This window comes from Pseudonaja textilis, chromosome 3, assembly GCF_049901715.1.
Source record: "Pseudonaja textilis isolate UNSWEBS1 chromosome 3, rPseTex1.2, whole genome shotgun sequence".
NCBI classification, from domain to species: domain Eukaryota; kingdom Metazoa; phylum Chordata; class Lepidosauria; order Squamata; family Elapidae; genus Pseudonaja; species Pseudonaja textilis.
Window position 1 is genome coordinate 28,079,046 of NC_141992.1, and position 1,153,433 is coordinate 29,232,478.

Here is a 1,153,433-nt window from a genome sequence, read left to right on the forward strand (position 1 = left end):
AACCATAATTTTGATATCTGTCTTTAATGTTATTATTTCATATGGAGTTTATCATGTATTGTTTATCTAGCTAGTTTGTGTATATATTTGGATATTTTGATGTTGACGATAATAAGGTAGTTATTATATCTATGTGGTCTAATAAGGCATTTGCAAAAATGTCTGTATTTGGAAATGTTGTCCAGTAATATGAGACCCAGAGACCCAGCTTGGTGTAGTGCTTAAGATATTAGTACTTAAGGGATTAGGCTAGAAATCAGGGAACCATTGGTTCTAGTCCCACCTTAGACTCAAAACCAGCTTGGCGACCTTAGGCCAGTCACTGTCTCTCAGCCCTAGGATGGAGACAATGGCAAACCATTTCTGAAAAACCTTGCCAAGAAAACTGCAGCAATATTTCCAGTCTGTGAAAATTGTGAAAATCAGATGTAATTGAAATGGAAAAAAGGGAAATAAATAAGTTGTCAGCACAATTCCTGAGCCTGAAAGTTAAGCATCACTTTCTTTTACTCATTTTGCCATCACAAAAACTCATAAAAATGAAGATAAAGACTGAATGCACCAACTATCAGATTAAACAAGAGGAAAACCTTCTACGCACAAATTCCTGCTTTCTACAATTTTGTAAACAACAAACTAAAAGACTCAAAGTCCATCCCACCCCTGAAAGGACCAAATGGTAAAGACTGAAACATCGACACCATGAAAGCCAACCTCTTTAACACATTCTTTGGCTCAGTATTTGTAAACAGCTATGGATCATGCCTAGTATTTCCTAGTCGAACCACAGACAGCTACAATGATCTAATACATATCGATTTTACAGAAGACAATGTTGAAAAAGCACTATGCAATCTAAAACCATCTCTATCTATTGGACCGGATAGAATATGTGCCTACTTCTTAAAAACGCTTTCCACTGCCATAGCTGAACCTCTAAGAATAATCTTTGAAAAATCTTTCAGGACCAGCTCCTTGCCTAACCTATGGTCACAAGCCACGGTCATCCCCATCTTCAAAAAGGGAGACCCCAGCCTAGTTGAAAATTACAGAGCAATCTTTTTATGCTGCATCACCTGTAAAGTCATGGAATCAATTATTAACCAATCCATTATCCTCCACTTAGAGACAAACAATCTACTCTCTAATAAACAATTTGATTTTAGAAAAAACTATCCTGTAATCTGCAACTCTTACACTGCAAAAACATATGGACTACACAACTCAATTAGGGCAAAGCAATAGACGCAATCTACATAGACTTCTGTAAAGCCTTTGATTCAGTGGTCCATGACAAACTACTACTAAAACTAAAATCCTATGGTATCTCTGGACACCTGTATAACTGGATAGAAGCATTCCTGTCAAATAGACAACAAATGGTCAAAATTGGGAGCGTCCTATCAAATTCTGTACCTCTCAACAGTGGTGTCCCCCAAGGCAGTGTTCTAGGACCAACTCTCTTCATACTCTACATAAATGACCTCTGTGATCATATAAAGAGCAACAGCATTCTCTTCGTTGATGATGTAAAACTGTTCAATACCACAGACAATACAGCTACCCTTCAAAAAGATCTTGACTATGTATCAGAATGGTCAAACAAATGGCAACTTCAAATCTCAACAAATAAATGCTCTGTCTTACATATTGGCAAAAAAATCAGAAAATAAAATACAAGCTGAATAGTCAAGACCTTGTTGTTGATCCAAACTCTGTCTGGAATTCTCATCTCAAATGATCTAAGTGCTAGAGCCCACTGTAACTACATAGCCAAAAAGTCATTAAAAGTTGTTAACCTAATCCTACATAGTTTTTTCTCTGCTAATATCACACTACTAATTAGAGAAAACAAAACATTTGCTAGACCAATACTCGAATACAGCCCATCAGTTTGGAACCCACATTACGTATCTGATATTAACACAGTTGAGAAAGTCCAGAAATATTTCAAAGAAGTGTTCTCCACTCCTCTACTCGTTGCAGAATACCTTATGCCACCAGACTTGAAATTCTAGGCCTAGAAAACCTAGAACTACGCCACCTTCGGTCTGATCTAAGTATAGTATATAAAATCATACATTGCAATGTCCTACCTGTCAATGAATACTTCAGCTTCGACCATAACAATACAAGAGTACACAATATATACAAACTCAAGGTTAACTCACCAAATTTGATTGCAGGAAATACGTCTTCAGCAACAGAGTGGTCAATGTCTGGAACACTCTACCTGACTATGTGGTTTCTTCCCCAAACCCCCAAAACTTTAACCTTAGACTGTCTACTATTGACCTCACCCCTTTCCTAAGAGGTCTGTATGGGGTGTGCATAAGTGTACCAACATGACTACAGTCCCTGTCCTTTTTTTTTTATTTTTTATTATATGTATCCATTTCATGTATTCATAACTATGTTTGTTCTTATACCTATTATCTTGTAAGCTATTGACAAATCAAATCAAATCAAATAAATAAAAATAAAATAAATTTGTGTTAGGTGATAGAGAGTTGGACCTTTCTCCTAGCAAAGAGATTCCTCTAAACTGGAGTTTAGACATTAATTTATACAGGATATTTAATTTATTCTAGTGAACATATAGCCTCACAGACACAAGAGGTTTGAATAAGAAGATATAGTTATAGACCCTGTCCTGCCCATAATTTTCTTGTATAGTCCTGCTGTCTTCTCAAGTTCTCAACCTCCTCTGGAAGCTTGCATATATATGTGCTTGAATGCAAGTATAACATTTCACATGGTCTCAGAGCCTACTTTATTCGTGATTGCATGAAGCTTTCTTGCTTTCTAGTGAATGCACATTATGTCTTCAGATGCCTTTGCTCAATACAAGATATCTGTACAAACATGGGACCAACATGCATTGCTTTATACATTCATACAAATTATACGTTCACAAAAAATAATGTATAGAGTAAAGCTACGGAACTGGGTAAACAGGAATAGTTAACTTCCTTTACATTTCTCCTACCAAAAAAAGAATCATAGAAACTCCTATTGCCTTTCAATGTGACAAAATTCTCAATCATGCTAAACTCCTCTATCTAGATAAGTTAAAAAGCAACACAGAAAATGTTCTCATTTCAAAGGAAGCCAATTTCCCCCTCTATTTATTCAACTCAAAAGAAGCTAAAATGCAGTGATCAGTTTCAATACATTTTGAATCCCACCAACACCACAAGATAATTTTTACAAACTCAATATGCTGGGTTGACTAAGATATATTTCTTGAAAAAAAATAACTAAAAGACACTCTTAGCTGTTGGTGTCACCAGTCCAAAATTTATTTTATAAATTAAGATCTTATAATCTTATATGCCTTCTAAAATGGAGAGTTTATTTATATATTTGTACTGAAACTCATACAAAATCCAAGTTTAGTTCTAAAGTGTATGGTAGAGTAAACCTCAGAATTTTGATTAATTTGTGTTGTGATCATCTCTCTTGTGCAGAGGGAACATGGATCATTACTCATCTCTAAAATATAAACTGGGCTTGTTTTTAGGTATAATAACTCTATTAGGAACAAAAGGAGCCATCTAATAACTGGAACATCCACTTGGGGTAGGAAATAGTTAGCATTGTTTTAAAATTGCCCTGCTGCTCTCTTCATCAGAAATAATGGGGGTGTTGTTCTAAAAATACCTTAATTGGATAAACATATTCACTGAGATTTCACTTCTGGGTTGTAAGTAATGAATCTATTACATACTTGTTAAATCTCATTTGTTAAAAAATTGCTATTCAGTATTTAATATGCAGTATGTATACAATGAAATCCCAACGAAATTTTTTATTTCCTCAGTCAGAACATTTCACACTCTCCAGATGATTCATTGAAGAAATGAAGTTATCATCAAAAAGAATCCCAAGCATGACTTTTCTTGTAGCTGTTAAGGAGAGAACAGTACCATTCTGCTAATACTATTAAATGTATTTGCATAATTAGACAGCATAATCTGTACTATTCTGCTGCTCTCATGTTTTACTTATACCACCAACACTTTGCCTCAAGAATTGCTTCGCCAGTCAAATATTCTTAGATCATTCAAGTAGAATAACAGAGTTAGAAAGGACCTTGGAAGTCTTCTAGTCCAGCCCCCTTCCTAGGCAGGAAATCCTATACCATTTCAGACAAATGGTTATCCAATCTCTTCTTAAAAACTTCCAGTATTGGAACATTCACAACTTCTGGAGGCAAGTTGTTTCAGTGATTAATTGTTCTAACTGTCAGGAAATTTCTCCTTAGTTCTATATTGCTTCTCTCCTTGATTAGTGCTTTGGAAAATAGCTTGACTTCCTCTTCTTTCTGGCAGTCCCTGAGATATTGGAACACTACTATCATGTCACACATAGTCCTTCTTTTCATTAAATTAGACACACCCAATTCTAGTCCCCTAATCATCTTTGTTGATCTTGTTCTCTGCATTTTTTATAGAGTCTCAACATTTTTTTTACATTGTGGCAATCAAAACTGGATGCAGTATTCCAAATGTAGCCTTATCAAGGCATTATAAAATGGTATTAACACTTCATGTGATCTTGATTCTGTCCCTTTCTTAATGCAGCCTAGAACTGTGTTGGCTTTTTTTGGCAGCTTCAGTACATTGTGGCCTCATAGTTGTCCATTAGGACTCCAAGACCATCTTGAGCAATGTGCCACATATACTGTACCTGTGCATGTTAGAATCAATGTCTAAGAATTTGCACAATGTTTGGAACAGGAGCTTTTCTGCTCCTTCAATGTTTAAAGATCCTTTCATATGCAAAATATAAAAGATAATGCCTTGGGCATATTAGTAAACGTGACTCCTAAACTGAACTCTAACCCTCATCTCAGGTTCATTAATATATTTAGAAATTAATACACTCACAATATTGAAAGAAGTAGCAGGGATACACTTCTCACAAAGTACAAAAAGAAGGAATTGATATTCTCAAATATATAGCAAAGCTAGATAGCCTGGTGATCTCTAGATCTGTGTGACTAGAGGACCTAATATGCTTTGCTAAAAACTTAACTGGAGTCCAAGTGATATTGTAGAATTAACTTTATGGTTGAGAGAAGAAATGAAATGAACTTTTTTTTAATCACAACATTAATGAAAGTTGTCCACCATTACTCTAACTCTAACAATGTCTTCTTCTTGTTGTTGTTATTATGAGCTACTTGGAGTTTAGTATAGGATGGGTAGTTATATACATGTTTTAAACAAACAAACAAAAACAAATTAGTGCAAAATAGCTGGGTAACGAGATAGAACAAACAATTTCTTGGAGAATGGGTACACTGGAATAGTTAATCATTCTATAGATCAGTATATGTTCAGTTCACTTTCTTTGTATCATTGTTCAGTAGCTAGTTGCCTTCTTTTTGTGTCATTCTTAATATTCAGGGTCTTTCAATGGGGGGAATGGATCATGTTAGCTTAAGAATAAAAATGCAGATTTTACATATTATGGTAAAGAGAGCTGGATGTGGATAAACAGCTGCATGATAATTATATTGGAAAAAAAATAACCCTAATGGAAGAAGATTTAGAAAAAGGTTTGTTTATGAATAGAGATTGAAGTGTCTAGAAGAATGTGTTGTAGTGCCAATAGGTGAAAACACTCCTCCTCCCTCTTTCTATCTTTTGTATTTCTCAATAATTAATCAACATTTACAATGACTTCAGTGAAACTTTCAAATGTATTTTACAGAATCTAATTAATAGCTCTCAGAGCTCTGCCTAGAAGCCCACTTTATTTAATCTATTGAAGTAGGCTTTAAGAAAACTCTTAAAAAAAAATGAAGAAGACAACCAAAGCACTGGGATTTCAAAGTCTTAAGGAAAGGAAGTGGTATATTCAAAATAAGTGAACTGACCCAGGCCAAGTATGTTTGAAGAGCAGAACCAAAAATGCCAGCATCGGCAAATGGCCAATTTACCAGCAGGCATTAGAAAAGGTATCCTTAATGATTCTAATTCCTGAAATTCCAGCTGACTACATTATTTGTTTTCCAATTTACTGATTTTTATAAAATTCTACAATCTACTTGTAAATATACTTTGCATCTTATTTTTTTCCTTTGTTTTCATCTTAATCTCAATGGATCAGCAGGTTCTTATTATTTCAGTTCTATTACGGCCCCCAAAGAATGTTTGAAAAGGATGGACTTGTTATGTTGATGACATAAGTTGTATGTTATTTAATTTACATGATTTGTTCTGTAATAACCTTCCTTTGATCTATGACAATAAAATTGGAGGAAGAAATATTTCAGAATTTCTATATGAGGTTGAGTCATATTCCTAAAATATGGAATTTGCCATCTTATGAATAATTTTGCATTATTCAGCTTGGAATATAACAAAGCTGATAATCCTATTCAACTGGATATAAAGTCACTCTTCTAATTTTAAGGAATGGATCCAGGAAATTATGCTCTAAAAAGAAAAACAAATGACCCATTGCTATAAGATCAGTCATTGATAACCTCAACAAATGAATTATTTTCATGTAGACATTTGCATTTATTTTATGGATTTTTTTTGTTTTTTGTTTGTTAAATTCATTTAACTTCTTTTAGTTTTTAGTTATTTATTTGTATTCCATTTTTATTTTTTTTATAAATAATTTAAGGAAACAAACACACCTTCTACCTCCTATTTTCCTCACAACAACAACACTTTAAGGTGAGAGAGTGTTGGGCCCAAGTTCACCTAGCTGGCTTTCATGCCTAAAGTGGGACTTGAACTTATGTTCTCCTGCTTACCTGGTGCCTTAACTACTAGACCAAACAGGCTAGTTTAACAATTAAGTGTAGTTTTTTTTTTTGTATTTCACTATTTCTTTAAAAAAACAGAGAGATTCTTCATGCATATGAAAGCCCAGTGAATATTTATAATTTTAGATTTTAAAAAGATAATAAACCTTATTTTTATTTTGAATATGATATAATCAGTAATATATGCTTCCTATTCAGAAAAGTCAACTCCAGCTTGTTGATCATACTATTCAAGATGTTCATAGCTATTATTACTTAGTTTCACTCTCTTGCTAACAAGAATACAGTAGGAAAGAGGAGAAGAAAGAGGGATAAATCTCAAAGGAAAAGAGTATTAAAATTCAAAACGGAGTTGGAAAGAAACATACCATAAAAATTATACTTAAAAGAAGCTGAAAAAATAGAAAGAGGTTGAAAAAAACCCAAGCTGCTCTTAAACAAAATCCTTGCTCTTTCCTTCTAACACTTGACAGATTAATGTAACATATGATTGTTAATTATTTCATACCTCTAGTGGGATTTATATTAAAGAAAAAACATGTCAGGTTAAGGTCTAACAATGCACGTCTTCTCAGAATCCCCTTTGTGCAGAGAAGTCACACAGTGGCCAATATGTTTCCTAGCAAAAGAAACTTATTCTGAACATGATAGCCTTTTGTTTCTCCTTGCTTCACTCTATGGAGTAGAGTAAGTGCATACAAGAAAAAGTCATGAGACAAAGTTCATTATAGAACAGAAAAAAGTTTACTTACTAAGTTTACTTACTAACAAAAAGAGTACTCCAAGTAAAATAAGGAAACGATGCACAATGCAACAATTATTACCAATTATGCCATGGAGGTGCTCTGTTGGTCAATAGGTGTCTCCATTTTCAGCCATGTCAACTAGGATATAATCTTGAAGCAGATGGTGTTGCAGCAATAATAGAGAAAATGCAAGAAAAAATGCCTACAGTCAGGTATGGGCATGTCCTTCGATCAGCACCCTATATTGTCGGCTGTACTGCTTACCACTTTAACAACAATGGCAAACATTTGCATGGAAGACCAAAGCAAATATGGCAGGACACAACTGATGTGCACATGAAGATCACCAATTTGGACCTGATTGCTGCTTTTGATTGCATGAAATGGTCTTTGTTAATCTGAAAAGTGGACTCTTTCATTTGGGAAAATGCAAGGAAGAAGAAAATAATGATTAGTAAGCTTTGATGTCCCAAACCAATTTATGCATGCTAAGCTTTGAATTTCAGTATAATATAATATCATCCAATTCTAGTTTATGTGTAATTTTACCCACATTAAATAGAACAGCTGAGTGGAAGGGGTAAGGAAGATTAAGCATGCTGTCTGTGGTCACTTCTTTCTTTTGAATTGATAATTTTCACATGTGAGCTCATAGTGTGTATGTGCTACAATCTGTTTGGTATGTCTGCATTCATGAGATAACTGTAAAAGACATCTGGGAATCTGCCCTAAATCATTTTTATCTGTCGAATTCTTGACTTGAGTCAGCTGGATGTCCCCAGGGCTTCTGTCTGAGTTTGCTATTGTATATTGTGCCTAAATTGGGATTTTGCCTATGAACATTTTGTTATCAGGAACCTGTACAGGAATTGTGAGTAATTAGTAAAGTTAGCCTGCTCCCATCTTTCAATTATTGGAAAGTTAGACTATTGGGCCAGCTGGCCGCTGCAGCACCAAAATGGTGAAGTTTTTAAATATGTGAAAGATATTAGTTTGGTATAGTATAGGCAGTTGTAGCTTCTGATAAAAAGTCTTAAATCAAGTGAAAGGTTTTCTAAAAATAAATGGAAGTTTTATGTGCTAATGTGATTATATTGGCCAGTAATATATTTATAGGGATGAACATTCTGATGATTATTATTGATGAATCGAAACCAAATAAAATGTAGAATCAGATTGTACAGATTAGTAATGATGGGATAATGGTTGAGATTCCCAGTAGACTAATTTGTCATATTAAATTCAAGGGGTAATTTGTCATATTAAATTCAAGGGGTAATTTGTCATATCAAATTCATTAACAGGATGTAGTCTGGATTCAATTCAGTGTGATTCAGGCTCACAAAACAACACTCTTTCCCTGGATAGATCTGAAGAAAAAAATAACTGTAAGAGTAGTTTTTCCCTCCAATTGAGATCAAAAGCTCATACATACATATTTTGCATTTCAGAGTGAAACTATTACGTCTTGCCCTTTAGAAATAATATCCACAGGCAATGAATCTCAAAGTCCTCAGTTGAAATCAATTTCAATGCACCTTTTTAAATACTCTTCCCCAATATAAATTGGATTTGAACTTGTTAATTTTTTAAAGCTGTTTTGCTCTACTGTATTACCTCAACCTTGAAATACCCATTTCTTTATCTCTGCCTTCAAAAACCCTTACTGAAACTAAGGTGTTGCTATCATGTGAATACATGTACTTTTAAGCAATGAAAAGCTACATATTTATTCAACTGAAAATCTTATGCATGAATGGTTGAATATCTTGAAAAATATTTATTTGGCTGAAGTTATTCTTCACATTATTAACCATGCATGTTTATTCTGGTTCAACCAGCAGCAGCATATCTATTTACTGTCATTATGCAAAACAGAAACACTTTTCTATAATTGCTTGGCATTAAAGCATCTCATCCTGGTCATGGGTTTAAACAAAATTATGCCTTCTGAAGATGGCAGGGATATCTTTATTTGCACAGCATTTACAAAATAGGATGCTGAAGATCATTTGCCAGAGAAAAAGGAAAGAGTCCTACCTCATACTTCATTAATGCATATTATTCACATGAATTGGATACTTCTGTGCAGCATCTGTGTTGAAGCATTGTCATTTGGAAAGAATTACTGAAAGAGGCGTAGATGTAAAATAAAGGAATCATCTAATTGTTTCTCAACCTTAAGTTATTAGAAAAACAACGGTCTAATCATTGTGATGGGACTTACAGGTTTGTCACTGCAATTTCTGCGCACTGGACTAAATCTATATCCAAACACCAAAATGTGTAAGGAACAGAATTTTATTTATTCTGGTTAGGATGTTTGCTCTGTTCTAGTCCTCCACAAAGCTCCTATCCCCACCTTTGGCTTTGAGACCTCAGTGTGTTGCAAGTGTCAGTGGTTAGCAGACTTACCATAAAAGCAGAAAAAACCCACAGCTTTTAAAAAATATCAAACAACTAATTTGAGAGTGCCCCAGATTGGACCATTTTCAGTTACTCAAATAACTGTATTTTAGAAGAGGTGGTGAAACCTTGGGACAGAGAATTTTTGGTGTATTATTTGCTCCATGTCATAACTTTCCACTTTCCTAAGAGAATAAATTGCAAGTCTCTAAGGAAGTGACAGGATTATTCTCAGCCACCATCTTTTACTGTAATTCATCTATCTGAAAATTTGCTATTAACACACCTTATGATAAAAACCACTTTCATTGCACAGTTCATGATGTTCTATCTTGAATTAGGCTGAAAAGCCTTTGTGCAATTTTGATGATATTTAGAATTCAAACATCTCCCTAGCTACTAATCTACTTAGGAAAAAAACACTCTTAAAATCAGTTGTGAAGGAATGCAATTCAAAAATCTTTAGAGCAAATACACATCCTGTTGCCCTATACCAATAAACTTTTCTAAACAATCTCAATCTCATGTCTTGTGCCACTAAAATATCACAGAATGGGTGGTGGGTTGTTTTTTTTTTGAATATTGAAAAAAAAAAAAGAATTTTAGCCTCACAGCTCTCATCTGTCTGGGGAATAAGCTAATAACAAACAACCATAAATAAATTTCTTGTGAGATTTTTATCTTAGTCCTAAAACAGTTTCCATAGAGGGTAAATTTTTTTCTTTCTTTGTATGAATCTTACCTTTTTTAACATACATCACACATATCACATGCATGCACATAAAAAAGTGGGGACTTGAGTCTCTCAGCTGCACCCACGCTTTAACATAGTTTACGTTCCCTGCAGAAGTCCCTCTGGAGACTTCAGGAGTTGAAGTGCACAACATCTGAATGGTATAAGATAGGGGAAACCGTCTCCAGTTTTTTGCCCAAGCATACTTATATTTACAGTAATTGGTGGGCGTTTTTATTTGCTTTGGTAAAGTTGTTCTATTGGGTTGGGCAACGATTGGATTCATATTGCTATTGCTATATTGTTGGGCTAATCACAATGGCCAAAAATTAATTCCACACGGCCTCTTCAAATGAGAAGAATTAAACTCCCTGACTCCATCCTCGTATGGCACTGAGCATCAGCTATTTTGCACTACCATCTTACTCTGGATCTAGTGCCAATAAAAGGTTAACACCCTTCCCCCAGGCTCTTTTGAAATATGCACTTTAACTTCATTTTGAACTAAAATAAATGTCATGGGGAAAAATGGAAAAGAAGAAAGAGTCTTTAAATTAAACATCAACATGTCATACCATTACAGAGATATTATATATATATAAAAAATCATTTCTGGTAGTATCTCCTACGACCTAAGCGTTCAGATATAGACAATGAGTAGGGCACAAATAATCAGCTCTGCAGCCATGGCTGACCTTATCAAATGCCAATATAAAAATAGTATTGCATCTTGTTTCAATTATGTACTATATTAGAATGCACAAGAATGCTCTTGCTTCCTCTTGTTATTTATAAATTTCTATTTCATTGCAAGCTGTAATGCACTCCCAGCTGAACATTTCTAAGGAATGATTGTAATTCACTGATGGTTAATCACTTGGCCTTTGGCCTTGTGGCTTATAATTCCATTTGACATGTCCAAAAATTACTACTTGGAGAGTTTTATTACTTAATTATCCTATCAGTGACTGCAATTTAACATGCCATCAATCTCCTCCAACCACCTCTTTCAGCCCACAAACAAATTCTTACTCTCAATTAAGGCTTCTTCACAACTTTATGCATCAAAATGCACCATAAAGCTTTGTTTTGATTTGGAAATTTCCTTTAAAAAGTAATTTTATTTAAATTCTTTCCCTCTTATTTCTGTTGAAGTTCTTCAATTTATTTCTAAAACTTTATTACAAGTGCCTTAAAGTTATATGAAACAGCTGCCTCTCCTCTTCCTTTTAAATGTGCTTCCTTCAAAACAAATTAGGGACCAATCAGACAAGATATTGGTTTGTTTGAACACCTACTTGATACTTCACTTACAGAAGACAAACTAACGAATGAATCAATAGCTAGTCATGGAGAACCAATAAACATTTGCAGGCATGATATAAAAATGGGAATAGTATTATTTATTGTTTTCTTGAAAGACAGTGGTCAAGATGCTATTTGCCGCTTTGTTTTCCATTAGTATGTATGCCTCTGTATGTGTGGGGGCATCAATGAATACAGGTAGTCCTTCATTTATGACCAAAATTGAGCCCAAAATTTCTGTTGCTAAGTGAAACATTAAGCGAGCTTTCTCTCATTTTATGATCTTTCTTGCCACAGTTGTTAAGTGAATCACTGCAGCTGTTAAGTTAGTAACAGGGATATTAAATGAATCTGGTTTCCCCATTGACTTTGCCGGGCAGAAACTGATTACATAACCCCAAGGTGCTGCAACCATCATAAATATGAGACAGTTGGACAAGAATCTGAATTTTGATTTACCTGACCACATTTATGCTGCAACTGTCATAAGCCACATTTTTCACTGCCATTGTAACTTTGAACGGTCACTAAATGAACTGTTGGGGACTAACTGTAGTAATTCACTGATTTTACTATTGTATTTGTTAAGCATTTAATCTGGCCATTGTATCTTTAACATACAACTGAGCTTTGTACAATTGTCAATCTGAAGAAATATATATTTTTTTTAATTCCAGGACATTTCCCAAAATGTAAAAATGTCAAGACATCTACAATAGAATGCTTTTCAATTACAGTAATATAATACCAAAAAATGGAATATACTACAGCAATGGCACATGATGGTCAACAGTTTTGAAGGCAGAAGAGGGCTTTATGCCCCAATGGCAGATAAAATGGTAGAACCATCTTTCTAGGGAAACTCTGATTCAAACCTCCATTGCCTTGTGGCTATATCTATTATTAGAAAAGGCTTCAGGAGTCAACCCTGAGGCAAAATCCAGAGTTGGAGGCCTGGAAGCAGTTTGTGACTGTGTACAATCACGTTCTGGTAACTCCTGCGATGCAGCTAGAACTAATCGTATCGGCTCTGCCATTCCATTAGACTATTTGTGACATGGAGAGGGGGGATCTGCTGCTTGGGTAACAGTTTATCCTCCATATTAAACCCTGGCCTCGTGCTCTGGAGATGACACTCCAGCTTTCCATATAGCATTGAAACAACATGGGAAGTGGCAGTTACCGGTTTCATAGCACAATACCATAGTGTCTTGAGACTGAAGGATGCCAATTCAATGGCACATATTTAGTGGAGTTCAGTAAGTTTACTTACTTATCAATCACTTGAGCTCTCATTTCACAAAAAGTGGCTCTGAGCAGATAATAGAACTGCAATATCTAAAAACAATCTTTATAAAAATATAAAAGTTATTTCTGGTAGTATATTGATTTACAAACAGTTTGTTTAGTGGCTGTTCAAAGTTACAATGGAACTGAAAAATGTGATGCAAGGCCATTTTTCAAAATTACAACCTTTACAACATCCCTATGGTCATGTGATCAAAATTCAGAGGCTTGGCAATTGGTTCATATTTATGACGGTTGCGGTGTCCCAAGATCATGTCATCACCTTTTGTAACTTTCTTACAAGCAAAGTCAATGGGGAAGCCAGATTCACTTAACAACCGGGTTACTAACTTATCAACTGCAGTGTTTCTTTTAACAATGGTGGCAAGAAAGGTGGGGCAAATATTTCACTAAACAGCAGAAATTTTGGACTAAATTGTGGTTGTAAATCAAGGACTACAAAACAAAAAACCATAGAAAATCTAAAAATACATAAACACATCAAGAGAGTAAAACAACCAGAGAGGAGCCATCTAAGGGTCTGGTTTCTGGAAATCCTACCCACCATACCCCCCACCAGGCTGGTGACCGAGCCAGCTCTTGAGAGACTTCTAGAATAATAGTAGGAATGGAACTAACTTGACTTTGGGATTGAGGGGAGAATGTTCCATAAGGCACTCCAACCCAGGTCACTGGATGGACACTAGAAGAAATGCAAGAATTGTAAGGTAGATAGAACAGAACTATGAAGGTCTGATAGGGGGAGTCACCAACTTTTCAGATCTCAGGGACTACCAAACTCATAATTTTAAATCTCGCAGACCACTGAGATGAATTTTGACTGACAGTGGCTTGCTGATATTTTTGCAGGGGCTCTGTAGAAAACAGCCAAATCCCCAAAAAAGTTGGTAGAAAAATTACTCACCCTGTTTTCCTACTGATTGATCATTTTTTATTTGAGATCGCAGGATATTGTCTCCAGCTCCATTCTCAGGAAGAGAGAGAGAGAGACTTTTGGCTTCATGTAAGGAAAGCAGCAGAAGCAGCAGAAGTCTTTCTTTTTCTCCCACAAACTCAGCCAGAAATGAGTCTTTGTAAGACTTGTCACACCGGTGCAGTCTCTTGGAACAGGATGCCTTGCAGGGTCCCAAAGACTCATTTCTGGTGAAGTTTGGGGAAGAGATAGAAGTATTTTTGCTGCTTCCCTTGTGTACAGCCAAAAGCAGAAGAAAGAAGCAGAAAGAAGCAGCCTGGTGGCCAGGCATGGTATGTGGGGCAAGTGGGGCAAGTTCTCCCCACCATTTCCCCCCTCCCCTCACTACCTCATGTTGTTTGCAATGCAAGCGGCGTAAGCCTTGTGTTCCCATGGGCCATGTGGGCGGTGCAGCCTTGCGTTCCCGCGCAACCTGGATTAATTGCTTTGGGGGTTGCTTTGGGCTGACATTTCTCTGCAGACCACCAAAATTTTCTTGTGGACCACCAGTGGTCCCCAGCCCACTGGTTGGCAACTACTATGATAGAAGGTTTGTCCTCTTATACCAAAAAGAGTCAAAGTGGGGCGATCTTGAGTCTCTTTCTCATGCCTTCCTGTTTCCCTAGGCTAAGTTCATGTATTCCCAATTGTTGCCATATATCTTCTTCATGGCCATGTCTGCATCCTTTTACAGAGGAAGTAGTTGTACTTAACTCTTGGAAGTATCGTGAAAGGCCAGACTGACATCGTGGCTGCCATTTCACAGGCTTTCTTTTTTTAGGAATGCATTCCCTTCAAAGACCATGTGAATTTAAGAATATGTTATTTTTTTTCCTCTTCTGCTTTCTTCCCCCTTTTTAAACCATTGTACCTGTAAATGTTATTCACTGTAGCTTTGTATGGTTTATTGCCTTTCAGACTTTTTATTGTAAGTCCTTGACTCCTGATCACAATTGAGCCCAAACTTCTATTGCTAAGTGAGACATTTGTTAAGTGAATTTTGTCCCATTTTATGGCCCTTCTTACCATGGTTGTTAAGGGACTCATTGCAGTTGTTAAGTGACTCGTTGCAGTTGTTAAATTAGTGACATGGTTGTTAAGTGAACCTAGCTTCCCCATTGATTTTGCTTGTCAGAAAGTCACAAAAAGGGATCGTGGACACCATGACCATCATAAATATGAGTCAGTTGCCAAGTTCCTGAATTTTGATCATGTGACCATGGGGATGCTGCAATAATAATAAGTATGAAAAATGGTTATAAGTCACTTTTTTGTGGTGAGCACAGCACAAAATATTGTGGGCTATTCCACTAGATGATATCGCTAGGGCTTGCTGCCTTAGAAGAGTGAGGAAAATTCTCAGGGATGACTCACAACCTGGTCAGCACTTCTTCACTCTCCTACCATCAGGTAGGAGATACAGAAGCATCGCCAGCCACACCAATAAGCCGAAGAACAATTTCTACCTGTGGGCTATCAGACTTCTGAACAGAAAATGACTTCATGTCAACATAATATGATAGACTTGCGAGGCTGGCGCATTGTGCAACAAGGTCACATAGTGTAATAAGATTGGGACTGGATTAGGGACTTTGGTCCTCACTGTGAGTTGTGTTGGGGGTGGGTTGCACAAAGGGAGGCTCAGCCAATCTCATTGTACACATGTTGTACACTGACAATAAAGGTAATCATGATACCTTTTTTCGCTGCCATTGTAACTCTGAACAAACTGTTGTAAGTCGAGGACTACCTATACCTGTACTTATGCTACAACATGTGTGGCTCCTGGAGTTTATGGTTGACTTTATATGGTTCCCAAGATTTGTCACCATAACCTAACAAAAAAAAAATAGAACTTAATTTTCTGTTTAAAAACCCCCAATATTCACTATCACCACTAAAATGTTTTATTTTTTTCACATAACATAGTGGGTAAGTAGACACAAGATAAAGATGACAAAATCAAGAACAGAATTGAAAATATTGTCAACACCATAACCCTGCTTTTGTTTGTTTGTTTTGCTTTTTCATAAGATTTGGGATTAAAAAAAACCCTTTCTGGGATAAAAATATTAATCCTATAAATACCAAATTGAACTTCAATTACCATCTTCAATGCAATTGCTTCATATACTTGTAATTTTGGAAGAAGAAATTGATTAAGTTTTGATTAAGAAACTGGCACTTATGTGTGCTCCTAGAAAAAGACATTACACCTTTGCTTCACAAGCTACATGGGCTGCCAGTTTGGTTCTGGGTCTAATTCAACATGCTTGTTTTAATGTTTAAGGCCCTTCATGCCATGGACCAGGCTATCTGAGGGAATCACCTTTCCCCAATTACATCAGCTCATCCCATTAAATTTGGACAGAGAAGTCAGATGTATCATGCTACCATCTTGTTATATTCAGTGGGTTCCAGGAGATGGGTCTTCTCTGCCATGGCACAATCCATAAAGGCTGCTCCTCTGTCATAATTGGGACATAGAAAACACTTCTCCAGCATACAGATAGGAGAGGACATTGTTCCTAAGCTAACTTGGGCCTAAGTAAGTAGAGCACGAACCTGGGCACAAATTCTAAACCAATTGTTGCTTCCAACATCTTTTCAAAGTTGGGCCAAAAAACACATTATCACCCATTACAGTTAGGTAGTTTGATTGTAGTTAAGGCATATGCTAGATCTGAATTTATCAATAATGAGTGCAGTTGGTACGCTAATTAAAATAGGTAAAGACCTTTCTGGCTTGAGCTTTCACATAAGCTCCTGGTGAAAAACAGGATTAAAAAATATTCCTAAACATTCTACATCAATTCTTACAACATCTACCTGAACTTTCAAGAGATTGGAAGCAAGATAGAAAAAAAGGCAAGGAGGATACCATTCAACTCCTCCTGCTGTGGCCACTTATCAAGATTCCTTCCATTGTAATGGCTGAAGCTTGTTCTCGCTATCAGACATCACCCTCTTCTGTTTATTTGTTTATTTACTGAAGAAGTTTATAATACTCTAATCCCAAAAGTATCTTAAATGGTTTCTTTCTAAAATAAAAAAGTAATTTAATGAAAACATTATAACAGTAAGAAATTGTACAATCATAAACAAAAGTTACTAAGAAATATATTAAAGCCACCAGGCACAAAATCACCCAAATAAAATCAAGGTGCCTTAGTTTATATTAGATTCCCTCTAGGCCTTCCTTTAAAAACCAATTTTAGAAACTGTGAGTCCTTGGTATTCCCTGAGCTTGGTTATTTGTTTGCAGAATTTTCATTACCCAAGAAGGTAAAATTATCAGCAAAAATGAGTTTGGGATTTGTTACTTGTTTATATATAGTAGCTTGCCCTGCCAGTTTTGTTCCTTTCCAAGAAACTACCCTAAAACGCAACAGAGTGAGGTCTAGTTTGATCTCAGGCAAAAAAAAAATAAGGAGCTGCAGCAGAGGAGACTTGATTCCTTGTGTACTTTAGATGACAATTCTTAATTGAAAGGATCTGAAATAAGTCTATCTTTGTTGTGGAGCGGCGGAGGAACGAGGCTGAGCCAGCGTGAAATGTAAAAAGGCTTTATTGCAATGAATAAAGGGTTGCCGCGTCTGCCTCCTAACTAGGCAGGTTAGCTGGCGGCAACGGGGCTGGCACTGCTCGACAGCCGCCTTTTATAGCTGGCTGTCAAATGGTGCCAGCCAGTGGGAGCGGCTGGTGCTCCCGCTCAAACAGCGGACCTGGTTGGGGACTCCAACCAGTCCCAAAGACATAACACTCCTTTCCCCCAGCTGGGAGCATGCGTAGTCCTTCAGGTAAGTTGGTTGTCTGCGCTGGTGGCAAGAACGTCGCAACCTGGGCAAGCTGCTGGCTGGCGTCAAGTCCTTGCCCCCAGGAATCGTCTCGGAGGTTGTTGGGGAGTGGGCTCGGTCCGGTGTGGTGCTCTGTGAATTAGGTAAGTCCCCATGGGTAACGAAGAGGCGGGTCAGAGCCTTAACAATTGCTTGAGTGGTTGTCGAGGGTAGTAGGGCCAAGTCTATCCATTTGGAGTAAGAGTCTACTACAACCAAGAAGGTCCTGCCATGTACTGGTCCAGCCAGGTCGATGTGCAGGCGAGACCAAGGACCACTAGCACTCTCCCACTTGGTAGGCGTAGCTGCTGGTGGGGCAGCCCTGGTTTCTTGGCAAGGTTGGCATGAGCTTACCCAGTTGGAGATTTGGGCATCCATGCCGGGCCACCAAACGTAGCTGAGGGCCAGAGCCTTCATCCTTACGATGCCCGGGTGGCCCTCGTGAGAAGTACCTTCAGGATGGGTACACGAAGAGTGGCTGGGATGACTACCCTTGTCCCCCACAACAGACATCCTTGTAGTTTCGACAATTCCTGCTTACGGGTTTTGAAAGGAGCAAAGTCAGCAGTGTATTGCGTTTCCGCCACCCCTTCCCACCCAGTCCATAACTTGGGCAATTATTCTGTCTTTTTTGAGTGCACAGCAATGTCCTCGGCTGTAACCGGCAATTTAAGTTCATTAACTTCAAAAATGGCATGAACAGGTGCTGGGTCTTCGACTGGGACTGGTAGGGGGCAGCGACTAAGGGCATCGGCGTGACTCAAGTTTTTTCCAGGGCGATGCACCAACTTGAATGAATAAGCGGCCAGGAACAAAGTCCACCTGGTCATTCTAGGTGATAGTACCTCATGGGTTTGCTTATCCCCTGATAACAGCCCCAGGAGTGGTTTATGGTCAGTTATAAGTTCAAAATGGTGCCCAAACAAAAATTCATGAAACTTTTTTACTGCAGCTTACTGCAGCCAAGGCCTCCTTATCTATTTGGCTGTGAGTTCCTTTCTGCAGTAGAGAAGGTCCTAGAGAAGAAAGCAATTGGTGCCTCGGAACCGTTGGGAAGCCTGTGGCTCAGAACAGCCCCAATCCCAAAGGGGGATGCATCAGCAGCTAGGACCAGGGAAGTCGTTGATCATATTGGATTAAAACTGCATCAGATGTGAGTAAGGATTTGACTGCCTTGAAGGCATGGGCTTCTTTGGGTCCCCAATGCCAGGGGGATTCTTTGTCTAATAGTCTGTGTAAGGGTTCAGCAATAGATGCTTTGTGTGGGAGAAATGAAGCGTAAAAGTTTAGTAGCCCCAGAAAGGCTTGGAGCTCCGTCTTGTAGGCGCCTCATGGATAGCCTTTACTTTGGATTCGATTGGGTGAATGCCAGAGGCATCTATCCTATATCCCAGAAAGTCCACTTGCCTAGTGGCGATGGCGCACTTCTCCCTTTTAAGTTTGAGGCCATGCTGCCTAAACTTCTCTAGGACTGCTCTGACCCTTTGTATGAGCTGAGGTCTGTCAACTGCTGAGACTAAGATGTCATTGAAATAAGGGACAACCCCTGGGAGACCTTGGAGAATCCTTTCATCTATAAGGGGTTGTCCCTTATATACCCGGGGCTACACTAACACTGAATTGGAGGCGTTTGCACTTGAATGCCCCTCTATGTGTGACTATGGTTTGTAATTCAGCTGTCTGATCATCAACAGGGAACTGTTGGTATGCCTGGGACATGTCTAATTTGGCAAAAATGGTGCCGGGTTCGAAGGTGTGTAACAGGTGTTGAATAACAGGGACCGGGTAGGCACTGACCTGCAGATAACGGTTGAGGGTGGTTTTATAGTCTGCGCAGATCCTTAAACTGCCATCTTTCTTGAGTGGGGTGACTATGGGGGTCTCCCATTTGGCAAAGTCAGTTGGTTCTAACACCCCTTGCTTTAGTAACTTATCTAATTCTAAATCTAACTTGGGACGGATGGCGAAAGGCACCCTGCGTGGCTTAAGGCGAAGAGGAATTGCCTGGGGGTCCACAGAGAAGGAGATTGGGGTGCCAGAATAACAGTCCAGCTCGCTGCTAAAAACATCAGAGTAATCTGAGAATAGGGCATCTACGTCAGAAGTTGAGACAGCATGGATCCCAGTTACACTAAGGCCAAGGGAGGGGAACCAATCTAGCCCCAACAGAGTGGGGAGGGCACCATTAACAACCACCAAAGGCAAATGGCCTTTAAAGGCTTGGAACTGAACTAAAACTTGCCTTTCCGAGGACAGGGATGTTCTTGCCCTGGTAGTCCCGCAGTGTCAGGTGGCATCTCTGCAGCTTCTTCTTCGCAAATCTGGGATGAATCTTCTTTAGGGTTTCCCAGGAGATGATTGAAAGTGCAGATCCCGTGTCTACTTCCATCCTGCAGGGCTTACCTTCTAAAGAAACAGAAATACTGATTTTATTAGGAGTCTGGGAAGTTTGGTTAGCGTGGTAGCAGGTATAGCAGTCCTCCACTTGCCTATGAAAATTAGTAGGTGGTGGAGGTCTTTGAGGAAAGGTTTGCCCTGCTTGGCAGATTCTAGAGAGGTGGCCTTTCTTTTGACAATTCAGGCAGATGGTGTTCTTAAACCTGCAGGATGCTCTAGAGTGGGAGCCCCCGCAAGCTAGGCAAAAGGGAGGTTGCTTGGGGGCAAAGTTGTTTCTCTGCCCTGCTCCTACCTGTGAAGGCTTTTGTTGCTTAAGGCGGTTAATGTCTGTTGAGTCTATGGGGTCTTCTTCAAGGGAAACTTCCTCTGAATGAATAGTGGAACTGCTGGGTTTTAAAGGAGTTCCTTGAATTTCAGCTGCTGATTGGGCAGAGAGCTCAGCAGCTTGGGCTTCCTCCACGGCTAAAGCTAGGTTTAAGTCCTTTTTTGCTAGCAAACGTCTTTGAAGCCTAAGGTCTCTAACCCCACAGACGATCTGGTCTAATAACATGTCTTCTAGGTAGTCTCTGAAACCACACTGTAAGGCAGCTGTCCTCAGAGCTGCCATATACTGATTAATTGACTCTCCCTCAGCCTGCCTTCTAGTTCTGAAAGCATATATCCTGGCTATCTGGGATGGTTTAGGTGAGTAGTGGTTGGAGAGGATCTCTTAGAGTTCATCCCAAGGTATGCTCCTGATACCGCGAGGGGCGACTAGTGCTGTAGCGGTGTCAAAAACCGCAGCCCCACAGTAGCTGAGGAAGTAGGATTTTTTCCTGTGTTCAGCAGCATCTGCTAAACCGATGGCATCGAGGAAGTAGGTGAAACGGTTTTTGTATGAGTCCCACGTTTCCTCGGCTGGCTTGAGTGGTGGGAATGTCGGATTGGCATTCATTTTTGAAGCGGCAGGGTTCGTCCCCTTCAGTCGTGATTCAAAATTCACGCTCTTAGAAGAGGGCTAGCGGCTGCGCTTATCAGGCGGTGTCTCTCTCTCCGGCTACGGAGGCTTTTTGAATTTCGCGCCCTTTGTGAGCGCCGGCGGCTGCGGCTTCAGCGCCCGTGGCTTTGCTCTTAGTGACTACAGCTCAAAAGCTATGGAGGCTTTTTTGAATTTTGCGCTCTTTGTGAGCATCGGCGGCTGCGGCTTCAGCGCCCGTGGCTTCGCTCTCAGTGACCACAGCTCCTCTGAATTGCACGTCTGGCAGCCTTCGATCGCATCCCGCCCTCGTCGCCAGTGTTGTGGAGCGGCAGAGGAACGAGGCTGAGCCAGAGTGAAACGTAAAAAGGCTTTATTGCAATGAATAAAGGGTTGCCGCGTCTGCCTCCTAACTAGGCAGGTTAGCTGGTGGCAACGGGGCTGGCACTGCTCGACAGCCGCCTTTTATAGCCGGCTGTCAAACGGTGCCAGCCAATGGGAGCGGCTGGTGCTCCCGCTCAAACAGCGGACCTGGTTGGGGACTCCAACCAGTCCCAAAGACATAACAATCTTATTGGACAGGCAAAAACTACTGGAAGTGCACCATCCCATAGATGTACAGGCCCTAAGAAACTGTTACTTGGGAGAAATGTAGGATTCCATCATTATTCTATCAGCTGCATCTTGGACCAGATGAAGCTCCCACAATGACAGGTAATTAAGATATAAGGGACAAGTGAAATTTCCTACCATTTAAGGTAGTAACTGGTTGCAACTGGCACACCAGATGTAACTGTGCAAAATAAATCTTACCACAGTGGCCATATGATTTTCAAGCAGGAGCTGTGAATCCAAAAGGACTCTCAAGTTACATATGATTTCTGCACTCCCTTCCTTAAATCCATTCAGAATGTCTTTCATTTGTAAAGCTTTAGGGTTGAATTATGCAAAGCATGCCCAATTTACCTCTCGGTTATTCACGTTGAAAGGTGGCCTTAGAAAGCCTCCAGTAAGCATTACTTTTGTACTTTTCTTTAAGCACCAGGTAGTCCAAAGGGAACAAAGTCTATTTGAGAAGAAGTCCACTCAAAATAATAAACCCTTTGTTAAAGATTTATAAAAGAAAAAGCTTTGACTAATCCCTAGCTGCAATCTCAAATAATCATCTGAGTGATGGAAGATTTATCTGAACAGAGGTAGACCAATACCTTTCACTCTGACATCCCATGCGTGTTTATTTGGAAACAATGTCTAGCAATATTCATCTAAATACATGCAAGACTGAAATGTGTGTGAATTTCAGAACCAGAATGCCTTTTCTCCCAAACTTTGGTATTTTTATAATAGTGGCTTAAGATATATGTTGCTTTTACCTAAGCTGATTTCGTTGTACTTTATAATTTTGTTCTTGCCTTTTTTGAACTTATTCTATTCAAAAATGAGCATGGACCATATCAATAGTTTATTCATTGACAAAATAACAAGAATGATACCATCAGCCTTCTTAGGAATAACTATTAGTTTATGGACATTACAGAAACTGCCTAAGGTACCTAGCCAAATTATCATAAGGCAAATGAATTGATATAGTATTTATCACTGCCTCCAGTTTTTTTAGATTCTTAAAAAAGAAATGCATCTTTCTTGGTTTATGCAGAGAAAACTAATTGGAAGAATGCTGGACTGGTTAGACCAGGGGTGTCAAACTGGTAGCCCACAGGCCGGATGTGACACGTGCAGGTCACACCCACTCCAGCTCTATGAAGGGAAAAAAGTGTCACAATACATCATGTGACAGCAACATGACAGCATGAATTTGGGTTAGACCCTTAGACCAATCCAGAAGTCCTATTTTTCAGTTTTTATTTAAATTTGTGAAAATTTGTGAAAAAAATTATACATTTAAAAAACAACTTGGGAACAATGATTGAATAAAAGCTACCATCTGTCTAAGAAAGTTAAGACTATAAGAAAATGGAAGAAGGAATAGCAAAGCAAAAGAAAAAAAAAGCAAAGTGAAGCAATAAAACAAAAGCAGGGAGATTCTTAAATGTGTTTTCAGATACTGCTAAATAAGCACTAAGAAAAAAGGAGTAAAAATAATTTTACAGAAAAGCAGAAAGGAAAAACAAAAAATAGGAGGACCCAAAGTAACTCTCAGCAAAATGTTCATTTTCCAAATTAAAGTTAAAAGAATGAATTAGAACCATGATAGAGAACCTATGGCATGCGTGCCATAGGTGGCACGCAGAGCCATTTGTGCTGGCATGCAAGCCCCAGCCAAACTTACCTGCACTGCGCATGTGCGTGCTTCCCAACTGATTTCCAGCCTCCAGAGGTTCGAGGGAAGCCTTTGCAGCCTTTGGAGGCTGAAAAATGGGCCCATTTCATCACTAAAATACCGGAAGTGATGAAATGGTCCCATTTTTCATCCTCCAAAGGCTGCAAAGGCTTCCCTTGAGCCTCTGGGAGGCTGAAAAAGGCCTCAAACGGGCTGAAAATCAGCTGGGGGGCATGCACCTGTGCAGTGCAGGTAAAGGGGTGGTGTGGGGGATTGTGTGCGGGATTGTGTGCACATGTGCAGGGGGAATGGGGGGACCATTGCATTGCCTTCTGGGTGGTGGCACATGAGCATGTGAGCACAAGCACGAGCACAATTTTCGGCACAGGAGCCCAAGAAAGGTTAGGCTCCACTGAATTAGAACATTGAAGAGTGAAAAAAACCTGCTTCTGCATTGAGAGCACACAAAAGAGAAATCCATAAAAATGACCTGTTGAGGAGGGAGTGCACCATTACTTCCTTAAGAGCTAGTGGGATCATCCCATTCCTCAAGGAAAACCTGGTCACTACTGAGACCCAATCACATGTCCTCTCCTTGATAGCAGTGACTGTGACATGGATCTAACACAGAAGTGGCTGAACTAATGGCTAGAGAACCTTGGACACTTTCTTAGGTTTAATGGGATCAAACTCCGCCCAAAAAACCCTGCATGACTACATTCTTCACTGGTTCTCTGCTAATGCTGGAGTCCAATGCAGAGTGAATCTGAATGACTTATCTACAAGATGCACTGCATATACATCCACAGATATAGAATGTGTGGATGACATTGGAAGATGAAGGAAAAAAGATGCTGCCTAGGGATAAAAATACATAGAACATAGAATAATAGAATTGGAACGGACCTTGGAGGTTTTCCAATCTAACTCCCTGCTTGAGCAGGAGACTCTATACTATTTCAGACAAATGGTTTTCAAGCTCTTTTTGAAAGCCTCCAGTGATGAATCACCCACAACTTCTGAAGGCAAGCTATCCCATTGGTTGATTGCTCTCACCGTTAAGAAATTTCACTTTAGTTCTAGGTTGCTTCTCTCCTTGGTTAGTTTCCATCCATTGTTTTTTTGTGTTGCCTTTTGGTGCTTTTGAAAATAGTTTGACCCACTCATCTTTGTAGGAACTCCTCAAATATTGGAACAGTACCATCATGTCACTCCTAGTCCTTCTTTTCATTGGACTGGACATACCCAATTCATGTAGCTGTTCTTTGTATGTTTTAATCCCTGATAATAACTTTGTCCTCTTCAACTCCCTTAGCACCTCAATAAATCAGTTCTGGGATCTATGGCTGCAGAGAGGTTGTTTAGGCATGATCCAATCCAAAGGCACAGCTGCTCTTCCAATACAGGTGGCCATCAAGGCTTTGGGTGGACCAAATAGTTCCATATAATCCTGGTGGCCTAGATTAACCCCAAGCTTCATCTGGAACCCAATTAGGTCCATCAACCATTGGGGAATGGGCAGAACTAATAAGCCAGGTTCAGCAGTGCGTGGGAGGGGTTGGTGCCAGATAACTAGAGGCTCACCTGGGACTGAGGTGACCATGATAGGAGATAAATCAATAACTTCTCCAAATGCAGAACATCTTTCCACTGCTCTGACAGAAAAAAAACAGGTCAGATGTGTGATTATTACTATTGCAGAATCCAATCTGGATCAGTCACATTATTCTGGGACACATATATTTGCCTTCATTTGTGATCATACTATGATTTCCACCACAAACCTCAGTCCATCCATCAACAGAGTCAGTGAATATGGGGAGTCTCTCTTTTCTCTAGCCCAGAAAGAAGGCAAAATGGCTACCTGGGTAAATAAGAATACAGGGAGCCACAGCCACCAGACCCAAAGTTGAAAGTGATGCCTTGGCCCATCTTTGAATCTACTGCAGTTCACTCCCTAGTCCCCAAATGTTCTCTGATGTTAGTTCCCATATTGCCTCTGCCTCCTTTGTTGCCGTTACTTTGCAGCTCACCATCTCTGTTCCAGCCAGCTTGGGGTTTAATTTAAAATTCCCCCAACTGCATGAATAAAGATTGCAGTTTAATCAACTCCTCTCTAATTTTCTCTGTGCAAATTACTAATCATTACCTTTAGGGCCACAATTTGTTCATGGTAAAAGCTAAGATGAGACACTGCTTTGTATGCTTTACTGTATCTGGCATATTTAATTAAGTATGTGCAATGCACGATACATCTAACTGTGTTTGGTAAACAAGGCACATGTATTTATTAATTTACCATCCTTTTTCTTGAAATTTCAGTAGAAAGAAAAGTCCATTAAATCCAAGATTCTTCATAGATACCTAAAACAAACAAATAAACTATAATTGCCATTGGAATGCTCCATTTTATAGCCTTCGATTTGCTTACACATTCTTGAGAGTATATTTAAGATAATTCGCATTCATAGGATCAAGTTGTATCAGAAAATAACCAGCTGTTTCTGAGAATCATCTGATTCTCATCAAAATGATTTGCAATAGAAAATGTTTTTTTTTCTCAAAAAGATGTGGGGGAGAAGAGAGAAATAGAAATGTTATGGGGAGGGTAAAACCACAGTTTACTCTTTGATTAATATCTGCTCAAGTTCATTCATGCAATTCTGTTAGTCCATTATAATCAGATTAGTGTGATGTATTATTCAGCATTTATAGTGGCAAATTTATCATAACAGCTGTAAAATAAATTGGAATTGCTTTTTGTATTCTCTGGCTGCTGCCTGGTGTTGACATACAAATGAGACGTGTCTCTAAAAAGTGTAGGTGAAACATGCTTAAACCAGGAGAAGGGATTTTAATTCTTTAGGGATGCTGTGTTAACAGAACCTAATTCTTTTTTTTAACTAATTAATATTCACCTGCATAATTTCCAAATAACTTTAAAGTTAAGACCAAATTAATGAAATAATTAATAAAAAATGAATATCTAAAGAGGCTAAACATAAAACTATTTAGGATTTACCACGATATAGTAAATATAAAATATTCTTGTCTGTCAGTAACTTTTTTTGCTGATTTGTTAGAAATCATTATGTAAAGAAGCCCAGAAATACTGGCAAAAAATTAGAAAATGGCTGGAGGAGATAACCAAAGAACAAATCGAATACAAACCAGAGTTCTTCCTACTAGGGATCTCTGATAAACATTTTCCTAAAAAGACGAAATATATAATAATTCATATTCTAACTGCGGCCAGATTAGCATTTGCCCAGTGCTGGAAATCATCCTGTTTACCTACAGATCAATTGGTCATTCAGAAAATATGTGACTGCGCAGAAATGGACAATTTAACCATAGCTCTTAAAAATAAACAGTCTTCAGCATTTGATAATAATTGGAATGCGTGGTATAATTGGTTATATCAGAGATAAACTGTTCAAGGAATAATGGGTAATTTAAGCATAAATAGTAATAAGATGTGTATATTTAAAGTAAGGTAGGAGAATTGGATCTTGCAGACTGTCAAAAAGAATATCTGTTTGGTTTTAACGTATTTTCTTTTTTCTTCCGTCTCTTTGTTTTTTTTCTCTTTTATACTTCTTTTTCTCCTTTCTCGGTCGCAAGACCGAGTGTTAAGTTTGAGCAATGAGAGGCTGAACCAGAGCTTGAGTGCAACAGTACTTTATTTTACAAATAAAGGGCTGACCATGCTTGCCAAGCCTGGAACTGGCTCGCAGCAATCAGCAACCAGTTGGACCCCGCAGCCTGCTTTTATAGCTGGCTGCTGGGGAGAACCAACCAATGGGAATGGGGGAATATCGCCCACACAAAGTGAGTGGACCTGAGTGAGAACTCCTTGAGTCCTCAGGACATAACACCCCTTCCCCCCAGATGCGAACACGCATAGTCCTTGAGGTAGACGGGGGGGTTGTGTTGGCGCCCGGAGCGGCGCAACTCGGGAACATTGTCTGTCTGTTCGGTATCAGTCTGTGACGGTTGAGCTGGCATAGTGTCGCCAACACTCTCTCTGGACTGGGCATCCTCGGGAACCACCGGCTTGGTTTCTGGGGTCGAGCTCCCGTGGGTTGGATCAGGTTGGTCAACTCTCTGGGCGCTGTTGTCCGAATTTGGGCTGACCGGAACGACCGCTGGCGCAGACTGGTCGCTGGGTGCGGTGTGGCTGGGCGGCGGATGAGACGGTTCCCTTCGACTGGAGGCTCTGGATTCTTGTTTGCGAGGTTGCTGAGGCGCCTTCTGAGTTGGTCTATGTGCCTCCTCCAGACGTGACCATCCTCCAGCCTGACTCTATACGATCTTGGCCCGGTGACGGCGATGACCTCGCCCGGAATCCAAAGTGGGTCCCCAGCGAAATTCCTTGCGAATACCGGCTCCTGTAACATAAAATGTCTAACCCCCGAAGTGGAAGCGAGGGGAGAGTCAGGGCAGTATTGTGGGTGCAGTCTATCTAATACAGTCCTCAGGCACCGGCCCATCAGAAGTTCCGCTGGGGACTTATTGGTGACTGCACAGGGGGTTGAGTGCTGGCTCATCAGGAACCGTGAGAGTTTGTGGTGCCAGTCATCTCTGCCAAACCTAGCGAGGGCCTCTTTGGTGGTCCTGATGGCCCTTTCAGCCAACCCATTACTCGCAGGGTGAAATGGGGCTGTGAAAATGTGGCAAATGCCAAGGTTGGCTGCAAAGCGGCTGAATTCTACTGATGCGAACTGTGGGCCATTATCGGAGACCAAGGAGTCGGGTAGTCCATGTGTAACGAACAGGCGCGTTAACACGTTGATGATTGCTAGTGTGGTGGTCGTGGATAGCTGTGCCACATCTATCCACTTGGAATAAGCGTCCACGACCACTAGGAACATCTTTCCATGCACGGGGCCGGCCAGATCGATATGGATTCTAGACCAAGGGGCGCTGGCGCTCTCCCATCTGGTAGGGGTGGCGATGGGGGAGCAGGACGGGATTCCTGGCAAATGCTGCAGGAACTTACCCAATTGACAATGTCCTCGTCTAGACCCGGCCACCACACGTAGCTGCGTGCCAACGCCTTCATTCTCACAATGCCGGGGTGTCCCTCGTGCAACGCCTCCAGGACTCGGGTACGCAGCGAGGTCGGAATGACCACTCGAGTGCCCCACAGAAGACAACCCTGCAAACTGGACAGCTCCTGCATGCGAGTCTTAAAGGGTGCGAATTTGTTATTAACGTTGCCTCCCGGCCACCCCCTCCTCACCCAGTCGAGCACCTGGGCGAGCGTTTGGTCTGCCTTGGTTTTGGCGGCGATGTCAAGGGCGGTGATGGGCAGGTCCAACTGTGTGATTTCAAAAATGGCATTGACAGGAGCTGGGTCTTCAGCCGGAGCGGGTAAGGGGCAGCGACTGAGCGCGTCAGCGTGGGATAGAGTTTTGCCCGGGCGGTGGATAAGTTTGTATGAGTAGGCCGCTAGGAAAAGTGTCCACCGTGTCATCCGAGGGGAGAGGACTTGAGGTGTCTGTTTGTCACCGGCCAGTAGGCCCAGAAGGGGCTTATGGTCGGTGACCAGTTCGAAGAAGTGGCCAAAAAGGAATTCGTGAAACTTTTTCACGGCTGCAACAGCTGCTAGGGCTTCCTTGTCAATTTGGCTGTAATTTCGCTCCGTGGCCGAGAGCGTCCTGGAGAAAAAGGCGATGGGGGCCTCGGCGCCATTGGCGAGTCGGTGACTAAGGACCGCCCCAATTCCAAAAGGGGATGCGTCTGCTGCCAGTACTAAAGGAAGGTTGGGGTCGAATTGGATGAGCACTGCCTCTGACATAAGTAGTGATTTGACGGCGTTAAACGCCTGGTCTTCTTTGTGCCCCCAGTGCCACGGTGACTTTTTGTCTAGCAATCTGTGTAGGGGTTCGGCTACTGAGGCTTTATGGGGCAAGAAGGATGCATAAAAGTTTAGGAGCCCCAAGAAAGCTTGTAGCTCCATTTTGGAGGTCGGTGTGGGAGCTTCGTGGATCGCCCTAACCTTGGACTCCAGGGGGTGAATGCCAGAGGCATCAATTTTATAACCCAGAAAGTCCACCTGTCTAGTGGCAATGGCGCATTTTTCTTTTTTTAACTTGAGGCCATGCTGTCTGAACCTCTCTAACACTGCTCGCACTCTCTGGAAGAGTTGGGGTCTGTCCCTGGCCGAGACCAAGATGTCGTCGAAGTAGGGTACTACACCAGGGAGGCCCTGTAAAATCCGCTCCATGAGGGACTGAAAAATACCCGGGGCAACACTTACGCCAAATTGGAGACGCTTGCATCGGAAGGCACCCCTGTGAGTGACGATGGTCTGAAGTTCCGCTGTTTGGTTATCAACAGGGAACTGTTGATATGCTTGAGACATGTCCAATTTAGCAAAAATACTGCCCGGTTCGAATGTGTGCAATTAGTGCTGAATGACGGGCACAGGGTAGGCGCTAACTTGTAAATATTTATTGATTGTTGTCTTGTAGTCCGAGCAAATTCTCAGGCTACCATCTTTTTGAGGGGTGTGACAATGGGCGTCTCCCACTTGGCGAAATCTGTTGGCTCAATGACCCCTTGTTTTAGTAGTTTATCCAATTCAGCGTCTAGTTTTGGTCGAATAACAAATGGAACTCTACGTGGTTTTAATCTGATTGGGACTGCCTGGGGGTCAACAGTGAACGAGATGGGGGTTCCATTATAACACCCCAGCTCTTCGCTGAACACATCTGCGTAGTCAGCGAATAAGGAGTCAGTGTCTGAGGTTGAGACAGCATGGACTCCTGTCAACCCTAGGCCGAGGTGGGGAAACCAATCGAGCCCCAATAAGGTGGGTAGATTGCCGTTAACTACCACTAGAGGTAGGTGGCCTTTAAAAGCTCTAAAACTGACAAAGAACTTGCCTCTGCCGATCACGGGAATGGCCTTCCCCTGGTAGTCCTTCAGACCGAACTGGCATCTCTGAAGCCGGGTAGTAGATAGGCTGGGGTGGAGTCTCTTGAGGGTGTTCCACGAGATTATTGAGAGCGCTGACCCTGTGTCAACCTCCATGTGGCACGGTTTACCTTCTAGGGAAACGGAGAGAGAAATTATACTAACAGTGTGGCCAGTACGCCTGGCAAGGTGGTGCGTACGACAGTTTAATACTTGCCTCTGTGGTCCCGAGTGCGAGGACGGGGGTCTGTGTGCAGCGCTTGGCAGACTCTCGCAATGTGCCCCCTCTTATGGCAGTTGTTGCAAACGGCTCCTTTAAACTTGCAGGTGGCCCTTTGATGTGATCCCCCACAGGCCAGGCACAGCGTGATGTGCTTGGGTGGACTGGTGTATTCTTGTTTGGCCCCTACCTGCGACCGTCTGTCATTGGTGAGGCGATGGACATCGTTCTCATCGTTGTGGGCTTCCTCCGCTTCCACCTCTTCGGAATGGACTGGGAACGATGCTAGCTTGGCGCTTGGGCCCTGAATTTCGGTGGCTGAGTTCGTTGCTAGCTCGGCTGATAGGGCCTCCTCTACCGCTTGCGCAAGGTTGAGGTCTTTTTTAGCTAGCAGTCGCCTCTGTAGGTTGAGATCCTTGACCCCACAAACTAATTGATCGAGGAGCATGTCCTCCAGGTATGTTCCAAACCTGCAGTGCAGGGCTGCTGTTCTGAGGGCGGCCATATATTGATTGATGGTCTCCTTACTTGATTGCTTCCTCATACGGAACGTGAACCTCCTGGCGATTTGTGAAGGTCTGGGAGCGTAGTGGTTAGTGAGGATCTCAAGCAACTCGGACCACGGAACGTTTTTTAATTCTCTCGGCGCTACGAGTGCTGTGGCGGTATCGTAAACGGTGGCTCCGCAGTAGATTAGGAAATAGGATTTTTTCCGATGCTCTCCCGCATCCGCCAGGCCGACCGCATCGATGTAATGATTGAAACGGTTCTTATACGATTCCCACTTCTCTTCGTCTGGTTTAAACGCGGGGAATACTGGGTTGGAACTCATGGTGCTGGAACGGCTGGGCTACCTGCGGAAAAAATCTCTCTGGGACTACGAGCGCTCGTGAGTAACTAGTGAAATCAGCTCTGGAGAGGTTTTTTGCTAACCTCTCTTTCTCTCTCTGGGTTACCACGTTGGCTGCTAGCCGTTGGAGGTGTCTAGATTCGCGCCAAAAAAGTGGGCGTTAGTGACTCTCTACAGCGCTGTGCTGTGATTCCTACTGGCTCGAAATTCAAATGACACCCGTTTGAATTTCGCGCCAAATGCAGAGCGGCTGCGGCTCGCAGCGCTTCACTTTCCCCGTAGCGGGGCTAACAAGCGGCTACAGACGCTTCTAACTTTTTGACTCAGACCGCTTTCTCTGGCTGCGGGTCTGCGTTTGCTCTTTTTGATCGCTCGTTTTGTTAGCTGACCGCTCTCTCTGGCTGCGGATCAGCGTTTCCCTTATCGCCAGCCGATCGCTCTCTCTGGGCTGCAGATCGGTGGCTAGTGACTCAGCAGTTGCAAGGTGCATCTGGTAGCCATCCCACCCTCGTCGCCAGTGTTAAGTTTGAGCAATGAGAGGCTGAACCAGAGCATGAGTGCAACAGTACTTTATTTTACAAATAAAGGGCTGACCGTGCTTGCCAAGCCTGGAACTGGCTCGCAGCAATCAGCAACCAGTTGGACCCCGCAGCCTGCTTTTATAGCTGGCTGCTGGGGAGAACCAACCAATGGGAATGGGGGAATATCGCCCACACAAAGTGAGTGGACCTGAGTGAGAACTCCTTGAGTCCTCAGGACATAACACCGAGCGTTTTTTCTTTTCCTCTCTCTTTCTCTTCTTTCTTTCTTCTTTTTTTCTCTCTGTTGCATATGTAATGTTGTTATGTTATTTTTTAATTGTAAATTCAATAAAATTTATAAAAAAAAAAAAGAAATCATTGTGCAGTCATGAAATATAACCCATGGCTTCTATTAAAATAGAATTCTAACAGAAGGATAAATTCAAGAGCATGTGAAGTGTTAATACCACTTTGTAATGCCTTGGAAAAACCACATGTGCTATATACATCCAGCTTTGGTTGCCACAATAAAAAAAGAGTGCAGAGAAGAGCAACAAAGATGATTAGGGGCCTGGTGGCTAAAACACATAAAGAACAGTTGCTGGAACTGGGTATGTCTAGTTTAATGAAAAGAAGGAATAGGGTGACATGTTAGCAATGTTCCAGTAGCTAACGGGTTGCTATAAAGAAGACCCTATTCTTCAAAACCTATTCTTCAAAACACCTGAGGGCAGGACAAGAAGCAATGGATGGAAACTAATCAAGGAGAGAGGCAACCTAGAACTAAGGAGACATTTCCTGATAGTTAGAACAATTAATCAGTGAAACAACTTGCCTCCAGAAGTTGTGAATGCTCCAACACTGGAAATTTTTAAAAAGAGATTGGATAATCATTTGTCTGAAATGGTGTAGGGTTTCCTGCCTAAGCAGGGGGTTGGACTAGAAGATTCCCAAGGTCCCTTCCCATTCTGTTATTCTGTTAATATCCTGTTATATGTTGCATTTATTTATTTAAAAGATTTGTATGGCTACCTATCTAAAAACACAACTTTGGGTGGCTCACAACAATACTAAAACTCATATCTATTAAAATATAAAATTATAAAACTGATATATTAATGAATGTCTTAATTTTAGCCTGTTCATAAAATTTGAATTTGACATGTAATTTTTAAATATGTACACAACCTTGCAGAATTGCTTGTGGAAAATAATACAGGGTTGAGCAGGCAGTTACTGGCTATATATCTAAACTTCCAGGCCATTAGTATTGGGAAACTATTAGAATGTGTTTTGCTATCACAAATTCTACATAAAGTTCTCCTAGCATGCATTGACTTCTTTGCCCTATTAGGATATTCATTCAGAATACTGATACAATGGTTCTTCAAAGAAACAGGAATCACAGAATAGGGGTTGGGGGTGGGTGGGGATGAAAATTGGGATAGGAGGCTAACTGACTTTCTATAGTAATGATATTGATTCTAAAAAATGCAATTGCTTGCCATTGGATTGGATAGTGCTCATTATGGTAGTGTAAAAGTGCAAAGCTATCTTATCAAATATCAAATCAATGGAATAGATTTTTACATTTAAAATAACCATTAAAAGATAAATTATTTTCTCTATTTTCCCTTTATACTATATCTAAAAAATTAGGTCATTTCTAAAGATTCGCCCACCCCCCCCAAAAAAAAAAATAATTGAAATTAATTGTTTTTATGCCACAAAAATGAAAAGTGTTTCCTAGTTTGACCGAGATGTGCAACTTGTTGACAGACCTCTCCAACTACGGATGAAGGAAGCAATAAGTGACTTGTCATTGCAAGGGTAGAAAGAAGGCTGGTAAGCAATTGCATTTGGAATGATGGTAACATTTAGAGTAGAAATTCCAAAGATTGCCCTTGTTTGAGCCTTGTATTTACTCTGCTTTGGAAGTAACTTGTAAGGAATAAAGAAAATACACAAATCACTGCATAAGAATAAAGAATTAGTAGTCACTTTGTTTCTCCCTAAATGCTTAAAGTTACATTGATAGAGTTGAGATCATAACATCTGTGAATAGATTTAAAGGATACAGCTTATCTCCTGTTTTTATCCTGCCAATTTAATTATTGTATCTAAGTGCTATTGCCACTAAGTGCTACTGCTTCATTTCTATAGTTAAGTGGAATAACAAAAGTGATAAAGGAAAACCCTGCTAGGCATCTCAAAATCTGAATCTAGCTCTTAAATCACATCTGAGTTGGTCCTCAAATATATTCAATCATCTTATAGAAACCAACCCCAAATTTATATATAATCAATATTGGTATTTAAAATTATATTTCCACAGAATTAAAGGCTTTAACTATATCTAAAGAACATATAGCTAATGAAGATTTATTAATTTTACTAATTTGTATAATAGGTAATAGTTTCTTGATGGGGTAGATATATTGTGCTTTGGAATAAAGCCAGATTGATCCGTATGAACAATTTTACTATCATCATTTTTAATTGGTTTCTGTGCATTGATACCCTCCTTTCCTTCTCCCTCCCTCTTTAAAAACCACCCTGTTCCCTTATCCCTCCCCCCATTGTTCCATGCCTTCATATTCAACCTTTCTATCCTTCAATCCCATTAGACTGATGGAAGATGGCAGAGGAACCCTTTCATAGCCTAAGGGGGAGGAAGTTGAGATTTCTTCATGCCCTCAGTAGCCAATAAACTTCCCAATTTAATTACAATAATTTTGTACCCATAGTTTTACCTACATTATTTTTTATTTAATTATTTACTCTTTTTATTTAATTTCCTCTTTCCCCCCTTCCCCCTACATTTAAGAATTCAAAAAGATTAACACAATCAATTTCTTTTACTCCACAGCTTGGTGTTTTATCTAATTTTCTACTTGTGGTTGAGCCTTCTTTCTACCCCTGCAATGACAAGTCACAGATTGCTTCCTTCATCCCTAGTTGAAGAGGTCTGTCAACAAGTTGCGCATCTCAGTCAAACTAGGAAGAACTTTTCATTCTTGTGGCATAAAAACAATTAATTTGAAAGGGAATTGTCACTTATATTGAATCTCTTTTGGCATAAGTTTTTCTGTCCATTGTTTGAATTCCTTTCTGCCCTACAGCATAGCTACACTGATATTTTGGAAGAACATTTTCTCACATTATTATTTAATTGCTTCCAATTCACATTACTTTCTCAAAATTTTATTTTTTATATTGCATTACAAATCTGACCAAAATGTTTCTAGGTCTCTGCATGTTTTTAGGAGGGCAAACTCAGTGTAGTGAGCACTTTCAGTATCTTTATCTGTTAAGTTCAAATCAAAGTTCAGGTGATTAATTTTAGAAATGAGATAAGAAGTCAGATTGGCTCTTCCAGTTTTCCTTGACACTACTTTGATCCTTAATTTGATTCTCCTGCTACTTCTTGTAAATCTGCCTACTCAATCTTTATTTCAGAAATACTCTTTTGAGCCTTGCCTATCTCTAAAATATTGTTTGCAGCTATATTATAAGCTTTGCGGGCAACCCAAGTTATATCAGCTATTTGCAGTGACACTTTCTTATTTTTTTTTTATTCATTTGCTCAAACTTACCTGCCATGTCTTTAGTTACTCCCACAACATGTTTAAAATTATGTTGATAAGGACTCCTTTATTTTATGACACATATTTAGTATAAACTTGACAGATTTCTTTTATTTAGTTTGGAAAATTTATATAGCCTCCTACCCTCTCACGATGACTCTTGACGGCTTACAGATGTGGAAGAAATAAAAATAATAAAAAATAAAATAACAAAATAATAATAAAATAATAACCCATCACCCCAATGCTTGTCAACAATGTACACTCAAATCAGTACTTAATGGGCTCCATTCCACTCTGGGTTCCCCAGGCCTACCTGGCAAAATCACATCTTCAGGGCCTTCCAAAAGAGTGTCAGAGTGGGGACCAGTCTAATTTCTTTCTTTCTTTTATTAAAACAAATTTTATTCAGTTTTTCACATTAAAAACAAAAATCTCTTTTTAGTGGACAACATATTTCTGGGTCATCACCTTTACATACAAATATGACAGCAATTATACATTCATATATGCATAGTTAATTCTATTATTATCTTTTCCATTCCAAATTTTCAGTAAGGAAAGAAACAAACACATTAATTCTAGCCTCTTTCATTAATCTCAATCAAAACATCTTTTTGTTTCATTTCAATTATTTCAAATATAATCCTTTAATATTATTTTAAAAATAAAGATAAACAATATGTTTGCCTAATTATTTTCCTAATAATAATAATAATGATAATAATAAAAAGGTTACCAATGTCTCTCCTTGCTTTTAATAGTCTATATTAACTTATTAATTTAGTTGGTTCTTTAGTCTGTCATATTTCCTTTCCATTACACATTCTTTTTATAAATTCTACATGAATACAAATTTTAACACTAAAGAAAAAAAAAGTATAGGTTTCCCCCCTTCTACTGTTTTGAGTGTGACACCTCAATGATTAAAATATACCTTTATTCCCAATAAACCATTATTTTTAAGAAGTTACAATAATAATCATTACATCTTTTCATTTAGATTCTGCAGCATATTTTCCCCCCTTAATTTTTAATAAAAGTTATCAGTATCTATATTACCCTATTTTCTAAATATTTTTAATTGCAGAAATATTCTTATTACCCCTTGTCACCCTGCAGAATCCCCTTTTTAAGTCATCAACCATTACCTCTGAAAAAACAATTTCTTTTCAATGTTTTACTATTTCCATATTTCTTTATTTCATGCACCTGTCTCTTACTGCTTCTCCTCCCCCTCTTTTCTCCATATCTTTTCTCATTCCAGTTTATATCCCTCTCTTTCTTAATATCTTCCTTTCCCCTTTTCTGCTGGGTCTTTCTGCCTTTCCTGACTTCACAGGTATTCCCCCTTTTGATTGCCTTCTTAAATCTCAACTTTTTAACCTTCCTTCTTTCCCCACTTCCTTGTAGTGTTCTTTGTGTTAATTGTCTATTTAAAATGTCTTCTCCTTGAGTCGACTCCTCCTCCTCTGAAGCTCTTTCTTCTTGTTCTTCAATCACCATTTCCATTTTTTTCTAGCACAGAGCAAAGTGATTCGCCTCTTTCCTATAGTAATTCTCTCATATTTTTAAGTTCCATTTTTAATTCCTGAAGAGATATCATCATTACATAGTTTTGTATTTTATGATTGTTAAAGTCCACAAAAAAACCACTTTTACTTTCCTTCTTTCTTCTTTCAATTTTCTAAAGTTCTCAATTATTCCAGCCCAGGGTCTATACCAAAAACACCAATCAATCCCACAGTCAGTCTTTCCTTGCTTTTTTCTTTTCTGCTTTCACTTTCTAAGATTCTTACTTTGTTTCAATATTTCTTTAATGTTATATCCACACAAGTTCATTCAGAAAGACGGATGCTTTCCCTTTTGTTTGAGCTCAAGTTTTTGTCAAAAGGTGGCACTCTCCATTATACAAAGTCTTTTCCCTTTTCCCCTATTTTTTTGTTTAGGGTTTTTTGAACCTCAATATTCCAGCACAGTCCAGTCTCCAATTTGTAAACTTTATTATTATTATTATTTTGACAATCTTAAGTCCAGCTTTATTTTATGCCTGTTTGTTGCCAAAATATTTTAGTCCAATTTAGTTAAATCTTTAGTTCCGGCTTCTTCCTTTCCCGGTTCGAAGCCCCGCTTAGCTGTCAAAAATATTTTCTTATTTTTTTCCCTGTCCCTTTGTAATTTCGCTGCTCACTTTTCTTTTCTTAAAAATTCCATGTTACCTTAATCCCGGGGTACTTTGTTTAGTTGTATTGCCCAGTTGTCCCAGTTCAGATGTTATCCACCTCTTTCTTCCCTCCTGCACAAAGCTTAATCCAGCTAAGTCCTCCTCTTCGGGGTGGCCATTTTAAACCACCGCTGTAATCGTCTTCGGTGGGAAAAAGACCAAGCCCAGGAGGGGAGATGCGGCTCCCCTCAACCTGGCCTGCAGCTTCCCCTTACTCTGCCACCCCTCCAAGGCAGCTTCAGCCCCTAATCATAATGATCGGGGCTCTCCAATGAAAGAGCATGGACCATAGCCGGAGAGAGTCGCGATCTACGGTCCGTCATCGAGGAGGCTCCGCCTTCTTCCCCGGCACCAGTCTAATTTCTGAAGGGATGATGTTCCAGAAGGAGGAAGCCAGAGGTGGTATTCAGCAGGTTCTGACCAGTTCTGGAGAACTGGTAGCAGAAATTTTGAGTACATCAGAGAACTGGCAAATACTACCTCTGACTAGAGATTTTACAGTATCCTTCCCATGCCATGCCCGCCAAGCCACGCCCACATAACCAGTAGTAAAAAAAAATGAATCCTACCATTGGAGGGAGCTACTATGGAGAAGTCCCTGATTAAGTAGTAGCAGTGGTAATTTATTCTGGAACCAATAAGATTGTTTGCTTTTGGAATGTCCTATTGTTGGGTTTCCATAGGACTTCAAGTGGAGAACTCTGAAATGAAATCTTAATTCTGTGTAAGTATTGGAAGAATGAAAAAACATGTGTGAATTGAGATAAGCTGGTCTGAAACTTGCAATTGACTGAGACTTTTTTCTTACGTGCAAATAATCAGATTTTGGAACTTATGAAATTGTATTATGAATACTTTCATGGGGTAGATAAAAAGTTGGAATAAAAATGATTTTTAAAACAAAGTCATTCCTCTTTAACAGTGTAATTAATTTCAAACAGATTTGATGAACTCTTATAGCATCTTATCCAAAGATGCTCCATAATAAATTATGTTACGCAAGTCTTATAAATCTGATATGGAAGAAAGAAGCTAATTCTTTTTATTTGCATAGGATATAAGCAACTCTTTGATGGACTGAAAAGTATTTTAAATACCATAAATACAGGATAGCAGATTAACTTCTAACAGACCCAGGCAAGGGAAGCTGCTCATTAGAGTATCTAATTTCTTGGTCCTGCTCTATTAATAATGACATTAATATTCTGGAAAAATAAAGTCAATGGTGTATTAATCCAACTCACAAATCATCTTAAAAATGGAGTAGAGTTACAAACACCTGTGGGGACAGATATATGAGAGAAGGATCTATAATGAATGGACATATTATAGAACATCACATAGAGTTATTTGTCCTGGAAAGGTGATTCTGACTTACATTTCTGAATTTGTAATTCAGCAAACAACCAGGGCTTATCCTTAGCCTATTTGGGAAGCATTGACCTATACTTAATTTTTTTAAAGATACCAAGGAAAAAAAGAGCAGCTGGATGAATTTTATGGCATCACTGATGTTTACAGAATTCAGTTACTGATATCAAAATCCTACCTGGAAGGATATGTTTGCTTTTTATTTTATTTTTTGAGGGTATTTGTTTCAAAGAAAGAGCCAGTTTGATGCAGTAGTTAAGCTATCAGGCTAGACACAGGAAGAAATCATTCCAGTTCTGCCTTAGGCAGGAAGCCAACTAGATGACCCTGGCCTAGCCACTCCCTCCCAGTCATAGCAAGGCAATAGCAAAGGCAACCTCCTTCCCTCCAAACACCCAAATAGACCTTCAGGTACTTCTCCAGACAATCAGGAGTAAACACTGATTGAAGGCTTCTCACCTCATTCCAAATGTTCAAGGAACAATCTTTTCTTTCCTCTGTATCCTGATTATGGGTTGACAGAAAGAGGAAGAACTTGGGTCCACCACTGTGGGAGGTGGTATCCTTGCCAGCATTAGCTTCTGTTTATTGGTATTGACTTGGCATAGATTATTCTTGAAGAGAATGTGTCCCTCAGCTAAAAAAAATTGTCAATGCTCGGTACAAGAAAAAAAAAATCTATTCTAGGCTGACTTGGAGTTGTTAGAGGTTGAACCTTAAGACCTTTGGTATGCAAAGGGTCTGGTCTACCTTTAATACTGGATTATGGCCTTTCCCATTGTCTACTGAAGGTTCTTGGTGTATAAGTACAAGTACCTCCTTTAAATCAGACATTTCTTGCTATACATGAATGATATGGTACTATTATATGTGTATCCTATAAATCCTATGACATTTTAATAGTAAATTATTAAAACAAAAGGATATTCGATTTGCTAAGTAATTTGTTTTACCAGGAAGAAAATTGGAAGCTGCAGAAAAACCATTATGAAAGATTAAAATGCTGTAGTGGAGCTCAGTGATAGAATATGAATTATGATTTTTTCTGCTGCACAACTATATGTGCTATTATAAGTTTTTAAATTATAAAGCTAACAACTTAGAAAATTAAATCTTTGGGGGTCAAAAACATGTAAGCCACATTAAATGTGTTTCAAGGAGAACTAAAAGTTAGATGCAAATATATTATACAGAATTAAAGAACAGTCGCTAGTGAAATTGTTTGTAAATGGTATTGACTTTAAATTTTATTTTGAATTAGCACTGTCTATTTTAGCAATCTCTCCACTGGAGACAATGACTTATTTCAAATTTATTACATGCTAATCAGACTTGGTGTCCTGATCTTCACTCAGATCTAACAGAAAAATGCAGCTCAGAGTATCTTTCTATATGCCTGTGTATATCTTTGTGTGCAGATTTTTTAACATTAGATATTAGCTTCTACCAAGTGCTGTTGCCTATACAGCATGATTCATCTTACTTGTTTTCCATCTATCTACCTTTGATATGTGTGTGTGTATACATACACACACATCTATCTATCTATCTATCTATCTATCTATCTATCTATCTATCATCTATCTATCTATCTATCTATCTATCTATCTATCTATCTATCTATCTATCATCTATCGATATATAGCATTGCCCAAAAAATGAAAGTGAGAAGCTGTTGAATTGTGAATTGAAAACAAAGTTGTAAATCATTTTAGCTATGTTTAACCCACTTCAGGTATGTCTGCAAAACACCACATGTACTAGAAACATGATGCATGCTAATGTTCAAAACAAACATTATTAGGAATTAAAATTTTGATAGTGAACCTAGTTCTTTGAAACCTGAATCTAGTTCTTTGAATCTAGTTCTTTGAATCCCAAATGTTCATCAATAAATATTCTAGCAATATAATTATCTGTTTTTAAAATTCTTGACTGAATTGTAAATATGCATTATCTTTGATACTGAAATTTCAGGTTCTCTATGTATGGAGTGGACTTTTTTGCCTTCATATTAAATTCCAGTAATTAACTAGAAATAGAAAATTTAAGTTTCAATAATTCTTTATATTTGTAAGAAATATAATCAATTTGGATTGAGGGTCAAGAAATGTCTGAATTCACACATGTTGATTTCCCATTTAATTTGAATTTAAGTAGAATTCCACACTAAACAAATTTCGAATAATTTTATCTAATCTGAAATCAATTTTTAGAGATTAACTAATATAAAACTTAATATTGACATTCTTCCAAATGGGGCTTTTAATGCACAATCCCCATGTTTTCCTAAAAGTTGAACTATTTTTGTAAACCAACTTAAATCGTGTCATTTCCCATTTATTGTTTCATCTTTTTTCCTAGTGCATAACAATTGCCAGGGAAGAAAAGAAAGCGATTATTCTTATCTGTTGATAGAGAAATATATGATTTAGGCACAGTAAGTGAGCAGTTCTTCAGAAAAGTAACTGATATGTTGAGGAAGATAAATATATATATTAAAAAATGATAAGATAAACCTCCATGGAATCTTTTTTTTCATTCACTGGCTTTGTATTTATCAGAACATAATATATTTGATTATAACCAAGTCTATTAAAAGCATCTAGAACAGTGTTTTTCAAATCTGCTGGCTGGCTGGGAAATCTGGAAACTGAAGTCCACATATCTTAAAATTGTTAAGATTGAAAAACCCTCATCTAAAGACAGATTTTGAGGTCCTAAAATAATTTTATCTATTTTGTTTTATTTTATTTGGTTTGTCAATTGCTTACAAGATAATAGGTATAAGTAAAAACATAGTTATGAATACATGGATACATATAATAAAAATAAAAGAAACAATAGGACAGGGACTGTAGTCACGTTGGTGCACTTATGCACACCCCGTACAGACCTCTTAGGAAAGGGGTGAGGTCAATAGTAGAAAGTCTAAGGTTAAAGTTTTTGGGGTTTGGGAACCACAGACTCAGGTAGAGTATTCCAGACATTGACCAGTCTGTTGCTGAAGTTGTATTTCCTGCAATCAAGTTTGGTGCGATTAACCTTGAGTTTGTATCTATTGTTTGCTCTTGTATTGTTATGGTTGAAGCTAAAGTTTTCATTGACAGGAAGGACATTGCAATGTATAATTTTATATACTATACTTAGATTGGACGGAAGGCGGCGTAGTTCTAGGTTTTCTAGGTCTAGAATTTCAAGTCTGTTGGCATAAGGTATTCTGCAACGAGTAGAGGAGTGGAGAACGCTTTTTGTGAAATATTTCTGGACTTTCTCAACTGTGTTAATATCAGATACGTAATGTGGGTTCCAGACTGATGAGCTGTATTCGAGTATTGGTCTAGCAAATGTTTTGTATGTTCTAGTTAGTAATGTAATATTACCAGCTACATAAGATTAGGATAACAACTCTTAATGACTTTTTGGCTATGTAGTTACAGTGGGCTCTAGCACTTAGATCATTAGAGATGAGTACTCCAAGATCCTTGACAGAGTTTGGATCATCAGCCAGATCTTGACTATTCAGCCTGTATTTTCTGATTTTTTTTTTTTTTGCCAATATGTAAAACAGAGCATTTATTTTTTAAGATTTGAAGTTGCCATTTGTTTGACCATTCTGATACATAGTCGAGGTCTTTTTGAAGGGTAGCAGTATTGTCTGTGGTGTTGAATAGCTTTACATCATCAGCGAAGAAAACACAGTTGCTCTTAATATGATCACAGAGGTCATTTATGTAGAGTATGAAGAGAGTTGGTCCTAGAACACTGCCTTGGGGGACACCACTGTTGAACAGGTACAGAATTTGATAGGATACTCCCAATTTTGACCATTTGTTGTCTGTTTGACAGGAATGCTTCTATCCAGTTATGCAGGTGTCCAGAGATACCATAAGGTTTTAGCTTTAGGAGTAGTTTGTCGTGTACCACTGAATCAAAGGCTTTACAGAAGTCTATGTAGATTGCGTCTATTGCTTTGCCCTGATCGAGTTGTGTAGTCCATATGTTTTTGCAGTGTAACAGTTGCAGATTGCAGGATAGTTTTTTCTGAAACCAAATTGTTTATTAAAGAGTAGGTTGTTTGTCTATAAGTGGAGGATAATGGATTGGTTAATAATTGATTCCATGACTTTACAGGTGACGCAGCATAAGAGATTGGTCTATAATTTTCAACTAGGCTGAGGTCTCCCTTTTTGATGATGGGGATGACCGTGGCTTGTGACCATAGTTTTGGCAAGGAGCTGGTCCTGAAAGATTTTTCAAAGATTATGCTTAGAGGTTTGACTATGGCAGTGGGTAGCTTTTTTAAGAAGTAGGCACATATTCCATCTGGTCCAATAGATAGAGATGGTTTTAGATTGCGTAGTGCTTTTTCAACATTGTCTACTGTAAAATTGATATGTATTAGAGCATTGTAGTTGTCTGTGGTTCGACTAGGAAATACTGGGCATGATATATTGCTGTTTACAAATACTGAGCCAAAGAATGTGTTAAAGAGGTTGGGTTAAATAGTGTCATCATTGCAGTCTTTACCATTAGGTCCTTTCAGGGATGGGATGGACCTTGAGTCTTTTAATTTGTTGTTTACAAAATTGTAGAAAGTGTGGGTGGAATTTGTGCATAGAAAGTTTTCCTCTTGTTTAATGTGATAATTGGTGCATTCAGTCTTTATCTGGTGGCATAAATCTTTGTATCCGCTTTTGAAGTTGGCAACGTGACCAGATTTGTTTTTCCGCCAAAGTGATCTCTTTTTGAATTGAAGCTTCCTTATTGTTATGGGTAATCTGTTTTTTCTGTTTTTTGGAGTTGTTATTGGTACATATAGTTTCACGACTCTTTTGACTTCAAGTAAAAATATGTTGTAATGGTCTTCAACAGTATTGTATCCAGTGAATAGAAATTGCCAATCAAGGGATGAGAGATCGTTATCTATAAGATCAAAGTTGTCTTTTTTGAAGTTATATAATTTTGAAATTATAATGTGTTTATACATGTTCTCATGAAAAATCTGCATCTTTCCATCCCTAGTAAGGTGGGGGAGGGAGAAGAAGTAGAAGAAAGTATTCTATTCTTCCCATAGAAAGCAGACTAGAGGGAGGAAGTGAACCTTAGATCATCCAGTTTTGTGAGGAAAGCAGAGCACAGTCAAAGAGAGGAACAAAAAGGGACTCCCTGAATTGCTATCACTAGTTCTAAGGTTCTTAATGATCAACAGAATAGAATGCACCAAGAATTAATGCTTCTTGAACTGTAGCTCAAACGAACAATGCATTGAGTCCACAAGGGACATTCTTCCCTTATTGCTAACTATGTATAATCTAATAATTTCTGACGAAACTAGATAGTGAGCATTCTAAAATAGCTCAACTTTTCATAATATTAATTGAAACTAAATTTACATGCAATTTTCTAGCATCGTCCTTCGTGTGCTATTTTTATTAAAGATATATATTAATTTATAGTGGAGTAGTAGTCTAACAAAAGTAGGAAAAATAACCCCTAGGCAATTTCTTTTCTAACTAGATTAGACTATGTGCTTAGATATGACTGTGAAATGACTAGAAATTGGATACTCTCATATGACATTGATAAGATTTACTGCCTATAAATCTGTTCAGAATTAGATTAGGTGCAATCTTCTTATTCTCTGATGCGGCACTCATTTAAAAAATAACTAGTTTTTTTAATTTAAGATGCACCGATAACCCCATTAAAATGGACTCCTGTTAAAATGACTCTGAAATGCTTGCTTTTGAATAAACTGGCAGAAAAGTCCACATGATTACTATGAAACATGGAAAAGGAGAACGGACAAATCGAAAACATCATATTATCTTCATTGGAAATGGGAAAACCATGTGTTACAGGCAACCGTAACCATATAGTCAGTCAAATTAAGATATTGTTCTTAGTCTAAGTTTATCCAGAATGGGTAATGAAGTTGGCTTATTCTTAAATACTGTATCATTAATCATGAACTTGTAATTCACCTTTAGGAATGTATACTCCGAGAAGAGACACATATGTGACTGAAAGAGGATTTCTTTTTAAATATTGAGAAAGAAATACGATCCCAACATATTTTGCCAAGAAGACCAAATTGACATTCACAACCAGAACTATGTCAACATGAAAGGTACTCTTTGGGTCAGACTGAGCTACTGGGGAATAGTGGGGAGCAAGAATGAGTAGCACAAATAATTATGATATGGCTGGCTTGAAACCAAAAAGTTATCCAACTGTGATGTGGCTAAAAGAATGCTAGAGTTGCAAAGAACTACAGAGATGATCCTGGAGAAGATATGCGACAGGAGTGAGCAAAACATGAATCAAACATAGCAAAGGAAAATTGTGGCAACATAGAAATATTTTACTAAATACATCATATATACGTACAAATATGCACACATACATACATACATACATACATGCTTATCAGTGGGTATGGGTATTGACTCTTCAGAATCAGATAAATGGTGTGCTTTATGGTAGAGGATTATAAACTGCTACCTTAGGCTCATTTTGTGTCAGCTTAAGTCAAAACCTTTTTGTAGTTCTCTATTCCTTAGTATGAATTTCCTACAGAAAAAATAGATCTATTCCTCCTAATTTGTTTTTTTAAGGCCATTTAAAAATATCTTTAATAGGCATTTAATTCTGAGTAATTTATTTATTTTAAAAAATATTTAATTGTGGATTTTATGACATGTATGTACCCATCATGTATGTACTGAACATTAGGCAGTTTACTGAATAGGTAACAAACACAACAATTCAGTAATAGAAAATGTATAAAATAATAATACAGGTAAAATAAAACAAATTGATTGGCTCTGGAATTAATTCCCACAGGCCTTCTGAAAATGACAAATCTTTACAACAGAGCCATAACAGTGTGGATCATCCTCACCTCAGGGTGCATGATGTTCTATAGGAAAAGCTCCCCCTTAGAGAATGTCCAATGTTGGCTCCCCACATGTCACAATATCTGATAGATGGGGGCCCTTCAAAAATTTTCTTTCTGACTTGGATCGGCATATTTAATTTGGGAAATATGGTCCCTCACTATTAAGCCATTAAAGATAGCATCATCACTTTCAATTGTACTTGGAAATTTACTGGTAATCCATGCATCTCACATAGCAATGATGCAATATGACAGTAACAAATCTGACCAATAAGTATATGAATAGCAGCATTTTTTACCATCAGAAACTTATGATCTTCAAGGGCAACCCTATGTGGCACAAATTACAGTAATCTAAATAAGGATGTCAAATACATACCCTCCATATATCCTATTCCAGGTAAAGCAGCAAGTGACCTAAACTGACCTGAACTAAATGTGGGTTTGTTCTTGTTATACAAAAACTTGTTCTGCCAATGTTGGTGACAGTATAGTTGGAGTCCAAAATATCTGGAGGACATCTGGTTGCCTTTTATTGTCCCACATACAGCATATGTTGTCAAACAAATGTTGTTATGGATTAGAAAGAAAGATCTCAATAAAATCTGAACCACAAGTTTTCTATTTATAACTGTCTGTGGCAGATACTGTGAAAACGTAGGAGCAATTAACCCATTTACATATTTACTATCTCCTATTATATCCTATCTCCCTATTAACACTACAGTTGCTAAGATTTTTTTTCTTTTTCCCTCCTATGGCAATGCTAGAAAATAATCCCATTTCTTTACACATAGCATTTCATGTGCATTAATATTGTTCCATGCAGAAGTGATATGATGATAAGATTCCTGAGTACAAATATCATTTCAGAATTATGTGCCACAAGATATTATATCCTTCGGTTTAAAGTTTGCCAGTACATCTGTCTTCTTTAATATAACCCATATATTTGACAAGAATAATTCATGATCTATTCTGTAATCTTCACTTGGGAGTGGTTGGCTGACTTTATTTGCCTTTGCCATCCTCAATTAAATGTTATACAGTTTATCTGATTCTCATATTATCTGATGTCCTGATGTATAGTCTGCATTTAAGTTACTTTAAGCAGTTCCTGGTAATAGAATACTCTTTGCAAACTTCTGCTAAGCTATCTTCTAATTTTTGCACTGATTTGAATATATTATCACTGTCAGTTCCTAGCCACTACATAGACAGACTTTGCCCATGATGATCTGTCTTTAATTGGTCTTTTAGAATTTCTAATGAATTCATAATCAATGTAACTGAGTCTATCTACTTTTCCCTGTATTAGAACCTTTTCCAGAGAGATAGGTCTTCACATAATGTGTCTGAAGTAGAAATAATTTTAACCTAGCCTTTTGTGCCTGGGTTGGTCTGGGTCGATCAACTGAAAACTCTGAGTTGAGCTGAAGAAGTTTCATGGATGAGAAGTGAAATGTTTTGAAAGAAAAACCAGAAAGTCTTGAAAAAGCACCTTTGGGACAACCATGACCTGGATGACTGAGAATCTCCATAGGCATCTGGGTTTATCTGTTTGATGAACCATTTGTTTGTTTTCTTGGTTATTCATGATATTCTCAGGAATTTTTTCCAGCTCCAAAGTTCAAATACGACTATGGGTGGGCAAAAAAGCAGCGGGAGCAGGAGTGACATCCAACTTCCTGCTGGTTTTCACACAGATATGCCTATGGGAAGCTGGTGCGTAGTTCAGAAATCACTCCTCCTCCTCCTCAGCTGATCTGCGGACCTGCCTTCTGAGGAGAGGGGGAACAATGGAACTGTGGGCTTTGAGGGAAATTGTGCTCCTGCTCCCCATCCAAGTATGTCCTAAGGCAGGGGTGTCCAACCTTGGCAACTTTAAGACTTGTGGACTTCAACTCACAGAATTCCTCAGCCAGCTTTGAAGTCCACAAGTCTTAAAGTTGCCAAGGTTGGACACCCCTGTCCTAAGGGCTCTTCCCTCCATGGAGGAAGAATACTCACTTGTCACTCTCCAAAATGCCTCAGTCAGCAGCAAGCATCTAAGTCACTTTCTCATCCTACCCTTGCTACTCACTGCCATTAAGAGATTTCAGATTTCAGCCTCTGTTCCAAAGCAGCTAATTTCTACTCACCCAATGGGGCTTGCCATTAGCTGATTGGGTAGAGAGACCAGAGAGTTGCAGAAAAGAGAGTGGGAATAAGGCTTTCCAATCTTCCAATCTACCACAATTTATGGAAGGTGTGGTAACACAGAAACAGCTTCCTCAAATTTCATTCCCTGATAGGGAATCACTGATACTGGCATTCGGTAAGTTGAGTTATTTTGGTTCAATAATTGTTGCCCTATACCTTCCAATTTTGCTCAGTTGAAGATTATAAAAACAACAAACATGAGAGTTTTAATAGTACATAGTTTCATCTCAAATTCTTTGAGAACTGCTGCTAATCTTCATCTGTGTCACAACAAAGTTTTATGATGAGAAGCTTCTAGCTATCCTATATTGGAATATTGCCATGTCCTCCCTCAAAATATGTGGGCTTGTTTGAATCTGGTGACATTAAAAAAAAAGACTTAAAGGGAATAAGGAAGCCATTGAAACCTCTGAGAAAATTGCACTACTAATCATATTTCCATAAGCAGCTCTCCATAGCATTACAGTCACACAGTATATTTATAATTTGGTTTATGTGAGTTACAGTTTAAGTTGGAGAAAATTGGTTTCCTTTTCAAAATGTCATGTTTCTCATTTCCCTTTTTAAATTTCAGGCTGATTCAAGCTCTTATCAGACTTTAAATCACTTGAAAACACAGTCTGTAATTAAAATGCAGCAAATCTGCATGAATCAATGTAAGTTTTTTATTTGTTCTAAAACACTTTTAAGTGAAGCTGAAAGCCTGTTCAAATGTGATATAATGAACATGAATACAAATGAAGTGTGTGGTGTGTGAGTCTGGGAAGGAGAAAGCAAATGAGTGGGTGGCAGAAATTTGTGTGTGTGTGTGTGTGTGTGTGTGTTATTGTGTGCCTCTGCTTGTTTGTGTAAGTATCAAATGTATTCCAGATAGAGTGGTTTTGGAGTTTGGGAGCCAACTCCATTACCTTCAGCAGGAAGTATGAGAAGTAATTAAGCTTTTAAATACTTATCTAAGAAATGTGTGAAATAGGGAATAAGAGTATGATAGGGCAAATGTGTGACATCTTGAAAGTAAATCCATTGACTTGATTTGGATTTAATCTCAAATAAACATATTGTTCCACAAATTTAGGAAAGTGTATTTAATACTGGTAAAATGCCTTCTTGTCTTGTCTTCTATTCTCCAAAGCACCAGAAGTCAAGATAAGAACCAATGGATGGAAACTAATCAGAAACAACCTAGAACTGAGGAGAAATTTCCTAAAGGTGAGAACAATTAACCAGTGGCATCCAGCAAAGGATAAAAACTTTGCCTAGAAAAAAATTTCTAGGAACCTTGTAATATTTCTTTTAGGCCATTTTTTAAGCTCATGGTTCAGCCGTGGAGCCCTTGGTGGCCTCTGAACTTTTTAAAAAAATACATTTTTATTAAGTTTCCATTATTACAACATAAAGCATCATGATTTCAACAGCATTCTTGACATCTATACAGGTTCTTATCTTAAATATCTTAACACACTCTATTTACATTTATCTAATATTGATTAGTAGCTTTAACTATGATTATTGTTGTTACATTCTTATATATTCTACATATTCTACATATTTACATTTTACTTTCTTGAGGTTTCTTACAGTTAAATTTCTTATCTTATTTCTTGTTTCTGTTTGTTATCCAATCATACCATGTATTCCAAATTAAAAAGTATTTGGAGTCTTCTCTTTCTTTCAGTTTCAGTGTTAACATATTAGCGGTCTCTGAACTTTTATGATGTTGATGATTTTACCTGGTTTTTTAATTTTTTTTTCCAAATGTTCTATTTGTACTTTATTAATTTATTTGATTCTTTTTGTTAGTTTTTATTGTTTTTTTCTTTTAAATATGGTTTTACATTCTGTAAGCCATCTCGAGTCACCATGGGTGAACAGATAATAATAATAATAATAATAATAATAATAATAATAATAATAATAATAATAATAATAATAATAATAATAAAAACTACTGTGGGACTTCTGAATACAGAATGGAACACAATACCCTGGATATCACGATTGTGAAGAAGACAAAAGTGTGGATTGTTGACATTGCTATACCTGGTGACAGCAGAAACGATGAGAAACAATTTGAAAAAAATCACCAGATATCAGGAGATATCAGATATCATATTGAAAATTGAACTGCAGAGACTCTGGCATAAACCAGTGCAGGTGGTTCCATTGGTACTTGGCATACTGGCTGCTGTGCCTAAAGACCTAGGCAAGCACTTAAAAACAATTGGCACTGACAAAATCACCATTGGTCAGCTGCAGAAGGCCACCTTACTGGGATCTGCTCACATAACCTGCTGATACATCACACAGCCCCAAAAGCTTGGGAAGTGTTCAACTAGTGATTTGTGATACAAAACCCAGCATAGTTATCTTGTTTGCTGTGTACACTGTAGTTTTTTGTGAATAATGATGATGATGATGATGATGCAAGCAAACAACCAAACTCAAAGATCACCAAGGCCTCTTGATTTAATTGATTTATAGCAAGTTAGATCATATGGAAAAGAAGACTGCACAGAGTGCTGGATTTTTGTGCCATGTTCATGGAAAATGTTCACATATCTGATAAAAATGACTACCAACTGATATCGCCTGGTCTGATACTCACTTTGCCAGCTGTTGCCCTCTATCTTATTCTGCCATGTGCATGATTTCTGATCTCCTTGTGACTGCTCTGTGCTATAGGACCAAATGAATTTGCATACACGTAGCCCAACCAAAAGATTTTCATAAGTTGCATATTTAGGCAATTTTTAATCATTTTTCTAGCCTGATATATTCTTCTTCTAAATGCCTAGGAATTCAAATATTACACATTCATCATAATAGCTACCAAAACAATTCAATGTTTATAGCAATTTTGAAAAAGCCTTTTATTGTATTCTTGGGAATTCTGGTGTTTATAGCAGGTGTGTACTTGACAGTATTAACATACTTCTATTTAAATAGAAAAATACACCTTTGTTTCAGAGTAGAACAAAATAAAGGGAGCTTCTACTAAAAAATTTCAATGTTAATTTATTTTTTTAAACTTATCCATGCAAGCAGAATAATTCTTGCATGGAGAGGTATAGGATTTATTTGGTTGAGAATTCTCTTTTTTTTAAAAAATGTATAGCCGAAAGACCCCAAAACAAGTTACAAATATAATCTAAATTTGACATTAGATAAAACATAATTCTGTGTTTCTGGATGTTTTAAATTAGCCCAAATAATGTAACATTGGTAACCAAGTTCTCTTATTTATCTACCAAACCTTGGTTGATAGTTCCATCCATTATATTGGAAAGGGATGCTTTCCCAAAATAGTAGTTGTTCTTTCCTCCTAGAAATAATCAGAATTATCTTTGGCAGTCTCATGCTTTAAAGTGAACCAGTATTTTTAACAATGGTTTATTGAAGAGTTACTCTTATTCATATTCAGCTTGGGCTTCATGAGTTATCTGAATGTGGAAACTATTTCACATTAGTTGAGGTGGAAAAAATTAATCCCAGTTAAATAGTTCCTTCATTTAAGTATGTTTGAAACACTGGGGGTGACTATTATACATCCCATGGACTGCAAAAATAACAAAGAGGTTCTAGACCCGTGATGGCGAACCTATGGCATGCATGCTGGAATTAGCACACAGAGCCATTCCTGCCAGCTTGCAAGCCATCGCCCAGAACAGATCCACGGCGCATGCGCATGCATCCCCACCAGCCAGCTGATTGTCCGGTATCTGCCATGCATGCTTGGGGGGAGATGAACGTGGGGGAGATGCGCATGTGCATGTGCAGGAGGGCGCAGGATGTGCATGTGCAGGAGGGTGTGGCATGCATGGGGGCCACAAGTGCATGTGCAGAGGTGCATGGCATGGGTGGGGGGGTCACAAAGGCATGTGGTGCATGTGTGCATGTGCAGGGAGGGTTGGGTGCAAATTGCATTATAGGTGCAGGTGCACGCACACACTTTCAGCACACGACAACTGAAAGGTTAGCCATCACTGTCCTAGACCAAATCTCACTAAAGATATCACATGAAGCCAAGATCACCAAACAGAGGCAATCCTGCTTTGGCTACCTCTTGAGAACTGACTCCCTCTAAATGTCAATCATGTTGGAACTGATCAGCAGAAAAATACCACATTTATTGCAGCAGCAGCAGCAGCAGTCATTCTCATACATGCATTTTTTCTAATCCACAGGATCTTTCAATACATCATTCTACTAAGGTCCTTTTTCGTTTTTCCACCCTTCTGCAATACTTCCACTTTCCATTAATTTTTCTGGAAGTTTATCTTCTAGTACTTTTTCATATATTATTCAAGCTTTCTCTTCTTAAATTCACTCTTGTTTCTTCCATTTTTTTTCATGTCCATTTCATGTTCATTTTTTCACAAGGTCCATTCTTGACAACACAGTATCAACAGTAGAGATCTTCAAATTTTTAGGTTCTATCATATCACAAGACCTAAGATGGACACCTAACATCAAAAATGTCATCAAAAAAGCACAACAAAGAATGTTCTTTCTGTGCCAACTAAGAAAGCTCAAACTGCCCAAAGAGCTGCTGATATAGTTCTACAGAGGAATTATTGAATCTATCATCTGCACCTCTATAACTGTCTGGTTTGGTTCTGTAACCCAACAGGACAGACGCAGACTTCAGAGGATAATTAGGGTTGCAGAAAAAAACAATTACTACCCACCTGCCTTCAATCGAGGACCTTTACACTGCACAAGTCAAAAAAAGGGCTGTGAAAATATTTACAGACCCCTCACATCCCAGACATAAACTGTTTCAACTCCTTCCCTCAAAACGATGCTATAGAGCACTGCACACCAGAACAACTAGACACAAGAACAGTTTTCCCCCCGAAAGCCACTACTCTGCTAAACAAATAATTCCCACAACACTATTCAACTATTTACAAAGTATACACTACTATTACTGTTAATCTTCTCATCACTCCTTATCACCCATCCCCTCCCACTTGTGATTGTAGGACTGTAACTTTGTTGCTTGTATCCTTACAATTTATATTTACTGTTTCCTAGTATGATTTGATTGTTGATTGTACCCTATGACTATCATTAAGTGTTGTACGTTATGATTCTTGATTCTTAACGAATGTACCTTTTCTTTATGTATACTGAGAGTATTTACACCAAGACAAATTCCTTGTGTGCCCAATCACACTTGGCCAATAAAGTATTCTATTTCTATTTCTGAATATAAAAGTGAATAACCAGTACAGAAGGACATTGATGTTTATTCATGCAGAGATAATAAATAAGGAACAAAACAAAAACATAATGGAACAATGAAGGGGCCGAGAAGGAGAATTCTGAGAAAGTTATGATTTGATGAGATCTTCTTCAAAAAGAAAGAGGTAAAAAGTTTAAAGAACAAAATGCCATGTATGAAACATGATAGAAAAAAACCAGGATGATAAACAATGTGTGTGTGTAGAAAAATATAGGGAGATATAATGAATGGTGTTGATGAAAACTAGAATAAATTATCTTTTCTTTTTTATGAATTTTTCAAACATTTACTTTCTCTGACCTACTAATTTTTACTTTTTGTGCTCTGTAACAATGTTATTTACCCTGAAAGAGATGAGTAATAGGTACTTAGATATAATTTTAATTCAAGAGAGGAATGCAATAACACAAAGTCAGTCAGGTTCATGAAGGATGACATTTTGATGACTATAATGATCATAATAGTTAGAGCTATGGTTTTGCCAGTGGTAACATATAGATGTGAAAGCTGGAGCAGAGAAAGATTACATGCCTTCATATAGTGGATTTGGAGATAGCTACTAATGCTGTCAGGAACTGCAAGAAGAACTAGACAATCTGTCTAGCACCATGTGGATTAACCCCTTGTGATGACAATCAATAAGCAGAAACTCATACACTTTCACACATTTTATAAAAATTATGACAGACTTAGCTCCAACAAGATTGGCAGAACTGCAAAAATAAAATAAATAGGAATTTCAGTTCAGGTTTACCTGTTGCTTAATGTTGGCTCATTAGGCAAAGTAATTAAATAGCACAGCTGAAATAATTATAATGGTTAAGGAACATTGGGATTTCTTATTTGATTATTCTCTTTTTTAAGGATTTATATAAGCTGATTTCTTTTGTGAGGCTCATTCTTAATAACAAGCAAAATATACAGAGTGAAGTTCTTTAGTTAGCTAGCTTAGCAGAACTAAATGTCTTGACTTACTTGACATTTAAAAGTCCCAATTACCAGTCCTTATCACAGAATACAATGTCCAAAGTGGAAATGATTACAAGGTTATTATTCTGAGTATTTTCCTGAGAAATCATTTAAAATTGGATATTGGTGCTAGCTGCCAGAAAAGCAAGGAAAGTAGGAATACTTTAGAAAATTTTTTTTCATGGGTGCTTCCTTTATCACATTGGCTGCATGTGAGTAGCAGGGAAAGGATTCCTTTTCTGTTACAGATCTTGGAACAATGCTAGGTGCAAATGGCCTTTTGAGGGTTTCATCAAACTCAGGTGCAAATACTTGCACAGATGTTTCTCCAAAGGGATGGAGAATTTCTATTCCAACTTTCTCTGGGACAGTAGAACACCTACAGTGAAACCAATGGAAGAAGTTGCTAGGTGATTTTGGGTCAGTCACTCTCAGTCCAAATCCCTTCACAGGGTTGTTATTTTAGGAAAAAGCAGTAGGGAGGAGGAAGAGATGTATGATTTTACTATTTCATTGTTGTATCATTATGACAGTGTTAATTTAGTACAGGGGTGTCAAACTCGCATTGTCACAGTGGCATCACGTGACGTATCGTGACTTTCCCCTCCTTTGCTAAACTGATCGTGGACATGGCCAGGAGGTCACACATCCAGCCTGCGGCCATGAGTTTGACAGCCCTGATTTAATATGTTTGATTTTATACTATTTCAGTTTTTTTTGTAATACCTGTGTTTTTAATGATGTGGTATTTTCTTCACCCATGGTGGCTGAGGAATTCTAGGAGTTGAAGTCCATAATCTTAAAATGGTTGAAATTGAGACACATGCTGCTCTATATTAAGTCACCATGAAAAAGCAAAGTATAAAATAAACTGAAACAAATGCTGGGCAGGGATTCAACAATTTCTTGCCTTATGAATGTGGCATTTGGGCTTATGAAAGAAGAGCACATATTTAGCTATTGAAATGAATTTTGTTGTAGTTATTGCTAAGATGGTAGAGAGGAATTGATAAAGTTCTGTGTCCTGTGACAATTAGTCTTGACTTGATTGAAATGGAGACAAAATATAAGCTGTATAAATTTGATAAATAAATAAATTAATATATCCATCTTTACACAGAAGTAGGGCTGCACTTCATAGACCAGGAAACAGTTTGTTCCATCCAACTGGGTTATTTGAGATATACTGGTTGACTGTTCTTGTGCCATTGATAGGTTTAATAATAAACTGCAATCAGGTAGCTGAATATGAAACTGTATATTCACACTGATTCTCAATATCTCTCTGGGCCCATAACCAATGTTATGATATGTACAGAATAACCCTTGAGTAACAAGGATATGCACATGGAACCATTTATGAGAGTAGCTATGAATAATTATTCAGCCACATACAGCTACACTAAATTGAGTTAAAGTTTTCTTTAAGAAATAGCACAGTCCAATAAACGGTTCAGTCATATACGTTTTACAGTCCAAAGAATATCCAATTACAAAGTCTTCTTAATGATTGTCTTTGCCATTTACAGTAAACAAAATATCAAAGTATAAGCACAGCACAAACCTTAGATAGCAACAGAATGTCAGAGAGACAGAATATCAGAGAAACAGAATGTCAGAGAGAGCCAGCATTGATCTCTAGCTCCCTCCTATGGCAATTTGTAACACAACCAACCAACTGGAATATAGTATAAATCAATACAGTGATTTTGTCTTAAAACTACAAACATACATTGTTGGTTTATACATTGCCAACCCAACTAATTGGTGGACAGATTCCTAACAGATATCCCTGGAGATTCTGATTTTAACTCCTTCATTGGATCCTTCATTAAGAATGCATTTAAAGAAACATGGTGATTTTTTCCCCCTCATAGTTCTACATGTTTGCGGGACATTCTTTTTTTTCACTTATCATCTGCCTCAGAGTATTCTTCTCATGCTTCTGTTTGTTTGCCTTTTTAAAGAGTTAGGCCATGCATGCTATTATTTTTGTGAAGGTTTGAATTTACTGAACCTTCCCCAGAATTACCAAATAGTGGCAGTGAAAATAACATAGCGATTTTACTTCTGCAGGTATGAAAATAGGTGCATTAAAAATGACTTTAGCATTTCCACACATACAAACTAAAACTACATTAACTCTGCTGAAATTTATCTCTGCTCCAAAACTAATGAAAAAGGAATTAGAAAGCCTCTGTGGAAAAGAAAGGGGACGGCTATGTGGACCTCGATTGAAATTAAAGCAACTAGTTCCAGTTAATATATGAGCTCAGCTACACCATTGTAAAAGCATTTTTCATTCCATTTTCAATGTACATAATTAATTATTACATTTTATCTTCCTTGGCTTCACTCCCACTATACTGCACAGACCAATAGCTCGCATTCAAAGGCTCAAGCTGTCCAAATGAATATATAAGTCTCCATAATAGAAAATTTCTATTCACTTGATGTTACCAGGCTAATAATTAAGAACTAATTGGAAAATATTAATAGTTATAAGCAGAAAGTTAGCACTAGCATTGACTAAATGCAGCTGAAGCCTCTCCCTGAATTTGAGAAATTTATTACCTTTCCTTCCATCTTTCTTTGGGGGATGTAATTGGAATTATAATGTTTATTGCTTGTGGGCTATCAGATCATTTATTGCTATGCATCCCTTGATAAAAACAGAAGATTAAAATCTCACCTATACTAAATAAAAAGAGCTTTTCCCAGTACATCCATATATGCATGTGTGTGTGTGTGTGTGTGTGTGTGTGTGCTACTGAGTTTTCACAAAAGTAGGGTTTAACAATAATGTACTACCCACTGGAGTCACTGAAGCAGTAGTCGTGAGCTTAAATGGATTCCAGAAGATGGTAGAGGACAGGAAGGCCTGGAAGAATGTTGTCTATGGGGTTGAGATGGGTCAGACATGATATTTCAACTAACAACAACTATCCCACATTTTTCTTTCATGTGCTTTAAATCATGATAGTTTACATTACTTTTAAAGTAATTTTGGGTAAAAAGAATTTTTCATGGCAATCTTATTTTTTTAAAAAAATAGGTGTGTTTCCAGGAAGTTCCATATTCAGATTCACAATTTAAATTTCATGATGTGACCTTTTCTCCTTTCTAATATTATATGTATTCCATAAATATTTTTTTTATACTATTACTATTGTACAAAGAACTTTTATATTCCAGGTAAAATCAGATAAAGATCTTAAGCAGCAGAATAAAAAAAGAGATGAATTTGTGATACTTAGAAAGACTGCCAATACAGGCTGAGTTGTACTGATAGTACTGGATTAGACACATTACTTTTCTGGCCCTATATAAAAGTATTTTTATTTCAAAAGAACTTTATCAAATCTTGCTCAGATTCTTTGAAGAAAGACAACTTGTCTTCTTTCACCACCATTCTCTCCTTCAATCCAATGTGCTGCAGTGATTCTGATGCTGGACTAGGACCAGGCTGCAGACCATAGAAAGCCATATTTTAATGCCATTCTATAACTATAAAATTCTCACTCTAGGAAGGTTCTGGTGTAATACTTTTAATGGACCAATTATGGGAACCAGTCCTAAACCTGGAGCAGTTATTCCAAATCAGCAATACTCATGTTGTAAGCAGTTGTGCATATTGTTTGAAAGTTGTTTCCTTTCTCTGTTTGGACCATGTGATGTGACTTGGGGTGAAAGAACTTTGGGGTTTTGATTTGGGTGGGGAAAACCTCGCCTCCTTCAGAGTCAGATTTTCTCAGATGTGCCAATATGACATGCCTAATAAATCTATGCTTTGAGGATTATGCTGGCCTTTGATTCCGTTGGGTGTATTTTCTGGAACCCTGACACCCACCTTTTGTCAGGATTCCGGTACTTAATCTCAAGCCAAATTTCCAAAACTTCAAAAGGATTTATTGGGATTTATTTAATGGCATTAAAAAGAACAGATTTTGATATCGATCAGGGTAATATGTTTTGAAAATTGATTATGCATCAAAGCCTCTGCTCCTAGGCAAGATAATATAGATAATGATGGTTCTTAGTGAACAACTTACTTGTAAGTCTGCAGATAACAATGAGTATTCTTAATGCATTTGTTTGTTCAACAAGATGTTGGTTTTTGAATCATCATACTCAAAAGGTTGAGATCTAAGGTTATTTTTTCAAAGTACAAAGGGGGACTTTATGAAGAAATTCAGATTTAAAAGCGTATTCTTTGACATACTTGAGATTTCAGTGAAGGAAAGCAACACATCTCCAAACATTTTGTTGAGAAAAGATAAGTGCTCTTGAGAAATGAAGGTGTACAATTATAAATTCTTTCATGGATAACTGAATGTATGAGAAACAATTACTGCAATTTGTTAGGCATATTTTTCAGATATATTGATTTCACATGTTATGCCACATTTTAGCTTGCCTGTATCTAAAGACTCCTGAAAATCTCTGCATTTCCACCCCTCAAAAAAGTTAATTGCCCACCAAACGGTGAGAGAGAAAAAATTATCCAACAACATTACAATTGCCCAAGAGGAAAAGGCAGCCTTGCACCTCACTGCAGTGTGCCTTAAATTTTCTAAAGTTGTCAAACATGGTTACGGCTCTGTATTGTCACATTACACTCACATTGTACAAAATGAAATAAAAATGCTAATATTTCAAATGACATTCACAATTGTGTTATTCCTCCTTGAAAATGTGAATTATTTCATAGACAATGCTGATAGTTTCAAGGGGACCATTATACAACAATTTAGTTAGGGCATCCTTTATAGTAGCGATGGACAGCCTGTAGCCCTTAGTCTATTGTAAAAAGAACAAGTCAGAACATTGGTGAGGACTTTCTGTTCCTTTCCAGAAGCCACTTGACTGGGAGAATAAACTTTGTTTTGGAGGAAGAAAAATGTCCCATAGAGAGAATAGGTGTCCTACTGCAGTTTGACTCTACCCCTTCCTAACTTCAACCTTGTCTACCATAGAAGCTCCATCTTGACTATTGCTAAGGTCAGTCATGCAGCCCTTGGAAGAAAATAAAATCTGCTATTTCTATTCTAAAGCATTATGGTGATTAAATGACCTGGGTTACATTAGTCAAAGTAAGAGGTTTTGTTGTTGTTACTACTGTTGCAGCAGTCTGTACAAAGGCTAATTTGCAGCTGAGAAGAATTTCCAACACTTTATTAGCAAATTAAATTCCCATATAAAAATAAGTGTTCACTTACTTCAACTGTATAATAATGCCTTTGCATTAAAATAGAATTGGGGTTGGTGCATGGATTTGTTCTCATTTTTCTTTTCTGTTATGGTGACATACTTATTGGTCCCTGCTCTGGACAATTATCCAAATGCAAATTAAGACAGCAGCATTTCTTAAATGAGGGTTACCTAAGCTGTTTCTTCACCCTTGAAAGCAAATTTAGAACATAAATGAATGCTTCTGGCTCTGTGGGTTGCCATGGCTGCAACAAAGATTTTCTAAATGTGGGAGATTGTATAATCAGCAAGGACGTTTATTGTCATGTTATAAATAGTGTCGACCATATACAGAATTTTACTTTTACTTCCTAAAGACCCAGTTACATTAGGAATTTGAGGCTAGAATGCAGCATGGAAACACATGCTTTTATATTTGGATTTTGTAATACAAGCTGACATAACCAAAAATATTATATTCTATTGTGCAATAATCTATCATACTGCCTAGAAATAGTCTAACTTTCCACACTTCAGTGATATCCCATGAGTAAAACTTCTTTCATGAATCTTTTCGGATTGGAATATATAGTTTACCAGGCATCTTCAAAATTTACCTACCTTCTATATTCTGTATCTCTTGTTTCCATATCTTCTATTTCATGTTCTATATCTTCTAGATCTATTTTAAATTGGTATCTTCTATGTTGATATCATCTTTATCTATCAGCAGTATGCATCACTGCCATCTCCAACAATAAAATAAACCATTAAACCTCAAAATCCATTTAAAAAACACAAGAAGTGAGATAAAAAGATTGAAAAATAAGAAAATGAAATTTTGAAGTTATTTTTAAAGGGGTATGTTGAACATGCTTTAAAACAAGGTAAGTTTTTGAAGACAAGGTGTTGGATCATTTCAAACTAGGGGGTGTTGTTGTATTTGAGATTAGAGCTGGCAATGTAATTTGAGGGTAGTCTTTGGGGGACCCAGTCTGGATATAATCCTTCATAATATGTTTGAATTGTTATGTGTTATCACCAGCTCATGGACAGTGATAAATGGCTTTGCTCAATTTATGTTCTTTAAAAGTGATATTCTTGTGTGAACATTTTGATGTCAATAGGTTGGATGGCAGGGATAGTTATCTTTCTCGAGGCATTACTGCACAACTGTAGGGATTTCACACATCAGCCTCACAAACCAGGTCCTGGTATCGATCAGTAGGCCCATTAATCCAAGCCACTTGTTTTTTTCTCACCTCTAACTGTTTCTGGTGAAATAAACTTCCAGCAAAGATACAGTTCAGCACTAAATGACAAAGAGAAATGGACTCTGTAACTATGGGTATCAAGCACAGAAGAAAATGTCTGTTGCTAGCACAACAATTATATTAAAAACATTAAGGTTGTGCAAGGAAATTTAGTTAGAAGAGAATGATATGCAGCTCAGTGCAATATCTGATAGGCAATGGAGGAAACTGCTTCAAACTTTTATTGAATTTCCAGGTTTTATTGCCATCCACCTCTTTCCAAATACAATTTAACATACATTTGAGTGAGAATCTAACAGTTTTTGTAGAGGAGGATGGAAATAAAAATGTACTAGCTTAAGTTGGAAATCAACACTGCTCTGCAGTACAAAAGTTCAGGATCAAATTCTCCAGATTTTGAATTATTCTGAGATGTAATCAAGAAGACCTCCCTGATACCATCTGCATTGCACAAAATAGTAGCAATCATCAGGCATACGTCAAAAAATAAATAAATCTGTGATTATTGAATGGATTCTACAGATTGGTAGTAGTAACATGGTTCCATAGAAGATAGATCTGGTCAACTTTGGGAATTACTTGAGTCTGTAATTGTGGAAAATGAGCACAAAGAAAAATTTCTTATTAGTGACATTGAGGTAAGCTGGCTTGACAGCCATGGATAGAAAGACACTACAGAGGGTGGTGAGCACAGCAATAACATCATAGACTGTCCCCTGATACCACTAGAGGACATTGCTAGGGCTTGCTATCTTAGAAGAGTGAGGAAAATTCTCAGGGATGACTCATACCCTGGTCAGCACTTCTTCACTCTCCTACCATTGGGTAGGAGATATAGAAGCATAGACAGCCGTACCAACAGGCTGAAGAACAATTTCTACTTATAGGCTGTCAGACTCCTGAATGGAAAATAACGTCATGTCAACCTAGTATGATAGACTTGTGGTGCTGGAGCATCGTGCAATAAGTTCATGGTGCAATAAGATTGTGTGTTTGTTAGTAGGATTCACAGGGTTAGGATTCTGTCTTCACTGTGAGTTGTGTTGGGGTGTGTGTGTGAAAGGAGGCTCAACCAATCTCATTGTACACATTTTGTACTCTGACAATAAAGGTTGATTTGATTTGAGCTCTGTAGTAGCAGGAATAAAAATTCAGCATTTATGCTTTCTATGCATTATTTTTTTAAGCTTAATCTTTTTTCTGCCAGCTGTTATGAATATTAGAAATTGTCTTTTATGTGGTGGTAGAAACAAGAAAGTATTGTTCTGTTTGTTTCTTCTTAGCTCTAGTTAAGATTCTTTTGACACTTTTTGTGTGAACTATTTCAATCTGCTAAATCAGTATAAAACATAACTTCCTTGCTTTGAAAATGATTAAGAGGAATCCTTTAGACCTTCCATGAACATAGCATTCTCCACAATTTATTAAAGCATAGACATTTTTTTAATTTGCACATGAGCTTATATAATTATTTTGCTGCTTTAATGAACTGAATAATTAAAGTAATATATTTTTAATGCATTTTTAAAGCAACTACACTTTTTCACTGTCCTGCTTTAATAGGCAGTATACTGTTTGTTGTTTGCACTTGCCCAAGTCCAAAGCACTTCTGAATCATTTTTAAGTGTGCACAGACTTCAAAAGCATGCATATTTATTTATTTGATTTAAATAGCTGCCCATCTCACTTATGTGATTCTGGACAATAGCTTGCTTATTACTATAGCTTGAAAGGAACATATTTGTAAAAGAATTAAGCAATAGTAATGACTATGGATGAACAAGTTAATGTGGATGATATCAGGATGATTTTGAATAAGGAAAGAATATTTAAAAAAGGCTAGAACAGCAGCACATGTCAAACCAGTTAAAAGAGTAAAAAAATAATATAAGTCAGCTTTCTCCAATATACCACTCTCCAGGTACATCTGACTAAAAAAAAGTTAATATATTATCTTGCATTCCTGGAAGAAAGTCAGGTTATACATCAAATAAGTAAACTGTTAAGTTTGAGCAATGAGAGGCTGAACCAGAGCATGAGTGCAACAATACTTTATTATAGCAATAAAGGGCTGACCGTGCTTGTCACGCCTGGAACTGGCTCACAGCAATCAGCAACTGGTTGGACCCCGCAGCCTGCTTTTATAGCTGGCTGCTGGGGAGAACCAACCAATGAGGAAAGGGGGAAGAACGCCCACTCAAAGTGAGTGGACCTGAGTGAGAACTCCTAGAGTTCTCAGGACATAACACCCTTTCCCCCCAGATGTGAACATGCATAGTCTTTGAGGTAGGCAGGGGGTTTATGTTGGCGCCCGGAACGGCGTAGCTCTGGAACATCGTCTGTTCGTCCGGGGTCTGCCTGGGCAGGCAGAGTCGGCAAGGTGTCACCAGCGTGCCCCTCGGTTTGGGCCTGCCCTGGGCTCGTAGGGTTGCTCACTGGGGATGTGCTCTCGAAGGCTGGATCGGGCTGGTCAACTGTCTGGGCGCCGCTGTCTGTGTTCGGGCTTTCGGAACCGGCTGTTGGTGTGAACTGATCGCTGGGCGTAATGTGGATGTGAGGCTGAGGATGAAGCCTCCCCTCGTCTAGTGCCTCTGGGTCCCTGCTGGCGATGGTGCTGAGGCGTCTGCGCAGTTGGTCTATGTGCCTTCTCCAGATGCGGCCATCCTCCAGTCTGACCCGATACGACTGCGGCCCGGTGATGGCTACGATCTCGCCCGGGATCCACAGGGGGTCTCCAGCGAAGTTCCTCGCGAAAACTGGCTCCTGTAAGATAAAATGTCTAACCCCCGATGAGGAAGCGAGGGGAGAGTCAGGGCAGTATTGTGGGTGTAGTCTGTCCAATACAGTCCTCAGGCGCCTGCCCATCAGGAGCTCAGCTGGGGACTTATTGGTGACTGAACAAGGAGTTGAGTGCTGGCTCATCAGGAACTGCGAGAGTTTGTGGTGCCAGTCATCCTTGTTGAACCTTGCCAGGGCTTCTTTAGTGGTCCTGGCGGCCCTTTCAGCCAATCCGTTACTGGCAGGGTGAAATGGGGCTGTGAAAATGTGGCGGATACCCAGGTTGGCAGCGAAGCGGCTGAACTCAGTCGATGCGAACTGTGGGCCATTATCGGAGACAATGGAGCCGGGTAGCCCGTGCGTAACGAACAGGCGTATTAACACGTTGGTGATTGCTAGTGTGGTGGTCGTGGATAGCAGTGCTACGTCAATCCATTTGGAATAGGCGTCCACGACCACTAGGAACATCTTCCCATGCAGAGGGCCCGCTAGGTCGATGTGAATTCTGGACCAAGGAGCGCTGGCGTTTTCCCATCTAGTAGGGGTGGCAATGGGGGGAGCAGGACGGGATTCCTGGCAAATGTTGCAGGAACTTACCCAATTGACAATGTCCTCGTCTAGACCCAGCCACCACACGTAGCTGCGTGCTAACGCTTTTATTCTCACGATGCCAGGATGTCCCTCGTGCAATGCTTCCAGAACTCGGGTACGCAGTGAGGCCGGGATGACCACTCGAGTGCCCCATAGTAGACAGCCCTGCAGACTTGACAATTCCTGCATGCGAGTCTTAAAAGGTGTGAATTTGTTATCAACATTGCCACCCGGCCACCCCCTCCTCACCCAGTCGAGCACTTGGGCGAGTGTTCGGTCTGTCTTGGTTTTAGCAGCAATGTCCAGGGCAGTGATGGGTAGGTCCAACTGGGTGATCTCGAAAATCGCGTGGACAGGAGCAGGGTCTTCAGCCGGGGCAGGCAAGGGGCAGCGACTGAGAGCGTCAGCGTGGGACAGTGTTTTACCCGGACGATGTATAAGTCTGTAGGAATAGGCTGCTAGGAAGAGAGTCCACCTTGTCATCCTAGGGGAGAGGACTTGAGGGGTCTGCTTGTCCCCGGCTAGGAGGCCCAGGAGGGGTTTGTGGTCTGTGACCAGCTCGAAAAAATGGCCAAAAAGGAATTCGTGAAATTTTTTCACGGCTGCAACAGCTGCTAGGGCTTCCTTATCGATCTGGCTGTAATTGCGCTCTGTAGCAGAGAGCGTCCTTGAGAAAAAGGCAATGGGAGCCTCGGCACCATTGGGAAGCCTGTGACTTAGTACCGCCCCAATTCCAAAAGGGGAGGCGTCTGCTGCCAGTACTAAAGGGAGGTTAGGGTCGAATTGAATAAGTACCGCCTCTGACGTTAGTAGTGATTTGACGGCGTTAAAGGCATGGTCTTCCTTGTGCCCCCAGTGCCATGGTGACTTTTATCCAGTAATCTGTGTAGGGGTTCAGCTACTGATGCTTTATGGGGCAGAAAGGATGCGTAAAGTTCAATAGCCCCAAGAACGCCTGTAGTTCAGTTTTGGAGGTTGGAGTGGGTGCCTCGTGGATTGCCTTAACCTTGGACTCCAGGGGTGAATGCCAGAGGCGTCAATTTTATAACCCAGAAAGTCCACCTGTCTAGTGGCAATGGCACATTTTTCTTTTTCAACTTGAGGCCATGCTGTCTGAACCTCTCTAACACAGCTCGAACTCTTTGGAAGAGTTGGGGTCTGTCCCTGGCCGAGACTAAGATGTCGTCAAGTAGGGTACTACACCAGGAGGCCCTGCAAAATCCGCTCCATGAGGGATTGAAAAATACCCGGGCAACACTTACGCCAAATTGGAGACGCTTGCATCGGAAGGCACCCCTGTGAGTAACAATTGTCTGGAGTTCCGCTGTTTGGTTATCTACAGGGAACTGCTGATATGCTTGAGACATGTCCAATTTGGCAAAAATGCTGCCTGGTTCGAATGTGTGTAATAAGTGCTGGATGACGGGCACAGGATAAGCGCTAACTTGTAGAAATTTATTGATTGTCGTCTTGTAGTCCGAGCAAATTCTCAGGCTACCATCTTTTTTGAGGGGTGTGACAATGGGCGTCTCCCACTTGGCGAAATCTGTTGGCTCGATGACCCCTTGTTTTAATAGTTTATCCAATTCTGCATCTAGTTTTGGCCGAATAGCAAATGGGACCCTACGCGGTTTTAGCCTGATTGGGACTGCTTGGGGGTCAACTGAGAATGAGATGGGGTACCGTTATAACACCCCAGCTCTTCGCTGAATACATCTGAATAATCAGCGAATAAGGAGTCAGTGTCTGAGGTTGAGACAGCATGGACTCCTGTTAGCCCTAGGCCGAGATGAGGAAACCAATCGAGCCCCAATAAGGTGGGTAGATTGCCGTTAACTACCACTAGAGGTAGGTGACCTTTAAAAGCTTTAAAACTGACAAGAAACTTGCCTCTGCCGATTACAGGAATGGTCTTCCCCTGGTAGTCCTTCAGGCCAAACTGGCATCTCTGGAGCCGGCTAGTGGATAGGCTTGGTTGGAGCCTCTTAAGGGTGTTCCACGAGATAATTGAGAGCGCTGACCCTGTGTCAACCTCCATGCGGCACGGTTTACCTTCTAGGGAAACGGAGAGAGAAATTTTACTAACAGTGTGGCAAGTGTGCTTGGCAAGGTGATGCGTGCGACAGTTCAATACTTGCCTCTGTGGTCCCGAGTGCGAGGAGGGTGCCTTTGTGCTGCGCTTTGGGGGCTTGGCAGACTCTCGCGATGTGTCCCTTTATGGCAGTTATTGCAGGTGGCTCCTTTAAACTTGCAGGTGGCTCCTCTGATGAGATCCCCACAGGCTAGGCACAGGGTGATGTGCTTGGGTGGACCGATGTTTTCTTGTTTGGTTCCTACCTGCGGCCGTCTGTCGTTGGATAGGCGGCGGACTTCGTTTTCATCACTGATGGTTTCCTCTGCTACCACCTCCTCGGAGTGGACTGGAAGTGATGTCAGCTTGGCACTTGGGCCCTGGATTTCGGTGGCTGAGTTTGTTGCCAGCTCAGCTGCCAAGGCTTCCTCGACTGCTTGTGCGAGGTTGAGGTCTTTTTTGCAGAAGGTGCCTTTGCAGGTGGAGGTCCTTGACCCCGCAGACTAATTGATCGAGGAGCATGTCCTCCAGGTAGGTTCCAAACCCACAATGCAGTGCTGCTGTTCTGAGAGCGGCCATATATTGATTGATGGTCTCCTTGCTCGATTGCTTCCTCATACGGAAGGTGAATCTCCTGGCAATCTGTGAGGGCCTGGGGGAATAGTGGTTAGTGAGAATTTCAAGTAACTCAGACCACGGAACGTTTTTCAACTCACGAGGAGCCACGAGCGCTGCGGCAGTATCCTAGGACGGTGGCTCCGCAGTAGATTAGAAATACGATTTTTTCCGATGCTCCCCGCATCCGCCAGGCCAACTGCATCGATATAATGATTAAAGCGGTTCTTATACGATTCCCACTTCTCCTCGTCTGGTTTGAACGCCGGGAAGACTGGATTGGAACTCATGGTGCTGGGACCGGTTGAACAACCTGAGGAAAAAATCTCTCTGGGGCAGCAGACAATGTTTTAGTGCCCGTGGTGGGCAAGTGATTTCAGCTCAGGAGAGGCTGTTTTAAATCCTCTCTTTCTCTCTGGGTTAACCACGTTAGGCTGTTAGCCGTTGATGGCGTTTGGATTCGCGCCTGAGTGGGCATCAGTGACTGGCTACAGCGCTGTGCTGTACCTTTTAGGCTTGAAATTCAAATGACAACCGTTTGAATTTCGCACCTGATACTGAGCGGCTGCGGCTCGCAGCGCTTCACTTTCTCTGTAGCTGGGCTAACAAGCCGCTACAGACGCTTCTAACTTTCGAATCTGACCGCTCTCTCTGGCTGCGGATCAGTGTTCGCTTTTTTCGCTTGCTGGCCGCTTTCTCTGTCAGCGGATCAGCGTTTGCTCTTTTTGTTTGCTCTTTTTGTTGGCTGACCGCTCTCTCTGGCTGCGGATCAGCTTTTCACTATCGCCGGCCGATTGCTCTCTGGGCTGCGGATCGGCGGCTAGTGACTCAGCGGTTGCATGGTGCTTCTGGTAGCCATCCCATCCTCGTCGCCAGTGTTAAGTTTGAGCAATGAGAGGCTGAACCAGAGCATGAGTGCAACAATACTTTATTATAGCAATAAAGGGCTGACCGTGCTTGCCACGCCTGGAACTGGCTCGCAGCAATCAGCAACTGGTTGGACCCCGCAGCCTGCTTTTATAGCTGGCTGCTGGGGAGAACCAACCAATGAGGAAAGAGGGAAGAACGCCCACTCAAAGTGAGTGGACCTGAGTGAGAACTCCTAGAGTTCTCAGGACATAACATAAACAAACATATAAACCTAAATTCAACAAATCCTTAGCTTGTTCATGATCTAAATATAAAAATAAATGTTGGCTAGTTACCTTATTGATAGTAGTGTGATTAATTGAATTAATAGCATGATTCAGTTTAAAGCATTGTCCTGGGTGATTTATGGTATGGGGGTAAAAAAGTTTTGCATCACGACATTGCTAGGAAAACTCCACCCCTTTCACACTTGCATCACAATATTGGACAGATGTACACAAACGATGGAGATGGCATCAAGGTGCACATTACATTATTTTGATGAAATCTTGGTGCTGCAGATACCTCTATATTCATCTTTTACTACTGTTGCTTGGATTGATATACTGCTTTTCATAGGGAAATGAAAATCGGGGCGGGGAGGAAGAGTTTTAGAAAAGATTAAAAGCATAAAAAAAAAAAAAAAAAAAACCCTAAATCTGGCAGTACAGCAATAAAGAAGAGAGATTACTGTAGCATCATGTTTGAGGCCATATTGGAATCCGACAAGACAAATGTTGCCTATCTTTTATTATGCATGTGAAGGCCATCCCTGGTAGCTTTCCCATAATATTACAATGTCTCTCAAACCTTCCCCTTGTATCCATGAGTCTGATGAATATGAGATCTATGCTCAAATACCTGCAGTCAAATCCATCTCTCTGTGTGTCTGTATCTGTCTATGTTTCCATGGGTGGTCAAGAAAGGATTTCTGAAAGGATGAATTTGATACTCAGGCAGTGAATCCTACTTTTTAAATCTTATACACAGGCCATGTCTCTTGTGGAAAACGAGCATGAGAAATAGGGCAACCAGATGTAGGGCCATTCTTCCTTGTGTACTGATTTGTCATAGTTGTTCTATCTGTGAATACAAAACAATTGTTGATACCATGTTGCCTCATATGGAGGTGTGTACTTGATAATCAATTGCCAATTTTCAACCCAACAATCAAGGCTAGACCTATCATTAATCCCAGTAAGGCTACTTCAAGTGATATAGATAAATAGATGATATAAAGGACGTTATATAGATATATAGATACAAGGGAGGAGGAAGGGAATGATGGCACTAAGGTATTGGAGAGCTATGTGGGCTACACACTGTGGCCCTGCAGCTCTTAAAAGTGTCTAAAACCCTTTTCTGCAATTCAAATTGCACTTCTATTACCAGTGTAGCTGTAAAACTCAGTTCCCAATCTGGTCAAACTTTGGTCTATGGAATGAGAAACCATAATTTTGCTTTTCATCTCAGATACTAAAATATCTTCCAAACATTTACCTATTACCAAAGGATCTATTGTAGGCTTAAGAGACCAGATTGATGAAATTTGTTTTGTACATTTCTCTCTGTTTCAAAAACAGAATTTCTACTTGAGTGAGGAGGAGATAGAACACATGTCAGGGGTGGGAAAACATTATTTCAATGTGCAAAAGAAATTTTACCTGGCAATTTTACTTGGCTGCTGAACTGAGATGGATGCATCATTCAAGTGAGATTGTTTATTCTAAGTAATATCTACAGTCTATTATAGATAACAGAGTTTTAGAGCACGTAGATGACAAAACATATTTCACACCTCAGGGACATATTTAGTAGTTTGTTTCCTAATAAAAAGGTAAGCTTGCAATGGATTTTTGCAGTTACGGTGTATATTTGTAGCTAATCATCTTTTTGCTTTCAGGAGAAAAGGTATTTGGTATCTGGTTCAAATACTGTATAAATAATCATCCACATCTAATTCATAAAAGTTCTAAAGCAAAATCTGTGGTTCTTGGGTTATCAGATCCAAACTATAAAAATCTGGGTAACTAATATATGGCAGGAATTGTATGAATTATAGAGCAGCAATTTTATGGAAGGCTCCAGATGTAGGTACTGAGGAAAATAATTTTGACAGAGATAGGCTAAATCTGTTATAAAAGTGAAGTGGAGAAAAACAAGCTTAAGTTCAAAATCAGCAGAAAGCTGTTCAGACAGATATATCCCTAATTCACATGGGTATAAAAAGCAGCAGCAGTACAACACAATAAAGACTTGCAAGAATTTGTTTTTATAACTACTCTCAATAAAGGTAGTCTTTGTCTTCCTGGTACTAGGTTTCCACCTATTCCTTATATGTGAATCTTAAGTATTTTGCTAAATCAATAATATACTTCTGATCCTGAAGTGATCTTATTCAATTCGTTCCTTAATTATTTTAATGTAACTATTCTGTCTAATGGGATTGCTCTTGATTGATTACATATCTTATGTATGGTCAGAAAGCAGGATTAAGTTCTTTAAATTCAGATTGCAGGGTCCATCATCTTGGTCTCTTGGTCAACAAGAGAGCATGTGCATACAAAGCGTATAATGAGCATATGTTTATGTTATTGGGAAAAAAAGGTTCCCTTTTTAAGAATGAAGAGATTTTGTGCTCCTGTGATTCTAAACTTTCAGTGAATATGTACAATTAATGGATATAACTCAAGAGTAAAGAAGATAATTCATTGCCTATTCTTCCAAAACCCAGAGAACAAATTACTCTAGAATTAGTGTAGAAATCCACAGAATCGTGTGTAAGCTTTTGAATCATCTAGAATTCCTCATCTATTTTGCATCTTGGGGTGGCCCCTAATAAATTTTTTGCCTAGTATGGATTGTAATTTTTTTTAGACAATTTACTGTTGTTGCTTGATATTTTAAAGTGATAAAGGATAATCAACTGAACATACTATATCTCTGAGATATCATTGGTAACTTATTATTTATTCTCATGTTGACCACAGCATATCAAGAAGTCTTATGCAAAGCATTTGGATGAACAGTAAGACAAAGGGTGTTTTGCAAAGCTTGTGTGATGGCTTCTAAGCTGTCTAGGGCTTCCAGAGGACAGGCAACCATTCTTCTGGGATCATGATTAGGATGTGCAAGTCCCGAGCAGTATATGGAGTGATTAAATGTAGTGATTAAATATTCCCAGTAGACCTTCCACAGAATAGTGTCAGAGGGTGAAGGAGTGCAATTATGGTGTGTGTCCTCATTATTTTTCCTTATGAGTACTTGTAAAGGACAAGGGAGTCAGGCCTTTTTCAGTTGAAGCTCTGAGTCTAAGGATAGCCTCCCAAGAAAGGTTTGTCAAGACCCATCTTTGCCATTGATAAAATGGTTTATAAAACCATTTTATTCTGGCAACCATTTGAGTCAAGCAACAAATCTGTATTTATTTTTATGCTGCTGCTACTATAATTTTTAATGATGAGGTTTTAAGGTATTTTATGGTCATTTGCTTGTGCTGGGTTGATAGGCTTGTTTTTAATGATACACTGTGATTTATATTTTTATTTGTAAATGGCCCTAATTTAGAAAAAGCTGCCTTGAATCAGAGAAAGGGTAGAATATAAATACCCAAGCAAGGCACCAAATCATATGCATTATGAAGAAAGAGACATAAGAGGGCTCTAATTTGCCTGAAATTTACATAGGCACATAGACATTTAGAAATGACTGTAATAAATACATCTGATCACAGTGGAAAAACAAATGACCAAGGTCGGCTCCCTGCCCAGCCTATTGTCCAGCTGTGAAATGGTGAAAGTCACCCTTGAAGATTCATGTGTGCTAATTTCAGGATTCTTTATTTGTAAACCAGGCTTGGAATACACAGTGGAAACTTGCTAACAGAAGACATTTCTGCAAATCTTTCCAAGGACAACAACTTGGCTACCCTACTCTTCAGAAAGAGCAGGAAGAAAGTATCTGTAGGCTCTGGTACACAACTAGGGGCTGTTGTGAAGGGTGTCCAACTAGTTCATTCCAACTGCATTCTCATCATTGCATATTTTCATGTCTTTTTATGTTAGTAATGTAGCTGACCCTGAGTATTGTTTCTCACTATTCAAAGAGAGAAAGGCAAAGAGAAAGATCTGTAGGAAAAAAACATAATTCTTTCATGAATAAAAGATGGCACAGAATTTATGGACTTTCCTAAAAGAACAACCCTAAAAGAACTACAGCACACACAGACACACATACACTGGTGCATAATAAAGATGTCTTTTAAAACTCAGTCTAGAGGATTTTAGAAGAGGAATTTAAGTCAGATAAAGTCAAATTTCATTTGTTGGTGGCTGGTCTCATTATGGTGTCTTACACATTGTAATGCATAGAATTTTGGATTATGAGGTGCACCTCTATATAAAAGGTTGAGATAATATCAAAATAAAGTTAATAGTGAAATAAACTAATAAATTTAATCCATGTCTACTTACAAAGAAGAAGAAATTAGGCATCATCAAATAAATGAATCATAAGAAGACATGTGATCTGGATTTTCTAAAATCAAAATAAGATAAGGAAGGAAGGAAAGGGAAGGAAAGGGAGAAGGAAGGAGCAAGGAGGAAGGAAGAGGGAGAAGGAAGGAAGGAAGGAAATAAGAGGAAGGGAAAGAAGGAAGATTTTTAATGCTCACTGCCAGCTTCATCAAGGAAATTCAAGGGAAAGACATCAGAAAGTCAGAAATCACTCTTTCCCTCTTATTTTGGCCTGCTTGTAATCATTCTGTTTCTCTGTTTAGATAAGGAAAGAAAGAAGAGAGGGAAAGAAACAATGGAAGAAGGAAGACTTATGTACATATTCACCATTGCCCCCACTATCTTTTCCAATCTTCCAGACCTGCATTGCAACTTCAGGCCCTTCCTGACCCTTATACTGGTAGCACCTCTCCTGTGCTCTTAAACAGCTTCCCAATCTGCATCTATCTACACTCCCTTATTCTCTGCTCCACCTGTCAGAGCAACATAGTTACCTGCTTGCCTTGGTCTTTCAACTTCCTGCTGCCTTCTCTGATGGCTTTCTTCCAGCAAGCTTCCCACAAACTAAAGGAAGGCCAGAGTTGAACTGTGGTGTCCTTAGTGCACTCTGAGTTTGGTTGTTTACTTGCAACAACCATGTACCAAGTTCATTACCCAATTAGGTAAGTGTAGACTCTGCTTAAGCACAGCTGTTGTTAAAAAGTTAAATATTGGTGCATTTTAATTGGGTAAAACAAAGCAGTGCTCTCTACACATTGGTCAAGAACATAATTGCAGATTATAACATGCATTGATGCTGAATTGCTGGCACACAATTGATTTGGATCAATTGTTAGATTGCATGGTGCATCAAGGAACATTGATTGGGAAATGATCAAGGTTGTTGTATTTGACAGAAAATGGAGTGAACAATTGAAAATTATATATAGATGGTAAAAAATTAGAGGAAAATTGATGAATTTGTTTTCCCATATGGAGTGTTTAGTGGAGATAGAAAAAGAGATGGAGAAATTTTAAGATAGGCTATAATTTCCATAGTATAAGAAATTACTGTTGGAAAATGCTGTCAAAATATGTATGAACCCAATGGTAAGAAAACGTGATACACTCAGCAAACAGGTGTTGTGCTCTGCTCAGATATTTATGACTAATCTGAAACCAAGGAACTATTATAATTTTAGAGCTTCAGAAAACAAGTTAGTTTAATCAAAGAACATTCTGTTCAAAGACTGCTATGTGTATATAAAACCCCAGCAATTCTGCTTGACAAGTCATCATTGCTTAAGAACATGTCTCTTTTATAACCCTGTGTATTTGAGGTGTGAGGCATGCTGATTTCTCACTCGACACTCTCTGAACTTTGAACATACATTGTCAGAGAAAAAGTGGTGCAACTTCTGGTTTTATGCCTTCCAGAGAAAATACATAGAAAATGTCATAGATTTCAAAATACAAAATTACTAGTCCTCTTTCATACCTGGAATCCTAAATGGATAGCATCCCAGATGATAAAAGCTGATGAAAGCTGCTCATCTAATTTTTTTCATCCTCTACCCATCTAATTTTCTTTGTCTTCTAAGTATTCCATGGAGTGACAGATAAACTAATAATAAAGTAAATATCCCAGAGCACTTTCTATTTAATGGCTATTGAGCATGATCATTATATTCCAAGTTAAAGAATGGGGTGGGCACAAGTGGTATCTCAAGGCAAGTAAATAGGATAAACTGGAGAAGTCCGTATCACCTGTCATCGCTAACCTATACATGGAACACTTTGAAACCTATGCTTTAGACAAATCCGAACACAAACCCAAACTCTGGCTTAGATATGTAGATGACACTTTCATAATTTGGCCACACGGGAAAGAAAAACTGGACAGCTTCACATGTACAAAACTCATACCACTTCTTGGAAATGATCAAAGATCTACACGTGGAATAAGAAGATCTGCTTGTAAGTTTCGATGTGGTTTCACTATTCACTTAAGTCCCGATAAAAGAAACTCTTGAAATCATCAAAAATAAATACCAACCAGCTAAACACCTCATGGAACTAGCAGAACACTATTTAACCAACACATATTTCATATACAAAGGACAAAGATACAAGCAAATTGAAGGAGCCCTATGGGATCACCACTGTCACCCGTCATTGCAAACCTGTTCATGGAAGAATTTGAATCCAGAGCCCTAGCTAATGCCACCCACAAACCCAAACTATGGTTAAGATACATCGATGACACATTTGTGATTTGACCCCATGGAAAAGAAAACCTAAACAATTTCCTAACACACCTAAACAGCACACCCCCCAAAATCAAGTTCACCATGGAAATGGAAACAAACAACTACTATTCCTAGATGTACTAATCTACAAAAAAAAACAGATGGCACACTAGGACATACCATATACCAGAAGAAAACACACACCAACCGCTACCTCAATGCCCAATCCCACCACCACCCAGCACAGATAAACTCCGTGGCCAAAACACTAATTGCCAGAACCAAACGCCTGGCAGACAAGACACACATAAAGACTGAACTATGCACCCTGACTAAAGTACTGAGAGCTAACGGCTTCCACAAAAGCAAAATCACTGGCTTGATCCACAAAAACACACTGAGACATAATGGAGACCTAGAAGATGAACAGACCTATGGAACAGCTGTCCTGCCCTACATAAGAGGTACTACAGACAAAATCAGCAAGATACTACACAGCCATCACATCAAGACTGCCTTCAAAACAGACAGAAAAACAGCAGCCATTCTAAGAAACCCCAAAGATAAAATTGGCCTGGAAAACCAAGGCATATATGAAGTCCCCTGTGCATCATGCCCTGCCACATACATTGGACAGACCAATAGAAGAATAAGTACCCATCTGGATGAACACAAAAATGCAGTAAAAAAAAGCTGGAACACACTTCCTCACTAGTCCAACACATGAAAGCAACAGGTTATAGCATTGACTTCAATGGCACCAAAACCCTAGCCACGATAGAAAACCCCAGCCACAGAATTATCAGAGAAGCCATAGAGATTGAAAAATGACCTGAAAGCATGAATAGAAGAGATGATTCCACCAGACTGTCAATTATTTGGAAGCCTGCACTCACAAACAAAAAAATTTCCACACCACAAGCCAGGCAAACACCTGGGCACAAACAGATCCCCCCTGATACCCCCAGCTCAAACACACCCCAACCAGGCACCCAGATGAAACCTAGCTTCCTAATAAATGATAGCTGTCCATTTACTCAGAGCCAAGCTGCACTAAAAGCCTCCAATACAGGAACACAATGCTGCCAGCCAATCAAGACAAAAAAGAGCCACAAAACAGACAGAAGATATTAGAAACACCAATCAAGCAGAACACAGCAAACTCCAAGACCGATAAACACAGACCAAGACTCCCAACCAATCAGGATGAAGAAAAAAACATTCTGGCACAACAGTAGCCTAGCCCCAAATTTAAAACTGAAATGGCTGTGAAAGTCTGACTCACAGACGAACACAATACAGAAGCCTGATGATGGCAGATGAGATTCTGCCAAAACATTGCTACAACTTTAAAAGCACAACTATAATGACGTGGGAAAATACCCGAACAAATACCACATAAGTACCCATGAAAACTTGAGAAAACACATACACACACATATATATGTCATATATATAATTATCCTAGAAAAATTAACAAGTCTTTTTTTTATTTTTTTTTATTTTTTTTGTCAATCACTTACAAGATAATAGGTATAAGTATAAACAAGAATACAGGAAATAGGTACGAATAAATGGGACAATAGGACAGGGATGGTGCACTTATGTATGTCCCTTACAGACCACTTAGGAATGGGGTGAGGTCAATAGTGAATAATTGAAGGTTAAAGGAGTGGGGGTTAGAGGATGTAACAGTAGAGTCAGGTAGTGCATTCCAGGCATTGATCACTCGATTGCTGAAGTCGTACTTTCTGCAATCAAGTTTACATTGAGTTTGTATCTGTTGTGTGCTCTTGTATTGTTGCAGTTGAAGCTGAAGTAGTCATTGATTGGTAGGACATGGTAGCAGATAATTTTGTGTACTATGCTTAAGTCCAACCATAGGTGGCATAGTTCAGGGTTGTCCAAGCCCAAAATTTCAAGCCTGGTGATAGGGTATTCTTTTTTTTAAAAAAGAGTTTTTATTTTTTTAAAAACAAACATACACATGCAAAACATAAAAACATAAAAGCATCTTCCATTTTATATACATACAGTGTGTCAGTTGGTTACAAATCTTTTATGCTAGCCTTTTATAGTCATTTACTCAGTTTATATCAATTTTCACATTGTCAAACTAACATATGTTTATATATTTATCAATTATTAATCATCCATGACTAAACTATTTATTCCATCATTTTATACAAGATATTCCAAATTTTATCTTAAAATTTATGTTATATTTTCAACCAATGGTTATATATCTATATTATGTTTTATATCAATCTATTAAATTTCTATCACAGAATTATCTAGTCTATTACATTGCCATGTCTTTTTGTCCAACCATTGATAAAACAAATCCCATATCATACAAAATTGTTTATCTTCTTGTTCTCTAATTTCAAATGTCAATTTACTCATTTCAGCACAGTCCATAATTTTCTTAATAACTTCCTCCTGCATAGGCATTTTATCATTTTTCCAATTCTTAGCAAATAAAATCCTAGCCGCTGTTAATATATTTACAATCAAATATTTCAACTCTTTGTTGTATATTTCTAGTATAATTCCCAATAAAAAGATCTCTGTTTAAAGTCTATATGTTGTTTTATCATTTTTTCCAACCATGTGTGGATTTTAGTCTACTATTTCTTTGCATCCGAATATGATGGTAATATGAACCAGGTATCTGATGACATTTCCAACATTTATCTGATTTATTCTTAAACATTCTCGCAAGTCTCATCGGAGGTAGATGCCACCTGTAAAACATCTTATACAGATTTTATTTATATGCAGTTGACATTGTCATTTTATAACTTTGAGACCACAATTTTTGCCATTTTTCTAAATCAATCCCATATCCAAAATTCCCCCCCCAAGCAATCATCGTTTCTTTAACTTGTTCCTCCTCCAGTTTAAATTCTAATAAGTGTCCATAAAGTTTTTAAATTACCTTTTCATCAAAATTTTGTCTAAATCAGTCAACTTATCATAAATACCTTCTGATTTAACATCTTTATCAAACTAGATTGTATTTACAAATATGAAAACCAGTTCATTTTACACTTTGTTCTTCCAACACTTGCATAGATTTAAGTTCACCCTTTTCATTCAATATCTCACCATGTGTAACTGTTTATTCCTTTTTATATATTATTGGATAAGAAAAGGCTTCAATGGTAGATATCCATAATGGAATTTTTAAATAATATTGTCTTTTTATCTTCTCCCAATTCAAAAACAATGCTTCTTGAATATAATGTCTTCTAAAATACCTCTGCATTTTAGTTCCCTTGTACCAAAGGAAGGCATGCCATCCCAACAGCAAGTCATGTCCTTCTAAGGTCAATAGTTTATTGTTCCTTAATGTTATCCATTCCTTTATCCACATCAAATTTGTCACCTGGTAATACAACATCCAGTTAGGCAAGGCAAACCCTCCTCTTATTCTTGCATCTTGTAACAGTTTTAATTTTATTTTTGCTTTTTTGCCCTGCCAAATATATTTCAGCACAATTATATTTAAGTCTTCAAAAAACTCTTTCCCTAGTCGGATTGGAATTGTCTGGAATAAATATAAAATTCTAGGCAATACATTCATTTTAATTGTAGATATTCTCCTAATCAATGATAATTGTAATCCCCATTTTGTCAACTCTGTCGCAATCTGCTGTTTGAGTTTAAGATAATTATCTTCCTTCAGTGTGCTGCATCTTGGTGTGATGTATATCCCTAAATACTTAACCTTGTTTGTGACCTGTATTTCTAAAACTTCTTCCAAGTCTTTCTTTCATCTGACTAACATATTCTTTGTTAATATCTTTGTTTTAGCTTTGTTTATTTTCAAACCTGCTACTTTTCCATATTCTTCTATTTTTTCTATTAATTTAGGTGCTGTTTCCAATGGGTCTTCTAATATAAATACCAGGTCATCTGCAAAAGCTTGCAGTTTATACTCTTCCTTTTTGATTTTCATTCCTTTTATTTCTTTGTCTTCTCTAATATTCCTATTCAACACTTCCAATGTTAACACAAACAGCAGGGGTGACAGTGGACAACCTTGCCTTGTCTCTTTTCTTATATCTATAGATTCTGTTAGTTCTCCATTTACTATAACCTTTGCAGTTTGTTCATAGTATGTTGTTTCAATGGCTTGAATGATTTTTTTTTACCAAAGCCCATTTGTTCCAATTGCAATAACATAAATCGCCAACTCACATTGTCAAAAGCTTTTTGTGCGTCTAAAAACATTTAGACCCATTTGCTTCTCAGGATGTGCCTCGTAGTATTCCATAGTATCCAAAATAATTCTCACATTGTCTTGATTTGTCTCTTTGGCAGGAATCCATTTTGATCAATTTGGATAAAGTTATTTAAATATCCTTTTAGTCTTTCTGCCAAAATTGAAGCAAAAATTTCATAATCTGAACTTAATAGGGATATAGGTCTGAGATTTTTAACTTGCTGAAGGTATGTATCCTCCTTCGGTATAAGTGTAATATATGCTTCTGTCCATGTTTTGGGTATTCTTTTCTTTAACATAACTTCCTTCATAACTTCTAATAGGTGAAGATTCAATATTTCTTGGAAGGTCTTGTAAAATTCCACTGGTAAGCCATCTGGACCTGGCGCTTTTCCAACATTTTGTTTTTTAAAGGTTTCTGTTAATTCCATCATTGTTATTTTCCCCTCTAGCATTGTTTCAGTATCTTTAGATATCTGAGGTAAATTCGCTTTCTGTAAATATTGCTTAACTTTATATTCTTGAATATTCTCTTGAAAATACAATTTCCCATAATAATCTTGTATATTTTTTTTCTTATTTCCGTAGCAGGCATCTCCTTCTTCATTTATTAGTTGGCTAATCCTTCTTGATTCTCTCCTTTCTCAGTTTATAGGCTAGCCATCTGCCTAGTTTATTTGCATCTGCAAAGTAATTCTGTTTAGCATTTTTAATTTTTTGCACTAGTTCCTCTTTTTCCATTAGTCCCATTTTATGTTTAATTATATCCATTTTATTTTTAATGTCTTTTTTTTGCAGGGACTTCTGTAAGTCTTTTTCGAATTTTTTAAAATCATCCTCCAATATTTTGAAAGTCTTTTTATGTTTATATTTCTTTTCCTTGTACAGTCCATTATCAAGCCTCTTGTGTAGGCCTTCATTGTGTCCCAGAGGTTTTGTTGAGATGTATCCACTTTTCTATTTTTTTTAAAAGAAAGCAAGTTCTTTCTCTATTTTCTGTTTAAAGTCTTTCTTTTTTAATATCGTATTATTTAAGGTCCATCTGGATCTCCTCTTATATTCTTTCCAAGTAACTGTCACTGGATTATGGTCTGCCCAAGTGCTTGTTTCTATTTCAATCTCTTGTATGTTAGCCAGTAATTCTGCTGACATCCATATCATGTCTATTCTAGACCATGAAGCACGTCTGTTTGAGTAAAAAGTGTATTGCTTACTCTCCACATTTCTCTCTCTCCATGCATCTTTTTAAGTTGAACTCTGTAACTCATTCAGAGCATTAATTGCAATTAAAAGTGTTTTAACATTATTGTCCATTATTTTGACCATCAAAATCCTTCCATTGTCATCTGTGTAAATCAATTCTGCCAAAATTGTGTCTTTAATATATAAAACCATACCTCTTTTTTTAGATTGTGCCAGCGATGTAAATAATTTCCCTATTTTTTTTTTGTTTGAGTATATATTCATGTTGTTTTTTAATATGTACTTCTTGTAGGCAAATTATATCAAATTATAATTTCTCTAATTTATGAGCCAAATTAAATTAATTAGTAGCCAAATTAAGTCCATTTGTATTAATCGTAAACAATTTTCTTTCATCCATGTTAGGGTTTGTGAGGGGGTTTTATTGCTCTAGTATGTCTTAATTCTCGTTGCTCTCTGGGTACACCACCTACTGCACCTTCTTCTTTTTCTTTTTCAATTACTGCTATATACTTCTCTTGGAATTCAATTAGTGACTCTTCCTTTCTAGCTTCTTCCTCCTTTCCTCTGAAATATTCTAAGTAGAATAGCTCAGTGGTGTCAATTCTGTGTCTTCGTTCCTGCCAGATAAACAAGAGACCTTCTGGCATCAGCCATCTGTAATTTACTCCTCTTTTAAGTAACTCTTTGGTCAAAAATAAATATTCTCTTCTCATCTCTCTTACTCTTTTTGGTAACTGTTTCAGCACCACAATTTTTTTTCTTTGTACTTTAAAGTTTTCTCTCTTGCCACCTGCAGTATCTGTGTCTTAATAATCCTTTTAGTGAATCTGATATGAACTTCTCTTGGTAGTCTGTTTCTCATTGTGTATCTTGTATAGACACGGAACACTTCATCCATCCCATCCATCATCTTCTCTTTAGTTATCTCTAACGCTTCTGCCAGTATTTCTGTCATTATTTCAGGAAGATTTTCACCTTTTCCTTCTTCTACATTTTGGAATCTTCAGTAGAATTCTGATCTGTCAATTTCCCATCCTAATGGTTCACATCTGCACTTCTCGACATTGCTCAATCGACTATCAATATCTACAATTTTCTTGTCTCTTTGTGTATCTTCTTCAATTTTTTAAAAAATCTATCTTCATATTGCATCATCTGTTGAATATTTTCTACTTTCTCATCTCTCTTTTCAATTCTTTGCTCAATATTTTCCATTCTCTTTTCAATCTTCTGATTCCTTGCATAATCATCTGTAATGTCACTTCCTTCTCTTTCTCCTGTTATAACATTGTCCGTATTGACCGTTTTCCTCCAGATGGTGAAGAGACTATTGGTATTGAGGAAGCTGGTGCTGTTGCCTTTCTGCTCATCTTGTAGTGCTTACCTGTAGAGAGGGAGAAAGAGAAAAGGAAAAAGGAAAAAAAGGAGTACAGGCAGGCAATTGCCACTCCAAAAAAGAAAAATCTTCAGGCACTTATGTACCTTAATCCAATTATTTCTCTTAATAAAAGAGAGAAAAGGAAGAGGATAAATAAAAAATAAAAAAAATTACCTTCTAGTTTCTGATAGGGTATTCTCTTGCAAGAGTGTAGTACTCTTTTCATGAAACATTTCTGGACTCGCTCAATTGTATTAATGTCTAATATACAGTGTGGATTCCAGACAGATGAGCATTGGTATTGGAGTATTGGTCTAGCAAACGTTTCGTATGCCCTAGTTAGTAATTCAATATTTCTGGAGGAGAAGCTTTGTAAGATTAGATTTACAACTCTTAATGCCTTTTTGACAATGCTGTTACAGTGAGCTCTGGTACTTAGGTCATTTGATATGAGCACTCCGAGGTCCTTGATAGAGTGAGGGTCATCAATGAGGTCATAGTTTGTATTTGGTGTACTGATTTTTTTTACCAATGTGTAGGACAGAGCATTTGTTGGTTGAGATTTGGAGTTGTCAATTGTTTGACCATTCAGACACATAATCCAGGTTGCTCTGAAGGACAGTAGCATTGTCAGTGATGTTGAATAGTTTTACATCATCTGCAAAGAGGATGCAGTTGCCCATAAGGTGATCGCAAAGGTCATTTATATAGAGTATAAAGAGTGTGGGTCCTAGAATGCTGCCTTGGAAGGCACTGCTGTTAACTGGAGCAGGGTTTGATATAGCACTCCCTATTTTTACTATTTGTTGCCTGTTTGACAGGAACAGAGTAATCCACTTATGAAGGGATCTGGAAATGCTGTAAGAGTTTAGTTTTAACAGTAGTTTGTCATGTACCACTGGATCAAAGGCTTTGCAGAAGTCTATATAAATTGCATCTATTGCTTTACCCTGGTCAAGTAGAGTAGTCTATATATTTTTGCAGTGTAGGAGTTGTAGATTGCAGGATAATTTTTTTCTGAAACCAAATTGTTTTTTGGACAGTAGGTTGTGTGACTCTAATGGAGGGTGATGAATTGATTAATGATTGATTCCATGACTTTTCACATGATGCAACACAGTGAGATTGTTCTGTAGTTTTCAACCAGGTTGGGATCACCTTTTTTGAAGATAGGGATGACCATTGCTAAAGAACATAGATCAGAAAGGAGCTGGTTCTGAATGGTATAATGCTTAGGGGTTCTGCTATGGCAGAGGAGAGCTTTTTTAAGAAGTATGCACATAATCCATTGGGGCCAATGGGATAGGAATGGTTTTAGGTTACATAGTGCCTTTTCTACATTATCTTCTGTAAAGTCAATATGTATTAGATCATTACAATTAGTTGTGGTACGACTAGGAAATGTGGGGCATGAGCGATTGCTGTTTAGCATCAGATTTTTTGTGATTTGTGCCAGAATTAAGATTAAGATAAAATTTGAAGTACAATTTTGTAAGTTGTGAGCCCATTTGTTTAAGTGCACGTAACAGTCTTTGAATGATGTCAGGTTCTATCCTGATATGGATAAACTGAACTTCACTTTCTCACAGCATATCTCCCTAGAAGCTTTGGTACTATAAATAAGAGCAGTTAACATGCTCCACTTCCTTTATAGCTTTTACATGGCTTTAAAAGATGTAGTTTTAAAAAACCCCAAACAAAAGAAACCTAAACCTCAAATTCTTATAGATTGCTTGAGTTTGATTGCTCTATATTTTTTGTGGTATGATATGTGGAGAAATTTGTATTGAATAGTTCTTTTAATCCATAGCTAACTATTATAATGAGCAAGTTATTGGGACTGGGATGTTGATCGTATTTGCTGAATTTAATTTGCTATTAGAATGAATACTGGCATATGCTAGCTTTCCAGACTGTTAGAAGTTGAACAAATACTTTCTTACAGCCTCATGAACACTATTTCATCCACTGGTTGTCATTTGTACTGATGTAAGAAAGCAACTTCTACCTGTCTTTGCCTTTTTATGATGCATTCACAAAAAATAAGATAAAAGGATGCCAATATGTTAAAAATCTCCAAGAATCTACTAAGGGAGAAAAAAAAAACCCTTTATGTGATATGATCTGAGCTCTGGAATTCCACAAGTTTAGTTTCATTGTGAAAGCCTTAATATTCCCTAATATTTTAAAAAAATATTTTAAAAAAACCAAGAGGAGAATAAATGGATAAAATGTTTCTAATAGAAAGTTGAAAGAATAAAAGACAGGAGGCTGAATTCTTTAATATTGTACAAGGCTGAATGTAAAGTATTGCCTTTCATAATAACTTTAAACAGAAGATTTTAATAAATTAAACATAAAATTAATCCTTTCAATAAACTCTTTTGTTGCCTGTATTTACCTTTCCAAGTAATTAACATCATTCACTGCAACATACCAATAAACAAGCTTTTTAAAGTTGTAAAAAACACATCTTCACATACTTTATCTTTTCAACCATATCCTGACAGTTCTTTCCACTTTTTCATTTAAATCATAGAGAACCTCATGAAGCTAGTTTTTCAATTTGGGGATAAAACAAAGGATATAAGTCACATGGTGCCAAGTCTGAACTGAAAGTTGGAGTGTGTAGTGCAGTGAATTATGGAGGCATTTTTTTGAGCTGCTTTCAAAAGTTATCTTGTGGTGTTGATCTTAAAAAATGCTTCAGCCACTTTTGCCTAGGTAACAGTTCCTTCATATATTTGTTAAAGTTATCTTGCTAAGGGGCCTAGATTGTTATATTGCAGGAAAGATTTCTTTTGTGCTTTCAAACTCTGCTTAACTGTTGTTCAACTTTTGAGTTTTTTCAATGTAATCTCTCAGTTGATAGTGATGCCAAGCTCAAAAAAATCTATGTTTTGCTATTTCTGGTCATCCACTTTGTTCTTGATCATACAAATCAGCTCTTCCTGGTTCACTATATATGTGTGAACATTTCCACCATTGTAACTGGCATACATCCAGCCATGAATTTCAATTGGAGGGATTCCTCTGATACTCAAAGTTCAATTATGAGACACTGTTTTAAACACACAGATGAATTCTTACTGCAAGCTTCCATTGCACAAACAATAGCAACACAACCTTTTCTCACTGCACCCTCCTGCCAATGTAAGTGAAAGAACAGTTGTTGAAGAATATGTAAAAGCTTCTAGGGTGTCAATAAAGCCATGTGTTGGTGACTTATAATGTTGGAGACATTATTTTCATTCAGCCCTTGTTGTCTTTGTCAACACCATTTTAAAATTAAAAGGAAAATGAATGTCACTGAAATAAATCAAGATACAGAGCATATAGTCACATCTCATCTAATGTTGTGCCAGTTTCCATCTTCTGTGGAAACGACATCTTCTCAGAAATGACATATTTGGAATGCATGTTTTCATTTCCACATTTACTTTTCACTTCCACATTTTCACTTTTGCATTTTAACTTACAGAAGTCCAGATAATGCTTTATATGCCCCATCAAAAATTAATCTTCAAGAAATAGTGCTACAATAATATGTGAAAAAGACTTCTGTTACAATTGGAGTTGAGTCAATTATTGATCACCAGGAATTTCATTTGCTGTAGGACCAATGAACCCCATCATATATCCCAGGGTTGGGTAGAGCATCATAAAATTCTAATCATTTGAATATAATAGCTTATATATAACTAAAGAGCTGAGGTGGTGCAGTGCTTAAGCAGTGCTGTACTGCAGGCTACTTCTGCTGACTGCCAGCTGTCTCAATTTGGCAGTTTGAATCTCACCAGACTCAAGTTTGACTCAGCCTTCCATCCTGCTGAAGTGAGTAAAATGAGGAGCCAGATTGTTGGGGGCAATATGCTGACTTTGTAAACTGGTTAGAGGGGGCTGTAAAGAACTGTGAAGTGCTATATAAGGCTAGGTGCTATTGCTAGGTGATATTATAGGAATTTTTTTTTGAACAAATGTGGTTAATAGCAACTTAGTTTTTCACAAATCCACTTCTAACTAGGGAATGCAATTCAGTCATGTTAGACTTTTACTATATATCTGTTTTATGACAAAGAATTATAGAAGACTTTCACTTTGTATCTCAGTTTTGCACTAGTCAAAAATTTGCACATATTCACATAGAAATTAGTACATTTTCTTGCTTATCAATACACACTCCCATGTGCACTTTTCCTAAATATACATATATTTATATACCTTTTCCCAATACCATGTGATTTGGCGCTTTTCCTAAATATGCATATTTCTGAATATAAAAATGTATGTGTTAATTATTCCATGTCTATTTGCATATTTTAGTTAGATATTCTACTAAATGCTTCTGATCTTTCAAACAGAGCTGTTACTTCCAAAAATGCAATGAATTTCACAATTATTCATCCATAGCTCAGAATTATCAGAGTGATCCAGATGCTTAAAGGGTGCTGATAGTTCTTTATTGTTAAATCCGATTTGGATTGGCAGCTCTTCAAATAGGAGAAAGAATCTTTCAAACAGAAGATGATCTTCAGCAAATTATCATACTACCAGCCTGTCTAGTTTACAGTTAATTGATTTATTATTATTGTAATATTTTTGAAAATTCATATTTGAGTGCTTTGCACTCAAGGGTCTATTATCCACAATCCCACCATTTATATCTCTCAGCTATGATGCATAAGTCCATACTTTTTCCCAATGCAAAATATACTATGTTCAGTTCAAGAACGTCTGGGCTTTGCTAGCCATGTTTACTCTTAACCAGTAGATGGCACCAATTTATATCAACCAATTGTCCCTGCTTTTTTGTTGCTGTTAAAATATTTTCAATGCAAAGGAATAATAATAATAATAATAATAATAATAATAATAATAATAATAATAATAATAGGCATGAGGGCATTCAGTCACCCTGTTTCAGGCAAAACAGAGAACAACCATGAAAAAACAGTTGTTTCTTCTTCTTCTTCTTCTTCTTCTTCTTCTTCTTCTTCTTCTTCTTCTTCTTCTTCTTCTTCTTCTTCTTCTTCTTCTTCTTCTTCTTCTTCTTCTTCTTCCTCCTCCTCCTCCTCCTCCTCCTCCTCCTCCTCCTCCTCCTCCTCCTCTTCCTCTCTTCTATCTATCTATCTATCTATCTATCTATCTATCTATCTATCTATCTATCATCTATCTATCTATCTATAAATATTAGTTTTGTAAGAGAAGAAACAGACATCTTGCGATCTCCAGAACTAAAATTATATTTATTACACTTACTAGGCTTTCGTCAGCCTCTGCTGACATTATCAGAGTATTAAGCTACCATTACAGAGATCTTTGCCTTTATATATCATTAATCAATTTAATAAATATGTAATAGGCCCTTTCAAATGTCTCCCACCTGTAATTAACTCTGTAGGTTTTGCTTCAGTCATGTTGGTTGAATATTATTTTTATTTTTTATTTTATTTCAACCAAACTTGGTACACAGATGACTTACCCTCTGGAAACAAATACTGTGGGGGTAAGACACCCTTAACACCCCTCGGGGGGTGCCTCTTGTGGAGGAATAGAAAAATTGTGATGCTGCAACTACAGGATTTTCCTGTCTAATACAAGATTGAGATAAATAAACATCCAGGCAACGCTGGGTTATCGACTAGTAATATATACAAGATGAACTGATAGGAAGTTTAAAATTTGGGAGTTGCCTTAAAAAAGGTTTTTATCTAACTGTTTCCTTTCCTCACTCATAGGTTAGAGAATTGGTTCTCAAATTTTTCTCATGGATTCCCTTTAAATACCTTTTTGTGTCCATGGACCACCAAGACTTAAGTCAAGATTTAAATCCTAACATTTCTTTAAGCTTTCATGGACTCCCAGGGGTTCATGGACCACAGGTTGAGAACCACTGGCTTAGACCATTGATGTAAAATCCTTTTCACCTGCTAAACATTCTTGAGTTAGAACACTGGACACTGAAACCTTATATGACTCTTGCTATTAGCAAAGAGAATTACAGCTAAAAAAGGAAAGCAGGTGATTTTGAGTTCTAGTCTCACCCTAGGCATGAAAGCCAGCTGGGTGACTTTGGGCCAGTTATTATCTCTCAGCCCAGCTCACTCACAGGGCTATTGTTGTGGGGAAATGGGGAGGAAGAAGGACTATTAGATATGTCCACCACCTTGAATTACTTATAAAAATAATATAGGTGGGGTAAAATATATAGAGCGAATTAAAAAAAAATGGATACTATTCAAACACCAATTTTTCACTTTCTTGTGCAATCACATTTAAACATAGGAAATTCCCTAAGTTCTTTTTTTGGGGGAAGGGACAGAATGGTGAACAACAGGAGAAATAAACCAGAAAGAAGGAAAATTCAATTTAGAACTTTATTTAAGAATATAGTGGATAAAAATTCATTCAATAATAAATGAAAACCAATTTAGAGACAAAAATTATTAGTTCTAATATATATTTTGTTTTGATAGTACTCTAACATTCAAACTAAAGTTAGTGATGCTGCAGATTTCAACTGAATGGGCAACCCAACTGATGATTTGATGACAGATAGAAGGTTAAGGATGAGGCAGGAATGGAGAGGACCAGATATATACCATTAAAGCAGCACCTGATTAACGTTGCTCACCCCTACACCCAGTTTTCTTATATTTTCTTGGCATCTAGGTTGTAGACCTTGTCTCTTGAATCAGGGAATTTGAACTTGTGGTCAGCATCAACAGCAAACTCCCACATCTCAGAATTTATTCAAATAGATTGCATAGCTAGCTACAGTGGTATCTTGTATATGAGTTTCAGATATGTGTTTATAAGTCTTCTTCTTATCTGTCCATCTCAGACTATTGTTTCACCTTACAAGATCATTTTGTTTATGTCTGATCTGCACTGTTTATCAGGATGGTCTATACTGAAATGCCCCATATTTTGCTCCCTATCTGGCATAGAATGCTGTACTTTATAGCAAACTGATAAACAAGTTACCAGCAGGGTTTGATTAAGTGTATACCTATTCTTTTAATTCATTGCCATTACACTTAATACAACTGAACAATTGTGGAGCCCTTGCTGTTCTCTGAGCTTGGTTGTTTGCTTGTGGATGTTTCATTACTTGATTAGGTAATATCAACATGAAGAACATTAATACAAATAAAACAAAAACATGTAGATCTTGTTTTGGATAGCCTCACATGCAGAAGAAACAACAGCAATTAGAAATGTTAGTCAGTCTATCAAAATACAATCCAGATTAACTGTTTCTGGACCAAAGTAACAACCCAATCTCCTATAAGAGGGGCTTCATAAGAACATCATTCAGATTAGTACAAACACACTGCAGCAGTCCAGAATATCAGGGGAAAAAAGGAAAAAGGTTGTCTATACATTTATAACATCTTCCAGCCAGATAGATACCCATACAAGTTTATTAAAAAATGCTTGGCAATTCAACCACTACAGCATAACCAATTCAGGCTATAAAAAGGATATAACAATATCACATATCAAATACAACCAACTATTGCAATCACACAGCATCATCATAGCACACAACTAAAGACCAAGTAGTCCATGAAGTAAAAAAAAAATCATCTATAACTTACAGTGTCACAGTATGTTATACTAAGGATTATAACAACCACTGTATAGGATAGACAGGCAGAAAAATGCATTCATTAACAGAAGCTAGCAGTCAGAAAACATGATGAAAACTCCTTAATTTTACATGGATAATCTTAACTACAGTTTCAAATGGGAAACTATGAACATCCTAGACCAAGCTAAATCCAAAAACGCTAGGGAATTCCTGGAAGCTTAACTTTCAGGCAAATCAGTCATCAATAGATACATAGCAATAAACCACATTTACATACTACTTAAAGGACAGAAAGAAAAAGCTAATAAGAAAACAAAAAGAAAGAACACATCTTCTTTAGCAGGCTAAAGTGCAAATAGAATAGCACTTAGACTTATATACTATTTTACAGTGCATTACAGCCCTCTCTAAGTGCTTTACAAAGTCAGCATATTTTCCCCAACAATCTGGGTACTCATTTTACCAATCTTGGAAGGATGGAAGGCTGAGTCAACCTTGAGCCAATAAGACCCAAACTGCCAAATTGCTAGCAGCTGGTATTAAGCAGAAGTAGCCTGCAATATTGCTTTCTGACGACTGTGCCACCACAGCCACCACAGCTCATAAGCAGGGATCAATACAAATCAAGCAGAAATCAAGGAACTACCGAGGAGAAATCTGTACCCTGCCCTGCAACACTTGTAGGACAAGCTGCTGAATATAAACATAAATCCCACATACTCACTAGCTCTGATGATGTTATGTAGTTGGGTAATGAAACATCTGTAAGCAAACAACCAAGCTCAGCACCAAGGACTCCACAGTTCAACAATGAACTATATATAATGCAAAATTCACATATTAAACCACATAATGCACATATTAGATCAAGGTAGAATAGAGCTTATGAAGTCTCTTTTAGATTGCATCAAGACGCAGAACATCAACAAAAACCAATAACAGTTTGCATGCATCTTGCTTTTTTCCCCCCAATGACATAACAACATCTAATTCACAGGTCACCCAATGAGCTTTATAGCTGAACACAGATTTGAACCCAACTCTCCTGAATCCAATTCTATTTCTTTAGCCTTTATCACATACTTTCTCACCTCCAGGCAGACTTTTTACAATAGTGGAGTAATGGGATAATGGTGTTAAGTTACAGCAAAGAAAGGAAATCAATATACCAATTTACAGCAACTGAACCAAAATTGCAAACTACGTTATCACCCAATGCCAGCAGATGTGATTAGGCTGTATAACTATATGACCTACTGACCACTTTGGAAGGGGGCTTATCTTGATGAAACATGAAAAGTGAAGTTTGGTTAAGGGACTATGGGGCTAGCCCCATTCCTTGATGAAATATTCTCCATTTCCAAGCTGCTTAAGTGAGACAGAAAGTGTAGAAATGTGATAAACAAACAAACAAAAAATAAAAATACCCCACAGTTGTTGGAGAAGAAAATGTGAAAGGTTTTGAATCTTTGTTTACAACATAGGGACAAGAATTGTGATTGGCTATTAGAGCTAAAAATTAAAAAAAAAATGCTTTCAGTTGTTTGGATATGAATTATCCTCAGTGCCATTCAGCAGTATGGTTGCAGCCTAATTTTAATCATGTTTGATATAAGAGGTCTGTGCCTCTTCAGGCTGTCTGTTCTACGGGAAAAGGAAGAAGTGTGGGGAGAGGGAAGAAGGTATTAAAAAGAAAAAGAGAGAAAATGTAGTGTTTCTTTATTTCTAGCTCTAATGCTACCCACTGTTTATCTCAGCCCAAATCATCCTACGCACATTCTCCTTCCAAGCTATTTCCTTGCATCCTACATCTTAAGGAAATTTGTGCACTTCTGCAGAAAGAGAATGAACCCCACCCTCCACCCCCCATTAAAAGTCATCCTTATTCCATTCAACCTGATTCAACACAACTCAATTTGCTTTGTTGAACTATAAGAGTCCTTAACTGGCAAGGCCCTGTTGATTGTTTATCTTGATTCAGTGCCAATTGAAACAGCTACCTATTTGTCTCCCCTGCCTAGTCTTTAATATAACACAATTACTCCCTGCTTCAGACTCATGTTAGTCAACACTAAGTGCTAATTGGTGGAACCACTTAGTTGCCAAGCTCAAAATTATACAGTGCACTCAAGATGCATAGATTGCTTCAGTTTAATACATTGTGGAAAAGCTTAGGGACTGGTAAAGCTATGAAAGAAAATGGCAATTGTCATAAGCTATGTTTACACAATATTTTTTTCAGAGTTCTGAAGGCAGCATATTGATGTGTACAGTCCACATTCAATTTCTCACCCCTGCTGCTATGTCTGATCAAACAGATATGGTAGTTTTTCAAAGCACAACATTTTGAAAAAAAGAAGCCCTTTTTGACAAATAACTGAATGGGAAAAAAATACATGGCTATGAGGTTTGATACTCTGCTGAATCAACAAATTTAAAACAACACCCCTCCCATTTAAAAGTTGTCTAATTTTTCTTTCTTACCAATGTTACCACCGTCTTGTAATATGTCATGTCACAATGCTAAAATCTTGTGTGATTTTGTGAACTTGGAAAAGATAGATTATATAGAGAGAGATAGGTATATATACAGACAAACACAATAGAGAAGCCTGATGATGGCAGATGAGATTCTGCTGAAACGTTGCTACAACTTTAAAAGCACAACTATAATGACATGGGAAAATACCTGAACAAAGCTGAATACCATACATGTAAGTACCCACAAAAACTTAAGAAAACAGATAGATAGATAGATAGATAGATAGATAGATAGATAGATAGATAGAGGTAGGTAGATAAATATAGATATAGATAGATAGACAGACAGATAGATAGATACCCTGTTTCTCCAACAATACGGTCTCCCCCAATAGGAAGTCCCAGCATGTTTTATAGGCATGAAAGGAAATTAAGCCCCTCCCCCCAAATTAAGGCCTATATTAAAACATGCAAAATGAGGGGGAAATGGTATGTGGGGGTTGCTGTTAGGAAGTACTTTTGCTGCACACCTGGATATGGTGCTGCCTGCATTGACCCTGATACAAAGTGCCCCACCAATGTCGAGGTCAACATCCAAGCTGTCACTGCCCGCCCTAATATGCGGGGGGGGGGGGGGAATTAAGTCACCCCCGAAAAGACGGCTTAGCCATTTTTTCGGGGCTCAAAAAAAAAAAAAAGACCCGGCCTTATTATATGAGAAACATGGTAGATAGATAAATAGATAGATAGATAGATAGATAGATAGATAGATAGATAGATAGATGATAGATAGATTGATAGATAGATAGATAGATAGATAGATAGATAGATAGATAGATAGACAGACAGACAGACGCAGACAGACAGATAGATGATCTGGGTATTATATTTCTCTTAACACTATATTTGATCCTCTTTGAAGATCTTCCAACTCTGATTATTCATTCTGTCAGTCTAAATTGCCTAAGCTCCTACATATTCTTTAGATGGAAGAGGGAAAAAACTGGAATTGGAGATTAGGTATATACAATAAATATGTTTTATTCTTCTAGACAAAAAGGCCAAAGCAGTCTTGTTTGTTGTCATGAAATGGGCAACAGAAGTGAATAGATATGCTTACGTCCATAATTCTTTCTGGATTACTCTGCTCACTGCATTTTAGGAAAAGTTACACAAAACCTGCATATTGTAGGGTAAATTTTATTAGTCATGATATGTGTTAGCGATTAGTTGCTGAAAGATGAAGAATCCCTAGTAGAAAGTTATGTGGAAAAAAATATTGAGTAGAGAAAAGTTGTCTAAAAAAATGTACAAGGTGCTTCTCGTATAAAATGACACTTAAAACGTATGCATCCGTTTAAAATCAATATAAGCATTTAATACCCTCCAGTTTGTAATTTGCCAAACTAGAATATTGTCAGAACATTTATTAGAGCTTCTCATGGAATGGATTTAGGAAATCCAAACAATTCTATGCAACTTATTAAAAGAAATGTTAAATTGGAATGTAAATTGGAGTGAGTTCTCCTGAAGTCATGACTCCTAAAACAATATAAAAGGTTGTTTATGGTGCTTAGTTTTGGATAATATATCTCAGAGAGAACAAAAAATAGGCGATGAGTCTCTTGCAATAGGCCAGCAAGATCCAACCTTTCTTCTTGACCAACATGTCCCAGTCCATCTTTTCTGGCCAAGCCCTGCTGCTCCTACCGATAGAAATTATGCCAGTAATTGAAAGTAGCACCCACTTCAGAGTATCAGCAGGAAGTCTGCAAAAGTAGCACTACTTGGGGTATGAAGCTCTATGGCCCAGTTAACCAGACCTTTCTGATTGCAACAGAACTGCCAAAAAAGCCCAAGAGCCACTATGTCCTTGGAGCACTTCCTATGTCCTAACTTGCATGTCATCAGGACAGACGAGAACTTGGCATAACTTCTTAATCCATGGGTAGGGGAATAATAGATAATCATCCCCAGAGGAAACAGCTTTAGAGATAATGACAATAGAAAATCTCCAAAGGGATCAAAATTTACATTATTCATAAACTGCTGAGTTGGGCAAAATTGAAAAAGTGTCTTGGGAAATCTGAAAGACTAACATATTTATCCTGGTAGAAGCTTTTATGGAGTGCATTCATTTTTGCAGAGTTGAGGCTTGCAAAAGCTCATATGTAATGCATTTTTGTTTGTAAGGTGCCACAAGACTTTCTGATTTGTAATTTTACATTAAAAATTACTGTATAAAATGGATTGAGAATATTGGTCTTTTCTACCAGAACAGCTGAAACCAATCGATGGCTTTCACATAGAAAGGTGATTGTAGATGGCTTTTTGAATAAATATATGTTTTTTTAAAAAATAATTCATATTTCTTTGAAATGATAATAATTGAAATAATTGAAGGTACTGTAGTACTGGGAAATTATATATTTATGGTATTTTGAAACTTTTTATTTTTTATTTTTAAATAAACTTTATGGAACTTTTTTTACATTAAAAATTGTTATGACCCCCCTTCAAAATTCAAACGAACAAAACAGAAAGCAGCCGTTTCACAATTAAATCAAACGGAAAGAAGTCTTACAAGATAACAGCTGGCAGAAACCACAGCATAAATCTTTACACTGTCCGGCAAACCAGTCCTGGCAATAAATCTCCAGTCTCAGAGCTCCTTGCTGTAACGTCCTCACTCAAATAGTCACTTTGTTCCTGGCAAAATGTACCAGCCCAGCTGTGTCCTTTTATACTCATTGAGGCAACGTGCTAATTTACTGACTTGCTCTTCTCATTCGCTCCAGCTGATTTTGCCTTCTCAACCGTCTTCTATTTTTTACATATAACCACAAATTTTCCAAGTTCTCATCTCCACTAGAAGACTCTCTCAAAACTTCCCTGTCAGCCATTCCCGGCTGTTGATCAGATAAGGAACCAGAGGAGGTCAAAGGTCCTGACAATTCTAATACATCAGGTCTGTTGTCCTTTGTCACGTCCATCTCCTCATCCTGGTTATCAGTCCAATCACTAAGCCAGGCCGGCTCATATTTTTCTGTGATGACCTCCTCACTTGAACTCATATCAATCACAGGAGCTGAATCCAAGCCCGGAGCCACAACACTATCCCTCACCGCAGGGCCCTTCCCCCGGGTCTGACGATCCGGATGCGGTTTCGAAGGGAAACATTCATGAAAGTCCCGAATGAGCATGAACTGCAGACGCATCCGTCCATGAGCAAATTTCCGAGTCATCCACTCTCCTCCCAACTAAATACTGGAAACGACCCTTGAGCGAACGCGAATCAGTAACGCTGACCACCGTGTCATCAACCTCCGCCTCCTCACGGGGCGGTGATGGGGAAGTCGTACCAGCTGGAGCACGCAGAGGAGAATCCAGGGAGTCAGGAACCAAAAGAGAGCGATGGAATACAGGGTGAATACGCATGGAGTGCGGTAAGGTGAGCCGGTATGCCACAGGGTTGATAACCGCCTCAATCGGGAATGGACCGATGAAACGATGGTCCAATTTCCTAATTGGGTGATTGATCCGAAGGTGTTTCATGGACAACCACACCTTGTCACCCACAGCTAACGGAGGCGGTGCTCGACGTGACCGGTCCGCAAACCATTTATAGTCCTCTTTCGCTTGTTCAAGTTGTTGCCTTACTAAACGGTGGACCGCTTGTAGTTCCTCCAGAAAATCTTGTGTCTCAGGAACCGGTGAATCCATCCAAGTTAATGGGAAGAAGCGCGGATGATAACCTACATTCGCGAAAAATGGCGTTACCCGAGTGGAGGTGTGCTGCGAGTTATTAAAAGCGAATTCTGCCAATGGGAGGTATTTCGCCCAATCGCTTTGTCGCTGATTAACAAAACACCTCAAATATTGGGTAAGAATGCCAATCACCTTCTCAGTCCCGCCATCAGTTTCCGGATGGTGCGCTGATGCTAAGCACACCTGAACTTGTAGCACTGCCATTAACTGTTTCCAAAACTGCGCAGTAAACTGAACCCCACGATCAGAAACCACTCTATCTGGCAGTCCATGCAGACGAAAGATATGCTGTAAAAACAGCTGAGCCGTAGTGCGGGATGAAGGTAATCTCCGACAGGGAATGAAATGAGCCATTTTAGTCAGCATATCAACTACCATGAGCACCGTCGTGAAGCCCGACGAGGATGGTAAATGCGTGAGGAAGTCCATGGAGATCGCTCCCCATGGTCTGCCTGGAGTCAGCAATGGTTAGAGGAGTCCAGGGGGTGCACCCGATGCCGCTTTCGCTTGCCTACACTGGACGCAAGAAGCGACGTAAGAGAACACATCGTGACGAACCCGAGGCCACCAAAAAGTCCGGGTGACCAAATGCAAGGTTTTATAAAATCCAAAATGGCCAGCAGCAGGGTTATCCTGACATTGTGTCATGATGAGAGCTCTCAACGACCTGGTAGGTACGTATAATAAACCTCGATGTCGGAGCAAGTCCTCTTCAATGGACCATGGAGAATCAGGTCCGAAGTCCCCCCGTCTCTGCTGCATCCACGCATCCAATCGTTGTGCCTCTCGTATGCGAGCCCGCAAGTCTACTGGATCTTGCAGTATGGCCAAGGATTCTGGTGGTAACACTGTTCATAGAGGAAGAGGATCCTCGGGCCCGATATACTCGGGCTTCTGAGACAACGCGTCTGCCCTCCAATTCTGTCCACTTGGAACATAAGTAACAGAGAAATTGAACCTGGCAAAAAACAACGACCACCGAATCTGGCGTTGGTTCAATTTCTTAGCTGTGGTCAAATGTTCCAAGTTTCGGTGATCTGTCTGAACCTCTACCTTGTGCCGAGCCCCCTCTAAATGATGTCTCCAGGTCTCAAAAGCAGCCTTAATGGCCAACAACTCCTTTTCCCAGATGGTGTAGTTGCGCTCTGAAGCTGTGAGCTTCCTAGAATAGTATGCGCATGGGAAAAGAGGTGCGCCATCCTTCGAAGCTTGTAACAGTACTGCTCCAATAGTGACATTAGAGGCATCTGTCTTGACCACAAATGGACGATTCGGATCAGGATACCTCAATATCAGCTCAGCTACAAACGCTTTCTTTAAAATGTCAAAAGCCTGTTGTTGCAGGGGCCCCCACACAAATGGGACCTTCTTACGGAGAAGCTGAGTTATGGGGTCCATTACTTTAGCAAAGTCCGGGATAAAAGTCCGATAGTAGTTGGCGAATCCCAAAAGACGTTGGACGTCCTTGACTCGACGAAGGGGCTTCCCAACTACACAATGCCTCAACCTTTTTAGGGTCCATAGCAATGCCCTCGGGAGAAATGATGTGCCCTAAAAACTCTATCGACGACTGAAAAAGAAACACTTCTCCAGTTTCGCATAGAGCTTATGCTCCCGAAGACGCTGCAGCACTTGACGGACCTGATGAAGGTGGTGATCCCTGGACCGAGAGTAGATTAAAATATCATCCAGATACACCACGACAAACTGATCCAGCATGTCCCGAAAAATGTCGTTCATCAAATGCTGGAATACAGCGGGAGCGTTGGTTAGACCAAATGGCATGACGGTGTACTTGAAATGACCATAATGAGTGCCAAATGCCATCTTCCACTCATCCCCCTTGCGCATCCGAACCAGGTTGTAAGCCCCACACAGATCGAGTTTAGTAAAGATAGTAGCCTCCCGCCACCGCTCCATCAATTCCGGAATGAGCGGTAAGGGATAGCTATTCCTCACAGTGATAGAATTTAGTCGTCTATAATCACAACAGAGATGCAGTTCTCCCGACTTCTTAACAAAAAGAACAGGAGCTGAAAGAGGGGACGACGAGGGTCGAATAAATCCCCGAGCTAAGTTTTTATCCAAAAACTCTCGGAGTGCAACCAACTCAGGCTCCGACATGGAGTATAATCTTCCCTTTGGCAATGGAGTGTCCGGTATCAGGTCCACGGGACAATCATAAGCACGATGTGGGGGTAATCGGTCTGCCTCCTGTTCGCTGAAAACATCAGAGAAATCCAACAGCTCCGAAGGAATTGAGACAGCAGGAGCGGCGATATCTTGGCCAGCGCAAACATGCCTCAGGTGGTCCACACATTGTAGGCTTGGAAAAGAAATGGCGTTCTGCGACCAAGCCACCAACGGATCATGCAAATGCAACCAGGACATTCCGAGCACCAAAGGGAGGTGGAGGTTCGAGGTAACATAAAAACTTATCGCCTCCTCATGATCCCCAATAAGCATACGCACTGGCTGAGTAGCGCAGTGAATGGGTCCCGACTTGAGTTCACGCCCATCTACGGTTTCCACCTTAATGGGTGGATTCACAGGAATCAAAGGAATTCCAAAATGTTTAACAAAAGCACAGTCCATAAAGCTGGTTGTAGCCCCTGAATCCACCAGCGCAACGGCAGGAATTCCTTCCTTCTGGGACTGTAAGAAGATACAAGTGTCCAAAAGTAAATGCTGAGGAGGACCAGGATTTACTTCGGCAATTTGGGATGGGGTGGAGGATGTGCCCGACCTAGGGTTTCCTTGAGGTCGGGCCTACCCCGTTTCCCGACGGGCCAGGAGTGGTTTCAGGCACAGGTCTGCGAGTCCTTCTCCAAGTGCAGGAATTTGCAAAATGTCCCGGACCCCCGCAATAAAGGCACAAGCCTTCCTGGAACCTTCTCGAACGTTCTTGCACCGTTAAGTGAGGGCGGAGTGCGCCTAACTCCATCGGCTCCTCAGCATTAACCGTGGGTTGGAAAACTCTCAGTGGCGTGGGTTGTGCACGAGAAAATGAAGATGGTTCCATAATGAGCCGTTTGTGTCCACATTGCTGTAAACGAGCTTCAATTCGTAAGCACTGAACTATCAATGCATCCAAAGTTAAAGCCCGCTCTGCATGGACCAGCTCATCTTTGATGGCATCAGACAAGCCTTCCTGGAATGCAGCCATATGAGCCAGTTCGTTCCAGTTAGAGTCCATACACAGCAAACAAAATTCTGCAACGTATTCCTGCAGGGAACGTTTCCCCTGATTAATGTCCCATAACCGTCTGTCCACAGTTTGTATCTTAATTGGGTTCTCAAACATCACTCTCATTTGTTGGAGAAAACCCTGGAAATTGTTCAACAACGGGCTATCTTGAACTAACAAGGGAGTAGCCCAATTAGCAGCCTGCCCAGTTAATAAACTGATCATAAATCCTACTTTAGACCGGTCGGTTGGGAAGTCTTCAGGCCTCAGAGAGATAAACAATTGGCATTGACCCATAAATGCCGGGAACCTGTCCATTTGCCCAGAAAATTTCTCCAGCATGGATACTGGGCTTTTCCTCACAGGAGTGGCAGGGGGAACAGCAGCAGGGCTTGATAAGCTGGAAACATAATTCAGCAATTGTGTTACCTGATTCTGAAGCGTCACATTGCTTTGCAGTAGCTGATTAATTTGCTGTTGTTGCTGCTCTACCAAACGCTGCAGTTGATTTGAATCCATCTTGCTTTAAAGATGGTTTGTTTGTGGCCAGGAACAATAATGTTATGACTCCCCTTCAAAATTCAAACGAACAAAACAGAAAGCAGCCGTTTCACAATTAAATCAAACGGAAAGAAGTCTTACAAGATAACGGCTGGCAGAAACCACAGCATAAATCTTTACTCTGTCCGGCAATCCAGTCCTGGCAATAAATCTCCAGTCTCAGAGCCCTTTGCTGTAACGTCCTCACTCAAATAGTCACTTTGTTCCTGGCAAAATGTACCAGCCCAGCTGTGTCCTTTTGTACTCATTGAGGCAACGTGCTAATTTACTGACTTGCTCTTCTCATTCGCTCCAGCTGATTTTGCCTTCTCAACCATCTATTTTTTACATTTAACCACAAATTTTCCAAGTTCTCATCTCCACTAGAAGACTCTCTCAAAACTTCCCTGTCAGCCATTCCCGGCTGTTGATCAGATAAGGAACCAGAGGAGGTCAAAGGTCCTGACAATTCTAATACATCAGGTCTGTCGTCCTTTGTCACGTCCATCTCCTCATCCTGGTTATCAGTCCAATCACTAAGCCAGGCCGGCTCATATTTTTCTGCGATGACCTCCTCACTTGAACTCATATCAATCACAGGAGCTGAATCCAAGCCCGGAGCCACAACAAAAAACATAAGAAATATATCACTCAATGACAGCTATTTGTAGTTCTTATCATATGACAATAATTCATGTATTATTTACAGGTATTAATTTATGCATAATTACATTTTTATTCTATAATGTATATTTAATAATTACCTTTAATCTATCTCCAATCTATCCAGCTATACCATTGTTCCCACACCTTATAAAATATTGAAGCTTCTTTATCTTTTAAAGTCAGCATTAATTTATCTATTTCAGCACAGTTCATAATTTTTTGTACAACCAGTTTCTCCGGGGGTATATATGGCTGTTCCAACATTGGGCAAAGGCAATTCTGGCAGCAATCAATATATGTAATAATAAGTATTTTGTGCTCTTTATATATATTTTTTGAAGATCCCCAATAGGAAGAGTTCTGGTTCTAGGTCTAATTGTTCATTGGTGATTTCCTGTAGCTAACCTTTGATTTTAAGCCAATATTTTCGAGCCTCTGGGTAAGACCACCACATATGACAATATGTTCCCTCTTTTTTTTTTACATTTCCAACATCTAGGATTCATTTTAGGGTACATTTTCACTAATGTCAAAGGGGGCAAGTGCCACCTATAGAACATTTTATATGCATTTTCTTTATATGCTGCTGATTTTGTTAATTTGTGATTTCTGTTTCATATAGTCTCGCAATCTGATAACTTTATGTTGTGACGAATGCGATCATGCATCTTTTCACTACTTCTTCTAATTCTACTTCCAGGAGATATTTGTAAAAAAAAATTTAACTGGGCCTAATAAAATTTTATCTAATTGTGGTTTCAGGTATATTCCTTTTGAAACTTTTTAAAATGAACAAATTCCCACTGTTTTAAACCTGTTGATTGGTGCAGGAAGGATGTCTTAGAATGCCTTTCATTCCCTATTTTATTTTATTACCATATTCTATTTGCTTTTGCAGTCTTACTAATAATATTATTCTAATATAATAGTAATAATAATTGTCAGTGTGTGGAGTGAACAGTGGTGGGATTCAAAATTTCTTACTACTGGTTATGTGGGTGTAGCTTGGTGGGTGTGGCTTTTTTTGCAGCCTGCCACCTGTTTTGGGGAGCTTCCTAGCCACAGAGGAGCCTCTGGGAGGTCGTTTTTGCTCCCCTAAAGTTCCTCTGGGACTCTGGAAGAAAAGGAACAGAGCATGGGAGGGGCACGCAGCACCCCTCCAAGCTCTATTTTGGGAGCTTCCTAGCCTCAGAGAAGCCTCTGGGGGGCGTTTTTGCTCCCCCCAGGCTCCTCTGGGGCTCTGGAAAGCAAAAAATAGAGGGAGGGGGGCTGAGCTCCTTCCTCCATTTTTTGCCTTCTTGGGCCTCAGCAAGGGAAATCCTGACACAGCTGATCTTATCTACAGCTGATTGTCGGGAGGGGGAAAAAAAAAGAAAGAAATACCTTAGGCGAATGTCAGGCAGGCGGGCAGGGTAAGCGAGCATCAGGTGGGAGGGCGACTGGATGGGGGGCTTGGCTAGCCAGAACTTACTATCGGTTCAGTGACCCACGCCAAATTCTTGCTACCGGTTCGCCCAATCTGGTGCAAACCAGCTGAATACCACCACTGTGAGTGAGAGAGACCACAGCTCATACTTCCAGAGGAATACCTTCAAAGGGCTCTTTCTTCACAACTTAGTATTTCCATCTCTTCATATTGGTCACCTGCTTCTCAAATAGAATCTGATTTTTACAGCTGGATTCTTTTACCACTGTTAGTAGACAAACAACAAAGTTATTTGTGGTGGCTGGGTGACAAATCTCAGCCAGTTACTCTCTTCCTTATCCTTAGAAACTTGAAGAGGATAATTCATTTATCAAGAACTGAAGGTAACTTTTTGCTTCTATCTCAGCTTTTGAGTGCTTCTAATTCACAGCTTTTTCCTTTCATCAGCAGCTCTTTCTAAAATGATCTAGGCCCTGCCAGTGAGCCAATTGGTATTCATTTCCTGCAATTTTAGATAATAATCACACAGAAGAGTTCTGTTATGAAGAATGTTGATTGAAAACCTGTTTGTTTGATTCTTAACTTCAAAATTTCTAATTAGTAAAGCACTTTGTGGAAAATTTGTGGCATAAAGCCAATGCTTTTTGTTGACCTTATTGATTATATAAATTAACTCTCTCACCAGCAAGTATTTTGTTTTGTTTTGATTTACTTATGAAAATGGACAAGACACAATTTGTGCAGCCTCCTTGATTCACTGGCTGCCTACAGTATAAGGTATATTTTCACTCTGAAATATTTGAACCCTTTGAAGACTCAAGAATTGAGTATGATGATTGGTGGTTTTCTAAACTAGATAATGTTTATGTATGAGCAAAATCAGGGCAGAATGTGTGTGAGAGACATAGGACCAGCCATCTACCAGGAACCAGCAATCTTTTCTATCATGTGAAAATTACACAACGACCTGTCCACTTATCTAAGCCGAAATCTGGTGAGATCATGAAGTCTCACAAGATTGCAGAAATGTGCTGCAAGATTGTAAAAAATTGGCAAGATTTTAGAACCTGACAAGATTTCAGCATTAAAAATTATGTCGAATGAGTACTGATAACTTTTAGGTTTACAATGTATCATATCCCCCATACTTTTTGGATCTTTGCTATTAGACAGGTTTTATCTGATCTCTCTTCCTCTCCCTCCCTCTCTTCCTTCCTCTCTCTCCTTTCCTATCACCCACTCCTTCTCTTCCCCTCTCCCTCTCTTCCTCTTTTCCTATTCCAATTATCAACCAAGTTGAAACAAATATCTTGACATTGTGATTTTACTATAACATAAATTATTCTGATTCAAGTTACAGCATTATAGCACAATGCCTTACATTTTGGAGAGTTTGATGTTCTATATTGTGGAAATCCAATGTCTTCATCCATCAGTAAAGACATCATTAGAAATTGATGCTTTACTATTTTTCTTTCTGAAACTCTAGATGTCAGAATGAAGGGTACGAAAATGCATATCTTCAAGGCTTGCTGAATCAGCCAACTCATACCAGTTGCCTCATGATCTCTGAAAGTCTGTATAAACAACAACTAGGGATTATATTGTGCAAACAAAGATGTTTGAATGCGATAGAGCACTCTGAAACCTGAAATTATTTAAACAAACCTTGGTCCCACTTACACTATGAACTATAGAAACAATATTTATCAAGTGGCAAAGAACAGAATTGGCAGGTAAAAAAGGGTCTATGTGTGTGAAGAGATTTCTGCTTTGAAGTGAAATGATAAATGGCAGATATGATTCCAACATTTTATCAGGCAACACAAGCACACATTATAGTAATGACTGCCAGGCTTAAAGGGTCTGAATTATTGGAAAGTATTGGAAGTATTAATATGCTTAGAAAATTTAAATAAAAACCTAAACTAGAACATACCATAACAATTCTATTTCGTCTACAGAATCCCAATTTTTGTCTCAGAGTCCTGAAAACATCAACATTTATTTTAAATGTGTAAATTTCTAGCTGTTATCATCATGAGGAATATATCAAGCATATTCAGAGAATAAGTTTAATATTACATTGCATTTCATAGTGTAAGAAAGGGTCAACCAGGTTCCTGAAGAAACCCGTTTTTGTCCAAAAAGTTATAAAAGTTAAAAAAATTAGAAGAAGAAAAAGTCTCTGGCATAAAATGATAATAAGACATATAAGGAAGAAAGAGGAATGTATGCTTCCTTCCCTCCCCCCTTCCAATATAAAAAGAAGAATAAGAAAATATAAAACATTGTCAACAAGGAGTAAGGGATATTCAGGAAAGTTTTAGAGTTTGTAGAGAAAATGAATAGATTATTTGCATCTTTCTTTATTCCAGAGAATGTAAGGAAGGTACCTGTATGATTTTTGCAAACAGGATAGACCACTAAGGCAATCTGAAGCAATAAATGAAGATCTTCATAGACATCTTGAAAGACTACAGTAACAAATCACTGGATACTATTTCCCTTCTAGCAAAAATATATAATTTGTTTCTCAAATTGGGCTCTCTGCCATGGGATTGGAAGACAGACAATGTAACACCATTTTTTTAAAAAAAGAGATCCAGATGAGAATATATGCCAGTCCGTTCAACATCTGTTTTGGGCAAATTGGTAGAAATGGTAATCAAATAAATCATATGTGTTATGTCCCTGGAACTTAAAGAAGTTCCCACCCAGGTCGCTCGCTGTGGGGCGGTTGCCTCTCTCATTGGTTGGTTCTCCCCAGCAGCCAGCTATAAAAGCAGGCTGCGGGGGTCCAACCAGTTGCTGTTCGCTGCGAGCCAGTTCCAGGCTTGGCAAGCATGTTCAGTCCTTTATTTCCTAAATAAAGTATTGTTGCATCCATGCCCTGGTTCAGCCTCTCATTGTTCAACTACAACACTGGCGACGAAGGTGGGATGGCTACCAGAGGCAAAATGCAACCGCTGAATCACTAGCTGCTGATCCACAGCCAGAGAGCGATCAGCAGGCAGCGAGAACGAGCGCTGATCCGCAGCCAGAGAGAGAGCGGTCAGCGAATAGTGAGAGTGAGAAAGCGTCTGTAGCCGCTTGTTAGCCAGCTACAGGGAAAGTGTGGCGCTGCGAGCCGCAGCCGCTCTAAACAAAGGGCGCGAAATTCAAGCGGCTGTGGTTTGAATTTCTATACAAAACACAGCGCGGTGCTGTGTTCCTTTGAAATCACTGGCGCCAACGCAGGCACCAAATTCAAAGTGCTGCCAAACAGCCGTTGCTGCTTACAGTGTGCAAACCCAGAGAGAGGAGGAGGCGCGGGCCCCGAGCTGTAATCACTTGCCTGCCTAGGCACAAGAGTTTTTTCTTGCCTCCATTGTGGTCCCAGAGAGATTCCAAAGCAGCTAGCCACTAGATTCTCAACATGAATTCCAACCCAGTCTTCCCATCGTTCAAGCCGGATGAGGAGAAATGGGAGTCATACAAGAATCGCCTTAACCATTACATCGACGCCATTGGGCTGGCTGATGCAGGGAGCACCGAAAAAATCATATTTCCTGATCTACTGCGGAGCCATCGTCTTCGATACTGCCACAGCACTCGTGGCTCCACGTGAGTTAAAAAACGTCCCTGGACAGAACTGTTAGAAATCCTTACTAACCACTATTCTCCTAGACCCTCACAGATTGCCAGGTGGTCCACCTTCCGTATGAGGAAACAATCAGACAAAGAAACTATCAAGCAGTACATGGCTGCCCTCAGGACTGCAGCACTCCATTGTGGGTTTGGGACCTACCTGGATGACATGCTCCTCGATCAGCTAGTCTGTGGGGTCAAGGATCTTCACCTTCAAAGGCGCCTACTCGCCAGGAAGGATCTCAACCTCGCTCAAGCCGTCGAGGAAGCCCTGGCAGCGGAGCTGGCAGCACACTCAGCCACCGAGATCCAAGGTCCTGTCTCCAAACAAATTGCAGTTTCCGTCCACTCTGAAGAGGTGGTCATCGAGGAGGACCCCAGTGATGCGGCCGACATCCACCGCCTAGCCCACACCAGACACCCGCAGGTAGGAGCCAAGCAAGAAAGCATCAGTCCATCCAAGCACATCACCCTGTGCCTATCCTGTGGTGGATCTCACCTGAGGACCACCTGCAAATTCAAGGAGCCACCTGCAACAATTGTCACAAAAGGGGCACATCGCCAGAGTCTGTCAAGCCACCCACAACTCGGCACAAAGGGTCCCTTCCTTTTCACATTCCGGACCCCAAAGGCAAGTATTGAACTGTCGCACCCGCCACCATGCTAAGCACGCTTGCCATACCATTAGTAAAATCTCTCTCTCCGTTTTATTAGAAGGTAAACCTTGCCGCATGGAGGTTGACACGGGTTAGTGCTCTCAATTATCTCTTGGAGCACCCTCAAGAAACTATAGCCCAGTCTATCCAGAAACCGGCTCCAGAAGTGCCAGCTTAGCCTGAAGGACTACCAGGGGAAGATCATTCCTGTAATCGGCAGAGGCAAGTTTCTTGTTAATTTTAAAACCTTCAAAGGCCACCTACCTCTAGTGGTAGTTAGCGGCAACCTCCCTACACTTTTGGGACTTGATTGGTTCCCCCACCTCGGCCTAGGGTTAACAGGAGTCCATGCGGTCTCAACCTCTGACACTGACTCCCTATTCGCTGACTACTCAGGCGTATTCAGCAATGAGCTGGGGTGTTATAACGGTACCCCTATCTCATTCTCAGTCGACCCCAAGCAGTCCCAATCCGGTTGAAACCTCGTAGAGTTCCATTCCCTATTCGGCCTAAATTAGATACGGAACTGGATAAATTATTAAAACAAGGGGTCATTGAGCCAACAGATTTCGCCAAATGGGAGACACCCATTGTCACACCCCTCAAAAAAGACGGTAGCCTGAGAATTTGCTCGGACTACAAAACCACAATTAATAAGTTTTTACAAGTTAGCGCTTACCCAGTGCCCGTCATTCAGCATTTATTACACACTTTTGAACCTGGCAGCATTTTTGCCAAATTGGACATGTCTCAAGCGTATCAACAGTTCCCTGTTGACAACCAAAGAGCGGAACTCCAGACCATTGTCACCCACAGGGGTGCTTTCCGGTGCAAGCGTCTCCAATTTGGCGTAAGTGTTACCCCAGGCATTTTTCAATCCCTCATGGATCGGATTTTGCAGGGCCTCCCTGGTGTAGTACCCTACTTCGACGACATCTTAGTCTCGGCCAGGGACAGACCCCAACTCTTCCAGAGAGTTCGAGCAGTGTTAGAGAGGTTCAGACAGCATGGCCTCAAATTAAAAAAAAGAAAAATGTGCCATTGCCACTAGACAGGTGGACTTTCTGGGTTATAAAATTGATGCCTCAGGCATTCACCCCCTGGAGTCCAAGGTTAAGGCAATTCATGAGGCACCCACTCCAACCTCCAAAGCAGAACTGCAGGCCTTCTTGGGGCTATTGAATTTTTACGCATCTTTCCTGCCCCATAAAGCATCTGTGGCGGAACCCTGCACAGACTTTTGAATAAAAAATCGTCTTGGCATTGGGGACACAAGGAAGACTCCGCTTTTCGTGCAGTCAAATCACTACTCACGTCGGAGGCGGTCCTTATTCAGTTTGACCCAACCTTCCATTAGTGCTAGCAGCGGACGCATCCCCTTTTGGAATTGGGGCAGTGTTAAGCCACAGGCTCCCAATGGCTCCGAGGCTCCCATCGCTTTTTTTTCCAGGACGCTCTCTGCAACAGAGCGCAATTATAGCCAAATCGATAAGGAAGCTTTAGCAGCTGTCGCAGCAGTGAAGAAATTTCATGAATTTCTTTTTGGCCACCTTTCGAGCTGGTCATGGATCATAAGCCTCTCCTGGGTCTACTAGCAGGTGACAAACAGACCCCTCAAGTCCTGTCTCCTAGAATGACGAGGTGGACTCTTTTCCTAGCGGCATACTCGTATAGACTCATACACCATCCAGGTAAAACATTGTCCCACGCAGACGCCCTCAGCCGCTGCCCCCTGCCTGCTCCAGCTGAGGATCCTGCCCGGTCCATGCTATCTTTGAGGTCACCCAACTGGACCTCCCCATCACTGCCCTTGACATTGCCACCAAATCCAAGGCAGACAAAGCGATCGCCCAGGTACTGGACTGGGTGAGGAGGGGTGGCCGGGCAGTGATGTTGAAACCAAATTCACGCCTTTTAAGACCCGCCTACAGGAGTTATCCAGTTTGCAGGGCTGTTTGCTGTGGGGCACACGGTGGTCATCCCGACCTCACTGCGTACCCGAGTTTTGGAGGCGTTGCATGAGGGCCACCCTGGCATCGTCAGGATGAAGGCATTAGCACGCAGCTACGTATGGTGGCCTGGCCTCGGCGATGACATCATCAGATGGGTAAGCTCCTGCCATCCCTGCCAGGAATCCCGTCCATCCCCTCCAATTACCACCCCACTAAGTGGGAAAGCGCCAGCGCACCTTGGTCCAGGATTCACATCGACCTAGCGGGCCCGATGCACGGCAAAATGTTCCTGGTGGTCGTGGACTCTTACTCTAAATGGATTGACGTGGCACAACTATCCACAACCACCACGCATAGCGGTTACCAAGGTATTGACTCGCCTGTTCAGTAACACATGGGCTACCAGACTCTATTGTTTCCGACAATGGCCCCCAGTTCGCATCGGCTGAGTTCAGTCGCTCGCTGCCAATCTGGGCATCCGCCACATCTTCACGGCTTCCTTTCATCCGGCCAGTAACGGATTGGCAGAAAGAGCCATTAGGACCACTAAAGAAGCTCTAGCTAGGTTCAGCAAGGAAGACTGGCACCACAGACTCTCCCGTTTCTTGCTGAGCCAGCACTCAACCCCGTGCACAGTCACTAATAAGTCCCGGCTGAACTCCTGATGGGTAGACACCTGCGGACTGTATTGGACAGGCTTCACACCACATTACTGCCCTGACTCTCCCTCGCTTCCACATCGGGGTTAGGCATTTTGTCTTACAGGAAACCGTGTTCGCGAGGAACTTCGCTGGAGACCCTCTGTGGATCCCGGGCGAGATCGTGGCCATCACCAGACCCAGGTCGTATCGAGTCAGACTGGAGGATGGCCAAATCTGGAAAAGGCACCTGGATCAGCTGCGGAGGCGCCAAGGCACTCACGTCAGCAGTGACTCATGGTTGCAGACCGGTGCGAGGCTACAGCATCAACCCCACATCAGCACCAATTCCGGTGACCTGTTTACACCTGCAGCCGAGCAGGGAGCCCGAACACGAACCGTGACCACCAGACGGCTGACCAGTCCGAGCCAGTCAACGGGAGCACATCCCCAGTGACCAGCCCTATGAGTCCTGAACCAGCACTGACCGAGGAACGCGTTCGTGACACCCCACCGGTCCGACCTTCCTCTGCAGACTCTGAACTACCAGACAACTCACCAGAGTTGCGCCGTTCTGGGCGCCAGCATAAGCCTCCCGCGTACCTTAAGGACTATGCGTGTTCGCATCTGGGGGGAAGGGGTGTTATGTCCCTGGAACTTAAAGAAGTTCCCACCCAGGTCGGCTCGCGCTGCGGGGGCGGTTGCCCTCTCTCATTGGTTGGTTCTCCCCAGCAGCCAGCTATAAAAGCAGGCTGCGGGGTCCAACCAGTTGCTGTTCGCTGCGAGCCAGTTCCAGGCTTGGCAAGCACGTTCAGTCCTTTATTTCCTAAATAAAGTATTGTTGCATCCATGCCCTGGTTCAGCCTCTCATTGTTCAACTACAACAATATGGTTTGGGTCTTTGGTCATCTGAGGGATCATCTGCCTGATCTACATGGTTTCAGTTGGCATAATATGCTGCATGTTCCTATCCCTCTGAACTTAAAGGAAGATAGGCCGGAAATGTCCTTTTCTATTGCTGTCCCAATCTTGCGGAATAGATATCCCTCAAAGAAAGGATGGATACTCCCCTGTTGACATTCAGGAGGAAACTCAAAACAACATTTTATCAGTCTTCTAGATGTTTACCTATTTAGGATAGCTGCTTTTATATTTGATTGGCTGGCTTATTTATTTCACTGCAGTTGCATGTTTTATGTTTTTATTTGTTGTGAGCCATTCAGAGTTAAATGACTGTAATAAGAAAACGAAAGGGAAATAGAGAGGGGGAAAGGGAGAGGGGGAGAGGGAGAGGGAGAGGGAGAGATTTAGAATAACATACTTCTGACACCAGTGTTTCTCAGCCTTGGCAACATTAATATGTATGGACTTCAACTTCCAGAATTTTTGTAGCTGCATTGCCTGTTGGGGAATTCTGGGAGTTGAAGTCCACATATCTTAAAGTTGCCAAAGTTGAGAATACAATCTGCAATTAGCCTGTGCGATTCGTTCCAATAATTTGGGTAGGTTTAAAAGTGGATTGGATACATTCATGGAGGAATCAATTAATTGTGATACCCAGTATTACCTCTGGATTGGAAGCTGCATGCAATGGATGACCAGGAAGAATGAAGGGGCTATCTCTTCCCTGGGGGCATCCCAGAGACATCCTTCTCTCTACTTTGAGAAACAAAATGCTGAACTAAGATTTGGCACAATTCAGTAGAGTTATTCTGACATTCTTATGTAAATTACTAAAAGTAATAAAACCATGAGCTAAGTGACTAGATATGGGAATGAATATACTATTAAGTGTATTATAATGTCTATACAATTAAATGTATAATTTCCCACTTGGAAATCTTTATCACTAGTAGCTTATTGTGAATAATTTGGAACTGTTTTATAGTATGGATATCTAACTGATATCTGGAGATGCACTGTTTAATATATTTGCTTTTAATTGTCTAAGTTGGTCCTTAGTTGATTAGGCAGCAGATTTTTCTAAAACAATTTAAAATAAGTAGTTATAAAATGCAAAGGGCCATCAAGATGCCATCATTAAAAAATTTAAAAACTATTCCTTCTTATCTAGGAGGGAATACTAATTAGTCCATTATATAAAACCAAAACAAGCATTGCTTCTTGATTTAGAAATGTAGACAAATTTATTCCAGTGCACATTGTTATTTATGTATTATTTGTCACATTTCTAAAATGCTCAGTAATTGATGTTCTTTGTATTCGATAGACAATTTCAAATAGAAAAGAAAAGCTGTCAGGATAGAAAATACAGATATGGGTGGAATCCACTTTTCCACTGTAGAACAGATGCTTCAAACTAAAGTGAAATACAATGATTAAAGCTACAGTGATACCTTGGTACTTGGTAATTGCTTCTGGAAGACACTACAAGTACTAAAAATGACGAGTGCCAAACAAACCATGTGACTTACCCTGTAACCCTTTGTTTTGACCAAAAGGTCTTTCTGTCTGTCCCTTTTCTTATGTCAGTGACCTCCTCATCATGCCCGACTTGCTATTTGCCCTTTCCAACCTTCCCCATCTTCCTTGGCATGGTTGAATCCTTGTGCATTCTCCATGGCCACCCCACTTTCCTATTGCAGTGCATTAAGTACTAAATAAACAACAAGTACTGAGACAACATTTTCACATAATAATGCATTAGGTATCAAATTTGATGAACTTTGAAGCAGTTGAGAACCACAGTATGAGGTTTAACCATATGCCTATTGTGGATTCTTCTTATTTTGGGATGATGGGAAGGAGGAGATGTGACCCTTTTCTGACCTAGTTTTTTCTAATATATAAACTACTAAAACTTTTGACTGGGGAAAAATAGCGCATCATTTTTTTGAACCAAAGTACCTCGGATGGATGAACATACAAAATGTACCCAAAATTCAGGACTCCTCACTTGCAAGAGAATGAAATTTGGGGATGTTGTGGCTGCTTCATGTTATTGGCTACTGCTATATTGCTGGGCTGCTGCTGCTGCAGTGAGATGATCTTCATTTTCAACATTCTGTGACAGTTTCTGCTGAAAAGAGGAAATGAAGAAGGGAGAAATAGGTAGGGAGGGATAAACAGGGAGTGGAGAATCCCATAATTCCTTTTCTGGCCCATGCTCCATCCCACAGACTCCAGTGCTATCCCTTGTACATCTTCCCTAATTTGCATAGTATCTCTTACTGTCATGTACCCTTTTGACTTTCACCACCTTCCCAGAGCATGCAGGTCCATGATCTCCTGGACATCTCCATGTACCTTTCCTGCCCAATCTCCCTACAACATGCCTGACCTGCACGACACCTCTTACATACTATGAGCGAACTGTGGTGATGCAGTGGTACAAAGCAGTATTGCACGTTAACTCTGCCCACTGCAACTTGATCCTGACTGACTGAAGGTTGATTCAGCTTTCCATTTTTTCCAAGGTCAATAAAATGAGGACCCAGATTGTTGGGAGCAATATGCTGCTCTGTAAACTACTTAGAGAGGACTGTAAAACACTATGAACACTATGAATTTAAGTCTAAGTGCTATTGCTATATTTCTAAGCACCCCAGGCACCCTTCCCTATCTGCATCCTCCACACACCCCCTCTCACATATTTCCAGTACCCCCATACATCCTTCTTGACCCATTCCACCCTCAATGGACCCAACCCTACTTACACAGCACCTCTCAATCTCTCTGTGACCCCAGTACACACTTCCTGATCCACATACCACCACCCCCTGCACATCTCTACATAGCATCTTTTGCTCACGCTGACATACTCTTTCTGACCATGCAGCACCTCTCATGCACCCCCAGGTACAATTCCTGACCTGCACCTGCACCCCCTCAGTCCCTTCCCTACCCAGCAGCAACCACTTATCTACCAGCTGGCCTTGGACCTGCAGCTTCCTGCTGTTTCCCCACCAACATTCTGCCTGCAAACTTCCCACAAGCAATGAAAATAGGGATGGATGGATGGGAGGGAAGGAAGGAAGGAAGAAAGATTTTCAATTTTCCATGAGTTTCCACAATGGGGAAACTGATAGACAATCAGAAATCACCCCTGCTTGCACTGCATTTTTTGCCCATCTATGGCCATTCTATTTCTCAGTTTAGGAAATAAAGTATCTCTGAAATGGTGACTCAACGGGGCATGAGTTGTCCAGTTCTTCTTACAGTGTAATATGCAGACATGGGACAGTACCTGAAGTGGACAGAATATAATGGAATAATTAGAATTTGTCATCGCAGCATTCTTTGTTTTAAAACCCACATTACACTGCTGATGCTTATTCAGTTTGCAGTCAACTACTATTCTAAATTCTTATTCACAGGTTTCCATGGTGGTTACTTGTCACTGTTAAGTGCCATTCTGTTACTTTTAGTTCATTTCTCTAAAACTATCAAGATCACTCTGAATTTTATTTCTGTGTTTTAGGAGATGATCCCATCAATTTTTGTGTCATTGGTAAATTTAATAAAATTCCTTCCATCTGTTAATCAAAGCCATGATTAAAAATATTGAAAGCCCCATGTCTATTCTTTTTGATGTACTCTTGATATTGCTTTCCAACTTGATGGGAAACTATTAATGAACCCCTTTGATTACAATTTTCAAACTAACTATTTATCCATTAAATTGTCATGACATGCAGCTCAAACTTAGCTAGTTTGCTTATTAACATGTTCTGGGGTAGCGTTTTAAATTACTGCAGTTGCAATGGAGTCAGTACAGCCAGTTCACATAGATTTACTACTGATGCTGTAAGTATTAATTTTATTCTAGTAAGATAATTTTTGGCAAATCCATGCTGAATTCTGATAAATACAATGTTTTCAAGTTGTTCACAGTTCAATATTTTATTATTTATTCTAGAATCTTTCTAGGTATTGATTAATATCCAATTGGTTGCCTGCAGGTTGTTGGGTTTTCTCCATTATGAACATAGGAACAACATTTTCCATTCTCCAATATATCTGGCATCTCTCATGCTCTTCAGGATTTCTTTCTTATGCTCCTGGAATTAATATAAACTCAGTCAACAAAAAGAGATATTCCCTTACTCTGTTTCTACCAACCACAAATTTGAGTAAGATTTTCATAATGTTTGATGAACTGCAACACAATAGCACCTAGACTTAGCACCTGGACTTTACAGTATATGCCACCCTCTCTAAGTGGTTTTACAGAGTCACGATATTGCCCCCAACAATCTGGGTCCTCATTTACCCACCTCAGAAGGATGGAAAACTGTCAACCTGAGTCAAAATATAATTCCTTATCCTTTATCATCAGCTGAAGTGTGTTTGTTGTTGCTTCAGTTTTTGATTTTTTTCTTTTTCAAGGACTACTATGAGCTTGCATTTGCTGAAAATATATTCCAGCTTGTTTTGGGGCATGAAGATAAACTTGTGTACTTGTGTAAGTACTGGAGATCACAGATTCATTCTCTTCTGTATTCATCTTATTTTTGCTTCTTAGGGCATAGATGCCATCACTATTTCTTCTTGTTCAGTCCTCATCTCTCAACTGAGCCAATATAAATTCTTAACTGGTAGATAAACATGGTAGGGTTGCTGCCTTAAATTTTTACATATAATTCCCAGGAAAATTCTTATTAGCTAAATCTGCTTAGTATGTGAATAGTGAGTATGCCCACAATTCCTCCCAAATAAATTTTGAATCACTTGGAAAATATAAGAAAAATGCCAGACTTCCAGTTTGGGTCTCTTCAGTGACAGACCGAAATCTGCAATCATGTGCGGTTTCGATGTGTGCTTGCCACTGGAGCACCCCGATCCTTTGGATTCGGGGCTGAAGCCACCCCGTAGAGGTGGTGAAGAAGGGGGGAGATTGCTAGCTGAGTGGAGGGGAGCCGCATCTCTCCTCCTTGGCTGGTCTAAACTCCCTTCCCCTAAGGCGGTTGCAGCAATGGTCAGAAATGGCCACCTCAAAGAAGAACCCAACTGGATAAGATTGTGCAGGAGGAAGACAAAGAGGAAAGCAGGACAGACCAGGCTAAACAACAGAGAATATCTAAGCAAGGTACCCTGAATCTAAAAGTACCTAGAGGGATACTTCTGAAAGAAGATCTTTAAGCAGCAAAGGAGAGAGAAAAGGAGGTTAAAAACCCTTTTTTAATCTTTATATTGACAATTACAAATGGTATGGAAAGAAATTTATATTAATCTGTTTTGACACTAATAGGCAAGCTTAAGTTGAAATCTAAGTGTCAAAAGGAGAATAAAGATTTTTTCTTCGTCATTTTAAAGCCCTAAAAAGGAGAAGAGTGGAGGCAAAAGGGTGGGACTTGGAATAATGGAAAAATGGAGTGCCACCTGGAAAAATAAAGTGGATTAACAGTGAAACTTTGAAAAGACTCCCGAGGATACATTGTATCTGAAATCTTATTAAAAGTAACCCATGGAAAGGAAAAGTAAAGGAAAGAAACAAGAAGTCTGGGATCATTTGGTGGTTTAAAAAAAAGTTTTTGGCATTGGTTTTTTTCTTTCTTTTTCTGTTTTTACTTAAAGTCAATCAGGTGGTCGTTTAAAAGTGTTTAAAATGCCATCACTCCTGGAAGAATTGAAGATGAGTCTTAAAAAACAGAAAGAAGATGTAGAAAGGGGAGGAAGATCCTTTGGCTTCGTATTTGAATTTTTTGAAATGGAGATCCTGAACTATGAAAAGCAAAAGGAAAAGCTTCAAGAGCAAGAAGAAGGGCAGGACAAAGAAGAAGCCATTTTCAATGATCAAATAATGCAAAGAGTGGTAATAAGGGGAAAAGAGGGGAAAGGAGTTAAAAGTCTGAGATCAAAGGGAACAGCCAAAAATAAAAATAGTCTGAAAAAGAAGTATAACAGAAAGGAGAAACAGAAAAGAAAACTACAGAAGGGAAAATTAGAGAGAGAAGGGTACAAAAAAAGAAATGAGAAAAAGGGGGGAAAGATAGAAAGGGAAAGAACTTATGAGGGACAAAAACAGGAAATAAAGAAAAAGGGGAAATGTACTAGGATTAAAGGTATTTGCTCAGCTAGAAAACACAGAGATAATGGTTAATTTAAGTTAAAAGTGAGGATTCTGCAAAGGTTCAAAAGATAGTGTTGTGACAGTAGAATACTGTAATGAGTTAGAAATGAAATAAGTAAATAATCTATGAGATAAAACTGTATTGTTATGTAATGGTATGTTTATTTATAACTAATGCAATAATAAAGAAGAGATGGAAACATTGCAATTGTTTTTAAAGATTGATAAAATATTGAAAAGAAATGTGAAAGATTTATAAGGAAATTTATACCAGTTATTAAATGAATTTGAGTAATTATTTTGCTTATTAATAGTAAATAATTTATAAGATAAAACTGTATGACTATCCAATGGTATGCTTATTAACAGTTAAGTAATAATGAAGAAGGGAGGGAAACATTACAATTGTTCTCAAAGATTGATAGATATTAAAAAGAAACGTGAAAGATTTACAAGATTCATACCAGTACTAGAATGATTTTGAATAACTATTTTGTTTACTAATATATATATATATATATATATATATATATATATATGTATATATATATATGTATATATATATTTAGAATTTTTTTCTTTTTACATTTTCAAGGGGAAGTACCAAGCAGAATCTGAATGATGAGATTTACATGATATAAAATAGATATTAGAAAGTTGAATGTTATAATTTTAGAATGCATAAATTCAATGTTTAATGAGATTTCATATGATAATAACAATAAGATTTAAAGGTGTTGCACTTCAATTGGCAATCATAGGGGGAATTTTGCTTCTTAAGAATGTTGGAAGAGAACATATGAAATTGTAAACAAGACAGACAAAAGTATTAGTACAATGAATAAAAAATATAGAAATTTAGGTAAAAATACAATTGAATAAGAAGAAAATGAGATAACCATAAAAGAAAATTAAGAGAAGTAAAGGGAGAAATAGTGACATGTTGGAAAAAGAGTAATAAGGTATGAAGTTGAATACATAAAATGAATATGCATATGAAATTGTGTCTGTATGGAAATGTGATAACCCGGAACCATGCTGTACTCAAATAAGATGTTTTATTTGTTTTGTTAAAACTCAATAAAACTTTATTAAAAAAAGAGAAAAGAAAAATGCCACCCTTCCCCCCAAAAGTGTAAAAGTATATTTTTAGAAACCAGAAGAAACATATCAGTACAGTATTAACCAGGATATAAACAATGTGCATTTATTGTATTCATGCACGGAAAAGTCTATAAATAAGACTTTTACAAATAAGAAATTTGTAAAAAGATAACAAAGCAATATGTAATATAAGCCACTGTCCAGTCCAATAACTCGGATCATTCTATTGATGTGGGCTGAAAAAAGATGCATTTGAGATAGCTGTTGTGAATAAATAATTAATTTCAGAATTTACAGCAAGCCCAGATGGCATTTTACTCCTTTAATCACTTTTGATTCATCAAATCTGTTTTGAGACTAATAATTCACATTGCTGAGGTCCAAATTCCTGCCACTTCTTCCAGTAACTATTTCTTCTGCTTCAAGTATTCTCATTTAATCATCTAAAAGGATGCACATTTATAATGCATTGAGCCCAAATAATATGAAGAATATGTTTATTAGGCACTTTGACATCTACATATTGCTTTTTATACCCAGGAGACTGCCAGGCAAATCAAATTTGTATGTCTTTTCTCATTTGTATTGCAGCTAAGTAGAGAATATCAAAATTATGATCAGTGATGGAACTCCAAAAATACTTCCTCTTGAACAAACAGGGGTGATGTTAGTCTGTCAGATGTCATTCAAAAAACATCATTTCCAGAAACTACTTGACATATCTTCAACTTTTAAACCCATTTGGAATATTTTTCCTTAATGTATGCTTCTAACCTATTGCAAAAGCGGAATTGCCAGTTGATTAAAGTAAACAAAGACTGACTTGCTCTTCTGATTTTACCACCACCCATAATTTTAAGAACAATGCAATCTATAGAAATTAACAGCAAAAAGCTTTTTAAGGTTGAAAATAAGTTGAACCACTAATTCTACAAATTTAAGTACTGTAAAATTACAGGTACACTGCAAAGTTGGCAATCCAAACTACAAAAGTCAAACAAATATAACAAAGAAATATATCAAAAGCTCTGTCATTAGTTAACTTCCCCAACCCATTTTGTTATTTATAAATTTATATATATTCTGGTGCTGAGTGTTGGCCACAGTCTTGAATGAGCAAAGATTTCAGCTCTATGGGAATGAAAAGGACAGTTTCATTGCTTGCTTTAGGTCATGGAGTTTGAATCTTCTAAAACTCATAGCCAGGTGGTCTCTGCTAAGCTTCATGCTTTATAAGATATGCAACAAGCAGAATGAATAAAAGTTTGAATATGTAGAGGAATTTAGGTCTGGCCTTGAGAAAGAAGTGAGAGAGATAAAAGAATGTTCAGCCCTGGGAAAGTAAAAAGCATGAGAAATAGACTGGAACATTTCTGCCTTGACCTTGTGCTTGGACAGAGTTTCAAAATTCTTTTAATATGCCCTGCAACAATAAGCTATTTACAGTCACCTTGAACTGCAGGATGAGTGGCGAAGAAATTTGATAAATAAGCAAACATTCCTGGAATCCCAGTGATGTCTTTTTCTGGACTTGGTCTACTTTGAAAGACTGATTGAATTAGGTTGCCATTTCTAGGAGATGAAGAAAAAAGAAGTGACGATCAAATAACAAAAATGGCATTGTGGATGAAGGCTTGTTGGTGTTTACTGACAGAAATTCTTTCAATTGTAGAAGTATTTCTGCCAAGTATAGTTCAGAATCTGTCAACTCATGAAAACAGCTGTGTCTTTTTCATGCTTTTACTAGAAGCTTGGGGAAAAAAAGATATAAGTACTTTAAAGAGGTGTTGCACTTATGCACTCTTGTTTCAAAGCACCACTTCTGAATCCTTTTTTCAAACTTGCACAATAGCCAATGCCACAATAAAAAAATAGAGTAAATTTTCTACCAGATATTTATTTTATTAAAATCCTTGTTTCATGTTAATTCCTCCAATCCTTTGAGATGGTCTTCTATGCTCCCCAAGCTTTCACTTCATAAGTGATCAAAATTAAATAAATTGGAACAATTGCTTCTTGTTTATCTCTTATAATTACCACCAAAAGACTAAATATGAAGCTGAGAGAGAGAGAGAGAGAGAGACAGAGACAGAGACAGAGACAGAGAGAGAGGGGAGGAAGGGAGAGATTATGATATATTTAGATATGAAAATTTCTAATAGTTTCTGCCTTCCTCATGTTCTACCATATATTGCAAATCCCATTCCTTTTTTGCCTCCTTGTTTTGTGTATCAAACCTTCTCTGTCCCCTTATATTTTGGCCATAGGTTTTGACCTTATAATTCTGAAAACTATCTACTTACTTTGTGAATTACTTTGAATTTACACTGGGATATCATCTTCTTTTGATTTGTCTCTAATTCCCCAATCATTACTGTGCCTTTTGACTGATGTCCTCATTGGAAATTATATTTCTGTTTGTTTGTGGAGGTTTTGGCTTTGCTGTCTGCTTGTTTCACAGCAGAGGAAGGCCAAGAAATTTCTCCAGGGGCTTTAGAGACTTAGATAAGGAGTAACTGTTATTTTTTTATTCACAAGGAAGCTAAAGGAGAAAGCTGAAGAGAAAGAAACACTACCAGTGTCATATTTTTATCACAAAACACTCTGATAAAAAGCTAACATGTACTTTCCTTGTATAGAATCTTTGCTGGTCTGGGACTAGAAATAAAAAGAAAGTATAAACTCAACAAAGTGGTATCTTGGTACTCAACTGCTCTGAAACTCATCAAATTTGATACTCAACACATTTTGACTTGAAAATTTTATTCCATTGTTTGTTTGGTGCTCAATGCACAAGATAGAGCTTGTTGGTGTTGGCTGCCTTGTTACATTATTCTTCATGGGGGAAAATGTTTAGTATCAAATTCAATGATTTTTGGCACTCATTACATCTCCTGAAAGATATCACTGTATAGTATAGATTATTTGAGATCTTGCCTATGCTTGGCTATATTTGCAATTATTATTATTTTTCTTTAAAAAGGCAAGGAAAGATAATACTAAATGTTTTTTTATTTAATCAGACTAATAGAAAGCCAATTCACACCAGAAAGAGTGCAGTAGAGTGTAGGGCTAAATAAAATGAAATAGGGCTGGGGAAATGTCAGATTAATAGGCTTATATAAATGAGCTAAGCAGAAAACTGAAGAGTGAAAAGACCAACATTCACTCAGTGTTTGGCAATCAACTATCACTTATATTGACTAGTAAATATTTACTGTATATTCATTTGCATTGTTAATGCATGCATACAATTAACCTATTTGAAATAAAGTTGTTATGTTATAGATAATTTATCTATAAAATAAAATATGACTTGATGGGCTCCATAAACTGAATATTTATGCATATTAATGTACTACTATGTAAGGAATTGCTGATTAACAAATGTGTATCAAGAGAATACATTCCTTGTTAATTAAATGACATTTAACAGTAAAAGATAATCAGACTCAGAGAAATGATACATGTTTGATATTCTGCTGCCATTAGTAAAGTCAGATGTGACCCCACAGATTCCACAGCTTCCAGGAGTGAGAACTAGAAAGAATCACATAGGCAAAGCATCAGTGGCATTCAAAATTTGACAAAGAACAGAAATAAAAATTGATCTATTCCATATCCACATAGATTTGTGATGAGCTTGTTTATCCTCAGGCTACTGTCAAACTCAAACAAATGGTACATGATGAAGGATGTAAATATCTTGTCAGAAGAAAAAAGAAATAATTTGTAAGGATTTGTGAAGAGTTACATTTAGGCAAGAAGAATCTGAATGCAAATTATCTTCATTATAAAGCTCTGGTTAGATCCTCTGTGGGTCATTTTTCAATAGCCCAACTTGCTGCGTAAGATTCAAACTGCTTTCAAATCAAACTTAACTCCTAGTGATATCTGGACACATCCATGCATATTTCTTGAGAAATGTATGGAAGTGATTAGTCACTGCCTTTTATGGGATTTTTTTTTTAAACTTTCCAATCTAGCCCTTTCTAACCCATTCAAGAATTAACCACACTCTGATTAACTTTCATCCAAGAGAAAGTGATTGTGAGGATGAAATAGAATAATTATACATGCTACCATAAAAACCTTGGAAAAATAATGAAACAAACTTTTAAACCAATAAAAATGCTTGCATTTTTTAGTAGTTGGAAATTAAATATTTGATTGCTTGATTTTAGTAAGTTATTGAAAGATGGGAGGCAGGAACATTTCTATCAGGGTTAGGGATCTGGTCTGTTGTCTCAAAACTCTTCAAAAATGTTATTTGCCATTAAAGAGCTCAATAAATTGTTCTGTTTATCTCTTTTCATATATCTTGTCTTCATTCATGAGGACTACAAATTTGTAAAGATGGTGTCTCTTAGAAATCTTAGGCTTCATTGTAAAATGTATTGAAAGATGTGTAGTTAGTTAGATTAGGCTTTAAGGGTATAGAAAAAGGTTGTGATACAACTGAAATTAATGGAAACAAACAGAAACAAAATGTATAATGTTTCTAGGCTGAGACTATTGTTTTAGTCAGTTTTATAAATAGTTTTAATTAAAGCATTAGGTGCCTGCAGTGCAGACCTGTAAACAAAAATCAGCCTCTGTACTGTAATATAACTCTGATTACTGGGAACATGGACAATCTACTACTGTACTTCTTAAGACAGTGTTTCTCAACCATGATAACAAATGTGGACTGCAAATTCCAAAAATCCAGAAATTCACAGCCAGCCTTGGGGAATTCCCTCCCACACATTTTCAAGCTGCCAAGGTTGAGAAACACTGCTCTGAGGGTTCTTCTAAATATGACTTGACTGGAGTCAACATAGTATAAGCCAATATATCAATTTGGTGATCTTTTAATAATTATTTTCAGAACATTATAGTTTAAAGCAAAACCGTCAATGTCGATTTCTATTATTTTTCATCTGTTAAAGCTGGCCCTTTCTCTACTGCCCTCTGATTGTAGTGAATTATAATTCCTATCAGTTCAAGAAAACCTGTAACAAGTGGAGCTCCTAAAGAAAATGATACAGGATCTATCTATGCATCTCAATAACAATGGCAAAAACAAAAACAGTCCCACATTGTTGTCTTGATGTATTGCAGCTTGATAACATCCTCACCATTCCCTTTTCAACTGTCACTTCATTTCTCACAGTGATCTTTGCATTATTTTAAGCTTTTTCAGGATAGATAGCAATACAGGCCCATCTTCTTGCACTTAGTGGAAACATTCAGATAAGAAACCTCTTAGAAGTTATTTGAGAACATATGCTCGTCAAAGGAATGTATCTGTTTCTTTGGGAAATGTATATTTTGTATAACTGGAGATAGAGAAAATGATGCTAAAACATATGAAGAACAGTTGTAGGAATTGGATATGTCCAGTAGTGGGGTTCAATATTTTTTACTACCAGTTCTGTGGGTGTGGCTTGGTGGGCCTGGCAAGGGAAGGATACTGTAAAATCTCCAGTCAGAGGTGGTATTTGCAGGTTCTCTGAACTACTCAAAATTTCTGCTACTGGTTCTCTAGAACTGGTCAGAACCTGCTAAATACCATCTCTGAATATGTCTACTTTAATGAAAAGAAGGATTATATGTGAACTGATACAGTGTTCCAATATCTAAGGGGCTGCCACAAAGAAGAGGGGGTCAACCTGTTTCCCAAAGCACCTGAAGCAATGGTTGGAAACTAATCAAGGAGAGAAGTAACCTACAACTCAGGAGAAATTTTCTGACAGTTAGAACAATTAATCAGTGGAACAGCTTGCTTCCAGAAGTTGTGAATGCTTCAACACTAGATGCTTTTAAGAAGAGATTGAACAACCATTTGTCTGAAATGATATAGAGTTTCCTATTAGAAGAACTCCAAGGACTCTTCCAACTCTGATATTCTGTGGAAAGTAAGCAGTTATTATTAGTAAATTAGATCAGGAAAGCTCTTTTTTTCCATTCCATGGATTTCTGTACCATCTTTCACCCAATATCTATTTCTTGAAAGGAATAAAGAGAAATATTTATGCTTCAGATTATATGTGGTGAATATATCATGAGTGATATATTTCCTGCTGGGCATATTTGTAACTGTCAGACATGAAGGAAAGGTAGAGGAGAGAGCAGAAAAACAGAAGAGAAATGTTTTGTTTTGATCATTTTAGGCTTGTGATTGAGAAATGCTATGTCTTTTCAGGTAGACAAACACAACTTTCTTGAGCATTCTTCCATCTGGACAAAGTAAGCTGTAAACCACCTCTGATAAGTGATACTTTTGTTTGTGGAAAAGGAAAAACATAATATAAAGAAAATGGAAAGAAAAGGCATTTTGGTGGCAGCAACAGCCTCCTTTGCTATGTTAGGATGACCTCCTTAGCATTCTCATGACTGACAATGATAAAGTGCTGTTTCTTGATATATATATATTTTTTTTTTTGGAAAAGAGGCATACATGTTATGTCCTGCAAAACTGCACAACTAGCAATGGCAAAAAATATTAAATTCAAAATAATGATCATCACCGTTCTTGTGAGTAATGTGCCCTCTGAACAGTTCCCTCTTTTTTTAAAAAAAAATATCTCTCTCTGCTTTGTACTGATGTTCCTCATTTGAAGCAAATCTCTCTTGGGCCTGAAGGATATTTGGAAACAGCTGATGAGACCTATAATGAGGATTTCAATCTTTAAGTCTTTGATCTGAAATTAGACATATGTCCTGGTGTGTTGACATTAATTTGCCCTGTTGTAGCTGCTAAAGGTTTTTTCCTGGAGTCTTTTAATAGAATTGCAGGGGAGATAGCTGGTCTGTTGAAACAGGAACTGGCAAGAGGGAGAGGAAGAGTTTGCTGAAAAAGCATTATTCCAAAGGTTAATTTAAAACTGCTTCACTTGTCAAAGCTTTTCTGTTTTGATGCTTCCAGCCTTGATATTGCAAATATATTACTATACAGTGGGAAAATGGATTAGGCCATGGTTCTTTTTTCTGCTGGTGATAAGGCATGTTCCAATATAATGTTACTTACAAAAGAAATATAATTTGATGGTGAGGTATAACTATATTCATCAAGAGGATTCCACTTTCTTTCCTTCTACTCTTAAGATTCAAGGTGACCTCATATAAAAACACTTTTTTGACTCCTTAAGTAGAATAACTCAAATAAATGGGCTCTTTAAGCTAGAAATATTTTTAAGAGCACTAATTCACCATCTGAAAACAAGCAGGTGAAAAGAGCATAGTCTAAGCTAGTGTTTCACTATCTCAGCAACTTTAACTTCAACTCCCAGAATTCCCCAGTCAGCCAGAGTTGAAGTTCACATATCTTAAAGTTGCTGAGGTTGCGAAGTACCGATCTAAGTCCTGCCTGAATTTAAAATACCTGGAATTTTTTGAAAGACTGCAAAAGTGCAATAAGGTTTATCTGGCTGGGTGGAAGGAAATCAAATGAAGTGTGAGGTTTAGGCATTTAAGTTATTATTATTCTTTATCATTAAAATAAAAGCAATAACATTTAACTCAGATTGCTTTTCAATGGGTTTATGGCATTCTAGAATAAAATGAGCAGGTTTATGCAGGGCTGGATTAAACTATGCTGAGTGCTTAAACTATATGATGCTTGAAGCTCCATAATATTTAAAAAATTCTGATCAATGAATGGAAAGAATAAAGGCTATTTTTAATACATATACTGTATTAAATATACCGTGTTTCTCCAACAATACGGCCTCCCCCAATAGGAAGTCCCAGCATGATCTATAGGCATAAAATCAAATTAAGCCCCTCCCTCCAAATTAAGGCCTATATTAAACATCAAAATGGGGAGGAATGGGGGGGGGGGGCTGGCCGTTAGGAAGTACTTTTGTTGCATACCTGCATATGGTGCTGCCTGCGTTGACCTCAGTGTTAGTGGGGCACTTCGTATCGGGAGACCTTCTGCCACCATTGCTTTCCCTTCTCCCCGTGCTGCTGCAGCATTTAAAGCAATGCCGCGGCATTTGGTGCAGCCACACACAGCCAGCCAGGGCTCCTCCCAGCAACCAGAACCCGGCGGAGACACTCGGCTTCAGGCGCTCCTGTCACCACCTTCCCTTCGCCTTCGAAGGCAAAGCCAATTCTTTTAGAAATGACTCCCTACTACCAGTATGACAAAGCCTCCCCTGCCCAAGAGGGCAGCCCAACCCCATGTGGGGAGGCAAATCTCCTGGGGCCACAGCACAAGATCGGCCCACCCCGGGAGAAGTGCCCAGCCGCCATCCTTGCCTGGTGCCAGGCAGAGTGCGAAGAGCTTCTCCTAAGGCACCCAGTGCAGCTGACAGGTGGGACCTCCTGCCCAGCGGTGGAGCTCTCACCCAGGCAGCAAGCGCCTCCCTGCCAGGCCCTCCACTCATCCCGCCAGGGCTGCGCCAGAGCTGTGTGGGCTGGGCAAAGCCAGAAAAGGAAGCTGCAGGTGCGTGCCCGCCTGCCAAGGGAAAGAACTGGGCTGACCTGAGCTTGGCTTCCTTCCCAAGTCCCTCCAGCCCGAACCTGAAGAGGCCACTGGGAGAGGCTGCCTGGGGCAGTGATAATGCCCACCTGTCAGTGGACAGGGAGGTGAGGTAATGGCAGCACTGCTTCCCTGGCCAGTAGGTCTGGTGGAGAGAGCCCGAAGCCGCCCATCCTTTCTACCCCTTGCCCAGCCTGTCCTCATCCCCATGCATCTCCAAATACTGCAGCAGCTCCAAATGCTGCAGCGGCATGAGCATCAGGCAGAGGTGCTCACTCGGTGGGGCACATCTTGAAGGAGGACACGGTGCTGGCCATCGACCTGGAAAGGAAGCCAAGCTCGGGTCAGCCCAGCTCTTTCGCTTGGCAGGCAGGTGTGCACCTGCGGCTCACTTTCCTGGCTCTGCCCAGCCCGCATGGCTCTGGTGGGATGAGCGGAGGGTCCAGCAGGGAGGTGCTTGCTGCCTTGGCAAGAGCTCCGCCACCGGGCAGGAGGGCCTGCCTGTCAGCTACGCTGGGTGCCCCAGGTGAAGCTCTTTGCACTCTGCCTGGCACCAGGCAGGGATGGCAACTGGGCACTTCTCCCAGGTTGAGCCAATCCTGTGCTGCAGCCTCGAGAGATTCACCTCCCCATGTGGGATTAGGCTGCCCTCTCGGACAGGGGAATCTTTGTCGTACTGGTAGTAGGGCATCATTTTTAAAAGAATTGGCTTTGCCTTCAAAAGCAAAGGGAAGGCAGCAACAGGAGCGCCTGAAGCCGAGTGTCTCCACCAGACTCGGGTTGCAGGGAGGAGCCCTGGCTGGCCGCGTGTGACTGTGCAAATGCCGCGGCATTACTCTAAATGCCATGGCAGCACAGGGAGAAGGGACAGCAACGGTGGTGGAAGGTCTCCTGATACAAAGTGCCCCACCAATGCCGAGGTCAACATCCAAGCTGTTGCTGCCCGCCTGCCCGAGGATGCAAGGGGGGGGATTAAGTCACCCCCCAAAAGACGGCCTAGCCATTTTTTCAGGGGTCAAAAAAAAAAGGAGGAAAGAAGGAAGAAGAAACTGTTGTTCAAATTGGTTTTAGCCTCCACCAAATGCAGGTAACAAAGGACTTCATTCAAAAGTTCTCCCTTGGAGAAACCCTTCCATCAGCAATAGCATCCTTGGCTTACTTTTTATTCATTAAAAAAATTAATTACTCTTTTCCTTTTATTCACACTTTTATACTCTTCATGAGGTAGATTTACTTTCAACTGAATGACATCAAAACGCTATTGAGTTTCTTTCAGGAAATGAGAGAATGATGTTCACATATCTCAGGGCTGTATACAGATTCTGTAGAGTCTTGCTGATCTTCTAGAGTTGACCTAATGTCAGGGTTCCAAGTAATAGATCCATGCCAAGCAAAACTCCAAGGTGGGTGGATTCCTCAAAGAATAATTTTATTGGAAATCTCATATTGGCACATATCTGGTGAAAACTGACTTTGAAGGGTCCCATGGTTTTCACCTAATTAAAAGTAAAGGGTTTTCCCTCAACCCCCAACCATCAGTCACATGATCCAATCAAGGCACTGTCTGGTGACACCACTCCTCCTTCCTCCTACTAGGTGTGACAATATCCTTGGTTCCCAATATTTTATTTTGACTACACAACCCCAGCTATCTCTAATCCTTCCTCCTTATCCCTCAGCTCCAGTGTGGCAGCACTGAAGTTCCAAGCTAGCTTCAGCCAGGCCAGCTTCAGGGTTGACATCTAACAAATGACTTTAGCATAAACACCAACTCTAATTCCTGCATTTAGTCCTGAAGAATGTCAGCGTATTTTCTTGTGTCACATTTTTCACTGCCAGTAGCCTGAATATGAGTAAGAATTTTAATAATCAAATTCGTCTCAGCTATCATTTAAGGGGTCTTTGCTTATTTCCTCCTTAGTATAAGAGAGATGTTTTGGTACTATGCAATTCAGCTCCCCAAAATATTTGAATACTACTTAGCATTTTGTAGAGACAAATAAAAAAGTGTGTTTGTTGTATAACAGCAAAATAAATTACTGCACCTAGGATGGCATGCCCAGCAAAATATAGTAAATGTCTAACACATGAAAAATGAATTAATGTGTGTGTTTTCCCCATTTTTTTGCTGCATGCCTTTATAGCTTAGTATGCTAGTAGCACTATCATATAACCATACTGCGCTTACTAGAGTCAATTTTATATTCCTTATATAGATAAATCATTGGTCATATTTTAACTACTAGGCTTTTCTAATTCAAGGAAAGTATTCAAAGACCAAATTGTCTTCAAGAGATATTATTACAACAGTATTCAGCTGATCTCCATGAGAAAAATCTGGTGCAGAGACAACAAACAGAAATATCCTACTTCCCTCAAATTCTGCAAAACTGATTATCTTGCTTTTTAACATAACTGGAATTAGTTCTTCACAGCATTTCTTGGATTAATTGTAAATCAGTCCAGTCTAGTTGCAATGACAATTTCAGACAACTTCCAGACAACTCTCTACCTGGATGATTGAGAATCTTCATTGACACTGAGGACCTGTGGTTTTCACTATAAGACCTTTGTATGAACCAACTTTGATGTGTTCTTATATTTAATACTGTCCTGTTTCCTTACCTTTGGACAGGTAAGAAAAAGAAGGCACCACAACTTTCCATTTTTCCAGTCATTTAGGCAAGAAGCAGAAAGTGGTAGAATTTTTGTCAATTTCATTTCATTTTGTTTAGTTTTATTTATTTATTTTTTAAAAGGACAAGTTTGCTAATTTATACTTCCATCCCTGAGCAGAGTAGAGTATTTCATTATTACAATGGTGGATTTTGTAAAAAAAAAAAAAAAAAGCTTTGAAGGACAGTGGCCAATGACTTGAAGGAAAGACACAGTGCTGTCAAAGTTCAGAATGGTCAGTTGGAATAAAGGTGTTTGTTTACAATGAAATGTAGCACAACAGGTGATTTGGTGAGCATTGCTTGTGCTTGCACAAAGAAATAAACACTATTTGACGCACAGCAGGAAAAAATTGGTGGAAGTTTCCTTCCCTATGTTCTGGAAACTAGAAAAGGATGATGTTACACATAATCAGTGGCTTGCTGGGATAAGCAGACCAGCCCTTAGACGAATAATTTCTACTTTCTAAGAGCCATTTAACTGTTTTTAAAAAGTCAGCCAAAATTACCTTTAATATTATATAACAGCAATTCATTCCTGACTGCTCCATATGAACTGGCTGGCACTCTGCACTTCTGCCAATCTATGGTGTCTTTCAAGTTTTTCAAATTTACTTGCCAGGGTTGCTTAATACAAATCCTGATTTGGCCGGATTGCTAGATCAGAGTAGGGGGCAATCACTGAGCCAAATGACATATCTTACACATCTCCCAAATGAAGAGATTTCCCTAACCAACATTCCTAGTTAAATGCTCATGTGAGTTAAAACCCTGACAAACAATTGGCCCTTGAGTTTTGAAGACTGAATGATTTGCCTAGATACAAAACATCTGTTTACAATGAGGATGCTTTTCTTAATGTTCCACTTAAGTTTGTATTCTTGCAACAGATTGATACAAACAAGGAAATCAATAGTTTAGTTACTGAATAGCTAATGTTCCACCTTCGAAACAGGAAGTAAAACAGTGATGAAATCTCTGAATCTGATCATATTATACGATAGCTAATCGATTATACCCCACCTTGTTCATTCATGTGCACAAGTAGTAATTTTGCTGAATTATCCTCTTTTAAGACATGAAAAAACAGGCAAGGTCTTATTTTTGTTCTTTTTATACTCTGAGTTTAATAGAGATGGAAGGATTTTCCCAAAGCAAAATCAGGTAATTTCAACAGATCTGAACACTAGGTATGATGTAAAGGCAAAGTTAGAAATTGCCATGTAAAATAGTTATTAATAAACAGCCCTTCAGCTTGAAGTTAACTTTACTAAATATTGTTCTTTGCATTTTTATCTGTTAGCAACAAGATGCCAAAGAGTTCCTGCTTGAAGAAGATATAGAAAAAAAGAAATAACTTCCTTTCAATATAGCCAGAATAAAATGGCAACTGTTATAAGGGAATCATTTTTACAGAGCAGTGCTCAACCCTTGAGATTGTCCTGAATGAGGCACAGGTAGCATTCAGGAAGGTGAAAAAAAAAAAAGCTAGTGAAAGCTAGTTTGGTGTAGTAGTTAAAATGCTGGCCTAGACACCAGGTGACTGTGAGTTCTAGTCCTGATTTAGGCATGAAAACTGTCGGGGTGACTTTGAGTCAGTTACTCTTTCTCAATCCAACCAACCTCACATGTTTGGTGTTATGGAGAAAACAAAGAGGAATCAGTATTATGTACCTTGCATTATTTAAAAAAAACCTAGACAACCTGTGCTTCATTGGGTCATTGTTACAGAGATATTTCCTTATCTAAACAGATAAACAGTATGACCATGGGTGGGCAAAAGAGCAATGGGTGCAGGAGTGACTTCCTTCTGGCTTCCTAATTGAGTTTCCTTGTGGGAAATTGCAGAAGCCATCAGAAATCTTCTTTCCTTTCTCCTTTCCTTTCCTTGTCCTTTCCTTGTTCTATACTGTCCTGTCCTGTCCTGTCCTGTCCTAACCTTCCTTCCTTCCTTCCTTCCTTCCTTCCTTCCTTCCTTCCTTCCTTCCTTCCTTCCTTCCTTCCTTCCTTCCTCCCCCCCCTCCCTCCTTCATTCCCTTTCCTCCCTTCTGAAAGAGAGATAAGTGACTACTGTTGGGTGGTAGAGGAAGTGAGGGATAGGAAACTGTCATGGAACATTGAAAAGGGAAATCACATGACCATAGCAACTGCCCAGGAGTGCAGCAGCAGCCAGTAGCATAAAGCAACCCCAACATCTCCAAATTTCATTCCTGCCCAGTTCTGGGTCCCACATATTGAACACATTCTCTATAGTAGTCTATTTGAAGTACCTTGATTCAAAAATTGTTGCCCAATGATGCACCATTTCATCCAGTTAAAGGTCATAACAATGGAAGTTTTAGTTGGGAAATAAATAAATATTTGCATGGCTGCTTCATTGTGGAAAAATGAAGGCAACTGATGTTTCAAATCAAGGTTAATAAGCTTTTTTTAAACCTATTACTGCTATATTTTTCTTTTATCTGTATTGCTGCTTTCTTGTAAAAAGTCAAATTTTGCACTCAGATGCCATAACTTCACCCCGGGGCTTTTCATAATGTTATGAATGCTTCCTGAATAATTATTGCATACATACTTGCTTTTGATTTTTACAGCACCTTTTCATTTTTTATTTGTGGAAGGTTAAAGTGCAGATTTCATATTTTCACTAGAACACACCAAGAAGCCTGGACTTGTATGCAATGTGTGTGTGTGTTTTTGTGTATATACCTGCATGACAAGTATTCACACATTTTTTCTCACAATAAAATGATCATCAAATAGGTGCTGACATTAAAATACATTATTCCTACATGGTGTGAATACTTTGTACTATTATTTGATGATAATTAATTGCTAGGACAGACAACCTAGAAACAGTGTGAGAGCTTTTTAGTTCTATTAATGTCTCATTCAAAAGAGGACTTTAATATAGATAGATAGATAGATAGATAGATAGATAGATAGATAGATATAGATATAGATATAGATATAGATATAGATATAGATATAGATATAGATATAGATATAGATATAGATATATAGATATATAGATATATAGATATAAATAACTGTTTAAATTTTAAGTAGAGTAAGGGCCTCAAATTAGAGGCAAAAGAAGGGACTGTTTTAAATTTCCCAGTGACACAAGTAGATGTTCAGAATCCATAAATGCTGGAGTGGTCTGTAAAGTTAAGTGGACTCTCATACTTGGAGAAAGATGGAATTAAACATGATGTGTTGCAATATTCCTGGTGATGATTATAACTCATGCCTTATCATTTTCTTATTGAAACTTTGTGAAGCCAAAAGGAATCTTTGCAGTGGTGGGATTCAATTTTTTTTAATACTGGTTCTGTGGGCGTGGCTTGGTGGGCATGGTGTGGCTTGGTGGGCATGGCAGGGGAAGGATACTGTAAAATCTCCATTCCCACCCCACTCCTGGGGGAAGGTTACTGAAAAATCCCCATTCCTTTCCCACCCCACCCCACTAACCTGCTTTCCAGCTCTGTTCTCCTGTGCAAGGCAACAAAACAAGACCCAGCCGACCAGCTGGGACTTGGGAGGCAGAGAATAGATGAGGGCAAGGCCAGTCAGAGGTGGAATTTGCTGATTCTCTGAACTACTCAAACTTTCTGCAACCGGTTCTCCAGAACTGGTCAGGACCTGCTGAATACCACCTCTGAATCTTTGTCTTTCTATGTCAACACATTATCCTTCCTCTTCTCCTTAGCATTCTAACTTTTCTTGATCAGATGGAGAGAAGGATATTATCATTAGGAAAACCACAGATGATTAAAAACTATTCCAAACTTGGAAGTGAGATTTTTAGTAGCTTACAACTGAATTGAATGAGCTAAAGTACAAATTTCACCTCTTTTATCAGATATGTATTATGGAGTCAGTACTGCAAGGCACTTCTTGGAAAGTGGGCAATATTTAGCCATTTTTTCCCGCTGATACTGGATCTCGTTCCCTTTCCCCTCTCTCCCAGTAAATTTAATAGGATACAAAATATCTACACTTTCTGAAGCTGGTACACCATAAATCCTGATCATAAGATATCATTGGGATTGAAGGTGCTCTGAATCTAATAGAAATGAAATTTTTCTGGCCAAATTTTCGGCATTCAACAGAGCCCTGAAGGTGCAGTGGTTAAAATGCAGTGTTGCAGGCATCTCTGATCACAGCCTGGAGTTCAGTCCTGACTGGCTGAAGGTTGATTTAGCCTAACATCCTTCTGAGGTCAGTAAAATGAGGACCCAGATTGTGGGGACCAATATGCAATCAACTCAGAAAATGCTATAAAGTGCAATGGAGCAGTAGATAAGCCTAAATGCTAAATGCTATACTCAGTTTTGAGGTCTTCCTAAAGCATTGGGAATTCAGGGCAGCCTGCCCCTGTTCTGGGTAAATTCCTCTCTGCTTCTATAGATGGAAGACTGGATCCTACCAACCTCCGAAGAACAAACCTGAGGCTATTTCTGTATTGTTTATATCGTATAGTTTATGTCTTCGCCATGGTCTGATAAACAGTGAGTAGTGGGATACAATCAACATAGTGATTCTTTTCAGGGTACACTTTAAATTTACTTCTTAAAAAACATATCTTAGTCAGACTTTGGAAATCATTCTTGTAAGAAAATGGCAAATTATAAACCTCTTCTGTATCGTAATCAATTTAGAGGGAATTGTAGGAAAATGTAACGTGCAAATTTAGAAAATGGCATTGCTTGGAAAAGTCTTATACAGTGGACTTCTGAATGATCATCTGTTAAATAACCCTGTTCTTTTTATTTTACTGTTTTAGAACAGCATCTGGCTACAAATGTCCTTTAAGAAAAGTAAAGATGGAAAATGACAATCTCTGGGTTCCATACAGAGAGTGGGTCTCCCCTTTTGTTGCTGATATGTCTGCAAAGAATGCACAATTCAGTAGAGTTTGTGAACTGTCCATCAACTAAGACCCATTTGTACTCAATTCCTTCCATATCCTGTACTTAATCTGATTTTATAATTAGTAGATTGTAGTAGATAATGCAAGTGGGTTCCCTCAACTGAAAAGAATTGCAGATAGATAGATAGATAGATAGATAGATAGATAGATAGATAGATAGATAGATAGATAGATAGATGTCTTTCTTACACACACTGCATAGTTCATTCTTGTTAGATACACACACATATCTATACGTATGTATATTTTTTTGAAAGCAGATATACTGCTAAAGCACTTGAACTCTATAATAATATCATATGTCTGCTACTTTTCATTATTCTTAGACAAAGGCAAATAAAATCCTTTATATGTTTTCTGAGGTAGAACTTCTAGGAGATAATTATAGGTTTTGCCCCATGCAATGCCAAAGCTATACAAATTAAAAGAGCAATTGCTGGACTTGGTACTGTATATATTTATGAACCAATTATATTGCTCTTTCCAAATAACGCAATTATGAGCACAGAGCAAGTCTGCTGAGAACTCATTTACCATCTTATTTCCTTCCTCGCCAATCCCTAAAGAAAAGATAAAGCTATCTCTTTTTATTGGCTGTGATTTGGATTTAATGACTTCTATCTCCTCCTTCTCTCTTTCCTTTAGGTCACCATGTCCATGTTCTTGCTCTCTATTTTTCTCTCTTATTACCCACATCTGTGAACTTCTTGGGTGCAATATTTTTTAACAGTGTAGAAACTAATCCAATATAACCAGGAAGTAAGCTGTAGTATTTTTTACATGAAGCACTGGCATTTCAGAACAACTGTCTCTGTTTCTAAGTCAGCCAGTAGGTAAAATACATAGGTCATTTTGAGTGAATCTTGGCATATTCTAAGGGTCACAAACCAGAGGTGATCCAAAACACTTAGCTTTGATTTCATGACCCCCCTCCACAAGTGCCATTTGCACCACTCTTAGATGGGTTTTGTGTCCATGTGCCCACATTAAGATAACCCAATTAACATAAAAAAATAAGAAACTTTGGCTTCTGTTGTGGTGCAAATGAAATTGCTGGGAATCCAGTTGCTAGAAATTATCTGTCAGAGGTAATTTCCAATTGGCGTCATCTTCTGACTTACTCCAAGTCCTGAATTTCCCCTCCCTTTATTTAATAAACCACAGTAATGCCACAATATCTTTGTACCAATCCTATAAATTTGAGCAAAGGGCAGAATTACCATTACCTTCTCAACAGTCAGGCTGTTTTCCCACTCATCTCCAAATTCCTGTTAAAAATGCAGGAGAAAGGATGAGCTTCTCTATTAGATAAATGGAGGGACCTCAGGTCAGTTTATGCAAAGTTTCATGTATGAAAAGAATTACAAACTTCTCTATAAATTATTCTGAAAGTTTAAGAAGTGAGGATAGAGCCTGTACAGAAATGCCATCTTTCATTTATGAAAGGGAATGCCCTTTATTTTTTAATAAATTTCTATATAAATTTTCTTCAAGATTTTTTCTTAATTCCAGCTGAGCAGTCCCAAACAATCAACTATTGTCTTCCTGTCAATACATTTTCATTGAGTCTTGTTTCTTCTTTTCCTATAAATTACTCAGGTGAAAGGAACACCACAGAAGCAATGGAAAATCAGTCCAGTTTATTTTCCCAGGAAAATCACCAATGGCTGAAACAAATACAATGACATCAAATTCAAAATATGATATTATTCCAGGTGTCAAGGAATGTTTGTTGGAATGTATTTTATATCTGTTTTGGAAAAAGTGATAGAAAGTCAGTTTGGTGCAGTGGTAAAAGCAACAGCCTAGAAACCAAAAGACTATGAGTTCTAGCCCTGACTTTGGCATGATGGCAGCTGGATGACCTGGGGCCATTCATTCTTTCTTAGCCTGGGAAGGAGGCAATAGCAAACTGCTTCTGTAATATTGACAGAAGAAAATTACAAGGACTTGTCTAGGCAGTTTCCAGGAGTCAACAATGACTATTCATATTGTATTCATATTCATCAGTACAGTTGTATACTTTTATAATAAGTATAAGGTATAAGGTAGATTATTTTTCTTCTTTCTTTCCTTTTCTAACTTTTTAAAGTTTAAACATTGTTTTGTTAAAATATATAAATAAAGCCAGTGACCAACGGTTTGGTGGAAATGTGAATAAAACAAAGGATTTGGGGCTGGGTGTGATCTTGCGGGTGCCAGCAATTCTGTTTCAAACACAGGGAAAGAGACATTAGACATCTTTATGACCAATTCAAACAATAAATACGCCAGCAATTTTCTTTCTTCCAGATCAAGAGCCCTCTTCCCCCATTCCAGGGTGGTTAAGGCTCAAGGCTACAGGGAACAATAATAGCAGGACAACATAAGCTGCACTTCTGATTCATGAAATCATTTTATGAGACCCTGTTGAGCTGGATTGCAGGTGAGAAGGGCTTTCTTGTTCTGGTTGCCCTGGAAACCTTGGCTTAACTGACCTTAACATAAATGTCTCTCTCTCCTCCACTCTCTTTCTCTGTGTGTGAGTTGGGAATGTGGAGAGACTGAATAGGAATATAAAGGAGCAGTCCATAAGTGCATGATATATATTGTGTGTGTGTGTGTGTGTGTGTGTGTTGAAGCACTTAAACTTTCTTGAGGATGCAAAGGGGAGAAATTTGGCTTCATAGGGAAAGAAAGCTTTCTAGCTTTCCTAGATATACTATTGCATAACCCAGATCAATTCAATGCAGTACCACAATTACAGGGTATTGGTGGCTGCTTAAAAGCAATAAAAAATTATATTTGATTATAAATAAGATAGTCTTTTTTTAAAAATCCCCGAAGGATATGCACCTTTAAACTATGGCTAAAAGATCTACCCTGAAAGAATATGAATGACCATTAGAAGGTAGAAAAGAGCTGGTTTTTCTGAGGTTTTGCAGTGCAGACAACATAAATGGGGTTCTTTCCCCCTCCAAACTTGGCAACTTTTAAGACTTCAACTTACTGAATCCTGGCCTAGCTTCATCCTTTGGGCCCTGCGAGCCAACTGTACCAGAAAAAGCAAATGGGCACTGTGAAACCTATTTCTATGCTACAAAAACCCAAGAACAATCTGAATAGGATAAAGAAATGTCTTTAGCTGGATTTCTCCCATCCTCACCCCAGTGTCTCAGCAGTTACAATCTAGAAAATCCTGTAGACTTTGATGTAAGCATGCAATGGGTGTGGCTTGGGAATCACTATTTTAACTGCATTAGCTGTTTTCAGCCACACTAAACAGCTGGAAACAAAGTGGTATAATTTGGTACATTTCTAACGTTCAAGCTTTCTAAGATCCTCTAGCACAGCGGTCACCAACTGGTGGGCTGTGGCCCACTGGTGGGCTGTGAGAAAATTTTAGTGGGCCGCAAAGAAATTTTACCCCCAGAGCACTCCCCCAAAGTAATTAATCTAGGCTGTGCAGAAACACAAGGCTGTGTCTCCCATACGGCCCGCGGGAACCCTTCCCACCCACTCACTCCTTATCCAGCAAACTTGCCTGCTAAATTGCTATTTTTCCTTTTTCTGACCATCAGGTGTTCTACTGTGCTGGGAGATTTAGATTAGTTAGGAAGCAGGAAATGGATTTCTTGCTTTCTAGCTAGTCTTTAGATCTTCGGCTCTGCTTTTAAGCAAGCTGAAGCTCCCTTAGGACTGAAGGTTCTATTATTCAGTGCAGACTCACGGCAAACAAATTTGAGATACTGAGCTAGCTGATGGAAGATACATAGATCACTGAATGATTCTGTGAGCAACTCAATCTGCCTGCCTGCTTTGCCTGATTTTGGATAAAAGTTGCTCTTTTTAAATAAAAAATTCAATATTTACATACATGATGTGTTGCGAGTTAATTTTGTGAGTTTGCTTGCTAGCAGATTTTATGAGTTTGATTGCAAGCAAATTTTAGGTGACAGACTGAGCTAGCCAATGGCAGATAGATAGATCTCTGAATGAATCTGTGATTCTGTGAGCAACTCAATCTGCCTGCCTGCTTTGCCTGATTTTGAGTAAAAGTTGCTTTTTTAATAAAAAAAATCAATATTTATATAAATATTTATAATATTTACATACAAGCCATGCCCAGCCAGTCACCTGACCACTAAGCCACACCCACAAATTAGGCCACACCCACATAACCCTGGGATTTAAAATTATGAGTTTGGTGGTCCTTGAGGTCCAAAAGGATGGTGACCCCTGCTCTAGCACATGGGTGTCAAACTCAAGGCCCAGGGGACAGATCCGGCCCATGGAGTGCTTAGATCTGGTGCACGGGGCTGTCCTGGAAACAGAGAAGGACTGACCTGCAGTGCCTCTGCCAGTGAAAACAGAATTCAGAATGGCCGCAGGTGGCCCTCCTGAGCTCCGTTTTTGCTGGCAGCAGGTTGCAGGATCATCGCAGCCAAAAATGGAGAATGCAAAGGCCACCGGCAGTGCCCCCAAGCTCCATTTTCACTGGCAGAGGGTTGCGGGAGGCCTTCACAGCCAAAAATGGAGCTTGAGAGCCTGTTTTCATTGGCAGAGTGCTTGGGCCACCACAGGTATCCCCAACATGAGCGATGTCAAGCTGGCCATGCCCACCCCGGCCCCCTGAGGTCAAACACAACTTTGATGTGTCCCTCAATGAAATCAAGTTTGACATTCATGCTCTAGCATTTTTTCCCTTCAATACCAATGTTTACTTTGCAAACATTTTACTGATCACTTTTGTGATCTGATAATTATTCTATAAATAGTACAACCTGTACCATTAGAATTATATTTCATGAGGTACAAATGAATTGTCATTTTTGTGTTCAAACATCTCAATTCTGAACCTGTATGTTCACATTTAAGTGACAATTGTTTGTGGTTTATTTCTTGCTACATTGCTACAATTTTTTAAACTCTACTAGTTTTTTGGCTATGTTACACTTTTCTGAGATTTATTTCATATGTTATATAAAGCTCACATTCATAATGGAACTTTCCTGATGTATATTATATAGTAGAGATTAATCAAAATATTTATTTGCAATTGTATGAAAATATAAATGTAGAAATGCTCTAAGGAAAAACACACACATGTGTACTGCAAAATAGCAGTATTAATACTATTGCTCAGATATATCAGATATATCATAATTTCCTCTCTACTGTCTGGAAACAGACTTTTAACTCAAGAGGAGGATACAGAATCACTGCTTTCTTTTTACGGTATTCATAAAGTGCTTCTACTACCTAATGGATTTGCAAAGAGATAGTTCCTGTGTCTGCCCCCTCAGGATTACATTATCTACTATGGCATTTCAGAAAAGAAATGCAAATTCATTTTTTATAACAATTGCAAGAGTTGTTGACTAAACTGGAACACTCATATGTACCTCGTGTTCAAGGACTTATATTCTAATTTGGAAAACTCTTTGAATGAAGAGTTGGAGAAGGTTGTATGACCAAGACTCATCTTGCATCTAAGCAATCCTTAATTCAATTATTGTATTCATTTGAAAGAGAATATCTATAGCTTAAGTTGAACTGTCCATGGTGCTCTCTGAGTTTAGCTTTTGCTTGCAGACATTTCATTACCCAAATAGGTAACATCTTCAGAGTTCATATTTCAAGATTTCCATTGAGTTCTCTTTGCTGCCCACAAGTACTTTAATGTATGTATTTCTTGCATTTTCTGTGCATCATGTTAGAACAGCCATTAGAATGGAAGTTTTGCCATTGTCTTAACAGAAGAAATATATTGCAATCAGAAGCTCTGATTAACCCTAACTCTAACCCTCTGCTACCATGAAGAGAGTTGAGTTATTTGAACGTATATTCATACAAACCTGAATAGAACTTCTCTTTGCAATTTGTCATTTAGGGATCAGGGATTTGATTGGATGGAGTCAGAAACATTTCTGCCCTTTTGTATCTTGATAGATGAGCCTGTTGAACAGTTTTATAATTGTACACATATCCATAACTGTTTCTGGCTCGCACAGGAAAATATCTACAAAATAGATTCTTAGCTCTTCATGAACTGGCAGACAGGATGCCTAGCAGCTAAGCAATAATTTGTAGTTCTGGTTCTAAAAACAGCTTTTAGCTTTCTTAATGGGCCTGTCATGTCTCTATGGAACTGGGATTGGTTGGGAGACCTGAGCTGCATTGATGAGGATTAAGTAAAGAGTGCATACTTTTTACACACATATTGAATTGATATTAGTTTTCCCTATGGTGTTGTTTCTGTAGATTGTTGTTTGAGAGGGATGAAGCTACAACATTTGATTTCCTTCCAGCAAACTGTGAAATATCTGTACAAACTTACAAAGTTGCAACTGTAGTGGAAAATACAGAACCCATCCATCTGTAATAGAATTTAGGTGCCATCAGAATGCCATCTGTTAATAATTTATGTTCAAAAGGAAGCCCTATTTATGTTCCTTAATCTTCTGACAAATCACATTTGATTATTTACAGCAATGGCTTAGCATTAAAAGGATTGTGCTACAGTGAAATGTGAATGGAATGGTTATTATTAATGGCATAAACATAGTATTCATATTCTCCTTAATACCTTAATTAGTTCCATTAGAAAAAGGAATATGGAGATGCTTCTTTGCAACAGCAATTTTTAAAATTTTTGCTTTATTGTTGAGTTTAAGAGCCCCAGATTAAAGTTTTTCAAATAGATGGATAAAAGAAGATCTACATTCCAGTCATCTAATAATTTAATCCAATCAATCACTCTAACCTTCTTCAGGTATTAAGCATCATCTGGTAAAGGTTTAGCTGGAAGCAGGACTGAAAGCATTTGGATTAATTCATAAGAACATCCAAGAACTGAGAATAAGTAATTATTGAAAAAAATGAAAGTATTGCTGAAAAAAAATTATATTGACTAAGCATTTTCATAAATATGTTTTAAAAAAACACTAGCCCAACTTGTAGAAACATGGTTCAAAGGTTTACTTTTCATTCCATCTTAATTAATGAATACTTGGCCCTCAGTTTTATCAAGCATGATTATTTCCATTTATCCTTCAATTTTACAAACATCAATTTTTTCTTAACATTTTTTAAACTGACAAATTAAGAACTGTCATCCATCTCATCTGATGGATTTTTGTGTCCAACCCAGATATTCTTGACAAGCTTTTACACAATGAGAAGTACCCCATTTAATTAAGAAAGACATCTTTATAATATAATAATATATCTATAAATTATATATATATATATAATTTAATTATAGATATAAACTATATATTAATTATATTTTATTAAATATAATCACACACACACACACATATATAAATTAGATATATGATTATATTTAATAAAATATAATTAATATATAGTTTATATCTATAATTAAATAATGTCCTTGTTACAGATGTTTGATTTGTTAAACAAATAGAAGGGAATGAAACTGTTAATAACAAACAGTATTGTTTTTCCAGCAAATCAGACAAAAGTGTCAGGTCATTGTTTGAGCTCATTAATGGCCCATATCAGGGTATTTAAAGAAGTTTAATCCTGATAAAATGGATTTACTAGGGGCAGAAGGTTCTAATCTAAGGAATCCATTTAAATGGGATAATACTTCGTTGGAAAGCTCATATTTACACCCTGGGAAGTTTTCTTGATCCAATTTTGTTATTTGGAGTGCAGATGCAGAGAGTTTTCAGCCAACCCAGAATAATATGCCACCTTGATCATCCTGAAGAACAGTTTGTGAACAGTGACCCATGCTAAGATGATTTAGGAGACAATAATATACAATTTTACACTTATTTAGATGATAAAAATATGCTATTTCAAACGACTAGTAATTTGTTGCAAAAATAGTATATACTGTATATTTTTGAATAAATAAAATAAGTTATGTTTTGTCCACGGGGCTGTCCCCAAACATGGGTTAGAAACTTAAAATCTAAATATGGCAGCTGGTACATATCTTGGTCATCAGTTTACTTCCAAGCTCATTATTGGTATGAATAATTAGGAGACAAGAGCACTCCTTTCTAATAGAGGCTAAAGATAACTGATCAGACACTCAGATGGATATCCATCTGGAACTTTATAGAGGCAAACCTATCCCTTTAAACCTGTACTCTTATTCTTTATAAATATTGGAAGGGATCCTGAGACAAAATTATCTATTATTGCTTGCTTGAGATCTTGTGGTGAGGATGTGAAGTCCTAAATGAGACAGGAAATGTACTTTGTTCTGATTTTTATCAATTTGCTAGCTCAATGGAAAGAGTCACAAAAACATCCAAGCGTTGCTCTTGGATGTTCTTGGTGCTCTACCAACCTGAATATTCTTATCCCAAATTTCGATCAAAACTTACGAAGCACCAAATCCCACTTATTCCTCAAATCAGGCAGTTTGCGCTATGTAGATTGGAGGTGCTTTGTAACAAGGATGGAGCAATTGGGGGAAAGCAGGTAGAGTTGATCTCTGGAGGAAATAGAAACCAGAAATAAATGATTCAGGGTGGGCAAGGAGAATCAGAAAAGTGAAATATCTGGAATGGATTACCGTTAAAAGGGGATAAAATTGGTTTTGATAAGAACAGGCCAGAAATTAATGGAGATGAAGTGTAACTAAGGTAGTGAATTTCCAAGAGAATCGAAACAGAGTTATTTTTCTTGTTTCCTCCTCCTCCTTTTTAATTTATATACTGTAAGTTTAAATGCAAGGCAAAAGCCAAAGCTCAACAAAATAAAGTAAATTTAATCCTGTGTGAATAAAAAAGGAAGAGCGTTGAGAAACTCTGTGTATATAAATGTATGTACATACATAATTAGTCATTTCTTCAGCCAAGGCATTGATAATAAATGTTTATTTGAGTTTGTAGAAGTAACTGTGTATTTGTGTCTGGGTAAGTTCCTGTTCCTTTTGCTCTCTTTGACTGACCTGCTGTAGGAAGGTAGGAAGAATCTTTAAGGAATTTAATTTTATTCTATCACTGACATTTTTCTAATCCAAGATAATAACATATGCTTCATCTTGAGTTTTAATATTTTTAAGCTCCTTATGGGTTAGGGCAGGAACTTCAGCAACACCTTACATGATCATGAACATCTTTCATTGATTGTTTTCCCAGAATTTTATCACTATCAAACAATGGCAGTAAATGAAGACAACCACCTCATTAATTCAAGCTTGATGAAGAAACTTTTTCCTCAAGGAAGCTACCTGGTAACCTCTGTATGGTTTTCAATTTCTCAGGCATTTAAGCACTAAATCTGACATTTTATCTTTGTCGTTTTAATGGCTACTTAGTGAATTTAATTGCACTATGTCAGATTTTATTTTTAACAATAGATGTGGTGAAATATAACATATAGCTTCCTTAAATAGTTATACATATAAATTTAAAAAACAGCTGCTTTACATATGGTAAATATTTTCCTGATATTCAAAATGATACTGAATGTGATTTAATATGGGATCTTGGTATAAAAAGAATTTGATATAAATATAAATTGATGAAGACTATGAAGATGCAAAGTTAGATGCAAACTAAATAAATACACCAATGTTGGCCAGCAGATTTATTTATTCTAGGAGCAAGGTCATCCTAACATCTAGCATTCAACATGACAAGACCTCATAGAATTGCTATTATTACCACAACAGAGGCTTTCAAATAAATGGAGAAATCAGTGTTTAAATAATCACTGAAAAAACATAGCAACCTTCTTCTTACATTGTTCTTAAGTGATTGATGCTCTGCAGGCAACAACTGTCTTATTTCATCTGAAAAGCATATTATAGAAAGTACGTTTATAAAAATAAAAAGCATTTTTAGTTTGCTAAATTTTTTAGACTTGTTGGCAAGTCATTAATGGTGCTGAGGTACCAAATGATGCTTCTCCTTGCCATGATATTTCCATGATAGAGCAAGTATATGAATACCATATAGATCAAAACAGATTTACAATATAGAACAATTACCTATTACCTAACTATTTTAAAAAGAAAATTCATAGTACTGACAAATGAGAATTTTTGTTGCTCAGGGTTGAACTGCGGGAGGAGTCCTTGGCATTCTCTGAGCTTGGTGGCTTTCTTGCAGACATTTCATTACCCAAATTAGGTACCATCATTGTCTAGTTTGGGTAATGACGTGTCTGTAAGAAAACAACCAAGCGCAGAGAGCACCAAGGACCCCTCAAGTTTCATAGTACAGGTAGTCCTCAACTTACAATAGTTCATTTAATGACCATTCAAAGTTATAACAGCACTGAAGAAAGTTACTTAGGATGGTTTTTCAGTTACATTTGCAGCATTTTAACAGTCACCTGATCAAAATTCAGATGCTTGGCAACTGGTTCATATTTATGACTGTTGTTGTGTCTCCAGGTCTGTGATCATTTTTTATGACCTTCTGACAAGCAAAGTCAATGGGGAAACCAGATTCACTTAACAACCATGTTGTTAACTTATCAACTACAGTGATTCACTTAACAACTGTGGCAAGAAAGGTGTAAAATTAAGTGCAAACTTCACTTAACACATATCTCACTTAACAATAGAAATTTTGGGCTCCATTGTGGTCATAAGTCAAGGACTACCTGTATTATATATATATTTTCACTACCACAGCTGAAAAATGACTAGAGGTATACAGTTAGGTCAAAATAGATATTAGCCTTCCCCAGTATCAGTTTTAAGTTACAAAGCTAAAATAGATCCTTCTATTTTAGTTGACTCAATTAACGTTAACGCATTATGAGATAAAATTCATAAAAGTTGACTCTAAAAAGTCTAATTTTTGAAGAGTTTATCATATCCTATGGTTCATTTTTAAACAAATGTCATTCCATTTTGTTGGAGAACAGCACTGTTATGTCCTGAGGACTCTAGGAGTTCTCACTCAGGTCCATTCACTTTGCGGGGGCGTTTTCCCCTTCACCCATTGGTTGGTCCTCCCCAGCAGCCAGCTATAAAAGCAGGCTGCGGGGTCCAACCAGTTGCTGATCGCTGTGAGCCAGTTCCAGGCGTGGCAAGCACGGTCAGCCCTTTATTGTTATAATAAAGTATTGTTGCACTCATGCTCTGGTTCAGCCTCTCTTTTCCCAAACTTAACACTGGCGACGAAGGTGGGATGGCTACCAGAAGCACCATGCAACCGCTGAGTCACTAGCCGCCGATCCGCAGCCGGAGAGAGTGATCGGCCGGCGATAAGAGCAACGCTGATCCGCAGCCAGAGAGAGCGGTCAGCAAGCAAAAAGAGCAAACAAAAAAGAGCGAACGCTGGTCCGCCGACAGAGAAAGCGGCCAGCAAGCAATAGAAGCGAACACTGATCCGCAGCCAGAGAGAGCGGTCAGATCGAAAGTTAGAAGCGTCTGTAGCCGCTTGTTAGCCCAGCTACAGGGAAAGTGAAGCGCTGCGAGCCGCAGCCGCTCATTGTCATTTGAATTTCAAACCTAAAAGGCACAGCACAGCGCTGTAGTCAAGTCACTGACGCCCACACAGGCGCGAATTCAAACGCCGCCAACAGCTGACGGCCAAACGTGGCTAACCCAGAGAGAGAGAGAGGATTGCGAAAAGCCTCTCCAGAGCTGAAATCACTTGCCTGCCACAGGCACTAGAACATTTTTCTGCTGCCCCAGAGAGATTTTTTCCACAGGTTGTTCTACCGGTCCCATCACCATGAACTCCAATCCAGTCTTCCCAGCGTTCAAACCGGATGAGGAGAAGTGGGAATCATACAAGAACCGTTTTAACCATTATATTGATGCAATTGGGCTTGCTGATGCTGGAGAACATCGGAAAAAATCGTATTTCCTGATCTACTGTGGAGCCATCGTCTTCGATACTGCCACAGCCCTCGTGGCTCCACGTGAGTTGAAAAACGTTCCTTGGTCAGAGCTATTTGAAATCCTCACTAACCACTATTCTCCCAGGCCCTCACAGATTGCCAGGAGATTCACCTTCCGTATGAGGAAGCAAGCGGACAAGGAAACCATTAATCAGTATATGGCCGCTCTCAGAACAACAGCATTGCATTGTGGGTTTGGAACCTACCTGGAGGACATGCTCCTCGAGCAACTAGTCTGTGGGGTCAAGGACCTACACCTTCAAAGGTGCCTCCTCGCGAAAAAAGACCTCAATCTCGCACAAGCAGTCGAGGAGGCCTTAGCAGCAGAATTGGCAGCGCACTCAGCCACCGAAATCCATGGCCCGACTGCCAAGCTGACATCAATCCCAGTCCACTCCGAGGAGGTGGTAGCAGAGGAATCCCTGAGTGATGAAAACGACGCCCACCGCCTCTCCAACGACAGACGGCCGCAGGTAGGAGCCAAACAAGAAAACATCGGTCCACCCAAGCACATCACCCTGTGCCTAGCCTGTGGTGGATCTCATCTGAGGGCCACCTGCAAGTTTAAAGGAGCCACCTGCAATAACTGCCATAAAAGGGGGCACATCGCGAGAGTCTGCCAAGCTCCCCAAGGCTCAACACAAAGGCACCCCCCCGTCTCACACTCGGGGCCGCAGAGGCAAGTATTGAACTGTCGCACACATCACCGTGCCAAACACACTTACCACACTGTTAGTAAAATCTCTCTCTCCGTTTACTTAGAAGGTAAACCGTGCCGCATGGAGGTTGACAGAGGGTCAGCGCTCTCAAGTATCTCGTGGAACACCCTCAAGAGGCTCCAGCCCAGCCTATCTACTAGCCGGCTCCAGAAGTGCAGGTTTAGCCTGAAGGACTACCAGGGGAGGACCATTCCTGTGATCGGCAGAGGCAAGTTCCTTGTCAGTTTTAAAGCTTTTAAAGGTCACCTACCTCTAGTGGTAGTTAACGGCAATCTCCCTACCTTATTGGGGCTCGATTGGTTTCCCCATCTCGGCCTAGGGCTAACAGGAGTCCATGCTGTCTCAACCTCAGACACTGACTCCTTATTCGCTGATTACTCAGATGTATTCAGCGAGGAGCTGGGGTGTTATAACGGTACCCCGATATCGTTCTCAGTCGACCCCAGGCAGTCCCAATCAGGCTAAAACCGCGCAGAGGGTCCCATTCGCTATTCGGCCAAAACTAGATGCTGAATTGGATAAACTATTAAAACAAGGGGTCATTGAGCCAACAGATTTCACCAAATGGGAGACGCCCATTGTCACACCCCTCAAAAAAGACGGTAGCCTGAGAATTTGCTCGGACTACAAGACCACAATCAATAAGTTTCTACAAGTTAGCGCTTACCCAGTGCCCGTCATTCAGCATTTATTACACACTTTTGAACCTGGCAGCATTTTTGCCAAATTGGACATGTCTCAAGCATATCAACAGTTCCCTGTTGACAACCAAACAGCGGAACTCCAGACCATTGTCACTCACAGGGGTGCTTTCAGATGCAAGCGTCTCCAATTTGGCGTAAGTGTTGCCCCAGGTATGTTTCAATCCCTCATGGAGCGGATTTTACAGGGCCTCCTGGAGTAGTACCCTACTTCGACGACATCTTGGTCTCGGCCAGGGACAGACCCCAACTCTTCCAGAGAGTTCGAGCAGTGTTAGAGAGGTTCAGACAGCATGGCCTCAAATTGAAAAAAGAAAAATGCGCCATTGCCACTAGACAGGTGGACTTTCTGGGTTATAAAATTGACGCCTCAGGCATTCACCCCCTGGAGTCCAAGGTTAAGGCAATTCACGAGGCACCCACTCCAACCTCCAAAACTGAACTACAGGCTTCTTGGGGCTATTAAACTTTTACGCGTCTTTCTTGCCCCATAAAGCATCAGTAGCTGAACCCCTACACAGATTACTGGATAAAAAGTCACCTTGGCACTGGGGGCACAAAGAAGACCATGCTTTTCACGCCGTGAAATCACTACTCACGTCAGAGGCGGTACTTATTCAATTCGACCCAAACCTTCCTTTAGTGCTGGCAGCAGACGCATCCCCTTTGGAATTGGGGCAGTATTAAGCCACAGGCTTCCCAATGGCGCCGAGGCTCCCATTGCCTTTTTCTCCAGAACGCTCTCCGCAACAGAGCGTAATTACAGCCAGATCGATAAGGAAGCTCTAGCAGCTGTTGCAGCAGTGAAAAAATTTCACGAATTTCTTTTTGGCCATTTTTTCGAGCTGGTCACAGACCACAAGCCACTCCTGGGTCTACTAGCTGGGGACAAACAGACCCCTCAAGTCCTTTCCCCTAGGATGATGAGATGGACCCTCTTCCTAGCAGCCTACTCCTACAGACTCATACACCGGCCAGGTAAAACATTGTCCCACGCTGACGCTCTCAGCCGCTGTCCTTTGCCGGCCCCGGCTGAAGACCCTGCGCCTGTCCACGCTATTTTCGAGGTAACACAATTGGACCTCCCCATCACTGCCCTTGACATTGCTGCTAAAACCAAGGCAGACAAAACGCCGCCCAGGTGCTCGACTGGGTGAGGAGGGGTGGCCGGGTGGCAATGTTGAAAACAAATTCTCACCTTTCAAGACCCGCATGCAGGAACTGTCCAGTTTGCAGGGCTGTCTACTGTGGGGCACTCGAGTGGTCATCCCGACCTTACTGCGTACCCGAGTCCTGGAGGCATTGCACGAGGGACACCCTGGCATCGTGAGAATGAAGGCGTTAGCACGCAGCTACATATGGTGGCCGGGCCTCGACGAGGACATCGCTAGATGGGTAAGCTCCTGCAACCCCTGCCAGGAATCCCGTCCAGCTCCTCCTATTGCCACCCCTACTAAATGGGAGAGCGCCAGCGCTCCGTGGTCCAGAATTCACATCGACCTGGCCGGCCCTTGCATGGGAAGATGTTCCTAGTGGTCGTGGACGCCTATTCTAAATGGATTGACGTTGCACAGCTATCCACGACCACCACACAAGCAATCACCAACGTGTTAACACGCCTGTTTGTTACACACAGGCTACCCGACTCCATTGTCTCCGACAATGGCCCGCAGTTCGCATCAAACGAGTTCAGCCGTTTCGCTGCCAACCTGGGTATCCGCCACATTTTCACAGCCCCATTTCATCCTGCCAGTAACGGATTGGCTGAAAGGGCCGTCAGGACCACTAAAGAAGCCCTGGCTAGGTTCAGTAAGGATGACTGGCACCACAAACTCTCGCGTTTCCTGATGAGCCAGCATTCAACTCCATGTTCAGTCACCAACAAGTCCCCAGCTGAGCTCCTGATGGGCAGGCGTCTGAGGACTGTATTGGACAGACTTCATCCACAATACTGCCCTGACTCTCCCTTCGCTTCCACATCGGGGGTTAGACATTTTATATTACAGGAGCCAGTATTCGCGAGGAACTTCGCTGGTGACCCCCTGTGGCTCCCGGGCGAGATCGTGGCCATCACCGGACCAAGGTCGTATCGGGTCAGACTAGAGGACGGCCGGGTCTGGAGAAGGCACCTGGACCAGCTGCATAGGCGCCTCAGCACCCACACTAGCAGGGACCCAGAATCACAAAGCGACGGGGGGTCTCAGCATCAACCCCACATCCACATCCTTCCGGGCGACCAGTACACACCAACAGTCATCCCGGAAAGCCCGAGCACGGACAGCGGCGCCCTGACGGTGGACCAGCCCGATCCAGTCTACGAGAGCACGTCCCCAGTGACCAACCCTACGAGTCCCGGGCCTGCCCGAACCGAGGGGCACGTTGGTGACACTTACCCGGCTCTGCCTTCCCAGACAGACTCTGAACGGACAGTCAGCGTTCCAGAGCTGCGCCGTTCTGGGCGCCAACATAAACCTCCTGCCTACCTCAAAGACTATGCGTGTTCGCATCTGGGGGAAGGGGTGTTATGTCCTGAGGACTCTAGGAGTTCTCACTCAGGTCCATTCACTTTGCGGGGGCGTTTTCCCCTTCACCCATTGGTTGGTCCTCCCCAGCAGCCAGCTATAAAAGCAGGCTGCGGGGTCCAACCAGTTGCTGATCGCTGCGAGCCAGTTCCAGGCGTGGCAAGCACGGTCAGCCCTTTATAATAAAGTATTGTTGCACTCATGCTCTGGTTCAGCCTCTCTTTTCCCAAACTTAACAAGCACCTTGCAAAGATATTTCTTTCACTGTTTTTGTCTGAATTTTTAATTTTATGTAAATGCCTTTAGGGCTTTTTTTAAATTTTTTGGCTAAAATCTTGCCTCAGAAGCAACTTTAGTTGATTATTCAGTTATATGCATCTTTTTCAGACTTTACAGCTTCCCCTGATTTGTTCTTTTGTTTTCTATTTTTGAAACAGAAGAATCACACCTTTTTGTAAATGACTTCCTTTAGATAGATTCTCACTCACATGGTTTGAAAAAAGTCCGATTGCTTTAAAATCTGCTAAAATCATCTAAAAATGGTTGCCTCAAGAAAATCACTGCATTTCACACCATATGTGGCAGCATAAGAAACATGTCACCTTCAGTTAATCAGCCTTGTTTGTCCACTGTTAAGGCCTAGGTTTGAACCTGTGTGTAGTTCCCATAAGAATCTATTTTTAGTTGTCAAGTGCTGAACCTAAGACAAATACAATTAAGTGAGAAATTCCAGGAACAGAGGCAATGGTGCTAGGGATTCGCAAGTCTGCTTACAACTATTTATAGTAATACATTCCTCCAAGGTTTTCCAGATTCCATCTCTAAAATATTTACTATTTACTAGAAAATGATCTCTAAAAAATATGGGCCTGGCTGCATTTTTAGAGAAGGTTAACTAACTAGTGTGAATCTGTAGTGTGTCCAATTTGATCAGAAGCTGATTATCCTGCTGTCTGTCTTCCCAATAATATTGAATTAAAAATATAGTTTTCCATTCCACCCACAAAAAGTAAGTAACTTGCTAGTGTTCCCACTTCCCTGCAAATCCACATATGGCCTATATCTATTTATATATTGTCTAATTGTTGCCAAAAAACTCCTTCCCTATGAGAGGTGGGAGGAAGGAAGTAATTGGATAGCTAACATAGCAGCAAGCTTGCATTCAAAAATCTCTGGGCTAGGTGGCTGAGTCCCACATTTGCATTCCAAAATGTTCCCACGGCTATGACTCTCTGGTGTGCTGTTAAACTTCTGAGAAGGGGGATGAAAAGGAACAGACCTAAACGATGCATGTGGGACATTGATTGCAAAAGACTAAATAAGGCCAAATATTTGCAGGACTGCAGACAGGTGTTGCATTTATGTTCCCATAAATTTTTTTGGAACCAAATCCAAAGCATTTTGCAGTCTTAATTTGCAGTTCCAAAGTACAAATACATCAACTCGATCCTGATAAAAATTTAACAACTGCAAATAATAATAAATAGTCATCATGATTAATGTTAAAGTTATCTCTGTCAAATAGAGGTGGTTCTTGACGTACAATAATTCATTTAGTGACTGAAGTAAATACAGCACTGAAAATAGTGACTTATGACCATTTTTCACATTTATGACCATGTGATTTATATTCAGATGCTTCGCAACTGGTTCGTATTTACGACGGCCATAGTGTCACAAGTCATGTGATCCCCCTTTTGTAACCTTCCAACAAGCAAAGTCAATGGGGAAGCCAGATTCACTTAACAACCGTATTACTATCTTAACAACTGCAATGATAGACTTAACAAATGTGGCAAGAAAAGTCATAAAATAAGGCAAAACTCACTTAACAATATATCAACTTAGCAACATACATTTTGGGCTCAGTTGTGGTTGAATGTTGAGGACTACCTATACATTAATCAAGGGTACTTTCATATTTCAAAATAGGGGATAAGTTTACCAGTGGAATAGGATATACATTGGTATTAAAATAAATGGAAAATTGCAGTTTTAAGGAACACATTTCCATGCCATTTTTCAACCCAACATAATAAGCTGATTAGGAAGTATACAATGACAAAATGGTTTTCAATAACTGTGTCAGGTTTAATATATATACCTGGTCATAATTTGTCTCTCATAAAAGTTTATAATAAGGTAGAACTAGCAATAGCACCTAGATTTATATACAGATTCATACTGCTTTTAAAGCCCTCTCTAAGTGGTTTTACAGAGTCAGCATACTGCCCCAACAATCTGAGTCCTCATTTTACCCACCTCGGAAGGATGGAAGGCTGAGTAAACCATGAGCCTGGTGAGATTCAATCTGCCAAATTACAGGCAGCCAGCAGAAGTAGCCTGTGGTATTGCATTGTAACCACTGAGCCACCATGGCACTTCATAAGAAAAAAAGACATTTTTACAAATTCACCTGTGATTTCTACTATGTGCGGTCTGAGGTAATTGCTCATGGGAAACTAGATAAGATTAGAGAGTAGCAGAAGAGGTATTTATATATATTGGCGGTGGCTGTTCCTATGGATTTTATTCTGTGAGTCATTGCTGACTATAGGTGGTAGTGCTCATCTCTCTTTCAAGGCCATTGAGCCAGTGCTTCAGAAGACATTTCCATTGTCACATGGCTGGCATGACATCATAGAGTGTTGTTACTTTCCCACTGGAGTAGTACCTATTTATCTACTTGCATTTGCATGTCTTCAAACTGCTAAATTGGTAGGAGCTGGGGTGAAGATGGGAAGTCATCCCAATGCGTAATGGCTGAGCCATCGCCTTTGACATTATAGAATTAGATTTTTTAGGAAATTCCTGTTTTAATTTTTCAGATTCCCATCCATAAATGTGTGTAATCCAATATTTGGTATAATAAAGCTCAGGAGTGTTATTTCTTCCAAATATTACTTAGTGGCCTCAGACTCAGAGGTTTTGTAGAAATTGATGACTATTTTTTTCTTCGCTAAGAACAATTAGAAGATGGCCTTTGTCTTGTAAGTCTGCATAATGAAATTCATCAGTGGGAATGATCCTTTGCAATACTTTGGATAATTTCCATTCATTCCTTTTAATGACTCAGTCGTTTTTAAATTGATTTCAGAGGAATTCTGGTTCTACTTGGAATCCTCTCAAGGGAAGATTAGTAAGGATAAATTGGACAACCATTTGTCTGAAATGCTATAAGGTTTCTTGTCTGAGTAGGGGATTGGACTAGAAGATGTCCAAAGTCCCTTCCAACTCTTGTTACTTTTCTATTCTATTCTATTCTATTCTATTCTATTCTATTCTATTCTATTCTATTCTATTCTATTCTATTCCATTCCATTCCATTCCATTCCATTCCATATACAATCCAACAGGCCTGTAAATTGAATCCAGAATAGATATCAGAATTATCTAAGGAAGAATAGGTCAAAGGTTATAGGAAATACTTCTGCAGTAAAGTCACTATAAAAAGTTTTCTTGATAGAAAATATCAACGTAATTTTCATCCAGTCAAGTCAATGTATTCCAGTAATAAATGTTAGAGTTCTTTTTTACCGGCTTAGTGTAATCATACAGTATGTACACGCAAAATGTAAAGTCACCGAACTGGTAGTTACACCAGTCGGATCCCACCCCTGGTCAAAGCCCATATATATTAGCAATAATTGGACTGACTTGCTTGCCTATTCCTATTGGAACAACTTTTATTTGATGATAATAGCTGAAAGTCAGCCATATTAAACTGTTTTTACAGTCCTAAAATATTGCAGCATTGAAGTTACCAATTATAGCACTCTAAGTTACATTTAGTATGTTCCTTTGTACATACTAAATGTAACTTAGAGTGCTATAATTGGTTATCCTTTTGTGTGTAACAACCCTTGCATGTCATATAGGCCATACCATTAAATTATGATCCTACACATCTTCCTCTACACTGATTATTGTTTTGATGTTATTAAAGGAATCCTACTTATAGAGGTGAGGGATGTTTAAGCCATTTGTTAGCTAAATAGATCAAATATGTGGAAGACCTTGTAAAATGATAGGATTTCAGCTCATAGATATCTGTTATTAATCATGGTGATGCAAAAATATTGAAATGTGTATTGTCTCATACATGATGAGACAAACTCCATAGTTTTGTCATATTGTGACATCACATACAGTATCCAAAAATGGAGCTTTCACCATGGCATCACAACACATGCTCTATTTCTAGTTCATCCTTACCCTTTTCCTGCAAAAGCCTGTGAATGAGAAGTTTTGTAGCAAAGAAAAAAATAGACCCAGACAAACGGAAATATTGTAGTTTCAACAAGAAGTTTTAAAAAGTGCTTGGCAGAAGAATCTATAGCATATATTAATGTTTTCTTTCTGTAATGAGCTTATGTCAAAAAATGGTGTAAACAACTGCTATGAATTAAGTCCCCTTTCTCCAAATCTGTAAAACTACAATTCAAGCTGAAGTTTTTATGTGTTACAACAGTATATTTAATGAAAACAACTATGCTTAAGAATTATCATGATATGGGAGAGAAAACAAAGACTGAATGGTGTACAATCTGTGAAGAAAAGCATTAAGCATATATCAGCAAAATTATACTCAACTTTTTTAATGTATGAAAACTGTCAATATCCATTGTAAGAATGAATAAAGATGAGACTGTTCTTTCAATTTCATGTGAAGTAAAGAGGAAAAACCAAAATTAGACTGAAAGAGTGTGAATCTCTTCAAATTGCATTTGATTATAATTTAAAGCATAGCAAGAATTATTTTTCCTAGTGGATAAAACACATACTTTAATTTGAGAACCATTGATGCATAAATTTAGGTGACCTTGTTCCTGTTAAATAGGTACATAACTGAAAATATCTTGGCAAAAATGAAATATATCTGAGTCTTGATTCAATACATAGCCTTGGGCAGAATGATAGTAGAGACAGATGATTCAGATTCTAACTACTAATTTTCCATTACAAATCCTTCTTGACATTATGGTTGTTTCAAATTATTAAAAAAATGTTAAGTATTATCAGGAGACAATCAGAAAAATTAAAAATTCTTATATGTTGATTGTCTTCTCCATGTAGATGTTAGATCACACAATAAGTTAAAGAACAAAATATGGGTTTGGGAGCCCATATGTTCCTTTACTGTGTCTAGTCAAACAACACACAGTCATGTGAATTCTATTTCCCCTGAACTCATGGGATTAACTTACAAATGGTAGCCATTTCTTCATATTTCTTTTCTTCCTGCTTTTATTCTTGAGAAGCACTGGATGCAATTACTATTCATATGATCTCACTTCTCTTCCAATTCATAGAATATTTGTGGAATTAAGAGCATCAGTATTGTATTACAAGATCAGCTCAGGAATCATCTTTTCTTTTCAACAATAATGGCTGGGGAGATGTTTCTACATACACATTGGCAAGATATGAACACAATGGCTTTGCAGTATTGTGTTTCATTCCAAGTCCTTCCCTAAAGGGAATGTTGTAGACTGGATAAAAATTGTTCAAAATCATTAGGTTCAACAGCTTCTTGAGGAGGGGTGCATCACAAACTGGAATGATTTCTTAAGAGAATGAATTTACTATTGCATAAATCCAACCACACATCACCTATTAATATTTATGACTGGTTTCTGTCTGGTCTACCCTGAAAGGCATGATGAAGGACTAGCTGTGATGTTACTATCATATCACAAATGTCAAAATAGAAAGCCAGATAAAGTCTGTGACCTCCGATGTGTTTGGATCCTTGCTACTTGGTTGCCATAGTGATCACAATTTTTTTAGCTGCAACACACTCCAGGTTGCATGAGGGGGAAGTTAAAATCCCTATGCATCATTGTTGCTCTTTTCTACACTCTTCCAGAGTCTTTTTTTATAATATGGCAACCAAAACTGGATGCAATAATCCAAATGTGGTCTTACTAAGCTATATAAAGCAGTACTAATATGTCATGTGATCTTCCTTCAATCTGTTAATGCAAGCTAGGATTGCATTGGCTTTTTTTGGTTACTGCCACATAGTTGGCTCATATTTAAGTGATTGTCCACTAGGAGTGGAGTGAGAGTGAGTTAGGAGTGAGCAAGATTTCACCTAATAGGACTTGTATATTTTATTTTTCTTGCATAAGTGTAAAACCTTTCTTTTCTCTACACTGAATTTCATTTTGTTAGATAGGGTCCATTGTTCAAGACTGTTGAGGGAATCATCTGGATTTTGAGCTTATCTTCTGGAGTGTCCTGGGAACTCCATATTCAGCCAACCAGCCAACTGCTTTCTGCCCATCACTGGTGCATAGATTCATTTCCTACCCTATTTATGCTCTAGCACCATCAGCATATTTGAGGGAGGGTGAAGGGTGAACGTATCATATTTTCACCCACATATTCTTTATATCGCTTGCTAGCCACAATCCCAGTGGACTTAGAAACTAGTGTTCTCCTGACTCAATCCAATAGTACTGAACCAGGGCAAGATTCTTCCAAAGTCCGGTTATGGAAACAGTCCTCAAAGCAGTTCAGCAAGCAAATTCTATGACAAGTTAAAGGAAAGGTATCTTTCAGAATGGCATCATCAGGTAACAACCATATTCCATGTATACGTGGTTAACAATTAGGTCTCTATGGAGATTCTTGCATCCAGGTCATGGTTGTCCCAAGGTCTTTTTTCAAGAGGCAACTGGACTTTCTCATTTTTCTTTGAAGATATTGTGCTTCTCATCCAACAAGCTTCTTCAGCTCTGACTGGATGGTGAGGAATGGAAGGATTTACATTCTTTTAGAGAGTCATTGAGGCCACTTGGAGGCTTATTTGTGTCCTCAGGATCATCTAAATAGTACAAATGGATGTTGAGCCTTATTGGAACTGCTGAAAGGACTGTGTTGTACATTGGAGATAGATGATACCTGTTGAGAGAGGGCTGTCCACATTTTGGACAGAGAGGACTTCTGGTCTAAAAGAGGCTATCTATGTCAAAATTGAACATCCGTCTCTCAACAGAGGGAGAGGGATATGACATCATTTGGGACTAACAACAAGGGAAAATTAGGGCAATTTACTATAGAATTACCAATTGTATCTACTTTCCAAAGAAGCAGTTTGCTACAAACACAAGCCTTTATGCCACCACAGCTCCTCCCATTTGTCCACGGGGCTCGGAGAGGCAAGATTTATAATATACTCCCCTCTGCCACCTCTACTTATAATTATGGTTTTTCAAAATTAATGTGGATTTAAGGAATACTTAAATATAGCTTTAGAAACCAATAGAGGGCTGCTTTTGAAGTAATGCAGAAAGAAGGGAAGCAAATGAACAAATCAATGGTGGAATTTAAAAAGCAGTCATTTTTAAAGATTATTTTCCGTACACACAAAAGAAAAAAAAGCTGTAGCAAGTTTAAGAAATGCTCCTTTTTTAGAAACCTATAGAAAAAGTTGGTTTTTTGTGTAGATGCCAATGTCACTGCCATTTTTTTAAAATTAAAATGTGTCTCCTATGAAATCTTCATTTGTCAAATTATTTTTGTAATACTCATTTCTAGTAGCAATTAAAGCAAACTCTTCTCATACATTTCTTGACACTGATTTCCCAACGAAGTGCTTCTTCTGACTGATGCCTCATAATTTTCCAGAACATAAAATGTATTGTTTGGCAGACCATCTGTTCCAAAATAAGGAAAGAGGATGTAAATTCTCTTGCTTTAATAAATATTTGCATTTAATTAAGGAATTTGGGTGATGACATACTATTTACTATGTGACTCCTAACTGTGAAATATTAAAGATGAAGAATAATTTTCAGCAAATATAAAAAGCCAAAGAGATGAATGAATTTTCTCCAGGATGAATCATTCCATCTTGAACTAGCTTTCCCAAGACTAAAATATCAAAAGGAAAACATCTACACTGCAGGCATATCTGTAAGGTGACATAGGAAGACTATTTTTAAGAGTTAATTTTTCACCATCATTTTTGGCTAACTATACATATTTATAAAAGTTGGTTCTATACACAAAGTATTTCAGTTAGTCAAACATATGTAGGAAGAATCCAAAGATAGTGCTTGTTTAACAACTGGCCATATAACAACAGTTCAAAGTTTATGACAGATGCCTTCCCCAAAGTTGTTTGTGACCCATACTCAAAATTATAACTGATCACTTGATCACATTTTTGTCACTTTGCAACTGGCACACATTTACAACCGGTTGCAGCGTTCTACAGTGACATTACCATGATTTGCAGCATTTTATGCTGTTTTCTGGTTATTTGTTATCAAATGTCATGTTTATTGGAGTAGAAGGTTGACTCTTGTAATATGAAGTTATAGCAATCAGTATTAACTCATGTTGAATTCATCAATTTGAAATTAATTCTACTACTATTACTCTCACAATATTTTACAGTTTGTTTCAGATTCTGCCTTGGCATATCCTAGAATATGCCTGCTTTTCTTCTTTGCTCTTTGTCTCTTATATTTCTTTGATCTTTCTGCCTGTTCATGATCAGGCAAGATGCTCAGGATCGAAAAGTCTCTAGGGCACTATAAGTGGTCCAGAGGGTATTAGCATAGTAGGAATCTTATGATATTGAGAGGATGAGAAGTAGATTTTGAAACCCAAGGGATAAACTTTGAACATAGAGATAGACAATGCTGATTTTCTTTGTTCGTCTGTCTTAAGGTGAACTTTCTGAGTATAGTTCAGTTGTGGGTTTAATGAAGATGCTTTTTTAAAAATGTTTTTAGTGCATTCCTTGGGTTCTAATGTTCAAAGGAGAGAGGAATGTTGCTCTTTATCTTACTCTCCTCTCTGTTCAGCACAAATGGTTTGAAAAAGCAGTCTGCATTGATTGATGCTTCTATTCTGCAATATCGATCTGATGTGCTGAAAGCAGTCAAATAAAATAAAATAGTATTTGGTTTGGTTCAGATTGAAAAATTCATCTCTGGTAACCTTTTACTGATCAGCTCCTACTGCATTATATTAGCCCCTTTGGTCTGGTCTGACATTAAAATGTCAAGAAGCTATTCTAAAAGTGTATGGTTATGTTAATTAAAATCCATTTAATATTTTGGCCAACCTATCTGTCTAAAAAAAGTCTTATTTCTATGATTTTCATTTATATTTTAACTTAATAATTTCAGAAGCAATATACATAAAAATGTAAAACTTAATTGTTTGTAATATACTTTCCCCCATTACTCATAATCTATTTTCCTGCATTTTATACAAAATTTCTGGCCCTGATGCTTGTTTTAGTGACAGATAGTCACACTATAATTGCAGTGAAATCCCTGGGACAATTTAGCTGATTGAACTTACTTCTTATTAGTTGTAATGGAAAAGTGTCACTATGCATTCATTAAATGCACAGAGAGGAGAATAGCATGTAGTGGCTGTGTGTTACACTGACCATGCTTATATACAATTATAAGTACAATTAACACTTGCATTAGCAATACTGACAGTGTGAACAAATAAATATATATTATATTTCTTTAAAATTCAGAAAGAAGGAGGCTTAGTTTACAAAAGTCTAGCCATTTAGGATTAGGCAAATGTACGTTTATCTTTCATGATACATTTTATAAACACTAGTTTATACAATATATCTTATATGGTATAGAAATAAAAGGATAAAATTGGATAAATCAACATACAAGTAAATAGGCTCATTGGATTAAGGAAAGAAAAGTGTTGTTGCATTGAAATGAATATGTGCTGTGAGAACTCAGAACTGTACTTTGCAAGATGCATTCATATTTCATTCCAAATTTTCCATCAACCCAAAATGAAACTCTTCTTGAAACACCTAGAAAGGGGCTATTAAAAAAAATGGACATCTGCATTCTGAGTGATTCAAAGCTGAGTTAACTTCTGTTTACATTAGGTACATACAGGAACTACTCTCCTCCATTACAAATAATTATTTTATTATATTAATATTAAATATATAAGAAATAATAAATACAGTATGATGCAAAGAATACTTTATGAAATAAAATAAATAAACAGACTAGCCGGATACAGTATTAACAATAAACTAGCTGGATACAGTAGAATTTCATGTAATATAAATAAGAAATTGTTAAAACTATGAAGGTTTCAATAAGTTTAAATTTTAAAGATAAGAAAAAAAAATGTTTGCATCAATATTAAATAAGTGGTAACTTACAGATGATGCCAGGCAATTATTTCTGAGGAATTGTCATGTTGCTTGAAATATAGGACAAAACAGTAAAATGGTTCTCCTTTGGATATGATACTCAAAATGTCTCCATGCTAACCTTGCCAAAGATTGTATACAGAATAGAATAAGATCAGCTAATCATTATTAGCTATGATGACCATTTAGAACTTCTAGATCAAACATGTCTCTGAATATCGAGATATGGAATGGGATAATAAGGAGCCCTGCTCCTTTCAAGCACAGCTATGTAAAGTTCCTGGATTGGAAAGCTGGTGTAAGAAGCTGAACAATGGCCTAGATACGTATATAATTGATCCAGCTGAGCTTTTTTTTTTTTCTATTTTCTAATATGGAATATGAAAATTACTCTCTGAGATGGCATATTATTGTGCATTTTCTACTAGTCACAGTCAAAAATGTTAAGTTCAGGCTCATTATATAGCTGCACATTTACCCTGGTGAGAAATAAACAGGCTGATGATGCAGTGAGTGAAGTCTGAATCTCCCAAAGCCAATTCAGACTGGTGGCAATGCTTGTTACCCATATTCTGAGCAGGAAAACATTTTTTTTGCTTATAATGGTGGTCTAGTTTAGCCGCTTAAGAAAAGTTTTTGAAAATGTATTCTTATTTCTTGTCTGCACTAAATGCACCCAGGCTATTGTCTTGTTTACTTTTATTATGTTTATTATTGAAAGGTAATTGTTTTGCCTGGTTTTCTTAATTGGTTTTTTTCTTTTACAATAGGAGCTTTATACATCTGAGGTCTCTGAAAAGCCTTTAACACTTTTATTATAGCTTCCTACAGAAATTTTAAATCTAAGTTAATCTTTAATAAATCTGAGTGGGAAACACTGATAAATTTGGATAGAAGAGTCCTAGCAACTATTTTAGAGTATTGATTGCATCTTATTTTCTCTGTCAATGTAGGAAGATGTATTTTATTGACCTCAAAAGTATAGCCTCCCTCTATGACTTGCTCACAATTCTCACATTAGTTTGTACCTATGACTCTATCTTTCTGTCTATATCTATATCTATCTATCATCTCTCTCACACTCTCAATCTCTACTATCTCTATCTTTACCTCTACCTCTACCCCTACATCTCTCTCTCTCTCTCTCTCTCTCTCTCTCTCTCTCTATCTATCTATCTATCTATCTATCTATCTCTATCCAATATTGCACCTCTGTAACTGTCTGGTTTGGTTCTGAACTCAACAAGACAGATCCAGACTTCAGAGGATAATTAGGACTGCAGAAAAAACAATTACTACCCACCTGCCTTCCATTGAGGACCTGTATACTGCACGAGTCAAAAAGAGAGCTGTGAAAATATTTGCAAACCCCCTCATATCCTGGGCATAAACTGTTTCAATTCAATGACGCTATAGAGCACTGCACACCAGAACAACTAGATACAAGAACAGTTTTTTTCCCAAATGCCATCACTCTGCTAAACAAATAATTCCCTCAAAACTGTTCAACTATTTACTAAGTCTGCATTACTGCTAATCTTGTTCTCTGTTAAGCCAGTGTTCTCAGTGCCACGATTACACTTTTGCTTTAAGACATTCTTGAAAATGGCTGGGAGTTATTGCAGGAGGTATAAGTGAATATCAGATAAGTTCTACTATAGCAGGTTGATCCCCAAATAGGTTATGTGATATCACAAGAAAGAAGAAATAGTTTTTGTGATGTCTTCCTCATTAAACAATGCAAGATATAAAATTGCTTTACTTCTGCTTAACTCTTATCAGATAGATCAATGTTCTTTATCTCTTGTAACTGAAAAATAAATGTATACAAGCCTTAACTGATCTTCTCATCCATGATACACTAAAATTAGCATTGTTGATTTCCTATGTCCATCAATTTCTGTAACTAAAGTGTGGGATTATCTATAATCCATGTTACAGAAGTATGGTTAGGGCTTTAGGAGGATTGACGAAGTAGTGATGGAAAATAGTACGTAACACTGTTATGCAAAGTAATTTTTATTTCTCTATTCTGGAGAAGTAAACTAAACCTGCGATTATTCTGATCAAATGCTAATCTACTTCATTATAATGTCCTCATAAGAATTCCTGTTCATCATTTCCATAGATTTTAGAACCACTGTTCTTTGATGTTTTAGAATGCATATGGAAATCTATACAGCAGGATATCCTTTTCAAGATTCCCTGCCTAATGAATGGAAGTTAAAGGCTCTTGGAAGCATCACTAGATGTGCATTGTACTGTTGCAGCCCAGTTTTGCCAAAATGTAAGATGGGATACAAATGGAAGGGAATGTCAAATTTTGATCAGAAATTAGATGTAAAGGTGTTAAAATCTAGCAAATAGGTAGTTGCTGAAACTCACATAGATATACAGCATATCAAATATATTCCATTTTTAGATTTTAGGGTGGAGACTTTGTAGCTCTATTCTAAATTTTTCATATTTTGTGGTGGGCAAGTACTGGGGGAAAAAACAGCTGGCAGAAGTCCAGCTTTAATTCTCAAGATGAATCAATAGATAAGTTCCAATAAAATCCTATCCCGAACTATAGTTTAGAAATAGAATTTACATAACTTTCATACTTTAAAAATTCATCACTGTGTCAGTGACAGGGGTATGTAGATATATTAAAGTGATCCTTGGAATATGAGCCTTGGAATTCAATGCAAAAATGACTTGGTCATCAAGCTACACTTAATCTTCCTGAACAGGTGGCCTTGTGAGAGTCAGAAGAGAGATATCTAATTGGACTCTGAAAAATTGTGTTTAAAACTCCATAGTATTCAAGGTATTATCTCCAGAATGAGTACAGAATACATATCCTTATATGGCCCAGTAGGACAAATTGCTACATAATATATGTAGTCAAAAGTTGAGAAAGGCCAAGAGCCAGTTTGGTGTAGTGGTTAAGGTATTAGGATATAAACCTTGAAGAGTGTGAGTTCTAGCCCTGCCTTATATGAAGCCAGATGAGTGATTTAGGCAAGTCACACTTTCTCTACCCTAGGAAGAAAGAAATGAGAAACCATTCCCCCCAAAACTTGTCAAGAAAACTACAGGGACTAATCTAGGCAATCACCAAGAATCATAAAACTATCTCAAAAGTATCATCATCATCATCATCATCTGAGATACCTCAATTTGGAATGAAATCTGAATCCTGAGATGGAATGGTTTAATGAGAAAAGTTTTAGAATAGAATGCCATAGTTCAAAAGAAAATTCATTCAGTATTAGGTACAATAAAACCAGATTGCTTATTGAAAACACTAATAATGAAGCTAATGCTTAGATATTTTGAAGATGTTTAGATATTATGCAAAGGTGAGACTAATTTTGAAAACTCCTGTTGCCTTGGAAAATTGAAGGCAATTAAAAAGATGTCAAAATATGACATGGTAGCTAGGCATTCTCATTGGTTGCATAAACATAAGCTTACAAGAATTCAGAGAAGCAGATGCTAATAGTTCTAGAATAATATCCATTTGGTCATGAAGAATAAGAAGAAAGAAAATAGCTGGGTTTTTTTTTTTTTTGCTTTTTATTCTTCACATTCAAATAGAATTGGACAACAAAATGCTTATTGCTCTGCTAATCACCGAGAAAGCCAAATATATCTCTTTTTTTCAATTTCTCATAGCTCTCTCTCTCTCTCTCTATATATATATATATATGTTTATTCATGCTGAAAAAACGAGATGACACCTCCCACCTACCAGCCATTTGGAAACCCGCCCTCATGAACAGACGAGCACCTAACATGAAGAACAACACCAGACCCACACCCATGAGGGCAACACAAGATGCCACCACCACACTTCCACGCAGAAAGCAGACTCACACCCACACAGAAGATGAGACACGACCACGGACCAGAAGCCGCACTGCAGCTGCATCACTACCCACTTCAAACCCCTCCGAGCCATACATGAAGCAAACTTACACCCACCATGAAGATACAGCACGACCACGAACTCGAAGCCAAACAGCGGGATCACAGCTCACCAGCTCAAATCCCCCAGCAACTAAGACTAACCTGAGCACAACCAAGCCCCCACCTGAACAGAACACGCCTCCAGCCAATCAGAACACGGCCAACCCCCCCAACCAATCACAACACAGCCAAACCCCCTACCAATGAGAACACACACACACCCAATCAGAACACAGCCAAGCCCCCACCCAATCAAGTCACACCCCCACTAGCAGTTAAAAGGAAGAAGCAGCTGCAAGCTCACATCACTCTGAGAAGCACAGAGCCGAAGAAAGAAGCCTGAAGATGATGAATGAGACTTCATCGAAACATTGCCTAGATACTTCGAATCTTACGCAGGAGAAAACCCGAACAACCAAAGATATATCTATATCTATATCTATATCTATATCTATATCTATATCTATATCTATATCTATATCTATCTATCTATCTATCTATCTATCTATCTATCTATCTATCTATCTATGCATGATATATCATGCAGATATTTTGAGAATGCAGTTCCTGGAAAGAATATTACATGCCATGTCTATGGAGATTCTTAGTCATCCAGGTCATGGTTGTTCCAAAGGTGCTTTTTCAAGAGGCAACTGGACTTGCTTCTTGGATGAGAAGTGAAACATCTTCAAAGAAAACCCAGAAAGTCCAGTTGCCTCTTGAAAAAGCACCTTTGTGATTACACACCATGGAATACAATGATTCAATTTTTTTAGAACATTTCTCAGTTCCAGGACTGAGATTTGTTCAAATCTAGACTGCCATCTTAATGTCAACTCCTAGTGAATAGAGAGATCATTAGAATGATCCTTAACTTGTTCCTTCAAGTCTTGCAACAATGCCTCAATTATCACTGCAATTAATCCTTGCTGCTAATTCTCCACCTTTTCTTCTTTCCTTCTACCTTTCAGAATTATAAATTTCTCAGCAGAATTGGATCTTTGCATAAAGTGTCCAAAATGTGGTGATGAGAATCTTGCCAATTGTACCTGAGGTGAAAACTGGATTTGTATCTATGATCCATTTGTTTTTTCTTGGCTATCTCAGGAGTCTTCTTCAACACAAATTGTTTTTTATTTTCCTTATATTTTGCTTCTTCAAAGCTCAGTGGTTCCGTTCTACAGTCACAGAGAAAACCATGCCTGAAGATAACCAATGGCTGGCTTTACCTTTGTTGGTAAAGACACATCATGATATCTAAATATTTTTTCCTGGATTTCATAGCTACTCTGCTAAGTACTAGTCTTCACTGCTTCTGTATTACTGTTAATAGGTAATCTCAAGGAGCAGAAGCTTCATTATACTCCTTATCAGTTTAAGATCAATTGCTGCACTTGTTTTAATTTGTTTTCTCTTTATATGTAATAACTTATAGTCCCTTTTATCACTTTGGTAGAAAAATAAACCTAGTAGCACACCAAAGCCCTTTATTTTTTTTTATTAACGTTTAATTCCCTCTAGCAGATTCTCCAAAACCATCATTAGGTCATCTGCAAATGTCTCTAACTTATAAGTTTCTTTTAAAATTTTAACTCCCATAATTTTCTCGTCTAGTCTTATGTCTCTATTCAACAGCTCAAGAACTAAAATGAACAAGAGTGGAAACAGTGGCCATCCTTGTCTTGTCAGTTTTTCAATCTCACAAGGTTTTGTTAGCTCTCCATTAACAATTATTTGTGCTTTCTGTGAGGCATAAATTGATCTTACCTCTTAAATAAAATTATCTCCAAGATTCATGTTTCAGAATGCCAAAAAAAAAAAAAAATCAATTTGTCAAAGGCTTTGTTTGCTTCTAAGAATATTAATGCAGTTTACTTTTAAATTTACATTAATTGTTGTGAATTTACATATAATTTATTGTTGATTTTGTCAAGTATACTATTAGGTAGTCTAGGCATGTCCATCAGCATTTCTCTTGGAGAAAAAGAATACAAAGGATTTGTAAATTTTATTTAAATTTATAGTACAACGTAGAAAAAATAAATTCAGAAATTATAGTGTCACTTGAATGTTACAGTTATTAAGGCACCTAAACATTAATACATCAATGAATTGACTTCTTGTCATGGTGTAAAGTGAAACAATGATTAGGACAGCGTGATTAATTTTTCAGAATCATATAAACTTTATCAGCATCATAAAGATGTGAGCAAAAGTTTTAAGACTGCTGAGAATAATGGAAAAGATAAATGATAGTTCAGTGGAAACTCTTAATGTTAAAGGATTAAGACTACTGGAAGCCACTGAAGAAGATAGCTATATTTCAACAACAAAACTAGAAACTAGAGAGGCCCATTAGTTGGAAAATGGAATATCACAGTTCCTGTAAATTGAAAATTGATATTTTGAGAGTTGGGTGTACTATTTTTGTTGTCTTCTGCAAGATGAACTAGCAGAAATGGGCCAGGATCATCCTGAAAACTCATAAGTGAATTGGTCTGTAACTATTTTAACGCACCAATTCAAAAAGGCTAAGATAAAGTTATCCAGACATTTGAAATATGACTGCTTTTTATTCATCTGCTATGGTTAGATGAAAATAAATTTTATCATCAACTTTTCTTTCTGCTATGCTTGAGGCAAAGAACGAATGAAAGTAAACAGGTTTTTTTTCTTTTAGAAATGTCATCTGCTCCAACAGGCATCTGTATAATATTTAAAACTAAAAATAAGATCTGTTGTTTAAATTGTGTTTTTATTATACTTTATATTCTTATTGTGAAGCTATATTTTGAGGACACACATGCATACATTTTTATATAATTTTATCTTATTATTTAGTCCATCATTATTGTTTGTGCCTGTGATATAGACTGTTGAATATGTGTCTGTTCCCTGAGATGTTCTCATGAATGATATTGATGAAATAAAATAATCCTAGTATAATGCAAAGGGAGTAGAGGATAAAAAGAATCAAAATATATTTTTTAATGCTATGCCAACTATTTAGATTGGCCCCAAATAGTGATAGTTTAGTGTTAGTAGCACTTCAGGGTTCAGAGTGCTGAGTTGGCCACAGAGGATTTGAAGACTGGTAACACTAAGATTTTGATGTGGCTGCCTCTTGAATGTAGAACTAAAATAAATGCTTATCCAAATTGCAGATGTTTACAGCTACAGCACCAGCTAAAATGCATAGGTCCCATTGCCCATCATTTCCACCTGTTGTTCCAACAGGAGCCTTGACTTCAGAAGGAAAGTCATGAACCTTATAAGCATTGTGTACTTAGAGCTTGAAGTATTGTTAGACCCACTTCACAGTCTGTTTCTGGTGTTCCCCTCTGGGAGGAGGTTTTGAAGTATCTACTAGATACTTCACTAACTGTACCTACTAGATTCTGTAACAGTTTTGTTCCTTATGCCATCTGTCTTGTAAACACTTGTAAATTCTTTTTTTCGCCATACATTCAAACTAGACTGTGATGTTTCTCTGTATCATATATATGTATGTGGGTGTATGCATAATAGTTATCTTTTGAGAGATGAATGCTATGAAATTTCATTTTAACGTACACTGATTCGTCTACATTTAAAGTGACAATAAAGATTCTATTCTATTCTATTCTATTCTCTAATGAGTAATGCTTGCTCATCTAACAGTCATATAATTTACTGATTGTAATCAGCTGTCCATAACAGGGCATTTTAACATTGGATTTTTATCATTTGTTGTGAAATGTTTTGGAGTAACACTTCACAACAAAACAGGATGACTTGACTGTTTATATTTGAGTATTAGGATTCTTTGAGATACCTAATATAGACCTTTCCAATGCTTTGTGATTATTTAAATAAACCTAATGGCAAGCCTCCAACTAATGGGTCTCCATTCTTACAACAAGAAATCACATCTCCAGTTTTATTACTTATAGCAACTGTACCTAAAATGCAGATAGCAATACAGTTACAAGAATATTTTTAAACCACCTTTAGCTACTGAATTCAATTGTATTAAACTACATTTTGTCCCAGTAGAGAGATTTGCTGAAAGCTAACAATCTATCCTTTCCTCTCTCTTTCATACTCAATTGACTGATCACCATTTAAACAAGCCAACATTCCCTTCCCTTACTACATGTCCAAAGGCAACAGCCAGGATGGCATTTTCTCATTCTGCTTCTGGGTTGAATCCTTTCAGTCTGATCTAGTCCACCTTTGTTTTCCTCGCTGTCTCTCTCTGGACTTATGCAAGTGTTAATTCTTCTCAGTTGATTTACTGGATGATTTGGTTTGCCTGCTGTTTAAAACCTTCTGTTTTTCTCTTTCCATTGCTGAGCATTAGAAACCAGTTCTTGCTAATCCCATGAATCACCAAACTGCTTTTTCTTCCCTGCTGGCTATGAAGTGTGGAACCCCGCTTGGCTGGGTACTGCAGAGGGAAAAGTTTCCATCTTTTATTTTGTGCATACTCATGAGTGTTGTTTCTTTTTCTCTTATGTTAGATGAAAAAAAGACTACCCAGCACTGGCTCTTGGGTAGGTTTATGTCAGTGGTGTCATATTCAAGGCCCGTGGGCCAGATCTGACCCACAATGTGCTTAGATCTGGCCCACGGGGCTACTCTGGAAATAGCAAAGGTCTGACCCATGGTGCCCATGCCAGCAAAAATGGAGCTTGCCTTTCCAAGCTCCATTTTCGCTGGCAGAGCACTCAGACCACCACAGGTGCCACCAACATGAGTGACAATGAGCTGGCCATGTCCCCTGGCCTCACACCCCCAGGCCCCCCAAATCAAACCTCATTCAGCCCTCAATGAGGTTGAGGTTGACACCCCTGGTTTAGGCTATCCTTTTTTTTTCATTGTCTCGCCATGACATCAGGCTAAGTTTCTGCTCTCCTGTCATCATCCCTCCTCCTCTAAAACCCACCTAGTCTTCCTCTTACATCTAGTGCCATAGATCACTTTTACAGCTTTCTTAAATCTTGGGCTTTATTTCTTCCTTGGAGAAAAGACTTCTTGTGCATTCCAGGTCTTTATTTTACTGGATCTGCTATTTCTAACAGCAGACACTTTATCATCTCCTTTAATCTGTATCACCCTTTAGACCTGTGAGGATTTTATGATCTCTGATCCTTTAAACAGCAGCTACATACAGATTTTTGCAACAAAGGATTTATTTTTTTCACATATCCTTCTACTATCTTGCATCCGACTTTAATCCTTTAATTATTTGTCCATTCTAATGAAGCCAGTTGGATTGCAAGTGCATGCCAAAATTGTGTTGTGCATCATCTTCTCTCATCCAAATACTAACCACATCAGACCTTATTTAGTTTTTGTGACTAGTCAAATTAATACATTCTCTGTGTGTTTGCATAAGGAGAAAAACCAATGAGCATCTTTCCTAAAATGTGCTTTTGAGAGTTGAGGTACATAACTACATACCCAAAGGATTCTGTACTCACCAACAGATTTTCATTTTAAGAAAACCATCTGCAAAGAGAAATATGAGAGGTATTTTAATTACTGATGTTTAAAAACAAAGGTAAGCAGGTCTAGGCAAATCTTTAATCTCTTCAGCCTTTGATAAATCCACAAACCCCTTTGGAGTAGCTCTCTGGAATGTGCAGTACTTCCTTTCAAATAGCTTTAGAAATGCTGCACCATTTTGATCCAAATGTTAAAAAGCACAACAGTGCGTGCACAGAGTCCCATTTGTTTTGGAACCACACCACCATGCCCCAAAGTAGAGTATGGCTGCCTGGACAGGCCTGATATTTGCCAGAATGTTTAAATGACTGACTTGCTGTTTCTTTCCTGATTTACTGACTCTGTTCTTGGTTGACTCCTTAATGACTTGTTTTGTAAATGATGAATGTTTCTAACATTTTAATTCTTTGTCCACATTAAATTAATGTGAATTTCTTTGACTTATGTTGGCATATGGATTCTATTTATAACAAGACATTTTTGATAGGTCTGCAAAAAAAAGTAATTTGTAAATATTCAAATGACTGAGGGGTTTATTTATTTTTTTTGTCTTGCAGTGGAATCTTCAGGGTTGATTCAATATAGGAAACTAACACTGCCTAATGCTATCCAGTCATATAGCTCAGTCTAACTCATAGCAACACTCCAGAGGTTTGGAGAATAATCCTTCTCAGTCATGCCTGGAGGTGCCAGGGATAATGCAAAAGTTGTGTTTCATGACTCAGTTATAGTCATTTCCCTTTTGCTATTCTGCTTTTCAATCATCCCATCTGCAGGAAACTTCGGGCTTCAGTTCTCCATAAAAACGCTATATATCTTCCATGGAATTATTGAATGTTGAATGAGATTTATAGGGAAAGGGGATTAGGATATGTCATTTGAACACAAGTTTATGGAATACTTTGAAAACTGTGTTTAAGTGAAGGATGACATAAATATAATTTTAATGAAAAAACTACAAAACAAATGACTTTCATTTATACAATCTCATTCTCCTTCAATTGGGAATAGTGGGGATTGAAGCAGGCATCTCTGTGTTTTGATTCTTGCAGAATGCTCATCTTTCTTAATTTCAAAGGATGTATATGAATTTATTTCTGCTTTGTATTAGTTGGGTAGTAGTACAACATAGTAGCTTAAAATGCGATTGGTTTTATTGAAGTTCAATACATTATACAAGTTTGGACAACTTATTAATATACTGCATTAAACAATGGTAAATAAGGCATAGGCTCATGTGATATATAAGCTATAGTTTGAATTTTATCTTCAATTTTGTCTTCTTTACCCTTCTTTAAGGTTGGCATTTGTTAATACCGATTATTGCCATGTCTTTATGAGGGTGACTCAGATACTATAAATGTATAAAAAATTATGACAAAACCTTCTAATCTATGCCTGCCTAGCTTTTGCGATTTGTATTAGCATTCATTTTAACTCTGTGGATGCACAGAGTTTAAATAATTCCAATGCAGTACCCTATTGGTATGAAGAAATTAATTAAAATAAATTTACTTTCTCAGCTGCAAAAGCTTTACCAGGATTTAATCTGGATCTCATAGGCAATCTTTTTGTCTGCTTGAACAAATGCCAATCCTGAGTTTCTCTCAGGCATTTTTTCTTCAAACATTCCTTTATTCAGTGCTTGGACATTACCCAAAGAAGGCTCTTTTTATGCTCTTTTTCTTTGTTTAACTTGCTTTAATTTTAGAGGGACAGTGATACTATTCCTATAGCTTTGCAGGCATAGCTGAACATGTGAAATGGCCATGAAATAAGAAACATCTTTCAGACCATTTATTCTTACGTAAGGGTATATTTCTTTCAGAAACAGCTAATAAGCTTTCTCTTAGCCATGTGATCTTTACTTGGCTTCAGAAGCTCTGCTTTCTGAGTTTAATTGGCAAGAGCAAGTTCACACAAAGATAATTTAAGAAGGATTGTGCATGACTATAACTATTCTGGAGTATAGTAAAGGAGTATGTGCTTTCATGGACAATAGAAAATAGCAGAACACAGCATTATCACATAAGCAATGCAGAATAGAATCAGAGGTTTGGATAGCTGACATTTGTGGATAGTGTGATAATCTACAGTAACCAGGCAACATCAGGAATATTGGCAGGCAAAGTAAGATTTAGGGTAGTTTTTTTCTCTCTTAAAAACTGTGTGATTTAATGGCTGTTTTCAGTCTACACTACCTTGCTTTGTTTTATCTACATTTTTAATTGTCTTAATTTAATATTATATTTTGTAAGCCATTTGGAATGGGTATTATAATAAATTTAAATGGAATAAATAAATAAGTTTTAGTGAAATAAATGCACCATCAATTTTATACAGGACCAACTTCTACAACCTGGTCATGTTAAAATGAGTGAACATCAATTCTCTACTCACACATGTGGATATTATCCAACTTGGAGAACTCTGGTGTTAAGCATTTTATGGTGCAAAGAAGTGCTATATGCTAAGTTTTTATATTCATGCCTAATTCTTTAAAGGAATGTTCTTTCTTCTGCTTGGCCTCTTGATTGACTAATGCAGAATCAATCTTGATGGGTAGATAAAAATGTGATTCCTCCAAGAGCCATTTGGAAATTGTGGAATTCCCATTCATGGCACATTTAACTTTGCCTCAGTGAGTATATTATGGTGCTGTTTCTCAATCTTAGCAACTAAGATGTCCAGACTTCATCTTCCAGAATTCCCCAGCCAGTCATCTTAAAGTTGCTAAGTTGAGATATACTGTAGTAGAGTTTGTTCTTGGGGAGTCAAAGTATGTGAAACACGATGATGTACATCAGAATAGGCTAAACACAGAGAGATATGTTACAATTTAAACGGAAAACAAATTATTTTAAGAACTAGAAAAGGTTAGCATTTCTGACTCCTCATATTTATCTAGGGATTGGTGGCATCAGTGAGAGCACTTCTCATGTTATCAACATATCACTTCTGATTCTGTTATTCATCACCCCTGAGTGACATTTGCTATAAATCACGAGTCACATGGACCAAATGTTCATATTTTATGCAGTCATGTGTGCTCAGCAGGTAGTCATGAGTTCTCAATACTTCACAGGGATAACAGAGAGGAAATAATCTACTAACAAGCATTTGGTTTATTCACAAGGTATCTGGTTCTTCAGGTGAATCTTACAACTGAAGGAAAAAAAACTGATCAACAAAAGCAGAATCCTCTCAGGAACATAATTTTACCTACCCAAATTGCTTCCTGTTATGATGCCGATTGTTTTCAGTCCTGCTTTGAACAGAGCAAAGCATTAGAGAATATAGCAATGAGAATGGACACCACTGACATAATCCAGTGAGAAATTAATTAGTCACTGTTTGCAGTGCTGCTTTGATGAAAGGTGCCAAAAACAGTAAAATATTATTATACAAACAACCCACATGGAAATATTATGTATATAGTTGAGTGATTTTCACTGATTTACATATAATTTATTCCTCATATATTTAGCTATAAAGGCTGGGTAAACTAAGATGTAAAACATTTTACATAATATTAGCCAGATAAAATATGCACCTAGAATATTTTATCCAGTAAATTTTCATCTCTTTTGTGTTTATGAGTTGCCTCTGAAAAGCCTATTCAATTTTATGAATGTGGCCATTATTCATGGAGATTTGATATTTTGGACAAACATTTAAGTCCATTTATAGCCAAAGAATTGTAGCAGCCTATTTCTATCAGGCATTATTAGCTTCATTGTGGGAATGTTTCTGCTCTGTTTGCTGGCTTCTCATTAGATATACTAACTGAAGGGGGGCAAAAATCACATATTTGGTATTCTATTTTGCTCTTTAGCAAAAATGAGAATCTTAAAATCTACTTATTGAAGATGACTTCATACACAAAAAAATCCTCTGAAAATATTTTTAATTATCCATTTTTTGACTATTCAGGAAGCTGGACCAAAGGACAAATTTTGCCAATGTTACTTAGAGCAAGACAATTTTCAATGCTTAAACTTCAGGGACTGCCAAAAAGGGAAGTTTGTCATTAGAAATCCTTCTGGACAACAAAATAAGTTGTACAGAAGCCCCAGTAAGATTCCCAGATTTTAGTTACCTCTTTTCAATATTTGAATCTAGTTAAAATGTATACAGCATTCATTATAAGTCTCTCCCCCCCCCCCTGTTTTTCTCTGATGGAACCCATTCACCGCATGATCTTTCCAATTATTTAAAGTTATACAGTTCTGCAAAAATGAAATTTCATATTGTAATAGGATAACACAGCACAATTTACCCAGAAAAACTGCGATTTCCTTTTATAATATTTTCAGGTCATTTCTTTGCTTGGGTGTTATGAAATTTCACATTCCATAAAACTAAAACTGGCAAGAACATATGAATGTTGGATGATCAAAATGTGTGGGTGCTATAAGTATTTGATTTGCAGGTGAATGAGAGTTTTTTAGAATGGGTATTTAATAATGATTTTGTCCTTATTTGCTGAAACTAATTGTTAATGTAAAATACATTGCAGAAAATAATTTGCAAGGGCCATTGTCTGATGATCATGGTCTTAGAAACCATGTGTTTTTTTAAAAAAGCTTGTCATAATAGTAATTAGACCCTATCAGGTTTAACAAAATCAGAGACAAATGCCTCTTAACTGGTTACTGTTCATTCTAGGGTGATAAAATTCAAACAATCAGAATGTTGTAGTCTGATAGATCCTACTATCTAGGTCCTTGAAGATACCATCTGTTTGGCTATTCCTGAGAACTGTGGGAGTTCACATATCTGGAGAATATCCAGGATGCAGACAGATGATAAAACAAAGCCACTGGTAAATCTTTACATGTGGATAGCACAACCTTTATTCTGGCCTATTGATTTCTCTAGATTGCTGCTGGTGCTGCAGATCCTGTTCCTGCTATGATCAAGGAATCACAACAGACCAGTTATTCTTTGTGTAAACTTGATTAGCCGTCCTAAAGGTATTGTTTTCAGGAGGAAACTGGACTTCCTTGTTTATTTTTTCTTTTGAAGATGTTTCATTTCTCATCCAAGAAGCTTCTTCAGCTCTGACAGGATCATGGGGAATGGAACACCCTGTCAGAGCTGAAGAAGTTTCTTGGATGAGAAGCAAAACATCTTCAAAAGAAAAAAAACAAGGAAGTTCAGTTGCCTCCTGAAAAATAGCACCTTTAGGACAACTATGCCTGGATGACTGAGAATATCTACAGAAACTTGACTAGCATTACAGAAAATCAGATAGAGAGTCTTACCAAAAGTGTTTCTTTCACCATTGGTAATCTTTGGCTATTATCTCAAATCTTTGGTCGTTTGTTCTGGGCCTTTCTTCTTTTTTAAAGAAATTAAATTTGATGGTAATGCTCTCATACTCTTTTCTCATACTGCTAGCACTGAATGTAAAAACCTGGCATAACTCACTCTGTAGTAGATCATCTATATGCTTAAGAACTTTCACCAAGAGACTTATATGGTACGAACATGATTTCACAGTAAACTATCTCACAATGTAGTTCTGACATAGCAATTCAGGAATAACCTTGGAAAATCTGTCCATGCTACAGTTCACTACCTGGCATAGTATAATAATCTTACATAAAATATGCTAAGATTTTAAAATTCAGATTAATGCATGGTCTGCTAGATGACAAGCAATACACACTTAATGTACTCCATCTAAATGTAACAATTTTAATCTTTATTATAAGGATGACTAGGAATAATACAAATAATGACCATTTTGAACAGCTTCTTTAAGAATTCTAAGACTTGTTGGTTATTTTTTAAGAAATGGGAAGTCTATGTCTTGGGTTAGATAATACTAAGCTTCTTATCTGCTAGTCTTTCTGCCCATCAAATTTTAATTTTTATAAACAATTTTCCTTTAATTCTTAGAAAAGGGAAAGCTAGCAAGCTGTAGATACATACAAGTATTTAACATTACATTTATTTATAGGAAGCCTGGTGGGACTTACAGGACTTCCATAAGCCTTCTCAGAAAATAAACATAGGAAGCAGTGTGGTCCATCAGCCCATAAAATTTGAAATTTGTCCACCAGCCCATAAAAGACAACATTAAATTAAGGTGGTACATAGTATCTCTGAGGACTAGAATGGTTGTAAAAGTATTTCACTCACCTTGTCTTTTTATTTGCTGTTGTTTTATTTTTTGCAGGAGAGGGAGCAATTGAATAGTCACACCATCCTCACACCCACTTTACGAACAGACCTCTCCCTAGACCAGATTTTTGAAATACTGATTCATGGTATTTTAAAACTATACCTTAAAAAATATCTGTCCCCTTTCTAGTTCTTGTGGAAAAAAAAAATCTATCCCCATTGTAGTTCTTCAGGGTATTGAGAAAAGAAATAACACACACCTAAAAATGTTTGATGGACTGGTTAGGTATACAATTATTTCACTTATCTGTTTGCATGGGAATTCATTTTGAATATACCTCTGCATAAACTTGCAACTTTAAAACAGGATTTTCTGGATACATTGTCATAGCAGGTGCAAGGAAAGAGGAGAAGTAATACCAATGTCTCACCAATCTTCTTTGGAATTGCACCAAGTGTTGCATTATTTTACACAGACATATTCTCCTTGAGAATCTGTACTTCATAGATCCTTGCGGTATATGGTTTCTGGCTTAATGACTTAGTGCACAGTCAAGCTGAGCGAAGGAAACAGCTGTGCCCATATGGAAGATGGTGTTCACATGATTGTTTCCATTGATTTTCCTGACTACTTACCTCTTAAAAATGTATTAGTCCTAATTGCTGTAAATTATTTTAGAACTCTCTAAGAAAAATGAGTCTGGAGTCTCCCCTGAGAAGAACTGAATGTAGAGATCAGGTCTCTGTTGGCTGAAGGCTTAAGAAAGCAGATCAGACATTTTTGCCTGAAGATACCTCACATAAATTCCCCTTTATGTCATTTAGCTATTGATAGGAGAGCTGAAGATTTTCCTTCAGAATAAAGAGGGAATACATTTCTAATTTGTCCCAACACAGCAAGAGAAATGGAAACAACAAAGAGAAGATGTGCATAGCTACTAGAACTGAATTCTGTCTTTAAACCTTGCTACTTTCATGATATTTATTATTGTCATTAAAAAAAGCAAAATAACAATAAGTTTGTGAAAAGGAATTCAGAAATTATCATATATTCCTGCTGACAACTATTCAAGTATTTTGCTCAATATAGTAAATAGGATATAGTGATGAGCCCTTTGAAACCTTGAGACAATACAATATTCATGGTAAATATATCAGGCTTCATAAGACAGCAACTTTTAAAACCAAACCAGGCTAGTCTTCTTAATAATTTACTGATACAAAGAGAATGTGAAATTAATTTTCAAATAGAAAATTTGGGATTTTGTTAACAAATCAAAGAAAAAATATTTTCTTTTAAATAACCTTAAACCAGAGGTGGTATTCAGCAGTTCTGATTAGTTCTGAAGAACCAATAGCAGAAATTTTGAGTAGTTCGGAGAATCAGCAAATACCACCTCTGAATGGCCCCGCCCCATCTATTCTCTGCATCCCGAGTCTCAGCTGATCAGCTGGGTCTTCTTTTGTTGCCCTGCATAGGAGAAGGGAGCTGGAAAGCAGGTTAGTGGGGTGGGGAAGGAATGGGGACTTTCCCCCAGGAGTGGGGAGGGAATGAAGATTTTACAGTATCCTTCCCCTGTCATGCCCACCAAGCCATGCCATGCTCACCAAACCATGCCCACAGAACCGGTAGTAAAATTTTTTGAATCCCACCACTGCCTTAAACATTATTACAGTTACCAGTATAGCCTCATGGCATTACTGGGTTGTCTTTTAACACTTGGGGCAACAGAAGTCAAGGAATGAAACTCCTCTGAAAGTTGAAAAACCTTATTCCAATATATTTCAGAGCATTTCTGATTTCAAACAGCCTTTCATAATCATTGCTTTTGCCAAGCATCTTTATTTATCTCTTTCCCTTTGCAAGCATGAACATTCATAAACTTGATAGGACTGAGTTAACACACAATTGTAGGTAAAAGAAAAAGCAACTCCAGAGATGAAAAAAGGGGATATCCTATCCCCTAATCTATGTCTGTTATTTCAGCAGTTGCCTTCCTCCTTACTATCTTCTCCAGACACTTATAAGCACTGCTATCCCGACAAGAAAAGATGATAATATTTCTATCTTCTAACATCTTTTACTATATTTTACCAATAATCATATCATCATATGTAGTAAGATCGACAGCCAATAAATTTAATAAATAAATTTTCAAACATAAACTAATTGAATATTGAAGTGTGACTCTGGAAATATGGGGTCTCAAGAATGCAAGTATTGTACACTGCTCAAAAAAATAAGGGGAACACTTAAACAACACAATGGAACTCCAAGTCAATCACACTTCTGTGAAATCAAACTGTCCATTTAGATAGCAACACTGATTGACAATCAATTTCACATGCTGTTGTACAAATGGAATAGACAACAGGTGGAAAGCATAGGCAGTTAGCAAGACTTCCCCAATAAAGGAGTGGTTCTGCAGGTGGTGACCAAAGAGCACTTCTCAGTTCCTATGCTTTCTGGCTGATGGTTTTGTCACTTTTGAATGCTGGCAGTGTTTTCACTCTAGTGGTAGCATGAGATGGAGTCTACAACCCACACAAGTGGCTCAGGTAGTGCAGCTCATCCAGGATGGCACATCAATGCGAGCTGTGGCAAGAAGGTTTGTGTCTGTCAGCATAGTGTCCAGAGCATGGAGGCGCTACCAGAAGACAGGCCAGTACATCAGGAGATGTAGAGGAGGCCATAGGAGGGCAACAACCCAGCATCAGGACCGCTACCTCCACCTTTGTGCAAGGAGGGACAAGAGGAGCACTGCCAGAGCCCTGCAAAATGAACTCCAGCAGGCCACAAATGTGCATGTGGCTGCTCAAATAGTCAGAAACAGATTCCATGAGGGTGGTATGAGGGCCCGACATCCACAGGTGGGGGTTGTGCTTACAGCCCAACACCGTGCAGGACATTTGGCATTTGCCAGAGAACACCAAGATTGGCAAATTCACCACTGGCACACTGTGCTCTTCACAACAAGTTCACACTGAGCACATGTGACAGACGTGACAGGGTCTGGAGACACCATAGAGAACATTCTGCTGCCTGCAACATCCTCCAACAGTTTGGCAGTGGATCAGTAATGGTGTGGGGTGGCATTTCTTTAGGGGGCTGCACAGCCCTCCATATGCTTGCCAGAGGTAGCCTGACTGCCATTGGGACTGAGATGAGATCCTCAGACCCCTTGTGAGACCAAATGCTGGTGCGGTTGACCGTGGGTTCCTCCTAATGCAAGACAATGCTAGACCTCATGTGACTGGAGTGTGTCAGCAGTTCCTGCAAGATGAAGGCATTGATGGTATGGACTGGCCTGTCCGTTCCCCAGACCTGAATCCAATTGAGCACATCTGGGACATCATGTCTCGCTCCATCCACCAATGCCACGTTGCACCACAGACTGTCCACGAGTTGGGGGATGCTTTAGTCGGGTGTGGGAGGAGATCCCTCAGGAGACCATCCAACACCTCATCAGGCGGTTGTAGGGAGGTCATACAGGCACGTGGAGGCCACACACACTACTGAGCCTCATTTTGACTTGTTTTAAGGACATTACATCAAAGTTGGATCAGCCTGTAGTGTTTTTTCCACTTTAATTTTAAGTGTAACTCCAAATCCAGACCTCCATGGGTTGCTAAATTTGATTTCCATTGATAATTTTGTGTGATTTTGTTGTCAGCACATTCAACTATGTAATGAACAAAGTATTTAATAAGAATATTTCATTCATTCAGATCTAGGATGTCTTATTTTTGTGTTCCCTTTATTTTTTGGAGCAGTGTATATTAGGACTCTGCAGATCCTTAAAAAAAATGGAATATGCAGAAATCTATATAAGGCACCTCTTTTCAGATTGCAAAAGCAGCCAGGTTCTTGTGATTGATTCAGAACCTATCCTGGCTTCTTTGAAGGGATGTGCATAAATACAGTAGCTGTCACTATAACATTATTGGTTTGCTATGTAATTATCATATTATTGAGGCTACCTAATTTTGTTTTGGGTTTTTCTGTGAATGAAAATGTATTAAATACTGGGTGTGTAAATTTCATTCAAGGTGTCTGCAGCAGTGGTGGGATTAATTTTTTTTTTACTATCGATTCTGTAGGCATGGCTTGGTTGGTGTGGCAGGGGAAGGATATTGTAACATCTCCAGTCAGAGGTGGTATTTGCTGGTTCTCCAAACTACTCAAAATTTCCTCTACCAGTTCTCCAGAACTGGTCAGAACCAGTTCTGAATACTACTTCTGGTCCACAGAGGTAAGAAAGTTTGTTTCTATCTGGAAAAAAAAAAACATGTTTCTGTCAGAGTTATTCAGCATGTGGAAAAGAATCAGAATGAAGAAATAAAAAAGGGCCTCAAAAGAGGGTTTTCTCCAGGTGAATGTGGCATTGGATGTGACCCATACATTCCAGTAGAAAAAACAATATTAGGAGGTGGTAGCACTACCCATGTCGTAAGGAACTGGTCAAACCTTTTGGAAAGCCTTAAAGTACATAAGAATGGTACTAATTTAGAGTCCTCACATAGCATTTAGTATTTATACATGGTGAACATCCTGCTTGGTCTCTTTTAGAACTCACTGAATACTGGACATCAAGAGTGTTTATTATTTTTATTTAAGAGATAAGCTATGGGGAGAAGAGTGTTTTGTGGTGATAAACTTTTAAAATTTTCTTTCCATAATGGGATGAAAGCAAAAAGTGACATATTTTTTATCCTTTCCTTTTTCTCTTTTTTCTCTTTTACACTTTTTTCCTTTGTAGTTTTCTGTTTGCATTTTTTATAGTTGTGTGTTGGCTTTTATCTCTCATTTATAATTCTTAATAAAAATTATTTAAAAAGGAAAGAGAGAGAATTCAGGGAGCCTGGGGAAGAAGAAACAATGGGAAACAGAAGAGAAAGGCTCATCAAGCATTTTACAATGACTAAGCAGTGAGGTTTTAACTGCCAAAGCTGTCACAAGATGGAACAGGCCAACAACTGATACATGCAAAGCCGTTTGAGGCCAGCCTGATTGGTATGAAAAAAATAAAGCTTTTGCAATTATGTTTCCTCCCTGCCTTCCATGAAGTCTTCACAGAAAGATGAGCCTTAAACAATGATGGAAATTTCTTATCATGCTAGTAACCATTATAGCTACACTCACTGAGATAATAAGGGCAATCAAAACTCATGCTTCAGGGCATAAACTGATTGCTTCAGGGGATCAAGAAAAAAAAACTATTTCCTCTTCACTAAGAACATTGCATATTAATATTATAGAACTATCTTGCTTATTCCCTCTGAAGCATTACTGAATGCTAGAAATGAGTATTTCACTGAACCAGATTAAAAATAATAATCCTATATTGGTGACAATCATGCAAATTCTCCAGGTTTTTTTTTTTAAGAGAACTGAAATTTTCCATATTTAAAATACAAAATACCTTAGGACAGGAACCAGTCTTTGCTAAAGGAAGATAGTGTAGTATTTTATTGTATTGTTGACATATTATTGTTCTGTACTACACTTTATTTATTAGTCATATGTATAGGCTTGCCCATCTCACAGACAACTGGCTCTGGATGCCAAACCCTCCAAAATAATTGAACAAGTTCAAATCTAGCATCAGTCCAGATATATGCAATATAAAGCATTGTATGATATTGTGATAGGAAGATAATTATATCAACTTCATGCATGTGGCTTATAAAACAGGGGTTATTACCAAATGGAATTTTAGATTCAATATTTTTTTCAAGAACTTACTTTGCAGGAAAGTTATTTTGATTTTTAGGGACAAGTAAGAAAAGAGCAATTTTTGGTGAGTATCTGCCAAAAAGCAATGAACTGTTTTAAATTTTGCTCATGTATTATAAGAGCTATTATGTTTATAGTTTTTAATTATTTGATTTGTGGACTGTCTGGTGTTGTGTAATTATGGTGATATACTATCACTGGAAAGAGAAAAAAAGAATATATGGTTATTTATACCTAATGTATCAAGGAATTTATCAAGAGTAATGCATTTTCATTTTCAATGGTTTATTTTTTATTCTATAATTTCATGTTCTCCATTGATATAAAAATATATTAACTGACATAATCAGAGAAAATCTAATTGAATACAACATGTAACATCCTATCTAATTACCAGGATAAATACTGAATGAAAGCTCTTGTAGTTCAAAGTATTGACAGTTGAATTCCAATTGAACATTACAAGAAAATAATAGTAACATTGAGTTAAAATAAAAAATATTTTCTTTCAAATAAAAAAGCACAACACCACATCTACAAAACTGTTCCAAGGTATTGCCCAATATAGAAGGTCAAGTTCAGATTCATCTATGATATTCCTAAATTTTATTTATTTATTTATATCCCATCTTTATTATTTTTGCAAATACAGTAACTCAAGGAAGCAAACATGTCCACCAGTCCTTTGACCTCATATTTTCCCAACAACAACCTTATGAGACAAGTTGGGCTGAGAGACAGCTGTATTTCATGGCTAAGGCAAGAATAGAACTCACAGTCTCCAGATTTCTACTCTGCTGCCTTAACTACTGGACCAAACTGGCTCTCCTCTTGCTTTATCTGTCATGATCAATGTATTTGCATATAATAGCAATAGGAATAACAATAATATCAACATTGGTCATGGTTGACCAATGTTGATTGACCAGTACAGCTAGGTATATTTAATACTTAAGCAAAGGTAGCAGCAATTAATACTTCTAGCTTCAGTGAAAAATGGATGAACCTAAAAAATTCTTTGTCAATTTGTATTTTTTTTAAAAAAAGATACAGTTGCTTTTTTAAAACAACTGTTATTCATTAAGGAAATGTATTTTAAATTGCTGTGATGACTTGCCCAGACGATTCCCTGGATATAAGCATGGAGGTGGAGGAACCAGTTTTTGGCATGTCAGAAGCTGAGTTAATTGACAGCTCTGAGCAGCCATCTGGAAGTGATTTGGCTGAGGCTTCTGTTGGGAAAAGCATGCAGTTACAGACAGTGAAGAGGAGGAGGACCTGTTTTCTACACTGATCCAAGTGCCACAGGGCAGAGAAAAGGTAGGAACTGAGAAGGTCAGCCAGACTACTTGAGAGGAGAAAGCCTTACCCTTCTTGATGGGCTGCACCAAAAGCTGGCTATTTAGCACAGCAGACAGAGAGAAGCATTGCTGGGAACAACATGTTTATTTCCTAGCTGTGTGTTTTCTGGTCATTGTGATTCCTGCTCCCTTGCTTTGGATTGACAACTGTGCCTTGGAAACTCTCGACTTTTCTTTACACATGAGCTCTCTTGTGTTGTGGCTTTAAATTTGCCTAATGGATTCATTTTGTTTGAGAAACTTTCAGATGCTTGGTGGACTCTTTGGCCATTCCTCTGTGGACTAACATTGGTCTGTTCGTAGCTGGAATTAATTGGGACAGTTCTCATTTTTTTTGGGGGTGAAGGGAATTTCTGGGGAATATTAATAAACTACTAAACCACAGCTGTGTGTGTGAGTGAGTGGGGCAGCACAATTGCCCTTTTATAATAAAAAAAATCATTATCTGCCATCAAATTGTATGGACCCTTATCAATTGCATAGATTTTCTTTACAATGATCTGTTGCTAATTGGTTTTTTTAAAGTCTTCCAAGGGTTCATTCATTGCAACAGTATCTGAGTCCATCAACCTTGCTGCTGATTTGCCTCTTTCCTTCCACCTTTCCCAACATTAGAGATTCTCCAGAGGGACAGATATTTGCCTAATGTGTCCAAAGTAGGATAATTGGAGCCTGGTTGTTTGTGCCTTAATTAAGCTGCACTTGTGAATTAATATAAGAAAAATATATTTATTAGAAAAAACACATAAAAAGGATGTGAAGCAAGGGACATTCATAAAATAAAGTCATAGCGAGAGAGTTTATATTTAAAATATCACTTGCACAAAAACCTCATGTGGCATGAAAAGCTGTACACAGCAGATGTGGAGTTTTTAAAAGTTCATTAAAAATCCTGATAGGTTAGAATATCACTCACTAATGCTGACAGGAAAACCAGCAGATTTTTTTACTGATCCATATGTTCCCAAGTAATTGCAGTTCAAACCAACAAAATCAAAACAGATTCAATCCTTGTAACATGAAGTTTCATCACAGTTAAATAATCAGTTCCTGACACAAATACTAATAGAGTATGAAATTTTGAGTGAATGGTAATTACTAATCTATATCTTTTTTATTATTATTAAACAGACTACTTACTGATTTGGCATACCAATAAGGTTCACCTGAAAAGTATTTTATATTCTTAAAATCTTGATTTCTTTTTGTTCTGTTTAAGCTCATAAACTTCCACAAAATGACGCTCAACAGGTTCCATCAATCAGCAAAGACATTATAATAAAATATCATCCCTTAGATATCTTAAAGTACCAATCACTGACAATCCTTTTCTTCTTAACCATCCCATCCTGTTAACGTTTGTTCTTCAACTCTGTCCAAAAGGATTGATTTAGCTCTGAATATTCTGACTTTCACATAAAGCAATCAAATCCATCCGCCCTTTATTGTTATTAAGATGAATCTAAAATGTTCATTCTTGAATTATGCATACATAGGGTCTTAATTTCTCCCTGGGCAAGGAAATTAAGGAAAATTTTATGTAGAAGATCAGTGCCAAAATGTCAGGATCTATTAGCAATTTTATATTGCAGCTAGATTTTTAAAAGCAGCTGGTATCTCTATTTTTGCTATTAGCTCCAAATTTGATAACAAATCAAAGAAAAAAAAAACTGAAGAGAGACATGCCATCATGTGGAAGAGTGATGGGAAAAAATCAGATGGTCATTTTGCTACTTTACTGGCAATTGGATGCTGTTTAGGCTACCATATATTTCTGAGCTATTTATCTATGGCTAACAATAATACTAGTTATTTTATTTTATTTTAATTTTTAATGGTTTGTCAATTGCTTACAAGATAATAGGTATGAATACATGGATACATATAAGAAAAATAAAAGAAACAATAGGACAAGGACAGTAGGCACGTTGGTGCGTTTATGCATGCCCCCTCTTAGGAAAGGGGGTGAAGTCAATAGTTGAAAGTCTAAGGTTAAGGTTTTTGGAGTTTGGGGAAGAAACCACAGAGTCAGGTAGAGTATTCCAGACATTGATCACTCTGTTGCTAAAGTTGTATTTCTTGCAATCAAGTTTGGTGTGATTAACCTTGAGTTTGTATCTATTGTTTGCTCTTGTATTGTTATGGTTGAAGCTGAAGTATTCATCAACAGGTAAGAAATTGCAATGTATGATTTTATATACTATACTTAAATCGGACCAAAGGCGGCGTAGCTCTAGGTTTCAAGTCTAGACCTAGACAACCTAGGCCTGGTGGCATAACATATTCTGCACGAGTAGAGGAATGGAGAACTCTTCTTGTGAAATATTTCTGGACTTTCTCCACTGTGTGTAAGGCATCCAGAAAGTATCCATGATATCAATCACTGCAAGACATTTTATCTCCAATTGATTTATTTAAAACAGATCTGGCATGTCAAAGGCAATTTCTCAAAGTGAAATTTTTTTGCGCGGTACACAGAATCCACCTTCTCCTCTTCTTTCTCTCCTCCCACTTCTACACTTCATAAATCACGAGAACCAATTAACTGCCACTGGAATTTCTAATACGACATACAGAATAACCTTGAACTTTTCAACTCCTCCAACTCTTTTTAAAAAAATGTGGCAGCTGAATTCCAAAGCTGACACTGTATTATTATGAGATACATAATGTGGGTTCCAGATTGATGAGCTGTATTTGAGTATTGGTGTAGCATATGTTTTGTATGCTCTAGTTAGTAGTGTAATATTGCCAGAGGAAAAGCTACATAAGATTAGGTTAACAATTCTTAATGCCTTTTTAGCTATGTAGTTACAGTGGGATCTAGCACTTAGATCATTAGAGATGAGTACTCCAAGATCCTTGACAGAGTTTGGATCACCAGCAAGGTCTTGACTATTCAGTCTGTATTTTATTTTCTGATTTTTTTTTGCCAATATGTAAGACAGAGAATTTATTTGTTGAGATTTGAAGTTGCCATTTGTTTGACCATTCTGATACATAGTCCAGGTCTTTTTGAAGGGTAGCAGTTTTGTCTGTGGTATTGAACAGCTTTACATCATCAGGAAAGAGAATGCAGTTGCTCTTAATATGATCACAGAGGTCATTTATGTAGAGTATGAAGAGAGTTGGTCCTAGAACACTGCCTTGGGGGACACCACTATTGACAGGTACAGAACTTGATAGGACGCTCCCAATTTTGACCATTTGTTGTCTGTTTGACAGGAATGCTTCTATCCAGTTATGCAGGTGTCCAGAGATACCATAAGATTTTAGTTTTAGGATGTCATGTACCACTGAATCAAAGGCTTTACAGAAGTCTACGTAGAATGTGTCTATTGTTTTGCCCTGATTGAGTTGTGTAGTCCATATGTTTTTTCAGTGTAAGACTTGCAGATTGCAAGATAGTTTTTTTCTGAAACTAAATTGTTTATTGGAGAGAAGGTTGTTTGTCTCTTAATGGAGGATAATGGATTGGTTAATAATTGATTCCATGACTTTACAGGTGATGCAGCATAAAGAGATTGGTCTGTAATTTTCAACTAGGCTGGGGTCTCCTTTTTTGAAGATGGAGATGACCATGGCTTGTGACCATAGTTTTGGCAAGGAGCTGGTCCTGAAAGATTTTTCAAAGATTATGCTTAGAGGTTCAGCTATGGCAGTGGATAGCTTTTTAAAGAAATAGGCACATATTCAGTCTGGTCCAATAGATAGAGATGGTTTTAGATTGCATAATGCTTTTTCAATATGGTCTACTGTAAATCGATATGTAGTTGTCTGTGATTCGACTAGGAAATACAGGGCATGATCCATTGCTGTTTACAAATAGTGAGCCAAAGAATGTGTTAAAGAGGTTGGCTTTAATGGTTTCATCATTGCAGTCTTTACCATTAGGTCCTTTCAGGGGTGGGATGGACCTTGACTCTTTTAGTTTGTTGTTTACAAAATTGTAGAAAGCGCAGGCGGAATTGGTGCATAGAAGGTTTTCCTCTTGTTTAATGTGATAATTGGTGCATTCAGTCTTTATCTGGTGGCATAAATTTTTGTATCGGTTTTTGAAGTTGGCAACGTGACCAGATTTGTTTTTCCACCAAAGTGATCTCTTTTTGGATTGAAGCTTCCTTATGGTTATGGGTAATCAGTTTTTTCTGGTTTTTGGAGTTGTTATTGGTACATATAGTTTGATGACTTTTTGACTTCAAGTAAATATATGTTGTAATGGTCTTCAACAGTTTTGTATCCAGTAAATAGAAATTGCCAATCAAGGGATGAGAGATCGTTGTCTATAAGATCATAGTTGCCTTTTTTGAAATGATAATTGGGGATCACATTAGGGAGTCTGTGCATTGACATGGAACAAATCTGAAAAGTATCAGGTCGGGGAACACTACAGAACTTGATACAATATAAAAGTGGGTGGAATTTCTGTTCTAGGCAACATGGGTTTGGATTTTATATTGAGTGGTTTGTGTGTGTTTATGTGTGCATGTGTTGGCTTGCCCATAAGAACTACAAATAAACCAGGATTCATCTAAAATTGTATTATTTGAAGGACATAATTCTCCTTAATTATTATTATCAACAGTTGATCTTTTCAATCTGCATCTGGTTTCTTGCATTACAAATGGTATGCTGGCTTGACACCTGTGGATAGAAAGACATTACAGAGGGTGGTGAACACAGCACAAAACATTGTAGTCTGTTCTCTGATGCCACTAGATGACATCGCTAGGGCTCGCTGCCTTAGAAGAGTAAGGAAAATTCTCAGGGATGACTCACACCCTGGTTAGCACTTCTCCACTCTCCTACCATCGGGTAGGAGATATAGAAGCATAGCCAGACACACCAACAGGCTGAAGAACAGTTTCTACCTGTGGGCTGTCAGACTTTTGAATGGAAAATAGCTTCATGTCAACATAGTATGACAGACTTGCAGGGCCAGTGCATTGTGCAATAAGGTCACATAGTATAATAAGATTGGGACTGGGTTAGGGGCTTCTGTCCTCACTGTGAGTTTTGTGTGTGTGTGTGTGTGTGTGTGTGTGTGTGTGTGTGTGTGCATGAAGGGAGGCTCAGCCAATCTCATTGTACACATGTTGTACTTTGACTATCATCATCATCATCATCATTATTATTATTATTATTATTATTATTATTATTATTATTATTCTGTGCTGGTCATCAGAAGAACAGCAATTTGGTGCAAGGAATATGACTTATCCTTCACTATTGATGGGATCCAGAAAGTTGGGGATGCACAATCTTACAAATTAATATAATAAAATATGCCAGATGTACATAGCAGAACACTGCATAGCAATGAAAGGAGGCTGTGAAACTTAAAAGAAACATCCTTACAAAACTGCAGTTGAAGGACTGTGCAGATTGCTAATAAAAGTATGTGGTCTTTGTAACTCTTCTAGAATAACAAATCTTAATAGAACTATATTCTATAGTAATAGAAAGAGTTGCAATTATAATGATGAACTGACTTGACTCTCTTAGAGATTTCATCACATCGAAATAGGATAAAATGTGCAAATCATGGCTTGAGACAAGATAAGACCAGTCTCAGGGATATGAAGAAAGAGAATAAACGCGGGATGTTAGGTTTCTTTGAGATCATAAATAACTAATGAAGAAAGACTCTTCATCTTCCCACATGTCAAAATTTAATCATCACAGGGTACATTCAACACAATATAAATGGATTTCCAATTTCCCCAATTATTTCCTCTCTCTTCTCTCTCTCAAGCACATATTTATTCTCTAGAGCAGTGTTTCTCAATCTTGGCAACTTTAAGATGTGTGGACAAGAGAATTCTGGGACTTGAAGTCCACACATCTTAAAGTCATTAAGGTTGAGAAATCCTGCTTTAGGGGATTTCCCAAAGCTATGGAAGAAATTGCAGGGGAAAGAGATGAACATTAGGAGCACTCTTGATGCTAATAGTAGGATAATTTAATAAGGAGATACCTTACGCTTGACAGCAGGTTTATGAGGGTAAACTCCCAGGCAGATGGAATGCAGAAAATGGATACAGATGCAGTTGTTATTACCAATGTCCAGCCACAAAAAAGTTGTTAGACAATCACAGATATTTTTTTATTAAAGTCCTTTAAAATAAAACTTTCATTCCCACTATAGAGGAAGTTTTCTTGTGCCTATTCATTTATTGAAGAAACAATCCTTGCTTTCACATTACTAAGAATATTAAGGAGAAAATACATTAACCAGCTGCAATATGCAATTGTTTTTTTTAATAATGGATACAAGCACAATTAGTTCCTTTATAGAAAATCCACACAATATAAGCCATTTATCTTCTTCCTAAAGTTTTTTTAAAATTGTTTGGCTTTGTTACTGTATGGAATTTTTACCTGGTGTACATATCTATATACTCGTCATAGGAAATAGATTGGGAGGGTTGGAGAAAAGTTGGTGACCTACTCCAGTACTATCACTAAATGTTTATGAAAGCTTCTCAAAGAACAGTTCCAAAATGGTGCTGAAAAGTTAGACATTTCCAAGAATACTGCTGGGGAAAACTCGCAATATGCTATAAGTAGTCTACGAAAAATAGATGGAAAAGGGAAAACTATTGGGCAACCTGAATGTTGATGAAGCTTATGACAACTCTCCTTCCCCCATCTATGCTGATAGAAAAAGAACAAGATTTGAAGGATGAACTATGAGAAACTGCATAATGACCCCCAACCTACCCAAAAATATTACAAGAATCAAAATAGGCATTTTTGGTGTCAGAGAACACCCAGAAATTATGCAGGATCCAATCTGGGTTGGTCACTGGGACTAGAGATTCAGCCTTCCCGGCTTTCAAACTTATGCTGGAGCTATTCTGATAGAGAGATGTTCCCTGAGGGTGGGCTCCAACAGAAAAGTTTGGAAATATCAGAAATACTGAATCTCTGGTCCCGGTGACAGACCCAGACTGGATCCTGCAACATGAACCTGGGACACATATATTTTCCTTCATTCACCCAGAAATGTGTTTCAGAAAGGAAAGAAGGAATGAAAATGTTTTTCAAAAGAAAACACTCAAATAGCTGAACAAGGAAGGATGGCTTAAGCTAACAGTAACACAGATAAATCAAGTGGCTAAATAGGAAATTTTGACATAAAACTAGGAAATATGAGGAAAATTACTAAAATGAGCATTGCAAAGAAATGGAGGAGGGAACTGAAAAGGACACATTTGAGATATTTTGTTCTAACAAAGAAAATTCAGCCATCATTCACTGCAGGCAAAGGAGCAATAAGAGGCAAAGACAGAAACATATTGTGTGATAAGGAGAAAATAAAAAAATAGATAGAAAAAATACACTAAGGAATTCTATGAAACTACTAATATACTTCAACCATGAAACAAACAGAACTCTGAAGCAGAGCTAGATGTATTAGAAGATAAGGTAACCCATGTGAAAAAACAGCTACCAAAAAGAAAATCCCTAGAACCCATGATACATCATCATCAGAACTGGTTAAATCCAAACCAAAAGTAACAATTCCATTTTATGTAAAAAATGGGACTCCAATGATTATCTGAAAGTCTATAAAGGACCAATGTTCACCTCAATCTCAAAGAAAAGTGACACATAGGATTCCTCCATATACTGCACAGTATCTGTGGTATAACTTATTAGCAAAATTTTGCTGAAAATCATGCAGGGAAAAAGACTTTCCTGACATACTGATCAAGAAAGAGAACAAAGTCCTTGTTCTTGCAAATATCTGTTGGTTGTGAAACAAACATATAAGTGTAAAAGGATGCTTTGTTAACTATATCAAAGCCTTTGTGTTGAACATGAAAAATAGTAGATGTACCTGAAAGAAATGGGCAACACTTAACTCATTTAATAAAATCACTCTATAACAATTAAGAAGCCACTTACAGAGACACAGGCTGGTTTAAGATTAGAAAAGGTGTACAATAAGGCCATACCATATTGCCATGTCTATTCAGTTTATATACAGAGGCAGTTTTGAGGAATTATAACTTGGATAAAAGTCAAAAGTCCAATAAAAATTACAGGCAGAAACATTACCTATTTGAGATATGAAGATGATACCTGCATGGCAAAAAATGAAGAGTATGTAAAACTTACCCTAAAAGTCAAATGGGAAAGTGAAAAGTCTAGATTGAAATTATTATTCCAACTATAATGGTGGAAGTCTATTTCTGCTATAATTTTTTTCTGGTACTGAATTATTCAGCTTACTTGAGAGGTAAATGTATGGACTACATGTAAAGTCACAGAGTAGATTTTCCTAGAAGATGCTCCTCCTAGAAGAATGGATTCCTAACAGTATAAGCAGCATACAATTGAACGAATTAAATGCTGGTACTGGCACAGTAAGGACAATGGAACAATTCCTAGTTACTTCAATAGTTTCATCAGTTGCATACTTCCAAAGGCTTTATTTAATCAGTTCAATGGCTTGTCATTTGTATTTCTATTTTCCCCCTTTCAGGTTCTTGAATAGAAGATTTGGTAATAATAATGATTGTAGCCATAGCCACCAGATTAAAGTAAAGAATATAAGGCAATAGATAAGAGGATGGAACAACTGATGCATATACTACAAATAATCAAGTTTTAATTGTTTGCTGCCCAAAGTAACTGGTTTGAGAGGTGGACCTATATAAATTGAATAAAATAAATTAAATACAAATACATTGTCTGCCATTCAAGTCTGGATTCACTGGAGTGAATATTTTCCCAAACAGGGGAGTCATCTCTTTACTTCATAAGCGGTGGGAAAAGATTATAGTAGCAACTGTGTAAATCTTACAAGCTGATGACAATGTTTTTAATAGTTTCCCCAGCTTTAAGCCAACAATCAGAACTGAGCCAGGAATTCTGACAACATGCCAGAAATAAGATTATCACTTGAGTACCAAGTGAGAAATTGGCATTGTTCAAACAACAAGTTTACCCATGGTTATTTCATTGCCTCTATTTATACAACATATTGGCCGTATTTGTACAATCCAATTACTCATGGTTAACAACCATATTTACTCAGTCTTATTTTCTGGGTTTTCATGAAACTACTGAAGCACAAAGTAACTATATGTACACCAGGCTAAGGTAAAGTATGGCTAGTTCGTGGTTCAGCATATCATGTGAACACAGCCACTGTGTCTGATTAAGATGTAGCCTATTATGTACCCATGTGCCCAGCAGTTTCTACCCCTACCTGCTCTGGCCTTACTCCCAGCAACAGGCACAAGTAACTTTTGTGTCCACAGCTTATTTTTTTAATGTGATCCACCTGCACTATTTTCTGTCTATTGTTTCAGTCACTTCTTTTCCCTTGTTACCATCTTATTTTCTGAGCTTTGCTTTCTAGAGTCAAGAGTAAAGTCTATTTCTCTTTCTCCAAGCCTTTCTGAATTGGTATTCATGTTGGCATGCTGAAGTTTCCAATTTGGAATCCAATGCACTCACTTTTACTGCACTGTAACAAAGGTTCATTTGGAAATATTGCCCTGTTATACTACACAGGAATCTAGATATATGTTTCTTTGGTGACTGCTTCAGTGCACCTACATTCATGCCAAACCTAAGAGAGGGGAAAAAGACAGAATATATTAAAAATTATAACTGAACTGGCTGAGTACTAATAGTAGAAATATTTCTTTAGGTACCACGCATTTCCTTTTTGCTTTGCTTTTCCTGTAAAAAATTGTTTACAGTAAACAAAGCAACAGATTGCTTTCACATATCCTCACTATCAGTTTCTACTGGTCTGATTGGAATGAATTGCAGTGTTGTAGTTCAAAGTCAAGGCAAAAGAAAAAGTCAGATTCCACTGGCTACAAGGGTTCATTATATCATTCTGCTCACTGAATAGAAAAACAACAACATGTGATTGTGGAGGAACATGAAACAACATGCTGGGGAAAAGATAATACCAACAGCTGAGAAAACCATTGCATTTTTTCAGGATATAACCTCAGATGTTTAGTTATTTGGGATAAAATTTTACCTCAATAAGATGGCTAATATGATTTATGATTATGCATAGTATGCAGTGGATTGGACCTACTTCCTTCCACCAAAGGGTGTTTAAGTATTTCATATTCCTGCACCTTCTCTCCAGCTCCTGGGAAGATAAAAATGCTGCTACTGCTTTTCTCCAAAGAAATCTATTTCTGTCCTGGTTTATTGAGGAAGCTAGTAGCAATCTTGCCCTTTTCATTAGTTGATCTGACAGAGAGCCTACCCAAATGCTTTCCCAAGCAGAAGTACAGCCAATTCATTATGAATTCAATAAATTCATTATGAATTTATTATACTCAACAAGATTAAACAATTAGAGGTAAAAAGCACAGAAAGAAAAAAGACCCACAAATAATGACCTCTGGAAAATTAGATTTTGACCCACTGTTCCTTTATCCTAGATTCACCCTATAATTTCCACACTTAAATCACAATCCATAAAATAAAATAAAATTTCTAATCCACAAGTAGCTTTACTACTCTACACTTTGCTGTATAATTCCTGATCTTCATCATGGACATATGTGAGTTCTGGTTTCTTTTCTTGTTGTTGTTAGTCACGAAGTCATGTCCAACCCATTGCAACCCCATGGACAATGTTTCTCCAGGCCTTCCTGTTCTCTACCATCTTGGAGTCCATTTAAGTTCACTCTGACTGCTTCAGTGACTCCATCTAGCCACCTCATTTTCTGTCATCCCCTTCTTCTTTTGCCCTCAATCATTCCAGCATTAGGCTCTTCTCCAATGAATCTTTCCTTCTCATTAGGTGGCCAAAGTATCTGAGTTTCATCTTCAGGATCTGGCCTTCTCAAGAGCAGTCAGTCTTCCTTTAGGAGTGATCAGTTTGATCTCCTTGCAGTCCAAAAGACTCACAGGAGTCTTCTCCAGCACCATAGTTCATAGGCCTCAATTCTTTGGCACTCAGCCACAGCCACAGCCATATATTGCAACTGGGAAAACCATAGCCTTGACTATGCACACTTTTGTTGGCAGGGTGATGTCTCTGCTTTTTAGATTTGCCATAGCTTTCCTCCCCAAGAGCAAGCGTCTTTTAATTTCTTGGCTATAGTCCCCATCTGCAGTGATCTTGGAGCCCAGGAAAATGAAATCTGTCACTACCTTCATTTGTTCCCCATCTATTTGCTAGGAATTGAGGGGGCCGGATGCCATGGATCTTAGTTTTCTTAATGTTGAGTTTCTGCCTGGATATTATTCAGTCTCTCGAGAAGAGCTCCAATAGGACAGACAATGGGCAAAAGCAAAATGGAGTTCTCCCCTTCCTCTTTTTAAAAACTTCATCAAGGGGGAAAACTGCCATTCCAGACCGGCTCATTTGCATATGATTTTCCCAGACTATAACTGTCTCTGTCCACTACTTGGACTGACCATTTAATTCATTAACTCTATCAGGGTCTGAACCTCTTGAAATGGCACTTCTCCCACTCTTTTGACTCTGATAAACTGAATGTTAAAACTACAACTCTGCATAGCTGTGACTTAAATAATAAGCAGTAGTTCTATGACAGCAGTGTTTCAAACAGCAGTGTCAATTTCATTTTAAGCTGGAATAAAGGTGATGACAAGAGTAGAGAAGCTGAGATTCAAGGTAAGGCAGAGGAAGTCTTTAAAAATGATTATTTAATTACATAATACCCTAATGTGGCTATTTATAATTAATGGGAGCTGTGAGCAGGAACTTTCATTCCACAGTTAATAGAGAAACAGCTTCTGCCATTACTTTAGTGCATTTTTTGTATGACACTTAGCTTGCACGAGAAAACAGGCTGCTGATATTATAGTGGATCAGCAACACTGCCCAAAAGCAGGAAATTCACATTTCAGGCAAGGGAAAACCCAAAAGATATAAGCCACATGACATTACACAGCTACAGTGGAGATAAAAATAGGTACTATGTCAACATTAGAAAGAAAAAAAGCATTTAGCCCCCCGCCCCCCAGTTTATAACCTTGCAAGCATGAAACACATGGGTCATTATAACATATAATTTGCCTTCATGTTTTCATAGAGTTGCAAGAGATTTCTTCTAATCCAAGCCCCTGAATGGTACTAGAATCCTCATAGTACTAGAATCCTCACAACCTGGAAAAATGTTTGTCCAATTTTTTTGAAAATTTCCATTGATGGAATGGGCATGGCTTCTGTGGCTTTTCACTGTTTAATTGTCAGCCCTCCTATGTAAACTAGACCATGAAATCAGGATGTCTAGAACTACTTTGATTGAGATTGACCATTCTGGAATTTCTTACCAATGACTGCATCTCATTGCACCAAGACAAATTCCTTGTGTGTCCAATCACACTTGGCCAATAAAGAAGTCTATTCTATTCTATTCTATTCTATTCTATTCTATTCTATTCTATTCTATTCTATTCTATTCTATTCTATTCTATTCTATTCTATTTTTCCCTGAATGCCATCACTCTACTAAACAAATAATTCCTTCAAAACTGTCCAACTATTTACAAAGTCTGCACTACTATCTCATCACTCCTTATCACCCATCCCCTCCCACTTGTGACTGTATGACTGTAATTTTGTTGCTTATATCCTTACGATTTATATTGACTGTTACCTAGTATGATTTGATTGCTGATTATATCGACTGTTTCCTAGTATGATTTGATTACTTATTGTACTCTATGACTATTATTAAGTGTTGTACCTTATTATTCTTGACTTTTGATGAATGTATCTTTTCTTTTATGTACACTCAGAGCGTTTGCACCAAAAAAAATTCCTTATGTGTCCAATCACACTTGGCCAATAAAGAATCCTATTCTATTCTATTCTTTAAGATTTCAGTCAATGGTTCTGTAATGACATTGCCAGTTCTTTTGGTGATACAGTATTGCTGGCTGATTCTGCCCATAGTCAGGGGTTCTATCCTGACTGGCTCAAGGTTGACTCAACCTTCCATCCTTTCATGGTTGGAAAAATTGAGAACCCAGATTGTTGGGGCAATATTCTGGCATTGCAAACCATTCACAGGGTGCTCTAAAGCAGAGGTAGGGAAACTTGGCTCTTTTATCACTTATGAACTTCAACTCACAGAATTCCTGAGTGAGCCATAAAAGGTTCCCCATCCCTGGCCCACTGGTTTTTAATTGTGGGGGAAATCAATTTTTGACTTGAATGGGACTGTTTAATATGTTCTACAATTGTATATTAAACAGTCCTATTCAAGTCAAAAATTGATTTCACCCACAACTGAAAAACCAGTAGGCTGTATATTTATGGCTGTGCATTTATGTGAAAGGAAAAAAAAATGCGGGTTATTGTTGCCCTTGCTTTTTGCTTCTTTCTTCCTGATGGTTAAAGTCATTTGAAATAATCATTCAATATCCAGAATTGATGTCCTTCCTTTCAGTTTTGAATCATCCAGTTACTTCTTCTCCAGCAACTTGAGGTTATTCTGTGACATGGGTAGACAGATATTGTTGGCAGAGGTCTTTCCTTAAAGTTCGTACTTGTTTAGGTATCATAATTCCAAGTTACAAAAGTTTTACCTAGCACACAAAGTAAAAGGATTTAGCATTGAATATGGATGGCAAGTTACCAGTTCAATAGTGTTTTATAATCAAGTATAAACAATTAGTCTTTAGTCCTCTCTGAGCTTGATTGTTCATTTGCAGACATTTCATTACCTGATTAGGTAATAGCTTCAGTACTAAAAGAAAGCACAGTTTGTTCTGTGTTTATGTGCAGTAGCTTGCTCTGTCAATGTTGGAGGGGGTCTGCTAAGGAGAAAACACCCCCTACCAATACTAATGGGACAAGGTACTGCATATAAACAAAAAGCAAAGCCCACACTCACTAGCACTAACGTTACCAAGTCAGGTAATGAAACATCTGCAAACAAACAATCAAGCTCAGAGAGCACAAAGAACTCCACAGTTCAACCCTGAGCTACATATAGTCTATTTTTAATTATTGATAAACAACTAAATCTGCTCGTCTAGTTTTAGACTTTTCAAGTTTTACTTTCCTAAAAAGGAATGGCCTGATCTCTCTCTGTTCTAATTGGCATACCTTTTGTTTTCTAATCTATGTGTACGACTCTTCTACTTCTGTATAATGGCAAAACACTAACTTCCCTTCTGAAGTGGCACTGATTTTAGCTTTTTAATAATTACTTTCTAGCATTTATTATAATTTACATGGCTGATGTGTTTCTCTTGTTATCCACATTTTTCTCCCCACGTTCTCTCGCTGTATCTTAAAAACTAAACTGTGAAAAAGCTTTGTTTCACAGAACCTTTATATACAAGGACGATGATATGGTAATGAATTACTCTTAATGCAACAGCGGTCCCTACTGGCTATGTAGGGAATATCGTTGCTCTTCACTACTGAGGTGCGTTTGACAAGAGATTTGTCGGTGCGGGAGTAGAGTCTGGAAATACGAAAGAGTAGCGGGATAGCACAATCTAAGCACCCCAAGCGTTAAAATAGCGCTTCGTGAACTGTACACAATTTTCATTCGTGAGTAGGCAAAGGTTTTCTTGGCTATCCTCAGAAAAACTTCCCTAAAGTTACAAGAGGCCGTTAGAAGTCCCAAAGGTGCCTTTTCAAGAGGCAACTGGACTTTCTTGGTTTTTCTGTGAAGACGTTTCGCTTCTCAATCCAAGAAACAAGAAAGTCCACTTGCCTCTTGAAAAAGCACCTTTGAGACAACTATGACCTGGATTACTGACAATCTCCAGAGGCCATGAGAAGTACAGCTCCCACCGCAGCCGGATCGGTGGTTTATATGGCATCCGTTGGAATTTATAAACCCGACACTTGAGGATAATTCCCAGCAATCGAGATGCAGCGAGAGCCGGAGAAGTGTGTGGTGGCGGATGTGCGCGCGCGCCAGTAATAAACTCACCATTCCTTCTTTCAATCACTAGTAACTGTCTCCAATAAAGTGGGACTACTAAGCCGCTGAGCCGCTCGGGGCCATCCGGGCGCTTTATAAAGCTTGCCTTCCCTCACGCACCCTTCTGTCCTCTCTTTCAGACCTGGGAGCGTGTTATGTCTCGGTCCCTGAGTGCGCCTGCTGAGCGTAGGTATTTAAGCAGCCAGCTCGATCCGAAGTTAAGTGAATAATGACGAAAATTACTATTTTCAACTGGAAATGTCTGTTAGCGCTTTTAGAATATTTGATCCAATAATGGCCCCCCTGGAAACCTTGCATTTTTGAGACTTTCACGCTCATAGCAGGGCTCATTGCTTTCCGTTGCGCAGTTTAACTGCAATCCTAATCCGTTTGAGGAAAAGTGAGAATCTCTCTCTCTCTCTCTCTCTCTCTCTCAATCCTCCCTCCCTTCCCCCTCTCTCTTTTATTTCTCTCCTGCCCTGCCTCCCGATCACACGTAACCAGCAGCGCCTTATCACACGAGAAACGGCTTGCCAGTTTTTGGGTTGTCTCTTCCTGGGCTCCTGCTGGAGCGGAGAGCAGCGAATACACATCCTCAGGCGGCGGAATACCCACAGCGGCACACGCGCGCGCGCGCGCGCGCGGGCAGAAAACCAAACAATCTTTCCATTGATTTTGCTTTGAGAACCTTCCCATTCCCTTTCTAAGCGGGCTGGGTGTCCGGCATAGAAACGTCTTGTTAATGACTCGCATTTCCCCGCCCTCCAAGTCGCCTAGTGCCAAAACAAAAAGGAATGCAGGATGGGGTTTTTTTCGATAGTGAAGCAGACAGCAAGGGGCGACTGATGCGTGGTGCTTTCTCTTGTTTATTCCCCCCCGCTCGCCTTCCCTCTCTCCTTCCCTCTGTATGAGTGAGTGGGAGGGGGAGAAAAGACGAGCATTAGTACTCGGGGGAAATCTCCCCCCGCTTTTCGCTTCTTCAATCAGCTTGTCCTATTCCTGAGAGCAGGGATAGCGGAGGCTTCAGCCGCTTTCGGAAGATCCGCTCCAGTCCCAACTCTCCGGGTTTATCAATGCAAGGGATGCTTGCCGGACGCACGGAGAACCGGCTCTTCTGCTGCTATTGCCGCGGGAAGGGCATATGAACTCCCTCAAAGAATGACTAGGATTGCTACGTTTGCCATTCTCTTGCAGCTGTTGCAAAGAAGTCGGGGACAAGTCTTTGCAGGTAAGCGTCTCCTCGCTTTTGCGGGAAGCGTGGCTAGAGCTTTTTGTGTATGTGCGTGAGAGCAGTGCTTTGCTTTGAAGTAAACCAGCGCTTCTAAGGCGTCCGGGATTGACTTGCGAGGTTTGCTGGACCTTTTGCCTTCTCTCTCTCTCTCTCTCTCTCTCTCTCTCTCTCGGATCATGTCGCCATTCTCTCCATGGTTAAGTTTCCCGAGGTCCTTGGATTGTGTTCCCTGATTGTGGTGTCTTAGGTGTCAGAGAGTTTTAATTGCTAAGATAAAATCTTACCGGGGGCAGTTTGCCGAAATACTTTCTTTTTTCCCCTGTATTTTAAAGACAGCAAAAGCATAATTTCAATGCAACCCTATGCTTCGTTTACCTGGGTTAGGAATAATTTCCATGGAGCCCACCTGGAAACAAAGGTAGCTGAAGTCTTTTGTTCCACATTAGAATTGCAATAGCCAAATAAGGGTGCTCTCTTTCTATGTGGCTTGGTTTTTCTTTCTTAGGAACCTTATAGATGTGCCATTATTTTTAACCAAGAGAGGCTTAAATGTTGCTTCTTATATGATACTGAAGGCATCTTCTCATTAGAGTCAAGACATTCAAGTTCTTTTTATAGCAAACAGTTGCTCTCCATCAAAGGAAAAGGAAGCGCATCAAGCATTTAAACAATGTACATACAACAGGAGACTTTAACTCAAAACTTGCCCAACAGAGTTACACTTTATTGGGTGATTTGCCTTTACAGTACAACCCTCTCCATGAATCATCTAACCCCTTGGGATCTAGAGACTTGGGAAAAAAACTTGTGGTTTCCAGTTTCAGTTGCTAAAACTGCCATTTTAATCTAGAAGGAGTTTGTGTTTCTGAAGGCATGAAGATAAGGGAGGGAAAAAAAGAGTCTGAAAATCTTTTTGAGTCTGTTTTCCGTGGTTCAATTGGATCCTCTGATAATTTTTGCTCTAATGAACACCCCATGTAGGCCGACTATATATGGCTTTCACTGTACTTTACCACTGTACTGTACCAAGGAATGTGTCAAGTTTTGTGTATTTTAATTATTGTCATTTTTATTTGGTAGGATTGCCATGCTTGTAACTCAGGAAATCTGTATGTATGTTTACAAGTCTGTGTGTCTGAAATTCTTTTATGCAGGTATAGCTGTTTGTCTATTGCACATTTCCAAAGCTGGTTCCTGTTGGGACTTTCAAGTTTGAACAAAGAACAGGTTGCTCTCAACATTTCCAGCTAAATAAAAGAGTTCAGAGTTCAAATGCCTGAAACATATATTTTAAAAGGGGGGGAGGGAGGAAAGATCAATGGGTAATTTCCTATGAAGGGGGGTTATTTATGGGGTCATACTGCTCCACTAAGTAAGTAAGACTATCCCAGGTAAAAGAGTATAAGACTGCAGATTAAACATCTTCATTGTTAGCAAATAGTTATTCAGGACTAGAACATTTTTTGAATGTGTGAATTTGAAGGAAATTGAGTTCCATATTAACTTGCAAGTTTCAAAGTTCCTCATTCATGTGAGATTTGTTTAGTATGCTAAGCAGTAGGTTATTTAACCATAGTTTGTTGAATAAATCAAAAGTGGCTAGTTCACACAACTGGAAAAGTCATAAGCAGTGGTTTACCAATTACCAGTTGTGGGTTTACAGAATACAGCAATCCTGGACTAAAAATAATGTGGCTTAGTGTAATATGTGAGAACTCAAAGTACACATTTAGGATGGTTGTATGAGACTAAACGTGCATGAAAACATTGATCATGATGTATTTTACAGTCTCTGATTCTCAATTTAAATTCTTGATAGAGGTTTTGTATGATTGCAAACATAGCCGATCTTTACTTCTTACTGTTGCAGTAGAATCAACAATAAAGTAACTTCATTGCCATCATGAGTCTGCAGTAGATGTTCTGCAGAAAGTGCAAGTAACAATGGTGTAGTTTGAATAAATTACACACACACACAAACCACCTCCCAAGGCTTTCAGGATGTGGAAAATTTATTTTTTTATTTTATTTTTAAGCAATACCATTGTGATTTGGTGCTCAAAATAAATTTCCAGACATATGGACACACAGGAGAAGACACACAACATTGGAATTTTTAATTATAAACTAAAAGTAGATTGGGCAGCAACCATTAGCAAGCAGGTTAGGAACTTTTTATTGCCTCTGTTTGTTAATCACCATGGGATTCAGAATGTTATCGCCACCCTTTTGCTACTCACTTTGCTGCTGAAGAGATAAAGAATACAGAAACAAACAGGACTTTGTATCTAGTTTTGTAAATGAAGCTACAGAGAATGTTGCTTCTTTCACCTTGAAGATTATACTTAACTGCTGAAGATTTAATGCCCTCCAACCAACTTGCATGGCTAATGCTCAGATAATTAAAGAAAAGGAGACAAAAAAAAAGCTCTGTACAAAAGCTCCTTTGGTAACCTGTGCACTTCAACTGTTGTCCATCAGATGGTGCTGCTTTCATAGCTGTTATAATGTCATTATAGTCTGGACTTCACCATTTATCTGTGTTTTCAGGACCTTATGTATACAGTCAGTTTCCATAAATTTTGTGTAGTATCCACTTGTGAGAAAGGGAAAATAAATCAGGGATCCAGAGTGCTGGAGAGAAGTAACACAAACACACAGAAGAACTGTTCTCTATGCACCTAGATGATTTTTGTCAAAAATAATTACAACCCACATATACAAAAAAATGGATAGGCTCTACATAAAGTTATTTGGTTTGGATTTAGTTCGACATGTGTACTCAATCACTGTAATTTGTACACCAGTTTGGTCTAGTGATAGAGGCACTTTGCTAGAAATCAGAAGCCTATGAGTTCTAGTCCAATCTTAGCCATGAAAGCCAGCTGGTTGACCAGTCTCTGTCTTCCTCTTTCTCTCTCTCTCTCTCTGTCTCCCTCCCTCCCTCTCCCTCTATTTCCTTCCGTCCTTCCCTCCCTCTGTCTCTCCTCCGCTCCCTCCCCCTCCCTCCCTCTCAGTACAACTCATCCTACAGGGTTGTTGTGGGGAAATTGGAGGAGAAAGTGAAATGGGTATGTTTGCTGCCATGAGTTATTGGTAAAAATAATAAAGGCAGGATACAATGAATAAATACATTTTGCACTATCCTCATGGAAAGTGGTATGCATAACATTTGCCATTATCCAAATAATGTGATGATGACATTACTGTAGCTTGGATTCCTGTAGTGTGGCTTTGCCACAAATAATGGCTAAAACAACTATGACTGTCCATGAGGTGTAAACCAGTGAAGCATATGTAGTTTCACAGAGGCTTTCGAATATTCTTTCTGCTAACAACTTTTTCCAAACTAGTTTGGCTTCTAAAAGACTTATCTGTAGCACTGATAATTTTGTGGCATCAGTTTCATCTGATACAAGGATGAAGGTTTTTGAACTGCATGTTTTATGAGAAAGATTGGTAAAGTACTGTTAAGCAAATAGCCTTTTGCACCATAACTGGTCTTCTGTCATTGAGAAAACTTGCACCAGAGCAGACCCATCTAATCTAGTATCCTTTTTTCCATACTCATTCATTCCACAAACTATGTAATATACAGTATGCTAAATAAATAAAAATTGGCTTGGTTCATTCAGTGCCTTAAGCTGTAAAATGTTTTACAAACCATTGTGTCTGACTTCCCATAGCATGCTGTTACACATAGGATGTAACTGTGTGTTCCTCCAGAGCTTAGAGTTATGAGGTATAGGTGTGTAATACATACTCATAAACACACATTCTCTCTCTCTCCCTCCCTCCCTCCCTCGCTCTCTGTGTGTCTCACACACACAAACACACACACACACATATATGCACACACATACTTCTGCACAAAGAATTTTGATTTGTGTTTGGCTATTTGCAATGATATATATTCTTCATTTCCCTGTGAAAGCCTCCTAAGCCAGTCATCATTATACTAGTTCCTGATGGTACTTGGTTTTTAAAAAAATATTTTTGTTTTTCCTGAATTTATATCCAGTGCCAATTATAATCCTCAGCTCTAATTAATGTTAAAAATTCCCTGAAATATAGTTTGAATTTTTTAAACTTGACTGCTTATATAAGGGGTGAAAATAGCTTCTTGTTCAACAATTAACATATACTTGCATAATAAGCAGACATGTATTTTTAATTGATTGTTATGGTTTGCTTGATATATTTCTGAATTGTTTGTATTTTCTGTGTTATTATTTGTTTATGAATAAAGATCATAAACAAATTATTTGTTTATGAACAAAGAGGTTTTATGTATGAGCTTTCATTGCAGTAAAAGTAACAAAATGAAAGGGAGCAATTCACCTGCTGTTTACACTAATGCGGCCTATTCCGTGGGAAGTCCTGATAAAAAATGTTTGAACTGAATTTTCTGAGACAGAATCAGCCTTTGGCTGCTAAGGATCTCTATACTTCCAGGGTTTTGATGCAGCAAAGCGTTTTTGTTGCTGGAATGCATGGAAGTTGAAGTTTAGTTATTCTTTCCCATGAAACCTTCACCATATACATACAAAGTTCTATTTTAATATCTGGGGAGATCCTTGGAACAGTAATACTGAGGACAAGGATTGTTACCTTCTCCCTTTTTTCACTAAGGGAGCAATTGCTTAAGAAATGTTGCTCCTGGCAAAATAAATTGCCAAATGCAATCCTGTGTGTATGCATTTCTCTTTGTGTGTGCAAACAGCAGCATTAGGCCCACTTAGTCAGGTTGTCAAATTGCAAGTTAGGTTTTTTTTTTTTTGCAATAACATTGCTGTCCTTATTATCACATGTAATTTTCATTGATAAATGAGGCACTAATGGTAACAGCCAAATTCAGGCAGAAGGATTTTGTCATCAAGTCATCTACTGGTCATTCAATGAGGCTATATGTTGAAATATTGCGGAACCGAACCAACAGGGTTAGATAATTCAGTGGCTGAATTTACATGCTATGCTAAATCATTATTTGTGTTTGCCTTGTGTGGCTGGGTTTGTTTTGCCATTGTGTGGCTGGGTTGAGATATGGCGGGTGCAAGCGTGCAAATGTCTCTTTGTTGTTTTGTAGGAAGCTAAAATAGGCTTACTCTGCCCAATTTTAGAATCTGACCTTCCAGACAATCAAATTTCACATTCTTGCATTAAGCTATAAACTATGATTTATAATAATGTTGGGTTTACACAATACATTAATACTTAAGATTGTTCGATATGTAATGAAAATTGTATATGGCAGGTTTGATAAATAAATAAAATAGCCTTTAGTGGTTAATGCCAACTATTAATTCAATGCCTTGTTATCAGTTATCCTGGACATTTATCTAGGGAGAAACTTGTATACTTTGAGATTCATTTAACTTTCCCTCTTTCTGACACTTGCATTTCAAGAAATGAAAAGAATTTGAATGTATAGAATTCTGCTACGTCAAACACTATAGAGTAAGATGGCAAATCATTTATCAGGACATTAAGCATTACCTCAGGAAAAAGAACTGAAAGTTGAAGGAGACGGGGAGAAATCTAGAATATATTTATTTCCTTTTACTTGGTAACTAGTTTCAGTGTACTGGTAGTATATAAAATAAATATCTATAGGCCCTTTGTAAAAGGCAATCCACAGTAGCTACCATAGTATGATGAGTTAATTCTATAACTACTTTTTCATTCCTCTGGGAAACTGGTAGCTGTACATTTCAATGTATAGTTTCCTTCTTAGCTCATTTCACTTTTCTTCTTTTATGAAATATATGCTATAAATTGCTTGGAAAAAATCACCCTTTCCCTTCAGCTATAGGCAATTGGTCTGTCTGGATGAAGGAAATTATTTTTCACAAATAGAGGCAAATATATGTGTCTCAGGAAGAAGTTGCAGAATCTAATCTGCAGAATCAGGATCAGAGATTCAGTCTTCCTAACTTTCAGGCTTGTGGTGGAGCCCATCCTCAGGGAACTTCTCTCTCACCAGGATGTTTGAGAAAGAAATTATTTTTTATATTTCCCATATATATTACATCTTCTGTTCTGAGTTTACTCAGGTTCACAAAATTTTCCACAGTTCTCAATCTTGCCATCTGAAGTCACACCAAACATATTGTCAAAGAATCTGGATCCCACCAGATACCCACTTTTTCCAAGAGAATGATGGTGTTTATGATCATACATTCTGTTAGCATGTGAATTATTTATAAGAAGTTTGTTTTAAGTGTCAGTGATTTATCCCATGCCCCACATAAAAGGCTACAGAACCCCACCTGAGTTTTGGGTACAGTTGAGAACTACTGTATTAAGCCATTACAGAATTCCTAAGTAGCCTTCCTTTAAAATAAGAGATCTCTTTTGGTTACCATGGAAATTACTGTGCTGCTAAAAAGGTAGGTGCTATAAGAGTTTTGTGGCACTCAGGGAACAAGAATTGGGGCAAAGGTTATTTTTTTTTCTAATAACTGCTATTTGTGACATAGACCTTTTCCTGTTAATGGACTAAATAAGATAAATTTGTTTTGCTTATTACAGCTTATAGCTCTTTATGAACATATGTATGTAGCAGAGAGTGTTTTTTTTTCTTTTAGAATCTCTTTGTTGCCTGAGAATTTTCCTAGCAAAGTTGTACTGAAGTAAATAATTTATACCTGGAAAAAAATGGCTTCTGAGTTTTGTAAAAGGATGTAACATCCGTCTCTACTATACTTTTGTTCCTGAAAGGTCCGAATAGCTAATGAAGATAACAAGGTGGTGAGTGTAGGTTTGGATGAAGAAAAGATTACCTCTGATGTACATTTTGCTTCCAGACTGAAAATTGAAGTACTCTTCTTGTAGATATTTGGCTAAAGCAGTAATTTGAGCCAGAATTTTTCTTTCTGCAACTGTGTTTCCATTTGAAAATTTGCTTTAGTGTCTTCAAACACAAATGAAATGCTGGACACAAATCATGCAGCCTTTTCTAAATCCTGCCAAAAGAAATACTTAACGGAATGATAAAGGATGAATCATATCCTAATTCTTAAATATAATACCAGATGTTTTATGGTTATATTGTACTTCTATTTATCAATTGTATGAGTTATAAGACTAATACACCAATGTTTCCCCCCCTTTGAGACATTCTAAGTAAGATTGAATGCTTGTGGATTGTTGATAGTTTCTTATATGTATTTGCTAAGAACCTATTCCAGAATTTCCTTCTTCTATTTTATGAACAGGCTCTCGGCAATATGGGAACAGACATAGCTCAATGATAGAACTATTCATAGGAACCAAGACTTGTTAATTTGTATAGGCAAAAGCTTAGTCTCTCAAACTGCAAGGAGAGGTAGGTTGGGTAACATTCTATATCAAGTAGATGTTTTGCATTACAAAATCTCCATATAAAGTTACTTTGGAGATCAAAGTTGGGCAGTGTTTCAATTACTGAAAGTTGCTTTTCGAATTGCTTAAAAAAAACTATTTATTTATTAAATGTATTGATTGCCCATCTTACCACAAGGTAACTCTGGGCAGTTTATAATATAGTGCAATTATGTATTCTGAGGTAGGTGTTTAAAGTACCCATTTTTATTTGCCACTTACTTTTGTTTTGTGAACTAGCTGAAATCTCTTGCCACCAAATTTCAGCATGATACCACATAGAACATTATCAGAGTTGGAAGAGACCTTGGAGATCTTCTAGTCCAGGGATGTCAAACTTGATTTCATTGAGGGGAGCACCAGGGTTGTGTTTGACCATGGGGCCAGGCTAAGTGTAGCCAGGGTGAGCATGGCCAGCTTGACATAACTTGTGTTGGGGGCATCTGTGGTGGCCCGAGTGCTCTGCCAGTGAAAACAAGCTCCCAAGGTCCATTTTCGGCTGTGATGGCCTCCTGCAGCCCTCTGCCCGTGAAAACAGAGCTCGGGAGGGCCACCCGCAGCTCTCCTGAGCTCCATTTTCACTGGCAGAAGAACTGTGTGCCGGTCCTTTGCTGTTTCCAGGATGGCCCCACGGGCCAGATCTAAGCACCCCGCAGGCCGTATCCAGCCCCCAGGCCTTGAGTTCAACACCCCTGTTCTAGTCCAACTCTCTGCCCTAGCAGGAAACCCTAAACCATTTCAGACAAATGACTGTCCAGTCTCTTCTTAAAAGCTGATTCTTAAACTTAAGATTGTGAAAGGTTTTAGGAACCACCCAAAACTCCCTAAGGATCACATGCAGCCACAAATCATTCATTTTGTTTTAGGTGAAAAAATACACAATCCTCATTAAATATAGGTAGGTGGAGCATCCAATGTTTTCCAGCTTCCCTAACAGAGCATAATTGTTTTCCAGCTTCCCTGACAAAAGTTTTAGCAGTTAGAAGTTAATTTTCTCTCTCATACTCTTATACAGGTGCCAGTTGAAAGATTAAAACAGGGACTCACATTCACATATTGATAATTGTTCAAACTGAATGATTTGAATTTCAATTTTTTCCAATATCTCTAGATGCTAGGAAGATTTGGCAGAGAAGACTAGAGTAAATGAAGAGGATTAAAATTGCTTCCCCTGCCATTTTCCTTTCGGTGCTGTCATCCAGCCTTTTTGGACATTAGTATATCCTATTATTAGTGCATCCTAGTAGTAGTATTAGGCCACTAGTATGTACTACTACTACTACTACTACTACTACTACTACTACTACTACTAATAATAATAATAATAATAATAAAAATAGTCCCATTATTTCAGGAAGGTGGAAATAGTAGGTAAAGATATCTATTGAAGATGGAATTTTGAGGGAAACAATGCCATATCCTTAGTCTGATGTTACATTTAAACACACAGGTAGATTTTTTTTAAACTTTAGATTACCGTATTTGGTATGAACCTACATGCCAAGTACTGAAGGAAAAATATGCGGTTTTCTAGTTCAACTGAATTAGGAATAGAGTATTATATCACAATGTTATATTCAACTTCATAAAAGGGCTTCAATGCTATTATGATAATTGGATATTAATGCAGACCACTTGCTTCTTGTTTTCTGCACTGTGTGATCTTCCATGTATCTCTATGTTTTTTGGAATGTTCTCAAAACAACGTCTGCTTCTCATCATGGGGCATCATTTTGACTGCCACATTGCTTCCTACTCCACTGCAATTTCAATAATAGCTCTCCCTTTTTTCTTAGAAAATTGTCTTCTTGCATATGGACTCTGTTTTGCCATTGTAGGAAGGTCATCACCATTAAACACAGTGGCATTCTCATACACCTGGGTAATATTCTCCATCTAAACAATTACTTTTTTCATGAGTCTGAGCTCAGTAGTCTGGCCCCATTGCTGCAGAAGCTCCTGCTGCTACTAGCAGGGAAAAAAACCCCAAGATCATATTTCTTTGATGGGAGAAAGAAAATTGTTATATCTAATCTGAACTAAGCATATCACATGTACCTTTTAATCATGGCTTCTGTTTTCTAATAGCAGATAAGTGCATATAATCTTATTATGCAGTAATTCTAAAATGCCAAAAACGCTGAGAACCAGATCCTAGTGCATTAAATAATACCAGATAAGAGATTGCGATGATTTAATTGTTACATAATATAGCCTTTTGCTATAAAGTATGCAATTACTTGTTTATTATGTATCATTACGCCAGGAAAGTGTGGAGATTAGACTTTAGTTTTCTGCAGAAAGGGCTTTCTAAATGGGGAGGTAGATATTTGGAGAGAGGTATCTCTTTGCTTTTTTTGCTTTTACTGAATAATGGGGTTATGTTTTAAATAAGCAAAACCAAGTGTGCATATAGAGGGTAGGAACTGGTAATTTGGGGTTAATACCCTTGCCCAAGCATATGCAGTATGGAATGCAAAGAATTACTTGCTTTGTTAAATAACCCAATACAAGTCTTAAGCAGAATACAGTATAGGAAATTGTCTCATTCTGACTCAGATTTTGATGCGACTGATTCAATATATTGAGACAGGCTTTCTTCCAGCTTCTAGGACTAATTCATGCCTATTTGGAAATGACAAGGTTTAAACCAGGGACATTCTACAAAGCAAACCTTTTCCTCTTTACTACTTGCACCACTCAGAAGACTACTCCTTACTCCAAATATATTTCTACTACAAAAATGTGGATCTTACAGAAGGCCAGAGAATGTAGTTCAGTTGAGATAGTTGCTCTAAATGCTTTCTTTAAAGCTACCTTATTCCAACAGAGTAAATGGAGACAATTTCTATATTATTGATTTATTACATCAATATCACATCTTTATTCTGCCTAAGGTTGATATTCATGAGAATGTCACACTAAAAAGCAGAAGGATGTCTAGTATTTATTTATTTATTTTTGTCAATTGCTTACAAGTTAATAGGTATAAGTAAAAAACATAGTTATGAATACATGGATGCATATAAGAAAAATAAAAAAAATAAAAGAAACAATAGGACAGGGATGGTAGGCACATTGGTACACTTATGCATGCCCACTACAGACCTCTTAGGAAAGGGGTGAGGTCAATAGACAGTCTAAGGTTAAAGTTTTTGGGGCTTGGGGAAGAAACCACATAGTCAGGTAGAGTTATGTGAACCAGAGGAACTCTTATTTTGGAAATCATATTCTACTCTATAGAGATAAGTGAAAGGCTACCTTGTAAATTGTGCTATTTTTTCTTGGCCTTTAAATGTAAACTAAGCCAACAATAATGTTCTTATTTCTCTGTAAAATTGAGATACTGAGTATCTACCTTAGCATTGCTTTCCATCTTTCAGATTGGGCAGGAAAAAAAGATTCATGAGCTTTGGGCAGTTGGTACTATCAACTTGGACCATGTCTGGTCTCAATGGAAGAAAATATTTATTGGTACCAGGCTGTGTTTAGCTGGAAACATTGCATGTGATTTTGCAAATTATTTTTGAAGAAAAATAGATTCCATATATTTTTATTGCCATCTACTCTTCCTGTCTGTCCTCACCTCCTCTTCTTATAACAAAGCTTGATTTTGTTTAGCTCTTGTGAAATTGCTCTGTCTCCCAGGGACTGGTTGAAACATGCAGTTTCATGACTCTAAACTTCAGAAGGATTTTTTTTTTCACATTACAGCAAGTTGTTCTTCTCTCTTTTTTAAATGCATCCACTCCCATTTTTAATCTTTAAGCATCAGAAAAGTGAAGATTATGATAGCTTCTCTCTCCTACATACTGGAATTAGGGATGATGTTGGGTGAGGCATGATCCAGAAAATAGAAAGCAGATACCTAAAGCTGGTCTACGGTATGAAGACTCAAAAGACCTCTGTAACAGAAGGTATTAAATTTTTAGTTTTTCACACCGTGGGATAGTTAATCCTGATACATTTGCTATGCTAATCTGTGTGGCTCTAAATTATCTTGCCACTGCAGAAGCAGGACATCTTGCATTTATTAGCTTTGCATATATTTGGAATACTAAAAATATTGGGGAAATTAGTTCTTTTATAGAATATAATTCCTTTTGAAAAAGGAGATACTATAGAAAGAAGCAGAACTGGAATTCTGCATATTTTATCCCTGGTCACATGAATCATCATTCCTATTCTTCACTGCTCAGATGTTCATCTGGAAAACACAGACCAATCATCCACTGCCTACATGCAGTCTGGATGAGTAAAATTAAATTCCTTGAATTCTTCAGCTTGCATGGCCAATTTTGACAATTTCAGGAGTTGAAGCAATGTATTTGGAGGGTATCCAAGCTTGGGGAAAGTTAAAATAGAGTTTGTCAGATAAAGCTGTACAGATGCATTGTTCTCTATACATAACTGAGAAATTTATTTTTCCATAATTGGTTCCTGGAAAATGCAGAGACTACAAATATTGCTGACTGGATTTGCACAAATAGCAGGCAAAGTCTGCTTTTCAGGAGTGTAAAGTAAAAGATACCAGCTTCCATTATTAAGTCAACATTCTGAAAAATTCTTGGGGTCCTGAACAGTAGTATTAGTACTATATAAAATTTTACTGGGGATTTTATTCAGTTAGTGAATATTTTATTACGGTCAATGACCAGAATTCTATTTAAATGAAAGTAGACATTAAAACCTACAAAATAAAGTAAGATAAAAATAAACAAACAACTGTAACTAAATTACTAAATATAGTGGGTTATGAGAGATTTTACAATCAGTCCACATTCAAAGAGGCTGAATCATACTAGTACTCAGCTAATAACAATTAGACATAAAAATAAACTGAATGACCTGTAAATTTAGTTAATAATGGGGAATCTATAAAATGTAGCTGTGCATTTTTATAAAATGGGCATTGTAATAATATGTGAACTGTATTTTCAGCCACCCTTCATCCCAAGAACAGAATCTTAAAGGGCAAAGGATTTCCCCAAACTTTCCTGAAGGCAGCAATTCAAGACTTATTACAGTATGATTCTATGCTACCGTTGGTGCTTGCACATGGGATGGATATTTGGTTTAAATATTTTGCTGCTCTGCAAAAGGGACAGTGGGTAATAAAAATATCTCTAGGGAGAGTCAAGAAACCCAACTGCCTTTCTACATCTATAACACATTGTTTAAGACTTGATACTGCTTGCTAATAGACTAACATCTGTAGTACCTCCTGTGAAAAGTCATAACTGTGCAGTTGCTGATAACTTTGAATTGACTGGGACAATATTAATTTATCAGCCAGGATCAAGGGATCTAGGCCTCACAATTTTTTTAAAAACAACTTAGCAGTTGCAAGCAGAATGAAACCATACACAGCAGTATCAAGCACTTGCAAAATAGCCTTTCTATTCTCTCTAAGAGGATAAAATCTGTGGGGTTTAAATAGGCAGCAAATAAGAGACGTGCATGAACTTTTCTGTGAATTCTTAAAGAACAAGAAGTATAAACAAGGTCCCTCAAGATTAATAAAAATAAAGAAACTAATCCTTTTGGCAGAACTTCTGCTGTTACTTAATCCAGAAATTGATATGCAAGTCCACTTTTATTTTTTTTTAAAAAGCATTTTGTAAATAGAGCACACTGACAGATTAAATGATTTCCACATAACTAGAATTACTGAAATTCTAATAATACAAGTTTATGTTAATACATAAACAGTCCTGTTCTAGAGATCTGCCATCTACTTGAAACTTATGCTTGTTATATAGTTGGCATTGAGTTCCAGCACTGTTTTCGTATTTTAATAATCTTTGATGTATTTACTTTAATTACATGTCATCTGCTTATTATTAAAGTAATATTTCAGTAGTGTACAAGGCACACATGGCATTCTTAAATTGTTTTAATAAAACAATTGCCAAAAATATCTATATGTTAAATACTGATAAAATCAATGGAAGGTTCCATAGAAAGAAAAGTGAGAAGCAAAGTGAGAAGGCTTCACAACTCTGCTCTTTTGTATATTGAGGAAAAGTATCCCACAGGATGGGGACAATGGCTAAAAAGATTTATTTTGGGCGGGCTGGGTTACCACTACATGGAAATTGGCAGCATCTAATGTTTCTTTGAAAAAAAAAACCTTAATGAGAGAATGATCTTAAAGATTGAGAAAAGGAGAAATATTTCCTTAAAATCCTATCCTGAGATGCTGAAGGCTTTGTAAGGTATATAAAATCAAGTTTCTTTTTTTGAGACAAGTCAATGTTCATGGATGCATCTGTCCCATTTTCTTGATCATCTTCTCTACACCCCCAGCTAAATACTAATCACATTCCTCCTGCTTAACCTCCAAGCCTAGGCAAGCTTGCAGATATGCTGATCCCTGTTAAATTTCATATGGGCCCATCCTTTTTTTTAATCTTATTGTTCTGAGGTAACATGCATTTTAAATTATGTTCTAATGCTCTATTGAAAATGAATTTATATAGTACAGGATTGTTCAAAAACTTAATGAAATTTGTGGAGCCTTCACCAAAGAAGATTAGTCTAAAAACTTAAGCTTCCTCTATTGGCATATTCACAATGAATCTAAGATGTTCTTCTCTTTTTAAATAGTAGCCTAGCTGCTTTGCTGCATTAAAATTAGTGAAACCCACCCTTTGCGGCAGTGTTTTTTGAATTGCATGTACAGTTTATACATGCCCATTTGTTAAGTGAGCCTTGTGCACAGATAATCAAATATTGTATTTTCAACCCAGAATCTTTAATTACTTTGTACAAGCTCTATGGAATGGCTCATTCCCTAACTATTGTAATACCAGATGAAAACCTTGCTTATTTCTTCCAATTTAATAGATGTTATTAACTTTCTGTCAATGTATTTTATGTTAGAATATTTCTAACATTGTTTTTACTGAGTTACTTGGGATTTTATCTGTATGCTAGATTTTTGAACTGTTTGCAAGGGCATGTTTCCTATTTGTGTTTTATGCCAAAATAAAATGGGAACATGAGTGAACATTAGAAGAAATTGGAACATGGCAGATACTACCCCAAAAGAGGTGACAAGCTCAGAAATGAGTTTTTCCTTTTCTGGCATAGAATTAACCCCATAGGCTTCCCGTTACCAGACTTGGAGAAATTAGAAGTCAGCAAACAGCTTCTGAACAGTTAGTTGTCCTTATATGAACTTGCTAAGAAACTAGACCTTCATATAAGAATGTTTCTATGATAGAAACATATGTATGCTGATTCCCCCCAACCTTTTATTTTTGGCATAGCAATGAAGTACATATTTTTAAAGAACAGAGTGTTATAGGAATAGTAGAAGATAATTGTTTCAAATAAAATGTAAATAGAAACATACAACTTTCCTTTATTGATTAAGCTTGGTATTTGCAGCCAAATGAACATCATCAGTTTAACACTAGCTAATTTTATCACTATAACAATATAGTTTTCTAAAGGGAAGCATTTCTCATGAAGGTTTTCAGTATGGTAAACACATTTCTATTCTTGTATGTTCAGTTGGACAGTGGACAAAGGTGCTCCTCCATTAAAATGAGATCAGCATGGTTTTAATTTAAATTTAGAACATATAAAATACAGTTGCAGGAATGGAGTATGTCTAGTTTAATGGAAAGAAGGACTAGGGGTGACATGATGGCAGTGTTCCAATATCTAAGAAGCTGTCACAAAAAAAAGGACTCTTCAAAGCACCTGAAGGCAGAACAAGAAGCAATAGATAGAAACTAATCAGCCTAGAACTAAGAAGGAAGTTCCTGATATTTAAAACAATTAATCAGTGAACTACTTGCCTGAAGAAATTGTGGATATTCCAACACCGGAAGTTTTTAAGTACAGATTGGACATCCATTTGTCTGAAATGCCTGAAAAGACTGACTGACTTGGATTTTCCCTCTTCCATCTGTGACTGGATCAAAGACTTTCTGAGGGACCGACCACAAACAGTGAGGGCTGGGTCTGTCATATCCACCTTCCTGAAGCTTAGCACTGGGCTATGTACTCACTGTACACACATGATTGTGTATCATCTGACCCATCCACTGTGATCATTAACTTTGCAGATGATACTATTGTATTGGATCTTATTACAGGTGGAGACGAAACAGCAAATAGGGGGAAGGTTCAAAAATTGTCCTCATGGTGCCTAGAAAACATCCTGTACCTAAACATCAGCAAGACAAAGGAGATGGTGTTAGACTTCTGGAAGAAGAGAGAGGAACCTGCCCCACTTTACATTGAGGGGATGTGTAGAGAGAGTTTCCTCCTTTAAATTCCTGGGAGTCTCCCTCAGTGAAGATCTCATCTGGAAAATCACCACAACCCAGGTGGCCAAAAAGGCCCAACAGAGACTCCATTTCCTTAGGGTCTTGTGAAAGAATAAAGTGGAAGTGACTGATGATCTTCTTTTACTGGTCTACAATAGAAAGCATTCTCACATATTGCATTAAGGTGTGGTATGCTGTCTTGACAGCTGCAGATAGAAAGACATTACAGTGGGTGGTGAGCATAGCAGAAAATATTGTGGGCTGTTCCCTGATACCACTAAATTACATCGCTAGGGCTGAAGAGTGAGGAAAATTCTCAGGGAGGACTCCCACCTCGGTCAGCACTTCTTCACTCTCCTACCATCAGAAGAAGAACAGTTTCTACCTGTGGGCTGTCAGACTTCTGAACGGAAAATAACTTCATGTCAACATAGTATGACAGACTTGCTTTGATGAAGATCCCAACATTTAAATGTCTATGGAGATTTTCAGTCATCCAGATTATGGTTACCTCAAAGGTGCATTTTCAAAAGACAACTCGACTTCCTTTATTTTTCCTTGAAGACATTTCACTTCTCATCCAAGAAGCTTCTTCAGTTCTGATTCAGAAATTCAGTTCTTTAGAATGGAAGAAGTTTCTTGGATGAGAAGTGCAACCTCCAGGTGTCTCTTGAAAAAGGGGGTCCTAAAGTTTTTGCTTGTCTCCAGCTGTAATCTCCTGGGACATTTGCAAACAAATTTCAGATGATGAAAATGGCAGTATGTTTTAATAGCTAAAAATTACAATTTCTACAAACACAGTAAATAAGAGTTGAGATTTGTACATTGCATTATGAAAAAATGTTTGCTCAAATATATTTTGCATATTCTCGGAAATCATCTGATTTTTCAAAAATATGGATGATGTTTGCATTACAATGAGGTATTGCAATTATGATTCAGTGCACATGTTCTATCTGGAAATGTATAAATAATTGTAAATAGCTTTAAATAAGACATTTAAAAGGAAATACATGCTAAACTAAATATATGAATGGAAAATATGGCTCTTTGCTTTTCCTAGCAGCACTGTATAATATTTACCATTAAATGGTTTAAGAAAGTTGACTTTTTTTTAGTTGCTCAAAGAATCATCATGTTATTTAGCAAAGCAGTTTAATATTGTCATTAAAGAAATAAAACTGAAATCATTTTTCTTTCAATATGAAATTTGTTTTTTTGAGTACATATCTTAAAATTTAGGAAACTAGTTTACAAATAATTCCTCATGCTTGTCTTTCATTGCTGTGCATACAAAATTTCCAAGTTTCATATTTCTGTCTTCCTGCACAGGATTAGTTTGACAAAGTTAAGCATCAAATGTGGATATAGATCAGGGGTGTCTAACTTGTGCTATCACGGCAGCATCATGTGACATATCAGGACTTTTTTCCTCTTCACTAAGCTGGGCGTAGGCATGGCCAGCGTGTGACTCATCTGGTCTGCGGGTTTGACAGCCCTGATATAGATGATGCCTACCTGACGTGAAATGTTCAACATCTGGAGTAATCATGATGCCAGTTGAGGGGTGGGGTGGTAATCAAAAAATGCAGAATGGGGACCAAAGTAGTATTTTCTATGTATATGAAATGCAAACAAAAAGGGGCAGGGTTTCAATTATGGTGCCTGAGAGCCATGTTGACTTTTTTGACCCCCAGCCCATTTCCACCTGGATGCCATTGTGGAGCGAGGTGTTTAGAAAATTCCAGGTAATTGAGGCATTTACAATAAAGGGTATTTTAAAATGTTGAGTCTTGAATTATTTTGCTTAAGAGAAACTTTTAAGAAGCTCATAAACAAATTGGGTTGGTCTTCCATTCCTCCTGCATGATTAATTTGTGCTTTATTGTCAGACCTTAGCCAACACAGCAAAATCCAGTCAAGTTTGATCCTTTATTTGCTTATACTTAATGAACAGAACTTTGCTCAAATAAAACTGTAATCTTCTAACCTACGAGATATATCCTGAGAGATTCTAAGATGTGGCTACCCTGACTGTCTCCTCCCTTTTCCCTTCTAGCTTGGGACCACACACTCTCTAAAGGTGGGCCTCAGTCTGGGAAAGCTTTGGGAAAGTTCTGTGTTGCAAAAAGTCTTCCCCACTACTCCTGCAAGTGCACATTCCATCACATTTATTCAATGGGATGTCTAGGATGCAATGCAGCAATATGATCCATATTTTATAACTACCTTGTTAAATAGTTTTGTTTGCCGAACAGTTCGGTCTCGATTAGTGGATAATAAATGCCAGGCAGTGGTTGTAATATTCCATTTCCCACAATTCAAAGTTATAATTTATATGTAAAATATAGTAATAGGTTCTAGTTTCATGCATATAGAAAAAATGAAAAATGTAGAAATGAACCTCCTCTTTTTTGAACTTGTGGTGTTTCTTTCCTTTTGACCATTTGGTTAAGGGTACTTCTTAAAATGATGAAGACGAATCGTGTAAATGGCAGGCAGCAGCACAAGCACATGTGAAGATAAGCGCAGACTGAAGTAGTAGCATCTGAAATCCTAACCCACTAACCTCAATTGCACATGTGCTAGCCCCAGAGTAACAAAATTATGAGATTGCATTATTTCATTATTCCAACTTACCTTAATTGTAACCTATCTACAGTGTCATGATATACAATCTTATGTTTAAGAAATGGAATCACAAGCAAGCAAGTAAACATTAAATAAAAATATATTACTTATGAGAGAGTTCTTTTGAAGAGGTTTTAACAGATTTAACAGATAATCAGAGTTGGAAGGGTCCTTGTAGGTCATCTAGTCCAACCCCCCACCCAAGTGGGAGACCCTACACCATTTCTGACAAATGGCAGTCCAATCTCTTCTTGAAAGTCTCAAGTGATGGCATTCCCACAATTTCCAAGGGCAAGCTGTTCCATTGGTTGATTGTTCTCACTGTCAGAAAGTTTCTCCTTATTTCCAGGTTAAATCTCTCCTTGTTTAGTTTCCATCCATTATTCCTTGTCTGGCCTACAGGCCCTTCAGAAAATAGCTTGACCCCTTCCTCCCTGTGGCAGCCCCTCAAACATTGGAAGACTGCTATCATGTCTCCCCTGGTCCTTCTCTTTACTAGACTAGTCAAGTCCAGCTCCTACAACTGTTCGTTGTATGTTTTAGCCTCCAGGTTAGTTCAGAAGAGCCAGATGTCTTTAACCTAAATGATTATGAGTGCCCCATGAGGCTAGTTCACTGATGTGGCTTTCAAAATCTTTTTATACACTATTTCAAAGAGTCTCTAGTACGTCAAAAATAAAGGGCCTTATATTGTTGAATATAAACATAAATTAAAATAAAAATGTTATTACAAAACAGCCATTTTTTCGAACACTTAGTTGGCAGTGCTTTTCATTAATTAATCTTTGGTTCTATTACTAGCTTTGTATGTAATAGTTTTTCAAGATAGTTTCAAGGATAATGCAAGCTCAGAAACCCATTCCAGAGCTGTTTAAATCCTGCAAAGAGACCTTACTTTTTTCATGTTTGTGTTCCCTCCCTCCCTCCTTCCCTAACAGGAAAATCTTTCATGTTGTCTTTCCCATTTCTTGCCAAGTAGAGAGATCCTTATGGGTAGGGCAGGCAGACCTGCCTTTCTCCTTGGCTGTCTAATCTTTCCCTTGGGAGGTCTCAGCTTTCTGGCACATCTTTATTGGCCATACCTCACATGGCCTTCTTAGTGCTCATGTTGAAAGAGTTCATCTCTGTCTCAGAAGGAGTGCCATAAAATATGACAATGGGTGGAGATTTCCAGTGGGTGGTACTGCTTTGGTGCGTGAGGTCTTGGTTCAGCTAGCCTAACCTGCCAGAAACGCTGCTGTCTGGTGAGTCACTTTGTTGGGTTGAGATGAGGCTACCTATACTTGGCATGTTTTCTGAACCCCAGCCTGTATGCCTCTGGTGCTAAGCATCCCAGCTTTCCTAGACAGCATCTTCAGCATCTTGTGGTCTATAAAAATAACTTGGAGAGCTATGGGTTTTGAGACTTCTGCTTTAACCATATAATCAGCTAATGGCTAGTAAGGCTTTTCTTTATTAAAGTATTTATAGAAACTTTGTCCACCCAGTTTCACAGTGCCAACCATAAAACAATTTTTTAAAATGCTCCAATTATGTCAGACCTACTTAGTTTTGTCAGGCAGATTGCTTGTTAATGGCAGATCTGGATGTGGGTATTTCTATACCAAAGGTTGATTAGAGATCTGGAGGTCTTTTTTGTTGGTCGTCAAGGTTGGCAAAAAGCATAGGGCTTTCTAAAAAGAGGGATTGATGTAATAGCTCTATGTGAGTTTAAGAATATGGCAAATGTTTATTTATAAGTAATCTTTGACAGATTAAGCCTAGAATTAAGCCTAGAATTACAGCTTTAATTACAGTTGTTAAACCAACCACCATGTGACTAGACTCAATTTTACAACAATTTTTATGCTGTTTGTTAAGCAAATGCTACAGCAGTTAAGTGAATCAGTTTTACACAATGGGTATTTTTGCTGGAAACTGGTAAAAAATATTAAAAAAAACCATAGCTGTTTTAATTGTGGGATGCTGCAAATGGTGGTAAAAGTGAACAGGCTACCAAGCAATCATATTATCATGGGGGTGGGTGAAGTGCGACTGTCATTACTTTGAAATTGAGTTATAGGAAGCTTTTGGAGAGGATCTTGAACAATCACTAACTGGCCAGTCAAGGACTATTTTTATAACTTGTATCTCTGATAGGAACAGCTCTCTACCTGTACAGCAAATATCTAAGCTTTGTACATTGCTATGTCATCTTTTCCAACCTTTCAGGAAATCAGAGAACCTGTACCAATGCCACGTGAAAAAGTCAGAAGAATAGAATAGAATAGAATAGATTAGAATAGAATAGAATAGAATAGAATAGAATAGAATAGAATAGAATTCTTTATTCGCCAAGTGTGATTGGACACACAAGGAATTTGTCTTGTCTTTAAGTATTTACTTAAATACTTAAAATATGAATGAATGCTTAAAATATTAAGCAGCAAAAAGAATAAAACAGACTAACTACCAAATCATTTAAAAGCCAAAACAAATCGAAACTTCTCCCACCTGACTCTTTAAGGCAAAACGCATGCTGCTGCCATGACTTCTTCAAGGAGGGCATTCTGGGGCCTGTAACAGGAATAAGGGCTTCTGTTTCCGATGACATTATCCCAATCTGATAAATACCCAGCAGGGCCAGTTGGCAAAAACCACACTGTAAAATGAGAGAGAGAAGTAGAAAGGGAATCATAAATACAAGCATTGCATGCCTGGGTAGTAGAATATATGCAATCCTGTGGTTTTCCAGTGAGCATAACTAAAAAATAAGATATACACAGAAAAATGCATGGAGACATGTTGATTTTTCCTATGTAAGCACAGTTATGAAAATAATAATTGACCAGATGTTGGTTGAAATAAAGCTGGTTTGGAAATTGAACATTAATTGTTATCTTTGTTGAGAGGGGATCTTCCTATGTACAAATACAATGCTTTCTCAGTGACTCTCTAAGATTGTGGTTGAAGCTCTCCAAAATTCTTTGCAGGGATGCTAGTTTCATTCATCCAGGAATGGCTTTCTGTCTCATGAATTCTATCCAATTTGGGATATATTATGGCTGCTAAATGCAATAAAATGCTGATATTCTAGTGATACGTAGTATGGTAAATGCCAAGGTGCATAACGTTTAGCTCTTAATCATGTTAAACCGCAGCTGCATTTTACTCCTAATAAGTGTCTTCTCATGTGCTGATCCATTCAGTCTTAAGAACAAAGAATCCTTTGATTAAAAAGCCATAAAGATGAAACATATACTTGACAGAAGCTTTCATGGACAGAAATTAGGGGTGGTTTTTTTTGGGGGGTAAAAGCTTCATGTCATAATGTATTTCTTAACTTTTAAGATGTCATGCCACAACATTGTGAAGTAATAGATGAATATGACAATCCATTTAGAAATCCATATTTTTTTAATCATTTAATTAGAGTACATGGTGACTTTAAAAATATTATGACTTGCACAATATTTCATCTTCCTAATAAAAATGTGGAATATTCTTATGAATGGAGAGGAATAACAGCTGTTTATAAAATTCATTGGCTATAAGTAGAAAAACTTTCCATTTTAATTTCTTTAGTCAAATATAAACAGGACGAGGAAATTTAAAACATTGAGATGATCTGTGAGAAAGTAACAATTTCCCAGGAGATGATGGAAAATATCCATTCCATGATCAGGAAGGAGGTAGGAACTCTCCATTGTTTAAAGGTTTTTTTTTGTGTGTTCTTTCTTCTGGTGAGAGAAAGCTTGTAAAACATGCAATCTTTTAAGAATAATGTGTCATTTGTCTCTCGTGAGGCAATGATAAATGATATCTACCTTTGTTTTATTTTTGGCAAAGTACCCAGAAATCTGTATAGAGATGGAATATAATTACAAACTGACTAGAACTTACTAACATCAAGTTTCTTCTCCATCTTCAGCAAAGATAGCAATAGCACTGTTTCATAGTACTTTTACAGCCCTCTCTAAATGGTTTTACAAAGTCAACATATTGCCCCCAACAATCTGGGCCCTCATTTTACTGACTTCAGGAGGATGGAAGGCTGAGTCAACCTTGAGCCGGTGGGATTTGAACTGCCGAACTGCTGGTAATCAGTAGTAATAAGCAGAAGTAGACTGTAGTACTGCACTCTAACCATTGTGCCACCATGGCTCAGATAAAACTGACTCTCTGAATATGACCTCCATTGCAGAGTAGTCATGTTTTGGAGGCTTAAGTTGCCTGGTGCAAGTCCATCCACATATTAAAGAAAAACTATGGAAAGTAGCTACTCTTCAGGTTTACATTGAATCACACAGTTTTTCTGTTGTTTTGCTCCCTTTTCCATTGCAATTATCAGCAAGAGTCCAACTCTTCTTTCCTAAGAACTATAAAAATACTTACTGGCTCTGGGAATGAAAAGGAAACAGCATTTAACCAAAGGTTAACTTCTTAGTCACAATGTTTTAATCTTGCTAATTGGAAATAAAGATAGCCACTGCACTTTGGTATCTGCAATTAGAAGGGAATGACTTCTAGAACATCACTTTTTATAAGTGATTTAGATTTTTGCAGTTTTTCATTGATTTATGATAAATACCTGCCTCTTTTCTGAGAAATGTGGGCAGTGCAACATGACATATGTCATCTCTTTGCCAAGAAATTATCCTGGAACTAGAAATTTACTGTTGTATATTTACAAGTTACAGTGATCTTATAAATGTTAAGTTTTAAGAATATACAGTATATAAATGTTATTTCTGACACTAAGTATAAAGTAAAACAAAACTGACTAACTGCTGGGCTAATCTACAGTTTCTGCAAGCCAGCAGCTCACATGACTCTACAAGTCAGGTTTCCCAATTTAGCACCTTTCAGATATGTTGGCACTACTACTCCTAGTACAACACAAGAGTAATTCTTTGTGTTGAGCACATAGTAGTACTACCCATTGCTTTTCTACCCTTATTTGCATACCTTAAATAGGTCTGATTTTTCATAAAATTTCTGTCAAGTGACATAGATTCACGTACTTGCTCTAGTTTGCTGTCTTTGTGTAGGGTTTGCAATTGTTCATTCTATTTTCTTTATCAGAGATAAACACCTTTGTCTTTGATAAGATTACTTTTTAGATCCATGATCCTCATCACATCATATAATCTAACATTTGCTGCAAAGTATTCAGGTTCAAACTGGCAACCAGTGCAGCTTACAGAGCAAAGGTGTAACATGCACTGTTCTAAGGGCACACATATTTGCCCATGTCACTATATTCTCTGCCATCTGAAGTTTCTGAATATTTTTCAAGGGCAGCCCCATGTACAGTGCTTTGCAATAGTACAATTTGAGGTGACTAGAACAAGAAAAACTGTAAGCATGAGCTGCCAATCCAGGAATGAGTGCAATTGTTGCATAAGAAAAAGCTGCATGAAGACTCTCCTAGCCACAACTGATCACCTGCTCATTCAGCAGGAGTCATGAATCTAGGAGGACTTCCAGATTCATTAGGTCTAAATCTGGGACAATTCAACCTCATCCAGTAAAGCTGGCTCAGTCCTGGAACCGTGGCTTGCAAAACTCAAAACCACTCAGTTGTGACAGTGGTTCCCCATTCACCTATCACAACCTCTAGACACTGGGATAAGACATTCACAGCATCAGTGATAAGATAAGATGACCTTTATTATCACTTTTTTCTGTGAATAGACTAGCATACATTAAAAAGTGAAACCCTGAACACCCATAGTCAGCTCTATAGGCTTACCTCTACAGAATCTTGCCGAATTTCTCACCAAACAACTCCAGCCCTACACAGAATCCATCACCTCACACATACAAAACTCCTTCCACTTCATAGAAACAATAAAGAAACAAAACCTACAACCTGGTGACCTACTTGTGAGCTTTGATGTCATATCCCCCTTCACCAGGTACCTATTAAAGAAGCCTTGACAGCCATCCAAAACAAATACAACCCCCTAAGCACATCCTAGACTTTACCAACCAGCACATACTTCATCTACAATGGACAAAGATACAAACAGATAGAAGGAGCACCTATGGGATCACTTCTCTCACCCGTCATCGCTAACCTATACATGGAACACTTTGAAAGCTATGCTATAGACAAATCCAAACACAAACCCAAACTCTGGCTTAGATATGTAGATGACATTTTCGTAATTTGGCCACATGGGAAAGAAAAACTGGACAACTTCCTCACGCACCTCAACACCCTACACCCCAAAATACAATTCACCATGGAAACAGAAGCCAGCAACCAACTTCCCTTCCTGGACATCCTAATTTACAAAAAACCCAGTGGCTCCCTAGGACACACAATCCACTGCAAGAAAACACACACCAACCGCTACTTAAATGCACAATCCCATCTCCACCCTGCACAGATCAACTCCGTAGCCAAGACCCTCATCTCCAGAAACAAACGCCTAACCGAAAAAGACCACCTGAGAACAGAATTACACACCCTCACAAACATATTAATTTCCAATGTATTCCAAAGAAGCACAACTACCAACCTAATCCTAAGGGAGACACCCCCCAGAAACTGAGACACCGAACAGGACAATGGTATCGCCCTCCTCCCCTACATCAAAGGCTCCACAGATAAAATCAGAAAAATTCTCTACAAACACAATATCAGGACAGCCTTCGGCACTGACCAAAAAAATAGCCAACATCCTGAGACCCCAAAGACAAGATACAGCTAGAAAACCAAGGAGTTTATGAACTACCATGCAACAATTGCCCAGCCACATACACTGGACAAACCAACAGGAGATAAATGCACGCATCGCAGAATACAAGAACGCAGTCAGAAAAGAAGAAAATACTTCCTCCCTTTTCCAGCACCTTAAAGCCACAGGACATTAAATTAATTTTGAGGGAACCAAATTAATCTCTAATACTGAACCCTTCAACAAGAGAATAATCAGGTAAGCCATTGAAATAGAGAAATACTCCCCATAACATGAATAAATGGGAAAATGCCTCCCACCTACCAGACATCTGGAAACTAGCCCTTATCAACAAATGAGTCCCAGCCACGAAAACCAACACCAGACCCAAAACAACACATGACACCACCACCATTCTCCCTCATCAGATTAAAACCCAAAACCATCCCATAAACGAAAGACAACCACTGTTCAGAAACCATATCATGGCTGCATCACCAGCTGCCACACACAAATCAAGCAAACAGACACATGCCATGAACACATATCCAGGCCTCAAACTCAGAGCCAAACCAAAACCTGGAACATCACATCATAGCTACCCGCTCAGGATATCACATCACAGAACTCAGGAGGTTACACCACAAAAGCTCAGGATGTTGTAACACAGCCAACGATCCAGGAGATTACAGACCAGGATGCCACAACAATAGAACTCAGAAGGTCATCACACAGCCCATTACCCAGGTCGTTACAACACAGGAGGCTGATAGACACACAGTCAATGCCTCAGCCACACATGTTCTTACGAAAAAGCCAGCCAATCTGCAAACATCAACTCCATCAACCAATCAAGAAATGACAAAACAGCCAACCTCTCCACCAGTATATATAGGGAGACAGCAGCTCCAGTCACGCTTTGCTCACACAAGCACGAAGCTGAAAGCACCAGCCTGAAGATGACGAGTGGGACATACATACATACATACATACATACATACATACATGATTTAGAATACATAGTGGAGTCTTAACAAAATTGATACTATATGGGGTATAAAGCTATTACAGAATCTAGTTGTACTTCTTCAGATACTGCGAAGTTTCCTCCCAGAAGGGACATACTGGGGCCTATCAGTGAGAAAATCTAAAACTCAATTGCACGAAGGAGTATTGAAGCCAAAAAGGCCCAATTTATCTACTAAATGCTGAGTAATTTTCATATTAAATGCTGAACTGAAGTTGACAAACAGCATTCGCATGTGAGTATTTCTTTCATTGAAGTGCATCAGGGTCAGATGGAAAACATAGAAATAGCATCCTCAGTGGAACGATTTGGATGGTAGGCTGGATACAATAAGGTCCTTTATCAGCCTTTCAAAACATTTCATAATGATTGATGTAAGTGCAACTGGATGATAATCATTGAGTCACATATAATAATTAAGACCCGTAATGATGAGGTATTTCTATGTAAGTAGCCACAGGCTTTTGAGGAAAAGTAGGACAAGGTGTAAAAGTTATAGAATTATTATCTGAATGATCACAGACCTGCTATTCTTTGGGTAGGATTGCCTCAGTATTTTTCTTCCATCCTAGCTCAGTTGTGGGAGAGAGAAAGAAAACAGGAGAACTTATAAAAAATGCCACCAGGTGTTTTCATTCAGGAAAAACGTTCTGTCAAATTCAGATGGATTCTGTTATGTCTTTGGAACTGGTTGGAGTCCCCAACCAGGTCCGCTGTTTGAGCGGGAGCACCAGCTGCTCCCATTGGCTGGCTCCGTTTGACAGTCGGCTATAAAAGCCGGCTGTCGGGCAGAGCCAGCCCCGTTGTCGCCAGCTAACCTGCTAGTTAGAAGGCAGATGCGACAACCCTTTATTCCCTGTAATAAAGCCTGTTCGTGTTCACTCTGGCTCTTGCCTCGTCCTTCCATCGCTCTACAACACTGGCGACGAAGGTGGGATGTGATCGAAGGCTAGCCAGACGTGTTTTTCAAAAGAGCTGTGGTCACTGAAGAGCGAAGCCACGGGCGCTGAAGCGGCAGCCGCCAACGCTCACAAAGAGCGCGAAATTTCAAAAAGCCTCCGTGGCTTTTGAGCGTTAGTCACTGAAAGCGAAGCCGCGGGCGCTGTAGCCGCAGCCGCCGGCGCTCACAAAGAGCGCGAAATTCAAAGAGCCTCCATAGCCTAGAGAGACAGTCACCACCTACGCTCTTCTAAGAGTGCGAATTTCGAAATACGACTGAAGAAGACGAACCCTGCATCTTCAAAATGAACGATAATCCAGCATTCCCACCATTCAAGCCAACCGAGGAAACGTGGGACTCATACAAAAATCATTTCAGCCATTTCCTTGATGCCATCGGTTTAGCAGACGCCGCTGAACACAGGAAGAAATCCTACTTCCTCAGCTATTGTGGGGCTGCAGTTTTTGACACCGCTACAGCACTAGTCGCCCCTCGCGCTATCAGAAGTGTACCGTGGGATGAACTCCTAGAAATCCTCTCCAACCACTACTCGCCCAAGCCATCGCAGATAGCCAGGAGATTCGCCTTCAGAATTAGGAAACAGGCGGAGGGTGAGTCAATCAATGAGTATATGGCAGCTCTGAGGACAGCTGCCTTGCAGTGTGGGTTCAAAGACTATCTAGAAGACATGTTATTGGACCAGATCGTCTGTGGAGTCAGGGACCTGAGGCTCCAAAGACGGTTGCTAGCAAAAAAGGACTTGAACCTAGCTCATGCCAACCTTGCCAAGAAACCAGGGCTGCCCCACCAGCTGCCATGCCCACCAGGTGGGAGAGTGCTAGTGCCCCTTGGTCCCGCCTGCACATCGACCTGGCTGGACCGGTACATGGCAGGACCTTCTTAGTGGTTGTGGACTCCTACTCCAAGTGGATAGACCTGGCCCTGCTACCCACGACTACCACCTAAGCGATAGTTAAGGCTCTGACCCGCTTATTCGCTACCCATGGACTCCCTGACACGCTGGTGTCTGACAATGGCCCGCAGTTCACGTCATGTGAGTTCAGTATGTACGTTGCTAACTTGGGCATCCAACACATCCTTACAGCTCCCTTTCACCCCGCTAGCAATGGGATGGCTGAGAGGGCAGTCAGGTCAGCCAAGGAGGCACTCGCCAGGTTTGGCCAGGAAAACTGGCACTCTAAACTGTCACATTACCTTCTGAGCCAACATACGATGCCATGCACCACTACTAATAAATCCCCTGCCGAACTCTTGATGGGGAGACGCCTTAGGACCACCCTGGACAGGTTGCACCCCCACTACTGCCCAGACGCCCCTTTAGGGTCTGACAGTCTGGTTAGGGACTTTGCTCCGCATGACCTGGTGTACGCCAGGAATTATGCAGGGGATCCTTTGTGGGTACCTGGTCAAGTCGTATCGGTCACAGGTCCGAGATCCTACAGGGTCCTCCTGGAAGATGGACGCCTGTGGCGGAGACATGTGGACCAACTCAGAAGGCGATGGAGAGGTGCGACCGTTACCGGCCCAACCCAACCTTCCAGCACCAGGGGCTCCCTGCCGATGCCAATCTGCTCAGATGGAAGCTCCCTGCGGGACCCGGTCTACCCCGTCGACCAGGAGAGTTTGCTGGAGGACCCGAGTTCCCGGCCAGAGTCACCGAACCAACAGCCCAGCAAACCTGTTTGCCAACCGGACCTAGCGACTCGCCCAGGTCAGCCCGAACTGGGGGACTTACCGAACTCGCAGAACACTACACCTGACCAAGCCCATTCCCCAACAACCTCCGAGGCATTTCCCGGGGGCAAGGACTCGGCGCCAGCCAGCAGTTTACCCGGGTTGCGACGTTCTGGTCGCCAGCGCAGACAACCGACTTACCTAAAGGACTACGCATGTCCCCAGCTGGGGGAAAGGAGTGTTATGTCTTTGGAACTGGTTGGAGTCCCCAACCAGGTCCGCTGTTTGAGCGGGAGCACCAGCCGCTCCCATTGGCTGGCTCCGTTTGACAGTCGGCTATAAAAACCTGCTAGTTAGAAGACAGATGCGACAACCCTTTATTCCCTGTAATAAAGCCTGTTCGTGTTCACTCTGGCTCTTGCCTCGTCCTTCCATCGCTCTACAACAGATTCATTCCTAGATGAATGCATACAGCATCATATCCTGAGATAATCCTGACTTGTACATCCAAGTGATACTTGTATTTAGTATCCATAAAGTTATCCATAACTTTATTCTCTTCAGATATATTGGCTGGAAATTCTGAAATGCAGACTCCAAATGAATGTAAGAGGCAGCAATTAGGGAAGATTGGGCTGAGGGAAGGTTAATTTGCACTATTCACCACTTGCTCTCATCTTTGCTATGCAATTTTGATGCAATTATTCATACTTAGCCTAACCTTCATTCCAAGATTGATATGAGAAAAAGGATGAAGAAGACTATTATACTTTCCCTCAAATGGAAGGAGGTTGAATAAGAATGTAGTTAGTGTTTATATTAAAAGCAAAACTTCCTTGCTTGTTAGCTTGAAAAAGAACTTCCAATGATGACTTTTCAACTCAACTCTCTGTCATTTGTCTTTATCTGCTTGGTCTGCTACTTTGAAGGGTGGGCCATGCAGGCATTCTGAGGAAGGCAATTTAGTGATGCTAAAGAATACTGATACAAGTTGGATTTAGATGAGTCAACCCTTTTAAGACTGTGTTACTGAAAATATTGAATGCTACTGGTAATAAGTAGTGTAGTGTTTTGAGAGTGCTTTATAAAGAATGTTTCATGTCTGATACCAGCTTTTTCACATAGATATATTTTTATTTTCCAATGTTAGGGAAAGGTTAATGTACTTTTTCTGACTGATGGAAGCACTTGGTAGATGTTCTTCATCCTAAATTTATATACTCAAGCATTTATTACATACTTGACTTTATTCAGAAAGACTTCCCTTGTCTATAGAATGAATCAAATGCAAGGTTTTTTGAGAGCTTTATCATTTTTAAGTCTGTTTTATCTATTTTTTTGAATGCATCTGGTAGGCTTCTCCAAGTCTTACCTGTCAATGACTACTTCAGTTTCAACCACAATAACACATGGGCAAACAATAGATACAAACTCAAAGTAAATCACTCCAAACTCGATTGCCGAAAATACAACTTCAGCAACAGAGTGGTTTATGTGTGGAACTCACTACCTGACTCTGTTGTTACATCCTCAAACCCATAAAATTTAACCTTAAACTGTCTACCGTGGACCTCACTCCATTCCTAAGAGGTCTATAAGGGGGCATGTATAAGTGCACCATCGTGCCTACCATTCTTGTTCTACTGTTCCCATTTATTCGTACATATTTATTACGTATATACTTATACCTGTTTATATTTATACAGTATGTTATGTTCACACTTATACTTGTTTTCTCATACATGTTTGACAAACTAAACTAAACAAATAAAAATAAATAAAATAAATAAATAAGTATGATACTTGAACCAGAAAACCTGTAGTCAGAAAGAATACCACTGTCACAATAAGGTAGATCATGGCAGACAGTTTTATAACAAAGAATACCTGCTACTACAAACTGTAAGTTCCAAATCTTGTATATATAATACCCAAAGTTCAAATCATACATCTTTCTTCTGCCCTTATTAAGGACAGAGAGCAGACAATGGTTCACACTGGTGTCCTGTTATTGTTATAGACAAGAAACCTTTTTTTTTCTTACTTTGCTTTAAGTTGCTTGAATGATGTAACAAATGTACTATCTATAACTACAGATAGTTATTAATAATGTAATGTTTCTAAATTAGATTGTGCAAATATGGGTTAGGGTTAGCTATTTGAGTGTCTTTATCTTTACTAGTATTGACATACAAGTTTGAGTGTAGGTGCATGCAATCTTGACAGATTAGATTTATAAACATCCAGGTTACCCAGGAGCTTGCTCTTCCTGAGACCATAATCTGTGAACTATCCTTAAATATCACATTTCAATTCTTACTATGTTACAGAGCACCTGATTATGACATCGAACATGTAAACAAGCTAAATTCACTATATCATGGGCAACATCCTGCCCACACACTTTTATTTTTCTTGGTGACTTCAATCTACCTCATATTGACTGGAACCTAAATGAATGAATGTACAACTGAACCCACACACGCAACCTTCTAAAATGCTGTTACAAATCTGGGACTAGAACAACTAGTAACCAACAACACTAGACTAAACAACTGCCTTGATCTCATCTTCTGCAATATTTGAATTTAATTTATGGAATACAATCTAAAGAACCCTTTTCCAACAGTGACCACAATATGATTGACTTTTGCCTCAACATATGCCCACACAAAAATCATCACAATGATGTAATCCCCAATTATAACTTCAAAAAAGGCAAATATGATCTTATAGACAACAATCTCTCATCCTTTGATTTGCAATCTCTATTCACTGGATGCAATACTGTTGAAGACCATTACAACATATTTTTACTTGAAGTCAAAAGAGTCATCAAACTATATGTACCAAGAACAACTCCCAAAACAAAACAAAAAAAACAGATTACCCGTAACAATAAGGAAACTTCAATCAAAAAAGAGATCACTCTGGCAAAAAAACAAGTCTGGTCACGTTGACAACTTCAAAAGCTGATACAAAAATTTATGCAACCAGATAAAGACTAAATGCACCAATTATCACATTAAACAAGAGGAAAACCTATGTACCAATTCCACCCGTGCTTTTTACAATTTTGTAAACAACAAACTGAAAGATTCAAGGTCCATCCCACCCTTGATAGGACCTAATGGTAAAGACTGCAAAAACGATGAGACTATTAAAGCCAACATCTTTAACACATTCTTTGGCTCAGTATTTGTAAACAGCAATAGATCATGCCCTGTATTTCCTAGCCGAACCACAGAAAACTACAATGATCTAATACATATCAATTTTACAGAAGACAATGTTGAAAAAGCACTACACAATCTAAAACCATCTCTATCTGTTGGCCCGGATGGAATATGTGCCTACTTCTTTAAAAAGCTATCCACTGCCGAACCTCTAAGCATAATCTTTGAAAATTCTTTCAGGACTGCTCCTTGCCTAACCTATGGTCATAAGCCCCAGTCATCCCCATCTTCAAAAAGGGAGACCCCAGCCTAGTTGAAAATTACAGACCAATCTCCTTATGCTGCGTCACCTGTAAAGTCATGGAATCAATTATTAACCAATCCATTATCCTCCACTTAGAGACATACAACCTACTCTAATAAACAACTTGGTTTCAGAAAAAAACTATCCTGTAATCTGCAACTCTTACACTGCAAAAACATACTTGATCAGGGCAAAACAATAGACGCAATCTACATAGACTTCTGTAAAGCCTTTGATTCAGTGGTACACGACAAACTACTCCTAAAACTAAAATCTTACGGCATCTCTGGACAATTGCATAACTGGATAGAAGCATTCCTGTCAAACAGACAACAAATGGTCAAAATTGGGAGTGTCCTATCAAATTCTGTACCTGTCAATAGTGGTGTCCCCCAAGGCAGTATTCTAGGACCAACCCTCTTCATACTCTACATAAATGACCTCTGTGATCATATTAAGAGCAACTGCATTCTCTTCACTGATGATGTAATGTTCAATACAACAGACCATACTGCTACCCTTCAAAAAGATCTTGACTATGTATCAGAATGGTAAAACAAATGGCAACTTCAAATCTCAACAAATAAATGCTCAGTCTTACATACTGGCAAAAAAAAAATCAGAAAATAAAATACAAGCTGAATAGTCAAGACCTTGTTGATGATCCAAGCTCTGTAAAGGATCTTGGAATACTCATCACTAATGATCTAAGTGCTAGAGCCCACTGTAACTACATAGCTAAAAAGGCATTAAGAGTTAACCTAATCCTATGTATCTTTTTCTCTGGTAATATCACACTACTAATTAGAGCATACAAAACATTTGCTAGACCAATACTCATATACAGCTCATCAGTCTGGAACCCACATTACGTATCTGATATTAGCACAGTTGAGAAAGTTCAGAAATATTTCACAAGAAGAGTTCTCCACTCCTCTACTTGTTGTAGAATACCTTATGCCACCAGACTTGAAATTCTAGACCTAGAAAACCTTGAATTATGCCGTCTTCGGTCTGTTCTAAGTATGTTATATAAAAACATACATTGCAATGATTTACCTGTCAATGAATACTTCAGCTTCAACCATAACAACATAAGAGCACATAATAGATACAAACTCAAGGTTAACCACACCAAACTTGATTGCAGGAAATACGACTTCAGCAATAGAGTGTTTAATGTCTGGAATACTCTGCCTGACTCTGTGGTTTCTTCCCCGAACAACAAAAACTTTAACCTTAGACTGTCTGCTATTGACCTCACCCCTTTCCTGAGAGGTCTGTAGGGGGCATGCATAAGCGCACCAACGTGCCTACCGTCCCTGTCCTATTGTTTCTTTATTTTTCTTATATGTACCCATTTCATGTATTCAGAACTATGTATATACTTATAGCTATTATCTTTTAAGCAATTGACAAATCAAAATAAATAAATAAAATATTATATACATATATTTACTAATTTTACTGATCCACTTTCTTTCTAATGATAATAGTGCTATAACTTGAATGAGGGTGAGTATTTGTTTATGGATTTTTATTTTAATTTGCTTTATCCAGTACTTCCCTTTTCATATATTTCTCTTTTTAGTCAGGTCTTTTTTAAAATGGTTGCTTGATTGTCATGTTAAGCTACTTGAAAGTAGTCTTCTTGCTTTGAAATTTTGGGGCTAGGCTATTATTCTGTGTTGTTGTTTTTTTGCCTTTTTTGTCTGTTTTACAATCATCCTGAGGCAATTTGTTGGAAAGGAATCTGGTTATCTACTCACCTTCCCCCTCCCTCCAAAAAGGTAAAGAATAACAGAATGACAAAGTTAGAAGGAACCTTGGAGATCTTCTAGTCCAATCCCCTGCTCAGGCAGAAGACCCGATACCATTTCAGAAAATTGTTATCCAATCTTTTCTTAAAATCCTCCAGTATTGGAGCACCCACAACTTCATTCCACTGATTGTTCTCCCTGTCAGGAAATGTCTCCTTAGTTCTAGATTGGTTCTCTCCTTGATTAGTTTCCATCCATTGCTTGGATCAGCAAGATTCCTGAAGGTGGAATGCAGAGTTCTTGGTATTACAAGGAAGGTGAAGGTAATGTCATTTTTAAGTCTGCAGTCCCTAAAGCATCCTAAAAATATGCTAGGGAAGCAGAAACATCTTTTATATGAGGAAAAAAAATAAAGAATTTGGAAGACATTTCAGCCTAGATTTGATAAAGTCTCGAAGTGTTAAGGAAGTGCTATAGGAAAACACATCCTTTATCTGCATAGCAAACTGTTAGTGATATCTGATAACTGACTAAAATGAGTTTATAGTTTACAAAAGCTTCTAATTATTTGTTAAGAAGCTAATAAACTATCAGACCCTCAAGCTGGAGGAGTGTTATAGTTATAAGTAAAAACCAGGCAAATTTTACTTGTCCTATAACTGTTCTGACATTTTCTCTAATTACTGTAGTTGGGGAGTTATTTTTAAAAAGTTTCTGACAATTTCTAGTGCTTAACCTGTTAGAGAAATGGGCTGTCCTTCCCACTCTTGTCAGTTTTAAGGGAGGTGGAAGGAACAATATTGGCTTCTAGTTTTGCTTCTCTAAAAAAAAAAAATCTCTTATCTCTTCATTAGAAGAAAGTAGTTGAAGATTGTATGTCATAACGATAAATGAATGTGATGTAAGTGAATTTATTATTATTTTTAATCGGTAAATGCATTTTATTTAGGAGATGTGAACCATTAAGTGATGGTTCCAATTTAATTTCTTCTTAAAGCTCTTTTTTATTGTTAGGGCTCTGCTAGCAGTGAAAGTAATTTTCTACATATACATGGGAAAAGAAGCTTTCTGAAGACTGCTGGAATTTGCTTTTTTAAAACTTAGCCTTTCATTTATTTGTGACCTAGAAACAATGCAAGCATATCCTAATGGTGTAAAGAGTAGCACACTTTTGATTTGTGAGATTTGACATGAAGAGCAGTCCACATGGGATTTCAGGTGGATGATCCGTACAATGACTCCAGATTATATTGCCAATCACTTTGGGCCCATTCTAAAAGTTTTTCCTTCTTCTTCTAGACATATCATGCCATACTTTCAAGAAACATGTAAGAAATATTAATATTTATATAACTGCAGAAATAAATTGGTGAATGATTAGTTAAGATCAAAAGGAAAAAAAAGAACATTGATTTCTAATGATCCAAGAATAGATGCAGAGTTTTCTAGATTTAATGTCTTATACAAATAAAAGGATTTCTGATAGTAAAGATGAGGCAAAATGCAGCTACTTGAGCTTCTAGCAAGTACAACAGATGGTATTTGTTTAGATAGACTAATTATTGCATATAGAATGGATTTATACTATCAGTGGCATCTGTCAGATTTGTATTGTATGCTTACCTTTATTGCTTTACTTCCAGTAAACCACTTTTGATTGCTATTTGTTAGAAGAAGTATTAGTTGGCATGAATGAATTCTGACTGCAAAAATAAAGTGGTATCGTTTAAATTAGAAGTATGTGAACATTCAATTTAGAGATTTGACTGCCACTTGATGAAACCTCTCTACTAAATTGTCAGATCAAACTTATTGCCATTTTCCCCAAATAGTTTTATTAAGAAGTATATATGTAAAGAATAAAAGTTAATGCAAACCACAAAAAATTACAAAAGCAAATAAAAATGGGGAGGTTTAAAAAAAGAAAGAAAGAAAAATGGGAAACCAAAAGAAAAAATAAGTAATTTGAATAATAATTTCTCTAAATAAGACATCATCTATTATCTTTCTATAGCTCAACAGGTAAGGAAAACAAAATCAAAAGCTAAGTCAATCAATTTTTGTTAGCAAAAATTCAATAAGGGCAACCAGATATAACTGTTAAGTTTGGGAAAAGAGAGGCTGAACCAGAGCATGAGTGCAACAATACTTTATTATAACAATAAAGGGCTGACCGTGCTTGCCACGCCTGGAACTGGCTCGCAGCGATCAGCATCTGGTTGGACCCCGCAGCCTGCTTTTATAGCTGGCTGCTGGGGAGAACCAACCAATGAGTGAAGGGGAGAACGCCCCCGCAAAGTGAATGGACCTGAGTGAGAACTCCTAGAGTCCTCAGGACATAACACCCCTTCCCCCCAGATGCGAACACGCATAGTCTTTGAGGTAGGCAGGTGGTTTATGTTGGCGCCCGGAACGGCGCAGCTCTGGAACGCTGACTGTCCGTTCAGAGTCCGTCTGGGAAGGCAGAGCCGGGTAAGTGTCACCAACGTGCCCCTCGGTTCGGGCAGGCCCGGGACTCGTAGGGTTGGTCACTGGGGACGTGCTCCCGTAGACTGGATCGGGCTGGTCCGCCGTCTGGGCGCCGCTGTCCGTGTTCGGGCTTTCTGGAATGACTGTTGGTGTGCACTGGTAGCCGGGAAGGATGTGGATGTGGGGTTGATGCTGAGACCTCCCGTCGCTTTGTGATTCTGGGTCCCTGCTAGTGTGGGTGTTGAGATGCCTACGCAGCTGGTCCAGGTGCCTTCTCCAGACCCGGCTGTCCTCCAGTCTGACCCGATACGACCTTGGTCCGGTGATGGCCACGATCTCGCCCGGGATCCACAGGGGTCTCCAGCGAAGTTCCTCGCGAATACTGGCTCCTGTAAGATAAAATGTCTAACCCCGATGTGGGCGAGGGGAGAGTCAGGGCAGTATTGTGGGTGAAGTCTGTCCAATACAGTCCTCAGACGCCTGCCCATCAGGAGCTCAGCTGGGGACTTGTTGGTGACTGAACATGGAGTTGAATGCTGGCTCATCAGGAAACGCGAGAGTTTGTGGTGCCAGTCATCCTTGCTGAACCTGGCCAGGGCTTCTTTAGTGGTCCTGACGGCCCTTTCAGCCAATCCGTTACTGGCAGGATGAAATGGGGCTGTGAAAATGTGGCGGATACCCAGGTTGGCAGCGAAACAGCTGAACTCGGTTGATGCGAACTGTGGGCCATTGTCGGAGACAATGGAGTCGGGTAGCCCGTGTGTAACAAACAGGCGTGTTAATACGTTGGTGATTGCTTGTGTGGTGGTCGTGGATAGCTGTGCTACGTCAATCCATTTAGAATAGGCGTCCACGACCACTAGGAACATCTTCCCATGCAAAGGGCCGGCCAGGTCGATGTGAATTCTGGACCACGGAGCACTGGCGCTCTCCCATTTAGTAGGGGTGGCAATAGGAGGAGCCGGACGGGATTCCTGGCAGGGGTTGCAGGAGCTTACCCATCTAGCGATGTCCTCGTCGAGGCCCGGCCACCACACGTAGCTGCGTGCTAATGCCTTCATTCTCACGATGCCCGGGTGTCCCTCGTGCAACGCCTCCAGAACTCGGGTACGCAGTGAGGTCGGGATGACCACTCGAGTGCCCCACAGTAGACAGCCCTGCAAACTTGACAATTCCTGCATGCGGGTTTTGAAAGGTGTGAATTTGGTTTCAACACTGCCACCCGGCCACCCCCTCCTCACCCAGTCGAGCACCTGGGCGAGCGTTTTGTCTGCCTTGGTTTTAGCAGCAATGTCAAGGGCAGTGATGGGGAGGTCCAATTGGGTGACCTCGAAAATAGCGTGTACAGGAGCAGGGTCTTCAGCCGGAGCCGGCAAGGGACAGTGGCTGAGAGCGTCAGCGTGGGGCAATGTTTTACCTGGGCGGTGTATGAGTCTGTAGGAGTAGGCTGCTAGGAAGAGGGTCCATCTCGTCATCCTAGGAGAAAGGACTTGAGGGGTCTGTTTGTCCCCAGCTAGTAGACCCAGGAGTGGCTTGTGGTCTGTGACCAGCTCGAAAAAATGGCCAAAAAGAAATTCGTGAAATTTTTCACTGCTGCAACAGCTGCTAGAGCTTCCTTATCGATCTGGCTGTAATTACGCTCTGTTGCAGAGAGCGTCCTGGAGAAAAAAGGCAATGGGAGCCTCGGCGCCATTGGGAAGCCTGTGGCTTAATACTGCCCCAATTCCAAAGGGGATGCGTCTGCTGCCAGCACTAAAGGAAGGTTGGGGTTGAATTGAATAAGTACCGCCTCAGACATGAGTAGTGATTTGACGGCGTGAAAGCGTGGTCTTCTTTGTGCCCCCAGTGCCAAGGTGACTTTTTATCCAGTAATCTGTGTAGGGGTTCAGCTACTGATGCTTTATGGGGCAAGAAGGACGCGTAAAAGTTCAATAGCCCCAAGAAAGCCTGTAGTTCAGTTTTGGAGGTTGGAGTGGGTGCCTCGTGAATTGCCTTAACCTTGGACTCCAGGGGGTGAATGCCTGAGGCGTCAATTTTATAACCCAGAAAGTCCACCTGTCTAGTGGCAATGGCGCATTTTCTTTTTTCAATTTGAGGCCATGCTGTCTGAACCTCTCTAACACTGCTCGAACTCTCTGGAAGAGTTGGGGTCTGTCCCTGGCCGAGACTAAGATGTCGTCGAAGTAGGGTACTACTCCAGGGAGGCCCTGTAAAATCCGCTCCTTGAGGTATTGAAAGATACCTGGGGCAACACTTACGCCAAATTGGAGACGCTTGCATCGGAAAGCACCCCTGTGAGTGACAATGGTCTGAAGTTCCGCTGTTTGGTTGTCAACAGGGAACTGTTGATACGCTTGAGACATGTCCAATTTGGCAAAAATACTGCCAGGTTCAAAAGTGCGTAATAAATGCTGAATGACGGGCACCGGGTAAGCGCTAACTTGTAGAAACTTATTGATTGTGGTCTTGTAGTCCGAGCAAATTCTCAGGCTACCGTCTTTTTGAGGGTGTGACAATGGGCGTCTCCCATTTGGCGAAATCTGTTGGCTCAATGACCCCTTGTTTTAATAGTTTATCCAATTCAGCATCTAGTTTTGGCGAATAGCGAAGGGGACCCTACGCGGTTTTAGCCTGATTGGGACTGCCTGGGGTCGACTGAGAATGATATAGGGTACCGTTATAACACCCCAGCTCATCGCTGAATACATCTGAGTAATCAGCGAATAAGGAGTCAGTGTCAGAGGTTGAGACAGCATGGACTCCTGTCAGCCCTAGGCCGAGATGGGGAAACCAATCGAGCCCCAATAAGGTAGGGAGATTGCCGTTAACTACCACTAGAGGTAGGTGACCTTTAAAAGCTCTAAAATTGACAAGGAACTTGCCTCTGCCGATTACAGGAATGGTCTTCCCCTGGTAGTCCTTCAGGCTAAACTGGCACTTCTGGAGCCGGCTAGTGGACAGGCTGGGCTGGAGCCTCTTGAGGGTGTTCCACGAGATAATTGAGAGCGCTGACCCTGTGTCAACCTCCATGCAGCACGGTTTACCTTCTAAGGAAACGGAGAGAGAGATTTTACTAACAGTGTGGCAAGTGTGCTTGGCATGGTGGTGCGTGCGACAGTTCAATACTTGCCTCTGCGGCCCCGAGTGTGAGAAGTGGGGGTGCCTTTGTGTTGAGCTTTGAGGGGCTTGGCAGACTCTCGCGATGTGTCCCCTTTTATGGCAGTTATTGCAGGTGGCTCCTTTGAACTTGCAGGTGGCCCTCAGATGAGATCCACCACAGGCTAGGCACAGGGTGATGTGCTTGGGTGGACCGATGTTTTCTTGTTTGGCTCCTACCTGCGGCCGTCTGTCGTTGGAGAGGCGGTGGACGTCGTTTTCGTCACTATGGGATTCCTCTGCTACCACCTCCTCGGAGTGGACTGGAATTGTCGTCAGCTTGGCAGTCGGGCCATGGATTTCAGTGGCTGAGTGCGCTGCCAGTTCTGCTGCCAAGGCCTCCTCGACTGCTTGTGCGAGATTGAGGTCTTTTTTCGCAAGAAGGCGCCTTTGAAGGTGTAGGTCCTTGACCCCGCAGACTAGTTGATCGAGGAGCATGTCCTCTAGGTAGGTTCCAAACCCACAATGCAGTGCTGCTGTTCTGAGGGCGGCCATATACTGATTGATGGTCTCCTTGTCCGCTTGCTTCCTCATACGGAAGGTGAATCTCCTGGCAATCTGTGAGGGCCTGGGAGAATAGTGGTTAGTGAGGATTTCAAGTAGCTCTGACCAAGGAACGTTTTTCAACTCACGTGGAGCCATGAGGGCTGTGGCCGTATTGAAGACGATGGCTCCACAGTAGATCAGGAAATACGATTTTTTCCGATGCTCTCCAGCATCAGCCAGCCCAATTGCATCGATATAATGGTTAAAACGGTTCTTGTATGATTCCCACTTCTCCTCATCCGGTTTGAACGCTGGGAAGACTGGATTGGAATTCATGGTGATGGGGCCGGTAGAACAACCTGTGGACAAAATCTCTCTGGGGCAGCAGAAAAATGTTCTAGTGCCTGTGGCAGGCAAGTGATTTCAGCTCTGGAGAGGCTTTTTGCAATCCTCTCTCTCTCTCTGGGTTAGCCACGTTTGGCCGTCAGCCGTTGGCGGCATTTGAATTCGCGCCTGTGTGGGCGTCAGTGACTTGACTACAGCACCGTGCTGTACCTTTTAGGTTTGAAATTCAAATGACAGCCGTTTGAATTTCGCGCCTAAACAATGAGCGGCTGCGGCTCGCAGCGCTTCACTTTCCCTGTAGCTGGGCTAACAAGCGGCTACAGACGCTTCTAACTTTCGTTCCGACCGCTCTCTCTGGCTGCGGATCAGTGTTCGCTTCTATTGCTTGCTGGCCGCTTTCTCTGTCAGCGGACCAGCGTTTGCTCTTTTTGTTTGCTCTTTTTGCTTGCTGACCACTCTATCTGGCTGCGGATCAGCGTTGCTCTTATCGCCGGCCGATCGCTCTCTCTGGCTGCGGATCGGCGGCTAGTGACTCAGCGGTTGCATGGTGCTTCTGGTAGCCATCCCACCCTCGTCGCCAGTGTTAAGTTTGGGAAAAGAGAGGCTGAACCAGAGCATGAGTGCAACAATACTTTATTATAACAATAAAGGGCTGACCGTGCTTGCCACGCCTGGAACTGGCTCGCAGCGATCAGCAACTGGTTGGACCCCGCAGCCTGCTTTTATAGCTGGCTGCTGGGGAGAACCAACCAATGAGTGAAGGGGAGAACGCCCCCGCAAAGTGAATGGACCTGAGTGAGAACTCCTAGAGTCCTCAGGACATAACAATAACTATTTTCTTTTAACCCTGGTCAAACAAAACAATCTTATAAATCTTCTCTGATTTTAAAAAATATCCCTAGACTCTTAAAAAAAAAAGTCCCAGGAGTTATTTGCTGCTCATATGTGTTTCAAAGTGAAAATCCTTTAGAACTTTAACAAGAACTTTAACTCTTGTATCCAAAAATTTATTCTTTCATTTGCCACTTCTAAAAAATGTCCTTCTAAGTGTAAGTAGAGCTCTTTTATTTACACAGAGTGAAGAAAAATATCCAAATCAATTTCCTGATTTAATGTCCATTCATCTTCTGTAGGTAATAAGTCATCCATCAGATATATTTATATTACATTGAAGTCTCCTTATAAAGTACTTTACAACTCTTTCTTGTTTTGCAACTTCATAAGAACATGTTCTGTCAATTTCATCAAGTATCTGATCCATTCTGTCCAAAAGCTAAGCTGAAAGGTTTTCCTGAGCTAAGGATTTCTGCTGTTTTCTTTATCCCTGTCTCTAATGTACAGCCTTCAAGGTCTCCTTATAAAAAAAACCAACTGAAAGAATCTCAATTTCTCATGAGAAAGTATCTTTTAAATAATTCAAAGCTATAATTCCAAATCCCCCTGGCACCTTAATCCATTATTAACTTTCCAAAATCCTTATACTAAGCTGATAGTCTAAAAATCATATATTTTTGGAACCTCCAAAATCAAATTTAAACTGTTATCTTTTTCGAAGAAGGAAATTCACCCAATGAATGCAGGAGAAACTTACCAATATAAAGGGTTTTAATCTTGCCAATATGTAAATTAATAACAAAAATAATCAAAAACAGCTGTTAAGATATAAGGCATTAAGATATTGAGATATATAGGTAGTCCTTGGTTTACTATAAGCTGAACCTGGAGTTATAAGTGATGATGGTTCTTAAATGGGTCACCATAGGATTATGCATGATTTTTATGACCTTTTTTGCCATGGTCATTAAGCAGCATAGTGGGAGGTAAGCAAGTGCTGCAGTCATTAAGCAAATAACATTAAGCAAACTCATTTTCTTCAATGGACATTTTTAAATTGGAAACACTGGAAACTGTCATTTTTCTATACTGTACTCCAAATGCCACCATGAAACTTGAGAGAGAGAGAGAGTGAGAGAGAGAGAGAGAGGCTGATAGAGGGGGTTTGGGAATTGGGGAGGTCCATTGTAACTTAGACCAGTAGATTGATTGTTCATAAACTGTCCATAGAAATAACTGTTTAGGCTAACCAGAATGATGTAGATAATTTCAATGATTTGTCCTTTGTTCTAGAGAAGCTACGCTAGCTTGCAACCAGCATACAGTGATAATCCCCTTTGCAGAGCTGTCTTGCTAGCTAACAAAAACCAGCAAGAAACTAACTTACCATAGCGTATTCAAGGAATCAAATTGAACTTGTTGCCTTAAGTTGACATGAACAGTCAGAATAATTTTGTCATATGTTTCCCTTCTCTGAATTGATTTTAGGGCACTGAATGTATTTGTTAAATCCATTTGGATGCTCAAAATGGAAGGCAGAGATGAATTGGAAACCATTACTTGACTTCTACTTCACTGACAGTTTGGGCCAATTACCCCTTCTGAATAGCCTCTCCAAAATGTCATCTTTTAGGGTTGGGGATAGAGTAATGAGACAAATAAAGAAGAAAGTATTGGTCAGATATTGTTAGTAGGGGATGATCCTACAATTTAGAACCTAATCAAGTGTACGGAGCCAACTGATTCTCAGCAACTTGTTGAATGCAGTTCTTTGTATTCATGGCTGTGGTCATTTTTATTCAATAATTTGCCATTTATTTTAAAAAACCCTTACCAATTCCATTGCCGGTCTAATCACACCTCTGTAATCATGGTCTGAACTTTTATGTAAAAGACAAAGAATTCCTTAAGCTCAGCTCAATTTCTTGTAACTACAAAGGCATATCTGTCAAGCCCGAAATTAACATATATGTAGCCATTTTAGTTAGGCTTGGTATATATTATTTTTCTTACTTTCTCTGTGGCAGTCATGGGGGAAGGGTTTTGGGCTTCCTAAGGGGGAAGTAGTGGAGATAAAGAGAATGTTTTGGCTAGGTGATCCCGTGGGAAACGAGCTGTCCATGCTTGAGCCCCTTGAGGTGGAGATTTATGACATCAAGCAACGTTGAATTACTTCTATTGGAGAATGTGACTTTGTGGGGCTGTTTCCAACTTGTAATAATGTGGGGTAATTCCGGGTTGTGTTAGATCTGGAATTACCATGGACTTTGCCAATTTGATGCTTTTCCAAATAAAAGAATATGTTTTGGAAGATGGACTTTGTTCTTTTCTTGTTAAATGGATTTCATCACTTGGAAACCTGACAATATCAATATCAGTGGTGGGATTCAATTTTTTTTTACTTCCGGTTCTGTGGGTGTGGCTTGGTGGGCATGGCAGGGGAAGGATACTGTAAAATCTTCAGTCAGAGGTAGTATTTGCCGGTTCTCCAAACGACTCAAAATTTCCGCTAGCGGTTCTCCAGAACTGGTCAGAACCTGCTGAATACCATCTCTGATCAATATGATTATATTCAAACATCATAGGGTTTTCTGTTTGAACAGAACATTAAACAAGAAGACCTCCATGGTCCCTCCCAACTCTGTTACACTGTTTTCTGTTATTCAAGTTGTCTTAGCAGCAATGTGGGCACAACTTGCCACTACTTTCTTAAGAGTTTTTTAAAAAAGCTTTCCAATTGATAGCCCATTTGGATCTTGAGCCTATCTTCTTGGGTGTTAGCTATTCCTGCCAGCTTAGTATCATCTGCAAATTTGGTAAGTTCCCCTTCTATTCCCTCATCTAAGTCGTTAATGAAGATATTGAAGAGTACTGGCCTAAGACGGAACCTTGTGGCACCCCACTGCTTGCTTCCCTCCATGTAGACTTAGACCCATTAAGAACTACTCATTGAGTACAGTTTGTCAGCCAGTTGCGAATCCATCTAGTGGTGGTGCTATCTATTCCACTTTTTTCTAGCTTATAAGAAGGTGGTGGTAGTCTACTTTATCAAATGCCTTGCTGAAATCTAAATATATTATGTCCACAGTATTTTGCTGGTCTACTAATTTAGTCACTGTGTTGAAGAATGAAATAAGATTGGTTTGGCATGATTTGTTTTTAACAAACCCGTGCTGACTGCTAGTTATTACTTTACTTGTTTCTAGATGTTGGCAGATCTGTTTTTTTATTATCTTTTCCAGTATCTTCCCGGGTATTGATGTTAGGCTGATTGGTCTATAGTTTCCTGGGTCTGTTTTTTTTCCTTTTTTGAAGATGGGAACCACATCAGCTCTTTTCCAGTCCTCTGGTAGTTCCCCGGTGCTCCAGGATTTTTGAAAGATATGGTGCAGTGGTTCTGAGATGACCTCTGCCAGTTCCATTAAAACTCTGGGATGTAATCCATCAGGCCCCGGTGATTTGTTTTCATCAAGATCAGACAGGTGTTCTCTTACAATTTTTTGCTTATTTTAACTTTTATTTCTGGTCTGTCTTTTACAGTTACGTTTTTGGTGGGTTGAGCTATAGTTTCTTCTTGCAGTTACGTTTTTGGTGGGTTGAGCTATAGTTTCTTCTTGCATGAAGACAGAGGCAAAGAATGAGTTAAGCAGTTCTGCTTTCTCTCTGTTGCCTGTTACTTCCTTGCCATCTTCTCTCTTTAGTGGACCAACTGTTTCCTTGATTTTTTTCTTGTTATTTATATTTTGGAAGAAACTTTTTTTATTATCTTTGATTTTTGTTGCAAGTCTTTGTTTGTTCTGAGCCTTTGCTATCCTGACTTGACTTGAGCAGTTGTCACCTGCTCAAACCCCTACTCCTTTACCTTCAAACTAAACTTTATTGATTTCACCCCATTCCTAAAAGGTCTGTAAGAGGCGTGCATAAGTGCACAATTGTGCCTACTGTCCCTGTTCTATTGTCTCCAATTAGTTCCTATTTCTTGTATTTAAACTTATGTGTATTCTTATTTCTATTGTATTGTAAGCTTTTGACAATATATATATATATATGTTTGCTCTAACAATAGAAGGAAATTTTTCTTCTTCCAACTTCCCAAATTGTTGGTTTCTAAAGGAAGGCTTTTCTCCTGGAAAATCTAGTTACTGCTACAGTGGGATAAGAGGCAGTTGAGACATTTCTTTAGAAACCATGTAGTTTTGTCCCTAAAGACATAGCTGCTTGCTGTAAAGCTGACAGCAGGAAACAACTCGTGTATTCAGTATTCCTGCAGCAAGCAGCTGAGCACAAAGCTTAGAATTGCTTTTCTTTCCTGTGTGATATTTGGATCAGCTGTGTTGACCTGTATTTTGCTCTCCTTTTTCTTATGATATTTTTCTATAAATTTCTGTGTTATTAGCCACAAAACAAGAATGAAAAATCAGCTAAATAAGAAATTCTGGGCTCTTAGCTTAGTGAAATGTAAGTAGGTAGGTAGGTATAGAAAGGATATAGCAATTTTGTCTTTGATAAATTGAAAGGATATTCTTGTCTTGACTGTGGTTTTTCTGGTAGAAATAAAGAGGGGATCATAATATTTTTTAAAGCAAATCTGTTGGGTTGTAGTGATTTTATTTATTGTATTCTAGTTGAGTATTTGTTTTCTTTTATAATTTGGTAGCAGATCAAAAGGCATTTTTAATAATATGCATTCCTACAGTTGAAGAAATTTAGAGGTCCCATTCTGAGCTGCAAATCTGGATAACCCCTAGATGGCAGTGAAGAGTTTTCAGTTTCTTTTTGCTACCATACAGAAGTAGTATTGCTGGCGCTTGCTAATAACATCTGTAGGAGCTGGGGAGAGGGGGAGATGATGTGTCAATCCTTGTGTAATGTTTTATCTCTCCTTGTTTTTGTTACTGTTGATTGTGATATTTTTCTGAACCAGCTGCAAGGCTTGGAAGATGGGTGCATTTTGCCATGATGGTTCTCCTTTCTTAGTGGTTAGTTACTGTTGTTGGCAGGTGGACACATTGGACCTTTTGCATCTTATTCATGTGATACATCAGAGCACAAGATTGCTTCTTGTTTAATATTTACATTAATCCACCAAGTGGGGTAATCCATCAATGTGGAAAATACCTACTTGTATATTGTAACCCCAGGATGCCCAAGTGATATGTCAATGTGTGTCCTTGATGCTGTCTAAGCTTGATTGTTTCCTTACAAACACTTATGCAACTAGGTTCATACTACAATGCAGATAACAGATAATCAATGTTGGAAGGGACCTTGTAGGTCATCTAATCCCCCTGCCCAAGCAGGAGACCCTACACCATTTCTGACATCTGAGATTGGGAGTCCAATCTCTTCTTGAAAGTCTCAAGTGATGGCGCTCCCACCACTTCTGAGGACAAGCTGTTCCATTGGTTGATTGCTCTCACTGTCAGAAAGTTTCTCCTTATTGCCAGGTTAAATCTCTCCTTGTTCAGTTTCCATCCATTATTCCTTGTCTGGCATTCCATGCAAATGATTGTGGGCTTTGATACCTGTTTCTATGCAAATTGCTTAAGAAGGTTTATGTTTCTTTGTGTGCTATAATGATGCTGTTTGTACACCTTTGTTGGTTATGTCTGAGATGTTTTTGATGTATGGGAGGGGTTGTCATAGATTGTTCTGGCTGTACTCTAGTAAGTTGTGCACTTTCTGAAAAAATTGTATGGATATTCATTTTGTTGGAAGATTAAACAATGCCATTTGTTGGGATCTTCTCTGTGTTGTAGATGACTGAGGTGATGGCACCTGCTCTCTGGAATTATATCCCTCCCACCAGTGGTGAGATTCAGCTTTTTTAAACCACTGGTTCTGTGGGTATGGCTTGGTGGGCACACTTCATGCACATGCACGCACATAGGGTTTAATACTTCTGCTGCAATCCTGCACTCTTCCTGTGTCTTCAACAGTCTTCAGCAGTTGACGCTCAGTAATCCGCTGTGCCACGTGAAGGAACTGAGCTTCAAAACCAGGAAATAAAGCTCAGTATAGAGCTGGGGCAGGGGGGAGGGCCCAGCAGCTGATCGTCGGAGTGAACTGGTTCACTCACAGATCATCAGAGCTACCAGTTTGGCCAAACCAGGCTGAAGCGGTAGAATACCACCACTGCCTCCACCCAGAAAAAGTTCTGTGTAATCTCTTTCCGTGATAACATTCTGGAAGTATTTAAGAACTCAGTTTTCTTAGATCCTGCAGTAGGGTGTTTGTGGTGCCTTCTCGCTTGTTTTCTGATTGATGGAGTGTGTTGGCCAGGTGCATGATATTTTCTTTCTTTTCTTTCTTTTTACTGTTTCTGGTTGCCAGATTCACAATAATTTCTTCTATAGTTCCTAGGAGAATGATGCAAAGATAAATTTCATGTCTTAAAAATAATCAGCAACAGGAAGGCTGGAGGCTTCACTGAAAGAAGTAGATGGAGGTAAAAGGCCTCGTATGAATCAATGTGACCACAGCTTCTGTACTTTGAATCATTCCACTTGCTGGAACTCTCTCTCTCTTCCATTTGTAAAGATGTTGGGCAGACATGATCATCTTTAAGTTTGCTTCAAACTTGGTTTTTTTCCTCCCTTTGAATATTTGAAAGACACTTCCCCTTCTGAAAGCAATGGGAAAAGTAAAGGCAGAAAAAGGAATTTTTCTATGGGATGGAAGGAACTTCAAGTATACTAAGAAAGTAGGATAAAATGATTCAAACAAACAACCTACTCTCTAATAAACAATTTGGTTTCAGAAAAAAAACCTATCCTGTAATCTGCAACTCTTACACTGTAAAAACATATGGACTACACAACTCGATCAGGGCAAAGCAATAGACGCAATCTACATAGATTTCTGTAAAGCCTTTGATTCAGTGGTACACGACAAACTACTCCTAAAACTAAAATCTTACGGTATCTCTGGACACCTGCATAACTGGATAGAAACATTCCTGTCAAACAGACAACAAATGGTCAAAATTGGGAGCGTCCTATCAAATTCTGTACCTGTCAACAGTGGTGTCCCCTAGGGCAGTGTTCTAGGACCAGCTCTCTTCATATTCTACATAAATGACCTCTGTGATCATATTAAGAGCAACTCCGTTCTCTTTGCTGATTATGTAATGTTCAATACCACAGACAATACTGCTACCCTTCAAAAAGATCTTGACTATGTATCAGAATGGTCAAACAAATGGCAACTTCAAATCTCAACAAATAAATGCTCTGTCTTACATATTGGCAAAAAATCAGAAAATAAAATACAGGCTGAATAGTCAAGACCTTGTTGATGATCCAAACTCTGTCAAGGATCTTGGAGTACTAATCTCAAATGATCTAAGTGCTAGAGCCCACTGTAACTACATAGCCAAAAAGGCATTAAGAGTTGTTAATCTAATCCTACATCCTACATTTTTCTCTGGTAATATCATACTACTAACTAGAGCATACAATATATTTGCTAGACCAATACTTAAATACAGCTCATCAGTCTGGAACCCACATTATGTATCTGATATTAACACAGTTGAGAAAGTCCAGAAATATTTCACAAGAAAAGTTCTCTACTCTACTCATTGCAGAATACCGTATGCCACCAGACTTGAAATTCTAGGCCTAGAAAACCTAGAACTATGCTGCCTTCCGTCTGATCTAAATATAGTATATAAAATCATACATTGCAATGTCCTAACTGTCAATGAATACTTCAGCTTCAACTGTAACAATACAAGAGCACACAATAGATACAAACTCAAGGTAAACCGCACCAAACTTGATTGCAGGAAATACGACTTCAGCAACAGAGTGGTCAATGTCTTGAATACTCTACCTGACTCTGTGGTTTCTTCCCCAAACCCCCAAAACTTTAACCTTAGACTGTCTACTATTGACCTCACCCCTTTCCTAAGAGGTCTGTAGGGGGTGTGCAAAAGCGCACCAACATGACTACTGTCCCTGTTTCTTTTTATTTTTCTTATACGTATCCATTTCATGTATTCATAACTTTTTTTGTACTTATACCTATTATCTTGTAAGTGATTGCCAAATCAAATAAATCAAATCAAATAAATAAATAAACTTTTTCTACATTAGACATACAAGACATGAGAGGGGAAGATCAGTAGATTCCTGAGGGAGGGGCAGCTGCCACTTTAACTGGAGCAGATGTGTGGGGAGTTACCAGAAAACTTTGTTCTCATATACACAATCAGAGGTGGGATTCTACCGGTTCAGCCTGGTTCTGCTGAACTGGTAGTTCCAAAGATCAGCTGAGAGGGAACTGGTTCACTCTGACAATCTTCTGTTCTTCTGTTTGGCCCGCCTGTCCGCCTGGGTTCTAGGCTGTCCTTTATTTCCTGCTTCTTCAACCACAGCTGCTTTGCACAGCAGGAGAAGATGATTTTGCGCAGCAGGAGAAGATGATTTTGCGTGGCAGGAGAAGATGATTTTCAAATGCTACGCACGTTCACCGAAACAGTTATTACACCAGTTGAATCCCATCCCTGCACACAACCTATTTTCTCTGGAAACTCAGGAGGGAAGATGAGTCTGAAGAAGAGGGTGATGCAATGGAATGTATGAATAAACTTGGGGCAAGAGAGGAAGAGATACTACTTAGGAAACAGTGAGGCAAGAAAAGCAGGAGCCCCCATTGGTTTAATGGCAGAAAAAGAATATTAGGAAGGACCTGTTTTAATAACAGTTTAAAATTAAGATGGAAAGTTTGTGCCTTCAGATTCGCAAGATCCTGTACCCTTACAATAAATTAGAATTAAGACATCTAGTTGTGTTTCCTGTCTGGTTCACCTGCAAAAACTCCTGAACTTTGCTTTCCATAATTTGGACAAGGGTCAGCTGGACAATCCTGCTTTGGATTCATGATGCTGCTGTAAAAGTCTACATTTATGAAAGTGTTGAATATGAATTACGCTTTGTGTTGGGTTTTTCCCCCCATAAAATTGTTACGAAAGTCTGGAACCAATTCTTGATGTACTACATAAGAGATTTCAAAGCTTTTTCTCAATAGATTTATTGCTTTAAGCAGCACTTTTATAGGCATAAAAATCCTTCTTTGATTGTGAAGGAAAGAAATGCAATTTCTAGTATCTCACTTTTGTGTAAATGAATCCTGAAAGCTTATCCTGATTCTGTTTCCTGTTTGCAAGCCTTATGTGGGTAAAAGGATGGATGTTTTCCAGGCTGATAAATGGCTCACCAAATGCATATATAAATCAGGAAATTCTAAACTTTTCATCATTGAAGATGTCGCAAATTACAGGTGCAGACAAGTACCAAGATGCATAAATTAAATTGGAAAAACAGGCATAGTGCATGAGGTTTAGTTTAAGATTATTGGGCAACTGAATTATTAATTTACAGCTTTATTAAACGTTCCTTCTAATGATTGTATCACATAAGTAGTCTAGATGTAATTATATGTATATAATATATATAAATGCTGAAGAGACAAGTGGCTAGTCAAATCTTTCCTGGAAGCTTAGACATAATACATCAAGAGGGAAGTGTTGAGTAGCCAGTTGTTACTATGGTAGTTGTTATTATCAAATTTATTTTCCTCCCATCTTACTGTTCAAGGTGATTGAGTGGTTTGTCTTCCTACCTTTAGATCTGTGACCAAGAGAGCTTTTATATAGCTTCATCTGGTGTACCAGTGGCACCCTTTCCTGGACTAGACTGTTTTTCAGGCAGTCACTCATGGAAATGGAACAACTTGCTGTGGCCAACATGCCATGCCCAACTTGCTGCAGAACAACTCACTGTGGGACAATTTAATCATTCTATTTAATTATTAAAAAAAATAAAAATATTTTAATTTTTGCTGGTCACATTTCATTCTGTCCCTCCTTTTGCATCCTTTATTTAATGATTCTATTCCACCATTTCATTGATATTAGTGTAACTCTTATCCCCAGCGAGGGACAAGAGATGTAGTGAGATGGCTGTGGTGAGTTGCCCTGCAGCAAGTTGGCTGAGACAAGTTGGCCAAGATGAGTTGGCAACGGAGAGTTGGCCATGGTGAATTATCGTACACCCACATCCTTCGTATCTCACAGTTCTGCTATTACAATATACTCTAAATGGAGCTGCACTTGAAGATGAGTTGGATGCTTCAATTAGAGCAGAATTCTGTGGTGTGGACAGTAGTGGACTTGCTTCAGTATGCCCACTTCACTCCCCTGATTTTTGAACTGCGCTGGCTGACATTGTGCTGCTAAGTGCAATTCAAAGTATTGGGTATTAGTTATAAAGCATAGGACCAGATTATTCGAGGAACTGCCTATCTTCCATGGTTTCTGCTGGGTGAAAGCTAACAGAATTTATATACTCCAGGTCTCTTTGATTAAACAATGTCATCTAAAAGTACATCCTTTAGAATGAAGTCTTCCCTGAGATCCATATGATTCCTATCTCAATGATGTTCCAGAATGCCTTAAAGACATAGCTTTTCTGTAACCCTTGGGTTAGGGTGGGTGATCTCCTTTGTTAGTTGTGCTTTATATATAATTTCTGGTTTGTTCAGCTGAAGTTCCCATCTTTATTATTTATTATGCATAATGTGTTTTATATTTCATGTACAAATGGAAGCTATAGAGAAATTAAAGAAATTTCCAGTTACCTTAGAAGCATGCAATCTTGTGTCCCAGATATTCTATATAAGTTACTACTTGCAGCTTTGATATTGAACATGACTATATGGGAAAAATTGTCAAAGGCATAGAAATATTAATTTATTTAAATGAATACAATTTTAAATTAATTGAAATTGTCTTTGCCCCACTTGATTTGAAGCATGACCTAACATACTGTCTGAAGTATGGTGGTGCCTGATAAATCATTGGAAATCCCAAATGTAGTGTGCAGATTGAAAAAAAAAATCAACATCACTTCTTTATAATATTGACGAAGGGTTTTTTCATATCTGATGGGGATCCTAATTAAACAAAATCGGATACAGCAAGATTAGATTCAATACAATATTTTTATCTTTTATGTTAAGAAAATGTACACATTTGTTTATAAAATTATAAAAAGAATCTTGATCTATCTAGTTGTCTAATTGTAGTCAAAGTGCTGGGTATGAGAGAGGTTTCATCAATACACAGCTGTACATTGTTCTTCTCCTACCATGTCTCTGCAGATGGTTGAACTTTCATGTCCTGCTTTATTCTTCAAAGCTGGCAATAAAACACAAGCTGTTTTATTGTATTAAATTCAGGGTCTTAACAAATAAAAGAGCCATTTTTAAAGTTGGGGTGTCACAATCCTGAAAAAAAAAATAGCATGATCCCACATCTAGGATAGTCTGAGATCAGGGTGGGAGTCATGGCAAAGCCCCGGGGATGAAAAACAAGGTCATCATATTGGTAATCTGCAGTCCCATGTATTGGGAAAGTCAAGTCTTTGAAAACAATCCTACTGTGGCTCATAACAGCAACAGTGTATGACTACCGTGAACCTGAACAGCTTCTGTTATAAACAGACACTGTATTTGAGAGTCTGCACTCTTATCAGCCTTCTCTCTTTAATATCTTCACAGAGGGATCTCACATTGTCCATCAAGATCAACTGTTATATTCTCTGCAGAACTATTTAAGCATGGATCCTGTTGAAATGGAAGCTGCAAATGTGCAGATACATTTAGAGTTTAAATCCTTTACTTCCTTTTCTGTATTTATCAGTTCCTACATGGAGCAATGTGTCCATTAATTCTATGATAGGACATAGAATCCTTTTGGAGATGGATAGCCTGAATATTATTTAGATAATCCAAATATCTTTAGAAAACACCAAGCATGGTTAACCTAGATATACCAGATGTTGTCATTTTACTCTACTCTTTTACTCTAGCTTCACAATTAATAGATGGATTGGAATATGGTATGGTATAGTTCAGAATGTATAACCTGTCCACATTCCCTATCAAATTTTAAAAATATGTCCTTCCTTCCTTCCTGAGCAACTGCAAAGTGTAGTAGCCAATATATATGAAGAAAATTACTCCCAAGATCATTGTACTTTATGATGTATTATTTTTTTAATGCCTGTCGTATCACCTTTGCCCCCCCCCCCACAAAAAAAGCAAAAAAGTGTGTGTTCTCATGTATCAATATGGGTCAGCTACAGTTTTATTTGATCCTTTTTTATTTTTACTTTCAGGAGGATTAATATGTCATCATCTTTGCACACAGCTGTTCCTGTAAAATGTATTCCTTCCACATTTTTATAAATTATCTTTTCTATTGTCACATATACTAATAAACAGATTGTATTCTAAAAGAACCTAAAGTAGATTAAAAAAAACAAGTGAGGAGAGGGAGGGAAACGGCTATTTGCCAAGAACACAATTTAAAAAAAAAAACTGAACTCAGATTGATTCATTGATGCATTGTAAATAAGTGAAGCCAAAGCAAACTCTATATGCAGAATAGCTTGTATAAAATGTGTATACACGTGTATAACTACATATACATTCACAGTTCCTTAATGTAGTTCGAAGAAAGAAACCAGTTAACTTTTAAAATGTTCTTAAAAGAAACCCTAGTTAATTTTTTGTCAAGCCATTAAAGACTTTAATTTAGTTAAATTCAGCTACTAGATCTTTCAGTGTATTTTTCATTATTAAAACTGAATTAAGATGTATCAAAGAAACAAAGCAATTAGGTTTCAGTCTGACACACATGCTATTTAAAGTTAATGAGAGGTAATAACTTAATGATATTGTAGGATTATAGTCATTGGTGTCAGGGTGCCATGTGGATAACTGGTTTCACATATCAAGATTTTATTAATAATAAAAGACAAGAATGTAGTCAGCTTCTAATTTGGAAGGAAGAATAGTATTTGAGACACAACCCAAGGATTCTACTGAGTTCAGGATTCATTATTGAACAGGATATGCATTTTTCTTATGAAGCACACCAGTAGAAAATTCTTGGGTGATGCTGGAATTCAATTTGATTGTGACTTCACCAAACATGCTGAAACTAACATACCAGGACAGGAATGTCTGAGGACTTTACCATCTGCATGGTAGTCATAGATGCCTCCCAATTTTTATTGATCACATTTATTTAGTAGACCATGGTTGTTTGTTAAATTGTTTTGGCTGTTTGAAGTGAGATGGAGGTAACCTGCATGTGGCTTCTCTCATTCTAGTCAGGTCACTGCAGTGTCTGATGTCAGGAATAGTGCTAATGGATCTGAATGGTTTCCAGACAGTGTTTGGAAATTCTTCTCACCTTGGCAAGTAATACTATTGAAGCCTGGATTCCTAGAAATCTCTTTTCACAATTTCTAATAGCATTATTATTTTCTGCCCTATCCCACTTTAAAAGTTTCTAAAATCACTATCTTGTCAGATTTCTATCATCTTGCATAATTGTGCACCAAAGTAGGTCTAGGCCTAAACCTTCAACTTGTAAACACTCATAGAGAGTAAAATTTGTTTTCCTCTCATTTTCAAATATGATTGTTTATTTTGGTTTGTGTGTGGGAAAAATTATGAATCTGCCATGGTATTAATATACATGATGCCAGCTACTTTTTCCTTTTGAATACCATAGTCTCCATACTGTTTCCAATTACCCAAGTTCTTAATAGCATTTAGTAGGAAAAGTAAGCTTTCAGCATAGATTTGGTCCTGTAATTGTTTTACCGTTAATATTTCTAATTTGTATTTTACAATTCATTTTAATATCAGCATTTGACAGGCATTGGGATATTATATTATATTTGGAATGCAAGTTTTCATGCTCTCCACATTAATACCATAACTTTGTTTCAAGTAGCACATTCTATGGGTAGGTTTAATATTCTTCAATAGTTGGTTGGATCTATAAGTGATGGTTAATGTTGTGCTCCAAGCTTAACTTACTGATTTTATGTTCTGAAGCAAGTGTAAACATATAGGCTGTAGATTACACAGAAATAGGACTTTTGTTGCTTGCATCTAATTGCTGACAAAGAAAAAGTAAATGGTGGGCTGAAAGAATAGTATCAGTTTTCAAATGGACCTAACAAAATGGTTAATCCAAAAAGTAAGTAATGAGATATATATAAGAAATACTTATATAAAAGTATTTGTACAGTAGCATAAGGAATACTTGATGACCAGGAAATTTTTTGAATTTTCAGAAGCAGACTAATTACACTTGAGAAATCTGCGCATAGAATCCTTGCATTTTATTATTCTGTTCTCTGCATGCAATTATTTTCCTATTAAGTCTTCATAGGTTCTTCAGCTTATATCCAGTGCAGTCTTCCTCATTGCATCTGTGTTAAAGTAGTATTTTCCATCCTCATCCATGTTTGCCATAGATATTTTTTGATGTGCTCCATTTAAGCTTTTGTTGATAGCAGTTAAGTAACCTCAAGAAGTTGGTATCAGGCCAATGAGGTGGCTCTGGGATGGCATTACAATGAGGTAAGAGATACCAGCTCATATTCATTGTATGAGTCTCTTTGTACTTGCCAGCTCTTGTTTGGACCATTTGAACACATCTTTAGTGTTCTTCTTGAATAGCACTAAACCCATATTCCAAAGAAGCCTGGTTTTTAGCTGAAGAAATGCATACAAAACACTTCCATAAAACCCAAATTAGTTTTGATATATGACCAACCCATCACTCTAACTAACTGTGCAAGGTCACCTCCTTTCCAGATCCATCTGTGTTAATGAGAATGATTCCTGCTGCCTAGTAATGCTTAATGGAAGGAAAATGGTGGGTATTTCTCAATCTTTGTCCTTAACTTCTGCTGTTGATAACATATGATTATGCTTAGTTCTTTTGGATAGCACTTTACCTTAGCCATGAGGAAGCTAATATATAATAAGTGCTAAGTATAGAAATTGTATATAGCAGGGGTGTCAAACTCAATTTCATTGAGGGCCGCATCAGGGTTGTGTTTGATGTCAGGGGGCCATGGTGGGTGTGGCCAGGTCAACATCACCTGTGTGATCAAATGCCACCTTTTCTAGTAGTTTATTTTGCTAGCACTTTGCCTGCAAAAATGAAGGTCATGAGGGCTGCACACAGCCCTCCTGGGCTCCATTTTCACCGGCAGAGGGCTACAAGAGACTGTTGCAGCCAAAAACAGAGCCTGTGAGGGTCGCACAAGGCCTCACAAGCTCCATTTTCACTGCAGAGGCACCATGGGCTGGTCCTTCACTGTTTCCAGGGCAGCCCCACAGGCCAAATCTTAGCACCCCATGGGCTGGATTTGGCCTGCAGGCCTTGAGTATGTAGGTTCTGTTCAGAAAAGTCAAATAGTACCTCAATGTATTATTTATGTGTTTTGTCTATATATCACTTGATTTCCCTATTTTTGTTTTTGACCCAGTTTTTTGCATTTTCATAACTGAAAAATTTTGAAGTTTCATAACTGAAAACTCTCGAGGCTGCTATAATTATCCATTTTGCTAGACTGTACACTGGGGTTCAGCTTCCTAAGTGCCTTCCACTTACACCACATTCTTACAGTTATACTGCATTGATATCATATTAATTCTGATTCTTCTCCTGTCATGGTGACTTGGTGCAATAAGCCAAATATTTTTTTTTCAAGCATTCAGTCATTATGTGATGTCATTGACTTTGCAAATGAATTCATTGGATAGAAAATCATCTAAGATTTCAATATCTTTTTGATGTTCCATAAAAGTAAAAATTAGAATGTATCAAACAATTTTAACCATGTAAAGTTGTTGCATTGGACTTATAAAACCTTACTTCTTAAACTGGTTAGTCTAGAAGTCTATAGAGATTATCAGTCATCCAGGTCATGGTTGTCCCAAAGGTGCTTTTTTTAGGAGGCAACCTCCAAGTCCTTCAATGACCCCCTAAAAGGATGCAAATGACCAGCTCTCTGCAAGGAATATAAATCCATTCCTCATGACCCTGTCAGAACTGAAGAAGCTTCTTGGATAACAAGCTAAATGTCCTCAAAGACAAAAACAATAAAGTCCAATTGCCTCCTGAAAAATTGGTTAGTCTAGAATTGATTAGAACTGTTCTACAAAGGAATTCAGTAGTCTGATGAAATCCAATCTCATTTGCAGGTCTTGTTTTAAACATCACAACTTAAAACAATGGCTTGTAGATATATATAGAATTGAAGATAATTAACCTAGCACTTTTATCAATTTTGTTTTTGTTTTTCTATTGACTTTTAATGGAGATAAGGGAAAGGAAAAAAAACAATAAAGATTAAAGGAAACGTTGGATATTGAATAGATTGGAAGTTTTATATAAATATTTTTTTTTTTAAAAAAAAAGACATGTAGAGAGAAGAAAACCTAGTCCCTGATTGCTGAAGGTTTGAAGTATAGTACACTCTGCACAGGAATAGTCTTTTGGCATGTTTCTGAATTATTACACATTGGACTGAGGAATTTGTTTATATTTGTTTATACCTGTAATTCTGAAATGTCAAAAGTATCATTTAGGAATCTAGTCTTGAAGAAAATATGTTAGCTCACACTGGGAAGACAGGAAGGGTTAAGAAAGAAATTCAGAATTAGTCTCCTCTTAGACATAAGGAAGTAGGAGAAGCCTTGCCAGGCTTTGGTTATTGCAATCTATATTCATTTAATACTACTCTTTTTATGTTTGTTTCTTGATCTGGTTTACCTGAAAGGGCTGCCTGCTAGAAACTTGCACCTGTCATTAGTTATTCCCATTTCCTTATTTTGTCATTTGTGCATGAATCATTCTTTTGTTCCTTCTTGAAGCATTGCATATATTGTTTATTCATACAGGTAAATACTTTGTGGAATGCTCTATGGTCCAGATCAGTACAAAGGAAATTTCTTTTTCTGTTTTGTTGTTGCTTGTTATTGAGTCTGTTACTTGTTTTGAACTTCTTGTGACTTTAATATTTTTTTGCTAACTGCTCCTTTGAGCCCTCTATTCTTCTGTTTCTGTTGTCAATGATAACATCTAGCTATTTGTTCTTTTGTTAGCCTCCTTAGAGATTGCTTTCTATTTCTCTAAACATATTTTGTATTAGGGATTGCAATACAGTCTGGCATAAAATATCTAGGAGGACTGCATATAGATATTTAGTTTTCAGATCAGATAAACAGCATCAACTTTGAGCACTCCTACACTGTGGTGTATCAGTTCATTTAGTTCCAAAATGAATCAGATTAGATTGAAACGAGTGTATTTATATAAAATTGGCATGCTTACACTGCTAGTTAAGAGCTAAAGTATAATTATGTTTATGTGACATATATTTCAGTAATGGCAATTATATAAAATTTTAGTAAGATCACACCTGGAATATTGTATCCAATTTTGGTTACCACATTGCAAAAAAAGGTGCAGAGAAGAGCAACTAAGATGCTGAAGACTATAACATAGGAAGAACAGGTGCAGGATTTGAGTGTGTCTAGTCTAGAGAAATGAACGACTAGGGGTGACATGATAGCAATATTCCAGTATTTGAGGGTTTGCCACAAAGGAGTCAACTTATTTTCCAAAGCACCAGAAGGCAAGACAAGAAACAATGGATGGAAACTAATCAAGGAGAGGAGCAACCTGGAATTAAGGAGAAACTTCCTAACAGTGAGAACAATTAACCAATGGTTGCTGTCAGAAGTTGTAAGTGCTTCATCATTGGAAGCTGTTAAGAAGAGACTGGACAGCTACTTGTCTGAAATGGTATAGGGTCTCTTGCTTGAGCAGGGGGTGGACTAGAACACTTCCAAGATTCCTTCTAGCTGTATTCTGATTAATTGGTTGAATTAACAAGTCATACAATAAACTCATCACCCTTGAGTAGATTTTATTAATTACCACTTTAAGCAATTTATTACAGTAACTGAAAATGTAGAATCTGTAGGGTAGACACTAGAATAGAGCTCTCCAGAACAGAGTTTGCATCCCTTAAAGCAGAAATGGCCAAACATAGAGAATTAATATAATTATCCAAGCACTGTTTACAAAGGAAACTCTGCTGAATCAGAGACTATGTATGAGCAGTTTGGTAATGGTAAGTTTCATCTATGATCCAAGCAACTGCATAACCGATATAGCAGTAAAAATAATATTCAGTTTACATGTTCCAGATAATAAAATAATGCGATAAGTCCTACATATCTTCAGAGAAACATTCAGTCAGGAAAAAAGATTTATGCATGCTCTGAGGAAAGGAAATTCTAAAGCATAAAAATTGGAATTGGACCTGGACAAAATGCACAGATGACAAAGAAGCTGTTTAAACTCAGAATGCTCATCAGTCCAAATGCGATTATATTTTTGCTTATGATTTGTAAGAGCTTGGAATATTAGGATGAATAGCATATCCTTTCCAGGTTGGATGTCACATTCAGACTCTGCACATTCAAACTAGGCTGTCTAAACATTAAGCGGTTTTGAAAGTCTACTGTGACAAACTGGAAAATCTATCTTAGAGGTGACCTCTCTTTCAGTATAGCCTAGTATGTATTGTTGTTTTGATATAGATGTAACACAGTGGGAATATATTCAGTGCAAGTTTCAGAGACATAAAAAGAACTTTCAAAGGAGCCCTTGAAAGAAAATGGAGCTAGTGAATTGTTTCTTATCCCTTTTGTTGAGAAAATACCTACAATTTCAGATCAGGACTGAGTTTCTTTTACTTCCTAGTATAGGAAACATCACTGGTCATTAAACAATTTCTTAATCTGTGTCAGAACATGTGAGTGTTGTATATTTCAAAGCAAACATTAGAATCATTATCCCTGCTCAAATTTAATAATGGTATCTGTGAAAAGACCATTTGATTTGATTACTGAAATATGAATTTCGTGCACCATCTATTTGAAGTTGGTGATGCATATTATCCAGTTGAGAATGTATTTATTGTTGGATTTCAGAGAAGAATAGAAATGCACACATCAAACTTGATACATCAGCTCTGACATTTTGGTAGAATGTCACCCATTATTGCTGTTTTTCAGTGAAGAATACAACTTAGAACAGACAAGCCACTGCATTGTATATAATAGTGATGTTTCCTTTTTAGTAAGTCATATTATAAACAAATGACTATTTGTTAGAATTAAGAGGCAAAAGAATTGAGAAGTATTACTTTATGTAGGCTTGGTTTGAAGGTTTAATAATACCCAACAGTGTGTTACTTTAAAGGCTGCAACTATATCTTTTCCTTTAACATTGATGGTCCAAGTTTGATTTGATATCCTTGGTATATGGAGGAAAGATTTAATCTGTCCATGTCCTGTTGCAATTTTATCAACTGTTCTGCATGGCTAGATTAGTCCCATAGGCTTTTAGCTACATTAATTGGTGCCACATTAACTACTGCATGCATAATAAATGTTCATCAAAATAGTTGTGGATAGGGAAGATTAAACTGTTTCTCCTAATTAGAAGGGGGATTCCCAACTCTCTCTATTTCTTTTTATATGATAATATTTGTTTGCATATAAAATAGGTTAATAGCTTTCTTTTCAGGATAGAATAGCATCACAATTGAATTAAAAATGCAAAACAAAGAATCCAACCCTTAACCCAATATTTAGTACATAAATAATTAAAATAACAAGAGATATATAATTAATAATAGCATATAAATCATTAATTGAAATTACATGGTTATAAAATTAAGTGAAGGTATACTAGACTGAAATAAATCTTCAAAATACTAGTGTGTCAGTTTCACAGTTTTTGCTGGATGATCAAAAGTAAGGCTACAAATTCTGATATTAAAACTAGTGCAGAACTAATCTAAGTTTAAAGCCTTAAAGGTTAATAACAGCAGTTTAAATAGAACCTGGAAATGAATGTATTGCTAGTGTACCTGGTTCAGAGAAAATATAATTCAAGGGTCTTGCTCCTGTGACTCCCACTGTTGATGGTTGATTTTTGTAACAATTGTATATTATGGTATTTAAAGACAGCCTTATAGGGAGCAATTATAGTAATCAAATTACTGTTATAGGAAAGGAACTCATATCCAAAATTGTCCCCTGGCTAGTAATAGTAGCTATTTCCTTTCTGGTTGTATAATTGTGGGGCACCTGAAGTAACCCGTTTTCCTTTCTCTGCTTAAGGAGAAAGGTTCTCAATTCTGAAATATTATATTACATAACATATCATCAAACTTGGTTCTAAGCAAAGCATAAATATAATTTTAAATAATTAGATTTCAAGAAGAATACTTGGTACCCAAATGTGTTCAATAAGCTGTTGGAGACTTGCTCCTTAACCCATTAATAAATACACACTAATTTCATATTTCTATGACCTTATTCTTATTTTACACACCTCCACCATAATGCCTGCACACCTTCACATATATCTTGCTAACTTTTAAGGGGCAAAAACATAAGGTTTCTCTCAGTTTAATTGGAAGATTCTGGGAAATAGAGGCTGATGGCAGCACAATACCCTGAAAGATTCTTGGATTTAGTTCTGTAACGGTCAATAATTAGTTCTTGGGAAAGCAGTCAAATGTGCCACATTGCTCATTTTTCTTATATTTTTTACCTATTGGAGTATGAGCCTGTGAAAATTGACTTCTTAAAATCTGAACAGATGTGCAAGGCTTTAGGCTATTGATATAACAACAAACCATGTTCCTTCATCATCTACTCCCAAAATAAAATAATGCTACTTGCAGCGGCAAGCTTCTGTAACTTATTTATTTTATTTGCATCCTGCTTTTATTTCGTATAACTTGTTCCCTTCTCCTATTTTCCCTACAATAGCAAGCCTGTGTGGTGAACTTCACTGAGAAAAAGTCACTGGCCCTTCAAGAATATACTTCTGTTTTATGGGAAGTATTTTCTAAATGATGGCCGCACATACAGATAAAACTGAAAAAGGAAATGGTTTGCTAGCAAGCAATACTGTATGCATAACTGTAAATCATAATGTTTATCTGATTGAGATGATGCCAGAAGAGCATAAGTGTTTTTGCAGTATGTATGTGGCTAAATTAAAATTCAGGCAGGTTGCATCATTAGCCATTATATAAATAGCTTATTAAAAAAGACACAGATATGTTTCTCTTAGCAAATTTAAAATAATCATTAGACTCTTTCAGCAGATTGCTGTTAATTGGGTTGGGAATTAAACAGCTTTGTATGAGTGCAGTTAATTAATAGCTCATTACTTTTTTAATAAGGCAAATTCACTTGTAAGTAAGGAAGATGCCATAGAATTTATCACAGTCTTGAAATTAGACTGGGATTTCCCATCATTTTATCTATAGAGAGAGTTCATCTTATATCTTGAAAGATGAAGATTATATCTAGAAAGGCTTGCATTAGCTTTTCTCAACTCCCTGGGCATTTAGTTTCAAGAGTTTTCCATGTTATCATGTGAATTTATCAAAGATACGACATTATTTTTCTTTCGGCTTATACATTCAATCTATATTAGGAAAGAAGGAAGAAATAGGGTAGGAATTGTGAAACAGTCCTTTAAAGTCAAGAGCTTGTCTTAATGACAGGAAAGGTACACATGTCAATATAGGGGAACATATGTATTGTTAAATACCTAACTACAGCAAATAGGGGAGAGGAGTTGTTAAGTTTTTATTTATTTACCTATTTACTAAAGTCTCTTCATTGCCTCTCCAGTCAAGGAGACTGTGTGACTTTCATTCCCCTCAACAGTAAGGAGGTTGAAACAAGAAGTTGTAAGAGCAATAGAAACAGTACCATAAGCAATTACAATAGCTGCTTGAAGGAACTATGCATACATACAGTATATGATTTGATTCTTTTGGTGCAAGCGTACTTTTATACTAAGAACATTATAAGAATTTATTATACAGATTTAAAATCAGCATTTGTCAAATAATGAAGTGATATCCAAATAAAATGTAACAAATGATTGAAAACATTTAATGAAAGAGTTAAAAATATAATTGTATTCAAGCATAGCTATAAACAAGAGAAGTGGAAATGTCAGACTGTTCTATGTAGCCTTACACAAATGAAATCAAACTGGAATTGGAATATTCTTATTGTCCAAGTATGATTGGACACTCAAGGAATTTGTCTCTAGTGCATAAGCTCTCAGTATATATACAAACAGCAAAGTGATAAGTCATAGATCATAAATCATAAGGTGCAATCATAAATCATAAGATAAAAATAACAAGCAATGAATCATAAGATACCAGTAGGAGGAGATAGTAGGAAAGATGAAAAGATGATAATGACAGTTGTATGGAAAAATGTTCCAAAGCTTTAGACATACTGCTATATAGAATATCTTCAATTCCCCTGGGACAATCTGGATGGTTAAGAATATTTAGAACTTTCTCTATTCTCATTTTTATTTCTTGGTTTGACTCTGCTGTTTGAACTCATTCCCACCAAATTTCATAGAGAGCTTACCATCGGAAGTAAAACATGTAAATTATTTTCTTGTTGACACATCGATGCCTAAATAGTTATTAGGAGAATGCTTATGATTGCCCTTCAGTACCTTCTTTACACTTTTTAATCAGTCCATATTAAAGCTGTGTTTAAATATTGGTTCCTGTAGCAAGATTTTGAGAGAAAAAAAATAAAATGCAAGTAAATTCTAAGAAATATCCTTTCAGATTATATTGTTGGAATAAATTGTGGGTATTTTCAGGAACAAGAAAAAAGCAGCATCACACTATTGTCCAAAAGATCTGCTCATATGGACATATGTGCATAATTAAAACACACAAAGGAAGGGCTTGCATCATAACATAACACTGTTTTAGTCATGGTGTGATGACCCAGGGTGGGATACAAAAGAAACACAGTCACCAAAAACAGGTGAAGCCCCTTTTATTCCTTAACTTTCTTCCAAGCTCCAAATATCCTTGACTGGAGATAAAAAAACTCCCACACAAGCAGTTACAAGGAGGAATGCCATTTAAATTATAAAGAGTAAAAAACAACACAAACCAGGAAAGATAAGGGCTTGAAGACATCCATAGATATCAGAACACACAGTGGGAAGGATTCCAAACTCAGAGTGGAACAATAAACTAGAGATATTTCCATGCTTTGTTTCCAGCACTGGCCTGTACGCATGTCCGTCCTCTTATCCAGTTGTCACAGCTGCAGCCCATGAAGAGGATCAAGGCCCTCTCCTCCCCCATACACCATGTCTCTCCCTTATCCTCTCCTCCCGGCATGCCCTAGGATGGAAAGCAGATGGGCCTGGTTTCTCCTCTGACTGCCCAGCCAGCCTCTGCCCTTTCCCAGCCTCCTCCACAACCTCCAGGAGCCACACTTCCACTCCCTGTCAGCTGTTCCTCCTCTCTCTCAGAGTCAGTCTTCACCAGGGGCATGACACACGGTCCCATGAATACTGCTGGAATAATTTGCTATGTAGCTACTTTTCTTTTCAGCAATTTTTTTAGCTTGGGGATAATGTGCTAAATGGTCTTCTCCTCCAGTATGCTATAGCAATGTATCCATTTGTATTAAGCAAGCAGTGTCCATATTTCTTGATTCCAGAAACCATTGAACAGCTAATAAGTTCTACATGAACAAACAAACAAAGAAACAAACAAATAGTATCTATTGTTCTTTCTTTTTTAGAAACCCCAGTGGCCATATTTTAATAAAACAAAAGCTATAGAATTAATATTTCTGAAGATTCCAAATTTCCTTTTTGTGGCATGTGCTAATCAGTTTGTTTGTTAGTTTGCAAGTTACTGCAAAAGGCCTGTGTTTCAGAAGAATTCTTATTTGTTTCATTTCAAAGTTGAGAACTGTTTATAGACTCTATCTTAATAAGTGGAGTGTTATATTTATATTGAATATTATTTGAATTAAATTTGCATTTTTAATATAGGTTTATTTGTATCATCAATAGAAGCAATTGTATCTTTTCCTGGAATTGCCCAGTTGTTTTAAACATAGATGAGGGGCCTCCAATTTTGGCAACTTTAAGACTTCTCTTTTTTCAAGTCCTTCATACTCATCTTCTAATGCCTTAGAGGCTAATCTTTTCATGGTATTTCTTTTCCTTGTATAGTCTATTATCAAGCCTCTGGCATATGCCTTCATTGTATCCCATACATTCTGGATTGATGTATCTTCTTTTTTGTTTTCTCTAAAGAAAAAGGCCAGTTCTTTCTCCATCCACTGTGTGAAGTCTTTTTCCTTTAAAATAGTATTATTTAACATCCATCTAGATCTTCTTCTTTGTCCTTTCCATTTAGTTGTCATTGGATTGTGATCTGCCCAAGTACTTATTTTGATATTTATTTCTTGAATATTGGTTAACAATTCTGTTGATATCCATATCATATCTATTCTGGACCATGATAAGTGTCTATTTGAGTAGAAGGTGTATTGTTTAGTTTCAGCATTTCTTTCTCTCCATGTATCTTTTAAGTTTATTTCATCTACCATTTTAAAAAAAGATTTAGGAAGAGTCTTTCTATCTTGCTTTATTGTTTTCTGTGCTGTATAGTCCAGTTTATTGTCTACAATTCCATTAAAATCTCCCATCATAACTATATTAACATAGTCCAGTTCAATTATTTTCATATGTAATTTTTTATAGAATTCTTCTTGATTGTCATTCAGGGCATAGATTGCAATCAGGAGTGTTTTCGTATTATTATCCATTATTTCCACCATTAATATTTTTCCGTCGTCATCAGTATAAATCAATTTCGCTGGGATGGTCTCTTTAATATATAAAACCACTCCTCTTTTCTTACATTGTGTCAAGGAAGTAAATATTTTCCCTAATTTTGGCTGTATCAACAATTGTTCATATTGTTTTTTAATATGTACTTCTTGTAGGCAGATTATATCAAATTTTAATTTCTCTAATTTATGAAAGGTTTTCCTTCTTTTAACGGCTGAGTTAAGTCCATTTATATTAATTGTAATCAATTTTTTCTCTTTCATGGTTATATTTTGTAGTTAGGTTTGACAGCTCTCATGGATTTTGGTTCACTTTGTTCTTTGGCTTCCTCCTTTCCACTGACTGCACCTTCTTCTTTTTCAGTCATCATTTGGGAGTCCTCTTGGAATTCAATTAGTGAAATTTCTTTTTCTGCCTCTTCCTCCCCTCTGAAAAATTCTGTGTAAAATGATTCAACTTTCTCAGTTGAGTCAATTCTATATCTCTGTTCTTGCCATGTGAACGTTAAACCTTCTGGAATCAGCCACCCATAATTCACCTCTTTTTTAAGTAGCATTTTGGTCAGGAATCAGTATTCTCTTCTCATCTCTCTCACTCTTCTGGGTTCTTGTCCTTATCTCCTTATCTTTGTATTTCAATGTTTTCTCTCTTGCCACTTACAATATTTGCATTTTAATGGCTTTCTTTGTAAATCTGATGTGAACTTCTCTTGGTAAGCTTTTTCTCATCGCATATCTTGTGAAGACTCAATAAAACCTCATCTATTCCATCCATCACCTTCTCTTCAGTTATTTCCAAAGCTTCAGCCAATATTTCTATCATTATCTCAGCTAGATTTTGTCCTTTTTCTTCCTTTCTAAAGGAAGGAATCTTCCTTTAGATTCCTGTTTTGGAATCTAAGATAAAATTCTGATCTGTCCAACTCCCATCTCAGGATACCACTTTTATCTTGTTCAACCATAGTTAATCTGTTATCAATGTCTCCAATCTTCTTGTCTCTTTGTTTATCTTCTTCAATTTTTTGGAGTCTCTCATCATACTTCATCATCTTTTGTTGGATGTTCTCCACTTTTTCATCGGTTTTCCCTGTTCTTTGTTCAATGTTCTCTGTTCTCTTTTCAATATTCTCTGATCTTGTTTGAATATTTTGAATTCCTTGCATAATCATCCGCAGGGTCACTTTTTCTTGTTCTTTTTCTTGCCTTAACATTTTCTCTATTGAACGTTGTCCTCCAGATGGTGGAGAGGAAGAAGTAGAAGTTGAAGAACCAGGAGCTGTTAATTTCCTACTCATTTTGAGGAATTCAAAATTTTCTGGTTCTTCTAGACCTTAATCCAATTGTGAAATAGCCAATTGCAGTTCCAAATAAAAATAGTACGAAAAAAGAAGCCAAATAGTAATAATAATAAAAAAGAAGAAAAAATTTCTTCAGGTTCTTGTAAACCTTAATCCAATCAGTTGGTTAGATGACAGTAAAAATTCAAAAATGAAGGAAAAGACCATAAACACACCATAAACACACACACAAAAGAAAAAGTTGTAAAATCTTAAAAAAGGCAAAAAAGTGAAGAAAAAGACTAAAAAAAGAAAGGAAAAATTCTTCAGGTTCCTCAACACCTTAATCCAATTAAGGGGTCTCAAATATAAAAGGATGCATAAAAATAAATAAATAAATAAAAACCCAGTATGGAAGGTAGATGGAAAGACAGAAATACCAGGAAGGGAGAGAGAAGAAAAAGGCTACTCCCTTAAAAAGAAAAGGAAGGGAAACATTAATACTAAAGCTTTTCCTTTAAAATAAAAAGCAGGCGTAGAAATTTAACTTCCAAAGACAAGAAAAAAAACAAAAACAAAGACAAGTTCCAAAGAGCCAAAAATCCAAATAGCTATTACAAAAAAAAAGTAAACTGATGAGGAGGGGTAGCACAGCTTAGAAAGAATAAAAAGAGCACATTGCACTTTGTTTAATTATCCAAGGCTCTTGTTATAACTCTCTTCTCCAAAGCCTTTTCTTTTCCTAAGCTTTAACACCAGACTCCAGCTGTTGATAGAAACCCAGAAGAGCATCTGCAATAATACTCTCCCATGCTCTTCCCTCTATCTTATCAAACAGTCAGTGTCCTTGAAAAAAAGTCTCAGTTCTTTCTCAGCTTTGTCTGGTCAAAAGAGAAATAGAATATTTCCAAGGCTCTAGTTGGCAGTGTTGCAAAGTTTCTTCAGCTTTCACTTTCCCCCTCCTTTTCCAAGCAAAATATAATAAAAAATAATTAAAAAAAGAAAAAAGATATTTGAAAACAATAACTAAAAGGGAGTCTTTGGCTTAGAATATTATAAAGTCAAAAAGGAGAAAAGAATAGAGAAAAAGAAGAGAAAAAACCGAGTCCAGTTTCAAAATATAAAATCATGTATAGAAAATCCAGCAATGAGAAAAAAAATATTACTTTGACATTCCTGTTTAAAATCGCCGCTTAATCACTTCTGTCAAAACTTTTACAGATTCTTTCTTTCCCTTAGGGTGCCCTTTCAAGACTTAAAATAAAGAAAAAGTTCTCACCAAACCGGCACACTCTCTCTTTCCGTTCTCTTTCATTTCAGAGCTGTCCCAACTTCAGCAGCTTTTTTTTTTTTTTGAAAATAATTTTATTGGTTTTTAAAGACAAACAAAAACAAACAAAACATAAAAAACATCTGTCATAAATATACAAGCAGTGTGTTGGTTGGTTTACCAATTTTTTGTGCATCCATTTCGTAGTCTCAATTATAGTTACATTGCGTGATAACTCATATTATCAATCAAAGATTAAATACCCTAGTATCACTATTAAACAATCATTTGACTATAATTTTATTCATTCATACTTTGTGAGATAACTATAATTTACTTAGTTTATTTTATAACAATTCATATAATCCTACCAAATCTATCCTAAAAACATTTTATAGATATGATATCAAAAAAGAAAAAAAAGAAATATTTCTTTATATATTCATTATTTTCTAAAATTCTAGATATTTCAGCAGCTAGATAACTTCAGTAGCTTTAATGGCTGCCTCTTTGCTGCTGGCAAAAAGAGCTTCTCCTGGATCTACCAAGGACTTTGCGATGTCCCTGGGATCGACAGGATGCGCTCTTTACATTCACCATCTCTTTGGGATGGCTTACATCCACTTGGACCGTCCAGGAGCAAAGATATCAGCAGCGATCTAAGACCTCCAAGATTGCATGCCATATCGTCGCGACGCCAGCTCTGCCCTCCAGCAACTTTAAGACTTGTGGACTTCAACTCCCAGAATTCCTCAGCCAGCAAAACTGGCTGAGGAATTCTGGGAGTTGAAGTCCACAAGTCTTAAAGTTGCCAAGGTTGGAAACCCCTGACATAGATAGATGCTACGAGTCCTTCACTTAGATTACTTTAGTGGCTGTTTGAAGTTACAATGGCACTAAGAAAAATAACCTATGACCTGTCTTCACACTTACAACCCTCATGGTGACATGATCAAAATGTGGGCACTTGGCAACCAGCATTTATTTATGACAGTTGCAACACTGTGTATTCATATGATCACCATTTATAACCTCCCCAGCTGGCTTCTGACAAGCAAAGTCAATGGAGGAACCAGATTTATTTAACAACTGTGGGATTTACTTAATAACTGCAGTGATTTGTTTAACATCCATGCCCAAAAAGTCATAAAATTGGACATGACACATTTAACAAGTACCTTGTTTAGCAACAGAAATTCTGGTCCCAATTCATGTAAGGAATAATTGTGTATGTTTCTCTTCGTGCAAGCCTCCTTTGGATACTGAAGCTGAAATGTTGTTCTCAAAAACTGGGCTCTGGATTAAATAAGTATTCACTTTTCATTTTCCTGATTTCCTTTCCACCCTTTCCCCTGTTGCACTTCAATAATCTGTAGAAGAGTATAAAAGCTGACAAAGTGAAATATTTAATATGAACACCATCATTGAAATTCTATTTGTTGCTTGAGAACTTGAGCTTGAGAAAATGTTCTTAGTTCCTTGACAAAAAGGAAATTACCCTTGTGACATCCTATCACTGAATATTTTAGCATTTTGACTTGGAAGATCTTAATTCACAAGGTCAAATAATCTGTTTGACTATAACGGTGCCATTCATAATTATGTGCGGGAAATCAAGAACGTGAACAACTGGAAGTCATGTTTCAGGGTTGCTAATTATATATGAGGTTTTAGTCGCTGTGTGTTGAGAAACCCAACAGAGGCTATATCATATATATAAATGTTTATTTCTGTAGATAAGATTCTTGGAAGAGTAAAGAAACATCCTAAAAAAAATCAGAGTCCAGTTTCCTTTTGAAAAAATACCTTTGGGATTGCAGATAGGACATTTTTTTTTGTATCAAAGATGTAGTCAGAATTGTTGCATAGAATCTTAGACTTGCAAATTTTATTTATTTATTTAATCTATAGCATGCCCAATACCAAATAAGTTTGGGTGGCTTATAACCAAATCAATTTCCCTGATAAGGTAACGCTAGGCAGCTTATACTGGAACGCTTAACACCATACATCTCTCTAAAAGGTAAAAAATCACAAAACTGCACTTACTTTGGCCATGACATGCAGAGGAATTCACTGGACAAATCAATTATATTTGTAAGAGTTAGTGGTAATAGGAAACCAGGCCACCAAAAAAAAAAAAAACATGATGGCAGGACATCATCAATGCTGACAACCAGCTAGAGGATAGAAAAACTACCCTCTGGCTGGTGCAAGACTGGAAGATGTGGAGAGACCCAGCCCGTAGAATCACAAAGAGTCAGACACTTTGAATGGATAACATCATCACCACCACTGAGCAGCTTACAGACCATAAAAAGATAAATAGCAAAAATATGCAAATAAAAAAATTAAAACTATACAATAAAACAGGACCAAGAGATGGTCTGCATGTGGACAGCATCTTACCCCAACAACCAGGGGTAAATGCCCCTTGGGGTCCCAATTTTTCAATGAGCAAAACCAAGTTTTGGGGTGAGATGGCTTCTCATATACCTTGGACCCATGCCACATTAGTAATAAGTAATTGGACCCATGCCACATTAGTAATTCAACACATTGAATTGGACCCAGAAGCAAACCCCAAGAACTCTCAGAACAGTAAACACACCATTCTGCACCCGTGGTAGTTTCCAAATATTCTTGAAGGGTAATCCCACGTTGAGTGTGTTGCAGTAACCCAATCAAGATATGACTAGGGCATGGGTGATCATGCATGTTTGGAAGCTGCCCCACCTCCCCTCTCTCAGAATAGTGACTGATGTCAGATCTAAAACCAAGGTGGCACATCTCTAAGAGGGATATCCCCTCCTTCTGGTCCATTCAGATCTCAAAGATACAAGTCAATTCAGTTTCTTTTTCACTATCATATTGAGGATGAGGACAGCTTTTTTATAGGCTGATCTGGCATTCAGTACTACCAAAATGGAATGAAACTGGTACAAGAGTGAGTTTCTGAGAGTCAAATTACAACAGCTAGAAGACCTATAGTTCCCCCCTCCTTGCTTTAATTCCTCTCCCTAGTTTTGCTAGCTTGGGTTTTAACATGAAGAGCAAGCGGGGAAAAATAATCTAATTTAGAACAGAAAGGACTTTTCACCACTGTATAATTGGAATTAGGCATATTGTAGTGGTATTGTGATCTTTACCACAACAGTGTTTTATGACAGTAATGGCATTTTCCATCTCCTTTCCCCTCCCAGTCATTCACTGCATGCTTGTCATTTCATTTTGCTAATGCCACCAAGCTTATCATTTCACAGCTGTTGGCCTTTGGTAGTGCATGGGCTTTTCAAGCTTACTGAGGACATCCTTCTCACATAATATACACAGTTTTACTTTCTCCAATTTGGAAAAGGGGCTGTCTTCCTATTATGTCTCTGAAATAAAATTCCCCATGAGTGAGCATGTACATTAATACCTATTTAGTGATACTGCCAAGCTGGATGTTTGATGGTGCTCGGGTGCTTCCTCTAATGGCAGTTTATCCTCAAATATAGTCCCTTAGGGAGTTTAAGCTATTCTGCCTCTGCAGCTGGTGCAATTCTGTTGCCATTCAGATATCAGATTGTCAAGGTTCTCTTTTCTTACAAATAGGATCTAAAGAACAAAGTCACACAAAAGAGATGGGTTTAAATAAGGAATGGCAGATTGGCAGTGCAGTGTGGCTTCTTTTGTCTCCTAATGGCAACCTGTTAAAGAAATGAGCTGCCTTCAGTTCTAAGGATGCTTGGGTTCTATTATCTCATTATAAGATAATGTGTCATTTTATTATTGGTAGCACTTAGCTCTTTATATCAATCTCCAAAGAAAAATGCTTGTGGTGTTTAAAAAACAAACTCTTGAATCCTCCCAAATTTCTTTCAGGTTTCATCAACAATAAAGTAGTCTTCTTGGCAGGAAATGCCTTATCAAAAGAAAAGGAAGAGTACTCATATATATCTGTTTGTATGTTGGCATTTCTGCAGTGACAAAGATATTTTTCTGCCCAACAATGCTTCCTTGATGTAAAATGTTAACACCATATCTTTCCAATCCATTATCCTGCAAACAATCCTGAATAGAAATGCTATTCCTCTTTTGCTGTTTTATGAACGTTTGTTTATATTTTATTTTATTGATTATGTTCCATCAAATTGTTTTCCACTCATAGTGATCACATAAATAGATTTTCTTCCTGATGGTCTGTCCCCAAACAGGTCTTTCAGGTACTCCAACAGTACTCTAATTGTCACTGTACCTGAGTCCATCCACCATGCTACTGGTTGTCTTCTTCTTTTCCCTTTCATCTTTCCCAGCATTGGACCCTTCCCCAGAGAACTGTGTTGTCATATAATTTGTCCAAAATAGAGTAATTTGTACCTACTTATTTGTCCTTAAGTGAGAAATCTGGGTTGATTTGTTCAATGTTCCATTTTGTTTATTTTATTGGCTGTCTATAGCCAATGTTTAAGAAAGAAATAACAATAATGTCCTCAGTTTTCTTAGAAGTCTTTTTAAACATCAAATTTCATAGGCATCAATATCTTTCCTAGCCTGCTTTTTTCATGGAATACCATGACTTGCACAACACTGATCTTTGTAGGCATAGACACATCACAGCATTTGTAACTTTGGAAAGAATACCTATAAAAATTGTGCAAGCTGATCAAGTGATAACTACAGTGTATTTCTTGACTGCTTATTCTTTTATTGTTGATGGTTGATCCTAAAAGTGATTTCTTCACTGTCAATTTTAAGGCTTCTTCTTCTATCTGTTGTCATTAGTTTGGCGTTCTTTAGATTTAATTTAATCCTATTTTTTCACTGTTTGCCTTTTGCTAATGGCTTCTTTATGTTCATTCCATAATTCCTCTGTTTTTTAATTAATCAATGAGGTTTCAAAAAAATTCCTGGTATTCTACTTGAAAATTGTGGGTAAATATTCAAGATCATATTGAAGAAACTGACTGGCTTTCTTTTTCTGCTTTTTCTTAATTTGGGACACAGTCAACACCTAGCTATGTATTTGATAGCTCCTTTATCTCTTTTAGCAATAATGTGGTCAATCTGATTTCTGTGTACTCCATCTGGTGATATCCATGCATAGATACATTGCCTTGGTTATTTGAAAACAGAAGAATTCATTGATGAGGCAAAAATTGATCCTATTTCATTTTGGTTTTTAAATCATCTGATCAAATTATGTTTTCCTCTTTTATGTTTTTAGCTTTGGTATTCCAGTCTCTACTCAAAGGCAGCACACATTGCTTATATGTTCTGTTGATTTCAAATTAAACTTGACCATAAAAATAATCAATCTTATCTTCTTCTGCATCTGTGATTGCAGCATAAATCCAAATGCCTATCATATTAGAGGATGGTCAATAAAGTTTAATTGATATTATTTGGTAATCCATAGCATTGTAATCACATACTGTTCCTGTGTTCCCTCCCTAAGTATAGAAGCAGTGCTATTCTTTGTTTTCCATGTCCTGAGTAATAAGGAGTATGATCTTCTGTCTGAAAATGTCCAATCCCAATCCATCTCAATTCATTGATGCCTTAAGATGTAAATTTGTATTAGTTTCATTTACAGCAGTGGTCTCCAATCTTTCCAGCTTCAGATCTCCATATTGTAAGAACTCCATGGTGAAGAGTTAAGGAAAAGATGTATGACAGAGTGATTAACAGATCAAGCTGTTCTCACTCTGGTGCCATTTCATTGACCATACAACTGGCTAAGGAGGAGGTAATAGATTTAGTCCTAAATTGAATTGGTCTTACATAGAATTAAATTAATTATCCCAGTCAGCCATCTCATGGGAATTGATCTTTCCTAAGATCGAGCTTGAAATTATATAGAGACTGCAAAAACATGCTTCTCTGGGCATTCCAACTCTGTGGTGTGGCAGTCCATATTCTTTCGACAATGTTCTTATACCTGTGATTGAACCTAAACTTAAAGTATTGCAAAATATTACAGAAAAAATAAAGATCACTAGGTACAGTGAAAGTTTTTCAATCTTCACTGATAGTTATATCATCTCAGGTTCCAGTTCAGGGTGTTTACATTAGTCTACAAAAATCTTTAATGATTTGGGACCATCTTATCTGAAGGGATGTGTCAAGCCTGAAATTTACATAAGTGTAGCCATTTTAGTTAGTGTTAGTATATATTCTTTTTCTTACATTCTCTGTGGTAGTCATGGGGGGAAGGGTTTCGGGCTTGCCACATTCCTAAGTGGGGGCGGAGTGAAGATAAAGAGAGTCGTTTTGCCTTGCTGATCTTTCTTCCCCTGGGAAACGAGCTGTCCTTGCTGGGGCCCCTTGAGGAGGAGATTTATGATATCAAGCAACATTAAATTACTTCTATTGCAGAATGTGACTTATGAGGGTTGTTTCTAACTTGTAATCTTGTGGGGTAATTCCGGGTTGTGTCAGATCAGGAATTACCATGGACTTTGCAAATTTGAAGCTTTCTTAAATAAATCTTTTTGAAAGATGGACTTTGTATTTTTCTTTTTAAATGGATTTCATCACTTGGAAACCTGACAGGATGTTCCTTCCTATTATGTTGCTACTCATTTTGTAAGATTATTTTTTGCTTCAGAAGTTACAGTTAGCACAATAGAAAAGAATAGGTTTTTTTTTTATGGCAATCCCTGTTTCTAACAGGCTGTTTATGATGAGATTTGTCTGCTTCTACATTTATTGCCTTTTCAGTGCCATGCAAAGATATTTGTATTTTTCCAAATGCTTTAGATGTTTTTTCCCAAGTCAGCATTTTTATTTATTTCATTCAATTTATATTGCTGCTTAGAAACCTTTAGCTTCTTGGGTTGTGTATATGAGAAAAAAATAAAAATAAAATGAAATAAAAATAAAATGAGTAGAATAAAAAAAATCATTCCCTTTCCTGTCATCACACAGTATTTATGTACTTGAAAGAGAGAGAGGGAAAGAAAGCAAAAATTAAAGACTAGCCCCTGTCCCCTTAATCTGTTCATGGTTTCACTCATCCTGATATTCCATCCCAGAATTTCCTTTTTATTTTCCCCTGAAACTTGAAAAAGCAGAAAGAAATAAGCAACTGAGCAGGAAAAATTTCTAAGCCTTCTATTATCATTGCAAACATGTTCCTGCAACACAGATCCAGTCATCCATAATTCTATTTGTTATCATTACAAATAGTCCTTACTTAAGGACCCCTCAGTTACTATTTGAAGTTGCAGTGGTGTTGAACAAATGGTACCTATAACTGCTATTTGACATTTCAGTGCTTGGCAACCAGTTTGCACTTATAACAGTTGCAGCATCTTGTAGTTACATAATCATTATTTCTGACCTTCTCTGTTGCCTTCCCAAAAGCAAACTCAGAGGGAAAGATTGCAAATTACATTGTTAAGTTCCCTTGCCTTCTTATCCATGTACCCTTCCATACCAGCTAACTTCTGGCTTTCCTGTATTTACCCCATGTTGCAGCACTCCTTTCTTCAACTCCCCACATATTTCACATGGCCTTTGCCAAACCATCCAGGGTCTACTGTGTGCCCCTTACTTAGGATCCCTGCTGCTTCCCACGTAAACATTTGTGTGTCTTAGTGTCTATGGAGATTCTCAGTCATTCAGGTCATGGTTTTTATTTATTTTCATTTAAATTGATTTGTCGGGCGCTTACAAGATAATAGGTATAAGAATAAACAAAGTTATGAATACATGAAATGGATACATATAAGAAAAATAAAAGAAACAATAGGACAGGAACGGCTTATGCACATCCCCTACAGACCTCTTAGGAAAGGGGTGAAGTCAATAGTAGACAGTCTAAGGTTAAAGTTTTTGAGGTGTGGGGAAGAAACCACAGAGTCAGGTAGAGTATTCAAGACATTGACCACTCTGTTGCTGAAGTCATATTTCCTGCAATCAGGTTTGGTGCAGTTAACCTTGAGTTTGTATCTATTGTTTGTATCTATTGTATGGTTGAAGCTCAAATATTAATTGACAGGTAAGTCATTGCAATGTATGATTTTATATACCATACTTAGATCAGACTGAAGACAGCATAATTCAAGGTTTTCTAGGTCTAGAATTTCAAATCTGGTGGCATAAGGTATTTTGCAACGTGTAGAGGAGTGTAGAACTCTTCTTGTGAAATATTTCTGGATTTTCTCAACAGTGTTAATATCAGATACGTAATGTGGGTTCTAGACTGATGAGCTGTATTCGAGTATTGATCTAGCAAATGTTTTGTATTCTCTAGTTAATAGTGTGATATTACCAGAGAAAAAGCTACGTGGGATTAGGTTAACAACTCTTAATGCTTTTTTGGCTATGTAGTTACAGTGGGCTCTAGCACTTAGATCATTTGAGATGAGAATTCCAAGGTCCTTGACAGAGTTTGAATCATCAACAAGGTCTTGACTATTCAGCTTGTATTTTATTTTCTGATTTTTTTTTTTGCCAGTATAAAAGACAGAGCATTTATTTGTTGAGATTTGAAGTTGCCATTTGTTTGACCATTCTGATACATCATCAAGGTCTTTTTGAAGGGTAGCAGTATTGTCTGTAGTGTTGAATAGCTTTACATCATCAGTGAAGAGAACGCAGTTGCTCTTAGTATGATCACAGAAGTCATTTATGTAGAGTATGAAAAGAGTTGGTCTTAGAACACTGCCCTGGGGGACACCACTGTTGACAGGTACAGAATTTGATAGGACGCTCCTGATTTTGACCATTTGTAATCTGTTTGACAGGAACGCTTCTATCGAGTTATGCAGGTGTCCAGAGATACCATAAGATTTTAGTTTTAGGAGTAGTTTGTCGTGTACCACTGAATCAAAGGCTTGTAGATTGCGTCTATTGCTTTGCCCTGATCGAGTTGTGTAGTCCATATGTTTTTGAAGTGTAAGAGTTGCAGATTACAGGATAGTTTTTTTCTAAAACCAAATTATTTATTAGAGAGTAGGTTGTTTGTCTCTAAGTGGAAGGTAATGGATTGGTTAATAATTGATTCCATGACTTTACACATAACGCAGCTTAAAGAGATTGGTCTGTAATTTTCAACTAGGCTGGGGTCTCCCTTTTTGAAGATGGGGATGACTGTGGCTTGTGACCATAGGATTGGCAAAGAGTTGGTCCTGAAAGATTTTTCAAAGATTATTCTTAGAGGTTTGGCAATGGATAGCTTTTTTAAGAAGTAGGCACATATTCCGTCCAGACCACTAGATAGAGATGGTTTTAGATTGTGTAGTGTTTTTTCAACATTGTCTTCTGTAAAATCGATATGTATTAGATCATTGTAGTTGCCTGTGGTTCATCCAGAAAATACTGGACATGATCCATTGTTGTTTACAAATACTGAGCCAAATAATGTGTTAAAGAGGTTGGCTTTAATGGTGTCGTTGTTGCAGTCTTTACCATTTGGTCCTTTCAGGGGTGGGATAGACCTTGAGTCTTTTAGTTTGTTGTTTACAAAATTGTAGAAAGTGTGGTTGGAACTGGTACGTAGATTTTCCTCTTGTTTAATGTGATTGTTGGTGGATTCAGCCTTATCTGGTGGCATAAATTTTTGTATCGACTTTTGAAGTTGTCAACGTGACCAGATTTGTTTTTTCGCCAAAGTGATCTCTTTTTTGGATTTAAGTTTCCTTATTGTTATGAGTAATCTGTTTTTTTCTGGTTTTGGGAGTTGTTATTGGTACATATAGATTGATGACTCTTTTGACTTCAAGTAAAAATATGTTGTTTTTGTCTTCAACATTTCATCTAGTATTGCATCCAGTGGATAGAAATTGCCAATCAAGGGATGAGATTGGCAGTGCAGTGTGGCTTCTTCTCATTGTCTATAAGATCATAGTTGCCTTTTTTGAAGTTATAATTGGGGATCACATTGTTGTGATTATTTTTGTGTGGATGTATGTTGAGACAAAAGTCAATCATGTTGCAGTCACTGTTGGAAAAGGGTTCTTTAATTTGTATTCCGTAAATTGAAATCAAACTTTTGCAGAAGATGATATCTAGGCAGTTGTTTAGTATTGTTGGTTACTAGTTGTTCCAGTCCTAGATTTGTTCCAGTCCTAGATTTGTACCTTCCCAAAGGTGCTTTTTTAAGAGGCAACTGGCTTTTCTTTGAAAATGTTTTGCTTCCAAACCAAGAAGCTTCCTCAGCTCTTATGTATCTTAGGGTTATAGTAGCAACTAGAACTGCTGAGATTTTCATCACTAAGCAATACAGTCACATGAAATCATGTTTTATAACTACAGCTGTGTGAAAAAGTCCTGCACGCTTTACAGTTTACGGTTTATGGTTTATGACATTTTTTGGATTTTTGGATTTTATGATATTTTTATGATATTTTATGCTAATTGCTATGCAAATATTGTTATATTTAAAAAAATACTGGTGGTTTTTAAGTGAAAAGCATAGGCCTTTTGCAATTTGGTGCTGTTTGGATGGGGATTGTGAATTTTCTTGCATGCTTACAATGCATGCTTACAATAACTATGAAAACAGATTAACTGGTGCATACCAGTGGCATACGTGTTGCAATTACTAAAGCCAATGCTAGTGTTTTGTTAACATTTTTATTGTTTGTGGCCCTGAAAAGGACTGTTTAAATAACCAAACATGGTTACTAACACGAAATTGGCTAGCCAATTTAATATTGCTTATCACCAGGCAGAATCACTTCAGCATAGACTGTACAGTATGCCAAGTGGACCAACGAACCGTGGGCCAAGGTCATCTTCAGTGATTAGAGCAATTTCTAGTTGACTGGGAATCAGTACAATGTCAGAAGATTTCTAGTTGAAGAATTTAGGCTGTACCGTCTGAATCTATCTATGAAGCATCCGTTGCATGTGATGATCTGGGGCTGTATCACTGCTTTTGGTATTGGTCAGATACAAATCGTGCAGGGAATCATGAATTTCAAGCAGTATGTTGAAGTCCTGGGAAAGACCATGCTTCCTTCAGCTCAGCAACTTATAGTGAAGGACTTTTACTTCCATGATGACAACGCTCCTTGTCATCAAGCCAAGTCCATCTAGCAGTGGATGGAGAAGCATGGTGTTCGACTTCTGGATTGACCAGCTCAGAGTCCGGATTTGAACCCAATTGAGAACTTGTGGGCTAAGATTGGTTACGAAATAAGCAAGAAACATCCAAAGACCAAGCAGGAGCTGATTAAATCCATTATTGGAGCCTGACACTACATTGTCACCAAAGATCACATGCAAAGGGCTTATACAGTCTGTGCCAAAGTGATGCTACCTGGTGAGAAGCAATAAAGGCTGGCCAATTTCATATTAATAACCATGTTTGGTTACCTAAATGGTCCTTTTCAGGGCCACAAACAATAAAACTGTTAACAAAACACTAGCATTGGCTTTAGTAATTGCAACACATATGCCACTGGGTATGCATCTGTTAATCTGTTTTCATAGTCATTGTAAGCATGCAAGAAAATTCACAATCCCCATCCAAACAGCACCAAATTGCAGAAAGCTTATGCTTCTCACTTAAAAACTATCAGTATTTATTTAAATATAACAATATTTGCATAGCAGTTAGCATAAAATATCATAAAATCAATGCCCTATCCCCCCAAAATGTCATAAGCCGTAAACTGTAAGGCATGCAGGACTTTTTCACACAGCTGTATAATGATGGCAATAAGTTAAGGACCACTGTGTGATTTAACAACAAAACCCCAATATGAAGATGCTTATCCTTTTTAAAATTTGGATGTTTAGCATGAAGGCATTTTCTGTCATATTCTGATAGAATAACTTGGCTCCTTCCCTCATAATCTTCCAGATGTTTTTAAAAATTGGGTAATTTTGAAGTTAGATATGTATGTGTAAGATATAATATCATGAATGACGTTGATTGAAGTCATTGTAACTTATTGCTTAATTATTACTGTATTCTTTGTTATCATGTCTGTTGTTGGTATACACTACATAAGTCAGTTATGATTGATGCAGTATAACATCAAAGAAACAAAGAAAACAGGAAATGCAAATATAATGGTTTATGTAAAGTAATATACTTTTTAGCATCCTACTTACATTCTTTGCAGAAAACTTCATTTTTAGTTTTGAATCCAGTGAGTTAGACTTTGAACATGTTTTTTTTTTAAAAAAGAACTGATAACCCAATCATTATAACACAGCTTGAAAGAATCAGTTGTAACTGAAAAGGAGCCACTAGCTTTGGAAAATAAGAGTATTTGGAGATATAAAGATTTGAACCAGGCAAACTACTCCAGAAACAGATTTATATAAATCAGGTGCCTCTACAATGAAAGTAATTTCAACTGGTTGCAATCTGCCTATCCTCAGAAGGCAAGGAAGAAAAGACTTGAAAATAAAGCTATCTGGTAATTAAGGATTGTGGGAATAGAAAGTTTTTACAAAAAAGTTTTTAAAAAACCCAGTGCTTTTATTTGAATAGTGTTCCACAACACAATCTGTTTTTGAACAAGTAAACATACACAATGCAATCACTTTGAAGTATTATCCCAGTAGTTTAGCAAAGTGACACTAACTTTTGAATAAATAATTTATTTAATAACAGATATTCTCAACATTATTGCAATAAGTTCACTTTATCCAATAACAGCTATTTCTTTTTCTTGTACAATATCTGAAATAAGTAACAGAAGCACATTTGTATATATTTCATGAGCAAAGCTAGAATGAATTTTGACTGATGTCTTCTTCAACAACTAAAACAAAAAGATTACATTTTATAAATTTGAAAAAATGCATCTTCTGGCAATATTCAGAGTGAAATGCATAAAAAGGCTATTACTCCTCAGCATGTGCCTTCAGATAATAGCAATGAAAGCACATTCCTTAGCATATGCTATATAACTTTGAAAACCTTTTCTACATGTTTCTGATACTCATCTATAAGAATATAAGGGTGGGTTTACATTACATCTTCTTGTTCTAGACAATTTCACTGGAGAACTGAATTCATATATTCTGGGCTATCAAAAATCAAGCTGACGGATGGAATACAAAACTGTTTGGAATCCTGACAGAAACAAATAAATTCTTCTTTAGGCAAAGGATAGGTGTGAATCAGAATTAATTAACTGAAGAGTTAATTCTTCAGTTCTGAAGAAGCTGAAGAAGCTTCTTGGATGAGAAACAAAATGTCTTCAAAGAAAAAAAAGTCCAGTTGCCTTTAAAAAATAACACTTTTGGGACAACCATTACCTGGATCACTGAGAATCTCCATATAACAGAGGCTGTCATACTTTGGTTATGTCATGAGAGCTGACTCACTTGAAAGGGCAGTCATGCTGGGAGTGATCAGTGGAAAAAGGAGAAGGGGCCACCCTAATACCCACTGGCTGGACACTATAAAAAATGACACTGGATAATCATGGCAGATCTGAAGGAGAAAAAGTGGCTGAGGGTCGGACATAATTGAATGGCTGACAACAACAAGGCTATAGTAGTGCTAGTCTGTTTGAAGAATTCAATTTGTTCCTGTGCTTTCTATGTGTCCAAGAGATTTTTAAGTGTTGAAAGAAGCAGCTTGTATCAATTGGGTTATTTTCAAAAATAGCCCTGTGCAAAGTATGTTGCACAAGTTTAAGTATGTAGTTATGAAGACTTTTGTAATCTAGGTAGAGATGCATTTGGTATGTAGTCTGAGCTAGGCAAAGAATCCAAACTCACTCCTCTTTTCCATGGGTTCAAAGTGTTATTCCAACAAGGCTTGTGACTCCAAGATTCCCAAGGCTTGTGACTCCAAGATTCCCAAGTTTGGGATCTGTTTCTTTAGAACTCTCATCATGTTCTCCATACACCAGAATGTTTCTCTTGATATGTTGAACCACAGAATGGTTCATGTTGCAGAATGCTGTAAAGGTTTAACGGAATGAAATAACAGTTTAATACATTTCATACTAAATATAAAATAATTTAGATAGATGGCTAGATGGAGACTACATTTAGAATGTTCCTTATTTGGAGGCACCATTTTGAAAGAATTCAGACCAAAAACTGATTAGAGAGAATACATTTTCAAGTGGTGAATATATCTATTGCATTTTGATAGGTGCCAGTCCACATAGTAATATGGGGAAAATTTGCACATGATTTTCTCATACCATCTGATATGTGTATTGTGACAGTTAAGAAATAATCTGTGCAAAATGCTGTGTAAAAATGAAAGCTTATGTTTGAAATAAATACCCCTTATCTTTTTCTCCATTTAAAGTCAGGGTAAATTAATAGTCTGATGTTTATTGGCTGGCACTTGGAAAACATAAATAGTATTTCTTTTGGCAAGAAAAATAGTGGTAGAACTCCATGCACCTGTGTGCATTTGTATTATGGATTTTAAAATAGCTCCTATATCTCTTGGACTGTAAAAGTCCAGTTTTCTTCAGGACTAAAGCAATACCTAACCTTCAGGGAACCTTATTGCTAGGACAATATATGAGTAAGGTAGAAAACCAGGCCTTCATAGTGGATTGGGTGGGGTTTTTTTTGGTGGTGGGGATTAATAAACCACAAATAAATGTAATTCTATCTTGACCATGCTTAGATTTTGACTTTCATTTGAGGCATCTTTTTTTCCTCTTAGGCAAACAGAGATGTTAATTCTTCCCTGCCACATTCCTGACATAGATCTCAAGAAACATCTGAGCAATGCCAATTCTTTTGTTTTTCTTCAGCTGCAGAGCTGAGTAAATTGGAGGCACCTGTATCGCTCTCTTGTATTCTGACAGAGCTGTTGCTACAGCTGGACAAAACTGTAACTGTAAAAATCCTTACAAGGAAATGCCAGGGCAAAGGCAGCAGGAGGGCAGGGGACGGGGACAGCAACAACCCTGTCTTCCCTTCCTTGCTATTCTGTTTCTGCCATCACCAACCTAAAACATAACTTTGTTGTTGTTATCCTTGACATATGATTGGAAAAGGTAGGAGAAATCTCCAAAAGATACAATTCCTTGTTTCCTGTCTAATGCTCTGAATGGCATTTGTTTTGATACAGCTGATAGACTTCTTTAGAGTTTTAGCAGCCTTACTTTCCTTTCCACAAAAGAGATCAGTTCATGGTTATGCCCACCTGCTCAGATTACTGAACTTAATTCTCATTTCCTCCTAGAGTAATCTTTTGTCATGGGAGTATGAGATTTGTCTTGGACTTAGATGGATGAGAAGAGAATATCATTCCTTCCTCCCATATTATAATACTGATAGATCTAATTCTGAATAGAATTCAAAGCTCAAATGGCATCTGCTGGGACTCTGTATAAATGGGGCACAGTTTTCTCCCTTCAGTGTGATTGCAGAGTCCTACGTCAAACTATAGATCTATAGATCTCTGTAAGCTGAGGGCATAGTATCTTCATTTTTTAAAAAAAAATAAATGATGCTGTGCTTTATTTTATGTTTTTAATAATTTTTTTTATTAATTTTCCAAATTAATGTGCTTTAATGGTTAGATAAACTAGACACTGGTATTTGAACATAGATCTTTTAAACATTTATATTTTATTGTGTATAAATTCAGGTGAAATGTTAATATATATTGCTAGTCCATGTATATCAGGACTGTCAAACTCCTGGCCCGGGGGCCAGATGCATTACATGCTGGCCATGGCCACATCTGGTTTAGCAAAGGGGAAAAAAGTCCTGATACATCACCTGATGCTGCCATGAGGATGTAAGTTTGACACCCCTGATGTATATGATATGCCACATGCTAAATAAATAAATAAGGTCCATCAGTCCTATTTCCCTTTTTAAAATAATGAAATCTTATAAAAGTACGCACCCGAGGCTCTCCTACTTGGCTAGTTACACATTTACACAATCCTATCAGTGCTTATTAATCACTTTCTGTTGACATGTAGCACACATGCACAACTCCAATTCATTGTTTCTCAGGATGTCTCACTCTTCCAAAGATGATTCCCCTTTAACTCCAAGGTTAATCCAACAAAACATTTAAAATAAATTAAAAATAATCTGAAATCATCCCTTAGTTTGCCCTTAGTTATCCATAATGGAACTTTATCTGTGATTTTGATATGTTTTGTTTTGATGGTAAATCTGAAAAGAATAAAGGACAACCTATGAATACAAATATGCCAACTTTTTGGTGACTTGTTAATCTTCAAGGAGACTGAAGATTAACCTTTCATCATCCTTCTCTGTAGTCTGCTTTAAATTTCTTGCTAAGTTAAAAGAGCCTTTCCTATTACTTTCCAATGCTATGCTCTAATTTACAGTCTAGATTATGTGGCTTCCATTTAATATATAAACTTAGGTTAGAGGGAATGCAAGTTCCAGAATCAGGGACTAATTATATTCCTGAATTTGAATTGTTTCACAAACTCCACTTAGAACAAGGGGTGTCAAACTTGATTTCATTGAGGGTCGCATCAGTGTTGTTTTAACCTCGAGGTGGTGGGCAGGGGGTGGTTGATGTGGCCAGGTGGGTGTGGCCAGCTCAATATCACTTGTGGTTGGGATGCCTGTGATGGCCCGAGTGCTCTGCCAGCAAAAATGGGGTCCCAAGCTCCGTTTTCAGCTGTGACGGCCTCCTGCAATCCTCTACCAGCAAAAATGGAGCCCAAGCTCTGTTTTCACTGGCAGAAGCACCACAGGGTGGTCCTTCGCTGTTTCCAGGTCAGCCCCACGGGCCAGATCTAAGTACCCTATGGGCTGGATCCAGCCCACGGGCCTTGAGTTTGACACCCCTGACTTAGAAGATTTGTCTAATAGATTGAGGAAAGAGTTTGAAGTGGAAGAACATTTCTTTCATTAGTGCTCAAATGAAGTACAAATTACAAAACATCAAAGTCTCCATATTTCCTAATGATAAAAGTTGTAAGTAAAATTAAGAAACAGATTTTGGTTTTCAGATTTGGAAAAAATATATTTTGAGATGTAATAACACTTTTTTTTTTGCGTGGATTATGTGACAGAAGCTGATTTTAGTAAATATAGGCATTGTTTGATTTGTGATTATTCATCTAAGTATAGATTTCACATTAAAATTTAGACTTTTTATTGTGTGGAAAGCTTCACCAGAGACTGTTTAGCAAATGTGAAAAGATGGATTACTCCTTTCTATTAGAATCTTCACTCATCTCATGACCAGGAGTGCATATTTGGATTCCTGTAGGACACAGTCTTAATAAATACTTGTACTTGGTGAGCAGCTGCATAAAATTATGAACAATGATTTTGGTTGGAACAATTTCATAAGAATGCTGCTGTTGAAAAATGATGGTTTAAGGCAAAATTACTTGGGCAATCCTAAAATATTCGAAAGAGGAACTGATAGAATTTGAAGAGTAAATCCATCTTAAACAGTTCCCCTTGGGATGTCAGAATTCAAAATTATTTTGAAAGATCAAAAGCAATGGACAGAAATCATTATAATTTTCTGGAATGTAAGTTGAAAGGACAGGATCTTGATCTAAAGAGAAATCTTGAATTATGCATCAAATACTGCTTCTTATGCAGTTTTACAGAATGGAGAAGTTGAGGCTGAGAGCACAATTCAGTGTTCATTGAGATTCCCAGAATGGTTGAATCTATTATACTTTAAATACTGGTATATATATTTTAAAATTAGCCAGCACTGTGTTACAATGAGTGTAATAAATTATTACTAATGTGACTTGTGGTAATACAATTTATGCAATTTATGTTAGTATTCAAAAAATTGTTTTTAAACAGTAACACTAATAAGCAGTACATAATGCAACTGTAATAGAGGTGGAATTTGAAATAAAACTGCTGCTTTTGGAAACTGGTTGGTCTGCATGTTGGCTCTTTATTTTTTGTAAGTAGAAAACATCAGCTTTGAATTTCAGTTTATATTAAAAAATATGTGTGTCTTGAAATTTGTCCAAATCTAACCTTGATCTGAGTAGGATCCTACCTCAATAATTTTTTTAAACTAATTCAAGAAACAAGGATACTATTTGTGTCTTATGCCTTAAAAGGTTATATCACAGAGTGGTTGTAGAGGGTAAAAAAGCTTTATCTCTCAAATATTTACCCTGTAGTGCTGGTCTTTTGGTTTACTGTGGCAGCTTTCCTAGATGTTTTTGTCAGCTGCTCATTTTTCAACAAAGGTACTGAATGGTTTTGGGGTTTTTTTTTCTTTTCCTTGCATTTGTTGTAAATAGAGAAGAGGGCTATAAGACTTTACGAGATTTTAAAGGTGTTCAAATATAATGCTTGCCCAAACTTGATTATCTATCTGTCACTGACATTTTTTGTGTTAAAGAGGGGCATGAGTTATATATGAATGTCTGATCTTGTTATATATCTACGCAGTTCAGTCGTAAAGATATTACATTACAACACCCACCCACTTTCAGCCATCTGTTGATTTATAGAAACCTGTTATTGGAAACTTGCTTATGGAAACACTTGTTCTTGCCACTTGCAGTTTGAAATTATATAATCCTGTAACACAATTTATGTAATATGGGAAGCAGCCATTAAATATTTTTGGTTTCCATCAAGTAGAATTTTTTTGCTGTTAAAATGATACATTTTCATTTGCATAAATCTCCAAGATATTAATTCTAGATACTATACTTAATATTATTTAGTCTAGATACTCTTGTTAACATTATTTCATGCCAGAAGAGCAGAAACATTATTTTTAGAATTACTAAGTTTTTTGTAGGTGTTTCTGAGTTTCCCTATGTAGTAGATAGACCTCATGTACAACTGCCTCATGCAATGACTATTTGAATTTATGATGCTGCTGAAAAAATCTGTGACCAAGATATGTATTTATGTCCTTTGCAGTGTATCTCTTCCAGTCACATGTTTACCATTACAATCAGTCTGTACCCATTGACCTGACTGACTTTTCTACCACCTGCTTCATCCGCAAAATGGAGGGTTTTCCTTCTTAGTCAATTTCTCCTGTACCTGGCCCACTTTTTTTCTTCCAACTCCCTCCCTTTCCCTTACAGAGCAGAGATATTAGAGAAGAAGGGGTTACAAGAGAGTAGTCAGGTGGCACACATGGGGAACAACCATCAAAAAGAGTACACTATCATGTTAGGCAAACAGTCAGTGCTGAGGTATTTCTTTTGGTGTGTATTCCCCATTGTGTGCCTGCTTCCTCTTTTATACTACCTTCCTCTTCAGTGAATTAAATGTAAACATAAATTCCCTTCTTATTAATTATACAGGCGCTAGGGTGAGCATCCCAAAGAGCAGGGGAGTGGGGGAAAAGGAAATCTGAAGTAAAATCATGAGCACAGTTGTGGTTCTGTGATTTTTTACTTAGTGACTGCATTGTTAGTAGTTCCAACTATGGTTGCTAAATGAGGTTATCTGTATCTCATTCCTGAAATTCAGTTTCAAAATGATTACTTAAAATATAAAAAGGAAAAAACATTAAAGATTTCAGAAGTAAATTTTTGTAGTGTCAGAATATATTTTGAATTGCATTCTGTGATATTTTAAATGCAAGCTAACAAAAAAAAAGTATTACTGTAACTTTTGAAAGTATTAAATCCTACTTCGGATACAAGTCAATATTGTTATTTTGATTAAGAGTCATCTTTTCATAAGTTTTTTTAAAAAAATCATAATTCTAGGAATGTAAAGAACATCTGTAAATATGCCCATCAAAGTACAGAGTCTATTTCTATCATAACTGTTGAATTTGGACTCAAAAGAGCAGACTACATTTACTGAATCAAGCTATTTCCAAATATTATCCTATCCTAGAAACATATTTCCTCTATCATGCAATGAAAAGAAACTATGTTATTTGTCGGAATAATAATTTGGAGTTCCAAGGGTTGTGCAAGAGTAAATAAAAATAAGATCCCGACAGCTGTGAGGAAAGAAGAAATATTTATTCCTAAAAGCGAAGAGTTTGCTTTTATGGGCAACTGCAGAGAAATGGGACACAGAAGCACAGTTTTATAGGGAGCATGTCCTGGGTATGGAAGTGTCTACATGCCGATTCAAGGGTGACACTTGATGGATGTGTGTGTGTTTGTGTGTGCATAGTGCAATTCCACTGAGAGATCTAATTTAATTAACTCTATTGTACTTACAGACCTCATCCTTTCATATATGGATTAGGTCTGGATAATTTATTAGGGGGTTTGATGAAGTTTGGGTAAATTTTTTTTACCCCATTTGTTATTTTTACTTAATTAACAGTTTCAGTTTGACTGTCAATTATTTAGTGAAGACACCGATTCTCAATCCATTATGGACTCTGTAATGTTTTAAGGGAAGATGGAAACAGTATAAAGAATAAAATATATTTTGATATAAAACTCCTCACATATTATTTCACGTTGTGTTCATTCTACATAGGACTAACATCATTCCCTGAAGTGAGATTAGCCCTGAACTGTTTGACCTTCTTGAAATTAACAGATAAAAGATAATCAGAGTTGGAAAGGTCCTTGTAGGTCATCTAGTCCAACCCCCTGCCCAAGCAGGAGACCCTACACCATTTCTGACAAATGGCAGTCTCAAGTGATGGCACTCCCACAACTTCCAAGGGCAAGCTGTTTCATTGGTTGATTGTTCTCACTGTCAGAAAGTTTCTCCTTATTTTCAAGTTAAATCTCTCCTTGTTCGGTTTCCATCCATTATTCCTTGTCTGGCTTTCAGATGTTTTAGAAAATAGCTTGACACCCTCCTCTCTGTGGCAGCCCCTCAAATATTGGAACACTGCTATCATGTCTTGCCTGGTCCTTCTCTTCACCATGCCCAGTTCCTGTAAATGTTCTTCATATGTTTTAGTCTCCAGTCCCCTAATCATCCTGGTTATTCTTCTCTGTATTTTTTCTAGAGTCTTCATATCTTTTTTATAGTGTGGTGACCAAAACTGGATGCAGAACTCTTGGTGTGGTCTTACTAAGGCTTTATCGAGTGGTATTAGTAGCTCCCTTGATCTTGATTGTATGCCTCTGTTAATGAAACAATTTTTTAATGTCTGGTTTTCCTAGAAGTCCCTTAGAAACTGGGAGCTTGTAAGATGATTTTATTATGTATCAGATTTTTAATATTCTCACGTGGTCTTATTTATTTGTATGTTTCTATTTAAAAAATAGGTATCTAAGGTGTGTTTACTGTTTGCTTTATTATATACCATCCATAGGCACTTTTGTGAACTGGGCAACTATATTAAGTAAATAAAATAAAGGTTTACTCTAATATCTATTTGGGGTCTGTTCTGAAGTGAAATTAATTTAAAATGCAGATGCTATAAATCTACAATAAAAATAATTGGACTCTGTTGTAACAACAACTCTGCTTTATGTTCAACAAAATTTTGGAGAAAACTAAATTTGAATGTACTTAGTTCAGTACTAACAGTATGCAAAATCGAAAGTCCAGTCTTTATTAATGATCTAATGATAATTATAGTTCATTTACTAAGATCTCTTCATATCCTTTTGCTCAACTTGGTGCCATCCAAGTATGGTTACAGTTTCTCATAGGCATTGCTCAAACAGGATGGAGACTCTCAGTTGTAATCCTAACAGCTTCTAGCATTTGTAAGGCATAGAGAGGGCACTAGATTGAGGAAGATGGTATCTAAATGTAGGGTTATTGCTTTGATGGATAAAGGCTGGCAGCTTTTATTCTGTGAATATACAGATTTGCTACATATTGTAGAAACTTAACCAAGACCTGTGAAAAGGATGTTGAAGTATGTCAAGAACATTTGTCATTACTGAATGTCAAGTATTATGATTAAATGGGATTTAAATTAGATGGGCATAATAGCATATGTTCTTTTTGTGGCAGAAATTCAAATCCTGCAGAACCCATTTTCTTTCTGTGTCTGTACAAGACACAAAATTAGCTTTTTTTTCCATTAAATATATAAATATCCTGTCCCAGAATAATATTCCATAAACAACACTAAACAGCTTGTGTTATGAAGCCTACATGCAGTGGGATGGGTCAATAAATATATCTTCTATCCTCTGCCTTACTATTTTACATATTGCATTAAGAAACCATCTGTTGTCCATATTCTTGGACAGAATTTCGCTTGCATCTTTTCCACAGAAATTAAAATACATGGTATTTTAATACATGGTATTTTAATACATGCTGGAATACAAATTTGGAAAAAGCTAAATTAGCTATAGCAATTAGGGGAAGATTTTTATACATTTATGTTCTGCATAGAGCCTATAAGTTTTAAGATGATATATAAATAAGATTTTAGAGGTTTAGGCATTTAGGATTCTGATTATTATTGAAGATAGGTGCTAATATTTTAAAAGAACTAACATTATTCTTGTTTTTATCAAATGCTTATATTTTTACATTGTTAGTTTTTTGTTTCTCGACAGCATGATAGAGGTGGCCAAATAATTCTAGCATGGGAGCTCATTACAAGATAGATGAATAGACTAAGTTATTATACAAATGTTCTAATTAATATATACTATGTACCAATATGTTCCAGTGATTGCTAAACATTAGCATCTATGAGATAATAATATTGAGAGAGTTCCAAATTATGAGTAACTTGATATAGCTTAGTATAAACCTGAAGTTATTCCAAAGCATATTAGTTTTTATTTTTTTACAGTTTTGTGTAAGATTTTTGGTACATCAAGAGTCTAGCAGAATTAAAGTCACATAAGTTTATAGATGAATGTTGAGCAGCCATCCTGTCTGAACCATGCAAGATGCTTCTTAAAGTGATTAGGTTTAGCTTCACATTGCTACAAATCAGCTTCATCACAATTGTGAGCCTTCATAATCAACCAAGAAAGAGACTCCATCAACCTCTGGCAGAGACAGAGGTTTATCTTAATGACAAGTTGTTTGTCTAATAATGCCATTTTATTGTGTTGGATTGAGGTACAGTGTATCCTATGTGCAGTATTTCACGATGGCACTGATAGCTCTACATTAATAGGTTTGCAGTAGCATGTCATAATAAGGACATTGGAGACAGCTGTAAGGCACTTAGATTTATTTCTCTGTGTGTGAGTGGTGGGAAGAAAAGAACTATTTCTCTCAGCTCAATTAATCTTGCTAGTCAGTGTTGACAGATCTGTTTTTCTGAAGTGGTTAGACATGGCTCCTGGATTGTTTCTTTTCCTCATACATATTGAGTTGGTAAAGCTTAAAGAGACTTTAACTATACAAATCCTACAAAGTGAAAATCAATACTAGAAAGGTAGACATTCCCCAAAGTTTTGGTGTGTTGATGAAGCTTTAATGGACATCGCCTTTTTAGATCAATAGCAGATGGCTTTAAATAACTGAACCAGCATTCCTTTATATTCTCCAGAGCTGTGATGATTTACATTCTCTCAGCATAAAAATGGAGGATTGGAAATTCTGGATCCCAAGACTTGTAAAAGTATCTTTCAAAAGATTGTTAATTTTTAATCTTAGTATTTTGACACCTCAACCTATTATATGGATTTGGCTTGTATCAGTATCATTAATTGAGGTATTTCTTTTAAGTACAGTATTAAATGCTTTATCCACATTTAAATATAGAAAAAAGAAGGTAGAATATTTAAAAATGAAATAAACTATTGTTTTGAATATAAATTTCATTTTAGCACCTATTTGGAATAATCAGATTTCATTCCTTTCTTTAAATATTAGGCATGAGACAGAATTTTGTGTGTTAAACATTGGGGTGCCATTGTTTAGCACAGTTGGACTTGGCTTACTGACCACTTACTGATCCATCATTGCCATTTGCAACCTTCATAGCTGGTTTCTGACAAACAAAGTCAACAGGGAAGCTGACAGAGATGCGTAAGTCATGGTCACGTGATATTATACTTAATGATTTGCAGAGATTCACTTAATGACTATAGTTGGAATTGACAAACTGATATATGTTGGATGTGGTCATGTGACATTTCACTTTATGATTACATTCATTAATGAAGGAGTTGCCAGTCCCAAATGGGTAAGTGAGGACCACATGTAGTATTAGATAGGTGAGGTGTGGCTATTTTTGAATTACTTTTGATGGGTATCTTCAATTTACTTGATTGCTGACATGCTATTCGATATTTTCTAAAGGAGCACTTAATCAGAATCTGAGAGCTAACTGTTCACAGTCAATTATTCACCTTCACTAAATAATATAATTTCAGATTCTGTGACATAAGATATATGTCAATCTATTTTTTTGTGGCATTCTCTGAAATCATAACTCCATGAATTGTTTCTGTATAAACTGTTCATACAGTTCATGCTGCAGTAGATTAATATGTTATAGTTGATCAACCATTTTTCCTTTGATTTTTCTACAGCCATATATTACAACTGTTCTATAACTATTAAATAAGTTATGAACACTTATACCTATTAAAATGTTAATGAAAATGCCCATCCTCAACATTTCTAAAACTGAATTCATCCAACACAACAAGCATTAGTGTTATAAAGTATGAATTTTTCAAAATATAAATATCTAAAAGATGACACAGACTGTTTCAGTTTCAGATTATCATTCAAATTAGATTGTTACGATGGTAATAAAATTTTACAAATCTATACATTCAGCAGCTCTTTTAACTTAAAATAGTCCACATGTCTGCATTTTGAATGGAATTCTTTCCTTTTCAATGGAGTAGAACTAAATATATTCAGTTATTATTTGGTCTTTTGAAAATAACTTGTATATATCCTCTTGTTTCTTTATCTCCCATTTCCATTGTTATGCCATCCTGTATTTTCTTATATGAAAACTATACTTAACAAATCTCCCTTTCCCAAACAATGTTTCCTTTTGTCCTCATGTTTCATTTAAAATCTATATCCTTTTGATTAATTTTACATTTTCACACCAGTTAAGACATATTTCAAAATAACATGTTTGAATTTAATAAAATTATCACCCTCCCATCTCTGCTGCTGACACAGGAGGATAAAATGGAGGTCGTGCACTGCATTCCAGAATTTTAGATCTCTTGCATCTGTTTCTATCTATTTCCTCTTGCCCATAGTAGCTCTAAAAATATTTCCCTCACAGTTATATGCTCTCCTCTATGTATATACACACACATATTGTTGGTTCAGCACTGAGTCAATTGTCAATACCCTCAACAATTTCAAGAGCTCCACATAATACATCAGCTAATTCAGTTTATCTGAATTCTTTGGTGGTCTTCGTGTGTTTTTTTCTACAGTTGATCCATTTTTTCAGAGAAAAAAATCAGGGTCTATTTGTTTCAGGTCTAAGGATCTCATCCAATGCTACTTGCAGTAGCCCTCACAATAACCATGATTTACTGTCAGTAATATTGTCAGCTGCCCAAGGGAGACCAAGCCAGGATATCAACTTCACAGAAACACTAAAACTACTATACTTTTACTGAATTTATCTATAATAACAGTATTGTACAAGTCTGAGGCTATAATTCCTTCTCCTTTTATACTCCAGTGAATTAGGAGAGCAACTATTTTCAAACATTATCTTGTTTGTATATAGCAAATGTTTCAGCCTCTTTTACCTAGGTTCTTGCATACAATATTTCTCAGTATGAGGCCTTGTGGCACAGTGGTTAGAATGCAGTATTGCAGGCTAACTCTGTCCACAACCTGGAGTTTGATCCTGACAGTGCTCAAGTTGACTCAGCCTTCCATCCTTCCGATGTGGGTAAAATGAGGACCCAGATTGTTAGGGAAAATATGTTGACATTGTAGCTGCTGAGAGAGTGCTTCAAAGTATTTTGAGGTGATATATAAGTCTAAGTACTATTGCTATTTCCATCAAGGTCATCTTCATTATTTTCTGTAAGTATATTGAGATATATGTTTTATTAATGAATTTGATTACATAGGTTAACATATTCTAATAGGACCTCCTTTTATTTAAAGTTAGAGGCAGATTTATTATTGTTGTCAAGAGGAAGTAGGAAAAGGTCAACTATAATGAATTACAAATAATAGGCAAGGACCTTTGCTTACATGTAATAACATATACATTTATGTCCTGTTGGGAAGAATTTCAAACTTGCAAAAAGTACATTCTGTCTAATAGAACAGGACAGGAAAATATGCACTGTGAATAATTTATGAACACAGTGAAATATTCTTAACGCAAATTTAGCAAACTTGGCATCAATGTTATTTTGGATTAATACCATTGAACTTTATGATTTGAGATTATACATTTATTTCCAGTCAAAGTGTTATGAAAATCTTTTGCAAACATCAGAATTGTTTTATGTAGGTACTTAGATTGTGTGTTGGGGAGTGGAAGGGGAAAGACATACTTTTATTTTTATACAGGATGGGTGCTGCTTATTTAGCTGATTGGATTTACTGTAGGTTAATATTGTTTGTCTCAGTCAGTCAGTATCATAGATTCCAGCATCATAATCTAGTAGTTTGTGAAATAGCAACCCACTGAGATGATATTTTCATGCTGCAATTCTATACTCAGTTATTGAAAAATAAGTGCTATTAAAGTCAGTGGTATTTGCATCTGAGCAGATGTATATAAGATTAAATCTGTTAGTTATGTGTCCCATGAGGACTTTTTAGATTTTTTGTTTGTAATGTAACTGCCAATGTATGTTCCATCAGGAAGTATGTGAAATAAGAATTCATCAGCAAAATTTGTGACTGGGTTGAATTTAGTGTTATATTTATGTACATAATTTGAATGGCACTGGTTACATCACTGAGCTACCATACCGAATCCTTTGTTACTTTATGAAAGCTATGCATTTATCCTTCCCTCTATGTTCTTTTTTTAAATAAATTCCACATGCATAAAAAGTACACTTTTCTCTTGAGTGCTAAATATTTCTTTTGAGTCATTGGGCCCTGGGACTTAGAAAAAATATTGGAATAACTATATTTCACAAAATCTAACCTTACATCTCTCTGGAGAAACCTTAGCTAGCCTGGGTAGATATGATTTCAATACCCAAGTGGTTGAATTCACAGCTCTGGGAGACCATCTATTCCCTCAGGACTAAAAGGATCAAGCACTTCCCAAATAACTCAGCAAGGCTGAGCTTCAGTCATTTCCTTGGAACCTACCTTATAGTCCAGTTTGGAGCAAATCTGAGTGAGTTTATTCTAAATGCCTAGCATTTCCTTCACACTTGTCTTTATAGGTAAGTTTCTGGCTACAATGAGATCTACACATAAAGATATATAGCTCAGTGCTTTTTTCCCTATATAATTATTAATGAAGTTAATAAAAATATTGCTCTCTGGATCCATAATCATCTAAGCAGTCACTTATTTGAAGATTATTATTTTGATATCTAATGCCATAAATTTGTCTTGACAGTTATTCATTGCACTCTATTTATGAGAACTCTGATACCTTTAGCTTGCTTTATTCTGTACTCATGGCTGATGTTTGCACAATTTATTTGAGGCCAGTATATTGTACACCCTTATGATACTTTTCTGGATATTTTATATTATTGAGCACTTTAGTTGTTTCTTGAATGAATGACGATTCCTTCTGACTCAGTAAGAGTCTTAGAAACATTCATATGTGACTATAAATAAAGCACAAAATGCAGCTGGTAAGCATACCAGTGATAAAGGGAGCTTTGAGAAACCTGTTTTTAGTTTGCTCTGAATCCCCACAGTCTCTCAGCACCCAACACTGGCTCTATTGTAAGGTTTGATTCCCCCCACTTTCTTAGAAGCAGGGCAGCTTCATGCTTAGCCAAAGCTTCATAATGACAGATGTAATCTAAGTGTGATTCAAAAGTTGAAATGTTTGAAAATCTCTTTTTTGATTATTGTCTTGAGTGAAGATGAAAGTGAACACTGCTAGTGCATTCTAATATAACTATTACAGTACACCAGAAGATTCTTGGGTTACGATGACATCTTACGTGCTTAAAATACTGAAACAAAACATCTTGTTTCAAAAGTTACGGAATACTGGTGCACATACAAGTAGTGTTAGTTATGTCTTGTATATTTTGCATATTTTGCTAATTCATTCATGGAAAACAGTTTATTTCCTACTTAAGCTGAAACCTAAGAGTGTTCAATAAATGGGAGGAGGAGGAAGGAAAGTTTAAAATATATACAAATAGATGATTGTTTGAAGGACTGTCTCTCCCCAATTGCATTTACCTATACCATTAGATCTGGAAGGAAGGGCAAGAAAGAAAAGCAAAAACAGAACTGATATCTGCTTTTATTCACCCTTTTTATGTTTTAGATCAGTTTGCTTTTCTTGTTTTCCAGCAACAAGGCTTACCTTATTTGGGAATGGAAATTTTTATAGTATGATAAAATGGACACATTGTTTCAAGGATTATTAGTGCTTGAACTCTAGTTATTAGATAACATAGTGGCCTGGGATTGAATTGTCTCTCTCCAACCTGTAAGTAGATCCTGATAGAAAGGAGGTGAAAAAATGTGTAGCTCTTGGCAGAATCCTCATGTATGCATGGAGATTATGTTATTTCTCCTTATTCAACTACTTTATTGAGGCAGTGAGATTATCAAATATGATTAGTTGGACTTTGGGTCCAGGATCCCATGATCATATCTTGCTGCATCAAATTAAATATGTGTCTTTATTATATTAAATATTTGTGGTCCATATGGATGGATCTTCTAGATATATTTATGATATCAGTCTGAAATTGGCAGTGCCATTGCATGACCCATAACATTATTGCACTTCCAGCATTCTTCACATGCTGAGCTGATTCATTCAAGAAGATAATCATTTGAGCAATTTCAGCTACAGGAGAAAGGCAGCAAAACAGATTAATAGGGGTAAGTTTGGTGACAGCTTCCTCACTTTGGCTCTTGTTGCCATTTGCTCATGAAACCAAGAATGTTGAGGATCCCCCCCCCCCCCAAAAAAAAAAGTTTTCAATGGTTGGCAGTCAAAAATGAAGAACTGAGATTAAAATTGTGAAAGAGAGTTATATCACTTAGATGCAGGGGCGCATGTCTCAAATTTATGAATCTAAGGTAATTCGGTAGAGAAACTTTTGGAAGGATTATAGTTTTTTCAACATCATTAATCATTTAACATCAGTAGCTGAATTTCATTCTGGAAGCACTGGAACAAGCATTGGTCTTATTCTGTATTTTCTATCCCAAATTAAGGGATTATAGGGTTATAAAAAGAGAGGGTCGTTTTTACTGTATCTGTATAATGTGTCTATCTATGATAGAATGACCAGGGTTTATTGACACTTTTTCTAACTTCATTCTGTCTGTCATACTATTTCCCTACAATATTTGACAATATTGTTAGGCCTTTTTTTCTCAGGTTTGACAAAAGTGTAAAGAGAAGTATGATGTGCCTGTTATCCAAGCAAAAATAGTTATAAAAATATTTCCTTGGCTCAAGGAGTATTTATTTCTCAACTAAAAATCCATATTAAGTTGCAGCTTGAACTTATGAAACACTACTGTGTCCAGTTCAGAGCTGATTTAGTTAAGCATTGTAAATAATCTTATGTATAAATCATTACATAGACTAAGGTAAAAATTGGATAGGAGGCATACAGATGAGGTAATTAAAATCACTGGCCTGCCCTTGAAGGGAGCACCTTGGCTGCACTGTTGTAGCTGAACTTCATCATCTATTATTTAAAAGGCATCTCATACTTGCTAGGCAATGTTCTCTGAATATTCCATTGAGCAGACAGAACTGTAGGGTCAACAAAAAGAAACTTGGCATTTGCTAGTCTGCTTTCTCACACCCAAAACTTTTCAGGAAAGGAAGAGTTATAAGTATTGCCAGTATTCTACTTCAACAACAACATAATCTGTTCAGAATCTTGGGAAAATGGTCGATTGGTCCATTTTACTCTGACTGACCCACCAAAACAGCCCATTTGTTTTGTGCACATGAGAACTGGGAGGAAGCAATATTGTAGCTTTTGTGTGGTTATGTTTATGTAAAATAAAGAAAAGGAAGTTAAACACTTTAGAGCAAATAGAAATATATCAGGATGGGTAAGGTATTTTAGTGATATATGGAAAAGTTGGGGACTAGTGAGGCAAATAAAATAGGCAGCTACTTAGAATAACTTTATTGTCAATTTAAATGTACACTGAGCAGCATACATTAAAATGAAATTTCATTGCATGACTTGATATCTAGAGAACTTCAACTGAGGGGGCTCTGTTAAAAAAAATTTTAATGTGAAAAGGAGAAAAGTAGTGAATTAGAAATTAATTGATAATACATTGTTTGCTGGTTTTCATGGCTTCTACTAGTTGAAAATAATTAGCTATTGATGGGTGCAGTAGAAATTTGAGAGGATTCAATGATATCAACAGTCTTGAGCACATCCCATCTCACTTTAGACAGGTTTTAATGGAAATTTCTGAGTGTACTCTTATAATTTGAATATTGAATTACTGAGGTAATATTGAAGGTATATTCCTTTAAAACAGGGCCTTGCAAAGGGTTTTTGATTGCTGTTCTACAGTCCAGAGCAATGTTTTTACTTGTAAGTAAAGAAGGTTGCCTCCTAATCTCTCTCTCTCTCTGTCAGCCTTCAAGATTTTCTCCCTTTGCTTTGCATCTTTTGGCTGTCATAAGTAACGGGGGGAGGAGGGGGTATATGGTTATGGGAAGTGAGCTGGAGGTGTTACAAAACAGAACTGTATAAGCTGGGGGTGGGTAGCTTAGGCTTCTATCCTATGCTATGTGCAGCTGCAAATCGTTATCAAAATATGTCAAGGTCAACAGACAGAGGCCTCATCACCACCTGGAGATGCCCACATGATGATAAACACAACTTTTCATTGGATGAGCAAATTGAACTGTTGGGGGTGGGAACGTTGCCATTACTTTGTATATGTGATTTACGTGCCCATTTTCTCAGATTCAGAATTCTTTTGTTGCTACCACTTGATTTCCAGTAAAATATATCTTTTCTCTGATTAATGGAGTCTAAGTATTTCTTTCTTGGATTTTGAATGGCACACCAGCTGACATTATCTCTCTCTCTCCCTCCCTCTCTTCCTCCCTCCCTCTCTCTCTCTGTTGCATATTTCTCTTAGCACTGTAAAATATACAAGTAGTCTAGAAAGAAGGGAGAAATTGCTCTTGAAGCTTGTTCAAAATTCACTGCAAAATTAAGAAGTAAATATGAATTATAAAGAGACAGTAATTTTTCAATGTATCTGTATTTTTATAGAAACATTGCAAATTCTGCCAATATGCTAAGGAGAAAATAATATGCCATAGCCCCTGTCAACGTACATCTTTTAAGAAAATACTTATGTGCTAAGTTGAAGAATTATTTTAAGAATTCTTCAACTTAGAATGGAATGGAATCAGAACAGAATCCTTTTGAATTTGATGCCACCTAGATGTGATGGGATTATAAACTAATGCAGATTTAGAAAGTTCCAATCTTTATATATTTGTAGTTTGATAGGTGAAAGAAAACAGGCCTGATTCTCACAGCCAACACAACATTTTATCTCTGGACATGATGTCCCATTCAATAATTTTGGGTCTCAGCTCATTAAAAGGAATTTATTTTCAAATTGAAAAAGAGAGAGCTTGTTAACCAGAAGATGGCTCTGGTTTCCTGTTTTGTGGAACAGGAAACATATTTGGTGACTAGGAAAAGCTATTGCAGCTATTCTTAAATTTTCTTCTTTTTAGGAGTCCTAGAATGCCAGACCTTCAGTGTTTGTGTGGGTATGTATACATTTATATAATCTGCAGATTAGAGTGTGTATAGCTCTACTGGGAGGTAGTTAGTGCTTTTCTGGAGAAGCATGTGATACTACAGGTCCTTAAAAATGACAGTGATGTGCCCCCACCTGAAGAAACCATCTCCCCATCAACCTGAATTTGATCATTTTTACCCAGTTTGCTTTTTAAAGGGAGTGGTGAGGTTTCTGCTTCAAGTAATACTAGACAAAACATCTAAATCTCTAGACATGGAGGGTTGTCACCTCAGTAATCCCTCTGATTTGAGTCCATCTGGATTATCTTCAGGATGTGGGAATAAGAGGCAATGTTTCCACTCTTGAGTAGGCAATTTGAATCAATAGTCATGGTTGTATATAATGTGTTTCAGAGAATAATCAATTGCCTTGGCCAGGCCTAACTTGAGTTCTATACACCGCAGTTATAAAAAAACATTGAGAAACTTGAGCAAGTTCAGAGAAACGCTACAAGAATGGAAACCAAGTCCTACAAGGAAATGTTAAAAGATCTAAGTATGTTTAACTTGCAGAAGAAAAGGCTGAGAAGGGGTATGATAGCTATCTTTATATATTTGAAGGCCAGTCTCATTGTAGCAGGTTCAGATTTATTCTCACTTGTTGCAGAGACTAAGACCAAAACTATAATGGATGGAAATTTCAAGGGTGTAGATACATCAGGAAGAACTTCTTGATAAACAATACAAACAAGTAAGACTTGTTTTGTAATCATAGCATTTGATATTATATTTGCTATAAAGGAATTGAAAAAGCTTCTCCTTCCTTCCTTCCTTCCTTCCTTCTTTCTTTCTTTCTTTCTTTCTTTCTTTCTTTCTTTCTTTCTTTCTTTCTTTCTTTCTTTCTTTCTTTCTTTCTTTCTTTCTTTCTTTCTTTCTTTCTTCCCCCCCCTCTCTTTTCTGCTTTTCCTTTTTACTAGTTTGTATTAGTTTTTATGTTCTTTGTAAGACTTGCTAATTAATGGAACAGATTACTGAATAAGTAGTTTCTTTCTCTGCACTGAAGATTTTCAAACAAAAGCTGGATAATCATCTATCAGGGATCATGGAGTGCAAGCTGGCTGGAGAATGGTTGAAGTCCACACATCTTAAAATGATTAAAGTTAAGAATCATTGATGTAGTAAATCCTGTAGTATGCACAAAGTTAGAATTCATGACCACCTACATCCCTCCAAGCCAAAAATACTATGATTCTTCTTCAGTCTCCAGCATTATTGCTACTGCTTGTTCTAGGTATTTGATGTGATTATAGTAGTTTGGTATATGGCATTCTTTGCTTATTCCTCCCACAAACACCCTTACTACAATAAGGCAGCATAGCAGGATTTGTGGGATGGAGACTACATTGTGATGCATTGGGACTTATTAGGGACTTTAAGGAAGCTTGATTTTGCCAGTTTGTCCTAAATATTGATCAGTAAGATAGAGTCAGGTTTTCCAGGAAATGACATCAGAGAAAGCAATGTTGCTTCCAAGAAAACTGCTTGGCTCTGACCTGCCATGTCAGTTTTGAAAACCTTTAAAATAATTTTCTTTCAGTAACCTTTGACTCATAAGGATATTGTGTACAGCAATCTGATATTAATCATTATGTCACCCAGCAATATACCCTACCTTAGATCTTCTTTAGGTACTTTATAAATATTGTTAAAATAACACATAGATTGATTAATATCCTGCTGAGTATAGATCCAGATGTTAGGGGAAAAAATATATTTTTAAATTACTGTCAGAGAGATATGCAGTTCATTCAAAACCAGCTTCATTTTTCAAAAGACTCATTCATGTTTACAGTGGCCAGGTTTTTTATTTATTTTATTATTATTATTTTTGCCTGAGAATTATTCTTTCTGCAGCACATGATCACAACTAAGCACATGATCGTAACTAAGAAAGCTGGAAAATATGTGTAGAACATTTTAAAAATGAGAGGACGAAATGAAGAGAATTGTTAACTACTTTGTACAGTTACTTTAGAGACTGCTATGTTATCTCTGTTCTCAAGAGAAGGTTTTTGTTTATTTTAAGAATGATAAATACTAGCCAGACTACTTTTTTGCTAGTGAGTGTCCTCCTTTGGATGTTTCTGGAGCAAAATGTTCAGATTAATAAGAGTATGAGAAAATGATGCTGACTGTGAAAAAAGCAGACTATGCAAATATAGTACTTTAAATGTGAAACACAAGATGTGGATTATTATAGATATAATAACAATTCATTCCATGATTGTGTATATACCACCTGCTTTTCTATTTTGGGAAACTGAAGACCACAATTGAGAGGATTCATGTGCTGATAGACAGATCCCCCTTTAGCCTATAACTAGGGGGAAAAAACTAAGTTATCTCTGTTGGAAAGGAATATCCTTCTTCTCTGATAGAAAGCTATTTTTATTTATGAGTGATTCCCTCTCACCATATTGAAACACAGGAGGACTATTTCTGTATGTATATTTACGTGCGTGCATATTTTACTTCTATCTATGGTTGGTATGTAAACATAAATTCATTTTTCCTCAGAAAGTCTACATCTTTGTGGAAAAGAATTCCTTATTCAATGTTCAAAGCAAGCTGACCCAGCCTATTGATTCTTATTCCTTTAATTGTAACCATACTTGCCCGGCATTTTTTCCTGATTTCTTTCTTTCTCTAAGTTCTTCAGTGATTCCATGACTGTGTGGATAATAATAGATTTCACTCTAGATTTCCTAACAGTGAGAACAATCAACCAGTGGAATGGCTTGCCTTCAGATGTTATGGGTGCCCTATCACAGGAGGCTTTCAAGAAGACATTGGAAAGCTGTATAGAGGCTCCTGCTCATGCAGGTTGAACTAGGTCCCTTCCAACTCTGTTTTTCTGTTAAGAAGTGGACAAAAATAGAGTCTCTTCTTCACCTTGATTTTCCCTGATTCAGTCTGTGTCTTTTTCTTACAGCTAAATGGTAGATAGGAATAACTTCTTAGGCTCTTTATATCAGGGGATAAGTAAGCTTTGATGATATTAATTAATATCATTAATATTGTATTAGTTCATTATTTTTAATATTAAGCCTAAAGTAATAGTTAATGATGCTGCAAAGTACACTAATAAAATTGCTTGTACTGAAGTAATTAAGGGAAAAGGAGAGCCTCATGAGTATGCAGTCATGTACAATTACAAATGAATACAGCTTTGTTCACAACTTTGGACTGCATTTATTACCTTCCTGCAATCTCCCATTTATTTTTATCATGTGTCCTGAGATTTTACATTACCTCAGGGAAAAATAACAGAGACATGTGTGTTCTGACTGAAAATAATCTGGCATACATTTGCAACAAAACAGTCCTTGGAGAAAAAAGTCAAAGGATCAGAGCGATAAATACTAAAGACAAGGACTTAATGGTTCAAAGAAAAAAGATGGAAAGTGATGGTGGAAGAAACAATGTAAGGAGAATGTCAAACAGAAGAGAAAGTTGAATAGATAAGAGTGACAACTGTAAACAAGAAATGTAGAATATATTTTGCACTGCTGAAATGGGGCTCTTAAACTACTCAGTGAAAAATCAGAATATTGCCTTGTAAAGTTCATTGCTTTCATTGCCTATATACTAATGTTCAGCTTGAGTTGTGACTATGGAAAGGAAAATAGGATTTTATTGATGCCAAGGAGACTTTATAGGATGTCTCTCATGATTATTCAAAGAGACATAAGAAATAGGACAGGAGGAAAAGTTGCTCACTAAGTTAAAATTACCCATTCCTCCTCAGTAATACAAAATAAAATCTAAATCAATACCAAGTCAATAACTTGATAATGATTTAAACATAATCTTGGTCATGAAGGAAGAAGTATTGTTTCTGTTTATTATTTACCAAACTGAAGAGAAGATAGTGCCTTTCAAGAGAAAAGTGTGTTTCAAAAAGGTATAACATAGTGATGAAACATTTTAATGACACCAACATCAATTAAAAGATGAATCTGCTAAGCATGATTTGTCTTTCTGACTAATGTATCTTTCAGATGGTACAAGAAGGCACAAAATTTGTTGTCCTTAACATGATACTTTGATGTGATAAATGTTAAATATATATGATTTACTTGAAGAAGTGAAAGTAGCAGGTGAACATGTATGGATTTTTTGCTTTGAAGAGAAACTAAAATTGAGCATACTTAAATGCTCATTTTGTATTTTAAAAGGATCAGATTTTAATGAACTTAGAACAATGATAAGTAGGGTTTTATGCCAAAAGAAGTTCATAGGAAAAGAGCTCAAGATGGATAGGAGTTCCTCAATAAGGAGATAGTTATAACCGCAAAAAAATCAAATGAAGGGAAAGAATACATAGAGGACAGCTGAAAAAATATCAGTGAGGGATCCTTTCGGCTCTCTGAGCTTGGTTGTTGTTGGGGTTTTTTTTTTGAAGACATTTCTTTACTTAAACTAGGTAATATGAGTGCTAGTAGGGAGTGGGGTTTGCTCACATTTTATGTTCTAGTGGATTGTCCTACCAGTGTTGCAGAAAATGGCTTTAGTGTTTCTTTGGTTGGGCTGTTTATTTTAGCTTGTTTGGCAGTTCCTTGATTGGGGTATTGTTTGCTGCTTGATTGTTGGCCTAATGTTAATCTTGGTTTTTACTCATGTGAGTGTTGATTATTGCCAGGGAGATGTTCTGGTCTTTTTGTCTCCTTTGGGGGGTTGTTTCTTTTGCTTAGTATATAGATGTTTTTATGTCTATTTGCTTGTTGATGGAGATTTGTTAGAAAGCCAAATAGCACTGATGCAACTTAGTTTGAGCAAGGAAATGTTTGCAAGAAAACAACCAAGCTCAGAGAGCATCAAAGTCCCCTCATTTCAACTATGAGCTACAAATAGTCTCTTCTATTGGTAACAATGTTAGTGGACAATAGGAAGTAGCTTCAAACTACACATTTGAATCAGAAAAGTGAAAGCTTAGAATCTGTTGAATTTAGGAAAGGATGCTAAAAATAGCAAAAAGAACTAAAAAAATCTAAAAGACAAAACAATATGTCAATTTATCAGTATGTTGGCAAACACTTAACAAGTAACACTGTAAAGATGAATCTATTGAATTTTCCCTCTGATTTGAACTTTTGTATCATAAAAATATGTGTCTTAATCAGGAAACTGAGAGAGCAGGATAAAGGGGCAGAATTAAAATCTGAAACTGATAGAAGTATGGTCAAGGGAATACTTCAGTTTGAATGAATGTAAACTTTTATGACAAGACTAATTGCTTTTTAGAACACAGAAGGGACCAACTAATGGTGTGGCTGAATGCTCGTACTGTATATTATTTTGAGAAATGCTGTTGAAGTGCCAGATGACTGGAAGAAAACAAATCTTTTTTTTAACTAAAAAAAGAAGAAAAAGATCTACCAACTACAGGCTGATCAGTCTAACCAACCCCAAGGAAGATTCTCGAAGTGGCTCTTCAGATGACACAAAAATAATACCTGATTATCAGAAGACAGCATTGATTTATCAAAAGCAAATATTTCTAGATTAACTTTGCATCATTTTTAATTGGGTAACTTTCTTAATAATACAATGGAATGGGGTAGGTATAATAGCTAGTTAAGAATGGGCTGGTTAACATGGCAATTAAGTGTACACACAGCAGTATGGCATATTATCCATACAGAGACAACACTTGCAGGTGTAGGAAGGCCAAGTATATAGGGAGAAAGATGACTATTTTATACTTGGTGCAGGGTCTCCTGCTTGGGTGGGGGGTTAGACTAGATAACCTACAAGGTCCTTTCCAACTCTGTTAATCTAATTTAATCTGCTCTTTGACAAGGACATCCAGGTAAATATCGATGGCCTTTCTCTTTTCTTACAGGAATCCCTTGGAGCAGGGGTCCCCAACCTTTGGGACCTTAGGGACAACCAACTCATAATTTTAAATCCCAGGGACCACTAACTGATTCTGTGGGCATGGCCTAATTTGTAGATGTGGCTTGATGGTCATGTGTCTGGTTGGGCATGGCTTGTATGTAAATATTATAAATATTTATATAAATATTGATTTTTTTTTATAAAAAAGAGCAACTTTTACCCAAAATCAGGCAAAACAGGCAGGCAGATTGAGCTCCTCACAGAATCACAGATTCATTCAGAGATCTGTGATCGGCTACCTGAGTCTGTCACATAAAATTTGCTTGCAAGCAAACTGATAAAATTTGCTAGCAAGTAAACTCACAAAATTAACTCATAACACAACATGTATTTAAATAATGATTTTTTTTTATAAAAAAGAGCAACTTTTACCCAACATCAGGCATAGGAAGCAGGCAGATTGAGTTGCTCACAGAATCATTCAGTGATCTATCTATCTGCCATCAGCTGCCTGAGTCTGTCACATAAAATTTACTTGCCGTGAGTCTGCACTGAATAATAGAAACTTCAGTCCTAAGGGAGGTTCGGCTGTACTTAAAAGCAGAGCAGACAATCTAAAGAGTAGCTAGAAAGTAAGAAATGCAACCATTTCCTACTTTCTAGCTAATCTAAATTTCCCAGCACAGCAGAATGTCGGAAAGAAAAAAAAAGGAAAAATAGCAATTTAGCAGGCAAGTTTGCCAGATAAGGAGTGAGTGGGCAGGGAGGGTTCCCATGGGCCATGTGGGTGGCACAGCCTTGTGTTCCTGCGCAGCCTGGATTAATTGCTTTGGGGGTGCTCTGGGGTGACATTTCTCTGTGGCCCACCAAAATTTTCTCGCAGCCCACCATTGGGCCACAGGCCATCAGTTGGTGACCACTGCCTTAGAGTTCCCCTAGGAAAGAGAAATCAAACACATAAGTATACAAAAGAGAATATCTAACTTGGTTACAGAATTTGTGATGCAGCCATTAGAAATTTACAATTGATTGGAAGTTAAATTATGGGGCAATATTGTGATGGGGCTGCAAAAAAGGCAAGTGCAATTTTGTATGTTTTCTGAATCATGCTACAGTATGTTTAGTTTGTTTTGATCAGACTTAATATCAAGAATGAATACCAATTCTGAGCTCCACATTTTTGAAGGATTTGGAGATATTGGAACAGGTTTAGAGGAAAGTGATAAGGATGAACAGGGGACTAGAAATTTATTTATTTGAAGAAAAAAATGAAGGAGCTGGGGAAGTTTAACACTGAGAAAAGATCCTTGGAAGGAAAAGAGGCAATACTAGATAAGACATGATAGTTCCCTTCAAACACCTAAGAGGATAACACTAAGAAGGTCAGGACCTGTTCTCATACCAAAGTTCTGAATATAGAATAATGGATTTATGTTACAGGAAGATAATTCTGATTGACTGTTAGAAAAAAATATATCCTAGCAGTAAAGCCAATTCAACTATGGTACATGTTACCCAGTGAAATGGTCTCATATTGCCAATTGTGATAGAATTAAGTGAATGCCATTCTTCTTAACTGAACCAATGGTTTGATATGGGCTGGATTTACCAAAATCTCAAAATGCCAATATTCAGTAAAACTGTCGTAAAATGCAATCATGTGACTATGGAATGCTTTACAATGGTATTGCAAAAGGGAATCAGAAGTCTTGATCATGATATTATATTTCTGCTTTTGGGGGGATTGCATTTGTTTTATTTTTGCTGCTACTGCATCATATTATTGGCTCACATTTATTTTATAATCCAATATTCAGATATGTTCCACCTGTAGAGTATGGTTACTTCATCTTATACCTTTATTTTTTTATTCTGCTCTTTGAAGGCCTTTTCATTTGTCTTGGCCGAAATCAATTTTATTGGTTTCTACCAATTGTTCTAGCTTGTCAATATCCTTCTGAATTTTGCTACTGTCTCCTGAGGTATATACTCTACTCTATTATTTGTGTTATCTGCAAATCTGATAAAGATATTTAAACTCTCACTTTGTGTTAAATATATCCATATATCACGTCCTTATTTCATGCTTTTTAATATTAGGAGATGCTGTGTCTTCCATTATCTTCCTGGAACTTAATGTTTATTTTCTATTTTAAAGTGCTACATGTGTTGAATTCTTCATAGGTTTGTTAATAAAAATCTAATGGAGATTACTTTCTGAATCTGCAATTTGTATGTAGCATATATTAACATAGCTTTCAGCATAATGTAATGACTCTGAGTGTTTGACTGATATTGCTCTGTACCTGGCTTGTGCTTATTATTATGTCACAAAATCAGTTCCTGCATAAATGGCTGTTTCTGACTTGAATTGTGATAAATTTATTCAGTGGCAATCTCTGTATTCAGTAAAAATATAAAGGCAGCCAAACTTTTTATGGAAGAATATAAGGCAATTGAATTCATTTTCAATGACTTGAAAGTCATCTTAGTCGCAAACATAACCAGTGTAGCAATCTGAAATGAAAATGAAGCCTTATGGAATGTATATAGAGGGGAAGAAAATGGGAGGTGCAGGAGAAAATATGGTAATATGACAAACACACTTGGATCTCAGAGATAATTCAGAGCAGCTTGGTCCCTCTGTTAGTGGCATTAGATAAAAGTGTTGTATTCCTTGGATAGGTTTTACTGGCACTGCAAAGTAATTAGCTTTTCCCTGTTTGTAAAGTGAACATAAACAGGTATTAGGAAAAATAATGAAATTTATCTTCTGAACTGATTAAAGGCATTTCTACCAAGGGAAGCACCAGTATTTGAAGGTGGTTGTTCCTCCTCCTCCTCCTCCTCCTCCTCCTCCTCCTCCTCCTCCTCCTCCTCCTCCTCCTCCTCCTCCTCCTCTTCTTCTTCTTCTTCTTCTTCTTCTTCTTCTTCTTCTTCTTCTTCTTCTTCTTCTTCTTCTTCTTCTTCTTCTTCTTCTTCTTCTTCTTCTTCTTCTTCTTCTTCTTCTTCTTCTTCTTCTTCTTCTTCTTCTTCTTCTTCTTCTTCCCTGAAATACAGCAAAATCAATGGGATTGAGCCCCATCAAAACATTCATTTTAAAAAATTATACTAGATTTTGCAGGGCAAATCTGTAGTGGTGGTAGTAAAATCTACTGGGAAGAAACTCCCACTTCCTGTACTCCTACCCTTCTAAATATTGAATAACATTTTTTTCTTAGATATTGGATTTGGATATATTTCAGTTTTTTATGGCCATTCCCTTCCACATAAGCAGTCTTGCTGGCTGTTAATTCAAAAAGTGTGTTTCATGAAGATCAGATTCTCAGATAAATATCAAGGTCTATCTGTCAACACTCCAGTTGGTAGTTTTTGCTGTCATTGTGACTTACGGGTTAGGAGATTTGCTGCATCAGGATAAATTAGTGAAAACTGTGTGCTATATGCAGGTTTTTCCCCTGCGTATCACATTACCTGTGGCAGCCTGGGAGCATCAAATCTCAATATGGCTTCCAAAGCTGGCAATACCTGTGTTTCTAACATTCATGAGCTGCGGAATATTTTAGCTGCTAAGATAAATAACTGAATTTTCTTAAATCTACAGGTGGTTCTCGCTTCACTACTATTCATTCAGCAACGATTCAGTTATTACAGTTCTGAATGAATGGTAGTTACAGCTGGTCCTCAAAGTTATAACTGTTGCAGCACTCTCATGAATCAGTTCGGGTGCTTACCATACCAGGCCACCTGCATTTATGAATAGCACTTAAACTTGTATACCACTTCAAAGTGCTTTTCAGCCCTCTCTAAGCAATTTACAGAGACAGCATATTGCCACCAACAATCTGGGTCCTCATTTACTGACCTTGGAAGGGTGGAAGGCTGAGTTAATCTTGAGCCAGGTGAGATTCGAACTGCCAAATTGTAGGCAGCCAGCAGTCAGCAGAAGTAGCAGTACTGCTTTCTAATCACTGTATCACCATCCCATCTTTCCCCTTTTGGCTTCATGTCACTGCCCACTACCCCAGCCACCCCTACTGACCTTTGCTGCAGTTTTCTTCCTTTTGCTGATCAGGTATGCCAAAAACTATTAATTTCCCAAACTTACAAAAATTATAGTTTTCTAATATTTTCAGAAGAAAGGATGTATGTTTAACTGACCTAGCAAATTGTACCTCTTATTCTTTTTTGCCCACTAATAATCATTTAAAATATAGTGATTGAAAAGCATCTCATGAGAAACTTAAGGCACTTATGCACATTGCCTATTACCAGTTAATATCTCTGATGTTAAATTTGTGTCACACATTGACATGTTTCAAATATAATAACATTCACTGAAAACATTTAATACATTGATGTTAAGGCATTTTATCAAATCAAAATTCAGAGGAATGAACAGATTGAACAATGAATAACGCTGTTTAGTTTGCATATAAGTTTGCAAAGCGTCGGTTATGAAATTTTAAATTTAAATATTCCAAATGTTATAAATTACCCTTCATCCTTAAGAGTCACATCAATCTGTTAATTTTTTTATGCAAAACATGATGACAATAATTCTGTCTCATAGTTGTAATTTATATTCAATAATACATTTATTTCAAAATATTGGTGTCCCATATAGCCATTATGCTACTAATGGAAACAGACCTATGATATCTAGAGCTGCGGTGGTGCAGTGGTTAGAATGCAATATTGCAGGCTAATTCTGCTGACTGCCGATTGCTAGCAGTTTGCCGATTCAAATCTCAGCAGGCTCAAGGTTGACTCAATGTTCTATTCTTTTGAGGTCAGTAAAATAAGGACCCAGCTTGTTAGGGGAAATAAGCTGACTCTAAACTGCTTAGAGAGTGGTGTGAAGTGGTGTATAAGTCTAAGTGCTGTTGCTATTGCTATCTGGAATGCAAAATTGTGCACAACAGCTAAGATGATAGCAGAGAGTTAATGTATTCTATGTCACTTTGTTACCATTTAGTGATAATCTGGAGTTTGTAACTCAGATATGATAACTAGGATATATTGGAAGGTTTATTGTTCATGTGTGTGGAATATCCTATTAAAGCAATCTCAGCATGTAGTTACTGTATATCAGTTAAGCTTGTGCTTCCTATTTGTCTGCTGCCAATCCATTTGATAGTTGGTCCCTTGAGAAGGTAGAAAAAACATATATTGATCTGAGGTGATCAGTGCAAGGAGCAGGCTTTTTGCAGTTTATTAAGACAACCTCAGCCACATAACTTTAACAAGCTATTTTGCCATAGCATGAACATAGTTCCATAGTTTAATTGTGTGACTTCCAGCATTTCATTTTGTTTCCCTGTTTGTCACAAACAAATATAGTTTTAGCATGGTGATTGCCATCATATATGAAAAGTAGTGGCCTTTTTACATCAACTGGCATTCTGTGCTACAAGAAAAGGAAAAAAATGCTGTGTAAGCTTTTGCAAGATTGTTGGCTGTTTGCCGCTTCATAGTGTAATTGTGCATGACTCTCTCTCATGAGACAGCAGTACTTACCTCTGGGAAATGGAGCTCTGCAGAACAAGATGAATTAAATTGGAATTTTGGCAAATGGTTGCTGCATTTGGCAGCTCTGAAATAAATGAGTGCTCTTCTTACAATATGGGGGGTTGGAGAGAGTAAGCAACACCTGAGCTTTCTCACATAGGCTCAAGAATACATGTTACTGTGTTCAACTGTGAAGTTCACAAGCAGAAATAAATGAAAATAACCATCTTTATTAAAAGACCATTAGGACATTTAACTTGTCTTAGTCACAGAATATTGGAGAAATATTCATTAGACTTCTGCTTACGTCACTCTGCCTGCAGATGAATAATAGTGATTGTTGCTGTTTACTTGGAGGATCACATCTGTGACTTAGACACACACTAATGGTTTTAAATCTGAAGCTGCCCTTTTAATTTGAATACACACCATCTGTATCTGCCCTTCTCGTATTAAAATCAGTGGTGCTGAAACAATGTCATGATGTTAAGCAAGCAGGACATTATGGATTCTTGAAAACATTACATTTGGCAAAATGACAGTTTTGGTGGCCAGGCATGCAGTCTGATATCGAAACATATGTGAAATCCTTCACTTTGTGGAACCATCCATCAGCTATCTTCTGCCCCAGGCCACTGTTTCACTTTCCAATCTAATGTTCATTCCATTTGTTGAAGCCCTTTAGGAACGTAACTCCGTTCACTCAATCACAGTTCTCTGGTTGTTTTTTGGCCTCACTGTTGGCTGTACTGCCACTGGGGTAGCCTCCTTCTTCTCCCCCATATCCTCACATTCCTGTCTCTTCTCACCACTCTCTTCAACCTCTTCGAAGCCCTCTTTATCCAACCATTCTGGGTCTTTACCTTCTGCCATGGTTCCTCAAGTAGGTGTCTCACTAATGGAGCAGATGTTAGGAAGCGCTGGCTTTCTGTCAGCTTCTGCTTGAGTTTGTTGAAACTTGTACAATAAAACACTTTACTCACAGTCCTGGTGTGGCAAGGCGTGTTTATTATGGCTTGTTTCCTCCAACAACAGCAACAAACAGCAATTCCGAGCAAAGCCAGTGCTGAGAGAGTCTGCCTCTTGATGCTTTTTATAATCCCTTTTCACCCCCAATAATTAGATAACACCCACCTGAGCAAACTCCCAACATCCGCCTACAGAAATCTCATGCGCCTCCACCCAACTCTAACTCTAATCACGGTGCAAATTCCCAAATAATACCTCCCCCCCAGGTGTCTTCCCACCCTGATCCAACTGAGCCAATATCCCCCATATGAAACACTGACCAGCCGATACTATATCCTGAAATGTTTTCCGGCTAGTCGTGCTGAAAAGAGGGAGAGGTGTTGTGCTTAGACAGTTGCAAAACACCAAACAGCTGACAAGGCAGTCTCCCAGCCAGTCGCGCCAAAGTAGGGAGAGGAGGTACACCTGGATTCATTATCTGTCATTGTCCTGGGGTCGCTGGGATAGGCACCTTGCCCTGACCATGATGACGTGCGTAGTGGGCCGCAAAACACTGAACAGCTAACAAGACAGCCTCCCAGCTGGTTATGCCGAAGTAGGGAGAGGAGGTGCGCCTGGATTCATCAGCTGTCATCAACCTGGGACTGTCAGGATGGGCAACCATGATGACGTGTTGGGCTTCATTCCGTTGGCAGCATTGTTGAAGTCCAACACAAGGACTACCTGTATTAAAATTATTTCAGGTTTTTTTCTCTGTTGGAAAAAATGAAAATGATTTATATCCCATCATGTTGAATGAAAATAGTGAAAAAGTACAAGTTTTGATATAAAATTAGGTGAAAAAGATATGATGGTATTAAAATCTACAATCTTATATTTAGTTTCTCTTTCTTTGGTGATAACAACATTTAACTATCAAAATGTATGATCTGTTATTCTCACTCTGGCTATTTAATACTGTATGCTATATCATGTTATTTCATTAAATAAGTCATCTGCAGTTTATTCATTTGTGCCAAATAGACTTCAACTGCCTAGCTTCTTACAACATGCTAATCCAAAAATTATGGTTTATAATAGAGCTTGCTAGACAGAGCCAAATACATGATATTGTCACAAACAGAGTGTGTTTTCTAAAACTTTACTTTATGTAAGTGACTGGTGCCAGCCAAACTTATTATTCTGGATCATATAAAATAAAACCCAGCCAAACTTATTATTCTGGATCATATGTTGCTATATCTATTACAGAGGAAGATTAAAAACTTAGCAAAACACAGGCTGGTCATTTTAATGACAATCCATCTTTATTTTCAAACGTTTCTTATGCCTGCATATATTTCTAACAGATTTGGCAAGTATATAATAACAACAGGCTTATATGATACTAAAATCATTGTATAATTAAAATATATAGTAAGATACAGTAATTAAATAGTATATTTTAAAATGCTAGAAATATAAAAGCAAGAGCTTGAATAGTTACCAATTTCCTAACCCTTTTTTATGTTTAGATTAGCACATTCACTATTAAAATGCCTGGGAGAATAAGAAAATGTTTGCTCATCCTTAAAGAAAGAGTATAATTGGTACTATTCCAGAAATCAGAAGCTACTACAAAAAAGGCCCACTCTGGAATGTGACCTTGATATCTTGGGAGTGGGGAACTATCCATGGGAAAACTTGATTCTTCAAATAATATGATCACATCATGAAGGGATAATTTAATGCCAGTACTTTGAAACTGGGATTGGAAATGAACTTGGAGCCATGTTAATTATATGTTGCAATGTCTATTTTAAAACTCACTCTAATAAAGTTACTTTGCTTCAATAGGCTTTATTTATTTACTTATAAAGTGCAATGTAATAATAAAACAATAATTGCATACAAGAGACAGACTGGCTTTCAAATTTAGCATTCTGAAAAATATAATTTAAAGTTCACATATGCATTATATATTATGTTTTTCAGTTTTATTTGATAAAAAATATATTATTTTCAAAATATATTTCACTAACTGAAGTCAGCTTAATAAATTTATTTGGCTTTGCTTTTTTTTTAACAATCAAAGGAAACTAGTTTAAATTGCTAGGAGTAAAGATGCAATTTTTGCAAATGCATTGAAACAAATTGAAATTCGTTTTCCATTGGGCAGATAATCCCCACTGATTGTCATCAAATCATATTTCTTATTTGCTTTTTAAAAAAAGGATTCCCAAGTCCTCTGAGAAAAAGAAACCAGCAACATTTTTCTCTTTGGCTTTTGACATTAATTTTTATAAAATGTGAGATTTTATATCTGAAATTGTGCCAGGCAAATAAAACATTACCAACAAAAGAGACTATTTGTAGCTCAGGGTTGAACTGTGGGGTCCTTGATGTTCTTTGAACTTGGTTATTTTCTTGAAGATATTTTATTACTCAAGTAGGTAACATCATCAGTGCTAGAAAGGAATGGAATCATCCTGTTTTTATATTTCACCTAGATTTATAAAAAATTGCAACGTTGACAAGCCAGGTCTCACACCTGAGACATACCTGAGTATATACATAAACACATACATATGTGAATACAAATACACAATTACTATAATCATACACACACACACACACACACACACACACACACACACTTTCTTCATCCCTTTAGGCAATGGAAACATTTTGGACAAGAGCCAAAAACATTCTTGATTTTTTAGAACTGTTGTGAGTCATGATGCAAATGTAGCCTTGTATATCCTATCCAGAAGCCAAATTTTATTTATTTATTTATTTATATATATATATATATATATATATATATATATGGCATTCGGCTTTGCTCGGGTATTTTCCCACGTCATAGTAGTTGTGCTTTTAAAGTTGTAGCAATGTTTCGGCAGAATCTCATCTGCCATCATCAGGCTTCTGTGTTGTGTTCGTCTGCGAGTCAGACTTTCACAGCCGTTTCAGTTTTAAATTTGGGGCTAGCCTACTGCTGTGCCAGAATGGTTTTTTCTTCATCTTGATTGGTTGAAGAATGAAGAAAATCAGGATGAAGAAAAAAAAAACATTCTGGCACAGCAGTAGGCTAGCCTACTGAGCAATGTTTCTCAACCTCAGCAACTTTAAGATGTTAGGACTTCAACTACCAGAATTCCCTAACCAGTATGAAATGCTATTGTGAAAATACTTCAATATGGGAAAAAAGACATTCAATGGACACTATTTTATTTTAAGGTTATGCCTGTTGGATTGAGGACTTAAGGACAAAAAGGAGGATATGTTGTCTTTTTGCAGGACATCTGGTAAATCCTACCCTCTCAGATCCTTTCTTGAAATGGCTATCAAATGAATGTTCAATATAAGTAATAAGGGGAAATAGTTAAATACAGAGGAAATCCGCATATTCCCTCAAAATTGAATTAAATCAAAATTCATGTTTATCTTGTACCCCTTATCGCTGGAGGTGGACCTTCCACTAAAAGTTAAAGGTCATCCCTGGCCTGATTAAAATTGGGTACTCTGAGATTGTGATCAAATATATATTTTGCATGTAAAAACTATTTTCACCAGTAGAGTTTGAATGAATTCAAAACTTTTTGAATGCCGGGAGAATGTATCTGGATAGTTTAAAACACCATCCTTTGTGGAACAAAGATTTTGTTCAGTATAAAGCTGCTTGGTACACACACATATGTTATTTTGAAGTTGAATATTATTCTAGTAATTTAAATACAATTTGATACTTTGTTTTTAAAATGAGGTTCAGCCCTGCTTTATTACAATGTGCAGTGTTCCGATAATTTCACATTTAAAAAGAGCTGTATAAATATAAATTACTTTGAAAACTATTTTCTTTTGATCTTTTTTTTTAAAAAAAGAAGGTTTGGGATATAGATTTATTAATATTCACAAGCACTGCTTAGTTAAGCCTATTTTAATTTCACCAGGCGTATTGTAAACAAGGATTACGAGAATTTTGAATTTTGTATGCAAGATTTCTCTGTATACTCTATTTACATTCATACAAAAATAAGTGTGATATGTTGAGAACCTGTCTACTTTACTCTGAAATGCTCTTATTTTGCTTTTCCTGCTTTACTAACACTGGCATACTTAATTCAGTATTAGAAGCTCAGGTCCCAAGATGTTCTGTGTGATTTTGAATCCCAAAGGCTGTAGAGGTTTTTGATCTGTGAAATAAGTATGTTTTGACAGACATAATGTAGGATTAACGCTACGAGAAAGAAGCTTTCACAGTTTGGAAAGAGAAGCAAGTCTTGGAGGAAAACACTACTGTTGTTGGAAGTTGTATTCAATAGTCACAGTTGTATGCATTAGTTTTAGATCCCAGTAACACTGGCCAAATGATCTGGAAAGCGTAATGGCCTTTTCTAATTATGTTCCACTGTTGAAGGTTGTCTTGTGATAAAACATCTGTAATTTTAGCCAGTAGCTGGGTGCAGATAAAAATAAGTCTGATAAAAAAATGCTTCTAAAATATTTTTTTATCAAAGTATGACATTTATGAATGTATATATAAATAGAAAGTTTTAATTTGAAGCACGCCTCCTTCTGATTAACTTCTGGTGTCTTTTGAATGTCTCGATTCTTCCTTAAACATTTGAGAGAAAGACAAAAGAAAGAGCATAGTTGAACATGTGAATAGTAAATTTGCCCTACTACTAGGAAATTGTGGCTGCTAATCCTGTTTGAGTTAGCTGGTCAAAAGATTTGAGCCTAAATATGAAATTTATTTTAAAGGTAAGTTGTTTTGTACCTCTTGGCAAACCAAAATAAAGGATATAGCAATCTTTATAAAACTGTAATAGAGAGACAGCTATTAATCATATTTCAGAAGTTGGGAAAGTGTTGAAGGTAAAAGGAGAATGGCTTTGTAAAGCACAAAACATACAGCTCTAACACATCATAAAATACATGTGCACCATCTTTTTATGATGGTAAATTCATTCTCAGTATTGTACTTTAAAAACTAAAATGGTTTTTGTCTTTCATATGCAGCAGCACACTCTCACCAGACTTGGTGTGATCACAAGATTTACAGAAACTAAACTAAAATTTAGGAAAAAAGTTTCCTGAAAGAGACTAAGCACAGTAAATAGAATATGAACATTATTCTGGCATACTTGAATAGATATATTGATGGGAAGTTGAATATCCTGGGAGTGGCTGAATAGAATCTAAGAGTACCATGTTTGTCAGGCCTAAGCCCAGAGACAAGATTGTGAAATCCAATTGAGTCCAATCCTTTATTTGCTTACACCTAATAGACAGAATCTTGCCAGACTAAAGCTATAGCTTTCTAAGCCACTAGATGTATCCTATGAGATTTTGGGGTGTGCTGACCCTGAACCTTACCCACCACCACTCCATGGGACTGTAGAGGCTGTTTGTCTAGTCTCTTCTTGGGAAAGCTCTGAATTGGCAAAATACTCCCCTTTGGTTGCTGCAGGTACACAATTCTATTTTGTTTCTGTTTTACAGTTCTCACATGTTCTTAAGAAAAAAGATTGGGGCTAGGGAAAACAATTTGAGCCGATGATGATCATGATGATGATGATGATGATGATGATAGAAGTAATGAGAACCACTGATATAAATTTTAACTTTCCTGTGATTTGCAGGTTTATTTTCTTATCTCTCTCAATCTTGCAGCATAATGCACTCTCATTCCTACAGATATACTCCATCTCTTAAGGGTGCATGTACAAATCTTTTGAAGAATGAGTGGTGGGAATATGTGGAAGCACATATAAAGTACCTCTTTTCAAACCAGTAAAGTGTCTGCATTATTTTCCAGGCTCACTTAGCTGCTTTGGAAACTGCTCACTTATCTCTGCAGGTGTGACAGAAGTGGCTTTGAAATGTTGGAAGTAAACTGGCTAGTGCCTTGCTGAAATTCTGTTAGAGTATTATATGCCAGACTTAGAATTTTTCCTTTTAGGACTAATAGATAAACAGAAGAAAAAAAAAAACCATGGAAGATAATGTCAATATACAGTTACTGCAGCAAGATTATGGATGCAATAATGGAAAGATTCAACATTACAGGTACTTTGTAGAGATTCTCAGATAACAGATAATCAGAGTTGGAAGGGACCTTGTAGGTCATCTAGTCCAACCCCCCTGCCCAAGCAGGAGACCCTACACCATTTCTGACAAATGGCAGTTCAATTTCTTCTTGAAAGTCTCAAGTGATGGCACTCCCACAACTTCCGAGGGCAAGCTGTTTCCATTGGTTGATTGTTGTCACTGACAGAAAGTTTTTCCTTATTTCCAGGTTAAATCTCTCCTTGTTCAGTTTCCATCCATTATTCCTTGTCTGGCCTACAGGTGCTTTAGAAAATAGCTTGACCCCTTCCTCTCTGTGGTAGTCCCTCAAATATTGGAAGACTGCTATCATGTCTCCCCTGGTCCTTCTCTTTCCAAGACTAGCCAAGCCCAGTTCCTCTAACCGTTCTTCATATGTTTTAGTCTCCAGTTCTCTAATCATCCTGGTTGCTCTTCTCTGTACTCTTTCTAGTATCTCAACATCTTTTTTATAATGTGGTGAATAAAACTGGAAGCAGTACTCTGGGTGTGGTCTTACTAAGGCTTTATAGAGTGGTATTAGTACCTCCCTTGATCTTGATTGTATCCCTCTGTTAATACAAATTAGGATTGAATTAGCTTTTTTGGTTGCTGCTGCACACTGCTGGCTCATATTTAGCTGGTTGTCCACTAAGACTCCAAGATCCCTCTCACAATTACTGCTATTAAGCCTTGTTTCACCCAATCTATATGTGTACTTTTGATTTTTCTTGCCTAAGTGTAGGACTTTACTTTTCTCGACATTGAATTTCATTTTGTTAGATATGGCCCAGTGTTCTAGTCTGTCAAGATCCCTCTGGATCTTGAGCCTATCTTCTTAGGTGTTAGCTATTCCTGGCAGCTTTGTATCATCTGCAAATTTGGTAGGTTGCCCTTCTATTCCCTCATCTAAGTCGTTAATGAAGTTATTGAAGAGTACTGGGCCGAAGATGGAACCTTGTGGCACCCTACTGCTTACTTCCCTCCATGTAGACTTAGACCCATTAAGGACTACTCATTGAGTATGGCTTGTCAGCCAGTTACAAGTCCATCTAGTGGTGGTGCTATCTATTCCACTTTTTTCTAGTTTACTAAGAAGGTGGTTGTGGCCTACTTTGTCGAATGCCTTGCTGAAATCTAAACATATTATGTCCACAGTATTTTGCTGGTCTACTAATTTAGTCACTTTGTTGAAGAATGAAATAAGATTGGTTTGGCATGATCTGTCCTTAACAAACCCATGCTGACTGTTAGTTATTACTTTACTTGTTTCTAGACGTTGGCAGATCCATTTTTTTTATTATCTTTTCCAGTATCTTCCCGGGTATTGATATTAGGCTGATTAGTCTGTAGTTTCCTGGGTCTGTTTTTTTCTTTTTCCTTTTTGAAGATGGGAACCACATCACTCTTTTCCAGTCCTCTGGTAGTTCTCCAGTGCTCCACGATTTTTGAAAGATATGGTGCAGTGACCTCTGCCAGCTCCTTTAAAACTGTGGGATGTAATCCATCAGGCCCTGGTGATTTGTGTTTATCAAGATCAGACAGGTGTTCTCTTACTATTTTTTTTTTTTTTTGCTTATTTTAACTTTTATTTGTGGTCTGTCTTTTACAGTTATGTTTTTGGTGGGTTGAGCTATAGTTTCTTTTTGCGTGAATATGGATGCAAAGAATAAGTTAAGCAGTTCTGCTTTCTCTCTGTTGCCTGTTACTTCCTTGCCATCTTCTCTCTTTAGTGGACCAACTGTTTCTTCCAGGTCATGGTTGTCCCAAAGATATTTTTTTTTTCAGAAGGCAACTGGACTTTCTTGTTTTTTTGAAGACATTTCACTTCTCATCCAAGAAGCTCTGACAGGATTGGAAGCTCTGACAGGATTGGAAGGGTATAAATCCTTCCATTCCCCACTATCAGGTCAGAGCTGAAGAAGCTTCTTGGATGGGAAGCAAAACATCTTCAAAGAAAAAATAAGAAAGTGCAGTTGTCTCCTGAAAAAGCACCTTTGGGATTACAGTTAATCCTCAACGTATGAGCACAATTGACCCTAATATTTCTGTTGCTAAGCAAGAGAGTTGTATTAAGTGAGTTTTGTCCCATTTCACAATCTTTCTTCTTACAACTGTTAAATAAATCACTGCGGTTGTTAAGTTAGTAACACAGTTGTTAAGTGAATCTGGCTTCCCCAGATTCCCTGTGCATGTCAGAAGGTCACATAAGGTGATCATATGACCACAGGACATGGCAACCATCATAAATACATGTCAATTGCCAAGCATCACATTTTTGATCACATGACCATGTGAAATAAAAACCATCATAAGTTACTTTTTGTAGTGCTTTTGTATCTTTGGACCATCACTAAATGAATGGTTGTAAGATGAGGGCTAACAATATACACTACGGGTGAATGGTTGGTAAAATTGAGAGATCTTGTTGAGGTGGATAAACTAACTTTTTTGATTAGAGAAAAGACAAAAGACTTATTGGTGACTGAAAATTTCTTATGGAATAAGAAATGAAAAAAAAATGAACTTGTAATTTATGGTTTTGATGAATAAATACACTACATTATATAGAAAAACAAGTATGATATAACTGTAGAGAGAGAGAGCTTAAGATATAATTTTATACTTATATCTGTTGTTAATAATATTAGAAGCTACTTTTTAATACTTTTTTATTTTTCTTTAGCTTTTTCCCTTTCCTTGCACTTTTTGCTTTCTCTTTTATTTTTATTTTCCTTTGTTCTCCTGATCTTTACATTAATTTGTATTAGTTTTTGTCTTATATTTTTAGAGTTTTAATTATTTGTGTTCATGTGTGTCTTTCTCTGTGTTTGTATGTTTGATATGTTAGAATTAGGTAAAGGTTTATAAAACACAAAGGTTCCCCCTGTCCAGTCACATCCGACTCTAGGGACAGTGTCCATCTCTGTTTCTTCGATGAGAAACAGCGTTGTCTGAAGACACTTCTATGGTCATGTGTCCAGCAAAGCTATATGCAGAGGACATGGAATGTTGTTATCTTCTCACCAAATTGGTACTATTTACTCACATTTACATGCTTTTGAATTGCTAGGTTGACAGGAGATGGGCCAGGTAACACCCTATTGTGTGGCACTTGGATCTTGAAGCTGGCCTGTCAGCTTTTCAGCAGATAAGCTCAGCATCTTTAATCACTCATTCAGCAGTAATGACAGAATTTTGAGATTTCAAACAGAGAAGAATGTCTGAAACCAGCAGTAGGTGAAATAAAATGGCCGTTTCTCAAAAATACAACAAGCTAGGGAGAGGGTGGAGATAGTATGTATGGGTTTTAGTGAAGAAGAATGATAAATTCAATGCAATTCTGGTAGTTAACAACCTCTTTTTCCTCTTTTTTAAGACCAAACCAGCAAACTTTAAAGCATACATACCACGTTTAAAAAAATACATATATCAACTTACATAGAAATGAATATCAGTTAAAATTGTGAGGAAAGTACAAGCTGATTCTTAAGCTCAAGTTATAGATAAAAAAAATGGCACTCCCCTTGATACATTTATAAACTGGTTATTTAAATGAAGAGCAGTGATTACCTTGTCATGAGGGAAATTAAACTTTCTTATGGCGAGGGTTATTGATTTGGATCACAGTTCTGCATACAGAGTAGACAGTTGTTTAAAACAATGTGGGATACCGGATTTAATCTCAGTATTTGAACATGTATAAATATGTTTTTCTTATCAGAGACTGAAATATCCTTCCATATTTTGCAAATCAAGTAGTTTATTGTTTCTTTGATTGGAATGTAACATTGTACACATGCAGTGTCATCTCTTTCTATGTGGTTATGCATGCATGTATGGTACATGTTTTTTCTGTGTAAAGACATTAGAGAAGGAAACAGAAGAACATAAATGCAGTGATGCGATTTAACCGGTGTAACAATTTTTGGTTCTAATACCTTCAACTGCATTTGTGTTGATTTCAGTAATACATCTCAAATGATAGATTTTTGTAGATAGTGTCCAATTATTGTTAAGCAACTTTCTCCTAGGAATTCAGTCAGGTGTGGGTCCAAAAAAATATTAACCTACTTTCTCAACATTTCAGTTTTTGCAATTACATTTTGATTATTTTTTGGAGGAGATGAAAACAAAAGGTGCAAAATTTGCAGAGTTCAATTTTCACTATCAGTCTTAAATAGACATAGTCACTTAAGTAACCCAATCCATTCAAATCAAAATGAATGCATTTTGCTTCCAGTTCTTGGCCATACTCTGATTTCTGTTGCTTGATTCCAAAAAGATTCTGTTCACATATTCTTAGGGAGAAAATAATATTTGTTTTGCCTTTTGCTGGCAATGTGCTATTTTTTAAAAAATTCAGAAATATGGCCAACATATTTGAGAATATAGAAAATAAAGTTTATGTGCTCAAAGTAGTTGATAAATCTTAGTATCTTTAATGTAGATTCACACATCAAGTGAAGCTGCTATTGATTAACCATGTTGTATTGAATAACATAGATTATAGAATATTATTGATAATAAAAAGAATAGAGCTTGAAACCATGAAACAAACGATAACAAAGATATGATAAACCTGTGAATCCTTTCATCTTTAGGAATATAAATGTTTTGCAAGAATTCTGAGTTTTATTTTTGCTCTTTTGACCCTCTGAATATCTTCAAAACTGTTGTGTTCTGGGCAGTGCCTGAAATACAGTTGTTCTACCAGGAAGTGGATCAAGGTGTTTAGACAAAGATATTGACATATGGGGAAGTTGTAAGGAGAGTGGGGGGAAAGGATGCTAGGAAGATTGGGAGGCAAGTAAGATGTTGGATTTCTAATCCTGTGAGCTGTAGCAACCTCATAAAACTCTTGTAAAATCACTCAAATATTGGTTTAGCTAAAACTGGAAAGAACCAACATGATCTTGTTTTTTCTTCTTCCTCTACTAACTTTCAGCTTATCTAGAATGGTTCAGGAAGGTATCTACAACTCATTGCTTTTTCTTTTTGAAATAAATCATGTTTTCTATTTTTTGACCACTTCACATGTTTTTGGACTTGTGATCTGTGGTTTAAAATTACTTTTAAATAATTTATTCCAATAAATCAGTATTATCTAAATTTTTCATGGCATATTATACAATCATGACTCTTGTATACAATAAGCAAGCTTACTTAATTAAATAAATTTCCAAAGCTTCAATTCTTAACAGCATTTGTACAGATTCTTTTCTATACAAATGTGCTATTTCAAGATTTATTTATTCTACATCTGTGCCACTTTATAAACATTTGCATTAATTTGAGACAGCAGATTTGGCAAATAAGCCACTTTTAGGCTTAACGTGGGATTTATCCAAAGCTCATTGGAATCCATTGGTGTTCTCCTGCTCTCTGTCTCAAAATTCATTCAAAACTGTGGTGTAAAAGTGAGCTTTGTGCCAAATTCATCACTGAATTCCAGGGAGTAGCAGCTGTGAAGTTGACATAACACTGTATCATGAACTTTCCCTGAAGTAGTCTAATATCTTTTAACATCTGTGGTCCTTCCACTTTGCCAAGATGTTTAGAAGTTCACAATGAGAGCATGTGTATATGACAGAAGTCCCAGTTTTACACTATGTTGCATGAAATGTGTAGTGAAGAGCTGATGACAGGCGTTTTGTTTAAAATAAATGTGTATTTTTCCTCCCTGTTCCTCTAAGTATTCAGTTCTCTTTCCATTGGATATATGTTTTCTGAGGTTCTTGATATTTTCTGAGGTTCTTGATATTCAGCTTTGTTCGGGTATTTTCCCACATCATTATAGTTGTGCTTTTACAGTTGTAGCAACGTGTTGGCAGAATCTCATCTGCCATCACCAGGCTTCAGTACATATATACATATATAAATATACATACTTTAAAAGCACAACTACAATGACATGGGAAAATACCCAAACAAAGCTGAATTTATTTATTTATATATATATATATATATATATATATATATATATATATATATATATCTATATCTATATCTATATCTATATCTATATCTATATCTATATCTATCTATCTATCTATCTATCTATCTATCTATCTATCTATCTATCTATCTATCTTTGGTTGTTCGGTTTTCTCCCGCGTAAGATTCGAAGTATCTACAAACAGCGTTTCAGATGAAGTCTCATTCATCATCTTCAGGCTTCTGTCTCCGGCTCTGTGCTTCTCAGAGTAATGTGAGATTGCAGCTGCTTCCTCCTTTTTAACTGCCAGTGGGGGTGGGACTTGATTGGGTGGGGCTTGGCTGTGTTCTGATTGGGTGGGGTGTGTTCTCATTGGTAGGGGGTTTGGCTGTGTTCTGATTGGTTGGGGGTTAGCCGTGTTCTGATTGGTTGGAGGCGTGTTCTGTTCAGGTGGGGGCTTGGTTGTGCTCAGGTTAGTCTTAGTTGCTGGGGGATATATATATATTTCTGAGGTTCTCGCGGGTATTTGTATGTGGATCTTTGGTTGTTCGGGGTTTTCTCCCACGTAAGATTCAAGTATCTAGGGCAACATTTCGATGAAGTCTCATTCATCATCTTCAGGCTTCTGTCTTCAGCTCTTGCTTCTCAGAGTGATGTGAGATTGCAGCTGCTTCTTCCTTTTAACTGCTAGTGTGGGTGGGACTTGATTGGGTGTGGGCTTGGCTGTGTTCTGATTGGGTGGGGGTGTGTTCTCATTGGTAGGGGGTTTGGCTGTGTTCTGATTGGTTGGGGGGTTAGCCGTGTTCTGATTGGTTGGAGGCGTGTTCTGTTCAGGTGGGGGCTTGGTTGTGCTCAGGTTGGTCTTAGTTGCTGGGGAATTTGAGTTGGTGAGCTGTGATCTTGCTGTTTGGCTTCGAGTTCGTGGTCGTGCTGCATCTTCATAGTGGGTGTCAGTTTGCTTCATGTATGGCTCGGAGGGGTTTGAAGTGGGTAGTGATGCAGCTGCAATGGATTCCAAAGAAAGAAGATTACCCACCTAATCCAAAAAGAAACCCCAACCAAAATCCAAGACAGAGAACAAGAAAACGGCAAAGCCCTCCTCCCATATATAATCCTGCTCTCTGTCTCAAAATTCATTCAAAACTGTGGTGTAAAAGTGAGCTTTGTGCCAAATTCATCACTGAATTCAGGGAGTAGCAGCTGTGAAGTTGACATAACACTTTGTATCATGAACTTTCCCTGAAGTAGTCTAATATCTTTTTAACATCTGTGGTCCTTCCACTTTGCCAAGATGTTTAGAAGTTCACAATGAGAGCATGTGTATATGACAGAAGTCCCAGTTTTACACTATGTTGCATGAAATGTGTAGTGAAGAGCTGATGACAGGCGTTTTGTTTAAAATAAATGTGTATTTTTCCTCCCTGTTCCTCTAAGTATTCAGTTCTCTTTCCATTGGATATATGTTTTCTGAGGTTCTTGATATTTTCTGAGGTTCTTGATATTCAGCTTTGTTAGGGTATTTTCCACATCATTATAGTTGTGCTTTTACAGTTGTATCAGCAACGTGTTGGCAGAATCTCATCTGCCATCACCAGGCTTCAGTACATATATACATATATAAATATACATACTTTAAAAGCACAACTACAATGACATGGGAAAATACCCAAACAAAGCTGAATTTATTTATTTATATATATATATATATATATATATATATATATATATATATATATATCTATATCTATATCTATATCTATATCTATATCTATATCTATATCTATCTATCTATCTATCTATCTATCTATCTATCTATCTATCTATCTATCTATCTTTGGTTGTTCGGGTTTCTCCGCGTAAGATTCGAAGTATCTAGGCAACGTTTCGATGAAGTCTCATTCATCATCTTCAGGCTTCTGTCTCCGGCTCTGTGCTTCTCAGAGTAATGTGAGATTGCAGCTGCTTCCTCCTTTTAACTGCCAGTGGGGTGGGACTTGATTGGGTGGGGGCTTGGCTGTGTTCTGATTGGGTGGGGTGTGTTCTCATTGGTAGGGGGTTTGGCTGTGTTCTGATTGGTTGGGGGTTAGCCGTGTTCTGATTGGTTGGAGGCGTGTTCTGTTCAGGTGGGGGCTTGGTTGTGCTCAGGTTAGTCTTAGTTGCTGGGGGATATATATATATTTCTGAGGTTCATGGGTATTTGTATGTGGATCTTTGGTTGTTCGGGTTTTCTCCCACGTAAGATTCGAAGTATCTAGGCAACATTTCGATGAAGTCTCATTCATCATCTTCAGGCTTCTGTCTTCAGCTCTTGCTTCTCAGAGTGATGTGAGATTGCAGCTGCTTCTTCCTTTTAACTGCTAGTGTGGGTGGGACTTGATTGGGTGTGGGCTTGGCTGTGTTCTGATTGGGTGGGGGTGTGTTCTCATTGGTAGGGGTTTGGCTGTGTTCTGATTGGTTGGGGGTTAGCCGTGTTCTGATTGGTTGGAGGCGTGTTCTGTTCAGGTGGGGGCTTGGTTGTGCTCAGGTTGGTCTTAGTTGCTGGGGAATTTGAGTTGGTGAGCTGTGATCTTGCTGTTTGGCTTCGAGTTCGTGGTCGTGCTGCATCTTCATAGTGGGTGTCAGTTTGCTTCATGTATGGCTCGGAGGGGTTTGAAGTGGGTAGTGATGCAGCTGCAATGGATTCCAAAGAAAGAAGATTACCCACCTAATCCAAAAAGAAACCCCAACCAAAATCCAAGACAGAGAACAAGAAAACGGCAAAGCCCTCCTCCCATATATAAAAGGCACTACAGACAAAATCAGCAAGATCCTCCAAAAACACAACATTAAAACAGCATTCTGCACAAACAGAAAAATATCCACCATCCTAAGAAACCCCAAAGACAAAATCAAATTAGAAAACCAAGGAGTATACGAAATCCCCTGCACTGCCTGCCCTACCACATACATTGGACAAACTAACAGAAGAATAAGTGCACGCATTGAAGAACATAAGAACTCAATCAAAAAAGAAGAAACGACCTCTTCCCTGGTCCAACACCTCAAAGCCACAGGACATGAAATTGACTTTAAAAATACCAGAACTATCGCCAAAACCGAACACTTCAACAGCAGAATAATCAGAGAAGCCATAGAGATAGAAAAACGCCCACACAGCATGAACAAACGAGATGACACCTCCCGCCTTCCAGCCATTTGGAAACCCGCCCTCATGAACAGACGAGTACCTAACATGAAGAAGGACACCAGACCCACACCCATGAGAGCCACACAAGATGCCACCACCACACTTCCATGTAGAAAACAGACTCACACCCACTCAGAAGATGAGACACGACCACGGACCAGAAGCCTCACTGCAGCTGCATCACGACCCACTTCAAACCCCTCCGAGCCATACATGAAGCAAACCGACACCCACTATGAAGATGCAGCACGAACTTGAAGCCAAACAGCAAGATCACAGCTCACCAACTCAAATCCCCAGCAACTAAGACCAACCTGAGCACAACCAAGCCCCCACCTGAACAGAACATGCCTCCAACCAATCAGAACACGGCCAAACCCCCAACCAATCAGAACACAGCCAAACCCCCTACCAATGAGAACACACCCCCACCCAATCAGAACACAGCCAAGCCCACACCCAATCAAGTCCCACCCCCACTAGCAGTTAAAAGGAAGAAGCAGATGCAATCTCACATCACTCTGAGAAGCAAGAGCTGAAGACAGAAGCCTGAAGATGATGAATGAGACTTCATCGATATATATATATATTTATATATATTTATATATATAAATTATTCAGCTTTGTTCGAGTATTTTCCCACATCATTATAGTTGTGCTTTTAAAGTTGTAGCAACGTTTTGGCAGAATCTCATCTGCCATCACCAGGCTTCTGTATTGTGTTTGTCTGTGAGTCAGACTTTTACAGTGGTTTCAGATTTAAATTTGGGATTAGCCTACTGCTGTGCCAGAATTGTTTTTCCTTCATCCTGATTGGTTGGGAGTCTTGGTCTGTGTTTATTGGTCTTGGAGTTTGTTGCGTTCTGCTTGATTGGTGTTTCTAATATCTTTTGTTTTGTAGCTTTTTTTGTCTTGATTGGCTAGCAACATTGTGTTCCTGTATTGGAGGCTTTTAGTGCAGCTTGGCTCCGAGTAAATGGACGGCTATCAAGTAGGTTTCATCTGGGTGCCTGGTTGGGGTGTGTTTGAGCTGGAGGTATCAGGGGGGATCTGTTTGTGCCCCCAGGTGTTTGGCTAGCTTGTGGTGTGGAAATTTTTTTGTTTGAAAGTGCAGGCTTCCAGATAGTTGACAGTCTGGTGGAGTCATCTTTTCTATTCATGCTTTCAGGTCTTTTTTCAATCTCTATGGCTTCTCTGATAATTCTGTGGCTGGGGTTTTCTATAGTGGCTAAGGTTTTGGTGCCATTGAAGTCGATGCTATGATCTGTTGTTTTCATGTGTTGGACTAGTGAGGAAGTGTGTTCCAGCTTTTTTACTGCATTTTTGTGTTCATCCAGGCAGGTACTTATTCTTCTATTGGTCTGTCCAATGTATGTGGCAGGGCATGATGCAAAGGGGACTTCGTATATGCCTTGGTATTCCAGGTAAATTTTATCTTTGGGGTTTTTTAGGATGGCTGCTCTTTTTCTGTCTGTTTTGAAGGCAGTCTTGATGTGATGCCTGTGTAGTATCTTACTGATTTTGTCTGTAGTACCTCTTATGTAGGGCAGGACAGCTGTTGCATAGTCTGTTGATCTTCTAGGTCTCCATTATGTCTCAGTGTGTTTTTGTGGATCAGGCCTGTGATTTTGCTTTTGTGGAAGCCGTTGGCTGTCAGTACTTTAGTCAGGGTGCATAGTTCAGTCTTTATGTGTGGCTTGTCTGGCAGGTCTTTCGTTCTGGCAATTAATGTTTTGGCCATGGAGTTTATCTGTGCTGGTGGGCATTGAGGTAGCGGTTGGTGTGTGTTTTCTCTGGTATATGGTGTGTCCCAGTGTGCCATCCATTTTTTTGTAGATTAGTACATCTAGGAATGGTGTTTTTTTGTTTGTTTCTGTTTCCATGGTGAACTTGATTTTGGGGTGCGTGCTGTTTAGGTGAAGATGCAGCACGACCACGAACTCGAAGCCAAACAGCAAGATCACAGCTCACCAACTCAAATCCCCCAGCAACTAAGACTAACCTGAGCACAACTAAGCCCCCACCTGAACAGAACACGCCTCCAACCAATCAGAACACGGCTAACCCCCCAACCAATCAGAACACAGCCAAACCCCCTACCAATGAGAACACACCCTCACCCAATCAGAACACAGCCAAGCCCCCACCCAATCAAGTCCCACCCCCACTGGCAGTTAAAAGGAGGAAGCAGCTGCAATCTCCATTACTCTGAGAAGCACAGAGCCGGAGACAGAAGCCTGAAGATGATGAATGAGACTTCATCGAAACGTTGCCTAGATACTTGAATCTTACGCGGGAGAAAACCGAACAACCAAAGATCCATATATATATATATATATATATATATATATATATATATATATATATATATATATATATATATATATATATATATATATGGAATCTGGCTTTGCTCGGGTATTTTCCCACGTCATAGTAGTTGTGCTTTTAAAGTTGTGCTTTACTATGACATGGGAAAATACCCGAGCAAAGCTGAATTCCATAAATGTAAGTACCAGCGAAAACTTAAGAAAGCAAATATATCTATCTATCTATCTATCTATCTATCTATCTATCTATCTATCTATCTATCTATCTTTGGTTTATTCGGGTTTTCTCCCGCGTAAGATTGGCAGTATCTAGGCAACGTTTCGATGAAGTCTCATTCATCATCTTCAGGCTTCTTTCTTCGGCTCTGTGCTTCTGAGACTTCATCAAAATGTTGCCTAGATACTGCCAATCTTACGCAGGAGAAAACCCGAATAACCAAAGATCCACATACAAATACCCGCGAGAACCTCAGAAAATATATATGTATGTATGTATGTATGTATGTATGTATGTATGTATGTATATATGTATATATGTATATATGTATAGTCCATATATATGGACAATTTCCTCACGCAGCTCAACAGCCTACACCCCAAAATGCAATTCACCATGGAAACAGAAACCAATGACCAACTTCCCTTCCTAGACATCCTAATTTATTTAAAAAACCCAATGGCTCCCTAGGACACCCCATCCACCAGAAGAAAACACACATCAACCACTACTTAAATGCACAATCCCATCACCACCCTGCACAGATCAACTCCATAGCCAAGACCCTCATCTCCAGAACCAAATGCCTAACTGACAAAGACCACCTGAGAACAGAATTACACACCCTCACTGACGTATTAATTTCCAACGGATTCCAAAGAAACACAATTACCAACTTAATCCTAAAGGAGACACACCCCAGAAGCCAAGACACAGAACAGGACAATGATATCACCCTACTCCCCTACATAAGAGGCACCACAGATAAAATCAGCAAAATTCTCCAAAGGCACAATATCAGGACAGCCTTTGGCACTGACCAAAATATAGCCAACATCCTAAGAAACCCCAAGGACAAGATCCAGCTAGAAAACCAAGGAGTTTATGAAATACTATGCAACAATTGCCCAGCCACATACATTGGACAAACCAACAGGAGAATAAATGCACACATTGCAGAACACAAGAATGCAGTCAGAAAAGAAGAAAATACTTCCTCTCTTTTCCTCCACCATAAAGCCACAGGACATGAAATTAATTTCAAAAGAACCAAATTAATATCCAACACTGAACACTCCAGCAAAAGAATAATCAGGGAAGCCACTGAGATAGAGAAACATCCCCATAACATGAATAGACGGGATGATACCTCCCACCTACCAGACATCTGGAAGCTAGCCCTCACCAACAAATGAGTCCCTGGCACGACAACCAACACCAGTCCCGAAACAATACAGGACACCACTGCCAACCCCCCTCATCAGACCCAGGCCCAAACCCATCCTCTAAACAAAGGACAACCACCATCCAGAAAACAGACCATGGCTGCTGCGCCAGCTGTCGCACCCCCCGACCCCAAAACCAAACAAGCTGACACACACCAAGAACACAGACCCAGACCCCAAACTTGAAGCCAGACTAAAACCCAGAATGCTACATCACAGCCACCCACTCAGGATATCACATCAGAAAACTCAGGAAATTGCACTACAAGAACTCAAGAAGTTGCAACACAGCAAATGACCCAGGATATCACACAAGACCAGGGATACCACAGCAATAAATCTCACAAGGTCATCACACAACCCATTACCAAGCCATTACTACACAGGAGGCTAATGGAAAAGAGATCAAAACACAAACGACCCAGGAGATTACAATGCAGGACCCAGGATACCACAACAAAAGAACTCACAAGCCCATCACACAACCCATTTCCCAAGCCATTAAAACATGAGAGGCTAATGGAAAAAAAGATCACTACAAAACAAACGACCCAGGAGATTACAGCACAAGATCCAGGATATCTCCACAACACAACTCACAAGACCATCACACAGCCCATTATACCAACATCAACTCCATCAACCAATCAAGAGGCAGCAGCGCAGCCAACCAGCCCAGCACACCAGCCTGCACCACCAGTATTTGTAGAGAGATGGCAGCTCTGATCACACACATCTTGCACTGGCACGAAGCCGAAAGCACCAGCCTAAGGATGGTCAGTGGGACCTCGCCGAAACCTCACCAAGATACTCTTAATCTTACACGGGAAAAGACACAAACACACCTAGACCTACATACCTGTACCTGTGAAAATCTATGAATATATATATATATATATATGTATATGTATATGCATATGCATATGTATATGTATGTTTATATATATGTATATTTATATATGTATATTTATATATATAAATTTATATGTATAAATTTTGCTGAATGAAATTGCATAAATATGCACAGGATTTTATTAATGGAATTTGTGGTGCTCAAAAACAAAATGAAGTTATTGTACAAAGGTGATATACTGCATTTCTGGGACAATTTTCTTCTCTCCTTGTTCCCCAATTGGTTGGGAAGTGACAAAGTGAGAGATCAAAGTGTGTTCATATATTTGTCCTTATGTATCTGATCTTTCATTATCCCACTTTTTCCATAAGAAGAAAACAGATAGATTGATTACCACTATAAGAGCATCTCTTTTCCTGAGATGTTGAAGTATAATCTCTCCCTTATGAACCAGCTAATAGCTTCGCTAAGGGAAATGGCAGATATGTGGACAAAGATCACCCAGCTGTATCTACAATGCTGATTTGTCTGCAGATAAATGAAGAGATTTTCTTTACTGGAGAAAGGTAAATCACCCTTAGGAAAATAAACAGAGTTGCCATTGTCATTTTCTCTAGAGTAATGTTTGAAAAGTGACTAAGAAGTGTATTTCTGTGTGTTTTTAATCCACATAAGGCTTCTACGTTCTTCAGAGTCATGAGACTTGTTTCTAAGATCTCCTGTTACAGGTAGTCCTCGATTTACAACCACAACTGAGCCCAAAATTTGTTGAGTTTTGCCCCTTTTCTTGTCACATTTGTGAAGTGAATCACTGCAGTTGTTAAATTAGTAACACCATTGTTAAGTGAATCTGACTTCCCCATTGAATTTACTTGTCTGAAGATCACAGAAGGTGATCCCATGACCATGGGACATTGCAACAGTCATAAATATGAAAAACAGTTATCAAGCATTCGAATGAAAATCACATGACCATAGGGGTGCTGCAATGGTCATAAGTGTGAAAAATAGTAATAAGTCAATTTTTCATTACCATTGTAACTTTGAAAAGTCACTAAATGAACTGTTGTAAGTTGAGGACTTACTTGTATACATGTCTAAGATTTGTTTGTTCATGGCATGATGAATGCCAGTTGTTGAAGGAAAAATGGCTGGAAATGATAGTTGTTGTGGTTAGTTGATCAGTATATCATCCTTACAAAATGATTAACATTAAACTAATTTCATTAGAATCTATTGCAGTTCACCAAAATATAATCTCAAAGTTCTTTAAGTGATATAATTGGGAACCAAGAATTTAAGACTTGAAGCCAGAGTTGGGAATTCTGAACCACTGAAAAACAGAGATAATAGAGCATTTTCATCATGGCCACTTTAAGGTATGTGGTTGTCAACTCCCAGAATTCTCCAGCCAGAATTCTGGAATTTGAAGTTCGCATATCTTAAAGTGGTCAAGGTTGAGAAAAAGTATAATAGAGGTTGTTTCCAGAGAAATTGAGAAAACCCTACAGAACATTTTAGTGAGAAGATCCAATACTTAGTCTGAGTCATTCCAAAATTCAATTGAGGAAATGCTGCAATCTCTGAAAATTCATCAGATGCTCACAGAGTTGTACATTTATGATTCAAACCTCATCTTCTCCTAACCTTGTGCTCAGAAGGACTGGATGGCATTGCTTGTATTGGAAGACATTTCAAAATACTAGTTTTAAAGTGGAGCAAGAAAATATGGGTGGGACTGCCTTCATGGTGAAATTCAGGCCAGTTGAAGATGAACTTATATGTTCATGTTCTCAACAGTTGTGGGGGCATCTTCATACAATGACGTCACTGCATGATGTGCTGATAAGTGCTTAGCTATTCACAGAGTTATTTATTTATTTATTGAATTTATATTACTGCCTATTCGCCCATGGTGACTCGAAGCGGCTTACAGAATATAGAACCACATTTCAAACAATAAAAACTAACAAAAAGTATTATTCCTAATACTTTCATATAAAAAGCCATTGTGGGGAGATTAGAATAAAGGAATCCATTTAGTAACTTTTTCTAAATGAAACTGAAACCTAAAAGCCCCTTTCCACTTTTCTATTATATGTGATTTCTATAAAATGTAGCCAGATTAAAAAAAAAATCTAGTTGCCAGATAGAGCCCACAATATGTTTTAGTTGATACTTCATTGTTCAATGATTGTATCCTTTGTTTATATGTCACCTGCCAGTCAAATTAGCATCTTTACTTTACTTCACTTGTCTGTAAGAGGCAGAAAAGGAAATTGAATTGTAAATGTGTGGGTAGTGTGGACTTGATTGTCACATAAAAGTAGGAACAGACAGAACAGACAATGTTTTCAGTGACGGCATTTTGCCAGGTTGATGCTAGGTAAATAAAGAAGGGTAATTCCTTCTTTCAAGTAAAATGGTAGTTCAGAGTTATTTCAGTCAGAAAGATAGGAGATGTCAACAAAGGTATTGTTCTTTTAAAATAAACTGTTATTTTCCTGCATCTTACCTTTCCAAATTCTGAATCCACATGCATTGGGGCCCCTTTTCAAGTTCAGGAAAACTAAGACATGTTTTCCCATGGTGTTGTTCTAGTTGAGTTACATTTGAAAAAAAAAGTAGATTGCTTATGGTTACAAAATTGTAAAATGTTTCTTTCCAAATCTCTCTCCCTCTCACTCTCTCCCTCTCCCTCTCTCCCTCTTCCTCTCTCTTTCTCGCTCCCTCCCTCCCTCCCCCTTCTCTCATAGGTGTCAGTTTCTCTTTCATTTTTGTTATGCCAGCTGTTTAAGGCTGCCTACACCAGAATCAAGTTTTATTGAGCTAGACTCTATTATTAGAATGTTGCAACATCTTTCTGTGTTTGTTGTTCCTGTACTTCTTATACACCATTAGCTAGAAACTAGCCTGAACCTTTTTCTAATACTGTCTCCTTTCACTGACCTCATGGAAAATTCATATCTTTTTTGATTTTGGAATGGCTTCTGGGTGTTTTTTTTTTCAAAGGCATATATATGGTTTCCTAAATAACTTTATATGATTTATTTTGAGCAATTCATTTGAGATGCAGTTGAAATGAGGGAATCTGGAAAATGTATTTTAGAAATATGCAAAGGAATTATAGTACACTGATATATGGAAGAGTGGAGTTGGTGTTTATTTATTTATTTGGGTATAGCAAATACATGGACTTATACTGATTCAAATGTTAATGCCCAGTCCACCCAGCCAATCTAGGACAGAATGATCTATGTTGAAAAAATCAGACATTGGGCGGGTATAAACTCTTGATGATCAATAGGACACAATGTGATAGGTATTTTGTCAAGGAGCACCACAGTCACACTGAGGGGTAGAGAGATTGGGGTTGGTGTGACTACAATAAATGGTAATAAAGAAGACAAATGATAAACATGAAAAAGGTAAACAAAAAGAGAAGTCAGATGTTTGAAGAAAAAAGAACAATATCTAACACAGGGGTATCAAACCCAATTTCATTGAGGGCCACATCAGGGCTGTGGTTGACTTTGGGGGGCTGGCTGGGTGTGGCCAACTGGGTGGGTGTGGCCAGCTTGACACCACTCCCCAAACTGCTGGCATGTTTCCTCTTCACATTGGGTAGACCAGGCCAAAGCCATGCAGGCTGATCCCTTACTTTTTCCAGGATGACCCCATGGGACAGATCTGACCACATCACTGGCCAGATCTGACTCACTGGCCTTGTGTTAGACACCTCTGATCTAAAGGGATGTATGGATGTGGTAGAAGTAACCATGATTTACAAAGATTGAAAGGTATGGAGAAATATCGTGAATGATAATGCAAACTAGTTTTTAGGTAGGCTTTCTTTTTATTAACTGTTGCCTTCTTTTTTTTTGCTTTTCTATTTCTTATTCCCTTTATGTGTTCTGTATATTGCTGCTTGCAAATTTTAAACCACTGTCATGGGAATTTTCACATAATAAAAGGGAACACCTTTGAATGCAAGGTTGTGGTTGCCATTTTGACTTTTTTTTAACAATTTCTCACCCAGCCTTAAAATAAATTGCTGTTTTCAGTTAGGATGGCCAAGTCAATAGATTGTAATAATATGACTTGAAGCAATGTAACTTTTTCACATGAAAGTTCTGAAAATCATTTTGAACTTTTTAAAACAAAGTTCAATCTGATATCTTTCTGGTGTGCCCCATTTTTCTGGGTCTATTAACTTTTTTTCCTTTTAAACGTAGTCTTTTGCAAAGCTTTCAAGGAATATACCTCTGGCTGTCCTTTTTTGTTGCCTCAATAATTATCCTTAAAAGTATCTTCCATCAAGTGCCTTTCTTTACATTTGGCATCCAGGTTGTGCCCATTAATGACAAGGAATCTGTTTTATAAGTCCATTGTGAGTATAGCTGTCTTAAATTGCTCCATTGTGCTTATAGTTTTAGAAGTACCTGCTTCAAGCAAGTAGGTGAAAGTAAAAAGTATGGCAAAAGGGTACAGATGATAAATGACAATCACTGTAGTTCAAATTTCAAATCCAGACAAACTTGTGATATAAATGTCTCAAGATTTTTTGTAGCTTTGAATATTTATCAAAATAAAATCCTAATTTACTCTAAATGTCTAACTATTCATGGTATTATGTGCTGTATGCTTCCTGGATACTACCTTAGCAAGGTAATAGCTATTGTGGTATTGTTGATTTATAAAGGAAATCTTACACAGATTGCATCTACAGCATCCATGAGAGATAATTTCCATGGATAAGTATTTCTAGCGAAGTTGAGCCCATTATCTCCCAAGGAAGCGTTTTTTAATGTGTAGCTGAAATCGTCTTTCCTGCAGTTTCTATCTGATAGTTCTAATACTGCCTTCTAAAACAACAGAGAACAAATGCCATCTTCTCTGTGAAAGTTCACTAGTTAAAAACAGCTATCAAATCTTGATAGTTTTCTTTGATTGTTTTCTGGTCCAGACTAAAATTACCCAACTCTTTTGGCTTGATTTTTTTCAAAGCCCTTAGCTACCTCAGTTGCCTTTCTCTAGATACATTCTAATTTGTCAATGTAGTATCAAAAGTCTGCATTTTTAACATTGGAATTCAGTACTAGAAAAAGAAGTAATTAGTCAACTTTTGTTTCCCCAGAATTTTCATTCTGTTTTCTTTCACCAATCCTTTTGCTATCTTTTGTAGTAATATATTATAGAAGCAGACCAAAGAATTTTCTTAGAGTGATACTGAATAATATCAGTCCACCAATCCTGTTAGCAGGATAATAGTATTTAGATAGAGTAAAGACTATATTGGCTAAACCAGCCGAACAGATTTTTGTCCCCTTCTTATTTGATATTTTCTTCATTTATTCTTAAGGAAGTATTCTTCACTCAAGTTGCCAGAAAGTTAGTGTTATGTCTCTTCAATTTCCACAACATTGAAGCAAACACATTTCAAACGTAGTGGAGTGCAGTGTTTTGATTTATTTTTAAAGTAGTCATTTAGCACAAACCAGCCATGAGAAAGGAAGCATTGCTACTATTTCATTTCTTTCCTAGGGAAAAAAAATTCCTATTGACATGCACAGAAAGCACTCACGGCCAAATAACCTAGAGGCTTAGGAGCTCTCAGTCACAGCAGTCTATAAAAGTCCCCAATGACTGTATCACATAGCTATCAAAAATATTTTTGTCTTCTGGCTGCATTTTTGTCTTTGAATCAAAGGACCAGGTTATATACTTCCAAGGTTGGATCTGAAATTCTTTCTTCTCTTTGGATTTAGCCTGATGGATTCTTCTTTCAAAATACTTGGGATAATGCTCTGGCACAATACAATAAAAAGGAGGCTTTAGATTGCTAAGAAATATTTTGTTTTAATAAAAAGTGAATTACATCACAAGTGGTAAATATATTATTTTGATAGCTTGAGCCAGTTTTTTATCCTTCTGAAGAAGGATTTCTCTAATTATTCATCACTGTTGATGACTGAATGATCTTTTAGGGGAATATATACGGAGATTCTTAATCATCCAGGTTATGGTTGTATCAGTGGTGGGATTCAAAATTTTTTACTACCAGTTCTGTGCGTGTGGCTTGGTGGGCATGGCTTGGTGGGCATGGCAGGGTATTGTAAAATCCCATTCCCTCCCTACCCACTACCCTTCTTTCCAGTTCCGTTCTCCTGTGCAGGGCAACAAAAGAAGACTCAGCCAATCAGCTAGAACTCAGGAGGCAGAGAATAGATGGAGGCAGGACCAGTTAGAGGTGGTATTTGCTGCTTCTCCGAACTATTCAAAATATCCGCTACCGGTTCTCCAGAACTGGTCAGAACCTGCTGAATACTACCTCTGTGTTGCATTCTTGGAAGATGTTTTGCTTCTCATCCAACAAGAGCTGAAGAAGATTCTTGGATGAGAAGCAAAACATCTTCAAAGAACAAACAAGAGTCCAGTTGCCTCTTGAAAAAACACCTTTTAGAGAAATAACTTTGAAATATCAGACATAGAAAGTGATTACATAACACAGTCATAGACAATCTGTAAATGAACAAAATAAATCAATAATACATAAAATAAATGCTTAGTAATAACAATTCAGATGGAAAATGCAATGATCATGAATTAAAAGTTTTACAGAAAGATTTAAGTATATAAGATTACTTATTTATTGGGAACTTACCCAATTTGCAGATGATACTAAGCTAGCAGGAATAGCTAACACCCTAGAAGATAGGCTCAAGTTCCAAATGGATCTTGACAGACTTGAACACTGGACCCTGTCTAATAAAATGATATTCAATGTAGATAAAAGTCTTACACTTAGACAAGAAAAAACAAAAGTACACATATAGACTGGGTGAAACCAAACTGTGAGAGGGCTCTTGGAGTCTTAGTGGACAACCAGCTAAATATGACTCAGCAGTGTGCAGAGGCAGCCAAAAAAAGCCAATGCAATCCTAAACTGCATTAACAGAGGGATACAATCAAGGTCAAGTGAGGTACTAATACCACTCTATAAAGCCTTAGTAAGACCACACTTAGAATACTGCATCCAGTTTTGGTCACCACACTATAAAAAAAGATGTTGAGACTCTAGAAAAAGTGCAGAGAAGAACAATCAGAATGATTAGGGGACTGAAGACTAAAACATATGAAGAAAGGTTCTAGGAACAGGGAATGACTAGTCTAGTGAGGAGAAGGCCCAGGAGAGATATAATAGCAATGTTCCAATATCTGAGGGGCTGCCACAGAGAGGAAAGGGTCAGAAATTGAACTGCCATTTGTCAAATGGTATAGGGTCTCCTGCTTGGCAGGGGGTTGGAGTAGATGATTTACAAGGTCCTTTCTGACTCTGTTAGTCTGTTAATCTGTAATTCTGACCTTTTTTTTAAAAAAAAAAAACTTTCTGGATGAATTAAAGTCATTATTCAGAGAAATAGAAATTTCTGATTTACCTATTTTTTTTTTAGCTTAAATGAATCTTTAATCCAAAACTTGTAAATCTTATGTCTATAGTTCTACCTAAACTAATTGTGTCATCTAATTTCTTTCTGGATCTTTATGTGTCAATTTTCCTCAGCTATTATCACTTCAGCTTCTTGGGAGCTGTTTCTGGACTTCTTTCCCAGCAGACAGCTATACTGTACATTAATTTTCACCTCTGCTCTTTAATCAATTAAACTAGTACACAGGTGTAAATTTGATAAACTTTCCACTAGCTTGTGCATATTAGATGCTTATTTTCTATTTCTAAATTATTCTAATTGATTTCACTTCAATTCAACTCTGACTGCCCAGCTACCTAGCTCACTGGAGCTTTCAAAGACCTATTTTTCCCTCATAAAATAATTTATGGGTTTGGAAAAAATATTGAACAACAAATCAGTCTTATCATAGGTACATTTTGAATTTTTTGTTCATTATGAGTGACAATAGTGTTCTACCTCTCACCTTGAAAAAAGTCAGTCTGTGACAGGACTCATTTGATATGCTTGCAAAACATTAAGCTTTTCCATTTTTGTAGAACTGTCACAGATATGCAAGTGTTCACTTCTGTTTCTCGTTTTTTTAATCTGATGATTTTTCTTTTTGAAAACAGCAGCAGATGCAACAAAGATACTAGTTCATTTTCTTTTCTTTTTTTTCTTAACCTGAAAATGAGGCTACAAGTAGAAAAGAGAAAATTATTGTCCTTGCAGAGCAAGGCAAAAGATCTGTGCTTGTTTTCTGACCCTGAATATTCACACTTTTTCATCTATCCTTTCAGCTTATCTATTTGTTCCATTTAGATCCAGTTAAATATAAATGAGTCCCACATGACTAGGTGTCTTAATTTACCAGCTTTGATAAATTCTTGTCCTTCTTATAATTCTCTTGAAAACAAAGTAATATGCCAGCTGATCTGTTCTGATTTTCATCCATTCTAAAAAGAAACCTTATGAAAATTAAGACTTAGTTATGATAAATTTGTTATTGTGTATTTTTATCTTGTATTATTGGAAAAGAAAAAATATGAAAAGTGAAGCAAATTAGAAAAATTCTTGGAACTGTCCAGAGTGCTGAAAGATCCACTTACAATGTAATTCTAGCAGTGTTTTGTTAAGAATTGTTTTGATATTACATTAGCAATGATTTTGCAGTATCAGAAATTAAGATTGTAAAGATACATGAATATTGTTTGAATAACTTCCACCTGGATTCTAAAATTATAAGAAGTCTTTGTTTAACTGCTCCACACACACAGTCCACTGTACAGTAGTATAGTAATCCAAGCATAAGATTAATTTCCCCTCTGAAATCAGTGAGACATAAAAGTGCTTAATTGTGGATGAATCATCTCCCATATTTTCACAGTGTGACTGAGAGTTCTTTTATAGCCGTGCCTTTAAGGAGAACCATTACTTTACAGACAGTATTGTCTTTTCTTTGGTTCTTTTATTATGTTCAGGTGTATTTTCAGGAATCAAGAGGAAAACCAGAACTTTTTCTAGAAAAGTGAATTAACTGTCTTTGCCACTCTAACAGATCTTTGCTAGCAACTATACTCTCTGTTGCTTAGATACTAAGTCACCTCACTTTCTTCTCCTCCCTTCTACTCAACCTTTCACTAAGAGATGAGGAAGGGAGAACAGGAAAGGAATTGGATGACTTGCTTTAGTGTATGCCTTTAAAGCCTTTCTGCATGCTTTTCTTCTCCACAACTGTGTGTAGATGTAGTGGAATGCACCTCCTCTGACCTTTTTGCTCTATGCTCTAGTTATCTATCTGCAGGCTAGTCACTTCCTTTTGTTTCCTGTTGGCTTTGGGCTTGTCTGGGTCTTCTTTTATTTTCTCTCAAGGAAGCTCCAAACAACATCATTTTCATTCTTTTCTCCCCAGGGGCCAAAACCTGGCAATTGCATACCCCTGTGGCCCAGCAACTGAAGAGCGTTTTCCTCCCTGGCTGTATATAGTAGATTTGACCAATCAAAATGCTGCCTCCATCTGCCCACAGCAGTCCTGGCCAGGGCAGCTCATTTGCAGTTATGATAACATAGCTGCATTCCAAGATCACACCTGAATCTCTTCTCCCCATTTCTTTTTTTTTCTTTTTGTTGACCCATAGCACAAGTTACATAAAACAGTATGAGTACATTGACATGTGCTTAGTAAATGTGTAGGGTTTTTCTTTCTTTTTTTCTTAGCACTCCTAAGAGGAGCATCTATTAATTTCCTATTAAAAATTAGGTATTTAAGTAATAATATCAGCTTAGGTTAGCACATGCCCTCCCATGCCCTGTTTTGGCTGCCAGAGTATTGTAGGAGGCCATCCTTCACTCAGAAGATTAGAAAAGGGAGGAAAGGTAAAATATTTTACCTTTCAGGGTTGTAGGATTCTGCTACTCTAGCCTCTGTCAATAATATATAGATCTAGTCTTCCTATGAAGTCAGTTTCTTGATTTGGTCTCTCATAGGGTGATCAAGTAGATTAAGTATGTATTAAAACATGAGGTGTGGTCCCATGTTATGCCCATCATGACCACGCCCACCACAACCATGCCCCCCGCCCTCCAAGGTCAAACACAACCCTGATGCAACTCTCAATGAAATCGAGTTTGACACCCTTGATCTAGAAAGAATTAAAGATTACAATTAAAGAAAAAAATTTAAATTTGATTTCCTAATAGAGATTGGACAAAAACATTTTAACATTTGACATATTGAAATAATTGATGTAGAAGTCAATTTTAAGAATGTCTGCCTCTATAAATAGATTGTATTTAAAACATGTGATAGAAGAGGAAGAAATTTTATCTGACAATATACAGACTTGATATAAAAGTGGCTTTAAAAAGTAGAAGCTATAAGTATTATATGGAAAAAGATGCTAGTGGACATGCTTCTGGACATATATACAGAGATCAGTTGATGTAATAATAATTATTGGATCAACAAAAAATTCAAGGATTTCAAATTTTTTTTTGAAATGGGATGAAAAAAAGAAAAGAAATGTCGAGTTTTAGAACATTATTTTAATGAACAAGATCAAGATTATTAAAATTAAAAGCAAGATATATGAAGCTGGTTTATTTATATTTAGTTTAAAACTTATAATAGATGTTTTATCTCTGGTAACCCTAAATGGACTCTAGGGTTGTAGGTTAAGTAGGAAAGTCAAAAATAAAAACTGGAAGAAAATATCACATCACTTCCATACTAATGCTAAGAAAACTACAAGAACATTAGCTTGATTTAAGTTGACTTGACTCTGGTGTCTTTATTTTAAATAGCATTGTGTTTTCTTCCTGACAAATTTGCACAGCTTTCTTAAGTCATGTCTTAATAAAGTCAAGTGATAAATGCACTTACATTAATTGACTGGTATGTTTCGGCCAACCATTGATATAATAACCTCTGCAAGCTTTAAGACTTCATTTGACCTACTTTTTGTTAGCTGTAATTAGGATAATAGTGGGGTATCTCTTTCACTTTCAATGGCCTGATGTTATCAAGTAGTCAAGGCTTGAAATATAAATGTAATGATCTCTCCTAGATAAGTAATCACTCTTCCGAAAAAAAGAGCAGGGAGTAGGCATGGGGAGACCAACAGCTTGATAGGCCAGCTCAGTGTTGTAATTACTACTATAAGCAATGAGGCATGTGAAAATCATTCACTGCTGAAGAATATTTTTAGCAAGCTAGACTTACAGTCAGTGGTCAGTCAGATGCATTTGTACAAATTAAAAGCAAGGCAGGCTTTGTGACATTTTCCCTAGTGGTGTGACTGATAACTTTAAAAAGCTAGCAGTCTTCAATTACTATTACTCTTTCAATTCTCACAGTCCCTTTGGAATTCATTCCTTTTTTTTCTTGCTTCATTCTGAAATACATGTTCAAATTTCTTTGATATGCTGATTTTTCTAATTGCTTTCTTATAAATGATGGGAGCAGTGATGATGATGATACAACCCAGTGGGTACATGAGAGCTGGAAAGGTTAAAGTTGTTACGCTGGATATGTAAATTGCAAAATTCAGGAATCAGGATTTGCAGAGATGGAAAAGAATAGTTGGAGAATAGTTTTGGGATGAGATAGAAATCTCTTCTTGCTGTGAGAAGTACTGGTTTGGGGCTTTTTGTTTAATTAGAAGCAGACTAATGATGGGAAGGAGGATAACATTGGGAGGAAGTTAAAGGGGTGAGGGGGGGTAGAAAAAGAAAGAGTTAGCTAGTTCAGAAATTTATATAACACTCTCCCCTATGATTAGAAAAAAAGCAAATCAACAAAGGGTAATGAAGATAAATCATGAAGCTACATGCAATGATGTTCAGAACACCCCTTGACAAAAATAGAATAAAACCAGAATCAGTTGAACACACCACAGAAACAAAAACCTTTGTAAATATATAGTATTCTTTTCAGTTTCTTTTTTAGGGATATTATCCTAGGTATGTGCATATTACATCCCAAGTGGGAACATGCCTTTTTGCCACATTTTCACTTTGCTATAAGGCACACATTGTTAGTTTTGTCTATTTCTTAAACTAGCAACTCTTAAACTATTTATGGAGCAAATTTCAGTATCGTGTACTCAATTCAGTGATATATGATATATAGCAATAGCACTTAGAGTTCCCTTAGACTTATATACTGCTTCATGGTGCTTTGCAGACCTTTCTAAGTGGTTTACAGAGTCAGCATATTGCCTCCCACCAGCCTGGATCCTCATTTTACTCACCTTGGAAGGATGGAAGGTTGAGTCAACCTTGAGATGGTAAGAATCCTGGCAGTTGGCAAAGTTAGCCTGCAACACTGCATTCTAACTACTGCACCACCATGGCTCTTGAACTACAATGATCAATATTGTATTAAAAATTCTGATTAAATTTAAATGTAGTCCTCCCAAAATTACCACCAAATTTTGAATATTTTTTAAAATTATCTTTTTTAAATCCTGCTTCCTATTTTTTTAATTGAATGGGGAAGAGTGCCTAGTAGTGTGTGAGAGCAAACTGAAACTGACTTTGGGCAGGACACAATGAATTTAGTTTCAGGTGCTGATTTCTGGAGTATGGTGATATCGCTATTCTTCATGGTGGTGTATTCCTCCTTAAATAACATGTTTGCTCTCTGAAGGTCCATCTGGAATTGGCATTGATGGTATATAGACTATACAAATGTGGCACACACACACACACACACACACACAGAGAGAGAGAGAGAGAGAGAGAGAGAGAGAGAGCGCAATTATAGTCTGATAAGCAAACTGTTCCACTTTCTAGAGGAGAAAATGCAGGATCAGGAGATGATAAAGTATACTTTGCATTTTGCAATGTGCTATTTGTGGACTTCAAGACTCTGAAAATGGTAGATTCCCAAAACAAGCCATGATACTGGTGTATTGAAACAGCTGAAGTTCTTGCTGGCTGCCTTCTGAGACCAGTTCTAGAGCCTTAAGTTGTTTGCACAACTGCTTGTGCAATTGGCACTACACACTGTTGATTTCACTGGAAACCCTTTGCTGATCTTGTCTCAAATAACATCAACTTCAAGTGTAACTTCTGCTTTTTCCGTGATGGAACCTTTATATGCACTGAGGCAAGTCCTGTCTCTGTAGAAGGCAGTTTAAAGAATTTTTTTTTACTCATATCCCTTATTTTTTTAAAATAATATTTTTATAAACTGCCCAGAACAATACAGGGAGTAGACAGCACTAGTAACATTCCCACCCCCCTTTAGCTGTTACTCTGGCAGAATGGGTTTTTTTCACCATTATTGCATCTTATTCTCTTACAGTCAAGTGGGCTATTTCAATCAATTCGGGATCACTTTGTGAACAGGATTATGCTAGTAAGCCATGTCACTTATATGATTGAAAATAAGTAAAACCAATTCACAGTAAGCGAAATGTGTCATGCATAGTAATACTTTAAATCAATCACAAAATCATCACTGAAAGAGAAATTTTTACCATTGCTAAAAAATGTCTAGCCATATCTACATTTGGTTGAAAAAGGGTATGATTCCAACGGGAAGCAGCAGTTGAAGTTTTGAAGAATTGATATTCCCAGCTAAAATGCTTAAATAGTACTTGTTCAATTGCTTTGGGAAAAGTTTGGATAAAATGATTTCTAACTGAATCTACAAATATCAAAATGATACTCTGAGGCCATGTCAATCCAGGCAACATTTCATATGACTTCAGAAATCTATTGGATTTCCTGACATTTATTCATTTTTTAATTCAACTAATTCATGTTTTATCAGAATAGTCATCAGGGTCTCCACTAAGCCTTTTTTTATATCTGCACCATTTTCTCAATTCATTTTTTACTTTCCTCATCCTTCTATTAATCCATTAGTATGAATTGCAGGAATTTTTAACTTCAGCAGGAATTCATATAAGATTGTTGCATTCATTTGAATTTAACAGAAATCTTTGTTCTAAAAACATTACTCAGTTGAGATCAAACATCACATTCCCTGCTGTTTGCTTTAGAATCTGAAAAATGCAAATAAAAATGTTATTTACCTTAGAAAAACTCATAGTAGAGCTCTCAGAATGATACAATTTGATGTTAGTTATCTCTTTTGTTTTAATTATTTTCACCCTGATATTTTTATGTCATGATTTCTTATTATTATTCTTCACAGTATCTGCGAAATCTCCTAATTAATATTTAGTACTTTTCTGGAGAAAACCCCTATTTCACAACATAGAAAATAGTCTAGGTAAAAGGATACATGCATGTGAAATAGCAGGTCATCTGCCTCATCTTTTTTGATTCCGAAATGTTTTTAATTCTTCTTACTGATTCACTGGGAGAACAATATGATGTGCAAAATGAAAGAATCATGTAACAAGACCCAATTTACAAGCCTTGTGATGAGCTGAGCAGTAAATTAATTTAATAAATAAGATAAAATAATAATATCAAACTACCAATGATGGAAAGATGGTTAGTGGTAGATCTATAATTGTAGAACTTTCCCTGGGCATATTTGGTTGCTAGTAGACCTGCTTTTACCATAATTAAAAGGAGCGTAGTGGCTCATGAGATTAGGATTCTGGGCTGATGATTGATAGCCTTGCGATGCTGCTATGGAATGGTTGAGTTCCCATCACATGCTCCATCTCCTGGTGACCCAGAAGTTTGAAAATGAGAAACTGCAAGTAGATTCTTGGCAACTTAATGGGGACATACAGTAAAAGGAGCACCTAACTCTGTGTCCCCTGGGCAATGGCGATGTCACTGTTTAATATCTTAACAATCTTAACAAAGGTGATAACTCTCTTCAGATTCTAGATTATCAGAGACTCTAATATTATCAACAGTACTAGCCTGTATCTCCCTTACTTATTCCATGTGCTATAGCATTCAGAATGTAAAAATCTGTTCTTTTAGAAAACTGAGCCAATTGCTGTCTACCAAAGTTAATGCTTTTAAAACCAATATAACTGATGTCAGCTTTGCACTCAACTTTGAGATGGGAAACTATTGAAGTGATTGAGGCTTCATCATTTATTCTAGCATTGAAATCATTCACCCAAACTGCCAATATTTATTCCAGTATTCCAACCTAAGCTTTATTGTATTCTCATCAGATTTATTTCAGCTATTATCAACTCAGCATAGCTTCTCTTGTAGGTGGAGATAAGCATTGACACATTTTAACAGATTTCTAAATATATGAACACTATTGCATGGGATAACCAAAATACTTAAAATCCTATGCTTATTAGTAAAGACACACTCAGCCTTATCTGAAACTTAAATGCAGCTTTAAGTGAAAGCATTGTATTTCCAAAGCCTTTAGCTCCAATGTCTTCTGTAAAAAAATAAGATCATATTTGCCAATTAAATTAAAAAAAATGCTCATCACATGGCTATGTTACTGAATATCAGTGGCATCTTATACTTAAGGTCTCTTTGAAATTATTTAAGAGTCAACATAGAAACAGTGCCAGGAATTAATTATTGCTGTAGGATATGTTTCATCTTGCTTGGGTATTTTCCCCACGTCATTATAGTTGTGCTTTTAAAGTTGTAGTGACGTTTCAGCAGAATCTCATCTGCCATCATTAGGCTTGTGTATTGTGTTTGTCTGTGAATCAGGCTTTCACAGCCGTTGCTGTTTTAAATATGGTGCTAGCCTACTGCTGTGTTAGAATGCTTTTTCTTCATCCTGATTGGTTGGGAGATCCAATCACATATCTGGAAAAAATAACCAAGAAGAAAATCATAACCAGCAACATGAGCAAAGAGATCCAAGAGATGATCATCCCAAGAGAAAAATCTTCCAGATGCCCCAAACTATATGGCCTCCCCAAAATACACAAAGAAGGCATACCTCTCAGACCCATAGTCACCTGCAGAGGAGCACCACTACAAAACCTAGCCAAATACCTAGTAAAGCAGCTACAGCCCCATGCTGAAGCAGCAGTTTCACATGTACATAACTCATACCACTTCTTGGAAATGATCAAAGATCTACACGTGGAACAAAAAGATCTGCTTGTAAGCTTAGATGTGGTTTCACTATTCACTCAAGTCCTGATAAAAGACACTCTTGAAATCATCAAAAATAAATACCAACCAGCTAAACACCTCATGGAACTAGCAGAACACTGCTTAACCAACACATGTTTCATATACAAAGGACAAAGACACAAGCAAATTGAAGGAGCCCCTATGGGATCACAACTGTCACCCATCATTGCAAACCTGTTCATGGAAGAATTCGAATCCAGAGCCCTGGCCAATGCCATCCACAGACCCAAACTATGGCTAAGATACATCGATGACACATGTGTGATTTGGCCCTATGGAAAAGAAAACCTAAACAATTTCCTAACACACCTAAACAGCACACACCCCAAAATCAAGTTCACCATGGAAATGGAAACAAACAAAAAACCACCATTCCTAGATGTACTAATCTACGAAAGAACAGATGGCACACTAGGACACACCGTATACCAGAGAAAACACACACCAACCGCTACCTCAATGCCCAATCCCACCACCACCCAGCACAGATAAACTCTGTGGCCAAAACACTAATTGCCAGAACCAAAGACCTGCCAGACAAGCCACACATAAAGACTGAACTATGCACTCTGACTGAAGTACTGACAGCCAATGGCTTCCACAAAAGCAAAATCACAGGCCTGATCCACAAAAACACACTGAGACATAATGGAGACCTAGAAGATGAACAGACTATGCAACAGCTGTCCTGCCCTTCATAAGAGATACTACAGACAAAATCAGTAAGATACTACACAGGCATCACATCAAGACTGCCTTCAAAACAGACAGAAAAATAGCAGCCATTCTAAGAAACCCAAAGATAAAATTGACCTGGAAAACCAAGGCATATATGAAGTCCCCTGTGCATCATGCCCTGCCATATACATAGGACAGACCAATAGAAGAATAAGTACCCACCTGGATGAACACAAAAATGCAGTAAAAAAGCTGGAACACACTTCCTCACTAGTCCAACACATGAAAGCAACAGGTCATAGCATCGACTTCAATGGCACCAAAACCTTAGCCACTATAGAAAACCCCAGCCACAGAATCATTGAAAAAAGACCTGAAAGCATGAATAGAAGAGATGACTCCACCAGACTGTCAACAATCTGGAAGCCTGCACTCTCAAACAAAAAAATCTCCACACCACAAGCTAGCCAAACACCTGGGTAAAGACTCCCCCTGATACCTCCAGCTCAAACACACCCCAATCAGGCACCCAGATGAAACCTAGCTTCCTAATAAATTATAGCCGTCCTTTTAACAAGCTGCACTAAAAGCCTCCAATACAGGAAACACAATGTTGCCAGCCCATCAAGACAAAAAAGCTACAAAACAAAAGATATTAGAAACACCAATCAAGCAGAACATAGCAAACTCCAAGACCAATAAACACAGACCAAGACTCCCAACCAATCAGGATGAAGAAAAAACCATTCTGGCACAGCAATAGATTGCCCCAAATTTAAAACTGAAATGGCTGTGATAGTCTGACTCACAGACGAACACAAGACAGAAGCCTGATGATGGCAGATGAGATTCTGCCGAAACGTTGCTACAACTTTAAAAGCACAACTACAATGACGTGGGAAAATACCCAAACAAAGCTGAATGCCATACATGTAAGTACCTGCAAAAACTTGAGAAAACACAGACACACACACACACACGCATATATATATATATATATATATATATATGTATGTGTGTGTGTGTGTGTGTGTGTATATATATATATATATATATATATATATATATATATATATATATATATATATATATATATATATATATTACTTGTAGATGAATAATAAAAGCCTCCAATACAGGAAACACAATGTTGCCAGCCCATCAAGACAAAAAAGCTACAAAACAAAAGATATTAGAAACACCAATCAAGCAGAACACAGCAAACTTTCAAGACTAATAAACACAGACCAATATTCTGAACCAATCAGGATGAAGAAAAAAAACCATTCTTACACAGCTGTAGGCTAGCATCAAATTTAAAACATCAATGACTGTGAAAGTCTGACTCAGATGAACACAATACAGAAGCCTGATGATGGCAGATGAGATTCTGCCGAAACGTTGCTACAACTTTAAAAGCACAACTATAATGATGTGGGAAAATACTCAAACAAAGCTGAATACCATACATACCAGCTTTCGGGTCTTTTCCCATGTAAGATCTTGGCGACATTTCAATGAAGTCCCACTCACCATCCTCAGGCTGGTGCTTTCGGCTTTGTGCTTGTGTGAGCAAAGCATGATCAGAGCTGCTGTCTCTCTACAAATACTGGTGGGGAGGTATGGTGTGCTGGCTCTGTTGTAAGTGTTGGTTGGCTGTGTTGTTATTTCTTGAATGGTTGATAGAGTCGATGTTTGCAGATTGGTTGGCTTTTTTGTAAGAACCTGTGTGGCCCGTAGTCTCTCAAAATAACCCCAAACCCAAAACATATATTAAAGTCCGGTAAGGCCTTCAACTTAAATTCACTGTTTTATTCAGCACAGTTTAAAGTCACAAAAGTAAATAATGAGGCAAACAGAAAACCAAAATAAACCACTTTGATGAGAGTTCCAAAGCAAGCCAAGATAACTAATCATAAACTCCAGGAAAATAACTGAGAAAAATCCATGGGAAGAACGCCAGCAAAGATTAACCTCTTTCAAGGTGAACACTAAATTGACTCCTGCAAATTCTAACTGCGCAGTTGCAAACTTATATACATAGCTCCCACCTGCAAGCCACAAGGAGGATCATGGTAATCTCCTCTTGAGTTGACCTCACTTTTCCCTGATGCTCTCCTCCCATCATGACCTAGGATGGATAGGGGATGGGCCTGGATCCTCCTCTGACTTCTCAGCTGGCCTCTGCCCTTCCCTAGCCTCCTCCACCACCTCTGCAGACACACTCCCACTCCCTGTTAGCTGTTCCTCCTCTTCCTCAGTCAGTCTCCACCAGAGTCATGACAGGTACTGGCTATGTGTCTATCAGCCTCCTGTGTTGTAACCACCTGGGTAATGGGCTGTGTGATGAATTTCTGAGTTCTATTATTGTGACATCCTGGGTCTTGTGCTTTAATCTCTTGGGTCGTTCGCTGTGTTGCAACATCCTGAGGTTTTATGGTGTAACCTCCTGAGTTCCGTGATGTGATAGCTGTGATGTAACCTTCCAGGTTTTGGTTTGGCTCTGAGTTTGAGGTCTGGCTATGTATTTATGGTGTGTGTCAGTTTGCTTGGTTTGTGGGTCGGGATATGTGGTAGTTGGTGATGCAGCCCTGGTCTGGTTTCTGGATGGTGGCTGCCTTTATTCTATGGGATGGGTTTGGGTTTGAGACTGGTAGGGAGATTGGTGGTGGCGTTGTGTGTTGTTTTGGGTACAGTGTTGGTTTTCGTGGCTGGGACTCATTTGTTGATAAGGTCTAGCCTCCAGTTGTCTGGTAGGCGGGAGGTATCATCCCGTTTATTCATGTTATGGGGGTGTTTCTCTATTTCGATGGCTTCCCTGATTATTCTCTTATAGAAGTATTCAGTATTGGAGATTAATTTGGTTCCTTCAAAATTAATTTCATATCCTGTGGCTTTAAGGTGCTGGAAAAGGGAGGAAGTATTTTCTTCCTTTCTGACTGTGAAAACATATATATGCTTCACTAAATACCATCTTGCCCACCTGGAAGCTGCAGCTGATGCAGAATGCCTTGGTGTGGGCATTTAGGTTTCCAGAGGTAATGAAGATGCTTTATTTCACCTTTAAAGCCCTTCATGACATGGAGCTGAAATACTTGTGGGATTTCCTATCTTTAATTGAATCAATCTCTTCCACAAGATCCACAAAACATATGCTCTGAGTCTCTAAGTTGGTTGCATATGATGTGACCCAGGATGACTACCTCTCTGTCATGGTATCTAATGCTAACCCCTTGAGATAAGCATGGCCCAACCCTGCTAGTCATTTGTAAGTATCTGAAAATGGGCCTGTTTCTCAGGAAACCAGGGCAGTGTGCTGGATGAGTGTGGCTGAAATGTTAAATGATTATGGGTTGGCCTCAACTGTGTTGTATATTTCTTTGCATTTTGTTTCTGCATTCTTTTTTTTTAATCATACCCCATCTGCAATCTGCTATCTTCCTATCCAAATTTGCAGGTTGGATGGTCATATACATTTATTAAATAAATAACACATAGTACAACAAGATGTATTCTGAAATAGTTTATACAGGTAAGGCTCATTTCAGTTGCCTATTTGGTGGGGCAGTGCTTGCGGCAGGAGAGTTTGCACTCATTTGCTTTGAAATGATACACTTTCTTTTTGCTGACTGCGACTGTGACAAAAAGTTGTTGAATCGGGCAAGAATCACTTAACAGCTGCTTAGAGATGGAGATTCTGATCCCGGTTCTGACGCTAAGTCCAGGATTACCGGTAAAAGATTGACAAAATGTTTATTATACTGTAGTTTGTGAAATACATTTTATAATTCTGAATAGACTGTACAATAATATCTGACCATGTTTCAACTAGAATGATGTCTGGTCCAAGCTAAATTGATTTCCCATATGAACATAGATTAGACCTTCTCCCTAAGCTTCCTATATGAATTAAAGAAAAGTATATTAAATGTTAACAGAAAAAAAGAGGGAAACATAATTATATGGCTGGCAAGGATTAATTCAGATAATTAAAATTAAATTCAGTGGCTTTTTGGCAATCCATTGCCAAGTCCCCTGGGAGAAGGGTTCTTTGTGTAGAAGAATCAATCCAATCAATTATATGGGAGAAGTATAACTGAACTTTTTTAAAAAATAAAAACTTTGTTTAATTGAATCAAGAATCCATCTCTGAGTAGTCATTGGAATCTGAAAGCTGTAACCAGATTAATTTCCATCAAACTACTGACAAACTAAAACGGATGGATAAACCCTGATTTTTGTGACACTACATATTGCCAAAGACTCTTCCATTTAAAAGATCTGAGAACAGTCTATCACTGTACTTTTTTTTAAAGGAGATGTTTTTAAAAAATATATGCAAACAATGTATATAATGGATAATAGTCTGACTGATGTGCAAGTCATGTTAAAAGAGATAGCTTTTGTATCAGCATTCACCAGGGAACTGAGCTTGTCTTTATCATCTTGGACTCCTGAGTCAGCATCATTGGGACCTGCAACTGTTAAATTAAAACACTCCTCCTGGACTCTCCTGGACTGGAGAGTACTACTCCTAATTAAAATTCTTTATGATGCTATCTGGCATAGTTCTGGGAATATGACAGTCAAGATAATCTGTTTGTTCGAAAGGATTTCAAAACAGTCAAGAAATAGTCGATTTGGGCACCTTTTGTTTTCAACTTATTTGTGAATTTGATGATCCAAGAGTGTGTAAAGAATATTTTCATCCCCAAAGTGCTTCTATATTCTGACAGTATGACCATTTTCTGCAGTAAGTCAAACAGACTTTTGGAAAAACTTCAAATTCCTTGTCAGGTACTGTGAAGAAGAAAAAAAAATAGATTTTACCAAAAAATTATGATACTTTGAAGAAGACTTAATTAGATAGAGATGCTCCAAATTATCCCATTTTTTTAAAATCAATTTAAGACTTGCAATTATTTTGGACATATTTTCCAGCCCTCTCAGACTGAAAGGAAGAAAACAAATATCATCCAAATAAGAAGCAGACTGAAAGAAAGAACACTAGTAGCATCCAAATAAGTTCCAGGACTACCCTAAGCTTCCTTTTTACTGGAATCATAATTATATTCTGGCTACCCTCAAAGGCAAGAGAGTTGTATGGTCCTACTCTGAATTCAGTGAAAATGTTTAAGAGTTGCATTCTAAATATGCTGATATGTTTGGAATTAGGAACATTTCTTGAAGTATGGATGTTTCCCATTTTAATTTTGTCTTACGTTTTTCAAACTGATTCTTTGGCCTGCTAGTACTCCAAGGTGATTATACTTTAGTTGTGGAAAAATGAAATTAGAAATGCTCATCTATATCAGAGGTGGTATTCAGCAGGTTCTGACCAGTTCTGGAGAACAGGTAGCAGAAATTTTGAGTAGTTCGGAGAACTGGCAAATACTACCTCTGACTGGAAATTTTATAGTATCCTTCCCTGCCACGCCCACCAAGCCACGCCCACAGAACCAGTAGTAAAAAAAATAGAATTCCACCACTGATCTATATCATAGAATCTTGATGTAATGTTTGATTACTTTGGTTGTTAAGACATTAAGACTGAAGCTAGGGAATAGATGGTGAATATAGACCAGCAAAAACTCTTGAATGTAACATAACCCATTTAAATGAAAAAGTTAAGATGAGGATATTTACATCTGCAATCTATTATTTAATGTTGCCTGTGTAGAGTTTTAAAGTTTGCCATATTGAATGTTTCTTTCCTTTTTGAAAAGAAAACAAATATTACAGTCAAAAGAAATTTGTTCATGTGACAATTAAGAAATAGAGACATTTTGCTGTGCAAAATTCTATATTCTCCAGGTTATTATTCTGAACTATTTCTTTTTTCAATTTCTATGGCTTCTCTGATGATTCTGTGGCTGGGGTTTTCTATAGTGGCTAGGGTTTTGGTGCCGTTGAAGCTGTCCTGCCCTACATAAGAGGTACTACAGACAAAATCAGTAAGATACTACACAGGCATTACATCAAGACTGCCTTCAAAACAGACAGAAAAATAGCAGCCATCCTTAGAAACCCCAAAGATAAAATTGACCTGGAAAACCAAGGCATATACGAAGTCCCCTGTGCATCATGCACAGCCACATACATTGGACAGACCAATAGAAGAATAAGTACCCACCTGGATGAACACAAAAATGCAGTAAAAAAGCTGGAACACACTTCCTCACTAGTCCAACACATGAAAGTCACAGGTCATAGCATCAACTTCAATGGCACAAAAATCCTAGCCATTATAGAAAACCCCAGCTACAGAATCATCAGAGAAGCCATAGAGATTGAAAAAAGACCTGAAAGCATGAATAGAAGAGATGATTCTACCAGACTGTCAATTATTTGGAAGCCTGCACTCACAAGCAAAAAAATCTCCACACCACAAGCCAGGCAAACACCTGGGCACAAACAGATCCCCCCTGATACCTCCAGCTCAAACACACCCCAACCAGGCACCCAGATGAAACCTAGCTTCCTAACAAATGATAGCCATCCATTTACTCGGAGACAAGCACTAAAGGCCTCCAATAAAGGAACACAATGTTGCCACCCAATCAAGACACAAAAAGAGCTACAAAACAGACAGAAGATATTAGAAACACCAATCAAGCAGAACACAGCAAACTCCAAGACCAATAAACACAGACCAAGACTCCCAACCAATCAGGATGAAGAAAAAACCATTCTGGCACAGCAATAGATTGCCCCAAATTTAAAACTGAAATGGCTGTGATAGTCTGACTCACAGACGAACACAAGACAGAAGCCTGATGATGGCAGATGAGATTCTGCCAAAACGTTGCTACAACTTTAAAAGCACAACTACAATGACGTGGGAAAATACCCAAACAAAGCTGAATGCCATACATGTAAGTACCTGCAAAAACTTGAGAAAACACAGACACAGACACACACACACACACACACACACACGTATATATATGTATATATGTATGTGTAAGTGTGTGTGTGTGTATATATATATATATATATTACTTGTAGATGAATAATAAGTTATTACAATAATTTGAAGTAAATAGTGTTCTGTTCCTTTCTATTTAATAGATCAGACTCTAAACCTTGCTGTTAATGTAGGCTGAAGTATAAATATAAACAAATACTGTTGTTTTGATTAAATTATCAGTTGTGAAATATTACAGCAGTTCTTGTAAGGAAGTATAATGTATGCCTGGTTTATTTACAATTCAAGTGAATTCAGTTATAAATCTGCTGTGTTCTGTTCAAAAACATGCACATACACATACACATAACATTTGAAAATAAAATGGAAATATTTCTTAAAGCACATGATGCATTTTATTCCCTGTACAGTAGTACTTTTGTATGCAGTTGGCCATGAAATAGGATTTTGTGTGTGTGTGTTTATGTTCACGTTGAACTAAGAACACTATAAAATGTGGGGATGTGTACAAGTTGAAGAATAATTGTGTTCTGATCTTCAAAATAATCTGGAAATGCATGTTAGCTCTGCTTGCTGATAAAAACAAATTGAATTAAATTTCCCAGCATCCTGTTCTTGACCTCTTTTTCAAACTTCTTTGAGGCCAGTCTAAAATATGCATGTTGCCCATATGCTTATTAGTACCTCAATAGGTAAATAAGTATAAATTATTTTGTCACCTGGATGTTTATACTTAACATAATCATAAGCTGGAAAAACTGTCAGCTTTCTTTCTGATTAGTCCATCTCGTTGGCTTCACAGAAAATCCAAACAAAGTATCATCTTTGACAAATTATACAAAATATAATCATCAGGATGCATAATAATCTTAAACTCTGCCATAAAAAAAATCTTCCTGGCACTAAAACTTCTATAAAACAAGCAGACATGATGTCTGTCATTGTAGTCTCTCCTTTCACACAAGAAGAAAAACTATTCAAAGCTACTCTCATTTATTCAAGAAAAACATTTTCACTTTTTGCAATAGGCTCTTTACCTTCAGTATCTTGCCTTTCTATGCATATACATTGATACCAGTTAATACAGTGGGTGTGCAATTGGTTGTTTAATGACTGTTATGGCAACTTCCCATGTTCAGGATATAAACAAAGAAATTAAATTATATTATGAGGTGCTGAACATGAATCTGTGGATGAACATGTGAAGAAATACAGAGGAAAAAGATTAATGTTTAGTAATGCTTCATTTACAGAATGTGATGATATGTGAGTTGTATTTCCGCTGTTGTAAGGCTAAGAAACCTGAACTAAAATGTAAAACATTTAGTAAGCAGGAATTTAAGCTTATGTTGCAAGAGCCTGATGGAAATTCTCAGGTGTAAATTATTTACAAAAGAAAACGGTGGATTTGTTATAAGTAAAAATTTGGTTATTATACCTGAGAATGTGAAGAGCTGAACTGAAGCAATTTTATGTTTGCAGTCTGAACTTTTAAAGCTCAGAACATTATGTAATGTGTTTTCTGCTAGAAATAATACAAGATTGCAAAACTATGTACTTGGCATAAGTTAGAGGTATGTGCTGGGGCGCTCTGACATTTGATGTCACATTAAGAGATATTAATAGTTTTCTTATAATCTTCTGCAATTTGAATAACAGGAAATCTGACTATAATGAGAATATTGGGAGTTTTCCATGGAAGGTTGAAACTTTCTTATGAAAACGTTGTATAAAATCCATATATGGGAAACAGAAAGTGTTATGTAACCATGTGATCTGATAAACCTATATAAGCTGTATTCACTAAATGGAATTGTCTCCTTTTCTCCTAAACGTGGTTTTGGGGTCAAGGGGTCCATACTATGGTATTTTCCCTAATAAAGCATCCTATGGATCAGATTATCAAAAGTCTGTTGATTCATTTTTATGTACTTCTCACACTTTTTCTGTTTTAATTGCAATAATACGCGCACAAACAACCATTTTAAACTAAATATAAACTATTCTAAACTTGACTGTAAAAATACAATTTTTGTAATAGAGTTGTCAAAGTTTGGAATGCTCTACCTCATTCAGTTGTCTCAGCTACAATTTTCTCAGTTTTCACAGTTTTAGTCACAAATTGACTTCTGTGGACCTCACTTCATATTTAAGAGGTCCATAAAGGAAGCATGTATAAATATACTAACATAAATTTCTGGTCTAAAAGTTTTTATTATGTGACAATCTTTGTGCTCATTGATCTCTCAGTGGCTTTCTATACCATCAACCACAGCATGTTTTTGGACTAGGTTTAGGGATCATAAATGGGACAGAATATTTTACAGTGGTTCTCTTCCTTCCTTTATAGCTGGTTCTCTTCAGTATTAATTGGGTGGACAGATCATTCTCTAGGCAGTAATGTGGGGTGCCACTGGGTTCAATTCTCTCTTCTCTTCTAATCAATAACTACATGCAACCTCTGAAAAGTCATTTTGGAGTTTAGTATCATCAGTATGCTAATGACATCTTTTGACCCAAGGGCAGCCAAGTGAGTCTGTTAAAGTCCCATCTCTACTTCGGTCAAGATTGAGTAAGTAGCAGCTGTGGCCTGAAAAGGCTTTGCACAATTTCAGTTGATGCATTGGTTGCAGATTTTCTTGGATCTGGAGGCCCATCAGTCACTAACTCTCTAGTCTCCTCATGGCTAAATTATGCCAACATGTTCTATAGGGGCCTGCCTTTGAAGACTACTTGAAGCTTCATCTGGTCAAGATTCTAACAGTTCAATTAGCTATGGGATTGCCTAGGTATGTACATGCAAAAATCAAACTTCTTTATAGAGATTCCAGTAAAACAAAGCTTATCAACATTTATTGGAATTTTAAAATATTAATTTGCTAGCAGGTAACTGGATATTTGTATGAGAAATAGAATGCTCTACTAGATGGCTGTTTGATTTTACTGAGTTGAAAACTCTTTATGTTCTTCTATATTTGCTTATTTGCTGAAATAATTAGCAGCTCTTTGCATGGTGAGAAGCATCATTGTCACTTTAGTATAGCACCTTAGCTGTTTAATTTTTTTTCCTTTGAAAAACTAACACAATTTGTTCATAGGATGTGAGGGCCTGTATATGGCAGGGTGGATGATGAAGACTTTAAAGTCAGCATAAAGAAGTATGTGTCACTCAGAACAGAAAGTATTGATATTGCAAAGCTGCAACTAAATTTCTATTTTCAGTTAATAAATGGCCATAACAAGTATTTTGTACCATGCTTGAATAATCCATTCAGACTGTATTTCTGGCAATTTGCAAAATGATAGCCCTGATCTATCTATCTATCTATCTATCTATCTATCTATCTATCTATCTATCTATCTATCTATCTATCTATCTATCATCTATCTAATTTTCCCACTTTTCATGTGTCTTTTTCATACCTGATACGCCTTTCCTGCTGCTGGTATTTTATATAAATCTCGAGGAATAATATGCTACTGTTCATTTTAAAGATGTGTCTGATTTATCATTGAAGCTGGGTCACAAGATAAATAAAAGGGATCCCAATTTAAGGAAGAAATGACTATATAAATTTTTGTCCAATAATGTTTTAGTCAAAAAAAGGCAGAAAAATGCTGCTGTTTTCTTTTGCTTTGTTTTGTAATCTTCAGTCAGTATTGATGAGTGAGATATGCATAAATGGCATCTTTAACATGCATTTACTGAAACAGCTGCTTTGTTTCTTATCTGAAACTATGAATAAATAAATACATCTAGAATGAAAGCAATGTTCTCCCTGACCTCATGAATAATAATCTGTCATATTATCATGTTGTATAAGAAAAAGAGAACATGACAGCAATAATTTATAATCATCATCATCTTCTTATTTTTGTATTATACCTAGCAATGCATATACAAAGAACAAAATAATAATAATAATAATAATAATAATAATAATAATAATAATAATAATAATAATAATGATGATTTTTGAATAAATGTCCCAAAATAATTGGAAAAGAAACCTTTCATTCTCTGTGGGTTTCAGAATCCTCAGCAGATTATCTTCTATTTTCTGTTTGGCTGCCCAAGCTATCTGACTAAATTGTGACAAATGTCATTTACATATCAAAACAATCACAGTGAGTATCACAGATCAGTAGAGAGGCAGCCAAAAAAGTGTTATCTGTTAGAAAATTAAATTCCTCCCCCATCACTCCAACTTTTTGCATATGGGTAAATTTCAAAGCAAAGTGCTTATGAAAGAGTAAGGGGCTTAAGCCCCTTCTCCAGTAAAGGGCTACATGGCTGAGAACACTGGCTACCATTCAAATAATTGGTTATCATCTTTCAAGCCGGTGATCATCTGAAACATGGGTATCAAACTCTCCATGTCACATTGCTGTCATGTGACATCTCATGATGTTTTTCCCATTCACAGAGCTGGGGTGGGTGTGGCCTGTGCATGACATGTCAGGATGCCAGTTTGATACCCCTAATCTGAAACACCAAGAATCATTGCACTTTGGGATCCTATCAAATCAATAGTGCCATATTCCAGGAGCCAAGAACCATAAGTTCTCTAATGCAGTGACTGCAGGGTTGGGATTCTACTAGTTCGGACCAGTTTGGGTGAACTGGATGTTAAATTTGCATTTGAACCAACTGGCTGGCCCTGCCCACCATGCCTCTCCCCTCCCCGGAGTCTTCACATGGCCCATTTTTGATGCTGGTAAGTGTAGGGACTGCACAGATGCTCTGAGGGGGGGGGGGGATGGCTTTTCTAAAGTCCAGAAATGGGCCTATTTCTGGCTTCTGGAGGGCCTCTAGAGCCTGGGGGAGACCATTTTCAGCCTCCCAGAGGACCGAAGGGAAGCCTCTGGACCCTTGGGAAAGTGAAAAATGGCCCTCCCAGAAGTTCTGGTAGTCCATGTTCACCATGCCATGCCCATCTAGGAATTGGGCAGTGAACTGGTTGTTGGGATTTTTAATTCCCACCCGAGTGCCTGCCCTCTGAAATGATGTCCCCTTTTCCCCTCTTGAGATTTGTGTGGTTCTCATCTTTGTGATGCTTAGCAAACCATTCAAAGCCAGGCCTTGGAAGAGGGTGGTTAGAGATGGGTGTGGTATCATTGTTTATGTTTGTTATGTCTAGCAAATATATTGGTGTGCCAATACTGTACATTGGTAAATTGTTTTATCATTTCTCCCTATGCTTTTTTATTTGTAATCTGCTCAGAATTATTAAGGAATTGTGTGGCCTCTAAATTTGGAAATGAATGAATGAATCAATAAATGAATCAGCAAACATCCTGTCTTACTTTTCTCTTGTTCTATCATAAATATAGTGAAAGCTAAAACTGAGGGTGAAACTTCATAGAAAATAGTGAAAGCTGAAATGGTAGAAGTGAGCAAAACAGGATGAGGATTTAGCTCCATATTATTCCAAGGGAACTCCTTCATTTTGTCTACAACAGTGAATTGTCAGTATTACTTCATTCATAGTAAATTTGAAATCTGTTTTAGATAATGAAACTGAAATTAGTCATACTGAAGTTTATTGCTTTCTTTGTAGTAGAAATGTTTTGTAATTGAGTCCTGACTGCTTCAATTGTGACTTTCAGATATTCTGGCATGAACAACTTGGTTGTATTGCACAACTCAAAAACAATTAAACTACATATTCAATTTATTCAATTTCTATAGTATAAACATAATGGCGTTTCCAGCTGAACTGAAGTTCAGTGACACATGTTCCTGGTGCTGCCTATATGAGGATTAGGATATGTCAATATATTTTATTTGTTTCTGTATCGCTTTAACCCAACATGAAATATATGCCACTGAGAACTGGTTTGCAATTTTAGTGTCTCTAAGTGCCAATAAATAAATAAGGTTTTCTTGACAGTGATACAGAAATTGTTTGCTGTTGCTTTATTTTGAGTTGCCTGATCCATAAATTAATGGCACAGACTTGCTTCCCATCATACCCTAAACCAAAAAGTGATTGAATTGTTAGCAGTACAGTGTGTCAAGCAGACACAGACTTTTGATTATTTAGACAGCAGGTTAAGAACATTTTATTTTCCAAGGCTTTTAATAGAAATGGAGCCTGGGGAAAAACACCATGTGAAATGCGTCTGAAATAGGAAAAGCCTTAGGGAAATGGCATTCATATAGATAAGTAATTCCAAGTTTATTATGCTTTATTCTACTTAACTCTCTGCATTTGATTAGTATAACCTTTAACTTATTCCAACTGTTTATTTTATAGGACTTTGAACTGCAATAACCTCAAAATCCCTTCCCTGGTTGCTGCAGCATTTGTTGCCACATTGTGTTCCTAGGTTTCATCTTTTTCTTCTGCTTTGCAACTTCTGCCTCATTTCTTCAATCCAGGTTTCACAGGCCCATGCATTCCTGCTTCACTCAAGCTGCTACATTCCATTCCTCAGGCTTCATCTCAAACATTCCTTCATACAACTTCAAATTTTCCTTTAATTCAGCACTTCCAGTTTCTACTTGTCCCAGAACATAGTCCAGATTCCCATGAGGGAGGGAGTGTATTCCAGAGGAACAAGAGACTGTGAAGTTTTTATAGTTTGGATGGAAAGAAGAGAATTAAGGAGGCTCCTTCCTAGGAGTTCTCAGAGTATATATTTAATGATTGCAAGCAAATTGCTTTAGTTTGACAAAATTCTATCTATAAGTGAGGAATAACAAAGGAAACTATTCAGTTGAACCTCAATGTGTCTTTCTTGATTTTTAGTCCCTGAACCCATTTCTTCAAATAGTTTCTTGCTTCTGTGTTCACCCAGCAGAGTTGCATACAGTTTTCTTCAGTGTTTCCTGTTGAATGCAGGGTTATTTTTGAACTTTATTGTAATGCAGCTTGCTATGTTGCCAGTTTTTCACATAATGTTTAGTTGGATCTCAACTTTAGACATTTTTCTACCTGAGCATATCCTAGAACAGTATTTTTTCAAACTTAGAAGCAGGCTGGTTAGTGAAGTCTACACACCTTAACTTTGCCAATTTTGATAGATGCTATTTTAGATTCTTGGCTGATCAATTCAAATTGAGAGTGTAGAATCGCCCAACTATTGTTGTGTCTAAATACAGCCAATGAGGACAGGCTTCTGATCAATTCAGTTGGGTGATATACACAAGATATTGTCCATCTATATTTGTATTTTAATGGGATTAAAATATATATCTTAATTAGGAAAAAAGTATACTTTTAAATACAGTGGCAATGCAATTCATCACTTATGTAATACTTTAAATTTCTATTTGCTGTAAAAAAGATTGAAAGATAAGACAAACCTTAGTAGTAGGCTGAAAGGCTAAAAATCCTTATTCTAAGAATCCTTTGGCTATGTATTCCCAGTGCAATTGTATACATAGAAGAAGTATGAAAATATAAATAAGACATAATACTATACTTTGGTTTGGTTCTCATAATATTTTGTCAGCTTGTCTTTGCTGAACGGGACTGTGAAAATCTGAAACCCTGAGAAATAGAACATTCCAGTAATTGTAGTTTGCTAAGCTATTGCCCTTTATGGAAGTAAATTCCCTATACTTTTTGATTAGCATATTCACTGAATATAAGATGGAAAGAACAGGTTCACCTTTACATCACAGGGACAGCAAAAGAAACTAACAACAAGACAGGAGGGGAAAGCTGTGGAATTGCAATGCTCATGAATAGTAGATGAAACTGACAGAGCAGGAACCGACTGAGTAAGTAATATGGAACCCAGCGTGTGAGCCCCCAGGCTAGCAACCACCTGTTTTAACCAAAACAATCTGCATTGACTGAATACAATATTTTTGTCCTTGTGTTATTGCAACACTTTTGTTTCTATGGAAACAAAAAAATTACAGACTGATAAAGACTTCTCAAGAGAGACAGAGAGAAGGTCAAAAACAGAAATTCAATGCAGAACATAAACATTTTGCATCCAACATTGGATCTATGTAAGCCTAAGGAAAGTTCTGTTGTATCACTTAAAATTCAGTATAGATTGGCTAACCATTTACTATGAAATTCAAAAACATGACATTAAGATATAACCCTTGTCACTGTTGCCTCCCCTCCAGCAATGAGATATTTTGGCAGCATGTTGCCTCTGAGCACATAGGTTTTACATTGCCATGAATCAAAAGTTTATAGAACTGTCTTCCATGATTTAATGGAATTTAAGCAAAAGTTCTCCCCTTTGCCCTTGTTATTTTCAAGGACAAACAGATTGAGAGAATCACAAGCCCAGTTGCATTTTGTTTTGCTAAATTTTAGCTATTGACTGGCTTCTGTCAGACTAGCATACTTATTTTGACCCCTTCCTTGCAATGTTCAAAGGGAAAGTTGGGTGTATTGCATATTGGATCTGTACATATTTTCAGCTAGATACTGCATGAGAATGTCACAAATAGGACTATGAGGTAAGTACCAAAGCTATATTTTACAACAGTTTGAGTTGGTCAGAGTTATAGCCTTTGCTCTCTTATTTTGAATAGAAAATGGCATTAGTTCTTTAAATATTTGTTTATTTAACGATTATTTAACAAAGAAAATATTTCATAGAATTATACAATTTGTATCTCAAGATGTCACAGCTCATCTATATAGCATGGCTGTTATACAGGCAGGCCTTGTTTAGCTACTGCCATTTATATTTATGATGCTGATGAAAAAGTAACAATGAGCACTCTTCACATTTACAACCTTCACAGGTCTGTAAAGCAAAGGAACAAATCTTAAGTAGAGTCATTGTTTCACTCAGTCACTACTTGCTTAATGACCGAGTTGACAGTCCCAATTAGAGTCACTGAACGAGAACTACCTGTACATATTATACTGATGAACTGCCTATAGGAACTATATTAAACAGGTGTCTTTTAGAAAGTAGATATCATTGCAGATATCGTGGGATTAGTAATATTGCATCAGATGTCATTTCACATGAAAATATGAAAATTGAATTGTCTTTCAAAAATTAATTTACATACACTATTGGTTTAGATATTTTTCTTGTACTTTCTATTCTCTCTTTTTCTTTTAATTTCTGAGTTTAGTTTGTATTATCTTTTATTATTACATGTTTATAAAAAGATCTTGTCAGGCCTTTATTTAACTTAGGCTGCTGTTGTACCAGTATTGCATTAGATTTTGTACTGTGCTTCACATCAAAGTGATGAAGAAAACTGTGAAAGCTGGCATAGAATATTAAATATAATGAAATTTTTAATAAAATAAATAGCACAACACTATAAAGATAATGAAATAGTATAGTTTCACTATTTATTTCAGGAACTAGATTCTTTAAATGGAGGTAAAAAGAAAAGAAAGTAAAAAAATAAGCCAAATATTATTGAAACAAGCTTCCAAGATTCTTTTGTGGCAGTTTGTGGTAATGGATATGGTGGATAGGATGCATAGAACATAGCTGAACAGATTTCACTTATCTTCTTTTCACATACAATGTAAATGTAGACATCTAAATGCAGACAAACCCACACAGTATTTGGATGTCACTAGCTATGAAAGGTGAATCAATAAAAATGTTGAATCAATAAAAATAGATTCCTTTGAACTGTGGTGCTCGAAAATTTTGTTGAGAATAACTTGGATTTGTAAGAACACCCAATTCAGTAAAACCAGATTGCTCATTGGAATCCCTAATTGTGGAACCAAAACTAGGAGTAATTGGAGAGTATCCTGTTGTTAGGCAAAATTGAAGGCAATACAAAAGAGCCCCCACCACCCCAAAAGATAAAATGGCTAGATACCACAATTAATAATACACAAGGGAACTTCTAAGAATGTGAAAAAACATTTGAGTACAATAGTTCTGAAAAAAATTGATGTCCATTGTGTCACAAAGAGTTCAGAGGGATTGAACAGATGAATAAACTTTAGCTTGGCTGTGCAATTGGATTGAAAAAAATTAAAAGACATTAGAGTAGTTAAAGTTTTTTCAGGCTTAATTAAACAATTAGAAACTATCTCTTTAGTTTATAATGCCTGGAAAATTGTCAAGACAGTAAGTTGATTTTAAAAAATCTGTGGCTTAGAGAATAAGAAAGAAAATCTGAAAAGAGATTTTGATGTGATATGGTAAATGATGCCTAAGGGATTAATTTTGGTAAATGTGGCAAGAGAAAAATGGCTCTGATATGAGTTGAAAATGAAGAAAATCATTTTCCTGTTGTAAAAAACAAAAGTTTTAGAGAGAAATTTGGAGGGATTTCCATTTTTATTACAATCATATATTAATAATGGAGAGTGTCAAAACTATATAAAATATTTTAGGTAAATGTTGACTTATAACCACATGGTGCTGGTACTGTCTGTAACAATAGCCTTTATTTACTTAGTGATAGATAATTTTCAAAGTTATATTATTATGGTCTTAATTTTTCTATAAACGCAAATAAACACAATTATTTGCTTACACAAATTAAATTATTTTTTTCTGTTAGATCATATTGATTATTCCATCCAAAGTCAAGCAAATCTTTGATTTCATAAAAAAAGAATACACAGGTCCCATTGTCTCACTTGATATACACCCACTCACACTCGCAAGTAGGAATATGTATATGTGAGTCAACTTAATTGTGTAGTTTAATTATGTAAATTAATTAAAATGTAATTTAATTATGATAAGTTTTAAATCTTCTAGCACACAATATATATATTTTTTTAAAATGAAAGGATGAATCCTAGCACATTAACTGGAATACTGTTTGCAGGACTGCAATGAAACAGAATATGAAAAAAATATGATCAAATGCGTTTAAGAATTTGGGGGTTTTCAGTTTTTGAAGCAGCTAACTGGGAAGGTCTTCTCTTTTTATGTTTTTAAAACATTTCACTTTCCAACTTACAAAGTCAAGATAATCTTTGCCTTTTGCCCTTCTGTTTGGGAGCCTACTTTCCTGAAGTTTGAAAATAACATGCCTTGACTAAAAATAATAACAATAATAAAGTGCTTCTGTCTATGTGAAAATAAATAGCTAGTTTGAGAAATTACCATCAACAAAATATGTTGAACTACATTCATTTGCTCCCCTTTGTGCAAAAGGTATTGAATCGCTTGCATTTCTTTTTCTTGTCCATCATCAAATTGTTTCCTTGGGGAATATTTTGTCATCTTTGTTTTTAAGTGAAAGTAATTTTTGGTGTAATTTTTAAAATTAATACATGGATTATCAATAAGTTCACCGAAGCATCCAAATTTCATGGGCCTCAATGACATTTGTAAATGTTGGTAAAATTTACTAAACTTCACTAAGTCTATTATTCACTACTATTCACATTTTTTTTTAAAAAAGAAAGTAATGTATGGAAAACATTGTGCAATAAACCCAGAGAATCCCTCTGTGCTGATGGATACAAATAATTTTAGAGAATATTTGCAGTGAGATGAAGAACTCAGCATATTATCTTGCTTTGTTTATTTATTTTTAGTTGACATATACCTTGCTTTGCCATGAATGATCACTCTCATAGATTCAACATTTAATCACATACCTCCACAACTCTACAACCAAGCAGATTTTAGTTGATTAGCTTTAGTTGTCCTGTCAAAGCTGCTGCTTTGTGGGTGTTTGTTGTAGGTCACACCTACTAAATATTTAATTTCCATTCTCCTTGGAGTAAGTAATGCACACTGACCATATATGTGAAGCAATATGAAAATATTGCAGGATAAATTTCTTTCAAACAAATATCCCCAAGAGATCATTTGAAGTGGGAACACTCCACAATTCCATGAAACCCTAACCCTAACCATAACCTTAAAGTGTCTACAGTGGACCTCACTCAATTCATAAGAGGTCTGTAAAGGGGCATGCATAAGCGCACCAGCATGCCTTACTGTCCCTGTCCCACTGTTTCCATTTATTTGTACGCATTTATTATGTATATACTTATACCCGTTTATACTTATATGTTCATATGTTATGTTCATACTTATACTTGTTTTCTCATACATGCTTGACAAACTAAGCTAAATAAAATAAATAAATACCCCACAATTCCATGAAATATAAATTGTTTATAAATAGTCCCCAACGTCTAATCAGTAGTTTAGTGACCATTCAAAATTACAACAGCACCAAAAGAGTGACTAATAATTCGTCCTCATGCTTATGACCATTGCAGCATCCCCGTAGTCTCATGATTGCAACCAACTGATTCACAACCAATTTATGATGGTTGCAATGTCCTGAGGCACATGTCCATCATTTGCATTTATTCATCTGGCTTCCAACATTCAAAGTCAATGGGGAAGTCAGCCTGGAAGGTCACAAGTAATGGTCATGTAATTAACAACAAATTTTCTGGTCCAAAGAGAGTAGGGATGCTTTTTTTCAGATATTAGGTGTATTCTATGAAGTAATGGGCTGGACTACAAAAACGATTGTAAGCAACAGTATTCTATAAATATAGTTACTTTCTAAGAAGTTATCTTTATGAGTTTGTCTTACATATACTTGATTCCCCTTGTTTATAGTCATCTCCTAATATCTTCTCCCAGCTTCATCAACATTTCCAGCATTCTCAGTGTTTTACATTAGTTGATCAGTTCCATTGTTTTCCAAGTTCCTTGTAAATGATTGAGAAATTGCAAGTTTGCTTATTCCATCCAATACCACATTTCTGTTACAATCATATATATCCTGCATATTTGTTGATATAATTTTGTAGATTTTGCAAAATTAATTGAACCATACACATAGTATAGTTTTATTCAATTCATAGTGGCCTCTGTGATCAATTGTCTATGGATACTCATGCACAAACATGCACACGTGTTTTCATACCTTGTCTACTAAAACCTATTCTAAAGCTTAAATTGTAAGAAAATCTCTTTTTTAGTTCAGAAAATAACATGTTGATGTTTATTTGAATCATAAATGTCAGGAGCTTTTAATTATTCAGGTTAATGTGGTTTAAATAATGGGTAAAGCTGGATATTTTAAGAGTTGAAATAGAAAAGATACTCTTAAGATGTTTATGTTTAGCTAGCTAGCCCAGAGGCATCAAACTCAAGGCCTGTGGGCTGGATCCAGACTGTGGAGTGCTTAGATCTGGACTATGGGACCACCCTGGAAACAGTGAAGGACCAGCCTGCAGTGCCTCTGTCAGTGAAAACGCGGCCTTCCCGAGCTCCATTTTCACTGGTAGAGGGTTGCAGGAGGTCGACGCAGCCAAAAACAGAGCCCGTTTTCTCTGGCAGAGTGCTTGGGCCACAGGTGCTATCAACATGAGTGACATCAAGCTGGCCATGTCCACCCTGGCCACACCCACTCTGGCCTCCAAGGTCAAACACAACCCTGATGTGGCCCTCAATAAAATCAAGTTTGACACTCCTGAGCTAGCCTTTCTTTCATTATATATCAATATGCAAAAAGAAAAGAAAAGAAAAAGAAAAATGTTAATTTAATACCAGAACCTATATGTGTTGTCATTCCATAAATTGCTAGAAGCCTGCATTCTTAAACATTTGTTCATTAAAGATAGATAATGTGTTCAAGATTCTTTTCAACATTTCTTTCTTGTATTTTTTGATTAATATTTATGTGTTAGCATTTAATGTTACATGGAGTTGCTTCCCAAACTGAGCTATATAACTAATAAAACATATAAAAATATAATAGAAATATATACTTTGGGGTGGGGGGACCCAGCTTCCACATAGCAAAATTTATGGTGATATTTCTTCAAAAGTGTTCATATTCAGGAATAATTTGCAATAAATATTTTCAATCTGTAATGTTCAACTGAGTACAGATAAAAGAATTTGTTTCTTCCAAGGAAGACATATACAGCCAATTTATCCAGAAGATCTCTTTCACTCTTTTCCTCTGTAATTGATGCTTTCATCCTTTTCATCCTGAATATTCAAGAATGACCAAAATTTGTGCTTTAATATTGCCATTAATTTTCCCTCTCTAATTTCTGCAATTCAAGCAGTTTGCATCTGATTCCTTTCGGAGTAAGGAGAAGCCAAATTGTCAGTTTCACTTCTAATGGTTCTCTATAGGTTACAGAGGGATAATTTTCAACCCATCAAGTCAGTAACATTTCTCTTACAAGATCTAAAACTCAGGAATCCAGGGGAAAAATAAGAAAAAAAAAACTTTCTAATGTGAAAATGGACCCACAGAATCTTAAAATAAACACATATACACACATTTTATTTCAGCTGGATTAGCTGACCCAATAATGCTGGAAGAAATGGCAAGGGAAGTCCTCCATCATAAATAGATATATGGCTTGTTTGTGTTTTCTCTGTTTCAGATTTAATAATTTGTTTTGGTGATAGCTATTTCTGTCAAGATTGGAAAGGGTTGTAAGTAGTTCAAGTTTTACATATAAACAGCCCAAGGTTTTATCAGTGCCACCATCATGTAGAGCTGGGAACTGGGTGGGATTCTCTTGGTTTGGACCGGTTTGGGTGAACCCTTAGCTCCGATGATCAGCTGGCTCCAAACTGGTTTGCTATGTGGGCCTGACTGATGGCCCCTGTGCTGTACTCACCTATATCCACTCAGCTGATTCATGTGGCAGAGCGATTGCCACACCTCAGTTGTGTTACTTCTAGTGGTGGGATTCAAAAATTTTTTACTACCAGCTCTGTGGGCGTGGCTTGGTGGGTGTGGCAGGGGAAAGATACTCCCAAATCACCAGTCAGAGGTGGTATTTGCCGGTTCTTCGAACTGCTCAAAAGTTCCGCTACCGGTTCTCCAGAACTGGTCAGAACAAGGTATATTTACAAGATCCTCCTCAAATAAAATGTCTGTAGAAACCTCAAGAAAAGCTGAAATAAGTAGTGATATCTCTCAGGAGCTTCTGCTTATCCCTGAAAAAAGATGTGATAAGAAGTTCAGGTGAAGTAAGAGACACCTACATTATTTATATTTGTTTAAATGTTTAGTAGCTACTATATACTTAACTTAGAAGGGATAAACAAACATTCCACTCACATTTCTTGTTTCTACAACATTTACTAATTTGCCACTTTAGCCCCATTTTAACCCCAAGGTAAAAAAATTCTTTAAAGATATAATAATTCTTTCTTGCTCAGTGTATCTTTAAAAAGAGCAGCACTTATATGGACCATTTCTCTTGATTATATTGTAATTATAATCTATGGTTTTGATATGATTTTAAAAAGAAACCTTTATGTTAAAAAAAGAATCTGGTCATCACACAAAGAACAATAGCTAAGAATAAGTGTGACAAATAAATAGAATGTGATAATAGCAAGCCATAATATAACATAAACCATAATGACTGGGTTCTGACATTATGTGAAACCAATTTTCTTGGTGAGATGTATGTACCCAGTGGGCATAAGGCAACTGCCAGCTTTACAAATAGATCAGATGCCATGTAAGTCTAAACCAATGCCATAAAAATCTAAAACTATTCTTATTAGAACAACTACTGTAACAAAATCTTGTAAATCTAAATGTGCTTTCCTCCTTCCTCCCTTTATCTTTCTGTGTACTCAAAGTGTACTCAAAGTACATTGAAATATTTGAGAAGTTATTTCCATACATGGAAGGTAACTTCACTCTGATTTATCATTTAATTTGGGAGCTACCTTTGAGGAGACTTTGGAAGCTGCTCTCAAGAAACCACCATATCTTCATATTTTCCTAAGTTTAGCAATTCATCTTTTCTTCACATCTTTTCTTTATTGGATGACGAAGATAATAGAAATAGCTAGCCTATATTTTTCATTGCAAGCCTTCTTATTAAGTCTGACAATATATTATGGCAGCTTGATGTGTTCCAAACAGATTATAAATGTTACAAATTGTTTCAGGCTTTACCTGAAATTCATCAGTTAACTCTAAAATATGAACAAACAATGTGCAAACAAACAGATAAAAATAAGAAAGCAGTGCAGAACAAAGAAATTACAATAAATATGAAAGCGCAGCATGAAGTACTTTGAAGACTGGTAGCATTATACCAATGCTCTGCAGTTTTTTAGACTTCTGGTTCCAAGACAGAAGTTTAACCTTTTATTAATGTATATATTGCAGGAATGTTGTTGATGATCTTTGAAACATTATAGTTTTAGACATAGGCTAATTTAGGCATTATATTTTTCCATATGAGCTTACCTGCACTTTGAGACATAATGGAAAGTCCCTTTTATATGGTGCAGATATTATTGATGTGAAGAAGAAAGGGTTTTCTTAATTGTCCCGAAGGTGCTTTTCCAAAAGGCAACTCAAATTTGTTCCTTGAAGAATTGAAGAAGCTTCTTAGATGAGAAGCAAAACATCTTCAATGAAAAATCTAGTTGCTTTTTAAAAAAGTACCTTGACCTGGATGACTAAAAATATCCATAGACATTTAATCTTCATAATTGTTACACATAATTGTGGAATTTCCTGCCTTAGGAAGCCAACTGAAGATCTGATTGGAGAACATATTTTTTTCCACAGGAAATATAAATCTTTTTATTTATTTATTTGATTTGTCAATCGCTTACAAGATAATAGGTATAAAGATAAACATAGTTATGAATACATGAAATGGACACATATAAGAAAAATAAAAAGAAACAATAGGACAGGGACGGTAGGCACGTTGGTGCACTTATGCATGCCCCATTTATTATATTTATTACATTTATTTACATTATTTATCATTTATTTATTTACTTTATTTATTTATTGTTGTTTATTATTGATTGATTGATTATTTATTGTAGTTTATTTAGACTACTGTATATGCCTGCTTAATGTTATGAAAATGTGTGTGTATGTGTGTCTGTGTGTCTGTGTGAATGATGAAGTTTATCTAGTGAGAATTCTGAACATTGTTAGTTGTCTTGAATGTTACCTCAAAAACAGAACAATATGACAGAAATGAATATATAAACAATGTGTGCACATAATATAAGCTTCCCAGTATTTCAGCCCCTAGTTCAGTGCAATACTGCACAATGAACATTGTGTGGCATTTTTAAAAGATGGGCATCTTACAGGTTTTTAATACAGTTCGACTGTTACTTGTAGCTCACATGAAGTACCAGTCAAGCTGGAATTTCCCAAAACTAAGAGGAAAACAATGACCAATTGCTATTGAGTTATACTGTATGTGTTCTTTATTCTTTCACTTGAAAGCTGAGATTAAGTGATAGACACATTTGCTATTGAATTGAATTAAAACAAGTTTTAACTTATACCTATTATCTTGTAAGCAATTGACAAAAATAAATAAAATAAAATAAAATAAATAAGTTGGGTTATAGACTATTCCATCAACAGCAGTTTTAATTTTGTTTCCTTTTGTTTTTGTATTCCTGTCCTCTTTTTCAAATGGTTTGAATTTTCCATAAATCATTGCTAGGAGAGATGGATATACTATACTAGATATGCAAGTGTATTGAACAATTTCATTTTTAAACAGCAATAAGAATTAGGTTAATTTCCAATAGTTGCCAACATTCAATTAATACTTACTTATTAGCTTTGGTTTCTTTCTCGTCTTTACTTTAAATTAACATTTACTTTAAATTAATTCAATTAACACTTACTTATTAGCTTTGGTTTCTTTCTCGTCTTTACTTTAAAAATTTGATGTAACACTTTTTTGGCATTCTAATTATGCAACTAACATTAGGATATTTTTTATTTTTATCATGTCTTTATTAATTTTATTAATAACTCAAGGCAGTGAGCACACTTGATACTCCTTTTAATAACCCTATGAAAGTGAATTGGCTTAGGGTAGTCTTAAACTGGGAGATATCCTGTGTAAATATGGGCCATGGAAGTAAAACAATTCATACTTTTATTTTTAAAACAGGACTCAAACAAATTAGATAATTCATCCTCAACATTTCATTCTTGCATTGTTTTAAATAGATTGATTAGAAGAATATGTGATCAATTATTAGCTGAAAATATTCAGTGGTGGTTATGACACAACTGATTAGATTTTAATACATAGGTTTGAGGTAATATATCATTATGGATGGCCTTGTGGTAAAGACACTCATGTCCCACCTGGAAGATTGAGACTTCAATCCTAGATAGCAGTAGATGTTTCTCTCTTGGTTCAAAAGGAACAAATATCTACTGTGAACTCCACATGGTGTCAGGAAGGGCATCTGATCAGTAAATGCTCAGTTTCATCCAGTAGCCCAGACTTTACCCAAATTAAGGGATTACAAGGTTGTAGAATTTTACAGAATTATGCAATTTGTGTTAGTTTTCCCCCCACCAGGTGTTTATAGTAAAATGAGTCTGTTCACTTCTTCTCAACCATTGGTTTTGTAAAAAGGCATGAAGTATAGAATGTACCTGATTCACATTTGTTTTTTTCAGCAGATTAGAAATGATGGATTTAATGAGGCTCTCACAGGCTGCAGTTCAAACTGTAACAACTTCATTTTTTAAATGGATATCATCAACATAATTATTGCACAGCTTTATTACCATAATTAAGTAATTCCAGGGGGCCTCTATTGGGAAAATAATTGCAGTAATAAAATTGCTTTGATTTGTTTTTTTGTTTTTCAAAGATATGGTATATCTAGAAGCCTTCCTTCCTTCCTTCCTTCCTTCCTTCCTTCCTTCCTTCCTTCCTTCCTTCCTTCCTTCCTTCCTTCCTTCCTTCCTTCCTTCCTTCCTCATAGCAATACATAATTACTCATAATACATTTTGGCTGTTCAAGTTAAATGTGACAACAAAATATCAAAAACATGTTGTTATTTGGCTTGATGTATAAGACATTTGACCCAATATTTCTTTTAGGAAGGAATCTTTATTCCTCTCTCATATTTTATAGATAGAGCTGTACTTAGAGAAAGAAAACTTATTTAGAATTTTAAGTATTCAGCGTTATTTAAGTTTAGTTCTCAGCTTGCTGACTCTTTTAGAAGTTATTAGTATAGTGCTGAATCTTGCCGCCAGTTTTGAAAACATTTTGGTCCCTGCAAAAGAAGTATTTTGTTTTTCTGCTTCTATTTAAGAACATGGAAGAATATCGTTGAAAATTAATGGGTAGTGGAGGGTGAGGGAGAAATAGAATTTTTGCATTTTATTAAGTACATGAGGTAGGTGAGGAGTTCTCTTTTATTTAAAAGTACTTCTACTTCTTTAAAATAAATAAACCTACCATATGAGGCCCTCCAGAAAGATCAACACAAGAGTTCTGCAGATAAGGCAAGTTCATATATATCTTTCTGATTGACTTAAAGGATGGACTACAGAATAATCTTACCAGGTTGGTAGATTACACAAAGCTAGGGGAGTTGGCTAATAGATTAAAAGATAAAATCAGCATTCAGAATAATCCAAAAAGCCAGTAGGATGATGTTTAATTGTGACAAGCATAAAATCCAGCATTTCAAAAAGAAAAATCAAAGAAACAGATTCAGAAATAGATCAGGTTAGTTTTTAAAACAAACATAAACAAACAAAACATAAAAACATCAGGCCATCTTCCATATATGTACATACAGTGTGCCGGTTGGTTTACAAATTGTTTTGTGCTTCCATTTCGTAGTCTTCAATTACAATTACATTGTATATGATCTCGTATTTTCAATCCAATATTAAATACATTGGTATCATTATTAATCATTTGACTATACTTTTATTCATTCATGCTTTAGGAAATAATCATATTTTACTTAATTTGTTTTATGACAATTCATATTATCATCCCAAATCTATCCTAAAATCATTTTGTAGATATAATAAGGAAAAAATACATCTTTATATATTTAGTATTTTCTAAAAGTCTACATATTTCGTTACTATACTTTATTGTCTAACCATTGATAGAATAGATCCCAAACTTTATAAAATTGTTTATCATCTGTTCTCTAATTTCAAATGCCAATCTGCTCATTTCAGCACATTCCAATATTTTCTTAATAATTTCCTCCTGCGATGGTGTTTTCTCATTTTTCCAGATTTTAGCAAATACAATCCTAGCCGCTGTTAATATATTTACAATCAGGTATTTCAAGTCTTTGCTATATGTATCAGGTAAAATTCCCAATATGTTTTTTTGTCATTTTTTCCAACCACATGTGGATTTTAGTCCAGTATTTTCTAGCGTCCGCACAAGTCCACCACATATGGTAATATGAGCCAGGTGTCTGATGACATCTCCAACATTTTTCGGATTTATTCTTGAACATTCTTGATATTCTTGTCAGGGGAAAATGCAACCTGTAAAACATCTTATACAAATTTTCTTTATATGCTGTTGACATTGTCATTTTGTAATTTTGAGACCACAATTTTTGCCATTTCTCTAGATCAATCCCATATCCAAAATTCTTCCCCCAAGCAACCATAGTTTCTTTAACTTGTTCTTCTTCTAGTTTAATTTCTAATAAATATCCATACATTTTTTAAATCACCTTTTCATCAGTACCTGTCAAAATCTTATCTAAATCAGTCAGTTTATCAGAGAAACCTTCTGTTTTAGAATCTTTATCATACCTTGGATGTATTTGCACATATGAAAACCAATTCATCTTTATACCTTGTTCCTCTAGTTTTTGTATAGATTTAAGTTCACGTTTTTCATTCAATATTTCACCATATCTAACTGTTTCTTCCCTTTTGTATATTATAGGATAAGAGAATTTTTTTTAAAAAAATACAATAAAATAAATAAATAAAATAAATAAATAAGAAAGAAAGAAATAGATCAGGTTAAAGGGAACAAACTTGGGTACTAGCAAAGAGCAACTAACTTGAGTAAATAATGGATTCAGTTGAAAACAATGTTGGGCCACATTGACAGAACTGCATTTTATATCAATGGTTGTATAGTCTATGTATATTACCTATGCTAAAAAAAAAATCTGCTTCCTGGTTTTGGGAAATAATATATACCGGTATTGCTAACTGATGGCCAGCTGAGACCAAATACCAGTTGTTCTTTAGTATTCAAAGAAAATACTCTCAAACCACAGTGAAATGCCAGAAAGGCTTATATTGAAAACCTGTTAAGAGAATTAACAGAGAAAGATATATCAATTCATATCCATTCAATTTTCCAAGAATGACAGTAGAGGAATTCCCTAGAATCCAGTAGTTGCATATCACTGGCTTTAACTGAAGTTGAAATTGTACTGCCTTTTTATACTAGAAAGAACCAGGGAGCATAAAACAAAGCAAATGAAGATGGCTTGGCAATACATGTTTTCAGGAACTTGATCATAACTTTAGGCAGTGAAATCTGTCTAGCACATTTATAGGAAAGGCAGGTCTCTGGCAGATAGTACCCAGAATATCTGATGATATATCTAGTCAATAACTTGGAAATCCTGATAAGCAATCCTTTTGGTGGTCTATAACCACATAAAAGTTGATTGATTGATAAGTGATCCTCATCCAGCGTAAACTTGCAATAAATCATAAATATAAATAAATATGGCCAGCAGTGTGATGCAGTTGCCAAAAAGCCAACATATTTCTAGGCTGCGTTAACAGGATAATTTGAAGTGTTAATACCACTTTATAATGGTATTGGAATACTATATCCAGTTTTGGTTGACACAATGTAAAAAATATGTTGAGACTGTAGAAACTGCAGAGAAGACCAACAAAGATGATTAGGGGATTGGAGGCTAAAACATATAAAACATTTGCTGGAATTGGGTATGTCTAGTTTAATGAAAAGAAGGACTAGGGGTGACATGATACCAGTGTTCCAATATTTCAGGGACTGCCACAAAGGAGAGGGAGTCAAGCTATTCTCCAAAGCACCTGAAGACAGGACAAGAAGCAATGGTGGAAACTAATCAAGGAAAGAAACAACCTAGAACTAACAAAACTGTCCTAACTGTTAAATCTGGGAGGACGGTTCAAGAACGGAGGCAAGACTCAGATAGCAACAACAGCTCTTTATTTGTGACTTCAGATCTGAGCAACTAACCCCAGCTGCAGCAGCCCCTTATATAGGGCTGACTGTGGCTAGGCAGCCAATGAAGGCGATTTGAGTTTGCCGCTCTTGGCAGGGCCAATCGCGGCAGCCCGTTTACTGGCCAATCGCATCAGTCTATGGCGACCAATCACGATCGGTTATCAGCGGGCCAATCAGATTTGCAGGCTACGAGCCTGCTAGTCTGGAACACCCGTCCCCTCTCAGTTCCGTTTAAGGGGTAGAGTAATATAGTCTCGCAGGTAGGCAGGTCTTCGCACCTGTCTGCCTGACTTACGCAATTCCACTTGTCCCTGTTCAAACCTGGGTTCAGATGGACTGCTTGCTGGATCAAACAGGAACGGTGAACCGGTGCCATGGTTAGGGCTCTCCTCTGGTGCCCCCGGGGTGATAGAGTCCTCAGCCTCACTGTTACTGCCATGGCTCCCAGGGCCCGCTGAACCTGCCTGGTTGCTGCTTCTTGGCGAAGCGTTTGACTGTCCAGTCTCAGCTGCAGCTGGTGAGTGTTGCCAACCATGGTGCGGTGATCTCGGTGTTAGCTTGGAATAAACAGGTGTTGGTTCTAATTCTGAGTTCACTGCTTCCCCTCCCTCCCCAGTGTCAAAATTAGGGTCAGGGTTGGAAGATGTGGTTAGTCTGGAGAGCAGTTGGTCAATATAGCGTTTCCATGGTCTGCCATCAGTGGTGAGTAGACGGAAGGAGCGGGGACCCGTAACTTGAGTTACTTGGGCAGGAATCCAAAGGGGATCCCCCCAAAAATTTTTTGCAAAAACAAGATCTCCTACCTTGAAAACACGGTGCTTGCTGCTGGAACCCAGGGGCTTTTCCGGGGTGTAGGCAGGGTGCAAACGATCTAGAGGAGATCTGAGTTTCCTGGCCATCAGGAGTTCAGCTGGGCTCTTGTTGGTCGTGCTGTTTGGTGTGATGTGTTGTAGGAGCAGCATTCTAGTGACTTTGTCGTGGATGTTGCCTTGATCCATTTTCTGCAGGGTTTTCTTTGTAAACTGAACCATTTGTTCAGCCCAGCCATTCGCCGTAGGATGAGCCGGAGATGTGAGTGTGTGTCGGATGCCCCGTTCCGCTAAATACTGTTCAAAGGCTAAGGCAGTAAATTGGGGCCCATTGTCAGAGACCAGGATATCTGGTAACCCGTGTGTGGCGAAGAGTCTGTTCAGTTTTTTAATGACCGCCTCAGTAGTGGTTGCTTTCATTTTATTGACCTCAAGCCAGTTTGAGTAGGCATCTACAGTTATTAAGAAGGTGTGGCCTCTCGTAGGTCCCGCAAAGTCAATATGAATGCGAGACTAAGGACCCCTGGGTGTTTCCCATTCTGCTGGTGGGGCTTTAGGTGGAGCTGAGTGGTTTTCCTGGCATTTGTTACAAGAGGCGACCCAGGTTTTGATTTGTTTGTCCATACCTGGCCACCAGGTGTAACTTCTTTCCAGCGCTTTCATATGCACGATGCCCGGGTGTCCATCATGTAGCATTTGCAAGACCCTTTTTTGTAACTTAGTTGGTACAACAACTCGGTCTCCCCACAAAACGCACCCCTTTTGTGAAAAAAGTTCCGTTTGTCTGTTTTTAAATGGCTTAAACATTTCCTTAGTGTTGTAATCTGGCCATCCCCTCTCCATCCAGCCAAGAACTCGTGCCAAACAAGAGTCTCTTTTGGTTTCAAAGGCGATGTCTTGGGCCGTTAGTGGAGGCGATGGCATTGTTTCTATTTGCAGTACCAGGAGTGTGGGAGCTGGGTCTTCCTGTGGCTCGGGTAGCGGTGAGCGACTCAAGGCATCTGCATGGGGAATAGATTTCCCCGGGCAATACTCTAATTGATAGTCGTAGGCAGCGAGAAATTCTGACCATCGCGTCATTCTGGGGAAAGAGAATGTGTGGAGTAGGTTTGTCGCCCACCAGGATCCCAAGTAGTGGCTTATGATCCGTTATAATAGAGAATGGTCTCCCATAAACATATTCATGAAATCGTTTAATTGCAGAGACAATAGCAAGGGCTTCCTTATCTAATTGGCCATAGTTTCTTTCTGTTTTTGATAGAGTTCGTGAAAAAAATGCAATTGGTGCTTCTGAGCCGTTTGGTAGGACGTGGCTCAGGATGGCCCCTACCCCAAATGGTGAGGCATCACATGTGACAGTCAAAGGTAGTGTCTTGTTATATTGAATTAGTACTGCCTTTGAGGTAAGGAGGTCTTTTACTTGCTGGAAGGCATGTTCCTCCCAACGTCCCCAAATCCAGGATGCCCTTTTATCGAGTAGTCTATGAAGGGGCTCAGCAGCAGTCGCCTTCTGGGGTAAGAAGATGTTATAAAAGTTAATAAGTCCCAGGAAGGCTTGGAGGTCGGTTTTGTTTTTGGGTCTTGGGGCGTTTTTGATAGCTGCCAATTTTTTTTCTGTGGGGTGGATTCCTTGCTTGTCAAGGAGGTAGCCAAGAAACTCCACCCTTTCTGTGCAAAGCTGGAACTTGTCCTTCTTAACCTTGAGGCCCGCGTTTTTGAACCTCTGTAGGACTGTTCTGAGGTGTTTTTCTAATTGGTTTTTTGTGGGTGCTGCTATTAATATGTCATCAAAATAGGGCACGACCCCTTTTATCCCTTGTAGTAGTCTCTCCATCAGGCTTTGAAAGATGCCTGGGGCTACACTTACACCAAACTGGAGCCTGTTGCATTTGAATGCACCACAATGTGTGACTATAGTTTGGGCTTCTGCAGTCTCAGAATCAACTGGCAGCTGTTGATATGCTTGGGCCAGATCTAATTTTGCGAATATTTTGCCACCCCCAAGTGAATGCAGGAGATGTTGAACAACTGGTACTGGGTAGGCGCTCTGCTGTAGCGCGTGATTGAGGGTGGCCTTGTAGTCACCGCAGATTCTTATGGACCCGTCAGGCTTTATGGGGGTGACAATTGGTGTCTCCCATCGGACGTGGTCAATAGGTTCTAACACGCCTTGCGCAATTAATTTGTCCAGTTGCTTGTCAATTTTGGATTTGAGAGCAAAGGGAACTCGGCGTGGCTTTAGGCGAATGGGTGCAATGTCGGGGCGAAGATTAAATGAAATAGGGGACCCCTTGTACTTGCCTAGGCTTTCGTTGAACACTTCTCGGAAGTTGTGGACAAGAGCCGCCTCCCAGTCATTGTCTTCAGTATGATGGATGCCAGCCATTCCGATTCCTAATGGCGCGAACCACTGAAGACCCAATAGACTTGGCCGGTCTCGGTCTACAATGGTGAGTGGAAGAATTGCCTTATGTCCCTTGAACGAGACCTGCACATGGCGGGTATCTGTGACTGGAAATCGGTTGCCTTGATAGTCTTTCAGTATGAGTCTCTGACTGCTGAGGTCTTGGCGTCGGATGTTGGGGATTAGCTGCTTGAGTGTTCTCCAGGATACCATGGATAGTGATGACCCAGAGTCGACTTCCATGTTGCACGGTTTGTTTTCAATTGTGACCTCTACTCGGATCTTTTTAGCATCAAGTGATGAAGCGTGGCCGATGGTGATGGTTTGATGAGCCTCCTCTCGTCTGGGGGTGTCGTTAAACCTTCGGGGTCTGCTGTACCGGTTCCACTGGTTGCTAGGGCGGTCCCTCTGTGTGGTGGCGTTGCCATCATTTCTCTGTGGGCTGCTCCCTCTCCGTCTGGGGCTGGAATTTCTCTTGTTTCTGCACACCTTCGCGATGTGTCCCTGTTTCTCGCAAAAATGGCATATGGCGTCTAAGAATCTGCATTCGGATTGTGGATGGTTTCCCCTGCATCCAGTGCATTGGTAGTTGGATTTGCGACCCCACTGGTCCCATTGCTCATGTTCTGACTGGAGTCTGTGGACTTCTTCCTCGCTGTCTGAGGATGACTCGACATCTTCGTGATGGGTGGTCGATGTGTACTTGTCTGAAGGTTTCCCAGCATCGTTGGTGGGTTGGCGGTTGGTCCCGCTGGTTCGACGCATTCGTGCTGCCGATTTACGAGTGGCTTCAGCTGCTGTGGCATCTGCTATGGCATCTGCAAGTGAGATGTCTCCCTTGGCCATGATCTTGCTCTGGACGGTTGGGTCTCTGAGGCCAAGGACGATGCGATCTCTCATGGCTTTTCGAGGTTGGCGAAGCCACACAAACCACCCAGGTTCCTCAGGTCTGCCACAAAATACCCAACGCTCTCACCTTCATGTTAGTCCCTCTGGTAGAACTCATGCCTGCGAATGAGAGTTGGCACGGCTGGGGCGTAATGGTTGTACAGGATGGGAGCAAGAATGTCCCAATCCATGGTTTTAACTTCAGCTGGCTTGGCTAAGGCTTTAGCCATCTTAAAAACGGCTGGTCCACAATGGGTTAGAAAAACGGCTCGTTTCTTGCTGGGCATGGCATCTTTGAGGTTGTTGGACTCCAGGAACATTTGAAATCTGTCCATGTACAAGTCCCAGTCTTCGCTAGCTGGATCGAATGGTGCGGGTGGTATAGCGCTGCTGGCCATGTCGCCGTCGTTGCGCTCTGTCAGCCACGTGCTCTTTCGGCTAGCTCAATTCAATAGCTTCTGTTGCCTCCGCATCCCCCCTTCATCGCCAGTGTTAAATCTGGGAGGACGATTCAAGAACAGAGGCAAGACTCAGATAGCAACAACAGCTCTTTATTTGTGACTTCAGATCTGAGTAACTAACCCCAGCCGCAGCAGCCCCTTATATAGGGCTGGCTGCGGCTAGGCAGCCAATGAAGGCGATTTGAGTTTGCCGCTCTTGGCAGGGCCAATCGCGGCAGCCCATTTACTGGCCAATCGCATCAGTCTATGGCGACCAATCACGATTGGTTATCAGCGGGCCAATCAGATTTGCAGGCTACGAGCCTGCTAGTCCGGAACACTAACAGTTAGAACAATTAATCAGGGGAACAACTTGCCTCCAGAAGTTGTGAATTCTCCAACACTGGAAATTTTTAAGAAGAGATTGGATGACCATTTGTCTGGAATGGTATAGGGTTTCCTACCTGAGCAAGAGATCGGACTAGAAGACCCCCAAGATTCCCTCCAACTCTATTATTCTGTTCTGTTCTGATCTTTATACTGTCTGAATCTCCTGTTTTTCCTGGCCCTTGACAGTAATCTGGCCAATTGTCCATTAATGGAAATGTGGGAAAGATAAGAGAGGTATTCAATGTGGGCTGGACTTAGATCTCTTGCGGGTGTGAAGGGACTCATTACTTAAGACATTTTTAATCAGGTTTAGCAGACCCTCAGGTTTAGCATGGTCATTTCCTACAGTGGTGGGCTGCTTCCAGTTTGGACCAGCTCGCCTGTATTGGTAGTTATAACCACTGCCCATCTGCCCTGTGTTATCCTGTCCTATATCTCTGGCTCAGTGGTTCCACCCACGCAGCCCAACTGCTTTCCATGCCTCACCCACTCTACTCACCACAGCTGCCATGCACAGGAAAACTCTTTTTTTTTTTTTTTGCGGAAAGTCCCTGCTTTTTGCAGCCATGGACAAGTAATGTGGGTGTGTATACCCACACTCACATTTTTTGGCAAACCAGTTGTTACAGTATGTGCAGTCCACGTCTGTCTCCAACATCCTTTGCTAAGAGTATTTGTGAGGCAGTTATTGTTCTACCCCCCTCACCTCACTTAGCAAATTTTAGATTAGGAAGTTGGTGTTGTCCCCTTTATCTTTATTATTTCAAAAGGGAATACAGATAAGCAAAAAAGATCAATTAACACTACAGTGATAGAATCTGCAAAGCTTGCCAAGTAAATTCTAAGCACTTGTGTGTAGGAATTTGTAATCCAAAACTTGCTAAATTATGCTGACAAAATAATCCTTTCTCACAGATGTGCACAAGGAAAAAAAGGGAGTCCCTACCACTTCCTCCCCAATCTTCTGTGCTAATTAATACATCTTGTTTAGTACAAGTTAGTCAAGCTACATCTGAAGTAGAGATAACTTAGCACCACTTAAAAGGTAGATGGAAAACCTAACATGGGTTCAGGTGGTAAAAACCTGGAAACCATCCATTTTGAAAAACAATTTAAACATTTACCTATTAAGCAGTTAAAAGGTTTAACTTGTAAAAAGAAAGAGCTAAAAGGAGATATGAAGCCACTCTACTAATACTTAAAAGCTGTTGTTGGCTGGGGTGGTGGTGGTGGTGTAATTCCCTCTACATTGAAGCATGAGAACAGGATAAGGACTTGTGGATTGTGGGTCTCTTCCAAATCATAATAATACATTCTAAACAAAAAACTAGTCTTTATATTCAAATGTCCTTTACAACAGTATTATTTCTTAAATGATTAATGTGATTAAATGGCCATTAAATGTTCATACATATAAAGCACACATATATGCAGAGTTTTGAAGTACATAAATAAAGGGTTCCTAATCTCACTCTTCAACATAATTACTTATTACATCTCACAAAACACTAATGAATACTGTATAGGTATTTTTAAAAGGTGATATAGTGCTCTAAATCAATTTGAAGAAAAATAAAACTGGACAAATTGTTTGCAATTTATTTTTGAATATGTAGTAGTAGCAAATACTACAAGAAAAAAATATTAAGAATTTGCAGTGTTTTGAATTTGAAGGCAGGTATAGAGGAATGAACATAGTACCTCTGTAACTCATTAAAATCAAATGAATATATTTTGGGGATCATGAAAATATTTTCAGCTATGAAGAGGAAGAGTATACATTTATATACTGTGAAAAAATTGAATTGCTGTAAAGAATTACAGAGAAGCATTGTGTTTGTCTGTCCTCATGTTCTGAATCACTTTTGGATTTGAACCCTTCACAATCCCAATTTATTGAGTTGCCACTTTTATTCTTTCTCACCCAACAAAACCTTGGAAAGAAATTTGGTAAAAGGCTTGGAAATCTTTCCATCTGCTTGTCGGTCACCAGAACAATTCTTTAAAAACTGAACAGAAGGGAAATAAAGCTGATGTGGCAGTTAAGGTGCAGGCAGTAAAATTAAACGGGAGAGGGATGGAACTATTATTAAGGATTTGGAGGAAAATTCCATAAATCATGAACCTCATGCTTTCCCTGCATTTTTAAAATCTGGGCAACCATGCTCAGCTGAGCTGCTACTTAAATGTAGATTCCACTAGAATCTGTGAATTAATTTTCCTTGATGGGTCCAATGAATTGCATTGCAGTTTTTGTTTCATCTGCCATATCAGTTAAATAATGTGTACATGTGTGTAAAATGCACACCGCTTTAGAATATTGGCCAAAAAAATGCTATCAGTACATAATTTAAAAGACATTGTTAAAATTTTTATCTTGGTAAGCACAAATTATAAAATTGATTCAAAACCCAAGCTGGAGATTAAAAAAAAAAATTAAGAGAAATATAGTATAGTGATAATATATGGTAAGATTATGTTTCACTCTAAATGTCTCAATAAATTTGGATATTCTTCATGGTAAAGGTAACTTAAGAAATGTTAGGCTGATTAAAATGTGGCATACATGTTCCTGTCACCAATTTAAACCTACAAGACTAGAAATTGCCATTAAATGTTCAATTACATTTAATTTAACCAAGTATTCTTAAGGGGAACCTTAACATGAGGTAGCTATGCTTATGTGTGTTATTCTGTTGCTCTATTTTTAGAAGCTTAAGGTCCAATGGTGATAGATAACACTTCAAGTTATACGCATTTGCAAAAAATCTCTTACAGTTTTACATTTCCTAATATAACTAAATTGGAAGGAAAAGGTATGTGAACTTTTCATTTTCTGTAATTCCTAATGATCCACCAACTTGTATTTGAAACCACAGTGTTACATCATACATTTCTGTACTGGAAATGAAGCATTTATAATTGGATTCTCACTATATATTCTTGTTATTAAACTTTTGCCATTAAATCACACTTTTGAAAAGTTCGGTTTTTGCTAGTTTAACATGTACTTGCGTATGAAGTTACATATGGAAGAAAATTATTTGCTGTGCCATGGAAGAGATGTGTCCTTTTATTGCTGAATTCAATTTCCCAATTAAATAAGGACTGCAGGCAAGGCTTTATAGTATAGAACTACTTGGTAATGTACACAGTATCCCCTTATTACTGTAGTTGGTTCTGCTTTGTTAAAAAATTATACTGAATGTTTAGCATGAAGGTTTTCAGAAACAAATATGCAATTTTTTTGAAATCCATTTTTGAAATCCAAAACCAATTGTTGACCTGGATGTTATATTAAATTATTTGGTGTTTCTTTACATTTCTGCAAGTCTGGAGGCTTATATAATTGCCCATGTTTCCTCCTTTGAAGGCATCTGAGCACCATAGTTTTGATTTTAGTGGGTTGTGGTTATATTTAGAGTTGATTCTGTTAGTGATGTGTCTTTACTGAATTGTCTTGTTACTTACTGTGCCAACTATTGTATTATTTTGTAAGTCTGAGCTATTAGCAAAAGATTCACCTAACCTCTAGAAGGCACATTTATTTACTATACACAGGCTGTTGACCTCCTGATCAACAGGATATCTTCAGGCATCTTCTTGGCTGAATTTTCATTAAGGATGTTCATTTTATTTCTCTGAATCCAAATTGTATGGAAGAGTGGATAATTTAGAAGAGTTTTTCATTTGTTCAATCCAGTGTGGAGGAGACTAAGAAGACATTTGTACTTTCCAGTTGTTCTGTCTCAAGAATGGAACAGTAATCATTTAGGTCAGGAATGTATATTATTCTGTACACGTATCCCTTCTTGAACAAACACAACCCCTGGATGCATTGTCCTGTCAGTTTTAAATTACTCTTTCCCCTCTTATTTCATCTTGAGTACTCTTCTGTTTTGTCTGGTGAGTTCATTGTAGACTAACCAAGTAATTCATTGGTGACTTTGCAGAGTGTTGTGGTCCACTGGCAGCCTGCAGAGCTGGCAGCAGAATTAAACAATGGGGAAGAACATGGGCCAGTTCTGGAGTCTGGGGAAGGGCTTGGACGAGGGATTTCTGTCTGACACAGAGATTGGACCAGGGCCATCTGAGAGTTATGTGCTGACTCCAGAGCCTCCAGAATCTGACATCAGTGAGGCAGAGGAACAGGGGAGCCTGTTCCCAGTGCGTGCTTTTGCTGAGTTACCAGAAGGCAAGAACAGTTAAGACAAAAGGAGCAACTTGGGAGCAAGGCTTGGAGATGATTGGTCATTCCCATAAGACTTAAAGGAGGAGCAAAGGGACATGAGCCTTTGCAGGAAGCAACTTTGTTCATTCGAGTCAGTTTAAAATCTGAAGCTCTGTGTTGACTTTGTGCTTCATTTGGCCTTGTACAGCTAATTGGCAATTAAGTCATTGGCAGCATTTCAAGGGAGATAAAGGTGGGAGCTTATCAGCCTTATCCCACATGGGGGTATATGGCAGACTTCTGCTGGATTATTCATAAATTGTTTGGGACTCATTATGGGCTGTGAATGCATATAATTCACAGCCATTGAAATAATAATAAAAAAAATGATTTTTGGGAACAGTGTGTGATTGTTACTGTCTCAGGAAGCCTTGGTCAGAACACAGAGAAGGAAATCCTCTGATCTTACTCAGTGTTAGTCATGGTACCAATGATAGTACTAATGGTGAAAACACTTGCCTTCAAAATAAATATGATATATATAATTTTATGAATGAAGGTGAACGTATGGGTCCAGGGATAATATTGCAGGATCCAATCTGAGTTGGTCACCGGGACCAGAGGTTTTGTCTTCTGATCTTTTGGACTCCTGCTGGAGCCCATATTCAGTTCCCTGAAGACTCCAGCACGAGTCCAAAAGCTCAGAGGACAAAATCTCTTGTCCCATTGACCAACCTAGATTGGATCCTGCAGACATAATTTTAATTACAAATTTTGTTTCCTTGAGCTAGTTGCTTTCCCTTTGTGTGCATGTGTGTTTAAACATTTTTTAGATTGTAGAATAAAATACAAAATATAAAACTAAATAGGAAGACACAGTGGGGGGGGGGGGTAGGGGAAAGAGAAGTGAGGGAGCATGTGGAAAAAGAAAAAAGAAGCCGACTCCCTCTGTTGCAGTAAAATAAAGCATTACCATCGAACCACAACTTTTTTACTTTTCCATAATAATATAAACTAGCTATTTCTATAAAAATAAATCAATCCAATTGGTAAAACCCAAAATCAAAGTTTCATTTTTGTTCACCTCAAGCACAAAGTCCAGAAGCCATGTGGCAATATCAGAATGGTCAATCTAGCCAATTCTGCCATCTCCATCGGCTTCTGTAGCCATTCGTCCATGGTGGGAATTGAAATGTCCTTCCATTTTTTTGTGTACAGTAGTCTTGCTGCTGTCAACAGAGCTGGCCGCTTTTCCTAATTCATTTTTCCATTTCAATTTGAAAAATAGAAAGACAATAAAACGCTAGAATTTATATTTTTTAAAAAAATCCTGAAAAAGTACTTTAAAAAAAAACACTTTCTGCTAAGTATTAAACTTGAAACCTTCTATTTGCAAGGCAAGTACAATAATCATTCTAATGTAAAAGTAGTTCTGTTAGACTGTTACAAACCAAAGCTAATAGAAATAAAAAAGAAGTTAAAAGAAGTATGACTATAACTTTGTCACTTATATCTTTATGATCTATATTGACTTTTCTAGTATTATTTGATTGCTTATTGTACCCTATGACTATTATTAAGTTGTACCCTATGATTCTTGACTCTTGAAGAATGTATCTTTTCTTTTATGTATACTGAGAGCATTTGCACCAAGACAAATTCCTTGTGTGTCCAATCATACTTGGCCAATAAAGAATTCTATTCTATTCTATTCTGTTCTGTTCTGTTCTGTTCTGTTCTGTTCTATTCTATTCTATTCTATTCTATTCTATTCTATTCTATTCTATTCTATTCTATTCTATTCTATAAGAAGTTAATAATGTTTATATTAAAGCTGGTTATTGCATTTGCATCGGTGTTCATTTTGAAGCCTTAGCTTTGCATATATAAGCTCACTTTAATTTATATGTGCAGTATATGTGCATAAATATACATATCAGTAAGATCTGCCTTCAAGGAAACAACAACAACAATAACTGGCAATTGTTTTACTAGAAGAGAGAGTTCTTAGCAGCAGGGGAATTTTCCAGAAGGAGGCCATAGTAACAACCTGCTGTCCAGATTGAGTTGTCAAAATATCTGAGTCTGGTCAGGATGTTTATTTATTTTTATTTATTTATTTATTTATTTGATTTGTCAATCGCTTATCAGATAATAAGTATAAGTATAAACATGAGTAAGAATACAGAAAATAGGTACGATTAAATGGAGATATTAGGACATGGACGGGAGGTTTGATGGTGCATTTATGCACGCCCCTTACAGACCTCTTAGGAATGCGGTGAGGTCAATAGTGGATAGTTTGAGGTTAAAGGAGAGTGGGGGTTTGAGGATGTAACTACAGAGTCAGATAGTGCATTCCAGGCATTGACCACTCTGTTGCTGAAGTGGTACTTTCTGCAATAAAATCTGGAGTGGTTAACATTGAGTTTGTATCTGTTGTGTCCTCTTGTATTGTTGCGGTTGAAGCTGAAGTAAATATGAATGTTCTTAAATATGTTAAATATGAAGTAAAAGTGAATGTTCTTGAAGTTACAGAGGGCATATGAACAGTGGTTTCTTGATTTGGATTTTGACTCACTATGAAGAGGTTTCCCATGAACATCATCATCATGCTGCAAAATGTGTCACCAAGTTAGTGGCAGCAAATGGAAGAAGGGGAAATATATTAGTCCTCTACACGAAAGTCATTTTGGAGTTGGAAAAAAAAAAGCTACTAGGTTCAATGACTTTTGGAAGTTGACCAGCATTTGTCATTCTAATCATAACATGTCGAAGGGAAGAAAGATTATTGACACTTAAAAGATAATGAGAGGGTCTTAGTTTTACCATTCAGTCCATAGTGATGCTCTTCCACATTGACATTTCCATTCCAAGTATTTTCTGAGCTGTTTGGTAGTTCATATTGTGACTGAATCATTTTATAGAGACCTTTTGATTCCTCTTATATTTCTATGTCTGTTTCTATCCATTCCACTTTTTCATTCCTCTTTTATTCCCTCTTGGAGGGGCCATTCACCATCCACCTGTGGCTTTACTCCCAAGTCGACCCTTGTTCTTTAGCTGTTCCCTTCTTCTGGCAGCTCTGAGCATATGCATGCTGGGATCAGGCTCACAGGTTCTTCTACCTCACTGATGTCCAATTCCAAAGTCAGCTGATAAGTGTCAGACGCCCTGGCCCCAACTTTGCCTCTGATGCAGAGCATTTGTCAGAGCCTTTCCCAGATTCCAGGATTGCCTGAATCTGCTGGAAGCTCTGCTGGCAGACCACAACAGTGTTTGTCTGCAGATTTTATTCATTTTTCTATATATTTTTCCATTTTAACATATTTGTTTCTTCTTTGTTATATTAAAAAAAATAAATATGAACTGTCTCACAAATCATACTAGACGAGATCAGCTTATTTTTAGACTCCAGATTCTGAATTAGACCGTGTCATCTCTGCACACTACTGTTGTATTGCTCTCATTATGATTTTGCTTTTTCCTCAACAAGCATTTGGAAATGGAGAAATGAATCTTTCCAATCTATAGTCCATATGTGTTCACTAAGAAATCTGGCTCAATTCTGTTTTCCTATGTATAGAAATGAGACTTAAGTAGCATACATTTTCTCAAAATAGATATTTTGAATGCCTTTCCCCAAAATATGCATTTTCATTTGCAAGTTTACAGATTTTTTTTCCTTAGCTAAGAATTCATATAATTAAGACAAAGCTGTTATTTTGGAATTAAATTTATTCGGATTCAGATTTTTGTCACACGAAGCAGAAGTTAGATTGGTTCACATAAAAATGGAAATTGAGTGATATTTTGTTTTGTTTTGTAATTGTTTCTGCCAGCATGTTGTTATTTGTTTGTTTTCAGATATCATTTTATCCAGTTTCCATTTATTTTCTGGTTTATAATTGGCTAGCTGTGGGGAAGAAAAGTGGAAGAGAAATGTCAATAAAATAGTTCTGTTTAGGCATATATTGATGCTTATGCTTTTAGTTTCATATTGGCTTTATTTTGCAAGTAAATTAATGTGCATTGCTCTTATCTGAAATCCCTATTGTTCCCCCACAGAGCTGAATTGCTGCTTGCCATTTTTTCTTCTGTCTATTTCCTTTTTTCTGGGTTTACATAGATTGGAATATTTTAGATACTCAGTTTTATAGTTTATGGGTCCTGCTAAAAAATATCTGAATGGGATGCTGGGTTCACTGTGAATATTGAGGCCTTTTTATTTTATATGGTTAAGAGCAAAAATTATTTAATTGCCTGAACAATGAACTGGTGTCATGTAATACTGAAATATGGCCAGATCTATCTGATGATCCTGGCATTATATTTCCTGCAATTTGTCAGCAGCTGCTTTTGGCTAGGAGAATTTTGAAGAAAAAGGCTCTCTACAACAATCTCTTGTGATGGATGAGGTACAAGTAGCCATTTTAAATCTTTTTCCTTGAAAGGTTAAAAGATTTTGTTGTAGAGAAAATTAGAATTATGTATTGGAAAGAAATGGGGGAAACAGCTAAAGTGATGGAAAGGAGCATGTTTCAGCTATAAGAAGCTATGAATGATTGTTTCTTACTCTGGTTGTGAACAGTTGACAACCAAAAAAGTTATTAGCTTGTTTATTGTTCTTATTTTTTACTTCCACTGCAATACTGAGAGATTTTGTCTGTCAAGCCCAAAATTGACATATGCCTAGCCATTTTATTTAGCCTTATTATATATTCCTTTTCTTTCTTTCTCTTTGCTGGTTATTGGGGGAAGGGTTTCAGGCTTGCCACATTCTTAAGATGAAAGGAGTGGAAATAGAGAGAGTTGTTTAGGCTAGGTGGTTCTTCTTCCCATGGGAACAAAAGGTGACCATGCTGAGACCTGGAGGTGGAGATTGATGACATCAGGAAATGTTGATTTACTTCTGTTGGGGAATGTGTCTTTTGGGGTCTGTTTCTAACTCCCAATATTATATGGTATAATTCCAGGTTGTGTCAGATCCAGAATTACAACACACTTTGCCAATTTTATGCTTTCCTAAATAAAAGAAATTGTTTTGGAAGATGGACTTTGCTTTTTTCTTTTTAAATGGATTTCATCAGTTGGAAACCTGACATTGTCATTCCCGTTATTAATGAGGTTTTTTTCCCCCAAACAGCTTTATTAAAAAATTTTAAACCAAACAATTATAAAAGAACAATAGAAAGAAAGGGAAAGTGAATTAACAGGGAAAAAGTGAAAAGTGAAAAGAAAAAAAGGGGGCAGAAGAGGAATAAAACATATATAAAAAAGAAAGACTTCTGACTTTCCTCATAATAGATACAACTCTATAATCAGGTAATATTTTACTCTAAATTAAACATAACATAACTGATATATAACCCTAAGTTTACCAACAAATGCAATAATTAAACAAATCTAATTATTCAATCAACTTTAATTCAAAAATAGTTATTCATAATTATCAAACAAGATTATGAATATAGCTTTTGTTAGTGTTTTAGAGTACACATTTATTTTTTTGTTTTGCACCAAATTTGGAGAATTAAAAAGTTGGGACTTGATATGTATGCCATGGATCAGATATTTAAAATGTAAGATATCATCCTTATGTTTCTAAATAGAAGTGTTAATACCCAAGTGGAATCTCTGTGGATCTGGAAAAGACTTCATCCAAATCATGATAGTATCAGTTGACTCTAATCACTTGCACAGGAGATGCAGTATAGATTTAAAAATAAAACAAGCCCAATAGTGTTATGAGCAAACTTTTTTTATCAGGAAGGAGACAGATGAATTGAGATCTTAGAAAGTCAGATCTAAGAAACTTTATAATTTGGTCTTCCCTTTTTATTAGGTCAAGCAACAAATCCACATGACATGCTTTGGCATGCTTTGTGCAGTTGTAATGAATTGTCTGGAGGGAATGCGATGTCTTGGTGGTTAAAGATGCTGAATTTGTTAGCTGAAAAGCTGACAGCCTGGGTTTGAGACCTGAATGCCATGTAACAAGGCGAGCTCTTATGATTTGGCCAGCTTCTGTCCACTTAGCAGTTCAAAAGTATGCTAATGTGAATAGATAAATAGGTATCAATTTGGTGGAAAGGTAACAGTGTTCCAAGAACTTTGGCATATAGTCATGCTGACTGAATGGCCACACAAATATCTGTGGACAATGCTGACTCCCTCAGCTAAGAAAGGGAAATGAGCACTGCCTCCTAGAGTTGAACATGATTGGAAAGGGGAAACCTTCACCTTTACCTTTAGTGAGTTGTGTAGATAATTTTCTGTTTTTTTTAATTATATTATGAAATCTAGCACCTTAAATTCTTTCCAAACCATAAACAATGCAAATGCAGACTTGGGCTTTTGGCAAAGGTGCATATTTTATGTCTTAATTTAGAACACCATATTAAAGGGAAAAGGAAAATTGTAGGTCAGAAATCAAAATCCAAAACTCCTTTCAAAAGAGTCATGCTTAATAAAACTTGAAAATGCATAATTAAAGCAGTATTGCAAGGCTTTAAACATGCTGTATAATTTTAATTGCAAACAATGAAATGAAAATGTAACAGCATTGCTTCCATAGTTTGTTTTTTGTTTTTGGCAAAGATTGAGCTGCCTTAAAATGATTTCTCTGTATCTTATAAAGTAGATTTGTGCTCATATTCATCTCATTACTAGCTTTATGGCATTTCTAATGATAGAAATATTTATCTGAATTCAGGGGTGAGATTCTACAGATTCACACCTATTCGCTAGAACCGGTTGTTAACATTGTAAGCAGTTCAGACAACTGGTTGTTAGAAGAAATTACTGGCCTAATCTTGTAAAGAAGGCAGGAAGAAAACATTCTGGTGTAGCTTACAGAAACTGCCTCTCTGTTAACCCTTATTACATTCTTGGTAGGACTAGACTTCCTGTCTCAGAAACATCTCTGGAGGTTTTTTTAACCTCCTTTACTGGTACTTTGCTTGTGTGCACTGACCATTCAAAGTTACAATGGCACTGAAAAAAGTGACTTATGAGCATTTTTCACACAACTGTTGCAGCATCCCCACAGTCAGGAGATGCCAGGGGAGGAGATGCATGCCTTGATGTGAGTGATATTGAGTTGGCCATGCCCAGCCAATAATGTGAGTGATATTGAGTAAGCCACGCCCACCACCTAAACCACGCCCACAGAACCAGTTGTTAAAAACATTGAATCCCACCCCTGTCTTAATTAATTTGTTTACTCTTCTACCTATACAAGTTGAAAAGGAATTTTAGGAGAAATTCCTTCTAGGAAGAATGTAGTAAAAAGAGCAGTTGAAACAATACATTTCATGTATTCATAACTATGTTTATACTTACACCTATTATCTTGTAAGCGATTGACAAATCAAATAAATAAATAAAATAAGAAAAATGTTCGTTTGAAAACTCTTTTGACTCAATCAGAATAGATCTGGAAGGGAATTTGGAGGTCTTGTACTTCAATCCCCTGCCAAAGCAGGAGACTCTATACCAGGGTTGTCAAACTTGATTTTATTGAGGGCTGCATCAGGGTTGTGTTTGACATTGGGGGCTGGGTGAGTCTGGCCACGGTGGGCATGGCCAACTTGACATCTCTCATGTTGGGGGCACCTGTAGTGGTCTGGGTGGGGCTGAGTGGATCCATTGTCTCCAGTAGAAGAAGGCAAGAGCAGGGAGAAGAGTCAAAACTTTGTCCTCCAGAGGAGCCTTGCCTTCTGCTGGTGGCCAAGTGCTAAAGCAGGACTTTCTTCCCTTTCTCCCTCCCTCCGTCCCTCCCTCCCTCCATCCCTCCTTCCTTCCTTCCTTTTCTTCTTTTCCTTCCATTTCATTCTCCTTTCTTCTTCCTTCCCCTCTTTCCTTCCTTCCCCTTCCTTGCTCTCTTCCCATAATCCCTTCTTTATCTTTGTCTTTCCTCTTTCCCTTTCTCCTTTCCTATCCCTTGTTGGATGCTCAAATGTAAAAGGAAAAGCATTTCTCCTTTTGTTTTGTATTACTTTTAGTTTGTTTTGCTAGTCCTCTGCCAGTGAAAATGGAACCGGAGGGGGGGGGGGGTTCAGGTCCCCGGCGCCCAATTTTTTTGCCTGGATGGCCTCTCTTTTTTTTTGAAAATTTATTTATTTTATTTATTTATTTGATTTGTAAATCTCTTACAAGATAATAGGTATAAGTATAAACATAGTTATGAATAAATGAAATTGATACATATAAGAAAAATAAAAAGAAACAATAGGACAGGGATGATAGGCACATTGGTGCGCTTATGCACGCCCTCTACAGACCTCTTAGGAAAGAGGTGAAGCCTCTGGCAATGAAAATGGAGCCGGGGGGAGGGGCCATATTTTCAGCCTGGATGGCCTCCTGAAGTCATCTGCCAGTGAAAACAGATCCTAGGGGGAATTTTTACTGGCAGAGGCACTGCAGGACGGTCCTTCGCCATTTCCACAGTTGCCCCATGGGCCAGCATTAAGTCCCCTACAGGCCTCGAGTTGGATATACCTGCTCTATACCAGTGTTTGCCAACTGGTGGGCCACGGCCCACTGGTGGGCTGTGGAAAATTTTTGGTGGGCTGCAGAAGAAATGGTCCCCAAAAGCAATTAATCTGGGCCACACAGTTCTTGCGCCTCCCGGCTCTCCAAGGGACCCCGGAGCCAGGCCCCTGAGATGCATGCGCCAAGCAGCTCCTACACCCGGTGGCGGCAGCAACTGTAGTCCCCTCCCCCAGCGCCTGCTGTCAGCTCTTCCCCTTTAGTTCTCTAGGTTTGAATTGCTCCTGGCTCTCTCTCTTTCCTCCCCCCCGCCCACATGCAGGCAGGAAAGGAAAGGGAGATGGAGCTGTGCACAGCTCTCCCCTTTTCCAGCTCTTCTCCCCTCTTTCCAGCTCAACCATTCATGTAAACTTTGCAAAAAGTTAAGAAATATATATATATGGTATATATATGGTATATATATGATATATATATGGTATATATATATATATGGTATATATATTATGTATTCAAGTTTTTCACGTCATTATAGTTGTGCTTTTTAAAGTTGTAGCAACATTTCGGCAGAATCTCATCTGCCATCATCATTCTGCCAAACGTTGCTACAACTTTAAAAGTACAACTATAATGATGTGGGAAAATACCCGAACAAAGCTGAATGCCATACATAAGTACCCACGAAAACTTAAGAATATATATATATATATATATATATATATATATATATATATATATATATATATATATATATATATATGTATGTATATGTATATATATGTATGTATATATGATATATATATATATATATATATAGATATATATATATATATGTCATTCATCATAGCTTGTCTCCAGCTCTGGCTTCTCAGGCACGAGCTGAGACAAATATGATATACGGCTGTATCAATGAGCAACAAAGATACATATAAATACCGAACCTCAGAAAACAAATATATATATATATATATATATATATATATATATATATATATATATATATATATATATATATATATATATTAAATATGTTAGCTTTTTAAAAAAACTGTATTGGTGGTCCTCGGGATTTAAAAGTATGAGTTTGGTGGTCCCTGAGATCCAAAAGTTTGGCGACCCTGCTCTAAACCATTTCTGACAGGTGGGTGTCAAGTCTTTTCTTAAAAACCTCCAGTGATGAAGCAGCTAGAACTTCTGAATGCAGGCTATTCCATTAGGTCCTCACTTTTAAGAAGTTTCTCTTTAATTCCTGGTTACTTTTCTCCTTGATTAGTTTCCATCCACTATTTCTTGTCTTGCCTTCAGGTGCTTTGAAAACTAAGTTGACCCTGTCTTTTTTATGGTGGCCCCTCAAATACTGGAATACTGCTATCATGTCACCCCAGTCCTTCTTTTCTCTAGACTGGACATATCCAATTCCTGCAACTGTTCCTCATATGTTTTTGTCTCCAGGCCCTAAATCATCTTAGTTGCTCTTCTTTGCACTTTTTTTTTCAAAGTCTCAACATCTTTTTTGTAATGTGATAACCAAAAGTCCGAATTTAAGGATAAACAACCAAAACAAGGCAGAATTTGGTAGCAGACTTAAGTTGACAATTGTCCTCTATTCATTAAATCCTAAGTCCTCATTAGTCTTCAACTATAATAGAACCCATTCTATGTCTGTGACAGTATACCTATGAGATTTAAATTTATCTACTATAGGAAGTATCCCGTCCTCCAAATCTAAAAATAAAATAAGATCTTCCAAACAATGGAAAATCCACCCAATCATTATCACAAATAGAGAAGAGTATATTGTTAACAGCTTGTTTAACAACTTTTTGTTTCTCTGGGAAAAAGCATTAAGCTCAAAATAAATTGTATTCAGATTTGGTAACTTCTCTTAGTTTGTATTATCATGGCTCTATTCTCATAGGCAATAGCTAGCTGTGAATAGCTAATCATAATACCTATCAATACCTCTTAATAAAGGTATTAAAACAGCATCGGTTTCCAAAACTGCAAGTACAGTATGATGCTCCCCATTATTGACAATAATTTTTTCTCAGGTTGCAAATAGATATGCGTGCACACACACACACACACGCATACATATACACCATTTAGAAAACAATTTCAAACTTTATTTATAAAGTAAATTCACAGTCCAATACGACTATTCAAGCATATATATTGTATTTTCAAGTCCTACTCTGCCAAACACCTATGACCTACTTTTCTAGGTATACCTAGTAGCATTTACTGTTATCAATGCCCAGTAAGCAGTCTTCTAGCACAACATAATTGATCAAATATAAATTGGCCATTTACAATCTAAAAGCATTTATAGGCTATTCGTTTTATGAAGAGAGGAAGACAGTACAATGTTTAAATTCCCTCATTTTCCTATCAATTCTGATGACACAAACATTTCTGAAAATACAATGGCTGGCAAAACATAATGAGTTTCTCAGTGAAATGAAATAATAATATTCCTCAAGCCATAATAAAAGGATGCTTTTTGGTTATAAGTCAGCCTTGCCTAAACTGGGTAGTTTCCCTATGTTATCTGCCTCAACTATCAGTGTTCTCAATGATATAAATGCAGGGCAGGGAATTCCTTGATGTGAAGTATATGCATTTCTAGGACATCAGGTTTAGATAAACTAATGCAGTCTTTAGTAAATACAGATTTAATTGGATGCATTTGATAAAACACAAATAAGTATTCGTAAATCTTTATAGGCCATTAATGGTTCAGTAAGAAATATATATACCAACTTGCAGTTATAACAGAGGTTCAATGTCATTAAATATATCACATCTCACCTCCCACTGGGGTTTTTGCTAGATAATTTCCATATGTAAAAGAAAAAGTACGGCTGAACTTTGCATTTAATGGTATGCCATTAAAAAAGTATTTTTTGTTGAATTTTAACAATGTACAAAGATATAGTTGACATTTATGGAGATTAGTGTTATCTGGCTCTAAAATATATTGCATGTTAGAGCTAATTAATCAGAGATTCTAGAAACTATTAGAAGAACGGGTCATCAGAATTTATCTTAAAGGGTGAAAATATGTGCATGCATATGTATATTAATCCCACTAACAGGGATGCAGTACAGATCTTTTCTTTGCCTAATCCACATTTTCCTTGTAACAATATAGCTTGTAGTCAAAACAACCACCATTTTGATGCAATTACTATATAGGGAGTAAGAAAAGCTGTTGGCTTTGATGTTTGTGTTCATTCTATCAAAGAACATAAGGTAAAGGGCATAGCCAACTATCTAAGTTCCTTGCTATGTGTCATAACTAGAAAATATGGTTCTATTGAATTGGTCTTATAGAGTAAGTTGTATGGAAGGTAGAATTTATCTCTAGCACTTTAATTGCCTGTGAACACAACCTATCTAATTTCACATGACTGAACTGAGATACATACAGTGAATTATTAATTATTCTACATTTTGCACCTTTGGATTATTTTAAACTATATTAAACTGCATGAGGGCAACTTGTATAATGATGAATGATTTCACCAAATATATGTTCAGAAATGCATAATAATAGCAAATGGTTTATTTATTATTGTAAAAAAAAACTGTATGCAAGGTAAAATTGCAAAAAAAAAGTACATATGTAGAAAAATGGGAACCAAAATCCACACATTTTGAAAGATCACAAATTTTACAAACCAAACTTGATGAATTTGTTTGAAATAGTAAGGGACATCTATACCTACCTTTGCATTTGTGTCTTTACTCTTTCACAATGTCTGGTAGAAACCATCTAAGACCAAGAGTAGAATAAACTTATATGTAAGACATGATATTGTCTTATAGTAACTTTATTCCTTAGCCAATATGTGCATTTTTGCCCAATCCACCAGGACAGTGTCTGGTTGAGCTCCAAGTCAAAAAGAAGCATTCACCCATAAGGTGGGTACTTCCCTTTACAATTATTATAATTTGTACATGCTTGAAAAGGCAAATACATTAAATATATAAGAATCACCTCCTGACCAGCAAGTAACACTCATGCGAACAGCATTATTTACCAAGCAGTAAATAATACCCCAATCCAGGAACTACCAATTTAGTAAACAACAGATTAATAAATAAACCAGCAAGAATACTGCCACTAACACTAACAGGGAAAGCCATTTGTTTATAAGCAGAGAGTAAACTCCACTGCCTTCTAGTACTGATGATGTTACCTAGTTGGGTAATGAAACATCTACAAGCAAGAAACCAAAAGGATGCCAAGAACCCCACAAATATAATGTGTGTGTGTATATTCTATACTGAAATTATGCTCAGAGCAGCTAATAATAGTACAATGAAATGCAGTTAGAATTAAACATAAATGAAACAATTAGAAGGAGAACAGAAACATAAGTATATAAGAAAAAAGAAAGTAATTAATACTTAACTTAGAAGATAAATCAGGTTAAATGTGAAATGCCTGTCTGAAAAATATTTATTTTCATTTGGTTGAGAAACAAACAAACAAACAAAAATTCCACTGGTAGTGAGTTCCAAAGCTGCTATTAATGTTTTTATCTCTTTTTCCATCAAATGGATCTTTCATTTTGGTGGTACTGAAAAAGGATTTTTTTGCAAGATCTTAAAGTCTGGGCAAACCAACAGAGGAGAATGTGATGGTTCATATCTTCTGGCTCCAAATCATATACAGCTTAATAGATCATAATCTGAACTTTAATTGTTTATAGTCTGTCTGGAAGTAGAACAGATGGCAGTAAAGGTACTATATCGCAATAATATAATCACATGCTTTTATAGTTGCCTCTGATAATAGAGTGGCGTGAAATTAAGTTTCTGGATAGTCCACACAGAATCTGTCATCCAATACATTTGAAATGTTTGCTTGACATAGTACTAACCATTAATATATATAATATGAAATATTGGAGAGCAGTAATACAAATCGTTGGCTACAGTTTTTGATGATTACAAGAATAGAATATTCCCAGACAATCTGGACTTTTTAAATGGACTATGGAAAAGCATTACTGAATGGATGGGTACATTTATATTACAAATGAATTTTGCAAAATGCTCCAAAAAATTGAAACTCTACAACTTCATAATATTTTATTCTTGAGTTGTTTCTTTTTCTTAAATTTCTAATCTTAATTATATTTCATTACCCCTAATTGTTTTCCAGTCAGAACTGGAAATTCTGAGTTGCTGAGTTCTATTTGATCAAAATCTTAGGTATTTTTTTACAATTAGAAAAAGAGAGACAGAATGCTTTCAGGCAACATATCCTTGATTTCAATCTCAGAATATATAAATGGCTAATCCTGAGGTCAATCATAACATCTTGTTTTGGCCAAATTTAGTTTTATAATTAGAGCACTCAGGATGATACTGGTTGAAATGACCAAGTTTTTAGTTTAAATACAGAACAAAATTCTTGAATTGTCTTTCCTCCTTGAAACCTGGAGCACTTGAAACAATAGTTCTAAGGGTGAAATAGTTCGCAATTGTTTTTTAGAAATCAATGTAATTAATATGTGGCATATTAATCAGTGTTAAGAAATAATATAGTGATTGAGGTAGGGAAAAAGAGAATCCACTAGGAAGCAGTTGAATTGTTTATGGAGAAAATGAACAGCAAAAGAGTTCAAGAATGGTAGTCTTTCTTCCTTAATTATATCAATTTGCATTGCAGTTCTAGAAGACAGAATTCTGCTGATCCTGTGAGTGAAGAACTTCTCTCTATCATTCTGAATCTTATCAGTAATAGGCATCTTAGCATGGAATACTTTGAGAAATTTTGGAGGTGGAAGGAGAAACTATGCTACACATACAGTAGGCCTCACTTAACAAAGACAAAAGTTAGAAATTGTTGAAAATATTTGTAGCTTGGGTTGTAGGTTTTGGTAGGGGTCTGTTCTCTGAGCTTGCTGTTTAGTTCCTGGACAGTTCATTAACAAACTAGATAACATCTTTTGTAGGGTTTTGGGATGAAGTGTCTTATTCATTTATGTAGGTTCTGGGTAGTTGGTTAGTCTTGGGACTGATTGAATCACAAGCCTGGTTTGATGAGCCCGTTGGGAGAATGCATGGCTTCAATCAACTTGCGTGCCTGATGGGTTTTGGCATGGCCAATAGGACTGTACTGCTTAATGACAGAAATTCCTGCACTTTTAATTTCTGTTATTAAGGAACCTTTATGCGTCATTATGTGAGGAGCTTATGTTGTTCTGTCTCATCTTTCCTCTTTCCCAAAAGATGAAAGAGTACAAACTCACACAAACTCAGGTAGGCAAGCTGGCTCAGACTTCACAGAATTAATTCTTTGGAACTGATAATATTCTTGGCATTCCAACATGTCCTGCCTGCCAAGTCCGAACTGATAGTAAATAAAATTTTACTCACAGAAAATCACAAGGCAGTCCACAAAGAAAATCTGAAGTCAGGTTAAACTTTGTCCCGTACAAAGTTTCAGGAGAAAACACACCCAGTTTTATCCCCTGTGGGGTGTGGCTCAATGACTCAGCTCACTCTCTGACCCTCCCATGCCTCTTACATTGCTGCTCACATTTCTCCCTATGATGCTGCTTAGGATCAAGCCAACACTCTTCCCGTTTACTCCCTGTCAGGGGCTACTCTGATATGCCTACCTCCTGATTAATCTCAGGCTGTTCCTCTCGGTTGTCTGATAGAACCTGAGGCATTATCAGGGAGGAAGGCACTGCCAGAGAGGAAGGTCCTGGGGAGGAAGGCCTTCCCAGTTCCTCCTCCTCATCTTCCAGGTCCTCTTCCTCTGACAGCATAGGCATGTAAATCAGGGCCACAACACTATCCCCCACCGCAGGGCCCTTCCCCCGAGTCTGATGGTCGGGATGTGGTTGCAAGGGAAAATGGTCATGGAATATCCATATAAGTTCTGGGGCATGGATCATGGAAGCATCCACCCAGGAGAGGGCCTCTGGCCCATCCCTCTCCCTTTCGATCAAATACTGGAACTGCCCTTTCAGCCAGCGGGAATCTCTAATGCTGGCCACCTTACCTTCTACTGCACCATCTTCACTGGGCACAGGTGAAGATATATAAGAAGATATATATATATATATATATATAAGAAGATATATAAGAAAAATAAAAGAAATAATAAGACAGGGATGGTAGGCACGTTGGTACATTTATGCACGCCCCCTACAGACCTCTTAGGAGAGGGGTGAGGTCAATAGTAGACAGTCTAAGGTTAAAGTTTTGGAGGTTTGGGGAAGAAACCATAGAGTCAGGTAGAGTATTCCAGACATTGATCATTCTGTTGCTGAAGTCGTATTTCCTGCAATCAAGGTTGGTGCGGTTAACCTTGAGTTTGTATCTATTGTCTGCTCTTTTGTTGTTATGGTTGAAGCTGAAGTATTCATTGACAGGTAAGTCATTGCAATGTATGATTTTATATACCATAGATCAGACTGAAGATGGCATAATTCAAGGTTTTCTAGGTCTAGAATTTCAAGTCTGGTGGCATAAAGTATTCTACAATGAGTAGAGGAGTGGAGAACTCTTCTTGTGAAATATTTCTGGACTTTCTCAACTGTGCTAATATCAGATACATAATGTGGGTTCCAGACTGATGAGCTGTATTTGAGTATTGGTCTAGCAAATGTTTGCATGCTCTAGTTAGTAGTGTGAGTAGTGTTAGTAGGATTAGGTTAACAACTCTTAATGCCTTTTTGGCTATGTAGTTACAGTGGGCTCTGGCACTTAGATCATTAGAAATGAGTATTCCAAGGTCCTTTACAGAGCTTGGATCATCAACAAGATCTTGACTATTCAGTTTGTATTTTATTTTCTGATTTTTTTTTTGCTAATATGTAAGACCAAACATTTATTTGTTGAGATTTGAAGTTGCCATTTGTTTGACCTAGAACACTGCCTTGGGAAACACCACTGATGACAGGTGCAGAATTTGATAGGACACTCCCAATTTTGACCATTTGTTGTCTGTTTGACAGGAATGCTTCTATCCAATTATGCAGTTGTCCAGAGATACCATAAGATTTTACTTTTAGGAGTAGTTTGTCATGTACCACTGAATCAAAGGCTTTACAGAAGTCTATGTAGATTGAATCTATTGTTTTGCCCTGATCGAGTTGTGTAGTCCATATGTTTTTGCAGTATAAGAGTTGCAGATTGCAGGATAGTTTTTTTTTTTCTGAAACCAAATTATTTATTAGAGAGTAGGTTGTTTGTCTCTAAGTTTGGATAATGGATTGGTTAATAATTGATTCCATGACTTTACTGGTGACACAGCATAAAGAGATTGGTCTGTACTTTTCAACTAGGCTGGGCTCTCCCTTTTTGAAGATGGGGATGACCGTGGCTTGTGACCATAGATTAGTCAAGGAGCTGGTTCTGAAAGATTTTTCAAAGATTATGCTTAGAGGTTCTGCTATGGCAGTGGATAGCTTTTTTAAGAAGTAGGCACATATTCAGTCTGGTCTAATAGATAGAGCTGGTTTTAGATTGCGTAGTGCTCTTTCAACATTGTCTTCTGTAAAATTGATATGTATTAGATGTAGTTTTCTGTGGTTCAGCTAGGAAATACTGGGCATGAACCATTGCTGTTTACAAATAATGAGCCAAAGAATGTGTTAAAGATGTTAGCTTTAATGGTGTTATCGTTGCAGTCTTTTATGTCATCCTTCTTTAAGGTATTATAAACCTGTTCCTTTTTCCTACAACAAGCTAACATGGATAAAGAGACCTTCCATTTTAGATGAAATGCTTCAAACATTCTGCTATACATAGCTATGTTTTGTGATGGTAAGGTGTAATTGTAGTATTAGCTTCCAACAGAATAACCTCAGAATCACATTTGGACGTAGATCCCAACCAACAAGGTGAGCCATTAAGGTTCCAGTGTTAAGTACTGTACAAAAAAACAGGAATGTAAACATCATTTTCTTATTTCTATTGAAGCAGTAGAAATTCTTTGTCATAATAATTGCTCTTACATTTGTTTTGTAAGATGCACATTTATCAATCAGTCCAGCTTTCCAAACTTAATTTCTCCTTCAGTTTAGAATTCTTTTAGTCTATGCATTTTTGAGATTGGATGACTTTAAAAAATATCCACTAATTGAATATGTTAAAATAAATAAATCAAAAGCTAATTGGCATATTACTTATTGAATCAGATGTAGTGGTGTGAGGTCGTTTTTATCATATCTACGTACCCACAGCACACAGTTCTGCAAATTCAATTATATATTCAAAAGAAGCACTCAATTTATGCCAGACCAGTTTATATTTAATGCCGGGGCAAGCCTCAATAACTGATAATAGCTCTGTTCAAAATTAATTAAGATATTTCAAAGAAGCAGTAACATTGATACTCTCCTGCAGTGTAAAACAGGGGTTATTTCAGTCTTTGTTATGATAAGTGATTATTGCAAACTTTCAATGGGCCTGTGAGCTTTTGAATTTTTCTTTTAATTCTGAGAGATAAGTTGTTCGTTTTCCTTGCCTCTTGGGAGACCAGATGTCTTGTTTCTTGTCTTGCTTAAAATTATTAGAGCAGAGGAGTTCTTGGTATAAAGTAAAAGGCACAGCTGATGTCAAAATAAATCAAGAATCTTTATCAGAATATGTTGTAATAGATAATAACAATGACCTATTGTTAACAGAACACTTCCCCAAAGTTGGATTCTTTGTAGAATTATGAGGGGAAAAGTAGACAGATGGTGTACTAGGAATTGTGAGTGTTCCACGATTGGAGGTTTTCAAAATTATACTGGAAAACCATTTGATCAACATGGTATCACTTTCCTAGAGCAGAGGGCTGTATTAGAAGAACTCCAAGGTCTCTTCCAGCTCTAAGATTCTATGAAAGCTATACCCCCTTCCCAACCAATGCTGTTGAAATACTTTCTCAGCCTGTCTCATCACTGGCTAGACTTGGGTTGGCTCCCTCGGCCAAGAAATGGAGATGAGTACCCTGTCTTATTGTCAGACACACCTGAACAGGGTAACCTTTACATTTAATAGTCAGGCATTTGTTTGAATGCTTTGCCCAGAAGTTAACTGCTAGAAACAAGAAACTACTTACAAAATAAGGATTTGCATCCAGTATCAGTTATATTTGTGTTTTTACACATGGAAAACAGGTAGGAACAAATGTATCTGCAGTATATTTTACTGATTTGTTTTTCTTCCTACCTTCAGCCAAGGTTTCTCTTTTAAAATATTTTTCATGTTACTATAATCTGTAGGTTTCAGAGTGTTTATGTTACTTGGTGACAGTTTCAGAAATATATGTTAGTGTTCACTAAAGAAATGGGCAGTTGTCAGAAAAATAGCAGAAATTTAGACTCCACTGAGAAGTAAAAAAATAAACAACAAACACCCTCTATTTGGATATGTCCTTAATACAGCTTGTTCTCTTCCATTTGGACTATTGTAATGCATTCTACATGGGACAGCCCTAAAAGAGCACCTGGAAACTTCTGTTTCTTCCCAATGCAGTGCCTCGTGTGGTTTTGTGCAAGTACAAATTTGCACATGTATCACTTCTTTTGTGGGAGCTGTACTGGTTGCTGATTTGGCTTCAGGTGCAATACAAAGTCCTGCTTATCAACTTTAGAGCCCTAGAAGGCTTGGGTTATTAGACAAAGTGTGTCTCCCAATTACATTTACCCAGCCCACCAGAGCAGGAAGGCAGGGCATGTTGCGGGTCCCAAGTAAGTATATCTGGTGGGACCGAGGAAAAACATTCTCGCTTTTAGAATGTCATTCCCCCAGAGATAAGATTGGCCTCTATCTTGTTGCTAATTCTGAAAAGCCTTGAAAGCATAGTTTTGACAGTGAACTTGGGGACCCCATTTGGAATTAATCAAGTAATTAATTCTGTTGTTGTCACCATGGTGTGTGTGTATGTGTGTGTTGGTGGTGGTGGAGTTAAATTGTGCATTTTTAACTGTGAATTTTTAATGTTTAATGTTAATATGAGTCATTGTTTATGAGCTGGGAGCTATATATATTTTAAAAATAAATAAATACATAAATTTAAATTGGACATTTCTTTTATTTATTAAAATATTTTTATTGTTAAAGTATTTCAACCTAGCAGATACAAGATAAACAAAGCAGCAACTTAATTGCCAGTCCTATCTCTTTTCTGAAGGTGTTCCTTCCTCTGTTTCTGGAGCAGAGTTTCTGATTAATTCATGTGTTCAAAATTTCACTAGATGTGTGAAAAAGTACATAATTATCTTCTCTCAAAAGCTACAAAAATGCTTGAGGAAAGTAGCCATGAGCAGTTTGGCTTCCCCCCGCCCTTTTAATTCCTGGAAATGTCAGCCAGAAAGTTTTAGTCCACCAGCTAGATTGTGCAACAAGGAATCACAGTGAGAATACATCATAGGTATGGGGATATGGTTTTATTTTCTTACAGAAAATAAAGCAGATGGTGAATTCTGAACAGAGAGACCTTGAAGGGCCCTTTTGTTGACACATTTTTGTTGCCCAATAACAATGGACTGTTACTCTAGGCTACTTACATTGTGTATGATCATGCATGTGGCTCTCAGCAAGGAGTAAGAGGTCAAATCACATCTCTGTTCAGCCCTGTTTCTTGGCATTGAGCATAGCAGAACAAATCAGTGGTTTCTTTCAGCAATACTAATTTGCCCCATGTATTTTCTGAAATTTACAGAGTGAAAAGAGTTTCATATTGAGTGTCTTTTGGGAAGAGGAAGCAAATTATATTATAATTACTATGTCAGATGATTAAACCCATGTCTTGTGGGGTGGGGAGAAATCGGGATGGTGGCTTGGGTGCATTCTGTTATGATTTTTTTCTTATACACATAAGCAGGCTTATACAACAAAGGCAGATTCCAGTGATTTCCCTAGGTAGATTTCAGAAGTAATTGGTTGTATCCAAGCCTTTGCCCTATTTATTAAGAAAGGAGGACTTATATCTTCTGGAAAAGCAGAGAATTTTTGTTACACTGTTCAGGGAGATCTGCAATAGAATGTCCTGGGAGATTGAAATACTGTAATATTACTTTATCCTGATTCTGAGTTCTGATGACAAACCTATGTCCATTAATTCTTTGGTGCAAACTTTGTCCCATTTGTCCTGCAAAGAACTGCAGATCTCAAAAGTGTTCATTTTTGAAAAATGAGATTTTAACTGTACCAGTGAATGAGAGTTTACTGAACTGAACATTTATCTCAAAGTTTCAGGCTGTCTCAAAATATCTTAGAAAAAAAAGTTTCTTACACATAATTATTGATAAACCAATCTGTTTCATATACAACCTGCATCTACCTAACCAACCTCTCCCTTTTCCACTTTTCTCATTCCAATGTAAATCCTTCATCAGTTGCTATTCCATGTATTTTAGGAAGTGGCCTGTAGCTTATGAAGCAAACTTGCTTATTTATTTATTTACTGAATTTATAGACTACCTGATTCCCAACAACTGATTATGTCTTCTAATAAAAAATTATTAGTCGGAAAAGGTACTATCAGAGTCCTTCAGCTGCTACTGTAGACAATGATGTCTTGCCTCCCACAATTATGATAATTGGTTATGGAGGAACACTACTGCATTCAGCTCTTCTTATAGGTTTACTCCATAAGTTTGTTAGGTCACTGTGCAAAATAGGATTGGAGCAAAAAGGCCTAACTGGTCCTACATCTAGTAAAGGCCAACTAGATGCTAATCAGAAGCCAGCAAAGGAATGAGAATTGACCACTGAAAGATACATCTGGAATATTTATACTTGTTAACATTTTTTACATTTACTAACTAAAATGAAAGTGGTGGAAGAATGTCAAACTTTAATGTGCTGCTTATCCAAAGATGAAGCTGTCTTCTTCCACTGTGCAGGATCTTTTATGAACATTTGGTTTTACTGCACAATGCCTGGAGGACAGCTAACTGAGACATGTACACAAATCTTCAGGTTAATGTTTGGCATATGACACCACTCTCTGGACTGTAAAGATTTAACACTGTGGCTCAAAAAGTAATCAAAGGAACAAAAAAAATCTTAGATTTAAAAAAGGCAATTCTGTATGTTCCAAATATACATTAAACTCTAGAAATCTTTGCTACATTCTCTTAAGGGGTTTGCATGAATTTAATGCAGTAGAAATTCGTTTTATTTTTACCTCGCAGGGTTTTTATAAAAGGCAGTGATTTAAATGGAGTAACATGGTGATATAGAAGTAATTATGACAGAAGTGTTTATTCATTTCTTTTTTCCTTAGGTGGTTGTTCGTTTGATGAACATTACAGTAACTGTGGTTATAGTGTGGCACTAGGGACCAATGGATTTACTTGGGAGCAGATTAATACCTGGGAGAAACCAACAATCGATCCAGCTGTCCCAACTGGTAAGTACAGAATATAGTGTGTGGGGGGGAAGCTTTTAAATGTTTTTGAAATCCTAATGTCATATAACACTGGTTGATAAGCTTGATAATGAATTTAATGATAATGCATCCAATAATTGACATTTTTCTTTTGACAGGTATGTTATAATTCTCTGTCCTGTAATTTCTTTGACCATGTCTTTCTGCTGAATCCATTTTCTAATGCCTGCTCATTGCCTATCAAACCTCATTTTCTAGTGAAGTTGATTCTGGAATAACATTGTTTCAAATATTATCATAGTCTTATATTTGTAAATAATTTCACTGTAGCCTTGCAAATCATTTTTCTTTCATTTGCCTCCATTAGCTATCATCCATGATTACTTTGAGTAGAAGAATACCTACTAATTCTTATAATGTCTTGTCATTTATTGCACTATAACTGAAAACATATTTAGCAAAGTTTTTTGGGCAGTATTGTTGGTGTTCCATTCCATCATGTAGACTCATGACCAAATATATGAAGTAATAATCAGAATTAAAGTAACCAATGGACTTTCCCCAGAAACATCCCACTTGATAGGCTTCTTTTTCATTTAATAGTTTAAAACTTTCCTTGATCCATTCTGCTTACATTCCAGGTTTTAACTGAATGCATCCTAATAAAATAAAGTACTGGTGCTGGTATCATCGGCGATCAAACTTTTCTGTGCCTTTGGTCTAACTATGTCAATGTCTCCAGAAGTGCAGTAGTGGTGAATATGTATAGGATGATGGTGAAGGTTTGTTCTCTGGACTTGTGGGTTGATTTCTGAATGTTTCATTACCAGGCTAGGTAACATTGTCTACTGAAATGTCACTTAGCCTGGTAATAAAATGTTCAGAAACCAACCCACAAGCTTGGAGAACAAGCCTTCACTCTCATTTCCAGAAGTACTTATGAAAGTTAAATATCCTTCTTTAATATACATGAACGACTTTTGACTGGGATGGTTGTAGTAGTCTATCGCATAATTTGGAAACCTAATGTTGTCAAGATACTTCAGTGATGTGCGCAATGTATTATTTGTACAGGAGTGATTAGCCATTGCCTTTCCTTTTATTTTCCTTTTAGAATTTAGAATTAGTTTTATTTTAGAATTTCTTCTCTTGCTCCAGTTCATTTCCTTTTATGTGTACAGAGCCTTTCCTGAACTTTGGGTTTATCTTTTTTACCACAACTTTTTTGATATTACTGGAAATAATGACCCTTAGCAGTTGTTCCTTTGCCAAGGTTTTAATTTTCTGGAACGGCTAATTCCTATTTTGTTTGCTTATTTTCTTTGTTTTCTTTGTTTAATTGCTTAAATGGTAGATGTAAGCTGCTTTTATATTATACAGTAGGTACTGAATAAAAACACTTTATTATTTGGCTTTAAGGATATTATAAACTTTAGTGCAAATATTTGTACAAAAATTGAATGTATTGGTTATGACTGCAGCTGCATTATACAAACCTGACAGAATAAAACAAGATTAATGGTGATTATAATTATCTGCATAGTTTCTGGAAAACAGTATTGCCATTTCTGAATTCCCAAAGCAAATTTTATTATTAGGGAACTAATAACCTTGGGAAAAAAGAAAGTCACTTTAGAAACATCAACAGTATTATTTAATTAATTTTTAATAATGAAAGGCAAACTATAGCACCATCAGCAAAAAATAAAATAATAATAGCTATATAGTCAAGGAAAAAACTAGATATCGTGGTGAATAAAATACACTAGTGTGAAAAAAGAAAGAAAATAAAATAATTTAATAGAAAAAAAGAAAAACATCCATATATCTATCAATAGCAATATAAAATATACTCAAACTTTATTATATGTAGAAACAAATTCTTTTATTTTGTTGTTATTAGAACAACGGTTTTTCAAAGATAGATACAGGCTTATATCCTTGTTGTATATCTTATAATCAGAAGAGTAAGTGTCTTTTTATTTACATGAAATTATCTCTTTGCCATGCCCCACACTCAGTAGCTATAGTTCTTCATGAGATGGCAAATTAAGAGATCTCCTCAATACTAACCAAATCAGATGAGCAGTTTCCAATATGTAACATAATGGAAAATATTTTCAAGTATGTGATAATCAAAGATAGTTTTCATGATAATCAAATTGTATGGTAATGATCTTTATTAGTATCAAGGAAGTTCAGTTTACTTTCTAATGTACAAGCAATATATTTGAATACACATTTGCAAAGATGTAAGGTTAGGGTAAATATCTATACTTGTTTTTCTTTGTCCAAGAGTCTTGTTTATACCAGTGCTAGGTTTTGAGGAATTCATTTATTTATTCAATTTGTATGACTACCCATCTCAAGCAAATGACTCTGGATAGAAACCAATCATAGAATCAATTAAATAATTATAAACAGAATACCAAAAAAAGAGAGAATTAAATAGATAAGGTAGCCAATAATTACTATAATCCATAGATATTAACATGACCAGGAAACAAGTCCATCCACACAAACAAGGCCCTCATCCCAGACACACAACCGGTCTTCAAGGTTTTCCAAAAAACTCAAAATGGTTGGTGCCCTCCAACCTCTGTAGGAAGAATATTCCCAAGGAAGGCTCAACTACTGCAAGACAAGATGAGGTCACATTGTTGCCCCATCTCCTTCCACCTTAGCAGTTCGAAAGCAGAGAAATGCAAGTAGATAAATAAATACAACTTTGGTGACAAAGTCACAATATTCTGTGAACCTCTGATACTTCCATGGCCATGTGTATGGAAGCATCTTTGGACAATCTCAGCTAGGGCAGAGATAAGCATGACCATTTAGAGTTGGACATGAACCTTTACCCTTTACCTTTTTTTTAATCTTAACATAATTGCAAGGTATACCTTTTTATAATTTCACTTTCAGTATCATTAAATAATATACTTTAATGGAACCTTTTGGAGAGATTCAAGGGGAGTCAGACAATGTTTTAGGAGGTGGTTGAAATCTCCAGAACATCAGATTGTACACTTCTGTTTCAAAATGATATAGCAAAAGCATTTGTTCTAAAGAGGGACAACCTAAAAATCTCAGCCTCTTTGAAGCAGAGCCCAAAGCATCAGGAGCACAATTTCCCCAAATTAGTTATTTGTTTGGCTTCCACTTTGATGACAGAGTCATAAAAATATATATTGTAAATGCTAAAATAGGTTTATAACAGTTTTAATAAATGAAAACTAAATGAAAAAATCCTCAACTCTAAAAATAATATGAAAATTCTGTTCCTGCCAATAAATGTGACATGAAACATCCAATATTCACTTTGTATCATCAACTCATCCATTGTAGACTTGGCTTCCTCTAAAAAAAAATTAACTGTGGCCCTCACCCATGAAAAGTTCCCCCATTCTGTTTCAAGTCTATAAACCAGAATACCTGCTATTTTGTCTTCCAGCACAAATAAACTCTTCTTGTCTTCAGTTTGATTCTTATTGTTAATCCTTAGAAATTTTGTATGTGCCAAGAATCTTTTTTCTTCTTTCCTTTAATTGTCAATTTAGAAATGTATCTGCCTGCCTGCTAGCCACTATGACATGGCTTGTGTGTCTTTTTAAATATTCTGCTGGGTGGCTTGTGGGATTCACTTATCTATAAGCAGCGACTGCATGGCTGGGGGAACATCGAAATGACTTAGCCACTTGGATGGAGGATCAATTGCTAGACCTTTGTAGTGGAATGAATTCTTGCTGATAAGAGGATCTTCATTCCTAAAATAAGGTTGAAAGAGCACCTTGGCAACTAAAGTTCTAGTATTAAATGCAACACTGAAAAATAATATAATTTTTTTCTTAGCTTCAGAGGAATAATGTATTTACTTTACTGTGAATAATACTCCACTAAATGTTGATAAATCATACTTATTTAAAGCACAACATTTGAAGCAAATTGAGATCAGTTCCATCCTTGTATTTTTAACTTTTCGGCCATGGGAAATTAAAAGCAAAGAAACAGGTTATGTTGAAGTACTGATTGTCAACTACTTTCTATGGTACAGCTTTGCCTCTTGTTATTCATTCTGTGTATTCAATAATAATAGTAATAATCGGCCTCCAGTGAAGTTCTGGGATAGGCAGATGTTGAGCATCCATAATTATTCAAATAAAAATTTGGCTGGAAAAAAATATATCAGACAGATATTTAACAGTTATAGCTTCTCATAGCATTCAATGGAGATGTCTTGGAGAATGGTGTATCTCTATAATGCTTCTCCAAATTTTATAATACTATTATATCTTGTCAGGTAGGCAAATCTACAATCTACCCGCTAAGTTTGCCTCAGTGATACATTTACTTTGACTTGTAAAGCCATCATCGGAGACAAGTTTATTTTAGTTACAAATATAGATGATTGGAAAAATTGACCACTTCAATGTGAATGGAGATTCTCAGTTATCCAAGTCATGATTATCCCCAAAGTGCTTTTTCAAGTGGCAACTGGACTTTCTGGTTTTTCTTTGAAGATGTTTCACTTCTCATCCAAAAAGCTCAAAAAAGCACTTTTAGAACTGATCTCAATTTAGCTTCCTAGTTAGAAAAAAATATTTTTTTTATTATAAAGAATTTTTATTTTTAAAAACAAACATACGGATACAAAACATAAAAACACCTTCCATTTTATATACATACAGTGTGTCAGTTGGCTGCAAATCTTTTGTGCTATCCTTTTGTAGTCATTTACTCACAATTTAGGTCAATTTTCACCTTGTCAAACTAACATGTGCTTATATATTTATCAGTTATTAATCATCCATGACTAAACTATTTATTCCATCATTTTATACGAGATGTTCCAAGTATTATCTTAAAATTTATGTTATACTTTCAACTAATGGTTATATATGTCTATATTATGTTTTATATCAATCTATTAAATTTCTATCACAAAATTATCTATTACATTACCATGCCTTTTTATCCAACCATTGATAAAACATATCCCATATCATATAACATTGTTTATCTTCTTGTTCTCTACTTTCAAATGTCAATTTACTCATTTCAGCACAGTAGAAAAAATATTTTTGATGTTTTATAAGCAGTTGTACTGTTTTATACTATATGTTGGGAAAATCTTATAAAGATGGCAAAGAGAGGAGATTTGCATGGTATGCATATAGGAGGATGTATCAGTACCAGCATAATTTTAAAATCAAAGGGTAAGAAGCTGGTCTGTAGAGAATTAATCAAAACAAGGAATAGGATACATTCCTACCTTATTTCTGTCTGAGGAAGGAATTGTTTCTGACAGATGAATGTCAAGATTATATGTAAGTTTTAGAAAGGTGTTGCAGTGTTCAAGATTCACCATTTAATATCTATTGAACCACAAGCTCCACACTATCTGTAAAGGATTGCTTCAGTTCCTTCCATATCACAATATGAAATCAAAAATAGTTTTTAATTATGGTCCACCTGGTGAGAGGACCATAAAAAAACTATTTTTCAGCAAAATTAGTCACTGGTCAACAACAGAGCATTCTAAAGCTTACGTCTTCTTTTGCTAACATGTTCTTCTCATAAAATCATTTTAAGTATTTCCATGTTATTATAAATTCATAGCATACTAGAATTGAAAGGTACCTTGGAAATTCTCCAACGCAATCCTTGCCCAACATAAGAATCACTACTATGTATGAATCACTACTATAACAGATGGCCATCCAACCTCTGTTTAATCATCTCCAGTAAACATTTCCTATTTAAACATCTCACCTTTGAGGGTTACAAATAGTCATTGTCAAAGCAGTGCTTAAAGGCAATAATTGAAACCCAAGATCTTCCTGAATACTTTTTAGAGATAAATTCTGTAAAAGTTAAATTAATATATATTTTTATTTAGAAGCAGATTCTGAGAAATTAGAATTTCTTACAGAAGCATAGAATTCTGTCAACTTACATCACACTATTGATGATAAAAATCAATATTGTTCACTATTTGTTTGCACACAAATTGCAGTGTGTTTTTGAATTGTTACGATGATATATTTATACCGATTTTTAATATGAGTGCTCTTTGTTAGGCCAGTATTTCTAAACCTTAGCAACTTTAAGAAGTGAGAACTTCAACTCCCAGAATTCTTCAGCCAGCACAATAATCTTGGGTTTTAATATGTCAAAAGTACCCTGTATATTCCTCAACTGGCATGCTAGTTTTTGATTTTGGTATCTCCAAAGTATCTTCCAAAAATAATTGTTACGTATACTAGAGAATGTAGCTTTATATTGTTTCTTTCTTTTTTTGATTAATTATAGATACTGGACCAGAATTAACTCTAATTAGCCTTAATATAAACCTTTTTTAAAAAGAAATCTTGGAACAAAGCATATCATTCCATTACATCCTTGTGGCATTTTTCAATTCATCTGCACATTCAACAAAATGATACAAGTGTATCAATGCACTGTGTTTTCCTTTATCACAGGTTATCTGAAGGGCTTTTTAAACAGTGCATTCAATTTTTTCTTTTCTTTTTTTAATTCATTAAATCACAAAAGAACCAAGAACAATTACGTGGTTTCATTGTCAACCTCAAAGAATTTCTGGGATAATTTGTTTTTGATCATTACAAGCAAACAGTTTTTATAATAGATTCCTAAGGATTGGAAGCCAAAGAATGGGTTAATTAGAAGATTAAGAAACAAATATTGATTTTCTTGCCACACTAACCTTCACTTTCAATGAATTCTCTATTAATATCCACCTTCTCCCCAAATACCTCTAGTTCTTGGGAAGTCAAAGAAATTTCTTGCTTGCTTTTTCCTTGATTGAGTTGTGCCACTTTGGTCTAGTGGTTATGGCATCAGGTTACAAAGTGGGAGACTGAGTTAAATTCTCAAGTTAGCCATGAAGCCATATGCTAGATGACCTTGGGCCAGTCACTCTCTCTCAGCCCAATTCACCTCACCGGGTTGTTGTTGATAGGAAAAAAGGAGAAGGAAGAAGTGTTGGATATGTTCGGTGTCTGAAGTTATTTATAAAAATAATAAAGGAAGGTTATCAATAAGTAATAAATAAATATAAATTTCAGTGCTGTATCATTGCCCATTTTTCATGGTATTTATGTTTCTAGTTTTAAGCACTGCTTTCAAATACAATAAATCATCTCCTTTGAGTATGCGTTTTTGTATTGGTGCCTCATTCATTCTCTCTATAAGACCAAACCAATTATGGTATTTATTCTATAATGGTAACTTGCATTTGTACACTGTCTAAAATCTCTATTTGCTCCTGGCTTTACCTACTTTAGTGTTTTCTATCATGATAATTTTTTCCTTCTGTATAATAATTGGGCAAAAATACATTCTTCTACCTTTTTTTTGCAAGAGACATTTAATCCTTGTATAAAGCCATTTTTTTTACAGCTCTTGCACATATTTTAACATATTTCCTCATGTTTAGTAAGCATTCTAAAACATTTTATCTATTTGCTATAATTCTGATTATTTAGGTAACACTTACAATTGTTCACTCAAATTTCTATAACCAATGTAACTAACTTGATCTTTGATATATTAATTTGCAGACCCATATTCCACACAGTGTATCATACTATCTTACATTCATTTGGGTTCCCAGTTGTCAACATAGGACTGTCTGCATACTAAAATATTTGCACCTTCATGTTCCCAAACCACTCACTTATTCTGTAACCATTGTTAGGATATGTGCAGAGTAACCCATAAAAGGATATGCACACAGAAATGGTTTATGAGAACAGTTATGAATAAATATACAGCCACACAGAGTTGAACAAGTTATATTAATGTTTACTGGAAGAAATAGCACAGTCCAATAAACAGTCTATGTCATACACGTTTTTTTTAGTCCAGAAATATCCAGTTATAAAGTCTTCTTACCGGTTTGACGTCTTTTACAGCAGACACATATCAAACCATAATACAACAGATAATCTTTAATATCAACAGAATATCAAAATAAACAGGGTTAGCCAGTATCGGTCCGTCATCAGTTAGTTTCAGTATCAAGAGAGATCATCAGTGAAAAAGAGGAGAATTAAACCATGATCTATAGCTCCGTCTTATGGCAACTTGTAGCATAATTAACCAACCAGAACACAGTATAATACATTACAGTATTTTTCCTTAAAGCTGCAAGCATATATATTTGTAGTATATATATTGTCAACCCAACTATGTTATTTACATATACATAACAACCATAACAATTCTTTACACATTTACCCATAAATAAATTAATAATTTATTTTTTTAAGGTTTACATTAACCAGTTGTTTTTCTTGCTTTGTGGAAATATTGCACACCAGGTTCAAGGTCTGGTTATCTGAGGGACCACATTTCTGCCCATCCAGTAATATTGGACACAGAAAACATGCTTTAAATACATTGATAGGATCCAGCACCCTTTCTCTGTTGCGGGACCTATCCCTTGAGATAGCAATAGAGATTTGAGTTTCCCCAAACCTGTCATCCTCTAAATGGGCCTTGAAGACCTGACTTTTCCCCCCAGGCATTATGTCAGGAAACATGTTTGCTGCTAGGAATGTTCATTAATAAGTTTGGTATTATAATCCCCATATCATTTTCTTCTTGCAATTGTTTTTTATTGTTTCTAATTCTAGCTCAGAATTTCTATGGCTGAGCAGACATTTGACTTATCAATAAATATATCAATATAATATCAATAAGATATTAACTTTTTATTGGGAAGACTTTCCTGATGAAAGAGGTTAAACTTTTGTGGCCTTCAGCTTTGTCACTGATTATATATTTTTTTCTTTAAGTTCTCTTAGGCAGGGTTTATTTCCATGTTTTGCCTTCACTCACTGAGCACTTATATGAATTGGGCCCTGAAAGGGGAGAATAAGTCAATAAGGTAGAAAGGCAGACGAGGAAGGGAATCTATCAGATAGAGGCCTTCTGAAACTTCTGGTCCCGAGGACTTACAAAGACCTGGGCCTGGCACTGAAACATACATAAGTATGTTTCGTTCAATTCATGATTTTCCTAATTTAGAAGGAACATTTGGACTGAGAGAGAAATATTCTTTTTGAAGATATTGAAGATGATTTTTTAAACTGTTCTAGGTAGACAGTAAGCCTTAGGTGGGAAACTTTGCTCTGTTGAGAGAAGGAGACAGAGAAAGAGAGAGAGAATGCCACAATTACAGTACTTTTCCTCCTGCAAATTATTGCTCCCATCTTACCTCACAACATTCTGCCTGAATGACAATAATGTAATAAAAAATGACATTTTTATAACACTTTTGTATTGAAAAAGACAAAATCAAGGAGAATGCTGCCAAATCCATCATGTTAAGTGCCACCAATTCTATTAAAGAGCTCAGAATACCTCTAGCATATTTTGTAATTGTTATTGTTGAAATGACTATTAATTCACATCCCAGTAGCAAATGTTGAAAGCAATTTCAGTTCTCTTCACTTCAGGCATTTCACACAAATGAAATCTATAGGAACATGTTTGGGTAATTATGTATGAGTCTCTGTAAATATAAGTTTCAGTGTTGGACTAACAGCATTTAATAGGACAAGCTCTAAGTCCAATGGACTTTGGACTAAAGTTGAAATGGAACAACAAAGCCTATATATTTATCTGTACAAATGGTGAAATCAGTGTTGAAGTCTTACATGATTGGGAAAGTACATATAATGAAAATACAGAGAAGTTTTGCTTCAGTATCTTTTCAACCCGCCATCATAAACACATGTTTATTCAAATGTGGACAGATATTGTACTGAGATCTTTCAGTCTTCAAATGAATTTATGCTCAAGAATAGCAATGGCAACATGAATTCACTGGATATGTACAAGATCTAAAGAGTCTCTTGGAAACAATGAAAATTAACTAATTCAGGTAAAATGTTAAAAATGTAGAAAAACAGTACAAAGGAAGGCAGGTGGTAGATAAGGACTATGAAGAGCTGGAATAGATATAAAGTAGCAGGTAAAGAAAGTGGGGATATCCAGAGAACAACCAAACAGCCCAGATTTAGCTCAATCTGTATTTCTCAATCTAAAAGAAAACATGATATGATTTCAAGGCAGATCAGGGTCATGTTGCAACTTGGAAATATAGTACACTGTCTTCTTCCTCTATTCCAGTTTGCATCAAACTTGGCAACTTTAAGATGTGTGGACTTGAATTCCTAGAATTCTTGGACTTCAACCAAAAGTTGAAGTCCATCTTGCCCATCTTAAAATTGCCAAGACTGAATAATATTATTTCACTCTTCAGTCTTCAGTGATTCAATACAAGAGGATAAAAGAACATAAAATGCCCTGAGTCCTGGCTGACCTAGTCATATTAGGATCACTCTGTTAAACATAAAAATATATTGCATATAGGATGAAAAATATGATAAATCTTCTATATTAAAAGATAACAAAAAATCAAAATGCATTACTATTTGTCTCTGAAGAGCTGGTTATTAATACTATAAAATAATTGCATCACTTACTACCAAAGAAGAAACTCAACAATCATTTCTTTTTTTCTGGCAGCTCAGATCTTTCTGCACACATGCTGCATTTCTCTACAGTGGGGAGGGGAGAACTCAAACAACAAGGACATTTCATATCTACTGTGCATGCCAGAAGCACTTTCTCCTGAAATCATACATCACCCACAGAGCTTCAGAGTCAGTTTATCAATTGCCTGCAGATACCGTCACCCTATGAACATAGAAGGAGGGAGCAAGAACTATTTTATGAAAGTGAGATTCTCAGGGAGTCTTTTAATGGCCCAGAATGAATGGTTCTCCTTAGGATCCATAAAATCACTATACCCTGACTGTGTTAAATGGTAGACCTGAACTATTTTGAGTCTGTTTTCTCCCTCCTCCTCAGCAAAAGCAATCAAGAAGTGAACACTTCTGGCTGTGAATATTAGCACCTTCCCATTATCACCATTATCTGGGTAGTAGTATTTGCATCAAAATTCAAGGATATATCCCAGCAAAAAAGGGGAGATATAAGGGGAATAATATACCTGGGCTTGTATTTTGAGAATCCTGTGCCTTTAAAAAAATCATTTTGGCATATTTAGAAGCACCATATTGGATTAATATACTATACCTTTCTGTCATTAAGCAGATCTTTTCAGCTTGTAGAGATGAACTGTATGGTAGAAGACTCCTTGAGAAGGTGTGAATTTGTCTAGATCATTGATTAACATCAGATTTTTAAAATCTGTCTTCATTCAAAAACAATGTCTATGTTGTTTCCAATGGACAAAATCTTTGCTATTTTAAAAGCTCTACCCTTACCCACAATATTAGAATCTGGTCTATTTTATTTCCAAAATTATGCACAAATTTATGCAGCCCAAATAGTTGCCATTTGTTTCCCTTTCTGCATTCTAGAGATCTCATATTAGCTTCACAAATAGACGAAATACTAGGGAATGGTTTTAGAATATCCAAGAGATGAAAAGTGATGATTTCCTAAGAGTCAGGTAGGGGTGGAAAAGGTGCAAGTGGAAGAGAAAAACCATGGCTACTATTAAACATCAGTTAGCGATTGTAGCATTTTCTTGATTTTATTTTATTTTTTAAAAAACCTTCTGACTAAAGATCATGTATCTTGTAATAATATTATCCTGTTGTTAGAAAATGTTAGAAATGAGTGACTGAAAATGTATGTCTGCAATCTCATAAGGGTTACATTATAATATTGTAAATTACTTCTTGTTTTGCCTGGTGGGAAAAATTAAAGCAGTTTTGTTTGTCAGAAAATGCTGCAAATGGTGTACTTTTCTGAATTTTGAGAACTTTTTGAAGAAAAATCATTGTTCAGTGAATTTAACCTGTATCAAACTCCTGCTTATGCTTTTTAAATATAATTCTCACTGAACTGTGGGAACAGATGAAATTCATGGTAGAAATGATGTAAGGCATGCAAGACAAGCAAATCTGTTTAAAGCTTTTGAACCAATGCACAAGTACTGTGTTTCCCTGAAAGTAAGACTGGATCGTATATTAATTTTTGTTCCAAAGAATGCACTAGGGCGGGGTCGCTAACCTTTTGGACCTCAGGGACCACCAAACTCATACTTTTAAATCCCGAGGACCAGGAATACAATCTTTTTTTGAAAGCTAATATATTTAATATATATTTTTTTAAAGTTTTTAAAATATATATACACACAAACACACACACGCATATGCATATGCACATACATATACATATATATGGTATTCAGCTTTGTTCGGGTATTTTCCCACGTCATTATAGTTGTGCTTTTAAAGTTGTAGCAACGTTTTGGCAGAATCTCATCTGCCATCATCAGGCTTCTGTATTGTGTTCGTCTGTGAGTCAGACTTTTACAGTTGTTTCAGTTTTAAATTTGGGGCTAGCCTACTGCTGTGCCAGAATGGTTTTTTCTTCATCCTGATTGGTTGGGAGTCTTGGTCTGTGTTTATTGGTCTTGGAGTTTGCTATGTTCTGCTTGATTGGTGTTTCCAATATCCTCTGTCTGTTTTGTGGCTTTTTTTGTCTTGATTGGCTGGCAACATTGTGTTCCTGTATTGGAGGCTTTTAGTGTAGCTTGGCTCCGAATAAATGGATGTCTATCATTAGTTAGGAAGCTAGGTTTCATCTGGGTGCCTGGTTGGGGTGTGTTTGAGCTAGAGGTATCAGGGGGATCTGTTTGTGCCCAGGTGTTTGCCTGGCTAGTGGTGTGGAGATTTTTTTGTTTGTGAGTGCAGGCTTCCAAATAATTGACAGTCTGGTGGAATCATCTCTTTTATTCATGCTTTCAGGTCTTTTTTCAATCTCTATGGCTTCTCTGATAATTCTGTGGCTGGGGTTTTCTATAGTGGCTAGGGTTTTGGTACCATTGAAGTTAATGCTATGACCTTTCATGTGTTGGACTAGTGAAGAAGTGTGTTCCAGCTTTTTTACTGCATTTTTGTGTTCATCCAGGCGGGTATTTATTCTTCTATTGGTCTGTCCAATGTATGTGACTGGCCATGATGCACAGGGGACTTCATATATGCCTTGGTTTTCCAGGTCAATTTTATCTTTGGGGTTTCTAAGGATGGCTGCTATTTTTCTGTCTGTTTTGAAGGCAGTCTTGATGTGATGCGTGTGTAGTATCTTACTGATTTTGTCTGTAGTACCTCTTATGTAGGGCAGGACAGCTGTTCCATAGGTCTGTTCATCTTCTAGGTCTCCATTATGTCTCAGTATGTTTTTGTGGATAAAGCTGGTGATTTTGCTTTTGTGGAAGCCGTTGGCTGTCAGTACTTTAGTCAGGGTGCATAGTTCAGTCTTTATGTGTGTCTTGTCTGCCAGGCATTTCTGCCCAATCCCACTACCACCCAGCACAGATAAACTCCATGGCCAAAACACTAATTACTAGAACCAAACGGAGGGGTTTGAAGTGGGTAGTGATGCAGCTGCAGTACGGCTTCTGGTCCATGGTCATGTCTCATCATCTGTGTGGGTGTGAATTTGCTTTCTACGTGGAAGTGAGGTGGTAGCATCTTGTGTGGCCTTCATCAGACCCATACCCACGAAGGCCACACAAGATGCTACCACCACACTTCCACGTAAAAAGCAGATTCACACTCACACAGACACGACCACGGACCAGAAGCCATACTGCAGCTGCATCACTACCCGTTTCAAACCCCTCCGACCCATACATAAAGTGAACTGACGCCCAACATGAAGATGTGGCATGACCATGAACGCGAAACCAAACAACAGGATCGCAGCTCACCAGGTCAAATTCCCTGACAACTAAGACTAACCTGAACACAGCCAAGCCCCCACCTGAACAGAACGCACCCCCACCCAATCAGAACACAGCCAAGCCTCCACCCAGTCAAGCCGCACTCCCACTGGCAGTTAAAAGAAAAAACAGCTGCAAGCTCACATTACTCCAAAAAGCACAAAGCCGAAGACACAAGCTTGAAGATGACAAACGAGATTTTGTCAAAACGTCACCAAAATACTTCCATTTTTACACAGGAGGAAACCCGAATAACCAAAGATACACACACACATGCACACACACACGCACACACACACACACACACATATATGTATATACATACATACATACATACATACATACATGGTATTCAGCTTTGTTTGGATATTTTCCCATGTCATTATAGTTGTGCTTTTAAAGTTGTAGCAACGTTTCGGCAGAATCTCATCTGCCATCATCAGGCTTCTGTATTGTGTTTGTCTTAAGAAAACTTAAGAAAACATATATACATACATACATATCCAGGTCTTGGTGTGTTCGGGTCTTTTCCCGTGTAAGATTGAGAGCATCTTAGCCAAGATACTGTCAATCTTACATGGGAAAAGACCCAAACACACCAAGACCTGCATACCTGTACCCGTGAAAATCTACAAATACACACACACACACACACACACACACACACTTATTATAACAAAAATGTAAATGGCACCTTCCAAGAGGCAGAAGAGCAGGCGGTGTGTGTGTGTGTGTGTGTGTGTGTGTGTGTGAGCTGAGGAGCCTTGGGGAAACTGCTGCTGGGAGAAGCAGAGGCAGAAAGGTCTCTTTACTCTCCTTGGGGGGCAGCACCCCTCAGCTGCCACTCCAGGGGTTTCTCAGCAGGCATCTGCCTACAGAAGGACTGCTACCCTCAGTGATTAATTGGGAGGAGGGAGGGGGAGAAAGTGGGAGCTCCTTTCAGATCCTCAACCTTGATGCCAACCAAAACCAAGCATTTAATAGTGAGTGCCATACCAAGTGCATTAATCAAACAGATGGCAATTAAGTAGGGGAAGGCAGGTACAACACAGGTTATGGAGACAGTAAACACAGTGTCAGACATAAAGATCTCAGGTGCTTATATACAAATGCACAAAGTCTGGGGAACAAACAGGGTGAACTCGAACTACGAATACATGAAGATAATTATGACATAGTTGGAATAACAGAAACTTGGTGGGATGAAACCCATGACTGGAACATACTGGTAGAAGGATACAAACTATTCAAAAAAAACCTCAGACCCCATAAAAGAGAAGGTGGAGTTGCACTGTATGTAAAGGACCACTATATTGCTACAGAAATGCATGAAACCAAAGATGAAAACCTCCTAGAATGCAAATGGGTCAATATAAAAGAAAAACAGAATGACATGGCCATAGGCGTATATTATAGGCCACCCAATCAAGCAGTGATAAAAATAATACATCTAAATGTTTATGATTCATCTTATGCTTGCCATTTAAAATGGATATAAAACATGTTTGTTTCATTCTGTGATCTATGTAAAATATTAGAATAGTGACAGACAATCAGAATTATAGTATGAACCATATTTTTTTCAGGAAGTATAATTTAGAGGAAAACACCTTAAAAGCTTATTTTAATTGGATTTTTCTCCTAGGTGGTGTCATGTTCATTTCGCAAAAATAAGCTGGGAAAGGGTGAAGAAAGAAAAGAAGCTTAAGATTTCATCCACACAGCTGCAAAAAATATACTAGTTTATTAATTGCCTTTTTTGTCAATTTCTGATAATTCGTGTCACTTATCATTGAACACAATCTGTCTCAAAGTGATAACAGTCAAGTAAAGGAAAAATACTACAACAGATTCTTCAGATAAACCCCAGAATTTTCTAATGCTGACAAGAAAAAAAGAAAGAGAGAGAGAGAGAAAGAAAGAAAGAAGCTTATAACATTGTATTGGAATACAATAAATCACTTTATTGTTACTGCTCTGCAAATAAAAAAAAAGACTAAAGGAGTTGAAGAAAAAAAATCCATTCTAGGGTTATATTTACACTGAAAATGGTATTGCAGGTACATAGCAAAGCAGTACAAACGAGAAACAGATAACCACTATTGCCAAATCTTGACTACTTGTCCCATGATATTGCCACTTCATTCAACTAGTTTTAAGCAGGTGGTTGAGAAATCTCCCCTGAATAAATTTTGATCTGCCTGCCTTTCAGCTATTTCACAAGAAATCTGCACTTACTTTTCAGAGTACTAATCTTATTTGTACTTTGATTTGGTAACTCCAAAAGAGCAACACCAATGCTCGGGATTTGGTGCTATTGAATGGTTGTATTTCCCCCTATAAAGTTTTTATTTGTGCCTGAAGAATAGAGGAAGTCAGTTTTCTAGAACAACATGATCCATATTTTTCTTTATGGACAACAATGTCATAATACTGTTTTTCTTTGGATGTCTTCCTTCATATGTGAATGTTTGAGATAGGGAAGCCTTCACTTATAGAATCCTTTATGGTTCTCTTTAGGCATTCTTAAACCATGCAACCCTCTGCAGGCGAGGTGTAAAATAAGAATCAGCACTGAAGCTCTGCTTCCTCTAAAGTAGAGTTGAAACATTTCTTTTTTAGGAAATTGATGCAATTTAGGATTCAAATTAAAGATCCATTCTGGACTAAATATTAGATTTAGAGTCAGTTCTGAATAAAGTACTGTTCTTGTTAGAATGGATTATTTTACTTATAGTTAAGTCAATATTCTTCTGAATATGTGGAAGCTAGAAGAAGCCAGTAGTGGTGATGAGGCTGTATGTGCACCCTCACATTATCCCCATATTCACCATATATTCAATGAACAGCCCTGGCCCTCTAAATGTCTGCTTTATTAAGAAATTCTGGTGGGAGAGGTTCAGATTGTTTACATAGGAGAAAGCCTGATTTGATCTAAATATGTCCATATTTTTTCAAATGAATCTGAATTGCTTCTGGATTTAAGATTTTCTTGAAGTCAGGATATACCTCTATATTAAATCCTAAGTAGCACCATACTGTGTCTGTGTGTCTATGTGTGTACATACACACACACACACACACACACACATTTATTTATTTATTTATATGTTTTATTTTTATTATTTATTTATTTATTTTATTTTATTTGTCAATTGCTTACAAGATAATAGGTATAAGTATATACATAGTTATGAATACATGAAATGGGTACATACAAGAAAAATAAAAGAAACAATAAGACAGGGATGGTAGGCATGTTGGTGCGCTTATGCATGCACTCTACAGACCTCTTAGGAAAGGGTGAGGTCAATAGTAGACAGTCTAAGGTTAGTTTTTGGGGTTTGGGGAAGAAACCACAGAGTCAGGTAGAGTATTCCAGACATTGACCACTCTGTTGCAGAAGTTGTATTTCCTGCAATCAAGTATGGTGCAATTAACCTTGAGTTTGTATCTACTGTGTGGTCTTGTATTGTTATGATTGAAGCTGAAGTATTCATTGACAGGTAAGTCATTGCAATGTATGATTTTATATACCATACTTAGATCAGAACGAAGACGGCATAATTCAAGGTTTTCTAGGTCTAGAATTTTGAGTCTGGTGGCATAAGGTATTCTGCAATGAGTAGAGGAGTGGAGAACTCTTCTTGTGAAATATTTCTGAACTTTCTCAACTGTGTTAATATCAGATACATAATGTGAGTTCCAGACTGATGAGCTGTATTCGAGTATTGGTCTAGCAAATGTTTTGTATGCTCTAGTTATTAGTGTAATATTACCAGGGAAAAAGCTACATAAGATTAGGTTAACAACTCTTAATGCCTTTTTGGCTATGTAGTTACAGTGGGCTCTAGCACTTAGATCATTAGAGATGAAGGTCCTTTACAGAGCTTGGATCATCAACAAGGTCTTGACTATTCAGCCTGTATTTTATTTTCTGATGTATTTTGCAAATATGTAAGACAAAGCATTTATTTGTTGAGATTTGAAGTTGCCATTTGTTTGACCATTCTGATACATAATCAAGATCTTTTTGAAGGGTAGCAGTATTGTCTGTGGTATTGAACAGCTTTACATCATCAGCGAAGAGAACGCAGTGATCACAGAGGTATTTATGTAGAATATGAAGAGAGTTGGTCCTAGAACACTGCCTTGGGAGACACCACTGTTGACAGGTACAGTATTTGATAGGACAGTCCCAATTTTGACTTTTTTTTTTTGACAGGAATGCTTCTATCCAATTATGCAGTTGTCCAGAGATATCATAAGATTTTAGTTTTAGGAGTAGTTTGTCATGTACTACTGAATCAAAGGCTTTACAGAAGCCTTTTGTTTTGCCCTGATCGAGTTGTGTAGTCCATATGTTTTTGCAGTGTAAGAGTTGCAGATTGAAGGATAGTTTTTTTTCTGAATCCAAATTGTTTATTAGAGAGTCGGTTGTTTATCTCTAAGTTTGGATAATGGATTGGTTAATAATTGATTCCATGACTTTACAGGTGATGCAGCATAAGGAGATTGGTCTGTAATTTTCAACTAAGCTGGGGTCTCCCTTTTTGAAGATGGGGATGACCGTGGCTTGTGACCATAGGTTAGGCAAGGAGCTGGTCCTGAAAGATTTTTCAAAGATTATGCTTAGAGGTTCCGCTATGGCAGTGGATAGCTTTTTAAAGAAGTAGGCACATATTCAGCCTGGTCCAATAGATAGAGATGGTTTTAGATTGCATAGTGCTTTTTCAACATTTTCTTCTGTAAAATTGATATGTATTAGATCATTGTAGTTTTTTGTGGTTCAGCTAGGAAATACTGGGCATGATCCATTGCTGCTAACAAATACTGAGCCAAAGAATGTGTTAAAGATGTTGGCTTAAATTGTGTTGTCATTGCAGTCTTTACCATTAGGTCCTATCGGGTGGGATGGACCTTGAGTCTTTTAGTTTGTTGTTTACAAAATTGTAAAAAGCGCGGGTGGAATTGGTGCATAGAAGGTTTTCCTCTTGTTTAATGTGATAATTGGTGCATTCAGTCTTTATCTGGTAGCATAAATTTTTGTATCGGCTTTTGAAATTGTCAACGTGACCAGATTTGTTTTTCTGCCAGAGTGATCTCTTTTTGGATTGAAGTTTCCTTTTTGTTATGCGTAATCTGTTTTTTGTTTGTTTGTTTGTTTTGAGAGTTGTTGTTGGTACATATAGTTTGATGACTCTTTTGACTTCAAGTAAAAATATGTTGTAATGATCAACAGTATTGCATCCAGTGAATAGAGATTGCCAATCAAGGGATGAGAAATCGTTGTCTATAAGATCATAGTTGCCTTTTTTGAAGTTATAATTGGGGATTATGTCATTGTGATGATTTTTGTGTAGGTGTATGTTGAGACAAAAGTCAATCATATTGTGGTCACTGCTGGAAAAGGGTTCTTTAGTTTGTATTCTGTAAATTAAATTCAAACTATTGCCGAAGATGAGATTGAGGCAGTTGTTTAGTGTTTTTAGTTACTAGTTGTTCCAGTCCCAGATTTGTAACAGCATTGTAGAAGGTTGCATGTATGGGTTCAGTTGTACATTCGTTTAGGATCCAGTTTATATGCGGTAGATTAAAGTCACCAAGAAAGATAAAAACATATAGTGTGTGTGTGTGTGTGTGTGTGTGTGTGTGTGTAGGTCTGGGCAAGTATTCTTTTTCTTTTCTTCCTCTGGCAAGGAGCTTTATTTTGGGTGTAGGACATTTTTAATTTTTTTTCCGTTGTCTTTTTAAAAACTCTTTTTTTAATGTATTTTTTAAATTTTAATTATGAGAATACAACACAGTACATCCAACTTAACCTTGTTATACATATATATATATATATATATATATATTACTAAATTTTTTATAATCTCCTTATTTGATATATTATTTACTAATTAATCAAATCATAACTACAAATGTTTCAACCTTGTCTTCTGCTATATAACCATTGATAAAATTTATTCCATGTTTTATAATATTTAGATTCTCTTTTGTCTTTTAATTCTAAAGTTAACCTATCTGATTTTGCACATGCCATAATTTTTCTTATTATTTATGTTTCTGAAGGTATTATTTCATTTTTCCAGTATTGTACATATATTCTTCTAGCTGCCATCAATACACTATTAGATACATCATTTTCTTCTTATATTTTTCTGATACTATTACTAGGAGAAACAAATCTGGTTTAAATGGAATACACTCTCTTGTGGGAAAGTATTCTTGAGGATTATATGCCATCACTTTGTTTTCAGCTCTTAGAAAACCACATAGATATTTTCTCAATGATGACCTCTTCCAAATCTGATCTTTCAGCATTTCTAACAATCACTGTTGTAACTGAGTTTAATTTTGTTACTGCTAGTCACCCCCATTTCCTATGAGGTAAAATAACAAAGTGTAACAGAATTAATTAATACTGAATAGTTTTGAGTAGATAAAGGTCTTTAACTATTTGCTTCATTCCAGTCTGGATTGGACTTGCTGTTTACATCATCAGTAAAACTGGCCACTAAAAGAAACAAAAGCTTCTATGGATAGAAGAATCTTCTCACTTTTACATATAATACTGATAAATATAGAAGTTAATAGTTAGATATGGAGAAAAATGAAACATCTGTACGGGCTCTTTGAGTTATATTCAGTGATACACATGCGACATTGCATCTGGTGTGATTCAAATTCCCACTTTCCCCAAACAAACACATAGTGAAGCTGAATAAGAATACATACAAACTGCAGTGCATTTTCTCTATGTACAATCAAATGCCTATTACAAATCTGGAGGAAATTCTTGTAGCAAAACCTGAAAGATACTTTTCTGCTTGTGTTTCTCTTATGCCACATCAAGGAAGGATATAAATTCAGAAACAAATAAATCCATAACACATATTTTATATACTTATTATTGAACCCTGATGCACATATGGTGGTGGACAAGAGAATTGAATGCTGCTTCTTTTGTAATCACTGCAATGGAAACTGAATCCTCAGCCCTATTTTACAACCGCACCAATGAATTATCTTTATAAAAATACTTTAAGTAGGACAATTTTTGCATCATTTTAACTACTAGCCAGAGCTTTTGACTGCTAAGCGCAGCATGTGGTATAGCCATTTACATGTGTAATTTCTCTTTTCACATCTCTCTCTCTTCCTCTCTCTCTCTTTCTCTCTCTCTCTTTCTCTCTCTCTCTCTTACACACAAACATGGAGAATCTCTCCTAACTGAGCAGACAGGAATCTTTTATGCTAAGATGTGGAAAATGTTTTCTTAGAACTTTAAATTTAAAATTATCTTGGCTTAGAAAGATAATATATCTGAAGGCTGTAAGTTCTAACCGTCAGTGGCTTTGATCTCTCTTTCCTTCCAACAGGAGAACATTTTCTCTATCCACATTTAAAGATACTGGGTACTTTTTCATTTCTACAGTTCCCAGAATTTAAATGAATTTAATTTTAAGATACTATAAAAGGAAAATGTTCGCAACTTAAATGTAATAAACCAGCTGTTTGGGGAATGAATTCTGTATTTCAGTAAGAGAAAAAAATGTTGTGTTCTGATGAAGATAGTGACATCCAGATGCCCCAGAATGTTCAAAATCTTGCAACTGTTCTACAATTTTGAGTTGATCTTATCTGTAAGCAAACTTAGGTATAGATTTAGTATTGTCCACAACTGATGGCTCTATTGCCCTCTCATTGGGCAACTCCGAGGATACTTAGCTTTTAAAGCCCTTTGTCATTATATGCATCTGGACCCCACTGTTCATGAATGTCTACTTCTAACTTTCCTGAAGCTTGGTTGTAGATAACACAGTTGCCATTCAATTATATATATAGATAGCTCTTTGAGAAACAACATTCATGAAATTCAACAGATACATTTTCCAAAGCAGTAGCAGATTAAAAAGAAGACTGCAAGAAGGCAATAATCCAAATTAATCTGGTTGTTTAATTCAGGCTGAGAAAAACAAACAGAAATTAATGACAATGTCTTTGCCTGGACCTGAAAGGGAAGGAGCAAAAACTAGACCATTCTGGGTGAAGGCATGTAATGGAATAAGTTGATAGCATCAAACAAAGTCCCAGAACAAACAGGGAATTCTATTCTCAATACTTGTACAGTAAGAAAGATTAATAGGGGGCGGAGGGTGAAACTGCTGCCTTCTAGCACAATGCTGAAAAGCATTACAAAAACCCATTACAAAAAGCAAATACTTCTGGAATTAATGAAACCGGCAACACTAAATTGGAGATACCATTCTAGCTCCATATTAAAGGCTAGGAAGGTCATGTTTCTTAGGAAACAATTTTCCTGTAATAGGACCTATATAATAAAAGTAGAGTTGTTGTAAAAATATGAACAGATTTGTCTCTACTTTTCTACAAGTAAACTTTGAGCCAATCTATAACTTGTTTTGAACTTCCATTGCTTCCTAAGGATCATTCAGAAGCATTTTTTATAGTAGTATACACAATACAAGGCCTTTTTTCTTTTGAAAACTGGGTGTTGCCCAAGTAACTTTTTTATTTAGCATAGTTTTACTGCCTCGTTTCTTACAATTTCCAACCACTGATATTATATTGGTTCACGTAAAAAAAAATATTGCCTGAAGTATGTTGACAATGAACTATAGATAATGAACTGCAAAGGTTGTCATACAGTCAGTGAAGAACAATAAACCACTAAAGAAACAAAAGACAAAGTGGAGCAGGAGGACTTGCTGAAAAGGTAGGGCTGAGCACCCTGTCATGTAGTGATGGAATAAGAAAAATTATGCGAGAGGGTTTGAATAATGTTTCTCTGTTAACAGGCTTGTTCTTGAAAAGTGTCCACATTTTCCTGAGGGACCACTTTTTCCCAAGAGTCTCTACCTGTCCAATTCAATCTAGCAGATTGGGCATGCTGGAAGATCCTGTCAGCAAAGAGGGTTGGCTGGCGGGGACTACAAGAGAGGCTTTTTCTGCAGTAACTCCCTACTCTGTGGTATCTTCTGCCCTTGAAGATTAGAACCTGTCATAAGGCTTTAAAAATCTGACTGTGAATCCAATCCTGGAGCTTTGAACATGTTTGGGGGGTGGGGTTGCATTTCTTTGTTTTACTATTAACTGGTTAATTATCTAGTATATAGTCATTTTGGATGTTTTTATTGTTTTAAATGTTTTTTTTTGTTTTAATTAGTTTTATAGTTGTAGAACTGTAAGCTGCATATTGGTTGAGATGAGCAGCTGTAGAACGTGAATGAATGAATGAATGAATGAATGAATGAATGAATTTACTTAACAGGCAGTACTGGTTCCAGCTTGGTTTGGAATTTCTGGTGAGCTTGCTTGGTGACTCCAATGCTATCTGTTGAGCAAGGACTCTGATGAACTAGTTCAACTTGTTTTTAAAATGTTTCATCTATAGTTTTTAAAAATAAAGTTTCATTAGACATAAAGTCAGATAGCATATATTGCAATCTTGGAGTTGCATCCTCTTCACAGTACTGATGGCAACCCAAAGACAGGTGGCATATTTTATTTTATTCTGAGTCAATTCAATATGTTTGGGTGTGGTCTGGAAATTAATATGTCCACCTTTCTCATAATACAGATTTCTACCTACTTGAGGATTCTGCCCAGTCTAGCTGGGATTAATTCAAGTTTGGAAGTTCCATATGTGACCTTGGAATCATTGAACATTCTAAGGGGCATTGCCTACAGACAATTTTGCAATAGTAAAATAAATAGTATCTTGCTCAGGTTTTTTGTTTTCCGTTCATCATATCTAATTAGAACCATTTGTTTGTTATATGCATATATTTAAAATTCTTATAAATCTTTGGGATATCTTGATTGTACTTTGTTTTCCTCTACTGTGTATAAAAATATGGATTTGGAAAGCATATACAGTACAATATTTTGTTACCAGGTTTTTGCATCTCTGTAATCCAGATGGCATAAGCAACACCTTATTTATTTGGAGCAGCAATTGCTATAAAATGCTCTATTTGTACCAGACAGAAAGCTTAGCCCTAATGGAAATCATAGCCATTTTAACTCCCATTTCTATTTAAATGCAAGATGAAATACAAGTGCCACTCAAATTGCTTACAATATTTTGTAAAGGTTAATTTGCTTAAAAGGTTTTCTCCATTTAATATACTGATTCTGCCTGTATGCTTGGAAAAGAGAATGTTTTAGTGAGTACCTGCTGATGACTTAACGTTAAGTAAAGGATGCTTCAGTTTATTTGTGTACAGTGGAAGGATAGCAGTCCAATTCATAGGAACAGACAATATGTTTACTTGGAAGCTGTCCTTTTAGTTTATTTACCACAGAGAGTTGCAGGGCATGTGGTAATAACATATGTCATCCAACAAAAGCACAGGACAAACTTTTTTGACCTGATGGAATGTTTGCTTTTAAGGAGAAAAAAAGTAGTAAATGAGAAAAAAACTTTCTAAACCTCCTGAAGTCTTATTGAAATTGGCAGCATGAAAATATTTATGATAAAACAAAGAAAATGCCTTCCTTCCTTCCTTCCTTCCTTCCTTCCTTCCTTCCTCCCTCCCTCCCTCCCTCCCTTCCTTCCTTCCTTTTTCTAAAAGAATGGTTGATCATTGTAATCTTCCTTCCTTCCTTCCTTCCTTCCTCCCTCCCTCCCTCCCTCCCTTCCTTCCTTCCTTTTTCTAAAAGAATGGTTGATCATTGTAATCTTCCTTCCTTCCTTCCTTCCTTCCTTCCTTCCTTCCTTCCTTCCTTCCTTCCTTCCTTCCTTCCTTCCTTCCTTCCTTCCTTCCTTTTTCTAAAAGAAGAAGAATGCTTGATCATTGTAATCAACCGGAAGCAGAAGCAGGCCCTTCCTTCCACCATCATTTCTTCCTAGTAATTGATAGCATAACCACCATGAATTATACCTTTTGCAGTTATGGCAAAGGATAATTCTGAGGAATATACCTTGAAGCGGTCTGTGTCCTTTTCTATATACTTAATGTAGTTTATATGGACTGCTCTTGAAAACCATCAGAATCTTGAGTTTGAGTAGAATGCTGAAATAGTACTGTGGTTGTTTGATATCATTACCTTATCAGATACATATGTTGCTGGCTCATTTCAGAGTCTAAATTAATATGCTGGTTACTACTTTTCAAATCCTGCTGACACTGTTGTTCAGCCCAAGTCCAGAGCTGAAACAGTAATATTCAATCAAGTTCAATCCTTTGTTTGCTTGCTTGCACTTAATGGACAGAATGTTGCTAAACTAAAGCTGTAACTGCCTGAACTATTAGATTTATCCTGAGAAATTCTAGGGTTTTGTTTCTCTGAACCTCTTCTTTGAGCTATTCTAATGAGAATTCACTGTTTCATGTTCAAGAACATTACTGGAAAAAGATGTAAACTACTGTGCATGTAACAAATTAAGTGATGCTTCTCAAACATAGCATTTTATCACTTCCTCACAAACTGAAATGAGATTTAACAGTTAATCCTTGAAAAAATGGATGGATTTTTAAAATTCAGTTTGTCTTTTTAAATTTGGATTGACTGCAGAAGCAATAATTATGTGTGTGTGCGCATGAGTATTTCTTTTCTTTGTATTATTTTTTATACTTTTTTATATAGCACAACTAATCAATAAGCTAATTGATTGGATTATTCAGTTTGTCTTTTGAATTTATTGTCCCTAATTGTTTAAATATTTTTTATTCTTTCTGTAGAGAATTTACATAACGATTTTTAGATTTACAAATTTTATATATGAATATGTGCATGTTTACTAAAAGAGGAGAGAGAAGTTTTATCAGGTCCATATTTTAAAATGAATTGCTTTAAAATTAACTATACCCTTGGCTAGCAGATGTTCTTTGGATTGTGTTTTACTCCTAAAATCATAATGAAGTATATATTTTCCATGTCCCATGTCCATAAATGGTAATTCTTAGGTAATATGAAAACTGAATGGAGGAAAATCATGACTAAATATTTGTGGAACTGAAACAAAGTAGAAATTGTTTGATTTATCTAGGAATGTCAAGGTTTTATTTGTTTATGATTTGATTATTTTTATCCTTAGTGTCTAATTTAAATAACTTATCAGACACTAAAGGAAGACTATTTGGATTTCAGATCCATCTGTTGCATGAGAAAGTAAGAGTTTAGGAACATAAGTAAGTTTCATATTGAATATTTCAGAAGACCACTGTCCCAGTAAAAATATTTTTTGCTTCTTTTATGCTCAAAACTGTGGCAGATCATTATTCTTTACTTCTTTGGATTCAGCCCACAACACCCATTCAACCTACTGAAGCAAAACTGACAGAAGCTGAATTTTAATTCCAGTGACAGAGCAAAGACTCTTTAGGGGATTTTGGTTTATTGCACATGGGTACAATAAATTTTGTTTTGCTTGTACTGGACTTAGATAGATCTAATTTAACTGTGTTGCCGCTGGGGCTTTCTTATGTTGGGCTGTATATGTATCATATATTTATTAGTAAAAATGAAGGAATTAAATTGGCAGCTAGGTAAATAACAGTACAATTATCTATCATACCTTTGTTATATTCCTTTATTTTTTAAAACTAATAAATATATGATGTACAATTAAAGTTTTTAATCATTTTCATCATTCTGGGTTGCATCCCAGAATTACATATTTAGCACTTTAGAGGAAAAGAGCCATGTTAGCCTATACAGTAACACAAAATTAGAACAAATCTGGTTGTTGATGTTGTTCTGCGGTTGCTAAATTATGTCCAACTTGTCATGACTCCATGGACCATAGCATGACAGTTCTCCACTGTCTTCTGGAGTTTGTCAAAATTCATGTTTATTGCATCTACAATACAATACCATCTCATCCTCTGCTGAAAAGGATCTCCTTCTCCTTTTGCCACAAATCTGGTTGCACCTTTTCAGACTAGCAGATTTTATTAAAAGGCATACACTTTCAACAGCTTACTTCATCGGATGCACAGAATAGCTAAATGATATGGTATATAAATTGAGTTATGCAGAAGGAAAAGGGAGAGGAAGACAGGGTGGTTACACAGACGCAGATTGCATCAGAGATCGTTTAAAGTATCTTATCAATTAGCAGTTGTTAAAAACTACTGTTTTTATTAAGACCAAGAAAGTCTAAATGTGAATACAGGTTTTGCCCACTCAGATGTGCTAGTGAAGTTCATTTTTTTCTCAAATGGCAATTTTGAAAATGATAATAGGGTGCTCTGGCAGATTGAAATGTTTCTCTTTCTTTTTTGCCTCCATCTACTTTTTTTGCCTCCATCAAGAAATGAAAACCTATGGTCAGAGGCTTATATTACACTTATTCCTAAAGAAGAGGCGGATCCACTTCAAATTAAGAACTACAGACCGATTTCTTTATTAAATGCAGATTATAAAATCTTTGCTTCTATACTAGCAGAAAGACTTAAAAAATATTTGAATAAGTTTATTCATCCAGATCAAAATGGGTTTTTGCCAAAGCGGCAAATTAGAGACAATATGAGAGTAATTCTAGATACTTTGGAATACTATGAGGCGCATCCTGAAAAACAAATGGCCTTGATATTTTTAGATGCTCAAAAGGCATTCGATAACGTGAATTGGAGATTTATGTTTCTTTTAATGGAACAGATGGGCTTTGCTAGAAGATTTATTCAGGCAATAGAAGCAATTTACAATGAACAAACAGCTAAGGTAATGATGGAGGGAGAATTTACAGACTCTATTAATATTAGAAAAGGCACAAGACAAGGTTGTCCCCTTTCTCCCTTGTTATTTGTACTGACTTTGGAAGTGTTGAATAGAAATATTAGAGAAGATAAAACTATAAAAGGAATGAAAATTAAAAAGGAAGAATTTAAATTACAAGCTTTTGCAGATGACCTAGTTTTTATCTTAGAAGATCCTATAGAGACAGCCTTGAAGTTGCTGGAAAAAATAGAGATATATGGTGAGGTGGCCGGTCTGAAAATAAATAAAGACAAAACAAAGATTTTGTCAAAGAATATGTTATTAAGACAAAGGGAAGAATTAGCAGAACTGTTGAAAATCCAAGTTACAAGCAAGGTTAAGTATTTGGGGATATATTTGACGCCAAGATGTAGCACATTAAAAGAGGACAACTATATTAAACTTAAACAACAGATAGCCCTAGATTTGAAGAAATGGGAAAATTTACAATTGTCATTAATAGGGAGGATTTCAACAATTAAGATGAATATTCTACCCAGAATCCTATTTTTGTTTCAAACAATAGCAATTAGGCTTGGAAAAGACTATTTTGAGGACTTAAATAAAATTGTTTTGCAGTATATATGGCAAGGCAAGAAAGCAAGGATAAAGCTAAAGCTCTTATAGGATGCTAGAACTAGAGGAGGGTTTGGCCTGCCTAACTGGGAGTTGTTCTATCAAGCTGCAAATTTGACGTGGATTAAAGAATGGATAACATTAAGGAAGACTAGATTGTTGATACTAGAAGGTCATGATTTGTTGTTGGGTTGGCATGCCTTTCTATGGTATAAGGGAACCAAAACACAGGGCTATTTTAGAAGACACTATATACGGGAGTCTTTGTGGCTAAACTGGGAGAAGATAAAAAAACAATGTTATTTGAAAATCCCAGTTTGGTTATCGACGATAGAAGCTTTTTCTTATCCTATAATCTATAAAAAGGAACAAACAGTTAGATACGGGGAATTATTAGATGAAAAGGGTGAACTTAAATCGATACAAAAATTAGAGGAACAAGGTATACAGATGAATTGGTTCTCATATGTGCAAATACACTCAAGGTATGATGAGGATTCCAAAACAGAGGGATTTTATGATAAACAGACTGATTTAGATAAAATTTTGATGGGTACCGATGAAAAGGTGATTAAAAAATTATATGGTTACTTATTGGAAATTAAATTAGAGGAAGAACAAGTTAAAGAAACTATGATTGCCTGGGGGAGGAATTTTCGATATGGGATTGACTTAGAGAAATGGCAGAAATTATGGTTGCAAAACTATAAATGACAATGTCTACAGCTTATAAAGAAAACTTGTATAAGATGTTTTACAGGTGGCACTTCTCCCCGACAAGGATAGCAAGAATGTTCAAGAACAAATCGGAAAAATGTTGGAAATATCATCAGAAACCTGGTTCATACTACCATATGTGGTGGACTTGTGAGGATGCTAGAAAATATTGGACCAAAATTCGCATGTGGTTGGAAAAAATGACAAAGAAGCATATAGACTTGAAACCGGAACTCTTCTTATTGGGAATCCTACCAGATGTTTATAGTAAAGATTTGAAATATTTGATTGTGAATGTATTAACTGCGGCTAGGATTGTATTTGCAAAAAATTGGAAAAATGACAAAATTCCATTGCAGGAGGAAGTTATCAAGAAAATATTGCAATGTGCTGAGATGAGTAGATTGACATTTGAAATTAGAGAGCAAGAAGAGAAACAATTTTATATAATTTGGGACCTTTTCTATCAATGGTTGGATGATGAAATACAAAAATAGAATATTTGGAATGTTAGACAATGAGGAATATTATTGATTTTACTTTTTTTTCTGGTATCTGATATTATATTTATAAAATGTTTTTTCTTTTTTTAGGATAGAATTGGTACGATTATATGATTTGTTACAGAATAAATTATTTTAATCATAGTTATCTCATAAGGCATGACCGAATAAAAGTATAGTCAAATCTTTTTTTATATAATGATATGAGGTTAGATAAGTTTGGATTGATAATAAGAGTTATTATGTAAGGTAATTGTAAATTATGACTACGAAACGTATGCACAAAACTGATGAACCAACCGACACACTGTTTGTACATAAGTATGGATGAGAGCTGATGTTTTTATGTTTTGTCTACTTGTTTGTTTGTTAAAAAAACAAAACAATAAAATTGTTTTATAAAAAAAAAAAAGAAATGAAAACCTATAGTGCGATTGCCTACAGCCATCCAAACACATTATTAATAAGATACAGTCCATATTGAACAATGACATTGTACTTTCTCAGGCCTTGGAAGACAGACCCATGTTTGCATAGATATAGCTATCCAACCTCAAACAGAATCTCATAAGAAACAAGAAACAATGGGACAGTAATTGGAATCAAACCTTGCAACACACCCAGATGTCTATTTGCCCTGATAATTACACCAACAGCACCATCATTGGTCTGAACAAGGTCACACACAAGATTGCTCTTCCTTCAATGGGATAGATGCCATCATCTGCCCGTGCTGCCCTCTTGATAGTATAATATTTGAACAAACAGACCAAATTTGTGCAAAAGAATTAATGAACATAAGTTGACATAAGGAATCAAAACAAGGGGAAAGTGATAACAATTCCAGCCTCTCAAGATACTCCATATCAGAGCTAGCCATATAGCCTCTTGGAGAAAAGAAATTCTTGCACAGTTGAACAAAAGAATAGTGAACTTAAAAAGATAAAAAAAATCCCCAGAAGGTTTCAACAAACATAATGAGCTATAACACTTTTTTGTGTGCCTTTGAGTCTGTGTTATCTCCTGACAACTTCCTGGAATTTTCTTGGCAAGATTTCAGAATCTTGGATTGTCATTGCCTACTTCTAGAGCTGAGTGAGAATGACTGGTCCAGAGTGATCAGCTGGTTTTGTTCCTAAGTTAGAACTAGAACTCAGAGTCTTCTAGTTTCAAGTCCAGTACCTTACTCACTAGACCAAATTTACTTTCCTTAACATATTGCAACTGGTAATTGATAGTATATTTGTGATTTATCACACATGTAACTTAACTAATCTATCTTCCCCTCCTTCCCCTTCTCACTGCATAATTTTGTCATGCCATGCAGCCAATGAATAAGCTCACAAAAGGCTGTGCCAAATGTCTTAATCAGAAAAAGGTGTTCTTATTTTTGGATACATATTAAATATTGTTTCCAGGAATTGCCAAGCTATGTTTTTTTTAAAAAATACAGAAAAACAAGTTGTAGATATATTATCATTCATATGAGAAATTATGGAAAGCTATTGATTTTGTTTGGCAGGCAACTTGCTTTGACTTTTTTGTCTTACTATAGTTACAACAGTAAGTCCCATTTTGTGTTCCTGTGTTTGCTTATTTTCATGATACATTTTATTTAATACATCAGCTCAGGACATACTTCAACTGGATTGAGCATTTTTCTCCCAGCTTTATTTTAAGCAGTAGCATCTCATGACATTTGTCTGATCAATGATGGTTCAAAATCGGCAAAAGGATTGAGGGAGACCTGAAATCAATGCATTTGTTAGTAAATTCTACTTTTGCAGAGGCAAATAAAAATGAAATGTGAACTGATTTGTAATGAGAAAATACTCACATACAGTATCTTGATATTCTATTTTAGGATAAGCAACATTATACAAAGTATAAAGAAAAGAATAAAAGAAAACAATAGGCCAAAGATATTCAAGAAACAAAGAAAGAAAATCAGGAATCAGAGCATGGAGATCTTGATGAGAGTGCTTTTCAAAATAAATAAATAAATAAATAAATAAATAAATAAACAAACAAACAAACAAACAAATAAATAAATAAATAAATCAACCAAGAAAAAATTAAATGTTATAGCATTGTGAGAGATTGCTAGAGACATATATTCAAAAATACAAGGCACATTTGCAAAGAATTAGGACTAGGGGAGTTCTAGTTCTAGTTCTACTTGTTGCAGAATACCTTATGCCACCAGACTAGAAATTCTAGACGTAGGAAACCTAGAACTATGCCGCCTTCGGTCTGATCTAAATATGGTATATAAAATCATACATTGCAATGACTTACCTGTCAATGAATACTTCAGCTTCAGCCATAACAATACAAGAGCACACAATAGATACAAACTCAAGGTTAACTGCACCAGACTTGATTGCAGGAAATATGACTTCAGCAACAGAGTGGTCAATGTCTGGAATACTCTACCTGACTCTGTGGTTTCTTCCCCAAACCCCAAAAATTTTAAATTTAGACTTTCTACTATTGACCTCACCCCTTTCCTAAGAGGTCTGTAGGGGATGTGCATAAGCGCATCAGTGTGCCTACCATCCCTGTCCTATGGTTTCTTTTTATTTTTCTTATATGTATCCATTTCATGTACTCATAACTGTGTCTATACTTATACCTGTAATCTTATAATCGCTTGGCAAAATAAAATAAGTAAATAAAAAATAAATAGTTCTAAAGAGATCATGTAGATATGCAGAGTAATGTCTAAAATGATGGAAAGGAAATTTGTCTGAAATGCCAAGTACTGGATTTGGAAGGAAGCATCTGGGGTGAATACGAAACATACATTCTACCTTACAGTTGCTTTTTACTTCAGTTCTGACAATTGGGTCACTTGAAGACAACAGACTACTTTTGGATATAGTTGTAAGCTTCATGGCAAATCCTATCTTTCAACAGTAGGAAAAGCTGAGGACCAGTTCCTGCTGCTTGATGCCACTATATTATTCTATCTGATAATAGATGTGTTCTGGGAGCACCTATGTTCTATAATTTATCAAATTAATAAGTGTCTGTTCCTGTGATTATATAGACAATGTTCCTCCTCCTCCTCCTCCTCCTCCTCCTCCCTCCTCCCTCCTCCCTCCTCCTCCTCCTCCTTCTTTCCACTGCAGGTTGAAGGCCACTTTTGCATGTTTCCAACAAATATGGGTCTTCTTTTGCCAATTGGGCCTGCAATACTTGCTGACGTCATGGATCTATCTTGTTTTAGGTTTCTTTTGTGGATGCTTTTCATCAAGTTGAATCCATTCTATGTTTGCCTTGGTCCACCTACCATGAGTCCTTTTTCTTATGTGACCATCCCATTTCCATTCAATTTCTTTACTCTCATGATCTTATTGTATAGTTTTGTTTGTTCTCTGATCCATGTGCAAGTCTTACTGTCTTGTTTTGTATTGCCAAGCATATATCTTTCCATGGCTTTTTGCACCACTCGTAACTTTTGTATCGATTGTGAGGTTATGCATGTTTCACCTGCATATGGTAGAACAGGTGATACACACTTGTCAAAAACATTTGGGGCATAGGGGGAAGTAGTTCTTGAAAATTATGCCGAATGGCAATGGCAATGGCAATGTCTTAGCCCAGTGGCCAGGTGAGGCATGTTGGGCGATTGGGGCAAGTTCCCCCGCTGCCCTTTCCCCCCTCCTCTCACTACCTCATGTTGTTCGCAATACAAGTGATGTAAGCATTGTGTTCCCATGGGCCATGTGGGTGGCGCAGCCTTGTGTTCCCACACAGTCTGGATTAATTGCTTTGGGGAGTGCTTTGGGGGTGACATTTCTCTGCAGACCACCAAAATTTTCTCGCAGACCACCAGTGGTCCTCAATGCACTGGTTGGCCACTAATGATTTAAATAGCACCATTAATTTTATGCCATCTTTGCAAAATACTTCTTCAAGGCAGACTGAGAAAAGGATAGGTGATATTGTATTGCCTTGCCATACACGTGCTTCTATGTTGGTGTCACCTTAAGGTCATTAAAGAAAATTGTCCCCATTGTTTGTTCATATATTGATAGTAGTAAGTTAATGTAAGCAGTGTCTATGCCTTGGTTGAGCAATGCATTAATTATTGCTTGTTGGATTACTGAGTCAAATGGCTTTCAGTGACTTGCTGAACAATTTGGATGTGAACTACTGTGCTGTAATCACTGCATCTTTTAATGTTCTCAATATTCTTTTTGCTATTATCTTGGTGAAAACCTTGTAGATGACTGAAAGCAGGCTTATTGGACATTAGTTCTTTAAATCACCTTGGGTTCCTTTTTTGTCCTTAATTATAAAAGCTTTTCCAAGGCCATGGCAATACTGTTATCTCCATTCACTTTAGCCATTATTTGGTTAAAGGGGAAAAAAGAAATGGAAATCAGCAAAAATAAAAACAACAATGATGCTTTTTCATGCTTAATATGTGTTTTATCATATGGGTACACCTAAAACAAATGCTAATTAAATAATCAGAAAATATATTTAGATGGTTCTTTTGCCTTTTAGTAGTTTCTAAGTAATTTTTTTACTGTCAAAAATACAATTTAAAAACCCAAATAGATAATGAGGTGGGAAATCTGTAAGAACTTTTGTTAGACTTTTTGAAGTGCCTGATCTTTGCTTGTTCCTATATAAACAATCCAAATTCATATTTTAGATTGTATAATCAGTACACAGCTGCCCAGTAGATTTGGTACCTTTTTAAATGCTGCAGTGCAGTTATTTGCAGTTCAAGGTGAATGTTGGTAGTTCTATCTCGGGATTTAACATAGATATGCAAGAGGAAAAAAATATGGAGGAAAATATCAGGAAAAAGTGACCTAGACTGAACGCTGAGAATACTATATATTCTGAGAGATTTATGAAAGCTCTGGGGAAGGGACAAAATTTAGTTTATGGAACTTGGTGGAATCAGCTTTACTTTTTCTCTCTGCCTATACTTAAATATAACTCAGACATTTTATTTCTTGTATTTTTCATCTCATCTGCCTCAATTGTCTTTTTATTTTATTCTTTTTTTTAAAAAAAGCCTGGGTTTTGTTTTTTTTGCATCAGTGTGTGATGGTATTAGTTTAAGGAATTGAAAGGGTCTATTAAAAAGTAGCAAGTTCATTTGTGTCTATTAATACACTCCTTGGATTACAGCTAACTTAATTAACACAAATGATATAATTTTTAGCAATATTATACTCACTGCAACTTAAATAAAGAACTTGTATATTTCATGCATAAGCAATTCTGTTGGATCAATTTTTCTCTGGAGATTTTTTCCCCAATTAAGAGATTCTACATGGCAGTAATCATTACAGAAAATTTTGATTACAATGTCATAAAATAAAATAAAGCTGATGTTGGGGACTTGTAAACGTTTAAAGCCTCTGAATAACTTCTGAGATGTTAATCTCTTTTGGAACATATCTTGAGAAGTTCCATTTGCTTTTCAAAGAGGCAATACATTTCCTTATGCAAAATTGTCTACTCTGAGGAGTTCACAATGAAAATACTCTGAAATTTACCATGAGGGAAAACACCTTCTCCTTTTCCTTTGAAGTACAAATAAAACAGACCATTAGTAGAACCAGCATTTAGAATAGGGTTCATTTAGTCTTATTTAAGTATTAAAACTATTACCCCAAGTTGAAGCTTTGACATAATCAAAGATACCAGTATTTACTTTGAATTTAGTATCAATTACTCACAATTTCTAAATCTATTTTAAGTAGATTTCTACTAAATAGCAGGTACCAAGAATATTATTCAAGAACTTATAATAATCAAGGAAGATATGCTTTTCAGATAGGACATACTTGGCTGAATTGTAACAAGTAGTGGTCCTTAATGGTCCTTGATTACTTGAAGATGAAATAATCTGTGATTCTTGATCAGTGTTAATCAATGTAGCACTGAATATTTAAACTGCTACTGTGATCCCCCAGTTTTGAACAAATTTGTATGTGATGTGATGTGTTTATATTAAGACCTTGAATATAGTTTATAAATAGTGTTAGGAAGAGGAGGACATTCATGTTTGGTACTCAGATTTATTTGGAAAAAAAACAACAGAATTTCATATCAGATCCATGTGTCAGCTTTGGAAGCCATATTAATACCAGAAGCTTCCACGCTGCCACGTTCCTGTGCCTGGGAAAGTAGGAGGGGGGGATTTTTAGAGTGTTGGTAGTTAGACGTAATAACAATCTTCTTTTTGGTCAAGGTCATGTTATTCCTGCACCTGGAGTGCTTAAAGGGATGTCTCAAGTTGGGATAGTTGGTGATTGGACCATGTGATGGACTGATGGGTGCAGAGGCTGGGTTTTAACTTTTGAATTACTAACAGAAAACTCAGAACTCTCAGACTCAGGTTTTCCCCGATGTGCCGGTATAACTACTCTAATAAAGGGAAACTTTGAGAAAATGCCTGTCTCTGAGTTTTTAATTGGAGTTGGGTTTTTCTGAAACCCTGATACAATGGATACTAAATAACATTTTGCAGACAATATAAATGCATAATGTATGTAAAATATAATGTTACATTTATTTGATTTATACCAAAACTTCAACAGTTTTCTCCATCTAGATGTATTTGAAACTAGGCAGAAGGAGCACATATTTCTTGTTTTAAAAAAATACTGTTATAGGATTTTGAAATAAATTCATTGTATTATTAATCATATTAAAGTTACAATTGCATATTTCATGAAGTGCCAATAAATCTGTCAAATGGATTTCTAATCTGTTCCAAGTTTATCAAAAAGACAGTTTGAATCAAGTTGACCTGTGTGAAATCTATGTGCCCAAAATTTAATATGAAACTTAGGTTTAAGCTCTTCTAGTTCTGGGTTTCGGTTTGGCTCTTTTCCATAACATTTTTACTGAAGGTATTTAAGAGAGGCCCCATGTCAAATTGTGGAAGTTTGTAATAAGATTTTACATTCTTACAACCTTATTATATCTGCGAATTTGGAACATTGTTAAATGCTGTCATCCTGCAAATGCCCTCTATAAAATGCCCTCTGTAAAAGACAGTATTAATTACAGCTTCAAATGTTTTCAGAAAAAATAAGAGTTATGTTTAAAACTTTGAAGCCTTTTAATTCTACCCTCTCTTTTTCTCTTTTTTAAGTCATAGTTTCATTTCTGAAGTCTTTTAAGGACATTCAATTTTTAAGTTCAGTGACTTGCAGTGAACAGTGGGACTTTTGGCTGAAAGTTGGAGCAATAAAGGAGAGTCAAGCTTTCATTCTGGCTATGTTGCTTTTGTGCCCAGCCCTGGGTCATCACAGGTATAGAGTTTCCTGCCTAAGCAGGTGTTCTGGACTAGCAGGCTCGAAAGCCTGCAACTCTGATTGGCCCGCGAATAGCAGATTGTGATTGGTCACCGCAGACTGATCCGATTGGCTAGTAAATGGGCTGCTGCGATTGGCCCAGCCAAGAGCGGCAAACTCAAATCGCCTTCATTGGCCGCCTAGCCGCAGCCAGCCCTAAATAAGGGGCTGCTGTGGCTGGGATTCTTCTCTTAGATCTGAAGTCACTAATAAAGAGCTGTTGTTGTTATCTGAGTCTTGCCTCCATTCTTGAACCATCCTCCCAGATCTAACAGCAGGGGGTTGGACAAGAACAGGAGTTGCCAACCTTTTGGATCTCATGGACCACCAAACTCATAATTTTAAATCCCGCGAACCACTAATATGAATTTTGACTGACGGTGGCTTGCTGACATTGGTGGGAAAGTTGATCTCATATTCCAGAGCTGCCGTAGTCACAGGACCTGCCCTTTGGTCATCCTGGAGCAGCTGCTCCTCCACCTGGGTGCACCTGCCTGCCATGGACTGGAGGAGCTGCTCCAGGATGACCAAAGAGCAAGTCCTGTGACTGTGACAGCTCTGGAATATGAGACCGACTTTCCTACCAACGTCAGCAAGCCACGGCAGGGCGGATTTCCCTCCCCTGCCATTGGTCTTATCTTCCAGTTGCAATTCGCGTGGCTCTACTCAAAGATTTGTGCTCAGCTGAAGGGTGGGGGCCAGCAGGTAGGCAGGCCATGTGGGTGATGCAGCCTTATGTTCCCATGCAGCCTGGATTAATTGCTTTGGAGGAAGTGCTTTGGGGGACATTTCTCTGCAGACCACCCAAACTTTCTCATGGACCACCAGTGGTCCCCAGCCCACTGGTTGGTGACCACTGGACTAGAAGACTTCCAAGGTCCCTTCCAACCCTGTTATTCTATTCTATGCTATTGAGTCATTCCCAAAATCCTGGGATAGAAAGCTGTTGTTTTTTTAATAACACTTGGAAACTTCTATGCATCCTGAATTTCTTTTCCCCTTAGTTTCTTGTCTCATTTTATCAATTTATTATTGTGCTCCTTTAACTTTACTCTGTTCTGCTTGTCTATAAGTTTTAATTTTCCATAACTCCTAACATTACATGGTCAATTCCCCTCAATATCATTGATGCAAAAAATTGCCAAGTATTCCTTTTAAATCTCTGTGGGTAAACTTCTGTTTGTTCCACCTTTCAGTTCACTATGTGAATTCATTTCCTGGAATCAGCTTGTGCCTTATATTCCTTTTACAGTCTCAGTTTACTCAGCAGGAACTACCCACAGTTGGCAATCAGAAGCTCTTAGGATATATTCTTTGCAATCAGCAACTATGAGGGAGATTTTTTTTCCCCCCATTCCTTAAGATCAACACTTAGTTGCTCAGAATAGAAAGCTTTTCTGGTTCTTTTTCTGTTTTGCTCTTTTATAACTATGCATATATTAGGGGTCCCTCCAGGACTCAACAGTAAATCAGAGGTCTCCAGAAACATTTCTTTCATTCACTTCTTAGAGTGCATAGATGTCACCTTGACCTGATTCATAAAGGATACAATCTGTGAAGATGAAGGTTCGTCCTCTGAGTTTGTGAGTTGGCTTCTGAACATTACGAGGCTAGGTAAAATCTTCAGCAGAGTTTACAAACTGTATGGCAGACAGGAGGCATGTAGACTCTAATGGAAAGTTGATCACCTACTGTAGGGCAAAATATTTAGAAATATCTATCTGTGGTGCAAAATATAACAAACAGTTCAACAGGTGGAATACCCAAATGCCCTGAATCTTTTGGCTACATGCTCAGAAGCAGCCCTAACAAACTGAATGACAAGATAAAAATCTTTCATTTCCTATTATACCATTTAATGTGCACAAAGAGACAAATGTGGTCAAATGATAAAATGACAAATTACAGCATGATATACACCTACTTCCCTAACTTAATGATTGGCCTAAATCAGATAAATATAATTTTGATTCTAGTACCTGAATGGTGAAAACTTAGCACATATCCAAACTTACAAACTGAGTAGCAACCAGAACCCTATATCAATATAAAGGATGGCATTCAATGCAGCCGTGTCATAAAACTATCAGTCCTAGTTTGGAACCTACTAGATGGACAGAATAGAATAGATGCAGATTTTTCTAAGCTACTGTGTGCCCTTGACAATATGTGTCTACAAGAGACATGGATCTTTGAGCAACAAACAAGCTTAATACATTTGCTGGTATTCAGAATCTGGACTATTCCAGCATCAAAACAACCTGATTGCTAAGTTGATTTGCACATTCAAATAAATTGGAAATTGAATTTTGAATCCCTACACATCAAATAAGACTTCTTCACTCATTTTATAGTAGTGACACTTTTGTTTGAAAGCTTTTTTTAATTTTCTCTAATAATCATGAGCAAGAACCATGCAACCTTTATCTCTGACTGTTAGTGTGAGTTTGATGTACTGAAAAGTAATTTCCCAATTTTTACCAATATTTTAGTAAGTTGTTTTAACTAAAATATTGGGGGTTACAAAAATAAGCTTAAAAACCATTTAAATATTGAACTATACCATCTAAATATTGAACTATACCAAGAGAATTATTAATATATTTTCCTTTTGAATGAAGGCACGATAAGGATAACCCATCAGATTTGCTATATAAATGAAAATGTTACATTTTGAATTGTTCCTATCCTAAAGATAATCTGCGAAATTGCACTTCTTTTTCACTAAATGGGCTAACCATAGTCAACTATGTGTGATCATCTCAAGAGGAAGTAGTAATCAGCAACCTCTGACATTCCAGTACTTAGCCTTAAACATAGTGATTTGCTAAGAGAGCACAATTGACATTTAGAAGATACTGAATTAACTAATAATATGATAATTATGTCAGTTAAAATCAAGAGGAATCCATTCCACTTTATGCTTAAGCACACTAACAACATTCCATGAAAAATTGTACAGGCAGATCCTCTTTCTTTTGACAACTTTGGACAGCAGAATTCTTTTAACCAAGTCTGACTCAAAATTGCAGTAAATTGATCTGTTCTCCAGTCACAGCAAATCACTGATTTGATGCAGAGTGTAGAACTGCTAATTGAAGATGATGTGCATGAAAGGCGAAAGAAAATTATTCACTATGAATGATATCAGAGCTAATAAAAATCAGGAAAGATTCTAAAGTCCTAATAAAAAAAAATAATTCCATAAAGGCTGTTCTGGAATAACCTGGTCTGCTATAAGTTCAAAGAACTTTCTAGAATAGAAAGTGCCCTATATGTAGCTAAATCCCATCTGGACACAAAGGTTCAAACCGAGAACTGTATTTCCATTCCTTGTATACTTCCTTTCATAATTGTATTAATATCAAGTCAACCTTGGGGCTTAATGATATAGAATCATGACCAAGAAAAAGAAGTTGAGACACTGATTAAGGCAATTTCTTCTAACAAAGCTTGAAAAGGGGATTTTGTATCTGTGACTCCCAATATACAACAGTGGAAGCCTATCTTAAACAGGATCATTAACTGTATCAATTCCAAGTCCATCTCTCAGAAGGCTGAGATTTAACCGTTAGGAAGGGCATTCGAAAGTGTTCAGTGAATTATAGATGAATTAGTTTTATTAACAAGCTTTGTGCTAAGCATCTGCTGCAAAATTGGAAGATAATGATAACAGGAATATTTTTCTTGAGAAACAGGCTGGGTTTCATCCCACATATTTTATCATAGATCATTCCTTCTTTTTTTCCCAACTTATTTGATTAATAAGTATGTTAATATCACAAAAAATGAGACTTTCATTCAGGTTTAGATTGCATTGAGTGAAAAAACTTAAAACTTAAATTGAAAGCTCTGGACTTTGAGATCTGATTGCTGATTTTAATAATGAACTCTAGATGAACACCTATATGTAGGTTAAGTTTTCCCCACAAGGCTACTGACAGATAACTTCAGTAGACATAGGGGGGCAAGATAGGGCTGTGTCCTAGTCCCACTTTTTAATATTTTTAAAATAAATAATCTTGCATTGATCTTCGTAGGAGAAAACATGTTTCTAATTAAAACTGGTGATAAGAAACTGTCTATCTTTCTGTACACTGATGACCTGATCTTAATTTCCAGCACAGAATTTGATTTTCACAGACTGTTCTTCTCTTTAGATCAATATTACTGTCTTTGACCATTAATCATTAAAAAAGGGTATGCTGTTTGAAAAGAATTATCCTAGACATAAAAAAGTGAGCAAATCTATCCATTTATTCAAGTAACTTCTTATTGTGACCTTGGCCCCCTCTTTACAACATTAAGAAACTGGTTGCCCATCCTCTGCTCTCCCCAAATAATATTGAACAACTAAATGGACCAATGGAATAGTCATGATAGTCATCAAATTCTCCAAGCATTAAATCTTTTTAAAATGAAGCTTTCAGATTATTTTATCTTTATGGATCATCATATAACCTTGATTTTTTTAAAGAAATAAATTCTTTAAAAAGTTTGTTTGAGTCCCAAAGCTATCCAATAATCCAATCTCAAGGAGATTGGCATCCAGCCTATTAAAATAAGTATAGCTAGAGCCTTTATTCTCTATGATCCAAACACTATGTATTACAGTGATAACTAAAACGTTACCATTCATGAACATTGAATGGCATCACTTGTGCATGTAGATATTCACCATTTTTTAAAATTAAGGCTAGAACCTGGGAGACCATGAGTTCTAATCCCAATTTAAGAACAAAGCCAGCTGAGGATTCTTGGGTCAGTCACTTTTCTCAGTCCTAGGAATGGTGCAATTGCAAACCACTTCTGAAAAAACATGCCAAAAATATTGCAGGGACTTGTGATGGAATGAAGATAAATAAATGAATAACCTGGACCAGAATTTGCAAACAGTGACCTGCAGAAGTGGGGGTAAAATTATTTGCATATACATTTGCTATAACTTTTCAGCTGAATAAGTTATTTCTGAGACTGGATGTTAGGCTGGATTGAAATTGATTTTTCCATCATGTATTTATTAAACACCACATTAAAAAATAAGCACACATACACCACCTTGTATTTATTATTTATTTACTGAATAAATGCTCTTCCAACGACCCAGGAGATTACAGCACAAGACCCAGGATGCCACAACAATAGAACTCAGAAGGTCATCAACATAGCCAACCAGCCTGCTTACAACAGAGCCAGCACACTACACTTCCCCACCTCCCCAGTATTTATAGAGAGATGGCAGCTCCGATCATGCTTTGCTCACACAGGCATTAAGCCGAAAGCACCAGCCTGAAGATGGCGAGTAGGACCTCATTGAAATGTCACCAAGATACTCTCAATCTTACACAGGAAAAGACCAGAACACGCCCAAACCTGCATATATATATATATATGTGTGTGTGTGTGTGTGTGTCTGTGTGTGTGTGTGTGTGTGTGTATGTGTGTGTGTGTGTATATAATACGACCACAAACCCAAACTCTGGCTCAGATACGTAGATGACACCTTCATAATCTGGCCACACGGGAAAGAAAAACTGAACAACTTCCTCACATACCTCAACAGCCTACACCCCAAAATACAATTCACCATGGAAACAGAAGCCAACAATCAACTTCCCTTCCTAGATGTCTTGGTATACAAAAGATCCAATGGCTCCCTAGGACACACCATCTACCAGAAGAAAACACATACTAACCGCTATCTACATGCACTCTCACACCACCACCCAGCACAGATCAATTCCGTAGCCAAGACACTCATCTCCAGAACAAAATGCTTAGCCGATGAACAACACCAAAAAACCGAACTACACACTCTCACCAACGTACTTACAGCCAATGGATCCCAAAGAAAGAAGATTACCCACCTAATCCAAAAAGAAACCCCAACCAAAATCCAAGACAGAGAACAAGAAAACGGCAAAGCCCTCCTCCCATATATAAAAGGCACTACAGACAAAATTAGCAAGATCCTCCAAAAACACAACATCAAAACAGCATTCTGCACAAACAGAAAAATATCCACCATCCTAAGAAACCCCAAAGACAAAATCGAATTAGAAAACCAAGGAGTATACGAAATCCCCTGCACTGCCTGCCCTACCACATACATTGGACAAACTAACAGAAGAATAAGTGCACGCATTGAAGAACATAAGAACTCAATCAAAAAGAAGAAACGACCTCTTCCCTGGTCCAACACCTCAAAGCCACAGGACATGAAATTGACTTTAAAAATACCAGAACTATCGCCAAAACCGAACACTTCAACAGCAGAATAATCAGAGAAGCCATAGAGATAGAAAAACGCCCACACAGCATGAACAAACGAGATGACACCTCCCGCCTTCCAGCCATTTGGAAACCCGCCCTCATGAACAGCAGTACCTAACATGAAGAAGGACACCAGACCCACACCCATGAGAGCCACACAAGATGCCACCACCACACTTCCATATAGAAAACAGACTCCCACCCATTCAGAAAGATGAGACACGACCATGGACCAGAAGCTGCACTGCAGCTGCATCACTACCCACTTCAAACCCCTCTGAGCCATACATGAAGCAAACCGACACCCACTATGAAGATGCAGCAGGACCACGTACTAGAAGCCAAACAGCAAGATCACAACTCACCAGCTCAAATCCCCAGCAACTAAGACTAACCTGAGCACAACCAAGCCCCCACCTGAACAGAACACGCCTCCAACCAATCAGAACACGGCTAACCCCCAACCAATCAGAACACAGCCAAACCCCCTACCAATGAGAACACACCCCCACCCAATCAGAACACAGCCAAGCCCCCACCCAATCAAGTCCCACCCCCACTGGCAGTTAAAAGGAGGAAGCAGCTGCAATCTCACATTACTCTGAGAAGCACAGAGCCGGAGACAGAAGCCTGAAGATGATGAATGAGACTTCATCGAAACGTTGCCTAGATACTTTGAATCTTACGTGGGAGAAAACCCGAACAACCAAAGATCACATATATATATATATATATATATATATATATATATATATATATATATATATATATATATATATATATATATATTTTCTGAGGTTCTCGCGGTATTTGTATGTGGATCTTTGGTTGTTCGGGTTTTCTCAGCGAAGATTCAAAGTATCTAGGCAGCGTTTGATGAAGTCTCATTCATCATCATCAGGCCTCTGTCTTCAGCTCTTGCTTCTTGGAGTCTCACATCACTCCAAGAAGCAAGAGCGAAGACAGAGGCCTGATGATGATGAATGAGACTTCATCGAAACGTTGCCTAGATACTTTGAATCTTACGGGAGAAAACCCAACAACCAAAGATCCACATATAAATACCGCGAGAACCTCTCAAAACACATACACACACACACACATACACACATACATACACACACACACATACATATATATATATATATATATATATATATATATATATATATATATATCTTTTTCTGCTTTTCCCTGAGGTTATCTTTTCCCATAATTCATTCCCCCAACACAGATTTCTAGAAAAGTTGAGGCACTACAAAAAGTATGTTTTTGTGGTTAGATCTAACTCTGGGAGGAAGGTTTGCGATATTGCATTAATGCATTGAAATATCAGCCACTTTTCCTGCTGATTGTCCGATCCTGAAATTTTATTTGTTACCCACTATCTTTCTAAGAATTGAGAGGTTACTATTACAATATGATTATAATTGTATAATGTTATAATTATAACAACATTGACAATAGTCCATAGCTTAGAAATCCCTGTCTCTAAGAAACTTAAAAGAATAAGTAAAGAAATATAAGCACTGAATAAACAAACAGGTTACTCCAGATATTTAATTGCAGATTGATTAGGATAAGATATGAGAGCTAAGAAATATGATTGGTGCTCAGAGGGATTGTAGAGACAAAGAGAAGGGCACTATAACAGAGCCAGGAAGTCCCTCCCAGCAATATTCTTGGGAATTTTAAAATGCTAATGGTTTGTAGTTACCACAATAATCTTCCACTTTGATAACAATATTTTTCATGCACTCAATCAACTGATTGGGCCAAAACTGAGTTTATATCCCAAACTATCTGAACTGGCACTATAGGAGTTTGTCCTGGTGAAATATTATACAGAAATATTACTCCTCTAGTTTGTTCTTCTTCTTTCAAAAGGAAAATGATAATGGGTTAAAGGAGAGGACCATGCATGAAGCCTATTGGATTTAGAGCTGGATTTAGAAAGAAGTAGGGCTTGGACATCTTTCTGAATAATGTGTACCAAGAAAGAGATAGGAGATTGCACCTTTTTTATTAATCCTGGATTGTTTGGCAGATTTTGATACTATTTAAATTCAGGGTTCAAAATGTACTATATGTGATTATCTTTGAGTCCAATCAGAAAGTAATATTGGGAGATCTTTTCCCAACTTCTTGGCAGTTACTTCTGGGGTCAGGGAAAAGGGTCTCCTAAATCCATTTGTTCTTTCCTGTTATTTAATGTTCATATGGAACAGCTGCAGTGAATCATTAACAGGATTGAAAATGATTGTCATTGTTATGGTGATTATTCTCAGCTTCTTTCCTTTCAGCATGAGATTGGACATCAGGAGCTTTTACAACCTAGAGATCATATTTAGCAGAAAATGGCAAATGGTGTCTACATTGCCCTTATGTGATATAGTTGCTAGTTGCCATCCAAGTCCAACTGGCAACTAGCTTGGGCAGTTTAGATCCAAGCTAGTAGCAGGACTGTCCATATATCTGCTTCATATTCTTTGATCATAAATCATAAAAAATGATTATCAAAATATGAATTAATTGTCTTTTCATAGCACTATATGGCACTGAGCGCTGGGCAGCTACCAAAAGTGCTGAATACCCTTTACACGCTATGGAAATGCACGTCCTTAGCTCAGATGTTTCTCTTCTTAACCATTACAGCAATGATATGGCAGCAGATGTATGTTTTTCAATACGGTGAAAATGCAGGAAAAACGGCTACATTCTACAAGAAGTACCCCACACAATCACCTGCATTGTCTACCATTTTAACATCCATGGCAAATGCCTGCACCAAACCAAAACAAAGGTGGCAGACACAATTAACATTGACATGAAAATCATCCAGCTGGATCTAACTGCTGCATTTGATTGTATTAAATAACATGAGTTGATCCAAAAAGCATAAAAATACAAGAATACAGAAGAAAAAGTTTCTTTGATCATAAATAGGGCACTATTCTTTGACATCCAAAACAATTCAGCATCTCCAGGTCAGGACCTGGATTATGGAAGAATTTGACAATTTTGTTTCCACAGGGGCTTTAGGAGAGACTGAAAACATATTGATTTTCCCACATTTTTAAACGCCATTGTTTTTATTTTCATGATTTTCTAATTTTTTTTCCTTCCTCCTCCTCTTTCACTAGATTCATATTTTAATAGAGATTGATGGTATTCTTGCTATAGTTTCTAACCCATTCAGATTTGCCATATATTGATATATTTCTAAATAATACATGAATATGATTTCTGATACCTATGTAACAAAACAATACTACACAAGTATAAAACCTTTTTCTGTCTTTCTCCTAGTCTCTGTGAGAAGGTATAATCTTAATGCTTCAATTCATGTTGACAGTGAAAATATGTCAACAATGGGATCTTTTTAATGAGTAAAAAGTTTAGGTTTAGGTTTCAGTGAGGTCCAATTATAGTTTTTTTTAATCCTTAATCCTACAACCTGTTTTGGGATCTAACAGTTGCTACATTGACTTCAGTGACAATAGTTTTACAATTACTCAAATATCAGTTAGCATTCAATGCTCTAAGGTGAGCAATTCTGATGGAATATAAATTCAAACAAGTATTAGAATTATTTTTCTTTTCTGAGATCTCTGCTAGATAGCTGGGGTATGAATTCTCAATGAATAAATGCTGCTATATTTTGTCTCTTGACAACATTATCCATCAACAGGGTGCTTTTTTCAAGGTACTAGTGCCAATATATTATGTAAGAATATGAAAATTAATCCAACACACACACACACACATTAATATGTAAATTGTATAAATAGATGAATGGTAATGTAAAGCAAAAACAAAAAAGTGCAGAAAGGAGATCTTGGGAAACCTTACAGTGGAACACAGGAATGGCTTCACTCTAATAAATGGTGAACTTTTTAAGATTTTTTTGAGCTCCTTTTTCAACTGTTTGAGTATCTAACAGGTTGTCAACTGACACAGGCCTTCTGTAGTATTCCTTAGTAAGAATAGATGCTTCATATCCTAGATGTTTCAGTTTCCCACTATGCGTGTATGTGTGGGAGGTATGTGTGTGCATGTGTGTTTCTCTGTTATCAATTGTCCCATTATTTCTCCCTCTAAGTTAGTAGTGTAATGTGGATTGATGCTTAAAGTCAAGGTAACTCCTGAATTGCCTACGGAGAAACATTTATTTTTGGAATCTGAGGGTAATAAAGAGCGAGCAAGAACAAAGCAGGCAATTGCTTAATTAACTCACGTTTGCTGAGTTATGTAGTTTGTTGTGTTCAAGACAGAATATTTGTAGAACATATTTTTTGTATCAGAACTCTTTGAAATCCTTTTCTTTAATGAAGATCTGTTGCTAGGTCATTTTTTATGCTTTGTTTGGTTTTGTAATCATTAGAAAATGGGTGATTGGTAAAACAGAACAGAATAACAGAGTTGGAAGGGATCTTGGAGATCTTTTCGTCTAACCTCCTGCACAAGCAGGAGACCCTATACCATTCCAACAAGTGGCTGTTCGGTCTCTTCTTAAAAAACACCCACAACTTTTGAAGGCAAGCTATTCCACTGGTTCATTGTTCTCACTGTCAGGGAATTTCTCCTTAGATCTAGGTTGGTTCTTTCCTTGATTAGTTTCCATCCATTATTTCTTGTCTTGCCTTCTGGTGCTTTGGAAAACAGGTTGATCCCCTCTCTTTTGTGGCAGCCCCTCAAATATTGAAACACTGTTTCATGTCATTCCAACTCCTTCTTTTCTCTAGACTAGACAAGTCCAATTCCTGCAACAGTTCTTCATATTGTAGCCTTCAGCCCACTAATCATCTTTGTTGCTTTTTTCTACAGTCTCTATATCTTTTTAAAATACGGTGCCCAAAGCTGGATTCAGTATTCTAAGTGTGGTCTTACTAAGGCTTTATAAAGTGATACTAATACTTTACTTTATCTTGATTCTATCCCTCTGTTAATGCATCTTGGGATTATGTGAATGAGCTCACATTCACATCTTAGAAAACATAATCATAGAGAATACACATACATTTTCTTGGACTGGAAAGTAAAGAATGTATACTATGTTATTAACATTGCTGTAAATATTTAAAATATCTATATTTACTTTTGTATTCCAACAAAAAATGGAGAATAGAATAACAGAGTTGGAAGAGACCTTGAAGGTCTTCTAGTCCAACCCTGTGCTTAGGCAGGAAACTCTATATCATTTCAGACAAATGGTTTTCCAATCTCTTCTTAAAAACTTCCAGTGTTGGAGCATTTACAACTTATGGAGGCAAGTTGTTCCACTGATTAATTGTTCTAACAGCCAGGAATAATAAATAATATGATACATGATTATATCTCAAATAAAGCAACTGATTTCTGAATAGTTTTTGTAGAAGTACTATAAATTAGATTGCACTTTTGAATTGGAATCAATATGTAATTAAGTCAGGACCTCCAACCTTATCCTCAGAATAAAGAACATGGTACATGTAGAGGCAAGGGTATCTGTCTCTTTCTGTCTCTGTCTCCCTATCTTTCTCTCTCTCTCTGTCTCTCTGTCTCTCTCTGTCTCTGTCTCTGTCTCTGTCTCTCTGCCTCTCTGTCTCTCTCTCTCTCTCTCTCTCTCTCTCTGTGTGTGTGTGTGTGTGTTTGTATGTGTGTCTGTATTCTGATATATAGTATAAGGTTACTTTCAAGGTATGAATGATCCATCAGTTCTCCACATTTTTAGCTAATTGGAATTGCATTTCAGGCTAATGACACCTTCGGGGTCTTTATTTCTAATGGAGAAACCTTTTGCAAGCCTCTAGACTTTGACTGAAGCTTGTTAATATACTTTCCCCCATAATTTACATATTTTAGACTATATTAATGTTAAGAGGGAGGAACATAAAAAGCTAGCATGAGGAAAGAAAGTTGTAAAAAAACATTTTTGGTTTCCTGTACATGGCAGCCATAAAGTGATGATATTCAGTGGAAGAGCTGATGCAGATGTATGTCTGATCAGATATTTGTAGGCTTGGCATATTCTGGATTGGTAACAAAGAAGAATAGGAGATTGTCCGTAACTGAGAACCCAGAAAAGCAGAAAAGTAATATGCAGAAAGCCTTCTTTGGTCCCAGTAACATGCAGGAGAAGACCCATAGATTGGATAGGAGAACTGGCATTAAAAGAGCCTTGTCTGCTTTTCTCTTGCCACCCACTTCCTTTTTTTATTTTTTATTTCATTTTATTTATTTATGTCAATTGCTTACAAGATAATAGGTATAAGTAAAAACATAGTTATGAATACATGGATACATATAAGAAAAATAAAAGAAACAATAGGACAGGGACGGTAGGCATGTTGGTGCAATTATGCATGCCCCCTACAGACCTCTTAGGAAAGGGTTGAGGTCAATAGTGGAAAGTCTAAGGTTAAAGTTTTTGGGGTTTAGGGAAGAAACCACAGAGTCAGATAGAGTATTCCAGACATTGATCACTGTTGCTGAAGTCATATTTCCTGCAATCAAGTTTGGTGCGATTAACCTTGAGTTTGTATCTATTGTTTGCTCTTGTATTGTTATGGTTGAAGCTGAAGTATTCATTGACAGGTAGGACATTGCAATGTATGATTTTATATACTATACTTAGATCGGACCAAAGGAGGCATAGTTCTAGGTTTTCTAGGTCTAGAAATATTTCTGAACTTTCTCAACTGTGTTAATATCAGATACATAATGTGAGTTCCAGACTGATGAGCTGTATTCAAGTATTGGTCTAGCAAATGTTTTGTATGTTCTAGTTAGTAGTGTGATACTACCAGAGAAAAAGCTACCTAGGATTAGGTTAACAACTCTTAATGCCTTTTTGGCTATGTAGTTACAGTGGGCTCTAGCACTTAGATCATTAGAGATGAGTACTCCAAGGTCCTTGACAGAGTTTGGATCATCAACAAGGTCTTGACTATTCAGCCTGTATTTTATTTTCTGATTTTTTTGCCAATATGTAGGACAGAGCATTTGTTTGTTGAGATTTGAAGTTGCCATTTATTTGACCATTCTGATACATAGTCGAGGTCTTTTTGAAGGGTAGCATTATTGTCTGTGGTGTTGAATAGCTTTACATCATCATCAAGGAGGACACAGTTGCTCTTAATATGATCACAGAGGTCATTTATGTAGAGTATGAAGAGAGTTGGTCCTAGAACACTGCCTTGGGGGATACCACTGTTGACAGGTAGAGAATTTGATAGGACACTCCCAATTTTGACCATTTGTTGTCTGTTGACAGGAATGCTTCTATCCAGTTATGCAGTTGTCCAGAGATACCATAAGATTTTAGTTTTAGGAGTAGTTTGTCATGTACCGCTGAATCAAAAGCTTTACAGAAGTCTGTGTAGATTGCGTCTATTGCTTTGCCCTGATCAAGTTGTGTAGCCCATATGTTTTTTCCTGTGGTACTGACATGGTGTGGTAGTTTACAAAGCTGATCAGAAAAAGAGGTGACAAGAAAGATGATGGAGAGATGGTGTTCTCATCACTCCCACTGTAGACCGACAACTTCTTTTCCCTAGTGTGACGTTGCTACAATACCAAATTTTTTGAGGGGGGAGGGTCATAGATAGGTGTCCCTAAAAGACCCTTACAGCTTTGGTACACTGTTCTGAAAGCGCAGATGACAATCTTGATATGTTCCTGTAAATTTACTGTGGATAAAATGTAGCCTTGGGAATTGGGCAAATCTGTCTGAGGAGATGCTTCTGTAGCTGGCATCTGTGCAGCAAAATGGACTTTCCATGGCAGAGTCATTTACTTTCAAGGGTGCTGAAAAAAGTGGCACCAAAAAAATACCTTTTCCATATTCTTTCCTTTCCAGTAACCCAGGTTCTTCTACACCACAGATGTCAGGATACCCAGTTTCCTCACTGTATTCTTGCTCCTTGGGGTTATTGGCACAATGCCCGGCTCTCATTCTTATGCTGTAAAAAGGCAAATACATTTTAAAAGCAGCAATAAGAAACTACAGGGGAGGATGTGCCCATAATGGCCAGTTCCCACTCCTCAACTTAGAAAGATTCAAGAAAGTTTCACCACTGGGGACAGTCCATATCAGCAAGAGTGGAAGAACACTTCTAAAGTGAAGCACAAAAAGATGAGAAGAATGTGCTGCATCTAAGAGATTTTGGTCCATCTGTGGTTAATGGGATGTTTTGCTGTCAAAAAATCAGTCTTTAGGGCATGTAATCTTTAGATGCTATCAGGTGAAATGCATTTGAACCCCATCCTGGATTGTTTTCTTCTAAAGGTCTATGTTCCTTTTTTAAGCAACAGGAGAATTTGTGTCTTTATTGCTACTTTAACAATGGTTCAGCAGAATTATTTTAAGTGTAGTTCCACTTTCAATTTGCTGCTTTATTTGTCTATCAAAGTAATTTAAATTAATTTAAGTCATGATGAAACAATATTAAAGAACTCTTTTTTGCATTTTAATTGAATTCAGATTTTGCTCCAAATGCAGATTGACAAAAAGCATTAGTAAAAGTTAATTATCTAGTAAATAACAGAGATTTTCTAACATAATGAGGAATGTAGAAATTAATTATTGATTAAGCATTTGGTGTGTAAGGACATGCTTTCTATAAGTGTGCATGAAGGCATGGGAAGGGAAGGACCAGCAAATTTCAGGATATATGTCCATGTGGAATAAATAGACACATTTGTCAAATTATTTTTGATTTACAGATTTTACACATTACAAGTTTAATATGTTGATTCCAGAGTGTGTGAATCCCTTGAGAGAAAGAATTGTAAAAGGAAGCAGCTGTTCAAGAGTTTATCTGTACATTACACAGTCAAACATGTACCTTTAATGCCTTAGTACAAAATGCCTTTTATATTGGTTTACAACTTTTGAATACATGTAATTGACAGAGATTGAACTGCTAACTTCAACCTGTGGGGAGGAGGAGAACACTTCAAATCTTTAGCAGATCAAACAAAGAAAAAATAATCCAAGCATGTTCTGTCCTCCAATTCCAGGAACATTCTAGAATTATGGAAATGTAATATGCAGAAGTTAGCTTAGACTCATACAAATCTGTTCTGTATTATGGTTGTTGCTAGATTTTAAATTAAAATGTCAATAATCCACAAAATAGTCTCCCAGCAAAATACTAAGCTGAAACAAATCTAAGTGAATAGACAACAGCCTTCTAGTATACTTTAATGTATTTTTGATATTACATGGTAGCCATTTCAAATGGCATTATCTTTTCCTCTCAGATGAAAATTTAATTGCCTTTGCAAGAAAGTGAGGAAACTTTTAAGCTCTTCAAAATCAGAATACAGTCATGATAGACTATATTTGTCTGGACTCTCTCTCTCTCTCTCTCTCTCTCTCTCTCTCTGTGTGTGTGTGTGTGTGTGTGTGTGTTTATATATTTCTCATTATAACTTTTTTTATTTCTGTTTCAGCCATACTTAAAAGGACTCAAAAGGAATATTTTGTTTATCGTCCTTTTTAGCATTTCTTATAATATTTGATGCTGAATTAGGCTCATTTGATTGTGACCAAATCCATCTGCTAATGAAGCAATCATCATGTAGTATTTATAACCAGTTTCTGGCAAGCACTTACACTGAAGAGAAAGCTTTTGATTATAAATGGAAACTTCCTTCTGTCAGTACCTGTCTCACTGGTTCTCACATGGAAACCTGTTTCAAAGGAAATCCACAGTAATCAACTGTGGAACACTTTTTTTTTTTTTGTAAAAGAAGGATCAAATATTTACTGTCAGATATGAAGTATAATGGAATATACCATATATTTTACAAAATACATGGGTTGTATAACTTTTGTCAATGCCATTTGGAGGAAGATCACTGCCATTTCCTCATGCTCTTGCCATTGGCCATGTTGCTTGGTCTTCAAGGACATAAAACTGAAGCAACACACTTGTAAGAAAACAGACAAAAGAGGAGGAAAAGAAATAGGGACAGTTCTCCCTCATACAATATTGTGCTGAACTTTTTGCTCTACAGGTTGATTTATGACCATAATCGAGCCCAAAGTTTATGTTGCTAGGTGAGAAATTTGTTAAGTGAGTTTTGCCCATTGGTGGGCTGTTGCTGGTTTGGACTGGTTCAAGCAAACCAGTAGTTCTGACTATCAGCTGCCCCACCCCACCTTTGTCTGCCCTATCCTGTCCTTTATTTCCTGCTTTCTAGCTCATCTCAATCACGCAACACAGAAATCAGCTGATTTCTCCCCCCCCCCTTCTTCTTACCATTGCTGACTTGGAAGGTAAGCAGCTGAGCTTCTAAATGCTCCATTTTCAGCACTGCATGCAAGTGCCTTTTAAGTGTGAGCTCACCGAACTGGTTGTTAATCCAATTGCAGCCCACCACTGGTTTTGCCCCATTTTAAGACTTTTCTTGCCACATTTATTAAGTGAATCACTGCACATGTTAAATTAGTAACATAGTTGTTAAGTGAATCTGGCTTTCCCATTGACTTTGCTTGTTAGAAGGTCACAAAAGGGAGTCATATGAACCCGAGGCACTGCAACTGACATAAATGTGAGTCAGTTGCCAAGCATCTGAATTTTGATCATGTGACCATGGGAATGCTACAACGATCATAAGTGTGAAAAATAGCCATAAGTCATTTTTTTCAATGCTATTCCAACTTCAAATGAACTGTCATAATTCAAACACTATCTGTAAATTCAATGTTCTAATATCTAACATTTTGCTATTCTCTTCTTTTAACTTAATGTTTTGGCAATGTGATGTCCTGAAATGTAACGCATGTGGAAAAATGGGAATTAATTGATGCCAAATTGCAGTGGTAAAGCTACTTTTTGTATAGACTCTCCATTCTCTAGTTAGAGATTGTGGGTGGGTGCTTTTGTCTGAGTGTTTGCTTATTCAGTGTGCTTTGCTTTCCCTATTGTGCAAGCAGCCCTCTTCCTTATGAGAAAGCATCCATTCTATAATCCCATCCTAAATTATCAGTTGGTTAGTAGAAGCTAGCGAAACGTGCTGATGATTTAATTGTGCCATTATTTAGCTGTTGGAAGCTTTTAAAACCAGCATCTAGCTTGATAATACCTATAATTGACTGGTGACCAGGCATGGGAAGCCATTAAAATGTCTGAAATCATCTGTTGCTCAATCTGGGGCCTTTCCAGAGAACATCAATAGTAATTATGAAGCTCTAGGAAAATTCACATTTTGTATTTCAGGTATTTTGTAAGATTCAGATTCTCTAGAACAATAGGCTACAAACCTACAGAGCAAAGATATTACTGTACATGTAAACTGTTGCAAGGTCAATTTTGCTATTTCTTTATGGCGTAATCAGAGTTTTCTATTTTTTAAAAAGATGAAATGTATTTCTTCGCCCCAGATGGTCTTACCAATTGTCCTTCTCATCTCTTTTGCTCCTAAAAATTCTGGAAGGGTTTTTATACACAAGATATCATAGTATTAGATCCAAAATGTCTAATATATATGATTTTCTTTCATTGGGGAATGAAAAAATACTATTCGTTTATTTTTCATACTTTATTGTCTCTGCCTTTAGGGAAGTCTGCAGAATTAGCTTCACTTTGCACATTTTCACTCCATTTTCCCCAAGAAACCTTTAGCTGTATTGGCACTGATGACTGGCTGGTAACAAGATTCACACATTGTTAAAAACCATACTGTGCTTTTAGTTTTGATTTAATGCAGTTTGCAATGTCAAATCACTATAAACAATGGCTTCTTGCCTATTATGATGGTTGACCCCAGACAATTCTATCTCATTCAATAATTAATAGTTTTAAAAATGTGTTATGATTTAGCTGAATCCTTGTGCATACCAGGAAGAAACCTGGTATTAGAAAGGAGTCAAATGCTGATTAGTCACTATTAATTTGTTTTGAGTTTGTGTTCCTTAATCAGAGACACAAGTTGTTTTCTTCAGTTTATTTAAATAACATATTTTGTTGAATTACCTTTTAAGTTATTTAACTTATTATTCAATAAAATTAAACTGAATTTGAAAACCTGCAGATATACAAAAGTGCCTTGTTGAAAATATGAAGGAGTATACTTACAAGGAACATTTTTTAAATGGAGCTTTCTTTTCTGTACTTAATTTATAGTAGAACTATTGTCTAGGCCTCTGTAGTGCCTTGGATATAGTTTAGAATAATAGGTCTTCAGATACCTGTAGAAGCATGAATGCAATCTTAATCTACACTACAGCTCATTAAAAAAGCCATGGCTCTTACTAGATGTACCAGTTGACTGCAATCACAGAAAAATGCTACATTCATGCTTCTGTGTGTCCCAAAGCAACTTTCTCAAATCAGTTCTGAAGACTTATGGATTAACCCTTTTTATCAATAAACATTAATAGACGTTCTATGGCATAAATATTAAGAAAGTGGTATTTATGTATACACTTTCTAGCATTGAGTTCTCTTCCCATTGAAAGAAATGTCCTAGTAAAGACAGATATTGGAGTCTTTTTCAAAGCTAGGAAATATTCCGGTTCTTATATATTGTGAGGTTCTTATGAACTTAGTGGTTCTTATGAGGTTCTTATGAACTTAGTGGTTTTCTTGCAGATAGTGCTGATGATGTTACCTAGTATGATAATGAAACCTCTTGAAGAAAACCACCCAGCTCACAGAGCCCCAAAGACATGAAAGTTCAACCATTAGCTACAAATATTCTCTTCTATCAGAGGTGGGATCCTAGCATTCAGTAATTTGGGAAGATTAAAAAATACCAAGACTAAAACTAGACAGGAAGGTTGGGGTAAGGGGAAATCCCAGAAAAGATAGCAACAAACCATTAGCAACAAACTATTCTATACTGTTGCCAAGAAAATTACAGGAGCTGAGCTCAAGTCAAAGGAGGCTTTATTTTTTAATGTTCTTTTCCTTCTGTTTTTTATTGATTTGTTAGCCACATCAGTTGCTCTGCATGAGTGGAAAGCTGCAAGATACATCAAATGCCGATCTATTATCTTGTTACTGATATCCTTCTATCCTTGCATTATTTTTTTAATCATCATATTGTATTCAACTACGTAGTACTTCAGATTTAGTCCCCCCACCCCCCAAAAAAAGTAGAATAGCTTACAGACTTTCCCTAGCACCAGTGGATTGAATCCAAGGTGCTACAAATCCATACTGTCTGCATGTTCACTTACATAATAAATGAATGAATTGATTGATTCATTGATTCATTTGGGTTCCTTTTGTTCTTTAACTAGTATAAGGTATAATCTAGGCAATAAAGAATTAATCAAATAATGTCTGGCTGTTTCTATTATTTAAAGAAAATCTATAGTATTAAATGTTAATAGAATATATTCACTATTAAAAAACCTATAGGAGTGAAATTTCTAAAGCTAAGAATTTCAGTTAAATGAGACAAAGGTCTGTTGATGTCAAAAGGGATTAAGTATGTATAGAATCATTCTATATATTTGCTCATTACAAATTCATAATTACCTACATTGTCCTGACCAACCTTCATTTATGAGTACAGATGGATAAACTTTGTGAGAACTGTTATTATTCCTCTTTGAATTATTATATTATTACATTTTCTAGTGCTTGTAGTTCCACTAAATGTACTATGTGGCCTATCATTACCTCAGAAAGTTTGGGATTTCAATAAAATGCCAAAATTTGGTAGAGGTTTTACAATATTCCCTTTTTCTTAAATGCTAGGTTTCTGGATCATTTGCAGTACAATCCCATGTTTATTTTCTCAGATCCAGGAAATAAACTTGGTCTCACTGAAGGGTGCACAACTATTTTACCTTTGCACTCAAGTTCTCCTTCCCTTTAAAAAAGTATCTTAGTAAAGACAGACTCCTTTCATAACTGCTGGAAATGTTCCTGTTCTTATAACTGTCCACTATAGCACTAGAAATGGGATACTAGCATGCAGCAATTTAGGGAATAGACAGTGTAAAAAGGAGGACTTTTTATCTCATTGTAAAAGAATATTGTGCTACAGCTGTATTTCTTTCCTGTTCTTCCTTCAGATTTTCTTTCTAGATAAAATCTATTCTTTAGCCTTCACTGTAATGGTGCCTGTTCTAAAGACAAATCAGAATGAAGTTTAAGTGAGAAACATTGCTCTATGCCTTCACCTCGGGGTCTTCTGGACAACACATCCATCAACCCAAATCATTAGAGGTCTAATTGTGTGACCTCAGAAGCAGTTCTCCTCTATTCAATCCTCTTATACTCGGCCATTAGACATCTCCTAATGGAACCTGCTATTAAGAATCTTTAGAGTAGGCTTTTTCACATTGCTATCACTCCAAATTAACTACTGCTAAAGGGACATATAGTATTTCCTAATGTAATTTATTATTTCATTTTCCATTGTCCATTAATATATACCTATATATAGATGCATTGGATTTTGGAAAATTTAGAAATAAAAGAGGTTAATATGGATCTGTTTGAGTTTAAATAAGGCTTATTTCAAGTGGTCAGTCCATATCTGAACAATCCTGAAGCTTTGTTTCTGGAATGGCAAAAAATAGCTGAATTTACACAACTTGCAAAGGCAAAATAAATGGTCAACAATAAAGTGCACATGTCTAATTTACTTCTTGTCACATAAATTTAACTAATGACTGAGTTAGTTAAATAAGTCATAGAAAATTGGGATTTGAATTATCAATTAACATAAATCCAGTCAAAAGGTCAGAAAAATTGAAAATATTTCTACACATTAAAATATATCAGGCTGAGAAGAACAGTGAGAGACAGTGTGTAATTTTGTTTTGAAACTCTGTGCTCTGATACTTATCAAGTGTGAATAGTGTTACCAAGGGATATTGAAATGATAATAATTCTACAAATAAAATAATAATATACAAGTAATAATAATATTCCAGTAATTAGAACCATTTTTCTAGTTCTTTCTTTCTTCCAGACCAGGAGTATTAAATGAATTTTGATGTACAGTGTACCATTTGGCAGGGGATAACTTCAAGTGCTAACTTAAAAAATGTTAGCTGATAGAAACTGCTCAACCTTGTTGCTATATTTATATATAGAAACCCATTGCTAAATGCAGGAATCCAAATTAAAATGGCGACCTGGCCTCCAATTAAACATATCCAGTCTATGGAGCCTGTGAGACTTCTTTGTTTATGCTTTGTTTTCCAAGGATTAGATACACCAAAGTATAAAAACTGTACACAATGCCTTCATTCTTTAAAAAATGTCCAGATCAAAAAACAGAGTGTATAAGAATATTAGATTAAGGTTTATTGAGATACTTATATTAATAGTATTCTGCAAGTCTATTTTTATTTCTTTGCTGGTGAGTAAATAATGGTTTACAATGGTTATTTGCCTCCATTAATATTTTCTCACAATGACAAGTTAAGGTAAATCATGTATTTAATTCCAGAGGAACTTAACATGTGATATCATGAGTTTACGTCTGTTCCTCTGGTGTCCCAATAATTTAGCTTTTAACTTGAGTAGCATTTGAAAGGTGATGTTGAACAAGTCTCAACTGAGCATATATTGAACTGGTCACAAGGGTTTCTTCTTGGTGGCTCATTTCTTCAGCTGTCAACTGTAAGAACATCATCATGTAGGCTTAATGAACAGTGTGCAAAGCCATGAAAAAATCAATTATGGGCTTTCTCTTTTTTTCACTGTAGATGTGAGAAAATGCAATCATAAAGTGATGATGTGTAAACACAATAGATGCCATCTGCTATCAAGTACAATTTCAGTTATGAAAAGAGGATATATGTTACAGATGCATCAATAATAGGAGGCTTATCAAGGCATCATTATGCACCAAGGAGGGGAAATGAAATTTATGTGTATCTAGAGAGCACTTCATGGTTAATTCCCCAGTTTTATCTGTACATTCAGTGCAAGTGCCATTTTATGCTCCCTGTCATTTTAACTCTTTAAAAAAAAACCCTCTTTATTTAATCTGGATTGATCTGAGCATATAAAATATTTCATTATTTTCATTATTTCATATTAACCTGCTGATCAAAGTACATTTAATACAGTTGACCTGACATCCCATCTGTTTGCAAAACCATATGGTCTCAGTGTCTGCATGAATAAGTACTGATTATATACTATAATGTGCAAAATATAAATACTATAAATGATAGCCGTCCATTTACTCGGAGCCAAGCCGCACTAAAAGCCTCCAATACAGGAACACAATGTTGCCAGCCAATCAAGACAAAGAAAGCTACAAAACAAAAGATATTAGAAACACCAATCAAGCAGAACACAACAAACTCCAAGACCAATAAACACAGACCAAGACTCCCAATCAATCAGGATTAAGAAAAAACCATTCTGGCACAGCAGTAGGCTAGCTCCAAATTTAAAACTGAAATGGCTGTGAAAGTCTGACTCACAGACAAACACTATACAGAAGCCTGATGATGGCAAATGAGATTCTGCCGAAACGTTGCTACAACTTTAAAAGCACAACTATAATGACATGGGAAAATACCCGAACAAAGCTGAATACTATATATATATATATATATATATATATATATATATATATATATATATATATATATATATATATATATATATATATTGTGATTGGAAGGATCGGTCCTGTTGGGAGTTTTGAATCTGATAACTGTTAGATCGTGGATTGACGTCAGAACCAGGAAACGTTAATCTGAAGGACAAGCCAGTTAATTAGCACGTTGCCTTAATGGGTATAAAAGGACACAGCTGAGCTGGTGCCTTTCGCCAGGAACAAAATGACTATTTTGAATGAGGACGTTACTGCAAAGAGCTCTCTGTTTGTTTGAATTTTGAAGGGGAGTCCTAACAGTTTCTGCCAGCTGTTATCTTGTTATTTCCTTCAGTTTGATTTGATTATGAAATGGCTGCTTTGTGTTTGTTCGTTTGAATTTCCAAGAGGAGACATAACATTATTGTTCCTGGCCCAAACAAACCATCTTTAAAGCAAGATGGATTCAAATCAACTGCAGCGTTTGGTAGAGCAGCAACAACAACAAATTAATCAGCTACTGCAAAGCAATGTGACGCTTCAGAATCAGGTAACACAATTGCTGAATTATGTTTCCAGCTTGCCAAGCCCTGCTGCTGTTCCCCCTGCCCCTCCTGTGAGGAAAAGCCCAGTATCCATGCCGGAGAAATTTTCTGGGCAAATGGACAGGTTCCCGGCATTTATGGGTCAATGCCAATTGTTTATCTCTCTGAGGCCTGAAGACTTCCCAACTGACCGGTCTAAAGTAGGATTTATGATCAGTTTATTAACCGGGCAGGCTGCTAATTGGGCTACTCCCTTGTTGGTTCAAGATAGCCCGTTGTTGAATGATTTCCAGGGTTTTCTTCAACAAATGAGAGTGATGTTTGAGAACCCAATTAAGATACAAACTGTGGACAGACGGTTATGGGACATAAATCAGGGGAAACGTTCCCTGCAGGAATACGTTGCAGAATTTCGTTTGCTGTGTATGGACTCCAACTGGAACGAACTGGCTCATATGGCTGCATTCCAGGAAGGCTTGTCTGATGCCATCAAAGATGAGCTGGTCCATGCAGAGAGAGCTTTAACTTTGGATGCATTGATAGTTCAGTGCTTACGGAGTGAAGCCCATTTACAACAGCGCGGAAGCAGACGGCCCGTTGTGGAACCACCTTCTCTTTTTTGTTCACAAGCTACAGTTAAGATGGAGGAGCCGATGGAGTTGGGAGCACTCCGCCCTCGTTTAACAGCGCGAGAACGTTCGAGAAGGTTTCAGGAAGGCTTGTGCCTTTATTGCGGGGGTCTGGGACATTTTGTTAATTCCTGCAAACGGAGAGGGACCCACAGATCTGTACCCGAAACCACTCTTGGCTCGTCAGGAAAACAAGGTAGACCTGATCTCAAGGAAACCCTAGGTCGGACACATTTCACATCCCCACCTCAAATTGCTGAAGTAAATCCTGGCCCTCCTCGGCATTTACTTTTGGACACTCGAATTCCCGCTGTTGCGTTGGTGGACTCAGGGGCTACAACCAGCTTTATGGACCGAGCTTTTGCTACGCACTATGGGATCCCATTGGTTGCTGTACATCCACCCATTAAGGTGGAAACCGTGGATGGGCGTGAGCTCAAGTCTGGGCTCATTCGTTTCGCCACCCAGCCAGTGCGTATGATCATTGGGGATCATGAGGAGGCGATAAGTTTTTATATCACCTCGAACCTTCATCTCCCTTTGGTGCTTGGAATGTCCTGGTTGCGTTTGCACAATCCGTTGGTGGCTTGGTCGCAGAACGGTATTTCTTTCCAAGTCTCCAATGTGTAGACCACCTGAGACAATTGGAACAGCGATGCCTCCATTGGCTGTGGGAGACAGAGTGGGGTTGTCAACGAAACATCGTCAAGTTAATCATCAGACTCGGGGAAGGGCCCTGCGGTGGGGGATAGTGTTGTGATTGGAAGGATCGGTCCTGTTGGGAGTTTTGAATCTGATGACTGTTAGATCGTGGATTGACGTCAGAACCAGGAAACGTTAATCTGAAGGACAAGCCAGTTAATTAGCACGTTGCCTTAATGGGTATAAAAGGACACAGCTGAGCTGGTGCCTTTCGCCAGGAACAAAATGACTATTTTGAATGAGGACGTTACTGCAAAGAGCTCTCTGTTTGTTTGAATTTTGAAGGGGAGTCCTAACAGTTTCTGCCAGCTGTTATCTTGTTATTTCCTTCAGTTTGATTTGATTGTGAAATAGCTGCTTTGTGTTTGTTCATTTGAATTTCCAAGAGGAGACATAACATATATATATTCCTCTGAGAGTACATTGAGAGTACATTGGCTATGGTTTGTTTTCAGATGAAAATAGCAAATGGCAGTATGGATGGATGAATGCTTAATTTAGAGGGAATAATGATAAGATAAAATTGTCTTATTATAAGCTTGCCAGTGTTTTATAAAATTACTAGCACTGGAAATATGGAGGAGATACCATTTCAAAGCTATTCTTTCATTCTTCTTCTCAGTTGGATAAAACAATGATTTGATTTGTCACACAAATAAAACACAGGAATGTTCATAAATGTCTCAGATTGCCCTAGATCTGCCATTCCTGACTTCTCTTTGAGAACAGGATGATATTTACAAGGCCAATTATTTCCATTTAACTTAAATAGTGACTAAATTTTTCTACTGGTCTCCAGTATCACTATTCTTAATACCTTTGTTACATGCTGGCATCAGAAGAAACATTATTTTCCTGTCTATCAACAAGCCCCCAACCTGTGATTCAGGGTGACTGTATTTGACAGATGTGATTGGTGGTGTACACGTACACACATACACATAAACTTCTCCATCTGTACATACATACATACACACACACACACACACACACACACACGAATAGTTCAGTAACAAGTGTTATTTATGAAAATGTTGCCAAAGTTTCTTCCTCTAAATACAATGCATATGGCTACATGTTGGGCAGAAATGATCTGAATATTTATGTGGCTTGTCTGTTGCCCTATAACAACATAACACATAAAATGAAAAGGGGGAAATCAGTAACTTAAAAAATAAGGCAAATACTGGTCTCCAGTATCACTATTCTTAATACCTTTGTTACATGCTGGCGTCAGAAGAAACATTATTTTCCTGTCTATCATCAAGCCCCCAACCTGTGATTCAGGGTGGCTGTATTTGACAGATGTGATTGGTGGTGTACACATACACACATACACATAAACTTCTCCATCTGTACATACACACACACACACACACACACACACACACACACAAACGAACAGTTCAGTAACAAGTGTTATTTATGAAAATGTTGCCAAAGTTTCTTCCTCTAAATACAATGCATATGGCTACATGTTGGGCAGAAATGATCTGAATATTTATGTGGCTTGTCTGTTGCCCTATAATAACATAACACATAAAATGAAAAGGGGGAAATCAGTAACTTAAAAAATAAGGCAAGGCTTTCCAAACTCAATCTTCTGTGAATTGCAAGAAGGCCAGCAGAGAAATATATCTATAAAATGACTTGGCAGCAATCTCAGAACAAGAATGTCAAGAGGGGTTGCATTTGATTAAAAATTACTATGCGTGACTGCTGAAAGTGATATTTTCTTTTTTTTCCTTCTCTCATTCCCCTACCCACAAACTGTGATTACTTATTGCTTGTTTTTCTGAAGGCATGTTTGCAGACATCCCCAAAGCAGGCTCTTTAAAGAGAATAAAACTAATAATTCTCATTATTTTTAATGTGTAATCATTTATAATGTTAGTAACAAAGAGCAATAATAGACAAATACAAAGACTTCTCTGCAGATAAGGTACCATGGGTTACAAAGGTTTAATTATTTTATTATTGTATCATGTGGCATAATGATATTACAAACTATTCCACTGGGGAAAATATCTATGAATATTTTTTGCAGAAATGCCAAAGGGTCTAATTTTCTTCCTGACCCTAATGGTACTTCTCTAAATTCATGCAACTATTATTTTTTATTACCTCTAGGTCAAATGCTCCCTTGGACCTTTCTAGAAAAGTATTTTCTGAACAGAGAAAAAGATGTGTTTTTTGAGATATTTATAGATGTCTGAAAATTTGTCTGTATTGTGAATTTAGTTTCTTGCGAACGTTGGATGCCTTAATGAATTCATGTGGTTTTTGATCTAATTTCAAAAACTCTTTGTAAATGGTAAGTTCAGATCTTGGGCAAGCAGAATGTGTTTCTTCCTCTATAGCTCCCAGGATGTGGAGAGTGATAAAAGAGGGGGAAAAAAGGATCAGAAAGTGAAAGAGGAAAGGTGACATAAAAAGGAAAGAGAATATTTTTAAAAAATATTAGTTGAGAATAGTAACTTTATGTTGCTACATAGATCCATGGATTTCTGAAGTAGAAAAACAATGAAGAAGAAAACAATGATTTACATTGGTTATTTGCCTCCATTAATATTTTCCTACAATTGCAAGTTGATATAAATCACATATTTAATTCCAAAGTAATTTAGCATGTAATATCAAGCGTTTATCTCTGCTCATCCACAATAATTTAGCTTTACCTGAACTGTCTGTATTTGAGGATTAATCTCCTGGATGCCTTAATGAAATTCATGTGGCCCTTGATCTAATTTCAAAAACTTTGTAAATGGTAAGTTCAGATCCTGGGCAGGTAGAATCTTTCTTCTTCTGTAGCTCCCAGGATGTTGAGGGTGATAAAAGAAAAAAAAGGAATCAGAAAATTAAAGAGAAAGGGTGACATAAAAAGGAAAGGAAAGAGAATAATATCCCAGCAAGCCTAGCCTGTAGCCCACCCAATGTTTGCTTCAACTTGGCATTTCAATAACATATAATATGGCACCTATCATGACCCAGACCATGCAGTTTCACCTGAACATTCCTTGAAAAGGAAAAAAGAAGAAAGAAAGAAAGAAAGAAAGAAAGAAAGAAAGAAAGAAAGAAAGAAAGAAAGAAAGAAAGAAAGAAAGAAAGCTAGGACTTTGGGAATAGAATAGAATTCTTTATTGGCCAAGTGTGATTGGACACAGAAGGAATTTGTCTTGGTGCAAATGCTCAGTGTACATAAAAGAAAAGATACATTCATCAAAAGTCAAGAATTATAAGGTACAACACTTAATAATAGTCATAAGGTACAATAAGCAATCAAATCATACCATGAAATCGTCAATATAAATTGTAAGGACACAAGCAACAAAGTTACAGTTATACAGACACAAGTGGGAGGGGATGGGTGATAAGGAGTGATGAGAAGATTAATAGTAATAGTAGTGCAGACTTTGTAAATAGTTGGACTGTGTTGAGGGAATTATTTGTTTAGCAGAATAATGGCATTCAGGAAAAAAAAACTGTCCTTGTGTCTAGTAGTTCTGGTGTGCAATGCTCTATAACATCATTCTGAGGGAAGGAATTGAAACAGTTTATGTCCAGGACGTGAGGGGTCTGTAAATATTTTCACAGCCCTCTTTTTGACTCATGTAGTATACAGGTCCTGGATTGAAGGCGGGTTAGTAGTAATTGTTTTTTCTGAGATCCTAATTACTCTCTGAAGTCTGTGTCTGTCTTGTTGGGTTGCAGAACCAAACCAGACAGTTATAGATGTACAGATGACAGACTCAATAATTCCTCTGTAGAACTGTATTAGCAGCTCCTGGGTTTGAGTTTTCTGAGTTGATGCAGAAAGAATATTCCTTGTTGTGCTTTTTTGATGACATTTTTGATGTTAGGAGTCCATCTTAGGTCTTGTGATATGATAGAACCTGAAAATGTGAGGGTCTCTACTGTTGATACTGTGTTGTCTAGTATTGTAAGAGGTGGTAGTAAGGGAGGGTTTCTCCTAAAGTCTACCACCATTTCTAATCATAGCTGAAATTGTATTTTTTGTTTAAAAAATGATGAAAGAGAAAAGTGTGTTTTATTTAACAATTCTCCAGAAGGAAAAGAGGAAGAATGGGAAAGCAGCAGAGGAAAAGAGAGAAAGAAAGTTGGAGGCAGATTGAGAAAGAAAAGAAGATGGGGAAAGAGAGAGAAGACACTACTTCAAAGATCAGTTAGATAGGAAAAGGAGAATTAAAAGTAAAGATGAAAAGATGCCCTGATAACCAAGGCACAATAATGTCTCACAAACTAAACATCAGTTTATAAGCAACATATATTTAAATTTAGGAGTCTTTCTTCCTCTTTTTTGCTAACACTGTGTGTATTTTGCCATACAAATGATTTTTACCTTCCTCAACCATGCTGCTGCTGATGTAGTGAGGATCTGTGATTTATTCAGGTTCTTGGCTACATAGAACTGCTGCAGGCATGCTGCTCCTTCAGGACTTCCCTCTATGACTATTTTGGCTTTGACTGCCAGAGAGACTGGACACCTAACTTCCACAGAGACAGAGCCAAGGAGAGCAAGAAGAACTTTTCATAAATGAAAAAGCTTCACTGAACTCAGTTTGCCTCTATGTATACATACCAGAATTGTATATTTCAAAGAGGAAGGACAGGTCGCCTGCCTATATTGTGTTCCCATAACCAGGGCACTTTCTATTACTGAATCCTATCTTGTACAGAAAACTTGAAGTCTTGCTCTAAGCAAGTAATTAAATGGCTGGCAGCATTACAATAATTTGCCCACTATTTATCTGCAAACCAGAGCATTTTACTACTGCTGAAGCATATCTTCCATTGGCTTCAAAGGGCCTTATTCCTAACTCAGTACTTATTTAAATGACAGCCCTGGTAACATCAGCAACGAAGAAGTGCTTTTTTACTTGCATAAAAAGACATACAGTTAGAGTTGACATTTTTGTGAAGATTTCTTCAATCTTAGGTTAGGCTTCAATAGTTAGGCTTCCTTTGAATGAACCCTGATTGAAAGTGTTGGACATATAGGGCACAGGGCCAAATTATTTGCAAAATTGCCTGTCCCAAAAGATATCTTCCTAGGTTAAATAGAGTGGGCACATTCCAGGTTCCATCCCTTCAGTGTTATCATCTGGTGAGACAGGGTTGGTTGGTTGGTTGGTTGGCTGGCTGGCTGGCTGGCAGTGGTAGGTCAGGTTCTAATTATTTTGGTTTTTTTATTGTGGTTTTTTTATTATTGTTGTGAACCACACAGAGTTGTCTTTTACAAGGTGGGGAGACATATAAATCAAATAAACAAATGAGTAAAGTATGCTACTTGGATTAACATTGAACAGTTTGAAGTTTTAGGAAGAACTTCTACTATCAAACTGTGGAGTACTTTTTTTCCCACCAAGAATAATTTAGAAGCAAGGATCCAGACAATTACTTAGATCGCTAATCTCAGGGTTAGTTGGTTATTTATTGAACTATCTAGTCAGCAACTACAGCAAAAAGTACATGACGTCTTCCATGCAAGTGATTTATGGAATCATCCAACCATTGCTTTAGGAATATCAACCCTGCTCATATTAGTATTTTATCACCACAGTAATGTTACCAGATGTCAGTTTATCTCACTGGTGGATATTGACTCCATGTCTGAAGTAGACATGATAGAATAAGTCGATTGTAGAAATCATGTATCAAACTTGTACAATAACTTATAATATAAAATTTTGTTTTACTGAAGTTGAACAAAATGTCCGTAAATATGTATGTGGTTGTGGGTGTTTTGTTAGTTTATTTATTTTGGCATATTTTTTTCTCTGCTTAGACTATGTGCATATATGAGTGAAGCTTTTTAAATATATTCTCACATTTAAAATATAACAGTTTTATTTAGTTTATCTTAGTTCTGCTGACTACATGAATATATCTGTGGACATTTTTGGGCAAAAAGTATAAAGACGATTTACTGTGGATTTAGTTATTTTTTGCAGGAACAAATGTGTGAATTTGGAGTTGAACACTTTGACTCATAATCTCCGAATCTTATCAGTTTCTGTCTCAAAAGCTATTGAAGCAGAAAAATGAAGATTCCAAAGAGTGGTTTTAAATTCTGGACTTTATTTCTCACCTTATAGTTAGGCTCCTTAGTAAATATGGTTCTTCTACCATTACCAGTTTTCCATCTTGTAGATGACAGCTGTGTAAATAGCCATGCCACTGAAACAATCATTTTGAAAACTCTACTTAATACAATTCAGTGGTTTCTCAAAAAAAAATAACTGACTTCCCAAATTGTAGGATTCTTGATATATTGTAATCTATAAATATGGACATGTTATAAAAACAGACAGCTTAATAGTGTTTGTGTATGCAATAAAAAGAGTCTGGTAGCGTAACTTCAGTAGAGCGAAAAGGAAGTATGATATGCTCTTCATGTCTGAAGTCAATATTTTCCTTTCAGACAGTTTGAAATCCAAGGCTGAAAAATCTGAAAATAATAACAAATGGCCCTTTTTAGATTATGATGCAAGCAGTGGATACAAACGTATTTTTGTCATTCTTGGTGTTTCCCTCCCCACCAGAAAAGCGTTGAATTATAATAATAGTAATAGAGCTAAGAAAATTAACAGCTGTTTGGATTTCCGACTGTTGGCCCTATTATTTAGAACTATTGACTCTTTAATTAATTTAATTGTAATATTAACAACTGACAACAACAAAAGGAACTACTGATCTTTTCTTTTCTTTTCTTTTCTTTTCTTTTCTTTTCTTTTCTTTTCTTTTCTTTTCTTTTCTTTTCTTTTCTTTGTAGGCTCCTTCATGATGGTGAATAGTTCTGGGAGGGCATCTGGGCAAAAGGCCCACTTGCTTTTACCAACACTGAAGGAAAACGACACTCACTGCATTGATTTCCATTACTACTTGTCCAGCCGTGACCGTTCTAGCCCTGGATCCTTGAATGTTTATGTGAAAGTGAATGGTGGACCTCAAGGCAACCCTATCTGGAATGTCTCTGGGCTTGTTACAGAAGGTTGGGTGAAAGCAGAGCTTGCGATCAGTACTTTCTGGCCACACTTTTACCAGGTATACTTGAGATTTCTTTTCTTTGACCATAGTGGTGGGCAAGCTGCAGCCTGTGGGCCACTGTAGCTTTTAAAGAGCAAATTGCTCATTTTCAATTGGTTTTTATTATATTTTATTTCAATTTTGCAATTGGAAGTGAGAAAGAGCTAAAATATTTTTCTGTTAAATGAATTGCATCCATCAACAATAAACAACTAATTTTAGCTCAATCTTCTTTAGTGACATTTCTGCATCACAATCGGGTTCTTAAGGAACTTGGAGAAGGAAAAGGGTAGTAAACAACAATGCAGGATCTAATCTGGGTCAGTCAGCAGGACCAAAGGTTTAATCTTCTGAGCTTTCATACCCATGCTGGAGCCCAAATCTCAGAAGACTAAACTTTTGGACCCAGTGACTGACCCAGATTAGTTCATGCAACGATTATCCTGGGACAGTATGCAGGTGAAACTCGAAAATTAGAATATCATGCAAAAGTTCATTTATTTCAGTGATGCAACTTAAAAGGTGAAACTAATATATGAGATAGACTCATTACATGCAAAGTAAGACAGTTCAAGCTGTGATTTGTCATAATTGTGTTGATTATGGCTTATAGCTCATGAAAACCCCAAATCCACAATCTCAGAAAATGAGAATATTACATGCAATCAATAAAATAAGGATTGTACATAGAACAATATCGGACCTCTGAAAAATATAAGCATGCATATGTACTCAGTATTTGGTTTGGGCCCCTTTTGCAGCAATTACTGCCTCAATGCGGCATGGCATGGAAGCTATCAGCCTGTGGCACTGCTGAGGTGTTATGGAAGACCAGGATGCTTCAATAGCGGCCTTCAGCTCTTCTGCATTGTTCAGTCTCATGTCTCTCATCTTTCTCTTGGCAATGCCCCATAGATTCTCTATGGGGTTCAGGTCAGGTGAGTTTGCTGAACAATCAAGCACAGTAATCCCACAGTCATTGAACCAGGTTTTGGTGCTTTTGGCAGTGTGGGCAGGTGCCAAGTCCTGCTGGAAAATGAAGTCAGCATCCCCATAAAGCTCATCTGTGGAAGGAAGCATTAAGTGCTCCAAAATCTCCTGGTAGACGGCTGCGTTGACCCTGGACTTAACAAAGCACAGTGGACCAATACCAACAGATGACATGGCTCCCCAAATCAACACAGACTCTGGAAATTTCACACTGGACTTCAAGCATCTTGCAGTGTGTGCCTCTCCATTCTTCCTCCAGACTCTGGTTTCCAAATGAGATGTAAAAGTTGCTCTCATCAGAAAAGAGGACTTTGGACCACTGAGCAACAGACCAGTTCTATTTTTTTTTAGCCTAGGTAAGATGCTTCTGATGTTGTTTGTTGTTCAGGAGCAGCTTGACAAGAGGAATACGACATTTGAAGCCCATGTCCAGGATCCTTCTGTGTGTGGTGGCTCTTGATGCACTGACTCCAGCCTCAATCCACTCCTTGTGAAAGTCCCCAACACTTTTGAATGGCCTTTTCCTGACAATCCTCTCCAGGCTGGGGTCATCCCTGCTGCTTGTGCACGTTTTTCTTCCACACTTTTCCCTTTCCACATAACTTTCCACCTTGGGAACATCCAACTTCTTTTGCAATTACTTTTTGAGGCTTTCCCTCCTTATGGAGAGTGTCAATGATGGTTTTCTGCACAACTGTCAGGTCAGCAGTCTTTCCCATGATTGGGAACCAGACTGAGAGACCATTTAAAGGCTCAGGAACCCTCTGCAGGTGTTATGGCTTAATTAGCTGATTAGAGTAGGACACTTTGAGCCTAGAATATTGAACCTTTTCACAATATTCTAATTTTCTGAGATTGTGGATTTGGGGTTTTCATGATCTGTAAGCCATAATCATCTCAATTATGACACATCACAGCTTGAACTATTTTGCTTTGCATGTAATGAGTCTATCTTATATATTAGTTCCACCTTTTAAGTTGCATTACTGAAATAAATGAACTTTTGCATGATATTCTAATTTTTCGAGTTTCACCTGTATTTGCCTTCATTTGTGTAGGAATAATAGTAAGAAAATTAATTAAAATGACCACAATTCACAAATCAAACATACGAATATGTCCTAACAGCATGAGAGCTAAAATCTACTGATATGTACAGTCTGGTTTTCCTTGCCATGCAGAGAATTAGACTATCCTCAGACACAGTATATACTACATTAAATTGAAATGGGGTATTTTTTAAAATCTGTCCAATAGGAACCTAAGCAGTAAATCTGACAGGTATTCCTAAATTCTTGCAGCCTTGGATGTTCAATCACTTACAATAAATGTATTTTTCTCTTTTATTCAGCAGGCTTCTTGAATATTATTTACCATTTTTTTTCCATCAGTAATCATGGTCATATGATTGAGTGAGAAGGAAAAGGGAAATTTACTTCTCTAAGGAAATTGCTTATTTGTACCTTATGACTATCATTAAGTGTTGTACTTATGATTCTTAATGATTGTATCTTTCCTTGTTATGTACACTAAGAGCATATGCACCAAGACAAATTCCTTGTGTGTCTAATCACACTTGTCCAATGATGAATTCATTCATTCATTCAGGAGCAGAAAGAAGTGGACATAGAGTACGCAAAGTTTGATTTTGGTTATGCCTACTTTTAGAATGACTTTTGAAGATTACTCCTAAAGGAATGAAACATCTGTTTTTTAAAAAAAATCCCCAAATTGCTCTCTTTCTGAATATTAATGTTGACAACAAATTAGATAATTGTGTCATGATTGAACTACTTGTTTGGGAAATGCCAAAATCACAATGACTAATGCTATCTTTTGTACAAACCATTTAGAACAACCTGAAAAAATTGTGTGTTTGTGTGTGTGTGTGTGTGTGTGTGTGTGTGTGTATACACATACACATATGCATTAATCATTCACTGTACATGAAAAAAATTTCAGGGTATTGCTCTGTGGGGTGTGAATCACCCCAAAAACAAGAAATACTTTGCTCCAAAATGTAAACATATGAGATAAAAAATAAATACAGATAAAACTAAAATGCATTGATTTTAGCACTGATGATGTTACCTAGTTTGGGATAATGAAATGTCTGCAAGAAAACAACCAATCAGAGAACATAGAGAAAATAAGAACGAAAAACTCAGAGAACCTCATGACACTAAAATGGTTCAGGAACCATTTATTTTTACCATATCTATATATTGCTTCAACTTCTCACTTTTCTCTTTTTGTGGATCTTAGCACCTCTGTTCAGTCATGATTTCTTTACTATTTCCCTTACTCTCAACCAATTGAGTCTTTAAGAAGAGGTTTGTCCTCTGTTATAGAATTAGGACCATCCAACAACATCATCCAACAATTCTAGGGGGCTTCTGTTAGATGTTAAAAGCTGTATTCTAGCCACACATGAACATCCATCATTTAGATCTTACATATCAAATATCCTTCTTGTTGCCAGGCAATGAAAGAGCATGGGAAATCACCTTGGAATGTCTTTCAGGATGAATCTTGATGGAATAAAAATGGCACTTCAGATTTCTCTTCCCTCTTTTTTATAAACAATGCTGGATTACATCAAGTTGATTGCTCTTAGCCTCACCTATTTTCTCCTTATCATTCATTAAATTCTGATAGTTAACCATCTCATCAAGATGTTGTTTTCTATGACCAATCCATAACTATAGGGAGTTGAAGAATCTTATCAGAAAAAAAATATTTTCAAGGACTTTATAACACTTCATAACTTGTCTTGAAGCATCTTGATAAAATCTTGTACATTCTTTTCAGGTGTCTTCTGTAGCACATATTTTTTAACCATTTATTGTCTGGCTATTAACGCATTCTATAATTTTTCATTCTTTCTGCCATCATAGTTCTAGGACTTAATTAAGATTTAGCTGGCTTCATGATTATATTTATTTCTGGTACCGATTTTTAATGTACAGTGTTTTACATGCATGCATATTTGCACACTTTTTGGAGGAGGGTCTTTGAAATATACTTATGTATATCTACATAAGTAAATTTGGAAACTGAGTGGGTTGTTCTGTGGAATACAGGTAGTCCTTGTTTAGCAACTGACTTGTTTAGTGACCATTCAATTACAGTGGTTATGATCAATCCTTGCATTTATGACCTTCACAGGTCTGTAAAGCAAAGGGAAGCTGAAGTAAGACCATAAACATAGATGCGGTTTCATTTAGTAATCATTTTGCTTAACAACTGAGTTACTATTCCCAGTTGTGTTTGCTAAACAAGGACTATCTGCAAAGCATATATTACAGAATCTGAATCCTTTGTACTTAAGGGATGTTAGAGGGATGTTTTGTGTATAATTTTCAATTGTTTACTTAATCAGCTTGTTGTCTCCTATGAATTTCAGGTCATATTTGAATCGGTTTCCTTGAAGGGTCACCCCGGATACATAGCTGTGGATGAAGTCAGAGTCCTTGCTCATCCATGCAGTAAGCATCCCCCCCCCCCCATTCCCTCCTAACCATAGCAATGCTTTTCATGTTCAAATGAGTAATTTAACCAATTTAGTCAGTTCTGAAGCATTTCCTTTTATCTATTCCAAATGCTTGCAGAGTGGAAGCAATCAGCCCTGAATAAATACATAATTTCTCAAGTTGTACAACAAGCAAAGCTGCTTCAAATGTGCAGCAAGTGCCAAAATTTTAAACCATTATTAAAGGGAAATAAAGCCCTGATTGTTAGGACCATTGAAGGGAGAGAATTACAGGGTTTTAGTGATTCCCTATAGAATTAACTTAAAGAGAGAAAGTTGGGATAGGGAGGAGAACCTTCTTTAACACAACTAAGCAAATTAGTGCAACATTCACACTGTCAAAAAAGGCCTGGAGTGTTTTTCTTTAAAGAAATGTAAATCTTTGCAGTGCTTCTTTGAAAGACTTTGTGTTTGTGTGTGTGTGTATATGCATGTGACTCACACTGTGAAATAAAGAAATAAGTCAAAGATTGTTTTGCTACATTTCCTAGGCTACTGTATTTCTTTCAGCTGTTCTATTCAGATTTATTTTAAAAGCATTCAATTAGGAATCTGTATCAAATTGACATTAAAGATACTCAGTTTATAACAGTAAAGAACAAACTTACACAGTATGAATTTTAATTTTAATTTAGGCTATTTTGTATGATCATGGGAATTATCTGGCTTTTTTATTTCTATGGAGAGCTTAATAATTAGGACAAAGTAAGCAGACTAAAGCATTTTTACTCCCACCAACTGGGAGAAGCTAAGCACAGATTTTTAGATAAACCACAGAAAATTTAACAGTTAGTTTCTCGAATCACTTTGGGCCATGCAGCCTTGTTCCAACTTACTTTGACAGAGTAGATATCTCTGAAGGGATAAATGATGAAAATATGTGACAAGGTCATCATGCAAATGCGTTGACTTATGTGTCTGATGTACACACATCAGTACATAATATAGATAGTCCTTGACTTACAACCACATTTGAGCCCAAAATTTATTTTGCTAAGTGAGATAGTTGTTAAATGAATTTTACCTCATCCCTGCAGCTGTTAAGTGAATCTGGCTTCTTCATTGACTTTGTTTGTCAGAAGATCTCAAAAAGTGATCACATTATCCCAGGATACTGCACCATCATAAATACAAGTCTGTTGCCAAACATCCAGATTTTGATCACATAACCATGGGAATGTTGCAATGATTTTATGTGTGAAAAATAGTCATGTCACATTTTTTCAGTGATGATTTAACTTTGAATGGTTATTAAATGAACTATTGTAAGTTGAGGATTACCTGTAGTGGCATTTGTATGATGATGTATCTGCATGTAGTCATGTTGGCATCACCACAGTTTGCTACAGATCTTTCTGTGTTTATTATTTATTTATTAAAGAAAATTTTATGGCCTCTCAACTCACTCATGGTGATTCTGTGTTATAAGGGTTGTTAGTTAAAGGACAAAATGTTGAAGAGCCCTCACCTACAATATAATGAAAATAATGCAAATCTACCGTAAATAATTCAATCAACCATTTTTCACTCTTGCAAAATGAGACTGGAACTCTTGAATCAAACTGCTTTAACCATAAATGCATAGTGCAACATAGGAGAATAAACCCATCCGGACTAGATTCAACAGTCCATTTGTATTTAAAAAAAGCAAAGGTCAATCCTTTAAAGACAGCAAAGTCCACATTTTGGACAGAGAGGACCACTGGTTTGAAAGAGAGGTCAAAGAGGCCATCCATGTCAAAACTGAACAGCCCTCTCTCAACAGAAGGGTGATATGACACTATCTATCTCCAATCTACAACACAGTCCTTTCAGCAGTTCCAAGAAGGCTCCACAGTCCACACCCATTGCACCACATCTGGAGGTTTATCAGATAAACTCCAGGTGGCCTTAACAACTTGCTAAAATAATGCAAATGACCAGCTGTCTGCAGAAGAATAAATCCATTCCCCACCATCCAGTCAGAGCTGTAGAAGCTTCTTGGATGAGAAGCAGTGGTGGGATTCAATTTTTTTTACTACTTGTTCTGTGGGCGTGGCTTGGTGGGTGTGGCAGGGGAAGGATACTGTAAAATCTCCAGTCAGAGGTGGTATTTGCTGGTTCTCCGAACTACTCAAAATTTCCACTACCTTTTCTCCAGAACTGGTCAGAACCTGTTGAATACCACCTCTGATGAGAAGCAAAATGTCTTCAAAGAAAACCCAAAAAATCCAGTCGGCTTTTGAAACAGCATCTTTGGGACAAATTGTTTTAAGTTGGTTCAAAGGTTTTCATCTATTCAGTGCATTTTAATCCCATTTTAATGATTAATGTGTGATGAAGAAGTTTGCTCACCTTCAAAAATTATCAGAATATTCTTGGGAAATCAGGACATAGTGAATTATAAGTTTCAGTAAATTCAGATACCTTGGCAAAACATTTAATGGGATGCTTTTGTCACAATCTTCTTCAAAATCTGTACTGAGAAAGTTGTGGCAGATTATTTTATTCCCTGGTAGTAAATTTAAGCATCAGTCTGATCTTTTTAGGAAGGATATGGATAAACTGGTTGTTGGGTATATGGATACACCAACCAGGTTTGGGTTGAATAAATATGTAAACCTAGGATTAAGTGTCTTGTAGCTTTAAGCACAAGAAACTGCAATGTCATTGTGGGTGCGGTTGCAGGCAGCAATAAAGGTAGGAAGGGAAACGTAATAGACCCGGCTTCTGGATGCACCTGGTTCTGTTCCTGGTCTGCTGCCTGCTGTTTTGGAACGTCTATCTGCTTACTTTGGAGGCTACTATGCCAGATACCATTTCAACTGAACACAAGGACTGTTTGCCTGGTGAGCTGAGGATTCAGCGTTGTCTTTGAGAGAAAGGTATCAGGAGGAGAAGATTTACAAGCAGATAAAGACATTGTATTTACTGTTAATGGACTTGATAACTGGATGGATATACTGGATAATGATATATGGACTGAATGACACTTCTTAATCTCTGTGTGAATTAAATAACTATTTTATAACTACAAACAGTGTTTTTGTCTCCAGTGTGTGTATACTCTTGGGCCCACTCTCTCTCTCATTTGCCTGCCTGGCTTGACTGCTGCTGCATACTCTGCTTGGGGGTTTATCCCCAAACACTAACATTGGTTATGGGCCCAGCAGTGAGCACAGTCTAACTAACCAGGATATAGAAGTGAGAGCTGGTGGGAGTTGCACATTACTGTAAATACAAACTGTTTGTTAAATAGTTGTTTATCACAAGAGCAATGGCACAAGTCAATTTGCCAAGTCTGTCCATGATATCCAGACTAGATGGAACAAACTATGTTTCATGGTCAATGAAATGTAGTTTACTTCTACGAATAGAAGGTTTGTGGGACATAATAACAAACCCACCAGATGTATCAAACTTAAATCCCAATGATGAAGAGGATTATAAACTGATACAAGATTATGAACGAAAGAATGAACAGGCTTTGTGCATCATAGGTCTCACCCTGTCTGACCAGCAACTCATTCATATCCGTGGAGTGGAAAATGCTGCAGACTGCTGGGAGAATCTCAAAAGGATTTATGTTCGAGACAGTGTAGGAGCTCATATCAATCTTACACGGAAGCTGTTTAGAACACATCTTGAGATAAATGGAGACATGTTAACTCATTTAAACTGTATGAAAAGCATTTTTCAAGAATTACAAGAAAAAGAGCTTATATTTAATGAGTTGCAACAAGTATACATCATACTGTCTTCTTTGGATCAAAGCTATGATGATTTTGTGACTGCATTAGAGGTATTACCAAAAGACAGTTTATCAGTAACTGAGATTACCGGCAGGCTATTAGAAGAAGCCAGAAGAAGGTTTGAACGTGACCAGCTGAGAGAAGATAAGCCTAATAAAGAAGAGAAATTATCTTCAAAGCTGGAAAGAAACCAGCTTAGTAAAGTAAAGCACCCGGAAGAAGAGAAGTTATCTTCAACGGCATACACAATTAAAAAGTGTTTTAATTGTGGAGGCAGAGGACATTTGGCAATATTCTGCAGAAAAGGAAAAAGCCAGAATGTAAAGAAGCCAAAGAAATCCTTTGAACTAGCCACGTTTGGCAATTGTGATATGAAGAATGATTTATGGGTGGTGGACAGTGGAGCATCCCACTGCATCACGAGAGATAAGACAAAGTTTATAAAAATGTCTACAAGCTCACAACGTATATCACTCGCCAATGGTTGGCACCTCAAGGCCAAGGGTGAAGGTATTGCTTATTGTCCGTGTTTGAACCAGAATATAAACATGTTGTATGTACCACAGTTAAAGATGAACTTACTTTCTGTAAGAGTATTAGATAAACTAGGATATGTAGTTACATTTAAGAATAATAAGTGCATACTGGAAAGAGACAACAAAAAGGTAACTGCAGCTTTAAATGGAACGTTGTATGTCTTACATGATAGTAAGAAAGGGGAGGCACAGACTGTATTTAATAATATCAAGCCTCATGATGAATGTATCCATTTATTGCATAGACGTTTGGGGCATGTGAATTTTAAAATGCTAAAACATACAGTAGAGTTATCTGAAGGAATAAGGTTAAAACCCTGTGATAAGTATTTGCGTTGTAATGTCTGTTGTGAAGATAAGAGTAAAATAATGCCTGCAAATAGGCTAAATGGTTTCAAAACTAAAGAGCCTTTAGAAGTAGTATTTGCAGACATTATAGGTCCAAAGAAACCCAGTATGGGGGGTGCTCGATATATACTGAGCATTATGGACCATTACTCTAGATATGGGTTTTGCTACCTAATGAAAAGCAAAACTGAAACATATCAACATTTCTTCAATTGGTTAAAGTTTGCTGAAAGAAAAACCAAACGGCAAATTATAACCCTGGTGACAGATAACGGTACGGAATTTGTTAATAGCAAATTCCAGAATAGATTAAAGGCAGCTGGAATAGCTCATAAGACATCTGCACCATACAGACCACAGCACAATGCATTTATTGAAAGGCGAGGCCAAACATTGCAGGCGATGACCCGTACTATGTTAACTGATTCTGGGTTACCTGATTCTTTGTAGGGGGAGGCCACAATGTGTGCTAATCATTTATTAAATAATGTTGTTAACTCAACCACTGGTGAAATACCATTCACCATGTGGCATGGCAGGAAGCCTGATTTGAGTTATCTGCACACATTTGGTGCACCAGCATGGGTGCATATCCCTACACAACTCAGGCGTAAAGGGCAACACAGAGCTAAACAATTATTCTTCATTGGTTACCAAGCTAACCATAGGGCATATAGATTTTGGGAGAAAGGCACATCTAAGGTGTTATGTAGTGCTAATGCCCAATTTCTAGAGCACGTAGGATGGGATAAGTTAGAGCAGGATAACAATAACGAGGTGGTTATTGAATCCTACAGAAATCCCATTAAGTATCCCTGTAACTTTAAAAATAATGTAAAGGAAGAAGTACAGGAAGAAGTACAGCCCCTAGAGGAAGAAATAGCTCAAGATGAGGAACAGGTAGTAACTCAACCAAGCCCAGTAATACCCAGAAGGACTACACATATTTCTAGACCGCCTGATAGATACCAGGCTAATACAGTGTGCCAGGAAAATAGAATCCCAAATACTGTGGATGAGATAAGAAGATATCCTTCTAAAGAGAAAGAAAATTGGTATGCAGCTATCAATAAAGAATTGAAGTCTCTGAAGGATATGAAAGTGTATGAAAACGTGAGATTACCTAGTAATGAAAAAACCATTGGCTGCAAATGGATTTTTAAAATAAAAACAGATAAGGATGGAAACACAATCCATAAGGCAAGGTTAGTAGCCCAAGGCTTTAGACAAAGTGCAAAAGACTATGATGAAGTATTTGCACCTAGTCTGAAAGCAGCAACTTTAAGGGCAGCATTAGTATGGGCAGCAAGCAAGCAATATATAGTTAACCATTTAGATGTGGAAACTGCTTACTTGCATGCTCCACTAAGACATACTGTGTATATGAAAAGGCCTAATGGATTTAAAGGAGACAATAATAATGATAATGATTGTTGGTTATTAAAGAAGAGCCTTTATGGTCTTAAACAATCGGGCTATGAATGGAACCAGTATATTGTAAAAGAACTGAACAATATAGGTTTTAAAGCTGGTTTAGCCGACCCATGTCTATTTAAGAGAGAAAAGAATGGGAAAATATCATTATTATTGTTGTTTACTGATGATATTGCTCTGATAACTAAGACTAATGATGAAGCAAATGAAATAATAACATCATTAGCCAAGAAAATAAAAATCAAGCAATTAGGGGAGATAAAGAGATATCTAGGATTGAATATATTGAGAACACAGAAAGGTTTTAAGATATCTCAGGAAGATAAGATATCTAAATTGCTAATAGATTATAAGATGGAACTTTGTAAGCCTGCAAAGACTCCAATGAGTCAGGATATTTGCAAAATGGATACACAAAGTCCCAAATGTGATAAGGAACTATATCAATCCTTGGTTGGTAGCTTATCATATATTAGCAATTGGTCAAGGCCAGATATTGCTTTTAGTATTAATCAGCTGGCACGACACAATAATGATCCGCTTCAATGTCACTGGATAGCATTGAAAAGAATCTTAAGATATCTTAAAGGTACATTACACCATGCACTGTATTTAGAACCAAAAGGTGATCTCATATTGAGTGCTTATGCAGATGCTAGTTTTGCAGCAGAAAGAGATACTAGAAAGTCGACTTCAGGAACAGCCATAATGCTGGGTAAGACATTAATAGGCTGGAAGTCAATAAGGCAACAGCATATAAGTTTGTCTACTATGGAGGCAGAATTCTCCTGTTTATCTTTATTGTGTACTGAGTTAATTATGTACAAACAAATGTTGAAGGATATGGGTATAACTGTAAATTACCCTATAGTTGTACATGAAGATAATCAGGCAGCAATTCAAATGGCCATTAATATTGCAGTTAAAACGAGAAGTAAACATACAGATTTGAGGTATCTTAATGTAAGACAATCTGTACAGAGTAAATTGATACAGCTGGAGTACTGCATGTCGGAGGACAATGTAGCTGATCATTTTACTAAAGCCCAAGGTGCTATTAAGCATCTAGAGAGTTGTGAAAAATATGGGTTTAGAATGTAAAGGCATTACATATTTATATCACCCAAAAGGGGAGAATGTTGGGTATATGGATACACCAACCAGGTTTGGGTTGAATAAATATGTAAACCTAGGATTAAGTGTCTTGTAGCTTTAAGCACAAGAAACTGCAATGTCATTGTGGGTGCGGTTGCAGGCAGCAATAAAGGTAGGAAGGGAAACGTAATAGACCCGGCTTCTGGATGCACCTGGTTCTGTTCCTGGTCTGCTGCCTGCTGTTTTGGAACGTCTATCTGCTTACTTTGGAGGCTACTGTGCCAGATACCATTTCAACTGAACACAAGGACTGTTTGCCTGGTGAGCTGAGGATTCAGCGTTGTCTTTGAGAGAAAGGTATCAGGAGGAGAAGATTTACAAGCAGATAAAGACATTGTATTTACTGTTAATGGACTTGATAACTGGATGGATATACTGGATAATGATATATGGACTGAATGACACTTCTTAATCTCTGTGTGAATTAAATAACTATTTTATAACTACAAACAGTGTTTTTGTCTCCAGTGTGTGTATACTCTTGGGCCCACTCTCTCTCTCATTTGCCTGCCTGGCTTGACTGCTGCTGCATACTCTGCTTGGGGGTTTATCCCCAAACACTAACACTGGTAATTCAGTGTTTTATGAATGCTTACCAAACAATTGGAAACTTTTTTTTCAGAGATTGTCTCCAGATTTTCCAGGTTTAAATTCAGCTGTGATGACATGATAATTATTAGTGCAGTTATTGCAAAAAGGAACATGGAGTGGTATTTTAAGCATAAGTTTTAAATGTAAGAATGGGTGGTCCATACATACATTGGTAGTGTGTACAAAGATTGGGAGCAGAACTATAACCCTGTTAGCCTGGTGAGTTCTTTCCACTCAAATTAGCAGAAATCAGTTCAAAATTCTGTAGAAGATTGAAATTTTGACTTCAAAGTGCTTCTGTTCACATAGTATGGCTTTTTATTTAAAACCATAAACTTATTTCTATGCCCCATTTGCTCTCTTTCCTTCATCCCTTTATTTCCATTATACTTCAAAATCCCTGCCTATCCTTCCCACCCACCCACAAAAAAAACTCTGTGCAGAAAATTAGTCACTGTGAACTAAGTCACAGTAACTAGTCATCCAGTAAGAATTTCATGAATAACTGAATGATTTTGAAAAGCTAAACAGGATCTGTTTTTCTTACTACTTGAGTAGAAGACAACTAAAAAAAAACCTAGGCCTATAAATAAGAGGGAAAAATTTAAAAAAATATTTCATAGGAACTAAGTGGCATTGTTTTTTTCTTTTGACATCAAGTAAATGTCTACATGACTTCGTCAATTGAAGGAGATGTTACTAACTTTCCAAGGCTAACATAACATAATAAAAATTATCTACTGTAAGAAACAAGACTGCAGTGAGGAGGAATAGAAAATATACATATAACTGAGGATCTAACTAGCATCCTTTAGCAGTAATTTTGCATGATATTTTGCCTAATTGTTCTTGTCTATTTGTGATTAAGGAATTGTATCAAAATGTTCAAAGAAATTAAAGCCAGGAAATCTCCTGCCCCCTTCCCCCAAATAATTATATGCTGCTTTACTTATCAGTTTGGGAAATGTAGATTAGTATGGTTTGCATGCAAACAAGCAGATTTTGCCAGCTCTTATTAGTAAATGCTTTCTTTTGTTCTAATTCAGAAGTGCCAGAGAACTTAAAATAGCAGAATTATTGCCAATTTAACAGGTCCATACACTGAAGTTGGAGGGAATGGAAGATATTAACTGTCAAAATCGTTTGGTTAAATATATTAAAGCAGTACTGCTTCGTATCAAGGGCTCTCCATTTCAAATGACAGATCCCTGCCTCAGCCAAGAGCTAGTACATCAATACATTTTGACATGGATAAATTAGTGACCAGTTAAAAGGGATGGCATAGCACTATTTAACTTGATTGACTGGATGTGGTTCTTCAGGAATACAATATATGTTGTGGACAGTTACTAGCTAGTTTTCCCTTACTATGGATTTTGCTATCTGAAGCAAACAGCCAAGTTTGGAGAATGATTTTAATTTAAATATAAAAATGAGTGACAAAAATTAAAAGTGTGTCTGCTCCATCACCATAGTCATAACTGGATTCTAAGATTGCTATAATCTGAAGTAAATCTTGATCAGAGATCTCCCATTTCACTGTTAGTGCATTCTAAAATAATCATTGCAATGTTGTCGCTTAGCATATTATTTAGTACTGGATAAATGGGTAAATTTTCTGATAATGGAACCTTTGTAGACTTAAATTTAGTGAATATCTTGAATTTTTTGCTGCTGGAATGTAGCAATAGCACAGAACCGAACATATTCAAAAAGTTGGCAACATCAGTTAATAAAGTACATGCATTGTATTTATTCAATGAACGGAAGAAGAAATAGATTTTGATATACAAAAACCATTTGCTTTGGTTATATATTTGTAATGCCAGAGACATTATGAAAAAACAAACAACCCAATATTGCAGATATTCTGGAAGCAAAGCTCCAGCATGAAAGGTGGTCAGGGTGCTCCTTTTTACCCGGGAGTCTGGAAAATGATGTAAACCTGTGAATTGGTAAATTAGAACTTTCGCTGAAAGTAACTGTGCCATCCAAGACCCAGATGGCCTCATATCTGCTGTAATTTAAAAGAGCTATGAAGACCTGGCTCTTTTCCTAGATCTTTAGTGAGAGAGAATGAGACTCCTTGCTGCATTGCACTTGCCATCTTTTATCAGTAGTATTTATGTTATTGGATTTATTGTAATTTCTTTGTTGTGCTCCACCCAGAGTCATTGAGAGTTGGGTGGCATAACATTTTAATAAATTGTTGCTCTTAATACTAATTTGCTACTGAGTTATAGCTTCAAGCTGTATGAAACATAGAGATGTGATTCTTTGTTTTTGGATTATTGTCTCTAAGATAATTGGTAAAATAAACCTTTTACTTCTGTCTTCTGTGTAGTGCATCCATCCTTGTTCTCCTTGACCGTGGTATCCTTTTGGGTTGGTTGCAGGGTTTGAGGCTGAGCAGTACACTTTGCTCTGTTTTGGCTCCTCTGTCCCAGGCAGATCCTAACTGGTATTGATAGGGAGTGAGAAGTACAATCCACAGCTGGAGTGGAGAGAGTACTGAACCCTTTGTGGTGTGCTGCAAGGCTCAGTCCTCTCTCCATTCCTTTTAAACATCTACATGAAGCTTCTGGGTGAGATCATCCATCACCAGAAGGATCCCATCAATCAACACATTTTGATTAGTGGGGTCCAAGAGAAGAGCCATTTCTGCAATGGTTGCTGCTCTTTGGATCATTGTGACCCTGAGGTGAGATATGTACCCATAGTTTTAGTCTTTTGAAAGAGCCTAAAGACCTGGCTTTGTCAACTATCCTGAGGTCCCAATTAGAGTAAATCATTATGGAGATGGCTAATAGACAAGTTAAGAAAGCATCTTGCTTTCTTCCTTCTCATCTTGTTAATTTTAAACTAAGCTAATGTTTTTATTTATTGTTACTAATTATTAGTTGTAACTGTAAATTTTTATTCCTTCATATCTATCTTTTTTAAATGAACATTATTTACCGATCTTTCTACAGAGGACATTTGCTTTTTGCTTCCACTAAATATTAATTGAATATCCTGGGAAATGTTGGATTCTTTTGTTATAGAATATTTATTTATAGTACACTGCTTATGGCAAGGTGGTCATTGTATTTCTTTTCATCTTCTTAGCTAGAACAGGAAAGACAGTCTGCATATAAAAAAAAGAAAACCAAAAGACAGGATTAGCATTACTTTGCTAGGTCATTTATTCTATGAGAAACTTGGCAAAAGAAAGGAAGGAAGGAAGGAAGGAAGGAAGGAAGGAAGGAAGGAAGGAAGGAAGGAGAGAGAGAGAGAGAGAGAGAGAGAGAAAGAAAGAAAGAAAGAAAGAAAGAAAGAAAGAAAGAAAGAAAGAAAGAAAGAAAGAAAGAAAGAAAGAAAGAAAGAAAGAAAGAAAGAAAGAAAGAAAGAAAGAAAAGGCTGGTTCTCATTTTACTTCTGCTATCATTATGCATTGTGATGCTCTATCCTGGTAATATTTTGTCTTTTTGTTAGGAAAAGCTCCTCACTTCCTGCGGCTGCAAAATGTGGAGGTTAATGTTGGGCAAAATGCAACATTCCAGTGCATTGCAGGAGGAAAGTGGTCTCAGCATGACAAATTGTGGCTACAGGTAAAAGCACAATGATCCTTTATGTTCTTTAGAAGTTTCAAACTGTATTTCTCATCTGTGAACAAATAGATACAATGAATCCAGTAGAAAACTTCTGTGCAATACTTTCATCATTTCCCTTTGAGTAAGAGAACATTCTGAAACACATAAAATGGGATTTAAATTTATGGCCTGAAAAATTATTTAGCTGAATATACTTAATATCTTAAACAGTTAAATGTTTAACTTTATAGGAAATATATAAACCTGAGCAGCTAAATGTTTAACTTTATAGGAAATATTATATAAATCTGAGCAGCTAAATATTTAACTTTATAAGAAATATTATATAGCATTTGTTTACTATATTTCTTCTCTACTTACTTATGTATTCTTATGGCATAAATGCACCAAATGTTTCGTATGTTCCCTTTGGAAAAAAACAGAATTAACAAAATTAGAGATCTGATTTTGAGGCTGTAAAGAAAAAGAAACAAGCAAGACACTAAAAGCTAATCTTTCAAAAGAATGGGATGAGATCAATGTGAGGAAATTTCAGGATGCCTTACTTTATTTCTACTTGAAGACTTTTTAAATTGCTTCTACATTTTATTTGCAAACCTAAATTATTTCAGTCATACTATTTTATTAATCTATATTCTGATCCTAATCATTCTCAATCACACCTTTTATTAGAAATTCTAAAATAGCTCAAATCTCAGCTACTACTTTCTTAAGGATGGCTGTGCTTGTTACTACAACCACTATAGTTTAGAACTGCCAGATTTACTCCGAAGAACTGACTGTACTATTGTTTCAGCTGAATAAATTGCCTCTGATAAGTAGTCTCTAAGCCCAGCACAAATATACCCTGCCAATCATCTGTGTTATCTGTTTGTCCTTGAGAACAACAATATATATATATATATATATATATATATATATATATATATATATATATATATATATATATATATATATATATATATATAGATCTTTGGTTGTTCGGGTTTTCTCCCGCGTAAGATTCGAAGTATCTAGGCAACGCGTTTCGATGAAGTCTCATTCATCATCTTCAGGCTTCTGTCTCCGGCTCTGTGCTTTTCAGAGTAATGTGAGATTGCAGCTGCTTCCTCCTTTTAACTGCCAGTGGGGTGGGACTTGATTGGGTGGGGGCTTGGCTGTGTTCTGATTGGGTGGGGTGTGTTCTCATTGGTAGGGGTTTGGTTGTGTTCTGATTGGTTGGGGGTTAGCCGTGTTCTGATTGGTTGGAGGCGTGTTCTGTTCAGGTGGGGGCTTGGCTATGCTCCGGTTAGTCTTAGTTGCTGGGGATTTGAGCTGGAGAGTTGTGATCTTGCTGTTTGGCTTCTAGTTCGTGGTCCTGTTGCATCTTCATAGTGGGTGTCGGTTTGCTTCATGTATGGCTCGGAGGGTTTGAAGTGGGTAGTGATGCAGCTGTAGTGCAGCTTCTGGTCCATGGTCGTGTCTCATCTTCTGAGTGAGTGAGAGTCTGTTTTCTACATGGAAGTGTGGTGGTGGCATCTTGTGTGGCTCTCATGGGTGTGGGTCTGGTGTCCTTCTTCATGTTAGGTACTCGTCTGTTCATGAGGGCGGGTTTCCAAATGGCTGGAAGGCGGGAGGTGTCATCTCGTTTGTTCATGCTGTGTGGGCGTTTTTCTATCTCTATGGCTTCTCTGATTATTCTGCTGTTGAAGTGTTCGGTTTTGGCGATAGTTCTGGTATTTTTAAAATCAATTTCATGTCCTGTGGCTTTGAGGTGTTGGACCAGGAAGAGGTCGTTTCTTCTTTTTTGATTGAGTTCTTATGTTCTTCAATGCGTGCATTTATTCTTCTGTTAGTTTGTCCAATGTATGTGGTAGGGCAGGCAGTGCAGGGATTTCGTATACTCCTTGGTTTTCTAATTCGATTTTGTCTTTGGGGTTTCTTAGGATGGTGGATATTTTCTGTTTGTGCAGAATGCTGTTTTGATGTTGTGTTTTTGGAGGATCTTGCTGATTTTGTCTGTAGTGCCTTTTATATATGGGAGGAGGGCTTTGCCGTTTTCTTGTTCTCTGTCTTGGATTTTGGTTGGGGTTTCTTTTTGGATTAGGTGGGTAATCTTCTTTCTTTGGAATCCATTGGCTGTAAGTACGTTGGTGAGAGTGTGTAGTTCGGTTTTTTGGTGTTGTTCATCGGCTAAGCATTTTGTTCTGGAGATGAGTGTCTTGGCTACGGAATTGATCTGTGCTGGGTGGTGGTGTGAGAGTGCATGTAGATAGCGGTTAGTGTGTGTTTTCTTCTGGTAGATGGTGTGTCCTAGGGAGCCATTGGATCTTTTGTATACCAAGACATCTAGGAAGGGAAGTTGGTTGTTGGCTTCTGTTTCCATGGTGAATTGTATTTTGGGGTGTAGGCTGTTGAGGTGTGTGAGGAAGTTGTTCAGTTTTCTTTCCCATGTGGCCAGATTATGAAGGTGTCATCTACGTATCTGAGCCAGAGTTTGGGTTGTGGTCGTATTTTTCTAGAGCTTGTGTTTCAAAGTGTTCCATGTAGAGGTTAGCGATGACAGGTGAGAGGGGTGATCCCATGGGTGCTCCTTCTATTTGTTTGTATTTTTGTCCATTGTAGGTGAAGTATGTATTGGATAGGCAGTGGTTGGTTAGATCTAGGATGTGCTTGGGGGTTGTATTTGTTTTGGATGGCTGTCAAGGCTTCTTTTATTGGCACTTGGGTGAAGAGGGATATGACATCGAAGCTTACTAGTAGGTCGCTAGGTTGTAAGTTTTGTTTCTTTATGATCTCGATGAACTGGAATGAGTTTCTTACGTGTGAGTTGATGGATTCTGCATAAGGTTGTAGTTGTTTGGCAGAAATTTGGCTAGGTTTTGTAGAGGTGAGCCTATGGAGCTGACTATTGGTCTGAGTGGGGTTCTTTCTTTGTGTATTTTGGGGAGACCATAAAGCTTGGGGCATCTGGATGATTTTTCTCTGGGTATGATTCGTTGTTGGATTTCTTCACTGATGGGGAGGCTTTATTTTGGATTTGGTATTTGATTTTCACATTACTCTGGATTTGATTTTCACATTACTCTGAAAAGCACAGAGCCGGAGACAGAAGCCTGAAGATGATGAATGAGACTTCATCGAAACGTTGCCTAGATACTTCGAATCTTACGCGGAGAAAACCGAACAACCAAAGATCCACATATAAATACCCGCGAGAACCTCAGAAAACAAATATTGCACCTCTACGGGAGGAAACCCACCATCTGACCAGGACTTATGAAAAACTTGAAGTCCAAAGAGCCTCCATTTTATGTGACCTTGCATTCCTATGCAACTGCCGAGATCAAAATTTAATTCCACAAGCTTCAATTGAAATTCCACACCAACACAGCAGCCACCAAACGCATCCTTAAAAGAACAGAACTGGCCCTAATTAGAAATGAACTTCACACGAAAAGGTTTCTCCTAGACCAAATCAACAAAGATCTCCTCACACTCCACCTCAGACTCAGCAACAAGATTCACCCTCTACTTTGGGACAAATCCAAACAACTTGCTGTCTGGAGAGCGGAAACACAGACCACCCTCAAGACAGATACTCACACCAACAAACTCAGGAAACTACAACAATGCCAGAAACCAACTCCCCTCCCCACAGCCACACATGAAACAAACATTGCACAACATCTCAGACAAGATCCTCACTGAAGCTGAAACCAAGGTCCTTTCAAAAGGATTCAACTTTGCTGTCGCTCCCAAACACATCCCCACAGAAACCATCATATGTGGAGTTGAAACCAGCCTGACCAAAACCAACCCTGACGATGCTAACAAAATCAGACTCGAAATCACCAACATCCTCTGCACTAGCAAACCACCCAAAAGCAACTTATCCAAGAAGAACAAACTGCACTACTTAACCTGAAAGAAGACACCAGCATAATAATCCTACCAGCAGACAAGGGCAATGCGACAGTGGTTATGAACACATCTGACTACCAAACCAAGCTAACCAACCTACTCCAAGACCCCACATACAAACCCCTAAAGACAGACCCCACCACCTACCTAGAAAAACTACCAAATCCAAAATAAAAGCCTCCCCATCAGTGAAGAAATCCAACAACGAATCATACCCAGAGAAAAATCATCCAGATGCCCCAAGCTTTATGGTCTCCCCAAAATACACAAAGAAGGAACCCCACTCAGACCAATAGTCAGCTCCATAGGCTCACCTCTACAAAACCTAGCCAAATTTCTCGCCAAACAACTACAACCTTATGCAGAATCCATCAACTCACACGTAAGAAACTCATTCCAGTTCATCGAGATCATAAAGAAACAAAACTTACAACCTAGCGACCTACTAGTAAGCTTCGATGTCATATCCCTCTTCACCCAAGTGCCAATAAAAGAAGCCTTGACAGCCATCCAAAACAAATACAACCCCCAAGCACATCCTAGATCTAACCAACCACTGCCTATCCAATACATACTTCACCTACAATGGACAAAAATACAAACAAATAGAAGGAGCACCCATGGGATCACCCTCTCACCTGTCATCGCTAACCTCTACATGGAACACTTTGAAACACAAGCTCTAGAAAAATACGACCACAAACCCAAACTCTGGCTCAGATACGTAGATGACACCTTCATAATCTGGCCACATGGGAAAGAAAAACTGAACAACTTCCTCACACACCTCAACAGCCTACACCCCCAAAATACAATTCACCATGGAAACAGAAGCCAACAACCAACTTCCCTTCCTAGATGTCTTGGTATACAAAAGATCCAATGGCTCCCTAGGACACACCATCTACCAGAAGAAAACACACACTAACCGCTATCTACATGCACTCTCACACCACCACCCAGCACAGATCAATTCCGTAGCCAAGACACTCATCTCCAGAACAAAATGCTTAGCCGATGAACAACACCAAAAAGCCGAACTACACACTCTCACCAACGTACTTACAGCCAATGGATTCCAAAGAAAGAAGATTACCCACCTAATCCAAAAAGAAACCCCAACCAAAATCCAAGACAGAGAACAAGAAAACGGCAAAGCCCTCCTCCCATATATAAAAGGCACTACAGACAAAATCAGCAAGATCCTCCAAAAACACAACATCAAACAGCATTCTGCACAAACAGAAAAATATCCACCATCCTAAGAAACCCCAAAGACAAAATCGAATTAGAAAACCAAGGAGTATACGAAATCCCCTGCACTGCCTGCCCTACCACATACATTGGACAAACTAACAGAAGAATAAATGCACGCATTGAAGAACATAAGAACTCAATCAAAAAAGAAGAAACGACCTCTTCCCTGGTCCAACACCTCAAAGCCACAGGACATGAAATTGATTTTAAAAATACCAGAACTATCGCCAAAACCGAACACTTCAACAGCAGAATAATCAGAGAAGCCATAGAGATAGAAAAACGCCCACACAGCATGAACAAACGAGATGACACCTCCCGCCTTCCAGCCATTTGGAAACCCGCCCTCATGAACAGACAGTACCTAACATGAAGAAGGACACCAGACCCACACCCATGAGAGCCACACAAGATGCCACCACCACACTTCCATGTAGAAAACAGACTCTCACCACTCAGAAGATGAGACACGACCATGGACCAGAAGCTGCACTACAGCTGCATCACTACCCACTTCAAACCCCTCCGAGCCATACATGAAGCAAACCGACACCCACTATGAAGATGCAACAGGACCACCGAACTAGAAGCCAAACAGCAAGATCACAACTCTCCAGCTCAAATCCCCAGCAACTAAGACTAACCGGAGCATAGCCAAGCCCCCACCTGAACAGAACACGCCTCCAACCAATCAGAACACGGCTAACCCCCAACCAATCAGAACACAACCAAACCCCCTACCAATGAGAACACACCCCACCCAATCAGAACACAGCCAAGCCCCCACCCAATCAAGTCCCACCCCCACTGGCAGTTAAAAGGAGGAAGCAGCTGCAATCTCACATTACTCTGAAAAGCACAGAGCCGGAGACAGAAGCCTGAAGATGATGAATGAGACTTCATCGAAACGTTGCCTAGATACTTGAATCTTACGCGGAGAAAACCCGAACAACCAAAGATCCACATATAAATACCATGAGAACCTCAGAAAAACATATATATATATATATATATATATATATATATATATATATATATATATATATATATATATATATATATATATATATGTTGTTTTTTTCAATTCACAGCTAGCATCTATGTTGAAAAAGAAAACAGAATAAGTAAGATTTTTTTTTTTTTAAATGAAGGCAGTTGTTACAATTCTTTCATCTGCTGTGAGGCAATTCAAGGCCACAGTACATGTTGAAGCAAAATACAGGATGGATTGTGCAGCCTTCCCTGCATACTTTTATTATATCCAATGAGTTTTTGATCTTGGCCTAATATCTACAAAAGGGAGGCATGAGTCACTTTATACTGTTAGGAAGAAAATGGAATCATATATCTTATCCACTAGGTGACCTTTGAATCCCCATAAAGGACACACATTTCAGAATCTTACATTTCTACAAATCCAACCTTTTTTTTATTGATAGCTTTTATAATGGAACAATGCTATGCTGCAATCTATCATCAGCCTGACTCAGTCCATTGCAGGATGAACCTCTCTTCATTGAAATTTATAAACCATAATCTATCAGGGTAATCCAGGGTAGATTAGTGGTTGTTTTGATTTTTTTCTCTAAGACTGAGAGAGGAATTGGCTGACCCAAAATCACCCAACTGGCTTCTGTTCCTAAGAAACAACTACTCATATAGTTGATAGGTAGTAAAATATACAGTAACTACCGCTCTTGATCTAAACTGAAATTGAATTTTAGCAATACACACCAAGTTTAACTAATTCATTTGGGAGAAAAGATGTCATGTTTTTTTCAGAGAAGGAAATTAACATAAGTTAGGAAAACTCTTTTCATCAACATGTTATACTTACCTAGATCTTTTTCCCTCTCTTTGTATGGCAGCAGTGGAATGGAAGAGACACAGCATTAATGGTAACCAGAGTCGTCAACCATAGACGTTTTTCTGCTACTGTCAGTGTAGCTGATACATCCCAACGCAGTATCAGTAAATACCGATGTGTAATCCGTTCTGATGGTGGATCAGGAGTTTCAAACTATGCAGAATTAATAGTAAAAGGTAAGTGATGAATAATTAAAAATGTGAATTTGTGGGGGTTTGTACCTGTCCCAAATAGAATGTCATCTGAAGTATAAAATAACATCTACAATCAACCAGAGTCTTCATCTGGCTATTTGAACATGTTAGTTTTATTTTTGTCCATGAATTCTAGTCGCTTCACATGAACAGAAATAAAACAGTAAAGATTATTAGTACAATTGATGATAAATGAATTAAATATTAATAATAGATCATTAACTTTACTATCTTACTAAATGAAAAAAACTTATTGTAGGAAACTCAACTATAATAAAGAAAAGCCTCAAACTTGAAAACGCTGTTTGTATTTTTAAAAACTCTGTGTGGTTTTAATGACATAAATTTAAGTTGCTCTTTTGTAATATTGTTCATAACAAAAATCCTCAAACAATTTTGAGAATTCCTAACACATGTTGCATTCATAAAGCTTTCATGGGTCATGTTTTATGAAATACATTCCTGTAACAGATGTATTATATATCACACATTTTTTTCTATTCACATAGCTACTCTTCTGGTAACTAAAAATTGGTAAATCTATTGCAAAGTAAATCCTGTTTTCAGAATTTCTGTCAGAATCGTACTGTCTTGAGACAGCCGCAAATGTGGATGTGGAAGTTGCACTAAATGGTATTCTGGAATCTGAAGACAATTTAGTGCAATACAAGTTCAAGAATAAAATATACAAAATTCTTCAGAAATATCAGATTATAGTGGAATCCCCTACTCACCTTGGATTAGAAATCTCATTCTTAGTCTTGAGTTTGGGAGGCGGAGAAGAAGAGAATTCTAATACTGTAATTTTCTTTATCTTGCCTGTAAGAACAAAACAGCACTGAATGTATCCTTAAATTCTAATATTTCATTCCTAAAAATTAAGATATTTATTCTAATATCATTGTTACTCCCATAATTTTTGTGAATGAAGAATTATTAATGAACTCTCCTTGGTTTTCAATTCTCTCCTTCTTCCAATTTATCAACTGCAAACTTTTAACAATTTTTCTACAATTTACCCCACTCCTCAAAAGGCTGGTGTAAATAATCCATTGCATTTTCATGTGCATTTCTGGTGTTCATGTTTTCATTACTACAAGTTCCTTTTCTAAGTTATTTTCCAGAATAAATCATATTTTTGTTAGGTTCCATTCTTTAATATAGTAATTTTAGTTGTACACTGTCAAATCATTGTAAAATGTTTATTTTGGCATGGTTATGCATTCCAAGTATTTATACAATTTTGAACATTATAAACATATAAGGATAATAACCATATTTACACAGTGTTAGACACATAAAGAAGACTGAAATGATTCTACAGCTAAGCATATCATGTTAGCATGTGAGCATGGTGGCACAGTTTTTAGAATGCAGTATTGCAGGCTAATTCTGCTGACTGCTAGGAGTTTGATTCTGACCGGCTCAAGGTTGACTCAGCCTTCCATTCTTCCAAGGTTGGTAAAATGAGGACCCAGATTGTTGGGGGCAATATGCTGATTCTGTAAACCACTTAGAGATGGCTGTAAAGCATTATGAAGTGGTATATAAATCTAAATACTATTGCTATCACTTTTAAAGTGGATACTGTGAATTTAAAGTTGCTCAAAACCACTCCTGGAGCATGTGTGAAAGAAGAAAAGCCAACTTTTCTTAAGAGCAAAAGGAATTCATAGCTGGATAAATAAACATAAATCTTACAGTGGATGTTATATTGTAAATAAAGGTATAAACACTGATACGTGACACAAACAAGACACTGATGGATTCAGTGTTGGAAATAAAGAGATGGTGAGATAATTAAGGTAAAATTAGGTTGTCAACTCCTATTTTCTTTTTTCTTTTGGTTCTCTTCAACTGATATGATAAATGTATGACTGCTTCTAAGGAGGTTAACTTAATTTGGTGCTGATGTCCTTTTGAATTAATATGGATAAATGTTTCTCAAAAGTTCTGCATAATTTGGCCAGGATGCTATCAAATTTGCAGCATTTTTCAGTAGCTAAAATGAAATCAGTTTGGAAAGCTTTGGTCCCAAAATTATTTTTATTGAATTATTGACAGTGAAAAAAATTAATCAGTGGAATGGCTTGCATTCAGAAGTTGTGGATACTCCATCACTGGGAGCTTTAAAAAAGAGATTAGTCAGCTATTTATCGGACTGTGATGGTGAATCTATGCCATGCATGCCAGAAGTGGCACACAGAGCCATCTCTCCAGTCACACAAGCCATTGCCCATTGTTCTTCCATGTTCTGGCGTGCTGGCCAGCTGGTCTTCTTGCACTTGGGAGTGCCAGAAACAGGAAGAGCAGCCACCCAATACGCATGTGCATGCCAGGAAGATGATCTTCTGGTTTCCAGCACATGCATATGTGGCATACGTGGCCACCTGGTCTTCCGGTTTCTAGTGTGCATGCATGCATGAAGACCAGCTGGCCAATACATATGCAGAAACTGGAAAATCATTTTCCTGGGCCACACATGTGCTCTGGGCGACTGCTCTTCCAGTTTACAGCATGTGCATGCACATGCACACCAGCCAGCTGGTCTTCACACATGCACACATGCAAAGCATGCACTCACTGAACTGGTTGTTACACCAGTTGAATCAAACCACTGCATGTGTGTGCCAGAAACCGGAAGAGCAGCTGCCTGGGGCGCACATGCACTCTGGGTGGCTGCTCTTCTGGTTTCTGACACATGTGCGCACATGCATGCGTGCTCCCATTTCAACACTCGGTGATGAAGAGGTTCACCAACATTGTATAGCACTTCTTCTTGATCAGGGGATTGGACTAAAAGACCTCCAACTGTGTTATTCTGTTCTGTTTTGGATTGATTATGCAATACAGTACCTGAATACAGTTCAGCTAACGAGCTAATTGCTATGCCTAGATAAAGACAAGCCTAAAACCTGGGTTTGAATTCAGAAATGTATGTGGGATTGAAGATGTGCCTGTTCTTTTGCCAGTCTGTGACAAAAAATCTATTTCAAATGCATCTCAAAGGATGAATGTTATCTGACTGAGGGGGAAAAACATTATGCAGGATGAATGTAGATGTGAAAATACTGACAATTACACCAAATGTAAAGAACTGAAGACATAATTTTTATAAAAAAAGGTTACAAATCCATTTAAACATGTTAGTGGCTTAATTATTTTTATTTGATTTAATTTGTTTACTTCATTTGTGTCATATGCTAAGAACAAAATGTCTGAAAGGAGAAGAATATGCTGCCAGAAAAGGAACCAATAATAAAGGCAAAACAATTTCTCAAGGGTTGCTGTATGATTTTGTAATGGTAAAAAACAGTAAAGAGTAAAAGAGCACCAAACTGATTCAGTATCAGTGTTTCTACACTCATGTCTATTACCTCAGACATATTGTTTCATTGTGTAATTTTTACATATGAAACTTTCAATTCTGAGTCGAAGACTGCTATTTTGGCAGAGAGCCTGCCTGAGCATTTTGGTACAAACAGAATTATGTTATGATGCTCCCAGAACACACAAAGCAATAATAATTCCATGGTTAAATAGGTCAGTTTTTAAGATTTCCAACTCAAAATGCTTTGATGGGAAACATTTGCACACCTCTAATTAAAGAGATGTAAATGACACAGAGTCAAATAAAGTAAAAAAGTAAAAGGACATATGTTTTTCACACTAGAATGAATTCCTTCAAATCTTTGATTACTGCATGCATTTCATTGATTGGCTAAGTACATTTCAATTATCTATACACACAAACATGTTTCATACATGCTTGCCTATCTATAATTTAGGAAAATTATATAATGGAATTAAAGAACTAAAGTAGCACAACGAATATGTTTATCTGTAAGGAAATACAATACTCTTCTATTTTTATTATTCATTTAAATTTCAATTTGTGTAATGTTCCTGTTTTAATTGTTGTGAGCTGCCCATAGTTATGTATGGATGGCTGTAGAAATTGAATAAGTAAATAAAAATAAATATATAAATAAATACAAGATCCAGACTATTATTGGGAAACTCAAATGAAGGATTATATAATCGTGAAGTACTTTATTGTGTATTGTTCCTCAGTTAATCTGTACTTGGAAGCTGTAAAATAGCAAAGAAAGAGTTTTTATTTCAATTGAATTGTTCTAGGAATAGACACATTCAAACCTTCAGATTGTTACCCGTAGAAGTTTCTCCAACTTCTTCATTGGCCATATAAAGTACATGGTATAAAACATTGTTATAAACTTTGAGAAACTTCCTTGACCTAGCATTGATTTCACAATAAAACCATGTCCACTTCTCACTGCAAAGCTTGTTTTATTTTGGGTCCATTTTCTTTGTTCTTTCTCTGTATGTTTCTGAACAGGAATACTAAAATGAATGAGTAAACGTTTAACTTTGTTTCTGTCCTGTTAATGTTACATAAATATAAAGTAAAATTGATAATATATAGATATTTGAATTCTGATAATTTATGAGTACAATAAAAGAAATAGTTGAGATAAAAAAAATCACAGAACAAATTCAGATTTGCTAATCCCAGCAGTTCTGATAATAATTGTATGTTTAATATCACATCTTAAAAGTTTTGGTTGACCGGGTTAAACAGAATATATATCATGATAAAAATGTTGTATAAACAGAGCTGGCTCTGTCCTTAAACAAGACAATTTTTAGAAGGGCAGGTCATATTTTTTAACTTGCTCATTCACATAAATTTTTATCATGTTCTAGTCCGGAGGAATAAGGAATGCAATAAAATGGAAATAACCTGATTATTGCTGATTATAAAAAGTCGGCATGGCTCTGCTGTGTGCGTGCCAATGTGTCCATGTATAAGTGAGGATGACTAAGTGAAATTTTTTTTTTGAACTTGGAATGATTTGCAGTTATCCATACATTCCCCATGTTATTTTTTTTAAAAAATTACTTATTTCTTTTTATTTATTTATTCATTTATATTTATAGATTTAAATATATAGAGTAACTAACAGACAACTTTAAATCATATAAAACCAGAGACATCACTAGAAGCTAAAATCATAAAACTACTTCTGATTTGCTTTGGCCATATCATACATGTAAATTCATTGGAGAAGGCAGTGATGCTAGGAATGGTTTGTGGACATAGAAGAAAGGCAAGCAAAGGATATGCTGGCTTGATAACATCAATCTGATACAAAGTTGAACATCTGACAATTGAAAAAAAAACTGTACTTGACAGGTAACATGGAGACCTCTTGCCTATTAAGTTGCCAAGAATCAGACCTCACTAAATGGTTAAAATTACAACAATTTCAATTCAACCTTTATTGTCAATGTACATGTGTACAATGAGATTGGCTGAGTTTCCCTTAGTGTACCTCCCCAGAATAAATACATATCAATTCATAGATACTCAGTATTACGAATGGACAAAGATAAGGAAAGTGATATATAATGGTAGAAGCCATTGTCCCTTTTACTAGTCTGTTCACATAATTTGAAATAGTACAAATGTTTCAAATTTTCTGAATATTAGCAATAGCAATAGCATTTAGACTTATATACCGCTTTACAGTGCTTTACAGCCCTCACTAAGCAGGTTTACAGAATCAGAATATTGTTCCCAACAATCTGGGTCTTCATTTTACTAACCTCAGAAGGATGGAAGGCTGAATCAACCTTGAGCCTGGTGAAATTTGAACTGTCAAATTTCAGGCATCCGGCAGTCAGCATAAGTAGCCTGAATTACTGCATTCTAACCACTGTGCCCCCGCAGCTCTTATTATATGCACTCTCTTCATTTTCTTGAGAGTAATATGCTGTGTTTTACTGGGACTGTTATTTTTTTTAAAAGAATTTTCTGAGGGTTTTTTTAATCTTGTTTTTATTAATAGCAGCAGTCAACAATTTTGCTTTTATTTTTAGCAAGAGTAGACTACTTGGTCCAGTATAATAGGTTAAAAAAGATATCGCTACATCTACCAGTTTGAAACATTTGATAGTTCTCTTTGGTAATATATCTTCTATTTGAATGGCATTATTGAATTATGAGTTGCAAATGGGGACCAGTCTAATTTCACTAAGTATATCTGTAGTGCAGGGGGGGGGGTCCATATTAATATATAATGTTTGATATAAAACAAGCAATAGTGGAATGGGTCCTATAGAACTCACCTGCAAACAAAGCAAGCAACAAAAGTAAGAAAGACATTTTCTTACACATTGTTAGTGTTTGGGGATAAACCCCCTAGCAGAGTGTGCAGTAGCAGTCAAGCCAGGCAGGCAAGTGAGAGAGAGAGTGGGCCCAAGAGTATACACACACTGGAGACAAAAACACTGTTTGTGGTTTTAAAATAGTTATTTAATACACACAGAGATTAAGAAGTGTCATTCAGTCCATATATCATTATCCAGTATATCCATCCAGTTATCAAGTCCATTAACAGTAAATACAATGTCCTTATCTGCTTGTAAATCTTCTCCTCCCGATACCTTTCTCTCAAAGACAACACTGAATCCTCAGCTCACTAGGCAAACAGTCTTTGTGTTCAGTTGAAATGGTATCTGGCACAGTAGCCTCCAAAAGCAAGCAGATAGACGTTCCAGCACAGCAGGCAGCAGACCAGGAACAGTAACCAGGTGCATCCAGAAGCCAGGGTCTATTACGTTTCCCTTCCTACCTATATTACTGTCTGCAACCGCATCCACAATGACATTGCAGTTTCTTGTGCTTAAAGCTACAAAGCACTTAAAACTAGGTTCATATATTTATTCACCCAAACCAGTTGGAGTATTCATATACCCAACATTCTCCCCTTTTGGGTGATATAAATATATAACCTTTACATTCTAAACCCATATTTTTCACAACTCTCTAGATGCTTAATAGCACCTTGGGCTTTAGTAAAATGATCAGCTACATTGTCCTCCGACATGCAGTATTCCAGCTGTATCAATTTACTCTGTACAGATTGTCTTACATTAAGATATCTCAAATCTGTATGTTTACTTCTCGTTTTAACTGCAATATTAGTGGCCATTTGAATTGCTGCCTGATTATCTTCATGTACAACTACAGGGTAAGTTACAGTTATACCCATATCCTTCAACATTTGTTTGTAAATACTTAACTCAGTACACAATAAAGATAAACAGGAGAATTCTGCCTCCATAGTAGACAAACTTATATGCTGTTGCCTTATAGACTTCCAGCCTATTAATGTCTTACCCAGCATTATGGCTGTTCCTGAAGTCGACTTTCTAGTATCTCTTTCTGCTGCAAAACTAGCATCTGCATAAGCGCTCAATATGAGATCACCTTTTGGTTCTAAATACAGTGCATGGTGTAATGTTCCTTTAAGATACCTTAAGATTCTTTTCAATGCATTCCAGTGACATTGAAGCGGATCATTATTGTGTCGTGCCAGCTGATTAATACTAAAAACAATATCTGGCCTTGACCAATTGCTAATATATGATAAGCTATCAATCAAAGATTGATATAATGCCTTATCACATTTGGGACTTTGTGTATCCATTTTGCAAATATCCTGACTCATTGGAGTCTTTGCAGGCTTACAAAGTTCCATCTTATAATCTATTAGCAATTTAGATATCTTATCTTCCTGAGATATCTTAAAACCTTTCTGTGTTTTCAGTATATTCAATCCTAGATATCTCTTTATCTCACCTAATTGCTTGATTTTTACTTTCTTGGCTAATGATGCTATAATTTTATTTGCTTCATCATTAGTCTCAGTAATCAAGGCAATGTCGTCAGTGAACAATAATAATAATGATATCTTCCCATTCTTTTCTCTCTTAAATAGACATGGGTCGGCTAAACCAGCTTTAAACCCTATATTGTTCAGTTCCTTCACAATATACTGGTTCCATTCATAGCCCGATTGTTTAAGACCATAGAGGCTCTTTTTTAACAACCAACAATCATTATCATTATTATTGTCTCCTTTCAATCCACTAGGCTTTTTCATAAATACAGTATGTCTTAGTGGAGCATGCAAGTAAGCAGTTTCCACATCTAAATGGTTAACTATATATTTCTTGCTTGCTGCCCACACTAAGGCTGCCCTTAACGTAGCTGCTTTAAGACTAGGTGCAAATACTTCATCATAGTCATTTGCACTTTGTCTAAAACCTTGGGCTACTAACCTTGCCTTATGGATTATATTTCCATCCTTATCTGTTTTTATTTTAAAAATCCATTTGCAGCCAATGGGTTTTTCATTACTAGGTAATCTCACGTTTTCATATACCTTCATATCCTTCAGAGACTTCAATTCTTTATTAATTGCTGCATACCAATTTTCTTTCTCTTTAGAAGGATATCTTTTAATCTCATCCACAGTATTTGGGATTCTATTTTCCTGGCACACTGTATTAGCCTGGTATCTATCAGGCGGTCTAGAAATACGTGTAGTCCTTCTGGGTATTACTGGGCTTCTTTGAGTTACTACCTGTTCCTCATCCTCAGCTATTTCTTCCTCTAGGGGCTGTACTTCTTCCTGTACTTCTTCCTTTACATTATTTTTAAGGTTACAGGGATACTTAATGGGATTTCTGTATGATTCAATAACCACTTCGTTATTGCTATCCTGCTCTAACTTATCCCATCCTACGTGCTCTAGAAATTGGGCATTAGCACTACATAACACCTTAGATGTGCCTTTCTCCCAAAATCTATATGCCCTATGGTTAGCTTGATAACCAACGAAGAATAATTGTTTAGCTCTATGTTGCCCTTTACGCCTGAGTTGTGTAGGGATATGCACCCATGCTGGTGTACCAAATGTGTGCAGGTAACTCAAATCAGGCTTCCTGCCATGCCACATGGTGAATGGTATTTCACCAGTAGTTGAGTTAACCACGTTATTTAATAAATGATTAGCACACATTGTGGCCTCCCCCCACAAAGAATCAGGTAATCCAGAATCAGTTAACATTGTTCTAACTATTGCCTGTAGTGTTTGGCCTCTTCTCTCTATAAATGCATTGTGTTGTGGTCTGTATGGTGCAGATGTCTTATGAGCTATTCCAGCTGCCTTTAATCTATTCTGGAATTTGCTATTAACAAATTCCGTACCATTATCTGTCACCAAGGTTATCAGTTGCCGTTTGCTTTTTCTTTCAGCAAACTTTAACCAATTGAAGAAATGTTGATATGTTTCAGTTTTGCTTTTCATTAGGTAGCAAAACCCATATCTAGAGTAATGGTCCATAATGCTCAGTATATATCGAGCACCCCCCATACTGGGTTTCTTTGGACCAATAATGTCTGCAAATACTACTTCTAAAGGTTCTTTAGTTTTGAAACCATTTAGTCTATTTGCAGGCATTATTTTACTCTTATCTTCACAACAGACATTACAACGCAAATACTTATCACAGGGTTTTAACCTTATTCCTTCAGATAACTCTACTGTACGTTTTAGCATTTTAAAATTCACATGCCCCAAACGTCTATGCAATAAATGGATACATTCATCATGAGGCTTGATATTATTAAATACAGTCTGTGCCTCCCCTTTCTTACTATCATGTAAGACATACAACGTTCCATTTAAAGCTGCAGTTACCTTTTTGTTGTCTCTTTCCAGTATGCACTTATTATTCTTAAATGTAACTACATATCCTAGTTTATCTAATACTCTTACAGAAAGTAAGTTCATCTTTAACTGTGGTACATACAACATGTTTATATTCTGGTTTAAACATGGACAATATGCAATACCTTCACCCTTGGCCTTGAGATGCCAACCGTTAGTGAGTGATATATGCTGAGAGCTTGTAGACATTTTTATAAACTTTGTCTTATCTCTCGTGATACAGTGGGATGCTCCACTGTCCACCACCCATAAATCACTCTTCACATCACAGTTGCTGTATGTGGCTAGTTCAAAGGATTTCTTTGGCTTTCTTACATTCTGGCTTTTTCCTTTTCTGCAGAATCTTGCCAAATGTCCTCTGCCTCCACAATTAAAACACTTTTTAATTGTGTATGCCGTTGAAGATAACTTCTCTTCTTCTGGGTGCTTTCCTTTACACAGCTGGTTTCTCTCCAGCCTTGAAGATAATTTCACTTCCTTAGGCTTATCTTCCCTCAGCTGGTCACGTTCACTCCTTCTTCTGGCTTCCTCTAATAGCCTGCCGGTTATCTCAGTTACTGATAAACTGTCTTTTGGCAATACCTCTAATGCAGTCACAAAATCATCATAGCTTCGATCCAATGAAGACAATATGATGTATACTTGTTGCAACTCATTAAATATAAGCTCTTTTTTTTGCAATTGTTGAAAAATGCTTTTCATACAGTTTAAATGAGTCAACATATCTCCATTTTTCTCAAGATGTGTTCTAAACAGCTTCCGTGTAAGATTGATATGAGCTCCTACACTGTCTCGAACATAAATCCTTTTAAGATTCTCCCAGCAGTCTGCAGCATTTTCCACTCCACGGATATGAATGAGTTGCTGGTCAGACAGAGTGAGACCTATGATGCACAAAGCCTGTTCATTCTTACGTTCATAATCCTGTATCAGTTTATAATCCTCTTCATCATTAGGATTTAAGTTAGATACATCTGGTGGGTTTGTTATTATGTCCCACAAACCTTCTCTTCGTAGAAGTAAACTACATTTCATTGACCATGAAACATAGTTTGTTCCATCTAGTCTGGATATCATGGACAGATGTGGCAAATTTACTTGTGCCATTGCTCTTGTGAAAAATAACTATTTAACAGTTTGTATTTACAGTAGTGTGCAACTCACACCAGCTCTCACTGCTATATCCTGGTTAGTTAGACTGTGCACTCTGCTGGGCCCATAACCAATGTTAGTGTTTGGGGATAAACCCCCTAGCAGAGTGTGCAGTAGCAGTCAAGCCAGGCAGGCAAGTGAGAGAGAGAGTGGGCCCAAGAGTATACACACACTGGAGACAAAAACACTGTTTGTGGTTTTAAAATAGTTATTTAATACACACAGAGATTAAGAAGTGTCATTCAGTCCATATATCATTATCCAGTATATCCATCCAGTTATCAAGTCCATTAACAGTAAATACAATGTCCTTATCTGCTTGTAAATCTTCTCCTCCCGATGCCTTTCTCTCAAAGACAACGCTGAATCCTCAGCTCACTAGGCAAACAGTCTTTGTGTTCAGTTGAAATGGTATCTGGCACAGTAGCCTCCAAAAGCAAGCAGATAGACGTTCCAGCACAGCAGGCAGCAGACCAGGAACAGTAACCAGGTGCATCCAGAAGCCAGGGTCTATTACGTTTCCCTTCCTACCTATATTACTGTCTGCAACCGCACCCACAATGACATTGCAGTTTCTTGTGCTTAAAGCTACAAAGCACTTAAACCTAGGTTCATATATTTATTCACCCAAACCAGTTGGAGTATTCATATACCCAACACACATTTTGCAAATCTGTTATAAGAATATAATTTATAGACCAGTGTGATTAAAGAAAATTTAAGGGTATGGTTGGACAAGATAGGAAGAACATAAATGGCTGCTTTATATTGTGTCTGTTAATTAATCCAGCTAGTTCATTCTTTTTTCCACCAAGTTATACTAGATGTTTGTTCTTTATAAAACTATTAACAACAGTAACCTAGTTTATTGTACACAATAAAATTCTTTCAATCTTTTTTTCTAATTTTCCTAGTATCAGGGTTAGGGTTTCCAGTTAAATTCTTCTTCTTTTTTTCTGAATTATTGCTTTCAAATGTTGCTTATTCTCCTGCCTCCTTGCTAGGACTACGTTACTACATTTCAATATGTAGAGTTTTGAGATGATTTCTTTATTCCCAGTCCTAAGTCAGTAATTACATTTAGAAACTTCATCATAAAAAATATATTTTTTTTACTGAATTATGGCCCAGTACAATATAAAAGTCTAACTGAAAAATAAAAATAAAATTAAACCCGCAACCTGCTGTATGTAAAAATTATTGCTCAGATACTAAAGTGTCATGGTATCCAAAGAAAGAAATTCTAAACAGACAATTTCTGGGATATGTGTCATTGTTCTTCTAGGGTTTCACAATAGAAATTTGACTGATGTAATGGGCAAGACATGATGAATGATGAGTAAAGTTCAGCATTTGCAAAATGAGGCTTGACTATTGATCCAAAAAAAGATGTGACTCAATTGCACACATATTTCAGGCAAAACTAATTGCTCAGAGTTAAAACATCTACCAGTTTTATCTGTGCTGAAAATGTTCAACAGTGCAAGTAGAATGGAGCTTGATTATATTCAATTGTAATTTTTATTCCAACTGTGCTATTCACCCCAAGCCAATTTTCTCTTCCCCATGCCTTTAATTCTGCAAATGAGGTTATAAAAGCTTGTTAAATGTGTAGAGCTATTTTTGTGGATTTCTTTTTTAGGGGAAAGTTAATCTATTAGTTATAGCTGCTATTTGTTACTGTCAGTATCATTTTATTTTCTGTTAAAGATTTTATTGTTGCTTTCATGATTTTTAAAACATTTGGGAATCAAAGTGTTTCTCACACTACTTTTAAAATGCACAACTATATTCTCTTAATTTACACTTAATTAGAAGTATGCACGTGCTCACACATATACACAAAGGGAGAAAGAGAAAGAGAGAGAGAGAGAGAGAGAGAGAGAGAGAGAGAGAGAGAGAGAGAGAGTCCCTCTTCCATTTAGGTCTTATCTAACTTATAATTGGCATGGAACCTATTGGAAAAATAAAGTCCTGAGGTTAATTTTTGTAGTATCTGGAACATACAAGATTCTATGTGAAAATGAAAATTGCTACCTTTTTGTGATGAATGAAAATGTTAATGAAATAATAGCCAAGTTATCCACATCTATATATTTTTTATTCCCATAGACCTATTTCTCCGGTTATGTGTTTGCTTATTTTTGTTCCTCCCATGGAGATATTGTAGAAAGTCAGCACCCACCTTTCTAGAAGAATAAAATATTTTGAGATATATTAAAAAAGGCAGAATATATTTCCCTAAATGAGAAATGGAGAAACATGTTTTTTTAAAAGCAGGAAACACTCAGTCTTTCATAATAGTCCCCAGCAGATACTGAGAGACATCTTTTAGAAATGCAGATTCGGTAATCCACTCAAGACAGGATATTTTGAAACTCCATGCAGCAAAGTCTGAACAAAGGCAGAGTGGTAGGATTAGTCCCTCACCCAAGATCCAAAAAAGGACGAAAGCCATTAAGCCTCAATAGGAATTGCCCAACACAACCCGCTTCATTGCATCACCTTCAGAGCAGCCCTAACTTCAACCAAACCTGGGAGCTCATACAAATACCTAGGATCTGCATTTCCTATAGAACCAGCTATGACCCCTACATAACCGCTACATGACTCCATAGGAATCTGACGATAGAATACATGTTATTGCAAAGGAACAGGAAACTCAAATGAAAAACCCAAAAGAAAGTATAAAAATCCCCCCAATCTCACTCCATTTTGGTCAGCTGTCCAGAACCACAAACCCATGTGGTTCTGCTTCATCAATGAATCATCTCTCCAATCAGCTTCCAGGTTTCCAGTATGTCTTTCTTCCAGCTTGGAACTGAACCAGATGGATATTTCCTCCCACAATATGTATATTTATGTGTGCATACAAAGAGCTACAATACAAGTATGAGCAAACATACACTAGATTAGCCAACTATGTTGATTGGTCAAAAATAAATCATATGTAAATATTTAAACAACAGCAAAATTCTTGCAGGAAATATTGATATGCTTTGGTTTGACTTACAGGTGCTTTTTCAAGAGGCAACTGGACTTCCTTTGTTTTTCCTTAAAGTCACTTTACTTCTCATCCAAGAAGCTTCTTTGGTGTTTTGGTTTGAGTTAATTCAAGATAGGCTGCTGATACTGAAGAATTAATGGAATCAGTGTAGCTCAGTGGTTAAGAATAGGATTGTTTGGGATAATACATTGTTTAAAATCACCAGGATTCTGTTCCAGTTAATATATTTTGGAATTAAGGTATGGATGATTCCCCTCTTTGCTCTACTTTATTTTAAAAGTGTTTTTAAAATAGTCCCTCCTAGCAAGCTTTAAAGAGTTGCTAGGTAGAAGTGAAAAAGCTCCTGCCTGAATCTACCAACTATCATTCATTGGACCATTAAACTGGATAGACCAGTGATGTAAAATCAGCCAAGGCGGCTTCTTATGTTCACTCTCTTGTCATAGCTAAAATGTAAACAAGGAAAGACAGCTACTAACTGCGAGCTTATTTTATTTTTATTTTTTTTCTACAGCTACATTTTCTGTAGTTCATTTCCAGCACTTTTCAATAGCCTGTCTGCAAATAAATGGACAAGCACTTATCTTAATGAAAGTTATAGGGGACTTATAGTAGTAGAAGAGAATTGCATGGTGCAAAAACATAGTTTTAAGCCAAATAGGTAGATTTACTGTAAAGTTATCAAAAACTGCTAATAGTAAAGTGTTCTCAGTTTTTATGATCTCTGAATGTTTCAGATGTGTTGGTTTCTCTTGCATCTGTCTTTCTCTCTCCTCCAAATCTAAATTTAGTTGTGACATAAGTATAAGTATCAAAAATTCAAACTGAAGATACAGTATAAGATTCAGAGTACATAAACTGCTTACTCAAACTTCCAAGTCTCAAAAGCAAACCAACATTTATTCTAGCATATAGATAGCAATGATTGGGACACATCATACAACAGGGTTCAAAATGTCTATTTTGTAGAGCACTTTTGATTTTATAATACAAATATTTATTTTTAATAAAGTCTTTCTTTTCCACTTGCTTTTCTGGGCTTCCAGGCTTGGAATGACACTGAAGAATGACTACATACTTGATCTTATGGGATTGGGTAGCTTTGCTACCTTTGGATCATTGGGATTTTTGGGATGCTAACAGAATTTGTGTTACTTTTTGGCAAGCATGATCCTTCCTAGAAAGGATAGCTACTATTGTCAAAGGTTGTGACAGCGTTGCACTTTGCTGGCAGTTCTCTAACTTATTTAAAAGAGACTGGGTGACAGTGAAGTGTAATGTCATAAAATAAACCACAAAAGATGTGACATTTATAACTTTGTCTTTCTCACCCTTGTATTTGAAGCTGGCAAAGTTCAGGCTGTCTTTTGCAAATATAAGTCTAGCAGACATTTAGTCATTTGTCTTGAGATTTATATTTGCCCCAATCATACAGAATTTAAAAACATGATCAGCACTGAGCTCATATTCAGAGGGCTGAGAGCTGAGATGAGCTCCCAGTTCTGTTTGCAGAATCAACTCAAATGTATAACTTTCTATTAACAAATGATAGAAACCATCATTAAAGTGTGTGGCTAGCAACATTAAAAAAGCTGAAAGCTGAGAAAATGAATGAAGAAAGTAGTCTTGCCATCTATGAAAAGCAAAGAGTTAATGGGGCTACTAAATAGGTTGTAATCTCAAGGACAGAGATGATGCTATTACTTCTCCCCAAAGTTACAACAATGATAATCATTTATGACAATCCTAAAAGCAGCCGAAAAGGGGTCACATCTGTAACATTATTTGAAAGGCTGCAAAATCTTGAAAAAGCTCAAGAATATCTTAAAGCCTCCAAATCTCAGCTCCTATTTTGAAGCAGCCCCCAAGTTTCAGTCTGCAGATTTGCTTTAACTTGAAATAACTTTGAGTTATTTGGTTGAAGCATCATCAAATTAAACAGATCTTCAGATTTCTACGCATCCTTAGGATATGCTACCAGTGGGTGTGCATATGCCATCAGACTCATATAATAAAAATGCTGTGATGAGGATTTAGCAATTCATGAACCATTTAAAAAACCTTGTCAAATAATTTTTAGATACCATGGCAAAGAAATGCCAAATCATTTAAAAACACACAACTGTTCAGTTCAATAGTGGGCCACAGTGACAGACCAAATTTGGGGTGTATACAGTATATTAAGACTGGAGGCCAATAGTCTTCATCCATTGCTGTTTCCTTGCAATACTGATGATTTTACCAAAAGACTGACAAAAACATGCCTAGAGATTTGCATTGTGGATGTGTTTCTTAGAACTGTCTATTTCTATGTAATGGTTCAGTGTACAATACAGATTTAAACAAATAATTAACCTAGTCATGAAAGAGCTATACTTGGGCTGTACACTAAATAAATATATAAAGGAATGTAGACAAATACACTTAACCTGTAGGGTCTAATGTTTGGCAGAACTAGATAAAATATTCCAAGGATAAGATAAGATGATCCTTGGCAAACTCCAGTGAGATGAAACTATTGAAAAGAGGTGTGAGTAATAATGATTCTGTCAAAAAATCCTACAAATTTTGATGAAGTCTAGAAGTATGCTGTGTTTTTTGCTGATATTGGTATGCATAATAAAAAGTATTTTGAAGAAAACAGGAACATACAAAAAAGATTTTATGTCACTTCTGTCATTCAGGAAAACACATTATTTAATTTGTTTGCCACCTTAGTACAATGTTTCGTGTTATCTTAGGATATTATTGCCTTGTTTTGCTTTAGAATAAAGCCTTAAATATTAATACTGGTGTAGTCATTGTTTCTGAATCCTGCTTTGTTGAAAACAGAGCAAAATAGACTTTTTCTCAGTTTGCTTTTAGGTTATGCTACCTGTCATCCAGAAAATTCTATGCCACCATGCTCTTGTTGAATTACTATCATAACTCATGACTGTGACTCCCATAATTGAAACATACATTTAATAAAGAAATACTTTCTTTTATTGTTTCTGAATCTTCCTGTGTTGAATGTCAGTGAGTTTTGATCCTGACTTCTAAGTTTGGCATGAAAGAGGAGAATAGTTTCTCTCCAGCCATATATTCCATTTGATGCATACTTTTATGGATTTCTATCATGTCTTTCCTTACTTGCCTTCATTATAAGCTAAGAAGAACCAGTGATATAGACTTCCTTTGTAGAAGTGCTTCTCTCTCCCCGAAATCATTCTGGAAATGAAATTCTGCATTCTTGACAATACATTTTATTTACTTGCCATAAAAATGTAATGGCACTGTGACTATTGTATATATATTTAAATCTTGCCTACACAAGCTATAATATTGCTAAATATTTTAGTGCTGATTCCTGAAATTTTTGCTCCAAGGCAAAAGCATCATTTGTCAGTGAAGTAGAATCAAGTCACTACTTCTGAACAAGTTTCAGTCTGTACATGCAAGAATAAAAAGTAATGGGTCTCTGTGTGTGTATGTGTGTGTATCATCCACAACCATTCCAATTTTCTGGCTCATCTGTGAATCTTTAAATAGGTATTGCTTAGTTCCACTAAATTTGGCTGAATGTGTTACATATCACCTCACAGTGGAGAACCCAAGGAATTTATATTAAGTGAGCTGTTTCACTTAACATGTGAAATCTTTAATGGGAACAGTTGACTTGTAATGTTCCTTTCACCTGGGTTATTTTTATTTGTTTGTTTATTTCTATCCCATCTTTATTAGTTTTACAAATACTTCAATGCAATCAATATACTTAATATTCCTTCCTTCTATTTTCTCCACAACAACAATCCTGTGAAGTAAATTGGGCTGAGAGAGTGACTGGCCCAAAGCCACCATAATGGCTTTCATGCTTAAGGAGGGGCTAGAACTCACAGTCACCCAGTCCTTAGCTTGGTGCCTTAACCAGTAGACTGATTTGATTCTTTCAGGAGATCTTGGTGATCAAATCCCTAAGCAAGCACCATTCCCCCTTTGTGAGTAAATATATGTTTACCTTCTCATCCAAGAGCTTCTTTAGCTCTGAAGGATAGTGGGGAATGGAAGGATTTATATTTCTTGCAGACAGCTGGTCATCTGCATCCTTTTAGAGAGTTATTGAAGCACTTGGAGGTTTATCTGTGTCCTCAGGGTTACCTGATCCCACTTCCATACCATTCAAAGGGTGTTCATCCCAAATTGTATAGCTAAAAGTTTGTAAAGATTCTCAGTCATCCAGGTCATGGTTGTCCCAAAGGTGTCCCAAAGAAAAAAACAAGATAGTTCAGTTGCCTCCTGAAAAAGCACCATTGGGACAACCATGATCTGGATGACTGAGAACCGGTCCGAACCAGTAGAATCCCACCCCTTATCATCCCAGGAGAGAGTGTGAAGATGAACCAGGATTTCCTAATAAAGCCTGAGCTATTTTTGCCACACAAAACTCCCAGAAGTGTTACCTTTGCTCATAAAGCACTGTATTGTTTTTTTTAACTAAGATCAGAAGGTAGGAAAGCAGAAATAAGTAGGTTAATCCAGAGATGTATGTAAGCTACTCAGGTATGGTGCTGAAAGCTACCTGAAACTGCAAACTTACATTATTTTTGGATTTGGATATTTGAAAAAGAGCATTCCTCTTGTGACTTACACACAGCAAAGTATTAGGCACTGAGAATAAAAAGATGCAAGTTTATTTCTAAATAGGTGGAGTATTCCTGTTATATAAACTACCCTGATTTTGCTTTTCTCGCAGAGGTTATAAAAGTGATCAAGTTCAAGGTCTTGTTTCCACTGAATGGGAGACTTCTGAATATATAGACATGCACAGCATATGGATGGACTGTCCATCTCATTGGCAAGCAAGGAGTGTTTTACGTTTATGTCACAGTGGAGATATATTGAATATTTGAATTAGCTGTGTGTTTTTACCACATGACCAATATGTTAGATTAATGCAGATTGAGTCTTAATAGCTAAAAATATACATGATCAGATGAAGAAATTTATTTCAGGTAGGAATTTCATTAAAAACTATAGCCCTTTTGGGAAAGAAAATGTCTGTTTATATCATGTGGAGAAATGTCAGGCAGTCTGTGTTAAATTAACTTAATTGAAACTAGTTTTCTCCCGTGCTTTCTCTTCTTTTTATCTTTTTATGTTTTATGATCATGATTGCCTTAAATGTTTCTTTAGAGTGACATACACAAGTAGATGATTTATACATTACAAAAAAAGTGCTAATGCATTTTTAATAATTTTTTTTCTACCTGTCATTAAAAGCAAACCAGTGGGAAGGCACTTTCTGCATCACACTAATTTTTAAAGAAGTAAATATTTAAATGCACTTTGTGCTGCCTTACTGATGGAATTTTGTAGATGCATGAATGGGGAAAAACACAGAAACCCATGATTTGTTCTTTAATTTCATTTTTCATATGTGACATGACATCTATTCATTATTTGAGTACTGATTTCATTTATTTATCAAATTTACATATCACTCAACTCACTCTCATATATTTTAAAGATGTGGACAATAAACTTAAAACTAAAGAGTATTCTCTATGATGTTTCCTTATTTTTCCATTCACTGACTCTGTTCTGCCTCCCTCCAAGTTTAACACAGACATTGTCTAAAATTATTCCAGCCTTAAAATATTCAGGATATACTATAGGTCTTCGTTCCAGCTGTTTAGATTTAGTGTTGGTGAACAATTATTCATACAAAAAGTACATATATTGCATCTGTATTCCTTTCTACATCATGTTTTATTAATGCAGAAAAGTTTTTGCATAATTCTAAAAAGGGGAAAACTGAAAAAAAAAGATGCAAATAAATAGCAAAATGATGTCTCTGGACCATTACAGTCTTTTCAGTTACATTGTTGTTCAGTACAAAGCCTCTTTACCTCTTAGTTTGCCTTCCCATTTTTTTTTTATCACAAGTCAACTGGCCAGATGAGGTACATAAAATCATTCAAGTGATGGATATTAATTTTGGATTAAGGGTTAACTGATTTTATATTTTGCTGAAAAAATTAACCACAATTTGACTACAAAGTTTAGTTTTAAAAGGTCTTGAAAAATTTAGGAAAAAACATGTACATTTTATAATATGTCTTATTTGTTATTTGAATAAAAACTTTACTGTTTAAGAGATACACAAGGGGGGGGGGATGTTTGTTTTAAATGGTTGTATCCCACATTGTCTGAATATGCATTTAGTAGCTATAGCTGCAGGTTTTAGAAACCTTAAATATGATATCTATTCACCATGTTCTATATAATGTTGAATAGCTAGGAAGGAAGAGGAGGATAGCAGATAGCTAACATATTAGTACTACTCTGGGAAAAAAATGGAATTTGGAATCCCCAAGTCTCTAAAGAAAGTTGGATGTTTAGAAATGCATTAGTGTGCCTTCTTCCACATGGTTTCTTGCAAAGCATTGGCATGAACATTACCAGTAATGCTTCAGCAAATAAAAAGATAGATTGTGAGATTCTATATGCTTTTCTGTAACAGAAGAATAGGTTTCATTATATTTAATTTTCTGTGCTGTTGCATCATTTCTGAGAAAGTCACATATTCTGTCTCACCTGTGACCACGAGGTGAGAGTCCAAATTTCCAAAGGAATATAAATAAACAGACAGGACCAGGAACAACAGAGTTAAATTCCTTTGGCTGGAAAAGTCCTTGGCAGTCTTCCAAAAGCTGCCTGCCAAGTCCGATAACAAGACAAGACCATAAATCAAAGGCAAACGCCACACAGAGAATTTGTCAAAGCTTCAATCCCAAATAAACAAATTGTCCCAAACAAGGATTCAGAGCTAACACACCCCCTTTTATTTCCTGAGGGGCGTGTCAGTCTCTCATCTCAGTCCCTGATTTGACATTTCCTTTTACGTTGCATTTCACGTCTATGTCTACGTCTTTGCCTTGCATCAAACCAACATTCCTCAGTCAGAGGCTCCGCTATGCTCTCCTAATTATCTGCTGACACCTGAGGCACAATCAGGGAGGTAGGTCCTGGGGAGGAAGATGATTCCGAATCCTCCAGCAAAGCAGGCTCAAACCTCAGAACCAAATCCTCCTCTTCCTCCTGGATCAAGTCTGTGTCTTCCAGCAAAGCAGGCTCAAATCTCAAGGCTAAATCCCTCTCTCCCTCATTGCTTAAGTCTGTATCTTCTAACAAGGCAGGCTCAGACCTCCGAGTCACAACAGTCACATATATGTGATAACAAAAGGAAAAATATTACATTTGTAAACAAAGAAACAAGTTTAACTTTGGACTAATATACTATTGCTTTTGAACACTGTCCCTTGCTCATATATCTTTTAGCTTCTTGATATGACCTACAAACATATCTAATACAGTAGCTTTGCTCCCAAACTACTTCCTTCCTTCCTTCCTTCCTTCCTTCCTTCCTTCCTTCCTTCCTTCCTTCCTTCCTTCCTTCCTTCCTTCTTTGTTTCTTTGTTTCTTCTGCTTGATATTTAGCAGTTGTTACATCAAAATATGTATTTGAAGTTAGTTAATAACTTAGGAATGAGCCCCAGTCTATGGTGATGATGATGAAACATATATATTACAACTGTATCCTAGATGCTTAAAAATAATCTATTTAAAAAAACAGAATAAAGATATGCGTGGTCTGGATAGAATTTCATTCTATTATTTAAAAATAGATGTAGCCTTAAGAAAGCTTTTAGGCATGACATTGTTTCTGGATTTTTAGTAGCAGCACTGCAAAAAGTATCTATTTTTGATATTCCAGCATTTAGAAAAGAAGAAACTGCATAATAATAACTGATGCTCTTAATTTAAAAATTGTACTCTATTGCTGGGTACCTGGGACCCACTCTGAAAACTGCAGAATACTCACTCATTAATAGACTTGAGTTAGCATGCATATATTTGTGTATTGTCTATTTTGAAAGCTCTCTAGTGGCTACCAGTAAGCCTAATTCAAAGTAGTATACTATTTTTAGCCTTTAAAATGCTATTGATGACTTTACTGTTGCAGTGAATTTTTTCTCCCATATTAAAGCCTAAAGGAAGGTTCAGATTGTAACTGGTGCTGGCCTTTTCCATTGTGAGCTAAAGCTTCAAAATGCCATCTCACGGAAAGGTTACATGGTATTTTTCAGAGGAATGTCAAATCCTTCCTTCCCTGAAAATGTTTGAGTAAATCAGTTGTTTGATGTTGCCACCACTAGATTTTGTATGATTTTTAATTTTTTGAATTGGCATTACATATGGTTGCAAAATATTTTTTAGTAAAGAAACAACATGGACAAAAATGCATTTGAATCTGATTCAGTATAATATAACTTCTTTTGCACATTATGTCACAGGTAGCAAAGCAAGAACACGAAGAATGGAAGAAGAAAGATTTCACACATTTTATTCTGTCAGCTTACTATTTATTGTATACAAAACTGGATGGTTGCTCTTAGTAATGTTCACATCACAAGTAAACATATTAATACATCACTGAATCCCCGATTTAAATCAAGTTGAAGACTGAATATTAATCTGAATATAACTAGAATTTCAAAATGTTTAGATTCTACTTTGAAAAGCTTTTTAGAGAGCTTAAACCACTCACTGCAAACTACTGAAAGACCTTGGATCATTGTGAAACCATTTAAATGTAGCCAGAAAAGTCAGTGACACAATGTTGTGCAGAGTAGTCAAAGTGTAAGAAATGCAGGAAGCCAATTAAAAGTGTTATCCTAATAATACTGCATATTTTATACCAAACAGAGTCTGGAGTGTTAGGCTTTAAGAAACTGGTTGTTAGATTTCTAATTGTCAAAAACAGATTCTGCTACAAAGCATTGCTCTGCACTAATTTTTTTTCCTCAAAAAGAAATTCCCTTTGTACAGGTTCACTTGTGACCTACAAATTGGGTTCACACAAAACATACATATCTAGGTTAGTGAAAAAGCTAGCAGCTGCATTTATGCGGCATGCTAGGATTTATTAGTTTAACTCTTGGTTTGGTCTCCTGTTATTAAGTATGTTGTGCAGACCAAGCTCTGGTTAATTAATGGTACAATATATTGTGCAAATCCTGAAATGAATTAATTACATAAGAAGATGATTGGCATTCTATGAGCCTTCCAGGGCAAAATTGAGATCAATGAATCAATGATAACTGGATATGGTACTGTAATCTTTTGAATATAAAATCATTAAGAATTTTAACTGTAATGGTAAAATATATTATAAATTAAACTAAAGAAAATGGAAAGGAAGAATGAAAAGTGCAAGAAAAAGGAAAAAGTAAGTTTCTAAGCTTGAAAATATTATTTTTTTCTTCAGAGTGGAAGATAAACTTACCCAATGAAGACTTTTCAAACAAAATCAAATAATTTTAGAATCGTTAGTAAGCAATTTCCAAAAACATTCAGGAAATGAGGTTCACAAATTTATATCCTTTAAAAGGCTCCCATGCCTTTACAAGTAAGATGGCTATTCATGTCTTTGGTCTTTGCATGGCTGTTGGCTTCACTCTCACAGAACTGCCTTCAATTCATCATAATTTTCTTGAAAGTCTTGGTAGAGTACAATAGTTTTGAGCGTAATCTTCTGTTACACATTTATGTATTTAGAACGAGGTCCTCAAACTTGACAACTTTAAGACTTGTGAACCTCAACTCCCAGATTTCTCCAGTCAGCTGGAGAATTCGGGGAGTTGAAGTCCACAAGTCTCAAAGTTGCCAAGTTTGGAGACCTCTAATTTAGAACGAGCCATCTTACTTGTAAAGGCAATGGAGCTTTTTAAAGGATAGTAAATAAGTGAACCTCATTTCCTAATTTCTCTCAGAAATTGCCTATTAATCTATTATACATTTTGACATCTTATTTTCTAACTGCAAAGAGGGAACCAGAGCTGTCAACAAAGTGAAATGAGAACTAGTCGTAATAATGAGAACTAGTCATCATAATAATGATGAATGGTAAAATGTTAAAAGATACTTTAAAATCCAAGAAACATTAGGCTAAGTCAAAATTGAAATCAAGACTGAACAAATAATTTAGTTTTTACCTAGTGCCTAAAGGAGCCAGGTTGTCAGATGAGAATTCATGAAGAAGACATTAATAAAACAAAGTATCTTAACTGAAAAAGTTGTCTATGGAAATGCTTTCCAACTGACATATATTTAGTCACTTACAATTTTATTTCCACTGACAAAAGAATATTGAAAATAGTTTCAGACTAGCTTTCCAAACTCCAGGAAGGTTACAGCTAATATTAGAGATGGTACGAGTGAAAGAAATAAAAGTGAAATAAATGGCCAAATAGCAGGAAAAATTAATGTAATGATGGAACTGCATAATGAGTGTTGTTTCAGGAATGAGTGGTTTGACATTAAGGGCAAATGTTATGTGAGCTGCCATTGTAACTGAAGGTCATGTAGCAATATTTAAAGAGAGAAAAAAAGCATAAATTCTGAATGAGCTTAATAGATTTCAAGTAATGGGGTAATGATTCCCATGTGAGAGTTTCGGTACTTGAAAATGAATGTGTGATTTTGGCTTATTGTTATTACCTGGCTTACAGTACAGCCACGGGGGAGAGGGATTTATTATAACCTCTGTAATTAAATAAGTTATTTGGTATTGGGCAGAAATGCTCTTAAAATTATTCTGGATTTCAAATGCCTTGAGTACAACAGAAAAAGGAACAATAGCCTCAGTTCTGGGGGAAGATAGGGAAATGGGATTCTTTAATATCAAATGAAGAACTCTCAGATAGGTAGCATATGAATGCCACAGAGTTCTTGTATTAATTGTAAAGTTTTAAACTGTAATATATATTTTACTTTCCTTACTGTGTACTATAGTACTTTACTTTCTTTGCTGTCTAGCTGATTTTAGCTGCTGTTTTTCATTACTACTTAGACTTGGTCACTTTGACTGATGAAGTTTATAAATACAGTAAATAAACACAGTGTTTCTATAATAACAATGCCATAGTCCTTGGAATGCATTAGATGTACCCAATCATTTGGATTGCTACAGGCTGACAGGCATACCAACCTCCCTACCAGGCCTACAATCTAACAATAAACAATAAATCTGCTCATGAAATGTTTCCATCACAAGAAGAATATGTAGAAAATGATTTTATGCAGATTAAAAAATAATTGAAGATATGACAGCCTCCAACCAATTGGGTGTCTTTTATGAGTTTCTCCACATATATTTCTGTATTATGATTTTTTTTTCACATTAGGGTAATTTGAATTTTCATCTGTTGGAATCCAGAATTTGTAATAGAAGATCACTTTAGTTTCGTCAGAATAATAGAGTCCCCATATGTGTTCATTGGAAAATATGCCAAATTGGGATTAGTTTTGGATAGTCCATGCTGGCATGTAGTCTTAATTAGTCCTTAATTAGCCCTAATACACCTGCAAAGTGCCTAAATTAATGGATGGTAATTGGCAATCATTGATGTATATGTAGCTAAATTATGTAAACATGAAAACTTGTGTTTTCCCTTCCCCCTCCCCCTCTCCCTCTGGATCCAATTCATATAGCTTAGCATTTTCTAATACATAGTCAAGCAGTGATAGGAAGATGATATTCAATTTCTACAATTGCTCATTTCCACCACTGCTTGCTAGCTGCTCATGTTCAAGATATGGAGCCTTTGATTTAGAAGATACTAGACAACCCTTGTCATGTTATGTCATTGTTTCAGAAATATTTCTTTTCCTAAATAAAGTGGGCAAAAAACTGTAGGAGCACAAGCAACTTCCAACTTCCTGCAAGCTTCCTCATTGAGTTTCTTTGTGAGAAGCTGGCAGGAAGTATCAGAATTCCTCCTTCCCTCCTTGTCTGTCCTTGTTTATGGAGAGGTCGCAGGAAGAAAGACAGTGGGGAAACCAGCAAGAAGTTGCACATCAAAGGCCAACAAGCAGATAAGTGATTGATGTCAAGTCAGAGAGGGGCAGAGTGTAGGAGTGTGGGTCAGGAATAGTATGTGGGAGTTCATGAGAGGATTCATGTGATTTCATGTGATTTCATGTGATTGTGAAAAATATATGCCAGAGATGCCACAAAGGCCAGGGAGTACACACAGGTGAGTGATTTAGGTTGGGAAGGATGCTTGGGGGTGTGCAAAAGGTACTGTGCAGGTTGGGTGATGTGAAGAGGGGTAGCATGGGTCAAGAAGAATACATGGTGATGTGTGAGAGGTGCCTTGCCACCTGTGGGTCTGAGTGATATAGGTTGGAAAGAGTACAAAAAGTGCCATGTAAGTCAGGAATGGCAGCAGAATGAGTTCTTAAAAGTTATGTGGAGATTCCCAAGAGATGTTTTATGGGTCAGGGAAGGCCTGGGGGAGGGGTGTAGTTAGAGAAGATGTGCAAGGGTGAAGTCCAGTTCAGGAAAGGTGTGTGAAGGGATAGCACAATTCAGGAAGGATGTGGAAGTGCACAAGAGGTACTGTGCAGGTCAGGGATCCAGGCTGTTGGCATCGGTTAGGAAGTCATGAGGGGGCAGCAAATGCAGATTGTGGCATGGGCTAGGAAGAATATGCAGTGTTTTCTTTGTCTCCTCCCTTCCTTCCTCCCTTCTTTTCCTTTTCCCTTCAGGCAGGTAAGTGTCTGCTGCTGGATGGGGAATGAATTATGAAACTGGGTGGGCAGCTGTCATGGAATGTTGAAAATAAAGATAATGTAACAACAGCCAGTAACACTGAAGCAGCCACAACTGTCTCATAAATTTCATTCTCTTGGAAGTCATAGATCCTGGATTTTGGATGCATTCTGAAGGTTAGCTCATTTGATGTAGATTGGTTCAAAAATTGTTGCCCTATAATTCACTTTTTTGCCCAGTTAAAAGGTTATGACGATGAGAATTTTAGTACATTGATTAGGCAGATACATATGTATAATCATTTATAGCACTATCCTCTTTTATGGAGATTGTTTTAGAAATCATTTGAATTATTGACTGTCAGATGTCAAAATTATGAGGAGTTGTATAAGAAAATTGACATATTTTATCAAAAACTATTTAATTTCAATTGATGATTGTAAATTCTATTACTATAAGAAAGGAATATAAATTGTCTATTGGTATGAAAGTACTCTTAGACTGTTTTGCTGTCTTTTAAAAGGTAATGTGAGAAGACCACAATGAATGAACTAAATGACATAAACTTGTTTTCACTTTTTGAGTCTGCATATTATTTCTTATATCTATTTTTTAAAAGAGCTAATAAATAGAATAGAATTATCTCCTTCCTTCTTGGTCTAAGGAAAGCCAATTAAGTTTAATATGCATGGTTGCTGGAAAAAATGTTTTAGCTAAGTGTTCTCTGTAACATAGAGTAACAAACTGAATTGAAAGCTTACTAATTTAAACTAATGTTGTTTTGAATCTTGTTTTTTCACACAACTGATGAATTTATTTTGATGGAATATGTCAGCAGGTAAATATGTTTAAAGCTTCTCTCATTTGATATATTAAAGAATAGAAACTCTATTTAGTCATTTGACCATATAAAAATATAAAACTAATACAAAGATATACAAAGATAAAAACAGGACATGTTCATAGTAAGCTGTCCCTATTATCCCGAAGGTGCTTTTTTTTCAAGAGGCAACTGGACTTACTAGTTTTTCTTTGAAGACATTTGCTTCTCATCCAAGAAGCATTTTCAGCTCTGACTGGATGGTGTTGAATGGAAGGATTTATACTCCTTTACAGACAGAGCTGACGAAGCTTCTTGGATGAGAAGCAAAAGGTCTTCAAAGAAAAACCAGAAAGTCCAGTTATGTCTTGAAAAAAAGCACCTTTGGAACAACCATAACCTGAAAACTGAGAATCTCTATAGACATGTCCCTATTATCATTAACCCCAATCCAATCTAAATATTCTGTCCTCTTGAAATAAAGAGTGCAATCTTACTTTGTTCCTTGCAAAAAATAATACACTTTCTCCCAAGTGCCCCAGTATTTTTCAGTTTTTAAGTAAGAATGTAAGTAAGCAGCCCTTTCTGCAAAGTATATTTTGCAGTGAAAAAGAATGTGTCCAATGTCTTCAAAGTCTGGTGCTCTACAAATGCACAGGTTTTCTTTAAATAGAACTTACTAAAATCTCCCAAGTCTCTTACCATCGAGTCTAATTATTCAAAATGAGCTCTAGAAAAAGCTGTTCTGAGATGTTGAAGCATATATGTTGTTGAATAGTTTTCTCACTGGGAGACTGATATGACATGTGTTGGAACAGCCACTTCAAAGACTTAACATATTTAAATGTTGCTGTGTCCTCTCCAGTAGCCACATCAATGACTCTTCATTTGAAAGTTTCTTTGGCCTTTAGATCTGGTTGGACTGGGAATTGGTTAGAGAATCCATGTTGTGAGGTGGCATTTGAAAGTGTGAGGAGCTCCTCTTTGAAACACAATTTGGGTACTCTATCTGGTTCCACAGATAGGATTTTCAATGCAGTAATTGAAAAACTTCAAAGACTAAATAGCTTTGGGTATCCAACTCTACTCTTACTCCTGGAACTGGAGCATACTTATACACCCCCAAGATACATTCCAGAAAAGTACATTGTATCTGTTCGAGTAAGGGGGTGTTTATATATCTCCCACATTTCTCCACCACATGTAATCATTGGGACTATTTATTGGGAGCTATGGTTGGTGAGCTGCCTTATGGTATTGGCACAAATTTATAACACGAAGTTCTTTTCTTTTCCCATTTCCTCCTAAATTTGACTTTCAAAGTTTATCATCATAGGTGTCCCTACAAACTTTCAGAAAGAGAGAGAACACTCTAATTCAATGATAGATCTAAAATAAAATAATATATTCTATCAGGTAGAATTTCATACAACAGGCCTTATCTTTGTGTAACTATTTCTTTTCATTTAATTATGGGTGAGTCTTAGGATGTATTGATCTGAAAAGCTCCTTAATAATAATTACAGTAAGCATGGAGATTACCCATTAAATAAAGAAGAAGAAGGTTGGTTCATAACATATATTTGACATGAGAGCCACTTTTAATACACTTTCAGAAGCCATCAAAGTCAAGTTCATCAATTACAGTTTAGTTCATGGAGTGTACTTTGACCAAAGAAGAGTACTACTATCTGGTATTTTAACTGAAAATCAGGTACCATAATCAAGATTAATATCAGTTAGTCAATGAACATATTGTTATGCATTTCTTTTGAAACTGCTGAAATTACTATGGACTTGGTTACTATGGTTTATATACTTGATCCTAGCCTAGGATGAATAAAGATCCTAGTGCTTCATAGAAATACTGTATATTTGACAAATTATTCCTCAGTCAAGCCTAAACTGTAATCTCAAAGTTGTTGAAGTTGAGAAATATTGCCACAGAGCATATGGGATTTCAACCCACATTTTCCTATCCCACTTCTGCATCCTTCCTAAACAGGCAAATTACATACCACACTAAAATAGTTAACATAACAGCTAGCGCTAAAACATTAAGGCATTTAGTCCAGTACATATATGACTGGTAGCTGAATACATGAGCCAAGAGAACCACAGCATTCCTTTAGTGTCAATGGCCCAGATGTTAGTTCCACTAGGTAGATCAAACCAAGAAGTCAACTCCATGGGAAAGCTAAACATATTTTTATTGGATTTTATGGCTAAAATATGAAGATCTTGCAACTCTGATTGAATTGTATCACACTACCCCTCCCCATACTTCAGTGAGCCTATCTAAGCCTATTCTGCAGATTTTTGGCTTCTTGTGGACTTAAAACGTGTTCTTCCTCTTGTTGTTTTGGTGACAAATCTTACCTATTCCTATCATCTTCATTCTCTGCAGTTGTAAACTTAAAATATTTTTCACTTCTTATCTCTCTAGCAATAGATCTTGCATATCTCTGTCAAGGTCATCTTCCTTACTGTCTACACCTTGGAAGTGGTACTTTCAGTTTCAAGGGAAAACTACCTAAAAATAATCTGCATGGTCAGAGTGTGAATGTAAACAAAATGGTACCATGAGGCCTAATTTATTTTAAGATATGGATCAGAATATAATGTAAAAAGGTGATCTAAAAGTGAATGCATGATAATCAGGCAAAAATAATTTTTTTGCAATGTAGAAAAATGTGTGCTTGGTAGAAGAGAAAAGCACATATGCTACAATTGAGAACTGTAGTATTTCTCCCACAGTATATAAAAATATCTATTATTTGTATCAGAATTGTTGGAAGGTTTGTTATTCATTTCAAATTTGATATATGACAGTGACCTCCGTGTTTACTGAGACTGGTGATGAATAGTGGGAATTACTGAGCCTAGTGATACATTATCTTGGACACTATTTTGGGAGATAATTTTAGCTAATATCTAACACAAGTACTTGGTCTGCCTGAATTATCTTGAATTTGACATGATTTTTGTCCTACCCATAATGACTATATTATAAAAGTATTATGGGAATGCAAAAAATGTTTATTGCAGTATACAGGTTCACTCCTATATATGCCATTTAACCCCCAGCTTATTTTTCTAGGCTGAGTGTTGTACTTAATATCTGGCTACATTCCAAAATTTAATGAGTAAGACCGGAACAAAAATTAACCTTGACTTGATTTCATTTACATTTCACATTAAAATAAATTTAAGTGTAATAGGATTATTTGCCAATCATGTAGTCACTCATTTTTCCATGCTGTCATATTACTGTTTGCAATTTTGTAGCAAGTTTTGCAGGTTTATAAGGGCTGTCTCCAGGACTTTTTTGTAAGCCATATGTAGCTTTTGGCATCTCAGGTTGCTAAATAATCAATGTCTGTCCTGAAAAGAAGCAGAATATAAACTGATGAAGATGAGAATAATAATAACAAAATTATAACTTAATTTTTCAAGCCTTTTTTAAAACTTTGATTTATAAAACTCTACATGAAAAGGTCCATGGGAATCAGCTGTTTGTTTTAATATATGTTTTCTACACAATCTTATTGTTCTTTCATATCAGCATCTTTATATATCAACAAGGGAGAATATTTGTAACTCAGAGTTGACATGAGGGGTCGTTGATGCTCTCTGAGCTTGCATGTTTTCTTGCAGATGTTTCATTACCCAAACTAGATAACATCACCAGTGCTAGTAAAGAGTGTGGTTTGCTGTTCTTGCTAGTAAGGACAGCAATCACACTTCTTACTAACACTGGTAATGTTACCTAGTTGGGTAATCAAATGTCTGCAAGAAAACAAGCAAACTCAACACCAAGGATCCCTCATCTTTATGTATTTTAATTCCAAACTTTATTCTAGCAGTAAAGTATGTTCTGCTTCTGATTTATGCTTGAGAAATATTTTACTCAGTTATTTCTCAATCTAATTTATATGACCACTTAAAAGGCAGTGAGGAGCCATAAAAAACTTCAGGACTAACAGGGAGTGATAATGATAAATGACTAATGACAGCATTCCCTAACTCCAGATCCCACAACCACGATCCTGAGATTAAAAAATTAAAGACATCTAACTTGTGACTATAGGGGGTACTTCCATATCGCCAGTGGCCACAACTCTTGAGCCATCTCTTATCCTGGGTCAAGTGAAGGTTGATTGAAGTCCTCTAAACCATAAGGGAACTCCAATTTAGCCACAGAGAAGCTGCCATATAGCAGAGGAGTTTCTACATAAGTATCAGGTCACATCTCATGCCTACAACTCAACTTTACAAATAGGGTTTCACATCTGGTTGTCTATGAAACACCCCTCCAGAAACTTCCAGAGTCTTTCAAGTGATAATGTTCATTCCATCTCTACCCTGGAGCTTCATTGATCCCACACCTGAAACACAGGTGGGGATATTTCTGAGAAGTGAAATCCCCACCCCCAGCTCCCAAACCCAGTATGGTCCTAATAATCCATGTGAGGTTGGTTTTTTCATCCACTGTTACATATGGGTGAGGAAGACCTTAGTGCAAACCAACCCTGAATTCAGAAGCATACCAGGCAAAAGGTAAGCCTACTGAAGTTCTTATTATCAGGCCTTGAGGCGAAGCACAATGGGCTGGAATCTGTCACTATCATAATACACCAAGGTTACCTTCTTCAAGAGCAGCCCACTTTAACTCCCCCATGCCCTTGTAAGCTTATGTTAATGTCATTGGTGATCACATCTAATATCCTTGTCTACTATCAGTGTCAGATCTGTGTATCCTGTCATTTCTTCAGTGGAAGAAGAAAAGGGTGGGGGGGGAGACTGATAAAGAAATCCTTTCTTGATGTAACCTGATGTAACCTGAGTATATTTATCGAATTTATATAACCCACACATGATACAATGGAAGGAGGAAACCCAGATGGGCGGAACCTATCACCTTTGAGAGGTACAGCCAGGAGATGAGAAGACCATAAAAATTCCACAACGAGATGTGTCCTGGGAACCTCTGGAAAAGTTCGTTCTGAAAAGGGGGTGGGGGGAAATTAGGTATGCCCTGGGAAACTGTGAAAAAGATTGTTTCTACAAAAGGGGTGGGGGGAAATTAACATACTGGCTTTTGTTTCACTAAATACACATTGAGATAAGGGGAGAGGTTCTAAACTCCCTTATCTATCTCTGTATGCCTGAGAAATCTTAGACACTGCTTTGAATTCCTGCATGAATTGTCTCATCTCAATAAAGGATTCCTTTTGATACGTTGTTGATATGGTGTTCAGAAGTTCATTCTTGTTAATTGAATGGGGAAAAGTTCTGTAGCCTGACAATCAGCTTATTTTTTCAATTGCCTTCCATTTTCCAAGCTTTCGAATATTCTCTAATGATTCTAGTTTTTATATGTTATGTCCAAAATATTTAAACTTTGTTATTACTACTACAGGAATGCACCCATATTTTCAAGGGCTATTAACAATTTATTACGCTCCACACAGTTACAAAACAACATTTGAGAGAAGCTTTTTCTGTTATCCATCAGATGTTGGCAACCTGATCAAATTAAATGATTCTATATTTAAAGCTGAATAAATTCCTGCATTGACTCTAATTTTATTCTTATAGTTCTTGCCAAATAGAGTCCATTTTTTATAAATAAGCCAAACAGAGATGCATATTTTAAAGTGTTTAATTGTTTAGCTCTTATTAAGTATAAATAGATGAGAATTGTTACTTTTTTCATTTTGCCCAATGAGAAAATGCTAGTCCTAAAAACAGTTACTGGGTGTTATGCCAGGCTTGTGATTTTTAATTTTTATGTTGACTTGTTTACTAATTTTAGCAGCAGTATAGATGTTCAGAGTAATATTGATCTTTTTGCAAAATGTGATACTGAAGATCAGTGAGCAACTTGGTCCTTGCAATGTGGCAGCCAACCTGAAATCTTGGGCAATCTTTGCTGTTGGTTGTGAACAGATGCAAAGATCTGCCATCACATCTAAAATTTGGAAGTGAAACTAACTAACAAATTATCCCAACCACTTAGAGTAAGTATCAAGTAGTTTGATTTCATTGCTTGTTACTCCAATTTCAGGTTTATGTACAGGTACATAGGAATATATCTTAGTTAATATAGTAGAAATAAGGTTATTAATTTCAATAGGAATTTGATGTTAAATAATGTTTCATTTGTACTTTATAGACGGAATAAAACATTTTTTTTCCCTAAGTCCTCAGTGGTATTTTGTTGTTATTTATTAAGCCAATTTCACTTCTGAGTAATTCTGAATTATCAATGGTAAAGGAAAAGGCAACTCTTCTCAAAGAATAATAATTGAGTGGTCTCCATATTCCTTACTTGCTTCTTGAAAGTGTTTAATAAATACCAAAATATGTATTAAAGAGAAGATGTATGGTGGTGCAATGACTAGAATGCAGTACTGCAGGCTAACTTACTGCTCACTCCAGGAGTTTGATTCTACAAAGCTCAAGGTCCTTCCATCCTTCCAAGGTTGATAAAATGAGGACCCAGATTGTTGCAGGCAATATGCTGACTCTGTAAACTGCTTAGAGAGCGCTGTAAAGCACTATGATACAGTATATAAGCCTCAGTGCTATTGCTATTAAGAGAAGTTTGGGGGGGGGGGAATAGAAAATATGTATTTAATAAGTTACTAATCAGTGAAAGCATACCTGAGTTTTATTCCTAAAGTCTGAAAATAATTGTAACTTGAAATTAACATAATTCATCTGATCTTCATTTTTAAAATTCATTTATATTTGACAAGGAAACACTCATAGCAAAGGGTAAGGATTTACTTCTCTTGTTTTATAATCTAAAATGTTTTATCAGAGCAAAACCTGACTATTACTTTTTTACTGTTAACTGGTTTGGTTCTCTCTTTCATAAATTGGACTTCCAGTGTGACTTAGGGTTTGACCATAAACTAAAAAGCCATTTTTGTTAAGCTACCATCCTAAAGTCTGGGAAATTGTGAGTTCTAGTCTGGCCTTAAGCACCAAGATAGCTGGGTGACCTTGGACCAGACACTCTCTCTCAGCCCTAGGAGGCAGGCAAGAGCAAACCAATTCTGAAAACTTACCAAGAAAACTGCAAAGACTTTAGAATAGAATAGAATAGAATAGAATAGAATAGAATAGAATAGACCCCCTGCCTAGGCAGGAAACCCTACACCACTTCAGACAAATGGTTATTCAACATCTTTCTAAAAATTTCCAGTGTTGGAGCATTCACAACTTCTGGAGGCAAATTGTTCCACTGATTACTCTTCTAACTGTGAGGAAATTTATCCTTTGTTCTAAGATGTTTCTCTCCTTGATTAAGTTTCTACCCATTGCTTCTTGTCCTGCCCTCAGGTGCTTTGGAGAATAGCTTGACTCCTTCTTCTTTGTGGCAGCCCCTGAGATATTGGAACACTATTATCATGTCTCCTAGTCCTTCTTGTTCAGGAGTGACTTGAAGACACAAATAAAATAAATTGACTCTAACCAAGTATTGAATAAAATGATATTAAAAGTGTAAGATTCCTTCTAAACTAAGGTTATTCATCCTTTCAGCCTTGTCATTTGCATGGTTGATTGTAATATTTGTAACAAGACAGTGATAGATTTAGCAGAAGGATATTTGCATTAGTTATGTCTGACAATTCTTTTGATGGTTAAATAAACAAATACCATATTCTCTCACTATCCTTTGATCATGCCTTGAGGAAACATGAGTAACCAACAAGACACTGAATTTGTTATTTATTATGTATATTATGTATATTCCCACATCTTTTTAATGAATGGTTTTCTTCATTAATCACTGTGTGATTTCACACTAGAATCTACTTCTAAATTCAGTCTATATTTATCTTTCTTATATTTCCTATGTCTGATTCATTTGGGGTTACATCCTATCTACCCTTTAAAAAAATCATCCTTTTTATCCTTCTTTGCAGCGAGAAAACTTAAAAAGATTAGGACCTGAGGCAATATTAGACTGACTCATATTTCAGCTCAAATAGGAAAAGCTTTTGATCTTGATGAAATAAACTTCCTGGCTACAGCCTGACTTTCTCCATTGCAATTTACCTCACTGTGGTAATATTTGACCATAAAACTGATTATAGGAGAAGGTAGGAGACCTTTGATCTGCTGGATCAACAGCAAAGGGAATTGCTAGAACAGTTTCTCACATGTTTGGGCTCACATGTTGGCAGCACATTCCAGATTGACAGAACCATTAGAGAAGTTATTCCATTATTAAAATTCTAGCAATATCCTCGTAAGACATGCATGAACTTCTGCAAATATTTTTAGCTCCTATGAATGCTTTGGATGTCACCCATCCTCTGAATAAACTTACAAAACTATAGATATTGCTTTAGTCACAGAAGCCATAGAAGTAATTATTATGTAGAATCCTTGGAGATTTGCAGAGGACAAGATTGTACGTATAACGATACAGAGACAACTCAGTGAAGGAGACAAACTGAATCTTGAGACATTGTATAATTGTTAATACCAGTGTTTAAATTTGTCATGTCGTGCTGCTGCTGATCACTTCAGCAAGGCCCTTTGTTATTATTTATAATATTCATTATGATAATGAATATCCTTTCACTACCAAGGCCATGTGAGGAAGGATAGCAATATGAAGCAATCACAGTCCATTTCCAAGACTGATCTGATACTTGGTTATGATGACAAGACAGTAACTAACCTCGAAGTGAAGCAGAACAGAAAACTTAATTGGGCCAATTCTGATACCAAGTCATTATCTATTTCTGAATTCAGAACAGGCCCAGATTTGAAGAATCTAATTTCTCTACTACCAAAGTTCCGTAACACCATAAAACCATCTGTCATTCACTGAGAAAATTTTCAGTAGATAAACTTCCCACTAGAAACAGCAAATAAGTTCAAATTTGATTTTATCCTGACTCTTTACATAGTATTGATGGCAGCTTTTTAATCTCTATGTCAGTGATATACCAAAATTCCTGTATGTTGCAGACACTTTTGTTCCAAAAATCTATTATAAATAAACTTCCTTCCACTTTCCTGTACTTTCAATTCAGAAAACAAAATTTTTTTCTTGTCTTTTCAGACACTTTAGATTTCTCAGCTCCAAAAATGAAAATTTGTTTTTTTTTTTAAATCAAATGACTTTCCCATCATCTCTGAAAAACTTGGTTAGGCAATATACTGTTACCTAGCGTCTTCATCAACAAAAATATATAAGAACTTTAAAATGTTTGCTCAGATCTTCTATTTTTCTCTTGGAAATTGTAAAGCTTGATGGTAAGAAATAAAGTATATATCTGGATTTGCAGTTTTTGTAAGATTGTTCTTTGGGTTTTGAGACCTGTTTTGAAAGAAATGTACAAACTGGCATTATGCATCAACAGAAACTGTCTCATCAGCTATGTTTATGTTTGCTATACAAAATGTTAATTATGTACAGCTTGCTGTTGTATGTAGAACTGATGACCTAATTCAAAAAATATACGCAAATCATTTGGTTTGTGTTCAACTGCTCTGCCCTGATAAAAAAATTACATACATCAGATTTAGCAGGCTGTCAGAATTGGGCTATTGTCCACCACTAACCACATACTCAATGTGTAGTCCTTAATGGGTGTAAGTCTACATGGAGGGAAGTAAGCAGTGGGGGGCCACAAGGTTCCATCCTAGGCCCAGTACTCTTCAATATCTTCATTAACGACTTAGATGAGGGAATAGAAGGGGAACTTACCAAATTTGCAGATGATACTAAGCTGGCAGGAATAGCTAACACCCAAGAAGATAGGCTCAAGTTCCAGATGGATCTTGACAGACTAGAACACTGGGCCATATCGAACAAAACAAAATTCAACGTAGGGAAAAGTAAAGTCCTATACTTAGGCAAGAAAAACCAAAAGTACACATATAGACTGGGTGAAACCAAGATCAATAGCAGTATCTGTGAGAGGGATCTTGGAGTCTTAGTGGACAACCAGCTAAACATGAGCCAGCAGTGTGCAGCAGCAGCCAAAAAAGCTAATGCAATCCTAAGTTATATTAACATAGGAATGCAATCAAGATCAGGGGAGGTACTATAAAGCCTTAGTAAGACCACACCTAGAGTACTGTATCCAGTTTTGTTTACCACATTATAAAAAAGATGTTGAGACTCTAGAAAAAGTACAGAGAAGAGCAACCAGGATGATTAGAGGACTGGAGACTAAAACATACGAAGAACGGTTACGGGAACTGAACTTGGCTTGTCTAGTAAAGAGAAGGACCAGGATAGCAGTATTCCAATATATTTTTTTATTAAAAAAATTATTTGGGTTTTCACAAAACATAATACAAGTAAAATTTCTTTTTATGAGAATAGCATGCTCCCAGGTTATCACTTCTCCATACAGACACAAATTCAATCTCATATTCATCTTTGTGTTCTATTCCATATCTTATTACTATTTAAACATTTTCTTAATAACATATATATATATTTCTTAGGTTTTCGCGGGTACTTACATGTATGGCATTCAGCTTTGTTCGGGTATTTTCCCACGTCATTGTAGTTGTGCTTTTAAAGTTGTAGCAACATTTCGGCAGAATCTCATCTGCCATCATCAGGCTTCTGTATAGTGTAACTTTTACAGTTACTATACAGTGAACACTATACAGAAGCCTGATGATGGCAGATGAGATTCTGCCAAAACGTTGCTACAACTTTAAAAGCACAATTACAATGACGTGGGAAAATACCCGAACAAAGCTGAATGCCATACATGTAAGTACCCGTGAAAACTTAAGAAAACACACACACACACACACACACACATATATATATTTCTAAGTTTCAATACCTTTCTAGTCATCATATTTATACTTTTGTCTGTCCTGTTTCAATTTCATATTTTCTTTTCTCATTAAACAAAATTTTCCCCTGTAGTTACTAATTGGAGTATGACAACTTTTTGTATCTTTTAATTTTTATCCATTCAACTCTTATTTAAACTTCAGTTTATGCCTTTGCAATTATAACATACAAGATAACACATAACTTCCAGTTGAATTGTGCTTGGTACATTCTTAAAATACGCACTAAGTTCTTAAAGCGAAAAATATATATATATAACAATAAATAAAATACTTATTCTATTCCAATTCAGCTCTATCATTAATGTTAGTTATAATCTTTGACATCTTTAACATTCCTTTTCAACAGGATATCATACTTCTAGGAACATTCATAATATTTCCATAATTTTTTCATGTTTCTTTCATATTTCTCTTCACTTAAATTTTTATAACAGATTTATAATAATTAAAATATTCCCCTCCTTTCCTAACTTCATTCCCTCATTTTCTTTATTTCATTTATTTATTAAACATTCCATTCCATTACAATGAGTACTTTATCTATCATTTTAATCACACTTGTTTCATATTTTCAAAGTTTATTTCTATTTCTAATATAACAATACTATCTTATGTACCCTTGCAGAATCCCCCTTTCAATTAAGTTTTCACCCATTATCTCTGTGCCATGTACGTTTTCCCTGTTTCTCTATGTCCTGTTTCTGTCCTTTATAATTTCTTTTCCTTTCCCTCTTCTCCTCCCTTCCCTTTTTGACCCCTTCTCTCTCTAATTCTGATTCTCTCTTATGTAATCCTCTCTTCTGTTTCTTCCCAATGTTATAATTACCTTTCAAACTATTCTTTTTGGGGGTTGTTTTTTCAAATCTTAAATTTTTCACTCTCTTTCCCCCCTTTCCTTTCTTTTGCCCACATAGAAATACTTGGTCATTGAAGATAGCTTCTTCTTTGTCCCATCCTTATTGTTCTATGGGCATTTCTTGATGTTTCTCATAGTTCAGGATCTCCATTTCTAAAAATTGAAATATGAAGCCAAAAGAACCTCTTCCTTCTTGTGCATCTTATTTCTGTTTTTTAAGTTCCATTCTCAATTCTTCCAAGAGTGATCCCATTTTAAAAACTTTTAAACAACTATCCAATTAATTTTAGTCTTTTAGATCCAATAGCCAAAAATCCAAAAATCACCAAGTAATCCAAATAATTCAAAACTGTTTCTTCTTGCTTCTTTTTTCCACTTTCTCTTCCTGAGGTCCTCTTGTTACAAAGTTTCAGTTAAAATGTATCTTTTAGGAATCTTGTTAAAGTTTCACTGTTAATTCCTTTCACTTCCAGGCAGTCTCCTCCCCTTTTCCAGATCCCACCCTTTTGTTTTTTTCCTTCTTTTAAAAGTTTTTGAGAATCCAGAAATCTTTATTATCCCTTTGACATTTTATTTTCAGCTTCAATACCTGTTAATATCAAAGTGGATTTTTGCTGATTTCTTGATTAAATCTCTTAGTTGTCAATATAGGGAAGAAAAGAAAAAAAACCAAATCCTTTCCCTTCCCTCTCTCATTCTCTGCTTCAAAGTCTTCTTTGGGAACAATATTATCTGCCCACTAATTATTTTACCAAATCATTTTCTGGAAGACTATATTACCTAATGGAAACAGGACTGATGCTTTGATTCTTTCTACGCCTGTCATTCTAAATTATTCAAGCTCTGATACTAGACAATATTGGGTAATTCAGAATGCCTTGCATCTGGGAAAAAATAGAACAGTGTCTCACCTTTCATTGGAAGCCTTATTGCCCTATCTGTGAAACAGATATCCTTTTTTTTAATTTTTATTGGTTTTTAAATCAAACATAAATAAACAAAACATAAAAACATCAAACCATTTTCCATATATATACATACAGTGTGCTGGTTGGTTTACAAATTGTTTTGTGCATCCATTTCATAGTCTTCAATTACAATTACATTTTATATACTCTCATATTTTCAATCAAATATTAAATACACTAATGTCATTATTAATCAATCATTTGACTATACTTTTATTCATTCATGTTTTACAAAATAATTATATTTTACTTAATTTGTTTTAATGACGGTTCATATTATCATCCCAAATCTATCCTAGAATCATTTTGTAGATATAATAAGAAAAGAATACATCTTTATACATTTATTATTTTCTGAGAGTCTACATATTTCATTACTATATTTTATTGTCTAACCATTGATAGAATAGATCCCATATTTTATAAAATTGTTTATCATCTTGTTCTCTAATTTCAAATGTCAATCTATTCATTTCAGCACATTCCAATATTTTCTTAATGATTTCCTCCTGTGATGGTGTTTTCTCATTTTTCCAGTTTTTAGCAAATACAATCCTAGCCGCTGTTAATACATTTACAATCAAGTATTTCAAGTCTTTACTACATATTTCAGGTAAAATTCGCAATAAAAATATCTCTGGTTTCAAATCTATATGCTTTTTTGTCATTTTTTCCAACCACATGTGGATTTTAGTCCAATAGTTTTTGGCATCAACACATGTCCACTACATATGGTAATATGAGCCAGGTGTCTGATGACATTTCCAACATTTTTCGGATTTATTCTTGAACATTCTTGCTATTCTTGTCAGGGGGAAATGCCACCTGTAAAACATCTTATACAAATTTTCTTTATATGCTGTTGACATTGTCATTTTATAATTTTGAGATCACAATTTTTGCCATTTCTCTAGATCAATCCCATATCCAAAATTCTTCCCCCAAGCAATCATAGTTTCTTTTACTTGTTCTTTTTCCAGTTTAATTTCTAATAAATATCCATACATTTTTTAAATCACCTTTTCAACAGTACTTGTCAAAATCTTATCTAAATCAGTCAATTTATCATAGAAACCTTCTGTTTTAGCATCTTTATCATACCTTGAATGTATTTGCGCATATGAAAACCAATTCATCTTTATACATTGTTCCTCTAGTTTTTGTATAGATTTAAGTTCACCCTTTTCATTCAATATTTCACCATACCTGTTTGTTCCTTTTTGTATATTATAGGATAAGAAAATGCTTCAATAGTTGATAGCAGACTGGAATTTTCAAATAACATTGTCTTTTAGTCTTCTCCCAGTTAAACCACAGAGACTTCTGTATATAATGTCTTCTAAAATACCCCTGTGTTTTAGTTCCTTTATACCATAGAAAAGCATGCTATCCCAACAACAGATCATGTCCTTCTAATGTCAACAATCTAGTGTTCTTAGTGTTATCCATTCCTTCACCCACATCAAAATTGTAGCTTGGTAACACAACTCCCAATTAGGCAAACCAAATCCTCCTCTTATTCTAGCATCTTGCAAAAGTTTTAACTTTATTACCTTGCCATATATATATTTCAACACGATTTTATTTAAATCTTTAAAGTAATCTTTTCCAAGCCTAATTGGAATTGGAATTATTTGGAACAAATATAAAAGTCTGGGTAATATATTCATCTTGATTGTTGATATTCTCCCTATTAATGATAGTTGTAAATTTTCCCATTTTGCCAAATCTAGCGCTATGTGCTGCTTAAGTTTGATATAATTATTCTCTTTTAATGTACTGCATCTTGCTGTCAGGTATATCCCCAAGTACTTGATCTTATTCGTGACCTGAATTTTCAGTAGATCTGCCAGTTCTTCCTTTTGTCTTGATAGCATATTCTTTGTCAAGACCTTTGTCTTATTTTCAAACCAGCCACCTTCCCATATGTCTCTATCTTTTCTATCAATTTTGATGCTGTTTCTAGTGGGTCTTCTAAAATGAAAACCAAATCATCTGCAAATGCTTGCAACTTAAATTCTTTCTTTTTAATTTTCATCCGTTTTATATTCTTTTCGTCTCTAATATTTCTATTTAGCACTTCCAAGGTTAACACAAACAACAGAGGTGATAGTGGGAACCCTTGTCTTGTTCCTTTTCTTAGATCAATAGCACCTACAATAATACTCTCCCATGCTCTTCCCTCTATCTTATCAAATAGTAATGTCCTTGAAAAGAAGTCTCAGTTCTTTCTCAGCTTTGTCTGGTCAAAAGAGAAATAGAATATTTTCAAGCCTCTAGTTGGCAGTGTTACAAAGTTTCTTTTACTTTCACTTTCCCCCTCATTTTCCAAGCAAAATATAATAAGAATCAATTTTAAAAAGAAAAAGATATTTGAAAAAAATAACTAAAAGGGAGTCTCTAGCATAAAATATTATAAAGTCAAAAAGGAGGAAAAAAAATAAATGAAAGAAGAGAAAAAACGAGTCCCGTTTCAAAATATAAGATCGTGTGTGGAAAATCCAGCAATGAGGAAAAAAAAAATTACTTTAACATTCTTGTTTAAAATCACTACTTAGTCACTTCTGTCAAAACTTTTACAGATTCTTTCTTTTTCTTAGGGTGTCCTTTCAAATCTTAAAATAAAGAAAAAGTTCTCACCAAACTGGCACGCTCTCTCTTTCCGTTCTCTTTCGTTTTGGAGCTGTCCCAACTTCAGCAGCTTTTTAATGGCTGCCTCTTTGCCACTGGCAAAAAGAGCTTCTCCTGGGTCTACCAGGGACTTTGCAGTATCCCTGGGATCAACAGGATGCACTCTTTACATTCACTGTCTCTTCGGGATGGTTTAGATCCGATTGGACCGTCCAGGAGCAAAGATATTGGCAGCAATCTCAGACCTCCAAGATCACATGCCGTATCGTTGTGATGCCAGCTCCGTCCTTGAAACAGATATCCTTAAAAATGAGCTATGGCAAAGACATTCAGAAGTCTGTCAGCCCTAGGTAGCTGACATTCAGCAGTCTGTCAGCCCTAGGTAGCTGTAGAGCCATGGCCAACATGGCAAAGAGAATTTGCTGTGCTATACATTTGTATACATTGAATTTCTTCTCTATAGAATAGTAAATATCAGTGAACTAGTGTTTAATGTGTGCCTAAATGGATGTTAGCTACCAACTAGAAGGAAATATTTGTAGAATTGTGGAGTCTACAAATAGAAGGAAATATTTGTAGAACTGTGGAGTCTACAAATTCGGGGTATTGTTTGCTAATTGATTGTTCTGTATTCCTCCTGGTGTTAATCTCTATTTATCTGAATGTTGATTGCTAGAAAAGAGATGTTTTGGGGGGGGGGGTTTGGTTTAGCTTTCGGATTGTCTCTTTTGAATGGTATGTAAATATTATTTATGTACTATTGATGGCTGAGTTGTCTGAATGCCAGGCTTTCAGAAATTCTCTGGGATTTAGCTTTCTTAGGATGCTTTCCTAGTTGAAATTATTGTTAAGTCTGCCCATGACTAGTTTAATTAGGGAATTTTCATTCTAATTTCTGATGGTGTTCATGTGTGAACTCTGCTAGTGTTCTGCCTGTCTGCCTAACATCATCATTGTTCACTTACACTGTATGTTGCAGATTATTTCTGTTCCCTCCCCCCAACCCCCTCAGATTATTGAGACTTTTTATTTATTGAATATGTTTTTGGAAACTTTAGTTGGTTTGTGTGATATGGTGCTTTCTGTTGCATTGAATTGCTTAAGAAAAAAAGTAAGTAAGAAACCAGAATCATTCAAAACAATGAAAAGAGTGACTTTAGGAATCCATCTTCCAGAATCTTCATCTGAATTACTCTGTTGAGCACTAAGTAGAGACATGCTTTACTTTCCACTTCTAAATACATGTTAAAGATAGGTTAATCATACATCAAAACAGAAAAGGAGATGTTACATTTTAGCTAGATTGTCTAATGTGATTTAAGATGGTTCAGATAAAGAAACAAATGCCAGCAGAAGAGGCCTGCTATGGATCCTGTCTGCCAAAGTATTGAAACAGGTGGGATTAAGGAAAAACACTTTTTTGCTGAGGTTCCAACTCTGTGGAATATTCTACCACATTCCCTTTGGTTTTCCAGAAGGATATCAAAACTTGATGTTGCTGGTTGGCCTGGGGCCCTGGGGAAGGTGCTGACTGCTGGAGGGGGCTGACCTTGATAATATCTCATCCCCATCCCAGCCATCTCTTGGCTCTTGAAGCATGGTTTTAAGCACAGTTTTGAATAATATTTGCATGTTTATTCATTTTAATAGTTTAACTATTTTTCACTTGTTTCTATACTTTGTACACCTCCCAGAGTTATCTTGTAGGGGAGATGGGCAGCATAGAAATTTAATAAATAAATGAATAAAAGCATACTGACATTTTCATATGAATGACCTAGTTTTCACTTGCCAGAATAGTAATTGTCTTTTCAATTCTGGCATTTCTCCAAAATTTTGTGATGCAAATTCTCTGATTAAAATAAATACAAAAATACAGATAATGGACATCTGCATTAAAGCATGTTCATTATGGAATATTGTACACAATAGTAATCATTTACATACACACACACACACACACACACACACACACACACACACACAAATTACTACTATTGTGCACAATATTCCATACTATAAATATATATGAGAAATGTTAAAGGAAAATAAAGGTTTTTTTTTTTTAATGAAAACAGGATGAATGAACATGTGCTTGTAAAAATATTCAAAGTTTATAAAGGAGTTAAATAGAAAAAAAATGTCCAACACATGTTGCATGCAATTGTTTTCGAAAACAAATTAAATGCTTTAAAACTGCATTTGGATGTTTTTCAGTTGAGCAGACTGAATATTTCATTTAAATATCCATTTCCAAAATTTGGCTGAGAGACTTTCCCAGTGTTGAGCACTTGGTCCCAATGTGACCAATGGAACTGACAACAAATTAACCTTGTTTTTATATATTGTAGATTTCTACTTATAAGGAGATTATAACAGTCAACCAATTGATGTTTGGCTGAGCTGTATTATTTTGGAAGCCAAGGCAAGATTGTCACAGTCACTGCAGGCCTGTGAAGCAGTTTTAAGTTGTTGTTCTGACCCAAACCTTGTTCCAAGGAAACAAACATGAAACAGAGATAACAGCAAAACCTTTTCATGATTCTTTACAAATTCCGTTCCTTCACGGTTAAAAGACTGCTTTAAACTAATTGTCTCTGATAAGAATGAGCCTTGCCAAGGATGTGCAAGGCTGCCAAGAATGCTAGATAAAGTTACTAAGAAATATTTCAAACACAAAGAGTCTCTAAACACCAACCAAGATATTCTGAACATCCACAAGGCTTGAGTGCAAAACTTCTTTGCTTCCTGCAAAGAACTCTGGTTTCTCAGCTGGCTTTTATCTCTTAAGGGAGGGGGCATTACCTTGCAGACTTACTCACGAGTTGCCCATGCTCTTTCCTTTGAGCAGCCCTGCACGCACTGGGCAAAGGCTCCTCGGGGGCCTCTTCATCACTGCTGCCAGCCTCCACAATCTCCAAAGGCAGTATTCCACTCCCTGATGGTCCCGGCCCCATCCCTGCACCACATGCAGGCCCCTCATCTGAGCCCTTGCTCTCCAAGACCTCGGCCATCTGCACCTGCTGCCTGCGAACCACAACATTTGTTGCAGCAGAACTGTTCAAAGTACAGTTAGGTGATTTGCAATTGTCAGAGAAAGTTCTTTGTAAAATTTGTGTGTGTGTGTGTGTGTGTGTGTGTGTGTGTGTGTGTGTGTGTGTGTATGATAGACATAAATAGTATAGATATAGATGGCATAGATATATTTAATTCAGGGGTGGGCTTCAAAAATTTTAGCAAAGAGTTCTCTGTCTGGTTGTTGGATGGGTGTGGCCATGGTGGGCATGGCCTAGTTGGCCTCCTGCACCATTCCGGACTCTGAAGGTTCTCTAGAAGCCAGAAATGGGCCCATTTCCTGCCTTCCCAAACTTCCAGGAGGACTCCTGGGAGGGGTGGGTGGGGCAAGGCGAGCCAGGAGTGGGATTTGGGGTTCTCCAAACTGCACAGAATCTTAGCTAGGGGCTCTCCCAAACCCCATGCGAACCCCCAGCAGCCCACCCCTGATTTAATTCAGGTTTCTAATCTGGAAGAAGTGAAATATAATCAAGATATAAACATATAAAACATATAATCCAACATATGAGCCAGGGTGACACAGTGGTTAGAATTCAGTACTGCAGGCTAGCAAACTTGCCAGCAATTTGGAAGTTTGAGTGTCACCGGTTCAAGGTTGACTCAGACTTCCATCCTTCCAAGGTGGGAAAAGTGAGGACCCAGATGGTTGGGGGCAATGTGTTGACTCTGTAAACCACTTAGAGTAGTGTATTCAAATAGAGACTTCTAAGATATACCATTCCATCCATCCAACCAACCAAGGGCACAGCAGGAGTCCAATCAACCCAACAAGGCATGGCGGGAGCGGCATGGCTGAGGCACTCTTCCAGGAGGTTCCAAGGAGAAGACTGGGAAGGACAGTAGGCCTGTCCGAACCGGTGGAGACCAACACAGGGACTGAACTGTGCAGGTCAACTAGGACTCACAAGAACCCCGCCTACCTGCGCGACTATGTCACGTAACGTTGGAACGAACTAAGAGGGGAGGGGTGTAGTGTATTCAAATAGAGACTTCTAAGAATACATTCCTGTTGGTTAGTTAATGCAATGAAACAATTGGTTAATAATGACAATTACCGATTGGCCGCCTAAGTGGTGGGAAGTTTAAACACATGCCATTGATTGTGAGCTGCAAGCAGCCACTATAAAAAGGGCTGCCACGGCTCAACTTTTGTTGAAGTTACTGGTTGCTAAATAAAGTGCTGAATTCAACTCCGGTCTCCGAGTCTGCTTTACCCTGGCGACAGAACACTGGCCACGAAGGTGGGATTGAAGAGACAAAGACCGTAAGCACGTGGCAACAATAGCCGAAGGACCAATGAGATGGCTGGCAACAATTTGCCACCCGCACCGTTCAACCCAGCCAAAGAAGACAGGGAGTCATACATTGACAGATTCCTAGTGTTTTTAGAAAGCAACGAACTGCAAGGGATCACTGACCAGAGAAAGAGAGCCGTATTCCTAATGCATTGCGGTCCGACTATTTTCAAAATGGCCAAGGCACTAGCAAGACCAAATGATGTCAAACAGATGGTCTGGCCAGACCTAAATTGGATGCTGAGAAACCATTACGCGCTGGCCGTATCCAACCTCATTAGAAGGCACGAGTTCTACAAGCACAACCAACTAGAGGGTGAGAGCATTGGAGACTTCATAGCAGCACTGAGAGACATTGGGGGGGGGGGGGCATGCGAGTTCCTCAATTTGGATGAAGCCATAGTCCTTGGACTTAAAGATGCAACCCTACAGAGCAAACTGCTAAACCGACCCAACATCACCGCAAACGAAGCCATCACTGAAGCAACTGCCACTGAAGCTGCAAAGAAATCTGCAGTGAAAATGAAGCAGATGAATGCTATGAACAGTCCATGCCTGAACAAAGAAAAGAAAACTGGGGGAGCCCAAAAGCACACTGCCACAACCTCCCACCATGAGACATTGAATCATCCACTGATTCAGAAGACGAGGATAAGGAGATAAACAGACTCTACTCAGAAAGGAACCAGAGAGAGAGATAAAGTAGAAAAACCGAATTCCAGTGTGTGGATTGCGGCGGAAACCACCCGAGGTCTGAGTGGCGATTCTTGGATGCCACATGCTGGCATTGTGAGAAATGGGGGCACATTACAAGGGTCTGCTGAAACAAAAAGAGTTATAGTCCAAGGGGACAAGGCAGCACCCACCCAGAAACAAAGCAAGGTCAACCGGAAACCATTGGAGTCGAGACGGAAAAAATCAACGGCTCAATGAAAAGGAAGAAACGCATCAAACAATCACTATCAGAACAGCCAGAACAACAAACACCAAGAAGGTTCGAATCAACATCCTGATAGAAGGGGAGCCGTGCAAAATGGAAGTAGACTCAGGCTCATATTTATCAATGGTATCATGGAACACAATAAAAAGTTCGATACCAGACATAAACGTAGAGAACTCGAAGAGCAAAGCCTGATCATCAAAGACTACCAGGGCAACAAGATACCAATAGTGGGACTGGGACATTTTACAGTAAAATTTAAAAAACACACCAAGATTCTTCCATTAACCATCATTGACAGAGATCGCCCCAGCCTGCTCGGGTTAGAATGGTTCGAACCACTCGGAATCAAAGTGACAGGAATCAACAGTGTCACCATGACAGACTGGGAAAAAGACCTGATGGAAGAATTCCATGATGTATTCGACAGGACCTTAGGCAAGTACCGTGGGACCCCTATATCATTTAGCTTAAACCTGAACATAACTCCCATCAGGCTTAAAGCCAGATGGGAACCATTTGCACTAAGACCAAAAATTGACGAACAACTAAACAAGCTAATCGCTCAGGGGGTACTAGAGCCAACCGATCATGCCAGATGGGAAACTCCAATTGTGACTCCCATAAAACCCGATGGGTCCGTGAGCATCTGTGGTGACTATAAGGCCACCCTGAACCATGCATTGCAACAGAGCGCATACCCTGTAACAGTAGTCCAACACCTGTTGCACTCATTAGGGAAAGGAAGGATTTTTGCAAAACTCAACCTCACACAGGCGTATCAACAATTACCCATTGATCCTGAGACAGCAGAGGTGCAAACCATCGTAACGCATAGAGGAGCCTTTAACTGTAATAGATTACAATTCGGTGTGAGCGTGGCCCCTGGCATTTTCCAGAGCCTAATGGAACGCCTCTTACAAGGTCTAAAAGGGGTGGTACCTTACTTCGATGATGTATTAATATCAGCCAAAAACAAAAAACAGCTAAAAGACCATTTAAGGGCAGTTTTGACAAAATTTAGAAAAACAGGACTGAAAGTTAAAAAAGAAAAATGCCAACTTGCCACAAACCAGGTCGAGTTCCTGGGATACCTTATTGACGAAGCAGGAATCCACCCCACAACAAAAAAAGTACGAGCAATAAAGGAAGCTCCCAGACCCAAAAACAAAACAGACTTACAAGCATTTTGGGGACTCATTAATTTTTATCATGTCTTTCTGCCACAGAAGGCAACAGTAGTGGAACCACTGTATAGACTCCTCAATAAAAAAGCCAACTGGAAATGGGGCCACCGAGAGGAAACAGCGTTCCAAAAAATTAAAGACTTAATCACATCAAAATCTGTATTGATACAATACAGTGACACACTACCTCTAACTGTCACCTGTGACGCTTCACCTTTCGGCATAGGTGCAATACTCAGCCACACACTACCAGATTGCAGAGAAGCACCAATCGCCTTTTATTCCAAGACGCTATCTAAGACCGAAAGAAACTACAGCCAATTGGAAAGGGAAGCCTTGGCAGCCATCTCGGGGGTGAAATGTTTCCACGAATACCTATACGGTAGGACATTTTCTTTAATTACTGACCACAAACCACTATTGGGAATCCTAGCCGGAGACAGGGCCACCCCCAATATCCTGTCCTCAAGAATGACTAGATGGTCAGAATTTCTGGCAGTCTACAATTACAAACTCATTTATCGCCCAGGGAAAGCTATATCCCACGCAGATGCGTTAAACCATTCACCACTTCCAGGTCGCGATGATGATCCAGCCCCCACCACACAGACACTACAAATTGAGACTATCCCAAATTGGCCCTTCACCGCATTGGACATCGCAAGGGAGATGGCTAAAGATGCACTGATGGCCCGAATATTGAACTGGGTGGGACGGGGCTGGCCGGAAAACATAAAAACCGAGACTTTTAAACCTTTTAAAAACTGGCAAACTGAATTATCAATTGAAAAAGGGTGCATTTTGTGGGGAGACTGGGTCATTGTCCCTCAAAAATTACAGGAAGACGTGCTTAACATGTTACACGAAGGACACCCTGGCATGGTAAAGATGAAGTCCCTGGCCAGAAGCTACATTTGGTGGCCAGGATTAGATAAAGACATTGAAACCTGGGTTAAAACATGTAACAAATGCCAATCATCCAGACCCCCCCCTCCAGTACTGGTTCTTGACTGGGAGACACCCAGAGGCCCATGGTCAAGAATCCATATGGATTTCGCCAGCCCCACAAAAGGATATATTTACCTAATCCTTGTGGATGCCTATTCCAACTGGTTGGAAGTCATCCTCATGAATTCAACAGTGACGGAAGCCGTCACCAAACAACTAAAAAAAACTTTTCACCACCCACGGTCTACCAGATGTAGTAGTATCGGACAATGGGCCGCCGTTTACAGCCTTGGCTTTTGAACAATTCCTGGCGGAACATGGAATATGACATGCTTTGACAGTGCCAGCTCATCCGGCGGAGAACAGAAGAGCGGAACGCATGGTTCGTTATATGAAAGAAGCATTGGAAAAGCTTGACGGAAATGATATGCAAGAAAAAATCAACACAATGCTCACCATCCAACACATAACACCATGCACGGCCACAAAGAAGAGCCCGGCTGAACTGTTGATGGGAAGAAAGCTGCATTCCTTCTTGCACCCCACGTACAACCCCGAAAAGCCACCAGACTCTTCCAGTAGGTACCGCTCTTTCCTACCAGGCGACTTAGTTTATGCAAAAAACCTTACCGGAGAACCATTATGGTTACTGGCAACAATCACACAAATCACTGGCCCTCGTTTCTACTGACTAGAAACAGCTGACAGCAGATTGTGGAAACGACACATTGACCAACTACGATCACGACACATCGAACGAGACACCGACGTTCCCTGAAGCGCAGAACAAACAGTTTTCCAAATACCCCAAGATAATAATAAAAAATCTAGAGGGCAGGGGGGGGGGGGAACCCTTTAATAATAAAGAAAATGAAAATTAGCTGGTTAAAAAATACCAACCAGAAACAGAGAACCCAGAAAAAAATAAAACTCACTTACCATTAGAAGACTTCGAGAAAAAAGAACTGAAGGAACTGCAGGAAAGAAGCAGCCAAGCCGACTCTACCTGCCCGCACACAATGCGAGGAGACCACTCTGTCCGTCCAACCAACCAAGGGCACAGCAGGAGTCCAATCAACCCAACAAGGCATGGCGGGAGCGGCATGGCTGAGGCACCCTTCTAGGAGGTTCCAAGGAGAAGACTGGGAAGGACAGCAGGCCTGTCCGAACCGGTGGAGACCAACACAGGGACTGAACTGTGCAGGTCAACTAGGACTCACAAGAGCCCTGCCTACCTGCGCGACTATGTCACGTAACGTTGGAATGAACTAAGAGGGGAGGGGTGTAGTGTATTCAAATAGAGACTTCTAAGAATACATTCCTATTGGTTAGTTATTGCAACGAAACAATTGGTTAATAATGACAGTTACCAATTGGCCGCCTAAGCGTTGGGAAGTTTAAATAAATGCCATTGGATGCGAGCCGCGAGCAGCCGCTATAAAAAGGGCTGCTGTGGCTCAACTTTAGTTGAAGTTACTGGTTGCTAAATAAAGAGCTGAATTCAACTCCAGTCTCCGAGTCTGCTTTATTCTGGTAACAGAACAACATACATGTGGAGTGAGCTCTCATGAAGGCCAGCCAGCCCCTTGGTTGCATGGTCCTCTGTGCTCCCTATGCAAGGCAATCGAGTGAAGTTTTGAGCCCTTTATGGAAGGCCAGCAAAGGCCTTTAGACTTGCAGAAGGTCAAAGCTAAAAAGGTCCACTTACAAGTATTTGGTAAATCAGAGGAAGCAGTAGACATAACAGAAAGCTTTTCCACACTTCCACTCCTAACTTCCTTGAGAAAATTATGAAACTGACACCCTGTCAGTTTCAAGTGGCCTATTGTGTATCCTTTTCTGTTTGGTGCACAGAATTAACTAATTTGTTCTTCAAAAAAGCATTTCAACAGGTTTATTCCTGTAACTGGATTTTAGGAATACTGGGGGAAAATGTCCACACTTATTCTCCATCAAATCATCAAATCATGTAGCCCTTATACTGAGTGGCAACATGACTCAGGTATATTAAATCCTTGCATGTAATGAAGAGGTGCATAACTTCAGGCCCAGAATTACAGATTTCCAGAGCTTTACAGATGTTGCCATCCACACATACTTTAGAATCTGTTACCAAGGGAAAATTCATACATCTACGACAATTTTGGGCATGGGGGGGTGTTTTGAAGTCAATGTTCATTCCTGGCAACTGCCTGGACAAGTTTCTGCAGCTTTCTTGGCAAGATTATAAAAATGGTTTGTCATTGCCTGCTTCCTATGGCTGAAAAAGAGGGATTGGCCCAAAGTCACTCAACTAACCTGTATCTAAGGGATGATTAAAACCTGAGTTTTGCTGTCTTAAGTCCAGTACCTTAACTATTACACTGTACTAATGTTCCAAGTCACCCTTTATCATAATTTTGACATATATGGTAAAAAAGGTGCAGTATCTGTAAGCCTACATCACTCTTTTCTTGAAATTAAATGAAGTCTGCCAGACTTATGCTTCCCTATAAACTGCTTAATCAGTCTGGACAAACTCTTTATAAAGCTTTTAATACAATATCCCCAATGACTTGCTGTATCAGAAGTTATAGACTAGCCGACTTTCCTGCTTGCACAAGGATATGATCATCTGAATTGGTAAACCTTTCAAAACCTCATTGTCTTAACAATATTTCTTTTAGGATATTATTATAGGACAAGAGTCATAGCAACTGATGAAGCCGTTTGAACTCAAATTAACCCTAAATCATATGTTGCATAGTCTGTATGGTTCAGTCTTCTCACTGCCAATATTTATCTCCCCTCTGTTTTCTACATGGCATAGATTGCTGGTGCCAATAGGAGATTATCTGCTTATCCATACAGAAAGTTGAAATGGATCTAATAACATGTGATAGATCAACCAGAACAGCACATGATGTTAAGGAAATTAGTTACAAATAAAGCTATGCCAAAGCATTTACTAGTGCAAAGAGCATTCTTTTGAAAAGAAGCTAGTGCCATTTGGGATTATATTAATCCACCCTAGAAGAAGCTTGGCAGATTTTCCAAGGGTTGCTTCTATATCCTTGGTTAGTCAGCTATCATGATTCAAAAATCCTTAGTGAGCAAACAGCTGAACACAGTGTAACTGCCTTATTTTCTACAGGATAAAATACAGCCATACAGTAGAATTTGAAAACCATCTACTCCAACCCAGTCTAAAACAGAGATTGCTTTCCATGTTATCACTGAAAGGTACCTAAACAGAATCAAATTAAAAATAGAAATTATTCACAACTGCAAACAAAGCCAAGAAATACTGAATTTAGCAGCAACCTTATTCTTTTTACTGTTATTATTAAATGAAAATTGTCCTGGATTGTTGAAGTTTAATGCAGATCTTACCTCTTTAAAAATTTGAGAAATAATTTATCTAATGGTCTTTCAAAAACAATCAAACCAGATAAATAGTTTAGATGATATTTTCTTAGTTCCAGTTATCAAATTTTCTATCTGTTAGATTAACTATTGCTGAATCTCATAATGATTATAGCACTGCTTCTTCTATCTTATATTTTTATTAAAGAATGCTCAATAATGCTCCATAACTAGATTCATGTACGCATTCCCTTTAGTTTTCTTCCTAGTGGTTTTCCTGCAAGTGCAGGGTCCACCTTTTATTTTTAAACCAATTATTGCCCAAGTCTGATGTTATGATCTGAGAAAGAGTGATTGGCCCAAAGTCTCCCAGTCAGCTTTCATGCCTAAACCTTGAACTTGCTGTGTCTCAGGGTTTTTTTTTTTGAACAAATTTTATTATTTTTTAAAAAACAATACCCAAACAAACAAAACATAGGATGTAGTAACATAAAATATTTTTTCTAAAAAACAAATAAAACATCTTATTTAAAAAAGATAATTCCAAATTATCATATTTCTATACAAACACAATTTAATATGTATATTTATCTTCATCTGTTCAACTTCATATCATATTTCTATACAAACACAATTTAATATGTATATTTATCTTGATCTGTTCAACTTCATATCTTTTCCCAACTTCTCTTTATTGCTCCCTTTCCTTCTATTTAATTGTATTTCTTTTGCCTTAAATTATATATATTCATTGTATATAGTTTCATTAGTTCTCTTCCAGCATCCTTTCAAACATAGACAAACATTACACAAAACATAAATACATAAAACTTCTTTTTGGAAAGCAGCTTACCCCGGGTTAGATTTTTTTGTACAGACATAAATCAAATTCGTGCTCACTTATCATACTATTTCATATCTTATTTAACATTCTATATTTTCTATATATTTTCTCTCTCCTATTTACTCTTTTAATTCTATTTTATTTATTTCATCTCAATTTAAATAATTATACTTGCATCTTTTGTCTGTTCTCTTTCAATCATCTATTTATCCTTTCTTTCTAATACAATATTTCTCCTGTAAACACTGGTTGAAGTATGACAACTTTTTATCTTTCCCCTAAATTTAACACTTAAAATAATACATACTTTCCATACTGATTCTGCTTCATACATTCTTAGTACTACATTTCAAAATAATAAAACAAGCAAATAATATTAAATTTAATAAGTAGTAATAAAACCAAAAAAGGAATATTGAGTTTATAATATAAAAAGAACAATGTTTCATAGGAAATTAAACTCTATTATTAAATCTTAAACATTTTCATAGCTTCCCTTTAATGCATTATTAACTCATGTAATATTTTAATTTTCTAACTCAGTTTCAAATACTAATATCTACAATACAATCTTATGTACTTTTGCAGAATCATTTTTATAAAATTATATCTTACCCCTATCTCTAAAAAAAACCCCTGTTTTTTAACATCTTGTTTAAAACCTTTATGACTTCTCTTTCCTTTTTCCCTTCTTTTCTTATCAATTCTAGCTTTTTGACCCCCCCATCTCTCCAATTTCACTCTCTTATTCTTCCCTCTCTATTGTATTTCTCTTTTCTGTTGCTTGCTGACATCATATCGATTTTTCCTCTTATTTTTCTTTTTCTTGGTTGCTTTTTTAAGTCCTGAGTTCACCATTTCCTTGCCCCCCTTTTGCTTTTCTTCCTCCACTAAGAGTATTTGTCCTTTAAAGATGGCTTCTTCTTCTTCATCCCAGCCTTCCTGTCATTGTTGTATTTCTTGATAGGTAGAAATCGCCATTTCTAAAAAGTGGAAGTTAGATCCAGAAGAGCCCTTGCCTTCTTGTTCCTCTTCTTTCAATTTTTGAAATTCCATTTGTAATTCTTCAAAAGATAATGCCATTTTTTTAAAAAAAACAACCCAAATGTCTTTAATCTTTCAAAAAATAGTTCACAAAAATCCCGAAGTCACAAAGCAAACCAAATCAGAGCAAACAGTTTCATTTAGCACTTTCTTCTTTCTATATTTTCTCTTCCTAGGGTAGAATTCAAATACACAGTTCCAAAGTAGTCTTCTAGAAGTCGTAATATCTTTTATTTCTGATTTTATAAACTCAAAGCAGTCTCCTTCAGTACAATCTTAAAATAAATCTTTACCTCTTCCCTTCCGTTTATAACAAATAAAAAGAATTTTAGGTTTTTAATTCCAATGTCCAGAAATCCTTTATCCCCTTGGCTTTAAATTTCAAGTTAGATTACCTTCTATGCCCAAGTAGGTTTTCCAGGTTTCCATCTGCTGTTTCTGTGGGAAGGGAGAGTGAAAGAAAATAACTTTCCCTTTCCAGTTTTCTTCCGCCGCTTTTACAATCTTCTCTGGGAGACAATGTATCCTTCAAATGATTTAGTTTCCAGGGTGTTTAGAAGTTTCTTGTCCCGGTTCAGCCAAAACTTTTGCTTTCTCCTACTTGCATGAATCTTACCTGGCTGCAGGCTTCTTTGTGGTGGCATTGCTGACCACCGCTCCACCACCTTGGGAAAAAGGGGTTTTGCCGGCTGAGGAGGGGGTTTGCAATACTCCCAAACCCCAATCCGGATCCCCTCTCTCTTCGGTTGCCTCTACAGGGCAACCATATCCTCCAGATCTGTCTGGATCGGAGGCACCTCGGCAATGAGCTCTGCAGGAATCGCGGAGAGTTGCGAATTCCTGCTGCCACCGAAGCCTTGCAAAACCGGAAACCCTGTGTCTCAGTTTTTAACCTGGTACCTTAATCACTAGATCAAACTGGCTCTCTGCACACTCCTTAATTTTCCTTTTCAAGTGTTCTATTCTGGTTTCACCTAATTTACTGCTGTCCACATAGTTTTAATGTTAATCACCTGTGATAAACAGACTGGGAGATGATGTTCAGCAGGAATACAAATCCTTGGACAGTGCAAACTCAAGAAACATTTTTATTATTATTTTATTCTGTATGACTAGACAACTCATTGAGTAATACTTTCCGAGATATTTCTTTAACTATACAGAAAAACAAAATGACCAAGGATAAAAAGGCAGTAGGGAACAAGAGCAATTTCCATCTTAAACCCAGATTGACTGAAGTTGGCTGCCCTTGAGCTGCTTCTGGTGGGGCCAATCTATCCAGCCTCTGCAGGATCAGGGCAGTACCAATCTACTGAATCTTTGGGTGGCCGTGTAACAGCACTGAAGTGACCACAAATTGGCCAAATTTCAATTACATGGAAGTAATAGGTCCCACATTTTGGATACATTCTGTACATTTGAAGTATTTTATTTCATAAATCGTTGCCCTGTGATGTACTGTTTCACCTAAAGGTTACAGGCACAAGAGTTTTAATTATGTATACATACATACATACACACACACATCCTTTAGTAGCTTGATCCGGTCATGAATTTTATCCCATTATATTTAAATAATGCCTTAATAAGTTAAATCCATTATCTTGTTTTAAAATATCAAGTTTAGTTTGTTTATTTCTCATATTGTACCCTACCTCAGTTTATTTCCTGTGGTTTCTGTACTTAGTGTTATGCATCTCTAATGCCTTCTCTAAAATGGCTTAACCTGTATTTCTTTATCAGGTTTTAGAAAAAAACTTGCCAAGTGTACTTCCCCAGTGTTTATGAAATAAAACTAATTTCTTTCCTAAAGCCCTTCATCACAGAATCAAAACTTTTTCTCTCAACATCTGTCTGCATTGGTAATCATTCACTTACAGTATTCTTATACTTCTTCCTTGGTTTTAAATAGGAAGTGTGATGAAAACACCATCTGTTATCCATCTTCCCATCCAGAGCCTCATAGTCAAGTTGTAATAAACTGAAAGCTGTGTCTGGCAATATTGTTTGTGTCTATATGAATCAGCGGGATTGGATAATAGTCTATGTCCGTGATGTTTCCTGAATAGATTTTTGCCACATCTTTGGTATGCACATCAGGATAGTAAAACATTTCCTGCAATTATTTGTCATGGCAGCCTCCATCCTTCTCAGTAGGGAGTACACATAAGCAACATGGTTTCCTCCTCATAGCTGCAGCAAAAAGTGTTTTTCAATCTGTAAAAGCTTCTAATTATTACTGTATTATCTATGGAATCAAATACAGATATTCTTGTTCTTTTGAGTGAAGTTCAGTTGTTGTGCTCCAAAACTAATTTAGCAGCTACCCAGACACAGCATGACTTGTGATTCTGTTTCTCTGGAAAATGGCATTCCTCCATGTGTTTACCTCAATATTTATTCCTTGTTATTCCTTTTATGTCTCATGTTCTCATCCAGAAGTTGGTAGCCTTCTGTCATAAACTGAAACATTCATATATCTTTATACTTCTTTTTCCAATAGAAATTGGGAACAATGGAGAAGATAGAAATAAATAGATCTACTGAAGTCCATCTCTGACCCCTAAATCAAAGGCCAAACTCATTCTCATTTTAAGGGTATATGTTCTATTGTTGCAAAACAAATCATGATTATCTTTTAGTCATTCACATTATTTATCTTTAGGAAATAAAACAAAAGAAGGCATGTAGGCTTAAGAAAGGAATCTAAATTTACACTTTATTCTACTAAAATACTGCTTAACTAAAATGTTACAAAGTGGCAGACAAGGTGGAAGACAAAGGAATGGCCATGTTAGCCTTTCACAGCAAATATTGTAGCACTTTAAGTATTAGCCAGGAGCAAGCATGAAGAAGAAAATCAAATCCTTTGATAACATATACAGTGAAGACCATGGGATGCAATAGAAAATTCACCAGAACATTTTTATACCAATCATCACAAAAGGACTTGACCCAATATAATACTAAAGCACAGAACAAATAATTACCACAAATCACTCATGCCAGATAGTAGTTTTCTTAATCAACTTTCTAGAGAATCAAACCTGTCTCTCTATGTAAAAGTATTCAGCCATGGAATTAAAAGAATACTCGGGGTAGTATTATTTAGTTTTTTCATAACTGTTTCTATTATTATCTAATATTATTCAAGATAGTGATCAGAACTTATGCCATATTGGGTATCCCAATCAAGGAACTATCAACTCAGACAAACAAGCTAACAGTAAACAACAACCTTATCAAAGAACCACCAAGGCCACTCCCACTGACAGATCAAGCCATTAGTAAATAAAATGTGTACTAATCTCACACCCTTCTAGAAATGATGATATCTAATTTGATAATGAAATGTCTGGAAAAAAAACCCAAGCTCAAATAGCACCAAGGACCCACAGTTCAACCTTGAGAAACAAATGTTCTCTTCCAATGGTATTAGACATATTTGCCATGAGTTCATTATAAAAATAATAAAGATAGAAATAAATAAATACTCCTGTAATCCTTAATTAATAAAAGACCAATTCATATTATAGGTAGAAATACTGGCTAAATTGTTGTGCTAAGCACACATAGGGACTTTGGTTTTTTTTAAAAAGCTTCTCCCAAACTATTGGTGAAGCCAATTGCTCTTCTTGCTCTTCATACAATCTGATATTTTAATTTTTTTTTCCTCCTAAAATGGTAATCTTGTTAGCTAGGCAGACTTTCAGCATATTCCAGGGTAGGAATTTTTTTTTTTTCTGCAGAATGGGAAGCCCTTCTTTTCACCGAGATATTTTCCAATGATTCATACATTTAACACCTAATTCCACAGCATTATCTTATGCCTAAAGGTATTTTCCCATGTAGTATGGTTGTATTGCTATTATCCTTCTCCTCTTCTCCTCTTTCTCCTCTTACTTACTTTCTTCTTCTATAGGCATCTTATGATTTATCACTTGTTGCTTTTACATTATTTATCTTATGATTTATTATCTATGATTTACCACTTTGTTGTTTGTATGTACACTGAGAGCTTATGCATTAGAGACAAATTCCTTGTCCAATCACTCTGCTAATAAAGAATATTCTATTCTCTTCTGTTTATGTGAGTTGTTAACATTTTTCAAAACAGTGTATTTTAGCAATTGTGCAGGTAAAAGAGAGATATCCAAATTCTGTAAGGATATAGGCTGTTTTGGCTTGGGTTACATATCATTTAAAAAAAAAAAATCAAAAATATCATCTGGATTTACATATGAAGACCATCATTAATAGTGGTATGGGATGCCTTTTTTCATCATCAAACATGACATAGCTATAGGAAAATGACCACAATCCTTTGTATCTGATTTCTTCCAGATTAGACTGTAATGGTATGTCTTGCACAGGATTTTTTTAAAGAACCTGGAAACTGCAACTAAACAAAAATGTTATCAGAGTAAGATAAGGTAAATAAGAAGAGCTAAGCAAAGAGAATATTTGTTTGATATAATGTACATTTCAGTTTTCTGCAAAGGGCAGAAATTGAAATATATTTGTATCTTAATAACCTTTCAATGTTTTAAGTATTTTTAGATTATTGGTTCACTGCCCTATATAATATGTTCATTTTTATAAGCCATTATCTTATTTTCCAAATCTATTCTTTTTCACTTCAGAAAAAAAAAAACTTTCCAAATTATTTTAATTCTCCAGAAAATTACACAAATTGCTACTTCTTCTTTAATAACCATGTATCTTCTCTTGTGTTGGATTATATTTGTATTTTTTATCCTATAAAAGTAATAGTAAAACTTTATTTTGTATCCATTGGCTATATGTTTCATTTATTTTTTTATCAATTAGTTCTAAGTTTTCATTAAAAAAAATCAATTGTCTGATAGTTATTTAATTAAATGTAATTCCTAAATTCAAAAACTCACTTATTTGGTTCACTTCAGAATAAGTTTATCAGCTATTACCTTCATTACTTTTTTAAAAAAAACTAAAACTTTTTATATAATTATAATTTTGTATCAATTCATTCAATTCATTCTATTATACTAATTAATATATACTATTGGCTTATATTGCTTTTATAATATAACTTATTAATTTTATTAATAGAATGATGATCATGCAATAATTTATACTGATCAATATTTGCCATTATGGCAACAGCCAATTCTGTCAAAACAAAGAAATGAATAATGATTGTTGAAGTATTAATTTTCCAATACATGGATAAATTAATTGAATTAATCATTCCAAATATTGTTTATTGCCATAAATAAATTGTATGGCTTACAACAATTAGTTGATTAAACATCATCTTATAATAGATACACTGACAGATTAATTAATATTGAATCAAAAAAATACCATTTTAGAATTGAACTGATAAGAACAATTTTGCATGTATTCAACCTAATATCTTTAAGATATTCAAAGTACAATTCAATATTTCTAAAGTATTTATTTATTTTAATGATTCATAGAGTTGCCCATCTCATAATAGTGATTCTGAACAGCATTCAAAAGTTAAAATCATCAAAACAATATAAACTCATGATTTAGCAATAATCCTCAAAGCAAAATCACATCAACATAGAGCTTATTGCACCACTTTTCGCAAAAGCCTGGGTGTAATATTTAATTCTTCAAGTAGTTTAAAGAGTCTTACTTACAATGTTTAAAATCTTAGTCTTATGAACATTAGCCTAGAAGGCTTGAATATATCTTAAAGACCCTTCAGATTGACAGCCCGGTGTAAATTCCTGACATTCTCCAATTATATATTTCCTCATAGTTGTGAATATAACTGTTACTTGTAAATATAACTGTTGATGATACCTGACTCCTGGAGATATCTTTGTTATCATATTTATAATTTATTGTGAAACAGTTAGGATAAAGAAGATACTTGTATTTTATATGTTTTTATGTATAGGGAAGAGGAATCAGCAATGTGAAACAAAATATAACAAATGTTATTGTTTCATATTTGTGTGTATGTGTTTGCATGTGGGTACGTTTGTGGGTGTTTCTCTCTCTGTGCAACATATTTCACTTGTTAAAATTTCCTTATCTTTTATTTTCATTCTTTTTCTTTATCATTTTGCTATAAAATAGTGTACTGATTGAGTAGGCATGCCATTTGTCAAAATGACAGGCACAGGCCTTTGTGAAACACTGCCACTTTCTTTCCAAGACAGACCCCAAAATGTTGAAGTATTTTAATGCTAAAGAAGCTATAGAAAACTTTTGTTGAAACAAAATGAAATCGTCCTCTAACACCAACCTCTACTTTTCACCATTCCTCCCCTTATCCCAATAATTTTCTAATGCTGGTCCTTCAGTATGGAATATTGAAACTAGATGAAATGACTGAGAAGATAAGGTAGCATTTTCTTTCAGGATTGTTTAAAATACAAAAGTTCCATATACACTTCTGGGAAGTGTTTTTTTTTTTTTTACTCCTAAAATATTAAAGGTATTTTTTCTTTTTAAAAAAAAATGCCTTCTATGTAGAACAATCCCAAACTAAATGTTGTATCTATTAACAAGCAGACACACATGTTAATAATATGTATGTATATCTAATCATAGCACTGTCAGTGTAGTTCAGAAACTGAACGACAGTGTAATTCAGAAAGTTTTACAAAAACTTTCCTCCCTCAATTTAATGAATCAATTTCATATTAGAGAAATGGATGAAATCATTGTTCTTTTTACTCCCATCTCTTGATAAGAGTAATGTTGTAAATATTGATGTATCAATACTGTCTACAAGATGGCCTTTTCTGTTCCTTGAAATGTGTCTTAAAAAGGAGCATTTTATTTCAGCTTTTGCAACGTCTGTGATGACCTCTACAACTTTCATTTAATTCATTGAATTTACACTAGGAATGATCAACAATTCCATTTAATCCTGTTTTTTTTTAAAATCAATGAATGAGAGAGGATATAATATGCTGTAAAACACCAAAAGGAAAATAAAAGGAGGGAGAAAGCTATGAAACTATCATGAAATAGAATGGCTTGATCATTCACCTTCTCATTGATCTCTGTTTTCTACTTTTAACCTTCTACTCTGTAAGAAAGGATAAATCTCTCTTGTTAGGGCAGCAATAAACAGAGATACAGAACAGGAGTTCCTAATGAATATTTTTCCTTGAGTTTTATGTATCAAAATAAGATGGTCAAAAAGACAGCTGAGTGGGAGACAGGGAAAGTTTAAATGATGTTGGAGTCTTCTGAATTATGAGAAACAGTCCATTTAATAATAATCCTTAAAAATATTTCAGCTTTCAGGCACCTGTGATTTAAGAAACTCCAATTTTCCCATTTTGAAGACAGTGCCTTAAAACTGTTGTGTAAGGGGCTTCTGGTTTGAGCTTTTTTGGTGACAGACTGAAATCTGTGACCGTGTGCAGTTTCAATCTGTGCTCGCCACTGGAGCACCCTGAGCCAGCTGGTTTTGGGGCTAAGCCACCCCATAGAGGTGGTGAAGAGAGGGGAGACTGCCAGCAGGGTTGAGGAGAGTCACATCTCTCTTCCCCAGCTGGCCATTACTCCCTTTCCCAAAGGTGGTAGCAGTGGTGGTCAGAAATGGCCACCTCAAAAAAGAACTCGACTGGAAAAGAATGTGCAGGAGGAAGATAAGAAGAGAATGTTTTGGTTGACTGAGTCGAACTGAAAAAGCAATATAAGGTACCCTGGAATTTGAATTATAAAGAACAACATTGTTCCCAAAGAAGACTTTGAAGTGGCAAATGAGAGAGGGAAGGGAAAGGATTTGTTTTTTTTTTCTTTTCTTCTCTATATTGACAACTAAAAACCAGCAAAAATCCACTTTGACATTAACAGGTATTTAAGCTGAAAATAAAATGTCAAAGGGATTATAAAGATTTCTGGATTCTCAAAAACTTTTAAAAGAAGGGAAAAAAAACAAAAGGGTGGGACCTGAAGAAATGGAGGAGACTGCCTGGAACTAAAAGGAACTTACAGTGAAACTTTAACAAGATTCCTAAAAGATACATTTTAACAGAAACTTTGTAACAAGATAAGAGAACCTTAGGAAGAGAAAGTGGAAAAAAGAAGCAAGAAGAAACAGCTTTGGATTATTTGGATTACTTGGTGATTTTTGGATTTTTGGCTATTGGATCTAAAGGACTAAAATTAATTGGGTGGTTGTTTAAAAGTTTTTAAAATGGGATCATTTTTGGAAGAATTGAGAATGGAACTTAAAAAACAGAAAGAAGATGCACAAGAAGGAAGAGGTTCTTTTGGCTTTGTATTTCAATCTTTAGAAATGGAGATCCTGAACTATGAGAAACAACAAGAAATGCTTGTAGAACAAAAAGGGTGGGACAAAGAAGATGCCATCTTCAATGACCAAGTATTTCTATGTAGGGAAAAGAAAGGAAAGGGTGGAAAGAGTGAAAAATTTAAGATCTGAAAAAACAACCCCCCAAAAGAATAGTTTGAAAAGTAATTACAACGTTAGGAAGAAACAAAAGAGAGGATTACAGAAGAGAGAATCAGAATTAGAGAGAGAAGCAGTCAAAATGGGAAGGGAGAAGAAGAGGGACAAAAGGGAAAGGAAAAAAAATTATAAAGGACAGAAACAGGACATAGAGAAACAGGGAAAGTGTATAAGGATTAAAGGTATAAGCCTATTTAAAAGACACAGAGACAATGGGTGAAAACTTAATTGAAAGGGGGATTCTGCAAGGGTACATAAGATAATATTGTTATATTAGAAATAGAAATGAACTTTGAAAATATGAAACAAGTGTGATTAAAATGATAGATAAAATACTCATTGTAATGTAATGGAACGTTTAATAAATAAATGAAATAAAGAAAATGAGAGAATAAAATTAGGAAAGGAGGGGAATATTTTAATTTATATAAATGTGTTATAAAAATTTAAGTGAAGAGGAATATGAAAGAACCATGAAAAAATTATGGAAAAATTATGAATGTTCCTAGAAGTATGATACCCTATTGAAAAGAAATGTTAAAGATGTCAAAGATTATAACTAACATTAATGATAGAGTTGAACTGGAGTAGAATAAGTATCTTATTTATTATTGTTTTATATATAGATTTTCTCTAAGAACTTAGTGCATATTTTAAGAATGTACCAAGCAGAATTCAACTGGAAGTTATGTGTTATATTGAATGTTATAATTGCAAAGGCATAAATTGAAGTTTAAATAAGAGTTGAATGGATAAAAATTAAAAGATACAAAGGTGTCATACTCCAATTAGTAACTATAGGGAAAAAATGTGTTTAATGAGAAAAGAAAATATGAAATTGAAACAGGACAGACAAAAGTATTAATATGATGACTAGACAGGTATTGAAACTTAGAATATAGATAGATAGATAGATAGATAGATAGATAGATAGATAGATAGATAGATAGATAGATATAGATATAGATGATATAGATATAGATATATAGATATATAGAGATATAGAGATAGATAGATAGATACACACACACACACATGGTGTGTGTATGTGTGTGTGTGTGTGTGTGTGTGTGTGTGTGTGTGTGTATATATATATATATATATATATATATATATATCACGTGATATATATATATATATATATATATATGGCATTCGGCTTTGCTTGGGTGTTTTCCCACGTCATAATAGTTGTGCTTTTAAAGTTGTAGCGACGTTTCAGCAGAATCTCATCTGCCATCATCAGGCTTCTGTTCTGTTATATATATATAGTTGAATTTAGAAAGGAATGAGATAATTAAAAGTAAGATTGAGAACACTAAGGGAAGGGAAAAGTTATTGAGAAAATGTTAAAATAGTAATAAGATATGGAACAGAATACAAAGATGAATATGACATTGAATTTGTGTCTGTATGGAGAAGTGATAACCTGGGACCATGCTATTCTCAAAAAAAGAAATTTTACTTGTATTATGTTTTGTGAAAACCTAAATAATTTTTTTATAAAAAAAAAACCTGTTGTGTAAGCAATCATTTGGGATTGTTTTTTCCAGACTTATGTAAGTAAACTATCTCACATCACATAAGAAAGATGAAGAATGAGCAGCAGAATAGAGCTGAATATCTTTTCCGCTGCTTTCTCTTTAAACAAACCTGTCTAAACATTAATTCTAGGTGAGGGGAAAGCAAGCACACAGACGGTAGCACCCTTCCAGGCCTTCTGCTTAAGCCAGTTTGCAGAAGTAATATCTTCAAAGTGGTGGGAAGTCAACTGGTTTGACTCAATGGCTTGAACTCTGAAGATTAGTCACAATTTAAAGCTTCATATAGTCTTAATCACATAACCATTGGATTCTTACAACACAGAAAACCATGATTTACCAATCCTGGTAAATCCAATGTCTGGACTCATACAATAATTGAAGCCAAGACTAAACAAGCTACATCACAGTTTAGTTTGTAATACAATCTACAGCAGTATTGACTTTTTCAAAAGTATATATGCTTCTCATGCATTGAGCAAAACAAGCTAGATGGGGTCTTTAGATTCATTTCCTCTTTATACACATTTTATTAAGACTGTCATTTGCTCTATCCTGGTTTGAAAGGAATGTCAGTCTTATACTTGTTTAAGTAGTTAAGTTTGCCTGGTTCAGTTTTGATATCAGCAATGTATGACTTCCAAGATTCAGTGGGGAATCTTGAGCTTCAAATAAGATATTTTCCATCTCTTTTCTGGTTTTTATATTGAATTAATCCTCCCCTGAAACTTGTAATAAAAATTTCTGAGCCTTTTAATGGCTAAAATAAAATAAAAGAATTGGAAGCTCAAGGAGATAGCTAGCAACATTGTGTTTACAGTGCATACCCACAGAAATGTCTTGTTGGAATGGGGAACATAAATACCATAATTCAGTGAATTCAGGCTACTGATTATTAAAGTGTTTCAAGAAAAGCCAATAACCGATAAAGTCTAGGGACAATAAATTAAATTGAATGCTCAGATGAGAATGTGAAACATTAATGGCAGGTAATAGTCATAAAACCAAGCTGATAAAGCAGCAAGTGAAAGAGTGATGACATTTCCTTGCCTCTGATACAAATAACTAGGAGGCTGCAATGTTCCCATTTGTTCCCTGAAAAAGCTCCTTGACATTTCAAACCTAAATGGAAAAAGTCCATCTTGTGTTATTGCTGCTTTTATCTTGTTATTCACCCTAAAGTTATTGAGAAGCCTTTGGCAGAAACTGTTTGGATAATATTTACCATTACTTCTTTAGGGCTTATTCACACAATAAATGTCCAGAGAAATAGAATCACGTTGTGCAAAAGAACAAAATAATCCTTGATTACTTTTATTAAATACATACTATATAATGGGGTATGGGAGTGCGAAGTAATTTTTTCAAGGTGGGGTTTTCTTTTATTTTTTTGGGGGGGGGAATTATACCTCAAAAAATACAATGTGATATTGGAAACATTTTTCTATAAGAATAAGCAACAAAAATAATATGTTAATTATCATTTCTTATTATAGGTAGTTATTTCACGCAGTATTTATGTGTCCAAAATGATAGTAAGTTTTATATATATATATATACACACATATATATATGGCATTCAGCTTTGTTCGGATATTTTTCCATGTCATTGTAGTTGTGCTTTTAAAGTTGTAGCAATGTTTTGGCAGAATCTCATCTGCCATCATTGGACTTCTGTACAGTGACATGGGAAAATACCCGAACAAAGCTGAATGCCATACATGTAAGTACCCGTAAAAACTTAAGAAAACAAATATGCATACATACATACGTATTCATGTTCTTTTGTAACAAATGTTCTCAGTAGTGAAACTCTCCCCCGCCATACAACCCCATTTGCTTTTTTCATATATCCACATATTTTTATGAAACGGAAGGTTAAATGCAGTGAACTTTTTTAATTTCAGAAATAAATAGCTGTACAAATGTTTTCAGTTTTGAGGAATGTGGATATTACAGTTGTTACCAATAAAGCATAGTTCAAAGTAAGAAGAAGCTAATCTTTTCCTCAAGGCCATCCACATTCAAGAATGTTTTCATCTTCCAGTGACATTGTAGAACTGTATATTATAATTCTTTGTGAGAATGAGAACAAATGCGTGCACAACCACACATGCAATGTTACACACACACATGCACAGAGAGAGGGAGGGAGAGGGAGAGGGAAGGAGGGAGAAGGAGACCGATTTGGAACTGCTATAAAATTGTTCCTTCATCCCAGTTTCAGTTCTGATCATAATAGAAATGGCTGAGGCAAAATCAAAGTGCTTGTTCTCCATGTATCTGGGATATTAATGATAAATCTATACACTTGCTGTGGTGAGGTGATACCATAATAGCCATGTTTTGTGGACATTAATGGATAGCACATTATAAAAATCTGTTCTGAATGTTTCCTTGTTCATTTTTTCCATTCCAAACCAAAGTTATCAGGGTTGAATTCTCAGATTTGGAAACAGGTTTTAGCTTACAAAATGTATATTATTTTGAGTACAATATATGATTTATAATAATCTATAATTCATGCATTCTTTACAGTATGAAAGCAAAAAGTTAGCCTTCCTCAGGTTTCCACATCAGACATCTTAGAACTAGATAGAGTACATTCAATTTTTAATTCAGCAAGTAACAGTCATCAGAATTATTGATTTAGCTGCCTCAGGCTAAATTAATTATGTGCAACATGATCTAGAATAGGGGATATTACTTCAGTTCCTTATCACTTCTTGATGACCCTAGAGTTTACCATATCCCTCCATAGTGATGGTGAACCTTTGATTGATCCATCCAGGATTCAACTGGGTTTCAAAGGAACCTTGGGGTGGTCCTTGAGGCCTTGGTTTCTCCTTGGAATGAGACAACAATCATTTTAGATTGGATCATAACTATACAGTTTCTCAGATTGTGCAAAGATCCTGGTTGCGTCCCTTGTTTATAGAAGACCTCCAGATGGTAACCTGATAGGAGAAATACCTAGATTACCACTAGGAGAAAAACTACAACAACCTTCAGCTGTATACAATTACAGCTTTCCATTAGGACTTACCCTGTAGTGATAACTCTCTGTTTTTGAGCTCTTATTGTGTCTTCTGGGTGTTGACCAATAGCCCTAATAAAGGTCCTCAATCCTTTCTGTAGCTGCCCTTGAAGTCTATCTGGAAGCTTCAGTTGATCCAAAGGCATGTGTGTATTTCATTATTCACATATAACATTTCTATACTGTGAGCTTACCATAAATTTCTGGGCGCAAATCAAAATTCTTGTTTATCACCTTTTGAAGCCCTGCATGACAAAGGATTGGGTTGTAGACCACCTTCTTCCAAGGGTATATATATTCCTACTTCATAATCCAATAGGAAGGCTCTTTCCTCAGGTGCTTGGTTCAGGATTAGCAGAATTCCCAGTTGGCTGGATATAGTATTTTAGTCCCAATGAGTGTTTACTTGTTTTACTTTGCTTTTGCATTATGCATTATTTTTCTTTTGTATTTTTGATTAATGTTTGTGAATGTCACCAGAAATATTGTCTGAGTTGGGCAACCATATAATTATAAATATAACCATATAATACACACATGTAGGTTTTTTAAGTTAAAGGCAAAAGTGTAAAGCCCAAGATGATAATAATGGCAATTTTTTCACCAGAGGTATCCACAAGAAGTGATCAAGAATAGGTAAAGTACAAAATCATTATTTATGTGATTCACATGTTTTGTACATGCATCTTGTTATAACATGCATAAATTAAGGGGATGGAATTGTGATGCTGCTTTTTCCTTTTGACAAAAGTGCTAGATCTTTGGTCATTTTAGATTACTAGTAATCATGAAGCAAAATAGCATTTAGACTCTAACATTAAACTTAAAAAAAAAAACCCTTTGTGAATAGAGCTTAAGCACAGGAAGTTCTCAGCTTCTGTCTAAGCACAGCTGGCTGTGACTGCCAGCACTAGTAATCTCTAATTTGTCACACGGAGGATGCAGCATTTCTAGTTAAGCATTCATTTCTAAGCCAGAGTTACACAGCCTAGCATAAGCAGTGGTGGATTCTGATTCTTTTTTATCACTTTTTAGAAGTAGAACTTCCTGTGTTGATTACCTTGTCTTAGTGGTCCTCCTTATCAGAAGATGAATTTGTGATCAGAGAAATGTTGTAATTTTGTTTCTACACAGCAACACTCACAAAACTTTCTGGACAAAAGTGCACTAAAACAGATTTATGAAGAACCTAAGGAAAGAAAATTATACACATCAATTGTTTGGGATAGTGAAAGTTTTGTTACTAGAAAAGAGGAGCTGGATTAAACAGAGAACTATATGTTCTTCACATTTGAGATTTCTCCCTGGGACTTTTTAAGTCACATCCTTTGTTAACTAGGTACTAAGACATTAAATATCTTAGAACACAGGTGTCAAAGTCAATCATGTCACATGACATTACATGACATATTACAATGTTTTTTGCCTTTGCACAACTAGGATGGGCATGGCCTGTGCGTGATACATATGGCCCGTGGGCCACCAGTTTGATACCCCTGTCTTAAAACCTTTTTAGAAACTGAATACAGTGTTCTAAATAGTCAGTAACGCTTAGGAATATAAGATATATATCTGCTTGCTATTTTGCCAGTTCAGTTTATCTTAGTAAATTGTTTATTTCTGCTATCTTTCAAGGACACAGGGAATGTCCTTTGAGACCATATCAGTAACCCATATTTTAATCTGTAAATTCTGTTCAAGGAAAATTAATGTTCATATCAAGTTATTAATTTCTATACGATGATATTATAATGTCATATTTCAAAATTTTAAAATAGCTTCCTTCAGGATAGTTTGTGTCTTCTATTAATATACAGTATTTTATTACAGTGAGGACTGAAGCTGATTTTCTGGATAACGTTAGTATTTGCGTTTTTTGCTTTATTACAGTCAGTTGTGATATCACAACTCTTGGATCAGGAGTCTAGAACCCAGGATTATCTGCAGTTTGTGCACTGGGTCTGTTGGAAGCAACACTGCCTATCCAGAAACTAAGGTGGAAAATCTCTAGCTCCAGAAGGTCCAAACATGAAGAATTACTCAGTCTTGACTTTGACTTGAGCCAAATCCTATTGCATCCCATCCTGGCCTCCAGTGGGACAGAATATTCATGGCACAATCAGGCAGTTTGGGATGGACATATAAAGCTGGGTATTTTCAACATTCTGATGAATAGAATAGAATAGAATAGAATAGAATAGAATAGAATAGAATAGAATAGAATAGAATTCTTTATTGGCCAAGTGTGATTGGACACACAAGAAATTTGTCTTGGTGCAAATGCTTTCAGTGTACATAAAAGAAAAAATACATTCGTCAAGAGTCAAGAATCATAAGGTACAGCACTTAATAATGGCCATAGGGCAATCAAATCATACTAAGAAACAGTCAATATAAATTGTAAGGATACAAATGACACAGTCATACAGTCACATGTGGGAGGGGATGAGTGATAAGGAGTTATGAAAAGATTAATAGTAATAGTAGTGCAGACTTTGTAAATAGTTGGACAGTTTTGAAAGAATTATTTGTTTAGCAGAGTGATGGCATTTGGGAAAAAAACTGTCCTTGTGTCTAGTTGTTCTAATGTGCAGTGCTCTATAGCGTCATTTTGAGGGTAGGAGTTGAAACAGTTTATGTCCGGGATGTGAGGGGTCTATAAATATTTTCACAGCCCTCGTTTTGACTCAGTATACAGGTCCTCAATGGAAGGCAGGTTGGTTGTAATTGTTTTTTCTGTAGTCCTAATTATCCTCTGAAATCTATATCTGTCCTGTTGGGTTGCAGAATCAAATCAGACAGTTATAGAAGTGCAGATGACAGACTTAATAATTCCTCTGTAGAACTGTATCAGCAGCTCTTTGGGCAGTTTGAGCTTTCTTAGTTGGCGCAGAAAGAACATTCTTTGTTGTGCTTTTTTGATGACATTTTTGATGTTAGGTGTCCATCTTAGGTCTTGTGATATGGTAGAATCTAAAAATGTGAAGGGCTCTACTGTTGATACTGTGTTGTTTAGTATTGTAAGAGATGGTAGTATGGGAAGGTTTCTCCTAAAGTCTACCACCATTTCTAATCTTAGCTCAAATGGCATTTTTTTGTTTAAAAAATGATGAAAGAAAAAAGTGTGTTTTATTTAACAATTCTGCAGAAGAAAAAGAGGAAGAATGGGAAAGCAGCAGAGGAAAAGTGAGAAAGAAAGCTGGAGGCAGATTGAGAAAGAAAAGAAAACAGGGGAAGAGAGAGAAGACACTACTTCAGAGATCATTTAGATAGGGAAAGGTGAATTAAAAGTAAAGATGAAAAGATGCCCTGATCACCAAGGCACAACAATGTCTCACAAACTATGTTTGATGTCACCTTTGCCTCAACATCAGTTTATAAGCAACATATATTTAAATTTAGAAGTCTTTCTTCCTCTCTTTTGCTAACACTTTTGCTAACATTTCTTACAATACTAGACAACACTGCCATACAAATGATTTTTATCTTCCTCAGCCATTCTGCTGCTGATGTAGAGGTGCAGATAATGGACTCAATAATTCCTCTGTAGAATACAGCATATTCAATCCAAATCACCAGATAACCTCATTCAGGGATCTCATGTAAAGAGACAAGAGAACTAACTCTTCTGGCACATCACAGAGGGCCCACAGGCTGGAATTCTGTCCCTCATCATTGCTGACTGAAACCAGAGTAAGGAGGAGAATAAAAAGAACAATCATCTACCCTCAACCCCAGAGCTGATCCAGAAAGATACCATGATCAATGGTATTGAAAGCCACTAAAATGTCTATTAGAGAAAGGATGGATGCACTACCCACATCCTGTTCCTGCAAGAGAACATCCAAGAGTGTGATCAATGGCATTTGTCCCATATCCTGGCTGAATCCGAGTTGAAAGGCTTCCAGTTAATCTGTTCCATCCATTGTCTTTTGAAGCTGCAATGTGACCACCTTCTCTACAATGTTCCCTATCAAGTATATACATTTGTGTCTACTGTATTACAGTAGACCAAACAAAGACTGACTGACTGTGCCCTTGAAGTGACTGGCAGAAACTCACAGAAGTTGGACACATAAGGTTAGCAGATGATGAATTAGGAAAAATAATATTTGTCAGTGAAGAGAAAAGTGGAGGAGTAGATATTAAATAAACTGGATGAGGATACTGAAATGTCTTTGAAAAACTTACTGGGACAGATTGAGAGAATAAACATTTGTCCCTGTCATCACAGAGCTGAATCTGATTTAATGACATGAAATTAACTATGTGTTGCTGTGAAATAGTAGGTAGCACAGGGAGTCCTTGTTAAGCAACCATAATTGTGACAGAAAACTTAGTCATTAAGTGAAGGGGTTATTAAAAAAACTCAATTTGCTGCAATTGTGCTTACAATTTTACTTCACCCTTACTACGTTTCAGTTGAACTTGGCTTCCTTCTCTTTGGTAATAATTTGTTATGAGGTAAACAAGCAAGTGAAAATAAGAGCAGAGATGCTGTAAAAGTCATGAATTTGAGGAATGGTTTCTAAGTTGGGTTTTTTTAAGCACTGCCATTATTCAAACACTACTTAAACAAGTCAGTCACTAAATGAGATTACCTGTATTCACCATAATGTCATTTTGCATAATTCCCAGCTTTTTCTACTTGGAAAATGTCCACTGGACAAATTTGCTTAGGACGCAGTACAAGGCGGGGGGGAAGCTTTCAAACATCTTTGCCAATTTATGAGCTGCAAAAAATGAATAAAGGTTTTCTCCAATGGAGGGAATGGTACTCCAACAATTTCTGAAATCTTCCCTTCCCCACCTTTTAATTTCTTGCCCTGAGACTTAACTAAACTATGGGAATCCAGAGACTCTACAAACTGTTGTAGAGGTTGAATGTACAATGAATCATATCTCTTGGTCATTTTGCATGTGAAATACCACAGACCTGAGAGTTTGGGAATTTATTTTTCATCTGACTAATGAGAAATGGTATGGGAGAAATGCAGAATAATTTCCTAAATGACAGAATGGATAAAATATATTAATAGAAATTGCAAAACAAACCTGTTGGGTAAAAATCTTTTTTCTGAAAAAGACATTTGGTAAGAAGGATTACTATTCTCCTTCATCATAACATGGATTAGACCAGGGGTCGCCAACCTTTTGGACCTCCGGGACCACCAAGCTCATAATTTTAAATCCCAGAGAGCACTAACTGGTTCTGTGGGCGTGGCCTAATTTGTGGGTGTGGCTTGGTGGTCATGTGACTAGCTGGGCATACCTTGTATGTAAATATTATTTATATAAATATTGAATTTTTTATAAAAAAAGAGCAACTTTTACTCAAAATCAGGCAAAGCAGGCAGGAAGATAGAGTTGCTCACAGAATCACAGATTCATTCAGAGATCTATCTATCTGCCATCTATCTGTCACATAAAATTTGCTTGCAAGCAAAGTTACACAATTAACTCACAACACACCATGTATGTAAATATTGAATTTTCTATTTAAAAAGAGCAACTTTTACCCAAAATCAGGCAAAGCAGGCAGGCAGATTGAGATGCTCACAGAATCATTCAGTGATCTATCTATCTGCCATTGGCTAACTCAGTCTCTCAAATTTGCTTGCTGAGAGTCTGCACTGAATAATAGAACCTTTAGTCCTAAAGGAGGTTCGGCTGTGCTTAAAAGCAGAGCTGAAGATCTAAAGACTAGCTAGAAAGCAAAACATCCAACCATTTCCTGCTTTCTAGCTAATCTAAATCTCCCCGCAGAGCAAAACAGTTGATGGTCAAAAAAAAAAAAAAAAACAAGAGGAAAAATAGCAACTTAGCAGGCAAGTTTTCCAGGTAAGGAGTGAGTGGGTGGGGAGGGTTCCTGTGGGCCATGTGGGCAGTGCAGCCTTGTGTTTCTGCACAGCCTGGATTAATTGCTTTGGGGGAATGCTCTGGGGTGAGATTTCTCTGTGGCCCACCAAAATTTTCTCATGGCCCATCAGTGGGCCACAGCCCACCAGTTGGCGACCACTGGATTAAACTACTTTGACATATTTCTTTTTGAAATGCAAAGTGGAGTTTCACAAGATGCATGGTATTTATTAAGCAGTTTTATCTTCACTTGCACACTGTTCAGTGCATCCCTGTAAATTTCACTATTTTTCTTTTTAAAATTTAATACAAAACCTCCTAAAATCTATTTCTTTTCCATCAAATAAAAATGAAGGTAAGAAAAAAAATAATACAGAAGCGATTAGCATTGGCTAAAATACATGAGCTAGCCTGAATGCTGAATATTACTTTTCTAAATTGCTTCCCAATTTTGAAATTACTAATAGTAGACTTGGAACTGCAGTGCACTTTCTTGTGCCAATATACAGTATATTACTTTGCCTTTTGTTGTACCCTAATTCATTTCTGATGATAGCCCTGTAGCTGTTTCCAATCAAAGGAATAAGCAAAACACACACTTTTGCAAGTTTTCTATTATGTTGTCCAGAATCCCTTTCTTAGTAGCTACTTGGGTAGCTGTATAGATAGATAAGGATATAGATAGATAGATAGATAGATAGATAGATAGATAGATAGATAGATAGATGGATGGATGGATGGATGGATGGATGGATGGATGGATGGATGGATGGATGGATGGATGGAGAGATAGATAGATAGATAGATAGATAGATAGATAGATAGATAGATAGATAGATAGATAGATAGATAGATAGATATAAAGAACTAATTGATTAGAGCAAATGTACCTGAATGCTCATCATATTTATTTATTTTATTTATTTGATTTGTCAATCACTTACAAGATGATAGGTCTAAGTATATACATAGTTATAAATACATGAAATGGGTACATATAAGAAAAATAAAAGAAACAATAGGACAGTAAAAATATGTTGTAATGGTCTTCAACAGTATTGCATCCAGTGAATAGAGATTGCCAATCAAGGGATGAGAGATCGTTAACTATAAGATCATAGTTGCCTTTTTTGAAGTTATAATTGGGGATTACGTCATTGTGATGATTTTTGTGTGGACGTATGTTGAGAGAAAAGTCAATCATATTGTGGTTACTGCTGGAAAAGGGTTCTTTAGTTTGTATTCCATAAATTAAATTCAAACTATTGCAGAAGATGAGATCGAGGCAGTTGTTTAGTCTAGTGTTGTTGGTTACTAGTTGTTCCAGTCCCAGATTTGTAACAGCATTATAGAAGGTTGTGTATATGGTTCAGTTGTACATTCATTTAGGGTCCAGTCAATATGAGGTAGATTGAAGTCACCAAGAAAGATAAAAGCATGTGGGCAGGATGCTGCCCATGTGATTAGTGTATTTAGTTTGTTTACATGTTCGATGTCATAATCAGGTGCTCTGTAACATACTAAGAATCAAAATGTGATATTTAAGGATAGTTCACAGATGATGGTCTCAGGAAGAGCAAGCTCCTGGGTAACTTGGATGTTTTTTAGATGTAAGGACTTTTTATAGAAGATAGCAACACCACCTCCTCCACGAATTTCACGATCTGATCAGTAAACATGATAGTCTCTTACTGTGGTAATGGAGTCAGGGAGAGATGCATTGAGCCATGTTTCACAGACAAATATGATGTCGAATTTAGCCATGTTTAGTAAGAGGAGAAATTCAGGTATTTTATTTGCAAGGCTTCTTGCATTGAGTAGCTTGCATTTAAGGCTAGCAGTCGTTGGAATTGAAGTAGTTAGGGACATGCGTGCCTACTCTTGGGTGATGGTGAATTGGTTGAGGTGGGATTGTGGTTGAAGGTTAAAGCTGAGTTGTGGGTTGTGTGACTTACTTTTGATACAGTCAGCATGGTAGTCAATGTACAGGTCCTTCTCTTCATTGTTTTGACGTTTTTTGAGTTCAGTGCAGAGTACACGGGAGCGGGCACATTGCTGTATGGTTAGGTCAGGGCGACAATGGAGGTTCTTATAGTTGGTGTTGGTTTTGGTGAGTAAATTTATAGTGTAAATGAATTTACGTTTGCTTGATTCATTTTTGCAAATGACCCTGCAGAAGCGTGGGGCCACAGAGCCGTCTCTGTTTCTGAGCTCTCAGCCAATGCGGGAAATGTCAAGTATTTCATCAGGGGAGATGCTTGATGCTTGATAATCACTGATGATGTTTCATACAGTTGTGATGTCATCATTATCATAATAATTCATAATATCATAATAATTCAAATACCAATTTGACAAATTTACAATGGATTTTTAAAGATTTTATTAGGATTTACCTAACCTATTTAATTTAATGTCTAATTTCACTGTTTAATAATTAGTTAAAATTTTAGAAAAAATATAATAATACTGTACATTATATTTAAAAATTATTTTATTGGAAGAGGCAAGTATTTTGAATGTGCTTAATGCAAGATGAAGGATATTTTTAATTAATTTAAATGGTCATCATGGCACTAGATGGCTAACAACACTTGAAAAAAACAAACATAAAATACATGACTGGCAGTCAAGGTAAAAGCCAATTGACAACAATTAACATAACCTTCTTATGGGCTGTAACTAACTACAGTAGAACCTCTGGTCATGAATGCTTCTGACCATGACCAAATTCAGTGATGACCAAAACTTTCAGTAAATTTTTGCATCTGGTCACAAACAAACACTTGGGTGGTGATCAAACTCAACTGCATTTTCTGCTTACGCAGCAATTTCCCATTCCACGGCATTTTTTTTTTTTTTTGTAGGCACATGCACAGTTAGTCTCACTTCCAGTCATGATCAAATTGGCCTGTGACCGAAGTCATGGAACAGATTATGGTCCTGTTCTACTGTATAGCATTTAACAATAGCATTTAGACATGTATACCACTTCACAGTGCTTTACAGTCCTCTCTAAATGGTTTACAGAGTCAGCATATTGCCCCCAACAATCTGGGTCCTCTTTTTACCCACTTCAGAAGAATGGAAGGCTGAATCAATCTTGAGCCTGCTGATGTTCAAACTGCCAAATTGCAGACAGCCGGCAGTCAGCAGAAGTAGCCTGCAGTGCTGTATTCTAACCAGTTCACCACCGTAGCTTGTAATCCAACCACATGCATGAGGACACAACCTTTTCTTCAGGGTTAGGCAAAGGCTAACAGAACCTATCTTATCTCTGGAAGGAGGATGTTCCAAAGGGCAGGCATTGCAACACAAACAGTTTGTTTCCTTAGTCTTGCAAGATGGCATTCCTTTAATGATATTATCCATGCCATATCTCTCCTGTTAGATCTAACAAGACTGGTAGTAGTCATTGCGGAGAAATGATCCCTCAAACGACCTGGTCCCCTACCATAAAGGTCTTTGTAGATAACCACAAGAACCTCACATTGCACCTGAAAGCATATTGATAGACAATGTAGAAGTGTATATTTAGTGAGAAGTCTTCATTACTGCTCTCACTGCTGCATTTTGAAATAATTATAGCTTTCATGGACAGCCCCTAGTATGGTATATACAGCCCCTAGTATAATTCACCTGCATATGACTAAGGTATAAGTATCTGTGGGCAAGGCCTTTTAGTCCAGCAAAGGGTGTTATTTCTGCATACATGAAAAACAGGTGGCAGCTATTTTCATTGTAGAAAAGCCTTCCTGCCCACCACTGCCACTTGTTCCTTGAACAGGACCTATGACCCACAAATTACTTATTTTATTTGGGGTAGTGCAATACCATCCAGATCAAAACATGAAGGATCTGGAATCTGGTCCTAAAACCCAAAGTCAATCGGTCTTGCTAGGGCTGACTTAAGCCTGTTCTTCCCCATCTTCCCCACAGCATCCAAACACTGAAATGGAGCCTTCACAACATTAATTGGTTGACCTGGGGTAGAAATGTAAAACTGAGTATCATTGGTATACTGATATCACACCATGTGTTGTCAGATGACCTCACCCAATGTAGGTGACAGGAATGGTGACAATGTTGAATCCTGAAGCATGCAACAAATCAGGGACTGTAGCCTAGACCTCCCACTACCCTAAATCAACACTGACTGGAACCAGCCCTTGTGAGAAGAATGGGAACTCATTCAATATAATGTCACTCACTTCTAAAACCCAAATTAGTTCAGAAAGTTATCATTATCAATGCTATTGGAAGACATTAAGAAATCAAGAAGAACCAGTATAGATGTACTACCCATTCTTTTCCCATCACAGATCATCCACAATTACAAGTAATCATGCCATTTCTGTCCTGTACTCAGGTCTGAAAACTCAAAGAAAATGGCCCCTGTAAACCTTCCTTCTAAAAGAGAAAGTTGAAAACAGGCACAAATAGCCCAGGACAGTCAAATCTACCAATGGTTTCTTGGAAAGGAAGCAAACCATTGCCTGCTTAAGTGTTGACTGGAACTATAATCTGTGAAAGAAAAATTAATCATTGTCACAATCCAATTGCATATCAACGCCCAGGAAGTCATAACCAACTAAGAGGGAAATGGTTATAATGTACAGGTAAATGAGGAATGCTGTAGCCTTCATCAGGTTAGGTAAGTTGTGTAAGGTTTTTGTAGCCATTGTAACCATCAAGCTAAGCAATGTTGTTTTTCCCCATTTCTTTGCATTTTACCAACTTTTTAATAAACTTTCTATGCCCTTTAATCTAGGGTATGGAAGAAAAAGTGAAGTTGGACATTTTAACAGGAATGGAAAAAAAAACCATGGCTTAGAATTTAGCAGAGCATAAGTGGATGCATTCATAAAATGAGGGTGGAGTACTTATTTCCTGTTCATATTTTATTAAGGTTCTTGAAAGCAAAGTTGTTCAGAAATATGAAAGACATGTGGTTTTGGTAGATGTGAGGTATATCACCACAAACTCTTGTTTTATCAAGCGTGTCATAACAATATAGTATAGTTACAAATGATGGTGTGTGATAATTTATTTGATAGAGCCACCAGATTTATGCTTGAGAATTGGGTTTACACAGCACATCGAAACAATTGATCTCTTTCAATTGCTCTCATTTCTCCAGATCAGCGTACTAAATACACAGTGTATGTATATCCATAAGTTATGACAAGCAAATTAATATTTAAGGGAAGTTGGAAAAAAACCCAGCCTTTTCTATTTTAAATTTTAAAATAGACAGACAATAAGCAGCAGAAATAATAATTTTATTATTTTATTTGTTGTTTTATTCTGGTAGAATAAAAATAAACATATTTCAGTTATTTTACAAGTATGACTCTCATCATTATTATCAATTTCATGCTTTAGTTTCAGTGAGTGCTTCATTTAACTCTATATGGCTAACCACATTCAGTTATAATGCTTTGTTTACCCATGTTTTCTGGATGTTTAAATTTGTTAATATGTGTTTTTACCTCACACTTATACATATGAACCTTTCTTTTTAGTTACTGTGGCTTTGGTAAAGCAAGCATAAATAAATCAGCAAAATGGTCTGATCAGACCTTTTTTAAAATGCTAGTTCCATTGAATGATGTAGTTATTTTAATTGGAAGGATCACATTTAAAACAAGGGGTCAGTGTCCTCTACCATAGGAGACATAGTCACCTCACTAAGTGCCTTTATACAGTCAGCTTATATGTATATATTTTCCTCAAAATTATCTAAAGATCACAAATAATTCTGTCTCTCCAGATACTAAAAAGTGCAAAAAAAATAAAAATGGGGGGCTTTAAAAAAAACACCTTAAAATCTATGTTCTTCCTTCTATCACAGTGGTTTCTCTTAAAAATAACTGCCCTTTACTTCCAGGGAAGCAGTAGTTTTCACCAATATGCTGAATAAATAATGGCAGCTGTAGTTTTGATAAGATAAAAGTGATTTAGAACCCTAGGTAAGCATGTTCATCACACCTGTCATCTGTTCCTGAAGGAAACTACAACTTTTCTTGGGCTTGTAATCACAGAAAGGCTTGTTTGATTTAAGGATGTTCTGACAAGTGTGATAAGCATCTCCACAAACACTGAAAACAACCCCCCTTTGTATCCAGATTGTCCCACAGATTGCTTCAGTGTGAACCATTACTGGGATCCATAAGAGATTTAATCTGTGAGTTAAGGACAAGTTCTTAGTCCTTAAAATGTTCTCAAAGTTAACAGAATAAGACCTGCAAGGTATGTACATCTTTTCCAATGGACATAGACATGGATTATCATGTACATATTGCTACTTCATATGCAGCATTTTTCTGCCAATTTCATCTTATTGAGAACTTTGTTTCAGGAACCAGATTTAGACTGGGATCCGGGAATGTGAGGGGAATGTAAGAAGTCTTAAATATTTATTATATGCTGTGGCCCCAGTTCATATTAAGCTCTACGCAATTATAGTTTACATTGCCAGAAGGAGAATCATTTATTAATATTTATGGATCTGTTTTGGGATAATGCAAGTCTCAGGCATGTTGATGATGATTCAGTTGGGACAAAGGATAAAAGACCTCCATGTTGATGCAGGAACCCAGGCTGATGTAAATGTCTTGTGTGTCTACTCTTGGAACACTATGTCTACCCCTTATTCTCCTATGCCCATTCACTTTTATCCTAAAATCATTCCATTTTCCAGGAATGGGAAAAGTTGCCAGCAAATGTGGTAAACATTATTTTATATATTTCCATGGACAATATGTTTTCTTGGCATTAGGTGAATTAATAATTGTGACCTGCTGGATGGTTTAATACCAATATGATTGTGAAGAGAGTAAAGTTAAAATGTAAATGTACTCATAAAGTAGATGTGTAAGAGGAAGGGAAGCAATTGGTCCTCAGTTTACATTCATTCATTTATAAGCAGGGATTACTTATTGGTGAAATTAAGGATTTGTAGGTTTCTTTTGACTATATTGGCAGAGCCTATTGAAAACAGCAGCTTTTCGCAACTTGACTTTTTTTTTCAGATTTGTTAGGACTGCAACATCCAGAATATACAGTATAATCAGCATGAGTACCATTAGAGGTTTCAGAAATTAAAGTTGCAAAACAAGTGAAGATTGCCAGATAGAAAAATACTGGTAGATAATTTGTGTGCAAGTTCAGTTCAGAATTTACACTGAAAGTTAATTAAGTATCTGCAATTGTATTCTTTGTACTGGGTAGGTCACTTGAACATGAATACAAAATTATTTCAAATTTGATTATTTGAGAGGTATGATTTATCAAAGGAGTTGCTTCTTTTACATAAACAATATATTGAAAATAAAGCTATTCGTTCCAGTGCTAAAGTCTAGATAAGTATTTAAGAAATAAATTATTTCTATTTCTCCTTTTCTTTCCTATAGGTAATGTTTGAAAATAACCTATTGTTTCTTTTACATTGCACAATACCTTTTCAAACACAATACCTTTTCAAAGAAACACCCCACCACCACAGTGTTTATAGATCTCTTTTTGTTGTTACTTCTTTCAGAACCACCCACTCCTATTGCTCCTCCAGAACTTCTAGCAGTTGGAGCCACATACCTATGGATCAAACCAAATGCCAACTCCATCATTGGTGATGGGCCCATTATCTTGAAAGAAGTAGAATACCGTACAACCAATGGGAATTGGGCCGAAACCCACATTGTGGATTCTCCCAATTACAAGTTATGGCATCTTGATCCTGATGTGGAATATGAGATCAGAGTGCTTCTTACCCGTCCTGGGGAAGGGGGAACTGGACCCCCTGGGCCTCCTCTCACAACAAGGACAAAATGTGCTGGTAAGCCACTATCCTTTATGAATTCTGTACAAGACATACAAGTTATTTTGTAACAAGGGATGAAAAGAGATTGATGTCCTGTCTTTGCCTTTCTACTTTTATTCTTTAATTGTCCACTTATTGTCCAGCATAATTTTCCAGTTATTTGGGGAGTAAGGATTTAATTTTGTCTACAATACTGTCAGCTCAGTGGTGGGATTCAAAAATTTTTTGCTACTGGTTCTGTGAGCATAGCTTGGTGGGTGTGACAAAGGAAGGATACTGTAAAATCTCCAGTCAGAGGTGGCATTTGCTAGTTCTCCGAACTACTCAACATTTCTGCTACTGGTTCTCCAGAACTGGTCAGAACCTGCTGAATACCACCTCTGCGTCACCTGTATTGTACTTTTTAAGTTCTGGGTAATTCTTTGTACAAAAGCAAAGCAATAATCTAGATGAAGTTTTTTTTTTAATTTAGTTCTGTTTATTTTATCTTCCTAAAGCATGTTTTGAAAAAAAGGAAAGAAAAAAAAAGAAGTGTGAATTTATTACTCAAAATAGCCTGGACTTTCTGCTTTGTACATAATAAATTAAGTCTTAAGCATTAAGCAATTGCATTTCCAAAAGATTTAATTTTCTCAGCGCAAAATTAATATTAGTAAATCTGCTTTAATAATATCAGAGTGGAAACATGCATCTTTTTTCTCTTTTTAAGTATGCCGACTATTTAACTAAGTAGTATTTTCTGATTCCTCAGTAAAATCCCTGATCTCAGTGAGCTGTTTTAGACAACAAAGTGTCTTAAACTCTTTATGATATATTAAAAAGATCAGAGCTTCTAAAGTAGCACATGCGGTTAACAAATAAAAACAAAATTATTTCAGTAAGGAAAGATATAATGGTTATATAGAGTTCTGGTAATCACCCTGCATCTGATGTGGGTGAAGCTGTTTTTTTAAAAAAATATTTCTAGTTAGTAAAAAGTTTGAGAAATTGAGCATGCCTGAAGGGTGAGAGCCATTACTTGCACTTTGCACAATGATTTTTTAATTATATGAATGGAGAAAGCATCTGTCATTGGCAGCATCTACTATTTTTTTTCTTCCTGACAAAATGTCAATTCAGTCAAAGTGTAAGTTGTTAAATTACTTGTATATAAAACCCTAAATATCCTTGGACTAGAATACCGCAGTAATCACTTTCTTGTTACAAGGCTGTAGATAGCCATATTTTGGACCACACATTACTTTATGTATTGATAGGGATATGGAGGGAATTCCAACCTGCTCACTGCCCTGGTCAAATCAGATTGACAATCAGCATAAAATCTTTAGGATGACTTAGTCTGCTCAGATTCTTTATGGATGAAGATTTTTTTTCTGATGGGTACTGAAAAGGAATTGTTTGAGCTCTTTTTGACTTTGGAGCTCAGGAAGAAGATAGTGTGGCTGTCACTTCTTGGCTTAACCCACTCACTTCCTGGCTTCCTAAACAGTTTTATAGAGCTGTAACAAATTGGACCTGGGAAGTGTTTAATGCATTATTTTGGAAGGAGTGAGGTCAACTACCTGAATTCTCTGGAGCCATGTGTTTTTGATATCTGTCACCTGGTCTCTAAACTTTTATTCCATGAGAAGTCTATTAAAACTGAGCTTAATATATAGCTACAAAGCATTCAAGAGAAAACAGATTGCTTAGTCTCTTTCAAATTAATGTTCAGACTTGGCATGAGATGGAGATGTCCTTGATTGTTTTTGTGGGTGACCTCCATCCACCACAATTTAGAGAAGGATAGTGCACTCCTCATAGTCCTTTTCAGCATCTCTACATCCTTTGAAATAACTAACCATGGTACCTTTCCAGATTGTCCATAGGAGCTGGGATTAGAAGCATTGTTCTGACCTTCCTCAGTATTTATTTATTTATTTTTATTTTATTTGGTTTGTCAATTGCTTACAAGATAATAGGTATAAGTAAAAACATAGTTATGAATACATGGATACATATAAGAAAAATAAAAGAAACAATAGGGCAGGGACGGTAGGCACGTTGGTGTGCTTATGCACCCCCCCTACAGACCTCTTAGGAAAGGGGTGAGGTCAATAGTAGAAAGTCTAAATTTAAAGTTTTTGGGGTTTGGGGAAGAAACCAGAGAGTTTGACCATTCTGATAGGTCTTTTTGAAGGGTAGCAGGATTGTCTGTGGTATTGAATAGCTTTACATTATCAGCGAAGAGGACGCAGTTGTTCTTAATATGATCACAGAGGTCATTTATGTAGAGTATCAAGAGAGTTGGTCCTAAAACACTGCTTTGGGGGACACCACTGTTGACAGGTACAGAATTTGATAGGATGCTCCCAATTTTGACCATTTGTTGTCTGTTTGATAGGAATGCTTCTATCCAGTTATGCAAGTGTCCAGAGATACCATAAGATTTTAGTTTTAGGAGTAGTTTGTCGTGTACCACTGAATCAAAGGCTTTACAGAAGTCTATGTAGATTGCATCTATTACTTTGCCTTCATCGAGTTGTGTAGTCCATATGTTTTTGTAGTGTAAGAGCTGCAGATGGCAGGATATTTTTTTTCTGAAACCAAATTGTTTATTAGAGAGTAGGTTGTTTGTCTCTAAGTGGAGGATAATGGATTGGTTAATAATTGATTCCATGACTTTACAGGTGACGCAGCATAGAGAGATTGGTCTGTAATTTTCAAATAGGCTGGGGTGTCCCTTTTTGAAGAATATATATATATATATATATATATATATTGGTTCTTATTTGAGTAGCATGGTTAGAGATGGGGAGAGACTGACCAAGTAGGTGCAGATTATTTTCCCCTGCTTTCTAACATCTACACAAACATATTCAAAGGTATCATCTAAAGTTGTCATCATCAAAGATGTCTATTAGCAATATACTGATAACAATTTGATTGCACATTGCTATCTCAGTCTATTCAAGAGGGGCAGTCAATATCTTATTACATTGCCTAGAAGCTGTGAGAGTGTTGACAGGACAAAACAGGCTGAAGTTGAACTCAAGTGCAAGAAAGATTTTTTTATAGATTCTCTGCTACACAGTATACCTTGTTCTGTCTCTTGATGGAGTGACAATGCCTCTGAAAAAGCAAGCTCATGGTTTGGGGTTGTCCTGAAAACATAGCTTTTGTTAATATAGGCAGACAGATACCATAGTTAACTTGTGCTTGTCCAGTTTCATCTGGTACTTCAGTTTTGACCCTCTCAAAACTCCAAGGACGTTACAACATAATTCATGCTCTCCCGACACCTGCCTGTTCTATTGCAATGTATTCTGCATGGGGTTGCTTTTGAGGATCATCCAAAAGTTTCCATTAGGGTTTAGAAAATGTGATATAATGGCCAGAATGTAATGGCCCAAGTGCTGGCTGGTAGACACCAGCATAAGCATGTGCCTCTGTGATCCAGGCTCTATACCAATTCTCCATTTGTTCTTAAATGTATGTCAAATTGCTGTTTTTATGGGGTGTGACACTGGGGGTATCACCTCCTCTAATTGGTACTCAACACCATGCCAGGAGAATCTATTTGATAATCCAAGAATTTTGTTTGTTTTCTTATAGTCATTCATGAAAAAGCCAGTATTTTGGGGTTATGCCTACTCTTTGGAAAGCTCTCTTCCCAATAACTGAGGAACACCTATAGTACGTTGTTCATATTTTCAATTACATCTTTCCTGTTTGAGTATTAGAGGCAGGTTTTTTATTTCCTATCCATTTTTAATGTACCACTTTTACAATAACTTTTTTATTTGATGTTGCTTTATTCTTTTTTGAATTTGATTGCAAGGTCCTTTGAGATATTTTATGGGAGGCAATAGATACATCTTTTAATATTTATAAATAAAAATCAGATGATGAAAGCTTCTCCTGGTATCATGGGAAGCTTTTTCTTCTTTGAAACTTTATTACTGCATGGGAAAGGGCAGAGTAAGAATGCTTTATAGATAAATAAATGTATGTTTGCCCCATTTAGAGACAGGGCTATTTTAGGGAACCTACACCATCACCACCTTCAAGCCTTGCTCCAAAGGTTTCGGTACAAATAAGAGAATGGAGTTGGACTATAGCTATCATTATAGCTACCATTATCTAATTGGGTAGGTTGTCTGGGCAGGTAGGTAGGTGGGTAACTTGAATTCTTAATCTCTGTTATAATGCCGTAATTGGAAGGGAGAATATTAAGGAATAATGGCTGTTGTAACACTGAAATGAAAAGCAAGGCAAAGGCTGCGGGGGAGCTAATGGTTTAAACATTTCCCCTTCCTACTACTTTTGCAAGTTCTGTCTCTATTTTAAGGGCTGAAAAATAGACTTCAAAATGGCACTAAAATGACTGCCTTTCATACATTCAATTGTGTCTTTTTGGTGGTCTTCAAGTAATGTTTTGAGCTTCCTTTGTTCTCTTCCCATCTTGGTGAATTGACTTTTTTTTCCCAAAAGAAACTGTACCAGGCTTAGCAATCATAAGATAGCTTTTGAGAGAGGAAAGAGTTGCTCTAGATGCTGCAGGTGGCATAAACAGTGAGAAATGTGGATAATAACATCTCACCCAGCTCATTATGGGTGATCATCATGCATGTTTCATTTCCTGTTTAACTTTTAAAAACCTATGCTTCTGATATATACCACAGCCTGCAATCAAAATTGGTTTTGTAAAGAATTGTTTTAAGCAACTCCAGTCACAATTTCTGATAATTATAGATTGTTTGTTGTCTTTTGTTTGTTATAATACTTGAGGCTCAGTCTTGGTATTCAGCTACAGAGTTTTTAATACAGATGTCAGTGCTCCTGAGAGATTGTCATGTAACCAAAGAACTCTTTAATACGATGTTCTACATCTGCTGTGCTTCATGCAACTTCCAATATTAGTATCGGCCCCTTTTCTTTGTAGATGTTAATGTAGCCTTGGAGCTATAAAAGAAAGATTTTCCAGCATTTAAATTATGCCTAGTTCCAACTAAGAAGGAAATCCATGAGTGAACATCTGTTTTACTGTGAAGGAAAGTATTTATGAGAACATTAACCACAGAAAAATTACACTGATTTCAAGTTGCATGCTGATGTTTCACTAAATAAAAAGTGAAATTGCACATTTAGACTTGCTGTGTTTTCTGATTACTATGACATCCATTTAGATTTTAGCTTTGTGGGCTAATATGTTAACCCTAATATACACTCTTGCTGGTCAAAAAGATATGAGAAGGATTTCAGGAAATTGTTTGTATAGGACTGCTTCTATTATTTAGTACCTTAAAGTAGCAGAGTTTGAATATCACACAAGAGTAATAAATTGTCAGCTGTATAATATCTTGGCATGAATAGATGGACAGTATCACTTTCTATTCTGCTTCAGGTACCAAAATATTTTGACTTGGTTCTGAACTTTTAACAATTTTCTGACAGAAAATAGCATGTTTCATTTGTGTTTCTTTACATGGTGGAAAATAAATTATAAACTTTAAAATATGTTTTTACTCTCCCTAAAAATTCCAACTTTCTTTATATCAAAGTAGTTATATGATCAGGTTCACAGTTCAATGTAAGTTAGAGAGATTGTGACATAACAATTTGTGATGGCTAGAATACTTGATCATAAAATGGATGTGCTCTTTCAGAACTTGACAAAAGCTTTTGATTTATTAATAAGAATAAAAATTAGAGTGAATATTGATTATGAAAAGTATTGCTTTACAAAATGATAGTTTATATTAGCAGTATGTATTTTATTTATTATTTCATTGATCTGTTATTATAATGTTTTTGTAACATAAGGTTTATGAATCCTTTGATATTCACAAGCTATGTTCAAAGAAAGCCTGCTATCTGATCTTGGTAAAATTTGTGTTCTTGTTAACAAACAAAAAAAAATGAGATAGAAAATAATCTCAAAAATCTCATAAAGTTATATTCAGTACTTTAGTTATCCATTTATTTAACAAATTTATATAGCTGCCTATCTATACCAATGAAACTCTGGATGGCAAACAAATGTAAAACATAACACCGAATCATTGGTTATTGCCTGATTAAGGATTTGCACAGTTGCAGAAGGGGAAACAGAACATTTAACATGGAAGTTACTTGAAAAAAATGATTTTTCTAAATAGCTACAAGTTCTGGAACAAATTTCACAAGCATCTTCAGAATTGTGCTATGTGGCCTAATACACATTTCTTCATTTTACTATTTTCTTTGACACTGCTCAGTCCATTAAATTCATATAAACTAACATATCAAAGCAAAACAGAAACACTCCCGATATTTATTGCCTATAAAATACTAAGCTACAGGCAGAATTTGACTGTTTTTTTTTTTTATAAAAATGAAATAAATGCAACCTTTTACAAAGAAACAGATTTTATTCCCTACCCTATGGAAGCATATTTCAGTTAATACCCATCTCTATGGTTGTTCTTCATTCTGATATATTTAAAAACTGGGTTCTAATTTTTTGCTTGTTTGTTTTTTCATCTTCCTACTAAGTAAACAGAATTCAATGATAAGTGCCATTATCCATGCCAGCAGCTCAAGAAAGTTTATCAGACATAATGCTATAAATTGAGCTGATGTGGTTCCCATCTTCAAAAAAAGAGAAAAAAACAGACCCAGGAAACCATAGACCAATCAGCCTAACATCAATAGCTAGGAAGATACTGGAAAAGATAATTAAAAAAAAAAAACACCAGGTCTGCCAACATCTAGAAACAAGTAAAGTAATAGCTTACAGTCAGCACGGGTTTGTTAAAAACAGATCATGCCAAACCAATCTTACTTCATTCTTCAACACAGTGACTGAATTAGTAGACCAACAAAATACTGTGGACATAATATATTTAGATTTCAGCAAAGCATTCAACAAAGTAGACCACAACCTACTTCTTAGTAAGCTAGAAAAAGGTGGGATAGCACCACCACCAGATGGACTCGCAACTGGCTGGCAAACCGTACTCAACGAGTAGTCCTTAATGGGTCTAAGTCTACATGGAGGGAAGTAAGCAGTGGGGTGCCACAAGGTTCCTTCTTAGGCCCAGTACTCTTCAATATCTTCATTAATGAATTTACCAAATTTGCAGATGATACTAAGCTGGCAGGAGTAGCTAACACCCAAGAAGATAGGCTCAAGATCCAGATGGATCTTGACAGACTAGAACACTGGGCCATATCGAACAAAACAAAATTCAATTTAAAGAAAAGTAAAGTCCTACAAAAACCAGAGGTACACATATAGACTGGGTGAAACCAGGCTCAATAGCAATAACTGTGAGAGGGATCTTGGAGTCCTAGTGGACAACCAGCTAAATATGAGCCAGCTGTGTGCAGCAGCAGCCAAAAAAACTAATGCAATCCTAAATTGTATTAACAGAGGGATACAATCAAGATCAAGGGAAGTACTAATACCACTCTATAAAGCCTTGGTAAGACCACACCTAGAGTACTCCTTCCAGTTTTGTTCACCACATAATAATAAAGATGTTGAGACTCTAGAAAAAGTACAGAGAAGAGCAACCAGGATGATTAGGGGACTGAAGGCTAAAACATACAATGAACAGTTGCAGGAACTGGGCTTGTCTAGTCTACTAAAGAGAAGGACCAGGGAAGCCATGATAGAGGTCTTCCAATATTTGAGGGGCTGCCACTAGGAGGAAGGGGTCAAGCTATTTTCTAAAGCACCTGTAGGCCAGACAAGGAATAATGGATGGAAAGTGAACAAGGAGAGATTTAACTTGGAAACAAGGAGAAACTTTCTGGCAGTGAGAACAATCAACCAATGGAACAGCTTGCCCTTGGAAGTTGTGGGAGAGCCATCACTTGAGACTTTCAAGAAGAGATTGGACTGCCATTTGCCAGAAATGGTATAGGGTCTCCTGCTTGGGCAGTGGGTTGGACTAGATGACTTACAAGGTCCCTTCCAACTCTGATTAACTGTTATCTGTTAAACCATCACTGAGATAAACTTCATTACCAAGCATTCATTTATGCCATCAGCAAAGAGCAGATGAAGGAGAAAGAATGGGAACAGCAACATAGCAAGTTGGCTTGAAAACAAGCATCATATTATTCCTTCTGGTTTCAAATATTGCCTTCGAATTGACAGGGGACCCACCAGGGGTGGGATGCTATCAGTTCTGCCCGGCTCTATAGAACTGGTAGCTCTGAAGAGCAGCAGACACCGAACTGTGCACAGTGCTTATCAGCTGTCCGAGCAGCACAGCTTAAGTTGTATTACACTCAGAAGCAACGTGTAATACCTAATGCAAAGCGTACTCATCGAACTGGTAGTAACACCGGTTGAATCCCACCCCTGTGACCCACTAATATTCCTGATAGCCCAAACTCTCTCAAAGTAAACTACCCAAATGATTTCCCATGGCAGAATTTTAAAGAGCTTGCAACCACCCGTTTGATGGTATAATTGATAGCTAGTGTAAAATATTAATCTAAGTCATTGAATGTTCTTTTCAGATATCTACATACTAGTTTTGATAATATGAATACCCAAAGTACAGAATTAGTTCTATGAACGAATCAATATATAATCAATATATAGGTGAATCATTTCATAATGATATGATATAATCATATCATTATCACAAATCCAATAATCATAAAACCAATGGGAGGTAAATATCCAGGCTATCAATGTATGATATAAAATCATACATTGCAATGTCCTACCTGTAAATGAATACTTCAGCTTCAGCCATAACAACACAAAGCAAACAATAAATACAAACTCATGGTTAATCGCACCAAACTTGATTGTAGGAAATACAACTTCAGCAACAGAGTGGTGAATGTCTGGAATACTCTACCTGACTCTGTGGTTTCTTTCCCAAACCCCCAAAACTTTAACCTTAGACTGTCTACTATTGACCTCGCCCCTTTCCTAAGAGGTCTGTAGGGGGCGTGCATAAGGGCACCAACGTGCCTACTGTCCCTGTCCTATTGTTTCTTTTATTTTTATTTTTTATTTTTCTTATATGTATCCATGTATTCATAACTATGTTTTTATTTATACCTATTATCTTGTAAGCAATTGACAAAAATAAATAAATAAAAAATAAAATAAAAATAAATAAAATATTTTTTTTGTGAATTGGAAAAAAAAAAGATCATTTTGAGACAGACATTCCAGTTTACAGTTGTATAGGTAGGACAATTATTTTAAAAAATGCATTAAAAATGCATATGTACAGTATATAGATATGTATGCGAGTGTGTGTAGACCTTGGTCAATCACCACAATTGAGGATCAGAATTCACATTGTTAAGCAAGGCAGTGATTAAGTGAGTCTTTTATGACCCTTTTGACACCATTCTTAAGTAAATAGCTATAGCTGTTAAGTGAATCATGTGGTTGTTAAGTGAATTTGGCTTGCCCCTTGACTTTGCTTTTTGGAAGGCAGCTGGGAAGGTCACAAATTGTGAGCACATGATCTGGGAGTTGTAACTCTTGTAAATACATGCTGATTGCTAAGCCCTGAATTTTTGATGACATGACTCTGAGGAAGTTGCGGCTATTAAAAGAACAAGGACCAGTTGTAAGTCATTTTCACAGTGCTGTTGTAACTGTTGGAATGATCACAAAATGAATGGTTGTAAGTTGAGGGCTATATATGTTTGTGCATGTGTGAGTGTGTATGTGTAATGTAGCTGTTGCTTTCCTTCATGATTTCTGCCTCTAGTCTAGTCTTCAGCCTTTGTATTCCTGGAGACTTCCCACACTAGTACTAACTTGCTTTAAAGAGCAAACAGATAGTCCTTTCAATCCTCCTCAACAGTGCAGGCTTGGATTCTCTTTTAAGCTAGGAGTTAAATTTTGTCTTTCACCACCCAATTGCCATTCTCTAATACTCTTCTCCCACTATTTTATATGTAAGAGATACTGCATGAAGGGATATGCAATAAATTAAAAAACATGTATAGAGCGGGTGGCTGGATAGTATAGATATTAGAGTGCCAGCTTTTGACATGGGAGATTGGAGTTCAAAAATTTGTTGCTCTGATTTTTTCCCCTCATAGGGATTTGATGAGTACTCAAAAGGTAAGGGATATAATTATATAAATATTATATATTTGTTTTGCATACCTTAAGCACAAATAACAAAGTTGATTCCTAAGTTTACTATTGGCACTATTCCTATACAAGACCATAACACATAAGTTGCAGTCACAATTCATATTATGTCTTGAAAAGGAAATAGTATCAAAATAACAGAGTTGGAAAGGACCTTGGACATCTTCTACTCCAACCCCCTGTTCATATAATATTCCAACTTATTGGAAATAGCTTTTTCTCATCATTCCCCTCCCTCACCCTACCCCAGATAACTAGGGGTTGAGTTATCAGACCTTCAGCATGAAAAGCTAATGCTCCTCCACTGTGTTATAGTTGATTCCACATGAATGAGGAATTGTTTGGCATGGCTTCATAATGCAAAAATAGTAATGACATAATAGGGAATCCAGCCTTGGAAGAGAAACAAGAATGAAAGAAAAGTTAGAAACCAATCAATCAAAATCAGTATCTTTACTTGCAATATTGTTATTGTGATTTCAGACATTGACACTAATTAGCTCTTACTTTCTAAAATGGATTGTTCTTAGTCATAATTGGCAGAGGATTAGTTATTACATTTGTCAGAGGCAGATGTCCGTGTAGTAGAAATGACACAGGTGGATAATATGTGCATCATGGTAAATGAAAAAGGAATGAAGTCAAACCAATTTGTTTAGTGTAATGTGAAAAGAAACCATGTAAATTTACTGAGGCATACAGTATTGGTCATCAATAGAATTTAGGAACACAGAGAAACGGACAATTGAAAAATAAGATCTGGAATTTAGGGATGTGTAATAAGATCTGGCCAAATCTTAGAATAGGGTGTATTATGAGTTTAATGCATCTGTGGGGGAAATTGTATCCAGAAAGATAGTGTTATATGCTTAATTATGCATTGTTTTGTCCTGTGAAACATATTGGCATTGATCTCTTGGAGATTATTCTTAACTGCTTACTTTAAGAAGACTAAATCATTGAATGTAAAATGTCTGAAAGCTATTCTTGTGATGACAACAAAGGGAATCAGAGCAAGAAGTGCTTCCCAATGGTAGCTCCAATACTACCAATCAAAAAATCTCTATGGAGATTCTCAGTCATCCAGGTCATGGTTGTCCCAAAGGTGCTTTTTTTCAAGAAGCAACTAGACTTTCTAGTTTTCTTTGAAGATGTTTCACTTTTCATCCAAGAAGCTTCTTCAGCTATGAGCATTTGGTAGCACCTTTGGGACTACCAATCAAAAGATTTAGGCAACTATTCAGCTACTTCTTCTTCCCTAAAATGAATTTTGGTCAAAAGGAGGAGGAAATCAAAGAAGGAATGCAACAAATGGAAGATGACTAGTACAAATAATGGTTAAGTTTAGACATCATGGTTAAGTTAGACATATGGTTCACTTAGTATGAGGTTTAGCTAACTGAGCTAACCTGCACATTATAGTTCACAAATCATGTCATTTCTTCAACTAAGTATGAATAAAAATGATGGGCTGCTGTATTATATGAATGAAGGAAAGCACTGCTGTGTTTGTTAAAATGATAGAAATGGTTGCAGGTGTTAGCATATTTACTGGATAAACAGCTAAACACTACGAAAAGAGTTTAGTCAATGTGTTCCTAATCCAGCATTCTGTTTTCAAAAGTGATTAGAGAAGAAGCTTCTGGGAACTTAATAAGCAAAGCCATAAGGCAATAACTTTTGTCTCCTTGTTTGTGTGTAGCATTTAGCATTCACAAATATAAACAGTTTCATTTACCTGACACTTTCTTGACAGCACAATCCACAGGTTAATTATACATTATCTCTGAGTATAAATGAATAACATTAACCTAAATGTTGGCAGTACCTTAATCTGAAATGGCTCCTGGATTCATCAGAATTTATAACATCCAAATCAACATTTTTTTTAAAAAAAATAAAGAAAATAGGTGCCCTTTATACAAGACAGAAATAAAATCTATTATCAGCAAAATCCTCTCCTATGCATGTATAAGCTGACAGGATGATAGGAAAGTTATACATGTGTTGTCTGATAATTTTTTTGGATCTGGTTATGTTTTAGTGCAAACTGTGCTGCCACTGCTTGTTTTTTTTTAAAGATGATCCCGTGTGGGTTGCTTTTTAATACTAAATAACTCTGAACATTTCTGTAGAACCCACATTCATATTGTCCGGGTTGTTAGATTTCAAAATTAAGCAGAGCTTGAATGGGCTTAATTTTGATTGTTTATAGTTACTAGGATGCTACTGGGAGCCAATTTGGTGCAGTGGTTAAAACTCCTGTCTGGAAACTAGAAACTGTGAGTTCAAGTCTCACTTTAGACATGAAACCAGCTAGATGACTTTGGACTACTTACCTGATAATCTAGAATATTTTAGCAAGATGCAGTGAATTGGTCATCCTTTCCAATGACTTTCAAGACAATGCAATCAATACTGTTACTTCTGAAGCTACACCATTGCCTAAAAACAGACATAGTTCGACAAGAAGAAGGCACTGGGGTTTTTATTTTACCTACTTTTACCTAAGTATATATGAATTGTGTCTGCTTTATTATTATTATTATATGTTTTTAAAGCAAAAAAAAAAAATAACGTGTAGCAAGAGGGTGTGATGACTCAGCAGTTAAAGATGGTGAACTTGTCAACTGGAAAGCTGACAGTCTGGATTTGAGACTCGAGAATCTTACAACAGCATGAGCTCCCATTCCTGCCCATCTAGTCATTCAAAAGCATGCAACTGTGAGTAGATTAATAGGTACCACTTTGGTGGGAAGATAACAGTGTTCCATGTACCTTTGGCATATAGCTTTGCTGGCCATATGACTACAGAAAATGTCTTCAGAGAACACTGACTCCTTGGCCAAGAAACAGAGATGAGCCCCATGCCCCAGAGTCAGACATGACAGGTAAAATCATTCAGTAACAAAGTGAGCTGATTAATGGGCTCAATTTGCATTCATCCTGAAATTCTACCTCTGTTGGAAAAGCCATATGTCATACATAACATTTTATAAATAGTCATTATTGGTAGGTAGTTTCAATATATTTTGTCTTTTTTTTTTTTTTTTCATTCTCCCCCAATTCCCTTTCTCTTTCTTCACAAAGTAGAGTATATTTCACAGAAGCTCCCTTTTTCCATAATAAGTTTGTCAAAGTGCCACAAGTATTTTTGTTATTTTTGCTGCAACGATGTAATAGACATATCCCAATAGAAACTATATAGTTGAGCACTGTCTTCTAAAATGGAATTGAGAACACTTCGGCCTACTTCTCCTGTTCTCAAGATGCATTATATCAAAAGTGGGTTACAATTACTTTAGATATTTTTTCCTCTTACCTCTGTCACTGAGTGTAAGCATCTGTAAGATACAGAAATAAGCATTCCTTCCCCACATATTGGTATGTGTTTAGCTATTTATTTTCATATCAAGCTGTGCTTCTATAAATTATTCTGGTGTTTCAGTTTCTGATTTCTTTTTAGCTATACATAAACTTCACATTCTTTTCTATGCAGTTAGAAGGATAGCAATTAACAAATACCTTTAAGAAAGTACAGGGTCCTGCATGAACCTTGGTGCATTTGTGAAAATAGACAAATGTTCCGGGATAAATTATCTCTTGCTTGCTAGCTATTAAAGAACAATTGAAGTTCTTTTTTCATTTCTATCTTGGATGTATTAATTTATTTAGTTGTGTGCAACACCATAAAGCTTTTGTTTTCTCTTAATCTTAATGAACTAGCAAAAAGATGGGTTTTAATATAGTATGTTTTAGTCTGAACATTAGTTTGATTGACAGTGTTCATTCTTCAAGAATGTGTGAAATTGTAATAAAATATGACTGAATGTGTTATTTAACTTTTGCTTTATATCTAAATAAACTTAAAGATTTGAAATTAAGGGTAAGGATTTCACTGATTGGAGAGTGAAAGATCACAATATGGCCATAGGAAGGTTGGATAAGGATCCAAATAACTAGAGGTTAATAATGATTTGTGCTAAACAAAACTTAAACAATGCTTTCCTACTCTATAGCTCAGCTAAATGACTACTTTGGGACAAATCGTATAAATCCAATAGTCCAAGTGCATGTCAGTCCCCCCTCCCTCAAGATCCTCCACAAACTCATCACTGTAAAACTGTGTTGAATTGCTACTGAGGCTGCCAAAATTATTTATATTATTTATCTGCACACACACACACACACACACACACACACACACACACACGTATGTACGTACATACGGATTTATGTATTTATGTATGTATGTATGTATGTATGTATGTGTGTATGTATTGTGCATGCCCATCCCATTGCATTATTCTGTTTTGGGATAAAGCACATAAAAGAAGTGGATAATAGCCAAACTAATACAACACATAAATAAGAAAAAAGAAAATAAAGTAGACATTGCTAAATTTTATTTAAATCAAACTATTCACTACACCTTTTTATAACATTCTATTCATCCTCACTTCCACTACAGCCATATATTATTTCTGCATTCCCTTTTGTTCTTAAAACTTCTTACCTCTTTCATTCTGATGAGTTCATTAGATCCATTCAACAACAATTTCCCCAGACTTCCCCTTCTTCTCAATCCATTCATTCCTCATCCTCTCACACTTTTTTGAGGTGGGTGGGTAGGATATTGGTTACTCATTAATTAGATTCAAACCACATTCATTCAGTGTCATTTATTCTTTATTCCACTTCTTATATCATAAATATTTTTGTTATATCTTAAATATTTCTTTAATACCTTGTTTCCATTGCATTCATATTATTTTTATGCTTCTCCTGACATATTCCACTCTCATTTTCATATAACAAAGTGAGATGTAGCACGCTCTCGTATGCATACATTTTCACTTCTTTTGAAAAACATTCATTTCTTACAATAGATCATGAACTGCCCACCATTTTTCTTTCAGCATTTGCATATCTTTATCCATTTTGCCATATTGAGTAAACATAGTAGCAAGGCAGACATATTCATTTTTAGTCACAATATGTAATATAACTTGCTAGTTCTGTGCTCCATTATCCTTGTCAAATATACTGCGTTAGGCTTTGATACATGAAAGTTCAGATCCATATTTCTCCTTGCATCATACCATCTAGCCAATGTTTTCTGCTAATTATTCAGCCAGCAACACAGAATTGTCTGCATACACATTTATATATACTCACTGGTAGACTGGAGTTGGCTCATACTGCCTCAGAAGAGCCAAATTGATAAATTTTCTGGAAGCTGGTTGGGATTAGAGCTGACCCCAATAGCTAACCATTTATCAGCTACAGTATTTAGCACTTATGGTAATAGGAATAGCACTTAGACTTATATACTGCTTCACAGTGCTTTACAGCCCTCTCTAAGTGGTTTACAGAGTCAGCATATTGGCCCCAACAATCTAGGTCCTCATTTTACTGACCTCGGAAGGATGGAAAGCTGATTCAACCTTAAACTAGTGCGACCTGAACTAACATATTGCTGTCAGCTGGTGATCATCAAAAGTTGCCTGCACTACTGCATTCTAATCATTGCGCCACTGTGGCATAATAATAGCAGGACCAATGGAGTCGGCAGTGTAAGGACTGGAAGTGTTGCTGGCTTTGGACATCATTATATACTGTGGTGTCTGGTTAAAAAAAAACATACTATAACATCACAATTGTTCTTTGATATTTATCTATAAGTACATTCGACAATGAAAGAGACATGAAATATCTTTTCTTACTATTTTTTTTATTTTCATGCATGCTTTATTTATTTTGCATACTAATTGCATTTAGCAACCAACCTTTCAATTCTGTATTCAGGAAAAATGTTTTATAGTTCAAGCCTATTCACTTAGTGTATATATTTTCCCTTCCATTCATATAGTATTCACTGACCTTCTGAATAACAAAAATCTGCCTGCATAAAGCTACATTGAACTTCTAACTGTTGCTCATGTTACTTTTCAAACTCTTTCTGTCGGAGTTCTGCCAAATATCTTCACAAGAATTCTTAGTAACTCAATTCCCTTATCATTTTTTCATTTGGGTTTGCTACTTTCCATCTTCTATAGAGGAACAATAACAACATTGCTCCAATTTGTCAGACACAGATGCAGTCTTCACACATATATTTAAAGAGTTGGATAGCCACTCTGTCAGCAGTTTTGCCAATTACACCATACACCCTTGCAGCCTTTCTATGTCTAAATATTCTCTCAGAATGTATTATTTGCATTTTATCAGCTCTTTCTTGCAAATTAACTTTTATGGCATTTGAATCATCTCCATTTTTAGTGTATTATTTATCATTCCCACACGTTTTCCCAAACTTTCCTTTAGCATTTCTTAAATCAGTTTAATCTCAAATCAAATGAGTTGGAAGCTCTCTAGCCCAGGTGTGTCAAACTCAAGGGCAGGGGCTGGATCTGACCTGTGGGGTGCTTAGATCTGGCCCATGGGACCATCCTGGAAACAGTGAAGGACTGGCCCCTGGTGCCTCTGCCAACGAAAATGGAGCTTGCGAGGGCTGTTTTGCTGGCAGATTGCTTGGGCCACCATAGGAGCCCCCCAACATGAGTGATTTTCATGCTGGCCATGCCCACCCTCATCATGCCCACCCTGGCCCCCCAAGGTCAAACACAATCCTAATGCATCCCTCAATGAAATCAAGTTTGATAGCCCTGATCTAGCCCCTTCATTCATTCTCAAATATTTTTAAAAACGTCAATCAAAATTGTTATGCATTCACTTGCTTTTAAAAAATTTATCTATTCCTTGTTATCTTATACTACAGTTTTGGCAGCTACCTTTTTCTTTCTATATAAATATCTTTGTCTCAGCCTCATTTTTTTTTGTAACAACAGTATCTTCAATATTATGTTTTTGCCCTCATCCATTGTCTCTTTTATTTTTCATTTCACCAGATTAGCATTCTTCAGTTTGGTGACATTCTATAAGATAATGCTCCTTACTTGGTCCCATCAGTTTCTGTATTCTATTTATGCCCCTTTTCCATTATTTTTTATTCAGAGATTAATCTCTCTTCTATTGCTTGCTAAAACAGGATCTATATTTTCTCCTCCTACTTTCTTTAACTTCTTTTCTACCATGTTCATATTGTGAGTATGCATTTCTGGACACTACCGAAAATTTATTGGCATTGTATTCAGAACCCTTCACCAATCTTGTATCCTTCACTAACTCCCTTCAATTCATCATCAAAACTAATCATATTAATTGTGCTTTAGATTTATGGTCAATTCTTTGCCATGAGAATGTAGGAATTATTTTAGGTGTAAACCATGTATATGAAATAAAGTTTTTTTTCTTAACATAAACTGACTAATCAGTGATAATCTCATTCATTCATTGGTATCTGAATGGCCCAATTATGTTTTCTATATCTGTCTCATCACTACTGTTTCATTCACAATACCTAACAGAATAATTATTTCTCTTGAATATAGTCATTCAGAATGAGGCACAATTTCCCCCAATGTTTATATCTATGCTTTCATTATCATCAATTATTGGAGCATAACGTGCAGTTTCAGCTGGCTTATGAATTCATACTTTCATACATATTACAGTTTAAATGAGACCACTTCTCAATTTCTGGCTTACGTTTTAATACTTTCATGCATAGATTAATAATACATTTTCATTTATCAATTTCACACCACAAGTTCAGCCCACTAGATTTATTATATCCCTCTCCTTTCTCTCATATTTACAGACAGCATATTCCTTTTCCTTTATTAATACCTTCTTTAACATTTAATGAGATTTCAAAGTTCTTAAAAGATTTCACAGGATTTGTAAATTTTGCAACAGATTTAATGGAATTTCAGTAATTTTTAATTTGGTCAGGAAGATTGGGGTTTCAGTTAACACCGAATTAATGCTATCATTGGCTATTACAGAGAATGACTGTATTCAGTAGAAATCAGAATAGAAATTTATTCTGTTTGAAATTTTACTTCAATAGTTCCAGTGCATTGTGTATTATTGTTTCTGCTTTAGAAATATAGCATAGTTCCTGAATTAATAATGACTACTTGTGCCATATAATTTTGTGTTCATTCTGGAAGTATACTATAAAGAACATCTGAAGGTCTTCAGATATTGAATATCGTAATGTGGCATGATTTATTTATCAAATTTATTTGGCACCCATTTCACAAAAAATGACTCTGGGTAGCATACAACAAGAAATTAAAACAAGAAATGCATAAAAACAATCATGTTCAGGATTAAGTCAATGGGTGGGAAAGAGTGTTCCATAAGGTAGATTCCAGAGCAGAAAAGGCCCACCTCCTGGGATCCATCAAATGCATCCATCCTCTTGCAGATGGAACCTATAGCATGCCCTTTCTGCAGGATCTAATAGGATATTTAGGAGAGGCTAATGCAATTAGGAAGAGGCAATCCCTCAAATAATCTAGTTCCATGGCAGGAAGGACTTCAAAGGTTAAAACCAACATCTTGAGTTGGCACAAAAACAAATAGGTAAGCAATGCAGTTCACTGAGCAGAGATTTAATATGTGCTGTTCTGGCAATACACTAATTGCCCATGCTATTACATTTTTTATAGCAAAAGTTTCCAGCTACTTTTGAAGGGTAGCTCTCCATAAAACACATTACAGTAGTAGTCCAGTCAGGAGGTGATTCCCTAGTTACTAAGAATGGGCACAACTGGTGTACAACATGAAGTTGTGCAAAGGCCTTCCTAGCCATCATTACCATCTACTATTTGAGCAGGAGTCATGATTCTGGAAGGACCCTCCAACTGCAAACTGGGCCTGTCTGGGACACTGTAATCCATCAAGCATCAAAGATGGCATAGTTCTAAAACTATCAATCTCCCAAACCCTCTCAGTCTTGCCAGGCTTCAATTGAAACCTCTTGTTCCCTATCCAGAGTATCACGATCTCCTGTCACTAGGATAAGACATTAATATGCAGGAAAACTTGCTGATTTTTGTTTTACTCATTCTTAGATTGATTTTTTTAAATAAAGTAATAGAAGGGAGTTGTATTGCTGTGCATGGATTATTTACAAGCACAATATATCGAATATACTATGTTTGTAAATAATCTATGCAGAGTAATAAAAAAATCTTTTATACTTTTATTTTAAAAAACTAACAAGAAATAGTAAAACAGAGGTCAGCAAATCTTCTGATGCTTCAGCATATATAACAGGAAGAATATTTGTAAAGCAGAAAGAGTAAGCTTATTAACATTTAGGAGTTCTTGTGGACTGCTGTATTTAGTAGCCAGTGAATGTTTTGTATGTAAATAATAAATGACATTATATCATTTCTGGTGGAAAAAAAAACACGTTCTTTTCCAGTTGTTTTTTAATATCATACCATATACAGTAAAATGCTGTGTGATTACAGGCCAAATGTCAAATAAATGAAAATAAACATAATTACATTGGAGGCTTTAAGTTTCATCAGCTGAGAAAAACTTAAGAAAAATGAAAATCAAATCTCCCTTCAGTTATTACACAATCTGCTGCTAAGAGCATTTTGCATTTACGTGGTATCTTCTATTGCTTGTTTAAGTGGCATATTTCATAAACAGATGGTCTTTTCTTGCCATTGTATTTTTATGCAGTGACAGATAAATTAGGATTCTTGATGCCTGATATCTTATAGTGGTAATCCGGAAAACAGATAATATTAGCTGAATTGCATTTCCCCTAGATGCTCTTTTAATGCACCATCAAATCTGTTATTTGATATTTCCCATCTTATGACTTGTTGGCAGAGATCCATGGCTTTCTGCTATGCTAACATTCATACATTCTGTTTTACATCCTGGCTCCCTGTCTTAACTGGCTCCCTGTCTTGAGCCACATTGCACCACCAGCTCTACAAAGGCAGGAAGCCTTAGTGAAGGAGTACAACTAAATTATGAGAAACCCACTTCTTCTTGTGCATGCAGATCTTCATCTATCAATTGGCAGGTTTAAATCCAGGAAGCCCTCTCTGGCACTTGCTCTACAGCTATCTAGTAACGTTGACATCAACACATAGTGGAAAGCCAAATGGGCTGTGGAATGCTGTTACAGACAGTTACACAGATGACCCTACACAAAAAGTGCCAGGTTTTGACCTTCCTCTCCAGCATTGGTCAACTCTGAACAGGATCCATACCCAACATGGTGTCTGCCAGGACTCATTGTTTAAGTGGGGTCTTGTCTCTACCCCTCAGTGTGACTGTGGTGCTCCTTGACAAAATATCCATCACATTGTGTCTGAATGTCCATTAAGAACTAACACTGGCCCAATGTCTGATTTTTTTCAACATACCACCCTGTCCTTGAATGGCTGGGTGGACTGTACATTAACATTTGAACCACTATAAGTCCATGTATTTTCCATAGACTAAATAAACATCCTTTAATAGTTTATAACCTTGAAGAGGTTATAAAACTGAATGTCAGTAAAGAGGTTAAATTTGATAGATAGTAGAGAAATCAGTGTTTGTCAGCAACTGAGAGCAGCTCCTGTATGTCTGTGCTCAAAAGCTAAGCAGGGTTTATCTTGGATAGTTTTTGAATGGGATGGCTCTAGGGCTTTAGGTTAAAAGGGTAAGTCAAAATTCCCATATAGAAGAAGTCAGTGGTAGACTTTTTGTAAATTGTTGCCAAGATGACTATATTGACAACTCCACAGGATCAACAGAAAGGAGATTATTTTATTCTTATGAAACCATATCTGGAGAAATATTTTTTATAATTTAGTTTAAACCCCACCCCACCCCCGATATTTTTCTCTTATCAGGGAGACCTTAAATCTGCTCTGTGCAAAAATGGTAAGATTCTAAAAATAATTTTATCTTTTATGACTTCAAATCAGATGGAAGACACTTTTGCTACTACATGGGTCAAGGCAATATTGTGACTCTTGATTTATAAGGCATTTTGAAAAAAGATGACTTAGAGACTTTTAAGATTGCAGTGGTGCAGCAGAATAGTGGAGCTTTGATAGTAACTAGGTGATAAGAAGGCGTCAGGTGAAAAAGACTCAAATAAGGCTTCAGTACCACTTACAACGATGAAATATGAAAATAAATTGTCTCTCTGGAAACTCTGACAGCCTTTGATAAAGGATCTATTTCAAAAATATATATAAAATATTGGGAGAACAGATGAACAGAAATCAAACTCAAGAAACACATGGATGTGCAGCTAAGGGTGAAAAGTAAGGAAACAACTATAGTACCAGAGTAAGATTTGCCATAAAGCTGATCACTAGGAATCAACTATCAAGAGCAGACAAGGTGCAGAATGACAGCTTCTGAAGACAAGAACTCCATGTAGCAGGCAGCCTAATAATCAATGAAAGGCCGAGGTGATATGTATGACTGATGCTATATAGTCTTCTGCCTAAGACAATGTGGTTATTAAGCCTTAGCCACTCCTATCTAACTTTGATGAATCAACTTCAAGGGAGATTTATTCATTTATTTAAAACATTTATATAGCTACCCAATTTTTTCAACCAAATCTGGGTGATTCCCACTCAAAAATTTAAAAGACACATAAAATCATTTCAAAAATATAAAATTCAACCAATTAAAATCTTAAAAACAACAACAGCAACAACAAACTGGTACCAATCAGTTTTAATGTGCAATCATCTAATTTTCTCCCAGCACTTGGGGAGAAAAGTCAGGTCTTTAAAGCCTTAAAGGTAAAGGTTCCCTTCATTTACATACATGCTAGTTGTTTCCAGTTCTAGAGGACAGTGCTCATCTCCGTTACAAAGCCAAAGAGCCATGGCTGTCCGGAGACATCTCCGTGGTCATGTGGCTGGCATGACTAAATGCTGAAGGCACACAGAATGCTGTTACCTTTCCACTAAAGTGGTCCCTATTTTTCTACTTGCATTTTTACATGCTTTCGAATTGCTAGGTTGGCAGAAGCTGGGACAAGTAATGGGGCATTACGCGGTGCTAGGGATTCAAACTGTCCAACTGCTGACCTTTCTGATTGACAAGCTCAACGTCTTAGCCACTGAGCTACTGCATCACCCACTTAAAGTCTTATGGAAAGATAAAAAATGTGAAGGCCTGCCAAACTTCAGAGAGCAAGGTATCTAAAGGGAAGGGGCTGCCATGGAAAAGGCACACTTCCCAGCTCCTATCAGATGATCTGCATGTATGTCTCTGCAGGGTTGGAAGTAGACAAATCATAAAGGATGAACTACAGAGGAATTTTGTAGTATTTTGGTGGAAAATCTTGGGTATAATACTTTTGGATTACATAGTAACTGGAAATATAATGAATCTTTAGAGGGAATTATGTGGGATGACCAAGAATATAAAAATTCTAAGGATATACTGTAAGTCTCCTAAGGATGAGATTTTGGATTGGTTTTAGACTTCAGGACTTGATTTTCAATTAAGCCGGTTCTGAACATCTGGGTTTCTTTTGTTTCAGTATTTATGAAGAATGGAATGAATAGGAATTGGGTAGAAAATGCTGTCACTATGTTGAATGGTGTTAAGAATTCCTTGATTGGGCATGAATAAAGACTGGGGATAACTGAACTTCTACCAACTTGAAACAAAGGAATAGAAGTAGTTTGATCCAGGACTAACCTGAATTTTATCTAAGACATCTACATGTGTATGTAAAAACAAGGTGACAATGAATCAGCTAACTTATTCATTTATTTAATTAGTGTGGGTTGTCTTGTTTGCTTCTGTTAGCATGGAGAAACAAGCAGAAAGCTCATAAAAGCATACCCTCATAAAGTCAGCAATCATTTCAGTTTCCAAAGCAGGAGGGATTTTATAACAGAAAGAACAGCAGGATGAATTTTTAAAATAGGAAGAAACGCAGGAGAGAAGGAAATACTAGCAAAAGTTGTTTACAAGGGTCTTGTCAATTCCTTTGAACTGTCTTTGATGTAATTTTGGTGATGAAAGAAAAAGTACAGCTTTTTGAAGGAAAATTATATTTGTTTGAATGAAATTTATTTAAAAAATATCCTTGCAGTATGAAAAAGATCAACTGCCTCTCTATGGGAACTATATTAGTCTGTGACTTGGTCAACCTGTAAAGATTCATTAGTTGCTGGTCTTTAAGATTTTAATTAGTTGATTACATGTTTAATGTCACATAAAAATAAAATAATTTTAAAAAATACCCCTCTCTCACACTGTATCAAAAAGTGCAAGAAGAAGCACAAATGAAATATTTGAATTTAAAATATTTATTATAATTGCCAGAAACAATTTTGTGTTCACTGGAGACTTATTCTTTGAAATAAGTATGGTTGACATTATTTTTTTTTCAAATTTCTCACCATTTTTAGCCTATATCTGCATCAGTTTCTAAATGATTGTGTCAAAGATCTGCACAGAATAGTTATGCACCTTCCTGTGAATATTTATTCTAATATACATATCTTACTACATACTTTGCCAATCATATATACAAGTAATTTATCCTACTATAATGTCTTTTGTGCGCACTTTTGCTCAATTTTATTTTTCTTTAATATAAAGCATTTTTGTACTTAAGTTGCAAACTACATTAGATAATTTTTAAAAATGCACAGCTTATCATGCAAGCATACTATGATTTGCTTGTAGGTTTATGGACTGCAAAGTGAATGTAAATTTGCATTAAAATGCAATATATGAGCAAAACATTCAATTGCCTCTCTAGTATGAATTACCTTATACTTCTGTAACGATTTGCTAAAGCTGTGAATGCTATAAATTACAAAGCAAAAAGTTGTTTTATACATAAGGGATATGGATATATCATGTGTTTCCTTTTTCTTAAATTGGAGACATCTTAACTGGAATTCAAATGCTATGAGAAGACATGTAGTCCAGGACAAGAAGTAATTCCTCTAAGGAGTTGCCATCAAGTGCTACATAACTGCTCTGTATGGTTTGAAGCACCATGTTTGTCTTCTAGTCTAAAGTGCTGCACATTTCTCTAACCATATAAGTGATTCTCAGAAAATTAAGGGTCATTACAACAGTCTAATGATTTAGACTTTGTTATACTTAGAAACCTCTGAGGGAAATAAATTGATTGTTGGAAAACATGCTTCCTGTTTTATTTTTAATATTTCAGCTGATCCATCCAAAGAGCCATCCCTGCTCATGCCTTTCTGTGGGAATCTGGGAAACCCAGGCAATCATATTTCCATAGGCATCTTATCAGGGACTCTTTATTAACTAATTGGAAAAAAAGTACGTAAAAAACTTTATCTAAAAATACCGATTTGGCTATCTCCAATGGAAGCGACAGTACACCCTAATAATCTGGATATAACCAAAATGATTAAGTACGAAAATTTATTAGACCCACAAGGAAAGTTGAAAACACGACAGGATCTACAAGAGCGAGGATTTATAATTGATCAGTGGGTGTACATTCAAATTCATAGTAAATACAAACAAGACATTAAGGAATTTGGAATCTACAATAAATTACAGACTCTAGACAAAATTCTACTAGGACCAAGTAAAAAAAAATATATCTAATATGGGGGTGGTTTAAAAAAAAAATTTTTTTTTTAAATTTTTTTTTTTTTTTTTTTTTTTTTTTTTTTTATAAAAAAAAAATTATTCACAATACATGTGTGAAACCTCTAAACTGCCCAAATCTTAAAACGGTGTTTTTTTTAGTAAACAATACAAAAGGCAAGTCTTGAAAGTTGCTCTTCAATTTCCAATTCCCTGCTCATCTGTATCTATTGCTTTGTGGGAGACAGCATGAAGGCTAAATGATGCTGTTATGTTTTTTTTTGTCCAAATGTATTTTTAATGTGCACAACACTATATTAAAAAGCACTCAACTAATAAGCAGCATTTTGGTTTACACACTTAAAGTGCTCATTTTTTGACATTACTGAGAATGAAGTGCACTTTTATTGGCTTTTTGGAAGCTTAAATGTATAATAAGGTGAAGAAAGGGCCAGATTTAAAAAGGAACCGGTTCAATATATTTAATAGAATTATGCCTTTAACCTTGATGGCTAAGTCATTAAAGTATTTTTGTCTTTGAATGTTGAATTGATTTTCATTGTACCAGAGATTAATATTGCATTATTCCCCTAGCTCCTATCTCAGGAATGATGTGTTGGCATAGACATAGTGCTCTGTAATAATCTCCCATATGTAAATTATTACCATCGTCTCAGTAGCATCAAAATTTCTGGCCTTTTCTTTTTTTTGTTTAATACTGAGATATAGCCAGCAGAGAAATGCAAAGAAAATGAAACAGGCAATCATCCATGTAGGCTTGAGATAAAACTCTGTCTCTTATATTTTTTCCCAGCACTGATTTGATATCCCATTTTCTTTCTGACATTGCTATATTTCAAAAACACACTGGATTTCATTTTTTGGGGTGGAACTTATTAGAGATCTGTGACATGGTGTCCCAATTGCAAAAGTTTTTTTCATGCCAAACATTTTACCATTTATAACACAGATGACACAGTTTTACATTTCATCCAGCAGGGTTAGATCAGAATACTCATGTCCAATGTTATGAAATTTAAATGTTTGTGATAGTCTGCTGTGTAAATATATTTATTTGTCACTCTTCTACTTCTTCAGAGAGGGATCAAGTCACTCATTCTAAACATGATGCTTTTTCTTGAAAGTGCTCACGGTGATATATTTCTAGTAGTTTTCCATAACGGCTTAATGTTCTTTAATTTCATATTGCTAGTGTGTGTGTGTGTGTGTGTGTCTGTGTGTCTCTGTGTGTGTATCTCTCTCTCTCTCTCTCTCTCTCTCTCTCTGTGCATATGTGTGTGTGTGTGTGTGTGTGTATTTCTTCCAAATAAACCAAATGTCTCTACAGCTCCATATTATGATTGCCACTTACTGTCTGCTAATCCTTCAATTAACGGTAACATTAACAGTGTCAATGTTTACACTGGAGGCAAGGCTATAATTTAAAACAACAGGAAAGAAGAAAAATGAATATTCCTAAATTTTACAAAGCATTACAAGCCAGAAACCAATGACCTTATAATTGTCTACTTCACAATTATCCCAAAAGAAGAGAACTTTGTTGTGAAATACTCAATACGAAGGGAAAATCCAAATTTCCAGCAGCTCTGCTAGCCTTTAATCAACTTTTAATATCATGGTAGTCTTTGAAGTTCAACATTTTTCTTCCTAAGAAATACTGCTAATAATTAGGTCATTGGTTTTGTTCAAAGCTTAGGTCATAAAATGGATGGTATTCTTAGGAACAGACTTTTATTTGCTCAAAATAAAGTAAAAACATTTAAATCTGTTTTGTCCAGATTACCCTTTTCCATGAAATGCTATTTCTATAGACCAGGCTACTATTAGTCATGAAACAGTATTTTGGATATAATAGTAGACTGAGTTTTTTTAAAGATCTTTGTGTTTCAGTATGTGTGTGTGTTTGTGTGTGTTTGTGTGCCTGTGCGTATGTATGTGTGCATATGCATAGTGGTTTTGAGAGTCTGTTTAATTGTAAGTATTATTTTTCTCAAACCTATTCAGAATGCTTCTGTGATGGTCATTTCTGAAGTGAATCATATGATTTCATGTATTAATACGTTTATTTTATGGAAAAGATCATCAACTTTTTCCCTCAAACTTTAGCCATCAACCCTGACAACTTCACTGAATTCTAGAAGTATAATCTTTTTTTATGGGTGACGTGTGACTTTTCATAAACCCTATTGCTGTTTCTACAAATGTAGTTTTTGATGCCCCTGCACTTTAAAGGCTATATACAGTATTAATTTAATAAATAAATAATATTTAAAAGAAATATTATTTAAAAACTCTTCAAATCTATGAAATTAGACACATTTTTAACCTTAATTGTTTATTTTGTCTGAAAACTTCATCCCATTTTTCTTATTTTTTTTTAAAGATGTCATAGTCACTTATGACTTTGCAACTGTAGTGACTATGCCTAAATCAGGATTGTCATGTTGCATTCTTGAAAAGTTAGCAACCCCAAAACCAATTCAGATGTCTCCAAAAATGAACTATTCATATTTTCCCCATAGCAGATTTTGTATTCTTCTTCTGAATACATTCTGAATCTGAGTAGCAACACTTTGGAGTTTCAGACTATACTAGTTTCTGCACATTCTTGCTAGGAATAATGTGAAGGTTTGAGTGGCAACAATTCCAACAGAAACCAGCAAGCATGACCTACCTTCAGATGTACAAAAACATGTTTATTTAGCTGTATCTTTTGATGATTGCTAAACAGTATTTCATGTCAACTGATAAAGCAACATTTTTTTTTCTTTGAGCCAGTTTTTGGTTGCATATATTATGAAATATTGGGCACTTTTAATTTCAATAAAATACTACAAAGAAGTATTGTTTGTTTTCTAATCTAAACTACATAGCACAACAGGAGAAATATTTGCCTAATTCCATATTGAAATAAATTCTACACTATGCAAGGATCTGGGATGTAATTAGGTGCTTCTTATCTTCTTGGTATTTTGTACAGAAATTGATTAGCACCTTAATCCAAGAGGATTCTGTTTGGTTCTTGTTTATTTACTTTGGCTCATCAGATGCAAGACTTTGGTCCATCTGGACCCAGGCAGCTTCCTAATGCTAACCTCCCTTAGCTGATTAATGGAGGTTCATTAGTGTAAATGATTGTTTCTCTATCTTTACTTGAACAAATCTAAAGCCAGAAAGATATTCTCAGTTGTACTGAGGGATAATCTCCAAATCAGATCATGAAGACCCAGGCTGAAAAGTGTAATGTTTTAGTAAATTACATGTCTTCCTCAGGAAATGCACCTGCACCCAGAATCTAGTTATATTTATTTCATTATTTCTGTGTTGATTTGCCAAATGACAAGAGACTCCAGTTCAGAAAGCAGAAGTGGTTAATTTCTAAACAAAGTGGCCAATTTCTAAACAAAGAGGGGGGGATTTGAAAGCTCCCTCTTTTGCTCTAGAGACTGTTAAATCAAATCCGACATGTTGGGACTTTTTGCAATTATTTAATTTTGTACTGAAGGCAGTTTGCAGGTTATTACAAGCCCTGATGGATGTAAGCTCATATATTAGAAATAATCACTGTATTAATTAGCAGGGTTAATAAATGGAGAGAAAATCCAGAAGATTGTCAAATTTCTCATTATTGTTGCTTTTAAATATGTAGAAAATGGAGAAAGGGTATGTTTAAACATCACCATCCTCCATTCTGAACAGAATTTGCCTCACCTTTCATTGTGTTTCACTTTGATGTTACATTCTTTTTATTAGTTGGCACAAAATTGAAATGGGATCATCATTCAGCATTGCAATACTTTACATATCTACATGTTCCTCCCTACTCAAAGAAAAAAAAATAGTGTGGAAAATGGAAGATGGGTGGGAAATTTTTTCACACGTAGCTCTATTTGGGCAGAAACCTGAAAGCAGTGGCTATTGAACATATTTTACATTACATTAAAGTTTAAATAATGTTGGCTTGAACACTGAATTCTGGAATTCTATTTTATGGTAATTGGGGATCAGAAATAAGACGATTAAAACTTTTGTAGTATAGAGTGGTCTTAAACTAACGATTTCTAAGTGCATAAAAAAGATAATACTTTACTTGTATAATAAAGGGATTCCAGGTTTTAGGGTGGAGTTTAATGGGATTTCTTGCAAAAAGCTCTAAAATGTCAGAACTACTATATAAATTATTGGAGTTACTTAAATTATTTAAGCATTTATTTTAAAACAGTGATTTTCTACCCTTATTTCTCTAACTCATCTTAATAGTTATGCCACTTTACATTTTCTATAACAAGATCTTTTATGAAAGGCATTATAGTTCAAAAACAATTATTTATTTATTTATTTATTTGTTTGTTGTTTATTTATTTATATGTATTGGCTGTTCAACTCCATTAGACTCTGGGCCACATACAAAACTAGAGAGAAAAACCCCAATAAAACAACTAAAACGTTAAATCAGGCAGACAACCCAGACCAAAATGATCTATTAAACAACACAATCAATAAAACAAAATAAACGTTTGTGATGGAATTAGTGAAATAATTTGTAGATGGAGTGCTACAAATGAACAAATGTAAGAAATTCTTTTATACAAATGTAGAAATCAATAGATAAATATGTATTTAATGTGAGGAGTCCTTAGTGCTCTCTAAGCTTGCTTGTTTTCTTACAGATGTTTCATTACCCTAACTAGGTAACATCATCATCATCAGTGCTAGTTAAGAGTGCTGTTTGCTATCAATTTATATTCTGGTGCCTTGTCTGTGTGGGTGTGGGTGGTCTTAGAGATTATTTGGTGGGCTGTTTACTGATGGCTCTGGCCTCTTGATTGGGGTATTGCTTACTTGATTTTTAGTCTGAAGTTAACTTTAGAGTTAATCTATACTGATCTGAGTGCTGATTACTGGTGGAGAGGTGCTGGAGTATTTCTCTGTTGGGCTGGTTGATTGCCTCTTCTGCATAGTCTATAGATGTTGTTAATGTCTATGTTTCTGTTGATGGCTGATTTGACAGAATGCCAGGCTTCTGGAAATTCCCTGGCATTTTTGGACTTGACTTGGTCTAGGATTGTCACATTTTCCCAATTGAAACTGTGAAACAATTGAAACTATGTTTAAATCTGTCTATGTTTTGTGAAATTAAAGAATTTTTGTCATGTCTTCTGACTGGTGTTGGTGTTCATGGATGTATTCTGTCAGTCTTCTGCCTGTTTGTTCTATATAGTAGTTGTTGTAGTTCTTACATTGTATGTTGTAGATGATTCCTTGTTTTTTCTTCTGGAACTGTTGGGTCTTTTGGTTTCCTTAAGGTGTTTTGAAGGGCTTTAAGTGGCTTGTGTACTACACTAATTCCATGGGGTTGTAGTAGCCTATTTGTGGTTTCTGTGATATTCTTGAAGTATGGCAGTGTAATTCTTTTTAGAGTTTGTTTTGATTGTGCTATATTGGGTTGAGTGGTCAGGGAATTTTTGATAAAGTTGTGTGGGTATCCATTTTGTTGTACATATGCTCCATTTTCTTTTCCTGCTGTTCTGGGTTGCTACAATGTGTTTGGCCTTATTTAAATAAAGTCCTCCCACGACTTCTCTTGTAGGAGGTTGGGTTGTTGCTTTGGTAGTAAAGCACTTGTTAGTATGGGTGGTTTTTCTTTAAACTTGCATTTCTAGTTTGTATTTAATGTCAAAGTTTAATCTTCTATGAGGTACACAGACATTGGGCTTGGAGAAGAAGAAAGAAAGCAACAATTAAGACATATTAAACACTTTGAAAATTACTTATGCATTTCAATAGAAACTCATTAAGATGAGATGTAAATCTGTCTGTCAGTGTGTGGGCATGTGTACAGGCACACCAAGAGACATTGACTCAGTGAGACTTGGGTGACATACAAGTTTAATAAATTATAATTATTATATGGAACCATTCCTGTCTGTTGAAGTATAACATTAATAAGTTGATAATGCTATCAGGTATATTTATTCAAGTTGCATCTGATTTTTTAAAACTGAAATATTGTTCAGATTGTGCTGAGACAGTTAAAGTTAGGATTAGGTTTGAACATAACATAAATGAATTATATTATGTCCTACTTATTCTGTTATAAAGTAAAAGTCTTAAATGTCCTCTCACCATAGAAAGCTTTAATGTCAAAAGATACATAAGAAAACTTCATTATTCTTTTAAAAAAGTATTTCTGTCATATTAATAAACATTTGACATATATCTTGATTTAGGTGCAGAAAAATAACTGTTGTTAAATGGTTTAAGCACCAGACTAGAAGCCAGGAAATTATGAGTTCTATTTCTTCCTTTAGCATGAAAAAAGTCACTTTCACTCAGTCAAATCTACCTTATAAGATTGTTGTTTTTGTGGGAAAATAAGAGGAGGAAAGAATATGAAAGAAGTTCACTGCCTTATTTATAAAAATAATAAAGATTCAATTAAAAACGTCTAAAGAAAATTCATATTATTGTATTTGTTTCTAAATAGAGATGTAAAATGTTTTTATTGTATTATTTATTTGCTATATTTATACTGTGGCAGATAGATGGCTAAAGTAAATCCAATTATTCTAGTAATATATTATTATAGCATATATATTCAGTCAAGTGATATAATATTAAATGTTCTGGGTGAGTAATTTATTGCACAATGGTTTTATCAGCAGCTGTTTAGCTGGCAGACAGTTTCTTCAGATTTTTGAACTAACATGTTATTTTAGATTTTTATGGCTCAGCAACATCTCAGGAGTCAGTCTGTATATCTATCCCCTTTGCCTTCACCATGAAATGGAACCCACAACTTTCAGCAATTTTAAAGTTATTTAACGAAACAAGAATAATAATATATATCATAACATAACTGAAAAATAAGGCAATACAAATCATATTTCAATTAATCTTCAAGTTAATGCTTAGTCAAGATTTTACATAAACATCACTGTCTGTATTCAAAATGCCAAACAAGGAATCTGGAACCTAAAGAAAAGGAAGGAAGGAAGGAAGGAAGGAAGGAAGGAAGGAAGGAAGGAAGGAAGGAAGGAAGGAAGGAAGGAAGGGTAGAAAGAAAGGTAGAAACAATGAAAGAAAGGTAGAAAGGTAGAAAGGTAGAAAGGAAGAAAGAAAGAAAGAAAGAAAGAAAGAAAGAAAGAAAGAAAGAAAGAAAGAAAGAAAGAAAGAAAGAAAGAAGAAAGGAAGGAAAGAAGGGATTGAGAGAGGCATATATTCTGTTAAGTAAGCAAATTTGAGTATCATGCTCCCTTCAACATCAAAGGCCACTAGAATAATTCTTAATTACTCTGAAAATTGCCTGCAAACATATGTAATTACATATAAGAGAGTTTATATTTTGGAAATGTGTCTTCAAAAAGCCATTATCAGGGAAATCTTATTAAAGAGATTTAATGTATTGTATTAAGAATAATCCTTGTTGCAACGATGGTTAAATAATTTAGGAAAAAATGCCTGGAAATTTTTGTGTGGTACACAACCTTGCAAACATGATTTCCAAATCTACATTTTATATCAAAAAATTAAAAATATATAAATAAGTACATAAAAAAAAACATTCATAGTGCCATAAATAATATGAAAGGAGCCTATAATAATAGAATTTGCTATTTTATGCTTCAGCATAAAATGTTGAGGCAGTGGTTGTTCTGGACAGTAGACAAGGCAATTAGCTCTTCTCCCTGCTGCTTTCCAAATTATTATGAATAATAGTTGTGGGAATAAAGCAAAAGCAAAAGCAATATTATCAGATTTTTTTTCCTACTAACATACCTAACTTCTATATATTTACAAGGGCAGCAGGGTGGTAGTGGGAATTCTATTTAGAGACCAGAAAATAATGTATTGTGCTGTCATGCACACCTGAATACTATGTAAATCAAGCTCAGATGGAAATCCAGTTTTCCTTGAAAATAACTTAACTTGGAACAGGCAGCTTTCTGGAAACTAACAGCTACTTGGTTGCAGTCATTTATTTGACCCTCGCTCTCCAAATCAACAAGGCTTCTTACTTTTGATTGAAAAGAGACTGATGGATATTTTCTTGAGAAGTATTTTTCTCTCTGTGTGTATATGCAAGGGTTTTTTTCATTTGAATTATACTGTGTTATTTTAAATATGCAAACCATCATAGCCTGGAGATGAAACAAAATGAAGCAAATGACTCGAGTGGAAGAAATAGTGACTTTGGAAAATCTTGCCTGCTCCTCTGCACAGAGAACTGTTCCATAATATCTGGCCCTGTGGTTCTTCAGAGATTCAGTTTGCCAGCTACTGTATTCTACTGCTGTTGTTCTGTGGAAGTCCAAATACAGCTGTAAGGTGACCAGCTGATTGCCAACTAGAATATAAGCGATGGTGTTTAAGAAATGAAGAATAGAAGAAAGAGAAGTCATAGATAGAAAGAGACCTTTCTTTCACACACAAAACAGAAGTCTTTCTACAATCCCCAGTGGAAGTTTGCTCTTATGTGATAACTTGTATAGTTGATCATAACTTTTCCACCTGAAATCTCAGCCTTGAAGCAGAGTAGATTTTGGTTAATACCTTCACAACATCATTTGACTCTTTTACTTTTTAAAAAACTCATCCTTACTAGGTTCTCTTAAAAAATAGGAGTCAATATAGATATATATCATATATATATGTATGTATGTATGTATGTATGTATGTATGTATGTATGTATGTATGTATGTTGTGGCTCTGGGCTTGGATTCAGCTCCTGTGACTGATATGAGTTCAAGTGAGGAGGTCATGGCAGAAAAATATGAGCCGGCATGGCTCAGTGATTGGACTGGTAACCAGGATGAGGAGATGGACGTGACAAAGGATGACAGACCTGATGTATTAGAATTGTCAGGACCTTTGACCTCCTCTGGTTCCTTATCTGATCAACAGCCGGGAATGGCTGACAGGGAAGTTTTGAGAGAGTCTTCTAGTGGAGATGAGAACTTGGAAAATTTGTGGTTAAATGTAAAAAACAGAAGATGGTTGAGAAGGCAAAATCAGCTGGAGCGAATGAGGAGAGCGATTCAGTAAATTAGCACGTTGCCTCAATGAGTATAAAAGGACACAGCTGGGCTGGTACATTTTGCCAGGAACAAAGTGACTATTTGAGTGAGGACGTTACAGCAAGAAGCTCTGAGACTGGAGATTTATTGCCAGGACTGGTTTGCCGGACAGAGTAAAGATTTATGCTGTGGTTTCTGCCAGCCGTTATCTAGTAAGACTTCTTTCCGTTTGATTTAATTGTGAAACGGCTGCTTTCTGTTTTGTTCATTTGAATTTTGAAGGGGAGTCATAACATATATATAACATATATATATATTCGTAGATTTTCACGGGTACAGGTATGCAGGTCTTGGTGTGTTCGGGTCTTTTCCCATGTAAGATTGTGATTAACTTGGCAATGTTTCGACAAGGTCCCACTCACCATCTTCAGACTGGTGCTTTCAGCTTTGTGCTTGTGTGAGCAAAGCATGATCAGAGTTGCCATCTCCCTATATATACTGGTGGGGAGGTTGGTTGTGTTGTCATTTCTTGATTGGTTGATGGAGTTGATGTTTGCAGATTGGCTGGTTTTTTCGTAAGAACATGTGTGGCTGAAGTATTGGCTGTGTGTTTATTAGCTGTATTGTAATGACCTGGGTAATGGGCTGTGTGATGACCTTCTGAGTTCTATTGTTTTGACATCCAGAGTCTTGTGCTGTAATCTCCTGGGTCGTTGACTGTGTTGCAACATCCTGAGGTTTTGTAGTGTAATCTCCTGAGTTCTGTGATGTGATATCCTGAGCGGGTGGCTGTGATGTGACGTTCTGGGTTTTGGTTTGGCTCCAAGCCTGGATGTGTGCACATGGGGTGTGTCCGTTTGCTTGGTTTGGGGGTCAGGGTGTGTGGTAGCTAGTGATGCAGCTGTGGTCTGATTTCCGGATGGTGGTTGTCTTTCGTCTATCAGATGGGTTTGGGTTTGAGTCTAGTGAGGGAGAATGGTGGTGGTGTCATGTATTGTTTTGGGTCCGGTGTTGGTTTGTGGCTGGGACTCATTTGTTGATAAGGTCTAATTTGCAGATGTCTTGTAGGTGGGAGGCATTGTCCTGCTTATTCATGTTATGGGGGTGTTTCTCTATTTTGATGGCTTCCTGTTTATTCTCTTGTTGAAGTGTTCAGTATTGGAGATTAATTTGGTTCCCTCAAAATTAATTTCATGTCTGTGGCTTTAAGGTGCTGGAAAAGGGAAGAAGTATTTTCTTCTTTTCTGACTGCGTTCTTGTGTTCTGCGATGCGTGCATTTATTCTCCTGTTGGTTTGTCCAATGTATGTGGCTGGGCAATTGTTGCATGGTATTTCATAAACTCCTTGGTTTTCTAGCTGGATCTTGTCTTTGGGGTTTCTTAGGATGTGGGCTATTTTAAGTTATTTGTAGAACTCTCTCTTGTTTCTTCCCATCCCTCCAGATCAGGAAAGCTCCAGGGATAAACTCCAGGTTCCTACAATTAAAGAATGTCATCTTGTGGATACTTGGAAGCATGTCTTTTGTGTCACAGTACCTTCCCTCTGGAGCATCATGCCACTCCTCACATGTACACCAAGACCAGAAATCAGTTTGGCCAAAACTCTACTGCCCTTCCTTCAGAAACATAAGGTTGTGCTCTTGGGCCTAGAGGTGTGGAGTTAGGTGACCCTTAAGAGATCTTATTCTTGGTGACCATTGTAGGTTTTTATTTTTTGTTAATATTAGTCATGTTTGCAAACAAACAAATCCTTTTGTCATATTGTTAGCCATGTATAAATATGTTATCTCCCTGTTTCTTTTTTCACCAAAATACATGAATTTGGATTGCACTTTCTAGGTCTTCCATATTTTATCTCATGATGGTATAGGTACCATCCCAACAGTGTTCCAAAGGAAGTTTGGGGTTGTTCCTGAATTTCATTCCAACACTTCAGCTGAGGCAAGGAATTAGGCAAGTGATTGAGGCACTGGACCAGATTGTTCCTTTGCAGTCTCTCTAAGTATGTCATTTCCATGCTTTCCTTATTTCTCCAAGGAACTTCAAGCGTTGAAGTCCCAGAAGTGACAGCTGAACTATCATTGGAGGAAGGCAAAGAATAAATCCAACTAAACACAAGTGAAGGCCCGTATCTGAGTCTATTTCATGGAGATTAAGGCAGCAAAATATTATTTCTCTGTGTTGTTATTTCATCCATCCATAGCCACTGAGTGGCCCCATTTAGAATAACATTGTCTCTCCCCTGTTGGAAGAGTTGGGAAGGAGGTTTGTTTACAAGGCTATTGTGAGTAATATTCTTATTATCTGGTGGATAAAGTCACCAAGATTCACTTGGAGTTGGATTCACACTAGACAGCCTTGTGGGATTGTCTGGACTGACTGATTCAGACATGCCCAGGAAATGGACAAGGTCTGTCTGTCTCCTTTGATAACCAGACTGGCATATCTCTATCAAGATCACTTTCCTTATCTATGGATCAATTCCCCCTCCTTTCATGGTCTTCTGGAAGCTTGTGAAGATTAGGCTTTTTCTGAATGTCTTTGGAGATTAAATTCTTGTCTTCAAAGAGATTAGGAACTGTGCACGTGTATATGAATTGTGTATGTTTTATCATGATACATTTATTCTTAATTAGTATGTAGCACTGTTTTACTATATACACTCATTTTAAGTAGCTTACTATGTACTGTTTAGAGTTGCATAAGATTGAAGCAAATATAAAATCTGCTATACATATACTGTAAATGTTAAGATTCAGGGACACCATTAATACTTCTGAAATGTTTGTTTCAGATATTCTGGTACACCCTTTAACCTTTTATGTCTTTCACAATCTTACATAATCAAGATATTCAGAAGCAAACCTCCTTGCTTTCTCACTTATCAATCTGATCTTGTATTTCTGCCTTTCCAAAAGTTCCCTGTTCATTTCTTTCTCTATTTGGCTCTATTCCTTTTTGTAAGAACTTCAAGATTTGCTTACATTTTGTCATCTATATTTGATGCCTTGTTATTTGATTACTGCTATATTGCTGTCATATCTCACTTTCTAATGGAATCATTTCATAAATATATTGTTTCTCTACAAATATTTATGTCATTCTCTAATCCTGTTTGTAAAGAATTTAAATATGTACTTTCAATCTTCTTTTAATTTCATTTGTCTTTATTAGATCTCTTCCATGATTATTTTTGAGTTATTTCTACATTCTCTTTCCATTTTTCTGATCTTTTTGAAAACATCTCCCATTTACTGATGATTTCCCCTTATTTGTTAACATTTGTGATTGAGATATCTCTTCTTGACCTTTCTTGCTTAACATTGAAAGTTTTGATTCAGTCAGTTTGTGGTTCTTGTTACTCAAGATTTTCATTCTCCATTTTTCTTTGACTTTCATGATAGCTGATTTTTAATGTCACTGGGATCATAACAGTGTATTAAATCTTTTTCTCCTCTGAAGTTATGTCCAAAATGGAGAAAAAAATACAAAGACTTTTATGAATTTGGGATAGCAAATTTTCTTCCAATGGAGAAGTTTTAGCATATATTATCTATCACCTTTTAAAAATGGTAATTATCCCTTTGAGCTTTATGTGACTATAGTAATAGTGTATTTAATCACATTTAACACTAGATTATTATCTAGCATGAAATGGTGTGGGAAGAAAGAATTTAATAACTCTAAAGAAGTCAGTACCCCTGTTTGATTGATGGAATATACATATCTGAAATGTAAAACTTTCTGATGAAACTACTCAGTTCCTGATGTAGCTAATTTTTGGTATTGTTTTTCCATCAACCAGAAAGAGAAAAACTATTTTTCCATTGCTCTTAATACATGTGATATCCATTTCCTTGAAACATTGGTACAATCATATTTCTTTGTTTTTCACCTTTTGTAATACTGAAATGAAGGCATGATATTTTTCAGGTGGTGGATGGAAGGACTTTTGCTAGGAGCATGAAGCTCTGTCCTATTTCCTTTGCAAATTTTTATTGAGTTTTGTGCATGATCTAAAGGACTTTTGACCTTTGACAACTTAAATCTTATGTGGTGCCATTTGTAGCTGAGGATTGTTGTGAATTTTCTGTGCAGCTGAATAGAGATGATTTATTTTACATGTCCAGGCTTTCATTAGTTTCAGTTTATTAGCTAGAATCTTTGTGAACAATTTATAGGCATTATTCAGTAATGATATCAACTATATTTTCCTGTTAGAGTCAAATACATATTTAGTGTGATTTTAAGGAATTATAAACCGCCCCAGGAAAACCCAGATTTGAAGAGCAACATATTAATTCTATTTTTTTTTTTCATTTTTTAACTTTTACTGTTCAAACTGTGATGGCTGAGTGGTTAAGATGCTGATCTTGTCAGCTGAAGAGCTGACAGCCTGGGTTCAAGATCTGAGCTCCATGCAATGGGGTAACTTCTCATTATTTGCTCCAGCTCCTGCCCACCTAGCAGTTCAAATTCATGTAAATGCAAGTAGATTAACAGAAGTGCTGTGGTGGCATAGTGGTTAGAATGTAGTACTGCTGACTAATTCACTGCTCATGCCATGAGTTCAATTCTGACTGGCTCAAGGTTGACTTAGCCTTCTATCCTTCCAAGGTGGGTAAAATGAGGACCAGATTTTGTGGGGCATATGTCGACTCTGTAAAACATTTAGAGAGGGCTGTAAAGCACTATGAAGCAGTATATAAGCCTAAGTGCTATTGCTATTGCTACTTCTTTGATTGGAAGATAACAATGTTCCATGTGACTTTGGTATATAGCCATGCTGGCCTCATGACCATGGAAATTGTTTCTGGACAACGCTGGCTGTCTTGGTCAAGAAATGGAGATGAGCAATAGACTTGGCCACAATTGGCAGGGAAACATTTACCATTTTTGTTCTAAAAATATAAGATGAAACTATACATAGCCAGACATATCCATACTTCAATTATTTATCATTGGGTAGTTGGTGGAGATAAGCTTATCTCTACAGGTTACATTATCTTCTCTGCACTAATGAAGGCTGTACACTTAATTTAACTAGTTTACTGCAGCATCCATGTTAACAACTTCATTTAATTAGTTTATCTTTTCTCTGCCTTTATTCTGGGGTGATAGAAAAACTGTATGAAAATAGGTAGTCTGCCAATTAAGGTTAAATAATGTTAAGAGCTTCTTTCTAAGTCTTCTAATTATAGTACATGATATCTGTGTGAGTTTGAAAATGGATTTCTTCAACATGCTTGAATGCAATAATAACTTGCCAGTAATAGTTACTATCAAGTTAAGTATGCCTTCAGAGTTATTTGTTAAAGCTTTGTTTATTAGAATCGGAAATCTTTGAGATAAACGGCAGTCATGATGATTTCTTGTAGAAACACAATCTTTATATAATGGCACCTACTCCGTGGAATGGATCCTACCCCATTAATGTTTAGAAAACTATGGAAGATCTGGCTACTCTGTTGGATGGGTTTAGGTGTATATGTTTATCTCCTGGCTTCTTTTGAATATTTTTTTATGTTATGTGGTTCCTGCTTTTCTGACAAGATGCTTAGAGTTATCAGAGTTGGTGGGTGGTTATATAGTTGTTTATAAATAAATAAATAAATAAATAAATAAATAAATAAATAGTTAGTCAGGCGGTTGTCTATATCTACCTGATTTTCTCGGAGTGGCATATCATCACTTTCTTATTGTTCCCAGTATGACCACTGGCTTTTAATATCCAACCTAGCCTATGTCTGGGATTTTATGATTATCACCCATGCAAATACTAATCAGATTTGACCTGCTTAGCTTCCTGAAATCAGCCATTAAAATTAGTTTAGTGTTGCCTATTGTTCTGATAAAGAGTTAACCATATGTTTAACTATCTTCTAATTTTGTCAGAGATGTAAATGTCCTTGCATTTGGATCTGTGGTATTACATATACGATTTTGCTGAACATAATATTGTTAAGTTTCTAGCATTATGACTTATGGGCATGTCAAAATTCAATTCAAAGTTTCTCAAATATGTTCCTTTTCATTCTTCCTACTTAGTATTTTTAAAAACAAAAGTCAGAAGAAGATAAAGTACCAGCAATGTGCGACCTTGAAGTCTTTAAGTGAAATTTTTAAATGAGCACACTTTAAAGAAAAATAACAAAAAAAGGATGCTAACCTGAAACTAAAAATCCCTGAGGACTTAAATTTGGAAAAGAAATCTGAAATGCACATATGAGCTTTCCCACCTAGGGCTCTGGAGTGTGCTCTGAGTAGAAAAGGCTGTCAGCAAACGGTACAGCATGCTCCAAGAGAACAGTAAAAGCAATTATCTTTCCTGGCATCCTTGCTTTGAAAAACAACAGTGTTGTAGGGCAGGGAACTAATTGTCCCATCTGTTGCTTGTGGTGTCTGTGATGAAAAAAAGTGCTGTTTTGCTTCATTGTTTCATGCTTGTAATAGATGGTATGAAATTACATCTTAGACTGAAATGAGGGATGAGATAAAAGAAAAATTAAAATTAGAGAAAACATCTGAACAAGGTTCTTTCCAGTTTCTTTGTAATAGTTCCATTTTGGGTCACATGATCAGGAAGAAGCAGGAGAGGTTTAGAATAAAAACATCAGTAAAATTTCCAGGCCATTGATAAATTGCCTTTATCATAAAGATGAATTGAAGGAATTATTTTGATTTTTTTTTAAATAAACTTTATTAGTTTTGCTTTTTAAAAAACAACAACAACACAGCTACAAATTATATACAACAAAAAGACGAACAGGTCTTGGCATAGGCCAAGAGGGAAAGAGAGGAAAGCTTGAGAGAGGAAAGAGGGAAAGGGAAGGGAAGGGGGGAAGGGGGAAACAAAAGTAGAGAAAACAATTATAATAAAACCATATTTTTGTGACTGTCTGTAAGGTCTTTTCTTCTTCCAAACTATCGTCGGCAGTGCTTTTCTTTATCTCTGCCTCGGAGGCCTCGGCCTTAGTTTTCATAGAGGTGATCTATCTTTGATTAAGCCAAATGTACAAAGGATTCCAATTGCTATAATAGGTTGAAGATTCTTTATTTTTTAATGCTTGGGTTAGTTTGTCCATTTCGGCGCATTGTAAAATTTTCTGAATAACCATGTTCAGTGGGGATAGAGGGTAGTTTCCAGCACTGGGCAAATGCCAGTCTGGCCGCGGTTAAGATATGGATTGTAATATACTTCGATTTTTTGGATATTTGTTTATCAAAAATTCCTAGAAGAAAGGACTCTGGTTTGTACTCAATTTGTTCCATGGTTATTTCCTCTAGCCAGTGCCTAATTTTTTGCCAGTACTTCTGGGTTTCCTTGCATGACCACCACATGTGGAAGAAGGTACCTTCTATGTTTTGACATTTCCAACACTTGGGACTCGTGTTGGGGTGCATCTTCGCCAATCTCGAAGGGGGGAGGTGCCATCTATAAAACATTTTATATAAGTTTTCTTTATAAGTCTCTGAGGATAAAATAATGAAATACCTGGAGGAAGCGAATGATAAAGCAATTGGAGAGGAAGAGGTAGAATTATTAAACCAAAATATAACATGGTCCGAACTGAAGTCAGCAATAGAGAAGCAAAGTAACAATAAAGCACCAGGACCGGACGGGATACCGGTAGAACTTTACAAAATTATCATAGAACAAATTGGATCACTGATGCTGGATGTATTTAATGAGGTACTCTTAGCAGCCAAGATGCCGGACTCGTGGAGGGGAGCCTTAATTTCGCTGATCCCGAAGGAGGACCTAGACCACAGACTTATTAATAATTATAGACCAATTTCGCTCCTGAATGCAGATTACAAATTATTCTCTTCTATAATAGCCAATAGATTAAAACAGGTTTTAAATACTTATATCCATGAAGATCAAAACGGATTTCTCCCATTTCGACAAATTAAGAATAATTTAAGAACAGTGATAGACATTTCAGAATACTATGAAGCCCACCCGGAAAAACAATTTGCATTTATGTTCTTGGATGCTGAAAAAGCATTTGAGAACTTAAATTGGCATTTCTTAATTCAAAAAATATATAATATGAATCTTGGCACCAGATTTGAAAATGTCATCACTACAATTTACCACACTCAACAGGCAAACATTCTAATAAATGGGGAACAAACTGGCCCGATAAAAATAGAAAAAGGGGTAAGACAGGGTTGCCCTCTCTCCCCTCTGCTTTTCATATTCGCCCTAGAATCTCTTCTGACATACATTAGGCAAAATTTGAGAATTAGAGGTTTGAGGATCAAATCAGAAGAATATAAAGTACAGGCTTTCGCTGATGATTTGGTTTTTTTTCTGGAGGAGCCCATAGAAAAAGGACACAACTTATTAGAAGAACTAGAACGATTTGGAGAAGTCGCAGGATTTAAAATAAACAGGGAAAAACAAAATTAATGACTAAAAATTTAACAGGAGACCAGAATAAAGAGCTAGAGACAACAATGGGAATACAAGTGACAAAAAAAATTAAAATACTTAGGAATTTGGCTAACTCCACAAAGCAAATTGTTAAGAGAAAACAATTATGACAAACTTCTCCAAAAATCTAAGAAAGACTTAGATTTCTGGAGCAATTTACAACTTTCCTTATTGGGCAGGATTGCTTTGATTAAGATGAATATTCTGCCAAAATTTCTATATTTATTCCAGACAATTCCAATCAAACTAAATAAAAATTTTTTTATGGAACTAAACAAGATAACATTGAATTTCATTTGGCAGGGGAAAAAAGCTAGGATTAACGTAAAAGCCCTACAAGATCTGAAAAGCAGAGGAGGGTTAGCCTTGCCAAACTGGGAAATATATCATACGGCAGCCACCCTACTATGGATAAAGGATTGGGTGAACCTAACCAACAAAAGAACACTAGTATTAGAAGGCCACGATATGCAGAAAGGATGGCATGCCTTTCTGTGGGAATCTGGGAAACCCAGGCAATCATATTTCCATAGGCATCTTATCAGGGACTCTTTATTAACTAATTGGAAAAAAGTACGTAAAAACTTTATCTAAAAATACCGATTTGGCTATCTCCAATGGAAGCGATAGTACACCCTAATAATCTGGATATAACCAAAATGATTAAGTACGAAAATTTATTAGACCCACAAGGAAAGTTGAAAACATGACAAGAACTACAAGAGCGAGGATTTATAATTGATCAGTGGGTGTACCTTCAAATTCATAGTAAATACAAACAAGACATTAAGGAATTTGGAATCTACAATAAATTACAGACTCTAGACAAAATTCTACTAGGACCAAGTAAAAAAAATATATCTAAATTTTACAAATATTTATTAGAAACAGAACTAGAACAAGATATTGTCAAGGGAAATATGATTGCGTGGAGCAGAAATGTGGGTCGGAGCATTACCCTAGCAGAATGGGAAAAGATCTGGAACAGGAACATTAAGATCACGAAATCAGCAGCTTATTTTGATTTTTTAAGTAACCCCTGTCCATATTTGGGTCTTTTTAAACATTTCAAATTTGCCAGCTTTTCCAATATGCTAAATTGAGTCCTGTGCTGTTCAGATTTTGGAAAGTGCTGGACAAACACTTTTTATGATTTCTTTCCAGACTTCTATTTGAAAGCATGCAAAAAATGGCTTCTGAAATTCTTCCCAATCTGCTTGTCACCGATGGCCATATTTTTTCCTCTCTGTGTTATTCTCTTTGTGTACTGGGAAGTAAGGGTAGGGTGGGGTATGTGCACTCCTTTCTGGATTTTAGAGGACAAAGGCAAGGTGAGGGCTTTAAACAGAAGTGTTGGCAACTGCCTGAGCTACTGCTCAAATACCTTTCCCATAAAAGAGATATTTATGTAAAAAGAGAGAGGGAAGATATTTTGAGGGGTTCTTTTTCCTCTGCAGCCTCTCAATCAGATCCACAACATTTTCAAACTCTTGGAAGAGTTGGAAGGGACCTTGTAGGTCATCTAGTCCAACCCCCTGCCCAAGCGAGAGACCCGAAACCATTTCTGACAAATGGCAGTCCAATCTCTTTTTGAAAGTCTCAGGTGAGGGCGCTCCCACAACTTCCGAGGGCAAGCCGTTCCATTGGTTGATTGTTCTCACTGACAGAAAGTTTCTCCTTATTTCCAGGTTAAATCTCTCCTTTTTCAGTTTCCATCCATTATTCCTTGTCTGGCCTACAGGCGCTTTAGAAAATAGCTTGACCCCTTCCTCCCTGTGGCAGCCCCTCAAATATTAGAAGACCGCTATCATGTCTCCCCTGGTCCTTCTCTTTACTAGACTAGCCAAGCCCAGTTCCTGAAACTGTTAGTTGTATGTTTTAGCCTTCAGTCCCCTAATCATCCTGGTTGCTCTTCTCTGTGCTTTTTCTAGAGTCTCAACATCTTTGTTATAATGTGTTGAACAAAACTGGAAGCAGTACTCTAGGTGTGGTCTTACTAAGGCTTTATAGTACTTCCCTTGATCTTGATTGTATCCCTATGTTAATACAACTTAGGATTGCATTAGCTTTTTTGGTTGCTGCTGCACACTGCTGGCTCATGTTTAGCTGGTTGTCCACTAAGACTCCAAGATCCCTCTCACATATACTGCTATTGATCCTGGTTTCACCCAGTCTATATGTGTACTTTTGGTTTTTCTTGCCTAAGTATAGGACTTTACTTTTCTCTACATAGAACTTTGTTTTGTTCGATATGGCCCAGTGTTCTAGTCTGTCAAGATCCATCTGGATCTTGAGCCTATCTTCTTGGGTGTTAGCTATTCCTGCCAGCTTAGTATCATCTGCAAATTTGGTAAGTTCCCCTTCTATTCCCTTATCTAAGTTGTTAATTAAGATATTGAAGAGTACTGGGCCTAAGACGGAACCTTGTGATACCTCACTGCTTACTTCTCTCCATGTAGACTTAGACCCATTAAGGATGACTCATTGAGTACAGTTTGTCAGCCAGTTGCAAGTCCATCTACTGGTGGTGCTATCTGTTCCACTTTTTCTAGCTTACTAAAAAGTAGGTTGTGGTCTACTTTGTCAAATGCCTTGCTGAAAACTAAATATATTATGTCCACAATATTTTGCTGATCTACTAATTTGGTCACTGTGTTGAAGAATGAAATAAGATTGGTTTGGCTTTTTAACAAACCCGTGCTGACTGCTAGTTATTACTTTACTTTTTTCTAGATATTGGCAAATTTGTTTTTTTATTATCTTTTCCAGTATCTTCCTGGGTATTGTTGTTAGGCTGATTGGTCTATAGTTTCCTGGGTCTGATTTTTTTCCTTTTTTGAAGATGGGAACCACATCAGCTCTTTTCCAGTCCCCTGGTAGTTCCCTGGTGCTCCAGGATTTTTGAAAGATATGGTGTAGTGGTTCTGAGATGACCTCTGCCAGCTCCTTTAAAACTCTTGGATGTAATCCATAAGGCCTTAGTGATTTGTGTTTATCAAGATGAGACAGGTGTTCTCTTACTATTTTTTTTCTTATTTTAACTTTTATTTCTGGTCTGTCTTTTACAGTTATGTTTTTGGTGGGTTGAGCTATAGTTTCTTTTTGCGTGAAGATGGATGCAAAGTGTTGGGTATATTGATACACCAACTAGGTTTGGGTGACTAAATATATAAACCTAGGTTTAAGTATTTGTAGCTTTAAGCACCAAACTGCAATGTAATTAGATAATTAAGGGTGCGGTTGCAAGCATCAATAAAAAGGCAGTAGAGAGTAACGTAACACTTCCTGGTTACTGATCCTGGTCACTGGTCTGCTGGTCGCTGGTCTCTCTGCTGTCTGCTGCCTGCTGTTTACTCCTGTATGAGACGTCTGCTTGTTGGCTACTGTGCTGGATACCATTTCTACTGAACAAAAGGACTGTTTACTTGGTGAGCTGATATCCTGTGCATACTCAGCGTTGTCTTCGAGAGAAAGGTATCGGAAGGAGAAGATTTACAAGCAGATAAAGACATTGTACTGACTAGTTAATGGACTAGGTTACTGGATGGATATATTGGATAATGACATATGGACTGATTGACAATGCTTAAACTCTAAATGAATTAAATAACTATTTAAAACTACAAACAGTGTTTTTGTCTCCAGTGTGTGTATACTCTTGGGCCCAGCCTCTCTCTCATTTGGCTGCCTGGCTTGACTGCTGCTGTGCACTCTGCTTGGGGGTTTGTCCCCAAACACTAACACAAAGAATGAGTTAAGCAATTCTGCTTTCTTTCTGTTGCCTGTTACTTCCTTGCCATCTTCTCTCTTTAGTGGACCGACTGTTTCCTTGATTTTTTTTCTTGTTATGTATATGTTGGAATAAACATTTTTTAAAAATTATCTTTGACTTTTGTTGCAAGTCTTTGTTTGTTCTGAACCTTTGCTATCCTGACTTCGTCTTTGCAGATTCTGGCTATCTGCTGATATTCTGCCTTAGTTGTATGTACTTCTTTCCATTTTTTGTACTTGTCCTTTTTTTTTCAATTTGCCAGAGAGATCTTTGTGCAGCCATGCTGGTTTCTTCTTGGATTTCTTGTTTTTCTTTCTCAGTGGTCTTGTGCTGGGCTTCTATGATCATACTTTTTAGAGTTTCCCAAGATTCTTGAGTTGTTTTCCCCTTTAGAATTTTCATCCATGGAATCTTTCCCAAGTTCTCTCTGAGTTTATTGAAATCAGCTCTTTTAAAATCCAAGACTCTGGTGTCATTATGTTCTGTTGCTTGTGTTTGTGTTATGTTGAATTCTAGCATGACGTGGTCACTCTCACCCAAGGTTCCTGCAGTTTGAACTCCCTATATCACTTCTTCTCTGTTTTTAAGAACTAAGTCCAGTATGGCTGTCCATCTAGTTTCATCCTCTACCTTTTGAACAACAAAGTTGTCAGCTAGGTTGGTTAGGAACTTATTTGATTTCTTACTTGGTACAGAATTAGTTTTCCAATTGATATCAGGATAATTGAAGTCTCCCATTACTATTGTTGTGTGTTTCCTGCATATGTTTGTTAGTTGGCTGGCAAAAAGGACATCTATATTTTCTGCTTGATTGAGTGCTTGATATACGCCTATGGCCATGTCATTCTTTTTTTCTTTTATATTGACCCATATGTATTCTAGGAGGTTTTCATCTTTGGTTTCATGCATTTCTGTAGCAATATAGTGGTCCTTTACATATAGTACAACTCCACCTCCTCTTTTATGGGGTCTGGTTTTTTTGAACAGTTTGTATCCTTCTACCAGCATGTTCCAGTCATGGGTTTCATCCCACCAAGTTTCTGTTATTCCAACTAAATCATATTTACCTTCCTGTATTCATAGTTCGAGTTCACCCTGTTTGTTCCTCAGACTATGTATATTTGTATATAGGCACTTCAGGTCTTTATGTCTGACACTGTGTTTACTGTCTACGTAACCTGTGTTGTGCCTGCCTGCCCCTACTTTCTTGCCACCTGTTTGATTAGTGCACATGGTATGGCACTCACTATTAAATGCTTGGTTTTGGTTGGCATCAAGGTTGATAATCTTACCTGCACAAACATCTATTTTTCATGCACTGGTATCCTTATTAGTTTTAGGTTGCTGGGGACAGAAATGTTCTGAATCCATTAATTCTCTGTCCCGCTGTTCAGTTTAAATGTTTATCCAGGAAATCTGTGAATTTAATGCCAAGTAACTTAATGCCAGTCCCTTTCTTTGATGGATGCAAACCATCTCTTTTATACAGTTTTTCATTGGACCAGCTGCAGACATCTTTACTAATAAAACCAAAGCCTTCCCTTTTACACCACTCCTTTAGCCACACATTAAACTCTGCTACACATGTCCTTTCCCTTTTTGTTCCTTGTATATTGGTAGAACCTCTGAAAAGATAAGCCTACAGCCACATTACTAAGTTCGTACCCCAAGCTCTGGAAGTCTTTCTGAACAGAGAGTACATCCTTCTGGGATAGATCATTTGTACCAAGATGTATAATAGCATCAACATCACATTCTTGACTACCTTAAGAATACGCTTCTTGTCTCTGCTAGCAGTAGCACCTGGTAGACACCTGACCTCTTTCAAAACTTCAGTATCCTTTCCTAAATTTACATCTCTTATAATTGAGTCCCCAACCAGAAGGTGGCTTCTCTTTTTGGATGTCCTGCTCTTCTTGTGTGACTGGTGCGTAATACCTGATTCAAACTTTCTTGTTTCCAAAGTAAGTTCTTCTTCTAGGACCATGATCCTCAGCTTACTTGAGTTATCATTATCACAACTATCTTGACCTGTCACTTTAGTGTCCCTATTAAGGTCAGCAAGGGCACTGTATCTGTTATGCTGGGACACAGCAAAAGCTTTGTGTTTATGGTCCACAGTTCTCACCCTGCGAGATCCCATGGTTGTCCATACTGCCATTTTCCTGTAGGATCTTTGTGGTAGTGGGGGCTGGTAGCATGGCAGCTCAATATATGGCTGGATTGGGCACCTAATTTCTGTTTGGAGAGCACAGATTAGAGATTCTAGATAGGTAATCTGTCCATGTAGACTGATAATTTTTTTAGAAAGAGGTTGCAAATGGCAATCACATGACTCAAAAATGCTGCAAGTGTTGTAAATACAAGCTAGTTGCCAAATACCCAAATTTTGATCATGTGACTTCAGTGGTTTTAAGTGTGGGGACTGGATGAGAGACACTTTTTACAGCACCTGTGTAACTTCAAACAGTTGCTAAAAATGGCTGTAACTTGAGAAATATCTGTATATATATTGTGTGTATCAATGAAATAATTCATTATGCCTAATTTTGTTTTGTCAGTATCAGAACTAAGTGCCTGGATATATAATCAGTATTCTATATGCATCATCATGTGAAGTTTTGCAGTTTCAGTGAACATTTGACATTATCTGCTGGGTCATTTGCAAATGCAGCTGGAAGTTGACATTAACTGTCTGACAAAATTTTAGAAGAATGTAATAAATCATCTTAAAAATGTATTCTTTTAAGAAAACTCAATCAAGTTTTCAAGTACTGATTAGATTGGAAATTTGAATATTTAAAAAAAAAACCCAGCTCTGTGAATTAAAGTGATTTTTAGACTAGTTAGCTTGTTTTGAACTTTAATTTAGATTTTTGTGAGGTTGGTGTTTGTAGGGTAGAGATCCTAAAGTTAGAATCTGGTGCCTAGCCAATTTCTTGTTAACACTTTGGAAGTTTTTAAAAACACAGTTGTCCCTTCTGATTATATAAAGTCATCTATATTTTCTGTGGTTATTGTTTCCAATTTTATATTTGTGTTTTTCTATTTTATAATTCATACTGTGGATAACTCATACTGTTTAGTTACTTTATGTAAGCCACTAACAGTCTCTAGGTTGTCACAGGGTAGAAATGTGAAAAATAAAGACAGAAAAAAAGGATCCCTGTTTTTATTTACAGATTCATCAGAAATTTAAGACATATGAAATCCTAAATTTGTCAACCCATAGAAACTCATCCCAAATTTCCTCGAATATTTTATTCAAGTTCATCCAACAGAAATTCTGTAGATTCTTTGTGTGAAGAATCAACAGATTCTTATACAACAATAAGCTATGTGCACAGAAAAAAATATTTGAAATGTATTTGAATTTGTTAAGTCATATAGCAGTAGAAAAACTAAAACATTGTTTGCCAACTTTTCTCTTGTGGTGTTATATCTATATACTGAATAACAGGCTAGTAAAATAAATATGACAACTGTTTTAATAGAGAATTTGACCAATAATATATAACTTTTAACAATACTGTAGGCAAGTATCCAATTCATCTCATTTTCTCTAAATTATGTATATAATGAATAGCATTTTCATTAATATGCTTAAATGTAAACAAGCAAAAGCTATGCTAATTAACTATATTTAGTACCTTAGACTAAGAATCTGATATGCATCAGATTTGAAATTGAGAAGGTACTTCAGTATAAAGCAAGCTACCTTCCTTCATTTCATCCTTTATTAGATTTGCACCAAAGCTGTGAGTTCCCAAGAAAGTACATATTTGTGTTAAGCAGGTGCTAACATGTTGCAAGATTCCTCTCTGGGATTCATCTGCTGCCATGCAAGCCAAGAAAAAGACACAAGTTCTTTAAGAATTTGTGTATGTGAATATTTCCTGTAATGTACCCTTTTGGCTCTGGATCTGAACCGCACCCACCTTCCAAAGACAAATATTTTAATCCAGTTTCTACCCAGATCATCATTTGGGAATTGTTGTGCCACAGTTCCAACCAATGGTCCCTACCATAAAGTTAGCCTGGAAGATCTCACTTGTCTAATAACATTGAAGGAACAATTGATCAATAGAAGTAAAAGGGTTTGGATGTAGCTTTCTGGAGAAGAAATGAAGAAGTAATTATTTGTTTTCTTCTTTTAACTTCCTTTCTTTGCAAATAATATCTCTCGTTCCTGCTGTGAAGAACAGCCTCAAAATTAGGAACAGAAGGAAATTAGAATAGAAATATTTCCCTGTAGCTATACAGTTGCTTTTTTAAAAAAAAAATCATGATGACATTCTGCTCTGCCTGCCAACATTAGGAGCAAAGACAGCATGCCTTTTAATATCATTTCTCATGTATCATAGTAGGAGAAAAATATTTGTCCAATTTTCTGCTTCTGATTAGTGCAAGGTAGTTGCTTGGCTTCTCTGAAAATAAAATATTGGTCTAGAAAACTAGCCAAACGTGATTAATATTGGAAAAAACTAACCAGTGTCATATCTGGTTAGTTTATAATGGGAGGCTATATGAAAACCGGGCTAGACAAGGAATTTTCCCAGGAAAAGATGGGGACAAGTCACTTCACTATTCTTGCCAATATTATGGAAATTTCTGTTAAATCACTGAAAATTGAGCTTCACTTGAAGGGGACTTTACTTGCTCTTATCTGGAAAAAAACCCTTCCTACCCTGTCACTATCCTAACCCCGTTGATGAGCTGATTACAATATACAGTAGTTCATCTTCATAATTTCTGGCAAGATTTCATATACAGGTGAAATGACAGTGATTAGCATGACACAGGTAGGTGACACCATTCTTACTAAATAATCAAAAGCATATATGTAGCATATATGTAAAATTAAAATTAAAAATGTGAATGTGTGAGATTGAGGGGATAAAACAATAGAAATTTCTTGACGTTTTGCAATACAGCTCTCAATAAGACATAAGGCTTTCACAATTTAAACACAGGGATCACAATTTGACATTCCTCAAATTTGTATTATTACAATTTAAACACAGGGATCACAATTTGACATTCCTCAAATTTGTATTATTATAGTTGGTTGGACAAATACACTAATGCATGAAAAAATTACATTGATAGGAGGATAATAATAATGAAATCATTCTCATTTGTTGTGAAATTTTGGCAAGGGGTGCTTATTTGAGCAGAAGCTGCAATAGCTCAGAAGGTGGAACTACAACATCTTATGCTCTCCTATTGGTTAGCTGCAACAGAAGGTTGACTAGCTACTGATGAACCAAGCATATTGGCTATGTTTTGAGGCAAACAACAGTGAAGGTAATTGCAGTCAGATTTCAAACTGTTTGGAGGAATTGGAGTGTGGAAATGATATAGGAACAGTGCCATCTGGATATTTCTCAAATGGCACAGTGCAGAAGCAACACCAAGATGAAGAAATAACAGTCTCACTGGAATTGACTTACCAATAAGAAGTATATTTCAAGATACCAAGCAGGGTGGGGTTATCACACATTCACTCACTCACTCACTCATTTCTAGGCAAAATATTTCTAATTTTTTTAGATCTTGCCAGAATTGTTCCAGTGCCATTCCAATCATTCTAGAAGTATTCTGAGCTCCAAACAGGCTAAAACACTTTCTGGATGATTAGAACACCTTTTTGAAATTCAACCTTAAGTTTTTTGGGGGAGGGAAAATTCATATTGCTGCTTACTCATCCAAGATGGCTTACAGGAAATAAAAACAAAATTTAAAAGAAAATAAAAATAACAAAATAATCACCCCCCACCCTAGCAACAACACATACTCATTCCAGCCATTTAATGGGCTCAATCCCATTCTGGGTTCCTCAGGCCTGCTAGAAGAGCCACATCTTCAGGGCCTTCCAAAAGAATGTCAGAGTGGGGGTCAGTCTAATTTCTGGACGGGTGATATTCCAAAGGGAGGGAGCCACCATGGCGAAGGCCAGATGTACCTCCTTAGGGGACAGGAGCCATGACATTCCTTACCCCTTCACTATAGTGGGTCAGGTGCAGTGGTGGGATTCAAATTTTTTTACGGTTCTGTGGATGTGGCTTGGTCGGTGTGGCAAGAGAAAGATACTGTAAAATCTCCAGTCAGAGGTGGCATTTGCCGGTTCTCCAAACTACTCAAAATTTCCTCTACCAGTTCTCCAGAACTGTTAGAACCTGATGAATACCACCTCTGGTCAGGTGGATGTGACCAGCAAGAGATGTCCTTCAGATAACCATAAATAGCTTTAAAGGTGACAATCAGCACCTTAAATTGTACCCGGAAGCAAATTGGCAACCAATGCAGCTCCTGCAGGAGAGGTGAGAGGTGACACATGTGCACACCAAAGTCTACACAAAATCATTTTCCCAATGTTTCAAATGATTTTATAAGTTTACAATTTAAAAAACCCTAAATGAATTTAATATTTGTTTTTCTTTGCAACCCTACAAATTTAATAAAAGATAATTACTATGCCAAATTATCATTTTATATTTGTATCCTCTCTATAAGCAGAATTCCACACAATACAAGTAGAATATAAGCTGTATAAACATTATTCTATGTAACAATTGTCTAAATATATGCAAAGTGAATTACTTTAAAGTAGTCACTTGGGTCTTTATATTACTGTTGAAACAATTGCATAAGACTGGAATGGCTCATCATTAGAAAATGAATAGATTGCATACCTTCCTTTTTCCTGATTTTTGAAGTAGAAAAAAGGTAGAACTGCTGCTTTAGTCCTGTTCCTATTATGCACAACTCTTCAAAATATCACTGATCCCCAAAGTGTATTTATTTAATGGGTTCTTTGTGCTAGCTTTTATCTTCTTTTTTTCATGCAAAATAAAGTTGTAAATGTATATTTAATACTGGCAGCCTTTGGGAAATTGTCTGCCAAACAGTTTCACTGAACATAATAACAAACAAACTTATTTTTTTCTGCTTTCTTTCCACCTGCTTTTGCAGCTGCTGGGAGCCACACATCTCATTAAATCTGCATATGTCCACATGGAGTACCACACAACCCTTATATTTGGCATCCCATATATTTTTTTTAGCAACCAACTATTGTAAGACTAAGTGAAGTCATTTTTATCAATCTATCCTTCCCTGTGAAAAGTGTATTTGTATATATATTTTTGCCCACAGGCTGATTCAAATCAGTGTTCCTCATTTCAAATTTGCAAACTAGAGGAAAGACCTATACTACAATCAAGTTCCTTAAAGCTGTATTCTCTGTGTGAATTATATTGGGAATAGGATGAAATAGTCCTCTGTCACCTTAACTCTGTGGTTGTTAAGGTTCTATTAAAGGCAGCAGAAAAGAACTCTCTCAATTGCACTACTATTACTGTTAATCTTCTCATCGCTCCTTATCACCCATCCCCTCCCACTTGTGATTGTAGGACTGTAACTTTGTTGCTTGTATCCTTATGATTTATATTGACTGTTTCCTAGTATGATTTGATTGTTGATTGTACCCCATGACTATCATTAAGTGTTGTACGTTATGATTCTTGATTCTTAACGAATGTATATTTTCTTTATGTATACTGAGAGTATTTACACCAAGACAAATTTCTTGTGTGTCTAATCACACTTGACCAATAAAGTATTATCTTCTATTCTAAAGTATTCTATTCTATTCAAAAGGAAAATGGGAATACAAAATGTAAACATTCAATCATCTTCAAAGACTTGGAGTCATGAGGGAACTTCTAGGTATAGGAGAAATATTGTGTGGGATTTCAAGTAGACTCAAATTATTTACTACCTCTCTTGTTTCTCATAAACTTTTCAGCTGTCTGTTAGAGGTGCCCTTCCAGAATTAATGTAAAATTTTATTTCGTAGCTATCTTCATCCAAGCCTCTGAGGAGTTACACCCAATCATTCTCTGTATTAGGGGAACTTGAAAGTCAATCCTCAGGAAAGGTATTTCCCCTCCCACAAATAAGCATTGTAAAATAATAACTACTGCACTGTGTAGAGAGTCTTTTCTTTCCAAACAACATGTGTGGGAAACAGATGTTTATATACATTTGAATAATAATTTCCTATTTTGCTCATTTCCTGATTTTCTTTCTTTATTCAAGTCTCACTACCTCTATTTGTAGTACTTTACCACCTTTCTTCCCATTTTTTTTCACACAATTAACTGTACTTCAACAGAAATAAAATTGACACATATATGCAAGGAGGAAACAAACATAATGAAAGATAATAAAGGACATTTATTTATAGTAATCAACAATCAATTAGTTATATGTGCCTTTGAGGAGGTTGCATTTGAAATGCTTTGTCCTTCTGCATATCTTTGATTCCTGGAACACTTAGTTTAATTTATGGGTTTTTGCTTGCAAAGCCAATAGCTAGAAAGCCAATTGCACTAGTTGCATATGAAATAATCCAGATACTGCTTCATCTTTTGTATTACAAACAAAAGAAAAAGGTGTTACTGTAAAGCACATATGTGGATACTGTGGAATGATAAATTAAAGACTGATAAATTTAGAATATAATTCTCTTTAAGGGAATAGCCAATATGGCCAATAGTCAGGGATTATGGAAGAAATATTAACCTTAAATATCGACCAAAGAAGTTAAGATGCAATTTCAGATTTCTGTGTAGGTGACAGATGTGAAAAAAGATATATTTGGCATCCTTGCAGCAAATAAATATTAGTAGCAATAATATTATTTCACAGTAGCAGTTTTTTTAAAAAAATAAGCATATTTTGGTCAGAAAGAAACACTTTTTTTTTCAGTATAAAACTTTTTAAACTTAAAATACTCCTTATAACAAACCTCCCCTTTTCCATTACATTCTTTTAAGACTCTTGACATTTCCAGTTGGGATTTTCAAATTTTGAATATTGTTTTGCGCTTTATGTTATAGGCTCAACTATTTTTAAAGCATCTTTCATCATCACAGTGATGAAGATTTTTATTTCTTCAAAATATAACTGAAGTAAGATTGAGCTAATCTGCTAGTTGCAGATCGGTACTTTTGTATTTTTAAAATCATTGTTTTAAAAAATAAAAGACCCACCAGTACTTAAGTGTAATTTTGGTGTTAGGGCTTCATTTCATCTTTGCTTGGATGGGCTGAGATATCCTGATTTGAGATGAATTTAATCAAACATAAGAAATTTTAGCTCTGAAGATTAAACTTCATATTTTCTATTATGATTGGTAACATTGTCACCCAGATCTTTATACTGGATTTGACCTTTTTTATACATCTATTGATGCCTTCCCCAGGACCTGGGATAGGCAGATATTATTTCTTAGTGTTAAAAGTGTCAAGGTAGGATGTAAATTGCTCCAAGTAAAGCTGCCTTTGCAATTGACTGTGAGGACTTTGTCAATGCCAAAGGGGTTCAAGTGATGCTCCAGATGTTTTAGAAATGCACCAAAGGCACTTATTACTATGAATGAAGACCAACAACAACTAAACAGCTAGCAGCTGTAATTTCACATTGCTATAATATAGTAATACTTCAGTATAACTATGTCCCAATCTCTAGTTCAAATATACCCCTAGGAAAATTCTCACACACAGTATGGCATAAATACAATAATATATTTCCTTTTTTGAGCCAGATTTTAGTGACACTGAAGGTTCACGCTTAGTCAGGAGTAAGCTTCAACTGAACATCACTTGTCACTTTAGAAGGATCCCTGGAGAAAATAGAGAAAATCATGACAGGTAGCCCATCAGAAGCACAGTTGTAATTCATGATAAGTTTGCAATGTTAAAACAACATGTAATTTCTAACATACAACTTTATTTTAGAAATCAATCAAACAGACAATGGGATTACCTGTTTTTTGGAATAATCGGTGAGAATCATACTTAAACATTCCCACAGTACGAGATTTACAATAGTTATTTTGCAGTGGCCAAAGAATTAGATTTAGAACATAAAGAAAAAAAAAATCATAGCCATGGCTCTTTTTCTAATTTTACTGTTCTTACAATCAAACTTAATAAAGTTATTTTATCTTATTTCCTCTTAAAATAAATATGCCAGATTTGAAGGAGAATGCTAAAATTATGTTTAAAGATATTTGATCCTTGTTTGGAAACAAAATAAAACTCCAGAAAAAATAATCTTACTAAAATATGTTGTAGATACATTACCCAGTCAAAAATTTCTAAATTTATGGTAAAGATTCAAACAAGTAAAACAGCAAGCACTATGGCTAATACTATAGTATTTACAATCTTTTAGCATTGGGGACAATTATACTTTCCTTTCCAAAACATGTTTTAGAATTAGATTTAGAATTATAGAATTGGAAGGGGATATTGCCTTTGAGTCTAATCAGTTTTCTGAGGGAAACTGTATTTACAGATATTATATGTATTTACAGAACTAGGGAATGAGTCATTTAGGCTTTTTTACTTTTTTATATACACTAAGCTTTTGAATTCATTTTTTCATGCTAAAAGAGAGGTTAGAATATAAACATCATCAAGTAGAACTGGCAAAATAATTTCATTTATTTCATAATTTTTATTTACAGTTACTACTCAGGGGGTAGGTTTGAGGCAAGGAGGGTCTTTGCACAGTAAAATCTTGTATGCCAGTTGTACTCACTCTATCTATCTATCTATCTATCTATCTATCTATCTATCTATCTATCATCTATCTATCTATCCCATCAGCCATCCATCTATTGATTTATCCATCCACCTATTGTGTCTTTTCCAAGGATATATGATTGTGTAATTAGGAATTTTGGCATAAGGCATCATGTACCTATGAGCTTAGTGTGGTGATTAATATGTAAATATGTGGTGGGTAGGCAAGACTACAAAGATGGTATTTCCTGAACACAATTCACAATTCATGTAGGAAAGTATTTTCCTTTTATTTGTATCCTGGTACCTTTTCTTAAACTGTCAGCTTTCCTTGGCCTTTTAGATGTTTTATGGCTGAGGTGTCAGCTTAGTGTTCCTAGGAAAATGAATTTGGGGCAAGAGTAATTTTGCTTGCCTAATTTGTTTCTTGTGTGTTCACTACATATTTTTCATTTAGAGCTGAGTTAGGGCTTTGTTTTCTCTGGAAAAAGGTATTTGGGTTGGAGGCTTTTGAGCAGGGCCTCCAAACATCATCTTCAACTAAAATCTTCCTACCAATTCTTCCACTATGAAAGAAGCTTTTGTTTTTGTGCCTCTTTGTGGTGCTTGAAACCTTCCCTCACTTGATTTGTGAAGTTTGGAATGTAATGTTATTTTTTGAAATAGCAGAAGCAATTAATGCTGCTTCTGTTTTCTGTTATGATTTTTTCCATGCACTCTGAACACTTGTTGACTGCCCATCAGTGTTGAAAGTAAAATTATTTTTCATCAAACTGAACAGATAGGAGAAATATAAAAGGGGGGAAAATCTGGGCAGCATTGCTCTATATACAAGAAAACTTCAGAGACTGAAAGATGGAGAGACAAATAGATGAAAAGACAGAATCTCTGTTCTAGGCAAAATTTAACTCAAGTCATACTTTGTGCTTGCAAATAACTTCAGAAAATGCTACAAACATTTTTATATGATAATGTTTAAGTTGATGTAGGGACTGAAATGATTAACAATGTCAATATCAGGCATAATAAAGACATTTTTAAATTATATTATTCATCATAAAGGAAACAAAGATTTACAATTTCAAGATCATCATCCTTCGTGCTAGCTATTCAGAATTGTTTGAAATAATATCTAGTAAAGAAACTGGAGACAAATGTAAATTCATATCAAAAGGAAATATGTCTTAAATTAGACTCTAATACAGTCAAGTTGCCACTGCCTTTTTTAAAAATGCACATTTGCATTTTCTTTTTAGTCATATCCTCAATATAGTCTATGGACTAACTTTGGATGATTGCAAAATTTAGAGTTGAAAGAAATAATTTTAAAAACATTTGGGAGTATATTTTGTGGTGGTTTTCTTCCCTACACATTACTTCTGGCTTCTAGAAACCCTACTTGGAATATTTTTATGGCTTCTATTTCCCTCCCTGATGTAATGTTCCAGGCAATACCTGACACAGAGGTCATTGCAGAGGATGCAAAAATAGTGTCTAGGTTATTAAAACAGTCACTGCCATTTTCAGCAACAGCAACCATAAAATAAATTCTGGGGAATAAAACTGACTTATTGCCACGGCTAACAGTGAGGTCCCACTCTATGAAAGAGATGGGTACTTTATCTCTGCTTCTGCCAAATTTGGTAAAAATAATTACCTCAGTTTCTCAGCTCATTCAAAGGATGGACAATTTTTGAGCTGCCATTTTCAGTCCTGCAAAAAGAAAAGAAAGAAAAAATCAACTGAATGGGCACACTCCCTGTCTGTATATGCCTTCTGGTGACACAAATATCTTATTTAATTTTTCTGGTTTGACCTAGTGTTGTTTAGCCAAACTTAGGAATAGATTCACATTATACTGAGGCAGGATGAAGTTTGATTGGTTTTTGCTTAGTGGTCAGTCATGTTATTTTTCAAATTCCAGGCTAAAATCATATATTAGCTTAATGTAGTTTTCAGCTACATTTTTATACTTTATTCATTTTCATCTGCAGAAGACAGATTCTTTCAAACTAGATTTCAACTAGAGAACATTTTAGGTTTATTTCAAATTTTGTGATAATGACCATTGATTCCTGAAATAATGGATTTTATTCCCACAAACATTCAGATTAGTGGATTGGCTATCTATGTTTCATTACTGACATTGTGAATCTATGCTCAGTGGGCACACATCATGTAGAACAATGAAAATGGAGGAACTTAAAATGCTAATGTTTTGCCATCCTAATTAAAGAAAACCCAGATATTCCAAATATCATTATTAGCTGCAGGGCATGTTATCTCAGTAATGAAATAGTTTTGTGGGAGCTCACTCAATTATAATGGATAAAGAATTGGAACACATTGTGGATGTTATTCATCCCCCCCCTGTTTTTTTAAAGCAAACAAACCATTTTGAAGGAAAATACAGTGAGGAAAAATTTTTATTTATAGCTAAAGCTCTTGGCAAGCAGAGCTTTGTTTGCTATAAATTTTCCTTGTAATTGTGGGATCTTCCATGTGGTAGCAGTGTGAAATAAAAAAAGGATATATATTATGCTATAAAACCCAAGTATAAACAAAGCACAGTGGTAGTTTGCTTTTTACTCCTAAAGTAGTAAGGACACATAAAAAGGAAAACAGAGATCTAGAGAGCAAAATATTGTTAAGGGAAACCTGGCAAGATTAATGTTCTGGACAATAGTATTTGGCTGTTCTAGTTGCTAACCTTAACCCAACTTTCAGTTCCAGGAGAGTTTACATTTTTTCCCCTCTTGTTTTCTAAGGTATTGTTCAATGTCTTTTGAAGTGTTGCATAAAGCTATTTAAAAATACAATGGACCTTTCATTTTTTAAAATCAGAATATATTCAAAAGAGGATGAAAGCTGGCAATAACACAATTCAATATGCTTAAAACATACAATATAAATATCCTTTGTATTCATGTCATCCTTATGATACATAAAAAGCTTTCAGACTATCCATTCTTTCTGCCTCCTCCCCTCAGTGCCCTTCGTGACATTGTTGATTCTCCCTCATTACCTGGATTGCAATAAATCTCAGATTTATTTTTATTTTATTTATTTGGTTTGTCAATTGCTTACAATAGGTATAAGTAAAAACATAGTTATGAATACATGGATACATATAAGAAAAGTAAAAGAAACAATAGGACAGGGATGGTAGGCACGTTGGTGTGCTTATGCATGCCCCCTACAGACCTCTTAGGAAAGGGTTGAGGTCAATAGTAGAAAGTCTAAGGTTAAAGTTTGAGGGGTTTGGGGAAGAAACCACAGAGTCAGGTAGAGTATTCCAGACATTGATCACTCTGTTGCTGAAGTTGTATTTCCTGCAATCAAGTTTGGTGCGATTAACCTTGAGTTTGTATCTATTGTTTTGCTCTTGTGTTGTTATGGTTGAAGCTGAAGTATTCATTGACAGGTAGGACATTGCAATGTATGATTTTATATACTATATTTAGATTGGACTGAAGACGGCATAGTTCTAGGTTTTCTAGATCTAGAATTTCAAGTCTGGTGGCATAAGGTATTCTGCAATGAGTAGAGGAGTGGAGAACTCTTCTTGTGAAATATTTCTGGACTTTCTCAACTGTGTTAATATCATATGCATAATGTGGGTTCCAGACTGATGAGCTGTATTCGAGTATTTGTCTAGCAAATGTTTTGTATGCTCTAGTTAATACTGTAATATTCCCAGAGAAAAAGCTACATAAGATTAGGTCAACAACTCAATGACTTTTTGGCTATGTAGTTACAGTGGGCTCTAGCACTTAGATCATTAGAGATGAGTACTCCAAGGTCCTTGATGGAGTTTGGATCATCAACAAGGTCTTGACTATTCAGCCTGTATTTTATTTTCTGATTTTTTTTTTCCAATATGTAAGACAGAGCATTTATTTGTTGAGATTTGAAGTTGCCATTTGTTTGACCATTCTGATACATAGTCGAGGTCTTTTTGAAGGGTAGCAGGATTGTGGTGTTCAATAGCTTTACATCATCAGCGAAGAGGACACAGTTGCTCTTAATATGATCACAGAGGTCATTTATGTAGATTATCAAGAGAGTTGATCCTAGAACACTGCCTTGGGAACACCACTGTTGACAGGTACAGAATTTCATAGGGCGCTCCCAATTTTGACCATTTGTTGTCTGTTTGACAGGAATGCTTCTATCCAGTTATTCAGGTGTCCAGAGATACCATAAGATTTTAGTTTTAGGAGAAGTTTGTCGTGTACCACTGAATCAAAGGCTTTACAGAAGTCTATGTATATTGCGTCTGTTGCTTTGCCCTGATCGAGTTTTGTAGTCCATTTGTTTTTGCAGTGTAAGAGTTGCAAATTGCAGGATATTTTTTTTCTGAAACCAAATTGTTTGTTAGAGAGTAGGTTGTTTGTCTCTAAGTGGAAGATAATGGATTGGTTAATAATTGATTCCATGACTTTACAGGTGACGCAGCATAAATAGATTGGTCTGTAATTTTCAGCTAGGCTAGGGTCTCCCTTTTTATATATCGTCACAGCCTGGACCTTGGTTCAAATTCATTTTTGTTTTTACTGCTCCAGTTTCATTTTCTTTGCCCATTTTATTTAGCACCTCTTCCTAATTTTGTGTAACTTTTACTTGAACCTCTTCTTGTATTTGCTTTTTCCGTTTCAAATCAAATCATCCTTTATTGTCAGAGTACAACATGTGTACAATGAGATTGGCTGAGCCTCCCTTCGTGCATCCCCCCAACACAATTCGCAGTGAAGACAGAAAGTCCCTAACCCAGTGAATCCTACTAACAAACACACAATCTTATTGTACCACGTGAACTTATTCCACAACATGCTGACCCCACTAGTCTATCATACTATGTTGACATGAAGTTATTTTCCATTCACTACAACATTTATATATTATCTATACAGGAATGACTATATGTACTCAAACTTTCCACTTTCTGTTTACCTCAGAGATCAGATACAATTAATAAAATTGGATAGAATATAAAACCAAAATATTTCCAATCACTGGAACTTAAGACAGCTAAAATTATTTAAAGATGCACAGGACAGTCTTTGGATATTACTCACAGATTTTCCTTAAATGTTACCCTTACAGTGTCATATTAATTCTATTATTCCTGAAGTTTGTCCAGAATATGATATGTATGTATGTATGTATGTATGTATGTATGTATATGTTCTCTTAAGTTTTTGCAGGTACTTACATGCGTGGTATTCAGCTTTGTTCGGGTATTTTCCCATGTCATTGTAGTTGTGCTTTTAAAGTTGTAGCAACGTTTTGGCAGAATCTCATCTGCCATCATCAGGCTTCTGTATTGTGTTCATCTGTGAGTCAGACTCTCACGGCCGTTTCAGTTTTAAATTTGGGGCTAGCCTACTGCTGTGCCAGAATGGTTCTTCATCCTGATTGGTTGGGAGTCTTGGTCTGTGTTTATTGGTTTTGGAGTTTGCTGTGTTCTGCTTGATTGGTGTTTCTAATATCTTCTGTCTGTTTTGTGGCTCTTTTTGGAGACAAGCTGCACTAAAAGCCTCCAATAGAGGAACACAATGTTGCCAGCCAATCAAGACCAAATCAACAAAGATCTCCTCACACTCCACCTCAGACTCAGCAACAAGATTCACCCCCTACTTTGGGACAAATCCAAACAACTCACTGTCTGGAGAGCTGAAACACAGACCACCCTCAAGACAGACACACACACCAACAAACTCAGAAAACTACAACAACGCCAGAAACCAACTCCTCCCCCCCCACAGCCACACATGAAACAAACCGTGCACAACATCTCAGACAAGATCCTCACCGAAGCTGAAACCAAGGTCCTTTCAAAAGGATTCAACTTTGCTGTCGCTCCCAAACACATCCCCACAGAAACCATCATATGCGGAGTTGAAACCAGCCTGACCAAAACCAACCCTGATGATGCTAACAAAATCAGACTCGAAATCACCAACATCCTCTGCACTAGCAAACCACCCAAAAGCAACTTATCCAAAGAAGAACAAACTGCACTACTTAACCTGAAAGAAGACACCAGCATAATAATCCTACCAGCAGACAAGGGCAACGCAACAGTGGTTATGAACACATCTGACTACCAAACCAAGTTAACCAACCTACTCCAAGACCCCACATACAAACCCCTAAAGACAGACCCCACCACCTACCTAGAAAAAACTACCAAATCCAAAATAAAAGCCTCCCCATCAGTGAAGAAATCCAGCAAAGAATCATACCCAGAGAGAAATCATCCAGATGCCCTAAGCTTTATGGTCTCCCAAGATACACAAAGAAGGAACCCCACTCAGACCAATAGTCAGCTCCATAGGCTCACCTCTCCAAAACCTGGCCAAATTTCTCGCCAAACAACTACAACCCTATGCAGAATCCATCAACTCACACGTAAGAAACTCATTCCAGTTCATCGAGATCATAAAGAAACAAACTTACAACCCAGCGACCTACTAGTAAGCTTCGATGTCATATCCCTCTTCACCCAAGTGCCAATAAAAGAAGCCTTGACAGCCATCCATAACAAATACAACCCCCCCCCCCCAAGCACATCCTAGATCTGACCAACCACTGCCTATCCAATACATACTTCACCTACAATGGACAAAAATACAAACAAATAGAAGAAGCACCCATGGGATCACCCCTCTCACCTGTCATTGCAAAACACTTTGAAACACAAGCTCTAGAAAAATACGACCACAAACCCAAACTCTGGCTCAGATACGTAGATGACACCTTCATAATCTGGCCACACGGGAAAGAAAAACTGAACAACTTCCTCACACACCTCAACAGCCTACACCCCAAAATACAATTCACCATGGAAACAGAAGCTAACAATCAACTTCCCTTCCTAGATGTCTTGGTATACAAAAGATCCAATGGCTCCCTAGGACACACCATCTACCAGAAGAAAACACATACTAACCGCTATCTACATGCACTCTCATACCACCACCCAGCACAGATCAATTCCGTAGCCAAGACACTCATCTCCAGAACAAAATGCTTAGCCGATGAACAACACCAAAAAACCGAACTACACACTCTCACCAATGTACTTACAGCCAATGGATTCCAAAGAAAGAAGATTACCCACCTAATCCAAAAAGAAACCCCAACCAAAATCCAAGACAGAGAACAAGAAAACGGCAAAGCCCTCCTCCCATATATAAAAGGCACTACAGACAAAATCAGCAAGATCCTCCAAAAACACAACATCAAAACAGCATTCTGCACAAACAGAAAAATATCCTCCATCCTAATAAACCCCAAAGACAAAATCGAATTAGAAAACCAAGGAGTATACGAAATCCCCTGCACTGCCTGCCCCACCACATACATTGGACAAACTAACGGAAGAATAAGTGCACGCATTGAAGAACATAAGAACTCAATCAAAAAAGAAGAAACGATCTCTTCCCTGGTCCAACACCTCAAAACCACAGGACATGAGATTGACTTTAAAAATACCAGAACCATCGCCAAAACCGAACACTTCAACAGCAGAATAATCAGAGAAGCCATAGAGATAGAAAAACGCCCACACAGCATGAACAAACGAGATGACACCTCCCGCCTTCCAGCCATTTGGAAACCCGCCCTCATGAACAGACGAGTACCTAACATGAAGAATGACACCAGACCCACACCCATGAGAGCCACACAAAATGCCACCACCACACTTCCATGTAGAAAACAGACTCACACCCACTCAGAAGATGAGACATGACCACGGACCAGAAGCCGCACTGCAGCTGCATCACTACCCACTTCAAACCCCTCCGAGCCATACATGAAGCAAACCGACACCCACTATGAAGATGCAGCACGACCACGAACTCGAAGCCAAACAGCAAGATCACAGCTCACCAACTCAAATCCCCCAGCAACTAAGACTAACCTGAGCACAACCAAGCCCCCACCTGAACAGAACATGCCTCCAGCCAATCAGAACACAACCAACCCCCCAACCAATCAAGTCACACCCCCACTAGCAGTTAATAGGAAGAAGCAGCTGCAATCTCACATCACTCTGAGAAACACAGAGCCGAAGACAGAAGCCTGAAGATGATGAATGAGACTTCATCGAAATGTTGCCTAGATACTTCGAATCTTACGCGGGAGAAAACCCGAACAACCAAAGATCCATATATATATTCATATATATTCATATATATTCATATATATATATATATATATATATATATATATATATATATATATATATATATATATATATATATTCAGCTTATATATATATATATATATATATATATTCATTTATATCTTTTTACATAATACTCGTGAAAAAAATGACTCACTGTCAATTGAAATGTCCCTAGTATACTACTTCATTATTAAGTTTCTGAGTTCTAAACTAAATTCTATTGTTTGATGCTAGAAATCTTTCTGTCCATCCTAAAAACTTACTTTTGATGATCTAAAAATTATACTGTGAATTTAATAACCCTTCTGTACAGTTCATCTGTAATCTCCTGGTCTCAATATTCTCTTTGACCTTGGTAATTGTAATTTTAGGCCTCAAGCCTACTTTTCTATTAATTTTTGCACAATTTATTTCTGCTGGGTGTTTTTTTTACTTAAGATTTCCTCAAACAATATATATTTAATTGTTCCTCTTCTGTTGTTTTTAAACAGATACATTGCTATCTTCTTTATTTGACCTTTTATTAAGTAATCCACCCTTGCGTTAAGCATAATGGGATGATTGGTTCTTTTCTTTTGTATTTTCCATTCTTTTCTTTCTTGCACTATAATATCCTGCTAATGTATTAATAATTTGCCTTGGCTATAATTATCTATTTGAGTCCAAGTTTGCATGGGCTGATTTATTCCATTTAGAACCTACTACTTTTTTGCAACGTATATTTTTATTCCATAAATCCTCTTTCCTGTAAAGGAACTTGTTACCAAGAAATGCCCTCCCTTGCCATTCCTTTACTTTTCACTATCAATAAAATTACCCCATGTTTCTCTAACTCTTTTTCTCATTGTTCTGCCAACTATATTGTTTCTATTCATAGTTGTGAATGTCACCTGTTCTGTCAAGGCTATACTTAACAAATCTCATTCCTGCCCCAATGTTTCTACCTGTTTCATTTTAATTTCAAGTCCCTTTGAGATAATCTTATATTGCTTACATGTGACGTTTTCATTATAGCTAATAGAATTTAAAAGGAAAACTATTAGTTTGGAAAATATTTCCTGTCCCTATATAGTTAATCCTCAACTTACAACCAATATCTAGTAACCAGACTCCTCAAAAGTACTTACAAGCAAATTCTGGAGTTACAATGGCTGCCTGTCCATGGTTATGTGTCCCCATTCTGGTGTTCAACAACTAACCTGAATTTATATGCCATATGCAGTACTCTGTGGTCATGTGACCACAATTTATAATATTTTGACAAAAAAAGTATTTACTTCTGGTTTTCAGCAAAATGCCCCATAGTAAACAATAGATTCACTTAACTACCACAGATTCACTTAATGACCATGATGATTCACTTAATGACTTCCACAGAGAAGGTTGTAAAATCAGAACCTGACTTATAAAGTACAAATGTTTCTAGCTCCATTATTGCAGCTGGGGCCTGTACCTATTTCAGGTTCAGCTTCCTTTGATTATCATAATCTTAAGTGTTAATTTTTTTCATGTCTTTTTTAAATTTTTACTACTTACAAGTACCTGTGTTTTAGATGCATGCCCCTCCTAGCTTGTGAAAGCTTCCCAGGAGGTGACATGCAAGTAGGTTCTGGCAGTGGTTAATGCTTCCTGTAGCTGTGGGCCATGGTCTTCTTAAGAAACCATTGATAGACTCCTCCCTGCTGGATAATTTTCATCCTGTCTCCCATCTTCCCTTTCTTGGAAAAGATTGTTGAGGAGGAGATTATATGGCAGGAATATCTGGATTACACCTGGATTATTTAGACACTTTTCAGTCAAGTTCAAGCCTGAATATGGGATGTAAATGGCATTTGGTTGTGGTTCCCATCTGAACCATCTTTAAGATATTTGAGGTATTGGCTATAGTAGGTGGCACCAATAGAGTAGCCCTTTTGATTTATGAAAAGGGGCGTGGTGGCTCAGTGGCTAAGACGCTGAGCTTGTTGATCAGAAAGGTCAGCAGTTCGGTGGTTTGAATCACTAGCACTGTATAACGGAGTGAGTTCCCATTACTTGTCCCAGCTTCTGCCAACCTAGCAGTTCGAAAGCAAATAAAAATGCAAGTAGAAAAATAGGGACCACTTTGGTGATAAGGTAACAGTGTTCCGTGTGCCTTCAGCATTTTGGCATGATGGCCACATGACCACAGAGCCATCTTCAGACAGCGCTGACTCTTCGGCTTTGTAATAGAGATGAGCACCACCCCCTAGAGCGAAAAACGACCAGCACATATGTGCGAGGGGAACCTTTACCTTCTACTTTTTACCTTTGATTTATGGATAATACATCTTAAGCCTTTCTGTTTGCTTTGACCACTGACCAAATTAGGTTATTGAAGGGGTTATTTGTATTCCTTTTTACTCCTTGTTTCTCTAAATCTTTTATTATCTCAGAAATGCCTTGCTCTGCAAATCTATGCTGCTTTTAAGTGGCTACATATACACATTCTCTCTCTTTCACACACACGTACATACACAGAGAGACATAAACAAACACAATATTCCACTGAATCGGTCTTACATTTATTATATTCATCAGGGAATTTGCAATATGCAATATTTCCATTCCCATTATCAATATCTCTTTCAACTCTATATTCTATTATTCTGTTATTATTTTCCTTGGATTCTTCTTTGAGAACCTCAGTTCAATAATGTGACTGCCTTATGAGTTCTGCCTTTTTTCCTTTGTCCATTCTTGAGCTTGTACAAACTACCTTTACCCTATTGTTCTCCATTAGTAGAATAGTACTGATATCTACCCCAAATAGCTTCAACAATTTCCATAACTTACTCCTTAGTTTTCTGTCACCTCTATATTTGTGATTCTCCCACATTCTTTCCCCTCCTTCTAAAAATCCATGTTTTGTTAGTCCTTTGAACTTTGTATGCAGAGTTTTTAACCTTTGACATTTTTTCTCTGCCTAGCCCTAATCGAAGATTCGCCAGATATATCTAGTTAAAAAACATCCCAACCATCTGTCCCTATCCCTAATGTTTTCAATATGCTGAAGCAAATACTGTGGCCAATAGTCTCAGGGATTGCGTGTGTCATCCTAACCAATATGTGGGACTGATGAGCATAAAGGAATTATTAAATCTGCTTATCCATCAAATATACCATTGTCTTATGAGGTTGCATGCCTACACTCATATCAGATACCCCCTTGTTTGCTGGTACTTATTGAAAAAGAATTGTGCATAACATCTCTAACACAAACTAAATGTATTAAGTTATATAAGAGCTTCTCCATCCTTGGCATGGTATAGGAATTGCTGTTCTTACTTTCTGAAAGTCCAAGATTACACTTTTCTGTATTATTTTCAGTATCTTTCAAGTCTACTTTAGGTAATTTATCAGATTCACTGTTTTAGCAGTTACCTGAGGTTCATACGGAGGAACCCTTTTACAACTGCAGTTATGAATTGCCTCCAAGGATGCTTATCTGGTGTTTTCTCTATCGATAATCAAATATTTTACAGAACTAGACTAGACTAGACTAGACTAGACTAGACTAGAATAGAATAGAATAGAATAGAATAGAATAGAATAGAATAGAATAGAATAGAATAGAATAGAATATTTTGTACTCAATTCCTTTACCAATTTTTTTTAAAGCATTTCCCCTCCATCATCCCATTTGTCTACTTTTATCAACAGCTTCTGATTTTTGTCTTTACAGATATTTAATTGCTGTTTATTTGTTTTCTAATGAATCTAATGCCCAGTGTGCTTTCTGATATAACTGTTCAGTTTTCTACACTGGCTTCTGCAGGTCTCTTTCAGCAAATGCCTACTTGTTTTTTTCATGCTCATATTTCATATCTCTCCCTCCTGAGCAGCTTGCAAACAAAAATGTAACATAACTACTGTTTCTCCTTCAAGGCTGGTTTATGTGCTTCTCAGTTTTTCCTCCCCCAGACAATTGTTCTACTTCTTTTAGATTGGCTCTTTCTGGCTCTTCAGTAGCTACATAGACAAAAAGTGATTCTTTTCCTGCACACATTTCTCTTTTGCAAGATTTACTAAGATGGATGGAATGGGGTTACAAGAATTCCAGAAATCAAGCTATTTTCAATCTATCCCAATTATTTAAAGTGAAGATTTTCTGATACTTCTTCTTACTGCCTTCTGATGAACCAGCAAGGGGGTGGTGGGTCTCTTCACTATTAATGGGGAAGTTTGTAGCATAATAATCTCTATCAGTCTACCACACAGTGTGCACAATGATAATGCTATTCATTGTAATGGCCCCAATTTTCCACATAGAAATCAGTAATACATATATTTTCTTCGCTCACTGTAATGTTTTCATCTTCACAATGCCCTTTAAAGTATTTGTTTGATCTGTCCCCAAATCTCTTGTTTGCAGGAATGCTGATTGATTATATGCCATCAAGTCATTTTCAACATTTAGCAACCACTTAGGTATCATTAATTGTCATGCGCTTTATATTTTCCTTCCTTGTTCTTTTTTATATACAGGAATGGTTTACATTGTGTCTCCCACATGGAATGAACTGATGCCTTTGCATTATCACTAAAGTGATCATCTGCCTCCAGCATCTTCCTGTATTACTTCTGCCCAATAAAGGTGCCTGTTTCCTTTAGATGGGAAGCTGGAATAGCCTTCATACCTTGAGTGATGTTGGGAATACATATTCTTGGCATACACTCTTGGTGTTCTTCATTCATTTCTTTTAGAAACAACCTCCACCATAATGAGGCAGCATAACAGGCCTGGGGTGGGGGGTGCTGTAGAGATATGGCATGTTCCTATTACCTTCTGAAACATAAATATTCTCATTTTTTCTAATAGATGCTGCCAACTGTGCCAATTGTATCTCATCTTTAAAATTGTGTGAAACATTACATGGGAACAAATTCAGGTTTAGAACTTTTATTATTTACTTCCGGGACTGAAAGCTTTAGACACGCTCAAACACACACAAAGTTTTTGTTAGTATTATTTGGTGTAGTACTTGAGGTGCTGTCCTAGAAACCAGGAGACAGTGAGTTCTAATCTCACCTTAGCACGAAAGCTCTCTGAGTGACTTTGTATACATGTGCATTGTGTGTATATGATTACCTGGACAAATTTATGCAGTTTTATTGGCTAGATTCTCAGAAGTGGTTTGTCATTGTCTGCTTCCTAGAGATGAGAGAAAGTGACCACTATAATGTCATCCAGCTGGCTTTGTCCCTAAGCAGAAGTAGAACTCATAGTCTCCTGGTTTCTAGTTTGGTGCTTTAATTGCTAGGCCAAACTGGCTGTAATTCATTCATACATTTACATAATCCATACATTTATCCTCAATGCATACCTTCTGCACCCAGTGACCATCTGGCTAGGCTAAGATTGAGTTCCATGATAATTGATGATGGTTGCCCATCAGGTAAGTTACCATATACTGTGTGATAGTTCCAGAGACAGTGATCATGGCCTCTGCTGGTATAAATAGGATTGGGATAGGCTTAAAGATTATTCTCCCCTTGGTGGAAAACAAGAAACCTCATGCCTAATTCCCTGCCTGGTTTTGCAATATTAAGCTCATTTTACCACATACTCTAATATTATTGCATTATCTGTAATAATCTGTGGAAAGAGTTCAAGGATATAAAACTTAAATGGAAATAAGATGGAATGTTTTTGGAGGAAGTTGTATATGCAATAGTCTGCAATGGTGTAGCTAAAGAATAAAATGCTCAATTAAAAAATACAGAAGCTACCACCACTTTTTTATATAAAATAGACATTTCCATTTATTTTCCTGTCAACTTACCCTGGAGCTGTTCTGTTCATTTAACACCTTTAATGGAATTAAAAAAAAATGTGCTAAATGGAAAACAGAATTTGTTTCTTCGCTGTTCTTGAAATGTAGGAAGATAGACCTATTATTCTGATTTATCTTTTTATTTTTTATTTTTGGCCATTTAATTGTATGCATGTATATTTTGAAGAAAAGCTTCTTTGATCACCTACACGTCTTCCCTCAGACTTTCCTTTTTTATTCTTTAAAGCTGATTTTGTTACCCTTTTGGAATAAAACTTCTTTTGTTACAAGGGAAAATGGATGGCAGAGAATGGCTGTCTAAATAATTTGAAGATATAACTGTAATTATATATAGAATGTCTCACTATTGGTATTCTACCACATGCTCTTTTTTTTTTAGTTTTGCTTCATTTCAAAATACATCTCGGCTTATTCTTACGAACCTTATTTGACTGTTCTCCAGCTTTCTTCTCAAAGAGTAAGTTGATAAATTACCTGATTACCAATTGGTGACATGGCAGGTGTATCATTAAAATCTAGTGCCTTCCTCCAAGCACTGTGGTCCATTCTGTACTTAGTCTTAATTACCAGTGTTTTAATAACTCACAGAGCTGTGTGAGATCTGTTCAAAATAGACTAATTCCTAAATGGCTGTTTTGGATTACCAATCTGTTAGTGTTTTTAGTAGTTTGCAAAGATGTCATTAGTGTTATTAGTGGAACTTGTTGAGAAGATAATATGATAGCATTCCTACTATTTATTTCTACTGGAGGAACATTGACAAATACTAACATATTCTCACCTGACAAAGTTGTGCTTAGAGATGCTGATAGAAGTTTGTTTGTTTTTGCTACATAAATTTGGTGTACATAGCAGAATCTGTACAGGTAGACACTGTAATTCTGCGGACAGTTCTGCATACTAGTGCCAACAGCATTATCACATGGCAAATCAGAAATATTAGGTTTGGAATACAGATATAAAGGATTTAATTAAAGTTTTGTCCCTTCCATCAACCAAGGAATGATCTTAGGGGTATTCTGCTAACAGAGGGAAATGATTTCTGCCAACTGTTCCTTTTCTCTAACCCTTTATACTCTCCAAAAATCTAGTCTTCAACTTTCCCAGGTAAATGTTTCAGAGTGATCAATAGTTACCAACTACTCAATGTTTCCCTGCCTATTTTGTTTGTTTTCATAATACTTAAGGTCAGAAGTATCTAGTCCAAACCTTCCTACTGTAGGAATCCACTACTAGCATTTTAAGTTTCTGTTCCATTCTGAATTTATTATGTTAACTTGTACAATAATAGGACAAGTCTATCATTAGTCCACACATATTGCTTTGAACCTCTGACATTCCATAGTATCCTGCATTTCTCTTATTCTCATTGTCCATGTGATTTGTTAGTGCACTTGCCACTTTGCACTAGTGGCAATTTCTCGTCACTTTTCAAGAATAGCCCCATATAGAATGTACCCTTGCAGTCAGAAGAGGTTGAAACCAAAGTATCGATAAGAATCACCAAGTAGTGCCAATTCAAAAAGAGTTTAGAATTGTGCACTAGCTGTAGGTGTGAACTCAGTTCTTGTAAATTTATTGAAAAATTCTAGTAGAGTGGATGCGAAAGTTAAAGCTGAACTTGCTCTTTCTGGTGAAATGCAGTCTTTTAAAAAAATGTTTTTATTGTATATTTTTTGTTATTGATCGTCACATTTCCAATTTTACAACGTCAGTGTACTGGCTATATCATGTCCTTTGGTGAAGTGCAATCTTATCCAGTCATCACTTTGAACTTAACGCCCCAGTCAAGGTTTTTTTTCCCTTTCCCAAGAGGCTCTCTACCCTGTCTGGATTTAATTTCAGATTTCTCTCCTTATCCAGCCCATTAGTGAAATTAAGCAATGTTCAAAGGTACTGATTGCCTCTGAGCTTGATGAATACAGAACAGCAACTCTGAGTCATCAGCATACTAATAGTATCTCACTGGACTGACCTGCCCCCCCGCCCCTTGGCATGTTTCATGTAGGTATGAAGCAGTGTGAAGAACAAAATAGAACTCTGGGCTCAAGAATGTTGATGTCCAATAGTATGCATGGCCTTTCAATAAGAATTATTTTATAACAGCACACCCAAAGTCCAAGCATGTCATAGTTCCCCTAACATATTCCCAATATAGTTCATCCACCAAAGCAACTACAGTCAAAATACAATATCTGGGGTACCTGAAGTAGCTACCATTCCAATCAGTGTTGCCCCATCTGTTAGGATATTCAGAGAGAATCTACTTACAGTATACTCCCCCATTTTTGAGAGGTTTGGGAGAAAAAAAGCAGTTGAGCTGGTATAAAAAACTATTTTTCTCCATATCACATATACCCACACTAGAGCTCCAACAACTGACATCTAGGCCCAGTGCCTAGAAGAGGAGTCAGAAATTCTGTGGTCAGTAACCTTATTCTTTAGTAACATAGATTGTGCTGGGAGTTAAGCATATACACACGCACACACACACTTGTATGAAGACTCTCCTGATCATAGTTGCCATATGCTTATAGACCAAGAGCTATCAGACCAGGAACTTTTAGCTTGTGCATCAATTGGCATAGTGTAATCAAATTTAGAGTTAATGATGGAAAATATAGGGACCTCCAAAACCCTCAATGACACAGGCTTGACTGACTTTACAAATAGGGCTTCACATCTGATTATGGAACAGTGCCTTGGTAGTCTCCAGAATTTCCTGGATAATAAAGGCCATCCTGTTTTTTGTCTTGGAGTCTTATCTGATGCCTATTAAAGAAGCCTTGACAGCCATCCAAAACAAATACAACCCCCTAAGCACATCCTAGATCTGACCAACCACTGCCTAACCAACACATACTTCATCCACAATGGACAAAGATACAAACAGATAGAAAGAGCACCTTTGGGATCACCCCTCTCACCCGTCATAACTAACCTATACATGGAGCACTTTGAAACCAACACTCTAGACAAATCCGAACCCAAACCCAAACTCTGGCATGAATATGTAGATGACACTTTTGTAATTTGGCCCCATGGGAAAGAAAAGCTGGACAACTTCCTCACACACCGCAACAGCCTACACCCCAAAATACAATTCACCATGGAAACAGAAGCCAACAACCAACTTCCCTTCCTGAACATCCTAATTTATAAAAAACCCAATGGCTCCCTAGGATACACCATCCACCGGAAGAAAATACACACCAACCGCTACTTAAATGAACAACCCTATCTGCACCCTGTATAGATCAACTCCATAGCCAAAACCCTCATCTCCAGAAACAAACACCGAGCTGAAAAAGACCACCTGCGAACAGAATTACACACCCTCACACACATATTAATTTCCAATGGATTCCAAAGAAGCACAAGTCTGACTCACAGATGAACACAATATAGAAGCCTGATGATGGCAGATGAGATTCTGCCCGAAACATTGCTACAACTTTAAAAGCACAACTACAATGACGGGAAAATACCCGAACAAAGCTGAATGCCATATATATATATATATATATATATATATATATATATATATATATATATATATATATATATATATGGATCTTTGGTTGTTGGGTTTTCTCCGCGTAAGATTCGAGTATCTAGACTGCGTTTGATGAAGTCTCTCATTCATCATCTTCAGGCTTCTGTCTCCGGCTCTGTGCTTCTCAGAGTAACAGAGCCGGAGACAGAAGCCTGAAGATGATGAATGAGACTTCATCCAAACGTTGTTTCAGATACTTCAGAATCTACGCGAGAAAACCGAACAACCAAAGATCACATACAAATATAGCGAACTCAGAAAACAAATATATATATATATATATATATATATATATATATATATATATATATATATATATATATATATACACCCACTATGAAGATGCAGTACGACCACAAACTCGAAGCCAAACAGCAAGATCACAGCTCACCAACTCAAATCCCCAGCAACTAAGACTAACCTGAGCACAACCAAGCCCCCACCTGAACAGAACACGCCTCCAGCCAATCAGAGCACGGCCAACCCCCAACCAATCAGAACACAGCCAAACCCCAACCAATCAGAACACACCCTCACCCAATCAGAACACAGCCAAGCCCCCACCCAATCAAGTCACACCCCCACTAGCAGTTAAAAGGAAGAAGCAGCTGCAAGCTCACATCACTCTGAGAAGCACAGAGCCGAAGACAGAAGCCTGAAGATGATGAATGAGACTTCATCGAAACGTTGCCTAGATACTGCCAATCTTACGTGGGAGAAAACCCGAATAACCAAAGATCCACATATATATATATATATATAATGTATGTATGTAAAAAGAAGCCGAAGAAGCCTGACGATGGCAGATGAGATTCTACCGAAACGTCGCTACAACTTTAAAAGCACAACTATAATGACGTGGGAAAATATCCGAACAAAGCTGAGTACCGTGTATGTGTGTGTGTGTATAAAAACTCTGAAAAGTATGATCATAGAAGCCGAGACCACTGAGAAAGAAAAACAAGAAATCCAAGAAGAAACCAGCATGGTTGCACAAAGATCTCTGGCAAATTGAAAGAAAAAAAGGAGAAGCACAAAAGAATGGAAAGAGGGACATACAACTAAGGCAAAATATCAGCAGATAGCCAGAATCTGCAAAGATGAAGTCAGGAGAGCAAAGGCTCAGAATGAAGGAAGATTTGCAGCAAATTCAGAGATAATTTAAAAAAATGTTTATTCCAACACATACATAACAAGAAAAAAATCAAGGAAACAGTCAGCCCACTAAAGAGAGAAGATGGCAAGGAAGTAACAGGAAACAGAAACAAAGCAGAATTGCTTAGCTCATTCTTTGCATCAGTCTTCACACATAAAAAAACTATAGCTCAACCACTAAAAACTAATAATTTAAAAGACAGACCAGAAATAAAAGTTAAAATAAGCAAACAAAAAAATAGTAAAAGAACACCTGTCTGATCTTGATGAACACAAATCACAAGAGCCTCATGGATTACATCCCAGAGTTTTAAAGGAGCTGGCAGAGGTCAACTCATAATCACTGCACCATATCTTTTGAAAATCCTGGAGCACTGGGGAACTACCAGAGGACTGGAAAAGAGCTGATGTGGTTCCCATCTTCAAAAAAGGAGGAAAAAAACAGACTCAGTAAACTATAGACCAATCAGCCTAACATTGATACCTGGGAAGATACTAGAAAAGATAATTTCAAAAACAGATCTGCCAACATCTAGAAACAAGTAAAATAATAACTAGCAGTCAATATGGGTTTGTTAAAAACAGATCATGCCAACCAATCTTATTTCATTCTTCAACATAGTGACTAAATTAGTAGACCAGCTAAATACTGTGGACATAATATATTTAGATTTCAGCAAGGCATTCAACAAGGTAGAGCACAACCTACTCCTTGGTAAGTTAATAAAAATAGATATAGATATGTAATTGATAGCATCACCTCCAGATGGATTTGCAACTGGTTGACAAACCATACTCAACGAGTAGTCCTTAATGGGTCTAAGTCTACATGGAGGGAAATAAGTAGTGGGGTGCCACAAGGTTTTGTCTTAGGCCCAGTACTCTTCAATATCTCCATTAATGACTTAGATGAGGGAACAGAAGAGGAACTTACCAAATTTGCAGATGATACTAAACTGGCAGGAAGAGCTAACACCAGTGGTGGCATTCAAAAATTTTTACAACTGGTTCTGTGGGCATGGCTTGGTGGGAATGGCAGGGGAAGGATACTGTAAAATCTCTAGTCAGAGGTGGTATTTGCCGGTTCTCCAAACTACTCAAAATTTCCACTACCAGTTCTCCAGAACTGGTCAGAACCTGCTGAATACCACCTCTGGCTAACACCCAAGAAGATAGGCTCAAAATCCAGATGGATCTTGACAGACTAGAACACTGGGCCTTATCTTACAAAGTAAAATTTCATGTAGAGAAAAGTAAAGTCCTACATTTAGGCAAGAAAAACCAAAAGTGCACATATAGACTGGGTGAAACCAGGCTCAATAGCAGTAACTGTGAGTGGGATCTTGGAGTCTTAGGGAACAACCAGCTAAATACGAGCCAGCAATGTGCAGCAGCAACCAAAAAAGCTAATGAAATCCTAAGTTGCATTAATAGAGTTATACCACTGAAATCAAGTAAGGTACTAATACCACTCTATAAAGCCTTAGTAAGACCACACCTAGAGTACTGCATCCAGTTTTGGTCACCACATTATAAAAAAGATGTTGAGACTCTAGAAAAAATACAGAAAAGAGCAACCAGGATGATTAGGGGACTGGATGCTAAAACATATGAAGAACAGTTACAGGAACTGGGCTTGGCTAGTCTAGTAAAGAGAAGGACCAGCGGAGACATGATAGTGGTCTTCCAATATTTGAGGGTCTGCCACAGGAAGGAAGGGGTCAAGCTATTTTTTAAAGCACCTGTAGGCCAGACAAGGAATAATGGATGGAACAAAAAAAGATTTAACCTGGAAACTGACAGTGAGAACAATCAACCAATGGAACAGCTTGCCCTTGGAAGTTGTGGGAGCATCATCAATTGAGACTTTCAAGAAGAGATTGGACTGAATGGTGTCGGGTCTTCCACTTGGGTGGGGGGGTTGGACTGGATGACCTACAAGGTCCCTTCCAACTCTGATTATCTGTTATATATATAAATTACTGTTTAAATGCAAACCCAACATGCCCATAATATAAATTTCAGAAAAGGGCATTTTGCAACAAAGCAAAGGAAGATTAGGAGTTCTCATTACTTTCTCAACAAATATGTTATTTCAATTATTCTTGAATATGTGTTTTGGTAAGATAAGAAAAATTAACTGCTAATACTATGAAACATATTTCAGTAATAGAAAAGAAAATGCAATTGAGAAAATAGTATCACAAATATAGAGACACAAATATTTAGAATATCTATGCTTCTGATTAAATATGGACATTTTGATAATTAAAAAATAAAACTAATCATACAATGCTGATACTGTACAAGATTATAGTCTTTTTTGAATGATTCTATAGTTTATTAGGTTGAAGATTGATGTGTTTTATCCAACTGAGAAATTAGTTTCCTTGATATTCTCTCTTTGAAGTGTTTTTGCTGTTATTGCATTTGTAAAATGGGCTGTATATAAGCAATCATCTGCCTTGTTAATGAGTATTTTTGGTAATTTGTCCAGAATATCTCAGAAAGTTGCAACAGACATTTAGTGCATAGATATATAGATATATCTACATTAATGAAGTTTTTTTTCTGATATCATTTCTTCTTACTGCATAGCCTTTCCTTCACAGATCAGTCTAAATGGATAAACCATAAAAATTTGTACCTGTCTTGACAACTAGTAAAACTGGGATATAAGGGATTCAGATCAGCTTTTTTTGAAAATCCCTTCTAAATTCCATAATATCCTTTTGGCACATTGCTCAATTACTCACCATTTCAGATACAAAGACTCCATGCTAGGATTCAAGCACCTAGAAAAAATTGGAAATTCAAATTATCAAGAGAAATAACTGAGGAAAATTGCTTTTCTTTGCATGTCTCCAGGCTAATGGGGCCAGAGTGCAATACAAAAATAAATGCTATTTTATTTGCAATGGACTGAAAACTTAGTTCTACCATACCACTGTGTTTGCTCCATGCCCAAATCATCCCCAAACCACTAATATCATTCGGTCTTGCTTTACCTTGCTTCGTCATCAGCAACATCATTACACAGCATTACACAGTTGTTTACTTTGACATTATTTTCCTTATTACCAGCTCTGACGTCCAAGTGCCATTGGCATGATGTGATTCTCACCCAGAGATCAGCTTTCCATCCTTCCCTCTGGAATGAGAAATGGGAACTGTGGGAGGAAGACTGTGCTTCTCTACTGTATCTGAACATTCTCTCAGAAGCATCCTGAGGCAAAGTCTTTGCCTAAGGCAGGCCAAAGCTCCATTTTTTTCCCTGCTTCTGAATTATGGGAAGGAGCATGATAACACTTCCCTCTAGATGCAGTGCTAGGACTCATCATAAAACAATTAAGTTTTAAATTCAGCTTTATATTACGATCTTTGGTGACACCATTTGAATCATTTGTTTGGATGACTAGAGCTATCTTTTTTGACATCATGGATTGGGAAATATTCTTAAAAAAATCATTATTATCCACAGAAGTTCTCCCTCTAATAAAGAACATCACTGTCACTACTCCTGGCAAATCCTGTTTTGTGTACAGAGGGTTTCTTGGATGTTCTGCTTGAACACAATATTTTCTGTGAAATTTTGTCTCAAGATAAATTTGATTAATTATTTATTTTTAGGTGTGACCTATATCTTCATCCAAACAAAAAATTAAGTTGGCACAATCTTTACAGGAAAGACTAAGAGCAGTCAACCTTTATCCAGGACTAAGTGGTTAATCTAATTTGCATCTTAGGCTTTATCTACATATCTGTTTGTTTAATAAGATCAATCTTTTTAGTCTCCTTTAACACACTGTTCATCTTTGGCTATTCTTGTGGTTAAGAGGAAAAATCTACCAGTTTCATTTCTTTGTCATCCACATTTGAGGTCTTTAAGCATGCTTATTGAAATTATCTTAGTTATCTTAATAATTTCAATTAAACCAGATCTTTCACTTTCCATTTTACTTTATAATGGGTTCTTGTAAGTCTTCCTTAATTAAAGCTAACCAAGTGGTGTTCTCTGCCTATGTCAAATTATTCACAATTTGATCTCTAGTTTTTAATTTCAAATTTCATTTCTGACATTTTTCTTTCATTCTCAGACCAGAAGGATAGTTCTATCCATTTTCCTAAGGGATGATTGGTCCTAGAAAAAGTTGCCCCAACATTATTCAATAGTTCTTTTTTAAGTGAGCATTTTAGAGAGTTGATTTCAAGATTGTTGTTTATTTAGATAGGAGAATGTGTCATTTTATTATTCTTGTCCACTACTCCGACTTTAATTTTTAAAATAAATTTATTACATTGAATAGTTGACATTTGTGCTTTCACAGATAAAGAAAGATCAGAATTGTTATAGCAGATAACAAATTAATTTTCCACAGCTACTCATTCACCAACATTTGAATTGTATATTTCATATGGTCCCCATCCTAGATCTGAGATACTGTAACACAAAATTCTTCTTGACACATTGTGTATTTGATGAAGATTCATAAGCTCCTCATTGGAACCAGATTTTGTTTGGGGAGAGCAGTTGCTATAATATCTCCTCTCTGTTCAGTTGTTGCTTTCCATAAACAAAACTCCCCCTGTTACAGAAGATGGTTCAGCTTGTCATTTCAAATATGATGCCTGTCATCTGTATATTTTTGGTGGATGAAATATAATTGCTCCTGTGGTTGACACTGATGAATGGTGTTGACTGGAATGCATTTCTCTGATTGCTTCAATGAATGATGCATCACCATACTTATTTCTGACTGACATTATGCATACATGCATAGACAAAAAAGGCTTCTTGGAAAAGCACGATTAACTTCTAAACAATGGAGATGCTAGTGAGATACAAACACCTTAGCAAAACATCAGCTTACATTCATATCAAAACTATTGTTAACATTTGTATAAAAGTTAGATCTGCAGTTTCATATCCACTTGATGGGCAGAAAATTCAAATGAATTCAGGAATACAGTCGATTTAGAAAATCTACCCACTCTTATTAAAATGCCAGGGTTTTTTAGATGTAAAAATAGACAAAAAATAGACAAAAAAAATAGAGCAACTAAATCATTTCAGAATTCTTTCTACCTTTAACATATAACATATAAGTTGTGCAATTCAATTAAAAAACAAACTGAAATATCTTAGGAGCGTTAAACTCATGTCATCATGGCGACATCATGTGACATATCAGGACTTTCCCTCCTTCGCTAAATCATGTGTGCACGTGGCCAGCATGTGATGCATCCAGCCCATGGGCTGGGAGTTTGACAACCCTGTTTTAGGTGGAAAACAATAACAATAGAAAATAGAACAATGTGGATGTATAAATGTTCACAACCTCTTAGGGATGAGGCTAGGTTCAGAATTAACCAATCACATTCAAACTGATGTTAAATAGTGATCAGTACACACCTGCCATCAGTTAAAGTGACTCTGATCAAGCTCATCTAAAGTTCAGTTGTTATAATAGATTTTCTGACATTTACACAGTTGTCTCTTACAGCAAAAGCCATGGTCTGCAAAGAGCTTACAAAGCATCAAAGGTATCTCATTGTTGGAAGTTATCAGTCAGGAGAAGGTACAAAAAAAATCCAAGGCATTGGATATACCATACACAGTGAAAATATGGCATAACAATGACATTACCAAGAACTGGATGTCCCTCCAAAATGATAAAAAGGAACTAGATGTCCCTTCCGTTGATAAAAAGGAAAAAGAACTGCTCCAACATGCTGCCAAGATACCTATAACATTATAAAGAAACTGCAAAACTTTCTGGCAAGTACTGGCAGTGTACTACATGTGACAAATCATCAACACAAGATTAATTCACTTTACTTATCACAATTTTCCAGTGATAGCACCCTCAAGACAGTCAAAGCAAGTCCTGGCTTCTTTCAGCTTCAACGCGTGGTTTGGGAAAATCTTATTAAAACTAAACAACAGAAACAAGAGGAATTTGTTTACACCCACCAAGTCATGGTATTGTGGGAAGAAGCCCTTTATATAAGACAATATCCTGAGGCTGAGAAAGAACTATCTGAGAAATACAATCAATCAACTGAAGGGTGATCCTGTTACAGCCTTATCAGATATATTTAATCCATCATGGAAACATTTTAGGGAAAAAAAGTTAAAATTAAGTGTCAAGGTTCCACCTTATTAAACTTATAGGAGAGGTGGAATCTTCCTACATCAGTACTCATGATTTTGTACTCTAGTATCTTAAATTTTGGCTTTAAAGGTTATTAAAAAGCCTTTGTGATCTTAGTTCCTTGACTGTGCCAGAATGGTTTTTGGGGCAGCAACAGGCTGCCCCAAATTTAAATCTGAAACCACTATAAAAGCCTGACTCACAGATGAACACTATACAGAAGCCTGATGATGGCAGATGAGATTCTGCTGAAACTACAACTTTAAAAGCACAACTACAATGACGTGGGAAAATACCTGAACAAAGCTGAATGCCATACATGTAAGTGAAAACTTAAGGAATATATATATATATATATATATATATATATATATATATATATATATATATATATATATATATATATATATGAAAATGGCATACTACAAAAGTTAAGAGCATTTTTTAAAGTTGAGTATTAAGTTCACAACTAGTTCTAGTCTAAAACTACAGAATTACAAAGATATTCATTACTTTGACTTGTGTTCAAATCATTGGCTTGCAAGGTGGCAACCAAGCTGCAACTAGAAATAATAAAGGGATATAGATTTGTTGTCAAGAAACGATTTCAAAGTGAATCTTGTGCAGCATAAATGGGCAAATAATTCACTTAGACAATGAGTTTCCATCTCAAAGTCTTTTTGCTCAAAACCTGCATAATGAAAATGCTATATAAAATGTGGAGTGGGAGATGTGTACTCATCTGCACACACAGAGAGACAAAGAGAGAAAAAGAATTTTGAGAAAAATGCTTGCAAAAATGCATATGTTGCAATTACTTACATGCTAATGTAACAAATGTTTACTTCTTTTATATACAGGTAGTCCCATTCAAAGTTCAATGTCACTGACAAAAGTGACTTATGACCATTTTTCACAGTTACAATCTTTCCAACATACAATCATGTGATCAAAATCCAGATGTTTGGCAACATCTGGATTTTTATCTATGACCATTGCTATTTCCCAAGATCATGTGATCACCTTTTGCAATCTTTTAACAAATGAAATCAATGGGGAAGCCAGATTCATTTAATAACTGGGTTACTACTAACTTATCAACTGCAGTGATTCACTTAACAATTGTGCAAAAAAAGTTGTAAAATGGGGGGAAAGACACTTACTTAATTGTCTTACTTAATGACAATTGTAGTTATAAATTGAGGACTACCTGTAATTTCTTTTTATCATCAAATACATTAAAAATCAATGATTATTTGAGTATGATAGAACTCAGTTTTGCGTGCGCTGGCTTTTTGTGTCTATGAGCCGCTAAGAGCATAGTTAGTAGAGATAGCAAAACATATGTTCTCGTTTATCTCTTTTCCTGGCCTATATGCATCTTATTAGACTGATATAAAAGATAACAGATAGAGTTGGAAGAAAACTTATAGGTCATCTAGTCCAACCCCCTGCACAAGCAGGAGACCCTACACCATTTCTGACAAATGGCAGTCCAATCTCTTCTTGAAAGTCTCAAGTGATGAAGTTCCCACAACTTCTGAAGGCAAACTGTTCCATTGGTAGATTGTTGGGTCCCAGGGGTGGGATTCAACTGGTGTTACTACCAGTTCAGTAGTAGGCACTGCAGGCTGGTCCTTTGCTACTCGCATGGGCCAGATTTAAGTATCCCATGGACTGGATCTGGCCTGAGGGCTTTGAGTTTGACGCCCCTGATATAGAGCAACAATGGAAAATATCTGAAGCTGAAAGTTTAATTGTTGGGTTCTAGATTTCCTCTGAGCTAGCTTTTTTTTTTCACAGATGTTTCATTGCTAGACTAGGTAACATCTTCAGTCCATCAGAGATTGAAGTTTGAAGGCAACTTTATTCACCCATGCACTGATTATGTTACTTTGCTTAAGCAATGAAATTTCTTCAAGGAAAAAAAGAACAAACTCACAGAACATTCCACATCCCACAATTGGGTACAAAGCTAGCTGGCTTACTTTGGACCAATCACTCTCAGGCTTAGGATGAAGGAAATTGCAAACCACTTTTGAAAAACCTTGCCAAGAAAAGTGCAAGGATTAATCCAGATGATCAATGAGGTGAAGGTAGCAAAAACAATATTATAACTTATTATTTAGCAATTGCAAATAAATAAATGCAATACGTTCTTTAGCTGAGCATCTTTATAACTGTACTTGGATGGCAAGATTGGTGTTTCCTTCTACTTAGCTTCAGTCTCAATCTTTTTATCTTGTGTATTCTGCTATACTATGTTAAAACACTTTAGAGTCATACATTAATAATGTTAGTAATGTTGTAAGTTATATTTATTTCCACATTAAATTAATTCTTTCTCTGTGTATTCTACTTCTTTGTAATATACCGGATATACAGGATTCTATTACTTGAAAGCAATGATAATAAGAAAACCTCTGAGAAGAACATGTGAATTGTTTCCAATTTACATTCACGTACAAAAGGAAGGTTATTCTAATACAAAATAAATACTATATATACCAGTATGTATGCAAACAAACTTAATTGTGTTCATGCTTAGCAAGGGAAATTTCATAGATTGCTTTATGATATCTACCTGCACAATTACACAGTACCTAATAGCTCACCAATGCATATTCATTCAGTTATCATATGTGTGTCGTTGATAAAGCTAGCTATTTTTTCTTCAATTATAAACTACTACTACAAAGCATAAAAACACTTATTGTAATGTTTGTAAATTCAAAAGACCAGATTATATTCAAGATCACCTCCTCAAAAAAGAAATTAATTAAAATAATGTATGCATTTTAGCACCATGTAGTAAACCTGCTATCCCTATAGTGATAAAAAAAGGTTTTCTACCATTTTCTACCTGTTCTAATTTCCTTTCCCATATCAAGTTATCTTAAATCAGCTACTGATTTGTTATTGTTGTTCATAGTTATTTTAGATTAAGCTAATTATACTATTTTCAATCATATTTTAGGTTATTTCATTATAAAGAAATCACATATCTACTTAAGGGCATCCTATATTTATTTTTATTTTATAGAGTCTATAAGTTATTAAAACTAGATGAAGGAGAAAATGTTAGACCAAAGCATATAGCTAGTCATTCATCTGATACAGTGGTGGGATTCACATTTTTTACAACTGGTTCGGTGGACATGGCTTGTTGGGTGTGGCAGGGGGAGGATACTGTGAAATCTCCAGTCAGAGGTGGTATTTGCCGGTTCTCCAAACTACTCAAAATTTCTGCTATCGGTTCTCCACAACTAGTCAGAACCTGCTGAACCACCTCTGATCTGATATCAGAGTACACTTTTACATGAAACATGTTTTTTGAAAGGTTATGATGTTATAGTCATTTTAGAATCATGGAAGTGGAAGTGCATATTTAGGTCATGAAGTCCAACACCCTGTTAGTGCAGAGATCAAATGAAAGCTTTGCAGGCAGATGGCCATCTAGGTTCTACTTGAACATAGCCATGATATTACCTTTTCTCTACATAATTTCTTCCTCTGTAAAATGATTCTCAAATGATCCAGAACTATCTGATCCATGACTACAGTGTCACACCTGAAAAGGAAAGCTATATAGAACTTTGCATTATTTTGAGTAAACAGATATTTTCATTATGAAGAAAGAATTATCACTTAGTTATCATGTAAATTTCAGAAATTATTCTTTTAAAATTCCCCTCCCTCCTCCACATTCCATTGAAGCATGAACACTAAGCCATAATTGTTCATTCCAAACTTTATTCCTAGGTCCTCTTCAAGGACCTGGGATTAAAAATAAAAATTCCAGATGTGTTTCCAGTGGAACCCAGGGCACAATTATTTATTTTATCTGCTTCAAACTTTCTTCTTCCCCTTGCATCCATTTCACATCCTTTTATTAATGATATAGTAGCACGCTATGAAGACAACCATAATTTCTGTATTCAAATTCAAAGTTAACATTATTTTGGCAATATGTTTTCTGGAGAAAGCTAAGAAAGGGGGGTTTGTTGTTGTTGTTGAGGTGTCAGGAATAGCATCATTTGGTTCATTTGTGTGAATGAATGAAAATGCTCATCAATTTATGCTGTAGATACCAAGTATTTAATTGTTCACCCTTTTTCTTAACCTTCTGTCAAGTTTTTCTGACAGCCATGAAGATATGAAGTAACAAAAACTGCCTTCCTTATGCTTAATATATTCATGGTGTAATGTGTCAAGTGTAATGCTGTCGTGCATATTCCTATCATGTTGAGTTTATGAGAGAATAAGAATGGTTGTGCTGCCATTTTCTACTTACTTTCTCTTCTCTATTCTATCTTTATAAAAATCATAAAAAGTTGGTTATATAAAAATGTGAATATAGATAATACAGAAGCCCTTCACAGAAGCTAATACATATAACTCTGTTTCAAATTGTAACTCACCTTGCTCATATTTAAGACTCTTGTAATTTAAAGCCCCAAATTCAAAGTTTTTAAGTCCCCTTTTCATTTAGTTTACTTTATTGTCATTGCACCTCGTACAATGAAATCAAACACCATTTTCAGTGTACATCATGACCATGACCATGAAAATAAACACAAACACACATCCTTCACCCTCCACAAATTGAACTGAAAACCTCTGACATTGCACCAACACTGTACTATACAGCAGAATTCAGAAGAGCTACTACCCAGGGATAGAAGCTGTTTTTCAGCCTATTTGTTCTTGTTTTTATTATTCTGTACTGTCTGCCAGATGGTAATAGTTCAAAAAAAGGTGAGAATGTTTTGAACTTTCTTAAGGCAGCGGGAGCTATAAAGCTCTTCCAAAGAGGGAAGAGGGGAACTAATGATCTTCTGGGAAATGACGTTAACCCTCTGGAGTGCTTTCCTATCTGCTACTGTGCAATTGGCAAACCATACAGAGGTGCAGTAAGTTAAAATGCTCTCTATGGTGCATTTTAATTGGATTTCAATTGGATCAAGTCTGACTGTCTTCCTAGCAAGCATCCCTGAATGACATGCTTACAAATCATGTTTCTTGCCCTCCCACTAGGTCAAATGCAGAACAGAATGCTGCTCCATGGTGTCATTATTTCTTAATACAGATTACAGGATACACCAGTTTGACTTTTTCTTCTCTTCATAAGTAATTAGCAGATTTGGATTTGCTGACTAAATAGCCTTCACTCCCTCAGTGCCTTCAAAATATCACTTTGAAAATGTTGATTTATAGTTAATTCAATGTAATATGATTTTTTTTAGAAAGGAGGCAGATATGTACATTTGTTGACATTTTCTCCCATACATAGCATTCACTTTTCAGAACCGTGTCTTCAGAATCAAAGTTTGTCACATCTCTTTTAGGAGAATTGCATTCAGCAAGATCTCTGCCCTATAATTATTGATGTAATGAATCCTACTAGTTCTCCTCCCATTTTTTTCCAACTCCGAGGCTGCAAACAGTATAAAACATTCATTGTCTGATTTCTATACATCAAAGCTATGTCACTTTAGAAGCAAGAAGAAAATCTCATTTACCTTTATTATTAGGTTGGAAGATTTACATGCTTTGTTACCATTGTCAATGCTGACAACATAACCAATATTCTTGCAGGAAGCCTCTCCTATTTTGTAGGCTGTTCATAAGTTCTGACAGCAAATTGTTGCTCTGAGTCAATATCTGTCTTTCTTAACACATGTAGTTGGGTATGCATTGATTAATCTATAACTTGAAATGTTTAATGCAAAGCTCATCAGGGTTTTCTTTTCTATTTTGGCAATAAACGTATTTAACATCATTATTTCTCATCCAATCAAAGACAGACGCCTATCACTGGCTACTTGGGTATCAATATTTAGTTATTACAAGAAATATACAGGACATGGTGGTTCAGTGGCTAAAAGTCTGAGCTTATCAATCAGAAAGGTAGGCAGTTCAATGGTTTGAATCCCTAGTGGCACGTAATGGAATGAGCTTCTGTTACTGGTCCCAGCTTCTGCCAACCTAGCAGTTTAAAAGCATGTAAAAATGCAAGTAGAAAAATAGGGACCACTTTGGTCGAAAGGTAACAGCATTCCGCGTGCCTTTGGCATTTAGTCATGCCGGCCACATGATCACGGAGGCATCTTCAGACAGCACTACCTCTTCAGCTTTGTAAAGGAGATGGCTTCCCTAAAACTGGAAACAGCTAGCACGTATGCGCGAAGGGAACCTTTACCTTTTAAGAAACATCCTTGATTCATTCAAGAGCATATTATCTGCATTGAGATAGGTGAATTTACAGATAAACACTTTCCCAAGGGCATCTAGTTAGCTTTGTGGGTAAGTAGACATTTGAATGTTAGTCGCTCCAGCTCTCAGAATTCTTTTGTGTCTAAAAATCATATTAAGGAATATAGGAGACATGCTGATGATATGGTGAGGTCACAATTTGAGGTAAATTAGATTTTTTCCCCATTTTTTTTGGTATGTTGCAATTTTAAAGAAATAAATGATTTAAGCATATTTAAAAATAAGAAGACTTTTTTTGCCTTAAAAATAATAAGGCAAAACTTGAACCACAAATTGGTGCCTCCAAATTTAAAATGTAGTTCTGAAAGTCTTCCTGGGTTGCAGAAAGGGCCTGTAGATCACATGAAGAAAAGGGAGCATAGGCATCACATATGATATGAATTGTCTGACTCCAATCATGTGACTTAATTATATGCAGATAGGTGCAGAAATATTCAAATACACACACACACATACAGACACACTAAGAAGTACAATAATGAAAAAATAATATTTTTATGGTAAGATAATTAGATTTTATTACATTTTCAAGAATACTTTATATTGTAGATTAAAAAGAAACCTTGGAAAAAATCTCTGTGTTGATAAATATGGGACATTTTTTTACATTAGTCTAAAATGTGAAAGTACAAGTAACTTATTTTATCACAACATCTAATGGACTTCACTGCATTATCTTTCCAACACATTAGCTTCCATCCTCAGTGGCATAAGACTGCTTAAAAAGCTGTCAGTGGTTGCCTCTGGCTCTGAACACTGATAGTATCAAATTAGACTTCTTTCACAGTACAAATTCCAGAGGGAAGCATTGTGAAATATTGATGGGGCTAGAGATGGAAGTGCAGTTGTGGGATTGGTACAATAAGAAAGCTCTTCTTTAAAGTTGGAGTTTATATGAACTCAGTCTTATCAACAATTTAATCTGATGACTAAGTGAGAATTGAGTAGCACTCTATTATATTTCTATTACCATTTAGTGAAGGTGTGCAAATCCTTCAAACATGTTGCTTGAGCAGCTGCACAAGCTTGGAGAAAATTGTGATGCTTAATACAACACAAGTCTTTCATATGGACTTCTTCATATGCTGAAGCATGCTATTTAACAATTTGCACAAGTCTGCTATTCAGACTTCAACCAGCATTCTTGTCACTGTATTTAAAGTTTTCTCTCAACAACCCATATGAATGCTCTTGAATATTGAAACTACACTTTAATTGACTGCTATTTATCAACTGGGTTGAGAGAAAGAGAAGATGACCAGCAGCAAGATGAATAGGCTCAGTTACATGAGTGATGAAAGACCTGAAAAACCAAGTTAGGGACAGTTCCTCATGGAGAAAATCTATATGTGTGGTCACCAAGAGTCATCAATAATTTAATGGCACATAACAAACACAAGGTTATCGTACAAAACTTGATTGCAGGAAATATGACTTCAGCAACAGAGTGGCCCATGTCTGGAATACTCTTTTATTTATTTATTTATTTATTTTGATTTGTCAATCACTTACAAGAGAATAGGTATAAGTATATACATAGTTATGAATACATCAAATGGGTACATATAAGAAAAAAGAAACAATAGGACAGGGACTACCTGACTCTGTGATTTCTTCCTCAAACCCCCAAAACTTTAACCTTAAACTGTCTATTTTGACCTCACCCCTTTTCTAAGAGGTCTGTAGGGGGCTTGTATGAGCACACCAACGTGCCTACTGTCCCTGTCCTATTGTTTCTTTTATTTTTCTTATATGTACCCATTTCATGCATTCATAACTATGTATATACTTATACCTATAAGTATTGACAAATCAAAATAAATTTTAAAATATAAATTGGTTTAACAATGACAACATTTTTAGCCAGAGTTCTCCCTCTAAAATGTTCATAGCATTTAGAGAAAAGGCTTAAAATATCAAATTTACTTTATTTGCAAAAATGTTTCTAGAATAGAATAAAATGACAGAGTTGGAAGGAACCTTGGAAGCAGAGGTGGTATTCAGTAGATTCTGACCAGTTCTGGAGAACCAGTACCAGAAATTTTGAGTAGTTTGGAGAACTGGTAGTGGAAATTTTGAAGAGTTCAGAATACCACCTCCAACTGGCCCCACCCCATCTATTCTCTGCCTCCCAAGTCCTAACTGATCAGCTGGGTCTTCTTTTGTTGCCCTGCACAGGAGAACGGAGCTGGAAAGCAGGTTAGGGAGGGAATGGGGATTTTACAGTATTCTTCCCCATTTAAAATATTTTTGAAAATATTAAATGTACACATTTGTTTATTCACTTCACCACAATCCTACATTGAATAGCATCTAACATATATAATACTATGTATTTAAAACAAAATAGTTTTGAAGCACTAATCATCCAAAGCAGAATAGTACAAGATGCAGCAGATGCTGTACTTTACATTAATCACTGCTCATATTAGAAAAATGATTTATCATAATAGAAAATGTCAGTAGGTGCTTAAATCATTATATGTGCCATGTAAACTCTTTGGCAACTGTCAATGTTGGAATGTAAACAAGCTGAAATATTAGACTAGTCCAGCAAATTAAAATTTATGCAGCTTTTCCTAACCTTGTTCTTTGCTTTTCAGAAAAAAAACCCAGCACTTATAGTTCAGTTTTGTGGGAAATGAGAATTGTGGGTTTGATCTCTGCCCATTTTACAGTTTAGTTAGCAAACTCAACTTCATTGCATGCGTAAAAGGCTACTTCTGCTTCTTTTTATATTAACACTTCTGAGATTTATTCAGCTAAGCATAGCATGAAAAGCATTCAGCATGAAGTGTGTGCTTATATCCAAATGCAGCTTCTTCAAAAGGTGTGGGAAATGAAGGGAATGTGAAATGTGAGGTTTGCAAGGCATGGCATTCTGAATTTGCTTTATGAACCTGAGACAATAAAAATATACTTCATCTCTAAGGAAAGCAGTAGGTGTATAATGGACCATGAAAATAAAGATCAAATAACAACATACTGCATATTTCCACATCTGCATTCATGATCAACACAGTATCGTAACACGGCTTAGAGACAGTTTATACAATATTGTCTTGGCAGAACTGAAAGTTTATTTATATTTTTATATTTCCTACCATGATAACTTTTAACAAAATAAAATAAAAAAAATTCTCATGTTCAATATTGGACCTTTCTAAGAATATTTATGTCTTACTAGCTTTCTGCTATCTTCTGAGAGTGATGACATACAATATGAAAGAAAAACATTGTATTTATACTAAGGATGTGAAGAAATCACTTCTTCCAATGAAGCAGCTTGATCTCTGCTGGACCATTCTCTGAATAATCCAATCCAGATTGGTGCTCCATTCAAAAGGGTTGAGCCCATCCCAGGTACTATGTGAGGGCAGGATTCTGAAAGAACCATCAGTCATGATCCCACAGTGTTTTTGAAATCTAACATTTCATTCAAGTTCTTGCATTTTAATGTGCCTCCATAATCTATTGTATCTCAGATAAATTCCTTTCTATAAAATATGCTTGTTTTCAATATCCTGTCTCCTGATGTGGTTGGTGGCTGTGCTTCAAATATTAAATCACAAACCAGTATTTTCTCTAACAGAGTATTAGATATATAAAAATGAGTAGATGCTGTCTTATCCCCTATTTTTCATTTATATTTTCTTCTCTCATTTATGTCAAATAAAACATTTTAGTCAATTTATTATAGAAATATGGCTGTCAGTTATAAACACAGCATTTATGAATGGGTTGCTAATGGGCTTTAAATGGGCCATTTTTCTTGTATAGAGATTCTCCCTCCCCCCTTCTTTTTAAATTAAGAAGAAGCCTTGTTCATGCTAAAAAGAGTACTCTTTGTCTCTGTTGGTTGTTATTTTCCTACAGAGTTCCTCTTTGGATTGTTTTTAATCTTTTCAAATGTTTCAAATGATAAACATATGATCATAGAATGTGAGGATTGAAAGAGGTCTTGGGAACCACATAGTTCAACTTCCTGCCTGATGCAGAAATGTCTATGGAGATTCTTAGTCATCCAAGACATGATTGTCCCAAAGGTGCTTTTTCCAGAGGTAACTGGATTTTCTGGTATTTTGCAATGTTGTAGGTGACAGAGTTGATGCTGCTGACAATTGGTCTGAGTGGACTTTCCTCTCTGTGGGTTTTGGGGAGTCCATATGGGGTGGTTTCTGCAGGGTAAAAATAGTAATATTGTGGCTTGTCAATGGCATTGTCCTTCAGTAGGTGTTGCAAAAAATCAATGACCTTTTTCTTGTAACTGCTGGTGGGATCTCTTGTTGCTGGTGGAAAAATCCAGCTGCCCCTTGAAAAAGCACCTTTGGGAATGGTGTTCCTGCTATCCGTACTTACAGCCTTTCTAGCAGATGGCTATGCACCCACTGTTTAAAGACCTCAAACAAAGAAGAATCCACTGCTTCAAGAGAAGTTTTGCTCTATTGTGTAAATGTTTTTTTTTAAAAAAAACCCAAAACTACAATTTTGTTTAAAGTAACAGAGAGATAGACAAATGGAAAGATGGAGATAGAGATGGATGGAGAAATAGAAAAATAGAGTAATTTGTACTGGCTAAAATATAATTTTTTTGCCTGCCTTACAGATCAGTGTCCATATCCTTACTGGATATCTGAGGTCAGTGTTGTCCTTTCTTCATAGATGAAAAGGAAAAATGTCCTTCTGGGATTATCATTTTTGTTATGTTCTGTTCTCACTCTGGTCCATTCCCCTAGTAAGAACAGATAAGTGTTCCTATTGGTTGATGACTCTGACAGCCGAGTATAAAAGGGTTGTCAGATGGATTGAGGGGCTGCTGTTGTTGTGAGCCGAGCAGCCATGGTTAGCAAACTCTGTTAGCAAAATAAACTGTTAACATTTATTTCCAAGCCTCTCCTCAGTCTGTTTGCCACTGTTCTTGGTACTGAACAATTTTTAAGGCTCACTTCAGGAATACTGTAGTCAAGAACAGTGCAGGAGACAAGTATCTTAGATTACCATGAAGAAAAGCCTTCTGGACCAGAGTCTAAGATGGAAATCATTAATTGAAGGCAGAAATAAAACTAACCCTAGTCCACGGGTGTCAAACTCGCCATGTCACATTGCCATCATGTGATGTTTTGTCCCTCCGGGAGCTGGGGTGGGCACGGCTTGTGCATGACACATTTGGCCCATGGACTGCCAGTTTGACACCCCTGCCCTAGCCCTTCCTTGACACTTGACTAGGACTATCATAGTCCTTCCAATCAATTATCTGCTTTTGATTTTTCCCTGTTTAAATAACAAGAGGATAAAATAAAATTTCTTAAATTGTCAGCTGGACACTATCTGAAAAGTCAAGGGAAAATGAGTGAAACTTTGTAAGCCAAACCTGTGTAATTTCTCAGTTAAAAAGAGTTTCAAATAAATGCTGCTTTTTCTTATACTTTTCTTCTGCATGGTGAGACATCAGAATTAAATTGCTGGGCAACAGCAGATTACTCTTGAAGTGTTTTTGCAATAGGAATTTACAGGCAATAGCTGTTTCTACTCTCTCACTGGGCTTTGCGGTTTCTCCTGGACAGCTTTAGTTTTTGTATCAGGGGCTCAGAGCTTCACTTAAAGCAGTGAGGAGGAAAACTAATCTTTTCTGCTTGCTTTTCTTTAGTAGCCCTGCTTATAGAAAGGATCCTAATGGTGTGGAAATTGGCTCAGGTGCCTAATTCCATTGAAAATTCAGACTGTTATGTGCAGTGGATGGTCCTTTACTTGCCTGCAGTCTTGCTGCTAGAATGCCACAGAAAAACCGAAGGCTGTCCTTCAACATCTTTTGAAGCAATCAGTGACAGAAGTGGTTTAAAAACTGCTTTAAAGGCCCAGTGTTCAATTTCTTAAACATTGAATGTTTGTCAGATGTAAATGATGGGGGTTATTTTTGGTTCTTGCCACCTCTCTCCCCTTTCGCCACCCAAAATATTTCATTTGCTTTTCCATATGTTTCTTTTAGTTTATTTTCCCAACAGATTTCAATTGTGACCATAAGGGTGGGTTTTTTAAAAAATCCAACTCTTTGCGGGTGGTTTTTCTTAATGTAAGGGGTTTTTTTAGCATATTTTTTTGAACATAATACACCATTTTCATAAATATTTTTCCTTAATATATATGCATTTTATGTACTAAATGCAAAGATGTGTGAATTTCTATGCACCAGGTTTTTAATATTACTGTTTTCTAGTTTTTATTATTGTTGTAAACCTATCAAAGTTGAGTTTCATCTAAGTCTTTTAAATAGATTGATTTGCTGTTAGTTTTTACTCTTAAAGGAAGTTCAACTTCTTTTCCTTTTCCAGAATGTATAAAGCTTGCAATTCTTTGTACAGAGAAGACACAAATTTGTCCTTCCTGCAAAGATTACTGTTGTACTGTAAATTAATGAAGATTAATGAAGTTGTTATCTTTAAAATTCCAAATAATTTTTGTTTATATATCTGTTTTAAACTACATTGCCAGGATGATAATAATCTTTACATGAAGATCCCCACAGGGCTTTTTGTAAGATCATATTAGGGATATAGACTGGAAATTAATTATTCAAATGATAATTTATTGAAAAGAGGAGAGAAACCCTTTGGATTACAATTGTCCTTTTTATAGGATTAAAGGAAGTGATCTCTGTATATATATTGTATATAAGTAACTTGTCTGAATCCCATCACAAAATTGTTGATTGGTTGATTCATCCATTCATTATGTGCAATCAAATAATTGCTGACTTTTAGCAACAATTGCTACTATAACTGAATTCACCTTTAATGAAAATTCTGCTTGTTCTTTTCTTATCTTTCCTTCCATTTTTCCCAGCATTAGTGATTTCCTAATGAAACTGGAACTTCACATAATGTGTCCAAAATATGATAATTTGAATCTGGTTATTTGCATCTCAAATGTGATTTCTGGGTTAATTTGTTCTATGATCTGTTTGCTTTCTTGACTACTTGTGGTGTTTTCAGAAGTCTTCTCCAACACAGAATACAAAAGTATTGACAATATATCTCCCCTCTTTAAAGTCCAGCTTTTGTTTCTATAGAGTATCACTGGCAAAACCATTGCTTACACAATTCTGGTCATGTAGATATAAGCATTTCACAGTGCCTGAATATATTTTTGAAAGCCTTCAATGCTGCTCTATCAAAGGGTTAATTTATAACACATTTCTTAATTGCTGCTTATTGTTGTTAGCTGATGCTAAAAGGCAGAAACTAACCACAATTTCTTTTGGGAATAAAAGACAATCATTCTGGAAATCCTCTTGGGCTTAGGTTACAAGTTCCAGCTAGTGCAAAATGCTGTAGGAACACTATCTTATTGAATATTTAACTTCTTTCATATAATAATATGGCTGAAAGAACTGCATATCAGGTCAGTTTGAACTGATACCAGGTCAGTTTGAAAATTCTGGTATTAAGTCTGAAATAATTGGGTCAAAGTATAGATCTATCCAGCAACTGCAGTCATAATTGAAAGAGCATTTAATATCACATTGAAAAAGATCATTTCCTTCTAGGGCAACCAATTTCTGGAATATCTGGAATTAAAGTTTTTTTTTCTCCTTGAAGATGTTTCACTTATCATCCAAGAAACTTCTTTAGTTTGTTTTCAAGAAAATATTTTCAAGGAAAAAATGAAGAAAGTCCCGTTGCCTGAACCTGGATAATTGAGAATCTCCATAGTCTCTTAAGAATATCATGGACAGCTAAGAAAACAAACAAAAGGATAATCAAACAAATCAGCCCTTATTAAGGCATTCAGGCTGGGAAGGCTCTAAAGTTATAAAAAGGGGATGGGGTGTGTGTGGTGGTGAAGAGAGAATGACTAAAAGCAGGAAAAGAAGAGAATAATGAATTACAATGGCAATGAATATCAAATAATCAATCCATCAAGTTGAAGCCCCTTTAAGTAGTTTATTGTCTTTTGGCAATATGAAAGTACAATCCCTTCTTATACCCATTATGTTTTTAAATTCAACACTTTCTGCTTTTTCCACAATTTTGCAACTCTTGGTGGCCATATTTTATATGCCTCCTTTTGTTTTTGCAAGGGCCGATTCACTGCTACTGTACCCATACATTTTAAATATACACTATAAACAGAAATCCGGGGATGCAATCAGTACCAGATTCCAAAGCTATGGATATGCATATTTTAGGCACCCAGAGTAGATAATTGCTTGTGTTGCTGTTATTGTTGAATATACATTTCTTAGCTAAGCCAGATTCCTATCATATAAATTAGAATTTTTTATTGGCCAAGTGTGATTGGACACACAAGGAATTTGTCTTCGGTGCATATGCTCTCAGTGTACCTAAAAAATACATTCATCAAGAATCATAAGATACAACAGTGATAGTCATAGGATACTAAATAAGCAATCAAATCATGCTAGGAAACTAAAAGAATATAAATTGTAAAAATATAAGCAAGAAAGTTATAGTCATAAGTGGCAGGAGATAGCTAATAGGAAGGATGAGAAGAATAATAGTAATATAGTCTTAGTAAATAGTTTGACAGTGTTGTGGGAATTAATTGTTTAGAAGAGTGATGGCATTCAGGAAAAAACTGTCCTTGTGTCTAGTTGTTCTGGTGTGTAATGACCTACAGCATCATTTTGAAACAATTTATGTCCAGGATGTGAAGGGTCTGGAGATATTTTCACAGCCCTCTTTTTGACTTGTGCAGTATACAGGTCCTCAATGGAAGGCAGGTTGGAAGCAAAATAAAATATTTCAGAGATGAACAAAGGGCTCATTCCCTAAAATTACTCTAGCTGGTATTCCTTTGATCATTGATTCATTGTAGGTTGAATTTGGGAATGAAGCAGAAACTGTCTTTTCATCCTTCACAAGACTGATCAAGCTACATCTGCAGCACTACTCTGGCAGAAACTGGAGGGGAAAGTACTTTATTTTAATTTGCATTTACTGACAGAAAAGCCAGTATTTTGTCCATGCAGACTGCACAACAGAGAACAACAACCAAAAAAAAAGTAACTGTGAAAGAGAAATGCTTATCAACGAAGCAATCCTTTGCCTTTTTGTTGTCTCCCCCGTATAATTCAAAACAATAGCAATTATGAAAAAGCGTCTCAACTTCAGCAAATGCTTCCACAGCATTTGTTCCAAGACCTAATTATGAACTCTCATGGCAGAGGAAGGGATTTCATTTTTTTTCACAGCTTAGAGGTTAGATTTGGATCATATCAAATCTACTGACAAGATCTTTTTAAAAAGCAACAGCTTTTTTTTTTGTCTTTTGTAAATATTGAGCCTTGTCATAGCTCCATTTCCCCTAACTTATTTTTCACTCCTTTATAATTAATTCTTACAAATAATTAATAATTCATTCTTCATTCTCAGTGTTGACAAAATTTTGCGAATGCATGATGAATACTTTTAATAATTGTCTTGTTGCTGCTTTATTTTCATTGATGCTTTTCATTTAGTGTTGCATATCATAAAGATGGACTATTGACTATTTTTAAACTTTTACACAATAAGATAATAGCTTGTCAAAACATATTTATAGAGACTGTACCCATAAAAGATGTGTGGGTTTGTGATTATGTGTACATGTGTGTATGTGTGTGTGTCTCCTAAATATAAAGGAAATACAACAAATACAGAGCCAGAATTGCTAAAAGCAGATTTGGCAGTATTTGACAGCCTCATTAGTGCTGGATTCCAGACTTTTATGGGACATCAAAAAAACAGTTGGATAGGATAGAGCAGCTATACTTTGTCAAGCTAATACTCAGAAAATTCTCGATAGAATCAGATGATCAAAGAGAAGAAATGTCCTGCATAAATTTCCAGTTCTGGTTTGTGAAGGTTGCATTTCTACATTTTATGCAGAAAGACAGATACCTCCTAAAATAGGCATTTTGTACAAATATTCACTCATCCAAGATATCAGGAGGGAGTCTTTTACAGGTAGTCCTCAACTTACAACAGTTCATCTTGTGACTGTTCAAAGTTACAATGGCACTGAAAAAAATGACTTATTTCACATTTACAACCTTTGCAGCAGCCCCATGGTCATGTGATCAAAATTCAGATGCTTGGCAACTGGTTCATACTTATGACCATTGCAGCATCCTAGGATGATGTGATCACCTTTTGCAAAGCAAACTCAATGGGGAATCCAGATTCACTTAACAATTTACCAACTGCAGTGATTCACTTAAACAACTATGGCAAGAAATGTCATAAAATGGGGACTTAACAAACGTCCACTCAACAATACAAATTTTGGCCTCAATTATGGTCATAAGTTGATGAGTACATGTATTTAAATGCCATTCCTGTGACAATTGTAGCTCAGCCTTAAACTAGCATGCAATAAAGAGTGGACAGAAAAATCAAAGAAACATTGTGAGAGGCCATTTAGGCTACAATGTCTAATTCCCTGATCAATGCAGAAATCTGAATGAAAATATTCACAAAATAGCTGTTTATGGTAAGTAGAATGTTCTGCTTGAATATTTACTAAAGAGAAGCCCACAATTATAGCTATTAATTATATCAGCATTGCCTAACCCATCAGTTGTGTTGCAATACAATACCCTGGATTCTTGGCTAATACCAATTTTGTTCTGGACAAACATTCTGGAACTTATGTTCACAGAGGATATCAAAATGGGAAAGACAGGTTTAAATAATGTTGCAAAAAATGACTTCATCCATATATAATATATAGTCACCTCTAGGCGAGACAGGTGGAATATAAATTTTATATTAATATAATGCAACACAACAAAATACAACACAACACAATAATAAAAGGAAATGACCAACATTTCTAGTTAAGTTGAACTGCTGTGGAAAATGTAGCAATTATACATTATAGGGAAGGTAGCATTCCAGTGATTGGCTGTATGGTGAATAGAAAAAAAAATAGAACTGAAAAGTTTATGAAAAGGGGTCTGAATAAATGTATAAATAAATACAAGTTTTGAGTAGCTATAGTTCACACTGGAAAAGTTGCCTGTCTGCCTGAATTATGTGTTAAAATCTATATAACTGCAGTAATAAAAGATATTTCTGTATATATTTTGTGTTATTATATTGCTACATGAAAACAAATGTCTTATGAAAAAAAAATCAAAATTATATTGTGTTCAAAAAGAATTTATAGTCAATTTTGGCCCATTCATTAAATTCAAAAAGAAGGACTGAAAATCATATAATAACATGTTATGGATAGTGAAAGTGTTAAAATGTTTGTCTTTCACTGGGATTTTTTTTCTGTTCAAAAGTTCAGTTTCTGAATGACCACTTTTCTAAATAATTTTTGTTCCTTTTAGCTCACATTGATTCCTTTTAATCATAAACCATTCAAATATGTTTATAGTGTTACTTTGAAATAATAGAGCTGTGGTCTTGGTCTCTTCTCTGTTCAATTATTTCACCAATTTCTGAGAACCTTTAAAATCAGTTCTGCTTTATATAATTTCCCTTTGTCTACCATTAAAAAATGCAATTTGTTGCAAATTTTGGAAGGATTTCAGGCCAAGATTTTGAGAGCTGCATGACACTCTAGAGTATACTATTCAACTCTAAAACTATGGAAAGAATTGATCAGCATGGAGAAATGTTAGTGAAGTGTCATCCCTCTTCTTCCTTGGATTTTTCAGTAGTTTAAAAAATGTGACAGATTATAATCACCATCATTTTGCTGTCATACCAAGGGGGTTATATACCTAAATAATAATAAGTCTTTATTGATTATCCCTTGGGCGATATCAAAGTACAAAGTTCCAGCAACAATTTGTTACTAAAATTTAATAAAAGCAATTCAAAATGAATTTTTTTAAGCAAATTTTATTAATTTTACAAAACAATATACAGACAAACAGAACATAGAATATAATAACATAAGAACCTTTTTCTGAAAGAACCAATACATCTTATTTAAAGACAGAGTAATTCCAAATTATCACATTTCCATATAAACACAGTTTAATATATATATTTTACCTTATCTGTTCAACTTCATATCTTATCCCAACTTCTCTTTATTACTCCCTTTCCTTCTATTTATTCAAATTATCTCTTTTACTTTAGATTGTATACATTTTTATATCCATCTGTCTTATTTACAATTTCATTGTTCTCTTCCAATACACAAACAGACAAAACATAAAACATAAAAACATAAAACATCTTTTCTGAAAGTTGCTTGATCCCAGGTTAAAACTCATCGTACAGACACAACTTCAAAAATCATGTTCCTTTTATATACCATTCCATATCTTATTACCATTTTCCATTTTCTATATAGCTTCTTCCTTCTTTTAACTCTCTTAGTTTTATTCTACTTATCTCATCTCAGTTCAAACCATAATACTTGTCATTCTTTGTCTGTTCTCAGCTATCCATTCATCTTTTCTCTTTAAACAAAACTTCTCCTATACACTGATTGGAGTATGACGCCTTTAACTCTTTCCCCTAACCTAATAATACTTAATATCACACATAACTTATATTGGGATTCTGTTTAGTACATTCTAAAATTAAACAATGTATTATATAGAAAAAAAAAAGAGAAAAGAAAGAACAACAACAACAAAAGAACAGATTTATAGATATATAATGTGGCTAATACCACTGTCAATACCATTAAGAAATTAATCATACATATTAATACTCATTTATATCTTAAGCATTTTATTCTAAAAACAAATATAAAAACAAAATCTTATGTACCTTACAGAATCCCTTTTTCAATTAAATTTACCCATTGTCTCTAAATAAATTTTGTTTCTTTAAATCTTGCTTCCGGTCATTAAGACTTCTCATCCCATCCTTTCTCCCTTGCTTATTCTTCTCCTTACCCTTTTTACCCCTTTGTCTCTCCACCTCCCTTTTCTTCTTCTGCTTTCCCCCTTTCTGTTGTTTTCTAACCTTGTACCCACCTTTCAACTCATTTTTATCTTTTTTGGTTGTCTTTTTAAGTCTTAAAATCCCCTTTTTCTTTTCCTCCTTCTTCTCCTCCCCAAATAAAATCACATGTTCATCAAAGATGGCTTCTTCTTTATCCCAGTCATCCTGCTGTGCAATCGATTCTCCCTAAGTACATACCACCATTTCTAGAAATTGAAAAAGAGTGCCCAAAGTACCTTTCCATTCTTGTTCTCCCTTTTTATATTTTTGATATTCAGTTTTTGATTCATCCACAGATAATGCCATTATAAAGAGAATTTTTTTTCCCAAAACAACCACCCAAATGCTTTTAAGCAAAAATAATTCCCAGAAAATCCAAAGTCACCAAGTTACTGTTGAATCACAAAGTTCCAATTAGAATATGTCTTTTTGAAGTCTTATTAATGTTCAAATAGCTCTTTAAAATTCTAGGCAGTCTTCTCCTTGTTTTCAAATTCTACTCCAATTTTTTTTCCTCTCCCTTCCCACTTACAGCAAAAAAAGATTTTTCTTTAAATATTCAGAAATCCATATCCCCTTAGCATCAGCATAGTCTTTAGCATTTACCATACCTCCAATGCGGGTTTTCCGATTTCTCATAGAGTTCTATCACTGTTCCGTTTGGAAGGAGAGTGAAAAGAAAAAAAGTTTTCCCTTTAATATCCATTCGCCGCTTGTACAATCTGGGAACAATGTATCTTTAGTAAATATTAAATATCAGAATACTTTCACTGTTGCTTCGTCCCGGTCAGCAAAGATCACTTTCACTTCTTCACAGCTCCTCCTGTACTTTCTTTTTCCGGCTGAGCTCTTCTATGTGGTGGCCATTGCTGACCGCCGCTCAGCTGCTTTCGGAAAAGGGGATTTAGCCGGCTAGGGAAGAGAGATGCGATGTCTCTCGTACCTGCCAGAGCCCCCCTGTCTTCATCACCTTCTGCAAAGGTGGCTTAGCCCCGAAGCCAGATGACTCGGGGCACTCAGGCAGTGAACACAGGCAGAAACCATGCACAGTCGCAGATTCCTGCCTGCACCGAAGCGCTGCAGACCGGAAGTTCCTGCAATTCAAAATGAAATTTGATAAAATACTATTTAAAATGGAACTTGATAAAATACAATTTAAAATGGAATCTAGACAAAATACGATTTAAGATAAAATAGTAATAAAATACAATCCAAAATAAAATTGTAATAATGTACAATAATTTAAGATATAAATAAAATATAATAACATTATATTTCAGAGTCGCCCTTGCAATCTACCGCAATCAATCCCACATAGGCAGATCTCAACTGAATCATTTTGTTTAAATACTGTGCTACTTTAAATCTTATTTTCAACTTCTGGCCGGACATAAGGTAAGTTATTTTGATATGGGTATCCCAATGGGTCATTTGTCTGATATATAGACCAAGATACCTGTCTCTCATCCTCTTATACAGGCAACAGTCAAATAGGATGTGAGCCAGGTCCTCTACCTCTGCTGCTCTGCAAATGCAGAGACACTCATTGTATGGTATTGCATGGAATCTCCCATATCTAACCATTGTGTCAAGCTGTTCAATCTCACTCTTGTGAATATCTCCCTAAGATGTTTTGGGAGTTGTCACTTCAAGTAGCTATCTACTTGAAAAGTACATTTGTATTTACTCAACCATTTCAAGTTACCTACCTTACTAAGGATAGCTATATCAGTTTGTGCATCTATATCCTTAATACTTTGGGCAACTCTTTTTTTAGATTGTTCTCCTGTTACACAAGAGATAGGAAGACCACAGCTTCTTACAAAATTTGTTAGTTTAATGATCCAGGAGATTTGTGATTATAGTTTTATTAGCTCTAGTAGGCATAATTTGGTTAGTTTATCAGTCTCCATTTCATTAACTTTGCACCAGTAGTTGTAAGCTCTAATTCTAGATAATGCCTGAATTGTATAAATTCCCAATTCAGCTCTAACTGCTACAGCAGATGTTTTTGGGTCTACACCCAAAATACATCTCAAATGGTGCGACTGTGTTTGTTCTAAGACTGTGGTTGAGTAAAGACCCCAAATTTCTGATCCATACAAGAGCACTGTGGTAACCTTAGCCTTATAAACCTTGATTAATGGGACTAGGGACCCTGGATAACTATGGGTTTATTTTTAGTTTGAGCAATAAATTCAAACGGGCTTTTGCTCTAAATGTACTCCGTTGATGATGGCAGGCCCAAGATCCAGTCTTGGAAAAAGTTACGCCCATATATACAAAGGAATTAACCTGTTCAATTGGTTCACCATCCAATTGCCACCTACGTCTTTGATGGTTTCTTCCAAACACCATTATTTTTGATTTAGATTTACTAATGATTAAAGAGTTATCCTGGCAATAAGAGCTAAATCTCCTTAATAGCCTACATAATCCTATTTGTGTGTATGATAATAAAATCATATCATCAGCATAAAACAAGCTGTTAGAGTAAGTATTTAAGATCATCCGCATGTGTACCATGGTATCCTTCATTAACCCTAGCAAGTCATTGATGCATAAATTAAATAATAATGGGACCAGGATACACCCTTGCCTTATCCCTTTATTTGTGCAAATCCTGTTAGTCAGGGCCCTGTTAACCCCATACCACACCCTCAAACAGGTACTTGTGTAAAGGGCTTTAATCAAAGCCAGGAGTCTGGGTTCTATTTTAAGATATGTCGGTTTATTCCATAGTATGTCTCTATTTACCATATCAAATGCTGCTATAAGTTCTATGAAAGCAGCAAACAGGGGTCTTCTTTTATAGGCATATTTGGCAATTAGATGATTCAAGACAAAGCAGTTATCAAATAATATGTTATAATGAAATAAATGGTTGTCAAGCATTCAAAGTTATTGTTCAAAAATCAAAATGTCAGATATCTGTGAAGAATGGCATTGTAGCCACAAGTGAGAAAACCAGCATTTTTAATTTAAAATTGTTTTCATTTATTTAAAGATTAATTATAAGGCAGTTAGGAGGTACAATTAGAAAGTACATTATGGAAGAAAAGTCTGTTAATCCTACAGATAATGTGCTGCTACAAAACCATGCTGAGTGTTAGCATGCAAATTAGCACAGTATTATTTTATGCACTGTGATGCCACCACTGTGATATTTAAATTTCAGGGACTTTGTTTATTTCAGCTGTCATTTGAGCATTTGACATTATGTATAAATAATTCATTGACATCCAAAATGTTTATCCTGTCTATGATGCAAAATAACCCTGACCTACTTAAGCATTTTATATGGAAACAATGATGTAATTGATTACATTAAAAACCTACTATTTTCCCCGAATTATAAAAAAGGATAAGAGGTTAATTTGTCTAGTCTAGATAGAGTGGCCTTCAGGCCTCCCCTCTCTTCCTTAGCTAACCATAGTGATAATATTCCATAACTGTTTGAGTACAGAATTTTTACCTACAATTATATATTCTCATCCCAAAAGTGAGATTTATTTAAGTGATCAATATTTCATTATTCTGACAGCAACATAGCATGTAATCATTTCTAACTGGTTTAGTTTTAAAAGTCTGGGAGATCAGTGTTATCTGGTTTGAGGGTTAGAAATTTTATTCCTTAATTTAGGCTGGCTAGAACTTACCTTGTATTATTTTTCTTCTATTTTTCAAACCATTCCTTCACCTTAAAAACTGTCTGTTAGAAGTGTGCTACTTATTTGAAAATAACCTAAAGTAATTCTTCCATTTGACTATGCACTAGTTATGTTATATCTTATCAGCTATGTATATTACTTTTAGGAGAAAAGTACGGAAAGGAGTTAATTTTCTCAGCAGTAACTAGAAGCATAGACTGGTTTTTTACTTTGCCCAATTAAAATTTCCAGAGACTTTAAGCATAGGAAAGAATCATATTATGGAGACAGAGTCATTTAAAGAAGACTCAGGTGTTTGCTAGAAAATATGGGTCCAAAAAAGGAGTATCAAAGAGAGCAAAAAGGAGATGGCACTCAGCTGCTGAGCAATAAGATTAGGAGTTAGAGGTGTCTCAGGGTGGAGGGGGCACCCAGCACAGGCTAGAAGCTGTAATCCAACAACATTTGAGGCTCATAGACTCTATCTTCCTGCCATAAAGATAATGTCAGGGTTCCAAATAATAGACCCATAGCAAGCAAAACTCTGAGGCAGGTAGATTCCTCAAAGAATAGCTTTATTGGATATCATATTGGCCCAGATCTGGTGAAAACCAACTCTGAAAGTTCCTGAGGTTTTCACCTAATTAAAAGTAAAAGTTTTCCCTCAGTCCCAAACATGGTCCAATCAATACACTGTCTGGTTGCCTGGTGACATCACTCCTCCTTCCTTGGGCCAGGTGTGACAATAACTTTGGTTCCCAAGAGAAACTTTTTATTTTGGTTACAGAACCCCAGCTATCTCTAATCCGTCCTTCCTATCCCTCAGCTCTAGTGTGGCAACACTGAAACTCCAAGATGGCCTCAGTCAGGTCAGCTTCTGGGTTGACAGCAGAGGTGGTATTCAGCAGGTTCTGACCAGTTCTGGAGAACCAGTAGCAGAAATTTTGAATAGGTTAGAGAACCGGCAAATACCACCTCTGACTGGAGATTTTACAGTATCCTTCCCCTGCCAAGCCCACCAAGTCATGCCCACAAAAACGGTAGTAAAAAAAATTGAATCTCACCACTGGTTGACAGATAAAGCAGATAAACTGATTCTTAGCAGAAATCATGGAAGCAACAGTGTTAAATTCCTTAAATTTATAATCCTTGGAGATTTCTTCATATACATTCATAGACTTGCATTAGAAGGCCACAATTTCTTTTTGTAGCCAGAACTTTACTTTCTCCCAGAAACATGCTGTGTCAGTCTTCTACAGTGAGAGCATCTCATTTTGAATTATTCTGTTTTTTTCTGCCATTCCTTTTTTGAATGGTGATTTCTTTATACTTCTGTGATTGCTGCCTTAGAGGAACCTATGTGATTGCAAATTCTGATTTAGATTCTTCTTAGTAAAAGTTATCTGCCTCCCACTGTCAGGAAAGCAGATAAGGAAGGAAGAGACAACTTCTGTCAAACTGTTGAGTTGAAAATGGAAGGCTTCAGCTGAGCATGAAAGCTAAATAGAAACGATCAGGCATGACCCTTTAGTTTAACTACTTGTTGCAAGAGCCTAATTTCAAGAAACTGTTCCTGTCACTAATGAAATATCACTGGCTGAAAGATTGATTGGACAGATTGGTTTAAATCCTTCAAAGCCCATTTTTGTGACCCAATTGATGGCACAGAGGCACACACAAATTCAATTTCCACTAGTCAGTTACAAAATCATAAGGAAGGAAGGAAGGAAGGAAGGAAGGAAGGAAGGAAGGAAGGAAGGAAGGAAGGAAGGAAGGAAGGAAGGAAGGAAGGAGGAGAGAGAGAGAGAGAGAGAAAGAAAGAGAGAGAGAGAAAGGAAGGAAGGAAGGAAGGAAGGAAGGAAGGAAGGAAGGAAAGAAAGAAAGAAAGAAAGAAAGGAAGAAAGAAAGAAAGAAAGAAAGAAAGGAAAGAAAAGGAAGGAAGGAAGGAAGGAAGGAAGGAAGGAAGGAAGGAAGGAAGGAAGGGAAGGAAAAAATCAGCTTTTAAGATGATTATTTTTCAGTCCTTCCTTTCTTGGATCAATGCACAATATTGTTAGAAGAAATGATTTTTTTTCTGCCTTGTTAGGTTGAAACATTTTGCTAGTTACATGAACCTAGGATGTTAAACAAAACTGTTCCATGGCCTCAGTGGGTTTCTTAGGTTTTAAAGTTGAAGGTTATATGCTTGCATCTGAACATACAATATTACTGCAGCCAATCTCACCTTTGAAATTTGCAATATTATTATATTAACAAATATGAGTATTGTATTAACTAATTCAGTCTATTCATAATCATGAAACCTTAAGAAGCTTTTTTTCCCCCTTCCACATTACCATATCACCACAATATGGTGGGGTTAAACAAAAATACTCATTGCTAAATGCCTTATAAAATTGATTAAAAGACCCTACATCGTGTGGAGAAGTTGATTCATATAATCTATGTTCATATATAAAATTGTACATTTTAATTAAGCTTCAATTCATTATGTTAATTAAGGACTACATTCTCTTAATGCATTTTGCCTGGCCAGTTCAATATCTCCAAGAAATACTTATAGCAGTGTCCCACGTTTAGGAAAATGAGAGGGCTTTGAAATAACTTTTCAGTGGACATATATTTGTTCCCACCCATCTTCCAAAAACTGGTCAAAACTGTTCAAATCCTCTTCCGGAAGGATTTGGGCCTTGATCCCATCTTGATTTAGTTATAGTTTGGTTAATTTATAGTAAATTGTCTTTGTTATTTTCCTATTCCCCAGTGTTGAAAAATTTTATTTTGGATGTTGTTATATATTAGTAATTGTATTACAGATTATTAGTAAGAGATTCAGAAACCTATGCTTACTGTTATAAGTCAAATATTTGAAATAGGAGAGCATCAGAAAATCTTCAGATTACATGAAGAAATAGAAGTTAAACATGACTCTATGGCCTGTCATGGGGAGCCCACAGGAGCACAGAGTCATGAGTTGTTTGGTAAAATGAGAGCCCGCTCTTTGCCTTTGTCAACCAATTTAACATTTAATTTGAATATACTGTTTTATATTTTGATCCTTAATTGTACATGGCCAAGAGTCCCTCTGAAGCAGATGAGCAGTTCAGAAATATGAAATATAAATATAAATATTTTTTAAAAGTTCAGAAGAAGGCAATGGGAAATATCTGAATTATTTCTCCAAAATTATATATATACATATAGTCACCAAAAGTTAAGTGTGAGCTGAGGGAATTTTTATTCCAAAGGTAGTTTATCAAGAGGCACCTGAACGTTCTGTTTTTTCTTTGAAGACATTTCACTTCTCATTCAAGAAGCTTCTTCAGCTCTGCCATTTTACCTTTATGCTATAACTTAGATTTGTACAATAAATATATTATTGTATCTGCAATGAAGGGAAATATTGCCTCTCTAAGGACACAACACAGCATAGCACATATGTACATAATATTTTATTGTACCACACTCCTTCTCCAACAACAGGCTATTACACTGGGTTAATTCTGCCCTTCTAGGACTTTGCAAGATGGTATTGTTCCATTAATATGTCTAATATTCAATCCTTTATATTGTGTCTTAATGCTGAGTTTAAACAAAAGTCTCAAAGTTTATAAAATAGCATATATTGTCTTTTTACAAAGTTCTTACACTATTTGGAATGAAGTGCTGTTTCAGTGTGGTTTACTCCTCTTCTGGTTGATTCTGAGCTCCAGGCAAGGCTCCAAGTTCCAGGCAGGATTCCCACCAGGATATGCTGCTCATTGTAGCTTATGATCCTGGCAGTTGAATGAAAGTTCTCTTGCCTGCCAATTTTCAGACGTCGCCCTTGCTTCCCCATCTGTGTGCTGCCTGCTTATCACATTTTCTGCTACACTCTCCCCTTCCCCACTCTTGGTGTTTGTTTTTATAAGCTCAGAAGACAGGATGGGATGAGGCTGCCTCTGGACCAGCACATCCTTGAAAACATGAGGATGTGGCTTGGGTGGGATTCAAAATTTTTAACAACCGGTTCTGTGGGTGTGGCTTAGTTGGTAGGCATGGCTTGGTGGTCATGTGACTGGGTGGATGAGGCTTGGTGGTCATGTTATTAGCCAGGTGTGGCCAACTCAATATCACTCACATTGAGGCAGGCATCTCCTCGCCCGGCCTCTCATGACTGTGGGTATGCTGCAACAACCGTAAGTGTGAAAAATGGTCATAAGTCACTTTTTTCAGTGCCATTGTAACTTTGAATGGTCACTCCACACAAGCAAAGTATCAGCAAAAGAAGGGAAAAAAAACTCCAGAGAAGTTCCTGAGATAGGAAATCTAGTCCTGCCAAGAACATAACAAGGGTTAACGGAGAGGCAGTTTCTGTAAGCAACACCAGAATGTTTCCTTCCTGCAGGATTAGCCCAGTAATTTCTTCTAACAACCAGTTCTCTGAACTGCTTAGAATGTTAATAACCGGTTCTAGCGAATAAGTGCAAGTAGAATCCCACCCCTGATGTGGCTCAATTATCACAGGCAGCAGCAGCAGCACCATCTTGGATGCCTGTTAGTACAGTTCTGATGGAATGGTGAATGCTTGAGGGAGATAGGGAGGACCTTGTCTTCATGCCTACCATGAAAAGAGCAGAGAACAACCCCAACTTCACTCCTTCACACACAGCAACAGAGTAAGTATGTTTACAGACTTTCTGCCTGCTGTGCAGAAAGGCTGCTCTGATGAAGAAGCAGTATGAGGTTGGAGAAGACAACAAGGAAAATGGCAAATGCAAAGGACAACAAAAAGAATCCTGCAGAGAAAGCACCTGCTGGATTACTCTTTATCAGGCCTGAATAAACAGACCCCCCCCCCAATCTTTCTACATTTCCTGGCCTTGGTATAACTCATTGTCCAAGCAGAAAAAGGAGGTTGGTTCCTCAAATTGGAAACCCCTTTTTCCCCAGGGGAAAAGAACCAAAGCAGAGACTCCATCAATAAGGAGTTGCTTTTATGCTCACAGCTGAAGTTGAAAGGTTTATTGAGACTGATGATGTGAGAACTGGAGAACAATGCTCAAATTGCCACTTCAGAAGAGTTCCTTGGTGAGACATTTTATTTTGAATGTAGCTTTGAATTCTTGACTGCTGTGGCTACAAGAAAGCTCAAGGGAGTGTGAAGAAGAAACTTCTGTAGGTTCTCTACATCTTTAGAGTCCAGGTTTGCTTTCATTAGCCAACTCCCCATCTGCAAGGATCTGAAAGAAAAAGATCATTAGCACAAATTGATTGAGTTCCTAGTGTCCCACTCACATGGACTACATTGGTTTCAGATTATACAGTGATACATTAGAAATGCCATGGTAGCATGCATACTTTATCCAAATAGCTTAGGCATAGTGGTTGAATCTTGTTCTGGAAGTGAGTTACATATACTATTTAAACTGTCTCCTGGGCTCTCACATTGAGCGGTAACAGGTTTTCTGTACATGTTTTTTTTAGTTGTTATTCTTATACAGAAAAATATATTTTTAATTTCCTATTACTTGCCAAAATAATCATTTTTCTTATTCTGTAAAGAAAAGATCAAAAAGATGATGCAGGAAAGCAACTTATTTCAGCTGGGGAAAAAATGTTTATTTTTGCACTTACCATTTTGTATTTCTAAAAAAACCCTCTTTGATTAATTGCTTTTTATACCTATGCATTTGTGCTTTCCTCAGTATTATGGGAATTATGGGTTTAGAAAAGCTATCCATCTCTGCATGAGAAAACTCTACTAGTTTAACTGAAGCATGTGCATTTAATATTTAGTTACATTTGAACAGATATTCAGAATGAAACTGAAAATGTTGGACCTTATTTCAACCAAATCAGGATTTAAATTCCTAAAGCATTTATTTTGAGTGCATGGATAAACCAGTTTCCTTGATTAAAGGATGATTAATTGCAGGTGACAGATTTTCAAAACACATGCTACACTGGTTGAAGGCCATCTAACAATTGAATAACAAACTTAGAAAAGATGTTAAACAACTCTACTTGTTAATGCATTGCTATTTTCCCTTCTGTATGATGTGACTCTAAAGTTTAAGGTTATCTATAGCACATATGGTAAGCAAACTTGAAATAGTTGCCATTTCTGGTTAGCACAGAATGCAAAAACAATTACTTACCCCATTTTACATTCTGATTACTAACTCATATCTGGTAATTTGTTGCTACAATAGTATTGCACTTTTTTTTAATTTGGGCACAATGCATTTTGCAAAGCTAGTGTTACAGAATGTAAACTTGTGTTGTGGACATACTCTGGGTAACAAAACAATTGTGGTTTATTCAGCAAACCATGGTCTGACAAACCACAGTTTAATCTAAGTGCAAATTTAATTAGAATGATACTTTAAGGTCCTTGCTATATATCTTAAAATCAAGAATAACCTCCATATTTCTTTAAATGGTCTCACCAACACAAACTGCTTTCCCTCCATGTGAGAAATACTGATTTTAAATGTTTACACTGTTGAATCATTTTTTGTTAAAAAAAATAACACATTTAAAATAAATGCGACAATATAGGTTTTATTGGCATCAATTCTATAGATAGAAACAGTGCAGCAGTTGTTCAAAGGATGTATTCCTTATTTATGAGCAAATTAGAAGAATAGCTTTGTTTTGTTTCCTGATGGTGGGTATATTGCATCTACCTGCTACATGGTGAGGTGTCAGCAACAACATATTAGCTTTTAAAATGGTTGCTCAATTTGAAATGCTTGGAGTAAAACTTGGGTTATATTTTCATTTCTGATATACCAGAGAAGCTGTGCCAAAACTGACTTGAACTGCCCTTATTGTATAGTGTATGGGTGGAATTGAGGTTACTAACCTAGGTCATTTTTCTGAATTGCTAAAAAGTGTATGAATACTTTGATTGACTCGTGCCGTGATGTCAGTAGTGGTAAATATCTATGGGTTTAACAGTTTGCTGCACACTTTGCATCAGTGATATATGGAATGCAAATGGTAAAGACATGAATTAAAGGATGAAATGAAAGATATGAACCTAAGTTGTGTGGAATGACTACTAGTGATTTACATATAAGGAATGCATTGTTTTAACCTTGTAAGCCTCCCAATATCTATTATGTGGGGTGAATGGCTTTATAAATCATATAAATAAATGTATGCATTTGTAAACAAAAGTAGCTAGTTTATAAAACAATCACAATAATAAATGATACATTTAGTAACTTCCATTGACACCCAATCTAATGGGAACAAATCAAACATAAAATACAGAACAATATCTTTTTCATGGTCTTTCAAAAACTCATCAAAATGGGCACCAGCCAAACTCTGGGAGTTGGGAAGGCTATTCATAAGCACAGGAGCTATAGCAAAGAAAATTTCCTTTGTCCTCCTGAGCTTCTTAGATGGATGTACCTTAATTATCCTTTTGCACAATGAAAACATAATAAACCTCTGTTTGAAGTAGACAATACTTAAGATCCAAAGCATAAAAAGCTGGAAAACCAGCATTTTGAATTGTTTTCAGAAGTCTATGAGCAGCCAATGCAATGCTTGCTAATGTGTTGTTATAAAGCCACAAAAGCTCTTAAATATGAGCAAATGGACTCTCACATTCTATATAAAAAGCAGTTTCTTAGCAATCCTCAAAGCATCCCTGTGTAAAGCACTTTGCATATTATAGCTTTTAGGTGTTAAGGGTATCAGTTGCTATTATCAAAGACACTTGTTCCAAATAAGATGATGATGTTTGTCCATCTTTTTCAAAGAGGACCTTGACATCCAATGAGTTATGGGCTGTCCACAGTGTGTCTGCAGGTGGCTGGTAAGACATATATGGTCATGAAATGTTCTGCCACTTGTTGGGCAGACATGTGTGGGCACCACTATTGCAGCATTTGCAGCTCTGGCTTTGCGGAGTGCTTGCTTCTCTTGTGCTATGGTTGTCCTTCTGTTTTTAAATATCTGGCAGCATTGGTGGATCAATCAACATGGTGCATGTTGATCAATCTAGTGCCAGGATTTCCCAGGAGGTGGGGTTGATATCCAGGGACTTGAGAGAAGCTTTCAGTGTGTCTTTGTATCACTTCCTTTGTCCCCCATGCAATCACTTTCCTTGAGACAGCTCACCATAGAGGTGTTGTTTTGGAAATGCAGTGGTTTAGCATCTTTGCAACATGGCCTGCCTAGCATGTCTGGGCTTTAATCAGAAAGGTATGAACTCTACTCTGGAGATGACTTCTGTGTCTGGCACCTTGTTCTGCCACCAGATCCTCCAAAGTCTGTGGAGGCAGGTAATGTGGAAATGGTTCAATTGCCAAGAGTGCCTCCTGTATACAGTCCAAGACTCACTAGCATACATCAGGGTAGTTAGCACTATTGCTCAGTAGACTTTGAGTATTGTTGCAAGGCTTATTCCAGTGGAAGCTGGTAAGTTTCTCTGTCCAGTGTTCACATGCAAATCCATCAGATGCTTTCATTTTTAATTAACTAAAGCATGACATGTTTTTCCTTCACAGATCCAGTCCATGGTCCTCAGAATGTTGAGGTTGTAGACATCCGATCACGTCAGTTGACTTTGCAGTGGGAACCTTTTGGTTATGTTGTGACTCGTTGCCACAGCTATAACTTGACAGTTCATTACCAGTATATATTCAACCAGCAGAAATATGAAGCAGAGGAACTAATTCAGACATCATCACATTACACGCTGCGAGGATTGCGCCCCTTCATGACTATTCGATTGAGGTTGGCTCTATCAAATCCAGAGGGCAAGATGGAGAGTGAAGAATTGGTGGTTCAAACAGAAGAGGATGGTAAGAAATAAAGTTCTTACTATTTAAATTGTTTGGGGATGAAAGCAAATTAAAAACTGCTTAAAATAAGATTATACTGGTAGATAAAAATTCAACCAATATGATTCACAGCTCATTCCAAAAATAGACTAAAATTTAATATTGTGGAAATAAACCTCTGAAAATTGTTGCAGGGTAAAATTATAGCTAATACTAAACATAATGAAGCTTCCCATTTTGCTTTTTGGAGGATTCGTTCTGATTACATCTTAAGAAAATCAATAACTATACAGTATGTGTTGGGAGATTTTGGTTGTCTTCTCTAAATATGTGTCAAAATATTTCAGGTGGGTTTGCTTAAAGTGTGCTTAAGAATTAATGTTCAAGGGCTTGTCAAAGTTGATGATTACTGCATTTAAAAAAAAGTTATTTTGGGTTAATAGATACTGTGTTAACTAGGTATCTGAATAGCAGTAGTTATTCCTTACTGCTATTTACTCATTATTTATTTAAAATGTCATTCTTCCAGGAGGGTAAGAGAAGGAAAGGAATTAAAGATATGTTGATTAAACATATTTATATTTCATATTTCTAAACTGCCCAACTCCTCCAGATAAGAGATATCTCTTTATTGAAGTGAGTAACCTAATTCAAGGGTCCCCATCCCTGGGCTGTGAGCAGTGGGCATGCATATGTGTGTGCAAAGCTCCATGCATGCCCACTGCATGCACAAATTGAGCTGTGGGTGCAAGTGCACTTGCATACTGCTTGTGCGAAACCATCCTTTCTGCCTGCCACTGCCAGCACCACCCATTCACAAAACTGGGACAGTTGGGGATTGCTGACCTAATTAATAGAACACACAAAAAAATTAAGAACTTCAGTTTTATTTTGACAGCTCACTATTGAACATCCCTGCTTAATGACCACTCATTTAGTAACCATTCAAACTTACAATGGTGCTGAATGAATGGTAGTTACAACCAATCCCCACACTTATTTCAGTTTCAATGTCCCTATGGGTTACATGATTGCCATTTGCAGTAATCTTTTCTGCTTTCTTACAGTCAATGGAAAGATTGGCAGAAGGTTACAAATGGTGACCACAATATGCTCATGCTTAATGACCCACGGTGTTTCATTTTAATAGAGGCAACCAGAAGTGCTAGAACAGGGCTGTCAAATTCCTGGCCACACACCCAGTTTAGTGAAGGGGGGGAAAGTTCCAATACATCACATTATGCAGCCGTGGCAACATGAGTTTGACACCCCTGTGCTAGAATTTCTATCACCAAGTGATGCAGTCACATGCCATTGTACTTTATGACTGTGTCACTTGACAATGGAAATTCAGGTCTCAATATTATTAAGGGAGGACTATTTGTTATTTACAGTGCATTCATATTATTGTGGCACACAAATATGTATGTGGTTTGGGAAAAATTGCACAATGTTTTGTCAAAAATTGGAGTGTACACTGATTTTAATGTTAGGTTATAGAGAAAAAATGAAACATTATGATTTACAAACTTTTCATTTTATTTTTAGTTCCTGGAACTGTTCCCCTTGAATCTATTCAGGGAGGACCATTTGAAGAGAAGATCTATGTTCAGTGGAAGCCACCAAATGAAACTAATGGAATAATTACCCTCTATGAGGTAAGATAAAATTAATGCCTCAAGGTGTGCTTCTTCTATCCCTTCTATTCATATGATGGATTTTATAGTTACTTTTGGAGTGTTAATTATTATGGCATGTTGTCACTTGGCTAAAAGGATTGGAGTGTTTGAGTGAATAGTTCTGCATTGGTTTGTAAGGATATATTGTAGTGAAAGGATTTGAATTACTAGTGTCTTACAACTCCTTAACTCAAATACCCTGATGCTTGTACCAAATAAAACTCATGCTCTTTACTTTTGCTTGTAATTGATGGCATAGTAGTAGATATATAAAGAAATCCTAGTTATGCAATGAGAATAATTTATAGTGGTATGTCAATGCAAACATACCTACAGCTGAACTGAGGTAAAATGAATGTCACAAATCTTAAGAGCAAATATTTTCTCAAACTGGTATGTCTTCACAAATTTGAGATTGAAGTGTAATTACTGCATACATAATGAAGTCTACTGCAAATCTGGTCTGTGCTGGATATAGTCTTCACTTTGCCTGAATTACCAGATGCGATTCAGTCCCATTGATCAGATATAGAAGGGTTTTTTTTCATTGTAGTAGGAATTCTGGAGAATGGAAGATAGACATTATATATTCTTTGTATGTTGGGATGATTTTTTCAGGAAACCGAGAGTCCCAAGTTCTTAAAATGCTACGATTTAGCATTATGAGAGTAAGATAGTATTTATCTGGATTTATGTCATCTCCCTTTGTCTTTCTTTGTGGAATGTAGCCATGTGAAAATCAAAAACTTCCATATTAGTTTGATTGCTGCAATTAATAGCAATTAGTGATTTTAATCAGGAAGCCAAAATGAAGATTAGAATCTCCTGCATGTCATGGTTTAATTCCTATATTCTGACAAGAAGAGATGAAATGTGAATGGTAAAATTATACTGTATTTTCTACCTGCAGTTTTCTTTAAAGGTTCAGTTGATACAACAAGTGAAAGACTTTTGAAAATGGAATATGATCTTGTGTATTGTGTTGACTTTTAGTGTCTCTTATCACTACAGTAGTTTCATTGAAATGCCTCTGCTATAAAAGCAGATGGCAGAAGGTTGGGGGTTTGCAGCAAGGTTAATATGCTGAGCCTTTCACATCTGGAAACATGATTTTCCAAAGTGGTTTGGGTCAAAGGAAGAAATTGAGTTGAATGCTTTCAGCGGAGTCTCGGTGGATCTTTGTGCATGTCACTGAAAAGCTTCCACTGTTTGCTGCAACTAGCAATCTGTGCAGTAGACATTCTCCACTGTGTTTTTTATACTGCAGACCAGAGTATTTTAGGTTACAAGATGAGGAATGCAGTGCTTCTAACTTGAAATTAAATTCAGACAGTATCATTGCCACTGGAATAACAGTACTTAAATAGCAAGTTACATCTCTACAAAAGATGTTCAATTAAAATAAAACTCTATGAACTAAGTATTTTAATGTAATTGAAATATTTACAATGGGAATTTGGATGATCTGGTGTTATAAAAATTACCAGGAGAAATTACAATATAGGTAGTCCTTGACTTATGAACATTAATTGCACCCCAAATTTCTGTTGTTAAATGAGACATCTGCTCCATTTTATGACCTTTCTTGCCACAGTTGTTAAATGAATCACTGCAGTTGTTAAGTTAGTGGCACTGTTGTTAAATGAATCTAGCTTTTCTGAAGGTCACAAAAGATGATCACATGACCCCAGGACACTGCAACTGTCATAAATATGAGTCAATTACCAAGAGTCTGAATTTTTATCACATGACCATGGGAATGTTGCAATGGTCACGGGTGTGAAAATGGCACTTTTTCAGCGCCATTATAACTTTGAATGGTCACTAAATAATTTGAAGTCTACCTGTATAGGCTTTTTTACTTTTTTGAAAAACTACTTCTATATTCTTGCAAAAAAAAAAAAAAAAACCCTAAAGATCATGTTTGTAAAGTTGAGCCAGAAAAAAAATGAAACTTGACTTTTTTCTTTAGATATTTATGTATGGCAGCAAAATAAACTCAGTTGTCTATAGCAGCATCTACAAAATGGGTGAGAGCCCCATGGGGACTGCCAAAGGAGCACTTTTAGGGCAGTACCAGTTTGGAGTTCCGATGGAGCTGTTAGGGAGTGAGGAAAGACATCCCCTTTTTTGTCAACAAAAGAATTTACGTTGGATGTAATCTATTGGGTGGCAAGCAGAAACATCTTAGATAATGTGCTATATCTTGAAGAGAATTCTGGGAGTCGAATTGACACAGAAATATTTCTAAAAAGATACTAGTTCTTGTCTACTTAGAGGAGACCTGATAGCAGTTTTCCAATACTCGGAGGGCTGTCACAGGGAAAAGAAGAACAATTTATTCTCCATAGCACTTGAAAGCAGGATAAGAAACAATGGGTAGAAGCTTGTCAGAGAAAATCCAACTTGGAAATAAGGAGAAATTTCCTGATGCTGAGAATGATTAATCGGTGCCTCTCATGGTTGTGTGTGCTCAACTGCTGGAGGTTTTCAGGAAAAGATTGGACAACCATTTGTCTTGGATGATATAAGGACTCCTGCCTTGGGCAGGGGGTTGGGAGACCTCTGAGGCTCTTCCAGCCCAATGATTCTGTGATTCTAAGTGAAAACATTTCTGATGAAATATTGACCTGCATTGCACATCTTTGCAATAGCAAACCAGACAGTGTCTGATACTGCAGAATTCGAGAAAGAACCTACAACTGCACACTTCAATTGTTTCTTATGCATTAGAAAAAAGCAAGATTTCCAGCATTTGAAGGAAACTCTGCTATGCATTCTTCTCATGATAAACTACACTGAACTCACAATCCCAACATCACTTCTTTGTTATGTATGTTATATGAGAAAGGTATGGTGAAATTAGGCTATATAAGCATTTTAATATATACAAAATGCTAAATCCTCATCAGAGTTAGTTGTGGATGTATTGTATATATGGAAATTGAAAGGAATTTCCTTGGGATGTAAAAAAAATCAAAATGATAGCCATAATAATGCAATAGAAACCCTAACCCTTCCTCTTTTGTGCAACAAAAGCACAGAAGAAATGAATCTTCAATTACACTGTTGTAGTGCTTCCACTGACTTGTTTTACTAATTTTGTAAACATCCCTGATCCAAGTTCTCCATATCAGAATTGGAAGTAATAGGATCTGAATTTGTTCTTTCCATAATGGAAGCATCTCAGCTTCTCCACGTGTGAAATGCCAGATTCCCCATGTTTTTCCCCTTCTAAGGAAGATAACACATCCTAGAAAAACACAAGATAGAAACCTCAGTAGAAGTTAAGATAGAAAGTATACTGAATGAAAATTAATGTTTGACTCTTTTAGACCAATGTCTATAATTGTTTGTTTCCTATCTTAATATAAATTATTGGTATTAATTTTTAATTCTCTACATAGCTTAGTATTCCAATATCTGTTGAAACACTTTTTTTCATACGTTCCTTGCCATATCCTCAAGCTAATATTGAAAGTGCCTTCATGTCTCACTGGTGGTCCCATAGCTCAGGATTTTCTCCCCTGTGATCTGGTGCCTTTTCCTACTGCCCTTCAAGGGTCAGGAAAATATGTTGTTATTCTCTGAGATTTTTTAATGAATGATTTCTTTGCAATGGATTTTCCAAAATCTAATATATTTCTGATATCTTTGTTTGTACTGTTTGCTTTGCTTGAGAGATTTTTAAATTGAAATTTGAGAATGTTATATGCCAGCCTATGAAAGCCTGTCTTGAAGAGCAGCATATACTTTTTTTTGAATTAAAAATAAATAATTCACATCCTCTCAAGGTTATATTCAGTCCCAGATAGAGTCTAATTATAATGTCCATCCTTACAGTCACTAGTAAATTCAACTTTCATGACCAGTAAATCCAATTTACAAAAATTGAAGTACAAGTGTTTGTCTAGCCAGTTGACCCTCAGGTGAATATATAGGTGAATATGGTGTTTTTTTTATACCTCTGAGAGGGAATAAAATGGATGAATTGTTCACATAATTTAATATATATAACATGATTCATATATCACATAATTTTTAGAAGGGGCATTAGAATATGTAAATTATATTGATTACATGAATGTTTAAAAATATTTTTGGAAATGATGTGGATGTCCTAAAGAGCCTTAATGTTTTTCTCTGGGCTCTGTGCTTGAAACTTATCTTATAGAGCAAATATGGGTATTTTACGGCCCTTTGGCCATATCTATCCCTTTGACTGTCCCTGTCTGGCTGTGGCCATGGCAATGGGGGAATCAGTGGGGAGCACCAGTGTCTGTCCACAGCAGTCCCAGTTTCTTATGTGTCCCGTGAGAAAATCAATTGCCTAACCCTGCTATATATAATTCCTGATAGGTAACAATATATCCAAAGCACAGCTTAATTTTTAAATTTTGAATTTCCACTCCCCCCACTCCCTTTCTCCCTCTCCCTCTCCCTGCCTTCCTCTCTCCTTCCCTCCCCCTTCTCTTTTGGTAATTCATTCAATTCAGAAAGAAGGGGATGACAAAATATGTCCACTAGTATATGAAGGCATTAATACACACATTGCAAAATATATATGTAGGCAGAATCATTTCCAAACTAGTAGATAACTATTAGTTAGGTGGTAAATGATGTGACAGAAAGGGATGTTGATAAGATAAAGACATAGGTTACCAGTAAAAAAAGAAACCATCATAAAACATAGTTAGAGAAACAAGCTGACAAGTGACAGATATAAAATAGAGATACGATATAATTATATGGTTTTATCATGGAGAGACACATTCAAATGTTAACACTGTAGAAACAAAACAGTTTAAAATGAAAATAACTGAACAGCTGAGATAGGATAGATCTTCAGTCTGATCTTTAAATTATTTTCAATATTAAACACTGGGTGGATTTAGTTTAGTTTAGTTTAAACTATGTCAAAATTACAAAACAAACACAAGAATTTATTATTAGTGTATTTGAACAGATATTTATATGTTTATATTGAGGCTGCTTTTATTGCACAAAGCAGAATAAATTTCATACTCGTGCCTATTCTGCATTTTGCGAACACAATCCATTTGCGTGTGAATCCTTGGCAGAAGGAAGAGAAGGCAGAGGTGGTATTCAGCAGGTTCTGACCAGTTCTGGAGAACTGGTTGCGGAAATTTTGAGTAGTTCAGAGAGTAGTTCATTTTCATGATGCAGAATCTCACAGAGTTTATTTAAATAACTGTAGAGAAGATGAGAATCAGACAGGACAGCTGTGAGATCTCTCATCATTTGTCCCAGTGGTAAAAACAGCTCATAAGATAAAGAGATGATGCAGCATCCACCTCACCAGTTTTGGGTTTCTTCACTTTTTCATCAAAGTTTGAAAAACCTATCTGTTTGTTGTAATTAGACAAATCCAGTACAGTGAAATATCACAAGAAATAAGAGAGACAGTTTGTTGTGGTTGTTAAAATATCAGCCTGGAAATGAACACATTGTTAGTTCTAGTCTTGTTTGGACACAAAGCCAGCTGGGTGACATTGGGCCAGGCCCCCTGTCAACTCTAGGAAATAGGCAATGGCAAACTACTTCCAAAGTCTCACTTCAGGAACTGATTGACATTGGAGTTAACACGAATTCAAAGGGACCAGAAAAAGAGAGGTTCTAATGATGTTTGTAATTTAGCACTTATATACCTCATCCTGAACTCTCAAGGTAATATCTCATCCATATTAGTTAGAAAGAATTTCCATTTTCTAGGTGCTGAATTGTTCTTTGAGCTACATGGTTTGTGTTTAATTTCTTTTTCATATGCATTAATGACTTTTCTTCTTTATGCAGAAGAATGGATTCTTAAGGGTTTATAATCTTCCTAAGGGATGCTTTGAACATAAATGTTGGACAGTCTAAATAATACTATTCCAAAATGTGAATAAAATAATTCTGTTTTAAAATCAGATGTTTATAATCATGATACTGTTTCCTCAATTATTCCCTCATTTTTCTTCCAGATTTGAATGAAGCATTGCATTTAAAAGAAAATGATAATTCACTTCAGGCATTCAGCAATTAATGTAATTAATTGTGCTTGAGAAAAAATGACAGCACTATTAAGATTATATTTTAAATAGTTATTTGAAATAATGTATTTTTATAATGAAAGTTGAAGAGTTCACTGTGTCAGGAACACATTCTCTTGGAATGGGATTACACACTATATGGGGTTTATTGTAGCAAGTGAAAACATAGCAAAGCAATAACCATATTATTTCCTTCTTTTACTAAGATGGTTGTCAGGATGCAATGGGGCTTAGAATTGTAAGACAATGCTGTAATTTGTTACTACCTTGACAGTACTTTGGCAATTTTGCAAGGCATAAAGTTTCACTAGTCACTATATGTTTGGATGAAAATCTCAGACTGGTTAGAGAATGAAATATGTAATGTTGGAAGGGATAATTAAGGCCACTGAGTCCAGCCAGCTGTTCAGTGCAGAAATCCAAGTACAAGAATCCATATCAGATAACTCTCTAGCCACTACTTGAATAAAAACAGTGAAGGGAAGTACAAAACCTTTTCAGGTAGATAGTAGTTTATCACATCAATCAAGGCTTCAGTATCTACAAGCAGACTCATCACTAGTGCTGCTTCCAATTAATTAGAATAACAGAAATCCAGACTGAGATATGTAGCAGCAAAATTAACATAATCCCTAAGCCACCATAACAAATGAATGTGTTCAACTTTCATGGTCCAGATCTGATGTTGTTGTATGCGGAATGTTTACCAGAGCATGCAGAATACAAATGTACACCAGGCCAACAGAATGAATATATTCTTGTAGGGTATAGGGAGCTCAATTTTCATAATGACTATAATTCAGTGAAACTGAATTCCAGTTCAGTTGCTTCAAACTGAATTTTTGTTTGACTCTTGATAGCATCACAGTGATTTTAGGATTCATTATTGACTGTCATAAGATAACCAAAAGCTTTGTTATGTAGACACTGGAATGAGTTCAGAGGAAATGATAGTAATACTAACTCAAACATTCTTTCTTTTCCCCTTCTGCTTTTCTGGTGATGATCTAAGAAGATTTGAACATAGCAATGAAATGTAAGCCATGAAATTAGATATACCATGCTGTGGTACCTCCTCAGCAGCTTTCCATTATCCTTATCTTTTATTTAGGACACTGATCCAGGTTGAGAAAAGGTTTAGAGATAGACAGTACAGAGTTCTGTCTACCTTGTTCACAGAGAGTAGAAAGTGTGAGTCCAATCTTGCATATGTAGTTATCTTGGAAGCAAGTGAGTGGCCTGTTCTATTTCCAGTCTTTTAGTATTTTGGAATTATGGTGGAGGCCTTAAATATTTGTCTAAGATGGAAGAAATGCAAAGCCTGAAATGAAGATATGTGCCAGGCTCCAGTCAGGAAATAGGGACAAGTATTGGTACACCTATAGACTTATTATCAGGAGAGGAAAACTGAAAATAAAAATTTAGGACAATGCCCCAATAATTCACATTCTAAAAATGAATAACTTTTTCCCAAATTTAAAATCTTGCTAGATTCTCCAGAATTAAACACATTAGTGCTCCAAATTTGAAATTCCAGGAGATCTGGCTTTTATTATCTTGCTAGTAATGATGTCTATAGAGAACATTCAGATATACTTTTCTTCCTCTTATATATTCACATACTACAAAGAAAGACAAAGAATTACAGCAAGACTGACAAAAAATAAAACACTCTTTCCCAAATTTTAAATCAGTGTGAACTATTTTAACAAAAGCTCAAAATTTCCAATAAAATCCAAAAGTGAAAACAATGAAACATTTGGCATTAAGAACATAATGTCTCTCTTAAAAGTCTGATTTCTACAATAAACAAGGGATCATTCAAATAAGCAGCTTTTATTTGTCTACATTTCTAAACTTCATAGTAAAATATCTGAACTGTATTTACAATAGAATCATAGAATTGAAAGGGGTCATTGAGGCTATTGAGTTCAACCACATTATTTCAGATTGAAGCATTCCCATCAGAAGGCTGTTTGGCTTCTGTATAAACTGATCCAGTCAAGAAGATGCAATAACCTCTAACATCTGTTTGTTCTAACTACACATGTGCAATATGCAGAAATCATACTGATTTAGCAGAAATGTTTGGGAAAGGGCAATGGGACCTTAGGACATTGGCCATGGCATACAGCCCTCAAGGAGAACTAGAGAAGAGAAAACACTAAGGAGATCGAGTAGTTGATGTGCTGGTTGGGTATGCTACTTTTGAAGCTAAAGTGTAGTTGCTGCTGTTTGATTTGGCTTCAAGCCTGGTACATCCAAATTTGCCTACATGCTCTTCCATTTTCCCAACTTTTTGTTTACTTTTCCTTAACCAACACATCAGTGTATTTATGGCAGGAAAAGGAAAGTCCTAAGAAACGTGAGGTAGCAAACCAACTAGTTAGATATGCCATACTTGAAGCTAGTACTTTCTCAAATGGTTTGTTAAAATCAAGCTAAGGTATGCTGACAAAATTCATGATCAAAAAGTAACAGTAAGTTATACTGAAAAGGTTTGTTTTTAACTATCCTACTTTAGACAATGCATTGTTTTAAAAGTGCTTCATATCAATTTCTTTATGATGTGTCCTAGATATCTCCTGATGTCTTCCATGACATCAGAGTCAGACTGATTAGTCTACTTAATAGTTTCCTGGATCTTCCTTTTTTCCTCTTTTTGAAGATAGGAAGATCTTCTAGAAGTTTTTCCTCTAGTTATTTGGCACTTCATCAGTTCTCCAGGATTTTGATAAAGATACTAAGGCCATTAGACAGTTCCTTTAGCACTCTAAGATGAATAAATTTTGTTTTACCTGTTTTCCTAGTGTTTTAATGCTTTAATTTATGTTATTAATAAATATTTTAGATATTCATTGTTTTAGCCTTGTATACTACCCAGAGTAACAGAATGATAGAGTTGGAAGGTATCATGGAGGTCTTCTAGTCAACCGCCCTGCTCAAGCAGGAGAACCATACTATTCCAGACAAATAGCTGTCAAGTCTCTTCTTAAAAGCTTCCAGTAATGAAGCACAACTTCTGAAGTTGGGCTGTTCCATTGGTTAATTGTTCTCACTATTAGGAAAATTTTCCTTAGTTCTAGATTGCTTCTCTCCTTGATTAGTTTCCATCCATTGTTTCTTTTCTTAGGCTGACTTCCCCTTTTTTTGGTTGCCTTCAAATATTGAAACACTACTATCATGTAACCCCTAGTCCTTCTTTTCACTAGACTAGATGTACCCAATTCCTGCAACCCTATACTATTTTAGACAAATTGTTGCCCAATCTCTTCTTAAAAACTTCCAGTGTTGGAGTATTTACAACTTTTGGAGGCAAGTTATTCCATTTATTAATTGTTCTAACTCAGGAAATTTCTCCTTAGTTCTAGTTTGGTTCTTCCCTTGATTATTTTCATCCATTCTTGTCCTCCTTTCAGGTGCTTTCGAAAATAGCTTGACTCCCGCTTCTTTGTGGCAGATCCTGAGATATTAGAATGCTGCTCATACATCAATTTGGTGTTCATTCACTCTTTCTGCCTGAGTCTGTCTATCAGTGCATCAATGCATCTGTGTATATATTCATTATAATGGGATTGTTTTTGTCATTTGTGTTTTTGGTACTGAAGGTTAGAGTGGCAAAAAATAAAGAATGAGTCAAGAAAGGGTTAAAGTTTCCCCTTCCATTTATTGGAGCCTTATTTAGATTGTCACTAAATATTCTCAGTCTTAAGTAAAACTAAACAGAAAAATGCATTGAATTTGCATTTTGCACATTTAATGTAATAAGTAGTTTGACTCCTGCAGCTAAAATAAATATTAATTATATTAAATTGTTTATGTCCTGGTGTAGATCGCAGAGGTTGAGCCCTAAAATTATGAAAATCTGATTAAGTTGGCATGTTTAAATGTCCTATTCTATATGTATTGATACATTATTACAAAACAATTTCTAATATGTATTGTTTGCTATGATATTATGCTGTGCTAGTTGGAAAAATTAATGCATCTTGACAGGGGTGGGATTCAAATTTTTTAACAACCAGTTCTGTGCGTGTGGCTTAGTTGGTGGGTGTGACTTGATGGTCATGTGACTGGGTGGGTGTGGCCAACTCAGTGTCACTCACATCAAGGGGTGCTTCTCCTTGCCTGGCTTCTCGTGACTGTGGGGATGCTCCAATGGTTGTAAGTGTGAAAAACGGTCATAAGTCACTTTTTTCAGTGCCATTGTAACTTTGAATGGTCACTAAATGAACTGTTGTAAGTCAAGGATTACCTGTACAAAAATACTTTGCTTGAAAAAAGCTGCCCTCAATACCAATCATTAGATTAAAAATACCTGCAAGACAGAGTTACAAATCAGGCAGGGTACCAGAGCACCTTGAGGAATTAAAATAGTTAAAATGCAATGATAACTATCAGCAGCCAACTCTTGAAACCCAGAGGTCATTTAAGCTCTCCAGAAAGAGCACACCCAGGAAAAGCAATCCTTAGAACCATATGCACCACTTAAAGATACCAGCTCGTCTCACTCACCTCACAAGATACCCTAAGGAAATTATCTAGATTTAAGGAAAGGTCACATGTCCCCCAGAAAGGCAGTAAAAAATGTGCCAAGCTTGCATCCTGCTTCTTGGAAGTACACCCAAAAAGGACAGTGCCAGATGCCACTAAAGCAGTGAAGGAAGACCCCCTTCCCAGATAGAAAAAAAGAAACCATGAGGCAGGAAAAAATTCAAACACAATACAAATAATTAAATCACAGCAGAACTATTGCTTGTTAAACCATTTATCAAAACAAATAGACACAGGAACTAGCCAGATTTCTCAACCCAATTTATTTTCAGGAACAGAGATTAACCTTTTTCCTTCCAAACAAAACTGAATAGGGAAAATTATCCCATCAATAAACACAGGATAAAACATCATCAGGGACAGAATTAAACTTCACCAAAAACCAGTTTGAGACCAAAACTCAGAAAGGGTATATAAACTCACGTTTGAATGTTTGAATCTTTCCAGCTAGCCAAGAAACCTTGCTGAATGTTACTCATCTTGGTTCCTTGTCATTAAAAGCTCCTTTCTGGTTATTCAATTATTTCTTCAAAGTGCTGATTGTTGCATGTGGCTGGAAATACTGTATATCCAGGGGATTATCTCCTTCCAACAGCAGTGTAAAAGGCTTAAAATAACCCTTCCCCTTTAAGAAAGTAAAACAAAAAACCTCCTTCGGGGACAGTAAGTCTAGGCATACTGCCAAGAATGTAATAAGGGTGGAAACAAATGAAAGGAGATTTCTTCTAACTACTGGTTCTTCAATTGCTTAGAAAGTTAACAAGAAGTTCTATAGAACCAGTTAGAACTGGTAGAATACCACCCCTGCATCTTGAACAGATCCTATAAAGAGCTAGCCCAGCAAATTATATGTACAGCAAAATATTCAAGCCTGAAGCACTGAGAAAAGTACCATACAGAAGACTGAACAACTCCAACTCAATGTTTAATCTTACCAAAGCAATTTCTATATGTTTCATTTTATGTGTTATTAAACTGAACAAGACTGTTCACCAATAAAGTCATTTAAAAAACCCAGCTCATTAAACTGTTCCTGTAATATATAGCTTTGAATTAATGTCAGTGGGTTGCAGAGCTTGGAAAATAGAATAACAGAATTGCCTTTAATGCTGAAGAAATATTTTCTATGTGTATATGGGCATGTGTGTGTTGTGTGTGTGTTTGTAATGACATTTTAATGAAATCCCTAATGTTCTGTATTCATCACAATGAGGCTAACAGTTGCTTTGTTATTTATTTTTTCCATTTTCCATTTCTTTGCCACTTTATTTAATTTTACTTATTACCAATGAAAATCATATTATTTTAGAAAAGTGTATAAGATAGTAATAATAGCACAGAAAATGCAGTGGCTTACATGTAATGTAATAGAACTAATTTTGGAAGAAAGCAAATATTAACTATTGTTGAGAAATAAACATCAGTGATCTTAATTAGACCTTGTCCACATTATTTTCAATAAGAAACCAATCATATAAATGTGATTGTATCAATCTCTTTTTTCAGCAGATATTGATTGCCTGCTCAGAGTGACATACTACTGATATGCAAGAAATAAATTCATATTAATCACACTGAAAGTAGGTGAAAGAAGTTTAAAGCAACTCCTCTCATTGTCCATTTTGTTTTGTTTCCAAGATGACTCACCCAAGTTTTGATTATTTGTCATTTGATTATTTCATCTTCTAATACATCTCAGTCCTTGCTCTTTGGTGGGATAGCCCTCCAAATTTGCTAAAAGGGCTTTGTGATCTCAGGAATTTGCATGACAACAACCAGCAAAATAACAGTGATGAACATCAAATATTAAAGTTTTAAACACTAATGCTGTGTTATTACATTATGGGAGGTGCATGAACTTGCATTAAGACACAATATTATACCAACGTAGAGTTTTGATAAAGCAAAAATATGAAAATCACAAATATAAGTAAGGTATGCTTAATGTGGAAAAGATCAATGCAAATTCTTTATTAATTGATCAGAAAGGTTTATATCATTTTCAGGAAATTTGACCTTTCATCCTAGTCAGTCCTCCATAGAATGAAGCCTCTTTATTGAACCTTATTCTCAACAAGCTACCATGTTTTCCTAGGCAGACTGACACAAAGATATTTTTCAACTTTTCAGGCTGGGACTGAAAGGGAAAATGACAGCTTACTTCTGTGCCTAAAGGAGAACTAGATAGAACATTGGTTTCCACAGACCTAGTCCAGCGCTTTAATCATTATACCACAATAATTATCTGAGCTACACACATTTTATAATACTGTAGAAAAATTACTTTAGATCTTATTCAGTTGGGGTTTTGTATGATTGTACTCTGAAGCTTGGGTATATTTTGATAGGTTTATCGACAGAGGGCGTGGGTTCCAAGGAAGTTAAATGTAGCTTTTTAAACAGTGATCAAAACAGCATCTTTTCTTAACTACAGTACTGTAGACAGTTCTTTGCCCGTTTCCATTTATTTCAAGAAAAGAATGAAAATTTAATTAGACTGGTGAAGACATCATGTAAAATCTTTCCCTGTGGTTATAGAAAACTTCCTCCTAAGATACCTTCCTACATTATAGTTTTGTCCTATCATGTGCTATGAGGAACAAATACTATGATTGGATGATGAGCAGTAATTTGTAGATATAGATGAGATCAAGGCAATCTGGCATACAATAAGATCAGAATGTGTTGATTTTACTAAGCAGTTCTATCTTTCAACTTGGATAATAGCGTTTAATTCTGCACAGCTTATATGGTCATAATGTAACCCTCATGAAATATCTCTGAAAATATGATTAAACTTAAATGTCTATGTAGCTTCTCAATCATCCAGGTCATGGTTGTCCATGGTGTTTTTTCAAGAGACAACTGGACTTTCTGGTTTTTCTCTGAAAACATTTCACTTTTCATAGAAGTGAACATTCAGTTGCCACCTGAAAAATCACCTTGGCGCATAATTAATCTTACTACATACAATATAGTCAGTCTATTTGAAGACACTTAGATGGTACAAGTGCTCAATTGGCTGCCTAGATAAGAAGCCACAAACTTTATTTGTGTATTATATGTTTACACATAAAACAGTTTCTCTAAACATTGCTCGCCAAATGTTTGTCTTTCATTCTTTTGTCTGGATTTCTTTTAAACTTCAGTTAGACCAAACATTTGGTGCTAATCTATTTCCCATCTATTAAAATTCTGTGTAAAAATGTCTTCATTTAAGAGATATTTGTTTCCTTAATCCCCATAACAATAACTCCCTTGATTACTGCACCATCAATTGTTGGGAAGGGAATCAGGAGCTAATATATAATGTTCTAAAGACCTTGACTAGGAAGTAATAATGAGACAAAGCCTTAGGCTATAAATCACATTGATTTGGGAATTGTAGGAACTCGTTCTGTTTTGCCTGCGGCAAAGGTCTTCTCTGCTGTCAGCAGTGTTTCCTAAAGACTCCTGGATTCCTCTGTCATGGTAATCAAGTGCCAATAAGGCTGGTTATAAAACTGCATTTCTTCTTACTAAATCCCCAATTATTCGCTACTACTTTAGCTCATGTAATCCCAATAGTAAAATGACTGTTACACCAATGAAGATTCTCTTGTGGAAATTAAATGAATGTGATACAATCAAACATAATATATGTACACACACACATACACACACAAAAGACATTCCCTTTGCAAATTGGAAATACAAAATCTTCTTCTATAACAAGTTATAGAGGGTTATTTTGCAATTCTCAAATGAAGAAGTTTTACCAGTAAAGTGCTATCTTTCATTGAAAGCAAACAGTTAGATCTTCATTTACTTTCTGGATTCTCTTCTTTAAAATACACAAGCAAGCCAACGAAATATTTTTGTTAACAATGCAATACTAGTATTTTCAAATGTAGTGCTTTACTGCCCTAAACCAAAACACTACATGGAAAGGCTGAAAATGCATTGAAAATGGTTTGCTAATTTTGCAAGTAGAGGAAACTGGAAGCTGCAGGAAGACTAAGAAGGCAGCAGCTTTATTAGATATCAATTTCTAGCAATTTGAAGCATTCATGTGCATCATGCAGAGCTCCAGGAGTATTTGCCTCAGCAACCCCTTGGCATGATGTCCAGGAGTGTAAAATGGAAGATGAATAGCTGTTGGGCGATGTGTGGCTTTTACCCTTTCAGCATATAAGACTTCTGCAGAAAACAACATATCCAAAGATATTATAAAAACTATTGAGTTGAGTGAAATAATCCTTGAGTTAGAACCAAACTGGATGTCATACAGCAGTTAGCATTCCTTTCCTTTCTTTTAAAATGAAAAATAATGTAGGAGACCTTGGATTAAGACTAGAAAAATGATCAATGTTGAAGCTGCTTCAACTTTCTCTTCAGTCTGTTGCTGTTATTATCCTCTGAACAATTAGTCTCAAATCTGTTTCTCTTTCTGTCTCTGTCTCTCTCTGTCTCTGTCTTTCTCTTCCTCCCTCCCTGCCTCCCTCTCTCTCATTGCATTATAGCCAGCATAGTGGAGTCATGTTCATATTGCATTTCAGAACATACCGCTTTTCCCAATAATCATTGATAAATCTTTCAGGTTATAAAATTTATCACAAATATATCCAGAAGGCAACTGCATTTCAATCCAGTATAAACCTACCCTGTTTTATAGTATCTTGAAAAACATGGTTTTAATCATAAGAAGTTATTATCTATCGAGTTTATATGACTGTCCATTTCACACAAAAAATTACTCCAGGTAGCATACAAACAATTAAATTTGTGTGTGTGTTAAAAAGATTAAATTAGTCATAAGAAAAATACAAACCACCAGAGCAGAAAAGAATAAATATTAACCACAATGATGGAGCCAACTTATTGTGTCACTGGGAGTTCCAGATTTATAACAAAGCCAAGTATTGAGGAAATATACGGGATCCCTGAATTCCCATGAATTTTCAAACCACCATTAACCTCACTCCTAGGGAAGATATGTTGAAAACCATAAGTCTGGGAAACTCTACTTACAATCCAGAAATGGAGTCAAGACTTAGGAAGAGAGGTTGCTGTGTTATCAGGAAGTAACAATCTCAATTGATCTGGAGAGGCCAACTCAATGAACAAACTCGCGGTGTCATGTTACCATCACGGGATGTATTGTGATGTTTTTCCCCTTCGTAAAACTGGACTGGGTGTGACCTGCATGTGACACATTTGGCCCTTGGGCCGCCAGACACCCCTGCCTTAAAACAATATGAAATGAAATTTCTGGATTATACCTCCACTTCTGTCCTGAAGCCTTGGTTCCATACCTGAAACCTAGCTGGACATATTTCCAAAACAGCTACTTCCTTGTAGATCCAGCCATGCCTTGGTAATACATGCCAGGTTGATCCTATCAATGATTAGATCACTAATGAAGAGGTCTTATTACAGACAGGGCTGGAATTTAGAAACAACAATCAAAATCCAAAACATTGAAGGTTGTTGACAAGGGCACAAGGACAGGCACAAGGAGCTGGAAAGCAAAACCTTATTTACAAAAGCAACCTTATACAGTTGGCTGGCTGAGAATGAATGGTCCAAGTCACCCAACTGGTTTCTGTGCCTAAGGGTAACCTAAAATTTATGATTTCCTGATTTTTAGGTTAGCAAATAATCATTACACTAAACTGACATATACATATGCACCAACGTGCATTTTGTGATGTACTTTATTCAATGAAATTTCAAATTGCATATTTTGTGAGAAAACACTTTAAATAATTTATATTTAATTATGCATTTATTTATTTCGTGGGATACAGAGAATAAACTGTCATACTGTAGACTTGAACAGATCACTGAATCCATATAATATAGTTTATATTCTTTTATATTCTGTACATCTAACATATGCACAGAATTTCACGCTGGATTTTGTGTGTGTGTGTGTATGTGTGTGTGTGTTATTATTATTTCATGCATTCTAAAACAAAAAATAATTATTTAAGAAAATCAAAATGAGAACATACCATAAAAGATCAGTCCCTGTATATAATGAGAGAAACAGTGTCGTCATCAAATCTGTTTCTAAAATCAGGCTAAAAACAAACATTTCTGGTTTGCCTATAAAATATAATGTATCATTTATAGTATAGTCTTATATTCTGCCTTCCTTACTGTGATGCCTTTTATTTTCTGAAATTCTAATAACTAGTCAAAAAGTTCTAACACCAGATTAAAAGAAAAATAGGCAGGGAACCTCCTTGCCTTGTACCACAACAAAATCTAATTAAGAGGAAGACACACCACCTAATAATCTATGATTTTCAGAACTGTCATGGCTCAGTAGAAATCCAGCCAGTACTGAATGAAGAACAATCCAGCTGGCATCAAAAGAACAACATAAAGTGCAGGATGACAGCTAACATTTTGACACCCACATTTCTCAGACAAATAGATAAGTAATTGGAAAACATAGCACAATTCTTGCTTGTTGTGGGAAGAACTATCATGGCCCTCACCCTTTGAAAATGGGGGCTAGAAGTCTATTTAAAAAAAAACTTGAGCGTATAACTCCAATAAAATAGGAGATATTACTGTATCATTCAGGTGGAAAACAACCAGGCTTCTTTCTACAAAAGCCTTCCATAGCTTCTTATATTTATTGTAGAGAAAGGGTGAAGTGGGGGTAATAATCTTGTGTGACAGCTGTGAAAATCCCAATTTCAGAAGAAAATATACTGCTCTGTTAGTGAAAATCTAAATTGTACATTTTGTCGTTCTGTTTTAAAGTTGATTGAATGTTTTATCACAAAATTATTCTTAATATAAATGGTCCTTATCGAAACAAGGATGTGGATTCTTGTTATATATCTAATTTTATCTCTTCATAGTTCTGGGGGTTTGTTCTTATCTATCACATTATAACTTAATTTACTTTACTTGGGTGTATTTATTCAGATAGAAATATAAAGAAACAACAACGTAACTTTTTCTGAGCTTTTATTTCCATATTCAGAATTTTATTATATATCATTTATATATAATACATACAGGGGTGGAATTCAATTTTTTTTAACAACCGGTTCTGTGGATGTACCTAGGTGGGTGTGGCCATATTACTGGTTGGGCATGGTTTTTTGGTTTTTTGGTTTTTGCCTCCTCGGCCTCAGGCAAGCCTCCTGGAGGGACTTTTTTGCTCTCAGAAGCCTACCCTGGAGCCCAGGAAGGAAAAAATCAGCTCCCCCCATCCCGCACTGTTTTTGGGCCTCCTGGGTATTTTTGGTTCCAGGAAGCTTCCCTGGGGCCCAGGAAGCCAAAAAATGGAGCGTGGGGGGGGGCACAGCACCCCACCCCACACCCTGCATGCCCTTTTGTTTCTTGGGCCTCAGGGAAGCCTCCTGGGATATATATATATATATAGGTGTTTGCCTGGCTTGTGGTGTGTATTGGACAGATAGAAGAATAAGTACCCGCCTGGATGAACACAAAAATGCAGTAAAAAAGCTGGAACACACTTCCTCACTAGTCCAACACATGAAAGCCACAGGTCAAAGCATCAACTTCAATGGCACCAAAACCCTAGCCACTATAGAAAACCCCAGCTGCAGAATTATCAGAGAAGCCATAGAGATTGAAAAAAGACCTGAAAGCATGAATAGAAGAAATGATTCCACCAGACTGTCAATTATTTGGAAGCCTGCACTCACAAACAAAAAATCTCCACACCACAAGCCAGGTAAACACCTGGGCACAAACAGATCCCCCCTGATACCTCCAGCTCAAACACATCCCAACCAGGCACCCAGATGAAACCTAGCTTCCTAATAAATGATAGCCATCCATTTACTTAGAGCCAAGCTGCACTAAAAGCCTCCAATGCAGGAACACAATGCTGCCAGCCAATCAAGACAAAAAAAGCCACAAAACAGATAGAAGATATTCGAAACACCAATCAAGCAGAACACAGCAAACTCCAAGACCAATAAACACAGACCAAGACTCCCAACCAATCAGGATGAAGAAAAAACCATTCTGACACAGCAGTAGGCTAGCCCCAAATTTAAAACTGAAACAACTGTAAAAGTCTGACTCACAGATGAACACAATACAGAAGCCTGATGATGGCAGATGAGATTCTGCCGAAATGTTGCTACAACTTTAAAAGCACAACTATAATGACGTGGGAAAATACCCGAACAAAGCTGAATACCATACATGTAAGTACCTGCAAAAACTTAAGAATATATATATATATTTGTTTTCGTAGATTTTCACGGGTACAGGTATGGAGGTCTTGGCATGTTCAGGTCTTTTCCTGTGTAAGATTGAGAGTATCTTGGCGATGTTTTGGCGAGGTCCCACTCAGGCTGGTGCTTTCAGCTTCGTGCCGGTGCAAGAAGTTTCAGCACGAAGCCGAAAGCACCAGCCTGAGGATGGCGAGTGGGAGCTCACCGAAACGTCGCCAAGATACTCTCAATCTTACACGGGAAAAGACCTGAACATGCCAAGACCTGCCAACATTTCAGCAGAATCTCATTCTTTTATATATTCATATATAAAAGGAAGCCTATACAGAAGCCTGATGATGGCAGATAAGATTCTGCTGAAACGTTGCTACAACTTTAAAAGCACAACTACAATGACGTGGGAAAATACCCGAACAAAGCCGAATGCCATACATGTAAGTACCCACGAAAACTTAAGAAAATAAATAAATATATATATATATATATATATATATATATATATATATATTCTTAAGTTTTCGCAATATATATATATATTCTTAAGTTTTCGCAATATATATATATATTCTTAAGTTTTATATATATATAAAAGCAGAATACAATTCACGCATCATCACAAAATCTTCAGAACCGTAAAGACTACAAATTTGAAATTTGGCATGTATGTTTCTCTTGACTTCTAGGTGCTCACTAAGAAAGGATTTTTCAAAATGACTATCAGAACATTAGTATTTCATATATTATTATTAACACAAGCAGAGAGGAGAAATTTCAGTTTCAATTTCACAGCAACAACTAGCTTTAGTACAGAACAGTTGAGCTAAGCCACACCCAGGCTCCTTGCTGTCTCCTTCTTGTTCACACAGCAAATACTGTTTCAGTTTCCAAACAGCCCTCAACTCTCTCTCACACACTGACACGACACTAGCCAGATGAATACTAATGGATACTGCTAGGCAGAGGGACAATTTTTTCCCCTTATTTTCCTCGCCCAAAACTAAGCCCGATCATATAGTTTTGTAGTGAAGCATGGGTATAGAGCTAGTTTTTGTATATATTCATAACTCTATGCACTATTTCTAAATATCTATGCTTTAATCTGTAATTATAATAATTTTATCTAGTCAGCTTTAAAATTGTTAATTTTTCTCAAGTTCTTGTTCCACTGAACATATTTATCTGTCAGAGGGACCTTTCTCTTATTATTATCACTTTTGTTCCCTTAACTTTCAGGTAATTTATTCTCAAACTTTATTTATGGTCTCTTCTCATTCTTCCTCTTCCCTTGTTACACCCAGAAACATCTAAATGTTTGGATACCTGGGTCTGTAACGATTAAATCCTTCCCAGTTTCTTTTTGAGGTTTATTGTGACTCTCTCTTCTTCCAGGACAGGTTTCATCTATCTTCTCTGCTTGAAGTAATACTATTTCTTCCTCATAGCTTTTCAACCTCTCCTGAAAGCTTCTGTGAGTATTCTCCTCTGTCTCTGATGCATATTATCTGCCAGAACTGTCACTATATTCCAAGCATGATTGTGAGATCCTTTTGATAGCTCGTTCCTCCTTTCCCATCCCTCATGGACTTTGCTCATCTGTTTTCTGGTCTCCTCTATGACCCATTAGCAATTGTCTCCACTCTTTGACTCACCTCATTTCTCTCATGGTTAGTAAGCCATGCACCAGGATAAACATACATACATACGTACATACATACATACATACATACATACATACACACACACACAGGGGTGGGATTCTACCAGTTCACACCTATTCACTAGAACTGGTTGTTAAGATTCTAAGCAGTTTGGAGAACCGATTGTTAGAAGAAATTACTGTCCTAATCCTGTAAGGAAGACAGGAAGTAAACATTTTGGTGTTGCTTACAGAAACTGCCTCTCCATTAACTCTTTTTACATTCTGGAGTGTTTTCCCCCTCCTTTGCTGGTACTTTGCTTATGTGGAGTGACCATTCAAAGTTACAATGGCACTGAAAAAAGTGACTTATGACCATTTTTCACACTTATAACTGTTGCAGCATCCCCATATTCATGAGAGGCCAGGCAAGGAGATGCATGCCTCGATGTGAGTGTTGTTGAGTTGGCCTTGCTCAGCCAATAACATGACCACCAAGCCATGCCCACCACCTAAGCCACGCCCACAGAACCGGTTGTTTAAAAATTTGAATCCCACCCCTGTACATACATACATACATACATACATACATATATACATTTATTAAATTTATTTGCCGACTACCTCAAATTGAAATGATGACTCTGGGCAGCTCAAAGCATTAATCAATTAAAATCCTACCAGATAAATATTTCTAAAATGATGAAAATGAAATTAAAAATCAAATTATAGTTAAAAGATGGGGAGGAAGGGAACAGAATGTGAGGGGTGGAGATTGGATTGCCCCTTAATATATCAATCACCTGCAATGTGATGCTCCCCATTGAGTTCTCCATTCAGCTTTTGAGCTTAATGTTCTTGGAGGAAGTACAGCTTAATGTTCTTGGAGGAAGTACAGCTAGTACTACTGAAACTTCTAAATACTTTTGCTCTCTCCAACTTCTCTTTGCATCAGCTGGCTCCCTCTTATAAGCATGTAACAAAATCTATTTTCTGTCAGGTCTGTCTTAGCTATGGATATCTTCATGTCTCACTTCTTTCTTAGACACATCATACACGCTTAGAATTTTCTTCCTCAAGAACATCACTAGCAAGCTGTTCTGATTCTTGCCTATACTCTAATGTACATATTAGTATTTCCTAACCATACCATGTCCCTTCTAAAACATCTTACCTTTGAAAAAGTTAAAGCTGTGTGTGCATCTAGACATGCTTTTCTAGTTAGTCACAAGTGGAACATCCTTTGTGAGAAACAAAGTGAAGCCATGTCAAATACTTCAAAGTACTTACAAGAAAACAGGGAATGAAATCACTCAGGGAATAGATAAAATATTAAGAATTATTCCTTTCTAACAATTTAACAATCTAAGTAATTGTATTTATTATTTATTTGTTTGTTTGTTTTTAAGAGTCTTTGCGGTAACTTCATGAATAAAAGGTAGCCCATAAATGGTCACAAATTTAATCAAACCCCAATAATGATAACATTTTCTACAATCTCTTGCTCCATCAATATAGTAAATTATCTTTCAATAATGATATAAACCATTTGATATACATATTTAAGCTGTTGTCAGATAATGATTAACTACACAGTAACATTATATGAAATAAGGTTAGCACTTCAGATATCAAGGAATGAAATAGCAAGAAATAATCTAAATGTATAAGGAAGGAATAACATAAGGCCAAAAATCCACTAAATTAAATTCACCCATAGTTTCCAAGGATTATGAAAAATGTATTAGTGTGTAGATAGTTATTAGAAAAGTTATTATTATTTATTTATTTTGTCAAAATCTTACAATACAATAGAAGTAAGAATAAACATAAGTTTAAATATAAGAAATAGGAACTAATAATTGGGGATAATAAGACAGGGACGGTAGGCATGATTGTGCACTTATGCATGCCTGTTACAGACCTCTTATTCCTTCCTTATACATTTAGATTATTTCTTGCTATTTCATTCCTTGATATCTGAAGTTAAAGCGGTGAGGTCAATAGAGGTTAGTTTGAGGATAAGGAAGTGGGGGTTTGAGCAGGTGACAAACAGAATCAGGTAGTGAGTTCCAGACATTGACCACTCTGTTGTTGAAATCATACTTCCTGCAATCAAGTTTGGAGTGGTTTACATTAAGTTCATATCTATTGTGTGTTCTTGTATTGTTGTGGTTAAAGCTGAAATATTCATTAACTGGTAAGATGTTGTAACATAAGATTTTGTGTACTATGCCGGCATAGTTCAAGGTTGTCTAAGCCTAGAATCTCAAGTCTGGTGCTGCAGGTTTTTCTGTTGCGAACAGAAGAATGTAGTACTCTTTTGTAAAATACTTCTGGACTCGCTCAGTTGTATTTATGTCTGATATAGAGTATGGATTCCAGACAGCAGAATTCTAGGGTCTCTAAGTATTATGTGATCTAGTGAATTAGTATTTGTCCTGTGGCCAAATTGTTAAAAATAGTTAAACATTGACCTCCATATGTAAGTAGGAAGTGTGATAAATGTAAAATTTGGAAAGTCAAATATTGTTGGGTGATTATAATGCGAAAACAATATAGTGTAACAATACAGAATTATGTATTTAGTCCAAATAAATGCAACCAATGCAAGAATTAGGTAAACAGAGTTTTTTTTAACGACAATACTTTTTCTGTTGGCAGCACTGGTAAAATCAGTGCAAACTGTTCGGCTGAAATCATCAGATAAACATTGTGCCCCAAATTTCTGTTGCTTCTGTTGTTAAGTGATGCAGTTGTTAAATGAGTTAAGTATTTCCTTTTATGGACTTTTTTGCTGCAGTTGTTAAACAAATCATTGCAGTTGTTAACTGAATCATGTCATCTTCATCATCATGTCATCATCATTAAGTAAATCTGGCTTCTCTCATTGAGTTTGCTTGTCAAACGCTGGCTGGGAAGGTTGTAAATAGTGCAACTGTCATAAATGCATGCCAGTTGCCAAAGTGCCTAAATTTTGATCATGTGACCATGGGGATGCTGCAATAATCATAAGAGTGAAAATTGGTCATAAGTCACATTTTTCAGTGCTGTTGTAACTTTGAATGAGTACTAAATAAATGGTTGTAAGTCTAGGACTACATGAACAGATTAATAAAAAAAATAATCCACCAAGAAGGCCGAGCCTCCTCGCCAACGGACAGTAGATCGCAACTCTCTGCGGCTATCATCCATGCTCTTTCATTGGAGAGCCCCAATCATTTTGATTAGGGGCTGAAACTGCTTTGAAAGGGCAGCGGAGTAAGAGGAAGCAGCAAGCCTGATTGTGAGGAGCCGCATCTCCCCCGGCTTGGTTTTTTTTTTCCTCCCAAAGATGACTGCAGCGGTGGTCTAAAATGGCCACCCCAAAGAGGATGACTCAGCTGGACTAAGATTTGTGCAGGAGGGAAGAAAGAGGTAGATAACATCTGAACCGGGCAATTTAACTACACAAAAGTACCCCGGGATTAAGATAACATAGAATGTTTAAGAAAAGAAAAGCGAGTGGTGAAATTACAAAGGGACAGAGAAAAAAAAAAGAAAATATTTTTGACAGCTAAATGGGGCTTCGAACTGGGAAAGGAAGAAGTTGGAATTAAAGATTTAATAAAATTGGACTAAAATATTTTGGGAATAAATAAGTATAAAACTAAAGCTGGACTTAAGATTGTCAAAGAATAATAATAACAAAGTTTACAAATTGGAGACTGGACTGTGCTGGAATATTGAGGTTCGAAAAACCTTAAATAAAAAAAAAATAGGGAAAAAGGTGAAGACTTTGTATAAATGGAGAGTGTCACCTTTTGATAAAAATTTGGCTCAAATAAAAGGGAGAGCATCCTATTTTTGAATGAACTGGTGTGGATATAACATTACAGAAATATTGAAACAAAGTAAGAATTTTAGAAAGTGAAAACAGAACCAGAATAAAGGAAAAAGCAAGGAAAGACTGTTTGTGGAACTGATTGACATTTTTAGTATAAACCCTGGACTGGAATAACTGAGAACCTTAAAAAACTGAAAGAAGAAAGGAAAGTAAAAGTGGTTTCTTTTTGTGGATTTTAATGATCATAAAATATAAGAATGATGATATCTCTTCGGGAATTAAAAATGGAACTTAAAAATATGAGAGAATTACTACAGGAAAGAGGCAAATCACTTTGCTCTGTGCTAGAAAAAATGGAAATGGCGATTGAAGAACAAGAAGAAAGATTTTCAGAGGAGGAGAAATCGACTCAAGGAGAAGACATTTTAAATAGACAATTAACACAAAGAACGCTACAAAGAAGTGGGGAAAGAAGGAAGGTTAAAAAGTTGAGATTTAAGAAGGCAATCAAAATAGGGAATACCTGTGTAGTCAGGAAAGGCAGGAAGACTCAGCAGAAAAGGGGAAAGGAAGATATTAAGAAAGAGAGGAATATAAACTAGAATGAGAAAAGATATGGGGAAAAGAGGGGGAGGAGAAGCAACAAGAAACAGGCATATGAAAGAAAGAGATACAGAAATAGTAAAATGTTAAAAGGAAATTGTTTCTTTACAATTAAAAGAAGGAATACCTGTGAAGTCAGGAAAGGCAGAAAGACCCAGCAGAAAAGGGGAAAGGAAGATATTAAGAAAAAGAGGGATATAAACTGGAATGAGAAAAGATATGGGGAAAAGAGGGGGAGGAGAAACAGTAAGAAACAGGCATGTGAAAGAAAGAAACACAGAACTAGTAAAATGCTGAAAAGAAATTGTTTTTTCAGAGATAATGGTTGATGAATTAAAAGGGGATTCTGCAGGGTGACAAGAGGTAATAAGAATATTTCTGCAATTAAAAATATTTAGAAAATAGGGTAATATAGATACTGATAACTCTTATTAAATGGGGGGATATGCTGTGGAATCCAACTGAAAAGATGTAATGATTAATGGTTTATTGGGAATTAAGATGAGGGAATAAAGGTATAATCTAATCATTAAGGTGTCACACTCAAAATAGTAAAAGGGGGGAAACCTATACTTGTTCTTTTTTCTTTTTGTATTAATTAAGAATTCATAAAAAAAAATGTGTAATGGAAAGGGAATATGACAGACTAAAGAACCAGCTAAATTAATAAGTTTAATATAGACTATTAAAAGCAAGGAGAGACTTTGGTAACTTCATTATTGCTATTATTAGGCAAACATATATTGTTTATTTTTATTTTTAAAATAAATATTAAAGGACTATATTTTAAATAATTGAAATGAAATAAAAAGATGTTTCAATTGAGATTAATGAAAGAATTTATAATTAAACTTTATTATTATTATTAGGCAAACACATATTGTTTATCTTTATTTTCAAAAATAAATATTAAAGAATTATATTTGAAATAATTGAAATGAAACAAAAAGATGTTTCAATTGAGATTAATGGAAGAGGCTAGAATTAATGTTTGTTTCTCTCCTTACTGAAAATTTGGAATGTAGAAGGTAATAATAGAATTAAGTATGCATATCTCAATGTATAATTGCTGTCATATTTGTATGTAAAGGTGATGACCAGGAAATATGTTGTCCACTAAAAAGAGATTTTTGTTTTTAATGTGAAAAACTGAATTAAGTTTGTTAAAAAAAATAATAATCCAAAATCAGACAGATTATTAGAAAAAATATATTATTGGTTCACATATGAAAGTTACATTTGGAAAATTCAAAATAATAACAAGATTTAATTTGGTTGGTATGGGGGTCAAAATATAAAATTGGGGTAAGGAATTAATTTATATGAAAGGAAACTTGAGAACTTGTGAGAAAAGTTAAATGTTGAAAAATAAAACAGAAAAAAGAGAAAAATTAACCCTAACTTGAAACTGTAAACACAACTAGAATGTTCCTAGGGTAGTAATTAAAATTGTCTTATTGTTGAGTTTTCAAAAACAGCATTCAGTGTCCTACCTTTGAGTTGCTCCTATGAAGTAAAACAATTATCATCACTCCCACTCCACACAACAAAAAAATAATAAATTCCAGCTGCCTCACTCCCTCACATTTTCAGTATTATATTATATGCGTTTCTCAACCATTTATTGCTCACTTTCTTATTGCAGCAGGAAACCACCCTTCCATTAAGAGACTAATTCTGTTAGGTTTGGTGGTGCAAAAGGGATAAAATCCAGGGTGATCCACTGATAAAGATATTGGACTGACCACAGGAAGAGCCAAGCTCAGGTCCACATCAGCCATGGAAGCTCACTGGGTAACCATGATGTAACATCCCATTCTCTCCCTTTCCCTCCCACCCTCCCTTCCCCTCCTCTTCCCCAATCCATCCCCTATGAAATTATCACCAATGTTCTTGGACCATTCATTCCTTCTCAGTTCAACTCACCTGACAGAGTTATTGTTGGAAGAAATAGAAAGAAGGAGTATTAGATATGTTTGTCATTTGACTTGTTAAAAAAAATAACAATAATAATGGCAGAATATAAAGAAATATTGAGCTTACTTATTTACAATATTTATATACCCCCCCAATCTTATTATGAACTCTGAGTGGATTGATTCATGGAGTTTCTCCCATATATACATATACATATGTACTATATAAACAATAGTTTCTTATAAATGTATTAATGATATAGTGTTTTTTTTAATCCTGTGAGTAGTTCTTGGATCATAAATGAACACATTTTGTTTACTAGTATTAATTATAGAAGAAAATGTAACATAATCCTGTGGTGTCAGTCACATTCCATTATGATGTTCTTACTACTAAAACTTAAAACACACAAGAATAAACAGAAAAAATCCTATTTTCTCAAAGTGACTTGTGTCCATATCTGGACTAAAAATATGTTAATTAGGTTTGTTTTATGAGTTGTTTGTCCAAGAAAGGTAATCCTATATTTGCAAAATTGTCTTGACCATAGTCATATCGGTAAAGATTATGTCAACTTTACTATCTAATCAAATATGTCTGCATCTATAAATAAACATTAAAAAGTTGATTGCTAGTCATAACCAAATTTTAGAGTTATCACTGCAATGTAGTGCTGTTAAGTATAAAGAAGTAGTCTTATATTTCTACTAAGATTAAAAAGTCTATCCAATTTTATTTCAAAGATTAATAATGCTTCCATATATGCCATTTTAGCAAGGGCTCATGCACATGACAGATACAGATAATCAGATAATACAAGTGCAGAATACTTTCTTCCTTCCCTTTTATGCTCCAGGGAGACAGAAGTAGGAGTATGAAGAGTAGCCTACTCTCAGTCTCTTGTATCACCCTCCAATTTTATAATACTCATCCACCACTGTGGACTTAACACATTTCTTTTTCACCAGATATTGGTTTATTAATTTCTTCTCAAATTAATTTATTTATCCTCTTTACAAAACCTGAGCATGGAAGAGGATTCAGAAAGGGGCACTGGTTTTATTATTGACAAATTGAGATGGGGAAGTAATTTTCAATAAGAAAATATTGTTGAAGTAAAATGGAAATATCTTCCTTTATGCATGATTATCCTATATAGGTTACACATATATCATGATGGTAGATTAGAGTATATGTAGATTAATATATACTCCATCCCTAAAGTGTAGGGTACAAAATAGAAATGGCAGAAAATTGAGAAAGATGTCCGGTAATGACTTTCTTTTGTATGGAAGTAAAAGAATTCCACATAAATCTCCTCCCAATTCTTTCAATTCATCGCTAATCCAGCTACAGATAGAAAAGGAACACAAGTAAGAATTAGCAGAACTAAACTCATAGGGAATCTTGACATTATAGCAAATACATACAATTCAAGAAAAAAATGGGTTTTTTTTCAGCAAGGAAATTATCCGAAGGTTTCAGTCCCCAATTTTCCAATTTTCTTTTGCTATAGAAGCTTAATGACGTACAACTTTTAAAGACCTGCCAGATCTAAATGGGGTCAACTTGGTTTTGAGACTCCCATATGAAGAATCTTACAAATTAAACTTGCTCACCTCCTCTCATAATTTTCAAATGGTTAGACAACTTCTTCTGTGAGTTTCTGACTAAGAAACACTTGGGAGCTCTTTCTGTTTAAGCAAACATATTTATGTGGTAGGGCTCTTGAAACTGGCATTGTAAACATCTTCCTATGTGACAATGAGCAATACTGTTGCCTTTCTTCTTGAATGTGGTCAAGCAGTTAACATGGGGAATTTCCTCAAAAAGTGAGGGCAGGATAATTGCTTGATGGTGCCGAAACATTAAACTTGAATGAAATATTGTCTTTTATCACTGAGTATATGTCATAAAATTGGCATGCTGGAAATGACTGGCTTCTTAACGTTCTCAAGAATTCTTAGCTTTCACTTTGAAGATCACAGGAGTCAAAATAAGGAAGATTTCTATCTATTTCTGATGAATTTTGATCAGGTTAGACTGCTATAATTCTCAAACTCTGCATGACCAGATTAGGAAATTATTCTAGGTGAACAGTGTATAAGTATTAATTTAAAAAAATAGAAAATTAATGTTAGGGGACTGTACAGATTATTATTTCTTTTTGTCCCTTGCTTTAAAACAGCTTCCTTTCAACCTTTCTTGGTGATCTATAAAGTCATCTCAGGCAACTTGACAGCAAAGCTTGAAAACCCACTTACACAAATAGCAATCAGAGTCATTGTTTCAGACAGACAATGACAGGAAATGATCATGCATTCTACTTGCATGCTCTTTTGTCACTTCACTATCTTGGAGCAAAGCCAGCAGTAAACTATTGTAGTAAATGCAATCATTCTTTTCAACTAGCAAAGCTTTTTGAATTTGGTTTTATCCTGCTTTTTTTGATAGAAGATTTCAATCAAGGATCCCACCTATGTAAAAGACTAACATTTTTCAGTCTCTGAGCATTTAGAAAAGGACTGTTTTGTGAATCTCAGTGCTTTCTGCCTGGTGTATGAAGTAGTATGAGGCAAAAATATCTTCCTAAGGTACTACACTTGATTTTTGCCAGAAGACCAAGAAGAGTTAGAGTAATTTGCACTATCTGACAATTGGTCAAGATTGAACAGAAGAAAAAAAGCTGTTATTGAGCAGCAAAGTGAATTAACCTCTCTTCCTTATTCTTATCTCCAACCCCGACCTTGAAATCTAGATTGTTAAATCCTTCTGTTCTGACCCAAACCCTTTTCCAATAAAACAAACAATAACCAAAGGGAACAGAAACCTTTTAATGAGTCTTACAAATCCCCAGTTAAAAGGCTGCTGCAAACTAATTAACTTTGATAAGCACAAACCTCACCAAAGAAAAGGCCAAGAATCACAGATAAGAAATATTTCACAACACAAGAGTCTTCAAATACCAACTAAGATACTGCAATGTCCACAAGGCTGGAGTTTCAAAACATTTTTGCTTCCTACAAAGAATGTCTGATTCACAGCTGGCTTTTATCTTCTTGAAGGAGGGGCCATTATCTTGCAGCCTTACTCCCAAGTCGCCCATTCTGCTGCAGCTGTTCTTTCCTATGAACAGCTCTGCGCGTATGCGCACTTGGCACAGGCTCCTCGGGAACCTCTTCATCGCTGCTGCCAGTCCTCACAATCTCTCAAGGCAGCAGTCTACTCCCTAATGGTCCTGGCCCCTCATCTGAGTCCTCACTCTCCTCAGTTGTCCACACTTTCTGCGGGTTAACCACAACACCTTCTTGGTATTGTTACTTGGTTAAGAGTTATTACATTGGCAAAGATTCTGCAAGCTGCCTGTTACTAGTGATCTTCTATATCTGGTTGCAGTGTATATTACTTTAAACTTTTTTCCCTGCTTCAGTAAAAGTAGAATTTTGTGACATTTTTGTACAACTTTGGGGCATCTACTCTTTTGTGAGTTCACTTGTGGAGGAATCTAGTATCCTATAGAAAGGGCTTCACATAGGCTGTCTTCTAATAGGTCCTCAAAAGATTTTGCCTGATCTTCAGAGTTATTGAAACAAAACAACTTACACAGATGATCCTCCTGAAAGAATACTGGGAAATTTCAATATTTTGAAAAATGATAAACAAACTTGATTTAGGAAGCCTGAATTAAAAAAGTGCTAAGGGGAATAAAAACAATGAAGATTTCAGATAAAGTCGTTCTAGGTCAATAAGTTTACAGAATTGCATTACTCTCTTTTTTAATACATTCAAGTCAGTGTTGACTCCTTGAAACTGGATTTTTCTTGGCAAGATAATTTGAAAGTGATCTGCCATTTCCTCTTACCTAGAGTTGACAAAGAGTGACTGGCCAAGGCTTACCCAGGTAGATTTTCTGACCTTAACTAGAAAGGGTTAATACCCGTGAGAACATATAACAGAAGCAATAGTTACCCAATAGTTACCCATTCAGAAACTCACCATTCCTTGTGAGATTGATAGCTATACAAAATGGTATATTTCTCAAAATCTCTATTCCTAAGATTTTCAGGATGGGGCCTTTAATAATGAAAACCAGGGAACTGCACAAAATTGATTTAATTGTGGGTTTTTTTTCTATCTTTAGTTCTGTTTTATTACATAGATAGGTCTCTGTAGTAATTAACTACATGTATCATACTATGTCAAGCAGATATATGATAAAAAATTAACCCATAACTAATAAATCTGTTTACTGGTTTTTATTTTTTTCCAAAATATGTATATCTAAATATAAATGCTCAAAATGCATTTTAAACATTTTGATACAATCTTTCAGTGGAAAATTTGATGGCACTTAGTATAAATATGAAAGTAGTAGATAATTCAATTCAGATCCATATGACATTTTTGGATATAAGTAATGAAGAAAGACACAGAAAGCCAGGGCTATTCTGCTCTTCATTTCTAGTACCTTTAAAAATGATTAAAGCCATCCCTTTAAAATGGTCTTGGTTAGGAAGATTTGTTGTGTGATAAAAATAAGAGTTTGAATAAAAGAAGAGAGACGGGACTCAGAAGAAAAGAGCTAAAGTCCCAAAGATGCTGCAGATTATGTCAGGTCAGGATAGAGTTTAGATAAATTAATACACTTTAGATTTATTTCAGTGACATACATTTAACATCTTGATTGATATCAATATTCTTTCTTCTAAATGCTGAACTCTGGCTAGGTCATGCTTCTTGCTTTATTCTTTTCAATGTTATCAGAAGAATTCTATACTTCAGAGATAAATATTGTTTTACACTGATTATTTGTAGAATCTTTTCTGATGAGACAATGTAATTTCTGGCAACAGAATAAAACTATTTGTGATCCCCTCCCATGCTTATGCTTCTCAATCATATTCAGACAAATTGGAATATGATTTTTCTGGTTTGGTTTGGTTTTGTTGAATGTTTGACAAGCAATTTTCCCCTCTAGTATAAAAACAGAGTTTTCATTTCCTCCCTACCCCAAAGTCTTTTTCATACACCTGTGAATTTGATTTTTCTGGTGCATTTCAAAAAAAAAAAAAAAAAAGAAGGTCTCTGCATGCATACATTGATTTATTCACGTTACCCTGTACAAAAGTAAGAATCCTTGTAACATCAGGAAAGGTTAAGGCAGCAACACTATATATTTGATTGACAACTCTGATGAAATTGAGCCACCTCTAGACTGAATTTAGAACACAGTAAAGAAATTGGTTGGTAAATAAGTCATGAGTTTTACCTCTGAATATAGTGGTATAATTTGCACAGTTTGTCATTAATAAGCATAATAATGGAAGTCAGAGAGACTTTCAAAGGTGTATTTTAATAAACAATGTACTAAAAGTATGTCAGTAGTTGCAGCAATGTATGAAGTGATGGATATTTATAGAAAAGAAGTTATAAATTGAACAGAAATTTTAGTGGCTGGGGATAATGTTGAATGACAAATGTAGGGGAATTAACGAGAAGAGAGTGGAAAACCTCTGGCTTCATACTACATATTTACATACCCTTCATGCTGTTTTTTAGACAAGCAGACTTCATACAAGTGTAGAAAAGAGATACATTTTTTAAAAAAATTCTCAGGTGTTTCCTCTGAAAAATATCATTAACTCCATGTATCCATTCATTTCTTAGTCTTTTCTCTTCACTCAATCTTATGTTATAGTTTTGTTTTGAGAGTTAATATTCATTCTTTCTCTCTAAACAGCCTTTAATTTACCTCCAGGTAGTTCTTTAATACTGGTCACTCATTTTTATATTCAATCTATATTCCCTCAGCATACATTCATTCTTCATCTTACCGCTTTTTGTCTCCTATTTTGTTTGTTTTAAGGCAGTGTTTCTCTCTGAGGCTAAGGCTGAGAAATACTTCCTTACACAAATGAAATGAGAATGGGACACTTAAGACAAAAGGAGGTAAGATTAAAAATAAATGTATGCTGAAGAGAGCAGGGAGAGAGAGATGATATACAGATGTCTGCTATGTCTATCACCACTAGTGTCTTCTGGTACTTGTCTACTACCACTATGTCTAGTTGATTGGCCAGTACCTACCTATCTGTCTGAATCTGGAAGTCCCAAAGGATCTTAGCTTTCATATTCTCCACAACTTTTTATGGAATCTTCCATTTACATATAGGAGGGTCTAGCCCATATTCTGTACAGATGTTCCTGTACACGGTGCCAGTTCCTGTACACAATGTGTATTCTTTTTCTTGCCTGCAACTTTTTTTTGAAAGTTTTATTTGGGTTTTCCCAAAAACAAAATAAAAATAAAACATCTTTTTTGAAAATAGCATGGTCCCAGGTTATCACTTCTTCATACAGACACCAAACTCAATTTCATGCTCATTTTTATATTCTATTCCATATCTTATTACCGTTTTATATTTTCTACATAGTTTTTCCCCTCTTTTAATTTTCTCAACTTTATTTTAATTATCTCATCTCAATCAAATCATTATATTTATACTTTTGTCTGTCCTGTTTCAATTTCGTATTATCTTTTCTTATTAAACAAATTTTTCCCTGTAGTTACCAATTGGAGTACGACACCTTTATATCTTTTAATTTTATCCATTCAAACTCTTATTTAAGCTTCAATGTATCCCTTTAAGATTATAGCATTCAATATAATACATAACTTTCAATCGAATTCTGCTTGGTAAATTCTTAAAATACACACTATATTCTTAAAAAGAAAAAAATTATATATGTATGTAAATAAAGCACACATTCCATTCCAATTCAATTCTATCATTAATATTCATTAAAATCTTAACATCTTTAACATTTCTTTTCAATTAAATATCATACTTCCTTGGGAACCCTTATAAACTTTCCATAGTTAATTCTTTTTTTCCCATATTTCTCACTTATATTTTTATAAATCATTACTAATAATTAAAAATGTTCCCATTTAATTCTCTCAATCATTTTAATTCATTTATTTATTACCAAACATTCAACTACATTACAGTAAATATTTTATCCATCATTTTATCATATTTTCTAAAATTATTTCCATTTATAATATAACAATGCTATCTTATGTACCTTTGCAGAATCCCTTTTGCAATTAAATTTTCACCCATTATCTCTAAACAAGTTTATGGTTACAATCCTTATATCTTTTCCCTGTTTCTCCATTTCTTGTTTCTGTCTTTTACAACTTCTTTTCCTTGCCTTCTTCCCCCTCTTCTTCTCCCTCCCCTTTTTACCTCCTCGCCTCTCTACTTCTAACTCTCTCATCTGTAATCCCTCTTCTGTTGCTTTCTAATATTATACTTATCTTTCAAATTATTCTTCTTCTATTTGGTTGTTTTTTTCTAGTCTTAAACCTTTCACTCTCTTTCCCCCCTTTTCTCTCCCCCCTTAAAATTATTTGATCATTAAAGATGGCTTCTTCTTTGTCCCAATCTTCTTGTTCTGCAAGCCTTTCTTGATGTTTCTCATAGTTCCAGATCTCCATTTCTAAGAATTGAAATACGAAACCAAAAGAACCTCTCCCTTCTTGTGCATCTTCTTTCCATTTTTTAAGTTCCATTTTCAGTTCTTCTAAGAGTGATACCATTTTAAAGACTTTTAAACAACCACCTGGTTAAGTTTAGTCATCTAGATGCAAAAACCAAAAATCACCAAGTAATCCAAACAATCCAAGGCTGTTTCTTTCTGCTTCTTTTTTCCACTTTTTCTTCCTGGCATTCTATTATTTTGTTACCAAGTTTCAATTAAGATGTATCTTTGATGAATCTTGTTGAAATTTCACTGTAAGTTCCTTTTAGTTACTGTTCCATTCCTTAGTTCCAGGCAGTCTCCTCCATTTTTCCAGATCCTGCCTTTTTATTCTTTTTTTTTTCTCATTTCCTACTTTTAAAAACTTTTAAATATCCAGAAATCTTTATTATCCCTTTGACTTTTATTTTCAGCTTAGATGCCTATTAATGTCAAAGTGGATTTTTTTCAATTTCTTGCTTAAGTCTCTTAGCTGTCAGTATAAGGAAGGGAAGAAAAAAAAAGCCTGATCCTTTCCCTTCTCTCTCTCCTTCGCAGCTTCAAAATCTTCTTTGGGAACAATGTTATTTTTTTTAAGCAAATCTTATTAATTTTACAAAACAATATACAGACAAACAAAATATAGAATATAATAACATAAAAAATCTTTTTCTGAAAAAACCAATACAACATCTTATTTAAAGACAGAGTAATTCCAAATTATCACATTTCCATATAAACACAATTTAATATATATATTTACCTTATCTGTTCAACTTCATATCTTATCCCAACTTCTCTTTATTACTCCCTTTCCTTCTATTTATTCAAATTATATCTCTTTTACTTTAGATTGTATACATTTTTTATATCCATCTGTCTTATTTACAATTTCATTGTTCTCTTCCAATACACAAACAGACAAAACATAAAACATAAAAACATAAAACATCTTTTCTGAAAGTTGCTTGATCCCAGGTTAAAACTCATCATACAGACACAACTTCAAAAATCATGTTCCTTTTATATACCATTCCATATCTTATTACCATTTTCCATTTTCTATATAGCTTCTTCCTTCTTTTAACTCTCTTAGTTTTATTCTACTTATCTCTTCTCAGTTCAAATCATAATACTTGTCATTCTTTGTCTGTTCTCATCTATCCATTCATCTTTTCTCTTTAAACAAAGCTTCTCCTGTACACTGATTGGAGTATGACGCCTTTAACTCTTTCCCCTAACCTAATAATGCTTAATATCACACATAACTTGTATTGGGATTCTGTTTAGCACATTCTAAAATTATACAATGTATTATATAGAAAGAAAAAAGAAAAAAAGAAACAACAGCAACAACAAAAGAACAGATTTATAGATATATAATGTGGCTAGTACCACTGCCAATACCATTTTAATCATACATATTAATACTCATTTATATCTTAAGCATTTTATTCTAAAAACATATAAAAACACAATCTTATGTACCTTACAGAATCCCTGTTTCAATTAGATTTACCCATTATCTCTAAATAAATTTTGTTTCTTTAAATCTTGCTTCCCGTCATTAAGACTTCTCATCCCTTCCTTTCTCCCTTGCTTATTCTTCTCCTTACCCTCTTTACTCCTTTGTCTCTCCACCTCCCTTTTCTTCTTCTGCTTTCCCCCTTTCTGTTGTTTTCTAACCTTGTATCCACCTTTCAACTCATTTTTATCTTTTTTGGTTGTCTTTTTAAGTCTTAAAATCCCCTTTTTCTTTTCCTCCTTCTTCTCCTCCCCAAATAGACTCACATGTTCATCAAAGATGGTTTCTTCTTTGTCCCAATCATCCTGCTGCACAATCGATTCTCCATAAGTACGTACCGCCATTTCTAGAGATTGAAAAAGAATGCCCAAAGTATCTTTCCAATCTTGTTCTTCCTTTTTATATTTTTCGTATTCAGTTTTGGATTCATCCAAAGATAATGCCATCATAAAGAGGAAAAAAATTTCCCAAAACAACCACCCGAGTGTTTTTAAGCAAAAAAAAAAAAAAAAAAGTGCCTGTTCTTGTGCTGCTATGATCAGTACCACAGTGTTGTCTTTTATTCCAGTATGACTCGACACTTTGAGTCCAGCCAACTAAATATATTCTATTTAAATATATATTCTTTGTCTTCTCAATAGAAAGAGAATTCCCCTCACCTACAGCACTAAAATACCATCTATTGTTGTGCAACTCTTCTTTCCATTAGGTTAGCAAAGAAAATACCACAAAATATTAGAATAGCATGATTAATAAATACAAACAAAATAACCAAAATAATACTTTATTATTAAAATTTAATAATAGTTCTTTCTTCCTGAATTACTTTGATTGCAGATATGGTCAGATCTGTCCACTGTTGCCAAACAGGTTTTAGAGGAAAGAAATTAGGATTTCTATTGAAAGTATATAAAGCTGAGATAGTCTGCCTTTTATTTTTAGTTTAATTTATTTTTATACCAGAGGGTATGCTGATATTTACATCTTGCCCTGGTTTTATTTTTTTACATTCTCTCTTTTCTTTCAAAAATTAACAAACCCTTAGTGCTTAAGAGGTTAAAAAAAATGAAATAAGCAAGATTTTTTTTTCTCCCAAAAATACTTTTCTGGCCAGTTTTGTTGGTATGGATTTAAGGGTCTCTGAGAGCCACAAATAACAGGAGCAAGTGTTTTGGGGGAGTGGAGGGAACTAAATATTCATGTTTTACTAAATCTGCTGGTGCTTAACATGAATCTAAATTGGTTTGTAGAACTTTCTTAAGAATGGTCAAGTTTATTTCTGATTTATGAAATTTCTGTAACTCTAAAGGACTGAGAATTTTCCTAAACTGTGCCATCATCAGCAGTTAAAAGTTAAATGTAGAGTTTAGAGTTGTTTATAATGCAAGGCTTGTTAAAAAGAAAAAGAAAGAAGAAAGAACAATTTGAGCGGTAACGAGGGAGGGAGGAACCTCTTATTGTACATGTGCATAATCTTCTTTTATATTCCTAATGAACCTAATGATTTTAACATGTATATATCTGTGATATATACTTATTAACTATTAGATGCTGCCCTTTTATCAACTTATCATGAAAATGAAGATGCAGTTTAACTAAAGGCTTGGTGAATCTTAAGACATAATAAATAACAGTGTTTTTGACATTATCCATTTTGACATTTTACTGGAATTATAAAATTCCAGTAAATATCAATGGTATCCTGACATTTACACTAACAGTGATCCCTGACTGTTTCTTTTACTCAGGTACTACATTTTTAAAGTTGTTAGGACTGTTCATACAGTAAATGAAAGCATACCAATATGGTGCCTAAAGGCCACTCTTAAACTTATAATTATGGTACCTAATTATTACATATTATCTAGACCCATTTCAGTCTGGCTTCTGGCCAGATTACAGTACAGATTCAGCATTCATCACATTTGCTGATGATCTTTGGTGGAGCCAAGATGCAAGTGTTACATCTATCCCAGCGCTCCTTGATCTCTTGGTGGCTTTTAATACTTTTATCCAAAGTATCCTTCTGGAGCATCTGCGGGCCATAGGAGGCAAGGCACAATTCTCAGTGATTGGTTTCAGGGAGTAGTGACAGGAGAAGATAAATTGTATCCATGATGTATCTTACATGGGGTTTATCAAGGCTCAACACTCTGTTCAGCATCTCCCAAACACTGGGAAGATCATCTGCTATATGGTGTGCAGTATCTTCAGTATGTAGATGAATATTCAACATTACATATCCATCCAAGGCTGCACAGATGAAGCTGCCAATATATTGCCCAGTGCCTGGACACTGCAATTGCTTGTACTACTTCTATAATAACCAGATCTGCTAATCCATAGCTTTGGGGTTGTGACTAAAGTATTGAGATTGATACTGCACTGTATGTAGTTGTGACTGCTTACAGCATCCTATTGCACTATTACTAAACTTCTGCACTGTGGAACTGGCAGTGTAGATCCTCCAAACTCATACCACTGAGGTTAATATCAATAGCATTTAGACTTGTATATGACTTCATAGTGCTTTACAGCCCTCTCTAAGTGGTTTACAGAATCAGCAGATGCCCTTAACAATCTGAGTGCTCATTTTATTGACCTCAGAAGAATGGGAGGCTGAGTCAACCTTGAGCCAGTGAGAATGGAACTCCTGGCTGTGGGCAGAGTTAGCTTGCAATACTGCCACGGATTCATCATGGCTCTTCAAGGTAAGGTTCAAAAGTACTTTAGATTTCATGCCCATGATTGCCAAGAAAAATATAGGCTTGTCACTTACTCATATGGACAAACACATGTTAGATTTGAAACATATGTGACATTACATTGCATCATTTTCTATTGTCCACTTACTTTTAAGCTGCCCAATATCACCATGCAACAGCAACTGTGGAAAGGGCAAGGGGGTCAGTATGACATAAACTGTGGTGTTCTAATGCAAACCTGTATCTTTTCTATTTGTAATGTAATGTCAAATGCATATCCCAAAGGACAGAACTTGACACATTTTTTCCAGCACTGTGACATGAACAGTGAGAAATTGCTGGCCTTCTGACACTGGTAAGGATAGAAGACCTATAAAAATGGATCATTCCAGCTGCATAATCCAAGTCATTTCTTGAGTCCTGTTGGAGATTTCCCCAATAATGTGGTGGGCAGTTCTTCCACAAATCTGATTGTTGAGACACCATTTTTTTTTAAAAAAAACAGCCTCTCTCAAACCATCAATCTCTTTATAAAGAGCTCTAGAAAATAAACAAGATAAGACTTATCTAGAATAATAGTAGCAGAAAACAAGGAGCAGATTAGATCAATCGCAGGTATGTATCCTTACTTGGCCCAAATTAAAGTGAAGCATTCTTACTTTTCCACTTTTATTATATTATCAGGATAATCCATTCATTGTTGAAAGTTTCTTTGCAGAGAAAATAATTTATATTTGTTCAGAGATTGATATCACAGTTTAACATGATAACTGTTTGTTTAACTATTTGGTTTTGCTGATCTTGTGGAAGCTGAGGAAACAGGTTATCTGCTGTATGGGGCTCTCATATGTGATCTGGATTCATATATTTTTTTTAACTTCTTAGCTATCTGACAGAGGCATCATGTGGCTAGAATTGGGATGTGCTACTTACCCTTGAGGCAAATATCGACCTTCTCCTGAAAAAAAAATCTAGCCATTCACTTTGTTACAAACCTTTCCTTTCTGGGCAAACTGTTAGATTATACAAGATTGAATCAGCTACAGAGGATCCTAGATGAAGTGGATTATCTAAATTCCTTCCTTTCTAGATTAAGTCCCAAAGATGCTTTTTCAAGAGGAACTTTCTGATTTTTCTCTCAGCTGAGAGCTAAAGAAGCTTCTTGGATGAGAAGTGAAACATCTTGAAAGAAAATCCAGAAAATCCAGTTGCCTCTTAAAAAAGCACCTCTGGGACATCAGTGGGATTCAAAAAATTTTACTACTGGCTCTGTGGGTGTGGTTTGGTGGGCATGGTGTGGTTTGGTGGCAAGGCTTGGTGGGGGTGGCATGGTGGGGGTGGTAGGGAAAGAATACTGTAAAATCTCCATTCCCACCCCACTTCTGGGGGAAGGTTATTGCAAAATCCAATTCCCTCCCCATCCCACTAACCTGCTTTCCAGCTCCGTTCTCCTGTGCAGGGCAACAAAATAAGACCCAGTCAACCAGCTGGGACTCAGGAGGCAGATAATAGATGGGGCCGGGCCAGGCAGAGGTGATATTTGCCTGTTTTCCAAACAACTCAAAATTTCCGCTACTGGTTTTCCAGAACTAGTCAGAACCTGCTGAATATCACCTCTGCTTTGGGACAACCATGACCTGGATGGTTGAGAATCTCCATATATGTTTCTAGATTAAGGTCTAAGCATCAGACAGAATCAGTTCTGATTAGTTAGTGACTATTCTAACTCAAGTTCTGAAGTATGAAAATCTATCTTTTAGGCACTTAACCTGCATTTGATTCCATGGCCATCCTATTTTGCTGAATCACATAGGAGGGTTGGGAAGCAAGGGATATTTACAATAGCCATGCTCTTACCTTAGCAGTTCCAGAATGTAGAATGGGGATAAGAGCAGTCCAGCACACAGCTTCTCCACTACGGGATACCATAACATTTGGCTGTCTCTTTTGCTATAGAAAGCTGCAAATATGAGATGAGCAATGTATCATCAGTTTGTTTGTTTTTAATTCTATATTATAAACCATCCCGAGTTTCAGGAAATGGGCAGTTCATAAAGATGTGTGTGAATGTACACTCATACATATGTGCATACATTGAGTAGCTAGCATTTATTCTAGGAATCAGTTAAAGTTAGCTGAAGTATATTTGTTCAGTTGTTCTAAATAAATGTAGATCTTTGTAGATGAAAATATATATGGAATTACATATATATTCAGATAATACAACAAATTTGATTTTTTCTCTCCATTTATTTCAGATTACCTACAAGGCTGTTGGATCTCTAGATCCTACTGCTGATTTGTTGAACCAGAGAGGAAAAGTCTTCAAACTAAGAAATGAAACTCACCACCTTTTTGTAGGGTTATACCCAGGAACTACCTATTCATTCACAATTAAAGCCAGCACAGTAAAGGGTTTTGGACCTCCCATCACCACACGGATTGCAACTAAAATTTCAGGTATTACTATTAAGGGGAAAATGGCATGCTGAGAAAATTCAGTTTTTGACTTTGAATTTGGTAGATAGAGGGAACATAATTAGTATTCTGTCAAAGTCAAAGCAATTAGCATCTTGGGCTGTATTTTTTAAAATGTTCCTACGGGGAAAATAATTTGTCAGATTTCTCATAAAACAGTGAGACAACCCTGTCATTTAACATTGTGCACTTTAATAAATAATAAGATGTAGTGTGGGGGGCTTTTTGTTTTGTTTTGTTTCCAGCTAAGCATTGCTTTCTGAATCCATTTAATTTTAAACAGAAATAGATCTAGAATGATTCAAAACATTCCTTTCATCACTAAGCTATGTGAAATCTGCAGATGCACCTAGCAACAAAAAATGTCTATAACTGTGTTCCTGCCCGCTGTGCATTTATGTAAAACATTTTCATATTCATGTACAAAGAAATTATAGAACTGGCAGGCTACAACACATTGCTTCTTTTGCTTTAATATTATTCATTTGAAATTATTAATACACAATATTGAGATTTCAAGAAATGAGCTTAATTTCTTTTATTGACTTTACATTTTGTGCCTGAAGGGGGTCTGCTCACACAAACTGTTACATTTAGAAACAGCTTCTTGCAGAAGACAGCTGTAAATGAAGATGTGAAATTGGAAAGAGAGCAAGAGATATTTAATCAAACATAAAGGAACATGGAGAGAAAAATAGCAAGAAAACCAGTTCTTTTTAATTGGATTGAAAATTCACTACTACAAAAGAACAAACCACATCAAAAAGCATTTTGTATTTGATTCCCTTCTACTGGTTGCTTTACAGAAACATAAATATTTCTGTTGTTCCACAGCCCCATCAATGCCAGAATATGATACTGACACCCCTCTGAATGAAACAGAGACCACCATTACAGTCATGCTGAAGCCTGCACAGTCTCGTGGTGCACCAGTCAGGTAAAAATAAAAAATCTCCTTGTTTAGTCAAAAATGCCATGACACGTGTCATTCCACATTTCTAGATTATGAAAAGGAAGAATTATAACAAAACAAAGAAAGCTACAATAAGACCCTTTCCCCAGGGAACCATTGAAAGTTACAGAGAAAGTATCTCTAAAAATAAATTCTGAAATTGATGGTGATTGCACTGTGGTCCAAAAGACTGAAAATTCTATGTTCTCTGGGGCATGAAAATGTGAAAGAATTCCCCAAAGGTTCCTCTGAGATATAATTTAGGCATTCTGCTCTCTCTGGATTTCATAGCAGAATGAATGTTAGTGTCAAACCATGTCTGCTAGTATTCATTTTCCCCTATCAAAAATTCCACACATAAAATATGCACATAAAAAAGTGCTATTGAAAGTTGTGGGCAAAATGCTGTGGATCAACTTTGAAGGAGCACTCACCCTTTTTTCAAGTTTTGTAGAACTAATTTTTCAAAGCATAGGTACGTTATTATAGCTGTTTTTTAAAGTGAGAGTTGAGAAGCTACCCTTTTTAGTTTTGAGCAATTAAAACTATCCACAAGTAGTAGTTCTGTGACTTGATCCCTATATGTGGGGATGGGGGAGTCAGAGGCACAGGTGAACTTACACAGTGCCATTCTGAAAACTATTTAAGGCAATCATATGATACAGCCAGTTAAATCTGCTCTGAATTGTATTTCAGTTGTATGGGTCTTTTGGACCTGATGTAGACACAATCTGTCTTGGTTAACAAGGAACACTGTTAGTCATTTTTAGGCAAGATTGTTGATAAGGTGATAAGTTTGCAATTTCAGAAGACCCAGGAATAAATAAATTATCTGGATTGTTTTCAGACTGTTTTCTGACTATAGTACTAAGATAATATTGGTCACCCTTGTAGATGACCCTTAGTAGATTTACTGGGATGGGAGTTGTGTATCTAACCTGTTTTTCACTATTCCCTGAGTGGCCTTCAAAACACAGAATCCTTCTGAAATTGCTTTGAAGTGAGGTGCACGATGTTATAATTCTGTACACCTTATCAGAAGTGACTCTGGGTGATGCACAACAATAAATTAAATCATAATATTAAGACACCATTATAAAAACAATCATTATAAAATGCACACAATCAATATTAAAATAATTAAAAATGAAAATATACAAGCCACAAATGGAGAAAAAATATAGTTAACCACATATTACCCACAACAAAAACGTTGCCAGTTACCTGGGACTTCCAAGCCTGATGATTTAACCACATCTTGAGGGACTATCTGAACATTAACAGGGATGGAAGCTCTTCACGGCACAGAGTCTGCAAATGTGCTTTCTTGATTACAGCTTTTGACTTTTGGAACAACCTATCCACAAGATTTGCATGGCCTCCAAAGCCATTTCTGTAGGTCTCTATAAGGCTTTGAAAACTTGTTTTTTTCATCCAGCCATTGAGACAAAACTGAATAAGGCCTGCCTGAAATTATTTGGGAAATGCTTACTTGAAGATTGATTGCAGTTTGGCCTCAGTTATGTTTTATGTAGTTTTATGTTTATCAAATATTTTTGTACTTTTAATCCTATATAAACCACTCAGTGTCAAAATTTCAAGCTAGAGCGCCTTATAGGGAGGATGGGTGGATGAATGCATGTAATGTTTTTTAATCAGCTGGTGACAATATGAAGAAGAAAGGTAGGGGACTCAGTCTCTTGCATAACACATGATGCACATGCAGAATCAGAGCATTAGCATTCACCGATGATAGAACAGATGCCCCAGAGGCAAATAGAAACTAACAAAGGATAGCAACTGTCCTGCCACTCTAGTTTTTTGCAGCCTAAAAGATGGTGAAAAGAACTCTAAATGAGCAGTGCAATCTTTATCTGTTTTAACACCGGGTTATAAAATTAATCTGGTGTTAGAACAGATAATGCTATTGCTGCTACACCAAGTGTTTTAATTTCCTAATTGACCTACTACAAATATGGAGTAATAAAGCTCTTATCTTGCTTAACTAATGAGAGACACACTAATACTGCAGTTGTTAGCTATAATAGAGTTAACATAGTATGTTTTACATCTAAGGTGCTAGTTCCAGGATGCATCTAATAACCTATCCTTCAAATTTTATCTCAGACTAATATATGCATATTTAGGATTGGTAAATGTTTGAACACTTCTTCTATTACAATAGCCCAAATATTTACAGAATTTTATACATACCTCCACCAAAAAAAATCCATTATATATTTTCAGCGCATCAGTAATATTATGCATTGGTTGAAATCAATATTTCACTTTCAAAATAAAAATAACAATAGCACTTAGACTTATATACCACTTCACCATGCTTGGTTGACCTAGAAAGAGTGCAGAGAAGAGCAATAAAGTTTAATAGGGGTCTGGAGGCTAAAACATAGGAATAATGGTTACAGGAATTGGGTATATCTAATTTAATGAAAAGGAGTGACATGATAGCAGCTTTCCAATATTTAAAGGGCTGCCACAAGGAAGAGGCTCCAAAGCACCTGAAGTTAGGACAAGAAGCAATGGATGGAAACTAATCAAAGAGAGAACCAACCTAAAACTAAGGAGAAATTTCCTGACAGATCAAACAATTAGTTGTGGATGCTCCAACAATGGAGATTTTTAAGAAGAGACAAATTTGTTTGAAATGGTATAGGATTTCCTGCTTGAGAAGAGCTTTGGATTAGAAGACTTCCAAGGTCCCTTCCAACTCTGCTATTCTGTTATTTTGATCCAAGTGATTTGCTATGTATAAGTCTGTAGGAATTCATATCAATCACCAGAATATACATTTCTTATTAAGATAACAGTAGCTGTAGATCAGATCATATTTGAGAAGATACTCTGTAATATTTAAACATTTCAGATTCTTAATATAAAAGAAGATATTTAATAAAGTGATTATCACTTTTCCAGAGAAATTAACAGATTTTCTGGGGAATACTTAAAAACAAAATGTATTTCCCTACTATTTTTTTAATGAATAAATGACAAAGTACTCATTTTTATTAAAACTAACATATTACGTTTGTATTGTGATTGTGTTTGTCAATTAGCAAACTATATACAGTGATTACTATATGTTGTTGGAGACCAGAATATACTATGTTATATATTATATATCTTTCCTTTCTAATTTTGTTCTGCCTTCTGATTTAAATTTTGCTATTTTCTTTTTTTATTGAACAGTTTTAAAAACAAAAAAACAAAACAAAATTAAGCTCCCTCTTGTAAATCAATAAGCATCTATCAAAAACTGTGTGAAAGTATTTCTGAAAACCTTGTTCCTTTATAGAATCATCTGTAAAAATAATTGAAATGTCAATGCAGATGTCTTCATATAAATACATACAAACATCCAATATGTGAGAAGTCTATTATAATGAATGTTTTCTCCTCATACAAGTAGATTCAGTTGCAAAATCAACATGAGTCTTTCCTTTTCTCTGATTTCCACCCCAAATTGGACTTCACATGCTCTTTCGTTAAATCCACTTTCTATTCATTCTATTAGAAGATTTGTTGATCTGCAAATATTGAAACTGCTAATCTGTACGCACCCTCCCTCCCTCCCTCCCTTCCCTCCTCCCACATATGGAACATTCAGAATCCTCCCACTTTCTGAGCTAAAAGCTCAGCCATGTTTTGTATTCATTGCTTTTCCATGTATACACATGAAGTAACTACAGCAAATTTTCAAAACATTTTTCTATGTGGATTCTGACCAAACACATTAATTTTAGGTCTCAAAATAGCTCTTATCCCCTTTCATCTTATTCATTCACTTTACATAACAGATTAATATTTTCCCCATTGCATTCATTCAAAATAAATCACAGAGTAACAGACTTGGAAGGTCTTGGGCGATCTTCTAGTCCAACCCCCTGCTTAAGCAGGAGACCAACTGAGAATTGAAGAAAAAAATAGAATAACAGAGTTGGAAGGGACCTTGGAGGTCTTCTAGTCCAACCCCCTGTGTAGGCAGGAAACCCTACACCACTTCAGACAAATGGTTATCCAACATCTTTCTAAAAACTTCCAGTGTTGAAACATTCACAGCTTCTGGAGGCAAGTTGTTCTACTGATTAATTGTTCTAACTGTCAGGAAATTTCTCCTTAGTTCTAAGTTGCTTCTCTCCTTGATTAAGTTTCCACCCCTTGCTTCTTGTCCTGCCCTCAGGTGCTTTGGAGAATACCTTGACTCTTTTTCCCCAAAAACACATTTTATTATTTGATTTTTCAACAATCATTATTCCTTGGAATGTAACATCCAGCTATCGTCAAAATACACATTTCTATTTTTCATATACACCTACTTACGTCAGAAAACATCAATTTATACTTCTAGAGACATATTTCAGCCTGTTAATGCTTAATTAAACCCTTTCTGTCATTTCATTCATGTATTCATCAGCATAATTCAACATGATCAGGCTATTTTTATTCCGGTCATTACTTTCTCTACTTTCTCCTATTTTCCAGACATAAATTTACCTATTCCTTTATTTTTGATTGTTCTTTTATTTAATAATAATTTGTACCTCTTACATTCCAAGTGAAAATCTTTCCAATACTGAAGATGTGCTAAAAGATTTTTTATCTTAGCTGCCAATCATAGCTATGTCTGAATTGATAAAAAAGCTTTCTTGCTAAGAAAGATATTTCTTCTATCAGCATTTTTCATCTTTTCACATGCAACATTTTTCCTGACAATAACAATAAGTTACCTTTGGTATGATAGCCTCAAAATTCAGTTCCCACCAACTAGGAAGTATATGCAGTGTACTATCCCATACTGAGGATGAATCCATCAAATTAATTAAAAATGAATTATCACACCTTTCTATTAGAATAATGCAAACTGGGTAGGATATGAATAACTTGCTAGAGTAGAGTAGATTTTACAGCTGAAGACAGATGTAAAATTTACCGTCTGCTTTTGGTGTGCAATGAGCAATAATTGTCATGGCATCATGAATCAAAAAGCTAGAAGCCTGTTTCCTGATCATTAGGAGATCTCTAGACATACATGTGAGAAGTTTTCCCCTTAGAATAGAACTTTGCTCCCCACTTGGGTATCAGCAGAGAAAGCAAGTCAGATTATCCCTAGTTGAAACTTTATACTGCTTTACTGTGAGCATCATGTTGATCTGCTGAATTGATACTGTCAGAGAGTAGGTCAGGAGTTGATATATATAAATAAGGGGTTTTTACTCTGGATAATATGATCTAATATTGTATAAAAGTGAAAATACTATTTCCAAACCAGAATGGTTTTCTATGTACAATATATACAGTATAGTATAAGAAATATAATGTGAATGGTGCGGTGGCCTAGAGCTGGAGCTCTTGCCACACAATCAAGAGGCTGTGAGTTCGATCCTAGGTAGAGGCAGATGTTTCTCTCTCTGGGCACAATGAGAATACATCTGCTGAAAGAAACTCTGCATTGGTGACAGAAAGGGTATTTGGCCAGTAAACAGTCAGCTTTATTCAGTTGGCCAGACTCCACCCCACAAGGGATTATGGGGTCATTAAAAGAAGATGAGGATAATGTAAGAAATAAAGTTTAGCCTGCCATGTACTCACAGTTTTTTTTTTTTAAGTTTTATTGATTTTAACAACAAACAAAAACACATGAAACATAAAACATAAAAACATCATCCTCCTTCATGAATTTACAGACAGTGTATCAGTTGGTTTACCACTTTTTTTGTCCATCAATTTCATAGTCTCAATTGTAGTTATATTACACAATAGCTCATATTATCAATCAACAATTATATAGCCTGATATCATTAAACAATCATTTGACTATAATTTTATTAATTCATACTTTAACGAGATAACTATTATTTACTTAACTTATTTTATAACAAATCATAAAGTCATACCAAATCTATCTTAATAAAATTTTATAAAAATAATGTCAAAGAAAAAAAAGTATATATTCATTATGTCCTAAGTTTCTAAATATTCTATTGTTATATTTTATTATGTAGCCATTGATAGAGAAGGTCTTGCTATTCTTGTCGGGGGGAAATGCCACCTGTAAAACATCTTATACAAATTTTCTTTATATGCTGTTGACAATGTCATTTTATACTTTTGAGACCACAATTTTTGCCATTTCTCTAGATCAATCCCATATCCAATATTGTTCCCCCAAGCAATCATTGTTTCTTTAACTTGTTCCTCCACTAGTTTAATTTCCAGCAAATAACTATATAATTTTTTGATCACTTTTTCATCAGTACCCGTCAAAATCAGTCAATTTATCATAAAATCCCTCTGTTTTAAAATCTTTAAGATACCTTGAGTGTATTTGAAAACCAATTCATCTTTATAACTTGTTCTTCTAGATTTTGCATCGTTTTAAGTTCACCCTTGTCATCCAATATTTTCCCATATCTGTTTGTTCCTTCTTATATGTTATAGGATAAGAAAAAGCTTCAATAGTTGATAACCAAACTGGGATTTTCAAATAACATTGTCTCTTAATTTTCTCCCAGTTCAACCATAACGACTCCCGTATATAGTGCCTTCTAAAATAGCCCTTTCTTACTCATTTAGGTAGGTCTTCAAACTCTTTTAATCCAGTTAGTAGAGTGGCCAGTTATAATCCAGTTAGGAAAAAAGAAAAAATAAGAAAAAGACAATAAAAATTAAAAAGCCCAAAATAAGAAAAAAGAAAAGGTTCTTCAGGTTCTTCTAGACCTTAATCCTATTGTGGGATAGTCAGTTATGATTCAAAAATTAAAATTAAAAATAAAGAGAAAAAGAATAAAACTCAATAGTATTAAAAAGTGGTAAAAAAAGAATTCTTCAGATTCTTCACACCTTAATCCAATTGAAAGGTCTCAAAAAATAAAAAAGAGCCATAAAAGTGAATCGAAAATAAAAATGGAAAAGGCAAAAGTCCCAATAAGAAAAAAAAAAGATGTTCTGAGGCTTTCCCTTTAAATTTTTTTTTTTTAAAAATATACAAATATTACAAGGTACTATGGGATTGAAGAGGAGGGATAAGACAGCTAAGAAGAAATAGAAAAAGAGCACACTGCATTTTATTTAATTATCCAAGGCTCTTATTATGGTTTCTCCACAAATTTCAAAGCCAAGCTTCAAATATTCAATTGATAGTAGAGGTCCCAAAGAACACCTGTAAAAACATTCTCCAGTGTTCTTCCCTCTATCTTATCAAATTCCAGTGTCCTTGAGAGAGTTTTTCAGTCCTCTCAGCATCAAATAAAGTATTTTCAAGCCTCTAGTTGGCAGTGTTACCATGTTTCTTTAATCCACTCCCCTTCTTTCCCAGAAAAGCCTAATAAAAAAGAATATATACATACCTACCTACATACATATATATATATATGTGTGTGTGTGTGTGTGTGTGTGTGTGTGTGTGTGTGTGTGTTTTCTTAAGTTTTCGTGGGTACTTACATGATGGCATTGGCTTTGCTCGGGTATTTTCCCACGTCATAGTAGCTGTGCTTTTAAAGTTGTAGCGATCTCATGATGAGATTCTGCTGAAACGTCGCTACAACTTTAAAAGCACAGCTACTATGACGTGGGAAAATACCGAGCAAAGCCGAATGCCTATATATATATATATATATATATATATATATATATATATATATATATATATTTATTTATTTATTTATTTATTTATTTATTTATTTTACTAAAGGGAGCCTCTATTCTGAAAACTGTATAAACAGTCAAAAAGGAGAAGAAAAAAATAGATAAATATAAGAGAAAAACCAGTCTAGTTGCAATTACTAGATCGCAATAGAAGTTCAGTGAAAACAAAAGTAAAAGTAAAAAGCCAAGCCTCGCTTTGATATTTCTCTTTAGAAAATTGCCGCTAAGTCAATGTTGTCAAGTTTTGTCAAAAGTCTTACAGATTTCTTCTCATTTTAGAGTGCCCTTAAGTCCCAAATTAAAAAAAAAATTCTCACCAGCCGATACACTTTCTCTTTCTTTCTCTTCCTTCTGGAGCTTGTCACAGCTTCAGCAGCTTAATGGCTGCCTCTCCACCGATGGTAAAAGGGCTTCTCTTGGATCAACCAGGGACTTTGCGATGTCCCTGGGATCAACAGAACGCACCCCTTACTATCACTGTCTCTACGGGATGGTTTAGGTCCGTTGGGACCGACGGGGCGAAGATATCAACTGCGATCTCGGAACCCGAGATTGCAGCTGTATCGCAGTGACGTAGCTCCGCCTTCCTTGAATATATTTAATCTTATATCGAATTTGTATAACCCACACATGATACAATGGAGGGAGAAAAGCCAGATGGCCAGAACTATCACCTCTGAGAGGCACAACCAGGAGATGAGAAGGTCATAAAAATTCCACAGTGAGATTGTACTTTGGGAATCTCTTGAATAGTTCGTTCTAAAAAGGGGGTGGGGGGGAAATTAGGTATGCCCTGGGAAACTGTGAAAAGATTGTTCCTTACAAGAGGGGTGGGGAGGAATTAACATACTGGCTTTTGTTTCACTAAATACACATCAAGATAAGGGGAGGGGTTCTAAACTCCCTTATGTATCCCTGTATGCCTGAGAGACCTCAGACGCTGCTTTGAATTCCTACAGGAATTGTCTCATCTCAATAAAGAATTCCTTTGTGATATGTTTGGATACGTTTTCAGAAGTTCATTCTAGTTGAGTGAATGGGAAAAGTTTTGTAACCTGACAATATCTGTATATTCTGTATATTCATGAAGCCAAGCAAAGCCTTTAAATCAGCGGTCGCCAACAATGGGCCGCAGCCCACTGGTGGGCCATGAGAAAATTTTGGTGGGCCGCAGAGAGATCCCACCATCCTATTTCAATTGCCTGGGATTCTAATTGGTTTCGTGTTTTTAATTCCCCCTTTTTATTTAACAGATCTCTATATTTTATCATTTTGTTGAAATCTAGAGCTTTGGAAAATATTGGTTCTTCTGCCAAATAAATTTTGATATTTTTTTGTTTAGGTCCTCAAAAAAGTTCCTTCTTAGCTTGACTGGCACCATTTGGAACAAAAATAGTAATTTTGGTAACACATTCATTTTTACAGTTGCAATCCACCCCAGCAGTGACAATTGTATTTTAGCCAGCTATCTACATCCTTTTGAATTTGAAGTGTTAATTTATCATAGTTGTCTTCTTTTATCAACAAACATTTCTCTGTGAGCAAAATTCTGAGATATTTTACTTTTCAAAATCTATCTGCATACCTGATATATTTACTAGTTCTTTGTTTTGCTTTTTGGTTATTTTTGGTGCAGTTTTTGAGTTTTTTTTTTTTCATTTCTATTCTCTCAAATATTTGGAGCTCATGTAATGCAATTTTGTTAGAGTTTTTTCATCATTTTCCAGATTACTTGAGCTCACTATCCTGAATAGTATGATGTTTGTAAACTTTTTTTTTTTTCTTCCTGATACTTCTTGGCTATAACAGTAATTAATAAATGAATTTGAGTATCCCCTGTGAAAACTCAATATAGATTAATCAGATCTACTGTAGCTAATAGTTGTTAACTCATGAAGCTTCCCTGATTTGTTCCTGAGTTGCCATAAGTAGGGGGATGGAAAATCTCAGAGTAGACACAAATATGGCACTCTGTATCTTTTTATGCCTTATACCAAGCTACCTAGAACAAATTCCTTCTATGCTTTGGACCCAAACACAAAAAAAGAGATGACTAAGTTCCCCATTTTTCTGTATATTACTGAGACATTTCATGACTTAATTATATCACAGGTATATAAATTATGGAAACATGTTAATGCTCCCATGATTAAAATTATAGAGAGCCTAATTGAAAAAGCATAAACTGAAATGAAGAATTCCTAATTATAGTTTGCTTTGAGATATTAATTTTCCGCCATAATGAATGCATAATTCTTCAAACTAGAAAAAGAAACTCTTGCATTAATATGTTAACTGAAGATACAATCAGGAATTGTCATAAGTGCATAGTGAAGATACAAAAGAAACCAATTAGAGTGTAAGTGTAGTACATCAAGAGTTCTTTTGTCTATAAGAACTAGTTAACAAAAAAAATTACAGAAAGTTTATGTGAATTCTTGTGAACTTTGGGAATGATAAAATTTATAGAATACATTTCATGGGCTTATCATCATTCATGCCTTGGTGACTTCTCAGTTGGACCACTACAATGCACTCTACTTGGGGCTGCTCTTGGAGACCAAAAATATTACAACTTATCCAAAATATGTGGAACTATATCATATAGCTCTTGGTTTGCCTGTATCATACTGCTGTTGAGCAAGCTGTACTGGCTCCTAGTTTTGTTCTAGCTTCTAGTATAAATTCAAGGTGTTAATTATTTTAAGCCCTATCTTTATCAGGGCCAAGCTATTTGTGGGACCATCTCTTCCATCAGGTTTGATAGGATGAGCATGCTGCAGACCCTGTCCCTTCAATGCCATTGTCTAGAAGAACCGAGGAAGCTCCTTCTTCCATAGTAACTCTTCACTGAGATCCATTTCTAGCAAAATATAGAGTTGGCTTTTCTTTCATGTATTAAAATAAATTGAGGTTGGAATTTAGACAGTGTCCTGCTCAATGGATTGGATACTCTTGATTAAAACTCTAGGTTTTGCATATTACTGTATTTTTATTATTCTCACAAACCTGCCAAAATTGTATTTCATAAGTGGGTGTCCATATAAATCGAAATAAATGTTATTGTTTTAGGTCAGTATTTAAAATGGGATTATAACCATTATTTAATCCTTTTGATACTGCATGATCTTTTGCAATAAGTATTTGAAATAGTGACTTTATTTCCAACAAGTCTTGCATAGAATGTAGGTTTAAGTTCAATGATACCCAGAGTTTTAGTAAGGTGGATCTATCCCTGTGCTTGTGTTTCAATGTTTCCTTGCATTGTTCATAGTAAACTCATTTAATTGGGAGATAAGAAGTTTCTTGCTTTTTAAATGTCCTGAGCAAAATGTGATGGTTCCGCTTCCAAGTTAATGGTAGAATCTTTGGTAGAAACCAGATTTCAATTACTTTGTTATTCTTGTCATCCAAAATTTCCATTTTCAGGAGTAAAATTGAAAGACAACCAAGTTTTGTTGCTCATTTCTGATGGTAGTTTTCATAGCTATATGTTACAATTGTTGTTATCAGAATAATGTATCTATACAATTTAACATTTTTCTAGATTTATCATCTTTCTCTAAAATTGAAGCCATCTCTTTATTTTATGGTCACAGTTCAACATTTCTATGAATTTTTGAGCTTATGAAAATAAAGGCTGTTACCTCTTCATCTTTTTGCATTGGGTTGGCATTGCACATTAACATAATTGTTTAGCAAGTGAATGGTCATATAAATCAGGTAACAAAATAAATAATAAATTATAGTTAACATCATGCTAGCTTCTTTCATCTTCAAAAAGTTTTTTTTTAAGACTTCCTTATCTCCATTCAAAAGGTCTGGGACTGTTAATATTTCTTCTAGCAATTTTAACGCCAATGTCTATTTCTTTTAGTTGAGGATTTCTTTTGATACAAGGGATTAAAGGGTCACAAAAATAAAAGGTATGGTAACAACTGTGGTATATTCAGTTGTTCCATATTTTATATTAAAAACTATACAGAACAGTTTAAGCAGAATTTTCATTACTTGAGCCCAATCCTTAACAGAATCTGGCTCATTGAAATCGTTATGCTTAATATCCATTATATTACAGTTGGAAATTTCCTTACTTTAACATAAATTTGGCATATACACCTCTAATTTGTGCATGTAAGACTTTTTTCAATTTCTGGGCATAATTACAATTAGGGCTTTGATCCTGAATCCAATTCAGAGTGAGGCATTGTTTGAACTTATCAAGACAGAACAGAAGTGGTCTTCTTGATTTTCCATCTCTGATAACATTATTTGGAACCTTAGCACACAGGAAAAGATAATGTGTACAGGGTCTTAAGATAAAAAGAAGGTTTTAAAACATAAAGTATTATATTTTTGTGTCTTCTAATATAAAAATGCCTTGATGAGATCAAGGGACATTGAATTAAGATACCGATGCATTTTGAAACCAAAATAAGCAAAAAAATACTAAAGAGAAATTTAGCATTCTTGCTACCCTTGTAGGTTTTGATGAATTCATGTGAAAAATAGGAATGAACTCTATTATGATAGATGCAAGCTTTCTGATAATAATTTAGACGGCTATATTTTTTTCAGAATTCTAGATGCTACTTAATACATTATTTATGACATTAAATTAACTGGGAAAATTAATGTTTATTGAAGAGTTGCCAAACTCTGCTAAAAAGACAGCAAATCCCATTCAACAAGTTTTCCAAAAGTGCATTTCTTAGATAAATTGATTAAAGATAATGTAAGAGGTAGAAAATTGTCTGCCTCCCCTCACACAGCAAACAGAACAAATGAATTAATTCTACTTTATTGTAGGGCTACATTGACAGAAATATGCAAGTCTGAAAGTACAAATCTCCCTTTGTCTCTTTTTACAGACTGAGAAGTTAGGGAAGATTTTTCCCAGTTTATTTCTCTGCTTGTTATGCAGCTGCAGAAACCTGTCTCCATCCCCACATATGGTTGTGCTCTAGCAGTATCTCATCACCACTACCATCTCCAGTCTCCCAAAGTCGTTTTCACATACTATTGGAGAAGTCATAGGAACTGAATTGTTCCAGATATCTTGATATCATTTCTTATTTATTTCTTTGTGTGTGTGTGTGTGTGTGTGTGTGTGTGTGTGTATGTGTGTATCTCTCTCTGTGTGTGAGTGTGTATAATTTAGAATTGTAAACAACCCTGCTGTCAAATGTTTTAGCCGGGAGGCTCTGAAGAACAATATTCTCCCCTTTCAGGGCATTTAATAAGAAAAAAAAAATACCCACACCTTTCTTATGAACTTTCTACAGCTGTTCCATACATCATTAGGAAAGGATATATTAAAACACTTGGACATTAAAGAACACATACAATCATTTTAAGCAATGCCACACTGTTGAATCAATAGGATTAATCTTCCAGTGTCCTGGAATAAGACTCACTCAGAATTAATAGCCTGTATTCTCACGCACACAATAGATGGAGGAGTTACCTCAAAGGCAAAGTACATCTCAAAAGCACAGTATTTAACGAAATGTTCTTCCTCTGTCTCTTGGTAAAAATTCTCATTGCACAACAAAACAAAATAAAACAAAATCTTGTAGAGCTATTGTTCTCCACTTTTTTCTTCTTGGCTGTTTGATTCCTCCTCTCAGATCAGGTATCCAATCTGCTTCTCTTCTTAGTTTCTTCCTGGCTGTTCAAACTTTGATTTATTTTTATTTTTAATTTTATTTGGTTTGTCAATTGCTTACAAGATAATAGGTATAAGTATATACATATTTTTGAATACATGAAGTGGGTACATATAAGAAAAATAAAAGAAACAATAGGACAGGGACGGTAGGCATGTTGGTGCGCTTATGCATGCCCCCTACAGACCTCTTAGGAAAGGGTGAGGTCAATAGTAGACAGTCTAAGGTTAAAGTTTGGGGGTGTTGGGGAAGAAACCACAGAGTCAGGTAGAGTATTCCAGACATTGATCACTCTGTTGCTGAATTTCCCCCCAAGAATCTCTCTCTCTCTCCCTCCCTCCCTCTCCATCTCCCTCTCCCTCTCTCTCTTGTAAAGTTACTTTTTCAGCATGGTTATAAATTCAAATTGTCATTAAACAGGACATCAATAAACAAGAACTGCTTGTATTTTTCCAACTCTTGCATTCAATTTCTTGCCATTCTACTTTTGAAGACAGACTCACCCTCCAGACTCTAGGGCTTGTTGAACTAAAACACTTAGGACCAGAAGATATAATTATAAGGTATTGTGATTATGGATCATATAATCTCATACCTTGTTTAACCTTTTTCTGACTTGGTTTCTCAACCATGTCAATCATTCAATTTATTGCAATCATAGTAGTTCTATTAAAGGTTTCAATATAATTACACAAGTTATGAATTCATGAAGGGATATAGATTTTGCTGCAGCTCTAAAGTGTTTAATTGTACCAGGGTGGCCCTTACACAAGTGATGTTCATTCAACAACTAAAGGAGGATTCAGTTGAATACGCTTATAAGCCTTTCAGAATTCAACAAAACTTTGTTGTTCCTTTTCTTTCTGTTCTTCATTCCAATTCATTTGGGTCATCATTTGGACTTAAAGTATGGAAACCAGTTGACAGGAGCATCTGAAAATGAAATTAAAAAATATCATCACAGCTCCAATTGACCCTGTTTTTTTTTTTTTTTTACCTCACAGCAAGCAATGTGCAAGCTAAAGATAAAAGACATCAACTGCAGTCATTTGTCATGGTCAAATCACTATCTGGTCACTTTGGGACTTACAGTTACTACTGTCCTTAGAGGGTGTGGGGCGATTAAGATAATTTATCCCAGGTACCTTATGGATCCAATTAGTTTCCTTATACACTTGGTAAATTTCTCAGTGATCTAGTGGACAGCTGAGTTCTGTAGCAGGGAAGCAGCAGAAGTGTTCAATAGGAGTACTGCCAAGTGCCAATCCAATTCAGGCCGACATCATTGCAGTACAATTCTAATACTTTTCTGCACTTATTACATTTGTAGAGTGCTGGTGAGCAATGCAAATCTTGGGATTTTTCTACAATAAATGCAGACAGTTGGATAGATGTTCATTTTTATTGCCAATAGTCTCCTAAATTAGATTGTTTCTCTTACACTCAAAAAGTTGTTTGTTCCTATCCCATTAAATTTTCTTGGTCTTTTTCAGTGTCTACCAGCTTGTTGTAAAAGAAGAACGGCCACAGAAATCACGAAGAGCTGCAGACATCATTGAATGTTTTTCTGTTCCAGTGAGCTACAAAAATGCTTCAAATCTTGACTCCCCTCATTACTTTGCAGCTGAGTTGAAACCAGTCAATCTTCCAGTTACGCAGCCTTTCACAGTAGGAGATAACAAAACCTATAATGGCTATTGGAATGCTCCACTTTCACCATTGAAAAGCTACAGCATTTACTTTCAGGCTCTAAGTAAAGCAAATGGGGTAAGTGCATCATGAGCAAAATCACTCAATTTAACAATAAATCCCCTGGATCTTTTAAAAAAAAACATGCCAAACCATGTAATTTTTTTAATATTTGATAATATGCTTCTCGTATTATCGCAAGTGTATGTGAAGTGTATAACATATTTGCTTTAAGTGGGTGGAATTAAAATAATTGTCACTGTCCATTGCAACTTAGATATTATAGAATAACAAACTTGGAAGGGACCTTGGAGGTCATCTAGTCAACCTCCTGCTCAAGCAGGAGAATTTATTCCAAATATTAGCCTCTACCTAGGATCAAACTCACAGCCTCTTGATTGTGAGGTGAGAGCTCCACTTCTAGGCCACCAGAGCAGATATAATATCCATGAGTGTGTTTGCAGTAGGGAACCAAGCAGAAAACTTAGCCAAGATCTTTTTGATGTAAGAGAAGAAAGACTTCACCCACCCCACCACTGTTATCCTGACCAAAATCTCTAAGAGGAAGAAAGACTATATTTTCTGTCAATAAGCTGCAGAGAAAACCAGCACAAGAGAGATTGGCCAGGCATAGAATTGTTGGGAGAAGGTGAAAATCTCCACTCAGGTTTTCTGTGAAAGTTAAGGAGAGGAACAATAAACATATATGTGCGGTTGTGATTTATATTCCTGTTTGAAGACCTACACCTTCCAACTCATAAATAATGACAGCCCAAGAGCTAATATAATTCCAAATGACACAGATATACCAAAACAAAAACAAAAAAAATTCCAAGTTTACATTTCATTCTATAATTATTTAATAAGAGGTACAAGCTCTAACTGCTTCCAGCTGTCTCCTTTCCCCCCATCAACTTCACTTTATAAACATTGCTTGGTATAGAAATGGAACATTTTAAAAAATCCTCTTTTATTTGATCGCACTGTTAATCTAAAATTCTTTTGTAGTAAATAGTATCTCCTATTTTCAACACAATTTCAGACTAGCCTCCTTTAATGAGATTTGTATCTATCTATTTATCAATGCCTAGCTCTTCCTCTTCCTGTGATATTTTAATTAAATATGAATTGGTCACAGTAAAAAATGAAATTTCAATGTTGATTTTTTTTCTTCAGGAGAAGGATTTACATCAGATAATATAAACAGAATGGTTTAACAGGATAAAAATTGTAATCTCACTTCTGTCTTCATTTCTAATTATTGCTTTCTGCCCTTGATAAAGTTCTTGGATTTCTTCTGAGGTTAGACAGCTGAATCCAGAATATTATGGCATCCTCAACAACCATAGACAGGATTCTCAGAATTTTTTTTTTTAAAATAGAACAGTATGAGGAAAGGCAAGATATAAAGGCTAAAAGTTTTTAAAAAGTCAATAAGAATTAAATAAATACATTAATAATTGCTGAAACCTTGTAAGATTGTCAAATCTTGTGAGATTTTTATATTTACATTTAAAATATTGGTAATAAAAGCTGAGCTTTTAAGAAGTGCTAATGGTGAGATTGTCAAAAACTTTAAGACTAAAAAAAATAATTTGGTGCATTCAGAAAACACACAAGGATTTTTTGGACTTTGTACTTCAATTGTGTGTCCTGTCCAAAGGCTACAGAGACCATTGCCTGTGGTATCATTGGCTGAAATTTGTCAACATTATTCTGTTTAAGTGTACAAAGCGCAATACTGATACCTTAAAAATTACAGAGACTTAAGATATTTTGCTCCTCTCTCTCCATCAGAAAAATCATCTTGATGGCTTGGAAGGTTGTTTTTTGTTTTTTTTTGAGGGATGCTGTATTGTGAATCTAATGTTTAAAGCACTCATTGTACTGCTTAAATCTCCTATACTGTTCAAAAATATGTTTATAAGGAAAAAGATTGAATCCCTGAACTCCACCCACTTGGCAGGATTTCTGGAATTTTAAATAACATGCCGGGGGCTGCATATTCCTACTCTTAACATTCCTGTGCATTGTTGCACAATCTCATTGAATCAGGAACCAGTTGTATTTTATCTATACAATTTTTTGCTTCCCCTTTACACCCAACTCTGACATATTTCATTTAAGTATCTGGCTTTTGACAAGTCCATAGAGTGAAAAAACCCACACATTCCAGTAAACAGATGTTTGTATTATAAAATTAAAGAATATTCAATTTCACGTATGTTCTATTTAGACTATCTTTGGGTGGAGATCCAGAAAATTCAATTCCTCTATGACAACCCCAAGACTAGAACATGACAATTTGGCATATTACCCCAGACATGGCACATTGTGCAACAAAAGCCAAAGAATGGCTGATCTAAGTTGGTCACAATTTAACAGACATAATATGTAAATATCTATTGTGTCATTTTCAATGTAACAGTCTTAGCTAATGAGAGAAGAGACTGGATGGCTACAGTACAGCTTTACTTGGTCACAAACAGAAGCTCTAACATGCAAAAAAAACCACTGCTTTTTTTTAAAGGGGGGGTGACAACTTTTGCACATGATTTAAAATTTAAATTTATTCCAAAGGAAATGTTACTGAGGTTTTAGAACATAGTATAAGTTAATGTCTAGAGGAAAACACCCATGTATTTTTAGAAGGAATGGGAATTCATAGTAGACTTATTATTATCTGAGCCTAATTTATAGTAGAAGGATATCAGATGACAAGAAGGCATACCTCTTATTAGTCATGATACAGAATTTAAGCAGACCCTGCCACAGCATGGGAATAATGCATGGGAAGAAGACAGAATTTAATTCCAATCAAAACTAATAAGTAATTTGGTTTGGCAGTACTCAGTGTTCAGATGTCAGACTTTGATCTATCCCTGTCCTTTATTTTATGTGTCACAGACTAATACAAATATGCCCACATATACCAATACTAGCAATATTATAGCTATCAGGTATCAGTACTGAAACACAAAGCTGAGCTATTTTTTTTCCTAAGAAGCAGGGAAACATTATGGAATAAAGTAATTTTTCCCACCCACAATCTGCAGTACCACTGATTGCTAAGTATAGCAATGTGGATTGTCCTCCTTGTGCAAACATTTAAAAATAATAATAAGAATAATTTAAGGATTAGGGGACTCTCTGCAAGGCAATGTATCAATGTGTAAGAGGTGAACATCAACTCTTTTCAATTGCCAAATATGCCCAGCAACCAATTTCAGTTTAATGACAATTGGGTTTGGGACTTGACAGAGCGCTTCTGAATGGGGCTTATGTTAAAATTTAGTGTAATTTGAAGCAAAAGAAAGTAAATAGAAAAATAAAGCCCTTATAAAGGCGTTTAATCACTGGAAATTAGATCTATCAATCACAAAACTCTGCCTGTGCCTCTGTCCATGCATCTGACTGAATTATTATTTTTTGATGGAAGTTTGGATGATTTTATGGGACATTCAAATTATGAGGTTAAACTATTTTTAGACTCTCCTACTCTCGGAATCAGATTGTTTCCTCTTAAACTTGGAGGAAGTTTTGAATATGTTTGAAGTGGAAGATAATACCTTTAAAAAAAAATTAATCTGGTACAGTTGCTGTCTTGTGTTTGTCAGCTGTTAGAAATGATAGCAGTAGGACAGTCTACTTATAGAGAAGTATTCTGGGAGTAAGAAATTATGCAATATGATATACAATAATACTAGCATCACCAGATGTAGAATCATGTTTTTATCTTATCCCACCAGAAAATATATTTCCTATAATAAAGTATTGTTCTATTTTTTGAAAAAATATTATTAAAATAAAGATGAAAATTATAAATATATAATGTGATATTAATACTTGCAAAATGTGCACAAAATAACCCTATTGATAGAATGCTATTATAATTTTATATACAATAATTTATACAGGCAAAATGTGCATAAAATAGCCACATTAATAAAGTTCTATTATATACAATTAATAAAGTTATATTATATACAATCATTTATTCAAAATCCGGTACTTGAAGACATATGTTTTACAGTATAAAAGAGAGGAAGAAAGTGGCATTTGTATTTTATTACCACCCAACAAATATTTCTTTGTCAGAACCATAAAGACAAATTGCAAGGTATAACCTGATTATATATCATTTGGGTATGAATTGTGTGTTCTTAAATTATGCATAATTTTTGAACAAAAGGTATGTAGATGAGTCTAAATCAAATATGTATGGTTTGCAAAAAATTTCTATAATTTATATTCTCACATTTTTTTGCAAAAAAGAAAAAAAATTAAAAAACAATGAAATGATTGGTAACTTTCCCTAACACTTTTCTGTAGAGTTTAAACATTTTTTTCAAGTTTTATATTCTTAAGCTAGACAGATCTTTTTCAAATATGCATTTCCTTGTATATATTTGTGAAGGTGTCCAAGTAAAGTGTGATGGACAGTAGAGGACTGTATTTATGCCCATGTATTTTTGTCCTTTTTTGCAGACTGCACCATTTCCCTTTCACTAATGTGCATATTGAATTTAATTTATATCCCCAATCTTTTCCCTGACAATGGCACTCAGGTTTTATGCACAGTGGTATCAATTTGCATTTAGTAGGGCTGAATACTCTTCAAAAGTGATTTGAAGTGCTTCAGGTCTCATGCAGAAATAGCATTTCTTTGCTGTTTATTAAAGCAACCTGTTCATGTTTCAGGTATCCATATAAGTATGGGGGGAAAAAAGGATACCCTGTAAGGAATTCATCATCAAAGTTCTGGTGACTCTTGAAGCAATAGGAATCTGAAAAATATCATGTTCCCTTAAATGAATAGTAGATGAGAAATGTATGCTTGCATTCAGGTCATGTCCACAGCATTTCTAAACCTTTTTCATTGTGTGCACAGTTCTATATTTATTATGCTAGGCATAGATATTCCAGAAATATTCTTTATGTATGACTCTAGCTGAAGGATATTGTTCCTTCTTAAGTGCTTCATAAAGAAACAATCTGATGTCCTTTCATGTTCTGTCATTTTCAGGAAACCAAAATAAATTGTGTCCGACTAGCCACCAAAGGTATGTTCAAGATCTCTTTCTCCTATCTTTAAATTATGGAAACAAATTCCTGCAGTGATGTAAAGTACAAGTACCTTTATGATCTTTAAGATGCCCCTGAATGTTTCTTTTGTTACCAGAGAATAACAGGGCTGCCATAAAGTGGAATATCCATACGTTGACTTAAACCAGAAAAGCCACTGTTTTTTTTAAAGTTCACTTTTTTCCCTCTATTTGTTTCAAATAATTCTTATACTTTTAAGAATACCACACTCCAGACAGAGCTTTCAGTTTTGATAGTTATATGGAAGTGATAATCAAGCTAGTAAACAGAATTCAAAAGAGAGCACATGCCTTGATTTCCAATGAGAGTGTTTTTACAATATCTAAAAGTTCAGTCTTGATTTGTTCAAGTTCTGTGATGTGCCTCCAGGGACCTGGACAAGAATTACTTAAAATTAATGGTAATTTAAAATGAGAAATCAAACCATTGGCCACATACTAGTGTCTAACTTAATCTAAACAGAATAGTGGTACTTTGCTAAAATAAATTTGACACCCCTCAATCTAAATGACAGAGATATGATTCCTTTGGAAAGACATGAATCAAGCAGGTAGCTTTGCCAGCAAAGGTGTCAATAGTACAATTTATTTGTAACATAAACTAAAAGTAGAGAAATTCCTGTCTGCCAAATAATTTTCCTCAGTAAAAATGTCCTTGAACACAGTTGCAGAAATGGGGAAAATGTGCATATTTTAAAACTGTATTACAATCAGTTTAATGTAGACATTTTTCCCCAAATTTCACTTTGGTACCAAGCTGAATAATAGAATTATTATTATTCAATTTATGTCAATGCCTATTTTCTCATGTTATAGTTTTATTTTTTCTGTAATTCTATTCTTGTAATTTTATGTGAAATCTAATGATCACTGTCAAGATATAAAATTCAATGAGTATGAACATAGTATTTAAATATTTGGGGAAACCTCTTCTTACTGTACAATAATTAAGGAGTAGGACAAGTAGCTATCTATACATTTAGTGATTTAAAACAATGTTCCTGAATAACAAAACTGTTATCAGTGGAGTCATGAATATCTTCATTGGTCTCTTATTTTAAAGGAAATAGCTAGAGCATAGTTATGAACCCCAATAAAGGAGTTCATCATAACTTTTAAACTTCATTTATAGCCTTTTGCTCCACAATATATTTTTCACATTGACAATAAAGTTTATTGGTTTTTCTTCATTAGCTATAGTTACAACATCAAAGGGTTGGTTTAGCAACCCCAATTCCATTCTCTGTTTACATGATACTGACTTTATCTTGTCTTTACACTATGATTTACACAGACTTATCCTTCTGTTTTCTATATCACAGAATACTAACTAGCCACAAAATGAAAAAAGTCAGAATAATTCATCATTATACTGACAGCTGTTTCCATCAGCAAAAGTTATCTTCTACTTAAATTCACCACTATAAAATGCCTCCAAACTAAGGCATAATACATTTGTTTAGTTCCAGCTTAAAATAGGGAGGTTTGTAAATTCAGGTTTGTGGTTTATCATTATGTGTAAACTCAGCACCTATGACCCATTCAGCATTCTTCCTTTTCTTGTGCCATATCCATTATCGGATGTTGGCAATCCTATGATCATTCAGTATACCTTGGTTAAATCAAAGCATTGAAAAGGCCTGTGATGATCTCAGATTTTAGTCACTGGATCACATCTGAATGTAATATTCCTTTGTATTATATCCCCTACTTAAAAAGGAAAGGAATTGGTAAAAAGTCTTGAAACATTAATGCAGAAATATCTGTTTGAAAGCCATGCTGTGGTAACAACAACACAAGGAAGTTTTTCTGCAACTGTCATGAAATTAAAGAATCAGATTAAAATGACATCAAAAATCCTTTTAAAATGTGAGTCATATTAAATTGGAGTCAAAAGAAAAATATTAATTATTCAGACTTATCATCCAAAGGCTTTCCCTTCTAATTTGCCCAAAAATTAATAAAAGTAAAAGAAGAAAGATATTTTTGAGGTGGTAGAATTTTTAGCATTTTTCACAGCTTCTCTCCTGAGCTTAGAAAAAAAACAGTCTATATCTGTATTTAGAAAAAAAGAAAAAGAAAACCAAAACAATGGGATCTCAGAGTGAACAACATTGAATATGTAACTGATAAGGCTTGTATAATGGGAATAATTTATTAAAACTTGTTTCCATTTTGCTAAGGAGCAAAATATACAAAGCAGGTTTTGAGTATGGCTAAACCAATTGTAATTGGCAAATGATTTCCTATTAGCAGGTGACTTTCAGTATGATGCAATCATGTATATATGTAACAATGGCCTTTGGGGTATTTGTAGAAGTATATGCAATGGTGAAATTCAGTATTTTTATCCTTCCTATCGATTTAATTTTATTTATAGGTTTTCAAATAGAAAAAGTATTTTAATTTAATATTATTTATTGCACAGAAAAAAATAAAATATTCTAAGGAAAACAGAAAAACAAAGAAAAGAAAAGAGAACATGCTAACCAAACATTTTAGAAAAAAATATAAAACCTAAAGATGACCTAGGTAAAAAGAAGTGATAAGCCCAACTCAAGTATGATAAAGTTGCATGTACAGTTATCATTCATATATTATTTTAGATGGTTATAGTTTGGTGAAGTTTGAGAATCCTAAAACATCAGTTAATTGTTTAAGGATTCATACCAAGAAATTTTGATTCTCTACTTTCTCTTTAATGCCTGAAGTAGACATAATTAATATTTTTCCCAAAATAGCATAGAAAGATTACTTTCCCTTTGATTTCCCTGTTCTTTTGTAGAAAAAAAAAATCTTCTTTTAAAAAGAAATTGTTTTTAGCAATGGGGTGTGAAAGTTGTAATGTAAATATAACAAGGAAAAATCTGTACTGTTAGGCATCTATCAAAAGAGTTTGAAAAGAAACATGTAAGCATTTGAAATATGTGGCAAATTAGTATATATGCTTGTGATCTATTAATTGCAATCTGAATAAAGAAGGAATTCTAGAAATAACACTAATGTGTAATAAGAAAAAAGTTAGACTGAGAAAATTGCTAAGAGTCAAAATTGAGCAGTGGATACACCGTCAAAGTCATCAATACCTGGTCAATATGTATGAAACAAAATAGTTCTGGAAATAACAGGACAAAAGCAGAACTGGACAGTTTGGATCAAAAGATAGAAAACTAATGTCTATTTACTATGCATTATATCCTTTTAATATTGATAGATTGTACCTGCCCTACAAAAATGGAAGCAGAAGTTCCAATTAAAACAAACTGTTGAAGAAGAAAAACATGTATTAGTTGGTTATGTAAATGACAGTCAAGAACTAAGCTAAAAATTGAAACTTACTGAAGATACATGATAGAAAACATGAATATTAAAATAACTTAATAAAAACACAAATAGAATTTTGGCAAGGAAAAGCACATCTTGGTCAATTTCTCCAAAAGATCAAGGAGAAAGTGGATAAAGATAAAACTGGCAATGGCTTACAACTGAAATATTTGCAAAAAAAATGTTAACAAAAACAAAGGTTTGATTTTGGCTACTCAAGAACTAATGCAATCAAAACCATAAATTAAAATATCATCAAATGATTCAAAGTGCATATTGTGCAAAGAAACAGAAGAAATATTACATCAAATGTTGAGATTTTTCAGCATCATATAAACATTAAAAATGTAACAGAATCACTGAAATTATTCATTGGAAAAGTGAACAGCAAATTATCATGTGTCAGTAAAGAAAAATTGGTAAGAACACAGAGTTGAAAAAAGTAATTTCCAATATTGTATGATTTTTCAATACAAATTGATGAAGTCTTAGTTTATAACATATTCAGCTGTGACGGAAAAAAAGAAAACATGGATAAAAATTTGGCAATATCAGGGGATAGTAGAATATAAAACAAAGAATTGGAGAAGATTACAAAGTATCAAGTTCTGAAAATGAAAGTTGAAAGGTTTCAAGATGTTTGCTGCCATCATATAATAACCACATTATAGAGGCAGAACATTTAAAGGATCATCTTTTCTCCATCATTTCTGCTTGTCCTAGAAAACCTGACCAAGTGGACACATTTTGTGTCCCATTTTTTAATCAATGTCATCTAATAGGACCTAAGAAGTATGCTTTCTTTTTTGTAGTGCCTGCCCTTTGGAGTAGCATCACCCCGGAGATTTGAACTGCCCCATCATGCAAGGTTTCAGATTATTTCTAAAAAGTTGACCTGCATATAAACCTCAACCATTTTTATGCAGGTTCCTAGTTTATGCAGAAGTCAATGAACCGTATATGTGAAGACTTTCAACCTATATTTAATGATGCTAAACATGTAACAGGAATCTCTTCAGTTATATCTGTAGAGATGGAGTTTGCTTGGAGTAAAACACTTGAATAGAAATTATGACAAAAGTGCCTGAGGTGCAGTCATATGACCACAAGAGAGGGACAGTTCAGTGGTGGGATTCAAAAATTTTTACTACTGGTTCTGTGGGCGTGGCTTGGTGAGCATGGCATGACTTAGTGGGCACGGCAGAGGAAGGATACTGTAAAATCTCCATTCTCTCCCCACTCCAGGGGAAGGATACTGCAAAATCCCCATTCCCTCCCTGCTCCTGGGGAAGGATACTGTAAAATCCCATTCCTCCCCACCCCACTAACCTGCTTTCCAGCTCCGTTCACCTATGAAGGGCAACAAAAGAAGACCCAGCCAATCAGCTGGGACTCAGGAGGCAGAGAATAGATGGGGGTGGGGCCAGTCAGAGGTGGTACTTGCCAGTTCTCCAAACTACTCAAAATTTCCACTACCAGTTCTCCAGAACTGGTCAGAACCTGCTGAATACCACCTGAGGACAATTGTTGGAACTATGACACTGGGTTTCAAGTACCTCCAGGGAGACCATAACTTCAAATGGTTACTAAGCAATTAATCATAAATTTGATGACTACCCCTACCTCTACCTTTGATAACTACCTTTATATAAAAATAATAAAGGTGGGATACAAATAAATAAATTAATAAAGAAACAAAATAAGTGTGTGGACCTGTCATAAGTCCCTTTCATAAGCACTATGGTAACTTTTGGTCAGTAAATAAATGATCGTAAGTCAATAACTTATTGTGCTTTTTGCACATTCTTCTCTCTTCTGAGGTAGTGAAAGACTAGTAACTTCTTTCCATTTATAATAGCAATAGCATTTAGACTTATATACTGCTTTACAGTGCTTTACAGCCCTCTCTAAGTGGCTTACAAAGTCAGCATATTTACCCCAACAATCTGGGTCCTCATTGTATGGACCTTGGAAGGATGGAAGGATGGAAGGCTGAGTCAACTTTGAGCCTGGTGAGATTCAAACCACCAAAATTTAGGCAGCCAACAGTCAGAAGAAGTAGCCCGCAGTACTAACCACTATGCTGCCATGGCTCTTAACAATGCACTTAATCAAAAACTGCTTCTCCAAAGGAGGTCTATTCTTTCTGTGATTTCTTTTTGCCCATCTTCTACCATTCCTGAATAAACTGGGGAAATATCTGGTCTTATTGTGAAGCCTTATAGTCTTCAGATATGGGATAACATTTCCAGTTTCAACCATTAATTACCAGTGCCGCTAAAATGAAATATTAGAAGTTGGTATAAAATGTCAAGATGTATTATGTTACTCTTTGTAAAATGTGTATCTAACATAAAGTCCCATGATAATTGCTAAAGAACCTAGAAAACAAGTCAAGATTAATTCTTTTTCATTTCAGGAATTTGGATGAAATAAAAAATGAAACTCTCTATCATGAAATTAAATAAGGTGGGATGGGCTGAAACAATTTAAAGAGGGGTGGGAAAGAAAGGCGATATTTAATATCAGTATCTGGAAGGTACTTTCTTACCTTACCAATTTCCATTATTTCAATATACTATTCCTTCCATGGTAGTCAAATAATCTGCAGGCAAGATGAATTCATTCTGGGGGAAAAAAAGTATGCATGCAAGTTTCCCATTATACGATGCAATCCCTGTTTAATCTAGGAGGAAACTGGCTAGCAGGATTTTCTGTCATTTCTGTGTTTCTGGAACTTTAAAAATAATGAAAAAGAAGAAAACATTGATAAAGAAATTAATTCTTTTTTCCATAATCATTTGGGAATCAACTCATGACTACTTACCCCAAAACCCAAATATTCACCCAATTAAAAAATAAGGAATGGACATTTTGATCAGTCCTTGAAAAGCAAAAAATGTCTTCTGAAGCAGTTCAAAGTTTAGTGACCACAACTCTGTTGTTAGGGGAAGGAGTTGTCCATCAAGCCACAACTGTGTTTACTTCAGCTTTTCTCTGCTTTACAGACCTGTGAAGGTCGTGAATGCAAGGATTGGTTCTAAAGTGCAAGGATTGAAAGGAATGCAAGGATTGGTTCTACTTTTTCATCACCATCATAAATGCAAACAATCACTAAACAAGTTGCCAAACAGTGACTACCTGTACCCTTTATGTGTATATGTGCATTTATAAATTTAACGAAAATGCAAATAATTTTCTTTTCAGTTAAGTCAGCTGAAATGAAAAGTATATGCGGCGGATATTTATATGCAGCTGATCCCATTTTATTTCAAATAGTGAATTTCCTGAATTTATTATAAGGTTCAGTATATTACAAACACACATGCAGACAATATGATTGATCTACTCATTTGAGCTACTGCAATACCCTACGTATCCCTCAAATGAATATAAAACTATCTTCCTTTTTTCTTTATTATTAGTAGAATCTGTTTTGTGCCTTTAGTCTTTTTCATACTTGAACTTGTATTCATGACAAACTAGTCATGTTTAAATGAGAAAGAGGTGGGACTTTATCCAGAATTTTTTTTTAAAAAAAATACAGTGAACATGTTTGTCAACCTTAATGTGCATCATTAGTAAAGCAAGCATTCCTTTCAAATAAGATAATAATTAAGCCTCAATTTATTTGTTCTCTGCCATAGAATTTTAATTGTAAAAAAAATACGTTGTTGCATCCTTAGTTTCTTTAATGATATACTGTAAATTTTATATTCTTTAATCTGGTATGGGTTTCTTTTTCTTTTTCTCGTGTTAACTATTTTTTTTCCCTTGACTTCAAAAAATATCTGTTAGCATTAACACTTTATTTGTGAAAATTGCATTAGCTTATGAATGGTATGCAATTGATTCATGTAATGCAGAACATATTTCATTAATTATAATTGAAACCCAGGCAGAGAGCTCATAAATGGTTCTTTATTTCATATGTGTGTGTGTGTGTGTGTGTGTGTGTGTGTATGTATGTATGTATGTATGTATGTATGTATGTATATTAAAATTTTGAGTGCAAATTTTCAGGATTAAAATGCAATTTTTTGAAGTGGCACATTTTTATTTTTATTTCCTTTTTTCTTTTCTCTCTCTCATGCATGCTGCCTGGAAACTGTTTTTCTTGTTCTTAGCAGTAATAGGTAGGCAACAGGTGACTACCCGAAACCCACCCAGCCTCATGAGCACAGGTGACTATCAGTACAGGAAAGGAACTGTCATAAAAATGCAAACATTTTGACAGTTACTGGATTGTTATGTCATATATCGTCTGCATGTTGAAACATGTACGCTCTCATTTATCATTCTCATTTGTTTAATAGCATATTTCTTAATAATTTTACACTCTGCCAGCATCAGTGCAGTTTGAATATCTGCAGAAAGCAGTTAAATAATACTTTCATCCAGAATGACACTCCATTGCCAAACTAGCCTTAAAGTTTCAGATATAATACTGGGAGGTAGTGATCTTCGGATTATTTATCTCAATATTTTCCTAATAAACAAAGCAAGTTGGTAGCAGTATTTCTTTTAAAAAAATGAGAATCAAAAAAAGATATAGGAAAAAAAATCAAGTCAGAAAAAAAAGAATTAGAATAGTGTTAAGTATCTTTTGAGATGGGCTGTCAGGATAGAAAATATTACACTTGTCAGAAAACAAGCAGTTTAATTTTTGAGTTGATATACACAGCATGTTTAATTTGGCTCCTTCATGAATTTTGTCAAAATACCACAAAATGGAATCCAAGGAAGTCTAAAATTATATACATATATACATATAATTTTATATTATTTATAATTTTATAACAAAGATGAGCTATGTTCAGTTAAATAAATGGAGTTAGCTTAAGTTTGCTATCTTTGAAATTGGTTCCAAGCATCAATTTCTTTTTGATGCTAATGAAAGCAAGCAAGAAAATTATGTTAGCATTGTTTTATTCCAAATAGAAGGAAGAATGTACACTCAGTTTTGCTTTGTAAAAGGTTCTTTGACTCCCCTCATAATACAGGAGGATGTTATTTTTTCTATTCATTCCTCTTTCTGAATAAGAAATGCATACAGTTGCATAATACAAATTCGGGAAAGGGTTATAATATATTTGCCATTTATTCATATTAAGGAGAGTGTTTTGGTTGGTAATGGAAAATTTCTCTATCACATTTTCCAGCATGTTGAACCTTTGAGGAATTGTATGAACAAGCTAATAAAGCCAATATATATTTATCCAATGAAAATATGGGCAAAAATTATCTTTCTGTTTTCCCTCAATATTCACTGTAACATGATTAGGATTGCGGTACTTGTAATAATATCAGAGTATTATTTGTAGTTGTACAAAATATGAGGGCTGGTTTGATGTAATAGTTACGCTACCACAATACAGAATAGTAGATCATGACTTCTAGTACAGCCTTAAGCACAAAGCCAGTTGGTTGACTGTGGGTCAGGCATGCCTTCTCAGCCATATGAAGAAGACAAAAGCAAATCATTTTCAAAAATGATTTCAAGAGACTAAAGGGACTTGTTTAGGCAGTTTCTAGAAGTAAAGTTTGATATAAAGACAACATAATCGAAATCAGAAAGAAACTTTCAGGTGGGAACATGAAAGGAAAACAGCTATTTTTTCCCCTGGAAGCCTGGAAAAACTTAACATCTGAGGACAATTACTAAATAGCAATCCAAATTTGGGTTTGGAAGGCAATATGCTACTACATTATTTGTTTTTAGGCAGAATTTTAATGTTTCTTCTTGATATGCTCCTACAAGCATTTGTTGTAAAATAGAAAAAGAACCCAGTAAAATAGGACATCCATTAATCTCTCTGAGTGCACATTGAGATAAAGCCGCAACAGATATCATCACAACTTGTAATTTGCTAATGGCAATATGTATAGGAAATAATAGCCTCTAGAACAAAAAGAAAGGCAGATTTACCCACTCTTCAATATATGAATAGCTATATAACATCAAAAATCTGTTCTTTTAAATAATATTTAATTTATTAGGATTTCTTCTTTGTATTATTAAAACAACTATGTTGTTTATAAAATATTCTATTTTCACTTAGGTCAAATCTATTATTTGCTATTTGTCTTTTCATGTACTTGGACACTATTCATTTGACAAGTTCTTTCTTTGTTCTGTTTTCACACAATTTTGGTGCATTACTTCCTAGGTTAGATTGACTGTGCATAATCACTCCAAAATATATACTGAAATCTAGATTTATTTCTTGACATGATCAACTTGAGGAAATAACAATAGTTATATTCAGTATAATAAATACTTAAATTTGACATGCTAGTTCAGTTTATAAGAGAAACTTCTTTAAAAGAATTATCATAATGTTTTAAAATGTTCTTGTGCATTTTGAGAGTTCATAATCATTGAACTGAAACTTTTCTTAATATTAAGTTTCAGCTGTAAGTATTAAAGAAATGTTTGAAACAATCACCAGAAGATTCAGAAATAACAAACACTTTACATAAATGTAAAAATGACCTAGAGAATATTTCCTTTATTATATAAAGTAGGACAAATGAAAAGGATAGTTTGCAATAAATCACTTATCCAAAATGGCTATACATTTTGCAGAGATTTGTTCAGTTTATTGCAACCTATATGAAGAAAAGGAAGAAGCATTGTAATGAAGGAATATTACACTCTGATCCTTGAGGAAAAAATAACTGTTTCAACAGAACAATATAAAGTACAAGTTTCAATTATCTCTGGTTATTTCAAAAGGTTATAATTAATATATTACAGCTATCCAGTGTCTTTAAAGCTAAGCTTCCAAATTCATGATAAGACCATACTCCTGTTAATAAACCACCCTCAGCTTTTGTGAGTACTTATTCTGATTCTGTTATTATCATCTTTAATACATCACTACATTTTGCATATATTTGCTAAATAATACATGCAATATAATAAACTTTTAATAACAATGCTTTGAAAATACAGTTTTTGAAGAAGGAAGATTTATTTACACTGGTCATGACTCTTATGTGAGCACTTTTGGAAAATATGGAATTGGGGATAATTTTGCAACCAGGAAACAGTCACACAGAATCAGAACTGCCTCGTGTTATCTATTTCATGCCCATCTTTTTGTTTTGCAAGTAAGAAAACAACCTGATTTAAATTTATTAAACTAACAACATGGTTAAGGGCATGGTTAAGGGATTTATCTCAGTGATGAATCTATGTTTCTATAATAGCAAAGAAATCTGTATAGTAAACTTTTTAAAATCTTTGACTAAAAGTTATTCTTTTTAGAAATTTCTCTGTCCAGTTAACAGAATTTGAGAAGGCTCAGGTACTGTTTCATTTCACTGTAGATCTACAAATTCCATCTCTGCTTTGTATATTTGTTAACTATTTTTGTGTATAAAATAAACATTTTCCACTTGAATTGGTAGAGTGACATGTGTTTCTATACAAATAAAATGTTATAGGGAAAGACATTTCCTTTTGACTCCAGGAATTATGACATTTTTTTATACAGATAGATTAGATTATGTCCAATAATTTACCATAACAGAAAAGTATATATCATTATATCATGAAATAATAGTGTTTCCTGCTGTTAAATTGTTCCTTGTGTTAAATAATTTCCTAATAGTTAAATAGAATTTGATTAGTTGCAATTTAAGTCTATTTTCCCATGATTTGATTTTAGAAATGTTGAAAAATAGGTCATATCTTGACCAACCTTATAGTAACATATTTGAAAAATGTTGTTGCATCAAGGCTAAACATATTTGTTGAGGTAATTCCCCATTAGGAGAATGAGCGCATATAGGGAGACGTATTTGAGAGTAGTGTTTGAATAATACACATACAGCACACAGAAACACTGTACAGTAAATGTACAGTAAATGTAAAGGTTTTTACTTCCAGAAACGTTAAGAAAGTCCAAACAAGCAATCCAAAATTATTCACAGGTAAATCAGTCAGTTTTTCAATCCAGGGATAATCCAAATATCAAAGTCCAGTGTCAAAAAACAGTTCAGTAATAGACTTACATTAAATCCAGTAATATCAGTCAATTAGAAGAAATGGAGCAATGGCAATATTTTCCAACAGAAGGAAACCGAGATAGAGACACACTCTCTTTTGAGATTAAGACTAAGACAACCTAGGTTTCTGGCTCCATCTTATGGCTGTTTGAGAAACCACACCCAATTGCATGCTCTTGCATTCCCTTAAAGAGACAGTATAAAAATGTCTATCCTGGTTTATATTTTTAACCCAAATACATGTTAGGACTTATGTTCCTAACAATATTCAATTCTTTTAATCTCACAATAAAATGTTGCTCAAGATGGCAAGTATTGCAAGCATATTGTCCCCAACAAGATGGAAGGTTGAGTCAACCTTGAACCGATCGGGCACTCCAACTACTGCATTGTAACCACTGCACCACCACAGCCTTCTGCAGTTAAATATTATTGTAGTATTTTTTTTCACAAGTATTATTAAGAAACCAAGAATCCTTCATGAACATATTCCAGGATAATGTTGCAAAATCCAGTCTGGGTCATTCACTGAGACCAGAGGTTTGGGCTTGGGCTTGACAGCACAAGGAAAAAAGTCCAAAAGCTCAGTAGTATAAACCTCTTGTACTGGTTACTGACCCAGATTGGATCTTGCAAGAATACCTAATTTTATACCTATGAATCTGATCTCTTTTCCTTAAAGGAAAAATATCACATCTGTATTAATTTATTTTCAACCCATTTCATAAACTTATTGAAATCATGTTATCATAATTTCTGTTTTTAGCATATTAGTTGTCCCTCCCATTTTTTTGTCAACTGTACTGCAAACTTAAGAAGCATTCAGAATTGGTTGCAATTATTTCTAAGTATAGGTATTTAGAACTAAAGATAAGGCTTAGTAGCATGCAGTCCATGCAGATACTGTTTTATTAAAAACTTGTTTTTAATATGAGAAAACTCACATGATAAAGTGGTAGGCACCAAGGCATTATCAATGAAACATGAAATTTGTATATAGCCAGATATATAATTTTTAGAAAATATAACTTAAAGCATTAATTACTTTGGGCTTGAAGTCTAAAAAAGTTTAAGAAATTGAAAGTATAAGAATCTTGTGCTCAATTTTCTCACCGTGTTTCTGAAGAAATCTGGGATGGTAAATGCTAATAAAAAAAGCAATATTCTGACACAAAGTCCTCTACAATTAAATTTATTGAACGTTAAAAAGATTAGATTACCAAAATCTTGACAACTGAAAGTTCTCACTTTAGTTAATCAGCTTTCAGTTTATCTCTAAATTCATTAGAGTAGGCATTTTAATTGTCTTCATTAAAACTGTCTGATGAGGAGGTGGCTAACCATTTTCCTGATAATAGAGGAGCTGCACATATACTGAGCTAGTAATTTTTTTACAAACTATTATTCATTTTATCGGGCTTTGAAAACTCTAAATCTTGTATTCGTCATAAGGGAGTTTTGTGGCAAAGTTAGTATTTGTTCAATGCTGAAAATATTAGGTGCCTCAGAATCAATGAACCCCTAATCTTTAAATGATGAAACAGGGCTTATAATTGAGTTCACATACACATTCACACAGACATCACATACTTACATATATGCACTCATATGCTACCCCCTTTGCATTTTATTAACTTGCTTTTTCCATGAAAAAGCTTCATTGTAAAATAGCTATCTTCTCAAAAAGTTCAGTTAGAATAGAATAACAGAGTTGGAAGGGACCTTTGGGGTCTTCTAGTTCAACCCCTTGTTCAGGCAGGAAGTCCAATACTATTTCAGACAAATGGTTGTCCAATCTCTTCTTAAAAACTTCCAATGTTGGAGCATCACAACTTCTGGTAGCAAGTTTTTTCACTGATTAATTATTCTTTCAGGAAATTTCTCTTTACTTCTAGGTTGTTTGTCTCCTTGATTCATTTTCATCCATTGCTTCTTGTCCTGCCCTCAGATGCTTGGAGAATAGCTTGACTCCCAGCTAAAGTCCTACAAAATTTATTTCACATTTTTGTAGCTTAATTTCTGAACATAATGCTACTGAATTGCCAGTTGTATTCAGGTCCTGAAAAGACAAAGAGAGAGATGAAGAAAGAAAGAGGTTGAAAGCTCCAGAAAGCTGGTAAAGCCAGCATCTTGATAAAATATGGAGAAAGTTTTTTGTAAGAATCACTTGTTAGCTTTGTATGTTAGACTGGTGTGTTTTGAGGTTTTATTAATATCAGTTATAAAATAGGTTTATGGCTCTTAATCTTTCCCCCTACCACCTCAAGACATAGCTTTTCTGGAGTGATACGATTGTTGACATGAGGAAAGGGGCATTGTTTGCTAGATTTCAGAAAATATTCCATGTTATAACAAAGCATTATACTATACATCAAGACTGTGTAATACTTTTGTTTTGTAGGGGGGAAAAGTACTTTGAAATTTGCCTTTTCTCCATATTATTCTGCAGCTAGATAGGAAAGCTGTCTGAACTTGGAAAAAAATGCAGTTGTGGTAAACCACTGCTGACAGTAGCTTCATGATCACCTCTGCATGATCTGAAATACCTTTTTCTGTTTACCTTTTTACCTTTAGTGGTGCACAGCTAGGGCTTCAGACCTAAAGGGAAAAATAGAAACCCAATGAAATGAATCAGTTAAAAATGTAGCTTTTTTAAAAAATGGAAAGTCTATTATAAAATTGTTCCAATACAAACAGTTTTAAAATTCTACCTTCTATTGACACCATGATGCAGATTTTTGTATATAATTGATAAATGCTATAGACAAACACAATATTTTTCCAGTTTTAAATGTTTAGCTGTTGATAAATTATGACATCTGACAGGATACACATCTACAGTTAACTGAAGAACTTGGATAATTTATGTGTAACATCTTAGTTAATTTATCTATGGCAGTAACTATTGAAGACTTTAGCTAATAGAAAATTAATTTTAGAAATTATTGGGGACTATTTGTATCATACTCTGTACTCCAGCCATTATTTTACTCCTCCCAGATAGTTTAGAAGATGAGTCATTAGGAAAGTCATATGAAAACCTATCTAAGTTCCTCAGCCTTACCAGTCTCCTTTATTTATGTTTTTATTGATTATGTGCCATCAGGTTGGTGTCAACTCTCAGATAGATTTCCTCTATGATCATCTGTCCTTAACATGGTCCTTCAAACATTCCAAATCCTCCTTTACCAATTGCCACTAAGTCTACGCACCTTGATGCTGGTCATCCTTTTCTTCTCTTTCTACTTTATAGTAGAATAAAATATTGGCATAAAATATTATAGCAACTTAGTCTTCATATTATTAATTAAAAGAGCTGAATAATTCTATTGATGTGGAGGAATTTTGACTGTTGCTCTGAATTTGATATCCCCATCCAACTCTTTGCAGAATAAATAAATGTTTGTTGTAGATTGGCTAAGGTGTTTAAGACAGTAGTATTTGTGCATTGATATTTAATTGCTGGGATTCTAATTTGTTGAGAGTCTCTTGCTTCTGGTGGCTTATAAATAAATAAACAAATACCATAGCTGATCATTTATTTAGATCATCTACAACAATAACAATCACACACACATGCACATGTATACACCAATACACTCAGACATAGACAAACACAGACATGCACACACACTTTTCAAGAAAGACAAGCAGGGAAAACAGATAGAATTTCACTGTACTCTGATATGAAATGCACAATCTATCTTGCACTAATTGTTTATGTAGTAGTCACTGAGAATCAACTTCTTATATTTATTCCCCTAATTTTTTATATAGACTATGTGTACCTTGCAATAAGGAATGCAGCTTCATGCACATACTGAATAATGTTTTTCGACTGTAACCAGACAACTGAAAACTCTTCAAAATCTTCTGATGGTGTTCAATCTATATTCTTAGCAAACTGTATTCACCAAATACAACCTGCTTTACTTGATTTGGTTTGAGTGCCTCCAGAGATTAAAGATCCAATTTTACCAATTTCATTTGAGTGTTATCTGGTTTATTGGAAGCCCTTAAGGGCATGAAAAATGCCACTGCTATTACAATATGCTTCTGGACAATTGCAGCAGTTGAATGATATAGATCCTATTCAGATGGTCCCTTAATTGCTACATGCTGGAGGCAGTAATCCATAAAGTATAAGCTCTTAAAATGCTGTTCTACTAGTCATTGGGGATACTGGACAGAGCACAACAGTTATTGAAATTTCTGGCAGGAAGTCATAGCTAGGCATATTATCCTGGTTTGCTTCATTTAGCAAATGGAGCAAAAATATTTTTGCTGACTGAAAGTGAGCGATGCATATTTAGAATAGCTATCAATGTTGTAAAATATGAGCACAGCTATATTTGCACTTTGAGCTCTTCCCACTTTTCAGTTATAAAGCTTTGGCAATTAAAATGGTATTATGCTATTGGTGATGCAGCCATCAAAGCTCCAGAAATATGAGACAAAGGGTCTTCTCAATTAATCTTAATACTCTTGTGTAAGATATATAATAATTTTCTTATAAAGAACTGGAAAGTTCACTCTGCTTTCCCAGGTTAGAAAGTGAGAGATTGTGAATGCAAGTCCGTCTTAACCAGCTGGATGACCTTGGACTAGGCATTCTCTCTCAGACCAGTTCACCTCACAGCGTTGTTGTTGTGAGGAAAATAAAAGCTGTGTTCGGTATATTGAGATATTTGTAAAAGTGATAAAAGTAGGATAATAATAAAATAAAATAAAATAATAATATTAAATAAATACTTGAACTAATGGTGGTGATTATCCTTTTTTTTTTACTTGACATACTTTTCCGACATCTGACATCTTCATTAGACATAAAAAAGTGGTTGATCGAATAACAGCAAATCCCACTTTCTCCTACCCTGCCCCATCTTCCCTACTTGTTATTGAATTTTAATGGTTGCTTTTATTTATTTTTTAATGTGGATAGGTATTTATGATTGTAAACTTCCAAGAGTTACCCTGTGGTAAGATGGGTGGCCAATAAGAATAATACATAAATAAAATAAACAAATAAAATAAAAAAGAATGGAATACAAAATTACACTGTGTGGTAATACATGATAAATTTAAATGGGATTATGTTTGCAATTTAGTCTGTATATCAATGAATCTCTACATATTGTTGGAATGGAGAAACTATTTTTCTCATACTTGGGTTAAAGATACATCTCCATTATGGCCATATACAGGTTTGGCTTTTTGTTGCATTTAAGCAGTTGTTGAAATCTGATTTACCTGGGATTTTTCAACAATGCTTTTATTTTCTCCTTTTCTACAACTTCTTAAGGAGCTTCTACACAGAATTCCAACATGGTGGAACCAGAAAAACAGGTTGATAATACGGTGAAAATGGCTGGAGTTATAGCTGGTCTTCTGATGTTTGTAATTATCCTTTTGGGAGCAATGCTTACAATCAAAAGGAGGTATGTTTCTAAGATCTCTACATTGCCTTGATTTGGGAATGTTTATTATTGCTGTTAACTTTTGTTTAAATATTTAGTGTTTTACTGATGGATATTTTATGCTTATTTGGGAATACAAAGAATGAGACAGAGGTTTTTCCTCTTTTCATGGAATTTTATATACATGGCTAAAGGGAAGTCTCTTCTCTGCACTGGGATCTTATTCTGACTATATGTTGTGTGGCTGTGATGTATGTATATTTTCCTTCAGCCATTTGATGGAATAATGAATTGTGATTTATTTATTACTATCTTGGTGAGTGTGGGAAACATGCAGAACTTTTTGATATTTATTTACCACAGGGATAAATATATGGGTGTTTAAGTATATAAAAACCAATTTTAAGTCCTGAGGGCTCAATACATTGTGTCATATCCATAATATATATTGTTGTTGTTTATAAAATCATTCTTTCTCCAAGAAAAGTCTGGGATTTGTAACCTGCCAGTCTGGGAAAGAAAAAGTTGTCTGTAACAAAATGTACAAATTTTCACTAAATTACACTTCCCAAGATTATTTGGTTGAAGATATAATTACTAAAACATTACAATAACAACAATAACAACAATAACAATTATTATTATTAGTAGTAGTAGTGTATTACCTGAGCAAGTCATTTCACTTAGCTTTAAAAAGAAAAGTAGCTTCTCACAGGTTGATTATACTTCTACCCCCTCAGCTGTTCAATAGTGTACAAATATGTACACAATTTTATTAACATTACATGTTTACATTTTTCAAACTGGAATAATTCATTAGAAGAGCATCATATTCAAATTGTGTATGTTGGGTATGTGTGTACTTAAAGACTGATAAATATGCAGTTTATGTGTGATGATGTTGCTTGTCTGCTATTGTTATTGCAAGCTATGACATGTGAGGGTTGCTTCCAAAAACTCCCTTTCTATTCTTTTTTGAAGGAGCGGTGCTGTAGATCCAAGGTGATTATTAATCTGCTAAGTGTGGCTTGACTGTGCATGCTCAAAATGACAGCCATTTCCTCTGGACCATCCACTCAGATGAACAAACTTATTAAAATTTGCTTGAAAAAGAAGGGCTGTATGAGGGATTTGTTTTGGTTCATATGACCACCACTTTACAAAATTGTTGCTGGCATGTATTAGAAAAAAAGTTTTGAAATGGGCCATCTTTTTTTGCATCTGTATATGCTTTCTATGTGAACCACTGGCTATCACACTTTGAACCAGCATAGCATGCTGAATTTCCTTGCTCTCATTTTATGATCACCATACCTACTACATACTGTGATTTAGTCAATCAGTTTCCTTTGCAGTTTCTAGCATCAAGGAAGCATTTTTGTATTGATTATATACAAAAACTACTTCTATTTCAGCATAGTTAAAGAAACCCAGAGAATACCAATCTGTGCCTATGATTGTCATGGGAATCTGCTCATACCAATAGATTCATTTTTCTTTTTTAGTTGTGTTTAATAACTGAACTCCTTTAAGTTTAGAACTACAGTACAATTTTCTTTATATGTGCTATAATTATAGATAAGTATAATTTATTGTATGTTCTATAATAAATGGTACAGGGGGAGGGAACCTTCTTGTTCCCTAAAAATGTTTTCTTAGAATTAAATCTATGTTATAGCAAAGACAAGCAGTCCATCAAAAAACTTGCATAAAATAAATTCTACTATACTAAACGCCAGTTCCCATTTGTCTCTATAAATCTTGACAATGCTTATTTATTTATTTATATTTGTCAATTGCTTATAAGATAATAGGTATAAGTATATACATACTTATGAATACATGAAAAAGGTATATATAAGAAAAATAAAGAAACAATAGGACAGGGACGATAGGCACATTGGTTTGCTTATGCTTGCCCTCCTACAGACCTCTTAGGAAAGGGGTGAGGTCAATAGTAAACAGTCTAAGGTTAAGGTTTTGGGGGAAGAAATCACAGAGTCAGGTAGAGTATTCCAGACATTGACCACTGTGTTGCTGAAGTCATATTTCCTGCAATCAAGTTTGGTGCAGTTAACCTTGAGTATTGTGTGCTCTTGTGTTGTTATGGTTGAAGCTGAAGTATTCATTGACAGGTAAGTCATTGCAATGTATGATTTTATATACCATACAAGATCAGACCGAAGACAGCGTAATTCAAGGTTTTCTAGGTCTAGAATTTCAAGGCTGGTGGCATAAGGTATTCTACAACGAGTAGAGGAGTGGAGAACTCTTCTTGTAAAATATTTCTGGACTTTCTCAACTGTGCTAATATCAGATACGTAATGTAGGTTCCAGACTGATGAGCTGTATTGGAGTATTGGTCTAGCAAATGTTTTGTATGCCCTAGTAGTAGTATGATATTACCAGAGAAAAAGCTACATAGGATTAGGTTAACTCTTAATGCCTTTTTGGCTATGTAGTTACAGTGGGCTTTAGCACTTAGATCATTAGAGATGAGTATTCCAAGGTCCTTTACAGATCATCAGCAAGGTCTTGACTATTCAGCTTGTATTTTATTTTCTGATTTTTTTTGCCAGTATGTAAGACAGAGCATTTATTTGTTGAGATTTGAAGTTGCCATTTTTTTGACCATTCTGATACATAGTCAGGATCTTTTTGAATGGTAGCAGTATTGTCTGTGGTATTGAACACTACATCATCAGTGAAGAGAATGCAGTTGCTCTTAATATGATCACAGAAGTCATTTATGTAGAGTATGAAGAGAGTTGGTCCTAGAACACTGCCTTGGGGGACACCACTATTGACAGGTACAGAATTTGATACGACACTCCCAATTTTGACCATTTGTTGTCTGTTTCACATGAATGCTTCTATCCAGTTATGCAGTTGTGTAGTCCATATGTTTTTTCAGTGTAAGAGTTGCAGATTACAGGATAGTTTTTTCCTGAAACCAAATTGTTTATTGGAGAGTAGGTTCTTTGTCTCTAAGTGGAGGATAATGGATTGGTTAATAATTGATTCCATGACTTTACAGGTGATGCAGCATAAGGAGATTGGTCTGTAATTTTGAACTAGGCTGGGGTCTCCCTTTTGGAAGATGGGGATGACTGTGGCTTGTGACCATAGGTTTGGCAAGGAGCTGGTCCTGAAAGATTTTTCAAAGATTATGCTTAGAGATTCTGCTATGGAAGTGGATAGTTTTTTTAAGAAGTAGGCACATATTCAGTCTGGTCCAATAGATAGAGATGGTTTTAGATCTTTTTCAACATTGTCTTCTGTAAAATCAATACTGGGCATGATCCATTGCTGTTTACAAATACTGAGCCAAAGAATGTGTTAAAGAGGTTGGCTTTAATGGTGTCGTCGTTGCAGTCTTTACCATTAGGTCCTATCAGGGCTGGGATGGACCTTGAGTCTTTTAGTTTGTTGTTTACAAAATTGTAAAAAGCGCAGGTGGAATTGGTGCGTAGAAAGGTTTCCTCTTGTTTAATGTGATAATTGGTGCATTCAGTTTTTATCTGGTGGCATAAATTTTTTTATCAGCTTTTCAAGTTGGCAATGTGACCAGATTTGTTGTTCCTCCAGAGTGATCTCTTTTGGGATTGAAGTTTCCTTATTGTTATGGGTAATCTGTTTTTTTTTTTGGGGGGTGGAGTTATTATTGGTACATATAGTTTAATGATACTTTTGACTTCAAGCAACCTACAAATATAGCTTATAGATAAACATTCAAATTTTGTAAAAATATATCCTCCATACATTTTTGCACTTGAGTTTAAATTCAGTTCAATGAATTAAATACTATACATTTTGCCACCTCTTTTGTAGTTTTTCTTGCTGAAAATGGCGGGGGGGGGGATAGCCCTCTGTAGAGGTATGTGAAATTACTGAATTTGAACCCTTTAAAATTTTGAACCATTTCATTTTTAATTCAAACATTATTTAATGTGTGAACCATCTATTTGACAACAAAACAGCTGTTTGATGATTTTGGAAGGATTTTAAACTTAACATAGCTGGTTTGCACACAAAGCTCTTTAAAATTGGACATTTACTCTTGGATTGACCATTTTGGATTGGAAACAGTTTGAACTTACATGATGCTATTCATCTGTAGCTTCTTGCATTAAATAGAAACAAATTAGCAAATTTTATACAACTAAGCTAAATTTGAGGGCATTGTTCATAGACTTGTTTTTTTCTCCACTAATTCCAATAAAATATAACTGAAGCAGTAACTGGGGTAAAAAGAATACATGTTTTTTATATATGAATGATTTTGTATGGAATCACATTCTACCTTTATTTATTTATCAGTAACCATTTTGTTTGAATGTTAATTACATTTCATTGGGCTGTATTTATCATCTAATTGTTTTAAAGTATACTTATATGAAATTTAATAGAATAATTCTCAAATGGAAGGAAGAAAAGTAATTTATATGTTTTCTTCCTACAGTTATTTATCTTTCTTATTTATCTGGCTAAGTGTAACCAGATTAGAACAAAGTTTTTGTATAACAAAAATGTGTGTGTGGTATAAACTAGAACTTATACAAATATGGCAAATAAAACAATAGCAATTGCAGGTAATTAATATTGTCACAGAAATATTGAAAACTATGCTTCATGTTGATCTATACTCCATAATAAACTTAATGACATATCAAAGTATCAAAAATCTTGAGTATGCAAAGATAAATCTGCGTATACAGTTTGGTATTGGTTTCAGTTCTAGATGCCACACTGTAAAAAAGATTTAGAAAAATTGGGAGTGCTTCCAGAAAAAGCAATGAGAATAACCAGGGGGCTAGGAACTGAATTCTATAAATGAAGTACCTATAGCTATGTTTAGTCAGAGAGATGTAGGGGATGTGATAGTATTGTTACAATATTTGAACATGTGTAATGTGGAAAGTATAACTTTGATTTTCTTTCATTTCAGAATACAGGACAAAGAATAATGGATATAAGTGAATAGGAGGCAGATTCACCTTAAATTATTGTGGGGAGGGAAACCTGCTCCAAAGTAAAGGCAATGATCCTGAGGACAGATCAGCTGAAAGAGCAATTAATGGATCGAAAAACATTGAAAATAATTTGCGTGCCTGCTTTTTCTTAACTGCTTTTTATCTAGACAGAAAAAAGGGCCATGTACACTATAAACTTAGTCTTGTTTTACTAATTGACTCCTAATGCCTTAGGTTTAAACTTTTTTTTTTTTTCTGTGAGGGTTCTGCTTTCCCCATAGTGATGTATGACCAGGATGGTAGTTAGCAAATTTCTAACCTACTATAATGAACTAATTTCAGAAAATGTAGGATTGCCAGAAAGGTAAAGCTTGCACCCCAAAATTTAATATATACTGTGTTAAGGCCATTAGTTATTTCTGTACAAACACATTTTGGGGGGCTCTGTACAAACACATTTTGGGGGTTTCATAATCTTGTACACAGTCAGTTTTCAAGCAAAAATTAAGAAAACATCAATAGGGGTCCACCAGCTTTAACAAAAAGGATTTTGGTTCAGTTGTCTTTTGTCACTTATAAAATAGAAGCAAGCTAGAAATAGACATTAAATAGGGCTATCTTGTCAACAAAATCTGTTGATGCCCTGAAGTTACTTTTATGCCTTCTTCTAATCAAGTAGGTCAGAAGTTATACAATAATTGGATCACAGCGGAAAGTATTGTCATATTGAGAGACATATGGTTTTCAAAAAAAAAAAATATCTATCGTGCTTTGAAATGAGAAGCAAATGAAAAATCATTGGTGCTGGAATATCTGAGGAATAAATGAACTTTCAAAAAAACAGTACTCACAAATAGTTAAATAAACAAATAATAAATGGAGATTACAAAAAACAAGAAGTATATATCCTAGCCATTCTGAATTCAGCTTTAAAGAAAATGTCTTTCAGCTCACCGAGCAACAAGGACAAAATTATCTTTTCTTTTAAAGCAATGAGGCAGAAAAATAGTAATTTAATTAGACAAACTTGAGGCATTACCTTCAGATATCAGAGTGGCATCTGCTCACAGCCTAAGGCATTATGGCTGATCAGCAATAGACACAATTCATTCAATTTTCCTGATGTATTTTGCTAATCCAAAGGGAGAGTAGTAGCAGTGTAGAACTAGGTAAGGAGAAAATATTTTGGAATTAAATAGCAACAAAATTGCCACAAAATTGAAGTAATGTTGAAATTAAAGATGGATAGATAGTCAAAAGATTTTATCTAACTGACATAAACACAAAATCAAACTGAGATGCTTTTGAGAAATTTAATTAAAGTGATTCTGTGTTGAATATAAACATTTCAGATTCATTATGCTACCTATCCATCCACTCATGCCTCATAATTTTAGTATTCTGCTGTTCTACATGTTCAGTGAAATAGCCAATAATAGCCTTAGCATTGAATACAACTTTAACTTGTGGTCATTCATTTAATGATGGTACAAATATACCACAGCCTTACTAAAAATGCCTTACAACAAATGCTTGAAGTTGTAACCATCACACCACTTGTGGGCACATGATCACAATTAAAGTGCTTGGCAACTGGCTCTCATTTACAATTTACAAGCCTTGAGGTTATGTGATCACAATTTGAAATCTTCTCTGCTGGCTTCCAATAATCAAAGTTAATGAAGGAAGCTAGATTTGCTTAATAACTTAGTAAAACTTATTATAAAATTGGGTCTGATCATCTGATGATTTGCTTTACAACTACACTGATTTACAATGGAAATTTGGGTCCCAATTATGGTAATAAGTTGAGGACTACCTGTACAGAAGACCTATCATGTTTAAAAAGATCCTTCCTCTCTATTTATCTATTGGTTTCAGGTTCAAAAGTTAGAGACACACTATTTCTTTACCTTCTTCCATCACCAAAATATTTCCAAAAGGGAAACTAATGCTACATTCTAATCAAATTGTGTATTTCCTAATTCAAAAATGGAAGACGCTGCAACAATGGCACCTAGTGATAAGTAGACAAAAATAATCATGTTTTGTTAGTGGTCTACTTTTTTCAGTCTGATAATTATTGGTCTAAAATCAAAATATTGATGTTAGAGGCAAATGAAGGCAGGACTTTAAAAATTTGAGGTTTATTCTCTATGTCTGAATTTACCAACTGCCATTCTTTTATTTAAATGCCCCTAATACTCAGAGGTTTCTTTCTTTTTTTCCTTTTTAATGTGGTTCCAGGAATGCAGTCCTCTGAAAATAGGGGCTTCTTTCCTAGAACTTCTTGGACTGGTGATGTAGCCACATAGTTTTCTCTGGTCACACGGCCTGTCACAGAAGCTCTAAGAACAAAACCTCTTTCTTTTGTCTATTCAAACTTAAGAAGCATTTTAATTTTTAAATTGAAGATTAGTTGCATAGAAAGGGTGAAAAGTAGAAAGTAGGACAACAGCTTTTAGCTCATCTATAAACTCCCTTCTATGGGGATAATCACACTTTCATTTTAAATACTAATGAATGAATGTGCTTTTGAATAAATCCAAAAATTGCCTTAATCTATTAAAATAAATGCTGAAACCTTTAAGAATAGATTAGTTTCACACACAGATAGCAGTGAGACAACTTTCGGCAAATAAGAATTTATTACTAGACATGTAGCAGGAAAGGAAACTTAAAGGAATCTAAATAATATGTTTTACATTTCAATAGAAGTACTAAATTTTACTCCTTGTAATAGTCCAGATTCCTTGTATTTTTCTTTCTGCTGCTCCATTGATCAAACCATATTATATTCATATCTATCTCTTCTATTGCAAGAAGATATTAAACTTTATCTCTGTGGTTGCCAGGAGTCAAAAAATGACTTGATCGCACATAATCAATCACTAAAATAGGATCAATGCAAGGTGCTTATCATTTAGGGCATCAAGCAAATAGTTGTAGAAATGTGTACTTTCCAATGATTTAGAATCAGTATCAGATTACTTTTTATGTACTTGGAATATTTTCCCCAAATTCAATTGTGGCTTTAATGTCTTTCTTTAAACATATACATGAATGCATCTGGTCTAATTTATTATATTCTTTTCCCATGATTACCATGGAAGAGTCTTCTGATCATTCTACTCTAGTTTGTGAATCTCAGAGGGAAAAAAAGAGCTTCCATCTGTACTTAAATAGTGGAGAAAATTCTTTTGACATTAAAGATTAAATGACCTATGGTGCCATTGGTATTTTTATCCCCATTGTTTTATTGTCCCCATTTGCTTAGTTTCATCAGGATCATAGGCTAACCTGGTGTCTATCAGTAAGCTGAAACTAGAAACTACTCTCCGAAATTTTGATTTGGAATCTGTAATGAGAGTCTCCTGTGAATCTTTAGAAAATTCACTGTTTTTATTTTTTTTCCCTATGTGTACAATTTGAATTAATCCCTTTTCAAATCTACATAACATAAAAAGTGCAAAGAGCACATGGACAGAAAGTTGGATAATTTTATGCAGGACATACAGTACTCTTTGACTTGGAAATGGAAATGGAAGAAACAAGAAAAGAAAGATGATGGAGACATTGTCTTAAATATACATTTGTATTTGAAATACTTTATTTTTGTTGGCTTTTTTGTTTTTTTCAAAAGTAAATAGCTTCATTGGGAACAGGAGGTGTTCATTATGAGAACTGTGGGAAGATGGAATAAAGAAGTATAGCCCCATGGCAAGATAAAGCAAATACATTTAAAATATAAAACAAATAAATACAAAGTGTTCTGGCCAAACCTTCATTAAGAAACTTTAAAAAAATATTGAGAGAGTAATAAGAAACATATTTATTTTAATTTTATGTATATATGTACAAAGAAAAAATGAAAATGATATTCCTTCCTTATCCAGCATCTTATCTTCGTTTCAGTAAACAAAGATGCACTTCTCCATTTTTTTCTCTTTGAAAAGGCGTTTAGTTGGTACTAAAACTTTAAACATTGTGCATATTTGGAGGAGGGGCTATTTTTCTAATAAAAGCAAGTATCATAATCATTTGATATCTTATATGACTGCTGTCAGATGGTGCACCATTCAAAATCCAAGAAAGAAATACTTAGACTCCATTAATTAGAGAAAAGATATCTTTTACTGAAAGTCAAGTGGTAGCCACAAAAGAATTCTGAATCTGAGAAAATGAGTGCATAAATCACATATACAAAGTGATGGCAACGTTCCCACCCCCAATAGTTCAATTGGCTCATCCAATTAAAAGTTGTGTACAGCATCATGTGGGCATCTCCATGTGGTGATGAGGCCGCTGTCCATTGACCTTGACATTTTGTTAAAGAGTTGCGGCTGCACATAGCATAGGATGGAAGCCTAAGCAGGAGTCTCTCCCCCCCAACTTATACAGTTCTGTTTTGTAACACCTCCAGCTCGCTTCCCATAACCATGTCCCCCCTCCTCCCCCAATTATTTATGACAACCAGAAGTTGCAAAGCAAAGGAAGAAAATCTTGAAGGCTTACATTCGGCCCTCCTGCAAAAGAGGCGTTAGTCCTATAAAAGATAAAAATAGAAGATGACAGAAAATATACACATAACACCATCATACTATTTCTTAGGGTTTATCAGGATATTTAGTACGAAATGCCTTGATAAGCTTAGGAGCTCTAATATCCTTCTCATTCACCCATTTAGACTGGAAAGGAGGAAAATGTTTCCAAAAAACCAAATATTGGCGTCGATCCCTTTGTTTTCGAGAATCCAAAATTTCGTTAACTTCAAAATGTTGTTCACCTTCAATTAGCAATGGCACTGGGGGATTGACCTGAGTAGGTCTCAAGTCGGAGGTATGTTCAGGTTTTAATAAACTAACATGGAAGACAGGGTGGATCCGTTGGAGGGTTTTAGGTAATTTCAGTTGGACTGCTACAGGGTTCACAATTTATTCAATTAAGAAAGGTCCAACATACTTAGGTCCAAGCTTTTTTGACTTTTGTGTGGTCTGCAAATATCTGGTAGATAAAAAGACCTTGTCACCAACTGTTTAACTGGAAAAAAAAATCATATAAAGCTTTGTCTTTAGAACAGTGGTTGGTTGGTTACAAAGATGTTTTAGCTGGCGATTTCTGATATTCAAGCACTATCAATAATCATACCCCTTGAAACTATAGTAATATTTTAAATCTGTTAAAATATTTAAGTGTAGTTCACTGTATAGTTTTAGCTTTTGTCTATTGTCTGTAATAGTCTGTGACACATTTGTCAAAAGCGAACAACTTGTTCCTTGTTTTACAAGGTGACTTCGAGGTGTAACACATTCCAATATGAATGGATGAACTTCAGGAGGTTAATGACTAAGTGAGAAGAACATGATATATCATCAGCAGGGGAAGAAATTGAATGCTAGGAGTATTTGAAAGTTATTATTTCTAAAGCAGATAATTTAGTACACACTGTGTGCATTGACTGTGAACATGTGTGTGGTTCCAAAGTGCTTATGCACAACTGCAAGCCTTATTCATATATATTTCAAATAAAATTCCCTCCAGAGAGGAAAAAGGATACAAATCATTTCTTCCAGATTATTTCCTGGCATGACACCAATTTACTAATTTAAACTATGCATGTGCTTTATAGTGGTTTGACAAAATCTATGTTATATAGCTACTTTGTATGACTTATAGTTTGAGAAAACATAAAATGGATATTTTAATGCTCAAAGGAGTTGATGTACCAGTGGGATATTCTGTACAATTATACAAGATGTGTGTTCATAATGCATGGCAATTCAAGTTAAATTGAGAATCCTAGATTTACAAGGGTCCAGATTAAATATGTTTGTGTATATTACTAGTTACAAGTTTATTTGACATTGTTTGAATCTTTACCAAGACAATACTCTTCCCAGCAAATTATTCTACATCCGCTTGCTAATAGAGATGGCGTATATATCTAGAATACATAATTATGAGTTACGAAGTGCAAAGCTTATTTATTACATTTTCATATGCAAAAGCAATTCCATTAATATAATATATAGGAAATGAATTATCAAGTTGTATTTAGAAGAGCTCAGGCAAAGAATTCATTACTTCGCCTTGCTGTTTTCACATTGCTCCTTCTCTTGATTATTTTTGGGACAGCTTTTTATTCATGTAGTAAGTCTATTCTCACTTTGTGATTGTTCTTTCTGCTTTTAGTCACTGTACTGTTCCCTCCACTTACTTTCTTCATCTAAGACAGGGGTGTCAAACTTGCAGCATCACATTGTTGTCATGTGACATAGTGTGACTTTTTCCCCCTTCACTAAACCAGGGATGGGCATGGCCAGCACGTGACACATCTGGCTCAACGGCCATGAATTTGACACCCCTGATCTAAGATAACTTTTCCACTTATTTGGCTTCATGTGGTTAAATGTGACTGACTTCTCTGTAGTGTGATTTGGTGCTTTTGTGACATTCTGAGAGTGTCAAATTAAAATATTTACTGATTATTCTATAAACTAGCAACTAGAGGTTAGATGGCAATAATGAATGCATGGAATGCAACCACTGTTGCTGCCAGAATCACAAAAAAGCCCCTTCTTCAATCCTATAAAAGCTTGCTTATGAATTTTTCATTCTTTTAAATCTGTTTAGGCATGAAAAAAACACAAGTTTGGAGATAACTGAGGTCTAAATTTGACCTCAGTTACCTCTAAAATTGTGTTCTTCATGCCTAAACAGGCTTAAAACAATTGGTAGATATTGCTCTTGTTTGAATAGGAACTCAAAGCATTGTGAACTGACTTGCCCAGGACTATACAAAACATTAGTATTAGTTGTACTTGTCACATGCAAACATTCCTGTTTGAGAAAAGTAGTAACCAGGCCTTAGACCAGTATTCATTAACTATAGGTGATGAAAGCAAATTTGGTAGTAGAGTCAGCTCTGCAATACTATGTACAGTTCAAACTTAAAATCCTTGATATGAAGTCTAATTATGCTTTTTTCCTTCTTCCCCACTATTGGACATTTCCTTCATCTGACTGCATATTTAGAAGAAATGCATATTCCTACTCCTATTACTTGTAAGTACCTAGTTGGATATAACCATTTCCTTAAGCATGCACAGTAGAGCAGCAGAATTTTGTTTCTTCGTTTATAAAATATTTTTCTTGATTTTTTTTTTGTATTACTTCACTATTTTTAAAGAGTTCCATTAATACCCACACTATTAATATTCCCAACCACATAGTTAAAGGGGAGAAAAATAGAGAACTAAAAGACAGTTAGTTGTGTGTGCAGATATAATCCGTACCTTTCTCACTTCATTTTCCCCCATTCGTCTTTGACTGTCACCTCTCTCTGAATAGGCCCCCCAAAAATGAATATAGGCAGGACTCTCGCTCTTGTCCCTCACATTCCTGAAAATCAATACTGTGCATTAGGAGATCTTCATTTGGAAATATTCAATAGTTTTAGTTCCTTTTTCTTTGTATAATTTGCTATTTGGGCACCCTTTTATTGAAACTGGACATTGTGGGAAAGTGTCCAAAGAAGATAGATTTGAACACTTGCATATTCACCGCTCTAATCAAGATAGAAGCAATGAAGAAAGTAAGATCCTTCAAAATATCTGCAGCCATGTGCATCTGAAGGGATCAAATTAGAACTGTGGTTCATGCCAGCACTTTGATTAAATATGGTTCCATTGGTCTTATTGTTTGGGGTAAAAAGAGTATTGGTCATATAATTCCTCAGCATCTCAAAGAAATCCCTGCATGTATTAATCAGGCCAGAATTCAATATTTTAACAGAGATAATTAAATCTAAGAAAGTTGCATAATTTAAAACAAAAGTAATTAAATGTTTTTTCCATAAAATGTTCAGACTTAACATTTCATAGAATTCACATATAGGATATCATGTGCCATGTACGAATCAGTTTGAGAGTCCACCTTTAAAAATGCTTATTGCACTATTACTTTGCTAAATTTTGATTTCCACAGTTTAAAACCATATCCTAGCATTTTAGTTCAATTATTTTGGACTCCGCTAATCCTTAAATTATTCAGGTACAGTATCTTTGATTTCTTTTTGGCTGGTTTTCCTTATCAAATGTTTGTTTTTTGTTTTTTAAAAAGAGCCAAATGTGTTTAAGATGAAAATGAGTCATACATATGTTTGTTTAAGTTCATTTCTTTATTTCCAACTATTTATATCTCTATGAGCTATAATCCTGTTTTAGAATATCTTTTGCACTTAACAGGGAATTGCTATCATATTTTATATATATTATTTTGTCTCCAAAGAGAATTCATAGAAGTCTTATGATTTTTGTCAATTAATAAAAGGCAAGAACAGTTAAGTTCCTTTTTTTCTTACTCCTGAAATTAATTCTTTTGCTTCCTGAAAAATGATTATTCTTCTGGTTCAGCCTTAGTATGTTTATAACATTAGGTTAATATTACTCTAATGAATGGATTAATATTACCCTATTAATAGGATAATATTAACTTTTGTCTCTTATTCATAGTCTAGGGAGAGGAAGGACAGAATATATGAATATAATTTGGTGTAATATAACCATAGAGTCAATCTCCCAGTTCTCTTTAAAGAATTCACAGTGTCCTTCCAGCAAATAGATTCTCTAGCTCAAGGGTGCAAAAAGTAAAGCCCATCATTACCTGTTTTGCCATACCTACTTTAGATTTGTATATAAAAATACAGTCATTCAAGTACTAGGCCTAGCTGTAGAAAGCATTAGAATTTCAGAAACCAATCCAGGGATAGAAGGTATTATTTCCAATTTAGATTTCCTGAAATGGTTCACTCAACTTGGTAGAAGAGGAAATAGCAAACTGGGGTGATGAGGGGTGATGACGATATTAACTTGAATCTCAATCTGGTTAGGTTTTAAGTCACCTTTTCATTTACAAAAAGTTCATAAGAGCTAGTATTTTTTGAATGAAAATGTTTTTAAAGATAAAACAATTAAACATATTAAAATATATACAAATGGTACATTCATTAATGCTTAGTCTATATTATCCTCTGCTTTCCATGGAGCCTAAATGTGATTTAACAGTGTCTAGATCAGGGCTGTCAAAATCCCGGTCCATGGGCCAGATGCATCATGTGCTGGCCACACCCACACCCAGTTTAGCAAAGGAGAAAAAAGTCCCAATACATCATGTGATGCCACCATGACACCGTGAGTTTGAAACCCCTGGTCTAGATATTGTGGTGATTAATACATCATGTGATGCCACCATGACACCGTGAGTTTGAAACCCCTGGTCTAGATATTGTAGTGATTAAAGCAGCAGGCTAGAAAGTGGGAGACCATGAGTTCATGTTCCACTTTATTTTTTTTATTTTTTTTTAAATTTTTTATTGTTTTTTAACATACAAAACACAACGACAAAACATAAAAGTATCAGCTCCCCCATATTTTTGTACACACAGTAAGTCGGTTGGTCCATCAGTTTTGTGCATTCACCTCATAGTCACAATTACAATTACCTTATATAATACTCTTATCAATACAAATTTATAAATCATAGTATCACTATTAAAAAAAAGAAAAAAAAATTGACTAAACTTTTATTCGATCATGCCTTTGTGAGATAACTATATTTTAAATATTTTATTCTAAAACAAATCTTATAATCATACCAATTCTATCCCAAATAAGAAAAAGAAAGAAACAGAAAAACTATTATATAAATATAGTATCAAACAACAATAAAAAGAAAAGGAAAATAAATTCAATATTATTCCTTATTATCTAACTTTTATATTTTAATATTTCATCATTCAACCATTGATAGAAAAGATCCCAAACTAAATAAAATTGTTTATCTTCTTGCTCTCTAATTTCAAAAGTCAATCTACTCATCTCAGCACATTCCAAAATTTTCTTTACAACTTCTTCTTGCAATGGAATTTTCTCATTTTTCCAATTTTTTGCAAATACAATCCTAGCAGTAGTCAATACATTTACAATCAAATATTTCAGCTCTTTACTATAAGTATCTGGTAGGATTCCCAATAGAAAAACTCGGTTTCAAGTCTATATGCTTCTTCGTCATTTTTTCCAGCCACATGTGGATTTTAGTCCAATATTTTCTAGCATCCTCACAAGTCCACCACATATGGTAGTATGAACCAGGTTTCTGATGACACTTCCAGCATTTTTCGGATTTGTTCTTGAACATTCTTGCTATCCTTGTCGGGGGGAAATGCCACCTGTAAAACATCTTATACAAATTTTCTTTATAGGCTGTAGACATTGTCATTTTATAATTTTGCGACCATAATTTCTGCCATTTCTCTAAATCAATCCCATATCCAAAGTTCCTCCCCCACGCAATCATAGTTTCTTTAACTTGTTCTTCCTCAAGCTTAATTTGCAATAAATAACCATACAGTTTTTTAATCACCTTTTCATCAGTACCCATCAAAATCTTATCCAAATCAGTTTGCTTATCATAAAATCCCTCTGCTTTGGAATCCTTAGTTCATGTTCCACTTTAGGCATAAGGCCAGCTGGGTGATCTTGGACCAGTTAGTTTTTTTCGGCAGTAAGAAGGAGGACGTGGCAAATCACTTCTGAAAAAAAAAAAACTTGCCAAGACAACTGCAAGGACTTGTCCAAACGGTCTCTGAGAATTGGACCTGACTGAACTTAAGGGAAAAATATGATTTTACTCTCTTTGCTCTGGTTACAGATGGCCTGTAATGTTTAAGTCTTGTATCCTGCTTTTCTAATAATGTAGAAATAAAATAGAAATTGTAGAAATTAATAGTATTGTGAACTAGTACATCATTCAGACAGTGACTAGTTTTAAAGTGGCTTAAACAGCTTTAGATTTTTCTTTATGCTACAAGTTTTACATTGTTTGCTATTGGGGGAGTGCTATTCACCTACTAAGGGAAAACATTCACTATGCTTATACAGTAAGCTAGGTTTTAGGTTTCTCTTCTAGTTTTATCTCTCTGACAGAATATTGTTGAATATTCTTTTGAAACTTTCACATGTGCAAAATGAATACCCAGGGATTATATGCAAACTTCTGCATGCTTAATATCATATTTCAAAGCATATATTTGGTTTCCACTGCAATCTCATACATAAAGTAATAGAATTGTTAAAAGAAGTGATTCAAATACAATCATTTGGATAAATTGTATCAACTATTTTGTGAAATGTCATCATTTACGTGTTGAATCTGTCAAATATAGAAAATAAATAAAATATTGTTTCTCCTTGCATTTTAAGAATATAATTCCACAAGAATTGCTGTTGTAGCATTTTTATACGTTTTAAAAGTGCAGATAAATTTCTCAAGTCAAATCTTTGCAATGAATGGAAAGAACACTGTACAACTGCAATAATTTTAGAAGCTTTGCATTTGGAAAATATGATTATGCTGACTCCTTATCATTAAATCACAAGGTTTCCTATTGACAGTTACCTAGACAATTTTACCATACAGAGTTGGATTTGCTGCCTTTGTGACTTTGTGAACCTGTTATGGCCCAGAGGAATTCGGCTTCTTTGTAACACTCTCTTGCTTGTCTTACTCATGTAAATTTAGGATGTTCAGCAGGAATTATTTCATATCTTTTTAAGGATTTAAATATGATTTGGGTTTCTTTGTGAGTACTTGTTCTTTTTCATTTATTTAGTTATTTTATGGTTACTCTTCCTGTCCTCCAAGGGATTTTACATTTTACCTCAGTACATTCTCTTTTGATAGATAAAGCCAGATCTAGATGGTTGGTCTAGATTTACTTCAAAGCTTTAAGATACTCTCTGAGGGATTCCAAATCCTGTCACCCTGGTCAAACACTGACATGGCACTCACTATCTGGTTCAAAGATGAAATCAAAGTAGATATTTGAACAGAATTTAAAGATATATCTCAGATGTTATATAATTGTAGTCATTTTATAATCTGAAAATCCAGTACTTATTAGATGTTAAGGAGGTTTCAAAGAGGCTTCTATCACTTTTTGCCTAAAAGTCCTTTTAATATATTACATTCTAGTTTTACTGTTTGTCAACAAAATGCAATCCATGTATGAAAATAGTTAACATAAGGATTTTTCTATGACTTTTATCTCAGCAGCCACTGGTTGCATTATCTTCTGAAAGTCATCTGGGAATTTTTTCTTCACCATTCACCTTGTCATTTCTGTAATGACCAAAACATATACACACTATGTATGATAACTGGCAGGTGAAATTCTTCAGAATTTCATATTACATAAGCCTATGATCTGTAAAGGATTGACACTAATGTGATGAAAGTTACTTTTCCTTGATGCTTCAATTGTGCTTTTGAGAAACTGGTCAAGGAAGGGAACATGAATTATCACTGATACAGCTTGTCATGACTTTAGAAATAGCATTTGAATTGCTTTCTTTGTGGAAGGTAAGCATTTCAGATAAATTCTTCTGTCACTCAAAAGACAGCTCAAAACACTGACAGGTCAAAACTCACATTCAATACTTTAAATTTTATCTTTTTTTTCCTTGACACTTTTCACAGTGGAAGAACGTAACTAGTGGAGTTCCCCCAGGGTTCTGCCCCAAGATAAGTGCTTTTTAAAGATACTTTATAGGTGTCCTGGAATTGAGCACGACTGGTGAAATCACCAACTTTACTAAGGATACTAAATTGTTCAGAGTAGTAAAAACAATAAAGGATTTTGAAGAGCTCTAACAGAATCTCTGCACATTAGCAGAGTGCGTGTCAAAATGTCAGATGTCATTCAGTGTGAGCAAGGCTAAAGTGATATATATTTGGTACCCCAAACCCTAACTACTCATATAAATTAATGGGATCAGAGCTAACAGTCATTAATGAGGAAAGACAGTTTGCCAACATCATAATGCCTTTATGTCAATCAATGATGCACCTGAAATATTGTATGCAGTTCTTGTCAGCACACCTCAAAAAAAGGATATAAGAGAACTAGAGAAGTTTCAAGAGAGCAACTAAGCTAATCAGTTCTTAGTTTTCCTATTAGATAATCAGAATAGCTTACCTATAAGAAAAAAAAATGAGGTACTTGGGACTTTTAGTCTAGAAAGAAGCAAATGACGAGGGCATGATTAAGGTGTACAAAACTAAGCAAGATGGGCATAAAGTGGACAAGAAAAAGCTGTTTTTCCCTTCCCAAAATATTAGAATTAGAGATCAATGCAATGTGATTGAATTCTGGAAAAATGAAACAAGGACATGCTTTTTAAAATACAACATATAAAAAATTGTGGAATTGGTTCCAACAATTCATGGAGGTCATGGGGATTCATGGCTGCTAAGCCTTGATGGCAGTGTGACTGCCTCTGAAAGTCATCTAGAAGACTAGTGGGCTTCTTTGTACAGTTGGTGGGTTGGCTATGAAAACAGATTGCTGATCTAGATGGGCCAGGCATCTGATCTAACAAGGCCCTTCTTATTTTCTTAAACCAACATTTTTAAGTTGAAATAAGGAGCAAAATAAGTCTTCAATAGGCTAAATGCTTACTTTATTTTAAATCTGTTTTAGGCCTGTTAAAATGTTATAAAAAGGTCATTTGGTCCTACCTTCTGTGATGTTGCAGCATTAATGTCCCACTCTAATGGTTTAAATTGCTTCATTAGGTTTCTTCAATACATAAGCAAATTATAAGTTGATCTTTGGTTATTCGGGTTTTCTCCCACGTAAGATTGGAAGTATCTAGGCAACGTTTCGATGAAGTCTCATTCATCATCTTCAGGCTTGGGTCTTCGGCTCTGTGCTTCTCAGAGTGAATTCTGCTTCACTCTGAGAAGCACAGAGCTGAAGACAAAAGCCTGAAGATGATGTATGAGACTTCATCGAAATGTTGCCTAGATACTTCCAATCTTACGCAGGAGAAAACCTGAATAACCAAAGATCCACATACAAATACCCGCGAGAACCTCAGAAAACAAATTATAAGTTCCTGCTACTTTGAATCATTACATTGGCATATCAGGTTATTGTGTGATATGTAATCTAGATAAAGGACATGCATTATCCTAATTTTTTTTCTTAATTTCTAAATCCAGAGTAGTGTTTCAGGATTTCCTCTGTCATTTAAAAAGCAGCAAGGTAATTTTGAATTATTTTACTGCAGATAAAACTTTGAATCAGAGGTGATATTCAGCAGGTTCTGACCAGTTCTGAAGAACCAGTAGCGGAAATTTTGACTAGTTTGGAGAACTGGCAAATACCACCTCTGACTGGAGATTTTACAGTATTCTTCCCCTGCCAAGCCCACCAACTCATGCCCACAGAAACAGTAATAAAAAAAATTTAATCCCACCACTGCTTTGAATCTATTTTTGTGGGCCATTCAAATTCAAAACTATATGATACGGCTATTGCAAAGTAAAGAAACAATTGTATTTAATAATTTAACAGGCTCAGGATAGGGAAATATATCAATCCTAGCCCTTCTTCATCTCTTGGCTGCTTTTAATATCAATGATGGTACCTAGTTGGGCCAGCTGAAAGAGTTGAGTGTGGGAAACACAATTCTTCAGTGTTTTTCCACCTTCCTTTGAGGCTGATTCCAGTCAGTGTTGATAGGAAAGGCAAGATTCAGTTCTACAATTCAGAATAGCTCAGAATTTTACTCTTTACCTGCTCCTATTTAATATCTATAGGAAACTGCTGGGTGAATAATTTATTGGCATGAAATTAAGCATTAGTATATCTTAGTGGAATATCTCTGCCCCATGGTAATGGTCTGTAGACTGAAAAAGTTTGGATGGGAAGAAATAGTTTTAGTTCAAGTGATTTTCCATCATTAACGCTGAATGAGACAAGAAAGTTGCTGTGAAATGTGAATCCTACTTGAGGAGAAAGTGGCAGCTGTGACCATGATAGTTTTCACACAAATGCATCTTGTGCAACAGTAGCATCTATTCTTAGATCAACAGGCACTGTTCATAGTTACTCATGCCTTCCTTATATAATTACTGGTATGTGAATGGCATGGCTTCCATGTGCTATTACAGTGAAGGTTACCATCTATAAGGCCCTACATGGAGTTAAAAGTACCGCTGATGGTTTCCACAGATACCATATGATATGGAAGGATGGACTTTTTCTGAGTTCCCTCAGTAAAGCAGTGCTATATTTCATTTTGTTCACCATCCAGAGTTTAGATGGGCAGCCACATAAATTGAATTATAAATAAATAAATTCTTTAAAGAAATGGAATTAGTATAGGCATTTATTGCAATATATCACTTAAATGTATTTTTATAAGCAATATTCGTCATTGTTTATGCCCCACAATAGTATATCAATATTGGCTAATTTCAGTAACTTAAAATGCTCATCATCTCAGATTACATTTTGACTGAGAAATCAAAGGAACTCTAATAATTAAGTTTATATAGCTGCATTCTATTAACAATCTAGAATGCTACTTCTGCATAGGTTGGGCAATTATTTAGCTAGTTTCTACAATATATTGCTGAACCTATTATTAGTTATATATTATGATATTTATTTTTTTATAATATTTATTATTATTTATTTAGAATTGTATAAAATCAAGTAGACCTTTGGGGTTATTACTTAGCATTATGCACATGGACTTTTGGCCCCCTACTAATAATATTATTATTTTTTATTTCTGTATTAACGCTTTGTGTTTACTTTGAACTGCATAAAGTGGAAAATACCATATTTTTATTACCCAGTGCAAAAGTAGTACTTGCCAGATGAATTAGTCCCATAGGTTCCCCTAGGTATAATTTATTGTGCAATGTTTAGTTTACACTACAGTAAACCCAGAAAATTGGGTTATTTCCAAAAGCCATAGGTAAGTTAACCATGGGGGAATATGATGTGTGTATACAGCCTCATATCTTTTCACAGAAGACATGCCTCTGCACACAAGTTCATTCTGTGTCAATATTAATGATACTTTTCCAGCAGACTGTGAAACCCATTCACTAGTACTTATATGGTGAAAGATTAATTGCTCACATCGCACATCTACACTGTCATGAAATGGATCATGTTGTGCATTTCATTAATCATTGCAGAATAATGAAGCCATAACAAAATGTACACATATTTGTTTTTTAAGACCCACTTCCAACATTAGAACAAATTCCTAAGCAGAAATTCTGTATCATACGGTTTGTACTAGTACACACTCATTTTCAACTTGGCAGATATTATGTCAGGATGTAATGAGCATGTATAAGATTTATTAATCCTATGCTAGTGAGGTGTCTGTGTTCCAGAGTTCCTTTGAAATTTCTCTCAAAATTTATACTTAGGAGTTCTGAATTAATTTTTCCTGTTTCTGAAGTGGAGCTGGTGTCCTGTCATTTGCTTATTCATTTCTAAATCTTGCAAATCTCTATACAAATGCATAAAATGTGATAGTTTAATGTCCCATAAGTTAATTTTCCTCTGTCCTTACATCATGAACAGTATTACAGCAGGATATATAGATTAACCTACATCAATATTGCAAATGTTCATTCATTCATTCATTAGGAATTTTGTGCATTATCTGCATCATCCTGATATTTTAAAAAATAAAAATCCTAATATTAATTAGGCAATATCTAATATCTAATTTTAAAGTAACATCTTAAATAGCATTGCAAATATTTAAATTGCATAATACCTGCTTCAAATGAGTGATGATCAGTCCCACTCCTCTTTGCCCAATTATATCACTATTAAGTCCTAATGACAAGGGACTCAAAGGCATTCTTTTTTTTCCTTTTTCTTGTCCCTGCTTCCATCTTTGAACAGATCAGGCAGAAGCCAATACCAGTGTAGAAAAGAAGTTACTGATACCTTTTGGGACTCAGAAGTGTTTCTTTCCTGGGTATGGGACTCATCAGATTTCTAGTAATACCTTATCCAAATGTCAATTTCAACCCTCCTTTAATTTAAAAGAGTATGGTGATGCCATTTTATCTGTATCCAAATTATAATTATTATCGATTGTGAAATAAGAAATTTGACATACAGGAAGAATTCAAAATGGCAGCCAGAAGTTTCTTTGTTGGTACAATATTAGGAGATACAAAGGGAAGTAGAGAATGGGTTCATAGATGAAATTATAGGTTGAAATTGTATCTCCCATCTCAATATCATTGGCACCAATACTTCACTTTGTCAATGCATCCTTTGGGATAGAAAAGGAGATAGTAGCATTAGAAGACAAGAGTTCACTACAATGTTAATTTTCCTAGTTCTGCTTCAAAGTTAGTTTCTAGATCCTTACAATGTATGAGATACTTTAAGAGTAACATTTTGTAAGTGTTTGTATTTCGGAGTCACAAATAGCAGTTTTTCTTATTGTTCATTTGGAAGGCTTGATTCTTTTTGAGCCAACAGCAAGATGTTAGTACAAATTTTAATGGCATATCTTTGTAAAAACTTACTACAAAACTTATTTTTGTCTTAAATTAAGGAGACAATTAATTTGCAGTATCTTTCAGTATATCAGAAAAATGTGGAAACAGTACGGTTTCTAACCTCTAAGTGGTTAGAAATTGAACACATGTAAGAAAAACATAATTCAATTATCAGTATTTTATAGGTGGTATTGGACTATAAGTGACCTAGACTGATAGACCAAGGATGGAACTTTAGATTTTTTAAATTATATACAAGGTTTAACATAAATTTAAATATACTTAAGTTCAAAAGTTAATCAGGGTAAACTTTGTCATTCATCTATGGAAAATAAAAATACAGCTGTTTTTCTCATATCAATGCCTCATTATTACCATATTTTTTCTTGGAGACTGGCAAAAATTTAGAGGATCAAGGTCTCACACAAACATATTTTACTCAGCAGACAGATTGTTTTTCCAGTTGGAGTAGGGGCTGACAGCATTTCTAAGGGACAGTATACTTGACCAGAGACAAAATTATCAAAAGAGCTTCCATGATAAGGCTTATATAATTGCTTGATATGATACCATTGCTGTGCCATTTGATTGTGCTCCTTTTTCCTTGACCCAATTTTTGACTGCTGTTAAGTTCCATGATACTCCATTGCTACTTTCATATCCACTCTCCATTGTTAACTCTTGCAAATGGAGATGTATCAAAATGCATCCTCATATTTGCAACAACCCTGCTTGTTGTCTATGGAGATTCTCAGTTATTCAGGTCATGGTTGTCCCAAAGATGTTTTTTCAAGAGGCAACCGGACTTTCTGGTTTTTACTTGAAGACGTTTTTCTTCTCATCCAAGAAGCTTCTTCAACTCAGAGTTTCTTTTGGATGAAAGAGTGAAACGTCTTCAAAGAAAAATCAGAACGTCCAATTGCCTCTTTAAAAAGCACTTTTAGGACAACTCTGCATGTTGTATATACTATAGTTGCATGTTGTATATACTATAGTATATATACATAATAGTTATATACATAATATATAATAGTTGACTTGGTTTTATTTCAATTTCTTTTAATTTATGAAGGAAACTAATTCCAATTTCTTCCCTCTTCCAAACACTTTGAAGGAAACTAGCCAAGAAACAAAAAGAAACCCAAAGCAGCAGTCAACGAGAAATGGGACCCGTTGCTGCTTCAGACAAGAGTGCTACAAAAAGCGCTGCTCACAATGAAGACACTTTCATTTCAGGCTGTCAAGATGTTAATGGATTCAGTAAGTTCCACATTTTCATGATGGTATGCTCATGCTCAGGAAGATTTTGGTAATTAAATGACTTGCACGCCACTGAAGTAAACAAGCAAAAAGTTAAGGTATGAAGTTAAGGATTAAGGACAAAAACCCTTAATATTATTTATGTCCTTCTGTTCTAACTGTTTGAAGCAAGAAGAGAACTTCCTGACGGTTGTAATCCCAGTTCAAAGCAGATGCAGACAACCTTCAATGTCAGCCAGTTTAGTCCAGTGATTGAGGTACCAGGTTATGAGGCTGAGAGTTCTAACCCCACCTTAGACTTGAAAATTGGCTTGATGACTTTGGGCTAATTATTCTCTCCCTCAATTCAACCTGCTTCACAGGGTTGTTGCAGGGAAAATAGGAGGTGCAAGGAGTATTAGGTATGTTCACCCCTTGACTTATTTATAAAAATAATAATGGTGGAATATAAATAAATAAAAATACTGGAAATCCCCAAAGCATTCTCCCTGGAACCTTCTTTTTTTTTTTTTTTGACTTTTTGTCAAAAGCCAGTGCAGTGCATTTCTACATTTTTGAAACTAGAAACACAAACAAACCTGAACATCCTAATTATGCTGAACACATTTACCAATAAAAAGAAAACCAGAAGTATTGCCCTGATTCAAGAGCAACCTAAAAATATTCTGCGTTATTATATTTTGCATAGAAAAGGCTGGATAGCCACCTGTCTGAAATGGTATAGGATCTCCTGCTTGAGCAAAGGGTTGGACTAGAAGACCTCTGAGGTCTCTTCCAGCTCTATTCTGACTTACTATAAATTAGAATTAACTATACAAATAAACAGCTTCTCGTGGGAATCAGATTGATTCTGGCTATATTGGGAACTGCAAATCAAAACAAAAGATAAATGTTAGTTTTAGAAATTGGGCTCTAGAGGGGAGTAAAGATTTAAAACAGAAGGAAAAACACAAGTGTTGTGTTGGTTAATACTGGGATTTATAAAGTGTTACAAAACAAAACTGGAAATATTAATGGAATATAATGGTGGAATATAAATAATTTTTTTTGTTTTGAAGAATGGAATCAGAAGTTAGTAACTACAATATCAACATTATCACTGTTATGTCTGCTTCTATGAATAGATTATGTCTAAAAGTTTTTAATGAAAGAAAAATAGATACATTAATATTTTATTGAATTAAAAAAGTGAGTCTTGTAGAAGTAAAAGGAAGGAATATAACTTGGTTTAACTGATCAAGGTTACAAAAAGACTATATATATATATATATATATATATATATATATATATATATATGTGTGTGTGTGTGTGTGTGTGTGTGTGTGTGTGTGTGTGTGTGTGTTTTCTGAGGTTCTCGCGGGTATTTGTATGTAGATCTTTGGTTATTGGGGTTTTCTCCCGCGTAAGATTGGCAGTACCTAGGCAATGTTTCGATGAAGTCTCATTCATCATCTTCAGGCTTCTGTCTTCGGCTCTGTGCTTCTCAGAGTGAAGATCCACAAAGATACACACACACACACACACACACACACACACACACACACATATATATATATATATGGATCCTTTGGTTGTTCGGGTTTTCTCCCGCGTAAGATTCGAAGTATCTAGGCAACGTTTCGATCACTCTGAGAAGCACAGAGCCGAAGACAGAAGCCTGAAGATGGTGAATGAGACTTCATCGAAACGTTGCCTAGATACTTCCAATCTTACGCGGGAGAAAACCCGAACAACCAAAGATCCACATACAAATACCCGCGAGAACCTCAGAATATTAGGAACTTTTTGCTGTCACCAGAATTCAACAGTTTTATGGATGATTTATGGATTTGTTTATAAATAATGGATGGGATATAGGATGAAGAAATACCTGTTTAAGCTTATAGTATGAAGAATTATAAAATTTATGTGTGCTTGTTGTGATGATGGTAGAAAATCACTTTTTTATATACTGTATTTCTTTTCTTTTTCTTTCTTTTTCTTTTTTCTGCACTTTTTCTTCTTTCCATTCACTTCTCTTTCTGTTTAGTTTGCATTAATTTTTACTATTATAATTAAATTTTTAATAAAAATATATTAAAACAGAACATCAGAGGGAGATAGCTTTACATAGGTAGATATAACCTTCCCTGTTTTTTTTCTCCTACTGTTGTACTGAGAAGAAAAAGGCTTAAGACCATTTCATTTTCCTCTTGATGACAATGAAGAGAAATTCAAGCTTTAAATTACAATTCATAGAACTCAGTATTTTCAAAGCAACATTTTCATCCATTCTGAATTTTTTTTCAAAAAAAAATAATCACTGCACATCTAGATGAGGAATCATCAGGTTAAAAGCACAGCAGAATTACTGAGAAATAAGAGGGAAGTGTACAAACAGCTACTTTATCTACAAGTATAGCTAACATATCTTTAGGCAAGAAAAATCATATAAGTATCTGGAATATATTGAATTAAAGTTTGTTACATTGTATTCCATGAAGGGACTGTGATTTATCAGATACCTTATAGAACAAATAGATACTAGTATTAGATCCATAAAGAGAACTGCAGAGAGGGAAAAAAATCTTTAAATTTCTATTGTGTCTAATTTAGAAGATATTCTGCAGGCTTCTTACAAAACAGGTTCATGTAGTCTGGCTTCCTTTGAGCAATGATGCACTAATGACATATTCAGCATGTAGGCATTTCTCTGCTGACACCCTACTGATGAGCTGTCATGCAGGACTAAAGAAAGTGTGACAGAAGTAAGCCATAGGACATTGTGGATACACCATATTCACAGCTGAGAGAATAGTAAAAGAAAAAGATGACTGACAGAATGTTAGAATATCAAGTTAAGCTATGAACATTCCTCAGGAACCTCAGGTTGCTTGTTAAGATATATCCAGTTGGGAAGAAGACAGTTTTTCTTTGAATGGAAACAATCTATTTTAATCCATGGAAAGACATTATGTTAAAATGGAGGAATGTGGATTTTTGATTGAACATTGAAAGCCATGCTGTCAGAAAGCATTATAAATTTAGCACTGCTTTCTGGCACCTGTATAAGTAGGACAATCAGGGCAAAAATGATCTATCATGAGAGATGAGTGCATAAGATGTTGCTGTTGGACAGTGGTTTTTCATATTGCTAGGGGTAGAAGAGGACCTCAAAGCCATAGGTAGTCAGGAGACTTTCTAAAATCAAATTTTCATTATTGATATGTCAGGGGGGACTTGTTTCCAACAATACATTTATTAAAGCAATATTTACAGTACATATTAATTAGCACAAGACTTCTTTTTGGACTGAGAAGGAATTTATTTTGAATAACTTCCCTGCTAAATATTATCAGAGTTTCATTGTTATACTTTCTGCATAATCAGGGTCCCTTCTATAAACCCACAGGACTCACATATATTTTGATTATACTCAGTGGCAAAGATATGCAAAAAAAAAAAAAAATCTGAAAGAGGACCAATTCGAGGAAAAAAGTCATATTTTGTAGCTCTTCTAATTTATTATAGACCTCAAAGGAAAGACTATTCCACAGCCTCAGGATAATTGAGTAATTCTATGCTCTTTGCTATAATATTCCTGATTTATATGGATTTGAATCTTGAAGTGGGACTTGAAAAGTGGACCTAAGCTGAATTGGGAGACACCATAAAGACAAACACATTTTATCCCTTCTCAGGCACCACATGAGCATGCTTAATAATGCATACATGCGGAATAGATTCAATTGCAGGATTCAATTCAGAATGATGCAAGGTTTAATTCTGAATTTGATAAAATATGCTACAGTTGGACATAATTGGCAAGCATTCCAATAACTGTAGCTCTTTTATTTGTTGATTTTGAAAAATGAAAATTGTAGGGAAGTGCCTGTAAAGTGTCAGGTAACTGCCTGTAAAGTGCCAGCAAACATAGTAGTTTCAAGGAACCCACTGAAATACATTCTAAACTTTTTTTCTTGCATCTCTTTTGAAGTAGAGCTGTACAACAGAATCAAGATAGCCGCCAAATTTTCCTGCAAAAAAACACAGAGTGAAAGTGGGTAACTTTGACTTAAAATGTTTAAGTTCTCACTGAAGATCTTCCTGCTTATCCAGGCTGGTAGAATTGTTGGTGGATCCCTGTCTTATGTAACTGGTGCTATATATATAAATTCATATATATTATACATATTATAACATAATAATATTATATAATTCTTTAACTATAATTCTTTTTTGAAAACATTCTGTTATAGGTATCCAATAGCAACCACAGGGTTTTTATATATCATATAAGATATATAATTCAGAAGTGGGATTCTACCAGTTCGAGCCAGTTCACATGAACCGGATGTTAATTTTACATCCAGTTCAGTGAACCAGTAGTTCTGAAGAACAGCTGGCCCTGCCCACCCCTCCCCTCACCTCCCAGGAGTCCCCACAAGGCCCATCTGGCTCCCAGGTAAGTGTAGGGGAGCCTGCTGGGAGCAAAAATGGCACATGGGGGGGGGGGTGTCCAGTGCCACCCCCAGTTTTGTTCCTAGGAGGCTTGCTAGGCTGAAAATATCATGCCCCTCCTAGGAGGCTCCAGGGAGGCTGGCTAGGCCCCATTTTGGGGCTTAGGAGGCCTCCCTGCAGCCTCCTGGGAGCATGCAGTTATCCAGTATGCCTGGATTCAATGTTTTGCCAAAATAACATTTGGAGCTAATACAGAATTGATTACTGCCTTGGTAATGTTCTAGGTAAACAAAACTATGCAGTCTCCTAAAACTGCTGGAGCCAATCTTCTTTCTTTATTCCATGTTCTGCTCTTCAAAATTAGTAAATTGCTCTGCTTTTTCATGCCAGGCTTAGTGTGGTAAATTCAGAATGGATTTTGTAGAGAACAGTTTACATTTAGGTCTTATTCACTTTGCTCAATTTCAGACCATACATTACACAATTTCCAAAGCATAATCCACACTATTCAGCAGTTTGCCTAGCTGCTGCTTCATGGTTACATCATTACTTCTATTGCTGTCACAACCTTTATGGAGTCCAACGGCCTTTTAAATTTGACAAGCAAAAACACAGTAAATATTTCTCACAAATATTTTCTCTGTTCCACTATGTGGTTCGATATTTAATATACACGTGGTGTGTTGCTATTCAGGCAGTTTGCAAACTTGTGCTTTTTGTTGTTGGAAGGCAACTCTTTAATTTGAAGATAGTGGTAAATTCTTTGTAATAAAATGGCTCACTTCTACTTGCCATTTAGAAAGGGTTAGAGAGAATGAGGTTAACCTTTGCTTTGTTTCCAATCTCCTTTTCTTCACTTGGTCTTCATAAAAAGTAGCTTTGGAATTGAAGCCATATGTGTTAAAACAAAATTCTTTCTGTTTAAGTACAAGCATGCAACAAGTTTCAAGATTAATCCAAGATGTTTAATGGCTTTAAATATCTGGGTGTTGTACTAAGATTTAAGTCAGAGGTCTTCAAACTTGGCAACTATAAGACTTGTGGACTTCATCTCCCAGAATACTCCAGCCACAAGTCTTAAAGCTACCAAGTTTAGGGACCCTGGTTTAAGTAGAAAGTAAATATACCATGAATAGCATAGAGATGCATGGTAACTCTCCTTCCTTCCTTCCTTCCTTCCTTCCTTCCTTCCTTCCTTCCTTCTTCCTTCCTTTCTCTCTCTCTCTCTCCCTTTCTTTTCCTTTATTTCTTCCTTCCTTCCTTCCTCTTAAAAGGAAGAAGAAAAAGAAAGAGGGAGGGATGGGAGAAAGAAAGAAAGGGAGGGAAGGGAAAGGAATGTGAATGAGATATGGATGGATGGATGGACGGATGGATAGAGGGAGAGAGGGAGGGAAAGAAAAAGGAGAGGAAGGAAGGACCACAAACCCTGTCACTAGATGCAGCTTCAGAGAATGTTTTGAAACAGAACAGCAATCCAGGGCTGGAAGGGACCTCAGAGGTCATCTAATCCAACCCCACTCCAACAGTATTGTTCAAGTGAGTTTTTATCTTTTGACTCACCCAGTCACGTGACCACCAAGCCACACCAGCCAGCAAGCCACGCCCACCGAGTCACATAACCACCAAGCCACACCCACAAATTAGGCCACACCCACAGAACCAGTTCTTAAGAAATTTGAATCCCACCCCTGATATAATTACTATCATATATAACATATTGTATATAATATCTATCTATACGTACAGGTTAAACTTGAAAAATTAGAATATCATGCAAAAGTTCATTTATAGGATATTAACTAATCCATAGTCCATTTGATATAAGGTCTAGAAGGAAAGTCATGAAGGATGATAAAATAAATTGCTTATTTTAAATAAAAAGAACATTCTACCTGGGAAATACCTAAACACAGCTCAGAAACTAACAAACTAAATGATAAAACCAGAAAATAAAGATATAGCAGGAAGTCAAATGAATTTTGAATTTCTGAATTTTGTGAAGGATGTTACAAAATTCAGATTTTGGCAACATGAAATTATATCATGGAATCATGTTACTTTCTCATTGATTTTGACAGTTGTGTCCAGGTCCAGATGCCAGAGGCATTTTAAAAAAGGGGTGACAAGTAAACTATATCTTCAGGTTAAAGGTGAACAAATAACCAATAGTAGATTGTAAGCCAGAAAACCTAAACAGAAGGATGGTGTTTTCTCAGAAACAAATTGTTCATAGGGGATTAAGCAAAAAATGAAGTTCAAAGTTCAAACCTTCATTGTCAATGTACATCGTGTATACAATGAAATTGAATGAGCCTCCTTCCCAGCTGAAGTTCTGTTTTGTTTTATTTATATGCTTCTTTAATATTAGATTGTTCCCTTTATTCATCAATAGTCTCAGAAAGCAAGTTCCCACTAATTTGATCTCTTAATTAATTAATTAGCTAGCAATATTTTTGGTAAAAGAAACAAATAAAACCTTGCATTAAATCAGTAGTATGATAGCTGACCATTCCTGTCCACTTCGCAAAGGAGGAATTATTTTATATTAGCATATTACCATAATCAGGAAGTATGACAAATTGTCTACCATGAAGTAAACAATTTGTCACCTAATAGCTAAATGAAAAGAAAGACATTTGGGAAGCCAATTTTATAAGCATTTTCTTTACCACTAGGATAACACAAAAAGTAATATGAGATATTCTGGAACTTTGCTTAAGAAATGTCAAATAAATGACAACCTTTTTATTTCAGAAGAGTGAGTTTGGATGTGTGTATAATTAAATCCATTGTAAACATCACTTCAAAAATAATTTATTTTGTGGAAAGGATGTCTTCTCATGTTACACACTTGCCAAGACTAACAGAATAAAAATATAAATGGATATGATAGGCTTATCATATTAAAATCTGTATGAGCTGTAACAATTAATGAAGAGTTCCAAAATATAACTTGCTTGTTATATTCAACACACACTTTTTTTTAATGGCAGAACTTGGATTTTCTGAACAGACCTTAATCTTACTGTTGTCATGCTTCTGCACTGTGCACACCCTTCTAATCTCACCAGATTTATATTATCTTGAGAAAAGTTAAGAATTTGGGTTCTTTTTTAAAACTGTAAAACTGTTAGAGTCTGTGATTTACAGAAGATCAGATAATAGGTTGTTATTGGAAAACCAATGTTTGTTATGTTCATATACTGCCCAGAGTCACGGTGTATGAGTTGAGTAGCTATCTGCTTAATTATTATTAATAATAATATTTAGAGACAGCAAAATAGATGAAGAGGAACCAGAGGAAATCATAAAACAGAAAGTTGTGTGGCAACAGAAAGCAATATAGTACCAATAGTAATAGGTGCCTTAGTCCAAAACAAATGGAGAACCACATAAACACTATCAGCATTGACAAAATCACCATCAGTCAATTGCACAAGGCAGTTTTACTTGGAACTGCTTACATCCTGTGACAATTCTTTTGACATCATCAAATAATAACATCTATGTGTCCCAGGTTCTTAGGAAAAGTTATAAAATGGATGAAAAGCCAAATCCAATCTAAACATCTGGCTGACTGTGTGACATACCATAATAATAAGCATCTAGGTATTCAGCACCATTGTAAATAGAAAGGCATGGGTGTTTTACTTATAATATTCACCAACATACTGACATGTTATATATAATTGTAGTATGTTTTAAAAGCAGCATTCAGTATGAAGTAGAAACCCAGTGACTGGTAAACATGAAAACTTTCTGTTAACAGTAGTTTACTTTCTGTTACACTAGTAGATGGAGTCTGTTAAACTTTCAACTAACTTTTTTTTAAAAAAAAAACATCTACAGTATATAGCAAATATAAGTGACTGTAAATAATTTTAATATATATTTTCCTTTGTTTATATAGAAGTGAAATGGCAGAGAAAAATTGAAGAAATTTAAACTCATTTTCTAATCTTCTAATTGATTAGAAACAGTAACTTATTATTGTTAATTTGCAAACAATATATCCCAAGAGATGGCAAAAATGATTTTCAGAATATCTCATGAACTTAGACATCTTAGAAATAGTAGATACATATCTAGTGTTACTTACAGAAAACTTGAGTACATGTCTTAACAGATAACAGATAATCAGAGTTGGAAGGGACCTTGTAGGTCATCTACTCTAACCCCTTGCCCAAGCTGGAGACCCTACACCGTTTCTGACAAATGGCAGTCCAATCTCTTCTTGAAAGGCTCAAGTGATGGCACTCCCACAACTTCCGAGGGCAAAGGTGTCTTGCTTGAATTCAGAGATTATCTGTGAGCAAAAAGCATATGGTTTACTATGTTTTGTTGCTGTTTACTTTACAAAACAGAGACTCAGCTTTGCTTATAATACCAGAAAGTGATTATTTAGAACTGGTGTGAAAAATTTGGCTGAGACTGAAAGATCCGCATTCAGATTTTCTCTGCAAAGGATCCAGACATATTCTCTTCTATTCCTTGGGAAAGAATTTTTATTACATTTTAAAATGTTTGAATGTAGCTTGGACAAAGTTGTTTGTGTTACTTGGAAATAGTACTTATTTAGAACATTCCATCATCACTTTTAGTAGCACAAGTTAAAACAGCAAAAATTTGGAAGATGATTTTTTTAATGTTTGTTAATACAGTTTAAGCAGAAACAGTACTTCACTGTAAGATCCATATGCCTGTGTATTGTCATTTATATTGAATATAAGGTGTCTTATATTTGTATTCTTATAGATATTTATAATATATTTTTAATAGCTAATTCAGATTGTCATCATCTATTTCTTTTTTCTTTCTTTAAATAATAAAATACTGCTGCAGGAGTAGCTGGTTGGCCAATGATAAATAGCAGTATTTTCCAAACTTGGTAACTTTAAAATGTGTAAACTTCAATTCCCAGAATGTACCAGCTAGCACCTATAAAACTGAAAAAAATTGCCAGAGACCAAAAGAACATTTAATCTAGGCATAGGAAATAATAATTCCACTTGAACATGCTAAATTGAATAATTTTGAATAATGATGTATCCAGTGGCTTTGAATATGCTTTAGTAAGTCTATATATTATTTTTGATAGTTCCCTCTTGTAATGGTAGCTTGCAATGTTTTTAAGCAAAATTCATAAAAATGTACAGACTATGGAGATGCCAGTTGTAAAACAGGTGGAATTCAGTGCAACAGTAGAAAATTAAGGATAGTAAGTCCAGTGGGTATGGTATACTTATAAAGATATCTCCTTCTCTATTAAAGGGAGTTAATGGAAAATAGGATAAAGAAAGATGAATTGAGAAAGTAAATCTAGCCTGGAAAACTAATAACCCTTGAAAATCCCCTCTGTTCAGAGTCATTATCATTAGCAATGATGTTAGACTTGTTAATTGAATAAATAAGTGCTTAGTTTCCTACTCCTGTGTTCAGTCTTTAGCCATAGCAATGGATGTACACAAGTGAATATGTGTGTGTGTGTGCTAGCCTACTGCTGTGCCAAATTTAAAACAGAAATGGCTGTGAAAGTCTGACTCACAGATGAACACAATACAGAAGCCTGATGATGGCAGATGAGATTCTGCCAAAACATTGCTACAACTTTAAAAGCACAACTATAATGATGTGGGAAAATACCCGAACAAAGCTGAATACCACACACACACACACACACACACACACACACACACACACACACACATTTGCATTGCTGATTAAATTCTGAAAAGTGCAGTGACACACCTTTTATATTTGGGCTATAACTTTCTTTTCAGAGGATGTTTTCTGTCCTTTAATTATCCTTTAATTTTAGACAATAATGAGAAAAATATATTCAGGAGCATGTAGCAATTGACCTATCTTTCCCTTCCATGACAGCTATAGAACAATAAAAGAGAAAGAGAGAAAATATCAACATTGTTCTACCTATTTATTCCATAATACATATAGTTTAACTCTCAGGTCTTACTGTCTTTTCTTTATTTTTATTTTTTAAATTCTTTCCATCCTATCATCCTTTACTAATTCAGGACATAAAATTATGGCTAGAAATGTTAGAATGTAGATTAAAATTGTATTGTACAGCTTTAAGAATAACACATATACACAAATACATACATATGCATATATACATAAATATACATCCAACATAAGATTGCCTAGAGATTTTCAGTGAAGAACTCCTGCTCCTCTCCCTAAAAACAGTTTCATCTTCTTTTATTGCTCTAAAGCATAAAAATTCACAAGTGTTACTCTATTTTTTATAATGTGTAAAGGACCAGTGAGACCTCATCTAAACGGATTCAATTTAAGGAAAAAAAAAGAGATTTCAATCCATATGCACATTAAAGAAATAGCTGATGTTGGATTCCCTAGCATCTCCATTCAGTTAGTTGATCTGAGAAAATAGAAAAAGAGATTTTGCATATATTAGTTATATAATTGAAATACTTAATAATTAACCCTGCCTTAATATTGATCCTTAAAATAGTCACATTCTACATTGCAGTCCCTCTCTTTCCCCAAGTGCTGCTCACACTTGAGTCAGGATAAAAATATCCTGGCATGAAATTTATTGTTCCCATTGCCAAGCCCTATTCTGTATTGATTACCACAATTCCCATTCACTGCTACTCATGTGATTTCCTTCCATGATAATGTGTAAATGAACTAAACATATTTACTTAACTTGAGAATGCCCTTGAAGAAGCAGCAAAGTAGAAAAATAAATATTGCCAGGCCTCTAGGCCTCCAAGTTGGAAAAGATCCTTTAAGTAATTCCAGAATTAAGAACTAACAGAAGGAGAACAGGTCCCTAAAGTTGATACAAGAGTTAATACTAGCAAATGGAATGAGCAGCAAATCACAGTCTCCACTCTTATGAGATATTGCCTTATTATTTTCATCATCATAGTAGTGAAAACAATGTATGTAAATCTGTGTCTTTTTTTGCTGAGGTGTATCTTCAGTTAGACAAAGCATAAACTGACAATCTATCAAGTTTCCCTACAGACTGTAAAATAGCACTGGCACCCTACTTGCTTCTGCTGGCAAAAAATAAATAAAGATGGGAAAAATAACTGGGGAAAGTCAATATCGCCTCCCTGTGTTATATTCCTCCCCTTCAACTCAGAAAGCAGCAGGTAGAACAGAACAGGGTGGGTGACTATATAATGTGACTAGATCGCATGAAAAAAAATCCACTTCTGATGTAAAGTGCATCAAAAAGTGATATTCTTCCTGCTGTTGACAGAACCATTTCATGACTTTGTTGCTTCTGTGTGTGTGTGTATTGTTGTTGTTGTTGTTGTTGTTGTTGTTGTTGTTGTTGTTGTTGTTTGCTTCAGCGTTACTTGGTGGCATTTGGGCATAGATGGTTTCTCTACAGTCCTTTATTTCACCTATGGGGAGAAATTAATTCCTGTCAGAAAGAAAACAAATGCACAAATAACAGCTAGGTAAAAGTTTGTTTTGCCTCCCTATCTTTAAAACAGACAATAGCCATGGGGAGATGACTCAACCGACCCTGACAATCCAGACCCATCCCTATCGAAGCTGCGACCCAGTGGAAATGTCCTATCCCAGGGGACAGTTCCAGCCAGCAATCCGAGTGGCCGACTTGTTGCAGCACATCACTCAGATGAAACGGGGACAGGGCTATGGATTTAAAGAGGAGTATGAGGTGAGATGAATATTCACTCACTTGAATAATAGAAAAAGACTGAGATTAAAACTACTAGAAAATCAGAATGAGTCCTGATTGAAGAAGTACCTCAACAGTTAAGAGACTTATTTTTATGTGTTACTGATCATGGTTTTCTCTCTCTTTCTTCCTGAGTCCTCATTGCAGTCTTTTTTTCTGTTGCAGAGCTCCTGTCATTTATTCATTCATACATTGGCAAAATCAAAAATGGAGTTTATGAGAAACTGACATTGGGTCTGTTTCAAAGAGTATAACTAGTTCATATGCAGCAGCTATAGGGTTGATGGTACAGCTATTATATTTGTGCTGAAAAATTTGCCTGTCTGCTCAGGACTAGATTAACTTAAAGAATGTCCTCTGTTATACTACTCTCCAATCTATGGAAATTCTCAGTCATCCAAGTCATGATTGTCCCAAAAGTGCTTTTTCAAAAGGCAACTTGGCTTTGTTTTTCCTTGAAGACATTTTGCTTCTCATCCAAGAAATTTCTTCAGTTCTGGTTGAATGGTAGAGAATGGAAGGATTTATATTCCTTAGAGTCATCTGGTCATTACCACTCTTTCTGAGAGTCATTGAAGCCACTTGGAGGTTTATCTATGCCTTCAGAGTCACCTGAATAGTACAAATAGAGGTGGAGCCTTCTTGGAAGTGCTAAAAGGACTGTGTTATCCTCTCCTTGAAGAAATGTCTTCAAAGAAAAACAAAGCCTAGTTTCCTTTTGAAAAGGCATCTTTGTGACATTAATCTCCACTATTTTGCTGTTGTTCATGTATGGCTTGTAGAAATGTCATCTAATAAGAATTCTTTGCAGTGGCATTTATTCTATGGATTGGAATAGCCTCACCTCTGCAATGTATCAGGACTAGCACTGACAACTTTAGACCACTTTATGTTGATCGTCATCACTCTGGCTCACCTTAAATTTATATTTTTATTTTATTTTTAAAATAAATTTTATTAAGTTTCCAAATTTTATATTTATATTTTAATGGCTTAATTATACCTTGCAAAATAATATGTTTATTTATTTTACTAACATAAACTAAGCAGAGGCTGTATTATTATTATTAATTGTTATTTTTAGGAACAAAAGGTTTTTAAATAAAACATGCAGCAGAATACACTGAATTTTCCCCTTAAATTGTGATATAAAACATATAAAATTATTGCAATACTTTAAGAGTTAGTTTAAAGATTAGAGTCATTAAATAAAAGGAAGAAAAGAAACAACTTTGACCACCTTCTGAGTGTCTGTAACAGCTAATAGCTCTTCAGACTGCAAGGTGTCACCACTCAAGACTGACACTCTTCTTTTATTTTGGCATGAGACTCTTTTGTGAAAGAACCTTAAACTATTGGAATAATTTTGTTCATTTAAAAATGTATTTCCAATTGCAATGGATTGTAGAGCTGGAAAGTGGAATAGCACTTCTAGACTTGAGTATCAAGCCAAGAAGCTTATCAAGGAGACCTGGTATGCCTGAAATTTTGTAATTAAGAAGTTAAAAGAGTGGCATTCTGTTCTAAAGATTATTTTAATCTTTCTAGCTCAATCTAGTAGCTAAAGTAAAATTTGTGACAGTATAATTAAGAAGCAGTTACCTATACTGATGATCTTCTATTTAAATCAGGCATTATTGTTGGGCATCTGCTCCACTTGATCACCCAAGTGGGATCAAGTTGTTGTACATTCCTGGCCACATATTTAATTAGTAGTGATAGACATTTAAATTTTTCATGAAGCCTCCAATCAAATACCTCTCTAGATACTACCATGCTATGAGAAAGGCCAATGTGTACTCATTGTTACTACCAATAAGACCAGTAGATACATCATACATTACTTTTCTGAACTTGAATTTGATCTTGGCTACTTGTTACATTCTTTTCCTAATTCTCAATGGATGAGATTTCATTCTGATGACCTTAAGGTATGAGGAGACTGGGAGGTTAGGTACTTGGTGAATATCACTTTCAAAGTGCTATTAGAGAAATTCAGCAGTATAGGCTAAGTAATGATCCACTTATCATTAATACCTGGAATATAACCATTATGACACAGTGTTGGACATCTTAAAAATATGTTCCTGTAACTTTGTCATTTAGTTAACTGTATCCCTATTTACTTGGTCATTTTTTTTTTTTTTTTGCTGAAATGTTTCTCAGACCTGAAGCCTTTGCAGAAACAGTGGGCAAATAATATTCAAGATCCAGTAACTGAACACAAATACAAAATAATGGCTAATGGAGGAAACATCTCATGAAAATAAAACCAACTGTCTATTTGTATAAATAGAACCTATATCTGAATTACTATAGATAACCATATACCTAAGATTGGACGACTGAACTGCACTGAAAAGAATTAACACTTCCGTTTTACAAAAAAAAAAAGAATATGAAGGTTAACTTTAAAACATTGGCTATTTTTAAAAGAAATTTCTTAATAGAGACAAATCTGCTTTTTCCCCACTGCATGTGATGGTGGTTTAAATATTCCAGGTTTGGGGGGGAAATATAGTTTTCAAGGCTAGTGAAGAATATTTACTGTTTTATTGAAAGAGAAATTAAAAGCTGATCTTGGGAAAATTTAAGACAGAGTAAACACATATGGGGAGAAAAGAAACCCCATCACTTTTGCTATCTTTCAAGCCTTCAGAAACTGTCACTGAATTTAAGAACAAATTTACTAGTAATATAAGATGAGAAAAAGTTATGGTTATGGCAGTCGTTAATAGACATAAAAAGAAACAAAAGGGGTGGGAGGCAGAAAGGCATCATAAAGAATCACTTAGCCCATTTTTGAACAGATCATTAAACTTGACGCCATAAAGTAATATTGATCAGTCTTTCCAGCATATGAAAGGGCAGCTATTTCATGCACAAAGTGAACTCAAATCACCTTAGAAATTCCAGCCCTATTGAAACTTCTGGTATCATGGCTCTCAAAAATATATGCCTCTCCTTTCTTCTTCCTCTAGCACCATGTTGAAAGATTCACTCTTCACTCATAATAGTCGTCATTTCTTTCCAAATAAAATAAATTCACAGGATTGGTGGGAAATTAAAAGGCATCTTAGTATATTTCTTAAAATGCAGTTCATAACATATCATCATTAAATGTGTTGTGATGCCTTCAGAGTAGCTTTTTCTCCCCATCCAATGGGTTCCTAAAAGGCCATGCTCAGGTACAGAGTCAACTCCTGCAAAATGCTTCCCAAGGCAAAGTGTCTTTTCGTAATGAAAAAAGAAAATGCATTAAAAAGCAGCCACAACTCATTTCTTCAGCAAATGCTTAGCGCACATACCTCCTCAGCCTGTCCCTGTAGGGTGACACAAATAAGAATGGCAGCTCGTGGAAAAGGCTACAAGCAGTTTTACCCAATGGGGAAAGCATCAGAGATTGGCTTAGAGAGTATTTGCCTTGGTAAGCAAGAGTATGGCCTTTTGGGGTGGGGGTCTATGACAACTTGTCACAGCCAACTCACCACAGCTAACTTACCACAACCAACACACTGTGGGACAACTTGCTGCAGAACAAGAGTTATACTAATATCAAAGAAATGGTGGAATAGAATTATTAAAGAAAGGATGCAAAGGGAGGACAGAACGAAATGTGAATGACAAAAATTAAAATATTTTTTATTTATTTTAAATAATTAAATAGAATTGTTAAATTGTCCCATAGCAAGTTGTCCTACCACAAATTGGCCATGGCAAGTTGTCCCATGGTGAGTTGGCCATGGTGAGTTGACTGCAGCAAGTTAGCCATGGTGAGATGGCCATAGCTAGATGGATGTGGCAAGTTGTCCCATTCTGCTTTTAGGGGCAGGCATTTTCCTTTGGAAGAACAGGTGCAGTGGTCCTTGCAGAAATGGAGCCAAGTCCTACAGGGAAGGAAAAATCATAAAAGAGAAATTCAGAGAATATTCTGGCAATACTAGGCCACCAAACAGTAACATTGTATGAGAGAGAAGAAGGGAAGGGAAATCTACTCTCCATATTTTATAGGAAACATTACATATAGGCACCTTTGTATTTCATGTTTCCAGGTGTCAGTGAAATTTTATTCCATCTTCATCACTAGTGTTGCATCTTTTGACTGTTGTCTCAAACATTCCAAAGTTCCAGTCAGAGAGATAATACAACAAACAATATTAATATCAAAGGACATCCAGCCCTTTCTATCTTGCATTATATTCATTCCTACTGCTGGCTCCTCATCTCCTCATTTGGGTTAGTTCCATAATCTGTTCTGGCTCAGGTGGCCTGAAAAGGATTAGGAAATGGCTCATAATATAAGGCACTACTTATCTTTTCCCTTCAACAAACTGAAGAATTAAACAATAGCAATGGAGTAAAATGGATTGTATGTAGGGTGATTTGGGAGGCAGTGTTAATTAAGGAAGCACTGTGGGATGGAAGAAGTTGGGAAGAATTGCCTCAAGGCAGACAGAAGTCAATGCCTGGATCTTTAAGAAGAGATTTGTCTGAAATGGTGTAAGGTCTTCTGCTTGAGCAGGGAATTGACTAAAAGACTTCCAAGCTTCCTTCTAACTCTGCTATTCTGCTACCTTGAAATATCACATTATTCTTGCTATTTATCATTTTAGTCACCGTTCCATGTCTGCTATGTTTAACTTAAACTAATAGGGCCAGAACATCAGATTTTCCATTCCACAGTAGGATTTAAATGCACATTCTTTATGAGTATAGTGGACACAGTTGTTGAATGGGTACTTGATGTTTTGCTGTGTGTGTGTGTGTGTGTGTGTGTGTGTGTGTAATATCTTGCAGTGGGAGCACACTATTGCAGGAACAGACTGCCTGTGTGTGACATATTTGAATATGGTTTGAGAAAAGTATACAGTATACTACAGTATGTATACTTGCAAATAAGCCCATCCATGGATAAAATTCAGGATTCAAATTTTAACCAAAATAGCATGAAAAATGGATAAACCAACCTGCATTTTTCAAGATGTTCTGGTTAAAAATCCAAGGGTCTTCTTATTGGCACATGGGTTTATCCATGAGTGTATATATATATATATAGGATACATAGTTACTTTAAAAAAACTGAGAAAACCCATTCCCATTTTAGCATCTAAAATTCACAAGTATTTATGTTATATATAAAAAATAATTTAGCCTTTATAGTTAATAAATGTGTCGTCCTCCAGACATTATGGCCCTTTATGACATGTGCTAAGCAGCTTTGTAAAGTATAGATAAGATGCCTTATGGAGTGTTAATGGGCTGTGAAGAACTGAATTACTCTTACTCTGATAATCTCAGATAAAGTTGCTCAAATGCTTAATGTAAGTAAGAGCCAGGTTTAATTTTCAGTTTCTGGCAGCTGTATGGCATTTAAAATTATATTTTCACTAATCTTAGCACTTTGATGCCTTTACATGCAAGGTTGTATTTTGTTTCATGTTATTTTAAGGGCTTCAAATCTAAACAAATATCAATGAAAACATTACTCCATATTCAGTTTCTTTGCCATGTTAATAAGTTTGCCACCAAGGACATTTCAATATCCCCTTTTTCTTTTGCTTTTGAAAGCTAGGAAATTTATGATGGCTATTTTATTACACCCTATACAGATTACATTCAATTATATTACTCCTTTCAGGATAAAAAATAATTGAAAGACAAACAACAACAGGATCATTAGTAAAATTATGCTAAACAAAATTTTAAAAGCTCTTTCTCACAAGGTTGATAGTCTTTTCTGCCTTGCAACTGTTCTTCAATTTTTGTGGATGGGCAAAAATAAAATTAAGATTTTCTGATTTTTTTGCTTGGGTTTTTTTTGGGCCTGGGGGAGAGTGGAAGGGAAGTTTGTTTGGTATACAAACTTATACAAATAATCCTCAATTTACAACAGTTTGTTTAGTTACTGTTTGAAGTTACAATGGCACTGAAAAAAGTGACGTAGGGCCATTTTTTCCTTACAACCATTGCAGCATCTCCATAATCAATATTCAGACACTTGGCAACTGACTCACAGTTATGACAGTTGCAGTGTCCTGTGGTTATACTTTTGCAACCTTCTAACAAGGTTGCCCCTTCTGTCAATAGGGAAGCCAGATTCACCTAACAACTATGTTACTAAGTTAACAATTGCAGTGATTCTCTTCCAACTGTGGCAGGAAAGGTCATAAAATGGGACAAAACTCAATACTTGTTTTGCTTAACAGCAGAAATTTTGTGCTCAATTGTGGTCATAAGTCAAGGACTACCTGTATACTGTGTTATACTTTGGAAATTTGTGGGTCTTTTTTCTATATAAAAATAGTCACAATTTGGACTAAACAAATACATGTATTGATTTATTTTCCAACCCTAAATGATAAAACAGGAAAAAAAGTCTATTTTTTTTTTTTTAGTGGTGATCAGAGGTGACTCAATAACTGCAAAGGAAATTTTAAGGGACTTTTGGTCTGAGACCACATGGCTGCTTAAAGGGGGATGTAATCCAAATGGAACAGGCTCTGGGTTCACTTTTCTCACATCCTTTCCTCTTCCTTGGGTGAACTGTTGCAAAATACAATTTTCTTCTTTCACCTATCTGGTTCATTAAATTACATCACTTCAGGCTGTAATCCTCGATACACTTCCAATGTGATTGGTGAAGTTTACGTTGAAAATATCATTGAAGGCAACAGAATGAAATGATCAAGTCAAGAGGTGGTAGACTCGGTAATTCAGCAACACTTCAAATAAGATGATACTTTCAAAAAAGTACTCCTCACTGTAAAAAGCTATCTGTCGAAAGAATATTGACTCTGGTAATATCCTACTTATATAAAAGGGTGTTTTATTGTAGAGATGAATTTTCAAAGCTTTTGGCACCTTCCAAGTCTGTGATTCTTTGAACAGTTGTACACTTAGGGGGAAAGAGAATGTAGTCAAGCACATGAATCATTACCGTTCTACAATTTTAAACAGCCATGTGTGAATGTCTACTGTGTAGAATGCTAAAAATGTCTAAGTGACACTTTTCTGGAAGTGATTTGGAGAAGACTGAAACAAACAAGATTTGAATAATTATAGCTTGGCTTTTCTTTTTCCCCAGGTTGCATTTTCCAGCTGCTTTTAGGCTGCTGGTTCCTTGGTTGTTGTTGTTGTTGTTGTTTGAACCTATTAAAAAGCAGTCTTACAGTTCTGGACTTTTATCTTTGGCTCTGCATTTGTATCTTTTAAATACCAATATCAATTTATTATTCTTGGACCATTTCCCTGACCTATGAAGTCTATTTTTTATATTATCACCTTATACAGTAATTTAATATTGAATAATCAGAAACTAGGATTAAATCATCTGACATTTTTCTTCACACCTGCATTTAAATTTTTTTTTACTTAAATTATTTATATTGCTATCCATCTCACAATAGTGACTCACTGATGAGGAAACACCAACTCCATTTTTCAAGCTATTTATGTGTCTACATAATTGTCATCTCAAGTAAGCCACAATTAACTTGCTGATGAGAATGTCAAATGCCTTGTCAAATCACTATATACTATGTCTACAAAATTCCCACAATGTACTAAAAAGAATGCCTAATGAAAAATGTGATAAATTTAGTGCATCAGCTTCTTAAAAATAAAGTGGCAAGCAATTTCATGTATCAAAATTATAAATTTGTTTACAAAAATTAGAAAGCATTATCAGCTTTTTCCAGTATGTCCTATGCACAGATTAAAATCACTTTTTAAAAAAATAAAAATGTATTTATTCAAAGCTGTGAATACACTATGATATTATTTTGGAGATTTCAAATTTACCATTCTTTATACATGAATAAAATGAAAAAAAATGGGGTTTTATTTTGTTTTGTGTTTGTTTCAGCAACTAAATTATTATGAATTTTTCTGAACAATTTATTGAAACAAGATACAAATGTATATCTTGTCTTTGATGAAGAAAAATGCCTTATTTCAATTACTTTTTTCCTATATTTTCTCCCACTCAGAACATTAGCTGCTATTAGGTAGCACTTTCTTTGTACAACAAAATGAGGTGTGGTCAAAGATCTTCCCATTTGCTGAAACATTATTTCATAAACATAGAGATTGAGCCAGCTCTCATTTTTTTTACCAAGAAAATCATCCATAGTGCATCCTGGAATTACTGCTTCACAGTACGTTTATAAACTGCAGTCTGGCAGGCTTTGTCTTTTTTAATAAAACAATTAGAATGTCACTCTATTACTCTAATATCTAGTATAATAGAATAACCCATAACTTTACAACCAAAGAAGCTATGTTATCAGCTCTGGGTTTCTATGGACTGTATATTGGTAAATGATTGATTTTGTGATTATGGGTTTCACATAACATTTCTTGGGTAACATTCATGATCATAGGTTACACTTCTCGTCTGGGAATGTTAAGCTAAAGCCAACTGTAAAGCCATTACATATTTAATATTCCAGACTATATGATTTTGGGGGTATTTTATCACTGAAAAAAGGCAGAACCTGGGTTGTGAAGGTATTCCATCAAGAGTTTGTTACAGTTTCTTTTCCATTCATATTATTACCATTCCCTACATCAACTCTTCTTCTAAGTTTTCTGAGCCTGTCAATGCATGTGAATTATCCCAGGTTGCTTTTTGAAGCCTGATGAATAGAATACTACATGAAAGTTTGAAAAAGAAATTTAAATCGATCCACACATACTTGATGTGTATATGTTTGTATGCACTCCATATGTATACAGGTGAAACGCGAAAAATTAGAATCGTGCAAAAGTTCATCTATTTCAGTAATGCAACTTAAAAGGTGAAATGAATACTGTATATTAGATGGACGCATTACATGCAAAGCAAGATAGTTCAAGCCGTGATTTGTCATAATTGTGATGATTATGGCTTACAGTTCATGAAAACCCCAAATCCACAATCTCAGAAAATTAGAATATTACACGCATTCAATAAAGCAAGGATTGTACATAGAACAATATCGGACCTCTAAAAAGTATAAGCATGCATACTTGGTTTGGGCCCCTTTTGCAGCAATTACTGCCTCAATACAGTGTGGCATGGAAGCTATCAGCCTGTTACACTGCTGAGGTGTTATGGAAGACCAGGATGTGTCAATAGCTCTCCTGCATTGTTTGGTCTCATGTCTCTCATCTTTCTCTTGGCAATGCCCCATAGATTCTCTATGATGTTCAGTTCAGGTGAGTTTGCTGACCAATCAAGCACAGTAATCCCATGGTCATTGAACCAGGTTTGGTGCTTTTGGCAGTGTGGGCAGGTGCCAAGTCCTGCTGGAAAATGAAGTCAGCATCCCCATAAAGCTTGTCTGTGGAAGGAAGCATGAAGTGCTCCAAAATCTCCTGGTAGACGGCTGTGTTGACCCTGGACTTAATGAAGTACAGTGGACCAACATCAGCAGATGACATGACTTTCCAAATCAACACAGACTATGGAAACTTCACACTGGACTTCAAGCATGCAGTGTGTGCCTCTACATTCTTCCTCCAAACTCTTGGTCCTTGGTTTCCAAATGAGATGCAAAAGTTGCTCTCATCATAAAAGAGGACTTTGGACCAATGAGCAACAGACCAGGTCTGTTTTTCTTTAGCCCAGGTAAGACGCTTCTGATGTTGTTTGTTGTTCAGGAGAGGCTTGACAAGAGGAATATGACATTAGAAGCCCATGTCTAGGACCCATCTGTGTGTGGTGGCTCTTGATGCACTGACTCCAGCCTCAGTCCACTCCTTGTGAAAGTCCCCAACACTTTTGAATGGCCTTTTCCTGACAATCCTCTCCAGGCTGCGGTCATCCCTACTGCTTATGCAACATTTTCTTCCACACTTTTCCCTTCCACATAACTTTCTATTAATGTGCTTTGATACAGCACTTTGGAAACATCCAACTTCTTTTGCAATTACCTTTTGAGGTTTTCCCTCCTTATGGAGGGTGTCAATGATGGTTTTCTGCACAACTGTCAGGTCAGCAGTCTTTCCCATGATTGTGATTCATATTGTACCAGACTGAGAGACCATTTAAAGGCTCAGGAACCCTTTGCAGGTGTTACGGCTTAATTAGCTGATTAGTGTGGGACACTTTGAGCCTAGAATATTGACCCTTTTCACAATATTCTAATTTTCTGAGATTGTAGATTTGGGGTTTTCATGATCTGTAAGCCATAATCATCTCAATTATGACACATCACGACTTGAACTATCTTGCTTTGCATGTAATGGGTCTATCTCATATACAGTATTAGTTTCACCTTTTAAGTTGCATTACTGAAATAAATGAACTTTTGCATGATATTCTAATTTTTTGAGTTTCACCTGTATATCTATGTTTATAATGGGAGACTTATACGGAAACGCCTATACTACCAGGTGCTTTTATTATTTTATTTTTAGCACAGTTTTTGGCCTCAGTTTAAATGCTGCATATGTATCCTGATATATCATATGGACATGAGAGAGATAACCCCCATCTCTTTGTTAGAGATGGCATCATAATGACAATAATAACAATACCTGTCCGGACTCTCTTTCATCAGTAAAAATAATACATAAGTAGAAGCAAAATCCTTCCAATTGTTTTTGTTCCAATTACATTAGTGTAGCCTTTTATAAATTACATAAGCCATAGGACTCTTCATTATTGTTCATGGACTCTTCATGATTGTTCATTTGTTGTTTTTCTCAGGAAGCAGTTGTCTTGGCAGAGTGCTAAATTATATGCTGCCTTTCTCCTGCCCTCTACTTCATTAAGTTAAAAAAAAAACCTGAAGGTCTTCCCAATTTTATAAATATTCCACTTTTTAATTTGCAGGCTCTACCTGAAGGCCAGACAGCATCTTGGGACACCGCCAAAGAAGATGAAAACCGCAATAAGAATAGATATGGCAACATCATCTCCTGTAGGTGCAAATTCAAACTGAACTGAACTTCCTGTGTGTATCTGTAAGCATCTTATATGTATAAGAGCATAACTGTAACAAAGAATAACTTCCTAGTCTTTGGAACATTTCAGCTTAATAAGAGCTTTGTGTTAGTGTTCCCCACTTCCCCCAATTTTTTCATTGATTTATTGTTGTTTGTATAGGTACATTAGTTTCAGTGGATTCAAGTGACAAAAAAAAATCTGCTTTTGGGGGTGCGGGGCTGGCATTCTCATACATTGAAGACATCTGGGAAAAGAGGTAGGGGAGCATCAATTTCATGACATCAAGGTCTTTTCCCAGCTGAGCCTAGGGCTTTGTGTTGGTCAGGAATCTATTTTCTTCAGGGCAAAATGCAAGCAGAGCTGTTGATCAATTTTTCTATTGGGGATGTTGGTGTCACCTTCAGGTAAGCAAATTCCACAGATGGGATCTTATCACCAAGAAAACCCAAAATAAATTAACTAGTCCATATACAAAGAAGGAATCATAAACAGGACTTCTCTATCAATCTCAGTCCATAAACTAGCTAGTATATAACAGCTCACCAAAATTATGCCTGCAGTTATAAAAAACAGGGCTACCACATTTGAGAGACTTCTACATATTTGTTCACATTGTTTTGGATTGCACAGTGAAACCAATATTTGTATTGCAATATTACCAGTAGTATGGCAGCTAGATTTTCACAATTGCTCTGTGTTGTTAAGTTGTGACTTAGGACAATTGTTTAATCTTATTTTTGTCACTTTAGAAAAGAAATTTAAAAATTATCATTCATGCACTTATTCTAAAATGTCATAAATCCTATGATATCTCTAGAAAGCATTGTTCCACCCACATGTGTCAAAAAAAAAGTTTCAGAATTTAGTCAGAATAGAACATGTATAAGACTGCACTGTAATTATATTATGTTCACTAATTTTATAAGGTATAATGTAAGATATAATAATATAATGTTAAATAATAGCATAATACATATAACACAACACTATGCAGAATTACTTTAATTCAAAGTGGAAAAGCTTTGGAGAGGATTTGGACACACTTGCTATACCTGTTGATGGTGTAGCAAGGGGACTGGAGGATAAAACATATTAAGAATGGTTGCTAGAATTGGGTATGTCAGCTTAATGAAAAGAAAGACTGAGGGAGACATATTCCAATATCTCAGAGGTTGCCACAGAGAAGAGGGAGTCAGGCTATTCTCCCAGACACCCCAGGGCAAGAAGCAATGGATGGAAGCTAATCAAGGAAAGAAGCAATCTAGAACTAAGGAGAAATTTTCTGACAGTTAGAACAATTAATCAGTGGAATAACTTGGTCTCAGAAGTTGTGGGTGTTTCAACATTGGGGTTTTTAAGAAAAGATTGGACAACTATTGGAATGGTGTAGGGTGTCCTGCCCAAGCAGCAGGTTGGACTAAAAAACCTCCAAGGTCCCTTCCAACTCTTTTATTCTGTTATTGATGCTTCCCTAAAAAGCCACACTTTTTTTTACTGGTGTTTCATGTAATGTTAGTGCTCCTTAATTCAGTATGTATTCTTCTGGAACTATGTGGCTCCTAGATGAACTAATAAATTGCATTCTCTTTAAGGAAGTGCAAATAGTCACATTCAAAAACACCTTTTCCACTTCAGTTCAAAATGATAATGCACAAATTATCAGCTGCACAAATGATAATGCTTTAAAAATGCTTTAAAGGCTCATGTAATGTATTTTAAGGATACAAATGCAACCTAGCTGTCTGACTTAAACCACAACACAGCTTCTAGTACATATAAATTAAAATAAATTGAATCCAGGATATGTAAGCAAATTTGTATAACAGCACAAAGGAGGAATGATAATTTATTTACTGAGTGTGTTAATGGGACATAGAACATTGAACGCAAGGTAGGTAGCTAGAAAGTGCCAAGAAAGCAATATCAAACTGATTAAAAGGATATTAACCTTTAGAAGAATGTTCACAAAGTTGAACCATTGTTCAGTAAAGGAAGAAACTTAACCACTGCTAAAATGAATGACAAAATAGACATGTGAGCTTATGAATGTAAAAGTATGGAAAATAGATAACAAGGTAATTACTTTTTCTCCTGGAATAATTGCTGATTTCAATTAAGGAAGCAATTAATGGCATTTCTTAGAAATAGTAGGAATATTTAAAAAAAAACAAAATTGTGTCATAAGTGACGTAAAGCTTTGTTGGATCTTCCATCCAAAGACAGATTAGTACTAAAGCTGTTATGAAGGAAGGCTATTAACTGTCTGAGAATTCTTTTGGAGGACTGGAAGTATAATGGCTACCCACCTTGTAAGAGGTAATTGAGAATGATTTTCATCTGTGTGACAATGATTGGGGGTGGTGCTTGGTGGCAGTCAGCCACATGGTTAGACTTGATCTGGCATTTTTGTCCACCTACCAAGTCCTTCCCAAGGACCTGGAGTAGGCATATATTATTGTTAAATGGTATTAAATGTATGGATGCAGGGAGTAAGCTGCAACTAGTAAAGCATTTTACAATTGACTTGTAGTGATTTTGTCAATGCTCGTGGTGTTCAAATGGTGCTTCAAATATTTTGGAATTGCAGGTTTTTGTATCTTGTGATTTTCTCTGGGTTTTGCCTTTCTATTCTGCTGTCTCCAGGTACTGTCACGTCCTTACCTTTTTGTTTTTCTTATCAACAATTGCTAAGTCTTTATGTGGCAGGTGCTTGTCTGTTTGAATTCTCAAGTCCCAGAGTACTTTAGCATCTTCATTTTCTATTACTTTGTCTATTTCACTATTATTATTTACTCCACTCCAATAGAGTCTGGGTACAAATTCCAAATGAGCATTAAAAAAACATGACTGCTATTTTGGATGAAGTAAAGAGAAAAAAAGAACGAAAGAATTATCCAGATAAGACAAGTGCTCTTTAACAAATTAAACATTTTCAATGGCAATTATGTATGTTAACAGTAAGAGAAATGGAAATAAAAATGAATTATGTAAAGCAAAAAAAGTTGAGCTTTCAAGTAAATCTGAAAAGAGGGTAGCATATCAATTACAAAAAGGAAAAGGAAATCATATTGAAATTACAATAGAGAGATATGGTGTTAATGGCAATGTGGCCATGCAAAAAGTATCTCATCAATATTATTATGATTTGTATAAAAGAAATGACATCTCTCCAGAGAAAATAGATGAATATCTAAAGAAACAAAACTTACTGAGGATAGATTATGAATAATACAAGACATTTCTGAATCTATAAAAAGATTAAATTAGGAAGGATTCTTGAACCAGAACCAGATGGATTATCAGGTTCTAATTATAAATGTTCTTGGAATTAATTTTTTCAACCATTGCAATACACAATGAACTCTATCCTGCAAGCGGAAAGCTACCAGAACACTGGAAAGAGATCAATACCAATTAATATCTAAAAAGGGACAAGATCTGACTTTTGCTGGAGACTATAGGCTGATTTCATTATTTACTTGTTGCATTGTAAATAACTACAAATTGTTTAAAATGTTTCTGGCTAATAGACAATAATTTTGTGGATTTTTACGTGGAGTAACATAATAAAAAAATTAAACTGCACTGATCTTCTTAGATGCAGAAAAGGCCTTTGACAATTTGAATTGGGCTTTTTTGTTTAAAGTTTTAGAAGTTATGGATTTTGGAGTGAACTTAATAAAATGGATAAGACAGTATAAGTAATTGTTAATGGCTGTGAGATACAAGAACAAGGCAGGGATGACCACTGCCCCTTCTCTAATTTATTTTACTTCTGGAAATATTGAATAGAGATGTAAGACAAGATGAGAGAAATGAAGAAATAAAGATTTAAAAAATAAACTTAGAAATTAAGGGCTTTTGCAAATGCCTTGGTTTTGATTCTGGAAGATGCTTTAAAGGGATTTAAAATATTAATGGACAAATTAAAGAATGTGGAACAATAGTTTTTAACATTAATAAACAATAAAAATTGAAGAGAAGTGATAAATAAAATATGTTTTAAGACTGAGAAAGTGGTAAAATATTGTGTATCATTATGATAAATATGAACCACATGTTAATTTCAAAATAATTATGTTAAGGTATGGAATTAAGTTAAAAAAGGATATATTAACACATGGCAAAATACAACTATCATTGTTGGGGGAAATTTCTGTGATAAAAATGAATGTTTTATCTAGAATGTTTTTGTTTCAGAGAATACTTTTATTGAAATTGATGCACCAGTAATAGAATGATATATGAGTTAATATAAGATGCTGCAAGATGCAAAGGAAAGAGGGGGCCTGGATTTGATTAACTTGAAATTGTATTTTACACTTTGCTTTTTGATTTGGATGAAAGAATGGATGTTGTTGAGAAATAGAAGGCTTTTGGGCATAGAAGGACAAAGTGGCATGAATATTTGTGGTACAATAAAGTGAAGGTCAACATGAATTTTAAAAACCTTATGTTATGCAGTTATGCCATATTGAGAATATGGAATAGAAAAACCCAGATTATGCCTGAAAAACACTTCTGCAGCTCTCAGAACAAGAATCATATTACAGATGAAAAATAATAAGCAAATACAAATTAGCAACCTACTGTCAGATGCGAGAATATTGTCAAGAAAAATGTAAACAAAATCAAAACAAGAACTGGGAGGGGCAGGAGAATATAATTGTACATGTTTTTTTTTAATTTACAATTATTAGAAAGATTTAAAGTAGATAAAATAATTCAAGGTTTTGGACATTTTAAGACTGAGTATAAAATGGAACTGTGTACAAATGATGAACATATGTAATTGCTAAAATGTACAAACTTTTATTGAAATTGGAAACTGAAGAACAAGTGAAACATTGCATGATAAAGTGAGCTTAATATTTTGGTTATAATATCTAGCTGTATCAAGGGGAAATATGTGGTTGAAAGGATTGAAATTTACACTATGTTATAATATTAAAGAGAATTTTTGTAAAATGCTGTATGATTGGTATTTGTCACCAGAGAAATTATTTAGAATGTATAAAAAACACCTCAAAATGATGCTGGAATTATGAACAACAAGAAGGGACTATTTATCGTCTGTGGTGGACATGTAATAAAGCTAGAAAATTCTAAATTCAAGAATGCTGTAATTCAGAGGATCTTAAGGATGAGTATACAAATGAAATCAATGATTTTTCTTTTGGGACTGGTGGACAAACAGTTGGTGGAAAAAGTCATGGAACTTTGTTTTTGTACGTGACAACTGGAGTAAGATTCTGACATGGAGAAAGATGGAAAGATTCAGCATTACCTGAATTATGCATTATGAAGGAATGGCTGCTGAAAACGATGAAACTTGACTTCTTTGATCAGAGAAAGACTGTAACTACATGTATTGCTAACTGGAAATCCCTTACAGGTGTTTTGCAGGAAAGAGAAAAAAGCTGAGCTTATGATTTATGGTTTTAATAATTAAACTTAATAAATTGTAGAAAGAAGACAGGTATTTTGTACCCATCAAGTAAGTTTTAATTGTAGCAATAACTGCTGTACAGAAATTGGAAGCTTTACAGATTTTTTTTCTTTCTTTCCTTTTTGGGATTTCTCTTTGATTTCTCTTTCTTTTCCTTTTTCTTTCTTCATATTAGCTTGGGTTAGTTTTTAAAAATCTTTAACAAATATATATATTAAAAATTTTAAACTTAAAACAGAGAGCCCAAGCTAAAACAGCCACAGTTATATCATATACCATAAGAGTAAGTGTAAAAATAAACAGTAAGGGACTCATAACCACATTCATTCCAGTCCCTGGAACAGAGCTAGGTTTGTAAGCCTTCCAGAATTGTTTCAGAGTATGGATGCTTCTCATGCTTTTCCAGAAATGGGAGGGGCATAGACAGAATATTTCTTTGGCCCTGCAAGATGACAAGGTTTAAGAGAGAGAACCACGGGTTTGAATATATTAGGTCAGCAGGAATAATTGGTGATAGGCAACACAGTTAAGAGTTTTGTAAGTTAACAACCAGCATCTTGAATTGTACCCAGAAAGTGTCTGGCAGCCAATGCAGGTTACATAACAGTGTTGATACATGAGATAATGAAAGGTACCTCTTACTGTTAACACTTTGACATTTATATTGTAATTTTTATTTTATTGCAAACGCTGATAATTTTTTTTTGGGGGGGGGAGGGTATTGAACATTAAATTCAGAACATAAATATAATAGGAAGCATGGGGCTATACTCACTGCAATACTGAATCAAAAGTGAATCAAAAGTTCAAATCTGATAACTCAGAACACCTTTGATTTTTTTTTGGCGGGGGGGTGTTACTGGAATTTTTTTGCTATGCTATGCTTTGATTTATTATTATGTTATTCATTCACTTATTTAAATTAATTATGGATGCCATTCCCATGTAATCTGGGCAACTATATTGTGTGCATTTTATTTTGTAGGCAGATTGAAAATCAGTCCACTAGTTTTTGACCTGTTCCAAAAAATTAAGATTGAAATTATAACTATGTAATAATTTTAACATTTTTACTAATTTATAGCAATTCCTGGCATGAGTGTATCTGATATGTTGCAAACCGATCAGAATCCAGAGAGACATATATAACATATTATGTGCAAGGTGACTTGTAGGCACAACAATTAAAAAACAGGGGACCATCACTTGGTAGACACAAAGTAGCTGCCCTAATTTTTTCTAACTATGAAGTAGTTGATATTTGGAGATTATTTTGTCAATTTATATCACTTTATAAATGGATGCTTGTTTTTGCATGATCTATTTGGTTGTAATAATGTTAACTATGGCATTTTCTATAAATACAGTACACTATGCTCAAAGCAGTTTACAGAAAAATTCTATAATCTCAATAAAATCACACATTTAGTTCACACAGAGTAATCTATTCTCAGAGTAATCAGTTGTAATTTCTCCAAAATTATGACCCAGAATTAATTTACAAAAACTAATATTATTAATAGTATGAAAAATATATAGGTAGTTCTTGAATTAAAACCTTACGTGGGACCGGAATTTTGATTGTAAGTCATTGATGCCATAAATCAGAGCATCATATGACTGGGCTCAATTTTACAATGGCAATAGTTAAGCAAACTCCATGGTTGTATGTGCAAACCCATTTTGCCCAATGGACATTTTTGCCATTTTTTGCCAAAATATGTCATCACATGTGATCATGTGACCATGGATACTGCAACTGATCATAAATGCAAACCAGTTGCAAAGTGCTTAAAATGTGATCATGTGACCTCAGGGGAGGTGCAGCAATCATAACTTCGAGGTCCAGTTATAGATAAAAGTTCATTGTAATTTCAAATGGCTAAAAGCAATCAGTTATAAGTCACGGACTATCTGTATCAATATACAAAATGTACATAAACTTGGATCCTCCTGCTATATACAGTATATCAATGTTGCCTATGTCAAGGCTTGCACTTTTGGTGTGATAATGACAAACAGCTGGGCCTTATTTTCAGCAGTGTCTCTCATGTTGAATAACCACTGCTCTGAATTATGCAAGACTGCAACATAGTATGGGGCTTAAAAGTTTGTCAACCCTTTTGTATTTCAATATTTCTGCTTACATACAGTATAACCTAAAATATTATCTGTTCTCTACACAAGTCCTACACAGAGAACCCAATTAAACAATTAAAAAGCATTGCACTTGTTCATTTATTTATTGAGGAAAATGTTCCAACACTACCAACACAGATCACGTTTTAGGTCATATTTATGCAGAAATATTGAAAATTAATTTTACCAGCTAGTAAAAATTCCATTTCTTGTGATTTAAATTAATTTGAAACAATTCTGAACAATTCAGAATTCTGATGCATCTTCAAACAATCCTTCAGATGTTTGAAGATAACTACCATAGTTTTATCTTCTCCAAGTTAAACATACTGTAATTAATACAGCATCTCCAACTGTTATCCTTGTTGGCTTCCTATCATCTTGCTTACACTTTTATGATCATGCTATAGTTTCTCAGTGTTCTTTCTAACACAATGCCCAGAACAAGATACAATATTCTGAGTGTTGTCTGCAGAATAGAGACAATCTTGACACTATAATTCTGTTAATACAGCTAAGATTGTATTTGCTCTTCTGTAGCTGCATCACTCGGAGAATTTGTGCTCAGCTCAAACACAATTTCTAGATCCTTTACACATTCACTACTTCCCAGTCTCCTCCCATCCTCCTATACTAATGTCTTAACTTTTTCCTACCAAATGTTTGTGTTTGCATTTTTCCCTATTAAACTTAATGCTACTGGTTTCTGCCCATTTTTCCAGCTTGTCATCATATTTCTGAATCTTGCTGTCTCCTCAAATGATAGCAATAGCATTTGGACTTATATCCTACTCCACAGTGCTTTACAACACTGTCTGAATGGTTTACAATGTCAGCATATTGCCCTTGTAATGAGGGTCCTCATTTTACCAACCACATTATATTCTAACCACTGCAACTTCATGACTTCTGATAACTAGAATTTTACAGGCTTGCTTTATAAACAAAATATTATTTTATTCTCACTTTTGTGACCAAAGCAAATTCATATAGAAACCAAAATCTCATAACTCTTACTTAAAATCTTAATAAGAAAACTGAATATTAAGAAGGATAACTATTGCAAGGCATTATGGTATAAAATTGATGACAAAAAAAAGTTTTTTGCTGCCATCATTGCAATAGATATGTCTTAAAATTGGCATTGTAAAATCCTTTCCATATTCAGTTGAAATTGACTCATATTCTGTCTATCTAAGTGTTGTATTGTCAGCAAATGTACATTAAAACAAAAAAGGCTGAGCTTTGTGCAAGAGCAGATGGCACTTAAAACTAATAGCATAAATTGGCTGGATCTCCTCTGATTCATCTATTCTCCTACTTCCTTGTCTTTAAACAAAGACTAAAGGCCAGACTAAAACCTATATGTTGTTTCATGGCTGATTCCCTCTGTCAGTGAATTTTAATATAAGCAGATACTAAGGTATCATCTAATACAGATGATCCATTCTATTTATACTGTATGCATATCTACTATGTATCTATCTTGGTAATTAACAACAGAAATATAAAATCAAAGTCAAATATCCAAATATCACTGAAAATCTAAGCATCTCTCATCATCTTACTTTTTAAAAATGACAATGTTCAGGCACCTGTGTGATTTGTGTGGTTTATATTATCTTATGCAATGATTCAAAATATGGTTCAACATATACCATAGTATAAAACCTGTACCAGATTCAGATTATTTTAAGTTCAAGCAGTGCTTTAACAAATCAGTATTTACAGCAAAGTACACAGTAAACATATTGATGGATAGTTTAACCATGGTATTTGGAACCAATGTTATATACATTTAAATGGAAACATAAACATGAAAACATCTTCCTAGTTTGTATATTTGTATATTGCACATGTTTTCATTCTTATTTGTTTTGGTTTAATGTTCCTTTATTTAATATTTAACACTTTCTTCTGATTATTTTCAGATGATCACTCCAGGGTGAGACTGCAGTTACTAGATGGAGATCCTCATTCAGATTACATTAATGCAAATTATATTGACGTAAGTGTTGTAAGAAAATATTTTTGCATAGAGAGGTGTCTATTTGAAGAATCACTAAGCAAATTGTCTTTGGGTGTGAGTCTTACTTAGTGGGATGCATTAGGTTTAAATAACTATATTGTGGTAGGAGATAGTAGCAGTATACTAGTCAATACAATTTATGAACAAATGTTCCACTAAATTTCTCTAGAAGTAATTAGAACATCCAATCATATTTGGCCAATAAAGCTATTCTATTCTATTCTATTCTATTCTATTCTATTCTATTCTATTCTATTCTAAATTAAAATAAATTATAAATCACATACCATAAGATAAAGTCCAGGGTGTGAAGAATCAGACACATTTTTTCAAATATAATTTTGTAAAACAAACAAACAAAAACCAACAACAAATAGAAGAAGAATTTACAATGTTTGGATCAAAATTTTCATCCCAAAGCCAATACAAATTAATGACTCACTAATCAATTAACTAATCAAATAAGAATGGCTCATGCTATGCTTGCAATTTTCTCAGTTTTTGACTATCTTTGTTTGAATGAGAATTGGATTGAATGGGATTGAATTTATATTTTATATTGTTTTATGAGCATAGGAAAGTGCCTCATTCTGTGTCAGATTATTTGCTCATCTTTCCAAAGTATTTTTCATTCCTTGTTTAATATTGTCTATTCTAACCAGCAATCACCCTTCACAATCTTAGAATTTTAGTTAGTTTAACATTTAAGAACGTTGTGAGATCAGTGGAATTTACTGCTAGGTAAACCATACAAAGGAATGAAATGCCTTCAAATGCCAATGTCTAAATAGCCTTGCTTGAATTTTGGAAAAATAATATATTGTAGTTGCAGTTTTTCTTCTTCCCATGCTCCCAACTGCCCCATGTTAACATTAGAAGTGTAACCATATTGATCAATGTGATGATTGTTGAAAAAAGATCAGACACTTGAAGTGCAAAGAATTTATTGTAAATCTATATATAAAGTATCCTGAAGAGATTTTGTGAAATTAAAAACCAGAGAGAAGGATAAAGTTAACAAATTAAATATACTCATCTGACTAATAAAAAAAACTGAATTTTGAAGCAAATGAAGTCTGTAACTTCTAGCAAAGCACTACACATCCTTTTTTTCATGTAAGTCTCTATAATTGTCATTTAAATCACAGTGTTTTTAAAAGATCCCCAATTAAGAAAAGGGAAAACATGTAAAAATGTATATACTACATGATTTCCTTAAAAAAAAAAAATCCACACACAAGCTAATGATTTTTTCTGCTTCGACAAGAAACAGATGTGTGTGCCACAGATGAGGGACACGTTTCTCCAAATTTGCTTTGTTAGCATAGAAGATAAACTAAATCCTAAAGTGAATATGGTTTAGGAAGATAATATGACAGTAGGGTCTAGTTTTTATCCCTAGTCATAGATCTTCTTTCTTACTGATATATAAATGGTTTCAGGATTTTTAGAACTACCAGGAAATCTGAGGCAGTTCCTACTATAAATAATTCATGTTACTATGAATGAAACTATGCTTCCTTTTCATTCAGAGTAGTATTACATAACTTAACATTTTGGGGACTCTTTTTGTATCTCAGCTCAGATATTGTCTTTAAAGGTCTGCAGTGGTCATCTTGAGAAAACCGCATTTGTTTTCCAGATGACTTGTAAAATACAGTCTGGAGATTTTACCTGTCCTTTTGTCTGTCCCAAGCATCCTGATACTGGGTCTTCATTACTACCCTTCCTCTAATTCATACTCTAATTCTAATAATTGAATGATTGAAGATTTTCTGCCTCTGTACTGGGGATACAGGGGAAATGCAATTTTCATATCCCTTTTCCTACTCCAGATGTGTTCATTTTTGTGATTTTAAGCAAACTTTTAACTTGTCAAATGCATATCTGAATTGTGCCTGAAATTGAAATTCATGGGTTTTCCTTCCTTGTCATTTTAGGGTTACCATCGGCCTCACCATTACATTGCAACTCAAGGTAAATATCACAGAATCAGTGTGTGGTCCAAATGACAGGATCCAAAGGTTGCATAAAAATAATAAATAGAAGGTATAAAGATGCCTGAAAGCTGGTAGTACAATCAATTTGGAAGATAAATCATTGTAAGTGCTTTAGGGCAAAGTACAGTAGAGATGTATTTAATTTATTATTCATCTTTGCAAGTGGTGGGATTCATATTTTTTTTTACTACTGGTTCTGTGGGCGTGGCTTGGTGGGCGTGGCAGGGGAAGGATACTGTAAAATCTCCAGTCAAAGGTGGTATTTGATGGTTCTCCAAACTACTCAAAATTTCCGCTACCGGTTTTCCAGAACTGGTCAGGCCCTGCTGAATACCACCTCTGATCTTTGCCATTTTAACATAGATTCATTTAAAAGTTCTTTTTTCAAATTAATTATGATTTATTTAATAACAGTATGAATTCTTACATTTAAAATTTTCTTTTTGGACATGTTATCTTAGAATAAGTTTCTAAAGGCATGTTTCTAAAGATAAAAATAAGAGTTTATGTTTTGACATTAGCATTGAGTTCAGGATGATTAATACACACCAATTATGCATAATAATTGAAAGTTCACATGTGTTGCCCTTAGTTTCATAGGAATCATATTGCAGTCAGTAAGATTCCTTTGTAATTAATTAAACTTGTGTTCCATCCTTTAATTTTATTTTTTTTTCAAAATGGCTTTTTTTCACACATTTCCAATACAGTTTTTTAAAAAGGAGATAAAAACACAATCAGAAGTATGAAAAGCAGAACCTAGCACCCAATTCTCAAAGGCAATGAAAAGATTTCTGTTAAAAAATCACACATTCATTTTGGTAATTAAAATATGACCCAGGAGTGTTATCACCTAACATCTCACCCTATAATTGAGGGTGCATTTAGAATTCTTGGTGCCATTTATATTTTGTACATATTCTTACCAGACCTAGCAATGTGTACCAGCATAAATTAATATTCTATATTTGCCTCATGTATTACTCCAAAGTGACCTTCAGTTATGAGTATTTATATCTGTTTGTGGTACTAAATTAAAGTTTAGCACAGTATTCTAAATCCTACTTACTTACAATGATTCAATATATAGCTCTTCAGACCTCTCCTAAGAAAATAAGCAGGCACACAGTACTTTCGGTAGTAGAAGGGCAGTTGGCAGACAGACAAGTAAATTGAAATATTTCTGCTAAAGTAATCTTTGGAATATCTCTTTTGTTTTACTTGTTCTGCCTTCAGGGCCAATGCAAGAGACAGTGAAGGATTTTTGGAGGATGATCTGGCAGGAGAATTCAGCGAGTGTTGTCATGGTCACTAACCTGGTGGAAGTTGGCAGGGTAAGTTATTAATTTCCAAAGTTATCAGTCATGTATTGTGGTTCATATCATTCTTATATATTCTCAGTTGGAAGGCTTCATTACCCCACTGACACATTAAGTGGCAATATATTCAAAATCTACTTCATATTCGCATTTAAATACCAATTTAAAAAAAACATTTTGGTGTTATATCACAATAATAAATGAATAAATTTGCTAACTGCATTTCTAAACCTACAAAACATGTTTTTAAATAAATGTTTGAGCTAAGAACTCAGAATTTAATGAGGTCTGAACTATAATTACATTTTAATCTGCACATTAGATGAAAACCAGCGTAAGTTCATATTGCATTGCACACAGATCAAACTTTTCAGGCAATCTTATCTTGCAGTAATGTACAATATCACTTCTAGTCTACGTTATTCTGTTTTCCCAAATTTTAAAGCATTTGAACAAATACAATACTTGCCCTCTGGTATAAAAGACAATGAAGATTAGATGAGATGAGATGAGATGAGATGAGGTGATGTGATGTGATGTGATGTGATGAAGTGAGGTGAGGTGAGGTGAGAAGAGTCATTTTTTTCATTGTGAGCACATTGACCCACATTAAAAATGAAATTATGTTGCCTAGTCTCAAGAGAAAGTATATATCTACCCAAACACATACACAACACACACATACACATATTTATGTAGCAGAAAGAAGAAACCTGAGCATTCAAAAGGTTGATGCTATATGGAACAAAACTATGACTGAATCTAGATGTTCTACTTCAGATACCATGAAGCCTCCTCCCAGAAGGTAACAGGGAAAACAGTTTGTGAAGAAGATGTGTAGTGTCCCAGACAATCCTGCAGACTCTGCTCAAGCATTACTTATTTGCTATGTCATAGGCAGAAGGAAGTGAACTACCAATGATCTTTTCTGCCATCCTCACCACTCTCTGCACTGACTTCCTGTCTGAAGCAGTAATGCTTCTAAGCCAGACAGTTCTGCAATATGACAGAATGCTCTCAATCTATAAAATTGGTAAAGACAGGGGAAAGAAGATAAACTTTTCTCATGTGATGCAGAAAATGCAGCTGCTGCTGTGCTTGCTTCACCAGTGTCTCTCAATGTTGAGCTACCTAGCTAGTCTAGCCATTAGCTACACACCCAGAAACGTGATGCTGCTAACCACCTGGACAGGTGAATCCATAATTTGTAGAGGTATGTGGTTGTGCCTGCCTTTTATGAAATCAACAATGATAAAAATTAAACAGTTAGCAAAGGAGTGAGTTAAAGCGGTATACACTTAATGTTTTAATCTATATAAATATAGATTGAATATATACTAAGGGAGGTTAATTTCAAATGGATGAATTTGGCTTTAAATTGGAGGAAAACCTAAAGTATTCTGATAGCTAAAAAACAAATAATCTGCAATTTCTAGTAATAAAAGAAATAGAATTAAGTAAAAAAGGAGGACTATGATTAGATATAAAGATCAAACTAATAATAGTACCACAGCCAGATTTAGAATTGACAATGAAGACACTGAGGTGATAGACACCTTCTATTTTTAAAAGATCAATTATTAATAGGAGCAGAAGTCAGGCATCCAGAAGTCAAGAAACATTCTGCAGCCTAGCACTTGGTAGGGTAAGAATAAAAGTCATGGAAGAAATATTCACATTCTATAATATGCCTATATTTCTAAAGATCAGAACCATGCAGGCAATGGTTTCCCTATCACACTCTATGCATGTCAAAGTTCAACTTTGAAGAAAAAGGATAAAAAGAATATTGATGTTTTATGAACTATGGCATTGAGGAAGATTCCTGAGAATACCATAGGTAGCCAAGAAAACAAATAAATGGGTCACAGAATAAATCAACTGAGAGTTTTCATTTGAGACACAAATGGCCAATTTTAAATGCAAAGATCATAATATTTCCACAACATTGGGAAATGTAGAAAGAAAAAGAAGACAATGACCAGGATCAAAGTGGATGAATTTAATTACTGCAGTAATGGATACACCATTAAGAGACCTGGAGAATCTATCCAGATCATTCTGAAGAACGGTGAATATATAATAAGAGCAGGGGTGGGATTCAAATTTCTTAACAACCCATTCTGTGGGTGTGGCCTAATTTGTGGGCATGACTTGGTGGTCATGTGACTGGTGGGCATGGCTTGTATGTAAATATTATAAATATTTATGTAAATATTGATTTTTTTTTAATAAAAAAGAGCAACTTTTACCCAAAAGCAGGCAAAGCAGCCAGGCAGATTAAGTTGCTCACAGAATTACAGATTCACTTAGAGATCTATCTATCTGCAATCAGCTACCTGGGTCTGTCACATAAAATTTGCTTGCAAGTAAACTGACAAAATTAACTCACAATACACCATGTATGTAAATATTGAATCTTTTTTATAAAAAAGAGAGCAACTTTTACCCAAGAGCAGGCAAAGCAGGCAGGCAAATTGAGTTGCTCACAGAATCACAGATTCACTTAGAAATCTATCCATCTGCAATCGGCTACCTGAGTCTGCACTGAAAAGTAGAAGCTTGAGTCCTAAGGAAGGTTCGGCTCTGCTTTTAGATTAGCTAGAAAGCAAGAAATCCAAGGATTTCCTGCTTTCTAGCTAATCTAAATCTCCCAGCTGAGCAGAACACCTGATGGTCGGGGGGAAAAAAAGGAAAAATAGCAACTTACCAAACCAGGCAAGTTGTATGGCTCACAGGCCAGGTAAGGAGTGAGTGGGTAAGGAGGGAGGGTTCAGCCAGTGGAGCGATTTGCTAGTTCTCCTGTGTGCGGCGTTTGCAAGAAATCAGCTCTGCTGCCTGGACAGCTGACAAGTGCTGCGCTCATTTGAAAATCCTCTTGTTTCCTGCTTTTTCAATCTCAGCTGTGCCATGCAAAGCAGCTGAGGAGGGAAAAGCAGGGAATAATCGACAGCCTAGAGCCCGGGCAGGCAGGTGGGACAAACACTGAAGTGGTGCAGTGTGAGCTGCTCTTCGCAGATACTGGTTCTATAGAACCGGGCTGAACTGGTAGCATCCCACTCCTGACTAAGAGTTGATACTGATTGGATGGCACATAACCTAGCAATACAAAAAGGCTCTTTATCTAATTGGATTTTATAAGAGTAGCAATTTTCCCCAATTACCTAATGTTAGGTAATTGGGCAATTTACCTAACATTAGGTAATTTCTTTCTCATCACCTTCTTTCTTTTTCACTCAACTTTCCTAATGTCACCTCCCCCCACCCCCATTTATTGAATTTTATTGTGTACAGATTTCAGTTCTGACAAGTTTAGACTAGATTCCTTCTCTCTTTCCTTATTTTACCTACAGTAAAGTCAGAATTAACAATTCAGTGAATGAACAATATTTTATGCTATCATTTCCCCAACTTTAATGTAGATCATTATTTTATCATGATAAATATTGTTAGGATAGCAAGTTTGGCTATTTGCAAATTGGTTGGTAAACACTAGCGGAATAATAATAGAATTTGTTCATGTATCACTATTCATATATGTATAATTATGTTTCCATATAAGTATATTACTGGTCTAATTCAAAGTGAAGTACTGCAAATATAGGCTGAAAAAGGTTTCCAAAAACAAATGGGTTTCATATGTCAAACACTAATACCAAAACAAATAAATCATCAATACTTATTATTCTGAGTCCTTTCTGGATTACTAATAATTGATGCAGACAACCATGTATGTGAGAGGTCTTCTGATTTCTTCTTCTACAGGAATGTACATTTTAGGACCATATCTGGACCTAGAAAACACTGTCTTACAGCTCAACATCATACATTAATTTTTACTTTTGTGACTTTCCCCTCTATAGGTGAAGTGTGTCAGATACTGGCCTGATGACACAGAAGTCTATGGAGATATCAAAGTGACCTTAATTGAGACAGAACCATTGGCAGAATATGTCATACGTACTTTTACAGTCCAAAAAGTAAGGATACATTGGTCCTACCTTCCTCATCAATTAATTTATTTTCCAGTATATCCATTTCTTTCCATGTTTCAGTAAGAAATATGATAGTCAATATGAAATCACCACTATACATTATACACTTTAGTATATGAAGTAAATTAGACAGAGACATGGAGGACAAAAAACCATAGCTATGCCTTATCTCCAAAATCAGACAAAATACAGAACAGCAACTTTCATACATAGCTTAATAATTTCCCATAAACTAGGGGAATTCATGCCAGTGATAAATAGAATTGTAAATAGAATCATAGAATTGAAAGAGACTGCCTAGGCCATGAAATTCAAATTTATATTCAATATTTCCTTGATCTTATCTAGCAAAGACAAGTCCATCATCCCTTTGGGTTATATTGATTGCTCTAATTATACAGCAAAGTGACATTCATCTTAATAGCAATAGCACTTAGGCTTAAACTCTTATCACTACCCTACATTATTATTTTCTTTCTCTTTTTCTTAAGAAAAGGGATGAAACTTTGGAGGAATACAGAAGATCATCATGATCCTATAAGTGTAGAAGTTGGTATATAGAATAAACAGAATGCTAGTTTTGTCTCTCTGCTTTCATATCAGATGTTATTTCTTTACCACGCAGCAGTAAAGAAATACCAACATCTTATTTGAAAGCAGTTTGAATTGGTTTTCATTATATGATTATTTGTATCAAGTATTATATTGCTAATTATTGGATTATGTACGCAAGTGAGTTTTTAAATAATTGCTACTTGTTCCTCTATGTCATTCTTTAGCAGAATAGTACATTAAAAAAGCATACTACATATGTTTTGCATACATAAATGTTTCCTACTTTTAAATATGTTTCAGAAGTCAAAACCAGAATAATACATTTTTGAAATAGTAAAACAAGCTAGAACTATATTACTGTAATTTGTATGATCACAGCATTTTCAGAATAATTATTTGGCATGCTTCCCTTGTTCTTAATTTGGATTTCAGCCTTACTGGGCATACTTTCGAAATAAATAAAAAATATAGATGGTACCTTAATTATGTACCACTTATACCTTGCAGATAATTGGAGTACTTCTACTTTTTAAAAACTAGTTTGCTACTGCTTACTGCCAAGACATTTATCACCATAAACTGGATGTGAATTTGCCAGATTTAACAAAGCAAAGTTATGACTGCCTACTAGTACAGTTTCTTTAGCAACCTTTGTTCAAGGAATGATAGGGGATAATTGCACAACTTTTTTAAAAAATTGAATTCATGAAACTTCAAATTTTTTTTTTATTTAAATCACTTAAATTGTGTACAAACATGTATATGTATACACAGAGAAATATACACATACACAAGCATGCCTTTTCATTTTGCATTTTCAGAAAAATACCCACACACATACTTGAAATACATGAAGTTGTAAGTAGAGTTGAAGGGAGAAAAATCAATTATTTCCCCCCACACACAATTTTTCTTCAAAATTGATTGTTTTAGGGGCACCATGAATAAGATAAAAGAAGGTTGTTTTTTTTCATTGTAACATTCTAGGTAAAATGAGATTTTCTATTTAGATTGATTTCCTGTTGGGTAAATCTAGTCTCAACCTAAGAAAGAAACAACTTATAATTAAATAGTACTTATTATGAAAGAGAATAGAAGATTTTTTTTTAATTATTATATATTCTTTTCAGAAAGGCTACCATGAGATTCGAGAAATTCGTCAATTCCATTTCACTAGCTGGCCAGACCATGGGGTTCCTTGTTATGCTACAGGTCTCTTGGGCTTTGTTCGACAAGTGAAGTTTCTCAACCCACCAGATGCAGGGCCTATTGTTGTGCACTGCAGGTACAAACTTTGTTTCCATCTATCATTTCCTTTCATCCATTTCCACCAGTGCTGATTATTTCCCTACCTTACCAGGCATTCTACTATCCTAGATAGAATGAATGTTGCATTATCCAAAATCTTATCATACAACAAACCTTCTGTAAATGTGTAAGGAGATTCTCAGTCATCCAGGTCATGTTGTCTCAAAGGTGCTTTCCCAAAAGGCAATTGAACTTCTGTTTTTTCTTTGAAGAAAAAACTTTGAAGCTGAAGAAGCTTCTTGGATGAGAAAGATAACAGATAACAGATAATCAGAGTTGGAAGGGACCTTGTAGGTCATCTAGTCCAACCCCCTCTCCTGCCCAAGCAGGAGACCCTACACCATTTATGACAAATGGCAGTCCAATCTCTTCTTGAAAGTCTCAAGTGATGACGCTCCCACAACTTCCGAGGGCAAGCTGTTTCATTGATTGAGTGTTCTCATTGTCAGAAAGTTTCTCCTTATTTCCAGCTTAAATCTCTCCTTGTTCAGTTTCCATCCATTATTCCTTGTCTGGCCTACAGGCCCTTTAGAAAATAGCTTGACCCCATCCTCCCTGTGGCAGCCCCTCAAATATTGGAAGACTGCTATCATGTCTCCCCTGGTCCTTCTCTTTACTAGACTAGCCATTCCTGCAACCGTTCGTTGAAAAACCAGAAAGTCCAGTTGCTTCTTGAAAACATACTTTTGGAACAAACCTTCTGTATATCAACTGCATTTATTTCTCACAATAGACCCATATCTGAAAAATATAGTTTGATTGTAAGTATACACTTTTGGTAGATACATAACCTTTGACTTCTGTGTAGAGGACTAAATTGGGTATTACTCAGTATCTTCCTGTGTAGGGTGCTATAACTACTGTATTTCAAGTGAGTTCTAAACATTAATAACATTCATTTCTCAATGCAATATCATGTTCAAAATGTAAATCTGATAGAAGCATTTTCTATTATAAATACTGTTTTAAAAGTAGATAGACAATTTGATCCTGATCCCGGTAGATAATGTTCTGAAGATGTTTGTTCTTAATTTAAAATGACTCACATGTACCTAACCTTTTTTTTTTTTTGTTAAGTGTTGAAATAGCAATATCCAATATAGTAGTGATGGCTAAATTTTCTCTAAAGTTTTAGAGACACTCAATAGTGAAATGGGTGGCATATAAATATAATAAATAAATAAGATGTTTCCTTGGGTAGTTAGGTTAGGTCTACAAAAATGCCGAATGTCATCTATTGGTCGTCTGATTATTTTCATCTCAAAACTTTATGGATAGTATGGGTCAATACTTAAGTACACATTGTAAGTATGTTAATGTTATATTTATTACAATTCTGAAGGACAGAAAAGTGAATTAAAGAGAATGAAATGCCATATATTCACTAAGCTGATAGCAATTATTCTTTCCTAGCTCTAGTTTATTCCAATTGATAATAATTCATACTCTATTCATATCTCCTGGTTATTGCAGCATTTTGTTTTAGCTGCATTTTCATCATACTTCGGAAAGGACATTGTATGTTCTTTCCTGTTTGCAGAATGATATTTCACAGTGGGAGAAAGGAGACAGGGAAGATGATTTGCATTTAGAGGCAAATCATTTTTTTCTGTCCAACCTGAGCAACTGTGCATGGCAGAAATAGAATGTGAAATTATTTTCCGGTGAGACTCCCTGGCTGCCATTGTGAGTCAATCAAGGGTAAAAGTTTTGGTAGAAGCAGTGGAAATACCTCATGTCATGCAATTTTAAAAGATTAATTTTCTGTGGTACTGATTGCTGACCCTAAGTTGGAAAACTATCAGCAGTCAACAACCATTTATATGCACAATGATAACTAAATTCCCCCTTAACTGGTAAGGACAGGAATTCTCCTGCCATCAATTGTCCCATATCAGCAGCCAATGGCTACATTTGTCTTCTGCTTCATTAAATCTTAAATAGGCCAATTTTTAGAAATGGCTAAAGAGTTAATTTGGATTTTATTCATGTAATAATTTATTGTCACTTTGAATTATTTTTAGGAATACAACAGTTTAAAGAATAAAATATATGCAAAGTTCATATTTTTTCCACTGAGAATCAAACTATACCATTAGTAACTTTGCAGTAGTGACCATTTGTATTTCTTTGGATCGTGAGGTTTTAAATTAACCAGCACAATTCTCTGTAGTTTTTTTCTGGCACTTAAATTCAAATATGCTTTAAATGAACTCTGGGGAAATGTGATTTTAGTATATTTAAACTTCATTGTGTGAACAAAATGTATTTGTGGAATATGTGGTAACGAAATAAATAAACTTAAATTACAAAATTAAGATTTCAGGGGAAAAGGTCTAACTCAGCCTTTTTATTTGAACATTATTTTTATATGTGCTGAAAAGCCCTTTCCTTTCCCTAACTGCTACTACAACATTTAGTGTGCAAATTGGATTCCTGTAGGCCAGATCAAGTTGGAGCAGTACTTCTGCAAGACACACATTCCTGAAAGATTACAACACTCAGAACTCCAAATAACCTGAACATTTTTACAGAAATGTTAACATCTAGATTGTCAAACTAGTGAAAAGTTGGCCTTTTGAGATCAGACTTAATTTCCTTCCCCCACAGATAACCTGCCTAATCTTCAAGGGCCAAAGTGCAGAAGGAAATATTGAGATTTTTATAGACCTATCATTTCTGAAATAAACAAGAAACTTGCTTAAAACAAAAAAGTGAAAGAATAACTGCTTCAAATAATGTAGCTCATCTCTCTTTCATCAGGTTTCATCTAAGATAAAGGCGAGAGACAAGCTTGATTTTTTTAAATTTTGTGTCTTCTTTTTTTCTCACACTTTTTAATTCCCCTTTTTTTCTTAATTTTGCAGCTTTGCAAAGGGAAGTAAAGCTCAGATCTTTGTAGCAAAGGGACTAAAGAAAAAATACAGCTGCATTTGCACCATATAATCCTCACCGCAGTTTAAAAACACACTCATTGTTATGCCATTGGTTCATTGACAAAATCCTTGTTCTGGTTTTCTGGTTTTCTCTTTCAGTGCTGGTGCTGGGAGGACAGGGTGCTTTATTGCCATAGACATCATGCTTGACATGGCAGAAAACGAAGGTGTGGTGGATATATTTAATTGTGTGAGAGAGTTGCGATCCCAGAGAGTTAACTTGGTACAGACAGAGGTATCCTTTTTTATTTTTTGTTCTCTTATTTTTCAGGCTATTCCTAAGCAAAAGTTCAGTACTTTCAGGTGGATGCAAATTGAATAAAATAGAATAAAAGATACACTTGTGAAAATATACTGTATAATATTTCAAAATATTTTCAGCATACTAGCTTAATTTTAATAAACTATGTTAGCTTAATTTAGTAACATTGCTTTAAAATACTTCTGAACTCCATTATTGCTTAGAGTAATGTATGTACATAATGTACATATGATTTTTTTTTGTTAAAATTCTTACAAAAAACAGAGATGGCTAGTACCATTGTAGAAGAATCATCTTTTTCAAATGCCACTTTTAAAAATATATGATTCATACACAAATAAAGCCTATGTTCACCACCAGATTCAAACAGCATTTATAATGGCCAACATTATATTCATAAGTCTATTTTCTGTTGTAATGGTTAACCCATATCAGTTTCCATGAGCTGAAATACAATCAGCACTATAAGCACTTTTCTAGATTTCTCTACCTAATTTAATTTAATTTGATTTAAGAAACTATTTTCTCTAATTAATTTACTTTAAGTTTCAAGTAAATTCTATAACACAGTATCTTTTGAGGTTATTTTATAAGATTCAGTGGTTGAAGTCTTTAGAATAAAGGTTAGACTTTTAAATTATGTTGATTCTTTCTACTTGTAAAGCTGGCAAAAGTCTTTTTGGAGTTGGGCAGCCTAGAAATTCAATCAATCAACCAGTCAATCAATAAATAAAGAATGCTTATGATCTTCTAGCACAAGTTCATTCAGATATACCATGTTTCTCCAACAATACAGCCTCCACCAATAGGAAGGCCCAGCATGTTTTATCGGCATAAAATCAAATTAAGCCCCTCCTCCCAAATTAACGCCTATATTAAACATGCAAAATGGGGGGGAATGGCAGGGGGGGGCTTGCCATCAGGAAGTACTTTTGTTGCATACATGGATATGGTGCTGCCTGTGTTGACTTTGGCATTGGGGGGCACTTCGTATCAGGAGACCTTCCTCCACCATTGCTTTCCCTTCTCCCTTGCTGCCACGGCATTTAGAGCAACGCTGTGGTGTCTGGTGCAGCCACGTGCAGCCAGCCAGGGCTCCTCCCTGCAACTGAAGCCCGGCGGAGACACTCGGCTTCAGGCACTCCTGTCACCGCCTTCCCTTTGCCTTCAAAGGCAAAGCCAATTCTTTTAAAAATGACACCCTACTACCGGTATGACAAAGCCTCCCCTGTACAAGAGGGCAGCCCAACCCCACGTGGGAAGGCAAATTTCCTGGGGCCGCAGTGCAGGATCAGCCGCCATCCCTGCCTGGCGCTGGGTAGAGAGCTTCGCCTCAGTCACCCAGCGCAGCTGACACGTGGGCCCTCCTGCCCGGTGGCAGAGCTCTCACCAAGGCAGTGATCGCTTCCCCTCTGAACCCTCTGCTCATCCCGTCAGGGCCGTGCCAGAGCCATGCGGGCTGGGCAGAGCCAGAAAAGCAAGCCGCAGGTGCGCACCTGCCTGCCAAGCGAAATAGCTGGGCCAACCCAATCTTGGCTTCCTTCCCAAGTCCCTCCAGTCCAAACCCGAAGGGGCCACAGAGAGAGACCACCCGAGGCAGTGATAACGCCCACCCATCTGTGGACAGGGAGGCAAGGGGATGGCCTGTGCCATGTCCTCCTCCAAGCTGAGCCCCACCAAGTCAGTGCCTCTGCCTGATGCCCATTCCGCTGCAGCGTTTGGAGCTGCCAGTGTATTTGGAGATGCATGGGGATGGGGACAGGCTGGGTGGGGGGTGGAAAGGATGGGCAGCTTTGGGCTCTCTCTGCCGGCCAGGGAAGCAGCGCTGCCATCACCTCGCCTCCCTGACCACAGACAGGTGGGCGCTATCACTGCCTCGGGCAGCCTTTCCCAGTGGCCACTTCGGGTTCACACTGGAGGGACTTGGGAAGGAAGCCAAGCACAGGTCGGCCCGGCTCTTTTGCTTGGTAGGCAGACAGGCACGCACCCGTGGCTCACTTTCCCGGCTCTGCCCAGCCCACACAGCTCTGGCGCAGCCCTGACGGGATGAGCACAGGGTCCGGTGGGAGGCATTCGCTGCCTTGGTGAGAGCTCTGCTGGCGCCATAGGCAAAGCTCTTCGCGCTCTGCCCAGCGCCAGGCAGGGATGGCAGCTGGGCACTTCTCCTGAGGTAGGCTGATCCTGTGCTGCAGCTCCAGGAGATTCGCCTCCCCACGTGGGGTTGGGCTGCCCTCTCAGGCAGGGGAGGCTTTGTTGTAGTAGAGTGTTGTTTTTAAAATAAGTGGCTTTACCTTCGAAGGTGAAGGGAAGGCGGCAACAGGAGTGCCTGAAGCCAAGTGTCTCCACTGGGCTCCGTTTGCAGGGAGGAGCCCTGGCTGGCCGCACGTGGCTGCGCCAAACGCCACGGCATTGCTCTAAACACCACGGCAGCAAGGGAGAAAGGGAAGCAATGGTGGCAGAAGGTTTCCTGATACGAAGTGCCCCACCAACACCGAGGTCAACATCCAAGCTATCGCTGCCCGCGCACCCGAGGATGCAAGGGGGGGGAATTAAGTCACCCCCAATAAGACAGACTAGCCATTTTTTCGGGGGTAAAAAAATAAATAAAGCCCGGCCTTATTTTGTGAGAAACGCAGTATTTATTGAACGGGGAACTGTAACTGCTCATTTTCCTTCTGGCAAATGACTGATTATATTAATGAGTAAATTAGTCAATCTGCTTAACAAACAATAAAACTAGATAGAGTATTTCATCATTAGAATATTTCATGGAATCAAATTCGATCTTCATTTAAAATATTGAGGATTTTGACCTAGGAATTTATACCATGTTGACAGTATAAAATGCCATGAAGGTAGATGGCTCTATAGATTAGACATAAACAATTATAATGATAAAATCGATAAATATCTAAGTAAAATAAGCTTATTTTCAATAGTTTTTTTCTACTGAAATTCTGATACCTCTTATAATACAGTCATCACCAATACAATAGCATATTCTCTCTCTAGATTTAATTTATCTTGTACATCCAATGCTAAAGTGTAAGAACTTCTCACACTTTACCCTTTTGTTGGATTAGAAAAATGTTTTGTTTTCTTGTTGACCTGAAGTTCTTTAAAGTTTCATTAAAGTAAAAGTCATTACAATTGCTTCTGAAGGTCCTAATGATGATTCGCAATTAACTTTTTTGATATGTAGGAGCAGTATGTGTTTGTTCATGATGCTATTCTGGAAGCGTGCCTTTGTGGCAACACTGCCATTCCTGTTTGTGAATTCAGATCTATATACTACAACATCAGCAGACTGGATCCACAGACAAATTCCAGCCAGATAAAAGATGAATTCCAGGTAAGGTGATGGATAAATAATGTTCCTTATATATCTTCAGCCATAGAAAATTATGGCTAATGTGCCAGTGTTAAAGTAGATTTTATAAAGATTATTCAGGATTTTCTCAAGGAAGAAGTAAACTATATAAACTCCAAAATCCTTTTTAGGTTAAAGTCCATCCATCAAAGACCACCAAAGACTTTTCCCACTCACATGAAATTGACAAAGATATCAACGAGTCCAACTGCCTTTGGTAGTCTGCATCAGAAAAAAAACATACTCAAGTTAATTCAGGATCCTCTTGGCCCCAAGAGTGTTTATGGAGAAGAATCAACCTTCCCCCAGTAATTTTTCTTGGAATATTCTTTTTATCTCTTCATTTGAGAAAGTCTCTCCTCTGTATTCAAAGGTATCATTTACAACAATGTCCACATGAAAGTATCCAAGTGTGCTTGAAAGCCACTTGGAAACTACTGCTGGTTAAGAATGCACTGGCATGGGCAGTGATAGATGTGCACTATATGCCCATTTCCTTGCTGTTTTGCAAGCTGCACTGACTATTGATTGGCTTCTGAATACAGATTAAGTTACTGGCTATTATGATTAAAGCCCTAGGTCCTGGTTACTTGACGGATTGCCTGCCTCCATATATTTCCATAGCATGGGTCATCTACAATGGGCACATTCCAACTACCATCAATTAAGCACTTTCATCTTATGGGACCCAGGAAGAATGGTGATGACTCTCACTGATGGCCCCTCATCTACAGAATAATACCTTCCCAGAAATTCATACTTCCCTCACTTTTCTGACTTTTCTACAAATTGCTTAAGACCTGGTTGTCCTCCTGGTTGATTATTGGGGGCATTTGTGATCATCAGTCAGCTATCCTTTTTCCCCCTTTTTTTCTTTTTTTCTCTATAAGTTTCCCGAGGTGCTATAGAGTCAGACAGCCTCAAAATTAATCATATAAATAATGTAATAAGCAGAGATAAGTAGATATTTCATAGATAGATGCAAATGTACAAGTAAGCCTTTCATTTCCTATCTCTCCAGAAAATGATTACAAAATGCCTGGTTAAACTTATATCTAGAAGCATGTGATCTTTGTCAAATAATTGACATACACAATTTTCCAGTTCACATTGTTTGGAAAAGAGAGAAGCCAAAGGAAATAGGTCAGGTTATTTCCAAGTTAATTTTGGGTGAGCCTTAAGTGTCTCATCCATCTTTAGACATAAGATATATTATTTTAAATACTGAAAAAGAAATGAGAGATAAGAAACTAAATTTGAGATGAAACTTCCCAGTCACAAGACTAAAATTGCAAAACTGAATCATGAAAATATACGTAGGAAAAGTGACTGCTTCCAAACATGCATGATATATTTTTCCATCACTATTACAAAAATTGCAAACCATATTTAGATATCAGAGTTATACTCCTGAAAGGTGTTTATCCAAGAGTGTTAAAGATTAACCATTGAGATTAGTTATTTCTTGATTTTTAGTTCTGGTTGTCTTAAAAGTTTGCTTTGATCAATGTTCTGAGTCATGCTTATATTGCTTTACTGTCATATTGCATCACTGAAAAGTTACAATTCTATGACTCAGAAAAATATGTGATTAAAAGCCCCCACCTGTTCCATATTTATACTTGTCAGACTCCAAGGTTTAATGGTAAATCACAGCTTTTCCCAACACTTAACACAACAAATGATTGCCTATTGCAATAAAAAAATATTAGAGCCAATAGGCATCTACTGTCTATTGCACATAGTTCTCCTCATAACTTAGTCTTTTCTCTCCTGTAAGTTAAAAGGATCAATCTTTTTATGGCCTTGAGGGACAGCTAAAAGATATTTAAGTAATGGTCATTTCTAGCCTAGGAATCACTGGTACCCAGTTTGCATCACCTTTGGTATGTTTTCCTTCATCTCCATTAGTCTGCAGGTGTCAGGTGTTTCTCCCTATTCTTCCTCCTAATTGTGGGCAGGTGAAAGCAATAGTGTCTTTCCTGACTTCTTTGGCAGAAGTGAATAATATTTCCTGCCTTTCATGCTTCTCTGCTTCTTCGTTCTTCTAATACTGGACAGTAGAAAGGGATTAAGAATGTGAGAAAATACAAATGGGAAAAACCCCTTTTTTTCTTGTAATCAGAACAGACATCTATTAGGTACAGTACTGTATTTATACCTTTAAAGAGATGGAGTCAATAGCTTAAAGCTTCCATTGATGGCCAAAGTCTCTTGTTAAAATCATTGTAGTTATTTTTGGCAGGAAGAAATTGTCTGGAAGCAAATTCCCAATGAAGTTGTCCTCAAATTTTGGAGCAGATTGTAGAAGCTCCCAGATGGAAATTAAAATGAGCCTTGGTGATGCAGTGGTTGGAGTGCAGTACTGCAGGCGACTTCTGCTGATTGTTGGCTGCCTGCAATTTAGCAGTTCAAATCCCACCAGGCTCAAGGTTGACTCAGCCTTCCATCCTTCCAAGGTGGGTAAAATGAGGACCCAAAATTGTTGGGGGCAATATGCTGACTCTGTAAACTGCTGAGAGAGGGCTATAAAGCACTATGAAGCAGTATATAAATCTAAGTGCTATTGCTTTTGCTAAAATAATCAATCAATACAATTAGGTGATGGTGGATCTGTATAAGGGAATATGGGCTACACCGTGAATGTTGTTTGAATTTAAGAAAACTTTATTGGACATTGAAATCTTTTGACAAAAAACAAGAACTTTGCCTTCCTGTAAGTTCTCATTATAAAATCATTTAGAGAAGCTAGCTGTGTATTTGATTGAGTAGTGGCGAGAATTTATATTCAAGGAATACTGATTGTATTTGGCCAGTAAGATACAAGGGTGCATTAAAGAAAATGAATGTAGATGGTTGAGCCCCTGTAGTTGTAAATCTTCAATACAATTGCATAGAATGGAGTGCCTTAGGTGTGTGTGTGTATGTATCAGGGGGGCTTTTACTGTGTAAAGTAACCACATCATCCACAAAAACAACATTGTCTTTTGTGCATGAACCTAATCTGTTTTTGGCAAATAATAACTTATTTATTCCCAGATGCAATGGTTCAGCTTCTAAAATCTCACCAACGTGCCTACCATCCCTGTCCTATTGTTTCTTTTATTTTTATTTTTTATTTTTCTTATATGTATTCATGTATTCATAACTATGTTTTTACTTATACCTATTATTTTGTAAACAATTGACAAAAATAAATAAATAAATAAAAAAGTATGATGAGAAGTCAAGGAAACAGAACAGTGGTGACTTACTTTCTTGACTATTCTGCAGCATTGCATCACATCTTAAACAGATGCCCAGGCAAATTAAATGCTATCGTATTTTCTGCAGTGCATTGACAAATGGGTTTGTCTTGTATTTCTTCTGACAGTCCTTCCCTGAATTGGTCAGTTAAACATTTCAGCCCATATGCTGAACTAACAACTGAAATTTAACAGCATATTCTTGCACTGAATGCTTATTTTTTTGAAAGTGATGGATTTCACAGTTAGCAGGCATTTGTTTGAGTGAATTGTCAAAGTTAAAACTTGAGCATGCTATTAAATTAGTAGTATAGTTGTTCAAGTATGGAATCTTCAAAATCAGAAGGGAGGCATTCTCTCACTATTATTAGACTAATCATTATAGGAGGAGAGTTATGTTAATCTCACAAAAAATCAGCAAGACTCTATTAGCACTTCTTCAGAATAACACATTTTACTATTTACATTTTACTGAATTGTAGCTCACCTGATTCATAGAGCAGTTCAACTGATGTAGGATTAAAATTGGGATGAGGTAAGGTGGTGCAAGAAAGATGATTAAGATGATTATTTTACATGCAGGATAGATTACAACTGGCACTTGTAATGTATTTTTAAAAAGTGCTTATTAAGACCTGTAATATATATTTAAAGTGTTTATTAAGACCTGTAGTATATTTTTAAAAAGTGTTTATTAAGACTTTTTGAAATACCTTGAAATTTTTTGATGTATGTGAGTTGTGCAGTCTCCCTCTATAATGCTGATAAAGTTTCGTTGTTCCAAAACAGCTACCTTGAGATCTATAATAAAGTTTCTTGGGAAATTAAAATGCACCAATATTACTTTGTTCTTGTTTTAACTCCTGATATTACACATGTCTATTAATTGTTTTGCACAAATTCTTGCCTAGTTGTCCAATGTGGAATAAGAGGAGATTGCTGACAGATAACAACCTTTATCTAATTAAAGGAAAGAGTGTGTGGCATAAATGTGCTCCCAATCTTGGTTGTAAAGCTGTTGGGGCCAGTGATGACACTGCTGGTGGAAATGTGGAACATCTGATTTGTTGCACGGCATGATCCCCTTGGTTAGCATCATTGTTTGTTGCTTGTGAGAATCTGTTTTGGGTTATATCAGTATAAATAAGTGTGGATAAACCACCCAGTGCATAAGAAGGGTAGTGTGGGCAGTGGCCACCACAGCTAAGATCCCAAAGAACAAAGTAATGCCAAATGTCAGATGTAGTGTGTGATGAAGCTTTCTTAATAGAAATAATATCAGTAAAAGCAGTATACTTAGTAAGGGGAGCTCTGATGCACAAAGTGGCAGGAGAGACTACTCATAATCACTTGTGTCTATGCTTAGGGACCTTTAGAACATGTATTTATAGACCTGGACACTCCCCTCCAATCTGATATTAATAAACAGTTCCAGAATGATTAATCACCAAGCAGGTATTTCTGCATTCATATCAGTAAGAAAAAAAGTCTGTGGGAACAAGCATTATTTCTTGCTCCCTAAGCTGAAAGTGGGAAATTGATCAATGGGAAATGGAAAGCCAGTTATGTGGCTAGCAAGACCAGAGGATTAACTGCCTTGTTAGAGCAGTCAGGTCAATTGCATTGTTAGCAGGAGGGCAGTTATGCTGTTAGAGACTAGAAAGGATAAGAAGGGAAAGCAGCAAGCTCATTGTCCCTGCAGAGAGGTAGTATAGTATAGAGAGGTAGTATGTAGCTTTCTTTGGAGAACAGAAGAAAGTGGCAAGGATAAGCTAGCTTGACCAGGCCAAAATTTCTGCATTGATCAACTATGTGGAATATTTTTTATATCAGAAAAAAAATTATTATGGCTAACGTGCCAGTGTTAAAATAGATTTAGCTTATCTATAAAGTAGATTTAGCTGGGTTATAGTTTACAGATATATTTTAGTGACTAACAGCTGGCTAAATTCTTTGTGAATTTGACTGATAGCAAAACTATCTGATCTCAGGGACATAGTGTTAACATTGTTTGAGCAAGACAATAAATTGGATTCCCATTGAATGTATTATGCAAGAAAACTGATATTGATGTCAAGATGGCTTCATCAGGTCCAGCAATGACTGCAAAGGCTTGTGATGTGCAGATATCAACAGCCGCAAAAGATTCTGGGACAATCTTGTGCCTAATTGGGACTACATATGGTCCTTTGCTTTGTTCTGATTGTTTGTGGTTGGAGAGTTTTGGGGGAGGGGGGAGATCAATTCTGAGGATGGATTAAGCATAGGTGATTTAGAGCCTTGAAGTATAGTAAGTTTATTGGAAAGTCAGTAACCCCAGTTAAATTCTTAGTTTTATTTTTTGTTTGTATGTTGTTGTTTTTAACAAAACTTATCTTCCTATAGAGTAGGGGCAGGTGTAGTGGTTTGGCTTTACACCTGGTCTTAGCACTACATTACAAAAGTTCAAATTCTTAATTTCCTATTCAGTCTTAGTAAAATACTCTCAAAGTACTAAGGCAGCATTTGGATTTAGTGTACTTTTACAATCTACTGAAGTTCTGTAACAACACAACCTTGTCACTTGTGGTCATAAACAAAATATACTGTCACCAAATTGTTCGGCTTTGCTTATGTTATTACATTAATTATTTGTATAATTAATAATGAATTTTTAAAAAAATTTGACTTGTTAAATAGTTTCAAAATGAGTTCAGAAGTCACCCACCACTAAGCTCAAACCATCTGGAGATCTATAAGTCTTTTGAATTACTCAGGCTATAACCATTTTAAACATATTTTTTCATTAATAATCTTCATTGTGACTCTTGTTCTATTTTTGTAATATACATACCATATTTATATACATAATGTACTTTTAAACCACACGGTTTGGCATAGATTTGATTGTTTCTACATGTAAGAGCTGTCTAAAATATTTAGATGTTGGTTCCTTAAAGAATTCTTGTGCACATTAACTGAAGATTAACAGGAAGAGACTTACAGTAGCACTAATAGGCCCAGGTTTGTTTATAATTTATAGCTAACAGAACAATTTAGGACTGCAGGCATGGTGAATGTTGATTTATCAGATTAGTAAGAAGGAAATATTGCCGAATGATTAAGAGGCCAGCAATCTATCCATTTGCCTGATGTAGCTTACCATGTGCATCTTGGCAAAGGAAAGATCATTACAAGGGATTTAAGGTTGTGTATTTTGCCAGATTAATGCCTGATGGGGCTCCATCAAAGGGATTTAATGGTATGTATTCTAGCATAAAAGCTTTCGAGAGCAGAGGGGACTGAAATCTAGTTATAACATGCATAAAATCTTGGAGAGATCATAGATTCAAATATCACATGTTTTATCAAAATTAAGGCTCTTTCTAACATTTAGAATTCCCATTTCTCTAGATAAAAGAGTAAATGAATGCTACTCAATATAGTGCTAGACTGATAAATTTCATGATATGTGGGGGACATTAATCTATTAATGGCTATGTAATTTCATAGATGAAAGATTATATGACAGGTTAAGAATTATTGAAGGCACCAAATGCACTCATTTTTCAACTGAAACAGATACAGACTGTCAGTTGTATTTAACTACTGTATAAAGGTGCAATGGCAATCTCTTTTTCTACCATTTTGCCATGAAGTAGCCTTAATCTTCTCTCCAGCCAATTGTTATACAGGCTTAAGTTGTCCTTAACTGTACCCATAATAAAAGTATTTTCCCCTGGAACACATTTGCAAGAGGGGAAAGTTGCACAATGTAAAAAAATCTGACACTTCACTGATCATGTTGAGTGACCTGTAGAGTTTGGATTTAGCTGGACACATATTAGACATTTCAGGCTGATACAGGCATACCCCTCATCTTTAATTCTGACTCCTATCTCAGTTACTATTCTGATTTTTGACATTGCTGAAGCATAGGAAATAGATCTCCCTGTTCTGTAAAATGGTGGAAGGTTCTGATTTTTAATTCATGTGATTTTAATCCATGTGCAGACACAGCAACGGGAGCTTCTACTGCTTCTGCAAGACTGATAGGGGACTGCTGCCATATAAAGTGGACTTGTGCAATTGTACAACAGTGCAAAGCCATGCTCATTTACCATATTTTTATATATTTGCACACTAATTGCCTGTGATTGACTTTGTGAAGCTGTGCACTTCTCAGGTCCCTTCTTTATCAAAGAAAAGACTCAGGATCTCCTAATTATCAGACACTATACATCATCAGTGCTAGTGGATATGGGCTTTATTTCCTGTTTATATACAGTATGTTGCCCTGCCAGTGTTGGTGGGGATGTGGTTTTTCTCCTTGGTAATTCCTTGATTAGAGTATTGTTTTCTGCTTGGCTGTTTGTTTGGTGCTAATCCCTGCTTATATGGAAGTAGGATACTGGAGATACTGTTCTTTTTACGTCCTTAATTTTTTTATGCCTCTTTTAAAACCTATTGTCTACTTGGCTAAACTTCCTCCAGTGTCCACTTGTTATTGAATCTCTGTGCAATCACCAGGACAGGATTTTCCATATACCAAAAAGCAGCAGGAGGAGCAGAAATTCAGAATTCAGAAAAAAAGAAAGAATGGTCACCCAAAAAACTTTTCCCACAGTCTAGCTTCTATACATATGAGAAATAGCACCGGAGATCTTGACTTCAAATCTCTCATATCACATAACGTTCTTAATTCTTCTAGCCCGTGTATCTAAAAAGTTAGGGACAGTGATTAATGATTACTTTTTTCCCCCTGATAGCTGGTGTCATTTGGGGGGAATAGAAGCAAAGCGCTTTTTTTAACTTGTCATGTAATAAATCTACAAGGTAGTAAACTCCCTGGCTTTGTTACCACCTGAAGATTGGAGGTAGGAATTGTATCATGGCCAGAAGAAAGAATCCTTAGATGATCAAAACTGATAGTTTGATGTTATATATTAGATGTAATTTTCTTGACCATATTATTCAAATTTTGAACAAATTGAATTGTCTTTAAACAGTGTGCAGAGAAAATTATTCAAAAATCTGTATTTTATAGTTCCAGTTTTGATTATTGACATTATCAGCCACTAGTCTATAGAGATTATCAGTCATCAGGTCATGGTTGTCCCAAAGATGCTTTTTCAGGAGGCAACTGGACTTTCTTGTTTTTTCTTTGAAGATGTTTTGCTTCTCATCCAAGAAACTTCTTCAGCTCTGCAAGACATATAAATCCTTCCATCCCCCACTATCCTGTCACAGCTGAAGAAGTGTCCGAGATGAGGAGTGAATCATCTTAAAAAAAAAAAAAAACACCACTTTTGGGACATCAGCCACTAGAAACGTTTTGGATATTCTACTCCCTTCCTGTATACTTGTATGACAGATTTTGTAAACTCATATTTTCAAAGTACTTAAGAATTTAGTCTACCTACTATTGAAAAGAATCCAGTATTTGTTTTTCATATTTGAACCCATATATTCTCAAAAAAGATGGTCTGATGCAATATATAACTTTAAATGGTAATAGCAATAGCGGTTAGACTTATATACCACTTCATAGTGTTTTACAACCAGTGGTGGGATTCAAATTTTTTTACTACTGTTTCTGTGGGCATGGCAAGGAAAGGATATTGTAAAATCTCCAGTCAGAGATGGTATTTGCCGGTTTTCTGAACTACTCAAAATCTCCACTACCAGTTCTCCAGAACTGGTCAGAACCTGCTGAATACCATTTTTGTTTATAGCTCTCTCTTAAGCAGTTCACAGATGCAGCATATTGCCCTCAACAATTTTACTGACCTCATAAGAACGGGAGTCTGAGTCAACCTTGAACAGGCCAGGAATGAACTTCTGGCAGTTGGTAGAATTAGTGGCAATACTGCATTCTAACCAATACACCACCACAGCTCAGTAATAATAAATCCATCATTTAACACAAACAAAAATAATAACAATAAAACCTTATGTCACATTGTTAAAGCAGCCATTTATACCTGACAAAATGTATGCTTCAGGAAGTGCTAGCTTATAAAAACAAGTTTCTAAACTATATTTAAAGTGATCAGAGAGGGTAAAGATTGTAATGGGGAGAAAATCCATTGTACTGGAGCTCCAGACCTAGTTGATTCTAATTGGAACTTCTTCTTGGGCAGCATTTTCAGCAGACACTTGGTGCATGAACAAGACAAGTAGGGCACAAAGTCACATTTTTAGCAAGTTTAATCTTAATCAATCCCTGGTTTTTCTCTAAACACAGACCCTTAATATTGTTACTCCTCGAGTACGTCCAGAAGATTGCAGCATTGGACTTTTGCCAAGGAATCATGATAAGAATCGCTGCATGGATGTACTTCCTTTGGATCGGTGCCTCCCTTTTCTTATTTCTGTTGATGGAGAATCAAGCAACTATATTAATGCTGCACTCATGGATGTAAGTAAAACTATTTTTTAACATGAAACAGAGTAAAACTGAATAACTTGGTGCACTATTGTCTTTCTACCACATTTGTATTCCCACTTTTTCCAAAGAACTGAATAAGGTATAAATACATTGCATCTCACTTTTAACCTCGTTGATCAGTTGGGCTGAGAAAGAGAAAATAACCTGTTTCAGTGTGATATTCCTTTCGTCCGATAAATCAGGAGTGGAATTCTACTGGTTCTGTCTGGTTCTATAGAATCCCTTGTTAACTTTCTAAGCAGTTCGGAGAACAGGTAGTTAGAAGCAATCTCCTTTTGTTTTTCCCACCCTCATTACATTCTTGCCAGTACACCTAGACTTCCTGTCTCCAGAGCTTCTGAGGCTTGGCTTTCTTAAAGGGGAAGGATTGTTTTAAGATTTTTACACTGCTGTTGGTAGGAAATAATTCCCTGGACAATCAGCACTTTGAAGAAATAATTGAATCATGAAGCAAAGCTTTTAGTGACAGGGAACCAAGATGAGTGACATTCAGCAAGGCTTCTTGGCTAGCTAGAAAGATTGACATTCAAATGTGAGTTTACATACCTTTTCTGAGTTTTGGTCTAAAACTGGTTTTTGGTGAAGGTTAATTCTGTGCTTGGTGACATTTAATCCTGTGTTTATTGATGGGATAACTTTCTCTGTTCAGCTTCAACAAGCAACAGCTACTGTTGTGATTTAATTATTTGTATTGTGTTTGAATTTTTTCCTGCCTCATGGTTTCTTTTTCTATTTGGGGAGGGGGTCTTCCTTCACTGCTTTAGTGGTATCTGGCACTGTCCTCTGGGGTGTACTTCCAAGAGACAGGATGCAAACTTGGCACTGATTTTTTTTTACTGCCTTTCTGGGGGGCATGTGACCTTTCAAGAAATCTGGATGATTTCCTTAGGATATCATGTGAGGTAAGTGAGACCAGCTGGTATCTTTAAGTGGTGCAGATGGATCTAAGGATTGCTTTTCTTGGGTGTGCTTTTTCTGGAGAGCTTAAATGACCTTTCTGCTAAAGGGTTTCACTTTATGAGCAAGAGATGGCTGCTTGATAGTTATCACTGCATTTTAACTATTTTCATTTCTCAAGGTGCTCTGGCACCCTGCCTGATTTGTAACTCTGGCTTGCAGGTATTTTTAATCTAATGATTGGTATTTAGGGCAGCTTTTTGCAAGCAAAGCAGCTTTTTGTGTTTTTGTACAGGTAACCCTTGACTTACAACAGTTCATTTAGTGACTATTCAAAGTTACAACGGCACTGAAAAAAGTGACTTATGACCATTTTTTACACTTATGACCATTACACTGTCATGAGAGGCTAGGCGAGTAGTAGCACCCCTTGCCATGAGTGATGTTGAGTTGGCCACCCAGTCACATGACCCCCAGGCCATATCCACCAACTAAGCCACGCCCACAGAACCAGTTGTTAAAAAAAACTGAATCCCACCCCTGCTATAAATGATCAGTTTTAAGTGCAGGATATGGGAAGGATATCTCCTATACATTAATTACAAAATGACACATCATAAGGGGCGTGCAACGACCCTGATATCTCCTTGTATAGCATATATTTACTCTACATTCAGTGTCTGTATTGATCTGTTTGGGTTAAAATTGTTATAAATCTTTGAATTTGAATTTGAAAGAAATAAATCCAAAATGTAATCCCATATTTTTTCCTTCTTTCTCTTTTTTATTTAACATACACTCAGTTATGATTACAAGTGAGCCCCTTTGCTATAAAATCTAAGGTTTGCATGTTTCACAATTTAAATAAATAAATACTTTCAGCTGCAGTATGAAATCTTGTCAGAGTGACTCACAGGCATTGTGATAGCAAATATGCATCTGTTATCTAACAGTTGAATGAACAGGGCCCTTTACTGCTTCACTAAGCAAAAGCTGTTTTGTTTTTTTTTAAAAAAACAAACCTCTGTCTAACTTTGAGCAGCTGCCAGCAATAAAACTGTTGGGGGCATTTTTGTTTTGGTTTATCTTTATAAATATTCCATATAGAAACAAATTCCACGGTAAATGCTGAAGGGTTTCTCATGCTACATGCCTTCTTTCTGAGCTACCTACCTTGATTTCAGATGTGGCTTGCATTTATAACTCTGTAGCCATATATGTTGTATCATATATATTCAGGACACACACCAATATGATGATATTATTGCTATAAAATCTCTCACTGCAAAAAACACCCCAATCAATCATAGCTATATCTCCAAATCTTATTCTGTCTCTTAAATAAACAAAAAATATTACATTATTTTAAAACATAGTCTTTTTTTCATTAAAATCATCCCCAGGAAGGATAAATACCATTACTACAGTTCTGTGGGCGTGGCTCGGTGGGTGTGGCAGGGGAAGAATACTGTAAAATCTCAAGTCAAAGATGTTATTTGCCAGTTCTCTGAACTAATCAAAATTTCCACTACTGCTTCTCCAGAACTGGTCAGAACCTGCTGAATACCACCTCTGATCTTGATTTCTCTCTAGTGATGACTTTTTTCTTTGCCTCACTAGTCCAGTGACAGTGTGCTCTAGAAAGCAGGACTTTCAGAGAGGATTTCAAGGAGGAATCTTCTCCTGATGTACATTTAAGTCTTGAGTGAAACAAGAAGCTCAGGATCTGGGTAGTATTATTTCTGATAACTCAATCCACTTTTGTTACCTTGATGTGATGAAGGAAAGTTCCTGCTTAATTTGGATTTTTTTAAAAAATATATATACTGATTGATCTCTGGGTGGTTTTTTTTTCTTCATAGCAATTCTTATATGTTTTTATATATGTTTTTTTTACATTTTGTCAAGCTTTGCTATTCAGATGCAGGTTAACAAAGGTTTGGATTTTCTGTTCCCCACTGTAAGATTCTCATCAAAATGACTAGCACTACTTCAGCATGGATCTCAGGACTAGTTTTAAGTACTTCTCAGAATGCTAGCTAACTGCTTTAAGGAGATGGATATCTCCTTTTTAGGCTTATCCCAAATCCTAATCCATGTTTCAGAAGGGATAGTTTATTCATTTAAATGGTAAGCTGTAGGCAAAATGCAATAATACTTTAAATGTGTAATCTCCTTTTTATGCTAGCATTTTTAAATTTTTAAATTTGAGGGATGTTAATGGCATGCAAATAGCATGATCTGTCCTTCTTGGCCAAATGTTTTTCACTAGATTATGAAAATCAGTAGTTGACTTCTAGAATTTTACTGTTGTATAAAAGAAGAAATGTTGGCAAATATTTTTTCAATTGTAATGTTTCATAACTAGATAAAGATTTTTAATTTTACTCACTTTCTTAATAGTACTTTGGGCCTATAATTTTGGGGAATCTTACTTAACTTTTTTTTATGTATGGGGACAATGAAAGTTTCCCCTCCTGTTTGGACAGGAATACTATTATTCATGTGAAAGAATCCCACAAGCAGTGGGCCCACCAATTAATGTACTTTTTCTATGATTTTCTGTCTAAGAAATAACATTATCAGACATTCATCTTCCTTTGGGATTAATGTGCTGCTTCTATCAATCACTAATACAATTAACTGAATTAAATATAAATATGATCTTGAGTTGACCTCAACTCTTGGTGAGTTTTCTTGGCAGTGTTATGGCAGGAGTTTACCATTGCTTTCTTCTGTTTCTTGTTTTGTTTTATTTTGCAGTCTAGCCAGAAGCTTTAAAATTCCCAGGTGTATTTCCCATCTAAGCATTAACATCTACCTAATATAAATGCTTAGAGAAAATATGTCTGAAACATAATGGATACATCCCAACTTTTAGAGGTTTAAAGGCTTTTTTTTAGCCTAAGCTCTTAAAAAGGAAAAACAAAATGCTTGTTTAGGTTGAGAATAGCAGAAGCTTGTTGTGTCAACTTAATTTATTAAATTTCAGTTTCCAGTTATTGATTTCCTTAGGAAAAGTCTTGCTTCCAGGTGGCACATTGAGTCATTTATTCTAATTGTTATGCAAAAGGGATAATTCTTGTTCTTATGCTTCTTCTCTAATGAAATAAAACCTTATTATGCAGGCTGTTTCTATTCAATGGGGTGGGTGGCAAAAACAGAGTATGAGGTATGATTTGTATAATTTATTTATGTTAATCTGTTTGCCTGTCCATAGGCTCCCCAGTGTAATATGCTTCTCAATAAACAATAACAGGTTTTTGTCACTAATGTGAATTCTTTTCCTCCATTGTTTTTTTTTTCTTCCTTTAGAGCCACAAGCAACCTGCTGCCTTTATAGTTACTCAGCATCCATTGCCCAACACTGGAGCTGATTTCTGGAGGCTAGTGTTTGATTACAACTGTTCTTCTGTTGTGATGCTGAATGAAATGGATGCTGCCCAGGTAGGTGGATTAATGTGACTATGTATTTAATATTACATGTGTTATCAGCATCCAGAATTGTATTTGCACAACATTGGAAAGATGTGGAGTTCCCCACAGATGAGAAGATAGTAAGAAAAAATACTAGAATATGCAAAAATGGATAGATTTACACTTGAAATTAAAGAGAAGGAAGATACGGAATATTTTGAAACATGGGGTTCATTTTATCTATGGTCAAATAAGAATTAACTTTACCATGAGGGTTTATTATTATAATCAATATGATTTAGTATTAACGATTAAATATTAATTTTATGTGGAGAAAATACTGTTATTATAAGATCACTACTAATGAACGTTATGATGATGATGATGACTATTGCTCAGACTAACTGTAATCTAATAACACATTGTTTATATACACATTAAAATAGTTGCTCTTTCTTTATATAGTAAAAATAAAAAAAATGTTGGAAAAAAAGTATATATGGATAAGCACTTTTAGTTACTATTGGACCCACATTAAATATATGTGTCAGGGTTCCAAGTAATAGATCCATTTCAAGCAAAGACTCTGAGGCAGGTAGATTCCTCAAAGAAATATCATATTGGCACATATCTGGTGAAAACTGACTCTTAGATGAAAACTCTGAAGTTTTCACCTAATTAAAAGTGAAAGTTTTCCCCCAATCCCAAACAATCAGTCACATGGCCCAATCAAGGCAGCATATGCTGGTCTGGTGACATCACTCCTCCTTCCTGGCAATGGCTTCCTGGCAATGTTGAAGTTCCAAGATGGCTTCGGCCAGGCCAACTTCAGGGTTGACAACAAATTAATTTGATTCCTTTAATAGACACTTTGGCAAGCTCTGATAATAATTCCTATCATTAAACAAGAGTTTAGGCTCGTGAAATATAAGGAACAATGATTTGCAAAACTGGGACTAAGGATCAAGATAATGATTTCCTCTATATTTGTCATTAATATTTTATGTTGTATTCAGAGTGTGTTCAAGGTGTCTTTTAAAAGAAATGAACATTCTAAGATTTTGTGTGAAAACTGGTGTTTTGTGTTTCTCCTTTTTTCCTCCTGATTTGTGTTTGTTTTTCTTTCATTACGATCAGCTTTGTATGCAGTACTGGCCAGAGAAGACATCTTGCTGTTATGGGCCAATCCAAGTGGAATTTGTTTCTGCTGACATAGACGAGGATATTATTAATCGGATATTTCGGATCTGCAACATGGCAAGGGTAAATAGAAGTCAAATAATTTTCTATCAATATTCATTCTGCAGATATTAATTAGGATGCCTTGGGATAATGTAGGTGGGATGATCATATTGTTACTGTTCTTTGAGTGGGCAGCCTGTCTCTTTTGAACATAGAACATTGGACAGATTAGAGTTATTGAAAGGGGTCAGTTATAGGAAATGAAGCCAAAATAGTTATTTTGTTTCATTTTGTTTGTTTCTTATTAGGGTTACTCTTTATCATTCTACAAGATGCTAAAGTGATGTCCCCTCTTAACTTACAGTCTTGCTTGTATAGTTTTAGACTCCCATCAATTGCAGTATTGACTAATATTTCTATAATTGGGGCTTATTTCCTAATTCCTACCTTGTTTTCTTTTTACTATATCTTATCTCTCCTAGCTGTTCTCCGCTGTTATCCTTGAATTTGAATTTTTGAATGGACTAGAACTGGATGGCAGATATGAATCTAGGTTTTGAATGAGAAAGGTCAAGGAAATACCCAATCTAGGATTATGCATTCAAGAATATACCATTGTAAATTTTAGCATACATTGGCTATTGTCCATATCTTCCTCTAATATGGGTAGTTAGCTAATACAGGTATTCCTTGACTTATGACCACAATTGAGTCCATAAGTAAGTAAGTAAGTAAGACATGTGAGTTTTGCCCCATTTTACATTTACTGACACAGTTGTTAAGTGAATCGCTGCAGTGGTTAAATTACTAACCCGGTTGTTAAGTCAATGTGGCTTCCCTATTAACTTTGTTTGTTGGAAGGTGGAAAAAAGTGATCACATGAGATACTGGGATACTGCAATGGTAATAAATATGAACCAGTTGCCATGCATCTGAATCGCATGATCATGATGATGCTGCATAGTTTACAACTGTGAAAAACAGTCCTAAATCACTTTTTTCAGTGCTGTTATAACATTGAACTGTCACTAAATGAACTGTTGTAAGTTAAGGACTACCTGTATAAATAAAAGAGAAAGGCTAACATGGTTTCAACATTTCCCATTTGGCAGTCCCTCTTTCATCACCCTATCTATATATCAAACTTAACTCTATACTCTGCTACAAAGCATTGACAATGAAACAATTGCTCTATTAACAGATATGGTATTAAATATCCCCTTTAACCTATCACTTGTAAGTATAATTGTGCTTGCAAAGGAAGACAGAAGAGTCAGGCTATTTATCAGCTACAATTTTCTTTATAATGGTTTTAGAAAATAATTGCAGTGTCACTGCTAAATATGCCCTTGATATTCAATCTTTTGAAGTCATTAGCTGAATATCATTATTGTCTGTTAATTAAAAATGATTTTTTAAAAAAATGATTTTTCCATTTTTAAAAGAAAAGAACAGGTTTTTTTAATTCTAGAGCTGACAATTGTCCCCAAATTTTCTCATCACATTCAAGAGAGGTTCTGCTAGTTACTAGTAACTGAGTCTATGGTATATTTCCAGATGATGCTTACAAAAAGCTTTCATGGCATCCTTGGTTTCCACTATGATGCAGGAAAAGTGTTTCTTTAATTTTTCTGCTATAAATTAAGAATGTTCTAATACGTATGATTTTTAATAGTTTTGCTGAGATAAACACTTCTGAAAATATGCCCCAATTCCTGCAACCAAAATGAATGAGAAATCTTCTTTCAAAGCTCTTAGAATACAACACATGCTGTTCTGGGGGTATATAGAAGCATCCATACTTTCCTTTTCAAGATTCAACCAATTCTACATTTTTTTCTTTAGCCGCAAGATGGGTACCGTATTGTTCAACATTTGCAGTATATTGGCTGGCCAGCATATAGAGACACTCCTCCTTCTAAACGCTCTCTCCTGAAAGTGGTCAGGCGATTGGAAAAATGGCAGGAGCAATATGATGGGCGAGATGGGCGGACTGTGGTTCATTGCCTGTAAGCATTTCTTTATCTTGTTTACTGTATTAAGTTCAAATTGCCTGTCTGAGAAGAAGAAGCGTTGCAAACTTGATCACTTTGATGGATTACCCTGTACTGTTTGATATACATACTTAAAGAAAACCTGAATATCCAAATGTCTGCTTAATGCAGCATTATAGTATTATAGAGCTAAAAATCAGTACGTTGTTTGTTTGTTTGTTATCATTAAGCCTGGTTCTCAATGACTCTGGTTCAATGGTCGTTCTAAGCTGTTCCCCTTCTCTGTTCATAAGTCCAAGAATTTTTATGTTGCAGAGTTTCCCTCATTACTCTAGATCACTGAGAAATCTTGGCTGGTGACTAAATCAGCATATATAGTATGAATACTGATTGGAATTTACAGCTACCCAAGGAAATCAAATATTGATGATAATCTGTTCTTATTAATTATATGGTCCAGAAGTATCACACATTGATACTTAATATGAGATGCAATAAAATATGATTATATAATAGAACATATATTATGTGACCCAACAAGACAAACTAGAATGGACCTAAGTTTGCTGTTTCTGTTCTGAATCTAATGTTATTGAACTATTTTTATGAAAAGCATTAATGCAAGTAAATTGTATATATGGCTGTTACATGTAATTGATGGTCTTGCATTTGGATAGATCTCTTAGATCCCCTTGAAGTACTCTTCTGTTATAAACATATGTAATTTCCTAAACCAGCTCTTATTGTTTATTCTAGGAATGGTGGTGGCCGCAGTGGCACCTTCTGTGCCATATGTAGTGTGTGTGAAATGATCCAGCAGCAAAATATCATTGATGTATTTCACATAGTGAAAACCTTGCGGAATAACAAGTCCAACATGGTGGAGACATTGGTAAGCATAATAGATTGATTGCTTCTTGTTCTTTGAAATAAAATATTCAAAGACTCTTTTTGTTTCTAAGCATCCATTTTGGATTTTATCTATTATTCAGATAATAGCAGAAGCTGCATTATGTACTTAAAAAACTCCTGAGGAACACTAATTTTAAAGTACAGTTCAATTGCTTTTGTTTTGAAAGGCATGCAAACAGCATCCATGCCTAGCTAGTAAAACCTATTAAAATAAAATCCATTTAATTCAGAATACAGAAACAAAGCGGGGTTTCACACACTTTGACAATAATTCAGAAGATGATTTTTTTTAACCTTGTACAAACAGAGCACTTCACTGTTATTCTATAAAGCTTTCCAAGCTTCTAGGTGAGCCTGAATGAAAGGTGGGGCTGTTTTAAGAATTGCTTTGAAAGATTTCCAGTCTACTTACTCAAAGTCTATGAAACTCTGTTCAGAATTGTTTTAAACTGGGTGAAAAATAGAAACCTTCAGTGTTCTATATGTGACCTTTGAGATTTTCTCTCCTATATAGAGAAAATGATGTGAGATAAGTTGTATCTATGGGCAAGTACACACAAAGCAGACACACTGCCCCCAGATACATAGAACTTTGAGGGTGGTGTTTATGTGTTTGCTTGTTGAGATTTTAAATAATATATTATACATTTCTAAGATTATGTCCAGTCCAGTGGTAATTTATGTGCTGTGTTTATTTACTTAATAATCCTAATACAGTACTGCTTACTTGTCCATTTAAGGGTGAAAAAGAAACAAAATTAAAAACATGGGGGGGGGGGAGACTTCAGCCAATTTTAACCATACTGAAAGAATAAAATATAAATTATTTAAATAATATCAAATAACCTTAAAATAATTTAAAATCCTCTTATTTGAGAGCAATGTAAGAAAAAGTCCTTTCCTATATGTTAGAATAATACATTTCTGGGTAGATTTATAAAAAGTTATGGGACTTTACATAAAGAGACCATAAGTAAGTCAGAGTTTAAATTGTAAATATTTCCTTAGAACTAACTTAGTAGCAAATGTAAGAATTTTCATATTATTCTCATATGATCTAATATAACCACTTTTGTTTTGGAACAATGGAAGCTTTCAGATATTTTTCCTGAAATGTGATATAATTAAGACATGGATTAGTTATGGAAAGGTCACTAGTGGCACAGTGGGCAGATTTTATCATCATGTAACAATCCAGGGACAACGTAAGGTCAGGGGAAATGTTTGGGGTCTTTCTGTGGGAATATAACAACTTGCAAACAAAGTTGAATCCAACTGTCAACCCAGCATCTTCAGTTTAATCTCAGCCTCATCCAGCCTTAGTCAGAAAACTTGAATATTTTGCCTATTTGCTTTATATGAGATAATGAGAGATCTGAGAATGACAAAATGAGAGCTTCAATATATTGGTGAAGCCTGGCTTAAAATAGTTCATTTGGAACTGGCTTATAATTTTTAGATCAACAGGGTCTTAACAGGTGTCAGATTACAGGTGTCTTAACTACTTTAAATAAAACGGAACAATTGTGTCTCTTCTGGATGATTGTTCAGAGGATGTATTAATAGAAACATGTTAGCAATGAATAAAGTAGACATATATTTTGGGCACTGTTTATCCCAGCTCTTGAAAGAAAACCTGTTTGTTGCCTGTGGATTTCCCTCCCACCCCCACTCAAATTACTTAATCGTAGTTGGGCTATATCCATTAATTTCAGTAGGAATAAGGTAATTAGCAAATAATATACAGCAGAACGTTTCTTACATGGACACATATACACATATTGCAACTTAATTATTGCTCATGTGACGGTACGCTGTAGAAGATCTCAAGCCCCAACTTAGTCCAAATGGAATATCCATGTAAGACACTGGATCATGTGTTGATATTACTAAAAATCTGAACTGGAGTCTGATTGTTTTGTAACCACAATTTAAGATACTAAATTGGGTTAATCTTTAAACTTTAAATAACTTATAACTTGAAAAGTGTGGTTCTCCATTGTTCACTGGCACTCCAGTGGCACAATGGAATTCCATGAAAAAAATACTGAAACATTAAAGTACTTCTCAATGCTATGAGCAAAGAAAGTTTGGGAATCTCTGATTTAGAGAATTTTTGAGAAACTACCTCTTCAGATATTAAGTTGTCCAGGCATGTTGAAGCTTTCCATATAGTAGAAGCTGCAGGAGAAGTACTTTTGAAGAGTTCTACTTTTACATAAAGTTATTCATTAGATATATGAATCTGCTAGATCAGTCTAAATTTATTAAAAATTCTTCCTTGGGAATTATATTTAGTTTTCTAACTTTTCATCTTTAAAAGAGCAGGGAAAATGCAGGTTCTGTGGTAGACCCATATGTATTTGTCTTTTTTTAAAAAAAAATATCTTTTTTGCATTTGATTTTTTAAAAACAATGCATTTATTTGATGTGAATGGTAAAACACATTTCAAACACATTGATTGTGCTATAATCTAATTGCTATTTGTAATATTGCCCATATTCTTCTACCTTAGCAATTTGAGGAAATGAAACAAGAATATTCTAAGGGTCACATGGAGCACTGAATGCAAATTTGGAACTCTCTGTCTGTGTATGGGATTTTGAGAAATTTTGGGAGTCTAAATGTGATATTAAAGTAGAGTGGATTGAAAGAATGAGTCACCTGAATATTAACTTGATTTATCTTCTATCTCTTTCAGGAACAATATAAATTTGTATATGAGGTTGCATTGGAATACTTAAGTTCATTTTAGCTCATCAAGGCAGGGAGCTAAAAACACCTAAAGCTTTGGTGTTTGAAGGACATTGGTTACTCACTTTACTTCAGAGGAGTAATGGGCTAAAGTATATATAGCTCTTCATCCTTGAATGAGAAACCAGGTCAGCGCTGAGTGCCGGAGGAGAGATCTGTTGCCATCTGTTTTTAGAACATTCTTGCCTTTTAAGCAACCCACTATGGCAAAAAAAAGAGGCAAGGTGGAATATTCTGCTTTCTAATCCCTTCTGACTGCTTCTCCCTATCATTTTGGATGTGTCTTTTTTCCCTTCCTTGATGCAAACAGGAGTGTGTGTGTGTGTGTGTGTGTGTGTGTGTGTGTGTGTGTGTGTGTGTAAAATATCAGCTCCACTTTCTGTGTTTCTACAAATCCTCACTTTTTTATTTCCTATATAAGCCAGTTTGCTTTAAAGGGAAGCTTCATTAAACACATGTTTGGCTTTTAGCAGAGCAAGCCTTTGTGTTAAGTTTTTCAGATGAAAAAACCACCGTCATAAATGTGTGATTTTTCTGTCAGCTCTTATTGTCTTAAAAGCAGGCTATGGAATGAAGAAGCTGCCAATTAATTTTCTGCCTTGATTAATACACAATGCTACTAGATTTTGAATGTTCTGCATGGATTGGTTAAATCTTAATGGTTCCTATCAGCTGCAGTGCTAGTGAAGCAACTCTGTAAAATTGCACCTCCTAGCAAAGTACATTGAGGTCACCCTGAAATTATCTTCATGTTTCAAATTATCGTTCCTTTGCTTGGTAATGAAGTTAATTTTATTTTATCATAAGTATTTGATTGTGTGCAGTGTATATTTACAAAAGGGGGAAATTGAAGGATGGGCTTAAAATATGTACCTTGGAAATTATTCTACCACCTACACCACAGGTGTCAAATTCACGGTGTCACATTGACGTCATGTGACATTTCATGATGTTTTTTTCCCTTTGTGGAGCTGGGGTGGACATGCCCTGCATGTGACATATCTGGCCCATGGGCCACCAGTTTGACATCCCTGACCTACACAGTAGATCTGATATTTTATATGAAATAGTACAGTTGATGGACTTGTTACATACCTCATTAACCAATGTGGTAGAAAGCAGTGATCTAAAATATCCTGATCATATAGAAACGAGTGATTGCAACTTCACACCTTCTGATGAACCGCATATATATGTAAAATGTTAACTAATATGAGTTTATAAGTTAGGCTGGCCAATCACATTACCCAAACAAGGGACATAATGAAGGGCCTTCAAATTTCATTGTCTGATCAAAGAAGAGAGATGAATAATTTTTATTAACCCATGTATTAGCTGTCCTTTCTGTAAAAGGTACTGTTATTTATGGCACATGATACACTTACTATCTTGCCTCATAATAACTATTGCAGCAACAATCAATTTGAAAAATTTATTTTGTAAAAGAAACAATTTTATGCTTTCATTTTCAAAATCACAACTGTTTTGTCTTTGAGGGAAAATTTTGGGGTGCATTATGGGAAAGGGGATCAAAGTTTTCTGTTATATCTTAAGAAAACATTTTTTTGGAAATGAACACAAGACTATTGTTCTCTTTGCCTCAAGTCAAGAATTGTACATTGAAATGGCAGAACTATGTTGAAGCTGAATAATATGAAATTGTCAGATTTTGTTTTATTATGAAACTGTCACTTATTGAAATGATGTATGATAGCAGTTATATTTTGGTATTTTTAAACATTTAGCTATCCTTAATTTAGCCATTCCACTTCAAAGAAAGAAGAGCCTCAAGCATAGAATTAATGCAACTATACACTTCTCCCAGATAAGAAGTCTGTGAAGAAAGTGAAGGTTTAAACTTGGCATGTGACAAGTAAAATTAGCTCATTTAACTGTTACATCTCTCAGTAACTTTCTTAAATTGTGTTCATACCTTCCCCAATTTGGGGAACCAACTACATTTTATATTGTATACATAATATATAGTGATTTGTGTGCCTTTAGGCTAATGCAAAAGAACAAACAGTTAGCTAAACTCTACCCCGAAAAAGGAATTTAACACTTTGATCATCACCATAAATTTGTTTCCTTGCAAATGCTTACATCATATATTTAGAGCACTTATCTACAGATATAGAAATATGATATTTCTCACTGACATCTGCATTACATTGTTAAACTGATGTTGTTACAAGGCTACTCACACCTATGGTTTTCTAATGTCATATTGGTGCACATAGCTGATCTTGGGTGATTCTGAAAAATTAGAAAAGGTCAGATCTGGCTAGCATTTATGTGAATCTATAAAGAAATTTTAGGGCTATAATCTAGAAAAAAGTATCTTGCAAGCACACAATGACAAACAACTTTAATGTTACTGTCAAGACAGCTATGCAGATGTGCCCATGTAGTTGCCAAAGATTGAGGTCAATTGAAAGAAATATTAATCTTTTTTTTTACACTAATAGGCAGACTATAATTGATTGGTGTGGGTAACCTCGTAGTGTCATTCTTCATTTGAAAGTGGAGAAATATATTTGATTATATGTACTTGGAAATGGGGAAATGAGACAGAGGTCCATTTTAAATGGGTCAGATTAAGCATCTCAGATAAAGAAGGCAGAACAATCAGTGGGCAACATACAAAACAAGGCAAATGCAAATAGAAGTTAAAATTTGACATAAAAACAGGAAAAAAAGGATTCAACTATGAAAGAAAAAGCCTGGAAGTGACATATGCCCAATCTTAGTTGAAAAATAGCTAATCATTATGGCAGAGAAGAGTTTTGATTAGTTGGTTGGTTGGCAATGCAAACAGATTTGAAAACATTCTGTTGTGATCCCTATACGAATATTTCCCTACCTCTTTATATACTTTAAAAAAAATGAAAATAAAGATAATAGGAAAATTGTAGGGAAAGTAATGAAGGAGGAAACAGAGGTGTAGAGTGAAGAGGGAAAGAAAATTAGCATTGACTTTCAACTTTGTTTGGCATAGTAAAGTACAAAATAGAATTTAATGAGTACTAATCATTTATATAATAACAAACTAGGTCAATTAGCAAAACTGAAAGTCAAAAGTTCATTTTTTTCTATCTCAAGAACAAAGTTCAGAAGTGATTTCCAGGAAGAAACAAAATTGGATATATTCTTTTCTCTAATCAAATCAATCAATTTTCTGCTAGCTTCATCATTTTTCGGGCCTCTGTATTTTATAGAATTCTAGTGTACACAAGGATACACATAAATTGGGTTTAATCCTCCTTCTGCCCCACATTATCTATTGAAAAACATTGCCTCAATTTTCCCAATATATGTATATATATATGTGTGTGTGTTCGTGTGCATATATTATACATATACACATAAACAAATGTGTAACAAAAATTGACATCAGGAAATGGGATCTGAAATATCTTCCATGTGTCTTGGGCTTCTTGTGGCTACTATATGTAAACATTTAACGTTCCCATATTGATCCTAAATCTTGTAACGTTAAAGAAAAATGAAATATCTAGCAAAATTTTATTTTACTTTATTTGAGTTATTTTCATTGGGTCAGTAAGAAGGATGCCTTTCCTTTAAGATATTTCTGCTGATGTGATTCTATCTTCTAGTTGTTTCATTAATAACCAGGCAATCAGGTATTACATGCATTGATTTTTGACATTTGAAATACAGTGTTAATTTCCACTTTTAAAAATAAAAGGACAGAGCAGCAATAGCTACAAAACATTATAATTTAATAGACCCCTTTAATTAATAATCTTTTTTGCTCTCTAGACATATTTTTGCAAGTGTACCAGCAGGATAGAACTATTAAAACACAATAAAAGAATTTCTGCTCTAAATGTGCAAATAAATAAGCGACAAGTAGCTATAAAAGTGATGGTATCTGAAGTTCTCAAGGAAATGTGAAATGCTTCAGTGACAAAGGGTACTTAACTTCAAGCAAGGCTGCTATTTGTGTGTGACAGTATTTTCATTTCAAATAATCTTGATTACTGAGGAACCTTCATTTCTACTTTAACAGAATAATAGAATAATAGAGTTGGAAGGGACCTTGGAGGTCTTCTAGTCCAACCTCCCTGCTCAAGCAGGAAATCCTACATCACTTCAGACAAATGATTGTCCAATCTCTTCCAAAAAACCTCCAGTGTTGGAGCACCTACAACTTCTGGAGGCAAGTTGTTCCACTGATTAATTATTTCCCAATTGTCAGGAAATTTCTCCTTTGTTTTTCATCCATTGCTTCTTGTCCTGCCTTCAGTAGTATAGTAGGTTGACACATACCCTCAGCCCCTCAAACACTGGAACATTGCTGTCATGTCACTCCTGGTCCTTTTGATTACAATAGACATAGCCAAATCCTGCAACCATTCTTCACATGTTTTGACATGCAGTCTCCTAATGATCTTTGTTGCTCTTTTCTGCACTAATTTTCAGTTAATGAAATTGTGCATCTAGGATTTGTGCAACTCAAATATCAGGCTTGCCTGTTTCAGAGCAACAGAGATGTTCTTGGACTTGTGCAGAGGTGCCTTCTACCTTTGCATCTTCATAGCAGAATTCCAATATGACAAATGTCCATTTGGGGACATGTCATAATCTAGGTTAAATTTTGCTTGAATATAGTGAAACTGTTCTTATGAGAAAGGTTAAAGCTTGTTGAGAAGAAAGACTGGTGCAAGGGAAGTAATGGAAGAAGGTGAAAATGGAACTCTGTTGTGCACCTTTTCCTGTTTAATTTAATTTCATCTGCTTACCCATGGCTTCCTTGTGTGCAGTGCATTTATGTGAAGCGTAAAAGGATCCCCATTGGATTAATCTTTGGGGGGAGTACAAGCAGGAATCTGATGTACTTACCATAATCAGTGCACCTGCCACAAAACAACTTTCTGGATAGAAATGTATGTAGGTTATGTATAGGCTGTAAAAGAAAAAGTAGGGAAGTAGAGAGGAAGAAAAATAATTTAACATGTAGGAAACATACAGGTTTTGAACTCTTTTATTTCTAGTACTGTATATGAGAGTGAAAAGAAGGATGTGTGGGAGAAAACTACATTATCATTACAGTTACATTTTATCATAGATTATGTTATATTTCACCAGGAAAGTTTTTTGTTATTGTTAATTTTAAAACTGTTCTAGCCCACATATCATCCAACTCAAGGTGGTTGAAGACTGTTTGAAAGAACTAACAAATTTCCAAAAACATAACCCAATTAATGTCTCATCATAAAAGGAGAAGCTATAATGGAGCTTAATTCAGAACCTATTAAAGCAGAACAGTAATCAGGCATTGATGCAAAATCCTACAAAATAGCACCAAAGGCTCTTCTCAGCGGGGATGGAGGACAGATAATAGCCTTCACAACAATTGTAAAAATTATGTGAAAGCAGTAGGAATGACAAAATGTACCTGTTTCATTTATTTGTCATAGTTAAACTATTTTTGTGGGTTCTTATACTAATGCACTCTTCACACAAAGAACATGAGCAAAAATTTCAGAAGGAAAGTGCTTGTTGTTCAGGAGCAATATTCACATAAGAAGATTATGAGAGAAGCTGCATAATACAATTCCATGTATGTTTCTTTAGAAATAAGCCCAACTTGTAATGGGGAGAGGGCAGAATTTTGTTTAAAAATTAATTTATTTTAGTGAGGGCAACAAGAAAAAAACAGATTTACATTTACATTGCCATCCATCACTCATTCAATTAGGTTTACATACATGTCCTTATCTTTTTCTGTTAATATATACATAATATTTGAGCTAAAAGAAAAAAGATGATTAAAGGTGCACTGTAATATACAGTAAACTCTCAGAAAGCAGACCCCGTGATAGGAAAACTATACTTCCAAAAGTCTTTTTGTAGAAGCAAAATTGGAAAAAATGAACTTGTTTGATGTGGATATTAGGGCAGAATTGTGTTGTAATTTGCTAAAGTAATACCAACAAGCTGTCTCTGTTATGAAATTAGATGTGAAAGACAAATTATGTTGACCATTAGCTGTGCACTAAAAAGCCAAAGTGCTTTGTTGATGTGTTCTTTGAAACTTGGACATCAGTTGTGGTGTTGAATAGTTATTAATGGGCATTGTAGTTTAGTATTTTGCAAACTCAGTAGCTGGGAATCTTGGTTTAACCTTCAACCTTTATTTACAGAAACCAACATTTTTAAATTTCACAAAAGGCAATCTCCAGAAAACTGTTTTTCTCAGACTTTGTGCTCAATTTAGTGTGCAGAAAATACAACCTATGCATCATGGCACATGTGAATAAGCTCAATTATCAATCTTTTCAGGCGTGTTGTTTCATTCTTATGGGTATATTAAGGATTTAATATAGTGATGTAATCATTAATATAACTGTAGACAAGATGAAAAAATAGGTTTCTTAAAATGGCTTCTAGCAGTGCAGTATTGATTTGCAACAACTGAGTTCCACTTTTTCTAGTAGTGGTAATGCAAGACAAAAAATTACAAATCAATCATGGAGAGAGAAATTGTTAGGAACCAGCAATGATATGATTACAGAAAGACTATTTCATTGTAATGTCATTCCAAAATTTGAGAAAGAGAGAAAAGGAAAGTACCCTAGTTTCCATATCATTGTGGTAATTAAGGTCTCATGATGTAGATAGTATCTTCATGCTCCTAGGTACATAGAAAATACACATACATTTTCTGTTCTTATATTCAAGGTAAGGAAGATTTACTATCAGATGTGACTGGAATATTCAGGGGAAAATAGCTTCTACAATTTACTTGTACAATTTCTGCAGCTCCTATCAAACCATGTTTATCCTACTTTCTCTGTTCAGGGCTCTAAATCTCATTCAATAATGCCTTTGAATAAAGTGATAATTCTGCATTGTTGCACAATATCTTAAGCTGGAGAAGTCTTTTATTTCCTCAGACTCTTCTCCACAACTAAACCTCACTAGATGAAATTAAATATTATGCATTGTATAGTGGGACACATTTTAAGCTACACTAGTAGTCTATGCTTTCTTTCATTGTTCATAGACTTTGAACAGATCTGAAGCATATTATCTTTCCTGAAATCATATTTCTTGTAGTATTGGAATTTAACATAATGGAAACAAAGAAGTCCCCAAAATCTAATCATTTAAAAATGACAGAACACTGGAACATACTAAGTATCTTATTTTTTTCATTCACTTGTACAGTATGTCAGTAATAAAACACAAAATATAACTACACTGAGACGGAGCATTTCACACATGCACACACGCTCACAAATGTAGATCCAGATTTTGAACAAAGTCAGTAGGCAACTTTTTGGGAGAGGGCAATGACTAATGCCTAGAAAATATTAAAACAAAAACAACAAAACCAAGGCAATTTGTTTAAGAGAATAAAATGGCAGCTAGACTCAATGTTTGTATAATAACAATAAATCTCTCTCAAATTTCTTTGCACTGCAAGCAACCAAGACTGCCCTTTTCAAAAGAGATAATTTTTTTTCAACTTGTTCAGAAAGGTGTCAGTCTAATAAATTTCTTTTTGTGACTTGGCCACCAGAACAACTATTGCTCTATAATAAAGAAATATCTGACAAAAAGGTCAGTATTTGTAGGTTTTTCAGACAGCAAAGATGTTTGAAAACTTGTCCTTATCTCATTCCTTTTTAATTTGTTTGCCTGTCCAAATATATGATATGTTTTAGCTGTTACTGTGCTATTTATTCTAGTTTTATCTCAATAGCATTATAATTAAGTGTTCACACTGGTACCAGAAGAAATGAAATACTATTGAAGGGTAGTGTGATTTGAGGAAATGAATGAAATTACTGGAGTTTGATGTCATGAAGTTTCTTTTGCTCAATTTGGTGACATGTAAATCTACATGAAATCATGTCATCTCTAAGAAAAAAGCTAACATTTTACTTTTTTTCTAGCAAGAGTTTGCAAATAAGTTGCTGTGAAGCAAAATTCATATGGCTGAACTGCTGAAATGTCAGCCTTTGCAGAATACTATTTTTTTTTAACCAATCCAACTGCATTTTGATTTTGATTTTTTTAAAAAATTAACTGGGAAATCTCACCACAAGGTGATTCTCAGAGTTGTCATTGCATAATCACCCTATAAATTTTGCCACATCCAGAAAAATATATTTTTCTTTTCTACAATCAGTTGCATAATGTGTATATGCAGGATCACTAAGTGATGCTAAAGAGGGAGAAAAAATAATTTGGTGACTTTTTTCCTAAAATCATTTTTCTTACTTTTCACAAAAGAGTATTTTTCCAGGCCATTTGTTTTCCTTTTTTCCCTTCTACTCTACTGAAATCATGTTATAATAGTCAGCAATTTGAGCTGGCAACTTTTGTTATATTAGTTCATTGTATAGGTCTTATAGTCCACACACTGTAGTGACATGGCTATCCACAGAATAAATCATTTGGGGTAGGAAGATGTCTATATGCCAAGGGAAGGATGTAAGAGCATATGGTGGGTGAAGCACTTATGTGGGGAACACAAATATAATGTTATCCCACAAAGGTATAGTGCTTGCAGACCTATAATTTTTGGATGGATCTTTCATGTTCTCTGAGTTTGATTGTTTCCTTGCAGATGTTTCATTACCCAGTCCAGGTAACATCACCAGTGCTAGTAAATTAGTAACAACCAAGTGCAGAGAACACCAAAACCCCTTCGTTTCAACCCTGAGCTACAAATATTCTTCTTTATTGGCTAATTATTTTAGCCAATATTTTATTATTGGCTAATAATTTTACCTCTGTAAACTTGGGGATGAGGTTCTTGTAGCATCCCATGCTAGCAGTAAATTTGTGTTAGTTCCTTTAATCCAACTCTGTGCTAACTGTCAGGGATTGTTACTTGAGAGTTGAGTTTATTTTCATTCATAGGGTTAAGGTATTGCCTGAATGCTGAATGTTACCAGATTAAGCTCTCTTGTACATGTTGGCTGTTTGATAAAGTACATATTTAAAATACATACAAACACACACAAAAACACACACACTATATGAAAATTCAGCACTGTGCTTTCAGAGTTTCTTTCTAGTTTACAAGGAAGGAAGGTAAATAATGTCAAGTCAATGAACATCAGATATATTTTTTGACTGTACATTACAGTGAAGTGTAACCTTTTTTTTACAACTGCAAGTCCATCTTATTTATTCTTGTAAATGTTTCCAAAATAATGTTTGTAATATGAGCTGTGTTGCAAAATCCATACAATAAACCTGTGATCCAAAATTAATGTTTTACTACAAAATTCTTGCACAAGTGTTTTTTTTTTCTTGTTGTGAAATTCATTATGGTCAGAAAAAATATACAAAGGATAATATAGTGGCCAAGAGGCAAACCATGCATTACATCTAATTAATTGAAGGGGAATATTGATAAAAAAATTTGCAAAGAAATATATAAGAAATCATCACTGTAAGCCTCCATTGCTCATAAAAATGGGATAATAAATTTAAGGCATGACTTAATTAAATTGATAGTGATTTCAGTTTGGCAAAAATTGCTAAGATGAGGTAAATTAAAACAATCTGAAATTCAAAATGTATTTTTTATACTCCAATATTATAAAAAGTCATCTGATTGTATTGGTAACTAAGCAGTCTGGGAATTGTGTCTGTTAAGACAAATAGCCTTACATTTAAGAAATTAGTGGCCTGTTCTTATCTTTTCAACTAAGTAAACATAGGAGTCATTCAATACATACTTATTTCTGATTAAAATCTTGAATCAAGGTTTCAAACCAAACAAAGCCATTAAAGTTTTAATAACTTTAAGTTCAATATTTTGTTTGTATCTGACCTTTCGGACAGATCCACATTTTTGCTTGCTATGTTATCACTACATAAATTCTCACCATTTTTTAGGATGTGAATAGATAATAGTAACCTCCAGAATTCTTCCCTCACCACACATACTGTATAGCGATGCCCATGTTTGAAGCTCTACCTTTAAATACTATTTTCTGTCCCAAGTAATCTTAAGATTTTCTATGTCACTAGTCTCTGTGCTTTGCTCTAATCAGGAAATATCCCCAAATCCAATTATTGACCCAGAAACATCCTTTCCTTTTCACTGGCCACTGGTCACTGGCCCTGTACAGCCATTTCATCTTGGACTGCTTAGCTGTTATGATCTCTCCTTCTTTTCCTCTGTTTCCTCCTTCCAGCCAACTCAGCAATCATCTCTAGAGACCATGGAGATCTGTAACAACTTTGGGTCACCATGCATCTTTTCTGTAACACCATTCAATTCCATCCTTACATCTCTCAATGGATGCTCTTTGAGGTTTTGTTCCAGACAAAATACTGTCTTTTTATCCTGGCTGTGTGATGCAATGGTCCACCTCTCCCTTTTAAAAAAAATGTTTAAAGTAGGCCTATATAAATACAACTATAAAGTCCAGACAAAAGCTACCCATTTTTTATTTATTTTTATTTATTTTATTTTTATTTATTTATTTTTATTTGTCAATCGCTTACAAATAATAGGTATAAGCATATACATAGTTATTTTTTTTCTTTTGTGAATCTAAACTATTAGCTTTTTATTGCCGCCATAAAGTTTCTTTAGACCCACAGATGAACAAAGAAATGAAGGAATAATGTACTCACTTTAATTATTGTAGCATTGGAACAACAATAATACAATTAGGGAAAAAGAAAAGTGTCAAAGAAAAGAATGGAGTAAAGAAGTATGAAGCCACCCGTGATGCAAACATCTGGAAAAGCAAGAAAATGAATGGGGAGAAAATGATCCCTAAAGGAAAAAGAGAGGCATTGATAAATCCACCCATTTGGGCTCTAGCCTTGAAAAAAATCCCTGACCTTTTAAATTTACTACAATCAGGAGAATATTCAGTAAGGTTAAGGGCATCCACCAAGCTAACTCATGGGCATATTTACAAATGCCTGACATAATCATATAGAACTGTTGACTTTTTGCAGTATAAGTATATTTTTCCTCAGTTGCCCTCAATTGAAGCCCCAGAAATAATTGTCTCTCTTACAGAACCAAACAGGGTTGGGGAGAGGTGTGGGAGCTTTTGGTTTATGTTATTTCTTTCCTGTAGTGTTATGATTAAAAAATCTGAGAACAATATACATTTCTGGAGATAAGAAGGCAGGCATAATACAACAAACAGCAAGAGATATATGTTTATAAGGAAGTTTCTAGTTCAGATAGTATTGAAACGATTACAAGTCCTCATGTTTGCAGTCGCATCACAGTCACATTTTTGCAATTTTAGTCTTATCAGCCAGCTCACAATTATGATTACACTGTCTTGCAGTGACATGATCATCATTTGCAACCTTAACTACTAATTCCCAACAAAGTCAATGAAGAAGTTATCAGGAGATTGCAAATAGCAACCACATGACATCACACAATGATACCATGGGATTCACTTTAAAATAGCAATAGCACTTAGACTTATATACTACTTTGCGGTGCTTTACAGCCCTCTCTAAGCAGTTTACAGAGTCAGCATATTGTCTCCAACAATCTGGGTCCACATTTTATCGACCTTGGAAGAATGGAAGGCTGAGTCAACCTTGAGCCTGATGAGATTTGAACTGCCAAATTGCAGGCAGCTGGCAGTCAGCAAAAGTAGCCTGCAGTACTGTATTCTAACCACTATGCCACCATGGCTCAGCAACCAGAATTGCCACTGTAAGTTGGCACAGTCATATGACATCTCTTTATACTGCATCACATAGTGATGGCATAGCATGAGAAGTCAGGAATACTTGTCAGGGATACTGAAAGTGCCTCATGAAGGTTTGCAAATGACAACAAAGATCATCCGCCCCATTAACCCAAATATTTTAAGGGCTTCTAAGTCTTGTTTTCTTACAGCTTTAATCTTTATAAACAACTATTCTAAGTTAATACACTCCAAATTAAAGTCATTTAAAATCAATACTATTTTCTTCCAATTAATCAACTTAAGACTAGGATGCAGGTTCTATTAAAGCTTGACTGAATTCTGCCAGTTTTTATTTCCTTTTATTTTCTCAATTGCTAATTGACTTGTGGAGCTAGAAATAGGGAAATGCAATAAACAAACAAGCAGATAAACAAATAACTTACACAAAATCATTAATTAAAATATAAATTTTGTGCATCAGATTTGAATGTGTTGACAAGTACCTAGAGGAGGTTAAGATAAAAATCAAGATAATCAACAACCCCAAGTTTTCCTTCACTTGCACAAAAAAGAGGATCAAGAACACAAAAATAAATTTTTATCCAAGCAATACCACAAATAACTTCACAGAGAAAATAGTGCATGCACATTTCCATTGCATAATTGAAAAATTAAACAGATTTTTTTTCTGAAGACTTGGCACCAATCTATACCATGACTGAATCTATACCTTTATTCTCTTTTAATTTTATTTTTATCTTTATTTTTAAGAATTAAATTTAACTAATGTTTAATTTCCTAATTTTCTCTTGTGTGTGAGAAAAAAGCTGGACCAGATGGCTGCAACTGCTCATCTTTAATAGACCCAATGGGAGTCTATCTCAACATAGAATTCTTCTGCAATACTATTTTGGGCTCTGTAGTATTCTGGGAAAATAAGAATGCTAATTACAGAATTGGTATTTCCAATGGTAAAAGGAAGAACATCTGTGTCTTACGTCACTGATCAGTTGAGAACCATTGTCTTCCTTCCTACACTAAAAACTCCCTTTTAATGACCCTGTAATCCCTTAATTCTGGGTAGAATTGGAGCAACTGAATGGATTTGAGTGTTTACTGGCCAGATGCTCTTCCAGACACCATACAGAGTTCACAGCAGATATTTTTCTAGGAGAAAAATGGCTGCCATTATTTGGTATTGAACCCTCAACCTTCCAAATGGGAAGCAAGTGGCTTCACTACTAGGCCACCATGCCTCTCTATGTTTTCCTTCCTGCACTATCCACTTTATTGTCTTCATCAGAGGTATAATTGCCATGACCACAGACCAGTGTTAATGTAAACCCATATTTCAGATGGAAGAGTAATTATTTTGTCAATATTTCAAATGTTCAGACAAGAAAAAACTGTTTGCAATGCATTGTCTTATAACATTGAGCCCCATTTAACATTCCAACATTAAAATGATTATGATTTAAATTTAATTTTATATGATAACTGACTCCCAACAATTTGGGATAATTTACAAATGATTTAAAACATGAAAACATGACAATAAAAACAACAGGGAAAAAAGATAAAGATAGCAAAATGGCAAACCCGGTAGAAGCAATAGAAAAAGAAGCCTAAGTCAAAAGGATGCTTCAGGTATCCCCACCAAAGCCTTGGATAAAGAGTTTGATCTTCAGATCAGAGGTGGCATTCAGCAAGTTCTGACCAATTCTGGAAAACTGGTAGTGAAAATTTTGAGTAGTTCGGAAAACCGGCAAATCCCACCTCTGACTGGCTTCACCCCCATCTATTCCCTGCCTCTCAAGTCCCAGCTGATTGGCTGGGTCTTCTTTTGTTTCCCTGCACAGGAAAATGGAGCTGGAAAGCAGGTTAGTGGGGTGGGGAGGGAATGGGATTTTACAGAATCCTTCCCCCAGGGCAGGGGAAGGATTCTGTAAAATCTCCATTCCTGGGGAGGGAATGGGATTTTACAGAATCCTTCCCCTGCCACGCCCACCAAGGCACGCCCACAGAAATGGTAGGAAAAGTTTTTGAATCCCACCACTGCTTCAGATCCCTTTGAAACACCAATAAGATGGGGGGTATTTAGATTATGGGGGAAAACCTCATTCGGGGGGTACTGTGACAGAGAAGATATGCTTTGCTTAGTCATTGCTTAATTGAAAGAATCCAGACTGTGCCAACCCTGACAGACTGAATCAGCCAACAGATACTATAGGAATTGTAAATGTTGGGTTTGAAGAAAAACCTTGGCTCAGAGAAGATTTTATTCAGAAGTTGCCTTTAATCACAGTTCCTCCCTCTTCATCTGACTGTGTTTCTCACAAAGAAAAATCATTTTCTATATTCTAGAGTCATAAAAAGGTGAAATTAGAAAGGATCATAGAACAAACTAGTTTAAATCTCTGCAGTTTGCAGGAAAGCCATCAGCAAATAAAATGTTATATTTAAGGGAAATCTAATAGCTGCAACTTTTACCCATTATTTCTGATTCAGGCTTATTTAGCACCAATTTCCCTATGAAAGCTCTTTATATATCTGAATATCAGATATTGAGATGATTCTCCAATCAAATGCAGTTATGAGTGCAGCCCCTCTGACTACAACCAGCCAGCCAACTTTGTGATTCCATTCTAATCACATTTTAACAATTTTGGACTAGACATTCTCAGAGATACTTGGATTAGAAAGTTGATAAACATCTCAAAAGTAGGTAATGACAACCCACTTCTGAAAATGTAGCCAAGAAAATTGCATGGACTTGTCTGTATAGTCACCAAGTGTCCAGATTGTCAGCCGCTCTATACAGATCATAGGAAATCAACTCCACAGTAAAACTACACTTTACTTAGATTGGCTATGATTGGCAAAATCTGGCAAGTTTGATTGTAGTCTCTCTCATCTCTTTCTTAATCGGGAGACTTTTGCCCAAGTCACATCTGAATAATATGTTGTTCCTCAAGATTTAAGGAATGCCCCCACTTTCCCTAGGTAATATTTATTTCATATTTTTGTCTGGTTTGCTCCCTTACTCTCTACAAGATTAACTAGCAGTAACAAAAGAACAATAACAAGATTCCCTCTATTCAGTAATGTTGTTGCCAAAGAAATGATGAGCCTTATCCAACATGACCTAATTTTGACAAAACTAATGCTGAGTCCTAATAATCATGGCATTGTTTTTAAGATGCTTCCAAATGACTTGCTTTATAATCTGCTCATCATTGCCCCAGGTACTAATGTACTGGGATTCTCCTCTTTCTTCTTTCTTGAAGAGAGTTTATTTGCTATTGTTCAGTTCTATGGCTTCTGGGTTTTTTAGGATTCCTCAAAAATAATTGATAGAAATCCTGAAAGTTGTTCGATCAGTTTCTTCAGTATTCTAAAATACATGTCATGAGAGCCTAGGAGTTTGATGGTATTCACATAAACCAGAAGTTCCTTTAACTAATCCTTTTTGCCCTGAAGCCTCCTTTTTGTTCTTAATCTCTGCTGTCTCAGATCACCATTTCCTTAAATGCAGAGATAACAGCAAAATGGAGAATGGAGTTTCTCTGCTTTTCTTTTTTCTTTTTTGGTCATCTGTTAAGACTTTTTTTCCTAAGCAGTATAAGCAGTGAGCTTATTGCCCATTTTTACCTTCTAATTTCTAGGTTCTACTATATCACATAACCTAAAATGGACACCTAACATCAAAAACATCATCAAAAAAGCACAACAAAGAATATTCTTTCTGCACCAACTCAGAAAGCTCAAACTGCCCAAGGAACTGCTGATCCAGTTCTACAGAGTAATTATTGAGTCTATCATCTGCACCTCTATAACTGTCTGGTTTGGTTCTGCAACCCAAGAGGACAGACATAGACTTCAGAGGATAATTAGGACTGCAGAAAAAACAATTACTTCCAACCTGCCTCCAATTGAGGACCTGTATACTGCACGAGTCAAAAAGAGGGCTGTGAAAATATTTACAGACCCCTCACATCCTAGACATAAACTGTTTCAACTCCTTCCCTCAAAATGACGGTATAGAGCACTGCACACCAGAACAACTAGACACAAGAACAGTTTTTTTCTGAAAGCCATCACTCTGCTAAACAAATAATTCCTTCAACACTGTTCAACCATTTACAAAGTGCGCACTACTATTACTGTTAATCTTCTCATCACTCCTTATCACCCATTCCCTTCCACTTGTAATTGTAGGACTGTAACTTTGTCACTTGTATCCTTACGATTTATATTGACTGTTTCCTAGTACGATTTGATTGTTGATTGTACCCTATGACTATCATTAAGTGTTGTACATTAAGATTCTTGATTCTTAACGAATGTATCTTTTCTTTACACTGAGAGTATTTACACCAAGACAAATTCCTTGTGTGTCCAATCACACTTGGCCACTAAGTATTCTATTCTATTCTTCCTTATGCCATTGATGTATTTGAAGAAATCCACCTCCCTCAGTCATACCACTCTTGATAGCGTTAGCTCATTCTGGCCTTCCTGATCTTATTCTTTCATGCAGCTGAAGCTTTGTAGACTTCCTCGGTATCCTTTCCTTCTGATTCCAGTTAATATTCTTTTTAGTCTTAACTTCTTTGCTTGATGCTCTTTCAACCACATTGGCTTCTTCGGATATATCTTTGCTTTCTTCCTTACTGTTATTGTTTAAAACTTCAAGCAATATTGTTTATTATTAATTATTAATATGCTCTATGTCAACTTTGAAACTGATCTAGGCTACCATAGCTAGATTTTCACTTCTCAGCTTGCCACACAGTATGGGCAGGAGGGAAGAAGCTTGGAATGTTAGACCAGACAATAACAACAGATCATCGCATGGGAACCAAGTTCATATCAACAGGTGCTGGTCAGAGTGTTACTGGAAAGACATCAGAACATCTAACTGGACAATGTGACCTGTGAGAAGGAGGGAGGAGAATATCTATTCTTTAATTATACTAAAACCATGGGAAATGGTTAGAGTTGGTTTTGCTTTCATGCATGCCAAAATCATGTACTCAATAAAACAGTTTTTTGAGAAATCGGATGGTCTTAGAGTGCTGACTTAGTTGGGTTCATCAGTTGGAAACTTGACAGTCTACTACAGAGGTCCCCAAACTTGGCAACTTTAAGACTTGTGAACTTCTACTCCCAGAATTCTCTATGCTGGCTGGAGAATTCTGGGAATTGAAGTCCACAAGTCTTAAAGTTGCCAAGTTTGGAGACCTCTTCTCTATTAGAATACCTACTCAATTTCAATACCTTTTCTTTTGATGTCCTTTTCTCCTGACATCCTTCTTACAAATTTCCTTAGTTTATTGAAATTGGCTTTTTAAAAAAATCCATGATTTGTATTTGACTGGAATGGGTGTGAGAATTCATTTGCTGTTTGCCAACCTATTCATTAAACTCAAGAACACTAGCAATGCATATTCTCATCATTTTAATTTCCCATCAACTCCTCCTTTTTAGTCAGGCTTTTTAGCTTCTTGACATGCCGTTTACTTTGCATTAGTCCAGATTAGTCTATAATGGTGTAGAAGAATTTTAAATAATGTGTTCTTTCCAATTTTCAGTCTCCCTTTTATTTTTATTTTTGTATTTTCTTTGTTAAGTTAGTAATTTCCAACAAAATTTGTTTTGCTGTTGTGTTTAACCCATTACTTGCCAATTTATAGCTCACCAAAGGTATTAAATTCCTATCCCTCTTCTGTTGCATTCTGGGTGGGATGCTACCGGTTCTGCCCAGCTCTATAGAACCGGTAGCTCTGAAGAGCAGCAAACACAGAACCAGTTCTGTGTTTGCTGCTGTTTGAACCCACCTGGACTCTTACCTGTCCTTTATTTCCTGCTTTTTCAACATCAGCTGCTTTGCACAGCACAGCTGAGGTTAAAAAAGCAGGAAAAAAGAGGCTTTTCAAATGCTGCGCACCTGGGCGGCACAGCTTAAGATTTTCTACATGTACATGTGTGCGCAAAGCACGCTTGTGCATGCAAAACGTAATCATTGAACTGGTAGTAATGCTGGTTGAATCCCACTCCTGTTTAAGTACTCCTGCCAAAGTTAACCAGGCATCATCAAATGTATCTTCTTTCTTTTAGTAAGTTCAATTCCATCTCTGTAAAGCCGTTCCCTCTCCTTGTCCTTGAACTTTATACTGCTTCTGAAAAACTACCTGCACCACTTTTACAAACAGGAGTTCACTTGAAAATGTTTCATTTCCCTTTGCTGAAATATTCTGTTAGATGGGAAGCACTACCTGAGCCAAAACCCCTTTACCTTCCTCCCCAAAGCCATGAAATTACCCTTGATATGTTGGAGGTCATGCCACATAGTATCATTTCTGCTCACAAGGATGAGGAGAAAAGGTCTGTGATCAACTCTGTCAATCTTCCTGTCACATATCAGATTTCAGATCAGCATAAATGTTAAGATGAAAAAGCTAGAGGACAAAGGGGAGCTTCTGTGCTGTTCAAGAGGGAGTCACCTACAATCATCAACTTTCTTTTCTTATCCTTGATGATTTGGTAATGCATAAGTGTGGGAACTTGTGACAGAGCTTCAGTTGTGAGGTCTTCATCTTGAGAGATGGTACTCTGGACTCCAGCTCACTAATCTTTGCTTTTGTAGCTTCTATTGGGTGACACTTTATGTAGTTCACTTTAACTTCTGGTAGAAGGGCAAACATGCCCAACCTCATCTCTCACTGATGTGTGATATCTCCTCTAGGAGATACCTAGGAAGAAAAAAAGAGCAAGTATAATTGTTAGATATTGCATGCGATCAGAAAGCACAAGAATCTGTGGTTCAGAAGGCATCAGAATATGCATATGATCCCTTTGTGTGTCTGATCCTTGTCCATTCCACCTTTCAGTTTTTCTTAGTTATTTGAGTTCTGTCTTTTCTCACCTTTGCTCTTTTTCTGAGCTTTGAATAATCCTCAGAATAATCCTTGGAATAATCCTCAGAATGTATATCTGTGATGCATTTATTTTATGTAAGGACAAATTAGATATATGAACATCAAAAAGAGAATATAGTTAGCCCTAGACTTATGGCTATAATTTAGCCCAAAATTTATGTTGTTAAGTGAGACATCTCTTAAGTGAATTTTGCCCCATTTTACAGCCTTTCTTGCCACTGTTATTAAGTGGATCACTGCAGTTGTTAAGTTAGTAAGATGTTTGTTAAGTGTATCTGGCTTCCCCATTGATTTTGTTTGTCAGAATGTCATAAAAGGTGATCATATGACCCGGAGACATTGCAATGATCATAAATATGAATCAGTTTCCAAGCATCCAAATTTTGATCATATGACTATTGGAATGCTGCAACGGCCATGTGAACAATGGTCATAAGTTACTTTTTTCAATTCTGTTATAACTTTGAACAGTCAGCAAATGAACAGTTGTAAATTGAGGTCTACCTGTAATCCATATTTAACCTTCTCTCTCTCTCTCTCTCTATCTATCTATCTATCTATCTATCTATCTATCTATCTATCTCTCTATATCTCCCTCCCTCTCTCCTTTAGAAGGAATATTAAAAACAAATGCAAACTAATGTAAACTAAGAAGAACAAAAGAAAAAGAAAAAAAATCAAAGAAGGCTAAAAGTGCAAGAGAACAAAATAATAGAAAAATAGAAAAGAACAAAAAGATACAAAGAAATAGCTTCTGATCTTTTTTACAGAAGTTATAAGTACAATTATACATTTATCTCTTACTCAAAGGTAAGATGACTCTCTTCTTTCTATAATCTGCCTGTGATGGCCCAGGCGTGGCACAAAGGCAACACAGTCACATAAATAAGAAAAGTCCCTTTAATACTTCCAACTTTGCCCCCAGTGTTCAGTTATCTTTGGCTGGAGAAAAAATTCTCCCAAGAACAGTCTTCAAGTGGAGGAAATTCAGTCTGAAAACAAAGTACATATAAACTGGAAGTAAAAATCCACACAAACCACGCTGCAGCAATTAACTGGACAGAGCAGGATAAAGAATTGCAGACTTAAAAGGCCAACAAAACACATACAGTTGGGAAGATGCCAGGAACCCAGATAAGCCTCGACAAAACAAGATAATACATGATTTGTTTTCATCAAGTTGCTGTGCACAAACTCCCTTTTTAAACACTGTGTTCCCAGCTGCAGCTAATGAAGGGAATCAGAGCCCTTTCCTCCCCTATAAGCCATGCAACCCATGTTGCTCCCTTCTCCATTCCCCCCTGCGTGTCCTAGGATGAAGAGTGGGTGGGCCTGGATCTTCCTTTGGATTCCCTCTGCCTTGCTCTACCTCTCCCCTGCTCTGCCCAGCCAGACTATGCCCTTCCCCAGTTTCTTCCACAGCCAACGGAGCCACACTCCCACTCCCTGTCAGGCCTCCACCTTGGAATCAGATTCCGAGAGGGGCATGACACTGCCTGTCAAATCATCAAAACTATAAATCATAAGTTCATTTTACCTGTTTTATGACAAAAGTCCATAATGAGTTTCCACTCAGCAACAAATATAGATATTGTTTTCCTCTGATCAAAGAAGTCTGAGCAAGTTCCATTATTTTCACTAACCATTCCTCTGTTGTGCATAATGCCAGATATTTCCATCTTTGTGCTTTAAATCTCAAACAACATTCTTCTTCTCTTCATTTCAATTAGAGATAAAATATCCAATTCTTTTTCCAACTCCCTGCCTATAATTTCTGTCTTACTCTCTAGAATGTCCACTTTGTCATTCATTTGTTTTAAATCTCCAGATATTACAGAGCTTTCCATCTCCTTAATACCTTCTTCCCTCTTTCATGTTTACAAATCTTTTTTTCCAAAAGCCATCAATTTAGTATTAAGTGATTTAGCTAACTTATTGTCTCATTCCTCAAACATTTTCTAAAGTAAATCTGTGATAATTCCTCTCTCTGCCGATTGCTCTAGGGAGTGTCTCCTCCCTTCTGCTGTTTTTGCTGCTTTCCTCATGATTGTCACTGTTATATTATAGCCAAAATTAAAAGTATCTCAGTTACAATTCCAATTTTTTCAAGGGCACTTTCGCAAAAATTATCTTTCAAAGTAAGTATCCACTTTAAACTTTCTTATAACCACTCATTATTAGGCTTTCTGCCCCAAGTTCTTGAGTCTTTAACTCTTCCATGCCTCTTTTTTCCTTTGTAATTCAGAAAGAAAGTCAACTCACCAAATGCAAATTCTCAGTTACAATTCTATCTTGCCATTCAACAATCTGTTTTTAACTATAAGTTAATTTCATCTGAAAAGTTTAGGAAATGAGGCTTATGTGAGCCTTGTGGCCATATAGGCTGCATTATAACTGTAAGCTTGATTGAAATTCTACCTATTCAACTCACAAATCAACCATTAAAACCTTATTTCCTGCTCTATTCAGGAAGAGGAGCTGTCCAGAGTGCAAATGGGCAATGTGCTGACCCAGGCTGAACAGAATCATGAAACAAACTCCTTGTCCTGAAAAAAACAAACACTTTTTTATTTGGTTAATAGAAGGATGTGATGGCTCAGTGGCTAAAATGCTGAACTTGTCGATCAGAAAGGTTGGCAGTTTGGCGGTTTGAATCCCTAGCACTGGGTAACAGAGTGAGCTCCCATTACTTGCCCCAGCTTCTGCCAATCTAGCAGTTCGAAAGCATGTAAAAATGCAAGTAGAAAAGTAGGGACCACTTTGGTGCAAAGGTAACAGCATTCCGTGCGCCTTTGGTGTTTAGTCATGCTGGCCACATGACCATGGAGATTTCTTCAGACAGTGCTGGCTCTTTGGCTTTGTAACGAACATGAGCACCGTCCCCTAAAGTTGGAAATGACTACCACATGTGTGCGAGGGGAACCTTTACCTTTATTTGGTTAATGTGAATTCCTGGCATTCACACCCAGAAAAGTCCCGGCAATAATCCAGGTTTAAGTGCAAGAACAGACCTCATCAGTCCTTGAATAGTTGCCAGGCCAAAACATTGTAAACATTGTTCCAGTCACAACATTGTAAAAAGAAATACTTGGCAAGGAGTCTCTATGGAGCATGAACTCAGATAAGCAAATCTTCACAATAATAAGTAAACTAATTGTCTCCTGCAAACACCTCTCCTCTTTTGCTTCTATTTATTCTCTATGGGAGGGGCCATTCAGCGTTCACTTGTGCCTTTTCTTCTGAGTTGACCCCTGTTCCTTAGTTGTTCCCTTCTCCTGACAGCTTGCACATATGCACATCTGGAACAGGCTCCAGCTGTTCTTCTTCCCCACTTAATCTCTGACTTCGAAGGCATCTGATAAATGTCAGATGGTCCTGGCCCCATCTCTGCCTCCAATGCAGAGCACCCATCAGAGCCTTCCCCAGACTCCAGGAGTGGCCCAAGTTCCTCTCCAACCTCCTCACTGTCCAAGTCTGCCACCAGCTACACTGACAGCAGGTGGGCCACAATAGGCAATCTCACAATTTCTCCTTTATCTAAAAAGACTGTGCTAATCAGAATTCACCATTTGGATAGTGATCTGTGCTACAATGCTCTCCCATTGAGAGACATGACATCCACCATAAATTCTCACTGGAAGCCACAATTTCTGAAAACCTGCTGAAATCTCTGTGCTCTGCCGATAAGAAATGTGGTCATGTGAACTGCCACTTCTGACATAAAAATCTGGCAAAGCTTTGAAGCTATGAATAGTAAAAATATCTTTCCCCACCAATCCATTTGAAATAGTTGAAAGAATATGTTCCTTTCTATTTATTCCTTTTCCCCAAACTCTTGAAAACAGAAAATTTAAGATATGATAAAAAGCAACAAGAAATCTAGGCAAATACTGATAACCATGTCTAAAGAAATGGTTATTATCAAATGTCATTATTTCTTGCTTTTCAAATCCCACAGAGGAGGGTTTTTTTTTACAGCATTTCTTTGAGGGAATTCCAAGTTACTGTGACCTTTCCATATCAACCTGAGGGGAAAAAATTACATGAAAAGGAAGGCTTGTTTTTTTTTTTTTTAATTCAAAGAATATCCCTTACCTGCTTGATGTGATAAAATGTCAGCCTGGAGCCTGAGATTCTTACCAAATATTTATACATTCCAGATTTCCAGATGTAATTAACAATAAACCTACCTAGCTATGAAAAGAGAAAGGTAGAGAAGATGGAAAGATTTTCACATTCAATAGAAATGTTTACAACTGATTTATTGTCAAGGAGAGAGTTCCTTAAATCTCATAAAAATCAGCCACAGATCTCTAACTTCAAATAGAAAGCCTATAGGTGATGAAAGAATAGATAATGGTTTCAAATGCTTCAAGTAGTTACACTACTTAAACAATATTATAAAGCAAAGAAAAAATTCCTATCTTGATTAAATTATATCTGATATATAATGCATACACACACACACACACACACACACACACACACACACACAGAGAGAGAGAGAAACAGACAGACAGACAGACAGACACACACACACACACACACACACACACACACACACACAAACCTATTGGGCAATCCTGCATCCTTGTTTTTTGTTTAGGATACTCACAGTTTCCAAATTAAAACTGTCCATGTGTTCTGAAATAAGGAGTTTTCATCATGTCTTCTGATGGCTACTTGATGTTCATATATGTATTCTGCTAGCCTTCTGCTTCTACGTTTTGGCTGCTACAGTCTTTACACTGTATGTTGTAGATGACTTTTGTTTTTCTTGTTCTGGGAATACTGGGTCTTTTGTTTTTGGCTGTTTTAGATGCCTTTAATTTTTTTGTGGTGGTGGTCCCCTGTGGTTGTAAGAGACTGTTGATGGTTTCTGAGATATTTTTGATAACATGGCAGTGTTACCCTTTTCACAGCTTGTGTTGATTGAGTGGTCTGACATTTTTTGATAAAGTTGCAGGGTATCTACTGAGATACTCATAATTGGAATTATGAATATCTCAGTAGAAGAGGAAGAAAAAAAAGTGAGCAATTTTGGAAATGGCAAAGTGACTTTCACATCTATTTGAATCAAGTGTGTGTAGGGTTGTATGAGAAAGAGAGTGTCAAAACTTCCATCCTGAGCTTCAGCCTCAGTTTGCTAGATGACCACCTGCCATAAACCATGGAGGAAAGGAGCTACTAGGAAGAGGAAAACTGAAATTACTCATCGTGCCTTCCCAAGATTGGCTTATTGTCCCAAGGCTAGAGGCCTGGGAGGGAAAATGCAATTGCTCACATCTCGCTCCCTGATGCAAGACTTACCAAAACAATTCCTTTGAATATAACTAGACAATAGGGAGATAACGGGGGGAGGAACAGGAGGGGGAAAATTGACCAGGGAATCTTTGTGCACAGACTTTTAATTCTGGCTTGACTGTATTATAACCACTTGGCTTTTAGTAAAAGTATACCTATTGCAGAAATGGAATCGAGAGTCTTTTTTTCCTAAGAACCCAAGACAGGGCAGGTGTGACAGTGTTTCACAGCTGTCTTTCCCCAACTTCTTTTTTCCCCTGATCCATAAAATTGCTCTCTAAATGAATATTTCACAGAACAATATTTGTGCAAATAAATTAGAAATTACATTTTCAGTCCGTGAATAGTTGGATAGGAACAGACTTTCTTCTGATAGTTGGCCAATTTGCACCATGTTTTCATCAGTTTGATGCTGTCATATCACATTGGGAACTGGTCCTATGAGTGATTTATACAATACAATCTTCTTTCATGCAACTGCTGAGCCTCCAGCAGATGTAGCCCAGCTGTTATTATAACAGGCATCATCCCCTGGCACTGTTAGAACAAAAGGCGTGAATGGCAGTTAGAACCACTTTGCACAGAAAACAGTTTTTGCAAATGTTTCCAGAAGACATTTTTAATTTGCCACAGAAAGAAACAAAACTAGTTCTCTTTTGAAGGCTCAAAATGTGTTATATTTGGTGAGTATTTAAAGTGTCTGATTTCTTAATTCTAATGTTTTTGTTTCCAATCTTAGCATTTGATTGCAACCATCTACCACTCATATTTAGAGAAAGCTAGAAATTTGGTACTTAGTTTTGTCACTTACAACCTCCTCTTTTTAAGTAAAAATATATTTTAAACATTGAAGCCATATGGGCAGGTAGTCTGGTAGCTTATAAATTGGAACATTGTGGACTCATTGTTATACATATACACTATGTGACCCACCTTGAATTAGACATTATATCACTTTCCAGTAGGACTGTCAGTTGTTTGTCAGCACAACAGAAGGGAAAACCAAAGGCTGTAATAAGAATTCTGGGCTATCTAACTTTGCTATAAACCTTATTGTTACTGATTGACTTACCCTTTCCCACTTACTGTGAACATTTTCATGTTCCTCACTGTTAGCTGTGATTAAACATTGTTTTATACAATCTAAACTGCTCTACAAGGCAATAAATTGAGATCTAATATTCATGATGGTGAGATCCATATTTTATAACTTCTGAGTATAATGGCCCAGAACCCTCACTATGCTGGGGAAAGACAAGCATAAAACAGAGCTGGAGTGGATACTCTGTAAATGATAAAGGGCCAATAAACACAGATTCAGCTGGAGGTTTGCATAAATGTTACTTGGGTACTGTGAAGAATGGCTGTCTCTCATAATGTAAATAATTAAATGGAAAATATATATCAACCAAATATAAAAGAGCAACAAGGCATTTGGCAGTGTGTTTCTTCCACAAAAAAATGTAACTAGAGTTCTTGAAAATGGATGAAAAATGCAAACATAACCAACTGTAGAACTTGGGACCGATACAGATAAGAAAATGAATCAACAAAACATGAATTGTGACCTGCCAGGTGCTTAATAGTATTGTGTGACTGTTCACTGGAACAAACAGTACTGTAACTGTCAACTGCCTTCCATTTGTCAATATTAGGCATAAGGAAAGCTCTCTGCAGTCAACAAATAGTTGCCTACTTTCTTATCCTTCAAAGCAGTGGTGGGATTCAAAAAATTTTACTACCGGTTCTGTGCGCATGGCTTGGTGGGCATGGCTTGGTGGGCATGGCAGGGGAAGGATACTATAAAATCTCCATTCCCACCCCACTCTAGGGGAAGGTTACTGCAAAATCCCATTCTCTCCCCACCTCACTAACCTGCTTTGCAGCTCTGTTATACTCTGCAGGGCAACAAAGGAAGACCCAGCCGATCAGCTGGAACTCGGGAGGCAGAGAATAGATGGGGGTGAGGCTAGCCACAGGTGGTATTTGCCGGTTCTCCAAACTACTCAAAATTTCTGCTACCGGATCTCCAGAACCGGTCAGAATCTGCTGAATACCATCTCTGCTTCAAAGTCACCCAACTTCTTGTGGCCAACTTTTAATATTTTTGCATTTGCGCAGCTAAGGTCCCTTACATCCATTGCCCCTTCAATATCTATAGTATTTGCATAACTTAAAGTATAAACATCCAGAATACAATCAGAAGAAAGCAGAAGCAAGCCATAATGCCCTTCTTCATGTAAGAAAAGGCTTAAGATAAAACACTTGATGGTGACACAGGCTTCAGATAAAACACTTGAGGTTTTCATAAATCACATCCTGATACTGCAGAATATGCCCAAGACTGATTTTCCACAAAGTGACTTCTCCCCAGCCTTTTTTCACTGTTGACAATTACAATTCCCAGGATCCCTATTCAGCATGAACCAAAAAGGGTTATAATAATCCACCTCTGTATTGATATTATGTAGTATTATTATGGTTCATTACCCAGTCTGCCAGATGTTCAGGCTGGAGTTGGCATTTTTATCCATATATCAAGTCCTTCCCAAAGACTTGGGATAGGCAGATGTGGATGTTTCATGATGTTAAAGCTTTTTTAAAATTATCATTTGTCTATTTATTTACCTACAAATTGGTCTCTCTCTCTCTCCTTTTTGTTTGTAAAGATGCAATTAAACTTTCTAGCAAACTATCAGGCATATTTAGTAAACTGTGCTCAACTTAAAAGATTATAAAATGGGCAGGCTTGAAACTTCCATTGGGATTGCATGTTGTGCAGACCATGTTATGTTCTCAACCAGGTGTTGAGAGATGGAAGATGATGAACTGAAGAAGTAAACTACCTTCTCTAGGAAGTACTGCCCCCCCTCCCAGGGGGGGGGGGGGGAAGTAAATGAAGGAAAGGAAACTCACAACAAGGTGGGTGGTTTGATTGCAAGAAACTACAGAGCCCGAAATGACTAGCATGGTGATGGTGAACCTATGACACATGTCCCACAGGTGGCATGCAAACCCATTTGTGTGGGCACATTAGCCCCAGAAAAACTTACCTCACTGTGCATGCACATGCACATGCCTCCCAGCTGATTTTTAGCCTGTTGAGGCCTTTTTCGGCCTCCCAGAGGCTCGAGGGAAACTTCTGCAGCCTTTGGAAGCCAAAAAACAGTCCTGTTTCATCACTTCCTGTATTTCTGGAAATACCGCAAGTGATGAAACAGGCCCATTTTTCGACCTCCAAAGGCTGCAGAGGCTTCCCTTGAGCCTCTGGGAAGCCAAAACAGGCATCAAACGGGCCAAAAATCAGCTGGAAGGTACACACATGTGCAGTACAGGTAAGGGGATGGGATGGGGATCGCACACACATGCGCAGGGGATGTGGGGATGCACACACATTGCCTTCTGGGTGCTGGCATGCATGCACATACACACAAGCATGCGCACAATTTTCAGCACAGGAACCCAAAAAGGTTAGCCACCACTGGACTGGCACATATATGAGAGGGGAACCTTTACCTTTACAGCAGATTGGAAGATCTGGAGAGCCAGGTTGAAGATAATTTATCCTACAATCCTGTATGATTGCTGAGATTCAGAACAAACGTGGTAGTATATAATCAAACAACCAATCAGTCCTGAAGTTACTAAAGCATGACTCTTTGGGGGGAACTTTCCTGTGGTACTTTTGGCCACTGAATTTTATATCAACTGCAATTTCTTCCTTTATTCTCAGAGGCAAATGCAGTGAGTAGGGCTGTCAAACTCCCAGTCCACAAGCCGGATGCCTCAGCCCATTCCTGGTTTAGTGAAGGGGGGGAAAGTCCCTATATGTCATGTGATGCCACCATGACAAATGAGTTTGACATCCCCTGATTTGGAGCATGTTGGTCATCTATTACAAGACCCATTATAATTGCCATCAACATAATCAGTCCAGGAGATTAAAGCTTCATCATCAACATTATAATAAATCAATAATAAATTTTAGTGTAGGTTTAATCTAAAACTATATATATTAAGAGTCTTTTTTTAACAATCTGGTATATTATTTATCAAACGCTCAGTGCTCTTCCTGATTTAATGTACTTGGTTTGTTTTTTTTCTTACCCAGGTTTCAGAAGCTATATACTTTATATGTATACTTTTTGATACTTTCATTCTCTTTTGTAAAACTGTGGATTATTTCAGCTTCATTCTAGTGTCAATTTTTGTACTAAAACACCCTATTATTATGTTAATCCTTCTTTCTTCAGTTTGACACTTGGTTGACTTCCAGCATTCACCCATTGCCTTTTCATTGCCTGAGCTAAATTATAACCAGCTAGATTAATTCCAGCATTGTGTGCCAGGCTTTGTGGCACAGGAATCAATGACTAAGATAAAAAATTTATTCTTTGTCTATAATGTGCTGGTGCCTATTATATGTATAATGTCTGGAAGAATCTGAGTCATTTGGCAACTATATCTATTAAACTAGCTGCCCAATTCTGTTTTCACTGCCCTACTATCTTTCCTGAGATTATTGGTTTAGGGCTCTTTCTCATGGCACATTAATGTATTCTTCCAGTGTAAAGAAAAGTAAGCTACCACAAATTGCTTTGCCCTGATGGCCAAACACTATTCTGCCTCAGTGATGAAGCTGACAACTGGTGCTGTCCTTACAGATTTAATGTTGAACAAGTTAGGGAAAGTTAATGAAAGTATGTAATTGGTGGATTTCCTAGAGCTGGGGAAAACATCCATCATTTTTTCCTCTAATGAGGGTGGGGCCAAAGATGAAGAGCAGAAGAGTGTTCTCAGGGAACTTATCAATAGGGTTTCCCTTCCTGCTTTAGAGAAAAGACACAAACTGCTCTACAGATACTCCTATCACTCTTCCCAGTAAGCAATTATGTCTGGGAGGGATGACTGGAAAAACAGTCACTTAGCTTGCTGGCAGCCTGAGAAGCAGCAACTTTCAAGTGTTGGGAGTGGGGTAGTTTTAAACAAATTGCATTTTCAGAAGAGCACTACACATTGTAGAAATAGTTCTGGAAATGGTTGATGGGGGATAATTACAAGAGACAGTACAAAAGCTGTTTCCCACTTGAATTCCCCCACAACACTACTTCATGCCTACCAGTTTCTTTTAGAGATATCCTATTTCAAACACAGCATACTCTTCTTCCAGAACAGCAATAAACAGATGTTTAAAAGTAGCCCCTCCAAATAGTAAAGGCATGTTGTAGAAAGCATAATATGTTCTGTTTTACTATATCAACCCAACAGTGCTTTTTGAATGGGTAACAGACCTTGGGTGATGGAACTGACCCTTCATCCATTAGTTCTGTGATTGCATAGTTCAGAGGGAAGATTTGGGAGAATAAAGTTTTTTCTCTTTGCTTCTCTGTCCCTAGGTTGGGATGTGCATCTGCCTGTTTTCTAATCCCAAAGAACGTTTCCATGTGATTAAAAATTTAGAGATGTGGAAAAAGCTAGTTCCCTTGCTTGTTTCCCTTGCCTTCCTTCATAGCCTTGGCAGCCTGAAAAATCACGTGCTGGGTCATGGAAGGGTGGCTGGAAAACCATAAAGGGCTTAGTGTATACAAGAAGAAAGTTTGGCTTCAATGAATCAGTCACTGATGAGATATCAGAAGGGAGGAAGTATGTCTGCTTCAGCCTGAGCTGGTCAAAAGGAACTGGGCATCATTGCTTCTTCCTCAGTACTGTTAAAGAAGCATTGTCAATAGTGTGCAAGGGAAAAAGTGCATTGGAGGAAGAGGGGAAATGCTCCTTTAAAACTGGAACATACCTTAAAGCTGTTTTTACAGCAGGATGGGGATGAGATGAAGGCAGCATTTTGAGGATGTGTCTCTAAAGGACAGTCAGCAGGGTAGTAATATGAGGCTAAGACATTGTACAAAGTTGCTTCATATTTCCTTGCCAAATGGATTTATGCCACTAGTAAAATTAGAGAAGTTGGTGATTGCTCCTACAACTTCACAAATGTGGAAATTTTACTCTGAAGTCTTTGATTTTGGCTTATGTGTCTTAGACCAAATCAACAGCTTATAACCAGAAATATAAATTGTTGGGGATTGCAGTATCAATATTAACAACTATAGCGATTAGATGATTTGCCTTATTCTGTTACTTGATTGGATTCATTCAAGCCCAGAGTTTCTGGTTTTGGCTATTTTGTTCAATTCAAATTGTTGAGATGTTTGTGCAAAACTATGCTGGTCAGTGATCGAAATAAAGATATGTCTTTATCAATTTTACACACTGTTAATTTCATTTTATATTTCATTTGAAGATTATTCATAAATTAAGTAATTATTGGTTGCAAAAATTGAATAAAATATACTTCTGTCTTATTTATTCATTCATTAAATTTATATGCCACCCATCTCACTATCAAGCAAGTAATGTTATAAATAGTAATATAAAGCATTTAGGTTAAAAACACTAAAACATTGAGCATTAAAAGTTGAAACATTAAAATTATGTTTATACTTAATCCTAATATTTATTTCATAACTAGCAACCTCTTTCTATTAGCTTTGCAACCTGGCATGCTGCCTTTCTTTGTGCAAAGTATGAGATGACAAACTCCTTATTCTGACCCTTGTTAGATAATTATTTCCTGCTTTTGCCTTAAATAGACCCCCAATATCAGCTAGAAACTTAACTATTTACCTAATATGTAACCTTCCCTTTCTAATAGCCAAATAAAGCAACCTGAGAGAAGGAGAGATTGAAGAAACCTGATCAAAGAAAAGAGTTATTTTCATGAGCATAAATCATGACATTAATTTTTTGCTGCTGTTTATACTTACCATGGATGGGGAAAATCTCTTCAAAGCAGTACATATCTAGGATTAATATTTATTAATTGCAAATGTCCTGGCACAGAACATGGACTCATAGGGCTTTAAGGCACCTCTGAGTTTGTCAAGTCCAACCTTCTACTCAAGACAGGAGAATTTATATTATCCTAGTCAAATGGTTTTCCAGTTTATTCTTGAAAACTTTCAGTGATGGAGCATCACAATATTCTGCTGTATATTCCTTTTTTCAGTATCCAACCGACATTGGTTTAAAACTGGATAATATTTTTATTGATTTATTTCCTGTTTCAGTACTGCATTTTTTTCAGTACTTGTGACTGCTGATTGCACTTTTATACTGCCTAAACTAGTGTTCTTCAAACTTGGCAACTTTAAGAGATGTAGTCTCCTAGAATTTAGAGCTGACAGTTTAAATGCTATTCACTTCATATCATTTGGAAAAGAATCTGCATTCCTTTAAAAAATGTTTATTATTACTTCATTATTTCAACCATGCAGATCAAAGTTGCTCTGACTGAAGTGAGGACAAGCTGGTTTAGGGAAAAATGTGGTCTCTATAGCAATAGCATTTGTATTAGAAGCATGCAACATATAAGAAGATCCAAAATTACAAGCAAAGTTTCACCTGGATAACTTAGCTGATTAATAATTTCCAAAGCACTTTTTTTCTTCAAAGTATGTCTTGGAATGGGGAATAAGGGTTTCCCTAAATGATATTGCTTTGACACTTCTACTGTGAAAAAGTTGAACAACTATTAAATTCTTCCCTAAAGTTGCCATAGTTATTCTGGCTTTCATTTTATTTATGGGATAAGTAGCTAATCTTTTTAATGTTTTTCTTTCTTATGACATTTCTTTTCATCATGTGGAAGAAGATGTTTCCCCCCCAAAATTTAAGAGTTTAATTATAAACAGATAACGGAGTCTGTATAAAAAAAGTCTTATAAAAAAGTTTCCCCAGAAAAAATACATATAAAATCATTATGGCAAAGTTATGAGAAAGATGTCTAGAAGCAAAAGTAAGTGAACTTACTGATTCATATATTTTATTTTGGCTGAGGCATATCCTGTTTTGTATATTTCAACTTCCATCAGAATTTATGTCTGGCTAATTACAGTCGCCTTTTGTTAAACTAGTAATTGAAGTTATTTGTAATGATGAAAAGACAGGACAGAAATATTATAAATAATAAACAAATGAGCATCTGTGATTTCCAGTTTATAGAACTTTTGCTCTTTGAAATTCAAGTCCCTAGAAATCCCACTGCCAACTATATTTAAATATTAAAAACTCTACTTCAGAATGGAAGTATCAGAAAACAATATAGAAAGACTTCACTTAATAGAACTAATCAGGATTGGAAACTCAATCATAAAGCAATGTGGTAATTTATAGCAATGGTCCCCAACCTTTATGGCTTCATGGTCCAGCCAGGGGAAAGGGAATTGGTGGGCTGGTGCCTGCATGTGCACCAGCCCACCACATGTGCAAGTTGAGCTGCACACACAGCCCATTTCTGAACCAGCCACATCCTGATAGTGGGTTGCAGCCCAGGGGGCAAGGACCCCTAAGCTAGAACAGTTCCAGCAGTCCTGGTTGGTATCATTAAGTAAAAAATGCATGGATCATAGGTCATTAAGAAAGGACCACATGTGGCTGTGATTTGTAACTTCCTGCCATCTTCACCACTGACTTTGCTTGTTGGAAACTGGCAGGGAAAGTCATAAGTTAAGTCATAAGGCCATAACCATGGCCACAGTGAGTTGGCTGTGGCATTGTCCCATTCCATTATCTTTCTACTTCAAAGAGAAGCATGTGGAACCAGTGTTTTTTTTTTCCTACGCCATCTTTCCCTCAAAGATATAGCAAAGAGTGAACAAGCAATGCAGCAAATTTGGGCCTAGTGAGAGACGTGAGGTCTTCAAAGAAGACTATGTTGGAGTAGGTCTGTGAGTTGGGGCTTCCTTTCCTATACTGCAGAGGGGGACTTGTGCTCTTTTTGACCTCTTCAACAACATACCAATGAGAAAAGTTGGGAAAAGTTTTATTCCATAAAATGTATTGGTTCTGATATTTGTCTGTGATACTTTGACCATAACAAAGATCTCAGGTTAGCATCAGGGGTGGGATTCTACCAGTTCACACCTATTTGCTGGAACCAGTTGTTAACATTCTAAGCAGTTTGGAGAACCAGTTGTTAGAAGAAATTATTGGCCTAATCCTGTAAGGAAGGCAGGAAGGAAACATTCTGGTGTTGCTTACAGAATCTGCCTCTCCGTTAACCCTATTACATTCTTGCAGGACTAGACTTCCTGTCTCTGGAACTTCTCTGGAGTTTTTTTTCCCCTCCTTTGCTGGTACTTTGCTTGTGTGGAGTGACCATTCAATGTTACAATGGCACTGAAAAAAGTGACTTATGACCATTTTTCACACTTACAACTGTTGCAGCATCCCCACAGTCATGAGGAGCCAGGCAAGGAGATACATGCCTCGATGTGAGTGATATTGAGTTGGCCATGCCCAGCCAATAACATGACCACCAAGCTGCACCCACCAACTAAGCCACGGCCACAGAACCAGTTGTTAAAAAAATTGAATCCCACCCCTGGTTAGCATGTTTAGATATCTAGATGGTAGATGAGAAATGTATCCAGATTATCTGAATTTTCACTGAATGAATTTGAATAGTTTAGGTCTCAATTGTTAGCGTTAATCATGTTCCCAAAACAATCAATACAACACAGTACTGAAAAGTTGATAGTTTTTTTAAAAAAAGAAAGATTAAACATAATGAAAGAAAATGGGGGGTGCAATGGGTATTTTTTAAATACACCTATATAATTTTAAATTGCAAATCTGGCTGAGAGATATAATTCACTTCCCATTAAGAAACTAAACTAATAGGATAAACACATTTATTACATAAGAGTGCCAGTATAGGTAGTCCTCAAATTATAACCATAACTGAGGCTGGAATTATGATCATAAGTCATTATGAGTATTAAGCAGGTCACCATGTGACTGGACCCAATTTTACAACATTTTTTGCAGTGGTTGTTAAATGAATGTCATGGTCATTAAACAAATCCATGTTACCCAATGGATAGTTTTTATTGGAAACAGGAAATATGTTGGAAACAGGCAAAAAAATCAATAATCATGGTCATGTGACAGCAGGTTACCACAAACAGCAATAAACATTATCTGGTTGTCAAGCACTCAAGATGCAATCACATAACCACTTGCGATGTGAACATCGTAATTTTGAAATCCAGTCATAAGTAGCTTTTGGGAGATCTGAATTTGAACAGTTGCTAAGAGAACAGTCATAAATCAAAGACTACCTGCAAGATTACAGCTACTGCTACTATCAGGCCTGAACTGAATATTCTTGGTGTAAAGTTAGAAGTGTTCTTTGGAGTTTAATGAAGTAAATTTATAGATAGTCAATATGTATTCTAATTACATGCAGAGAATGGATAGATTGATAGTGAGAGAAGAACTAAGACAGCCTGTTTTTACTGGATGGCCATAATTAGTTGTCACTTGGCTTTCACTGTAAATCATTTATAAACATATTCCAAATGTTGTGGCCTATCAATAGTGCATCCAACAGTTAATGAGATACCTTCTCAGGTCACAAATTGAATGTCATATGCCTCAGTATGTTTTCCACAGGCTTTTAGTTCTTGCTTTAGTTCTTTGTGAAAACATTCCTCTATTCATCACAATAATTTATTGCTGGTTATTTCATCTAAGAAAGCAGGCTTATTTGAAAACAAGGTTTGATTTCTTCATTTTGACATTTTCATTGTCTGTTCTTAGAGCACATCTTAAAAACAAATTATGTAAGTATGGTTAAGTAGCTAAAATGTTAGATTGGGATAAGGAACAACTAAGTTTTTATTCAGTTATGGAGTTTACTATCTCAGTCTGATTTACCTCATAGATTTATTAGTAGGAAGACTACAAGACAGTCCATGTGTACTAATTTCTGGAAGATATCACTAACAGCCATAGCTAAAGTTCTGGAGCATAACTTGCTAACAAAATATCCTACTTTCAATATCACCCTGGAAAGACTTATGAGCTCTTCTTTCTGGGACAGAAAAGGATAAGAAACTCAGGCAGACAACTCCCCGCAGGTTCTCTCTCACCTCTTCAAATTCTTGCTTATAGATTTTTTAATGAATTTATATGCTGCTTTTCTACATTGGGTCCCAAGTGTCACAGTAAGTATCAGTGGGCCAAAGTACTTAATAGTTTTTTAAAAATGTTTGTTTGTTCCAAAGGTATATTTTCCAAAAGGCAATTGGATTTTCTTGTTTTTTTTCTTTGAAAACATTTCACTTCTCATCCAAGAAGCTTCTTCAGTACATAACTGAAGAACTTTTTAGATGTTTGAAGGAATGAACTGAAGGAGATAAGAAGCAAAATGTTTTCAAATAACTCCCCCCCAACAAAAAGGCCAATTGCCTTTTGGAAAAAGCACCTTTGGGACAATCATGACCTGGATGAGTGAGAATCTTCATAGATGTTTTTTTTCATGTTTGAGGGTAAAATAATTCAAATTAAAATTTTGTTGGAATATTTATGGTACTTTAGACAACTTCAGAGAATAGGTATGTACAGGTAGTCCTCAATCTTGCAACCATTCAAAGTTACAACAGATGTTTAGGATCTGGTTCCAAAGTTCTGACAGCTACCTCTTCCCATCCATCCTTCAGTAGTCATTTATGGCTGTTTGTAGCATCCTGCAACCAAATGACTGCAATTTACAATTTTCTTTGCAGAAAACCGGCATTTACTTCTGGGCTGTTTTTTTTTTTTTTGGGGGGAGTTGTTGTTGTTGTTTTTGGTAAAAATGCCCTATAGCAAACAATAGGTACTTGCTGAGCTCAGTGTTAACTTAATGGCCATGGATCCACCTAATGATCATGGTGAATCACAGCAAAAAAGGTTGTAAAATTGATGACCCACTTCGCAACTCTCAAAAATTACAACTGTAATGGATACACTCCATTATAGCTTTAAATAGAGGACTACCTGTACTATTTATAACAAACTTCACCAACTTTATCAGGCCACTGTGCCTGCCAAAGCTATACAGATCCTCTCTATCAGATTTTTGCCACATCCTTCAACTATATTGCCACCTGGCCACCAGTATCTCATCTGGAAAGTGTTAAATTAATTAATTGGTTAAAAATAGAAAGCCCCTGGTAGCAATGTAATTTTCCCAAAACTTCTGAAAAACAAATTTAATTGGTTGGCTTTACCTCTGGTCTCCCTATCTAAATGCATTAATAATGCATTCCAAATGCCTAAAGACTGAAATTGCTCTACTACTGTCCCTCTTTTTAAGAAAGGCAACAACACATTCACTTCCAATTATCACCTAGTTAGTCTCCTAAGCATTACTAGCTAAGTAGACATCCTTTTTCTGTACATGTTCCTCTGAACTGACTAGAGCAGGATAAATTTAAAAGGTCTTAGGGAGGATTAAATACCAATATTTTACCTTATAGTTCTTAGTAAAAAAATGCATTGACACATATATATGGCTCAGTATGTTACCTTTAAAAATTTATAATCTATACCCCACAGTACACAAGATAGAAGTGATAGAGTACAGCTATCTCTTGCTGACATTTGAACTCTGAAAAGGAATGAACCAAGGCTATATTCTGTTCCCCTTTGTTTTTAATATTTATATGAACTCAATTATCACTATCTTACACATCTATAATATCACTCTTCTAACTCCAACAATACCCGTGATTCTTTATTATGGTAAAGTTGATATTCTTTAACTCAAGTCAGCCCTAGAAAAACTTATACCCTAGTGGACAACCTAAGAGAAGCTAGGCTCAAAATAAACCAAAATTATGCGTGTTTGTGTTTCTGATAAGGCCAATCAAGAAACCATGCTGAGGTTTTCTTCCACACTGAAGGAACTAAGTTTCTACCTGCTGCAATAAAATGTTTTAAAACCAAGCCTATCACTCAGATATTATACAGCTTCTAAGTATGTGCATCAGACCTATGAGAAGATGACTATAAAGGAAAAAAATGCCCTGACATTTCCTCCCACTTCTGTTCACTCAAAGCTTAAGAACCATTTACTGTGAAAGGAATGCAGCTGCTTAAAATAAGAGGGTTGCTTGCTGGTCTCAAGGGCTAGATTTCAAAGTTTCAGAAGTCAGGAAAAAGAAAAGTTAAAAAGCTAAAGGATAAAAGGAAAGGAACTGCTTGAAAGAAAAAGAAAGCAGGAAGGGGAAAAGAAAGAAGTTAAAAGTGCTGTGTCAGAGGGTACCAGCAGTTAGCAATGTATTACTATGAGTTTTGTGTACTACGTAGGGCTGTTGAAGATTTCCTGAGTATTCTAGGAGAGAGGAATAAAAGATCATGGACCCAGCTATACCTGAGATTAAATGCTTGTGGTGGAGCCTGAGCAAGTTCAATTTTGGAAATTTTTCTGGCAATTACTGAGCAATAGAAAGCCTGGAAGCAAAGGACTGCGTCCCTAGAGAAGTAACAAAATAAGAAGGAAAGGAGAATTGAGGAGTGCCAATTAGCTAGTGTGAGAGAGCTCTAGGTCGCTTATCAAAAGAATCTGAAAGGCTGGGCTGATGGTATTACAATCATGATAACTCAGAGCCTATAGTCAACTATGCTAGCCAAAGTCAACTGCATCAGCAGTTACCCCAACGCAAGAGAGAAAGAGACAGTATTGCTCAACAGAACATAGAGAAAGACAAGTGGAAGAGAGAAGCAGCAGAGCCAAAAAGACATGGAGAGAGAGGCTTTGTAAGACCTGAAAAAGTTGGGTAGTAGCAATGGAGCTACTGGTGGCACAGCAGTTAGAATGCAGTATTTTCAGGCTAACTCTGCCCACAATCTGGAGTTCAATGGAGGTATTTTAGTCAACACCCTACCTAAGGCAGGAGTAATGTAGGGATGAGCTTGCTGGGATCAAGGAGATACAATATTCTGGCTCTGCTTCAGGTTTAAACTTAGGCTTTCTAGTGGTTTTATTTTCTTGGCTGACATGGCCTTTATTTACATTTTTCTTCTTTCTGGAAAACTAGAATCCAAAATGATCTACAACTTGTATAGCCTTTCTTGCCTTCTTTTCTCTTGTTCTGCTAGCCATGTAAACATTAAGAGTTAGAGCTACAATTCATCAGTGGCATTTGATATGGCTCTCCAGATAGATCGGAGTAGCAGGATATATACAAGAATATTTCTATGTCAACAAATTACATATTCAGTAATACCTGTCCAACACACCATAGAACTCTCTCTCTCAACCTTACTTTAACAATTGCTCTTCATCATACTAGAGGGAGGGTATAACAATACTCCCTTTACAAAGCAAATTTGCCTTAGTGATTTGAAGGAATCTGAGACTAGCCAACACATTTCTTCAACTGTCTTTCTGTAGTAGATTTTTATAACTCTATTGCTAACAAAAAAAATCCACCTGTTCAGAGGATAGCTTTATTTGCTTTATATAATCAGACTGGAACCTCAACATCTGTGGAAGAGTCACAAAATTTCTTGCAAGTGCCATTAGCTAATTCAAGAAATAATGTCTTCATTCTGGATTTTATAACCTTGTTAAAAATTACAGCTAGCTGGTGAGAGTGGGAGAGATGATAGAGAGATATGACATAATGTAGTCTGTAATCTGCTGTAGTCTGTCTTTTTGTTTATATTTTTTTTTTAAATGTTGTTTAGAAGTCTGTCTTGGAGATATTGAATATCTATATGGAAAGATGACTTTCAACAAATCTTTTCTCGTTTAAATTATGAGGAAGATAGAATAATCAATCCCCCCTTGTGTGTGTGTGTGTGTGTGTGTGTGATCTTCTAATACAGATTAAAATATATATATGGTTTAATATTTTTTCAATATCATCAGTTACTGATATTTTTTCTCTAAGGAATTGATTTTATTATGCCTTTAATCATCATTTACATAGAAATATAATGATTACCATAAAATAAACAACAATGGGTGAATATTGGTTAAGCCAGGCTTCAAAGTTCAAAAATGGATTATAGTGAGTCATTTTGCACATAAATATCACTGCCAAGACACAGAGAGCAGATTTACTTCAGTCATTAACCAGCATGGCAGCAAAAGACGCTCAGTTTTCCAGACTTGTTCCAAATGAGATATTGTAAGCCTGATTTATTTATGCATCCTCTGATGTTAGTTATTTACTTCCAGAATATCTAATGGTGAAACTTAACTTGGGATTTTATGTTTTAAGTCCAGGAACACTTCTGTTTTAAAGAAACTGTTTTCTCAAATCAAAAGAAGAATATGTAATACTGCAGTTGAGTTCTGAGATTCATTTTTAAACTTCCCAAACTAACCTATAATCCTGAAATTTGCAAGAGTTGTTCAGGTGTAATCCTTCTCAGCTTTTTCAAGAGCAGTCAAGGTTGTCTGGGTGGTGCCAACTGCTGTTGGTTATTCTGCTTCAGAATCCCTAAAATGCTGAAAATAAAATAAATATAAAACAGGTGCTCTATAATGGACTTGCCCCCTACAAACATAAAAAGAGATCGTTGCCTCAAATGGAAGAGTCATCCTCATAATTTTGCCTCAAACTTTGACAGAGATTCCCATACTTATAATTGTTTTTCCTTAAAGAAATGGGAGCAAATATGAGATGATTTTTAATGAATTGGGGACAAGTAATATTCTAATACCCCTGACTTCCTAACATATCCTCATATAAAGCTGAAAAAAATATTGGGAAAGAATTGCTATGGTATATTCTCTCCAAGTGGAAGTAATGCCTCTTTAACATCCTGTAAATTTTTCTGTGCAATTTTTTTTTTAAGGAAATTATGTTCATACTCTCAAATAATTGCTCCAGAAATCAAACCTTGCATTCAAAATTTATTTGTGAATTTTGCCAAGAAAAAAAGCTCAGCTGTTTCTATAATTTAGAACTAAGAATTTTCTAACAGTATTCATTAGATTTTTATCCTTTATAGATTTTTATATTTTATTTAAGGTGGTGAACATTAATTATTGTTTTTATTGTGTTAAAATGTTTTTAATATTTCAAGTAATATTTCAAGTTAATATTGTAAGAGTCATTGACTGAGATGGGCAGCTATAGAAAGTGAATAGATGGATGAATCAATTTTCTCCTCCTTTCAGAAATAAAAGAAAAACAACTAGTTGCTTATCTTGACACAAAAATGTGGTTGGAAGATTCCAGGGGAAAATATGTGGTCCTGAAGGTAACATGGGGATACAGGATTTTTAGGCAAGTACTAGCCTTTAAGTTGTACCCAGAAAGGCAACCATTGTAGGGACTGTAATACAACTATCATATTCTCCCAGCATCAGATTCTTATGAGGATCTGGGCTACTACCTTTTCCATTTACCCATCCCTTTCCTTTGAACTGCTGTGCTCCATGCTTCTAAAACTTAGTTGATCCTGCACTTAATAGGACCAAGGGGTCCATTTCTGTCATAAAGAGAGAGGGATGTGTATCAGCAATAAGTGCCTCAACCTCTCATACTGTTCCAATAATTCCTACTTTCTTCTACCTAAGTTAAGGTTGGGGTTATTATGATAAGTACAGTGTAAGAGTTTCAGTCAGAGTCCTTGAATTGAAAGATGCCCTTATCTGCAATCTGGAGAGGGCAAATCACTCTTCCCTAGGGATCAGATTTTCAATGAATATTTCATTTTTTTTCTTTTTTTCTTCAGCTTGCCAAGCCTGTGTTCATGATACTCCAAATTGAACACTTGACAAATCAAGAAAAGAAGGATTAGTATTTGAATAAATGCAAGTAGGAATTTGAGAGATTAGTTCTACTGCAACTACAATGTATTTAGAACTGCATTCCAGAAGCAGTTCTTAGTCATTCTAAGTAATCTGTGGGCTGTTCTGCATGGCAAACTGAAATGCTACTATTCAATATAATTGCTGTGAGAAAACTGAGGTAGCTTAAGACAGTGAAGACCTCTTTTTCAATGCCTAGAAAAGGAATGAGAATAGGGGCTCTTCCATGCCAGAAGTAGAAAACAGTGGGGTGGAATGATGAAAAATGTTTTATTTGGTGCCAGTTAATGGCAACAGCAGACCTGCCAATGTTCTCATATTATGTTATACAATTCTCTGGAATGCACACTCTTGGGAGAAGAGAACCAGCAGTGAAAGCTTAACTTTTGTTAAAATCATCAGCAATAAAAACATTCAAACCTTCAATATTTTATGAAAGGCTGGCAATGCTAAGGGCAATCTAATCTCAGAGGTATGGTATTTCAGACTTAGTGGGATGGGGAAAAACTATTGAGAACAGGCAGTCCCACCAACAGCTTTGTCTGATGCCCTGAAACCAATACCTTCAGCCTTCCGGTATTGAGCTTCCCTGAAGATGGACCACTGACCATGATTGTGCATGGCTTTGGTCCATGCTTCAGTGTCGGAGAGCCCTGGTTGATTGGATTTGGGGCAGAAGCCTTGTAGGGGCAGTGGAGGAAGGGGAGACTGTCGGCTGGGTAGAGGGGAGTCGCAAATCTCCTTCCTGGCTTGGCAATTACTCCCTCCCAAAGGCACCTGAAGCGGTGGTCTAAAATGGCCACCCTGAAGGGGAAGATTAGACTGGAATAAGTTTGTACAGGAGAGAGAGAAAGAAGCAAATAGCAGGAGGAACGGGACAATATAATTAAATGGAAGATACCCTCAGGATTAACATTTTAAAGAATTTTTAAGGAAGGATTGAAAGCGGCAAAGAGAAAGAGAGAAAAAAAAGTGTGAATTGCTTTTAACAGCAGTGGGGCTTTGGACTGTGAAAGGTAAAAGCTAGAGAAGGAATCATCCAGTCAACTTGGATAAATATATTTTGATTCTATATAAGCACTAATAAAGCTGAACCATAGATTGCTAAAGAGAAAAAATTAATATAAATTGAATTGGACCTTTTTTTTTTTTAAAACTGTGGTTTACAAAGCTCTGAATAACTGAGAAGAAAAAAGAAAAGAGGGGGTGAAGAATTAGCATAACAAAGAGTGCCATCTAAGTTAAACTTAACTTGTTTTTCTTTTAAAAGACTCTATTTCTTAAAACTGTAAGGAAAATTGATACAATAAAACAAGAACTCTGAAAAATTGAAACATTGTAACAAAAAAGAGCATACTTTAGGTTTCGTAGTGCCTTTTCTACATTATCTTCTGTAAATTCAATATGTAGTAGATCATTGCAGTTAGTTGTGGTATGGCTAGGAAATATGGGACATGAGCCATTGACGTTTACAAAGACTGATCTGAAGAATGTGTTCAAGAGGTTGGCCTTAACAGCTTCGTCGCTGCAATTGCACAAGTTATTAAGGTACTATGAAGTGGTGAGAAGAAACTATCACATGTTAAATGCTGGACTTGGGTAACATCAATAGAAAGATGTCTGTTATGGTTAAGACTAAAATAAAACACTTCCCATCAGTACACAACAATTGCTTTCATTACAGGAACTGGGGAAAAAGGATAACTTCAAAAGACGTGTAAAACTATCACTGAAGATGATAAAAAACTATAAGCCTACTCAAAGCCTTCATCAATCCTACAAGGATTCGATATTTGCCAACTGTTATTCAATTGTAGTAGAGTTCAGGAGACCCTGACAGATTTTTTTTTCAGACTGGTGACATTTTATGAACAGACCATAATTGTCTCCTAGACCTGTCTGTTTTTGGGAGTAGAGATAATGCAAATATACATAATATTATGCAAATTGTTCTGAAAGCATAGTCAGGTTGCCTTTTCAAATGGAATAGCAATGGCAGCAGTGAAAGGTGCTGACAAAAATAATTAACTAACTGAACAGCAACTAAATTTTGCTTTCAAAGCTAGAATTTAAAGAAGTTGAAGCAATTATAGAACATAAAAAAAAAACTGCGAACAGCAGAAAGGAACCACTGAGGTTACTGTTACCAACATTATTCAAGAAAGTCCTTGTAGGTAAAACCTGTAATTTTTGTGAAAGTTATCATAAGATCATATGCTGTAGACTTCCTTCATAAATAAAAATGTTTTTTTTTAATTTCTAGTTACCTTCCACATCCAGGATTATTCCTCATTTTGCATTCTTCAGTCCTTGAAGCAGGAGAAACTTGTGCCTGCCCAGTGACCAAGCTGCAATCTTTCTCAGAAGTAATACTTGTGAATGACTCTGCCTTTACAGCTTTATTGTGGAACATTTTAAGGGTAGCTATTACTGGATTCCCCTAATTTGATTTCCCCTCTCATCCAGTCTTGCTAGCCAAAAGGAGAAACTACTTTTGATAGTTCTGTGGAATGAGGTGGCCTTCAAGGAGTGTGAGTTCTATATTAGTGTTATTTGGGTCATCAGTCAACTCATCTTTATAAATATGGGTTGACTGATCTAGAAGTCCAGCATCCTGGGTCCAAGAATAGATTAGCTAATAGGTTGAAGTGGAGGTCATGTGAGGAGAAGGAGAAACTTCAAAAGGCACATCAAGGATACTCCTGCCTCCTTTATTCTGGGTCTATGCATTATGATAGATCTATCAACTATGGTTCATGTTAGTAACCTTCCACAAAATCTCTGGTAAGCAGAAACAGCAGAAAAGTTATAATGCACCCATCTGAAACAGAGCCAGTGACATATTTCTTTCCCAGTTTACAGGTTGGTCAAATGCCATAATAAAGGTTTATCTACTACCTACTTTGCCCAGTTTAAATTGGTTTAAATTGGCAGCCAATTAATCATAAAAGACTTTTTGTAGCTTCCAAACTAAACAAACATAATAGCAGTACATAAAACCATCTTATAAATACAATTAAAACTTCAAACACAATACATGGTCCCAAAAGCCTTCTGGAAACAATGTTTTCAACTTTTTCCAAGCAGATAAGGTTGAAGACAATAAAACCTCCAATAAGATCTCAGTCTAAAAGGTTAGCCCCATCACAACATTCCTACATATGTGAGACAATCCCCTGCTTCTCCAGCATTATCACTGTGGTCAGGCCAGGTCTAGTGGGAGATGCAATGAAATTCAATTAAGAATGAAGTTTTACTTGAGAAATGTTTTTGTTAAGTTTATCCCTGTTTTTGTGTTATCTGCAGAAGGTATAAGGTAGAAAGAATGGTAACAAATTGTCTTATCTGATAATTTGCTGAAAGCCTTTGAAAATCATGCACATGTTTACTTAGAATCCACATTTAGTGATATCTATCTCGTTTATGTATGCAGGCAGTAATTTTTGCAGTTATAATTTCGCCTTCTGTTTCTCTATTCAATCTCATTTCCTTTAAGATGTTAAAAATGAATGTTTCGCTATAAGAAAAAGTGAGCAGTTGCTGATTTGTAATATCATATCTAACAAGGAGAGGGCCATAGAATGCCAGATGCTTTCAAACAGTAATCTATTTACATGTGTATTGCATTAATAGTGAGATTTTAATTTACTGAGAGAGAGTTGATAGTTCCTTGACAGAGTGGACTTGCCTCTGCCAGGAGGGTTGAGAAAACAGAGGTTTTTGCAAGTATAAGATGTATGGCATGTATAGAGCAGAATGGCATTTTGTTAAATAACTGCATAAGACTATGTCTTGGAGAGCAAAAGGTTACATAGCAACATGACCAGAGTAGAAGAATTTTGTGCATTATATAAATATGCAAGGATTTGTCTTTGTAGAGCTAGCCAATTTGAGAGGCTATTAAGATTTCTCCAAGCTCATTCAATGTAGCTGTTAATTAAGCATCTGTTCTAAAAAAAGAAATCACACCAGAAAAATCAGGAAATTACATCACAAGAACTCAAGAAGTTGCAACACAGCAAATGACCCAGGATATCACAGCACAAGACCAAGGATATCACAGCAATAAGTCTCACAAGGTCATCACACAACCCATTACCCAAGCTGTTACAACATAGGAGGCTAACGGAAAAGAGATCAAAACACAAACGACCCAGGAGATTACAACGCAGGACCCAGGATACCACAACAAAAGAACTCACAAGCCCATCACACAACCCATTTCCCAAGCCATTAAAACACGAGAGGCTAATGGAAAAAAGATCACTACAAAAAAAACAACCCAGGAGATCACAGCACAAGATCCAGGATATCTCCACAACAAAACTCATAAGGCCATCACACAGCCCATTATACCAACATCACTTCATCAACCAATCAAGAGGCAGCAGTGCATCCAACCAGCCCAGCACACCAGCCCCGACCACCAGTATTTATAGAGAGACAGCAGCTCCGATCACACACTGCTTGCACTGGCACGAAGCCGAAAGCACCAGCCTGAGGATGGCAAGTGAAACCTTGCCGAAACGTCACGAAGATACTCTTAATCTTACATGGGAAAAGACCCAAACACACCTAGACCTACATACCTGTACCCATGAAAATCTACATACCTACATACATACATACATACATGTGTGTTTTCTTAAGTTTTCGTGGGTACTTACATGTATGGCATTCGGCTTTGTTCAGGTATTTTCCCACATCATTGTAGTTATGCTTTTAAAGTTGTAGTGACATTTCAGCAGAATCTCATCTGCCATCATCAGGCTTCTGTATAGTGTTCATCTGTGAGTCAGGCTTTTATAGTGGTTTCAGATTTAAATTTGGGGCAGCCTATTGCTGTGCCAGAATGGTTTTTACTTCACCCTGATTGGTTGGGAGTCTTGGCCTGTGTCTATTGGTCTTGGAGTTTGCTGTGTTCTGCTTGATTGGTGTTTCTAATATCTCCTTTCTGTTTTTTGGCTCTTTTTGTCTCTTGATTGGCTGGCAACATTGTGTTACTTTATTGGAGGCCTTTAGTGCAGCTTGGCTCCGGGTAAATGGATGGCTATCATTAGTTAGGAAGCTAGGTTTCATCTGGGTGCCTGGTTGGGGTGTGTTTGAGCTGGAGGTATCAGGGGGGAATTGTCTGTGCCCAGGTGTTTGCCTGGCTTGTGGTGTGGAGATTTTTTTGTTTGTGAGTTCAGGCTTCCATATGATTGACAGTCTGGTGGAATCATCTCTTCTATTCATGCTTTCTGGTCTTTTTTCAATCTCTATGGCTTCTCTGATGATTCTGTGGCTGGGGTTTTCTATAGTGGCTAGGGTTTTAGTACCATTGAAGTTGATGCTATGACCTGTGGCTTCCATGTGTTGGACTAGTGAGGAAGTGTGTTCCAGCTTTTTGACTGCATTTTTTGTTCATCCAGGCGGGTACTTATTCTTCTATTGGTCTGTCCAATGTATATGGCCAGGCATGATGCACAGGGGACTTCGTATATGCCTTGGTTTTCCAGGTCAATTTTATCTTTGGGGTTTCTAAGGATGGCTGCTATTTTTCTGTCTGTTTTGAAGGCAGTCTTGATGTGATGTCTGTGCAGTATCTTACTAATTTTGTCTGTAGTACCTCTTATGTAGGGCAGGACAGCTGTTCCATAGGTCTGTTCATCTTCTGGGTCTCTATTATGTCTCAGTGTGTTTTTGTGGATCAAGCCGGTGATTTTGCTTTTGTGGAAGCCGTTAGCTGTCAGTACCTTAGTCAGGGTGCATAGTTCAGTCTTAATGTGTGTCTTGTCTGCCAGGCATTTGGTTCTAGTAATTAGTGTTTTAGCCACGGAGTTTATCTGTGCTGGGTGGTGGTGGGATTGGGCGTTGAGGTAGCGGTTAGTGTGTGTTTTCTTCTGGTATACGTTGTGTCCTAGTGTGCCATCTGTTTTTTTGTAGATTAGTACATCTAGGAATGGTAGTTGTTTGTTTGTTTCTGTTTTCATGGTGAACTTGATTTTGGGGTGTGTGCTGTTTAGGTGTGTTAGGAAATTGTTTAGGTTTTCTTTTCCATGGGGCCAAATCACAAATTTGTCATCGATGTACCTTAACCATAGTTTGGGTTTGTGGATGGCGTTGGCCAGGGCTCTGGATTCGAATTCTTCCATGAACAGGTTTGCAATGACGGGTGACAGTGGTGATCCCATAGGGGCTCCTTCAATTTGCTTGTATCTTTGTCCTTTCTATATGAAATATGTGTTGGTTAAGCAGTGTTCTGTTAGTTGCATGAGGTGTTTAGCTGGTTGGTATTTATTTTTGATGATTTCAAGAGTTTCTTTCATCGGGACTTGAGAGAATAGTGAAACCACGTTGAAACTTACAAGCAGATCTTCTTGTTGCACATGTAGATCTTTGATCATTTCCAAGAAGTGGTATGAGTTTTGTACATGTAAAAGCTGCTGTTTCAGCATGGGGCTGTAGCTGTTTTGCTAAGTGTTTAGCTAGGTTTTGTAGTGGTGCTCCTCTGGAGCTGACTATGGGTCTGAGAGGTATGCCTTCTTTGTGTATTTTTGGGAGGCCGTATAGTTTGGGGCATCTGGAAGATTTTTCTCTTGGGATGATCATCTGTTGGATCTCTTTGCTCATGTGGCTGGTTATAATTTTCTTCTTGGTTAGTTTTTCCAGATATGTGGTTAATGACGTGGGAAAATACCCGAACAAAGCTGAATGCCATACATGTAAGTATCCGTGAAAACTTAAGAAAACATGTATACGTATATGTATACATATATGTATATGTATATGTATTCCTGATGTCCATGTCATTCAGCATCTGAAAATGAACCAATCAAGAAAAATTCCCCCCAAAATGTAATGCTTTGGATATGCCACCATGTGACAACTGGAACTCTTCTCCTCATATTTCTGAAAAATAATAGGCAGAATTTGAAATTAGTATTGTATGTTATAGGAAGATTCTATAGAAGCATTATAACTTAATTATCATAACCTGAAGGATAGATGAAGAATGAAACATGATGTCATGCCCCTTTTGGAGACTGACTCCAAGAGAGAGGAGGAACAGCCAACAGGGAGTGGAAGTGTGGCTCTGGAGCTTATGGAGGAGGCTGGAAAAGGGCAGAGGCTGGCTGGGCAGTCAGAGGAAGACCCAGGCCCATCCCATCTCCATCCAAGGGCATGCAGGGAGGAGAGGATAAGGGAGAGATGTGAATGGTGTGGTCTATGGGGGAGGAAAGGGCCTTGATCCTCTTCATGGGCTGCAGCTGTGAGATCTGGTTAAAAGGACAGACATGCGTATGGGCCAGCGCTGGACACAAAATGTGGAAATATCTCTAGTCTGTCATTCCTCTCTGAGTTTGGTGTCCTTCCCAGTGTGTTTTCTGATATCTGTGGACATCTTCAGGCCCTTATCTTGCCTGGTTCCCTTAATTGCTTCAGTGTGGTTTGTGTGGTTTTTACTCTTTATCATGTATAGGCATTTTTAGTTGAAACGGCATTTCCTCCTTTTCGTAACTGCTTGTGGGGAAGTTTTTTGTCTCCAGTCAAGGATATTTAGAGCTTTGAAGTAAAGTGAAGGAATAAAAGGGGCTTCACCTGTTTTTGTGACTGTGTTTATTTTGTATCTCACCCTGGGTCATCACACACAGAGATAAAGAAAATAAACTCATTCAAATTCCTGACAGAGTTGTAAAATCTAATTTTACAGAAATAGCAATTGTCTGAAGTTGAAGTTCTTCCATTTCATTAATCTGAACTTTCTTTCTTCCTGGGATTCCAAACTTTAATCAGAGGCTGTGGGAAGAAAGGTTGTCTTTGTTTTTCTGTGCTCAACAGACACCAGTTGAACTCTTTCCCAGAGTTCAGCCCCTTGCTTAAAACAAGCAAAACATTACAATCTCCAGAAGATCAAGTAAGGAACTCCTTGATTGATACAAGACACCCACAGCCCGTCTCCTTCAAGGGGAGACTGGTCTGAAAGACTGGCATGAGAACCTGGCAGAAGGATCGGGGAGTAGTGTTGAAAAAGTCAACACTGACTTTTATACTAGTACTTTTTTGTGTTCTGTTTATTCACTTTACCTTTCCTGGATTCTTGGTAATTGAGAATGGAAGAAATCTTATTATATTGAAACCTATTAAACCTATTTATCAAGAAAGTACTTTTTTTTTTCAAAACCTCCATATGACCCTGAAAAACAGATGCTGTTACTTATATATTTATTATTATGGAGGTATATCTGATGGAAATCTGGTTTATTGCATCTGAAATCTGCTAAATGGAACTCCATTAAATCAAGGTTTCAATGTAATTGGAAATATAAACCACAATTTTTTTAGCAGTTCCTCAAAAATATATCATAGAACTCTAGATTACTGTACCTTCTGTGGTATAAATTATCTATTGTGAAATTCCAATATTAGTAGATTTTTATAAAATGTATCATCTTCATGATACTTATTTATAATTACAAATGTAAACTTTTGGCTAGAAGTCAGTTTCTGGAAGGCCAGCTTTTGTTTCAAAATTTATGATATTTCCTGCAGGTGTCAGGGTTAGAAATAATGTGATATCACTACAGTGTAATGTGACAGCATTTCTGCTGTGATATATATCATAGTTGTCTTGGTAGTACAAAATAATTGATTTGCAAATAAAACCACAGAGTTCAGCATTCTGCTGTGTTCACTGAATCACATAATTTACTATATAAAAGTAGCAGAGCAATAGAAATCTATTCATAACATGGTTTTAAAACTAAAACGTTCATGGTTTTCAGCATGAATAAATTTCATCCAAGAAAACTCATGATCAGAAATGTGATTTTTATTCATTTCATTTCATTTTTTAAAGAAAATATGTGTGAAAAACATGTTAAATTTTTGACATGGACTTAAGTAGGATTCACACAAGCAATTAAAACAGAGTAGAGTGTCAGAAAGCAAAGAGCCAGCAGTTCTTTTTGAATGAAGCAGTATGCTTGTGTCTTATAATAATGAAAAGGTCACTAGAACAAGCAAGCAACTAATGAAAGGATGCTGTAGGGAAAAGAAAAGTTACTTCTTAGAAATACAGGCAATCACAAAGAGCCAAGAGATACTAATTTCCTATCAGTTAAATTATGAATGGCATTTGGGCCACACAGTTAGCTATAAATATATTTATTTATAAGGAAATTTCAGATGATAAGTGCAGGGTTCAGTGTAGTCCTATTGGGATTCGTGCTTTGTTATCCTGTTATCAGAACACACCTCTTCATCATTTTATGTCACATGAATATAAATTGCAATTCTAGCTTTATTTCAGGGATATCAGTTAAGTCTAAGAGAGAATTATTGATTGACTGATTGTATACTGTACAAGTAGTCCCCACTTACAACCATTCATTTAGTGGCTGTTCAAAATTACATAAGATGACTTATGGCTGGTCTTTGTACTTACAACTGTTACAGCATCACATCACATCACATCACAGTCTGGAACCCGCATTACGTATCTGATATTAATACAGTTGAGAAAGTCCAGAAATATTTCACAAGAAGAGTTCTCCACTCCTCTACTCATTGCAGAATACCTTATGCCACCAGACTTGAAATTCTAGACCTAGAAAACCTAGAACTATGCTGCCTTCAGTCCAATCTAAGTATAGTATATAAAATTAAACATTGCAATGTCCTACCTGTCAATGAATACTTCAGCTTCAACCATAACAATACAAGATCACACAATAGATACAATAGATACCGCACCAAACATGATTGCAGGAAATACAACTTCAGCAACAGAGTGGTCAATGTCTGGAGCACTCTACCCGACTGTGGTTTCTTCCCCAAACCCCCAAAACTTTAACCTTAGACTGTCTAGTATTGCCTCATCCTTTCCTAAGAAGTCTGTAGGGGGTGTGCATAAGCGTACCAATCTGCCTACTGTCCCTGTCCTATTGTTTCTTTTATTTTTCTTTTATTTTTCTTATATGTATCCATTTCATGTATTCATAACTATGTCTATATTTATACCTGTTATCTTATAATCGCTTGACAAAATAAATAAATAAAAAATAAATGATCAAAATTCAATCATATGACATGTATTTATGACAGTTACAGCATCCTGGGGTCATGGGATTGCTATTTGTGACCTTTCCAGCCATCTTCTGACAAGCAAAGTCTGTGAGGGAAGCCAGGTTCACTTACTGGCCATGTGGTTCACTTAACAAGTACAGCGGTTCACTTAACAAAAAAGATTGTAAAATCAGGCCTGGCTCAGTCAACAATAGCCTTGCTTAGCAGTGGAAATTTTGGTCCAAATTGTAGTTGTTAGTCAAGGGCTACCTGTATGCATTATTTTTCAAAACCAGTTTTCCAAGGCAGAAATATGGAAATCATGCAATATTCCAGAACAATAAAATGATATGATAAGAATTGATAAGATTGGTGCAAAGCTACCTTACTGCAGGTGGGGATGAGGAGACATTCCATTCCATTTTAGGAAATGTAGGAACATTATGAGGGAAAGCTTCCATTCAAGTATTGTAGCCTCAAGGGCTTAAAAGATCAATATTGGAAACTCTAGAAGCTAATAAATATCATGCAATTCTAGCATACTGTGTTTCAAATACTTAATCAGCACCCTCATTGCAGTATTTTGTACTAATCAGAGTTTTATAATTGTCAGGCATGTGGAAACCAAGAATGAACCATGAATAGCTAAAAGTAGTTTCTTTATTGCTGTTCACCTATTGACAGGAATCTTGCCTGATAAAAGCACACTCTGCATAAGTATCAGATAAATACTGCAAAGCCTTAGGGGGGGTCTTTCCTGGATCTCTTCCTGAATATCAATGACTCAATGCCGATTTGTTGATTCTTCCCTCCTCCCTCCTGCAATTCAGTGCCAGATTATACCACAATAATTGTCTTCATAGATCCTCCATATTCAATGTATAACACAGTATTACACTTCTAAATATATTCAATATAGCATTGGAAATATCTTTAGAAGTTATCAATACTTGCAAATTAAATGCAAAAGGTACCAATTACCAAATATCAAATTATGATCTTTCAATGTGAATTGCTATTATGACTCCACCACTATTTAGAATTTAGAACATTAATGCTTGTCAACCCTCCTTTTTTTGTTTGGAATTGGGTTAGTGCTTATGAGTTGTCTTAGCTCAGAAAAAATAATTAATTTAAACCACCCACCCCCCAGGAATTCTTATCTAAGTTGAAATGTTGGCACATGTTTATATGGTTAGAACTATATTTAGAGCAGGTCTACTAAAATTAATAAGCATTAATACTTTAAATGCTATTAATTTCATGGAGTCCATAGAAGGCATTACCTAATATGGATCCAACACATATCACATGCCTATGCCATGGCTCATATACCATACTGATTCCTACATCATTTGGATTCCTAAATATTATATTTAGGTTGCAATGTACCTTTTTATAATGGAATACTTTCAAGATTCTACTCCTCCTTAAAGAAATCCATTTTGATGTAAGAGAAAACATTTGATTTTGATAAAAGCATAGAAATAACTTAAAATATTGGTGTGGAAATTAGAGAAGATAAGATTCAAAGACTACCTGATCAAATGGTATAATCACATAAGGCAAAAAAAAAAAACACCTTAGAGTAAATAATTACCACTAAATAATTTCTAACTCTGTGTGTGTGTATGTATTAAGCTGATTGTGTTATACTTTATGTAGCATCATAGTAATCAATGAAAAATTAATGAAGAGGAAGAGCTTGACATTAAATGACTTCTTGTGCATACATCTATAAAGTTGCTGACGTTGGCCACCTGCTCTTTTATGTCTGATCAGCATCTTAATTAATAACACATGCAAGAAGAGAATGTTCAGTGAGAATGACACTTGATTTTTAATACAGCTGAACATTATGAGCTGGACTAATATTTGTATACTGAAGCATGTAATTTGAATTTGGGAATTATGAATAATGAGCCAGTAGTGCAAATCACATTGACAAGGTGTAAAGTTAAGCAACAGCAGCAAGCTTTCAAAAGCAATAACAAGTTTGGTATTGCTGTATAACAATTCAGCATTAAAACAGGGAAAGTCTTCAGAATACTAACATTAAAAAAAAAACAGCATCTTGGTTATTCTACAATAGAAAAAATAAAGAATAGAAGCTAACATAACCTTGGTGAGACTGATGGCTAAAAATAGAAAAAGCAATATTGCACTGATGTTTTTAGAATTAAGACAAATGGTTAATAGACATTAGAGTGTGGATGAAATTTTATGGTATACTAGACTACCTGTGATACACTGGGTTATCCTTTCAGAAATTTACCTCCTTACTGGATTTTTTAATCCCTTTAACAATGACAGAACTTCTAATGAACTGCCTTTACTGGAAAAGCTAGGATACATTCAGAGTCATATCCCCCTTGAAAAAAATCCATGCTGAACTATATACCACAAATATCAGCAGAGAAAATGTTTTATGACATTTTGTATTATGTCATAAACCAGGGGTGGGATTCAAATTTTTTAACAACTGGTTCTGTGGGCATGGCTTAGGTGGTGGGTGTGGCTTGGTGGTCATGTGACTGGGTGGCAATGGCTTGGTGGTCATGTTATTGGCTGGGCATGGCCAACTCAATATCACTCACATCGAGGCACGCATCTCCATGCCTGGCCTCTCATGACTGTGGGGATGCTGCAACAGTCATAAGTGTGAAAAACGGTCATAAGTCACTTTTTTCAGTGCCATTGTAACTTTAAATGGTCACTCCACACAAGCAAAGTACCAGCAAAGGAAGGGAAAAAAACTCCAGAGAAGTTCCTGAGACAGGAAATCTAGTCCTGCCAATAATGTAATAAGGGTTAATGGAGAGAAAGTTTCTGTAAGCAACACCAGAATGTTTCCTTCCTGCCTTCCGTACAGGATTAGTAATTTATTCTAACAACTGGTTCTTTGAACTGCTTAGAATTTTAACAACCAGTTCTAGCGAACTGGTAGAATCCCACCTGTCATAAACTGTTTTTATGTCATAAAATGTTTTATAAAATTTGCCAGATTTAAGTTCTATGTGTGCAATCGTAGGATTCCATTTTTTTATTACTGGTTCTGTGAGCGTGGCTTGGTGGACATGGTGTGGCTTGGTGGGTATGGCTTGGTGGCTGTGGCAGGGGAAGGATACTGTAAAATCTCTATTCCCACTCCACTCCAGGAGAAGGATACTGTAAAATCTCCATTCCATCCCTTATCTTGGGGGAAGGTTACTGCAAAATCCCCATTCCCACCCCACTAACCTGCTTTCCAGCTCCATTCTCCTGTGCAGGGCAACAAAAGAAGACCCAGATGATCAGCTGGGACTCAGGAGACAGAGAATAGATGGGGATGGGGCCAGTTAGAAGTGGTATTTGCCGGTTCTCCAAACTACTCAAAGGTTCTGCTACTGGTTCTCCAGAACTGGTCAGAACCTGCTGGATACCACCTCTGCATGTGTCTCAAGGGTCCAAGTTTTTGGACACCTTCTGTTAAATTAGCAGAATTTTAGGTATTTTTATTTTTTAAAAAAATTGCCCCATGATGTACCATTTCACCCAGTGAAAAGTTATGGGAATGAGTGACGAAGCCCAGAGTTTGGGCTCAGATTCTGAATTTGAAGCTAAAGAAGCTGTTCCAGCTGAATCTATGTAAGTCAGCTTCACAAAGGACAAAGCTAGATATCACTTGAGGCTGATCAAATACTACCAGAGCAGCTGGATCTGTCAGAGGAGGATAATGTAAGACAATCAAATCCCTGCATCGGCCTAGTAGAAATGAAGAAGTCTTGCCAAGCAACAGACAAAACATTCTGATTAGTAGCAGTTGGTTGCAGCCTGTATAAGAGACTTGGTTAGCTCTGTTCTCTTTGTTGGAAAAAAATGCCTGGCTCTTGTGTGATCCCCATGTATGAATCTCACTCTTGAACCTTACACCCTTGATCTGGCTGATGCACTTGACCCAGCTGTTGACCTTTTGCCATTTTTGGACAACTCTTTTGCATACTCCTCTTTGAAAATACACTTCACAGGCAAGACTTTGCTTTGTTTGACATTCTTGCTGCTGGTATCTCTATTGCCTGAAAATAAAATTTATAATCTCTCAAACCATGCGTGTGTGAGTTTGAAGCCTGAAGCAGGATAATGAGAGTTTTAATAGCATATAGATTGTACATCACCATAGACAAAACCATAGAGTCATTCCAATTTGTGAAAATGTATTCCTATTAAGTAAGCAACCATCATTTTTGTAATTCCCACAATAAAGCTTCACAAATGGCATAAATCATTTCCTTGTAATTTCATCTCCAAGCTACCTAACAACTTCAGTTTATTTCCAATAAATTTCAGGAGAGCCTAATCATTTCAACTCTACCCAACTCTACTCTCCAATCTGATAATTCAGGCAATTAGGTGTTCATCATCATCTAGTCTAGAAAACCAGACAGAAGAAAAAGCAATGACAGCAACATTAATCTGTGTGATTATACCAAGGAACAGCAGAAAAGGAGTCATTAATGAATAAGTTACTAGTACAATTCTCTGGTAAATCTTCTCTTAAATTTGCATTTATTGGTTTTATTATTTTAAAAAGGCTTTTATCTCCTTTTTAGTGTTTCATCACCAACTTTACAGTGAGAACTGAAAATCAGTAAGCTTCTTTTCAGTAGCAAATATGGATCCTATTCAATTTCAACTATTTCCAAAATATGTTTACATTTTCTTTGCATTTTAAATTTTAAAAAAGTTCAATTTCAACTGATTTCTTTTTTTCCCCAGTCCAAAATATGTATATGTCATTTAAATCTCAGTTCTTTTTTAAGGCCTGTATAAACAGTTGTAAATAATTTTGTGTACATGTTCCAAAGACTGGTCACTATATGAATGTTCTTTTTAGAATAAACATCATTTGGAATATATTTGCCCTGATATAATGCATTTTGTGCACAACTTCCCCAATTATATTTAATTTATTTTAGTTCTGAACTGGATGTAAATTAAAATTTCATCAAGAATAAAGAATGAATGCAAATGTTTTACTTTCTTTGCTGTTGCAAATATATGTGTTGAATTCACACCCTTTATGAAAAAGGAAGAAGCTGTCAACAAAACTAAGTCAGCCACCAATTTGTTTAACAGGTCAATATAAGCCTTTAATGAAGTAGTTCATGGTTGTGACACTTCAATACACATAGCAACACTTTGACTTCTAGACTCCCACACAAAAGTGTGGGAGCCACAATATTCAGATAAAAAAATAAAATCTTATCACTGTACATATTAAAAATAGAGTATTGTGGATATTTCATGCTGGTACAATATATGCCATAATATAACCATAGTTACCACTGACATGATAAGGCTCCATTTCTGAAAGCTTCTTACTAAAACATAATATACCTGCCTATCTAAAACATTTTGGATGTTTGCATGTGTATATGTGTGTGTGATTATTTCCAAGTTGTTGTTTTTTCAAAAAAAACTTTCATAAATAACAATGCTATATAAGTTTAATTCCTTTAATAAGTGGAACTCCAAACAAGTTGTTTTAAATCAAACTTCGCATGCCTTTTAAGGAATGTCATTTAATCTAAAATGTGAGCTATTGTGATGACAATATCAAATCAAAGTGGTAATAGTTCAAAATTTCTTGTGGTTGACTATTATTCTGGCTTATTACTGCTTATTTTGAAGTTTCCTTGACCAAATTGTCCTTTAATGTATTATTCTAGTTCTTCCTGGGGCTACCTGATACTTCATATTTTATTGTCACTTCTAAGGGGTTTATAGATTCTGTTCTCTCATACTATAACTGTAACGCAAAATAGGATTCAATTTAACTGAAAGAGTTTAGTTTAGTTTAGTTTATTGTCATTGCACCTCATACAACGAAATCAAACACCATCTTTAGTGCACATCATGACCATGAAAATAAACACAAACACACTCCACACATTGAACCAAAATCCCATGACACCACACCAACACTGCACTATATAGTAGAATTCAAAAGAGCTACTGCCCTGGTATGGAAGATGTTTTTCAGCCTATTTGTGCTTGTTTTTAATATTCTGTACCATCTGCCAGATGGTAATAGTTCAAAAAAAGGGTGCCCAGGATGAGATGGATCTTTGAGAATATTTTGAATTTTCTTAAGGCAGTGGGAGCTATAAAGCTCTTCCAAAGAGGGAAGAGGACAACCAATGATCTACTGGGCAATGACGTTAACCCTCTGGAGTGCTTTCCTAACTGCCACTGTGTAATTGGCAAACCATACAGAGGTGCAGTAAGTTAAGATATGGTGAAGTGGTAGAAGGTCACCAGCAGTTTTTCACTCAGTTGTTGTTTTCTGAGAAGTCTCAGGTAGTATAATCTCTCCTGGGCCCTTTTGACCAGTTCTGCAATGTGAGAACCCCAGGTCAGGTCAAGAGATATCATTACTGAAGTTACCATCAAAACATTTTGAGAGGCTGGATAGGATCATTGGCTAGAAAAGATCCTGGCTCCATTAGGTTACATAGAAGAAATTTCTTGCAGCATCTGATCATCAGTTAGTAAATGGGGAAGATAAAATAACAAAGAAAATATGCAACTATTCAGTAGAATGTGGATATATGTCAACACAAAGCATAATTTTCTGATTAAATGCAACAGAGAATGGCATGCTAGGGAAGCATAAAAACAACAGAAGACTGACAGCTGGAGGAGATGGGATCACTCCTCAGTAGTTTCAATGAATACCCTCTTCCTGGAAACCTCTGTCTAGATCAGTGTTTCTTAACCTCAGCAAACTTTTAACTTATGTTGGATTTCAAGTCTCAGAATTGCCCAACCAGCCTGCCTGACTAGGGAATTCTAAGAGTTGAAGTTCCTGCATATTAACGTTGCTGAGGTAGAAAAACATTGCCCTAGATCACACTGAATATTCTTATTGTGAATAATCAATATAGTGATTATAGGTCGTGCTCTAGTTACAATTGAACCCAAAATTTATGTTGCTAAGTGAAACATTTGTTAGGTGAGTTTGTCCCATTCTACGACTTATTTTTCCATATTTGTTAAGTGAATCACTGCAGTTATTAAATTAGTAACACAGTTGTTAAGGGAATCTGATTTTCCCATTGATTTTGCTTGTCAGAAAGTTGCAAAAAGTGATCACGTGACCACAGGACACTGCAACCGTTGTAAATATGAATCAGTTGTCAAGCATCTGAATGTAAATCACGTGACCATGGGGATGCTGCAATGGCCATAAGTGTGAAAAATGGTCATAAGTAACTTTTTTCAGTGCCGAACACTAAGTGAACTGTTGTAAATCGAGGACTACCTATATTCTTATAGTTAATATAGTGTATTGAAAAAATACACTAAATAGATCCTGTTTTAGCTATCTTTAGAAAGCATGTCTTTGAAGGATTAAAAAAAGCAACATCGAGCTTCCCTGCTGGTTCTTAGTAATTGCTGTTATGAAACAAAGCCCCACATAAAAATTAATAGTAGCTCAGTTTGGGTTTCCCAAACTGGGTTAACATAAATAGGTGCAATGAACAAAGTAATGTTTTCTTTCCATTTCCTCCCTATATGTTAAAAAGTAGAGAAAGTAACATTTAACTGAGCACAAACATGAACCCATGACAAACTGTGTTACTTCACTGCATGAAAGATTTTGTTTGCTTATTGTTCACAAGAAATAATACTACATATTGGATTATGGTTTTCAAGGGTGCTCTTTGCCTTTTTGTGATACTGTTGTCTGTGGTTAAACTAAAGTGTAGAGCTAGATTTCCCTTGCTGTTAGATCTTCTGCTGCACAAGACTGAATTTTCACCAGCACCTCAGATCAGATGTGGCCAGTGTTAGAATGAAGAGGAAAAGCTAGGATTGGAGAAGGGAAAAGAATAGCCAGAATTATATGAAATTCCTTTATGTTGGGTATGGCAAGGCAGGAAGGATAGGAGGCAGGTAGATAATTACGAATATTTTTTATGCTCTTTAGTAGTCCTAGACTCTTTGAGCCTGCTTTGGACAAATCCCTTTTTGGATTTCGAGAGTGGATTGTCATTGTATGCTTTTTAGGGCTGACAGAGAATGACTGGCTCAAGATTACCCAGCTGGTTTCATGCCTAAGGTGGAACTAGAACTCACAATCTTCCAGTTTCTAGCTTAGCCACTACACCAACCTGACTCAATTACAAAGCAGAAGAGTGAAAATCCTCTTGGGAGAGAGACTACTTATCAGTAAGTGAGAGATAAAAGAGAAAAAGCATGAGTTTTCTCTCTTGATCACATTGTCCAGCTGGGATTTCTGTTCCTGAATCTAACAAGAGGAGAAGGGAGCTTGTGAATTGCAAATGATTCCGGAAACCATTTGGACTCTCAGTTGGCATAGAGAAGATGGAGGATGACAGTTTCATCGATGAGGAAATTTGGGGTATGAGTAACACTTGGAGAAATGAGAGGAATAAAAGAGGATTTGAGTCCTGACCCTGGAGGAGAAGGCAAGCATCAGGAAAACTGTCTGCATAAGACTTTTTGCTGAAACAAATGTTGCATTATTGTCTAAAGAGCAGTTTGATAGTTGGTTTGTTTAATTTTTTGTTCTGTTTTTAAAAAGGTATTGCATTCGAAATTGATTTGTTTACTTGTGTACATGGCAGGGGGAGGGAAAGAAAATAAATCTGAGCTAGCATCTCAGAGTATAGAAAGAATCATCCCATTGAGTTCAATAGCTTTGTATTGCTTAAAATCATTTCTTTATCCACATGGTACTGTTTGTATGCATGGTAGTTATTTGTGTAACACAAATAATAAAGCTGAAATCTGTTCCTAATTGAAGGATTATTATGGCTAGTCACCCAGATGTTTAGACTGGATTAGGCATTTTTTCCAACCATCTGGGATAGGCAGATGTTCCTGTTTAACAATATCAAAATTATAATCACAAGATATAAGTTGTTCTAAGCAAAACTGTCTTTTACAATTGACACCAATTTGTCATATCCAATGGTGTTCTAATGCTGCTTCAGATGTTTTGGAATTGCACCCAAGGTGCCTATAACGATTTGTATTATCTTTGCTTACTTTTGCCCTAATCATTCTATTTCAATTTGCAGATCTTTTTAATTTTCTTTGAACATCTAGTTGACTATTTAATATAAAACAAGCACTTATAATCACAGCTTGAGTTATTGGATTGTATTCTGAGCTCTCATTGGAAAGAAGTTGTGTAGTTCAACTGCTAAGACTTAACTTCAAAAACATACTTTCATTTTTCTTCCTCATCATTCCTATACCTCAAAAGAGGATGGATTTTTTTTTCTATATCACCATATAGCATATTCCCATTGCTTTCTTTGACATCTGATTATACACAGCACACACACAAAAGTTAGAGTAGATTTATTAAATGGGATGCCTGGAGTCTTCTGATAGGTAATCAAATAATAATGTGAAAAATACATGAACATTTTTATTTGCCTGTGTACTTTTCTGGAATCTTACAGTGTAGAAAATGTTGTTTTTTGCAGTTAGAGCATGTCAGATACCTTGTTATCAGGTAGTTTTTCCCACATCATTGCAGTACTATAAACCATTAATCTCCTGTTTGTTCTGTATTTTTCAAAGTTTAGCAGTGACATTGAAGTAATAACAAAAGAGACTTATGTTGTATCTGGCCAACAGGCCATCTTGCATTCTGTCAGACCTGCCTCAACCTAGGCTTCTAGGTAAAAATGTTCCTTAACACTATCGGATTGAAAAAGGTTTACTAGAAGCCAAGTGAAAAAGACAGAACTGAAATTTGTATGCTAAAACCCCAAGTGAATTTTTTTCATCACTTAAGTGTTTCCCATTGCTAGTCCCCCACTGTTCAATCAATTTTTTAAAAAGATGTTTTGGTAATGGCCACTCTGATTGTAGGCTGACTTGCACCTACATTTTTCTTATCATGGAGCAACCTTGAAAAACTGTCTCTGACAGGCACTTCTGTTTCTTAACTTTCACATTCCTCCAGTTGCTCCCCGTCTCTATTCTTCCCCGCAAGCGGGGGGGCTCATACCAAACTGGTACCAAAACAATGGCCGAGTGCAGACATGAGATGGCAGTTCTGACATATTCCTTGTCACACAGTGGTCAACCAGCTGTACTGAAGATAGTTTCAAACACAGATAAGAAGCTACAGTAGCCTTATTCATTTTTGTTCCCTAGACACTACTTTGGATATTCTATCTGTGCAATACTATCTGACAGCAGCATTAATAGAATCAAAAGAATGGTTAACCCTTATTTTACCTTTGCATTTGTTTCCTGCAGACATACAGATAGAACTATTTAAATGTTTTTCTTTCGTGAGCAATATGTATCAGCATCCTGGAGTGCAATGTGCCATTCTTTGATGATCCAGTTCGAGTAAATTGAAATATAATTTAGTTTGCTACCTTTCTAGGAGTGACCTGTAAACTTTTCCCTATCTTTTATGTTGTTTGACTGTGATTTACATTTGTCTGTGAAGCCGCATGAAAAGTAAAAATGACAAGTAATTTATCTTCCACTGGTCATGTTCTACATCCCTTCAGGATAAGCCATAAATTAAACTGTAATTTATTGTAGTTTGCATTATAGATGTTATTGTATTTTTATTCTTTGTAGATTAGCAACCCAAAGAAGATTTCTTGTTGGGCTAATTAAAAGTACAGCAAAATAATTAACAGCAAATAAATGTTCTCAGTTTGCCTAGTCTTTTGTGTGTGTCATCTGTGTCTTTGTTCCATTTCTGACAAATAGCTATTAATAAGTAAAACTGCCCTGGTTGAATCTGATATTCTAAATTGATTTTTCATGATTTCAATATTTATTTATTTATGAAAATGTATATGGCTGTCCAACTCACTCTCAGTGACTTTGGATGGTTTACAAAAATTAAAACACAATATAAAACAATAAAAAGCAATAAACCCCCACCTTCCTGGTGACAACAATCAGTCAATCAAATAAGCCACTTAATAGAGTCCAACCCATTCTGGATTTCCCAAGTTGTTGGTCCAGAAAAGGGTGTAATTGGTGCACAGATGTGCAAAGATCCTTCTGGCTATGACTCCACCTGCTCTCAAGCAGGCATTATGAATCTAGGAGAACTCCCAGATTATGCGCTGTGTCTGCCTGGGGCAGTGCCTCTGACAATCCCTCCCTCCCCCCACAAAAAACCACCTTGGATATGTTAAGAGAAGTCATGATTTCCATGAAATCCTAAGTTGCCTATGACCCCACTCCCATGAATGGAAGATTGGAGTCTGCCAAAACTATAAACCTGGGGAACTCCACAGCCAGACCTGCAGTGAAGTCCAGTTAGGGAAGCTGCTGCCATATAACCATATAGCAGTTTCCCTCACAGCAGCAGCAATATTTCCTGATCCTGAAGCACAACCTAAGAAAAATGGGTCTCACAAACAGGCACTTGTGAAACTATGTCCCCCTGGAGACTGCCAGAGACTCTCTGATGACAACAGCTAACCCCCCACCCCTATAGCCTAGGCTATTGCCCTATTTGATAACTCACTAGACACATTTATAAGAGAGCAATGCCTCTGTCTAGGCCCAGAAAGGTCTGGGTCTTACAAGCTATATCAGCCATCTCTGCAAGAATCAAATCAGCCTTATTTCAGGCTGATCCGGCATTTAAAAGCAGCACTACTGAAATACACTACCCTATCATGCCTTCACCAGCCATTTAATTTTAATTCTTAATCTTTAATCTTAATTCTTCAACATTCAGCTCCTTTTGAAAGTAGCAGGTGGAAGACTAGAAGTACATTATCCTTGAACAGTTCTGACATTATACCAATCACATTGTGCTTTGATTCCATTTGAAGAAGAGAACTAAATCCATATTTGCTACAATGTCCTACCAGTCAATGACTACTTCAGCTTCAATCACAAAAATACAAGAGCACACAACAGATACAAACTCAATGTTAACCGCTCCAAACTTGATTGAAGAAAGTACGACTTCAGCAACAGAGCAGTCAATGCCTGGAATGCACTTCCTGACTCTGTTGTTACATCCTCAAACCCTCAATCCTTTAACCTCAAACTATCCACTATTGATCTCACCCCATTCCTAAGAGGTCTGTAAGGGGTGTGCATAAGTGCACCATTGTGCCTTCCATCCCTGTCATATTGTTCCCATTTATTTGTACCTATTTCCTGTATTCTTACTCATGTTTATACTTATACCTATTACCTTGTAAGTGATTGACAAATCAAATAAAACAAAAAATAAAATAAATATTAATGTTTCATGGAATGCAATTATTAGAAGAACAAAGCTTGATGCCTGTGAAGCAATATCAGAATGATTGTGACTCAGTTCCCTTAGATTTTCTCCATCAGAGACACCCCACATTTAATGTTGTTTGTAATAGCAGGTGTGTTCCGGATGTAAGCAAAACATAACTGATAACTAGCTACCATTTTATCCTTACTCCATGGAAACAATCCTATCAAGACATACCTGATAGTGAAGGCAAGGCATACCTCATAATGAAGAAGGTTTTGGACAGCTTGGAAGCTAGTAGAAAGACACGTTTATCCTCAGTATCATATGCAGCATATGATAGGGAAAGATTATGTCTTCTGTTGCCCAGTCTTCCAGCCTGTTTCTTGTGTTCTCTATTCTTTTTGTTGGTTTTTCTGACATTTCTCCCTGGAGACTTATTGTGCTTGGGAAGATCTGTCTTCTCCACTCCTGTCTTTTCTTCTCTAAAAAGAACTCTCAAGGTAATCTAGTTTAAGGAAAAGAGTGAAAAATAATAACTCAGTCGTAGGAAAGCAAAAGCATGAGAAAGAAACACTAAATAACCCCAACTTGGTTGTTTTGGAATAGAAGTGGCAAAGAGAAAATAGGACAAACTTTCAAGATCAAAGAGGGTTTTTTTGAGGTATCTCATAGAGGAGATGGTTATTAAAAAGAAATGCTGCTTTATTGTTGTAGATAGTATATAATAACGGAATCTATCATGGGAAGATCTCTCTCTCAAGGAGTCCCATATCACTGTATGGATAAAAACATTTTCTATGACCTCCTTACAGGCTGGGCCAAGCGCCCTATGGGACTCATCTGAGGAAACTGAGCCCATTGACCATCAGTCCACTGGGAAGACTCTTAATTCAAATCCAGAGAGGTAAACCACTCTGTGGCAGCATTTATTCAGATGCCATTTCCATCCTCCAGTTTCACCACTGCCAATTCTTTCACAATTGGTGCACTCACCACCATTGACAATTGGCGGCTTTAGGAATGGCAACATTGGGAAATAGGATTTCTTTCTGGAAAAAAATGTGATTGGACGCCATTGCCTTATTTTAAGCCTACTGTTGTGCTGTTACACAGGAAAAGAAGCAAATAAATTGGTACAGAGGAAACATAACTGAAAGTAGAATAAATGAAAAAAAGGAAATGAGCAGGTAATTACCATAATCAAATTACTATACAGTATGTGGTGGTAATAGAAAGGGTTCTTTGGGTGGGAAACATTATGATCCTTAGTATAAGAAAGATGATTAGAAGATGGGCTTGGATCTAAAATCCATGTGATCTTACTCATTTTTATATGGAATGACCATAAGGTACATTTTTGGAGCACACACCTTGAGAGTGCCCACCTACATCTTTTCAAACAGATGAGTGCTATCAAATAGTATTAGAGGAGAAATGGATGCTTATGCCATGTGTGAAAGATGCTCCCAAAGCACTCCCCAGAATTTCTTAATAAAGGGATCAGGCAGAGAAAGTGGATTATTGCTGCTATTTGCAGCAAACAGTAATAAACCAAAATAGATACATAATCTGTGATGGAATACAGAACAGCTTTCTATGTACTGTTTGTTATCATTTTGAAATTGAAAGTAGAATGCCATGACTTCCGTTAGTGCACTAGCATTTTAAGTCCCCCCCACTCCACTTCTCTCTGTCTCTGTGTCTCTCTGTCTCTCAAATTTGGAAATACAAAACTATTTGACATTTAGTAGAGCTTCTAGTGTACCATAAGAATGAATATCTAGAGTACTTGGACTCTTTGGAACCTGACACATATTCCCAAATGCCACAGTTTCTTTGATCCATGTCTTAACAGACCACATTTCTCTAACAAAATGGAGACATGGCTGTTCCTGTCATCAAATCAAATTCTGTCATCCCTTCAACTCTTTCAAACTTCAAACAGGAATGTCTAATGCTAAATTTCCCTGCATGTGAAGGATCAAATGCTGTCAGGTAACAACATGAGAAGTAAGATATTGAAATCAAGCACAATTGAATAGCAACTCTTCAACAAGGCTTTCAGAATGGTTCTTTTGAGAATTTTTATATCCAATATTTGGTGAATATTGGATATAATAATCTAGACAAGCTCTCATTTTTTAATCATAATTTTTTCTTGTTCACATAAATAAAGAGTAATTTGGCACAGGGAGACACAAACAGTCAGAATGGGTATAACTGAGTAATGGGCTCTCAGTTTTTCTGTAAATTAGGAACGCCTGGTTTGTCATCCAACAAGTTGTCTATATCAATTTCCCTTTTTAACACCACACTAGTGCTCCCGAATAAAGCTTCCTATCCGTTTCAGATTTAATCATGTATAACATAAATCCCACATAAGAGAGACTGCTTGTTAAGCTCAGAAGATCACCTAAGTGGTTTTCATGAAGATGTGAAATTGGCAAAGTAAAATCTTTTCCCTCCCTTTTTTAATCTTCTTAGTTCACACAGACACATTACAGATATCCAGATAGCCTGAGGAAAGAGTGGCTTAAATGTAACGTTCTACAATTAGTATTCTTACTTATTCAATAAGACTTCACATCTTCTCCTTTCTCATATATCTCCCTACCTCCCTATTTATCCATGGCAGTTTCCTGAAACTTTTGAGGCTGCAAGTTGAAGTAGAAACTGTATCTTTAATCTAAGCAGGGTGCCATTAGGGGAAAAAACTCAATGCATTGTAACCAACTGGGTTTTTTTTTTAATCCCAAATACTCAGAGTGAATAACAATGGCTTAGAAACAAAACTATACTTGATTAGTACAAGACCAATCATTCTCAAACAGGCTGTTTTGACTTACTGGAAGAACATCACAAGTGTTTTTCTGTTTACACAAGGCTTTTCTTGAGACTTTGCAGAAATTCACTGAAAGTTATATATTATCTTCTTCAACTGTGTTTCTTATATCTATGGAAATAGGGCCTGGATACCTGAGGGACTGCCCACCAGCTACATTCTAGTAGTGGTAGGGATGCTTCTTTCTATTAAATGGCATCTTATGAGACAGACAAAGCAGGTCTCCTCTGTCATGGCCCTTGACCTCTGATACTGCATTCTTCCTGAGATATGAACTGCACTGGAGACTTGGCATTGGTCTCAGGCCTGGAGGTGATATGTTTGTGGGAGCTTCTGGTTTGGTTTGATTTGTTACTGTTACTGTTGCAAGTTTTTAACTGCCATTATTGTTTTGTAGTCCTGTTTATAAGCTTTCCTGAGTCTATGAAAGTTGGAAGCTACTGCATAATAATAAATGAATAAATAACAAATAAATACGTGCATATATTGTATATCCCATAATATGATATGATGGAATATGAAAATTGCACAAAAAGAATATGGAAGCCTGTTGAGAATTGTAGCCTTGCATTTCACAATTCCCTACAGCTTCATCAAAGCCACTGACATTTATTGACTGGGTATATGTCAACCAGCTCTGTATCCATCTAATAGGACAATATAGCCCAGCCCATATTTTGCCAATTTTGTAAACTGTAAGATCTTATGGGACTCACTTATCTTCAAAAATTTCAAAGACCACAAATAAGTGGTTTTTTAGATGCAAACCAATATTTATTAATTTTTAAAAAAAATATAGCCATCTTGTACCAAACTCTGGGAAGCTCATAACCAAAAGAAATAACATCTATTGACAATAAAAATATTAAAACTACAAGCATTAACTCCTTGCCCCCCCCCCCATAAAAAACCATAGCTATACTTTCACATAAAGCCCATAAATTCATCTGAACAGTCTCGCCTGTCCTAACATTCAAATAGGAAATTATAATTTATTATGCAAACATTCAGAATAGAACTTAAATCAAAATGTCATTGAATCAGAATATCTCTTAAAGCTGTTTTGTTTGCAGTCATGTTTAGAGTAGGAAATATAGTGGGGAATGAGGAAATGAGGTAGAAGAAAAAAAGAAAGCAGCTAGAATGTAGAATATAGAAATAACAGGGTTGAAGGGACCTTGGAGGTCTTCTACTATAATCTAACCCCTTGTTCCAACAGGGGGTCTTATTCCAGACAAATAATTGTCCAATTTCTTCTTGTAAACCTCAAGTGATGGACAGCATCCACAGCTTCTGGAGGTAAGCGGTTCCACTAATTAATTTTTCTGTCAGGAAATTTCTCCTCAGTTCTTGATAGGATCTCTCTTTAGTGACATCCCATCTATTACATCTTGTCCTTCACTCAGGTATTTTGAAGAATATGTTGACCTCTCTTGTCTGTGACAGCTCCTCAAGTAGTAGAAATATGGGTCTACTAGGACATCTAAATCCCTCTCACAATTGTTGCTATTGAGCTAAGTACCATCTATTCTATATCTGTGCTTTTTTTTCTTGCTTAAGTATAAGACATTACTTTCCTCACAACTTAATTGTATTTTGTTAAATACAGTGTTTGTCTGAAAAGATCCTTCTATATCTTTTTAAAGTTTTGAATATTTCTCCCATTTTGTGTGCAGAAATAGTATAAATTTGATGAGTTCCCCTTTTATCCCAGTGTCTAAAGATGCTGAAGAGTACTAGGCATAAAACAGAACCTTGATTTAGATGTAGTTCCATTGAAAATTACACATTGAGGGTGGTTAGTCAACTAGTTGCAAATCCATTTGGTGATGATGCTGTCTATCCCACATTTTTCAATCTTATCAAGAAGTAAGCTGTGGTCCACTTTGTCATATACTTTACTGAAATCTAAGTAATCTATGACCATATCATTTCCCCGATCCACTGATTTTAGTCACTTTCTCAAAGAAGGCAGTAAGATTTGTCTGGCATGATCTGTTTTTCACAAACCCATGTTGGCTTCTAAAAGTTGCTTTGCTCATTCCTAGGTGCTCACAAATCCACACAAATCCACCTCTTGATTATCTTTTTTATGATTTTCCCAAGTATTGATGTCAGGCTGATTGGCCTGTAATTTCCTGGATCCATTTTTTTTACAAAGATTTGGAACCACATCAGCGGTGATCTTCATGAAATTGTACCTGGATGAAGAATTGAAGAAAGTGTGGCCCATGGATTGCCTCCTTTGACTTAATTAGTTTAATTGGATTTCACTGCTGCTTCAGAGTAGCTAATAATTTCAAGAATGAATGAATATTTTCCAGCCAGATGATCCATCATAGCAACATTCAATTTCTATATGTAAAAGAAAAGCATGAGATGTGGCTGTTCTATATAGCTTGATATTGAAAAATGTTATGCAAAGCTCTCGCTTGACAGGAGATACTCTAAGCTGAATCCAAAGCATTTATTTTACTATTCTAGAAAAGCCTTGTCTTTCAAATTTTACTTGCTGTTCAACTGTTAAATGAATAGAATATAACTTATGAAAAGGAAACATGCCTGTCTTTTTATTTATTTATTTATTTAGTTGATTTGTCAATCGCTTACAAGATAATAGGTATAAGTATATACATAGTTATGAATACATGAAATGGGTACATATAAGAAAAATAAAAGAAACAATAGGACAGGGATGGTAGGCACGTTGGTGCACTTATGCATGCCCCCTACAGACCTCTTAGGAAAGGGGTGACAGCAATAGTAGACAGTCTAAAGTTAAAGTTTTTGGGGTTTGGGGAAGAAACCACAGGGTCAGGTAGCGTATTCCAGACATTGACCACTCTGTTGCTGAAGTCGTATTTCCTGCAATCAAGTTTGGTGCGGCTAACTTTGAGTATGTATCTATTGTGTGCTCTTGTGTTATTGTGGTTGAAGCTGAAGTATTCATTGACAGGTAAGTCATTGCAATGTATGATTTTATATACCATACTTAGATCAGATTGAAGACAGCGTAATTCAAGGTTTTCTAGGTCTAGAATTTCAAGTCTGGTGGCATAAGGTATTCTACAATGAGTAGAGGAGTGGAGAACTCTTTTTGTGAAATATTTCTGGACTTTCTCAACTGTTCTAATATCAGACACTTAATGTGGGTTCCAGTCTGATGAGCTTTATTCAAGTATTGGTCTAGCAAATGTTTTGTATGCTCTAGTTCATAATGTCATATTACCAGAGAAAAAGCTACGTAGGATTAGGTTAACAACTCTTAATGCCTTTTTGGCTATGTAGTTACAGGGGGCTCTAGCACTTAGATAATTAGAGATGAGTATTCCAAGGTCCTTGACAGAGCTTGGATCATCAACAAGATCTTGACTATTCAGCTTGTATTTTATTTTCTGATTTTTTTTGCCAATATGTAAGACAGAGCATTTATTTGTTGAGATTTGAAAGTTGCCATTTGTTTGACCATTCTGATACATAGTCAAGATCTTTTTGAAGGGTAGCGGTATTGTCTGTGGTATTGAACAGCTTTATATCACCAGCAAAAAGAACGCAGTTGCTCTTAATATGATCACAGAGGTCATTTATGTAGAGTATGAAGAGAGTTGGTCCTAGAATACTGCCATGGGGGACACCACTATTGACAGGTACAGAATTTGATACAACACTCCCAATTTTGACCATTTGTCTGTTTGACAGGAATGCTTCCATCCAGTTATGCAGTTATCCAAAGATTTTAGTTTTAGGAGTAGTTTGTTGTGTACCACTGAATCAAAGGCTTTACAGAACTCTATGTAGATTGCGTCTATTGTTTTGCCCTTATCGAGTTGTGTAGTCCATATGTTTTTTCAGTGTAAGAGTTGCAGATTACAGGATAGTTTTTTTCTGAAATCAAATTGTTTATTGGAGAGTAGGTTGTTTGTCTCTAAGTGGAGGATAATGGATTGGTTAATAATTGATTCCATGACTTTACAGGTGATGCAGCATAAGAAGATTGGTCTGTAATTTTCGACTAGGCTGGGGTCTCCCTTTTTGAAGATGGGGATGACCATGGCTTGTGACCATCAGTTAGGCAAGGAGCTGGTCCTGAAAGATTTTTCAAAGATTATGCTTAGAGGTTTGGCTGTGGCAGTGGATAGTTTTTTTAAGAAGTAGGCACATATTCCATCCGGTCCAATAGATAGAGATGGTTTTAAATTGCGTAGTGCTTTTTCAACATTGTCTTCTGTAAAATGGATATGTATTAGATCATTGTAGTTGTCTGTAGTTTGGCTAGGAAATACTGGACATGACCCATTGCTGTTTACAAATACTGAGCCAAAGAATGTGTTTAAGATGTTGGCTTTGATGGTGTCGTCTTGCAGTCTTTACTATTAGGTCCTATCAGGGATGGAATGGACCTTGAGTCTTTTAGTTTGTTGTTTACAAAATTGTAAAAAGCACGAGTGGAATTGGTGCGTAGAAGGTTTTCCTCTTGTTTAATGTGATAATTGGTGAATTCAGTCTTTATCTGGTGGCATAAATTTTTGTATTGGCTTTTGAAATTGGCAACGTGACCAGATTTCTTTTTCCACCAGAGTGATCTCTTTTTGGATTGAAGTTTCCTTATTGTTATGGGTAATCTGGTTTTTTTTGTTTGTTTGTTTTGGGAGTTGTTGTTGGTACATATAGTTTGATGACTCTTTTGACTTCAAGTAAAAATATGTTGTAATGGTCTTCAACAGTATTGCATCCAGTGAATAGAGATTGCCACTCAAGGGATGAGAGATTGTTGTCTATAAGATCATATTTGCCTTTTTAGAAGTTATAATTGGGGATTACGTCATTGTGATGTTTTTTGTGTGGGCGTATGTTGAGACAAATGTCAATCATATTGTGGTCACTGCTGGAAAAGGGTTCTTTAGTTTGTATTCCATAAATTAAATTCAAACTATTGCAGAAGATGAGATCGAGGCAGTTGTTTAATCTAGTGTTCTTGGTTACTAGTTGTTCCAGTCCCAGATTTGTAACAGCATTTTAGAAGGTTGCGTGTGTGGGTTCAGTTGTACATTCATTTAGGTTCCAGTCAATATGAGGTTGATTGAAGTCACCAAGAAAGATAAAAGCGTGTGGGCAGGATGTTGCCCATGTTATAGTGAATTTAGCTTGTTTACATGTTCGATGTCATAATCAGGTGCTCTGTAACATAGTAAGAATCGAAATGTGATATTTAAGGATAGTTCACAGATGATGGTCTCAGGAAGAGCAAGCTCCTGGGTAACTTGGATGTTTTTTAGATGTAAGGACTTTTTATAGAAGATAGCAACACCACCTCCTTTACAGATTTCATGATCTGATCGGTAAACATGATAGTATCTTACTGTGGTAATGGAGTCAGGGAGAGATGTGTTGAGCCATGTTTCACAGACAAATATGATGTTGAATTTAGCCATATTTAGTAAGAGGAGAAATTCAGGTATTTTATTCACAAGGCTTCTTGCATTGAGTAGCTTGCATTTAAGGCCAGCAGTAGTTGGAATTGAGGTAGTTAGGGGCATGCATGCCTAGTCTTGGGTGATGGTGGATTGTTTGAGGTAGGGTTGTGGTTGAAGGTTAAAGCTGAGTTGCGGGTTGTGCGACTTACTTTTGATACAGTCGGCATAGTAGTTAATATACAGGTCCTTCTCTCCATTGTCTAGACATTTTTTGAGTTCAGTGCGGACTATACAGGAGCGGGCACGTTGCTGTATGGTTAGGTCAGGGCAAGAATGGAGGTTCTTATAGTTGGTGTTGCTTTTGGCAAGTGAATTTATAGTATAAATGAATTTACGTTTACTTGATTCATTTTTGCAGATGACCCTGCAGAAGCGTGGGGCCACAGAGCCATCTCTTTTTTTGAGCTCTCGGCCAATGCGGGAAATGTTAAGTATTTCATCAGGGGAGATGATTGATGCTTGATAATCACTGATGATGTTTCATACAGTTGTGATGTCATCATTGTCACTGATGTCCTCTAGACCAAATAAGATGGCATTTGGATGTTTCCGTTCAAGCTCAACAGCTTCTCTGATGAGAATTGGGATATCACTATTTGTCTGGCTTATGTTTTTTTGTGGAATGGGTTGTGGATTGTGTTGTGGTTGTTGGGTAGAGATGTGGTTTGTAGCTATTGGATGTTCAGGTTTTTGCGTTGTGTCTTTTTTTCCCAAGGTTGGATAATCTTTCTTTTAAGGCATCCAGGGATGCTACTATGGTGTCAAGGACTGTAACTTATAAAAAGGAAACATGCCTGTCTTTTTTATGACCATTTCAATCAGCACAATTTGTCAGCTAGGGATAGTTTGTCCATTAAAGGATATTTATCTTCTAATGTACTTGTCCACAATCTCTAAGTACCCTCATTCCTGGATGAAATAAATATTTATTTTTGAGAACTCCATATTTTAATTTGGTTTTGTGTTTGCTTTTTAAAACACCTTCTCATTTGACCCTCACTTCCTCCTCTTAATCCCTAACTACAGTAATCTCAAAAGGAGTTACAAATTGGAAATATCCTGGTACTTACAAAGTAAACACAACCCTTGATGCTAAACTATGATTTTTCAAGTGGAACTATGGAAGTCTAAATGAAACTTCTCCTTGGGAGCTAAATGAAATCAGACCAATTTCCCCAGACAGATGGTAAATGTTTTGTGGCTGACATGTTTAGAAAATTGATTGGTTCTTTAATCCCATTGAGTCCAACTGCAGAACACATGATTAGCAAATAGATGGGAACAGCTATAAGTATCTTTTAATGCTTGCAGATGAAGGGAACAGACAGACAAATAGAAAGGAAGGAGAATATATTCAGCAAATTACACTTGATAGTCTATTGACTAAAGATTGCTTATTTCAATCTACAGTATGTGATTTAAATTATTGGGTGGTTATCAGAGGTGGTATTAGAGAATTGGTAGTGGAAATTTTGAGTAGTTTGGAGAACTGGCAAATACCACCTCTGACTGGGGATTTTACAGTATCCTTCTCCTGTCATGCCACCAAGCCACGCCCACAGAAGTGATAGAAAAAAAAATGTGAATCCCACCACTGGTGGTTATCATTAGTTTTCATCACCAGGTGCAAGGTACCATATCTGGTCAAATTCCAGACAGTCCATAGCTGGCAGCACTGAATTTGAGCTTTCTGTGGTTTTTTGCTCACATCTAGCACTTTTCAGGTTTTTTTTTTTTTACCACTCAGCTGTGATAATTCTAGATATCACTATAGGGATTACTTGTGTTTAAAGCCAATCCACATTTCCAAAATACTTGTCAGTTGACCAAGTTGACCAAGGCTTGTTTATATGGATTTAAAAGAATACTGCTGTGTAGAAATGAAAAAGACAAATTGGATATTCATCCCTGGAGATGATTCTAACAGGTGTCCTACTCATGTCCCCTTTTGTGTAACAACTGAAATGGAAGTAATGCCAGATTATTTTGCATCTTACCATGCCTATACACTCTTACCACTATTTTAAAGACTTAAAGTAAACCATGGTACTCAATAGCTTAGGGAAGGAAAAGTAATTGTACTGCAAAACTATTCACCCCAATCAATATGCTGGTGTGTATAGTGCCATTATGGAAGTTGCTGAAATACATACAGCAAAATGTTTCTAACTGGATTATGGATTGTTATTTAGTTCTTTAAAGAGAATAATTTAAATTATATTTTCCTAATGTATTCGGTACAATTATTGTGTCTACAGTGTTTAGAAATAACTTCCTATGCTGTATTCTTATTTTATAATCATTATATAGTGAAAAATAATAAAAATAAATTTAAAAAGTAAATTTGTGAAGTTTATGAAGTCAAAAAAGTTTTTTTTAAGATATGTTCAGAACAAAAGTTTGAGAAAAGAATCACTACATTACTGTTTAGTGAAGGGGCTGGATATTAATGGGCAACAAAGAAAAGACAATGCTACTTAGCAATTTTGGTTCAGTCTTTTTCAAAAATAAAACTTGTCTTACATTTAAAAAAAAAAAACAGTAGGATCAGTAGACATCACTGAAGCTTTAGGAAGCATGTTGATATACTTAACTTCCTTTAAATGAGTTGAAGCATTCCTATAATATAGACTATGGTTCTCAAATTGTGGTCTAGAAAACTCTGGGTGTCAAAGTCAAATAAATATTTTAAGATTTCTCAATTTAAATTTCTAATATGATCAATATTGGTAGATATAACCCACAAAAACTAAAGCTTTTTGAGGTCCTCAATCATTTTTAAGAATGAAATGGATCCATAGAACAAACTTCCATGAGCCAAAATTCCATGACGCTATCTATAATCTGGCTGAATCTTTCTGTGTTTTGGGGGAATCCTGGAGAACAGCCAAAATGTATAATGGCAGAAGGAGACTAAATGTTGCCTCTATTTTCAAAAAGGATGATACAAAGCAAGTTTTGTCTAGTGGTTAAGAACCTCAGGCTGGATGATTTTCAGCCACTCATTCTCTCTTAACCCAACTCACCTGTTGTTTTGGAGCGGGAAAATATGAGGCATTTTTGACATCTTAAATTAATTAGAAAAATAATAAAGATGAAATCTAAAAAAAAAAAACAGTTTTCAGACTTCTACAGAGTATATAATCTAACATCACTACCGAGAAGATTCTATCATTGAGCTTCCTATAAATGCTATAGTAAGTACCAGAATCCAGCATGGATTTGCCAAAAACAGATCTCCACAAACTAACCTAAACTCCTTTTTTGATTGAAAATTCTCTCCTTTAAGAGATTTTGAAATAATCTGACTTCAGCAAAGTGTTTCACAAAGAATCTCATGATATACAAATTATTAAGCTAGCTAAATGTAGGCTAGATGGCAGAAAATGTGGATAGACATTCAGAAAGTGCTCATCAGTGATTCATAGTCATATTGGAGACAGGTAATAAATTCAATAACCAAATATTCAGGTTTGCTATTCTTCTAAATTGGTTTTAATGATTTAAATGAATAGATAGAAAAATGTTTATTAAATTTAAAAGTTCCATAATTGGGTAAGGTAGCAAATATTGCTAAGACAGAAACAAATAAAACTCTTTTATTAGAAATATCATATCACAAAGAAATTTTATAAAAATGAATTCAAAGTTCTTCATGTAGGAAATAAACACACAAATGAATAGTAGTCACAACTATTATGGCTGAATAGTAGTTGTGAAAAATATATTGGAATAATAAATGATTGCAAACTGAATATCAACTAGTTATGTGTACTGGCAGCAAAAAAAGAAAATTCATTGCTTGGACAACAAAAGTAAAATAAATGCACTTTATTTTGCTTTGATAGATAGATAGAATTCTTTATTGGCCAAGTGTGATTGGACACACCAGGAATTTGTCTTGGTGCAAATGCTTTCAGTATACATAAAAGAAAAGATACATTCATCAAGTCAAGAATCATAACGTACAAGACTTAATAATGGTCATAGAGTACAATAAGCAATCAAATCATACTAGGAAACAGTCAATATAAAGGCTTAAAGGATTTGGAAAACTGGAACAGGCGGGTTCTGGATGATCAGGAAAACAAAATATAGAGAGACTAAAGAAAATTAAAAGTAAAACCAGCTTTCTGTAGCAGTTAAGGCATCATGCTAGAAACTGGGAAACAGTGGGTTCTAGACCTGCCTTAGATCTAAAGGCAACTTGGTGACCTTGGATTAGTCACTTTTTCTCAATCCTGGGAAAAAATACAATAGCAAATTACCATTCACAACCTTGCCAAGAAAACTACAGGATTTGTCCAGGCAATTTCTGACAATCAAACATGATTGAATGGATGAAAAAAAGGAAGACCGAGAAAGGATATGATAGCCCTTTTTCAAATACGTGAAAGAGAATGTCACACAGAAAGCCAAGGTACAGGACATGCATGAATAAATTTAAATTACAGGAAGATAGATTCCAACTGAATGTTATGGAAAAAAATACTTCCTAACAATAAAAGTGTTTTAACAGAACCAGTTATAGAGGGTGGTGATAGATTTCAGTTCACTGGATGTGCTCAGACGTGGCTGAAAAGCTGTTTGCTGGTAGAACTTTAATTTGATTTTTGTACTGAACAGAGAATTGGACACAATGACCTCAATGACCTCTCTTGCTCAATTCTATGACATGATTCTATTGATGAAATATATTTAATTAAATGTGCATATTTAGGTTACTTAATGTATGGTAAAACTAGGTATTTTAAAGCTATTACACATTTTTGGGCACCAATAAAAGTTTACAGTGTATTTAATTTCATGTGTTATTCTGCCAGGAGAGGATGAAACCAGGTAGCAACACAAATAAAAGCAATCACCCAATAAATTTTCAGATGATATATAACTTTTGTTTCCCTTCTCAGGTATCTGGTGGGTGTGAATTTGTGGTGTGGGTAATGACAAGGAGCCAGTCTCTGTTCTTCTATATCTGCACTTTCAGGGAGATATATTTCACCGAAAAGGCTGTTTGTTGCAGGATTTGATGTGTTTGCCAGAGAGCACTAAAAGAAATGAGTGATGAGAAGCCGAAAAGGCTACTTCAAGAAAAAGAAATGAGAAGCAAGCAGAACCATTTTTACTCTAGTATAGGCTATCTATGGCAGCAAGATTATTTTATGCACAAAAAGGGAAGGGGACTGCTCTTCCCACAATGGACAGATGGCTGCAAAAGTTGATGGAATTAGCAGAGATGGGTAAATTGTCTGCTTTGATTAAAGAAAAGAACACAATTAATTTTGTTTCCACTTGGAAACTGCCTTTGAACTTTGTGTGAGATGGAAAAAAATTGAAATTTTGATTTTGCGTTTTGCTGATGAGATAGATTTGGTCCGTTAGAAATGGCTGGTGTATACTATTATATAAAAGTAAAAAGTTGATATTTCATGTTATTATCTTATTCCACTGTACTAAAAGGAGTCTGAAGTCAATGCTTTTTTTCGCCCTCCTACCCTGCACTTGTCTCCCTTTCCCTTTTCTCCCCTATTTTATCTTCATTTGTCTTTATATTTTTGTATTTTATGATTCGTTAAATTAATAAATATTTTGAACTAGTGGCTCAGTTCAGAGTAGGGGTTAGTGCTGTTTTTAAATTTTATGTTAAAAATTATTTCCATTTTTTTCTCTTTTGTCCTCTGTATATGCGGTATATATTTAAATATATATTTAATATGTATAATATGTATTTAAAACAATAGTTACCTTGAGCATTCAATTTAAACAGAACAGCAAAATATAAATCAAATGAATAAATAAGTCTCTAACTCAGAAACTCTTACTGTAGATCCAAAATATCCTGGCTAATTCAAACGAATCTAAAGACCTAAAGTTAACCTTGATTCAGTCTGACCATATCCAGAGCTTTTATAATGTCTTTGAATGCAACAATAAATCTACATATTAAATGCATGTCTGAGATTCTATTTTATGAGATTTCAAATTATTTATTGTATTATCATAGGCAATAGTGTCCCCAATAAAATATTGCTGTCCCCTTATATTTGATGAATAACATATTTCACCTATTTTGAGCAGGAAGTTTAATAATAAAAGTTGAGAAAGAATTACAACCCCAGCTTCCCCTTCCCTTACTGATGGGACATGTGAGCTGAAGATTTGTCATAATAATAGTGATAATAATTCTACAACCAAATCCAGTTATGAATGCCTATTGCACTTAATCTCAATAATCCCCTTTCTTTAACAAGTCCTGGGGATGCAGCATCACTGCTTTCTCCACTGCTTAACTGGCAATACTGAATCCTAGTCTGGGATTATGGATCTCACCATGGCTTCTTTCAAAGCAGCAGAAAATTCTGCCTCTTCCAGTAACAAGTTAATAACGTCATTGGTACTATGCAGTTTATGGGTAAGTTTATAAACCAAACTGGAAATAATCTTGTCTCATGTTATCATCGCTTGAAGGCCCATAATCCTGAAGCCAGGCATCCCCCTGTGAAGTCTGTATAGATGAAGATTGTAGCCTATACAGATAAATAAACACAGTTTGCTGATGAGCTGAAATTGCAAGCCAGAAATTCAGTTCCAAACTTGCTTCCCAATTAATATTTAAAAGAAGAGAAATTGAACTTTTCCCTTACAATAAATAGGACATGGATTCTGTGGCAAGATGAGATGTCAGTGATTAGATTAGATGGTCAGACAATTAAATACTGTGAACAAAGAGCTGTTATACTGCAGTGACTTTTTCTTAATTCATTCAAATATAATTGAATAGAAATTGGTTTTATATAAGCCACAGATGAAAGAGCAGAGTCTGTTAATTATTAGCCTAGATTTCTATATCCTTCAACATTTTACAGACAGGAATAAAGGCATGGTGGCAATATCCCTGTTTTAAAACCAAAAATAAAGTACATTATCCATTATAGAGAACTCTAATTAACTGCTGCATGCTGTATATGTTTACTTTGCAATAATCAATCCTTTTAAAAGAGACAATTTATTGGAAAAATATGTCCCATCCTATATTGTTCAAAACTCAAAATATTTGTTAGAAACTGCACCATGTCACCTGGTGCTTTGTAAATTTATTGATATTTATGTATGATTATGCTATGAATGTTCACAGCTTCTATTTTCCAGTCAGATTTAACTCCTACAACTTCTGTGTTGAAAACATGCTTACCACACTCTTTTTAATAAGTGGTTTTCCATAACTTTTAAGGTGTGGTTTAAGAAATATAAGCTCTCATCAGAAATTCATCCTGATTTTAAAGTTCTGCTAGAAATACAATTTATTACAGCACAAGACAATCTATCCAAATTTATTACATTTCTGTATATATTTTCAAAAGTTCTGCAGGCTGAACAAAGATGGATTCTTGATTTGTTTTTTATGGTAAAACTCAAAGAAAATAAGTATAATACTGAATTTCATTTCCAAAATTTTCTTTAAAAATACTTGCAGTCTCAGAAATTAATTCTTAAAAAATAAGATTTGTTAGAACTAAGCATTAAAAAGGAAAAAAAAAGTCTGATATTTATGTTAAATGCATTCCAAAAATCCAATAGGTAGCCATTTGGCTATTTCTTTAAAATTTTCAGAAATGGCCAACTCACAACTTCTATATCTGAAGTTTTTCACTGTTGTATATTTGCATTTTTGTTCTGAAATAAAATTTCTAGTAATATATAAGATTAAAATATAACTTGATCCAGCAATTTGATACAAATCTGCACTGGATTTGCATGTACAATGCAGAAGTGAAGTACTGGAAATTACCTCAGCAGTTTAATTCCCAATTATGTAATTAAAATTGCATTCTATGTCCCAAAGGTCTTAATATAAAGAGTAGGGAGATACAGTGTAAAGTGTAAGAAAAATACAGGAATAACCTTGATAAAGCTGTTCAGAAACTGTTCAGAGTAAATAAAATATATCTCAGTCCTGGAGAAGGTGTAAGAAACTAACTCAAGATAACCCCACCTTGATTGGATTTGGAAAGAAGACAGGCAGAGTTTGGCAGACTTTCTCAATTTTGTCACTGTATCTTACAACACTGAAATTGTACTTTGGTAATCCTTGCACTGTTTCAACATACGGCTTACCATTAATTGTTGACATAAAGCAAAAACAGAACCCTAATATCAGAAAGGAAAATAACAAGTTTTCATAAAATAAGAAGTTTTCATGTTTTTCACATTCCACAATGGATCTTGACAGATTAGAACACTGGGCCATATTTAACAAAATGAAATTCAATGTAGAGAAAAGTAAAGTCCTACACTTAGGCAGGAAAAAACAAAAGCACACTTATAGACTGGGTGAAACCAGGCTTATTAGCAGTAATTGTGAAATGGATCTTGGCAGGGGTGGGATTCTACCAGTTTGCACCTATTTGCTAGACCTGGTTGTTAACATTCTAAGCAGTTTGGAAAACCAGTTGTTAGAAGAAATTACTGGCCTAATCCTGTAAGGAAGGCAGGAAGGAAACATTTTGGTGTTGCTTACAGAAACTGCCTCTCTGTTAACCCTTATTACGTTCTTGGCAGGACTAGACTTCCTGTCTCAGGAACTTTTCTGGAGTTTTTTTCCCTTCCTTTGCTGGTACTTTGCTTGTGTGGAATGAACATTCAAAGTTACAATGACACTGAAAAAAGTGACTTATGACCATTTTTCACACTTATGACTGTTGCAGCATCCCCACAGTCATGAGAGGCCAGGCAAGGAGATGCGTGCCTTGATGTGAGTGATATTGAGGTGGCCACCCCCAGCCAATAACATGACCACCAAGCCATGCCCACCAACTTAGCCTCACCCACAGAACCAGTTGTTAAAAATTTGAATCCCATCCCTGGATTTTGGAGACTTAGTGGACAACCAGTTAAATATGAGCCAGTAGAGTGCAGCAGCAGCCCAAAAAGCTAATGCAATCCAAAGTGCATCAGCAGAGGGATACAATCAAGATACTAATACCACTCTGTAAAGCCTTAGTAAGGTCACACCTAGAGTATTGAATCCAGTTTTGGTCACCACACTATAAAAAAGATGTTGAGACTAGAAAAAGTACAGAGAAGAGCAGCCAGGATGATTAGGGGACTGGAGGCTAAAACATACGAAGAACGGTTACAGGAACTGGGCTTGGCTAGTCTAGAGAAGAGAAGGACCAAGGGAGACATGATAGCAGCATTCCAATATCTGAGGGGCTGCAACAGAGAGAAAGGGGTCAAGCTATTTTTTAAAGCACCTGAAGGCCAGACTTCAACAATGGATGGAAACTGAACAAGGAGAGATTTAACCTGGAAATAAGGAGAAACTTTCTGACAATGATACCAATCAACCAATGGAATAACTTGCCTTCGGAAGTTGTGGGAGTGCCATCACTTGAGACTTTCAAGAAGAGATTGGACTTCCATCTATCAAGCGTAGGGTGTCCTGCTTGGGCAGGGGGTTGGACTAGAAGACCTACAAGGTCCCTCCCAACTCTGATTATCTGTTATCTATTATCTGTTATTCTATTCTGGCCATTTTGGAGGAAATTCTATACTGACTTGGAATTTCACTGAAATGTCTTTATTAGATTCATGAGTCGGGATACAGGCATATCTGATATGCATCTCTTCTTTCTATTATGTTATAATATGTTCATTTGTTGCAATATAACTGGGATATTTTAGGGTATGAGAACTAAAGAGTAAAGTTTGTTAGGAATGTAAGTCACCTAATAGTTATTTGGGTTGGAAATATATAAACTAGGATAGACATTTTAATACTATGTCTTTAAGAGAATGCTAAAACTGTAATTGGGTTTGATTCCGCAAATGGCCATAAGATGGAGCCAGAAATCTGGGTTGTTTAGTCTCAGTGAAATGAGTGAGTCTCTGTTACTTCTGTTGGAAAGTTGCCATTCCTCCTAATTGACTGTTATTCTTGGATTTGATTTGTAAGTCTGTTACTGAACTGTATTTGATATTGGACTTTGATATTTGGATTATCCTTGAACTGAACACTGACTTCCTTACCTGTGAATGACTTTGGACTGCTTGTTTGAACTTTGCTTAAATGTTTATGGAAAGTAAAAACCTACATTTACTGTACAGTGTATCTGTGTGCTGTGTGTGTGTGTTATTCTTCACTACTCTCACTACGTCTCCCTGTATGCGCTCATTCTCCCAACGGGGAATTACCTCAACACTGGTTATGCGCCCAGGCCATACCAGGCTCAGATAACTGAGAGTTGGTGTGGATACACAGTACTGTATACAGACAGCTGTTTACTGTTTAATTGTGGGTTACTATCCTGGTAAAGATGGCATAAGACACTTCAACAAGTCTATCACTAATAACCTGGTTGGATGGAACAAACTATGTTTCCTGGTCTATGAAGTGTAGTCTACTTCTGCGTAGAGAAGGGTTATGGAATGTAGTTCAAGACCCACTGGATGTAAATGCTTGGAATCCAGAAAATGAGGATGATGCCAAGAAGCTTGCTGACTTTAAACAGAACAACGAACAAGCTCTTTGAATAATTGGACTAACACTGAGTGACCAGCGGCTAGTCCATATTTGTGGAGAAGAGTCTGCTGCTAGGTGTTGGGAGAAGTTGAAGAGGATTTATGTTCGTGACAGTGCAGGTGCACACATACATCTTACACACAAACTGTTTAGAGCACATCTTCTGAAGGGTTAAGATATGTTAGCTCTTTTGAACTTCATGAAAAGAACTTTTCAAGAGCTACATGAAAAGGAACTGATTTTTTCAGAGCTGCATCAAGTTTACATCATTCTTTCCCCATTGGATGAAAGTTATGATGATTATGTATCTTCACTGGAAGTCCTGCCCAGAGATGAATTGACATTGACTGACATAACCGTAAGGTTGTTAGAAGAAGCAAGAAGATGGCTGGATAGGGACCAACTGAGGAAGGAACAACCGCAAGAAGAAGATTTGTGTTCAACTGCCTATACTGTTAGGAAATGTTTTTATTGTGGGGCTAAGGGACATATAGCTAGATTCTATAAGAAGGGAAAATGACAGAATACTGGTTATCACCAGAAGGCCAAGAAGAATGTTAGTTTAGCTATGTCTAGCAATTGAACTGTAAACCATGATTTGTGGGTTGTTGATAGTGGAGCATCGCAATGCATTACTAAAGATAGAAAGAGGTTTGTAAAGATTTCTATGAGTAAACAAAATGTATCATTGGCAAATGGATGGAAGGTGAAAGCCTCTGATCAAGGTACTTCCTATTGTTCTTGTATAAACGAGCATTTAACTATGTTATATGTACCTAAACTGAAATTTAATTTATTATCAGTAAGGGCTTTAGTTAATCTTGGTTATGTAGTAACCTTTAGGGGAGATAACTGTATAATAGAGAAAGAGAGTAAAAGTGTTACTGCTACATTAGAGAATGATTTATATGTAATACATGATGACCAGTTGCAGATGGCTAACTCAGTTTATAACAATGTTAAGCCACATGATGAATGTATACATTTACTGCATAGACGTCTAGGGCACATTCATTTCAAAATGCTAAAACAAACTGTTGAATTGGCAGAGGGAGTAAAATTGAAACAATGTAGCACTGCAATGCTTGTAGCCAAGAGAAAAGCAAGGTTATTCCAGCAAACAGACTTAATGGATTTAAGACCAAAGAACCTTTTTGCTGGGGTTGTGTTTGCTGACATAATTGGTCCAAAGAAACGTAGTTTAGAAGGTACCTGCTATATTTTGAGTATTATGGATCATTACTCACGATACGGTTTCTGCTATCTCATGAAAAATAAAACAGAAACATTCCAACATTTCTTTAACTGGCTAAGGTTTGCTGAGAGAAAAATGAAAAGTAAAATAATTACTTTAGTTACTGATAATGGGACTGAGTTTGTTAACAAAAGATGCCAAACTATGTTGAATTGGCTGGTGTTGAGCATAAACATTCTGCACCTTACAGACCACAACATAACTCGTTTGTAGAATGAAGAAGGCAAACATTACAAGCCATGGCTCTCACTATGTTATCTGATTCAGGTTTGCCTGAAACACTGTGGGGTGAAGCAATAATGTGTAGTAACCATGTGTTAAACAATGTAGTTAACACAACAACTGGAGAATTGCCATTCACTATTGGCATGGCAGAAAACCAAATTTAAGTTACCTACACACATTTGGATCATCAGCATGGGTGCATATTCCCTCACAAGTAAGACTGAAAGGGCAACATAGAGCTAAAAAGTTATTTTTTGTAGGTTACGAGGCCAACCATAGATCGTTTAGATTCTGGGATCAAGTCACAGCTCATGTTTATTATAGTGCTAGTGCAAAAAATTTTGAGCACGTTGGGTGGGATAAACTGGAACAGGAATCCAGCAAGGATGTTATTATTGACACCCAAATAGTCCCTAAAGATGAATTAAGTAAACCATGAATAGCCATTAAAGAGGAAGGACAGGAGGAAGTAGGAAAACAGGCACAGGAGGAGGTAGAAGAACAGGAGCAGGTGGCACAGGAAAGTTCACCAGTTAGCCCTGTATTACCAAGACTTTCAACCCAAGTAACATGACCACCTGATAGATATCAGGCTAGTGTTGTATGCCAAGTGAATACAGTTCCTAGTAACTATAGTGAACTAAAATTGTATCCTGCTAAGGATCAGGTTGCTTGGCAGAAAGCAATGGATAAGAAACTGGAATCATTAAAAAAACTGGAGGTATACGAAAATATTAAGTTGCCACCAGGTAAACATGCCATAGGATGCAAATGGATATATAAGCTAAAGACAGGTGTAGATGGGACTGTTACCCATAAAGCCAGGTTAGTAGCACAAGGGTTCAATCAGACAGCAAATGACTATGATGAGGTGTTTGCACCTAGTCTGAAGGCTACTACATTAAGGGCAGCATTAGTGTGGGCAGCTAAGGAGAAATATATTGTAAATCATTTGGATGTAGGGATGGCATATCTGCATGTACCGTTGCAACACACTATTTATTTAAAGAAACCTTTAGGTCAGGGGTGTCCAACCTTTCACCTTCCCTGGGCCACATTAGAAGATGAAAATTTGGTTTGGGCCGCACATAAAATAAAATAACAGTAACGATACCCGATCATCCCAAAAAACCATAGAAAACATAGTTAACATATGAAATTTATTTGGAAATAAAGTTAGTGAGATGTTTTTATTATTTATTATTAATTATTTATTAAAAATTATTTGTTTTTTATCACGGTTTTTTTTATCACAGTTTTTTTATCACAGTTTATTTTCCAGCCAAATTTTGCGGGGTGGGGGGAGGAGGGGAAGAAAGCTCGCCTGCCTCATGCCTACCTCTCCTCCTGCAAATAGCCTGGCTGGATGAGGCAGGACTGGAAGGCAGAAGCAGCAGCAGCAGCGGCGGGGGCAGAAGCAGCGGCGGGGAAGGCTTCTGCCCCCGCCGCCGCTGCCCCACCGCTTCTGCCCCGCCACCACTGCTGCTTCTGCCCCTGCCCCGCTTCTGCCCCCGCCCCGCTCTGCCCCCACCGCGCCGCTTCTTCCCCCGCCACCGCTGCTGCTTCTGCCCCCGCCGCCGCTGCCCCTGCCGCCGCTTCTTCCCCCGCCACCGCTGCTGCTTCTGCCACCGCCGTTTCTTCCCCCGCCACCCCCGCCGCTTCTGCCCCCGCTGCCACCACTTCTTCCCCCGCCAACGCCGCCGCTTCTTCCCCCGCCACTGCCGCCGCTTCTTCCCCTGCCGCGGGGGCAGCGGCGGTGGGGGCAGAAGCAGCAGCGGTGGCGGGAGAAGAAGCGGTGGCGGCAGGGGCAGAAGCGGCAGGGGTGGCGGCGAGAGAAGAAGCGGCGGCGGCGGGGGCAGCAGTGGCGGCGGGGGCAGAAGCAGCAGCAGTGGCAGGGGCAGAAGCGGCGGCGGTAACAGCAGGAGGTGGCGCTCTGACGGCGCCCGTCTTTTCTCTTGCTGCTTGGCCTGGCACTCGCCTCGCCCCGCCTCGCACCTGCCTCTCCTCCTCCTCCTCGCTTGCTGTGGCACCATGGTTGGGGTGGGCACTGGGCCGCATTACGAGGCGACCTGGGCCGCATGCGGCCCATGGGCCGCGGGTTGGACAAGGCTGCTGTAGGTATTAAAAATGATAATACAACTGATTGCTGGAGATTGAAAAAGAGTCTTTATGGCTTGAAGCAATCAGGATATGAGTGGAACCAATGTATAGTTAAAGAATTAACTAAGATAGGTTTTGTAGCTGGCATGGCTGAACCATGTTTGTTTAAAAAGGAAAGTAACGGTATAATTTCATTATTGCTATTATTTACTGATGACATAGCATTAATCACCAAAACTGAACAAGAAGCTCCTAAAATAATCTCACTGTTAGAGAAGAAATTTAAGATAAAACAGTTAGGAGAAATCAAACAATATCTTGGTTTAAAAATAGATAAAACTAGGGGAGGATACAAGATCTCACAAACAGATAAAATTAACCAATTACTAAAAAGTTTTAAAATGGAACTTTGTAAGCCTGCTAAGACACCAATGAGCCAGGAGTTTTGCCATAGTGATGTTCAAAGTCCTTTTTTTGATAAGAACATTTATCAGTCCTTGATTGGTAGTTTATCTTATCTCAGTAATTGGTCAAGGCCAGATATTTCATACAATGTTAACCAATTAGCAAGATTTAACACTGAGATAACTGAAAGGCACTGGCAAGCTGCTAAATGTGTGTTAAGATATCTGAAACAAACAATGCATTATGCATTGTATTTGGAGCCAAAAGATGAACTGAATTTGACTGCATATGCTGATGCAAGTTTTGCTACAAACATAAATACATGAAAATCTACATCGGGTACTGTAATATTATTGGGAAAAGCATTGATTGGATGGATGTCTATTAGACAGAAACATCTAAGTTTGTCAACAATGGAGGCTGAATTCTCATGTTTATCTTTATTATGTACAGATTTAGTTTTGTATAAACAATTATTGATTGATATGGGAATTGATGTAACAGATTTTATTGTTATTTACGAAGACAACCAATCACCAATACAAATATTGGCTTCAAATATTGCTGTTAAGACAAATATGGCTTCAAATATGGCTTCAAATATTGCTGTTAAGACAAGAACGAAACACACAGATTTTAGATATTTAAATGTGAGACAATGCATGCAAAGTAAGATGATTAAACTAGAATACTGTATGACAGAAAACAATATAGCAGATTGTTTTACAAAGGCCCAAGGCTCTATAAGGCATGCTGTGAGGATTATGGACTTAGAATGTAAGGTTGTATATATTGTCCTACCCAAAGGGGAGAATGTTAGGAATGTAAGTCACCTAACAGTGGGTTGGAAATATATAAACTAGGATAGACATTTTAATACTATGTCTTTAAGAGAATGCTAAAACTGTAATTGGGTGTGGTTCCACAAATGGCCATAAGATGGAGCGAGAAACCTGGATTGTTTAGTCTCAGTGAAGTGAGTTAGTCTCTATTTCCTTCTGTTGGAAAGAGTTGCCGTTACTCCTAATGACTGTTACTGATTGTTGATGTAAGTCTGTTATTGAACTGGTTTTGATACTGGACTTTCTTATTTGGATTATCCCTAAACTGAAAACTGACTGCTTTACCTGTGAATGACTTGGACTGCTTATCTTGGACTGTGCTTAAACATTTATTGGAAGTAAAAGCCTACATTTACTGTACAGTGTATCTGTGTGCTGTGTGTGTGTTATTCTTCACTTCTCTCACTACGTCTCCCTGTATGCACTCATTCTCCTAACAGGGAATTACCTCAACAAAGTTCACCCACTGTCTTTGAAGTAATGAGCTCTACTAGTACTTACTTCACTGGAGTATAATGCCCCAAGCACAAGAAATATTATAGTTCCTGTTACCCTTGCCTCCTCAACAGATTTCAAGGAAAAACTCTTTTGGGTACTTTTCAAAAATTAGTGATACTAGTACTAGAGGGGAAAATCTGCAGTTAACATTTAAAAGTGAGTAGTCAAATTTCATGCCACAGCTTAGTGAAAAATGTATTTTAAAGTTAGAATGGTTCAAAAATGGTAAAAGATGGATTGACCTAGTTTTTAAAATTCATGTTCATGTAGAATAAGAACGTTAACACAGGAAAATATTGCTTCTCACAGACAAAACTATTGTGACAATATGTGAACTCATGGAAACTCGTTCAGTATATCTTCATTCAGTATATTTTCATATCATTGTAATTCTACAACAAAATCATTATATTTTGTAAATATCATTGCAAAGCAGAACCAGCTTGGGACAGCATTAGCTAGTAAATACTTAAGATATCCCCAATACATAAACAATTGTAGATACGTAGTAATAGAGAAGAATTTTTCCTCTATTTATATCTCCCAAATTTGGATTTGCAAAGGATTTATGTTATACAGTAAATGTTATCTTCCAAGTGGATTTCTGAAGAGGTCATGCAATGATCAAAAGGAAATACATTCAGTTTAGGTGACACTTATACATAAAAGAATTCTGGGCGTGCATGTACACTACAATTCTGTTATGTCCTGAGAACTCTAGGAGTTCTCACTCAGGTCCACTCACTTTGAGTGGGTGTTCTTCCCCCTTTTCTCATTGGTTGGTTCTCCCCAGCAGCCAGCTATAAAAGCAGGCTGCGGGGTCCAACCAGTCGCTGATTGCTGCGAGCCAGTTCCAGGCGTGGCAAGCACGGCCAGCCCTTTATTGCTTTAATAAAGTATTGTTGCACTCATGCTCTGGTTCAGCCTCTCATTGCTCAAACTTAACACTGGCGACGAGGATGGGATGGCTACCAGAAGCACCATGCAACCGCTGAGTCACTAGCCGCCGATCCGCAGCCCAGAGAGAGCGATCGGTCGGCGATAAGGGAAACACTGATCCGCAGCCAGAGAGAGCGGTCAGCCAACAAAAAGAGCAAACAAAAAGAGCAAACGCTGATCCGCTGACAGAGAAAGCGGTCAGCAAGCGATAAAGAGCGAACGCTGATCCGCAGCCAGAGAGAGCGGTCAGAATCGAAAGTTAGAAGCGTCTGTAGCCGCTTGTTAGCCCAGCTACAGGGAAAGTGAAGCGCTGCGAGCCGCAGCCGCTCCATATCAGGCGCGAAATTCAAACGTTTGTCATTTGAATTTCAAACCTAAAAGGTACAGCACAGCGCTGTAGCCAGTCACTGACGCCCACTCAGGCGCGAATCCAAACGCCATCAATGGCTAACAGCCTAACGTGGTTAACCCAGAGAGAAAGAGAGGATTTAAAACAGCCTCTCCTGAGCTGAAATCACTTGCCCACCAAGGGCACTAAAACATTGTCTGCTGCCCCAGAGAGATTTTTTCCTCAGGTCGTTCAACCAGTCCCAGCACCATGAGTTCCAATCCAGTCTTCCCGGCATTTAAACCAGACGAGGAGAAGTGGGAATCGTATAAGAACCGCTTCAATCATTATATCGATGCAGTTGGCCTGGCGGATGCGGGGGAGCATCGGAAGAAATCGTACTTCCTAATCTACTGCGGAGCCTCCGTCTACGATACTGCCGCAGCGCTCGTGGCTCCTCGTGAGTTGAAAAACGTTCCGTGGTCTGAGTTACTTGAAATTCTCACTAACCACTATTCCCCCAGACCCTCAGAGATTGCCAGGAGATTCACCTTCCGTATGAGAAGCAATCGAGCAAGGAGACCATCAATCAATATATGGCCGCCCTCAGAACAGCAGCACTGCATTGTGGGTTTGGAACCTACCTGGAGGACATGCTCCTCGATCAATTAGTCTGCGGGGTCAAGGACCTCCACCTGCAAAGGCGACTTCTAGCAAAAAAAGACCTCAACCTTGCACAAGCAGTCGAGGAAGCCTTGGCAGCTGAGCTGGCAACAAACTCAGCCACCGAAATCCAGGGCCCAAGTGCCAAGCTGACATCACTTCCAGTCCACTCCGAGGAGGTGGTAGCAGAGGAACCCATCAGTGATGAAAACGAAGTCCACCGCCTATCCAACGACAGACGGCCGCAGGTAGGAGCCAAACAAGAAAACATTGGTCCACCCAAGCACATCACCCTGTGCCTAGCCTGTGGGGGATCTCATCAGAGGGCCACCTGCAAGTTTAAAGGAGCCACCTGCAATAACTGCCATAAAAGGGGACACATCGCGAGAGTCTGCCAAGCTCCCCAAAGCGCAGCACAAAGGCACCCTCCCTCGCACTCGGGACCACAGAGGCAAGTATTGAACTGTCGCACGCATCACCTTGCCAAGCACACTTGCCGCACTGTTAGTAAAATTTCTCTCTCCGTTTCCCTAGAAGGTAAACCGTGCCACATGGAGGTTGACACAGGGTCAGCGCTCTCACTTATCTCGTGGAACACCCTTAAGAGGCTCCAACCAAGCCTATCCACTAGCCAGCTCCAGAGATGCCAGTTTGGCCTGAAGGACTACCAGGGGAAGACCATTCCTGTAATCGGCAGAGGCAAGTTTCTTATCAGTTTTAAAGCTTTTAAAGGTCACCTACCTCTAGTGGTAGTTAACGGCAATCTACCCACCTTATTGGGGCTCGATTGGTTTCCCCATCTCGGCCTAGGGCTAACAGAAGTCCATGCTGTCTCAACCTCAGACACTGACTCCTTATTCGCTGATTACGCAGATGTATTCAGCGAAGAGCTGGGGTGTTATAACAGTACCCCCATCTCGTTCTCAGTTGACCCCCAAGCAGTTCCAATCAGGCTAAAACCGCGTAGGGTCCCATTTGCTATTCGGCCAAAAATTGATGCAGAATTAGATAAGCTATTAAAACAAGGGGTCATTGAGCCAACAGATTTCGCCAAGTGGGAGATGCCCATTGTCACACCCCTCAAAAAAGACGGTAGCCTGAGAATTTGCTCGGACTACAAGACGACAATCAATAAATTTCTACAAGTTAGCGCTTATCCTGTGCCCGTCATCCAGCACTTATTACACACATTCGAACCAGGCAGCAGAATCGGGGCGGTACTAAGTCACAGGCTTCCCAATGGCGCCGAGGCTCCCATCGCCTTTTTCTCAAGGACGCTCTCTGCTACGGAGCGCAATTATAGCCAGATCGATAAGGAAGCCCTAGCAGCTGTTGCAGCTGTGAAAAAATTTCACGAATTCCTTTTCGGCCATTTTTTCGAGCTGGTCACTGACCACAAACCCCTCCTGGGCCTCCTAGCCGGGGACAAGCAGACCCCTCAAGTCCTTTCCCCTAGGATGACAAGGTGGACTCTCTTCCTAGCAGCCTACTCCTACAGACTGGTACACCGCCCGGGCAAAACACTGTCCCACGCTGACGCCCTCAGTCGCTGCCCCTTGCCGGCCCTGGCTGATGACCCTGCTCCTGTCCACGCTATTTTCGAAATCACCCAGTTGGACATACCCATCACGGCCATGGACATTGCTGCTAAAACCAAGACAGACCGAACACTCGCCCAGGTGCTCGACTGGGTGAGGAGGGGGTGGCCGGGTGGCAATGTTGATAACAAATTCACACCTTTTAAGACTCGCATGCAGGAATTGTCAAGTCTGCAGGGCTGTCTACTATGGGGCACTCGAGTGGTCATCCCGGCCTCACTGCGTACCCGAGTTCTGGAAGCTTTGCACGAGGGACATCCTGGCATCGTGAGAATGAAAGCGTTAGCACGCAGCTACATGTGGTGGCCGGGTCTAGATGAGGACATTGTCAATTGGGTAAGTTCCTGCAACATTTGCCAGGAATCCCGCCCTGCTCCCCCCATTGCCACCCCTACTAGATGGGAAAACGCCAGCGCTCCTTGGTCTAGAATCCACATCGACCTAGCGGGCCCTCTGCATGGGAAGATGTTCCTGGTGGTCGTGGACGCCTATTTCAAGTGGATTGACGTAGCACAGCTATCCACGACCACCACACTAGCAATCACCAACGTGTTGACACGCCTGTTCGTTACGCACGGGCTACCCGACTCCATCGTCTCCGATAATGGCCCACAGTTCGCTTCGACTGAGTTCAGCCGCTTCGCTGCCAACCTGGGTATCCGCCACATTTTCACAGCCCCATTTCACCCTGCCAGTAACGGGCTGGCTGAAAGGGCTGTCAGAACCACTAAAGAAGCCCTGGCAAGGTTCAACAAAGATGACTGGCACCACAAACTCTCGCGGTTCCTGATGAGCCAGCACTCAACTCCTTGTTCAGTCACCAATAAGTCCCCAGCTGAGCTCCTGATGGGCAGGCGCCTGAGGACTGTATTGGACAGACTACACCCACAATAATGCCCTGACTCTCCCCTCGCTTCCTCATCGGGGGTTAGGCATTTTATCTTACAGGAGCCAGTTTTCGCGAGGAACTTCGCTGGAGACCCCCTGTGGATCCTGGGCGAGATCGTAGCCATCACCGGGCGCGGTCGTATCGGGTCAGACTGGAGGATGGCCGCGTCTGGAGAAGGCACATAGACCAACTGCGCAGACGCCTCAGCACCATCGCCAGCAGGGACCCAGAGACACTAGACGAGGGGAGGCTTCACCCTCAACCTCACATCCACATCACGCCCGGCGATCAGTTCACACCTACAACCGGTTCCGAAAGCCCGAACACAGACAGCGGCGCCCAGACAGTTGACCAGCCCGATCCAGCCTTCGAGAGCACATCCCCAGTGAGCAACCCTACGAGCCCAGGGCAGGCCCAAACCGAGGGGCACACTGGTGACACTTTGCCGACTCTGCCTGCCCAGGCAGACCCCGGACGGACAGACAATGTTCCAGAACTACGCCGTTCCGGGCGCCAACATAAACCTCCTGCCTACCTCAAAGACTATGCATGTTCACAGCTGGGGGGAAGGGGTGTTATGTCCTGAGAACTCTAGGAGTTCTCACTCAGGTCCACTCACTTTGAGTGGGCGTTCTTCCCCCTTTTCTCATTGGTTGGTTCTCCCCAGCAGCCAGCTATAAAAGCAGGCTGCGGGGTCCAACCAGTCGCTGATTGCTGCGAGCCAGTTCCAGGCGTGGCAAGCACGGTCAGCCCTTTATTGTTATAATAAAGTATTGTTGCACTCATGCTCTGGTTCAGCCTCTCATTGCTCAAACTTAACAAATTCCACTGTTTTAGAAAAGATCTTTAGTATATCCAAAGGTGCTTTTTCAAAAGGAAACTGTACTTTCTTTGTTTTTTCTTGAAGATGTTTCACTTCTCATCCAAGAAGTTTCTTCAGTTCTGATTGAATGGTGAAGAATAATAGAATGATTTATATTTCTTACAGTGCTTCCATTCTCCACCATTCAGTCAGAACTGAAGAAGCTTCTTGAATGAGAAGTGAAACATCATCAAGAAAAAATAAATAAAGTCCAGTTGTCTCTTTAAAAAAAATACCTTTGGGACAACCATGACCTGGATGATTGAGAATCTCCATAGATCTTTAGTATATTTTTATTAGTTCAGAAATAGTTATTTATTTAGAAAATCCTGCTTAATCCATAGAGCTCTGTTATTTGCTAATTATACTGACCATTTTTGCTATGTTTAATTTCTTCAACTTCTGAAGATAAATAGTATATTTAAACATTTTGTTGCATTTTGTCAATATCAGAAAAGTGTTTTGGAGGGAATGATGGAGGGCAGCAATTACCGAAGACACAGTAGTATTACTATGACTTTTTGTCCAGGTATGAAGGCTTCTTCTCTGATGACTGTCTTAATAACAAAGGTTTCAGAAGGAATATTAGAGAACAGTTTACAGTGATTATGCTTAATCACTTCTTTGACTTAAATAAAAATATAGCTGGAAATTATAGTTGAGATGTTGAGATAGTCTAATTATATGATCTCAAATATAATACAAACAATGTGTATGAACTTCACTTTTCTGTTTGTGTTATTTTACCATATAAAATAGATTATTACTTGCTGAAGTTGAATATGTCTATGAAAACTTTTTAAAGTCCTTGTTGCCTTTTGTGAAGAAAGAGTTTCTATCAGGGACTTTTCCTGTCCAGGATGAATCATATTAATGGTGCGACATGACTGTTCTCCTTTCTCCAAACAACATTATTTTGGGAGTGACAGTCTGAACTGATTCAAACATTTCCACTATTAAGCAGAGGCCTTTGCAGGGGGGTGAGGAAGCATAATGACACCTCAGTATTGTTTGCTGGGATGTGCAGAGACGGAGGTGTAATTTTATAAATCTATAAATATTTCCTACAACTATCTTAATTAGAATTTATCTTCACATTGTGAGTTTCAAGTTTTCTTGAAATAAATTCTTGACTATTGTATATATAAAAAGTGGGATGGCTTACTGCATCTTTTAATTAGTTCATTTCAATCATGAATTTTGTCTCTAAGTAGCTGGTGCATAGTCACCAAATATTTGAAAAATAGCTATGTTATACTGATCATTATTAGTGCTGCTAATTTTTGTTTGTAGTTTTATTGTTCTAGATTAGTGATACTCCACAGTATCACTGAATGACATGCTCTGGCAGTCATATTTTTATATCATGTTTGGTCTGAGCAGAGCTATGTGTTAGTGATTTGTAACAGAGCATCTGCAATTCAGTCTCTCTTGATCTATTTATTTAGTGAATCAAACAATGAGCCATTCTGGTTCTGGCTATTGTTGGGGATCAAGTCCCAAACAATATTAGGTGTTCTCTTTATAGGATCAATTCTGGAATTATTTGAAAATTTATGGAGTCTAGCAAGTTTACACAGCTCCATTATCATTCATTTCAAATTTTTAATGCAATTATTTAAGAAAAGACATCTCTTTGAATTTAATGAATCAAATCCAATTTAGCCTTGCTAAGAGTAGACTCACTGAAATCAATGAACAAATTAGTCATGGTTAATCCTAAATCTCATATCGATCTCAATGGATTTGCTTTAAATATATTAAAATCTAGATTCAGCCCAAAGAGGTTAAAATCTAAATAGACATTATAGCATCCTGCTGAAGCTTTAGATTCATGTTTAGTTTCTACTCATTTTTGCTGGAGAAATAATAATTGCTTTTTGAGACATAAGGTATTGTTTTTTTTTATTAAAATATTGTTTGCAGAAATATTGCAAAATGTAGAAAACAACAAAATATGGGAACATAATTTATACTTAATAGGGCCACTGGTATCTTAAAGCATTGCAAACTTTCAAAACACTAAAAAAGTAAAGACCTAATGTTATGTCCTGAGGACTCAAGGAGTTCTCACTCAGGTCCACTCACTTTATGTGGGCGTTATTCCCCCATTCCCATTGGTTGGTTCTCCCCAGCAGCCAGCTATAAAAGCAGGCTGCGGGGTCCAACTGGTTGCTGATTGCTGCGAGCCAGTTCCAGGCTTGGCAAGCACGGTCAGCCCTTTATTTGTAAAATAAAGTACTGTTGCACTCATGCTCTGGTTCAGCCTCTCATTGCTCAAACTTAACACTGGCGACGAGGATGGGATGGCTACCAGATGCACCTTGCAACCGCTGAGTCACTAGCCACCGATCCGCAGCCCAGAGAGAGCGATCGGCTGGCGATAAGGGAAACGCTGATCCGCAGCCAGAGAGAGCGGTCAGCTAACAAAACAAGCGATCAAAAAGAGCAAACGCAGATCCGCAGCCAGAGAAAGCGGTCTGAGTCAAATAGTTAGAAGCGTCTGTAGCCGCTTGTTAGCCCGCTCACGGGAAAGTGAAGCGCTGCGAGCCGCAGCCGCTCTGCATTTGGCGCGAAATTCAAACGGGTGTCATTTGAATTTCGAGCCAGTAGAAATCACAGCACAGCGCTGTAGAGAGTCACTAACGCCCACTTTTTTGGCGCGAATCAAGACACCTCCAACGGCTAGCAGCCAACGTGGTAACCCAGAGAGAGAAAGAGAGGGTAGCAAAAAACCTCTCCAGAGCTGAGATCACTAGTAACTCACGAGCGCTCGTAGTCCCAGAGAGATTTTTTCCGCAGGTAGCCCAGCCGTTCCAGCACCATGAGTTCCAACCCAGTATTCCCAGCGTTTAAACCAGACGAAGAGAAGTGGGAATCGTATAAGAACCGTTTCAATCATTACATCGATGCGGTCGGCCTGGCGGATGCGGGAGAGCATCGGAAAAAATCCTATTTCCTAATCTACTGCGGAGCCACCGTTTACGATACTGCCGCAGCACTCGTAGCGCCGAGAGAATTGAAAAACGTTCCGTGGTCCGAGTTGCTTGAGATCCTCACTAACCACTACGCTCCCAGGCCTTCACAAATCGCCAGGAGGTTCACGTTCCGTATGAGGAAGCAATCAAGTAAGGAGACCATCAATCAATATATGGCCGCCCTCAGAACAGCAGCCCTGCACTGCGGGTTTGGAACATACCTGGAGGACATGCTCCTCGATCAATTAGTTTGTGGGGTCAAGGATCTCAACCTACAGAGGCGACTTCTAGCTAAAAAGACCTCAACCTCGCGCAAGCGGTAGAGGAGGCCCTAGCAGCCGAGCTAGCAACGAACTCAGCCACCGAAATTCAGGGCCCAAGTGCCAAGCTAGCATCGTTCCCAGTCCATTCCGAAGAGGTGGAAGCGGAGGAAGCCCACAACGATGAGAACGATGTCCATCGCCTCACCAATGACAGACGGTCGCAGGTAGGGGCCAAACAAGAACACACCGGTCCACCCAAGCACATCACACTGTGCCTAGCCTGTGGGGATCACATCAAAGGGCCACCTGCAAGTTTAAAGGAGCCGTTTGCAACAACTGCCATAAGAGGGGGCACATTGCGAGAGTCTGCCAAGCCCCCAAAGCGCTGCACACAGACCCCGTCCTCGCACTCGGGACCACAGAGGCAAGTATTAAACTGTCGCACGCACCGCCTTGCCAGGCGTACTTGCCACACTGTTAGTAAAATTTCTCTCTCCGTTTCCCTAGAAGGTAAACCGTGCCACATGGAGGTTGACACAGGGTCAGCGCTCTCAATAATCTCGTGGAACATCCTCAAGAGACTCCACCCCAGCCTATCTACTACCCGGCTTCAGAGATGCCAGTTCGGTCTGAAGGACTACCAGGGAAGGCCATTCCCGTGATCGGCAGAGGCAAGTTCTTTGTCAGTTTTAGAGCTTTTAAAGGCCACCTACCTCTAGTGGTAGTTAACGGCAATCTACCCACCTTATTGGGGCTCGATTGGTTTCCCCACCTCGGCCTAGGGTTAACAGGAGTCCATGCTGTCTCAACCTCAGACACTGACTCCTTATTCGCTGACTACGCAGATGTGTTCAGCGAGGAGCTGGGGTGTTATAATGGAACCCCCATCTCGTTCACCGTTGACCCCCAGGCAGTCCCAATCAGATTAAAACCACGTAGAGTTCCATTTGCTATTCGACCAAAACTAGACGCTGAAATGGATAAACTACTAAAACAAGGGGTCATTGAGCCAACAGATTTCGCCAAGTGGGAGACGCCCATTGTCACACCCCTCAAAAAAGATGGTAGCCTGAGAATTTGCTCGGACTACAAGACAACAATCAATAAATATTTACAAGTTAGCGCCTACCCTGTGCCCGTCATTCAGCACTTATTGCACACATTCGAACCAGGCAGTATTTTTGCTAAATTGGACATGTCTCAAGCATATCAACAGTTCCCTGTTGATAACCAAACAGCGGAACTTCAGACCATCGTCACTCACAGGGGTGCCTTTCGATGCAAGCGTCTCCAATTTGGCATAAGTGTTGCCCCGGGTATTTTTCAGTCCCTCATGGAGCGGATTTTACAGGGCCTCCCTGGTGTAGTACCCTACTTCGACGACATCTTGGTCTCGGCCAGGGACAGACCCCAACTCTTCCAGAGAGTGCGAGCAGTGTTAGAGAGGTTCAGACAGCATGGCCTCAAGTTAAAAAAAAGAAAAATGCGCCATTGCCACTAGACAGGTGGACTTTCTGGGTTATAAAATTGACGCTTCTGGCATTCACCCCTGGAGTCCAAGGTTAGGGCGATCCACAAGCTCCCACACCGACCTCCAAAACGGAGCTACAAGCTTTCTTGGGGCTCCTAAACTTTTATGCATCCTTCTTGCCCCATAAAGCCTCAGTAGCCGAACCCCTACACAGATTACTAGACAAAAAGTCACCGTGGCACTGGGGGCACAAAGAAGACCAGGCGTTTAACGCCGTCAAATCGCTACTTACGTCAGAGGCAGTGCTCATCCAATTCGACCCCAACCTTCCTTTAGTACTGGCAGCAGACGCATCCCCTTTTGGAATTGGGGCAGTCCTTAGTCACCGACTCGCCAATGGTGCCGAGGCCCCCATCGCCTTTTTCTCCAGGACGCTCTCGGCCACGGAGCGAAATTACAGCCAAATAGACAAGGAAGCCCTAGCAGCTGTTGCAGCCGTGAAAAAGTTTCACGAATTCCTTTTTGGCCACTTCTTCGAACTGGTCACCGACCATAAGCCCCTCCTGGGCCTGCTGGCCGGCGACAAACAGACACCTCAAGTCCTCTCCCCTAGGATGACAAGGTGGACACTTTTCCTAGCGGCCTACTCATACAAACTTATCCACCGCCCGGGCAAAACTCTATCCCACGCTGACGCGCTCAGTCGCTGCCCCTTACCCGCTCCGGCTGAAGACCCAGCTCCTGTCAATGCCATTTTCGAAATTACCCAGTTGGACCTGCCCATCACCGCCCTTGACATCGCCGCCAAAACCAAGGCAGACCAAACGCTCGCCCAGGTGCTCGACTGGGTGAGGAGGGGGTGGCCGGGAGGCAACGTTGATAACAAATTTGCACCCTTTAAGACTCGCATGCAGGAGCTGTCCAGTTTGCAGGGTTGTCTACTGTGGGGCACTCGAGTGGTCATTCCGACCTCGCTGCGTACCCGAGTCCTGGAGGCGTTGCACGAGGGACACTCCGGCATTGTGAGAATGAAGGCATTAGCACGCAGCTACGTGTGGTGGCCGGGTCTAGACGAGGACATTGTCAATTGGGTAAGTTCCTGCAGCATTTGCCAGGAATCCCGTCCTGCTCCCCCCATCGCCACCCCTACCAGATGGGAGAGCGCCAGCGCCCCTTGGTCTAGAATCCATATCGATCTGGCCGGCCCCGTGCATGGAAAGATGTTCCTAGTGGTCGTGGACGCTTATTCCAAATGGATAGACGTGGCACAGCTATCCACGACCACCACACTAGCAATCACCAACGTGTTAACGCGCCTGTTCGTTACACATGGACTACCAGACTCCTTGGTCTCCGATAATGGCCCACAGTTCGCATCAGTAGAATTCAGCCGTTTTGCAGCCAACCTAGGCATTCACCACATTTTCACAGCCCCATTTCACCCTGCGAGTAATGGGTTGGCTGAAAGGGCCGTCAGGACCACCAAAGAGGCCCTCGCTAGGTTTGGCAGAGATGACTGGCACCACAAACTCTCACGGTTCCTGATGAGCCAGCACTCAACCCCTGTGCAGTCACCAATAAGTCCCCAGCGGAACTTCTGATGGGCCGGCGCCTGAGGACTGTATTAGATAGACTGCACCCACAATACTGCCCTGACTCTCCCCTCGCTTCCACTTCGGGGGTTAGACATTTTATGTTACAGGAGCCGATATTCGCAAGGAATTTCGCTGGGGACCCACTTTGGATTCCGGGCGAGGTCATCGCCGTCACCGGGCCGAGATCGTATAGAGTCAGGCTGGAGGATGGTCGCGTCTGGAGGAGACACATAGACCAACTCAGAAGGCGCCTCAGCAACCTCGCAAACAAGAATCCAGAGTCTCCAGTCGAAGGGGAACCGTCTCATCCGCCACCCAGCCACACCGCACCCAGCGACCAGTCTGCGCCAGCGGTCGTTCCGGTCAGCCCAAATTCGGACAACAGCGCCCAGAGAGTTGACCAACCTGATCCAACCCACGAGAGCTCGACCCCAGTAACCAGCCCGGTGGTTTCCGAGGATGCCCAGTCCAGAGAGAGTGTTGGCGACACTATGCCAGCTCAACCGTCACAGACTGATACCGAACAGACAGACAATGTTCCCGAGTTGCGCCGCTCCGGGCGCCAGCACAAACCCCCCGTCTACCTCAAGGACTATGCGTGTTCGCATCTGGGGGGAAGGGGTGTTATGTCCTGAGGACTCAAGGAGTTCTCACTCAGGTTCACTCACTTTATGTGGGCGTTATTCCCCCATTCCCATTGGTTGGTTCTCCCCAGCAGCCAGCTATAAAAGCAGGCTGCGGGGTCCAACTGGTTGCTGATTGCTGCGAGCCAGTTCCAGGCTTGGCAAGCACGGTCAGCCCTTTATTTGTAAAATAAAGTACTGTTGCACTCATGCTCTGGTTCAGCCTCTCATTGCTCAAACTTAACACCTAATTTGCAATAAGTAAAAATACAGAATAATGTTTCCAGATTATTACTTTGGATATATGCCAGTTCTCCTACTGGAAAACAAAGGTTGTTGTAGACAATTTTAATCAGTTGGTGCAGCTTTCTAACACAATTCTGTATTTCATCCACTGCAACAATGAAAACATATAGTAGCCTCCTTAAAAAGTAATTAAAGCCAGACCACACAATATATCTGCCCAGCATTGCCAGCCATTAACGGGAATGATGGATGCTCCACATTAATCTTGCTACACTTATAGTTCTATATCCAATGTAAGAGAAGCAACGTGATTGTAAATTGTATCTCCCAGAATAGCAGAAATCATGTCTGGATGAACTAATCCTCATTTAACTGAGCTGAGCTAATCTAATAGTACCAAGAACTGAGATAGCATAATAGTCTTGCCAATAGCAATACTTCTGATAAGCATTATTTTATACTTTACTTTTGATACAAATTTAGTATAGATGACCTTAGCATCAAGCTCAAATTACCAAAGAGCAGTATTGGCTAATGAATAAACATTATTTCCCTCTGATGCCCCTCAACTTTAACAAAATTGTGTTATTTTATTTCAGTTCAAAACACAGTGGGATAAAAAAATAAAATAAGTGGCACTCCACCAACCTCTGGTCCTTCTCTTTATTCTGTGTGTGAATTTCTTTTCCCTGAAATAATAAAAACCCATTTTCTAATTTCTTGAAAGCTTTCTTGTTCCACAAGGAAGGCTTCAGTTTCCACCACCCAGTCTAATAATGCTTTAAGCATGTCTTTTCACAGTATTTATCAGTGTACCTACTATTTGTGACAATGCAGACAGGGTTTTTTTCCCCTAGTACATCTCTTTCCATCATTTTCAGTTTGCAAATGAAACGAAAAGACTTACATTTTATTGTTTCCAGAGGGACAAAAACAACTTAGAAAGGGGAAATTTGAGCAGAGATGGAAGTCCATCAATTGGAAAGATCCTAATTCTGCATCTACCTAATGAGGTTAACATTTAATAAAATTGGTATTTTGTCATGTATATTGTAATTGATTGTTAACAATATTTATTATTATTGGAGTGAAAGAAATCCAGGGCATCTTGATCCAGTGGGAAAAACTGTGATCCAATGATCTGAGCACCTTTTGCTCAGTTTACTCTCCAAAGTGCTAACTGTGAATAGATAGTTTCAAGAGTCTTGCTCTCACTTATTATCTTTTTTCACCTTTAACACTCAAATGTACTGAGACCAGGTAGGCAAGAATTCATTTATTAGATTTTCAGATTCCTTTGTTCTTTTTGTTAAAAAAGATTAACATGGCTTTCTAGACAGTAGTATATTATTGCTGGTAAGACACATACTTTGCATCAAAAAAGCCCCAATATTCTTCTTTTTAGATATAGATGAAAAAAACTCCTGCATAAAACAAAAGAGAGAGAATACCAGTCAGTGAAAATCCAAAGGAAAAACAATAATCTGACTGTGTACAGGGAACTTCCTGTGTTCTAATGATGCAATAATTGCTTCAAGTCAAAGTCTACAGCAAAGTCAAAGGATGGAAGTAGATGCAGAGGCAGTGGATTTTCATAGCACATCCCGAGAATCAGCAGGATTTACCTGCCAGGTGTATGTCAGTATGTTCTATTACAGGTAACTTGATGAAAACAACATAGCTTAGTGTGACATGAAAATCTTTTTTTTTTCCTGGTCAAGTTAAATTTATTTTCACTTTCTAATAACTCTCTGATCTCTCAGATCAAGACTGATGGTGCACCCTTAATAAGTGCTTCGTTGATTACAGGATAGGATTGTCATCTTCCTAGGAAGGCAATCAAAGAATGGAACGAGGACACTTGCTAGTATTTGTCAATGGTCCTTGATTAAAAAGGGAGGCATTTAACTATCCTATGCAGGAAGAAGAATTGAGCTAGCATGGTGATAAAACATGTATTAATCCTGCTGTCTCAGTACTGATGGCAGTCCTGTTTTTAGGTTTGATTTATCATGCAATAGCCACATACATATTATTTTCATTCAGCGTCATATTAATGATATAATAGGATAAATTATATCAGTGTTGCAGGAAAATATATTTTATCTTTATGTTGACAGAGTACTAAAATTATTTTATTTCATAAATAGAGCCCTTCTTGCAATTTGCTATGTTCTAACTCTTAAATTTGACATTATTTGTCATGGCTTGCTGATTTACTTTGAACATGAAATATGACCATAGCAATCACCCTGGACACTACAATGAGACTATGTATATGGAAAGATTTTCAACTGTACACAGACCTTCTCTTTTCATTCTTTCCATATCATGAACCAGAAATTTTATATTCTGGGTGTTTTTTTTTTCATACGAGGGCTGCAGCCTTTTTCAGTTTGTATTTTATTAGTATCATATTAATGATTCTTTTTGATTTACGCCAGAATTAAGACATGACAAAAGCAAGCAAACCATCCTCTTGCATATTTCCAAAATGAATTATAGGTAGTCCTCAGTTTAAAACCACTCATTTAGTGTCCATTCAAAGTTACAATGATACTGAAAAAAAGACTTACAATCTGTCCTCACAGTTACAGTTGTTGCGGCATTCCCACAGTCATATGATCAAAATTCAGGTGCTTGGCATGTGTTTATGACAATACAGCATCCCAGGGTCATGTGATGGCATTCCCCAACAAGCAAAGTTAATGGAGTAAACTGATCCCACTTAATAATTGCACAAGTCACTTAACAAACATGAGAAAAAAGGTTGTAAAGCTAGTTATCAAAATTTGCTAATGGATTAAGTGTTATATGGCAGGAAGAACTGATGTTTTAGTCACCACTTCAGAGAATTTTTCTACTGAGAATTCAACTCTTCTAAGTCTGCTTCCCTTCATTGCTGGAGAAGGTTGAAGAAAGCCTGATATAACACAAAAAGTGGTTTAAAATGGAACACTATTTTTGGTTATTTGACAGCAATTCAAGGAAAGAAGAAAAAGAAAGAAAGTTCCTTTTTAAAGCTGTGGTGGGACAGGAGAAAATATGGAAACTTTTCCTGGAGTGGAGAGTTTACCCAGTTGGAACAGCAATGGAATTGTATGTATGGGTGAGAGGGTGGGTAACTCCTGGCAACTATATAGACAAGCTAATATTCTAAGCAATTTTTTTGCAAATTGCTTTCTTCCTAGGGGTTATAGGTCACCTACATAGTTGGCTTTGATAGATAAGGTAGAAGTAGTACTTGGATTCTCTTACTCCAAGGTTAGCGTTCAGGACATTAATCACTAATTTAAAGCAGCTCTGTATGTATGTCATATATAGGTTGGTTTTTGCAAAATCCTTGTAGTTCTTTGGAGCAAACAAAAAGCATGTTGGAATAGGGCTGTTTCAATAAAGGCTTGAGTGAACATCCTGCAGCTTGGTGAAATAATGCAGGATTTTATTTTCTACAAGGCAATTTAAGTAGGGTCATCACTTTACTTCACTTGCCTCCGCCAATACTAGTTGAAAAGAATTTTAAGCATGTCTAGTGCCTGCAGATAAGCTTCTTCCAGCTCTTAGAAATGCATGGTCAAGTGTGAGTTCATGCAAGAATTCTCATCAAGACAAATCCCTCCTTCCCTCTGTGAAAAGAATAATGTCCCTTTTGCAGCACAGAACTTCTCATCAAGGCAAATCTAAGCTGCTTTGCACAGATCTGGTTGAAAATGCCTGCTATGTTTTCTTGAAGGTGAAGTTTCTGATGCATCTCAGATTAGCTTTTTCACCTTTTTCACCTAATCTCTCCCCCCTCCCCTTTGAAAAAGTTCATAACATTTGTTCCATTTCACCTGGCAGAATTCTCTCTTTCAGGGGTCAAACATACTTTATCTTACCAATATTTCCGGATTTGATTAAAATAGTTTATACCAATGCCTCTATACCACCGCTGTAGTGGTGCAGTGGTTAAAGTGCAGTATTGCAGGCTAACTCATTGCTCACTGCCATGAGTTCAATTCAGAGCACTCAAAATTGATTCAGCCTTCCATTTTTCTGAGGTCAGTAAAATCAGGATCCAGATCATTGGGGGCAATGTGCTGACTCTGTAAACAATTTAGAGAGGGCTATATAGTACAGTGAAGCAGTATATAAGTCTAAGTGCTATTGCTGGTATTCTATTGCTACAACCCAATCAAATGCCAATAGAAAGAGCAGAAGTAGAAGTACAACAGCAACAACAATCTTTCCTTCTCTATTTTTAGTAACTTTATGGAATACCACTAGTAGTACATTAAGGGGATCTATTCTAGTTACGTTTATAAATCCTACAATTGCATTAAATGGATTAAACTCCTAGTTTTCCATTTGCTGATCTGGATTATTTTACACAGGGGTATCACTGCATCCAGTCCTAAATGAAATTAAGATACATGGTTTCTGCATATATGTTCATAGCAATTATTAATAATAGAACACAGCCTGGAAGAACCAACGATATCTATGCTATTCCCATCTACCATATTAATTTCTTATTGGTTGCCCATCTACTCACCCATGTCATAATAGACAAGATGATATCTGCAAAGAAAGAAAAGTTACTTTTCTTTGTTGCTAACCCGGAGGAAATATATGGATTTCTGGCATTTGTGAAGAAGTATAATTCAGGCAGCAATTCATCAATACTTAAAAGTAGTTTCATATGGAAGTAAGATAAACAAATTATTTTGTTGCAGGTTATAACAATGTAAAAACATAATAAATTGGTGGTCTTATAAATTCAATAAAATCTGTTCATTCTAAAACACGAAGAGAAGTTTATATAAATAAAGCTCAAATTCTTCCAAAATCAAACATTGCCTCTACCAAGAGAATGAGGAAGAGTACTGGGCCCATCAACACATACACAGAGTACACATTTATGAGCAGAACTGGTCTATAGAAAAGTTTTGAAAACAGTGGAATAGTCTATTATTTTAGGAGCAAATGAGAACTTAATCTCTTATATCTGAATTCAATTAATTTGGTGTCTACACATTGAAGTTTCAATATATTCACTTCCTTTACTAAAGTCTTTCATTCAGATATGTACTTACTAAATACTTCAGTATTCTCAAGATCTGTCATTTGTTCAGCTTAGATTTTAACTGAAGTCAGACTTAAACTAGATTGATTGATTTGACTAGACTGTTTAAAATTGAAGTAATTGAACTCAAAACAATATTGTCATTAAGATTCAGACTAAATATATATAGACAGACATTTGTCTGAGTAATTCTTACTATAAAATAAAAGTCAATGATTTTACTAAAGTTTCTGTTTCTCCCTTAACTTTTTTGAGTACATTGATGAAGAGCATAATGATTTTGTGAATCAGACATGTAAGTAAAAATTACAGCTAAGTGAAATAAGTGAGACATAAAAATAAATTTAATATAAGCATTCTGAATGTCATGAAAAAAACATGCATTTCTCCAGTATGATTTCATAAAGGTTAATAAAATATGCACATTAAACTGCATGTAAAAAATAATAATTCCCAAATTGATTCAGAATATAATAAAGGTTTGTAATTAATTGATATACTATGGAACAAAGTACATACCAGAACAGTATAGAAAAAAGAAAAACTCATGGAAATTGTATACAACATTTTGTGGATTTCGTTTCTACTCTTTAAAGCAGGCAGTCTTTAGGAAAATTGGCGTCCCTTAAATCTTACTGTCTAGATAAAAAATGTCTAAATGGGGTAGGAAGCCATAGTTCAGATGAAAGCAGATTGGCTTAAGGATGGCAAGGAAGTGAGACAAGGCTGCATACTCCCTCCTGATTTTTTAGACAACCCATAGCAGGGATTGGCAACTTTCCTTCCACATGGGGAGAAGAGACCATGTTAACAGATAACAGATAATCAGAGTTGGAAGGGACCTTGTAGGTCATCTAGTCCAACCCCCCGCCCAAGCGGGAGATGGAAGTCCAGTCTCTTCTTGACAGTCTCAAGTGATGGCACTCCCACAACTTCCGAGGGCAAGCTGTTCCATTGGTTGATTGTTCTCACTGTCAGAAAGTTTCTCCTTATCTCCTTAAATCTCTCCTTGTTCAGTTTCTATCCATTATTCCTTGTCTGGCCTACAGGTGCTTTAGAAAACATGTGAGTGGGCAATATTTATCTCTGTGGTTAATAAATAAAGGTAATATTACTAAAAATGAATTAATAATATTTTATTTGAGGCAGCACCATTCTCCCATAACATCTATCTGTTTGATTTGATCCTGCAGAATTGACACATTCTAGGTTCTCTCAGTTAAACTATGTCATCTTTTGAGATGTTGGAAGTATGTTTTTTGCTGTCATAGTCCCTGCCCTTTAAAATGAGATTCTGTCCAAGATTGGGATTACTCCCACTGTGTTGTTGTTTAGTTAGAACAGCAATGAAGATCTGCTTCTTCACCCAAACCTTTGGCAAGAGAGATGGAGACCCCTTTATTCATTGCTCATGTCATCTTTTATGTTTCATTGATTTCATTGCAATATCCTTGATTGTTGAAAGCTATCCAGAATTACTGAGATTCAGGTATACAAGTTTAATAAATTATTATGGTTGGTTGTACAGACTTGTACAGATCAGATTTAGCATTTTTCTCCACCTATTAAGCCCTCCCTGAGGACCAGGGATAGACAGGATGTTGCTGTTGATGGTGTTAAATGTCACTGGATGGAAGAAGGTTGTTATTCATTGTTATTATTTAGCTGATCTTCCCATGCAGGGCTTTTAGTTCTGCCTGAGTCCAGTACATAAGTCTCATTTCAAATCATCCAAAGGAGGAGCCTGGCAGATACTTCTGATTTTGATAGGCATGGTCTGACCTGTTCAGTATTGTTGACAAAGGCATCATGCATTGACAAATCATAGTTACATATAGTTACATATTTATAGACCCCTCACATCCTGGACATAAACTGTTTCAACTCCTTCCCTCAAAATAGAGCACTGCACATCAGAACAACTAGACACAAGAACAGTTTTTTTCCCAAACACCATCACTCTGCTAAACAAATAATTCTCTCAACACTGTCCAACTATTTACAAAGTCTGCAGTGCTACTACTATTAACCTTCTCATCACTCCTTATTACTCATCCCCTCCCACTTGTGACTGTATGATTGTAATTTTATCGCTTGTATCCTTACAATCTATATTGACTGTTTCCTAGTTTGATTTGATTACTTATTGTACCCTATGACTATTATTAAGTGTTGTACCTTATGATTCTTGACTCTTGATGAATGTATCTTTTTTTATGTATACTGAGAGCATTTGCTCTAAGACAAATTTATTGTGTGTTCAATCACTCTTGGCCAATTAAGAATTCTATCCTATCCTATCCTATCCTATTCTATTCTAGTGATGATAATTAGTCTCCTTGAAATATTTCTCTTTTAATATTAATCTCTCCTAGTACATTACCCTTGACTAGCAACTGTGTCTTCCATTGTGCCACTGATCTTTACACCTAATTTCTGAAGTTGCTACTGCTACTTTCAGGTACTTTATTATCCAATCATGTGGCAAAATGTGGAATATCTTGTAATCAATCCAAACTATATTCAACATCTTCCTTCTCTTGCAGTTTTTCAAAATCATCTTGTTAACTAGAAGCTGATCTTTTGTCTCTCTGCTATTTGGGAAGTTTCCTTTTTGCTCAGGTGGAAATAGTTTATTTTCAATAGTTGCTATTGGATTGCATCAGCTAACACACCTGTTAGCAATACGATAGCTGTTGGTAAGCAGGTAATTGGTCTGTAGTTGCTGGATGCTATCCCTTTTCTTGGCTCAATTAACCAATTGATGTTAACCAATCTTCGTTTTCCTTAAAGTGCAGGTAGTCCTTTCTTAATGAAGTTGTGAAAGTCTTCCCAAGAGCTACTTACAACCCAGTTCTAGAGTTCACATATACCTCATGGTTCATGTGATTGAATCTTGGGTGCTTGGCAACTAGCTTCCATTACTATTTTTATTTGTTATATGGAGGCAAAAGCTTATTAGAGGTCTAGAGAATATTATAGTGATAGCATAATAGCAATAGCACTTAGACTTATATATCACTTCATAGTGCTTTACAGAATACTCTAAGAAGTTTACAAAGTCAGCATATTGTCCCCCATAATCTGGGTCCTCATTTTACTGACCTCAGAAGGATGGAAGACTTTACAATGTCACCAAGATATGCTGCTTACCATAGCTTGTGGTTCAGGTAGTTGCTTTGCCTGTAATAGCTATAAATTTCCAGTTTCAGCTTCCTTGGCCACTCACTTTTCCTATTTCCTTTTTACCTATATACCCATCCACAATCTATGTTAGTGTTTGCTGTTGTAAGGGTGAGGAAAGGCTGCCTCTGGTCTGTCAACACATTTCTAAATCCACAGGATGTGGTTCAATTAGCCTAGCAGCTGGAAAGCCTGTGTGGATGCTTGTAAGTAAACTGTGAATTGAACTGAATTAATTAATTAATTAATGATCCAATCTCTCAAGTTTCTGGGACTGTAAACTTTTAAAGCCTTTTTGGGAAAAAATGCATGAACAGTGTTAAGACTTGGGCAAGAAGAGTGGATAGCATTTCTACCTGGCTGCTTGTAGCTGCTTTCCCCAAGTACAGACAGCAACCTCAGCTGCACTTCCTCTCACATTATAATTCTTTCCACCACCACCCATCTTTGTCCCAAATGGACAGCTGCTCTTTTCTTCTCTTCCTTGGATAGACTGGGACCACAGACCACAAGATTTCAGATGGCAGGTCCTAACTGGTCTTCAGGCTAGATGTTAATGCTCAGTATATATTGGGAAAGGTTGGTTTGCGAGAATATGAACATGCTGTTAAAACTGAAGATAGAAACATCAATATCCTGTATGATGTGATGACACAACTTTGATAACTGAAAGCGCAAATCATCTGGAAGCACTAGTAAGGAAAATCAAGGGATGCATTTCCTTGAAATTGACTAGAGTTAAATACAGTATAAAGAACAAACTAACAACTATAAATACAACAATCAGCCTTAAAATTTAAAATTAAGATAGCAATCAAAAAATACACCTCAGACTACCAATAAAGCTCTTGTAATTAAGATTCCATGCTGTGTCTGTACCTCCGAAGGTATCTACAAATCCTGTACGTCATGGGTGTCAAACTTGCCGTGTCACATTACCGTCAAGTGGCATATTGTGACATCTTTTTCTCTTCATGGAACTGGGATAGTCATGGCCTGCACATGATGCATCCAGCTCATGGGCCACCTGTATGACATCCCTGATGTAGGCAATGTTTTTTTTTTCCTTGTGACACTTTGTGGAAGTGAAAGATGGACTTTGTAGGAGCAAGATAGAAAAAAAATGCTTTAATTTTTTAAATTAAAATTTGGTACAGTATTAGTATTAGTGAAGAGTCCTAAGGATACTAGGAAAGAAAAGACAAGAAGACAATCAGTAGCAAGTGGATATACTAAATTATTGAAGGAATGCAACATTGGAAGATCTGAAGGATCAGTTTGAGGACAGATTGTCCTTTGCAATGTCAATCTATGTAGTTACTAGGACACTGACTTGATGATACATAATCAAAATATAGGCAATAACTGAATTTGAAAGAAGAAGAAAAAGAATGAAGAGAAGCTGTGAGTGGCACATCTTCCATCTCAAAGACACAATAAGGCCTTTGGAAAAGTTTGACACAACCTCTCTGAGTGGCTGTTTTTTCCCCTCTCTCACCTTCCTCATTATTAGATGACTAGATAATTCTTTTTCTATTCTACTTCTTCAGCGTCAGCCCACAACTGAATGTCAAATGGCAGGTTATTCAATGGGATAGTCAAATTTTCTCACTGTGAGCACATTCAAGTAGAACCGCATTTTTAAATGACAGTGTTCGGGTTTATTTCTAGCACAGGGAAAATGGTCACAATACTTCGAACTCTTCAGCCAGCTATAAGCACAGCACTTCACTTTCTTCGAATCCCATTAGATTTAGTCCAGCAACTTTGCTTTCAACCTGACTGAGTCAAAGAATCAAAGTGATTTCTTGACATACAATGAGCAGCTCTACTGAAACAGAGACTGCTATATCAGTGCACTCTTCACCACATCATTGGAAAAGAGTTTGGCTTCTAAACACAAGGAGCTGTTGTCTGCCATCAAGGATGCAAAATTTAAATGAAAAGTGTTCTTCTCTCTCCCCCTCCCTCTTCCTCCCTCCTCCCTCCCTCCCTCCCTCTCTCTCTCTCTTGTAGTGGTCTGCTGAATTTTGAATCTTGCCAGGTTATACTCATTATGCAAATATTACCAAGTTTTGTTTTACGAAGAGTTGACATAAAAGCGCTCTCTCTCTCTCTCCCTCCCTCCCTCCTTCAGTCTCTGTCTCTTGCTTTCTTGTTCATGTATATTAATGAACACAGGCTATTCTTAATACTAAAATAACAGTATATTTATATGCTTGGGATTTAGGCATTTAAAACAGTACTATGCAAAAATCTATTTTACAAGCTTCCCTGTGAAGCTTTTACTTCTCAAGTTAATTCTCAGAATATTTCAGAATGTAGTCTTATTTCACCACCCCAATATTAGAAATTTGCAAAGATAGATGCTGCTATATTATTTCTCTGTTACACAGTTCCCCATTGCTTGATTTCCTGTTTTTTTTTCTTTCCTGTTTTTTTTCTTTCCTGTACTGAAGAGTCAGAATAACTTCCTAAGAGCTTAAAACACAGGGAGCCAGAGAGATGATCATACAGTTAAAGACATCCAACATCCAACCATATGTATTATGGAGCTATGCTAATTATCCAAAGGTGCATTGCTTGCTGTGTTGAGATGATCAAATCCACTGAAGATTCAACAATACATAGATGTGCATGTGCTTGCAAGAAAATATTTCCACTAATATTTATTCATAAAAGAAGGAACAGCTGTTTTACTAGTAATACCAATATAAATTTTATATGCATGCATTGCACATGCATGATCAAATCATCAAGAAAGAACATAAACATGGCTGCTCTGAAGCTTGAAGTGATTTGGGCATCTTGATATTTTGAACATCAGATAAGGAAGGGCCTGTGATTGATTCATTTCACAAAACCACTCTCCAAGTGATTTGTACAGCCTTAATGTTTCTACCAATTTGTAAATACAAGCATGTTGTACATTACAGCTGAGTTTTCAGTCCTTATGGGGAAAGTGTTCTATATGTTTGTCAATTAAATTAATGGATAATGCTAAAAAGTAAGTACCATCTAAAGCAGGGGTGTAAAACTGGATTTCTTCGAGGCCTGGATCAGCATTGTAGTTCTCCTCTGTGGACTGGCGAGGGAGAGGGGAGCAGGAGGAGACTTGACAGACACCTCCTGAAGCACCCTGCCAACCAAAATGGGGCATGGGGGGGCATGCGAGGCCCCATGCAGCTCATTTTTGGCCTCCTCAGCTTCCAGCAGCACTCTACCAGCCCGGTTTTGGCTAGCCAAGTGCTGCTGGAGGCTGGGAAGGCTGAAAATGGGCCATGCAGGAGCCTTGTGGAGCCTCTGCATGGCCCGTTTTGGCCCAGAGTGCTGCTGGAGGCTGGGGAGGCTCCAGCAGCACTCTGTCCTCACATGGCACAGGCCATGTGGGGACATCATGAGGCTGAAAATGGGCCATGCAGGCGCCTTGCAAAGCCCCCGCACTGCCCATTTTTGGCTGGCAGAGTGTTGCCAGCAGGAGGCCAGGGAGATTGAAAATGCTGCACATGCTCCACACTATGCCCCCCCCGTGGCCAGTTTTGGCCAACAGAGGTACCGCAGGCCAGTCCTTTCATATTTCCAGGCTGGCCCCATGGCAAGATTAAAAACCTTATAGGCCAGATTCGGCCTATAGGCCTTGAGTTTGACATCCCTGATCTAAAGGATATTGTTATGGTTAGCCAGTAGCAGGTTCAGGTGGCTGAGGAAAGCAAGGACTCAGATGAGGGGCCAGGACCATTAGGGAGTGGACTGCTGCTTTTAGATATTGGACCTTAGTCAAGCAAGTATGATTTTCAAGCAGGCTTTGGGATTTACTGAAGTTGAACTGAATCCCTCCAGTATATTACTCTTGATAGCAGAGTCTTCTCAGGTCCATAAAGCATCTTTGTTAGTTGGCTTTCACAAGTTGGAAGAGGAATTAGCTGGATGCAGAATCAAACAAACAAGCAGTATATTATTTCTTACTTTTGAGCTGGTCTGAGTTCTCAGCTCCAGATCATTGCCTCATGAAGTCAAGAAATACTCTGAGCAGTCTGATCCAAAGATCAGTAGCTACTAATGATACTACCCACATTTTCCTACCACTTCAGATTTAAAGGATATGATTTCTAAGAACCAGAATTATGTCCACAAATTGCAAAGGAAAAGTGATTTTATCACACTCCTTCTTCTCTCCCTCTCCAGAAACTATTTTCTATTCTATTCTTCATTCCAAAGTGAAATAGTGCCTAACAGTTGTGGGATTCAATTTTTTTTTACTACTGGTTCTGTGACCGTGGCTTGGTGGGCATGGCAGGGGAAGGTTACAGCAAAACCCCATTCTCTGTATATAGGGGAAGAAACAATATGGCCTGTATCCTCCTCAGTAATTTCAGTTCTTTAAATTTCAGATCTGATGGAAGTGGACAGAGATTGTATTTTATAAACCTAAAGCTGGGAAAAGATCCCTTCTTCTGCTCCTCTTCCATTAAAAAGCCCAGTGCAAGCATATTGTCTCAGGCTTCTTTAAAGAGGAAAGGCTTCTAGCATTTCCTCAACCAACCTTGTGACTATGCATCACTCTGTGGTTCCATGTAGGGGTTGGATTAAAAAAAAAATACTACCGGTTCTGTTAAGTTTGGGAAAAGAGAGGCTGAACCAGAGCATGAGTGCAACAAATACTTTATTATAACAATAAAGGGCTGACCGTGCTTGCCACGCCTGGAAACTGGCTCGCAGCAATCAGCAACTGGTTGGACCCCGCAGCCTGCTTTTATAGCTGGCTGCTGGGGAGAACCAACCAATGAGGGAAGGGAAGAACGCCCACGCAAAGTGAATGGACCTGAGTGAGAACTCCTAGAGTTCTCAGGACATAACAGGTTCTGTTGGCATGGTTTAGTGGGCATGAGAAGGGAAGGATACTGTAAAATCTCCATTATGTTATGTCCCTGGACCTTGAAGAAGTTCCCACCCAGGTCCGTTCACGCTGCAGGGGCAGCTGCCCCTTCTCATTGGCTGGGTTTCCCCAGCAGCCTGCTATAAAAGCAGGCTGCTGGGTCCAGCCCTTTCGCTGTTCGCTGCGAGCCAGTTCCAGGCTGAGCAAGCACGTTCAGTCCTTGTAAATAAACCTTGTTGCACTAAGCCCTGGTTCAGCCTCTTATTTCCCATACTTAATACTGGCGACGAGGATGGGATGGCTACCAGAGGCAAGCTGCAACGCTGAATCACTAAAACGCTGATCCGCAGCCCAGAGAGAGAGCGATCAGCCAAAATAAGGGCAAACGCTGACCGCAACCCAGAGAGAGCGATCAGCCCGAAATGAGAACGAACGCTGAATCACTAAAACGCTGATCCGCAGCCCAGAGAGAGAGCGATCAGCCAAAATAAGGGCAAACGCTGATCGCAACCCAGAGAGAAAGCGATCAGCAAACAAGCTAGTGAAAGTGAGAAGCGCCTGTAGCCGCTTGTTAGCATAAGCTACAGAGGAAGTGTAACGCTGCGAGCTGCAGCCGCTCGTGCCGTTTAGGCGCGAAATTCAAACAGCTGTCAGCTGAAGCACATTCAAATACAACACAGCGTTGTATTACGAAATCGCTAACGCCCACACAGGCGCGAATTTCAAAAGACGCTGCCAACGACCGTTGCAGTCTAAACACCTTCTGATCCCCAGAGAGAGAGAAGGAATTGCGAAATTTCCCCAGAGCTGAAGTCACTTGCCTAGCACAGGCACTAAACCTCTACTGCTACCCCAGAGAGAGAGAGCACTTGCCTAGCACAGGCACTAAACCTCTACTGCTACCCAGAGAGAGAGCATTTTTCCCAACAGGTTAACCAGTAGACCCACAACATGAACTCCAATCCAGCCTTCCCAGCGTTCAAGCCGGATGAGGAGAAGTGGGAATCATACAAGAATCGGTTTAATCATTACATCGACGCCATTGGATTGGCTGATGCAGGGGAACACCGAAAGAAAGCATATTTCCTGACCTACTGTGGAGCCATCGTCTTCGATACAGCCACAGCTCTTGTGGCTCCACGTGAGTTAAAGAATGTCCCCTGGACAGAACTGTTAGAAATCCTTACTAACCACTATTCTCCTAGACCTTCACAGATTGCCAGACGCTTCACCTTCAGAATGAGGAAGCAGGGGGACAAAGAGAGCATCAATCAGTACATGGCTGCTCTCAGGACTGCAGCACTCCATTGTGGGTTTGGCAGCTATCTTGATGACATGCTCCTAGACCAGCTGGTCTGCGGGGTCAAGGACCTGCACCTACAAAGACGGCTGCTCACCAAAAAAGACCTTAACCTCGCTCAAGCCATCGAGGAAGCCCTGGCAGAGGAGCTGGCATCTCATTCAGCCACCGAGATCCAAGGTCCTGTCACCAAGCAAACAGCAGTTCCCGTCCACTCAGAAGAGGTGGTCAACGAGGAAGACCCAAGTGACGAGGCCGACATTCACCGCCTCACAAACGCCAGGCGCCCGCAGGCAGGAACCAGACAAGATAACACCGGGCCATCCAAGCACATCACCCTGTGCCTTTCCTGTGGTGGACCTCACCTGAGGACCACATGCAAATTCAAAGGAGCCACTTGCAACAACTGCCATAAGAAGGGGCACATTGCAAGAGTATGCCAAGCCTCACACAACGTAGCACAAAGGGCATCTTCATTCGCACATGCCGGGCCCCAAAGGCAAGTATTAAACTGTCGCACACACCTCTGCGCTAATCACACTTGCTATTCTATTAGTAAAATCTCTCTTTCCGTCTTATTAGAAGGTAAACCTTGCAACATGGAGGTTGACACGGGGTCAGCGCTCTCCATTATTTCCTGGAACACCCTCAAGGAGCTTCAACCCAGCCTATCAAAAAACCGACTCCAGAAGTGCCAGCTTAGCCTAAAGGACTACCAGGGGAAGACCATTCCTGTAATCGGCAGAGGCAAGTTTTTTGTTAATTTTAAAACCTTTAAGGGCCACCTACCTCTAGTGGTAGTGAGCGGCAACCTCCCTACACTTTTGGGACTTGATTGGTTTCCCCACCTCGGTTTAGGGCTAACAGGAGTCCATGCTACCTCAACCTCTGACACGGACTCCTGTTTGCTGATTACTCAGACGTATTCAGTGATGAGTTAGGGTGTTATAACGGCACCCCTATCTCATTTTCAGTCGATCCCCAGGCAGTCCCAATTCGGTTAAAACCTCGCAGAGTTCCATTCGCCATTCGGCCTAAATTAGACCTTGAATTAGATAAATTACTAAAACAAGGGATCCTGGAGCCTACAGACTTCGCCAAATGGGAGACGCCATCGTCACACCCCTCAAAAAGATGGTAGCCTGAGAATTTGCTCAGACTACAAGACCACAATCAATAAATTCTTGCAAGTTAGCGCTTATCCAGTACCCGTCATTCAGCATTTATTACATACTTTTGAACCTGGCACTATCTTTGCCAAATTGGACATGTCTCAAGCATATCAACAGTTCCCTGTTGATGACCAAACGGCAGAACTTCAGACCATTGTCACCCACAGGGTGCCTTCCGGTGCAAGCGTCTCCAGTTTGGCGTAAGTGTTGCCCCAGGCATTTTTCAATCCCTCATGGAGCGGATTTTACAGGGCCTTCCTGGAGTAGTACCCTACTCGATGACATCTTAGTCTCGGCCAGGAACAGACCCCAACTCTTCCAGAGAGTTCGAGCAGTCCTAGAGAGGTTCAGGCAGCATGGCCTCAAGTTAAAAAAAGAAAAATGTGCCATTGCCACTAGACAGGTGGACTTTCTGGGTTATAAAATTGACGCCTCAGGCATTCACCCCTGGAGTCCAAGGTTAAGGCAATACACGAGGCACCCACTCCAACCTCCAAAGCGGAACTGCAGGCCTTTTTGGGGCTCTTGAACTTTTACGCGTCGTTCCTGCCCCATAAAGCCTCTGTGGCAGAACCCCTCCACAGACTTCTGGATAAAAAAACGGTTTGGCATTGGGGACACAAAGAAGACTCCGCTTTCCGCACAGTCAAGTCGCTACTCACATCAGAGGCAGTGCTTATCCAGTTTGACCCCAACCTTCCATTAGTACTGGCAGCAGACGCATCTCCCTTCGGAATTGGGGCAGTCTTAAGCCACAGGCTCCCCAACGGCTCCGAGGCCCCTATCGCTTTTTCCAGGACGCTCTCTGCAACAGAGCGCAATTACAGTCAGATCGATAAAGAAGCCTTGGCAGCTGTTGCAGCGGTGAAGAAATTTCACGAATTTCTCTTTGGCCACTTTTTCGAGCTAGTCACGGACCACAAACCGCTCTTAGGGTTACTAGCTGGTGACAAGCAGACCCCTCAAATTCTGTCCCCCAGAATGACCAGATGGACCCTTTTCCTAGCAGCATACTCGTATAGACTCGTGCACCGCCCAGGTAAAACATTGTCCCACGCAGACGCCCTCAGCCGCTGCCCCCTGCCTGCCCCAGCTGAAGACCCTGCCCCGGTCAACGCCATTTTTGAAGTCACCCAACTGGACCTCCCAATCACTGCCCTTGATATTGCCAATAAATCCAAAGCGGACAAAACGATCGCCCAGGTACTGGACTGGGTGAGGAGGGGGTGGCCAGGCAGTGACATTGAAGCTAAATTCACTCCATTTAAGACCCGCTTACAGGAACTGTCGAGCTTACAGGGCTGCCTGCTGTGGGGCACTCGAGTGGTCATCCTGACATCTCTGCGTACCCGAGTGCTGGAGGCGTTGCACGAGGGCCACCCGGGCATCGTCAGAATGAAGGCGTTGGCGCCGAAGCTACATTTGGTGGCCCGGCCTCGACGAGGACATCAACAAATGGGTAAGCTCCTGCCATCCCTGCCAGGTTTCCCGTCCATCCCCTCCAATTGCCACCCCCACCAAGTGGGAAAGTGCCAACGCACCCTGGTCCAGGATTCACATCGATCTTGCGGGCCCATTGCATGGCAAAATGTTCCTCGTGGTCGTAGACTCTTACTCAAAGTGGATTGATGTGGCACAACTATCCACGACCACTTCACAAGCAGTCATCAAGGCATTGACTCGCCTGTTCGTTACGCACGGTCTACCAGACTCCATTGTTTCCGACAATGGTCCCCAATTCGCGTCAACCGAATTCAGTCGTTTTACGGCCAACCTGGGCATTCGTCACATCTTCACGGCCCCCTTTCATCCTGCCAGTAACGGGCTGGCAGAGAGAGCTGTTAGGACCACTAAAGAAGCCCTGGCCAGGTTCAACAAGGATGACTGGCACCACAAACTATCCTGTTTCCTGTTAAGCCAGCATTCAACCCCTTGCACGGTAACCAACAAGTCCCCGGCCGAGCTTCTGATGGGCAGACGCCTGCGAACTGTATTGGACAGGCTTCACCCACATTACTGCCCTGACTCTCCTCTCGCTTCCACATCGGGAGTAGGCATTTTGTCTTGCAGGAACCCGTGTTCGCGAGAAACTTCGCTGGCGACCCATTGTGGATCCCGGGAGAAATCGTAGCCATCACAGGACCCAGATCATACCGGGTTAAGCTGGAAGATGGCCGGGTCTGGAGACGACATCTGGACCAGCTTCGGAGACGCCAGGGGCACCCTCGTCAGCCGCGACTCGTGGGCACAGACCGGTGAGAGTCCGCTGCAACTACCACGCAGCAACATCTACCCTGATGACCTGCTAACACCTTCAGCCGGACCAGAGAATCCAAATGCTGACTGCGGCGACCTAGCATCCAACCCATCCGAGCCAGACGGCGTGAGGACACTCCCAGCGTCCAGCCCTTCTAGCCCCGGACCTGCTCCGACCGAGGTGGTACTCGGGACTCATCATCAAGCCAACAGTCACCGACGGACTCTGATCCACCAAACAGCACACCAGAGTTGCGCCGCTCTGGACGTCAGCACAAACCTCCCGTATACCTCAAGGACTATGCGTGTTCGCATCTGGGGGAAGGGGTGTTATGTCCCTGGACCTTGAAGAAGTTCCCACCCAGGTCCATTCACGCTGCAGGGGCAGCTGCCCTTCTCATTGGCTGGGTTTCCCCAGCAGCCTGCTATAAAAGCAGGCTGCTGGGTCCAGCCCTTCGCTGTTCGCTGCGAGCCAGTTCCAGGCTGAGCAAGCACGTTCAGTCCTTGTAAATAAACCTTGTTGCACTAAGCCCTGGTTCAGCCTCTTATTTCCCATACTTAATAATTACTTCCCCACTCCTGGGAAAAGATTACTGCAAAATTCCCTCCACACCCCACCAACCTGCTTTCCAGCTCCATTCTCCTATGAAGGGCAACAAAAGAAGACCCAGCCGATCAGCTGGGATTCGGGGTGCCGAGAATAGATGGGGGTGGGGCCAGTCAGAGGTGTTATTTGCTGGTTCTCTGAACTACTCAAAATTTCCGCTGCTGGTTCTCCAGAACTGGTCAGAACCTGCTGAATACCACCTCTGGTTTCATGGCCGTTTCATAAATTTTAAGAAAGAGATGTCTATTATGAATCCAAACTTCTTAAAAGTAATAAAAGGGCGCAAAACGAAAATTATTTTCATCATTTTATAAAGCTTTGAAAATAAGGAAATGCAGAATTAGGTTAGTGAAATTTCTAAATTCACTGCTACCAGTATCTATTCTGGACTTTAATAAACATAAAAGTTTTATTACACCCTCAATTTTATATAAACTTAGAGCGCTTAGCTCTTTGGATATCCTAGCTTCCATTTTGCTTATTGTCATCAAATTAATACTGCTTAGTATGGAATTTTTTTATTCAATTGTCCTGACTCAGCAATGAGAAAATTAATGTACTCTTACTTATTCCTTTGCCCTAGATATCTATTGTTCTTAAACACATGCAGATTATTGAGAGAACAGAATATGTCTAATTCATTCTCTGTGTTTAACACATTAAGGCAATCTCTATTGTTTTAGTTAACTAAAGCATTTTTCAGACAAGTTCACTTGCACAAATGTTGTTTTTAATTACCATTTTCCTTTTACAGTGTGTTGTGTCACACAGTTTGAAAGTATGCACAGAGTGAAAAAGAGCACCAGGGTGGCAAAGGAGATATGGCACAGCTGTTAGATTTAATTTAGTAGAGCACTGAGTTTTATATCACCTTGTAAGGATGGATGAAATAGTTCAGAAAGGACTACTCTAACAGGTGAGATGGATAAAAGTAGACCGTAAGCTTTTTAAAATAAAATGAGATAATCATAAGACACAAAGGACTTTTCATTCTAATAAATTTGTACATTTATATGGTGGTAATTATTTAGTATACAACCATTTGTTTGGTGAGTATTTGAAATTATTTGAAGTTATCTGAAGTTATCAGAAGTCTTTGTAGACTTCAAATCAGCATTCATTCTAGATATTTTTCTAACTAAGCTAAATCAGCTAGCTGTACCTGACCATACCTGTAAATCGATCATAAGCTTCCTAACAGATAACAAGCAACAGCTGAATCTAGCCAAAATCACATCAGATACCTGTACAATTAGCACAGGATCTCCCCAGGGCTGTGTGCTCTCTCCACATCTCTTCTCTTTATATACCAATGACTGCATCTCAAAAGTTCCCTCTGTTAAAGTACTGAAGTTTGCAGATGATACAATAGTGATTGGTCTCATTCGAGACAATTATGAATCTAAATCATTGGAGGTTGAACAACTACCCTTGTGGTGCAACTGTGGTGCAACTGGAACGATCTTGAACTAAACATACTCAAAACAGTAGAAATGGTGGTGAATTTTAGGAGAAATCCTCCTATACAACCATCTCTTACAATACTAGACAATGGAGTATCAAGAGTAGAGATCTTCAAGCTTCTAGGTTCTATCATATCTCAAGATTTAAAATGGACTTCTAACATCAAAAATGTTAGCAAAAAAGCACAACAAAGAATGTTCTTTCTACACCAACTAAGAAAGCTCAAACTACCCAGAGAGCTGCTGATTCAGTTCTACAGAGGAATTATTGAGTCTGTCATTTGCACCTCTGTAACTGTCTGGTTTGGACCTGCAACCAAAAAATACAGACATAGACTTCAACGGTTAATTAGAACTGCAAAAAACAATTGCTACCAACCTGCCTTCCATTGAGGACCTGTATACAGCACGAGTCAAAAAGAGGGCTGTGAAAATATCTACAGACTCCTCACATCCTGGACATAAATTGTTTCAACGTCTACCCTCAAAACGAAGCTAGAGCACTGCACACCAGATCAATTAGACACAAGGACAGTTTTTCCCTGAATGCCATCACTCTGCTAAACAACGAACTCCCACAACACTGTCCAACTATTTACTAAAACTGTATTACTATTATTCTTCTCATCCTTCCTAGTATCTATCTCTTCCCACTTATAACTATAACTGTGTTGCTTGTATCCTTACTTGTTTTGTTTCTTTATGTTGTTTTATTTGTTTCCTAGTATGATTTGATTGCTTATTAGTAACCTATGACTATCACTAAGTGTTGTATCTTATGATTCTTGGTGAATGTATTTTATTGTTTCTTTATGTACACTGAGAGCATATGTACCAAAAACAAATTCCTTGTGTGTCCAATCACACTTGGCCAATAAAGAATTCTATTCTATTTTATTATAATGACATGGGGAAAAGTGACTTATGACTGGCCATTCACATTTATGACCATCACAGCATCCCCAAGGTAATGTGATAAAAATTTGAGCACTTGGCAACTGGCATATATTTCTGTGGATCATGCCCATAAGATCATGTGATAACCATTTGTGACCTCAGCAGTCAGATTCTGAAATGTGAAGTCAATGTGGAAACCAGATTCATTTAATGATTGCATTATTCACTTAACAACTGCAGTGATTCACTTAACACCCACGGCAAAAGTCATAAATCAGAGACACCTCACTTAACAACTGCCTTGCTTAGCAATAGAAATTCTGGTCCCAGTTTTGATCACAGGTTGAGAACCACCTGAATTGGAATTTATATGGTGACTTTATTGTGATAAATGTTGAGTTACTCATTTGGGTGCACAAGACGTCTAAGAATAAGCGTATCAAGAACCAATTAACTAGATAACAATAAATGCAACATTCTTTATTTTTTAAATATATTTTATTGTGTTTTCCACCAATACAACTCAAATCATAATCCCATTTTCAACAGCATTTTGACATCTATAAATATTATTAGCGTATAAGTCTTAATACATTTAATATACATCTGTCAATAGCCATTATCTTTATCAGTAATTAGTTCTATCCTATATTCTTATATATTTTACATATTTACAAGTCATTTTCTTAAGTTCTCTTACAGTTAGTCTTCACATCTTATTTCTTATATCTGTTCGCTATCCACTCGTACCATTTGTGCCAAATTGAATAATACTCGGAGTCCTCTTTCTCTTTCATTTTTAATGTGAGCATGTCCATTTCGGCACATTCCATTATTTTTTGTTGGACTAATTCCTCACAAGGGGTGTTGGGAGTTTTCCACATTTGTGCAAAAGCTATCCTGGCTGTTGTTAAAATATGTAATATTATGTATTTTTTTATATTGATCTTTAATAATTCCTAATAGGAAAAGTTCTGGTTTGGATTCAATTTGGTAATTTCCTGTAGCCAATTTTTAATTTTAGTCCAATATGTCTTGGTCTCAGGGCCTAACCACCACATATGATAGAAGGTACCATCAACTTGTTGGCATTTCCAACACTTTGGACTTGTGTTAGGATATATTTTAGCCAGATACCATCGGTAAAACATTTTATACAGATTTTTTTTGTATGATGAAGATATTGTTAATTTGTAATTTACATTCCATAATTTCTCCCATTCTTCTAGGTCTATGTTGTATCCAAAATTCTGTGCCCAGGCTATCATGGTACTCTTCACATTTTCTTCTTCCATTTTAAAGTCTAATAAGTATTTGTATGCTTTAGATATACATTTTTGTTCTGGTCCAATTAAGATTTTAGCTAGTTGATTTTGCCCTTTATCAAATCCAAATTCTTCTATGTCTTTTTTTGTATCTATTTTGAATTTGTAAATATGTCCACCAATCTATTATAATTCCCTTTTCTTTTAATTCTTGATTTGATTTTAGTTTCCCTTGGTTATCTAATAGGTCATTATAACTTATCATTTTTCTTATGTCTAATCTATTCGGGTGGATCTTGGCCTCCATGGTTGACAGCCAATGTGGTATCTTCATGTAGTGTTTGTTTTTAATCTTTCTCCATGTTTGGATAAGTGAATCTCTTATTAAATGTTGGTTAAAGTAAGCGTTTGCATTAACTTTTTTCTCCCACAGAAATGCATGCCAACCTATCTGGAAGTCATGACCTTCTAATGATAAAATTATCTTGTCTTTTAATTTAACCCAATCTTTTACCCGATTTAATATTGCTGCCTGGTAATAAAGCTCCCACTCTGGTAATCCAAAACCACCTCTGCTGTTATCTTGTAATAGTTTTATTTTAATACGTGGTTTCCTGCCCAACCAGACAAATTTACTTGTCATTTTGTTTAGTTCTGTAAAGAAGAGTTTCCCTAACTTTATCGGGATTATTTGGAATAAGTACATTAATTTTGGTAGAATATTCATTTTTAATACTGCTATTCTCCCTAGTAATGACAGTTGTAATTTTACCCATAGTTCCAATTCTTTTCTAATTTGTTTGACTAATTATCATCTTTAATTGACGAACATCTAGAGGATAACCATATTCCCAAATATTTCACCTTTTTTACAATCTTCAATCCCATTTTACTTTCTAATTCTGTTTTCTGTTTTGTAGTACAATTTTTAACCATCATTTTATTTTTATTTTTATTTATTTTAAGTCCTGCTACTTCTCCAAATTTTTCTATTTATTGTAACAGTATTTGTCCCATATTCATTGGGTCTTCTGCTATGAATACTAAGTCATCCGCAAAAGCTTGGACTTCGTATTCTTCATTTCTGATTTTAATACCTTTTATTTCTGAATTTTGTCTGGTTGCAGCTAGTAATACTTCTACAGATAAAATAAACAGCAGAGGTGATAGTGGACACCCTTGTCTCACTCCATTGGCTATCCCATCTGTACAGTCCCCGTTTAGTAATATGCTCACTCTTTAACTAGAATATATTGCTTGCAACATTTTTTCTATATTAGTGCTGAAATTCATTTTTTTTAAATTTGTTGCAACATAAACTGCCAATTAAGATTTTCAAAAGCCTTTTGTGCATCCAAGAATATTAAGGCTACTTGCTTTTCAGGGTGTGCTTCGTAATATTCAATTGTATTTTACACTAATCTAATATTATTCTTAATTTGCCTATTTGGTAAGAAGCTATTCTGATCTGAATATATGATTTCACTCAGGATAGGTTTCATTCTCTCTGCTAGTATTATCATATATTTTATAGTCCATATTCAACAAGTTTTGAATTAATTGTCGATCAGTACCATCTTTCGAAATTAAGGTGATATATGCCTTGGACCAGGTCTTCTGAAGTCTAGCTTCTGATAATGCCTCATTATATACTTCTAATAATATTGGTTCAAATGTTTTTTTTAAACAATTTTATTAGTTTTTAAAAACAAGACAAAACAAACAAAACATAAAAACATCCAGCTTTCTTTCATAAATATACAAACAGTGTGTCAGTTGGTTTACCAATTTTTGTCCATCCATTTTGTAGTCTCAATTACAGTTACATTACATAATAAGTCATATTATCAATCAGAAATTATATACCCTAGTATCACTATTAAACAATCATTTGACTATGATTTTATTCATTCATATTTTGCAAGATAACTATAATTTACTTAATTTATTTTATAACAAATCATATAATCATACCAAATCTATCCTGAAAACATTTCATAAATATGGTATCAAATAAAAAAGAAAAAAAATCTCTTTATATATTCATTATTATCTAAAATTCTAAATATTCTATTATTGTATTTTATCATCCAACCATTGATAGAAAAGGTCCCAAATTTTATAGAATTGTTTATCCTCTTGTTCTCTAATTTCAAAGGTCAATCTACTCATTTCAGCACATTCCAATATTTTCTTAATAATTTCTTCCTGCAATGGTATCTTCTCATTTTTCCAGTTTTTAGTAAATACAATCCTAGCCACTGTTAATACATTTACAATCAGGTATTTCAAATCTTTACTATATGTATCAGGTAAGATTCCCAATAAAAAGATCTCTGGTTTCAAGTCTATGTGTTTCTTCGTCATTTTTTCCAACCACATGCGAATTTTAGTCCAGTATTTTCTAGCATCCTCACAAGTCCACCACATATGGTAATATGAGCCAGGTATCTGATGACATTTCCAACATTTTTCAGATTTATTCTTGAACATTCTTGCTATTCTTGTCGGGGGAAATTGCCACCTGTAAAACATCTTATACAAATTTTCTTTATAAGCTGTTGACATTGTCATTTTATAATTTTGAGACCACAATTTTTGCCATTTCTCTAAATCAATCCCATATCCAAAATTCTTCCCCTGAGCAATCATAGTTTCTTTAACTTGTTCTTCCTCTAGTTTAATTTCCAGTAAATAACCGTATAATTTTTTAATCACCTTTTCATCAGTACCTGTCAAAATCTTATCTAAATCAGTCAATTTATCATAAAATCCCTCTGTTTTAAAATCTTCATCATACCTTGAATGTATTTGCGCATATGAAAACCAATTCATCTTTATACCTTGTTCCTCTAAGTTTTGCATCGATTTAAGTTCACCCTTTTCATCCAGTATTTCCCCATATCTAACTGTTTGTTCCTTCTTATAAATTATAGGATAGGAAAATGCTTCAATGGTCGATAACCAAACTGGAATTTTCAAATAACATTGTTTTTTAATCTTCTCCCAATTTAACCACAAAGACTCCCGTATATGATGTCTTCTAAAATACCCCTGTGTTTTAGTTCCCTTGTACCATAGAAAAGCATGCCAGCCCAACAACAAATCATGACCTTCTAATGTCAACAATCTAGTCTTTCTTAGTGTTATCCATTCCTTGGCCCACATCAAATTTGTAGCTTGATAGTACAACTCCCAATTAGGCAAACCAAAACCTCCTCTAATTCTGGCATCTTGTAAAAGTTTTAACTTTATTCTCACTTTCTTACCTTGCCATATATACTTCAACACAATTTTATTTAAATCTTCAAAATTGGTATTGTTTGAAACAAGTATAAGATTCTGGGTAGAATATTCATCTTGATTGTTGAGATTCTCCCTATTAATGACAATTGTAGATTTTCCCATTTCATCAAATCTAACTCTACGTGTTGTCTGAGTTTAATATAATTGTTCTCTTTCAATGTACTACATCTTGGTATCAAATATATCCCCAAGTACTTGACCTTGTTCGTGACTTGAATTTTCAATACGTTTGCCAGTTCTTCTCTTTGTCTTAGTAACATATTCTTTGTCAAAATCTTTGTTTTATCTTTATTTATTTTCAAACCAGCCACCTCACCATATGTCTCTATCTTTTCCAATAATTTTGGAGCTGTTTCTAGAGGGTCTTCCAAAATAAAGGCCAGATCATCCGCAAAGGCTTGCAATTTAAATTCTTCCTTTTTAATTTTCATTCCTTTTATGCTTTTATCATCTCTAATATTTCTATTCAACACTTCCAAAGTCAATACAAATAGCAAAGGTGATAGAGGGCAATATTGGTTCAAATGTTTTGTAGAGATTTTTGTATAACTCACTAGGGAGACCATCCAGTCCTGGAGTTTTGTTATTTTTCTGTTTTTGTATTGCTTTTTTCAACTCTACTGGCGTTATTTTTTTATTTAATATTTCTCTCTTTTCTTCAGAAATTGAACCCAAGCTATTTTCCTCTAAATAATGTATTATGTTTTCCTCCCAGATTTCTTCTTCTTTATACAGATATTTTCACCAAAATATCTTTGCACAATTTTTTTTCTCTTCCATCTGATGATATGTGTTTTCTTCCTCATCTTTGAGGAAATGCAACATTCTTTAATGGAGCTTACTCTAGGTGAAATATTTTTAGAGTTATGATATATCTTAAGCTTCTAGCTTTACTTTTGTAAACTTTGCATGCAAGTAAGGTTTTTTTGCAACCTGAGTGGGATTAAGAGATGAAGAGGCACAACAAGCAAATGACTACAGGTAATCCTCAACAAACGACTGCAATTGAGCCCAAAATTTATGTTGCTAAATGAGACATTTCTTGCCACAGTTGTTATGTGAATCACATGATTTTTAAGTGAATGTGGTTTCTCCATTGACTTGGTTCATCAGAAGTTTGCAAACAGTTCTCACCTGAACCCGGGACACTGCAACCGTCATAAATATGAGTCAATTGCTAAGCATCTGAATTTTGATCACATGACCATGAGGATGCTTCAATGTTCATAAGTGTGAAAAATAGTCATAAGTTACTTTTTTCAGTGCCATTGTAACTTTGAACAGTCATTAAATGAACTGTTGTTGTAAGTCAAGGACTACCTATGCAGCAAAACTTATGGTTTAGATACATACCATGTTGAAATTAGTAATGCAATATATATATTTGTTTTTAATTAAAATTTCAGGCAGCACTAACAATTCTGTGCTGGAATACTGCATCCTTAGATGATACAGTATATCTTGTTTTGTGTCAGGCCTCTATTTGTTAAAAGAATTATCATACATGTAGAATCTTTACATTATACAATATTTAATGGGATTTTTCTTCCCTAGCTCCAGTTCATTATGATAGTAATAATAAATAAGAGCAAATTGTGTAGAAATGACAGCTCTTTAGTATGAAAGGATATTTCAATTACAGTTGGTAATAAAACTGAGGAGGGGGAAATCAAATATTTTCCTCATTTTCATTAGAATGATATTTTGATATTCTTTTTTAGATGCTTTCCTATTTTGGGAAACATATCAAAGTTGCATTTTAGATTTTAGCATCTCTCTCTCTTTCTCTCTCTCTCTCTCACACACACACATACACACACAGAGAGAGACACACTTTTATTTTTTTCATTCAAAGAAATTCAGGGCTAACTAATCATTTGGCCAACAATTGGGAGGTTGAGTTGTCATTGTGACATTTAAAATAAGATTCAGATTTGATGGCCTAAAATAGCGTATTACATCGATCTGAGTCTTCAAAGATTCATAAATTCCGTCATATCCTTTATATGCTCCAAGAGAGGATTTTGAATCACAGATATCACTGGGAATGGAATTGAATGGAACAGAATAGAACATAATTATTTGGCCAAGTGTGATTAGACACAAAAGGAATTTGTCTCTGGTGCAGAAGCTCTTACTGTACATGCAAAACAACAGAGTAATAATAATCAAAATAATGATATGAATGGGGGCCTAGTAGAGAAGCTGAAAAGGGTCATGCTGCAGTCATACAATGTGGATGGATATACTTAGACATTTTAATCAGTACTGTTTCTCTTCCCCTTGCCTCCACCTATGTTGCTTGTGATGAAACTGATTGTTGGTGCTAAATGCATTATACTCAAGGAGTTATAACTATATTTCCATCATTTTATGAGTACTTGAAAATACACACAAACCCATACACAGAAGCATACACATACAGTCACAAACACTGTATCCTCCATATATCCCCAAAACATAAGAACCTGAAAAAAAATTGCAAAAGGAAATTAATTTCAAAATAATTTACTTTTAAAATAAGAGCTACAGACAGTAAGGTAGAAATTAAGATAAATAAATTTATCAATTTCATTACTCTTCATTTATCATTTTGTCCATGTTTATTTTACTTCATCTTATCCCACTAGTGGTCTGAGATAATTTTAAAAACTGCATGAGAATTTATATCCATTTCCCTGTCTATTTTTTCTGATGCATGCTTTTTTTCCTCCTTACCTTAAATTCTGTAAGTGCCATTGGTGCTTTAAGAGGGACCATAGCACATAGTACAATATTTATTTTGCAAGCCAGATTATTCCAAATTCAATTCATAAGACTTCCAGTTAAATAAATCAGTGGCTGATGGTGTCCTGAAGCCAAACTATTTATCTTCATCTGTCTTTCTCCCTCTTTCTCCCCCTCCATCTATCTGTCTATTATTTGTTTGTTTGTTTCTGTCTGTCTTCTATCTCTTCTATCTATCATCTGTCTGTCTCTGTCTATCTATCTATCATTTATCTATCTATCTATCTATCTATCTATCTATCTATCTATCTATCTATCTATCTATGATCACTTCAGATTCTGACATTATAGTTATGTAACAGTTTCATAGATACCACTTCAAAACAGTAAAGGTTAATAGATGCAGAAAAGGAGTAACTGATGCTGTCAGAAAGTGATTAAACCGTAGAATAATTTTCCACCTGCAGCTGTCACGTTGCAGCTTGATGTTCCAGTCAAAGGAGATGTTCTCCATTCATGATGACTAACTGACAGACAAGATTTTCTGTGTCTCACACTCAGTTCTAAAATATTCAGAAGCTTTCTTTTCTTTCCTGCTGCTTGTTAGCTGATGCTGACCTATTATTAACACATTTATAGATTCAGTTTACAAGTGAATTATTATGGACTAGCAGCAGGTTGCCATCAGTGCAGATATGTCTATTCTTCTGGATATGACAGCTACCTGATTTCATATATAATTTCATGGTGGGAAAGTCAAGAAAGTTGAAATTCCTAATCCAGAAATGATTGGCAGTGTGATTACACATCTATAAAGTGTAGACATCTTGATATACAACAGTTTATTATATAAATTTCATTGCTTAAAACTTTGTATTAAAAAAAAACATCACTGTTGGTTTGAGGTTTTCAATAATGTTGTCATTACTGACTAGCAATTAAAAGAAAAAGGCATAACATTTCCATTAATTACCCTGTTTATTTGCATATGAACAATACTGGGAAAAAGAAGTATATTAGTGCCAGGTGCATATTCAGGTAGCCCTCTTTTAACAATGGGAATTGAGACCAGAATTTCTGTCACTAAGCAACATGGTTGTAAAGCCCAATGTCATATGACAGTGCAACTTAGCAACAGCATTTCAGCACTTCTGGTTGCTGTTCTTAAGGAAATCCCATGCCATTGCTTTTTTTTAAAAAAAAAAAAGTTTATTAAATTTTCACTTTTCATGCCATTGTTAAGTGTGATGTCATGCAGTCATCATTTGCAACCTCCTGATGGTTTCTCCACTGATTTTGCTTGTAAAAGCTGGGAATAAAGGTTCTTTTATATGTAATTATATGACCATGGGATAGTAATAGCAATAACAAATAACACTTAGACTTATATACCACTTTACAGCAGAGGTGGTATTCAGCAGGTTCTGACCAGTTCTGGAGAACCGGTAGTGGAAATTTTGAGTAATTCAGAGGACCAGCAAATACCACCTCTGACTGGAGATTTTTACAGTATCGTTTCCCCTGCCACACCCATCAAGCCACGCCCACAGAACCAGTAGTAAAAAAAAATTGAATCCCACCACTGCTTTATGGCCTTCCCTAAGTGGTTTACAGAGTCCACATATTGTCCCCAACAATCTGGGACCTCATTTTACCAAACCTCTGAGGGATGGAAGACTGAGTCAATCTTAAGGCAATGAGAATCAAACTGCTGGCAGTCAGCAGAATTAGCACGCAATATTGCATTGTAACCACTGCGCCACCATGGCTCCAGGAATGCTGTGATATTGCAATTATAAGTCTATGTCAAGTGCCCAGATCATGATCATGTGACTGCAGAAATGCTGCAACAGGAGGTTGTCCTTGACTTATGACCATTTGTTTAATAACCATTCAGATTTACAAAGGTATTGGAAAAAATGACTTGGACTTATATGTTGCATCATCCCTATAGTCACATGATCAAAATTCAGGCACTTGGCAACCATGTTGAATTTATAAGATTGTGGCATCCTGGGGTGATGTGATTGCTGTTTGCAACCTTCTCAAAGGGCTTCTGATAAGCAAAGTCAATCATGTTGTTCACTTAACAACTATGATTTTCTTAACAATGGGGTGATTTGCTTAACAATTGCAGCAAAAAAAATCATAAAACCAGGTAGAAATCATTTAATGACTGCATCACTTACCAACCAAGGTTCCAGTCCCAATTGTAAGTTCAAGACTACGTGTACTGTTTTATAGTAAAATATAGTACAACTGATCTTTATCAAAAGGCCAAATACTAATCCCAAAAATTATGAAACAGCCACAAGCCAGCAAAATTCCAGTGTTTGTTGGCTTAAACGTGATCATAATATGTACTTAATTTAATTTGACTCAATCTAATCCTTTTACAGTACATTAAGTTGAAACAAAAGACCACACTTGACTAAAGTAACTCATTTTCTCTAATCCTCTAGAGTACGGAGGGTGTTTCACTGTTGTTTTGTCTTTAGCCTTTCTTACCTTTTAATTTAAATATGCATTTGCTCTTTTCTTTGTTTGAATCAGTGATGTCAGTCAGGAGATCATACAAAGCAACTCTCAAATCAAGCCATCTGTCTCTAATTTCTATCCATCCCCAAATAAGAAATTATTTTATGCACACTGAGACTCAGTGCTCTCTCTGTAATTATTGGTAGCACTGCTCAAGCAGAGCTATTTTCCCCAAAGTCTCAGAATTTGCCTATTTTTCCTCCTGTAATCTGATTAGTTTCTCAGTGGAAATTGTTTGTAACATGCACATAGAGAAAACACACACTTTTTGTAACACCTAGCAACTGGTGGACATCATTTTTTTCTTTCATCTTCAAGGATTAGAATGTAGAGATAAAGCATGGCTTTCATTCTGGATTCATCAATTGCATTAACTCGTGGTTTTCTAATAACCAACTATCAATTAAATATAGTTGCCTGGAGTTAGGTTGGAATAAAATGTCTGTGGATATTCTCAATCATCCAGGTCACGGAATAAAACATTACCATCAGACAATATATTAAGCAAACTATTGATTAGAAATGATGATGTCTGAATTGACCCCAAACACTAAGCCAATATTGAACAAAGCATATTATTGCTTCCAGTGTTGGATGTATGTTGTTAAAATCAAGCTGAAAGGAGTTCAGAACTGTTTTGCTTTGTTTCTTTTTTAATAAATGGACTTCTACCTGCAGAAAAAGCTGGTTTAGAAATAGGAGATATAAATAAATAAAATCAAAATATACTGCACCAAAGATTTTGTTTACAAGTGATTTTTTTTGGCTGTTGTTCTGTTTCTAGTATAAATTGTTGATTTGCTGGCAAAGTGGTTTAATCGCTAGCTTTGCAAAACCTCCATTTCTGTGTATATATTTTATTATAATTACTTTTATACTTCCCAGTCAGTTTTATGAAAATAGGGCTGTGTGTACCATCACATTTTTCACCTTGGTGATACCTCATTAAATTTCCATGTGCCTCTTAAGTTTCTGCCATAGCATTAGACTGAAATGATTTAATTAAAAAAAAACTCAAATGTACAGCAATATTTTGAAAACAATGGAAATTTGTCACTATAACAAGCACAGATACAGATGAAATATTAGCAATTTATCATTTTATGTATATGAAGAGGGGAAAAAATGACCTGGTGATGGGATTGAGATAAGGCTCAATCCCATCCTCAGGGTTACTGACTAGCAGACAAGTATTGATGAGTTCACAGTTCTCTGTTCTTAGTTATTGGCTAGAAAAGCTAAACATTGATTGTCATTTCTATGCAAGCAGCAATAGACTTGTAGATCTGTTTCTTATATCCTGATATTAGAATAGAGTTGATGGTTATGAAAATAGCCTCAATCTATTTGGGGTCATATTAAATTGGATTTGCAAGATTAGAAAAGTAGTATCTTACTTCTCAACCTGCACTCAGCAGCTTTTACCATTTCTATAAATAGCTGTGGATAAATGTATTAGTTCAATGTTGTTCACCTTCTTGACCCATGACTGTTGTTCAAGGTTTGCCACCAACCATATTGTGAAGTATGCGGGTGATACCACAGAAGTGCTTACCACAAGGAGTTCAAGGGTTTGGTGGATTGGTGTAATAAAAACAGCCTCATTTTAAACATCGGAAAAACTACAGAGGTCATTGTCAATTTCAGAAAAGGTAGGCATAACCACACACCTGTATGTATGAATGATTCACCTGTGGAGGTGGTTAGCAGCATCAGGTTTCTAGGTATGCAGCCAACAAGAAGGCTAACTTGGTTGCTCAACAGTGAGACACTGGTAAAGTGGGCAGAGCAGTACCTGCATTTTCTGCATTGCATAAGAAAAATATATCTTCCTTCCCTGTCCACTTTCTCTAGATGAACAATCGAGAGTCCAATATGCAGTCCTGTCATATTGCATTACTGTCTGGTTTGGAAGCATCACTGCTTCAGACAGGAAGGCAATGCAGAAAATGGTGAGGATGGAAGAAAAGATTATTGGTAATTCACTTTCTTCTATAGCATTGCATATATATAAGTGATACTTGAGGGTCTGCAGTATTGTCAGGGATGTTATACATCCTCTCCATGACCTGTTTTCCTTGTTACCTTCTGGGAGGAGGTTTCATGGTATCTGAAGCAGAATATCTAAATTTGGTCACAGTTTTGTTCCATAGAGTATCAACCTTGTGAAGTTTCAAGTTTCTTCTTTATGGGTGTGTGTGTGCATGTGTGTGTGTGTGTGTGTGGATATATGACTGTATGACTGTACATAATGTACATATACATAATGTATGTACATATATATATATGTATATAACATGTGTATATGTGCGTTATATATGTGTGTACATGTATATACTTTTGAGAGCAGGCAACAGAATTTCACTTTCAATGTTTGCCAGTATGTTCACAGTAAAAAAAAATGACAATAAAGGTTTAATTTAATCTTGACACCATTACCACCTTATAACAACTGCAAACATAAATATTATTTGGCCCAGATTTACGATACTGATAACAGGTTGTTATCCTCTAAATATGATGTAGTGTAAGAACTCTGCCAAAGCATAGTGAGGGGACATTTTTCTTTAGAAGAGACTTTCTTTCTTATTTATATGTAATTTTCTTCCCTAAGTCTCTTCTGTGGCTGAGATTATGCTTCCCTATGACGATGCTCATTTATTTCTGTGGAATAAGCAAGCATCTGCAAAGAAAATGACATTGCCTTATCTGGAACTGACGAGGTAGGGAAAAATTGATCCTTTATATTGTTGCATTTTTCTCCAGAGGTTGAAGCATGGATTTGCTACTTCAGTCTCCCCAGTTATTGACTGGCTTTCACTTTAATGAGCACTCAGAGGGCAGTTCAGTACTGATGTACAGCCTAAAGGGCACAACATCTGGAGAAAGTCAAGATTTCACACTTTCTTTCCCAGGAAAAGGCCTGCTATTACATTTAATCTTTCTGTGACATTAAGGTGGAAATAGTGTGTTTCACCAGTCTGTGTAGAACTTCTTACATTCTTTTTTAAAGCTTTGTAATGTTTTCTAAATATCTAACCACCAATAAAATAAATAAATGCACAATGATATTCATTTGATAAGAGGAATCCTACCTCTGAATATTAGCACATTTCTACTTCTCTGTTGGCTTTTTGTTTATTTCATAATCCACATTTACTTTGTTTGGTATCTCCTTTCCACTCTGCCTATATTTTTTTCTAGACTGTACTTAGCTATGTTACTGTATTTCTTTGGCTACTCTTGGTTCTCAGTTATCTCTTTGATGTTTCAGAATTGGTCTCACTATATTTCACTGCACATTATGCACACCAGCATCCTTGTTCCTCAGAGTCCTGACTTGATAGTTCAACTGGCTATTTTATTCCATCTTTCCTTCTCCAGATCAGCAGAGCAAAAACAGTCAAAAACTTAGCAATGTTGCAACCAAACTGACTAAGAACCCTATACTGTACTAGAAGCAAGAATCTAAAATTGATGTGTACATTTAACTGAAAGGGTCTTGTTGGCTGTGAAAGATATAGCTTCACAAATATTAAATGGAGTGATTTTTAATAACTTGAAATCAAAGTAAGGGTGGGGGAAGAGAAAAGCAAAGCTGGAGGAGAAAGAGAAAATGAATTCAGAGCAATCATTAACTGGCAGACTCTATTTGACATGCAGGTCTTAGAGAATGTGCTTATTGAAAGTTTAGTGCTGCAGAAAGTACACCTAATGGGATCTCAGGGGATCTATTCTCTTGCCCATGGATAACACAGTGAAGAGACAAAGCTGTCAACTTGCTCTGATTTATTCTTCCTATTGCAGTGAAAAGAGATAAAAGTACACGTATCTCCTGGCTAAGCAGGCAAGTGATTCCCAGGCAGCTCGAGCCTTATATTTGAATGGGAGAAAAGAAACATGTCCGCATTGATCAGACATGAGAATATGAGACTTACAAAGAAGGGAGAGAGGAGTAATTTAATCTACCTATTTGAAGACTGCTATCTGGAAGCCAAAAAAAGGTCTCCAAATTAATGAGAAAGAGAAGATAAACTAAGACACAGAATATTTTTCAGGTTGAAGAAAAAATACATGTAGTCCTTGACTTATTATCCCCATTTTATGACTTTTCGTGCAACACTTGTTAAGTGAATCTCTGCAGATGTTAAGTTAGTAACATAGCTGTTAAGTGAATCTGGCTTTGACTTTGCTTGTCACAAAGGGTGAACACATGACCCTGACGAACTGCAACTGTCATGACTATGAGTCACTTGCTAAGCATCTGAATTTTGATCATATGACCATGGATAGGGATTCTGCAACAGTCATAAGTGTGAAAAAACTGTCATAAATTACCTTTTTCAGTGCTTATTGTAACTTGGAACAGTCACTAAATGAACTGTTGTAAGTTTAGGACTACCTGTACTATAGAGTGATTCACAGATAAATACACAAGAATTTACACATTAAATACTATTATTGACAAAAATATAGAATTATAGAATAGAAAGAAAATTTTAGATATTGGGTTCAATATTCTGCTCAGTCCAGCAAACCAAATTCAAGCAACCTAGACTTAATGGAGCTTATTTTTGACTAGGGACAAATTGCCTTAGAAAAATATTATTTGTACATTTAAAAGCAATGGATCAAATCTAGAAATATATTTTGATTAGTCCTAAAATGTAATAAGCTTTAAATTCATTCTATACATTTCAATGGTCTCCTTGAAGTGCAATTTACATTAATGTTAGTACGTTGGTTCAGTTTCTGGAATTGATCCAATCATGTGGCAGAGAAAATTTATATATGCATTATATTTGTTACTCTTCTGAATATCACAGTAATGTTTCTTATGCAATCATTCTTTGCTTTAGTGCTCTGTGAGCTGGAGTGATATTTTGATAACTACAATGGAATAATCTTCCATTAGAAGCTAGAAGCAACTTTTCTCCAAATTAGCATAATACAGTATAAGGACATGTATTTGTTATACGTGAATCATAGCTTAGATAAAATCTTCTTTATTGTGTGTCTGACATATATACCAGGTAAACCCATGATATGGTACCATGTGATTTCATGTAAGAAATATAATTGATGTGCTGCATGAAGTGTCAAAGCACTAGAAACTAATCTGTATAATGGCAAGATACAGTGAAAAATGAAATAAACCTGTATGAAATTTAATGAGCATTAAGCTAACTTCTTTCCAAAATAAGATTTCCTAAACAACAAAAATTAGGCAGATCCAGCATAGGTATGCTTTGCATTGTGTCAATGGCCATGCCATTTGGACAGCATTTAAATGTGGACTCCTAAACAGCAATGCTGGAAATTGTCCACCTCTGCAAAATGGTTCACAAATCTATGATTGCCTATTAGGCATCATTATTTATTACTTTCTTTCCACACCACCATTTTAATTCTCATTTCTTGCTATTTGTTTTCTGTATATTAGCTATTATAGCATTACAATAGAACATCATATCTCAATAATAGAAGTTAATTAGGTATACTGTCTCTATAGAATTAAATAGGAGCTTGCAAACAAGCAAGTATGATTAAAAAAAAATACAGAAAAACACAATATACTGAGTAAAATTGAAGCACTGAGTTGTAAAGCCATTAAGAGAAAAAGTAATGGGAGAAGGAGAGAGAGAAATTACTAACCACAGTCAAGGGAGAAAAGATTTGTTGAAATGAAGAATGATCAATTTGATTTGAAGAACAGGGAAATCTTTTTGCTTAAATGGTATTTCTAATTAGCCCATGATAATGATATCATGAATCTATCATTATTCACCCAGCTTTTGCATGTGGTAGAACTATATTAGCAATGTAGACATGCTGCAGGATCAGTTGTACAATATGTATGTTTTAAAATGCTAGAAAGGGAGGAATTGTAGGGAGACCTTTTAGAAAATATTCTGAAAAGTTTTTTGAATCAGCATGCAAATTTTTGTTTCCAGGCTGAATCTGACCATACATTGTACGCCAGATCTGTCCCATGGGCCTTGATTTTGATACCCCTGTTCTAGAGGTTTTCTATTGCTGAGATTGTTCTAGCAGTTTTGTATTGCTGAGATCTAGGTAAGGTCGAACAGAAAAATTTCTATGCTCCCAAAATGTCATGTTATACTAATTACTTAACTCAGTATGACAGGATACTGCTGTTGATCCAATAGAACTTTCCTAAATTAACAGTTAACCAGTGGTCTATATACAACACCCCTCCCCTCTTGGTATGGTCCAACCTTACGTGACGTGGTCACGCAAATAGGCGGGGCTTTTGTGGGTCCTAGTTGACCTGCGCAGTTCAGTTTCTGTGTTGTCTTTAATCGGCTCGGATGGGATCGCTGTCTCTCCCGTCCTTCTCTCTGGAACCTCCTGGAGGGGTGAGTCAGCCATGCCGCTTTCGCCGATCCTTGTTAGGTCGGTTGGACTAGCTTTGCCACTCCCTTCTGGTTTACCCAGACACGTAGAGTCAGTTCGGTTGCTTCTCCCCTGGTTCTCTTCCAGCTTCCTCCTTTCGAAGACCTCTATTGGTAAGTAGTTTTTATTTGTCCTTGGGCTTTCTGTTGCTCATTGGTGGCCTGTTTTTGCTCGTGTTAAAGGGGGTTCTTCCCTTTCTTTATTATTTAAGGGTCCCCCCCTCTGGTTTTATTATTACTTATTGGCTGTTGTGTATGGGTTTATTCTATGTTTCGGGGTGTATTGGTGTTGCGTTCGAGGTTTTGAGACCATAGTTGGACTATGTGCCTTTTCCAGGTTCTGCCGTCTGTTGTTTCCAATTGGTATGACCAGGGGCCTGTTATTTGTGTTATCGTGGCCAGTAACCACAATGGGTCCCCCGTAAGATTTTTCGTGTATACCAAGTCGCCTGGTATAAACATGCGGTAGTTACTGGAGGAGTCTGGTGGCTTCTCAGGGTTGTAGGTGGGGTGTAGTCTGTCCAAATATGAGCGCAATTTTCTGCCCATTAAAAGTTCAGCTGAACTCTTGTTTGTTGATGTGTACGGTGTTATATGTTGAATTGTGAGCATTGTATTTATTTTATCTTGCATGTCACCTCCTTCAATTTTTTCTAATGCTTCTTTCATATACCTAACCATGCGTTCTGCCTGTCCGTTTGCCGCCGGGTGAGCTGGCACTGTCAGGGCCTGTCGTATGCCTTGTTCTGCAAGGAATTGTTCAAAAGCTAAAGCTGTGAACTGTGGGCCATTGTCTGAGACCAATACGTCTGGTAATCCATGTGTGGTGAAAAGTTTCTTGAGTTGTTTAGTGACGGCTTCAGTTGTTGTTGAACTCATGATGCTGACCTCCAACCAGTTCGAGTAGGCATCGACGATGATTCAGAATGTATATCCCTTGGTCGGTCAGGTGAAGTCTATGTGGATCCTTGACCAGGGGCCTCTGGGTATCTTCCAGTCAAGGACCGGTGCTGAAGGGGGGGTAGGTCTGGACGTCTGGCATTTATTACATGTTTTTACCCATTTCTCAATGTTTTGTCTATTCCTGGCCACCAGACGTAGCTTCTGGCCAGGGACTCCATTTTTACCATGCCTGGGTGTCCCTCATGTAACATGTTCAGCACATCTTCTTGTAACTTTCTTGGGACAACAACCCTATCCCCCCATAATATACATTCCTTTTCAATTGACAGTTCAATTTGCCGGGTTCTAAAAGGTTTAAAAGTCTCATTTTTGTCATTTTCCGGCCAGCCTCTCCCCACCCAGTTCAGGATTTGGGCCATTAGTGTGTCTTTGGCGGTTTCCCTTGCGATGTCCAATGCAGTGATGTGCAAATTCGGTATTGTTTCAATTTGCAGTGTGCATGTGGTGGGAGCTGGGTCGTCAACATGGTCTGGTAGAGGTGAACGGCTCAGTGCGTTGGCGTGGTGTATGGCTTTTCCTGGTCAATAGATTAGCTTATAGTTGTAGGCTGCTAGAAATTCTGACCATCGCGTCATTCTTGGGGATAAGATGTTGGGAGTGGCTCTGTCTCCTGCCAGGATTCCTAGTAGTGGCTTGTGGTTGGTAATTAAGGAAAATGTCCTACCATAAAGGTATTCATGAAAACGTTTTACACCCGAGATAGCGGCCAAGGCTTCTCTGTCCAGTTGGCTGTAGTTTCTTTCGGCTTTTGACAGCGTCTTGGAGTAAAAGGAGATCGGTGCTTCTCTGCCATCGGGTAGCATGTGGCTAAGTATTGCGCCTACACCAAAAGGTGATGCATCACAGGTGACAGTCAGTGGCAGCATGTCGCTATATTGGATTAATACTGATTTGGATGTTATTAAGTCTTTAATTCATTGGAATGCGGCTTCTTCACATTGGCCCCAGTTCCACATGGCTTTTTTATCGAGTAGTCTATGCAGTGGTTCCGCTATGGTTGCCTTCTGTGGTATAAAAATGTTATAAAAATTAATGAGTCCCAAGAATGCCTGTAAATCCGTTTTGTTTTTTGGTCTGGGTGCTCTTATTCTTTTTTCGGTGGGGTGTATCCCTGCTTCATCTATAAGGTATCCCAGGAACTCGACCTGATTTGTGACAAGTTGGCATTTTTCTTTTTTGACTTTTAGTCCTGTTTCCCTAAATCTTTCAAAACTGCCCTCAGCCGGTCTTGTAGTTGTTTTTTATTTCCGGCTGATACTAACACATCATCAAAATAGGGGACCACTCCTTTTAGTCCTTGTAGGAGGTGTTCCATCAGACTTTGGAAAATGCCTGGGGCCACGCTGACACCAAATTGTAATCTGTTGCATTTAAATGCCCCCCTATGTGTTACAGTAGTCTGCGCCTCTGCCGTCTCAGGGTCAACCGGCAATTGTTGATATGCCTGGGCGAGATCGAGCTTTGCAAAAACTTTTCCACCCCCCCAGTGAGTGCAAAAGATGCTGGACTACTGGAACGGGATATGCGCTCTGCTTCAATACGTGGTTCAGGGTGGCCTTATAGTCACCACAGATGTGCACGGACCCATCTGGTTTCATGGGAGTCACAATTGGGGTTTCCCATCTGGCATGGTCGATTGGCTCTAGCACCCCTTGAGCAATGAGTTTGTTCAGTTGCTCATCGATTTTTGGCTTTAACGCAAAGGGGACACGTCTGGCCTTTAACCAAATGGGAGCTATGTTTGGGTTTAGGCTAAATGAGATAGGGGTCCCACGGTACTTGCCTAAAGTCCCATCAAATACATCCTGGAACTCCTTCATCAGGCTTTCTTCCCAGTCTGTTTCAGTGACACTGTTGATTCCTGTCACCTCGATCCCCAACGGTGCGAACCATTCTAACCCAAGCAGGCTAGGGCAGTCTCGATTGACGATTGTCAATGGGAGGACTTCGGTATGTTTCTTGAATTTTATTTTAAAATGTCCCAGTCCTACTACTGGAATTTTGTTGCCGTGGTAATCTTTTAACATTAGGCTTTGCTCTTCGAGTTCTTTTCTTCATATATCCGGTATCAAGCTTTTTATTGTATTCCATGATACCATTGAAAAGTATGAGCCTGAGTCCACTTCCATTTCGCATGGCTCCCCTTCTATTTTTACGGTTATGTGAACCTTCTTTGCATTTGTTGCTCTGGCATTCCTGATGATAATTGTTTGTTGTGTTTCTTCTTTCTCGTGGAGTCGTTGATTTCTATTTTCTCGGCTCCAATGGCTACCAGTTTGTTTCTCCTTAGTCCTGGGGGGGGGTGCTGCCTCATCTTTTAGGATTACAGCTCTTTTTGTTTTGGCAGACCCTTGCAATATGCCCCCGTTTTTCACAGTGCCTGCAGACGGCATCCAAAAAGCGGCACTCCGAACTTGGGTGATTTCTTCTGCATCCTGCACACTGAAACTCAGGTTTTCTTTCTCTTCTTTCGTGCCGGTTCCGTTCTGACTGGAGCCTATTCACCTCTTCATCTTTGCCCTCGGTATCGGTTGAGGAATCGATATCTTCATGGTGGGTGGTTGCGGTAGTATGTTTCTGGCTACCTTCCATTTTCTCTTCTCTGCTCTGGCTTGGGCTGCTGGCCATATTCATTTGCCGCATTGTAGCCGCTGATTTCTTTGCCGCTTCTGCTGCGGTTGCTTCAGCGATGCTTCATTTATGGTGATGTTTGGTTGATTTAGTAGTTTGCTCTGTAGGGTAGTGTCTCTCAAACCAAGGACCATGCGATCTCTCATGGCTTCGTCCATGTTGAGGAATTTGCATGCTCCTCCAATGTCCCTTAGTGCTGCTACGAAATCCCCAATACTCTCACCTTCTCATTGATCCCGTTTATAAAATTCGTGTCTTCGAATGAGATTGGAAACAACAGGCTCATAGTGGGCTCTCAGCATCTGGTTCAGGTCCGGCCATGCCATCTGTTTGACATCATGCGGTTTTGCTAATGCATTTGCCATTTTAAAAATGGTCGGTCTGCAGTGTGTCAGGAGTACAGCTCTCCTCCTCTGGTCAGTGATTCCTTGTAGTTCATTACTCTCCATGAACATCAGGAACCTGTAGATATATGACTCCCAGTCTTCTTCAGCTGGGTTGAATGGTGCGGGTGGTGCGTTGTTGCCAGCCATCTCATCGATTTCTTGGCATATGTTGCCATGTGCTTATGGTCTTTGTTCGCTCGATCCCACCTTCATTGCCAGTGTTGTATCGCCAGAACAAAGTAGACTGGAGACTGGAGTTGAAATCAGCTCTTTATTTACAGTCAGTAAATTCAACTAAACTCGAGCCGCAGCAGCCTCTTTTATAGCGGCTGCTCGCGGCTTGCAACCAATAGCATCATTTTAAACCTCCCGTCGTTTAGGCGGCCAATCATAATGCGTTGTTAACTGCCAATCGCTAGGCTGTAGTGATTGTCCAATCGGAACGTAGTATTATGAGTATGTAAATGTCTATATACAACAGGAACTATAAAGGGAATGTGAAACTTCTGATATGGAAGAAGAGCTATAGAATTCAATGGGAATAGCTGTTCTAAGTTCTATGAAATAAAACTAATTCTCCCATTTTTTCATGTTTGGACATATGGGCCTAACAAAATTGAGTATTGTATTTGGAAAAAAACATACTTTAAGAATAAATGTATCAATGGATGAAAACTAATCAGGAGAACCAACCTAGAACCTAGAACAGTGAAAATAATTAACCAACAGAATTTGCCTCCAGAAGTTGTGCTCCGACACTGGAGGTTTTTTAAAAGAGATTGGACAGCCATTTGTCTGAAATGGTATAAGATCTCTGGCCTGAACAAGGAGTTGGAGACGTCTAAGGTCCCTATTAACTCTGTTGTTCTGTTATTCTTTGAAATTTAATAAAATTATATTTTAAAAAAATGAATGAATGTTTGCCATAAGAAAAATTAGATGGGAGACTTCTGGTTTGAGCTTCTTCAGCAGCAAACTGAAATCTGTGATTGTGCGTGCATGGTTTTGATCTGTGCTCACCGCTGAAGTGCCCTGAGCCAACTGGTTTCGGGGCTAAGCCACCCCGTAGAGGTGGTGAAGAGGGGGGAGACTGCCAGCAGGGTCAAGGAGAGCCACATCTCTCATCCCCAGCTAGCCATTACTCCTTTTCCCAAAGGCGGTTGCAGTGGTGGTCAAAAATGGCCACCTCAAAGAAGAACTCAAACAGAAAAGAATGTGCAGGAGAAAGATGAGAAAGTTTTGGCTGACTGGTTTGAACTGAAAAAGCAACAACATAAGGTACCCTGGAATTTGAACTATAAAGAATAACATTGCTCCCAAAGAAGATTTTGCAGCGGTGAATGAGAGAGGGAAGGGAAAGGATTTAGTTTTTTTTCTTTCCTTCCCCATCCTGACAACTAAGAGATTTAAGTAAGAAACTGACAAAAATCCACTTTGACATTAACAGGCATTTAAGCTGAAAATAAAATGTCAAAGGGATAATAAATATTTCTGGATTTTCAAAAAAAATAAAAGAAGGAAAGGAGAGAAAAGGAAAAAACAAAAGGGTGGGATCTGGAAAAATGGAGAAGACCACCTGGAAGTGAAAGGAATTAACAGTGAAACTTTAACAAGATTCCTAAAAGATACATTCTAACTGAAATTATCCAACAAGATAATAGAACCCCAGGAAGAGAAAGTGGAAAGAGGAAGCAAGAAGAAACAGCTTTGGATTATTTGGATTACTTGGTGTTTTTTGGATTTTTGGTTATTGGATCTAAAGGACTAAAATCAATCAGGTGGTTATTTAAAAGTTTTTAAAATATTATTACTCTTGGGAGAACGGAAAATGGAACTTAAAAAACAGAAAGAAGATGCACAAGAAGGAAGAGGTTCTTTTGGCTTCGTATTTCAATTTTTAGAAATGGAGATCCTGAACTATTAGAAACAACAAGAAATGCCTGTAGAACAAGAAGGGTGGGATAAAGAAGAAACTATTTTCAATGACCAAGTAATTCTATGTGGGAAAGAAAGGAAAGGGGGGAAAGAGAGTGAAAAATTTAAGATCTGGAAAAAAAAAAAGAATAGCTTGAAAAGTAATTACAACATTAGGAAGAAAGAGAAGAGAGGATTACAGAAGAGAGAATTAGAATTAGAGAGACAAGGGGTCAAAAGGGGGAGGAAGAAGAAGAGAGGGAAGAGGGAAAGGAAAAGAAGTTATAAAGGACAGAAACAGAATATAGAGAAACAAGGAAAATGTACAAGGATTAAAGGTATAAGCCTATTTAGAAGACACGGAGATAATGGGTGAAAACTTAATTGAAAGAGGGATCTGCAAGGGTACATAAGATAGTATTGTTATATTAGTAATAGAAATGAACTTTGAAAATATGAAACAAGTGTGATTAAAATGATAGATAAAATAGAGGAATATGAACAAAATATGAAAAAATTATAGAAATATAATAAGTGTTCCTAAGAAAGTATGATATCCCATTGAAAAGAAATGTTAAAGATTATAACTAATATTATTGATAGAGCTGAATTGGAATAAAATAAGTATTTTATTTATTATTGTTATATATTTACTTTCTCTTTAAGAACTTAGTGTGTATTTTAAGAATGCACCAAGCAGAATTTGACTGGAAGTTATGTGTTATATTGAATGTTATAATTCTAAAGGAATCAATTGAAGTTTAAATAAGAGTTGAATGGACAAAAATTAAAAGATACAAAGGTGTCATACTCCAATCAGTAACTACAGGAGAAAATTTTGTTTAATGAGAAAAGAAAATATGAAATTGAAACAGGACAGACAAATGTATAAATATAATGATTAGAAAGATATTGAAACTTAGAAAAAGATATATATGATTGAATTTAGAAAGGAATGATATAATTAAAAGCAAGGTTGAGAAAACTAAGGGAATGAAGAAATTATTTAGAAAATGTTAAAATAGTAATAAGATATGAATTAGAACACAAAGACGAATATGAAATTGAGTTTGTGTCTGTATGGAGAAGTGATAACCCAGGACCATGCTATTCTTAAAAAAAAAAAAGATATTTTATTTGTTTTATGTATTGTGAAAACCCAAATAAATTTTTTACAAAAAGAAAAAAGAAAAATTAGATGGAGTCACATGTCCTCTTGTTTCTTTTATTGCTTTATTCTGTAAACAAATATTCTTAGAATTGTTTTAGATTCTGACAGCATATATATTCCATACATTTCATAAACAAATTAACAAGCAAGAAACTCAGATTTGACATTCATTTGTATATTCCAAAAATGCATTTTTAGAAATTGAATGCACTGTTTTGGAAAATTATTTCTGGAAATTTTCCTTTTCAGTAGAAAGTTTCAGCTATCAGACAGAGAAGGTTTTGTTTCCAGGTTTTATTTTCTATAAGGTGCTTTGTTTCTCCTCTTATATTAAATTTCCCATCATTTTGGAATTTGCATTCCAATTGAAGAGGATTCATCTAAGGCTCCTAGGGATGTGAGATATATAATAGCAAACAAGTTCCAATTTAATATTGATGATACTGCTGAATTAATATTTTGAGAAAATTCAAAGTTGAAAAGATAAGGCAATGTTTTCTTGGAAGCAGAGCGTAATGTGGAATGCATAAAATAGTGCAATTAATAGATGATGATGATGATGATGATGATGATGATTTAATGATGATTTTATTTGAAGAACTACAATACAACTAAACTAGATGGCTAGGATTTCAGGAATGCTAGATATAAGAAAATGAAATGTCCAGTTACTATCCCTCATCTAACAATGGAATTCTGGATGGTGAACAAAATATATAAACATACATACATACATACATACATACATACATACATACATACATATATATATATTAAATATATAATTTAAAAATCAAATCAATTAAAAAAACCAAGTAGAAACATTTTAACATCATAACCCCACCACCCCAGACACTGGGCCTCACCTAATGCACATCACCATAAAATATAATTGTCCATACTTTCATACATTTAGTTGAAGGGCCATTTCTTTCATGCAACTCTTCTCTTGATTTGGACACCCAAAACACTTTGCCAATCTTGAAGTTCTTATGAGTTATATTTAAAAACTATTGTATTTATGGTTTTCAAAATACTCCCACTTTGATCACTTCTGGAAGTATCAGAACAAACCTTTTCCAGACAATGTTTTGGGTATGAGGTCATATTTTTAAGATTTATAGATTGGTTCTTTAGGCTTGGGTATTTTTAAAATATTTTTAATATTCTGTTATTTATCTGTACTTAAATTGTGGATGTTTCTGTTTATTTTTATCTTTTACTGTACTTTTATCTTTTGAAATCATTGGGAGTCCTTTGAGTTTGTGGTGGTGTATAAACATGATAAATAAATAATCATCAATTTTGGTGATGTTAATAGGTGTGTTAAACAGGATGTCATTGTTGCAATATCTAATTTTAGAAGTCAACATTTCCCATCTAACCTAATGAGATAATGAGTCATTATTCATTCAAAGGAAATGGTTAACAATATTGTACAGAATATTGTTTAGCCATTTTGGATTACATCCTTTAAGTGTTTTTGCAAAAACAAAATCAAATATCAAACATACTTTGTTCACTAATCGAGTTTTTCATCATTATTATTTGAAAAGTCATGAAATGCCACTGCACAATATTCTTTGTCTATTTCTTTCAGTAAAATGATATATAATCTACTTTCAAAATCCCATTGGATCAGGCCAGCAAAGGCAAAGGTGGAAAATCATTTTTATTCTTTCCAACCTAACAGAATATTGGAAATAAATTAATGTAAAATGGGTCAAGGCCCCATCTGTCCATAGGCAGGATAACTCTATGAAAGTTAAACAGAACATGAATAAATGTGGTATGTTAAGAGAAACTGAAAAAAGAAATGTCATGTTTAAAAGATGGACTGGAAAGAAATAGGGGCTGCAGAGACAAAAAGAATACAGGAAAAAGAACCCCCTCCCCAATCATTCTTATGGAAGACACAGTTGGGTGGTGGGTTGGGATGCTGCTTTATAGCCTCCCTTTTTCCAGGTTACATGAACTGAGGCAATGTTGTTACGAAGAGGTTGGAAAGAAATTCCCAATCTATTTTCTGCCAGTTTTTGCCACCTTGTTTCTTCATTCTTCTTTTTAACTGTCCCATTAATTAATTGTCTCAGGGAGTGAAATGAACCCTACAGCTCTGAACTGATTATGAAGGTCCTGATCTTGAATCCTTGCAAGTGAATGAAAATTATTTAGATCTAAGAGACTGGAGATTCCCATGCTATCTCCACATCTATCAAATGCATAGTAACTAATAAAGCATTCTATAAATAAAATAAAATCCAATTAGCTCTTCACAATGAAAAACAATGTTGATTGTTAGTCAGATAATTTCCTATCATTTGTCATGGATTGAACGGGACCTGAGGAAGAGTAAAATCCCCTCACAATAGTAATAGATAACAAAAGTTGTCCACCTAAAAGAATTGCACTGCCAAAATACTTCCTGGCTCCACTAAGTCATATCTAACAATTTCTGATAAGGACAGGAATATGACTTTCTGATGTTCACATCACACTAAGTATATTCAGTTTATTGGTCAGAGCAATTATTTCTATAACAAAACATTTTCAGTGGCTGATACCAGGTGCCTGCTGATAATCAAGGAGCTAACCTAATAGGAATTCATATTCCTTAAATTCTTAAGATTCCAGAATTTTAGAAACCTCACCTGACTGCACATCAAGAAAATAACTTGAGTAAAATATAGCTGAAGTTCTTAATATTCTGGCAAGTCATGTAAATTATTCTGCCCCCAAACTACCTCTTAAACTTAAAGGATCAATCCTAGACATTAACTCACATTCAAAAAATACAAAGGGAATTTCTGAAGAGATGTTTGCTTAGGTTCATCCCTTAATGAACTACCAGTAGTAGAGCAGACTAGCCATTTATATGTCGAATACCGTATTGGATTTCATACCTAGATATTAAGTGCTGTGTGATCTCACCCCGCATCTCCAAATTAATCAGATTACTCACCCGTCAGCACATCAAGTTAAGCTAAACCAAATATTATCCTTTTCTTTCTTTAGAACTACCTTGCAAGGTAAGGGTGCTCATTGCTACATCTGCATAAGATAGGAAAAAATGGAATCTGGGACACAGAATTTTTAAATTAGTTTAAAATGTCTGCACAGTGTTTCCTTCCTTTTATAAAAATAAACTATATTATACACACACACACATACACACACACACACACACACACACACACACACACATATATATATATATATATATATATATATATATATATATATATATATGTATATATTTTCAGCATTTTAAAAATAGAATCAAAGGATTCAGTGCTTTAAGTTGTGCATAACTGATGTGTGATAATAGATGATTGTATAAGAAGTCAGATATAGCAAATGCCCTATCTTTTAATTGGATCACTTTTTCTTTCTTTGCTTTTTCTATCTTTCTTCTTCTGATATGCATTCCTATATAAAATTTATACTATAAACCAAATTTTAGTAATCATGGACAGTGCAAGGAAAAGAATTCCAACAAGAATTTTGTTTCAGAATATATCACTAACAAGCTTATTTATTACTCATAAATCTTGCCTTATTTATAAATCTTGCCTTATTTTGCTGCCCTTTATATAAGCAAGATAGCAGTAAAACATACATACATACAGTCATGCCCATGTCAGAATCTGATTTGGAGGGGAGGCCAAACAGCTGACATGGAGTGGGAGTGTGGCTCCCTTGGCTGTAGAAGAAACTGGGAAGGGCAAAGGCCAGCTGGGCAGAGCAGGGGAGAAATAGAGCAAGAAAGAGGGAATTCAGAGGAAGACCCAGACCCACCCCCTCTTCATCCTAGGGCAGGCAGAGAGGAACAGAGAAGGGAACAATGTGAGTTGCATAGCTTATGGGAGAGGAAAGGGCTCTGATTCCCTTCATTAGCTGCAGCTGGGAACACAGTGTTTAAAGGGGGAAGCTGCATGTAACAAGCTCTTGGGAGAAAATTGTGAATTTATGTGGTATCGTTGTGGCTTATATGTGTTCCTGGTGTCTTTACAACAGTATGAGTTTTGCCATCCTTTCAAGTCTGAAAGTGCTTCTCCTGTCCTGTCAAGTTAATTACTGCAGCTTAGTTTGTTTGGATTTTTAGTTACAGTCTGTATGTACGTTGTTTTGGACTGAATTTTCTCCATTTAAAGGCTGTTCCTGGGAGAGTTTTTATCCAGCCGAAGGTAACCTGGACATTGGGGGCAAAGTTAGAGATAATAAAGGGACTCTTCTTGCTTATTTGACTGTGTTGCCTTTGTGTCATGCCCCAGGTGATCACACATACATTGAACGAATGACTCTGAATCAATGAATCAGATCATGAGATGCCATTTGGAGACTAAATAGGTTTATTTCAAATAAGCATGTATATTAGGTACAGTACAGAAATATTTATTTGCATACTCTTTGCATTAGACAATGTCTAACAGCATACACATTTTGCCCATAGCAATGTCAATCTATATGGAGAGAATGCATCCTGTGTTTTTGAACTGGGCTTTAATATTATCAGATATAAAACTTTAGAAACCCAGTTCTCATACAAATCAGCTAGAACAATACATCTACTTCATAGCATAGCAGACTATTTTTCATCCTCAAAATAATAATGCTAATTTGCAAGGAAAGCTGACAGAGGGCTTCTAGAAAGGGACTTTAGGTGTCCATGCAGCCTCAATTCAATGGTCACCCACTGTAATAAACGTATTCTGCTATTCTAAAATATGACCTCTACCAAGAACCTCTGATATATGAACAATACATTAAGCCTTAATGATGGAAAGCTAGCATATCTTGTTTTCTCCTCTTCACCTGTCCATCTTTCAGTTACCATATGGATGTATTCTTGTACTTTTTTATGGTTTTATTGTTCTATTATTTACTTCTGTTTGTTTATACTCTTTTAATTTCTTTCTTTTTATTGTTGTGAGCTGCCTAGGACAACCCCACAGAGAGATAGACAGCAAATAAATTTAACAAATAAAATACATGAATAAAAAAAATCTACTGGTATCCATTTGCAATCATGGAGTTAGAAATTACCACAATGTTGATTTTTTTTCTTCCTTCTATAAAACTTCTATTAAATATACTTATTACCTATGGGCCTCACTTCTGTTGTTCTAGCAAATTCTTGGAACTGCCAGTCTCAGCAGACCCTGTGGTTCTTAAGCTACAAATCATTTCCTTTCTTGGAGTGTGTTTCTTAGCAAAGATGCCTATATAACATATATTTTATTCAGACAATACTTAGAATTACATTATTGTTAAATGTGTAAAATATCAAGCTTTTTCTTACAATCCCAAGGAACAAAGAAGACCGTTGGAATACTATTAAAGCTAAATCGGTTAGCAAAAAAAGGAGGGCGAGCTAGAATATAAATATGAATTAAGTATAGTATTTCAGAAAGCAGTCCAAGTGTGAAGTACTTCAGGCAACAGAATTTAAAATGTAAATTGAATACTTTTAACCATGGGCTGGGAGACAGTTTCTGCTTCCTTAATAATGGGTAACACAAGACATGCACAATAAATGCAATGTGGTGTTTTGAATAAGCTGATATTTTCTTGGATAGGAAACTTTGGGGAGTAAGCAAGTTAAGACGAAGACTGTTATTTAGAAGTCTTGTATCAATAATACATTTAAAAAAAATTCTGCCACTAATGCAGACACTAGCTAAATGTTGAAACAAACTTGTCAAAATCCAAGTTTGAAACAAATCAGAATCCAAACATTCATACAAGATGGTAAGTTTAATATATTAAATAAGAACACACTTAAACACCCATCAGTTTATTCCCATTCAGATAAACGGCATTTTGCAGACTACAGAAAAGGAATAAAAATAGTATTTTTATTAAATGCAGAAATTAAATGCAAGATATAAGAAAAAGTAAAGAAAAATAGCTAAAACTACTTTACACTCACAATACCTTTCCATAACTTTTTATCCTCATAAACCATCCTTGCTTTCATCATATTCACATTCCTTTTCATGTATTGCCTTTGTTTTAAAAAATCTTATCTTTTTCAGGATTTGATCAACTTTATTGAGCACTTTCTTAGCCTTCCTTTTCTTCTTAGTGTTTTTCTTATTCCGACATCATAAAAACACAATACAATCTAAGATAAAATAAACAATTTTTTTTTTAAAAGTATAAATGTTGGCAACAGACCACTCAGTTCATAACATGTACAGAGACTAATTCAACAAGAGGACCTTTGCATGTATTTTAAATCTATGAAACAAATTATCTTATTTTAACTTAAGGTAAAGAAAAAGAATATATATATAAGAAATCTCTGCAGGTTTTTAAGAAGAGTTTGGACATCCATTTTTCTGGGATCTCCTGCTTGAATAAGGGGTTGGACTAGAAGACCTGCAAGGTCCCTTCCCAAATCTATTATTTCATTATTCTGAAATCACTCTCTCTCATCCATACTCTTTCACAAAATTGCGATAAGGATAAAAAGGTGTTATGATGTTTGATATCATAACTGAGGCATGTTAAAAGGCTGGTTTTGGAGACCAATTATTACTCATGCTGTCTGGAATGCAGAAATGATGGTTATAGTAGTTATTCAACAGCAAGCAAGAAAGCCTCCTAAAACAGATACTAGGTGCCAGCAGGCAAGAAGGCAGCAGCTGATAAATGGGTACCTTTGAAATAAAACACAATTATCAAACCATTAGCAATTTTTCTGATAAGGTCATGGCTAGCAGCAGGAGCAGCAGAAAAAAAAGTCACACACACACACACACACACACACACACACACACACACCATACCATACCATACCATACCATACCATACCATACCATACCATACCATACCATACATGTAAGTACCCGTGAATCTCATCTGCCATTATCAGGCTTCTGTATTGTGTTCGTCTGTGAGTCAGACTTTTACAGTTGTTTCAGTTTTAAATTTGGGGCTAGTCTACTCCTGTGCCAGAATGTTTTTTTCTTCATCCTGATTGGTTGGGAGTCTTGGTCTGTGTTTATTGGTCTTGGAGTTTGCTGTGTTCTGCTTGATTGGTGTTTCAAATATCTTCTGTCTGTTTTGTGGCTTTTTTTGTCTTGGTTGGCTGGCAACATTGTGTTCCTGTATTGGAGGCTTTTAGTGCAGCATGGCTCTGAGTAAATGGACGGCTATCATTTGTTAGGAAGCTAGGTTTCATCTAGGAGCCTGGTTGGGGTGTGTTTGAGCTGGAGGTATCAGGGGGGATCTGTTTGTGCCCAGGTGTTTGCCTGGCTTGTGGTGTGGAGGTTTTTTTGTTTGTGAGTGCAGGCTTCCAAATAATTGACAGTCTGGTGGAATCATCTCTTCTAGTCATGCTTTCAGGTCTTTTTCAATCTCTATGGCTTCTCTGATAATTCTGTGGCTGGGGTTTTCTATAGTGGCTAGGTGCCATTTTGGTGCCATTGAAGTTGATGCTATGACCTGTGGCTTCCATGTGTTGGACTAGTGAGGAAGTGTGTTCCAGCTTTTTTGCTGCATTTTTGTGTTCATCCAGGCAGGTACTTATTCTTCTATTGGTCTGTCCAATGTATGTATCCAGGCATGATGCACAGGGGACTTCATATATGCCTTGGTTTTCCAGGTCAATTTTATCTTTGCGGGTTCTAAGGATGGCTGCTATTTATCCCCTACAACTTCTGCCAGTTTAGGAACTCTGAACCTTCTATCATTCAGACTAGCTTATAGGCATTAATTCTTTCATTTAGTCTGCCTCGAGGAACCATCTATCTAAATGTCAGCTCCTGAGTGAAGACAGATAAGTCAGAAACAAAAAGCTCATGGCATAGGACTTTGTATGAGTGGGACTGGAGAATACTATGTCTGTATGAAAGCAGTTGCTGAAAGCAGAGTCTGGTAAAAGACTGGTAAAGCTTTGAGATCATTATGATTTCAAAACAGAGTTTACTTTTAATGACTTTAATGAAGTTGCTGGTCATATAAATTTTTTCATCCACCTTATAGAATGAACTATAAATTAATATATATTGTTGCATTAATGTTCAGAATGTACTGCAGATACATTAGCTATCATAAAGTATTTGTTTATTTATTTATTAGATTTTTATCCCACCTTTATTATTTTATGAGTAACTCAAGGCAGTGAACATAAAGTACATAACACTGTTTCCTTCTCCCTATGTGGGAAAGTGAGGTTGGTTAGACAGACTGGTCCAAAGTCACCCAGTCAACTTTCATGTCTAAGGAAGGACTAGAACTCAAGTCTCCTGGTTTTTAGACCAGCCCTTTAACCACTACATCAAACTGGCTACAGTGTCTGGAATAGTTTCCATTCTATTAAAAATGAAGATCATGCTAACAGTAATTGTCTACATTAGCCATACACAATTCTCTGAATTTCATAGATCTAAGACATGAAATCTCCAATGATAACTGAAGTTCATAGAGCAAAGCAGACTGATTAGTGCTTGGTTCATTCACAGATTGCAACTATAGGTATTAGTGTAAGAATTCAAAAAACAACCACAAGCCCATCCTAGAAAAAGGCAACAGCAAATCAGCAATAAATAGGTGAATGGGTACTGTTACCATTGTTAAGACTTAATTTGTTTAGTTAAATTTTCATTTCCATTTGTTATGTTAATCCATAAAACATGTTTGTTTGTTTTATAGATCTCTTCCATATTTTGGATACTTTTAATTCATCACTGTTTTTTGGTTGGCTTAGTATATTTTTATTACATTAATTTAATTCAGATTTCTCATCTGGCCCAACATTCAGAGCAAATAAAACATGTTGGAATATTTATTACAATGGTTGAAAATAAAAGTACAGTATAACTGCTGTGTGGAGTTGCCAAGTTTGAAAAACACTGATATATTGTATTGCAATCAGATATGGAAACTTCTCCCTCTTAGTTCTCTGATAAATTGCTCCATTGAAGCAAAGTCTTCCAAAAAACAGTAACCTAAACAGAAAAAGATTAACTCTGAGATGTCTCTGAATATAGCTTATTCTTATTCAAAAACATCTTCTGCTGAATATTCCCTCTGCCTAAAGTATATTATAATACAGGGGTGTCAAATTCATGATAACATATCATCACATGACACATTTCCCCCCTTCACTAAACCAGGGGTCGGCATGGCCAGTGCATGACGTATCCGAGTTTGACAATCCTGCAATTAATAAGCTATTCTCTCTCTCTCTCTCTCTCTCTCTCTCTCTCTCTCTCTCTCTCTCTCTCTCTCTCTCCTCTCTCTCCCTCCCTCCCTCCCTCTCTCTCTCTCTCTCTCTCTCTCTCTCTCTCTCTCTCTCTCATGATATCAAAGCAGCCACTCTAATGCAATGTAGCATTGCTGACTTTACATTCATATTCACATACACACACAAACACATGCATTTTCTTTTCTGTCATTTTCTTATCTCTTTCAATGCTATCTCAGACTCTTATGCTTCCTATTAGTTAACACAAGAAAAGGTTCAGGAAAAAAAACAAATAAATCCAATTTCCCTGGAGAGTGAGTTAGATATATGGTGCATATCTCTTGCAAAGCTAAGCCTGAGAACTATCGTTCCAGTGCAGTAGAAGATTAAACTCTTATATTCCTCTCTCATCTGGATGTTGCTAATCCTCTTGAACTTGGATGACTGATAATTTATCAGGAAGCACCTGGGAGGAAAAACCTGCACATAGTATGTCATTTACAAGAACAGAAGGCATTAGAAAACAGCTCAAGCCAAATGAAAATATCAAATATTGTATAACTCAAACCAGCACCTAACACCAGTCCTTGGGGTGTACTATGCATCAATTTTTTGCTGATGAATACAATTGTTAATACAAAGCACTATGAAGAAGCACTATGGTAGCTGAGCTTCAGTCTGTTCATTTATTCCCCATTTAAAACTGAGTTCAATATTCTTCTTTGTACTTCACAGTACAAAGATGCCTGAACAACTATAATTAGACATCATAAGAATAATGATTTCATTAAGACATATTGGATGGATTAAGTCAGGTACAAGCTAGGATGTTGTAGGACACCATCAAACAGTTTATCTTTCTTCTGTAATTGGAGTTGCAAGACTTGCAGCAAAAAGAACACCAAAAGGTAATTCCAATTTGAGCAATCTCTCCCTACATTTCCCTCCAGACACAAATTATTATATTTCTTCTCTGAATCAGATATCTCCTTCCACTGCTTTAAGCTCAAAGCTATTAAGAGCAAACTCTAATCTTCATGTGCAGCATTAGAGTCATTTTTCTTTCTAAATACATCTGAATAGTTTGGTGGGGGGGGGGTGTTAATTCAGGCACAGAAAAGAATCTAGCACTGAAGTGTAAGCTGGCAAATCTTTTTCAGATCTAACAATAGGAAACTTTGGCCTGTCATGATCTAGGATGCTGATGTACAAATGGCTGAGGCAGAAAACATTAACAGGAGAAAAATCTAGGCTCTGGGAGCAAACCTTAAAGTGTGGCTGCATCATTGTTCAACAGTGACATGTCTGCAAATCTATTAATCATCTTCATCACCACTACTACCATCTCAAGTATTTCCAGTTAGCTAAAATTTCAAAGTGCCAAAGTTTTTACAATATATTTTTAAACTTACCCCTCACCAATTTTTAGTTGAAATTATGCAAGAGATCTCTATTTCTATCTCTCTTCCTTACCCCTTTTGTAATCTGTGATTAAGTCATAAAACTTGCTTAATTGTTAATGATACAATTGTGTTTTATGCCCCAGATAACCCAGCTATCTGTCTGCTAATTATTTAGATTCCCCCAAGATGACTATTCAGAAACAGAAACAGAATTAACAAAAATAAGTGAGGGAAAATATGCTAAAGCGCCATAGAAATGTAAAAAATGGCAACAAATGGAGATGACAGAAAAACATAATTTCTAGGGAATTGAACTCTTCACACATTTCTCACAGACACCTGCACACAAACAAATACACACATTTCTGAAAGCATTGTTTTGAACCATAGTTTTAAAATCTGAGACATTCAGGGCAGCCATAATATAGCAATGAATGAACAAAATGTTTAAACCATTCCTCCACAAAATAATTTCTACCACAGCCCTTTTACTGACACAGTCACCATTGCATAGTTAAAGATCATGGCTCAAGCTTGATCTTTTAAAATGATCTTCAAAACTTTCATTGAAAAGGAACTTCCAGCAGACAATAAGATGTAAGTAGTGAACTAAGCCACTCCGAAATAGAGCAGCATATTAGAAAAAGATCTTTGATGCAGACTTTCCAACAAGAGAGAAAAATCCCTCACATTCAATAAAGGACACTTTATCCATTAAAAGGTGAAGAGAGCCATCTTTCAATACAGCTCCAATTTAGCCACTTGAGCAGAACACAATTAGAGTTCAGTTGTTCATCTCTCTCTCTTGTTTCAAAGCTGAGATTTGTCAAGTTAGCTCCAGTGTGAGCTTGAACGTTTGATGATGAATCCATCTTTATGAAAATGATCATATTACGATCACAGTTTTCAATGAAGGAATATTAAATTTCCCTAGATGAAACTCAACCTTTGCCTTGTAATGGGATCTATATCCAACACTTTTTGATTTGAGTAAATCACATTTTCCATGGTTTCCATGGTTGTGGGGATTTTCCTTTTGTTTGCGTTTGAAATGAGAATTGCACTGATTATAGACACTATTGTGAGATTAAACAGAGTATTGCTACATTAAGGATAAAACAAATATCTACTTTCCAGTTATGAAGAGTTGTTTTAAAAATTAACAGCATTCTTTAAAATAACAATATTCCCAGAAAAATATATCTTTACTACTCACGAAAATTTATCACAAAAAAATGTCTGGAAGGTAATGTTCAATATTCGGGGATTATTCTCTATGCGGAAATCTTTGCAGATACACAAATATTGAGTTTTAAAATATTAAAAGATTAAACTATAATGATCATATAATGGAAAATTCACCGAAAGAACGCCAACAACTGGAAGGGAGTCAACAATTATTTTATTTCATTTTCAAATTAACAAATTACATTGAATGTTTGGTCTCTTGCCTCCAAGTGGGTAAAGTGCAAGTTTATCTATAGAAATATTACTAACCAAAGACACAATAACATGAATACATGTTTACAAATGAAACTATAGACTGGAAAGACAAATCCTTCCAAAAATTGTATTCCAGGTCTCTGCAATCATATGCTAAATGGAGATGGGCATAAATAAGGCTATTCATTACTTATTAATGGTAGGTGATTCTGCACTGTAATGGTAGTCTCCAATTAACTAGTGCCTGTTTAGTGATCATTCAAATTAACAACAAATCTAAAGAAATAACTTTTTGATCAGTCCATGAACTTACAATGATTGCAGTATCCCATAGCCTTGAATTAACCATTTGGGCACTTCAGAACGAGCATGTGTTTATGACAGTCATAGAGTCCCATGGTCAGGAAGGGTCACCATTTGTGGATTTCACAACAAGCTTCTGATAACAAAAATCAGTGGAGAAGCCATCAAGAAGTCCCAGGTCATCAGCAAGTGACACTTAATAACTACATTGCCTAGTGGCATAGTTGCCAGTCCAAATTGCAGTAACTTATGTGAGGACTGCACCTATGTTCTTCTACTGATTATAAACGAATTTATTTGACCGATGTTTGTTTAAATTGTATGTCAGTTCTCTAATTTCAATCCTACATGCAGGTTGAATAACATCCATTCTCCAACCATAGCTTGTAAACCAATGCCAGCTCTGCTATATGTGGATGACACTATGATTTCTTTCCATGTACTGAAATTGCCTTACACAGAGTTCTTAAGTTTCCCCTATCCTGTGAAGAAGACTTTGGCTTAATTAAAAAACAAAATTGTGGTCCTCTAAAGTTAATATAATGAATATATTTGGCAAATTAACAGGTAACAAATAAAGCAGACAAAACTTTACTATATTTGGGTGTTGACTTTCAATATAATGGCTTCTGGAGATCCTATCTAAACCATATAACATAAGAAGCCTAGAAAAGCATGGCTTTTCTAGGTTTCCTTCTTAACTGTTTTTTTTTTTTTTTTTTACTACAGTGGTATATTTCAGCAGTTCTTAAATTCTTGATTGGGAAAGTTATAACTTTTTAAATTTGTTCAATAGGAAAGTAAAAACAATTAAGAATAGCATCCTTCTTAATTGTTTTTTTACTACAGTGGTATATTTCAGCAGTTCTTAAATTGTTCAATGGGAAAGTAATCCTCCAGTTATTGTATGGGACACAACTCCAAAGATTATCACCTTCTGGAACAAATTGAAACTCAGTTCTTGCATGCTATTTTGGGAGCTCCTACTTAATTCTACTTAAGAGTGGAATTAGGACTGGTTAGTGAAAATTACACATTACATTTTGGCTTTATCTCTTTGATTCTACATGATAAACCTTTAAATTGAATGTATAGAGTTGAGCAGAATATTGTTAAGCATAGGCATACATTCATCAACCTTAATTATCATTGAACTTCCTAAGGAACGAAAATTGTTAAATCTGTAAGACACTCTGTCTTACACACTATTTTGTGTTTTTAATAATTGGTAAGAGTCTTTATAAGTTGACTAACTTGCTCAGGCCAAACTGGAGAGGGCATTTGCACAAGTGTATTTTGATACAATACCCTCAGCAGTTTTACAGTGCTGCTATGTGGACATTTCTTTATCCCAATGGCATTGTTTATCTGGCTTCAGAGAGGTGGAGTCTGTCAGCCATGTCTGAATATACTACCAATATTATAGGAGTGTGTGCTTATCACTTGTTACACTCATTCTTGTTTATTATCCAAGCAGATCTGGTTCCTATTATATTGTTTTGTTACTGGCTGAAACAAACCACGAAATCACATGTTAGATTGCAAAATATTGCTGTCTGCTTTATTGTCTATGCATTGATCAACTGACAGTTATCCCCTGCTGTTAGTACATATGACAAACAATACAAATGTACCACAGTGGATTTTTTAAAAAGCTTAAAATCCTGGCAGCTCACCCAGCATTTTTGCCCATCTTTCCAGTTCATAAAAGAGGATGGAAAAGGAAAGAAAAATAATACAAATCAGTGACTGACTACACAAATATTGCCAGAGGGAGAGGTTTCATTATTGGGCCATACAAACCCTATAGGCCAATCACAATCATGCATCCAGTATTTAGAAATACACACAGAGACACATTCACATACACATATATTCTGTCCTATATATATCCTCTATGTTATCTCCAATAAAGCTATTTATCTAGACATGTAAGTCTGTGAAAGTTTAGCTATAAACAAATTGGCTAGAGAGTTATGATTTATTGCACAGCCTGGAATTAAAACCTGACATCTGACAATTTTCTCACTTGGAAGGTAGAGGAAGTCATAAGAGAATCAGTTACTCTTGGCTTAATACTAGTTATTGGAGGGAGGCTTCAAAGATGAAGACATACCAGAAGAAACACTGGGGGATATATTACTGTATAATGTTAGATTTCTTAACTATTTAAGGAAAGCTACAAATCTAATTTTAATAAATTCAAAATAATAATATGTAGGATCCCAAAGCAGGAAATCTAATGGGAAATGGAACTCAAAATGGATAGAGGTTTCCAAGGAAAAAGTAATAAATGGTTCCAATGATATATAAAATGAGAACAATGAATAGTGCCAATATGTCTGCACAAAATGCTTTGTGAAAATCTGAAATCAGTAATGATTATAGGATATAGGATTTAGGAAAGCAGAAAGATGAGAAAGAAGACTACATACAAGTAGCCATGTTAGGCAAGCACACACTTGGAATGAATTGAAATGAAAGAATGAGGCTAAGAGTAACAAAGAGTGTTTCCAAATAAAAGACAAAGAAAGGGATCAGTACACCAGCTACTTGGTGAAAATGGTATATGCTAGCATACAACAAAGAAAATGCGGTTCTACTTTTTCAGATTTTGAGAGATTCTGGAATAGAAGGAAATGCAAGATGGGAAGAGCAAATATTGACAAAAGGAGGGGGCGAAATACAGCAAAACACAGAATAGCCAGCTTAGTATCAATATCTGAAAATACTTTAGAGCTGTTCAAAAAGAGATGATCTAATAAAGCCATTGAAGACAAGACAGTAATTATCAGACATCAGCAGGGCTTTATATAGAAAAAAAATGTTGCCAGACAAAATGAGCCTTGTCTCATTTTGATTGTTAACATTTCCAATTGCAGGAATGTTATCAACATAGTATATTTTGACTTCAGCAAAGGATTTAACAAAATACCTCACAAAGTATATATCAGCAAGTTAGGTAAGAGTGAGTTTTATAGCCCAACAATTAAGGGAATGAATATATTGTTGGTTAAAAATCTGTATCCAAAGAATGCTTATCAGCACTTCCTTAATAGAGTGAGGTATCAAGTGAAGAGCCATAGTCCTGTGTTGTGGCCCCGATTCCCGAGCCTATGCTGTCAGAGGAAGAGAACCTGGAAGATGAGGAGGAGGAACTGGGAATTCCTTCCTCCCCAGGACCTTCGTCTCTGGCAATGCCTTCCTCCCTGATAATGCCTCAGGTTCCATCAGACAACTGAGAGGAACAGCCTGAGATTAATCAGGAGGAAGGCATATCGGAGCAGCCCCTAACAGGGAGTAAAGAGGAAGAGTGTTGGCTCGATCCTAAGCAGCATTGTAGGGAGAAATGTGAGCAGCAACGTAGGAGGTGTGGGAGGGTCAGAGAGTAAGCTGAGTCATTGAGCCACACCCCATAGGGGATAAAACGGTGTGTGTTTTCTCCTGAAACTTTGTACGGGACAAAGTTTAACCTTACTTCAGATTTTCTTTGTGGACTGCCTTGTGATTTTCTGTGAGTAAAATTTTATTTACTATCAGTTCAGACTTGGCAGGAAGGGCATGTTGGAATGCCAAGAATATTATCTGTTCCAAAGAGCCTGCCTGTGTTTGTGTGAGTTTGTACTCTTTCATCTTTTGGGAAAGAGGAAAGGCTAGACAGAACATTTTGGTCCCGTACCTGACTTAAACCATCTTTTACCTAAGATGGACCAGCAGCAGCAGTTTTAACAACAGCTGCAAGATGAAAATCAAACTCTACAACAGCAAGTGGCTCAATTAACAGCCCAACTTGCTTTGCTGCAGGCTCATGCAGCTCCTCCTCCCCCTCCCTGTTGGAAATGCCCAGTGGCTGTGCCAGATAAGTTTTCTGGGAAGCCTGAGATGTTCCCAGCTTTCATGGGACAGTGCCAGTTATTTATGGCTATGAGGCCAGAGGATTTCCCAGATGACCGGGCTCGGGTGGGGTTTGTGATAAGCCTCCTTTCTGGCTCAGCCGCCAGATGGGCCACATCTTTGTTGCTCAAGAACACCCTGTTATTAACTATTTACCAGGGTTTTTGGCAACACATGCGCCACATGTATAAAGACCCCATATGAGTGCAGATGGCAGACAGGCGTCTTAAGGACCTTTGCCAAGGGAGGTGCCCCCTGCAAGAGTTTATTTCTGAATTTTGGCTTTTGCGCCTGGATTCCAACTGGAATGATGCAGCGTTAATGTGTTAAGCCTGTCAGATGAGCTGCAGGACGAGTTAGTTCGAGTGGAAGCGGCCCCGACCCTGGATGCTCTGGTGGTGTAATGCTTGCTCATCAACGCATGTCTCCAATGGTGAAAGAACCATCGCACTGTCCAGGAGCAGCCATCTGCATATGTACCGCAGCGCCCTGTGCTAAGAGCGCCCCAGGTCACCCAACGTATCGTGGGAATGGCCGAGGAGCCAATGGAGTTAGGAGCAGTCAGACCTCACCTGACAGCCCAGGTGGGAACACAGAGACACCAAGGGGGTTTGTGCTTGTATTGTGGGGGGGCAGGACATTTCGCTATTTCTTGTCCTCTAAAGTGAAGTGGGGTGCTCAAGCCTGTGGCTGAATCTCAGCATGTTCAGTCGGGAAACGGGGCAGGCCTGACCTGGGGGGAAACCCTAGGCCGGGCACGTATCAAACACCCGCCTGAATTAGCGGAGGTTGACTCTGGGCCCCCTCGGCATCTGATTTTCTTGGCTAACCAGTCAGAAGGGATTCCAGCGAATGCGCTGGTGAACTCAGGGGCCACGACTAACTTTATGGACCAGGCCTTTGTGGCGCATTTTGATGTCCCCTTGGTTCCGGTGGAACCTCCAATGAGGGTCAAGACTATTGATGGGCGGGAACTTATTGCAGGACCCATTAAATTCGCCACCCAGCCATTGCGCCTAGTCATTGGAGCACATGAGGAGGCGATCCACTTTTATGTCACCGGGGACCTCGATTTCCTATTAGTCCTTGGCATGGCTTGGCTTAGGTTTCATGATCCTCAGGTGGCATGGTCGCGGAATGCCATTTATTTTCCAAGTCTGCAGTGCGTGGACCACTTCCGCCACACCTGTGCTGGCCAGGACATCACCACCTCTGCCGTCTCCATACCTCCTGAACTGTCGGACTTCACGGATGTGTTCAGTGAGAAGGAGGAGGACTGGTTACCCCCGCATTGGCCCTGATTGCCCAGTGGACTTTCTGCCCAATGTACCACTGCCAAAGGGACATTTGTACTCCATGTCTGAGCCCGAGCTGGCCATGATACGGGACTTTTTGGACAAAAACTTGGCCTGAGGGTTCATCCAGCCTTCGTCATCCCCTCTCTCAGCCCCAGTCCTCTTTGTCAAGAAGAAGATGGGAGACTTACGTTTGTGCTGTGATTTCCATCAATTAAACGCCATCACGGTGTGGAATAGCTACCCCTTGCTGCTCATTCTGGAGTTGTTGGAGAGGTTGAGTGAGGCCACTATCTTCATCAAGCTCGATCTTCAAGGGGCCCACAACCGGGTGTGGATGCGAGAGAGGGACGAATGGAAGGTGGCATTTGGCACCTGATACGGCCATTTTGAGTACACTGTGATGCCGTTTGGGTTGACCAACACCTCCGCAGTCTTCCAGCACCTAATGAATGACGTGTTTTGGGATATGTTAGATCGGTTCATGGTGGTTACCTGAACGATATTCTGATCTATTCCGAGTCCAGGGACAGCCACCTTCAACATGTTCATCTGGTCTTGCAATGCCTTCAGGAGCACCAACTTTATGTGAAGCTGGAGAAATGTCTCTTCTTCCAGACTTCCATAGAGTTCCTTGGGCACATCATCTCTCCTGAAGGCATCGCCATGGACCCGTGCAAGGTGGAGGCCTTATGTAGTTGGGAACCCCCTCGTGGCGTGAAGGACATTCAACGCCTATTGGGGTTCGCTAATTATTACCGGACCTTCATCCCAGGTTTTGCCAAGCTGACAGGTCCAATAACCCAGCTCCTTCAAAAGAAGGTCCCGTTCCAGTGGGGCCCCCCGCAGCAACAGGCTTTTGAGGCTCTCAAGAATGCCTTCATTGCAGAACCCATCCTGAAGCACCCTGATCTGCATTGTACTTTTGTGGTGGAGACGGACACGTCCAACGTGGCTATTGGGGCAGTGCTGTTGCAAGCCCCAGTGGATAACACCACTCTTTTTCCCTGTGCTTATTATTCCCAGAAACTCACTTCTTCCGAACGCAACTACACCATCTGGGAAAAAGAGTTACTGGCTATCAAGGCTGTGTTTGAGGCTTAGCGACATCATCTCAAGGGGGCCCGACACAAGGTGGAGGTCCAGACAGACCATCGGAATTTAGAACACTTGTCAACAGCGAGAAAGTTGAACCAGCGGCAGATCCAGTGGTTGTTTTTTTTTGCCCCATTCAACTTTTCTGTGACCTATATCCCCAGTGGTCACAATCGGAGGGTGGATGCCCTGTCCCACAAACCCAAGTACTTTTTCCCCAAGGACCCCCTTCCTCCATGGACAGTGCTGCCAGCAGAATCCTTGGCTGCAGTCCAGGAACTGGTGGACTTGCGGACTCAGGTGGGAGAGGTGCAGCGCCTAGACACTTGGTCGCAGCAGAGGATGGGGGAGATTGGACCCGAATACCCATGGACTTTGGAGGAGGGTTTATTCAAGCATCTGGGCCAGTTGTATGTACCCCCGGGGCCGCTTCGAGCCCTTATTATGACTCAATGTCACAACAAGCCTTCAGCTGGCCATTTTGGGTTGTTTAAGACCCTCCATCTTATAACCTGGACTTTTTGGTGGCCTCAAATACGGCATGATGTCCACACCTATGTCACATCCTGTGTGCAGGCAAGTGAAAACCATGATGGGTGCGCCTCCTGGTCTCCTCCAACCTCTGCCGACTCCAGAAAAACAATGGGAAGTGATTTCCATGGACTTCCTGACTCAATCACCGCTGTCCTCTGGATTTACAACTGTGCTGGACGTGGTCAACACGTTGACAAAAATGGCCCACTTCATTTCGTGTTGTAAATTGCCAATGGCCCGTACAACTGCCCGTTTGTTCTTGCAGCATGTTTTTTGTCTCCATGGTTTGCCAGACAGGGTAGTTTCTGACTGCGGTGTACAATTTGCAGCCCAATTTTGGAAAAGCCTGATGACTGCGTTACAGATGCAGGTGTGCTTGTTGTCGGCGCACCATCCAGAGACTGATGGGGGGATGGAGAAGGTCATTGACATTCTTGAGCAATACTTGTGTTGTTTTGTGAACCAACAGCAGAACAACTGGGCTGATTATCTCCCTCTGGCAGAGTTTGCATTTGAAAAGAGAAAGAGTGTTGGCTGGATCCTAAGCAGCATCGTAGAGAGAAATGTGAGCAGCAACGTAGGAGGCATGGGAGAGTCAGAGGGTGAGCAGAGTCATTGAGCCACACCCCACAGGGGAAAAAAGTGGGTGTGTTTTCTCCTGAAACTTTGTACGGGACAAAGTTTAACCTTACTTCAGATTTTCTTTGTGGACAGCCTTGTGATTTTCTGTGAGTAAAATTTTATTTACTATCAGTTCGGACTTGGCAGGCAGGACATGTTGGAATGCCAAGAATATTATCAGTTCCAAAGAATTAACTCTGTGAAGTCCGAGCCAGCTTGCCTGCCTGTGTTTGTGTGCGTTTATACTATTTCATCTTTTGGGAAAGAGGAAAGGCGAGACAGAACAGTCCTGGATCTCTATTCCTCAGTTGGTTTTATTAGCGATTCAATTGAAGATGTGGGAGGAATGTTTATCAATTCCGTAGGTGACACAAATTGCATAAGATAATTAATACAGACAAACATGTGACTACATTTTGGAGTAATGTTAATACAGTAGACTGTAAACTGATAGTAAGAAAATAAAATGGTGATAAGTATTAGATGTATTCAATCAAGGCTAAAAAGTCATCTGTCTGGAATGCTTTAATTTGGATTTCTCTATTAAGCAGATATTGAATTGAATAACATAGGTGACCCTTTTCAATTTTATGATTCTGTAACAAAGTTATCCACTTCTAGGTTGATGGAAGGGGAGAACATGGTGCAATAAGAATCTTCTTGGATTGGATTCCTTGGGAGAAGGAAGGTTAAAGAAAGGTTAGTTAATCTTTCATAGGTTTTTATAGAGAATATCAATAACAATGAAAATGCCTGCAGTGTAGATAAGAAATTGCCAAATTACAGACATTATTAAGCTTCTTTAGATTCTGATTTTTCTTTAAAAGTAGAGTGTAATTTTAAAAATTGTATGGAACTTAATGACATTTGCAAGTAAAGGACTCAACAATGCACTCTAAAGTATTATGATTACCGACCACCTGATGAAACATTCCTTGTGATTAGAAGATATATTTGTAGTCATTCAATTGTATTACCCTCCTTCCCCATTCTACTACTTCTGGAGAAACAAACTCCCAGAGGCACTAATTTGTTTCACGGATATATTAGCTTGGTTGTGGCTATTTCATAGGAATCCCACTGTTTAGGTTGGCATCATACAGTTTTCCTACATTTGCCCAGTTCAATTCAGTATTCAGCTAAATAATTGCCTGCCTTTATTGAATATCCTGTTTTTCAATTAAACTTTTAGAGCATTTTATTTTTTCAAATAAAAATAGAGGTTAAGATCAAGTCAGCCCAATTAAAACAACACAGCATCACAGAAATACAAAGGAATAAAATGCAATGAACTTCCCTGGCCCTTAAAATAATGTGAGAGTTCCTCTCTCACAGGGAAAACATTCAAAAGAGGTTACCTTCATTAACCTATGAAGCCAAAGCATAGGTAAGAACTTCTAAAGCTGAGCTTAACAGGTTGGCAAATTCATATCAGACTTTAAAAGCAGCTCCATGTTTCTTGAACCTGGCTTGTAATAATGAAAGGATAATACAATTGTTCAACAATCAGGTTGGACATTCAGTTGAAAGGTGATTGCATCCATTCTTGACTTTTCAAACTTGATTATATTTTAGATTGACTAATCAAAGAAGTTAATTCTTTTCAGATTTTCAGATTGATTTGAATGTTCACTGGCCTTTTCACATGTACTAATAGTCTTTTTTCCCCTAATCAGTATGACTTCTTCATATTTGATCAATGTGATTCAATAATTTATTTGGACATCTGAATCATACTGACATGTAATTCCAAACTAAACTCATACTTTGAACTGGATCACTTGACTGATCTAAATCAAAACAACAATTCAAACTGGATATGATCCAGTTTCCATGTTCCTACTGGATGAAGATTTTCCATAGCAAATGAATGCTGCTTCATATCTAACTAAAGCTATTGTAATGCTACAAACCTGGTTAGCATATCTCTGGCTTCTTACAATATGCATTATGAAAGAGATATGATATACCACAATCTTTCTGACTTTTGAAAGAACCATTGAATTGCTAGCTTTTGATATTTATAAGTCAATAGTTCTGAAAAGCAACTCCCTACCAAGCATGGCAACAGAAAATCAAATGGTGAGTTGTCTACCTGTTTATTCATGGCCTGAAGCACCACTTAACTTTCCAGGGTACACAATGTGAGCATGGCAGAATTGCTTCCTCCCTTAAGGCTCTCACGATGGCATAAAATATGTACGGTACTGAAGATTTTCTTTAAAAACAACAACAGGGTTTTGCTAAAGCAACACTGCCTTGACAACACTCACTACTGAAAACATCACTTAAATTGACAAAAAAAACTGTAATAGTTCAAGTGAAAATACAGGGTTAGACAGGTACAGAGATAATGTATGAAGAACACGCTGAGCAAATAACAGCCTTTTGAGAATCAACATTAGCATAATTGCTAAACATGGATAATTGCTGAAATAGCATTTGCTGGCATCATTTGTATTTCCAAATGCAACATTTTATCCAGAAGCAGGAATCCAGCTTTAGCAGAGAATCATCAAGAGGGAATTGGCAACATCCAAAAGCCGGAGGCAATGACAAGGATAGATTTGTTAAACAAGTTGGAGTCCAACCATCCTTTTAGTCCCAGGTTGTCATTTCCCACATTGTACGTTTTGTTGTTATTGTTTTAAATCCATATGTAATGCCATCTTCTCTGTTAATACTTGATCAGGCTGGACATTTTTTAATCAATTCCTATTGATTTCCTTCTACTGAAGTAGGATAAGAAGGTCGCAGATACAATGAGCATTTAGTAGAGCACATTGAACTAGTCCAAAAGCTGGCAGAAACTTGGCTATAAAACAAGAGAAATAAATGTAAAAACGTGCAGAGGAAGTTTGGTTACAATGGCTTTAATATGCTAGGCTTTTTTTTGTTGTTGTTGTTCTTTTCAAACAGCATATGGACATTGTAGCAATAATAGTCAATCAGGCAAGCCAGTGAAATTGAAAAGACAAACTAATAGGGTATATCAATATCTAAATATTTCTACAAAGGGCTGGAAATGAAAAACTCTGGGTCTCTGACAACAAAAATACAGAACTACTCTCCCCCTATTTTAATAGGAAGTACAAAATCCCAATATTTTCATTTGGGTTTGAAGTTCTGTGACAGAATGGTGAATATGCTGTCAGTCATCACCATAGCAAGTGATTGATGCTACATGCAGCACTGCAAACTGGCAGTACTGCATTTGCTTCTCACTGAAGTAGAAACTTGTATTAAGTAATGAATGATTCAACAGAAAAGGGGCTACTCAAAACAAACTCATCCTGATTGGCTGGTGCCTGGATATTTTTCTGATGGGAGCAATGAATTTGGATCCATGTGCAGAAGTGGACAGCTTGTATATGCAACCTAGCCAGCTGCAACAACAATGAATACATAAACCACAATCTAGCCATGCAATAAAAATAGGGTTCTTTTACTGTAACTCGAGAAAGAGTAAAGAGATCCATTTTTAAAAACCCAACTGCCATAGCTGGCCATATATTTTCCATTCACAGGCAGGGATGCAAATTAGGCATATATGAGCTAGTTATGCCTATGGGGGAAATTCTGTTGTGCTATGCTTCCTGCTCTATCAATATCTATATGTACTATAGTTTGCAGTCTTTTAATTTATCTGAATCCTCGGATGATTAAGGCTACTATATCTCTGGGCTGAAACAATTTGGATGACCCCAAAAACAGCAAAGAATTGGAGTTTCTGTAACTATTTGTTGCAATCTAATGGTCACCTAGATTTTTCTCAGTTCAGGTAAAGCAATGTAATGAAGACTCTGGATGTTTAATACTACAGAATTCTTTTACCTATGAATTAATAATTGCCTATAATAAAATTTTGAGAAACTAAATCAAATGGAGGAATCTTCTCCTTGTACTGCAGAGTTAATAAAATGATTTTGAAATATTTAAAGACTTTGAGTAGAGGAGAAACTATGCTGGCTATTGCACAACAGCAACAATTAAAAAAGGACAAAGTAGCCTCCCTTATTATTCAACGCCTATTGAAGAAAATGCCCTATTTCTGGACATGTTCAGAACTGAACTAATTTCTGAAATAAGCAAGAATGATGGCCCCAACCTGGTACAAACCTACCCAGGAAAAGCAAATGAGGCAGTCATAAATAACAAAGGATCAACAATATTTGCCTAATGAAAAATAAATATTTGAAAAGACTCTAGAAAGTGGTGTAATAAATCTATTAAAAATATACTTCTATATAATAAAATAGTCACCACTTATTTATTGCATTTATATATGAGTTGTGTATGGCCTCATTTGCAATTATAGACAGCATATATCTCATAAAATCATAAACATCACATAGTATAATCAATTCACTGGGGGAAATATCTTTGGGAAATTATGCTGTATTTGTTACAATATAGAATTAGCTGCCTCTCTTCTCCTTGATCTTTCTCTCCTATTGTGCAAATTAACTCTTCAGATGAATAGAGTACAAAGGGAGGGAACTGAAATTCAGCATATTTTTTGCAAAAAAAATAATGTCTGAAGCAATAAGGAGAATGTATTTGGAAATGATAACATGGCTGATGGATTCGTGCTGTGAAACCAATCTCAGTTACTGGGGTTCGGGCTATTTTCTGAGAAGGGCCACCTCTGCATGAACCAATCCATGTGTGAGAAGTTTAATGACTGCCAGAGAAAAGCCAATTTGGGGTGAAGGAAGTCTTAACAAGAATCTGAACCTTCTGAAAATAAAAAGTACAGTAGGTTTTGAGCTAGAAGTATTCCTTCTAAATATCTAGATATGCATTCATCTTCTCAGGGCACTCTAGTTTTTCTACTGCTCACAGTCTTCAGTTATAATACTTTGTTTCTGGTGGCTGATAATAATCTTAGGAATCTGGTCATGAATATTTTTGGTGATTCCTGCTTACCCTTTTCTACATTTTCCCCTTTATTTCGGGGGGGTGGGGGTAGGGTTAGGACCTAACATGTACATGGGTATGTGGGTGGAAATAAGGTAGGAGATAATATAGGGGCCTCGTTGCATAAGGGTAGGGTACTGAACTATTTGATCTAATAAGCCAAGTTAGACGAAAAGCTAATAAGCATCTCTATGTTCTGGATTTTGGCTAGGTTTAAGTGAGCATTTTGAACAGCCATTACTGCCCTTGTTTCATAGGATTTGGCAATCCTTGTGAAGGAGGGGATGAATTGTCAGTAGAAGTTTGTGAACCCCAAGAAGCCCAGGAGTAAGAGTTAATATGATGGTCTAACCCAGTGATGGCGAATCTTTTTGTTGTGGGGTGCCAAAAGCATGCACATACTGGCACCCACAATGCACTGTGCCCCGACCCCCCTGCACATGCGCATGCACTATCCCCCTGCCCCCTTACCTGCACTGTGCATGCGTGCACCTCCCAGCTATATTCGGCCCGTTTCAAGCAGTTTTCACCCTCCCAGAGGCTCTAGGGAAGTCTCTGCAGCTTTGGGAGGCCAAAAAACAGGCCTTCCAGAAATACCGGAAGTGCCTGTTTTCAGCCTACAGGGGCTCAAGGGAAGCTTGAAGCTTCGGGAGGCTGAAAACGGGCCCATTTTGGCACTTCTGGTATTTCCAGAAGGCCCGTTTTTCAGCCTCTTGAGGCTGCAGAGGCTTCCCTCGAGCCTCTAGGAGGGCAAAAACTGCCTGAAACAGGCTGAAAATCAACTGGGAGATACGCACCTGCACAGTGCAGGTAAGTTTGCCTGGAACTCATGTGCCTGCACAAATGGCTTTGTGTGCCACCTGTGGCACGCATGCCATAGATTCGCCATCATAGGCTTAATCTATTTTGTTAGCAATTATGTTTAGTATAAATACAGATATGATTAAGGTAGGCTACCCATTAAATGTGTTCCTTGGGAAAAACCAGCAAAACATTGAATGGATAATGGAAATAAGAAAGGAAGAAAAAAACCCAACCCTATTTAAGTTTGAATAACTATTTCTAACAGTGATCAATTAAGTTATATCAAAGGTTGAAACACTCCTGGACCATACTGCAGTATAGACTACCTGTACATTTCAACTTCATGTTCCTGGCTCACAACATTTATCTCAAGTAGGAAAAATATTACATCTCCGGAACATCTTCGGTACTCATGTTAAAATCCAAAATGAATACAAACTCAATTTCTTAATATATATATTTTTATTGAATTTCTTTTGTTACATCTTAAAGCATCATGGTATCAACAGCATTCTTGGCATCTATAAAGGTTTTTGGTTTAAATATCATAATACATTATATTACATTTGACTAATATTAAATAATAGCTTTAACTATTATTACTATTCTTATATTTTTATATAGTTTACAAAATTTTGTTTTACTTTCTTAAGGGTTATTTCAGATAGACTTTTTGTCTCACTTCTTAGTTCTGTTTGTTAGCCATTTATTACAATTGTTCCAAATTAAGAAGAATTCAGAGTCATCTTTTTCTTTCAATTTCATTGTTAACATATCCATCTCAGCACTTTCTGTTACTTTGTGTATTATTAGTTCTTCATTAGAAGTATTTGGGTTTTCCATACTTGCGCAAAGGCTATTCTGGTGGCTGTTGTAATGTGTAGCAATAGGTATTTTACTTCTTTCAGTTATCTATCTTTGATAATTCCAAAGAGGAAGGTTTCTGGTCTGAGCTCAATCTGATATCCAGCGATATCTTGTAACCAATTTTTGATTTGGATCCAGTATGTCCTGGTCTCGGGGCATAACCACCACATGTGATAAAAGGTACCATCAACTTTTTTACATTTCCAGCATTTGGGATTCATGTTGGGATAAATTTTTGCCAATCTCGTTGGAACTAAATACCATCTATAAAACATTTTGTACATATTTTCTTTGTATGCTGTGGATACCATTAACTTATAATACAAACTCAATTTATATTTGTCTTCTACTCAGTGATGTTTTTTCTCATCTCTTTTTTTCCTGGCAATCAGCAGCAGAATGATGGAAATATTAGAATAGCAATAGCAATAAGATTTATATACCACTTTATAGTGCTTTATAGCCCTCTCTAAGCAGTTTACAGAGTCAGCAAATTGCCCCCAACAATTTGAGTCTTCATTTTACCCACCTCAGAAGTATGGAAGGCTGAGTCAACCTTGAGCCTAGTGGGATTTGAACTGTCAAACTGTAGGGAGGTGGCTGCAGAAGTAGCTTGCAGTACTGCACTCTAACCACTGCACCATAGAGGTATAGTTGTGGGATTGGGGGGCATCAGCCTAGTATTTGGTATCTTGATTTGCCCATGAGCAAAACTTCAGATGCACTAGTTGTATAACACTATTAAACTGAAAACTTCAAGTTTTAAATTTTCCTTAATTAATTAGTCATGGATTTAATGATGGAAAAGCCTATATGTCTACGAAGTAATATCATTTCAGGCTTTTGACAGTCTTCTACTGAAAAGTCTTGCACTTAAAAGTTTTAAAATGAGAAACGAGTCTTTTAATTTTACAAATGCTCTTAGTATTTTTCCTCCCCTTTTTTTCAAAACTGGGTAAAATTGTGAAAAGAAAGAAAAAAGAACAAAAATGGTGAATGCATTATAAGCCAAACTGCAGCTCTGGAATGACTACTGAAATGACTTTCCCTCAATTTATTTCTAATGCATCCAATTCTTCAGTTCTTCTTTAAGAGTTCTGAATTTCAGTTTTGGCTTAAGTATTTTGTTCCAAGAAGTAAATATCCTCAACTTATTAATGAAAAATATATTACTCAAGGTATTGATGGAAATTCAGAAAAAGGCTATCATGAGTGTTTTGGCTTATTCATCTCCTAAATTCATGCTCTCAAGCAAGATATACTAGAATTAAAAACTTGTGACAATGTGATTTTACAGGAATGTTTTGGAGAAAGATCATGGAATCAGTAAATGATTCCTACTCCATGTTTCTTATCTAGTGCAATTAGACTATAATAGAGCTGTCTCATCATGTGCTTCCTACCTGAAATCTCATGTTTCTAAAATCAAATGTCAAAATGCACATTTCTCACAGGTGATAAAGAATACATACCTTTTGTTCTTCTTCTCTACCTTGAAATGCTTCCAATGTGTACAAATTGAATATTTATAGTAATTCCATTCTGACCCTGTAAATAGTCTTCTTCAGAAAAACTGGTCTTGCTGTTATATTTGCCACTATTTCAACAATTCAGCCCAAATGATACAACAGCTCATTAATAATAGAGCAAGAGCGGCAATTACTGTTCCTATGAAATAGGAATAGAGGACTAATAGGATTAATGGTTGCTCTTTAGTTTTGTTTCTCCCTGGGGCCTGTTTGACAAAATAATATCTTCTTGAAAAAATTCCAGGAATTCAAAGAGTACATACTGTTAGGGATAACCAGGATATTGCCCTCAAGTAACTCACAAAAATGGTGTGATGTTGAAGTTTTACAATGCTAATGCTGCTAAGTTCATATGATCAAAAATTATATATGTAAAAGGGTAAACATGTGAAACATTTCCCAAATGCTTTTTGTGGGTATTTGTCATTTTATATCATTTTGTATCACAGCAGACAAAAAGAGAAGCAGGAGGAAAGTGTAACTTATTTTTCACCCTCCTTTTTCCAGTCTTATTCCACTCTAACAATTTGATTCAATCATTTGACCAAAGAATGTGTTGATAGATGCAGCTAAGTGTGGATGCTATCAGAGAAGACCCAGATATCCTGTTGAAAGCAGAGCATTATGAAAGGTCAGAAATGAGATTCCTGCTTCTGAAGTCAACCCTGATTAAGTGGAAGAGCCATGACATTGTTAAAAAACAGTAATTTCTATTTTTTTCCATATTGATCATTATTCTTTGGGACTGTTTCTGGAAATAATTTAAGGGGTGATACTCATTGTACACTCAGGAGTTTTCTGCTTTCTAAAAAAAACAGGAGGTTTAGATGCATTAGCTTTGAAATTGTACTTTGGCGCCTGCTGTTTTCTGTCTGGATAAAAGACTAGGCACCTCTCAAAATAAGAAATTACTCGAACCAGAGGGCCATAAACTAAGATTTGGATGGTACTACTTATGCCATGATAAGGTTAAAGTGAACATTGATTAAAGAATGAGGTTGTTAGGTGTGCCACTTGGGATCAAATTACTAAATTAACTGCTTTAATTAAAAAAAAGTACATCTAACTTTGTTTCTACTAGAAATCACTTCTGGATTTTGTGCTTAAAATAGAAAAAAAATGAAACTTCTATTTTGGGACAGAAATACTTTCACTTGAAGTCTTTCTTCCTCATGGGATCTTAGAAGTATATGTTCTGAATCTATTCTCAGAGATGGAAATCAGTAGTATCAGTAACATTCTGAATCAGATTTTTTTTCTTTTAACAACACTGTAATTCCTTGCACTGGGGTGGAATCAGGGTGACTGAACAGAGCCTAAGCGTTTACTGGAAAGACACCCTTCCTGATGCCTATGTGGAGTTCATGGCAGACAATTACTCACTGTATACACAGAGAGAAATTTTAGAAGGGCCCTTGGTGCCCTCTCAGCTTGATTGTTTTCTTGCAGACAGTTCATTACCCTAACTAGGTAACATTCAGATAAATATCTGCGGCTACCTAGACTCAAACTCACAGCCTCTTGACTGTGAGGTGAGAGCTCCACCTCTAGGCCACTGTTGGGTATATTGATACACCAACTAGGTTTGGGTGAATAAATATATAAACCAAGGTTTAAGTGTTTGTAGCTTTAAGCACCAAACTGCAATGTAATTAGATAATTAAGGGTGCGGTTACAAACGGCAATAAAAGGCAGTAAGAGGAACGTAACCTCTCTCTGCTCTGTCTCTCTGCTCTCTGCCTGCCTGCTGCTTACTCCTGTTTGAGACATCTGCTTGTTACTGTTTGCTGGCTACTGTGCTGGATACCGTTTCTGCTGAACAAAAGGACTATTTCCTTGGTGAGCTGATATCCTGTGAATACTCAGCGTTGTCTTCAAGAGAAAGGTATCGGAAGGAGAAGATTTCTCAACAAGCAGATAAGAACATAGTACTGACTAGTAAAATGGACTAAGTTACTGGATGGATATATTTGTGAATGACATATGGACTGATTGACAATGCTTAAACTCTGAATGGATTAAACAACTATTTAAAACTACAAACAGTTTTTGTCTCCAGTGTGTGTATACTCTTGGGCCCAGCCTCTCTCATTTGGCTGCCTGGTTTGACTGCTGCTGCACACTCTGCTTGGGGGTTTGTCCCCAAACACTAACAGCCACACTATTCTGAATCAGATTATTCATACAATTTACCATATTTATGGTTTAAACAGCCAATTTCCCCCAGTTTTGGACCACAAATAATAAGGTAGTCAGCAGACTATAAAATTAGAGCAATCCAAATGTGCCATTTGTGAAGTTTCTATGATCTTCCTTCAAAATGTGAAGTCTAGCTCTAAAGCTTGGTGGTTTTGGCCAGCATGACTTGAATGATTCTGCAACCTCAAGTTAAACATCTCTGTTATTTTGTGCTGTTTGAGGAGACTCTAGCAAAAGGTCCTCCTCTGTTGTCTTTTTTAATCCCTGGGTTCTCCATCTTTTCTACACTGGTTTTTTTCTGCTCCATCTTTTCTTTATTTCCCTCCAAGGCTGAAGCGGAGTTTAGAGAACATCAGCTGAAACCAATTCCACTCTGAAAAGGAAAAGCATGGAGTAGAATATCTAGACCAAGGGTCTTCAAACTTGGCAAGTTTAAGACTTGTGGACTCCAGCTCCCAGAATTCCTGAGTTAATATGGCTGGAGGAGGAATTCTGGGAGTTGAAGTCCAAAGTCTTAAAGCTGTCAAAGTTGAAGGCCTCTGATCTCAGTACCATTGCAGAATAACACCAAGGGGCTGAACAGAGAGTTTGGATTCAAGGAGAAGTACTTTTCTGCAACAGAAGTAGTAGCAAGGCTAACTAAGGAGGAAAATGGTGTTCCAAATTAAGACAATTAAGTTAGGCAACTGTGGCAGAAGGAAGGGAGCAAAAGTGTCATGTATTTGGAAGTTAGGAAACTTTAAGGAACTTTTTGACAGGGACTTTTAAATGCATATATTATTGTTATGTTTATTTTATCCCTAGAGCTTTGTTTTGGACTCATTTGTACACACATAAATCACCACAATTCTTTATTGCAATCCCTGGTAAATAGTAATTAATGTCACTTTGATTAAAATCTCAGTTCCGTGTGTCTGGATTACTTCCTATCTTTACTCATCCTCTGACAGAGGTGCCTGTCAAAATGGTAAAAGCAGCACCACACCATTGCAATGCAAGCTCTGTCTCTTTAATTAGTTTATGTGACATGAAAGGGGAAGAAGTGGCATTACAATTATACAATCCTGCAGCATGCCCTCTAAGGATGCCTTGGTATATTTGTGTCAAACATCTTTTATCAATGTATATTTTTCCTAAGATAGATAATATAAGAAAATATAAATCTCAATAAGTGGGATATCAATACAGTCTCTTCTTTAGAGATATTTTAATCTTTTTCCAAATGTCTTCCTAGGAAACAAGGAATTGCTAACACAGTATTCCTCATTTTGTGGTCATTGCAGGTTCTTAGTTCCTTTATTTATATTTTGGAATAAGATATTCAGGATGCTTTCAATCAAATCAGTTATCAAGTTCTCCCCTAGAATCCTATTTGTTCCATTGGGTGTTCCTCTAATGCTTTTTCTCTCAGAAGAGAGAAATATATATATGATTCACTAATATTTTCATCAGAAGTAAATTGTGCAGATGGTGCTTCCTGTGCGGTGCTGCTATTGTCTAACAAACCTGTTGGCTCTTGGCTGCCACAAAATGGAGTGTTCATTGGTTCTTCAAGGAAGAAAATCATATCGTCCGCAAACGCTTGCAATTTATATTCCTCTTTCTTAACTGTTAATCCCTTTATATCTGAATTCCGCCTAATTCGTGTTAATAATGTCTCTAATGCTAATATGAAGAGCAGGGAGAGAGTGGGCAACCCTGTCTCACTCCTTTTTCTATCTTTATTGGGCGGGTGCATTCCCCATTCACTATTATATTAGCTTGTTGTGTGTCATATATAGTTGTTATAATATTTTCAAATTTGGTACCCAGATTCAAATTATAAATTTTTTTGAATTAAAAATTGCCAATTCAAATTATCGAAAGCTTTTTCTGCATCTAGAAACATGAGTGCTACTTGTCTCTCTGGGTGGGCTTCATAAAATTCTAGTACATCTAATACTATTCTTAGATTATTCTTTATTTGCCTAGTTGGAAGGAATCCATTTTGATCTTCATGTATATACAAGTTTAGCAATCTTTTAATCTGTTTGCTATAATAGAAGTGAATATTTTATAATCAGTATTTAAGAGTGAAATCGGCCTGTAATTGTTTATATATCTGGGATCTGTATCCTCCTTCGGGATCAGCGAGATCAGTGCCCCCTCCATGAGTCCGGCATCCTAGCTGCTAGTAAAACGTCATTAAAAACTTCCACCATAAGTGATCCGATTTGATCTGCTATTGCCTTGTACAGCTCCCCTGGGATCCCATCTGGGCCCGGGTTTTATTATTTTCTGGCTCTCTATTGCTGATTTCAATTCCGATTCAGTAATGTCTTTATTTAATAGTTCAGCCATTTCTTCCCCAATTGCCTTATCCTTTACTTCATCTAGATAATTCCTTATTCTATCTTCACTGACATCCTCTCTTTGTATAAATCTTCAAAGTATTTATGAATGATTTCTTTTTCTGTTCTATTTCCTGGTATGTATCTCCTTTGCTATCTATTAACTGGTATATCAGTCTCTTCTCTTTCTTTTTTTTCAATTTATAAGATAGCCATCTTCCTGGCTTGTTGGCATGTTCAAAATAGATTTGTCTAGTTAAGTTCAAATTCATAGTCATTTTCTCTTGATCAATTAAATTCAGTTTATGTTTGATTATACTTATCTGATTTTGCAGTTTGGATTCTTTTGGGTTATTTTGTAGAAGGGTTTCTAGCTCCTTAATTCTCTGTTGTAATTTGTTTTGTTGGGAGTATTTTTCCTTGTTTCTCTTAGCATTATAAGAGATTGTTGTGCCTCTTATAACCGCCTTCATCGTATCCCAAACGTTTTGTTTCGTGGTTTCTCCGTTATCATTTTCTTTAATAAAAAAATCAATTCCTCCTTTAATTTATTAATATATTCTTTCTCTCTTATTAATTGAGTGTTTAAGGTCCATCTTTTCTTTGGTTTTGCCCTGCCCTTCCATATTACCTGTATTGGATTATGATCTGCCCATTCATTAGGCAAAATTTCCACTTCTTTTTGTCTCATTTGCTATCTCTCCACTCATCCATGCCATATCAATCCGTGTCCATGTTTTGTGGGGATTTGAATAAAATGTAAATTGTCTTTTTCAGGATGTAATCTTCTCCATATATCTGTCAGATTTAGCTCTTTCATCATTTCCTACAAATCTTGGGGAGCTCTCTCTTCCCCTTTTTATTCTTCCGGCATTACTGTGATCCTTTTGGAAATCAGCAATGGAGTTGAAGTCCCCTACCATACAAATATTTCTTTTTGCAATTCAACCAATTTTCCATATAGGTGTTTAAAAACTCTTTTTGGTCTCCATTTGGGGCATATATTACTACTAAAAGAATTGGAATATCATTAATCCAGATCTGCAAACCCAGAGTCCTTCCTTCTAAGTCCGACCATATTAGCTCAGATTTCAAATCCTCTTCCACATATACTGCGATTCCCTTCTTTTTCTCCTCATCTGCTGGTGTGGTAAATAATTTTCCTAATTTCGGGCATTCTAAATATTTTCATCCTTCTTCTTTATATGGGTTTCTTGCAGGCACGTTATATCTGCATTATGTTTAATTAATTTAGATAATATCCTTTTTCTCTTAATTGTTGAATTTAAACCATTTATGTTTATTGATAGTAATTTTTTTCTTCTCCCATCTATTTAGTTTTGTTTTGCTCTTTGTGTGTGTAACAATTCCTCTCTCTTCTTGCGCTTGTATTGATGTAGTTCCTTCTGTCTTTTGTTGTGAATAGGTATTTTCTTGGTTTCCTACCGTTCCAGTTCTATTTTTATGTCCACTGTATTCTTCTTGAAACTTTGTGTCCAATTTCTCCCTACTATTTTGCTCCTGTGGGCCCACCATCCGTTCGTAAAAATCCTGGGCTTTTTCCATAGTATCTATTTTGATTTTCCTCTCTTTCCACGACACTAACATTCCTTCTGGAATAAGCCATTTAAATGTAATTCTTTTTTTATTTAAATATGCTGCCAGGAATTTATAGTCACGCCTTTGTTCCCTTATTCTCCTCGGTATCTGTTTAAGAATCACAATTTCTTTCTCTTTGTAGGTTATAGTTTTATCTCTTGAGGTTCTGTATATCATGTCTCGAACACATCTTCTAGTGAATCGTATATGTACTTCCCTAGAACAATTGTGGCGTCTTGCATAATTTGTATTGACCCTGTGGACTTCATCAAACTCTTTTTGAATTTCATCTTTATCCATCTTCAATAAACCGGCCAGTATTTCTGCCATCATGTATTCCAAGTCTTCTCTTTTGATTCTGTCACATTTTGGAATCTTAGGTAAGTTGCTGCCTTGTCCATTTCTAGGAGGACAAGGGAGTCCTCCATTTCTTTGCTCATGCTTTTGAAATCTTCATCCACCCTTTCTAATTCCCTTTCTGTTCGTTCGGTTCTTTTCTCTACTTCTTTTATTATAACTTCGTTTTTCTCCAAGGCCTGCTGCAACACCCCACTTTATCCTCTACTTTAGAAATGTCCGCTTTCATTTCTGTCTTTAGTTTCCCCATTTCTTCCTTCAATTCATTGATATCTGCCCTTGTTTCACTGTGGTTTTTAATCATTGTTTCTTGCAATCTTGTCAATGAGTCCTGTAAAGTTAGGAACATTGCTTGGATATTCGCATTCGAGATGCTAGTTGACTTCTCTGTTGGTAGTGTTTCCTCTATTGTTTTTGTGCCATGGATGAAGTTGTTGTCAAAGTAGACATTATTGTGGGATTAACCTTCCTACCAGATTTCAAAGCAGTGGTAGTTGTAGAAGTCATTTCCTTCAAAATTTGTTTTTGTTGTTGTAGAATATTGAATATATTATTCCAAATTGGCATTCAGTATTCTTAGTTCTGTAACTAAAATTGACCAAGATCTATCAACCTATTAAGTAGCTATATTCTTGACTAATTAGTAAAGTGTAAATATTTTCTCTAGTTTAACTTCAATATAAAGTAACCTTAACTATAAAATATATTACATTCACAGATAAACCCACACAAAGAAATATAATATTGGTCTAGAGAGCTCTAAGCTTATTAAGTAGCTAATGCTTAATATTCTTACTGTCTCCCCTATATTCCCATTCAAATTATAACAATCTCTATTAATAATAACTTAACTAAATTAATCCAATATTTTAACACTCTAATATTTCATTACTAAATGTACATATTTATCAAGAGGAAATCAGAGGGGAAAAAAAAAAAAAAAAAGCAAGCATATTTCAACATAGCATACCATCAACAAATAAGAAAGAAGAGAGGCTATTTTTAGTAAGTAAAAAAGACAGGGGACCAAAATTGATGAGTGAATTAGAGAAATTTGGAGCAGTAGCGGGACTTAAAATAAACAAAAAAAAACCAAATTAATGACCAAAAACCTAACAGAAAAACAGAAAATAGAACTAGAAGAAATAATGCAGATACAAGTGACAAAGAAAGTGAAATATTTAGGAATTTGGCTAACCCCACACTGTAAGACACTTAAAGAAAACAATTATGATAAGCTGATACATCAGGTAAAGAAAGATTTAGAATCGTGGGGAAACTTCAAATTTCACTACTAGGCCGGTGCTACTATTAAAATGAACATTCTCCTAAATTTTTGTATTTATTCCAAACGATCCCAATTAAATTACATAAAAAGTTTTTGAAGAACTCAATAGAACAACTCTGAAATTTATTTGGCAAGGGAAAAACCCAGAATAAATGTAAAAGCAATGCAGGATATGAAGAGCAGGGAGGGTTAGCATTTCCAAACTGGGAGTTATACCATATGGCCACCTCATTAGTTTGGTTGAAGGATTGGGTGAGTTTAACCAATAAAAGAATACTATTTCTAGAAGGCCATGATTTACAAAGGGGTGGCACGCCTTTCTATGGGACGTAGGGAAAACCAGTCAAAAATATTTCCATAGACATTTAATTAGAGACGCACTATTAACAATTTGGAGGAAAATAAGGAAAAAACATTATACAAAAGTACCAGTATGGATTTCAACAATGGAGGCAATGATTCACCCAAACAATTTGGAGCTTACTAAAATGATTAAATACAAAGACTTATTAGACCCACAAGGAAATTTGAAACCGAGGCTGGATCTTCAAGAGCAAGGACATAAAATTGATCAATGGGTTTATCTTCAGATTCAAAGCAGATATAAACAAGACAAAAAAGAATTCGGAATTAATAACAAACTACAACAGTTAGATAAAATTTTATTAGGATCAAATAAAAAAAACATAACAAAATTTTATAACTACTTATTAGAAACAGAACTAGAAGAAGAAATCGAAAAGGAAATATGATTGCTTGGAGTAAGAATGTAGGGCGCAGCATCACATTAGCGGAATGGGAGAAAGTTTGGGGCAGAAACAATAAGATTACCAAATCGGCAGCATACAAGGAAAATCTTTATAAAATGTTCTATAGATGGCATCTCCCCCTTCGAGGTTAGCGAAGATGCACCCCAACATGAGTCCGCATTGCTGGAAGTGTAGGAAAAAAGAAGGAACCTTTTTCCATATGTGGTGGTCCTGTGCAGAAACCCAAAAGTATTGGAAGAAAATCAAAACTTGGTTGGAAGAAATCACCAAAGAGCAGATCGAATACAAACCAGAGTCCTTCCTACTAGGGATTTTTGATAAGCAAATTTCCAAAAAACTAAATACATAACAATACACATTTTAACAGCGGCCAGATTAGCCTTCGCTCAACATTGGAAACAACACCAAATTCCATCAGAAGAAATGATTATTGAAAAAATCTCAAGATGCGCAGAAATGGATAAATTGACTTTGGCGCTAAAAACAAAGACACTTCACTATACTATGAAAGCTGGAATTGTTGGTATAATTGGATTGACCAAAGATAAATAATATATTATAAGGCATAAAAGGAAAGTACCAATACATAACAACGAGGTAGCGATATAAGTTAAAAACAGGTGTGGTTTTATGACACAAGTTAAGGTGATGAAAACAAAAGAAGATCTTGCAAACTGTTAAATAAGAATACTTTTAATCCTGTAACCTCTTTCTTTCTTTTCTTAAAATTCTTTCCCTCTCTTCCTCTTCTCTTTTCTTTCTTTTCTTTCTTTCTTTCTTTTGCTTATTTGTGTATGTATTGTGACTGGTTTTAATTGTAAAAATTAATAAACTATATTTAAAAAAAAAAAAAAATGGAGTGTTCAATACAGCCATTTTTCATGATGGCATAAATACATTAACTACAAGAACTAAATAAGAACCCAGTTGCCCATTAATTTTCAAAATATTAAATCATTATCCAGCTTTATAAAACAAAGCCAGGAAATGGGAAATAATAACAATAAGATGGGGTTACCTTTCCTCCTATAGGAAATCAGGAGTATCGATAACACATCAGATAAGTATAATTCCTCAGCAAAAACAATTGCTACAGAAAGATAATGTTTCTGGATGAACATTTTTAAAGAATTTGGTCATGGGAATGGGCACTCATTGAAATACTTCTATTTTTGTTAAGTTCGGAAAGAAGGGAGGCCACACCAGAGCTTCAGTCATAACGCACTTTATTCGTGGGAATAAAGGGGGCTGTCGCGTCTGCAGCTAACAGCAGACCTACCAGCGAACAGCAGCTGGCTCAACCTAGCAGCCGGCTTTTATAGCCGACTGTCGAAGGGAGCCAGCCAATGGGGACTAAGAACGCCCCCGCAGGAATTGCGGACCTGATGGGGAACTGGTGTCAGCCCCAAGGACATAACACCCCTTCCCCCCAGATACGAACATGAGTAGTCTTTAAGGTATGAAGGCGGTTTGTGTTGCCGCTCTGATCGTCTTAGTTCGGGTGTAGGAGCGGGTGGCACAGAGTTCGGGACATCGGGGATTTGGTCCCTTGGTAGCTGTCCAGCCACCCGACCTTGCTCGCCGGTCGCCGGCCGGGTTGTCGAGTCACTGCGGTCTCTCGGTGTGGTAGGGGAGCTGCTGGGGATGGATGTTGATTCTGTAGGATGGTCACGGTCAGCCGTCTGCTCCCTCGGTTCGGTTGGTGGAGGCAGGTTACTCTGAGTGTCCCAGCTAGGTGCCGGATGCGGTGCCTGGAATGTTGCTGTGGTCTCTGGGTCGGTGGTGGCGTGCTCATTCTGCCGGCTCCTCAACTGATCCAGGTGTCTCCGCCAAATGCGCCCGTCTTCTAACTGGACGTGGTACGACCTGGGCCCCGTGATGGCCACGATCCTGCCAGGTACCCACAACGGGTCTCCCGCGTAATTTCTGGTGAAGACTTGATCCTGCAAGACAAAACTCCTGACCCTACTGTTAGACCCAATGGGTGTATCTGGGCAATAGTGAGGGTGCAGCCTGTCTAGTATTGTCCTTAAGCGTCTGCCCATCAGTAGCTCTGCCGGTGACTTGTTTGTGACCGTGCACGGGGTCGAGTGATGGCTTATAAGGAATCTAGAGAGTCTGGAATGCCAGTCATCTTGGGAGAACCTGGCGAGGGCCTCTTTGGTTGTTCTGACTGCTCGTTCGGCCAACCCATTGCTCGAGGGGTGAAAGGGAGCCGTTAGGATGTGCCGGATGCCTAGGTTGGCAACATACCGGCTGAAGTCTGTGGACGTAAATTGAGGACCGTTATCCGACACAATGGTGTCTGGGAGACCGTGTGTGATGAACAAACGAGTCAGTGCTTGGGCGATTGCTCGTGTGGTGGTTGAGAGTAGGAGTGCCACATCGATCCATTTAGAAAATGAGTCTACTACTATTAGGAATGTTTTGCCATGGAATGGGCCGGCCAGGTCAACATGTAGACGAGACCATGGTGCGTTGGCGCTTTCCCATTTGGTGGGAGGGGTTACTGGGGGCGCTGGCCGGGATTCTTGACAGGGACGGCAGGAGCTTACCCATTTTGCAATTTCGTCGTCCATGCCCGGCCACCATACATAGCTCCGTGCCAACGCCTTCATTCGTACAATGCCGGGGTGCCCTTCGTGTAATGCCTTCAGGACGGGTCTGCGTAGCGATTCTGGAATGACAACTCTGGTCCCCCATAGCAGACAACCCTGTAAACTGGAAAGTTCCTGTTGGTGGACTTTAAAGGGTGAAAATTCGTTAGAAGGGTTACTGCCCGCCACCCCTCCGTACCCAGTCCAGGACCTGGGCGATCAGTTTGTCCTTCCTGGATTGGAAGGCAATGTCTCTCGCAGTGATTGGAATTCTGAACTCACTGGTGTCAAAGATGGTGTGGACTGGGGCCAGATCCTCCACAGGCATTGGTAGCGGGCACCGGCTGAGGGCGTCTGCATGGCTGAGATTTTTTCCTGGACGGTGCACTAACTTGTATAAATATGCTGCCAGGAATAAAGTCCATCTTGTCATTCGGGAGACAAGACTTGTGGTGTTTGCTTTTCTCCGGAGAGAAGCCCCAACAACGGTTTGTGGTCTGTAACCAGTTCGAAGTTGTGCCCAAATAGAAATTCATGAAATTTTTTAACAGCTGCTACGGCAGCTAGGGCCTCTTTGTCGATTTGGCTATAGTTGCGTTCTGTCGTTGAAAATGTTCTAGAGAAGAACGCAATGGGGGCTTCGGACCCGTTGGGTAGTCTATGACTTAATACGGCCCCAATTCCGAAAGGCGAGGCATCTGCTGCCAAAACTAGCGGTAGGTTCTGGTTGAATTGGATCAGTACAGCGTCTGAAGTGAGGAGTGACTTGACTGCCCTGAAAGCGTATTCCTCTTTGGGTCCCCAGTGCCATGGAACATTTTTATCTAAGAGTCTATGCAGTGGTTCTGCCACTGATGCCTTGTGCAGCAGAAATGATGCATAGAAGTTCAGCAGGCCTAGGAAGGCTTGTAGTTCTGGTTTGGACGACGGTGTGGGTGCCTCGTGAATGGCTTTAACCTTTGATTCTACCGGGTGGATGCCAGAGGCGTCTATTTGGTACCCGAGAAAGTCCACCTGCTTAGTGGCTATGGTGCATTTTTCTCTTTTTAGTTTGAGGCCATGCTGACTGAATCTGTCCAACACACCTCTAATTCTGAGGACAAGCCGTGTTCTGTCCCGGGCAGAAACCAAGATGTCATCAAAGTACGGAACCACGCCAGGGAGGCCCTGTAGGATCTGTTCCATTAACGACTGGAATATGCCCGGGGCGACACTCACACCAAATTGGAGGTGCTTGCATCGGAAGGCCCCTCTGTGGGTAACAATGGTTTGCAATTCAGCCATTTGGTTGTCTACAGGAAACTGTTGGTAAGCCTGTGACATATCCAATTTGGCGAATATCTTTCCGGGTTCGAATGTGTGCAGTAAATGCTGGATTACTGGCACTGGGTATGCGCTAGTCTGTAAATAGCGATTTATTGTGGTCTTGTAGTCTGAACACATCCTTATACTACCATCTTTTTTGAGGGGTGTGACAATAGGTGTCTCCCACTTAGCAAAATCCGTGGGTTCGATTACCCCTTGTTTTAACAATTTGTCTAGTTCCGCATCCAGCTTGGAACGCAGAGCGAATGGCACTCTCCGTGGTTTCAAACGGATGGGAACTGCCTGGGGGTCCACTGAGAAAGAAATAGGTGTGCCCTTGTAGCACCCCAATTCATCGCTGAAAACGTCAGCGTAATCAGAGAATAGTGAGTCGGTGTCAGAGGACGAGACAGCATGAACCCCCGTTAAGTTAAGGCCAAGAGAGGGGAACCAATCCAACCCCAAAAGTCTAGGAAGGGCACCATCAACTACCACTAATGGCAGGTGTCCTTTAAAGGTTCTGAATTTGACTAGGAACTTTTCCTAGTCCATTAGGCAGGGTCTACCTTCTAAATGAATGGAGAGTTTAATTTTATTGGGTGTTAAGAAGGTATGGTTAGCTTGATAGCATGTAAAACAGTTTTCTACTTGCCTGGATGGCCCCGAGGGGGCATAAGATGGTGGCTTTTGTGGAGCCACGTGCGCTGCCTGGCACACCCTAGCGATGTGTCCTCTTCTGCTGCAGTTGTTGCAGGTGGCACTTTTGAACCTGCACATTGCTCTGGCATGGGGACCCCCACAGGAGAGGCACAGCGGGGTGTGCCTAGGTACGTTGCCTTCTCTCGGTCTAGTTCCTACCTGTGGCTGCTTGAATGGTTTGAGACGGTGCACTTCAGATTGCTCGATGGGCTCTTCCTCGTTCACTGCCTCCTCAGAATGTACAGTGACTGGATTACCTTTGGGGGTGCTTCCCTGTATTTCAGCCGCTGACTGTAATGCCAATTCTGCAGCCAGGGCTTCCTCGATGGCTTGTGCTAGGTTGAGGTCCTTCCTTGCCAACAACCGCCTCTGTAGTCTTGTATCCTTGACCCCGCAGACAAGTTGGTCCAGGAGCATGTCATCAAGGTAGCCTTTAAATTCACAGTGCAGGGCTGCGGTTCTGAGGGCTGCCATATATTGGTTTATGGTTTCTCCCTCCGCTTGCTTCCTCATGCGAAAAGCGAAGCGTCTCGCGATCTGTGACGGTTTTGGCGAATAATGATTGGAGAGGGTCTCCAGTAGCTCAGACCATGGGACATTCTTGAGTTCTCTTGGGGCGAACAGTGCTGTTGCCGTGTCAAATACGGTGGCCCCGCAGTAGCTCAGGAAGAAAGACTTCTTTTTGTTGTCTGTAGAGTCAGCCAGACCCACAGCATCAATATAATGGTTAAACCGTTTTTTATAAGAGTCCCATTTATCTTCGTCTGGTTTGAATGGCTGGAACGCCGGATTCGCATTCATGACTGGTTCAGCTTGCGGCAGGTAAAACAAGTCTCACTGGGAATACAGGCCCTGGAAGGGGAAAGCAGCTACAGTTTGTAGTGCTGTTAACGAGTGTTCAGCTTCTGAGTTCTCTCTGGGTTGTACAGGTAGCAGCTGCGCTCGCAGTGCAATTTCGGTCTGGTGATTCAGCTCGTGGAATCTCTCTGGGTTTTCTCGCTCTCTGCAGCCCTTGGCGGCTGGGAACAGACGCTATAACTGACGTCTGTTTGAATTTCGCGCCCTTACAAGGGCGAGGCGGCGATGCTGCAGCTGCGCGCTGACAGCGATTTAAATCTCGCGCCTAGATTTAGCGGTCGTGAGCGTCGCGCTGGAGCTTCGCTACATGCAATTCTGGCAAGTTTGTTGTTGGGCGGCTGAGGCTCTCAGTGCCCACTCTCTTGTAGCTAGTTTGTGTTCTTGAGCGGCTACATGCTCCGCTTCGATTCCTTCTCAGATGGCTGACCGAGCTCTCAACGTCGCGGCTACGGTTCAGCGCTTCAGATTCGTGATTTTCAGCTCTTGTATAGCTGCTGGCTGGCCAAATCCCATCCTCGTCGCCAATGTTAAGTTCGGAAAGAAGGGAGGCCACACCAGAGCTTCAGTCATAACGCACTTTATTCGTGGGAATAAAGGGGGCTGTCGCGTCTGCAGCTAACAGCAGACCTACCAGCGAACAGCAGCTGGCTCAACCTAGCAGCCGGCTTTTATAGCCGACTGTCGAAGGGAGCCAGCCAATGGGGACTAAGAACGCCCCCGCAGGAATTGCGGACCTGATGGGGAACTGGTGTCAGCCCCAAGGACATAACAATTTTAGTTTTACATTAATAAATTCATATTACACTCTTCATTCTTATGGAAAAATGAAGTTTTAGTAATGTTAAGCCTTTCTAGTATGGAAAGAATACAATTGCATTAGCCATCTTATAACCAAGTAACATAATTTTTCTTTTCATTCCAGTAAACTTTGTTAAAAGGTAAAATCATTCAAAATAGATTTTAAAATGATCAAAGGTTATGTGTTTTTCCATGTGATTTCAACTTTTAAAATAATCAATGGAAGAAGAAAAAATGCAGTGCTTTCACATACTTATTGCTTTCTAAGTTACAGACTTTAAAAAGAAGGCAAAGTGGAAAAATCCCCAGCATACAGATAAAAGTCAGTTTGGTATGAGAGTTCAGTTCTGAAGCCAAGTGACAGCACATTAAAAAAAAATAGCCATTGCCAAGTAATAATTTATACAGAGAGGAAGATGACATAATGAGAGAATGTTTGATATTTGTAGTCATTAAACAGCTCAGAAGATGACTTGATGAGGATAAACAAGTCATACTGGTAACTATGATGACAAAGCTCTGAATGGAGTATTGATAACTGCAAGTATTAGAATGAGGACAAAAGGCTAATAGAGATCAATTCCATTCTAATGCCAATTGTAAAGTCACACTGCACCTCTCCCTAAGCTGCCTAAATAAAGTAATGTAAAAAACATATTTTTCATAGCTAAGGTCTGGTTCCCCTCGGTAGTTCCTGTACAATCAAATTCAAGTTAAATACATGTATTTACATATTTATCAAGTAAAATGTGGATGAATTATTTTATTGTTATTAAAGACTCAGCAAACTCTTAGAAAACTTTTATACTGTTATATATACATACATAACTGGTTCTCAAACTGAATTGTGGTATATAAAAATGTTGATTCTTTTTTTTTCTTTTTTTTCTTTTGCAAAATCAAGGAAGTAGCTTTCTCCTAGACAAATGGAAGTTCATGATTTATTAGAGTATTTTAAATAGGAGGTTTTATATCAATAAATATGTAGTCCGTTTCACTGTCAGGATATATGAAGCATGCTTTAATCTCACAAATGGAGGCAAATATACATGTCCCAGGGTAATGATGCAAAATCAAATTTGGACCGGTTGCTGGGACCAGAGATTTACTCTTCCAAGTTTTTAGACTGATGCTGGAGCCTATCTTTCAGTGAATTTCTCTGCTAGAATATGTGCTTTGGGGTGTTCTGTGAGTCATGTTTATGTGGTGTTTTCCTATTGGTTTATTGATGTGTTGATGGCTGTTGATTGTTGTTTCCTTGGATATATTAAAATAATTCTGTGCAAAATGTATGTTTGTGGATATAAGTGTCAGATGTGCTTCATTATAGTATAATGGATACCACAGTCAATTGGCAGCCATCAACACACCATTCAGCCAATAGGGAGGCACCACATAAACACAACTCACAGAATAGTACAAAGCACATATTCCAGTAGAGAAATTCCCAGAAGATGGGGTCCAGCATGAGTCCAAAAGCTCAGAAGAGTAAATCTTTGGTCCCAGTGACCAACCCAAATTTGATTTTGCATGCTTTAATCTATCTGTGGTTGTGAAAGTTGGACCTTAAAAAAGCAATACATTAAGAAAATTGACTCATTTATGCTGTGGTGATAGAGAAGGCTGGAGAAGGCTCCTGCATATTCCTTGGACAGCAAAAATGACTAACAAGCAAGTACTGCAGCACATAACACCAGAGAAAGAAAAAATCACAAAACTATGTCTTACTTATTTTGGTGATGACATGTGGGGGAATTCCTTAGAAAAAGCAATTGTGCTCAGAAGAGTTAGTAGTAAAAGGAAACCAATCCACAGTGGCTGGATACCATCAAAGCTGACACCAGCCAGAGCACTGAACAACTCAAAGAAGTAGTTCAAGATCAGAAGACATAGCAAGTCCAAAGAATCACCAGGAGTCGGACACAACTGAATGGATAACATCATCATCAATCTATCTTCTCAATGTTATTTGTTCCTAAACAATTCAGGCATTTTTCTCCTTGAATTTTGGGCAGTTGTAACTTTTTATGTGCTGTTGAATATAACAGACTTGAAAACCTGTGTGACAGTGCTGGAAAATGGATGCCAGTTATATAAACAGGAGAAATTAATGCATGGTATCTTCTTAAATACACTGCATAATTGAGTATGAGGAATACAAACTGATTAGAAAAATCCATGCATAAAATTATTCAGTTACAAAATAACTCACCAAAAAGAAAAAGACGCCCAGATCTCTGCTTATCCTAAATAGTCAAAAATATTATTGTACCCTATGACTATCATTAAGTGTTGTACCTTAAGATTCTTGACTCTTGACGAATGTATCTTTTCTTTTATGAACACTGAGAGTATTTGCACCACGACAAATTCCTTGTGTGTCCAATCACACTTGGCCAATGAAGAATTGTATGTATGTGTGTGTGTGTGTGTGTGTGTGTGTGTGTGTGTGTATATATATATATATATATATATATATATATAATATATTAATTTGAAATATATATTAATTATCATTCACATCTTTATATGACAATATAAAGAAAACTATATTACAAGAAAACTATAAAAAAAAAGATAACACACATTATTGTAATTGATGCAAAATGTTGTTGGTTACCAAGACAGTCTATTCTCTCTAGTAATGTCTATGCTGCTTTTTCTGTGGTGTAAAAAGTATGCTTTTAAAAATGTGGGCAGCATGACTCACATAAGGAAGGGATTTCAGTGCAAATCCTGCTATTGATTTTTGCTAATCATTGCTCATATTCAGTTTCTCACTAAAAGTTGGCCCAGTAAAATTTCTCAAGTATTCTTAGCAAATCTAAATCTATGGAGCTTACTTGAGTCCTATAAATGTTTCCTATTAGTAACTGAGGATCTTAAATGGTTTCTTAATGTGGGATATAGTCTAAACCCAGTGGTGGGATTCAAACTTTTTAACAACTGGTTCTGTGGGTGAGGCTTAGTTGGTGGGCATGGCTTGATGGTCATGTTATTGGCTGGGCATGGCCAACTCAATATCACTCACATCAAGGCACGCATCTCCTCGCCTGGCCTCTCATGACTATGGGGATGCTGCAACAGTTGTAAGTGTGAAAAATGTTCATAAGTCACTTTTTTCAGTAACATTGTAACTTTGAATGGTCACTCCACACAAGCAAAGTACCAGCAAAGGAGGGGAAAAAACCTCCAGAGACGTTCCTGAGACAGGAAGTCTAGTCCTGCCAAGAATGTAATAAGGGTTAACAGAGAGGCAGTTTCTGTAAGCAATACCAAAACGTTTCCTTCCTGCCTTCCTTACAGGATTAGGCCAGTAATTTCTTCTAACAACTGGTTTTCTGAACTTCTTAGAATGTTAACAACCAGTACTAGCAAATAGGTGAGAACTGGTAGAATACCCCCCTGTGTAAACCATTTAAAGGTCTGTAGAAGACTTATGTTTAGCTTTAGTTTCTTCTTCTTTGCAAATACTGTGCAGAAATAAAGTAAATTTAGATTGAAAGTTGCAAACGGAGTTGGAAATTTTATGGCTTCACTGTCTCCAAGCCACTTCATGATCCATGAGTGCCTTCTTGTAATCAGTAAGTAAGATGATCTCAACAGAGATAGGCAGGAACCATTATCATGGCAAAAGGGGCTGAAGCACCTTTTTAAGTCAAGAAAGAGATTACATTCAGAAGAATCTCAAATGGATGCCTCCCTAATTTACTGAACTATAAAAAGGAGGAGATATAGCCAATCAGACTTTCAAGATTCTAGACAATCATAGACAATTTCAATAAAAGATATTTCAGCCTTTATGTAGAGTTGATTTCCTGGTCTGGTCTATTTTATGCAGATGACATCTCATATACTTTTCAACTCATCTAAGCAATCTTAAGTGAAGGATGATTTTCCCTTATCAGCCTTTTGTTCCTTGCTCTTCTAGCAACAAGGATAATTCAGTGGGAAAGAATTCCAATAGATATTCATGAGTGCAGATGGAGAGGTGAATTTTTCAGTCAGAATAATAGAATTCAAAGCTCTCACAGAATGGTGGATTCATTAGGTTTGGTAGTAGTGCTACAGTTTATTAGGATAGGAGTACAGTATTAATCTCCCACCCTTCTTATTCTATACAAAGATCAGGCTGAACTAAATCTATTTGGCAGAATTAAAATAATGAATGAAGAACACATACACCAGGGAAGGAATTGTCAATGGATATTTAAAAAATCAGCTCATGATTATGCTTCCCAATTTAGATTTAATTAGCACTTTAATTAAAAAAATAGAAATCATTATCAGAATCCTGACTTCCTTAGTTTATGTCACTGTGGTAATTTTGTTGTGATTCTCATTTTGTTAAAATATGTTCCATCATTTTCTCCTCAGTATGGTATGACAAAGATCAATTACAAAACTATTAAAAATCAATTAGTGTATTTGAAACTGTGTACAAAATGATTGTGCAAAATACCTTGTTATATGCCATTTGTACAGAGAAATGCTGGTTAAATGTTTAATGAACATGGGGGAAAGTAATTAGCAATCATTCTGCACATACCAAATACAGTTTGTTTAGAACATTAAAGTGGAAAAGATAGGAATTCCTGCGTGAGAATGGAGGCTAATTGTTTTTTAAAAAAGCAATTACATTACCACATACCTTCAATCAGTGTTGTCCTGTCTAGCTAAGGAAACTGGTTTAAGGAAAGATATTTCCTGGTGGACTTTGTTTTGGGCTTCAGCTATAATTATTGCTATACACATTTGATACATTTACATTTTTCCCAGAAATGGGCCAATATCTCTATATTCCTAGGATTTATGACTTGATATTATGTATACCTTCTTCTTATTTAGTGACTCAATCCATTCCAGCGACTGTGAAGCCAAATGGTTTCTAAGTGAACCACATGATATACATAAACATAAACACATGCACACAAAACACAAAAACTCTAAAAAAAAATCATTGGTCGTTGCTTTATCAGTTAGACAAAGTCCTTACTTGTATTGTGTCTATGATCCTTGAGCCATTTTGTTTTCCTTTTTTTTTTTTTTTTGCCCCCTCACAGAAGGGAGAGATTACTTAAGTTAACAGCAATCTTTAACTTAAAACTTCCCTAAAATGTGCTAGCTTCAAATTAACAAGCTAAGCTCTGTGATTTAATTAAGTAATTAGAACTGGTCAGCCAACAGGCATTGCTGCCTGAAACTAACCAGCCCTTAATCAGTTTCACGCTGAGGGATTTTGTTATCAGGTACATGCAATTCAGTAATAAGTGCATGCATATAGTGAAAAATATTTTTTTGTTATGGTTGCTAATCGCTAAATGACTGTAAAGTATAAAAATAATTATTATAACTAAATAGAAATGGAAGCTAACTAGATGACCTACCTATCTGTGACCACATATAACTTAATATTTCAGTTTTAATTTCTTGAGGTTCTTTATTTTTAAAATAAAATTGCACCCATCCATACTACACTGCTTGACTTCTTAGTGTACTTTGCTATGTACCATGGGTTTTTCCTGTCCAATGCTAAAGGATACATCTAATAGCCACAAATTAGTAGTATGTATTACATTTAGATAGGATATAGAATGATATGATTTAACTATTAAAAATGTGAGAGTGAATTTCTGTCAACTTCTGATTAAGACTATATACCAAATGTACACACTTTTAAATTCAGTAAGTCTTAGCAACGTATGTGATATGAATTAAAATACGCACATATGTCACAGGGAATATTCAAGTTTGATTTGTGAATTTGAACAGCACTATTAATTTCTGCTGTGAACTTCTAATGTGAAGACTTTCCTGAATATGTATAGAAGAACTCTGAATTAGGAAATTAATCAAAATCACATGGTTGAAAAGAGATTAACAAAATGTCATATCGCTTGCACCAATGAAGAACTTCAGTGGTTGCCTCTGAAGATGGTGGGCAGAATAATAGTATTCTGATATAAGAAATAAGAAAGAAGCACTAAATGGCCACAAACCGCTTACTAACCAATTAAAGCATGAAACCAGAAGAAGTAATACTGTAGGTAAATATGTAAGAGGCAAAATATGTTTTTATTTAAGTATTAACAAATCTAAGTTGGTTTGTGCCCAGATCACTGCTTCTAGAACTGTATGCTTTAGTTTAACCTAAACTTAGCATGTAACTTCCAATAAGACTTTCATACATTTTTTTTTCATCCTATAATAATAGCATGCACTATGATTCGTGCCTGAGCAATGTCAAAATTGCACTGAATATGGGATTGGTCCAGGACATATTCATTTTAGTAGTTCATACTGCAATGGATCAAATACCAATGGGAATACCCCACTGTGTACATACTAGTCTTTGAGCAATGACCAGCACTAGCAGGCATGCACAACTACTAATATTAGTATGCAAGTATCCATTTCTTTTAGTTTCCTCAAGCATTAGGAGGTTTAGGAGGAACTCTTTTGACTCATTGTTTATTAAATTTAATATTTACAGCAAGCTGTATTGATTCTGAGTATTGCTGGGAGCCCAGTATATATTATTTACTACATGCCCATAAGAAAATTGTGTTGTAACTTCAGTGATTTGGTTCTGTTGTGCTGTGGCTACAACAATGCATACCCCTTTATTCAGTAATGATCACCTTGAAATCAGTAATAATATGCTGGGCGCTAAAATGTTCCTCTGTAAGAGGATGAAGGAACTCAGGATCTGCTAAATTGTTTAGCAGGTGGTTTTCTGATAAATAACTACAAAAGTGTTCCATTAACTGATCATCAGTGACACCAAACCTGGCAGTTCTCATGTAGGATGTAGTCTCCCACCAGGCATGTGCACACATACACATACACATTGTGATTTATATATATTGGAGGCCTAGAGCTAGAAGGCAGTGGTAGTGGGAAGATGTGCCTTCTGTCATAGTGATGTCATCATAACCTAATAACCTTCCATTCCAAAACTGGCATCAGCCAGCCAAAAAACTTTCCCCTTTCCCCTTTATAATCCTCTGGCTTTCACTCTGTAATAAAAATGAATCCATGCATGGGGGATGGTAAATAGAGCAATTAATTATTATGCTTAGTGAAGCAATTATTTAAGAAGACTCTGGATTTAGTTTAAAGCCATTTCAGCCTCTTGTGTCTTTATTCTCAGGTGCCAGCAGCAAATAGGTAAAGCAGTCTAAGTTTAAACATGAGATAGAAAAGAAAAAGGATTAAGGCACCAGAGAGTGTATATCTACCAAGCAAACAGGCTGATTACGTCAAGAGACAAGAAGAGCAGCACTTGGAAATCAATACAGATGAGGTTTTGAAAAGGTTGACTGAATGCACTGGATTAGCTATTGATTTTTGTCATTTTCACAGCTAGAGCTGTGCTCTCCACCCACTGAGGCCATTAAACACGGAGACCTTAAACCTCGAATCCCTTGCTAATAACTAACAAGAAAATGACCTGAAAGCTAAAGATCTAACAGAATGTGCAATAGCTTCAGTACCATACTGAGTGTAGAAAGCTATTCTGAGAAAGCTTGGAGATTCTGACTAGAAATAAAATGCAGTCTGGATACTGACATGGATCATTAAGTGAAAAATTAGAGCTTGGATTTTTCAATGTAACCAGGTTGGCCTCTTTTCCAACCAAGCACTTTTGAGAGGTAGGATACTTTCTTCAGTTATACTGAATCTGATCATGAGTATCTAATATAAATGCATTTTGGGGTTTGAGTGATTCTAAGAAAGGATCCATCCAACAATAATGGAGCCCATTATGGTTTAGGAGCAAGAATTAGGAAGCCCCAAAACATGTAGAGTATTCAGAAAGATAAGGCTGGAACTAAGCAGTTTCTGAAATTTCTATGCTATCCATACAGAAAGTAGCAATGTTTGATCCTATTGAAGGCTCCCCACATTGCCTTTCCTTATCTGTTTAAACTCAACTCTTATTATTTATTTTTATTTATCAAATTTTAAAACCACCCATAACCCTCATAGAGAGATTCTGCGGGAGAGGACATTTTGAAGGTTCAACTTGTTGCCCTGGTGGTACAATGGTTAAAATGCAGCATTGCAGGCAATCTCTGCCCACAACCTGGAGTTCAATCCTGACAGGCTCAAGGTTGACCCATCCTTCCAGGACTGGTAAAATGAGGATCCAAATTGTTAGGGACAATATGCAAATAATGCTTACATTGTAAACTGCCCAGAGAGTGCTATAAAGTCATATGGGGGAGGGGTACAGGTCTAAATGCTATTGTCATTGTTTCCATATCTGCTCTCCTTCCATGTCTAATACCTTACTAGAAAGTAACAGTACACAAGCTAACACAATCACTATCTTTTCACAATGTTCAAAATATGCACATTGAAGAGGAACCTTCACTTGGCATTCTTATTCTCATCCTAAGGATTTTTACTTATTCATGTTCTTGTGATTTCCCTTTCTGTACGTTCCAAGACATAACTCTCCTTACCAAACAATGTCAGCACAAGTAACTATTAGATGAAGCTCTGGCCTTTCTAGAAAGGAAAGCACGGCTGGTCATGGAGGCCTTGTGACCACATAGGAAAGATAGTCCTTCAGTAAACCAATTAGACCTCTATAGAGAGTAGGAATCACCCACCTCCCTAAGGTCTCCCCTCTATGCAAATTGGATTATTTACATTGTATTTTCTGATGGAAATCAGCACTTTCCTGCTGGTATACCCTTAGCCCAAGGTCACCATAGTGAATTTGATATAATGATTTATATGTATCCAAACTTGTAATGTAAAGGTTGGTATGACATGGCCCTAGTTAAATGTCTTGCAGAATAACCCTAATAACTGAATTCAGCAACATTAACTTTTTTTATGTATTATCTTCAAGGATAGCCCTGAAAGAGTACATTTCAACAATCTAGCAATGAGTTTACTGACATTTGAAGCCTGGCTAATGAAATTCAAGCAGAGAGCAGAACCATCTCTTCAGTTATTTATCACAATGGGATAAATTTAAAGGTATACAGTTTTTTAGCTCAGATTGTTGTTATGTTAATAACATCATGTGTAACAATAGCTTTTGAAGCAGTAAATGTTTTACAGTCTCCTTTTTCTTGCCATGTTGGAGAATACAAGAGGAAGAGAAAGGGTCAGATAAACATCCTTTTGCATGCCCATGTTTCTGAAATATGGTGGTTCTTTGAATTTCTTTTATATATTCATATTTATTCTAATGGTTTCTGCTATAGGAGAATAGAAAGTGATTGTTGCTGGTATGTAAAACAAATGAGTTCTGCTAGAATTCATTAGGTTTTGCTTTAATTTTGATTTTGGTTTTGTTTTTCTTACAAGAAGTGGAGTTAATGTTTTTAGATAGAAAGCATGATAAAAGGCAATTGAGATGTATCAACTAACTCACAGAATGTCTGTTATGCACACAAATTACTCTCAAAACCATACAGTATCAAAATTCGATGTCTTCAGATTTTCATTCAAGAAGAAAATAGTGCCAACAGTAGTTAAAAATATGAAACATTCTTATTCTTGATTACTGATGGTTGCAATTATTTCAGAACTCCAGCAATTTCATAAATGTAACTGAAAGAAAATAATCATATTTCTTTTATGAATTGCAGCTTTTGACTAACAAAAAAGACTAAAATAGTAGCAGCAGTCTGAAGGCCACCTCTTCATCTGGTCTAAAGTCATATTGGCCAGTCAGTGACCAGCAATTAGCTGGCAATTTTCTATGAGCTTCAGACCTGTGCTTTTACTATCTGGAGAGTTGAATAGATCCAAAAATAGTCAAAACAGTCTGAATCTGTGTCAGGTATGCTTTAAACTACCTTTGAGAGGTTTTTGTTTGCTTTGTTGCCTTCAAAGCACTATTGACTTTTGGTTACAGCCTGAACTAATACCTGCAACATTTTGAGAAGTGGTGTGCCTACTTCCTAGGGCTAAGAGACACTACCTAGCTAAAGGTCAGTTGGCTGGCTTCATACTTTAAATTTGGATTAGAAGATAACTGTATCCTGTTTGTTTGTTTGTTTGTGTGGAGTCAATGTTCTTGGATTTTTCCAATATTTTCCCACAAGACATTTTTCATGCACTTTTTCTTTTATAACCAGAGCTTTCAGAATCTGACATTAAATGAGAATGGTTTCTTCTCAAAATCCACCTTACTTATGGCATTGAAATTCATAATAGAAAAACCCCTTAACTTTGGGGAAAACTTTTAATCAGTTTGATTTAAAAAATTTCCATTGATAATGCATCTCTTTATTGCCTGCATCTGGGATGCCACTGGGGAGAAATTCTGCAACAGTTTGGAGAAAGCCCCCCATCCAGACAAAAACCATTCTTCATAAAGATTCTTGTGACCAAACAATTGGTTTCAGCATTCTAAGACTCTATACCTCTGCAATTCTTCACACCAATCATTAGAACAGTAGTGAAGAATTGGGAGAGCCTGGAAGTGGCATGTGTTCTTTTTGCTTTTTTTAGTGACATGATATTCGATACTCTGAAAAACAACTTGGGCTAGGAGACAAAAGTGGACATCATTTGATTTAATTCCAAATTGTTTAAAATGTTTATATTTGGTTACCATGATGGTTGTTTTCTCCTTCAAACACATTTAGAATCACAATTTTGCTGCCAATGTTGAAGGTGTACTGGGAGTCATACCCAAGACTTATATATACTGCATGAAATTCTGAAGTCTCAAGGTGCTTCTTTGAATTAGTAAAGGTGATTTCACTTTCAAAAGAAACAGTAACTTTTGTTGTTCTCTTTCCATTCCTGGCTCTTTTAGGATTGTTATTTCACTATGATCTCTAAGGACCTGTGTGATATTGAGATGGCCACATCTGCCAGGGCATGAAACCCCTTGAGAATCAATTCTTTTCATGCAGTCTGCATACTAGACTTTGGCAAGCATTTCTCTTCACTTCTAAAGAACTGGAATTCTTACCTATCCAGATGTTTCCTGTCTGCAAAGGTGCTAGAGCCACAAGGTGAAAGAAACATGAAACTTGCTATTTATTTCACAGGAGGCAAAACACATTTTTTTGTTTGTTTTATCTCTTTACAGACAGTTACGTTGCTTTAAGCTTTCAGCTTGTGCATAATTCTTCTTCAAATTAAATTCTCTTAGAAGCCAAGCATAATACACACCAGGTTGTCAGCTCATTACTTTTACATCCTTTCTTAGTTTGTTTATGTGAGCAGAAGTTTAATTACAACAATATATTGTGGAGGCAGTGAGAAGAAGTCTATCTGAAGGGGTGTATTTGTGTTCTATTGTTCTATTTTTAAAGTTCTTACTTCAAAATTCTTAAGTAATTTCCATCTGCAAAAGTGCCACTTTTTCCTTATATACAGTGGCATGGAAGCATATTTTTTTCTTTTAAAAAGCCATTTATGAATTAATCTTATGCTCCTAAAACAGGTTTGGAATGGTCCTAAAGCTATTATCAACAATACTGATACACAGTGTTTTTTAGTCAAAATCAGCAATTTTGTCAGGACAAACCAGAAAATTTCATACATGTAATAAATCAGGATCTTCATCTTTGGGGCAAAATAAAATAATGTATTCATTCATGGTCAAGATGAAATGTTCACATTAAAAAACTACAGTAATGTATAGTCACAGTTTGCAGAGCAGTGATTTGCTTCACATAGTATAAGTCATAATAAAATTATTTACAATTTATATTGTTTTTTTTATTTCCAGTATATCATACTAGTTTCTTAGTAGGATTTGATTGCTTATAAGTAACCTATGACTATCACTAAGTGTTGTAGCTTATGATTCTTAATGAATGTAGGGTTTTTTTCTTCTTTTTATGTACACTGAGAGCATACGTGCCAAAGACCAATCGCACTTGGCCAATAAAGAATTCTATTCTATTCTATTCTATTCTATTCTATTCTATTCTATTCTATTCTATTCTAAAACAACACACACTGGAGATGAAAGTGATAGGCTGGAGGGTTATCTTCTTTGCATTAGCAAAGGCAAACAGTCTTGCCTAATTAATCTTTTGGTTAATCCATTATAATTAAACCTTATGCTATTTATCAGAAATAAAAATGTATGTATATTCATGGGCTTAGTAATAGTCATATCTCCAGATATGACTATTCTTATAAGCCTTTTATAAGAGTTAACATATGAACTTCTTTTTTCCCCAAATAAAGGAAACTATTTATCCTGCCTTGTATCCAGTGATTTTATGTCTCACCACAGATGACACAAACTGAATGTTATACTTCAGGCAATAGGCACTTATCATAAAACAATATTAGGCCATAAATCCAAATCTATTTTATTTGAAAAGGAAGACAATATGGGATATGAATTATAGAGGTTCCTTCATTTCTTGTGAGTTATAAAGTAAAGGACTTAGGACTGAAAAATATCTTCAGCACAACAAGTATTAATTTAATAAGTCATAATTTAAGAACTGGAGTCTCTGATTGCAGCATGAAACATAATGTAATGTGTATTTGTGTATGTAATATGTTGAAAGTAGTTGTATGTGTTAATTAAGAAAGTGGTACTTTTGGAGTAGGGCAATTTTGTGTTATTTTCATTGCCAGTTGTTCTCATTAGCCAGTGAATTTGCTTGATTTCTCTAGCCTGTTTATAGTTCAGTGTTATAGTGCTTTAATAGTGTCTGCATGAAGAAGATATGAATCCCTGGTTTACAATTTCTGTGGGGCAAAGTGTAGGGTCCAAAGTGTAAGACTTTCATAAAAATGTCCCAGCCGTACAACATGAGGTTGAATGTCCTTCATTTTGGTTAGGAGATACACACACACACACACACTATAATATGACTGTGACATCTAGAACTCTCAAAGGACAAACTGTAGCCACAAGGAAATTAATACATGTTTGACAATAATATTTCTTGTTCTTTTACTTATGAATGAAATATGTTTGAATAAGCTAATTAATCACTCCCATCCCAGTACATTGTTCCTTTAGTTTATTTCTCATCTATGTGATCCATTCCTTTCTCTGTTGATTCAATGTCAATGCCAATGTTTATTATAGTCAAAGACCAGAGACTAGAGCAAGTTAAAAACACTCAAGGAATATCTAGTTAAAAATTCTAGAATAAAATAAGAGATAACAGATAAAATCTATATTAAAATACAATTTGGCATCTAATCTGTCAGTTGTACATGAGTAAAACACAGCATGGTCTAACTAGAATGTAATATCAATCCTTAAACTATGAGGCCCATAATCATTAAATACTAAAATGCAAGAGAATTATAATGCAAAAGGATTTGCTGCATTAATTGTGTAAAAGAGCTATGATGGATTAATCACCTGTTTCTGATGAATCCCTAGTGCTGCTACACAGAATCTAACCACCTGCACTGTAATCACAGTCATTCTTAAGCAGCCACTGGAGATAAGTAGTGCTGGAATGGCCAGGATACATATTAATTATTGGAAGGATAAGTTTTTCTCAGATATCACTATAAAAAGATCATCAAAGAAGTCTCCCACAGACTCCATTACCATTGTAAGAGAATATCAAATTTATCAATCGGATCGCAAAAAAACGTAGAGGAGATGGAGTTGCTATATTCTATAAGAAGTCTCTAAATCTAATACAAGAGATTGGTCTTCCCGAAACCATCGTCTGTGATCTGTCCTTAAATACCTCAATCCGCTTCTTACTTTGCTATGATAGAATATAGCCCCTGACTATGATAGAACTCATGCAAACAAGCTAACTTCACTACTGACATGGGCTGCCTCTTGCCCACACCCTCTTATTTTCCTTGGGGAACTCAACTTACCTCTTATAAATTGGACACTAAATGAATGTACATCTGAGCCCATTCATTCAACCTTATACAATGCTGTTACTACACTGAGAACCCAGATCGTGGGGGCAATATGCTCATTCTGTATATCACCCAGAGAATATTGTAAAGCACTATGAAATGGTACATAAGTCTAAGTGCTATTGCTATTGCTGTTTCCAAGAACCATCCCTGGATCCCTGTACAGCCTGGGATTAAGATTATCTCCTAATAGGTACAACTCTGTCCCAAAGGTGCTTTTTCAAACACCTTTTTTTCCCTTTGTTTTTCCTTGAAGATATTTCACTTTTCATCCAGGAAGCTTCTTCAGTTCTTTTTGTTGAGAAGCAAATACGTTGAAGGAAAAACAAAGTTCAGTCACCTTCTGAAAAAACACCTTTGGGACAACCATGACCTGGATGACTGAGAATCTCCATAGACAGGTGCAACTCTGCTTAGCTTTTTTATTATTATCAGTCAAAGTTAGCTAAATACTGCTACTTGTTTTGATAAGTAACAGTGTCCCAAAATCCAGATGCATTTCTCAGGCATTGCTTTTACTTTTCTTGTAAAAAATGCTTAATTAAAATTATTGGAATTTTATATTTTCTTGGAAAATAGAATGTATCCCTTTCCCCCTCCCCTCCCCTTGAAAAAATCTTAGTAAATACTACATGTGTTTTCTACATAATCTGTCCGACTTTTTCAGAGGGAATTCTGTGCAAAAAAAATCTATATTTTAGTTATGCATTTTTGTTACTGTCATTATAAAGTTGTGCTATCACTAATAAAAATTCAAAAATGAAATTGCCATGAAACAGGGACAGAAAATGTTTAAAAAGTTAATATCAGCTACTTTTATAATATTCCTACTTTTATTGCAGGAATAAACTATACAAAAATACATCAATATTCAACATGAACCCGAACTATATATGTGATGCTGTTGGACTGCTTCAGGCACATAGTTATGAAAACAAGCAAATTATTACAAATAAATCTAATTCTTTTAATAATTCAGCAATCACATTTATCCCATTTGCTTGGCAGTACCATGCAACTGATAACCTTACTTGGTTAATTATTGTCTTTAAAATTTTGAAATGCATCAGCTTCTCTTTTAGAAAATGGAACATGCAATACATTTTCGTATGCATAACTGCAGTATTTCAGTGAAGTGTATTAGTTTCAAGATATTTAACAGGTACTAGTAATGCTGCAAATAAGAACACAAGCAAGTAACACACTTTAGACTTGTGAATCAAATATTAATTTTATTTCTTGAATTTCTATTTTATTCCAAAAAATGGATCTTGAGGGAAAGAAAGGCAGTATTAGTTCATTGTATGTCTACTTGGAAAGTCATGAACCTTACTGGAAATATTGTGAGTAATTTTTAAGTCTTAATTTGTTTTGGTTTTGGTTTTCAATAGTGCTTTTCCCTATTTAATTTTAAGTTTGGTTTAAGCAATTCAATATTCCATTTTTAACACGTTTTCCTCTAATCTGCCTCCTCCCAATCCTTTCCTACCCCAGCAAAGGTATCTGTTGAATAAAAAAGGCAGAATAATTACAAAATTAAAATTATTTTAATTGGAAACTCTTGAATGTCCATCCGAAAGAACCTCTAATATAAGTAATTGGTTACATAGGATGATGCACAGCTTTGAGAAGACATTTCAACTTGACAAGGTTTGAGCAAAGTATTCAAAGCTGCTTCATGAACCAACACAGCCTTATTGTTTCTCTCAACTCTCCTTGGCAATCTCTTCTGACACTTCTGGTCAAAAGCTCTCTGCGGCATTACTACAGAAACTCTTTCTGGTCAGAAGAGGCAAAGATGAGTCAAAAAATGGGGAGTAACTTGTTGAGGCAAGTTGCTCTGCCTCTTTTCTTAAGAAATTGAATGATGTAAACTTCACAGCACAAGCACCTTATTAAGATAAAATTTCCTACACTTACACTATACCCTATGGATTAATTGTACTAATACAAATCATTGATATTTGTATTTGAAAGATAAAGAATAAATTCCATATAAGTTTTGTACTAGTCACTTTGTTCAAAAGTGTACAATTAGAGCATCACTAAAGATGTAATAGTTTTAATTAGCCTTAGCTAATTCTGTCTTGAAAGTTTACCCCTTTCTCTGTCTTGAAAGCATTAGTCAGAAAGAATCCTAGAACATTTCATTGTCCTTTTGGGAAACTTATACGGGTAGAGAAATTAGGAAGATCAGTATAGAAAAGAACATGGTGAAAAAGGATAGTTCCAAATCTGAAAAGTGCAAGTCAACATTTCATTTTCTCCTCTTTTTTATTCAATCTATATGCAAATATATATTGAGGCAAACTTGATTGGAAGAAGATGAGCTGCTTTTAAAATTGAAGGAAAAATCATCAATAACCTGGGCTGTACAGATGACACTACTCTGATAGCTGAAGAGTCAAAGAATCGGCAAGCTTGAGTAATAAAAGTCAAGTGCATAGAGAAAAAAATGGGTCTAAAATTAAAAGACCAAACTAATGACAACAAATATAACAACTGACCTTAGAATTGGCAATGAGGATATCAAAGTGGTGGATAGATTTTGACTTTTAAGACTAATCTTTCATAATAAAGTAACAAGCAGTCAAGAAATATACCACATTTGTCAGAGCAGCCATGAAGGCCTTGAAAAAGATAATCAGGCACCACGATGTGTATATATACCGACAAAAAATTCAGAACACTGGATGTGATGGTATAAGCAAAAATTGGATGACAAAGTAGCAGGACAGAATTAGTTTAAACTTTGGCATTAGAGAAGATTATTGACAATACTGTGGGAAGCCCGGAAAAAAAAAAAGACAAATGAGTTATTTGAATAAATCCAATTATTTATTTATTTTATTTTATTTGGTTTGTCAATTGCTTACAAAGTAATAGGTATAAGTAAAAACATAATTATAAATACATGGATACATATAAGAAAAATAAAAGAAACAATAGGACAGGGAGGGTAGGCACATTGGTGCGCTTATGCATGCCCCCTACAGACCTCTTAGGAAAGGGGTGAGGTCAATAGTATAAAGTCTAAGGTTAAAGTTTTTGGGGTTTGGGGAAGAAACCAAAGAGTCAGGTAGAGCATTCCAGACATTGACCACTCTGTTGCTGAAGTTGTATTTCCTGAAATCAAGTTTGGTATGATTAACCTTGAGTTTGTATCTATTTTTTGCTCTTGCATTATTATGGTTGAAGCTGAAGTATTCATTGACAGGTAGGACATTGCAATGTATGATTTTATATACTATACTTAGATCGGACAGAAGGCAGTGTAGTTCTAGGTTTTCTAGGTCTAGAATTTCAAGTCTGGTGGCATAAGGTATTCTGCAATGAGTAGAAGAGTGGAGAACTCTTCTTGTGAAATATTTCTGGACTTTCTCAACTGTGTTAATATCAGATACGTAATGTGGGTTGCAGACTGATGAGCTGTATTTGAGTATTGATCTAGCAAATTTTTTGTATGCTCTAGTTAGCAGTGTGATATTGCCAGAGGAGAAGCTACGTAGGATTAGATTAACAACTCTTAATGCCTTTTTGGCTATGAAGTTACAGTGGGCTCTAGCACTTAGATCATTAGAGATGAGTACTCCAAGATCCTTGACAGAGTTTGAATCATCAACAAGGTCTTGACTATTCATCCTGTATTTTATTTTCTGATTTTTTTTCCAATATGTAAGACAGAGCATTTATTTGTGGAGAGTTGAAGTTGCCATTTGTTTGACCATTCTGATACATAATCGAGGTCTTTTTGAAGGGTAGCAGTCTGTGGTGGAATAGCTTTACATTGTCAGTGAAGAGAATGCAGTTGCTCTTCATATGAACACAGAGGTCATTTATGTAGAGTATGAAGAGAGTTAGTCCTAGAACACTGCCTTGGGGGACATAACTGTTGACAGGTACAGAATTTGATAGGACACTCCCAATTTTGACCATTTATTATCTGTTTGACAGGAATGCTTCTATCCAGTTATGCAGGTGTCCAGAGATACCATAAGATTTTAGTTTTAGGAGTAGTTTGTCATGTACCACTGAATCAAAGGCTTTACAGAAGTCTATGTAGATTGCATCTATTGCTTTGTCCTGATCGAGTTGTGTAGTCCATATGTTTTTGCAGTGTAAGAGTTGCAGATTGCAGGATAGTTTTTTTCTGAAACCAAATTATTTATTAGCATTCTCACTCAAAGCACAAATGATCAGATCTAAATTATCATACTTCAGACAAGTATGAAGAACTAGTTTCTTGGAGAAGTCTATCATTCTTGGAAAGATTGAAAGAAAAAACAGAATGATCAGAAGCAAGGTAGATGTATTCAGTTACAAGAGCCATAGCGGACTGTTGGAAGACATGAAGAACCAGATTGGAATATACTGTATATTCTTGGAAATCTGTCGTATATTCTCACTAAAAGTTGATATTGATTAGATGTCACATGTTTAGCTGATCAAATACACTAGTTCAGAAGTCAAACTATTTTTGTAAAGGGCCAGATAATAAATTTTTTAGACTTTACAGAGATAAAATAAAGGTACTATAATAGACATTATATTGACAACTATGGGATACTCTCAGAAAACTAAAGGAACAGGCATTGAAAAACTACAATTTACTTAATGTTTACATCACAGTGGTACAATTTGTGAGATGCTGTAAATACCAATCTAATACACTCACCTCCTCTGCCAATGGATCAGAAAAATACACAGATTGATGTCTGTGAAATTTCATATGTCTATCCATAAATTCTAAGGTCAGGCATTTTATTTCTTGTCAAAGTTTCTTTTCAATACTAATTTTCTGAACCTTACTTAGGTAGATCTGATGAATATTTATACTTGGATTCTTTTCTTTTAAAGGACTGAAAAATCTGTCTGGTCTCCAAGCTTTCATTTTCTTTTGCTGTCAGGCAAACAAAGCCTGAAGAATGTTATAAATTTGTGCATATATTCCAAGAGATGACCTGGCTGGCTGCATTACAATCTGAAAGCTCGCACCTGGATAATAAATGTGTCTGCTGCCATAACCAGTTTCTTTTCCTGTCTCTTATGACAACTTTCTCTCTGTGGGCAAAGTGTATCTTACCAGACTCAAGGAGGTCGAGGTTAGCATCTAACTTGAAAACAAACAAATAAAGGTTGTTGGTTTTTTTCCATTACTTGAATCATTACTTGAATTTAATCCTTTTAACTGAGCCTTGGACTTAAATATTTTCCCTAATGATCATACCAATTTTTCTTGGGAGGGGTCCTTCTTAAGTGCTTTGAAATATGTTTTTTAATTATTGTGGCACATCATGTAATCATAAAAACAAAGGCAAACAAATATACACATTTACTAATGAAATAAAACAGAGTTCCCCAAGTTTCCAGCATGAGGGGAGAGGGGATGGTTTTGCATGAGCAGCCAGCAAGCACAGGTCTATTTGCACAAGCAGCATGCATGTGTGCCTGCTGCTCACTTAAATGGGGTGCATACGCACACACACTCACCAGTCATTTCCGTGGCCCAGTTGCAAACCCCTCATGGCCCACTAGTGAGCTGCTGTCGACAGGTTAGGGACTCCTGAAGTAAACATTTGAACAAAAAACCCTGAACAAACCCTGAACAGATTATAAAGTGATCTCAGTTTATCTAAAATAATTTGATTTTGGAATGTCACATATCTTCTCTTTCCCTTAAAGAAATATTTTAATGAATATACATTTATCCCTAATGTTCATCTTTTGTCCTATCATTACTTAATGAATATCTATGAATCAGGTGATCAGGTGTTAAGACATACTTATTTCCCAGATAAAATAATGTATGCTATGTGATTTCAGTTGACTGATCTATAAGAGTTGTTTCTCATTAGTAATAATTGGGGAAATTGTATATGTGCACAAATTTTGTGGTTTGGGCTGAGTTTTATTGGTAGCAGCTTGAATAACGATTTCTTCCTTAGTTGGCTAGGCAATATGGACCCTGAAGTGCAATATAACATAGGAAAAAAATAGGAAAGGTAGTAATGTATGGACATGTAAGTAAAATTGGAAGCATCTGTTGGAATAATTGATAAAAGAAATGGGCTTTCAATATAATATACAATTCCCCAAGATGTTCTGTTCTATTATGTTATGTGCAAGGGGCAATAAAGTAGGATCAATTCTTCCTTAGCCAGAGGTTGACTTGACAGGCCAATGTAAATTAATTGCACTATCGTTGTGGAAGTTCCAAAAACTCATTGGGACTGGATGATGTAAAATTTGGAGACGACTACAAAACAAAAAATTCACAAGATGTGAATGATAAATCATTCCCCTAATGTTTCTCAAAAAAAACAATGTAGACATGTCCATGAAGTCACCAGGAGCTGAGCTTGCCTTGGGGAAATTTTTAAGTTTTTATATATGGCCAAAATGAGTCTCAAGTGCTAATTGATTTTAAACTGTTGCAGGGACAAAATGCCAGCAGACTTTTAATTAAAGCCCAACCCATATTTCGAAGCTTAATTGTGCAATATAGCATAGTGAATGAGGCACACAAGTACTATAAGGCTGGGAGGTACAGCATTGTTGTGCTTGCTTACTATTTCATCAAATGTTGCGTTTACATTTGGCTCTCTGGGTGCATTTTCACTTAGGTTGTTCAAAGAAATGAATGATTCTGCCAGCTTAGTGCTCTTTGTATTAATGAGATAGTTAACAAGCAAATCAGGTTCTTCCTATTGCATTAACTTTATGAAAGCAATTGATTGAAGAGGTCAAGGCACTCCTGTCCAGTTACTTGTATATGTTTTCTAGCTTATTTATTTATTTGATTTATTTATCTATTTATTTGTTTTTATGCCACTGATTCCCACAGGCTCTAGGCAGTTAATAATATACAAAAATGCTCCAGACAAGGCAAATGCATTTAAGTATAAAAGAAGATTGTAAAATAACTAAGCTAAAGAAACATCCTTCCCCATCCAGAGCAGTCTAGATGAAATAGAAAATTTTGCCAGCAAAATCCATCTGGAAAACTCACAAGGCAGTTTCTCCTATTAGTGAGCTCAGTCTATTACAGAACAGGAAGAAAGGTCATCAGAATCTTCAGTGTCTGGAATCAGCCACATCCCAGAGCTCTGAACAAAGTCCCCAGATGTCAGTAGAATCAATACCTCAGGTTGTGACATTCCTTCCCCAATAAACAGGCTGCAGAGATATTTCCATTTTTTTCCAAGGCTCTGCACATCACATTTTGACAGTGTTGCTATCTCTCAACTGGGGAGCTGATAGGCACCTCTGATTCACCAACTGCATCAAGCAAGGCTCCAAACCCCAAATCAGGGGCAACCACTCATTAACAAATATACAGTGACATTTTCCCTAAATGTTCCATGAAAAAATGTAGCATGCAGAGTTGCCCCAAGGCCAGATAGGCAGCAAACAAATTCAATAAATAAATAAATAAATTGGCTATTATTGCAACATGGTTTTCGTTCTTCTGCCTAAATGCAGACCTACCATACTTGAGGGTTAGAGTTAAGGGGAAAATAATATTTTCCTACAAGCAGTTTCTAGTGTCTGTTGCACTGCATATTTGGTGCTACTTTCCATTTAACATAAGGTGTTTCCAGTGGTGAGATTCAATTTTTTTTACTACTGGTTCTGTGGGTGTGGTTTGGTGGGCATAGCAGGCTGTAAAATCTAGTTAAATGGATATTGTAAAATCTCCAGTCAGAGGTAGTATTTGCCGGTTCTCCAAACTACTCAAAATTTCTGCTACCAGTTCTCTAGAACTGGTCAGAACCTGCTGAATACCACCTCTGGTGCTTCCTAGGGATTATATTGCTTCAGTTACCACCTCACCCAATGCTGTGGTAGATGTAAATGATTGTGTTGAATGCTGTGTGATCTTAAGCAATCAGATTATGAGATTAGTGGAGGCACATTGAATATCATACTACTTACTCAGCTCTCTGGCAGAATCTGGGAGTCACTGCTTCTTTCTTCCTTTCTAGTACTTTCCCACAATAAATGATGGGACACAGATGATTAAAAGACAACCATCTAGTAGTGAAAAGGAGGGCTGGTTTTGTCAGCAACTTAAGAAAATTTGCTTTAAGTGTCATCCTTAGTGGTGGTAAAGAGAATGAAAGATAAGAATACTCTGACATTTTAAAATATTGGCCCTAGCAGGAGAAATGGGATTGCTATCTGAACCCATTTAAAGAAGCACAATTACTGAGTGGGAGGTGGCAAGGAAAATCTTTTGAGCTCTGTAAAGTTCTTCAAACAGTGGTGTGCATCAGGATGCTCTGCTTTCAGTTTCTTTTCCAGATCTCAATGGATCTCTAGTATGATACCTTGCAGGTAGAGGTAGCTTTGGCAACCCTCCACTTTTTAGGAGTCAAAGTATAAAGAACAGAAGAGAGAAATCAGTAGCTGATGTGATTGTCCATTACTTTGATGCTTAACAATGATACCCAGTATGATAGCTGAATTGAAGGGAAAAGGTTTATTTCCTACTGAAAAGGATTCTGACCGGGCTTTGACAGAATTCTCCAGCTGCTCTTTAGTCCTGATTAGCATAGATCAGTGAACAAAACACCAGGAGAGCATATTAATGCTTAAATGGCCTATTTGTCAGTCCCCCCAGGTGAATGAGACAGGAAACAAGACTAGATGAGCTAATTCTACTTTATTGTAAGGCTACATTAACACAATCTTGCAAATTTGAAGGTACAAACTTCCCACCCCTTATTTTTAATCATCCGATAAATTAAGGTGAATCATTTTTAGGTCAAGCCTTTGATAGTTAAGTCCTTGATTTCTCTTGCCTGTTTCCTAGGCAGCCTCTCTTTCTCTTGTCACTTCAAGTCCATCCACACATTCCATTACATCAGGGGTGTCAAACTCATTGCCTGGGGGCCAGATCCGGCTTGCTGGGTGCTTAGATCTGGCCTGCAGGACCACCCTAGAAACAACAAAGGACTGGCCTGCAGTGCCTCTGCCAGCAGAAACGGAGCTTGGGAGAGCCATGGGGGACACTTCCAAGCTCCATTTTCACAGGCAGAGGGTTGCAGGAGGCCATTGCAGCCAAAAATGGAGCTTGGGAGCTCGTTTTCATGGGCAAAGTGCTCAGACCATCACAGGCACCCTGACACGAGTGACATCGAGCTGGCCACACCCACCCTGGCCCCTCAAGGTCAAACACAATCCTGATGTGGCCCTCAGTGAAGTTGACTTTGACACCCCGTATTACATCATCAAAAAAATAAACAAGATGGGGTATTTTTAAGAAAAAAACAACCACTTGTTTATGTTATTTTATTCATTTCTTTATTACTACTGTATCACTTTATTAAAATTCAAAATGGTGTGCTTCTCAAGATGAGCTATCCATACTGCCTTGCAATATGGTATGGGTTTATGTACATATTTATTTCACTTAGAATACAAATGTATTTGATATTAAAATGTTATTTTAAGAAATGAAGGCCTAATTTTTCCCCTAATATGTTCATTATTTGTGTTATGTTCCTTTGTATAAAACAGAGATAAAATAATGTACATTCACTATGAACCTCTTTCAAAGGTCCTGTTATTCTTCTCTAGGATCTAATGAATATAAAATGTTCTCCCCTTATTAATCAATTTCTCTCAAAGCTGTGCCTATGACAACCCTAAAGAATAACTATATTTAATTTTTCAAATATCCATCTTTGAGAGACATATTAAGAATAACAGGGCTACCATGTCTGAAAACAACAATTGGCTAATCCCTGGATAGCAGAAATAGGGATCTAGATATTTCAGATCAGATATGGGTACCCTACTGAAAAAGTACATATCTTTCAAAAATATCAAATTGGTAAATGAAAGATATAGAAGCTGTTCACTTAACTTAAAGAAATGCAATTATAGCTATGTAAAAAAATCATTTCTAAAGTATGATGTTTGCAATAGAGGTTAAAAAATGGCACCACTGTGTCCATAAGTGGTACTGAAGGGCATAATAAAAAACAAAGAATTAGAGATAAATATATTGGCAAGCAAAAAAGAGAAACAGATGGGAAGCTTTGGAGCAGTTGTCAAGGTCTAAAACCATTATTTATTCCAGACCTTCTTTAGTTAGTTCATATGCCTTCCTTTGGTATTTTTTGTGGGGGAGGGGAGCAGATAGATATTAGGTCTTAACAGTGGTGGGATTCAATTTTTTTTTTTACTACTGGATCTGTGGACATGGCTTGGTGGGCATGGGAGGGGAAGGATACTATAAAATCTCCAGTTAGAGGTGGTATTTGCCGCCTCTGGTTCTCTACCGGTTCTCTACTGGTCCGCTACCGGTTCTCCAGAACTGGTCAGAACCTGCTGAATACCACCTCTAGGTCTTAAGGATAAGTTATGGAGCCAGTTGATAAAGAAAAAGAGAGAGAAAACTGCACTTTATCTTCATCAAAAAGCTGAACATGAGATACTCCAAAATACAACTTTCATAATTCAGGCTGTTCAGTATATTATCAAAGTGAGGTCATATGCAATAGACAGGTCAGTGTGGATAGGAAAAAAAATAAACCATGGAAACACTAATGAACATCTTGAGATATCATTAGCGTAGATGTAATTTAGTTAATCAATCTTTTACAGCCACTAGGGGAATTTGAAGAGAAGTTCCCAGGGTAAAATTGGGGTAACAGTACAGCTTTTGTAAGTATGCAGAAAAAGAAAAGCAGATATCCTTTGCTATGTTTCTGCTTGGAATCAGGCTATAATTGCCAATCAGAACCAGGATATCAAGACTTTTGATGCACAACAAACAGAAGGTTACCAATCTTCTTCCTTCTCATAAAGTAATTCCCAAGTAGCATTTGCACTACTTTCCATGCACCAATTGAGGACAAATTAGAACTCTTACAAAACAGCCTGTTTGCTCCCTCCCTTCACTCATAGCAAAAGCTTTGATTAATATTCCCAAAATGTTTTTTGGAGGAGAGCTGGAAGGTATTCCCCGAAACATCATTTCAAATAAAATGACAGATAAAAGGACAGATATATCAGCCTGATGAGAAATGAATGGTACATATTTTTTAAAAAAACAGAAGATTCGACTTTTCATATCTTTTGGTGTGTCCAAATAAGATGAAAGCACAAGTAAGGATTTATAATCAGTTACTAATTTAGCTCAGAATATGAGTGAGGAAAGCCCCTCCAGACACATTTCTTATTGGGAATTGATATTCTGAATTTGTACAAATTATGAACTGTAATCATATTAATATTTCTTTTTAAAAGCATACACTTCACAAGCTTAATAGTTAATGATTCATCTACAAGAGAAGTACACTTACTTCAAGATATTTTCACAAATGCTTAATTTTAAAACAAAAATCTGAACTCTAAGTTTCACAAATCAACTATGCTATTATAACAATAGCAATAGCATTTAGACTTATATACCATTTCACAGTGTTTTACAGCTCTCTCTAAGCAGTTTACAGAGTCAATATATTGCTCCCAATATGGGTCCTCATTTTACTGACCTTGGAAGGATGGAAAGAATCTGTTATATCTGGGAGGACGGTTCAAGAACGGAGGCAAGACTCAGATAGTAACTAAAGCTCTTTATTTGTGACTTCAGATCTGAGCAACTAACCCCAGCCGCAGCAGCCCCTTATATAGGGCTGGCTGTGGCTAGGAAGCCAATGAAGGCAATTTGAGTTTGCTGCTCTTGGCAGGGCCAATCGCGGCAGCCCATTTACTGGCCAATCGCATCAGTCTATGGCGACCAATCATGATTGGCTTTCAGCAGGCCAATCAGATTTGCAGGCTACGAGCCTGCTTGTCTGGAACACCCCTCCCCTCTCGGTTCCGTTTAAGGGGTGGAGTAATATAGTCTCGCAGGTAGGCAGGTCTTCGCACCTGTCTGCCTGACTTACGCAGTTCCGCTTGACCCTGTTCAAACCCGGGTTCAGATGGACTGCTTGCTGGATCAAACAGGAACGGTGAACCGGTGTCATGGTTAGGGCTCTCCTCTGGTGCTCCCGGGGTGATGGAGTTCTCAGCCTCACTGTTACTGCCATGGCTCCCGGGGCTCGCTGAACCTGCCTGGTTGCTGCTTCTTGGCGAAGCGTTTGACTGTCCAGTCTCAGTTGCAGCTGGTGAGTGTTGCCAACCATGGTGTGGTGATCTCGGTGTTAGCTCGGAATAAACAGGTGTTGGTTCTAATTCTGAGTTCGCTGCTTCCCCTCCCCTCCTAGTGTCAAAGTTAGGGTCAGGGTTGGAAGATGTGGTTAGTCTGGAGCGCAGTTGGTCAATATGGTGTTTCCATGATTTGCCATCAATGGTGAGTAGACGGTAGGAGCGGGGACCCGTAACTTGAGTTACCTGGGCAGGAATCCAAAGGGGATCCCCAGAAATTTTTTTTGCGAAAACAAGGTCTCCTACCTTGAAAACACGGTGCTTGCTGCTGGAACCCAGGGGCTTTTCCGGGGTGTGGGCAGGGTGCAAGCGATCTAGAGGTGATCTGAGTTTCCTGGCCATCAGGAGTTCAGCTGGGCTCTTGTTGGTCGTGCTGTTTGGTGTGATGTGTTGCAGGAGCAGCATTCTAGTGACTTTGTCGTGGATGTTGCCTTGATCCATTTTCTGCAGGGTTTTCTTTGTAAACTGAACCATTTGTTCAGCCCGGCCATTCGCCGCAGGATGAGCCGGCGATGTGAGTGCATGTCGGATGCCCCGTTCCGCTAAATACTGTTCAAAGGCTAAGGCAGTAAATTGGGGCCCATTGTCAGAGACCAGGACATCTGGTAACCCGTGTGTGGCGAAGAGTCTGTTCAGTTTTTTAATGACCACCTCAGTAGTAGTTGCTTTCATTTTATTGACCTCAAGCCTGTTTGAGTAGGCATCAACAGTTATTAAGAAGGTGTGGCCTCTCGTAGGTCCCGCAAAGTCAATATGAATGTGAGACCAAGGACCCCTGGGTGTTTCCCATTCTGTTGGTGGGGCTTTAGGTGGTGCTGAGTGGTTCTCCTGGCATTTGTTACAAGAGGCGACCCAGGTTTCGATTTGTTTATCTATACCAGGCCACCAGGCGTAACTTCTTGCCAGCGCTTTCATACGCACGATGCCCGGGTGTCCATCTTGTAGCATTTGCAAGACCCTTTTTTGTAACTTAGTTGGTACAACAACTCGGTCTCCCCACAAAACGCACCCTTTTTGTGAAAAAAGTTCCATTTGTCTGTTTTTAAACGGCTTAAACAGTTCCTTAGTGTCGTAATCTGGCCATCCCCTCTCCACCCAGCCAAGAACTTGTGCCAAACAAGAGTCTCTTTTTGTTTCAAAGGCGATGTCTTGAGCCGTTAGTGGAGGCAATGGCATTGTCTCTATTTGCAGTACCGGGAGTGTGGGAGCTGGGTCTTCCTGTGGCTTGGGTAGCGGTGAGCGGCTCAAGGCATCTGCGTGGGGAATAGATTTCCTGGGGCGGTATTTTAATTGATAGTCGTAGGCGGCGAGAAATTCTGACCATCGCGTCATTCTGGGGGAGAGAATGTGTGGAGTAGGTTTGTCGCCCGCCAGGATCCCAAGTAGTGGCTTATGGTCCGTTATAATAGAAAACGGTCTCCCATAAACATATTCATGAAATTGTTTTATTGCAGAGACAATGGCAAGGGCTTCCTTATCTAATTGGCTATAGTTTCTTTCTGTTTTTGATAGAGTTCGTGAAAAAAATGCAATTGGTGCTTCTGAGCCATTTGGTAGGATGTGGCTCAGGATGGCCCCTACCCCAAATGGTGAGGCATCACACGTGACAGTCAAAGGTAGTGTCTCGTTATACTGAATTAGTACTGCCTTTGAGGTAAGGAGGTCTTTTACTTTCTGGAAGGCGTGTTCCTCCCAACGTCCCCAAATCCAGGATGCCCTTTTATCGAGTAGTCTATGGAGGGGCTCAGCAACAGTCGCCTTCTGTGGTAGGAAGATGTTATAAAAGTTAATAAGTCCCAGGAAGGCTTGGAGGTCGGTTTTGTTTTTGGGTCTTGGGGCGTTTTTGATAGCTGCCAATTTTTTTTCTGTGGGGTGGATTCCTTGCTTGTCAAGGAGGTAGCCAAGAAACTCCACCCTTTCTGTGCAAAGCTGGCACTTTTCCTTCTTAACCTTGAGGCCAGCGTTTTTGAACCTCTGTAGGACTGTTCTGAGACATTTTTCTAATTGGTTTTTTGTGGGTGCTGCTATTAATACGTCATCAAAATAGGGCACGACCCCTTTTATCCCTTGTAATAGACTCTCCATCAGGCTTTGAAAGATGCCTGGGGCTACGCTTACACCAAACTGGAGCCCATTGCATTTGAATGCACCACGATGTGTGACTATAGTTTGGGCTTCTGCAGTCTCGGGATCAACTGGTAGCTGTTGATACGCTTGGGCCAGATGTAGTTTTGCGAATATTTTGCCACCCCCAAGTGAATGCAGGAGATGTTGAACAACTGGCACTGGGTAGGCGCTCTGCTGTAGTGCGTGATTGAGGGTGGCCTTGTAGTCACCGCAGATTCTTATGGACCCGTCAGGTTTTATGAGGGTGACAATTGGTGTCTCCCATCGGGCGTGGTCAATAGGTTCTAACACGCCTTGCGCAATTAATTTGTCCAGTTGCTCGTCAATTTTGGATTTAAGAGCAAAGGGAACTCGGCATGGCTTTAGATGAATGGGTGCTATGTCGGGGCGAAGATTAAATGAAATAGGGGACCCCTTGTACTTGCCTAGGCTTTGTTGAACACTTCTCGGAAGTCGTGGACGAGAGCCGCCTCCCAGTCATTGTCTTCAGTATGATGGATGCCAGCCATTCCGATTCCTAATGGCGCGAACCACTGAAGACCCAATAGACTTGGCCGGTCTCGGTCTACGACAGTGAGTGGTAGAATTGCCTTATGTCCCTTGAACGAGACCTGCACATGGCGGGTACCTGCGACTGGAATCCGGTTGCCTTGATAGTCTTTTAGTATGAGTCTCTGACTGCTGAGGTCTTGGCGTCAGATGTTGGGGATTAGCTGCTTGAGTGTTCTCCAGGATACCATGGATAGAGATGACCCAGAGTCGACTTCCATGTTGCATGGTTTGTTTTCAATCGTGACCTCTACTCGGATCTTTTTAGCATCAAGTGATGAAGTGTGGCTGATGGTGATGGTTTGATGAGCCTTCTCTCCTCTGGGGATGTCGTTAAACCTTCGGGGTCTGCTGTACCGGTTCCACTGGTTGCTAGGGCGGTCCCTCTGTGTGGTGGCATTGCCATCGTTTCTCTTTGGGCTGCTCCCTCTCCGTCTGGGGCTGGAATTTCTCTTGTTTCTGCATACCTTCTTGATGTGTCCCCGTTTCTCGCAAAAACGGCAAATGGCATCTAAGAATCTGCATTCGGATCGGGGATGGTTTCCCCCACATCCGGCGCATTGGTAGTTGGACTTGCTCACATTCTGACCGGAGCCTGTGGACTTCTTCTTCCTCGCTGTCTGAGGATGACTCAACGTCTTCGTGATGGGTGGTTGATGTGCACTTGTCTGAAGGTTTCCCAGCATCGTTGGTGGGTTGGCGGTTGGTCCCGCTGGTTCGACGCATTCGTGCTGCCGATTTACGAGTGGCTTCAGCTGCTGTGGCGTCTGCTATGGCATCTGCAAGCGAGATGTCCTCCTTGGCCATGATCTTGCTCTGGACGGTGGGGTCTCTGAGGCCAAGGACGATGTGATCTCTCATGGCTTCTTCGAGTTTGGCGAAGCCACACAAATCACCCAGGTTCCTCAGGTCTGCCACAAAATTCCCAAAGCTCTCACCTTCACATTGGTCCCTCTGGTAGAACTCATGCCTGCGAATGAGAGTTGGCACGGCTGGGGCGTAATGGTTGCGCAGGATGGGAGCAAGGGTGTCCCAATCCATGGTTTTAACTTCAGCTGGTTTGGCTAAGGCTTTAGCCATCTTAAAAACTGCTGGTCCACAATGGGTTAGAAAAACGGCTCGTTTCTTGCTGGGTGTGGCATCTTTGAGGTTGTTGTATGAGTCCCAATCTTTGCTAGCTGGATCGAATGGTGCGGGTGGTATAGCGCTGCTGGCCATGTCGCCGTCATTGCGCTCTGTCAGCCACGTGCTCCTTTGGCTAGCTCAATTTCAATAGCTTTCGTTGCCTCCGCATCCCATCCTCGTCGCCAGTGTTATATCTGGGAGGACGGTTCAAGAACGGAGGCAAGACTCAGATAGTAACTAAAGCTCTTTATTTGTGACTTCAGATCTGAGCAATTTACCCCAGCCGCAGCAGCCCCTTATATAGGGCTGGCTGCGGCTAGGCAGCCAATGAAGGCGATTTGAGTTTGCCACTCTTGGCAGGGCCAATCGCGGCAGCCCGTTTACTGGCCAATCGTATCAGTCTATGGCGACCAATCACGATCGGCTTTCAGCGTGCCAATCAGATTTGCAGGCTACGAGCCTGCTAGTCCAGAACAGAATCAATCTTGAGCCTGGTGGAATTTGAACTGCCAAATTGCAAGCAGCTGGCAGTCAGTAGAAATAGCCTGCAGTACTGCATTCTAACCACTGCAGCATCGTGTCTTGTATGTTCCATTATGTTACTAAAATGGAATATAAAATCTGAAGAGCTAATTGGAAGTGCTGTATGAGTAGATAATCACAGGATGTTTTTTAGTAAATCCAATACAAAATCTTCAGTTTGGACATGAAGGTCAAAACTGCATTCTGCTGGCACTTATTCTTCTGGTTTTCTTACTTTCTGTGGAGCCAATAAAAGTCATTGTTGATTGGGGGGAGAAATATCCCATCCTCAGTGCCTACTATGTGAAGTTCCAGAGGTTCAGTATTTTCTCCTCTCCTTTTTAACATCTACATGAAGACACTGGGGGAGCTCCTCTATCATTATGGGATCAACCTTATGCCGATGAAACCAAGTTATAAATTTCTGACAAATAAACTGATGCAATCAATATCTTGTCTCAGTGCCTGGAGTGCCTGGAGGCTAAGGGTGAGTCAGGATTCAACTGAATCCTGACAAGACTGAGTGGCTTTTGAGACCCCCTGTTTCTGGAACTATGCCATCTTTGATACTGGATGGGGTTGTACATCTAGTCTGTCCCAGACAGACTTGATGTGCAACTGGGAGATTGGGTTCCTCCTAGATTCATGACACCTGCTCAAAGAGTAGGTGTCAGTCATGGCAAGGAAGGCATTTGAAGTTTCATGGTGTGGGCAAGTTGTGCACATTCCTGGATCAGAAGGTTCTGCTTAGAGTCACTTCTGTCCAGCTTTCTCTTGGATAGACTACTGTAATGCACTCTACATGGGATTGTCCTTGAAGAAAACCTGGAACTTCAGATTGTATAGAATATTGCCATGAGGGCAAATAGTAGTCATTGTACCTCAGTTCTATAAGCTACTTTGGCTGGCAGTTTTCTTCTGGGTCCAATTTAACATGCTGATTTTGTTCTTTAAAGCTGTCATGTCCGTGTCAGAATCTGATTCGGAGTGGGAGGCTAAGCAGCTGACAGGGAGTGAAAGTGTGACTCCTTTGGCTGTGGAAAAAACTGGGGAAGGGCAAAGGCCAGCTGGGCAGAGCAGGGAGAAGTAGAGCAAGGGAGAGGAAATTCAGAGAAGACCCAGGCCCACCCCCTCTTCATCCTAGAGCATGCAGGGAGGAATGGAGAAGGGAGCAATGTGAGTTGCGTGGCTTAAGGGGAAGGAAAGGGCCCTGATTCCCTTCCTTAGCTGCAACTGGGAACACAGTGTTTAAAAAGGGAAGCTGTGCACAGCAAAGTTGTTGGGAGCAAATCATGAATTATCTGATATCACTGAGTCTTATCTGGGTTCCTGGCATCTTCCCAATTGTGTGTGTTTTGCTGGGCTTTCAAGTCTGCAATTCCTTCTCCTACCCTATCAAGTTAATTACTGAAGCGTAGTTTGTGTGGATTTTTATTTACAGTTTGTATGTACTTTGTTTTGGACTGAATTTCCTCCACTTAAAGACTGTTCTTGGAGAGTTTTTTCTCCAGCCGAAGGTAACCTGGACATTGGGGACAAAGTTAGAGGTATTAAAGGGACATTTCTTGCTTATTTGACTGTGTTGCTTTTGTGCCACAATCTGGGTCATCATAAAAGCTCTTTAGACCCATGGGATCTATGTAGTCTATGTAGATTGCATCTATTGCTTTGCCCTGATCAAGTTGTGTAGTCCATATGTTTTTGCAGTGTAAGAGTTGCGGATTACATGATAGTTTTTTTCCTAAAACCAAATTGTTTATTAGAGAGTAGGTTGTTTCTAAATGGAGGATGATGGATTGGTTAATAATTGATTCCATGACTTTACAGGTGATGCAGCATAAAGAGATTGGTCTGTAATTTTCAACTAGGCTGGGCTCTCCCTTTTTGAAGATGGGGATGACCATGGCTTGTGACCATAGTTTTGGCAAGGAGCTAGTCCTGAAAGATTTTTCAAAGATTATGCTTAGAGATTCGGCTAGTGGATAGCTTTTTAAAGAAGTAGGCACATATTCCGTCCGGTCCAATAGATAGAGATGGTTTTAGATTGCGTAGTGCTTTTTCAACATTGTCTTCTGTAAAATCAATATATATTAGATCATTGTAGTTGTCTGTGGTTCAACTAGGAAATACTGGGCATGATCCATTGTTGTTTACAAAAACTGAGCCAAAGAATGTGTTAAAGAGGTTGGCTTTAATATCTGATACTAGTGTCGTCGTTGCAGTCTTTACCATTAGGTCCTTTCAGGGGTGGGATGGACCTTGAGTCTTTTAGTTTGCTGTTTACAAAATTGCAGAAAGCGCAGGTGGAATTGGTGTGTAGAAAGTTTTCTTCTTGTTTAATGTGATAATTGCATTCAATTTTTATCTGGTGGCATAAATTTTTGTATCGGCTTTTGAAGTTGGCAACGTGACCAGATTTGTTTTTCCACCAAAGTGATTTCATTTTGAATTGAAGCTTCCTTATTGTTATGGGTAATCTGTTTTTTTTCTGATTTTGGAAGTTGTTAATGGTACATATAGTTTGATGACTCTTTTGACTTCAAGTAAAAATATGTTGTCATGGTCTTCTACAGTATTGCATCCAGTGAATAGAAATTGCCAATCAAGGGATGAGAGATTGTTGTTTATAAGATCATAGTTGCCTTTTTTAAAGTTATAATTGGGGATTCCATCATTGTGATGATTTTTGTGTGGATGTATGTTGAGAAAAAAGTCAATCATGTTGTGGTCACTGTTGGAAAAGGGTTCTTTAATTTGTATTCCATAAATTGAATTCAAACTATTGCCTGTAACTTGGGAAATATTTTTTTTTATAGTAGTTATTGCCTTTCCATGCAAAAATTAAACAATCAGTCAATGAAAAACAGGTTTGTAATTCATTTATGGAATGTACTTTTCTTGTTCTTGTTCTTCTCCTTTTTGTTCTTGTTCTTCTCCTTTTTTGCCTATTTAGTCCTTCCCTGGGGTTTTAACCTACCAATGTCTAAAAACCATAGTATATAATTTAAATCATAATTTAATCTAGCAAAAACAAAGAAAAATGATTTGTATTTTGAAAAAAAAACACCTTTGGGACAACCATGACCTGGATGACTAAGAATCTCCATAGATATTTTAGGTTAGGAATTTAAAAAAATACTTGAAAAGGTAACAGTTTAATTACTTTGTTAACTTGTAGGATTCACTTCTAGAATGTCTTCTAATTTGTTTTGTAATCCTTTGGTTAATTTAGAATTATCAGACATTGACTGTGCTGTATTTCTCCTTCATAAATTAGTGAAACAATGTGGGAAGCATTCCATACTCATCCAACTGACAATTTGTAAATATGATATCCCTTCATTTGTGATGGAATTTAATCTCTGCTTTACCTCTAATTCCTAGTTTCTAAATTTGTACCTAGAAATTTACATTTCTATCCCTTAATACCATACAAATGTTCTATATATTGTATTTTGTTAATTCCCTTCATTATTTTCTATCCCTTTCCTTATATATGCTTTTAATGTAACCTCTTTTCTTGATTATATTAACTAATCATGTTGAATTTAATGTATTTCTCTTTATTTCAGCTTCTCAGTTTATGATCTTTTTTTAAGATGAGTAATTCTTGTTAAAATCTGCAAAAATTCAGGAATAAGATCTTATCAGTTTGTAAGCTATCTTTCAGAATGCTACTGAAACTTTCAATCCATACATTGATGTCTTCCTATATGTAAGATTACCCTCTGCTAAAAAGTTTTCAAATTCCAATTAAATAAACTGAATTATCCGAATAATATGTTTATTATCCGAGACATATTGTGCTTCTGATTTATAGTCCACTTCACATATAAAGGAAAACAACTTTGCTGACCACATAGCAATAAAATTGCGTGCTCATTCCATTCCTTTGTAGTCAGTAAGACTGTCAAAGGTTTATGGTCTGTACATAATTTAAATGTATGACTCCAGCAAGAAGTTATTCATTTAATAAAAGCCCAAACAGAGGCGAGCGCTTCTTGGTCAATAACACTTTATTTTCAGACTTACTAAATGTTTTTGGATTCAAATGCAATTGTTTTCTCTACAGTCCCTTTATGTAATAATTTACATGCAGATCTCAATCCATAATCTGAAGCATCTGTTAACTCAGGATCAGACAATATCAAATCAGGAGTAACAGCTTTTTTTTTTTACATTCTGAGCACAGTCACTATTCACTTCCAAATTGTAATTCCCCTCACAAAGGAGCTCTGCTTAATTTTGAATTCATTTTTCATACCAAAAGGTGAAATCATAAAAGAGACTATAGCTAATCACTGAATTAATTTATGGCCAGAAGCTAAAAAAAGAAAAGAAAAGAAAAGAACACAAGCAGAAGCAGGTTACAGAAGTAGATTGGTAATACTACACTAATATCTTGGATAGATGTAGATTTACAGCTACATCTACATTAAGAATGTGGCAGAGAAGCCACAGGAGTGAATCATTGTGAATGTTCTTTTTCCACATAAAAATAAGTTTATCTAAGTATTTTTCAAAAATTTAAGCAAAAAGGAGACTAACCTATTCCACGACTGAAGGATACTTACTTTTACATGTTCAGCATTAGACTTGAACCCATATATTAAAATTAATGTACCAAAGGGAAAGTTCTGTTTGCCTCCAGCTGCACTTTTCTAAATTAAGACTTAACTTTCCTAACTTAATACAACTGTAAACTATCCTCAGATAATTTTCATGTAGTTTTGGCTGTTTTTCCAGTATATATCTTGATATATCATCAAAATAACTATATCATCTAAATAATACCGCAGCCCCTTTTTGGTTTTTCAGAATAATGAGCATCATTGCACATTGCCCATGGGGAAAACAAAAGAGATATGTGATAAATATTAAGAACATCCACTGCTGTTTTCCTTCCTTGTTGTTATCAAAGCAAAAACTCATTCAGCTGGCTTAACCTCTTCAGTTGCATTCTTTGCCACCAACTTCTTAGCTTCTATCATAGAACTTCTCTTATCAGTACACCAAATACAAACTAGGCAGATATGACCTCATTGATGATTCTCACTCTGACAAGGACCTTGGAGTTCTCATATTAAATGACATAAGCGCCAGAGCTCACTGTAATAGCATTGCCAAAAAGGCATTAAGAGTTGTAAATCTAATCTTATGAAGCTTCTCCTCCGGAAATATTGAATTGCTAATTAGAGCATACAAAACTTTTGCCAGACCAATACTCAAATACAGCTCATCAATTTGGAATCCGCACTGCATATCAGAGATTAATACAATCAAGCGAGTCCAGAAGTATTTCACGAGAAGAGTACTACACTCCTCTGCTCACAGCAGAATACCCTATATCACAAGGCTTGAGATTTTGGGCTTGGACAACCTTGAACTATGCCGCCTATGGTTAGACTTAAGTGTAGCACACAAAATTATCTGCTACAATGTCCTACCAGTCAATGATTACTTCAGCTTCAGCCACAACAATACAAGAGCACACAACAGATACAAACTCAATGTAAACCACTTCAAACTTGATTGCAGAAAGTATGACTTCAGCAACAGAGTGGTCAATGCCTGGAATGCACTACCTGACTCTGTTGTTACATCCTCTAACCCCCAACTCCTTTAACCTCAAACTAACCACTATTGACCTTACCCCACTCCTAAGCGGTCTGTAAGGGGGGTGCATAAGTGCACCATCGTGCCTCCCGTCCCTGTCCCCATTTATTTGTACCTATTTTCTGTATTCTTACTCATGTTTATACTTATATCTATTACTTTGTAAGCGACTGACAAATCAAATAAATAAATAAATAAATAATCATTATTTTCACAGCTTTTGTTGAATAGGTATCACTGAAATGACCCACAATGAAATAGAGTCTTCCCACTTAGAGTTTGCTAAAGCAATCAATTTCTTCTTTCTTCACAATTTATATATAATGTCAAGGTTCCATGCCCATGTTTGAAATTCACAGCTTATACTTCACCCTCTTTACCAAAGATCTTGGCTTGCACCACAATTGTGTTGCAATTACAATAGCTTTCTTCAAGTAAGTTCTGTCTCCAACTACAAGCAGTTGTGAATGAGAATGGACAGAGGATGTTTTCACAATCAAGTGATCTGCTATCATTTCTGTTATTATTCCAAAGCGATCCCATCAAATTTTCCAAGGCAGTGACATATTGTTGTACTGTATGTAGAAAGATGTCACAGAAAAGAGCTCTAAGATCTAAAACTCTATCATTCCAGAGTGCAGAGCACAGTATCATGGTTTTAAATAATGAGATTGTATTCCCATGGAAGTTTAGGGATTCCCATGGAAGTTTAGGGAAAACAACTCCTAAACAGAAACATTCAATTAATTGCACAGAGAGAAGAAAAACTCCTATTTGCTAATAACTGTTAAACACTTAAGGATTTGGGATTTAAAGAATCATACCTGTGGTTCAAATTAATCATTTAGTTTGTATTCCAGTGAACTCCTTATTCAGCTCTTACAAATTTTTACCTAGTAAAAATTATGCTACTCTGGGAAGTACACATTGGCAATATTAGTAATCTACCAGCTGCTTTTCGTAAATTAACTTATTTGGCTAGATCTCCAAATAAAGCCATTTTCTGTGGGCAATGTACTATAAAAGAACCATTTGTTTCTTAGGAATTCTGTACAAGCATAGAGATAATTGCTTATTTTTAAATGGCAGCTTCTAGAAGGATGAGTAATATTTTTCTTCCCCTTCAATGGAACACATTGTATTGAGATGAACAATATTTTTAAATTTGTCAGAACTTTTAATATAATTCTATCTTCATTACCTAGATGCATTGTCCAAAAGAATATTTTGTTTTATTCAGTTCTGTTTCATCAATTTACCATTGTTTTTCAAATGCACAAGCACAATCTCACCTACCCTACATATATTTTCTCTGCTATGCCACCATTCTTCTAGAAATGGCATTGCCATAAACATGAGAACCCTGATTCAAATGAAAGCCCCAGATGTAATATCAAAAGGTGAAAGCCAATGGCATTTCCAAGAAGGCCCACATTGCTGTGAGTGATTTGAGCAAGTTTATAGCAATGCTATAACAAAAAAATGTAAGGCACTATTCTTTTTTTTTTAAAGTGTCCACCTCCCATGGCCCAATGTTATGTCTCACCTGGATAAAGAAACTAATAAGTCCAAATTTCCAACTGAAACACAAATAAGCAGGCAAGTCCAGTAACTACAGGGTTAACTTCCTTAATCCGAAAACATTCTTGGCAGTCTCATGCCAGCTGTCTGCCAAGTCCGATAAGGAAGCATAAATCACAAGCTGACGCCACACACAGGAAAAATGCAGAAGCTTCTCTCATAAAACAACACGTTGTCCCGAACAAGAAACCAGAGCTAACACGCCCACTTTTATTCCCTGTGGGGCGTGTCAGTCTCTCATCTCAGTCTCTGATTTGTCCTTTCTTTTTACGTTGCATTTCACGCTTTTGCCTGCGTCTTTGCCTTGCATCAAACCAGCATTCCTTGGCTTGATCCTCTGTCAGAGGCTCTGATACGTTCTCCTGATTATCTGCCGACACTTGAGGCACAGTCAGGGGGGAAGATCCTGCCGAGGAGGACAGTCCTGGGGAAGAAGACAATTCCAAATCCTCCAACAAAGCAGGCTCAAACCTCAGAGCCAAATCCTCCCCTTCCTCACCGTCCAAGTCTGTGTCCTCTAGCAAAGCAGGCTCAAACCTCAGAGCCAAATCCTCCTCTTCCTCATTTACCAAGTCCTCGACCTCTGACAAAGCAGGCTCAAACCTCTGAGCCACAACAGCCCAATATCAAATTTTATCAGGAAACACTAATTCTCATCCCATTACTGTTCTCCTGAAGCCAAACCATTCAAACTCAATCCCAGGATATTATGTGGTGGGGTTCTTAATACCTATTCCTAGAGGCTCCTTTGGTAAAATAAAGAGAAGCAGATCAGTCTTGCAACACTAGCTACTGACATCCATGACCGCTGGAAAATGGCATCTGATACAAAGTAGCATACAACTTAATGAAACAGGGGCTTTAATATTATGTTCTAAAGTGTATGTTTTGTCCTGTGTCTATTTGAAGGAAGACTGAGAATCAGCCTTGATTATATATCCCCAAACCCCGAAGGTGAAATAATAAGATGAATGCCCTTAAAAATAGGCCCAAACTGTCGACCTTGTAACTGTGTAGCACTGTTAGATATAGAATAACAGGCATAATTGCTTTCTTAAAATTAGCAGCCTATGGTTTGACTGTTCCAAAAAGTGTATGTAATTGTATGTATTATTCTTGGTAATAAAATTACACAAAGAACATTTTTAATGCCACTATAATGCTAAACTTGTTGATCTTCATGCTGTAGCGAATATGACATGCTAATTATTTTTAACATAAAAAAGATTTCTTTTTTCTCTTATGAAAATTTCCCAGCCCCAGCTGATGTACTGGGATTATTTTCTCAAACTTCTATTTCAGCCTTTTCCAGCTTAAGGCCCATAAGATCAGTTTGATATACAAGTTCTAGTGTCAACTTATCATTAAAAAAGAAAAATATATTTTGGGTTCTTTACAAGGTAGAATGATATAACAAATTATAATAACAACTGCTTAATCTTATGGCAATACCTTTAACATAATGAAACCACAACTGCCTTTCTTGGATCCTTGGGAAAAACTCAATGGGGAGATAAAAATGCCAAATCAAGTTTAACATCTGGCTTATTGTACAACCAACACTGTAGAAGAATAAGTAAGACAGGAAGAGTATTGATACTTTTGAACTTTGGTAATGGAGAAGATCCCTGAGAATTCTATGGCCAGCTTAACTGCAAGAAAACAGCAATGGACAGCAATGATCATTGGACAAATCAACCCAGAATTCTAAATCAAGGCACAAAAGACCAGGCTCAAATTATCCTACTATGGACACATTATAGGAAGATCTGGTTCTCTGAAGAAGGCTGTAATGCTGGGAAAGATGGGAGAAAACAGAAGAAGACAACTAGCTGTGATAGATGGACTCAGTCACAGTGGCAACAAGTGCATCTTTGGAAGATCTCCAGAGATTAGGGACAAAATCTATTTGATTGCTGGGTGTCAAAAAGCACCTGACGGCATATAATCAATCAAGTGTTTGATTTAAAAAAGCACTAATATATTTAAGCTTCTTAAGAAAACTGCTAATTATGAGAAACAACAGTACACTGGGAGTATTAGAAAAGCTTCTAAAGATCTAAGCTCTTGTGTGACCATTCTACTCACAGGAGTGAAAAGGAAAAAGTATTCAGAAAAAAAGAACACACTTCTCACCATTACAACAATCTTCTGCAACAGCACTGCAGTTTGAGAAGACTCTTTATATTTCTTTCTGAGATTGTCTGAAGAAGTTTTCCTACAACTGGTCCAAGGTCATCTGTGAGCAATTTGGGATTGATTTACTACAGTTTGCTACATGCAGATGTAATGTAAACAACTGAGCCCTGGGATAGTTATTAGCTTCCAAAATGCCTTTCAAGTATATCTTTTAGAAAAAGCTTATTAATGTACAAGAATTGATAGTTTTACATTTTAATTTCATTTAACTTTTATTTATGTTAACTGCTCTTTTAACTGTTTTAAGGTCTTGATTTTAAATGCGGTTTCATTGTAAATTGCTGAGAGGCTTTCCTACATGCTGATTAAATAAATAAGTAGATAAATAAAGATATTTTAAAAATGTTTTGCATAGAATTTGGTATGGTTTCTATCGCTTACAAAATTGCTAATAAACCAGCTCCTCAATGAAATAACAATCCTATTGATTGCAAAATACTGCCATACTGAACATAAGACTTTTATGGTATAGAGCATGAAGTCATGCTTGAGTGCTTTAAAGAAGTAAGATTTGTGGTTTGCTGAGGTCCACAGCAGGGAAGTTTTATAGATGTTTAACTCTGTGTGGATACTGCATGTGTAGTCAATAAGCTTTGAAACTGAATTTTCTATTGGAGTAGGTTGGACTGCTGTTATAGAAATCACAGCAGTTATATGTGAGAGAACAGATAAAAGACAGGCACTTAGGCTGATATTGTGTATACTGTTTGCATTGGGGATTAGCAGTGCCAGAGTGTTGTGGCTCACTGGCAGCAGGTTTGGATGACTGAGGTGTCAGAGAGTGAGGACTCAGATGAGGGGCCTGCATGTGATGCAGGGATGGGGCCAGGGCTATCAGAGAGTGGGAGGCTGCCTTCAGAGTTTGTGAAGTCTGACCGCAGTGATGCATAGAACCCCAAGGAACCTGTGCCCAGTGCATGTGCGCGCAGGGTTGCTCAAAGGAAAGAGCAGCTGCAGCAACATGGTGACTCAGAAATAAGACTGCAAGGTGATGGCCCCTCCCTTAAGGGATAAAAGCTAGCCCTCAGAGGTGGGATTCTTTGCAGGAAGCAAAGAAGTTCTTGTTCGGTCTATCCTGGTTTGTTTTTGGAGACTTTTGGCTTTGAATATTTCCTGGCCATTTATCTTGTGTTCTTGGCAGCCTTGAACAACCTTGACAGGGCTTGCTCTTATATGGAACAATTAGTTTTAATAGTGTTTTATTGTGAATGAATGGAAGTCACAGAGATGCATTAAAAAGGTTTTGCCTTTATCTCTTCTTTGCATTTGTTTGATTTAAACAAGGCTTGGGACAGAACACAGAGGTGCTATTCAGCAGGTTCTGACCAGTTCTGGAGAACCAGTAGTTCAGAGAACCAGCAAATACCACTTCTGACTGGCCCCACCCTCACCTATTCTCTGCCTCCCGAATCCCAGCTAATCAGCTGGGTCTTCTTTTGTTGCCCTGCACAGGAGAATGCAGCTGGAAAGCAAGTTAGTCAGGTGGGGAGGGAATGGGGATTTTGAAGTATCCTCCCCCTGCCATGCCCACCAAGCCATGCCATACCCGCACCAAGCCATGCTCACAGGACCGGTAATAAAAAGGTGTTAATCCCACCACTGACAAATGCTAACATAATTATTCTATTTCTGTGTAAGCAGGACAAGAGAGGAAAGGGAAGAGAAGGTGTAGGATCTGACTCTCTCATATAAACATTGGAGAGAGAGAGGTGGGGGGGAGAACATACTCTGAACATAAAATATAAAATATGGATCTGCCCATTTTTCTGACATCATTTTCACCTCAAAATATAAATTCAATCAAATAGAAATCTATAGTTAAATTATTACTCTGTTGGTACTTTGCATCTTTGTGCATTTTTCATGTTGTTAAAACCCGGACAGCTGGAACAATAGCACTGGCAAATGCAACACTTAGGGCTGACTGTGGAGCAATATCAGCCCGTACTTTACTTTTATTTGCTACCCAATATCCTAGAGCCCCAGGCATGACTGAGACATAGAAGCCTTGACTTTTCTTTTTTTAAATTCAATTCTGTTCTGTTTCTGGAACAAAAAGAACCTCCCAATACATACACAGCCCAAGGTCATCTGCCACACTGTGTTAATTACTAGCTTCAGCTTGACTTTTCTGTACTATGAGTTACCAATGAAGTAGAAAACTCGCAATTCAAGTGAGTGTCTTTGTGTTCTATATGGGTCATCCAAATCTTTGCATTGTACCTATAATTTTAAATTTAATTTGCCTCATTTGGCATTTTGTCTACTATGGTTTTCTATTAGGGAAGAAATAAATATGGATTTAGTTAACTGCCTTCTACTTCTGCATAGGCCAGATGATATATTGAGACAATTCATGGTTATTGTGACTGTGAACCTTCAATTAATTATCATAATAGGAAATAATATGAATATTGAGCATTTCCCAATGCTATGCCAGAAGTCACCTCAATCAAATTAGGCAATGCTAATTGATAAAGTAATGGGTTTGCTAGTAAACCCTTGCAAAATCAATAAACTGTTTCTCTGACCCAGAAAAAAAAGTATGTTCAATGTCCTTCAAACTCACTTCTAAAAATCTATTTCTTCTAATTTTTGTTTTAGAAAACTTGACAAAATATCCAATAAACTTTTAGAGGCTTTTTTCCCCAATTAAATAATGCTTTACAGAAATTTAGATATATGTAGAAACTCTCCCATCATTAGTACTAATTATCAAAACTATGCTTTTGATTAACAATAGTAAAGAATGTTAAAGTTTCAGATTTTCCAAAAGAAAAAGAAATGCATATTTAGCACCCCGCCGCCCCAAATAGTCCTCTGCTGCTTCTTTTTTTCACAGGTAGTTTAATAAATCAGCTGTTGAATTTTTTTCTATGGAAAATGTTTTTAAAGCATATGCATACACACCCAATGATTTGAAGTTATATTTATGTAGATTATTTCTGTGATGGATGTGGTGATCTGTTCTGGTAAAAACAAAAAAATATAAATGTCATCTATTGAAGTTTGCAGATAAAAATTCTAAATAGAATCCTTGAAGAGTTAAATCTCCTAGTACATCAAGAGATTATTAAAGAGTTGCTAGTAATGAAAGCTGCTTCTGATATTCTTCTTCTTTTTTTATCCTATTATCAGGGGTGGGTTTCTACCGGTTCTGTCCACCTCTGTAGAACCGGTAGCTCTGAAGAGCAGCATAGAACTGGTTCTATGTCTGCTGATGTTTTTTCCCCCCTGCCCATCCGGGCTCTTACCTGATCTTTATTTCCTGATTTTTCAACTTCAGCTGCCCAACAAGGCACAGCTGCAGTTAAAAAAGCAGGAAAAGAGGGCTGTTTCAAAGACTGCTTCTCTTATCGCATCATGCTGATGACGATTTACAGGTGCACATGCAGGGAAGCACATCATAAATCACTGAACTTCGTAAATCCTGAACCAATAGTTAACCCTGTCGTATCCCACCTGTGTCTATTATGCTGCTGTTAAAAGTACAACCAATTTTGAGGGGGCCAAACTCTTAATGTAACTATCAGCAAATATCCTTTATTTTAAATCAAATGATCCAGCTAGGAGTCATGTATGTGTGGGAAGCCCCCTGCTCCTAGAAGAATGAAATATTTTGAAGAATATTAAAAAAGAACAGAATATTATATTTCTCTAAATGAGAAATGGAGAAACATGTTTTCTTATAGGCGGGAAGCAGACTCAGTCTCCCTTCCCCCAGGCAGAAATTGAGGAGGTCGAACTTTTAACTTTCTTGGCATTGGTATTTTTTGAAAATACAGATTTGGTAATTCAAGACAGGGTATTTTGAAACAAAGGCAGAATGGTAGGATTAGAAATAGCCAACACCCTTTCAGAACACAAGCCTGTTTATTGCACCATCCAAGAGTAGTCCAGACTTCACCTGGGAGCTCAGATAAGCAACAAACAAAAGGCTGACAAATGAGCTCAGACAAACATCTGGGATTTGTATTTCCTCTTTGTCTATAGAGCCAGCTATGATCCCTACATGACCTCATAGGAACCTGACAACAGCCAATAGAATACATGTTCTTGCAGAGGAACAGGAAGCTCAAACCCAAAGTCCAAAGAAGGTATAACAACACTACCCCTCAACTCCATTTTGTCAGCTGCCCAGAATCACATGTGTTTGGTGGTTCTGCTTCACCAATAAATGGACCTTCTTTTCCATCAGCCTGCAGCCTCCGTTTTGTTTCCAGTGCCCTTTTCCCAGCTTGGAACTGAACCAGATGGATATTTCTTCCCACATATGCACAGAAGCAGGCTGCATGTATATCCTAAGTTATATAAACACCTACTCCCTTAAAATCTGGATCTGATTGTATCATCTTTGCCTAAGCTAGTTATTGGTTCCCCTAAACAAACAAAATGTTAAAAAGTTACGATATTTATACTTGGAAAGCACATCTAATTATATTAAACTAACCAAAATATCTTTACAATCCCCAAGGCATGTGATAATTTTTGAGCATCCCTAATGTTTGGAAGTTGAAAGTTGAAAAATTCAATATGCCCTACAGCTGGGCCAAGCCAGGCCTCATTTTATTTAAAACAATTTTTGTCCCCAAGGAGTCTTAAATAGTTTATTACTGCTTGTTGATTTCTGTAGTTTCCTACTATAAGTCACAAAAAGGACAGAGGTTTTGCTCTGTAAAATAATAATTGACACCTCATCCACATAAATCAAGTTTTGGCTCAGATTGCTAAGGTCTACATATACTTCTTTCTGGCAAATAAATTATAATAGCAATAAATGCAAAAATAATATTTGTTATTGAATAGGAGTTAAGCCAATTATAAAGTAGTGAAAGATTGTGTCTGTCAATTTAAAAAGAAAATTGAACCTTGTTAGGATGGCACTGGACTTGGTAGCTTAATTTAGGTTTTAGCAACAAAGCAATAGCAACAAATCTTTTCAGCTGTGACATGAAGATGGCAGCTTCTATCTAAAGAACAAGAGCTTTCTTCTTTTATGAACAGGAACAATTCTTTTAGAGATTTTGAATTAATGATTGGCATTTCACACCATTTCAGTACTCCAGACTCCACCTATTTGTTGCACTTCTATGACCTCTGTCAGAATCACAACCTGAAATGTCAGTATCACCTGCAGTGTTTGCTGATTGTATTATTAATATACCACCCTGCTTGTTAATTGCACATAGCTTTAAAGTTGTCCCTGTTCACTGTGGTGAATTGGGCAGCATCTTGTAAAATGATATGGGATTCTTTTGTGGAACCTCAGCAAAAAGGATCCTTTGTACAGAGGCTGCTAGATCTATGCCATTGCTGAGTCCTTCAGGCAACAAAGAAGGATATGAGCAGCTAGGCTTGAGAGGTGATCTTTGAAGACGTGCATGAGCTCTCCTGCCTTGAAAGAGGCAGTAATGCTCCCTTTCTTGAAAAATTCATTTCTTAATCTGGACCTATTTTTGATAATGCTTACCGAAGCTTCAATTTTTCTTTTGGTGAAAATGCCAATTGTGCTGCAGGTGTCCAAATGGAGTCAGAGACACTGACACAAACTTATAGTTTTATATAAATAAATATATTTTATATCTCTATATATACAGCAAATGAGATAGTCAGGCTACAACATGAAATAAATCATCAGGACACACAGAGGACCCAGAAGAAAAAGGCAGGGAGGAGGGAAAGTCCCCATCCACACCCACAGCAACCAATCACAGTGCAGATTGCCTCATGCAGGAGCCAGCACTCTCCAACCAATTAACTATACTGTAACTGTGTGTTTTGTTCTGAACCCCACTGTTCCAGATACTAAATTTAAATATCTTTACAGAAAAGGTAATAGAAATCTGATCAGAAAGAATCCTACAGGAAATAGATTATCTGACATCTTTCCATCAAGATTTAGGTCCAAGTTTAAGACAGAAATATTACATTGGCCTTCTAATTTGCCTAGCTCTTGGTGGCTGAAGTACCTCCTTCTTGGTCCTATTAAACTTCTCAGAAGTTTTATCCTTCTGGAGGCCTGTAAAGTTGAGAGTATGGATTACTTACTGTGCAATGATGACTGCACTCATAATCTAATGGATTTTCAAGGCAATATTATCAGGGAAATTGTTATGTCCTGAGGACTCAAGGAGTTCTCACTCAGGTCCACTCACTTTACGTGGGCGTTATTCCCCCCATTCCCATTGGTTGGCTCTCCCCAGCAGCCAGCTATAAAAGCAGGCTGCGGGGTCCAACCGGTTGCTGATTGCTGCGAGCCAGTTCCAGGCTTGGCAAGCACGGTCAGCCCTTTATTGTAAAATAAAGTATTGTTGCACTCATGCTCTGGTTCAGCCTCTCATTGCTCAAACAAAACACTGGCGACGAGGATGGGATGGCTACCAGAAGCACCTTGCAACCGCTGAGTCACTAGCCACCGATCTACAGCCCAGAGAGAGCGATCGGCTGGCGACAAGGGAAACGCTGATCCGCAGCCAGAGAGAGCGGTCAGCTAACGAAACGAGCGATCAAAAAGAGCAAACGCAGATCCGCAGCCAGAGAAAGCGGTCTGAGTCAAATAGTTAGAAGCGTCTGTAGCCGCTTGTTAGCCCGCTACGGGGAAAGTGAAGCGCTGCGAGCCGCAGCAGCTCTGCATTTGGCGCGAAATTCAAACGGGTGTCATTTGAATTTCGAGCCAGTAGGAATCACAGCACAGCGCTGTAGAGAGTCACTAACGCCCACTTTTTTTTTTTGGCGAATCAAGACACCTCCAACGGCTAGCAGCCAACGTGGTAACCCAGAGAGAGAAGAGAGGGTAGCAAAAAACCTCTCCAGAGCTGATATCACTAGTAACTCACGAGCGCTCGTAGTCCCAGAGAGATTTTTTCCATGCAGGTAGCCCAGCCGTTCCAGCACCATGAGTTCCAACCCAGTATTCCCAGCGTTTAAACCAGACGAAGAGAAGTGGGAATCGTATAAGAACCGTTTCAATCATTACATCGATGCGGTTGGCCTGGCGGATGCGGGAGAGCATCGGAAAAAATCCTATTTCCTAATCTACTGCGGAGCCACCGTTTACGATACCGCCGCAGCACTCGTAGCGCCGAGAGAATTGAAAAACGTTCCGTGGTCCGAGTTGCTTGAGATCCTCACTAACCACTACGCTCCCAGGCCTTCACAAATCGCCAGGAGGTTCACGTTCCGTATGAGGAAGCAATCAAGTAAGGAGACCATCAATCAATATATGGCCACCCTCAGAACAGCAGCCCTGCACTGCGGGTTTGGAACATACCTGGAGGACATGCTCCTCGATCAATTAGTTTGTGGGGTCAAGGATCTCAACCTACAGAGGCGACTGCTAGCTAAAAAGACCTCAACCTCGCGCAAGCAGTAGAGGAGGCCCTAGCAGCCGAGCTAGCAACGAACTCAGCCACCGAAATTCAGGGCCCAAGTGCCAAGCTAGCATCGTTCCCAGTCCATTCCGAAGAGGTGGAAGCGGAGGAAGCCCACAACGATGAGAACGATGTCCATCGCCTCACCAATGACAGACGGTCGCAGGTAGGGGCCAAACAAGAATACACCGGTCCACCCAAGCACATCACACTGTGCCTAGCCTGTGGGGATCACATCAAAGGGCCACCTGCAAGTTTAAAGGAGCTGTTTGCAACAACTGCCATAAGAGGGGGCACATTGCGAGAGTCTGCCAAGCCCCCAAAGCGCTGCACACAGACCTCCGTCCTCGCACTCGGGACCACAGAGGCAAGTATTAAACTGTCGCACACACCGCCTTGCCAGGCGTACTTGCCACACTGTTAGTAAAATTTCTCTCTCCGTTTCCCTAGAAGGTAAACCGTGCCACATGGAGGTTGACACAGGGTCAGCGCTCTCAATAATCTCGTGGAACACCCTCAAGAGACTCCACCCCAGCCTATCTACTACCCGGCTTCAGAGATGCCAGTTCGGTCTGAAGGACTACCAGGGAAGGCCATTCCCGTGATCGGCAGAGGCAAGTTCTTTGTCAGTTTTAGAGCTTTTAAAGGCCACCTACCTCTAGTGGTAGTTAACGGCAATCTACCCACCTTATTGGGGCTCGATTGGTTTCCCCACCTCGGCCTAGGGTTAACAGGAGTCCATGCTGTCTCAACCTCAGACACTGACTCCTTATTCGCTGACTACGCAGATGTGTTCAGCGAGGAGCTGGGGTGTTATAATGGAACCCCATCTCGTTCACCGTTGACCCCCAGGCAGTCCCAATCAGATTAAAACCACGTAGAGTTCCATTTGCTATTCGACCAAAACTAGACGCTGAATTGGATAAACTACTAAAACAAGGGGTCATTGAGCCAACAGATTTCGCCAAGTGGGAGACGCCCATTGTCACACCCTCAAAAAGATGGTAGCCTGAGAATTTGCTCGGACTACAAGACAACAATCAATAAATATTTACAAGTTAGCGCCTACCCTGTGCCCGTCATTCAGCACTTATTGCACACATTTGAACCGGGCAGTATTTTTGCTAAATTGGACATGTCTCAAGCATATCAACAGTTCCCTGTTGATAACCAAACAGCGAACTTCAGACCATCGTCACTCACAGGGGTGCCTTCCGATGCAAGCGTCTCCAATTTGGCGTAAGCGTTGCCCGGGTATTTTTCAGTCCCTCATGGGGCGGATTTTACAGGGCCTCCCTGGTGTAGTACCCTACTTCGACGACATCTTGGTCTCAGCCAGGGACAGACCCCAACTCTTCCAGAGAGTGCGAGCAGTGTTAGAGAGGTTCAGACAGCATGGCCTCAGGTTAAAAAAAGAAAAATGTGCCATTGCCACTAGACAGGTGGACTTTCTGGGTTATAAAATTGACGCCTCTGGCATTCACCCCCTGGAGTCCAAGGTTAGGGGCGATCCACGAGCTCCCACACCGACCTCCAAAACGGAGCTACAAGCTTTCTTGGGACTCCTAAACTTTTATGCATCCTTCTTGCCCCATAAAGCCTCAGTAGCCGAACCCCTACACAGATTACTAGACAAAAAGTCACCGTGGCACTGGGGGCACAAAGAAGACCAGGCGTTTAACGCCGTCAAATCACTACTTACATCAGAGGCAGTGCTCATCCAATTCGACCCCAACCTTCCTTTAGTACTGGCAGCAGACGCATCCCCTTTTGGAATTGGGGCGGTCCTTAGTCACAGACTCCCCAATGGCGCCGAGGCCCCCATCGCCTTTTTCTCCAGGACGCTCTCGGCCACGGAGCGAAATTACAGCCAAATAGACAAGGAAGCCCTAGCAGCTGTTGCAGCCGTGAAAAAGTTTCACGAATTCCTTTTTGGCCATTTCTTGAACTGGTCACCGACCATAAGCCCCTCCTGGGCCTACTGGCCGGCGACAAACAGACACCTCAAGTCCTTTCCCCTAGAATGACAAGGTGGACACTTTTCCTAGCGGCCTATTCATACAAACTTATTCACCGCCCGGGCAAAACTCTATCCCACGCCGACGCTCTCAGTCGCTGCCCCTTACCGCTCCGGCTGAAGACCCAGCTCCTGTCAACGCCATTTTTGAAATCACCCAGTTGGACCTGCCCATCACCGCCCTTGACATCGCCGCTAAAACCAAGGCAGACCAAACGCTCGCCCAGGTGCTCGACTGGGTGAGGAGGGGGTGGCCGGGAGGCAACGTCGATAACAAATTCGCACCCTTTAAGACTCGCATGCAGGAGCTGTCCAGTTTGCAGGGTTGTCTACTGTGGGGCACTCGGTGGTCATTCCGACCTCGCTGCGTACCCGAGTCCTGGAGGCGTTGCACGAGGGACACCCGACATTGTGAGAATGAAGGCATTAGCACGCAGCTACGTGTGGTGGCCGGGTCTAGACGAGGACATTGTCAATTGGGTAAGTTCCTGCAGCATTTGCCAGGAATCCCGTCCTGCTCCCCCCCATCGCCACCCCTACCAGATGGGAGAGCGCCAACGCCCTTGGTCTAGAATCCATATCGATCTGGCAGGCCCGTGCATGGAAAGATGTTCCTAGTGGTCGTGGGCGCTTATTCCAAATGGATAGACGTGGCGCAGCTATCCACGACCACCACACTAGCAATCACCAACGTGTTAACGCGCCTGTTCGTTACACATGGACTACCCGACTCCATTGTCTCCGATAATGGCCCACAGTTCGCATCAGTAGAATTCAGCCGTTTTGCTGCCAACCTGGGCATTCGCCACATTTTCACAGCCCCATTTCACCCTGCCAGTAATGGGTTGGCTGAAAGGGCCGTCAGGACCACCAAAGAGGCCCTCGCTAGGTTTGGCAGGGATGACTGGCACCACAAACTCGCACGGTTCCTGATGAGCCAACACTCAACCCCCTGTGCAGTCACCAATAAGTCCCCAGCGGAACTTCTGATGGGCCGGCGCCTGAGGACTGTATTGGACAGATTGCACCCCCAATACTGCCCTGACTCTCCCTCGCTTCTACGTCGGGGGTTAGACATTTTTGTTACAGGAACCGATATTCGCAAGGAATTTCGCCGGGGACCCACTTTGGATTCCAGGCGAGGTCATCGCCATCACCGGGCCGAGATCGTATAGAGTCAGGCTGGAGGATGGTCGCGTCTGGAGGAGACATATAGACCAGCTTAGAAGGCGCCTCAGCACCCTTGCCAACAAGAGTCCAGAGTCTCCAGTCGAAGGGGAACCGCCTCATCCGCCGCCCAGCCACATCGTACCCAGCGACCAGTCTGCACCAGCAGTCGTTCCGGTCAGCCCAAACTCGGACAACAGCGCCCAGAGAGTTGACCAGCCTGGTCCAACCCACGAGAGCTCGACCCCAGTAACCAACCCGGTGTTGCCCGAGGATGCCCAGTCCAGAGAGAGTGTTGGCGACACTATGCCGGCTCGACCATCACAGACTGGTACCGAACAGACAGACAATGTTCCCGAGTTGCGCCGTTCCGGGCGCCAACACAAACCCCCCGTCTACCTCAAGGACTATGCATGTTCGCATCTGGGGGGAAGGGGTGTTATGTCCTGAGGACTCAAGGAGTTCTCACTCAGGTCCACTCACTTTACGTGGGCGTTATTCCCCCCATTCCCATTGGTTGGCTCTCCCCAGCAGCCAGCTATAAAAGCAGGCTGCGGGGTCCAACCGGTTGCTGATTGCTGCGAGCCAGTTCCAGGCTTGGCAAGCACGGTCAGCCCTTTATTGTAAAATAAAGTATTGTTGCACTCATGCTCTGGTTCAGCCTCTCATTGCTCAAACAAAACAGAAATCATTTAAATCCAATAACATTCTCCCTTATGTTATTTAACATCTTCAATGCTAAGCATTTTGAGTTGGGACAGATTATCCATTGGTACAGAAACAAATATGATCATTATACTGATGATGCCCAGTTATATATCACTATCCTAGGGTGCAAAAACAATATTGTACTTGTTCTGGAGGCTACCTTATCAGGAGCTGCCTTTGGAGATGATTTGGGGGTCACAGTTGATGCAGAATGTGATGGCCAAACTGTTTACTAGACAAAGCCAATACTATAAGGTAACTCCAATTTTAGGGACACTAAATCTTATCCCAGACCTAATTCAAAATGCTTATCATAGCACCAAGATATAATAATGGCCAAAACAACAGTTCTGCCTTCTTGTGAGACATATGGGATAGAGATAATATGGCAGACATTTTCAGTAGTGCCATCCATGCTATTGCTACATTCTCCTTGTGGAAATACGTGCTCCTCCATCTCTCCTTTCATTTCACAAGGCTGCAAAAACCTTCCTATTCCAATACTCCTTTGGTTCTTAATTAAAAACTCTTTTTTATGACCCTGTAATCCCTTAATTCTGGATAGAGTAAAAAGGGAATTTTGAAAAAGGGCAACTAGATCGACCTGAGCATTTGGTGACCAGATTCCCTTCCTGATGCCACATGGAATTCACAGCAGCTATTTTTTATGTCCTAAGAGAAAAAAATTTGCTTCTACCTAGGATTGAACTCTTTGATTGTAAGAAACCATTGTGTTTAAGAATTATGGTATCATTATATTATATACCTCTCCACAGATTTTTTTTAGCTGGTCCATTCAATCTGGTATATAAAATATGCTGTGGGTACCATCAGATAGCTATCTACATTTGGTGGGTCCCAGGAAATGTGCTTTCTCTGTTGTGGCACTGGCCTTATGGAACATTTCTCCCTGAAGTTAGATTATCTCCATCCCTTTAAACATTCTCAAAGGCCTTCAATATATACTATCTATTTCTTAATATTAATTTCTATATTTTTATGTTTATTGTGATTTTTATTATTGTTGTGCCCTGTCCAGAGTCACTTTTGTTGAGATGGGAGGCTATACAAAAGTGAGTATTAAATAAGCACAGTTATGTCTTGCACACCTCCTGCTCAATAACACAAGAGCCTGCTGAATCTTTTTCCATTCTAAAGTATATAAAATTGGCCTTTTAAATTTATTGTAATTTAGTCAAGAAACATCCAGATGGCACATATTGTCAATTTTAGAGGAAAAAAGATATCAAAATTAAATTTTGTTATTCCATTCATGTGGTGACCTGTAACATTCTAAAGCAAAAGTGAATCCAAATGAAAGCAGTCTGATATATGGATGAAAGCAAGTTAAATGTAAAGCATATCAACTGACTCAACCTAATGAATGTCAGTTTTCAAATCTAAATTTAAGTGAGCAATGGAGCTTCTTAAATAAAATTTTTCTAAAGATTGAATATGAAGGACACTTCTCAGAATACTACTTCTGGTTGTTACTTTTGGTGAAATTCTTCAGATTAGTAGGATTAGGTTTCAGGCCTCTCTACCACCTCAGAATTTGTATGTGTTAAGAGTACGCTGTATTGTTGTAGCAAATAATTTCATGTGGCATTAGAGTTTTAATTTTGTACTAATCTGACTATGCTGTGCTCTTCTATGCATCTCAATCACTTTAAATATCATTAACAGAATAAATAAACATATGTGTTTATTAATGCAGTACAGTGATAGAAAAGCCCAGGAGACCATTTACCTTCAATGATACATTTTTATTAAAAAACTACTGTTTCTTTTCCCCATCAGTGGTCTTATATAAGGAAGAAGCTACTATCCTCATAAAAAAAAGGATCTTGGGAAATCTCATTTAAATTTCAAGGACCTCTTCGGGGATAGTTGTTGCTAATGATTATGTTAATTGGCATAGGGTCTGACTGACAGTTATGTCAGGGAATGATTTGCAAATCACATTTTCTTGGAGCTTATTAGCAGACTCATTAACTGTACAACAGTACATTACTTCCAGAAAGTCAGATCTAAGCAGAAAATTAAAATTATTTGCTAAATGACCTAATAAAATTGAATAAAATGTGCTGAGAAAATGAAAACAAAAGTATATGAAGAATACATTGGCTTAAACAAAAAGAAAGAAAAAGAAAAATCAAGTTGAGCTCTGCTGGTCAGCATCTGCATTCCAGATGGAGATTGTTAAAATGCTACTTAACACTGAAACAATAACAGTCCTTTCTTGGCAATCTCTTTGTCACCTGGTAAAGGTGATGCATTTCAACTATTGTCCTTTCTCTCTATTTTATTGGCTTTGTTCCTAGAACATTTATAATTTGATTAAGGGAGTTGGATGGGGTATGTTAGTGTGCTTTGAACTCACTAAACAAGAATACATTAATATAACCGATTCTCTCAAATAGTTTAGCCCAAACCGATGAGTGAATGTTTCTAGTCATGACAGATTATATTGATGAGTCCACCCAGTCATATCCTACATACAGCCAATATCTACTGTCTGTGATCAAGACAAAAGCCTAGAGTGGAATATAAAAATAAAGTTTCTCTAGGCACTCCATTATTGTTTTGTTTTTGTACCACCTATGGCCAAAAGGAGATGCCAATATATTTTCTATCATTACTGTCCCACCCGCACCTCACTTACTGTTGAAGGGCAGCCCCTTCTGGAGGAGATTAAAATAGAACAAGCAAGAAATCAGAAGGAAGTGATAGCTTCACCATTTCCTTTGTGGGAGAATGAAAATTAATGGCTGCCAGATGATTGAGTCATCAAGGATCATATACTGCCAGCACAATATGGTGAAATTAGTTAACCAGGAGATAGAATCAGTAACCAGGTTTTGTTGTTTTGTTTTTACAGCATTTTCCAAACTTGGCTAATGTGATATAGCATCTGCCACTGTTAATTATTATTTAATTGATTTATATGTCATCAAGTACTGCAGGAAAACTCCTCAGAATGCAATGAGATTTAAAATCTAAATTTTTCAGGTAAAAGAAAGAATGGATGATACTCAGGTCAGCTCCTATTTACTGAAGTATGCCTTACACAAAATGGAAATGCAATCTCTGCTGGAATATCACTCTCCGAGAATATCGCTTGAGGGTATCTTCCATTGCTGAAATATCTTGAAATACTGGTTGAAATCTGGTTTCCTGAATTTCAACTTGTTTGTTCTAGTCTTCCTCTCTAAACTGTATGGTAGTTTTTGAGATATTTGGAGACAATTATAATTTGTCTTACAAAGGTCTTTTGTGATTTCAGCCATATAGATTTATTGGCTCTATGAGTTTATTGAAGGAAGAATATAGTTAATCTAACACATTCCCTCCTTCTTTTCCCTTAATTTCTGAACTTCTTTCTCTGTATTTTTAAAACTGAATTTAAAAATTTATCTTTAAACAAAGAAGTTTCCATAAACTTTTTAAAAGGTATGTTTCTTACTAAACTTTGGGAAATACTGGCTAAGAAGAGATGATCTCCTTAAATGAGAATGAACATCTGGCTGGAGAATCAACAGTAATTATCTACAGTATATAATTCAGTTTAAGATGGCCATCATTAATAAATCACTGCTGATAACATTTTGATCACAAATCCAGCTCTCTGGATATATGCTTATGACCAGTCATATGTCAGTTTTTCAGCACTGTTGTAACTTTGAACAATTGCTAAGAAAATGGTTGTAACTTAAAGAGAACAGTGATATAGCTTTATAATAAAGACAGAGGTAATAATTACACTGGTGCTTCTTGTCTGGACTATCTTGAAGAGCTACTAATATACAATAATGTACAGTAAAAAACTGTCATACTGTACAACTATAAAACAATTTAAAACTTTACAGCTGCACTAAATATGTATTTTACAAGACCAATAAAATGCTGGAATGAACATATAGAAATAAATTTCCATTTTGTCCTCCACATTTAACAGGGGATACTAGATGTCCAGTAAAAGGACATTCTTTTTTTCCTTGATCCTCCATCTGGCAGGCATAGCCTTAAAATCAAATATCGTCCAGCTTCTTGCATATCTTGGTTTTTTATTTATTTGTTTTGAGTGTTTTCAAGTCAAATTATCATCTGCTTCTTTCCTCATTATTGATAACCTAGATTTACATTATTTATTTTTTTATTCCATTAATTCACTTCAATCCAACTTCTTCAAATTTATGATTGTTGTAGTCTATAGATCATTGATTCATCCTATGTTTCTCCAGTGAAATTGAAAAAGGCTGTCATTGTTGATTCTATATAATCACTAGCAAATGTTCTTGAAAATAACTGAAAAAATATTGTGATTGAAAAACCAGTCATTCTGATACTAGAAAAACTAATTTCATAGGCTGGCTAAAGTATTTTTTTTCAGTATAATTTTTGTCATGGATGCCAAGAAAGTTAAAAGTTCATATGTCCTCAGATTATATGTATTCCTTCGCTCTCTCTATAGTTGCTATAAATGCTCCCCAGCTAAATCAGAAGAAAGAAAGAAATATGGATATGAACACCTATTCCATTTTAAAAGTGAGGTTTTTTTTACTTTATTTATTTATTTTATTTTATTTATTTGTCAATTGTTTACAAGATAATAAGTAAAAGTGTATACATAATTATGAATACATGAAATGAGTACATATAAGAAAAATGAAAGAAAAATAAAAGAAACAATAGGACAGGGACGGTAGGCACGTTGGTGCGCTTATGCACGCCCCCTACAGACCTCTTAGGAAAGGGGTGAGGTCAATAGTAGACAGTCTAAGGTTAAAGTTTTTGGGGTTTGGGGAAGAAACTACAGAGTCGGGTAGAGTATTCCAGACATTGACCACTCTGTTGCTGAAGTCGTATTTCCTGCAATCAAGCTTGGTGCGGTTAACCTTGAGTTTGTATCTGTTGTGTGCTCTTGTGTTGTTATGGTTGAAGCTGAAGTATTCATTGACAGGTAGGACATTGCAATGTATGATTTTATATACCATGCTTAAATCAGACCGAAGACAGTGTAATTCAAGGTTTTCTAGTTCTAGAATTTCAAGTCTGGTGGCATAAGGTATTCTACAACGAGTAGAGGAGTGGAGAACTCTTCTTGTGAAATATTTCTGGACTTTCTCAATTGTGCTAATATCAGATACGTAATGTGGGTTCCAGACTGATGAGCTGTATTCGAGTATTGGTCTAGCAAATGTTTTGTATGCTCTAGTTAGTAGTGTGATATTACCAGAGAAAAAGCTACGTAAGATTAGGTTAACAACTCTTAATGCCTTTTTGGCTATGTAGTTGCAGTGGGCACTAGCACTTAGATCATTAGAGGTGAGTATTCCAAGATCCTTTACAGAGCTTGGATCATCAACAAGATCTTGACTATTCAGCTTGTATTTTATTTTTGGATTTTTTTTGCCAATATGTAAGACAGAGCATTTATTTGTTGAGATTTGAAGTTGCCATTTGTTTTACCATTCTGATACACAGTCAAGATCTTTTTGAAGGGTAGCAGTATTGTCTGTGGTATTGAACAGCTTTACATCATCAGCGAAAAGAACGCAGTTGCTCTTAATATGATCACAGAGGTCATTTATGTAGAGTATGAAGAGAGTTGGTCCTAGAACACTGCCTTGGGGACACCACTATTGACAGGTACAGAATTTGATAGGACACTCCCAATTTTGACCATTTGTTGTCTGTTTGACAGGAATGCTTCTATCCAGTTATGCAGTTGTCCAGAGATACCATAGGATTTTATTTTTAGTAGTAGTTTGTCATGTACCACTGAATCAAAGGCTTTACAGAAGTCTATGTAGATTGCATCTATTGTTTTGCCCTGATCAAGTTGTGTAGTCCATATGTTTTTGCAGTGTAAGAGTTGCAGATTACAGGATAGTTTTTCTGAAACCAAATTGTTTATTGGAGAGTAGGTTGTTTGTCTCTAAGTGGAGGATGATGGATTGGTTAATAATTGATTCCATGACTTTACAGGTGACGCAGCATAAGGAGATTGGTCTGTAATTTTCAACTAGGCAAGGGTCTCCCTTTTTGAAGATGGGGATGACTGTGGCTTGTGACCATAGGTTAGGCAAGGAACTGGTCCTGAAAGATTTTTCAAAAATTATGCTTAGAGGTTTGGCTATGGCAGTGGATAACTTTTTTAAGAAATAGGCACATATTCCATCCGGTCCAATAGATAGGGATGGTTTTAGATTGCGTAGTGCTTTTTCAACATTGTCTTCTGTAAAATCGATATGTATTCGATCACTGTAGTTATCTGTGGTTCGGCTAGGAAATGCTGGGCATGATCCATTGCTTTGATGAAGTGTATACAAACTATCTCATTGTTTGTAGTGAAAAGCCAATCTGAAGCAAAGATTCTCATTATTTTTTATTTTCCTGTCTGAATGTTTGTTTTCTATTTGAAGTTTTTTTCCCCCATTGGCCTTCCCTGATGCAAAGTTGTTTGTGATGAAGTGGGATTAATGAATACTTCATCCTAAAAATAAACAGAATGTGAGCCTAACAAATCTAAAGTGAATTGAATTATTGTACATTGAATTGTAGCTTGTCTGTGTAACGAACAGAGTGTTTGTAATCATCACACTTTTACCAATCACACTTGAATTCAAATTGATGCAAATGAGGCAGTGGATGGAAAATTAGTAACTGATTGAGCACTTAAGTGGCAGATCATAGATGATTCAGCTACACAGATACTTGAACTTTATGTCTGTTCTTTTAACTTTTTTAAAAAAATAAATTGGGCAGAAGGGTAGCAACGTTACTTGTATGAGTGTCACCTACTGCAGGTGTCCACATCTTGTTTTGGTCTGTACATTGCATCTGATTTTTGAGTAACATGCCGAGATCTACCCTTCAAAAATTAAGCAGGGCAGAGCAACATGTAAACTTGATTTCATTTCTTGTGAAGCAAATAGATAGATTGTAATTGTTTACTTAATAACTATTGCTTTCCAAGGAAGTCTGTAGGCAAATAAAAGCTCCAAATGGAAACTTTGACTTTATGACCAAAGCTCCATCCCCTTTTGCAGGTACCAGTTTAAATTTCCCAAGATCCCCTTTTTACATTTGGAATCACAATTCAGGGGTACCAAGGACCACATGGAACTCTGTAGCTTCACGTTGTGTACAGGATAGAATAGCATAGAATTCTTTATTGGCCACATGTGATTGGCCACACAAGAAATTTGTCTTGATGCATATGCTCTTGGTGTACATAAAATAAAAGATACATTCATCAAGAGTCAAGAATCATAAGGTGCAACACTTAATAATAGTCATAGGGTACAATAAGCAATCAAATCGTACTAGGAAACAATCAATAAAAATCATTAGGATACAAGCAACAAAGTTACATTCATAGAGTCATAAGTGGGAGGAGATGAGTGAAAGGAAGGATGGGAGAATTAATAGTAATAGTAATGCAGACTTAGTAAATCATTCAACAGTGTTGAGGGAATTATTTGTTTAGCAGAGCGATGGCATTCAGGAAAAAAAACGTTCTTGTGTGTAGTTGTTCTGGTGTGCAATGCTCTATAGCATTTGAAGGTAGGAGTTGGAATAATGTATGTCCAGGATGTGAGGGGTCAAATTCTTTATTGGCCAAGTGTGATTGGATGTGTATGTGGATTGTACCTCAATCTATAGATAAAATTAATGACAGCCCCAAAATACACCCAGCTATGTAATTTTTCTACTAGTCGTCTTCCAATCTGATGGATAATTTTTTTAAAGAAATTTATTTCCAAGAGAGTTTTAGTGGAGACACTTTAATGAAATTGGAAGGTAATTTGAAAATTAATTGTAACTGATTGAGTCAGCATCTCTCACTGACGACAAGCCAGGCTTTCTTTGAAGACTTCCATGGAAGGAAAATTCATGTGGCAACTTTTTCCACTGTCTGTCCAAATATACTTGCTCTACTTGTTTAGGCAGGATCTGCTTCTTTGTAGTTTTTAACCAATTGGTTCTGACCCTACCTTCTAGGCAACATAGAATAAGTCACTCCCTCTTCTTTGTTATTATTGTTTAGATATTTGAAGTGTACAACCATGTCTTTTTTGAACTGTGACGCCCACAACTGGATATAATAGTCCAAGCAGGATCTGAAATGGGCAGGCTGGAGTGTAACAGATTATAGATACTCCTCAATTTACAACCATAATTGAGTCCAGAAAGATGAGTCCATTGCAGGTGGTAAGAAGATCATCATGTGACCAACACAATTTTACAATATTTTTTCTGGTGCAAAAATCCACAGTCATTAAGTACACCAATTGTTTGCAATGAGTATTCCCCCCACCCACCCCAAAAAAACCCCTAGGGGTAAATACTTGTTTCCAGCAAAAACCTCATAAATTGCAGTAATGTGACCATGGGAATCTTCAAATAGCCATAAATGTGGACCAAGTTGCTAAACAACCAAAATACAATCACATAACCATAAGGAGGGAGGATGAGGGCTGTCGGAACTTTGAATCTGGATTATAAGTACCTTTTTTGCATCCATCATAACTTCAACCAGTCAAAAATCAAAGGCTACTATATTTCTCATGATTTACAATCTGTGCTTCTGTTAATGCCTTTCAAGATAGCATTGGAAGAATATCCAAACACTCCATAAATGAATGAGAGGTGGGGATAAAGTTTCTGAACAAACCCTGATGGTCACTTCACTTTATTTATTTTAAAAATCTAAATAGGTTCCCTGCTTGAAATGTAAAAGGTACCTTTTGCTAATTGCCTGAAGCCTTTTCTCATCTTTCCTGGTGCCGAATTGGACCAAAAAGCCAACAGAACTTTAAGTCTATATTTTCTATTGTTAAAAGTTACTACTTTACTTTTTCTAATTCGCAAAGTAATTTCAGATTGTCCCCACTTTTTTAAAAAAATAAACTAATTATGAATTTAGGAGTTAATGAATTTAAACAATAGAACCGTTTTGAGGGAGAAAAAAAAAGGTAATTGCTATATTTTATTTGGCTGTATTCCCAAAATAGCTAAATAGGCTGTATTGTTATGTAGTCATTTGTGACAAGATGTATTAACCTTTGTTTTCCCCTTACAACCTATGCTACACTACATTAATTTGTGCAGGAGTTTAAAACGTGATATGAGTGAAGTAAAGAAAAAGAACAAGGTTTCAATATAATATTGTGTAACAGAACCATTTTGAAATGAATTCCCTTTATGACTTTCTTTCTTCCTTTTCTCTGGTGAATTATTCTTAATATCTATAGTTTTTGTCAAGATTGAACGCTTGAAATAGAAGAAATTTCAAAAACTGAAGAACAATGAGTTTGCTAGAGAGCTACCATAGATATTTTCTTCTTGATATGCTTGATTTACTTTTGTTTGGCATTCTCCACAGAAGAATACTGAGTATTCTTCTAAAGATGATGTATGTCTATGTGTGTGTGTATGATTGTTATACAAAGCTCTTATCCATCTTCTTTTTTTGTGTGTGTTACACAAAGTTCTCATCCTATAGTAGAACCTTGTAAAACCACAGCCAATCATCAGTGAAATTTAGAGAGAGAGAGAGAGAGAGAGAGAGAGAGAGAGAATACCTTTTCCTCACCAAAGCTATTATTTCATATAATTTAATAAAGGGAAAGGTTTGAGTGAAGAACCAGGTTTTCAGGACCCTTCCAAACCCCAGCAAGGTGGAGTGTTTTAATCTCAGTGGGAACCGCATTCCAGCACAAGAATTGCAGTACAGTACAGAGACACTAACCTTCCAGAGTCCTGATAGATGACATTGTTTAATCATAGGAACCCAGAATATGACTAATCTAGCAGGATGAATCAGTAGGCCAGACACTATGGGAGACAGCTGTTCCCTCAAATACCCATGCATGATGCTTATCTGTTTATGATAAATACATACAAACATTAAATGAAAGTATATTTCTGATTAATGATAGTAAGTCAAGCATGAGAGAGTAACATGTTCAGACTTTCTTGAGATCTGTTTCTTCTGGTCTCTTTTTTCTTGGAACTTTTGTTCTCCTCAGTACAAGAAAGATGTTATTTTAATTGGAAGGTATTTTCTCCCTTTAATATTATTCACATTTCTTCAGCTTGTCAAGAGAGAACTCAAGATTCTAGATGAAAGGAATGATGCTCAAAGGCACCAACAGGAGATAGAAACAATTCAAAGACTGCTGAGGGTGATGAGAGATGTTTCTGTTGTTATTCCTTTATTTCCATGAAAGTGCTCAGAAGTAATAAGAAAGCCATATTGTTAATAAAAGCTGTATGCATTTAGAGTACTGCCTTCTCATATTATGATTGCAAATCAGTAAAATGAAGAGGGCTGAAGAGAATTTTCTCAAAGTTATATTTATCGAAAAACACCTTTCTCTATCAATATCTTTGAGAAAAGAAAGACATTTGTAGATTTTTCCCTCAATATTTTGTTTTGCTTTGCTTTAGGGCAGCTACCATTTTTCATATGTGAAATGCTGCAGCGGAAAGAGTTGGGAGGTATCAATAAAAAAGGGCAAAAAGTCAATAGCATAAAATAAACTATTCTGTTTTAATTCTTTCTTTCTTTCACTTCTAATTTCCATTTTATTATTATATAGTTTTGAAAGATTGAAATAAAGAAATGATACAAACAAAAGAATCAGGCATGGGTAGTGAAATGCAAATGGATAAAAAATAAAACCAATACCATAAATGAATATTTTCCAATACATCAATAAAAGTTTATGATATTATAGTTTGTATCCATTTTTTCTAATCCAAAGGTATGTACATTGTTCCACTTAAACCTCTAACTGCTTAGTTAATACTGACCAAGTCACTTCAAACAAAATTTCTATAATAAATAATACACTGTATTAAATCAAGTTAGTGAATATATATATCAAATTAAGATATGAATTCTAAAACCCAGATTTGAGGTTATGATATGATGCATAGACAAGAGTGATATCTAAAAATTGTTTCTAGTTAGAATTATACGCTGTGTAGGAATTTCTTTTTAAACACTATATGTGTGTGTGCGTGTGTATGCACACACGCACACACACATACACACACACACACCAATTTAATTAAGTACTGTTTTAATTCTTTACATTTTACATAACCCTTTAATGTAAATGATCCATTAATATAAAAGATTCTTTACAATGAATCTTTCCTCTAAATAATCTCTTTTCCCAGGATAATTTCTGTGATATGTTTACTTTCACTCTCTTTGCTTGTAAAGAGACAATGTTTAAGAGGCATATTCTAAAATGAATTCTAAAATTCTAATCTCTTCCCTGTAACTGTAACTGTAACATGTGTGTATATGTGTGTGTGTGTGTGTGTGTGTGTGCATGTGTGTATGTATGTATGTATGTATGTATGTATGTATGTATTTATGGTATTCAGCTTTGTTCAGGTATTTTCCCACATCATTATAGTTGTGGTTTTAAAGTTGTAGCGATGTTTCGGCAGAATCTCATCTGCTTTGTGCCGAGGTGTTTGCCTGGCTTGTGGTGTGGAGACAAACAAAAAAATCTCCACACCACAAGCCAGGCAAACACCTGGGCACAAACAGATCCCGCCTGATACCTCCAGCTCAAACACACCCCAACCAGGCACCCAGATGAAACCTAGCTTCCTAACAAATGATAGCCATCCATTTACTCAGAGCCAAGCTGCATTAAAAGCCTCCAATACAAGAACACAATGTTGCCAACCAACCAAGACAAAAAAAGCCACAAAACAGACAGAAGATATTAGAAACACCGATCAAGCAGAACACAGCAAACTCCAAGACCAAAAACACAGACCAAGACTCCCAACCAATCAGAATTAAAAAAAAAAAACATTCTGGCATAGCGGTAGGCTAGCCCCAGATTTAAAACTGAAACGGCTGTGAAAGTCTGACTCACAGACGAACACAATACAGAAGCCTGATAATGGCAGATGAGATTCTGCCAAAATGTTGCTACAACTTTAAAAGCACATCTATAATGATGTGGGAAAATACCCGAACAAAGCTGAATACCATACATGTAAGTACCTGCGAAAACTTAAGAAAACAAATATATATAATTGAAACCTCTTCTGCCAGGGGATTACACTTATAAACCTACTTAGATTGCAGTCCTATCCAGTTTGATGTTCTTAGAAATATGAAAAGGATAGGGTAATTGTTCTCCCATTTCCAAAACCAAGAGAGGCACAAGTGAGTGATTGTAAAGTTATCTCTTTGAGGAATTGCCAAGTTCTGAGAAGAGATAGAAAAGTGTGTGTGTGTGTGTGTGTGTGTGTGTGTGTGTGTGTGTGATAGAGCAGGGGTCGCCAACCTTTTGGACCTCAGGGACCACAAACTCATAATTTTAAATCCCAGGGACCACTAACCAGTTCTGTGGGTGTGGCTTAATTTGTGGGTGTGGCTTGGTGGTCATGTGACTGGCTGGATAAGCTTGTATGTAAATATTATAAATATTTATATAAATATTGATTTTTTTTATAAAAAAAGAGCAACTTTTACCCAAAATCAGGTAAAGCAGGCAGGCAGATTAAGTTGCTCACAGAATCACAGATTCATTAAGAGATCTATCTATCTGCCATCAGTTACCTGAATCTGTCACATAAAATTTGCTGCACTGAATAATAGAAACTTTAGTCCTAAGGGAGGTTCGGCTGTGCTTAAAAGCAGAGCCGAAGATCTAAAAACCAGCTAGAAAGCAAGAAATCCAACCATTTCCTGCTTCCTAGCTAATCTAAATCTCCCGGCACAGCAGAACATAGTCGGAAAAAGGAAAAATAGCAATTTAGCAGGCAAGTTTGTCAGGTAAGGAGTGAGTGGGTGGGGAGGGTTCATGTGGGCCATGTGGGCTGTGCAGCCTTGTGTTTCTGCACAGCCTGGGTTAATTGCTTTGGGGAGTGCTCTGGGGGTGAGATTTCTCTGTAGCCCACCAAAATTTTCTTGCGCCCACCAGTGGGTCGTGACCCACCAGTTGGCAACCACTGTGATAGAGAGAGAGAGAGAAATGGGGGATAGATAGATAGATAGATAGATAGATAGATAGATAGATAGATAGATAAAAGATCTTGGGAGAATGAGAAAGAGATTCTGTTCAGGGAATAGTTGGTAAGAGGGAACCTAGGCCATAGCTGCATAGTGGGTGGAGCAAGAGGTTCAGAGGTTTAGGAGGAACCTTCCCTAAGTTATCAGGCTTTGACGGTGACATGTGAATAAATTTTTCAGTGAAAAACTAGGAGATAAATAATGCTTAAAAATTCAGCCCAAATGAATACCAGAATTTTGTACCATGAGCAGTCCTTGTGATACCCTTGGAGGAATAAAATATAGAAATCGTAACAAGACAAGACCAACTACTATTCCCATAATAATGGTGGTAATGTTCCAATTGTTATGATCATGCTAGCAAGGAAGAGTTTTAAAGATAGTTACTTTTCTTCGACACTCAGGAGACAAAAACAAATTCACAGCCTACTATGATTTATGTTGACAATTTTTGTTAATGCACAGAGTAAATGCAAGCAGTAACGCACTGATAATATGAAACACATTTTGTAGGTGTCTCTTATCATTATATTTTTTAAACATAATATTATTAATATAATAATATTAATCATACATTTCCAGAATGATTAATATTATTGCATCTTTTAATTTTGTTTCTTAATAGATATAAAGCTTCCTTTATATAACAGGAATTCACAAAACATCTAAGCAAAGTGTCTTTAGTCGAAGAGATAATTCTCTGAGGCTTCTTGAATGTAAGCCAAGCTATAGATTTTAATTTCTATTTATTGTTTGTTTGTTTGTTTATCAATCAAATTTACGTAAGAATATAAAGATATCATATCCTTTTTATTATTAGAATTACAACTAGATCTGTGAGTGCAACAGTTTTTTATCATTTCCTAGTAGAAACTGTAAATAGAAGTACTGCATAATTTTGTCAAATAGAAGTATGCAGATCTGACATGCATAAGAGTTGTGCTCTTTATTTCAATTAGATACATTTGCATTATTTGTCAATACCATAGTTATAATTATTGTCTGTGAGCCTAGGAATCATGGGTGTAACTTTGTAGAATGTAAGAGATTCCAAACAAGGGTGTTTTTCTAATTTTTTTGCCCTTTGTTGTTTTCTTTTTCCTTTTTTTTTTCTTCAAAATCAGTGGTGTCAAATAAATTTAAAAGATTTGGTGAAGTCCTTTGGTATTTCCAGAGTTAATTCATTTAAAATATGTAAACAATCATTGTCTTATGCAATACAACCCAGGATGGCTCATAAACAACTATCAAAACATTTTTTTAAAAAGCAAAAAACATAAAAAGCCAATACAACATGAAATTCCCCAAGAATTTCCCCACTCCCAATTTTCTAGGTCTTCTCCAGGAGTGCAGCCCTGTTGGTTTTGTTAATAAAGCCAAATCTTTTACATAAATCACAGTGTACTGTTTTATCATCTATATTCTAGTGTACTTTTTGTCAATTTTATTACAGCCATTACTGATATAATTTTAATTTTGATGCTACAAAGTTGGTTTTGTTATCATTTGAAATATTTTCATCTCTGGCAAACTTGTTTGTATAACCTTTTTATGTTCTTGTGATGCCATGATTTTTCCTTCACTTACTTTTTTAAAGTATTCCAGTTTTCACCCACAGTCAAGCCAAATTTTGAATGGATTATCCTTCAGTTTCATTGAATTATTTATCATGAAGATATTTAGAATCCTGGGCCTTAATTTGATTCTCATTTGCTTCCTTTTCACCTCTTTTGATATGTAGTCTTCAATCATTTTCTTTTAAACTTCTACCACTAGTGGTTCATCTTGTGCCAGTTAAAACATTTAAGTTGTTTCTGTTCTTCCATCATTTGCATTACTTGGAATATTCCCTTCCCATCTTTACATTTGGAAAAATGGAACCTTGGGAAGAGAGAAGTAATATTCATTAATTTTCTTATTTCCTTATTGATGATTATCTTACTTTGCATTTATTTTATTTTATATCTGTCAAGACATACTTTTTTCTCCTTCTTCTCATTCCACTGAGTCAAGTAATACATTTTATATAATGCTCAACTTCAGCCACAAAAAAATTCTAAATTCAGATCCTGCACAACTGCAAATTGCTACTTTTGATATATTTACCATTTCTCAGCTTAATTCATATTAGAAAAACATAATAAGAATAAAGGATTTAAAACAGATAAATCATAGCCTGCTTCAGTGAGAATTTCACCCTGAGATACGTGGGGGAACCACTGGGAAACAAAGACTGTGTGTATTAGAAGACAAAGACCTACCTTCTATATCTTGAATATCAAAAATAACACCCAAGGAATTACCATACAAGAGTTGATCTTATCCCCAAGTTATGCAAACCATTTTACAGTCTATGTGATGCTACCCAAGTGAAAAGGTATGACTGATTGCAAATATGACTTTCATGAATTGATTATATCAATCTGATATAGTCAGGTGAATTATCATTATCCTGTTTTTTTTCCCCAAAGTTTTTTTTATACATCTCTTTATGTGACCAATGTGATTCCAGATTACAGTATTTATACATAGTCATAGTTACACTTTCAACTATTTGATTAATATCACTTCAAAATATTATCCATTTGACAACAATGCAAAAACTAGAAGAACAAGGCATAAAGATGAATTGGTTTTCATATGCGCAAATACATTCAAGGTATCTTATAGATTCTAAAGTGGAGGGATTTTATGATAAATTGACTGATCTAGACAGGATCTTGACAGGTACTGATGAAAAAATGATTAAAAAATTATACACTTATTTGTTGGAAATTTTATTAGAGGAGGAACAAGTTAAAGAAACGATGATTGTTTGGGGGAAGAATTTTGGATATGGGATTGATTTGGAGAATTGGGAAAAATTGTGGTCTCAAAATTATAAAATGACAATGTCAACAGCTTATAAAGAAAACTTGTATAAGATGTTTTACAGGTGGCATTTTCCCCCGACAAGAATTGCAAGAATGTTTAAGAACAAATCTGAAAAATGTTGGAAATGTCATCAGATACCTGGCTCATACTACCATATGTGGTGGACTTGTGAGGACGCTAGAAAATATTGGACTAAAATACGCATATGGTTGGAAAAAATGACAAAGACACATATAGACTTGAAACCAGAGATTTTTTTATTGGGAATCTTACCGGATATATATAATAAAAATTTGAAGTATCTGATTGTAAATATATTAACAGCGGCTAGGATTGTATTTGCTAAGAACTGGAAGAGTGAGAAAATTCCATCAGAAGAAGAAATTATTAAGAAAATATTGGATTGTGCTGAAATGAGCAAATTGACATTTGAAATCAGAGAACAAGAAGATAAACAATTTTATGAAGTTTGGGATCTTTTTATCAATGGTTAGATAATAAAACATAATGATAGAATATTCAGATTTAGCATAAAAAAATTTTTTTTTCTTAATATTATCTTTATAAAACATTATTAAGGTAGATTTGGTATGATCTTATGATTTATTGCAAAATAAATTAAGCAAACTATAGTTATCTCGTTAAAATATGAATTAACAAAATTAAAAATGATTTTTTTTTTTTTTTTAGTGATGATATTAGGTTATACAATTGTTGATTGATAATATGAGCTATTATGTAATATAATTATACTGGTGACTAGGAAATGGATGCACAAAAAAAAGTGGTAAACCAATCGATGCACTGTATGTAAATTTATGAAGAAGGATCTTTTTATGTTTTTTGTGGTATGTTTATGTTTATTTTGTTATGTATGTTTATGTCTATTTTGTTATTAAAAAATAAAAAAAAATTATTTAAAAAAAAAATATTATCCATTTGACAAATCTTTAGATAATTTTCCCTTTCATATTTCAATTCATTAATTCGATATCAAAATAATTTCATCCTCACATATATTTTCAATTCTTTATCCCCTATATTTCCATTTTCAGCTTACCACCTATTTTATGTTGCCTTATGTATTGTTATCATCTATAATTTTCTCAAGACCAATATATAATTAGACAGTCAATGAACAAAAAAAGAAAAAGTAAAGTAAGATTAATACATTTAGGATCCACATGGTATATCTCCCCCATATACCATATGTCTTATATCTATTCCAGAGTTATTCATATAATCATTTCATATTTTTTTCTTTGTTTCCAAAATTTGCCTATATAATTTTAATAAATGTTCATTCCCCTGCTTTTGATTATAATATAATTCATTCATTATAAATATTTTACATTCCTACATAATCCCTTCTAGTTCATTATATTTTTTTATTTTCTCATATCCTTTATATAATCGATTCATTATCCTGTTATGCTGTGCTACTGTTACCAAGATTTAGTAGAGGTCCCTCACCTGAAGTCTGATTTCTGCTTTTAGCTATTCTGAATCATGATGGTTTATGAAGCATCTTCCTTGCTTTTGGGTATCAAAAACAACTTTACTAGTAAAGTCCAATATAATTCTGTAGTTTACTGTACATTGTATGTCATAGGTTAGATCTGTTTAACCATGTTGCTTATACATAGATCTTATTGTTAGTATATCAGGGAATGAGTATCTAAAATTTCCTATAGATACAAATTCTATCTTGCGATTAGATAGATCAGACCAAAAAATTCATTCCCTGGGAAGTCTAAAACTATTTTTATTGAGATTGGCTGTAAGAACAGAATCTTATAAATTTGTTGCAGATTTAAAATATGCTTTACATCCATCATCCCAGCAACAGGTTTTGCATATCTCCATCAAGGAAATCTTCCTTATTCTCCCTTACTCCTTGTAGACTCATCACTTGCAGCCCTCAAAGACATTCCAAAATGTCAACAAATTATAATTGTAATGTGACCAAAAGAGATGTTTTTATTCATACACTGTGAAAATTGTATTAACTATGTTTGTTTAATTTAATTTTGATAAATTTAATATAAATGAATGTTAATTCAATTTAGTTTCATTTAACATTTGTTTTCGCTGAGTTTGTTTGCCCTTGCCCAATCACCTCTTGGAGTGCAACTTCCAACATGTTTCTCAATAATTAGCCTAGATCTGGATCTAGACTGAAGAAGGTTACATAAGCTTGCTTTTCTTTCTTGTCTTTTACTGCCCAAATTAGGCTGCTAGAGTGATACTAAGATAATATCTGAGACTCTGGACAATTGTGTTCTATTCAGATAGATCTTGATGTATAGTCTAGCAGAAAATCAAGTTTATCCTAGTCAAAACAATCTGATCAAGATTCAGAATTCTGATGTGTGGCTGGATGATGTAGTGAGATAGTTATAGAGCTTACTGTTAGCAAAACTTCCAGGACCTAATTGGTTGTATTTTCAATATCTAATTGATTGTAGCTGCCATGAATGCAGTTTTCCAAGATAGGTACTGGGTGGATAGTTTACAAATGGAGACAACTGCACTTGGGTAAGAATTGAAGAATTAGTTGGAAGTCTAATAATAGATATTGATGAATAGGAATGGTGTTGGTAGGAACATCCCATCCTGCAGGAATCTATTCAAGTGAAGTAAGTTAAAAGAAAAGTACAACTCACAGCTGAAGAAAAAGTAACTCTCTGACCTGGCAGTAGAGAATGCTTGGTTGCAAGCCTGGAGAATAAAATTGAAAGCCAACATTGTGTTGACATGGAAAGTGGAATGGATGACTGCAGATTATATGTAAATGATGAAGACATAATGAAAGGAGATACTACTAGGTGTTTGGATTGAATTATCATGATATCAGTATAGAAAAATTAAATTTGTATAATTTGACAGGATACTCACCTAAGGTGAAAAATGGTTGGAGAAATATTAAGTCATGCAGATAAAAGGTAGTATGTGAAATGTACAGTAATATGGTAAAGCAGCTTCAGGTGCCCAGGGCCAAGAATCTTGATGATTTAAACTTCTGTGTCATCAGAAAATTGTGAGCTTTGTATTGAATGTGTTAGTAATGGAGTTAGAGCTTTGCAATGAGTTTAATGATTTTTGTTCTTGGAGACAAAGAATGTTATTCTTAATAATAATAATTGGTTCAGGATTTGATATTGTAATGGATGGTATATGCCCTTCGTGGATATCTACCAGCAAATTAGCTTGGTCATGATTGTTTCATAGACAAAGTGAATTGAAAGTACTTATGCATGACTTAGAGCAGGGCTATCAAACTCATGACCCATGGGCCAATTCTATCACGTTTAGTGAAGTGAGGAAAAGTCATGATATGTCATATGACATTGTTGTGATGATGCAAATTTGACACCCCTGACTTAGAGGCAAACAGGAGGTATTGCTCATTTACATTCAAGAATGTCATTGTACAATTATTTATTGTAATTTCATGATTTAGTTTAGAAGCTATGGAGTAAATAAAATATGTGATATCTATTTCTAATTAATCCCTGTAAGTTAAGCATTTTGCTTCTGTGCCGCTTTTTCACAGGGTTTAGTGCGCCTTATGTTTTTAGAATATGATTCAGAAATTCATCTTTATATGAACCTAAGTGCTAAACAAGGCAGTAGTGGAATTCATTTTTTTTTTACTACCAGTTCTATGGGCATGGCTTGGTAGGTGTGGCATGCTCTAAACAGCTTTTAAGAAGGCATTTTTGAAAAGCTCAGAAAAAATCCTGTCACTAGGGTGACATGTATCTAAAATTATATTCATAGCTGTCTACTTATGAAAGTTGTGTTAATTAATAGATGAAATTAGTCAACTGCTCTTAACAGCATAATTGTAAATAATTTCCTGAGGAGTTGCACACCTTCTCTGCCAAACACAAAGAATGAGTTAATGAGAATCTGGCAACCTCTGCCAAAATGACAGCCATGATTATGGTCTATTATCTTGAAATCTTCAAATTTTAGAGGCATTGGTACAAAGAAACAGACGGAGAAGATTGTTTGACAATCTTCCATTCCTTTCCAATATCTTCTGAAGTTTATGTTATTTTCAGTCCCTTTTCTTTTTTGTTGCAACGTGACTAAGAAGTGATAGAAAGAAAATGACACTAGGGTTGGACAGAGCTAAAAAGAAGTAGGAAAATGAGTGAAATAAATATAATGGTTAAATTATTAAAGCACTTTGCTGAAAAGGTCTAATGCTATGAAACCTAAATCAAATTTGTACATTACACAAAAAGTTGGTTGCTGGTATTATTCTAGCCATGTAAATTTCAATTTTTTGCAACAATTGAGGTTATATCTGTTAGCAGACCAATTATAGCCTTCACCCAAATAAAATATACTCCAGTCCTTTCCTCAGTACCTGAAAGCCACATTAAATCCAGAGCCCTTCAGTGGGGGAGGGGACCCTCAACATTTAGGATTGCACTGCAAATATATACAAAATCGTAGCCCATTTTGCAAGAGCTCGTGGCAAGCCTGTCATATTTATTGACCCAGGTCTCTTCCTTCACAATAGATAAGTTGAAATTACGACCTTCAATATAGGAACTGAATCCTATATTCATGGATGTAATAATCTGGAAATGTCTGGTATATAGTGTAGGAAAAAATAAAATGCATAACATTATCTATACTTTTTGACATAGAAGGGAATCTATGTTACTTTCATATTTTCATGATATAATCATAAGAATGAGATAATCAAGGGTTAAATATTACAAAGAGATTGCATCTCTAAGAATACTAATGGAGGCATGTGTGACTATCCTTGTCCTTTCTGTACGATGAATCAGCCACAACATAATTACAGAGTAGTGATATTTATAGGAATAGTATAGTTCAGAAACTGTTATTTCCATATGGACCAGTATTCTATAAATAATTATAATTAGGAATAATCAGTTCTGGAATAATTCACTAGAATTTCTAAAATATGAAAAGGTCAGTCTGTTTGCTATTCAGTAAAATTTTTAAAAGTCTGTGCAAGTGAGGGAAAAGAAATGTCCAACAATTAGCACAACGGGGATCCTGGAATTCTAAAATTAGACATTTTAAAAAGAAGAAATATTGGACTACAGTTAGTAATATAACTATTTGCATTTTGTTGTGTAAACCAACATGGACTAGGAAACATAGCAGGTTTTTTTTCAGGCCGCTGGATTTTCAACAACATTTTGGTTGTATTATTTAACACTTCTGGGCACTTTATAGTCTAATACATATGTAATATACATACATTGCTCTATGTCAGCTGGACTAGCAAATGAAATTAAACAAAGTCAAATAAGAAAGTTTCATGCTTAGCTTTCTATTCTGGTGAATGGAAAATTTCAATTTTCAAAAGGCAACTGGAATTCTTTGTTTTTCCTTGAAGACATTTCGCTTCTCATCTAAGAGACTTTTTCAGTTGTGAAGAAGAACTAAACTGAACTGAAGAAGTTTCTTGGAGGAGAAGCGAAATGTCTTCAAGGAAAAACAAAGAATTCCAGCTGCCTTTTGAAAAAGCACCTTTGGGATAAAGAAAATTTGGATGACTGAGAATCTCTAGTACTTTAGAAAGTACTTCTAAAATACCAGTACAATACCATTTTTTCTGCAAAAAAGATGAAAGAAGGGATAAAGCTTTTTAGTGAGTGATGGCAATGACTTTGGAGAAGGCAACTAGAAGCCATTAGGACAGCAAAAAGTGTAGGACAAACTGTGTGTTAATTCCAGGGTAGGAAAGTATTGAATATACAGACTGACTTTCTAATCCATTGGCACTAACCTCTATGAATGAACTGGTTCCTCCTCAGCCAAAATCCATGATGGACAGAGATGAAAAATCCAGATGGACTTAAGGCTGGTCTGGTAATTAAAGTCAAAGTAAGAACAACCAACAACAGAGTAGAAGCCTGGATGCTTTCATTCTTTATTTTCCATTTCAGAATCTTAAAAAAAGATTTTAACTCAAAAAAGTGTGTTCATTTCAGAAAAGGTTAATCACTGTTTCCATTCCATTAGATAGGAGAGAGAGAGAGAGAGAGAGAGAGAGAGAGAGAGAGAGAGAGAGAGAGAGAGAGATGGATGATAGGATACTTGGTTCTACTACCATAGCCACACATCTATTGAAAAACCACCCTGTCATTCTTTGTAGTATACATAAAGGATAAGACTATAGAGACATGTAATTACTGAGATTCATTCAATGGGTTAGGGTTAGGGTTAGGGTTAGGGTTAACCCTAACCCTATACAACCTTTTGTGTTGATAGCTGATATTTTAAAGTCACTTGGACTAATCTGCTCATGGGCATGGCAGCACCTTTCAGTCCTGCAGAGTTGGCCAAAAGGCACTTAAATACACACTACAAGCATACCTCATGGCAGTACAGCTGAAACTCAGTATTGCAAGCTGAAATGATGGGATTGCCAATGTCTAACAGGATTCCCTTATAGTCACTAAACTACAAGAAGTCACACTTTCTAGAAATTTCAGTTAGCAAATATTTTAGAATAATTAAATTTATAATCTAAATATGAATTCAAAACAGTGAATGTAATTTTACTTTCTATGGCTTTGGGAATTTTTGCATACAGCCTAAGGTAATTGTGTGTCATACTTGATCTTCAAAGTGAAATTGGTATTCCCATGATAAATTTGTTAACAAGCTTTACTGACACCTTCAGTTATTGTTTGATGATTTTAGCAATGTTGGTTGAAAGCTTCAGGGCTTCACCCATCCCCACTTAGCAGCCAGGCAATGTGTCAATCTATTAATTTTCCACATCTAAACAGGGCCTTGACATATGTGAGTGGACAGTTGTAGACCTTCATTTCCACTCAACAATCTCAAGAAAAAAGTGACATCCAATGCTGTTCCTCATTTTTTGAGTCCTTCACAACCATTAGACATCCACACTGAACGATAAGTAAGAGCAAATTAAAATTTGAGTGATCCAATAAAAATAAACCATTAGGGGTTTGTAGTGTGTATGTCTCTCTGTGTGTGCATGTGTGCATGTATATGTGTATGCTTATTAAACCTAATTTGGATAGTCTAAATTTAGAAAAAAAATTAAAAATCGTTTCCTGACTATTTGATTTCATACATACCCATTGCAGACTGAAGATAATTTTAACAAAGTACAGCTAGCAACTCACATTCCCTTTTTTTTCATTCCTGACATTTCTTCATATCTAACTGTCAGATATGATGACAGTAAATGAATGACCTTATATCTCATCCTAATATGCACTTTTTCACCAGTGGAAATTATGATTATTCTGATTGCTACTTTCTTTCTGTTTTATTTTCAGGAGCTTTCATATCTCCTAGCATGAAATATGCATGTTTCAATGTTACCGCTTTTCTTAAGAATGGGAAATTTGTATGCAGGGTCTTGAAAACTTTTATGCAGAATGACATTTTGAGTCCTGCAGTTCCTGCTTTGACATTAGAACTCCATAGGTAATCATCTATCTCATCAGAATTTCAGCTGGTTGCATTAATTCATGCTGTTACCCACAATTGCACACTTTAGTTTAAGATCCAAGATTTCTTGGAAATATATGTATATCACTTTTGAATCCTGTTCTGAGAATTTAATGCACTTATTCTTTACATTCTAAAATGAAAGTATTGGGCTAGAGAAACAACATCTGATAATAAGGGACGGATATGATTTGAGTTTATACTGAAGCTTTATATATCATACACAGTTTGTGAGTTACTCTCTTTCAGCCCAATCCATCTCAATTGTAAATTGAAGACTATTTGCAGCTTATAAAACTCTTTTCTGTTTCCTTTTTATTCTTTTATTTTTTTCCTCATTTTACTTGTTTGTACCTAGAAGTATCCAATAAAGCAAAATAAAAATATTTCACATAGTCAGCTTCCGGTTTGACAGGCTTTAGAGGCAGCAGAAATTCGCGTTTGTGCGCGATTCCTGCTGTGCTCGCTGCTGGAGTGCCTTCGATCCAATTGGATTAGGAGGCTATAGTTATCCTGTAGGGATAGCTGAAGAGAGGGGGGATCCAGGCAGGGGTCGGGGAATATCGCACCCCCCGCTTCCCAGCCGGCTTAACTCCCTTTTCCAAAGGTGGTGGAGCGATGGTCAGCAATGGCCGTCACAAAGAACCTCTCAACCGGACAAGTTATGTGCTGGAGGAAGTGAAGACAGAGAAAGCTTTTGGCTGAACCGGGACGACAATTAACATCTGAATTCCCCTGAACTTTGGCTTTTTAAGTGATATATTGTTTCCCAGAGGATCGTTAAGCTGCGGTGGAAAGTAAAGGGAAAGTTTTTTCTCTCTCACTTTCCTTCCCACGGAGACAGCAGATGGAAATCGGAAATACCCACTTTGGCAGTAGAAGGTACTAACTTTCAAAATTGAAGCCAAGGGGACATTAGATTTCTAAACACTGATATTTTAAAATTTAAATCTTTTTGCTTTAAGTGGGAAGGAAGAGAGGTAAATGATTTATACTAACATTGGTTGAAGGAGACTGCTTGGAGTTTTATAAGATTAGAGATTAAATCGCAATAAAACTTCCAAAAATGCCTTGGAATTGTGTAATTGAATGTTGCCCCAGGAAGAGAAAGTAGAAGAAAGTGAAACAGACTGTGCTGACTGTGCTGACTTTGATTGCTTGATGACTTTGGGACCTTAACTATCTTTTGAAAGACTAAGAAAACATTTGGATTGTTTAAAAAAAATTTTTTTTTTTACAATGGTATCTGTTGAAGAACTGAAAATGCAATTTGAAAGACTAAGAGAAGAGGAAGAGGAAGGCAAGGGCTCTTTTGGATCTATCTTTTGCTTTTTAGAAATGGCGATTTCTGCTTACCAGGAAATGCAACAAGAAAAAGGCTGGGACGATGAAGAAGAAGCCATCTTTAATGGACATATGATTTTAAAAAAGGGTAAAAAGGAGAAGAAAATGAAGAATTTAAGTTCTAAAAAACAATCAAGAAAGGGAAAAGTAAGGTGAAAAATCGATATAATGATAGAAAGCAACAGAAAAGAGGAATACAACAGAGAGGGGAGACTAAAAAGTTGGAGATTGGGGGGAGGTAAAAAGGTTAGATTTGATAAGGAAGGAAGGGACAAAGCGAAGGGAAGTTATAAAGACTTAAAACAAGATGTTAATAAACAATTTTTTTTCAGAGATAAAGGGTAAAATATAATTTAAATAGAGATTCTGCAAAAGTACACAAGATTGTATTTTAGTATTTGTATTTGAAATATGTGTTAACAGAATACTGTAGGGATTGTGTAATTAATGTTTAATTAACTAATTTGTTATGGAACTCTATTTTTAATATACTATAAGATTATTATGTTTTATATTTTAAAATGTTATGTAGAACGTACTAAGCAGAATCAGAATAGAAACTATGTCTAATTTTAAGTGTTAAATTTGGAGAAGATATATGCAAAATGTAGAATTTTAAATAAGATATGAAATAGTATATAAGCTGAGCATGAATTTGATTTACGTCTGTACAAAAAGTTATAACCCGGGGTTAAGCCGCTTTCTAAAAAGAAGTTTTATGTTTTTATGTTATGTGTTTTGTTAGTCTATGTTTGTCTATTGAGGAGTAATGATGTTGGATAAGAACATATGAAATAGTAATAATATGAAATATAGTAATATGAAATATATGAAAGTATAAGTCTAATGAATAAAATTGAACAGAAATAAAGGAAGAAACAGTAAGAAGGTGGAAAACGGCAATAAGATATGAAGTTGAATATATAAGATGCATATTAAATTGTGTGTGGAAATGTGATAATTTAGAACTATATTGTACTTAAATGAGATGTCTTATTTGTTTTGTTAAGTAGTTGTTAGAAAAGATGTTTTATGTTCTTATGTCTTATGTTTTGTTTGTGTACTCTCTTTGAAAATTAATAAAATTTGTTTTAAAAAAAAAATTCACATAGTTCTGCATAGTAAAGAGGCATAATAAGTCAAGAGGCCTCAATCACAATCATGTGTGTGCAGCATGTTTTGTTTCTCAATAGCTTATCAGTGGATCAGTTTTCCCACACACATAAATATTCATTTCTCACTGGTGACAAAACTGTCACTTGGGCAAAAGTGCAATGAGCAAATAGATACCTTTTCTGTCTTAAGTTTCAGCAATAGAGTGAAACCTACCAGTATGAGCTGAAAGACCAATGACAGTTCATTTTATTCTTATCAGGAAAGCAATATCTTGTTCACCTACATGGGAAGAGAGATTTACCGAATCACATTGCTGAGAGAGAAATAGAAGTTTGAACAAAGAGTTGACAAAAAGAAAGATCTACTGATATAAACCAGACATGGTGGTACTGTAGAAAACATAGAAGACAATTCTCAAGAGAGTTTGCAGTTTCAGATGAAAGTTATCGGGTGTATCAGATTTAAATGATTTGGCATCACAAGACTGATAGCTAGATAGCAGCTGAGCTTTAAGGCATCTGCTGCTGAGCTTTTTGCACAAACAACTAAAAAAGTAGACCAAAATAGGAAAATTTTGGCTAGGCAACCACTTTCTTAATTAGGCTGTAGAATCCAAAACTTCATAGCAATTTTGAGGTAACATGTACGATCCCTTGCATCGAATGTAAATACATAAATATCAACCAAGACTCACTTAACTTGAGCAAAGTAGTTGTCTTTCAGCAATGCCATTTTCAGAATATTGTCATGCAATTCTCTGAACAATAGAGTATATTAATGAAACAAATATATATATTAAGGTAAAAAAAACCCTCTTAAAATACATTTGGGAAAGAAACTAATAAAGTTATACAGAAGCCTGATGATGGCAGATGAGATTCTGCCGAAACGTTGCTACAACTTTAAAAGCATAACTACAATGACACGGGAAAATACCTGAACAAAGCTGAATGCCATACATGTAAGTACCTGCGAAAACTTAAGAAACATATATGATGTTTCAAAGAGCAGATGCCTCAACAGAAAAAGGCTCATCTCCCATTCTCATCAGATGGAACTCCTTAGCAGACAGAATCCTCAATAATACCTCTTCTACCTGATCTGATGGTTAGATTTAATTGGGAATTGGTGGTCCCTCAAATAACCTAGCCCCATTCCAAAGCAGGCTTTAAATGTCAGAAACAGCACTTTGAATTGCACCCAAAGGCAAACGTAACTATTGCATCTCACAGAGCAGAGTTCTTATGTATGAATAAGGATGAAGTGACACATGAAATTTCCCATGCCACTACATTTTACACCAGCTTCCATATATATAATTCAAGAGCAATCCCATGGAGTGCATGTTACAGTAGACTAATTAGGAGATGGTCAGGATCTGAGTAACTGTGCAGAGTCTCATGATTCATGAATGGGTGCAATTGGCGCAGAACACAAAATTGTGCAAGGGTAACTCCAGCATCACACTGTCCAAATAATTGTTCTACCTCTCTATAAGAGAGTCAGAAACACACAAACTGTTACCTTCTACTTTTAAATGTCTTTGAGCATTCTTTGTAGTTACATCAAATATAAGGTATCTACTGTATAATGTAAATTATCCTGCAGTCCACAGTTTAGAATATGTCTTGTCTCCTTGTCTGTCTGATGCTTTGATATAAAGTACAATTCCACCAAACATTAAAAAAAATCCCAAACAAAAGAAACCAGCAAAAGTTAGCAAGAGCTAGACTAACAACCTGGGGATAGAAGCCATATTTTTCTGTTGAACAGGTGGAACAGTAATCTTTGCTCATTCCTCCTTCACTTTCCAGCTACTGCTGTGATCTCCAGCCTTTATCTAAGGAAAACATGATCCTGTGTGTGTGTGTGTGTGTGTGTGTGTGTGTGCTTTATGTTAACCCACAAGAGACTGGAAGTTGAGATAATACAACTGGACTTTTTTTTGTTTATTTGAAACACTGTACTGGTTATCCAAGTAGCTTCTTCAGTCTGAGCAAGTGGATTAGGGGGACCTTATATATGCCCTCCAAGGAGTTTCATTTATCATCTAATCTGAATAGGCTCATCAGGTGAATGGGCAGATCTTCATTGGGATGTAAATGTTCCAACTCTTGAATCCTTATGTGGGTTGTTAAGTATGACCTCCCTGGTGAATCTGTGATTTTAATCTTCCTAGAGACTGCTAAAAGAGCAGGTTGTGTCTGAGGCCTCCATCTCTAATGAGGGAAGATTATCTATGTTGACATAAATAGCAATAGCACTTAGACTTACATACCACTTTATAGGCTTTACAGGCCCCTCTAAGCTGTTTTACAGAGTCAGCATATCTGGATCCTCATTTTACCCACCTTGGAAGGATGGAAGGCTGAGTCAACCTTGAGCCTTGTAAGATTTGAATTGTCAAATTGCAGGCAGCCGCTAGTCAGCAGAAGTGGCCTGTAGTACTGCACTCTATCCACTGTGCCCCCAAGGCTCTAAATGGATTCCTTCATACCTCTCTCAAACCACCTTTCTTTCCTATTTAGGAAATTTTAGCCAAGGAGCAAAATGCCACAGTACAATTGTTATTCTAAGAAATTATTTGTTTAGGTATCCTATTGTGTTTCCCCCCAAATAAGACCCTATCTTATTTTTTTTTCCAACAAAAGAGGCACTAGGTCTTATTTTCAGGGGAATGTCATCCACTGACACACCTCCCTTGTGCATGTTGCCTCTGGCCTCCTTTTCACTGACAGAGGCCTTCAGGAATTTCTTCTGCAGCCAGAAAGGCTGGCAAGGCTTTCCAGAAGGCCTCTGCAGCTGATAACAGAGCTCCAGATCGATCCAGAGCCCTGTTATAAGCTGCATATGCCTTCAGGAAAGCCTTGCCAGCTGCAGAAGAAATGGGCCAGCAAGGCAGGTGTCAGGGTTTCCCAGGCCTGGCTGCAACTGTCCAAAGGTAAGTCATAGGGCAGCTTCGTGCACCCTGGAGTGGACAGGGTCTTAATTAGGACTTATTTTGGTGGGTAGGACTTATATTGGGTGCATGTGTAAAAAAATCAAGCTAGGATTTACTTTCAGAGTAGGTTATATTTTCAGGGAAGCCTGGTATTTACAAGGTTAACAGTATGAGAAAAATCATTAATTGTATGTCCCTTCTTTTATCATGGTGTCAAAAAATGACCAATTTGAACACTAGTATACCAAATCGTTACTTTGAGTTTGAATTGAATACCAATTTATGGTAGTCATGGGCAAAAAGAATTACTATAACAAAGCACATCTGACAAATGTAAATATATCCACACATAGGCATCTTGGACAGAATTATTTTAATATAAGAGTCTTCATTCTCTCATTTTCTTTATTGCACATAGTCTACTTATTAAAGTCCTTTTTGATCCTTACAATCTCTTTTACCATTCAAAAAACCAATAGGTTTATATTTTCAGGGAGCTTTGTGGTTTGAATATCAACTTCATTGGACAGAAAAGTTAAGATTCACATAACTTATAAATCCCACTTAAGCTGCAGAAATAATGTTGTATTTTAAGAATATTTCTTGCAATCTTTTCTTTTTAAGTATTCATGAGAAATTTAGCAATTTTATCAATCACAGAGAGGTTTTATTTAAAAAAAACTAAAGGGATTTAAGCCATATACCAACCTTTTCATAATATAAATATGAGATGAGTGACTGAATAAATCTGATGATTGATAGATAGATAGGTGATGGATAGAATTTCCAGATACTTGAGACAAAATCTGAAGCTCATCACAAAGAAATTGCTTCGTTGATTTCCATATATGCAATCGAAGCATATATGGATTATGCCCAGAAAACAAGTGTTCATTTTACATTTTACATTTTTTTACCATTAAAACTTTTTCAATCTAACCTGAACTTTTCACCTGCAATCAGAAGACCTTTGTAAAATTTAAAATTGGAGGGGCGGGAGCATAAATTTGCAAGGATAGGGGAATACCATAAATCTCATCCACTTCTTCACTCTTAAAAAAGATGCCATATGAATAGTTTTTAGTATTAGTACACACTACCATTTCATGTTTTAAATCTGCATAGCCTTGGACATCTGAATGAAATATTATAATTATTAACCATATCTTTATGAATGGTTCAGTCTAATCAAAGTATCATTGGGGCTGAGGGGAAAAAACAACTAAATTGTGATGTTACCCTCACCTTTTAAAAAAGAACAGAAAAGAAAAAGGTTTCAATTCTTATTTTGTAACTGTTAAAACCAAAGTTGAAAGACTGAAATTATTCCTGGTAAACCACTATGCAATTGGAGCTGTGGATTATTAAAGTCCTGCTGAGTTTTCAAAGATGACTCCAGAGCATTATAATAGGTCATTTAAAGGTTCAACAGGAATGTTTCCTTCAATGATAGTTTCTGCAAAGCACCTTAACAAAGCTACTTTGTGAAGCCCTGCCTGTTCTTCCACTTCTAAAAGCAACCATGTTTTTTACTTTGAGATGCTCTAAAGATATCATCTATAAGTTTTAGTAACTGGATAGGGCTTCAGCTCGTGCCTGCACATACACAGAGTTACAACCTAACTCTACCAGTTAGCTTCTATAAGTGCCAGAAGATTGATTTGCCTTCAAGAAAGAATACTGACAAGAGACGAATTGCATTTTAGAAGGATGTGGAAGGTTGAGCTTGCCATATTCATCAAGAACACTTTAAACTAGTTCAAAGAAGTTCAAAGAAGAGAGGATGGTAAATACAGATGGGTGTACAGTTCAGAAGTGAGGACGGAGAAAGTGGTCCAACAGCCAGAAACCAAAAGACATTACATAGGGAAAGAGACAAGACAATATAAGAGGCAAGCCAGTAAGGAATGCCAGCTCTAGACCAAGGCAGCTTTATACCAATGCACAAAATCTGGGGAACATGAACTGGAAATCCTAGCACAGAAAAATAAATATGATATCATAAATATTATTGTAACATATCATGATACAGGAGTGGTACATAGTGTTGGAAAGCCACAGCTTCTATAGAACAAATATGGTCAACAAAAAGGGAGAAGGAGTTGTCTTGGATGTGATGAAGAATCTACAGAAAACCATGGTTTGAAGCATGCAGAACTTATCTGGGTAAGAGAAAAGGAAACAGAAATGTTAAAGAAACAGTTTCTTTGGTACTGGAGTTTGGTACTGTACAGATTTTAAGACAAGCTGAGGAGGAGGGTGAAATTTTTCTGCAGCAAATGACCACCTATTAAGGAAGCATGAAATAGCAATTCTGGGAGATTTTAACTACACAGTTATTTGTTGGAAATGTTATTCTGTGTCATTTTACAGGTCTGAGAAATTTCTTATCCTCTCTTGCAGACAACTTCATTTGTCAAAATGTAGAAAAAGGAAACAAGGGAGTCTGCTATCCTGGATTTAATATCACTGATAGGGAAGAAATGGTTGATGAAGTAAAGGTAACTGGAAATTAGCTGAATCATGGGAAAGAGAAACTGCAAACAGTTAGACTTTAATATTAAACTTCAGAAGAACTGGCGTTGATGGATTCAGAAGAGTAGTAGGAAGGATGCAATGGATTGATATTGTAAAGGAAAAAAATTATCCAAGGCACTAAAGGCAAGAACTTAAATTATTCCTACAAGAAGGAAGAATGAGAAACATCCAATGAAACCAAACTGGATCTACACTGAATGCTTAAAAGAAAGAAGAAATAAAGAAGAAATTGAAAGAGAGAAATATGTCCAAAGAGGAACACAAAGCAGGCTGTAAAAATTCCAGGTCTAACGTGAGAAAAGCTAAAGTCTGGTATGAAGTTGGGCTAATAGTAGCTGCCAAAAACAGAAAAACATATTTTTCCAGGTATGTCAGAAGTAACAGGAAAGAGACAATAGATCTTCTGTATAGGGAAAATGGTGAAATGGTTAAGGAGGACAGTGAAAAGGCAGAACTTCTCAATTCCCATTTTGCATCTGTTTTCTCTCAGAAGCTGCTTGAATTCTCAGTTGGCCTCTTCTATATTTAATGGGGGGAGGAAGTGATGAAATTCTGGCTAATCTAAATACATTGAAGTGTCCAGATCCACCTGAATTACACTGTAGAGTTTTGAAGGAACTAACCAAGGCAGTTGCAGAACCACTCTCAATAAACCTTGAGAAATGCCCAAGAAAAGCTGAAGTTCCAGAAAACTGGTGAATGGTTAATATCATTGCTATTTTCAAGAAGAAAGAAGAAGCAGGATCCAAGAAAAGAGCCCCAACTCTTTCTCATATGGGAGCTGCTCTAGCAACATTGTCATATTGGTTGCCCTTTAACGCTATAATAATTTGTTAATAATTTCTTAAAGTCACAACATCTCAAATGCCACCACAGTATTATCAAAGATTTGTATAAAAGCATTATCATCTACTTTATTTTTAATTCCATTGTTAAGGATTTTGTGGGTTTTTTTTTTTTTACAAAAGCTGCACACAGGATTGATATTTTCATTAAGTAGTACATGACCACAAGCTTCTTGGCAATAACAGAAACAAAATATTATTATTTTTCATTATTAAGTATTCTGATGGTTCATAACTCTAATCAATAGGATCCAATCCTTGTGGTGAGTCCAAGGAATATCTGCAAGCTTTCTGGAAAAACTATTCCAGGGCTGTGTTGGATGAAGACGCTCATATCTATTATAAGTCATGCTATAATTGTGTAGGTCCATTGCAATTGACTGAAGCATGATCTAGCATGGTTACCTAGGAAAACTTCAGGTCATTTTATCCAAATGAAGTGGACAAGATCCTCAAAGCTGCAACTATCTGCATATAAGATCAATGTATCTGACATAAAAATAAAGAAACAAACAAACATACCTCCCGATTGATCAAAGCTCCCAAGAGACAACATGTAGCTGAAGCCAGGCAGTGGTAAATACATCCTTAAAGGAAGAGATGGTTCTGTTAGCTCTTAAAGAGGCAGTGTTGTTTTATATGCTATAATTGTTTTTTATTTCCAACTGATTTCAATCTGCATATGAAATCATACAGGTAGTCCTTGATTTACAACCACAATTGAGCCCAAAATTTCTGTTGCTAAGCAAGACAGTTGTTAAATAAGTTTTACCCCATTTTACAACCTTTCTTGCTACAGTTGTTAAGTTAGTCACACGGTTGTTAAGTGAATCTGGCTTCCCCCATTGACTTTGCTTGTCAGAAGGTCACAAAAGAAGATCACATCTCCCTGGGACACTGCAGCTGTCATAAATATGAACCAGTTGCCACACATCCAAATTTTGATCACATGACCATGAGGGTGCTGCAATAGTTATAAGTCACATTTTTCAATGACATTGTAACTTTGAACAGTCACTAAATGAATAGTAAGTCAAGGACTACCTGTACTGGTTACTGACATGAGGTGGGTTGTTGGGGAGGGGAGAGGAACAGTTTTCCAAAAGTCAATTTGATTCAGTTAGAGGGAAAACATGTCCTCTACAATCATTCATTCACTTATTGTAGTTACATCTCAAGTTTCCTTTAAGATTTCAATCTGTCCTTCTATTTTATTCCCAAACAATTCCAAAAATAATTTGAGAGGTAGGTTGAGTTGAGATCACTACTGCTTCAAAGTTCCCAAGTAAGCTTTCATATTGAGGAATGGACTTGAACATTATCTTTCATGGTCCTACCCACACTGGCTATCTTCAATAAACAAGATTATTAGTATAGTAAATTAAATAAGAAGTCCTTAAACTAACTTGATTGTTGTTGATTGTTGTTAACAAACAATTCTATTTTTTAACTTCTGTTCTACTTCATGTCCATCAAAAGAAGAAATCCTGTCCTAAACTGAATAAAAAATATCTGGTCCTCTGGAATAAAGATTTCAATCTAACTCACAGCAGGAAGGCAAGGAAAAAAGGCAGATGCTTTTGCTATAGACATGGGAGCAGTTCAAGAACACACTGACATTCAGAAAGTATATATCCAAGACTTGCTTTCTTCCTATGAACTGTTGCTTTCAGAGCCTTGAGTTCATTATTTTACTGCTAGAGTTCACATTGCTGGAGTCACTTGGGAAGAGGAACCTGAAAAGATTTTTAACCAGAGGATGAGTAAAAGATAAGGACATGAAACTCATCCTAGGGAAGAAAATGGACAGAAGACAAAAGTAAATTTTATATTTGAGTAGACATTTTGAAGCTGTCTAAAAAAGAATTTTGAAGCCTCCTATAAGTCTATTGCAACAACCTACATAATTAAAATAAGACAGTTCAGATCAAATTATTGTAAGCAGGGCAATAAATTTACAATGCAGTTCTATACATTTCTGCTCAAAAAACTCACAAAATTTATTAAGACTTATTCCCAGAAATGTAACCTTAATTATTCTATTTTTTTAAAAAAAATCCTAATGCAATGTACTTTGCATTTAGGTCACTTTTGTAGCCAAAATATTTGTTATAAATATATACATATAACATCACCTACAAATATAAAACAGGATAACACTGATATTTAAAATTCATAAACAAGCTGCAATACTTCAAGTTTTCAAGAACTTAGTCAATATTACCCCATGAACCTAACTATATTCAGTTAACTCTTCCTAATCCCAAATAAGTTATTTTAATTTTAGTTAAGCCTGAGCATAAACTTTTCACCAAATGTGTCACAGAGAAATGTGAAGGATGGGTGTTCTAAATTTCTTCAGGGGAAGGAAAATTTCTCTAATAAATTCCATAAAGAACAGGAACCCACCTTGATAGTGACAATAGCATTACTATTCACCAAGTGGAGATGATCTTTCATTATGTCATTCCTTGGGATTTAATGGAAGGATGGGAAGCCAAGGATACTACAGGATTAGACTAATAATACAGGCTTACAAAAAATTAAAACCAACACAAAGCCTAATGACAGTAATTCATATTTTGCAGCTGACCTACAGCAAACACTAGTTGAGATGAAAAATATAATATAAAAGCATCATACACAGGGGACTTTGGAAAGTTCTAGAAATACACCCTTTGAATGGCTTGCTTAGTACTTATGTCTTTTGTTGGTTGTGTATAATAAAGTTTGTTTTGATTTAAATTTTGGTTAGCCTATATCATATATCAGTTGCGGTAGTGCAGTTGTTAGAATGCAGTACTGCAGGCTACTTCTGCTGACTGCCGTCTGCCTGCAACATGGCAGTTCAAATCTCATCAGGCTCAAGGTTGACTCAGCCTTCCATCCTTCCAAAATGGGTAAAATAAGGACCCAGATTGTTGGTGCCAATATGCTGACTCTGTAAGCCACTTTGTGGGGGGGGGTGTAAAGCACTGTGAAGCAGTGTATAAGTCTAAGTGCTATTGATTTTGCTATTGTGTTTTTGTAAATTTAGGAGGAGTAAATTTTGGAATATGCTTTTAGACAAAAGCAAGCATTTCATTTTCATAGTTCATCCCCTATTATATGTTTGCAATCTATCTATGTGGCTGCTATGAATCAGACCAACTTGACAGCCCATTATCAATCAATATACTTACACTAACAATATTATAAAGTTACATGGCCGTTGACTCTGAAATATCATTCCTTACAACATTCAGTAGGTCTGACTGAATGATTATGAAGGAAAGTAGAAGATAAAGACTTGTTATATCTGTCAGGGACAGCTGCTGGATCTGAAATGGTGGCAACATTCTCTGTCAGCAAACTTAATTGTTTGTATCAGATACCATAGCGAATAACTCCCCTTATTATGGATTAATTTGTGATATCACTTTAAAACGCATCAACAAAAATTATGATGGTGCAGCCACATGGATATCTGAAACAATCTATATAATTGATGTAATTTCTCTCTCCTTCACTGAGCATCCATGGCTCCTTAGTTTATTCATGACTCCATTATATGTTAAAATGTGTTGTGATTCACCACTCAGGAATCCTGATCCTAATTATAATGCTGTCTCTTTTGTGTGTACTGGCCTATAATTTGAACCCCAAATACTCAAGAGTGAAATGAAGCAATGCTTTATAGCTCATGTCCTGACACGCACCAGTGATCTGCTGATGTGTCTTTTCATACAGACTCCAAGAATACAAAGCAAATGTGTTCAATAAAATGCACAAAAACAGAACATCAACAAATGACGTGTTCTTTCAATTGGAAAGAAAAAAAAGATATTATTAGCATGCCCAATTTATGTTTTTTTAATAAGGTAACCTGAAAAGTGTAGACTTTCTTTATTCAATTCTCATTATATATGGCCCTGATATCTGTTTGTTGAAAGAAGTGAGATCATAGGTTAATTTTTTTTTTTAGTCAGATCTGAGTCTTATCAAAACAGAATGCAAATATATGTGCATATCTTGAGATACTTGCTGGTGTCTGGATGCCCTTCTCAGGGGATTGTTCATAAACATCCCACACCTTTTGCTTCCATAACTGTGAGGCTGAAGTTACACCTTATTAGAGATGGTTGCCAAGGACTTGAGTACATTTTCTAATATTATCCATATTAACCTGTACTATTAGAGTGGCTTTGCCATTTTATACTCACTTTAACCCTCTGCACACATCCACAAAAGAAGTAGCACCCTGTAGGTATGAACATAGAGTGAGAAAGAAAAATGGACTTGTTAAGTAGCATGACATTGGCAGTGGGCCATGCTTACATTCTCAGTATGAGAGATAGTAGCTGGGTGAGAAAAGTTTAAAAGGTGAAAATAAAAAAGTAAGTCAAATGCAGCTATATTTACATAGGATTTGTTTTTTTAATTAAAAATAAAATAAAGCAAAAAGGAAGGATAACCAGTCTAGGCAAACAAGGCCGAGTGTATTTTCAAATATAGGTGAGGTTCATTTACCCTTAATTGACACATATAAGGTTCTTTGGAAGTGACATTTATTTTTGGCACTGAAAAAGCTAGACATAATTTTTCATAGACATGAAATAAAGCTGTGTGAATAAAAGGATGAGCTGGGTGAGCTGCTTAGTCCATAGGAAAGTGCATTTAGAATAGAATAGAATAGAATAGAATAGAATAGAATAGAATAGAATAGAATAGAATAGAATAGAATAGAATAGAATTCTTTATTGGCCAAGTGTGATTGGACACACAAGGAATTTTTCTTTGGTGCATAAGCTCTCAGCGTACATAAGAAAAAATAAAATAAAATATATTCATCCACATTTACATTAAATATTTATTTGCATTAAATATTTACATTAAATATTTCCACATTTAATGTAAGCATGAAAAGCTATAGAAATCCCATATTACTGGACAGATTATCATACAGTGAAATAATTCACTTTATAACTAAGTAAGTGTAAGGTAACCAAACTTCATACATGAAAATTTCACTCAGATTCTCATTTTCTTTGAAAGAATTTATATAGCAAATTCTCTTAGAACTGATATGAATGAGATGTAGACATGTTTCTAGTTAAAAAAAATCAGGGTGATCTAAAGTACAGCAATTTCACTATAGTTGAGTCCCATACTCTACTATCTCCTGCTTATAGGATGTAACAACTGAATCCCTATGTGTTATCTATATACCTAATAGTAGTCAAGGAAATGGATGCTGCATAAGGATGGTGATGTTAGGGTGACAATGGAACTCCCACACTTCCACTCTTCTGCACTCATTAATAAATTCCAGTGATAAAATATTGGAATTACATCCAGTCATGTAATTTGATAATGAGTAAATTGGCCTTTTTGGTTTAATGCAAAGACACCTTCTGTGCAATGTTGTTTTAATGCTGCTGCTAAGCAGGTACTGAGGCAATGGATTTGGAGACTAATGGGTTACATTAAAATCTGTTCACAGCTTTCCAAAGAGAAAGTGCAATATAAGTATAATGCCATTATTCTTAAGTATATTTTGTAGATTCAAACAGATTGGAGAACACCAAAGTGGGACTCATTTATTTTTGTTTTATAGGTGAATAACTGCAAGCCAGGGAATAACACAGCAGTGAGCATGATTTGGATATGTGGAAAGATATTAAAGAAATTATGAAACAATCAATTTTAAATACCCAGAGGACTAGATGGGTGATTGCATTATATTGTATGCTGTAATGTGAAATGATTACCTAATGCATTATACAGTATAAGCTATTTGTGAAAGCTGCTCAGTGGCTGAATCTTATGTAGAAATGGAAAAAGAGAAAGGTCAGGAACAAAAACAAAAATAAAAAACAAGTGGTTTAGATATCTTTTTTTTTCAACGTTTCTTGTTTGTCAATGTTTCTTCTTTCCATAGTCCTTAGTTAATATCTTTGATGATACTGCAGAACATTTCCCCTTTTTAATTTAGGCAGGTGAACAAAACAAGAACAGATATTTTCTTTTTCTATTACATATGCAGAAGAAGGCTTACCTTTAGAAATTTTAGATTGTCAGAAGTTGTGCTCCATCTCTGAAGGCTTTTGAGAAAAGTCTATATATCCACTTGTCTGGCATGGTACAGGGTCTCCTCCTTGAGCAGAGTGGTTGGACCAGAAGATCTTCAAAGTCCCTTCTAACTCTTCTGTTATTCTGTTAACCAGAATGTTCAGGGAATCTCCTACAGTGATATCCATAGTATTTATGGTGCCTCATCATGCCAATGGATAATTTTCTTATGAGCTATGGAAAGTTCTAGTCTTTATATATCAAGAATGATTTATGAAGTAATTTAATGAGTCTATGTTGGTTGATCACTGTGTTACTATATTTAATTTAGTCCTGGTATTTATAATATGAGCTTACAATACCAGGGAAAGGGATCGAGCTTATTCAGTCAATATTCAATTAACAATAAAGTAGTTAAATATTTTTGAAATATCATGCATACAGTTAATCATGTAATCAGGGTTCAAAGTTGGACTCCCTGAAGTCTTTGAGTATGGATGAAAAGAATTTGAGACATAGAATATCTATTAGAAGGGGAAAATATCTATTAAATGCAGAGAAAATTGAAAAATACAATAAGAAAAAACTGAAAATATGTATCTCTAGAATTCATACAGAAAAATGATGTTCAGCATGAACTTTCATAGCCAAGTCCATAATTCTTGGGGAGAAATGGGGCAATCAGAATGAGCTTCTCCCTTGTATTCTCACTTGGAATCCCCAAGTGAGAATAAAAGGGAGAAGTTCATTCTGATCCCCAAATGAGGGTGGAGTTTTCTTGCCCCTGTGCTTGGGATTTCTCTTTACTGGAAACAGATCATCATCCTTATAGTAAAGCCATCATATTATCTCGCATCTCAAATAACTTAATAATGGAAGAAATATTCATCCATTATTTGCAGTAACAAATATACCTTCTCTCTTACATTTTTCTAGCTATTATATCTCTCTATTCTTACATTTAACAAAAGAATTATGGAATCTGGATTGTATCCATAATTTAAGATTGATTTTCAGGAAAAATGAACAACATAGTTCTATTTCAGCAACCAGCTGATAAGTGAAATGGTTACTAAGTGAACACATGTGACTGAGAGGGAGGGAGGGAGGGAGAGGGAGAGGGAGAGGGAGAGGGAGAGGGAGAGGGAGAGGGAGAGAGAGAGAGAGAGAGAGAGAGAGAGAGAAACAGAGAGGTGTTGCAAAGATCACTGCCATCTCATTCAGGTAAAGTTCTCTCATACAGCTATGCCAGCAATACTTTCATTGTTATGTTCATTGTAACATGCACAAAATTTGGTCTTAGATACACACATTGGTTGGAAAATATTTTTTTATTATCAAGATATCAAGACCAACTGTGTTCTCTTCGCTGAAGATGTAAAGCTATTCAACACCACAGACAATGCTGCTATCCTTCAAAAATACCTTGACTATGTATCAGAATGGTCAAACAAATGGCAACCTCAAATCTCAACAAATAAATGCTCTGTCCTACATATTGGCAAAAAAAATCAGAAAATAAAATACAGGCTGAATAGACAAGACCTTGTTGATGATCCAAACTCTGTCAAGGATCTCAGAGTACTCATCTCAAATGACCTAAGTACTAGAGCCCACTGTAACTACATAGCCAAAAAGGCATTAAGAGTTGTTAACCTTATCTTACTTAGCTTTTTCTCTTGTAATATTACACTAATAACTACTGCATACAAAACATTTGCCAGACCAATACTTGAATACAGTCTGGAACCCACATTACGAATCTGATATTAACACAGTTGAGAAAGTCCAGAAATATTTTACAAGAAGAGTTCTCCACTCCTCTACTCGTTGCAGAATACCTTATGCCACCAGACTCGAAATTCTAGACCTAGAAAACCTAGAACTACGCCTTCAGTCTGATCTAAGTATAGTATATAAAATCATACATTGCAATGTCCTACCTGTCGATGAATACTTCAGCTTCAACCATAACAACACAAGAGCACACAATAGATACAAACTCAAAGTTAATCGCACCAAACTTGATTGCAGGAAATACGACTTCAGCAACAGAATGGTCAATGTTTGGAATACTCTACCTGACTTTGCGGTTTCTTCCCCAAACCTCAAAAACTTTAACCTTAGACTGTCTACTATTGACCTCACCCCTTTCCTAAGAGGTCTGTAGGGGTCATGAATAAGCGCACCAACGTGTCTACCGTCCCTTTCCTATTGTTTCTTTTATTTTTTATTTTCCTTATATGTATCCATGTATTCATAACTATGTTTTTACTTATACCTATTATCTTGTAAGCAATTGACAAAAATAAATAAATAAATAAATAAATAAAACTTTGGCAGATCCATCCATGGGGCAGTAAAATGCTTACAATACAAATATCCTTCTCATTTTTTCTACTACCTTCTCTTATTGAATAGAATAGAGCTGGAAGAGACCTTGGAGGTCTTCTATTCCTGCCCTCTGTTCAAGCAAGAGACCCTATACCATTTCAGACAAGTGACTGTCCAGATTCTTCTTTAAAACCTCCAGCAATGAAGCACCCACAACTTCTGTAAGCAAACTGTTCCAACTGGTTAGTTGTCCTCACTGTTAGGAAAATTCTCCTTAACTCCAGGTTGCTTTTGTCTTTGATTAGTTTCCATTCATTGCCATGTTCTCTGATGCTCTGGAAAATAAATTAACCCACTTCTCTTTATGGCAGCCTCTCAAATACTGGAATACTGCTATCATACTACTATGAAAGAACTTTGTGGTACCCCAATGCTTACTTCCCTCCATTATGGTCTACATGTTGAGTATGGTTTGTCATCCAGTTACAAATCTATCTGATGCTGATGTTGTCTACTGGTATCTTATGATTATATTACTTTGCTGATGTTGTCTACTGGTATCTTATGATTATATTACTTTGTTGTTTGTATATACAATAGGAGCTTGTGCACAGTTCCTTCCTAATCACTATTCCTTGTGTGTCTAATTAATAAAGCTATTTCTATTCTATTCTATTCTATTCTATTCTATTCTATTCTATTCTATTCTATTCTATTCCATTCCATTATATTCTAAAACACTTAGATGTTCTTGTTTTCTTTTGCTCTTTTGTTTTCATTATCTTTCAACTGACTATGCACTATCCACATAAAGGAAGCAGCCTTAGATATTGCAATAGGGAAGTAGACTAAAACATTCTCAACATAGGGAATAAGCATTTTTATCATCTGGAAACTGTGAAGAGTCTTTTTTCAAACATAATTTAGATATTAGAGGGCTATGCATGTATTTGGAGACATTCACAGAGTAATGCATTCTGTTGTGAAGAAACTGCAACTAGTTGCTGATATTTTATTGCACATCTTATAGAAACTTTGCCTCCAGAAGAGCTGTAAGTGAAAAACAAATGTCCTTTATAAAAATCTGCTGGAACGTTTGTTTAATGAAATAAGGCACCATTGTTATGGAAATGTAGATCCACTTTAATATCTTTGTTAACATAAATGTTCAGATATAATTAAATTATTGGACTAAGGAAGAAGTTCCACATTACCTAGAAACACTTATTTTAAAGTGATGGTCACAATTAGTTCTTCGTGTTGAGAGCAGCATGTTGCATACATTGATCCATTATGAAATTACCTTGACATTTAGGTGCCAAGAGTCTTTGTGAAATTTCACACTATTGCTATTCCTGACTGCATAAATTATTCTGATTTTTTTTAATTTGAAAGCTAGCTATTTTTTTCTAAAAGTTTAACAGCTCAGTTTAAATTCTCATATAAAGGAAGACTAAGTGAAATATTAATGCTCCATCCATTTCTGTACAGTTCTCTCACCAGAAGTTTTATAGTTTCTTTGCTTATTGGTGGTTTATCAAATTTATATAACTATCCAACTTTCCAAAATATGATTCTAGACAGTGTGTGCAACAATAAAAACAGAATTACAATAGACATGAAGCATTTAAAAATTCCATTTGAGTACAAATGGAAGTACATTTGAGACTTACTCAAGTCTCAAATCAGCACACATTTGAGACTTTCTTCCCTACCTCACAAGCTGAGTTTATCTAACATCGCCCACATGTTTTCAAAGCCTTCTTGAAAGGTAACAAGATTGGGGCCATTTGAATTTCAGGAGAGAGATAATTCCACAAAGCAGGTGCTATCATAAGGAAAGCAGATAGAAAAGAAATGCAGCCAGAAAGGTAGATGTGTAACTGGAGATGATAGAAATAAAATCAGAGGTAAATATGGATACATACCTACACCTCAACAATGTTGCTTCTTGAAATGATGAAGTAAATTTTAGGGGGGAAATGCTGAAAGAAATTAAAACAAAGAATAGAATAGAATAGAATAGAATAGAATAGAATAGAATAGAATAGAATAGAATAGAATAGAATAGAATAGAATAGAATAGCTTTATTGGCCAAGTGTGATTGGACACACAAGGAATTTGTCTTTGGTGCATATGCTCTCAGTGTACATAAAAAGAAAAGATACATTCATCAAGAATCATAAGGTACAACACTTAATGATAGTCATAGGGTACAAATAAGCAATAAAATCATACCAGGAAACAATCAATATAAATTGTAAGGATACAAGCAACAAAGTTACAGTCATACAGCCCTAAGTAGGAGGAGATGGGTGATAGAAACAATGAAAGGATTAATATAAATAGCAATGCAGACTTAGTAAATAGTTTGACAGTGTTGAGGGAATTATTTGTTTAGCAGAGTTCAGGGAAAAACTGTCCTTGTATCTAGTTGTTCTGGTGTGCAGTGCTCTTTAGTGTCATTTTGAGGGTAGGAATTGAAACAATTTATGTCCAGGATGTGAGGGCTCTGTAAATATTTTCACAGCCCTCTTTTTGATTCGTGCAGTATACAGGTTCTTGATTGAAGGCAGGTTGGTAGTAATTGTTTTTTCTGAAATTATCCTCTGAAGTCTGTGTCTGTTTTGTTGGGTTGCAGAACCAAACCAGACATAATAGAGGTGCAGATGACAGACTCAATAATTCCTCTATATAACTGTATCATCAGCTCCTTGGGCAGTTTGAGCTTTCTGAATTGGTGCAGAAAAAACATTCTTTGTTGTGGTTTTTTGATGACATTTTTGATGGTAGGTGTCCATTTTAGGTCTTAAGATACAACAGAGCCTAGAAATTTGAAGGTCTCTACTGCTGATACTATGTTGTCTAGTATTGTAAGAGGTGGTAGAATGGGAGAGTTTTTCCTAAAGTCTATCAACATTTCTACAGTGTTCAGTTACAAATTGTTCCAGTTGCACCACGAGGCTACTTGTTCAACGTTCCATTTTTATGCAGATTCATCATTTTTTCGAATGAGACCAATCACTGTTGTATCATCTGCAAACTTCAGTAGTTTAACAGATGGATCATTTGAGATGCAGTCATTGGTACAGAAAGAGAAGAAAAGTGGATAGCACACACAACCTTGGGGGACCCCTGTGCTAATTGTACAGGTATCTGATTCTGCTTAGCTTCACCTGCTGCTTCCCATCTGTTAGGAAGCAAATCAAAATAAGTTAATTTGAAGCTGTAATAACAAAACTTTTCCAGAAAATTGTTGTAACTAATCAATAAAGTTTTTGTTAGGGTTTTCTTCTTTCAATTTTTTTTATTTTTTTTATTTCTGCATTTAAAACTTTTCTGAACATGATGCTAAAGGTGGGGGGGGGTGAGTCCTGATATAAGACTTTCCTAGACAGCAAAGAAATGGGGTTTTAATTTCAATGCTTTGTAAAAAAAAAAAAAAGGCTGGGAAAAGAGCTTATATATAATCTTAAAATGCCTAGCTCAGCTAAGCATTTGTCATGGGGCCAAGGCTATCTAACTAAAGTTTACAAGTCAATTACTCACTTCATTGAGAGATTGATCAACTCCACCAACAGAATTGCGATAGAGTACTCTAAAGCAATAAGAATATGCAATATAATCTGAAACATGAATGAGATGTATTAAATTCCACATCAAGTGGACTATTAACTTCATTTATTAACTGTGTCCTTTCTAGAGTTCATCTTACCTTTGGGAGAGAAGCTTCAAAGGGAAGAATATGATTCTTAAAATATTAGTTTGTGAAATGACAAACATTGAAAATTGCAAGTGAACATCATGAATTCCAAACTAATGGGACAACACCAATAATTCTCAGTTTATGACTACTAATAGTAACATCTAACATTTGTATAGCATTTTGAAACACAATGATTTCTCATATGATGTGCAATTTCCAATTGACATTTTCAGACTCGGAAATGTAAGCAAACAGGGAGGCCTGAAACTGCTTACTTCTGTGAATTGCTTTCCACTAGCAATTAGAACCAATCCTGTCTCCTAGATTTAGAATGCTTGTAAAAACATAACTTTAAATATGGGACTAGGAACTAAATAGATTTATTTCATTTATTATGAATCTGTCTACTTTGGTATTAGAAGATGCTATGGTTTTAATAATGATATAATACAGTGGTGGTATTCAGCCAGTTAGCACCGGTTCAAACGAAGTGGTAGCAAGAATTTGGCATGGGTCGCCAAACCAGTAGCAACATCTGGCTGGTCATGCCTCTGACCTGGTCTCCTGGTCTCTGCTCACTCACTTGCCCCACCCAACCCACTCACCCACCTGCCACTCACCCCGCCCAATCACTCCTCCCCTCCTGGGTCCTTGCGGCTTGCCATTCTAGCCTTCCCACATGGTGCCTGTGCTCCAACTGAGCAGCCCTGATCTTCCTGCTCACAAGTAAGACTCCAAGTCACACTAGCCACTTCCTACCATCCCTGGACTTTTCCTAGCCTTCCCTAGTGTCCCCGGACTTTTATGGGCCTTTCCTACTGTCCCCAGACTTTTACGGGCCTTCCCTACCATTCCTGGACTCAACTGGCTGGTTAAGCTAGCATGGGTCCATCCCATGCAGTGCTTTCCCTGATTTCCCTACTACGTGGTGGCCTTGGCACAGAGAGGGTGAGTGGTTGTCCCAGCTGAGGTTGCTGAAAATTGCACACTGCATGTGCAGCCCTGGCTGGGACATCCACCTGCCCTGCCCTCCCACCGCTGCCGCCGCCGCCACTCACAAGAAAGCAAGTGGCCACCGAAGGTCTTTGGGAGGACTGGAGTGGTGGGATCCATGGCACCAGCACCACCTCCTCCCACAAGAAAGCAAGTGGCTGCTGGAAGTCTTTGGGAAGGAGGGTGGAAGCTGTTGCCACTGCTGTCTGCAGAGGTGCTTTTTGGGGGGCTGGTGTGGTGGGGGTGTTCCATGGCCCCACCACTACCTCTGCCCACAAAAAAGCAAGCAGCTACTGGAGGTCTTTGAGAAGGAGGGCAGATGCTGCTGCCACTGCTGCCATCCGTGGAAGTGCTTTGGGAGGGCTAGAGTGGGGGGGGGCTCCAGGGCCCCACTACCACCTCCACTCACAAGAAAGCAAGCAGCCACCAGAGGTCTTTGGGAGGGCGCGCTACCCACTTCCTTCCTTTTCCTGCCGCCCACTGCTGACTAGAGCTCGTGGGATCATTCAGTTCATCCCAGACCAGATATGTGTGTGTGTGTGTGAGAGAGAGAGAGAGAGAGAGAGAGAGAGAGAGAGAGAGAGAGAGAGAGAAGAAAGAAAGAAAGAAAGAAAGAAAGAAAGAAAGAAAGAAAGAAAGAAAGAAAGAAAGAAAGAAAGAAAGAAAGAAAGAAAGAGGAAGGGAGGGAAAGAAAAAGGAAAAAAGAAAGAGGAAGAAAGAGAAAGAAAAAGGAATAGGAAGAGAGAGAAAACTCTGTACTATTATTTTTAATTGTTTCATTATATCATGTGTTAATATTTTACACTGTCCCTACATCTAGAGTTAATTTTACCGCTTTTCTTTTGCCCAGGGCTACCACATATTTTTCAGGGATTTACATTTATTCAATGTCTAGTCCAGAGGATAAATATGCGTGTGTTTATTTTGTACATCAGGTTGCATAAATCCAGCTTAATATGCTATTTCTGGTATGTGATATTTTGTATACATAAAGAGAAAGAAGCACTCTTGTGATCTTTGACTTTTAGACTTGGTGTCAAAAATCAGCCATAATAATTAGTGTTTGGAACAATATGCAGGTTGTATTACACGAATGGCTATTTTATATGTGAAATTATGAAACAAATTTGGGTAGAGGTCCTGGGAAAGTGGCAGAATAACAGGATAACACTTAGAGGGACCTTGAGGGACCTATACCATTTCAGAGAAATGGCTGTCCAGTCTTTTCTGAAAAACTTCCAGTGATTGAGCACCCAGAACTTCTGGAGGCAGGCAGTTCCACTGGTTAATTGTTCTCACTGTCAGGAAGTTTCTCCTTAGTTTTAGGTTGCTTATCTGTGTTCAGTTTCCATCCATTGCTTCTTGTTTGCCTTCTGCTTCTTTGGAAAATACATTTCCCCCCCTCTTTATGGCAGCCCCTTAAAAGCCTGTCACACTCTTGGGCAAAGCATGTAAGCCATTACCTCCTTTCAGTGGTCCACGAAAGTACATCTGTAGCATGTAGATAATAAAGTCAAAAAAAGATGAACAACATTTTTACTGGGTGGGACAAGGAATGGCTGGGAGGGGAGGGGCCAGGCGAGGCACCCCTTGAAGTGAGTGACATTGAGTTGGCTATGCCCACCCAGTCACATAACCACAAAGCACGCTCACCCAGTCACATGACCACCAAGCCATGCCCACCCAGTCACATGACCACCAAGCCACGCCCACCAAATAAGCCATGCCCACAGAACCAGTAGTAAAAAAATTTGAATTACACCACTGATATAATGCTATGTTGCATATACTTTGATAGCACCATGAGCCACAGTAGCGCAGTGGTAGAATGCAGTACTGCAGGCTACTTCTGCTGACCTGCAGTTTGGTAGTTTGCCAATTGCCTGCAGTTTGGCAGTTCGATTCTCACCGGCTCAAGGTTGCCCCTGCCTTCCATCCTTCTGAGGTGGCTAAAATGAGGGCCCACATTGTTGAGGGCAATATGCTCACTCTGTAAACCACTCAGAGAGGGCTGTAAAGCACTGTAAAGCAGTATATAAGTGCTATTTGCTATTGCTAAGTGCTGTTTATTATTATTTATGATTTTTAAATTATTATATTATATTGTGTTTCACTCTGTAAACCACTCAGAGAGGGCTCTAAAGCACTGTAAAGCAGTATATAAGTGCTATTTGCTATTGCTAAGTGCTGTTTATTATTATTTATGATTTTTAAATTATTATATTATATTGTGTTTCATTGTATACCATGCACATCTGCATGACTGAAGCAGTATAGATGCTTCCCCTTCTCCTCCTGCTCCTCTTAAGTCACCCTTGACTCTGGAGATTGTAAGGACTAGTCCTTGCAGTTTTCTTGGCAAGCTTTTCCCTTGCCTTCTTTTTGTTTTTTTAGGCGTTGTGCCTAAGGCAGGACTAGAATTCAGTCTCCCAGTTTTTAGCCTTAACCATAACCCCACCTTTCTCATTATTAATAACATGAATAAATAACCAATGTTGGCATTAACATCTTCCACTATCTCCTCTAATAAAACTCAGAAACATTGCCAAAGGATTTTGAAAGACAATCTCCTGTATTTGGGTTGTCCTGTATCTTCTTAAAAACCTCCAGTGCTGGAGCATGCACAACTTCTGGAGGCAAACCATTCCATGGATTACTTTTTCTAACTGTTAGGAAACTTCTCCTTCTAGGTTAGTTCTCTCCTTGTTTAATTTCCATCCATTGCTTCCTGCCCTGACTTCAGGTGCTTTGGAGAATAGGTTAACTCCCTCTTCTTTGTGGCAGCCCCTTAGATATTGGAACACTGCTATAGTGTCACCTCTAGTCCTCTTCATTAAACTAGACAAACCAATTCCTGCAAACATTCTTCATACCTTTTAGCCTCCAGTCCCCTTACCTTTGAAATCAATATTAAGTATGTTAAGTTTGAGCAATGAGAGGCTGAACCAGAGCATGAGTGCAACAGTACTTTATTTTACAAATAAAGGGCTGACCGTGCTTGCCAAGCCTGGAACTGGCTCGCAGCAATCAGCAGCCAGTTGGACCCCGCAGCCTGCTTTTATAGCTGGCTGCTGGGGAGAACCGACCAATGGGAATGGGGGAATAACGCCCACACAAAGTGAGTGGACCTGAGTGAGAACTCCTTGAGTCCTCAGGACATAACACCCCTTCCCCCAGATGCGAACATGCATAGTCCTTGAGGTAGATGGGGGTTTGTGTTGGCGCCCGGAGCGGCGGAACTCGGGAACATTGTCTGACTGTTCGGTATCAGTCTGTGACGGTTGAGCTGGCATAGTGTCGCCAACACTCTCTCTGGACTGGGCATCCTCGGAAACCACCGGGTTGGTTTCTGGAGTCAAACTCTCGTGGGTTGGATCCGGTTGGTCAACTCTCTGGGCGCTGTTGTCCGAGTTTGGGCTGACGGGCGACGCTGGCGCGAGACTGGTCACTGGGTGCGGTGTGGCTGGGTGGCGGATGGGACGGTTCCCTTCGACTGGAGACTCTGGATTCTTGTTTGCGAGGTTGCTGAGGCGCCTTCTGAGTTGGTCTATGTGTCTCCTCCAGACGCGACCATCCTCCAGCCTGACTCTATACGATCTCGGCCCGGTGACGGTGATGACCTCGCCCGGAATCCAAAGTGGGTCCCCAGCGAAATTCCTTGCGAATATCGGCTCCTGTAACATAAAATGTCTAACCCCGAAGTGGAAGCGAGGGGAGAGTCAGGGCAGTATTGTGGGTGCAGTCTATCTAATACAGTCCTCAGGCGCCGGCCCATCAGAAGTTCCGCTGGGGACTTATTGGTGACTGCACAGGGGGTTGAGTGCTGGCTCATCAGGAACCGTGAGAGTTTGTGGTGCCAGTCATCTCTGCCAAACCTAGCGAGGGCCTCTTTGGTGGTCCTGACGGCCCTTTCAGCCAACCCATTACTCGCAGGGTGAAATGGGGCTGTGAAAATGTGGCGAATGCCTAGGTTGGCTGCAAAACGGCTGAATTCTACTGATGCGAACTGTGGGCCATTATCGGAGACCAAGGAGTCGGGTAGTCCATGTGTAACGAACAGGCGCGTTAACACGTTGGTGATTGCTAGTGTGGTGGTCGTGGATAGCTGCGCCACGTCTATCCACTTGGAATAAGCGTCCACGACCACTAGGAACATCTTTCCGTGCACGGGCCGGCCAGATCGATATGGATTCTAGACCAAGGGCGCTGGCGCTCTCCCATCTGGTAGGGGTGGCGATGGGGGAGCAGGACGGGATTCCTGGCAAATGCTGCAGGAACTTACCCAATTGACAATGTCCTCGTCTAGACCCAGCCACCACACGTAGCTGCGTGCCAACGCCTTCATTCTCACAATGCCGGGTGTCCCTCGTGCAACGCTTCCAGGACTCGGGTACGCAGCGAGGTCGGGATGACTACTCGAGTGCCCCACAGTAGACAACCCTGCAAACTGGACAGCTCCTGCATGCGAGTCTTAAAGGGTGCGAATTTGTTATCAACATTGCCTCCCGGCCACCCCTCCTCACCCAGTCGAGCACCTGGGCGGCTTTGGTCTGCCTTGGTTTTGGCGGCGATGTCAAGGGCGGTGATGGGCAGGTCCAACTGGGTGATTTCAAAAATGGCATTGACAGGAGCTGGGTCTTCAGCCGGAGCGGGTAAGGGGCAGCGACTGAGCGCGTCAGCGTGGGATAGAGTTTTGCCCGGGCGGTGGATAAGTTTGTATGAGTAGGCCGCTAGGAAAAGTGTCCACCTTGTCATCCGAGGGGAGAGGACTTGAGGTGTCTGTTTGTCGCCGGCCAGTAGGCCCAGGAGGGGCTTATGGTCGGTGACCAGTTCAAGAAGTGGCCAAAAGGAATTCGTGAAACTTTTTCACGGCTGCAACAGCTGCTAGGGCTTCCTTGTCTATTTGGCTGTAATTTCGCTCCGTGGCCGAGAGCGTCCTGGAGAAAAAGGCGATGGGGGCCTCGGCGCCATTGGCGAGTCGGTGACTAAGGACCGCCCCAATTCCAAAAGGGATGCGTCTGCTGCCAGTACTAAAGGAAGGTTGGGGTCGAATTGGATGAGCACTGCCTCTGACGTAAGTAGTGATTTGACGGCGTTAAACGCCTGGTCTTCTTTGTGCCCCC

The 1,153,433-nt window shown here is 36.8% G+C and overlaps 1 protein-coding gene and 1 pseudogene across 2 annotated transcripts; both read left to right on the top strand.

Annotated features, from left to right (window-relative positions):
• The first annotated feature begins 196,580 nt into the window (after positions 1-196,580).
• On the top strand, positions 196,581-874,947 carry PTPRT (protein tyrosine phosphatase receptor type T). 2 transcript variants are annotated; one of them, XM_087929083.1, is made up of 32 exons: positions 196,581-197,235; positions 405,773-405,898; positions 473,991-474,262; positions 478,641-478,722; positions 490,036-490,151; positions 497,183-497,357; positions 578,980-579,273; positions 691,950-692,246; positions 693,774-693,883; positions 734,725-734,926; positions 735,779-735,881; positions 750,721-750,994; positions 755,943-755,979; positions 763,473-763,529; positions 772,664-772,799; positions 784,787-784,816; positions 796,263-796,408; positions 808,349-808,536; positions 819,377-819,464; positions 829,010-829,086; positions 831,048-831,084; positions 832,344-832,441; positions 836,290-836,406; positions 838,107-838,261; positions 841,320-841,455; positions 844,685-844,834; positions 854,324-854,497; positions 858,740-858,871; positions 859,979-860,104; positions 861,869-862,032; positions 862,774-862,909; positions 865,632-874,947. In XM_087929083.1, exons 1-32 carry the CDS (start codon positions 197,166-197,168, stop codon positions 865,683-865,685), a joined length of 4,359 nt encoding a protein of 1,452 aa, XP_087785209.1. In that variant the 5' UTR covers positions 196,581-197,165; the 3' UTR covers positions 865,686-874,947. The 2 variants fall into 2 exon arrangements, with proteins under 2 accessions (XP_087785209.1, XP_087785210.1); XM_087929084.1 differs by lacking the exon at positions 763,473-763,529 and having other exon boundaries at positions 196,582-197,235.
• A 152,362-nt stretch (positions 874,948-1,027,309) lies between these two features.
• LOC148126054 (uncharacterized) lies at positions 1,027,310-1,028,480 on the top strand (annotated as a pseudogene).
• The last annotated feature ends 124,953 nt before the right edge of the window (positions 1,028,481-1,153,433 follow it).

What these genes read in the sequence shown, in the direction of transcription:
- PTPRT (XM_087929083.1), top strand. Translation starts at nt 197,166, where the DNA reads ATGACTAGGATTGCTACGTTTGCCATTCTCTTGCAGCTGTTGCAAAGA. An exon ending in TTAATGCAAATTATATTGAC is followed by an intron (nt 829,087 to 831,047) that starts GTAAGTGTTGTA and finishes TTGTCATTTTAG; the next exon opens with GGTTACCATCGGCCTCACCA. An exon ending in TTAATGCTGCACTCATGGAT is followed by an intron (nt 854,498 to 858,739) that starts GTAAGTAAAACT and finishes TTCTTCCTTTAG; the next exon opens with AGCCACAAGCAACCTGCTGC.